Genomic DNA, 945,473 nt, shown 5'->3' with positions numbered 1-945,473 from the left:
CAAGACTCATTCTCACAAGAAGCTTATTTTCTAGTGCTTGTTCCCCTTGATACTCAAAATTAACTACCTATAACATTTGACTTGATAGAAATGTTTGACAGTCATTTGGATTTTTTACAAAACTTGAATTGATTCAATATTTGAATGGGGATTTTCTTTCTGTGTGATAACATGACACTGTGTTAACACAATGTTAAAGATTAAATTAATGTTGGCAAAGTAAAATATTTTGTAATTGAGAAAAAAATTGTGTCAATGGATTCTAAATTAAAAAGTGTACATTTTTTGTTCGTAACAAATACTGGGCTAAGTTCATATTCTGCCTTGACTTATTGTATATTTAATTTTCAGCATTAATGGACAGCTTCTTGTTTATTATTACCTTAAATAATTTATATCTCTCCAGTGATATTTTTAAAATTTTTTGTACAAATTGACAACTGTAAATACAATGTTAACATTAGATTTAATGACTACAATTTAAACCTGGTATTAGCAATTCTTTGCCATTAACAATGTTAGACCAAACATCTGATGGTTAGGGAGGGACATTATTAAAAAGAGGATTAACATTTATAAATAAATAAATGTTATTATAGGGTAATTTATTACACAAGTTATTTTTGCTCCCCATTTTATTACATCTGTGCTAATTGCTGTCAATTTGCTCTCAAATATAAGAGCTAGTGACCAGTTAACAGTGTGCATTCTAACACTTGATGTTTGTGGTGGCCATAGCCCTGCAAATAGGAGCTACACACTGAGAACAAGGTGCTACTTCGTACTGGACACCGACAAAACTTAATGCATTTTAGATCCTATGCTCAAGTCATTATGAAGTCTCAGATTTGAATAGTACAAAGCATTAAAACTTTCATATTATTAAATTAGCACTTTGCCTGAGTTAAATGGGGATATAATAAAACTATTAGCAGCTATTAAATCATTTTAAGATCAGCAATGATAATGTTAGAAGCTTTGGGAGGAGTTGCTGTGAAAGTGATGTGGTTATTCCAAAGGTGACATAATTATATGTAAGATTATTATAGTACAAAGATTTAATGGTGATTGAATAATATTTATTGATTTTAATATCTGTTTATAATTCAGATGCATAGCTTTTTGGTTTGCAGCTCCTCATTTCAATAACTGTTATTACCTGACATTTATTGAAGAGCAGTGCCTTGATTCAGGTTCTGCAGTAAACCCATACCTTAGTCCATAATGCAGCATTATTGCATGGTAAAATTGCAGCCACCATTCCAATGGAGTCGAAGAGGTAAATACTGAAGAAGTATAATACTATTCCAATTACTTATTAGAGTGCAAAGAATGGAAATTATTTTTAAAAACTGAGTAGAGTTTAAATATTTTCCTCATAATCCAAATCTACAGTTCCGAATAAAGTTGAACTCAGAAATAAATAATTATTTAAAAAAAACAAATTGGATGCAATTGGTCCAATACTGAGTGGGCTACCCTTCGCTCTTTCCTGCTGATCCATGATCCAAACCACAATTGCCTCCTCTGAACAACTGGCCTCTTTTTCTGATTGTTAAGTGACCCCCCCCCCCCCCCCACCACTCCTGCCTCCGGCCTCTTGTACCGACCCCTAATCTGACCCCCCGGTCTTCTCTCCTGACCTCCGCTTGACCCCACAATTCCCGGATCTCCAGCCCTGGACCCACTTACCCACGCTAGCATCAGCCCGATATTGCCCAAATTTCTGCCAGTGGGCAAGATGCTATGTCAGCTACATCATAACGAGGCCTGAGGCCTAATATCTTGGAGCCTCAAGCCTCATTAATCAAGTGCTTCAATTAATTATACATCCTCCATGCACCCCAAAATAAACATGATAGAATTTCTGGGCCAACATGTGGAACATAGTTTCGGTGTTCTGTATTTTGTGCAACATAGCAGTCCAGAGTGGCACCCAGCTAGAAAAATGTCAGCTAAACATGCCAATGGAAGGAGTAAAATTATGGCTGGGACACAAAGTGGCCAGATTTCTGCACGGAAATTTAATTTGTGCATCTTTCATTTGAAGTAACATCTGTACCAAAGACCAAATTGAAGTTGTAATAATTTACACTGCAGTGGCTCTGTAGAATATGATTATTAACCATTATTACAACATATCCCTGTACTCAACTTATAATTCAAATCCACTTCCAGAATGCAATGATACAGTATAAAAAGTTGAGTTACAACCAAATATTGAATTGTTACTTTCCCTCAGTATTTACCAAAGAGTCTATCAAGGTAGGCATGACATCAGCAGAAGAGATCAAAAAGGACATAAAATCATTCAAGATAGAAAGGCAGGAGATAATTGATAAACTATTCAAACTTACAGAGGAAAAGAATCCTGGTGTGGATGCACTGCATCCATATTAAAAGAAGTTAGCAAAGAGATAGCAAAGGCACTATTACAAATATATAAAAATTCATTAGAAAAGGAATGGTGCCAGAGGATTTCCGAAGGTAAGGTCGTGTTTGGCCAATTGTAATGAATTTTTTTTAAAGAATTAACAGAGTAGAGAAGGGTAATTCAGTAAATGTTATATGTTTGGATTTTCAAAAGGCCTTCAATAGGTACCGCATAGTAGACTTATGACTATGGTTAGAGCATATGGAGTCTGAGGACATGGATCAGAATGGAAACCACGTTGGCTAGAACTTAGAAAACAGAGACAAGAGGTTCAGGGTAGCTACTCAGAATGGCAAAAGGTGAGAAGTGGTGTTACGCAATGATCTGTACTGGGCCCGCTGTTGTTCACAATTTACATAAACAAATTGGACTCTGAAGTCAGAAGCATAATTTCAAAATTCGCAGACACCACCAAATTAGGAGCTATGTCAATACTGACAAAGACTGCAACATACAAGACGAGATTAATAAACTTGCAGAGTGGGTGTGTAATTGGCAAATGAATTTCAATGTAGATAAGTGTGAAATGGTGCATTTTGGGAGGATGAATAAGAAGGCTTAGATAATAGGAGTCTAACTGGGGTAGAGGACCACAGAGATCTGAGTGTGCAGATACACAAGTCATTAAAAGTAGCGACACAAGTTAGTAAGACCATAAACCATGCACTGGATTCTAGAGGGAAATGCAGAGAAATTACGTCAAACTTGCATCGAACCTTGGTCAGACCACACTTGACTTACTGTGTACAGTTCCGGTCTCCATATTATACAAACGGATATAGAGGCACTAGAGAGAGTGCAAAAAAAAAATCACAATAATTATACCAAAACTGATTGAATATACTTATCAGGAAAGGCTAAACAGGCTAGAGCTCTTTTCTCTAGAATAGAGAAGACTGAGGGGTGATCTGATAGAGGTTTTTAGCATTATGAAAGGTTTTGATATGGTAGAAATGTTTTCATTTGTAGGGGAATTGAAAACTAGGGGTCGTAAATATAAGATAGTCATCAATACATCCAATCAGGAGAAACTTCTTTACCTAAAGAGTGGTTAAAAATGTGAAACTTGCTACCAAAAGGAATAGTTGAGGCAAATAGCATTTCAGAGGAAGCTAGATAAGCACATGAGAAAGGAAAAGGAGGATACGCTGATAGAGGTATGGGAGGAGGCTCATGTGGAGCATAAATGTCAGCAGAGACCAGTTGGGCCAAATGGCCTGTTTCTGTGCTGTAGGCTCGATGTAATTCTATGTAAAAACTGCTTTGAAAATGATGTTAATGTGTGTGGTTCCTTAAATATAATAGTTGTTGTACTCTACATGAAGTATCTAATAAAGTGGAACATGGCACAATCATAGTCTAATTATATTTTCTTTAGAACTACAATGGAGGAGAAATTCAACATACGCTCAACCAATTTTCAGGCATAACATCATTGTTGGACCATGCCTCACTATATTAACCTCAACTGCCATCTGAGTATGTATAAAACCAGGCAAATGAAGCCACCTGGGTCAGGCAACTTTATAGCACTCCAGTGTGACTGACCAAAAGCAGCAGAGACCTTGTGATATATTAAAATTAGGGTCTGTTGAAGGACCCTTTTGCCAAATTGAAAAGTGAAGCAAAAGATCTGTTAATTTTTAAACCTGTCTGCTAATCCTTGATGCAAACCAACTAGGAAGGAGTCTGCACCAGCATTAAAGATGTCCTTGGCTTCAATCAGGTTAAGTCTCTGGATAGTCTTTCTAGACTTCTAAGGAGCTTTGGGCCTTTTATTTGTTCTGTTGGCTGCTATAACTGAGTTGAACATTTTCAGGCAGTAACTTTTTCAAGCTGTGGGACAATCTCTGTGCAGGGGCTTCTGCGAAAACCAACATGCATATAGTAATGTAGCGTAGTGGTAACTTCACCTTTAAGAAACTATACTTTTAAGAGACCAGGCTACTGATGCAACTGATGACATCATCAGACAGATTTAAGGCGACACCATTTTGAGAGACACACTCAGCACATGGCTTGGAAAGAGCACACATTGGGTGGTTTTATTTTAATTTTTTTAAAAAGTCAACAGATGAAACTCTCCGCCAAACAAAGGCAGTGGAGGGGTGCCGCCACCGCCTGGTAAACGGGACCTGGAACATGCAGAGATCAGCAGCCGCCAGCCTCTCAATGCGGTGCCGGGGAGGAGGGGGAAGAGCAAGGATAAGACCTGGACCTGAAATCATGCAATATAGATAAGTAAGACAATAAATAATGTTTGTGTTTAATCTGAATATAAAGCCCACAGCTATCATTTAATGAAGACTCAAGAACACAGCACAACTCTATACATGTTGTCAATATGGGTGCACTGCTCAGTCTGGCGTTATGATTGAGGGATGGGGCGGCGGAGGAGCAGCAAGTCAGAATGCAAAGATCTGCAGAAATAGAACACTCCACCTTCAATTAACAGAGGAATAGTGTATCTGGTGGCTCTGCTTCACCCATCCTTGGACTCTCTGGCCACTTGCGGACCTGCACATACTGTTCCGTCCCAGACCCTATAAAATCAGGGCCATTCTTTCTGGATAAACCCAGACCAGCTGGATTATTGTGTACAATTCTGGGCACCACACTTTAGGAAGAATGTGAAGGCTTTGGATGGGGTTCTATAGTGGTTCCAGGGATAAGGAAGTACTAGACTGCAAAAGCTGATGTTTTTACTAGAATAGAGAAGACGAAGGGAAGATTTAATAGAGGTGTTTAAAATTATGTAAGGTTTAGATAGAAAAAAAGAGAGAAACTGTTACCAATGGCTGAAGGGTCGATAACCAGAGGAAACATATTTAACCTGATTGGCAAAAGAACCAGAGGTGGAAAGCACTGCTTGATAGGGTGGTGGATACGGATTCAATCATAGCTTTCGAAAGCGAATTGTATAATTATTTGAAGGAGAAATGGGGTACGGGGAAAAAGCATGGGAGTGGGACTAACTGGATTGTTCTTTGAAAGAGCCAATGCAGTTTTGATGGGCTGAATGGCTTCCAACTGTGATATACTATTCTATAATTCTAAAAGTATTTTTTCAATTCATGGATTTCACTCACCTAAAGTACATAAATGATAGATCTTGTTGACTGAAAACACATGAGCCTGCACAAACCAGGTTCAACTGTGAGGGGGAGAAGTGATTGTATTGTACTTGTAGATCGTGCAATTGAACACTAGAGGGTGCCCTAATGGAAACAATCACTGCAGCAATTACACACCAGGGTCTCCATTTCTATTAAAATATTATATCCAGACAGATTTTGGGGGAGTTGTAACAGGTAAGAATGGGTGGGTGGAATCAGGTATGTACTTAAATTTGGAGTAAAATGAAACACAACGGCAACACAGCTCTAAAGAAAAGAAAGAAAAGCTTTGCATTTATATAGTGCCTTTCAAGACCACTGGACATCTCAAAGCACTTTACAGTCAATGAGGTACGTTTTTGAGGTGTAGTCACTGTTGTAATGCATCACTTCTAGATTTAACTGAGGCACTTTTGGCTGCATTGCTTGTCAGAGTCCACTGGAATATTAGTGTCACAATTGAAGCTGATAATTGCATTCAAATGAGATGCTTTTCACATTAATCTAACGTTCCTTCGGCTTTAACTCCTCCAGCACAGGTTTCCCGGGGCTCAGAAAACTGACCAATAAAAAGGCGGCGAGTTTCAGCTGCACTTCATGTGGGTCTATCAACTTCAGATTGCCTGAACTCAATAAAGGTTCCCTCCTACAGTTGCTTTGTCAGTTCCCTCTGCCAAACATTTAGCAGTGAGTTCTTGTTGTGACCTTAGAGGTTTTGGAAAAGTTTGGAAGCTATCAGACACCAGCAGGATGGGAGATGCCAGGGCTGTTTTTGACAGTATATCAAAAGAACAACACAGTCACCATTCGTGGCAGTGATGACGTGATGTGCTGGGATCAGCAGGTGCATAGGAGAGAGGAGAACAGAGGGGCTAAGGTTCCAGGAGGCACTAGCCACGTATTGGAGCGTACAGATAAAGGCTCAACTTCCTTAGCCTCTCAGGCTGAGATTATCACATCAGGTGGTAACAGACATCTGCAGCCAACTAGAAGATCGACTGCTTGCTGAATCTGGCAGTCACACATTACGAATGAAAGTCACCACTACCCTCGATTTAGTTGCCTCTGGTTCCTTCCAGGGCATCACCTGAGCCATATTAAATGTTTTTCAGCCTGCTGCACATAAAAGGGAAGAGGAAGAATAGGCCCAACTGGAAAGGAGGCATTTCTGGATCAGTGCTGAAAATGAGGTGGACCAAGTGTCTGTGGGGGAGCAACTGGGGAAGAGTGGGCATCGTATCATAAGGTTTAGACTCATAATGCAGAAAAGCAAGGAATGATGTAAGGTAGAACGGCTAGATTGGAAAAGGGCTAATTTCAGTACGATAAGAGATCTAGCCAGGATAAAATGGAACCAAAAATAAAAACAGAAAGTGCTGGAAATACTCAGCAGGTCCAGCAGCATCTGTGGAGAGAGAAACAGAGTTAATGTTTCAGCTGTGTGACCTTTCATCAGAAAGGGTTCTGAAAGACCTGAAACGTTAACTCTGTTTCTCTCTCCACAGATGCTGCCAGAGCTGAACATTTCCAGCACTCTTTGTTTTTATTTCAGATTTCCAGCATCTGCAGTATTTTGCTTTTATTAAAATGGAACCAAAGACGAACGGGAAAAACCGTAACCGACAATTGGTTATCTTAGAAGAAAAAGTTCTTCAGGTACAAGCTAGGAACATTCCAATAAGGGAGAAAGGTAAGGAAACCTAAAACAGGGCTCCTTGGATAGTGAAGGAGATAGAGATTACGATGAAACAGAAAAATAGGGTGTATGATGCATGCCAGGTGAATGCGTCAAATAAGGACCAGGCCATATACAATAAATTGAGAGGGGAGGTGAAGAGGAAAATAAGACTGGCATTGAGAGAATATGAGAATAGAATGGCAGTCAACATAAAAGGCTGGCTATGTTTACGGTAGTTAAGTCACCTGGTCCGGATGTCTTGCATCCGAGGTTGCTCAAGGAAGTGGGGTGAAAATAGCAGAAGGGCTTCCAACCACAAACCTACCCATTCCACAATCACCCAATGGGTCCCATTATGTATTGTCATTCATCATGAAACAAGTGAAAGGGCAATTTGCTACATGGGATACAACAATGGACAAGACGTGGAAATTATGCTTCTCAGTACATTTTATGTAGCGTTATAAAAAAAAAGGGAAGTTAACAACAGAACATTTTGTCAAATATCCACGTGCATACATTTGGTAAATTACAACTTCTTGAACTAACACTTTCTACCGCTCCTGCATGGTACATCCTGTGTGGCCTCAATAGTGACAGAGACAGGCTGTTCAGATTCCTGCCCTGATCTATGAGATGCTTTGGTCTTACTCTTTCTGGGCTTTGAAACCCCTGAGGGCACTGCCAAAGACTGCTCCATGTGCACATGTGCAGGGGCAGATTCAGCCATGGGGGAAAAAGGTAGCATGTCAGGTACTAGCCAAGGTGGGGGCAGTGGGTGAGAAATGGGCATGTTTTCTGTGGAGTTCACACTTCCATGTCCCCTTTTGCCATCATCTCTTTCCTGGGCCAGCACCACATCACTCCCATCACTCAGTTGCAGACAAGTTGACATCCAAAGTCTGCACAATGTGGTCATGGTCTGCATAGACTTATTTGAGAGTCAAGCTCGAAGCTCCATTGAGCAAACTCTCTCCCCATGGCAAATATTCTCGCTATTCCTTGCACCACCAATCCACTAGTGATCATATTGGACTCCTTTATCCTCGCTGCTATTAAGGAGAGTGTGTGTGGCACATCTGCCGGTACCTCAAGAAGTTGCTAATGCAACTCTAGCATTCGCCTTCTCAACGATGGCCGCCAGGGTTCAGCATCTGTCTCCAGATGAGCAGAGCTTGGAGAATGTTCAGCACCCCTGACATGGACTCTCCACAGCTGTCTCTACCACTAGTGTCTACTCATGCTTACTTGTGAAATGTGAATCACCAAGTGTAAAGCCAATTAGATATCTAACCGGGCCCACTGAAATGAGAACATTTGTGCTGATGCATGGCTGCAGGTCCTGCGATGGTGCACGCTCAGAAGGAATAAGGTCTTCTGAGAAACTGTCCTCATGCATGTTCAGCAACATTTCCAGAACTCACGAAGGCCCTGGAAGACAAAATAAAAGGATATGAATTAGTCATGGCAAAGTAACGACCTTGACAATCATCTTCCCATAGTTCCGTCATTGGTGAAATAAAGTCAGCATTTGTGTGTCAGTGGGTGGTTGATGTAGATGAACCAGCAAATGTAGTTCAACACAACAAAAACAAGAAATGCTGGAATCACTCAGCAGGTCTGGCAGCATCTGTGGAAAGAGAAGCAGAGTTAACGTTTCGGGTCAGTGACCCTTCTTCGGAACAAATGTAGTTAGTTGGGTCATTAAAACAATTCCTGCACTGCATTCAAGACCGGAGAATCCTGCTGCTCACCTCGTCAGCCACCTTCCAACCATGCCTTCTTGCTGAGAGCTGCAAGTTTCTTCTTCCTATTGATGGGGAAAAGTCTGTCCCTCCTGCTCCTGACTACACCAGCAGTAATTCCAGCAAAGCATCATTAATTGAGGTGCTGCCCTGCTCGCTGTGTATCCATCATAAACACCAACTGGTTCCTCAAAATTCCATTCCTACTATGTCCCTTTAAATAGTGGAACTGAGATCGGGTTGTGTAGATGTGTATCACATCTGCTGCACAGCTTGGAAACGTGAAACCCAGGCGTCAAAATCTATTGTCTCAATCAAGCTGAAATTGCAGAATCCAACCTACTGACTTCTGGGTTTCACCCATGTGATTCCACTCTCGTGCTTGGAGCCCACCTTCACATTACTTTCAGGGCCAATGTACCAGAGGGTCCGAAATAAAAGCAGCCATTATAATTATCACATTAACTTGAATGTTTATCAGACAGATCCTCCTCTTTTCAAGACCATGACTCTGTACTGGGTTAGTTAGCTGGGTGCCCTCTGGTACATGGCTATAATATGTGATCCTTGACACTGAACGGCACCATGAGGGGGGAGGTATCACAGCCGCACTGGACACTGCACCCACCCAGAGTCACATGTGAACTTCTAGCATTTATTACTGAATAGGGAACAGATATTAGGAACCCAGGTTGCACCAAGGCCAAATGTAGCACTTTTAATGCTACTCTAGCTGACATCTACTTGTTCAGTACATTCTAAGGTTTGAGCTTAGCACCTTCAGTAGTTTGTCTCAACTACTCACTGGGTAAAGAACTGAAGTGTTGAATTTCACACTGCGAATAGAACTAGCGCAAAAAAAGAGAAATAAAATTCAACAAAAATTATACCAGAAAATTGCACAAAACTGCTGTAAGATCAAAGCCTAGCTGCAGTCAGATCAATATAAGCATGTAACAATTGGGTTCCAATCACAGCATTGGTGGCACAATTACTCTTCCAATCATTGCTACAGAAGATAATCAATTCCTTTGCTGCTTGTTCCTGTATTGAATTCAGATTGTTTTGCTGGTGATCGATATAAATCAATGGAGAACATTTATCTGACATGATTGATGAGTTTATAAATTAGTATTTCCTGGATCAATAAAAGTGATATATTTTGACCTGCCTATTGCAAAATTAATAGCTCAAAATTGTCTTTCCATATCTCAGTGCTCAAATAATGCTCATATAGAGTCAAGGACTGTAATTGTTAGCTGTGGCTCAGTTGATAGCACTCTCACCTCCGAATCAGAAAATTGTGGGTTCAAGTCCAAATCCAATGCTTGAGCACAAAAATCAAAGCTGGCATTGCAGCACAGTACTGAAGCAGTCCGTACTGTGGAGGTGCCACCTTTCAGCTGAGATGTTAAACTGATGCCCTGTCTGCTCTCTAACGTGGACATAAAAGATCCCATGGTACTATTTTCAAAGAAGAGCAGGGGAATTATAACTATATGTCCTAGCCAATATTTAACACTCAATCAACATCACAAAAACAGATGAGTTGGTCATTATCGTATTGCTGTTTGTGGGAGCTTGCTGTGTGCTTAATTGGCTGTAAAATGAGGTGGGCATCCTGTGGTCATAAAAAGCACTATATAAATGCAAGTCTTTCTTTTATTCAATTTACATTATGAAACCAAACATGGGTTATCACCAACTCTGTAACTGTTTGACTGCAACTGGAAATGCTTAAACGATAAAGGATGTAGACCAACATGTGGACAATCTAAGAATATGCTCACATTGTATAGATTTACTACTGATACAATAATTAAGCTTAATAGTGAAAATCTGTCTGTCAGGTAACTTGTTTCAAAATCAATGACAATATGAAAACAATTCCCGTACAAGGGCTTTTGTTCTCTACCTCTTTTTAACCCTGTAATTGCAGCTAAGTCACCAGCAACTTGACTCAGTCAAATAAATGAAATTGTCTACGATGCTTCACATTGATAAATTACTCAGCCTTTGTGAATCAGCTGTAATAATATATGCTGGAAAATATCTGACACTACATAGCCCTACATGATATAGACCAGAACAAGAATGAATAAATGCATCTATTATAATCAGCTGACCAAAGGCTGATAAATCTTTGAGCGTACCAATATTGAATATTTCAATGGCTTGGGAAAAATATTTGCTTCAATACCACAGTAAATAATTCAAAATCTAATTTACAAACAAAAACTTTGTGTAAACATGCCTGCCCACACCTATGTAATCTTTTTGACCACCTTTCTTCTGCTTGAGAACAATTTATACAAAAGTGAGAGCAAACCTTAAATTGCTTCTGATTTTTTTTTATTTGTTCATGGGATGTGGGCGTCACTGACTAGGCCAGCATTTATTACCCATCCCTAATTCCCCTTGGGAAGGTGGTGGTGAGCTGCCTTCTTGAATTGCTGCAGTCCATGAGAGGTAGGTACACCCACAGTGCTGTTAGGGAGTTCCAAGATTTTGTCCCAGCGACGGTGAAGGAACGGCGATATAGTTCCAAGTCAGGATAGTGTGCGGCTTGGAGGAGAAATTGCAGGTGGTGGTGTTCCCATGCATCTTCTGCCCTTGTCCTTCTAGGTGGTAGAGGTTGCAGCTCTGGAAGGTGCTGTCTAAGAAGTCTTGGTGTGTTGCTAAGTGCAGCTTGTAGGTGGTACACACTGCTGCCACTGTGCGTCGGCGGTGGAGGGAGTGAATGTTTGTAGACAGGGTGCCAATCAAGCTGGTTGCTGTGTCCTGGATGGTGTTGAGCTTTTTGAGTGTTGTTGGAGCTGTACTCATCCAGGCAAGTGGAGAGTATTCCATCACACTCCTGACTTGTGCTTTGTAGATGGTGGACAGGCTTTAGGGAATCCAGAGTCTAGTTACTCGCCACAGGTTTCCTAACCTCTTACCTACTCTTGTAGACATGGTATTTATATGGCTAATTTATATGGCTTATGTGGTCTCCTCTACATTGGGGAGACCAAGCGCAGACTGGGTGACCGCTTTGCAGAACTTCTCCACTCAGTTCGCAAGCAGGACCCTGAGCTTCCGGTTGCTTGCCATTTCAAAACTCCCCCCTGCTCTCATGCTCACATCTCTGTCCTGGGATTGCTGCAGTGTTCCAGTGAACATCAACGCAAGCTCGAGGAACAGCATCTCATTTACCGATTAGGCACACTACAGCCTGCCGGACTGAACATTGAGTTCAATAATTTCAGAGCATGACAGCCCCCCATTTTACTTACATTTTTAGTTTTTTTTTCTTTCTTTTTACATTCTTTTTTACATATTTTACAATCTTTTTTTTGCATTTATTTCATTTCATCTTAGTTTGTTCAGTTTGCTTACTCACTGTTTTTTTCAGGTTTGCACTTGCTGCTGTTCAATATTCAGTGTATTAACACCTAATTTGTACTAATGCTTTGTCTTTCAACACACCATTAACATATTGTTTGCCTTTGCTCCGTGATCTTTTTTTCAGCTATGCGGCCTGGTCCAATCTAGACTTCCTTTGTTACCTCTTGCCCCACCCCCACCTCACTTGCTTATAACCTGTGACTTTTCTAATATTTGTCAGTTCCGATGAAGGGTCACTGACCCGAAACGTTAACTCTGCTTCTCTTTCCACAGATGCTGCCAAACCTGCTGAGTGGTTCCAGCATTTCTTGTTTTTATTTCAGATTTCCAGCATCCGCAGTATTTTGCTTTTATTTATATGGCTACTCCAGTTCAGTTTCTGGTCAATGGTAACTCCTAGGATGCTGACAGTGGGGATTTCAGCGATGGTAATGCCATTGAATGTCATGGGGAGATGGTTAGATTCTCTCTTGTTGGCGATGGTCATTGACTGGCACTTGTGTGGCACAACTGTTACTTGCCACTTATCAGCTCAAACCTGGATATTGTCCAGGTTTTGCTCCATTTCTACACGGACTGCTTCAGTATCTGAGGAGTCACGAAGGGTGCTGAGCATTGTGCAATCATCAGCGAACATCCACACTTCTGACCTTATGATTTAAGGAAGATCATTGATGAAGTAGCTGAAGATGATTGGGCCTAGGACATTACTCTGAGGAACTCCTGCAGTAATGTCTTGGAGCTGAGATGATTGACCTCCAACAACCACAACCATCTTCCTTTGTGCTAGGTACGATTCCAACCAGTGGAGCGTTTTCCACTTGATTCCCATTGACTCCAGTTTTGCTCGGGCTCCTTGATGGCATACTGGGTCAAATGCCGCCTTGATGTCAAGAAAATCACTCTCACCTCTTGAGTTCAGCTCTTTTGTCCATGTTTGAACCAAGGCTGTAATGAGGTCAGGAGCTGAGTGGCCCTGGTGGAACCCAAACTGAGCGTCACTGAGCAGGTTATTGCTAAGCAAGTGCCGCTAGATAGCACTGTCAATGACACCTTCCATCACTTTACTGATTATCGAGAGTAGACTGATGGGGCAGTAATTGGCCGGGTTGGATTTGTCCTGCTTTTTTGCAGACAGGACATACCTGGGCAATTTTTCACATTGCCGGGTAAATGCCAGTGTTGTAGCTGTACTGGAACAGCTTGGCAGCTAAATTCCAACACCTGTTATTAGTTTGGCAGATATATGTTTGGTTCAGCTGGTTTCGACCGATATTCTGCAGCTCTTCCCGGCTTAACATTCCAGGATAAACTCTCCACTGCTTTTCAGATTTTATTTTTAGTCTGCCAAACTAAACAAAGATGACATTGTACAGTAATTATATTCACCAGTTGGAATAAAATTGGCATAAAGGATTTCATTGTTTAATATTGTCATTTCACACAGGAAATTGCATTAGGAATTGGGGTTCACTTGGTAGCTAGAGAAACATGGAGATAGATATTGGACTTGTGCCTGCAATGGATCTCAAGTCACCGGATTGATCGCTCTGCATCTGCGCCAAATTCAGCACTAGGCCTCATCACCACAGAACTGGTGAACTGTGGGCACCATTTGAACATCGGGGAGCAACTTGCAGAACAGCAGCCCTCGGGCATGTCTCTGGACTGGGAGAGGTAATCCCAAGGGAGATCTGCCCAGTCCAACAGCAGCCCACAGTTCTTTAGTAGAGGCAGGAGGAGCACTACTGTTCCTTCCGACTCCACCAAAAAGTCTTTATACTTTTTGGGACGTTTTCTAACCACCTCTTTAAGGACTGCTGTTAATGCCACTTTAAGACCTGGCACAAATGGACGGAGGTTGAGAGGTGCAGATGGCACCCATTTCTATTCCAATTTTGTAATCGTGGTCCCAGAACCAGCTTAGGACCCTGATTTGCATAAACAACCAGCACAACGTCTACTTCAGGTGAGAAACATAGTTGACTAAAAGCCGACTGCTCCAACATGGTGGCCACTGAACTTCAGGTGCAGATCCGATGCAGGGAATTCCAGCCTGATCTTCGTATATTTATCCATCATTTTATGCCCAAATGAGGTTGAATTTCTCCCCCGGGAAGCTATACAACTCTGAAATAAAAACAGAAAGTGCTGGAAATACTCAACAGGTCGGGCAGCATCTGTGGAGAGAGAAGCAGAGTTAAAGTTTCAGGTCAGTAACCTTTCATCAGAACTCAGTGTTGAAAGCAGATATTTTTCTGAATTGAAGATCAGTGCAATTCTTCATCTTCAAAGTGATGGCAAATATAAAATCTATAGCCATAATACATTTTTCAGAATAGCACATTTCAATTTCCATCAAATCAATGTAAAGTCTATTTTTCCCCAACACACTTTAGACTGCCACATATAGTTTTCCAAATGAGGATGGTAGACTTGTAAGCTACTCCCAGGCACCTACAAGTGACCCACTTGGAGCTACATAATGGTCATACAGAAACCTTCTGTTGCTTAAAGCCTGGCTACCCGACCCGAACCCAAATAGACCCGACTACGTGTCGGGTGCGGGTCGAAATTCAGAGTCCAGCATTCAGGTTCAGGTCGGGTCGGGCTGGATACTGCTTCCAGGAAGTCACGGGATCAGGCTTACCCATGATTCCCCACAACTCCAGCTGTAGGAATATAAAACACACACTGTGGAACAGATGAAGGAGATTCGGGTATGGCCCAGGTCGGGTTTTAATTTTATACCCGCACCAGGCTTTACTGTTGCTGTCTGAACAAGCATCTAGGCTGCAGTTGGTACCTCCCAGATAAGGTAACCATACAATGAGATTATTACAGATCTAAAACTCCATACTACACATTACATCTCCACATAAATAGTTTTCATAAGAATTAAAATCCTATCATAATATTTATTTCCTTATTCCAGGAAGAACCTGGAACCTCATTAACCTGTTAAGATCCTGTGAACTAATCTACTTATTGAGAACAGGTCAGTGGTCCCAAAGGCGTCGGCGGTACAGATAATTCTGTGTTCCATTTTAGGAAAGCGATATATTGACAGGCCCGCTCACTCACTGAGATTCCTATCAAATAAGGCATAACCCCTTTGTGTTGGGATGGAAGTGGTTTTTCCCCTCTGCCTACTCCTTGTTCCTCACGGAGGTTCCTTGGTGGATGAAAACTTTTTTTTTAAAAACAGGATCTGATCAAATTGTTGGCTTTGAAAGCCCACAATCTATTGCACTCATTGGAGTGATCTAGGTTCCTCTGATTGAATCCTCATTGTACATGCATCATTTGTATGTTTTTTTCCAGCATCACAACTAGATTTAATATCCTATGAAAATGTCAGTTCCAGTAGAATTCTAAGCCATGCATGCTGTATAAAATTATAATTCCATTGCTATTTTTGGCACTACACATTGCAATTATCATGCCATTGATATTCTTGGCACATGTAACAATTATTATTTCTATTAATATTCTTGGCACCACATTTTATCTGAAATTGGTGGAATCTTGCAGCTTTCAACGAGCTGCTTGAATCAAGGCTTGATTGTAGCAGAAATATTATCCTGAGCTTAAAGGTAAGTGCTGACACTTGATAATATCACAACTGAATCTCCTCATTTGCAATAAGTCTACAGAATCTCACTTTTAGACTCCATAAAGTCTTATACTTCCCTGTTTAACTGAGCTCATTTGTGTGAAGCAGCTTTTGCTGTCTTTCATAATACTATTCTTAGTACAAAGACTGTGGTCAGTGCTCTGCATGATCTTGCACGACCCAAGTGTACTGTTCAGGAAAATTATTCCTGGTAATTCCCTAAAGGGAACTAAGTAATTCATTTTAGTGTTTTCAAAACCCTCTTGCCAGTGGCACAATCACTAAAGGTGATTCATTGAGCTCATAAGAAAAGTAAGGTTGCAACCTCAATCTCTTTCCTATATAATCACAATAGTCTTTTTGTCTGATAAGGCTCCAAGAAATAATATCCAAATATTTCAGCATCCTAGCTCACCACTTCGGAAAACATAACATACTTATAATCTGGGGAAATAGAAGAGGGTGAAAGGGGTCAAGTACCAATGCCAGAAACACAAGAATGTTGATGTCTAGAGGTTAAGCCCAATATCAGCTGTCTTACTGGAAATGTTGAGCACGCTTTCAATTACTTGCTATTGTCCCGAGACACTAGAATCTGTCTTTACATCTTATTTAAGAAAAGCAGATTGGTGAAGCCTCTTTGTTAGGCCATTTTCTGAATTCTCCTCCTTTACTGTTTTTGGTGTTAATGCTTTCAACTTGACATCTCCATATGACTGATGTAGAAGCATACCTAAATGGCTGACTTGCCCATAGGATTGATGTTTGATTTTCATTTAATTTCTACAGTAAAATTGTTCTATGATATTTATTTAATCGAAACATGTCCATTTTCAGAAAAACATTCTCATTGGTTTGTGAGAATGGTCTCTCCTTTAATTCCGATAGTTACCCATGGGAGAAGGACAGCCTCAGAACTAGAACTACATGCAGGTTCAGTCAACTCCCAAGTTTTTCTCAATCTTAGTCTTAATGATCAGGTCTAAAATGCACCATGAATGTTTAATCGATTTTGTGGCACAAGCACAAGCATAAGCAAGGATCCAGTGATTGATTGTCCCTATTTGACCTGTAACAGCTATTCAACACAAATGGGGAATAAAGTCCTGTCCTGAGATTAGAAAATGCAGCAAACATCCAAAATTATGAATGGGCAAATTCTTTAAATAGTATAGAAGACTACTAAAATGATTGAAGGCACCTTTAGAGCATTCCTGAGGTACAGACTAACCATAAAATGAAGAACATGCAGCACTAAAGTTTTGTTGCAGAAACTGAATCTCAAACACTCCCCATTCCCTTTCCTTTTTGAGTCTGTTTAACTGCCTAACCTTCAGTGAGTGCTACTGTGATAGAAAGATTTTAAATATAGGGGAATCAGAATTAGGTACAGTCTTGCTAGTCACACATGATTTCAATGAGATGGCCTAAGAACGTTCTGATGATTAACAAATGCATGTCTTATCCTGTTTGCAATACTTAGTCTAAGACCATGTTATGTACAAGAGACCTGAACATTAAGCGTTGTAAACGGTAACAGGTATTTTTTACTGTGGAATTAAATTAAAAAACAGAGTTACATATATAGGAAAATAAACATTGTGATCAGCTGAGATCAAGCCAAGATTTGGGAAAATTGGAAGGAAGGAGTGTATTCTCATGGAATAATATCAGTTACTAACTCATCTTTTATTATTTCCTGATGCCACTTCAAATGAAGAGTTTTCTACTTTGTACTCAACTAATAATTGCATGCATTAAATAGAATGTCAGTTATTTGGCAAGTGGATTACTGTAATCTCAAGCAACTTAAGTGTTAAAAATGTGTTTTTCTATTACCTGACAGCATTCAAAATTTGTCCATGCATGAATGTGTGAATATTGATAAAATATGACACTAAAACCTGCTTACCCTTGCACAAGTCAATTTATTAAGAATATGTTAATATTCAGCTGTAATGCAGAATAGTATGATAACCATAACAGTGCCACACATCAACAGAATCACAAAAAAATGATGCACCAAGAATACCCAGCTAGAGACTTACCAATTGAATACAGCACTGAAAAAGTTAGGCTGACTCAAGATCTGGAGCATTGTGCTGATGGGGAGAAATTAACAAATTGCTCTCAGCTCCATGTAGCAATGTTTCCCAAACCATAATCAGGCCAATCAAGAGAAATACTGATAGGATCAAAACATTCTTGCAGGCAGTAGGGAGGGGAAGACACTGCTTCCCAATGCAAGAACCGTTCAACTTGTTCAGCATGACTTGATCAGAAAGGAGGTGTAATACCTGCCCATTTACCTCCTCTCTCTTCACTATCCAAGGCCCCAAACACGCCTTTCAGGTGAAGCAGTGATTTACCTGTACTTCTTTCAATTTAGTATACCGTATTCGCTGCTCACAATGTGGTCTCCTCTACATTGGGGAGACCAAACGCAGATTGGGTGACCGCTTTGCGGAACACTTCTGCTTAGTCCATAAGCATGACCCTGAGCTTCTGGTTGCTGGCCATTTCAACACACCCCCCTGCTCTCATGCTCACATCTCTGTCCTGGGATTGCTGCAGTGTTCCAACGAACATCAACGCAAGCTCGAGGAACCCTCATTTACCGATTAGGCACACTACAGCCTGCCGGACTGAACATTGAGTTCAATAATTTCAGAGCATGATGGGTTCCCCTTTTTATGCTTAGTTTTTGTTTTTTCTTTTCCCTTTTTTATTTGGTTATTTTATTTTAGGTTTTTCAGTTTGTTTAATTTGTTTCCACTGTGCTTACCCACTGTTTTGGTTTTTTAATATTTTTTTCATGTTTGTGCTTGGAGTGCTCTGTGCTTTACAGTCCTTCACACCCTCTCTGTACAAACGCTTTGTCTTTCAGCACACCATTAACATACTGTTCGCCTTTGTTCCATGACCTTCTGGTGAGTTATTCTCTGTGACCCTGTCCTATCAACACCTTCACCACCTTTGTTATCTCTTGCCCCACCCCCACTTTACTTGCTTAAAACCTTCTACATTTCTAATATTTGTCAGTTCTGAGGAAGGGTCTCTGACCTGAAATGTTAACTCTGCTTCTCTCTGCACAGATGCTGCCAGACCTGCTGAGTATTTCCAGCATTTCTTGTTTTTATTTCAGAAAGGAAATATCCTGATTGTATGTGTCACTCCTGTATTCCAGGAATGGAGCCCCAATCTGCTGGAACTTGTCTGAGTGAGCAAGAACGTGGCAAATGAAAGATAATGTGGGGAAGTCTGAGGTTATCTACTTTGGTTAGAAAAATTTTAAAAATGTTTTAAATGATGAGAAACTGGGAAATGTTGGTATTCAGATGGATGTGGGAGTCCTTGTACACAAATCACAGAAAGTTAACATGCAGGTACAGCAAGCAATTAGGAAGGCAAATGGTATGTTAGCATTTGCTACAAAGGGATTGGAGTACAAGAGTAAAGGCGTCTTACTACAATTTATATAGGGCCTTGGTGAGACTACTCTTGGAGTACTGTGTGCAGTTTTGGTTTCTTTACCTAAAGAAGCACAAACTTGCCTTGGAAGGAGTGCAACGAAGGTTCACTAGACTGATTCCTGGGATAAACAGATGAACTGATAGTGCAAATAGAAATAAATAAGTACGATCTGATAGCCATTACAGAGACATGGCTGCAGGATGATATAGATTGGGACCTGAATATTGAGGGTACATGACATTTAGGAAGGACAGGAAGCTAGGAAAAGGTGAGGGGATGGCTCTGTTAATTAATGATGATATTAGCACAAAAGAGAGGGATGACCTAAGTTCAGGAAACCAGGATATAGAAGTGGTTTCTGTAGAGATGAGAAATGATAAGGCAAGACGTCACTTGTGGGATTGGTGTTGAGACACCCTAACAGTAACCACATGGTAGGAGGGGATATAAAGGAAGAAATAATGGGAGCTTGTCAGAAAGGTACGGCAATAATCATAGGGGATTTTAATCTACATATAGATTGGAAAAATTAGATAGGCAAAGGTAGCCTAGATGAGGAGCTCATAGAATGTTAGCGGGATAGTTTCTGAGAACAGCACATTCTGGAGGCAACCAGAGAGCAGACTATACTAGAGCTGGTATTGTACAATGAAATAGGATTAATTAATGACCTCATTTTTTTTTTTAAAGTTAACCACACCATGCAAGGACAGCAGATTTCCTTCCCTAAAGGCCATTAGTGAACCAGAAGGGTTTTTACAACAACCGACAATGGTTTCATGGCCATCATTAGACTAGACTAGCACCTTCTGCCGTGGTGGGATTCGAACCCATGTCCCCAGAGAAATACCCTGGGTCTCTGGGTTACTAGTCCAGTGATAGTACCACTATGCCACCGCCACATAGTTAAGGTAGCCCGAGGCAGCAACAATCTTAATATGATTGAATTTTACTTTCAGTTTGAGGGAGAGAAGAGTTGGTCTAAGTCGAGTATTTTAAACTTAAACAAGGGCAATTATGAGGGCATGAAAGCAGAGCCAGCTAAAGTGACCTGGCAAATTAGGTGAAGGGATAGGTCAATAGAGATGCAGTGGCAGACATTTAAGGAGATATTTCAGAATACACAGAATAGATACATTCCAACAAGAAAGAAAAATTCCAAGGGGAAGGACCCACCATCTGTGGTTAACTAAAAAAGTTAAAGGTAGTATCAAACTTGACGAAAAAGCATATAAATGCACAAAGATGGGTGGCAAATCAGAAGATTGTCAGAATATAAAAAAAAGAATGACTAAAAGATTAATTAAGGAGGGAAAAATTAGAGTATGAGAGAAAGCTTTCTAGAAATATAAAAACAGATAGTAAGAGTTTCTACAGATATTTAAAAAACAAGTCAACAAAATGAGAGTTGCTCCGATAGATAGTGAGTCTGGAGAATTAATAACATAAAATAAGATGATGGCAGATGAATTGGAGAGGTAGTTTGCAATGGTCTTCACTATAGAGGATACAAGTTACATTCCAGAAATAGCTGTAAATCAGGAAATGGAAGGGAGGAAGGAACACAAGAAAGTTAAAATCACCAGGGAAGTGGTACTTAACAAATTGTTGGAGCTGTGGGCTGACAAGTCCCTGGGTCATGATAGACTTCATCCTAGGGTCCCAAAAGAAGTAGCTAGTGAGATAGTTGATGCATTGGTTTTAATTTTCCAAAATTCCATAGATTCGGGGAAGGTTCCATTAGATTGGAAAATAGCGAATGTAACGCCTTTATTCAAAAAGGGAGACAGAAAGCAGGAAATTACAGGCCAGTTAGCTTAATATCTGTCATATGGAAAATGTTAGACGCTATTATTAAAGACATTATAGCAGGGGACTTAGAAAAATTCAAGGTGATCAGGCAGAGCCAATATGGTTTTGTGAAAGGGAAATCATGTCTAACCAATTAATTGGAGTTCTTTGAAGAAGTAACATGTGCGGTGGATAAAGGGAACTGGTGGATGTCTTGTATTTAGATTTCCAGAAGGCATTTATAAGGTTATTGTGGAAAATAAAAGCTCATGGTGTAGGGGGTAACATATTGGATTGGTAGAAGATTGGCTAGCTAACAGGAAACAGAGAGTAGGCATAAATGGGTCATTTTCTGGTTGGCAAGATGTAACGAATGGTGTGCCACAGGGATCAATGCTGGGGCCTCAACTTTTTACAATTTATATTGTTATGAAAGTGATTCTGTTTTGTTAAAAATATTTTTTTAAAAAAGGAATTTATAGTTAAGCTAAATAAATGTGTTTTTAAACAAGAGGACAATGAGGGAGCCGAATGGCAACAGTGTTGCTGTTTGTCACATGGCTCGGGTTAAAGATGAGCAGAAACCCTGGCAACAGGGGCAGAAAATTGACAAGTGATCCTTTGATTGGACAAGCCCAATAGCAACAGAATACCTGGGATAGGTGGAAAAACTGACAAGTTTTCTAGTTGTTAGTCACTGTGTGTTTTACTTTCTGGAGGAACAGACCAGATTCTTGCTGAATGTTTTTAAAAAAGTCAAGTGGTGCTGAAACGTCAGAAAAGGACAGAAGGAGGGAATTCCAAGAAAGAACAGAACACTACAACCCAGATCATTTTCTCGTAATCCCTAAAAGACTGTAAAGTTCAGTGTGCCAATTTGTCTGGTTTCCTGTATTTCAAGAAGGCCTGTTAAATTACTTTTCAACGCTGTCTGAAGACAACTAATTCTGGAAAATTCTAAAGATCCTGCCCACATGTGCTCGGAGGTTGGACTATTTGCAAGTTTGTTGCGGTGTGTCCTATCTGTTATTTTTGCAGGGTGGACTAGTGATCTGCCAGGTGGTTTTTTTGTCTGTAATAGAGCTCTGATCTAAAAATCCTTTTTTAAAATTCTTTCAGTTAACTGGTGTATATGTGTGTGTGAGAGTGTGAAGGGACTAAGGTAAAGGGGACATTTTAAAATTTAATGTTGGATTTTTAAAAAATGTATCTATTAGATATTGTCTTACTTCATTACTAATTAAGACTTGTTTTATAATAAACTGTCAATTTTGTTGTTCAGTAACAAAACCTGGTTAGTATGTTCTATTTTGGGGAAAATAATATATCCGACTGACTGTGTCAGTAAGTGAGAAAATTTAAAAAATATGTTGTGACCTGTGGAGAAGCAGGACTGAATTAACAGTGCACTCCTCCTGCCTCGGTCGTAACAATACAAATTACTTGGATGAAGGGACTGATGGTATGGTTGCTAAATTTGCTGATGACACAAAAATAGGTAGGAACATAAGTTGTGAAGGCTACATAAGGAAACTACAAAGGGATGTACATAGGTTAAGTGAGCGGGCCAAGATCTGGCAAATGGAGTATAATGTGGGAAAATGTGAAATTGTCCATTTCGGCAGGAAGAATATAAAGCATATTATCTAAATGGTGAGCAACTGCCGAGCTCTGAGATGCAGAGGGATCTGGGTGTCCTAGTCACAAAAGGTTAGTACACAGGTACAGCAAGTAATTAGGAAAGCTAATATCACTTTTTGCGAGGGGAATTGAATACAAAAGTAGGGAGGTTATGCTACAGTTATAGAGGGCGTTGGTGAGACCACATCTAGAGTATTGTGTACAATATTGGTCTCCTTATTTAAGGAAGTTCAGAGAAGGTTTACTAGACTAATACCTGAAATGGGTGAGTTGTCTTATGAGGAAAGGTTGGATAGGCTAGGCTTGTATCTGCTGGAGTTTAGAAGACTAAGAGACGACTTGATTGAAGCATATAAGATCCTGAGGGGTCTTGACAACAAGGATATGGAAAGGATGTTTCCACTTGTGGTAGAATCTAGAACTAAGGGTCACTGTTTAAAAATAAGTGGTTGCCCATTTAAGACAGAGTTGAGGAGAATTTATTTCTCTGAGGGTCATGATCTTTGGAACTCTCTTTCTCAAAAGGCAGTGGAAGCAGAGTTTTTGAATATTCTTAACGCAGAGGTAGACAGATTCTTGATAAAGCAAGGGGGTGAAAGGTTATCGGGGTAGGCAGGAATGTGGAGTCGAGATTACAATCAGATCAGCCATGATCTTGTTGAATGGCGGAGCAGGCCCGAGGGGCCAAGTGGCCAATTCCTGCTCCTAATTCGTATGTTCGTATAAGAGAACTGTCTTATGAGCAGTGATTGAGTAGACTAGGCCTATATTCCTTATAATTTAGAAGAATGAGGTGATCTAATTTTAACATATAAAATCCTTAAGGCCTTGATTGGGTAGATGCTGGGAGGTTTTTTCCGGGCTGGGGAGCCCAGAACTAGGGGTCACAGACTCAGAATATGGGGTTGGCCATTTAGGAGTGAAATGAGGAGAGATTTCTTCATTCAAAAGATTGCGAACCTTTGGAATTCTCTACTCGAGAGAGCTGTGGATGCTCGGTTGTTGAGTATACTCAAGACAGAGATCTACAGATTTTTGTGTACTAAGGGAATTAACAGATACGGGGATAGTGCAGGAAAGTGGAGTTGAGACAGAAGATCAGCCATGATCTTACTGAATGGCAGAGCAGGCTTGAAGGGCTGCATGGCCTACTCCTGCTCCTCTTTCTTATGTTCTTATGTATAGAATACATCGTTTTTCCTAATTTGGGTTATTACCTGTAACCTGTGAATCCAGTCATATTTGGTTGGCACTCGCATCTGGGTTCACAAAGCTTCTAAGTAGCACATTAAAACGCTAACATCTGCCAAGTTTCAAAGGTATATTGATTGGCAGCTCCAAAAGGCAGTAGGGTAAGTTGCATTGAATCACGATCACATTTATGTCCACAACTTGCTCATGAGTAGCTGCGATTAGGGCTTTTCGGGGACAGGCCCAGAAAATATGTACAGGCTCCCAACTGACCAAACATGTGTTAGGGAATTTGCAGCCCAGAGGAGCAACCAAAGGTACAGAATTCTCTTCTGTATTGACACCTTAGTGAATAACCATCCTGCAAAAGATCTTACTGAGTGACAATTGCTTAACATGGCAAGTTAAAAATTAATCTGGGAAAATATTCTTCTGCTAAAGGCAAAAGACCAAAGGCGAGATTCTTATTCAAGTATTTTACACATGAAAAACAGGTACATCACACAGTTTAAAATTCACACGAAATTTATATAGTCATATTTTACATTTGAGTTATAAATAAACCGGACAAAATATAAAAATGCTGACACAGCACCTCATTCGTGTGTTGCGAATTCTCAGCCTGGACCCCTCAAAAAAATCAAATTCAAATAACTGTTCTGAAGAAAAAAGAAAAACTGTGGTGCAATTGGTAGAAAGTGTTGCAGACCACTCGCCTGAATTCCCATCCAGTAAACGAGGAGCAGAAAAGTTAATAACACTGTCACAATAGTAAACCACACCAGCACACCTAGATCAAAAAGTGTGAAGTTTATCTGGTTTGAGTAAGTGTAATAATGGGGAAAATTTGGAACCATCATCAGAGGAGTGAAGGAAGAGAATAGTGCACCAAATGAGAGTATGAGTGTACTAGCCATCATTGGGTATAGAGCAGAAAGAGGAGACAGTGCAAAAATTAAGGAAGTACAGAACTTGCAGTCTATACCACTCCAAGTAACAAATGCACCACAGCAGAATGTATTGAAGAGGCTCAGGTTCATCACGGAGGGATGTTGGGATTGAGGTGTGCCAACTAAATCACAAAGATTTGCTCTCAACTCTTTGCTAGGTACTATTGGTGGGAGAGAAGATCACCACTACTGTCAACTTTTCATGCACATATTTATCCAGCATTGCTATGAAACTGTATTCATGCCTCATTTCTGAACACTTACTTAAACTTCAACTTCTCTATTTCCTGCAAGATCCTCTATGTCTTTGATACTGTAAGTAACCTTTAATGACAAGCTCACACACTTGCTGCCTCTGCCTCTTAGCATTTTTGAGGGACTTCTGACCCTGCCAAAACGCTGCTCACATTTCTCCATTACAGAAGTTACCAATGCATCGAGAACCTGGTCACTAAATGACAATTTAGTGAATTGTTGAGGCATTCTACAGAAATATTGTCCACAGTGCAGCTAGTTTTTGACAGTTATGCCAGTTAATTGGCTAGCTAGTTACTTGAGAAGCATCAAAAGGTAAGCACATTGTGATTGGTTCTTTTTGTCACCGCCAATTGGCCATATTTGTCACGTTTCCTCAATTTTATTAGCAGCTCACAAATGATAAGCAAAATGGGCATTTCTTTTCTTTTCTGTTTAAAAAAAGGAGGAAAATATAGTTGTAAACCTGTCAAACTACTTACTTTCTTCAAGTAGTACAATGATATAGAGGTTAAAGGTTCATAAATGATAATCATAGATGGCAACATAATGCTGACCTTGAAGTAATTAAAGCCCATCCAAGTTAGCTACAGCTGATCTTTTAAAATTTAGGAAATTGCGCTTTTTCTTTGTCTTTGGTTGAAGGTCTGAGGAGCAAGGTACCTCCTTTTTGATACGGAACACAAAGACCTTCTCCCCTGTATCCGGCATGTGTAACATTTCTCCCAGTGCTTCATCAATTGGTTCAGGATGGTCATCTTCAACAGGGGGGAATTCAGAAGGGCCATGTTTGTGAGAAAAGGACACTTGTTTCAAGAATTGGAGCCGTTTTTTCTTCAATATGCTACACAGAAAATGAAAGAAAATCAATTTTAAGACAACTTGCATAAGAATTACAATTGAACGATGTTGTCTTTTACTGAGCTCTGACCTCTCACCTATTAAGACACCACATCTTATAAAACTGTTGCAATGCTGAATAAGTTGGCCTACACTTCAATTTATTCAGCAATTTGCACAATTGAATCATTTCCTCAGATCATTGTGCAGAATATGCAGCAAAGCCCAGGTATTCACTCCATCTTATGACATCCTGATACTCAGCTGTGCAAATCACTGGACAGCACTGACCCAGAAGCGATGAAAAGAACATGGGTCAATCTTGTTTTCAGGACAACAGTGTGGGCCCAGAGAGACTACCTACCCACGTTAATGGGTAAAGAAATATAGAGTGCGAGGGATTCCACAGATGTCCATCATTGTTGGATCAAAATCCTGGAACCCAGTACCCAACAGCACTGTGGGTGTACCTATACCACATGGCCTGCAGCAGTTCAAAAAGGTGGCTTGCCACCACGTTCCCAAGGGCAATTAGGAATGGGCAATAAATGCTGGCCTTGCCAGCAATATCCACATTCCATGAATAACAAATAAGAAGGAAGATAGCAACAAGTGAAGGGTTATACAGATTGTGTACTTGCCTTCTTGGTAGGAGGCCAACAGTGTGTAGAAGAGAAGTTTTTATGGGCTACTCACTGCTCTCCTGACTAGAATATTATTTGTTGTTGAGAAGTTACAATATAAAACAACACTTTCAAGCTATAACAATAATATATTAAAGTAGTGCCTTTACCATAGAAAACCAAATGGAAAATGTGACAAATTGGTGGGGGGAGTTGCCCAGTGTAAAAAAGCAAACAGGAAGATATGACTAGCCAGTATTGGAATGTGGAACATATCCCTCCATCTCCCCTTACTTAAAACAAATGAAAAGAACTCAAAAAGTTGGATTCCTGCACCAGAGAAGTTTAGCACTTTTGTGCTGTACTTGAACCAATGAATATGAAACTCATGATAAACAAGCCTGAGTATTAAAGTAAGGTTTCTTCGTATCTCATTACAGTCTTGACTCAGCGATAGCACGCTTACCTGAGTAAGGAGGTCACGGCTTCAAGCCGCACTCTAGAAACTTCAGCACATAATTTAGGCTGACACATCAGCGCTTTTGAATGAGACATTCAACCAAAGTTCCATCTGTCCTCTCAGGTGGAAGTGAAAGATCCCACAGCATTATTCGAAGAAGTGCATTGTCCTGGCCAATATGTATCTCTCAACCAACATTACTAAAATAAATTATCTGGTCAACTACCTTATTGTTATTTGTGGGAGCTTCCTGTGTGCAAATGAGCTGTCGCTTTTCCCTACATTGCAATAATGACTACACTTCAAAAGTACTTCATTGACTGCAAAGCAGTTGAGAAATTTAAGGTCACAAAAGGCATTATATAAATGCAAATTCTTTCTTTTCCTTTCTTCCTTCACCCATTGATTATAATATCTTTATTAATAGCTATGCAGTCAGTTTCAACACCCAACAGGCTTTTTAGCTTGAATTATTAAAATGGCAATAGTCATCTGACAACTTGAAATTTATACTTGGACTGATTCTGCCAAATAGTTAGGCGAAGCTAACAAAAATCAATCCACTTTATTAACAATTGATGATAGCAGGATGCAAAATAATCTCAAGACGAATGAATACAATGTTCTTTGAATATTCACCACTGGCCAGAAATAGTACATTATTTTGCAAGGTGTGATAAATTGTCCAGCAATGATATTTTAGTTGCTGGGTGTTGCTAGATATAAATAATTAAAAAAACATGTTTTCAGGGAACTAGAAGACTGGTGACTATGCATTTAACTCTTAAGTAGCCCCGTTTGAGATTTCAAACATGCAACTAATCCAACTGATGCTTCCAAGACAAGGGTGAGATCATTATTATGGATGTGAACCCCAACAAGTTTGAAGCAGGTTAAACTGGCTCAATTCATGTTAGCTTTGTAATTCAGCGAATACTCACTCTTGCCCCCTATTGGGATACTTTGTGTTTGGGATGGCCTGTCTCTTTAAGAAAGAGCATGGCAATGATGACAGGTTTGACATCGTTAGAAACAGCGCATGGACAGTGCAGGCAGAGGCCTGCAGCGCTGCCTGCACTAGGCAATCAATATAAGTCTGCATATCGTTGCTCCCTCTCCATGTTTGAAAACCGATCAGTACAGAGTTAGCTAATCTAAACCTGTCAGTAACTGGGCCAGCAACACTGATGTCAGCAATCCTGAGTTAGGAAGAGGAAAATCTGACTTGGTTTCTGTTTGAATGGGATCAAATGACTCCTGTGAATGTGTACTCATGTCGACACTGGGTGATGGCAGCATTGGATTCAGCTGTGATGTCTCTGTAGTCAACTAACTCATTGATACCCACTATCTAGGCTCATCCATGAAGAATGGTCAATTGAGCAAGGTACAGGAGGATGAGGAAAGAGAGCACTCAGTGACAGCAACAATATATAGGGGTCAGTAACATGAGAGGCTGTACCCAAAGCATCAAAGCTGTTGCCACTTGATAACATGCCCATTCTTGTGGTACTTCACAGTGCTCTGCGTTAAGTGCTTGAAGCTTCAAAAAAAAAATTTAATGAGCGTACCTCGCCTATAAGTCAGAAGGCTGTGGGTTCAACTCCCATTCCAGCACTGGAGCACACAAAAGAAAATCAAGGCTGACATTCCAAGGGGCCATCTTTCGGATGAGCTATTATACTGAGACCCAGATCCCTTGGTACTATTTTGAAGAGTAGGGGAGTTATCCCCAGTGTCCTGGCCAATATTTATCCCTCAATCAATATCACAAAAAACAGATTATTTGGTCATTACCACACTGTTGTGCATCGGAGCTTGCTGTGTGCAAATTCACTGCCACGTTTTCTATGTTACAAAACTGACAACGCTTCAAAAGTACTTCACTGCCTGCAAAGCACTTTGGGATGTCCTGTGGTCATGAAAAGCGCAATATAAATGCAAGTCTTTCTTCTCTTTCTTTTATTATCAGTGAGTCAGTTTAGTAGGGCAGACTCACACAACACCTGAGAAAAGAAAGAACTTGTATTTATATATTGTCTTTTACAAACTCAACACAACTCAAAACATTTTACAGCCAATGAAAAATGTGGTCACTGTTGTAGGCAATGCAGAAAGATTTTACAAGCAGTAATGTGGTAATGATCAGATAATCTGACTTTAGATGTTGGTTGAGGTATAAATATTGGTCAGGACACTAGGGAGAACTCCCCAGCTCTTCCTCGATTAGTGACATAGGATCTTTTACATCCACCTGAAAGGGCAGATGGGGGTTGGTTTAATGTCTCATCTGAAGGACAGCACCTCCAACAACGTACTAATCCCTCAGCACAGAAATAAAGTGTCAGCTTTTTTGTGCTCAAGTCTATGTAGTGGTACTCGAACCCACAACTGGCTAAAGAATAGCACAAGTCTCACCCTGTCAGAGTTCACCTTCTTCTCACCTTCCATCTCAGCAGTCTCCACATTCGCCAGGTCATTTCCCACCTGTAACACCATTTCACCAGCAAGCACACTCCTCTCACTTCCCCCCCCAACCCCACACAATACTACCCCAACCTCCAAATGGACCATACTCTTGCTCATTCTTCCTACCAGTTGTTGTCCTTCCCCTGCCATCTTCTTGTGTAACTATAGGATACAACACCTTTTCATTTTCCTCCTCCCATGCTAATGTCTGAGACACAAAACACTTTCATGAGAGAGAGAGTAATTTCTGTCTACTTCATCCAACCTAGTAAATTGTTTTTTCTGTTCATTGGACAGTCTCCTCTACACTGGACAAACCAAACACAGATTAGGTAGCTATTTCACTGAACTATCTGCACATGTGACCCTGACCTTATGTGGCCCATCACTTTAACTGGCTCATCCTATTCCTATTCTGTGCACTGTTCCAATAAAGGTCAACACATGCTTCAGGAACAGTATCTTTCCGCTGGGTACTCTGCAACCCTCTGGTCTGAACAATGGCTTGACTAACTTCAGACCTAAGCCATATCCATCAATTTCTTTGCAGCAGTGAGTGTTTGTGATGTGGGATGGTTCTGTTTGTGTCTGACAGGAGTGAGGTTTGGTTTAGGAATCCTTTGTTGCAGCACACAGTCTGTTGAGGCCATCTGTTCCTTTTCTTATCTTCAGATACACCAATTGTTCACTTGCTTTTTCTGTTTTAATTGACAATTGCATTTTTTTGCTCAAATGTTATTTTTCCTATTTTAGTTGGGCATTTCACAGACCCACAGAGGTTTATAGCACTGAAAGAGGCAATTCAGTCCATCGTGTTTGTGTTAGCCCTTTGCTAGAGCAATTCAAAAACTAATCGCACTGCCTCATCCCCTTCCAACAGCCTTGCGATGGTCACTGCCCCAACCACTCCTGGTGGCAAAGCATTTCTTGCTCTGGCCCTCTGAATAAAGGAATTTATCTCAACCTCTCCTCATTCTCTAAGTGACAGGTTTAAATTAAAGGCCCTTCATCACGGACTCCCAACTACAGGAAAGAGTCTGTTCCTCTTCACTCTAACAAAACACTACATAATTTAAAAGCCTCTATTAAATCTCCTCTTAGCCTTTTCTGCTCCAGTAGAAATTGTCCGAGTGTCTCAAGTCTCTCCTCATAACTATAGTTTTCCATCCCAAGCATCACCTTGATGAATCTTTATAGATTTAATGTCTTTTTCAGGAGTGCCCAAAACTGCATACAGTATTCTGTGGCCTCGACAATGAATTTATACAAAACATTATTTCCTTAAACATGCTCCCATTTATAAAAGCCAAACGTCTGATGGCCTTTTTATGAATCTACCTGTGTTTGCACTTCAGGGGATTACGTATCTGAATCCCTGGGTCATCTGTACCCTTCAGTGACTTTCCATTATGTATTTACTCCCATTGTGGTGAGTGGTGAGAAAGTGGAAGTGGAATGTTTGACACAAATAGCATAGGTGCATTTAAAGGAAAGCTAAATAAGTACATGAGGGAGAAAGGAATAGAGGTATATGTTGACAGGGGAAGATGAAGTAATCAGAGTTGGAGGAGGTATATGGAGAATAAACAGCATAGACTGGTTGCACCAAATGGCCTGTATTTGTGCTATAAATGCTATGCAATTCCAAGCAATTCTTTGGCTTTCCTTCAAAAATGAATTACCTGTAAACTTATTCACATTGAATTGCATTTGTCACCTGTCTACCCATTCCACTAACCCGTTTGTCTTCCTGAAGTCTTTTACCGTCCTCTATACCGTTTGCTAAACCACCTATTTTATTGCCATAAGCAAATTTGCAGATTCATTTTATAAACCTTTCCTGTGTCTTTTCAACATTCTTTTGTCCTGTGTTATATTTATTTCATTATCTCACTTCTTCTTTGGCCTCCTTGTCTCGAGAGACAATGGGTAAGCGCCTGGAGGTGGTCAGTGGTTTGTGGAGCAGCGCCTGGAGTGGCTGTAAAGGCCAATTCTAGAGTGACAGGCTCTTCCACAAGTGCTGCAGACAAAATTGGTTGTCGGGGCTGTTACACAGTTGGCTCTCCCCTTGCGCTTCTGTCTTTTTTCCTGCCAAATGCTAAGTGTCTTCGACTTGCCACACTTTAGCCCCGTCTTTATGGCTGCCCGCCAGCTCTGGCGATCACTGGCAACTGACTCCCACGACTTATGATCAATGTCACAGAACTTCATGTCGCATTTGCAGACATCTTTAAAGCAGAGACATGGACGGCTGGTGGGTCTGATACCAGTGACGAGCTCGCTGTACAATGTGTCCTTGGGGATCCTGCCATTTTCCATGCGGCTGACATGGCCAAGCCATCTCAAGCGCCGCTGGTTCAGTAGGGTGTATATGCTGGGGATGTTGGTCACCTCGAGGACTTCTGTGTTGGAGATACGGTCCTGCCACCTGATGCCAAGGATTCTCCGGAGGCAGCGACGATGGAATGAATTGAGACGTTGCTCTTGGCGGACATACGTTGTCCAGGCCTCGCTGCCGTAGGGCAAGGTACTGAGGACACAGGCTTGATACACTCGGACTTTTGTGTTCCGTGTCGGTGCACCATTTTCCCACACTCTCTTGGCCAGTCTGGACATAGCAGTGGAAGCCTTTCCCATGTGCTTGTTGATTTCTGCATCGAGAGATAGGTTACTGGTGATAGTTGAGCCTAGGTAGGCGAATTCTTGAACCACTTCCAGAGTGTGGTCGCCGATATTGATGGATGGAGCATTTCTGACGTCCTGTCCCATGATGTTCATTTTCTTGAGGCTGATGGTTAGGCCAAATTCGTTGCAGGCAGCCGCAATCCTGTCAATGAGACTCTGCAGACACTCTTCAGTGTGAGATGTTAATGCAGCATCGTCAGCAAAGAGGAGTTCCCTGATGAGGACTTTCTGTACTTTGGTCTTCGCTCTTAGACGGGAAAGGTTGAACAACCTGCCACCTGATCTTGTGTGGAGGAAAATTCCTTCTTCTGAAGACTTGAAAGCATGTGAGAGCAGCAGTGAGAAGATCCCAAACAATGTAGGTGCGAGAACACAGCCCTGTTTCACGCCATTCAGGATAGGAAAGGGGTCTGATGAGGCGTCGCTATGCTGAATTGTGCCTTTCATATTGTCATGGAATGAGGTGATGATACTTAGTAGCTTTGGTGGACATTTGATTTTTTCTAGTAGTCTGAAGAGACCACGTCTGCTGACGAGGTCAAAGGCTCTGGTGAGATCAATGAAAGCAACGTAGCGGGGCATCTGTTGTTCGTGGCATTTCTCCTGTAGCTGGCGAAGGGAGAACAGCATGTCAATGGTGGATCTCTCTGCTCGAAAACCACACTGTGCCTCAGAGTAGACATGCTCAGCCAGCTTCAGGAACCTGTTTAAAGCGACTCGAGCGAAGAGTTTCCCCACTATGCTGAGCAGGGAGATTCCACGGTAGTTGTTGCGGTCACCCTTGTTCTTATACAGGGTGATGATATTGGCATTGCGCATGTCCTGTGGTACTGCTCCCTCATCCCAGCATAGGCAAAGCAGTTCGTAGAGTGCTGAAAGTATAGCAGGCTTGGCACTCTTGATTATTTCAGGGGTAATGCCGTCCTTCCCAGGGGCTTTTCCGCTGGCTAGAGAATCAATGGCATTACTGAGTTCCGATTTTGTTGGCTGTACGTCCAGCTCGTCCATGACTGGCATGACTATTTTATTGCCAAAAGCAAATTTGCAGATTCATTTTATAAACCTTTCTGGTGTCGTTTGAACATTCTTTTGTCCTTTGTTATATTTCATTATCTCACTGATGTTCTTTTATATCCTCAAATGATTTTCAATTAAGCAGTTTGCCATTTATTTAACGTGCCTCCTCTCTGTGACTGCGAATTCTATTAGATTTCACCCTCTCTCCTTTTCCTCTTGCATTTTCCAACCTTATTAAAACATGTTTTGTCTTTCCCTCCAGCCCCGATGAAAGGTGAACACCAGAAACCCCACTCCAGCAGGAATCACTTATTAACGATTACAAGTCACAAACCTTTCTGGTTTTCTTTCTCTCCCTAATTCAGGGCTGGTGGAACCAATTGTAATACTTCTACCACCACTCACAGCAATGACAGCTAACTCACCACATGTTATGAACCAAACTTTGGACATTCTAATGTGCACAGCTTAAAGCTACATTAAGTAGTGCCTTTACTGACTGGTCTATCAGCATAGCTATTGGAATCATTTTTTTAAAAAAGCAGTCAATTTTATAGTAAGTGCCACTAACAAATATATTTACTGAAAGTAGCTAATTTTAAGATGAAAAGAAATAGTAATTACATTTATCTTTTTATTACGTCAATCTAATTTTTAACCCTCTGAATGGAAGTTGGTGAAATGATCATGCACCATAAAAAGCCATTACCTTCCTTTCATCCTGCAGGGAGTATGTATGTTCTCCAGGTATTCGCCAATGAGCTTGTTTTTCAGCTTTAAGTCTAGTGACTTCTTTGATCCCCGAAGTATCCTACAAAAAGTAGATGGAGGCAGTAACATGTTACATAGGTGAAACTCTAGGAGGTCAACGTATTACCCTTAAGAGGCCAATCATTATCATGTGCTGCTACTATTTACTGTAAACTTCAAATTCTAGAACTTGAGAACCTTCAAATAAATGAGCATTTTAGAAACTATACAGTTCAGGATATGTAGAAGCAACTTGGCAAATTACACTTAAATGGTTGAAGTAATTAAAATGAAACAACAGGAGACGCGACAAGAGAAATTAAAGATATTTACAAGTGTACGGGATGAGGACCCTTCTTTGGAACAGTGTACCGATGGGGCAGTCTGGATCCTTGGCATCAACTGGCTTTTTATATTTCCCAGGCTCCCCATCTAGTGGAACCTGCTCCACTTTTGCCATTTTCCTGATTCAATTTCTCCTGCCTTCTTCCACTTCTTCAGCTATTCACATATTCTCTGTGCCTCGTAAAGGTCTTAAATTCTTCCTATTATGCTTCTTATTGTTTCACGTTGATAGCACTTTAATCATTTAAGCATCCTCTACATTGGAGAAACCAAAAGCAGATTGGGTAACTGCTTTGTGGAACATCTCCGTTCAATCCACAAGTGTGACCCCGTGCTTCCAGTTGCTTTTCATTTTAATTCACTGCCCCATTCCTGCTCTGACACCTCTGTCTTTGGCCTCCAACACTGTTCCAATGAAGCTCAACGTAAGCTGAATGAACAGCACCTTATCTTTTGATTAGGCACTTTACAGCCTTCAGGGCTCAATATTGAGTTCAAAAATTTCATATCATAATTACTGCCCATATTTGTTTCAGACGGCAGCTGTGGTAATGATTAACACCTCCGTTTGGCCCATCTTTTATTTCTTTACTTGTCCCATTATCACCTTTTGCCTTCACCGTCACTTTTGACATTTAATCTCTCCTGCCTTCCACCTTATCACAGACCTCCCCCTTTTTTTTTTACTTCCCTCCCCCTACCCTGCCTCTGTACTTGCTTATAACCTCTTGCATCTCTAACCTTTTCCACTTCTGATGAACAGTCAGTCATCGAACTGAAATGTTATAAAAGCAAAATACAGCAGATGCTGGAAATCTGAAATAAAAACAAGAAAGTGCTGGAAATACTCAACAGGTCTGGCAGCATTTGTGGAGAGAGAAGCAGAGTTAACGTTTCAGGTCAGTGACCCTTTCTCCAGAACTGGCAAAGGTTAGAAATGTGATAGGTTTTAAGCAAATAAAGTGGGGGTGGAGCAAGAGATAACAAAAGGCAAGGTGTTGAAAGGATATGGTCACAGAGAATAACTGACCAGGTGGTCATGGAGCAAAGGCAAACGGTATGAAGATAGACCTGAAATATTAACTCTGTTTCTCTCCCCATGTTGCCTAACCTGCTACATTGTTGCAACATTGCTTTTATATAAGCAGTTTACAGATCATTTCACTTTCTCTCTTGCATGCACGTTTGTGCACATTATTTCTTCCCCTCTCCCTTTGGTCTATTTCTTTCTAAATGCTGTTGATTTGTGATTTCTTCCAGTTGATTTCCAGAGCAAGTCAAATAGACAGCTCTCATGCTTTCTCCAACAGGTCGTTATAAAATGTCATCTGATTTCCCGGGAACAGGTTTCAGCCCAACAATCATGTACGGTGGAGAAAAAAGGGGGAAGAAGATAGGAATGTACAGGTCTGGAAAAAGCAATTTAAAACAAATTCCTCTGTAGAAAAATAAATTAATAAAATCCTAATCAGTCTCATGGAGCCCACACTATTAAAAAAATTACTAAGTTAAGGGATCAATTTCAATCAGCCAAACACCAAATATTGGAATTGTGCATTGAAACTTCACTTCAAATGAATCCTCCTATCTACCAGATTCCAAAAAAATGGTTTGAAAGTAACAGAAATATAATATTTATAAATAAATAACTGATCCTTCATAGCAGTTGCTTGGAGATTGGTGTCAGAATTCACTGTAAAAATGCAGATTGAAATCTTGCAAAACCACCCTCTGGACCCACAGTCGGATGAATATCCTACATCTCACTTGGTTGCTTTCAAAAATTCACTGGTATCAGGTTGACAGCTCAAGCTGGTTTGAGCAAAGATGACAAGTTGTCTCGCTCAAACGCAGCAGCATCTGAATTTCCTACTAATGACTCCCTAGGATAACATGATCATGGTCAAGATGAAGGACAACTCATAATACCTGCAATACTGAGCTCAAAACCAGCCACTGAGCAAGAAGGTTTCATACTGACACCTCAGTCAGTTACAAAAAAGGGGAAAAGAGAATGCTTTATAAACCACCGAAGCTCAAATCTGATGTTCTGTTGAAGTCAACTTAACTCTGCTTCTCTTTCTTTGTCAGTTCCGAAGAAGGGTCACTGACCCGAAACGTTAACTCTGCTTCTCTTTCCACAGATGCTGCCAGACCTGCTGAGTGATTCCAGCATTTCTTGTTTTTGTTTCAGATTTCCAGCATCCGCAGTATTTTGCTTTTATTTTAGTGTTTAATTCACTGCCACTTCTCTTCCAGGAATGCCTACCTTGAAGAAGTTCTGCTCTTCTCTCCGACGGGATTTTCGTTTGTCTCTTTTACCTTGTTCACCTTCATTGCTTTCTTTGCCTTTGCTCCGTAACCTTTTGGTCAGCTATGTGGCCTGGTCCAATCTGCACCTTCTCCTTTGTTATCTCTTTCCCCACCCCCACCTCACTTGCTTATAATCTGTGACTTTTCTAATATTTGTCAGTTCCGAAGAAGGGTCACTGACCCGAAACGTTAACTCTGCTTCTCTTTCCACAGATGCTGCCAGACCTGCTGAGTGATTCCAGCATTTCTTGTTTTTGTTTATGTTCACTGCCCTCTGTTTCTACTTGCCTCCTCTACCCATGGCATTGATGTCATTGCACTTTGCTGCATATGAAAAAAACTTTTTCAGCAAATTCGTGTTGCTACAAAGAAGTTTGCTTCAAGCACCAGTAACCACTAGCCTTGTCCCCATCAATAGCCCTTACCTCTTTCTCTGCTCATCCGTTTTATCCTCATTTATCTTACTGCTAATAATTCTCTCAGGATAGATCCCTTTTACAATCAGAGTTAATTCTTTCTCAGTAGCGTTGGGAAGAAACAAATTTAGCAGCGCCTGAAGTACAGTCATCGGTATCTTCAGTCGCTGTATGAGATAAGCTGCCAGCTTCATCTCCTATAATAAAGGGAAAAAGTCTATAAGAAAAATGCTGCTCTTTGCATTATGGAAAGAAATGCATTGCGTGTAAATTAAATATAAAGCGGCCTAAATTTTTCAATCTCTGTGCACAACTGCAAAATGCAGATTTGTGCAAAATGTTACAACACTGTGGAAATATTTTTTTTAAATCTGGATGTTCAACAAAGATGAGCATGTCTCAAATACACAGCAATAATAATCATTTTACGACAGTAGAATGGATGCGTGCTTCTAGATCAAAAATAAAACAAGTTATTTAGTGGAATGCTGCATTGACAGAATCCCACCTACAAACACAATCATCTTATCCCAAATTCAAACCCTTGAAAAATAAATTGTGCAAAATTTTGCTGTCAAAATAACAGTGAGACTAATGGTACTGGTCATCATTTATGTGTAAATGGTACAGCAACATCAGGCGAGGGGCAGATGCACAGTTAAACACAGATATCCAAAAGTTGCTGTCCAAGATGTGCTGTTCTTCCATTAACTTGAAAACCACGGTGTTATTTTGGCCAAAGCGTGAAAACAGATACGAAGGGTGGAATTTTGTGAAGCCAGTAGGAGCGGGAATGGAGGTGTGGGGGGCCAAAGAATAGGACGGACGTGCTCACCCGGAAAACTGACATTGTGACGTCAGTTCTGGATTTTTGTCAAGAGCAAGAAAGCTCCAAGGTGGTGTTGCCGCCCCACATGGCAATTTAAATTGCTAAACAGCTCGTTGTAATATATTTGCATTGAAGTGATCGCCATTCAATAGGGGATTTGGAATTTAGTCAATGGCGGGTGGGGATCACATGCCCTCTAATTCCCGGCCGTTGAAAGGTGGTGGCACTGAGGTGCAACCAGCTGCCTTCTTCAACAGGAAGGGCTTCCATTCCATCAACGTTCAAATAGTCTACGACCACCGACAACATTTCCTGCAGGTATGTGCCCGCTTCCCGGGAAGCAGCCACAAAGCCTACATACTTCAGCAGTCCCGGGTGCCACAGCTTTTCAGCCCTCCCACTCGCCTTCAGGGATGGATTTTTGGAGACAAGGGCTACCCATTGAAGACATGGCTACTCAAGCCTGTGAAGAACCTTCGCACTGCAGCAGAGGAGGGGTACAACAATTGCCACAGCTCCAACAGAGCGATTATTGAGCAGGCCATTGGGCTGCTGCAGATGAGATTCTAGTGCCTCGATCGATCCGGTGGAGCCCTGCAGTACGCCCCAGTAGGGGTCTTGCATATTGCGGTGGTATGCTGTGCTTTGCACAATCCAGCACTGCAGAGAGGGGAGGACTTGCATAAAGAGGACATCGTTGATCGCCAGTCCACATCTGAGGAGGAGGATGTGGAGGTGGATAATGAGCAGACACTACTGCATAATGATTCCCTGATTCCTGTCACCATGATGGCCTTCAAAGTGCACTCAATAAAGACTCACTTCACTGTGCCTGGCACATTTGAGGCACTAACCCAACGTGGCCTGTGCCTACACTGGTAGCCTACTGAGGGAGCAAGGCTAATGGCAGCATCTCACAATTCAGGCATGAAGGTAAACTCTATTTATTACAAAAATGCCGAGTGCACTATAAAGGGCAGATGTAATACAGCCGTGAATCCCCAAGTGCATCTAGGTGCTCTTCTTTATACGTTTACAAGTTCTTCCAAGAGGTGTGATCCCTGTGCCATAAGCTGGGCTGGAGGCAGGCTGCTGATCAGGCTGCCCCTAGGCCTGCCATGACTTCAGCATCCGTCCTCTGGGTGCCTGAGGGCTGTAAGGCCCCAGCTGACTGAGCAGTTGTTGCACAGGTCTCCTCAGTCATCGCGGTTACTGGAGCTGCGCTCACTGGTGAAGAGGCTGAGGAGCCGGTGTCCACACTCAGAATGCCCTAAGGGGAGCTCCCAGCTGTGGAGGTCAGCCTTTCCTCCTCCCTTTCAAAGTTCACTTGAACCTCCCTGCTGTCCAGAGAAGGACGAGGAGCTGGAGAAGACTTCAGGGACCTCGTCCTTCTCTCGCTTTGCCATTGCTGAGTTGAGCTCAGGGCCAAGACGATGGTGTGCAGGTCTGCACACATCTGTGGGATCTGGCTTTCCATGAGGGTCACCAACCCCTCGATGGAGGAAGCCATACGCTCACACACCTGAGACATGGCAGCACTCATGGCATGGATGGACTACTCCATCATCTGCTCATGGCCTCTGGCAGCTCCACCAGATGTTACCTTACCTCTCTCTGCAACTCCAGCATGCCCTGTGCTGTTGACACCAGTGGCTTGTGATCAGCCTGGGGCTCAGCATGGGCCTGGCCACCCATAGTCCTCTGACTGTCACAGCCTCCATCAGCTGTTTGAGTATGTGTGTGGTGCTGTCACCAGCTTGTGGCCATGAATCTAAGCAAAAACACAGACCCACCGAGGTGAAAGTATCTGTGCTGGTGGAAGGTGCAGGAGAACAATGTGATGGTGCATCCTTTGACTGCTCTTCCTCCTCAGAGGTTGATGGCTATGCCCCTGTCACAGTGTCAGCACTAGCCTCTTGTGAAAACACAAACACTTGTGGGTTAGGTTGTTCAGATCTCCTCATGCCAACCCTATTTGAAGTGGTGGAGGATACATGCACACAATCCTCACTCTCTTGTGCTGAGACTCATGTCTCACTATCTGCTATCGACCGGCTGCCCTGGGCCTCCGTAGTTCCAGTACCGCCTCCTCAGCTGTCGACAGAGGATGAAGGTCTGGGATGCCCTCACAAGTCCTCGATGTCTCCCCAGTGTTGTGGGCCCATTTGTCTTGCTAGTGGAAAGTGGAAAGTATGACTTTGTAGGAAGAGCAGTTATTCTCGTGGCAGCTCCTCATCTCTGATGGGATTTCCTACATTGCTCCTCCCCATGTCTGCTCTTAGGGGAGTTAATGGGGCTGAGCTGTGAAAGAAGGCGGCCTGTCGCCAAGATGCAGCTGTGCCTCTGCCATGATGTGGTGATGCCTAACCAATATGTCAGCGCCTTTGTGGTCAGTATCTCCCCATGTAACCACATGCAAGCCCCAGAGAGGAGTGAGGTAAAGAGGACTCACCTTGGCAGAACAAAGGAGGTCATTCACTCTCTTCCGACACTGGACCCACTGCAATCACCGCGTTGCAACTCACCCTCGTTGCGTGACTGAACAGGCCCACGCCTCCTCTGCGATCTCCATCAAAGACCTGAGCCTCCCCTGCGCTCTCCATCACGGTCCTGAGCCTGCCCTGCCATCTCCATCATGGGCCTGAGCCTGCCCTGCCATCTCCATCCATGCTTGCTTGGTCAGGCGATAAGATCTCTTGCCATCCCTTCGAAAGAGGACCTCCCACCTTTCCTCTGCAGCCTGGAGGAAATCTCCAGGGAGGCATCACTAACGCGTGGGCCAACCCAGTGTCTTGCTCCAGCCATGGGGCTAGGCCATCCCCACTCTATCCCAATGACGGTACATCACGAGCCCAGCACATCAGTGTGAAAGATAAGTCAGAAGCATTTGCAATAATCTTCAGTCAGAAGTGCCAAGTTGATGAGCCATCTTGGCCTCCTCCTGAAGTCCCCAGCATTACAGATGCCAGACTTCAGCCAGTTCGATTCACTCCACGTAATATCAAGAAACGACTGCAAAGGCTATGGGTCCTAACAATATTACAGCAATAGTACTGAAGACCTGTGCTCCAGAACTTGCCACACCCCTAGCCAAGCTGTTCCAGTATAGCTACAACACTGGCATTTACCTGGCAATGTGGAAAATTGCCCAGGTACGTCCTGTACACAAAAAACAGGACAAGTCCAACCCGGCCAATTACCGCCCCATCACTCTATTCTCAATCATCAATAAAGTGATGGAAGGTGTCATTGACAGTGCCATCAAGCAGCACTTGCTTAGCAATAACCTGCTCAGTGATGCTCAGTTTGGGTTCCGCCAGGGCGACTCAGCTCCTGACCCCATTACAGCCTTGGTTCAAACATGGACAAAAGGGCTGAACTCGAGAAGTGAGGTGAGAGTGACTGCCCCTGACATCAAGGCAGCATGTGACCTAGTATGGCATCAAGGGGCCCTAGCAAAATTGAGGTCAATGGGAATCAGGGGGGAAACTGTCTGCTGGTTGGAGTCATACCTAGCGCAAAGGAAGATGGTTGTGGTTGTTGGAGGTCAAACATCTGAGCTCCAGGACATCACTGCAGGAGTGCCTCAGGGTAGAGTCCTCGGCCCAACCATCTACAGCTGCTTCATCAATGACCTTCCTTCTATCATTAGGTCAGAAGTGGGGATGTTCACAGATAATTCACAATGTTCAGCACCATTCGCGACTCCTCAAATACTGAAGCAGTCAGTGTAGAAATGCAGCAAGACCTGGACAATATCCAGGCTTGGGCTGATAAATGGCAAGTAACATTTGCGCCACACAAGTGCCAGGCAATGACCATCTCCAACAAGAGAGAATCTAACCATCTCCCCTTGACATTCAATGGCATTACCATCGCTGAATCCCCCACTATCAACATCTTAGGGGCTACCATTGACCAGAAACTGAACTGGTGTAGCCATATAAATACTGTGGCTACGAATCCTGCGGCGAGTAACTCACCTCCTGACTCCCCAAAGCCTGTCCACCATCTACAAGGCACAAGTCAGGAGCGTGATAGAATACTGTCCACTTGCCTGGATGGGTGCAGCTCCAACAACACTCAAGAAGCTCGACACCATCCAGAACAAAGCAACCCGCTTGATTGGCACACCATCTACAAACATTCATTCCTTCCACCACCGACGCACAGTGGCAGCAGTGTGTACCATCTACAAGATGCACTGCAGCAACGCACCAAGGCTCCTCAGACAGCACCTTCCAAACCCACAACCTCTACCACCTAGAAGGACAAGAGCAGCAGATGCATGGGACCACCACCACCTGCAAGTTCCCATCCAAGTCACACACCATCCTGACTTGGAACTATATCGCTGTTCCTTCACTGTCGCTGGGTCAAAATCCTGGAACTCCCTTCCTAACAGCACTGTGGGTGTACCTACCTCACATGGACTGCAGCGGTTCAAGAAGGCAGCTCACCACCACCTTCTCAAGGGCAATTAGGGATGGGCAATAAATGATGGCCTGGCCAGTGACGCCCACATCCCATGAACGAATAAAAAAAAATCCTTGTACAGGTGGGGGGGGGGGGGGGGGGCTAGGTCCACGAGTTCCAAAACCTCCAGCTAATCCACTGTCTCACTGAAAGGCAGCAATACAAGCAGGGCTGGCAGCGCTTTAAATATGGTGCCAGCACGTGCATTAGAGTCATCTGACACTGCAATCAACCACTCGCAGCCCACCGTCGCTGCATGATTGGATTGGCTCCGCGCCTCCATTATGGTAAGTTGCCATACACCATATGATCGCAGTCGGCCAGCCGCACACGTCACAGGCAGCGATGGCACCCACTTCCAGGTCCACTGCCAGGACCTGCGATGGGGGTCACTAAATTCAGCTCTAAATGGTTGCAATGCCAATTAAATATGGCTGTTTGAAAGTCCAGATGTAGCATACAATTTTGGTTCTAATTGCTGATTATCATAATTTGAACTTATCTTAAATCACTAACCAGAAACCTGCAGATTTAGCACTCAAATGTTAATTAGACTTAATTTTCATGGAGCAGTAAATGGGGGCTCCTTGCACCCACTTCCACTGAAAGTGTGCAGTGCTCTGACTAGCACACACCGACATACTGCAGGATGGCTCAGGGACCAAGGGAAAGGGTGCACAAGTTCTTGGATGCAGCATTGCAGGTCTTGATGAGAGAGGTGTAGAGGGGGAGGGACGTCCTATGCCAATGGCGGGATGGGAAGGACAACACTTCACCTCTTCTCCCTCTCAGGTGGTGCTGCTGTGCCTGGCCTAATGTCCTCCTCTCATCCCTCAGCCAGTCCTGCGGGGGACTCCTTGCAAGACACCTATGGTGAAGCACTACCTTTCATATGGTGACCCCCTAAAAGCTGTCCAATAAGGTGGAGTAACACAGCACGTACTCTTTGTAGATGAAGTCCTCAGATAATTTCTGGGATAAACGTTGCTTGAGTGTCAGTGAAGTCTCGGCAAAATGTCCAGAAAGTCTCCAATTTGTTTCAGAGGTTTTCTTCACAGCTCCAGCAGCAATAACCATGAAATGATGAGTATCCTTTTAAGTAGTGCTTAAAAGCAAAAATAAGCAGCTCCCAAATAGCTGGTTGCTGTTCGACGAGGGTGTTAGTTGAAGTGCTACCCGCTAGAATGCAGTGCAGCCTCTTTAATGAGCACTAGCAGGTATTTTAAGTACCAATCAACAGCTTACCATTCCTCCGAGCAGCTGTTACTAGCACTGCCTTCAACTCCTTTACCAAAATGGCTAAACTGACATGTCAGCTCATGACTCCATCTTGCCCACCTCTTGACAGCCTAAAGTATTCATCGAAAACCGCCCCCAGTATCTCACTGTCTGCCTCACCATTGACCTTCACTGAATGTCAAGAAGCTGCTGTACTTGTGTGGTAGATACAAACTAAACACAGTCACAGAAAGTTAAGTCTAAGTATCCTTTTAAAGATGTGATGTGTGTTAAGTATTGCCAATCAACCTTTCAGGCTCTAAAAATTAACTGTTAGAAGCGTGGACTGTCATTCCTTCAGGTTTTAATCATTGTTAGCGATTATAAACTGAAAAATTAAATTTTAAATATGTTTTTACTTGTCCTTTCTGGTTCTTTTTACTCTCCCCTAATTCAATCTTTCTTTCCTTCTCTTTCTGTACCTGATTTGACATTGAATTCACCCACTCTAATTTATGATGGGTTCTCGGTGCTTGAGCTGTTAATTTCTCAATCCTTCGATCTGATTGGTTAAGGAGATGCACAGTTGCTTGCCCTAGATGTCAGTGTTCCTTGCTGCAACATTATCAGCTCGTACTTTCAGTTACTTGCCATGCAAAAACTTTAAGAACCTAAATGTGCTAGGACAAGTCTAACAAATGGCAAATGCTGTTAAGTGCCCAGCTACAGCAAAATCTGGGCTAACATACATACATAAAGTCAGTGGACAAAACACAGACTTGTGGAATTTTGCAGTCAAATGTTGGACTGACATTTTCTCCGGAAGAGAATCAGTTGGAGAGCCAAGTGATTGACATTGGCATGTCTTCCATTTACTCAAACAGTTGCTTGATTCTTTTCTTAGTTTCTAGTTGTGAATAAATCTGTTTAAAAACCAAGCCAAGTCGCAGTCCGGTCATTTGAAGGGCCTCATTTGCATTTTTAACTTGACAGTTTGCTGCCAGGGGAAATTGGACATGATCCTACCCTGCTAGGAACTGGCTGGCCACTTCTGCACAGCACCTGTGCTACAGTCAAAGTTGAGGAAATAAGAAAAATGCGGCCAAAAATTAATTGTGCTTGGGTGAGCGACAAAATACAACTGGCGCATAGCCATGTTTTGAGTTATTTTCCAGAACTCTCCAATGGTGCAAGAAGGTTGAGGTGATTTATTTTGTCAGTTACATATAAACAAAAATGAAGTAATCCACACACTAGCAAGTCAACTTAGTTCTAGTTTGCAGCCCTGAATTCAGTCAGGTCTAATTAGATTCAATGGATCAATCCAGCACAAGCACAAATAGACCAAAATGCCTCTCTTCTGTGCTGTATCATTCTAAGATTCTTTGAACCCATACAATATACCCTTAACTGACAGACAATTTTGTCTATCTTACTACAAAGAGATGTCATACTTTTTCCCCAGTCATACCACAGTGCAAATTCTGACTTTGCGAATCTTTCATGTTAAAGGGAAATCATCTACTGGTGTGACTGGCAGAGAGCTGTCAATACTGGATAAATGCTAGGTGGGAGATTTTCAGCCCAGGGTATTTCCCTGTGCCAAAATAACAATATGGTTATAAGCTGTATTCATCACACAGGTTTAGAAGGATGGCCTAATCTGTATGCTAATCTGATATTGCTATTACTGCTGCTGTGGCACTGAGTCACCAAAAGACTGCCCGAAATGCTTCCCCTAATAATTACAGGAAGAAGCATCTTTCAGCAAATCTCCTGTCAGAAATTTTTTGGAAAGGATGATCTGGATGGACACCGACAGTGGAATAAAAGCAGCTTGTGCAAAGCCCGCTGAAAAATAGTGACTTGCACCACTATTTACATTTTAGTAATGTAGTTAAGTGAGCACTAAGCAGCATTGCCCACAATTCTAGCTCTTGATACTACAGGAGCTTTTATTACAATGATGACTGCCTGAAGAAAAGCAAGTCCAACTATAAAAAGTTTCAAATAAGAAACAGAATTACATTTCACTCAAGGGAATTCGGCAGTTATTTGCCTCAATCCTCACCACTTCTTGCTAAACATTGCAAGATCCAACTGTAGCAATCAGAGGCATTTGGCAACATCAGATGATCAATCACTGCACTGCAATAAAGACAATATTTGATCAAAGAGAAGTTTCTTCTAAAAACCTAGTAAAACATTTATTGATCTTTTCAGAAGCTCATTATTTTAGTGTCTCTGAGTAGATGATGTAGTAGAGTGTCCTTTCACCTCGAGGATTTAGCTTCAAATGATGCCATCCCTTCAGCAATTCCTGTATTTTACAGCATTTTGTCCTCAAATGTGAGATTTATTTTCCAAAACTTAAATTCTGTGACATTCAAGACCAATCTACTTTTACATTCCTCTTCTAACGTCTTCACTGTTCATCTGGTACCCAATCTACACGGTTCTACTCTTTTCCTCAATTTACTGAGAATAGATTAGGTTCCCAAACGGGATAGGCCATCTCCCAGAGTGTTTCTTGACTCTCGGTGCAAGAACAAAGTAATTAAATATTTACAGAGACAAATTGTGTAGACGAAAAGGTAGCAGAAAGACAAATAAGATTGGAGGTATTTCTAGGAAGACAGGATGGGGATAATAAAGCTCAAGAAACATGAAGGGAAGGATGAGGGGCATTTGGCACCAAAGACAACAACAACATCCACTTATATAGCACCTTTAAAGCAAGAATTAAAAAGGGACATAAGAAACCAGGAATGACAGAAAAAGAAATAAAGTTAGCTACAGAAAATATTCTAGTGAAGGCCTCGAAAAGCTGGGACGGAACAAGACAATAAATTAAACCAAAAGCAAAAAACTGATGGGAAGGAGAAGTGAAAGAAGCAAAGAAGGAAACAGGGAAGAGGAAAGAAGAGAAACAACAGAAAGAGCAGAGCCAGAGAAAGTCCTTAAGAAAAGAAGCCCAAGCAACAAAGAAAAGGAAGCTGAACAGAAAAACAGCAAAAAGAAGCAAAAGGCCAAGAAGAAATGAGACCAAGTGGTAAGTTATAAATATTACACTACAGTAGATGAATGTAAATAAATAAGGAAAATACTAACAATCTAATTTTTTTGGAAGGCTTACATTAGAGTGTATAGAAGACAACATAAAAAAAAACACAAAAAAAGAGAGAAAATATGAGCTCTAGGAAAGGTCAGATCATTTTACATGACCAACTGATCTGTGTTATGTTTTGGGAAACTTGCACTAGCTATTTTATTTGCATTCACTGCCACTGATCACTTTCATTAACAGTCCTCACATCTTCCATGAACCAAAGCATTCCTTTATCTTCCCAATAGTCTTGGCAAATGTCGTGGAACCCAAGGCTAACCACAGAACCCTTGCCAATATATACCAGCTTCCTTAATTATATGAAATGCCACCAGGTAATCTCCTTGGCTTTACTAAATAAATGGATATACATTCTAACAGACTGTGGCTCAGAATAAACCCGAACAGCCACATTTATTCAACACTAAACAAGTAATTGAATGGTATTTCATACATTGTATACTGTATTTACAGTAGTTATGTACTACAGCAGAGTTCTCCCACTGTCTTGGTCAATATTTAGCCCGCAACCAGCATCACTAAAATAGATCATCTAACCAGAAAGGTATCAAGAAATGTTTCTTAATATGGATCTGAAATGACTGTTTCCCAGTCTGTAATGTATATTATCTGCGAGCAATAACTGACCTTAACCCCTTAACATACTTGCTGGGAGGTTTGCTAGTGCTGTTGGAGGGGGGGGGGGGGGGGGGCAGGTTTAAACTAATTTGGCAGGGGGATGGGATACAGAGTGGAGGTATAGTAGGGGGTAATGCACAGTCAAATATAGGAGAGAAACAGAGTCAGTCTGGAAGGCAGAGCAAATATCGACCTGTTAAGGCACAAGTGAAAAATGTAAGGCTGGATTGCATCTATTTTAATGCAAGCAGTCTTATTAGTAAGGCAGATGAATTGAGGGCATTGATTAGCACATGGGATTATGATATTATTGCTATCACAGAGACATGGTCGAGAGAGGGGCAGTCCTGCAGCTCGATATTCCAGGGTATAGAATCTTCCAGCATGACAGGAGAGGGGATAAAAGAGGAGGTGGTATTGCACTGTTGATCAAGGAGTCAATTACTACAGTAAGGAGGGATGGTATCTTAGAAGGTTCCTCAAATGAGGCCATATGGGTAGAACTTCAAAACACAAAGGGGGCAATCATTTGGCTGGGAGTGCACTACAGGCCTCCAAACAGTCAGGGAGAGATAGAGGAACAGATATGTAGGCAAATCTCAGAGAGGTGTAAAAATAATAGGGTAATAATAGTAGGGGATTTCAACTTCCCCAATATCAACCGGGATAGTCAGTGCAAAAGGCTTAAAGGGGTGGAATTCTTAAAATGCATACAGGAGAGCTTTTTGAGCCAGTATGTAGAAAGTCCTACAAGAGAAGGGGCAGTACTGGACCTAATCCTAGGGTATGAAGCCAGACAAGTGGTAGAAGTGTCAGTGGGGGAGCATTTCAGGGATAGTGACCATAACTCTAAGATTTAAGGTAGTTATGGAAAAGGACAAAGACGGACCGGAAATAAAAGGTAATGAATTCGGGGAAGACCGATTTCAGTATGATAAAACAGGATCTGGCCAATGTGGACTGGGAGCAGCTACTTGTAGGAAAGTCTACATCAGACCAGTGGGAGTCATTCAAAAAGGAAATAGTGAGAGCTCAGAGCCAACATATACCTGTTAAGGTGAAGGGTAGGACTAACAAGTCCAGGGAACCCTGGATGTCAAGGGATATAGAGGATTGGATCAAGAAAAAAAAGGCATATGGCAGATTCAGAGCGCTGAAAACAGCAGAGGCCTGGAGTACAGAAAGTGTAGGGAGGGGGTACTTAAAAAAGTAATTAGGAGAGCGAAGAGGGGACATGAAAAAACACTGGCAGGCAAGATAAAGGAAAATCCTAAGGCATTTTATAACTATATTAGGGGCAAGAGGATAAGCAGGGAAGAGTAGGGCCCATTAGGGACCAAAGTAGCAATCTGTGTGTGGAACCAGAGGATATAGGTGAGGTTTTAAATGATTACTTTTCATCTGTGTTCACTATGGAGAAGGATGATGTAGGTGTAAAGATCAGAGAGGGGGATTGTGATATACTTGAACATATTAGTATTGAAAGGGAGGAAGTATTAGCTGTTTTAGAGGGCTTAAAAGTGGATAAATCCCCAGGCCCAGATGAGATGTATTCCAGGCTGTTATGTGAGGCAAGGGAGGACATAGCAGGGGTTCTGACACAAATTTTCAAATCCTCTCTGGCCACAGGAGAGGTACCAGAGGACTGGAGGACAGCGAATGTGGTACCATTATTCAAGATGGGTAGCAAGGATAAACCAGGTAATTACAGGCCAGTGAGTCCAACATCAGTGGTTGGGAAACTATTGGAAAAAATTCTGAGGAACAGGATTAATCTCCACTTGGAGATGCAGGGATTAATCAGGGATAGTCAGCATGGCTTTGTCAAGGGGAGATCGTGTCTAACCAACTTGATTGAATTTTGAGGAGGTGACTAGATGTGTACATGAGGGTAAAGCAGTTGATGTAGTCTACATGGTCTTCAGTAAGACTTTTGATAAGGTCCCCTATGGGAGATTGGTTAAGAAGGTAAGAGCCCATGGGATCCAGGGCAATTTGGCAAATTGGATCCAAAATTGTCTTAGTGGCAGGAGGCAGAGGGTGATGGTCGGGGGTTGTTTCTGCGAGTGGAAGCCTGTGACTAGTGGTGTACCACAGGGATCAGTGCCGAGACCCTTGCTGTTCGTAGTGTACACTAATAATTTAGACATGAATATAGGAGGTATGATCAGCAAGTTCGCAGATGACACAAAACTGGTGGTGTCGTAAATAGTGAGGAGGAAAGCCTTAGATTACAGGACGATATAGATGGGCTGGTAAGATGGGCGGAGCTGTGGCAAATGGAATTTAATCCTGAGAAATGTGCGATGATGCATTTTGGGAGGACTGACAAGGCAAGGGAATATACAATGGATGGCCGAGGCATAGAATATAAGAGCAGGGAGGTTATGTTGGAGCTGTATAAAACACTAGTCAGGCCACAGCTGGAGTACTGTGTACAGTTCTGGGCACCACACTATAGGAAGGATGTGATTGCACTGAAGAGGGTGCAGAGGAGATTCACCAGGATGTTGCCTGGGCTGGAGCTTTTCAGCTATGAAGAGAGACTGAAAAGGCTAGGGTTGTTTTCCTTAGAGCAGAGAAGGCTGAGGGGGGACATGATTGAGGTATACAAAATTATGAGGGGCATTGATAGATTAGATAAAAAGAAACTTTTTCCATTAGCGGAGGGGTCAATAACCAGGGGGCATAGATTTAAGGTAAGGGGCAGGAGGTTTAGAGGGGATTTGAGGAAAAAAATTTTCAGCCAGAGGGTGGTTAGAATCTGGAACACACTGCATAAAGAGGTGGTAGAGGCAGGAACCCTCACAACATTTAAGAAGTATTTAGATGAGCACTTGAAACGCTATAGCATACAAGACGACGGGCCAAGTACTGGAAAATGGGATTAGAATAGATAGGTGCTTGATGGCCGGCACAAACACAATGAACCAAAGGGCCTGTTTCTGTGCTGTACAACTCGATGACTCTAACCCCAAACTTGCCCTGACCTGCAACAAAAAAAATACATTAAGTAATCAAACAGACAAAAGTGCTTCACTGTCATCACAGGCTGAATCCACCACAGAATGATGAGATGTAAATCTTCTCTGTCTGCTCGCTCTACGTGTGCAGAGCACAACATTTTCCATAATTTAACACAAATTGCTACCATAATAGCAACTTCAATGGAGAAAAATCATGTTGGTTCAACATGGCTTGCTAAGTTTGTCAAGACACACTTTTGAGGTAAAGTAGAGAGGGCTTAACTCTGCCTTTGGCTCATGTAATAAGTGGCTTGGGAAGGTTTGATGCTAGTTCCAGCTGCCAGAAGTAGAAAAATATTCAATTCCCAACACTGACAGTCATTATGAAACCATATTAAAAAAAAAAATCAAATTGCTAGCCTCTACAGATGCCAAGCACCAACAGGCCCAAAAGTGGGCTGAAAAGCTATTTGATGTTTTTTAGAATGGCTGCTTGGTGGTATAGAAAACCTCGAGCCTCCGTCTGTTCCAGCCGTCCCTCACTCGACCCTGATTGTCTAACGCCCCATTATCCACCCCAAACCTGACGGTTGGCCCTATTCCCGCCTGCTGGCTCCACGGTATTCACATTGGGCTTGGATGGGGATCCAGGTCTGAGATATGTGACTGAGGCCCATGGAGTTAAAATGGACCAAGCCTCATTTCAGTGAGTTAGGGCTTGCCTGGCACATGCCCCACTGGCCCCGACTCACCTTTCACCCCCGATTAAAACCGGGTCTCAAAAATATCCAGGTGTTCATCCATTTTTTAAATTGATATACTGATCATCAGACAAGCTAACATGGTTCAAAAGCACACATGCTACAGGCTCGACTAATCCAGGAAACCACAGGAAAATTATGATGCAGACGTTAGTCAGTTTGATAAACAGCTTATACTTAATTAGAAACACTTGATTACCTCAACAGAAAGAACTCTGAATCTTTCAGTATATGTAAATCTATATCTCCCGCAATGAAAAAAGCCACGGTCAGACAGCTTCATGCCTGCCAATTACATGGGAGCAGCTGACAAAGAATGGAGATTTTTTTATGATCATCAAACTGGAGAAATGAAACTGTTGGAAGTAATTCAGCGATGAAACGGAACAAAATGATTAGAGATGCTTCTGCCTCTTTTCCATATGTCAAACTGCCAACTTAAATAACATGGCATGAAGCAGAGAAAACACTCTCAGTCTGTGACAGGATGAGACTAGCAAAAGCTGATGGAAATTCTGCCATCACTCATTTCAGGGAAAGGAACTCTTGTATATTAAAGCAATACTTTCCCAACAGGCAGATGAACTTTAGATACAGGATTATGTCTAGCTGGGAGCAAACATCTTTCAGGACATATCTCAACTCTGATATTCAATTATAACTGTTTATTTAATATGTCACACTTTTCTTGTTCGGGATATACACTATATTCTGAAGAAAAGACAACGGGGGAAATTTTATGCTCTCTCCCACAGTCGGTTTGGAGGCGGGGAAGAGCATATGGGATGGTGGTGGGGATTGGGAGTGGGGGAGTACTTCCTGCCCTGCTGCCAATTGAGGGCCTAATTTGGGCAATTAATGCCCAATTAAGAGACTCATCCTGCTGCTGCAATTAGCCCAGTGGCGGATGGGTCTGTCACTGCACGGGAAGCATGGTGAGAAAAACTGCGCAGGCTGCTTGCTGGCTGGCTGCGGAAGTTGGGGGGAGGGGGGCCTTGTTAAAAGGCACTTAATGTCTGAACAAGAAACCCGGCATCAGGAAGGGGTGAGCCTGCTGGCAGCCACCCCTGCCCTTGCTGCCAACCCCCCTACACCCCACTCCCCTGTGACTCCCACCGCCCTGACCTACCAATGGCCTGCGTCTCTTAGCAATCCACGGCTACTGGTGGGTCCATTACCGGCAGCAGCCACGGCTCAGTTAAACAGCTGCTAGCCTATGATTGGCTGGCAGCTCTGAGGGCAGGACTTCCGCCGCCCGGTGTCCTTGATTACGTGGAAGTCCCGCCGCTGTCCATTTAAGTGTCTAATTGGCACTTGATTCTGCAGGCCGCCCACAGATGGGGCGACGCGGGATTTGCGGCAGCGTTTTGCCGGAGGTCGAGACCCCAGTCATCCAGATAAAATCCCAGTCAACAATACTGATGGAAGCAGAGCTGAAACTACATTGGAAACTGAGAGTGACTAAGGTAATGTTTTCACTATTGAATACCACATGGTTGACAGGTTACAAAAAGAGGTTTTGCAACTCCAAAGCAGAACTAAAAGGGAACTAAGAACATCGTATATGTCATAAGGAAATTAGCAGTACCAAAGCATGCTTATGAGCCACTGAGAACATAGTCGTCTGGTTCCTCAGTAACAATATTGCATGGTCCACATAACAAAATATTTAGAGCATTATGGAGGTTTACAATTACAAAATGTTGATTTAAAGATTCCACAGTGCTCTTTGAAGGATCACAGGAAGTTCTCCTAGTGTCCCGGGTAGCATTCTTCAAACAACCATGACCACCAAAAACTGATTAACTCACCATCTATTTCATTACCTTTGTAGACATGGCTGGTGCAGAATGGACATCATACATTCCTAAATCTCAACCAACGCACTCCCAAATAATTAATTATGTGAGATGTTTTGAGACAACTAAGAGATGTATCCAAGGATACTGAGGGAAGTGAGAGTGGAAATTGCAGAGGCAATGGCCATAATTTTCCAGTCTTCTTTAGACTCAGGGTTGGTGCCAGAGGACTGGAGAATTGCACATGTAACACCCTTGTTCCAAAAAATGGTGTAAAGATAAGCCCAGCAACTACAGGCCAGTCAGTTTAACCTTGGTGGTTATCCAGAAACGATAATTCGGGGCAAAATTAGTAGTCACTTGGACAAATGTGGTTATTTAAGGAAAGTCAGCTCGGATTTAAGGGCAAGTTGTGATTAATTAAATTGCTCAAGTTTTTTGATGAGGTAACAGAGAAGGTTGATGAGGGTAATGCTGTTGATGTGGTGTACATGGACTTCCAAAAGACATTTGATAAAGTGTCGCATATCAGGCTTGGCAGCAAAGTTAGAGCCCATGGAATAAAAGGGACAATAGCAACATGGATACAAAATTGGCTGAGTGACAGGAAACAGGCAGTAGTGATTAATGGTTGTTTTTCGGATTGGAGGAAGGTTTGTAGTGGAGTTCCCCAAGGGTCAGTATTCGGACCCCTGCTCTTCCTGATATATATTAATGACCTAGACCTTGGTGTACAGGGCACAATTTCAAAATTTGAGGACAATACAAAACTTGGAAGTATTGTGAACAGTGAGGAGGACTGTGTAGAACTTCAAAAGGACATAGACAGGTTGATGGAATGGGCAAACAAGTGGTAGATGAAATTTAATACAGAGAAATGTGAAGTGATTCATTTTGGAAGAACCCGGAGACACAATATAAAATAAAGGGTACAATTCTAAAGTGGGTGCAGGAGCAGAGGGGCCTGGGTGTATATCTGCATAAATCATTGGAGATGCCAGGACAAGTTGAGAGAGAGGTCAATAAAGCATACAATATCTTAGGCTTTATCAATAGTGGCATAGAGTACAAAAGCCAGAAAGTTATGTTAAACTTGAAAAAAAACACTGGTTCAGCATCAAGTAGACTACTGCATCCAGTCCTGGGCACCACACTTTACTGTTTACTTGCTGCTGGAAGTCTGAGGAGGATTTTTGAAACAAATTGGGAGACTTTCTGGGACATTTTGTCAAGATTTCACCAACAATCTATTTATCTTGGAAATTCTCTGAGGACTTCACCTAGAAAGAGTAAGTGTTGTGCCACTGTACCTTATAGGAGTCAGCAGGAGATAGGGAGTGCTTATTTATGGGCATCTTGTGACAAGTCTCCCTTGGTCTGCTGGGGGGATCGGAGGAGATGAGGCCAGACAGCGAAGCACCAGCTGCTGCAGGAGAGAGGGACAGAGGGCGAGGTGGACATTTTCCCCTGTGCAGACTGGACATCCCTCCTCCTATGGACTTCCTCCACTTGGGCCTCCATAGTCACATCCGAGAACCTGTGTACCCTCTCAGTCCTTCAGCCATAATGAAACCTACCCTGTTTGTTAGCTAGCACACTCCTTTAGTGTAAGTGGGTGTGAAGAGCTCACATATACTGCTGTACGAAAATTGGATCTAATCAGCACTCAAGTGCTAAACCTGCAGGTGCCTGATTTAGCAACTTCAGACAAGTTCAAATTATTGTCATACTTATGAGAAGTGCGACGATGAAAAAATACAGACTCAAACTGAAGAGTTACATAAATTGACTTTACTTTTTTAAAAAAATTGACGATGCTGCAAAAGATCTACGTCTCCCAACAGAGGCAACATGCAAGACCGTTTGACCTTAAAGGTAGCTCTCTGGAGACAGAGACACCCGGAAAGAAACATCACCAAGAAGCTTGTCCAGCTAAGAGTTGGGAAGAAAATCCAGTAAGCCAGAAGGCAGGCGCCCTGCCATGAATTCTACATTTCCAAGCTATGCAGCAGAGAACTGAAAGTGATCCTCCGTCTTCAAACTGAACCTTCCACCAAGAGAGAAACCTACAAACACCTCAGACCTGCAACCGAGAACTTGACTTCCAAGAGAATTTAACAGCTTTACCGTGAACCCTGAAACCCTACCTCACTTAAAAACCATTTACCCCTTTTCCGCTCTGTCTCGTGTGTGTGTGTGTGTGTGTGTGTGTGTGTGTGTGTGTGTGTGTGTGTGAATGCGGGAGTTGATGCGGTTGCAACAATTTCGGGATAAGGCCTATTGCTCAATAAACAATGAATCTGTTTTAAACCTACAAGAAAACCTGTCGCTGTCTGTTTATTTGACAAATAAATCACGAAGGGGTTAAAACCTAATAACAAAAAACACTTGCTGTGGTCAGGTGGGAGCTGAACAGTAGGAACATCCCAAACCCCTCACCATTAGGATAATCAATAATTAAATCCAAAATTGCAGGCTAAAACCAGACTTTCAAACAGGCGTGTCTTATTAACATAGCACCCATTTACCACCTGTGTTCACCAGAATAAACCCCTATGAATGGACAGAAAGTCTAATATTTCTATACTGGATTATATAACAAACTTTATTTATAACCTTTAAAAATATATCGGCAAGTTTGAGAAAATGGTGGTCATTTTGACTTTGGGCAACGGTATATAACGAGTGATATTGATTCAACCACCCATCATACATATCTCATGAATTTCATTCCTATTGCCTGTTTCACACTGTTACCCAAAGTTAAAATTCCTCCCAATGATTATTTTTCATCACAGTAAGCCCGCGATAATAAAAACAGTCACTTTCAAACTTGCATATATATTTTAGAAGGAAAACAAATACAAAGCAAAAAGTGCAAACATTAAAATGTGCATTTCACCCAGAGCTTTGATACCGAATATTACCTGATCTTGGAGACCCAGTAGGGTTTTCATCATCAGCTGTCCCTTGGCATCTTCTAGTAACTGACTGTTTCTAACTTCATCTCTTAATCTGGAAAACGGTATAGAAGTTAACATTTGATCTTGAATATTCACTCTGTCACTATGTGACGTGCACAGAATAAGTCTTGTAAGAAGACCACAAAGCTGTGAAAACATGCACCAAATAAAATGAAGAATATTTACTGCACCATGACAACTGGAAAGTGACCACAGTGATACATTTCAGGAGACTGTGGGTAAAGCTCATGGGATAAGCAAAATGTAGGGCAGTAAAATTGTAGTTTCTTTCACAGTCTCAGTCAGTGGTAAACAAGCTGCCTGCTAGTGGCAACTGCACAGTTAGTTAATTATGTGGCAAGTTGGAACTGGTTACCTGGTCAGCAGGGGCTGACACAATTCTTAAAAATTTTTGCTGGAATAAATCCAGGAAACTCTTGTTTATGCATGGAAGTAAGTAGCACAGAGTCCAGCTTGACGTCGTACTGCTTTGGCAGAGAACTTAGCTCAGAGAATTGGTGAGCGAGGTAATTTGGCGCAGTGAGGGAGGAGTTGCTGTTCTGGTCTTTTATTACAAAAGGATTGGTATGAGTGAGGGAGTGGGAGACAGGGAGATCTGGTAAATAGCTGGTAACTGTTTCTAGGTAACAGTCTAGAAAGTAAAGGCATGGCAGGGAACCTCAGCTTGTGGAATGCACATCCTTGCGCTATGTGGGAAATCCTGGATGCTTATTGTGGCCTGGATGACCATATATGCAGAAAGTGTCACCAACTAGAGCAGCTTGAGCTCTGGGTTTCGGAGCTTGTATAGCAGCTGGTGTCATGATGGGCATCCATGGGGCTGAGAGCTTCATGGACAGCACATTTCGGGAGGTGGTCACCCTGCAGCTTAAAAATGTACAGGCAGTGTGGGAATGGGTCACCACAAGAACAAGGAGGACCAGGCAGTCAATAGCTCTACAATCGATATTCAGTTCTGAATACTGGTGAGAGTGATGGTTCCTCTGGGGAGTGCAGGCACAGCCAAGTCCACGGCACCATGGGTGGCTCAGCTACACAGTGAGGGGTGGGGTGTGGGGGCAGGGGGGTGGGGACAGAGAAGAGTGGATGAGCAATAGTGGTAGGGGATTCAATAGTGAGTGGAACAGACAGGTGCTTCTGCAGACATGACTCCAGGCTCGTATTTTGTCGCCCTGGTGCCAGGGTCAAGCACGTCCCTGAGGGCCTACAGGACATACTGGAGGGGCCGACGAGGGGGCAGGGGGTGGTGGGGAGGGTGAACAGCCAGAGGCTGTGGTCCGTATCAGCATATCATCATCACGAATGACACAGGCAGAAAGAGGGATGAAGTCCTAAAGGCAGACTTTGGTGAGTTAGGAAATTGAAAAGCAGGACCTCAAAGGTAGTAATCTTTGGATTACTCACAGTGCCAAGTGCTGGTAAGCACAGAAATAGAAATATAGAGCTGAGGAGATGGTGCAGGAGGGAGGGCTTTAGATTCCTGAGGCATTGGGACCACTTCTTGGGGAGGTGTGCTGTACAAGCCGGACAGTTTGCACCTCAACAGCTCCAGGACCAATATCCTCGCAGGAGGTTTTGCTGTTGCTATTGGGAAGGGTTTAAACATGCTTGGCAGGGGGATGGGAACCCGAGAGTAGATTCAGAACGGAGAGAAAAAAAGTTGGAAATGGAAGGCAGAAAATTAGTAAGCGTGTTCAAAAGACAGAGGAAATAAAGGCTAGAAAATAGACAACAAGGGAGTTTGGCAGTGCTAAATGGTGTACGCTTCAATGCAAGAAGTCTAGGGAATAAAGCAGATGAGCTGAGAGCAGATTAACATGTGGGCTTATGATACTACAGCTATTACTGAGACATGGCTGAAAGGAGGGCAGAAATGGCAGCTCAACATTCCTGGTTACAGAGTTTTCAGACAAGATAGAGCGAGGCATTAAAAAAAGGAGGGGTGCAATATTGATTAAAGAAACAATTACAGCTGTGAACAAGGATATGATATGATAGAAGGATCATCAAATGAAGCCATATGGGTTAAATTGAACAAAAAAGGGGCAATCACACTATTGGGAGTGTACTATAGATCCCTAAGCAGTCAGAGAGAGATAGAACAGCAAATATGTAGATAAATCTGATAAGAGCAAAACTAATAGGGAAGTAATAGTGGAGGATTTCAACTACCTGGTATTAACTGGGATAAAAATTAGTGTGAAAGACACAGAGGGAGGAGGATTCTTAAAATGCATTCAGGAGAACTTTTTAGCCCGTGCATAACAAGCCCAAGATAGGGGGTGTTTCTTGACTTCGTTTTAGGGAATGAAGCTGGGCACATGGAAGGGGCATTAGTTGGGGAGTACTTTGGTAGAAGTGATCATAATTCAGTTACATTTAGGATAGTAATGGAAAAGGACAAAGATAAACCAGGAATAAAAGTTCTCAATTGGGAAAAGCTAATTTTACTAAGCTGAGATGAGTTTTAGTTAAAGTGGACTGGAAGGTAAATCCGTGCCAGATCAGTGACAGGCATTCAAGGAAGAGATAGTGAGGGTTCAGAGCAAGTATGTTCTCTGGGACTAACAAATCCACAGCCCCCTGGATGTCAAGGGGTTTAAACAAGATGAAGAAAAAAAAGGAAGCTTATGACAGATAACAAGGGCTCAATAATGCAGAAACCCTATACGAGTATAAAGAAGTATAAGGATGAAATTCAAGAGGAAATTAGGAGAACAAAGAGAGGGCACAAGAAATGTTGGCAAGTAAAATCAGGGAAAACTCAAAGTTTTTTTTATAAATAAAGAGCAAGAGGATAACTAAAGAAAGAATAGGGACCAAGGGTAACCTGTGTGTGGAGGCAGAGGACCTTGGTATGGTTCTTAGTAAATACTTTGCATCTCTTTTCACTAAACGGAGGGACGATACAGATGCTGCAATCCAAGAAGAGGAGTATAAAGTATTAGATGACATTAACAAAATGAGACAGCAAGTATTAAGGGGTTTAACATCTTTGAAAGTGGATGAATCCCCAGGCCAGGACAAAAAGGCTAATGGAAGCAAGAGAAGAAATAGTTGAGGCTCTGCCCATCATTTTTCAGTCCTCTATTTGGATGTTAGCCAGGCTTTTGATAAGGTTCTAAATGGTCATGAAAGTAAACACCCATGGGATCCAAGGCAACATGGCAAGTTGGATCCAACATTGGCTCAGAGGCAAGAAACAAAGGGTAATGGTCGATGGGTGTTTTTGTGACTGGAAGACTGTTTCCAGTGGGGTTCTGCAGAGCTCAGTACTAGATCTTTTGCTTTTTGTGGTATATATCAATGATTTGGACATGAATATAGGGGGTATGATTATGATGTTTGCAGGCGATATAAAAATTGGCTGTGTGATTGATAAGGCGGGCTTTTAAAAAAAAATTGGAAACCGCTGGGAAAACCCGAACTTGTTGAGCTCGAAGCTGCTGTTTCCACTGTAAAAACCTGTCAGCTGTGAAAATGAAACTGATGGCTGTGAATTTCTGAATTGTCTGGAAAGAAGTAGTCAATGGGAAATTTCTCATTCCTGACATTAGCAGTCACAGACCTCAACATTTTTTTACTACGGACACCTTGCTGACCCCTAGCTGTAGCTGTACTGGAGCAACTTGGCAAGGGGCGCAGCTAGTTCTGGACCACAAGTCTTCAGTACTATTGCCAAAATGTTGTCAGAGCCCGTAGCCTTTGTAGTATCCAGTGCTTTCAGCCGTTTCTTGATATCATGTGGAATGAATCGGATTGGCTGAAGACTGGCTTCTGTGATGCTAGGGAGCTCAGGAGGAAGCTGAGATGGATCATCCACTCAGCACCTCTGGCTGAAGATGGATGCAAATGCTTCAGCCTTGTCTTTTGCACTGATTGTTGAGGATGGGGATATTTGTGGAGCCTCCCCCTCCTGTTAGTTGTTTAATTGTCCACACCATTCACGACTGGATGTGGCCGGACTGTAGAGCTTAGATCTGATCCGTTGGTTGTGGAATCACTTAGCCCTGTCTATCGCATGTTGCTTCCGCTGTTTGGCATGCAAGTAGTCCTGTGTTGTAGCTTCACCAGGCTGACACCTCATTTTTAGGTATGCCTGGTGCTAGGTAATGGGCAGGACAGCCGCCACTCATTATCACACATGGTACCAAGAGTTATAGAGCCAGCAATGACATACAGCAACCTGCCACCAAATTTGGTACTTGTACTGCAATAGTATCTAAACATAACACAGATTGGGTTCCGATGACAAACACCATGGAGGTTCAACTAGGGGAAACATTGTGGTATCATTAGTTTAACTTACACTGTTCATTTTTTGGTGAATAATTTATTTCACTTCATTTTTCCTTAGTCCAGAAGGTTTCTTTAAGAAAGGCTATATTAAGTTAATAGCAAATAGATGGATCGACAATGTAAGAGCAGATGCAAATAGCTGGCATGGTATTTATTTGAGCACCATTTGTTGACAAAATGGATAAGACTGATTATGCAAGGACTGCTTTATATAATTAATTGAAAAGGTTCTCAATTAGTGACTGCTGCACTACACTTCCTGGGTGCAAGACTCCTTCAGCCACTTACTCGTCCTGCTCATTTACTCTCCTCTGGTGTTTGTTGGTCCTTTTATTTTATTTATTTATTTAGAGATACAGCACTGAAACAGGCCCTTCAGCCCACCAAGTCTGTGCAGAATAACAACCACCCATTTATACTAACCCTACAGTAATCCCATATTCCCTACCACCTACTTACACTAGGGACAATTTTACAATGGCCAATTTACCTATCAACCTGCAAGTCTTTAGCTGTGGGAGGAAACCGGAGCACCTGGCGAAAACCCACGTGGTCACAGGGAGAACTTGCAAACTCTGCACAGGCAGTACCCAGAATCGAACCCGGGTCCCTGGAGCTGTGAGGCTGACTGGTAACTTCTCTTTATATTGCAAAGTTGTGCAACAAGAAGAAAATAGTGAAGACTGTTGCTGTGCTATACATTAGAAATCTTGTGGTTGGCCTGTAACAAAGTCTTTATTATACTTGTGATGCTCTCCCCATTAATTGTGGTTCAGGATGTTGTGATGGATGGGCGGAGATGATTATAGTTTCTTTCTGGACTAATGAACTAAGAATGAACACAAGGCCTTTCTTATCTGCATCTATTGAATGAAACTGCAATTGGCAAAAAGGCATATACGATTGAGTGCCATAAATTTGGCTGAGTGTCTATGGGAATCCCACTACATGGCTTGAAGGCTCCAAAAGATTTCCCTAAATTCTTTTTATTCAAAAAGACCAAAGCAATATAGATACAATCAGTTGCTAAGAGATACAGGAGGTGAAAGTGTTCCTAGGTAGTGGTACATAAAGGGCAATAGTGAACTGGCAGCTAGTTCACACTGTCTAATTTTCGTTTCCATGAACATAGCAGAGTGTAAAACAGGCTACCAATTCACTATTGCACACTTTGCACTTCTGTCCAAGACCAAATCTCACCCCCCAACCCCACCAGCCAGCCACCATCCCCCGGTACCTTAAACAGCAAACATGCAAAGGAAGGAAAGAGTTTTTTTTTTGCGATGCTCAGTTTATCGGGCACTGGTCAGCCCGCTAAAGTATACAATGGAGCTCTCCCCTCATTTACGTGTAACTTCTTCCTTTAACGGGTGTTATGCACAGGGTTCTACTGCTCAAAATGCTTGCTAATAGCATACATGTGGCATGGACTAGGCCTCAGGTCTCAGTGCCTGACAATACGGGGTGGTGGGTCTCCAATTGCATTACTGCCTCCAATTTTTTGTTTTAACAGTCACGCTCGCACATTATTCTGAATCTTCTTTTTCACCTGAGAAAACACAAGGCTGTTACCTCTGAGTCTCTGCTTCCATCATGTCTTTGCACTTGGACATGGCCTGTTGCAGACAGATAAACATTTGACTGTTGCTTTGTGCTGTATCGCCTTCAATGGAATGTCTGCTCAGTGTCATAGTCCGGCTGTTCTGTTCTGTTAGCTCACTCTGGAGAGCAAGCTCATCCGAATGTAGATGGACAAGTTGCTCCAGCTCCTACAGAAGGAAAAACAAGATGCAATCAATCCTGGCACAACAGCCGAAGGGCATGGAGGAAGTCAGGAGACCCCTTGCTTTCTATGGACATTTGAGAATGCCAGTTGCCTAAAAGCACTCTCAACCAGTGGATTGTGATCGTGTATGCTAACATTTTTAAGATTAACTTATGAAGCAGGCCTACTGATCATATCAAAGATCAGAAGCACACCATCAGATTAACATTGCAAGTACCTGAGCAATTTAAACAATGTACTCTGTGCATTTGAGATAAAATAGAAAATAGGAAATAAACTGGAGATCAATGGCTTAAACAGTACCAGCCATCAGAACACAGGATTCTGATAAAGGGCCACACCTACAAAAATCTAAGTTAGTGTCCAAAATTTCAAGTATTTGCTCTTTTTTTCTTCCCTTCCATGAAGGGAAATCCTGACATGTCTGTCACTGTCTTCAGATACTGAAACAAAGGCCAGGATTTTTTCTGGGCGACAGGGGTCTTGATGTCCAGCAATAGTGATGCTGAGAAACCCACAATGCCTCTTCTGTGGGAGGCCTGCTGAATCAAGTGCCAATTGGGCACTTCACTGGACAACAGTGGGGGCCTTCCATGGGATCAAGGACCCCAGAGATAGAAGTCCCACCCTCCGAGAGCTGCTGGCCAATCAGAGGCCGGCAACTCTAACTGAGCAATGTCACTATGGAGGCAGTGACTGCTGCTGGTGGAGCACCCACCCAAGGTCCAGGAGTGGCACTGGACCCAAGTCACAGGTAAGTCAGGGCAGGAGGGGTCTTACTAGGTGGGGACTGCAGGAGGTGAGTGTAGGGAGGTCTGTAGCAAGGGCAGGGGTGGCTCTCAGCAGGCCTCCCCTTCCTGATGCCGGGTCCCTTGGTCCGACACGAAGTACCTTTTAATGAGGGGAACGCCCCCACACCCCCAATCCCCAGAGCCAGCAAGCAGCCTGCATGATTTTTCGTGCCGTGTTTCCTGTGCGGTGACAGGGCTGCCCGCTGCACAGCTACTTGTGGCGGCGGCATGATGAGGCCCTTAATTGGGCATTATTTGCCCAGTTAAAGGCCTCAATTGGAGGCGGGGATACACCCCCACACCCATTCCCCCACCCCCCACCATCCGAACCGATTATATGCTCTCCCCATCTCCAAGCGCGCTGCAGGGCAAAGCATAAAATTCCCCCCATCGTGCCATAAATTCATCAATGAGGCAGCTGGGTGAGTAGCTGAGCCATACATACTAAGAAGGTCTACGTTTGCCAATCTGTGCTGAATTAGCTGATGGGAAGGGAACTCAGTCAAGGATAAATAAACTACTGATTCAAGTGTGCAAGTATAGACAGGATTGAGCTCAGTTGTGATGAACTTGGCAGGCCTGATAGCCTGGAGACACATACTGTCCATGCTTACACACGAAGAATGTCAACTTGGGCAACTTATTGGAGGCTGCCTGGCAGGCTTGGAACTGTAACTCAACAAGGAGGAGTCAATGGCTTCAGGAGAAAGAGAGGAGAGAGTAGAAAAGAGCCAGAAAAGTGACAGGACTGAGAAGCAATAGCAAAAACTTAGCAGGAATGTCAGCACTGAGTGTCCCCAACAAACTTAGGTAAAACCTTCTTCTGCACTGAAGAACAATGATTCCAGAGAAGAAATTAATCACATCTTCCAAACTTCAAATATCAAGTCCTGAATAATAACTGAGAGAAATCAAATAGGATGGAGTAAGAAGGAATATGGATTAGAAAACAAAAGAAAGAGATGGAGAGGGAAAGCAGTGAATGAGACAGGATGAAAAGGGGATAAGAGATAGAAAGAAGAGTCAAATGATCAAAAGGGAATAGAGATTGAGAGCAACAGACGGAATGAGAGAGCAGGAGGGGGAGAGGGAGATAGGGTACAAGGAATGGAAAAGGAAGAGGAAGGAACTTTGAGTAGAATCCAGCTTTACAAATTAATAAGCAGAAATAAATTGTGGCTTGATAAGATATGTTTCAAAATGTCTTCTGTTTAGTTGCAGTGGGTATAATAGAACACACAATAGCCCTGATGTAGAATCTTGCTCTATGGAGGTACAAATTGGAGGTTCATGCATAGAGGTGAACGCACCCAAATGTGGCACTTCTGATTTTCCAGTCATTAGCTTTAATGGTGAGAAAATCGGGAATACCATGAATCAGATGGACTGTCCTCTGATCCCTGCTTTCAATTTGCTCCAGATGGTGATGGACTCGATACGAGATTGCCCTGGGAGCGCATTTCCAAAGCTAATATTTTAAATCTGTGATAAAAGCAAAATACTGCAGATGCTGGAAATCTGAAATAAAGAGGCAGCATTGTTCTCGTTTGAGTATTTATTCAGTGTCTGTGGTAACCCTTTTGCGCCCAGCGTGAATTCACCGACACCAGGATCTTCGAATTTATGGAAATGACAGACAGACAATGAGCATCTTCCAAATCCACGGTTCACAAACACAGCCCTCAAATGTAGACAAAGATACCGAAGCACCTGTCAAACGCACAGCTCCTAAAAGTACAATTCTCCAAAAGCACAGCTCTCAAACAAAGCTCTCAAATGCAAACCACACAAATGCACAGCCCTCAAATAAACAGCTGTCAAATGCACAGCTCCTCTCCTCTGTTGTACAGTTGGGTGGAACTATCCTTGTCCTTTTTTTTATTCATTCATGGGATGTGGGCATCTGGCTAGGCCAGCATTTACTGCCCATCCCTAATTGCCCTTGAGAAGGTGGTGGTGAGCTGCCTTCTTGAACTGCTGCAGTCCATGTGGGGTAGGTACACCCACAGTGATGTTAGGAAGGGAGTTCCAGGATTTTGACCCAGCGACAGCAAAGGAACGGCGATATAGTTCCAAGTCAGGATGGTGTGTGGCTTGGAGGGGAACTTGCAGGTGATGTTCCCATGCAACTGCTGCCCTTGTCCTTCTAGGTGGTAGAGGTCACGGGCTTGGAAGGTGCTGTCGAAGAAGCCTTGGTGTGTTTCTGTAGTGCATCTTGTAGATGGTACACACTGCTGCCACTGTGCATCGGTGGTGGAGGGAGTGAATGTTTGTGGATGGGGTGCCAATCAAGTGGGCTGCTTTGTCCTGGATGGTGTCGAGCTTCTTGAGTGTTGTTGGAGCTGCACCCATCCAGGCAAGTGGAGAGTATTTCATCACATTCCTGACTTGTGCCTTGTAGATGGTGGACAGGCTTTGGGGAGTCAGGAGGTGAGTTACTCGCCGCAGGATTCCTATCCTCTGACCTGATTCCGAGCCTCTGACCATTGGGCGGCACAGTGGCGCAGTGGTTAGCACCGCAGCCTCACAGCTCCAGGGACCCGGGTTCGATTCTGGGTACTGCCTGTGTGGAGTTTGCAAGTTCTCCCTGTGTCTGCGTGGGTTTTCTCCAGGTGCTCCGGTTTCCTCCCACAAGCCAAAAGACTTGCAGGTTGATAGGTAAATTGGCCATTATAAATTGTCACTAGTATAGGTAGGTGGTAGGGAAATATAGGGACAGGTGGGGATGTTTGGTAGGAATATGGGATTAGTGTAGGATTAGTATAAATGGGTGGTTGATGTTCGGCACAGACTCGGTGGGCCGAAGGGCCTGTTTCAGTGCTGTATCTCTAATCTAATCTAATCTAATCATTCTGATGAAAGGTCACTGGCCTGAAACGTTAACTCTGCTTCTCTCTCCACAAATGCTGCCTGACCTGTTGAGTATTTCCAGCACTTTGTTTTTATTTAAAACCTGTGCCTCTGGGACGCTTTACCACATTAAAGGTGCTATATAAATGCAAGTTATTGTTGAGATATAATTTAATTTTCTTGCTTTTAAACTTTGGCGATCCACCACCATTGGCCTACAAGATGGTAGTTAAGGAAGCAACCTTGCTAAGGTAGATCAAAAAATTAAATGGTTCAGATAAAACAAATCCAGAATGATACTTCAGAGTGTGGCAAGGAATTAGGAACAGAAGATATTAATAATAACCAGTGAAATGTAAATTAAAAAAAACAAATCACTGAAAAAATTATAAATGAATAATCTCTGGGCAGATTGTAAAGGTAAAAATAGATTACTGGAGTGAAAAGCTTTCATAGGCCTAATGGTTTTTTCTTGTCTAAAACTCTTATGTTACATGCTGACTGGAGATAAGCTGTCTAAATTGAACTCTCCCCAAGAGGGGAACTTTCAATTAGTATTCAGAGCCAGGATGCACATGCATATTGATTGTCAGGTTTCCTACTTGCTATTGCTCGTGCCCCAAAATGGTGGTTCTCCATAATAAGAAAAAAAGCAAAAAAAAAAATATATAGTGTCTTTCACAACATTAGGACATCCCAAAGCGCTTTACAACCAATGAAGTGCTTTTGAAGGGTAGTCACTGTTGTAATGTAGGAAAGGCAGCAGCCAATTTGCAGACAGCAAGGTCCCAAAACAGCAACGTGATAATAAGATAACCTGTTTTGCTTTATTTCACGGAAGGATAAATATTGGCCAGAACAGCACAGGCAAGAGAATCAACACCAGCACTACAAATCTCCCCTTATAAGGCAATTTTTTGCACTTATTACTTAAATTGATCACTGCTTTATAAAGGTGACTCCATGAACTCACACTTCCAGTGATGAAACTATGGTTGGAGGGACAATGTGTTGTAGGTAGAGTAACAGTACTGTTGCTCTGATTCTCCAACCTATACTTTTGTGCACTCAGCTTTCCTGGAATCATGGGATAATTGAATTCCCATTTCATTCAAAATACACTCATTATGTTTGTTCTTAACAATAACCTGTATAGCATCGTTAAAATAGCAAGACATCCCAAAGACGTTCGCAGTTGGGATCAGATCAAAGGAAGGAAAGGCAACTGAAACCACAGTTGAAGAGGTTGGATTGAACAAAGCCTTTGAAGGTGGATTGCGATGTATGATGGAGGAGGGGTTTAGGGAATGCACACCAGGGTGTGAAGTCACAATGATGGATTGCTCTACCATGGCATGTTCATGGATGAGGAACAGGCATTACTGTATAGTTAAGGCAAGTATGTATTTTATCTGCTATCTCTGAATTCCTGAAAGAACTGATCTTTATTTCTGGATAAGAACCTTTTCAAGTCCAAGTAGCTTCTATATGCAAATTGACTGACTTTTTTCTCATATTGCTTTGCTAACAAAAGAAACAATCTGTGAAATAGTAATTATCTATACTAGAGTAAACAGAACATTCGGCAGACTCTACAAACATGTGTGGAGCTATAATGCTACAGGCCTCACCACCCTTCAGTATGGCGCCGAGTAATGGGTCCTGTACCACTGTCATGTACGCCTTCTAGAGTGCTTCCATCAGTGCTACCTCCGCAGCATCCTCAAGCTCCGTTTGCAGGTCCACATCACAAACATTAAAGTCCTGGATACAGCCAACATCACCAGCATCGAGGCCATCCTCCTGCAAAGCCAACTGCGTTGGGTGGGTCACATTGCCCGGATGGACGACAGTTGCCTGCCCAAGATCGTGTTGTATGGAGAGCTGACCATGGGTAAAAGGAACAGAGGAGCCCCATGCAAACATTTCAAGGACTCCCTGAAGTCGACCCTCTCTGTGTGCCACATCGACCAACGCCAATGGGAAGCACAGGCCATAGATCTTGATGCCTGGAGATGCTACATCAGGAGGACTACAGACACCCTCGAGACTGAGCGAAGAACCAGCATGAAAGAGAAAAAGAGAATGATAGATCCAATTGCCCCCAGCAGTGACTACACCTTCACTTGTACCCACTGTGGGAGAATCTGCCAGAATAGGCCTGACTAGCCACCAGTGGGCCTCCAACCGATGACTACAACCTTCCCAAAATCTTCATCCGTGAAGAAATACCAAGAGAGAGATACTAGAGTCAATTTAGTCACCAAAACTTTAAAAAGACATCTTAAACATCAAACAATACAACAGACATCTAAATTATTTCAATGATATTAAAGTGCATGTTTGTTGGAATCTATTGACCAAGTACTTATTATCCCTATAGTGTTGCCATTAGGCTCATTTAGTGTATAGGTACCAACAAACCACAGTACAAATCACACAGATAATTTGCTCTAGTGCTGTGTGATAATCTTACTTCATCAGCTCAAATTGTTCCCATCATTATCAATGGCAGTGACAAAGCTGTGACCACCAGTACCTCACTCTAATGTTACACAGCTCAAAATCCTCTCTTTCAGCACAATCCAATTCCAGAAGGACTAAATACTGATTTTAACTCGGGATGCGACACAGCCTTTGAAAAGCTAAATTTTATAACAATGAAAATTCAAAAAAAACATACTCAAGATAACATTAACTTTTTGGCCTGACAGGGCTCATGACTTAATATGGCAGGCATTCAAAATAGGTTAGAACAGAAGGATTAAGTTAAGCATACATAATTTGAATGAGAAAGAAAATTAGGTTTCATGTTTTATGTATAATTCTCTTCAAGTAACACTCACATGAATGTGCGCCTGAACAATCTGGGTATACTCGGACTCTGGCACTGACTCTGCTGTGCTTAGTTCTTCTAACAGAAGAGCCTGCAGGTTGAGAATAGCAGTGTAAGTCTCCAGGGCGCTCACTGGCTCCTCAGCTTTGCACAGCTGAATTGAAGCCATGCAGACGCCTAGGCTTTCTTCCAGATCCTTCATCTGATTAGCTCTCTGGTGAAGCAGTTCAGTACAAACCTGGAACAACATTTAGCCAGCATTTTAGTATGACATTCAGTAATAAAGAAGTTCAAAATAGAAACTTAAGACATCATCAGCATTAAGTACAGCCACTGTTTGGAGTATTTTAGGAACAGAAATAATTTAAAAGGTGTACTCTGCTGGTAATTAGTATTGACCAAACCACAGGCAGCTGGAAGCTACAGTACATGATAGAAACCCTGCAGATTTAAAATCAATTAAAAATATCTAATGATAAGACTTTCTGGTGGCACATTCTGAAGCTTTAAAAATACATAACATGAATTTCAGTCCATTTTTAAATCAAAATTTACAAGAAAGAGAAACAATGGGAAACAATGACCTTTGTTGTCTAAATTAAGGAAGCACTGGGTAAAGCCTGGCTACCCGACCTGATCCCGACCAAACCCGACTACATGTGTCTGGTTCGGGTCGGGTCTGTGTTCTGCATCCAGTATTCGGGCTTGGGTCGGGTCGGGCTGGACTATACTGTTTTGTCTCATACTGTTTTCATTTTAATCAACATTTAATCTAATATGTTTGTTATTTTCGGGTCGGGCATTTAAAAAAATTAAAGGACTTGGGCCTGAGTCGGGTTCGGGTTGGCTGTTGTCAGGTCGGGCCCAGGCCGGGTTTTAATGTTATACCTGTGCCAGGCTTTAGCACTGGGGACAACACATCTAAATTGGACTAGTCAAAAATAAAAATGATCTATACAGAGTGCAGCAATTATGCTCGACTTTAATGCCAGAAGTTAATCTGACTGCAGAACAGTTCCGTATATATCAGCAATCCCTTTTTCAAATCTGCTGTGTGAATAATTTAGCTGCTTTGAGGTTTTGGTGACTGATATAAATTTTAACAGAAACAAAGGCCTTGATTTTAAACCTACCACCTCAACAAGCATGATGGTGTAGGTGGGGGAGGGACAACCTGACCCAACCCAACCCTATTTCCATCCCGTTCAGTGCATAATTCAGGGCACTGATGAGGCTCCCGTAAAAGGCAGGTGGGGGCCTAATCACCACATCAAAGTTGTGTCCTGATGACATCATCAGCACCATGACATGAATTTAACAGAGAGGACCAGTCCAATTTGTGGGATTTCTGGCAGATGAACCAAGGCAGGAGCTGTTGGCCCCCCAAGATGTGTGGCTCTTTTCACCACTCCCCGTGGGACAGCATGAGAAGCAGTGCTCCCCCCACCCCCCCCCTCAAGAGAGCTTTCAGCCTCCACCAGAGCCGATCTCCATCTTGCCCACAACTCCAGCCCTTCCAATCGCAGGGCTCCCCCCACCCCCCCCACTTCCCAATGGCCGATCAGCGATTCCTCTCTTAGCCCCACTCATCCCTATTGCCAGGGATCGTTCCCCGAGGGTGGCCACCTGCTGTGAGCGTTTCCTCCCACCCGTGGGTCCAGCTGTTCATTTGGTCAGCTGCTGTGCGGGAGGCGGTGCTATCATATGCTAATGAGCTTCTGCTCTCAAGACTGGCAGGGCCTTCGCGTCCCCGGTCTTGCCAGGTTCTTTAGCTGTTTTCAACCTCCCCATTAATATCGGAGCCAAAATGTTTTCCAGGTCTATGTGATAGCCTGGAAATTGTGAAACTACTCCACGCACAAAGTCTCACTTGAAGGGAGGGCAGCTCAGAGAATTCGGCATGGATGTCTATGGGGCAGCTTCTGATTTTGTGCAATAGTGAGTTGACAGGCCTTTTTACATCTCTTCCATTGCAGTCAATAAAAATAAAAATTGAGAAGGTTGTAAAATTGGCTGCCGACTCACAATCACCCATTTTACACGATCTGACAAAGTCAAGATTTATCCCAGTGTGTCTGATTCATGTTGTTCCTGATTCTTCAGCTGTTTTGAAAGAGTGAACAGGGAAAGACTTATTTTCTCTGATTAAAGAATCATCAATTTAAAGTTGTCATGAAGAGAGTGAGGAGAGAGTTTAAGAGAAATTTCCTTGTATAGTTGTTACAGCATGGGTAGTAGTTGCAGGAGAGATCACTGTAGCTTTTAAGAGAAATCTGGAAGCATATTTGAAGAGGAGGAAGATACAGGGCTCTGAGGGAAGAGAACAAATTAGCGGCAGTAATTTTGTACTGTTCTACTGAAGAGCCAGCACTGAAGCAATGTGCGAAATGGCCTTGCTCCATGGTATAAATGTTCTTTTACAGCTGTAACAAGACAGTCCAGGAATACAGAGTAGATCTACCGAATCACACTGCTTCATATGAGTATGAATGTTGTATTTCCAATAATAATTAGAGTAGAATGTTTTAGAGTTATGATAAGGAAAGTGAGCAAAACGTGCAAACTTGTTGTGCTCAGAGGTCAAATAGAGAAATGCTTTCCTAAAGTAATGAGATGGGAAAATTTCACTGGAAAGCAAAGAATTAATGTGTGCAAATTCAGTTGTTGTTTCATGTTGCTCCCCTTTGTGAGAACCAGTCAGCGAGAAACTGGTTTGCTGCGCTAGTGATTTTGATGGGGCTTCTGATGAGGAAATAAGACCAGGAGATTTTGCAGCTTTCATGATAATTCTATTGCCCTTTAGGGACTTTGGATTATTGCAGCTTCAATACATGGGCTGGATAAACCTTCCTAACTCCCAAGTGGCTTAAGTGTTTTTGAACATCACTGTGCACAGTCTGAATATTAATTTTCAAAAAAATGCAGCATTTTAAATGTCAGTTTTAGCTCAATAGTAGCATGCTCACCTTTGAGTCCGAGGCTGTGGGTTCAATCCCAACTCCAGTGCCATGAGCACATAACCTAGGCTGAGTCTCCAGTGCAGTATGGAAAGACTGTACTATTGGAGGCTCCTTTGCCTCTCTCAGGTGGCCATTCCCCCATTTTCCTGGTCAACATTTATCTCTTAACTAACATCCTCAAAGCATCTGTTTTAATCAGATTTATCTCATTGATGTTAGTGGGACCTTGCTGCATTCAAATTAGCTACCGTGTTTCCTACAACAGTGAAGACACTTCAAAGATACTTCATTGGCTGTGAAGTGCTTTGGGACATCCTGAGGTGATTTAAGACACTATATAAACAAAAGTTCTTTCTTATTTTCAGGGATCATTTCCTTTTACTACTGAAGAGAATTTTATTGTGCAGCGCTGCACTTTTTGCATTGCTCTGAAATCGTTTTGGCTTCATAGTGACAGTGTGTGGTATAACTGTAGCCAAAGTGCCATAGGATCCGGAATAAGCCAATTAGCTCCTCCAGCCTGTTCCACCATAGAGATCATGACTGTAACCTAACTCCATAGACCCACCTTTGCCCTACATCCCCTCAATACCTTTGGTTAACAAAAATCTATCAGTCTCAGATTTAGAATCAATTGATCGAGCATTAATTGCCATTTGCGGAAGAGAGCTCCAAAATTCTATACTGTTTGTGCAGAAGTATTTCCTAACTTCACTCCTGAAAGGTCTGGCTCTAATTTTTTAGACTATACTCTGTAGTCCTACACTCCCCGACCAGCGTAAATATGATCTCTTTATCTACCCTATCTGTTCCCATTAATATCTTGAAAATTTTGAGCAAATCACCCCTTAACCTTCTAAATTCCAGTGAATCTAGCCCTAGCTTGTGTAATCTCTCCTTGTAATTTAACCCTTGGAGTCAAGGTATCATTCTGGTAAATCTGTGCTGCACTCCCTCCAAGGCCAATATATCCTTCCTAAGGGGTGGTGCCCAGAACTACTATCAGTACTCCAGGTGTGGTCGAACCAGGGGTTTTGTAACCACAGAATAACTTCTATCCCCTTGTATTCTAGTCTTCCAGATATAAGGGCCTTTTAAATTATTTTTTACATCCGTCCATGATATTTTAATGATCTATGTACATGGACGTCACTTTGGAACTCCACAGTTTCCAGCCCATCAGTTTGGGTTTTCAACTTTAATTAAAGTTTAATTTCAAAGACTAAAACGTTCTCAGGCAGTTCAACCTTTGCATATTTGCTAAGTTTGAAAGATTACATTTTAGGTTTCATTGTGGGCCAGGAGCCTGCAGATCCCACTAAGGCCATCAATTCCCCTTTACCCCCTCCACTGAATGGTTCCCAATGGTCCCCAGCTGCAGTTTCCTGGTGGATCTGGCTGGGGTTGGACGAGATTCTGGAAAAATATATTCAAATCAGTCCTGGCTGTTAAGATGGGTTGGGCCTCCACATCTCTGGACTCCCTGGGTTCATCATCCACTTTGGGGACTCCATGCTACATTCCCCTCCCAGTTTAAAATGGGGGGGCCTAGTGTTTGCCCAGGGGAAAAGAATGCTGTCCTGTGTTGTTAGCAGCAGTTATGCCTCCTATTAGTGTTTGTCTTATAATGATTACGGCACCAAGTTTACACTCCTAACAACAAAATACTGCATGAAAATTCCAGGACAGCACCTGAATCCTAAACTTCTCCAACTTTTTCACTTCTGCAAGACCCACCCAAATCCATAGCAGGCAATAAGATAACATTGTGCAGACTTGATATGGCTATACCTAAAGAACTTTAATGGGGCGTAAAACCAGTGGATCCAATCTCTAAGCCCCAAATTCTGCTCCCTGCTAACCCTCACCATTAGATCCGCTGGTTTATGCCCTTCCAAACTATCAGAATATGGAGATGTTTGTGATCACGCAACTAACTACTGGAAGGCGGCTTTGTAGTGTAAATAAATGGGATTATGATGGTTTGGAGTCAGAACAAAGTTATTGCTAAATTTGTCAAGTGGCAGATAAATAGTATTACAAATATTTATCTGTGAGGCCTGTACCTTTCATTATCAGTAAAATTTTAACCTCGAGGCAGTCATATGATGTATTGCTTCATTAAATTTGTTCCATTACATTGATGGGTGAACTGTTGTAGTAATTCAGCTGAAAATGGCATTAACCAAACCAGGTCCTGGACTAACGTGATCAATGCTATATATCTACTAGTAAAAAGATAATTTGATGAATTTTCAGGGACGTGTTGCAGGACTAATAAGTTGGAGCATACTCCCCTCTTAATTGGATGTGAATTATTTTCCTCACGATCCATTTCAAACGTTTGCAGGATTTGTCAGCTCTGTGAGTGGAACAGTTGACAGATAAAGTGCACAGGGAAATGGCTTTTCACACCCGTTCAGCAACTCACGGCAAAATCTGTCAGATACAAGAGGCAGCTTCTACTCAGCTTTTAGCAGTAGTGCTAAAAATAAACAACAGGAGAAACAAACCCAAGAACAATAGGATTGATTTGAAAGGTAGACAGTGAGAGATATATAGACAGCAGATTTGTGCAACTACGCACAAGCTACAGTGATAAATTGTATGAGTAATGACTGGAAAGCTTAGATATTTTCTAGCTATTTATTACAATCCTGATCTGCAAGCTTGGGAATTATAGGGTAGAAGGCATCAAATTTCTTGAAATTCATGAACTTTTCACTCCTCTAAAATTTCAGCAATATTATAACTCCATTCCCATCAACTGCAGTCTTTCTACATAACAGGAGAGATTTTTTCAATACTGAACCACAGTGAGATACCTCATCCGCCCGCTGGTGTGAAATTATAGGCAACCTGCCTGAACACTGGTGATGGCAAGTACTAGGATAGCATACTCGAATTGTTACCTTTCCAATACTAACACAAAGATGCTACCTGATACCAATACCTTAAACAATGTCAATAGTCATACAGAAAAAAAGAGTGCAAACTGTATTCAATACAAAATTACTAATATAAACACTTTTACATTCCTTTACTTTGACTTCATTCTTTTTTTCACCAATTAGCCCAGTGCTCGACCTCTGATTCCCAGCTTCTTCACCCCACAAACTTATAGGCAAATAATGTTCATGTCTCCTACATTGGTACAACAGGACACCTCTAAGAATTCCATGGGGAAATCACAGTCATGAATACAACTCCTATTGTGTAGTGAAGTGTTGCCAATTTGTTCTACCAAAAAAAAAGTTTTACAATGATGTTAAGTGACTGGAACAGCGGATACCTGGCCAAACTGTACTTTTAAACAGGAGCTGCCATTTTAAAAAAAACTATGGGGTTGATTTTCATACTTCACCTGGGTGGTAATCTAATGTCGAGATTATCTGCTTGTCATAAAACCGGCCTAACTTTCATTCTATGAAATGGCAGGTGACCCATTCTGCCAGATGTCAACCAAAGCAGTGAAAACTAAAATCTATTCCAATTTGTGTTTAATTTAAGTACAAGAAAATCCAGATTGAGAATACTATACAGCACATCAAGCTTGCGCCATCTAGAGTCCACATCTGAGTGAGTGGGCAAAGATCTAGCAAATGGAGTATAATGTGGGAAAATGTGAAATTGTCCATTTTGGCAGGAAGAATAAAAAAAGCATATTATCTAAATGGTGAGAGATTGCAGAGCTCTGAGACGCAGAGGGATCTGGGTGTCCTAGTGCATGAATTGTAAAAGGTTAGTATGCAGGTACAGCAAATAATTAGGAAAGCTAATAGGATGTTATTGCGAGGGGAATTGAATAGAAAAGTAGGGAAGTTATGTTTCAGTTATACCAGGCATTGGAGAGACCACATCTGGAGCATTGTGGAGAGTTTGGTCTCCTTATTTAAGGAAGGATGTAAATGCATTGGAAGCAGTTCAGAGAAGGTTTTCTAGACTAATACCTGGAATGGGTCTTATGAGGAAGGGTTGGACAGGTTAGGCTTGTATCTGCTGGAGTTTAGAAGAGTAAGAGGTGACTTGATTGAAGCATATAAGATCCTGAGGGGTCTTGACAGGGTGGATGTGGAAAGGATGTTTCATCTTGTGGGAGAATCTGAAACTAGTAGTCACTGTTTAAAAATAAGGGGTTGCCAATTTAAGACAGAGATGAGGAGAAATTTGTTCTCTGAGGATCGTGAGTCTTTGGAATTCTCTTGCTCAAAAGGCAGTGGAAGCAGAGTCTTTGAATATTTTTAAGGCAGAGGTAGATAGATTCTTGATAAGGGTGTGAAAGGTTATCGGGGGTAGGTGGGAACGTGGAGTTGAAGTTACAATCAGATCAGCCTGATCTTGTTCAATGGTGGAGCAGGCTCGAGCGGCCGAGTGGCCTACTCCTGCTCCTAATTCATAAGTTCCTATGTTCATCTGACCATTCTATAAATGGGCTTTCCTCTCCCACCACCTGTTTTTTTTAATCTACTTTAAGGAACAACATTTTCCTTCCCTGATTTCCCTTCACCGCCCCCCAACTTAAAATAAAACAAACAAGCGAAAGTAACAGGCAGGAAAAAGGGCACCAAGATAGCTCCGTAGTCATGGCAACTGGTGCACCACAACTAGACACATCTGTTCCCCACCTCTCCCACCACCCCTGAAGCCATGTGATCTCCTGGGCAAGACAAAAAAAAAGGAAAAAACAGGGTCATTAAGGGGAAGAACTCAGGAAAATTTCCCTCCCACCCCCTCTGGCGATCAGTCTAGGAGATCATATGGTCCAAGTGTTCCCTATCTGTTAATCCACTTACATCTATGTGATGCGATCTTTGCTTCACTCAGGAACCAGTCCAATTTCCTCTTGAAGGCATACAAAGAATCAGGATACATCACACCAGCTGGCAACGTATTCCAGAGGCTCACTACTCTCTGAAAAAGAACTGCCTAACATTCCGTCATACCTTTGTGTAGTTTAAATGCATGTCTCCTGGTCCTCTCCAGTCTGTCAAACTGGAATATCTTATCAATAGGCATGCAGTCCAGCCGTTGCATTATTTATAAAGCTCTATCGTGTCACCTGTAAGTCCATGCTGCTTAACAGTCAATAGATCCAGCTGTTTAAATCTATGAGTAACTAAAGTTCTTTAAGCTAGGAATCATTCTCGTAGTTCTTCTTTGAATCTTTTCAGAGGGACAAAGCAACATTGTTAAATATCTCAACAAATTTGATAACATGCTTCTCAATTCGGATAAGTCCATCTCCTTTTTAAAACTGCCAGTTGACCTGACTCACTGGTTACGTACAGGAGTTTGTAATCAGGATATCTTTACACTATAGGGTCCGGTTTGTTAAGATTCCTAAAATCTTTCTATTTGAAATGTCAGTCTACTGATCTCTTTAAGCAACTGAAGGACAACCTAGGTCAAGGAAGAATTGTACTTGGAGCTGAATTTCCACAAGGCTGGAAATAATATTATCCTTATGATAAGGACAGTGCAGAAGGAGGAAAACATAAAACTACACATTGCCCAAACCCTCTCCCTCAACTCCAACTCTTAATATGTGCAAAACTTCATGGTCAGATGGAATAGAGTGTATTTATTTAACAACAGACAAAAAATGAATACCAGGTTCAGAACAAAGTCTTTTCATTAATTTTCTAAACACAAGAAAATAAGAGTGCTACCTGGCTACACTTGATATATATTTAATGAACAACTGAGTTGTTGCATTAACAGCAGCTCTGAATGGTTTTGTTTGCAGCAATTCATTTGCTCTATTCAGAGAGTGGTTAGAATACGGAAGTCGCCAACTGAGGTGAATAGCATAGATCCACTTAAGGGGAATAAAAAAACTGAGGGAGAAAGCAACACAAGGATATGCTGATGGTATTAGATGAAGAAGGGTGGAAGGAAGTCTCAGTTTAATTGATCAGCCTAAATACCTGCATGGACCAAATGGCCTGCTTAGTAACTATGTAATATCTTGGAATGAAAAGATGGAGGACCTCAGCATCAAGAGAATTACTTCACTTTCTCAACTGGATACCCCTCCAACACTGGTTTAAAATCCAGTACCACCGAGTTGCTGATACTGGTGAAGACTGGCCTCCTCAATGTCAACTCTACTGCTCTTCTTGCAAATTACTTGTCAACTGTGCTGATATATCACATTGAAAAATTTAGCCCAGGGACTGCAGTTTACCAACAATGTTGTGGCTTGACTCAGTCTGTAGAACTCTTGCCTCTGAGTCAGAAGGTCAAGCCCACTGAAGGTGTCTGCAAACCAGGCTATGTTGACACTTCAGTACAGCACTAAGAGAGGTGTCTTTCAGATTAGATGTCAAACAAAAGTCTTATATGCTACCTCAGGTGAAACCGCAAAAGGTACGATGACACTAATTGAAGAACAAAGAGGTCACACTCTTCCCCGAACGAACGCCACCCAAAAGAGATTAACTGGACACTCATTAATTTGTTGTTTGTGGGACCTTGCTGAGAAAACTGGTGGCCAATTCTGCCTACAATAGTGGCTGTGCTCCAAACATAAGCCATTGGTTGCCAAGCACTTTGGGACGTCCTGAGGATCTGATCAGTTGCTATATAAATACAAGTTCCCTCTTTCTTTATTATTGCACTTCAAGGGTTAAACTATGAGGAGAGATTAAGCAAACCAAGATCATAGAATCATAGAATGGCTAGAGTACAGAAGGAAGCCATTCAGTCTGTTGTGTCTGTGCTGGCTCTCTGGAAGAACAAATCAGTTCGTCCCACTCTCCATCCCTTTTCCTATAGCCCTTCAAATGTTTTTCTCTTCAGGTTTTTATCAAATTCTCTCTTGAAAGCCACAATTCAATCTGCCTCTACCACACTCAGGCAGTACATTCCAGATCCTAATCATTCACTGCATAAAAAAGATTTTCCTCATGTCGCCTTTGGTTCTTGTGCCAGTCACCTTAGCATTGCCATGCAATCAATTTGGAGACTGCTGAGATAAGCGGGATGTTAGTGATATTTTGTAATTCCGTGACTGTCACTGAAATTTCACAAAGTGCCCATAGTTTGAAATGTTCCTGACCATTCTGCCGATGGGAACAGTTTCTTTCTTTCTAATCTGTCTATATACCTCATGACTTTGAACACTTCCATCAAATCTCCTCTCAACCTTCTCTTCTCTAAGAAGAACAGCCCAAGTTTCTCCAATCTATCCACGTAATTGAAGTCCCTCATTCCTGGAACTATTCACGTAAATCTTTTCTGCACCGTATCCAATGTGGTGCCCAGCTTGGATACAATACTCCAGTTAAGGCCAAACCAGAAAAGTTTCTTCATAACTTCCTTGCTTTTGTACTCTCTGCCTCTATTTATAAAAATCAGGATCCCATATGTCTTTTGTCAGGAAAAACCCTATATGCCAAATGGGACATATTCATTTCAACGGTTGGAAACTTACCTTAGACTTCTAATGGGAAAAAACCCTACAAGTAACTTTTTTAAAAACCAGCAGCCAAGATGGCCACTGCCATTTACATCTAAAATACCAGGAGATTGGACTGGAGACAAAAAGTCTAACAAGAAGCCCAGCCAGGACAACAGCTTGCTCTAAGTGATTGAATTACCTAGAATGGCTTCAATAGTACGGCAGTCAAAGCCATCCCCACCCAATGACTTTGAAAGAGACAACCCCCTCCCAGTGTGAATGGACACCCTGGGGCATGCAGTAACTTGAATTTCATTAGAAGATTCCAGAAAAACCTCATTAGAAACAAATGTGATTAAGAATCATGTGATCGCCTGTTCATCTCTGAAGAAACAAGTTTTGTTACACAGACAAGCAGTAACTGAGTGTACATCAGCAGAAGGCTGCTGCTCCACCCCCACCCTAATCTCTCTCTCTTCTTGCTGTCTCCCCAGAAAACATCAAGTGAAAACCCTCTGCGACTGGGGGATCCTCCAAGCCTACAGACTGCTACAGCCAGCAATCAGGGGAAGAGAACTAACTACAAATTCTTCCTTCAGGAAAACCCTGAGCACAGCAAGCCAGCCAAAATACACTTGACCAATCAAGAACTTAAAGAATACAGCTGAGGACTAGTGGAACATCCACTTTACAGACTGTATTTAAGTTCCATTTATTCTGGACTTTAATCCAACCACCAAATCGGTTTCCCTCTGTAATCTATTTGTGTGTGTGAGATTCTCGTGTGAATGTGTGCGTGAATGTGTAGCATATTTTTAAAATCGGGTTAGAGTGTTACGTATAACAAACTTACCTCTTTCTTGTTTAAACTCGAGAAAACCTGTCCAATTGGTTCTTTCACGATCAGAGTAAAAGAAAAAAGGTAAAACACTCACTGAGGTGGTAAGCACAGCCACTATTTAAAAGGAATAAACCCTATTGCAGTCAAATAAGAGGAAGGGGCACGAGGGGAGCCTGAGATCCCCCCCACCCCCCCTCACCTGGCCGTAACAGAAATTTAGGGGCTATAGTCCGTGGCATAACCCAATGACAAATGAGAAATTGAAAGTGGGAAACCAAATTGATCCCTAGCAAAAATTAAGAAGAATCTTCAATACAGGTTTTCTTGTGGTTTTCACTGCTAGAATACTAACATGTCCACAATCGAGGACAGTACTTTCCCAAGCCAGGGTGAAGTAACTTGGGATAGGTTAAAGGCCTATAGTTGAGGAATTAGGCTGGGCAGTTAGGGATTACTTTCCGTGCAAAACCTAAGACTTGGGGCCAACCATTTTTCACTTGAACCTGAAGATTCAGAAACAGGGTTAAAGTCAGAAACAGACAGGGTGATGTTAGCAAAAATACAATTAGAACAGACGAAACTCAAATTGGAATTCCAGAGAGAGAAAGAGCAGAGTGAGTATGAAGAAAGAGAAAAAAGAGAGAACTTTCCAGAAGGAGACGGAGGAAAGAAAACTAAGGTGGCTTGAATTAACTGGACGGCGACACAGTATCCCCAGTGACAGCATGGCTAGTGAGGAAGCTACCCCTAGCTCAGGGCCATGTGCTGAGCTCTTAAAGTTCTCCCAGTTGATTCCTAAGTTCAATGAGGGAGACGTGGAAGCATTTTTTAAAAAATCACTTTTGAAAAGTTTGTAAGACAGCTGAGATGGCCGGCCGAGAACTGGACCCTATTGCTAGAAAGCAAGCTAACAGGAAAGGCCCATGAGGTTTATTCACTGTTGCCAGATGAACGTTCATCAGATTATGAGATGACTAAAAATGCTACCCTTGGGGCATATGAGCTAGTACCAGAAGCATACTGCCAGAAATTCTGAACTCTCCAGACGCAATCTGATCAAACTTACCTCGAGTTTGAAAGAGTTAAGCAGCTTGCTTTTGACCAGTGGATAAGGGCACTTAAGGTACAGCCCACATATGAAAACCTCAGAGATGTGATTCTTCTCAAGGAGTTTAAAAACTCACTTCCCCTTTCCATTAAAACCCACATAGAGGAACAAAAGATTCAATGACCGAGGCAGGCCACAGTTCTGGCCGATGAATTCACCCTTGTACACAATTCCTTACCCCAACGGAAACTCTTCCCTAGACACCCCTACAAACCCGAAAAGAAAAAGGGGGGTGATATGAGCCCGAACATCCCTGGGCGAGAAAGGAAAGCTGGATACACAGGGGGCCCTCCTCAAGCCAAAACAGATGGTGCTGAGAGCAGGAGTGAGACCCAAAGACATGTGTTTTACCACTGTACAAGGCAGGTCACCTCTGAGTTGACTGCTGGAAATTACGGGGAAAACCTGTCGAATTAAGCCGGGCACACCAGAGCAGTGCAGGAGAAGGGACCCTGATGGAAAGCACAGCAGATCAGGCTGTGGCCTCAATTGCAGCAGTAGGGCCCAGTAAACCTACCGCTGTGCGTAAGGGAAAAATTAACAAAATCCTTCAAAGTTACCAGGATTTTTTGTCTCGAGGAAAAGTGACCCATTGCCCCTCGAGTGGGGCAAGCAATCCCTTCTGCTGGGAGAAGACATGATCTCTCCCCCAGAGAGTGCAGTGAATGTTGAAATGTTAGTGAATGGTATCAGAGGGCAGTATATGTCCATAACGTTATATTGGGTGCACCTGGAGTGTGACCTAGTTTCAGGACCGATAACAGTGGGGATTGTCTGTGGATGGGGTCGACCTGCTCCTGGGTAATGATTTGGTGGGGGTGAAGGTGGTAGCTTTCCCCAGCAGTTTTAGAGAGACCGATAGAGGTCAGGGAGATGGAACAGTTGCAGGAGAAGGTCCCCGGCATTTTTCCTGACGGTACAGTGACTCGGTCCATGGCCAAACAAGCAGATGAGGCTGAACTGGCACTGCAGACAAATGACTCTTATGTCTGGTTGTCTGAAACCTTCTTTGGGAAGTCAGAGGACCCAAAGGATAGCCAGATCACTCTGCTCCTGCACTCCTTTTAGAATTGTATCCTTTATTTTATATTGCCTTTCCGCATTCTTCCTACTGAACTGTATCACTTCAAACTTGTCTGCATTAAATTTCATCTGCCACTTGCCCACCCATTCAAACGGCCTATGACCTCTTGAAGTCTTATCACTATCCACTTCACAGCTCACAATACTTCCAAGTTTTGTGTATCTGAAAATTTTGAAATGGTGCCCTGTACACCCAAGTCCAGGTCATTAATATAGATCTAGAAACGTCGTGGTCCTAGTAACGATGCCTGGGGAACCCCACTTTATATCTTCCACTGTAAACAACTGTTCACCATTTCTCTCTGTTTTCTGCCACTCAGAAACTTTGTTTCCATTCTACCACTGTTCCTTTTATTCCATAGACTACAACTTTGCTGGCAAGCCTATTATGTGGCACTTTATCAAATGCCTTTTGGAAAACCAAGTACACCACCTCAACTGCATTACCCTCATCAACCCTCTTTGCTGCTTCATCAGAAAAACTGTTAAACATAATTTTCCATGAACAAGTCCTCTGTTGGCTTTCCTTAATTAATCCGCATTTGTCTAAGTGACTGTTAATTTTGTCCCGAATTATCATTTCTAAAATGTTTCCTACCACCGAGGTCAAACTGACTGGCTGGTAGTTGTTGGGTTTATCCCTCGAATTTAGCAGGTTAAGGGGTGATTTGATCGCAGTTTTCAAGATACTAAGGAGAAAGGTAGGTTAGATTGGGAGAAATTATTTTTGCTAGTTGCAGTGTCTAGGACTAGGGGGCATTGTCAAAAAATTAGAGCCAGATCTTTCAGGAGTGAAATTAGGAAACACTTCTTCACACAAAGGACGGTGCAAGTTTGGAATTCTCTTCCATAAATGGCAATTGATGCTAAATGAATTGCTAATTTTAAAATTGAGATTGATAGATTTTTGTTAAGCAAAGGTATTAAGGGATATGGGGCAATAGGATATGGAGTTAGGTCGCAGATCAGCCATGATCTCGCCGAATGGCGGAACAGGTTTGAGGATCTGCTCCTGATCCTATGACCTATTTATCAGTTTGGATATGCTCAAAACTACATTTTAAAAGATTTTCTTTCTTCACAAACAACTGGCCTTCAATGATCTAAAAAAGCATCTCAAAGGATGTTTCTCAGTCTGAATGGAGTCTCAGTATAACTAACCAGCAGAAGATGTTCAATATGATCCTAGATTTATTAATATATTTCAGGTGATATTTTCAATCTCATCTTTCAAATACACTGTAGATTATATGACTCAACTTATTGAATCCATCACCTCTGTTCAGGGATGAGTAATTTGTTGGTGATAAGATACAGCTTTTAACAGGTGAGTGATATAGTGCAGAGGATTCACATCTTGGCAATTTTATCCTGCTGCACCTGAGATTTACACAGTCATGCAGAGAGCAAACTATTAATTATCAAGCAGCTGATTAGCATTTTATGTGAAAAGAAAAGCTGTGGCTGCTGGAAATCCAAAAGAAAGGCAGAAAGTGGTGGAAATGGTGAAAGGCTAATCCTTCATCAGATGAAAAACTGATCAACTTATATATTTCCAGTACTTCTGATTATGTTTAATACAAGTAATGGCCCTAACATTATTCTATGTGCTACGAGCATATGAACAAATTCCCCTCTCTATTATTTTAGTGACGGTGTATACCTTTTGAAATAAATGGGCTAATACAGCCACTGAAACAGCGGGTAAGTAATTTCAGATGACGCATTTGGTACATTTGTACAAGATCACCCACAGTGAAATTTCAGGGCCGATGGATTTGAAATTAATAATAACTTTACTATAGAAAGTGTGGGTGTAAGAATTTCTAAATTCTGGTGTGCCATTTTCACTCTTTGCTTTGTGATGTGCTCAGGGTGGTGACAGGATTTAAACTGTGGAAGACATGCTCCCCAGCAGTCATACCAAAAATGATTCCACAGAGTTACAATGGGCCAGGATTTGTTGGAGCAGGGCATCTCATGGGGTACCCAGTTCGTTAGGAATTTTCCAGCACCCTTCAGCTTACATATTTTTTGTCTGGTAAGCTTCTAGGAGAGTGAGCTGATAATTGCACAGTGAGGACAATAGGGCATCTGGGTAATGAGGCCAACAGGGTATTTCCTTAACCAATGAGGTTTAAGGATTGAGAAATAAATAAAGAGAAAGGCCTGAGAAGGAGGGTAAATTGGAGCCAAATTAGGTATCGAAAGAGAAACAAAGAAATTAAAAGATTGGATTACGAGTCAACGAAAGGAAGCGCAAGAAATAAAATGCAAAATTTAAAATATAGCATTTCTAAAATCTCCAACATCATTTCATTATCTGAGGGAATGAGATTTCACAATTTAAATTATTCACTTTCTGGGTCAGCGAAGTTGATTAGCAATCATTAACAATTATCACATTGTTGAAAGGATGCTTAAGCTATTCATTACTAGACTTAACTTTCTGTGGTGAGTTCAATGGGCAATTAATGTGCAAATTCATGAGGTGGATGATTGGTGTGAGGTGTTATTTTTATGAAGGTAACGGTGAAGCAGGTGCAAATCGTCCAGCAGCTTGTGGCAATTTACAACTCACAGGGAATTTCTTCCTTGCCACAAATTGCAGGTCAATTTGCACGTCAAAAGCAGTGTGCATCATTCAAATCCTGTTATTATTTCAGCATATTTTGAGCCAATGTCATTGCTTAATAAAAGTACCCGAGGTGAAGTCAGAGAATCTACATCGCAAGGATGCTCTCCGGATGTAAATTTCTGTATGCTGTGTTAGCAGTCATTAGCCCACGAGTAGATCCTGGGAGAAGGGATGGTTAAGCCGTCAAGAAGGAGAGAGGGTTGTAATCATAAGGGAGGGTGTGATTGAGAGGGGAAAGAAGGGGGCAATCAAGAGGGGATGAGTGGCGGCTGACAATGACCTTCAAGACTGTCGTGGAGCTGGGAGGAACATTGCCAGTCCTTACTGTGCCACATTCAGGTAAAAGAAAACTTACATTTTTGATGGTGGCCTCCATCAGAACTGCTGGCTAGACTGTGTTATGCCCAGTAAAGGCATGCTCTATTCATAACTTTAAACATGGACTGTATCCAGCATAAAATCTTACGGAACGGAATTTTCTTCTTTTTTTTTTAAATCAACCACAATGGACATTAAAAGGGCTGCATAAGATGGCTGCCGAGGGCCAGGTTACTTTTGCAAATTGAATGACTATGGATGGAGTGCCTCCCTTGAATGGACATACCAAGACAAAACCATTTATGGAATTCACATCTTCTATTGTTTGTGGTCCTATCCTAAACTCAATATCTATGGACTCCTAGACTCACTGGGGGGAATTTTATGCTCACAGCGGGGGTCTCAACTTTGGGGGAAACAGACACCGAGATCCCTGCAGTCCCTCATCTACAGAAGCCCGCCAAAATTAGTGCCAAACAGCCACTTAACTGGATCGCGGCGAACCTTCCGTCGGATTTAGGACCCCATTGCCGGAAGACCCTGCCTTGCAGAGGGGCCAGCCAATCAGGAGGCCGGCAGCTGCAGCGCCACCATGGAGGCAGTGCCTGCTGCTGTAGCTGCAATGACCAGACACCGAGAAGCAGCACTGGAACTGGCTTAAGGTAGGCCAGGGTGGGAGGGGTCTTGCAAGGTGGGGGTCACGGGAGTGTGGGGGGAGGGGGTTAGCAGCAAGGGCAGGGGATGGCTCTCAGTGGGCGCCCTCCCGCTTTCCCGACGCCGGGTCCCTTGTTCAGACACTAAGTGCCTTTGAACAGGTGACCACCCCCTCCCCCCCCACCCCGGAGCCGGGAATCAGTCCAAATAGTTTTTCATGCCGTACTGCACGGATAATTGCGGCTGCGATGGAAAGAGGCCCTTATTTGGGGGTCAATTACCTAGTTAATGGCCTCAATCGGCAGCAGGGTGGGAAGGCCGTTAATAGGCCTTCCCGTCCTGGACTAAATTTCGGCAGAGGGGGAGCATAAATTTCCACCCGCTGTCTCCGAGCTCGAAACTTAACAAAGAGAGCTGTAACAAATCAATTAAATTACAATTCGGGTCACTGACCCGAAAAGTTAACTCTGCTTCTCTCTCCACAGATCCTGCCAGACCTGCTGAGTATTTCCAGCATTTCTTGTTTTTATAACAGATCTTATTGCTCCAAGCACCAGGGCGAAACTGGTCAATCAGCAAACAACCGCTGCAGAGCAAGCAGACAAGGCTGTGCCTTAAAAGAACTGGAAGTTGTAACATATCTTAAGGTCTCCAAGGCTGTTCCTTTTCAAGTCCACCTGTATAGAAAACTGACCTCCTGGTAATGAGACTGCAAGCAACTAACTTCGCAACCTCCTGAAAATCCACCTCTATGAGAGAATCCTGCGATGACTTCGATATATGACTCCAGCTATCAAATCCACCTAACTACAGTTCAGGAGTGAAAACACCTTCTTCACCGGGCCCGCAATGCATGCCTTTTCCCCAAAATGAGCCAAATCAAGTGACTTATGAGCTATTCCTTTGTCTGCAATTGGCAAAAGTGCACTATCTTCTATAATGGCTTTCTTACTAGAGAGAGAGTGTTTGTATGTTTGTGTGTGTGGGAGTGAGTGAATGACATAGCGTTAGACTTCCGGGTTGAACTTGTGAATAAAAATAATCCTCTTTATTTAAACACACGAAAAATGTGCTACTGGTTATTCAAATTGGCCATACACTCAGGGGTTAAGAAATACCCATATCTTCCTTGTCAAAAAAAATACTGATTATGGACAGTGAAGGGAAAAGAACTGGGGTTTCAGTTCATAACAGCTGCATGTCGACAAGGCTATCCTGAATACTGTTGGCTCGGTGCCAGTTATGTTCAAGGCAACCCAATATTGGGAAGAGGTCCTGAAACAAATGTTAGGTTCATATTTGTAAAAGGCCTGTTTCAGGCAAGGGCCCTGGACACCTACACTTCAGGCTTTACCAGTATGTTGGGGGAGATGCTAAATGGATGCAGCCGCTACAACTCTCTCGGTCTATATTCCTTGGGAAGAGCAGTTCCGTAGAGAATATACAGTCATAGAGTTATACAGCACAGAAACAGGCCCATCGTGTCTGTGCCGGCCATCAAGCACCTAACTATTCTACTCCCATTTTCCAGCACTTGGCCCGTAGCTTTGTATGCTATGGCGTTTCAAGTGCTCATCTAAATACTTCTTAAATGTTGTGAGGGTTCCTGCCTCTACCACCCCCTTCAGGCAGTGCGTTCTAGATTCCAACCACCCTCTGGGTGAAATTTTTTTTCCCCCAAATCCCCTCTAAACCTCCTGCCCCTTACTTTAAATCTATGCCCCCTGGTTATTGACCCCTCGGCTAAGGGGAAAAGTTCCTTCCTATCTAACCTATCAATGCCCCTCATAATTTTGTATACCTCAATCATGTCCCCCCTCAGCTTCTCTGCTCTAAAGGAAAAAAACCCTAGCCTTTTCAGTCTCTCTTCATAGCTGAAATGCTCCAGTCCAGGCAACATCCTGGTGAATCTCCTCTGCACCCTCTCCAGTGCAATCACATCCTTCCTATAGTGTGGTGCCCAGAACCGTACACAGTACTCCAGCTGTGGCCTAACTAGTGTTTTATACAGCTCCATCGTAACCTCCCTGCTCTTTTATTCTATGCCTCGGCTGATAAAGGCAAGTATCCCATAATCTTCCTGTTGCACATGCAGATACCTAATGAGGTTAACATTGCAGTTCTGCTGAGAACCAGAGTCTGGCTTCATGAAGGAGGTTTGTTCACTAGTGCTACTGGAAAATTGGCCAAAATTCCCAGTAGTATGACAGTTCAGCCAGAAGCAAAGACAGAACTGCTTAAAGGCTGCCCTTACTCTCATTATACATTATTATGTGCAGAGCCTGACCACTTCTGATTCACTGAGCATTTGTGCCCTTCAGTTTTATAAGAAGTGCAGAAAATAACTTCTGCAACAAGTAACCATTTAGGTGAACATCAACAAAAGATACAGGTCTAGAAATTTGGCCACGTTGCATCTGTTTTTCGAAGACGCTAACCAGCCTACTATGTTGCTAATATGGCAGGAAACAACTCTGGAAGTATTTCCGGCAAGAAGTGCGCCAACTGCCACATTGGTGAAGGCCGATGCGCTGGCAGCAGGAGCACACACCGGCAAAACTTTATGTGCAGAATAGCTTTCAGCCTGTTTTTGAACACCCCAGCACTTCATTTACCACGTACTGAACTCACACAGCACATAGTGAAACCTGCACTTGCCTCCACGTCAAAGAATGGACGCACATGACCTTCTAGGCTGCAGAAACTTGCCATTAGAGGGTTTGCCACCATCATCTGCCAAAATGATAATATGATCAGTCTCAACTTTCTCCAATTCAAAAAATAGCTGTGCATATAATCTATGCACAAAATATACCTTGCATTGTACTAATATTTATGTATCCTCATGGCAATTCCCATGAAATAACAGTACCTACAATTAGCTAGCTCAAAATTTGTTTCATGCAGTGCAGTTTGATCAGGATATTCTCATCTGCCACACACTCATATTCCCTTAAGCACTGAAGACTAAGGGTTGATCTAATTAAATTGTTTAAGATGATTTGGTAAGGTAAAAAGAGAGAAACTATTTCCTCTGGTGCGAGAGTCCAGGGCAACTTTAAAATTAGATCATTCAGGAGTGACAACAGAAAACATTTCTGATACAAAGAGCAGTGCAAATCTGGAACTCTGTCCCCCAGAGAAGTGTTGAAGCCAAGTCAATTAAAAATTTCAAAACTGCAACTGATAAGAGTTTTGTTAGGCAAGGGGTGTGGAAGCAAGGTGGGTAAAAGGAGTGGAGGTACAGATCAGCCATGATCTAATTGAATGGTGGAACAGGCTTGAAGGGCTGAATGGCCTCCTCCTGTTCAACTCAGGATATAAGTGTTTAAAACGTTAAGAGATTTACAGTAGCGATGAAGAGAAACCTCTTTAATATAGGGAGTTATGAGGCTGGAGAAATCACTTCCAGGGTTAGTGGTTGAGGCAGGAACTGTAGCCTGGATATTAGCTTGGAGGTGAGGAGGGAGTGGGGGCTGTTTCGCAGTTAAGATACCTGGAAGAGTGGAATTCCCTGAGGTTCTGCCAAATTTAACAACAAGGCCTGATTAACATATTTTGTTTCCGTTTCCCTGTTGCAGCCAGCCAGATTGAGAGTTGGCCTGGCTTTTTGGGCAGAAAGGCCTGCAGCACCAGGCTGCAGCAGGAGCAGAGAGGAGGGAGGGGGAGATCGATCGTAGGCTGTAAATTGATCAGAGTCAGAGACATCGTGGGGTGAGGGTGGGGAGGTCAGAGACATCGGTTGGGGTGTGGGGGAGGGGGGGAAGGGTGCGGGGGGTTGGGAAACCCGGCCCACCAGCGTGAAATTTAAAATGAAGATTTAATCTGACACATGCAACGTCATTATAATATTTAAATGACCAACCTGCCTCCTGGGAGTGGATAGGTTGGCTGCTCCCAAACACTCCTCCGCTAAAACCTGAAGTGGGCAGGTTGGAGGCAGGTTTGAGATTTTAATCGTTTTTACATCGTACCCAACCCAAACCTATACCTTTTGGGGCGGCAGGGGGTTAACATTTCCTACATTACAAAAGTGGCTACACTTCAAAAGTCCTTCATTGGCTGTAAAGCATTTGGGACACCCTGCGGTTGTGAAAGGCTACATAAAGGTAAGTTATTTCTTCTTTCTTTAAAATTTCCCTCCTATGGTACAATTCAAGATTAGAATGGATAGGTGGATGAAGGAAAAGTCGATAATTGGATATTGGAACCAGGGAGGTAAATACCATTAGAACTATTTGCTTGTGTGAGGGTAAACGTCAACATGGACTGTTTGGGCTGAATGGCCTGTTACTGTGTTGTAAATTTTACATATTTTAAAGTAGAAGTGATTCTATCAGCAGTCTGTAGTTTACTCCTATTATATAATAATATATCCATGCTATCAGCAGCTGTCTGGTTTTTCTCCATTCACTGAGAGCTCATTGGAAAGTGATTGGTATTTCTCGGGGAAGGGGCTGGTTAAACCACTTGGCTTCTCTTTTTTCATGGTGATGCTACCAATAGTACAGGTGAGACATGGCAAACTTGTCACGTCCTACCAAATACAATAGATAATCTCAGCAGGTTGAAGACTTGAGTTCTTATTATGGCCTGGTGTTTCGGAAGGAGCCATGATGAAATAAACAATGAAATGGAAGAATTATGAATTTAAAAAGTCAGCTGTTAAACCAAACCACAAGGACATGGACACTTGTACCACAGTCAAAATGGAGTAGTGGCCACGTGAACCCCTCCCCACCCCCTCCGTACTGGGAATCAACAAATCTGTCTGAAAAGATGGAGCTCATTAACCTCATCTGAAATAACTCTGGGGAGAACCGCTTTGAAATTGAAATGAGAACTATTGCATATTAATGACTCTTATCAACGTGAATGAACTAACAAAGGATTCTGGAGACTTACAGTCCAAACCAAAATAAACAGGTGTGAAGTGGCATCATGTTTCCATTCAGACATCAATTGATAGTCATGGTGATCACATCCTGATTCACTGTGTGGTCACATCAGGAGCGAGGGCCATGTGTCTCCTAACAGAAACTTTAATGTGATGGATTTTACCTTAAAATGGTAAAGCTCTCTGGAGAGAGGGGGGAGATAATGCAACACCTTCAGAAAGCAGTCCAGCCAGGGGATGTGAAAGACATCCAGCCAACCAAGAAAAACCCTGCTGAACAACCACCACAGCAGAGACATCACAACGTGACTTTAAGACTCGCCAATTGCGAAGGTAAAAAAATCCACACCACCAGCTTTGTGCTAGGTTATAACCACTAGAACTTTACAACACCTCATCAAGTTCAAGATTACAAACACCCAGGCCTGCACCTTTAAAAGATACGGTCCTCCTGCGAAGATTCAACAGGTTTACTGTAAACCACAAACATTTACCTCACTTTGAACTTTAAACTACTTATCCTTTTTCTCTCTACCTGTCTATTCTTATGTATGTGTGTGTGAGTGAATGTGAACGTGGGTGAGGCTGTGACCGTTTCGGGAATTGTGTAAAAATAGTTATTTTTTTTTTAAAAACCATGAGAAAATCTGCCATTTATCTATTTATTTGACCCAAAATATACTCAGAGGCTAAAGCAACATTTTAATAAAACACGATTGCGGTCAGTTGGGAGGTGAATAGTGGGAACCACCCACACCCCTTTCCACCTGTCCATAACAGCTGGAACATCATTCTAGCCAGAATAAAAACTAAGGCTGTCGTTATATTGGACTATCAGTATGAGAGTGCAGAATATGATTTTCAGTTGCCAACAGTCCAGTTATGCCATAGGCTAAAAACTGAATTATGCCCCTTCATGGCCATGCGTGAGCAAATTAAGTGTGAAAAGCCAAATCCAGATCACTCCAAACAGGTTACCTCCACAGTTTTCAACTCCCTATCATACATTACCAGTACCGAACTTTCCAATCCAGCTTACCACATTGATTTCCTCAGCAGCTCTTTCGTTTTCTTCCTTATACAATTTTATTTTGTCCCTCGTGCGTTCCTGTAGAGCTACCAGTTTGGCCCAGTCGCCATGTCCCAGTTCCTTAGTTTTTAACTTGTCCTACAAAGAGGAATATATACAGAAAATCTCATTAATCTTTTAAAAAAGTAACTGCGTTTTTTTTTTAAGAAGGTACAAACTATAGTTTCCAATGTGTAGAATACACGGACATGGAAAATTTGCCTGGCAGCATATCTTAGTTTAAGTTGCTACTGTTGATCCTGCAACATTCACAAAGTCAATGAAAGGTCCCTTAATTATCATACAAAATGTTGGGAGCTGGCACCATTCGGGGTGCCCAGCATTTGCATAAGACAAGAAAGTTCAGCAGAGGAGTAGTGAACATGGAGGTGAAGGAGGGGGATTGTGGGCTGGTCCAGCAGACTTGTAAAGTGGCTTGGTTCAAAATGTGCTTTTAAAACTTTGCCCAAAGTTTTGTAGGTGCAGGCCTCAATTTAGATCAATCTGAGGCCCAGGAACAACTGATTACTAAAGTTCCTGCCTCCCTGATGGTGATGATATAGCAAGAGGTGAGTGCAGATTCTGCCCCTTAAAGTCATCCTAAAAGGTTCACTAGGCTTAGTTTCACCCTTTATAACTAAAGATATGGCAATACACTAAACTTGCTTTTCAGGGTCTCCACACTAAGGCAATAAGCATATCCTTCTCTAATGAAGAACTCATACAACCCACTTCTAAAACACATTTCCTTTTACAATGTGTAAGAACATATTGACCTAGAAATTCAATCGGCCACTGCATTTTAATGATGGAGCTTGAGGTGCTCCTGATATTGGGCCTCCAAGGATGCCTATCCTTTTCCTCCTACGTCAAAGCCTACACCTTCTCTTGAATTTACTTACAGCTAAAAGTGTAATAAACATTTATTTTCATACTTCCGTTATAGTCCTCAATACCCCCTTTGAGTAAGAAGAGGCCATATACATTTATTTAACCATAAATCTCCAATTTCTGTTTCAGTCACTCCAATTTTTCACTCGACTGCATTTATCCACTAACATTTTTCACATGTATTATAGTAAATTGATTTTGCAATGCTGACTTAACACAGGATGAATTTGCACAAGTATTAAATATTGAAAGCAATGCCCTTAAAGATTTGTAACCATGTTCTTTCCAAAACTGGAGTCATTATTGGAGGGGAACATCATAAGGGTTGGCCTAGGTCTGACAGAATTATCTTTGCCATGATTATCTAATAGCTACATTATCATTGTATCATATGGTAGAAGGATAGTAAAAGGTGAACTCAAAGGATCTTGGTCTATTTTCAGCTAGCAATTCCTATGTACTTCTAAATATCATGAGGCCACCCACTATGTACTTCATGGTTAATGCGGATTAGTATAAAGAAACCGTGAAGTAAAACTGTCACCTCACATTTGAAAAAAAATCAAGATAGAAAGATGAAGGTGAACAGATCAAAGGGCTCACTGCTTGGAGAAGCAAATTAAACTGCTCACCCAAACATAAAATTATAACACTTCGGCATCATGAAAGTGAGTGGAGCCAATGTGAACGCTTTAACACCTAACATTGGAACCTGTAAAAGTGATCTGTATATACTTAGTCCTGGATCATTATTGATTAGAAAAGGATTTCTGCTCATTAGTGTTTCCACACAAAACCACACAAGCACAGAAGTGTTTCAATTCAGGGAGCTTCAATGCTACACATGTTGTGTTTTGCTGTTTTACAAATAACTTGGGCTGAAGTTGTGTCTTTCCTTATGGAAATTAAAACACTGCAAAAAGTTAAAGCCTGCCTGAACCAGGATTTCTAGCCAGCATCAGGAATGGTATTGATTGCTTCAGTTACAGACATCTTGTTCATAGTATCCACCGATACCACTGTAGCCAGGCCATTCATCGAATGTTACAATGATAGATTGCAGTAAGCTGTTCATGACTGCCACTGTTTTAAAATGGAGACGCAATGTAATTCTCACAAAGATTATGCTTCTGCGCAAAGTGGAGGGTTTCATTTTTCTGATCCATCCTAATAAGTAAATGTAATTAAAAATATAGCTGACTCTGATTGAGAGTTATAGGTTTCATAAATACCTAATAATCACTTTGTTCATTTTGTGATGAAAGGATATAAAAACAAGCTCACTAAGCTGCACAGAAAAGGGTACATTTCTTCAACTGCTGCATTATATAATCAGAAAGGGACATCTTTAGTTTTCAGGAATGAGAATGTATAGAGCTGATTTTAACTCCCCTTGTCAGGCAGAATCTGGGCGAGGGGAGGAGGGACAGTTAAAACCAAGCAGAGGATTTACCCACTCCTTTTTTTTTTGCCTTGAACTGGAAATATGCAGATGGCGTCAAGCCCCACAAGGAAACCTCGGCCTCCTTGCTCTGCATCTCACTACCCCTGCCCCTTCCTCAACGTGATTCCTGTTCCAGAACTCTCTGATGGACTTAACTTGTGCTGGGGACCATTTCCCCATGTTCTCGGTGGCAGCCTCTGAGCCACCCGATTTCAATTGGCAGGCAATGGCTTCTTGCTGCCATCCTGGCCCTCTTAGTCGGAAAGTTGGCAACGAAAATTCCCAACAATGGGAATTCCCAACCATGCTTAAATCACATTTTTGAAAAAAAACCCTCATCATTCCGGATACTAAATTGAAGTCACAATATGTACACATCTAGATCATAATGGCTTTGTGCATTGTCCCTTCAAGAAGGAATAACGTTGGCTTGACTGTGGTTTCCTTTAGTTATATTGAACATACCTTCGTTTATCACAACCCTGAATTTTGAACTTCTTGAGAACTGTGGCATACATCAAATATAATGGTTTGTATGATATTCTATTTTATTATTAGAAGTATTAGTAAAAAGTTTAGACTATTAACTATAATTAGCCAAGGGGTGCAAACAAGCAGAGGAGCAACAGAGTTGCTGGAAATTGCCGAGGCTGAAATTGTGACAGATCGCAACCCTCCATAATATCTTTAAGTCAAAAATAAAAACAGAAAGTGCTGGAAATATTCAGCAGGTCTGGCAGCATCTGTGGAGAGAGCAGCGGAGTTAACGTTTCAGGTCTGTGATGTTAATTTTATTTCTCTCTCCACAGATGCTGCAAGACTTGATGAGTATTTCCAGCACTTTCTGTTTTTATTTCAGATTTCCAGCATCTGTAGTATTTTGCTTTTATTTATATGTTTAAGTCAATCTGTTTTGAAGCCCTACATTGTTGGTTGTGCTCTGCTGCCTTTCACTTTAGCCTGTAATGTTTAACAAAATTGACCAGATTATTACCCCAACCTCATCATTTAACAGAAACAGAAATTCTACAAGTGAATCCACAGAATGATAACGGTAGAAAGTTAATCTCTCCATGCTCACTCACCCGTTTCTTCCATTGCTGCTCAAGTTTTTCTATTTTTGCATTCCTCCAGTCAGTAAGACGGGCGTGGAGTCTGGACCTCTCACACAGTTTAGGAAGAGCTAAGCTATTATCCAATTGGCAGAAATTGTCAAGATAACTCAGCGTCATCTTTTGAACTTCCTCGTCAGATAGTACTAGTGGAGTTTTCATTAGGTTTCTTCAAAAAAAAAAAATTGAACAGAGTCACTACATTAATTTGTAGGATAAGCTAAGGACCAAGTCTAAGGGGATGGCTCATCTGTCACAAATAAGTGGGGACACATTACAGGACATTGCTGATTTCACAGATACCCATTGCAAACTTGACTTGCATTGGTGTTGTAAAAACATTTTTCTATTATTATTATAACAGGTAATATTTTAGCTATTTTAACATCCATGTACTTAAGTGAGGTGACTGTAGTCTCTTCAAAGGATTTTGTCTGCCATTTATTGCAAAATTCTCCAATTGGAATCTGGATAAAAGAACCCAATACTATTGCTGTTGGAAATTTGAGGTAATTATTAGTTACTCAGTCACAAATTATAAGAAGTTGTTATTCCAATTGTAATGAGTTCTTTTACGTTGTCTGATACAACATTAATGAGATGCATGGAGTCCAGCTGTTGAAGATCTCAAACAGGTTTATTACAGCTAAACTATATGTACAGTAGAGCTAACTATTTACAGAACCTTACTCTGGGTGATACAGTTAGAGTGACTCAGGCTTGCAGTCACATGACTGCATCCTGATACTTAGCTCATTAGCATACTAAGATCTTAAAGGGACATCACTCTTAAAGGCAAACATACAACATTCCCCTCCTTTCCAAAGGAAAGTCTCGTATGCTAAAAGTAAAAAAACTCATAACATTAGAGATCAAAATTATATACACGTGGATACAGATGGTGAAATTCACAAATATATAGAGGCTCAAAAGTCCATATATTGTCTCGGTGGTTTGACAACGCTTGCTTGCGGAGTTTGCGTCTCATCTGTGGCTGTTCTTGCCGAAGTTTCTCCTCTCTGCATTCAGCTTCTGTTGCTCTGCCTCAGCCTGCTAACATATTCTGTTGCTTTTCTTAAATGGCCATCTATGAGGCCTTGTTATTCTTGGAAAGTTTGGCACCTCATCTCGAACACCAATAGACAATGCTTCAACTCATTCCTCCTCTGCCTCTTCAGGACTTTGCTTGTCCTTCACCTCTCCTCATCCTCCGCATCTAAAGGCTTGGGGCTCAAGCTCGAGAACTTGTCGAGGGAAAAGAGTACTTGGTCTCATGGAGATACCTGTCCGTTCTGGCTCATTGTGGTGCTGGCGGTTCTTTAGCGAGTTGAAGTGAAGGCACAGCATAGTTGTGCTGTTGCTCGGTTTCCAGACTGCACCATTTGATGCTGGTCAGAGTCAGCGAGTTGGTTCCAGTTCTCAGAGATTTCCCCTTGGTAACGCTCTCATGGATAGTTATGATGTTGACGTCCTTACACGCCGGTAGTCCTGCCACTGTTGGTCCGCTCGTGTCTACTAGGTAGAATATTCGTGGGTTCCATGCCGACTTGCCATAGCTGCATTGTATTGTTAGTGTGCCACTGCAAGGAATGGGTGACCCGTTGCATGCAGATAATTTGGTAGTTTTTGTTTCTATCATTGATTTCCAATGACTCCGGTATACATCTTTGAGGATTTGGACTGGTAGGATATTTGCACTCGCTCTGATGTCAATCTTAACCCTGAGTCTATGTTTGCCAGCTTTCTTTGGGCACATCACTGTTAATGACGGCGAAAGCTTCCAGTTGCTTGACTTCAGCATCATGATGTGCTGAGTCAGGTTCACAATGTGAAATGCCCGTTCATCTTTTGAATCAGAATTGCATCTCTCCGAGTCTTGTCTCAGGTCTGTTTCACTATAGACTTCATGTATTGGCTTACGTTTACAGAGGTCCCTGGTGCTCTCCTAGCTGCTTGTTTGTGTCTGACTGCAGCTTCTGGCTGTGCCTTTGGAGCCACGAGCCTAGTGACCTTTTGCACTGCACACCTTGCATAGGTCACAAAATGCAGGACAACATTGCAGTGAGTGGGACCAACCACACTTACCACACAGCTTTCTTGCTCTTTCCGACCTGGATATCATGCTAATACTTGCAGATGCTGTTGTCCAGCTACAATGGACAACTAAACTACATGTACAGTACAGAGCTAACTATTCACGAACCAGGGTATTACAGTTGCAGAGTGACTCAGGCTTGTAGTCACATGACTGCGTCCTGCTACTTAGTTCATTAGCATACTAAGAACTTAAAGGGACATCACTATTTAAGGTAATAATACAACATAAATATTTAAAAATACTATTTAAAAATACATTATATACCTCAATGCTTTAAATATTAACCAGCATCATAGAGTCTATAGTTTCACTGACATTTTTTTATTCATTCAGGGGATGTGGGCCATCCCTGGCTATGCCAGCATTTATTGTCCATCCCGAATTGCCCTCGAGAAGGTGGTGGTGAGCTGCCTTCTTGAATCACTGCAGTTCTTGGAATGTAGGTACACGAACAGTGCTATTGGGAAGGGAGTTCCAGCATTTCGACCCAGCGACAGTGACGGAACGACTATATAGTTCTAACTCAGGATGGTATGTGGCTTGGAGGCAAACTTGCCAGTGGTGGTGCTCCCATGCATCTGCTGCCCTTGTCCTTCTAGATGGTAGAGGTCACGGGTCTGGAAGGTGCTGTCAAAGGAGCCTCGGTGAGTTGCTGCAGTGCATCTTGTAGATGGTACACAGCTGCTGCTGTGCGTCAGTGATGGAGGGAGTGAATATTGAAGGTGATGGATGGGGTGCCAATCAAGTGGGCTGCTTTGTCCTGGATGGTGTTGAGCTTCTTAAGTGTGGTTAGAGCTGTACTCATCCAGGCAAGTGGAGAGTATTCCATCACACTCCTGACTGTGCCTTGTAGATGGTGGACAGGCACTGGGGAGTCAGGAGGCAAGTTACTTGTTGCAGAATTTCTAGACTCTGATCTGCTCTTGTAACCACAGCATTTACTTGGCTGGCCCAGTTCAGTTTCTGGTCAATGGTGGCCCCCAGAATGTTGATCATGGGCGAATTCAGCAATAGTAATGCCATTGAACATCAAAAGGGAGATGGTAAAATACTCTTTTGTTTGAGATGATCATTACCTGGCACTTGTGTGGTGTGAATGTTACTTGCCACTTATCAGTCCAAGCCTGGATGCTGTCCAGTTCTTGCTGCATATGGACACAGGCTGCTTTAGTATCTGAGGAGTCACGAATGGTGCTGAACATTATGCAATCATCAGCGAATATCTCCACTTCTGACCTTATGATAGAAGGAAGGCCATTGATGAAGCAGCTGAAGATGGTTGGGCCTAGGACAGTACCCTGAGGAACTCCTGCAGTAATGTCCTGGGGCTGGGATGACTGACCTCCAACAACCACAACCATCTTCCTTTGTGCTAGGTATGATTCCGACCAGTGGAGAGTTTCCCCTCTGATTCCCACTGACTCCAGTTTTGCTCGGGCTCTTTGATGCCATACTCAGTCAAATGCTGCCTTGATGTCAAGCACAGTCACTCTCACCTCACCTCGAGTTCAGCTCTTCTCTCTATGTGTGGACCAAGGCTGTGATGAGGTCAGGAGCTGAGTGGCCCTGGCGGAACCCAAACTGAGCATCAGTGAGCAGGTTATTGCTTAGTAAGTACCGCTTGATAACACGGTCAACGACCCCTTCCATCACTTTGCTGATGATCGGGAGTAGACTGATAGGGCAGTAATTGGCCTGGTTGGATTTGTCCTGCTTTTTGTGCACAGGACATACCTGGGCAATTTTCCACATTGCCAGGTAGATGCCAATGTTATAGTTGTACTAGAACAGCTTGCCTAGGGGTGTGGCTAGTTCTGGAGTACAAGTCTTCAGTACTATTGCCGGAATGTTGTCAGCACCCATAGCCTTTGCAGTATCAAGTGCCTTCAGTCGTTTCTTGACATCACGTGGAGTGAATCGGATTGGCTGAAGACTGGCATCTGTGATGCTGGGGACCTCAGGAGGAGACAGAGATGGATCATCCACTCGGCACTTCTGACTGAAGATGCATGCAAATGCTTCAGCCTTGGTGTTCGCACTGATGTGCTGGGCTCCCCCATCATTGAGGATGGGGATATTTGTGGAGCTTACTCCTCCTGGAAGTTGTTTAATTTTCCACCATTCATGACTGGATGCGGCAGGACTGCAGAGCTTAGATCTGATCCATTGGTTGTAGGATTGCTTGGCCCTGTCTATTGCATGCTGCTTCCGTTGTTTGGCATGCAAGTAGTCCTGTGTCGTAGCTTCATCAGGCTGACACCTCATTTTTAGGTATGCCTGTGCTGCTCCTGGCATGCCCTCCTGCATTTTTCATTGAACCAGGGTTGGTCCCCCGGTTTGTTAAATCATTCAAAATGAAAAGATTTGGGGATGAAACAGCCTGCATCTTTCACCTATATCAATGCTTAAATGCTTTCCAAAATCTCATCACTGTGGCTTAAGCCAAGTTGGTGGGGAGAAGGCTGAAGGTCAATAGGGGATAAAAGGTGGATTTATCACAATACTATTCTGTGGTGTCCCCTAGAATACATTTTTTTTTAATTGAATAGTGTAAAACATTCTAGGCTAAAAGGCTTTACAAATTACAGTGTACTGGCACTCAAATCTACCCAGCCCCAACAAATGTACATTACAATATTTGCCGAGCTGATGCAGCAGATGGTAGTACAGCTGTCAGCTATTATCATAATTCACACAATTACTACTCCTGTATACCGTGAATTGTAAGCTGAATGAAGAGTAGATTGAGTGCTCTAGCCATGCAGCGATGCAATTTTAGTACCTAATTTTAATTTCAAGTACTCAGAATACATTAAATATCATTGCAAAATAACTTTATATTAAAACAGTAAGGCAGCCAATCAAAATGAGTTTTGACAGCAACATTCATGTTCAGTACTGGTTACTGTTTTTAACTAGGTTTTTTTTCAAAGCAACTCAAATGAAATCAGTTGAGATGGAGATAAAAACAAAAAAGAGCTGCATTTTTCTTTTCCCAGGATCAGGGCAGGAATTTTGTGACCACCCTAACCCCGGCCAGTTCTCTGGCTCAAAGCTACGATGTATACATGGCAAAGTCCTGCCGGAACCTTGCCAGTAAGCAGGAGCCCATCGATGATACTGAGGAAAATCCAGGTGGGCAGTAGGATTGTCATCGTAGTATTAGAATACAGAGGAGGCCACAAAGGGAAAGAAGACCCCCGAGGACTGCAGCGTATCTCCTACTAAAGGCCTCAGCTGAGCCTGAAAGCTTCAGCAGGAATTTCCCAGATTTTTCCCTCCAGATTGGCCTGGGTTTTTTCTAATTTTATTTGCCTCTTCCAGGAGATAACATTAATTTTGGGTGGGGTGAAACATATTTATTGGGATACACAAGGTTTCACACTTGTGTAGGACAGGCTGGATAGGTCTTTTCCTGTCCATCATAGTTCATATGTTCATTAGATATCAGGCAAAAATGGAGCAAGGTGAGGCCACTATTAGACCCTTTCCCTATATTTGTAGACTTCAGCTTATTCCTGCAGTGACCCAGGAGCAACTCCTAGCTTCAGCTGGCAAGAAAGAGTTTGAAATGGACTGGGAACCCAGGACCCACTGGTATTTACAGGCAGCAGGCGGGGAAGGGGTGGCTGTGCTGGAATGGAGTAGGAAATCACCGTGTGCCTCAATGCCCAATTTGCCTCACTGCGATTCTGCCTGCCTTGGGGCAGGTTAACAGAGCAAAATCCAGGCTATTGTCTCTTTTTTGCTCAATGTAAAGTGAAACTCTGATTGTAAATGTTGATGGAAGCAGTATGAAAATTTCCATTTGATTGTTGATAATCTTCAATTACACAAGAAACCTTGGAATTTGAAAAGGTCAATCACCCTGTTAAACATGTTCCATGCACAGTAACAACTTATTTATTCAGTTTCATGAGGGAAAGTTCTATAATAGTACTATCACCACATGAACTTTACTGGTTAAAGAAGGAGGCTCACCACCACCTTCTCAAGGGCAACTAGGGATGGGCAATAAACAATTGCCTTTCCAGCGACATCTATATCATAATACTGCGAAAATGAAAAAAAATCACTATGACCTCCTCCCACCCCTCAAAGGTAGTCCAGTGGAATTCCAGAAAAGGCAAACTAGACTTCTCCACATCAAAGTCTCATTATTACAAACTTGGATGGAAAATTATGGTTGGCCCTCATCAGTTGTTCATCTCATTGGTGTTTAAACTGTTTTATACATAGTAATAGTACTTCAGTGGGCAGTCAAGATCAAATTTGTTGGAACACAGCTCTTCTAATATTAGAGTTTTATATAACAAAGTGTGCCTGGGATTGTTTATTTTGTTTTAGGAGTGTAGTCTAAACAGAGTTGGGGAACTTCAACTACCTTTATGGCCAGCTCTGGTAAGGCTATTAAGGCAATGTGCTCATAATCGTTCACATTTTTATGCATTTATCCTATATACTGCCGTAGAGAAAAAAGTTATTCCTTGGCTGAAGAAATCCAGCTGAATAAGAATATAACCGACGTAATGTTATTACATTAAATATATACCTGGAAGTCCACTAAGCTTTTAAAATCAAAGGTATTAGCAACTGACAAAGTTGTTCATGAATTGCTATTTAATATGGTTTTACACCTCAAGACCAAACAAATTGAATTACTCCTTGATGTGACAATTCTAAACCACTGTATTTAACTTCTGATTGTGAGAGTACCTGCACCATATAAACAACATGCGGCTAAAGTTGAAGGCCCAACACAACATTCTGAAGAGCAACTTGGATAATAAAAACTGCCTTGCCAACAACATCCCAAGAATGAGTTTTAAAAATCTTAACACACTTACTGGAAAACCAATTGATTCCGATGCCGTAAGAAATTCTGTTCTTCAATTTCTGAATGTAGCTGCTTAGATAATTCTTCCCTAACTTTCTCCAGCGATTCATCAGCTTTATGTTTTTCATCTTCCTCTTGTTTTTTTTGTTTTTCATGCTGAATGTTTATTTCCTTCTCCTGATCCTCTGCCATTTGTCTTAAATAGTCCTTCGGGGCCCCAAGACTGACCAACTCCTGAACAAGTTCAGCATGGATTTTTTTAATTTTCAGTGAGGCATCTTTGGTCAGTTGTGTATTCAGGTTTTCGAGTTGGTCTACTGCATCTTCGTCCAATTTCCCCATCAATTCTCCAAGTTCTGCACTTTGATCGTTTAATAGGGTATGCCAGTCCATGAGGCATTTGTCAGGATCACATGGACTTTCTCTTGAGGAGTTGAGAAGAGATGCTATCTGCATTTGTTGGTGTTCTTGCTCACAAATCTAACAACACAAAGAATTATATTAACACAAAATACTCCTCCTTTGAGGCTATACTGTGCTAACTGGGCTCTCTCCAGCTCCAGCGGATAGAAAAACATAAAAAATGTATCCAATTACACACAAAAGACCTTTGTGCAAAGCCAGTCATCTTTATGGAAATGGCTGCAGGGGAAACGGGATATCTTGCTATCAGGTTTGTTACCATATCGTATGTGGTACCCATGATAGATCGAAGATATAGAACCGAGACAGGAGGAAAAATTTGTTTGTGCAGCATTGCTTCTAAGAGTACAAGGCAGACTTGTGTCAATTCCTGGGGGCAGGCAGTGCTACCTGTGCAGCCCCCATGGCATTCTTCAATGATATTAATGAAGAACACCACGCAGCCCCCCCGGAGTAATGGCCAGCAGTGCTGTCTGCCCCCAGGGAATCGATGTACGCCTACGTAGCCCTGCTAGAAGTGATGCTAAGCGAACATATTTCTCTCCTATGATACTAGTGACTCAATACATCTAAAAATGTGGAATATTCTACAAGTAACGGGCCAGCTTTCAATGAATTCTGGAAACAGCTACTGTTATTGCTAACTACAATGCTGCCACCAACTGGTTCTGGTTTACTTCATCTCATTTGTTGAATTTATTTCCATTATACTATGGAATAGTTCATGAGTTTCAAAAATTAGTCTACATTTTATTTTTTTCTCACCTATTTTCTCCCATCCTGACCACGTTGGCTATTTGCTATGTTATGGTGCCAATGATGTAAAATGCCCTCTAGTACCTCATCCTAGTTACTGCTATTCACTTGCACGCTGTGACAATATATGCTGGCTATTCCTCAACAGGTGTATCACATTGAGCCAAATCCCATCTTTACCCGACATGAAATCAACATACAACTTTTTTAAACCTACTTTTCTTTTCATACTGACTGATTTTCTAAAAGAAACAATTTAAAACGAAGCTCGAATTCTGTTCAGAAACAATGGGGGTAATTTTTAGCTCCAAAATGGGTGGGTTGGGATTGAATAAGATGCAAAAAGTTTAAAAATCCCAACCCCACTCCTACCCACCCAGAATAGGGCACGGACAACCAATCCGCTCCCAAGCGGCTGATTGGCCATTTAAATATTATAGTGAGGCTGGGAGTCTCACATTTAACATGTCCTGCAGGATTATCACTGGTCGGCTGAGTTTTCCAGGCCTCAGGAAATCCGTCAATTCAAAGGAGGTTAGGACAGCTTCAGGAAAAAGGCAAGTGACTTTACTGCTTGTGGGTCAGGAGAACCAGTCGTGCTTCTCCCTGGCCCCCAGGCTTACCTGCTTCTCTGCCATTGCAACCCCTCCCCCACCCACCACTAGTAGCCGCAGGCTTCCAACCTGCTTCTGTGGCCTCCTCCAGATCATTCCGTCTGACTGGGAGCCAACCTTCCCACTCAGGCTGACTTCCAAGCAGCATCCTGTGGAAAAACAGAAGTTTCAGGCTGTGTAGTCAATTCCATTGAAATTCACAGCATATGGGGCCCAACTGAAACTCCTCCCCGAGCCTCCCACTCGAAAAAACCCACCCCTGTCAATATCGGGGCCAATGAAACAAGTACAAACTGCAAGAATTTTCATCTTGCAATCAAAACTTCAGATTTCAGTTCTCCTTAGAACAGAAAAGGCTAAAATGAAATATGATAGTGGTGTTTAAAATCATGAAAGGTTTAAACACAGCAAATAAAGACAAACTGTTTCCAGTGGCTGAAGAGTCAATAACCAGAAGGCAAAGATTTAAGGTGATTGGCAAAAGAACTAGAGGTGACATTAGGAAGAACTTTTTTTTTTAAACACAATGAGTGGTTAGGATTTGGAATGCTCTTCCTGATGGGGTGCTGGATATAGATTCAATAGGAGCCTTCAAAAGGGAATCGGATAAATAGTTGAAGGAGCAAAAATGCAGGGATATGGGGGATAGAGTGGGGCAGTGGGACGAACTTGTTCTTCAAAAGAGCCAGCATAGACCTGATGGGCTGAATGACCTCCTTCTGCGCTATATTCTTGTGCTATGCCTTTAATGTAGTGGGTTCTTTCCCCAGTGGATAATGATCAGAATCAAGAATTCTACCAATTTTTTCCTGCTTAACCCAGTGGTTCGGAGGTCAATTCTAGTGCGTTTACCACTTCCTCAGTTAAGATCGCTAAGTGAGCACAGACCAGGAACTGAGTGTGACTTTTCCGATTGTTCAGCCAAATGTACATTTTGAAAAGAAAAAATAAACCAAACCAAGGAATTTTTAAAAAAACACTCAGATATTGTTAGATTCTATAGGAAGTTAATGACAAATGTACAGATTTAGTTCTGTTCTAAAAGTTCTATAAATGTTGACAATTATGTGCAGACAGCAAAGCTCTTATTGCTCCTTAGCCCATTTCTATCTGAATCCAGATAGGTATTTTTCAAGATGACTACTGAAGGGTCAGTTATCCTGTAGAATATTCCGTAACCAGAGAACAGTGCGGAGGGAGCAGTCTAACTTTTGTGCTCCCAGCACTGGACAGGTATGTAAACTATAATAATTTGTATTTATATAGTACCTTTAAAAATAATAAAATATCCCAAGATGCCTCACAGGAGAACTATAAAGCAACATCTGACACACAGCCACACAAAGCATTATTAGGGCAGATGGGCAAAAAGCTTGCTCAAAGATGAAAGTTTTAAAAGAGTAAGCGGTAGACAGGAGGAGAGTTTTAGGGAGAGAATTCCAAAGCTTAGGGCCCAGGCAGCTGAAGGCATGGCCACCAATAGTGGAACAACTAAAATTTGGGATGCTCAAGAGGCCAGAAGTAGATGAGCGCAGATATCTTGGAGGATTGTGGGGCTGGAAGAGATTAGAGGTAGGGAGAGGCATGGCCATGAGAGATTTGAAAACAGGGCTGAAAATTTTAAAATTGAGGCATTGTTTAACTGGGAGCCAATGTAGGTCAGCAAGTACAGGGATGATGGGTGAATGGGGACTTAGAGTCATAGTGTCATTTAGGGCAAAGAAAGAGGCCATTCAACTTATCGCGTCCATGCCAACTCTCTGCTGAGAAAACCAGTCAGTCCCACTCCCCTGCTCTATCCCCGTAGCCCTGCAAGTTTATTTCCTTCAAGTGTCCATCCAATTTTCTTTTGAAATCATTGATTGTCTCCACTTCCAGCCCCCTTGTGGGCAGTGAGTTCCAGGTCCTTACCACCTGCTGTGTAGAAGCATTCTTCCTCACATCCCCCTGCATCTCTTGCCCGAAACCTTAAATCTGTGCCCCCTAGACCTTGTACCATCAGTTAATGGGAACAGTTTTTCCTTGTCTAACTTATCTAAACCTGTTGTAATCTTGTACACTTCTATTAAATCTCCCCTCAATCTCCTTTGCTCCAAGGAGAATAACCCTAGCTTTTCCAACTTAACCTTGTAACTAAAATCACCAATCCCCAGAACCATTCTGGTAAATCTCCTCTGCACCCTCTCAAGGACCCTCACGTGCTTCCTAAAGTGTAGTGACTAGAATTGGACACAATACTCTAGTAGGGGCCTGACCAGAGCTTTATAATGGTTCATCATAACATAGCTTTTGTACTATATGCCTCTACTTATGAAGCCCAAGATCCCATTTGTTTTTTAACCACTCTCTCAATATGTTCTGCCATCTTCAAAGATCAATGCACATGCACCCCCAGGTCCATCTGTTCCTGCACATTCTTTAGAAATGTGCAATTAAGTCTATTTTGCCTCACCCTATCCCTTCTGCCAAAATGCTTGTCTGTATTAAGTTCCATGTTCCACTTGTTTGCTCATTCTGTTAGCTTATCTATATCCTGTTGCAGGCAGTTCGTATCATCCTCACTGTTTGCCATTCCTCCAACTTTAGTACCATCAACAAATTTTGAAATTCTACTCTGTATTCCAAGATTCAAGTCATTTATAAAAAGCAGTGGTCCTAGTTGAAAAACAAACATTTACTACAGTTCACTGTTTTCTGTCCTAAGCCAATTTTTCATCCAACTGGACACGGACCCTCCTATTCCAATTTTGTTAACCAGCCTTTTATGTGGTACTTTATCAAACGCTTTCTTAAAATCCATATAGACAACATCCACTACGTTCCATTCATCAACCTTTTCTGTTACTTCATCAAAAGATTCAATTAGATTAGCCAAGAATGATCTGTCTTTTACAAATCCATGCTGGCTATCCTTAATTAACTGAAACCTCTCCAAATCCCTGTTGATTTTTTCCCTGATTATTGTTTCTTGGTGGGTGTAAGGACACAGGCAACAGAGTTTTGTCAGCCCTCAGGTTTATGGAGGGAAGAATGTTTGAGGTCAGCCAGTAGTAGAATAGAACATTAGAATAGTCAAGTCTAGAGGTAACAAAGCCATGGATTAGGGTTTCAGCAGCAGATGAGTTGAGGCAGGGCCAAAGTTGGGCAATGTTATGGAGGTGGAAATTGGTGGCCTTAGTGATGGCGTAGATATGTGGTCAGATACTAATCTGAGTCAAAAATGACACCAAGGTTACAAATTGTCTGGTTCAGCCTCAGACAGTTGCCAAGGAGAGGAATGGAGTCAGTAGCTATTGGAAGCATTGGACTGATCCTAGGCTAGATCCTATTTAAAATCAATCGGAATAAGGTAGGACACTTACCTTGGTGGCAAGTCAAGTCTTAAATTTTCTATAAATTCTTCATAGCCACACAACAACCTGCTTCTACCAGTTCACCTTTTTAATCTCCAACATTGTCAGATGGTCATTAGGAGGGGTGGTGGTTCTAATAGTAGCCGGGAGGGGAGCAGACAAATTGCAGAGTTGGTGAATTTGATTTTACTGGGTAGTTTGTTGGGCCTGGAGGAAATGCTCTTGGTCCTCCTCCTCCACAAGCAGTGCTGTAAAGGCACTTAACCCCATGGATTCAGACCCTTTTGCCTTCGCTAAGCTGCCAAGTTTCCCAAAGTCTCAGGAAACCAGACCACATGTGGTTATAAACAGAATGACTGTTAAAATGAAGGTAGGCAACCTCATTATAATATTTAAATGACTAACCCACTTCTTGTGAGCTGATTGGTCACATGGCCCTCAACCCGCCTGGGCAGATTCAGTTCCTGTTCCAGATTTTTATTGCATTTTAACCTCAGACATAACTGCAATCCACTTATTTTTGAAGTTAACATTCAGTCCATAATGCTTACAACACAGAAACAAGCCATTTGTCCCAACTGGTTCATGTGCAGCTGAAGGGCCAACATGAGCCTCCTTCCATCCTTCTTCACCTAACCCTCACTGACTTATATTGGCTGTCTTTGCAGCATCAGCTAAAATATTAGGGCGGCGCAGTGGTTAGCACCGCAGCCTCACAGTTCCAGAGACCCGGGTTCAATTCTGGGTACTGCCTGTGTGGAGTTTGCAAGTTCTCCCTGTGACCGTGTGGGTTTTCGCCAGGTGCTCCGGTTTCCTCCCACAGCCAAAGACTTGCAGGTGATAGGTAAATTGGCCATTGTAACTTGCCCCGAGTATAGGTAGATGGTAGGGAATATGGGATTACTGTAGGGTTAGTATAAATGGGTGGTTCTTGGTCAGCACGGACTCAGTGGGCCAAAGGGCCTGTTTCAGTGCTGTATCTCTAAATAAAAATAAAATAATAAAATATTCCTCCGAGGTGTTCCTGAGTACAGGAACAGATTGATTAGTGTAGCTTAATAAATTTAAATTGCTTTTTTTTTTAAAAAAAGTGAATGCAAAATTAAACACACAGTCAATTGATTTGTCAATGAGCTGAATCTAGTGCAGTGCCACATGCCCATCTGGTCTGGTCTTTCTTATCCTCTGAACACTCTTAACACTGTTATGACTGACATACTAAATAATCTGATATTCAGTTAAAGACTAAGTGATATGCATTGCATGGAAGATGTGATCATAATGAGCTTGTATTCCTTGAGATAGTAAGATTTGATTCTGTACAATTTTAACCAAGCTGTTCTGTTTGGAATTCTGCCCTCCCTTCCCCACCACTGATTTACTCACCACCCTCTCCTGATGCCAGTCCACATTGAGTAACATTGCAATGATGTCAAGTATTGATGTCCTACGTAAACATGCCTGGATAGCAAGTTTTATCGGGACCCACCACTTGCTTAATTTACAAAAATGTACTTTTCAGTAGGAATTACTGTAAAGTAACACAGGATATATGTTCAATAAATTGCCTGCAGGCTGCCTTCAAGATTCATTGGGGAAATGCCCTGTAAATTGCCTGAAATGTGGTTCATTTCAAATGGAATTTTAGTTTTTAAGTGTCCATACAATGAGTTAGTTATTGAATGCTGGCAAGTAAAACTAATCAAACCATAAAGCTTCAAACTGCCATAAGGTTCTCAGTTAATCAAGTCCTAAAATGTGCTCAGCTAAAAGCCATAAAGTCTTGTGTAGATGAATAAGACCGTCCTTTGAAAACCATTTATAAGGTTTCAGCCAGGGTGACATAAGCATGTCATGCCTATCGCATCCTGTTTCGGAACCTGTGTGAAAGTGAAGCACGGACCCACAAACGGCACTTTGTGAAGCATAAAGATGGTACATTTCCTCATAATTGTGGAGACAGCTTGATGAGTAGAAAATTGGTAGGTGAGGGATAGTTGTAAAACTGCGGCACAGAGGGGGAAAAGCTGCACGAGGCAATGTGCGATTAACCCGCATGCAACCCAATGCATGCAGCACACGAATACGAGCAGCCTGCTAATTTAAATGGCAGTGGAGTGCAGCCCAGTACTAAGCATGCTGCTGCGTAGCTGCACACCTCAGCAGGGGGCCCCAAGCTCATGCGAGATTAGCACCACTGAAAGAGAGCCTGCCCTACTCGAAAGCCAGCCCGCATCTCTTGAATTCTGGTTGGAGCAGGTTAAAGACGAGTATACGAACAGGAAGAACACTGAAAAATGGTGCAACGGGCCAGGGAGAGTGTCACAGGTTCACTAATGCAACACTGGAGGCCTTGGGGGAGGAGGTGGACAGGAGGACAGAGCTCCTCTTCCATCAGGAGGCCCTTCAGGCACACAATACAAAGGCAGTAGGAGCAGGTAGGGGTTGCAGTCATTGCCAACAGTTTCACTCCAAGGACCTGGATGCAGTGCTGTAAGAGGTTCAATGACTTCCCGAGTAGTCAAGGTCAGTGAATCCATCTTCACATGCATTTGCTTCCGATTGAACCAATAGCCACATACACTGCTTCATTCACTACATCCCCATTACTCAGCTACCAACAATCTCTAGCAAGCACGACTCATACCAAACATTCATAACTTCACCTCACCCTCACAGCTTGTACACACTGCTAACTATTCAACTGTGGCAGGCACAGCACCAAAACACGTTGCATTACATTCACTGACACGCTTCCCTCTCTCTTGCAGGATAAGGTGGCCCATAATTAGAGGCAGCAGCCCCTAACCAGCAGGGGAACAGGCACAGCTGCATGCCCTCACCTCAACTGAAAAGACAGTGCTGGCAATCATTGGTGCGGCCAGCATTGAGGCCGTGGCCAGTGGCGGGGCTGAAACCATTGAGGATGATGGGATGTTCCTACCTAATCTACCTTTTCACATCCTATTTCCACTCATCCCACAATCTCTTCTGATATACAAGCTGCAGGTGGTGTAAGCATGCAACTTTTGCTTCCCCAACTTCCTCACCCCAACCCTACCCTGCTGCCTTTATTCTATTAGAAAACCCAAGAACTGCTGCCCAGTCAGGCAGTGGTGTGGGTGGCTTACTTTCAAAAGAACATAAGAAATAGGAGGAGTAGACCATATGGTCCGCCCTGCCTGCTGCATCATTCAAAATGATCATGACTGATCTTCTGCCTCAACTCCACTTTCCTGCCCATTCCCCATATCCCTTGATTCCCTGAAAGACTAAATATCTGTCTATTTCAGCCTTAAATATATTCAATGATGGAGCATCTGGGGTAGAGAATTCCAAAGATGCACAACCCTCAAAGTGAAGAAATTTCTCTTCATCACAGCCCTAAATGAACGTCCCCTTATCCTGAGACTGTGCCCCATCTTTGGATTCCTGAGCCAGTGGAAACAACCTCACAGTGTCTACCCTGTCAAGCCCCTTCAGAGTCTTGTAAGTTTCAATGAGATCACCTTCCTTTCTTCTAAACTCCAGAGAATATAGGCCCAATTTACTCAGCCTCTCATCAAAGGACAACCCTTTCATCCCAGGGACCAACCTAGTGAACCTTCGCTGCACTGCCTCCAATGCAAGTATATCCTTCCTTAGATATGGAGACAAAAACTGCACACAGTATTCCAGATGTGGTCTCACCAAAGCCCTGTACAATCGTAGCAAGACTTCTTTATCCTTGTCCTCCAATCCTCTTGCAATAAAGGCTAACATGCCATTTGTCTTCCTAATTGCTTGCTCTACCTGCATACTAACTTTCTGTGTTCCTTGTACCAGTACACCCAAGTCTCTCTGATCAACATTTACAAGTTTCACGCCTTTTAAAAATATTCTGTTTTTCTATTTTTACGACCGAAGTGAATAACCTCACACTTCTCCGTATTATACTCAATCTGCCACCTTGTTGACCACTCACTTAACCTGTCTATATCTCTTTGCAGCCTCTTTGTGTCCTCCTCACAGCTTGCAATTCCACCTAACTTTGTATCATCAGCAAACTTAGATACATTACTCTCTATGTCTTCATCTGAGTCACTAATATAGATTGTAAATAGCTGAGGCCCCAGCACTGATCCTTGCGACACTCACTAGTCACACTCTGCAAACATGAAAATGCCCTGTTTATGCCTACTTTTTGCTTCATGTCCATTAACCAATCCTCTATCCATGCTAAGATATTACCCCCAACTCCATGAGCCCTTATCTTGACTATTAATCTTTTGTGTGGCACTTTATAAAATACCTTTTGGAAATCCAGGTATACAACATCTACAGGAACTCCTTTATCTACCCTGCTAGTTAAATGCTCAAAAAACTCTAATAAATTTGTCAAACACGATTTTGCTTTTGTAAAACCATGGTGACTTTGCCTGATCATACCATGATTTTCTAAGTGTATTGTTAAGACTTCCTTCATAATAGGTTCCAGCACTTTCCCAACAACTGACGTCAGGCTAAAAGGCCTGTAGTTCCCTGTTTTCTCTCTCCCTCCTTTCTTGAATAGCGGTGTCACATTTGCTAACTTCCAATATCTCTGCAGTTATCTCTTTTAGAACCCGAGGATGTAGTCCATCAGGTCCTTGAGATTTGTCAGATTTTAGTCCCTCAAGTTTCACCAGTACTTTTATATCCACTGATATTAATTACCTTAAATTTCTCACTCTTTTTAGCCCTGAGGTTACCCTCTATATTTGATATGCAACTTGTGTCTTCTACTGTGAAGATAGGCACAAAATATTTGTTCAATGTCTCTGCCATTTCCTCCTTCCCCGTAATAATTTCTCCTGTCTCTGCTTCTATTTTAGATATTTGTAAAAGCTCTTATAATCGTAGCTGGTTTACTCTTGCATTCTATTTTTTTCCCTTTTTATCAACTTTTTGGTGGCCTTTTGCTGGTTTCTAAAACAATCCCAAACCTCAGACATGCTACTTGAAACAGAAACATAGAAAAATAGGAGTAGGCCATTCGGCCCTTCGAGCCTGCTCGATACAATCAATTAATATTAACTCATGTTATTCTCCTTCAGATTCTTTACACAGCAAATCTGAATTTAATGCCAGATACAATTCAATACAATCATGGCTGATCATCCAAACTCAGTACCCTGTTCCCGCTTTCTCCCTGGATCCCTTTAGCCCTGAGAACTATATCTAACTCTTTCTTGAATATATTTAATGATTTGGCTTCAACTGCTTTCTGTGGTAGAGAATTCCACAGGTTCACCACTCTCTGGGCAAAGAAGTCCCTCCTCATCTCAGTCCTAAACGGCTTACCCCTTATCCTTAAACTGTGACCCCTAGTCCTGGACTCCCCCGTCATCGGGAACATCCTTCCTGCATCTAGTCTGTCCAGTCCTGTTAGAATTTTGTAGGTCCCCTCTCATTCTTCTAAACTCTAGCGAATACAAGCCTAATCGACCCAATCTCTCTTCATACATCAGTCCTGCCATCCCAGAAATCAGTATGGTGAACCTTCGCTGTACTCCCTCCATAGCAAGAACATCTTTCCTCAGATAAGGAGACCAAAACTGCACACAGTACTCCGATGTGGTCTCACCAAGGCCTGGTATAATTGCAGCAAGACATCCTTCCTCCTGTACTCAAATCCTCTCGCTATGAAGGCCAACATACCATTTGCCTTCTTAACTGCCTGTTGCACCTGCATGCTTACTTTCAACAACTGGTGCACAAGGACACCCAGGTCTCGCTGCACCTCCCCCTTTCCCAATCTATCACCGTTCAGATAATAATCTGCTGTTCTGTTTTTGCCACCAAAGTGGATAACCTCACATTTATCGACATTATACTGCATCTGCCATGTATTTGCCCACTCACTCAACCTGTCCAAATCACACTGGAGCTTCTCTGCATCCTCCCACCCAGCTTTGTTGTGAATAGCTGGGGTCCTAGCACTGATCCCTGCACTACCCCACTAGTCACTGCCTGCCACTCGAAAAAAGACCCATTTATTCCTACTCTTTGTTTCCTGTTTGCCAACCAGTTCTCTATCCAGGTCAGTACCTTACCCCCAATTCCACTGCTTTAATTTTGCATGCTAATCGCTTATGTGGGACCTTATCAACTTCTGAAAATCCAAATAGACCACATCCACTGGTTCTCCCTTATCTATTCTACTAGTTACATCCTCAAAAAATTCCAGTAGATTTGTCAAGCATGATTTCACTTTCATAAATCCATGTTGACTTTGTCCGATCCTCTCATTGTTTTCCAAGTGCTCTATTACATCTTTTATAATGGAATCTAGCATTTTCCCCACTACTGATGTCAGGCTAACTGGTCTATAATTCCCTGTTTTCTCTCTACCTCTTTTTTTAAATAGTGGGGTTACATTAGCTACCTTCCAATCATTGGAACTCTTCCAGAGTCTATAGAATTTTGAAAAATGACCAGCAATGCATCTACTATTTCTAGGGCCACTTCCTTAAGTACTCTGGGATATATATTATCAGGCCCTGGGGATTTATCGGCCTTCAATCCCATCAATTTCCCCAACACCATTTTCCTACTAATACTGATTTCATACGGTCCTCCTTCTCACTAGATCCTATGTTCCCCAACATTTCTGTGAGGTAATTCGTGTCCTCCTTTGTGAAGACAGAACCAAAGTATGTATTTAATTGGTCTGCCACTTCTTTGTTCCCCATTATAAATTCCCCCGTTTCTGACTGTAAGGGACCCACATTTGTCTTCACTAATCTATAAAAGCTTTTACAGTCAGTTTTTATGTTCTCTGCAAGCTTACTCTCATACTCTATTTTCCCCTTCTTAATCAATCCCTTTGTCCTCCTTTGCTGAATTCTAAACTGTTCCCAATTCTCAAGTTTGCTGCTCGATCTGGCTATTTGGAATATTATAAGCCTCTAATCTATTATTATGCTTAACTTCCTGAGTAGGCCACAGATGGATCTTCCTTGCTCAGCTTTTATTTTTCGATGGAATGTATTTTTGTTAAACATTTTGAATTGTTTCTTTAAATGTTTCCCACTGTTTATTTACTGCCATACCTTTTAGACTACTTAGCCAATCAACCTCAGCCAGCTCTCTCCTCATACCTATGTAATTGGCTTTAAGATTCTTATTTGTGATTGGAATATGTCGCTTTCAAACTTACCATGGAATTCAATTGTATTATGATCACTATTTCCCAGCATATCTTTTACTATGAGATCACTAATTAACCCTGCCTCATTGCACAATATAGATCTAAAATAGCTTTATCCCTAGATGGTTCCACAATGTATTGCTCCAGGAAACGATCATAAAAATATTCCACAAACTCATCTTCTAGACCACCCTTTCCAATTTCATTGTCCCAGTCTATCTGAAGATTAAAGTCCCCCACAATTATTACGTTGCCTTTGTTACAATGGTTTAATGCTCTGTCCATCAGTATAACTACTGTCAGGGGGCTTATAAACTACTCCCTTCAGTGTTTTCTGACTTTTGCTATTCCTAATCTCCAGCCATACTGATTCTACTTCATAATCGTCCGAGCCAAGGTCCTTTCTCACAAAAAACAAGGAACAAAAGAGTGACGAAGATGAAACACTGTCACTCAATCTCACACTTGCAGCCAACAGCGCAGATGTCGGACTGCGTGAACATTAGAGGGTAGCATAGAGGCGAGATTTGCAAATGATGAGTCATCGGGCACAAGTGCGCTGCTGCCAGGGCAGCGGGAAAAGAGTGGGTGACAGCTCCCTGGCAAGTCAGGTTGCACACAAGTTCTGCTGCAGAAGACTCAGGAAACGACTCCAATGGGACAGCATACAGAAAAAAGCCAATAGATATGCACACGGAAATGCTTGACGCATTGACAGGTCTGCCAGAAAGTCTGCTGTCACTGCTGAGCAGCTTGGAGTAGTCCAGCTCCAATCTGGCACAGCTTGAAGCTCATCCTTTTCAGCATGGAAGTGATGGCCAACTCCACTAGATCTGACCATGATGCTGCGCCTGATGGCCGATTTCTCAGCTTCTACTGCAGCACAAGCAGAAGCCACCCAATGTCTGAGTGCTGCAGACCATGAAATCTCAACTTGTTGCCATGCAAGCCCAGCTTCATGCCATGCAGGGTCAGACTGCTGCCATCATGACTGCAGATAGCAGTGCTCAGAGGGGCTTTCACGGTTTCAGAGCAGTCCAACAATCTGTGCTCCAGCAGATTGCTAGGGTGGCTGAGGCTCTTCCTCGACAAGGTGTCAGTGGCTCCACGGAGCAAGAATCTACTATCCTGTCCGATGAAGACAGCATTCCTGCTCCCACCACTGCCACTCCTGTTGCCTGTCAGCCAGCCCAGATTGCTGCAGTCAATGCCCAGATGGTGCAATCGAAGCTGGGCTTCCTAAGCCCAGAGCTGCTTGAAGGCATCTTGCAAACCCAACTGCAGCCTCCCCCACTGAAAGTCAGTCGCCTTCCACCATCCATGCTGCAGCAACAGGGGTAGCTCTAGGCCAGGTAAATGCACCCGCAAGACAGGAACCAAGGGGCTGTGCAAGGGTGATTAGTTGGCTTTTGTAAGAAATATTGGATGTTTTGTTAGATAGGTTAGTTTGGAATGGTTGTTTTGTGGTGGCTTTTATTTCAGCAGTGCAGCCAAGAGGACACAGTGATGGTCTGCAACAGAGTGATGATTAGATGTGTGACTCTTGTTGAATGGGAAATTGGGGTTGTGTTCAGTGGAACTCTAGTCGAATGAGGCAATGAGAGAGAGCCTGGCCAAAATGTCAGTTGCCTCCTCCCTTCCTTCACCTCCTGAGCAACTTGCCATATCCCTAGTGACAAGGTCTGTGCCCTCATGATGGCAGAGATTACAGCAGACCATTAAAAATTGGGATACATACGAGCACAGGGGAACTCCTCCAGAGCAGCCCAATGTGCGGAACCATTGCTTCAGTACTCCAGTCATTTGCTTCATGATGTTTACATGGCACCATGGCTGTCACTGCATGCATGTTCGCCATGTGTGGTTGGGTTACGAAGCAGAATCACGAGCTAGGTGCAAAGCAGATAGCCTTCGTCACCCAGCAATCGCCCTCTGGTTTGATATGGTGACTGAAATATTGAAGTAACTGTGGAATGGTGCAGAATAAACTGTCAGAGAATGGTCTGGTCAGACAGAACACAATGAGCTCCCTCTCCTGGCACAAAGAGCATCAGTCAACATTCTGATGCAGCAGCGGATAACAAACTGGGAGATGTTACACATGTCGCCTGCTCCTGTCTTGGAGGATCCCAACGTGTAAAAATTCAGGCCCATGGTCACGTTCACAGCCACTGGCAGTGTCATGCTTGCCCTGCTCTGAGGATGCACATCTGGTTGCAGGTGCCAGAGTCTTGCAAGCACTTTCTTGGTAAAACATAGACAATACCTCCATCTAAACCAGGAGCAGCGTGTGTAAGAGAAATGCTCCTAGAAAACCCGAGGTGGATAAGGCATCCTAATAGCCCTTTTCCCCACTGTCTCATCTCTCTGTGAGCAGCATGTCCACTTCTTTGTTGCCTCTACTCCATCTCTCATGCTGCAGGAGGATTGCAACTACTGCACCCATGACTGAGAGAAAGTGCACTGACCAGAACCCTTACAGTCACAACCAAGGCCTTCTTCTACTCCTGGTCAACTGCACCAATTTTATCCAAATCTTCAAACCACCAAGCACTTCCACAAATTCAAACAGATCCAGTAGAGAATAATCAGCAACTAACCTGAGAGTGGTTGATGATCCCTTTAAATAGCATGGGGTGGGGTGGGGGTGAATCCTTGGTGCTTTTGAATGCCTGTTCAGCTGTGCACGTTTAACGGAGGGCGTTAGCTTGAGCAGCACGGTTGAAAATGGCATCAAATCAGTGTAACACATTGACTGATGTCATGATCTGTCTACTCTGCCACTTTCTCATAACACCCATGCTAATGTCCTCACCAAGATGGCGTCCAGCACTGACTGCACTGGAAGTGGGTACATGTGGTAAGGATGCCCTTTTGGTACCAAAATGGCACCTGTTGCACAAAAACCATGGGAGCGATGGAGCCTAATTTTGCAGCCACAGTGTCAAAAAACGTGCTCTTTTGAATGATGATTTTTTTAATCCACTGGCGGGAAACCTGAATATTAAACAGGAGGAGACAAACCACTCAAACCTTGAAAGCTTTGACTTCTGCCTTCTGACCGTGAGCATATTCCCTGTAGCAGATTGTAGTGTTCAGACTGTAGTTTAACTGATCTGTGTTTGATTGTGTTAGTCTGTTCACTGACCGATGCTCACTATGCTTAATGACTTAAGCCTCACAGGGGAGCTATTGAGAGTTGAGAACTTTCCAGAAAGAACAGAGACTCCCTTGAATATCAGCTGCATTGCTGCCTCCCAGAGAACCACCAAATCAGAGTCCACATCTTCAAACCGGAAGCCTCAGGACCACCAAAGGAAAGTCGCATGACCACCGAATTCAGCCGAGTTACCAATCTCCACAGACTGTATACGCCTTCTATTTCTCTAGACTCTAATTCGACCAATCTATCCTTCCCCACTCTGTAATCTAGTTGCGTGTGTGCGCGTGTATCTGCGTGTAAGTTGGAGCGTGTTTTATTATTTTTACTTAGATCGGCTTAAGTACAAAAAAGGTAATCTCTTTCTTTGTTAAACTCGAGAAAATGTGTCCTATCGGTTCTTTTTATGATTATTTGGTGTAAACAGTTAAAAACTCACTGAATTGGCTAGTATATGCACTTCAAAAAGAAATAAACCTGGTGTGGTCAAACAAGGAGAAGAAAAAGAGGGAAGCCCTTCGACCCCTCCTCACCTGATCGTAACAACAGTGTCAAGAAATCCATGCTTCGCTAATGAGAACTCTCAGAAAACCTGCTGCCTGTTAGAAATAATTGACAGCAAAAGGGGTGAAAAGTTCTAACATGTGTCACTTCGACTGGCCAATTGAATATAAGTAGTTGCTCTCTGAAAGTAAATTATAAAAACATGACATTTTTCAGCCCACTAGTCAGTAGGAGAGTAGCTTCTCTACCGTTCTTAGATTCTCTTTGCAAATAGAACAAGATTTCCATTATCATGACTTCTCTTCCATTATCATGTTCTGTAATTAACCATTAGCTGGCAGATACAGAAATGAAGAAAGTGTCTTCAGGACAGTGAGGCAAAATCCATACAAGTCAAATTGCACGACAATACCGACAGCAATACCGATAGGCAGAAATAAGTGTGTTGCTTAACCGTACAAGTGTCTGAGATCAGTGAACGCGACAGCTAAGCCAGTTAGCAGATATCACAGTTTGTGCAAATGCAGGATCCAAGTGGAACAGATAACCTTGCTGCCAAATGAGCCCTTCAACCCAACTCAGAAGCTAACTCCTGAGTCCCATAGATGGAAGGAGATTGACTCAACCATGCTGCCCATAACAGCAAGGTTCTATAAACTATGAAAACATTACTAAACACCTGTACTGAAACTTTAACCTATTTAACAAACCGACTATCAAATGCTAGGTTAATCTCATTCAATATTTAAATTAGTATTGTGCTGTTATAGTCAATAAATAGTTGTTAGTGCATAACTGGTTGTTTGTTTGACTTTGTTAATTCATCAATTAGTTCGCTTGCAGGTATCTCCACTGAGGGCGAGTAAGATACACTCAAATTTAATCCAAAATGGGTAATGTAAGATGGTTCAGTCAGAGACTCAGGTATCATTCACTCCTAGACCTAATAATGGGCGGTAAAGACTCCAGATGGTTCGTCATTGAGGAGTTAAGCGAGAGGGGTTAAGAATATATCTTATTCCTTTGTATATCTGTCGGAATACCAAACTCAGTGTCCTCACAATAATCAGGAGTGGCAAATCTGTCTGATTTTTCTCTTCCTTACCAGAGGGATTTCAGGGCAAATTGTCACATCACTTACTATTGCTTTGGGTTAGAGTGATTAATTTAGCAGAACGTGGGGATGTTGGCTGATATTGATAATACAGTAGCATGTTGCAAGGCATTTACCCACTGACCATCAGGGGAATTGTTTGTGATCATTTAATATATCGAAACTTTCAATTCTGTTAACTAATCAATCAACAAAATGATCCACTAGTGTAGACGCAAAGTGGAGTTAATAAGAAAAAAAAATGCAACTGCAAAGAACCAATTCAGCATTCAACATTCCCAAATGATTTCCAGACTGCACTGATCAATCTGTTACTTTGCTTTTCCATAAAAACTAGCACGGGCGTATCCACTGAGGTCATGGGCTCTGGCATAAAATACTGTGACAAATGCTTCAAATTCCTCTTCCTCTGATGAGTTTCTTAACACCTCAGCAGATGCTATCCTTCAGCAATGGGAGTTTAACACAGTTCCATTTCAGCTTGAAGTAGCAGTTAGCATCTGCCACAGCTACTTCTCATAATGCTCCAGCTTAGTTTTTCCTTCCCCAAGTATTAACTTGTATCTCTCTGCTGGAGTATTTTGAATGTATATTTAAAAAAAAGGAAATGCTGCCGACTTGTAATCTCAATCTGCTTTAACTGCAACTCCTACCTAAATTCCAAAAAGGCAACATTTGCTTACAGCTGGCAGGGTGGGGTGTTCCCTCAATCTCCAGCCATTACTTTGGCTGAACCCCAGAAGAATGGCATAACACACTTTCTCCAAAGCTATGGTCGGAAGATTGGGAGAACCCCATGTGGAAATTATTGGTGAAAATGTTATATCAACAAGAGTCATGTGCCAAAGTACAGATGCACTGACCTCTCTTCTATAGTGTTGTTCAAAACATTCAGAACTATAGTCAAGAGGCTGAGGGAAAATAAATGTTTTCTATGTTTTTCTCAAGACAATCAATGTGCAGTTTGTAAGGATGATAGCTTTATTCATTAAGTGTCCGTACACTACGTTCCTTCACATTCAATTAGCGTCCTCCGAATTCCCTTTCCTATACAAGCTCATTCACATTCTGTTTGACTTAAATATGCATAGAAACTGGAAGAGATAAAATTGCATTTCACTTACTTTTCTGACAATGTGTTCTCTTCTCTCACTGATCAATTTGCAATGCATTAGTTTCTTCTCTTGATCTATGACCTCATCTAACCTCAGCTTCACAACAAGTATTTCTTGCTGTATCTTCTCCAACAGTGACTCCACCTGACCTTCTGTGAGGTAACCAGCACTGAAATAAAAAAAATACATCTCAAGAAATATTTCAGAAGTATTTAAAGTGAGAACACATAAACTTACCATTGCCTGCAGCATTTACAAATACAAAAAACTCTGATAAAATACATATAAAATATGCCTCTATATACATGTACCTACATTTTTATTGTATTCTTCTGTTGGGCTTCTGCGCTGTTTTACTTCTCATAACAGGTTTACATTCAGAACAAACTATGTATAGAACTATTTTCCGAAACACTGCTTCATGAGTTTGTATTGAATTTTGATATATAGTGGACATTTGCAAAACTTTCTTATTCCAAACAATTATCAATCTGTTGAGGACAGGTCCGACTTTTCTCCTTTGGGATTTGGATTTTAAAACAAGACAGTTGATGAAATTAAAGCCAGCTATAAAAGCTTTAAATGAAATGAGCTTGAACTGTTTCAAAAGTTTCTCACATCCCCAAATACACGTAGAAGTGGCACTAATTAAGCACTAATTATACTTATGTGTCAGTCTCACTAGACAGCTCACCAGCTAGGAAACAGAAATGTCAAGTTGGCCCATTAGAGACTGCATTTTTTGGTTTTGTTGATGAATATTACTGGAGCAATGTTATACTGGCCAATCTGTACCTGAAGTGAGGATGTTTAATGTTGACTCTAAATAAAAAAAGTGGAATAGTACCATACTCTGAAGGCAGGTACTTTCATTTTGCCGAGCACAATTTATCCTTCTCTTACAGCACCCCTCCCCCCACCTCCAAAATAAATTTTTAAAATTCACTGAAGTCAGATGTTTCAGAAGAGGGCAGTGATTATATCTTCTAGTAGTTGATCAGTCAACTCTCTCTGATGCCTGCATGTTGCTACTTCTATTACTCCTCTTCTCTTTCTGTCTTAGATTAGTCAAAACTCCTATAATGTATTATGTTATGCAGGCCCCCACCTGCCAAGAATAAGGCATTTTAATTTTGCCACATGGACATTAAGGCTGAATTTTATGCCGCCCCATCTAGTTGGATGGTGGCGTGGGGGCGGCGTAAAATTGAGCAGGAGGCTCCAGGAGGCTTACCCGCCTGCGCCCGCCTCCGGTCAACTTTACAGTGGCCACTTAATGGCCCTCGTCCACCTCCACAGGTATTTTACCCATGGCAAGCGGGCGTGCTAGGGACGTGAAAGGCCGCCCAGCAAAAGCTGCCAGCCTTTCTGTGCCCGGGGGCGGGGGGCGGGGTGGCCATGGCAGTTGGGCACAAGGTGCCCAATTAAGGGCTGCCCCCACCTCCCAACCAAACCCCGGGTCCCAAGACCACCCCCCTTCCCGCAAACGACCACTCCAGCCTCACCGGGAAAGGACCGATCTCCCTGGTGAGGCAAGCCCGACTTACCTTTGTTTCTGTATCCCTGTCGTCGGCTGGGCTGCAGTCCCAGCAGTGGCCACCACTCCCGGTGACGCTGCTGGGACTAAGAGCTGCCGGCCCACTGATTGGCCGGCAGATTACTGAGGCAGGACTTACTCCCTCAAACGGGTTGAAGTCCCGTCTCGGGACAATTGCAGCCTGGGGACCATTAAAATACGGGACGGATCCCCAGGCTAGGCCGGTGGTGAATTCCCATCCGCTTAAGGTAAAATCCAGTCCAAAATTTCAAATTGTTGCTGGGAAGAAGAGAAGGCCTGTTACAGGGACTGCCAGACCTTGGCTGGAAAAAAACATTTACATGCTAACAGACATTGAAGGCAGGGAAGCACATTCCATTCCCTGCTAAGACAATACAATACACAGAGCCAAGACATGGTCAGACCAGTTAGTCACATGACTAACCTGCTTGGCAAGCTGGGGGGTTTCTGAATTGTACAGTTTGAACTGAGAGCCTGCAGAAAGCAGAATGCTCCTGGACTGAAGAAGACCTCCTGTCTGTCTGTCTACTCCCATCTCTTTCTCACGGAACTCCAAAACCCACTGAAGACACATGAACCCCAAGACAGAAAAGTCTCCTACAGTGAACAAGGTTTAAGAATAATACTGGGCCCCAACAAAAAGCAAGGTCTACCTACAATCAAGGGCTCTACAGCAAGCTCAAAGCACATTAACAAAAAACCCTCTTCAGAGAATGCCTTAAACTTTTCGCCTTTATTTTTCTTCTGCTCTTTCTGTCCCTATCTGCATGTGTGTATCGTATATGCATGTCAGCGTGGGCGTGTCGTGTATCTGTAGGCGTTATCCAAAGTAGAGTTTAAGTTTAATAAATTTCAATCTTTCTTCTTTAAATCTAAGAAAGCTTGTGTATGCTGGTTTCTTTACCTTCTAATTGGAAAGCTGTGAACAAGGATTCACCAGGGGTGAGCTAAAAACACGGCGTGTTTAAAATAAAACCCTGTTACAGTAAGACCACGTGAAGGCTGAAGGGAACCCCAGACCTCCTTCTCACCTGGTCGTAACAGTTATAACAGATGAATAGAGAATTCAAGCCATATTTTAATGCAGTGAAAGAATAACTTACTATTTTTGTCAAGTAGCAACAATTACCAAAAATAAAATGCACTAATTTTTTTTAAACAAATTATATATTTGGCATTCTTTATAGTTTCCTTTTCTAACTCTTTCACTAACTTTAGTTTGTTCCCTGTTCTCGTAAAGATATTGACCCGCTTACTGGGCTACAGATTCATGGGTGCTGGCTTTTAGTCATGTGTGCGTCTTGAGAGTGACGATAAATGTCAACAGGCGATTCCTCCATTGGGTATCACCACCAAGTCAGATCTTGTTCTTACCCAATGTCCACACATGTACCTGTCCAGCAGGGTTGCAATTACAAAAGTTACAAAGTATTTACAGCACAATTCAGGCCATTCAGCCCAACAGGTCCATCCTGGTGTTTATGCTCCGTATCAGCTTCGAACCACCTCCTTCATCTAAACCCATCAACATATCCTTCTATTTCTTTCTCCTTCATGTGCTTAATTAGCTTCCCCTTAAATCCATCTATGCTATTTGCCTCAATTACTTCCCGTGGTAGCGAGATTCACAATCTAACCACTCTGGGTAAAGATGCTTCTCTTGAATTCCTTATTGGATTTATTAGTGACCATCTTATTGTTATGGCCAGGTAGGTGATGGCATAGCTGGTTTCCACTATTCACCTCCCAACTGACCACAGCAAGAGCTTTTCATTACTAGTGTTTTAACCCCTTGTGTTTTATTTGCCAAAAAACAGTGACAGGTTTTCTTGAAGGTTCAAAACAGCATATTAAATATTTATTAAACAATACTCATTCCCTGAAAATGGTCGCAACACCACTCACGCGCACATTCACACTCACATGCACTCTCAAGATACGAGAGATAGAAAAGTACAGAGCAAGTGGTGTTCAGGGTCCAGGTTGTGAAAGTCTGTTGTTTCAGGAATAACTTGTAGGATTCCCTCAGGAGGTGAATTTTAAAGCTGCAGGCCTGTTTACTGGTTGTTTGGCAGTAATCGGGCTGTCGCAGTCTCCTGGTGATTCACTTTGGGATGAAGACAGTGCTGATGTCTTAGGTGAATTATCATCGGTGGAAGAGTAATTTTAATAAAGGCACTTTCTTGTCTCTGCTATAGATAGCTTCCAACTTGTCTCAGCAGGGTTCAACCAGGGCTGGAACCAATCTCTCTCTCAGCCTTGCTAGAATTCAAAAAAAGCGTTTTTGTTGTACTGTGTGGCTGAGGACAGACCAGACTGATAATGCTGTCTCTAGTCCTATCCTGAAGAGACTCCTCCTTTGTTCCTCAAAATGATTACCTTTTAAGATGAATTTTACAAGGGTTGGCTTTGCCCATGTGACTTCAGTTTTCAGTCCCAGCTTGGCTGATGATGGCCCCATTCTGAGATGATGAGTGTGGTTCACACTCCATTGTAATGGAGGTTATTCAGAGATGAAAAGTCTGAGAAAGATCTTGTCTCATTGTTTGAGTATAGCTCACATCAAGGTGTGATTATCTGCCACATTTCTATGCAGACAGGGCCTAATGGGTTTTCCGTCTTAATAGACACGGATGTGGGTTTGAGTACAAAAGGTGCTGAAGGTCATGCGTCTTGTCCTCTATTTTGTTGACAGTACATGTCCCAGTCTTTTAAAAATTGTTCCAATTTTTGTAACTCTTCAGTTTGGTGATCCATGATGCTGCTTCGAACTAGCAGCAGTCCCTGCAGTGACTACCGCTCCCAGTGGCACTGCTGAGAGTAAGGAGTGATGGAATGTTACGTGAGGATGGAGGCCCCGACCTTCGGCTGAAAAGTTGGGGGCGAGCCCACCTGTGATGGGCCTCGCAGTTTGCCCCGGGTGGGACATCTGTTCCTCTGAGACAGGAAGTTCCACCTCCAGGAACTGCTGGTAGAGCTCCCCTGCCTCCTGCTCACAAGGAGGCCGCCTGGCTTTACTGGGCGGCCTCCCCAGGTGACGAGGTTCCTTTCCGCTGCTGAAAAAACGAACTGCAGCGGCGGGAGGAGGCCCTTAAGTGGCAATTAATTGGCCACTTAAGGACCTCAATTGGCCTGGGATGGGCAGGCAGGCCATTGTCAACCTCCCCGCTGCTTGTAAAATGGCAGCAGAGGTGAGTAAGCGATGGGAACGACACCCCCCGCCTCCCACTGGATTTTACACACCAGCATCCCCCCACCACCTCCAGTCCGCTCCCAGGGCGGAGGGGGGACATAAAATTCCCACCCAGGGTTCTATACAAGTTTAAAAAAACCTTTCTGCTTTTCAATTCTATCCCTCTAGAAATTAACTCCAGTGCTTTGCTTGCTTTTGTTATGCCCTTACTAAATTGCTTCGCTACTTTTCATGATCGGAGTGTCTGTACCCCAGGTCCCTCTGTTACTCTACCCCATTCAAACAATTATTTTCCAAGGAGTATGTGGCTTCCTTATTCTTCCTACCAAAGTGTATTACCTTTCACTTCATTATATTTAAGTTCATTTGCCAATTACACAAATAATCTGCAAGTTTATTAATATCGTCCTGTATTTTGTCGCAGTACTTCACTGTACTAACTACAGCCTCCAATTTTGTCTCATTCACAAATTTTGGAACTTGCTTCTAATTTCTGAGTCAAAATCGTTTTTGTAAATTAGGATTGGAAAACTGTGCTAATTTTCCCCTCCTTGCCTTAAGGGCATGAAGCTACTGTAATCCTGGCTGAGATCAACTGAATAAGCACAAACCAGGTAATGGAGCTTGTATGGTCTGTATGGATCAGCTACTCCAAACCAAACTTCTTGCCCTTCCCTATCTCTGTAACCTCCTCCAGCCCTACAACCCTGACAGCTCTGCATTCCTCCAATTCTGGCCTCTTGTACATCCATGATTTCCTTTGCCCCCCAACCATTGGCAACCTTGCCTTCAGCTGTCCTGGCTCTAAACTCCAACGCTCACTAAACCTCTCTGCCTCTTTACTTTTCCTCCTTTAAGATGCTTGTTTAAATCTACCTTTCTGAGAAAGCAATTGGTCAACGAATATCTCCTTATGTGGCCCTCTGTCAAATTTTGTCTGATTACAGTCCTGTGAAGTGCCTTGGTATGTTTTTCTATGTTATGGCACTATATGAATGTAAGTAGTTCTATTTCTATTACAGCTTAAAATAAACTTTTTGAATCACTCGGCAAATCAGTTTTGTTCTTTCAAGTTTTTCCCTTACTCTCCTGTTTCATGCTGCATATAGTACCACAGTTTCTTGTGTGAGTACCTGTCAGGCTATATCACTTGGGGTGGGAGAAGAATCACTCCCAACTATAAACTCATCCGAACCTGGTGTCCATTCATACCAACTTCACAGAGGGTGATTGGCCAACGAACAAAAGCTGGACGCCTGGCTGACTTTCTGACTTATCACTTGTGACGCAAACTGGATTGGTGTCCCGACTACTAAAAACTCATTCTGGAACCATGTGGGCCTGTGTGGCTCTCCACCATAGCATGGGGTATATTTACACAATGCACTGTCAGCAGTATTGTTCCTTTATATACTTTGGTAGACTTTAAGCAATTGTTACACAAGTGACTGTGAGTATTCCCTTTGAGGCAAACCAAACACATCAGGAATTAAATGAAGTTCAACTAATACAAAGCAGGATAACACAAGAGTAGCTGAACATTGTACATTTCATATCTGTCACGCACACAAGAAGTGAGATGATAGAACAAACATGGAATAATTTTGAAGAGTTTTGAAAAATGGACTTGGTCTTCAAAAAATGAACCTTTATTTTAAAAAGTGGCCAAAGAAAAAGGGGATTGGCCTTTTGTATATTCAAACGATCTGACAAAGACAAAAGATGAATCTTCGAAGCTAAAATTTGTTAATGGAACCCATCCTACACCTATCCTAAAACATTCAAAAATTCAGAAACAAAGGAGGTGTGAAGTAGCCATGGCCTGGGCCATGGTGCGATCACCATGGGGAAGAAACCAGAGCAACTCCGAACAGGAGGCAAGAGATAACAGCTTTTCCTTAAAAATGGACAGCCATGGAGGGAGGGAGTGAGAGTGGGAGGGAGGGAGTGAGAGGAGAGAGAGAGACACCCAGGATGGAGCAACATCTAACAGCTTGCATATCCAGCAAGGCAGAAAACACATGCCCTGCTGAAAAAATCCAACATCTACATTATACAGCAGTGAGGGCTAGAAATAACCCATCATCTTCAACAGAACTTTCAATCAAGAGAGAAATCTTCCATCGTCTCTGGCCTGCATCCATCCAGAACTTGATTCTCAAGACAATTCAACAGGTTTGTCATAACCTTTCCCCCCCCACTGAAAGCCATCTTACTTTTTCACTTCTCTATCTGTTTCTTCTTTTGTGTGCGTGTGTGCGCGAGCAAATGTGTAAGTGGTTGCAGTTATGACAATTTCAGGATAAGGTATATTTATCAATAAACAACTGATTTAATGTTTTTTAAAACCTGCAAGAAAACCTGTCACTGTGTGTTTATTTGAGAAATAAAACACCAAGGGGTAAAACTCTAATACAAATATACTTGTTGCAGTCAGGTGGGGAGTTGAACAGTGGGAACAACCCACATCACACCATGTGGCCATAACAAATTGGGGGCTCGAAGCCAGGATCTGAAACACCAGATAAATGAGAGATTTGGAAAATGGGAGGAGAATTAACCTCTAAAATTGTGGAAAAATAAACTAACACGTTTTCTTGTATTCTTTTTTCTCTCTACAGTACTAATAATCAATGTAAGGAAAAACAACAACTTATACTGCATGAGAAATGTGTGTTGCTGGAAGAGTTTAAAAATAGCATCCCAAGTAATACAAGAACCCACATCGAAGAACAAATAGGCACAAGAGTGAGAAGCAGCTAAAATGGCCGATGACTATGAATTAACACATAAATCCCTAACTTCGAATAAATTTAGGTCTTGTAACTCATACAAGCTCGGGAGAGATAGCAGGGTTGCACAGGAAGCAGGGATAAGCTTGATAGAAAAGGAGAGCAGGGAAGGAAAACCAACCATCTCCAACTTTTAAAAGAAAGAACCCAGGGGATAAACCAGTAGGGGTCTGCCCGACGTGTTTCCAGTGTGGCAAATCTGGGCATGTCCAGGCCAATTGTTGGTATGCCAAAAATCCAGCAGAAGGTGCTGCAGTCAAGCCTACGTCACTGGCTTTGAAAGTGATTAAACCTGTGTACTGAAAGAACTCAAGAGCAGAGCACATATCAGAACTTTGCACAAAGGAAAAATTATTCCTTTTGTGTCCCAGGCACCAGACAAGGTGATAACCATCCTCAATCGGATACCGGTTGTTTTGAAACCCTACTGGCAGCCAAACAGAAATACCACCGGAAAGCAGAACAAATACAACGGTATTAGTAAAAGGGCTTACAGGCAAATGCTTGGAAGTTCCTTTAGTTAATTTACCTTCAGAGCAAGTTGGTCAATGGGTAGTGATAGTCCAAATCATTCCAAGCTTACCCATGCAGGGGGTAGACTGATTGTTGGGCAATGATTTGGCAGAAAGCACAGTATTGTACCTAGACTGTCCAGAGCAGTCCACAGAGAAGCTATGGGGTGAATACAAAACTCTGTGCAATTGCAGAGGGCTGGGGGCGTCCCAAACATCCGACAGGGGCAACAGAGCCAGAAGAATTTAAAAGGGCCCAGAGAGAACCAAAAAGATTTAAAGAAGCCAAGATAATAACCGCAAAAGCTGAAAGAAAAGCGATATGGTTAGCTGAAAAATTTTATAGAGATTGAAATAAGGACAAGGAAAGTTCCCAAATAAGAAAGCCAAGAGTGAGAGAGATGCCTTACCTTGTCAAAGTGCCACAAGGGAGTGCAATGGAAGCTGAAACATCTGTGAGCAATAGTGTCCCAAAGGACATAGGGCAGATTAGGGAAACACCTCGCTCTGAAGTAAAAGGAAAAGGGAAGGTAACATAACCTAAAGTGAACCACATTTATGAAAATCTCAAGAAAACTGAAAGTGAAGTCAGCATGGACCTACCCAATAAAGAATCACACTATCAGATTTCAAAGCCAAAACTGTAGGAATAGTGTAGGTCAGATGGTTTCACAGGTCGGCGCAACATCGAGGGCCGAAGGGCCTGTACTGCGCTGTAATGTTCTAATTCTAATCAAATCCAACAATTTAGAGTCAGAACTCAGCAAGAACAAGCAGCAGGAAGAAATCCCAGACACATTCCAGGTGCTAAAAAAACAATGCATCACCCACTATCACCCTAGAAATAAGAACGATCAATGTGCCAGAACCTGAATGGTTGATGCCATGAATAGTGGAAGCAGTAGTTAAGGGGTTAAAGCTTGTACAAGCAGAAAACCTCACACCAAGCAGTAACAGAAATGTGAATACTACAAGCTTCATCAACAATCACATGGTCCTGGAGATTAACATTCCCAAAGTAATAGTACGACAGAAACTACAACTCCATTTGACAACAGATAACTAAAAGAAATGCAATTTTTTGATGGACCTCCTCCAAAGGAAGGACACTGAGTAAAAAAAAAAAAGACTGGAAGCTTGAGGAGTAAATGAAATGAATATATAAAGTGGTGTGACCCTAAACTGTCTTATTGTTTCTTTTTTCCCCTCCTTCTAAACCTAAAGAAAAACAAACATAAAAATGAAATCCAAGGACTTTCATTTTTTCCCTATTGTAGGAGGTGTCACACACACTGGAAGTGAGATGATACAACAGTCATGGAATACTCTGAAGAGTTTTGAAAAACGGACTTGGTCTTTTAAAAAAAAAATGAACCTTTATTTTAAAAAGCCAAAAATGGTCCAAAATGGCTGAAGTAAAAGGGGACTGGCCTTTTGCATATTCATAACTTTCTGACAAAGACAAAAGACAAATCTTCAAAGCTAAAAGATGTTAATGAAACCCATTCTACACCTATCCTAAAATATTCCAGAATTGAATGTCTCCTTCTGAAGCAAAGGAGGTGTGAAGTTGTCACATCCTGGGCCATTGTGCAATCACCATGGAAAGAAATTAGAGTGTCTCCTAACAGGAAGTGAGAGAGAACAACAGTTCCTTAAAAAAAGACAGCCAGAGAAAGGAGAGACTCACCCAGGATAGAACAACATCTAATAGGTTGCATGACTAGCAATCCAGAAAACACATGCCCTACAGAAAAAATCCGACATCTACATTATCCAGCTATGCGAGCTAGAAGTAACCCACCGTCTTCAACACAACCTTCAATCAAGAGAGAAATCTACAATCATCTCAGGCCTGCATCCATCTGAAACTTGATACTCAAGAGAATTCAACAGGTTTATCGTAACCTTTCCCCCCCACTGAAAGCCACCTTCCTTTTTCACTTCTCCATCTGTTTCTTCTTGTGTGCGCACGCATGAGCGAATGCATGAGTGGATGAAGTTGTGACAATTTCAGGATAAGGTGCATTGCTCAATAAACAATTGATTTTCTGGTTTTTAAAACCTACAAGAAAACCTTTCGCTGTCTGGTTATTTGAAAAATAATACACCAAGGGACTAAACTCTAATACAAATACACTTGCTGTGGTCAGGTGGGGAGTTGAACAGTGGGAACCACCCATGTCATACCACGTGGTCATAACAAATTCATGAAATGAGTATTATGATAGCGACTTCTGATCTTTGGCTTCATGCCTTAAGAGAAGAAAGGAATAAATAATTTTCTGCTAATCAAAAAGAACTACATATTCAAAAATCCCAGAAACTTAACAAATACACATTCATAAGTGAAGCACCGGTGTGAAACTGATTTGCAGACAAACAAATTTCAAGTTCAGAGAGTAAATAACCAATTAAATATTTAAACAGCATGACTTGATCCTACAAAGATACCTTAGTCGTATTTCAGTCGAGAACACGGCAACATACAGTTTCTTCACTAAGTGTTTTTAAGACCACGATCAGCACACCCATGCTGCAGGATGCTGATGCACTAATTTACTGCACCATGGGAGTTCTCGGTCCTGTGCCCATCATTCTTCACATGGACAGTATAATTGATTGAATCATCAGGGAGAACCAAAAGGCAGATAGCTGCTTTTGAAATGGGGAGGAGGGTTGAGGGGAGGTTAAGAAAAAAATCAGCTACAAGTCCCATCAATCTAGACTGCTGCTGTGCACATTCTGTAGAAATCACTTACTCATGCTTTCAGATGGAGAAGAGTGCAGGCATGGAGGAAAAAAGGATTAAACTACTTAAATTGTTCTAAAATCAAATAGAAATACAAATACCTATATTGCTTAACTATAGCCTTTCTGAATTTTGGAATATGGAACACATGCATTTTTCTAAGTACTACTCCATAAAATGTTCAAGAGTATACAGAGATGCATATTAACTATGAAAACTCATGAAAACTACTAAGCATATTCTGAATGATACACATCGATTATCCAAGTTTCTTTCTCACCTATTTGTCAACTTCGAACTTCTGCTAAAAATCTGTGTCTAAGCTATCAACAACAAAAACTCAAGTTATTAAACTGTTAAACAGCAATCTATAACTAAAAGGAAAAAAAAGGCTTTTATTAGAGTTAGGGCTGAATTTTACGAGCGTGCTGCAAATCGCGGCGGCGCACTTTGAAGTTGGTGCTCCGCTCCGCCGTTGCTGAGCCCCGCGACAGTTTGTGTGGGGGCTCATTTAAATGGAGGGGGCGGAGCAGCCACCCCTGATGAAACAGAGGGTTGCTCCGGCCTGGCAACGGTATCCAGCGCCACCACACAGGTGCGCGTGGTATTCCCTGACAGGTTATTTGCATTTTAAAAGCGACATCACCTTTTACTTCAATAAAATCAGTTCATTACAAATCAAAGCTACTCTTCCACCCCCACAATGATGAAACAATACATTTATTTCCCTCCCACCCCCGAAAAACTATTTTTGCCGGTCGCAACCTTTCAACCCCGAACTTTTCACTCTATGCCCTTCAACCCCTTCCCACCATCCCCTCAGCTAATTGAATCAATTTTCAACGCTCCCCCCTCTTCTGCCCTGAGAATTTCGCTGATTCCCCCTCCCCACCAGTGTCATGCCTCGGATGTCCATGTGGACATCCGAAGGCACCGGAGTTCCAGCTGACAACCAGAATATCGGCGTGGGACAGCCGTCGGGACCAGGTACATTTATTTGCATGGTTTTTCATTCCTTTTAATATTAAAACGAAGGCCCTGCCCGGGGGCTTCACCAAGGCCTCGCTGCCGCCGATAAAATGCGGTGGGGCCTTCTCCCGGAAGAATTTCCCAGGCCACCCTGCCACGATCCAGTGCTGGAGGGCTAATAAAATACAGGCCTTAGACTCAGGGCACAGAAATTCTGTGGTGAGGCAGGGACAGCATAAAGGAATAGAATAAAGGTTGCATAGTGCTTAGTGCACACATCCGAGTACATTGATTTCTGTTCCTATTGATTTTCCTTTCATGCTCTGTTAGATTAAAGCCTAGTAACTGCTGATGTGCACAACAGACAACAAAGACTAAATAAGTAGTCATGCTGTGGTCTGTTTTGTGCGCCTTGCCTGCACAATTAATGCCCTTGTTTTTGCTCAACCCAACATCCTTGATTAAAGTTCCCCTGTGCATTTCTGAAGGACATAAAATGTACACCAGTTAATGGCACCCTGTTGATGGGAGCATCCATTTAATGCAATAATTGTTCAGACACCAAATTATTTCTTTTTGAATTCAATAAGAAATAGTTTATAGCACACTCTAAACAACAGTTGTTTTATTATAGTTAGAAATCTAAGCCAACAGATGAACCATCATCTAAAACCTCCAATGGGATATGACAAATATAGGGTGAAAAGTAATGGACCAAATGTTTTGCACATGAAGAAAAACAACTATCAAATACAACAAGAACAGCATCTCATTTACCGATTAGGCACACTACAGCCTGCCGGACTGAACATTGAGTTCAATCATTTCAGAGCATGACAGCCCCCCATTTTACTTTTATTTTTAGTTATTTTTTCTTCCTTTTTTTTTTACATTCTTTTTTACAATCCTTTTTTTTTTGCATTTATTTCATTTCATCTTAGTTTGTTCAGTTTGCTTACCCACTGTTTCTTTCAGGTTTGCACTTGCTGCTGTTCAATATTCAGTGTATTTACACCTAATCTGTACTCATGCTTTGTCTTTCAACACACCATTAACATATTGTTTGCCTTTGCTCCATGACCTTTTGGTCAGCTATGTGGCCTGGTCCAATCTGCACCTTCTCCTTTGTTATCTCTTGCCCCACCCCCACCTCACTTGCTTATAACCTGTGACTTTTCTAATATTTGTCAGTTCCGATGAAGGGTCACTGACCCGAAACATTAACTCTGCTTCTCTTTCCACAGATGCTGCCAGACCTGCTGAGTGGTTCCAGCATTTCTTGTTTTTATTTCAGATTTCCAGCATCCGCAGTATTTTGCTTTTATCAAATACAACAGGTTGCAAAGCGAGTCATACACTGAATGCTTTCTCAGACAATATGGCTTGACCAATGAAGCTGAGCAGGCCCACAGAGCTTTGTAAATTGCAATCTCCCTGCCTAATGAGAGATTTCTCAAATGTAAGAAAAAGAGTGTCTGCAGCTTGAAAGCTAATTCTGAGGAAAACAGGATTCCATTTCACTGAAATCCAGTTCAATTCCAAAACAGGTTAAGAATATCAAATTCAACCAGTTTGGCAGAAAGGTGGAGAACACAGAGCAACTTTCTTTGGGGCCAATGTGGGCCATTAACAGGAAAACATTCCAATTTTGAATTCCCATTCTTTTGTTTTCAGATAGTAGAAAGCCTATAGACTATTATAGACCATGCTGAAAGCCCCAAATGGTCCACAAGTTAGTCAGATGACCAATTTGCATGGAAGGACCACTGCGGATGTCCATCGTAATTTCCTCTGGCTTCATGCTGCCCGGACATAATTCACCATCTACTTGGTCCCATTACAAACACTCATGTTTCACCCATCTGACAACGTGGGCGAGACAAGCAGGATCCCACCTTGACTGATCGTGTCAGCCTTCACTTTCATTGCTCCCTGGGGCTTCATGCTACCTTTTGACTCACACAAACCTTAGATTCCTTGGTTTGTATAGCTGCACTATAACTAATTTCATCAAATCATATTATACACTGATTGAAGGAGAGATGCAGGTGGGAAATCAAAGAGATCAAAATCCTTTAGCTGAACTGGTAAATGTCTGCAGCTCAAAAATGCTATTTTCATTCATTAAGACCCTACTTCCAAAGTCTGCACCAAATCAACTATGCAATCAACATTAGCACAATTGACAGAGTATAATGTTATCAATAGTATAATTTGGGTCCATGCAGGTAATGAAGAAAATGAAATTTGACAAGCATCTTCTTGGAAACAGCTAGTATAGAGTAAATAAAGCACTTTGAGTTGGACATCATCTTTCACAAATATATTGTAAAAAGCATTCTTGTTCACACATACAGAAAATATTTTGTTGCACAATAATAATTTGCTCCAAGTAAACACTGGTCTTTACCTGTATAGAATGTCATAGCTGCAATCAGTACCCATTGCACAGGAGCCAGGCAGTTCGTGATGCAGCATATGACAGCTCCATTGTACTATGCCACCAAACCACGATTAGCATTTAAACTTTGAGTTTATCCTCGAGTGTTTAGGGTCTTAGTTTCCAATGGTATATAAAACGGAAATATGCCTTTATATTTCTCTTCTCTCTCAATTTCTCCTTCCATCTTTGTTCCTTATTCTTTTTTCCTCAATACCCACTGACTAAAGTTTAGGCTTACAATAATTTTATTCAAGAAAAAAAAATCATTTAAATATTGCTGCAGACTAAACCAAAGTACCAATTTCATAAACTGTCAAAAAAATTAAACTCAGTCTAAAACACATTGGCAAACCAGTTATTCAACAAAACTACAGTACCACCCAAACAACTTTTCTATGTATTAAAAAAGGCAGTGTAAGATTATTCCTCCAATCAAAAAATGCTTCCAAGTAGTTGATTAAATCGTGTATAAATGCATTTTAAGTTGTGGTGTAGAAATTCTATTAAGCAAGTAGGAGAGGGGAAAAACTGCAAAGAATTGACACCCATTCGGACTATATTGATTTCTGAGAATATCGATTCTCCTTTCGTGCTCGGTTAGATTAAAGGAAAGCAATAACTGATGTGCACATGTCACAAAGACTTTGAAAGAAACCACTGCCTCCTTAGTACATTGTGTCACCAGTTTTGAAGTATTGATCTGATCTTGCTCAGATCTATATTTTTCATGCAAGCTAATTTGTGCATTCTTGCAGAAATAGTATTTTGTAAAACTTTTGCAAGCATTTATTTCCTTCATATTTTATTTCAATTATGTCAGCCCCCATAGGAATGAAAAATAGTTACAAGTAGCAAAAGCACAAAAAAGCAATTGAAATGAATGAATGTCAGTGTGTAGTTTAGTACAGCTCCTGGTTCATGAGGTTTTAGATAGGCAGTACGCAGCTTACTCTGGCTGGCTGAAACTTTGGGGATAATTTTAACCTGGATTGCTGGATGGGAAACCCACAGAATCGGGTGGAATGTTGGTTTTTACACCCTGTTCAATATTCGTCTTCATTGACTAGAGTCGAGGGTAAAACTGGGTGGTGTGTAAACAGTTAAATGAAAATCTTTAGGCAGAGCAGGCAGCATCATCCACGTTACGAAAAGAAGGTTTCTCTTTCTAATTATGTAAACATCTAATTACCCAAACATTTCAATTAATTTGGGGTAGATTTAACTAAAGTATCCATAGAAGCTAAAGAGACTCGCTGGACACACTTTACACCAATTTGATACCACAATGCAGTTACACTAGGTAGTGGCAAACCGAAACAATGGGAGGCTATCTCAACAGTCGGTCTCACCTCACTTGCTCCCACAGCCACTTGGGGGGCCCTAACTCTGGATTTACCCTATAGCTTCAGCATTGGTGTAAAGTGGGTCTGACACTAAAGCTCTAGTGGAAACGTATTTTGTTTCTGATCCAAATTGACTTAAGTCTTTCAACTCTGAGTCAGATCAGATATGAACAAATAAAGTTCTATTAAACTGCATGGGGCTGGGGCCGCAGGGATGTATGGCTCATGATTTAGGCAAGTTTAAATTTCTCATGCAATAAACAATTCTGCCATTTTATATTGAATGCATATCTGATAATTAAGTTGGTATTTCGAACTGCAACCATGAAATGCACAATTTAAAATTACAGATTTATAAACCTAATTATTTAGTGGGAGAAAGTGCAATAATAGTTTCATTATTTCCCTACACTGGAGCTGTACTGCAGTTGAACACTCATTGACATAACTGGTTCTAAATCTCCTTACAATTTACTTTTAGCCCTAAACAAGGATATGAACTGGGCAGCAACATGTTATGGTGCAAGGAAGGGCATGAAGTACAGAAGAGGAACAGGATCAAGTTGTTTACACCAACTAGACTAATCCAGAGCTTACTAACTGGTATTTGTTGGTTGGGAAAGATATAAATCATCTAAATAAAGAAATCTGAATTTGGCACCAGTATTACTGGAGCTTCTGAACAGACCCATGGCTAGTGTTTTGGACACTGATCTGTTGAACACCAATTGCTGACTATCATTTTAATTTTGGATAAGCTGCTTCACACTAAAGTAAAACTCAGCAGACAGGAAATCAGTGAACTATTCTTCAATCGTGATGCAAGTGTAAACAGTACGAATACTTCATTCCTAACAAGTTTATTAATGGGTTTTCTACAGATTAAAAATATTTAAAAAGTGACATATTTCGCAATAACTTGACTAAATTTATGTATAAAATTGCCTTCTAAATCTTTGAGTACCTTCACTGATGTTTTTAATTGAAGACCTCAACATCTCTCAAAACCTGGTAATGTGTTTGCTCCAAAATTAGTGTGTGACACTTAACACATTGGTATGAAACTCTCTGGCTGATTACTTTAATGGAGGCACTAACCAGTTTAAAATAAATGGCATTTTATATCTACATTAAATGCTCACACGCATGCCTTTCCACAGTATAATTTCAAGATCATCAGGCTGAATCTTAACACCCGAAAACTGGTGGGTTGGGGTCATGTCAGAGATTGAAATGCAAAAAATCCTAAACAGAAACCAAAGTCATCTTGAACTCACTCACTTCCAGTGTAAACGGTGCGAGATGAGGGGCAATCAACAAATGCAAAATAATCCAGTAGTATGAGAATTCTTGTATCATTTTATATTGTATCATTGTACTTTGTATCATACATGACACTCTTTTATCCTCTGGATACAGCTTTAATGAATAGATTAAATAGTTCAATTGCCCTGTGCAGACTGAAAAAATTCCTTCCAAAACATCTAGCCAATTGTATGTCCATAGCAACACTCATGCTGCATCGCTGAAGTTTAACATTTTTGTAAATATGTTTTTTTTTCCAAAGCTCATTAGGCGGAAATAGAAACTGCTTACAGCACTTGAGGGCCAACATCTTTCTAATATCAGAAGTAGCAATCTATTTAAAGCAAATGTAACTTGCTTTCTAACAATTGGATTAATTTGTGCTTTAGTTCAGTAACTGTAAGCATTTACCATGCTGCTAAACCCATAATGGAAAATGCAAAATGCTGGCAATATCACAAAACACATCTTCATTATCAAATACAATTTTCACTTTTTCCTTCAGCAGCAAAAGGATGGTAGAAGTTCTAATACTCAAAGACCTACTTGATTTTAAACTCAATTAAAATTACAATTGTAATGTGAAGAGTAATGTTCCACTTTGAGTCACATTCTTTATAAATTAGAAAACAAATCTTCTGAAAGACCATGATAATATTGATAATTATACAAGGAGACTCTGATGCTGACTCAGAGAAATCAAAAGGGGCTAATGATAAGTCATTTTCCCAATTATTGATTAGTTACTGAGTTGACACCTGATTGCATGCCAATTAATTAATCAAATCTAAAAGATTACAACAATTTGTTGCATTTACATAGCGCTTTTAAAGTAGTAAAACTTCTTAAGGGTCTTCATAGGAGCATTATCAAACGAAATCTGACACTGAACCACATAAGGAGATAGTCAAAGAGGTAGGTTTAATGAGTGTCTTAAAGGAAGAAGAGAGGTGGCAAGGCCTAACGATTCAGGGAGAGAATTCTAGAATTTAGGGCCTAGGTGGCTTTGTGCAGATCAGGGCCATCGCTTCCACTAACCTAGCCATACAGCCTTCTTCCAGAATACATTTCCAATGTGCAGTAGTAATGGAAAAGGCAACAGGGGAATCCACTGCAAACCTGCTCCCTGCCACCATGCAGCACCTGGGGAAGGGTTGGCCAGCAAGGTTTCGGGCCGGGCGGGAGAGATAAAGATTAAGGTTAGGTCAGGGGTGGCCCTCACTGTCCTACTTTCCAATAGTTGCAACCCGCAAGGGCAGGATAACAAAGGAGACTCCAGTGCCCGATGCTTTCATCCTTGTTATTAATAGCAAACCAGTACTTTAACATTTGCTCGCTTTCCTTTAGACATCAACAGCCCTGATACTGACCCACCTCTGGAAGGAGATGCAGCTTATAGGGTTACAGTGAATGATCAAATGTTGGATTTATGTTAGCACAGTACACAGAGAATTAATTATAGCATAGACTCGGAAGAAAATGAAGCCTGAGGGGAAGACACTCTGAGCTACGCTCATGAATCTCCTCAGCCGTTAAATAAAAACCACTGGATTGTTTGTTAGCAGAAAAACCTGGTTCAGTTTGCATTTTTTTTTTAAAAAGCTATCTTGAAAGATTGATCTTGAAAGTCAGTTTTCCCTCCTCTAGTTTTTATTGCAGTATAGTCCATTTTCAGGTCAAAGGGATAAAGAGTACATTTGCCTGTAAGTCTCTGACGATAATGCTCTGTACCAGCTCATTCATAAGAGTAGCCTGGAAATACACCCTACCCTCTGTTGGAGGAAGCACCACGTCCCCATTCTGTGCCTCTCCCAATAATCGAAAGACAACGAAGAACCCACCACAGGGACAATCACAGTTGCTTGCTGTGGTGATTCTGTGATCCAGTACTCTCACTGGTGAGCAATGATCTCAGAGAGTACATTTCTTGAGAAACCACTTCTGGGGACCCTATTCCTTTCTTCCCATAATTTATTCAGGTTTTATTCAATTCATTTCAAATTATATATTAATACTAACAGAAGGAAAGCGATTAACTGAGAGAACACCACAGCTCCAATTTTAGGTTCTGTTCACGCTACAAATGAACTCAAAAGGGGCCTGAAAGAGCAGGAAATCAACTGTCCTCAATCTGCACTCATCCTGCCATAGATTCATAGAGATATTTACGGCACAGAAGGAGGACATTCAGCCCATCAAGTCCAAGCCGGCTCTCTGTACAGCAATCCAGTCAGCAGTCCAATTTCCCTGCTCTATCCTCGTAGTCCTGCAAGTTTATTTCCTTCAAGTGCCCATACAATTTCCTTTTGAAATCATTGAACATCTCCACTTCCAATACCCTCGTAAGCAGTGAGTTCCAGGCCATTACCACTCACTGTGTAAAAACGTTCTTCCTCACATCCCCTCTGCATCTCTTGCCAAAAACTTTAAATCTGTGTCCCTCAGCCCTTATACTATTAGCAGATGGGAACAGCTTTTCTTTGTCTACCTTATCTAAACCGGTCATAATCTTGTACACCTCTATCAAATCTCCACTCAATCTCCTTAGCTGCAAGGAGAACAACCTCAGCTTCTCCAATCTGACCTTATAGCTAAAATCCCCCATCTCTGGAATCATTCTGGTAAATCTCCTTTGCACCTACTCAGCCCTAAAGTGTGGTGGCCAGATCTGGATGAATACGCTAGCCGAAACAGAACTTCATAAAAAGTTCAGCATAATATCCTTGCTTTTATACTCAATACATCTACTTATGAAGCCCAAGATATGCTTTGCTAACTACTCTCAATATGTCCTACGACCTTCAAACATCTATGCACATGCACCCCCAGGTCCCTCTGTCCCTGTACACTCTTTAGAGCTGTGCCATTAAGTCTATATTTCCACTTCCTATTCCTTCTGCCAAAGTGCATTGTAATGAGTTATTTTTATGTTGTCTTATGCAACATAAATGAGATGCATGAAGTCCAGTTATGTTGAAAGTCTCAGACACGTTTATTACAACTAAACAATTATACACAGAAATGAGCTATTTACAGAAACTTACTCGAGGTATTAGTTAGAGTGAATCTAGCTTGTAGTCACATGACTGCATCCTGGTATGTAGCTCATTAGCATACTAAGATCTTAAAGGGCCATCACTCTTAAAGGCAAACAAACAACATGCATCACCTCACACTTTTCTGTATTAAATTCCATCTGCTACCTGTCTGCCCATTCTGCTAGCCTATCTACATCCTGTTGCAGTCAATTGATATCATCCTCACTGTTTGCCACATCTCCAAGATTGGTATCATTGGCAAATTTTGAAATTTTACTCTGTAAGCAAAGATCCAAGTCATTTATATATAGCAAAAAATGCAATGGTCCTAGCACTGACCTTTGGGGAACACCACTGCCCTGTCTGAAAAAACATTTACCACAACTTGCTGTTTTCTGTCCTTAAGCCAATTTTTTAATCCAACTGGATACTGACCCACTTATTCCATGAGCCTCAATTTTATTAACCAGCCTGTTATGTGGTACTTTGTAAAACACTTTCTTAAAATCCATATAGACAACATCCACTGCATTCCCTTCATCAACCTTCGCTGTTACTTAAAAATTCAACTAGATTAGTCAAGCACGATCTGCCTTTTACAAATCCGTGCTGGCTCTCTTTAATTAACTCAAACCTCTCCAAGAGCCTATTGATTTTTTTCCTTGATTATTGTTTGTAAAACCTTATCCACCACTGATATTCAACTGATCAAGCTGTAGTTACTAGGAATGTCCTTAAACCCTTTCTTGAATAAGGTGTCACATTTGCCACTCTCAAATCCTCTGGCATCTCCCCCATATCTAAGGAAGATTGGAAGTTTATGGCCAGCCCTTCTGCTTATCTCCACCCACTTCGTATAAATTTGCGTGAAGTGAAATTAATGGCACAGGAAGCTCCTGCCACAAAAGAAGCAGGAGCTTCATAACATTAGAATTAAGATTGCACCACGTCCCCACTGACTCTCACCATCTATTTCAGTCTAGACTCAACATTCTATACAGCTGCATAAAATGAGTACCAAGAATTGCTCAGCAGCTGTTCAGTACTGAAATAAATTTTTAAAGAATCAGGAAAATTCATAATAATGGCTTTGTAGGATGCTTTCTTTGTAAGTAGTTTTATGCTTTTCTTCCCATTTTGTTTTAGCCACTTTGTTTTTCAGAATGTTTTCTACCACAGATTCTTACACTGTCATATTTTGTTTCAGTTCTAGAAATGTGAACAATATGTTTCCCTGTGCGAATCTTATTATTTCTACATTTATGGGAGAAAGTAAATGAAGAGCAACTGAAGGATTCGTGGCAGTTCTCCCTTGGCGTCCTGACCAATATTTATCCCTCAACCAACATCATCGAAACAGTTTGTAGGACCTGGCTGTATGCGAATTAGCTGCCACATTTCCTACAATGTAATCGTGATTACACTATGAGAAAGTACTTAAATGGCTGTGAACCATTGGGACATTCTGAGGTTAACTGCAAGTTTGTTCTTTCTTGTAATTCAGCATTTCTCCCGAGAGGAAGTGAGTTGCAATATTATTTTCTGCATATGTCTATCTTCTTCATCTTTGGCCTCCTTTTCTCGAGAGACAATGGGTAAGCGCCTGGAGGTGGTTAGTCGTTTGTGAAGCAGTGCCTGGAGTGGCTATAAAGGCTAATTCTAGAGTGACAGGCTCTTCCACAGGCACTGCAGATAGAATTGGTTGTCGGGGCTGTTTCACAGTTGGCTCTCCCCTTGCGCTTGTCTTTTATCCTGCCAACTGCTAAGTCTCTTCGACTCGCCACACTTTAGCCCTGCCTTTATGACTGCCCGCCAGCTCTGGTGATCACTGGCAACTGACTCCCACGACTTGTGATCCAGGCCTCGCTGCCGTAGAGCAAGGTACTGAGGACACAGGCTTGATACACTCGGACTTTTGTGTTCCGTGTCAGTGTGCCACTTTCCCACACTCTCTTGGCCAGTCTGGACATAGCAGTGGAAGCCTTTCCCATGCGCTTGTTGATTTCTGCATCAAGAGACAGGTTATTGGTGATAGTTGAGCCTAGGCAGTTGAACTCTTGAACCACTTCCAGAGCGTGGTCGCCAAGATTGATGGATTGAGCATTTCTGACGTCCTGTCCCATGATGCTAGTTTTCTTGAGGCTGATGTTTAGGCCAAATTCGTTGCAGGCAGCTGCAATCCTGTCAATGAGTCTCTGCAGACACTCTTCAGTGTGAGATGTTAATGCAGCATCGTCAGCAAAGAGGAGTTCCCTGATGAGGACTTTCCGTACTTTGGTCTTCGCTCTTAGACGGGCAAGGTTGATCTTGTGTGGAGGACTGCAACACAGCACCAAATAGCACGACAAAAAAAGGAAAGAAGGTACCAACCCTTTCTTTCGCAAGCTGGAACGTCAGAACTGTGTGTCCTGGCCTGTCGGAAGACCTTACACAAATGAACGATTCTCGGAAGACCGCCATCATTAACAACGAGCTCAGTAGACTCAATGTGGACATTGCAGCACTTCAGGAGACACGCCTCCCTGCAAGCGGATCTCTAAGAGAGCAAGACTACATCTTCTTCTGGCAGGGTAGGGATGCTGAAGAACCAAGACAGCATGGAATGGGCTTCGCCATCAGAAACTCTTTTCTCAGCATGATAGAGCCTCCATCAATTGGCTCGGAATGCATACTGTCCATCCGACTGCTCACCACCTCTGGTCCAGTACACCTACTCAGCATCTATGCTCCAACACTGCTCCCCACCTGAAGCTAAAGACCAGTTCTACGAGGAACTCCGTAATATCATGAGTAGCATCCCCAATATCGAACAACTGTTCCTGCTGGGGGACTTTAATACCAGGGTTGGGGCCGACCATGACTCATGGCCCTCCGGCCTTGGGCGCTTTGGCATTGGAAGGATGAATGAGAATGGACAGAGACTGCTTGAGTTGTGTACCTATCATAACCTCTGCATCACCAACTCATTCTTTCACACTAAACCCTGTCACCAGGTTTCTTGGAGGCACCCAAGATCACATCGTTGGTACCCGCTGGACCTCATCGTCACAAGGCAAGCCTCTTTAAACAGCGTTCAAATCACATGCAGCTTCCACAGTGCGAAACCGACCACTCCCTGGTGTGCAGCAGGTTAGACTCAAACCAAAGAAGCTGCATCACTCCAAGCAGAAGGGCCGCCCGCACATCAACACTAGCAGAATTTCTTATCCACAGCTGTTACATAAGTTCCTATATTCACTTGAAAAAGCCCTTCAAAACACGCCTACAGGGGATGCAGAAACCAAGTGGACCCACATCAGAGAAGCCATCTATGACTCAGCTATGACCACCTATGGCAAACATGTGAAGCAGAATGCAGACTGGTTTCAATCTCACTTTGAAGAGCTGGAACCTGTCATAGCTGCGAAGCCCATTGCACTGTTGAACTACAAGAAAGCCCCCAGCGAGTTAACATCCGTAGCACTTAAAGCAGCCAGAAGCACTGCACAAAGAACAGCCAGGCGCTGCACAAATGACTACTGGCAACACCTATGCAGTCATATTCAGCTGGCCTCCGACACCAGAAACATCAGAGGAATGTATGATGGCATTTTGGGCCAACCAGCAAGAAGATCGCCCCCCTCAAATTTAAATCAGGAGACACAATCACTGACCAACGCAAACAAATGGACCGCTGGGTGGAGCACTACCTAGAACTGTACTCCAGGGAAAATGTTGTCACTGAGACCGCCCTCAATGCAGCCCAGTCTCTACCAGTCATGGATGAGCTGAACGAACAGCCAACAAAATCGGAACTCAGTGATGCCATTGATTCTCCAGCCAGTGGAAAAGCCCCTGGGAAGGACGGCATTACCCCTGAAATAATCAAGAGTGCCAAGCCTGCTATACTTTCAGCACTCTACGAACTGCTTTGCCTGTGCTGGGACAAGGGAGCAGTACCACAGGACATCCGCAATGCCAATATCATCACCCTCGAAAAGAACAAGGGTGACCAAGGTGACTGCAACAACTACCGTGGAATCTCCCTGCTCAGCATATTGGGGAAAGTCTTTGCTCGAGTCGCTTTAAACAGGCTACAGAAGCTGGCTGAGCGTGTCTACCCTGAGGCACAGTGTGGCTTTCGAGCAGAGAGATCAACCATTGACATGCTGTTCTCCCTTCACCAGCTACAGGAGAAATGCCGTGAACAACACATGCCCCTCTACGTTGCTTTCATAGATCTCACCAAAGCCTTTGACCTTGTCAGCAGACGTGGCCTCTTCAGACTACTAGAAAAGATCAGATGTCCACCAAAGCTACTAAGTATCATCACCTCATTCCATGACAATATGAAAGGCACAATTCAGCATAGCGGCGCCTCATCAGACCCCTTTCCTATCCTGAGTGGCGTGAAACAGGGCTGTGTTCACGCACTTACACTGTTTGGGATCTTCTTCTCCCTGCTGCTCTCATATGTCTATCGTCTCCCACAAAGACTATAATATTCATTGAAAAAAAAAGACCCAATTAAGGCTTCAGTCACAAGTATTATTTTCTGTAACTCTGGGACCCAGTTGCTTAAAGCTTTGTTCCTCAACACAGTCAGTATCTGTGCATTTTCAAAACTATTCCTTTAATTGCTATCTTTTGTTCTTTCCCCAGTCATACCAACATTTTGTAAATGCCTTTTAGTTAGCTATGCACTGTGCCAAAGTGAATAAATTCATCCATGTACACAAATCCTGCCTAACTGAAGTCTTGACATAAGATGGGATTGATTCTCTGGACTCTGTGGTTATACATTTGTTTTGATTGACATCATGCCTTACTTTTTCACCATATTGACAAAGCCTGCAATGTGGAGGGCAACTGTGTTCAGGAGATTGCGCCTATGGTTCACACCCCGGTGGATTCTGTTCATTAGATTTTTCCTCTTTGCAAGGCCCTCATCAAGTATTTTCCTCTGGGAAGCTAGCTGCTGGTCCATCAGCGTCTCCAACTGAAACTAGAAAAGGACATAAGATTCAGACTAAAATGTTATCTATTGTCATTAAAAAACACACACATACCTTGTGAACATTTTGAATTTAATGATGCTCTTCAAGAATAAACTTAATCCATCTAGAATTTACAACATTTGCTTGCAAGACCCTGCAGGGGAGATGGTGACATAGTGGTAATGTCACTATACTAGTAATCCAGAGATGCAGGCTAATGCCCTGGGGACATGGGTTCAAATCCTACCATGGCAGCTGGTGGAATTTAAATGCAATTAATTAATCAAAAAACTGAAGTTGAAAGCTAGCCTCAGTAATGCTGCCATGAAACTATTGACTGTTGCAACATGTCCTTTAGGGAAGGAAATCTGCTGTCCTTATCCGGTCTGGCCTACACGTGGCTCCAGACCCAAAGTAACGTGGTTAACTCTTAATGCCCCTCTGAAATGGCCTAGAAAGCCACTCAGTTGTCAAGGGCAATTAGGGATGGGCAACAAACGCGGCCTTGCCAGTGACAACTACATCTCGTGAAAGATTTTAAAAAGTCTAGTTATGGTTATAATACATAAGCAATAGGCTTATTCCATTTAAAACAATTTTTTTTGACACCTCTGTCACCACAATGCCCAGGACCTTATAGATTGTGATTAATAAAACAAATGCTGATTGTTTGCATTTAACCATTCTCCAGTATAATTGCACCCTCCGGAGCTGGATTAACAAACTTTTCAAAATTTAAAATTAAATAAGGAGCTAGTTAGCTGCTTGAAAATCGACAAAGGGTCATTACAGTAGGTGCACCATGACTGACTTATTTTATTTTATAACCACTAACAAAACTGCTTTGTTAGGGATCACATAGTCATCAACAAATATTCCTCCAATATCATTAGCGATTTCACATTTGACACAAAAAAGCAGGCATTTCTGACTTTATAAAAAGGCAAATTGAAATTTCAGTTCCCATCTCCCACAGCAAAGAATAATTCTGGAGATTCACAATTCCACCTGTATGGTAGGAACGGGTTCCATTTAACATCATAGTATTTCTTCAAGGATGGAAATGGCCCTTTTTGACTGGAGTACAGATTAATACCATCTCTGGTCCCTTTCCTTTGACTTCCTCCTGTGTCCGTTTTGTCAGCATTTCTAATGGACGGCAAGAAATAAAACTCCTTCGCCCTCTTTGACGACACTGAGCCAATGCAGACAGAGTTCCTTGGACACACCAGCAATGTTTAAACTGTTGCTACAAAAATGTGGAGTGCGACGTCTATGACTGTGTGTCCTGTCTTAGTTCAGCATGCTGGAGAATCAGTTGGACAGCAAATCGGTTTGAAGATCTCACTGCAGCCCTGCAATCTGCTCCAAAGCACATCTTAGGACATGCTACGTGTGTGCCCAGCAATGGAAGAAAGGCAGAGAGGGGGTGGGGGGGGGGGGGCGGCTCTCCAGGCGAATCAACATCCACGTCATCGAGCTGCCCAACTTAAGTTGGGAATGTGACCCAGGAGAGCCGGGATAAGCAGCCACCATGGCATCGAATCTAGTGGCAGGACCAGGTTTATGGCTCAGCAAAAGGAAGGAAAGAACCCTCTCTATTCCAGGAAACCCTCAGCAAGATCCATCACTCCCCGCCCTCACTAGAGTAGCACTCAGAAGGAGCAGACTTGATCTGTACTGAGGCAGACATTCATAGCAGTTGAATGAAGTAGTATACGTGATAGATGATGGCGAGTGAGGGATAATGGTGGGCATGGAGTTAGGTGGATCAGCTCACTGGTAACATATATACAGCAATATTTCAGCTACACAAACTTAACATTAAAAACTATATATAAAAACGATATACTTGGGCGGTGGCTCCCACCCACCCTCCTCCTCTAACCAAAAAAAAGGACTCTGGTGTGTTGATAAGGTAAGCTTTTTATTTAAAAAGTTCTGTCCGTCCGATTGCTAAGCTAACAAGTTTTGACTTTTTTTTTTGGTTTTTCAGTCGATTTGTTGGGAATTTAGAATAGTGGGAATGGAGGTTAAGGCAGTTGTATGTTCCTCCTGCAGAATGTGGGAGGTAAGGGTCACCAAGAGTGTCCCTGCTGACTGCATCTGCGGGAGGTGCACCCAACTCCAGCTCCTCGAGAACCGCGTTAGGGAACTGGAGCTGGATGAACTTCGGATCGTTCGGGAGGCGGAGGGGGTTATTGAGAGGAGTTATGGGGAGGTAGTCACACCTCAGGTAAAAGAAGTAGGTAGATGGGTTACCATCAGGGGAAGGAGAGGGAACCAGCAGGCAGTGCAGGGATCCCCTGTGGTCATTTCCCTCAACAACAGGTATACCGTTTTGGATACTGTTGCGGGGGACGACTTACCAGGGGTAAGCAATGGGGTACAGGTCTCTGGCACAGAGTCTGTCCCTGTTGCTCAGAAGGGAAGGGGGAAGAGGAGCAGAGCATTAGTCATTGGGGACTCCATAGTTAGGGGAACAGATAGGAGGTTCTGTGGGAACAAGAGAGACTCACGGTTGGTGTGTTGCCTCCCAGGTGCCAGGGTTCGTGATGTCTCGGATCGTGTTTTTGGGATCCTTAAGGGGGAGGGGGAGCAGCCCCAAGTTGTGGTCCACATAGGCACCAACGACATAGGTAGGAAGAGAGATGGGGATTTAAGGCAGAAATTCAGGGAGCTAGGGTGGAAGCTTAGAGCGAGAACAAACAGAGTTGTTATCTCTGGGTTGTTGCCCGTGCCACGTGATAGCGAAGCGAGGAATAAGGAGAGAGAGGAGTTGAACACGTGGCTGCAGGGATGGTGTAGGAGGGAGGGTTTTGGTTTCCTGGATAATTGGGGCTCTTTCTGGGGTAGGTGGGACCTCTACAAACAGGATGGTCTTCACCTGAACCAGAGGGGTACCAATATCCTGGGGGGAGATTTGCTAGTGCTCTTCGGGGGGGTTTAAACTAATTCAGCAGGGGAATGGGAACCTAAATTGTAGTTCCATTGTACAGGATGTTGAGAGTAGTGAGGTCAGGGATAAGGTTACAAGAACGCAAGAGGGCACTGGCAAGCAAGAACTTGGTTTAAAGTGTGTCTACTTCAACGCCAGAAGCATCCGGAATAAGGCGGGTGAGCTTGCAGCATGGGTTGGTACTTGGGATCTCGATGTAGTGGCCATTTCGGAGACATGGGTAGAGCAGGGGCAGGAATGGATGTTGCAGGTTCCGGGATTTAGATGTTTCAGTAAGAACAGAGAAGATGGTAAAAGAGGGGGGGGAGTGGCATTGTTAATCAAGGAGAGTATTACAGCGACAGAAAGGACGTTTGAGGACTCGTCTACTGAGGTAGTATGGGCCGAGGTTAGAAACAGGAGAGGAGAGGTCACCCTGTTGGGAGTCTTCTATAGACCTCCGAATAGTTCCAGAGATGTAGACGAAAGGATAGCGAAGATGATTCTCGACAGGGGCGAGAGTAACAGGGTAGTTGTTATGGGGGACTTTAACTTTCCAAATACTGACTGGAAATACTATATTTCGAGTACTTTAGATGGGTCAGTTTTTGTCCAGTGTGTGCAGGAGGGTTTTCTGACACAGTATGTAGACAGGCCAACCAGGGGCGATGCCACATTGGATTTGATACTGGGTAATGAACCCGGCCAGGTGTTAGATTTAGATGTAGGTGAGCACTTTGGTGATAGTGATCACAATTCGGTTAGGTTTACCTTAGCGATGGGCAGGGACAGGTATATACCGCAGGGCAAGAATTATAGCTGGGGGAAAGGAAATTATGATGCGATTAGGCAAGATTTAGGATGCGTAGGGTGGGGAAGGAAACTGCAGGGGATGGGCACAATCGAAATGTGGAGCTTATTCAAGGAGCAGCTACTGCGTGTCCTTGATAAGTATGTACCTGTCAGGCAGGGAGGAAGTTGTCGAGCGAGGGAGCCGTGGTTTACTAAAGAAGTTGAAGCACTTGTCAAGAGGAAGAAGGCGGCTTATGTTAGGATGAGACGTGAAGGCTCAGTTAGGGCGCTTGAGAGTTACAAGCTAGCCAGGAAGGATCTAAAGGGAGAGCTTAGAAGAGCGAGGAGAGGACACGAGAAGTCATTGGCGGATAGGATCAAGGAAAACCCTAAGGCTTTCTATAGGTATATCAGGAATAAAAGAATGACTAGAGTTAGATTAGGGCCAATCAAGGATAGTAGTGGGAAGTTGTGTGTGGAATCAGAGGAGATAGGGGAAGCATTAAATGAATATTTTTCATCAGTATTTACAGTCGAGAAAGAAAATGTTGTTGAGGAGAATACTGAGATTCAGACCACTAGGCTAGATGGGATTGAGGTTCACAAGGAGGAGGTGTTAGCAATTTTGGAAAGTGTGAAAATAGATAAGTCCCCTGGGCCAGATGGGATTTATCCTAGGATTCTCTGGGAAGCCAGGGAGGAGATTGCAGAGCCTTTGTCCTTGATCTTTATGTCGTCATTGTCGACAGGAATAGTGCCAGAAGACTGGAGGATAGAAAATGTTGTCCCCTTGTTCAAGAAGGGGAGTAGAGACAGCCCTGGTAATTATAGACCTGTGAGCCTTACTTCGGTTGTGGGTAAAATGTTGGAAAAGGTTATAAGAGACAGGATTTATAATCATCTTGAAAAGAATAAGTTCATTAGCGATAGTCAGAACGGTTTTGTAAAGGGTAGGTCGTGCCTCACAAACCTTATTGAGTTTTTCGAGAAGGTGACCAAACAGGTGCATGAGGGTAAAGTAGTGGATGTGGTGTATATGGATTTCAGTAAGGCGTTTGATAAGGTTCCCCACGGTAGGCTATTGCAGAAAATACGGAAGTATGGGGTTGAAGGTGATTTAGAGCTTTGGATCAGAAATTGGCTAGCTGAAAGAAGACAGAGGGTGGTGGTTGATGGCAAATGTTCATCCTGGAGTTTAGTTACTAGTGGTGTACCGCAAGGATCTGTTTTGGGGCCACTGCTGTTTGTCATTTTTATAAATGACCTGGAAGAGGTGGTAGAAGGGTGGGTTAGTAAATTTGCGGATGACACGAAGGTCGGTGGAGTTGTGGATAGTGCCGAAGGATGTTGTAGGGTACAGAGGGACATAGATAGGCTGCAGAGCTGGGCTGAGAGATGGCAAATGGAGTTTAATGCGGAGAAGTGTGAGGTGATTCACTTTGGAAGGAGTAACAGGAATGCAGAGTACTGGGCTAATGGGAAGATTCTTGGTAGTGTAGATGAACAGAGAGATCTTGGTGTCCAGGTACATAAATCCCTGAAAGTTGCTACCCAGGTTAATAGGGCTGTTAAGAAGGCATATGGTGTGTTAGCTTTTATTAGTAGGGGGATCGAGTTTCGGAGCCACGAGGTCATGCTGCAGCTGTACAAAACTCTGGTGAGGCCGCACCTGGAGTATTGCATGCAGTTCTGGTCACCGCATTATAGGAAGGATGTGGAAGCTTTGGAAAGGGTGCAGAGGAGATTTACTAGGATGTTGCCTGGTATGGAGGGAAGGTCTTACGAGGAAAGGCTGAGGGACTTGAGGTTGTTTTCGTTGGAGAGAAGGAGGAGGAGAGGTGACTTAATAGAGACATATAAGATAATCAGAGGGTTAGATAGGGTGGATAGTGAGAGTCTTTTTCCTCGGATGGTGATGGCAAACATGAGGGGACATAGCTTTAAGTTGAGGGGTGATAGATTTAGGACAGATGTCAGAGGTAGTTTCTTTACTCAGAGAGTAGTAGGGGCGTGGAACGCCCTGCCTGCAACAGTAGTAGACTCGCCAACTTTAAGGGCATTTCAGTGGTCATTGGATAGACATTTGGATGAAAATGGAATAGTGTAGGTCAGATGGTTTCACAGGTCGGCGCAACATCGAGGGCCGAAGGGCCTGTACTGCGCAGTAATGTTCTAAAAAAAAATTGAAGTTGTCGTTTCGGTATTGCTTTAGTTATCTTCCTGGCAGCAGTTCTAGTGACCCCTGCCATGCCAGCCACAAATATTCATATGCACGGTGCACAGCACTACAAAACTAATACGCATTTCATCCGGTTTAAAAAAATTAGATTTGCTGGGTCTCTTTTTAAATAGCTCACTTTGCCACATAATCATCCCAATGGAAAACTGGCATCTCCTCAACCATTTCTCTGCAGAATAATGGTTTAGAGATACCAGCTTTTCTACCTGAATGTGCCAGCTTTGATGCAGAAGTTGGCTGGCTGAAGTTGCATCTAATTCCTCCTGCCTGGTGACCTCTTTCAGGTGGTCAAGGACGATGTCTTGAAATGCCCGTCTCAGACGCACAACTAACTCCCTCCGGGCATTTCCAGAAGCTTCTTCGTGTGTCACCAGCAGTGAGTACTTTAGTCGTTTCTGCTCCAATGTGTGCAATTGTTCCAGATCATTTCTGCATTGTGAGGCAATCTAAACAGACATCAAAGTAAATATTTAAATATACAACAAGACCATCTCTTTAATACTCCCACAGCTTCCTTATTTATATTGCTCTTGCTTATTCTTTACTGGTACTTTCTTTGATCTGAATTGGTATCTTAAAATCAAAGAAAAATTAAGATCAGCAGGCAGCACATACTTCCAGGTGGTACATTTAGAGACCCTATGTCACAGGCAGGGCCTTGTCAAACCAACAGGAATCATAAAATCAATGAACTGAAAATTGCAGCCAGCATGCATCGTTTTGTGAAACCCACCAACTGCATGTAAAGTCGCACAAAATCTACCCTGTAGAATACAGGATAAAATGGTTATGCAGTCACACAGTAAATATTAAATAGCAAAGACAGCAAATTCTTCTCGTTTTGATTTTCTACTGATCAAGCCTTGCATGTAGTTTCGTGAAAATCTTTTTTAACGCTGTGTTCGTACGCTATTTTTATTTTGTTTGGTGTAGTGTCAAAACTGCATTGTGATGCTGCCAACAAAAGTGAGATTACATTTGAGTTTCCACAGTTTTGGCTTCAGGGCAGTGCCAGTATAAATGATTGACGCACATAAGCGTAAAGGGGATATAGGAAGACGCAAGGGGCTAGGTAGATCTTGACTTTTTACAGTGGTGTAAAATGGGTGATATTAAGTCAATAGCCCATTTTACATCCTCAATTTTTAAGTTTCATTAAGTTATCCTCCACTCCCATCACTCCACTGTCACTCACGTCACCATAAAATTATACAAAATAGCAGAGGGCCATTCAGTTCATCGTGCCTGGGCTGGCTCTTTGGAAGAGCTATCCAATGAGTCCTACTCCATTGGGCTTTCTCCATAGTAATGCAAATTTTCCCCCTTCAGGTATTTAGCCAATTCCTTTTTGAATGTCGCTATTAAATCTGCCTTTCAGGCAGTTCATTCCAGATCATCATAATGCGCTGCATAAAAATGGTTTTCCTCATCTTTCCTCTGGTTCATCTGTCAACTACCTTAAATCTGTGCCCTTGTCCCAACTCTTGTGCTGTAGGTTCTCCCCCTAATTACTGTCTCAAAACCCTTCATGATTTTGAACACCGAGACCAAATCTCTCCTCTTAACCTTCTCTGTTCTAAGGAAAGCAACCCCAGTTTCTCCAGCCTCTCCTTGTAACTGAAGTCCCACATCCCTGGTGCCATTCCAGTAAATTTGCACACTCTCGGGCCTTGATCTCCTTCCCAAAGTGTGGTGTCCAACATTGGACACAATATTTCAGCTAGGGCCTATCTAGTGTTTTATAAATGTTTAGCATAACTTCCAGGTTTTTGAAATCCTTGCCTCTGTTTATGAAGCCAAAGACCCCGTATGCTTTTTTTAAACAGCCTGCTCAATTAGTCCTGTCACCTTCAAAGGTTTGTGTACATATACCCCCCCCACCCCGGTCTCTCTCTTCCACCACCCACTTTAGAAGTGTACCATTTTATTTATATTGCCTCGCTTCATTCATACATTACTTCTCTGTATTAAATTTCATCTACATGTCTGTGTGTCCATTTCATTAATAGCCTCCTGAAGTCTGTTACTATCCTCCTCTAAGTTTTGTCTCATCTGCAAATTTTGAAATGATGCCCTGTATATTCAAGTCCAGATTGTTAATATATATTAAAAAGAGCAGTTGTCCTAATACCGATCCCTGGGGAGCACCAGTATATACCTCCTCCAGTCTGAAAAACAACTGTCCACCACTGCTCTGTGCTTTATGTCCCTTAACCAATTTTGTATCCATGCTGTCACTGTCCCTTTAATCCCATGGGAAGGGGAAGTTTGATTCCTGACCCTGGCTGGTAGACCGATAGCTTACGCTGTTGGGGAAGGCGGCGAGGTATTTCTGATCACTGACATCAGTGGATCTTTGTATGGGGGGAGGAAGTGATCTAATGGGGGGGCGGGGAGGGGGGTGGAATTTTGCAGGGCCTAAGTTTTTGGTTCAAATGCAGAAATGATACATCGTACCCAGATGCATTCTTTCACTGCGCATTTCACCATAGGCAAGATTGTCATGACTTGAACCTGAACAGGATGTCAACAAGAGGTTAGTTTTATCTTCAGAGAGGATTCCTCCCAGCAAGTCTGAAAATTCAGAGGAGTCAGTCTTAAAAGATGAAAGCAATGTTTAGTAACATTACATGTTGTGAACTGCACGTGATGGTTTGGGACGATAGGAAGGCAGAGGTCTTGCCATTTTCCTATATACTAATAATGTACGAATAGTTATTGCTAGAAAATGGACAAATCATATGTTAGAAGCTTGAAGTACTGATTTTGCCAAACAGACGGTAGCTAAAACTAATAGAATCATACATTTTATCCCAACTACTTACATAATGTACTTATATAATGTACAGCATTTAAAGGTTTGTTTTATACTATGCAGTACTAAGTAGAAGAATTAGAGAAAAGTGCCACATATGCCAACTTGTACACATTTTCACAATTAATCAAAAGATGGCCACCATTTTTACAAAATGTAGAGTCCAGTTTTACATTTGTTCAGATAACATTCATGCACTACTGAGCTCTCATTTAAACTAGTTTGAGGCTAATCAGAATAGACTTCCCTCTCATTTAGACTGGGAAAAGGCGTGAAACATTTGGGAGGGGGTAGCATTTGTACTGAAAGGGAGACCATGAGGGTGGATAGTACAGGTTAGTCTGTTTGAATGAGACAAAATTTGCTTAAAGAAGTATCTTTGATCATTTTGAACCTGGCAAGATATTTGGACAGAATAGTGGATCAACACAAATTTATGTTAGCTAATGCAAATAATGCTCACAAAATAAGCTTCCTCCTCCAATTCAGTTGCATATCAGCAAATAATTAAACAATTCAGACCTGTTTATCCAACTAAATTGGTGTAGCATTCTGGAAGTCAAGGCTACCTGGCATGACACCAATCACAAAATAGGATCGGAAAAAATGGATTTCAGGTGTATGTTCTGTTTAATAGCAGTGTTGCAGAGTTTATGGATCAATCTTGTACATTAAAGAATCCAGCAACCCCATGATCACTGGTGACAGTAATTGCTAATTCCAGTTACATCAGAAAACAGAACGGTCAATCTCAGTACCTAGTGTTCCATTAAAATAGTACATTTTCACAATTCTAGTTAAGACAACTTCTTCTTTGGCCTCCTTGTCTCGAGAGACAATGGGTAAGCGCCTGGAGGTGGTCAGCGGATTGTGAAGCAGCGCCTGGAGTGGCTATAAAGGCCAATTCTAGAGTGACAGACTCTTCCACAGGTGGTACAGATAAAATTGGTTGTCGGGGCTGTTACACAATTGGCTCTCCCCTTGCGCTTCTGTCTTTTTTCTAAACATGTCTAAGCATAGACTACTTCAAGACTTCAAGTGGAAAAACAAAATATACCATAGATCGCTGTGTATAAGTCGACCTTTGAAGCCTCCAAATATTGTTACAAAAATAGGGTCTACTTATATGCAGAGTATAAGATGTGATCTGCTGGTGTGGGTGGTCGCCATTTTGAAATGTGAGGGAAAAAACATCGGTAATTCATACTAAATTAATGTGACACAGTTTATTGAATAAATAAATTCTACAAAGTACTGGAGTTTTCTTTTACCTTAGTAAGCATTATTCTAAGTTCTTAGTTTCCCAGTGGGGCAGATAATTACACAAATCACTGTCATTTTTAACTTAGAATCAATTCTCTGATAAGACAGAAATAAACATGGTTTTACAGAAGCAGTAAAACTTGTTTTAAGAAACTAAAATTATGTTGAAATATCAAAAGCAACAAATATCACGATAATTTTAAGCGTCAAATTACCATCAGTAACTTGCAGTTCTGGTGGTTCAGACATTTGCTTTAAGCAATTCAAGGCTCTGTGCGGGCATGTCTCAAACTCCGGCACATCTTCGCAACACAGCCCGTATTGCCTGCTTGATCACTTGCGCCCAAATATAAGGCAAGTAAAACATGCATTTGTGGGACGAAAAATTGAGGCTGACTACAAATGCGAGTACAGCATGTTGTGGCTGTAAAGTGGTGGGGGCAGGGGGGAGGGGTCGACTTATACACCGAGTGTATGCAAAAACATGATTTTGAGTCGTCATGTACGCCGCGATCTACGGTTTTCAGTTGACCAAGATAATCACATATCATCCATTTATTTAAGAAGCAAAGCTGGATAGACTGAAGAATAAAAGAGGAAGCATGCTAAAATAGAAAGATGTGATTAAATGATGCTAAACTTTGGTTGTCAATGAATGATTACAGGAAGAAGGAAGATAAGAAATTTCATAGATTTCAAAGAATCACTAAGAGTAGGCGATTGATGATGCTTTATTTCAAAACAGTGATGGTGCAGAGAGTACGAACTGAATTTTGGGATGGTGCATTTGAACTTTAAAAGAAACAAGAAAATTAATTGGAGCATAGACCATAGTGGTCTTGATAAGAGAGAGAGTTTGGAAGCTGGAAGTGAGAAGATTCATCTTTCAATTGAAGAACGCTCCAAAAAATTGGTTATAATGATAGAATATATGAAGCAATGGATAGATTGATATCTGTTTACAGATCTGCTCAACATATCACAGGTTTCTTGCTTTCCACTAAATGGAAGTACCTGCAATATGAATTCTATCTTCCTGTAATATTAATTGAATTTACAACACCTCTTTTCTCTCAACATCACCTCTTTTGATGCATCCATTGCCTTTGTGTTGTCAGTCTGCTTGGCTAATGTTCAAGCCAGGATGAGTCGCAATTTACTCAAACATTGGGAAGACCAAAGCCATTGTCTTTGGCTCCCACCACAAACTCCACACTGTCTCCATAGATTTCAATCTGTTCCCTGACCAACATCTCAGGCTGAACCAACTGCAATCTCGGCATCCTACTTGGCCATAAGCTGAGCCTCCGACCCCATATCCGCTCCTTTACAAAGACCCCTAATTCCACCTCCAATATATCTCCACCCTACCTCTGCCCATCAGATTTCTAAGCTCTCATCCATGCATTCTTCACCTACAGATATATCTGCGGTCTCCTTGCCGGCCTCCCATTCTTCACCCTCCGTTAACTGCAGCTCATCCAAAATTCTTATGCCTGTATCCAAATCTGCACCAAGTTATGCTCATAGACCCCTGTGCTTGGTGACCTTCACTAGTTCTCATCCCCTCAAAGCCTCCAAATTAAAATTCTCTTCCAGTCAATTCTCTTCATAGCCTTTCCCATCCTTATCTATGTAACCTCCTTTAACCCTACAATCCTTGGAGAACTCTGTTCCTTCAACTCTAGCCACTTACCCTTTACTCCATTCTCTTCACCCTGCCTTTGGTAGTAATATATTTAGCTGTCTATGTCCTAAGCTTTGCAATTCCTCCCCAAACCTCTCCACCTCTCCTCCTTTAAGACACTTTGAAAAATCTCTTTTACTAAGCTATTGGTCACTCCTCCTAATGGCTCCTTCTTTGGCTCAGTGGCAATTTTTGTCTGATTATGCTTCTGAGAGATTTTAGGTCTTTTTTTAATGTTATAGGTAGTATTGGATAAATATGCAAGTTGGGCATTTTTTTCCAAATTGTGGTCGTGTTGGAGAGAGAATGCTTTTCTGCAATATGGTTCATAACAGAAGAAAATACCCAATGAGAAAGGAAATAAACAAGACATTAACAAATAATAAAGATAATTGGTATATATTCATAAAAGGCACAATATTCACTACAGACAATTCTTCACTAAAAGATATGAACAGTGATGAAGATTAGTCTGTTTTGTTTGAGGAACCCTTCATAACTATTTTCCTGATTTTGTCATTGTCACATTATTTGGTCATTTTCACTGCTCTTCCTGTTCATCTAATTTCAGTGACGCAGTAAGAAGTACAAGAAGTTTAACAACGTGATTTAAGTTACAGTTCGGAGAGTGCAGCTTGCAGAGCAGGAGTGGGACACTGGCACAGGTTCAAACAGGCTTCACACAAAGGATCGGTCATTAGAGGGAGAGACAGACACAGACAGAGAGAAATAATTGACAATGAACAATTCATCCATGAATTTAATTATTTTTTGGTTTCAAACAAACAATCACATTCTACAGTGCCTTTAATCTCCCCTAAAACATTCAACAGTCAATTATTGTATCTTATAACCTTGGAAAGGGTTTACATTGCCTTTTTGTCCAACTTGTGACTTTGCTATCCCAATAACCTAAATCTGTCCGGTTCAACGATACATACTCATGAAGTTCCTCCCATCGATGGTAGGGAAGTTACTGGAAACCATTATGAGGGGCAAAATAAACTTTTATTTGTAAAGGTTGTATCAAACTGCTACAAAGTCCAAGAAAAGGAATGAAACCGGATGGTTCAGCCGCATTGACCTAGGCACTGGGAGTCCTCAACACTGACTCTGAACTTTATGATGTCTCATGGCACAGGTCAAACATGGGCAAGGAAACCTCCTGCTGATTACCACCTACCATCCCCCCTCAGCTGATGAATCAGTGCTTCTCAATGTTGGACACCAATTGGAGGAAGCATAGAGGGTAATAAGGGCACAGAATATACTCTGGGTGGGAGACTTCAAGGTCCTATCACCAAGAGTGGCTCGGTAGCACCAGTACTGACCGAGCTGGCTGAGTCCTAAAGGACATAGCTGCTAGACTGGGTCTACAGCAGATGGTGAGGGAACCAACAAGAGGAAAAAACCTACTTGACCTCATCCTCACCAATCTATCTGTCGCATCTGTCCATGACAGTATTGGCAGGAGTGACCACTGCACAGTCCTTGTGGAGATGAAGTCCCTTCTTCACATTGAGGATACCCACTGTGTTGTGTGGCACTACCAATCTGTTAAATGGGGTAGATTTTGAACAGATCTACCACCCAAAACTGGGCATCCATGAGGTGGTGTAGGCCATCAGCAGCAGAATTGTATTCAACCACAATCTGTAACCTCATGGTCCAGCATATCCCCCATTCTACCATTACCATTAAGCCAGGGGACTATCCCTGGTTCAATGAAGAGTGCAGGAGGGTATGCCAGGAGCAGCACCAGGCATATCTATAAATGAGGTGCGTCAGCCTGGTGAAGCTACAACACAGGACTACTTGCTTGTCAAACAGCAGATGCAGCATGCAATAGACAGGGTTAAGCGATCCCACAACCAACAGATCAGATCTAAGCTCTGCAGTCCTGCCACATCCAGTCACGAATGGTGGTGGACAATTAAACAACTAACAGGAGGAGGAGGCTCCAGAAATATCCTCATCCTCAACGATGGGGGAGCCCAACAAATCAGTGCAAAAGACAAGGTCGAAGCATTTGCATCCATCTTCAGCCAGAAGTGCCGAGTGGATGATCCATCTCGGCCTCCTCCTGAGCTTCCAGAATCACAGATGCCAGTCTTCAGCCAATTCGATTCACTCCACATGATATCAAGAAATGGCTGAAGGCCCTGGATATTGCAAAGACTATGGGCCCTCAAATATAGAGCGGATCCAAGGGGAAATTTTTTCACCCAGAGGGTGGCGGGGATCTGTAACTCACTGGCTGAAAGGATGGAAGAGGCAGAAATCTTCATAACTTCTGAAAATTACTTGAATATGCACTTGAAGTGCCATAACCGACAAGGCTGCAGATCAAGAGCTGGAAAGTGGGATGAGGCTGGGTGGCTCCTTGTCGGCCAGCAAGGGCACGATGGATCAAAATGGCCTCCTTCCGTGCTGTAAATTTCTATGTTCCAAGAACAACAGTCTGAACATTTCCAACCTCTCCTCATAACTGAAGTCGCTTATCACTGGTAACATTCTGGGAAACCCTGGCTCATTAGCAAACTAAGATCCTAAAGGGACATCATTCTTAAAGGCAATCATACAACATCCCCCTTCCTTCCAAACACAAGTCTCGTATGCTAAAAGTAAAAACACAGTGGCGCAGTGGTTAGCACCACAGCTCCAGAGACCCGGGTTCAATTCTGGGTACTGCCTGTGCGGAGTTTGCAAGTTCTCCCTGTGACCGCGTGGGTTTTTGCCAGGTGCTTCGGTTTCCTCCCACCGCCAAAGACTTGCAGGTGATAGGTAAATTGGCCATTGTAAATTGCCCCTAGTGTAGGTAGGTGGTAGGAAATATGGGATTACTGTAGGGTTAGTATAAATGGGTGATTGTTGGTCGGCACAGACTCGGTGGGCCGAAGGGCCTGTTTCAGTGCTGTATCTCTAAATAATAAAAAATAATATAAAATTAGATATCAAAATTATTTATACAGGTATAGATATTGTGAAATTTACATGTATAGAAGCTCAAAAGTCCTTATATCATCTTGGTGGTTTGACAACTCTTGCTTGGTGAATTTGCGTCACATCAGTTGCGGTTCCTATGGAGGTTTCTCCCTCTCTGCATTCAGTTTCTGTTGCTCTGCCTTCAGCCTGCTAACATATTCTGTTGCTTTTCTCAAGATGACCACTTCTGAGGCCTTGTCATTCTTGGAAGGTTCTCGCACCTCATCTCGAAGAGCCAACGGACAATGTTTCAACTCATTTCTCCTCTGCCTCTCCAGGACATTACATGTCCTTTGCCTCTCCTCATTCTCCGCGTCTGGAGGCTTGGAGCTCAACGTCGAGGACCTGTTGGAGGAAGAGTACTTGGTCTCATGGAGGTATCTGTCCGTTCTGGCTAGTTGTCATGCTGGCCGTCCTCTAGGGAGAAGTAAGGAGCGGCACAATTGCCCTGTTGCTGGGTTTCCAGACTGCACCGTTTAATGCTGGCCAAAGTCTGCGACGGGGTTCTGGTCCTTGGAGATTTCCCCTTAACAATGCTCCCCACAGCCAGCCTTTGCTTCTCAGTGATGACATCAATCTCTTCTTCGGAGTCGCTGCAGCATGAGGAAACACTGCCTATTGACGAAGAACTATCATCTGAATTTGGATCTTCATTCTCTTGGTGTGGCGTCTGAGAAGAGACTGATACTCTCCAAACCAGAACCACTGAGATCCTGGAGGAACTGTGACTTAATGGGGTACCAGTGGTCTCTTCTGCTGTAACTGGTACCTTGGTGACCTCGTGGGTGGTTATGATGTTGCGGTCCTTACACGCTGGTAATCCAGCCACTGCTGGTCCACTCATGTCTACAAGGAGATTGTTTGTGATTGTTAGTGATGGGTCAAATGGCCTCCTTCTGTGCTACAGTTTCTATGGTGTGGACTTTGCTGCGCTAATGATGGCGAAGCTGTCAGCGTTCGTCACCAATGAGGGCGTTAACAACACGCACTATGGTGTGGAAATCCTGAAGTCGTGGTAGGCCACTCTGTGCTGCCCCAGAGCTTCGCATTGTAACTCACCAACATCAAAATTAACAGGGAAAAAATGGTGCTGGCATAATGTGGGCAAATTACCCAATTATAACAAAGTTTTCTTGCCACATTTTAGGGCTGGTGTTTCCTGGAGGAAAGGTGAATCCAAAGTCAGTTTGCAAATATTGTAAAATCCAGGCTGATGAATACACTGGTACAGGAAGGCATTTCAACTTTGAAAATGGCTCCGGGATGGATTCTGAATATTTTTCTGACTTTTTAAAAATCATTTAATTTCAATGACTTTTTAAACATGAAACCGATATTTTAAGTTTATACATATCTTTAAAAATTATCACAAGTGTCAGCTGTGGCTCATTTGTTAGCACTCTTGCCCCTCAGTCACAAGGTTGTGGGTTCAAGTCACACTCCAGGGCTTGAGCACATAGCTCAAGGCTGACGTTCCAGAATAATACTGAGAGAATGCTGCACTGTCAGATGAGACGTTAAACCGAGGCCCTGTCCGCCCCCTCAGCAGGACATAAAAGATCCCATGGCACTATTTTGAAGAGCAGGGGAGTTATGTCCGGTGCCCTCAACCAACACCACAAAAAACAGATCAACTGGTCATTATTACATTGTTGTTTGTGGGAGTTTGCTGTGTGCACATTGGCTGCTGCATTTCCTACATTACAACAGTGATTACATTTCAAAAGTACTTCAGAGGCTGTAAAGCCATTTGAGATGTCAGGTGGTCGTGAAAAGCAGCATATAAATGCATGCCTGTCTTTCTTTTCTAAAATGCTTCTGCGTAAATTTATCTGACTTTTTAAAATATCTTGTTCCAACTTATATATGACTTTTTAAACATTATTCAAAATCCTATTTACATGCATTTAACAGGTACTGCAAAAGGCTTAGCTGCAGATACTGTGGGCATGGCTTCTATTCATTGCATCCTGTGATCTGTCTTTATGCTTGCATAAGAGTTAGAACTATACTGGGGTCCACGTCATGAGGGAATCCTCCTGCCTTCTGTGAAGTTCTCACTCCCACCACATCACATTAAGGAAGTGGGCACTTTAGGTCGAGATCAATGGCGAGCGCCACGACTTCGCTGCTGATTGAAAACTCCTGACCTATTAGAACACAAGAAACAGGAGCAAGAGTCGGTCATTTAGCCCCTTGAGCTTGCTCCACTGTTCAACAAGATCATGGCTGATCTTGTACCTCAATCCCATCTAACTGTACTCTCCCCATATTCCTTCGTACCCAAAAATATATTGGCCTCTGTCCTGAGTATACTCAATGACTGAGCATCCCTTTGGGGTAGGGAAATCCAAAAGACTCTCAACCGTTTCAGTAAAGAAATTTCTCTTCATCTCAGTCCTAAATGGCCGATCCCGTATTCTGAGACTATGTTTTAGAAGATATTGATGGTCTGGTCATATTCACAGAAAAGTGGCAAATGGAATTCAACCTGGAGAAGTGTGAGGTGATGCATTTGGGGAGGTCAAACGAGGCAAAGGAATACACGATTAATGGGAAAATACTGAGAGGTGTAGAGGAAGTGAGGGACTTTGGAGCAAATGTCCACAGATCCCTGAAGGTAGCAGGACAGGTCGATAAGGTAGTTCAGAAGGCATACGGAATCCTTTCCTTTATTAGCCGAGGTATAGAATATAAGAGCAGGGAGGTTATGCTGGAACTGTATAAATAGTCAGTTAGGCCACAACTTGCGTACAGTGTGCAGTTCTGGTCACCTCACTACAGAAAGGATGTAATTGCACTAGAGAGGGTACAGAGGAGATTTACAATGTTGTTGCCAGGACTGGAAAAATGCAGCTGAGGAAAGACTGGATAGGCTGGGGTTGTTCTCCTTGGAACAAAGGCTGAGGGGAGATCTGATTGAAATGTACAAAATTTTGAGGGACCTGGATAGAGTGGAGGTGAAGAGCCTATTTGCTTTAACAGAGAGGTCAGTGACTAGGCGGCATAGATTTAAGGTGATTGGTAGAAAGATTAGAGGGGAGATGAGGAAACGTTTTTTCACCCAGAGGGTAGTGGGGGTCTGGAGTGCACTGCCTGAAAGGGTAGTTGAGGCAGAAACCCTCAACTCATTCAAAAGAAGTCTGGATATGCACCTCAAGTGCCATAATCTGCAGGGCTACGGACCAAATGCTAGAAGGTGGGATTAGAATGGGTGGAACATTTTTCGGCTGGCACAGACACGATGGGCCAAGTGGCCTCTTTCTGTGCCGTAAACTTTCCATGATTCCCCAGCCAGAGGAAACATTCGGCTGAATTTTCTCACAGGCGTCAGGAACCTGATGTTGGGACCCAGTGTGGTTCCCAATCCCACGCTTGACCTCAAGGTGTCCACCAAAGCAACTTTAAATGAGACGGGCTCCTAATTGGCCTCTTCTGCCCAAGTAAGGATGGTAGGCAGGTTCCTGAGTCAGGAGGCCCAATGAGATGGCTCTCAGCACTGGACAGCTGGCAGTACCACTGGGAGTGGTTGCCACTGCTGAGTCAGAAAGGCAAGGGTGAGAGTGCCTCAGCCTGCTGAAAAGATAAAATTAAAGAAGGCCCACACTGATCAGGGCCATCACTGTGGAGAGGAAACCTTTTGGCCTTTTGATGCATTTGGCTCATTCACTGGAGCAGTGAGAGAAAGCACCGATGGCCTTCCAGCCTGCCACAAGGAGGCTGCCTCCAAGTTCCTGCTGGCCTCCGTACACAGCGGGGGGCCGTGGTGGTGTTATTCCATTGCCAGGGAAATGCGGGTGGGTTCTGAAAATGGCCCCTAATTGGGGCCATAATTGTCTGCCTGCCTCCGTGGAGTGGGTTGTCAATTCCAGTGGGAGCCTGCCCCTCAGAAACTCACCCAGAGGCGAGACAACATTAGGGTGCTGTCCCTATCTGAATTTCCCCACACCCTCCCAATCTCCAAACCCGCCTCCATGGCAAAATTCTGCCCATTTTCTCAGCATCCACCCTGTCAAGCCCATTAAGAATTTTCTACATTTTATTAGATCACCTCTCATTCTTCTGAACTCCAGAGAATATGGCCCGAGTCTATTCGAAAGCTCTCATGTTGAGATGTGAACTCACATTCTTGAGATAATTAGTCCAGGACTCTAGATTACTAATATAGTAATATAGCCACTACACTACAAATCTATGCATCAACAATCAACCCTTGGCTAGTTTCACACAGGTAAGGAGCGCTGAAAGAGCGAGCAAGCAGAAACGCTTGCTGACTTCAGTTTGGGACCGATTAACATATGACTGCCTAAAATTAAGTAAAATATGGCTCATCCTTGCTCTGCTTCAAGCCTCCAAATACTGGAAGACTTCACAATTTGCTGAATTTGGCACCCCATGAATTGGGCATTCAAGTCAATTCTCTTGATTCAGCAAGGCATGCTCTGGAATCCAAAGCTTAATTAGCGCTAATTGTGCAACTGTGATTTGAAAACTTGATGAAGTTTACTTTATCAAAAGTTGCCACAAGGTGGAAAAGTGTTTTCAAATGCAGTGACTGGCAACGGGGGATGAAATGCTCTGGTGCTAGCTGTGTGTAGTGGCATTGTAACCAGATTCTTTCTGAATGCAAGTCATCTATTAATGGACATGAAATTTTTATTACAGGACACTTCTGAAAATTGATACATTATGAAACATTTATTATAACACTAACTAATCTCTCCCAAAGACAGTATGGTAATAACGTTAGAAGTATCATTTGTTTTGAAATAAATCCCTAATTGCTGGAAAGAATTACTCTTGTCAAGCACAATAAAAAGCTGTACCATCCGAACAAGCAAGACAACAAAGCAGAGAGACACATACACTCAGTATGGTTATTTATAAAAATCTACAGCTTCAACTTCAATGGGGCTTTTTTTTTTGCTGTCAAACCAATCTGGCTATTTAACTTCAAAGAAAAAACCCTTTCATCAGTCAGCAAGAAAGACACTATTTACTCTGGTCCGCATCCACAAAGAGAATTGTTACTTTCAGAGATGTAGATTTGAAAATCAAAGTCTGCACAATTCATGGTCACAACCTAATATCTGAATTTGTACACACAAGGCCAGCAAGGTGCAGAAGCCTGCTGCGGGGGGTGGGGGTGGTGGGGAGAGGTGAGATAAGTAGCGATTTGGTAGATAAAAGCAAATGGAAGAGGGAGGAAGGCAGTCGGTGGAGGGAGGGAGAACGGTGACTGGAAGCACCCCATTGTTTTAATGTGGAACCAGGAGAAGCACTCCTGCACCTTTTGTCTCCACATTCAGTAAGTCTCTTTGGCCTCCTTATCTCGAGAGACAATGGATAAGCGCCTGGAGGTGGTCAGTGGTTTGTGAAGCAGCGCCTGGAGTGGCTATAAAGGCCAATTCTAGAGTGACAGGCTCTTCCACAGGTGCTGCAGAGAAATTTGTTTGTCGGGGCTGTTACACAGTTGGCTCTCCCCTGGCGCCTCTGTCTTTTTTCCTGCCAACTACTAAGTCTCTTCGACTCGCCACACTTTAGCCCCGCCTTTATGGCTGCCCGCCAGCTCTGGCGGACGCTGGCAACTGACTCTCACGACTTGTGATCAATGTCACAGGATTTCATGTCGCGTTTGCAGACGTCTCTAAAGCGGAGACATGGACGGCCGGTAGGTCTGATACCAGTGGCGAGCTCGCTGTACAATGTGTCTTTGGGGATCCTGCCATCTTCCATGAGGCTCACATGGCCAAGCCATCTCAAGCGCCGCTGACTCAGTAGTGTGTATAAGCTGGGGATGTTGGCCGCCTCGAGGACTTCTGTGTTGGAGATACGGTCCTGCCACCTGATGCCAAGGATTCTCCGGAGGCAGCGAAGATGGAATGAATTGAGACGTCGCTCTTGGCTGACATACGTTGTCCAGGCCTCGCTGCCATAGAGCAAGGTACTGAGGACACAGGCTTGATACACTCGGACTTTTGTGTTCCATGTCAGTGCGCCATTTTCCCACACTCTCTTGGCCAGTCTGGACATAGCAGTGGAAGCCTTTCCCATGCGCTTGTTGATTTCTGCATCTAGAGACAGGTTACTGGTGATAGTTGAGCCTAGGTAGGTGAACCCTTGAACCACTTCCAGAGCGTGCTCGCCAATATTGATGGATGGAGCATTTCTGACGTCCTGCCCCATGATGTTCGTTTTCTTGAGGCTGATGGTTAGGCCAAATTCATTGCAGGCAGCCGCAAACCTGTTGATGAGACTCTGCAGGCACTCTTCAGTGTGAGGTGTTAGAGCAGCATCGTCAGCAAAGAGGAGTTCCCTGATGAGGACTTTCCGCACTTTGGATTTCGCTCTTAGACGGGCAAGGTTGAACAACCTGCCCCCTGATCTTGTGTGGAGGAAAATTCCTTCTTCAGAGAACTTGAACGCATGTGAAAGCAGCAGGGAGAAGAAAATCCCAAAAAGTGTGGGTGCGAGAACACAGCCCTGTTTCACGCCACTCAGGATAGGAAAGGGCTCTGATGAGGAGCCACCATGTTGAATTGTGCCTTTCATATTGTCATGCAATGAGGTGATGATACTTAGTAGCTTTGGTGGGCATCCAATCTTTTCTAGTAGTCTGAAGAGACCACGTCTGCTGACGAGGTCAAAGGCTTTGGTGAGATCAATGAAAGCAATGTAGAGGCGCATCTGTTGTTCACGGCATTTCTCCTGTATCTGACGAAGGGAGAACAGCATGTCAACGGTCGATCTCTCTGCATGAAAGCCACATTGTGCCTCAGGGTAGACGCGCTCGGCCAGCTTCTGGAGCCTGTTTAGAGCGACTTGAGCAAAGACTTTCCCCACTATGCTGAGCAGGGAGATTCCACGGTAGTTGTTGCTATCACCGCGGTCACCTTTGTTTTTATAGAGGGTGATGATATTGGCATCGCGCATGTCCTGGGGTACTGCTCCCTCGTCCCAGCACAGGCATAGCAGTTCATGTAGTGCTGAGAGTATAGCAAGCTTGGCACTCTTGATTATTTCAGGGGTAATGCTGTCCTTCCCAGGGGCTTTTCCGCTGGCTAGAGAATCAATGGCATCACTGAGTTCCGATTTGGTTGGCTGTATGTCCAGCTCACCCATGACTGGTACAGGCTGGGCTGCATTGAGGGCAGTCTTAGTGACAACATTCTCCCTGGAGTACAGTTCTAGGTAGTGTTCAACCCAGCGGTCCATTTGTTTGCGTTGGTCAGTGATTATGTCCCCTGATTTAGATTTGAGGGGATCGATCTTCTTGATGGTTGGCCCAAGAGCATCTTAATGCCATCATACATTCCTCTGATGTTTCCGGTGTCTGAGGCCAGCTGAATATGACTGCATAGGTGTTGCCAGTAGTCGTTTGCGCAGCGCCTGGCTGTTCTTTGTGCAGTGCTTCTGGCTGCTTTAAGTGCTGCGGATATTAAATCGCTGGGGGCTTTCTTGTAGTTCAACAGTGCAATGCGCTTAGCGGCTATGACAGGTTCCAGCTCTTCATTATGAGATTGAAACCAGTCTGCATTTCTCTTCGCACTTTTGCCGTAGGTGGTCAAAGCTGACTCATAGATGGCGTCTCTGATGTGGGCCCACTTGGTTTCTGCATCCCCTGTGGGAGTGATTTGAAGGGCAGTTACAAGTGAATTTAGAAATTTTTTAACAGCTGTGGGTGAGAAATTCTGCTCGTGTTGATGCTCGGGTGGACCTTCTACTTGGAATGATGCAACTTCTTTGGTCTGAGTCTAACCTTGCTGCACATCAGGGAGTGGTCGGTGTCGCAGTCCGCACTGTGGAAGCTGCGTGTGATTTGAACATTGTTTAAGGCGGCTCGCCTTGTGACAATGAGATCTAGCTGGTGCCAACGACGCGATCTTGGGTGCCTCCATGAAACCTGGTGACAGGGTTTAGTGTGAAAGAACGAGTTGGTGATGCAGAGGTTATGATAGGTACACAACTCAAGCAGAATCTGCCCGTTCACATTCATCCTTCCAACGCCATAGCGCCCCAGGCAGGAGGGCATTGAGTCATAGTCGGCCCCAACCCTGGCATTAAAGTCCCCCAGCAGGAACAGGTGTTCGGTATTGGGGATGCTGCTAATGATGCTATGGAGTTCCTCATAGAACTGATCTTTAGCTTCAGGTGGGGAGCAGAGTTTTGGAGCATAGATGCTGAGTAGGTGTACTGGACCAGAGGTGGTGAGCAGTCGGATGGACAGTATGCATTCCGAGCCATTTGTGGGAGGCTCTATCATGCTGAGTAAGGAGTTTCTGATGGCGAAGCCCACTCCATGCTGTCTTGGTTCTTCAGGATCCCTGTCCTGCCAGAAGGTGGTGTAGTCTTGCTCTGCTAGAGATCCGCTCGTGGGGAGGCGAGTCTCCTGAAGTGCTGCAATCACTACATTGAGTCTACTGAGCTCGTTGTTAATGATGGTGGTCTTCCGAGAATCGTTGATTTGTGTAAGGTCTTCCGACAGGCCAGGACACATAGTTCTGACGTTCCAGCTTGCAAAGCGAAGGGCTGGTACCTTCTTTCCTTTTTTCGTGTTGTTTGGTGCAGTGTATCAGTCCACCTTTCGGGCAATGACCCTGAGCTCCAAGCACCCATTGAAGCAGGTAGACTGTGGCTGGACAGAACCTTATTGACCGGGGGCTGCCCAGTTTGAGGCGGGTGGTAGCTGTCCAGTGAGGTGCGATGACCTCTCCCACCGACAAAGGCAACCCATGGCGCCCAGTTTCTACGCCAATTTATCTGGACTTCTAACCCGTAACTGCTGCCTTCCGTGTTGTTTCAGTCGCTGTGAGGCAACTATGGAGTGACCTCCATGGCGCATGCCTGGGCGAATTTATGGAGGTTGAGAGTTGCCCAGTCGTCAAAACCCCCATCTCGGCCTTTCTGGTGGGGTCCAAAGGAGTGCAGAGTGCGACGTTTGGCACCGGCATGGCTGCAGGAACTGCCGGAAACATGCCAAAGGTGACACATGACCGCCTACGGGGTTCCACTCCGGATTATCTGTTAGGGTTTACTCCCTTAGCCTTGGTCTCTCCCGAGACGCCCACAAGGCAGTGGGGTTGTTAGGGCCCCTACACAGGTGTAGGATGATGCCGGTGGGAGGAGGGGATGCAAGGGGGAGGGGTGAAGGGAGGGGGGTGCGAGGGGGAGCTGGGAAGGGGGCTGTAAGGGGGTGGGGGGTGCAGGGGAAATGGGTGCGGGGGGGGGGGGGAAGATGGTGCGAGGGGGGAGCTTGGACGGGGTTGTGAGGGGGTGAGCTGAGAGGGTGGAGCAGGAAAGGGGACCGGGGGGGGGGGGGGGTGGAAGGGGGTAAGGGGGAGGGGAAGGGGGGGGAAAGCGGGTGCAGGTAATAAGCCATTTCCTCAGTGCCCACCATCGACGTCCGGAAAGCGCATCCACGTCCTTCGGGAGGTGAAGCATCTTCTGGCAGACTTACAAAAGGTGATTATATTCGTTAAGGGTTTTTTGATGTGGTTTATATAAAGGCATACCGCATTGCCGACAGTGCGCTGCAGATGCTCTCCGAGCCATCTCCCGCGGGCGCTTTCGTAAGTAAGTATTATTGATAAAACTTAGCTTTTTGGTGGTGGCTACCACTGGTTAGGTTGCATATAGACCTGTTCTCCTGAGCTCCGCTGGCTCTTTTGAGCATGCAAGATGATGAATGGAAAGGGACATGAGCTACTGGGGACCACAGAAGCCTCATGATAAGAAAACAATCAGTGAAATATGTATAATGTAAGGTGTAATTTTGTATTGGTACTCTAGAATTTTACTAGATGTACATGAGAGCAGGTAAGAACTTTGTCTAGCTTTTCTTCAGAAAATTACATTTGAGTAAAGATTTGAAAGAATAGATTTTGTTTACAGATGTAAGGATAAGGTGTAAGGATAAACCCAGGAACTACAAGTCATTCAGTTTAACATCGGTGATGGAAAGCTTTTAGAAACGATAATCTGGGAGAAAATTAACAATTGCAAATCATGTTTAACTAACTTGAATGAGTTTTTTGATGAGCTAACAGAGCTGGTTGATGAGGGCAATGGTTCCAGAGATGAGGGAGTTCAGTTATGTGGATAGATTGGAGAAGCTGGGCTTGTTCTCCTTAAGAGAAATCTGAGGGGAGATTTGATAGAAGTGTTCAAGATCATGAGGGGTCTAAACAGAATAGATGGAGAGAAACTGTTCCCATTGGCAGAAAGGTCAAGAACCAGAAGACACCAATTTACAGCCATTGGCAAAAGAACCATTGGCGATGCGAGGAAAAGCTTTTTTATGTAGCAAGTGGTTAGGATCTCAATGCACTGCCCGAGAGGAGGCAGATGGAAGTGTGGAATTCGAGACCCAAATAGATCAGCCATGATCTTATTGAATGGCGGAGCAGGTTAGAGGGGCCGAATCGCCTACTTCTACTCCTAATTTGTATGTTCATATGAGAGTGTGGTGGAGGCAGATTCAATCATGGCTTTCATGAGGGAATTGCATAATTTCTGAAGAGAAAAAAATTGGGAGAGCTATAGGGAAAGGACAGGGGAATGGGACTAGCTGATTTGCTTTTGCAGACAGCCAGCACAGACACGACGGGCCGAATGGTCTCCTTCTGTGCTGTAACCATTCGACGATAAGAACCTGATGGGCTCCGTGCTATTTTCTAATTTTATGGCTTATTTCTTATCAATATATAAGTGGCAGAGTTTTGCTATAACTGCTAATTTTGAACTATCTGACTTTCCTTTGTACGGACAAAAATCCAATATTGCCTGAGTCTCGGGCCTACCTGTTCTAGAACAAGGGACTGTTTTCTGCACCCAGTTCACAACCGCAGGCCAGTGCAAAGCAACTTCCTGTCCATCATCTCTTCATAATCAACAACCATCAACTTTATTATAGCTTCAGGAGTAACGTGCTCCAAAACATCAGCAATTTCATTACATCAGCCAGTTTGGAAAGGTACAATGAGGACTTTTACAATCCTGGCTTAAAATCATCATAGTTGCCAATCATATAATTGCACCCTCCATTGTTTTAAAAACATATTAATTGTCATGAAAGATATGTTACCATGGTGGTAGCAGATCTTTGGTTTTGCAAGAAGTTCTGGAGATTCAAGACTAATACTCTTTGACCATGGCTTTGGCGCCTCCCCAAAATTCCTCCGTTCCATTGATCATGAAGTGCCACGTGGGTTTGTTGTGTTAAAACTGCTGTATTAGTGCAAGTTGCCGCTAACCCTACAACATCTAGTTTTACAAAAATAAACACTGTGAAAACAAAATAATGTTGGCTAGCAGGCACACTTCAAATGGATTCCTCCAGTTCCATGTCAGTGCTGTTTGCAGAAGTGCATACAGAAGTTCAGCATTTTCTATTTGTTTGCTTGTTCATACGTTAACATCCCTTTTCAAAATGTGCATGCATTTGAATGCATAATGTTGGTATTCAACAAGAACTCAAAATATTTTCTATAACACTGCTCTTCAAGGTCATTCTACATACACGAAACATTACTGAAACGGCTCTTATGAAAGTCACAAATGACAGAAGTAAACTTTGTATTCTCGTCCTTTCCCGACCTGTCTGCAACCTTTGACACAGCTAACCACACCATTCTCCTCCGACACCTCTCCACTGTTGTTCAGCTGGATGTGATTGCCCTCAATTGGTTACACTCTTATCTAATCGCAGCCAGAGAATCACCTTCAATGGCTCTCTTCCCGTTCTCACACTGTTACCTCTGGTTTCCCCCCAGGGATCTATCCTTAGACCGTCCTATTTCTCATCTACATGCTGCCCTTTGACAACATCAGTCTCCATGTGTATGCTGACGATACCTAGATTTACCCCACCACTTGACCCCTCCACTGTATCTAAATTTAGATTGCTTGTCCATCATCTAGTACAGGTTAGGCAAAAATTTCCTCCAACTAAATATTGGAAAGACAAAAGCCACAGTCTTTGGTCTCTGATATAAATTCCGCTCCCTAGTCGCTGATCTATCCCTCTCTCTGCCAACTGTCTGAGACTACACCAGATGGTTCACAACCATGGTGCCATATTTGACCCCAAGATGAGCTTCCAACCACATTGTGCAATCACTAAGACTGCCTAATTCCACCTTTGTAACATCACCTGACTCCGCCTCTGCCTCAGCTCATCTGCTGCTGAATCCCTCACCCATGACTCTGTTGCCTCTAGACTTGACTATTCCAATACACCCATGACTGGCTTCCCACAATCTACCCTCTGTAAACTTAGCAAAAACTCTGCTCCCCATGTCTTAACTTGCACCAAGTCCTGTTCACCCATCACCCATGTTCACTGACTCCCGATCAAGCCATGCCTCAACTTTAAAATTCTCATCCTCATTTTCAAATTCGTCCACAGTCTCACCCCTCTCCCACCTCGACAATCTCCTCCGGCACACATCCTCCAAGATATCCATGCTTCGTTAATGTGTTCCTCTTGAGCATTCCAGATTTCAATTGTTCCACCCTTGGTTGCCATGCCTTCAGCCGCCTAGGCCCTAAACTCTGGAATTCCCTCCCTAAAACTCTACGCCTCTCTACATCTCTTTCCTCCTTTAAAACGCTCCTTAAAACATAACTCTTTGCCCAAGCTTTTGGTCATCTGTCCATATATCCCCCTCGGTCCCCCAAAGCGAATTCTGCTTTATAACTCTCTATGAAATGCCTTGGGATGTTTTAGGTGCTATATAAGTACAGACTGCTGTTAGAAGAACATCTGCAAAATAAAGAAATGCACATCTGTATATAAAAAAATAAAAGCGTTACCTAGAAAAAGTTTGAAAATGAGCTCTGTATGGTTCTGCACAGTCCCTATTCTGAATCACCAGCCAGTTCCATCCATTCTAGATTAAAGCAGAATCTGACAGGCCTGCTCAGATGCAGGGACCATGGAAAAATGAACCATTCTGATGAAAGGTCACAAACCTGAAACATTAACTCTGTTTCTCACTCCACAGATGTGGCCTGTCCTGTCTATTATTTCCAGCATTTTCCTGTTGTAATTTCACATTTATTTTGTGTTCCATCATGTGAATTTTGCAGGAACTAGCCTTTGACTCTGAAAGGCAAGTGACCTCATGCAAAAAATAAATGTAGCTCTTGTGACATTTAGCAGTAAAAGATCATGTGAATGTGAAAGGAACCATTCTGAATGTTTTATCAAACATATTATCACAGGCTGTTTCTAAAAACAACCCGACAGCAATGTACAGAAACACATGTTTCAAGCATTCAGCATGCATTACCTAGCAGCTCTTTGACCGTACAAGCCTGGAGTAAAATCGAACAGAAATAACATGAAATCTGATTTCACTGAGTAATACTAGAATATACATGTACTGGGTATGTTTCTGTTGACCTATCACCTTTTGACTACAATAATTAGTTTGCAACATGGTAATCTAACCTTACTGGGCTGTATATGCCTTACACTTTGTTTGGCAAGCCAATCAGTGTGTGTCAAAATGCTAACTTCTTACATGTAAATCTTCTACTGGAACAGTACACACAGTGCTTTATCTTTCGATAAGTCACATTAGCCTGTGAAAAATGAAATGGATGCAAATTATCCACATGACTATAGACTAGGCAGTATAACATCAGTTGTGAGCAAATGCAGAATCAACAATTCAAGATAAAAATAGTGACTAGAATCCTCTAATTCTGGCTCCTTGGGCATCCTCAATTGGTGGCTATGCCTTTAGCTGCCTAGGCCCTCAGCTCTAGAATTCCCTCCCTAAACCTCACTCTTCTCCTTTATGACACCCTTTAAAACCTACTGCTTTGACCAAGCATTTGGTCAGCTGTCGTGATACCTTTTCATGTGGCACGATGCCAAACCTTGGCTGATAACGCTCCTGTGATCCATCCGAGGGAATTTTATTGCATTAAAAGGTGCTATATAAATGCTAATTGTTTTGATTATTTGTTGTTGTTACAATTTCAGGTCTACGGTAGATATCGGCAGGGGTTTAGATCTGTCAGTGGCTCTGTTAAGTGGATCCCACATCCCTCACATTTACAGAGTTGCCCTTCTTATAAAATCATAGAACTCAGAAACGTCGTAGTAGCAGAAGGCTGCTGGAGGATTGCCAGAGTCAATAGAACTGTATTTCAGCATTAGAAAGGCTGAACATAGGAGCACAATTGAAGGAAGTAGTAAATTACAGTGCAAGTACTCATTCTGGCCAAAGTGGAATTTTCCTCACAGCAGTAATTTAGTGATAAAATTACCAAGATGTCAAATATAAGGTTCTTGATTTTTTTTTGTAAAATATAAGACTTGATGACAATACTCTCTAGAAAATGTTCCACCTCTGAGAAACATGGATTCATAATCCAGTTAATATCACCATTGTAAATGTACTTGTCAGTTTTATCTCTTTCTCCGTATTGTGTCTTACTAAGGAACAGAACACTATGAAATGCCTTGACATACCTCTTCATTCATATTCTGTGTGAGTAGCTCAGCTTCTTCTTCCTCTTGCCTCTGTCTCCTATAAAGAGCTTCCATTTCCTCTCTAGTCTCTTGGTTACTTTGAGCTGCTAATGCAGTCAACATCCCATCGTGCTCTAGTAGCTTGCTCTCCATCTCCTCAAACTGCCCTCTGAAGACAGTGCTTAACCTTTCGTCTAAAATGGGTGAAAGGACTCCATAAGGTTTAAAGTTCCTGAGCAACACCACAGTTGCATCAATGTTCATTCTTTTTCGATGATACTCTAGATCTGTATCCACTTGTATTGTGTTCAATACGTGTAAGCTGTTAAAGAAAAACTGAACGTTATATGGTATCTAACTTATGTAGTCAGGAATAAAACAAGAACATTATTTAAGATAAATAGAGAAACCACTAATGCTGGATATCTAAGATATAAACAGTAGTGGAAATGCACAGCAAACTTCTTAATTCAATTATTTCAAAGTTACTTCTGTAAGAGTGCACAAGCAGTGGCTCATGGCATTAAAGACTGAAGTCATTACAATAGACTCCACCCAGAGTTAACAACATCAGTATGATGGTTTTATTATTCCTAACAAAACTAGAAATGGTCTTGATCAGTGTTTGTCTTTAACTTATTTTCAATATTTATCAACAATGAGCTGAATGATGCATGAACTTATTTTGATGTAGAGCTTTTGCTCAGTGTAAAGTGAATGAGGGGCAAGTCATCCTCTGCTACGTCGGTCACTCTTTCAGTAACAGGAATGAGGCTCTTGAGACACTTTCACTCACTACCACATTTCTGCGTTGCCAACTTGGGGTGGCACAGTGGCGCAGTGGTTAGCACCGCAGCCTCACAGCTCCAGCGACCCGGGTTCAATTCTGGGTACTGCCTGTGTGGAGTTTGCAAGTTCTACCTGTGTCTGCTTGGGTTTTCTCCGGGTGCTCCGGTTTCCTCCCACATGCCAAAGACTTGCAAGTTGATAGGTAAATTGGCCATTATAAATTGCCCCTAGTATAGGTAGGTGGTAGGGAAATATAGGGACAGGTTGGGATGTGGTAGGAATATGGAATTAGTATAAATGTGTGGTTGATGGTCGGCACAGACTCGGTGGGCTGAAGGGCCTGTTTCAGTGCTGTATCTCTAAACTAAAAAACTAAACTAAAATTTCACAACCGAGTCTCAGTTAAACGCCACTTGATTTTTTGAAAGGAGGAGGACTTGGAACCAGAAAGTTTTTCCATAAGTCACTTCACTAATGAGGCAAATCATTCACTAGAAAAAAAATGTGAACCCAGAAATATCTAAACACACTTAATTTTAATTACTATATATAAAATGTAATTTTTTTTTTAGTATATATGCTAAGCTCCAAAACATAACTATAGAATTAGTGAAACATAACTATAGAATTAGTGAAACATAACTATAGAATTAGTGAACGCCATTTAGATCAATGAGCAAATAGTTAACAAATAAATGTCATTATCTATTTTAGACAAAGAGACAACAATAAAGAGGAGGGATAAGGGGCAGACAGACAAGAGAGTAGAGACAAAAGGTAAAAGGTTGATCAGTATCAAATAGTTAAAAATGGAATGTCCTGGTGTTATTCACCACTGCTACTGAAACGCAAGGGAGCACGTTCAATAGCTACGTGCACTCAGCCAGAATGATGTCAAAGTAACCTATGGAAATACTTTGGCATTATGACCTTTTACTGTTGCATAAAAGCTCCAAAATGAAATTTAACACACTTTATGCTCTGGGTTAACTTTTACTGGCAAATGTGCTTTATTTAAAGAACTGCTGGAGGGATTGGATGCTTCAGGTTATCAGACTGCATAAGGAATTCAGTTGCATTAATGAACCATATGTCACCATGTACCAATTCAACAGGATTTCAAGAATCTCATTCCACAGAAGCTAAATAGAAGGATCTTTGCTTCTTTTAGAAAAAAAAAAGTTAGAGCATATGGAAGGAGACAAGTAAAGATAGAAAAGTAAAAATAAAGCATGTAAATAATTACGAGGCCTCACTCTATACAGCAGAGCAGCAACAACTACTGCAGGTACAAATTTATAACAATCAAACATTACCGAGAGATAGTTGGGATCAGGATAGTTTATCATGGTTTTTACACCAGGAGGTATCTCAGTACTGAATTTCAGTGCTTCCATACCTTATGAAAACCCAAAAAGCAGCTGAACATGGATAAACAATAATATGAAGTGGTGGGGTGGGGGGGGGGGGATAAATCGCCAGGGCCAGATGAAATGTATTGCAGGCTGTTGAGCAAGGGAGGAAAAAGCGGATGTTCTGGTCATCATTTTTCAATCTTATTTGGCTACAGGAGTGGTGCTGGAGGACTGCTAACATTGTACCATTGTTTTAAAAAGGAAGGGATAGACCGAGTAATTACAGGCCAGTCAGTCTAACCTCGGTGGTGGGAAAGTTATTGGGAATATTCTGAGAACAGAATAAATTGTCATTTAGGAAGGCACAGATTAATCAAGGACAGTCAGAATGGATTTGTTAAGGCAGGATCATGTCTTACTAACTCGATTGAAGATTTTGAGGAGGTGACAAGGAGGGTCAATAACGGTAGCGCATTTGATGCAGTCTGCATGGATTTTAGCAAGGCTTTTGACAAGGTCCCATAGGGCAGCCTGCCCAGAAAAGTTAAAGCCCATAGGATCCAAGGGAACATAGCAAGTTGGATCCAAAAGTGGCTGAGCAACAGGAAGCAAAGGGTAACTGTTGACAGACATTTTTGTGACTGGAAGGCTGTTCCAGTGGAGTTCCACAGGGCTCAGGACTAGGTTCCTTGCTTTTTGTGGTACACACCAATGATTTAGACTTAAATGTCGACAGCATGATTAAGATGCTTGCAGACGATACAAAAATTGGCCATGTAGTTGATAGTGAGGGAGAAAACTGTAGACTGAAGGAAGTTATCAATGGACTGCTTAGTTGTACAGAAAAGTGGCAAATGAAATTCAAGCTGGAGAAGTGTTAAGTAATGCATTTGGGGAGGGCAAACAAGGCAAGCGAATGCACAATAAATAGAATACAACAACTTTTATTTATATAGTGCCTTTAACGTAGTAAAACATCCCATGCACTTCACAGGGGCATTATAAAACAAAATACAACACTGAGCCACATAAGGAGATATTAGAGCAGATGACCAAAACCTTGGTCAACAGACAGGTTTTAAGAAGTGTCATAAAGGAGGAAAGCGAGATAGAGAGCTGAAAGATTTACAAGGCTGTTGCTAGGACCGGAAAATTTTAACTATCAAAATTGGATAGGCTGGGTTGTTTTCTTTGGAACAGAGGAGGCAGAGGAGAGATTTAACTAAGGTATATAAAAATTATGAAGGGCCTGGAAACAGAATACAGAAAGGGCCCATTTCCCTTAGAAGGGGTCAATAACCAAGGTGCATAGATTTAAAGTAATTGGGAGAAGGATTAGAGGAGAAGTCAGGAGGAATTTCTTTTCACCCAGGGGGTGGTGGGGATCTGGAACTCACTGCCTGAAAGGGCAGTAGGGGCAGAAATCCTCATCACACTTGAAATGCCATGGACTGAGGCCTGGAAAGTGAGATATTAGACTGGATAGCTCTTTCTCAACTGGGACGGGCACGTTAGGCCAAGCAGCAGCCTCCTGTGCCATAAATTTCTATGATTTTATAAAGGACACCTCATGTTCATCCTTAACTCATGCACTGACGGTAGGAAGTATGTATGTGCTTCGTGTCCATCATTTTGGGGACACAGGAGGCCAGTTATCCCTGAAAAGCAGCTACTACGCACCTTATTCCTGGGCCACTGTCCTTCTAAATTCAGTTTAAAATGTTTTCAGCAGTAATACAGGACAAGCCATAGATTTATTTGGATAATTTAACAATCCTTACTCATCAAAAGGCCTGAATCATGTTCTGTGGACCTTGAAGCACTGACATAATTTCAATGTTCGATGTTAATCAAACTTGTCTTAGCTGTGCTCTGTCTGACACACTGCAGCATACATCAAACTGTCAGATAGTGTGGTTTAGCGTGGGGCCAATTTGATTACCATGAAATGACAATACAATTCTATACTGTGGGTTACAGGTGGCAAAGAACCTGAATTCGTTAATTCTTGCACCTACATTTGCTCAATCAATTGCAAAATTGATTCTCTGCCACATGATTACATCTGAAGCCCACTAGCAACATAAAATTAAGAACCTGGTCATCGTTTCCCTACAGACACCAAGGAACCGTGCATTCTTCTTAGTCACACTGCCCTTAACCTTGGCAGGGGGAAATGTGGCTTGTCTCGCCTATAGTGTCTTTCTAAATTTGGTTTGAAATGTTTTTAGCTGTTAACAGTGTACAAAAACAAAGATTTATTTTGATAATTCTAAAAAACAACCCTCACTCATTGAAAGCCTGAATCATGTTCTGTGGATCTTCAAGCACCAAAATGTCAATCACTTTGTCCTCACATTGGAGTTTCTCTTTTAGCCGCTCTGCTGCATCACCAATTAGTCCATACCGAGAAATCAACTGGTTTCTTTCCACCTGTTACAAAAAAAAAATAAGTAGCATATTTTGGTTTAGCCGAGACAAAATAGATTAAACATTATTAGTAATATTCACTCAAGATGCTATAATGTGGCAATTTCATATTTGTTACAAATACAACAGATTCAGCCGGAGTGCTATACAGTAATTAAGAGTTTCAATGACTGGGGGAGTGACTGCAACCTTTAGCGAGTGTGTGACATATGCGATATCAGCTTGGTCACCCACTGAACACCCTCTCCCTTCAATGGAAAATAATAATCGGGAGAAGTCTTTAAAGAGCTGTTGCACTGATGATGTAAAGCACGCACTATCACCAACAGTCAAATATCCCCCCCAATTATGTCAGACCAAAACTGCAAGTTCTCACGTCCTAAACCCTACATGTTGAGCTCCTGGTCATAATGGTGTCATGTTGGGGAGGGACAGAATGAATCCTAGACATTTCCCGAGAGTCAGGAAGTGGAAACTGGCAGGACAGTCACCTTGTCATGCTCATGCATCTTCTAAATTACAGAATTTCCCAAAAGGTTTGAGAGCAGGTTAATTGGCTGTGACTTTGGCTGGGTTAGGGTGCAGCATGCACCATATCAATACTTGAACAATAAGATGCACCTGGTATTGGTAGAAGGAAATGAATGGGTTACCAATAATTAGAATGCATCTGAGATAAGTAGAGTTGCAAAGGTAGTTATTGCTGGGACTGTAATACAAAAGAATTTACTTAAGCAGCTTACATAAGCAGAAAATAAAGTTCATATTTTAACTGTCAACATTCAGAAGATGCAATATCAGAAACATTGTACTGTTGTTAGCAATTTTTTAAGTCTTTGGCTCTGACTTTAAAGGTGGGGGCATGATGCACATGAGCCTTGAGGTGGGCGATGCACACAGGTGTAATGGAGAGGTCGAGACTTTACTTCCAGAAGTATTCTCTAACTCTGCTCTTCTTGGCCCACGAAGTAACCTAAAATAAAAATGTTTAAACTTACTTGCCTGGACTACTTCTCCATCCACCTGCTGGCAGGGCTGAAGCACTGCAGGTGTAAATTCAGTAAATAAAAATCACAGCATAAGCTATCAAAAGGCATAGGGAGTGAACATCGGGGGTTCTGCCCTTGGAATTTCCCGAAGAAACATTAACACTTCTATTTTCAGGATTCCCTTAGCTCTTTCGTCGAAGAAATGGCAGATGAGCAGGAGATGCCAGTGAAAATTCTCCCCTACAATAGCAAACACTAGTTTACTAGATAGGTTTTTTCTTCTCAATTGGCCTCTGACCTTCAGACAACATCGTATTACCCATTGGCAACTGGGGTACTCACAAAGAGATCACTATTTTGCCCGAACCATTCAGATCACCTCTCACTCCTCCCATTTAAAACCCACAATAGATGACAATAGAAATTTGTCTTGGGCAGTGTCGCACTGACCACCTGATATGCAGTTAACGGAACTGGATATCAGACAGGGTGTATAATAGATAGTCGATGCAACACCTCCCATTTTGCACTACCACTGAAGATGAATTTCTATCCCAAGGACAGGGAACAATAATTGATTTTATCATGTAATTGTTTTAGCTCAGATCCCGAGCAAGATGGCATCTGTTGAGCCAGCTCCTGGCATTTATACGGCTAAATAAGACTTGGGCAGAATCAGTCGGGCCAGTTTATTGAGTGTCTACAGTTCTGTAATAGGGAGAAGAAACCGTATTTTAGATGAGCAAACACCAGAAGCTGGCTCATGGATATTGGTTGCACTTGAATCCAAACTGAAACAGCACGAGTGTAAAACAATCTATTAACTCACTGACCTGCTGCACAGGAAGATTTCTGACTCTGCTGACATGGAAGGTGATGAGAATGAAACACACCAAGGAAAAAGAAACAATGAATGCAATAATAAATCCAACAAAGTGGATGCCATGATCTGGAGAAACCTGAAAAGGAAGATTAAAAAGAAAAGTTGGCTTTTTCAAAGCAAACATGCATTGGTAAAGCCAGTAAATAAATAAATGGTTTATAACTTTTTGTTCTGCAGCAGTTCTCTGAATATCAAACATCAAAAGGTGAGAGTAAAGTCTTTCCAGCTTCTGTTTCCCATCAGCAGTTCTGTACAGTAATTGCTTCGGAGAACATCTTCTTCACAAACAAAACTTCAAAATGAAAAAAAACATTCAAACTGTTTTCTTAAAGAAAGATTTCTTTTCCTTTTAGCTAATAGAATTGACAAGCTGACCTCATCCCCATGAGATATTAGAGTTAGCTCTGTGATTCTCCCATTCCCAAACAGGGAAACTGCACACAGGGCGGCGCAGTGGTTAGCACCGCAGCCTCACAGCTCCAGGGACCCGGGTTCAATTCTGCGTACTGCCTGTGTGGGGTTTGCAAGTTCTCCCTGTGACCGCGTGGGTTTTCGCCGGGTGCTCTGGTTTCCTCCCACTGCCAAAGACTTGCAGGTGATAGGTAAATTGGCCATTGTAAATTGCCCCTAGTGTAGGTTGGTGGTAGGGAATATGGGATTACTGTAGGTTTAGTATAAATGGGTGGTTCTTGGTCGGCACAAACTCGGTGGGCCGAAGGGCCTGTTTCAGTGCTGTATCTCTAAATAAATAAATATTGCAAGTTCGTTAGCTCAAGCTCCAGGTGCGCAACTACCCATTGTTGGTGGACGCGGGCCTCTTGTTTTATGGAGCCTATGAGATGGATTTTCCTCTGCTATCCTGTCTGATTTTGAACAAGGTGTGGAGAGTTAACACTGGGTACCAGGTGCTATTTTGCTGCAATAATTCATCGTTCCTGTTCACTCTGACGTGGTACAATGATACTCTGCAGAAACACTAGCTCCTATAGTTACAACATATACATATTTTATGCTAAACTTAGCAGCTTGTAATTGTTGTACCGTATTCACGGAACTGCAGATTGACAAATAGGAAAAAGACATATTTCGCTTATAAAATAACAATCGAGTTGAAATACCCATCTGTGTTATATAAGCAGTGATGGATAGCTGAACTAGATTCTTATATAGTGGAACAAGCAGAAGCTTCCTTTTCTACACTGCTGTACCAGTACGACACAGGTCCAAAATGGATTGTATATACAGCAAAGACCCAAGGTTGTATTGCTATTCTTACAGTTCTGCTTGTATTAACTGCTTCAATCCAAAAGCCTCTTGTTAATATATTACACCTCATCATCACTGCAGGGTTCACATACAATGCCTTGGATTAATTGTGCTAGAAATGCCATTTTTGATGTGAATCATATCACTAGACTACACCTCCTGGCACCAATGTTGTGTCTTGATTTTTGTACTTTTGCTGTTGGTGTGATAAGTGTAGTTTAATGCTGAAGTAAAAGTAAAACTACATATAAATGTGAACAAAAACAGAACCTGGCAACATGCACAGCAAATCACACAGCACTGACAAAAGGTAAATGTTTGAATAGGAACCTTCAACAGAATCTGGCAGCAGAATGCTGCTGGTACCACCCTGATCTGGACAAAATTGGTGGAAGACCATAACTGAGTTTTTGTGACATGAGTTTTACTGCATTTCAGCCAAAGTAACTGCAGCTGGATTCACAGAGTTATAGAGTCATTTACAGCATAGGAGGAGGCTGATTGACCCATCGAGTCCATGCCAGCTCTCCATGGAGCTATGCGGTGAGTCCCACTCCCCGGCTCGATCCCCATAGCCCTGAAAGTCTATATCTCTCACCAACTTCCTCCTGAAGTCATTGATCACCTCTGCTGTAATGCCATGCCAGCTACACTCCCATGGTTTTTCCTACTGACTGAGATAATTACTTTTTACTTATAGCACACTGGCAATACAGGAGGTGGTGATTCGTGCTTCATACCTGTGTATGTGCACAGAGCTCCAATATTCCTGTCCACCCCCTGGCAGTGTGAGCCAGTCGTCTGTGTGTTCTGCACTTATCTCACTACTCAGCTGGTGCCAAACTGGTGGTGGGCAAAAACATTCTTTGTACATTGGAACATTATAGGGGCTATATATATAAAAATTCAACTTCACATTTTTTAAATTAAGCAACCAGCAGGAAGGGCAAGAAGGATTGAGCCATCTCAGAGAAAAAGAGAAGTCAAGAAAAAAATCTGGATATAGTAATTAAATATGGCAAGCTTATGTGTGACAATTCTACAGATTGTAGTTAAGAGGAAACATCTAGGGAGGTGAGCAGTTCAATAGCTTTGAGATCCTGATAACTATTGAAATAGAGTAGGAGATTTTGTGATGAGTCTGGACTAGACTGTAAATCCTGACTTTAACTCAGTCAGAACACAAGGAGGAGGAAGAATGACACATTTACAGCTTTGAAAAAATGACAAAGAGTATTGTTACTTTAGGTCCATGCTAAATATTTCTGACCCTATCCAGCTCATAAAGTTCATAATTAATTAAACTTGCTAGTTCTATTTCATGATTATGTTTTAAAGTAATTTTTCTACAGTTGAGTTTTTGATTTAAACACAACCATCAATTTCAATTTACCTGTGCTGGCCAGAATGATGGACAAATCATAGCTCGCTATTGCCACCAATACTGATGAATCTTTTTCTGGACTAAGATCAAAATGCTGTAGATGCTAAAAATCTGAACCAAAAGCAGAAAATGCTGAAAATATTCAAAGTCTGTCAGCAGATGTGGAGAGAGAAACAGAGCCAACGCTCCAGGTTGATGGCCGCTCAATAAGACCTGAAAGGTCACAGACCCTAAACATTAACTCTGTTTCTCTCTCCCCAAATATCAACGGACCTGCTGAATATTTCCAACATTTTCTGTTTCTCTTTCTGGACCACTGCTTTGCTTCCCAGAGCTTCAAAGTTCATTGCAACTTCATGCAAGTTTATAAACACTGGAATTGGACACTTTTTGTGCTCTGGAAGCCAGCGACATTCTTCTGATGCTCAGGTAACAAGTATCAATGCCTGACTCAGTGTTGTAAAGATGCTAGCTCACAGATCATTACGCTTCAAACACCTGAGTCGTTCCAGTTCCATGGCACATTACATACCTTACAATTGAATCTTGACAGTATTGTGCACTATTCCTAACACTTGTTATTAACGCCCAGTCTAATAGCTTTTTGACTTTAAAATGGCTCACTCCTGTAACACTGAGTCTTTCTTGTGAGAACTGTACTCTCCTTTCGACAATCCTGTTGATTTTGATTTTATATTGAAATCACATGCCTATGGTCTATTGCTCCTCTTGTCAGCAGCTTCCATCACCATTAGTTTGAAGGTAGCTGCTTCTATTCCAGGCCATTTTACCTTAAAGTAAATTTTGCATTGAACTCTTCAAGCTTGTTCCACAATGCTTCACATGTCTTAATGCTCTACTGCAGAGAGAATCTAGATGTATTTCAATAATCTAAAGCATTTATAATGGAAGGAAGCTTACATCATGTCCAAGTGTGTGTAACATAGCCTCACTGATAAGCATTCTGCCTTAGAGTTATTAAAATTATAATAGCTTTCATTCATATATCTTTATTCACACAAAAAAAAAATTACTCTTCAGATATTTACACCTTTGTTGATCATTGCCAAACACATTTAAAAAAGCAGTAAGTATTCAAGCTTTGTAAAGATCACAACTTAACATACTGAATCATAGAAACCTACAGCACATAGTATTGACAGGCAGAGAGATTTGGGCGTACAGGCCCACAGGTCATTGAAAGTGGCAACACAGGTGGATAAGGTAGTCAAGAAGGCATACGGCATGCTTGCCTTCATCGGTCGGGGCACAGAGTATAAAAATTGGCAAGTCATGTTGCAGCTATACAGAACTTTAGTTAGGCCACACTTAGAATATTGCGTGCAATTCTGGTCGCCACACTACCAGAAGGACGTGGAGGCTTTGGAGAGGGTACAGAAGAGGTTTACCAGGATGTTGCCTGGTCTGGAGGGCATTAGCTACGAGGAGAGGTTGGATAAACTCAGATTGTTTCACTGGAACGACGGAGGTGGAGGGGTGACATGATAGAGGTTTACAAAGTAATGAGCAGCATGGACAGAGTGGATAGTCAGAAGCCTTTTCCCAGGGTGGAAGAGTCAGTTAATAGGGGACATAGGTTTAAGGTGAGAGGGGCAAAGTTTAGAGGGGATGTGCGAGGTAAGTTCTTTACACAGATGGTGGTGAGTGCCTGGAACTTGCTGCCGGGGGAGATGGTGGAAACAGGTACGATAATGACGTTTAAGAGGCATCTTGACAAATACATGAATAGGATGGGAATAGAGGGATACGGTCCCTGGAAGTGCAGAAGGTTTTAGTTTAAGCAGGCATCAAGATCGGCGCAGGCCTGGAGGGCCGAATGGCCTGTTCCTGTGCTGTACTGTTCTTTGTTCTTTGACACTCAGCCTAACGTGTTCGCACCGGCTGACAAGAAGCCATCCAGCCTAATCCACTTTCCAACTCTGGGAGTGCATATTCAAGAATTTTATAATTTTATGAGCGTTTCTGCTTCTATCACCCATTCAGGCAGTGAGTTCCAACTTCCCACCATCCTCTGAGTAAAAGAAATCTCCCCTCGAATCCCCTCTAAACCTCATACCCGAAATCTATACTCCTGGTTATGGACTCCTCAACCAAGGGGAATACGACCATCCTATCCACTCTATCTAGACCCCTCAAAATGTTATACACTTCAATTAGACCTCCCCTCAGTCTCCCCTATTCCAAAGAAAACAACCCTAGCCTATTCAATCTTTCCTCATAACTAAAATTCTCTAGTCCAGGCAACATCCTTGTAAAATAAAAGCAAAATACTGCGGATGCTGGAAATCTGAAATAAAAACAAGAAATGCTGGAAATACTCAGCAGGTCTGGCAACATCTGTGGACAGAGAAGCAGAGTTAACGTTTCAGGTCAGTGACCCTTCTTCAGAACTGGCAAATATTAGAAATGTAAAAGGTTATAAGCAAGTAAAGCGGGGGTGGGGCAAGAGATAATAAAGGAGGTGTAAATAGGACATGGTCACAGAAGAGCTGACCAGAAGGTCGTGGAGCAAAGGCAAACAATATGCTAATGGTGTGTTGAAAGACAGAGCATTAGTACAGATAGGGTGTTAACAAACTGAAAATTGAACAGCCGCAAGTACAAACAGGAAAAAAAACAATGGGTACGCAAACTGAACAAACTAAGATGAAATAAAATAAAATAAACACAAAAAAATATATTTAAAAAAAAGGAAAAAGAAAAAAATAACTGAAAATTCAAGTAAAATGGAGCCCGTCATGCCCTAAAATTACTGAACTTAATGTTCAGTCGGGCAGGCTGTAGTGTGCCTAAATCGGTAAATGAGATGCTGTTCCTCGAGCTTGCGTTGATGTTCACTGGAACACTGCAGCAATCCCAGGACAGAGATGTGAGCATGAGAGCAGGGGGGAGTGTTGAAATGGCAAGCAACCGGAAGCTCGGGGTCCTGCTTGCGGACTGAGCAGAGGTGTTCCACAAAGCAGTCACCCAGTCTGCGTTTGGTCTCCCCAATGTAGAGGAGACAACATTCTGAGCAGTGAATACAGTATACTACACTGAAAGAAGTACAAGTAAATCGCTGCTTCACCTGAAAGGAGTGTTTGGGGCCTGGAATAGTGAGGAGAGAGGAGGTAAATGGGCAGGTATTATACCTATGATTGCAGGGGAAGGTGCCATGGGAAGGGGATGAGGTGGTGGGGGTAATGGAGGAGTGGACCAGGGTGTCATGGAGGGAACGATCCCTTCGGAATGCTGACAGGGGAAGGGAGGGGAAGATGCGACTGGTAGTGGCATCACGCTGGAGGTGGCGGAAATGGCAGAGGATGATCCTTTGGATATGGAGGCTGATGGGATGGAAAGTGAGGACAAGGGGAACCCTGTCACGGTTCTGGGAGGGAGGGGAAGGGGTGAGGGTAGAGGTGCGGGAAATGGGCCAGACACGATTGAGGGCCCTGTCAACCACAGTGGGGGGAATCCTCGGTTGAGGAAAAAGGAAGACATATCAGAAGCGCTGTCATGGAAGGTAGCATCATCAGAGCAGATGTGTTGGAAACAGAGAAACTGGGAGAATGGAATGGAGTCCTTACAGGAGGCAGGGTGTGAAGAAGTGTAGTCGAGGTAGCTGTGGGAGACGGTGGACTTATAATGAATATTAGCAGACAGCCTATCCCCAGAGATGGAGACAGGGAAGTCGGGGAAGGGAAGTGTCGGAGATGGACCATGTAAAAGGTGAGAGATGGGTGGAAATTAGAAGCAAAGTTGATAAAGTTTTCCAGTTCGGGGCGGGAGCAGGAAACGGCACCGATACAGTCATCAATGTACCGGAAAAAAAGTTGGGGGAGAGGGCCTGAGTAGGACTGGAACAAGGAACGTTCGACATATCCCACAAAAAGACAGGCATAACTAAGATCCATGCGGGTACCAGTAGCAACACCTTTTACTTGAAGGAAGTGAGTGGAATTGAAGGAGAAGTTGTTCAATGTGAGAACAAGTTCAGCCAGGCGGAGAAGGGTGGTGCGGGATGGGGACCAACCAGTTGGGCCTCTGTTCAAGAAGGAGCGGAGAGCCCTCAAACCATTCTGGTGGGGGATGGAGGTGTAGAGAGATTGGACATCCATAGTGAAGAGGTGGTGGTTGGGGCCAGGAAACTGGAAATTGTCAAAATGACATAGGGTGTCAGAAGAGTCACGGATGTAGGTGGGAAGAGACTGGACCAGAGGAGAAAAGATAGAGTTAAGATAGGAAGAAATAAGTTCAGTGGGGCAGGAGCAGGCTGACACAATGGGTCTGCCAGGACAGTCCTGTTTCTGAATTTTGGGAAGGAGGTAGAAGCAGGCTGTCTGGGGTTGTGGGACGATGAGGTTGAAAGCTGTAGAGGGAAGATCCCCAGAGAAGATGAGGTCAGTGACAGTCCTGTGGACAGCAGCTTGATGTTCGGTGGTGGGGTCATGGTCCAGAGGGAGGTAGGAAGAAGTGTCTGAGAGTTGGCGCTGATCCTCTGCAGGTAGAGGTCGGTACGCCATAGAACAACAGCACCACCCTTGCCTGCAGGTTTGATGACCATGTCGGGGTTAGACCTGAGAGAACGGAGAGCCTCATGTTCAGAGGGGGACAGGTTAGAGTGAGTGAGGGGGGCAGAGAAATTGAGATGACCAATGTTGCGCCGACAGTTTTCAATGATAAGATCAAGATCGGGTAAGAGGCCAGGGGGAGGGGTCCAGGTAGAGGGAGAATGCTGGAAGCGGATGAATGGGTCTACTGATCAGGGGAAGGACTCCTGGTCGAAGAAGTGAGCCCGGAGGCGACGGAAGAAGAGCTCAATGTCATGCCGAGCGCAAAATTCATTGAGGTGGGGGCGTAAGATGATAAAACTGACACCTTTGCTGAGTACAGAAACATCCTTGTAAATTTCATCTGTACCCTATCTAGTGCAATCACATCTTTCCTATAGTGTGGTGACCAGAACTGCACATAGTACTCCAGCTGTGGCCTAACTAGTGTTTTATGCAGTTCCAGAATAACCTCCCAGCTCATATTCTATGCCTCAGTTAATAAAAGCAAGATTCCTGTATGCCTTCTTAATCACCTTATCTACCATACAGCCATCTTCAGGATCTGTGGACAGGCACTCCAAGGTCCCTCTGTTTCTCTATACATCTCAATATCCGACTATATATTGTGTATTCCCTTGTCTTGTTCTCCTTCCCCAAATGCATTACCTCACACTTTTCCAGACTGAACTCCATTTGCCACTGTTTCGCCCACCTGACCAGTCTATTGATATCTTCCTGCAGTCTACAGCTTTCTTCTTCATTATCAATCACATGGCCAATTTTTACATAGTTGGAAAACATCTTAATCATACCTCCTACATTCAAGTCCAAATCATTGATACATACCACAAAATACAAGGACCTAGTACTGAGGTCTGCAGCGCTTCACTGGAAACATGTTCCAGTCACAAAAACACCCATCGACCAATACCATTTGCTTCCTGCTTCTGAGCCAATTTTAGAACCAACTTGTTACTTTGCCTCGAGTGCACCCCTAAATAGGACGAGGATTAGGTTGTTACTTTCATGGCCAGTCTGCCATGTGGGACCTTATCAAAAGCCTTGTTAAAATCCATAGAAACTACATCAAATACACTACTCCCCTCATCAACCCTCCTCAAAAAATTCAATCACATTAGTCAAACACAACCTGCCCTTAGTAAAGCCGCATTGACTGTCTTTGATTAATCCGTGTCTTTCTGCTTGAATAATTTTCCCACAACTGAGGTTAGGCTGACTGACCTGTAATTACTGTCTATCCCTTTCTCCCTTTTTGAACAATGGTACAATGTCAGCAGTCCTCTGGCACCACACCTGTAGCCAGAGAGAATTGGAAAATGAAGGTCAGAGCCTCCACAATCTCTTCTCTTGCTTCCCTTAACAACCTAGGATACATTTCATCCAGGCCTGGAAAGTTATCTGCTTTCAAAGCGGCAAAGGGATTGGAGGAGAAATCCCCAAAATAGGAAAGGGATTAGAGGGAGAGCATCCCTAAATATGAGGGGAATTAGTGCCGAGCACCCCTAAATAGGAGGTGGATTAGAGATTAAGCCACTTTCAAAGATTTTTTAAAACCTCCTCTCTCACTATGCTAATTTTATCTACTATTTCACATTCTTCCTCCCTGATTGCAATGTATGTATCATCGCTCTCTTGTGAAAGCAAATGCAACGTATTCACTAAGAATTATATCAATGTCTTCCGCCTCCACATACAGGTTACCCTTATAATCCCCAATATGTCGTACTCTTTCTTTAGTAATCACTTGCTCTTTACGTATTTATCAAAAAGTCTTTGGGTTTTCCTTGATTTTGCTTGCCAATATTTTTTCATGCCCTCTCTTTGCGTTCCTAATTTCCTTTTTAAATTTCACCACTTTTTCTACTCCTCTAGAATGGGAGAACATTTTTGAACATAACTCCTAAACTGGACTAACAAACTGTTCAGTAACAGGTACGTTGTCATAAAATAATTATACTTCAAAACTACCACTGCATACCTAATGGTCCATTCAGACCCTGAAGTCTAATGTTCAAAATCCAATTTTGAATCCAAAATAAAAAAGTAATGCTGCCTGGTATCTAAAATTTTTTATCATACTTGGTAAGTGTGATATAGCATTAATTAAATATATTTATTATATATGACAGCAATAAAGGACAAAACCTTTTCTTTGGTGGGATAATTCATTATTGTTTAAGGTGAAGAATTTCAAACCTGGATACTTGTGGGTGTCAGCATCAAATACACCCAAAGTCACCTGCAGCATGGGATAGAAACAAAGTAAGCTCCATCTTCTTTGCCTTAACTTCAAAAAAGTACTTCCTCCTGCACCAGGTTCCAAGTCATACTGTCAACTTAATACTAAATGACAGTTAGTTCAATGCAGCCGTTATGATTAGATTGGCTCTATCAAAACTAATTTTATGAGATTCTTACAAATAGAAATGAGGAGACTTTCATTCAACCAGTCAGGGCTGGATGAAATGCATTTTCCTCCAGAGGTGAAGAAAAGTACACTGCCCATTCTGCTGTTTAATCCCCATAACTAAATTAATTTCATTATATTGACAGATTTCCCAACATGCAGGCCTTGAATTTATTCCTGCATATCAATACCATCATTACCAAACACACAGTCAGACCTGTCAAGCATCACTTTAAACGACAGCATGTCAACTCTTGGCAATTAAGACCGCAACAGCAAGTCCTGAACTCAACTTACTTGAATAGCTGCTTCCCTTGTCAGTGTGAAGTCTGCCACCATGGGTTCAATCTGAATATGACTATCCTGAAAGGCATGATTTTAGATCTTAGTTAACTTAGTTAGTTTGGCCAGATGTAACGTCAACAGTTGAGAAAAGGTGATAGAAAATAATTCACTATGATAATTGCTAATTCTGTGTTATTATAAATGAATAAATAAGATAAGTGGATATTACTAGGTTGCCAGTTGATTAAATAAATTAAGTAAATTTCATTGTTAATGTCAGGTGGCATTTCATGGGGAGAAATGTGGGGTTATGTACATGGTGCCAGGCAATTCAAAGAACCTCCATTCCATGCATGAGTGCCCATTGAGTAATAAAGGTTGAGGGAGCTTATTTACCATTCACTAAGTGTGCACAACAAATGTGAGGTCGCCATACGGAAAGTGGTTGGGGTTCTTGGAAGTATAGGTAAGTCCATAAAGTGAAACACCAAGAGGACTAATATATAGGTTAATATTGCAAGAAACTTGTGGTTGAGATTTGTAAGACTATCCAACCCAGGAGCATCTATAGTTTATATATAGACAATTGTACAGAAATTGACTAAATCTACCAGCATGCGTTGCAAAGATCAAAAGGCTTTTCGGTGAAGTCACCTGCTAAAAGCTACAGGCTGATTTTTCACAAATAAACAAGATCACTGGACTCTGATGGCAAATTGAGGAATTAAGTGACCAAGAAGCAATAGCGAATAGACGACTGAAAGAACTAGAGGAGGAATGGGAAGATTGGGAAAGGAATTGAGAAGAGTTCAAAAAGGGAAAGAAGACAGAAAACAGGTAACTATAGGCCAGTTAGCTTGACTTCTGTCGTGGGGAAGGTGTTACAATTAATCACTAAGGAGGCCATAGCTGCGCACTTCGAAAAACTCCAGGTAAGTGGGAATAGTCAGCATGGTTTTGTAAAAGGGAAATTATGTTTAACCAATTTACTGGAGTTCTTTGAAGGAGTAACATGTGCTGTGGATAAAGGGGAGTTCGTTGATGTTCTGTACTTGGATTTCCAGAAGGCATCTGACAAGATGCCACATAAAAGGTTATTGCACAAAGTAGGAAGTCATGGTGTAGGGGGTAACAACATATTAGCATGGATAGAAGATTGGCAGAAAACAGCAAGTATGCATAAATGGGTCATTTTCTGATTGGCAGGATGTGACGGGTGGAGTCCTGGAGGGGTCTGTGCTGCAGTCGACACAAAGAATGTTGGAAAGTATGTTGTGAAGGGGACGTAAGGAGGTTGCAGACTGATATAGATAGGTTGAATGAGTGGGAAAAAAATCTGGCAGATGGAGTATAATGTGGGAAAATGTGAAGTTGTTCACCTTGGCAGGAAGAATAAAAAAAGCAGAGTATTACTTAAACGGAGAATGACTGCAGAATTCAAAGGTGCAAAGGGATCTAGGCATTCTAGTGCATGAGTCACAAAAAGTCGGAATGCAGGTACAGCAAGTCATAAATGCAGCAAATGGAATGCTATCCTTTATTACAACAGGAATTGAAAATAAAAGTAAGGACGTTATGCTTCAGTTATACAGGGCATTGGTGAGACTACATTTCGAATACTGTGCAGTTTTGGTCTCCTTATTTATGGAAGGATGTAAATGCGTTGGAGGCGGTTCAGAGGAGCTTGACTAGATTGATACCTGGCATGAGCAGGTTGTCTAATGAGGAAAGGTTGGACAGACTGGGCTTGTTTTCACTGGAGTTTAGAAGAGTGAGGGGAGACTTGATGGAAGTATATAAGATCCTGAACGGTCTTGACAAGGTGGATATGGAAAGGATGTTACCTCTTGTGAACGAGTTCAGAATTAGGGGGCACTGTTTTAAAATTAGGGGTCACCCTTTTAGGACAGAGATGAGGAGAAATGTTTTCTCTCAGAAGATTGTGCTACTTTGGAACTCTCTGCCTCAGAAGGTGGTGGAGGCGGGGTCATTGAATATTTTTAAGGCGGAGGTAGACAGATTCTTGTTGGGCAAGAGAATCAAAAGTTATCAGGGGTAGATGGGAGTGTGAAATTCGAGACACAAACAGATCAGCCATGATCTTATTGTATGGCAGAGCAGGTGCGAGAGGGGCCGAATGGCCTACTTCTGCTCCTAATTTGTATGTTCGTATGGTTACATTAAAAATCATGGTTTGGAAACCTCTTTTAAAAAAAGTATGGAAACCACTGGAATTTAAATTTAAAGTTTTTATACTGATGGATATGGTTGGACAAATTAACCCATTGGGCTCTTAAGCTGAGCCACAATTTATTCTTTGTTCTTCTTTTAAACAGATGGCCATGTTTTCCAGGTGCACATAAATACTGATACTTGGCCGGAATTTTATACTTCCTGCAGGAGCAGGCTGGAGATGGGGGTGGAGGTTGCGTACAATTGAATGGGAGGCGGGGGTGCCATTCCCATTGCCTTTCCGCCCTCACTGTCACCTCTGCCGCCGCTCGTAAAATTGCAATCAGCCCACCCACCCCAGGCCAATAAAGCAACCCCACCCCCACCACCTCCCTTCTCCCCTCTGCCTTGCCAGGGCTCAGCCAATTGTCCATACAATTATTTGCATTCCAAGACCTCATCCATATTGCCGGACCTGGCTGAATGCAGTCCCAGCAGTGGCCACTGCTCCTGGTGATTGGCTGACAACTCTTGGAGGTGGGACTTCCTGCTTCAGGAGGGGCGGAAATCCCACTGGGCCAATTGAGGGCCTGGGCCACGAAAAATCATGGCGTGACTTCCAGGCCCAGCAGAGGCGGGCTCGCCACCGACTTTTTCGGCTGGTGGGCGGAGCTTCCGGCCTGATGTAAAATTCCAGGCAAGATCTCATCTGCAGACATCCAATGTCACAGCATGGTGATGATTTAAATTGAAGGCTTCGCCTTTCAAAGACTTGACTACAACCTATTTAGGGTGATTCATTATCTTTGGAGACAAAGCACTCGAGAAGGGAAGATATTAATTACAAGAGTTCTGTTTTTAATATAAAACCACCAAGCCAGGTTTCTGAGATTGGAATTGATACAATAAATTGATGTGAGTTGCTATTTCAAGCACTCGAAACAGGTAAAGTTTATTAAAGTTTAATGGGATTATCAAATTTTCATTAAAAAGAATCTAATGAGAAGCAGTCCAGGTGGTTCCTGAGTATTAAGGAATAAAGTTTCTTTTGTGCAGAAATAAAATTGACAAAAGCTGGTAGTGCAGCAATACTGCTGTTTGAATTTGGGGTAATTTTAAAATGATAAAATGTCAGGGACAATATAATAGGTTATTTTTGAGCAATGAAAGGTTGTCCAAAATAAAGAACAAACAAAATGCTTAGCATCAAGTGGAAATGTTTGATTTCTGTTTTAAAGACCATACAAGAATATTGAATTGAACTGTAAAGTTTCTCCAGGGCTCACGAACGAGATAGAATGGTAAATGCTGTGATTCCACTTAGGATAGGCATACAAACAGGAAAATCAAACTATCAAATAGGAATTGGAAATATCACCTGAGTGCGATCCAATGAAAGTGTTCCTAGTAAGCCTCAGGAGGTGGTGATCAGGAGCCAGGTGATGGTACGAAACTATGTGAGGGTGGGTGTGTTTGAACTCCTGTACAAGGGACTGCACAACATAGTAGGTAAGGCCAGCCTATCATCTTTGTGCTTCTGTTACTAAAGAAAGTTAAATGAATTCGGGATAATTCCGATTCTGATGATATCGTGCTTCACAAGGTGGTTTCTGTAATAATAGATCTGTCCAAAGTGGGTCTGCCAAACTGGGGTAAGCCAAAAACAGCATAGTTATATGGGGAAAATGTTGCAAGAATTATTAAAGGAATTCTCGGAAAAGCATAACGTTGGCGGAATATGATACAAATAAATTGAAAAGTTTCTCTCAGAGATGTTTATATCCTTGCCTATGACCTTTCTTAAGGAAGCTGTAGTTGTTAGGCTGCCCACTACCTGAGGCATCGGGACCAAGCAATGGGAGATAGTATAGAGGCAGAAAGATATTCTGTGCAAAAGAAGGATCAGAAGAAGAAACACATTAAACCCAATTTAATAAACAATATTTTTATGCTCTAGGATTGTTATGCTATGGAATAAACTGCTACCTAGTGTAAAACTCATCTGCCAATCACCATGTCAATGTCCTAAAGGGATTCTCTCCCAGATCTTCTCTTTCTCACAGGAAAGCACCTGGACTGCCAACAACATCTACTAACAGAGTCAAGTTCAAGAACCTTACTTACTAAATAGATAGCAGATGAATTAATCTTTAATAGAATACCTGTGATACATTGCCAAAGATGAGGTAGGCAGGCAACGAAATAGTCTTCCCATCCTTGGACTCTCCGGCACTTAATACTGCAGTATAGTTTATTACATAGTATTCACCAGCTGATAAATGAAAAATGAGATGGGTATTTTAACAGGCACTTGGAAAGATTTTTGGAGTAATTCCCTCTGTTTTAATGCTGCATTCTCACGATGGTCTCGATGGTAAAATACTACATTACATAGGAGATTTCAAAATGAAGTACTTCTAGCTAAACAATTCAGTTGATTATTATTAAAGGAAGGACCTTGTCAAAAAAACAATGATGGTTCTATTTTTCACCCCCGTTTTCTTTCTTTCCCACGGATACAGGCCACTAGCCTCTAACACCCCACCCAACTGCTGTTCCATTGTCAACCTGGACAGTACGTCGTCAGACAGATCTTTGGCATAATCACAGTCAAGCTTTTTATGCCTGCCTGCACATGTACCATTATTGATGTTAATGGGTATGGGAGCATAGTCGTTATGCTATTGGACGAGTAATCCAGGGGCCTGGAATAATAACCCGGTAGATGCAATTTCAAATCCCACCATGGAAGCTGGGGAATTTAAATTCAGTTAATTAAGTACATCTGGAATAAAAAGCCAGTATCATGAAACTACTGGATTGTTGTAAAAACTCAACTGGTTCACTAATGTTCTGTAGGGAAGAAAACCTGCTATCCTTACCCAGCCTGGCCTACGTATGACCCCAGATCCATAGAAATGTGGTTGATCTTAAATGCCCTGTGAAATGACCGAGCAAGTCACACAGTTGAATCAGAAAACCACCACAAATAGCTGTGAGGCCCAACGACACTGTGGGCGTACCGACACCACATGGACTGCAGCAGTTCAAGAAGGCAACTCATCGCTGCCCTTCAAGGGCAATTAGGGATGGGCAATTAGTGCTGGCTTTGCCAGCGACGTTCACATCCCATGAATGAAGAAAACAAAACTAATCTCTACCTGTCAGGAGGAGGTGAAGGAGATCCAGACTCTCTCCCTCCCTCCTTCCCATCCACCTCCCTTAGGCAAAGCCTCATTTAGTGAGGAAAGGCAGGTATGAACCTCATGTAGGATGAACACAACCAGCACAGTCCGTCACTGAGCCCAACAAAAGCAAGCAGAATGTATTAAACTGGCCGCAGGGCAAGCTTCTACTATGGATTTTCCAAAGACATTGATTTGCCGAGATACTACAAAATAGCAAATTACAGAAGCACTTTAACAGATTGATAAAACAGATAATAAAACACAAAGTAGAATATCCACTGTGGTTTAATGCAACACTCAATTATACAGTAATAAATGCCAATATATTTTAGTTCAGTTTTTTTTTCAACAAACTTTGTAGCATGAGCTACAACACATAGGAGCATCATACCTTGAAGAAATTCTTTGGTGTATGTCTGGAACCCTATTTCAGTTTCTTTTCCCATGTTACTCCGAATGCTTAGACCACTAATAGCATCTCGAATAGTAAGCTGAGAAATGTTAAATGTAGACTGCACATCCAAGCTTCTTATCATCAGTTTCACAGTCACTATCTGGGATTCACTTTTTCCACTCACCTGAGAAAGAGAGTAATGCGCTGTTACACACGTTTGATTTAAATATTTAAACTGAGCACGTAGCTACACAACAAAAGCTCAGCTGAGTTGGATACAATGCTACTAACCACCTATATAAAGCCTGATGGAGGTAATTTTGACTTTGGGCGACAGTGTTTGGGGCCCTGTTAAATGCCTTTCCTAATTTTCATTTCCATTGACATGGTGGCAGCCTGCAGTGGTATCTTTAAGGGGCTTGGAGCCAGCTGTGTTTAGTGCAACCAGGAATTGTGCCTTACATGCAAAGGCCCTAATGCCTGTTTCAGGCACAGACTCTGGATGCCTATACTGCAGCGTTTCCCAATATGGTGGGTGGCACACTTCTGGTGTGGCAAGTGTGTGCACATGCTGCCCGCCATACTGGACGCTTAGGCTCCTGTATTACGCTTGTAAAGCACGGACAATGTCGATGAATATCTAGCCCAATATCATCTAAAAAGGAATTGAACAAATCCTTATAAAAAGAGGAATATAAAAGAAGGGAACAGGTCCTAAAATTAAATTAGAAAAGATTGCACCAGTTAGAGAGTCAGCACCCACGCAGAAGTGACAAGCTGAATGGCCTCTATCTGTGCTACATTTCATATGATTCTATAAGTAGAATATAATATTGCAGGAATTAATATCAGCCACTAGAATAAAAGCAAGTCAATAAATAGTAACAAAATATGTTCTGCACAGTGTCACCCAGTGGTTGGATTAATGCAGTATGATTTAACATTCTTTTGGGCCTCCTTATCTCGAGAGACAATGGATACGCGCCTGGAGGTGGTCAGTGGTTTGATTTAACATTACTGTACTGCAAATGCAGGTTTAATGCACCATCTATTGATCAGAAGTTTGTACTACAGCAGCAAAACTTAACCATCCCACTGAACCTCTAAATTATTACCACTTTCAACACCACCCCCCCCCCCACCCCCCACACTTTTAAATCATCAGTTCTAGGTATCAGAAAAAAGTTTTTTTTTAAAATTTTGCATCATGTTTAAAAGCCATTTATTTGTAACATAAGGATCACTCCACCTTTCTGATTTATTACACACATTTTATTTGTATATTTAAACTGTGCACAGCAAGGTTCCACAAACCTTGTGATAATGTTTCATTGGTGTTGGTTGAGGAATAAATATTAGCCAGGACACAAGGAGAACTGCAGTTCTTTGAAATAGTGCCATGGAATCCTTCACATCTACCTGAGAGCGCAGACGGGACCTTTGTTTAATATTTTAAATGAAAGACATCACCTGCGACAGTCCAGAACTGTCAGTAACTGCACTAGAGTGTCAGCCTAGATTTTATATTCAAGTCTCTGCAGGGGGGCTTGAACCCACAACCATCTGACTCTGAGGCGAGACTGCTGCCCACTGAGCCATGGCTGACACTTTTTCCATGTTCCTTTCTCTGTCTGAACAATAACACTAGGGTCAAAGGGTAGCAGAGATTGGCAGGACTGTGGGATTCAAACTTAATGTTTATAATCAAGGCAAGTTCGAATTCTAGAATATGGAGTGCAGCCAAGGTTCCCCAAGCTGCTTTTGCGGCTTTCGTAGCAGCCGGTTCAGAACAAGCTAGGAGGTTGTCTGCAAGCAGCACTGCCTATTCTCACTGTCACTTATAAGTACATTATCTGGGGAAGCCAAAGAATTGAAAGAAGGGAAGGCAATAAAAATAAAAGAATCTAAATGCAGAAGAGTAGAATGAAATGTTCAGCATCATCTTCACTTTTTCAATAATTAAACTGATAATGCAATGTTTTCCTCTGCTGCAGTAATGAGTCTTTTAAGAATATCAAGTTAGTCAAATACTTTCTCCAAACGATGACTATTGAGGTACATGATTTACATTTAGTGTAAAGTGTTTTAAAATAAAGAGCTAATAAACAGAATGTACTCTGAGTTACAGCACAGTAACAAGGTTCTCAAAGATAAAAATTAAATCCCAGTTTTTGGGGAGGCGATGGCGTAGTGTTATTGTCACTGGATTAATAACCCAGAGACCCAGGGTATTGCTCTGGGGACATGGGTTCAAATCCCACCACAGCAGAAGGTGGAATTTGAATTTGATTAATAAATCTGGAATTAAAAAAGCTAGTCTAATGATGGCCATGAAACCATTGTCGAATGTTGTAAAAACCCATCTGGTTCACTAATGTCCTTTAGGGAAAGAAATCTGCCATCCTTACCTGGTCTGGCCTACATGTGATTCCAGACCCACAGCAGTGTGGTTGACTCTTACATGCCCTCTGAAATGGCCTAGCAAGCCACTCAGTTGTATCTAACCGCTACAAAGCCAATAAAAAGGAATGAAACCGGACGGACAACCCGGCATCGACCTAGGCATTGGAAACGACAACGGCAAATCCAGCCCTGTCGACCCTGCAAAGTCCTCCTTACTAACATCTGGGGGCTTGTGCCAAAGTTGGGAGAGCTGTCCTACAGACAAATCAAGCAACAGCCTGACATAGTCATACTCTCAGAATCATACCTGACAATGTCCCAGACACTGTATTACCATCCCTGGGTATGTCCTGTCCCACCGGCAGGACAGACCCACCAGAGGTGGCGGCACAGTGGTATACAGTCGGGAGGGAGCTGCCCTGGGAGTCCTCAACATCGACTCTGGACCCCATGAAGTCTCATGGCATCAGGTCAAACATAGGCAAGGAAACCTCCTGCTGATTACCACCTACCGCCCTCCCTCAGCTGATGAGTCAGTACCCCTCCAGGTTGAACAGCACTTGGAGGAAACTTTGAGGGTGGCAAGGGCACAGAATGTACTCTAGATGTGGGACTTCAATGTCCATCACCAAGAGTGGCTCGGTAGCACCACTACTGACCAAGCTGGCCGAGTCCTAAATGACACATCTGCTAGATTGGGTATGCGGCAGGTGGTGAGGGAACCAACAAGAGGGGAAAGCATACTTGACCTCGTCCTCACCAATCTGCCTGCCGCAGATGCATCTATCCACGACAGTACTGGTAGGAGTGACCACAGAACAGTCGTTGTGGAGACGAAGTCCCGCCTTCACATTGCGGATACCCTCCTTCGTGTTGTGTGGCACTACCACCGTGCTAAATGGGCTAGATTTCGAGCAGATCTAGCAAAGCAAAACTGGGCATCCATGAGGTGCTGTGGGCCATCAGCAGCAGCAGAATTGTACTCAACCACAATCTGTAACCTCATGGCCCAGCATATCCCCCACTCTACCATTACCATCAAGCCAGGAGACCAACCCTGGTTCAATGAAGAGTGCAAGAGGGCATGCCAGGAGCAGTACAAGGCATACCTCAAAACATGACTATCTGCGTGCAAAACTGCGTAAGCAGCATGCGATAGACAAAGCTAAGCGATCCCATAACCAATGGATCAGATCTAAGCTCTGCAGTCCTGCCACATCCAGCCATGAATGATAGTGGACAATTAAACAACTAACTGGAGGAGGTGGCTCCACAAATATCCCCATCCTCAATGATGGGGGAGCCCACCACATCAGTGCAAAAGATAAGGTTGAAGCATTTGCAACAATCTTCAGCCAGAAGTGCCGAGTTGATGATCCACCTCGGCCTCCTCCTGAAGTCCCCAGCATCACAGATGCCAGTCTTCAGCCAATTCGATTCACTCCACGTGATATCAAGAAACGACTGAAGGCACTGGATACTGCAAAGGATATGGGCCCTGACAATATTCCGGCAATAGTACTGAAGACCTGTGCTCCAGAACTTGCTGCGCCCCTAGCCAAGCTGTTCTAGTACAGCTACAACACTGACATCTACCCTGCAATGTGGAAAATTGCCCAGGTATGTCCTGAACACAAAAAGCAGGACAAGTCCAACCCAGCCAATTACCACACCATCAGCCTACTCTCAATCATCAGTAAAGTGATGGAAGATGTCATCAACAGTGCCACCAAGTTGCACTTGCTTAGCAATAACCTGCACAGTGACGCTCAGTTTGGGTTCCACCAGGGCCACTCAGCTCCTGACCTCATTACAGCCTTGGTTCAAACATGGACAAAACAGCAGAACTCAAGAGGTGAGGTGAGAGTGACTGCCCTTGACATCAAGGCGGCATTTGACTGAGTATGGCATCAAGGAGCCCAAGCAAAACTGTGGTCAATGGGAATCAGGGGGAAAACCCTCCGCTGGCTGGAGCCATACCTAGCGCAAAGGAAGATGGTTGTGGCTGTTGGAGGCCAATCATCTGAGCTCCAGGATATCACTGTAGTGATGTGGTAGTGTGCTAGGTCCAACCATCTTCAGCTGCTTCATCAATGACCTTCCTTCAATCATAAGGTCAGAAGTGGAGATGTTTGCTGATGATTGCACAATGTTCAGCACCATTCGTGACTCCTCAGATACTGAAGCAGTCTGTGTAGAAATGCAGCAAGACCTGGACAGTATCCAGGCTTGAGCTGATAAGTGGCAAGTAACATTCGCGCCACACAAGTGCCAGGCAATGACCATCTCCAACAAGAGAGAATCTAACCATCTCCCCTTGACATTCAATGGCATTACTATCACTGATCCCCCACTATCAACATCCTAGGGGCTACCATTGACCAGAAACTGAACTGGAGTAGCCATATAAATACCATGGCTACATGAACAGGTCAGAGGTTAGGAATCCTGAGGCGAGTAACTCACCTCCTGACTCCCCAAAGCCTGTCCACCATCTACAAGGCACAAGTCAGGAGTGTGATGGAATACTCTCCACTTGCCTGGATGGGTGCAGCTCCAACAACACTCAAGAAGCTCAACACCATCCAGGACAAAGCAGCCCGCTTGATTGGCACCCCATCTACAAACATTTACTCCCTCCACCACCGACACACAGTGGCAGCAGTGTGTACCATCTACAAGATGCACTGCAGCAATGCACCAAGGCTCCTTAGACAGCACCTTCCAAACCCGCAACCTCTACCAACTGGAAGGACAAGGGCAGCAAATGCATGGGAACACCATCACCTGCACGTTCCCCCCCAAGTCACACACCATCCTGACTTGGAACTAGATCACCGTTCCTTCACTATCGCTGGGTCAAAATCCTGGAACTTCCTAACAGCACTGTAGGTGTACCTACCCCACATGGACTGCAGCAGTTCAAGAAAGCAGCTCACCACCACCTTCTGAAGGGCAGTTGGGGATGGGCAATAAATGCTGACCTAGCCAGTAACGTCCACATCCCATGAATGAATAAAAAAAAATTTAGTGTGCTGTATTAAAAGGACAGAATAACACTTCAATGCCCATAATTTTCTTATCAATTTTGGCTGTTCTAACTGGTCATGCAAAACTTAGCAAAAAGCTTTTGGATTTAAAAATTAAAACAAAACTGGGAATAATGAAGTCCACACTTTTGAGTAAAATGACAATACAGCTGTCTATAGTCAAATGATGAGTCAACACCATTTAGCCACTAGATTCAATTTTATCTATGATGCTATCAGAGTCATTTATAGTCCACATTTTCTACATTGGCGGATGTTGATAGGTAAATTGGCCATTGTAAATTGCCCCTAGTGTAAGTAGGTGGTAGGAGAATGGTGGGGATGTGGTAGGAGAATGGTGGAAATGTGGTAGGGAGTATGGGATTAATGTAGGATTAGTATAAACGGGTGGTTGTTGGTCGGCACAGACTCGGTAGGCCAAAGGGCCTCAGTGCTGTATCACTAAAAAAAAATGTTCATCATGGTGAGCAAAACACTGCTAGGGAAAGTATTCTCCTTGTCCACTGCCTGCATGCTTGGATAACCCCCTCCCTTCCATCCCTGCTCACTTCTGCTGCCTAGACCTCACCTGCCAGTACTGACAGGAGATGATCAATTCTCTGCAACCCCCTCCCGCCGACCCAATCTGCTAGCTTCAATGGAGTGCCTTTGGCTCACTGACAATATTTAAGTGAGGACCGATGCCGAATTTAGCTCAGGCCAGCACAGTGAACCCTCACTTCACTGACCCTATGCCTGTTTTGGGCGCAAGTCGAATTTCTCAGCATTAATTGGTCATTTGTAATACGCCAATGTACACACAAAGAGACAGTGAGCACACTAGAGGGCAGTAGTGGCCAATAATTCTTTACAGCAAATGGAAAATTGTCACATTAACATAACAAATCTAAACGTTTTCCCTGCTGCACCATGTCAGTTGCAATACCAGCAAAATATTGTACTAAAAAATCTTTTTTTGTTTTCTTTTCTTTCTGTCAGTATCCTTAAAGCATCCTTCCTCTGTACTGTGACAACTTTCGAGAGATAACTCATGTTTAGATTAGATTAGATTAGAGATACAGCACTGAAACAGGCCCTTCGGCCCACCGAGTCTGTGCCGACCATCAACCACCCATTTATACTAATCCTACATTCCTACCAAACATCCCCATCTGTCCCTATATTTCCCTACCACCTACCTACACTAGTGACAATTTATAATGGCCAATTTACCTACCAACCTGCAAGTCTTTTGGCTTGTGGGAGGAAACTGGAGCACCCGGAGAAAACCCACGCAGACACAGGGAGAACTTGCAAACTCCACACAGGCAGTGCCCAGAATCGAACCCGGGTCCCTGGAGCTGTGAGGCTGCAGTGCTAACCACTGTGCCACTGTGATGGTATTGATCTATCCTGTTAAAGAAATAGCTCAGGCATACACCTCTGCAAACTATTTCCATCTTCTTTAGAATAGAATCGGACGCCTCCCTCACACAAATTTTACTTACGTCCTTTCCAAAAACACTCTCTCAAAATCTTAGTTACAGACGCACAGAGGTTCCCTGTATTCTTTTCGGTTGCATGCTTTCTGTAATTAATTATAAATCTTGTAAATATAACACTTGCATTTCTAATAAATTACTTGAATGTTACTTTTAAAAAAGCACTTAGTTCTCTCCTGTCCTCAAAGCACTGACTGTTGCTGTGCTTTTTGTTCCACAAATTTTGTAAGTACTGCAAATATAACTGCCGTCAGCCTCAGCTGCCTATAATAATAGTACAGAAGACACCACAGTTGAAGCAAGAAACTTACCTCAGCACATTTCTGAAAAGTCAAGTTGAAAGGTGAAGAACCTGCAGTCTGTTCTATGTTTCCATTCTATTGAAAATATAAGATGCAACATCACTGTGACAGGTAATAACAGCAGTTAGCTAAATAGCAATATCAGGACCAGCCTCTAAATCATCTGTTTGCCTTCAGGTACCCTTGGACTGTCATGTAAAGGCTGATACTGCAATCTGGTGCTCCCAGTAAGTGCAGCACTTGCAGGGAGCACAGGTCAGGAGATCACAGACTAAACCATATTCTCAAATACTGTACCAAAATATGTATCAATCGGTCTTATACCTGAAAACAATTGCAATCAAAGTGGTAAAAAAAAAAAGATATTAAGTAGTGTTCATTCTCCTCATGGTACACAATGATTTTAATATACTCCAATCTATATTGTAATGTTCCTTTATTACTTTTTAAATGCATCAAAATGCTGACAATGTCTTTTCCAATTTCTTGAATTCAATGTTGTTGAATTTCTCCCTCTCCTTGACTTTATTAAATCCAAAATTACTCCAGCACATCACCTGCCAGCACTGAAGTATGATAAAGACTGCTCAGAATTCAATTTTAATGTTATCATCTATATAGGCTATAGGCAAGGGTCACAAACCATTCAAATACTGAACTTCTATTCCACTGCATAACACTCCCTACAGTAAATTAAATACTGAACCCATCACTTGAATCATCTTTCAACAGTATATAGTTTGGAATGCCTCTAGAGCATATGTAACAATAAATTAGTGGATTTTTTTTAAATGCTGGAAATTCTATGGAAAAGGTGTTTTCAGTTTGTAATATTACAGCTGAATCATATGAACAGATGAATTAAGAGCAGCATTAGGCCACTAGGGACTGCTCCACCATTCAATAAGACCATGGCTGATCTGACTGTAACCTCGACTCCACATTCCCGCCTATCTCTGCTAACCTTCCACCCCCTTCCTTATCAAGAATCTATCTACCTCCGCCTTAAAAATATTTAAAGACACTGCTTCCACCGCCTTCTGAGGTAGAGAGTTCCAAAGATTAACGACTCTCAGAGAAAAAAAATTCTCATCTCTGTCTTAAATGGACGACCCCTTATTTTTAAACAGTGAACCCTAGTTTTAGATTCTCTCTTAAGGGGAAACATCCTTTCCACATCCACCCTGTCAAGACCCCTCAGGATCTTGTGTGTTTCAATCAAGTCACTTCTCACTCATCTAAACTCCAGTGGATGCAAGCCTAGCCTGTCCAACCTTTCCTCATAAGACAAACTGCCCATTCCAGGTATTAGTCTGGTAAACCCTCTCTGAACTGCTTCCAACACATTTACATCCTTCCTTAAATAAGACCAGTACTGTACACAGTACTCCAGATGTGGTCTCACCAATGCCCTGTATCACTGAAGCATAACCTCCCTACTTTTCTATTCAATTCCCCTCACAATAAACAATAATATTCTATTAGCTTTCCTAATTACTTGCTGAACCTGCATATTAACCTTTTGCAATTCATGCACCAGGACACCCAGATCCCTCTGCATCCTCTCACCATTTAGATAATATGCTTCTTTTTTATTCTTCCTGCCAAAATAGACAATTTCACATTTGCCCACATTATACTCCATTTGCCAGATCTTTGCCCACTCACTTATCTAGAACCCTTTGTAGCCTCTATGTCCTCTTCACAACTTACTTTCCTACCTATCTTTGTGTCATCAGCAAATTTAGCAGCCATACCTTGGGTCCCTTCATTCAAGTCAATGAGATAAACAGGAAGTGCAACTAGCTTGCATAAAAAGATTAGATCTGAACATGTACACAAAATAAAAGCTCTGCATATTGTATGTTTTATCAGAAATTAAACCATAAAGATAAAAATACTTCACAGAAAACTTATGCAGAAAAGGGAGTAAACTTGTCGTCCTGTCATGCAGTGACATTTGGTACCTGTATTTTGTAACAAAATGGGATGCTTTCATTAGGAATGATATAGAAAAAGAGTGAATTGGAAAAGGTTCAATGCAATGGAGTTGTGTGCATGGATCAGAAACATGTTTGTTTGGGGTTGAGTGTTATCACAGTCTTTTCTATTCTCAGTCATAACAACATGGATAGTGGCTGCACAGTTCTGCTGTCTGACAGTCCTATCCTACAAACTGAAGGAGAAATGCATGCTTCCAGAAGGAGGGATAAAATATAACCAAGAAAAAAAAGCAACAAAGTATTCAGATGAACTACTCCTTGTCAGAAGTGTCACTTCCCATCCAAATGCTATCCTCGCTGCCTGCACAGACCCCTACATGCCACTTCCTGTTATGATTAAGAAGAAACTACTATGAGGATACTTAAGAAATGAAACAACTAAGGGAGTTATCCTGAAACAAATGATGGTAAAATACATGGGCAAATACAGGTCAATTAAGGAAAGCCAGTAGAGATTTCTTAAGGGAAAAATCATGTTTAACTAACTTGAAGTTTTTTGAGGAGGTAACAGAGAGGGTTGATGAGGTGTACGTGGACTTTCAAAAAGCATTTGATACAGTGCCACACAACAGACTTGTGAGCAAACTTATAGCTCATGGAATAAAAGGGACAGTAGCAACATGGATACAAGATTGGCTGAGTGACAGAAAACAAAAAGTTGTGGTTAATGGATGTTTTTTGGGCTGGAGGAAGGTTTGCTGGGACCCTTGCTTTTCCTGATATATATTAATGATCTATACCTTGGTGCATAGGGCACAATTTCAAAGTTTGCAGTTGATATGAATCTTGGAAGCATTGTGAACTGTGAGGAGGATAATGTAGAATTTCAAAAGGACATAGACAAATTGGTGGAATGGGCAGACTGGTGGCAGATGAAGTTCAATGCAGAGAAATGTGAAGTGATTCATTTTGGTAGGAAGAACATGGAGAGACAATATAAAATAAAGGGTACAATTCTAAAGGGGATGCAGGAGCAGAGGGACCTGGGTATAAATATGGATAAGTCATTGAAGCTAGCAGGACAGGTTGAGAGAGCAGTTCATAAAGCATACAGTATCCTGGGCTTTGTTAAAAGGGCCATAGAGAACAAGAGCAAGGAAGTTATGTTGAACTTGTATAAGACACTAGTTTGGCCTCAGCTGGAGTACTGCATCCAGTTCTGGGTGCTGCAATTTCAAGAAAGACGTGAGGGCATTGGACTCTCAAAGACGGAGGACCAATCAGAGGCCTTCTAGCTTGAGGGCAGCAGCAGGCTGCAAGAGTGGGTAAGTAAGGGAGAGGGTGCTTCAAGATGGAGGCACCCTCTACAGTGTGGCCTATGGCTTATGCTGCAACCGGGCAAGTAGATAGAGCATCTAGGTCTGCCTAGAACGTTGAACCCCGACAGCCACCTCCAGACACCTAAACTGGCCCCTACCACTTGTGGGAACCTGGTGGCCAACTGGAAAATCCCAGTTAGCCACCTTTCATTGACCTCAGTAGGGTCATAATGCCCTGCTACCCCCATCTCCACAAAAATTACCCAGAGGCGGGATGGAGCCAGGGAACCAGCACCCCAGCCATCAGGGCTATTTTTAGGTCCTGCCTGCCTCTGTTCTCGGTCTCAAAAATCTTGCCCAACGTTTCAGGTCTCTGTCCTTTCATCAGAACTGGAAAAAGTTAGAAATGTAACAGGTTTTGACCAATGTGATTTTTGCAGAGGTAGGCTGCTAATTGTCTGGAAGGAGGGTTGGCTGGCCAAATAGCATCCCTGGGTGCAGGATGGAGGCGGGACTGCTGAAATGCAGGCCCGATTTAAAGGCATCACGGCAGCCATTACTGAGGCAGCCATTTGAAAGAAGTGAAAGAAGCAGAGAGTCAGGAGGAGAGGCAGAGGCTCTCTGCAGGTGTGGAGGAACAGACAGCTGTTACCTGTTCAGCCTGGCCATAACCAAAATGTGGGACAGCCTACCTATAAGTACGTGTAGAGCAGGGCCACCCCCGCTGGCATGGCTGCCATGTGCATCTCAGCCGCAAGCAGACACATGAGCAGGCTGCCTCCACCTCATTCGAGGCCATCGCGTAGAAGTGGCCGACAGTGGAGGCTGCCCCATCGGGTAGAGCACTGAACACTTCACTGGGGATTGCTTCACTTGTAAATATGCACTGCTACTTTTGAAACCCACTATTGATACATGACTCCAGGTGTGAGTTTCCATTTTTTAATGGCAAGACTGAAAAAAGGGAAGAAATGGTGCAGGGAATCAAAGGTCTTGGAAAGAAGACAGTGAAATCACTGATTCATTGATGGTAAGAAGGGATCCATTCAAGGCTGCGTCTTCAATGGAAGCACTCTCACAGGCAGTTCAAAGTGAGTTCCAGAGCATGCCATCCTCCTGAGGGCTCAGCTGAAGCATGCCTAGATCAGGTGCTCCCTGACTGATGGTATCCTGACGAGACCCTCGACTCCTGCACCGGACCCGGCCACCTCCCTGCACAGCCTGGGCACCTCTCTGCTCCGCATCTCCCTCTTCCACCTCCAGTTCCTCCTCTTCCTCTGATGTGGTGCTCCTGGGCCTCACTCTCCAAGATCCTCACCTCTCTGGAGGGTCATGTTATGGAGAGCCATATTGACCATCACATTGCACATGACCCTTGCAGGAGTTCACTGCAGGGCGCTACCCGACTAGTCCAGGTGGCGCATCTTCAGAAAACGATGGCCTGCTTGATGGTGACCCTTGCGAGAAGATGGCTTTGGTTGTAATGCCTCTATGCTCTGTCTTGGGGTCAAGTAAAGGGGGAGTAGCCATCTCTTGTCCCCTTGAATCCATGAAGTTTGGGTGATGGTATGAAGAGCTGCAACATCCTGAACTGCTGATGGATAAATGAGTCATGGCAGGATAATGAGCACTCTCATGCATGAAGTTCTTGGTGTGGTTGCAGACCACAGAATCATAGAACGTTTATGGCACAGAAAGAGACCACTTGGACCAACTGAACTTTGAGGAAGTGGAAGCCATTCCTGTTGATGAATTTCACTGGCTGCTTACTCGGCAACTTGATGGTGACATGGGTGCAATTGATGATGCCCTGTACCTGAGAGTATCCAGTGATGCAGCTGAATCGCACTGCTCTTTGTGCCTCCAAAGCCCCATCTCTGAAATTGTGTGTCCTGCCCAGCTTTTGCAAATAGAGTATCAATAACCTGTGAAACGCAGAGGTGGCCGGGTCCGGTGCAGGAGTCAAAGGTCTCGTCAGGATGCCATCAGTGTCAGGGAGCACCTGATCTAGGCACGCTTCAGCTGAGCCCTCATGGTGTGCTCCCGCTTGCGAGACAGCACCAAGGTCCGCTGCTGCACCTTAGAAGCAGCCAAAGGCAAACAGGTTTAAGACTTCAGTGACTTTGACGGCCACTGGCAGGGCAGAGCTGTGTGGTGAGAGCTCTTCTGCTAGGAGGACATAAATTTCAGTGATCATCTGCCCGACGAGGTGCAGTCTCCTGCGACATGTCCAGTTAGCTCAGTCTTCGGCATACGCCCTATACTATGGGTATGGCCTTCATTGAGTTCCTGCCACTCGTTCCTTGCCTGTGCCCTCCTCGTGCCTCTACTGCTGAGAATGTTGATTCTCTTCTCCACTCAACCCAATATCTGAGAACCATAATCTTATCGCCTTACTTGTGCTCAATGACATTGACAATAATGTCTGAAGCCTAACCCCCATTGCATATGCCCCCACGATGCCAGGAGTGCCATAACCCCCTCCACTGCCCAAGTGTGCACAGACCACTTTTCCCACAACCTCTACACACCCGTGACACCTGTGTGCCAATGGCTGAGTGCCCCTCTCATCCGTGCACCCTTTTATGGGGCCCGCCGAATCTCATGGTGTTGCCATGAATGGTTACCCACTGTGTTGTCATCTCCACGCACTCGCACCATCCCTGATCCAGCGTGCACTCTGACCAAAATTCTAAACTGGCCCTTAACAAGCAATGAGCTCATTAACAAGATTAATTGACCTTATTTCCAAATCAATTTCTGAGGTCCACTTTCCCCTGTGCTCAGGAAAATCGAAGGAACAGCAATGTAAAACTGACACACTGGCAGGCGGCGCTAATTTTTACGTCCATCTGCCTCCATGCCCACCTCCATCGGGGCCTAAAAATCCTGCCCCAGGTTTACATACATATGACAAAGGGAAGCTAATTATTTTCATGCTTGGCCATTTAGTAATTTATAAAAAATGATTGCAGAGAGACAAATTGCCATCTGGCAGAAAAATGATTAATCCAGTTTGACTACTAAAAACAGAATTGCTGTTACTTAGAACCAAAAATATTGGTTCAGATTTTACAGTCAGCAACAAAGCAGCACTGCTTGCTGCCGACCTTGAAGAAAACTGCCCACATAGATTGAGTGATCGCGTGGTGTGTTTTTCCCCTTTCCCAATGGCAGTTTAAATATGGCACCAAGTCAAGGGGATCTCCTGGCATGCAGCAGCATTGATGCCTGCAAGCAGGGTAAGCAGCCAATCTCATTGAAGTATTCGCACAGACAGCAAACCAGGAAGTTAAAAGCACTTTATCCTTTGCTTTTAAATTAAATTTTCAGATAGCGAAATAAATGATGATTGTATGATATTTTAGCTTCTTAATCAAAACAAACTTTTAAAAAAATAACAGTATAAAGTTATCATAATTGAGAAAATTGACATTCAACAAATATAAAATTACACATTCAGGGCCAGTGAGGCTGTTTCACAGTAATTATAAACGTACCACACCTCATTCAACAAGGTGTAACTTTTTAAAGATTTTTTATTGCGAGAATAAGATGGTAAGAGTGGATGTTCTCATTAGTTCAATTGATTTCCTTGGATTACAGACTGGGGGGACCTCAACAGTACACCCTCTGGAGAAGCATAGAATCACTGACAGCAAGATCTAGATTTTCGCGTTATTCTGCGCATATGCGGATTCCCGAAGTTGATGTCTGGTTCAGTGGAGTAATTACACTGAATGCCAACAGTTCTGTCATCACTACAACGCAAATTCCAGGTCATTGTTTCTTTAAAAAGATGCTGTTTGTCCTCTGATTGCTTTGAAAGTTTTACTGAGTAACTGAACTACCTAGACCAGACTTAGCCCAGGTTTAACCCTGTTCAGTGCTGTGTTAGTTAATGGCAGGGCTCTACATTAGTCTAAGCACCTGTGCTAGAGAAAGGAAAACTCAGGCAACCTGCCAAGCATAGCAAAATAAAGAGAAATGAACAAATGTTAAATGAATGATCTTGCATTTAAATGGCACCTTTCAAGAACTCAGGACATCCCAAAGTGCTTTACAGTTAATTAATTACTTTAGAAATGTAAGCACTGTTGTGATGTAGGGAATCACAAAAGCCAATTTGCACACAGCAAGGTCCTACAAATAGCAGTGAGATAATGACCAAATAATCTGCTTTAGTAATCTGGGTTGAGGGATGAATGTTGGCCGGGACAATGGGAGAATGCAATTTCTCCTTTTCAAAATAATGCCACAGAATCTACTTCATCCACCAGAAAGGGGTATGTGTGACCTTGATTTAAAGTCTTGTCCAAAAGGCAGCATCTCCAACAGTGCTCCCTCAGTACTGCATTGAAGTATCAGTCTAGAATAATCATCAATAGCTGCATAACTGCTTTAGGTTTTATCTGATAAAAAAAGTCTCTAATAAAGTAAAACAAATTGACTTAATACATTTAAGCAGAAATCTGCAAAGAGTGAGTACGGATGCCAGGTGAAGTAAGACCAGAGATGATTCCAATCCCTCCCCACCTTACACAACTGCCAGACTCTCACAAGTAAAAGTGAGAACATTTTTAAGAACAAAAAAAGCTGGGAGTGAAAAATTTGCAGCCCTTCTGATGCACTTCCTATTGTAATTCCAGAGGGAGAGTGCTGGAAAAGCAACAAATGAGGCGAGGACCTCTGTCTGCCAGGGGCAGGTCTAAAGTCAGTTTCCTGAGGTCTTTGTTGGGGGCAGTGTGCCAGGTGTACCCGGGCAGCAAAAGGGGTGGGACCGAGATAGAGCCTCAGATCATGATTGTGCTCTGTATGTTCAAAGAAAAAGGCATTTTTCCCCCCCAACTAGTTATTTCAATGCAGCCCTCTTATATAGATTCTTTTCAGGGGATAGTGACCAAGCATCGCCCCAGAACCAGCAACCTTTGCTGCAATTTGCAAGCTGTTTGATAAGGCAAGCGTCCTAGATGTAGTGCCAGTGTAAAGACCACTCACGAGTGATATAAAAATTAAGAGCCCTCTTCTGAGGGCTGAACATTGGTGGATGTTTGATCCATTGATGTAACATTGCTGTACTGACCTTTGGTGGGGAATGTGACAATTCCCCTTTTATTAATGTCTCAATTGGTTTGGTCCATGACACAAGTGAGAAGAACACTGATTGGCTCCACATGCTGCCCGAGGCTGCTGAAGTCAGAGGATGGTACTGGTGTTGCAGTGGCATGATTTTTAACTCTGTAACTGAACAAATAGATAACTGTAGATGCAACATGCAGCAATAACTCCCTCCAACACTAGACTTAGACGGAGTATTGGTCAATCAATAATTGAATTTGACAATGTGTAAGTACATTCAATTGATTTGCTATTGAGCAAGTTCTTCCAGTTCGATTGTAGCCATGCACATTTGGTTCTGCGCCATTAGAGGACACAGAATGGACATCCATACAGCAGCGTTTTCATTTCAGAGGCAATGAAGATGCTGAACTCAGGAATTGAGTGTCTAGCTCATTAAAAGGAAACGGAACCCATATAATACTCATAGCGATAGGGATTATGTCATTTAATTGTTTATAAAATGGAACTTTTTTAAAAAATGTTTTTTTTTAGATCTAGCATTGTTTCATTCTAATAGCACTACAACTGAAACCGGATTTTCCCTTGCACAGCTCTAGGACTCAGTGTTATCATAACTCAAACAGATCAGTACCGAAGCAGGACAATCGGCAGGCAGCTTGCTCACAAAGGTGATTTAAATTTTTGGTTGTTGCATCGCAGCTTACTTGAAGGGAATCTAGGGAAGACCTGGGTCTATGGACCAGTTAGTCTAACATGCTAGGTATGTGTGTTCATCAACTTTTCTCCTCTGCAAAAACAATATGGTGGACACAGACCACAGGAACTCGTCTCTGGTAGGAAATAGCATTCCTTATTCTTAACTTACCTGCTGATCTCTGCCCCCACCTACCCTCATTTTACTCAGTGCCTCCCAACAACGCCCCCCCCCGCTCCCAACCACTTGTTATGCTCAGTCTTAACATGGGATCTCTTCTTCACATTTCCAAATCTGGTGAAGGGTTTATAACTCAAATCTTAACAGGTTTTTTTGTCTTTACAGGTGCGACTAGACTGGATATCAGTTTCCCACTATTTGTTTTTATAACAGCATTTTCAAGTTTATTTTCCTTTTTATTCATTATTGAGCTGAAAGCAATCTTAATATAGAGATGAACCCAAGGAAACATGTTTGGTACCTCTAGCTGGATCTTTTTTTTCATTCTTTTTATCGAAACCTTAAAGCATATTTTCAGCAATTGAATGTAATGACAACTATTTCCCTTTATGCACAGATAAAGCATTAATGTTACTCTAAAATTAGTTCATGTGCACAGAAATTCTTAGATTGGAATCTTACACCATGATCATGCAAATACCTCTGCCACGGTGTTCCATCTTAGTATAGTACAATCATGGCAACGAGTACTTAAATCAATATGAAGAGAATGATTTGTTCTTCTTTATTTCCAAGCATTTCTGTCATAATTACAGTGCATGTGACAGAGTACTAAGGTTACTTCTTAAATCTAGTTCTATTCTGCTCACTATTACAAACCTATATTTAAGTTTAAACAGCACCTCCTGGACAGGCACAGTCTTAGAACAACAAATTATTGCCTGTTATATAATATTGAGAATAAGAGTGGATGGAGGACCAAGCACAGTAATCAAATCAAGACGCTAGAATGATAATCTCAGTTAATAATCGATGTCTTGCTTCTTTTTGCATAGAGAATGGATTGGTGTTATTTTTATTTGTGGGGGATATAGTATTTTCCAGATGGTTACACAGGGGCAATTCACATCAATTCATCATCTACTTTAAACAATGGTTGTCAGATTTCTGTGAAAGCCATTCTGCTCATTGCACGCTATGTTTTTTTTCTGCTCTCTCACTCTCTCCAACTGTTTAATCAACAACTGCATTTACATCCTCAAAAGAAAAGAATGTCTCAGAGTGTCAATGCATGAAAAGGAAGTGCTAGAATTCAGTTTTAAAATGAACTCCAATTTCCCATTTATGGAGTATATGTGCCTAAAACAGATTCAATTTTAAAGTTAATTATGTGCAAGTAAACAAAAGATACTTCACAGTAAGAGCTTGGAGTCAAATGTGTTTAAATATTAGTACAAGGTACCATTGTTTCTGAAGTTTGTCAGTCTAAAAAAACTGCTCATCTCTATATCTGCATTGGTCTGACTGCATATTTTCTAGCTGTCTGTGCTTGTTTTTGCTTCAGTCTATCTCTAGTCCATGTCTACATCAAGCTCTAAGTCTATTAACAGGTTTGAATTTTACCCTTTTTTAAAAAAACACTGAGGTTCTACCAAAATCCAATTAATAGTTCCTGTGCAGTATATGAGACAAAATAACATAATAAAGAGCAACACAGCACGTTTAAAACATAGGTGTTCTAACTACATTAGTTGAGTGGATTGTTTTAAAAACATATGCTTCTAACTGTATGTCAGACATGTGGGGCAGTATTTTATGCTCTCCTCCGTGGTGAGTTCGGGGGGTGGGGGGGATTAAGTCCGTGGCAGAAAGGCCTGTGGACTGCCTTCCCTCCCCACCTCTAATTAAGGCCATTAAGGGGCAATTAATGCCCAATTAAGGACCTCTTCCCACATGGGGTTGCTTGTGGTCTCCCAGGCAGGGCGGGGGAGGGGATCTCTCATTCGAAGGCACAGTGCCTGATTGAGGAACCTGGCATTGGGAAGGATGGGGGGGGCCCACAAAGAGCCACCACCCCCCACACCCGTCTCCCCTGCGACTGCAACCTGCGAAACCCCTCCCGCCATCACTTACTTCTGGCCTGGGTCACACCACGATCCTGGGCCTCTAGTGAGTGTTGTTCTGGCAGCAGCCATCATCTCCCCGGTGGCCCTGCCAAGCAAAAGAGATGATGGCCTCTGACTGGCCTGCAGCTCTTGGCAGGCTGGACTTCCCGTCCCCAGGGTCCTGATCTTGGGAAAGGAGCCCCCCACCGCACCCCTCCGGTGGCCTCTCCAGTACCTGACTGGCTTGTGATATGGCAGGCCTTCCCCAAAGGAGGCAATGCAGATCTCTCACTGGCTCTCTTGCCAGCAGCCAAGACCCCTATCGCCTCCATAAAATTCCCACCTGTGAATTTGCAAAGGAACCAAAATGAGAAACATAAATTAAAGTGGTCTGCGAATTGAAGCATTGTTGGTTCTGTATACCCCATGATGCAAATAATTATGTGCATTAGAACCAGGTCAGTCATTGTGGCCCAGTAGTGGAAGACTTTAATTTGACAGTAGTCCACGAGACCCTGGGGAGTTTTTGGTCTATGATGCTGTTGAAACAGATTCAACACATTAAAGTGTCATTCACAACTAATATATCATGTTCCTGCTGTCTATTCCAAAATGAAGTTTAGTGTACTGATGGGACCGAGTTCGGACTTGCGCTAAGAGAATACTAATGCTGAATTCATTTTGAGATTCAGCTGAACTTGGTACCTGCTTTTAAATTATGCATAAGCTGGCTACAAAACAGAAAAAAAAGAATAGGGGTTAAAGATTGACAAATGGTGGGAAGTGGTATTACAAACAATGAATGCTGGGATCACTGTTATTCACATTTGGATAACAATTAACAATCTGGACTTGGGAATCAGAAAACACATTTTCAAAATGTGCAGATAACACCAAATTGGGAGGTGTAGTTTATACAGAACATACTGTGAGAAAATACAGGAAGATATTAATAAATTTGCAGAATGCCCCTGTAATTGACAAATCAGCTTCAATATAGATAAGGGTGAGATAATACATTTTGGTTGGAAAAATAAGGAGCCAGATACTCGTTGGGAAAAATGGTCTAAATGGGATACTCTGACAGAAGGATCTGGGGGTACAGATACCAAGCCACTAAAAGTAGTGGTGCTTCTGGTATGACCTCCTTTTTCCTCAACCGAGGATTCCCCCCCACTGTTGTTGACAGGGCCCTCAACCGTGTCCGGCCCATTTCCCGTACCTCTGCCCTCAACCCTTCCCCTCCCCATCAGCCTCCATATCCAAAGGATCATCCTCTGCCATTTCCGCCACCTCCAGCATGATGCCACTACCAAACGCATCTTCCCCTCCCTTCCCGTCAGCATTCCGAAGGGATCGTTCCCTCCACGACACCCTGGTCCACTCCTCCATTATCCCCACCACCTCGTCCCCATCCCATGGCACCTTCCCCTGCAATCGCAGGAGGTGTAATACCTGCCCATTTACCTCCTCTCTCCTCACTATCCCAGGCCCCAAACATTCCTTTCAGGTGAAGCAGCGATTTACTTGTATTTCTTTCAATGTAATATACAGTATTCGCTGCTCACATTGTGGTCTCCTCTACATTGGGGAGACCAAGCGCAGACTGGGTGACCGTTTTGTGGAACACCTCCGCTCGGTCCGCAATAGGACCCTGAGCTTCCGGTTGCTTGCCATTTCAACACTCCCCCCTGCTCTCATGCTCACATCTCTGTCCTGGGATTGCTGCAGTGTTCCAGTGAACATCAACGCAAGCTCGAGGAACAGCATCTCATCTACCGATTAGGCACACTACAGCCTGTCGGACTGAACTTTGAGTTCAATAATTTCAGAGCATGACAGCCCCCCATTTTACTTTCATTTTTAGTTGTTTTTTCATTTTTCTTCTTTTTTTCTTTTTTACATTTTTCACAAACTTTTTTTTGCATTTATTTCATTTCATCTTAGTTTGTTCAGTTTGCTTACCCACTGTTTTTTTTCAGGTTTGCACTTGCTGCTGTTCAATATTCAGTCCGTTAACACCTCTTCTGTACTAATGCTTTGTCTTTCAACACACTATTAACATATTGTTTGCCTTTGCTCCATGACCTTTTGGTCAGCTATGTGGCCTTGTCCAATCTACACCTTCTCCTTTGTTATTTCTTGCCCCACCCCCACCTCACTTGCTTATATTCTGTGACATTTCTAATATTTGTCAGTTCCGAAGAAGGGTCACTGACCCGAAACGTTAACTCTGCTTCTCTTTCCACAGATGCTGCCAGACGTGCTGAGTGGTTCCAGCATTTCTTGTTTTTGTTATACTAAAAGTAGTGATGCAGGTTACCAAAGCTATCAAAAAACAAAGCATTGGGATAAGAGGGATGGAATTAAAAAGCAGATAAGCTATGTTAAACTTATATAGAACCTTGGTTAGACCACACTTGGAGTACTGTGCATAATTCTGGTCTCCATATTATAAAAAGGATATAGGCAGAGGAGAAGGTACAAGAAAGATTTACTAGAATGATACCAGAACTGAGAGGTTATACCCATCAGTAACAATTGAACAGGCTGGAAGTCTTTCCTTTAGAAAAGAGGGGACTGAGGGGTGACCTGATAGAGGTCTTCAAGATGAAAGAGTTTGATAGGGTAAACGTAGAGAAGATGTTTCCACTTATAGATGAGACCAGAACTCGAGGCTATAAATATAAGATGGCTACTGAATTCAAGAGGAACTTCTTTATCCAGAGAGTAGTTAGAATGTAGAACATGCTACCACAGAGAATATGAGATGAATAATATAAATGCATTTGAGGGAAGCTAGGTAGCACCTAAAAGAGAAAGGAATAGAAGGATATGTCGATGGAGTTAGAATAGGGGTGGGAGGAGACTCATGTGGAGCATAAACATCAACATTGACCTGTGCTTGTTTCTATGCTGTAAATATTTGTAATACTCTGACTGAATACCAATGTCATGCTATAATGATGCTTAATCTTGTGTTTACAATTTGTGAGGGTGGATTACATCCTTTACATTAAAGAATTCTTTATTTTATTCCAGAGCCACAGATTGCATCTGCTGATATGTCTGCTGTTCTTGGCAAAAAAAATCACATCACAATTAGAATTAAATTACAATTATGTACAAGGCGAATTAATAAATTAGTAACATGAAGTGCGGAAGCACAAGGATTACAGCTCCACATACCTGAATGTGTGTACGCAGCATAATAAAATGCGAAACCTGATGAATTTGCCATCAATCTGAGCTGTAGTGGTGAGCCCTGATCTTCCAAACACTTCAAAATTAAAAGTAGAAATATATTATTAGAGTGTGCTTTCCAAATGCATAAAGTTATTGGATAAAAATTAAAGCCAATCAAATAGCCCCGACCATAGTGGACTGAAATGTACCAACTGTGGGTCAGAAAGGCAACACAAACATTTTAGCCCGTCTCAAATAACGTCGGTGGATGTAATGATGAAACCAGGAAGTGTTACAGAGTATGAATCTTACTATTCAACTTTGGAATAAAAGTTGTTCAAGTGTTTAAAGAATTAATGTGTGTGTAAAACTATCAAGATTGTAATATAGGACACTTCAATGTTCTAATATCTGCACTCACATATGTAACGGCATCGCCACCTTTCACCAAGAAATTTTGATTCTGCCGCAAAACAGCTGCCGTGTGGTCAATGTCAGCGACTGGCAAATCCAGATGTTTCCTGTACCCATATCCAAGGGCTCCGTTCTGCTGCTGCAGCAAACCGAGTGAACTTGTCGGACCTCGAAATTCCTTTCCAATTCTAGTTCTCAGGTGCGACATCGGTGACAACAACTTGAAATTCATCAGGGGCTGCATCGTACTTGCCATTTCTCGACTATGCACATTGTGAGTGAATGCAGTAAACAGGAGTAGAGAGATGCTGAATTTCATGATACTGAGACCAGTGGGTACATGCACAGAGAGAACCCTGGGCAATGCACATAGCACAAACAGCTAGAGAGTTTCCCCAAACAGGAGGCAACTCGCTGTCTGATTAACAGATCACAATGGTGACTGAAGCATCGCCTGGTATACATTGGGAATGAAGATGTTGGCTCAGAACAGACTTGCACATTAGACAAAGAGTCTGCACTCGGGAGATTCCTGCTCCTGTATGAAGAAGGCCTGTCATTGCCCTCCCCGAGTCCTGGCACTGTTAAGTCACACACAACAAACTCACAACCCACACCAACGCTGCCATTGACCAAGTCCCAGGGCGGGGGAACGTCGCCCCGCCCTTCCCCCACGCGAATAGGCCGGATTGACACAAGGCTGATTCTGATTGGTCAATGCCACCGCTTTCTGTGTGGTTGAATAAACTGTCAATCCCGAACCTGTGGGCGCTGCCGGGACATGTCGTCCAACAGTCCCAAATTCCCGGCGCCTTTCTATTGGATAAAAGCCGAAAGGAACTACAATTCCCATCGTCCACTGCTGCGTGGAGCAGCGATGAAAGTTTGGAGAAACTTTTCGCAGAGTTGGGGAATTTTCCTTTGTGGACATGAATCAAATGCATTTTCCCCATTTTTTTTAGGGAGGAGGTGGCAAGGATTTGGGTTCAAATGAGCTTTCGAATTGGGGAATAATTAAATTCTCCTCATAACATTCCTGTTTGGAATGAGGTTGCCAGGAGCGAGGGAAAAAAAACAAGACCACCCAGGAGGATCTTTTACGTTGGGCGAATTTAAAAGCTAAGTGATGCGATGGGCGGTAGGAACCCGGTGAAGGGGAAAATATCGTCCTTACAAAACATGAAACGTTGCTTTCGAAAATATTTCACTTCATTCTTGTCACAATGGCAGAGTTTCTGAAAGTTTGGAATGAAGAGCTTCCTTTAGCTATTTGAATGGCTGTGAATAGCAGTCATGGACTAACCTCTTGTTCTATACGAGTTGTGTTGAGTGTCGCTTCCATTGAGCTGCAGGTTAACCCCGGCTTACTGGCGGCCGCCGTGGTACTGGGGTTTTTACTGGGAATCGCTGGCGGAGTCCTTCTCTACATATTTGTGCTAGAATCAGCCTTACAGAGGAAGGTAAAAGGGACCTCACTGCTCTGATTGATAATTCCCCCTTTCAAAACGGCGAGGATATATATATATATAATCATGAAATGTATCTCTTTCACGATCAAAAAAAAAGATGTAGGAGGCGAGGTTTGCATTTTGATACAAGTCTTAGTTTACATTTATGTCTCTTTTCAGGAAAATTGTTCAAACGGAGTTGATGATGATTTCGAATCTGAAGAGTCGGACCAGAGTTACAAAAGCCAGGAGGCAGGAGTTGAGGAAAGAGGAGCTGAACGTGGCGCATCCCCTTTTCACCAAGTGGGTCGTTACTTTTTTTTGTTTTGTCCTTTGTGCTCCCTGAGGGGGATTCCGTTGTTTTGCACGAGCAATGTGACCATCTTACTGTAATTCTGTCCAGTGGGGGTGGGGGTGGGGGTCAGCAACCTTAATAACAAGAGCCATTATTAAAATTGTCATATACTTCACTCAGTGTTAATAGTAGTGACACCTAGAGATACAGCTTCAGCTTAGCAGCAGAATAATACACTGCAAATGACATAATATAATGTAAGGGTGAGGGCTTGCACCAGTACCCTAAAGTGCCTCCAGAGTCGGATGCCTCGTTCAAGCGAGCGATCTTTACTTACGAGCATGCAAGTAGAAGTCCTACTCTCAAATTATTGTAAGCATTCTGCTGGTACATTGTTCCAGTAGTCATTTTATACAATTTTACAGGAGGTTTATGTGGTAAACTGTTTTTTAATTAAATTATCTCCCATCTATTGCCTTCCCTGATCTCATCCTGCCTTGGTTTTATTATTCACCTCATCAACCTCTTTGATTACCCTATTCATAGGATTCAGATGTCTCTCTCCTGAGCTCATTACCTTCCAATTAGGTATTCATATAATTCGGGTGTCCAGCAGGCAAGCTTTCTCAAGTTACAGGGACCTAAATTACACCAAGTATCCCATGGTTCCCTATGCCAGTCTCCCCTACAGATGCCCCCCCCCCCCCCCCCCCCCTTTTTGACCCTTGGCCAGCACCTGGCCCAAGGTAGCCATTACCCAAGGATCCTCTGCCCGTCAAATAATCTGGGGATCCTACCGGTTTCGATGAGCTTCAGATCCTTCCCAGCATCCTCTTACGACCTCACCTGTGTCCTAGTGACCAGGCTTAGTCTGGGATTGATACTTTGTATTATGCTACATAAAATTACAGCAATTTTAGTCAAGTCTGCACTACTCCAGGGGTACACCACTTCAGTCCCTACTTTTGTCCCTTGGCCACTAGCAAGATGGCCAACTAACGCTAAGTGCCCCTTGCTCCATCGCTGTTGGCCAGACAGGTGGTTAGTTTTGCATGGTTACATTTTCTAGATTATGTCTGACATATCAATTTAGGTGCCAAGATGCAACATTCAACCATAGGTCCGATAGCAATTGGCAACTGCACCGCTACCAATACATGGGAACCAGGTCTAATCCAGGGGTGAAACGTCCACCCTAATACCCCAGTCCCAAACCACCTCCCACCACGATGCATCCTCCAGTTTGGCTTCCACATCGTCTCCCAGTTGCTTGACCTCCTGTTGGATTCGGTGATACTGCTTCATTGTTGTCCGGGCCGCTTCCCTCACCTTCAGTAGTTCCAGCAGTCTAGGGATTCACTTTCCCTCAGGAAGCAGGTATCTCAATAAATCCTCCGTTAGATCATCGGTTATGTTCATCCACTCCCTACGGGGAGGCCACATGTGAGTTATCACTGAATGTCCGATTGTTGTTGAGGCCCGGGGGTGGAAGCAGAAACTCGAGTTGATCACTAGGCGGTGGATGTTACCGTACTGGTATTGAGATTTGCTGGTGGTCATGCAGTATTCCCCTTCTCCACGATGTGCCACCTGTGTCGGTTCATGGCAGGCACTGGAAATTTCAAGCGTACAGTTTAGGGTGGTTTTAAAACCATACACAGCTCTCGTCCCTATCCCTATAGGATGTGGACAGACAACATTATTCCCTACACCCAGCCAGTGAGATCCCGCAAGGAGGGAATCTTTCTGGGTTGTGTATATGGGTATGAGGTAGTACTTTGGCCAATTGCTATCTCCCATGATCCCTGTATTCTCTACCCTGAGAAGGGGTTGGATGCCCCTGGTTCTTTCATGCTTTGCTAGCATGTTGATTAAATTCAGATCTAACTTAAAATTCCATTTAAACATTGCTTTGCTCAATATGATTTTAGAAGTCAGCAAGCTCATTATAGCTAACAGCTGTAATTCATTAATAAATACTGACTGGCTCTACACAATTATTCTAGCAATTCAATTTTTTTAATTAAAAGTTCAATTGAATCAGTGAATCTGGCTGTGCAGCTCAGTCACGAAGCTAGCCAATGTGCTCATGTACACTTAATGGAGTCTAACAACCTCTCTCGTTCAGGATATAAATAATGAACAGATTACCCAAAATGGGACTCTGCAGTCAACATTCACATTGGTTAGACAACTTAATAACAAATAACTTGAATAGAACTTAATTCAACAAGTAACTGCATACAGATATAACAGGGGTTATAAAGTTAGACCGACAGTGGATTGTACTGATGCTAGATTTATGCATGACCGCTTTAAGTATAAAGGGTACCTTCGTTGCCGAGCTTTGCAACTTCAGGCACTGTTGTGCCCCATTCCCAACTGCCCTGAGCTACTGCTGAGGCAGACCAGTTTATTAACCATGACATTTAACATTCCACACGCAATTGGCATCACCCAAGTTCATATAGAACAGGCCTTGTTGGGTCCCCCAGTCAACCAACTTGGTTCCTTCTGCACTCTTGGTTGCCAGACATATCAGCAGTACTGCAGTTTTCATGTTCCTATACAGAGAGAACATAGCAGCCACCGGTTAGTCCTTATTATTCTTTGCGTTTCCATACTCCTTGATCTGTGTCTAGTGTTTCCACTGGCCTTTCCCTTCAACATCCACACATACAAGTATTGCTGGTCTTCAGGACCTTGTAAGGTCCTTGCCAGTGAGATGCTAAGCCTGGTTTTGCAAGTAGGACCCTAACAATCTATTGATCCCCTACTCTTGGCAACTTTTCCCTGTCCTTTAGAATAACTTCCAAATTCTGATGTTCCCGACTTAACCACATTCGAATTCTGTCTTCTTTTAACTTGCTGCAAAAGTTTGAAAGGTTAAACCTGGGTTTCTGCTGGACTTTTACAATGCTGTGGACTTATCTTTATATTTGGTAACAAACTGGAGCTTCATCCCCAGTTTCCAGTAGTTTGTGCCAGTATGTCTTAGTTTTAAAATCGCAAATTTAAGCACACAAATGTCATGCGCCTGAATAAAATAAAACACACACAGACACACAGAAAAGAGTAGCACGTGCATTTAAAGGAAGGGAAACAGAAATAAATCAGTTACATCAACGATCCCAATTCTCCTTTCTTCAAATGTCTTGCAACAACTATAATTAGAAACTAAAGGAAAAAGAAACTCTCACAAAGCAGACAAGCTCCAAGAGGTTATGCAGGAGCCTTTCACAGTTATTCTTTGAGTATTCTGAACAAGCTGATATGTGTGGCCTTTTCTGAGGCCCATAGCCCTAGTTACCCAAGTCTTCATTTCATTCCAGATGCCTGGAACCATTCTCCCTTCCTCTGGTAGGGCTGAGTAAATCCCTGAGCTTAATGCATGGTCTATCCTGGTCTCGCACTCTGACTGCAAAACCTGGTAGGCAGCCTTAACGTCGTCTCGCTCCTGCTCGGCTTCACTACACCTCTGCTTCAACAGTCTCTCGACTGCCTCCCTCTTTTTCTTTCGCTTGATACATCTGCACAATATACCTTCAGGAACTCCACTTTCCCAGCGCACTGACCTGTCTCTTCTATATGTCTGGGTTGTTCCTCCTCTTGTTTATCCCTTTCTGTAATTGACTCTTTGTCCTGTCAACTATGGCACACCTATCTTTCTTCTCTTTCCTTAATTTATCTCCATTCTAGCTCCGACTGTCTACTCTTTTCCTCTTGCTGCTTACACCAACAGCTAGACTGCTTTCATTTGTCTGGCTTTACATCTGGACCCCTGCATCTACTGCTCTACCTTAATGTCCGAAATCTTTACAATCCAGACCCACCTTATATATTTCACTACCACCAAACAAAGCAAGTTAGAAAGCAATGCTTTCTAATAACTTAAACACTCCTCTTTATCGTAGCTTCTTCTTTTAACTTACGCCAATTTAATACAACTCCGCTCCAAGATGCTTCACACAAATCACATTTACCATTCAACAACTTCCGAAAACACACAGAGACCAAACACCAACATAGACTTGCACGCACACACAAATTGTCCTCCTTTTGTCCTTTCAGCCGTATTCTAGAGTACTGTGGTACTTCCAATGTAATTTCTACCAATTGTTTTCTGAAACTTGTTTCTATCTCTGGACATTTTTCTGGACTGGCTGTTCATTTGTTTCTGCTTTTGGAAATGTTTGTGGACTCGCTGGCAAAGTCCCACATAAGAATTGATTATGATCATAATTGCCTTATCCTTCAGACCTTTCTTTTGGCCCTTCCACCTTTGCTTTGGGGGGGTCAATAAATTTCCATCCACCTTCTTTCATTTTGCTGGTCATATTTTCACATTAATTTATTATAAATCTAGTAAACGAGCCCCCACCCACCCACCCACCCAGTCCCCAATTTAGGCTTTCTGTAGGATTGGTCATTCTGTCAAGAGTGTGGTCTGCCCGAGTCGTATTGACCTGTGGGATACCCTTTAAATCCCCTGGGTGGTATTGACCTGCGGGATGCCTTTTAAATCCTTTAAGTGGTATATGGACCTATGGGATACCCTTTAAATCCCCTGTGGAGCTCGACCTCATCTGAAGCTCTGCCTTGCGGTCTCCTGCGCGGTAACGGCCTTCGGGATACCTCTAAATCCCCTGAGCAGCTTCAACTACTATGTGGCTTTGCATTTCGGCTTTCTCAGCGCGGCTCTCTGCCCGCTTCTCTCAACTCGTGACCCATTACCCTGGCGCGTGCTTTGAGTCTCCAGGCGTTGGTTCTTTGATACCTACTTAATGTACCAGTCTCGCGACTGTGAAGTGGACCTTTCCTAACTATGGGTTAGGAAAATAAAAAGGTAATCACTCCTTTATTGGTCTTCTCACTGTCACGGTCCTGATATGGTGTATCCTGCCGACTACGCCAAATGTAAGGCTGAGGGCTTGCCCCAGTGCCCAAAAACGCCTCGACAGTCAGATGTCTTGTTCAAATGAGCGATCTTTTATTACGAGCATGCAAGGAGAAGTCCTACTCTCTCGAATGATTGTAGGCATTCTGCTACTACGTTGTTCCAGTTGTCATTTTAAACAGTTTTACTGGAGGTTTACTTGGTCAACTGTTTCTTAATTACATCATCTCCCATCTATTGCCTTCCCTGATCTCATCCTGCCTTGGTTTTATTATTCACCTTGTCAACCTCTTGATTACCCTATTCATAGGATTCAGGTGTCTCCCTACTGCGCTCGTTACCTTCTGATTAGGTATTCATATAATTTGTGTGTCTTGCAGGCAAGCTGTCTCAAGTTACAGGGACCTAAGTTACGCCAAGTATCCCATGGTTCCCTATGCCAGTCTCCCCTACAATAATATGCCTGCCCTTATGAAATTGTGCATCATGCAACTCGCCATGAGCAACTCACGAGATCTGCTATCATATAATATATCGAAAACAATGGAACCTATTTTCCTTTCCAGGCCCCTTCTGAGTGCTCAGTGCTGCAACACACTGAAGGTGTCCTGTACATTTAAGAAGATGTGTGTTCCATTTTCCTCGTCTGAGCTAGAGCAATGGCATATGCACACAAAGTGGCAGAACCTTGTACTGGAACAAGATGGAGAAAATGCGAGCAATCCTATAGTCCTGAAGCTACATTTCTTACTGCCAGCATTGAGGTTCTTCAGTGACACCTGAGGCCAGAAGATCACCGGGGGAAGGGGGGAATGCTTTAAATATCTTTGTCTTCTCCAGTCTGCAGAAGGTCACAACGCAAGGCCCAGTGAAAATTTAAAAACTGAGATTTAAATATTTTTGTCAGGCAAAGATATTAAGGATTATTTGTTTTGTGGGTGTCACTGACTAGGCCAGCATTTATTGCCATCCCTAACGGAATGGCTTGCTAGGCCATTCCAGAGTTAAGCGTCAACCACATTGCTGTGGGTCTGGAGTTACATGTAGCCAAACCAGGTAAGGATGGCAGATTTCCTTCCCTAAAGGGCATTAGTGAACTAGATGGGTTTTTTACAAACAATCAACAACAGTTTCATTGTCAGCATTAGACTAGCTTTTAATTCCAGATTTATTATGCATCACCATCTGCCATGGTGGGATTTGAACCCATGCCCCCAGAGCATTAACTGGGCTCTGGATTACTAATCCAGTGACATTACCACTACGCCACCACCTTCCCTATGGAACAAGGCAGGTCGATGAAGTTAAGAACAGAAGTAGACCATATGGCCCCTCAAACCTGCTCTGCCATTGAATGGCAGATCTTCTGCTTCAGCTCCACTTTCCTCCCACTTCCCGTATCCATTGATCCCCTGAGACCGAAAATTTTTCTACCTCAACCTTAAATATACTTAACAATGGAGCATCCACAACCTTCTAGGATAGACAACTTCAAAGATTCATAACCCTCTGATTGAAGAAATTTCTCCTCATCTCTGTCCTACATGATGGATCCCTTATCCTGAGACTGTGCCCAGTCTTCTAGATTCCACAGCCTGCAGAAACAATCTCTCTGTTTACCCTGTCAACCCCTGCAAAATCTTGTATGTTTTAATGAGATTATCTCTCTTCTAAGCTCCAGAGAGTGTATGAGTATAGATATGATCAAATTGAATGACAGAACAGTGTACTCCTGTTTCTATATTCCTAAGGCTTATTACCATGTTTTTGGAGCACTTCTCTGTTTGGATGCATGCTGAGAAGAATGAGGCAAAGAGCTGGGAATGCCCATCCTACAGCATTAGAATCCTGATGCTGGCTTTTACCTACAGCAGACACAGGCCCAGATATTTCACTGTGGGAAAGCCCCAGAATTCCAAAGGTGGTGCTGCAGGGCTAAAGACATGATGCCGTGGATCTCAATTCCATTTCCTCTTTGCCAGGCCTGGGTTCTGAGTGTTCCTCAGATGCAATGAAGAGGAAAATATGCTGTTGTATCTCCAATGCACACAAACATCACATTCCAGGTATCAAACTTTACGGAAGCAAAACCATTTACCAATGGTGGATGCTTCTGCGTTCCAATCACCAGAGTTTCCTTGAGCAATCAATTAAACTCTGATCTGATCCTTTGATTCTGTGACAACATTAAGACTTTGTGGTTGCAAAGAGATTCAACACCCCCATTAACAAGAAAGTGTAATTACTGCATGGCAAATTTACATAAGCAGTTAACATTATAAATGTGGACTTTAGGAATTACCAATGAATATATAACAATAAGGATAGTATCTTTGATTTTAAAATGGGGATTGAACTGCATCTGCACTCCCTGGTTCAACTGACCCCAGTCTCTAACCCCGCTTGAAGACTGGACTTGCTCTTGACTCTCGGGTGATTCGGGGTGGGGTGGGGAAATTTTATGCTTTCACCTGCGGTGGGTTTGGAGGCAGGGAGAGTATAAAATTGGGTTGGGGTTGGGGGGAGATCCTGCCTCCACCAAAATTTAGCCGGGGCAGGAAGGCCTGTAAATGGCCTCCCGCCTTGCTGATAATTGAGACCTTTAACTGGGAAATGAATACCCAATTAAGGGCCTTATCCCACCACTGCAGTGAGGCGGGTGACCCTGTTGCCACATGGGAAGCACCGCACAAAACACCGTGCAGGCTGCTTCTTGGCTCTGGGGCAGTGGGTCCCTCGTTAAAAGGCAATTAATGCCTGAATGAGGGACCCGGCCTCAGGAATGGGGGGGCCCACTGAGAGTCCTTGTTACCGACCTCCCGCTCTGACCTACCTGTGGCCTGGATCCAGCACCACTTCTGGACCTCTGGCTGGCAACTCTCCAAGGGCAGGACGAGCTCCTTGATTGTCGGAAGGCCCCCGGCTGTCCACTTAAGTGCCTGATTGGCACTAGATTTGGCGAGTCTTCCGGAGAAGAGGTGGTGCAGGGTTCTCGGTGTCGCTTTTTTGGACGTTGAGACCCTCGTCGCCAGCATAAAATCCCAGCCTCTATGTGCAAAGCCATAGGAGAGGTGAATTAGTATTTATAAAATATCTGTGCCTAGCTCAGACCCTTTACGCTATTTCAAGTGTTAAAAGTCTGATTTCTTCAAACTTGGAGCTGGAAACTAAGAAATAATTATCAATCTCAAACCTTCCCTCAGCAACTGCTATTAATCTCCAGTTGAAGGAACACTGCAACTACAGGTTAATGCATTACACACGATGGTCCTGATTTTAACTCGACCTGCCTGGTGGAAATCAGGTGTGAGGACTGTTAAAACAAGGGCAGTGAATTCTTACCCCTTTGAACCTGCTCCTATCCCAGCGTATCACAAAATTAACCTGTTCTTTTGAACAAGCAAGGGGGAGACTTGTAGGAAGATGATGGGGTCCTTCTTTAAATATGCAGAACAACCTCTTGTGCCCTGAGTGCTCTGTTATGCCCCTAAACTCACAAAAATGAAAAGCTTAGACATTTCAGCAGTAGGACATTATTATGATTTGCTAATATCTTTTATTTTACAGGAAAATGAAACTTCATTTAACAGTAATATAGCTGCTTTTGCACTGAAAGCAAGAGTCATATATCCCATTAATCAAAAATTCAGAGTAAGTATCACAATTGTTGTTCTAATGGGCAACAATTATTGCAGTACTATATCCAGTTGTCAGTTTCACTGTGTGCATTTGTAGCTAATATCTAGCTGTATTATATTTTTGTATTAAAAAAACCTGCATTTACTACAAAAATAAGTTACAGGATTGGATAGTTAATATTAGGTTAACAATTTAGAAGAATCGGAACAACAGTTCAATTGTCTAATTAAATAGTCCAAACTCAAAATGCAGATTCCCACTTCTAGGATGAACTATTACTTCCTAAAATGTGTTTCTTTTAGACAATAGTGATATATTAACAATCTTTAGTAATGTTGGTGTTTGCTGATTACTTCCTGATTATTAATAACAACATGGATTTTATTTCTAGCCACTAGCAGATGGATCATCTCAGCCCTCTCTATTCGAGGGCTTGAAATGGAGAGATCAGACCAAAAGAGCAAAAGAAGACTTTGTTTTATCTGGATCTGAGTCACCTAGTCAGGATGAGAAAGATTGCTATTGCTTTCCAGGGAATTATTCAGCACCAGACCCAACAGCATGTAATGAAAATAATTTAATTGCGATGGTGACATTTTTTTCTGAAGTACTGGTATATACAAGGTAAAATATTTTCAATAACCATAATAGACACAAATGTCTGCATGCATATCACAGTGTTTCACACCAGGAGTCGAGACCAAATGTAGTCTTCAGGTGAAATGGAGTTAGTGGCTGGGGATTAATGGACAAGGACATGCAAATGTAATTCAGTCCCCATTTTAATCTCATGCGTTCTATCTTCAGGTGAAACAAAGTTAGAGGTTGTGCGTTAATTAGAACAGTATGCACAGACTTCAATCTCTGTTATAAAGTGATATATTTTATCCTTAGTTTATATATTATTGGTATTTTATGATATTTGTAATTAAGTACCAAAGGTTTTGGGAAATGGGAAGCAGAGAAGTAAAGATTGCAGCCGAGGAGGTTATAAATTAAGATTTAGTGCCTCCAGCGGCAGATGGTTGTTACCATAGCATCGAAAAGTAAAATACTGTGGGTGCAACATTAACTCTGTTTCTCTCTCCACAGATGCTGTCAGACCTGCTGAGTATTTACAGGATTTTTATTGTTACTGTAGGATGACCAGTTTACATACAGTTTCCATTATAAATGTATATTTAGGAAATCATAATGGAACATGCACAAATGTAGGAAGTTTAATAGATTAAAATGACATGTGTAAATGACCATCTGCCATTTCAGGATATATTTAATGCTATTCATTGTTGATCAGTTGTAATTTTTGTTTATCTCCATTTAACAGTCCTGTTGCAGAGCTTGGCCTCTACAGACTCAGTCTGCAAACCCTGAGGCATTTAGATACAGAACTACGTCAAGAAAAGTATATGGTATGTGTAGAGAACTTGCAAGGACCATTATGTAATATTAAATATCTTAACCTAGAAATGCTGGTGGCTTCATTGCATTGCATGCTGCACTTCTGTCTCCTCTTAACTAGTCTTGCCATGATCCCATTCCAAATCCCAGGGAAGGGATCATTTGTGGGTGCCCATGCCAGTACCAGTGCTATTGGTGCCACCCCCCACCCCCATCCCTCAATGAACCCAGTAGAATTTCAAGGCAGCCGCACTGTGTGTTGCCCTGTGTGTATATAAAGCACACTATTGCTTTGTATCTAATGTAATGTAGATTGTGTATTACCTTTTATGTAACGCTCTGCAAACTGCGTATAACAAAGAAACACAAGATTCAGTGATATTGCTGCTGTATTTATCAGGCCTTTACCATTCAGGAGCTCTGAATACATATAAATTTTGTTTTAGATGTTTCTTCACTTATTAAGAATACAAATGAATGACTTGTACTTAAAAGAGAAAATAGATGAGCGGTTCTACAGAGATTTTCTTTCCACACAAGAAAAGGTAATGATCAATCATACAATCCTCTCTGTTTGCGTTATCAAAGTGAAAAGAACATTGATCTCTTGGTTTAATTTAATAGTGCAGAGTTACTTTAAGCATCGTGTAAAGGTAGTAGCCTGATAAGTCCAGCAAATTGCTTTACTCCCAAACTTTTCCATTTGAAAGGAAAACAAAAACTGATCAATTGAATGATTCCTCTCTAGGAGAGAATAATAGACTAATAATATCTTGAGAGTTAAAAATATCATGCTGCTGTTGACCGTGATCTCACTTGATTTCTTAGCTGGGGTTCTGGACAAGTCTTCGGTTCTTTGTAAAGTGATTTTAATGTGTACGTTGTAAACATAACTGTTCTCTTCAAAAGGAACTGGAGGAGCTGGAGAAGCCAGATAAGCCAATGTTGCCTGGTAGAGCTGAAAGTAAAGACTCTGAGCATTGTTATACTTTGGAGGAAACTGAAAGAGATGAAAGCAATTATTTACAATATACCATACAACAGGTAAGATTATTTTAAGAGGTTTATCATGCAATACATTGCAGTGGCAGCTAGACTTCTTGGGCTTGGCAGGAGTGGTAACCTGACTTTGAAAGATTAGGTCATTTAAATCATTAGTTACGCACAGTTGTCTGGATTTTGTGCAGCTGGCAAAGCTGCCATGGCCAGGCCAAAAAGGCAGGTGGGGGAACACCCCTACCTCCGCCTCTTCAGCCACCCCTGGCTCTCCTGGCACGATCCTCCTTTTATTCTAGAAGCAAGGTTTCTGGCACCGGCATATCTCTCCCTTTTAAAGACGGGGATCTTATTGCCAGAGCTACTGGCCAATCACAGGGCTGGCAGCTCAGCAACATTAGCAGCACCACCGGTACTACAGAGGTCTTGGACCCTGGCCCAGCACTGGAACCCCAGACCACAGGGAAGTAGGCGGGGTCACCCAAGCCCATCTGGAAGGCCCCAGCAAGGATAGGGCTGGGGAGGTGGGCCTGAAGTCCAGAGGAAGCGGGCGGGGGGGGGGGGGTAGGGGAGTCCATAGAGTTGGAGGTTTTGCTGGTAGGTGTCCTCTGGGCCACAGATTGTCTATGGAGGAGAGACCACACCCCCACCACCCCCAAGACTTCAGAGAGGGTGCCTGGCATGGCAGAAGCAACCCCCACTGCTGGTCAGATCCCAGCAGCGGGGGGCAGAGGCCCTTAAGTAGCCAATAATCCACTTTAGGGCCTCAATTGGCCTGTGGGCGGGATGGCTGTCGTCGGCCTATCCCGCCCCTGGCAAAATTGCTTGGCGGCAGAGCGTCGCAATTCTATGGACTCTTTACCTCCAACCCCATCTTGGAGAGTCCCATATAATCCAGCCCAGTGAGTGTAATTGAAGAGTGACCATGTAAACCGATTAAACTGCTTGCAGTCTTCAATAAGGCTGAAGATACAGTTATTAAATATTTGTTAACCTTATTGAAGGCTATATGGGGAAAAACCAAGGGTAAGGAATATCCTAACTACAGATATAAAAGAAGAACCTATAGGCAAGTAGTAGAGCAGCACAATATCCAATCCTCTCTTTCATGACTGACAAAGTACATCAGCAGCTGTATGTTGTGAATGCAAAGACAGTTTGGCATTCTAATACCGGCACCTTATAGGGCAGAGATCACAATGCCTTCCAGGTAATGGGAGTCGGGCTCAGCACTGTACACTGTCTCCAAGAACAGATGTAGGAGAAGATAATGTATTCTAAAGGAATTTGGCAAAATAAGACTACCCCACGTTACAATCAACTAGATGGATGGGCTGAGATAATGTTAGAAAGCTTTATCAACCTCTTCCATATCCATTGTTTTCCCATACCAAACCATCAGATGACTGGACAGCTCTTTCATTGTAGACCAATATTTTAGCAGAGAACACATTCAAAGTACAACTGGAAAGCTTTGCCATACTAACATCTTCCAGTCATCATGCACCAATAATTGTAACAAACATGGTTGGTTATTGATACCTAGGTTAGATATATGGCCGCTGTTAATTATCCCCTTGAGAAATGCACCAGCGCAGTAATATTTAGCAGTGTCATTGGTCAGTGGGAAAGGAGATGAAAGTGCTGGCCATGCTGACTGATGCATCAGTTACCATGATATGTGAGGAGCATGATAAATGATATTGCAGCACTAACTGGGAATGAGCCATATGCATAACAGTTGAAGATTGTGATGAACTTTTCAACTATTTGGAAGTGCTGCCCTGGTGTTGCAATTTGACTCCAGGTGCCCTTGCTGCAGACAGCAAAGTTTTGGAACGAAATCACTATTGATGCTGAACAAGCTGACACAATTGTCCTATACCATTCACAAGTGGGTGTACCAAGATCTTCAGCTATCTGCTGGTGCTGGCTAATCTTCTTGCTATAACTTTGTTCACCTAGTACAATTTCAGTCACAAAATATGCTACTTGAAGTACTTCAAAAATAAAGATAGGAAGATAGTAACTATTAATATGTTTAAAAAAGGTCATAATATTATACTAAAAAGTACTGTAATCATTGCAAAATAAAAAACTTGTGGAAATTTAAAAGTTCCTTCTTCTATGTTGCTTCCATTCCACATCCGTGCAAATCGACAAAAGAGCAAACCCAGAGCAAAGCTATTCGAATTGTGCAAATATCTGTCAAATTTTGTTCTAAAATGGGCAAAGGCACAAAATTGGGACAAACAACCCAGCACAAGAAATACTGCAGACTGCTGAATTGCAGCTCAGAAGAAAATGGGCCCAGCGTCTGCTATACCAAATCTGTGATCTCCCCGTTCCCATTATGCACCTGTTCTTCCAGTGTACTGCAACACAGAATTTACCCTGAAACGTTCTTTTCTGGCTTTTTTTTACAACAAGTATATTGCATTACCCTCATTATACAAGTCTCTTGGTCATAATAATAGCTTCTTTACAAGTTGCTTCTTGTGGTATGTTATGGGAGATCTTCTATGGCATGCACTTCATTATGTACCAGAAACTCTATTCTCAAGGACTTTATTTTATTGAGGTTGGAATAAGTGTGTACTACCGTTATTCTTCACCTGTCCTGACATTATGCTTTCCAGTGAATCTTTTTATTTTGCAAGGCTTGCACTGCAAGCAGAGGTAACTTAGGAAGTTAGTTAACATTTGTTTATAATATGCAGTTCTGAAGAAGGGTCACTGACCTGAACCGTTAACTCTGCTTCTCTCTCCACAGATGCTGCCAGACCTGCTGAGTATTTCTAGTATTTCTTGTTTTTATTTCAGATTTCCAGCATCCGCAGTATTTTGCTTTTATTATATCATTTGTTTGTCTGTTGCTCAGCTCAGTGGATTCCTCCAGCAAACTGAAAGTGCCCATTCCTTCCTTTTGAGTAATTCCAAGCTCTCTAAAATCACTGTACGGGAGATAATGAGGAACACAAGTAAAATAATGTCTCAGGTGGAGAGTCTGCTAACTAACTTCCTGACTTTTCAAGTCACGGTATGTATAACTGTCTGGGAGTGTTGGAGTTTTGTATGTATCTGGGCTTTCGTTTCTGATTAATCGTGCAAACTGCTTGCTGCTTTTGACAGGAGTATTTAGTCTGCAACTCCAAAAGGTTGGATAAAATTATTTAAATTATGCAATTATATATGTTCAGAATCCTTAAAGGAATATCCAAAACTAACATTTTGCCTGTTCCAATTTATCTGACAACAGCAGCTGCGAGTAGGAATGTATTGATGTAAAAAAAAAACCCTCCAAAATATTCTTAGAGCTAACCACTTGCTCCATTTTTGATTGACTCAAGGGAGACGGTGGCATGGTGGTAATCCAAAGACCCAGGTTAATGCCCTAGGAACATGGGTTCACATCTCACCACAGCAGCTGGAGGAATTTAAACTCACATAATTAATAAAAATCTGGAATTGAAAGCTAGTCTGAGTTTTAATGACATCATTACTACCATTTGATTGTTGTAAAATCCCATCTTGTTCACTAATGTCCTTTTATCGGGAAGGAAATCTGCCATCCTTACCTGGTCTGGCCTATATGTGACTCCAGACCCAGAGCAATGTGGTTGACTCTTAACTGCCCTTTGAAATGGCCTAGCAAGCAACGCCGTTCAAGGGAAATTAGGAATGGGCAACATCGCCTGCCAGCGATGCCCACATCCCGTGAAAGAATTATTATTTTTTAATTACCTGGGGTGTGAATTAAAGGCCCGCTCAGGTCAGGAAAAAGAACCCTACCCGAACCCGACCGATCCACAGCAGACCCGAGCCCGACCCCACTCGGCCCAACCCGAATCATCCCTTCACTTGCCTTCCGACTGGGAAGCTCCATGGTGCTGCAGCGCATGCGTGATGACATCATAGTGACGTCACTCGCACACTGCGCAGACTCCCAGTTCAGGTTTTTTTTAAAGCAGAGCAGAGCACTTACCGTGTGTGGCCGGCCCGACCCGACCTGAGCCCGAAAACCGGGCCCGACCTGAACTGGATGCATGTCGTCAGGTCCTGTTGGATTCGGGTTGGGTAGCAGGCCTTTAGTGTGAATGTCATCTGCCACTTGTCAGTCAAATTTAAATGTTATTCAGGTCCTGTTTTAGCTGGCATGTGTTGCTTCATTATTGAAGAAGTTATGAAAGGAGCTGAGCATAGATGAATCATTAGGGGAACAATCTCCCTCCTGACCTTATGAAGAAGGGAAGGTCATTGATAAAGCAACTGAATATGATTGTGCTAAGGACACTTCCCTAAAGAACTCCTGCATTGATGTCTTGGGCTGGTGATGAATGGCCTCCAACAACAGTCTTCCTTTTGTATCAAGTGTAACTACAGTTTTACTTGAGTTTTACTAAAGGTCCTTGGTGCTATACTCTGTTGAAAGCTGCTTTGATGTCAAGGGTGGCTGTTTTCACTTCTGGTATCTAGCTTTTGCTCCATGTCTGGATCTAGGTTTTGATGAGATCTGGAGGTAAGTAGTTCTGGCAGAACCTGAATTGAGTGTCAGCAAACAGTTTATTGGTGAGTGGGTGTTGCTGGATGGTGACGACTTAATCATTTTGAGTCATTGCCATTCACTACTTAGTCGATGTAGAGATCCAGGACTACTTCAATGGGGGTGCAAAACTGTGTTTATTGCTCGTGTATTTCAAAATTTACTAACTTTAAAAATTATTTAGACAACTCCATAAATTTGCTTTAATATTAAACCTTTAATTTCTTATTACATTTATATTCCAGCCAATGCATAGCCAAAGCAGTGCTAGATCACCTTTATTTATTTAGAGATACAGCACTGAAACAGGCCCTTCGGCCCACCGAGTCTGTGCCGACCATCAACCACCCATTTATACTAATCCTACACTAATCCCATATTCCTACCACATCCCCACCTGTCCCTATATTCTCCTACCACCTACCCATACTAGGGGCAATTTATAATGGCCAATTTACCTATCAACCTGCAAGTCTTTTGGCTGTGGGAGGAAACCGGAGCACCCGGCGAAAACCTATGCGGTCACAGGGAGGACTTGCAAACTCCACACAGGCAGTACCCAGAATTGAACCTGGGTCGCTGGAGCTGTGAGGCTGCGGTGCTCACCACTGCGCCACTGTGCCGCCCCTCCACTGGTTATACTTCTCATATTGCATCTGTGCACCCACATTGTACTGCCATACCTCATTCAAAGTAAATGCCTGATAAGGATTTGCACAGCATGTATTAGAAATTAAACTTGAATTAAATAATTTAGCAGCCCGCCTTCAATTGGCTCTATTATGTTCATGTCATAGGTTATTCTGGATAGGCTGCTGCATTGGGAATTCATGGCAAAAAGCCTTCATTCCTTGAAGTGGCTTGTGCAACAAGAAAACAGAGACAAATTAAAGATGGTGGCTTCAGTCCTGAACACACTCGTCAAGGATGGTGAATTGACTTTTTGGCAAAAAGAAGAGATTTTAGCCAGATTACAAAGTTCTGTTCAGGACAGTGTGGACACATACACCAATGGTAAGGCCTAAATTGTAGCCTACAAGCTGAATTAATATAGACATTTAAAAGTTTTTAGTTTTATTGTACCAGGGCCACTTTTTGACTGACTCAGGGATATCACATCTGAAAGTGTCCAAAACTGATAAATATCAAAAGATATGGATTCTGCAAACTTAAGGATTTCTACTGCTAATCACTTACACTGTCCTGTGTAGAAATGCTAACTACATACAGGGTGAGCTCCTAATAAAGTCCAAAGGACATTAAGAACTTATTAATAGCAAGCAAGAAATTCCTGTTTGTAAATAGATGGGTACTTGTAGTGCCTGAAAGATGGTGATTCCATCTTTAAAAGGTGTTGTTTTTGGGCAGTGTCGTTTTCACGAGTGTGCACGTGGACACCACTCATCTGGAATGTGTAATATGATCCAGTCATTGGTAGTCAGGCTGGAGGCAGTTACTGCAGCCTTCAAGCTCTGCTTGAATATGCAAAGATGCTAATGCCCCGTAGCACTGCAGGCATAACCACTCGAGTTCAGGATATTAAAACCCCCCACAGTTCAGAAAAATACAATTTTTAGAGAGTTTTAGAAGTGGCAGCTTTGGTGTCGCTAGTAACCACTCAAGATGGTCTATGCTGTTATCACCGTGTATTACTGCTGGACCCTGGAGGTCATGTGAATCATTACATTGTCAGCTACTTCGATAAATAAGCTGTGATTTGAAATTTGATAGTTCCAAATTGAAAAGTAATGTTGTTGAAATAAATCTGGAAGTGAAAGGGCTTGAATTTCCATTAAGTTCTCCTGATTTCCTGCTGCAACTGCAGTGTCACCTTTTTTTGGAGGAATGAGCTTTTTTAACTTTTTACTGCATTTTATCTGAGGGTTCCTCTGATCTAGCACCAGAGAATCCCCACGGAAACTGCAGACAAAATGGGCTGGATTCTATGAGCTTGCCCGTGCGGGCCGCGCGCCAAAGAGCCAGTGCAATCGTAAGCGTGGCAGCTCATTTAAATAGCCAGGGCGGCCCGCCCCCCTCAATCATGTGGAGGGGGTGAGCTGTCCATCCCCGGCAATGGCATCAGCCATATTTAAAGAGATATTCCACCCCCCCCCCCCAGAATAACATAAAATTCCAATGCACCTTTCCCACCCTCCCCATAACAATCACCTGAACTGTTTGCCCTTCCCTATCACCCCCCCCCCCCTCCCAAAACACTTACCTATTAACAAGTGACTCTCGCACACCACCCCCCCCCCCCCACCCCCGCCCGTCCAAACTGTGCAAAATTTAAAGTACAACCCTTCCCACCATCCCCTACACCCATGACATTTATTTGACCCCATTTCTTCCCTGCCCCCTCCCCCACCACCCCTCACCCCAACCCCGGCACTGTTAAACTTACCTCCTTACCAGGCTCGCGCCTCATTTCCCCAGATGGGGATTTGAAGGCAAGGGAATGTTGGCTGCCCTCAGGATCACGGGTGAGTATATTTAAAATAATTTTATTGATTTAAATATTCAAATTGTGGTCCTGGAGCCTCGCCGCTGCCAGGAGGATCAGGCCAGGCCTGCCAGCATTCATGTCCATGGCAGGCCTCATCCGGAGCCATTTTCAGGCCCCCCCCCCATGGATCACTACCTCGAGGGCTTCTTAAAACCCAGCCCAATAATTTTGATTGTTTCACACATCCTTTCGAACCTTAAAACATATCCATAATTTATACCGATATATAATATAAATACTTCTTGCAGAATGTAACAAACAAACTAAAGATCTTATTTTGGGAATGAAGAGACGACGCAGAACTTTGGTGAAGAGATTCAAAGAGACACAAAGACATGAGGCAAAGGCTCTGAAAGACCAGGCAAGGCAAATGCTTGCTCCGACTGATTTTATTCAGGTCAGACTGTAAAATACTCCTGAGATAAACTTGTTGGATATAAGTTTAGGAGTTAATGTGTTGGGTTCACACTTCTGTTATCAGCATGAAAGAATAACGCCATTTTAACAAAGCAATCACTGACCTACTCAAGACACCCCTTCAGCAAACTCATCCTTCGCTTGTTTACTGATTTTATACACCATGTAGGACATTGTCCCAATTACAAAATGCACAACATTGACTCATGCACATTCAGATTCTGGTGGTCAGAGCAGAAATTAAGCACTTCCATCTCTGATGTAACGTGGGTTAGCACCAGAGTGGAGCTTCCTCAATCCTGACCTAAATATTTTATCTGAGCCCGTTTCTGAAAGCAGAATGGCTGGCATACTCCCAGGACATGAAAGAAATCTGAGAATCATGGCTAACCAAAATTGAGCCTCGAGCCTCATCTCCAAAGCATCAGTAAGGGTATGGGCACTCCTCACCACCTCTCCACGGCGCCCCCGTCCATTCCCTCTTAAGTCTTAACTCAGAGTTGGAAATAAACTCCCTAATTCTCCATTTTCTTCATGAGCATTCTTGTTGATTGTACTGTTCATACTGGTGTCTGAGTATTACAATGCTTATTGACAGACCACCAGATTGGTTGAGTCTTGGTTGAGGGAGTTTGAAATGTACAAATGAATCCAATTTCAAAATTTAATCCTGAAATTTCTGTATTCAAAAACAAGAACAACAGAGTAGAGAGGTAGTTGTTGTGTTTGTTATTCTTACCTTCGGGCTGGATTAGGTTATTACAAAAGAAAAATTGTGTCTTTGTGAAACAGTCATGAAATATATATATTGTGCATTCGTTCTGCTAAAGCAATAACATCCTACCTGTAAAACTGAAAAATAACACTGCTTTCAGGTGCTTAATTCCTTAATATGAGTCTTGTGCATTCTGTATGGAAATTAATTCTAACATTACAGGAAGATTGAATATAGGTACTCCCAGTGGTTTAATGATTCCATAACATAAAGTAATATAGTTGTGAACTTTATAGAGTTATCATGAGCTTGCAGAGCGGCACAGGCAGATCCGCTGTGACGTGGAGGATGAAGAGGATCATAATGATGCTAAGGCAGTTACTGAGCTGTGGAAGGTGAGAGTCCAGTGAATCCATTTCACAGATTATCCCTATATAGACTATAGAGATTTCAGTTTTTAAACACGTTACTAAAATATTTGGTTCTGTTCATTGAAACTTCAGGAGTGAAAAGTTTGGATAGCGCTGTGAGAGGCTTTTCTTGAATAGAGGGAAGGATGTCCTGATTTAGCATTTTTCCTCATGGAGGTTGGAAGGGTCATGACCTTATGGCCTTCACAAAATATACACTACTGTATACATTGTGATCACTGTTTTCTGCTGGCTAAATGCTTGTAAACTAGTAGTAGCCTTTTTATTAGTATAATTGACCTTGAAATTCCAAAATGGGGTACACCTCTGCATAAGTAGCAAGCTGCACCTTCTGTGATCCGGTGCCACTGATACTGCAGCAGAAAAAGAATATAGTTCAATGCTGTACTTATAAGCAAAAGTGCTTCATGGAATCAAAATTGCATCAAATTTTTCTTAGTCATATTTGTGCTTCTTCAGATTGAGGATTGACTATTCAAGGAAGTGGCATAATGTTTTGCTCCCAGGCAGAATCAAATATTTTCATGAAAGTTGCAACGTAAGTTAACAACAGAGCAGAGCTGTCTTAACTCCAGGGTCATAGAAGTTTATAGAATAGGCTGAATTACCTCCGATCATATCTGGGGCTTCTAAAATTAATCTCAATGCCCTGTTTTCTCCTTTAGCCCCAGAACAGATCAGTATGCCCTAATACTGCAGCGTGGTATTTCCATGTACTTCACCATCCTTGTGCTTTGAGTGAGACTGACAATTTATTGTAACGACTGTTGAATTAAGTGAAGCCTTAGTTTATTATATTAGATTAAGATTGCCTAAACTCATTTCATATTGGCTATCACAGTAAATAATCAGAGGACACTTTTCTATCACTAAAAGCAGTTCTAGTTGAAGGTACTTGCTCTGTCAGCCAATCCTTAAACTAACCCATTTACTTTTAAACACATTTGTAAATGTTTGTTTATATTTTCTAGTAAAAGAATAACTTGAAATCATACAGTTGAAATTTATTGGGATAATTTTCCAATTTCTTGCTGTCGTTGTGGAGTCTCAGTCACTAGAAGCACAGATCAGAAATTCAGACATAGGCTGCACATGATTTCCCCAATCATTTTGGCCAGAAGATTGTGTATGGTACAAGACTGTATTTTTGATGCCTGCTGCTGGCGAGTGAAGCTCGTCACCAGCAGCATGAAGTCAAAAGAAAAACTCCTTTTAGTGACAATCTTCAGATGTAGAGGCAAATGTGAGTTTGGAAAGGATGGATTTTGCTCTGCATACAATTAGGATAAAAATTGTTCTTTGGTGTTTTCCTCATTGGCTTCAACTGCAGAAATATGGAACTGCCATTGTTTTAATAAAGTGGGCATATAGCACAATAAGAAATGCTGTACCACACAGAATCTGCACTCTGCCTCATCACGGACTGTGGACAAACTGATCAAGCAACTTTTCTCAGAGACTCTACCGAACCTTACTGAACTATCTTTATCTGCAATGGAAACTCTGAGAAGCCGTATGCAGCAAGACCTGTCAGCGAGAAAACAAACGGCAGAAGAAGAAAGAAAACAGCATTTGAAACAGTTCCAGGAAAAACTGGCCCAAATGAAGCAGGTATTTGCAATAAATTATTTCCAGTCCCTACTTTTTTTTTTTCTCCTCTATTTTATTTTACTAATTGTCACATGCCAATCCTTGCTAAGAGGCTGGGAAGATGGCTGGTTCTCAGGCTTCCACCTCTGTTGTTTTTGTAACTACCCTTCCACATACTCGAGTGATTTTCAGCAGTTGGGCTTATTCCAGTTACTGATAACAATGATGGAAACCAATGACACTCCTTGGCATAGAACATCTCAGTCTTGCACCACCCGAGCAATATTTCTCATGAGAATTTGGCAAGGCATTCAGTTCTGAAAGCAAACATGTTAACTGACTCGGTGTAGCTGATGAGGTTGGTACTGCTGTTGAAAATAGGGATTTCATATAATTGTATCTCTATCACAATTTAGGTGTGGCGAGATGAGCAGACACTTAACTCAGCCAGACAGAAACATCTGGTTGATAAGCAGGAGAAGATCATTCAAGGTTTCCTACTGAGGCAGAGTGGCCTAGATGAGAAGTAAGTATGAGTTATTCAAGGTTGACCAAGTTGAAAAGTTACCCATGCCCCTATGAAATTCAGTGAAACGACTGGTAGTTCCTCTTTTTTTTTCTTGATTTACTTTTGTCTCCTTGAATATTGGCCCCCTTTACAGGAAAGTGATGACATGCTTAGAATTCTGGGACTGGCATTGACGTTCTGTCTGATGTTGGCTAATTCAGTACAAAACCAGATAGCAAAGCTGTGACCTTCCTGTCTTACGCTGCCTGTGCCATATCACTGAGCCATTCAAACAGTCTAAAAAAAAATTTTCTCCTATTTTCTCCTTCAAATGCACAGTTCCGTGTTCGAATACAGTTTCAAGACGACAGTGCCCCTTCGGTACTTTGTCCAATTGCCTATTCTTCATGTAGTAACCTAGGCAATAAATGTCAGTGACTATAGATAGCACCAAAATTAATCTTGATTCTGTTTTCACCTCACCTCATATCAATGCACATGTACTTTCAAGTAGGAATCACTGGATAATAACCAGGACTACATTCCCTTGATGATTTTTGCTCTCTAGCTTAGAGATGCTGAGACCAGATCATTTGGAACAGACTGAAAATCAAACCTGACACATTATTGTCTGTATTGCCTAGTGCTAAACTGAACAGTGCCTTTTTTTATCCTCTAAACCACTGTTGGAGCTTGTGTTTGTTGATGGGGCAACAGTCTGCGTGAATCTGACCCTTCCCTTTATTGACTACTTAAACTATTATATCCTTACCTGCTGCGTATTTCTAGTATTTTCGGTTTTTCTTACTAATGTTGTTGCTCCTCAGTATATGCCTATCACTACTTCATTGTACACAAATGACATACACTCGATTTCCTTTGGTTCTAATGATTTTTCACAATTGTGTTCTTTAGGTTCACTTTAACTCTGTTTCACAGACACATGAATGAATTCATACCATAATAAAAGCAAAATCCTGCAGATGCTGGAAATCTGAAATAAAAACCAAGTGCTGGAAATACTCAGCAGCGTTTGTGGAGAGAGAAGCAGAGTCAACGGGCTGGATTTTATGTTGGGCGAACGGGAGCTGGCCACCGACTTAAAAGTCGGTGGCGAACCCGCTTCTGCCTCGCTTGGGTATCAGTCCCGCATTTTATGGGTCCCCAGGCTTTAATTGTGCCAAGGCAAGACTTCCACCCGCTTGAGGGAGGAAGTCCTGTCAATCAGCGGGCAGGCAGCTCTTAGTCCCAGCTGCGCTACTGGGAGCGATGGCCACTGCTGGGACTGCAGTACAGCATTTATGTAGTGTTCCAAATTGCTTCACGGTCAGTGAATCACTTTAAAGTGTAGTTGCTGTTGCTTTGTATGCAATGCAGCAGCCAATTTATGTACAGCAAGACTCCACTTTTAACAATAAGGCGAATGACTAGTTAATCTGTTTGCTACGGTTACGAGGTAAATGTTGGCCAGGACCCTGAGAGAACTCCCTTGTTCTCCTTCAAACAGTGTCATGGGATCATTTATATTCACCTAAATAGGCAGACAGGATCTCAATTTAACATCACATCTGAAAGATGGTACATCTGTTAGTTCAGCAATCCCTCAGAAGTGACAGTTTGGAGTCCGTGTGTTTACCTGTGATATTTAAGAGATTGAGAACTCCCCGTTGTCTGCCGTACTCACAAAATAAAGAGTGATTTTTGCTGTTTCCCTGTTGCGCACATTTGCCAATCTTAATCTAACTAAACTGCCACTGTCTGCCCAAGATATCGGAGGAGCTCAAACTAAGAACCAAGCATTTTCCAAATAATCTACATATGTAATTGCTTTTCATGCTTACTTATTCTTTCAGAGTTTCTGAAGACATTGTGCTGGAGCACAAGGTAGCTTTACAATCGATGGTTAGACAGCTAACTCTGAGGCAGCTAAGTCTAATGATACTCAAAGAAATGAAGCTTTTCAAGACAAAATGTCTGCTAGATGAACTTGGGGAACAGCAGATGAAGGAACCACGCATTTGGGATCAGCATGAGGACGAGAACATGAAGTTGCAGGATAATCTGGTACAGAAATATTATGCACTATCTGTTCATCAAGCCTACCAAGGACAAATATTTAATATTCACAGTTGAGCTTTAATTTTCAAGATTTACTTGGCAGTTATGTAATATTAAGGTCAACACATAGATATAGAATATTTTTTGTATGTGTGCTCAGATTGGGCCAAGGTAAACCATTAATTGTTACGAATATACGAATTAGGAGCAGTAGAAGGCCACTCGAGCCTGCTCTGCCATTCAATAAGTTCATGGCTGAACTAATTACTCCACATTCCCACCTACCCCCGGTAACCTTTCACCCCCTTGCTTATCAAGAATCTATCTACCTCTGCCTGAAACATATTCAAAGACTCTGCTCCCACCGCCTTTTGAGGAAGAGAGTTCCAAAGACTCGTGACCCTCTGAGAAAAAATTTCTCCTCATCTCTTTCTTAAATTGGTGACCTCTTATTTTTAAACAGTGACCCATGGTTTTAGATTCTCCCACAAGGGGAAACATCCTTTCCACATCCACCCTGTCAAAGACCCCTCAGGATCTTACATGTTTCAATCAAATCGTCTCTTACTCTTCTAAACTCCAATGGATACAAGCCTAGCCTGTCCAACTTTTCCTCATAAGACAACCCGCCCATTTCAGGTATCAGTCTAGTAAACCTTCTCTGAACTGCTTCAACGCATTTACATCCTTCCTTAAATAAGGAGACCAATACTGTACACAGTACTCCAGATGTGGTCTCACCAATGCCCTGTATAGCTGAAGCATAACCTCCCTAATTTTGTATAAAAGCAAAATACTGCAGATGCTGGAAATCTGAAATAAAAACAAGAAATGCTGGAACCACTCAGCAGGTCTGGCAGCATCTGTGGAAAGAGAAGCAGAGTTAACGTTTCGGGTCAGTGACCCTTCTTCGGAACTGACAAATATTAGAAAAGTCACAGGTTATAAGCAAGTGAGGTGGGGGCGGGGCAAGAGATAACAAAGGAGTAGGTGCAGATTGGACAAGGCCACATAGCTGACCAAAAGGTCATGGAGCAAAGGCAAACAATATGTTAATGGTGTGTTGAAAGACAAAGCATTAGTACAGATTAGGTGTTAACGGACTGAATATTGAACAGCAGCAAGTGCAAACCTGAAAAAAAACAGTGGGTAAGCAAACTGAGTAAACTAAGATGAAATGAAATAAATGCAAAAAAAAAAGATTGTAAAAAATGTAAAAAAGAAAAAATAACTAAAAATGAAAGTAAAATGGGGGACTGTCATGCTCTGAAATTATTGAACTCAATGTTCAGTCCGGCAGGCTGTAGTGTGCCTAATCGGTAGATGAGATGCTGTTCCTCAAGCTTGCGTTGATGTTCACTGGAACACTGCAGCAATCCCAGGACAGAGATGTGAGCATTAGAGCAGGGGGGAGTGTTGAAATGGCAAGCAGCTGGAAGCTCGGGTTCCTGCTTGCGGACTGAGCGGAGATGTTCCGCAAAGCAGTCACCCAGTCTGCACTTGGTCTCCCCAATGTAGAGGAGACCACATTGTGAGCAGCGAATACAGTATACTACATTGAAAGAAGTACAAGTAAATCACTGCTTCACCTGAAAGGAGTGTTTGGGGCCTGGAATAGTGAGGAGAGAGGAGGTAAATGGGCAGGTATTACACCTCCTGCGATTGCAGGGAAGGTGCCATGGGATGGGGATGAGGTGGTGGGGGTAATGGAGGCGTGGACCAGGGTGTCGCGGAGGGAACGATCCCTTCGGAATGCTGACACGGGAAGGGAGGGGAAGATGCGACTGGTAGTGGCATCACGCTGGAGGTGGCGGAAATGGCAGAGGATGATCCTTTGGATATGGAGGCTGATGGGGTGGAAAGTGAGGACAAGGGGAACCCTGTCACGGTTCTGGGAGGGAGGGGAAGGGGTGAGGGTAGAGGTGGCGGAAATGGGCCGGACACGGTTGAGGGCCCTGTCAACAACAGTGGGGGGGGAATCCTTGGTTGAGGAAAAAGGAGGTCATATCAGAAGCACCGTCATGGAAGGTAGCATCATCAGAGCAGATGCGTTCGAGACGGGGAAACTGGGAGAATGGAATGGAGTCCTTACAGGAGGCAGGGTGTGAAGAAGTGTAGTCGAGGTAGCTGTGGGAGTCGGTGGGCTTATAATGGATATTAGTAGACAACCTATCCCCAGAGATGGAGACAGAGAAGTCGAGGAAGGGAAGGGAAGTGTCAGAGATGGACCATGTAAAGTTGAGAGAAGGGTGATTGAAAGCAAAGTTGATAAAGTTTTCCAGTTCGGGGCGGGAGCAGGAAACTGCACCGATACAGTCATCAATGTACTGGAAAAAGAGTTGGGGGAGGGGGCCCGAGTAGGACTGGAACAAAGAATGCTCGACATATCCCACAAAAGGACAGGCATAACTGGGACCCATGCGGGTACCCATAGCGACACCTTTTAATTGAAGGAAGTGCGTGGAGTTGAAGGAGAAGTTGTTCAATGTGAGAACAAGTTCAGCCAGGCGGAGAAGGGTGGTGCTGGATGGGGACCAGTTGGGCCTCTGTTCCAGGAAGAAGCAGAGAGCCCTCAAACCATCCTGGTGGGGGATGGAGGTGTAGAGCGATTGGACGTCCATAGTGAAGAGGAGACGGTTGGGACCAGGAAACTGGAAATTGTCAAAATGATGTAGGGCGTCAGAAGAGTCACGGATGTAGGTGGGAAGAGACTGGACCAGCGGAGAAAAGATAGAGTCAAGATAGAAAGAAATAAGCTCAGTGGGGCAGCAGCAGGCTGACACAATGGGTCTGCTGGGACAGTCCCGTTTGTGGATTTTGGGAAGGATGTAGAAGCGGGCTGTCTGGGGTTTCGGGACAATGAGGTTGGAAGCTGTAGAGGGAAGATCTCCAGAGGAGATGAGGTCAGTGACAGTCCTTTGGACGGTGGCTTGATGTTCGGTGGTGGGGTCACGGTCCAGAAGTGTCCGTGAGTTGGCGTTGAGCTTCTGCAAGGTAGAGGTCGGTACGCCATACAACAACAGCACCACCCTTGTCTGCAGGTTTGATGACCATGTCGGGGTTAGACCCGGGAGAACGGGGTGCCTCAAGTTCAGAGGGGGACAGGTTAGAGTGAGTGAGGGGGGCAGAGAAATTGAGGTGACCAATGTCTCGCCGACAGTTTTCAATGAAGAGATGAAGAGCGGGTAAGTGGCCAGGGGGAGGGGTCCAGGTAGAGGGAGAATGCTGGAGGCAGGTGAATGGATCTGCTGGTCGGGGGGAGGACTCCTGGTCAAAGAAGTGAGCCCGGAGGCGGAGGCGACGGAAGAAGAGCTCAATGTCATGCCGAGCACGAAATTCATTGAGGTGGGGGCATAAGGGGATAAAACTGAGACCTTTGCTGAGTACAGAACGTTCAGCATCAGAGGGGGAGGTCAGAGGGTATAGTGAATACACGGCAAGGGGTCAGATCAGAAGGGGTGGGGTCAGAGGGAAGTGAAGCGGAAGGAGGATCTGGAGGGGCATTGGTCCCCATCAGCTGCTGGAGCTTGCGTTCCTTACCTGAAAGGAAGAAAAAAAGTTTTTTGTTAATGCGTCGGATGAGACGAAAGATGAAATGAAACTGCGGAGTAGAACAGCTTTGAGATAAGGTGAGGCGGTGCTGCTGGAGAGAGGTCCAGTGTGTGCATGTGGCGGCGCATAGCACTGAGTGTGGATCTCAGGATGCGGCGAGAGTAGCAGTCCGAGGCACGTTGTATTCAATTCCTCTTGCAATAAATGACAACATTCTATTAGCTTTCCTAATTAAGTGCTGTACCTGCAAACTAACGTTTTGCGATTCAGGCACTAGGACACCCACATCCCTCTGCATCTCAGAGCTCTGCAAACTCTCACCATTTAGATAATATGCTTTTTTATTCTTCCTGCCAAAATGGACAATTTCACATTTTTCCACATTATACTCCATTTGCCAGGTCTTTGCCCACTCACTTAACCTATCTATATCCTTATGTCCTCTTCACAACTCACTTTCCTACCTTTGTGTCATCAGCAAATTTAGCAACCATTCCTTCGGTCCCTTCATCTAATTCATTTATATAAACTGTAAAAAGTTGAGGCCCAGCACAGATCCCTGTGGCATACCATTCGTTACATCTTGTCAACCAGAAAATGACCCATTTATGCCTACTCTTTCTTTCCTGTTAGCTAGCCAATCTTCTATTCATGCCAATATGTTACCCACTACACTATGAGCTTTTATTTTTTGCAATAACCTTTGATGTGGCACCTTATCAAATGCCTTTTGGAAATCTAAGTACAATACATCCACTGGTTCCCCTTCATCCACAGCACATGTAACTCCCTCAAAAGAACTCCAATAAATTGGTTAAACATGATTTCCCTTTCACAAAACCACATTGACTCTGCCTGATTACCTTGAATTTTTCTAAGTGCCCTGCTATAACATCTTCAATAATAGCTTCTAACCATTTACCCTAAGACAGATGTTAAGCTAATTGGCCTGTAGCTTCCTGCTTTCTGTTTCCCTCCTTTTTTGAATAAAGGAGTTACATTAGCTATCTTCCAGTCTAACGGAACCTTTCCCCGAATTTAAGGAATTTTGGAAAATTAAAACTAACACATCAACTATCTCTCACTAGCCACTTCCTTTAAACCCTAGGATGAAGTCCATCAGGACCCGGGGACTTGTCAGCCTGCAGCTCCAACAATTTGTTCAGTACAGTTTCCCTGATGATTGTAATTTTCTCAAGTTTCTCCCTGCCTTCCATTTCCTGACTCCCAGCTGATACTGGGATGTTCCTTCTATCCGCTATGGTGAAGCCCGATGCAAAATACCTGTTCAATTCATCTGCCATCTCATTATTCATTATTAATTCACTAGACTCACTTTCTATACGACCGATGCTCACTTTTTAAACTTTTTTAAGTATCTATAAAAACTCTTACTATCTGTCTTTATATTTCTAGCTAGCTTTCTCACTTACTCTAATTTTACCTTCTTTATCAATCTTTTAGTCAATCTTTGCTGTTTTTAATATTCTATCCAATCTACTGACCTACCACCCATCTTTGCGCAATTATATGCTTTTTCTTTAAGTTTGATACTATCTTTAACTGTTTTTAGTTAACCACGGATTGTGGGTCCCCCCCTTTGGAATTTTTCCTTCTCGTTGAAATGTATCTATTCCCTGTATTCTGAAATATCCCCTTAATTGTTTCTTCAAACTGTTTTGTTGATTGTACTTAAGTTCTGGATTATGTTTATATTTCCAAAGATGTCCAAATTTGCAGAAGACCAGGAGAAGCTGTGCCAAGAGGCTGAAATACTCATTCACCAACAGCGCGCTGCAGAATCCCAGGCATTCCTGGATCTTTTACAGCATCACATGGAACAGATGATTGGCCGTGCTCTGATACATCAAGCCAAAATGCACTTAGCCAATCAACACCATGAAGACAACACAGACAAACTTAAGGTAACATTCATTAGAAGCTATCATGGGTCTGTCTAGATCAGTGCCGAAATTCACCTCTTCTAACCCAGTTTAATTCAAAGTGCATTCAGTAACTGCTAATACAGCTCAAGAACTGACATTAGCATTTTGCCAGGGAGGCTTGTATTCCTTATTCAGGCCTACAATCTTTATCTAGATTACTTATATTGATTTTGGGTTAGTACCAGCCTGTCAGAGGGTCTTGGCAATGAGTAGAAAGGTGAGTTTACTTTGAATGGAATAAGTGCAAACATGTTCTCATGTTTTTAAAGTTCCAATAAATGTTGCCTGACTTGATACACTAGGTACAGTAGAGGGTGCTCTTCTGCATGAAATGCACTGAGGTTAATTCTAGCTTTTGGTGATCGTGTAAAATGGTGATATGGGAATGGCTTCCCATGATATACATCCAGCCCAATTGGAAAAATCAGGCAAGATGTATAACGGATGGCCAATATAATATCATTAATTTTACAGGATTGGCAGAATTTAAATTTATCCCCGCTGCATTTTGGTGTCTGGTCAATGTGGTATAAAATCCTCAACATGTATCTGGAATACTAAAGACAACATTCAACATGCGCAGTGGGTAAAGCTCTGTTTGTGATCATTTAGAATGTTTTAATCTCTGGTACAAAATCATAGACGCTAGAGAGTAAATTTTACAACTGCCAGAGAATTTGAGTGCAGAGTTCATTGGGATCTGAAGGATTTTCTGTGTGATGGAGTTATGCTGTTCCCTTGGCAGATTTGGAAGCAAGAGAGCATAAAATCGGGTGGGATGGTGGCAGGGTGAGAGGGGAGGTTCCTGCCACCGTCAAAATTTAGTACGGGGTGGGAAGGCCTGTGAACAGCCTTCCCGCCTTGCCACCAATTGAGGCCCTTAATTGGGCAATTAATCCCCAATTAAGGGCCTCATCCCGTCGCTGCTGCAATTAGCCGTGCAGCGAGTGGTCCTGGGAAGTGCAGCCCAAAAAATTGAGTTGTTTCCCAGCTCCCAGGATGCGTTCCTCATTAAAAGGCACTTCGTGCCTGAATGAGGGACCTGGCATCAGCAAAGGGCGGGGGAGTTCCGCTGAGAGCCACCTCACCTCCCTTGCTAGTGATCCCCTTCCCCGTGATCCCAACCTCCCGCCTTGACCTACCTGTGGCCTGGGTCCAGAGCCACTCCTGGGTCTCGGGTAGTTGCTCCACTGGCAGCAGACACCCGCCTCCACGGTGATGCTGTTCAGTGGAAGAGTTGCCAGCCTCCGATTGGCCGGCAGCTCTCTGAGGGCGGGACTTCTGGTGCCAGGATCCTTGCTTCCGTCGAAGGCCTGTCACTGTCCACTTAAGTGCCTGATTGGCACTAGATTCAGCGAGCCTCCCAGCGAAAAGGCAACGTGGGGTTCTTGGCATCGCTTTTTTTGTACATCGGAACCCCCGTCGCCAGCAGAAAATCCCTTCTGTAGGCAAATCACCACGCCAGAATTTTGGAAAATTTACCCTTGCATCAATGAATTCTGCAGATTCTATGAACTAACTGGGACGAAATTACCTTACTGATTTTCTGTTCAAGTATTAGGTTGCCATGGAGATTTACAAAATTTGTTAAATCTCAGTATGAAATCTCAAGGTGTGTTTAAAAAGTCAGCCAATGAAGTAACTGAAGAGCAGAGTTGTCTTCTGTGGAATTAGGTGGGTGGCTTTTCTACAAGATTAGGAAGTAATTAAACCAATGCTGACTTGCGTGTATTTGTTTTTTGGTTTATTTTTTAGAATCTTTTAGTAGAGAGAGCAACTGAGAGTGTCTATGTGACCATGGAAGGTACAGCCAATATTGTCCACAATTATTACCAACAGATAGAAGAAATCATGGAGGTGTATAGAAAGGACAAAAAGAATCAGCTGAATCTCATGAAAGGTCTTGATTAAAAATATACTTTTTTTTTCCTTCTATGTAAACAATGGTTTTGGGTGGGAAAGTTATAGTCAAATAATGATTTGTAAAACATCTTCCTTTAAGTTCTGTTATTTTGACTTGCCAAGGTTGGTCACATTTTGTGACCTGCATTTGCAGTAAAACCTGGTCTCCTATAGGGAGAACATATTGACCATCCACAGTGAATCAGTGGAGGTAAGCGCCATCATCAAGAAAGAAAATGCAATGGTATTTCCAACTGGTTGAAATCTATTTTTTCATTTTTATTCAGTTAACAATCTGTCACAATTGTTACAGCGCAGAAGGAGGCCATTCGGCCCATCACGTCTGCACCGGCTCTCCTAACAAGCATTTCACCTATGCCATTCCCCTGCCTTCTCCCCACAGCCCTGCGCATTCTTCCTTTTCGTATAACTGTCTGATTCCCTTTTTGAATGCCTCGATTGAGCCTGCCTCTATCACACTCTCAGGCAGTGCATTCCAGACCTTAACCACTCGCTGCGTGAAAAACCTTTCCTCATGCCGCTTTTGCTTCTTTTACCAATTCTTTAAATCTGTGCCCTCTTGTTCTTGATCCTTTCACGATTGGGAACAGTTTCTCTCTATCTATTCTGTCCAGACCGTTCATGATTTTGAATACCTCTATCAAATCACCTCTCAGCCTTCTCTTGTCCAAGGAAAACAGTCCCAACTTCTCCAATCTGTCTTCATAAATGAAGTTCCTCATCCCTGGCATCTTTCTCGTGAATCTTTTCTGCACCCTCTTTAACGCCTTCACATCTTTCCTAAAGCACGCTGCCCAGAACTGGATGCAGTACTCCAGTTGAGGCCAAACTAGTGTCTTTTAAAAGTTCAACATAACCTCCTTGCTCTTGTAGTCTATGCCCCTATCAATAATGCTGTATGCTTTATTAACTGCACTCTCAATCTGTCCTGCCACCTTCAATGACATGCATAGATACACCAGGTCCCTCTGCTGCTGCACCCCCTTTAGAATTGTACCTTTTATATTGTCACCATGTTCTTCCTACTAAAATGTATCACTTCACATTTCTACACATTGAACTTTATTTGCCACCTGTCTGCCCATTCCACCAACTTGTCTGCCATTTTGAAGTTTTGCACTATCCTCCTCACAGTTCACAATGTTTCCAAATTTTGTATCATCTGCAAACTTTTTGAAATTATGCCCTGTACAACATGGTCTAGATCATTAATATATATCGAGAAAAGCAAGTGTCCCAACACTTCTCCCTGGCGAACTCCACTACAAACCCTATGTTTTGTAAATTACAGCAATGTATATTCAATCAAATAAATGACTACAGTGTTATTGCAAATGTGACTTGATTCACATAGCCAACGTTGCTTATTATATGAAGTATCAGATGCAAGCCCAGTCCTGAATTAAGAGTTTGGAAACTTGTTGGTGTCCTTTAACTTGCATATTAGCTTAAAAAAAAAATGGGATCTCTTTCTATAGGCAATAGAGTTGGGGACCCTTTATACTACTTCAGTAGTTACTGGACTAAGAGTATGAGCGATTTGAATTTGGCTACTATTGAAGACCTTATGGTTAGGCAATCTTAACAGCAGAGGCTCCAGCAACGGCTTATCCTCCAGCCCTTGTTACCTCTGGAATCCCCCTAGGATCCATCCTTGGCCCCCTTCTCTTCCTCATCTACATCACTTCTTCTGATATTTCCACTACCTCTGTGTTGTCAGATTGATTATCCAATATCCAGCCTTGGATGAGCCACAGTTTCCTCCAGTAAAAAACTGAGATGATGCATGACGGAAGGTATTGATACTAATTCCATATCCATACTACTGACAGCATTCCCTTTCCCTGCCATTCTCTCAGGTTGAACCAGACTGTTCACAACATCAGCATCCTATTCCACCATAACCCATATATTCTCTATTACAATCGCTGCTCAGTTCTATCTCTGTGACATTGTGTGTTCCATTCTTGCCTGCATGCATCTGCTGCTGAAACCTACATCCAAGCCTTTATCACCTCCAGGCCCAACCAGTCCAATGCTGCCCTGGGCAGCCAACAATTCTACATTTTTTTTTTTCATTTCTGCTCACGCAAAATTCTGCATTGATGAGACCACACCTATAGTATTTTGTACAGTTTTGGTCCCCTTATTCAAGGAGGAATATTGGAGACAGTTCAGAGGTTGACTAGTTTGATCCTGAGATGAAAGGTTTTTCTTATGAGGCAAGGTTGAGTCTATACTCATTGGAGTTTAGAAGAGCGAGACGTGATCTTATTGAAATATAACATTCTGAGGGAGCTTGACAGGGTAGATACTGAGAGGATAGTCCCCTCATGGGGGGAATCTCGAACTAGGCAGCATCCCTTCAGAATAAGGGATCGCCTATTTAAGATGGAGATGAGGAACTTCTTGGAGGTCATGAATCTTTGGAATTCTCTACCCCAGAGATTTGTGGAGGCTGAGCCATTGAATATATTCAAGGCCGAGATGGACAAATTTTTGAACTATGGGGGGAAATCGAAGATTATGGGGCACAAGCAGGAAAGTGGAGTTGAGGCCAAGATGAAATCAGCCATGAACTTGTTGAATGGTGGAGCAGGTTCTAGGGGCTGTATGGTCTACTCCTGCACCTATTTCTTATGTTTTTATGTTTTATCCCTTCCACCTCTCCACCTTGACCACGCTTTTGGTTACCCCTCCCAATATTTCCTCCTTTTAGCTCAGCATCCATGTTTTTCTTGATTTATGCCTTTATGAACTGCCTTGGCACATTTTTCCACATTAAAAACAATGTATAAATACAAGTTATTATTGTGTACTGAACTATAAATTTTCAGATCACAAAGGAAATGTTGCTGTTAAAGTAAAAAGATTCAGGATTTTAATTTTTTGTAACTGAGGCTTTTGTTAATCTTTTCAATTAAAGAAACATAGTGAGAACTGAATTTTTAAGTAACACATTATTTAAACAGAAACATTTAAAAGAAAACAACTTATCAAGAAGAAGACATTGGAGGATAACCTTAATACAGACTTGGTTAACAAGAAGACAAATCCTCCTACACCAACAAGGATTCAGCACCAGTGAGTAAAATCTTAGATTGTGATTTATCACTGAGATTATAGTGGGGGCGAGGCAGAATTTGTGCAAAAGAATTCTATTTGAGAATTACATCATCTGTACAACACTATATATAGTTTGGTACATTTAGCTGAATTCATTCTTAAACAGCTACTGTCACTATCATTTTTTTAATAAAAGAAATTTTAAAGTTGAGTTAATGCTGCTGTTAGAATTAGATTCTGGACGTATCATGGCCTAGATGATTAAGCACATGTAAGGTGTACAGAATAGGAAGACTCTAGTATTATTGACCATTCTGTGCTGTTAGGTGATCTCAGCAAAGGCAACAGTAAGAGCACCCTAACTGGACTTCATGCTTTTGGAATAAAGGAGGAGGAAATTGGGCAAAGCTCTCACTTTTGATCACCATCCAGGAATCTGTGCTGAAATTATGGATATGCAGATATCAGGTGGTGCCTAACATGTTAAAATAGCCTCCTGAATAATAGCCTGTTTCAATGCTGTATCGCTCTGTGACTATGACTGAAATTCCCAGACTCTACTGGCACATTTGGAACAGCCCCTTTGGCTAATATCTCAGAGGGTGACCAGTGGTTGTCGAACCATTTTACAGCAAGCAGTTGGGAGAGGAAGAGATAAATGAAAATAGGCAGAAAGATTTTTAATTTATATATAAAGTTTCCAAATTTAACTTGTCTTATTGTTTACAGCATTAGCTGTTTTCAGTAATTAAGTCTTTGAAGAATGTAATACTATTAAAGCCCCAAAATATTTACTCTTAATCAGTGTTTTTTTGTTGATAACTCCTGTACTTGCAGCACAAAAGTAAAAAAAAAGACATCCTAATTTGCAGCAATTGAGCAATAAAGGGACACATTTTTTTTAATGTAAACAGTAAATATATATCATTTAACACAACTTTCCACTGATACCCAAAATATGAAACATAAAAATACCCCCAATTATTGAAACCTGTTTTTCATTCATGCTCGCAAGTCACTTTGATGCAAATTGGTTCTAAACCCTTCATCATCCTTTAAAACATTAGTTGGCAGGGTTGTACTTAAAAAGCTCAAAATCTGGTTGACATCAGAATGTTGCACAGGACAGAGTTCTGCATCAGGAAATATGGCTTACGAAAGGGAGATGGTTTTTTTGGTCAGAATTTAAAATATTTAGCCTTCTGTTCAGGGATCATGAGTTTTGTTAGAATCTGGCCACATAAGGCACTTTCAACAGAAGCATGATCACCTCCCTTTTAAGATAAGTGATTAAATTGAATTAGCTGCTACTTTTAGCTGAATAAAGAATAATCATGTCTATAAACATATAATGTATATATTCAATAATTCTGAATGAACCCAAGATGACAGGATAGTGGATTTCATCAATATATTGACAATTGTGTAATACTGCTCTCTTCTATAACAATACATTTTATACTTTGATCAGGAACACTTGACTCTAGTGCAGCTTATACTTGTGTTTCAACGGCATGTTAAGAAAGATGCAAGTCATTTCAATCTAGACATTAAGGATGGGGGGGGGGGGGAAATCCCTGCTACAAACTGTTACATTTGTGTTCTAATTTCTCTAATCCTCCAGTTGTGGCATCTTGTGCATCCCCGGTTTCCATCACCCAAACATGCCTTCAGCTGCCTAGGCCTTCTGGAATTCCCTACCTCCTTTAATACACTCCTTGAAACCTGCCTCTTCGATCAAGCCATTGGTTACCTGCCATAATATCTCTGTACATGGCAAATTTTGTCTGATAGCACTCCTGTGAAATGCCTTGGAACATTTTACTATGTTAAAGACGCTATATAAATATGTTGTTTTATGTTTGAGATAACTAATATGAGCAGTAGAAGAGCAGTACTATCCTATCACTACATGGCTTGATGGTCATGTCTGTACAATTTACTACTTGGAAGCTGGGATAGAAGAATGGTTGATTTCAACATAAATGTCTCTATTGCTGCTGGCAGGATGGTGCGACAGCAAAGGAGGATTAGATCCATGTTGTTTCTTGAAGAGGAGATGTATATGGAGTTTCTAAAGCAGAGGGCAGCACTGCTTCATCAGCTCAAGGAGCAGGCTGATAAACACTTAAAGGTACAACACTGGTCAGCATAAGTCAAGAAATGATGCATATTAGTTGATTAATGCTATTGTAAGACATTAATTGTCCAATATTTTGCAGAAATGTTAACTGGATTAAAATAAATGGGCTAATGGCTGTTAAAATAGTGGAGAACACATTAAACATTCAGCTGTGAAGTTTTTAGATCATGTGCTGTTGTATGTCAATAAAGACAGATGAAAATGAAAAAAATATTAGCAGAATAATGCAGGATTTTTATTAACTTTCTCCTGTACTAATTAACCAAAAAAATGCTAATAACATGTCACCATACAAATTCTGCTGGATTAAGGTTTGAGGCTTTCCAAATGAAATTTGTCTTGGACATAACTGATGGGATGAAGTTAATAAAACATACCTATCCATAGCTTATTGTGTAGTTTGGTTTAAGTCTTACATGTCAAAAATTTTCCAAATTCAATCTACTGTGCTGAGTTAAGTAATTTTAAACCTGGGCGGTGGCAGAGATATGATAGTTCATGTCAACACACAGAATTATAGAAAGGGAAAATCAACTGAAGCTTCTATTCCTGACCTCTTTAGATTGATTACTGCTGGAAATACACTTGTAAACGTTGGATTAGGTTAGAATGTTGTAGAAATTCGTCTGGGCCCTTTTGGTATTCGAATCAAACAGGAGGTTCAAGACCAGCCCAAAAATGGGCCGCTGGGCTCATTTCAATATTTTGGGTGAGCTATTGGTGCCTGTTGCATCTCCCCAGGCAGGTCGCTCATTTCAGCACATGAATTTGAGGCCACTCCCTTACCTGAAAGGAGAGAGGACAAAGGGAGGGAGGGTGGGGAAGTGAAGGGAATAGTGGATTGGCAGTGGCACTAGTATATACTGTGGAGCACACCTGCACCTCCTTGCTCCACTTCAACATTTAAAAAAATTGTATCCATGCCCCAAAGACATAAGAGCAGGCCCAATCAATGCCTGCTCTGCTCAGGGAAGCCCAATTTCTCAGAGTGGACTCAAAACAGCCTTTAGGCCCCTTTCATATACTAAAGCTTTTTATAGGCAGCTAACCTGTACACTTGAAACATGTCTGAGGGCAATACAGGGTTGCGTGTTTTTTTTTTTTTTAGACATCCACAGGGCAGAGCCTTGCAAATTGGTTATTTTTGTCCCCTCTTCCAGCTGGAAAATAAGCACCATGATAACCAATTTCAAGTACTAGCATTTTAATTTTTAATCCTGTAAAATCAGTTTGTGTGGCAGAATGTCTTTGTTGTGTTTCACTACTTAAATTTGTTAGCTAACATTTTTACTATTTAAAATGTTAACTTTATGACTTTTTCTGCAAATTTCTATATTCATAAAGCTGAGCAGTGTTAGAGTTGGGGAATGGAAGAGTTTATATTTCAGTGCCTAGTACCAGCATCAAGCACTTCCAGATTGGTTAGATGTAAAGCTCTAACAGTAAAATTTTAGAAAATCTCGAAAGAGCTGTCCCACTATAGTTACTAGAGTTACAGGTTTCAATTTGCCATGCCACCTATCTTGGAGTCAGATTGTCAATTTTGTGCCAGTTGATACTAAGTTAGTGATGGTTTTGGATTCTGACTGATTTCACATAGAAAGTGACCAAAATGTAATCCTTTAGTAATATATTTTTCTTTTCTGATTTCACCATTTTAGATGGAAGAACAAACATTCATATCACAACTTGCTACTTTAGCCAGAGTCTCCCAAGCAGATTGGAAGACTCTGGAGAAGAAATTCCTTTCAGGTAGGGAACTAAGGAACTAAACAAATAAAAATTCAAGAGAGTGCTGGGGCTTCTTTGAGTTGAGCTTGACACTTTAACTAGATATAGAGATTCATGAGCAAGTGACAACTGCAGTTGCCTCATCTGTATTTTTTTTTCTATGCCACGACAAATATCTTCTCTTTCTGGGACAACATTCACGAGGTTATTCATTGTGTTAGATGCATGGCAATTAAAAATTTAAATAATGCTAAACTTCAAAATGGAATTTTTATTTGCTGTATTTTAAATGGTTGTAATGGCTACCTTTCTTTTACTTGTTTATACGGAGAGCTCAAGAAACAAAAATTATTCATATAAACTTATGGAAAGAATTATTCAAATTTGGAGTGATGCTGAATTTAAAATGCTGTAATAAAAGGTTATTGTTATCTACAGGAAGCATTGTGCTGAAGAAGGAAAGATGTGAAACAAGAAGATGATTTTTTTTTTTAAGTTTAATTATTGCCATAAAAGGTAACTTTCTAAACCACTGTATAGTGGAGCTATTTCTTCATATAATGGGCAGAGAATTAATTATGTATCCATGCCATTTATCAGCAGTGGTTAAGGAAAACTTTGAGCCAAAGTCCAAGAGCTAGGCAGGCACCCACGCCATTGGGATGTACCTCAGGTGCCTGCCCACCAAAGGAGACCAGAAATGGCAATGGCTTGAGTCCAGGGAAGAATGCCAGTTCTCCACTTGTGTAAAAAGTGCACCTTGGCCTCCCCTTTGCAAAAGGGTCCCTCCCTTCTTTATCCACCTGTTTGTATGTTGGATTCCCAGCCTTCCATCGATACTCATGGTCTTGCTCTGCTGCCCTGCTATTATTGCACTATCATTGAGACACTCAATGGCCTTTCCAACCCTTCGTTATATCCTCCCCAAACTTCTGCCCAGCTTCTGACTGTTCCCTACCTGCCCTTTTTATCACCTGCTCTCTCTTTTGGCTCTGCACTTTCTTCAACTATACTGACCTTTTGTTCATCATCTGCTACCAGCCTGTCCTTCCTGTAGGCTTAGAAATCTTGGGCATAGGCTCAGATACAGACTAGGGTTGTGGAGACAAGTCAGTATGGAGAGAAGGAAAAATGCGTTTAAATAGATACTATTTATTTTTTAAATTTATTTAGAGATACAGCACTGAAACAGGCCCTTCGGCCCACCGAGTCTGTGCTGACCAACCACCACCCATTTATACCAATCCTACATTAACCCCATGTTACAAGGGGAGACATGAGGGCAGAGAGGGATGAGGGCAGAGGCAAACCAGAGAAATAGGGGAAAGATGGTAGGAAAGACAAATAGGAGAAAAAGCTATAGGGAATTGACAGGGAAAGGTAAAGGTAGAGACAGTGGAAATGGAATGAGAGATCAGGTGAAGGAGAGGAAGTGATGTGTGTATATAAAAGATAGGGGAAGACAAATGGATGGAGACCTTCACAGGGGCTGAAAAAACCTATCAGACAGCGATATCAGAAATGGGGGACAGTCAGAGGAAGGAAAATGGCATAAGAGATCACAGCAAAGACAGATAGGTGGAAGAGATCAGAAAGAAAGATTAACAGGTGTGTGGGAGATCAGAGCACTGAAAGAAGCAGCACTCTTGGAGAAGGAAAGATCATTCTGACAAATTAAAGAGAGGAGAGGCAGGACCTGTGTACAGACAGAAGAGAGATGAACAGGTCAGGGGTGGAATGAGACACAAAAGTCACTTGGGCAGGAGATTCAGTGTGAGTAATGCTGTGAGTGCTATTAGTATTGCACATTTTTGATTTTATATTGAAGAATTCCATGGTTACTGGTTCTGAATTATGGTTAATTTGTACAGGGATTGAATCTAGTGATATTTTAGCACTACTTATATGTATGGCTGAACTTTATATTTAGTAGACTTGTGTAAAAGTTAACCACAAATTGGGAGTACTATATTTATGTGCTTGCTTTAGTTTGAAGTTAATTCATATGTTACAGTAGTAGCTAAATTAATTGATGGGAACATTAGGTAAAAAGTAACAAACATCTCTATGAACGAGATTGTGTAGATGGTTTATTCTCAGGATTTTAATTCTACAAACATTTAAATCAGTTAGAACAAACAGAAATAAGAGAGCAGGTTGGGTGACCCTGCCTGATTTTTCTCCTCCTCTGGGGAAGTAACTGTCTTCTTCATATGTGAAATCAGGAGCTTACCTAGTGGGAAAGTTTGGGTATGAACGCAGATCCAGACAGTTTAGAGCATAGTCTGTTGACGTTCCAAAGAACCTCATCTTTGCATCACGCTTGATGATCTTTCGCTGTGCCTAAATACCTTTGCTTGTTTAGAGTTAAACAGCCTTCCCATTTTAATGTCTGACAAGATTATCAACCGGCAATACACCAGAGCCTGAATACATGCGTAAGTCCTGTAGCGGAGCTCAAATCTTCAGTTTTCAATTCCAATGAGTGTTACCAAATGAACCAAGCTGCCACACATCAATGAAAAGTTTTTTTTGTAGGATTTATGTTGCACCTCAAGCACTAATGAAACATTTTAAATACATATACAAGAATCCACCATCAAGGATATTAAAGGAACATAGGGCCAACAAGAATCTTAGCTATAAATAAGAACACTATAATTTTTGGAGTGACACAAATTAATTGTGCATAATAATTACCACCTGGTACGTAATCAGTTTACTGGATTTACATTTAAACCTTCTGTAATGCCTTACAGCTTTCAGGTACTACAATACAACTAATAATTGGTAAAACTGACCTGTTTGTGGTAATATATAGACCCCAGCATGGGAAGCCTTGCATTCTGACCTGCGATTCCCCACAAGGTGAGTTATTGCAGGATACTTGAATGGCAAACACTCCGAAAAAAGCACTTGGTATAAGAGCAGCCATAGCCTTCATCAGTGAGAGTCACTGGCTTCTTGGTGCAAGAGGAAATCTTTCAGAATGAGGGCAAAAGTACAATAACTATTGACATTGTTATGTTTAAAAAAAAACTATAATGAACATTTCCAAGTTCTGATAGATAAAATAGACAGTAGAAGAGCAGAATGGAAATTTGACACCATTTATTTCACAGCCTTAGGGCTCAAGGGTAGAGTCACAACATCAGAGTATTCATTTGAAATCCCACATGAATACAAACGAAGAATCGGTATCAAAAAGATAAAAAATGTGACTGCAGCTTGAGATTTTAAGGTGGCCCAAATCTATGTAGTATTTAATCAGTCACCGCGATTCAATATTGGAACATTTCTTGCACTAACTTGCATCATCTCAAATAAAACAGCACATTTTATTTTTGCTAAAACACCGAAGCTTAAGCCTTCTGTTCTGAAACTTTTCTCAAGCTTACAACAAGCCAAAATCACTGTGAAATGTTTCTCAAGCTGACAGCAAACCAAAAGAAATGTGAAACACATTTCATAGTTACAAGCCAAAATCACTATGTAAACTTCAAAATGATTTCATAACTTCTTTATTTTTTGCCACATTAATATCACTCTGTTAATGCTTGGAGGTAATCATAGCATTTTAACTAACCCTTCCTTAAGTGTTTGAATGTAATGGCTATGCCATGGTGAGATTGACTATAACTGGAGCCACTGTGATTATCATGCCTTGCACATTTACATAAACTTTGCAACCTTCCTACTTTCGATTATATTTTTGTTGAAAATCAAAAAAAACTGTACCATAAATTCACACCAGTTTAGCTAACAATTCTAGCTAATTCACTTCCGTTCTTGGCAATTTGTCCTAAGAGTTTGTTTATTTTTCAATACACAAAACAGAACTTGCATCTCTTAGCATCATGCACTAACTTCTATAACAGCTAAAATGTGCAAAGAACCCTGAAGTTAAAAGGAACGTGTCTAAACCAGTGTCCGAATGGCCAATGCTAGTGGAAGGACCATGATAAGTGACAATGGTGTGGAACACAACTGTGTGGCAGTCAACTCCAAGTAAAAATACATCACATAATTCACTTCATTCTATATGACAAACACACACGCGCGCACACACTTCGTTTCTTTTCTGAAATACCAGAGAAAGCTGGTTTTCGTAATACTGATAAATTGTACGTAAATAAACTGCTTGCATCAGCCACCAGCAGCTCAATCTTCTAGTCCTAGTCAACCTAAGCTGGTGATGTTCGAGCGGCCACCAGGTGGATTGACAATACGATGTCCAGAACGACGTGGGATGTTGTCATCAAACTGGGCACCTAATGCACATATAGCACAGTAATCATTTAAAATAAATGTTACATTTTCTTAAAGCATTTTAAAAACTGAAATCAGCAATTTCTATGGAGCTACTCCTGCTCTGTTGCTGTATGTTCCTTGTGAGTGCAGTATGATGACGGAGCAGAAGCAGTTCAGAGAAAATTCTGGGCCTAAGCCCGTTTGGGGAACCTTCTGAAAAGAAACAGGACCTTACGGCATGCTTTCCTTCATCGGACGGGGTATTGAGTACAAGGGTTGGCAGGTCATGTTACAGTTGTATAAGACTTTGGTTCGGCCACATTTGGAATACTACGTGCAGTTCTGGTCACCACATTACCAAAAGGATGTAGATGCTTTGGAGAGGGTGCAGAGGAGGTTCACCAGGATGTTGCCTGGTATGGAGGGCGCTAGCTATGAAGAGAGGTTGAGTAGATTAGGATTATTTTCATTAGAAAGACGGACGTTGAGGGGGGACCTGATTGAGGTGTACAAAATCATGAGAGGTATAGACAGGGTGGATAGCAAGAAGCTTTTTCCCAGAGTGGGGGATTCAAATACTAGGGGTCACGAGTTCAAAGTGAGAGGGGAAAAGTTATGGGGGGATATGCGTGGAAAGTTCTTTACGCAGAGGGTGGTGGGTGCCTGGAACGCGTTGCCAGCGGAGGTGGTAGACGCGGGCACGATAGCCTCTTTTAAGATGTATCTAGACAGATACGTGAATGGGCAGGAAGCAAAGAGATACAGACCCTTAGAAAATAGGCGACAGGTTTAGACAGAGGATCTGGATCGGCGCTGGCTTGGAGGGCCGAAGGGCCTGTTCCTGTGCTGTAATTTTCTTTTTTTTGTTAGGAAAAAAAAAGTGACAACAAGTAGTAACAGTCACTGGAATCCATTGTGAAGTTGCAAATAATTGGGTATAAAATCGTCTTGGGTGGTAATGCAAGATGCACAACAGCAGGTTGGCAGCTCGATTTGAATTCTGCCCAGTCTTTTCCTTTCCCTGACTACTTTGGAAAAGAAAAACCAGATGGAAAGCAAAACGGGCTGCCAATTCAATATCACCCATTTTATACTGCTGTAAGTTTAGCATGTAGCCAGTCTTTACCTTGATTTTAGATAATGCGTCATGCCATAACAGTAATTTGGTTCTAACCCTGGCACTTGCACATCAGCTAAACTCCTCAATGTGCGTGCATCTTTCAGTAGTTCAACGAAATGTGCATCATTTGAGGTATTAAGATTAAAAGGCTGCAGAAATGTAATCTGCTTTCCTGTGGCAATGACAGGAAATACCGGAAATATACAGCAGGATTGTCATTATTAAAAGGAGGAAATAGCAACAGACACACTTGTAGGTGATTGACAGATCACCATCACGAATAGACCTGCCATATTTTCAATACATGGGTATGTTAATTACAGATTTACGTTTAGAATTTATCGCATTTTTATCTCAACTGGACCACTTATATATACAGACCATAATGGCAATGGTACATGAAAGAAAATTACCATGTCAAATGCATTTTTACATCAATTTTTTAATACCAGAGATGACCACTGAGCCATTTATGGCTCATTTTGCATCATGCTTTTTATTAAAAATAAAACTATTATTTTCCCCCAAGGCGGCTATCCTTCTGTAAGTATTTCTCTTCTACCCACACAACAAATGTGCCACTGATCCTGGCAAGTATCCAGAAATCACTTTGAGGCTCTGGGTAGGACGATGATTCAAGCCTTTATCAGGGAACCTACCCTAGGAGGAGAAGAAGAATTGACTGCAGTCGCCAAGTGGGGCTGGCTGCCTTTGAGGCAGGAAAAAGCAGCCAAAATTTTTTTACGGTCAAAACCTAAAACTTATCCAGCGTAAGGAGCAAAACTGTTGCCCCATGATCTATTCACACTTTCAGGGTGAAAATTTAAACTTTAAAGGAACCTATTGCCAGCTCTCAATAATAACGGGGGAACATTGGGGTGGCAAAGCCTATTGCTATCTCTCTGTCCCTAAGAAGTGTGAGAAGACCTGGACTTCCCTCCCTCTGGTTGTTCCTGCCCTATGCAAATGGAAACAGAGTCAGCCCTATGTTCTGGAGCATTTTCCCCACAGTGCAATTTCACAGAATTGTTACAGCACAGAAGGAGGCCAGTCTGCTCATTGCCTCTCCGAAGCAGCAATTTACCTAGTGCCACTCCCCCTCCTCTCCATAGCCCTGCACATTCTTTTTTAGAAAACAATCCAATTCCCTCTTGAATGTCTCGATTGAACCTGTCTCCACCAAAACTTCAGGCAGGGCAATCCAGATCCGAACCGCTTGCATGAAAAAGTTTTTCCTCCTGTCTACATTGCTTCTTTTGCCAATTACCTTGAATCTGTGCCCTCTTGTTCTCAATCCTTCCACCAATGGGAACTGTTTTTCCCTATCTACTCTCTCCAGATGCCTTATGATTTTGCATACCTCTATCAAATCTCAACCTTTTCTTCAATGAAAACAGTCCCAACTTCTCCGATCTAGCCATATAACTGAAGTTCCTCATCCCTGAAACCATTCTCATGAATCTTTTCTGCACTCCCTCTAATGCCTTCACATCTTTCCTAAAGTGTGGCACCCAGAACTGGACACAATACTCTAATTGAGGCTGAACAATTGCTTTTGTACTCGAGGCTCCTATTAATGCAGCCTAGGGTACTGTATGCTTTATTAATCGCTCTCTCAACCTGTCTTGCCACCTTCAATGACTAATGCACATATACACCCAGGTCCCTCTGCTCCTGCACCCTCTTCAGAATTGTACCCTTCATTTTATATTGTCTCTCCACATTCTTCCTACCAAAATGAATCACTTCACACATCTCTGCATTAAATTTCATCTGCCACTTGTCCACCCATTCCACCAACCTGTCACTGACCTCTGGGGAACTCCACCACAAACCTTCCTCCAGTCCGGAAAACATCCATTAATCACCACTCTCTGTTTCTTGTCACTCAGCCAATTTCATATCGGTGTTGCTACTGTCCCTTTCCTTCTACGAGCTATAACTTTGCTCACAAATCTGTTGTGCGGCACTTTATCAAATGCCTTCTGGAAGTCCATGTACACCACCACATCAACAGCATTATCCTCATCAACTCTCTCTGTTACCTCATCAAAAAAACTCCAGCAAGTTAGTTAAATACGATTTCCCCTTAACAAATCCATGCTGGCTTTTCTTAATTAACCCACATTTGCCCAAGTGACTATTAATTTTGTTCCGAATTATCATTTCAAGAAACTTCCCCACCAGCAAGGTTAAACTGACTGGCCTATAGTTGCTGCGCTTATCTTTACACCAATTTTGAACAAGGGTATGACATCTGCAATTTGCCAGTGCCTCCACAATTTCCACTCTCACTTCCCTCTATCCTTTGATGCATCTCATCTGGTCCTGCTGCCTTATCAACTTTAAGCAGAGACAGCCCATCCCGGGGCTGCCACGTGAAAGGTGGCGATTGGTCCCATGAAGTGGTGGTATTGGCCTAAGGTCCTCCGACGGAGGGCAAGATCTGGGTGTAGCCTCTCCTTCTGCATAGGCCCACATACCTTCCCTAGTGGGCCTTGGTCTCTATCGAGGCCCGCAATGCAGCGGTGTTTTTAGTCTTCAGATCTCTTCTGCTCCTACAACTGCCTGGTTGGCTCTTCTGATTCCACAGTGGTGGTCCCACTGCAACTCCATCCCGAAGAGGACAATCCATTCCATGATATCCATCCAATGTTGCCACCATAGTGGCACTAGACCCAAGTGTAATGGCCTAGCCAACCATTATAATGGATGGTTTTTCAGAAACACTTTAATCACAGCACTCATGCTTTACACGGTACTGCATTAATGAAAGCATACTAGAGAGATCATCTGGCATCCAAGCCCGTTTGGCTGTACCTGCCAAGGTGACACAAACAATATTTGCATTGTCGCACCTATCTGTCACCAGTTGCGGAAAAGTGTTGTTAGAGTGTGAGCAGACAACCAGATGCTGAGTTGGGACATCTGCTGTATGGGTACTTGTTGCTAAGATGCACTACAAGGCTGGCACAGGATACTAAAGGAACTGATCAACTGACTTCAGGCCTACAAATAGGGTCTCCTTTCTCTTTATTTTTGGCCATCACTTCTTCATCCTTTGCACCTGCAGCCTTGGCAAAGATTGTTAACAGGTCGATATGTCACCTGAACCTTTCTAAAGACGTTCACAATTATTGTCTTTCCATTATGACCCTCCCCGTTAATTGTCCCTGTACCTTTAAATTCCACATGCATGCAATTTCCCACTCACACTAGTGTGCTCCCTACATTTGTCCATGTCTGCACCTGGAACAATGCAAATAAGGTGACACAGAAAATCTGAGTATTACTGGCTCATAACTATTCGGGGCACATTAGCATCACTGCTTAATCTTTTAGACATGGCTTACACAAACAGAGGAATCTCAGCTCCATATTTTCTCCCTTTCCCCTCTCCAGCCACCAAACCCCCCGCCCCCCCTACCCCAGCTGAGCAAGCAGGCAGTTAACTCATTATAATGTCTGCCAAACCTGTTTTATAAGTAGCTGCCAACATTTATTTCTCCTCCCCAAAAGCACATCATTACTTCCTTAAACGAATATACAGGTATGTCCTGTTTCTTTGCTCATGTTCAATATCTCACCTGATAGGCTAAACCCAGACTGGTGCAGATTTCGCACTGGTGCGTGTTGTGGTTTTGTTGGGGATGTTTTGGTTGAAGGAGCTGGGGTGACATATTTAGGAGTGACTGGGAGTTCATACACAGGACCATCATACATCCCTCGAGACACTGCATGTAGTTCCGCCGACTTGGAAGAGGTAACCGATGAACAGATTCATTCAACCAGAGAAAGACAGGAGGAGGATTAATAGCGTACCTAGTGTCCAGTCATTGTTAACTGAATAATAATCTCATACTGTTTCTCATTATTAATGCATATGTTAAGAACATTTTCAAAATATGTGCTAAAAAGTTTGAAGGTAAGAAGTGTGAAGTAATGCATTTTGAAAGAATGAGGAGAAGCAATATAAATTAAATAGTGCAATTTTAAAGCAGGTGCAGGAATTTCATCCAGCAATTCCTAGTGCACATAAATCTCAATAAAGTAATCTAGAACAATTAATTATCTCCGAATCTGAAAAGCAGGTTACTGTAAAAACAGTAAGATAAAATTCATTCATGTTTAAGTAGATGTACATTTGATAGAGTTTGTTAACTGGACATTATGGCAAAAGACTGCCAGGAATATTTAAGAGTTACAAGTTGCTACATGCCCTTTAAAGTGTACCATTTTGTTTACATTGATTCTCCTCATTCTTCACCTAAAATGTACCACCTCGTACTACTTAGAACTTATTCTTAGCACATATTTTGAAAATGTTCTTTGTAAGATTAGGAATGACACCACTGACCTTAGACAGCCTTACTCTGTGTGCAATGTTTGAAGACATATGCAGTCCACAAGATTAATGGAGCTTCACCACAATAAAATCTCTGCTCTGTGACTATAAAGCTTGAATGGCTGTTACCACGATTCAAATACCAGAATAATGCAGTCCTTCATTCTGGCTCTGTCTGCTTTAGTACTTACCTAACTTCAACCATGCTATGCTCAATGAGGGTAATTTCAAACTTTGTACTGCCATTGGGGAGCCTCGTCACATTTATTTATTTTTTATTTATTTAGAGATACAGCACTGAAACAGGCCCTTCAGCCCACCAAGTCTGTGCCGACCAACAACCACCCATTTATACTAACCCTGCAGTAATCCCATATTCCCTACCACCTACCTACACTAGGGGCTATTTACAATGGCCAATTGACCTATCAACCTGCAAGTCTTTGGCTGTGGGAGGAAACCAGAGCACCCGGAGAACACCTACGTGGTCACAGGCAGAACTTGCAAACTCCGCACAGGCAGTACCCAGAATCGAACCCGGGTCCCTGGAGCTGTGAGGCTGCGGTGCTAACCACTGCCCCACTGTGCCGCCCCATGGCAGTGCATATCGGAGATCTGAACACACGAGGCAGATGATTTTATGATCATTTCTGGCATTCTTAATGAAGTTGAGCAAACCCAAATTTAGTTTACTGAAAGGAACATAGAAACAGGGCAAGCTATTCAGCCCCTTGAGCCTGTTCTGCCATTCCATTAGATCATAGCTGCTCTGCATCTGACTCACCATCCATTTACTCACCTTGGTTCCAAGTCTCTTGATATACAAACTCAAATTCAATTGACTGAAAGGCTGCTCTATGAGATATATTTTACATCAGCTCACTTTAGGTGGAATTGCAGTTGAAGTCACTGAGATCAATATCAGTCACCCTCATCAAACCACCCTCCCCCCTCCCCCTTTTTATACACACACAAACACAGTTACTCACCTTGTTCCGGATCTTGATACGCTGATATATATATTCAGGATATGGTTTACGAGGAATAAACCGGCCTGTTCCCTGATTAACGTACAGATTCCCATCTTCCAGGACAATATTCCCTTGACTGATGACCACTAATGGAGCACCACGGCACTCCATGCCCTCAAAGATATTATATTCCACAGCCTATATGAAAGTAAACCATCAACATTATCAACTTCATTGTAATAGTGTTCAACTCATAATGGTTGGAAATTTCTTTTTTCAAAAGATACAGAGACGATTGCTGTTTTATGTTGCATGAAGGGATATAGCATTAGATGTGCAAACTGTACCAACAAACATGGAGTTTGAACTTTTTATCTGTGATCTACCAAAAATAATGCAAAGCATAGTCAGATGTAGATAAACATATTCCTGAACAAAGTGAAGATCATGTCAAACCCCTGAATTTTAATTTCTAAGATGTACAATTCCATGGCATCACACATCTTTCCCTTCGACTGAATGTCGATGACAACAATTCCCTAGTCAAGCATCCTAAATATTGAGAAGTTATTCACTCCCATGTAAAATATGCTTGTTAATTTTTTATCCAGCTTTCGTTTCAATTGAGTGGCTGAACCAGCTACCTAATAAATTCTAGTGCAGTGACTTGTCAACTGACATTTTTATTTGCACTTTATAGAAATGGTGATTTAACAAATTATTGTTAAGCATATTTTTCAAAGTATTCATCAGAATCCAGCTGTGCAAAATCCTGCCATCGTACAGTTTTTTAGCGAGAATTTCCATGCAATATTTCTGTTAAATTTTGCCCAACGTTTGAAACCAACCATCTTGAAAGCAACAATGGGAACAGATAGATTAAAGGTCATTCTCGAGTCTTGATGAATTCCCTCCCACCCCTTCTCAAGTTCCATTGAATAAGAGTTTTCCTTACTGAACGATGTGTTTTGGCAGAGATTGTTTTAACTGCGTCGGGGTCCCAGATGACAAGGTCAGCATCAGATCCCACAGCAATCCTTCCTTTCCTTGGATACAGGTTAAAGATTTTGGCAGCATTGGTGCTCGTCACAGCGACAAATTGATTCTCATCCATTTTACCTGTGGCCTTTCAACAATAATAATTCAAGTTTCAATTTACAGAGTGCACCAACAGTCCAGATGCAACCTACTTTTGTCAAAGTTAGAATAAACACACAGGCTTATATTGGAAATAAAATGATTCAGTGAGGCAATAATTATATAAAATAGGATAATTAAAATAAACCTAATCCCTAACAGACCATTTTCCCAATAAAGCACGCATTAGGTCCCTTTCACTGTAACTGGTCAGTCAACCACAATATTGATGATCTTCAACTCTCACTGGGCTATGTTCGAGACATTATTCATGACTTTGGATTTTTTTGGGGACGATTTGTCTCAGTTATGTTCATCAGTCAACTCACGTGGGTATAATGGAGTACAAATATAGGCCGAGATCAATATCGTCCGCTCTCCACTCACTTTCAGATGCTTATTTCTGGCAACCATTTAAATGGGTGCAGGAAGATCCCACAGGTAATATGTAAGCAGAAGTGGATGACATCATTTCGTCAGTCACTGCATCACACAAGCTATTGCGTGGCTGAAAAGTGAGGCAGCGAACCTGCTCTTGGGTCTCCATCAATGCTGACGCTGCAATAGAGTGCAACTTGTTCATTAATTTTCTCTTTTTCCCTGAAGGAAGATGGTAACCTCTCCCTAACTGCACAATAGAGATACGCAACTTGTAACAAAATGAATTAAAGGATCTGTGTAGCTTAGTACAGCATCAGCATTTTAGCGTAAATGCATTAAATATGTGATCTGTTCACATCACTCCCCTCCAATTTCCTCCTTCTGGGGATTCATACCCCCTCTTATTGAGAACTAAGGGTAACTATTCAACATCACTGCCTCAACAGTAATCTGCTGGAGTGAGTCCTTGTACAACCTGCCTAACTTTGAATTTACCATCCAGGCAATGCCCACGTGTAACCTGACTGGTTTCTGATCTTCATACTGAAATCATTAACTTACCACAGCTTTCTCCCAGATAACACTCATTCTCTCTTCAATCCCATTAGTGCCCTCTGGGATTAAGCAGAAGTTATCTTTCCCAATGGCTTTTTGAGCAGTGGTAAATGTACTGTGGGCACTTCCTGTGACCTGCAGATCTCCACTAGAGGGGGTAAAATCACATCAAATTAGTTGTTCCTAAACCAGCATGCAGCAAATACCATCTTTTCGATGCTAAGTACACTGGCTAAGACATGCAGAGCAACGCAGAGTGTTTTGTCAGAAAACTCATAAATGATCATACCCATGGTTTTTACCTACAATTCTCTTTAAAAAATTATCAATATTGTTCTCTCAATGTTAATCACTCTTAGCGATTAAAAGCCAGTACTAGTCTACAAGGCGACAGAGTTCAGGAATACACCGAGACAGTTGCTTAGCAAATCATTCATAAAACACAATGTACTGATACTGCATACAAGAGTGGTGTGGGCTTAATAACAGAAGTAGAAGTTCATTTTAAATGCATTAATCAAACTGGAATTATCACTTAAATTGGTTTATTTGACATTAATCTCATTGTTCATCAGCCTAGCTATTAATTTGTTACAATAATATAACTCTAGCTGCTACGCAACTTTTCCAAAATTATAGAAGAATTTTCTCAATAAGTTCTCTGAATATTTTCACACATTACTTTCTAGCAGGCAGTGGTACAAAGCCTTACAGATCAGGAAGGTCCCAGGGCTAAGGTAGCTGCTCTCAGCCTTAAAAGAGGTAAAGGTGCTTTATTTCGCTTCAGCAGCTCTGGACTCATGGGGAAGGGGGTAGGAGGAAAAGAAACAGCCAGAGTTTCTGCTCTAGACTGCTATCCAGGCACGCCCACTTAAAAGTATTCAAGTGTGGAGTCGAGGAGAATGGGATCAGGCTTAATTACGATGCCCCAATTGCCTGCTGACACTCACTGTTTAGGCGTATACATGAAGAATGCTACTTGAACAAGGTACCAGAAAGTTGTCAGTGCTCATGAAGCCATTCCCCATCATGAGTCAACACCTTCAGCTAAGGTGGAGGGAGAGGGTAAGAAAACTAGGAAATGTTAAATCATTACCCCTGCTAAATTTAAAGCTTCTTTGCAGAATATTTTAGGATCTAAACCAGCATTTGCAGGCAAAACTAGTAGCCCGTAACAAACTAAAAATGCATATAAATTCAGTGTTTTCACTGTGCACGTTAAAAGTTAGAAATCAAAAAGAAATTGTTCTCTAACACTAAGTGCCTTGGGTTTGCCATGTAGATGGGTTAAACTGATGCAACTCTCCTACCAGGCTAATAGTGAGTTCAGGTGATCAGGTGTTGTGGGGTCAGGACTCAGTGGTGGTGACGCCACAAAGGCCGCAGCCTTGGCCCAGTTTTTGCTCCAATAATGTGTTCCGTCTGTCCCAAGGCTTGCAGTGATTGGCTCTCCAAAAACTACAGCTCCTGTTAATAAAGGAATATATAGAATCTGGCATTGGGGTCCTCCAAGACTGTTTATTGTTAAATACCATTTAATGGTTTTATTCTTCCAAAAGTAAAAACCTCAAAATACTTTGCCTTAAAAATGAATTATTACTCGTTTGTTTGAATACTTAATAATATTGGAAATACATGTTTAAAAAGTCAGATTTGTTTTCCATATTATTTTATAAGAAAGAAACCACCAGCCCACTGAGATTCCTTGGGCCCATACACACACACAGGCGATCTGTTCCCAGGACTTTGCACAATGTGCTCTGATTATAAGGCAAGGACGTGAGGAAGAACATAGAAGAAAGCAGGGAATGAGAAAAGGCCATTCTGCTCATCATTCCCACTCCTTTTACACGCTACATACAATCTACTCTTTCATGGGCTCGGCCTTTCTTAAAAGTGTAGCAAGAGAGAACCCAAGGAAGACAAATCAGATTATTTTCCAAATGCAGAAAAAGAGACAGATTTTGGGAGTCCAAGTACACAAATTAATAGCCAGTAGACAGGCAGAAAAAAAAATAATCAAAAAAAGCTAATGGAATGCTGGCCTGTATACCAAGGAGAGAAAGTTACGCTTCAGCTAAATAGAATTTTGGTCAAACCCGGTCTGGAGTACTGTGTTCAGTTTTGTGCACCACACTTCGGGAAGGGGATGTTGGCCTTAGAGAGGGTGCAAAGCAGATTCACCAGAATGATTCCAGGCCTTAAAGGATTACATTATGAGGATAGGTTGTATAAACTTGGCTTTTATTTCCTTGAATATAGAAGATTATGGGGAGATCGGGCTATTTAAAATGTTAAAAAGATTTGATAGGGTAGATAGAAAGAAACTATTTCATCAGGTAGCGCAAATCAAAAACAAGGGGGCATGATCCTAAAATTAGAGATAAGCTATTCAGATGCAAAATCAGCAAGCTCTTTTTCACACAAATGGCAGTAGAAATTTGGAAACACCCCCCCCCCCCCGACCTCCAAAGAGGCTGTGGATGCTGGGACAATTGGAGCTTTCAAGACTTGAGATCGATAGATTTTTGTTAGGTACCTGTTTCAAGGCAGAAGATCTCCCTTCACCACCCCTCCCCCCCACCCCCTCAGTAGATAAGTGCACTGTTTAAAATGGAACAGAGTTATATAGATACTAAATACTAAAACTATAATTGGGTCAATGCCCAGAGCTAAGAAGGGTGATAATCAGCGACAATTCTCATTCTAAATCACCATCTTATGACTCCTACTAGAAAGTGCATATGCAGATTCCAAGACAGTACAAAACCAGGTTCAGGGTTGAAGGCTGACATTTGCTATCTAGAAGCACACAAGAGGAATGGTGATATGGTCCAGCCAAAGAGCAGAGTCATATTCCAGCACCTTTGGAAAGTGGAGGAGAAAAGAAAATCTCTCTGGAATCATCCATCCACCACCCCCCACAAAAAATTGTACTGTACGAGAATGTTGTCTTCGTAGGTATAAGTTGGGGTTTCTTGGTAGCCTATTACAGTTTGTTCTATGGTTCGAGACTGCTGGCCCACTTAGTACAAAATCCAGAGTGGGAGAATTTTTATACACACATGCTGCTGGATAAGGGCAACCCTAAACTTACCCACTCCATCCAATCTACCCCAATTAACATAAGAATGTGAACAGAACTGACAAAACATTGAACAGCTAGTGTAAAATGCCATATTGAACAAATGCTGAGTACTGCCATCTGTTAATAAGGATAGCGTCAACACAAAAATATGCCCTCATGTCTCTGCTATTGTTAAGCATGTTTACCTCCATTTTTGCTGAGTGGATGTGAATATTCTCAGCTTCAGTATTGTAACCCTGATCTCTCAGAAATGTAGGCCCCAATTTTGACCCAGCCTACCCATGGGAACGGAGCAGGCAGGGGTTAAAATGGTGATGGGTTGCTGGTTTCACAAAGGTTTTTTTTTAATTTAGTAGCCCGAGCGTGAGTTTATTCTTCTGCTGGAGCACAACAGCTGAAAATATTATAGCGACAATGATCTGCATTCTCTGAAGACAGGATTTGGACAATGTGCATCTTTTACCTTTTCTTCTGGCTTGAGCAATCACATCCGCTGCATTTTTACTCATCACTTTGGTGATGTACAGGGGACAGTTGATCTGACTGGCGATAGTGATAGCACGGTAAACGGCCTCAGCCTCCAGCTTAAAAAAAAAACAGGATTTATGAAGCAAACAACACAGCATAAATATTACTTAGCCACTCTAAAAAAAATGTTTTAAATAAATTTTTTTATTGCAAGCTAAATTTAAACTCTTGCGCATTAGCTTGTATCAGGAAGCAGCAAATTCTCTTGTCAACTATGTTCTTGCACCTACTGTGATGTAAAGCATTCAGGTGCTGTACTGTAACAAAATTATCAGCCTAATGGACATCAAATGCACTCAAGAACATTAAATATCCTAGAGAAAATATCTTGGTCCTCAGATGGAATGAATTCGTACTATGTACTAGTGTACACATGTACGTATTATGTATTAGCAGACACATTTGCCCTGTGTGATCTCTCAGATACTTCAGATAAAGTAGAAGTGTCCAACCTGGGGCCCTTAAAACCTGAGGCAACTCATTCTGATTTTCGTTCCTAAATTTTCTGGTCTGACCTGTTTTGAATGTTATCTGGTCATTTGGAAAGGGACATTTTTTTAAGCATTCTTCCCTCATAGCTGGATAAATCCTAAATCAGGACACCAAGATTGAGAAGTTAATCAGTAACGTGAGATCTACGCCAATTAATGGAGTTAAAGTTTAAATGTGGTCACTGAGGCATAATAGCATGCACCTACGTACCCAAGAGACAAAAGATTGGACACCCTTGATATGAAACAATACCCAGACATTGTAGTTTCCAATTACAGGGCAGGTACCCGAGCTCTATCTGCTTCAGGATATTAAAATACAACAGAGCATCAGGTTACAACCAACATGCACATAGCAGCCTGGTGTCATGTTCATTTACAACATAAAGCATTTTCGAGTGTAACTATGTACTATCTAGTGTTTACTGATAAGCAGTCTGTTTTCTGCGGTTCTATCACAGCCGTTAATTGTAAGGTCAATTAAAACGAGGATGCCCAGTGGTGTTCCAGATTCAATATCTGGATCTGTGCCAAGTTAGCTGAGCCCAGCTGGGGCAGTGACAAGGTCAGAACAATTAGTGTCCACTATTCCAAGTCTATGGAGGGAAGAAGAAATACAGCCAGAATTCCCATATAGGATTGTTATCCAGTGATTCCTACTAGAAAATGTTAGTGGGTATTAGGCAAATATGGAAATCAGGCTCAGCTGTGATGGAATAGCCTGTCAGAACTCACTTTCCAGGGTCACAGATAACAAATGGCTAACTGGCACCCATGGAACTATAGCCCAAAACATATTACTGTTACTAGTAGAGGAGAACAAAAAAAAAAAATGCAATTAATTACACATAATTTTTCAAAACTCTCTTTTTAGGAACATGGGAACAGGAGTAGGTCATTTAGCCCCTAAAGCCTGTTCCGCTGCCATTCAATGAGATCATGGCTGATCTGTGACCTGACTCCATATCCCTGACTTTGCCCCATATCCGTTAATCCCTTTGGTTAACAAAAAACTATCAATCTCAGATTTAGAATTAACAATTGATCTAGCATCAGTTGCCATTTGTGAGAGTTCCAAATGTCTAACAACCTTTGCATGTATAAGTGTTCCCTAATTTCATTCCCGAAAGGTCTGGTTCTAATTTTTTGACTATGCTCCCTAGTCCTAGAGGCCCAACCAGTAGAAATAGTTTCTCTCTGTCTACCCTACCTGTTTCCCTTAATGTCTTGAAAACTTTGATCTAAATCACCCCTTAGTCTTCTAAATTCCAGGGAATACAACCCTAGTTTGTATAATTTCTCCTTGTAATTTAACCTTCGGAGCCCAGGTATCATTCTGGTAAATCTGCGTTGCGCTCCCACCAAAGCTAATATATCTTTCCTAAAGTGTGGTGCCCGGAACTGCTCACAATGCACAAGGTGTGATCTAGCCAGGGATTTGTATAGCTGAAGCATTTGTCGTCTTTTGCTACTAATTTTCTCCCCTTCTCTTTCCTCAACCCATTGGCTCTTTGCAAGAGACTCATCCTGTGGCAATTTTTCATGTGTCAACTTAGACAGTGAGCGTTTGCAGACAATTAAACTGCAGGGCTTCACACCTGAGCCCAATCTTGTCCTCGCCCCAATTTCCACATATACACTTCCAGCAGGGGTCGTTGAATCCCAGTCAGAAACAGGAAATATGGCTGATTTCCCCATTCCTAATCCAGGGGTGCTAAACCTAATTGTGGCATCCCGACTGACTCCTTGGCTGACATTATCTAAGTCACATACTTCCACACAATCTGATATTTGCATTTGCAGCTTCAGAATCTTCAGTATTGTGGCAATGATTATGCACCGTGGAATACATTTGTCTTTCAAGCTCTAGTCCTAAATAAATTGTTCAAAGTAAAAATGGGTCTCTGTATTTAATTGCAGTTAAAAACAAACAGGAAACTGTAGAACAGAAATTCTTATCAAATATTGCAGTGCGATTTCTGGCTAAATTAACCTCATTGGTGAATGAATTAAATTTGTCCCGAAGTAGTGAGAACTGGAGCTGATTTCTCTCCTCCACAGCCAAAAACAATAATATTAATTATAGCATTCTTAACCAGCTAATGTAACACAGACAATGAACCCTCAGACCTTCCCTGATCTGTGTGGCTCTGTACCACATTGCATAGTACATCTACTGACTGACTTGTGATGTATGACTATCACTTTACACCATGGGCAGTGTTCATTTGTATATGAAACAGAAATGATAACTGGCTGCTCACTGAAAACACAAGTGCACCAAATATGGATTTCCATATCCTGCATAATGATGGACCTGCAATTAATGCTCCTCTTCGAAAATTCCCTTTTCCTGCCCCAACTATTTGTCCATATTGTACATCAGGGTGAATTGTGCCTTTTATTTCAGACCATTACTCCTATCTCACAGATTCAAGCTGCTCTGTAACTGTGTTAATCAACAGCTACTTATATTTCAAAGATGTCAAAGTGGCACCAAAAGCAGTCCATCACATTGGCATTTGCCTCGCTTTGAGCCTCCTGTTAATCATGACTGTTAGCTATGAAGGAGAATGCAATGGAAACCGGCCCATCCTCTCTACTGCAGGAGACTATGTGGTGGCAAACAGCCTATTACAGCATAAAGTGAGGAGAGCTCAACTAGCCTTGATCTTTCGCTGTACATGTGCATACACATTTCGAAGGAAGACTTTACCTCCTCAGGCCTGCTCAATACATGACCTTCTGGTCCTGTTATTCCCATTTTCAAGATCTTCTTTTGTTCCTAAAATTAAAGACAATGATTACATTTTTAGTTAGTTAAAATGTCAATTTTTTGAAGGAACCATTCTGCTGAAACTGAAATATATTATTCCTAATTAAAATGGTCCAAGTGTGTAGCTATGCTGTCGCTTCCCACCTTCAGATCGACATTGCTGTGTGACACAGTATGACTTAAAAAAGAGTTAACACAAATTCATTACTCTTATAGATTATACATTATAGTGAAGTTGCACCAAGGATTTCAAACAGGCATATTCAACTTTAAGGAACTTACTGCTCTTTGAAATAGTTTGAATATGTGCATTGGCAATGTATGAAAGGTGTAACTACTCTGAATTGTCATTGTGGGAGGGGGAAAATGAATAATTATTGTCAGATCCTGATTGTTGAATGCTGAAGAAAGTGAGCACAAAGGGTGCATTACTGTCAACTGTGGCTCAGTCAGTACAGTCGCCTGAGTCACAAGGTTCCAGATTCAAGTACACAGCTTGAGCACAAAAATCTAGGCTGACATTCCAGTACAGTGCTGAGGGAGTGCTGCATTGTTGGAGGTACTGCCTTTCAGATAAGACATTAAACTGAGGCCCCATCTGCCCGCCCAGGTGAATGAAAGATCCCATGGCACTATTTTGAAGAAGAGTAGGGGAGTTATCCCTAGTGTCCTAGCCAATATTTATCCCTCAATCAACATCACAAAAATGATTATCTAGTCGTCATCACTTGCTGTTTATGAGAGTTTGCTGTGTGCATACTGGCTGTAGCGTTTCCTACATTACAACAGTGACTACACTTCAAAAAGTACTTCATTGATTGGAAAGCGCTTTGAGACATCTGGTGGTTGTGAAAGGTGCTATATAAATGCAAGTCTTTCTTTTTAATTGTGCACATTCTGCTGTGCTCTACTTCCAAAGCTCTTTGGACAGAGGGCTTACAGGCTATAAGAGCCACTATTCCCTGCTGACCCAGCCTTACACATACTCAACTTGTTACCAGGAAGGCACAGGTCTTCTACGTCATGCCAGCTGGCATTGTTTTTATTGCTAATATAGAGATGTAATTTGCACAACACAACTCACACCATAATTAAGATGCCAACAAAATACTTGTGGGCCTTGTCAGCCTAGACATAATGGGTGGAATCTCCCTGGTCCCACCATCAAGCCTGCCTCCAAGGGACCAGGAGGAAGTAAGGCGGGGGGGGGGGGGGGGGGGGGGGTGTTAGGTCAGGAGGCCAATGAATTGGAAGCGGCAAGACGTCCTTGCCTGGACAGCAGACGTGGAGGTGGCCAATTAGGAGGCTGCCTCCTTGAAGAATCGCGTCTGTGGGTGCACTGTAGGAGTCGGGACCCAGAAATGGTCCCGACGCGTGATTATTGCTAAAGTGCTTAAGATTCTGCCCAATAAGTCCCAATATTGCAGGTCCAGCAACACTGAGACTGTACTCATCTATGGCAAAGGCAGACCCACGCCAGGGAGGGCTGGCCTCACTGTGAAGCAAGGCCCTTCCCTTCAGTTGAATATGTTCCCCACACAGAGAAAGCACATTTGGCTTAGTTAGCTGCAAATTGCAAACCTGGACAAGCCAACAGCTCTTAAAGGGATACTGGTTGCCCTCAAGGGGAATTTACCTGTAACTGTTTGGCTGGAGGCTAAAAAGAATAACAGAGTTAGCAAGATTAAGAGCGTGGCATCAAATCGCTGTGCTTCAGTAACATGACTATGTAACACATCATTGATGGTGCTGCTGCAGTTAATGCTGCAGAAGAAAAGGGGAGCCCTATTTTGTCCCAAAGAGGACACGCCTGTTAAATCCCAGATGCAAGCTGCAAGGATGGAGATGGCTAACCAATTGAATGTAATCTCTCAAGTCTAGTGTATGTGAAATAAGTGAGGAAGAAGTTCAGCACCAGTAGCAATAGTGCTAAGAAAGTCCCCTTTGTGTTTATTTGTACTGCTCCTACATCGATAATCTCCAAAGCATGTGAAAAGCATTTACTCCTTTATTCAACAATGGCACGATTACAGTGAAGGTCAATTATACAGCACTTCAGAGTGCTGGCAGCAGTCACAAAACAGCTGCACGGCACAGAAAAGGTCTCAGGATCTCAGCTGTCTTGGATATCATGATCTGGAGAAAGGACTGTAAGCCTTATTCCTTTACTTCCTTTAGGTTCTTCCTGAGCTGAGGAGAGGATGTAGCACATGGACCCTAGCAATTCAGTGCAGGTTGAGAATCGCACCCCACCTGCCTCAAGCACTAACACGGATACGAGCAGCCTGGAGAATTAAAGTAGCAAGTTTAAAAAAGGTTCACGTGGAGGTGGCAGGTTGGGAGAAGAAAGAGTCTGATGAGGGTGACATCTCATGCCCTATATCTGTTGCATGCACAAGAGATTGGTATCCTGCGAGTCCTGCCTTCAGATGGGCTTGAATACCGGTTCACAGGGCAATTTACATATGCTTTGCTTCCACCACGAACAACCTGCAGCAGCTGGTGGAGAATGTGGGATCATGAGTCATGGCTACAAAGGGTAGTCCTGATCTCCCAGCAGTTATCCACTCATTTTCTTGGGGCCTTCAAATAACGTGGACATCTGAACTGCTGCATAATAAAGGAATCATGAATGCCTAAGAGCTGCGGGGCAGAATACATGCAAGGACAAGAGGGGCATGACTTATTGCAAAGGAGGGGTCAGAAGGCATGGAAAACGGGGGAATTAAATGACACAGAAGGAGAAATAGAAGGGAGTGGAAGTGGGTAGAAAGAAAGAAAAGCGGGGAACCGAGTGCATCGCTGAAAGAGCTGGGACAGGAATGAAGTGAAGGGGAGAGGGAAAAATCAATAACAATAAAGGGAGATGTAATAGATGGAACCAGGAAAAAAAAAATGTAGAAGCAAAAACTGGAAGTGACAGAGAGCGGAGGAGAAGCTGGAAACAGTGCTCCAGGGTGGTGGAGGAGGGAGACTGCCAGCAGTCACTTAATTAGTTTAAATGAATGGGAAAATTGGGTGTGCTGACTTATAAGCGTGCCCTCCTTCCTGCCCAATCTTCATCTGGTCTCTGCACCCAGGTGACCCAATACACCGATGTACAGGAACAGTAAAATCCTCTGCTTCTGAAAGGGTGGGAGTTGGAAGGTCCAGTGCCCCTGAGATCGGAGGTGGTCAGGGGAGGTGATGTGGGAGAATGACTGTCGTGGTAACTTTGGGGTAATGATGGCTTAGTGAAAAATCCAAACATCACTTTGCTCTTCCTTGTTTTTTTTCCAATCTACTTGAAATATTAACCCTATGATACTCTTTCCATAGATATATCAAGTCAATACTGGGTCATTTGCTTTAGATGTCATTGTAAACTTACCATCAAAGTTCTGGCTCTGTTAAGACAAAAAAAAGGCAAATATTTCATGAACACAATGCTCCTATACTGTGCTGAAAAGTAAATTTATATTTTGTAATATAAAGTGCTAGCAGTAGCTAAACTAAATAGATTACAATACCATGTTTTGTTTTTCTTATTTTTAATTATGCTTATGATACTGCCTTTAGAATGGAAAGTCTTTTTTAAATTTCTTATTCTCCAGGTTGTTATTACTTCACTATATGTTATTAATCATTTAGTAACTAGACATTAGGAGATTCTGAGGGTGATTACACTCAACAGGTTCTGCTGTACTGACAGAAGTGAATATTGTAATGTAGAAAATTCCCTTTCTCAATGAGCCGATAGCGCAAAGTATCTTGACAATAGAATAAAGCCAAAAACTTTGCTCCTAGTATTTATTAGCATCAAATTATAAAGAAAGAAATGAGGTCAACAATAAATCACAGTCCTTCTGGTACACTTCCACTGTAACTCCAGGCCAGATATCAGACTTGGCCCTGAAACAATGAGTCCAGCTTTATACTGGGGATTCTGCAGGCCTTGTAAAAGGCAAAGACTCCAACCTCTTACAACGCCAGGGATGTAGAACAGGGTTGGGGTCTCCCAGCACCAGGAGTTCCCATGTCCCTGAGCTCACAGGAGTCTAAGGTATAATTAGAAGTGGTATGCTTGCTGAATCAGGTGTGCAGGCCCATGACACAGGAGTCTTAGACTCACCTGTGAGTCCCAGCAATATTGTGACAAAACTGTGGAAAGTTTTTTTTTTATATAAATTATTTAAGCTTTATCCCTTTGTAAAAGGGGCTGCTGGGACCACTTCAAGGTTCTTTCAGAGGGCAGAGGCAGCACTCTGTTCCCCTTGGACTGTATTTTATGGCCTAGACATTGCGCCACATGGCAGCACAAACATCCACCACTGGCATTTATGTAAAGGAACATTCCCTGACTCAGAGTTTTGGCAATTACACTGGTGACCACCACTCCCCACCATCACCCCTGCCCTCCCCATCCCTTCCCTGTGGATTTTCGCCCTGGGAATTTTTGCTGCTGATGTTTCAAGTAAAGTCAGTGGATTGATAACGGCTTCGGAGGTCATCCGTCTGTCCCACTGGACCGCTAAGGAACAAAGTCAAGTGGGCCTGGTGCCATCCATAAGCGAGTTAATTCAAAACCAGCCACTCACCTCAGCAATCAAGTCACCATTTTCTGCATGGAGTAAGATTACAGCACCAAGATCCTTTAGGAAAGTAAAAGCTTCATAAAGCTGTAAACAGAACACAAATGAATGAAAGTGCTATAATCAACTACAGCAGTGTCACAGTGCTAATACTATCTACTCAAGCTATTGACCCAGGGACAACATCTCTAGCCTTCTTTCGTTCTAAAGGGAGAGAAAGCAATGGCAAAGTTTGGCACTAGCTGGTAAGCCAAGAGATAAAGCAAAAGCTTGAAGGGTGGATTAGGCAGCCTGGTAATTGGATTTAGCAGTTTGATCGATTCTCGGATAAGTACAGAAATACAGAAACTGGAAGGGGGAATAAAAATATAATTTTGCAAAGTATAGAAGTATTGTTAGATCACAAAGCTTTCAACCTATCAGTCTGGACTGTCTTCAAATCCAATTCTCAGAAACTAAAACACAGCACTATAACTTAATGCACTCAATGAGGCTTCAACCCACAGTCCCATTTGCAAGCTCTGATAAATTCTCTAGAGATAGTGGTTGCTTGATATGATGTCCTCTAACTGCTCATTTCCCTCAGGGTCCTAATGAAACCTAGATGCAACCTCAATGAGATACCCTGGATTAAATACATCTTAAAATAAACACATCTTCTACTTTACCTCACTGTCTGTCATCTGGAACATGTCCTTATACGCCATGTAGACTTGAAAAGAATTGATATCTGTTTTCCAGAAAAAGAAAATATATTTAAATCCATGGTACATCAACCAGCTATTTAATCGAGCTGAGTTCAAGCTTGTGATACTTATATTGTAAAATTAGTTTGATGCATTTAAATAACCTTAACCTAAAGTTAAACAATGTCATTTTAAAATAAAATAGTGATTTTGAGGTAAATATCTGAATTTGCACTTTCAGGTCATGTTTTGTCTGCTGAGAGCACATAATAGGAATTTGGAGAGGTCAGCTCACCCACAGCTGGGTGGAAAATTCTGCAGGGCCTACTGTCATTCTGCAGCCAAATTTCCAATATGCATTTCCCAAGTGGGAAACATTCATGTGGGAGAATGAATTTATAAAAGATTTGTTCTATAATCTGAACCTAAGTAAATGAAGAAATTCCAGTCAAAATCATTTCTTCTCAGATTTTCTCCTCTTTTCCCCCGACCCCCAACTCTGCTCCTGAAGGTGTCATCTCCACTGCCCCATCCAAATGATGATTCTTCATGTGCAAGTTTTGACACTACATGTTGACAACCTGGGTGATCATGGACAGGATCACAATGGCACCCAATCCTTTCCATATCCATGTTCACACAGATGTACTTTTCAGTTGGTGACTAGATGGTGATAACATGTGAGAAACTACATGATCTTTCCTCTCCCTATTCTAGGCCAATAGAAATACTCCACTAGCTGCTGGAGTGGAGATTAGATAACTCAACATGCCATGCCTGAAACTTTGATCTGTATGGCTTAGCGCAGTGCTAAGTATTAATAGCCTTGTGGTCCTTTGACATAAACATAGTAAATATACTGCTTGCAAATCTGCTGGCTGGGTAGTCTGGGGCTAGGGGCATACTCTTAAAAATTAGAGGCAGGTCTTTCAGGAGAGAAATTAGGTAACACTTCTACACACAGGGTGGTAGAAGTTTGGAATGCTCTTCCACAATTGACCATTAATTTTAATCTGTAACTGATAGATTTTAGTTAACCAAAGGTACTGAAGGATATAGGGCAAAGGTGGGTATGTAGAGTTAGGCCACAGATCAACCAGGATCTCACTGAATGAGGGGTTAAATGGCCAATTCTTACTTCTATGTTCCTATGTTGCTGGGCGTGGGTAGTTGGGTGGTAACGACCCTTTCAAGGACTTTAGAGAGAAAGAGCAGGGGCAGGATTTTTTGCCCCCATGACGGTGATACAGAGGTGAACAGGCGTGAAAATTCACACTGCCAGCCGGTGTGCCAGATTGCCGGCACATACGAATTAGGAGCAGGAGTAGGCCACTCAGCCCCTTGAGCCTGCTCTGCTATTCAATAAGATCATGGTTGATCTAAATATTTAAGGCACCATCTCACGCCTGGGCCATTTTCCCAGGGGCAGGATGGGGGGGTGGCAGGGCTACCGCCTGCAATTTTATCGGCCTCCAGGCTCCCCGAGGTATCGAGAACAGGCCAGCTCCCTGGAGGCAGCCTCCCGGCGGCAGGCCAGGGGGTTTCTCCATCTTGAAGCATGCCCTCTCTCTCTGGAAAGGCAAGCTTCTGCTTCTTCAGTGTCGGAGGGCCTCCTACTGTCCCTTCAGCTTTGAGAGCCTGTTTGCTGTACTTAACTGGATGGCAAGCCCTCCCTCTGGCCACTAATTGGCCAATTCATGGAAAATCACTGCCGGGTGACTGTTTCCTAGGCAGTGCAGGATTCTGACCCACATTTGACCCCATCGGGGTCAGGAAGCCTGTGGGGAAATTCCTGACGCAAGTTAGAGATAACGATAGTTTTTTTTGAAGAAAAAGCTAATGATAGTAGTTATCAACTCAAAGTTATAAATGAAGAGTGGGTTGAAGGAACAGTTCATACCATAGAAAGGGAATGTGGAGTTATCTTTGTCCTCCAGAATGATTGCAGTGCCATAGAAAAATTTGGCCAGAGTGAAGAGGTAGCACTGAGATGGTCAACACAGATCTGCAATGTTATGTCTGATAAACACTCCAATAGTTGTGGTAATGTAATGGATGTTTTTATTTTAGACTCTATAATATTCGCTCTGGATATAGTATTAGGTTTGAGATGAGACCCAGGAGTTTAATTGCTGCAGCATGATTGCTTTCGTCATTGCACAATGTTCAGCACCATTCGCGACTCCTTAGATACTGAAGCAGTCCGTGTAGAAATGCAGCAAGACTTGGACAATACCCAAGCTTGGGCTGATAAGTGGCAAGTAACATTCGCGCCACACAAGTGCCAGGCAATGACCATCTCCAACAAGAGAGAATCTAACCATCTCCCCTTGACATTCAACGGCATTACCATCGCTGAATCCCCCACTATCAACATCCTAGTTGACCAGAAACTGAACTGGAGTAGCCATATAAATACCGTGGCTACAAGAGCAGGTCAGAGGCTAGGAATCCTGCGGCGAGTAACTCACCTCCAGACTCCCCAAAGCCTGTCCACCATCTACAAGGCACAAGTCAGGAGTGTGATAGAATACTCTCCACTTGCCTGGATGGGTGCAGCTCCAACAACACTCAAGAAGCTCAATACCATCCAGGACAAAGCAGCCTGCTTGATTGGACCCCATCTACAAACATTCACTCCCTCTACCCCCAATGCACAGCGGCAGCAGTGTGTACCATCTACAAGATGCACTGCAGCAATGCACCAAGGCTCCTTAGACAGCACCTTCTAAACCCGCGACCTCTACCAACTAGAAGGACAAGGGCAGCAAATGCATGGGAACACCACCACTAGCAAGTTCCCCTCCAAGTCACACACCATCCTAACTTGGAACTATATCGCCGTTCCTTCACTGTCGCTGGGTCAAAATCCAAGAACTCCCTTCCTAACAGCACTACCCCAAATGGACTGCAGCGGTTAAGAAGGCAGCTCACCACCACCTTCTCAAGGGCAATTAGGGATGGGCAATAAATTCTGGCCTGGCCAGTGACACCTACATCCCATGAATGAAAAAAAAGGGGGCCCTCTAGTTTTCAACTACCTATATGAAAGTACAATACATATCAGACAGTCAGATTGGTTTTACACCTTGTGAGTTTTAATCTATATTCCATTAGCTTGAGTTCATGGAGGTGTCCACTGTACCAAGAGAATAATAGGAATGGGAGACCATCTGGGGATATGATAAGGATGAGAGCTTTGACAGCTGTGGAGCACATCATGGAGGAATTAATACTGACGTGGACAGTGTGCCAGAGGAAAGGGACTTAGAAATATCACTTGTGAAGGAGCTAGGGTGCATTTTTTTCTCAAGTTGAAGTTGTTAAAAGTGAGCAGGGTGAAGCACAAGGGGAAAAAGGTGAGGGAATAATTAGCAATGACTTTAATGGTGACCGAGATCCTCAAGATGGTTAGGCACTGTGTGATGACAATATCAAAGGGGGGCTTTTTATGCAAATCGTAAAGTTTAAATGGAAACTGAGCCTGAGGGAGGCAGGAAGTGCAAAGAAATCGGCAGAGATGGGGCAAGGTGAGGGACTGGCAAAAGACGGTTGGGATGAGGAATCAGAGTGCAAAATCTAAATGAATATGGTAGGGAGGAGATATTTAGTAACAGCAGTAGGCCATTTAGCCTCTTGGGTCAGTTTCACTATTCAATTAGATCATGGATGCTCTACACTTGCCCACTTTTCTCCAAATTCCTCAATATCCTTACCTAACAAAAATCTATCTTAGTCTTGAAAGCTTCAATTGGCCCAGCATCCACGGCTTTTTGGGAGAGAAAGTTCCAAATCTCTACTACCCTTTGTGTGAAAGTAATTGTATTATTAGGAAAACAATAGACGGACAGTCAGATAGTACTAAAAGAAAAACATTTTCTTTGTTACTGGTTCAATGTTTCTGCTGTGAAGGATAACCAGTGAAATATTACAGAAAAAAATCAGCTTCCTTTCTCCAACATGAGAGTTTACTACTTACCACTTAGCAAACATTAGTAAGCATTAACTTACCTACATAGGGCTGGATTTTCAAAATGGACTTGGGAACCCGACACTGGGACAATTTCCGGGTCCCATCCTGCGCCTCAATTGAGTCGCTCACACGACTCTATTCTGAGATGTAAATGCCCGAATTGGGAAGGTGGTGAGCTCGGTGGCCAATTAGTGGCGCTGAATGTTCCCAGGAGGCGGGAGCTGCCTACAGAGCGTGAGCCATGGTGGGCCCTGCCGCTGCCTTGTTGAAGAGAGCAGGCAGCTCCTTAGGGGGCCAGCAGCATAAAGGAATAAGACGGTGTGCAAACATCCAAAACTGAGGTAATGTGCATGATCTGGGGCAAGATCGCCGAAGGCCCCATAATTTTTAATGTGAAGAAACAAATTCCGTTCTGCAGCAGACTGTTCGGGTTTGCCAGAATCCAAACGGAAAATTCCAATCCCAACCTCCCCCAGCCCCTTAACAAGCACCTCTAGGAGCTTACTGGACCGTTAATTGGAGGTGAGCAGGTTCCCTGTTCCATCCTCCCACCCTCACTTTAAAAATTAAGAGTCTGTCCTGGAGGCGTCGGAATTCAGACAGGCCCTCCGGGACCGTGATTTTTAAATCGCATCTGCACCCGGGCCTGACCCCACTGTTATTTGAAAACCCGGCTGATAATGTCTGCCAGCATACAGCTGTTATCCACCTCACCCGCAACACTCACCTTTCGTATTACTCACTAGATCTGTGCAAACCTCGGCTCTTCTCTGTCGCTCACTCCCTGCCTTGCGCCTGCCCCTATTCTCACCCACTCCCAACTCTCATCTTGCCAGTCATTGTCTGATCTCGTCTCAGTCATTCCCACTCCTTGGCTCACAAACAATATCTTGAAAGTTACATTCATTATTGTTTGAAGGGTAATGACCTTTCTCTTGTACCAAGATCTCCAACTCTTCTTTGATGCCTTCATTCCACTGAGGAATATCCACATGCAGGGAATAGTCGCAGCAGGATCGGTTGTCAGCTGCTTCGTGCCATTTTTCAAAGGCGGTCAGCAAAGTAGCATTCTTCTCTGGTACAACGTGATCAACTACAAACAAAACATTCATATATGAATCCATTGATTAAGAAATTCAGTAACACCGATTCTAAAAGGCTTCGCATATCAGTACTACTGAATATAGGGCAGTGGAAGTCCATTATTGGACATAATTTGCCTACCAAGGCTGACTTCTAACTTTAGGAATGTCAAGACATCATAACTCACAGTGCTTCCAGTTAATTAGAATTGAGCTAATTTAACTTATTTTTAGAGTATTTTCACAACTGAAAGATCAATTCTAAGGAAGTGTTGAAGGAGAACTGGACTTGCATGGAAAGAAATATGTTTTGTAGATATGGGAAATTATCTGAAGAATTCGAAAGGATTATTACATGGAAAAATGAAGATAAGAAATATATTTCCATTTCAAGTTTGAATAGCTCACAAATCAGTATAGAAAGGATAGTCAAAATGGAAATTACCCCGAGAAGCAGATTTCATTGTAATCGAGCAGTTCAGTGATGCATTCTATATTTCTTTTTGAAAAATGTTTTTCAGAACAATTTAGAGTGCCTGTGCAGAGGACAACAAATACTTGCAATTATCCAGCACCTTTGATGTAGCAAAAAGTCCCAAGGTGTTTCACAGGAGCATAACCAGACATAAAAAACTGACATGAAGCCATTAGATCAGGTGATGAAAAGCTTTTTCAAACAGATAGGCTTTAGGGGGCATGTTAAAAAAGCATAGTGGAGAGGATTAGGGAGTGAGTTTCAGTGGGTGGGGCCGAGACAGCTCAAGGCCCAGCTATCAATGGTGGGGTGAAGGAAGTGTGGGGGTGATGGACAAGTGGCCAGAATTAGAGGAATGCTGAATTTTGGGAGAGTTGTAGCACTGGAGAAAGTTACAGAAATAGGCTTAAGTTTATAGAGGGATTGATGATTGTCACATCACCAGAGACATCACCAACATTAGTGACAAAAAAGATGTAAAATTTTAATTCAGAAACACTGATGATCACAGAGCTGGGAAAGATCAAAGAACAGAAACTGCACAGTCTTGCAGAATTGGAGAGTAATTCTGACGGGGGTGGGTGGAGGAAGTGTTTGGGGTAGAACTTTGTAGGATTTACACCTCTCTATGCCCTATCACAAGCAAATTGTGCTTCCTAGGCTGGGTGCTTCTCCTGTCTGGTGTGAAAGAATTCTGGAAATGTTCCCAGCTATGTTCTTGGGCTAACTGGGAATTCCACTCAAAATGCCTGCATAAGCTCAGCAGGACCTAGGTCTACTCAGAGTAGGTGGAGATTCCATTGTGTGCTTAGTGAAGACCCCAAAACTGCACAAAGCAATGGTAATCAATCCCAGAGAAGGCAACTACCATTCTTTAAATGGGACATATGTTTACTTGTTAAAGCAAAAAAAAAATTTTAGTTAAGGCTTCAGTTGTCCTTAAAAAAATGTTAGATTTTGTTACAAAAGTGCTTCTGTTTTTGTTAAAAATATTTTTTGAGGATTCATTGTCAAACTGAAGAAATGTTGGACCAGTTTTTTTTTCAAGAGGGTCATCAAGAGGACACTGAAAGGAGTTATTTGACAACAATGTTTACTGATTGTCACATGGCTCAAGTTAAAAATAGAACAGAAACCCAGGTAACTGGGGGAAGATGTGTGCTGAGAAGTGACAGGTCAGAAGGTCGACTTTCTGTTTCCGGTTTCACTTTTGTTTGGAGTTGGGAATGAACTGTTTGAAAGGATTGGAGTTTTAAAAAATAAAACTGAAGGACAGAACCCCAGCTCAGCCCAGCCTGCTCCATCTCTTTAAAAAGCCTGCAGAAAGAGGGAGAGAACTTCCAAGGAGAGACGACCACAACCCAACTCAGCTTTCCAGCACCTCTCTAAAAGACCCTGGGAAGTCCACTGTGACAACTCATCTCGTCTCCTGTCTTTGAAGAAAAGCCTGCTAAATTAATTCTCAACGCCACCTGAAAAGAACTGTTCTAAAAACTCCCAGTGACCCATCTACATGTACTCGGAGGCCAGACTGTATGCCAGTTTTGGAGCACAACATATCTGCTGTTTCTTCAAGAATGAGCAAGTGTTCAGCCCAAGTGCTGTTTTGTCAATAACAGAACTCTAAACAATAATCCCTTTTATTTTTCCAGTTAACTGGTGTGCATATGTGTGTGTGTGAGGGGCTAAGGTAAAAAAGGACCTGTAATATTTTAATCTGTGTATTTATGCTTTACTTCATTACTGGTTAAGATTTGTTTTATAATAAACCAATCACCTTGTTCTTTATTAAAGAAATCTGGTTGCTGTGTTTTATTCTGGGATAAAAATAGAGTCTATGATTGACTGTATCGGTAGGTGGAGAAATATTTAAATATATTTATTTTATTTAGAGATACAGCACTGAAACAGGCCCTTCTGCCCACCGAGTCTGTGCCGACCAACAACCACCCATTTATACTAATCCTACATTAACCTCTACCACATCCCCACCATTCTCCTACCACCTACCTACACTAGGGGCAATTTACAATGGCCAATTTACCTATCAAACTGCAAGTCTTTGGCTGTGGGGGGAAACCGGAGCACCCGGCGGAAACCCACGCAGACACAGGGAGAACTTACAAACTCCGCACAGGCAGTACCCAGAACTGAACCCGAGTCGCTGGAGCTGTGAAGTTGCGGTGCTAACCACTGCGCCACTGTGCCGCCCCATATGTTGTGACCCATGGAGAAGTGGAATTAGAATAAACAGTGCTCTCCTTCCGTCTTGGTCGGAACACAAGACAGAATTCAGAATAGCAAGTAGTTGGCCACGCAAAATGGCAGGAAGTGAAAGACAGTGCAGGAACCAGGAGGGTGACACTCACAAGCCGATACTCAGCAATGAATACAGGTGAAGGTGATCACACTTCAAAAGGAGTGCAGTCCTGAAGCAAACAACTGCACAGAAGGGTACAGCAAAGTGCAGTAACATAATAATAATTGGGGATTCTGTAATAGAGGGACAGACAGGCAGTTCTGATACCTTCAATGTGATATCTGTACAGCATGTTACCTCCCTGATGCCTGGGTAAGGGACATCACTGAGAGCATGCAGAAAATTCTGCAGGGGAAAGGGGAAGAACCAGAAGTCATGCCCATCTAAGAACCAGCAGTAAAGGGAGAAAGAAGGTTGAGGTCCTGCAGTCAGATTTTAAGGAGCTAGGGAGGAAGTTAAAAAGCAGGACCTCAAAGGTAGTAATCGCTGAATTCCTCCCAGTGCCATACGCTAGTGCAAGTAGAAATAGGAGGAATTGGCAAGTTAATGCATGGCTAGAAAAATGGTGCAGGAGGTCATAGTTTCTTTATTGTTTCGTAACACCAACAAAATTGATTCTGTCTTTGATCACTCAAGGACATTTTCTCTTCCTAGCACTGTAATATTTTCCTGAATCAACTGTCCTTTTTTTCCTTCTCTTTCTTTCCTGAATACCTTGTACACAGGAATGTAAAGATTCCAATCCTCCCCTTTTTTTAAATGAGGTCTCAGTTATCAGCATTACATCATATTCCCACATGGCTCTTTGCACCTACAGCTCACCAACATTTATTAACTACACTGTGCATTTACACATACAGACTCCAAATCTAACTCTTTGTTTCTATGATTTTCTATGATCCCACCTAATTCCGTATTATTTCTAACAGTGTCTCTCCCAGTCAACTGTGCCCCTTGTTTTTGCTTTTTTGGTGCTACATCTTAGTGCTCAACCCCCTGCTGAAAACCCTCCCTCACAGCACTGGGTAACCTGCCTGCAAGCCAGCTGTTCAGTTACAACCCGTCCATCTTGAACAAGTCCTTTCTGCCACAGAACTGGTTGCAATGTCCCAGGAATCTGAAGTCCTCCCTCCTACACTACGTTTCTAGCCATGCATTAACTTGCCATTTCCTCCTATTTCTACTTACAGAAGTGTATGGCACTGGAGGTAATCCAGAGATTACTACCTTTGAGGTCCTGCTTTTTACCATCCTCCCTCGCTCATTAAAACCTGACTGCAGGACCTCAATCTTCTTTCTCCCTATACTGCTGTTTCTTACATGGGCCATGACTTCTGGTTCTTCCCCTTTCCCCTGCAGAATTTTCTGCGTACTGTTCGTGATGTCGCTTACCCAGGCATCAAGGAGGCTACATACCGTACAGATATCACATTGAAGGTATCAGAACTGACTGTCCGTCTCTCTATTACCAAATCCCCAATTATTATTATGTTCCTACACTTTGCTGAACCATCCTGTGCAGTCCTTTGTGGTATGTTATAGGTCACGAAATAGTGGGAAGACTATAGAACAGCAGATTTAGAAAAAGAAATTAATGAGAGGCACAAGAACTATACAGCAATTATAATGGGAGACTTTAACTACCCCAAACATTGAATGGGGTAGTGATTCTGTTAAGGGCAGAGAAGGGTAGGAATTTCTGAACTGTGTTCAGGAAAATTTTCTTGATCAGTATTTATGTTTCTTGCCCAATGAGGAAGAAAGCATTGCTGGATCTAGTTCTGGGAATGAAGGGGGTCAAGTAAAGAATATTACAGTTGTGGAGTATCCCGGTAATAGTAATCATAATATTGTAAGGTTTAGATTAGTTATGGAGAAGGACAAGGAGCAAAATAGAATAAAAATACTTAACTAGAGGAGGGCTAATTTCAGTGAATTGAGAGGGATCTGGCACTGGTAAATTGTAGTCAAAGACTGGCAGGCAGAATTGTAATGAAGAAATAGGTACCCTTTAAAGCAGAGATGGCTCCACAAGGGAAAAAGGGAGGGGGCGGCAACCAGACCAGGGCTCCCTGAATGACGAAGGAGTTAGAGAGTAGGCTGAAGCAGAAAAAGGCGGCATATGACTGTTGTCAGTTTGATCATACAAGGGAAAATCAGGCTGAAAATAAAAAGGTCGGAGGAGGAAATAAGACAGGCAAGGACACATTACGAGAATAGATTGAACGCTAACATAAAAGGGAATCTAAAGATCTTCTATAGGCATATTAACAATAAAAAGGTTGTCAGTAGAACGGTGAGGGCTATCAGGGACCAAAATGGAGATCTATTGGTGGAGGCAGGAGGTGTGACTGAGGTATTGGTGTTTACCAAGGAAGAGGATTTTGTCAAAGCTATGGTAAATGAGGAGCTTACTGAATGAGATTAAAAAAGATAAAGAGGAAGTATTAGAAAGGTTGGTAGTACTTAAAATGAATAAGTCACCCGGGTCCAGATGGGATGCATTCTAGGTAGCTGAGGGAAGTAAGGGTAGAAACTGCAGAGGTGCTGGCCACAATCTTCCAATCCTCCTTAGATACGGGTTGGTGCCAAAGGACAAGAGATTTGCAAATGTTATACCCTTGTTCAAAAGTGGGAGAAGAATAAACACAAATACAATTACAGGCCAGCCAGTGTAACGTTGGTGGTGGAGAAACTTTTAGAAACAACAATCGGGGGAAAATTAATACCCACTTGGCCAATTTGAACTAATAAAGGACAGCCAGCACGGATTTGTTAAGGGCAAATCATGTTTGACTAACTTGATTGACTTTTTTGATGAGGTAAGGGAGAGGAAGAGGGTAGTGAAGTTGATATTGTTTATTTCAAAAGATGTTTGATAAAATATAACATATTAGGCTTGTGAGCAAAAATTGAAGCCTATGGGATAAAATTTGCAGTAGCAGCATGGATACAAAATTGACTAAGGGATAGAAAAAAGACAATGTCTTTCTTGCAGACTGGAGGGGGGTATACAGTGGAGTTACCCAAAGTTTAGTACTATGATCACTGCTGTTTTTGATCTATATTAATGACCTGGACTTGGGAGTACAGGGTATAATTTTGAAATCTGCAGATGACACAAAACCTGGATGTATAGTAAACACTGAGGAAGATAGTAATGGAATTCAGGAGGATATAGACAGGGCTGGTGGGATGGGTGGACACATAGCAGATGAAATTCAAAGCAGAGAAGTGTGACTTGATACATTTTGGTAGGAAAAATTAGGAGAGGCAATACATGCTTAACGGTATACTATGTGTCAGTGTGGCTCAGTTGGTAGCACTTTCACCTGCGAGTCACCAGGTTTTGGGTTCAAGTCCCACTCCAGGGCTTCAGCACAAAAATCAAGGTTGATATTCCAGTGCAGCACTGAGGAAGTACTGCACCGTTGGAGGTGCTGTCTTTCAGATGAGCCCTTAAATTGAAGCCCTTTCTGTCTGCTTGGATGGAAGTAAAAGATTTCCAGGCACTACTTTGAAGAAGGGCAGGGGAGTCCATTGTCCAGGCCAATACTTATCCCTCTATCAACATCACAAAAACAGATTATCTGGTCATTATCGCATTGCTGTTTGTGGGAGTTTGCTGTGTGCAAATTGGCTGCTGCATTTCCTACATCTCAACAGTTACTACACTCCAAAAGTACTTAATTGTCTGTAAGGTGCTTTGAGATGTCTGGTGGTTGTGAAAGACACTATATAAATGCAAGTCTTTCTTTCTTCTTTTAAAGGGAGTCCAAGAAGAGAGGGACCTTGGAATGCATGTGCATAAATCTTTGAAGTGGCAGAACAGGTTAACAAAGCAGTTAATAAATTATATGGGATCCTGGGCTTTATAAATAAAGGCAGAAGAGCACAAACTCCAGGAAGTTATGCTAAACTCATAAAAAACAATAGTTCAGCCCCAGCTGGAGTATTGTGTCCAATTCTGGGTACACTTTAGGAAGAGTGGCTTTGGAGACGATATGGAAGAGATTTACTTGAACGGTTCCAGGGTTGAGGAATTACAATCATGTGGACAGACTGGACAAACTGAGGAGATTTGCGTTTAAAATCATGAAGGGCTTAGGTACAATAAATAAAGAGAAACTATTTTCAGTGGTTGAAGGGTCGCTAACCAAGGGGCACAGATTTAAGATGATTGGCAAAAGAACCAGAAATTACATGAATGATTAGGATTTGGAATGCACTTCTTGATGGGGTGATGGATACAGATTAAGGAGCAGCTTTCAAAAGGGAATTGGATAAATTCTTGAAGGAGTAAAGAAACTGCAGGGATATGGGGAAAGAATGGGCAAGTGGGACTAATTAGATTGCTCTTTGAAAGAGCTGGCGCAGATTCGATGGGCTGAATGGCCTGATGCACTTGATGTGCCAAATAGCCTCCCTCTGTGCTGTATGATTCTATGATTGTGCTTGAATCAACTCGCCTAGGTAAGCACACCTGCATTATTAAGATAGCTGGGAAGGTGGAAATTACTGGCTGAATGACAGACAATGTCATTATTTTGTGATTTGCCTCGCTTGTCATGGTGGGGGTGGACGGGCATTTATTTGACCTGCCCCACACATCAATTGGGCAAGCTCTGGATGTCAGAGACAAATAGGCATTCAGCTTTGAAATGGCGATAATGACAGAAAATACATGATATTCCAGCATTTGTTTAGCAATTCAATATAGCCAACCACATATCGGCATACATACTATAGTTCCCAGCACTTCTGGTGGGAATTCTCAGAACGTGGTGGATGTGTGGGGGTTGATGCAACAACTCAGCATGCTGTTGAGTTATGCAGCTCCCCAGTGAAACTCCTGCAGAACATTTAGGTTTTGATGTGGACAGTCCCCTTGCAGTGTCACAATAGGCACAGTCAGCCTTCAGAATACAGAATTCTGAAATCCATTCATCTTTAATGAAACAAGACTACAAGTTTAAGAGAACTGACAATGAGCAATAGAGCATATTTGTGTTATAATATGCAGAGCTTTGTGACAATTCTGATCAGGTTTTCTCTCTCTCATTATTTCAACCCTGAAGAAAAATCCAGGGAAGTGGAAGTTACAGGAATAAAAAAAAAAGAGTGCCAATGTCCCAAAAAGAGCAAGAGCAGAGAGGAAAAGAATGTAAAGCAAGGCAATGATGCATTATTAGCTTTGAAAGACAGTGTTTCACTTGAATTAACTCCAACAAATATCATAATCGAAAAAAAGGCAGCTTATTCCAACTACAGTTTAATAAAATTACCTTGTAATCAATACATAATTTGCTGGTAAATCTGCTATGGTTATTTCTCACAATCTTGATTGAAAGGAATATCGTCAGGTCTATCAGCAGATATAACATACATTACTGCAAGGACCTTTTCAATCACAACTGATTTATCTGTCACATGATGTTAGTATGCACCAGTAATTTACTGAACACAGGGTTCTCATGCATTAATGCATGCTCTACCAAAGGGGCGAGGGATTTCCGAGTAAAGATACATTTCTTACTTATCATTGTGGTTCCTCCTGCCAAGGCTGCCTTTGTTCCTTGAAAGAAGTCATCTACACTTGTGGTGTTCATGTAGGGTTTCAGCAAGTAGGTGTTTGCATCGATTCCTCCTGGCATAACCATCCTGCCATTTGCTTCAATGGTTTTCACACCAGTGGGAACATTTAGATTGTCCCCTATTTGTCTGCATGTAAAAAGGATCACATATTATACAGCATCCCAGCAGAAAACAGCATCCTTTCAAGGATAAGCTTTAAAAAAAAAATCACTGTTGACAAAGGATATAGGTTTTGATTTAAAGAAAGATGCAATTGTTAATTTAGTTGAAATTGTGATCTTATGAAATTATTTTGCCAGTCATTTTCTCAGCCCAGCTTACAATGTAATATTGCAATGCTGTGCCAAGGGCTGTGTGTATCAAGTGTGCAGACTATAGCAAGTGCACTGAAACAGCAGACAAGAAAGCAAAAAACTCTCCAAATATCAGGCCAAGTCCAGCAAAGGGCGGGGTGTGACATGAGTGGTAGCCCCATTGAGAATCAAGAGAAAAGTTAAGCGGAGCCAGTGGAGTGACAGCAGACACACTGGAATTCACTGTTGTACAAATAACAAAATAATTAAAAGCATTAAAGTACAGCAATGAACTGCAAGAACCTTGTATCTTAACATGAAAAGTATTATTTTTACAAAAGCAGTTTGTCAAGGATGCTGCCCACAAGCTTTGCAGGGGCGGAGGTAAAAACCCAATTTAATGTTTCAAGGAGAAGGGAGCCATGAGGCCGAAAGGGATTAATCAAGGATAAAGATTTAAATTTTAAAATATTGTCAAGTTAAAATTTAAAACAAAAACTTACCTGAAACAAGAAGGTGAATGGAGTGGTGGCTCTTAAACCTCACAGAGGGACAGTAAAGATGTTCATAAACTGGGCACAAAGCCACCCAGTGGTCAGATTGCATAAATGCAGTGTGACTCGTTTACATAGATGAGTAACATTATAAAAATGGGCACTAACATTTATGCAAGGAAAGAGTTGACATCAACAATGTGACAACAATATGTCGAGAAACGCAGACAGAAAGTGCAATCAGAACTAAGGTTTTTAATTTTATGGATATAAATAAAATACTTTCTCTGGACCTGCACCAAAATACAGTGATTCCTAACTAGTTACGTTTTCAAATTTTAAGTGTATTTCATTATCTACCTTCTACTTTGTTTCCTCAAGCCATATCTCATTTCTTTGTCAAATCAGAGAACCTGCCTCAGATCTACAGCTGACCAACTTTTCATGTAACATTGGTATGACGTTAAATGCTGTGCAAGCACTCTGTTATTCTACTTTGCGCTCTGCTCAGATAAAGCAGAGTTCTGTTTATTTATAGCTAAATGCATGTTCTGAACTCTGCTCACTGGCCTCTAAATTGCTGGTAACATTTCTAATGTTAGGAAATAGCAAACATGATGGTTTGACCCTTTCTAAAATCAGAAACTTAAGAATGACCAACTGAACCATGTGGACTTTAAAAAAAAATAAGGCAAAAAGTGGGCAGAAGGAGGTAAGCCAATGCAACCACAAAGGACTCCCTTCTCCAACTGATCTTACACCCCAAGCAATTATACTGAACATTATGCAATACTGCAGAGACCACTTCATGACAACACAAAAGATGTGCACTATAGGGCACAAGCAGCTTCCAGTTTTCTCTCCCTCTGAAGGAGCACATAGTCTTCAGCTGGCATCATCTCTTGATGTCACAGCCAAGATGTAGGGATTATACATTGACCTCAAAAGGAGTCCTATTTGCCTTCACTGCCTGGGTTGTAATCTGATACAGTGGGTCACTTGCTCAATGATATCAATGGGATGAAAACTGGCAGGTTCTATAATGGTCAGGCCACTCACTCATACCTGGTGACCGCCAGGTAGTGAAGGTGAAAACTGCCCACATTCTTGAAACATCCATCATATTAATTCAAAACTTTAACAACTTAGTTGATTTTTTTAAAAAAAGTTCAGATGGGCTGAAGTACTGGATTATTAGTGAATTTTAGAGGTTTACAAGGACTATCGGCACTTGATCCAAATAGCCATAACTTACGCTAACAATGTAACATGGTCCACTTTCCTGTTGAAAGGCTTGAAAAATCAGACCAAAATGATGTCAGGCAAAAAAATACTTACTTGCTAATGTTGTACAACTCCTCTAAGGGTTCTCATTCTACAGCAGCATCTCTTCACTAGAGACACTTAGGTTACATTTGTCAGTCATGCAAAGCAACCTCAAATAAGCTTAGATCTAACTACAAACCCAACACAATTAAACTCAACAGCATGTGAAAGACTAGAAATTACTGTTGGCAAAATTAGCAGCTGAAAGCTTTGGTGTGTTCATGTTCCTCCATTCACTGCCTGAACAGGAGTTAACCTGCTTGGTTTTGCACATGACCATCAGGCTTAGGTTTACAGTGCACGCACGGGCCTGTAATATATTTCCTACCCCATGCTACTATCTACGGCATTGCATACCTTCCAGATTATTATTTAGATATATATTTCTTGGCAACTTACTTTATAAATGCATCTGCACTCGCTGCCATAAGCATCACCATATGTGAGCTTGGCCTAGAGGCTTACCTTATAATTCCATCTTCTAGATAAATATCAGCATAGCAGGACTGGTCCTCATTGATGATCCTCCCACCTTTAATAAGAATGCGATCACTCTATAAAGGGAACAAAATTGACCAAAACCTTCAGTACAAGACAATTTTTTTTCTCCAAATTAGCAGGCTAATGTCAATGCATTAAAAAGCTATGGCTCAGAGTAAGTTAAACAGCAATTATACACAGTATGGAAAGATTCATTAATGGATGATTGGTGGTAATTTGCAGAGAAGTATATTTGGGACTAAATGTCTCTGGAATGGAGCCAGCTGTGGCAATTGTATAATCTATTAACCAGCGCATAATCACTGTTCTGGTTCTTAGAAGAAGAATGGACATTTAGGAGAGATATCCTAACCCTTACAGGAGAAAAGGACAAAAATTGGGTCAAAAGTACCAGGACATACACATATACAAATTTCCGTACAAACTCAAATCCTTCAGCAATGTAACGTGGTCCACTCATGTTAGCTCCATATTTTTATCAGTTCATTTTCATGGCTAGCAGGTTAAACAGAAGGAAACACACTAAGTGGCATTTTCTGGCAATATGCTTTGGAACTGTCCCAACTGTGTATAATGGATTGATGAATTTCCTTGAGAAAACCTTGAAAAATTTTCTGTGTTAGTACTATATTTTGGAAACCATCCCATAATGTGGGGCAATGTCAAGACATGCTGACATTAATAATCTTTGATTGCCCAGAAGACCACATTGTGCAGCTAGAAACAGCAACCTAAATAGCCGACCTAAATAGCTGTCATGTATGAAGGAAATACCTGAAATATAGCATACTGATTTCAATTTAAGAAACAAGCAGAGATTGGACCTCTAAATATGAAAATCTGATTATTACCATGACAAACCTTTAGATAATGGTGTTCCAATATTTTCCCTACAGATTGCTTTCAGGTCCTTAGAAAATGGAAATGACTTCCTAATATTGAAGTACCACTTTAATGTGCTTTACCAATGGGGGTAGGAGAAAGAAAAGAAAGACTTGCATTTATATAGTGCCTTTCACCTGCACTGGATGTCTCAAAAATGATTTACTGCCAATGAAGTACTTTTGAAGTGTAGTCACTCACTGTTGTCATGTAGGGGAAACAGCAGCTGATTTGCGCATAACAAGGGATTTGCGCATAATAAAACCAGGGATAACTCCCCTGCTCGTCTACAAAATATCTAGCCAGGGAATCTTTTACATCCACCTGAAAGGGAAGACGGGGCCTCAGTTTAATGTCTTATCCGAAAGATGGCATCTCCTACAGTGCTGCAGCTAGAATTTTAAATCAATACCAACCATTTCCCATGGTATATCTTATAGGAAGTGGAAGGAAAGAGGTTTAATGAAGTGTATGTTGTGGTATTGCTTTAGTGGTTTGGAGGATAAATGTTTTATGTAATGCAACACATTATTTAAATGAATATAAGTGAAACTGCATTTTGATTATATAATACCACGGCTGTCTCAACAGTATTTTTGGGCTCAGATGTTGTCAGTATAGAAATTGGAAATACTGGGGAAGAGGAGCTCATGGTTTGGAAGCAGAGGAAGGGTTGAGGTATCTGAGGATTTGAGAGAGATCTGGAAGTAATGGAAAATGCATTTGTGGGGTAAGCAAGAATTTGTCAGTGGCCTGTAGGATATGAGAATACCCAGAGGGGGATCTGTTAATAGTGAATGCTGGTAGTGACAGTGCTCCTAAAGTCTTGGAGTACTGGGATTGGTGCTGGAGTCTGGCAACATTATAGTTGATGGTAATCCAGGGATATAGAAAGACTACGTTTTACATTAGAAGGCTTGGATCTGGTAGTGTAAAGGAATGAGAGTATCTGTAAAAACTGAAGGGGAGGGAATGGAAGGGAATTGAGGTTGTGGCCTTTCCTTTATTGTCTCCTTGGCCTCTTCCTAATATGGGCTCTTCATCGTTTAAATTACTTAGTGTGCACTTAAGAGTAATAACCAACTTTGTGCTATTAGCCAGGCACCTCGCCCAGAGCACATTGATAATTCAGGCACAAATTGCTCCAGACTCTCTGGTCATTTAAGATAATGGTCAGAAAATCGCATGCAATGCATAACTAAATTTCCAATATGGTTTCTCAACAAGCAAGGCTCCCCACCTGAAGTGTGAAGTTGCAAAACCTCAGAACCCACAATGAGTGCTTTAATCAACTAAGAGCCTCTTACTTACTTACCCCTCCAAGCCACACACCATTCTGACTTGGAAACATATCACTGTTCCTTCACTATCGCTGGGTCAAAATCCTGGAATTCCCTCCCTAATGTTCTGTGAGAGTACCTTCACCATATGGACTGCAGTGATTCAAGAAGGTGGTTCATCACCACCTTCTCAAGGGAAATTAGGGATGGACAATAAATGCTGGCCTTGCCAGTGTTGACAACAACCAATGAATGAATTTTAAAAAAACACAAACTAGCCCACTCCCTCCTTGAGTAAAAGCCTTTAAGAAGTGCTTGTTTTCACTGAGAATACTTAGCTTGTTGCTTTGAAACACAATGCTGGTACCTACCATGGGCTGTGTAGTAATCTTGCGGACAGGGCACGTCCAACTAATTCATTGCTAATGTTTCTAAAATTATGGAATCAATTTGCATTACCAATTAGGTATGTTAATATGTACCAGTGTTAGATATAGCAAACTTTTTTGGTTGAAGAAACTTGCAGGGCTACAGGGATAAAGCGGGGAAATGAGACTGACTGGATTGCTCCACAGAGAGCCAGCATGGACTCAATAGACCGAATGGCCTCCCTCTGTGTCGTAATGACTCTATGACTCCCTTTTTAAAAGGATTAGTAACCACAGACACCCCCCCATCTAAATTAAATAATTGATGCAAGACATCATTTTAAACTCCCAGCATGCAGTTTAATTTCAGAATAGTCCAAAGACCTTAGATGCTCATTATTTCGAAGCAGTCATTTTTCCTACCGTCTCAGCTGCTGAAGCCAAATCCTCTATTTTCTTTTGCCACCACTCAAGCCCACAGAAAAAGTTCTACAGAAAAAAAACTTACAAGAAATAAATTCCTGACTTTTGATTGGTTCATTGACAAAATGTCATGTGGTGATTGGATGAGGATCATGATAGTCATTAGAGAAGCACGTTGCAAGTGTTTGAAATATTCCCGCATGAGTGCAATGATGGTTGGAAATGAGGCAGCACTGTGGGAGAAATGGGACGTCACTACTTTCCTCACAATGATCAGCAATAACCCAGAAGCTTGTGAACGTGCTGCTAATGATTAACCTGATCTTCATCCATTCAGTGCACAATGACCCCAGCCAATGCTCATTCGCTAATATCATGGACCCGTGAAAGTATTTATGACACCCAGGAATCTGCAGACCCCAGTGTGAGTACCAAGGAGATATAACTGCCTGGGTTCAGGGGCCATATGTGCTAGAAACAAGGGCTTGACTCTTACCCAAGACTCAAATGGAAGGTCACTGTATGATAAATCTGTTCTTTTTAATACATTCTTCAGCTATTTTAATATTGTTCCATTTTGAATTGACTATTTTGTGTAACATACTTTTATGCGAGTTCATTAAATGTTCAGAAGCCATTTTTAAGGAGTGAAGGAGCAAGATAATTCAAGCATTGATGAAGAAAAAAATCTGAAAACAATAAGGAGCTCTAATAATTCCAGGTATATCTAGTTACAGAATCCTGTTGCAGTAATAGCTCTCTATCCTAACCTCCACCATTACTGAATAATAATTATGTAATTCATATATGCCGCAAAATTATAATGATAATCCTAAAACTATCTTAACCCAAGTAGCAATCTTTAGCCACAACTGTGATTCCTATCTGTTTAATCATAACACACATTGTGTCAAGCCTCCAATTGGTCACTCCAGTCAATTGTATTTCAAGAAATGTTAATTGGATCCTAAATTTCACAATTCCAATCTTAGCACTAACCAAAAGTTTTGCTAAAAAAAAGGACCATTTCCAATGTCTCTATATGTTAGAATACAAATTTAATATTTTCATTTGATAAATTACTGCATGTGATATATGATTTGGTTATGAGCTGTATTCTAAACTCCAAAATCAATATTCTGCCTCACAATAAATTCCACATCTAAACATAACTCCACCATTTTCACCCTAACCCTGTTCTACTAGATTAATAGTCATCAGAATGAAGCATTCACCCTGTTATAAATTCAGCCAACCTCATGTATTTCATCAACAACGTTGGAATCTAGAATGTAGTTATTAGACCCTTTACAGGCAAGTTCTTAATTAACTAGGCTTTCCACAAAACATGCAAGTTGTATAAAGAACATTCCAGGAATATATAAAAGGGTCTCTGCATTCATGGAACTTTTCATTGGAAGAAGGGCATAGAAGATCCTTAAAGAATGTGCCTTAGCCTCCACCTTGAAAGAATCTACAATAGAGGTATCCAAACTGCAACTTGTGGACTACACATGGCCCCTGAACTCAAGCAACCCAGTATTATTATGTAGTCCTACCTTGGCCAAATATACTCTCTAACTGTAATGTGCATTGTCTGTACTGCATTTTTTGCATAGTCTGTGAGTTTATAAGTTAATTTAGATGATGGCACTCAAATCATGCTTTGTTATTTTTAAGTTAAGTCAATGGATCATGAAGTGTTTTTCAGCATACGAATAAATGTGGTGGAAATAATCAGTTCTGAATAGGAAGAACAGATATCCTCTGGACTGTCAAAAATTATTAAAGTTTTTTTGTCAATGTATAGAATAGATAAGAAAGAGTAACAAAACAGTAGTTTAAAAGAGACCCAGAAAGCATCGTACAATTGATAAGTTGTCACCATTCATTGTTTCTCGGTGTTGCTATTGGCCAGGAGCAGACTAATGTTGTACAATTACTTTTTTCTTTTTTGATATGAAAAATTAGCAAAGCAAAGTAGATGTTCCAACAATTAATATTCACACATTTCCCAGGAGAGTATAGAGTCATTAAAAAGCTAATTTAAGTAATAAGTAACCGGTGCTTCCAGAATAGTGAGATTTTGTTTGGATTGATTGGCAACTCAATCAGGAGTTATTTGGAGTTTTAATTGGTCATGAAAGTACCATCACATAAACAGGTCTCTAATTACCCATTTTTTATTGGTTACGACTCATGAAGAGTTTTGTGGATTCAAATATTGAGTTCATGATTTCAGTAGTCAATAGAATACCTCATTACCAAAAAGATAAGATGGTACAGCCAGCTGCTGACAACAAATAACAATACTGTTACAGAATAACCAAACGATGGTGACTGAGCTGCACCTATTCTAATAAGACCAGTAATACTGCAATAATCAAATGCAACATCGTCAATTACCATCCTAAAAGTTTGTCTTTGCAGCCACCTCAAGATGTCCATTCAAAACATCAAGGACTGCCACTCAGAAATCTTGTTCATCTTTTAGTAGCCATACCCTAACCTCAATTCTCCTTTTGTTACTTATGGACCATACCTATAGACTACTTCGCTATTTATTTTATATTTTTTGATATTTTAATTTCAGATTTCCTCTTTTGCCTTCCTAAATGTCCTGTTAACCACTATCCTGAGCTCATTATATTCCCTTTTGCAGGATGTCTTGCTGCAAATGTTTTGGCACTGCCATTTTCTTAGCATATCCACAGTATTGGTACAATGCCTTCCCTTTTGGAAATGTCACAAGAGGTGATAAGTACATTTAAATTGAGGCAGCTACTTAAAGGTATATGGGGGTAAATATGTTGGTAGTGCCTCATGGTTTGCTAATATTTATAATATATAATTTGGTTTTTGCAAAAGCTGTTTGCGTAACAGAAATGTTCTGCATTGAGTATGTGTCCAAGCAATGCAACACTACTGATTTTTTGGAGGAAGAGGTGAAACAATGGAGAGATGTCAAGCAGGTTAGGCTGCACCAGAAGCAAGCTGCACCCATTTGCCAGCACTCTCCCACACACCACTTAACAGAAGCAGGCACATCTCTCTGGTAGTGGCAATGCAGAACAGGCTACACAGACTCCAAGTGAGCAGACAGTTTGATGCAGAGCTATGCTTTCCTGCAATGACATCTACAGCTAATGAGTATCAGAGTTGCGATACTCTATGCGGATGCTGAAGTCCCCTTTCTCAACCTCTTTCCAGGCATGCTGTAATGCTATCCGCTAGGCAGCATGTTATGGAATACCAAGAAGCCTTGCTACCATTTTATCGCACCAGCTTCACTTAACAGCTATTAAACAGGGGGTTGGAGTGTTGCATTGCTCCAATGCTTGGACACATTCAAATCCCTGCCTCCACATTTATTGGGTCATTCACTATTTCTGCCAGGCATTTCTGTTATGCAAACAGCTTTTGCAAAGACAAAATGATATATTATAAACATTAGCAAACCTTGAGGACACTACCAACATTTTTACCCCATACACCTCTAAGTAGCTGCCTCAATTTAAATGTACTTATCACCTCTTGTAAGAGATGAGCAGATAAAATTTCCCAGGTTCCCAGCAAGCTTCCAACACTAATATGGAGAACTCACTCATACTACTTAATGGGACTGACCATAAAATTAGGTGTAGTCAGCATATTAATAATGATCAGAAAAGTGTTAGTAACTCAATGTTTGGCTAATGCCTGATAGAAGGGGCAAATGGAAAATTTACTCCTGCAAGTCAACTTTTACTATTTATAGTGGCTTTTGCCAAATAGCAACATTCTCTAGTATAAAATGACCTATGACATACCACATCTAGTCTACAGTTTGTTCACTAGAAGAGAAAGCAAGAGTACTTTTCAACACATCTTTCAACAGCTTGCATTTCTATAATGCCTTTCACATAGACTACATGTCACAAGGTGTTTCACAGAGGCATCAGGATAAAAAAAATGGTGACTGAATCAAAGAAGGAGGCAGGGTGTAACCAAAAACTTGGTCAATGAGATTGATTTTAAGGAAGGTCTTAAATGACAAGAGAGATTTGAAGAACTGAAGAAACACTGGGGAGGGAATTCCCAAGCCTGCAGCCTAGGCAGCTGAAGGCATGGCCACCAATGGTGGGGCAAAGGAAGCAAGGGATGTACAAGTAACTGGAGTATGAGGAATGGAGTTCAAGGAGAGATGTTCTAATGTTGAACAAGGGAATATAAAGACAAGGATAAGAATTTTAATTCTGGGTGTTGAGATATTGGGTGTCGGTCATTGAGGACTAGGGTAATGGTGAGCAGAACTTGGTGCAGGATAGAATGTGGACAGCAGAATAATCGACAAAAGAAAGTGCGCAGTGTGTGGAGGATGGGATATTGTCCAGGTGAGCATTAGAGTATTTGAGTCTTGTATAATAAGGGCATAAATGAAGGTTTCAAAAGCAGATGGGCTGAGGCATGGATGGGGGCGGATGATGTTATAGCAGTTGTAAGTAGGTAGTCTTTGTGATGGAGGGAATTTGGTGTCAAAAGTCCAACTTGGATCAATTAGGATGCTGAGGTTGGGAGTTGTAGGAGAGATGAGCTTAGATCTGAAAGGCAGAAACACATACAAGTCTCCTGTACGTTGAAGAGACCAAATGCAGATTAGGTGACTATTGCAGAACACCCCATTCAGTCTGCATTTATGGCCTTAATATTTCAGTCACCCGGCATTTTTAATTCTCTGCCCCACTCCCACTCTTACCTTCCTGTCCTCCTACATTCTTCCAATGAAGTTTAACGTAAACTTGAGGAACAGTACCTCATCTTTCAACAAGGCTTCCACACTCAAAAATAAGTTCAACAATTTCAGACAATAACCTCTGCCCCCATTTTCTCCTGCATTTTTTTTTGTTTTTTGATCTGTAGCTATTAGTAATGATTCTGCTTTCCCATTTACATCTCCTCTAAACCAATCTTGTTTATTCACTTATTATTACTGTTTATTCACTTGTCCCATTACCATTTTTTTTTGCCTTGCACTACCATCCTGTTTTTCATTTAATCTCTCCTGCCTTCAACCCCCATCATAGACCTTTCCTTTTGTTCTTTCCTCCCCTCCCCACTTCCCCTGTCTTACTTAAAAACTTACATCTCTAAGTACTCCCAGTTCTGGTGAAGGGCAAACAACTTATCAACCTGAAACATTAGTTCTGTTTGTCTCTCCACAGATGCTGCCAGTCCTGCTGGGTATTTCCAGCATTTTCTGTTTTTATTTCAGATTTCCAGCATCTGCAATATTTTGCTCTTGAACACATGCAAGGGCTTTGGAGGGAGGTTGACAATGCCTGAGGTGAGAGAATAATTTACAATATAAACTGGCATGGTGGCCAGGTAACGGAAGCAGTTTAACAGTACTCAAGATCTAAAGGGTTTAGGAGGGGATAGACAAGAACAAAGGATACAAGTTGGAAGTAGATTTTCAAGATTTGAAGATGAGGACGTGGATTTTAAATTGCACATATTTGGGATAGAGAGCAAGGACAAGGATGATGGGCAAGAAGCACTTGAGGGACAGAATATGGGTGGCTGACCTCTAACAAGTTGAAGTTTATGCAGGTTGATGCTGGGAGGCTGTCAAAGAGAACACTGGTGAAATCAAATCTAAAGGTGGCATGGATTAGCAGCTCAGCAGCAGTGGAACTGAAGTAAGGGTGCAGATGAATAAGGTTGCAGAGTGGAAGTGGACTTGTTAAGGATAGAATGTGGGAGTTTCAATTTCAGCTCTAGATTGACGTGGTGCTAAGGCATTGCAGTGTCTCATTCACCTTGAGCTGGGAGAGAGATGGATTCAGAGAGAATGGAGTTTATGGCAGGGGTTGAAAATGATAGCTTTGATCTTCTGATGCTTGTGTAGAATTCTTTTTTACATAAGCATGACCCTGATATTGCTCAGGCAGTCGGACAACACAGATAAAGATGGCTATCATCAGATACATGTAGAAACTGGGTTTGTGCCTTTGAATGATGTCATTGAAGGGTAACACACAAATGGGGAAGAGGAGAGGGTCAAGTATAAATAGTTGGGGGATTCCAGAAGTCAGTGTGAGGAGTTGAGAAGCCATTGTTGAAAATGTGCTTGTTGGTTAAAACATAGAAACAGAAGTAGGCTATTCAGCCCCATGAGCCTAGTCATTATTTAATTAAATCATGGCTGATGATCATGATATCCCTCAATATCCTTACTGAACAAATATCTATCCAGCTCAGTTCTGCAAGTTTCAATTGAACCAGCATCCACATTCTTTTTTGGTGGGGTGGGGGCTGGTGCTATAATTTAACCCTATAAGTCCCAGTATAATTCTGGTGAGTCTGTGCTATAATAGCAAAACTATGGCAAGGCAGTCATCTGGGGCTACATAGTGGAGAAACAAAAACAAGAAATGCTGGATTCACTCAGCAGGTCTGGCAGCATCTGTGGAAAGAGAAGCAGAGTTAACGTTTCGGGTCAGTGACCCTTCTTAGTGGAGAAAAGGCACTGTATGATGATGCTGCAGTTGAAAGCTGTAGAGAGATCTAGAAGGACAAGGAAAGTTAATGCACCATGATCACCATTACAAAGGATATGATTAATGACTTTAGCCAGGGAAATCAGTGCTATGAACAGAACAGAAGACAGACTGAAGGAATGCAAACAGGGAGTTTTGAAAGAGAGGCACAAGCTGGGTGGCAACAACACATGAGGACCTTAAAGAATGTAAATTTAGAAAAGGAATGATAGTTGGAGAAGACAGGTTGGTCAAGGGTGGATTTTTGGAGGAACTATTTATAGGCAAAAAGGATGAAGTCTGAGCAAAAGGAACCATTAACAACATTAGCTAGCATGGGGCCAGGTGAGGTAGTTGAGTGATCAGCAGTTGTGCTACAGTTTTATTTACCAATTTGGACACACAAAAATTATAAATTTGATCACATTCTCCAACTGCTGCATGTTCTCGAAGGTTCTTGAATGTATCACCATCTAACTCCATAGCCACCCTCCCACCATTCCCTATTCAAGATCTTTCATTGTGCTTTCTAGTCCACCTAAGCACCAAGTCAACCACCGTAAAAGCAACCAACCATAACCTGTGTAACTGCAACCATGATGTGTTAGCCCTCCTTGTCTTCCCCAATCTCTCTGTAGCCTCTAAACCTTGATCACACCCTGCTCTTGTACCACCTATCCTCAATGACACTGTTCCTACCTATTCCAATATAGGAATATCTCCTTTAGTGGCTTTTCCTCCCTTGCGTATACAGTTACCTTTTGATGTGCCCCAACATTCCACATTTTTCATTTGCATGCAACTGTTTGACAATAATGTAAGTATGGAGGTCATCATCCAAATGTATGCTGCTGAAATTTAATGTTTGTTTCCCCACCATCAGCCTCGATTTCACAGCTGTTCCTGTGCTGTCCAGCTGTTTTTTGGCTCATCATGACTTGATGCAAAAACACTTTCTGAAGCTCAATAGTGGCAAGTCCAAAGCCACTTTGGCTCTTGCCAGAAACCCTATACCTTAAACTTGAATCCCATCCTTCAACTGACTGCTTACATAAGCTGAGTTCAATGGTGCACAACTTTGTTAGACTGATAACAAAACTGCTGACTTCACCTCAGAATATGACCCATTTCTCCCTCTACCACACTTTCCATATTGCTGAAACCTTCACTCAGTGGTTTGTCATCTACAGATACAACTTTCCAACACTCTCTCCACTGACCTACCAAGTGCCACCTCACAAAATCAAACTCATCTAGTACTCCAAAACCCACAACTGTCCCGCTCAGCTATCACCCTGTGTCTTTGTTTCCAAATCACTGAAGCCTCTCTTCACTCTAAATCCACAGCCACTTCGAGCACTACATCCCTGCTCTTCCAACTCTGGACTTACTCTGTAACCCATGTGTCTCTGCTCCAACATAGTTAGGGGACCATTCAACCATGTTGTTTAAGCATTTTGGAATTTTCTTTCAAATCCCCTCTCCTTACTGTATTTATCTTTAAAAGCTTCCTCAAAAATTAACTTACTATACCTTGACTCTTCCCCTATCACACAAACGAGGGTTATATTCCCTGGAAGTTAGGTTAAGGGGGGAATTTGATTAATAACTTGAAATTTTCAAAGGAACTATTACTTTCTTTCTGTCTACCAAAGGTTAGGGGGCATAGTCAAAAGTTTAGAACCAGACCTTTCAGGAGTGAAATTAGGAAACACTTCTACACACAAAGGCTGATCGAAGTTTGGAACTCTCTTCTGCAAATGGCTATTGATGGCAAATAATTGTTTATTTTAACTCTGAATGATAGATTTTTGCTAACCAAAGGTAGTAAGGGATATGGGGCAAAGACAGGTACACGGAGTTAGGTCACAAAGCAGCCATGATCTCACTGAATGGCAGAACAAGCTGATGAAGCTAAATGCCCTACTCTTGTGTCTATGTTTCCTGAACTCCCCCATCCCCACGTTTTTGTTAGAGCTTTCATGTATTGATACTTAACAGTATATGCTTGAAAGCAGATGTTAGAAATAAATAATAGGGCCTGTTACAAGACAAACACAGTCGCAGAGCTGGGAATGACTTGAAATTTGCTTCTCCAGTTTATAGTACAATAATTAAATTTCTAGTCTTTTGAAATGCCTCAAACTGAATAATACTGTGTCCTAATGATACAGCATAATTGTGATCAGCACAAATTACAGTTGGACTGGAGCAGGGCGTCGCCCCAGTCGTAACACCATCACTTCAGCTAGCCATCGTCCTGTCTTAAAATCGAAACTTCAGTAACCATATTCATGTTGCCCATGAAGTCGATATACTCTGATCATATTTACAATGCTCCCAAAAAAGAGGTGTATTGTACAATCCTTGGTGACACCATTGTTTGGGCGAGTTAATAACCAAATTGTATTATCAGGCGCAAGAGACTTTTGTTCTTGTCTGAGCTGGAATTGATCCGAGTCAGCGAGATAAAAGGCAAGTTTCTGAACACACTGTGCTAAGCAATTTTATAGCAAAGGGATTCTCCACGCACTAGAGAGTCTCCAGCAGCCGAGCAAAGCGAAGATCTCTGCAGCTTATAACTATGAGAATGGTTATCGCCATGGTTACATCTTTTTTCTATAACTATTGAGAGCAACTTTACTTTAAAATATTTTAAACATAAATATAAAATAGCCTAACACAATGTAAATATCCAAGAAACCCAAAAGTTTGTCTAATTACGGTTTGACCCTCAAGGTATACTCCAATGATGGCGCTTGCTGCTTTGAAGATTTTTTTTGTCTCACTCGAACCCATCCGCCCCTCCCATTAAAAAAAAAACCCGTTGATTCCCACAATCTTTTATCTGCATTTACGCTGCATTCACGCGCGCGAACAAATGCCCAGCATTGTACACGGCGCACGATATTTGCACCTTTTGTCCTTATTCTGAGATGTGTTTGTAGCAAATGACCCCCCCTCTGATTAAATCAGGTTCATTTCACAGTACATCAGGCGGCAGGAATACCCTTTGAAGCCCAGATATTTGAATGATCGTTCAGATAAAGCATCGATCCTTATAGTGATCACAGATCTGGGCGGCCAGAACAACCCCATCCCCCATATTGTCTAAAACCTTTCATTTAATTACGATTAAAAAAAAGTCTCTTTAAAATATATAGGTGCACATCAATTCCGACTGGAATCAACAATATGATGACAAGGAGTTAAAATAATAGAAGCCTATGTTGCAGATGGTGGGATTTGTCTGAAACTAAGAGCCATCGCCCCCTCGCCGCCATAATGCCAGCTTCCCCTAGACACACTCTTGTTAGCATAGTTGATGCGGTCAAAGCCCTGGACAAACCCTTCCTTCCCCCCACCCCTACCAAAAGCACCGGCATGGGGTACACACATACATACATTTAATCACACACTGGGACGCTGGCGCGACGTTCTTTCCATAAAGAAAGAGCTTACCGTTATGCGGTGCATATCCTGGCCGTCTTGGTAGGACATGTTTGCCTCTACTTTATTGTGAGAGCAGAGGAGAAACAGCAGAGTTCCAGCTTTAAACTGGATTGCCAATCGCTACGTTAAAACTCGATCCTTTTGGAAAGGAATATTTATTTAGGAATGTGTTTTTGAATGTGCGACAGTAAGAAAGGAGGTGTCAGTCTGCAGCCATCGAGAGGGAGTTAGGTGAAGAGCTCCTTCTAGAGGCTGCCAGTCTAATGCAGACGCTCTTCACCTCAGGAAGCACTTTCCATTAGCAGGCAGGAGATTTTTTAATTCATTCACGTGAATGTGGGCGTGTTCGGTAGGATTTTGACCCAGGACAATAAAAGAACCCATTTCCAAGTCAGAATGGTGTATGACTTGCAGGGAAGCTTACAGGTGTGGTATTCCTATGTGCAGACTACCTGAAGGTGCTGGGGATATGGTTCGGAAGGGCCGGGACGTGCACCAAAACCTGGGAGGAGCGAGTAGCGAGTAGCGAGTAGCCAAGGTACGACAAAAGTTGGGCATGTGGGGGCAGCGATCTCTCTCCATTGTGGGTAAGAACCTGGTCATCAGGTGCGAGGCGCTCACGTTGTTGCTGTACGTGGCGCAGGTCTGGCCCATACCCCACTCCTGCGCTGTGGCGGTCACCTGAGGCATTTTCCGCTTCATCTGGGGATCTAAAATGGACCGGGTCCAGAGGGACACGAAGTTCAAATCTCTGGACAAGGGCGGGAAAAATGTACGCAACGTGGCCCTCATCCTGATGACCACCTTCGTGTGCGGCTGCATCAAGTTGTGTGTAGATCTCCAGTACGCAAACTCCAAGTGTCACTACGTGCTGAGGTTCTATCTGTCCCCGGTGTTGTGAAGGATGGGCCTGGTCACATTGCCGCGGAACGCTCCATGCAGTTGGACCGTGCCGTATCACATATACTTTGTGGAGCAGTTTCTGCGGGAAAACACCTTTGACCGCCGGTCCATCAGGCAGTGGTCTGCACGGAATGTCCTCAAGGCCCTACGGGAAAAGGAGATAGGGGGATCCTGTAGGATGGTTCCCCGAGCAGACCGCCAAAGTCATTTGGCGGAATGCCTCATCACCAGAACTTTCAAACAAGCACCAAGACGTAGCTTGGCTGGTGGTGAGAAGGGCCCTCCCCGTCAGATCCTTCATGCACGCCCGAAGTCTCGCCCCCTCTGCACAGTGCCCCCGCGGTGGCTGTGGTGGGGAAGAGACGGCTGCCCACCTCCTCCTGGAATGTGTCTTTGCAAAGCAGGTGTGGAAAGAGATGCAGTGGTTTTTGTTGAGGTTCATCCCAAGCAGCGCTGTAACACAGGAGTCTGTGCTCCACGGGCTGTTCCCAGGGACGCACACCGAGACAAACATCAACTGCTGCTGGAGGACTATCAATTCGGTGAAAGACGCCCTTTGGTCTGCCTGAAACTTGCTGGTCTTCCAGCGCAAAGAGTTGTCCATGACCGAATGTTGCAGACTGGCACATTCCAAGGTCCAGGACTACGTGCTGAGGGACGCACTAAAGCTTGGGGCAGCCGCAGCAAAGGCTCAATGGGGAAAGACCACAGTGTAAGGTCCCCCCACCAAGCTGAACTGAGGGGCTGGATCCATGCGAAACCCCTCAAACTGTATCGGGAAAATTTTGTGTGCTGTAAATGTAAAAATGTATATGGCATGACAATGAAATGGAAGGGTTGTGAGGCAACTCATAACTGTATAGAAGGAAACTGATCACCTTTGCACTGTTTGCATTTTTTGGACTTGATGCTGTTTTAAACTGTTTGGGAATGTAATTTTTACAGATTTTTATGAATAAAGTATATTTTGGAAATAAAAAAAAAAGTGCATCAATTCGGTGAAAGACGCCCTTTGGTCTGCCCGAAACCTGCTGGTCTTCTAGTGCAAAGAGTTGTCCACGACCGAAAGTTGCAGACTGACACTCCTGAGGGACGCACTAAAGCTTGGGGTAGCCACTGCAAAGGCTCAATGGGGAAAGACCACTGAGTAAGATCCTCCCGCCATGGTGAAATGATGGGCTGGAACCACAGAAACCCCTTGGGCTGTATACACCAAATATGGGTTTGCTGTAAAATGTACATGCATGTAAAATGGAATGGAAGGGTTGTGAGGCAACTCACTCCTGTATTGAAGAAAACTGACTTCCTTTGCACTTCTGGAATGTCAACTTGGTGCTGTTTTGAACTGTCTTGTAATGTATTTTTTTTTAACAGATTTTTATGAATAAAGTACATTTTTGGGGGGAAAATAGTTGGAGCTGTACACATCCAGGCAAGTGGGCATCATACTCCAGACTTGTGCCTTGTAGATGGTGGACAGACTTTGGGGACTCAGATGAGTCACTCATCACAGGCAACCCAGCTTCTGCCCTGCTGTTGTCGCCAGAATATATATGACTGCTCCAGTTAAGCTGCTAGTCAATGGATGTTGGTGGGGGATTTGACAATGGTAAAGCTATTAAATGTCAAAGGGAGGTGGTTAGACTCTCCCTTGATGGAGATGGTCATTGCCTGGCACTTGTGTAGCACAAATGTTACTTGCCACTTATCAACTCAAGATTGGATGGTGTCCATGTCTTGCTGTTTGTGGGCACAGGCTGCTTCATTATCTGAGAAATTGCTGGGCACACTGATGAAATTCAAAAGTTCCAATGCTCCCAGTTTGATTCAATGGGTCACCACAGCAGCATAGTTGCACAATTTAGTTTTCATCATTTTCTATGTAGTGGGAAACCATATTTAAACAACTCTTTCCCCTCCCCCGAACCCAGCTCTCGCCGATTGAATGTAGCCTCCAACTAACCCATCCTGTAAAATGTGACGAGCCCGCTGCCGGTTTAGGTCACGCTGTCTTGTAGTGCCAATTAAGGTCACGCCTTGAATCACCAGTAGTCCCGAAATGAATAAAAGCTATTGGCGTCCCAACCACTGCAAGCCGTGAGTAAATTCATTTCTCTCTCTGTTTGTGGTCAAAGTCGAACACCTTGATCGTCTCTTTTGTTTGATTTTTGCTCGGTGGAGTTGTTGGGGGCCAGGAACTGTCAGGGGTCCAGTAGAATAGAAACCCTCCCCCATCTGATTAAACCCGATGAACCAGAATGCACCGGAGAATTGAAGTACAGTCCTTTGTATAAAGAAACGTGAGAGGAAGAAGAGGCTTGGAGGCTGGGGGCGGGGGGCGGTTGTCACGTTGAAGACAGACAATGGCTCCTGTGGAGGCAGCAAGAAAGGGGGTGGGGAATTGTTAAAAATGGAAGCTCATGTCCAATGATTTTGGCACACTTTGTGTGCCTTTAAGCAGGAGTATTTCACAACGGCCCTGCAGGGCTGCAGCTGCTCCCACTCCCCCAGGTCGGGGTTGGTAACTTTCTGTGAAAGAGTGGCGCCAGGCTGATTCCAATTCAATAAACCCCGAACAAAAGAGGCAGTCCAGATGAAAGAAGGAGGACATTTTCAACCAGAAATAGATTTGTTCCCCTCACCTTTTATGTTCATTTGAAGCCACTCTAAAGCCCAGGTTGTGTCATTAGTTTGAAATGATCCAATTATGAAAGAAGTGTTTAAAATTAAACTTTCCCAGTGATTGTCAAAACTAGATTGGAGAGATCTTATGAATTGCTAAATGGAAAGTTAACTTTTGTGTGTGTGTGAAGGGGGAGGTGGGGAATGATAATGGTAATGATGGAGGTTCGCCTTGTACCTTGCCCTGCTCCCAGCCCTGGAGCAGTTCCTTGCCGGTCGCAGGTTTGATCTCCAGCGGGGCCCTCTCCTCCCTCTCGCTGGGAGAGCTGATGACCGAGCCGGAGATCTCACTGATATCGCTGGCAGTTTCACTCAGCCCGTCCGATTCCGGGGACAACAGATCCTGTCTGCTGGCGCTCCTGGACGCCTTGCAGCTCCGGCGTCCCACGCTGTATGCATCGAAATCTATTGTCTTACTCTCATAGGCACCTTCCACCGTGCAGAACATGCCCCCATATTTCTGCCGGGGGGTTTGAGCCGTGGTACCCGGTCTGGCCAGGTACACCGGCAGATCGTCTTCCTTGTTCCAGTGTCTCTTACCCTCAGTCATGCTGAGCACAGTCTCCGGGAAAAGGAGAGAGAAGTGGGGACGATGATGGCTCTTGTTCTCACTCAACTCTCTTGTCACACTCACTCACACTTTCTCACACACACACACACACAGAAGCAAAAAGGAAACCAGTGGACCCCAGTCAGGCTCTGGCGAGTTACTGAATCCTCTGGTGGCAGGCTATTTCATCCAAAGCCTCTGACACGGAAGTAATAGCTTCTGCATAAATGAAAAGAAAGTGTCGCTGTTGGTTCAGCAATTTTTTTCTTGTCATTCCTTCCTTTATGAGGAGGAGCCTTGGAATGTTCTCTGAGTGGGACTGGGGAGGGTGAGGGGCAGCTAGGCTCTGAAAGCAGTTCAATTGAAACGATCGATCAAAATGTCCCCGGGTGCTCGGCATTCAGTTCACGGTGAGCTGTCCTTTCAGCACCTTCTAAAGATGCTCAGTCCAACACTGGGTCGAGTAATCAGGCAGCGCCCTTAGGCTGAGGGCACTTTTTTTTTAGCTGGAGGATGCCCACGATTTTTGAAATAAGTACTTGACCTGACCTCTTTGGAATACACGTAATGAGAGTGTACGTACACGGAGTGTATTGGGATCACCACGGCTGTACGCTAATGCTCTTTGCTTTTCAGAACATAGAGCAGTTCAACTCGTTACTGTTTTAAAAAAAATCTAATACTGAAACGCCCATTTGTGGTTAAAAATAAAGCTCTAATAACCTATGTATAACTCAGATATACTTACATTTTCCATAATGCAAATTGGTCATGTAGTTTATAAAGCATTAAGAAACGTTTTGAAACGTAGATGCACATTTAGGTCCAAATCATCCCAAAATGGATTTAACCTACTTGCGTTCTGAGATATAACAATTAAGCTCCAACACCACAAACCACGCCCCGCCGCCGCCGCCCCAACCATCAACAAAAATGCAGAACTGTAGTAATATCGAAATAAATTGAATTCTGACTATAGGAGCACAGAAACAGGAGTAAGCCACAAAGTCCTTCAAGTTTGTTCTGTCGTTCATGACTGATCTGTACCTCAACTCCATTTACGCATCCTTGTTCCATACCTTTTCATACCCTTACCGAACAAGTTTTATTCACCTCATGGTAACAAATTTAACTTTTTCTTAACCAAAAGCCCGACTATATATTAACTTGATGCCTGCTCTACACAGGTGAAAAGTCTTGGAGCTGGTGTAATGTGGTTTACATACACTGTTAGCTGCCATCTGTCCTTGACACTAAACATCCTCAAATCGAACAAGTAGGTGCAAGTATCTTCTTGGTTAATCGGGCAGAACCACTCACTGTTTAACTCCTATTTTAGTGTAAGCATTACTTAGAATGGGTTGGTAACATTGTTATAGGATTCTTCCTGTGAAACCCTTGATTCATATTAACTCTTGTTCAAGAAAGTTCAAATGTTGCAATATTTAGACTACAATATTGTATTTGATTTAGTCCATGCAGAACAAAGCTTCTTTGTTCAGTCCAGTCACATAAATGGTAAACAGGGAACAATGCAAGAATTGGAAGTCCTCTTTATACAAATGAGGGAGGGATAATAAATAGAAACAGATTATAACTTGGGGTAATTCCCTGACAGGTGTGGTTAGGCACTTAGAAAGGTATATGGGTATGATGATGTAAAACAAATTGCAATCCCATTAACAAAATTATGTCAAAAATCCATAGCGAGAACGGTTCCTTGAAGTGACACCAAAACAAAAAAATATTGTGAACTTAAATCAGAATATTTTCACAAATTTGGGACACTTTATAAACAAGATCATCTACAGTTCAATGCCAAACATAATCAGGTCTGTGCAGCTTCTGGGATGAAATTACCGTTGCCATGATGTTAGCTCAGCTCAGCAGAGCTAGATATCACCTTATCACATTGCAATAACTACAATAATATTTTAACAGGTAAACATGTAATGCCAGTTTACATCTGACCTACCCTTACTTCTTAGAAAAGTTTTTAAAAATTTTATTACAATAGCTAATCCCAACCCATGACTCATTGACAATTCATTACTTTCTATTTTTGGAAGAAACAGACCACTGAATTTAATTATTTCCTATTAATATTCTGTTCGAAATGGCAGCTATGTTTAACACCATGCATTTTTGATGTAACTGTTAAGAGTAGATATGGCCCTGGTCACTCTTTGTGTGAAAAATAGCAATGGTGCTGAAAATATTGGTGTTGTGTAACCTGTTCTCCATTATAGTTGTTATTGTGGTTTGGTATCTTGAGTCGTGATGATTTTCTAGGACAAGACTTTCTGGTGAAGTAATTGGAAAATTATCAGTTATACAGTTTAATTTTTAACCGTAAGCCAGCTGTATAAAATAAATTGCAGGAAAATAAGGACTCTTGAAAAGTTTTGCTGAGTATCTATTCAAAATAAGTGGTATGGGTTTACTGCAAGAAACTAGGACAATGAGGACAGCCATAGAAGTTATCTCTGCTCATTCATCCAAAATACCTTATTGTTCTCCTATCATGGCATTCAACTGCTTCTTAAATGATTCCAGGACTTTCACCTCCACCACTCAACCAGACGTAAGCATTGTATCTGATTTTAATGATTAATGCTGGGTGAATATTTTTAATGCTGGCATAATAGTGGAAATGATACATTTTCTAATTTGGGAACTCATCATCAGCATTAACTACTGCTATGTTCCATGTAACGCTGCCCAATGAAAACTTTTATTCCATATCAACAATTAGGCGACAATCTCTTAACCCAAATCATAAGAAAGCGAGGCCGGAATTTTATGCCATCCCAAGGAGCGGGATGGTGACGGGGGTTGGCATAAAATGGAGTGGGAGGCTCCGGGAGTCTTTCCCAACCCACTCTCGCCTCCACTGCCCTTTACGTAGGGGGGGGGTGCACAAAACAGCCTACCCACCCCAGGCCAATCAAGGCTCTTAAACGTCCACTTAATGGCCTTCGCCTGCCTCCATGCGTATTTTACGCGTGGCAAGTGGGCATCCTGGAGCCGGGAAAAGCCACCTGGGAAAACCAGGCAGCTGCTGATCATCCCGGGGGAGGGGAGGGGTGCAGGGGCAGATGCCCTGTGCCCGATGAAGGGCTGCCCCCGCTACCCCAACCACCCCCAGCAACACGCCCCCCCCTTCCCCACAACTGACTACCCTTGCCTTGCCAGGGTCCGACCGATTGCCCCTGGCGGGGCAACCAAAACTTACCTTTCCTTCCAGCTCCATGTCTTATATCTTTGGCTGGACTGCAATCCCAGCAGTGGCCACTGCTCCCAGTGGCGCTGCTGGGACTAAGAGCTGCCAGCCCGCTGATTGGCCAGCAGCTCAATGAGGTGGGACTTCCTCCTTCAAGCGGGTGGAAGTCCCACCTCAGCACAATTAAAGCCCGGGGACCCATAAAATATGGAACAGTTCCCCAGGCGAGGCGGAAGCGGGTTCGTGTCCGACTTTTACATCGGAGGCCGGCTCCCGTCCGCCCACCGTAAAATTCTGGCCCAAGTATCGCTGTAACCGTGTAACAGTTTAGTTCCTTAACAAGTTATTATTAGTGAGGTTGTTAAATTTGAGGTGAATTTTGCTGAATTACTTTGGTTTTGTGGGCTCATGTCCACTAAAAATGCAGTTACAACTTCCTAAACTCATTTCACATTGGGAGCTACATAGAATCTACAGCAGAGAACCAAGCAATTCGGTCTAATTGGTCTGTGCTGGTTTTTATACTCTACATGAGTCTTCTCCCATTGTAATTACCTCTTCCCACCCTGCCCTCATGTTCCCCTTTTCCCTTCTTTCTCATGTGTGCATTAAGCTTCCCTTAATTACATCAGTGCTATCTACTATCTGCAGGAAGTTCAATATTCTCACCATTCTGAATTAAAAAATACATCCTAAATTCTTATTTGATTTGTCCGTGGTTATCTTATATTTACGTACATTTGTTATGGATTCACTCACACGTGGAAACTATTTTTCTATCAGATCCTCTATTAGTTTTCTCATTTCCAAAGAAAAGTGCCTCATTCTGCTCAATATTTCCCGATAGTTGCATCTTCTCAATTTTGGCAACATCTTGGTAAATTCTTTCCAGTGCTTCAATATAATTTTTGCAGTATGAAGACAAGATGTGCAAACAGTCTTTGTGGAGCATAAACACTGGCATGGATCTGTTGGGCCAAATGATCTATTTCTCTGCTGTAAGGACTTTGTAACACTCATTGTATGGTCTAACCATGGCTCTATACAGATTTAACATTACCTAGAATCATAGAATCTTACAGCACAGATGGAAGCCATTTGGCCCATTGTGCCTCTTTGAAGAACTATCCAATTAATCCCAATTCCCTGCTCTATGTCCATAGCCCTGCAAGGTTTTCCTTTCTAAGTCTATATCCAATTCATAGGTTAGCATAACTTGCTGCATAAACAAACATGTCCTCATCTCTCCCTGATTCTTTTGCCAATTATTTTAAATCTTTATTCTCTGGCTATCTATCTTCTTGCCATTTTATGGCCTTGCTGCTTTTATATTCTCCTCCTATAGAAATAAACCCCAATACTTTGCACTATATATGGCCTTATCAACTTGTATTGCCACTTTTAGGGGTTCATGTATCTATCTTCTCAGATCTTGCTGCTCTTTTACCCCATTTCGTTTTTTTAACCTTCCAAGGAATAAGTTGCCTCATTATTCCTCCTACCAAAATAAGCCACCTCACAATTCATTGTATTGAATTTTATTTCCCATTTATTTCTTTCTGCATTAGCTATACCCATCAATTTTGTATCATCTGCAAATTTTGACATCAGACTTTCTATTTCCAAGATCAAATCATTTATGTATATGGTTGTCCCAGCACAATACCCTAACAGACACTACTTCCCACTTGTCAGTTTGAGAAACTCCTACCTTGTTTTCTATTTTATAGCCATCTTTCAATCATTCTGCTATGTGGCTCCTATTATAATTTTTAAAGCCACATTTGGTGTTGTTGTTAGCATATAGCACATTCAGATCTACTAAAGAACAGTTCAGGTACAAGTTAGTTTTCTATGTTACAATACACCTGAATGTCCACTATAGGTGACTGTGACATTTATAATGTTCAACACCTGTGCAGCATCTGACTATGATTGACAACATAGTGCCAAACTATGTGCTATGGATTTGCATATAATAATTACTTGATTAAGATTACACAAATTCACTTAACTTGCTTCTAGCAGAGGAGTTGATTCCTTAGTGAGGTTTAAATTTGGCCATATCTATGCACATATACACACTCATATTTATATTAAAAAACATAACTGTGTTAACTTTCATTGCCCTTTGAACACTGGAAACAGTAAGCAAAAAGAAATTCATATCCAAAACTGAATGGGAAAAAAAATTCATTACCAGAAGAACTTTTTAGTTCCATTTTAATACAAAATGCATACATTATACAATATACAAATATTTAGAAATCATTTACATGTTACTAGCTTATAAAAATAACCTTACAATTTTATTAACAAGTAAATCAACAGGATTTTAAGTAATTTTAGTGTGATTTAATAAACATTTTATAAACGTGTGATGTACAACCATTTAAGAAACAATGGTGACTACAATACATGAATTCAGTAATCTGTACATTTGAATCTGACATTTTTCTTATGCTTCTATTTTTAATAAAATGCATATCTAAACTCTACTCCATTTGTTTTGCAAGGCCCTTGTGCACTAAGGAAAATTCTCATGACTGAGTCATATAAAGAAACCATAACATAGCCCTGTAAGAGAGTTTGGCTGGGACAGACAAAACCCAACTTTTTAGGTGTTTGCAGAAACCTAATATTATGATGCTTGATTCCTCTCTGTCTCTGTAAGACACTGAAGGATTTGAAATGTGTAAAAACAAAATGAAAGTCTGTTTGCTGTGTGATGTGTGTATACACATATATTTTTTGCCATACTGGAAAAGAAAGAAGTAAAGACGTGGAGATTGTTTCACGTCGGCTGGTTTTATGTAAATGGATTAAAGTTTAGATTTGCTGTTTGTCACAAAGCCACAGTACAATATCAAACAACTCATGCACTGCAGTTTTCTATTAACAAACATTACAAGGGTTCAGAGAAAAGGGACTGCAAAGGGACACTTCCTTTCATCCATTTCCTCATTTGAGCAGAATCACTATGTCTCATGCAAAAAAAAATTGGATTAACCACATTCTTTGCCAGTCAGAGGAAGTTCAACATTACTGGCAAATTTTATTAAATTGTTGTTTCCATCTATTTCACTAGTGATTAAATAGGACGAATATAAATTTGCAATTGATATCAATCATATTTCAATTACATTGGTTCAATGGGAAACATGTTTGTTTTGGTAAAGTCTGGTATAAACTATTATAATAAAGTCTGTTATTGTTTCGATACAGTTAGCAAGTACTGTCATAGGAGCCTAAGTAAACTAAGGAACTTGGGATGATATATATCAAAAATTTCCAAAGTCTAATAATTCACACATTTTACTGTTGGTATGTCAGAGAATCCTAAAAAAAAAAAGTATTTTTAGGTAAGCAATTCACACCACAGGAAGAGCTTCATTACTGGAGGGTTTTTTCAGCCAAAAACAAGAATTGATACCTACAGCAGCAACCAATGAATTACATTTTTATGACCAATTATCAATGGTTTTAGAAGGGATTTTCTTGCAAGAACAACTTTAGGAAGAGAGATCTCACTTTTGGAAAATACCTCTAAGCTGTTAGTGCAGTTTTATTTCTTTAAAAATAAATTCAAAAGTACTTATTTCTTATTCAGGTGCAATAGACAATGAAAAGTGCAAACAAGTAGTCTTAGACTGTACACATAATATACAAATATAGAACAAACAATGAGTAAGCACTATTGCCTCCTGAATAAAGTCCTGAGATACACTTCAAAAAGAAGTGAAATGTTAAACAAATTTGTTTAGTGATAACTGTGCTTAAAAATGCTTTTTTTTCCAAAAAAGGGCTCTTGACCAAATCACACAAAAGTGCCACCAGGAAGGCTGCGCACTACATTTGATCCTTCACCTCCTGCACACATAGAGGTTTGTTCCACACAACACAAACAGAAGTTGCATTTATACACAATGAAACAGGCTGGATAAATTAATTCAACAGGAGGTCCTTCTGTTCGTTACTTGTCCCAGGCATTGATCATCAACCAGAATGGGTTTAATTATGTAATGTTCACACAGATAAACCAAATTTTAAAACATATTTTATTTCAAAATGAGTAAATGGAAGTTGTATGCCGAGTTTGTTACTTCTAACAAAATAAATGTGTTGTTCATCTGTTTTTAGAAGCAGAACATTGGCACTGCAATACTTTTCTATTAAGGACTATGATGCAGATTTGCTCCATTTTTTGATGATTAGTTATGTTACTAAGTCAAAAATATTTTTGTACTAAAAAGGATGAAAAGTGAACAAGGACATTTGACACAAAAGGCCAGTGCAAAGATCTGGGAATTTGGCCAGGAATACAAAACAGGAACAAGGGGAGGTAGTATGAGAGTTAAATACATATACCTGGCAATAAATTAAAGGCAAAGATTAGTACAAGGCTGCGGCTTTGTTGGAACTTAGCACCGAATGGAAGTGAAGAAGAAACTTCATTCAGCAGAGACTCCCAGCCTGTACTTACAGGCTGCAGCAATTCATAGAAGATTTACCAGAGGAGTGTCTTTGACAAATAGCAGTGCACATTTAGATCTTCCAGATAATAACAGCATTCTTTTAAACTTCGTATCTGCAAAGATTTTCAAAAAAAAGTAAATATGATTGAAAACAAAGGCAGCACATACAATGACTTTACATATAACTATTGCTCTTTGTGCATGTACAGTGCTAAACTCAGCACTTTCTGTGGATTTAGTGTCAGTATGAACAGGGCTATCTAAAGGATAAATAATGCTACCTAGTCTTTCAGAGCAACTACAGTATAAATCTGCATAAAGTATAGTGCTAGCCTCCTAAATGTTTTATCAATTAGATTACATGCTGTTCATGCATACTTAGCGACTGACGATGTTAGCCTTTTATATCTACCAAACTAATTTTGAGTCCGTTTAAACATTACAACACATTGTTCTAAAAACCCCACATGCCAAATGGAAAATATTAATTTCATCAATTGGGACTTTGCCTGAGACTTTTACTGGAAATTGTTACAAATAACTTTTTAAAAAGAACAGCTAACAGCCAAGATGGCCATGAACATTTGCATGTGAAACACCAAAGGATTAGACTGGAAACAAGCATGATTGATTCAGCCTGGCCAGAACAATGGGGTGCTCTCTGATTCAATTACCAGAGATAACTTTGTCAATGAGGTTGTCAAGAGCCATTGACACCCATTGACTTTGAAGGAGACAAACCCACCACCCCCCCCCCCCCCCCCACTCCACAGTATGTCTGAGAAGCCTGAGGGAAGAACCTCATTAAACACAAAGAGGTGGCCATGTCATGTGACTGCTTGTGCAACTCTGGGAGATAGAGAGTTGTGACTCAGAATGCAGACAGTAACTGAGAGTCATCAAGGGAACAGCTCTCCCTCTCTCTCTCTTTCTCTCCAGAAAAGACCCAGAGAAGCCTCGGCTGCAACTACTAATGCCTCAAACTTATAGACCAGCACAGCCAGCAACTAGGGGACAAGGATTTATTTAAGACTCTACTCCAACCTCCCAACTCTGTTTTTTCCTTCTGTAATCTATTTGTGTGTGGCTGCTTTGTGTGTGTGGGCATGAATGCATAGTGTATTTTAGTAATTTTAACCTGTTTAGAGTGATAAGGATAATAAACTTACATCTTTCTTGTTTAAACTCAAGAAAATCTGTCTGATTGGTTCATTTGCAATTATATTAGAGGAACAGGAGCAAGAGCTCATTGAGGTGGTAAATTCAATCTCTGTGTTAAACAAGGATAAACCCTGTTGCGGTCAATCCAGAAGGGGCGAAAGGGGAGCCTGAGACCCCTTCCTCACCTGGTCATAACAACATATACAGAGAACGTAGATGTCAATTTTAATGCCAACATCAACTTAATTTAACCACTTCAGATAATTTTAATAGGAATTACAGTCCATGCTGGTCAGTGAGAAATTCAATTCTTTAGTATTTGTTCCAAGGACTCCATTCTAACACCACACATTATAAAAGTGAGGAAAGCATTTTGTGCAGTAATGTGTTATGACCAGAGCTTTTACAATGTCAGCAATCTTTTGTCCTTGCTACGCTTACCTGGAGGGCCTGAATGAAATGTATTACATAATGGCCCAGGTTTTGCTGTATCAGGTTATCTAATGGCATCTTGCATGTTCAGGTTTTTAAAACATTTTGCATGTCAAGTTGCTGAATGTAACATCGCAGTGAGGGAAATGGGGCATCTATACCCGAGTGATCAAGACAAGCAACTAGGTATCTCAATACCCAAATCAGATTGAAGGATTGTGAGATTAACAGCAAAAGCACTGAGAAGGAAGTGCAAAATAGAGTAGGTGGATTCAATGTCAAATCAGGTACAGAAAGAGAAATAAAAAGGGGGAAAAATTGGATTGAGAGAGAAAGAGAGAGAGAAAAGCGACAGAATGGAAATGTAAAATAAATGTAAGATTTGACATTTTAAACATCCCCAACGATAATTAATACCTAGGACTCAACACTTGTAGTAGTTAATATTTTTCGTGTCAGCGAGGTTGATTGACAGTATTTAACAATTATATTGTTACAAGGGTAGCTTGGAATGACAAGATTTAACTTTCTGTGGCAGGTTAGTTTGTACTTACCACACAAATACAGCAACTTCATGCCATTCAATGCATTTCAATGGTGAGGCAGGGAGCAAAATGCCAGTGTTGCTAAGCTGACAGCAGAACAACACAACTTAGATACAACTTTTGGGTTTTGGCGTTTAACTGCACACCTACCCCTCGCCTGAACAACCTTTATCATTTACTCATAAATAACAGAAAGTGCCATCACCTTCTGTTATGTTGACAGCAAATTCCGCCCCACTGATGTCTCATTCTAGCCAGGCTACACTCAGCAGAGAGCAGCATTCCATAGAACCATAGAAAAATTATGGCACAGAAGGAGGCCATTCAGCCCATCACATTCATGCCGGCTGATAAAAACTAACCGCCCAACCTATTCCCAACTTCCAGCACTCGGTCCATAGCCTTGCAGGTTGCAGCACTTCAGGTGCAGGTCCAGGTACCTTTTAAAAGAATTGAGGGTTTCTCCCTCCACCACCATTCCTGGTAGTGAACTCCAGATACCCTCACTCTCTGGGTGAAATAGTTTTTCCTCATGTCCCCTCTAATCCTTCTAACAATCACCTTAAATCTGTGCCCCCTGGTAATTGACCTCTCTGCTAGGGGAAACAGGTCCTTCCTGTCTACTCTATCTAGGCCCTTCATAACTTTGTATAACTCAATTAAGTCACCCCTCAGCCTCCTCTGTTCGAAGGAAAACAACACTAGCCTGTCCAATCTTTCCTCATAGCTGCAACTTTCAAGCCCTGGCAACATTCTTGTAAATCTCCTCTGCACGGTTCTCCAGAGCAATTATGTCCTTCCTGTAATACAGTGACCAGAACTGTACGCAATACTCCAGCTGTGGCCTAACCAGCATTTTATACAGTTCCAGCATTACATCCCTGCTTTTGTATTCTAAAACTCCACCAATAAAAGAAAGCATTCCATATACCTTCTTCACCACTCTATCTACCTGTCCTGCCACCTTCAGGGACCTGTGGACATGCACTCCAAGGTCTCTCACTTTTTCTACCCCTCTCAATATCCTCCAGTTAATTGTGTATTCCTTCGCTTTGTTTGCCCTCCCCAAATGCATTACCTCACACTTTTCTGGATTGAATTACATTTGCCACTTTTCCGCCCACTCAACCAAACCATTGATATCATTCTGGAGTCTACAGCTATCCTCTTCACTATCAACTACATGGCCAACTTTTGTGTCATCAGCAAATTTCCCGATCATGCCTTGCACATTTAAGTCCAAAATCATTAATATATACCACAAACAGCAAGGGATCCAACACTGAGCCCTGTGGAATGCCACTGTAAACCACTTTCCATTTGCAAAAACATCCGTCGACTACTACTCTTTGTTTCCTGTCACTGAGCCAATTTTGGATCCAACCTGCCACATTCCCCTGTATCCCATGGGTTTTCATTTTACTGACTAGTCTGCCAATACCTCTGAGACTTGCAGCATCACTGCATCTGAGCAGGGATGTACTTGCTGTGAAACATACAGGCCAATTTTCACCTCCTATGCCTGGCAGTAAATCGGCATCAATGACCTCAAAATGGGGTTTGTAGGTTTACCGGTAGTATTATATCCTATTAACACTGACGCTGTAGCCAGTGCCATTTTGAAAGGGACCTTCTACTGAGTGCCTAAAGATCCACCCTGCTTCAGGTGGTAGGCCCTGCTTAATATGTAATTGATATCCTAGGAGCCTGATTGTTATTTTAGGTTGGAATTAGTCAAACGTGCACCGTGCATGCCCTGACCAGTTACAAGTTAGACCTGAAGAGGCCCAGCAAAGCTTTGGCACCTTGTATCTTGTGACTCCAATGTAAATGAGACTTGGTCTAAGGGAGTCAGACGGGGGGGGAGGCAGGGGCGGGTGGTGCCTGAGCCAGGTCACAGTGCAGTTTAGCTGCCATACACCAGAATTTTGTAATGAACTTGCACAACTAGAGGTGTGAATTGCATATGACAAATTGGAACATAAAAAAAAGGTAGTTGGACAAGTGTCTCAATCAAACAATTATAATTTCATAACAGTAAAAGATGGTATGACTGAATACTAACTTACCATATTCATACTCTTCTCATCAACAGTTGCCTGTTTTTAATTTTTGTTTGTGGAGGTGTTCTGAGGAGCTAGAAATCTTGGGTATCCCATGGTGTCCTGGAGGTGAGCTCACTGACCTTGTCTGGACAAGAAAGAAATGATCTGAAACCACATTATTTAATTAACAATCGGATGGAGCAGATCGATGCCTGTGGTGGACTGACTAATTAGCACATCACTGATTTCAGTGGAAAATTCGGCTGGTTCTAAAATGGGTGGGTGATCCACTGGATTATTGCTTGGTCAGTGACACAAAAATATTACTCTGATATAGCTGCCTCCTATTCTCCACGCCTCTGTTTTCTTTCCCATCCAGACCACTCCGTGTGCCTGCCTGGTTAGCTTCACCCATTGTAAGCACTAGGAGTCAGTGCTGCTCCCTCTTCCTGTGGCTCTCCAGAGGCAGGAAACAACAGAGGATTATTAGGAGGCAATGGGTAAAGCACTGAAAGATTTAAATGATTACAGCAGTCAGTGAATTTGATACAGGGATGACCAATCCCATGTCAGTAGATTTATTTTACTTTATTGAAGGCACCAACATGTTTTCATTCTGCTGTCATGCTTCTTACATTGTGACTACACTTTAAAAGTAATTCATTGGCTGTAAAGAACTTTGGGATATCCTATGCTCATGAAAAGTATTATGTTAATGTAAATCATTCTTTCTTTTCACAACAATTAATATCAACATTGGGTACATTCCTATGAGTGTACTTTTTCAGGCATCAATTATTCCTTATATATGTAAATCATTATGCCTTTTTCCAGTATCAATGGACTGATAAATGGTCATCATTTTCCATCCAAGGAGATATTCTAATTGACAGAGTTTAACTAATATAACTCAGGGAAGGACTGTGAATGTCGATAGCAATATCTACATTGCTCTCAATATCCAGCTGCTGCTTCAGACCCAGGCTTCATAGATAATAAAGCTGGTCTATAAAGAACAACAGTTGTGTGATATCACAGAGGCATAAAAGAACAATTATCAATGCCTGAGCTATTGAACATTTTGGCACAAAATGATGAATTTAGGAAATGAACTTTCCCCAGAGACTTTTGACACTAAAGAGCCTGAGGTGGCCAAGATGGGGTCTTCAGCTGCAACTCTGATTTAGCCTGCCTTTAACGCATGCTACTATCTTGATAAAAGAGTTGAAGCTGATGGTGGGAATGGCCATCTGGAGGATTATTAAGGGTCTGGTTATCAACTAAATTACCTGTGAGCACTTATTGAAGAGGCTGCATGGCACTTTGGTGGGTAACGCCTCAATTAATGCCATATCCTAACAGCTACTAACTGAACAAGAGTACAGAGGTCACTGCTGAGGATTTTGACTGCTCCTTAAAGCTGTTCTCAGCTTTCACTGTTCAACTGCTGCTGGAGGTTTGAAGTGAACTTTAGAAAAATATTGGGAGACTTTCTGGGACACCTTGTCGAGACTTTACCACATTCTATCAACATTTATTCTGGAAATTCTCTTGAGGAGTTCACCTAAAGCGAGTGAGTGTTGTGCTTCTCTGTCTGATTGGAGACCTTACAGGAGTCATGAGGAAAAATATAGTGCTTGGTCATGGACAGCTTGCTTTGGTCGGTTTTGGGTGATGAATGGGAGGAGACATGAGGCCAGGGAGAGCAGCACCAGTTGCTGTGGAAGAGATGGACAAGAGGGCACGATGGGCTCCTTTCCCCCAGTGGGTACAGGACATCCCTCCTCCTCTTCTGGATCTCCCACCAGGACCTCCACGACCCTGACTGAGAACTAGTGTGCACTCTCCCTCAGTCCCAATGTATGTCAGCCAACGCACGCCACGGGCTGATTTTAAGAGCTTACCGCCAATCTCGGGGAGGGGGTCGCATGCCAAAGAACCACCGCGATCTCCCGCACAGCGGCTCATTTAAATAGCCGGAGCAGCTCGCACCCCGCCCCCACCCCGCCCAATCACATGGAGGGGGCGGGCTGTCCATTGATATTTTTGAAGGGCAGCCAGCCCTGCCACCCAATTTAAATTTTTAAAGAAGTAACCCCTCCCAAAAATTAAATACATTTATAATGCCCCTTTCCCACCCCCCCCCATAACAATGACATTAAATATTTGCCCTTCCCCCCCCGCCCCCAAAATGCTTAACGTTTACATCTAACCTTGCCCCTGCCCCCCAAACTGCACAAAGTTTAAGGTTCAACCTTTTCCACCATCCCCTACACCCATTACATTTATTTGACTCCGTCCTCCCCACTCCCCTCGCACTGACAATCTTACCTCCTCCCCCCTCCCCACCAGTGTAGTGCTGCATTTTCCCAGACGGGGATCTGAAAGCACGAGTGTGCCAGCTGCCAAGGCATAGATCATGGCGGGCCCTCCAAATCGCAGGTAAATCTATTTAAATGTATTCATTTCATTGATTTGATGATGTTAATTGTGGTACCATCGCCCAGCGGTGGGGGGCCCGCTACGGCGTCTCGCCACTGTCGGGAGGATCGGTCCAGACCCTTCCAGCATCTAGGTCCGTGACGGGCCTCATCCGGAGCCATCTTCAGGCCCCTCCCCACTCCCCCGCCGCCATGGAATCTGACGCCTGGGGAGAACAACATCCAGCCCCACACGCGATGGAAATGGGGATGTGGAGGCTACCTATATAGCTCCACAAAACTAAAAAAACTTCTAAAATGCTTCCAAACAGCCCTTGAGTGCTAAACCTGCAGGTGTCTGTTTTAGCGCATTCAGGCACATATAAATCATGGTAATCATTGATTAGCCTCAAAATTGCAGGCTAAAACCAGACAAACAGGTGAGTCTTATTACTACTGCACCCATTCAGTGCCTGTTTTCACCCTTAATCCAAAAATAACCATCAAAATAGTACATGATAATTTTTTAAAAGTTCTAACAATAGTGAAAGTGCAAAACAAAGCAATAGAACTGCAAAAAAAAGACAGTTAGCTTTCCTGTGCTTCAGTAAAATATATGTCCAACTACATACAGAACATAATGTTACTTACTGCCCTCTGCTTCAATGTTTTTGGCAATCCAATGCTGGCATCTTCAAGTAAACTTGTTGGTACAAGACCTCGCCTTCCGTTAACCTGTGAAAACAATACCTTGAATATTAAGGAAACATTTTACAACCAGCAATAAATTATAATCACTCTCTTCCATACAATGAGAAGTGGTCACAAGATTCATTGCTACATAAATTGAGATTTAAAAGATCATTCTGAGAAAAATCAAACCAACTTATTAGGTTAGGATTTTGTGTGAAGCTCAGGGATTAAAAAACTGAGTAAAATTAAGCAATTTGGTACCCAAAAATTATATTCTGGGGAGTCCAAATTGAAATCAAATCTCAAGATACAGAAAATCCAAGCATGCAGGCTGAATGCTTTTTAAGCTGCCCAAGAACATCAACCCAGATCCATTTCTCCCCCCAAGAAAGAAATATCCACTTTCTGCTTTCCAAATAAGGCTGTGGGGTCTGGGGAGCCTTTGTCTAGCTATTACAACCATTATGGGAATTATGCAGTTAGGAGGAAATTATGAATGAATTTTTTAAAACTCTTTTTTAATGCTCATAGATTGTAATAAACACAAGAATGTTTCTGTTTGCTGCGCTAATCCTGAAAACCAGGTCAAATTAGCAAGAATAAACCATACATGCCAACCATTTGTGTATCATGCTGACAGCCAGCATTTTGGGAACACAGGCCATGTGTCAGAATGCATCTCAAGTGCAGAGAAGCATCTGGGCATGGTGTGCGGCAGCTTGGATGGGCCAACAACCAAAGATCCAGGCCCATGACAGAGGCTAGGCCTCAAGGGAAAATATTTGATAATGCTCACTGCAATCAGTCAATCTCATCGGTAAGCTCAAATATGTTTTACTTCATGAGTTGCATTTATTCCTTGTAGGTAGTCAGTAGGCTGACAAACAGAAATTACAGTTTAAGAAATTTGTCCCACATACTGGTAGTGCGATGATACGACAATCATGGAAAAATTCTGAAAAGGTATGAAAAACAGACTTTGTCTTTAAAAAAATAACCTTTATTTTAAAAGGTGAACAATGGTCCAAAATGGCCACTGAAGGAAAAGGGATTGGCCTTTTGAGTATTCAAACTGTTTGGCAAAGACAATGGATAAATCTTCAATGCTAAAATGTGTCAATGGAACCCATCCTATACCCATCATAAAATATTTCAGAATTGAATACCTTCTTCTGAAACAAAAGAGATGTGAATTAGCCATGTCCTGGGCATACTACGATCACCATAGGGAAGAAACCAGAACGAGTCCTAACAGGAGATGAGAGATATCAACTTTACCTTAAAAAAAAACAGCCAGAGAGAGAGACTCACCCAGGACAGAAGCAATCTCTAACAGCTTGCGCTCCAGACAAGCCAGAAAGCACATGCCCTGCTGCAGAAACCAACATCTACAGTATACAGCAGAGAGAGCTAGAAGTAACCCACCATCTTCAACTGAACCTCCAATTAAGAGAGAAATCTACACTGATCACAGGCCTGCATCCATCTAGAACTTGATTTCCAAAAGAATTCAACATAACCTTCCCCCCCCCCACCCCCCCACCACCACTAAAAGCTACCTTCCTTTTTCTCTTCGCTGTTTCTTCATGTGTTCGCGTGTGTGCATGAATGCAAGTGAATGCATGAGTGGATGCAGTTGCAATAATTTCAGGATAAGGCGTACTGATCAATAAACAATTGATTTTCTGTTTTTAAAATCTACAAGAAAACCGGTTGCTGTCTGTTTATTTGAGAAATAAAACACCAAGGGGCTAAACTCGAATACAAATACACTTGCTGTGGTCAGGTGGGGAGTTGAACAGTGGGAACCACCTATGCCATTCCATGTGGTCGTAACAAATTGGGTGTTCGAAGCCAGGGCCTGAACCACCATACAAACAAGAGATTTGGAAAATGGAGGGAAAATTGACGCTAAAATTGTGGAAAAATAAACAAACAGGTTTTCTTGCATTCCTCTGTTTTTCTCTATGGTGCTAGAAACAAAAGAGTTGGCCACATTTAATGCTAAGGAGTTTGGAGAGCAGGGAGAGATATCTCATGATAAGATAAACCAATTAAGTATTGAAGATTTAAAAAGCGAAGATACAGAGGTGGGAGTCACTTTCAGACAAAAAGCAAAGAAATCTGAACTGGTGAAAAGTTTAGCCAATTATTTTAAACTTACTCCTGAACTAGAAGAAGCCTAAAATCAGAGTCTGAAGAAATAATTCTAACAAGATTTCAGTTACAGATGAAAAAGGAAGAAATAGAGTTTCAGAAGGAAAAAGATGAAAGGGAGATGCAGTTGAAAAGGGAAAAGATGCAATTTCAGAAGAAAATAAAGGAAAGGGAAATTCAAAGAGAGGGAGCAGTGAAGAAGGATTGAGTTACAGAGACTGCAAACCAAAAATGAAAATGTTGCCAGCCATTCAAACTTTATCCCCAATTCAGAGCAATGCTTTGATGTGCTAGGACACTCAAGACTGGTGCCAAAATTTAATGAGGAGGAGGTTGAGTCATATTTTATCTCATTTGAGAAAATAGCTACCAGGCTAAAATGGCTGAAAGAACTTTGGACTCTCCTCTTACAAGTTGAGTTCATGGTTATGAATCTTTTTCCCTGTTATAAGAAAATTCTTTTGATTATGAACAAACTAAAACTGTAATTCTAAATCCATATGAGCTGGTACCGAAAGCATATAGGCAGGGATTCTGACACACCCGGAAAAGACCCACACAGATTTACATTGAATTCAATAGGATGAATCGTATGATTTTAGATCGCTGAATACGGTCCCTCAAGCTAGAAGCCTCATATGAAAATTTGAGAGAAGTGATGTTGCTGGAAGAGTTTAAAAATAGCATCCCAAGTAGTATAAGAACCCACATCGAAGAACATAGAGTCACAAGAATAAGGGAAGCAGCTAAAATGGCTGATGACTATAAATTAACACATAAATCCCTAACTCCAAATAAATTTGAGTCTAGTAACTAGTACAAGCTAGGGAGGGGATAGCAGGGATGCAGAGGAAGCAGAAATGGGCTTGACAGAAAATGAGAGCAGGGAAGGAAAACCTGACCAATCTCCAACTTTTAAAGGAATGAACTCAGTGAATAAACCAATAGGGGTCTGCCCAACATGTTTCCAGGGTGGCAAATCTGGGCATGACAAGGCCAATTGGTAGTGTGCCAAAAAACCATTAGGAGTGCTGCAGTCAAGCTTGTGTCCATGCTTTGGGAAGTGATAAGTCTGCATACTAATATAACTCAAGAGCAGAGCACATATCAGATCTTTTTGTACCAAGGAAAAATGATTTGATTTGTGCCTCAGGCACGAGACAAGGAGATAACTATCCTCAGCGATACCTGTTGTTTTCACCTACTGGCAGCAAAACTGATAGAAATGCCAATTGGAAAGCAGAACAAATACAATGGTATTAGTAAAAGGGCTTACTAGCAAATGCTTGAAGGTTCCTTGAGTTAAAATTTACCTACACAGTAAGTTGATCACTGGGATAGTGATAGTCGGAATCATTCCAAGCTTATCCATGCAAGAGAGTGCAGACTGCAAGCTGCGTGTGGCAATTCGAGTTTGGTGGGTGGGGATTTTAAGTGTTACTATCTTTATAAAAGTCTAGTCTGCAGTTAGCATTTAACTGGGATTTACTCTCTAGATAAAGTAGGGTTCAGGAAGTAAAGTAGGGTTCAGGAAGTAAAGTAGGGTTCAGGAAGTAAAGTAGGGTTCAGGAAGTAAGGTAGGGTTCAGGAAGTAAGGTAGGGTTCAGGAAGTAAGGTAGGGTTCAGGAAGTAAGGTAGGGTTCAGGAAGTAAATAGGGCGGCACAGTGGCGCAGTGGTTAGCACCGCAGCCTCACAGCTCCAGGGACCCGGGTTCGATTCCGGGTACTGCCTGTGTGGAGTTTGCAAGTTCTCCCTGTGTCTGCGTGGGTTTTCTCCGGGTGCTCCGGTTTCCTCCCACAAGCCAAAAGACTTGCAGGTTGATAGGTAAATTGGCCATTATAAATTGTCACTAATATAGGTAGGTGGTAGGGAAATATAGGGACAGGTGGGGATGTTTGGGAATATGGGATTAGTGTAGGATTAGTATAAAATGGGTGGTTGATGTTCGGCACAGACTCGGTGGGCCGAAGGGCCTGTTTCAGTGCTGTATCTCTAATCTAATCTAATCTAAATTAGGGTTCAGGAAGTAAAGTAAGTTTCTTACAGTCTTAGGCAGGGATTAGCAGGCTGTACTGCAGAGTAGCTGATTAGTTAAGTAGCTGACCAGTCAAATCTGGTTGCTGCAGTTTCAGCTTCAAAAGGTATAAATACAGAGGTCTGGGTACAGCCTGCAAACAGATTGCAGAATGCAAGCTGTCTGCGGAGATTCGAGTTTGGTGAAGGGAGGAGGAGAGCTCGATTTTTCTACTTTTTTCATACTTTTTTAACCCTCCAGTATTTGGTTCCTGCTTCGGTTCAGTGGAAGGAGCTGTTTGGTGAGTACCTTGTAAGCTATTCTACATATAATTAATAGGCTGTAACGTTAAGGTATGGCAGGTCAGCTCTGCCAAGTGGAATGTACATCCTGCAGTATGTGGGAAGTCACGGATGCACCATTTGTCCTTGACAAACACATCTGCAGGACGTGTCACTGGCTGCAGAAGCTTGAGCTCCGGGTGTTGGAACTCGAGCGGCGGCTGGAGTCACTGTTGTGCATCCGCAAGGCAGAGGACTACGTGGATAGCATGTTTAGGGAGGTGGTCACACCACAGGTTAGAAGTATGCAGGCAGATAAGGAATGGGTGACCACCAGGCAGTCTTAGGGAACCAGGCAGGTAGTGCAGGAGTCCCCTGAGACTATCTCACTCGCTAATCAGTTTTCCATTTTGGATACTGGTGAGGTTGATGGTTCCTCAGAGGAGTGCAGTCAGAGCCAAGTTTGTGGCACCACAGGTGGCTCAGCTGCACAAGAGGGGAGGAAGAGGAATGGAGCAGCAATAGTGATAGGGGATTTGTTAGTTTGGGGAACAGACAGGTGTTTCTGCAGCAGTAAACTTGACTCCAGGATGGTGTGTTGCCTCCCTGGTGCCAGGGTCAAGGATGTCATGAAGCGGCTGCAGGACATTCTTCTGGGGGATGGTGGACAGCCAGAGGTCAAGGTCCACATCGGTACCAATGACATAGGTAAGAAGGGGGAGTGGTCTTGAAAGCAGATTTTAGGGAGCTAGGAAAGAGATTAAAAAACAGGACCTCAAAAGCAGTAATTTCAGGATTACTCCCAGACCCACGTGCATGAGCATAAGAATAGGAGAATTGAGCAATTGAGCACATGGCTGGAGAACTGGTGTAGGAGGGAGGGCATCAGATTTCTGAGACAATGGGACTGATTCTGGGGCAGGTGGGACCTGTACAAGATGGACAGGTTACATCTTAGCAGGACTGGGACGAATATGTTTGCAGGGAAATTTGCTAGTGCTTATGGGGAGAGTTTAAACTAAATTGTCAGGGGGAGGGAACCTGAGAGGGAGCTCAGATTGGAGGGAAGCAAAACTGGTAACTTGTCTGGGATGTGGGAACCAGGAGCAAGTGTTAGAGAGGAATACGAAGATGCACAGAATATTGGGGGAGATAGATAGCACACTAGTAGGGAATAGTACATTATTAGGTGGGGTCAGAATAAGGGAGAAAGTAATAAAGTCTGAATCAGGGTTAAGGTGCATGTATGTGAATGCACGGAGTGTGGTTAATAAGACTGGTGAGGTACAGGCACAGATTGCAAGTGAAAATATGATGTTGTGGCTACAACAGAGACCTGGCTCAAAGAAGGGCAGGACTGGGTGTTAAATATTCCTGGATACAAGATGTTCAGGAAAGATAGGAAAGGGAAAAAAGGGGGATGGGTGGCAGTATTAATTAAGGAGTGCATTGCAGTACTGGAGAAAAAGGATGTCCCAGAGGGGTCGAGGACAGAATAAATTTGGCTAGAAGCAAGGAACAAAAAAGGTGCAGTTACATTGCTCAGTGTTGTCTATAGGCCACCAGCTAGTGGGAAGAACATGCAGGAACAAATTTGCAAGGAAATTACAGAATGGTGCAAAAATTATAGGGTGGTTATAATAGTGGACTTTAATTATCCAAACATAGACTGGGATAATAGTAGTGTAAAGGGCAGTGAGGGGCAAGAGTTCCTGGAGTGTGTTCAGGAAAATTATCTACAACAGTATGTTGCTAGTCCAACAAGAAAGGAGGCACTGCTGGACCTGGTTCTTGGGAATGAGGTGGGCCAAGTGGATGAAGTATCAGTAGGAGAGCATTTAGGGGATAGTGATCATTGTATCATAAGGTTTAGGCTGACAATGGAAAAGGACAAAGAGCAATCCAGGGTAAGAATAATTAACTGGGGAGAGGCTAACTTCAATGGGACGTAGCTGAGGTATTAAATGAATACTTTGCATCTCTCTTTACCAAGGATGATGATGAAACCCAGGCAATGTTGAAAGAGGAGGTAAGTCAGACACTAGAGGGGTTTAAAATTGATAAAGAATGGAGCTGGGGTGAATAAATTGGAGTCAAAAACTGGCAGATGAACAATAGGCTACCTTCAAAGAAGAGATAGTTTGGGCAGAGTTAAGGTATGTTCCATCGAAGGGGAAAAGTAAAGCAAACAAACCCAGAGCTCCCTGGATGACAAAAGAGGTAGAGATCAAGATAAAGAAGAAAAAGTGTGTTATGACAGATGCAGGTAGAAAATACTATTGAGAACTAGACTGAAGAGAGAAGGTCCAGAGGGGAAATGAAAAAGCAAATAAGAGAAGCAAAGCAAGAGCATGAAAAGAGACTGGCAGCTAGCATTAAAAGGAAATCCCAAAGTTTTCTATAGGCATATAAATAGTAAAAAAGCAGTAAAAGGAGGAGTGGGCTGATTAGGGACCAGAAAGAGGATTTACACATGGAAGCAGAGGACATAGCTGAGGTATTAAATGAATACTTTGCATCTGTCTTTACCAAGGAAGATGAAACCCAGGCAATGTTGAAAGAGGAGGTAAGTCAGACACTAGAGGGGTTTAAATTTGATAAAGAAGTATTAGATCGGTTGTCTGTACTTAAAGTGAATAAAACACCAGGGCCAGATGAGATGCATCCAAGGATACGGAGAGAAGTGAGGGTGGAAATCGTAGAGGCACTGGCCATAATTTTTCAGTCTTCCTTAGACTCAGGGATGGTGCCAGAGGACTGGAGAATTGAAAACGTTACACCTTTGTTCAAAAAAGGGTGTAAAGATAAGCCCAGCAACTGCAGGCCAGTTAGTTTAACTTCGGTGGTGGGAAAACTTCTAGAAACAATAAAATAATTAGGGACAAAATCAATAGTCACATGGACAAATGTGAGTTAATTAAGGAAAGTCAGCATGGATTTCTTAGGGGAAAATCATGTTTAACTAACTTGAAGTTTTTTGCGGAGGTAACAGAGCGTTGATGAGGGCAGTGCTGTTAATATGGTGTACATGGACTTTCAAAAGGCATTTGATACAGTGCCACACAACAGACTTGTGAGCATACTTGTAGCTCATGGAATAAAAGGGACAGTAGCAACATGGATATGAAATTGGCTGAGTGACAGGAAACAAAAGAGTTAATGGACGTTTCTTGGGCTGCAGGAAGGTTTGTAATGGAGTTCCCCAGGGATCAGTGTTGGGACCCTTGCTTTTCCTGATATATATTAATGACCTAGACCTTGGTGTATAGTGCACAATTTCAAAGTTTGCGGATGATACAAAACTTGGAAGCATTGTGAACTGTGAGGAAGATAGTGTAGAACTTCAAAAGGACATAGACAAGTTGGTGGAATGGGCAGACAGGTGGCAGATGAAGTTCAATGCAGAGAAATGTGAAGTGATTCATTTTGGTAGGAAGGACATGGAGAGACAATATAGAATAATGGGTACAATTCTAAAGTGGGTGCAGGAGCAGAGAGACCTAGGTGTATATGTGCATAAGTCATTGAAGGTGGCAGGACAGGTTGAGAGAGCGGTTAATAAAGCATACAGTATCCTGGGCTTTATTAATAGGGGAATAGAGTACAAGAGCAAGGAGGTTATGTTGAACTTGTATAAGACACTAGTTTGGCCTCAGCTAGAGTATTGCATCCAATTCTGGAGGCCACATTTGAAAAAAGATGTGAGGGCATTGGAGAGAGTACAGAAAAGATTCACGTGAATAGTTTCAGGTATGAGGAATTTCAGTTATGATGATAGAATGGAGATGTTAGGACTGTTTTCCTTGCAGAAGAGAAGGCTGAGAGGTGATTTGATTGAGGTATTCAAAATCATGAGGGGTCTGGACAGAGTAGATAGAGAGAAACTGTTGCCACTCGTGAAAGGATCGAGAACGAGAGGGCACAGAATTAAAGTATTTGGTAAGAGAAGCAAAAGTGACATGAGGAAAACTTTTTCACACAGCGAGTGGTTAAGGTCTGGAATGCGCTGCTTGAGAACGTGGTGGAGGCAGGTTCAATTGAAGAATTCAAAAGGGAATTAGACTGTTACATGAAAAGGAAGAATGTGCAGGGTTACGGGGAGAAGGCGGTGGAATGGAACTGAGGGAGTTGCTCTATCAGAGAGCCAGTGCAGACACAATGGGCCAAATGACCTCCTTCTGCACTGTAACAATTCTGTGATTCTGTGATGCAAGAGGTAGACCTATTGCTGGTAATGACTTGGCAGGAAGCATAGTATTTTACCCAGACCGTCCAGAGCAGTCCACAGAGAGTGGAGAAACTGAGGGCTGGTGAAGTCCCAAAAATTCCACATGGTGTGACAGAGTCAGAAGAATTTAAAAGGGCCCAGATAGAGCCAAAAAGATTTAAAGAAGCCAAGATAAAAGCCGAAGGAAAAGCAACTGAGATATGGTTAGCTGAAACCTGTTTTTAAAGATCTAGACAGGGACGAAGAAAGTTCCCAAAAATGAAAGCCTAGAGTGAAGGAGGTGTCTCACCTAGTTGAAGTACCACAGGGGAGTGCAGTGGAAACTGGACAACTACCTGCGAGAAGTAGTGTCCCAGAGGACATAGGGCAGATTAGGGAAACACCTATCTCTAAAGTAAAAGGAAAAGGGAAACAGAAGGTAACATACCCTAAAGTGAAACACACTTGTGAAAATCACAGGAAAACTAAAAGAGAGGTCAGCATGGATCTACCCAATGAAGAATCACATGATCAGATTCCAAATCCAAAACTAATCAAACCCAACAATTTAGAGTCAGAACAAGGGGCAGGAAGAAATCCCAGATGCCTCGGAGGGGCTAAAAAATAATGTATCACCCACTATCACCCTAGAAATAAGAACTATCAATGTGCCAGAATCGGAATGGTTAGCGCCATGTATTGTGGAAGCAGCAGTTAAGGGGTTAAAGCCTATACAAACAGGGAACCTCGCCACAAACAGTAACATAAATTTGCATACTACAAACTTCACCAACAGTCGCATGGTCCTGGAGATTAACATTCATAAAGTAGTACAAACTGGTGCAAGAGAAACTACAACTCCATTTGACAACACCTCACCTAGCACTGGCCTGGGCTGCAGCACTGGGCCTGAGTCCAAGGCCTCTGCAGTACCGGCATTCCTCCCAGTGGCCCTATGATTGGCCGGCAGCTCTTGGAGGCAGGATCCCCATCTTTAAAAGCATGGGGTTCCCAGCGCCCGGCACTTAAGTGCCGGAACTACATATAGGGGAGGTGGGGGGGCTCGAATGGGGGATCCCCCTGCCTTTTCGGCCCGGCGCCAGGAACCCTGCCAGCACCACAAAATCCAGCCCAGAGTCAAAGCAGAGTATAGTCAAAGGAACATAGGAGCAGGAGTAGGCCATTCAGCCCATCGAGCCTGCCCCGCCATTCACTATCATCATGGCTGATCATCCACTTCAATGCCTTTTTCCCACACTATCCTCATATCCCCTTATGTCATTTTATTTAGAAATCTGTCAATCTCTGCTTTAAACATACTCAGTGACTGAGCTTCCACAGCCCTCTGGGGTAGAGAATTCCAAAGATTCACAACCCTCTGAGTAAAGAAATTTCTCCTCATTTCCGTCCTAAGTGGCCTCCACATTATTTTGAAATTGTGTCCCCTGGTTCTAGACTCCACAACCAGGGGAAACATCTTAGCTGCATCTACGCTGTCTATCCCTTTAGGTATTTTGTAGGTTTCAATAAGATCACCTCTCATTCTTCAAAACTTCGGAGAATACAGGCCCAGTTTCCCCAATCTTTCTTCATAGGACAATCACGCCATTCCGGGACTTAATGTAAAGTCTTAAGGAAAAGTTGCGTTAGAGAGTCAGGGTGTATGGACCTAATTCAGTACCCTTCTTAAAATCATATTTTGTCATTTTTCTATAATACTTTGATTTCATGTTATAATATTTATAAATAAATAGTAAAACCTCCAGCAACCTGGGAAGCAGAGAAGTAAAGTTGATTGAGCCATTGGAGTTTCTCTGGAGTAGAAGTTGAGAATTTGAGCTGCCACAGCACCTGCAATGGTACCACTATAGTTTTAGTTTAGTTTAGTTTAGAGATACAGCACTGAAACAGGCCATTCGGCCCAACGAGTCTGTGCTGACCAACAACCACACATTTATACTAATCCTCCATTAATCCCATATTCCTACCACATCCCCACCTTCCCACAATTCCCCTACCATTTACCTATACTAGGGGCAATTTACAATGGCCAATTTACCTATCAACCTGCAAGTATTTGGCTGTGGGAGGAAACCGGAGCACCCGGCGGAAACCCACACAGTCACAGGGAGAACTTGAAAACTCTGCACAGGCAGTACCCAGAACTGAACCCGGGTCGCTGGAGCTGTGAGGCTGCGGTGCTAACCACTGTGCCGCCCCAATAGTGTGACAAGTTTACATGAGCAAACTCCATTATAAATGGGACATTGAGATTTATAATGGTAAAAGATGATAGGAAGTGCACATAGACACAAGATTTATATTATAAATTAGCAGGTCTCCTGTGGCATTGTTGGTGATGGGTCAAAGGCTATGCTGTTCCAATAGAGAATGTTAGGATATAGGAATAGGTGAAGGGTGCACATATCTAGTGAAAAGATTTGGAAAGAAGTCTGCAGGTGTTCTGCAGTGACATAGTAAAGCAACTACTTTTTGATTGGTTTTGGAAAATAAATAGGGTGCTACTAATCCACAGCAAATATGTAAGTAGGAACTAAAGCTGCATAAATAAACCTGATTATATAAATACTCATTTTTTCAATCCTTAGTATATACAATGGTTCCATAATCTAATAATACAGAAAATATAAAGATTCGCATCAGTGGACGGAATTTTACTGACCTCCCCCCCCCCCCCCACACCCCCGGGTGGCAGGCCCTTCATCTGAATATGCAAATGCACATAAATTACATGCCAATAAACTTAACTGCAGGTGGCGGACATCCCACACCGATTTTACCAACTCCGAATGTAGCTGGCATGCCTTCGGAACTCCATACGGAATTCCGGGTGAGAACCCGGTGGGGAGGGGGGAGGAATAAAATTTTCAGGGCGGGACGGGTGGGGAAATCAATTTTTATTGGATGTGGGCATGGTGGGAAGGGGTTGAAGGGCAAAATATTGAAGGTTGGTGGGGGGGGAGGAAGTTCATGTATTTGAAATATCAACTAATGGTCATTTAATTGCCTGACATGACCATTGGTGGGGGTTAGGGAAGGGCCTTCATCACTTGTTTTTCAATGTATTAAACATTGTTCACATGTACCCTTTAAAAATTTAACTTCTTTGTAAGGGCTTAAAGCCATTTCAAAATGGCGCCTGTGCGGTAGTTTTGGACGCCCTCTGCATTATCGGGGGTGGCTGCTCCGCTCCCTCTATTTAAATGAGCCCCTGCATGTAATATCGCAGGGGCTCAGGGACAGCGCATCCGCATGGGATGCACGCCGTTCTTAGAGTGCACCGCTGTGAACTCACTCATAAAATTCAGCCCTGTATGTCCCTCCATCTATCTCTATGGCCAAAATCTTCCTCTATCTACTGAACAATTTTGGGCAGTAGAACAGCAGGTGAAAGCAGGAAAGAAGATTTGGAGCAAATTCTTCTGATCACAACTTCCAGTGCATTTACCCTAGAAATGATGGCAGACATTGAATGTATCCAAATATGGACAGTCAGATTCAAAATAGGCATTAAAGAATTTTTGTTCATAATAGCAATAGAACTCATGGAAAAATGTTACACAATGACCCAGTAGTTGTTGGGAAAACAACATTGAGTTGAATGCTCGGGCTCTTATTAGAGTGTAAATCCTCCAGCAATTTATGGTGTGGAAGAGATATGTTATGAGTTGCGAATCACCAAAACTGCTGGACTACTTACGCTGCTCTACCATTTGCCTCATGAAAAAAGCAGCTCAGCGTCAACCTTTCGGTGAGTTTGAAGAAATTGCTGCATTTGTGCAGCAAATACAAATTAAATTAGTTGCAGCAAGTTAGGGCTGGTACTTAACAGCATAAGGACACTTTTAATTATGACTTATGTTCCTGTGACACCACTGAACTTCTCCAACCCAGAAAGGAAACAGTTGAAACTGTGCAGTCTCATTCCTGCAGGCAACAAATTGTTCTTAAAATTTAAAAAAACTTACTTCTCCTTTCTCTCTCATCCAGTCTTTCTTTCCCTGTATTTTTCTTTCTATAACTAATTGACTCAAATTTACCCTATTTCCTTCTCCAACATTTGCTGTGTTTCTTTTTCTGTTCTTAAATCTCATTAGTTAAGGAGATAAAATTGTTGGTCCCATCATTCATCAAGATGGCCTTGCTATTATCAGCTCACACTTCCTGCATTTGCTGTGTAAAAATTGTTTGAGCTGAGGCGTGAGCAAAAAAAAAAAACTAATGAAGCATAATGCAAGATGACCGACGCCAACAAATTCTGGCCCAAAATATTTCTCATCATTAGCACCATATTAGGATATTAGGCATATCAGGGTATTCCTGGTATCCAATGCCGTTGGGACGAGGTGGGTTAATTTTTTTTAATATGCCCGCAAATCAAATGCAATCAGTGGTAGGGCAATTGATTGTATTGCCCAGAGTGCCAATCTTAACATTTTCTTCACTTCTTTAGCTTCAATATTCCAATTCCATGCCCCAAGTCAACCTGCCACCACCACAGGAACTACTACCAGGAGACTGCCAACAACATACATAAGGTGCTGACTCCAGAAAATTCACTGGGATCACAGTGGGGAGCCACAGGTGGGTGCAAAACCTACCCTGCTACGTTTTAGAATTTAACTCGGATAAAAATAATTTATCAAAACAATGCACAGTTACTGCAGCAGATTAGGAGAACCTTCACAGAAAATCTGACCTGAAAATATATTTTGCATTATGTGCAGGTTAGGAGACTGCTTGAAGCCCTAGAGTTAGCTTTCCAAAGCATTTGCACATACATGAAAAAACTCATTAAGTCCTTCTTAACTGTAACTTTTATCGAACTGTGTGGTAAGTTCAGTTCATAGAACTTATGTCTTTGTTAACAAAAACAGAAGTTGACTAATGGAGCTTTCTTTGCCAGTTACGGTTTACAATCAGCTCTTAGGTTATAAAGGCTTAAGATGAAAATGAGAACCCACAATTGTACAGAGAAAAGAGTATGTGGTAATGTTATCATTCTGTATCCTCAGGGTAAAGGGAGGGGAGTACTAAGAATTCTTTTACAGAATGGACCACAGTATATTTTGCAGCCAACAACCTTCCATACAACACAAAGCCATCTTTGTATGTTCAAGGAATTTTAAAAAAGGTTGAGCTGAATTTTTAATGCTGTGCACCATCTTTTAATTGGATAATCAGCCAAATTCTCAGAAGGAAATAGTCTGGGTCAAATCTGCTGCTTAACGGTCTTTTCAAAGAAGGGTGAATGAGAAAATAAACTTTTCAGTATAGTGACACATTGCACAAAAGAGTTGGAAAATGTCCAGCAACATCAGAAAAGCTGAATGAAATGTAATAAATGCAACAAAAAAATTGTCCACAGGACTAGGCGTAACTTAATACTTAACACAGAAAAAGGTGAATTAACATTACACAGTCTTACTAGAAGGCATTGAGTCAAAGCTTCCATTAAGTTTATCTATGAGCCAAATGTGCAAGGTATTTAAAAATTAAGGTGAATTGTACATTATGCCAACTGTAATTTGCATCCTCAGTGGAATACTTAGCAGAAACAGCATTAGAAATGGTGGACTGAATTTTACCAGCCCTTTGGAAATGGGCTGCGAGGCGGGAGGCCATGTAAAATGGCAGTGGAAGGCAGTAGGAGGGAGCTCAATGTCTTCCTGCTGCCACGGCGTATTCTGAACAGTGGGAACAGCCACAGTTTGGATTCCTGCCAACTGGAGACGGGCGGCCAATTAAACCAATTAATAGGCCAGTTAAGGGTCACTTCCTGTTGCAGACTCCCAGTGGGTTCCTCGGGAGGGGGCATGGGGGCTTCTCCAATGGCTGTTCCATGGCCCACGAAGGGACCCTCTGGTGACAATGGCTGTCCCTGCGGTTCCGACACTGCTATTGGAGAATTCACCTGGGGGCCTACCTGGCCCCGGCACATTACATAAAAAAAAAACTTACCTGGCCTTCGAGGGCGCCTTACCATGGAGATGCCCTCTTCTTCTTCCTGCCACCTCAGCAGCAGACACCTCGATCAGTGGGGCTGCCGAGGCTGTCGGCCCTCTAATTGGGCCAGCAGCTTTGAGGGGTTGGCCACCATCCTTAATATGGATGGCGGTCCCGGGGTAGCCTCTTAATTGACCACCGCCGGTAATATCCCGCCCAGTCCCAGCGGTGGGACAACCTGAGACTTGGAAAAATTGTAGCTTAGACTGCTTTGCTGAGGTGAGAGGACTTTGTGGCTTCTGAGTAACTATATCTTTTTTTTTACCACATCCATTTGGCCTATTTTGAATGTACTGTGCATTGGACAATAAAGCACAGCTTCATCCAAGACTTCTGTTACTGTTTCTGAAAGGGCATCAGAAACTGGATTGTATACACACAAAGTTTTAAAAACTTATTGCAGTCTGATCATAAGTTAGTTTAATTTATGATACTGTAATTGGGCCTGTGAGGGACTGTTTCAGTACATTATTTATTACTGGATATTTGATAAATGTAAATCACTGAAAATACACTGATGGTTTACATTTGAAAAAGAAATGAAATCACTTATGAAAAATTGATATTGTAAAGATAATGGTAGGATGTCCGATTATTCAATTGGCTGTAGTTTGATGTTGGCTTGTACTTTAAAACTCCGGGGGTAAGGATTCCTCTGCTCACTATATGTATGGCCATCATTAAAGTGTTTGTGCCGAGTTCCTCAGTTCACTATTGATAGTGATTTTGAAAGCATTTTCTAAAAGAACACATTTATGACTTCAGTAGAAATATTAAACTGGAAACCTTCACAAACACATTTATGATGTCACTAAAGATAGGAGAGTCGTCACCTATGGATAACCTCATCCCATTATAGAGAATTTATTTGCAGGGAGGTTTCTGTTTTCTCCAGTTATAATGAGAGATATTGAGATGATGCTTTAAATCAAAAGCCAAAAGCTATTTAATACTGTTCCTTACGTGTTTCTTATAAGCACACTTTTATCGCCTTGCCAGGATTTCCATGGCAACAATTTATCATGACAGGTTTTTAAGATGTTGCCATGGAAATTCTGGTCACTGAACAGAAAACATGCTAATAATATACTTGATAATTCTGCGTGAACACTCAGTATTTTTCTGCAACTCACAGGGGTCATAATTAGAAGTATGTTATTAGTTTGCACGTCCTCCAGGACAGTGGTTGTGTAAGTAGATAGTAAATTAATAGTTTCAGAAAAATGCAAGGATTATTCTAGGCCTCAGTCATTTCTATGGGTGTTGACGCGAGTTTTGGTGGAGGTGGGGGTGGGGATGGGGGTGGGGAAGGGAACCAGACTTAACAATTATCTTAAATAACAGTTTTTCCCGATACGTTCTAATGTAAAAGATACGGTAATATCTAGAAGTTCCAAACCATTTTCCAAACGATGCATCCTGGGATGAAAGTCAGTAGGAGGAGGGGCAAGGCACATTAAAAACATGTATTTATAGAGCATCTTCAAGATAGAAAAACTTCCCACTTGATAGAAGCATAATCGTACAAAAATAGATGCCAAGGCAAAGGAGGCATCAGGAGTGATGTTCATAGAGCTGGGTTTTATAGACAGTCTTAAAAGGAGATGGAGAGGCGGAGCGGTTTAAGGGAAGGAATTCTAGAGTCTGGGGCACAGATTGCTCAAGGCACGTCCACAAATGGTACAGTGAAGTGGGATGGAGGGTTGCACAAAAGACCAAAGTCAAAGGAATGGAGATAATGGGGGGTAAGAGGCATGATAGGGCCGGAGGAGGTTACAGAGATAGGGATGGGTGAGGGTATGAAAGGGTTTAAATATGAAGTTATGAAAGACAGGAAAAATCATTTGCATTTATACATTGCCTTTCAAAATCTCAGGATACCCCAAAGTGTTTCACGGATACTGAAGTATTTGTAACATAGAGAATTGAAGCAGCCAATTTGAACACAGCAAGGTCCCACACATAGGAATGAGACAAATAACCAGACAATCTGTTTTTGAAAAATAAATAGAAAGACTTGCACTCATGTCGCGCCATTCATGACCTAAGGACATCCCAGGATTGATCGTTTCTGTATGGAGAAGAACCTCCTGATACAAGTCCTGAAGTTACCTTTTACTAGATTGAATCTGTTCCCAATCCTACTCCCATTGTTTAATTTTAAGTATCCTCCAGGATTAACCTTTTCCATACCATTTACCATCTTGTATATCTCTATAAGATTATTTCTCCAGTCTTTCCTCAGAATTCTAAACCCCAACACTAGGATATCAGCCTTGTGACTCAACTCTGCAGGGCCTCCATCGCTTAAAAGTCTACCTTGTTTCTCTGAAAGCAGAAACAGACAGACTTCTGCAGGGGCAATCTCATGAGAGTACTGTACAGTATGATCATAACTTCCTCTGACATGCATCTTACTATTTGCGGCTGGTAGGTCAATATTCTGTTAGCCCTGTTGATTGCTGCACTACATTGATTACACGTGTTGAGGGTTAAGCCTACACAGAATCTTGGGTCTCTTTCAATCTCATCCTTCCATAATATTTATTTAACTTTACAATTTACTAACTGGTGATTGCTTTTCACAGATTACATTTCCATTGTCCCATCAGCCAGGTTCCAAGGAGTATTGAATCATTCCTGTCTATACTCATTCCGCTTATCACATCAGCTAGTTTTATTAGGAATTTGTTCTATATATCCACTCTGTTGGGGGAATGAATTCCTGTAATCATCAATCTTTCTTCATGTTTATATTGTTAAGGAGAAAGCATAGTCTACAGGGGAGTACTTTTTAAACAAAGTAATGTAACACTTGTGGAATACCTTCTTCTGGACGTTGAGTGAAACCAGTTCTTATTTATGGCTTGACCATTGTTTATTTTATAGCCAATGGGATGGGACTAGATCATGTTGTAAGCATCACAATGGCATCCAGCATCATAATGATATCAATCAATGCCAAATGTTAAGTGCCATTTTGAATCAGCCAAAGACGGTTTCTGTTCCAAAGAATGCATAGTTCAGAAAACATGACAGGTTTTAAACTGGGTAATGAAGACATCAAAGAATATCAACAGATGGAAGCCAACAGTGTGGAGAGAGAAATGGCAATAATCACAGAAAGGCTTTTATCACTTTATTGACAGGGTAAGCACTGAGAGGTTGTTTCCCCTGGCTGGGGAATCTAAACACAGGTGGACAGGCTGGGAGGCTGAAGTGGTGGTAAATGGCGGTAGAAGTCATCGGGACAAAAGCCTCACATTTTCCTGCCACGATGGGATATTCTGAACGGTGGCAACAGCAGCGGTGTGGCCATCCACCGAACGGAGGCACACAGCCAATTGAACAACTTAATAGGCCAATTAATGGCCACTTCCAACCCCCGCCAGTATTTTATCAGTGTCAGTATGAGCCTCCACCATGGAAGGAGACTGCCAGGTAAAACCTGGTGGCCAACCAGTGGGTTCTTGGGGTGGGGGAGGGAGCGGGGGACTTCTTAATGGCAACTCCATGGCCCACAGAGGGCCCCCTCCCCCAGCGGCAATGGCCATTCCTGTGGTTCTGACACGGCCACTGGAGAATTCATCCCTCCAGTCTCCGGTATAATATGTTTTAAAAAAAACTTACCGGGCCTTTGAGGGTGCCTCAACATGGAGGCATCCTCTTCTTCTTCCTGCAGCTTCACCTCTATCAGTGGCGCAACTCAAACTGCTGAGCCACCTGCCCTTTTATTTAGAGATACAGCACTGAAACAGGCCCTTCGGCCCACCGAGTCTTTGCCGACCATCAACCACCCATTTATACTAATCCTGCACTAATTCCATATTCCTACCACATCCCCACCTGTCCCTATATTTCCCTACCATCTACCTATACTAGGAGCAATTTATAAAGGCCAATTCACCTATCAACCTGCAAGTCTTTGGCATGTGGGAGGAAACCGGAGCACCCGGAGGAAACCCACGCAGACACAGGGAGAACTTGCAAACTCCACACAGGCAGGACCCAGAATTGAACCCGGGTCGCTGGAGCTGTGAGGCTGTGGTGCTAACCACTGCGCCACTGTGCCGCCCTCTGACTAGTTCAGTGGCTCTGAAAGGCGGGCCGCCATCCTCAATTAGATGACGATCTCAGCAGAGGCCTCTTAATTGGCCACCACTGGTAAAATGGCGCCCAGTGTCCTGGCTCTTGGCGTGCTCAGTTCTGGCGGCGGGACAACCCTGGACTTGCGAAAATTCTGGTCTTTATCTTTCAACCCCCAATGCCTTTTCACTCAAGCAGAACCTGGAAATGTGCAAACTCAATGTCCTTCAAACTCCTCTTCTACATCATTATCAAGACTACATTATGGGCCTCCCTCTGTATGCCGTCCACACTTTCCTGGACTTCAGGCTCATCCGCCCGGGGGTTCTATTGCTGGTCTCACAAGCTCCAATCTACGCAAACTCCAAATCACCCGTAATTCTGCTGATTACACCGGGGGCTGGATTTTAAAAGCTCACTGTTGCTCCAGGCGGTGAGTTCAGAAAATGGCATCCTGCAGGTGCGGGCCGCATGCCGAAGATCCGCTGCAATCTCTCACGCAGCGGCTCATTTAAATAGGCGAGGCAGCCCGCCCTCCCCCCAATCACACGGGCTGGGCAGGCTGTCCATCAGCAGCAATGGCGTCAGCTGCCTGTGTACAGGTGCTGGTTCCATTTTTAAAGGGCAGCTAGCCCTGCTGGCATATTTAAATTTTTAATGATACAAGCCCCCCCCCCCCCCACAACAAAATTTATCAAATAAAATTCTAATGCCCCTTTCCCACCCCCCAAATAACAAATATATTAACTATTTTCTCTTTCCCCCAAAACACTTACTTTTTGAATCTGACCTCCCCCGTCCCTCCCGAGGCAGCACAAAGTTTTAAGTTCATCACTTCAGACCATCCTCCACACTCATTACATTTATTTGACCCAGTTTCTCGCCCCCTCCCCCACCAAACACTGCACTGGAAATCTTAAATCCTCCCCCCTCCCCATCAGCGTCACGCCAGCTTTCCCTAGACGGGGAATTGAAGCTGCGGGCGTGCCAGCCGCCGCACTGAGGATCGCAGTGGGCCTGGAACATTGCAGGTTGGTTCATTTAAATGTATTCATTTAATTGATTTAAATATGCAGATACACGTCTTGTCACTCAGTGGCAGGGGAGGCCGCCACAGAGCCTTGTTGCCGCTGGAAGGATCGGACTGGGCCCTCCCAGTGTCGAGCTCTGTGGCGGGCCTCTGCCATAACCATCTTCCGTCCCCCACCCCCACCACCCCCCCCCCGCCCCCCGCCAGGTAGCCCAACATCCTGGGCTTGGTAAAATCCATGTTTCACACTATCCCACTCACTATACTCCAGTTCTTACCAACATCTACTGGTTTCCAATCTCCAGCACATTGTTTTCAAAATCCTTGTTCTCACTTATAAATCTCTCCTTGGCCTTGAAACATTTTGATGTAATAAGTAGTAGAAGTGCAAGTAATATTTGTATTTACAGTCTATACCCCAACTTGCATCATCCCTGTTTCATATCTGGTTTACTTTTCACTTCAGCAAACCTTTAAACATTATACTGGGTTTTATCTGTTTTTTTCACCTCTTCCAGGAGATCAGAATAGGATGCGAAGTCTACATAGTGTGATGCACAAGGCCTCACAATGGTGTAGAGCAGGCTGGATGCAACACAGGGTCTTTTCCTGTCTATCATTATTCATATGCTCTTATCATGCCCTGCCCTCTGGAACACTTTCCCTAACCTTGTTGCTTGAAAGCTAAAACCTTCCAGGTGTTATACAAATGCAAATATAAAGCAAAATAAGCTGCTTACCTCTGCCTCACAGAAGCCATCTCTCCTTTGCTTTCCGTACGCCCAAATAATATCCCCCTCTTTAAAAGCCACTTCATGGCTAGGATGAATATTGGGGCTATCTTGCAATGGATTATAATTATAAGCAGCGATGAACTGGAAAAAATAGATGCCGACAAGTTATATATAAAATACTAACTATAATAATGTCATGGGTACATTCAACACTCTAGACTATTCTGATCGTTACTAATTGGACTTGGATACTTTTGTACTTGCCTCATGCTGATCTTCATTGGTGCAGGATTAGCACACCATGTAAAATGCTGACTGACAAGGTTAACAGGGCCTTGAAGAGTTCAGCATAGATGCAACATACAACATTTAAAAACATTCAACATATGCTTGTAACTTTATATAAAAGGGGATCATTTCTGTTTCCCTGTTATTTTTACACCTTATGTTGTGATTCTGAAAACACTTATGGATACCAAATTTTCCTTTAACAACTATAAGAATTTTAACAAATAATTAATAACACTGCAACAATCAATTCAGCAACAAAATTTTTTCTTCGAACAGTTTTCTTTTTAAACAAAGGACAATTTAGTTTCTCTATTAATTTACATGGTAGTTGTGGCCTGACTGCACTTCTGAATATCCAGTGTTGTAATAGGGCTTGTCTGTGTTTCACTGAAATATGATCCAGTGGAGTGCCTATTTAGCATAATTAAAGGTGCAACGACCATAACTCTGAAAAGTAAGTGTGTCCATTATCACTGGCAAATAAGATGTGACATATACTTTTACATAGAATTGTAAAGAAATTACAGCACAGAAACAGGCCATTCGGCCCAACGGGTCCATGCTTTATATGAGCCTCCTCCCATCCCACTTCATCTAATCCTGTCAGCATATTCTTCTATTCCTTTCTCCCTCATGTGTTTATCTAACTTTCCTTTAAATGTCCTTGTGATAGTGAGTTCTGCATTCTAACCACGTGCTAGGTGAAGAGGTTCCTCCTGAACACCCTACTGGTTGGTGACTCTCTTATATTTGGCCCTATCTTATAGGGCCCTAGCTTTGGACTGCCTGACAAATGAAAACTGGGAAGTAATTTATGCGAACTCCTTTTTCTGAAATCACATCCCATAAAGGCAGTACAATAGCAGAAAATCACTATCCAAAGTGAATAATATGTTGCAGCTGAAATAAATAAGAATGCTTCTTTAAATAAGAAAGGAACCTTCAGAACTAAAGTAGTTCATTTGTAAATGACAAATTGTTGGCTATTGGATACAATTGGATCAATATGAGATTAAGATCTAAATTTAAAAAGAAATTATCCTGTAAACATGAGGAATTGTAAGTCCGTCACATTAGAATTGTTAGCTGCTTATTGTCGTTCGATATGTAGTTATTGCCAAGACTCCATTTAAACCTATGTTCAACCATTTCAGTGCAGCAGAGAAGGGAATTCCTTTTCAGCATATCTATGTTTATGGTCTGTTTATAGACCAGCTACAGAGTTCATCCACAGACCAGTTACACAGTTCTGATGCAAGGTCACAGACCTGAAATGTTAACTCTGCTTCTCTCTCCACAGATGCTGCCTGACCTTCTGAGTATTTTCAGCATTTTCTGTTTTTATTACAGAGTTGGGCGAGTTTGGGTTGGATCTCAAACCTGACTCCAACCTGCCCACTTCCAGGTTTAGTGGAGGCGGGACAAGGGATAGGCAGCCAACCTGCTCCCAGGGTCATGTATCGGACCTGTATCGTCCTGCAGCCTGCTCCAGAGTCTTTCCCCACCTTACTGGAAGCCAAGCCTGTCAATCAGGCTGACATCCAGGTGACCAAGGACAAAAGACCAATTTTGCTGAAACCCTTAGCCCAGGCTTTTGCTCATTGCCCTGAAAACATCCCCACCCAGGCCTCCTGCCACCCCCACCTCCAGACCGCTCCTCCCATTGGCTGCCAGGGACCATTCCCACTGCTCCCCAAGCTGTGGCCTCCTGCTGCCAAATTCCTGCTCCCACCCACTGGCCAGGTAGTGAATCTGACCAGCTTTCGGGCTGGGCTCCGGGGATGTTTATGCAAATGAGGCCCTGCCATTAAGACCAGCAGGGCCTCCACATATCCAGACTCTTTGGGCACACCTCCTGCTTTGGGGCTCTTTTTTTTATTTCCAAAATATACTTTATTCATAAAAATCTGCAGAAAATACATTACAAAACAATTCCAAACAGCACCAAATCAAAACATACAAACAGTGCAAATGAGGTCAGTTTCCTTCAATACAGGAGTGAGTTGCCTCACAACCCTTCCATTTCATTTTTCATGCCATATACATTTTACAGCAAACAAAAATTTTCCGGATACAGTGTGAGGGGTTTTCCATGGATCCAGCCCCTCAGTTCAGCTTGGTGGGGGGACCTTACACAGTGGTCTTTCCCCTTTGAGCCTTTGCTGCGGCTGCCCCAAGCTTCAGTGCATCCCTCAGCACGTAGTCCTGGACCTTGGAACGTGCCAGTCTGCAAAATTCGGTCGTGGACAACGCTTTGCGCTGGAAGACCAGCAAGTTTCGGGCAGACCAAAGGGCGTCTTTCACCGAATTGACAGTCCTCCAGCAGCAGTTGATGTTTATCTTGGTGTGCGTCCCTAGGAACAGCCCGTAGAGCACAGACTCCTGTGTTACAGAGCTGCTTGGGATGAACCTCGACAAAAACCACTGCATCTCTTTCCACACCTGCTTTGCAAACACACATTCCAGAAGGAGGTGGGCAACCGTCTCTTCCCCACCACCACCACCTCAGGGGCATTGTGCGGAGGGGGTGAGACTTCCGGCATGCAGGAAGGATCTGACGGAGAGGGCTCTTCCCACCACCAGCCAAGCTACATCTTGGTGCTTGTTTGAAAGTTCTGGAGATGAGGCATTCCACCAAATGACTTTGGCAGTCTGCTCGGGGAACCATCCGATAGGATCCACCATCTCCTTTTCCCGTACGGCCTTGAGGACATTCCGTGCAGACCACTGCCTGATGGATCGGTGGTCAAAGGTGTTTTCCCGCAGAAACTTTTCCATGAAGGATAGGTGGTATGGCACGGTCCAACTGGATAGAGCGTTTCACGGAAATGTGACCAGGCCCATCCTTCGCAACACCGGGGACAGATAGAACCTCAGCACTTAGTGACACTTGGAGTTTGCGTACTGGGGGTCTACACACAGCTTGATGCAGCCGCACACGAAGGTAGTCATCAGGATGAGGGCAACGTTGGGTACATTTTTTCCGCCCTTATCCAGAGGTTTGAACATCGTGTCCCTTCGGACCCAGTCCATTTTGGATCCCCAGATGAAGCGGAAAATGGCTCGGGTGACTGCCACGGCGCAGGAGTGGGGTATGGGCCAGACCTGGGCCACATACAGCAACAACGTGAGCGCCTCACACCTGATGACCAGGCTCTTACTCATAATGGAGAGAGATCGCTGCTCCCACATGCTCAGCTTATGTTGTACCCTGGCTACTCGCTCCTTCCAGGTTTTGGTGCACGCCCTGGCCCTTCCGAACCATATCCCCAGCACCTTCAGGTAGTCTGACCTGACGGTGAAGGGGACAAAGGATCGGTCAGCCCAGTTCCCAAAGAACATGGCCTCGCTCTTGCCGTGGTTAACTTTGGCTCTCGAGGCCAGTTCGAACTGGTCGCAGATGCTCATCAGTCTGCGAATGGACAGTGTGTCCGAGCAGAAAACGGCGACGTCATCCATGGACAGGGAGGTTTTAACCTGAGTGCCTCCGCTGCCTGGGATTGTCACCCCTCTTATGCTCGCATCGTTCCTAATAGACTCAGCAAAGGGTTCAATACAGCAAACAAACAAGACAGGGGAGAGAGGACAGCCCTGTCTGACTCCAGATTGGATCGGGAAACTTTCTGATTCCCACCCATTGATTGAGACTGCGCTACTGATGTTTGTGTAGAGCAGTTTGATCCAATTGCAGATTCCCTCGCCAAACCCCATTTTGGAAAGCACGTCCATCATGTAGGTGTGCGATATCCTGCCAAAAGCCTTCTCCTGGTCCAGGCTGATGAGGCAGGTGTTCACCCTCCTGTCCCGTACATAGGCGTTCGTATCCCTGAGTAGCACGAGACTATCAGAGATCTTCCTGCCGGGTATTGTACAGGTCTGATCAGGGTGAATCACCAACTCCAGAGCAGACTTGACTTGACTGGCTATGACTTTTGACAGAATCTTGTAGTCAACATTAAGCAGTGGGATGGGCCGCCAATTTCTGATTTCTGCCCTCTCCCCCTTCCCCTTGTAGATGAGGGTGATGATGCCTTTCCTCATGGATTCTGACATGCTGCCGGCCAGGAGCATACTCTCGTATAATTCCAGCAGGTCCAGGCCGACCCTGTCCCACAGGGCCGAATACAACTCAACCGGTAAGCCATCGGTTCCGGGAGTTTTACTCATCTCGAAGGACTTGACGGCCTTTGTCAGCTCATCTAGAGTTAGCGGCTTGTCCGGTCTCTCCCTCATGCTGTCATCTCAGACTGTGATAGATGACAGGGGCTTTGGGGCTCACACACACCACACCTGCCCTTACTTTAAAATCAAGGTTTTAATTTCTCATACAAAATAGAGTTACAAATTTACTGAAAATGGTCTAACTTTACAGTTTGATAAATAGTTCAACAATAATAGGAGAGGTTAAAAATAATCTCTGAGAAAGGGTAGATTAATTTTTTTGTTCTGTTACAAATTACAAAGCATTTGGTACTGTATTCCTCTAGCTGACCTGTACTGTGCTGTGCTCTGCGCCTACTATTATGCAGTATTTATCTCAGATCATCACTAGTGAGAATCAATAGGTGTTAAATCTGATGTTCTTCTGCCCTACAGTCTGTGAAGGAAATGACTTGAAGGGTTACAATGATCCGTACAATTCCACCCATTCGATACTTTTCTGATTATAACAAAGTACAGATTAAAATAATTTGATAAATATGTAGCTGCTGTATTAGTCTGGCCAAATGAAATTCAAACCTTTCACCTTAGAGATAAAATATCATTTTTTAAATGCCCTGGTATAGGGTTAATTAATTTTAACTTTTCCAGAAAACACGAGCGATAACAATTAACTCGTGCACACTCCCTAATCATGATTCACGAAAATGTGGATCTGTCAAATGGCTAATTTAAATTTAAAAAGTCTAAGTATTGAGTTACAACATATGAATCACCATGGTAACAATCACTTGAATTTCATCTTAAGAAGTAGTTTAGTCACATGTGCAATGAATAGGCAAATCAGCCAATAAGCAGCATCAGGTTTATCTTGACCTTGGAATGTGACGTAATATATTGCACTGAAGAGCAGGACTATGAAGGCACTGGGGATTTTAATGGCCTAGAAATTTGCGTCTGTTTTTCCAGGTGAAAATAATTGCCATAGCATCCATGATGGTGGGCAGGGCATGTACATTTAATACATGCCAGAACTCTGCCACCCAACATGTTGGTGAAAGCAGAAAAAGTGGATTCTGGGGCCTATACCTGAAACAGATGTTAAACGTTTTGCACACTGTGCAATATACATTTACATTCCATGTCGCACATTCTCTGGTGCATACAGCCCAAGGGGTTTTACACGGTTTCCAGCCCCGCAAATACAGGGCCTAATACCTGTTTCAAGCTCCATTTGTAAAATTTAGCCGTCCTGAACAAGGCCAGCACCATCTCCCCGTCTCCTGGTCGCTTTCACCCACCTCACATCACCGCAACCCCGAATCATTCCCCTCTCTTTCAAGAACTTTCTGAGAGCCGCTACCAGCAGCATAGTAACCCAAAAGTCAAATCCTCTCCTCGTGAGCTGCCTGTGGACACTCAGCAGGTGCTTGCAGCTGGTCAGTCTCTTGTAGATGAGGCATGACGCCTCAGGCCTACACCATTCAGGTTCAGGGATTGGTTCCTGTGCCCTGTTCATGCGGCAGGCCATTATTTCTAGGGTAATGCATTCCAGATCTCACAACCTATCAGCATTAATGCATTAATAAAAATTTTAGACAAGGCAGAATGATTAGATCTAAAACAGTACCAATAAAATGGATATTCTCAAACTTGTTAAGTTGGTTTTGCTGAGTTTTGAACAGAAGGCACCTTGCAGGTTACTGCTGCCCTATTTGTGAGAGCTGGACAGTACATACAATTTCAGATAGATGGTGCCTCGCAGGCACAAAGGGCAGTAGGATTCGCCTCCATTGCTGGATTCCCCCAGGTGCAGGGCATCATCGATTGCACCCATGTGATTATCATAGCACTGAGTGAGCAGCCAGTGATATTCATCAACAGGAAAGGCATCCATTCCCTCAGTGTTCATCTGGTCTGTGGCGCAAGAGCTTCATGCATGTGTGCGCTCATTATTTTGGCAGCTGCCACGATACCTTCATCCTCCAGTAATCCAGGGTGCCGCAGCTCTTCACGCCACCATCCAAACTTTACGGATGGCTGCGAGCGGACAAGGGATATCCCTTAAGATGGTTACTCACCCTTTTACATGATCTCAAGCCAGAGCCACTGTCAAAGAAACCCTAGTGAACCACTCAGTGCTCTGCCTAATGCAGTGGCCTTCGCTCTCGGCTACTTCTACACGGTGCGCCCCAGAGGAGGTGGAGGCAGGCTGCTCACTTGTGTCTGCTTGCAACTGAGATCTACATGGCAGTTGTGCTCATCACGAAGGTGCCAGTGGAGGCACCTCCAGATGCTGCTCCACAGGTATCACTGCTAGGCAGCCTCCATGACAAGTTCCTGCTGCGTAGATGGTCCCTCAGTCAGAGGGGCTAAGGAGGCTGTTGATGAGGAGGCTCCCTCATCCTCTATGGTGACTGCCTCAGCCCTTGGATGGTGGTCTAGATCACTGGAGGGGACCACCAGCTGGGGTGCAACCGACATCCACTCCATGTATCTTTGCACCACCAGAACCACTGATCAGTCAATGCTACAGAGCAGTGCATGCATTCAGTGCATGTCAGTGCACTGCTCCTGAACCCACAGAGTTCTGTCGCAAATGGCTGTCCATGAGGTCGGCCACTCTCTCAAGAGGGGAGCTCATGTCTTCAAATCCTTGAGCCATGGTGGTGCACATGAGTTGAATGGTCTCCTTCATTCTCAGATCATGACCCCACACTGCCTCAGGGAACTCCGACATGTCGGCACACATCTTGCGCTGCTGGTTAAAGTAGAGCCGCCTTGCTTGTGACTCCCAAGGCCCTGCATCTACGCCCAGTTGAGCATAGCTGTGTCTGTCCTCCATCCTCCAGTGGGGGCTGCCCACAGCTGCCTCTGCCTTTCTCATCTCCTCCTGCTCACTAGTACCATGCTCTTCACCCCGTGCCACTCGATCTAACCACCTTTGTGAGTATATCTGCACTGGTGGAGGGTGCGCTTGTGATGCTGCTGTCTCCACTTTCTTGGATGCTTGAGATGGCCTTGGTGAGGCGACAGCACTTTGTCATTCACCTTCCATGACTGACACAAGGTGGCGATCATGAGAACTCGCCTGTGACAGCAGAAGTCTCTGCAGTGCTGATGCTTCCCAATGCAGCTGAGTCTTTGGCATGCTGTTGGACAGGGAGCAGCGCATTCAAACCACTTCATCTACATATCTCAACATCTTTTCACCCTCCCCTCCAGGTATTCCCATCTCTCCGTCCCCCACTTGGTCCTGCAGAGACACCCTGACGATTGCCATCACTGCCTCCTCCATGGCAGTCACAATAATGAGCTGGGGCACTCCTCCTCCAGTGTTAGCCTTCTCCTGTGAATTATGTGCCCTCTTCTCTTGCAAGAGCAAAAGAGAGAGAGATTAGGCACTGTTGGCTTCTCTGACCAATGTCAGCAGCTCATTTACAGTATAAGCTGCATGCATCAGTGCCATCAGATCCTCAACAGCGCTAGGGTTCTGGGCAATGCTAAGGGGTCAGTAAGCACCCTGGCCACGCACATCTCCCAGGAGCACCATGCACCCTCAGGCTGCTCAACTGGTGCATCTGTAGATGGCTGCAGACCTAGAGGCCAGTCATCAGGATCTCGTTTTGCACTCATCTTGCCAGAGCGAAGGTGGTCATTAAAACTCTTGCGGCACTGCACCCAGGTCCTACTCACTAAACATCTGCTTCTCACAGTTTCTGCCACCTCCAGCCAGGCCTGATTTGTTTGGCTTGGTGGCCTTCTTCTGTCACCCTCTAGAATAAACACCTCCTTCCTCTTTCTCACAGCCTTCAGTAGCATCGTGACGCATGGGGCAACCCTGCCCTAGGTGCCTTGCCTCTACATCTCCTGTTGCACCACTGGAGCTTGCAGGATTCTTCAAAATGGCTGCCTCAGTAATGGCTGCTATAATGCTTTTAAATTGGGCTTGCATTTTAGAGGTCCTGTCTCCATCCCACATCCATCTCCACTAATTGGCCGTCAAACCTGCCCTCCAACCAATTATTAGCCTACCTCTGTCAAAGCCGCGGGCTGTGACTACACCCTCCACCCCTACCTACCACCCCCCCCCACCCCCAACCCTGGTGCGGGGTTGGGACCCGGCAAAAGTCCCGACGTCAGGTTCCTAACACTGGAGGCAAAATCCTGCTCAATTTTTCCCCATAATACAGATTGCCAGTGATGTAGCCAAATACTCAGCTTTTAAGAATCATCTCCCACCTGCATGGTGACTAATGTTACAGCAGGAGATATCGTCACTAAAACTCTTTGGTTCATGATCCCAGTGATTATGTCAGAATTGCACCCAATAGTAGCATGGCTGACCCCACCAGAGTCTGCAGGTCAGTGGAAGGGTCACTATCTTGGCTAGACCCTACTGTTGGGGCCCACATTCACCCTTGGGGAGGTTGATAGGCCTCCACTCACTGTATGTACTGCCCACCACGCAGACTCTGGGTTTTGAATGCGGAGCAAGAGCAGCAATTCCTGGCTTAGGGAGTCCCCACCCCTGGCCCCAGCCATGACCCATCATTCTCCTTGTAAGGGGTGGGAGGAGGTTCAGTCCCTTACAAGACATCAAAGAAACTCCTGGAGCCTGCACAACCAATAGAACCTCAGGGCCACTCTCTGTTGGGAAAAAAATATATAGACTTCAAGGTAGCCAAATACATTTCTATACAAATTCTGTTATAAATATAAAAGCAATGTTTCTGAGTTATATTACCTTGTATTTACCTACTCTATATTTCTTCTGACCTATATTGGCCCCCAGTCTGGCAACTCTTATATTTTAAAATTTTCATTCATGGTTTAAAATCCTTCCATGATCTTGCCCTTCCTTATCTCCGAAACCACCTCCATCCCTACAACCCTCCGAGATAACTGAGCTCCTCCAACGCTGGCCTTTGCACATCCCTGATTTTCATTGCTCTCTCAATGGCAGCCATGCCTTCAGCTGCCTGGACCCTAAGCTCTGGAATTGCCTCCCTACACCTCTTCACCTCTCTTTCCTCCTTTAGAATGCTCCTTAAAACCCACCTCCTTGGCCAGGCTTTTTGTCACCTCCACGAATATCTCCCTACGTGGCTCAGTGTCAACTGTTATTTGATAATGCTCTTGTGAAGTGCCTTGGAAGGTTTTGTTACATTAAAGGCACTATATAAATGCAAGTTGCTGTTAAATGTTTTGATCATTTGCATTCACATTTTAAAGCTCAGTCGCATGCAATAATCAACTTATTTGATCTGCATTTACATTTATAATAAAACTGCATTGAGCAATTTTAAATTATTTTTCTTTACACCTCTTCTGAAAACACAACCCATGTTGGAAATTGCTCCACTAGTACTAGGAACTGCTCAGTACTGTGGCCAAGTGCCCATTCTTCATGGGTACATAGTCGTCATCACAGCTGAACCCAATCCTGCCATCAGCTGATGTTCACACACATGCACTTGCACCAAGGCCACTGTAATCAGGAGCAGAGAACCTAGTCTAAGAGCAGTGAGGGCAATTATATTAACCATTGCTGCTCTGGCTGACATCAGCTAAGTCAGACGCAGCACAGGACTGACACACCGCACGAACCTGGGACCTTTGCACTAGTGCCTTCCCACTAAGATGTTTCCTAACCCCAGACATGCTCAGTATTTCCGATTTAAAAACAGGCTTTTGCATAATGAGATGCATACATTTCTAAGATCCCTTTCAGCCTGTGTCATGTATCAATCGTGCCAAAAGAAATTTGAGGAGATTTTTGTCTATTATATGAGAAATCTGCACAAATTCCATGTTTCTATGCCTACTGCACCACGTATAACCACAGTGACTATTCCATTCCATCAACAAAGCACTAACTTAAAAGCTGATGAACATCCATCTTCAGTTGGAATACTGGTTTAATGGATTGCCTTCCCATTAATCAGATATATGTTCGGAAGCGGAGGAGACAAAAATCATTGAAGCCAGTTCTGATTCATCACCTGTCCATTGTTTCTGATATCCTACAGGCGAGGACTACATCATGTTACAAGAGTAATCACCACAGCCTGAACCTCTGTGCAGTACATTCTGTGTGCCATATCAGACATGACTGCTTAATGGGTATTTTTGTAGCTCAAAATGAGAATACAGTCATTTAATAAAGCAGTAATTAAAATACTTTGTTCAGTCTAAAAAGATTTGTTAAAAATAAAATCTACATAATTTACATAAAGCTCAAAACCTTTTTGAGAAGCTGAACAGATCTTAATATATGAAGTCACCTGAAAACATAGTGCAGGCAGTTTATCACAGTGAGCCGTCAGTGATTTTCAACAAGATATTAATATGCTGGCAGGAATTGAAAGTGAAATTGGAAGGGTCATGGGGGAGACTTTCCCAGGGGCAGATGCAGAATGAAATGGGGATGGAAAGAGGTGGGAGGGTATGGATGGTGAGGGATACAGGGAAGTGGTGGGATATAGTCTTTTTCATGATTAAGACCGTGGGAGTAGAGAGGCTACGAGAGCTGGCAAAGTCGATGAGGTGGCCATGAGCATGGGTGGGCAGTTTACATGGAGGGAAAAGTTTAGGGTGGAGAGGAAATCCATGAAATCGTAGTAGAGGGAAAGGTGAGTTGAGATGGAAATTGAAACCAATGAGGAGTAGTCACTCAGTGCAGAGACTTGGAGAACAGAAGAAAGTTTATTTTAATGAGAAACTTAGGACGGGCTTGTGGGAGCAGGGGGAAGTGGGCACAGTGGAGAACCAGCTTAGGCTTCACACTCTGGAATTCCATTGTTCATCCCTTCTACATCTCCACATTCCGCTCCTTCTTAAAACTCAGCTCTTTGACTAAGCTTTTGATTGTTCCTTCTAATATTTTTTAGCTCAGTGTCCATTCCTTTCCTCATACCTCTGTGAAGCATCTTCATTTGTTTACCCAAATTTGTTTTTTTTTAATGTTGCATGAACACGATGGACCGAATGGCCTCCTTCCATGCTGTAAACGTCTATGATTCATAGTTTTACTTAGTGAAAAGGCATTATTATATAAATTTAAGATGGTTTATAATTTGACCTGAGAGGACGTTTATCAGGTCATGTAACACAGTGGCTTTTGAACATTTGTGTGTGGTGAAATTTGGAAACTCTCAAGGACTCCTCTTGTCTAACTTCTAAAAAACAATAACATTTTGCTAAAAAAAAGTGTTTTATTAATGCACAAAATAGAAATAGTCAACAAATAATCTGATGATTTTGGGAACCACAGACTCTCTGTGGTTCAGGGACACCAGTTTGAAAGTCTAGAGTCTGCCCATTGCACTGACAAGTCCCAATGTTATTTGAGTATTACAGAATAAATCAAAGTATTTAATTTAGTCTTACCATTCTCTTTTTAGGCTGTGTTGGCAGGAGCGTTAAACTGGTTTCCTAAGTAGCAAAATAAGAAAAGTTGTTTCATTAGGCACATTGACAGAAATTTTATGATTCTGTTCATGGAGTATTCAACAAATGTAACAGTTTGGTTCAGTTAACATTCTTGCCTCAGAGTCAGAATATTGTCGGTTCCAATCCCGTCGCAGGACTTGTCTACATAACTTAGGTTGGCATTCCAATGCAGCACTGAAGGGCAGCTGGTTTTTGGAGGTTCTATCCATTAGATGAGATTTTTAACCAAGGCCCTGTCTTTATGCTGAAGTGGAAAGTAACCATCTCCTAGCACTAACCAAAGAGAGTGCTCTTGGTTTCCGGAAAAAATTTCCTGTCTCAACTGGTCCTTCATCTCATTGCTGTTTCTGGACCCTCATGTGCACAAAATTACGATCATATTTGCCTGCATAAGAGCATTTCAAAGTATTTAATCTTGTGAATTTTAAAGAAGCACTTTCAGACATTTGAGAGATGTAATAAAGCAGTGTATAAATGCAACTCTTTAATTGATAATTACTTCTACAAGTATACACAACAGATAAGGAAGGAAGTCTGTATACAGTGAAGCCTTGTAAAATACTCAGCGACACATTCTACCTGTGCCTATGGTTAATAATAGATATTTTATTTGGAGCTTATAGTTCTAAGCTGTTCTTAAACAAGATCCACCTATTGGAATACTTAATTGCATTCATAGATCACTGGCACATGACACTACTTTCAATATTTTTTGCATTAGGGATGTAGGAGTTTAAAAGCCTGATTTTAATAAAATTTTAACAGTAGATTGGAAGTTTGCATCCTTTTGGATGTCCAAAGAGCATTAGAGGGTCCATGCACATAGATCATTAAAATTCATGGACAATGACAAAAAGTAATCAAAAAGTAATCTTGGAATGGTAGCCTATATATCTAAAGGGTTAAAATACAAGGGGTTAGACATCATGCTACAGATATACAAAGCCTTACAGGAACTAAAAACAATCACCATCACCAGGGAAAAGGTGTTGGGAAAACTACTACTAGACCTAAAGGCTGACAAGTCCCCAGGACCAGATGGCCGTCTGAAAAGAAGTAGCTGCAGAGATAGTAGAAGCTTTGGTTATAATCTTCCAAAATTCCTTAGATTCTGTAAGTGTCCCAGAAGATTGGAAAATAGCAAATGTAATACCTTTATTTAAGAAAGGAGGGAGACAGAAAGCAGGAAACTATAGGCCAGTCAGCCTAACATCTGTCATAGGGAAATAACTCGAATGCATTATTAAGGAGGTTATAGCAGAACACTTATAAAATTATAATAGGATCAGACAGAGTCAACATGGTTTTGTGAAAGGGAAATTGTGTTTAAGTAATTTATTAGAGTTCATTGAGGAAGTAGCAAGCAAGGTGGATAAAGGGGAACCTGTAGATGTGGTGTACTTGGATTTCCAAAAGGCATTCCATAAGATGCCACATCAAAGGTTACTACACACAAGATGGTGTAGGGGTTAACATATTAGCATGGATAAAGGACTGGTTAGCTAACAGGAAGCAGAGAGTAGGGATAAATGGGTCTTTTTGGGTTGGCAAGTTGTAACTAGTAGAGTGCCACAGGGATCAGTGCTGGGGCCTCAACTATTTACAATTTATATCAATGACTTGGATGAAGGGACTGAATGTATGGTAGCTAAATTTGCTCATGACACCAAGATAGGAAAGAAAGTCAAGAGGAGATAAAGAGCCTACAAAAGGATATAGATAGATGAAGTGAGTGGGCAAAAATTTGGCAGATGGAGTATAATGTGTGAAAGTGTGAACTTGTCCACTTTGGCAGGAATAGAAAAGCTGTATATTATTTAAATGGAGAGAGATTGCAGAACTCGGTGGTACAGAGGGATCTGGGTGTCCTGCCACATGAATCACAAAAGGTTAATATGCAGGTACAGCAAGAGATTAGGAAGGCAAATAGAATAAGATCATAAGAACTAGGAGCAGGAGTAGGCCGTCCGGCCCCTCGAGCCTGCTCCGCCATTCAATAAGATCATGGCTGATCTTTTCGTGGACTCAGATCCACTTACCCGCGCTCTCACCGTATCCCTTAATTCCTTTATTGTTCAGAAAGATATCTACCTTAGCTTTAAAAACGTTTACTGAAGAAGCGTCAACTACTTCACTGGGCAAGGAATTCCATAGATTAACAACCCTCTGGGTGAAGAAGTTCCTTCTTAATTCAGTCCTAAATCTGCTCCCTCTAATCTTGAGGCTATGCCCTCTTGTCCTAGCTTCACCTGCCAGTGGAAACATCCTCTCTACTTGTATCTTATCTAATCCCTTCATAATTTTATATGTTTCTATAAGATCCCCCCTCATTCTTCTGAATTCCAATGAATATAATCCCAATCTACTCAGTCTCTCCTCATAAGCCAACCCCCTCAACTCCAGAATCAACCTAGTGAACCTCCTCTGCACCCGCTCTGTGCCAGTACCTCCTTTCTCAAGTACGGAGACCAAAACTGCACACAGTACTCCAGGTGCGGCCTCACCAGTACCTTATACAGCTGCAACATAACCTCTCTGCTTTTAAACTCAATCCCTTTAGCAATGAAGGACAAAATTCCATTTGCCTTCCTAATTACTTGCTGTACCTGCAGACCAACCTTCTGCGATTCATGCACAAAGACACCCAGGTCCCTCTGCATAGCAGCATGCTGCAACTTTTTACCATTCAAGTAATAATCCTTTTTACTGTTACTCCTACCGAAATGAATGACTTCACATTTATAAACATTGTATTCCATCTGCCAGACCTTTGCCCACTCACTCAATGTATCTATGTTCCTCTGCAAAGTTTCACAGTCATCTGCACACTTTGCTCTGCCACTCATCTTCGTGTCATCTGCAAACTTTGACACCCTACACGTCGTCCCCAACTCCAAATCATCTATATAAATTGTAAATAATTGTGGTCCCAACACCGATCCCTGAGGAACACCACTAGTGACTGATTGCCAACCAGAATAGCACTCATTTATCCCCACTCTCTGCTTCCTGTTAGTCAACCAATCCTCTATCCATGCTAATACTTTACCCCTAACGCCATGAATCCTTATCTTATGCAGCAGCCTCTTGTGCGGCACCTTGTCTAAGGCCTTTTGGAAATCTAGGTACACCACATCCACTGGGTCCCCATTGTCCACCTTGCTCGTAATGTCATCATAGAATTCCAAAAGATTTGTCAAGCATGACCTGCCCTTCATGAACCCATGCTGCGTCTGCCCAACGGGACAATTTCTATCGAGATGCCCTGCTATTTCTTCTTTGATAATAGACTCAAGCATCTTCCCCACTACAGAGGTTAAGCTAACCGGTCTATAATTCCCCATCTTTTGTCTACCTCCCTTTTTAAACAGTGGCGTCACATCTGCTGTTTTCCAATCTGCTGGGACTACCCCAGAGTCCAGCGAATTTTGGAAAATTACCGCCAGTGCACCTGCTATTTCTCCCGCCATCTCTTTTAGTACCCTGGGATGCATTCCATCAGGGCCAGGAGACTTATCAATCCTTAGCTCCATTAGCTTGCCCAACACTACCTCTTCCGTAATAATGATTGTTTCCAGGTCCTCACCTACGTTCGTCTCTTTGTCGATTACTGGCATGTTATTAATGTCCTCCACTGTGAAGACCGATACAAAATACCTGTTCAATGCCTCGGCCATTTCATCATATCCCATAACTAAATTCCCCTTCTCATCCTCTAAAGGACCAACGTTTACTTTAGCCACTCTTTTTCGTTTTATATATTTATAGAAACTTTTGCTATCTGTCTTTATATTCTGTGCTAATTTTTTCTCATGTTCTATCTTACTTTTCTTTATAGCTCTTTTTGTGGCTTTCTGTTGACCTTTAAAGTTTTCCCAATCTTCTAGTTTCATGCTGATTTTGGCCACTTTGTATGCCTTCTCTTTCAATTTGATAGCCTCCCTTATTTCCTTAGACACCCCTTTTCTTCCAGTCCTTCCTTTTCACTGGAATATACTTTTGCTGAGCACTTTGAAAAATTGCTTTGAAAGTCCTCCACTGCTCGTCAACTGTCCCACCATAAAATCTTTGTTTCCAGTCTACTTTAGCCAAGTCCTCCCTCATTCTATTGTAGTCCCCCTTGTTCAAGCGCAGGACCCTGGTATTGGATTTTATCTTCACACTCTCCATCTGTATTCTAAATTCAACCATACTGTCATCACTCCTTCCAAGAGGATCCGTAACTATGAGGCCATTAATTATTCCTGTCTCATTACACAGGACTAGATCTAGGATAGCTTGCTCCCTCGTCGGTTCCATTACATACTGTTCAAGAAAACTATCACGGATACACTCAACGAACTCCTCCTCAAGGCTACCCTGACTGAGCTGGTTCGACCAATCTACATGTAGATTAAAATCCCCCATGATAATTGCCGTACCATTTTTACAGGAATTAGTTATTTCTTTGTTTATTGCCCGCCCCAATGTGATGTGGGCATTTATTGCAAGGGGAATCAAGTATAAAAGTAGAGATGTTTTACTGCAGCTGTACAGGACCTTGGTGCGACTACATCTGGAGTACTGTGTACAGTTTTGGTCTCTTTATTTGAAAAAGGATATAATTGCGTTGAAGCAGTTCAGAGAAGGTTCACTCGACTAATTCCAGGGATGAAGGGCTTATCTGATGAAGAAAGGTTGAACAGGTTGGGACCCATTGGAATTTGGAAGAATGGGAGGTGATCTTATTGAAGCATATAAGATCCTGAGGGGATTTGATAGATTGGATCCTGGGAGGATCTTTTCCCTTGTGGGGGAGACTAGAACTAGGGCTCACAGTTTAAGAATAAGAGGTCTCCCTTTTAAGATGGAGATGAGAAGAATTTTTTTTCTCAAAGAGCTCTTCATCTGTGGAATTCTCTTCCCCAGAAAGCAGTACAGGCTGGGTCATTGAATTTATTTAAGGCTGAGTTAGATAGATTTTTGATAGACAAGGGAGTCAAGGGTTATGGGGGGTAGATAGGAAAGTGGAGTTGAGACCACAACACTATAGGAAGGATGTAATTGCACTGGAGAGGGTGCAGAGGAGATTCACCAGGATGTTGCCTGGGCTGGAGCATTTCAGCTATGAAGAGAGACTGGATAGGCTAGGGTTGTTTTTCTTAGAGCAGAGAAGGCTGAGGAGGAACCTGATTGAGGTATACAAAATTATGAGGGGCATAGATAGGGTAGATAGGAGGAAACTTTTTCCCTTAGCAGAGGTGTCAATAACCAGGGGGCAAAGATTTAAGGTAAGGGGCAGAAGGTTTCGAAGGGATTGGAGGAAAACAATTTTCACCCAGATGGTGGTTAGAATCTGGAACGCACTGCCTGCAGTGGTGCTAGAGGCAGGAACCCTCACAACATTTAAGAAGTATTTAGATGAGCACTTGAAGCACCATGGCATACAAGGCTACGGGCCAAGTGCTGGAAAATGGGATTAGAATTGGTAGGCTTGATGGCCGGCGCAGACAAGGTAGGCCGAATGGCCTGTTTTTGTGCTGTATAACTCTATGACTCTACGACCAGATCAGCAATGATCTTATCAAATGGCGGAGCAGGCTCAAAGGCCCCAGTGGCCTACTCCTGCTTCTAAGTCCTATGTTCCTATGTTCCTTGGTTAGACCACACCTGGAGTACTGTGTTCAGTTCTGGGCACTGTACATTAGGAAGAATTGGCTTTGGAGGAAGTGCAGCATAGCTTTACCAGAATGATACCTGGCCCTCAAGGGTTAAATTACGAGGAGAGATTACACAAAGAAGAGTTGTATTCCCTGGCATTTAGAAGGTTAAGGGGTGATTTGATCAAAGTTTCCAAGATATTAAGGGGAACTGATGAGTAGATAGACAGAGCCTATTTCCACTGGTTGGGGAGTCTAGGACGAGGGAACATAGTCTAACAAATTAGAGCCAGGCCTTTCAGGAGTGACATTAGGAAATACTTAGGCACACAAAAGGTGATAGAAGTTTGAAACTCTCTTCAACAACCAACAGTTGATGCTGGGTCAATTGTTAATTTGAAATCTGTGACTGATTTCTGTTAACCAAAAGCATTGAGGGATATAGGACCAAAGAAGGTATATGGAATTAGGTCACAGGTCATCCATGATCTTACTGAATGGCAGAACAGACTCTAAGAGCTAAATGGCCTACTCCTATTCCTATGTTTTCTGATGCAAAATGACAATCATTGGAGTGAAGCTTAGATTCAGAAACCAGGAACTATGCAGCATAAAAGCTTTGAATTCAAAAGCCCGAGTATTTTATTCAGGAACATTAAGAAGCTCAAGCCTTACAACAGGGAGCTAAGGTTGTAGAAGCAAGGAGTAGATCCAGAGGCTGCGACAAGTATTAGGCTAAGGTGAATCCAGGGGTCAGAGAGAGGTGAATCAGGGCTGTTGGATCAAGACGAGGTGAGTCAATGGTTGAAAATACTAAGGTTTGATTTCAGCACCTCTATGTTACGAAGGGAAAGATAAACTAGGGCTCCCAGTCCTGATCACTAACCCATGCTATAAGTGCAAGTATGTGGACTTCAAGTGAGAATAGCATCAGCTTCAGCTTTGTTGCCTGCTGATGGTCACTGTTAAGGCTCGCCCATTAGGCAATGTACCAGAGGGTAGCTGATGCTCAGAAAGCTGCACCTTGAGGCAAGGAAGGGAGGAAAATGGTGGGAGAAAAAAATGCCTTTAAAAATAAACTCTTATCCCAGAAAAAACATATGGCACGACCCAAATTTGTAATGAGACCACAAGCTCAAAGAGACGACTCAGAGGTGGGGAAGGGACATCAGAGATGGAAAGGTATATGAGTGACATGAGAAACTGGATGGAACAAATGGAGACATCCACATTACGATATCAAACACAACAGTGTGGTGGAGTGAGAGACAGATAGGAAAATGGGGGGGTGGGGGGGGGAGGATCAGAGGAAGATTGGAAAGATCAAAGTATCGAAAAGGACAGAATGGGAAATAAATGCATTGAAAACATTGTCTGTTATTTCTTCTGGTGAACTAAACCCCAGAGGTTAAACATTGCTTCATATTGGTCTGCCAGCTAATAAGGGAACATTCACTGTTATGCCCAGATGGTGGAAGTTAGATTGAAACCTTGGAAAAATCTTGTATTTAAATAGTGTGTTTACTGTTTAAAAAAAAAAAGTATATATTTCAAACCACCTCACAGCTAGGCAGGGCCCTCAATGATTAAATACAAAATTTAAAAAAAAATGTATTTAGCTGTGGCCCCAGAACACACCACTCCACAGGACATTCTAATCTGTAGGGCAAGGCAAGTTCCCAAGATGCACCGTCTTGATGTGGACACCTGCTGAACGCATCTAAATGAGGTAACATTCCACAGACTCGTGCGGGGTCAACGTTGGAGGTCGCCAGTGGCCACAATCCCTGCGTAACTGCTGGGATTATTGACTTGCACAGTTTCCGCTCCGCTGTGTGTCTGCTGCACGGTAAACAATATAAACTTTGAAATTACTGTTAATACCACTATTTATTTTGAAAAAGAAAATGCCACTGCTAAATAGGAGACCGAGGAATATCATTTTAGCGTGCTCAGTGTTCAACTATATTACCAATGGTAACACATAAGCCAAATATTATTTATGTTCCAAAGGTCTTAGCAGAAGAGGAAGTAGTTCCGCCCATAGTGCCTGTGCCAGCACTAGCTCGACATCTGAGCAACATATTCAAATCCCAAATGCTCTTTTATCCCACTCCCTTTAGTATTTTATCTAATTTCTTCTTAGGTCATAATTGAGGTAGATCCAATTGTCACTTGTATCTTACAAATGCCAAATTAAAAATATAAAATAATTAGGCAGCAGTTTCAAAAGCTGATAGAAATATACATATTCATGCAATTCAACTTATCTTGTTTTTTTGGACCTACATACAGGTCCCTCTCAGTTCATTTTGTCCGACTATTGCCATGAAAGGGAATAAACATGGCAGATCCACAGTGGACATCAACGCCTCAATATTACATTATCCTTTGTGCTTCTGTAAACTGTCTTGAGACAATTTACTGTAACATTCCTTTAACAACCATCTGGTATTTTCATGTTGTTACACAACTGACTGGCATTAACAGTTTTAACTTTGTGTTGGAGACATAAACACTTCAGCAGAATACCGTACACAGTGTTTGATTAATGTGCTTTGTACCTGTAGTATCTCTGAACTCTCGTTAGTATGACTGGCTGGTGAAAGATGGGGCTGTACTGATAAAACTTTCTTATGTGGCCGGCAGTTCAGAAATGGGACATTAACCTTCTCAGAAACCAGACCATTGGCTCCAACTGTCTGGATGCTGACTTGAAATGGCACACTCAGGTCAAGATCTTCCAACAGGATCTGTAACATATGAAAGAGGCAATTTTATTTGAAAGACAAGTACAATTTTTTGTCACATATATTAATGACCTGGTATACAGAGCATAATTTTAAAGTTTGCAGATGACACAAAACTCGGAAATATAGTAAACAGTGAGGAGGATAATAGCAGACGTCAAGAGCACAGAGCAAGACTGGTGAAATCGGCAGACACACGGTAGATAAATTTAATGCAGAGAAGTGTGAAATGATGCATTCTGCTGGGGAAGAATGAGGCAAGGCAATATGAACTAAATGGTGCAATTTTAACGAGGGTGCTGAAATAGAGAGACTTAGGGGTGTCGTACATAAATCTTTGAACAGGGCAGGACAAGTTGAGAAGGCTGTTAAAAAAGGATGGGATTCTTAGCTTTATAAAGAGGGACACAGACTACAAGAAAAACATGGTCATGGGACAAGATGTTGCATCTCCACCCCTGCTCACACTAAATAACATCCCACTGGAAGTGGTTAGCAAATTCTACTCCCATGGGTCCATGGTGACAGACAATCTGTCCCTTCATGCAGAGCTCAATACATGCAGAGGGAAAGCAGGTACCACTTTTGTCCAACTTGCAAAATACACATGGGATAACGCCGAGCTGACCCTTAGGACCAATTTGATGGTTTGTTAGGCCTGTGTTCTCAGCACCTTGTTGTATGGCTGTAAAACATGGGTGACTTACAGCTACCAGGAAAAGAAGCTCAATAATTTCCCTCTTCGCTCTATATCCTGGCAGGTCAAAATCACAAATGCGACAGTTGTCTCAAAGGCAGGGCTCCCAAGTGTGTTGGCACTAATCAAACAGAGGCAGCTTCAGTGGATCAGACATGTCCACAGGATGGAAGACAGTTGCATACCCAAGGACCTTCTGTATGGTGAGGTAGCCGGGGTCAGACATCCAGTGGGGTGCCCAAAGCTCAGCTTCAAGGATGCTTGCAAGCATGACATGAGGGCCCTAAATGTTGACTATTGCATCTGGGAGTCACTAGCTGGTAAAAGAGGGAAATAGCAACACATCCTGTGGACTGGTGTGCACTATCACGATGACCAGTTGCTCCAGCACCTTAGCAACAGGCGCCAACGTCAGAAACAACAACTCACAGCATCACTTGGCACCTTCACGTGCAGCACTTGTGGCAGAACCTGCCTCTCAAGGCATCAGCAAAGGTGCACCGAGAGAAGACACCCCACCTAAATGGATTGTTTGCTGCGTACCCATCACCTTTTGTAGATGGAAGGATGCCAACCAGCCAGACCACAAACGCAAGGAAGTTATGCCAAGTCTTTATAAAACACTACTTAGGCCGAACTGGTGTATTCTTTCTAATTCTGGGCATCGCACTTGAAGAAGGATGTTAAAGCCTTTGAGTGAATGCAAAGGGTATTTACGGAATGGTACCAGGGTTCTGGGACTTCAATTACATGTAGAGACTAGAGAAGCTGGGGTTGCATCATTGCATAGGCTTTTAGGCCATTTAAATTTTGTGAAGTCCCAGGATGATATGCACACAATCAACCACCTAGTGACAGCTTGCTTGCAATTTTCATGAGTTTCAGCTTAAAAAGATGGTGATCGCCTTTTAATCAGTTCAAGGCAAGGATAACATTCCAAGTAATATCAGCATCTGTAATCACAAGCTTCAAGCTGTGGACAGTTTCACCTATAGCACCCTGTCTAGTGAAGTCCATATTGCAACAGAAGAATCCTGCAGAATCGCCAATGCCAGCTTATCTTTGGCAATCTCTGAGGGCTTCTGGAACAAGAGAGGTATCAGCCTGCAGACCGAGCTCAAGATATACAGGGCTGGTGTTCGGAAGACCCTGCATTATACCCGTGAAGTTTGAACAACATATTTACACCACATTAAGGAACTGAATCACTTTCACCTAAGCTGTCTGAGACAATTAGAGAAGACCAGATCTAAGACAAGATCCCTGACACCTAAATTCTTAAAAAAGTTGGCATGCCAAACATAGATGCTGTCCTCTGATCATGAAGGCAGGGCCACACTGGTCAGACCATGTGGTACAAACATCTGATGAATAAATCTTTTATGGCGCATTGGCAGATGGGAAGCAACTTTGTGTTGGCCAGCAAATGAGTTAGAAAGACTACTTAAAAGCGATGCTGAAACAGTGCAAATAAACATTCATAAGTGGGAAAAACCTGCTCAAGATGAGAAAGCTCGGCAATAAAACAGCCTCCTATTATGAGACCCTTTACATTGCTGATGCTGAAAGTAAAGGTCAGTTGAGGAAGTCACACTTAAAAAGCAATATTCCCAACCTGGTGAATCTGGGATCCAGTCTTCAATCTGCAGATGTTCATTCTGAGCAAAAATAGGTTTAATCAGTCACCAAAGAACTCGCTGCTAAAAGTGAGATGATAATCTGTCCGTCATCTTTAATATCGAAGGATGAACGATGACAATGTGAATACTATTGAAACACATCATGTCACTTGCAGGCGATATCATCAGTATGAAAACCTGTTAGTGTTGTCTGTGCCTTTTTGGGTGTTTCTTGCTGTGATATTATTTTTAAAGGTGAAATATGATACAGTTATTCACTGCTTATTAATTCCGTTCATGACAATACTAACTGGTCCAGATATTTCACTCTTGTGGAATTAGGGCACCTTCAGCATGACAGTATCTCCACCTGCCACAAGAATGCACCTGTGATAATGATCACTTTTCTGATCTCTTAGTCATGGCAAGGTGACAGTCTCTGCCAGGGATCTGCCTGGAGGGGGTACAAAGCGTCAAGAACCTGCTGCAGCTCTGGGTTGTAAGCAGTGACCACAATGTTCAATTCTTTTTAAGTAAGCATGATTGCTTAGGCATTTGGGCCATTTCAACTTTAAAGAGTCCATAGCGATGCTGGATGTCAGGGACAAAGCGGAATACCCTAGTCTTTAGGAAAGCTATGTGTTACGACCCCAGTGAGACCATTAACATTAAAAATACGAGATATGAAACGCCCCCCTCAGACCAATTTAAAGAATTGCTCAACAAGATTTCACATTTTAATTTTTATTATAACAACTAAACCAAAAGAAATCTCCATTAACCAAATAATACTTTGTAAGAAAAAACAAGAAATGCTGGAAATACTCAGCAGGTCTGGCAGCATCTGTGGAGAGAGAAGCAGGGTTAACATTTCGGGTCAGTGACCCTTCTTCAGAACTGACAAATATTAGAAATGTAAAAGATTTTAAGCAAGTAAAGCAGGGGGTGGGGCAAGAGATGACAAAAGAGGTGTTGACAGGACAAGGTCACAGAGAATAACTGACCAGAAACTCATGGAACAAAGGCAAACGGTATGTTAATGGTGTGCTGAAAGACAAAGTATTAGTACAGCGAGGGTGTGAATAAACTGTAAAGCACAAAGCACACCAAGCACAAACATTTAAAAAAATTTAAAAAACAGAAACAGTGGGTAGGCACAGTAGAAACAAACTAAACACACTAAAAAACCTAAAATAAAATAATCAAAGAAAAAAAGAATAACTAAACATAAAAAGGGGGGGCCGTCATGCTCTGAAATTATTGAATTCAATGTTCAGTCTGGCAGGCTGTAGCGCGCCTAATCGGTAAATGAGATGCTGCTCCTCGAGCTTGCATTGATGTTCGCTGGAACACTGCAGCAAATAGAGAAGCAAAAGTGACATGAGGAAAAACCTTCTCACGCAGTGAGTGTTTAAGGTATGGAATGCGCTGCCTGAGAATGTGGTAGGGGCCGGTTCAATTGAAGCATTCAAAAGTGAATTAGACAGCTATATAAAAGGGAAGAATGTGCAGGGTTATGGGGAGAAGGAAAGGGAATGGAACTGAGGGAGTTGTTCTTTCAGAGAGCTGGTGTGGACACGATGGGTCAAATGGCCTCCTTCTCACTGTAACGATTCTGTGATTAAACAGTTCTTTGAACGGTGAGCACAGCAATACGGTTTCTTGACAATGAAGGCTCTTCTTCTTTACTCAGGGAATTAACTTGGCTTGTAGATCCCTGTAGAATATTCTGCTGAGAGAGAATATACAGCTCCTTCCTCTTCAGTTTACATCACTGGAAAGTTTCTCAGAACTAACTGGTTTCAGCCAGTTTCTGCCAGTTCCACACACAGCCAAGTGAAAACATTACCATGTGACCTCTCTCCTGCAGTTGTCCAGGGCAACAAAAAAGGAGCTGTTTATCCAGAACCTTCTCTCCCTTAAAGGTGCACTGTTTTTAACAGAGTCTTAAAGGCACACACACTGTTTTTAATCTGAGGAGAAAAGAAATTACAGGTCCATGACAACTCTAAAGTCATTGTCCTGTTCCAATATGCAGAGTCCTTAAATTTTGTTTCACAGAGCCACCTGGGCCTTCCATTGGTCCCAGGTTGGTACATTTGCATCTTCAAAATCACTGACCCCTAGTTTTATGACCCACAGGTCTGGGAGGGCGAAACCCATTGTTCTTCAGGTGTTGCTCCTGCAGTCTCGGTTTTTTCAAAACAAAAGTATTTCATTTGTGTTCTCTGTGGTCCTTTAGCAGAGTGAATTGAGGTCACCTGACCTTCCAGACTCCATCTTAAACTTTTAAAAAGCATAAGCAAGTCACAAAGTCCAGTGTCCATAGCACAAAAGCATAAGTGACTGAAAATCTGTCTGATATTTGAATATCATTTAATTACACCCATCCATAGATGGATGGATATACTGAACATCACTCATCGCTTCTGCTAAGTAATAGGAGGCTAAAAAATGGGTAGGGACATGGTGGAGCATACCGCTGGAAACTGGAAAATAAATGAGCCGCTTTATTATGTACATGTAATTACTGTGAATGGTATTCATGAATGCAGCATGTGCCTCGTCATCGATAAAAATGAATCATTTTTAGCAGGAAATATATACGGGTATACACAGATACAAGGGGTCAGCTGGCGCTAAGGTAGTTGCTTCACAAACTTTATCCAAGTCATTGGTGGGAGCATAGGAAAACCTGGAGAAATTTTACTGAGATACCGACAAAGAAGACACATCGTCCATATCTGAATTCATGTTTTGTCGATCTTGAATCAGTGGGCAGTCTGCAGGATTCCAAATGCTGAGAGAGAGCTCGACAGCAACAAGAAGCAGTGTATGAGCTTTGCTGCTACTATTCTCTATGGATTTTTTGGGAATTTCCACAGAATGCAGAAGTAAGTACATTCACAAAAAACTCCTCCTGGTATACATATGAATATCTGGCTTAAGCATCAGGAACTCTTGTGGTTCTAATTCTTATGATAATCTGCCAGTTCCGTCCATCCAGTATTCTACAAGATGAGTTCTGGTAGGACATTTTCACCTAATTGAGAGGTCTGCATGACTTGGGACTGTACAGAGACCAAGTGCAAGCAATGGAGTGAGTATATCACCAGTCTGTTGTCGAAGCAATCTCATTTCCAATCCACTGAAATCACTGGAATGAAAATCATATGGATTCTATAACAGTCAGGCGATCTGCTCTGTCAGATTACCATCCATGCAGTGAAGATGAAAAAATTCTCCAAGTTTTCTCTGAAGCCTTCAGATAGCTGAAATGAGCTACAATAATTCATCACTGACTGGTTACAGATTTTGCAAAATATTGGAATTGTTAATGGTGACAATTCGGACCAATTTTTCTTGAGGTTGTTTATCCTTCATCCAGTATTCATCACAGGGCCTGGTATCCATCAGACATGATTACTAAGCCTGAATGTTTATCAGAGGATAACCTGCAGCTCTTAATGTGAAGGTGAATGAGTAATGTGTTTCACAACAGAATTGAACAAACCTTAATGCTAAAAAGAGTGCAGCATTTGTCTGCCTACAGTCCCATTTTGTCTGTTTTTGCCTGTAGTAATTTAATCTCCACTGTTCCAAGCCCCATGACAATGCTTCTATTAAATAATTATTTGTAACATGGTGAGGCTTGACAAAAGGAACTCTCAGTCCACAAGGACATCATTTACCCTAAATTACAGTAGCGAAGATGCCATTGTAACATACAAGGTTAATATGCTTAATCAGTTTAATCTAGAGTGGTGAAAATCTCATCTTCTGTTTTGATATCCAAATCTAAACTATACAATTGCATACCAGAACTAAAGATAAAACTAGATGTTTTAAATTTCAAGGTCAGAATCTCATTGGACAGGTGAGGTAATTGCAGGGGATAAGAAAGTGAAATAATAAAGAGAAGTAAAGGCAGCCAGCCATTCACAGTAATTAAACAGAACACCAAATAATGTAATGAAACAAATGACCTTATTATGCTAATTTTGCTACAAGTAAACATGCAAGACAGAATTAATTTGTCTTTCAACCATCTTATTTACTTCAATATATCAAACTTAGGGAGCTTTAACTTCAGTTTAAATGTGCATGCTAACGGAGGGGAGATGGTGATGCATGGTAATATCACTGGACTAGTAATCCAGAGGCCCAGGCCAATGCCCCAGGGACATGGGTTCAAATCCCACCATAGCAGCTGATGGAATTTAAATGTAATTCATAAAATTCAATTGATTAAAAATCTGGAATTGAAAGCTAATCTCAGTAATGGTGCCATGGAATTATCAATTTTTGTAAAAACCCATCTGGTTTGTCCTTACCTGGGCTGGCCTACATGTGACTCCAGACCCATAGCAATGTGGTTGACTCTTAACTGCCCTCTAAAATGACCCAGAAAGCCACTCAGTTCAAGGGAAATTAGGGTTGGGCAACAAATGCTGGCGTTGCCAGCGACGCCCATGTCCCATGAAAGAAACTCATTGGACAGGTGAAATAAGGAATCTAGCTATATCAAATATCTGATGTCATTACAACGCTTCACACAATAGCTTCCAAAACCCATGAACTGTAAATGCAGATATTATTCCCAATTGGGTGAGGCTCAGCTAGTTGCATAAAATCAGCTTACTATCTACAGATGGATTAAGTAAATGATAATAGGCAGTTTTTGAAAATGACAACACATTCACTACTTTACCTGAGGCAAGGAAGTTGTCAGGGTTAGCAAGAGTGTAGAGAGAGCATCATAGATGACACCCATGTATGTACACGCCATTGAGCCTGGCCACTACCTCCTGATAGTAAGGTAAAAGGTTATCCTGTGAGGAGCATACTCTGGAATACCAAACAGGGCAAACGTCCTCAAACCTGCCTCAACCAGCAGTACATCATTTTTTGCCAGCCATCAAACAGAAGTCAGATGTTGCGTTACTGCATCATTTTCTCACAAACATTCGGGGAATTTTATGTTCTTCCCCCTTGGTGATTTTGGAGTCAGGGAGAGCAAATAATTGGGTGGAATGGTGGCAGAGGGTGAATCCCCGCCACCTTCCTGCCTCCACCCATTGAGGCCCTCAGTTAAGGGCCTCATCCCACTGCTGCTGCCGGTATTAGCCTAGCGGCGGGCGGGCCTGTTGCCGCATGGGGACCATGCCAAGAAAAACCAATGTGGTTGCTTGCTGACCCCTGGGATGGAGGGGAGGATCCCTTGCTAAAAGGCACTTGGTGCCTGATCGACCCAGCATCGGGAAGGAGGGTCCGCTAAGAGCCTCCCTTCTGCCCTTGCTGCCGACCTTCCTACACCCCACTCCCCAGCAACCTCCATCCCATGAAACCCCTCACACCCTGACTCACCTGTGACCTGGATCCAGCGCCTATGGTGAATCAAGTACTGGCAGCAGCCATCGCCTCCGCAGTGGCGCTGCTCATTTTGAGAGCTGCCGACCTCTAATTGGCCAGCAGCTCTCAGCAGGCTGGTCTTCCATCACCGGGGTCCTTAATCCCAGGGAAGGCCTGCCGCTGTTCACATAAGTGCCTAATTGGCACATAATGTGGCTGGCCTTGCCCAGAGGAGGTGGCGCAGGGCTCTCGCCGGCACTGTGGCCAGTGGCTAAGACCCCCGTCACCCAGATAAAATCCTGGCCTTAATGTCAAGCTTCCACAATGGGTTTCCATTCAATTTGTTTGCCTGGCACTTTTTCTCTGTTTATGCTAATTGTTCAATGATCTGACTCCACAAAACTCCCCATAGTCAGCTCAGTACAGAACTGGCCAACTTTGAAATGGCATCTAGACTTTCCAAGTACAAAGCTTGCGATAATTTATGCGCAAATGCTACAGCAACTTCGGGTAATGGGCAAAAGTTGCTGTCCGAGATGTGCCACCTCATTGTTTGCTTAAAAAAAACGCCCCTAGCATCCCGCCGTCTGGCTCCCCATGGAAATGCACTGAACAGTGTAAAGTTGCTGTATTTGCACAGTAGATATGGACTAAACTCACCACAGAAAGTTAAATCTTGTCTATTTCAGTCTAAGTACCTTTTTAATGATGAGTAGTATCATGAATATCATTGCAAGTAAATGTGCAAGGGCAATCAATTCTGACTATCATCGATGCTGCCTTTATCTGGTTTCAGGAAATTATGACAATATTTTGGATTTCAAAACCTTTCTACAAAATATTGATGCTTTGCAGTTCATAAAGCAACGATTATGACAAATTCTGTAAAATATTTTTAGTTGTCATCTGGAATTTCCGTGGCAGTTTTCAATCATAATTTTGGCGGAACATTATTGGGATTGTTTAGGGGCCTTATTAATCTGAGCAGCATGTGAGAAACTGATCAATTTCTTGGCCAGTTATTTGCAGTAAAAATTGATCCAACTGTTTCAGTGTAGCTTTTTGTGGAAAGGATTCAGAGAGGCGTGTTGGTATTCCTTGATGACAAGGGAGGGGATTTCCTCAGGTTTACAATTTTGTTAGAACCAATGTGCCTCCCCGACAGGTCGCAGGATTTTTCAGGATTCTCACTGAGAAAGGGGGCACAAGAAATATCGCACTGTGGAACCATACGCGGGAACTTACGGGAAATCTCTTGATTTCCTGTATGATCAGTCCGACCCTGCATATGTATAAATAGAGCATTTTTATTTTTGCAACTAATAGCAAACAAAGATAACCTATCCCCCTGTTCTCTCTCCCCCCAACCTCCACACCTCCCCCAAAATCATCGCTACACTACAAAGAACATAAGAAAAAGGAGAAGTAGACCATTCAGCCTTTCAAGCCTGCTCCACCAGGCATTAAGATCATGCGTGACTGATGTTTTATCTCAGTTGCACCTTCCTGCACGATGCCCATATCCTTGATTCTCAGTATCCAAAAAGCTAACAATCTTTGACTTGAATATACTCAACAACTGGGCATGCACAGCTCTCTGGGATACAGAATTCCAAAGATTCACAACCCTTTGAGGAAGAAATTTCTTCTCATTTCAGTTCTAAATGGCTGACCCCTTATTCTGAGATTGTGACCGTCTCAGCCTCAACCCTGTGAAGCCCATAAGAATTTAATATGTTTCAATTAGATCATGTCTCATTCTTCAAAACTCTAGGGAATATAGACCCAGTCTATTCAATCTCTCCTCATGCGACAATCTCCCCATCCCAGGAATAAGTCTGGTGAACATCCATTGCACTCTCTCGAAGGCAAATATATTCTTCCTGAGGTCAGGAGACCAAAACTGAACACAGTACTCCAGGTGTGGTCTCACCAAGGCCTTGTGCAATTGCAGTGAGGCTTCTTTTCTCCAATATTCCAATCCCTTTTTATTAAAGACTAGCATACCATTTGCTTTCCTAATTGCTTGCTGTACCTGCATGTTAGCTTTGTGATTCTTGCACAAGGACACCCAGATCCCTCTGAATACCAACATTTCCCAGTCTCTCACCATCTAAAAAAATTCTGCTTTTCTATTTTTCATACCAAAGTGAATAACTTCACATTTCTCCACATGATATTCCATCTGCCACTTCCTTGCTCACGGACAGAACTTGCCTAAATCGTTCCGTAGCCTCTCTGTGTCCTCACAGCTTACATTCCCAACTAAATTTGTATCATCAGCAAACTTCATCTAAGTCATTGATATAGATTGTAAGTAGCTGAGGGCAAGCGCTGATTTTTGGAGTACCCCACTAGTTCAAGCCTGCCAACCTGAAAAATGACTGTTTATTTCTACTCTGTTTTCTGTCCATTAACCAATCCTGAATCCATGCTATTATGTTACCCAATCCCATAAGCCCTAATTTTGTGACAACTTATCGAATGCTGTTTGAAAATATATTCACTGGTTCCCCCTTATCCATCCTGTTAGTTACCTCAAAAAACATTAAGTGACTTGTCAAACACAATTTCCCTTTCATAAATAATAATAATTATAACCGGGGGCATCGATTTAAGGTAAGGGGAAGGAGGTTCAGAGGGGATTTGAGGAAAAGTTTTTCACCCAGAGAGTGGTTGGAATCTGGAATGCACTGCCTGAAGGGGAGGTAGAGGCAGGAACCCTCACATTTAAGAAGTATTTAGATGAGCACTTGAAACATCATAGCATACAAGGCTACGGGCCAAGTGCTGGAAAATGGAATTTGAATGGTTAGGTGCTTGATGGCCAGCACAGACACGATGTTTCTGTGCTGTATAACTCTATGACTCTATAAATACATGTTTATTCTGCTTAATCATATTATGATTTTCTAAGTGCCCTGTTAGCATGTCCCTCATAATAGATTATTAGATGATTAAGTTTGCAATCATTGGGCCATTGGGTTTTACACTATAATATCAGGCAAGGAATTAATTAGATGAAATTAGATAACCACAAGATGAGAACCTCTCAACATTGCTTCGCTAAATTCTGATGTAAAAATTGCCTCATTATTCACGATAGACTATATGCAGTTTAAAAGCAGTCACTTTAAAAAATTGTTTTCCCACTTTTTTTGTATTCTATTGATCGTGTTAAAATTTGATCTTTTTGTTCTATTTTCCAAAATGTGCATAGTTGTGTTTTAATGTCTGCTATCCAACCAAGTAGAACTATATCTTTGAAGTCATGTACTGAATTATTAAACATTTCAACACTGAGTCTCAGCTTCAAGGTCATGCTGCCAGTACAATTTCAAAAATAATTTTTTGATAAGATGATTACAATTCAAAATCTCACTCATCTTGATGATTGACTAAAGTTTCACAAATCGAATATTTCAAATACATTTTGGCAACATGCTCAGATGTGAAATATTTAATCAATAAAAGAAAGACAATCTCTTCAGAGACATAACAGCAAAGTGGATGCATTTAACAGTTTCTTACCTTTGTGTAGACTGATCCCATTATTGACTTGTAAAATTCACCATCAATGAATATCTGTCAAGTAAAATAAATATCAAGGTTTGAAAATCATTTTAATAACTTTTTTTATTCTTTCACAGGATGTGGGCATCGCTGGCCAGGCCATCATTTATTTCCCATCCCTAATTGCCTTTGAGAAGGTGGTGGTGAGCTGCCTTCTTGAACCGCTGCAGTCCTTGCTGTGTAGGTACACCCATAGTGCTGTCAGGAAGGGAGTTCCAGGATTTTAACCCAGTGACAGTGAAGGAACGGCAATATAGTTCCAAGTCAGGATGGTGTGTGGCTTGGAGGGGATCTTGAGGTGGTGGCGTTCCCATGCATCTACTGCCTTTGTTCTTCTAGCTGGTAGAGGTCGTGGGTTTGGTAGGTGTTGTCAAAGGAGCCTTGGTGAGTTGCTGCAGTGCATCTTGTAGGTGGTACACACTGCTGCCACTGTGTGTCGGTGGTGGAGGGAGTGAATGTTGAATGTGGTGAATGGGGTGCCAATCAAGCAGGCTGCTTTGTCCTGGATGGTGTCGAGCTTCTTGAGTGTTGTTGGAGCTTCCATCACACTCCTGAGTTGTGCCTCATAGCTGATGGACAGGCTTTGGAGAGTTAGAAGGCGAGTTACCCGTCACAGAATTCCCAGCCTCTGACCTGCTGTTTTAGCCACAGTACTGAAATGGTTTATTATAAAATTGAGAAGTGTACATGGATGGTGGAGGTCTATGATGCAGGAAACCTTCAAGGTTGAAAAGAGAATAAATCTAAAGCTGGATTTGAAGATTGTTGGGAGAAAGAGGACTGAGTGAGGTAAGGTGTTCCATAGCTTTGAGTTGCTATAAAATAATAAGTCAGAACAGGAGACCATACAATGAGACTTGATTTCAGCACACCGAGGAACACGGGGAGGAGCAATGGCATGTATGATGGCTAACACAACATAGGACAAACAAGAGAGGAATAGTCAGAGGAGGATGACCATAATAGTATTGATAAAATATGGAGTAGAAAGTTTCTAGTGTTTAGTTTTCAGTGTGTTATCAAGCCACTATAGTAAAACTTACTGCGCATCTAAGCATTCAATAACATGTGAAAACCATATAGTGGGAGGCTCCAGAACCCAACCCCCATTGGAGAGTTTGTCAGCAGAAAAACATGGGAATGGTTAATTTTAACCATTTGGGTCGGGTGGGAGGTCAAAGTGTTAAAAATCTGCATCTTGACTTCACCCTGCCTACTTCCAGTTTCAACGGAGATGGGACGGGGATCGCGCAACCATCCTGCTCCAAGGTGGTGGGTTGGCACTTTAAATATTATAATGAGGATATGAACCTTATTTGTATTTGCCATTTCCTGAGCCTTGGCAGCTAAACCCAAGTGAGGATTGTCGGAATCCAGGAGGTAGGGTGTCTTTCCAACTACCTCTTGGATCCAGCATGTCTGCCTGGACAGCCCCCACCGTGACCTTGCGCTCCCTACTGATCTTGCTCCAACCCTCAAAAAGCCTCTTCCTCCTTGAAGTCTCCAATCTACACCCCCCCACGGGGCTTCCAATACACACTCCAGAAAACTCCAATCCCTCCCCCCACTCCGGACCCTGTGATTGGACCAACTCCTCCCCCAGGAACCCAACCCCCCTCCATGATCAGACCGTCCCTGGGATTGGCCCCCACCTCCACCCTGGGGTGTAAACTTATCTGGTCCTACGGCCTCCTCTGAACTGCTCCCCGTGCGACTGGAAGCCAAGCCTGTCAATCAGGCTGGCTGCCGGGTGGGGAACTGTCGGTGAGTTCACACGCGTGCTGTAGAGTTAAATGTGCAAGCAACCTCCAACTGCTCGCTTCCCTGCCATCTACCAACCCTCAGTGGGACCGCTAAGTTAAAATCCATGGCCTCTGAAAGCCTGCATTGCTGTGTAACTCGTAAGTGCGAGCTATGTCTGCCGCAGGGTGGGGGAGGAAGCAGCAACATGTGATTTGAATTTCAGGAGGCTAAGAGTTCGTACCCTCATCCCGTCTCCCAATAAGCCAGCCAAAAACTCCAGCAAAGAGCCTTCGGATGGTGGGTAGGAGTTTTGGATCCTCCTTCCTCCACAAGGGAAATGCCATATGGCCCAAGTACAAGGAGAGGGCACTGTAATATTTTCTATTCAGAATCCTCACTCGCACTTGAAGCCCACCACCATCATTTGGTTGTCAGACACACTTCTCTCACCAAATAGACAGTGCCAACTGTGTGGCCCAGGTTGCAGGAACTCTACTGTGGCTCAGTTGGTAAAACTCTCACCTCTGAGTCAGAAGGTGGGTTTAAGTCCCACTCCAGAAGCTGACATTAACAATCTAGGTTGACACTCCCAGTGCTGCACCCTTGGAGGTGCCATCTTTCAGATGAGATATTAAACCGAGGCCCTGTCCGTCCTCTCAGGTGCACATAAAAGTTCCCATGGCACTACTTTGAACAAGAGTGGGGAGTTATCCCCAGCATCCTGGCCAATCCTGGCAGCGCAGTGGTTAGCACCGCAGCCTCACAGCTCCAGGGACCCGGGTTCGATTCTGGGTACTGCCTGTGTGGAGTTTGCAAGTTCTCCCTGTGTCTGTGTGGGTTTTCGCCGGGTGCTCCGGTTTCCTCCCACAGCCAAAGACTTGCAGGTGATAGGTAAATTGGCTATTGTAAATTGCCCCTAGTGTAGGTAGGTGGTAGGAAATTTGGGATTACTGTACGGTTAGTATAAATGGGTGGTTGTTGGTTGGCACAGACTCGGTGGGCCGAAGGGCCTATTTCAGTGCTGTATCTCTAAATAAAATAAAATAAATAAATATTTATCCCTTAATCAACATCATGGCAAACAGCTTATTTGGTCATTACTGTCATTGCTGTTTGTGGGACCTTGCTGTGCACAAATTAGCTGCTGTGTTTCCTACATTACAACAGTGTACAACACTGTAAAGTGCTTTGAGACGTCCAGTGGTTATGAAAGGTGTTGTATAAATGCAAGTCTTTTCTTTGTTAATAGATGAACAAAATCTCCAACCCTATAAGGCCATCCAAGAAACTTGGGCCAAGGGTTAACCAGCTTTGGCGGTCTCCTGTTGAATTTAATTTTGATTTTTTTTCTGAAGAAAGTAATAAATGAGCAACTTATAACCATCTGCACCTCACTGTATTTGACTACTGAATCTTGTGTTGCTGGTATCAATTTTTGGTACATTATTTCCTATCTAGTCCAGCACCCTTTTCTTGAATTCTCCTACACGTTGTACGGCTCCGTAGATGACAGGGTATTGGCAGGTTGCTTCAATAAGTTGTAAATCCATAACATTTTTATTGATTACATTCATGAAAAACACAACCAGAGGGGAGGAGAAAATCCTTTTCTCCAATATCCCAGCCTACATACCAGAATGCAGATGTCTGTGACCTCTAGCACGGACCTTGCCAAAGTTCACAGGGTCAGGTAGAAGTCATTGAATTTAAATAAAGTAGTGGCACCCATGCAGCACTAAGGAGTGCCTGCCCACCTGAGGAGCCTGCAAAATGCAGTGGAATGTGTTACTTTCAGTGTGCTCTCAATGTCCCCAGAAGGATGCCCATATTTGCTACACTAAAGCAAAGCATAAGATTTGCTTTGTCAGGAGTCCAGGCCATGGTCCATATCTCGAGCTCAAGATGGACTCCATGTCAGCAAGTAGATATGCCTCTTTCATTTGGAGTATCAGTCCACCAATATCCCATCAGGCTGGAGTCCTGGCAACTCCCATTCTGGGAAAGCCTGCCCTCGGCCATTCTCCCTTCTACAACGCTGGTCTTGTTTAGGTTGGGCAAATCCTTCTGCCACTAACAAGTCCCCATGAAAGCTGCCAGTCCCAATCTAATGTAGACTCCTGCCCAGTTTATGGTGGAAGACTTTCAGCCTCATGATGTCATATCAGTACAATCTTTCATACATCTCAATGATTTATAACGGGGAATAGAAATTACCTTTGCTAACTACAAGAGTGTTAATAAACTGTGAATATCAAGTAACAGCTCCTCCAGGCTCTCACTGGGTAAGTGTGCCACCCAGTGTGCCACTGCATCATGAAGGCAAACTGTCTGCCAGGTTGGAACCCCATCGGTGTTGAGTGAGAACAATTGTGCAGCAGCTGATTAAGGGTTCCTGCTTCTGGTTAGGTAAGGGTGTTAAGGGTTATGGAACCAAGGCGATTAGATGGAGTTAAGATACAGATCAGCCATGAACTAATTGAATGGCAGAACAGGCTCAAGGGGCTGAATGACCTATACCTGTTTCTCTGCTCCTTCCTAGGTTCTGGTTCATTTTCCATTCATCCTTACTGTAAAATCTATAAACATGGACGTCAGGTGATAATAGGATTGGGGTCAACTGGGATGTGTAGGTGCCAGATGCCAAAATGGCATTTTGAGAATGAGACAAACAGAATTTTCTACACCTGCCATTTGTGCAGCTCCAGCAAGCACCTGAAAGCTCCTGGACAAACAGCATGTGTATCTCTTCAAAGCCCTTTGTGAGTTCTTCCATTTCTGATTGGGTACCTGCTGTACTATATTTGGTACTTTTGGTTTTGTAACTGAACAGCCTGCAACTGCTCACTTTACAGCATTCACCTATAACGAACGTCACTTGGATAAGGTACCAAAGGGGTGCAAGCGCCAGTGGAACTGTACATCAACATGAGTCCACATCTTTCGGAGATGAGGGGAAAAATTCAGATGGTGGGGTGGGGCTGGGGAGAAACTTGGAGCAATGATAGTCTTTCAGTTGGAATGTCACATCACATTAATCATGTGGAACCTACTGGCAGTTACTAGTGCACTGCCAACTGCTGTCAAACTCTCTCAGAGCAATAAATAACCCCCATTAAACAAACAGGATGTGTTCAATAAGACCTAACATGCCCCGGAGTGATATCAAGGCACTAATCAAATCTTGAGGACTATGGAACCTTTGATTAGGTTACTGTCTTATAAGCTGCTCTGCAGTTTCTGCACTATGTATCATTTTCTCTGCAGCAGTTTTAGAATGGACAACTAATAGACTTTTGTACAAAACTGGTGCAAGGTGGTATTTTAAATTTAGCTTCATGATACGGCAACAAAGCAGCAGCTCATTTGCTCTGGTCTAGAGACACACAAGCATTGGATGTTAATTGTTATTACTTAAATACATGAAATTCTGACAATGGCAACAAGAGTAAAAGGATCATTGCTATGGCTTGATCTGGAATTTGGTTTTGTTTTAAATTGTTATATTTATAAGATTGATTATGTGGTATCACTAATTTAGTAGCTGTCTGGAATACGACATTCATTGCACCTTTAAAAAGTAGAGCAGGCTGTGAAAAGTGGGTCAATCTACCCTTCTTTATAGAGGCAGAGACCCTAGCAGTAATATTACCAGACAGGCAAAAATACTGTTGCCATGAGCACTAGACTATACCACACCTCAAATCTGAGGCAATTCAGTTATCCTTACAGACTTGAAGGCACCTGTACCTTCATTTTTATTGAAATAAATATTGAATAAATCCACAGGCAGTCTACCTTACTTTTTTTTTAAATGTCAAAACTCAGAATTCTATCTTCTATTCAGCAAATTATGTGCAATATTGAAGATTGCTTAGTCTCTAACATACCCTGTAACCTTGAATGAACGTTCCATTGCTGCATCCCTTTTCATCCATGAATGGCTTCTCCCAATCAATCAGCAGACTGCTCTGGCCAACTGTGTCAATAATCCGGGCTGAACCAATTGGGGCAGGGGGCACTGGAGAGAAGAAGCGCTAGGATGAAACTTATGTATAAAACAAAAAGCCTTTTCAAGCAAGAAAACATTTCTGTATTCATTTGTCAGAAAAATACCTTTGTACTTAGTGACATAGATGATATATGTTTCTAGGTTCGATCTGGTGTGGAACAGTGTAATGCAGAAATTATTTTTTTAAAGCTATCTTGCCCGTGCTCTCATAATGCATTGTTAGCTCAGTTTACTTCTTGCACCCTCTTTTCCTATCTGCCAAAATAACATCCAGTCTGATACAAACTTTCTCACATGCACAGATTGAGCCTGCTGGTGCTCTCCAGCAATCACCCCGATGGGTCAGGGCACCAACTTCCATAGGGCTGCAGGGTGGTTGTTCAACTCGGGACACTTTTACAGCGCCCACTCGTATCATGCAGCTGTCCATTCCTGCATCTGCCCATTATTGGCATGTAGTTGCCCAGCCCACCCCCTCATTCCCTCCACTGTGTAAAGGGGCTGATTCAATTTTAAACAACGTACTTTTATTTCAAGGGTCCAGACTACCTCCCAGGCTTGGACCATCCCTTCCCCCATACTGGACACAATTATATCCATCTGCACTATGTAACCCTCTCAGGGTAGAAGCCTCCAGTAATATCCTGGGTTAACACTGAGCTGGAGAAGTGGAAACTTCAAGCATAGGAACCCTCAGTACAGGCTGAACTTTCGTACCATTACAGCCCTGGTAAAGAGAGGGCAGAAGTTCTACCCTTATCCGGCTAAAGGGAAAATCCAGGAATTGGCTGTAACTGCGTGTCAGCCTTAAAGAGTTATGGTTAAGGAAAATTTGAGTTATATTCCTGAAAAGGTCACTGCACATGACGTACTAAAATGTACTCACTTAATTACATACTAATATATTCATTTAGATAACAATTTGTCCTTATAATATAGCAGAATCTCCTGAATTTTTGTTTGTGATCTGAGTGTTTGATTGATTATTGGTCACAGTGTCACCATACGACAGCGGGTAGAACTCAAACTCCTTTGGACATTGACAACCTCGGGACTGCCAGTCTGAGAATCAAAATGGGAATGCTGGAAATTCCATTAAAGACTTGGTTCTGATTCAACATAAGTCTGGTCATGGAGATGCCAGGTGATATTCTTACTAACCTGACTATTTCAATGCACTCCTGGCTGGTCTCTCACATTCTACTGCCCATAAACTAGAGGTCATACAAAACTCTGCTGCCCGTGTCTTAACTCACACCATCCTGTTCCCCTCTCACTGCTGTGCTCGCTGACCTACCCTGGCTCCTGATCAAGCAATTCTCATTCATGTTTTCAAATCCCTCTATGGCCTCACCCCTCCCTACCTCTGGATTCTCTTCAGTCCCACAAGCCTCCAAGATATCTGCGCTCCTCTAATTCTGGCCTCTTGTGCATCCCTGATTTTAATTGCTCCACCACTGGTGGCCGTGCCCTCAGATGACTAGGCCCTAAGCTCTGGAATTCCCTCCCTACACCTCTCCATCTCACTTTCCTCCTTTAAGACACTCCCTAAAACCTACCTCTTTGAACAAGTTTTTGGTCATCTGACTTAATATCTCCTTATGTGGCTCAGTGTCACACTATGTTTTATAATGCTCCTGTGAAACAACTTGGGATGTCTTATTACGTTAAAGGTGCAACATAAATACAAGTTGTTATAGTTTGAGGAAGCAGAGTGTTAACTTACCAAACTATTTATCAAAAATCACAATTATTCAGGAAGGAGTTTCTTTATTAAAACATTGGAAGTAATAAATATTTTACACAGATTATAATTGATTCATTACCTTGTGCCATCTCTGATGCTTTTCTGCCCTGTATATCCGCCACTGTCCTGTGTTTGATGCTGTGACCTTTAAGATTTGAAGCTAATCTCTCTGATAGATTGCTTCTTGCTGCCATTTCTAGAAATGTGCTGCTTGTACTTTCTCCAGAATTCAATATACTTTTTAGATCATCTGCATCGTTGCATGCCTGGCCACATGGAATCTCACTGCAGTCGCCTGGGCTGCAGGGAAATTGCTCAGTAGATTTAGATAGATATCGTTGTTCCTGCCCCTCTCTTGTTGATTGACCACAAGCCTCAGTGTCTGAGTGTTCCAGTTCATTGTGTAACCCTGATACAAAAGGCTGAGATGCAACTTTGTGGCTTGGATAAGGAGTAGACAGTGAACTGTGAACTGCTTCTGAATTTGTCACAGAAGAGGCTACCTACAGAGACAAAACGATTAAAACATCAATCTTAAATCTTGCATTAAATCATCTACTAAGGAACCTCCTAAAGATTCCAGCAACAGGACGTTAGCATGACCATATTGTGTGTTTTGAGATGCAGTTTAAAGATAATTTAAATTGACATTGATGATAATCAACACAATTTTCCATGTGCCTCAGGAAACTTTGTCAGAAGGAAATGGGAACAGTACTTGCTTTCCTCTTAGCAGCATATTGGCCCAAGCCTAATTTTACTAGTCATGTTAACTTCTCAACCCTTTTACTGTGTATGATTGGTCAGCCTCCAGCACGGGACTTCATTCATCCAGTGCAGGTATTGTCTTATCTTTTCCTTTGACACCTTGAAAAACTCCAAAGTCCTCATCTTCATCATCAATTGTCTCCTCTAACCTCCCATCACCTCACCCTTCATTCTCACCTCAAGCATGAAAAAGCTAATAGCCAGTGGCTTATGTTGTTTCCAAAATCAAGGCCATCTGTTCATCTGTCTCTACCAGCTCTGACTCTTCCTTTGCTCAGCCCCTACAAAACCAGGCACACCTCGTCTTCTAATAACCAAGCCTCTTCTCTTTTCCTCATTCCTCAGTTTGTCCTCCTCAGCCCTGATCAAATTCATCACATCCATAAAACCTACAAACTGGACCAGCTTCTGTCCTTCCAGCTTCCCTTCCTCAACCCCATGTTTACTGATATCAATCAGTCCCAATTCTTCTGTTATCCATTTCAAAGTTATAGTTACAACTACCTCCCAAAAAATGCTTTCTGTATTTGCATTATTCTAAGCTTTTATTTCTCTGCAAAGCTCTGAAATGAGCTGTTGTCTCACATGCACACTCTTACCACTCCCGAAACTCCCAGTCAAGACTTGCCATCCTGACTATAGCACCAAGACTGCTGTGGTCAAAGTTACAAACAACATGTGGTGTGATAGTACGGGTGGCTTACCATCTCTGTTCATCATCCTTGATCTCCCTGCTATTTGTGACACACTTGATCATGCTATACTCCTCCAAAGGTCATGGACTAATTTAAACTTGAAGACAATGGGCTGAATTTTCAATTGGCCTTGGGGCAAGCATGGGTGCCGCTGCGCATCAAAAATCGCATTCCCAGAAGACATCACTGGGTCCCAAATGCCACCAGAACGGTAAGTGATTTTCAAAGGGACGGTGGGAGGGAGGACAGGAAACCCATACACTGAGGCAGGTAGGAGACCTTGAGGGCATTTCAAAGTGGAATGGCAGAGATTTGCATTTTTTTGGCCAGGCCCTGGTGATTGGAGGGGGAAACCCCTTCCAGTGGCGACATTGGGGCCACAGTGGCCCTTTTCCACTGGCAGGCGTCTTCTTGGGCCATGGAGCCTCTGGCCCCCCCCGCCACCCCCCCCCGGGAAGCTGCTGGGAGGCCACTCCATGTAGTTGGCAGCCTACCCATGTGGTAAGGGGTTCTACTCCACCACAGGAAAATGCTGGCGGCCCAGGAAAATGGCCCCTGTATTGGGCCGTTAATTATTCAAATTGATTGCCTGACTCTGGTTGGCGGGCAGTCAAGCCGCTGCCATTCCTGTCATTGGGAAGTTTCCCCAGCAGCATGACTGCATCATGGAGCTGTCCCAATGCGGCTCCTCCCGCCTCCCAGCCCATTCCCACGAGACCAGTAAAACCCCGATCAATGGCTTTGGTCTTACCAAACTTTAATTGCAAACACAAAGTACTTATTGAATAAATCCACCATTTCCTTATTGTCCATTAGAGTCTCACATGCGTCTGTCTTTAATGGGCCCACATTGCCCCATAAAACTCTTTCTCTTAATATATTTAAAATAATTTTTACTGTTAGCTTTGATGGCCTTGCATATTTTTCCTATATTCACCTTTTGCACCTCATTACTTTCTTTGTGTTGCTTGGCTGTGTTTTATAGCTCTCCCCATCTGCAGGATTTCCCTTTTTCCATACATTTGTGTTAGTCTTTTCTTTACGTTCGTTTCTACCTCATTTGTTGACCATGGTTGCTCAACTGTGCAAGTGAAGATTTTGCCTTTTAGGAGCACATACTGGTTTATAACTGTTCAGTCCTATTTACTGTGTTCAATTTATTTCTCATCTCTTTGAGTTGGTCTTACTTAAATGTAACAGCTTGGTTTGCAATTCTCCCTTCCCCCCTCAAACCTAATTACAACTTCTATCATATTATGGTTATTATTTGCAAACTATTTCCTTACTGTCAGGTTGTGAATTAATTCTAGGTCATCTCTCATCACCAAATCTGGCACAAGCTGTTCCCTTGTCGTTTCTAAAAAGGAGTATTTTCTTCCAAAGGTTACTTAAATCCAAAAGTGTGACATACATTTTTGAGCCCAAGCACTGCAGGGAACAAAAGGATGGCTGCAGCTCCTGGGATGATGAATGCCTTTGCGTCTTCACTAAAGCAACATTAAATTGCTGTTGTTCTGTTGTACTTCACGTTAATCTTTTTGACAGTGGTACTATTTCTAACCACTTTTAATTCTCTGTTGTCTCAGGTCATCCCAGGCAGGGAGGGGGGTGGGGGGGATGTGAGTGAAGTATCCATCAATTCTTCCATCTGGCTATGTCAGAGCTCAGTATCCAAAGGGGGTTTGGGGAAGTGTGGTGTGGTAGGGGCGGCACAGTGGCGCAGTGGTTAGCACCGCAGCCTCACAGCTCCAGGGACCCGGGTTCGATTCTGGGTACTGCCTGTGCGGAGTTTGCAAGTTCTCCCTGTGACCACGTGGGTTTTCGCCGGGTGCTCCGGTTTCCTCCCACTGCCAAAGACTTGCAGGTGATAGGTAAATTGGCCATTGTAAATTGCCCCTAGTGTAGGTAGGGAATATGAGATTACTGTAGGGTTAGTATAAATGGGTGGTTCTTGGTCAGCACAGACTCGGTGGGCCGAAGGGCCTGTTTCAGTGCTGCATCTATAAATAAAATAAATGCAGTAACCTTAAATACCAACTGCCCTGGAGCCCAACTGCTGTCCCAGCTGAGTCAGCTAATGCAACACAGACCAGCTAATTTCAGCACAGCTACTGAGAGATTTTTATAAAATTATAATTAGGTAAATGATGTCACAAAATAATCCAAATATCATTGAACGGTTAAAAAGATAGAAATCTAGGCTCTGAGAGTAGTTCAGTATTCATCTCCAATTGATATCCGTGTGCCCAGGTTGGGCAGGCTTGGTAAAGCATTGGTGCTGCAGGTTGGCATTCCTATGCATGATGGCACAGAGTGTATGATGCAGATTTGCACTTTTACTGTATGACACAGGTATATGGTCATCCTGTAAAATAGAGGCACCAAAGACAGCCCAGCGATTTCCCGACACAGAGAGAGGGAAATCAAAGTCTGAGTCATTAAAATTATTCTATTTGAGATTTACTGACCTGGTAATTGTTGCTGTGTGTGTGCTGGAGCTGTTGGTACAATGTTATAATCCTCTCTGGGCTGCTTATCCTGGGACTTGCAGTAGGCTTGTTCTGAGTTGTGTGCCGATAATGGATGTTGTCTGCCTCTTCCACAAACCTGGCCGGAACCAATCCCAGCTCTCCGTTCACTTTAGCAATGTACATTCCATGCCTGTCGGGTTCCCCGGTGACATGCACTACATCTCCAACAGAAAGAGTCAGCTAAAGGGGAGAATGCCAGAGTGTTACGGCGTGTCTCATAATAAAGGTCATTGTTACATTTTTAAAAATTCATTCATAGGATGTGGGCATCACAGGCTAGGCCAGTATTTATTGCCCATCCTTAATTGCCCTTGAATAAGTGGCTTGTTAGGCCATTTCAGAGGGCATTTAAGAGTCAACCACATTGCTGTGGGTCTGGAGTCACATGTAGACCAAGTAAGGACAGCAGATTTCCTTCCCTAAAGGACATAGTGAACCAGATGGGTTTTTACAACAATCAACAATGGTTTAATGGTCACCATTAGAATAGATTTATTAATTGAATTCAAATTTCACCATCTGCCATGGTGGGATTCAAACCAGTGTCCCCATAGCATTAGCTTAGGCCTCTGGATTACTAGTCTTGTGACATTACCACAATGCCACCGCCTCCCCTGAGGAATATATATGTTCAATCCTTCAGCATCTGCTTGTTTGAATTTTATTTAGACATCAACGATGTAGGTATATAGTAGCATCTACTATCTCCCTTTAAAGTAACAGTGCCCTTTAAAATTGTCTGAAGGGTTGCCTTCAAGATTTATAAGAAAAATACCCTCGAAAGTAAACTCAGAGGATGCCCATACAAAATGGAGTTCAGCTGTTGAAGAGTGCTGGGAAGTGAATAGTTCATGCAGGCTCCCAAACATTGAATTCAGGACTTTAAGCAATTAGATTGTAAATTTAATTTCTTAGGCTCAGGTCTAGGGAAAGAGCACTTAGTGGTGGTAATGTTGACTTTGGGAGATAGTGTAAAACATGCACCATTAGATTAGTTTTCTGATATACATCTCTCCCAATTTCTGATCAGGTATTGCCTATTTACACAATTGTCCAGTGTTAAAACCACCTTCAGAGAGTCATAAGTAGGTCACAAACCGTCATATTTATGGGAGTCCCTTTGTTAAAAGCAAGTTGGGGGTGGGATGGGGGTGTTATTAAAGTAGAACTGACCTGTGTGGAGATCCATACTTCAGTAATTACTTGTTGGGGATGATGGATAGAAAAAGGGGTGAGCCTTTCTGACACATGTGGCACTCAGAAGCAGAGTTTTTCTTTGTATTTTTCTTTTACAGAAGTATCAGTGTTTTTTTAGTCTCACTATGTTAATCAGAAGATGACTTCAGTTTCCTCTATTCTTCTGTAAGAACTTTTACCTAGAAGCTGTAATACGTATGCTTACCTCAATGAGGACAGAGTATCAGAGGTTAGAAGCTGAATTCTAGTTATTACTAGCCCATCACAGGCAGAGCTAAGAATGTAATTTACTTGCGAGTTGTGTGAGATGAAGAAAGGCGAGAGAGAAGCCAGCTCAGATATCATCACTCGTGTGTAGGGTAGGTTCATCGGAACCGAAGATCCAGGTGAAACAGGGAACTCTGCCCCAAAGGGGTCATCAACACAACACTGCAGAAACAAACACCTGCATCCCGGGGAAGGGAGGAGATTGATGCAATCATGCCAATCATGGAGGATGAGGTTGTGTAAGTTCTTAACACTGTTAATCATGTGTAGATTTGATAGACTGGCTATCAAAGCTGTGAACTTATCAGCTGATTAAGGAGTTAACTCAAAGAAATCTCACTAATTTATTACTTCAGACTCCAATCACTGCTATAACTAATACTCAATATCCATTAATGCTGTCGTATAATGAACATTGAACTACCTGTGTAACCTTTGCTCATTTTGTTTGGAAACTCTGTCCACTATTCAATTCACTATTCAGCTGCTAGCTTACTCTGGTTATATTTATCTATGTCTAATAAGCGGTTGCTTATCCAACTTTATTTTAAGTTGTGATTTGTAACCAGTAGATAGTGTTTATTGCATGGCTCATCATCTGACTGCTTCCTTGAAGAATTGGACAAGAAAAAGTTAATTTATTCACTCAGCAGCTTAAGGGTATCTTAATCAAGGGCTAGTAAATAAAATTAACTTTGATCCCAACACTGGTTAGTGTAAGATGGTTCAGTTAGCAAAGTCAGCATCATTTACCCCCTAGGTTATGTTGACAGGTAAAACCTAGACAGTTTCTTAGTAAGAAGTTAAAGGAGGGAATTAAGGATTTGTCTGGTTGTGCAGCATATATTTGTCAGCATACCAAAACCAGCTTTCTTACGCAATTTAGCAATTTTCTTTTTAAAAAAAGGTTAATTTCATCCGTTTTTACTGAGAAGGCTTTTCTTACAACTCTCTGTCACTCTTGGAAAGAATACAAGAGAAAAAACATACAATCTGATTGGCAATCTCACTTTCACCTATAGGCTCCAAACTCTTCCACAGTCTTGCACAATCTGTCTAATCACTCATCATTTTATCAATACTAAAATGGTCAATGCTCCCCTGAGCTCTCCTTCTGTCTTTCTTCCAAGCTCCCGATACACTGCTATAGATGCACTTCCTCCTCCCGACATCATCACTGTGTTGAAATCAAGAGTCATCCCACAGCCTGCTACTTTAACTCACTCTTATACAGGACTTCAAACCTGGAATCCTTTAGCTTAGTCTTCTCTGATAGTTAAACCTTAATTTTGGTGTCTTGTCATCACTTCCTGATTTAGTTTTCTACCCACCTATTTCTTTCCATTTTTGGTGATCTCCTGTACTACAGGCATTGGCCCTTCACATAAGTTTCTCAATTTTGCTGGGAAAAAAAGCCAGAAAACTGATAACAACAGTTATGCTTATACCCTCACAGGATTTGGGATAATTTAGATAAGATTGTACATAGATTGAATTACCCTGTGCCATTATATCTCCAACACACAGCACCACTGTGTGGTTGGTCGTAGCTTCACAGCCACAATTCCCATATAGTCAGCTACTGATCTCAAGAGGTGCTGAGGAGGGAATTGAACAAAGGTTGGATGCTTCCCTGAAGGGAGGATAGAAAATTCGGAGAGAGGCTCAACTCAATGAACCTTTTACACACTTCTTTGAAACAGTTACCGAGGTCTGGTGGCAGATGGCATCCACCCACTCACTCAGTCATGACTGACACACGACATACAGTCAGTTCCAGAATAAGGAAGGGAGAAAATTATAAATATTGGACAGCAAAATATAAAGTGGTCCACTGAATGAAATCCTAACTGATTCTCAATTATAACAGTGATAGGGAAATCCAGAATTCTGTTCAAAATTCAGGCTCAGGACGCATAACCTCCATCGTCTCCCTCATCCAGGACTGTGTGGGCACCAGCAATGGGTTTCCTTTTACTACACCATCAATCCTCATGGCTTATTTATTTAGAGATACAGCACTGAAACAGGCCCTTCAGCCCACCGAGTCTGTACCGACCAACAACCACCCATTTATACTAATCCTACATTAATCCCATATTCCCTACCACATCCCCACCATTCTCCTACCACCTACCTACACTAGGGGCAATTTACAATGGCCAATTTACCTATCAACCTGCAAGTCTTTGGCTGTGGGAGGAAACTGGAGCACCCGGCGGAAACCCACGCGATCACAGGGAGAACTTGCAAACTCCACACAGGCAGTACCCAGAACTGAACCCGGCTCGCTGGAGCTGTGAGGCTGCGGTGCTAACCACTGCTCCACTGTGTTAAGTCATGTATATTTTTTACACTGTAGACACACGTCAAAAGGGAATTAGCTCAAAACTCTCCAAATTTCACTTAACCTTTATATTTATCAGAAAGGGGCCTTTCATCCCATTAGTATCTAGGCGGGCTTTAATTCCAATTCCCAGAAGTGAAAGAACAGCTTCTAATGTATTGATGCCAAGTGTAGCATTAGTTTGATACCATAGAACATAGTCATGTGATAAGACAACCATCTGTGGTTTACATATGTTACTGCACGTGATGAATGTTAGGCCTGTTTTCAATCTGATTGACCTCTCTACCCAGGATTCATCAAACAACCACCTCGTTTCATTATTAATGATCTTGAGAAGATTGATAACAATACTGTTTAAGTGTAAATATTGTATACAGAATAATTTGGTTGTAATTGACTTCTTACAATCATATTTATTCATTTATATAACCCATAGGAGAAAGTGTATCATCACAGTAAAATAAAACAAACTGACCAGAAGCTACTGCGGGCTAAGTAACATGTCTAACATGTGTACTGGTTCCAATTGTTATCCTTTATTTTTGGACAGCTAAAACTCAGTCCCAAGTGGTGTTTATTAAAAAGGAGGTTGAGGTTTAAAAAAAACACATCTGTGAGTTATAACAGGAGTTTCTGTACAAAGATCCTGTTCAGATCCCAGTATCTGTCGACATTCGAATCACTCAGGCATATGTGAGGTGGTGTTTATAGTTTTCAACCTATTCATTGGAATACTTTTATTTTGCAAATGACTATTTTCCCTCATTTATTTTCCATCATACTCCATCTCCCAGGGACTAACCAGAATACACCATCATGATGCTAGCAGGAAGAAAATATTGTTGCTTTCCAGCTGAAAGATGGCATGAAGCAAAAAGGCCTCAAGGAGATGGAAAAGCGAGTGAGAGAGAGTGCAGAAATTCAATCCCAAAGTGGGAATTACTCACCACTGGCAGCACTGTGTGAGGCATATTAGGATAAGGGCAATAGTCAGCAACAGCCACACATGGCCTGTAGGTTAAAGATGTATTGGAATCCACAAAAGCTTGCCTTCCACGAGATTGGGAACTCAGAAACCAAGGGTTCAAACCTAAAGTTTGAAGATAATTAACAACACTTAAGGATTTTCTTATTTTGGTTTTATTTTCTATTAAGGAATTTACTCGAGTTAACATGGTCTTAAGTTTCCAAAACAAATAAGGAAATTTTATCCGTATTTTTTTCCTAGTCATTGACCACCCATCCTTTCACTTTTTAAGATAAGAAAATTATTTTATTACATACGAACTAGATGTCTTCCAGTGTGAAATGCAATGGCGAGTCACACGAGGAGGTCTCTGGTGCCTCCTAGTTGCCAGCTACAGAGAGTATTGATGGTGGAGCAGATTGTTAAATTCCAGAAAGCTAATTGTGGAAGGATGATTCTGGAGCCTATCTCTACACAGTTTCACATTTATTATACAAAGTAAAAGGATTACTAACAGGTAGCTCCTCACTCAAAGCCTTCACCAGTCTCAGGAAGTGTATACTTAAGTGTTCAAGTAAGAGCCCAATTAACACCCTCCACCTGCATATAATTTTAACAGGTCATCAGACCATCTGAGTCGGGACAGGTTTGCAAATAGAAAAGGAGATTAAATCAGGAAAATCTTACTGAAATACACAAAAATAAGCACTAAAAAGATTTCTGTTTTGTTGTAAAATCAGTGTAACGACAGATAGAGTTTTTTTTGCAATAATCCCCAGGACCTAGTGGTATTTATTAGGGCAAACAGATCAAACCAAGGCAGTAATCCTAGCTGGAATTGATACAAGGTGTAAAACAAATGTGAGAAATCATTCAGCACCCTTGAATATTGCAACTCATATCTGTGCACAAAGTAGTGAAATTTGTGTAATTTTATATCTGTTTGTCAGTGTTTTTTTACTAAATCTCAATACTTCTGTGCACTTTCATTTTCTCTTACATGTCAATTTTTCTTGCTTCTGCTTATTCAAATGCTGGATTGTAACTTAGAGTCTGATGTATGTATAAGCTCTTATCTTTGTTTATACTTTCAGTGAAAATTAGAGTAAAGTAACATTCAATTAATTTGATTTCCAGAATTGAAGAATGATTTCATGTGCTTTTTCCTCCAACTTTCTCCCTTTGCCCCAGGTCTCCTAACGGTGGTGGCTCGCATTAGGGTTCAACTGACCTCCATCACATCGCCCCATTGGTTGTTCCTCTTGTATGGGCCTAGAAATGGAGTGCTGCTGGGATATTCAACTGCATATGACATGGCAGCTAAGCCCAAATCTGTCACTCAACATCGGCATATGTGTACTTTCTAGCAGAGGTCATTGGATAGTGATTGAAAGCACAAACCATTACTGATTTTTCCTATCACAAAACGGGAAAAGTAAAAAAAATGCTCAGCAGAAAAAGAAATGTAGCTCTCTAAATGTAATTTCACATTTTGTATCTGAGCCTTTCCTGCCCTGTTCTTTTGGGCCTCCTTATCTCGAGGTGGTCAGTGGTTTGTGAAGCAGCGCCTGGAGTGGCTATAAAGGCCAATTCTGGAGTGACAGGCTCTTCCACAGGTGCTGCAGAGAAATTTGTTTGTTGGGGCTGTTGCACAGTTGGCTCTCCCCTTGCGCCTCTGTCTTTTTTCCTGCCAACTACTAAGTCTCTTCGACTCGCCACAATTTAGCCCTGTCTTTATGGCTGCCCGCCAGCTCTGGCGAATGCTGGCAACTGACTCCCACGACTTGTGATCAATGTCACACGATTTCATGTCGCGTTTGCAGACGTCTTTATAACGGAGACATGGACGGCCGGTGGGTCTGATACCAGTGGCGAGCTCGCTGTACAATGTGTCTTTGGGGATCCTGCCATCTTCCATGCGGCTCACATGGCCAAGCCATCTCAAGCGCCGCTGACTCAGTAGTGTGTATAAGCTGGGGGTGTTGGCCGCTTCAAGGACTTCTGTGTTGGAGATATAGTCCTGCCACCTGATGCCAAGTATTCTCCGAAGGCAGCGAAGATGGAATGAATTGAGACGTCGCTCTTGGCTGGCATACGTTGTCCAGGCCTCGCTGCCGTAGAGCAAGGTACTGAGGACACAGGCCTGATACACTCGGACTTTTGTGTTCCGTGTCAGTGCGCCATTTTCCCACACTCTCTTGGCCAGTCTGGACATAGCAGTGGAAGCCTTACCCATGCGCTTGTTGATTTCTGCATCTAGAGACAGGTTACTGGTGATAGTTGAGCCTAGGTAGGTGAACCCTTGAACCACTTCCAGAGCGTGGTCGCCAATATTGATGGATGGAGCATTTCTGACATCCTGCCCCATGATGTTCGTTTTCTTGAGGCTGATGGTTAGGCCAAATTCATTGCAGGCAGACGCAAACCTGTCGATGAGACTCTGCAGGCATTCTTCAGTGTGAGATGTTAAAGCAGCATCGTCAGCAAAGAGGAGTTCTCTGATGAGGACTTTCCGTACTTTGGACTTCGCTCTTAGACGGGCAAGGTTGAACAACCTGCCCCCTGATCTTGTGTGGAGGAAAATTCCTTCTTCAGAGGATTTGAACGCATGTGAAAGCAGCAGGGAGAAGAAAATCCCAAAAAGTGTGGGTGCGAGAACACAGCCCTGTTTCACACCACTCAGGATAGGAAAGGGCTCTGATGAGGAGCCACCATGTTGAATTGTGCCTTTCATATTGTCATGGAATGAGGTGATGATACTTAGTAGCTTTGGTGGACATCCGATCTTTTCTAGTAGTCTGAAGAGACCACGTCTGCTGACGAGGTCAAAGGCTTTGGTGAGATCAATGAAAGCAATGTAGAGGGGCATCTGTTGTTCACGGCATTTCTCCTGTATCTGACGAAGGGAGAACAGCATGTCAATAGTCGATCTCTCTGCACGAAAGCCACACTGTGCCTCAGGGTAGACGCGCTCGGTCAGCTTCTGGAGCCTGTTCAGAGCGACTCGAGCAAAGACTTTCCCCACTATGCTGAGCAGGGAGATTCCACGGTAGTTGTTGCAGTCACCGTGGTCACCTTTGTTTTTATAGAGGGTGATGATGTTGGCATCGCGCATGTCCTGGGGTACTGCTCCCTCGTCCCAGCACAGGCATAGCAGTTCATGTAGTGCTGAGAGTATAGCAGGCTTGGCACTCTTGATTATTTCAGGGGTAATGCTGTCCTTCCCAGGGGCTTTTCCGCTGGCTAGGGAATCAATGGCATCACTGAGTTCTGATTTGGTTGGCTGTATGTCCAGCTCATCCATGACTGGTAGAGGCTGGGCTGCATTGAGGGCAGTCTCAGTGACAGCATTCTCCCTGGAGTACAGTTCTAGGTAGTGCTCAACCCAGCGGTCCATCTGTTTGCGTTGGTCAGTGATTATGTCCCCCGATTTAGATTTGAGGGGGGTGATCTTCTTGATGGTTGGCCCAAGAGCTCTCTTCATGCCATCATACATTCCTCTGATGTTTCCGGTGTCTGAGGCCAGCTGAATATGACTGCATAGGTGTTGCCAGTAGTCGTTTGCGCAACGCCTAGCTGTTCTTTGTGCAGTACTTCTGGCTGCTTTAAGTGCTGCGGATGTTAAATCGCTGGGGGCTTTCTTGTAGTTCAAAAGTGCAATGCGCTTAGCGGCTATGACAGGTTCCAGCTCTTCATTATGAGATTGAAACCAGTCTGCATATCTCTTCGCACTTTTGCCGTAGGTGGTCAAAGCTGACTCATAGATGGCGTCTCTGATGTGGGCCCACTTGGTCTCAGCATCCCCTGTGGGAGTGTTTTGAAGGGCTGTTACAAGTGAATTTAGAAATGTTTGTAACAGTTGTGGGTGAGAAATTCTGCTCGTGTCCTGTGCAGCTCAGTATTACACTAAGTAGCGGCAGCTTAGGAGAGCATTTTTAATTAGACTCATGGGCCGGAATTTTACATTGGGCGGGAGGCCCCACCCACAGGCCAAAAAGTCAGGGGCGAGCCTGCCTCTGCAGGGCCTGGGGAGCTATGTGGGATTAAATGCTTCCCAGTCCCTTAGTTGGCCTTGGGTGGGACTTCCACCTCTCTGAGGCAGGAGCGGTGGCCACTGTTGGGACTGCACCCAAAGACAAGAGGAAGAGGGATATGGCCCCCGAACCAAAGATAAGTTTTGGGGTCCCACCTGGCCTTGATTCTCCATCTTTAAGAGCTTGATTTGAGAAAGGCTATCTATGGTGCTTCACTGATAAAGCGAGAAAATTGGAGTCATTACAAAGCAACCTGCAGTACTCTCACACACCTACTCCAGGGCAATTTAAGTCTGTAGAGGTCAGGGAGCAGGTCACTTGCCTGTCCTTCTGGTTGAGAAATTGTATGTGACATGGTAGAACTAAAGGAGATAGAACATCATTAAATTGGGAGAATATTGATAAGTAACTGTCACACTGAAGGATGATTTAGGCGTGTGCAGATTTCAATGATTTTCTCTGAATTTATAGGTGCACGTCTGAGTCCCTCTTAACAGATGAGATCATCTTTGTCTAAAGTCATTAACGTCCCTTTACTGACCTTGTTCTTGTTTAGGAGTTCCAGCTGGAATTGAATTAGTGTTCATGTTGCCCTAAAACAAATGACCACAATTGAGTTAAGGAATATTCAAATTGAAATTGCCCTTTGTTGCAAATCTTGGGAGCCGCCTTTTAATATAGTATCTGTTTTCATCTCCTAATACAACCAAAATTGAGAGGAGTACTGTGTACAGTACTGGTCTCGTTATTTAAGGAAGGATGTAAATGTGTTGGAGGCCTGTCTTACGAGGAAAGATTGGACAGGCTAGGCTTGTATCCGCTGGAATTTGGAAGAGTAAGAGGCGACTTGATTGAAACATACAAGATCCTGAGGGGTCTTGACAGGGTGGGTGTGCAAAGGATGTTTCTCCTTGTGGGAGAATCTCGAACTAGGGGGTCACTAAAAATAAGGGGTTGCCCATTTAAGACAGATATGAGGAGAAATTCTTTCTCTCAGAGGATTGTGAGTCTTTGGAATTCTCTTCCTCAAAAGGCAGTGGAAGCAGAGTCTTTGAATATTTTTAAGGCAGAGGTAGATAGATTCTTGATAAGCAAGGGGGTGGAAGGTTATCGGGGGTAGGTGGAGATGTGGAGTAATCAGTTCATCAATTAACTTCTTAAACGACGGAGCAGTCTCAAGGGGTCGAGTGGCTTACTCCTGTTCCTAATTCATATGATGCAACTATCAGGAAAGATTGAGCAGGATGGTGTTCCTTCCTCTGGAAATGAGAGGTGACCTAAAGAGGTGGATCTGGAGAAACTGTTTCCACTTTTGGGGGGAATTCCGAAAAAGTGGGCATGAATATAAAATAGACACTGGCAGATCAAATAAAGAATTTTAGAAGAATTTCATAACAGAGAGCACCAAGAATATGGAACTCGCTGCCATGGAGTGGTTGAAGCAGAAAGCATTGATGCATATAAAGGGAAGCTTGTACACATGAGGGGGAAGGGAACAGAGAGACATGTTAGAAGGGTGGGGTTGTATTTAGAGTGGTAGTAGGCTTGCTCGTGTAGAGTATAGACACCAGTTAGCCCGAATGGCCTGTTTATGGGCTGTCGATTCTGTGCTGTAGGTTCTATGAGAGAGTGCACAGTAAGACAGAACTGAGAATAGAGAGAAATAGGGGCCAGAACTGTAGAGCGGTTGGGGCGGAGGGTGGTAAGAAATAGGACAGAGGAAGAGCAGAGTGAAGCTGGATTTGGGCAGGGTTGGGGAGGGTGCAAGGATGTGAATGGAAAGCAGAGTGAGCCAAAACTGGGGAAGGGTGAACTGAGACAGAATCTCTTTCCTCTGAATCAGAAGGTTGTGGGTTCAAGTCCTACATAATCCAGGTTGTCACTTTCGTGCAGTGCTGAGGGAGTGTTGCACTGTCAGAGAAGGAGTCTTTAGGATGAAACAATAAACTAAGGCCCTGTCTGCCCTCTCAGGTGGATATAAAAGATCCCATAGTACTATTTCAAAAAAGAGTGGGGGTGTTTTCCTCTCTATGGGGTGTCCTTGCCAATACTGAAACTTCAACCAACACCAAAAAATAGATGTTCCAGCTATTATCTCATTGCTGTTTGTGAAACCTTTCTGTGCTCAAATTGGCTGTTGCGTTTCTGACATTATAACAGTGGCTATACATCAAAATAGTACTTAGTTGGCTGTCGAGCACTTTGGGATGTCTTGAGGGTGTGAAAAGCACTATATAAATACAAGTTCTTTCTTTATCTTACAAAAGCAAAATACTGCAGATGTTGGAAATCTGAAACAAAAATAGAAAATGCTGGAAACACTCTGTGGATCAGGCAGCATCTCTGGAGAGCAAAACAGAGTTAACGGGGTCCAATGAATGGCCGCTTATGGGCTTCTTCCCACCTCTGCCTCAGTTTTATTGAAGGTAGAGGGATCCGTTGCTGGGGGAAAATGCTGCCAGGTAAAGCCTGGCGGCCTTCTAGTATGGTCAGGAGGGGTCCCTCCTTTACAGGCAAACCGGGGCCACTGGAGAGCCACCCCATCGGTGATGAATGCCTGGCCGCCCAGTCTCCCACCCTGGGAAGACCCCCACACCCTGTCGCCAAGACCTGCTTGACTAGCTGTGGCGACCCTGACCCCACTTACCTGGCCCAGGATCTCCGATGTTCTTGGTACTGCAGGGCTACCTGCAGTATTTGCAGTGGCCACTGTTCCCAGAGGCACCACCGGTATTGCAGACCCTCTGATTGGCCGACAGCTCTAGAGGCAGGAGCTCGTCCCTTAAAGGGGCAGTATCCCTGACAGCGGGCATTGAATTGGCCTGCCATGGAATAGCATCAGGGGTCTGACAGAGGGCAGAGGTGTGGTCTCCCCCCTGCCTTCTGGTCCATCGCTGGAATAAAATCTGGCCTATTAACTGTTTCTCTCTCCACAATAACTGCCAGACCTGCTGAGTATTTTTAGCATTTTCTGTTTTTATTTATGATAGAGCTGAGAGTCAGGTACAATATGCCTTGCTGCACAAGAACAAGGTCTAGCTCAGTTTAATTACTGGTTCCTTTCTTTACCCAATGGCTCTCTTCTCACCTGTACCAAAGATACCTTTCACTGATTGGCAGGATTCATTTCCTCTAATCAAAATCGAATTCACAATTTTTGGCAAGTGACAACTTTAATTTAAGGATATTGAAAAATGTCCTGAGCAGTGAGTGAGTACTAATTGTTTAGGTAATGCTTTCAATGTTGAATATGGGTCTGATTCTGCTACCACCACTAAACATTACATTTCCTGAAGATGTATCAGAAAGTGTACATGTCACTGGTCCCATTTCTGATTTACTGATTGATTAAAAGTATGATTCTGTATAATGGTAAAGAAGTGTTCAATTTATTTGCAGTGACTTTTTGACAGATTGAACATGTTACATGCATGTATAAAATATGCATATGATGAACTGGTACGTCAGTATGTATGGTTCAGAGTGTCTTCATTTGGAAATATCTCTGTTTGATTCCCAGTGCTATGCAATCGATCCCTTTTACATTGCAGTTTGGATCGCATGTCTGCCAGTTACCAACTTTAAAGCAGCTACTCATCCAGTCACTGCTTCCCTCTCTGTCATCAGACGTTCCCATGTCTGGCAAAGCGTCTCACAACTCAGGAATGTGAAAAGTACAATTCCTGGCCAATATGGATTGGCTAAATTTTAAGCCCAACATCCGCCTGAATCAAAAGGGAACTAAGTGGCTCTCATGCTATAAGGTAAGTGCAGCATTCGCCTGTTGTTATTAGCCATGTTACAGGCAAAGGTTCATTTACAACAAATAACTCACAGAATCGAAATAGCAAAGCCAATATCACAAGAAGAAATATGCTGCAAATAATAAATGGACTTCAGCGCACTGGCAAACTGTTGTAATGTGGTAGTAAGCTGTGTAATTAAATCACGCTAATCTATGGAGCTGTAACATTAAAAGACACTCATGCAGACTAACTGCTGCAGAAAGAGTTGGGAATGCACTCCACGCTAATTAGTCTCCTTTTATATTGCTTACAGCCACTCATCTGTTGTTAACAACAACTTGCATTTATAGAGCGCCTTTAACATAGATATCACAAGATGTTTCACAGGAGCATTATCAAACAAAATTTGACATAAATTAAAAATGAATCAGATGTTCTATAAAACCAGACTCCTACCTGGTGGTTGTGTGATGACAGAAAGGTGCGTGTGTACTCCACGATTGCAGTGTCATTCAGCATATCCTCAGCCTCTTCAATCAATCCTGTATTAGTAATGCCATGCTGGTAGAGTTCCCTCATCAATTGTATAATAAGACTGTTCCTGCTGTGGCATTTCTGAATCAGGCAGGACAGCTTTGCCTATGTTTATCATATCCAAAGAGCACAATAAACGAGATGTATTCAGTGAAACATTCCATGAATAAATAAAGAATAATGGATTAACACTGTGTGGAGTGCAAGAGGAGGGAATGAAAAATTGGGAGAAAATACACTTGAGGAAAAGCACAAATAAATAAATATGAAAACGGGTGGCACAGTGGTTAGCACCGCAGCCTCACAGCTCCAAGGACCCGGGTTCAATTCTGGGTACTGCCTGTGCGGAGTTTGCAAGTTCTCCCTGTGACTGTGTGGGTTTTCGCTGGGTGCTCTGGTTTCCTCCCACAGCCAAAGGCTTGCAGGTTGATAGGTAAATTGGCCATTGTAAATTGCCCCTAGTGTAGGTAGGTGGTAGGGAATATGGGATTACTGTAGGGTTAGTATAAATGGGTGGTTGTTGGTCGGCACAGACTCGGTGGGGTGAAAGGGCCTGTTTCAGTGCTGTATCTCTAAACAAATTTTTTTTTTTTTAAATTATCTTCTCTAAATTTGCCCTTAGCAAATCAGTTAATGTGATAAGACTCTTCAGATACGTGAAATGTCCATTGAACCTAAAAGTTACCTTCAGTGGAGCTATCAGCAGTTCGGCTTCTCTTTTTTCCCTTTGCAGTTCCTCAAACTGAAACGGAACAGACACCGTCTTAAAGCGATAAATTTTGACTTAATTTGCAACATCTCCACAGTGTTCCTGATATCCAGGAAAACAACTCAAAAGTATTGTACATGGGGGAGGGAAAAATCATGAACACTGAGCAGAATGAAAAAAGGGAAAAGATGTTGAAGAGTAGGGAGTTTGAGGAGATTTGTAAAGTAGCGGAGGAGGAGGAAGGGCAGCAGGATTAGGCAAAGAAATATATAGAGGGAAGGGCAGTCAGTAGAATTCTAGACAAGTTGGAGTTTACAGAGGGTAGAGGATGGGATATCTGCATTGAAAGTGTTGAACTAATCAAGTCTGAAGGAGAAAAAGGTACATATAAGGGTTTCAGCAGCAGCTGGCCCGAGGTAGTGAAGTAGATGACTAGTGTTCCAGATGTGGAAGCAAGCAATTTTTCTGATGGAGATAAAATGTGGGGGAGTTTTAACTGTCATAGTTGGCCAGTGGCACGTGCAGGCCTTTCGTCGGGGAGTTGCTGTGAGAGGCCTGGTCCATTTTAATGGCCTGGCCTCTAGCACTGATGCAGCAAACTGCCTGCCTGAAACATGTGCAGTTTAGCAACATCAGAAATACCACACAGCATTAATAATACTTCACCCTTTATTAATAACATTCATAATTTATAGGTGTCAGTCTTGACTCAGTGGCAGCACTCTCACCTCTGAGTCAAAAGATTGCAGGTTCAAGTCTCAAACCAGAAACATGAGCACAAAATCTAAGCTGAGACTCCAGTGCAGCACTGAGCGAGTGCTGCCCTGTCTTTCAGATGAGACATTAAACTGAGGCCCCTGAATGACCTCCCAGGTGGATGTAAAAGATCCCATGGCACTGTTTGAAGAGGAGAAGGAGATTGATTCCCAATGTTCTGGCAAATAGTTATTCCTCCATCAACATCAGTAAACCTGATTACGTGGTTATCATCTCATTGTTGTTTATCGCTGAAAAAAGACATGCTGCTGAAGCTCTTCGTCTTGCACTCATCAAGACAGATGCAAGAATGCCAAATTTCAAAAGGAGCAACAATTGATACTGCATGAGAAAAGGGTGCTGATTGGTCGGTGAGTCGACTCTGATCGGTTGTGGTGTTGCCATGGAGAATGCACCAGGAAACCGTTGTCCCCTAAGCTTTGTTTAATTCAAAAAAGGTGCAACGCTTGGACATGTTCCTTTTGCCAGCAGAGGACAAATCCACACATATGAATATATGTAGCTTCTAGCAAATGAAATTGAGCCACATGATGAAGGTTTGACAGCATGTCTCTTTTTCCAGCAATACTCAAGTTCCTTGCTGTTTGTGGGAGGTTGCTGGAAGCAAACTGGTTTTCGGGTTTCCCACATTACAACAGCGACTACAGTGGAAAAGTAATTCTTTTGGCCATAAAGCAATTTTGGACATCCGGAGGTTGTGAAAGGTGCTATATAAATGCAAGTTCTTTCTTTTATTAAGTACATGACATACACTTGCAATTTGTCACTTTGGAGAGAATGAATGTTTCTTAATCACATTTGTTTGCAAAATAACATTATTGAACTTTCAGGAAGCAATGATCAGACCAGATACTAAATCCAATAATAGTGCTTGCAGTTGTAAGTCCAGAACAACATTCTGTCAGGTGCTAAGGAACATAGAAACTGGAAGAGGGGCACCAATCAGAATATTAACTGGAGCTTGCACTGATAAAGCACCTTTTGCAGCAAACTGTTGGGATGTTACAGGCCTCAAATCACTTCGGCATTCACAATGGTCATCAATCAACAAAATATATGGAAATTTCTTCTGTTTGATATCTGTGGCAAAATTATAATTGCCTCTGTCAAGATATGTTTTCAATTTTGCTACAGGTAGAGGACAGCACAAATTTTCCCCCAGTAATCAATTTCTTTCATATCTGTTAGAGTACTAAAGGTGAAATCAAATACAGCAGACAGCACAGGAGTCAAATAGTCATGAAACGTGAAGATAGTGAACAGGATCAAAAAGGGATGTTTAGATTCATTTTGAAGGCCACAATTACACAACAGTAAAGGCGATGTCCTAAAAATCAAAAGTTACATCAACTTTGAAAACATTGGCCGGAACTTTAGGGCCCCCAAATGAGCAGGCTGGTGTTGGGGGGGGGGGGGGGGGGGGGGGGTGGGGTGACCCCCACCTACCCCCGCTGCAATTTTACATGGGGCGGCAGTGGCGAGAAACAGCCAGCCCACCTCAGGCCAATCAAGGCCCTTAAGGGGGTATTTTACCCTTGGCAGCTGGATGGCAAAAGCCACAAGAACCCTGCCTGGTAAAACCAGGCAGCCTTCTTGTAGGTTGGGGTGGGCGGGCTCTCCTGATCGTTCACCCTGTGCCCCAGGGAGGGCCTTCCCCAAAGCCCAACCGCCCCCAATGCACAACACTCCTCCTGTCCCCCTAACCGACCCCCCTTGACTCACTGGGGCCCAGCTGATTGTCCCCAGCAAAGCCCTAAAAACGTACCCGTCTTCCGGGCCGTCCTTCACCTTGCTTGCGATGGCTACGTGTAGTCCCAGCATTGGCCACCGCTCCCACAGGTGCTGCTGGGACTAAGAGCTGCCGGCCCGCTGATTGGCCAGCAGCTCCATTAGGCGGGACTTCCTGCCTGAAGGAGGTGGAAGTCCTGCCCAAGACCAATTAAAGGCCTGGGGAGCGAAAAATCCCAGTCTGGCTCCCAGGCCTGGCAGAGACAGTCTCACCACCGCCTTTTCAGCCAGTGGGCGGGACCTCCTACCCAACGAAAAACTCGAGCCTTAATGCTTTTATTTGTGAAAAACCTGATATCTCCAGATTTTAAAAAATATTTCAAGTACAATATTTTTCCATATAATGCCATTTATTTGTGGTGGCTTGAATATCACATTCAAGCTTCTGGTTCTGTGATTGATAGCATTAATGATTTGACTTACTGCATCTACTTTATTTTTCATCACATCGTATCCTGCTCTGAGACTATCCACATTTTTGCTGTGTTCTTCCAAAGCACCAAGTCGATCTTTCATTCGGAAGTTCTCGGTTCTTAGATCTTCCATTTCAGCCTCAGACTACAAAGTAATATTGCATCAGTACATTCAGCATCGGACTCAATTACTGCTTAAGGTTAAACAAATTCCAAATATGGAATAAAAATGCTCCAAAACATTGTGTTTCTGGTGCTCAGCCATCAATAGTGACAACAGTCCAAATCGATGCAAACATATACAGATGTTCTGTTATCTGACCCCGCCACTTAATCTAGTCAAGTCAATAGTCTTTGTGTGGAGTGACTGCACTTGCAATTATCTGTCAGAATATAATCAAACTGTGATTTCTAATCCAACACAAATGAAGAAATGGCAGTCATCGCTCAAAGTGCTCAGCCTGTTATTACATCGCACATACTGGAAATATTAAGATCAATCCAATTTTTCAAAGAAGTGCTCACCCTGAGTCAAAGATAATCTTAGCAAAAATCCGACTATATAAACAAAACAAAACATCTTACCATTAAGTTTATGTTTAGAGATACAGCACTGAAACAGGCCCTTCAGCCCACCGAGTCTGTGCCGACCATCAACCACCCATTTATACTAATCCTACACTAATCCCATATTCCTACCACATCCCCACCTGTCCCTATATTTCCCTACCACCTACCTATACTAGGGGCAATTTATAATGGCCAATTTACCTATCAACCTGCAAGTCTTTTTGGCTTGTGGGAGGAAACCGGAGCACCCGGAGGAAACCCACGCTGACACGGAGAACTTGCAAACTCCACACAGGCAGTACCCAGAATTGAACCCGGGTTGCTGGAGCTGTGAGGCTGCAGTCCTAACCACTGCGCCACTGTGCTTTTCTCTATAATCATCAGCACTTCCTTTTCTGCACACAAAAATTTAGCAATTCTCAAGATTTAGGAGATAAATTCAGGAAGCTTTCAGCTAGCTCGAGGTTTCCCTCTCGTACTCAGTTGACCTGAGATAGAGCAGCAGGAGGGGTGATGCGACTGACCTGAAAACCCCTTGTATGGGAAGGAGGGAAAACAGTCATGGCTCTGACTATTGAGTATGTTTATGGATGGCAGATGAGAGCAAAATTGGATTCAGCCATCTTGTCTTCAATAGTGAATAGCCTGGTGCTGTGGGCTCACACATGGATTGGTGTTCAGGCAAGGTACAGGAGAATATTTAACATTCATGGATCTGTACCTCGGCATAGGTCAGCATCTTCAGAAATGGAGAGGGCAATGGGAGAAAGTTGAAAAAGAGAAAAAGAAGCAAAAGGCCACATCAACACCGGGTAAAGCTGGTGGCAGAAATTTCCTGGACCAATGGCTAATTGGATGGAAGAGTCTCCTTCCTGGCAACAGCTGCATTTCCTTAAAACTTTGATGGTATTTGGCTCAGTGCTAAAATGAGTAACAACAGCTTCTTTAAGAGCCTTTTAATTCATATCACGAGATGAGACCCTTGGAACAATGTGATGCCAGGGGCTGGATTATCCTCATCGGTGGATTTACCACTAAACATGCAGTAGAACCAATAATGAACCTAATTTACCTCTGTTTTTGATTCAATATTCATGGCGCTCCTTATAGACTGTTCACCATTTGCTGGTGGTGAGGTGGGAAACATCAGTTGTGGGGGGGAAACAATCCAGTCATACTGCTGCAGCAGCGGGAAGGATTAAGGCCGGCCTTTTGGGCTGAATCTTCGGGGCTTTGAAAGCTTTCACACCTTGGGACCATTTTCGGGTCCCAACCCCATTTGCAGCAGCAGCAGGGCTTCAGAGGTAGGAGGCAGGAGGTGGATTCAACGCGGCCCACTGTTAGGATGGCCAGCAGCCTTCACAGTGTCACCAGTGAGAACCCTGCTGAAGAGCAAACAGCAGGGAAACAATGGAGGCACCATCATTATCAGGAAAGTGGCTGGCACTGCATTAGGCCCAGAACTATCGGAGCCATCAGTTTCCAGGAGATCCTCACGCCTTTGACATGGCTAGCAAACATTAAAAAGTCTTGAAATCTCATGCAGCTCCAACCTCCAACTGTGCAACACCCACTCTGAGCTGTTGGGGTGCTGATACAGTGGAGGGCCCATGTGATGTTGGCAAAATTGCCTTGTGCTGGGTAAAAAAAAAAAAAATTGTTGACAATTGATGCCTTATCTACCTTGAATGGCTTCCCGCTGCGGACACACGGGTTGTCGGCATCGAATCCAGCCACCCGTTGGGAATAACGGCTGTAGGCGGGAACTCAATGGCAAACCAGCCCGACACATTTTTTTAAATTAGATTTGCTTGACCACCCATTATACCCATCCCACCCCCCGGCTCCAAGGGCCTGGGAAAGCTCCCCCATTACATCTATAGCCACACAGTTCACTGCAATGTCTGAAGTTGGTGCTTCTTCAGTGGGCTGAGCCTATAATTTTCAAGATTCTTCAGTTGAGGTGCTACTACCTGTAATCTAACAAAAGGAGTCCTAGTTTTTAAACCTTAAAGGAAGGAGGACATGTAGGACATGAATCAGCCCTGTGGTAGGAGGTGACCTTGACAGTATTTGTCACTTCACCCCATTCAGAAAGCTGGTTTACATTCTATATTCTCTCTACATTCATCTTAAAGGCAAAATGACCCACAACCAAAGGCAAAATATCACCTCAATCTAATGAGGCCATATGGGTAGAACTTCAAAACAAAAAGGGGGCAATCACTTGGCTAGAAGTGTACTACAGGCCTCCAAACAGTCAGGGAGAGATAGAGCAGCAGATATGTAGGCAAATTTCAGAGAGGTGCAACAATAATAGGGTAATAATAGTAAGGGATTTCAACTTCCCCTATATTAGAGGGGTTAGTATTAGTGCAAAAAGCTTAATGGGGGCAGAATTCTTCAAGTGCATTCAGGAGTGCTTTTTGAGCCAACACGTAGAGAGTCCTACAAGAGGAGGGGCGTTACTGGACTTAATCCTGGCGAATGAAGCCGGACAAATGGTAGAAGTGGCAGTAGGGAAGCATTTTGGGGATAGTGACCATAACTCTAAGATTTAAGGTAGTTATGGAAAAGGACATAGAGGGACCGGAAATAAAAGTACTGAATTGGAGGAAGGCAGATTTCAATATGATAAAACAGGATCTGACCAAAGTGCATTGGGATAGGAAAGTCTACATCAGACCAATGGGAGTCATTCAGAAAGGAAATATTGAGGGTTCAGGTCCAACATGTTCCCGTAAAGTGAAGGGTAGGACCAACAGGTCAAGGGAACCCTGGATGTCAAGGGATATAGAGGATTGGATAAGGGAAAAAAAAAAAAAAGGAGGCTGATGGCAGATTCAAAGCGCTGAAAACAGCAGAGGCCATAGAGGAGTATAGGAAGTGTAGGGGAGTACTTAAAAAAGTAATTAGGAGAGTGAAGTGGGGACATGAAAAAACACTGGCAGACAAGAAAAAGGAAAATCCTAAGGCATTTTATAAGTATGTTAAGTGAAAGAGGATAACCAGGGAAAAAGTGGGGCCCATTAGGGATCAAAGAGGCAATCTATGTGAGGAGCCGGAGGACATAGGTGAGGTTTTGAATGATTACTTTTCATCTGTGTTCACTATGGAGAGGGACGATGTAGGTGTAGTGATCAGGGAAGGGGACTGTGATATACTTGACCAAATTAGCATTGAAAAGGAGAAAGTATTAGCGGGCTTAAAGATGGATAAAGCTCCAGGTCCAGATGAGATGTATCCCAGGCTGCTATGTCAGGCAAGGGAGGAGATAGCAGGGGCTCTGACACAAATTTTCAAATATTCTCTGGCCACAGGAGAGGTACCAGAGGACTGGAGGACAGCGAATGTGGTACCATTATTCAAGAAGGGTAGCAGGGATAATTACAGGCCGGTGAGTCTAACATCAGTAGTAGGGAAACTATTGGAAAAAATTCTGAGGAACAGGATTAATCTCCACTTGGAGAGGCAGGGATTAATCAGGGATAGTCAGCATGGCTTTGTCAGGGGGAGATCGTGTCTAACAAATTTGATTGAATTTTTCGAGGAGGTAACTAGATGTGTAGATGAGGGTAAAGCAGTTGATGTAGTCTACATGGACTTCAGTAAGGCTTTTGATAGGGTACCGCATGGGAGATTAGTTAAGAAGGTAAAAGCCCATGGGATCTCAGGTAATTTGGCAAATTGGATTCAAAATTGGCTTAGTGGCAGGAGGCAGAGGATGATGGTCAGGGGTTGTTTTAGCGAATGGAAGCCTGTGACCAGTGGGGTACCGCAGGGATCGGTGCTGTGGCTCTTACTGTTTGTAGTGTACATTAATGATTTACATGTGAATATAGGAGGTATGATCAGTATGTTCGCAGACGATACAAAAATTGGTGGTGTCATAAATAGTGAAGAGGAAAGCCTCAGCTTACAGGACGATATAGATGGGCTGGTAAGATGGGCTGAGCAGTGGCAGATGGAGTTTAATCCTGAGAATTGTGAGGTGATGCACTTTGGGAGGACTAACAAGACAATGAAATATACAATGGATGGTAGGACCCTAGGGAGTACAGAGGGTCAGAGGGACTTGGGCTCCTTGTCCATAGATCACTGAAGGCAGCAGCACAGGTAGATAAGGTGGTTAGTAAGGTATAGGGGATACTTGCCTTTATTAGCAGAGTCATAGAATATAAGAGCCGGGAAGTTATGATGGAGCTGTATAAAACGCTGGTTAGGCCACAGCTGGAGTACTGTGTACAGTTCTGGTCACCACACTATAAGAAGGATATGATTGCACTGGAGAGGGTGCAGAGGATATTCACCAGGATGTTGCCTGGGCTGGAACATTTCGGTTATGAAGAGAGACTGGATAGGCTGGGGTTGTTTTCTTGGAGTGGAGAAGGCTGAGGAGGGGACCTGATTGAGGTATACAAAATTATGAGGGGCATTGAAAGGATAGATAGGAAGGAACTTTTTCCCTTCGCGGAGGGGGCAATAACCAGGGGGCCTAGATTGAAGGTAAGGGGCAGGAGGTTTAGAGGGGAGTTGAGGAAAAGTTTTTTCACCCAGAGGGTGTTTGGAATCTGGAACACACTAACTGAAGGGGTGGTAGAGGCAGGAAACCTCACAACATTTAAGAAGTATTTAGATGAGCACTTGAAACGCCATAACATACAAGGCTATGGGCCAAGTGCTGGAACATGGAATTAGATTGTTTGGGTGCTTGATGGTCGGCACGGGCGCGTTGGGCCGAAGGGCCTGTTTCTGTGCTGTAAAACTCTATGACTCCCCAAGGGTCTTGCTGTTACTCATCAGGCCAGCCACCTCAGAGCCACTTACCACTCTGGGAGAACCAGGAGGCTAAGATTAAAGGATGCATGAGTAGACACCAAGGGGGAGTCACCGTGACCTTAAACATTAGGAAAGTTGTCAGATTGTCAGTGAAATGTTTCTGCCATGAATGGGAAATGTACAGAATGATTTAAAAGATGTTGGTGGTTTCAATGTATGAAGAAGGATTTGGGTTTATGTAGCACCTTTCACAACCTCAGTCCCAAAACACTTTACAGACAATGAAGAAGTTCTGAACCGCTGTGATGTAGGAAACACAACAGTAAATTTCTGCACAGCAAGCTCCCACAAACAACAATGTGATACCGGCCAGTTAATTTGCTTTAGTAGTGTTGGTTAAGAGATAAATATTGACCCTGGGAGAATTCCCTTGCTCTTCTTTGAATCGTGCCCTGGGATCTTTTATATTCATCTGAGAGGTCAGTCATGGTCTTGTTTTAATATCTCATTTGAAAGACAGCACTTCCAACAATGCAGCACTCCCTCAGTGCTGCACTGGAGTATCAGCTTGAATTTTATGCTCAAGTGTCTGGATTGGGACAACCTTCTGACTCATATGCAGGTGTTCTACCACTGAGCCACAGTTGGCACCAAGGAGAAACATAATGATTTTCAAAGGAGAGGCTTGGTAGTTGTGAAGGAGATCTACATGTCACTCCACGACTAGGTTTTGGTTTGTTGCCAAAGGGGGTTAAAAATGGCGATGACCTCTGATCTTCGTCCTCAAAAGGTCTTTTTGTGAGCTCTGTCTACAACTGGCACAATTCAAGGTATTATTTCATGATTGGAGGGACAGTACATGTTAACTTGGTTGGTGTCTTTTCAGCCCATGCTCTTCAGTCCTTTTAATCAGAAGCAGAATAGAAATATGTCTTGTTTCTACAGGTGTTCAACTGTAATTAGTTTAACACAGTTCTTCCAAGAAGAAAAAACAAAGTACAGGATGTGCAGTACATTCATGGATCAGAACATGTGTTTCACACTACTTACTCCTTAATGTTACATCTTCCTTTAAGAAAAGACTGCAACTGGCGCTCTCTCTTCCGACACCAGATCACAGGAACGTGTATTGCAAAACCTTTGGGGTTTGAAGGAACACCAATTTAATCTGTAACTCTTGCAGCCTGCTTTCAAGGGCTGTCTGATTTTTTTAAGCTGAAAATTCAATGTGAGAACATGCTGCTGTAGCCCATGGCATTTATCAGACTACAGTCTGCTTTTTTGCTTATAGATTTTGTTAGATCGTTCTGTCAGAAGACAGCACAACAATTAGGTGTTCAATTTTTTTTTTTTTACAGGTAATAAGAATTCTAGGTCAAAAACCTGGAACTCCCTGCCTAACAGCACTGTGGGTGTATCTACACCACCTGCAAGAGTTACAGATTAAATTGGGGTTTCTTCAAACCCAAAAGGTTTGTGATTTGATGTCTGAACAGAGAGCTCCAATTGCAGTGACAAACGATTTCCCTTTGAAAATCTTGACCTGGAAAGTAACTCCAAAGCGGAATACTTTAAAGTTTATATACACATATACACAGAAACAGACATATATTTGACTCACTGAGGAAGGAGCACATTCGGTACATTCTTGGGTACGATTAAAAGATCTTGTAGCACCCTCTGCTGGAAGAGGTCATAACTGGAATGTGGCTCAATTAAAGTCACATTAATATAACCATGATGTAAATGCATTTTCAATTATGTGTGAATTGTTGCTAATTATTTGGCTTGCACTCTACAGTCTCTTATATTAGGGAACACCAGCGCATGCCATTTAGGCTGTATAACTGGATTTTATTACAGAGGGAGCATGTTGAGCAAGAAATGATAGCTGGTAAATTGCTAAACAAAGACATCAAAAAGAACAGTAAATAAAACTACATCATTAATCAAAGTGAACTTTATACTGTATGGATTAAAATCTACCATTCTTGAGCATTTAGTGTCAGACAATATTAATTCACCGGGATCATCAAATATCAAACAAACCACCAGCATTGGTGTCAGCTGTGGCTCTAAGTAAGAAAGCTGCCCATATTCTCAGTAAGAAAACGGTGCTGAGTATGATCAGCACTCAAGGATTCACGGATGGTCTCTCCCATGCCTGTAACAACTTCTCCTTGACTATAAGTGTCAGGAAAACTGTGGTCATGGGACAAGGTGTTGCATCTCTGCTCCTGATCATTAAATAACAAATAAATATTTTGCTTCCTTGGGTCCATGGCAACAGACAACCTGTCCCTTGATGCAGGGCTTGATACACACATAGGGAAAGCAGCTGCCACCTTTGGCCAACTGGCAAAATACGCATGGGATAACACCAAGCTGACCCTTAGGACCAAGCTGATGGTTTATAAGGTCTGCGTTCTCAGTATCTTACTGTATGGCTGTGAAACATGGGCAATTTACAGCTACCAGGAAAAGAAGCTCAATAATTTCCATCTGCGCTGTCTGCAGTGCACTATGGGTATATCCTGACAGGACAAAATCACAAATAAGACAGTCCTGTCAAAGGCACAGCTCCCAGGTGTGTTGGCACTAATCAAACAGAGGCGGCTTTGATGGATCGGACACGTCTGCAGGATGGAAGACGGTCACATACCCAAGGACCTTCTGTTTGGTGAGGGAGCTGGGGCCTGACGACCAGTGGGAGCCCAAAGCTCTGCTGTAAGGATGCTTACAAGCGAGACATGAAGACCGTAAATGTTGACTATCACACCTGAGAGTCACTAACTGGTGAAAGAGGGAAATAACGACACATCCCGTGGACTGGTGAGCACTACCACGATGACCAGTTGCTACAGCACCTTGGCAACAGGCGCCAACGTCAAAAACAACTCACAGCGTCACTAGGCAGCTTCAGGTGCAGCACTTGTGGCAGAACCTGCCTCTCAAGGATTGGCCTTCACAGCCATCAGCAAAGGTACAGCAAAGAAGACACCCCATCTAAATGGATTGTTTGCTGCATGTCCATCATCTTTCGTAGATCGTAGGACACCAACCATGATCAGCACTCAAAGAGTTAACCCAATTTGGTCTTCTGGATTTTCACTGGTGTATGAGATGGATAATTAGTATTCACTCATGACAAACATACTGAAATAAAATTGCACAGAGGCTACTGAACTGATTCACAGCAGAGGGCACTATTGCTACAGTGGTTGGTATATACACAGGGCGAACAGCAGGAAAGATCTGCAGGGAGTTGTGTCACTGTGAGTGAGTATTAACTGCAGTGGAAGATTAAAGACATTTGTAAATGAAGCCTGATCTGCTTGGCAAATGCTTTTTTTTTCTAAGAAGGTGTTTGCCTCTTTTTCATAGTGCAAATGTTAAAAAAAAAGACACAATTTGGTTACAAAGCTCCAATCCACTCAGCAAATAAGCTGCTGAGACGGCAAGTGTGTTGGGCCTCATCGCTCTGCATTTAACCCTTAGTTTATACTGATTCAGCTGATCCCAGCAGGGGTAGAGGTCTACTGTTCACCTCGATGCCTCTGGCTGGGAAAGGGAAAATCAGCTGGCATTTCCATTTCTCATCACTATCCAGCAACTTCTGTTTGAAGTGCACGTGTGCACACTTAGTGACCATAGAACTGGGCTGTAATGACCCTTCACCCAGGCTGACCAGGCTCACCCATGGTAATGGCCACTTGAATGAGGTACGGCAGGGTGGCTATCAGCAGTAGAACTTTGAAAAGTAGGAATGGAAGAATCTTCAAAGAGAAAATAGGTGAGAAAATAATTCATTAAAAAAAGACCTCTATTATACAATTTTGTTTCTCAAACAGCAGTGATGGACCACCAGTGACGGTTTCACTTTCGATCAGTTTGAGTTCTATCACTCCCTCCAACTTGAGCTGCCTCAGACGGGAGACTTTTAGTCAGCAGCAGTGCATGGTAAAGAGATGTTACAAAGAGCAGGTTGGGAAAGCAGCCTAATCTTGAGTCAACCTGCTTGAATCAAAGCTCCTTTCAGCTGAACAGGGAGTAACATTGACTGTAACAAGATGTCGATGGCTCAAAATATCCCACAGTCCCACTCAAAAGGCAGGATTTCATGGACCCCTCTGGAGGCAGGATTGGAGGTGAGGGGGCACGGAGTATCGCAACAGATGGCGGGGGGTGCACAGAAGGCCAGAGGGCCTGTTTCTCAGCGATCTTCCTGCCAAGAGGCCAATTGAGGCCCTTATGTGGTCTGTTAACAGCCAATTAGGGGCCTCTTCCCGCCACTGCTGGGATCTTACTAGCGGCGGGTGGGGGTCCTCCGCCATGTGGGGAGGACGCCTTGTAACATGAGGCGCCCTCCCTGTGGGCTTGTTGGGGATTTGGGGGGGGGTGGGGGGGTCACTCCTCCGTGGGCACTTTGTGACCCACAGAGGACACCCACTGGGAACCAATTCACCTCCCATGGACCTCCCTCCCCTGGACCCCAACTCCCACCTCACCTACCTCTTGTCCGGCGTTTCCAGCGCTGGGCCTGGTTCCGAGACCTCTGCAGTACCGGCAGTGGCCACTGCTCCCGGTGGCACTGCTGATACTGCTGAGCTGCCGTCCCTCTGATTGTCCTTTAAAGGGACGGGGATCCTACTTCCTGAAACTTACATTTAAAAACACCGGAGGATTGCTCCGGGGGGGGGGCCGTGGAAATGCAGAGGCAGGGATCCCCGCCCGCCCCCACTGCCTTTTGGGCCTAGCGTCAGAAGCCCCGCCTCCTGCACAAAATCCAGCCCAAAGTGACTAGTTATTGTCACAAAAAGGTTTGGAACTTGTGCAAATTAAATTGTGACAATATATTTTAAACTGAAGGCCAGGAATTTCCTCTGAGCTGGAGGTTTATTGTAAACACTGTGGGCTAAATGTTATTTGCATGCTGCACTTTCCGGCAGCGCGCTTTGAAGTCAGCGGCCTTCTGACACGCGATATTTCACGCGGGGCCTCATTTAAATGGGGGGGGGGGGGGGCGGAGCGGTCACCCCTGATGACGTAGAGGCAGCAGCCGCTCCATCCCCGACAATGGTGTCCGACACCACCACGCAGGCGTCGGCACCATTTTTAAAGGGCTTCAAGCCCTTAGGAGCAAATTAAAGTCTTAAAGTTATATAACTGTTCATTTGCATTTTAAAAATAATTAAAAGCTGGAGGCCCTTTCCAACCCCCCTCCCGCCCCACAATGTGTTTTGTATTGCCAAAAATTTAGACAATTAACTTAATTAGCAACCCGAACATCCCCCGCCAACCTTCTCATATTTGCCCTTTAACCCCTGCCCACCATCCCCACAACCAATAGGAAAGGTTTCCCTGCTCCCCCCCGCCCTGATAATTTCACTCCTCCCCCCTCCCCACTAGTGTCTCGCCTTGGAACTCCGTATGGAGGTCTGAAGGTGCGCGAGTTGCAGCCGGTGGCCGTAAAATTGGTGTGGGACGGCTGCCGGGACCAGGTATGTTAATTAGCATTTGCTTTTATTTAATTTTAATATTTAAATGAAGGCCGGGGGGCCACACCGAGGCCTTGCCGCCACCAATAAAATGCAGTGGGGCCTTCTCGGCATCGGGGATCGTGGTGGGCTGCTCCCACAAGTATTTTACAGGCCCCCTTGCCACTACCCCTGATGTCGAGGGGCTGCTAAAATTCTCTTTTAGCCTTCCTTGCTCTCTGGCAGTTTTGCTGAGCCTTTCCATCTCAGCAAAAGCCTGCGTTAGGTCCTCTTGGACTGTCTCGTACTTAGATTCTGCAAAGCCCACTGCTCTGTACCACTTCTGAGCCTGGAGTCAAGGAGGCATGGAATGTGAATCATAATTACTTCATTCATACATTTCCATTTTTATATTCTATTTTTCACTATTGTCAATCTATGTACTTGGGCTGAGGAGCTGGAAAGCAAATAACTACAGACTTCTCCCTTCTGATCATTGTCCAGTAAGAACATCTGGAAAGTTCATATTCAGCGGATCAGGTCAGGATGGCATTGGGATGGACTATGATCCTGCCAGCACTTGGCTGTACAGAACCACCCATGGAGAATGGCCACTGAACCACTTCCAACCCTCATCTCAACCAATGTTTCAGCTGATAAATACACTGCCTCGTGTTACTGGGCCAAGAAGTCCCAGGTTTGATCCTTAGTCTGTACTAAATTAAGTGGTACAATTGTTAAACTGGGAAGGGGGGAGAAGCAACTAAGGACCCCAGTTATGTTGATAAGACTGGACTCAGCTGTGATGCCCCCCACAGTTGAAGACCTTGCCAATACTTACTGCATAGGTTCACATATACAAAAGCAAAACCTTGCATTTATATAGCAACTTTACTGTAGTAAAACATCCCAAGGCACTTCACACAAGCGTAAAAATTGACTCTGAGCTAAAGAAGCAGGCATTTGGACAGATGACCAAGAGCTTGCTCAAAGAGTTAGGTTTTAAGGAGCATCTTCAAAAGAGGAGAGAGGTGTGGAGAGTCTCAGAGAGGGAATTCTAGAGATTAGGGCCTAAAAAGCTGAAGGCATGGTTCCCAATGGCAAAGGAACTGAGCAATGCACAAGGCCAGAGTTGGAGGGACATGGAATTCTCAGAGGGTTGTAGAGTTGAAGAAGGTTACAAAGGTAGGGAGGAATGATGGCATGAAGGGATTTGAACACTAAGATGTGAATTTTAAAATCGGGGTATTGTTGGACAGGGTCAATGTAGGTCAGCGACCACAGGGACAATGGGTGAATGGGACTTGGTGTGAGTTAGGATACAGGCAGTAGAAGTTTAAGTTTATGAAGGGTAGTAGATTGGAGGCTGACCAGCAGAATGGACCATGAAGAAGTGACTTGGGTGAAGTATTGGATGGTTGTTGGCAGTCATGGAACTATAATCTAGCGTGATCCAAGAGACAGTGCATTTGCGAATGGAGAAGGCATTTATTTTAAGACAAAATGGCCAGTGCCCATACATGTGTGAGTCAGCAGCTTCAGAAAAGGAGGGGATAAAAGGTAACCCTATAGTTATAAAATCACAACAGTTTCCCCATTTTAAAAAAAAACATGATTTCCGACCTCTTAGCAGACAAAAAAAGAAACCCAAATGAGGTATGGTCACCTTTGCAATAAACACAAGATAGCAAATGCCTTTCTCAAATATAGAAATCAGAATCAAGACAGCCTTGAGGGAACTGATTTGCTTCATGAGCTAGCCTGATTTGTTGATACAAATGGAAAGAATAACTTGTTACTTCATGTTAAGGTAACAGCAAAAAATACTTAAAAGGAGTTTAGCTGAGAGATGGACAGACAATTATTTTTTAAAAATGCTGAAGCTAGAAACAAATGGCAGTAAGTAATTATCTGAGTGCAATAGCAGGAGATGATAAAACCCTCTACACAGAATGTCCAATTGTAGTCGTCTTATCAATAGACTGAGCAAACTGATAAAATGGCACAGATATACCTTAGCTTTTGTCTTGTCCAGTTCTTCTTGTTTAGACTTCAGCTCCATTTCTGTTTTCTCAAGTAATTTCTCAAGTGAAGTATTGCTTTCCAAAGTCAACTGCGGCATCTGATATTTAACAGAATTGTTTTACAAAGTTTAATAGATCAAGGACTGGATTTTAAGAGCTCGCCGCCGAGGTTGGCGGGCCCCACGCCAAAAAGCCACCGCAATCTGAAGCGTGGCAGTTCATTTAAATAGCCGAGGCAGCCCGCCTTCCCCCTCACCCCCAATCATGTGGAGGAGGGGGGTGGGGGAGCTGTCCGTCCCCGGCAATGGCGCCAGCTGCCTGTGCGCAGGTGCTAATGCTATTTTTAAAGGCAGTCAGCCATGCCAGCTTATTTAAATATTTAAAGACATATTCAATAAAATTAAATACATTTATTTTGCCCCTCTCCCACCCACCCCATAACAATTACATTAACTATATGTCCTTCCGCCCCCCCCCCCCCAAAACACTTACCTTTAACATCTGACCTTCCCCCCACCAAACTGCACAAAGTTTAAAGTACAACCCTTCCCAACATCCCCTACCTCCATGATGTGTAATTAAACCCACTCCCCCCATCGATAAAACTACCTCCTCCCCCCTCCTCACCAGTGTTGCGCCTCATTTCCTCGGACGGGGATCTGAAGGCGCAGGGTGCCGACCACCACACCGAAGATCGCGGTGGGCCCTCAAGATCCGAGGTAAGTACATGTAAATACATTCATTTTACTAATTTGAATATGGTGATCGTGGTCCCGTCGCCAAGCGGCAGGGGGGCCGTTAGTGCCTCGCCACCACCAGGAGGATCGGGCCAGATCCTGACAGCGCTGAGGTCTGTGGCAAGCCTCATCCGGAGCCATCTTCTCCCCCCCGCACCCCCACCGCCACGGAACCTGATGTCGAGGGCTGCTTAAAATCCAGCCCCAAGAAAGTGATGGAAGACTGACAACAATATTTAATTACCTCAGTCACAGGTTTCTTAGCAGGGCACTCCTTCAGCTGCTCTTCATGTTTTAATTTTAAGTCTCCAGTTGCAGACTGCTGCTCAGCATCTGACAGTTTTTTTTGTAGAATATCATAATCCAACTTTAGCTTTCTCAAGGAGTCATCCTTCCTCTTTAAGAGAACATGGGTTGAGCAATTAATGACATATGCTAATTTATGATGGCAAGACTGTTTTTTGACCAATCATCAAATCAGCTTTTTATATTTTATACATTCCTATAAAATTATGGAAAATTTTAAATAATGGATGCCTGAAAAACATACTGATATAGTAATGGCAACTGCAAAAGCAGTAAGTGATCTTTCAAAAGAAATGTTGTATTAGATTTTTGTAATTATCTCATTTCCCACCTCCCCACATTCCCCTTCCCTTAACAGTATTTTCCAACAACTTAATTTTGTCAGAGTAATTAATGACATCAAAAGCCACATCGTTTACCATTGCATTTTCTTCTAAGCAGGTTTCCACAAAAGTCCCAGTTTCTTTGAGAAGACATTTCTTGTCTTCTTCATTTGTTTTGGACCCCAAGTTTTGGTAATCACTAGATCCTCCAGTGTGTTTCACTGTAGATAACTCTGCTGATACATCATTAAATTCAACGTTTAGTTCCATCAGATTTGGGTTTTGTTTCACTTCGCACATTTTTTCAGCTTTGATCATCATCTTCCTGTCTTCTTTTCTGAAAGTATCTTCTTCTAATAAATTATCACTTTGCTGCTTTCGAATTTCCTTTAATTCGTCTTGCTTGCTAGGTATTTCAACAGCTCCCTGGGCTTTCAGCTCTTCGATTAGATTTTCTTTGAAATTCATCAAGTTGGTGTTTTCATTTTCTAAATGATTTATTTTATCTTGTGCTGCACTGCTCTCAGTAAGGTACTTCTCCACTTCACGTTCCAATTTCCTGACTTGTTCGAAAAGATGTTCATTCTCTCTTGTTAACTGATGCACAGTTTGGTGAATTATATGCATCTTCTCATTCTCCAGTTCGTTAACTTTGTTTAGCAGACATTCCTTTTCTTTAATCAACTTTGCTATTTTTTCTTTCAATCCTGTCACTGTGTTAGCAAGAGTTTTATCCCTGGATTCCAACTCTGTTAGTCTTTTCTTCAGTTCCTCATTTTGTGTGTTCAACGTTTCAACAGTGTGTTGACACTCCATTAATTTCTGTGCACTTTCTTTCTGCATACAGCTAATTGTGTCTTCCAGCTTACTCTTCTCGTCTTTCAGTTCAGACATTCTCTGTAAATATTCCTCATTTTTCTCTTTAAAGTCTGCCTCCAGCTCTTTTTGGTTGGATTCTAGTTTTGCAATCCCATTTAGCAGCTCTTTATTTCGCTTCTCCAAAACCTCATTTTCTTTCCTCAAGTTATTTTTCATTGATTCTTTTTCCAGTATCTTTTCTTTCGTTATTGCCTCAAGTTTCTGAGATAAATGGCTCACTTCACTATTTGCAACACGCAATTCATCCTCTAATTTAAGTTTCCCTTCAGCTGCCTTAAGTAACTGGTTGTTCCTGCACTGCAAATGTTGACCTACTTCTGCCTTCTCTGTCTGAAGTTGCTGTATTTCAGCCTCGAGGCTTGCAATAGTTTCAGTCAATGTCTTTATGTCTGTGCTAGCAGGTTCTCTTTTCATGCTAAAATGTGTCTTTGGTAGTGTACAAATCTCTGTGTCACTGTCAGTGCAGTCTACATTCTTGTGTACAGACAGGCACCTTGACATTGCATTGGTGACTTTCTGATTCACAGACTCTAATTGGTCAAGTTGTGACTCATTAGTAATGGTATCCACAGGAATGACAGCATCGCTGGATACTTCCTTGGCAATAATTCGGTCATCTCCGCATTTCCTGATCTCTTTGGCAGTCTTATTTATCTCTTGTTTTTCAGCCACGGATGGTGATAGTTCATAACTCGCCAATTGTCCTACTTCAGGGTCCAACAACATGGCCAGTTCCTTTTGTGCTTCAGGGCTCTGAAGAACTGCTCTGACCTGAGGTTAAGATTATGACAAATTATGTACTGCTCTGTGCACATAAATAAATTAAATACAGAGCTGGATTTAAATGCAACAGTAATTGTAATTACACAGCACAATAACGAGATCCAAGTGAATATTCACAAAATTTCTACAAGGCAACTGATGAGCAAGAAATTTCATTTTTTTTTTACTTTAAATGCCTTTGCACTTGTTTAAGCGTATTCTCTTTTTATAATAATTTTGGCATATAAGCATTAAAATAATTAAGAACTGATTTTCAGTTGCAGTACACAACAAGCAGGCAGTGGACAGATGGGGGTCATTTTAGTTGCAGGCGATAGTGTAAAAGAAATGATTTAGGAACAATATACTCCTTCCGGTTCAAAGGGAATGAAAATCAGGAGCAGGCGGCCAATCCAATATCATTTGTTTTACACTACTGTCAAAATTACCCATGATGATTGCACCCCTTGGCCAACGTGGATTAACAAGAGGCCCAGATCATTTTCATAGTTACCCTCATTTAAATTGGCTTGGCTAACTGCCAATGCTCTCAACCAGTGCCAACCGGCAGCTCATCGATTGGGGACTGGAGGCTGGGGGTGGGGGGAGGGGGGAAAAGGGACAATGGGAAATCCAATTGTTCCTCTGTAGAGCCGAGCCAGAAGTTAAATCTTAAAAGGAAAGTCGTGGGTGGGGGGGGGGGGGGGGGGGGGGGAGAAGGATCCAAAAGAGGGAGTGTTATACATTGCTCTTTTCAAAGTTTGCTGACATTATATTATTCAGTAATCAAAACTGGATAGCTGAGCTAAATGGTATATAGATTTAAAAGAGCAGCTTCAGAGCAGGATTGGAGAAACAAAATTAGAATCTCAGCAAGTTGTCTGAATTCCAGCTGAGAATCAGCAGCTGCTTCAAAAGACTAGCTTGGGTATCAGGATTTCAGAAAAAAAAGGTCAAATTATTGTCACATGAATTCAATAACTTTTTCAATCCAAGAAAAATCTCAATCAATTTCCATGCTTTTCAACATATTTTCATGTGCCAACACCAAATGTTTTATTGGATAAATACCACAGCAAATTAGTGTGAAAAAAAATGAGTAGAAAACATCATTCTTCAAATTCACTTGTTTTCAAAACTATATAAACAGTTCATTGAAGACACGGACCTAGAAATTCGGGCGTGCTCGCTTTTGGCAGTGCACGGATGAATCGCAGCCAAATTTCTCTTTTTAATTACGAACCTTAAAACAGTCTCTCAGGGCAGGACAGAAAACATCATTTCACTATCTATTGTCTTTCATTTTCTTAGATATTTAAAGCAAAAAATGGCAGCTGTCAATCTGATAAATAGACAGAAATCTAAATACCAGATTGAAGAATCACATTGACTAATTACAATGGAAAATTACCAAATATGTTAAATTGTATAGATGTCGTCTATTAATAAAGGGAGCCTGTGTAATAATTTTTCCTGCCAATTTCTTTGACACTTATATACTGTTTGGCGTTCTTTATTTTCTATTAATGGGAGAAAATAAGAATTTTGTTGTATTTTATTTAATACATTTAAAATGTTTTAGTAAATGTTGTAGACATTAAGGTGAAATATGTTAGTGCTAGACAACCAATTTTCCACTTTTCTTCACCTAGTTCAGCCTCACGCACCCCCAGGTCAGCTTCAGATAGCATAGTTAGTTACAGAGCAAAGCTCTTTCCAGCTGTATGCATTAGCCTCAACCTCAAAAGATCAAACACCACCCAGGATACCATTGTGAATTATTTCATTTTCCATTGCAGCAACTGTAACTTGATTTGGAATGAAAACTAATGCCATCATGTTGAATACAGTACAGTTTTATATATATAAATAAATTAATTAAAAATGATACAATAAGCGCTAATTATTCAGCTACATTTAGATGCAATTCTTCATGAGGAGCTCCGCACCTTCTCCACATCTCCAGTCCTAAGAACCTGCATTACATCTGCCAATATACAAGTGTTTGCTTCTAGCAGTGGTATAATACGCCCTTCCTTTACAGCCTCAGGCAGTTTCGGATAACCGCAGATACATTCAGAAGCGAGTTCTGTTGAAAAGCACACAGAGATTTATTAAAACTTTTGTTAGCTTTAGCATATTATATTGTGTTTCATTCTTTTTCCCAAACTAGTAAGAGATTGTCACATTTTGGGATGTTTTTGATCAATTGACTTCAGAGGAAGTCTGAATTATATAAAAATATTGTTGTTGAGTTAAATTTAGCTGATGAGAAATGAAATCCATAAAACATATGCATTCTAAGAATGCAAATCCAATCCAGTCGAGTTGTTTTTCTTTCATATCACATCTCCTTCAGACAATGAGGGTTAGTTAAAAAAAAATCTTCATAAACATTCAAACATATTAACCTGTGAGACCAGCAGGAATGCGAGAGGCAGGTCTCAGACGTCCACAGCTAACAAGGCTAAGCAGCAGCAGATTTAATTGGCAACAGAGAGAACTGGGAATGGTTCAGAGGTCAAGTCTTCGCTTTTCTGTCCAGTTAGGACTCATCTCGATCTGTAGAAATCTGAAGTGGACGTTGGACACAGAGGAAGAGAACTCCCTTCCTACATTTGGCGTGACTAGTCTCAAAGATTTGTTATAGTCAGTAAAGTACTAACAGGAACAGTATGGCCTGCTGTGTGTGTTATAAGGAGAGTTATAAAACACTGTGAAATTCACTGTAAGCTATTCAATCATACATTACGTACAACAAAAGAACAGGTTACTGGTTTACAAATAGGCTTGTCTCACTACAACATTCATCTTCTGGGTGGTGGAAACATATGTGAGAGAGTACGTGCGATACTATAGTATCCAGGTCACACACACAAAGATGTTTCATTGTTATGACCCCTGGGTCATGTTTTTGCATGACTATAAATTTGGCAGTAAAGGGAAACTTGACTGTAGGGGATGCAAGGTCCATTCACAAAAGAGATTGATGATCCAACAGACAATCTAGTGCCCACCCAAAACTTGAAACACAGATATACTGAGGAAAATGTTGAACATATTGGAAGATTTGTTTTTTAACATTAAAAAAGAATTGCATTCATAATAAAGAGACTTTGAAAAGGTTTATGTGGTACAGTTTGTAATATTGAAAGATTAAACAAATGCTTCAGCTACCTTAACAAAACAGAAAGCTCTCTCAATAGAATTTTAGCAAGGTCTGAAATGAGTTTACTGGTCTACAACAATTAAAGGACTGACCATTATTTTACAGTAAAACACATTCTTATCATTAACAATATGACAGGCACTGATTATAGGAGTAATGAGGTTGACTGCAGGATGTAATATTGTATTCAATGCCCTACTTGCAATAATCATGGCCTCTTGAACACACTGTCCAATGGAGGGAGTCTGAGTGTTCTTGTTCCGAGCTGAATCCAGCACAGCTGCCCACTTGTCCTGCAATAGCTCTTCCCGAAACAAAATGTCTCCATTCTGATTAGAACCAAAATATTTTAAGTTAGTGTATGCTACTGGACCAAATTCAATTAATTAATAAATTTAATCAATTAGTAAAAATCTGGAGTTGAAAGCTAGTCTCAGTAATGGTGCTGTGAAACTATCATTTATTGTCATAATAACCCATCTGGTTCACTCATGTCATTTAGGGAAGGAAATCTGCCACCCTTACCTGGTCTGACCTACATTTGACTCCAGACCCACAGCAATGTGGTTGACTCTTAACTACCCTCTGAAAAGGCCTAGCAAGACACTTCATTGTCAAGACTGTTTAAGGATGGGCAACAAATGCTGGTCTTTCCAGCAACACCCAATCCTACTACAACATAAAAAAAAGACTTCAAAAAGATGGCTTCCATGTTTGGCTGGTCTTAAAAATGAACACTTACCTATTAAAATTTGGCTTATATCCTTGTCACACATTAAAGGTAGTTTTCACCTTCATCATTGGGCAGTAAACTGGCAGAGTAGATCACTGGCCCATTATAGAAACTGTCCAATTTTTATTTCCATTAGAAATGAAGATCAAGTGGGTGATCAGTTAACTGCCCAACAATGAAGGTGAAAATTACCTTTGTTAAATTTGAGAGCGGCAGATTAAACCTGTCTGCACCAAAATAAAATCAAGTTCATACTTCTCTGATTGAGTCAAATAACCACTATTAACTGATTCACTCAAATACAGAACAGGAAAGCTACTAATCAGGAATGAGGACCCCCACAAAAAAGCAGCACCAGAACCGCCAATCTTCCTATAAAAGATACAAATCTTTTTTGTAGCAGCAATCATATCACTCAGTTTATTTTCTCTAACCAGTTTCAACTGTCCAATAGATTATTTTAAAAATTCATTCTTTAATCATTCTTGGATGTGAACATCTCTAGCAAGGTCAGTATTTATTGTCTAACCTAAGTTGCGCTTGAGCCAATGGTGTTCAGCCTTCTTGAACGGCTGCAGTTTGTGTGGCCCCGTGGTGCTGTTAGCTAGGGAATTCCAGGATTTTGACCCACTGATGATGAAGGAGTGCGATATATGTCCAAGTCAGGATGGTGTGTGACATTGAAGGGGGATTTCTAATCAGGTCCATCATATTCATCAATAATAAATTAATTTTGCTTTATTTTATGGCAAAAAATTCCTAAGTAGAAATTCTTGTTAATCTAAAAAGCAGGGATTTTGCATCCTTCCTTCTCAGTTTTTCAGCTGAACTAGATGAGGAAGGGGAAGTAAATGAGTCAGGAATGTTATTTATGGTATCCTGTTCCATTTTTACATCGTTTTCATTTTTTGCCAGTACACCCAATACGGCATTTTGTAATGATATTCAAATGATGGAAATAAGCCATTCATTGTATTGTCTAGTATTTTCACTATAGCAAAGCTGGATGCCAGGGAGACGTCTTTATCCATGGTGCTCAGCATTATCAGCGTAGTAGTGAGAGGGTGTAGCATTTTAATTTTGATGCACTTCAGGGATTTAGAATACACAAAGAAATGACTGATACTAAATTAGAATTTGTTTTCAATCCAACAGTTCTAGAAATTTTGCTGGTAGAGCTCCAGCTCTCCAGAGAAGAGTCTAACGTCCCGATTGTTATTTGGAACTAAAGAGAAACTCTTTAACACTGGGAAAGTACAGATTAATCTGATCTATAGCAGTGGTGCAGTGTGCTACTGGAAAAGTAACATACAGTTGATAAGACAGACAAAGAATTTATAAAGATGCATGTCACCCATTGTGAATGCTTGTGCAAAAACAACAGTGTGCAAGCTTTCTGAGTTTTACAATGAGAGTTATCGATTGCACAGACTATAGTAACAAACTTGAAAGATTTAAATACTGGGATCTTTAATCTGCTGCACGGAGGTGACTGGCAATGCTATACTTCTCCCCGCCACATGGATGCACGACTGCCTCCAACTATCTTTATAATCTCAGAGCCATTTCAGTTGCTGGGCTCCTATGCTCTGCCTCAGCTCCCTCTGGAAGAAATAAGTGTCTCAGCCAATTTGTCTCCCTTATCCATGACATAGGCTGTGGAGTGTTGGAAAATTATTTAAAAGAACCTGAGGCCATAAAACCAACTGGGGCCAAAGGTACTTTCCGGTGGCAGGAGTTTATCCCAACAGAGAGATGAAAAGCTCAGATTCTACAACTGTGGAATATCAAGACTTCAAGTTTTATTTCGTACTTTCACAAGAAAATAAAAGTCGGTAAAATGCCATTTTTAATTCTCTGAAAGTTCTGGCAAGGGTCTGCATGTATATTTTCAGGTAACTGTATATGGAGAAATTCATTACAGTTAGAGGTGTAATTCTATTCATTTTCCAACACAAGGATTCAGGAGTGCAAGGCAAATTTGCATTCTGACTGGTAAAATGCATAGTTACTGAGATTCAACATTTTTTCACCTGCAGCTGAGACCGCAAGTGGGTCAACGAGTTCTTTAAGTCTCTGTATTTGTTTGGTGAGGTCTCCTCTTCCTACAAAAAGGAAGTAAACACAATATCAAATTAATTGTAATGATGTTAATGCAAAGTTTCACTCTCAATAATTGTTTCAGCAGAACCTGTAAGGATTATATAAGGGTTTGAGTGCTTATTTTTGTTCTGACCCTTTTTAAGCTTCACATTTAGATACATCTGCTAGAGACATTCCCAGCACATTAATCACACTGATAAATACAGATAGCTCAACAAATCCCATTTAATACAATTCTGTTTTTCAGCATACCACATTACACTGGATAGAAAATTTTAGTATATATATATATAAAACCTTTTATGCAGATGCTGAATAGACGAGAGATAGATACCCCAGCCACCCCAGCGGGTCGGATGGTGGCGTGAGGGCAACGTGAAATTGAGTGGGAGGCTCCGGGAGGCCTTCCCGCTCTGCTCCCACCTCCGGCTAACTTTATGGCGGTCGGGCGGTGGGGGGGGGGAAAACAGCCCGCCCGCCCGCCCAAGGCCATTCAATGCCCTTAAGTGGCCACCTAACTGCCCTCGCCTGCCTCCACAGGTATTTTACCCGCGGCAAGCAGGCATGCTGGGGACATGAAAGGCTATCCAGTGATAGCTGCCGGCCTTTCCCCGTGCCTGAGGGCCGCCCCCGCCTCCCAACCCACTCCCGAGACCCAAAACGCAACCCCCCCCCCCCCCAAATGACTACCCTTGCCCCACCGGCACGACCGATTACCCCACTGGCGAGGCAAGCCCAACTTACCCGAACTCCTGGCTCCATGGCATCAGCTGGGCTGCAGTCCCGCCGACTGGCTGGCAGCTCACTGAGGCAGGACCTCCCCCCTCAAGCAGGTGGATGTCCTACCTCAGGACAATTAAAGCCCGGGGACCCATAAAATGGCGAAGTCCCATCTGCCTAAGGTAAAAGCCAGCCCAATATCTCCATTTATCGTGTTACATTGGGTTATAGCTCAGCAAGACAGTAGAAAACTGGCATCCATGGGATACAGAATAAACCTTGATAGGCATCCTCACCTGAAATCAACACTGATAAATAGATCTGATAACCATCATTGGATTGAGCATATAACTCCAAACAAGACACAATTTTTTTTTCTGCTTTTTTCCTACAGGTTCTGAACTGCAGTTAACTAACTTCCCACGAAGTAATTATCAGAATGTGAGCTTACCATGTGGTGAAACATTGCACTGCAGAGGCTGCTCAGGTACTTATACTTTGAAGATACCTAACGAAGACAAGCAATAGTTTTAGCAATATGGCAGTTGGGCTGTGTTTTCCCTCTGAACTCATGGGAGAATATGTTTCACATCTACAAAATTAATTTTACCATGCGTGTAATCACTTTAATATATGTTTGTATTGGTTGCAATTTCCCACATCTTTGTGCATGAACATTGTGTATGGATTTTTTTGTCCCTTGTAAATGAACTAACAACACCTTGCGAAATTCCCTTCCAATTTCCTTTAAAAATAGTGTGAACTAGTCACACCAGATGCAAAGTGAATCTAAACTAATAAGTAATTCTGATCCAGCGCTGGATTCCAGAGGAAAAGATGTGAGGAATTTATTTTCTTCATGTATTGCAGGAAGGGAAGGGAACGACAATAATAACTTGCATTTATATAGCACCTTTAAGGTAGTAAAATGCTACGAAGCACTTCCTTCACAGGAGCAAATTCAAACAAAATTTGACACCAAGACACATAAGGAAATATTAGGGCAGATGACTAAAAAGTGTGCTCAAAGAGGTAGGTTTTATGGAGCGTCTTAACGTAGGGAAGAGAAGCAGAGAGGTCTAGGGAGGGAATTTCAGAACTTAGGACCTTGGCAGCTGAAGGCACAGCGAGCAATAGTAGAGTGATTAAAATTGGGAATAAAAACAAGAAATGCTGGAACCACTCAGCAGGTCTGGCAGCATCTGTGGAAAGAGAAGCAGAGTTAACGTTTCGGGTCAGTGACCCTTCAGCTTAAATTGATTAAAATTGCGGATGCTCAAGAGGCCAGAATTGGAGGAGCACATATATCTTGGAGGGTTGTAGGAGATTACAGAGTTAGGGAGGGGGGTAAGGCCGTGGGGAGATTTGAAATTAAATAAAAAGATAAAGAGGTGTGCTGAAGCCAGAGTACATGCTCACTATATATAGGGCTGAATTTTACCAGCCCCTCGACGCCGGGGGTTGTGGCGGTGGTGGGAGCCCGTAAAATACTAGCGGGAACGGCCTGCCATGACCCCCCAACGCCGAGAAGACCCTGCCGCATTTTACCAGCGGTGGTGAGGCCTCGGTGCAGTCCCCCCACCAGACAGGGGCAGGGCCTTCATTTGCATCTTGTAATGAATGCAAATAAATGGTAAACAACTTACCTAGATTGGGCAGCTGTCCCACAGCAATATTCCGGCCTGTGGCCGGAAGTCCCGTGCCTTCCGATCCCCGTTTGGGGATTCAAGGCGAGACACTGGTGGGAAGGGGGGAGGCGTTTAATTTTCAGGTCGAGAGGGGCAGGGAGCAGGAAAAACAGTTTTTATTGGCTGTGGGGATGGTGGGAAGGGGTTGAAGGGCAAATGTGACGAAGTTCGGGGGAAGGTTCAGGTTGATAATAAAGTAAATTTTCCACATGTATGTCAATAAAAAAATATTGGGGAGGGGGGTTGGGAAAGGGCCTCCAGCTTTTAATTACTTCTTAAATGAAAATGCACGATAATATGACTTTAAAGATTTGAAGCCCTTTAAAAATGGCGCCAGCGTCTGCCCGGTGGCACCGGACGCCATTGCTGGGGGCGGAGTGGCCGCCCCCCTCTGTGTCATTGGGGGCGGCCGCTCCGCACCCTCCATTTAAATGAGACCCCACGCAAAATATCGTGGGGGCTCAGCGGCGGCGCTTCCGCTTCTGAAGGCCGCCGACTTCAAAGTGCACCGCGCCGCTAAAATTCAGCCCATTGTTCTTTTGGTAAATGAGTGAATTTTGTAATTAAATTTTGCTCTCTTTATTTTGACAGTGGAAAGAAATAAAATTGCAGTTCCATTCTCGATGTCTATCTGTTATCAACGTAGCCTAAATATTTCTTGAGATACAAGCAGAGTACCATACAAGTGACCTTCTGAATCGTGCAAAGCTCTCAGCAATTTGTGCTCATGTACTAACTCATATAATCATAGAGTGGTTACAGCACAGAAGGAGGTCATTGTCCCATCATGTCTCTGCTGGCTTGTTTCAAGACCAGCTCAGTTAGTGCCTCTCCACCACCCTTTCCCCATAGCTCTGCAATTTCTTTTCCCTTCAGGTGATTCATGCATAGGTGAAACCTCTGTAACTATGCAGAAGGCTTTCACATAGTTAAAAGCATGGCACAGTAGCACTTTTGCCTCTAAGGCAGAACTTTGTCGATTTGGACTCCATTTCAGTCCAGTACAGAGTGAATGCTGCACTGTCAGAGGTGCTGTTCCATTGAAGAGACATCAAAATGGGGGACTGTCGGCTCCAATGTTTCCACCAAGACAAAGATCAATTGGCCATTCACATCACTGCTATTTTTGGAATCTTGTTATGTGCAAAATGGGCACTATATTTGCTTACATAACAGTCACTGCATTTTAAATGCATTTCATTGTATGTCAAGTGCTTTGAAATGCTGAGAGACGTAATATATTTTTGATGATTTTATGATATTATTGACATTTCTTTTGTTGCACTGACAGCGTGACTTGTGCACTTGGCTGGAATTGCGTGAAAATCTTCGGAACAAAACCACTGAAATGCAATCATCTGAATTTTGTATTAGTGGATTTGGCTACAGATATCCTTTGCAGTCATTTTTAAAGGACGCTTTCACTTTTTCCTCATTTATTTAGAGATACAGCACTGAAACAGGCCCTTCGGCCCACCGAGTCTGTGCCGACCAACAACCACCCATTTATACTAATCCTGCAACAATCCCATATTCCCTACCACCTACCTACACTAGGGGTAATTTATAATGGCCAATTTACCTATTAACCTGCAAGTCTTTGGCTGTGGGAGGAAACCGGAGCACCCGACGGAAACCCACACGGTCACAGGGAGAACTTGCAAACTCCGCACAAGCAGTACCAAAACCTCACCAAAATGGACAACTACCAGGCCATAGGTGACATAAACAGTGGTGACTATCTGCACCGATTAAACACCTTTAACATAGCAAGACATTGCAGAGCACTTCAACCGGGGAATGATCAAAGAAGAGCTAGGAGAAGAATTTGAGGAAGGAACTGAGATGTGATGAAAGGAGGCTCTCCTGGAGGAATTCCAAAGTGCAAGTCCAATGATAGCTGCAGGCCCTACTACCAAAGGAGGAACAGAGAGAATGCGGTACACAGCAGACCAGGAGCAGGAGAGGAGAGAGTCTGGGCCATACTTTGATCTTCAGCGGTAGGGTGGGATAAGGTGAAAATGCATGGATTTGTTGGTGGATGGAAACCCAACTCAAGGTCGAATAGGACACTGAGGATGCCCTCTTTCAGATTCAGGCTGAGGAAACAGCTGAGGCCAGGGTTGGAATTAGAGGTCACTGTATGGAATTTCTGGTGGTTAGGAGTTAAAACAGGGCCCAGAAACATATAACTACATTTGAAAAAGTTTAATAAATCTGACTGAACATCTAACTAAATGTACTGTGAAAGTCTGCCTTATCCTGCATCTGAATTGTTCCATGCCTACTTTTTGCAACATGCAACTATCAGGCTGGTAGGAGATGAACTAGCGAGACCCTAGTCTATTATCATCTAGAAAATTCATTTTCCTACCTATTGATAGCTGGCTGGGTAATTATGCTCAGCTTTTGCAGAGCGCAACAAACAATAGCAAACCCTCTCCTTAACTGAGCTCTGGTACGTTAGGGAAATTGGCTCCACTGTCTGTGCTCAGTGCTCAAGTGGCCTCATGGGTCCATCTTGTTCAACACTCTGTCATGAAAGCAATGCTCCTTTAATTTCTGAAATAGTGTTTCAAATTTCATATTCCCCTCCCCCCCCCAATTAGGTATCAATACTTTTACATCAAAAAATCTTAAACATTTAATTGTTTCAGAACCAACGATTCCACTCCCTAGTTATTAAATTGTCTTCTTAGCCTGTTCTTGCCTTTTCAGCCCTCAATCTTCACTTTCTCCTTTTACTATGTATGCATTATTGATATTAACAGATTAATAATTCATGCCTCAATCCTGATTCGCATGTACAAAATTCTACGAGAGAAACCTACACGAGTGCGTGTATGTGCACAGGAGAGGTTGCATTTTCCACAGCCTAACACATTCTCCATACAGGTTTGTACTTTCAGATAGGAAGGAAAATTTTGAGCACTAATCATCTACCATCAAAATGTTGGAAGGCAAGTCATTATAATGCTATATTTATTTTATTATTTTGATATTTTCCAAAGTTGCTGTGCATCAATTTCAAGTTACCAAAACATACAATCATGGACAGGCCACAACGGAAATGAGACAATTAAACTCTCAGGTCAATTAAACTCTCCTCCACTTACCCTGAAGATCATTGTCCTGACCAATATTTAACTCTCAACCAACATCACTAAAACAGATTGTGTGGCCATCAACAGATTGCTGTTTGTGGGTCCTTGCTGTGCGCAAATAGGCTGCTGTATTTCCTACCTGCATTCTGACCACTTAATAATTAAATTACACGTGTTGGAAAAATCCCGTCACAAGTGACATTTGAACGAAGAGGAGGGTAAAAATTTTGTCTGAGCCCATTTTTTTTTTTATGTCACTGGAAAAGAAAATCGAGTTTGGTATAAAAAAGGTGATGGATTTGCTGGGCTGAATTTTTTAGTTCCAGGGTCCCAATCCCGACACTGGTCTGAATTCCAGGTTGGGAGCACGGAGGTGGCCATGGCAGGACCCTGGAGGTGATTTTCGAGGAGGCGGCCAGTTAAGAGGAGCCCCGTCCAATTAAGGATGGTAGGCAGGCTCCGCAGCTGGAGCCAATTGGATTACCGAGGCTCTGGGCGGCCAGCAGCCCCTGGGGGCAAGTGGGCACTGCCGATGTAGGTGGGAGACCGGGAGGGTGCCTCTATATGGAAGAGCCCCTCTGAAGACTAGACTTGTAAATAATACAAAATATACTGTGGCCACAGCTACCAGACCATCATTGCAGAGGAGGAACCCTTCCACAGCATGTCCTGAGGCTACAGCTGCAGCCCTCGCAGCCCAGAGGATCCATGCTGGACTGCTTTGCAGGATGTGCCTCTGGGTCCCCCATCCCCAGCCTGCCATCAGGAGGCCTCCACCATTCCATCCACGGGCTCCAGACACATTGGGGGGCCCGTCTGCCGCCTGGAAAATCCAGACAGCGTGAGAAGAGTGTCAACAATTGGCTTAATTGGCTTACTTTAACTGGCCCTCAGAAGCTGCCTCCTTGAAAATAAGCTGGAGGGGAGAACACACCGGCAGACTGGCACGTCAGCTGGTGCGAGAAATTGCTGGCAAGCCTGCCTTCAAGCCTGCCTCCACCTCAGGATGAAAATTCTGCCGGCTATGTGCCTGATTCTCACTACTGACAAAGACCAACTTCACCCTGTATCTATTTGCTTGTAGGTCACAGTATCCAGTTTGCTTGAGTGTAATGATTTATAATGCTTACTGAAAAATTTATGACTGATGATCAAACTCAAAATGAAGATGTGCATGCTGATTAAATGTAAAGCGCAAAATCTTAACCCTCCCCGAGAGGCTGCGGTAGGTCACTATTCAGTGAAGATCAGGGGAGTTTGACCTAGTGTCCTGACCAATATTTACCTCCGAATCAACATGACATAGGACATCCAAAATGAGGCAATTAAACTCTAGGGACTCTAGAATCTCAGGCAACCAAACGATGTGTTCTGCCCATTATTTATACTTCAACCAGTATTAGTAAAGCAGATTATCGGGTCATTATCACATTGCTGTTTGTGGCACTGTGCAGTACAAGAATTGGCTGTCATGTTTCCTATATTGCAAAAGTAATTCATTGATGTTGGGATGACCTGAGGTCATGTAAGACACAATATAAATGCGGTTTCTTTCTTCGTCATCTTTCTTTAATTGTGAGTGAGACACAGACATTAAAGGCTGAATTTTTCCAGGGATGAAGTCTCACTGCTGGGGCTGAAAGTGGGACCCAACCCTACACCAGCAGGCGGTGCCACCCTTGGCGGCATTTTACTCGCAGCGGCCAATTAAGAGGCTCCCACCTGGGCCATCATCCAATTGAGGACTGTAGCCTACTGTGCACCACCACCCCCCCCCCCACCCCCCGCCAGAGGGCCGGCAGCTCGGCAGTGCCACTGCCAGCGGTGACCACAGCTGAGGCCACAAGAAGGAGAGGGTGCCTCTATGGCGTGGCACACTCGAAGACCAGGTAAGTTACTTTTAAAGGCAAGTAGGCCCTGATGAACGGGACGTGGAGTTTTGGGGGGACACCTTGAAGCGGATCTTCAGCCATCTCCAAAAGGCTAGAAAAATTCAACCCCAAGACCACTATAATTATGAAAGAAAAACTGAACTACTTCCTGCCTCAGCCTTTATCATATGTTGAATTTTCTTATATTTTCATGATATATGACAAACGTCAACAAAAAAAAAATCAAAAACCTGCTGGTGCAAATCTGGGATGTTTGCACTAAGACGACAAATCCACATAGGCCAGAATCCAGCCCAACCTTTTCTAATGGTATAGACTGAATATTGTTACGGAAGTGATTTTTTTTTTGTTAAAATAAATGTTGGACCAGTTTTCTTTTCAAGAGGGCGCTGAAAGAACTAGTTTGGCAACAATGTTTATTGGTTGTCACGTGACTCAAGTTAAAATAGATTAGAAACCCTGGTAACAGGGGGAGATGTGGGCAGAGAAGTCAGTGATGCACCCCTTGATTGGACAAGCCCAGGAGCAGCAGCTCGCACCTGTGTGAGAGAAAACTCACAAGCTTGTGGTTGTAGTGCCAGTGTGTATGTTTTACCTTCTGGAGTGAGTGGCTAATAAAGTGAGCCTGCTGCAGAAGAAGTGAAGGAAGGAGAGAAGACCACAACCCAGCTCGCTTTCCAGCAACTCTGTAAAAGACCCTGAGAAGTCCACTGTGTCAATTCATCTCATCTCCTGTCTTTAAGGAAAATCCTGCTAGATTCGTTCTCAACACCACCTGAAAAGAACTGTTCTAAAAGATCGCAGTGACCCATCTACCTGTACTTGGAAGTTAGACTGTATGCTAGTTTTGGAACACAATATATCTTTTTCTTCAGGAATGGGCAAGTAATCAGCCCAAGAGTTATTTTTGTCTGTAACAGAGCTCTGAACAAAAATCCCTTTTATTTTTCGCGTATGTGTGTGAGAGTGAGAGTGAGAGAGTGAGAGTGAGAGGAGCGAAGGTAAAAAGGGGACTTCAAAATTTTAATCTGTGTGTATATGCTTTACTTCATTACTAGTTTGTTTTGATGTACATTCAAATATAGAAGAGATGTGAAGTCAGTCTGGAAGGCAGAGTAAATGTAGAGCTGTTAAGGCTCAAGCAAATAATGCAAGGCTGGATTGTATCTATTTTAATGCAAGCTGTCTTACGAGTAAGGCAGATGAATTGAGGGCGTTAATTAACACATGGCTATATGATATTATTGCAATCACAGACATGGTTGAGCGAAGGGCAGGACAGGCAGCTTAATATTCCAGGGTATAGAATCTTCAGACGTGATAGGGAAGGGGGTAAAAGAGATGACATTGCACTGTTGATCAAGGAGTCAATTACTGCAGTAAGGAGGGATGATATCTTAGAAGGTTCCTCTAATGAGGCCATATGGGTAGAACTTAAAAAAAGGGGGCAATCACTTGGCTGGGAGTGTACTACAGGCCTCCAAACAGTCAGGGAGAGATAGAGGAGCAGATATGTGGGCAAGTCTCAGAGAGGTGCAAAAACAATAGGGTAATAATAGTAGGGGATTTCAACTTCCCCTATATTAGAGGGGATAGTATTACTGCAAAAAGCTTAAAGGGGGCAGACTTCTTTAGGTGCATTCAGGCATGCTTTTTGAGCCAGCAAGTAGAGACTCCTACAAGAGGAGGAGTTGTGCTAGACTTTCCTAGGAAATGAAGCTGGACAAATGGTAGAAGTGGCAGTGGGGAGCATTTCGGAGATAGTGACCATAACTCTAAGATTTGAGTTAGGTATGGAAAAGGACATAGAGGGACCGGAAATAAAAGTACTGAAATGGGGGAAGATAGATTTCAATATGATAAAACAGGATCTGGCCAAAGTGGATTGGGAGCAGCTTCTAATAAGAAAATCTACATCAGACCAGTGGGAGTCATTCAGAAAGGAAATAGTGAAGGTTCAGGTCCAACATGTTCCCGTAAAGGTGAAGAGTAGGACCAACAAATCAAGGGAACCCTGGATGTCAAGGGATATAGAGGATTGGATAAAGAAAAAAAAGGAGGCTTATGGCAGATTCAGAGCACTGAAAACAGAGGAGGCCCTAGAGGAGTATAGAAATTGTAGGGAGTACTTAAAAAAGTAATTGGGAGAGCGAAGAGAGGACATGAATAATCACTAGCAGACAACATAAAGGAAAATCCTAAGGCATTTTATAACTATATTAGGGGCAAGAGGATAACCAGGGGAAAAAGTGGGGCCCATTAGGGATCAAACAGGCAATCTGTGTGTGCAGCCAGAGGACATAGGTGAGGTTTTGAACGATTACTTTTCATCTGTGTTCACTATGGAGAGGGGTGATGTAGGTGTAGTGATCAGGGAAGGGGATTGTGATATACTCGATCAAATTAGCATTGAAAAGGAGGAAGTATTAGCTGTATTAGCGGGCTTAAAGGTGGATAAATCCCCAGGCCCAGATGAGATGTATCCCAGGCTGCTATGTGAGGCAAGGAAGGAGATAGCAGGGGCTCTGACACAAATTTTCAAATCGTCTCTGGCCACAGGAGAGGTACCAGAGGACTGGAGGACAGTGAATGTGGTACCATTATTCAAGGAGGGTAGCAGGGGTAAATCAGGTAATTATAGGCCGGTGAGTCTAACATCAGTGGTAGGGAAATTATTGGAAAAAATTCTGAGAGACAGGATTAATCTCCACTTGGAGAGGCAGGGATTAATCAAGGATAGTCAGCATGGCTTTGTCAGGGGGAGATCACGTCTAACAAATTTGATTGAATTTTTCGAAGAGGTGACTAGATGTGTAGATGAGGGTAAAGCAGTTGATGTGATCTACACGGACTTCAGTAAGATTTTTGATAAGGTCCCGCATGGCAGATTGGTTAAGAAGGTAAGAGCCCATGGGATCCAGGGTAATTTGGCAAATTGGATCCAAAATTGTCTTAGTGGCAGGAGGCAGAGGGTGATGGTCAAGGGTTGTTTTTGCGAATGGAGGCCTGTGACCAGCAGGGTACCACAGGGATCGGTGCTGGGACCCTTACTGTTTATAGTGTACATTAATGATTTAGATGTGAATATAGTAGGTATATCAGTAAGTTTGCAGACGACATGAAAGTTGGTGGTGTCATAAATAGTGAGGAGGAAAGCCTCAGCTTACAGGACGATACAGATGGGCTGGTAAGATGGACGGAGCAGTGGTAGATGGAGTTTAATCCTGAGAAGTGTGAGGTGCACTTTGGGAGGAAAAACAAGGCAATGGAATATACAATGGATGGTAGGACCCTAGGGAGTAGAGAGAGTCAGAGGGACCTTGGGATGCTTGTAGCACAGGTTACTAAGGTGGTTAGAAAGGCATATGGGATACTTGCCTTTATTAGCAGAGGCACAGAATATAAGAGCAGGGAGGTTATGTTGGAGCTGTATAAAACACTGGTTAGGCCACAGCTGGAGTACTATGTACAGTTCTGGTCACCACACAATAGGAAGGATGTGATTGCACTGGAGAGGGTGCAGAGGAGATTCACCAGGATGTTGCCTGGGCTGGAGCATTTCAGTTATGAAGAGAGACTGGATAGGCTGGGGTTGTTTTCTTTGGAGCGGAGAAGGCTGAGGGGGGACATGATTGAGGTATACAAAATTATGAGGGGCATTGATAGGATAGATAGGAAGGAACTTTTTCCCTTAGCGGAGGGGTCAGTAACCAGGGGGCCTAGATTTGAGGTAAGGGGCAGGAGGTTTAGAGGGTCGTTGAGGAAAAATTCTTTCACCCAAAGGGTGGTTGGAATCTGGAACACACTGCCTGAAGGGGTGGTAGAGGCAGGAACCCTCACAACATTTAAGAAGTATTTAGATGAGCACTTGAAACGCCATAGCATACAAGGCTACGGGCCAATTGCTGGAAAATGGGATTAGATTGTATGGGTGCTTGATGGTCGGCGCAGGCGCATTGGGCTGAAGGGCCTGTTTCTGTGCTGTAAAACTCTATGACTATTAAAGAAACCTGGTTAGTGTGTTCTATTCTGGGAAAAATAGAGTATATGATTGACTTATCAGTAAGTGGGAACATTTAAAATACATGTTGTGATCTGTGGAGAATTGGGACTAGAATAAACAGTGCACTCCTCCCACCTCGGTCCTAACAATATCTTCACTACAAGGTCAAGAGACAACCCACTCCAATGAAAGCCAAAACAGAATGCACTCAAATAAATTACTTCATGTGAGAACTGCGTCATTCATCACTTTCCCACAGAGCCAGGTTCCATAGAAAAAGCAGAATGCTGCATTGGCGAATGTGCTTCATAGCCTTTCTTGTGGCTCACAGTTCTGTCAGGACACACAAACAACTCCCACCTTATTAAGAGCGCATTCTCAGAATGTCTAACTGCGACCATTAGAGGAGCAGGTTAGCACATGAGAGGATGCTAAGAGGATAAGTGATTAAAGAGAGACTGGTACTATCATATTTAGAAAAACAAAATGTAATTTATTATTCAAATATTTGAACTGAAGCTCAACCGATGAATATGTGCACTACTAAAAATTCAAATCATCCTAAGATTAAAATTAAGCATTTAAAAGATTTTGACTAATCCAATGGAATTGAATACAGAATAATCAGGTCTGAGTGTTGACCACATTAACAGAACATAATGGCTTAACAGAGAATGCCCACAACTAGTCAGAAGCCCCATGGCCGTTTATAATGGCCATGAAAATATACTATGGGCTGGATTTTGTCGGAGGCTAGGCTCCTGATGCGGGTCGAAAAGGCAGGGGAACCCCACCTCTGCATTTTTGCGGCCCCCACCCCGGAGCGATCCTCCAGCATTTTTAAATGCAAGTTTCAGGAGGCGGGATTCCTGTCTCTTTAAAGACAGGGATCCCACCTGCATGAGCAGCCAGCCAATCAGAGGACGAGCAGCTCAGCTGTGCCATCAGGAGCTGTGGCCACTGCTGGTACTGCAGAGGCCTCGGACCCTGGCCCAGCGCTGGAACTCCAGAACAGATGTCGGTGAGGTAGGGTCGCCGGGACCAGTCCAGAAGGGGTCTTGCTGTCCAGGGACAGGGAGTCCCCGGGAGGGGGATGAATTAGTACCCGGCGGGGGTCCTCTGTGAGCCACAAATTGCCCACAAGGAGGTACTGCCCCCCAAGCCCACATGGAGGGTGCCTCGTTTTACAATGCCTCCTCTCCGTATGGCAGAGGCCCCACCCATCACTGCCGCTGGTAAGATCTCAGCAGCAGCGGGAAGAGGCCCCTAATTGGCTGTTAATAGAACACTTAAGGGCCTCAATTGGCCTCTAGGAGGGAAGGCCATCTTCGGCCTATCCCACCCAGAAGATCGTTGGACGATGGGGAGGCAACAGGCCCTCCGCAACCACCCCCCACCCACCCATCGCGATATTCCATGCCTCCCCTGCCTCTGATCCATCCTTGGAGGGGGGGCCTGTAAAATCCAGCCCTATGTAGTGCATTTGTGAATAAACAGCCACAATACAGCATGAGTGAAGCAACGTACTGCAGAAGCACATGTTACATTCTAATATGCCTTCCTTTGCTAAAGATGCTGACTAATGCTGGGGTTCAATTCAACAGCCACTGGGTATTGCCTGGTACCTTAACGTAGTGGCCATTCTCTGTGCCAATGAGACAATGGATTTTACCATCTCTCTAGAGACAGGCTGGGAAGTGGGGGGCACAAAATGGCAAGGGAAGAAATGGGCGGGGGTGAGTGGAGGCCCTCCATGTGGGGAGGATGTCCAGTAAAAGCTTGGGGTGGAGGCTGCCCTCCTGATCAGGCACCCTGTGGCCCACAGACAGGCCCCCCGGCAGCAAGGGCTGTCCCCTTGGGAAGGCTCCCACCCCCCAACAGAGTGTGCCTGACTGGCCCCAGCGAGCCCCATGAACTCTCCTTCATTCCATGGCCTCCTCCATGCTCGCTGGGCCTGCTGCAATCCCAGCAGTGGTCAACACTCCTGGTGGCACTGCTGAGTCTGAAGAGCTGCCAGCCCTCTGATTGATTGACAGCTCTTGGAGGTGGGCTCCCGTCTTTTAAAGGGACTGGAGCCCTGGCACCTGGCAGTTAACTGATTGAGCACTGAAAAATGCAGCAGGGAATCTGACGAATGGTCGAGGGACGGCTGCCCCCGGCTTTCCGGCCCGGCGTCGGGACCCCCATCACGGGCACAACATTCAGCCCAATGGATGTCAGCAGAGTAATCAGCCATGGACAATCAGAGCGGAACTCAAATCTGATGTTTGGAACCGGCACACTTTCAGGCAATTTGTGAGATCGGCTGACTCAGCAGAGACTGGAAATCAAACCTGGGACATTCTGGTGTTACAGGATTAGGGCACACTCTGCCTTTACATTGGAAGGAGGTGGCTGTAGCAGCGAATGGCATCTCAATAATCCAAGGACCCCATTAGAGTTTTGGAAGAAGTCAATAAATCTCAGAAGGACAGCAAAAAATAAGTTGTCAACTCCCTAACAGAAAACTTCCTGAAACACAGAAAAGTAAATGGCTATTCCCTGCCCCAAATTCAAGTAAAACCCTTTGGATAGCACATGGCATCTTGTTCCTACATCCAGAAGCACTGTCACCTGGCATCATTCATTTCAACTGTCTCACATCCTGTCCTGCAAGACAAACCTTAGGTTCGTGATACCTTCCACCTGTTATTATCATCCATTCCGTGAATCCCAACAGATTGTAACTGCAGGATCTGAAGCTGTTGCATCTAGTTAATGCAACTCATTCCTGCTACAGGAGAAAACAAAACACAATGCTGGCAGGCCACTGGAGGGAGAAGTGAAGACATCCTCAAATTAACTTATCATAAAGAGGAGGCACTTTTTCCTGGGAATTGGGGATTGCAAAGAATAGAGAGGAACATTGTCAAGAGACTAGAGGATGTTCAGTTTACTTGCCCTGTCAGGGATTTTTATCTGCTTCCATAAGGTTGGTGAGAGGAGGTGCTTCTTTAATGAACTGAAACCTCAGAAAAAATTTGTCAAGCCATCTGTAAAGGTTGATTGGTACCTCATTCACAAACATTCTCTCCCTCCACCACTGACGCATAGTGGCAGCAGTGTATACCATCTACACACCAAGGCTCCTTAGACAGCACCTTCCAAACCCCTGACCTCTACCAACTAGATGGACAAGGGCAGCAAATGCATGGGACCACCACCACCTGCAAGTTCCCCTCCAAGTCACACACCATTCTGACTTGGAACTATATCGCTGTTCCTTCACAGTCACGGTCAAAATCCTGGAACTCCCTTCCAAACAGCACTGTGGGTGTCCCTACCTCACATGGACTGCAGCGGTTCAAGAAGGCAGCTCACCACCACCTTCTCATGGGCAATTAGGGATGGGCAATAAATGCTGGCCTGGCCAGCGATGCCCACATCCCATGAATGAATTAAAAAAAGTGTTCCAAACAAATCTGGATCTGACCTGTCTTGCAGCACTAGCCACTGAGCCTGCTTCATGCTCTTCATAGGACTGGCTTTGGCATCAGCAGTAGCCACTACCAGGCTCTCTAGTATTCTCTGGGACATCGACCATCTGTCCTGCTCTGACAGTAAAGTTAGGAAGTGCACAACATTCTACCTCAATTTGTAACAGGCTGCTTCAGGCATTCTGCAGGGCATCCCAGATTTACCCTGATAAATCCTTGAAGCTTTCTAATGGTTTGCTCAATTAATGTTCTAGTCTTATCGTGTGCTCCATTATTTACACACCTCGATCACAATAAGGACAGCCGCTCCTTCAGCGGCCCTGGAACCTGCTGGAATTTGTGACATGGCATTTTTGGAGCAAAGACCTGCCCCACAACACAAGGGCAAATGCTGATTTCTGCCCTGTCCCAAGACAGGAAATTCAGGGCCAATGTCTTCAGGTGCTTTACAGTCAATGAAGTATATTTGAAATGTTGTCACTGTTGTAATGCAGGAACCGTGGCAACCAATTTGTAAACAGCAGGATACAACAAACGGCATTGTGGTAATGACCAGATAATCTGTTTTAGCGCTGTCGGTTGGAGCATAAATATTGACTAGGATACTGATCTTTAGGGTAAGCGGAGGCTCTAGACACCCTAGAGTTTCATCGTCTAATTTCGGTTGTCCTACATGATGTTGGTTGAGGGATAATTATGGATCAGGACACTGAGGACAGCTCCTTGCTCTTCATTGAACACAGCCTTTCTGCAGTCTCTCTACTATGAGGGTTAAGGCTCTGTGCTTCACATTTAACCTCTATTTCTGCTTTCTTTTGGATTCATTTTTGAATTATAATTTGATCAGTCATACATGTTCCAATAACCTGAACGTAAAATCATTACACAGAAGCAAACCAGATACTGTAATCTACAAGCAAATAGATATAGGGTGAAGTTGGTCTTCGCCAGTAGTGGAAAATAGGCACATAGCAAATCTGAAGCCAGTTTTACACCACAATCAATTTCCAGTGACTTTGTAAAAACGGGCTCAGACGAATTTCTACCCACGTCATCTTTCAAGTATCACTCCTGCCAGTGTTTTTCCAACAGTTTAAATATTAAGTGGTCAAGACACATGCATAGATAAAACATTACTGTTTTCTTCAGTTCCTCTCATAGGGAGAGTACAATAAAATGATTATGAAATTAAGAAGAAAACACACAACACATATGGGAGTAAAAAGAGATGAATCATAAAACAAGGGCTTGCTCTCACCTCTAGTGGAGCTTCTTGCTCTGGAATTTCATCTGAACTTAACTGGAGCTCACTGTTATTCTAGAAGAAGAAACAAGTGACAATATGATAATCATACAATTTATTTCATTTCAAGACAATAAGAATTTAATCTGTTCCAGATTTCTGTTATTATTTTCTCAATTACAGTAATTACATATTCCAAAGATATGCATAGTCTGTACAAAGTTACTCCATAGAGCAGGTTGCAGGGATGTTCAGAATTGGCTTGGTTTTCTTTCTGTCTGGTCCACATCTGAATTGCAGAGTGCACAAATCTGAATGGCAATTGTCATTATACACTTTAGTGCAGATGAAATCAATCTAGAAGTGGCTTCACTTGGGCTAAGCAGAAGTAAGTAATGTGCTTCAACAAGACCTCAAATATAAAATTCTCATCCTGTGTTCAAATCCCTCCCAATCTCCTTCAGCCCATCAACCCCCAAGAACTCTGCATTCCTTTAATTTTGGCCTCTTTTGCATCCCTGATTGCCTTCACCCCACCATTGGTGGCTGTCCTTTCAGCTAACTAGCCCCAAGCTCTGGAATTGCTTCCCTAAAACTATGTTAAAGCTGCTATATAAATGCCATTGCAGTCTTCTACACCAAACAATCATTGGAGGTAGATAAATCCTACTCTGGTTACAATTTGGAAAACATGCAATGATAAAGCAAGTGCAAGATTTGAGAAAATGGAGCATTCGATCTTTAACAAATCATTGATGGCAGAGAAACAGAGAAACAGCCGCACAATTAAATGGACCCAGTGGCAGGCACCTTAAACTTTGAATAACTCAATCTGCTTTAATAAAGTAAAGTCTGATTCCTCTTCTTAAAATCTCCTTGGACTTTCAATCTCCAAATTATATTCATCCACTGCACAGGAGAAAGTCTGTGTCCCCTTCTGCCACAGAAAATATTTTTGTCCCCTCTTACTGAGACATTCCAATTTTTTCATTGAGAACAAATTGCACTCTACTCCTCAGTGATGACATTCTGGTCTCATGCCCCTGTTGTCACGAAAACTCAAATCTAATCCCTGCTTTTTGTCCCTCCCCAATGTCACATCAAAAGCACCAAACAAGAGGTCGATAAAGCAACCTCTCTTCCCCTCACAAAATATGAAAAGGTTGTTCTCCTGATCAACTGAAAAATGCCCACTTATACTCCCCGCACCCACCCACGCCCCCACCGCCCCCCACCCCAAAACCAATGAATATAAAAATCAGCCCTCCAGGAGAAAAATAAGCCTTTTGCCCCCTCCTCCAGTGAGCGGAAAAATGGTCCCTAATTCTCACTAAACAGAAAAACAGACAGCACCACCACTATAGATCTTGGTCTCCACAGAGCAAAAATAAAATGCAGCCCCTTTGTCTCTAGCCTGAGTGGTAAGCAAGACATTCCCTCTGGACACTCTACAAGCATCGAAATTGGGGGCTGAATTTTAGGAGTGAGCCGCAGTTCGCGGCAGCGCACTCTGGTGGCGGCGTGCATCCTGTGCAGATAGGCTGTCCCCAAGCCCCTGCGATATAATGCATGGCAGCTGATTAAATAGAGGGGGAGGAGCGGCCACCCCCAATGACGTAGAGGGAGCAGCCGCAGGCACTGACGCCATTTTTAAAAGGCTTTAAGCCCTTACAATTCATTTTAATGTTTAAAAGGTCCGTTAATCAGAATTTTTTAATTAACAAATAATAGACGTGGAGGCCCTGTCCCAAACCCCCAAAGGTCATTTCAATGCCCGATATGACCAACACTTGCCTTTTTCCCGACCCAAACCATCCCCCCCCAACCTTTTAACTTTTGCCCTTCAACCCCTTCCCACCATTCCCACATCCAATAAAAATTGATTTCCCTGCTCCCCCATCCCTTCCGCCCTGAAAATTTTATTCCTCCCCCCTCCCCACAAGGTTCTCACCTCAGAACTCCATACGGAGTTCCGAAGGCGCGCGAAGCACGAACGGCTGCCACAAAATCGGCATGGGACGGCCGCCACCTGCAGGTAAATTTATTTAAATATTAATGTTAATTTAAATATGCAGATGAAGATCCCGTTGGCAGGCGGCAGGGGAGCTGTACCAAGGTCCCCCTGCTGCCAGTAATATATGGCAGGCCCTTCTCAACGTTGGGGACGAGGCGGGCCTCTCCACACAGAATTTTACCGGTCCCCCCGCCATGACCCATGGCGTTGAGGGGCTGGTAAAATTCAGCCCTGTGTCGTGCTAGGCTCCCACCTGCCAAGAATGAGGCACATCAATTTTGTCATGAACATTGATTTTTAACTGCTGTTGGAACTAGGAAATGACTTGTTAAACAGATCAGCCGTGGCTGGAAATAAATTTACATACGAACAGACATCGAAGGTGAGTAAGAGCATTCCAGGGCCTGCTAAGGAGGATGCAACCCACAAGGGTCAGGACTGGTTAGACCAGCTGGTCACATGACTAACTGGCTGTTCCAGGGTTTTATTTTGAACTGGCCACAGAGAGTTTGAACTAAGGAGGACTGTTTGCTCCAGGACTGAGAAGATCTTTCCTATCTGCTCCCATCTCTTTCTCTGAAAGCCTCTGAATCCACTGAAGACACATGAACCCCAAGAAAGAAAAGTCTCCTACAGCGAACAAGGTTTAAGAATATTACTGGGCCCCAACGAAAAGCAAGATCTACCTACAATCAAGGACTCTACACTGAGCTCGAAGAACCATAACAACAACTTTTCAGATATTGCCTCAAACCTTTTCCACTTTATTTCTTCTGCTCTTTTCTGTCTCTATTTGCATGTCTGTATGACTAGCGTGAGTGCTTCGTGTATCCGTAGGGGTCAACCGAATTAGAGTTTAAATTCAAGTTTAATAAACTACAACTTTTTTCTTTAAACCGAAGAAAACCAGTATGTGCTGTTCCTTTGCCTTATAATTGGAAAGCGGAAAACAAGGATTCACCAAGGGGGAGCTAAAAACATGGTGTGTTTAAAAATTGAACCTGTTATGGTAAGACCAGGTGAAGGCTGAGAGGGACCCCGAGACACCTTTCTCACCTGGTTGTAACACCTGGAGGTTTGGTGAAATATAGTGGAGCATTCACCCTTACCCCAGCTCACCACTAAAGGATATCCAATCCTGCAGGAGGGAAGCAGAGTTCGCTACACTCTCCCTTCACCTGCTGAGATGACTTTGTGAGTCTAGTTGAGGAAAGGGATCGCCCTCTGCTGAAGTAATTTCACAATCTTTGCTCCCCATCTCCTTCCACCCTCTCATCTTCCCTCTGTCCTCTTCTTCCCTTGTCCCTTCCTCCATGCACTTTACACATGTTCTTCTCCCTCCCTCCTCTCTTCTTCATCTAACCCTTTCCTCCCATCACAGAATAACACAAACCCTGGCTCTACAACCTGCAGATTTAAGATCTCAGAGGTGTTACTCTATAAAGGATACTGGATGAGCATCACATTCACATGGATGCATCAAGACCCAGCTTGGAGGACCTCAGACAAATAGTAGAGGATCACAGCAGAGTCCAAGCCATTTTCTGTGACAGTATCAGAAGGATTTGACTGAATGATGTACTATCTGGAGCAATTAGCAGCACACAAGAATTTTCACTTGCTCACCTCCCAAAACACTGAAGTCTCCAGATCAATCAATACATCCAAAATGGGTGTTTTGACCACTAGCCTTGGAGAATTGTCAGGAGCAAACAATGGCAACCGCCTTATGAGAGCGTTGGAGAGCCATGTCTCGGTGATGGGATACTTCTTAACTTGCGTCATTCTCCTTCAGAGTGGCTGAAAACTGTACAGCTGTCTCTCCCGTTTCCTCTTCCCCTTGCTCTTATCCTGCCTCCATTATGATGGCATAAATGGGAATGTCCATTTTGAACCCTAGGGCAAGGGCTCCACAACTGAAAGATGGGAAGAAAAGATTTTCCTGCCCGAAACCATTAAAAGGCAACTTACAGAATCTTTCTTAGCAGCATACCTGAGAACAGATTTTTTAAAAATCATATTCCTATATTATGAGCGTGCCCAGTGCATGATGACATCATTAAACAAATGATCTGGCTATCTTGTTGTCTGTCTTTCTTTCCAAGTTCTTCCCAATATTAAACATAGAGACATAGCAGCATAGAAGGATGCTATTCGGCCCATCGACTCCATGCCAGCTCTCTGCAAAGCAATCCAATCAGTCCCATTCCCCGGTTCTATGCTCATAGCCCTGTTAATGTATTTCCCTCAAGTGCCCATCCAATTTTCTTGAGAAGTTTTTCATCATCTCCACTTCCACTTTTTGGGGGTGAGGGGGGAAGAGATGGTGGTGTTGTGGTAAAGTCACTGGACTAGTAACCCAGAGGCCTGGGGATAATGCCCTGGGGACATAGGTTCAAATTGGGTGGAATTTAAGATTAATTAATTTGGATCAGCCATGATCATATTGAATGGCTGAGCAGACTTGAAGGGTCGAATGGCTTACTTCTGCTCCTAATTCGTATGTTCGTATGTTCCACCACCCTTGTAGGCAGCAAGTTCCAGGTCATTACCACTCGCTGCATAAAACAATTCTTCCACACATCCCCCTACATTTCTTGCCCAAAATCTTAAATCTGTGTCCCCTCGTCCTTGTACCATCAGCTAATGGGAAAATCAGCTAACGTCTACCTTATTCAACCCTGACAGAATCTTGTACACCTCTATCAAATCTCCCCTCAATCTCCTTTGCTCCAAGGAGAACAGCCCAGCATCGGTCAGATCTGGTATTTCCAATACGTTGGTGGATGATCAAAGCCTGTGACCTCAACCATTTCCTGGTTTAACAAGTCAAGCAGGTAACTTACCTCAATAAAAGCTAAAGTGGTAACTTACCTCCTTTTTCTACAGGCCTCGGTTAAGTCAGATGAAACTCTGGCACAAATGACAGAAATTCTGGCAGATCAGGTTTTGCCCTCAGCTCCCTGTTATTCACAAAGTTTGGGGAAGAACTCATCTTCCACCAGCCCTGACCACTCCTGGATATTAGCGTACATCTAAACATGCTTTTTACTCTGCCGTATCTAACTTACATCTCAAATACCATCCAGCAATGCTGCTGGAAGGTGCAATGATGCCACCCTCTTCCATAATACCCGCCCCCTCCCCCCACATGCATGCCTTAACCACAAATTTTCATGTTCACACATAATAAATAACCACTAGGATGAGGTAGGAGAGGACAGGAGTAATACTGCAGCATAAACACCACCTTCAGGAGGAGAGATGAAGAGAGAAAACTTTGAGGAAAATGATTTCATTTTTTGGGAGTCTAGACTTACTTTTAAGGTAATAATTCTTCGATGTGGAAGACAGCAAAAAAAAAATTGAAATCTCACTTGTAGTCGTTTTACAATGTAACACTTACTAATGTGGTTTTATGCACTTGATTCTTCTCCTCTGCTAAACACTCCAGTCTTTCTTTCTCTTCCAGCACTTCTTTCAGGTAGCTGTCGTGCTCCTGTATTTCTTTTAGTTCTCTTCTAAGCCGCTCGTTCTCCTCTTCCAGTTCCTCGGCTTGCTCTTGCAGGCTGCTCTCCGATAACTTCAGCTCGTGGATTCGTGAGCGGAAGTCTTCCAGCTTATGTGTGAGGAAATCCTCATTGTCTTCAGCTTGCTGAAGTCTTTCTCTGAGCTGTCCTTTTTCCTGGTTGTTTGCCTCTTCTTTTTCCAAAAGCTTCTTTAAGTCATGCTGAAGCCCCAGAATATTGTCTTTGATTTGATCCTCTCTATCTGACAGGCAACTTTCCATGTTGGTGAGTTCAGTGTCACGCTCTGAAAGATCGTTACTTCTTTTCAGATGTGCTTTTTCAAGCTTTGTGAACTTTGCTGTTACTTGTTGCAGCTCAGTTCTCAGGACAACACTGGTAGCATTTAAATTGATTCTCTCTCTGTCCAGCTTGAAAACCTGGCTCTGCAGGGACTGTTCACGCTCCCTCAGCTTCGCCAATTGCTGCTGCTGCTTTTGCTTGTAATGTTCGAAGTACTCGGACTGCTTCTTCATCTCGTCCTCCTTCATCCTCAGCTGGTTCTGCAAACGCCACTGTTTGCCCTTCAGCAACTCTTCAGACTTCTCTTTTTCTGTAAGCTTGAAAGAAAGAAGTGGTTAATGTACATAGACCATAGAACTCTGTAGTAGCGTACAGTGGGCATATCACAATCATGACCTCCTCGGTGTGAATATCAATGTACGCTGACAAGGCTGGTCACTGGCACTTGGACTGACAGTCACTGAATCATCCCAGAGAATTCCAATGACTAAGCTACTCGAGCTAGTTATGTGAGGGATAAGTCAGTCAGTCATGGGGTTACAGATTGTGGTGGAATACAATTCGGCTGCTGCTGATGGCTCACAGCACCTCATGGGCACCTAGCTTTGAGCTGCGAGATTTGTTCTTAATCTATTCCACTTAGTGCCACACGACATGACAGAGGGTGTCCCTTAGTGTGAAGATGGAACTTGGTCTCCACAAAGACTGTGAAGTGGTCACTTCCACCAATACTATCATGGACAGATGCATTTGTCTTCTGATTCTCGAGGTATCACTGAGTCAATTTGATTACTTTCTCTTTAGTACTAAAAAACGTACACTGAAAAGTTCCCAATGGGATCTTTATTTCTAACCAGATCTTTGGTTCAAATAGCAAACCAGTAAAAACAAAACCTCTCTACGTGTAGACCAAATGACATGACTCATCAATGCCTTTTACATTTCTCTATCCTTTTTATTTATTATCTGAGGTTAAAAGAATAACCTAATAACAACAGAGTAGCACTCTGAAGTGGGATTATTATTAGTATCAGAAACTAACGCATTATCATCTTTACTTACTAATTCCTGATTTAATTCAATGCTCCTTTCCATCAGTGTCCTATCACATTTTAAGAATCAAAACAGGGAAAACAATTAGGTAATGACTGAAAACGGACACCATAAAATGATGGAGTAGCACAAATTAGGCAGCACACGGAGGATCTGATTGCTAGCCCCATGTTAGTTCAACTGTCACAGAGAACAGTCACATTACATGCACACAAAGGTAGAAGCTGAACACCGAAACTCAATAGTAAGAGAAAGCTGCTTGACTGCTGGTATCATGGAATTTTTATTATTAGCTAACCATAAATTAAAGATATACATCTTCCTAATTATTGATGGCAGCAAAAATACATCCAGTGGACTATGCCATAGTATTTGGTAGCGCAATTGCAAATGTGGGTAGCCAGGAGATAAGATTTCCACTGGTCATTATTTACAGCAAAATCACATATGCCTTCTTACTAGATACATTTACAATTCTGCTGTAAACAAGTATCTTTCTCTATAGTCATTATGTGAATAAAATCAAAACAGTGGCAGAATTCAAAGCAATGTTATTGCAATTTTCTTCTGACCATGAATGTGATGTTAAACATTAGAGAAATCTAAAATTTATAGACCAGTCACTTCATGTTCTACCAATCAGGATACGAGTGATGAAGAAGTTTTGTTTTATTTGTTTTCCAAGCTAGAAACTTGTTACTACAGAAATTGAAACATGGTTTCCTATTTGGCATGTCAGAGATTTTTTGACCAGCAGCGCTGTTATATTTGAAACTCAGCTCTTTCAATGCTGTGTTACAGTGCTAACTAGATTGTGAAAACCCAGCTTCTGTTTAAAGTCATTAAAAGCACTGAGAATAAAAGAAGCCCATATCTGAAAAAAACATGCTCTCATTTTTCCATTTCAACTGGCTAGATACAAAACCTCCTGCCATCTAGATTGAAACTCAACAGCATATTTTTGATAACAATTTCACAGACAATGGAGTGAATAGCTCTGCTGGCTCAATATGTAATAGCGAGATACTGAATCGTACAGAACTGGTACAAGTCTTGGTTGTGCTGAGTTTGCCAAACCTAGCTAAGGCAATGCATTCACTGCCCTTAAGCTAGGGATGGGGCAGGGGAATAAATTAGTCAAGATACCAGTTCATGATTGCAGTCAAAAGACTCTTACTGGAATGTGTGCCAGCATTAGCTTCAGGTAAGGGCAAGGACCTGTTCAGGTTTGGTGCCTTCTGCAACTAGCCTATCCACAGAGCCAGAAACCAATGGAGCAAGTCGCCTGTTTATACAGTGAGTACAGATTCACAGCTGGGTGAGTTCCTGAGTGTGAGAATATATCTACATGGAGAAGATGCCTGGGTATTGGGGGATGGGTCTCCCTGTCACCATGATCTGCTGGAACTTATTGGATCACCTGTGCGGGTCAGATAGGAATTTTCAAAGAGTTTTTTTTTTCTAAAACAGCCTAAGTTTTTTTTTAATGCTTCTCCTAGCAGATTGTGTGGCTGGTTGTTGTTGGTGTTGGTGGTAGGTGGGAGCTGAATAGGAGTCATGGTGTGCCGAAGTTGAACTATGACTGTATGGGACAGGCTCAATGGATCAGCTGCTCTTTTTCCTGTCCATCACTTTCGTATATTCGAAAACCCTCAGGGTCTACATCACAGAATCATCACTTGGGTGAAGGATGGGATAGTTGACACTTGCTGTAACTCAAACACTTCAAAAGGAGCAAAAATAATGGAATCTGGGATTTGAAATTAACCTTACCATAATTCTAAGACCCTTCTCTGAGGTCTGCAGACTTCGAAGCTTTCCTGTGAGTATCGGATCCTTGGTCATTGATTGCTGTGATTTGAAAGTTAACTCATTGATTTTATCCAGAAGTCTTTGTTCTGACAGCTCCAACTCTTGAATTCTTAACAATAAAAGTAACCAATAGCATTGAGTCAAAAAAAGAAAAGAAATTCTATTTAAGTTTTCTTGCTGTATTGTTGCATTCATTGAGTTGAGGGATGTTACTCCCGGCACCAGCTGTCATTCCCACACCAAGTAGAATTCAGACAATTTCAGGGTAAAGCTCCCACTACTCAGCTCCAGCAAATGCACCCGAATGCCAACCTCAGAAGAGCAACTTTCCTCTCATCTATCAATGTGACATTTACATCCAGACAGCATGCGTGGTGGGTACTGATACTCATCATGCCTTCAAAAGGGAGCTGGACCAGTTCTTGACTGAGGATGAGATTGTGTCATATAGAAGATAAGAGTATTTATAGATAACAAATGATGCATGTGGTCTGCTAGACTGGTTTTGATTGCCTAAGGGGGTTAGAGAAGAATTTTCCTGACTTCCTTTCCCCCTTATTAGCCCAGAGTATTTGTCTGATTTTTGCCTCTACCAGAAGTTGGCTGTGGGGGGGGGGGGGGGGGGGAAAAGGGGGGAGTGGTTTGTCATAAATGGGCGGCACAGTGGCGCGGTTAGCACCGCAGCCTCACAGCTCCAGTGATCTGGGTTCAATTCTGGGTACTGCCTGTGCGGAGTTTTCAAGTTCTCCCTGTAACCGCATGGGTTTTCGTCGGGTGCTCTGGTTTCCTCCCACAGCCAAAGACTTGCAGGTTGATAGGTAAATTGGCCATTATAAATTGCCCCTAGTATAGGTAAATGGTAGGGGAATTGTGGGAAGGTGGGGATGTGGTAGGAATATGGGATTAATGGAGGATTAGTATAAATGGGTGATTGATGGTCAGCACAGACTCGGTGGGCCGAAGGGCCTGTTTCAGTGCTGTATCTCTAAATAAATAAATATTCCAGCTATCTTGAATGTGGGGCAGGCTTGATAGACCAGCTGGTCCTTTCCTGCCCATCAATTTTGTATACTCTTAGACAGTTTTGTGCTTTGGCCCACATCTATTAGGAACTGGATTCAAACTGCCCAATTTCACTTAAGACTCTGGGGAATGTACCTCATTTATCTAAGTCTATGAAATCACAGAAATACTCATCTTTGTAAAATGCAATTTCTCCAGAAAATCATTCATTGTGGAGAAAAACAAGCAACCTCCCTTTTTTAATTAAAATAGTAGGTACATTCCCGAGATTTCAAACCACTTCAGCTAACACTGCAATCATCATCCTTGCAATCACTGTGACTGAATGACATTCTAAATTATAAATGCATTTTAAATTCAACAGGCAGGAAGAGATTGATGTAGTGACTGTGTCCTTGTTACCACTAAGGACATAATCCCAATAATGAAAATTTTCTGCTATTCTTACAACACGTAGACTTTCAAAAGTTCACTGAACTAAAAGTTCAATCTATTCCTGAGGAATGATTTGAACATGTATGATTGTTGAGGCCATTATTTCTAACTTTATTCCCTGTTAGTTGAATTTTCAATTCCCTGCAGATATTTGTTCGTCATTTTGAAAATCATTGCAACAGGAATGAAGAAGAAAATGTTAAGTACAAGTACAGCCACTGGCCCCTTTGACCACAGCTTCAAAGATTCAGATCCCAGAAACCACTGTGACCTGTCCAAATCTGAAAATCAGAAACTAATCAGATACAGAATCATGCCACCAGCGACCAATCAAAACCAATGCTGCAGTGGCATATCTGATTGATTGTTTAAACAACCAATCACATTCAAGAGAAAAAATTTTCTTGGCATATGAATATCTACATCATCTTACAGAGAACAATCAATATAATCACAAAAATCACAAACTTTTCCATCAAACTATTCCAATATTCCAAAGTCAACTTCCCACCAACCCCGCACCCCACCCCCCCCTACCCCCCCAAACCGCCCCTGCAACAAAATCAACAGCCTCGACCCAGGGTACACCTGTCCCAGTTAGCCAACATCACCACACATCTGCCCTTCAGGACTAATCTAATTCAGCCGAGTATTCTCAGCTTCAATGAAATGAATCCATGGGCTGATGACTTCATCCCATCACACCAGTTTGGGCTGTCCTTAATAATTTTGCAATCCCCTGCCCACTCCCTCCCATAGATCTCTGCTCCATACCGTCCCTGATCATCCCCACATCCATTCTTCTGTGTTTTCCACTCACTCCTTGGAAGGGAACGACAGAGGGAACAAAAAGGAGAAAGTAGAAAAGGCACAAATACGGAAAGAAAATCAGAGTAATAGGGAGACAAACAGAGAAAAGAAGTATGAGACACATTGGGAGAAGTTGGGTTGGTGGGGTGTTGGGTGTGTGGGGTGGGGATGGAATCATTAGAACTGTTCCTTCAGCTTTTCCAGAAGTCCCCCAGACTGCTTGATGTGACCCTGCATACTAGATACTTGTAACTTGGACATCCAGCTGCAGTACCAGTGATGCCTCCCTGATCCCAAAAGTTTACCCATCCAGAGAAAGTATAATCAGTCCACAAGATCATCAAGAGAACTTAGTTCAATCATAGCTTTGTATACGACTTATATGGAACACTTCATACTATACCTCAAAACTACCTGAGAGAAACACCAAAGAGACCCACCAACACTTCACTCAATGGAACCCATTTAAGTTCTTACCCATTTCCAATATTTGGTTTTCAGTAGTTTATCACTGTGTTTTTTAATCTTGGGTCTACGGATGTCATTGGGCTGAATTTTCCCACCTTGGTTTTATTTACAGACACCAGGACCATTTTCGGGTCGCTAACCTGATCATCAGAGTAGCGGGTCTCCCGGTTGCTCTTTACCAGAGCAAACCAATTAACAGCCTGCTTCCCAGCTCCCCGACCAATTAGGGAGGACGGGTAGGGGGACGTGGCCATTTTGTCACAGGAAGGATTTCTAATTAAAGGACATTGCAGAGAAGCTCACCAGGGCCTGGATTTTTTTAGCCTGCAGCACCTACAGGAACAGTGGGGAGACTTGGGAAGGCTGGTCTCCAGATCTCCCATTCTTAACTGGAGGCCCAACTGAGGATGCTGAGGGGCTGAAGTGAGGCGAGCTCTCCTAAGGACAGGAGGAAGAGGACAGCTTCTTCACCAAGCAGGTGTGGATGAAGTGACTCAGGAAAAGAGCAGCAGCAGTGCGGTCCCTCTAACCTGGAGACCGTGGATCAGGAGAATTCAGAACCTCAAGAGGGGATGACAGGTAAGTGGCATAACACTGTCAGGTACCAAACCCCATACTCTGACATGCCCAGCATTCTCCTGCACAGCAAACCTCAGGGCTGTATACCTTGTAGCCCCACTCATTCCTCTCTCCGCAGGCACCTCACACCCACATCTGAGCTGCCTACACTCACACTCACCCTCGGCCTAGTGCCCTCTCACACCCATGCCTCACAGTTACCATATACAAATAGTGTCTTTCACACCTCTGAACCCAAGTCATTCCGAGCACACTCACTTCCCTGCTTTCTATCCTTGTAGGAGAAGAGATTACACAACTTGGTGAGAGTCTTGGACGCTGGATGGGAGGGTGGCAGGTTGGGTGGCCCTCTAACGACAGACACCTTGTCGGGCACTGGCAGTGCACCTGGACCATGGGGAAGGGAGTCTTGCACAATGAGGATGCAAATGTCAGCAGAAACCTGACGCGAGAGGCTGAGCCTCCAGAGGCACTGGTGTTCAGACATGTCGGGATAGCCTTTAGACTCTCTCTTGGGGGTCTGGCCTCCTTCCACCTGTATCTCAGTATCCATCCCTTCTGCCCTGTGCAGGGGCATGTGCTTGTGTAGAGGACAATTGATGCTGCTGCTGGTGTTGCTCCTGCTGCAGTCGGAGTCTGTTGCAGTGGTAAGCCCCAGACCCTCATCAGAGGGGAACAGTGTGGCTGCATAAACTTCTCCCCTGCCACTCTGAAGGCTGGCAGCAGGAAAATGCTTCCAAGGGTAGGTGAATTGCTGGCCAAGTGAAGTGCCCTTCCAAACTTTTGGTACTCACCTGTCAAGCAGTGATAGAGTACTCTCTGGAATCACTGCTTTGCAAGGCAGCCTCTCAGCCCATTTCAGTAGCTCTTCAGTGCAACTGATCAAAGCCTTCACAGCTTGTCAGTTTCCCCAAAGCAATCCCTCCCCCTCTGCTTTCGTCTTCTCCAACCTGCCGGGTTGCAGACACAACGTGAGATTGCTCCTCAGTGGGAAAATCCCTCACAATTGGCTTAACAGGTTCAACTGGCATCCCGTCACTATTGGGCAAGTTGCTGCCAGTGCACTCATCCTGCCCCTGGGAAAGCAGCAGGAGGCAGGAGCACGTTGGACCTGTCTGCTAGTATTTTTTCTGATTTTCCCACCCACACCCCCATCCACCTCCATGGGCCTAAGAAAATTCCTCCCATTGTCTCTGCTGCCAAGAGATTAGATGGGTGACCTGCTCCCAAGCTTTACCTAATTCTCAGTACATTAGCCAACTGAAGATACCACTCAGATAGAGCACAACTATCCAATATTGCCTCCCACTCTAGCCCCCTTTCACTTTCTTCCATGTCCAACATGGCTGGAACTGAGCAGAACAAAGATTGAACTTGCAGTCTTACCACTTCATGACACTGCATATTAGTGACAATTGTATATTATTACCTCTGAAATATTTATATAAACTTTTCTAACAGTCAAACGCAAGGGATGGTTATCTGACTGTTCTCTATTCCAGTTTATCAGTTAGTTAAATTTGGTTAGCTCTGCACAGCCAGTTATTCTGACAAATAAGAACTCATTGTAATACCTGGTATTTTGTGTCTCACAATTTAGTGAAGGCCACTCTACACACTGAGACCTTTCATTACACAAAATTCTGGCATAGATTCAACAAGAAAGATTAATATCCTGCAATATTCGACATTTAAATGCTTGTCAAAAATATTTAGGGTTAATAAATATTAGAACCGAAAAAACCATCACAAATAAGTGAGCTGAAGTACTTTTTTTTAGTGGAAGAGGGTGTTGTTAGGATTAATTAGATTAATTCGAAAGCTGCCCCAACTCTTGCAGCTGCTGATGTAATTATTCCTGTGAAATACAAAGATATTGCCCATAAATTGTTTCTAGAATTTCTCTCACTCTGACATGTGTAAACAGTGTTTCTGCCGAACCTCCACTAAAGCTATGGCAGCAGAACAGGAGAATCGCTGAGGAAATTCCCAGTGTATTGTGGTTTTCTCCATGCTGGTCTAGATTTGCCGTTCAGTGAGATTTTAATGCCAACAGTGGCTTGGTGTTAAAATAATGCCAATTGGGAACAGGTAAATGTACCATAATAAATGTAACTTTCATTTAAGTACATTGATTTGTAATTCCTGTCCTGTAATTTCCTCAGAGCTCCTGGCTGCTGTAATTTCACTGGAAGTTTGTTGGAAGCCCCAATTATATGCCCTTGAATGGGAGCACATCCAAGGAAATTATGGGCTAGTACACCAAGTGTTAGTCAGCTGCCCATCCCCCTCTGAAATACACAGGTACTGTTACGTGAGTGCTCCTTTTTTGCTATAAAATGTGTTTTAAGGACTTATAGTTGAATTATGGACATTGATTTATCTGGAATCTTGGAGATGCTGAACTTTGTGGGGTTTTTTTTAAAAAAAGGAGTCACCAGAAGGTTCCTACATTTGGCTTGTAAACGAGTCTTACTGGAAGGTACAAAAGGGGCTTTAACATTTCAATTTGTGTGTGTATGTCCTACTTCATTATTGGTTAAGACTTGTTTTATAATAATCTGTTAATTTTGTTATTTATTGAAGAAACCTGGTTGGTGTGTTTTATTCTGGGAAAAATAGAGTGTCTGATTGTATCGGTAAGTGGGAAAATTTAAATATATGTTGTAACCTGTGGAGAAGTAGGACGCAAATAAACAGTGCACTCCTCCCACCTCGGTCGTAACAGTACATAATGTTGCTGCTTATTATCTACAAAAGTGTAAATCAGTTGCAAGTCCTGTCTGAAAGATTTAAGTGCTAATCACTCTCAAATCACACTTCCAAGCTCATTTGAATAACATGTGCAGCACCAGATGCAGGCTCAGATGGTTCTAGGGAGCACACTGGAGGTGGGAGAGTAGAACCGAGTATAAGTGAAAGTTAAAGAGATGGGGGAGAAAACAAGAAAACATCAAACAGGAAATGATCACACTCAAACTTTACTGCTTCGTTACTAGAGAGATTTGCTAGAATGGTACCAGAAAAGTTGGGAATATGGACAGACTAAAGAAGCTGGGCTTGTTCTCCTTAGAGCAGAAAAGGTTAAGGGGAGATTTGATCGAGAGTTCAAAATCATATACGGTTTTGATAGAGTAAATAAGGAAAAACTGTTTCAAGTGACGGAAGAGTCGTAACCGAAGGACACAGATTTAAACTGATTGGCAAGAGAACCAGAGGCAACATGAGGACTTTATTTTTTTTTTTTAAAAACACAGCGTGTTGTGGTAATCTGGAACACATTGCCAGCACAGACACAATGGGCTGAATGGCCTCCTCTTGTGTTGACACTCTGTTCCCATCATCTGGTTTAAGAGAAACAAAGATTGGCCTACTGTATTCAATCTCAGAGACAAAGACAGTAATCTTAATTGAACCCATTATATAACCTGCAAATTTTCCATTCCATTTACTTTAATTCACCAATTCTCTGCCCAAACAATGGAGAAAATTACACCGCACAAGATCTCTACCACAGTTTATTGAGGGACATATATATATGTAGAACAGGTTTCATTCAAAATTCTTTAGATGATGCAAGAATGATGAGGAAAGCTTTGGCATTTAGATTTATTCATTAAAAGAATGATTAGACAGGGAGCAGAGAGAAGACTTTTCCCTGCGGATAGAGAATGAAAATACTCTATCTGCCTAGAAATTGGAGTCATGGAATTCAATCACACCAAACTGTTTTTCAAGCACTAAACAGCAGCATAGGTCTCCATAAGCAGGAAGCGCACACTTATTTCAAGTTGGAAGTGCGCGACACCCCCTCCACACCACGCACCCCCCTCCAGCCTCCCCAACCGCCTCAACCCCACCCACCCACTCCACGCACCCCCCACACTCCACACCCCCATATTGAATCGGGCTTGTCAGTAGCCATCCAGAACACGAGCCAGGAATATTTAAAGCAATGACTCTTGCTCAATGACTCAATGACTCCTACTCTTGTTTAGGACCCTTTTCCAATTCTAGTTTGCTAGTGCCTAACATGCCACGTGCTAAACTTGCCCAGCAACAACTAGCGTTAATAGGTAGGAAGGACCCTTCCCCCAACACTATTGAACGCAATCATGCAGTATTTACAGGTTAGTTGCAGGTTTGTCATTTTAAGCTGCTGGTTAACTTCTGGGTGCTTTTTGGCCAGCTTTCCACCCCCTCAATAGTTAATATCCCTTCCCTTGTCCACTGCTTCCAAGGCAGCAACTGAGAAACTGAGGGCCTGATCTGCAGGTTGTGCAGCCATTCCTCTCTTTACAATCTTTTCCCATTCTCTGCAGCCAGAGTACGCTACCCCTTGAAGAGGCGCTGGTTGCCTTTAAGTGGCATCAGAGACACCCAATATCTGTGTCACAAGCGTGGAATCAATGAACAGCATGGATAGTGCTGGCTGCAAGTTAATAATGATAATGAGCAGGCTGCCTGGGACAACACCAACAGACCCGGTTAAGAGCACCTCCATGTCTTGTGCATGCACATTTTTGATTGTGATTAAATTCCTACGTCAGTTTTTTTAGCTAAACTTTTCTATTTTAAAAAAATTCTGCCAGTTATTTTTCTTTCACTGTTACTCATGTTGCGTTTTCCTTTTTTTTCCTTACTCTCTTCTCTTTCTCCATCACTAGAACTACCAGGAGTTTCTACTGGCGAAGAAAAGGTTCTAGTGATGTCCTATTGCCCCCCCCCCCCCATTTTGTAGCTATTTATTCCTCAAAAACTCAAAATATATATTTTAAATAGTAGCTGATGCTAGGCTAGATCAGACAATGATGGATTTGATTCACAGCTCTGTCATTTACATCTTAATATACCAAAATCTAGAATCATACAGAAAGAAGCCATTCAGCCCATCGTACCTGTGCAGGCTCATTGAAATAGCTATCCAATTTGTCCATTCCCCTGCTATTTCTCCATAGCCCTGCAAATCTAGCTATTTTTTAAAAAATCATATTGTTATGAACATAAAGCAATATTTATGACAGCAGTCTGTGCAACGCTCCATGCTAAATGTGAATTCTTCTTGTTTAGAACCGTCGGCAAGTGGTGTACAGATTTTAGGAAATCAATCATTTGGATTCCACTCCCGCAAGAAGTGCACTGCATTCACAAATATAGGCATAAAAGAGGTAGATGTAATTTTTATTAACTTATCTGATATTACCAGCCAAAGAACATTCCTTATGTTTGATAAGTCAAAGAAAAGCAGCTGCAGCTCAAGAGACTGGTTTGACAATAAGGGGCTGAATTTTACCAGACCCTCGTCACTGCGCAGGGGCCGGTAAAATTCTGCGGGGTGAGGCCCGCCTCGATCCGCGATGTCGAGAAGGGCCCGCTGCATATTACTGGCGGCGGGGGCACCTCAGTGCGGCCTCCCCTGCCACCTGGCAGTGGGCTGTTCATCAGCATATTTAAATTAACATTAATAATATGTAAATAATCTTACCTGCCGGCGGCGGCCGCCATTCGTGTTTCATACGGAGTTCCGAGGCAGGAACCTGGTGGGGAGCAGGGGAGTAATAAAATTTTCAGGGTGGGAGGGGTGGAGGAGCAGGGAAAACATTTCTTATTGGCTGTGGGGATGGTGGGAAGAGGTTGAAGAGCAAAAGTTAGAAGGTTTGGGGGTAAAGTTCAGTTCGGGAAAAAGGAATGTTTTGGTTATTTTAATGAATTGAAGTGACCATTGCGAGGGTTTGGGGAAGGGCCCCCACATCGTTATTATTTGTCAATAAAAAATTCCAATTAATGTACCTTAAAAATTAAAAATTGTAAGCGCTTAAAGCCCTTTAAAAATGGCGCCGCACATGTGCAGTGGTGCCGAATGCCGCTCCACCCCCTCTATTTAAATCAGCCCCCATGCGTAATATCGTGGGGGCTCAGGGACGGTGGATCCACGCGAGATGCACTCCACCATCAGAGTGCGCCCCCGCAAACTGCGGCGCATTCGTAAAATTCAGCGCAAGGTGTGTGTTGCTTTCCCTTCACCCTCACTTTCACTCCCCAAAGCCCCTAAATCTGCACCAATGTGAAGTTGTCAGATACACAGAAGGAGAATTAGTGCCACAGCCTCTTCCACTTCCTTACCTTCTTTGTGAAGCATCTTCTGTCTTTATGAAGTTGTCAATGGTTTGTTTGAGTATCTTCTCAGACTGAGCAAGTTCCTCCAACCTCCGGTCAAGGACATCAATTTCACGCTTATTAGTCTCCCACTCAGTGTGTCTTATCCCTTCATTCTTAGCCTCCTCTAGGTCCTGCAATTGCCAGGAGGTACCAATGGTTACATTTACATTCAGTACATCTATTCCTTCTTTTCTGGGTGAGATAATATGATAACTTATCTCTTTCACTTTATCGTCTGGGGATTCCATTTGTAGAAAAAGCAATGCTGTCTTTGATGGCACTGGGCTCAAATGAACCTGAGAAATAGGTTGTTGCTGAAAACTCTTCGGTCTCTAAACAGCGTAGATATTTTCATTTTGAAACAGCCTCAGTTGGTTTAACTGTGGTGACCTGCTGCTCAAATGCTATCTCCACAATATGGTGGAGGCATTTACTTATTCATGATGAAAGGGACAAACTGGCATGTATTATTGATGGAGTGCTCTGTTATTACAGCTTCATAGAACTCCAACAATGGCACTGTATCAGGAGGCCTTCACACTACATTAGCACAAATGCTTTCAGTATGTCTCAATTCTACAAGAAAAAATTGAATGTATAACATTTCAAACCAAGTCTTACAAAAATGGTTTATTGAAAATGTTTCTCTGGACCATGTTCTTTGGTACGGAGCATTTCAATGATTTTAAAGCTCAGTTGAGCCCTTTTTGATCTTTAGTGTAATATTTTGTGCGCAAAGAATCCAAGGCCAGAATTTTTGTTGGACGGGAGGCCCCATCCACCGACCGAAAATTCGGTGGCGATTCCGCCTCTGCCAGGCCTGGGGAGCCAGACAGGGAATTTCGCTCCCCAGGCCTTTAATTGGTCTTGAGCGGGACTTCCACCTCCTTGAGGCAGGAAGTCCCGCCTAATGCAGCTGCTGGCCGATCAGCGGGTCAGCAGCTCTTAGTCCCAGCAGCGCCACCGGGAGCGGTGGCCACTGCTGGGACTACACCCAGCCATTGCAAGCAAGATGAAGGACGGCCCCAGAACAAAGTTAAGTTTTTGGGGTCTTGCCAGGTACAATCGTTTGGGCCCCGGCGAAGCAAGGGTGTCGGTTAAAGGGGTGTGGGGGTGACCCCTCTGTGGTGCCTGATCAGGAGGGCCCCCCACCAGCCCACAAGGCGGCAGCCTGGTTTCACCAGGTGGGGTTTTTTGAGGCTTTTGCCGTCCAGCTGCCAAAGGTAAAGAACATGCAGTGGCAGCCGGAGGCCCTTACGTGCCAGTTTATTGACCATTTAAGGGCCTTGATTGGCCTGGGGCGGGTGGGCCGCTTCTCGCCACCGTCCCATGTCAAATGGCAGCTGAGGCAGGAAGGGGTCAAGAAGGTCCCACCCCCACCGAATTTTACACACCCACTTCCCCCAACCCACCTCAACCCCGCCACCAACCCACTCATTTGGGGGCCATAAAATTCCTGCCCAAGTAATAGAGAGAGGAATAAAAATATTGGGTGACCAGATCCTAAGAACTAAAGTACTAGAGAAACAACTAAAAGCATTGGCACCAATAACGAAACTTTAGAGGTGATTTATTTTCATTGCCTATACAAACAAAACATGGATCTTCATTCTCTGGGGAGAGCAGATAGCAACCTAAGGTTCCCCTTGGTTTTCAGGAGGAATGTGCTTAACCTGTTCTTTTCTGTTGTCAGATATCATGAACTTTGAAACTTATTTGTGAAAAAGACAAATATCAGTGAGGTTGATTTTCATGTCGTTGCTGCCCCATTTGTGTTTAAAAACGGGGCAGTAGCGGGCCCAAAACTAGATGAATTGTGGAAGTGCCCATTGACCAACATGTTGCCGCCCATCCCAATTCTCGGATGCATCTCCACGCTGCTGATCAGAGCTACCTTCGGAATCATTGAGCGGGCTCATACATAGAGCCACAGTGGGGTCAAATGGCACAGTTATGGAATTTTCATCTCTGCCCACCTGATTATAGCTACCTCCTGTTCCGAAAAGAAAGACTTGCATTTATATAGCGCCTTTCATGACCACCAGACATCTCAAAGTGCTTTACAGCCAATGAAGTACTTTATGTAGGAAATGCAGCAGCCAATTTGCACACAGCAAACTCCCACAAACAGCAATGTGATAATGGCCAGATAATCTGTTTGTGTGATGTTAAGGAATAAATATTGGCCAGGACACCTGGGATTACACCCCTGCTCTTCTTCAAAATGGTGCCCTGGGATCTTTTACATCCACCTAAGCAAGCAGACGGGGCCTCGGTTTAACATTGCATCTGAAAGACAGCAGCTCTGAAATTGCAGCACCCCTCAGTACTGCACTGGACTGTTAGCCTTGATTTTTGTGCTGCAGCTCTGGACTGGGACTTGAAACTGGATCTTTGTGACTCATGGGTGAGAGTGCGACCAACTGAGCCACAGCTGACATTCCTACCCACCAAACATGGGCAGTTCAAGCAGAGAAGCAGCCATTCCCAGTTTATAAGTAAAAGGGTCCTCATACTCTTAGGTAACACTATTGTAAGTTTTGGAAGACATTTTGCTCACATTACTTTATCACCTTCAATGATTTAAAAATTCTTGTTATTGCTACCAGACTTTCTGAAGTCTTCAGGGAGGTCTAGCATCAAAATTACGTCTTCATTGCGGATGTTCGGAGGATCCCACTCTGGAAAGAGGAGGAGGAGTCTGAGTAAGAAGGAGCAAACTGAGTAGAAGAAAGACAGCATGGAGGAATCCTCACCTTCCCAACAGAGTTTATAGACCCAGTTCTCTGGGGAGCATTATATAAGAAGGCTTTGCTCCTCTAAGGAAGCCATCAAAGAGTTGAGTCGCCTCCAAGACAAGACTTGGAACCAAATGCCAGCGCCAATACAGCATTGCCTATTACAGTCAAGGTCAGCAAAGCCCTGAGGTTTATCCCGCAATACAATCTACAAAGAATGTCCTGTATGAAAGTGATCTGCTCTTTGCTGAATCACTTTGCTCTGTATGGAGACACCATTAGACGAGGGCATTCAGCATGATGCTAGAGAAATGATCTCTCTTTTAAATGCTGGGCCCCAAAGTCTGCATCTCTATCCTCTCCAGCAGAGCCAGAACCAGAACTAGACCTCCGGAAGCACTTTCCAGGGCTTCCTTGCCACCTTTATTGGCTCCGGTTCACATGTTCAGTGGCTCCAACAGCAGAGACTCCTCTATCTCACTACCTAGCACTCGTGGGGTGTTGCTTTTTGTGCTGGTACTTGGAATAATGAGTGAATATGCATCTTCAGGAAGGTTTTCCTCCTCAGTCTTTGTGACTGGAGCATCCGAATGCCTGACTGAGCTGCAAAAAAAGGAAGGGGGCAGAGGTTAGGATGTAGCTATAAAAGGTAAGCACTAGCAGATGAGTGACAGCGCAGTGAACCACCAGGGTATCAGGCTGTGTGTCAGACTGAGATAATAGAAAGGAAAAAGAAGTGAAGAGGCCCAAACACCCTCTTGTGCAAGGCCTCCAGCCTCGCCATCTCCAATGTTGCATACTCTGCCAATAACCATGACGGCCTTTTCCGTCACTGCCAGTGCCTATATAGTGACAGGATGTCATCATGAGCTGGTTGCCTCCGTTCCTTTGTGTGCCAACTTTTCCTGCAAGAAGTGTGGAAGTGTGTTACTATGTGCCCTGGAAAAGGGCTATCCACATTTATCGGAGAGCTTACTATATTGTACATGGTGACAAGCAGCAGCAAGTGAAGCCAAGATGAAAAGTTGCTCTGACAGGAAGCAGATTTCAAGCATCCAAGGGCCAGCAGAAAAGAAGGCCAGTGAAGTGGAGTCATGCTGACCTCAGGAGAGTCACGGCTATCTGCTTAAGGGAAAAGTTCATAGTGCTGAAGCAGAGATAGGGTTCCTGCAGGACCATGCAGAAAGTATGAGCGTTGTGAAGGAGAGTCTTACCTTGCCAATCCTCATCATATCATTAAATTTCTTTCTGCACTGCAACCATAGCCTGGGGACAATGCTGATGGCTTGATGAGTCATAAGGTTGCAGGTTCAAGTCCCACTCCAGGGCTTGAACGCAAATATCAAGGGTGGCTCTCCAATGCAGTACTGAGGGAGTGCTGCACTGTTGGAGGTGCTGTCTCTCAGATGAGATGTTAAACCAAGGCCCAATCTGCCTGCTCGGCTGGATGTAAAAGATCCCATGGCACTATTTTGGGGGGTGAAATGTTATCGGGAGTAGGTGGAAATGTGGAGGTGAGGTTGACACCCGTGTTAAAATCATAAAATAAAAAGAATTTCATATGTATTCAAAAAGCTTAATCTTAGAGGAAATGTTTTAAAATTGTTTTAGCATTCCTGGTCTGAATTTTCTGATATTAAGGCAGTACCTGAATGCTGCTGGTAGCTCATTTACTTTTAATAAGTTAATGCTGGAAATAAATTAATGCTGATCAGCAAATGCAGTCTCCAGCTGCATTTAAAGTAGTAAGCCTCACCATCAGTTTTATTCTTTAAACACTGAGTCAAAAAGGGTATTATAAATTTGAAACTCTGTAGATAGTTTCTTGGACTATATGGTGTCAGTCATTTGCCTAAGTGGTTTGAGTGTCTAGTTATCTTGACTCCCACTGCCTTATATCTAGATGTGCGTCAGTGTGATCCAGGAGGTTAATACTGAAATTTCCTTGTAATTTGGACCAGATTTCCACATCTAACTTATCAAAAGGATACTTTCTCTCTCTGTACCATCCTTCTATTCAGGAAAGCATTTCACTCCCTTCTGTTGCTCAGCTAACTCTTGGGCCGGGATTTTAAGCTGGCAATGTGGGTTTCAACATCCAGAAAAAGCAATGCCAAGAACCCTGCATTACCTCTTCCGTGAAAGGCCTGCCGAATCTAGAGTCAATCAGGCACTTAAGTGGACAGCTGGCCTTCCACGGGATCAAGGACCCCGACAATGGAAGGGCAGTTAAAGGCATTCACAGGCCTTCCCCCTCCCCCCAGACTTAATTTTGGCAGAGGTGAGAAGGTGGCGGGGCTCCCCTCCTGCCACCATCCCATCCGATTTTATGCTCTCCCCCGCCTCCAAATCGGCTGCGGGGGAGAGCATAAAATTCCTCCCTTGGTCCTGGATTCACTGCTGAATTTCAGAATGCTGTGCACCCAGATTGGGTAAGGACAAGCAAGAGGCATCTTTTACTCATGCCTGAAGCACATGCAAATAAGGGGTCTAACTTTTTTTCCTGGAAATATACTTTATTCATAAAAATCTGTAAAAGGTGCATTACAGAACAGTTCAAACCAGCACCAAGTTGATATTCCAAAAATTGCAAAGGAAATCAGTTTTCTTCGATACAGGAGTGAGCTGCCTCACAACCCTTCCATTCCATTTTACATGCCATGTACATTTTACAACAAACGCATATTTGGTGTATACAGCCCAAGGGGTCCAGCCCCTCAGTTCACTTTGGTGGGAGGACCTTACACAGTGGTCTTTCCCCATTGAGCCTTTGCCGCGGCTGCCCCAAGCTTTAGTGGATCCCTCAGCATATAGTCCTGGAACTTGGATTGCGCCAGTCTGCAACACTCAGTCGTGGACAACTCTTTGCGCTGGAAGACCAGCAAGTTTCAGGCAGACCAAAGAGCCTCTTTCACCGAATTGATGGTCCTCCAGCAGCAGTTGATGTTTATTTCGGTGTGCGTCCCTGGGAACAGCCCATAGAGCACAGACTCCTGTGTTACAGAGCTGCTTGGGATGAACCTTGACAAAAACCACTGCATCTCTTTCCATACCTGCTTTGCAAAGACACATTCCAGAAGGAGGTGGGCAACCGTCTCTTCCCCACCACAGCCACTTCGAGGGCAGCATGTGGAGGGGGTGAGTCTCCAGGCGTGCAGGAAGGATCTGACGGGAAGGGCTCTTCTCACCACCAGCCAAGCTACGTCTTGGTGCTTGTTTGAAAGTTCTGGTGATGAGGCATTCTGCCAAATGACTTTGGCAGTCTGCTCGGGGAATCATCCGACAGGGTCCACCATCTTTTCCCGTAGGGCCTTGAGGATATTCCATGCAGACCACTGCCTGATGGATTGGTAGTCAAAGGTTTTTTCCCGCAGAAACTTTCCCATGAAGGATAGGTGGTACGGCACGGTCAAACTGGATGGTGCACTCCGTGGCAATGTGACCAGGCCCATCCTTCACAACACCGGGGACAGATAGAACCTCAGCACTTAGTGACACTTGGTGTTTGCGACTAGGGCTCTACACACAGCTTGATGCAGCCACACACGAAGGTGGTCATCAGGATGAGGGCAACGTTGGGTACATTTTTTCCGCCCTTATCCAGAGGGTTGAACATCATGTCCGTCCGAACACGGTCCATTTTGGATCTCCAGATAAAGCGGAAAACGGCTCGGGTAACCGCCACGGCGTAGGAGTGGGGTATGGGCCAGACCTGCGCCCCATACAGTAACAATGTGAGCGCCTCGCACCTAATGACTAGGTTCTTACCTACAATGGAGAGAGATCGCTGCGCCCACATGCTCAGTTTATGGTGTACCCTGGCTACTCACTCCTTCCAGGTTTTGGCACACGCCCAGGCCCTTCTGAACCATATCCCCAGCACTTTCAGGTAGTCTGACCTGACAGTGAAGGGGACAAAGGATCAGTCGGCCCAGTTCCCAAAGAACATGGCCTTTCTCTTGCTGTGGTTAACTTTGGCTCCCGAGGCCAGTTTGAACTGGTTGCCTGCTCATCAGTCTGCGAATGGACAGGGGATCCGAGCAAAAGACAATCCATGTACAGGGTGGTTTTTTACCAGAGTGCCTCTGCTGCCTGGGATTGTCACCCCTCTTTTATTTATTTATTTAGAGATACAGCACTGAAACAGGCCCTTCGGCTCACCGAGTCTGTGCCGACCATCAACCACCCATTTATACTAATCCTACACTAATCCCATATTCCTACCACATCCCTACCTTCCCCTACCTATACTAGGGGCAATTTATAATAGCCAATTTATCTACCAACTTGCAAGTCTTTGGCTGTGGGAGGAAACTGGAGCACCCGGCGAAAACCCATGCAGACACAGGGAGAACTTGCAAACTCTGCACAGGCAGTACCCAGAATTGAACCCGGGTTGCTGGAGCTGTGAGGCTGCAGTGCTAACCACTGCGCCACTGTGCCGCCCACCATCCTTCCTAATAGACTCAAAGGGTTCAATACAGCAAACAAACAAGACAGTGGAGAGAGGACAGCCCTGTCTGACTCCAGATTGGATCAGGAAACTTTCTGATTCCCACCCATTGATTGAGACTGCGCTACTGATGTTTGTGTAAAGCAGTTGGATACAATTGCGGATTCCCTCCCCAAACCCCATTTTGGACAGCACGTCCATCATGTAGGTGTGCGATGTCCTGTCAAAAGCCTTCTCCTCGTCCAAGCTGATGAGGTAGGTGTCCACCCTCCTGTTCCGTACATAGGCGATCGTATCCCTGAGTAGCGCAAGACTATCAGAGATCTTCCTGCCGGTTACGGTGCAGGTCTGGTCAGGGTGAATCACCAACTCCAGAGCAGGGTCTAACATCTGTTTGAAGTTCCCTCTCCAGGATTGATTTTCCCTGAGGCAGCTAGCCTTTGCCTTCACTGAAACACATTTTAACACAGATCATATCCAGGAAAAATTGGCAAGGATAGTCAACCATATTAAGGGGCTACAATTACCTGAAATATCCTTAGTGTCAGCAGCAATTTTGATTAGTTTTGCTTGAGTAATCAGTATTGCTGATAAAATCATTGGGAAGATTCACCTGGAGGAGTTACTGCAGCTGAACACTCAGTGGCTACTCAGGGCGGCACAGTGGCGCAGTGGTTAGCACTGCAGCCTCACAGCTCCAGGGACCCGGGTTCGATTCTGGGTACTGCCTGTGTGGAGTTTGCAAGTTCTCCCTGTGTCTGCGTGGGTTTTCTCCGGGTGCTCCGGTTTCCTCCCACAAGCCAAAAGACTTGCAGGTTGGTAGGTAAATTGGCTGTTATAAATTGTCACTAGTATAGGTAGGTGGTAGGGAAATATAGGGACAGATGGGGATGTTTGGTAGGAATATGGGATTAGTGTAGGATTAGTATAAATGGGTGGTTGATGGTCGGCACAGACTCGGTGGGCCGAAGGGCCTGTTTCAGTGCTGTATCTCTAATCTAATCTAATCTACTCATTTACCCAGCATGATTCAACAGCTTTGCCTTTCAAGCACATTATGCTCAATTATGCCCTGTGTATTTTTGGACTCCACAACCCAGGAAAGAAAGAACTTGCTTTTGTATGGGACCTATCATGATCTCAGATTGTCCCCAAAAAAGTGTTTTTGAAGTGTAGTTGCAATTATGTAATGTGGGAAACATATTTGTTCACAACAAGAGCCCACAAACGGAAATGAAATAAATCTTTCCTGGGTCTGTATGCTTTGGAGTTTAAAAGAATGAGAGGCAATCTCATAGAAACTTACAAAATTCTTCAGGGGATAGACGGGGTGGATGCAGAAAGGATGTTTCCCTTGATTGTGGGGTCCAGAACCAGGGGACACAATCTCAGATTAAAGGGCAAGTCATTTAGGACTAAGATGAGGAGGAACTTCTTCACTCAGAGTGGTGAATCTTTGGAATTCTCTGCCTCAGAGGGTGGTGGAAGCTCAGTCACTGAGTAAGTTCATGACAGAGATATATTTCTAGTTGCTAATTACATCAAGGGATATGAGGTATCCATGATCTAGAATGGCAGAGCAGACTCGATGGGCTGTATGGCCTATTCCTGCTCCTATGTTCCTATGTTACTAAATGACTAGATAATCTTTTTAAGTAATATTGGTTGAGGGATAAATATTGGTCTGGAGACCAGGGAGAACCCCCCTGCTCTGGTTCAAAGCAGTGCCATGGGATATTTTGCATCCACCCGAGAATGTAGAGAAGGCCTCAGATTAATGACTCATCCATATAATCGTAACTCTGACAATGCAGCACTCCCTCTGTACGACACTGGAGTGCCAGCCTAGATTTTGTGCTCTAGCGTAGTACTTGACAACCCATCTTCTGGCTCAGGCAAAAGTACTACTACTGAGCCATGGCTCATACCAATAATGTATTTTACCAGCTTTCCTACATTGATAGTCACACATTCTTTAAATATTAATATTTAATTGGTTTTGTACAGATATATAAATTTAGTACTGCTGGTGTCAAGTGGTGTAGAATACAATGGCAATAATTGGTAGTGGCTAACATAGATGATATTTGCTTGCAGGGCTTTCATATAATTAAGTCAAATGTTAACTAATTAAATTTAAAAACATTGATGGAAACAATGATATAGAAATGGTTTTGAATTCACCCTTTGAGCACCTGTCATAATACATTTAATCATATAACCTTGTACTTAGTTGGAATAATAGCTTAAATGACAATCGTATGTGAATTGAGTTAAATTCTGGGTAAATATTAGTGATTTCTTTTAACACAATGATACAAGGCTCACAATTTCACAGATCCTTGTAAAAGCGTGAAAACATCTCTGTAAGAATGCCACAGAGGTGTCCTTTTAGGGACAAAAACCTTAATGGCCGAAGATTAAAGCATTTCAGAAAAGAATTGAATCTCCATAGGGGAGATATAAGTATCAGACTTAAAGTAGACACTCTCTAATTTTGGCGTCTTCAGGAGGCCTAAATTGGAACCCATGCCGATTCTCAGCAAGTTTGAGTTCCATTAGACCTGATGTTCGCAAGCTGGGCAAATGCCCTGAAGTAGGTTGCGAATGTACCAAAGTCTGTGCAAAACATAAGAGTGGACTCATGAAGCATCCTCACATCCAACACAATTTCCTGCACAAATTACGTGGATTGAAACCAGTCAGATAAAAGGTCCAACACAAATTACGCCCCCCCCGCCCCCCCCCCCCCAACCCCGGCCACGACAGCTCTGTGTCACTGCACTCTCTGGACCACAGAATTTCTGGACCACAGTATTTTGCACCTACCTGTTCTAAAGCCTGAATTCTTGCCAGCAGCGTTGAGTGCTCCTCTTGCAGCAGTTTTAAAGCTGCGTCTTTAGTGTGCAGCGCTCCTTTTAAAGTGAGTGAGAGTTGGCATTCCTCTTTAAACATGGTCTCCAAAGAGATTACTAATTGAGACTCTTGGGCAAGCTGAGTTTCCAATGTTTTCTTCTCCTGCCGCATGGTAGTTTCTACCTTTCTTATTTCACATTGCTTTTCTTCCACTGCCTCCTCAAGTTTTCTCCTAAGGTTCTTAACATTTACCTCAGAAATTTCAAATTCTTTCATCCTTTTTTTCAACTGCATTTCAAGGTTTTGCTTTGCTGCTTGACAGACAGACTGTTTGAACTCGAGCTCTTCAATCTTTTTGTTAAGCTCTGCTGTTAAATTTGCTTGTTCTTTTTTCTTCAAAAAGCCAAGCTCATCAAACTCATTGATTTTCTTTTGAAGTTGCACTTCCAAGTTAGTTTTAGCAGTTTCCAACTCATTTATCCTATCTCTCTGACATTCTGCTTCAATTTTCACTTCCCTTTCAAATTTTTCAAGGTTACAGCACTTCATTTTCCAGCGATGTAGTTCTTCACTCATCCCACGTTGTTTGATGCCCAGTTCTTCATTACGTTGTGCCAGCCTTCTTTCAGTTTCTTCCATTTCTTTTAGTAAGGACTCCTGTTTGGAGATCCTCACCTGTAACTTCTCCTCAGTTTCTTCTTTCATATTGAGCAGCTTTTCCATGCGAGCTATCTTTTCCTGTAGGATCTTGGCTTCTCCTTTCTGCAAATCTTCCATCAGCTCTTCCAACATCTTATTTCTTTCCTGCAGCTTCTTTTCGGCTTCTTTTTGTTGCCTTTGTTGCTCTTTTAACTCACCAATCTCTTCCTTCAAACTTTCAATTTCATCTTCAAAGTCTTCCAGTTTTTTGCTTTTCTCATTCAACTCCATTTCAAACCTGCTTCTCATCTTCACAATGAACCCTGCCTTATCTATTTCAGCCTCGGCCATTCTGCTCAGCTCTGCTTCGAGTTGTTCCTTTTCCTTAAGGATCTCTGGAGAAATGTGCTGCCTTTCATGAAGTAGGCTCTCTGCATTCTCGTTGCTTTTCTTGAGTTCTTCCACCATCTGCAATGTCTTTTTTAAAGTGTCATCCTTCTCTTCAAGTTGTTTTCTAAGGCTCTTAATTTTGCCATTTTGCTTACTTTCTACTCGTTTAAACTGTTCGTTCAGCTGTTGCTCAAAATGTTCCCAATCTCGGACAGTTTTTTCCAGATCTGAACACTGCTTTTTTAATGTTAATTCACTATTCACCCTCTCTTCCAGGTCCATCCTTAATTTGGCAGTCTTTGATTCAAGACGATCTCTGGATTCTTCCACTTCTCCTATTTTCCGAAACAAATCTTTGTTAATTGCCTCAAGCTGGGAATGGGCTTCGTCTCGCTCCTTGATCTCATCAAGCAACATTTTGATTTGCTCCTGGTACTCTTCCTCTGAACGTTCTTTTTCTTTCTGTAGCTGCTCTACTTGGCTGTACCTCTCCTCTAACTTGCTTTCAACGTCTTCTTTCTGCTTTGTCAACTGATCCAATTTGGCACAGCGCAAGCTAAGCAGCCTCTGATTCTCTTGGTTTTGCAAAAGTTGTCCTTGGAGTTCTTTTGCTGTTTCTGTTAGCTCCTTTTCGCTCATTTCTTTGATCTTTAAAAGTCCTTCTAAATTTTTGACTCTTTGAAGTAGCTCTGTTTTGGCACCCTGTTTACCTTCAGTTTCCTCATCACTGCTGTGAGAATCCAGAGATTCCAGTTCCCTCACAGAAGCCAGTTTGCCTTTCAGGGCATCACATTCAAATCGAAGTTGATCATATGAAAGTTCCATCTTATTGAGCTTCTTCCTCAAAGTTACTGATTCTTCTGCCCTTTCCTCCAGTATAACCTCATATTCTTTTAATTTCTCTTCCAAAATCTGCTGATTGTCAACAGCTTCATTTCCTTCGAATTCTGGCTCTGCTAAACTTTGGAAATTCTGTAATTTTAAAATATAATCTTCAAGTTCTGCTATTCTGTCACCTCTGTGTTTGTTTTCTACTTTTAATGTTATCAATTGCTCTTGTAAAGTTTCATTATTTAAATCAGTTGACAGCTCCCCTGGAAAAGACACGAAATGTTCTCTTTTCTTAGGTTCTGTGGGAGTCAACAGTTCTTTGTGTTGCTCCTCTGAAGTGTGTGGCTCCTTTAATTGCACGCTGTTCTTATCTTCAGTGTCTTGGCTTTTTTCCTCATCACTCTGCACTTTTATGAGTTTGCTCCCCATCATTTCTGAATCATTCAGATAATTTTATTTTTCATCTAATACTAGATCATTTAAAATCAAATTGTTGTCAAAATGATCTTTCTCCTCAGTAAATAGATACATATTAGAAAAATTTGAATGGCATCTTCCAACATGGACTTAACATGTGCGCATATATCTATTTTCTGCTTGTGGTCTAGTTTGTCTTTTGTAGAAGCTCGGAATTTGTTCAATGCCTCCACGTCAATGTATTCTTTTTGCTTTGTACACTTTGAATTTTGCTCTGTCAGCTTAGTTTTATCTTCTGTGAGCTCTCTTGCAGTCTAATGACAAAGATAATGTAAAAATGCAGATGAAAGGATATTAATTAGACAGAAAGAAATTAAGAAATTCAATTTTCTTACAAAGCTATATAGGAATTTCTCTTTTCAGAATCAAGTGTGGAAGTTTACACCCAAAGTTTATTAACTTTTCTTCTCCTCACTTACTAATGACACTAACTCATGCTAGTTTGCGAGCTACCCTTCAGGACTTCATCAAGGTGCTCGTTCTTTAGACGTGGGCGCATAAGATGAGAACTAATCGGCTATTTGACTACGGGAATTCTCACAGCTGAGCCTGTTCCTCACCTCCCCTAAATTGTGTGTAATACGGGGCATCACACTATAAGAGGGTGGTTGGAATCTGGAACGCACTGCCTGAAGAGGTGGTAGAGGCAGGAACCCTCACAACAGTTAAGAAGTATTTAGATGAGCACTTGAAACGCCATAGCATACAAGGCTACGGGCCAAGTGCTGGAAAATGGGATTAGAATAGTTAGGTGCTTGATGGCAGGCACAGACACGATGGGCCGAAGGGCCTGTTTCTGTGCTGTATAACTATGACTCTGCGGAAGTGTGCAGAGGAAACTTACTAGTATGATACTAGCGATGAGGGGCTTCAATTATGTGGAGAGACTAGATAAATTGGGATTATTCTCCTTAGAGCAGAGTTTAAGGGGACCTTAATAGTGACCTTCAAAATTATGAAGGGATTTGATAAATTAGGAGAAACTGTATCCACTGGCAGGAGGGTTGGAAACAGATTGGACACATACTTAAGATAATTGGCAAAAAAAACTAGGGGGAAGATAAGGAGTCATTTTTTATGCTGCAAATTGATACAATCTGGAATGCATTGCCTGAAAGGATGCTGGAAGCAGATTCAATAGTAACTTTCAAAGAGAATTGGATAGATACTTAAAAATGAAACATTTGCAGGGTTATGGGGAAAAAGCAGAGGAGGGGGCCTAACTGGAAAGCTCTTTTAAAGATCCACACACAGGGCTCTACAATAGGCATACTTTCCGTGAAGTGGGTTGCATTAACGTACAGGTACTGTGGCCTATTACCACCTTCCGTAAGGAGAATTTTAGTACTCTCATTGCTATCTCATTGCAGAGCGGGTACTGAACTGCATTATTAGATACCACATTGGAAGCTGCATTTACCTAATGAAGCATCAGGATGACTTGTGTTCCTTCTTCTATATTACAATATGTTTATTAGATCATTAAAAACAAAGGTCTAGTAAGACAGTGCCAAATTCTTCTACTCATAACAGCAGAATTAAAAGTACGTTCACACATTATTTATATATTAGTAAGATATCAAATATGCCTTGTAATGAACACTGATAGAGCCGATTGTTTATTAATTAATAATAAGCTTCATTTAACTGGCCTGAATATGGCTGGTTACTAAAAAATCCTAAAATTTATGTGCTGACGACAATATAAGGGGAAGCGGGGAGGGTGCCAGGAGACCAAAGAAACTGGCATGTCTGGGGACAGGGAGGTCCTGAGAACATAAAAACAGGACCGCAAACATTTTCTAGTTCGATTGCCTGGCAGGCAGCTGGCCAAATCCCTTACTGACAGTCTGCAGCAATAGGGAGGTCGACAAACGGGGCAGGGCGGAAGAGAGAGGTCACAATCAGCAAGGGGGAGGCCAGGGGCTTCATTGAGGGGGAGCACTCCTGCTCCTCGGCCAACAAGGAGTGCTGGAAAAGGCACTTACCTTGTGGAGCCAGCAGGTCCCATCTCCATTTCACTGCTGGGTTTCCAGACCCCTGGGAAACCCATGCAGCAGGTGAATTTTAAATTGGGCTCACAGTTGCAGTATGTTAACTAAAGTGTCCTGATTCTCCATGGTGGGCCTTTGGATGCTCTGCCATCTGCCAACATAGAAAAAGGCAGCAGGTGTGTGTTCCCCGTATTTAAGTTTTTAACCCCCCTACCCCAACCCTCTAATGTGGGGGGAGAATCGCAGGGGTGGGGGGAGGGGGGAAAACGGGAGTGGTGGTGGTGGTGGTCAATATCGAGACGAAAGACTCCATATTGGAAAAATCCTTAATATACATCAGCTCTGCATTTTAATAAGAATTACACACCAATGTTAGTCAGGAAAATAATCTATATATAATCGCTCATTTGATCGAAAAGGTATTTAAAATTTACAACACAAAGCTGAGTCACATATTTTCAAATCGCTCACTTAGTAATCAGACAAGATGAACGTGGGCAATATTACAAGTTTACCCTGGACCGAACAACATAAGCGGTCAGTTCTAGTGATCAGTAGAAATATTGTCACCTTTTGCACAGAGTATCTGATGTGCAGTTGAATATCTTAAAATCAGTAAACTGGTTAAAATCACACTTAGTGCTAAGCACATTGAGGGCAACAACTTGATGTGGGGTCATTTGTTCTATTTTAGATTGACCAGGTATGGCCCAGCAACTCCCTTAGGTATTAGTACTATCAAGGAATAAATAATGCTCACTAACCTGAGTTTCAATAGACTGGCCGTCAGGGCCAGAGGATAAAGGCTAAGGAGAAAAACAGAAATAAAAACAAAAACTGAAAACATAAAAATCAAACAGAAAGTAAAGGAGATAAGGTAACAAGTGGGAGCAGGAAAAAAAGAGAAGCAAGAAGAGGTTTAAAGAGAAAAATATTAGCACGAGATGAAAATCTGCTATTGTACATACATAAACATACTTCTCATCTGCAAAATTATAAATTGACAATATTTTCAGTTATTCATTGTCAGCGATCTATTCATAATTAAATGTAAATGAATAAAAATGCATTTTAAAACAATTAATTTTATAATTCTAAAAACTGTAAATTTGACTTATTACACTCAAATATCACCTTTTCTTCTATTTCTTTGATTTGTCTTTTCTGAATTTCTATCTTGTCTTCCAATTCTTTAATTCTCTGCAAGGAAAGAGACCACAGATTGTTAGAGCCTAAACAAGAACAGATCCTGTAATATGCAAGTGCAAATACAATAATGAGCACATACTTTATCTGTTTCATTATTTCAACAAATTTGCAGGGAGAAATATGTTGCATATTCATAAATTTATACAGAATTAGATTTTAAGTTTTCTGGTTTTATTTTAAAACTAATTAAGTAATTAGTGAACTTCCTGCAAGTTAAGTAATAAATCTATTCAAAAGGATCTGTTTCTTATTCTGGATGTTCAGGGGTGCAGTACTATTCTCAAAGCAACCTACAGTCATTTTCCAGTAAGCATTCGGAAACACAGTATAATCAACTTTCAACATGTTCCTTAACTCTTGAATACTTTGCTTCTTAAAATAAGTATCTTTTATATGGACTGTTTTATTATTAACCACCATTAAAACCCACTCTATTCAAAATACAGCCACAACACGCAACAGAGGGAAAAGCAGGCATGAAAACAACATGGAGTTATCAGAATCGTTGCACAGTGTTCCAACAAATGGAGATTAAGAGCTCAGTTGCTAATCTGTGTGAGAACAAAGGCCAGTATTCTCACCAGCTGCTTAGCTACTGACTACTCAAGTGTTAAAACAAGCACAAATAGATTCCAAATGGAAATATCACTGTATGTACTCGAGAAACATCCTGGTTCCACGAGCTAGTGAAACAAACTCAATACTTTACAAAGATGTGAGCTGGATTTTCTTTAGAAAGAGTCACATCTGTTTTCGAGAGGGAAACACACTGCTGTCTGTCAAAACAGTTAAACCACTGACCTTTACTGGACGGTATGCTTCCTCACCACCTCCACCTCTTTCATTGAATGGTCATTTTGTTTGAACAGGCACGAGCACAAACAAACTCCTAGTGTGGCTCCAGACCAGAAAGCTTATGTGAACAGGGTTACCATAGGAACACAAGCTTAGAGGAATGGTAAACGAATCATTCTTTCAATTGTTGTACTTTAGAGAGTTTATTTGATCATGATTGGGAGCAAGAAAATCAGAGCAAAGAAATTGTTCCAGCTAGTCTCCCAAAACAGAGAACTGCAATTCCTTAACTTGGAATGTGGCAGATCAAGGATGAAAACCATACAACACCCGCAAATCCTAAAATGTAAATACATGGTGCTTACATGTGCCTATAATATTTCAGATCCATATTGTAGCAGTCCTTATCAAATTCTGTGTCACTGAAACTCTATTTATCTACTGGCTTTTCAATACAGTTTCTTTCAACACTGTTCATACGTCTTGTAGCGGGTATATAATGAATTGTTTTGTGTAAACCATTGATCTATTAATTTTTCAAAGATTCCTCTTCACTCTATGTATCTCTTTGCCTATCTGTAGATCCTTGTGTGTTTTCCTCATCTTTCTGTCACCTGCTGTATTTCTACACTTTGAAAAATGGTGTTTTAGTACTTTTTAAGTGGCCACTAAATCAGACTGACTGGTTGCTGACAGAAAAATGCTTCCCTGTAGACTTGAAATAGCCAGAGGCAAATGAAAGCCCATTGATCTGTTGCAGCTCAACTTATCCTGTCTTTGGCGCCATGGGAATCACATTCTAAAGTTAAGTGTCTGCATTATAACAAGACTCCACCTGAGAACACTGCCCTTTCCAGACACTTGGGATGGAATCGTACCACCTGAGACCCTACTGGAATGGCGTGAGCATTTTTGGGTCTGGAACCCAACTCTCTGCTGTCCCCATTAGTCACTCTTTGCCAGAACAAAACAATTCTCATCCCGGCTCCCCAAACAATTAGGGAGAGCAGGTGGGATAAAGCGTCCATTCTGTCAAAGGAAGGATTTCCAATTAAAGGGACCACAGCATGGGATGGAAGGGCTCACCAGCACTTGGATCTTTCACGTTGCAGCAGCCAGAAGAATGGAAAATGGAAAGGCTGCCCCCAGGGCTTCTCACACTTGCCTGAAGGACCTGCTGTGGGATCTGAGGGTCTGCAGTGAGGTGAGCTTTATCAAAGAAGGGAGTAAGAGGACAACCTCTCCAACTAAGCAGGAATGGATGGAAGTGGTCCAAGGAAGTCAGCAGCAACAGCTTGGTCCTTCCAATCTGAAGGCAGTGCACAAAGAGGATCCAGGACCTCAGGAGGGCATGACAGGTGAGTGGCATAACACTTTCAGGTGCCAAACCCCATACTCTGACTTGCTGAACATCCTCAGGACAACACACCTGGCAGCTCTGCTCATTCCTCCCTCTGCAGGCACCTCACATCACCGTCAGAGGAGCCAACGCACACACTCATCCTCATGCTACTGCCCTGTCACATGCATGTCTCTTAGTGACCCACTACAAATGGTGTCCTTGCCTCCTCCCCATATAGGCCATTATGACCACTCATACCTCTCTCCTTTCTCTCCTTGCAAAAGAGAGCACACAATTTGGCAAGAGACAGAGACCCTGGGGGGTGGGGTTGGGGGTTAGGGAGGTGGTGGTGTCAGGGGTGGTGAGGGGTGCCCTCCACTGACAGGCACCTTCTTGGCCATTGGCAGTGCGTTCCCATCAGTTCCACTGGGAAGGAAGTCTTGTTCCAGGAAGCTGTATACGTCAGCAGCAACCTGCCCTCACAGCCTGAGCCTCCTGAGACACTGACGCTCAGACAGGTCGAGAGAGCTGATCTCTGCCTGTAGACCCTGTGTTGGGGTCTCAATTCCTTCCAGCTGAATCTCAGTGTTCATCCCATCTGCCCTGTGGAGGTGCAGGTGGTTGAGTAGAAGGCAGCTGGTGATGCTACTGGTGTTTCTCCTGCTGCTGCTGGAGCAGTTGGTGGTGGTGTTGCTTCTGCTGTTGACCCTCAGCAGAAGGTGGACTGCAGAAGCTGCTCCCATGCCATTGTGAGGGCGAGCACAGGGAAGTGCTGCTGCAGGTGAGTGAAATGCTGGACAGGTAAAGTGCCTTCCAAGAAGCTGGCAATCACCTATCAAGCAGTGAAACCACTCAGAGAAGAAATGCTTTGAACAGCAATCAGAACAGATGCAGCAGTTCAAAACTTGGGATCCATAAGGTGCCATGGGCCATCAGCAGCAGGAAAATTGTATATAATCACACTCTGTAACCTCATGGCCCAGCACATCCCTCATTCTACCATTACAATCAAGGTAGGGAATTAACCCTAGTACAATGATTAGTGTAGCAAAGCATGTCAGGAGCAGAACCAGGCAAACCTAAAAATGAGGTGCCAACCTGGTGAAGCTACAACACAGGACTACAAGAATGCTAAACAGTGGAAGCAGCATGCTATAGACAGGGCTAAGCAATTCCACAACCAACAGATCAAATCAAGGCTCTTCAGTTCTTCTGCATCCAGTCATGAAAGATGATGGACAATTAAACAAATAACAGGAGGAGCCCAGCACCTCAGTGCAAAAGGCAAGGCTGAAGCATTTGCAACTACCTTCAACCAGAAGTGCTGTGGATGATCCATCTCAGCATCCTCCTAAGGTCCCCAGCAACATAGATGCCAGTCTTTAGCCAATTTGATTCACTCCATGTAATATCAAGAAACCGAAGACGCAGGATACAGTAAAAGGATCGGGGTGCTGACAACATCCCAGCAATAGGACTGAAGACTCGGGCTCCAGAACAAGCCACACCCCTAGCCCAGCTGTTCCAGCACAGCTACAACACTGGTATTTACCTGACCATGTGGAAAATTGCCCAGGTATGTCTTGTCCACAGAAAGCAGGACATCCAATCCAGCCAATTGCCGCCCTATCAGTCTTCTCTCAATCAGCGGCAAAATGATGGAAGGTGTTGTCGACAGTGCTATTAAGCGACATGTACTCGCCATAACCTGTTCACCGATCCTCACCAGGGCCACTCATCTCCAGACCTCATTACAGACTTGGTCTAAGTATGGACAAAATACTGAATTCTAATGGTGAGGTGAGAGTGACTGTCCCTGACATCAAGGCAGCACTTGACTGTGTGTGGATCAAGCAGCCTTAACAAAATTGAACTCAGTGGGAATCAGTGGAAAATTCTCCACTGGTTGGAGTCATACCTACCACAAAGGAAGATGGTTGAGATTGTTGGAGGCCAATCATCTGAGCCCCAGGGCATCACTGCTGGAGCTTCTCAGGGTACTGTCCTCGGCCCAGCCACTTTCAGCTGCTTCATCCATGGCCTTCTCTCCAAGGAAGTCAGGACTGGGGATGTTTGTTGATGATTGCAGTGTTCAGTACCATTCGCGACTCCTCAGATACCGAAGCAGTCCATGCCCAGGACCTGGGCAACGTTCAGGCTTGGGCTGATAAGTGGCAAGTAACTTTTGCGCTGCACAAGTGCCAGACAATGACCATCTCCAACAATAGAGAATCTAACCCTCTCCCCTTGACATTCAATAGCATTACCATCACTGAATCCCCCACCATCAACATCCTGGTGGTTTCCAGTGACCAGAAACTTAATTGGACCAGCCATATAGATACTGTGGCTACAAGAGCAGCCTATACAGGCATATTCATTAGCTGCTGCAATTTGAGGCTCCAGCTTGTCTATTATTGGTTTGGCACCACTGGCAGCCACAGCTGAGATGGTATTCACTCCCTGCTGGGCTGCGAATTCTACAGTGGGAATTCACTTCCTGACTCCCCAAAGCCTGTCCACCATCTACAAAGCACAAGTCAGGAGTATGATGAATACTTGCATCACTTGCATTGATGAGTGCGGCTCCAAGAGCCTCGACACCATCCTGGACAAAACAACCCGATTGATCAGCACCCCATCCACCATCGTAAACATTCACTCCCTCCACCACTGGTGCACAGTGGCAGCAGTGTGCACCATCTACAAGATGCACTGCAGCAACTCACCAAGGCTCTTTCGACAGCACCCTTCCAAACCCGTTACCTCTACCACCCAGAAGAACAAGGGCAGCAGATGCATGTTCCCATCCAAGCCACACACCATCCTGACTTGGGACTATATCGCTGTTCCTTCACTGTCACTAGGTCACAATCCTGGAGTTCCCTCCCTAACCGCACTGTGGGTGTACCTACACAACATGGACTGCAGCACTTCAAGATGTCAGCTCACCACCACCTTCTCAAAGGCAATTAGGGATGGGCAATAAATGCTGGTCTTGCCAGTGACGCTCACATCCCATGAATTAAAAAAAGTCTCTCTATGGCCACGGCTGAAGCTCTTCAATGTGAAAATCAGAGTCTTCACAGCTTGTCAGTTTCACTGAAGAAATGCCTCTCACAGTGCACTCACCTCAGTGACCCTGACGAGTTGCTGGCAGATCGCAAAATAGGTTCCGTGACTGGGAAATCTAGGATTCAGGGCAAAAGTGTCTCATAATTGGCTTCTGAACACCCTCAGCAACTACTTAATTACTTACCTGCCAGATCCAACGGGGCTTTCCACTCTCCTCCAATCCTGCCCCAGGGAAAGCTGGGAGAGGCATGATCACATTGGGAGCCAGGACTTTCCCATCCCGCTCATGCTCAAACCCACCTCCCATGACCTGGGAAACTTCTGCCCATGGGTTTCAGTCACAAAGGCTTTTGCCTTAACTCCTGCTATGCTCATCTTGCATGACCCTATCTCTTATAGAGCAAAATCTTAGGTTTGGCTATCTTAGTGGATCGTCCATCCAAACTAAACAATATAAGCTAGGCATTGTACTGGGATAAAAGCAAAATACTGCAGATGCTGGAAATCTGAAATCAAAACAGAAAGTGCTGGAAATACTCAGCAGGTCAGGCAGCATCTGTGGAGAGAGAAACAGAGTTAGCATTTCAGGTCTGTGACCTTTCATCAGAACTGGCAAAGGTTAGAAAAGAATTATGTTTCAAGCAAGTGCTGAGGGTGGGGTGGGGGGGGATGGTGGGGAAGAGAACAAAAGGGAAGATGTGTAATAGGGCAGAGGGCAGGAGAGATTAAATGACAAAGCTGTCCTGGGACAAAGGCAAAAAGTGTGTTGATGTTTGTGGTGAAAGATAAAGCATTAGTCCAGAGAGAGTGCTAATAGCGGAATAATGAGCAGCTCTGTCTACATGAAAAACAGGCACATGGGTGAAAATAAAATAAAAAAGATAAAACTATTTTTAAAAAGGCCAGTCATGCTCTGAAACTATTGACTCAATGTTTAGTCCACAAGGCTGTAGAGTGCCGAATCGAAAGATCAGATGCTGCTCCTTGAGCTTGTGTTAATGTTCACTGGGACACTGGAGCAGGCCAAAGACAGAAATGTTGGCATAAGAGCAGGGGGGAGGGTGGTGGCGGTGTTGAAATTCTACTAGGATCTGCTTTGGTACAGTTCAGAGAAGTTAAATAATATGAGGCGCTGTAACAACAAGAACAGTACTCTGTTATGTCCCTCAAATTCAAAAACTCTAATAGCCAGAAACAAACACAATCTGTAGTCGCTCTGTTTATTTGTTGTTTGGCCAGAGATTTTTCAGCTTGTTAGTTTCAGGTTGCAGCTCGGGAAGACTGACCATTTTAAGATTATTTTGCATCAGAAGTGTAACATTTGTATTTATTTATTTAGAAATACAGCACTGAAACAGGCCCTTCGGCCCACCGAGTCTGTGTCGACCAACAACCACCCATTTATACAAACCCTACAGTAATCCCATATTCCCTACTAGGGATCATCTTGCACTGTAAGCATTTGTTCCACACTCGGCAGTGCATTTACCAACTAAATCACCTAAACAGTTCGTTTTGAGACAAAACTCAAGATGTGGCCAGTTTCCCAAACAGGAAGATGACTGAGTAAACACAGTACTTGACCAAGAAGTCACTGCCTACTTGAAGCACTGTCCTGGTTTACACTGACAGTCCTGCACCTCTTCAATTATCTCAATATCATCATTAGCATGTCATTTGAGAGCCTGCAATGCCTTATTAATATGAACTATTTTTATATTGTGAAAAGATAACACATTGCTCAGTTGAATAAAATTTCTAATCACGTTAATAAAGTGATCACAGTCATTACCTATTTGACTTATACCAAGATTACTGAAATACAAGTATATCCCTGGAACGAACTCCAAGTAATATGAATAAGAATCGTTCTACAGTGAACTGAACTATAATAACTTATTGTTTTTAACAGCACAGCTGGCCAATATTTTTCTAGCAGGAAATCAGTTAAATTAATGACATTCTTATCAACATTTATGAGGCAACTTTCTGGCAATTCTGGACAATATTAGCAATGCTGAACTGGGGATCCTGATGCTTGTGCAACTCAGAGTCGCCATACTATTTGCTCAGCTCTGGAGAGGACATTCCAGCTTTGTGGTTTACGTTGACACAACACAGGAAGCAACAGTACTGGTTATGAGCTCTCGCTCGATTGATGTCGACCATGAGCGTCGGGGGTTACTTCTGCCAGTGGGACAGATCATCGCATCTCATTGGATAGCTACCACCCACCCCAAGCTGAGAAGCCCCCAGTCAGTTAGGTGCTGTCCTGCCACAGCCTGCTTGCTTCCCGGGTGTGGAGGGGCATGGGCTGGGTGGAGGATCTCTTCGTTCATCTGCTCCTGGGCCTGGCCAAGGTGGCAATTCACAGGTCCAGGCTGCGGGCCGTCAGGGGGTCCTTCCTCCCTGATTGCCTGCCCCTCTTCCACAGTTACGTTTGCGCCCGGGTGTCCCTGGAGAAGGAGCATGGGGTGTCCGCCGGTACGCTTGAGGCCTTCCACGACCGGTGGGCACCATAGGGACTGGAGTGCATTGTTGACACCGAGAATGGCATTTTAATTTGAGTTTCTGGTTTATTTATCTGTTTTTAAAAAAATGTATATAAAGGGGGCCTGAGGAATAACGGCCCCCTCGACATAAAACATATAAAAGGGGCCTGGGGTATAAAGGCCACCTTATTAAAAAAAAAGCCTGCTTGCTTCAATGGGTGCTTGGAGTGTCATCTCTCAGCAGGCAGGTCGATAATCTATGCACCAGGCAAGAAAACTCAACAAAGAAGACACCAGTCCTTCGCATCGCAAGCTGCAGCGTAAGGACCTGGCTTTACCGCAACCTTCTTCAAGCTAGTGACGCATGTAAGACAGCTTTGATTGACAAAGAGCTTACAAGGTTCAATGTGGACATTGCCTTGCTGCAAGAAACTAGGCTCGCTCAAAGCGGATCCCTTAAAGAGAAACACTACATGTTCTTCTGGCCGGGAAAAGCCCAAGAGGCAACACATGAGCATTGAGTAGGTTTGGCAGTAAAAAAAAACACACTACTTACGATGATTGAACCCCCCACAGAAGGCTGAGAGAGACTTCTTAATCTTTGCTGGTCAACAAGCACAGGCCCAATTAATCTCTTGTGTATCTATGCCCCGCCACTCACCTCCACCCCAGCTGTCAAGGATCAGTTCTATGAGACACTCGATGCTGCCATCAGTAGAATTCCCAGCACTGAGGGGCTGTATCTTCCAGGGACTTCAACACAAGGATGGGTACTGACAACACAGCTTGGCCAATGGGCATAGGACACCAGGGGATTGGCAATATGAATAGAAATAGACAGAGGCTGCTAGAGCTATGTTGTCACTATGGGCTCTGCATGACAAACAGCTACTTCCAGGTCAAGCCGTGCCACAAGGTCTCCTGGAGACATCCAAGATCACACCACTGGAACCAGCTAGATCTGATCATCACCAGACGTACTACCCTCAACGTGTCATCACTCATAGTTATTACGGTGCCGACTGTGACACTGGTCACTCCCTGGTGTGTAGCAAGGTCAGGTTTCAGCCAAGGAAGCTACATCACTCCAACAAGAAAGGTCATCCTCGGATCAATATTCTCTACAATTTATATCTATGACTTAGATGAGGAGAGCGATGGCATGGTAGCTAAATTTGCAGATGGCACAAAGACAGGTAGGAGAGCATGTTGTGAAGAGGACATAATAAGGAGCCTGCAGACCGATATAGATTGGTTGCGTAAGTGGGCAAAAATCTGGCAGATGGAGTAAAATGCGGGAAAATGTAAAGTTGTTCGCTTTGACAAGTAGAATAAAAAAGCAGAGTATTACTTAAACAGAGAACGACTGCAGAACTCTGAGGTGCAGAGGGATCTAGGTGTTCTGGTGCATGAGTCACAAAAAGTTAGTATACAGGTACAAGTAATAAAGAAGGCTAATGGAATGCTATCCTTTCTTTCAAGAGGAATAGAAAATAAAAGTAAGGATGTTATGCTTCAGTTAACAGGGCATTGGTGAGACCATATCTCGAATACTGTGGTATTAGAGTCATAGAGAGATACAGCACTGAAACAGGCCCTTCAGCCCACCGAGTCTATGCTGACCATCAACCACCCATTTATACTAATCCTACATTAATCCCATATTCCCTACCACATCCCCACCTTCCCTCAATTCTCCTACCGCCTACCTACACAAGGGGCAATTTACAGTAGCGAATTCACCTATCAACCTGCAAGTCTTTGGCTGTGGGAGGAAACCAGAGCACCCGGTGGAAACCCACACGGTCACAGGGAGAACTTGCAAACTCCATACAGGCAGTACCCAGAACTGAACCTGGGTGGCTGGAGCTGTGTGGCTGCGGTGCTAACCACTGCGCCACTGTGCCGCCCTGTAGTATTTAAGGAAGGATGTAAATGCGCTGAAGGCATTTCAGAGGAGGTTTACTAAATTGATGTCTGGAATGAGGATTGTCTTATGAGGAAAGGTTGGACAGACTGGGCTTGTTTGCACTGGAGTTTAGAAGAGTGAGGGGAGACTTGATTGAAGTATATAAGATCCTGAACGGTCTTGATAAGGTAGATGTGAAAAGGAGGTTTCCTCTTGTGGGGGAGTCCAGAACTAGGGGGCACTGCTTTAAAATTAGAGGTCACCCTTTTAGGACAGAGATGAGGAAAAAATTTTTCTCTCAGAGGGTTGTGCGACTTTGGAACTCTCTGCCTCAGATGGTGGTGGAGGCGGGGTCATTGAATAATTTTAAGGCGGAGATAGATAGATTCTTGTTAGGCAAGGGAATCAAGGGCTTTCAGGGGTAGATGGGAGTGTGGAATTCGAGACACACAGATCAGCCATGATCTTATAGAATGGCGGAGTAGGATTGAGGGGCTGAATGGCCTACTTCTGCTCTAATTCATATGTTCATATGTAATACTTACCATACCACTGCCCCAAAAAGGACCAAGGAGTTCAACATCTTGGCTCTTTCGGACGACAATGCCCAAGGCCAGAGTGCGGTGTCAAAGTGGGACCTTGAACTCTACACAACAGAGAACGTTGTCAAAGAAGAAGCTCTCAATGCCATTCCAGACTTTCCTGTAATGGAGGAGCTGGACAGCGAACCCACCAGAGCAGAGCTCAACAACAAAGTCTGACCAGTGGTAAAGCCCCAGGAAATGCTGGCATTCCACCTGAAATGATCAAAAGCGGAAAACCAGCACTGCTGCAGAATCTCCATGAACTCGTGTCTCTATTGGAAGGAAAGATCGGCACCTCAAGACATGCCTGATGCAAACACAGTCACGTTGTACAAAAACAAGGGGGAATCGCAGTGACTGCAGCAATTACCCAGGCATCTCCATGTGAGGTTTTGTGGGGAAGGTCTTTGCTCGCATTGCTCTGACTAGACTGTGACCCTGGCATCACACAGTTATCCTGAGGTTCAGTGTGGCTTCAGGGCTGGCAGTTCGACAGTTGACATGATTTCGTCACTTCGGCTGTTACAGAAGAAGTGACGTGAACAGCGCAGACCACTCTACATTGCCTTCATAGACCTCGCCAAGGCCTTCGATCTCGTCAGCAGAGACAGACTCTTCAAGCTGCTGCAGAAATTAGGCTGGTCTCCTGGGTGTCACTTCTTCTTTCCACAAGAACATGCACAGTTCCGTCAGTTACAAGGCAGCAACATCAGATGCGTTCTAGGTCAGCAGCTGGGTAAAGCAGGGCTGTGTCCTGGTGCCAACTCTCTTTGGCATATTCTTCTCCAAGCTGCTGTTGCATACTATTGGCTAACTGCATGCCAGAGCTGACAGCAACGTGGCACGATTGCGCGCCAAGACCAAAGTGCATAAAGTCCTAATCTGTGAGTTACTGTTTGCCGATGACGCTGTGCTGGCATCCCATACTGATGTTCACTTGCAGCAGCTTGTAGATCGATTCTCCTAGGCCTGCAAGGAGATCGAATTGATGATCAACATTGACGATTAACGATGTCTGCAAGCGAGACCTCAAGTTGACTGGGATTGGAGTCAATGCATGGGAAGTCCCTGCTGCTGACCAGAGTAGCTGGAGAATGGCAGTCAGGAAGGATGTGGAAAAAGCAGAGGACAAAGAAATGACCAGATGGCGGAAAAGAGAGCCCAGTAGAAGGAAAAAAACATCATTCGACTTTGGGCCAATGCTATTCATCTGTGCCAGCTGTGGAAGGGATTGCCACAAGAGCCAGACTCTACAGCCACAACAGATGATATTCAATCCAGAAATGATATACGCCCCGGGCGCGGCCCATCATCTCCCAAGATGGATGGATGCCATCATCATCTTATCATGATTAGGTCTTTAGTTCAAATTACATGCTTAAACTATCTCAATTTTTATTTAACACTGACAGATATAAGAAATAGGTAATTTTAGCTTTTATAGATCTTATTCTTCTTTCCTTGTTAGGGAAAGCTGCTGTTGTATACTATTGTCTACCTGCGCACCAGAGCTGACAGCAACTTGGCAAGATTGCGCGCCAAGTCCAAAGTGCATAAAGTCCTAGTCTGTGAGTTACTGTTTGCCATTGACGCTGTGCTGGCATCCCATACTGATGTTCACTGCAGCAGCTTGTAGATCAATTCTCCTAGGCCTGCAAGGAGATCGAATTGATGAAGTTATGGTCTTATCTTTGTTAAGGAATAAATTTGCCAGGCATTCATGTACCTGATTACCTTCAACATCAATGTCCTTCCCCTTCTTTCTCCTGCCGTTTTATTGGAAAGCATTTGTCCATATGATTGAACACTACCAAGATTGAAAAGAGCAGGAGTGAAGATAAAATTTGATAATGACAAGATCGGGTCTTAATACTGTGTAGATTGTAGAAGGAAGTAAAGATTGAGGGAACTAAGGAAATCAAGCATTTTGTCAAAGTAGGAGATGGAATAATGGGTTTTGATTACAGCACAGTGAGAATGCAAGGAAGAAGTGACATCCACAGTGGACAATGGTAAGCTCTTGAACATATTGTAGGTGGACATCTGGAAAACCTTTAATTAAAGTTTGCAACACAGACTTAATGCAATGGATAACCTAAATAAAACTGGAGCTGGATAGGAAATTGGCTAAGAAAGGAAGCTGGGGTTACTAGTTAGGGAAGTGATTTTGGGCTGGTGAAATGCACTGAGACTCCACGGTTTCTTACAGACATAAAAAAAACTGGGTTCAGAAATGCAATGCAAGCCAGCTTGATTAAGTGATGATATATTACTAAATTAGTGCCAGCTAGTCAAGCCTGATGGACATAACTGGGCAGAACTATAGCAGCATAAGTGCTGCAGATACTGGAAATCTGAAACCGAAACAGAAAATGCTGGAAATACTCAGCAGGTCAGGCAGCATCTGGGGAGAGAGAAACTGAGTTAACGTTTTAGCTCGATGACATTCTGAACTGAACAGTATAAGATTCAGTCCAGACAAGTGTAAGTTGTGCATTAGAAGAAAAATGGGGGATATTCTTAATGAATGGTGTCAGATTAACTTGGAATGAATGTGAGCTCATCATTTACCATATCAATTGCAACAGTCAACAAAGCAAATAGAATAAGTTTCATTGCTAAGTCAGTTGAGTGAAATTGAGAGACTGTCATACTTGAAACTGTACAGTGCTCTGGTTATACCAGATCTGGAGCATTGCATTGACTTCTGGTCATCAAAGCAAAAGGTAACCTTCTAAGACCTGGAAGCACAGAAAAGAACTACCTACAAAACTAATCCCAATGTCTGAGGACTGGATTATGAAGAAATATACCAGCGTTCAGGAGAACTATGAAAAGAAAGAAGGAAAGACATTGCATTTTTACATCATTGTCTCTGGTTGCTCCAAGGTGCTTTACAGCCAATGAATTTACCTTTGAAGTGCAGTCACTGTTGTTTTGTAAGCAAACAAGGCAGCTAACTTGTGACAACAAGGTCCCACAAAAAGCAATGAGATCCTGGAAGAGTCTTGAGGGAGAGCTAAGAATTGTGCAGGTATTGCCACAACGTGGCATTTTGAGTCAAATATTACCACGCCAGATAATTTCAATCAGTACTGACAATGCTGTGAGGTGAATAAAGCAAGATGGCAGCCTTTCTTTGCAGACTAGTAGCTGCTCTGTACATAGCCGATTCCACCAGCCGCTGTGGCTTATATTAATTTGTAGTATCAGAATGCTGACTACTGTGAGCAATGCAATTGTTCATATTTTGAGATCAGAAGCAACACTCTGAATTAAACATTAACTTCAGACTTTGGCTATATCCTTATTTCAAACCTGTTTCAATTTCATACCTGACCCTAGGTTTTTTTAAACTGTTCCATTTTTCACATGTCTCCATGCTTCACATTTCCTTAGCTATTCATACATTCCATGTTTCTTTCATGTACTAATGCTTCTATGGGTTGCAAGAAAAAAGACCAAAAGAATCAATCTTTGCCTACCTCAAGAGTTTTTCAATTTACTGGCCTCCTCCAGGTCTATCTTTGATGTTCCCTCTCCCCGGGCCGTTATCCAGAGCTCACTACAATTCTCTATTGCCTGGCATAGCTTTAATTCTCTTTCCTTCCCTCCAGCCCGATTTCCAATTCCCTCTTGCTGCTCTAGGCCTGTCTCTGATTTCCTTCTTGTAAAAAAATTATTGTGGATTTACATGTATGAGGTATTTATATCAATTATACTTACAACTCAGCCTGATTCAATGCATTACTTGTTGTCTAGGAAACAGTGTTGGCTAATTGGGGACGACCTGAAGTTGCAGCGTATTTAGCTAGGCCCCGTGCAAAATGATGGCCTCAAAATGAGAGTGTGAGTACTATTTGAAATTAACATAAAATCAAACAATGACAACAACTTGATTTTATATAGAACCTTTAACATAGTAAACCATTCCAGGAGCATTATCAAACAAAATTTGCCACCGAGCCGTATGCACGGATATTTAGGGCAGGTGACCAAAAGTTTAGTCAGAGACAGGTTTTACCGAAGGATCATATAGAATATGCAGCAAAGAAACAGACCACTCGTCCAACCAGTCCATGCCAGCGTTTATGCTCAACTCAAACTTCCTCCCATCCTTCCTCATCTAAGTCTATCACCTCTATTCCCTTCCTCCTCACGTGATTATCTAGCTTCCCCTTAAATGCATCTGTACTATTCACCTCAATCACTCCTTGTGGTAGCGAGTTCCACATTCTCACCACTCTCCGGGTAAAGAAGTAGATTCTGAATTCCCTATTTGATTTCTTGGTGCTATGGAGTTGGTGACTAGGGATTAGTTTGTGACAAGGATCGACAAAAATGGTTTCAGTCTTTCCAATCTTTAGTTGGAAGAAATTTCTGCTCATTCAGCACTGGATGTCAGACAACCAATATGACAATTTGGAGTCAGTGGAGGGGTCAAAGTACAGCTGATAAAACAAAATTTAGATTATTTTTAGATTAGAGATACAGCACTGAAACAGGCCCTTCGGCCCACCGAGTCTGTGCCGACCATCAACCACCCATTTTTATACTAATCCTACACTAATCCCATATTCCTACCAAACATCCCCACCTGTCCCTATATTTACCTACCACCTACCTATACTAGTGACAATTTATAATGGCCAATTTACCTACCAACCTGCAAGTCTTTTGGCTTGTGGGAGGAAACCGGAGCACCCGGAGAAAACCCACGCAGACACAGGGAGAACTTGCAAACTCCACACAGGCAGTATCCAGAATCGAACCCGGGTCCCTGGAGCTGTGAGGCTGCGGTGCTAACCACTGCGCCACTGTGCCGCCCAATGGAGTTCCAACATATGGTATCACAGATTGTGAAACTGTACGTTGGGTTTGTGATTCCCTAAACTATGAGGTCTTGATCAGTCATGAGGATGCACTATCTGGATCATACGAGTTGCTTTCCCAAAGGAAGACAGAACTAAATCTGAGGATCAACCCAGCCCCAGTCTCATACAGCTCAAAATGGCCATCTATAAGAGCACAGATAGAGGGCTCTTTAATCCATTCTCATAGGCAACTTCTGCAACAAAAACCTCCACAGATCACAACTTCCACCACCAACAAGGAAAAGGGCAGCAGGTGCAAGGGAACACCAGCACCTCCAAGAACCCGTCCAAGTCACACACCATCCCGACAGGGACTTCATTGCCTTCAATGTCGCTGGGTCAAATTCCTGGAACTCACAACCTAACTACAAGGTGGGAACACCTTCACCATATTGACTGCAGCAGCTCACCACCACTTTCTCAAGGTAACTAGGGATGGTCAATAAATAATGGCCTTGCTAGTGATGCCCATATTCCAAGAATAAATTTAAAAAGGCAAGTATGGAAAATAGCAATGAGGAAACTATAACGAGAAAGAGAAAAAAGACTAAGAAAATATTTCTTATAGTTGGTTAAAGAATTGTCTGTCGGAGTTGCAATGGAAATACTATTGCCAACTGGATGAAGCTGAGGCACCCAGGACCTTTTGTCTACAGATGAAGTAATAATTCACTGTCAATAACATTACTCAATAGCACTGTATAAACAGTTACTGGAAACACTTCACAATTTTACATTGATGGCTAAAGTGCTCATAACTGAGCTGATTTGGCCTCAAAAGCCTATTTTGAGGCCATGTTGAATTTAAATTATTTTCTTGGAACTACTATTGAGCAACATTAGAATGACCATGAATTATTCAATTCTATTTATCACTGAGGAATAATATACCGAATAAAATCCTGTAATCAGTAAAAAATAAAATTCTGGCGACCATTTCTCAATATGTTTTTAATTTTGAATTGTTATATCAACATAAAGTTAGCATTTATTGAGTAAAATAGACTCCAAGTGTCAATTTGGCAGTACATAAAGCAACAGTAATGCCAATTCCAACATTTAATATTGGGCCAGATTCTGCTGGCAAAATATTGGTGAGGCCAATGGTGCTCTCCGTTAATTATGTGAAAATGGTACAGCACCTTCAAGTTTGGGGCAGATGCACAATTAAATAAATATCCAAAAGTTGCTGCCCGAAATGTACCACTCTGCTACTAACTTTATGAAAATGCACCTTGCTTTCTGACTCGCTATTGAAATAGGGGTGGCACAGTGGCGAGCACGGCAACCTCACAGCTCCAGCGACCCGGGTTCAATTCTGGGTACTGCCTGTGTGGTCACTTTGCAAGTTCTCCCTGTGACTGTGTAGGTTTTCGCCAGGTGCTCTGGTTTCCTCCCACAGCCAAAGACTTGCAGGTTGATAGGTAAATTGTCCATTGTAAATTGCCCCGAGTGTAGGTAGGTGGTAGGGAATATGGGATTACTGTAGGGTTAGTATAAATGGGTGGTTGTTGGTCGGCACAGACTCGGTGGGCCGAAGGGCCTGTTTCAGTGCTGTATCTCTAAATTAAATAAATAAATATTGAATGGCATTAAGTTGCTGTATTGGCACGGTAGATGTGAACAGAATGAGACACAGAAAATTAAGCCTAGCCATTTTAAGTCTACATACATTTGAACAGTGTGATAAACGTTAATTATTACCAGTCAACTTCTCCGGCACTGAAAATTAATTATTGCAAATGTGGGGCTGAAGTTTGAGGCCTCCGGCATTGGGGGTTGTTCCAGAGGGGCCCAGAAAATTCTTCCATGAGAGGCCCACCACATCCCCCGACGCCGAGAAGGCCCCGCTGTATTTTACCGGTGACGGCGAGGCCTTGGTGCGGCCTCCCCGCTCAGTGGTGGGGCTTTCATTTTAATATTAAAATTAAGCTAAAAAGATGCAAATCAATTTACCTTGCCCTGGCGGCCATCCTACGCCGATATTACAGCCGTTGGCCGCAAATCCCGCGCCTTCGGAACTCTGTTTGTAGTTCCGAGGCGTGTCACTGGTAGGGAAGGAAGAGGAGTGAGATTATCAGTGCGGCGGGGGGGGGTGGGAGGGGGGGAAGCAGGAAAAACACTATTTCTTGGCTGTGGGTTTGCCAGGGCCGACTTCCTCCTCGTTAGCAATCAATGCTCTGCATCTGGTGGAATGCAGCATTGGCAGTGAAACCCAATGCCCTCTGTCACTGTGAGGCCTCGTCTGTCATGAAATGAATGTACTGTCCGGTTCTGGCAAAGAGGACATCAGTGACCAGCGAAATGCAGTGGTGTGCAGCCATTTGCGAGATGCCACCAAGGCCCACAGCTGATTGCTGGAAGGAGCCAGAAGCGAAGAAGTTCAAGGCCATAGTGACTTTGACAGCTACAGGCAGGGCATGGTGATCAGTGCTGCGAAGTCTGAGGTCTTCAGCGACGAGGGCACAGATGTCTGATACCATTTGCCTGAAGCGTCGCAGCCTCCTGCAGCACTGGGTTTCGGTGATCTCCAGGTAGCTCCAGCTTCACCAGTAAATGCTATGCTGAGGATATGGCCTCCGTGTCCTCCCTGACCCTTGTTCCTCTCCTCTACGCTTCTGATGCCTGGGGCACTGCCCTTCCTGCAGAGGATGCTGCTCCTCATTGCCAGTGGGCCTAAAATCTGACAGCCCTGCCTCTATTACCAGCTGCTGCCTTCCGTGTGCTCATCTCGTCATCCAATTGTCCTTGACCGTGCTCTTCTGCCCCCTCGATGCCAAGACAGTTATGTCCCTCTGCATTACCTGAATGCTTGCTGCCCACTTTCCCCAGCACCTGTGCTGTGCCAAGGGCACTTGTTTGTCAATGGCCAAATCCCCCTCTGCGCCACTGACTCTCTTATGGGTCCAAGGTAATCCTTTGAGGTGTCCAGACTGGCTCCCCACTCTGTGCCCGCCTCCCTTCACCAGCTCTGCCCCAGACAGCACTTGAAGGCCGTGCACCCTGCGAAAATATTAACACCCCCCATTAATGTGCTCCCCAAGCACCTCTTCCCACCTTGGTGAGCACGGCCAACGCTGGGAACAGTGTTGGGAAACCTGCACGTTGACCAGGGCCAGTATTTTCAGGCTCCATACACCTCTGTTCCTGTCCCTGGCAGGGCCCGAAAATCCAGCCGCCTGTTTCGCTCACTGCGATGTTATCAGCTCACACTTTCAGCAACTTGCCCTGCAAAAAAAAAAGAACCTAAACATCTTGGGCAAGTCTAACTAACAGCAAACACTATTAGATGTCCTGCTACAGCAAAATTTGGGCCAATTTATTTAAATTAGTTCGGACAGCATGGATTTTCTGTCCGTGGCCAGATAATTAAAAGACACCATCTTCAAGAAAAAATATTTAACAAGCTTTTTTTCCCCCACTTGTTTTCAAATATGTAACACTGGTCCAAATTGTCTTTGAAATGAATCATTGTGCTTAATACCACGATGATTAAAATGGAAGCCTCTCCCAGCTCTTCTGTCCAAAACAACTAAAAGTTTACAAAATGACTTTTCACAAAGAAAGTTTACCCTCAAATGAGGTGAAATCAAACTCCATTTTCATTCTAATACAAAAGCAAAATACTGCGGATGCTGGAAAGCCGAAACATAAACAGAAAATGCTGAAAACGCTCAACAGGTCAGTCAGCGTCTGTGGAGAGAGAAACAGAGTTAATGGGCTGAGTTTTCCCAGCCATTTGGAAATGGGCCATGAGGCAGGAGGGCTAGTAATGTGGTAGGGGAGGATGTCAGGATGTCACCACTGTGGCATATTATCAGTCTTAGGAACCTCAGCGGCGCAGCCACCTACTAGGCGGCCAATTATTTGCCCAATTGGGGGGCCACCGCGTGCCCCCACCGGCATTTTACCAGCAGCAGGAGGTGCCGCCACCATGTGGGGAAACTGCCAGGTGAACCCTGGCAGCGTCGCACTGGATTCCTGGGGGAGGAGGGGCCTCTTTATTTGCTGCTCCATGGCTGACGGAAGAGGCCCCCCCCCCCCCAATGATAGCTGCTGCCGCTGCAGCTAAGGCACTGCTACTGGAATATGCCCCCACCCACCCCGATCACCAGTGCCTTCCTGTCCGTCCCTGGAACAGTAAGCAAAAAGACTTGCTCGGTCTTGGAGGGCACCTCTTTCACGTCCTGCAACTCAATAGTGGCCACGGCTAGCAGCGGTGCTACCAAGGCCGCCGAGCTGCCGGAAGCTCTGGCGGGCTACCATCCTCAATCGGACTGCCTCTTAATTGGCCGCCCCCAAGTTCCCGCTGCCTGCCAGCGCAGGGTCGGCTCCCGCTTCCAGCAGTTTCTGTTTGCATCCATTTCCATTCTATTCAATGGTGTCATAAGTGAGCCAAACAAGTCATAATTCACATTTGAAGTCTGCTTGTCCTCAGGAAACTGCACCTGGCGTTCACAAGGAGAAATCTGAGAGAGCAGCCTGTCAGAAACAGCGCATCACTTGTTTGTTCATGTGTCACGTTATTAGTGGATCTGGGGCTGTGCAATAAATCCAGGCCCACTGATTTTCTGTCTTATTTTCAGTGGTGCGGGAGATAAAACTGCTTAAGCAGGGTTTTGAAAAGATTTACCTTTTATTGTCAAAGCAGTGAAACTCTTCAGTGTATGAGATCGTCAATGGAAGGAGAAATAACAGCTGCTCCTGAGCTGTTGCATGGAAAAAGTAATCCTTCACCAATCTAACAAATTGGCTAAGTCAGAGATTTTTTCAAATCAGTTGTCATTTGGAGAAAATAAAACACAAAAGGAGATGCAGTGAAGAAGCACTGACAGATGCAATAACGATAAGTGGTTTTGTGTTATCACTATTGTAAAGAAAATAATAGGAACAGGAAGGATGTCTGTGTATTAAATCCTCTGAGCATGTAACAAGGCTCATCGAGCAGTGACACTATCAGCTAACCTTTCAAAGCTGGCACTAGCGCGACACATTCCTTGCGAACAGAGTTAATGTTGCACATTGATGACACTTCGTCAGAACTGCAAAATGTCAGAGATGAGCAACTTTAAAGCAAATACAAAGCTAGGGAAAGCATGGTCGGAGAGTAAAACAAAAGGGAAAGGTCTATTGTTTACATGCACCAACTTCACTGTTGTCACTGAATCACTCCTATCCTCAATGTTAATAGACCGAGGGTCAGCAACTTGCAGCTCCAGATCCGTATGTGACTCTTTTAACATCTCATCTGCATCTCCCAACCTTTTCCTGATGGATTACATCAACAATGAAAAAGCCTACAAAAAAAGTCAAAAGAGCTGCATTTTTATTGTGGGGTGTTGCACTTTACGGTCTCAAATGATTGATGCTTTTCATTTAAAACATTGGGCTCTAAATAAAACTGTTGGAGTGTTTTAGCTACACTATGGCAATCTATGCCTTTGGTTCGAGGAATAGGGTTTATGGTTGCAACCATTATTGTTTCTAATACAGCTGAGAGGATAAGTTATTCTGAACGTGCTATTAGAAGCTTTTTTTTTAAATCACAAGAATCAATAGCCAAAAAAATTACAATCCTCTGCATCTTAAGTTAAAGTTTATTTCAAAGTTGATTTAACTGACAAAATTATAGTTTTAAAAAGTCAAAAAAATGATAATTCAGTTAGGTCTATTTTAATTTCGTTTTTTCCCATTGATATATAAAATCAAGATATATATTTTATTATATATGCAAGCTATGCATTTAATCAGAGACACTTGGCAATTTAACCAATGTTTTATTGACTTAATGGTAAGGTTTTTTCTAAAAAAAAAGAACATTTTCCACACTGTTCACTTGATTTTGGTTTAATTTTTAAAATGAATTATTGGTTGCAAATGTTAATTTGTCAGATCTCAATAAGAATGCTATGACGATGTATTTCTCCACTTGGACTTGAAAATGTCAGTTTTAGAAAGTAGATACATTTAACAAGCTTTTTTAAACTTTGTAAGCATGCAGGACAGTTCATTTTTATATTCATTCTTGGGATGTGGGCGTCGCTGGCAAGGGCGATATTTGGTGCCCATCTCTTTTTGCCCTGAGAAGGGGCTGGTTGGCTTTCAATGACAGAAGTCCTGCTGAAATACAGCATTGTGTCACCCGTGTGATATCATACAATAATGCATAACTTTGCAAGCTCCCCTCCACCCCAAACAAACAAGAGGTCTGACAGTACTGTTTCCTAATGAGTGCTTCTTTATGACAGCACAAGGAAGCGGTTTTTCCAAATTGGCTTGGCCAGGTGTATAACTATGCCATCACACAGCATATCAGACTGTGTGCTGTATTATCATTTCATGCAGCACAGATTTGTAATTACTCACTTGACCAGAAATGCTTATTTCCCAAATTGTTTGAATAAACAGTGCCCCAATCTGATTGTATTTAAGAGTAAACCAGAAAAGATAGCGAACAATATGGAGCTTTACATTTCAAGAACTTTAACATTATGTAATATTCCCACTGACTAATTTCACTAAAGATTCTCCTGTGGATGTGAGAGAGTTAATGCAAAATCTTTGCAGCTTTATAACTGCTCTATAATGCGGAAGATAGGTAAGTGTTTATTTGATTACTTGCTGACCGGTAGACCAAAGTGTCATTTTTTTTTTTAAAAACATTTCCCCTCCTGGCTTGCAGCCTCATGAGGTGGGTGCTGATTCATGCCCCATGTTCAAAATTACTAGCCCAAAATTTTGTCTCTTTAGCACCCAGTTTTACGGCACTATGCGTGCTATTTTTCATTCAAAATGGTGTGCACTTCTGATGCAAGTCATGCCAGATGCCATTTTGGAGAGGGCGTTAACCTGTATGCAAGGAACATCCACCAAAACCAGAAGTATGCAGAGAATTATACCGAGATGTCAATCAGCGTAACGCTGATTTGGCACCGACACTGCCATTCTGGTGTTCAACACTCCAGCCGGCGTTGTCTCTTAAGCATGCACAGCTGAACATGTGTTCAGCAACAGGAAGGACCCCCACCAGTGCTATTTAAAGGGATCACCACCTACTTTCCAGTTAGTTGCTAACTGTTTTCTGCTGCTCTTGCTGCAATTGTAGTAGTGTTTGATGGTTTCTCGAGTTCTTTAAAGTTGCTAAAGTCTATAAAGGAGTGATGCGGCATGTGCTGTAGGATTTTGTTCTGACTTCAAAGTTTCTGCACTTGCTCCCAGGCATGGATGCAGAAGTATGCACCCCCTCGGACCACAGTATGACAGGGAGAATGAGCAGAGGTAACACAGAGCAAGACAAGTACTAAGAGGGATAAGGATGAGGTGGAGAAGGGCACCACAGCAGGAGACTATTTTCACCCAGGGTCTTCAGGGAGCAATCCTCCTACCGAACCTTAGCGAGGAACAGTGTATCAGACATCTTTACTTCACTAAGAATGTCCTCACCGAAATCTGGCACTTGCTTCAGCCACAACTGCAAACTCAGTAGGGCAAGGACGTCATTGCCAATGGCTATGAAGGGGACTATGGCAATGCACTTTCATGAGTCTGGGTCCTTCCAGGCTGGAACTGGAGATATATTTGCATCATCTCTGTTTGCCATCCACTGTTGCCTAGGGGAGGTCACAGAGACTATGCATTTGAAGAGAGCTGAATACATTTCATTCTCTTGCCAGGGAGAAGCAGGCAGAGTGAGCACACAGCTTCATGAGGATTGCAGCCTTCCACATGGTGCAGGGTGCCATTGACTGCACCCACGTCAACTCAGATGTACTGCAACAGAAAGGGAGTCCACTCCCTCGACATCGAACTGGTATGCAATGATAACCTGCATTGTGCAGGTTAATGCCCAGTTTTCTGGCAGCAGTAATGGCGCCTTCATTCTGTGGCAGTCCTCTGTGCCATCTGCATTTGAGGTACCATGATTGGCTCTGTAAATTTGTTAAAGGAGTTGGTCACTACTTTCATGCTGGCAAGTATAGGCTCCAAGTTCTGCACAAAGCCCTGTGCTAAGTTGGTGCTGTACTCCTCGACAATGACTGAAGGCTTTCTGGTAGGCCTGCCAATGCACCAAGCATTTCATTTTGCATACTCATCAGCCTTCTTCTGTAGCCTGCCCCATTGAAGTGCTCATCCGCATCCTTTGCAACAGAACATGTGCAATCTCACCCTCCAGCGAGCTGGCATCTGTGCTACTTGTCTCCTACCCTGGCCGCAAGCCTCCCCCCCCTGTTGTCTTACTACATGCAGATCCCAGTTGTAAGCTAGCCTCTAAAGTACGTGCAGCATCAGTATCTGAGCTGGTGGCTGCGAATGTGAGAGTGAGTGATGTTTCTTCTTCACTGTCTTCCTGCTCTTCCACCACTGTCTGGCTAGGCTGAAGTTTATGGGTACCTGAAAGCAGAAAGGCACAAGGGTAGGGATGTGATGAGGGGAGTGGGAAGGAAGAGGCGTATGCTTACACCATCTGCAACTTGTAAATCAGAAAAGATTACGGGATGAGGGAGAAGTGGGATGTGAAAGGAAGGATTAGGAATGAAGATATTGCAGTTTTGATGGTTTTAGCCCCGCGGCTGGCCACGGCCTCAGCAATGGTTCCAATAGTGATGACCACCAGCTCCTCCATTGGTGTAAGGTCATGCAGCTGTGCCTGTCCCCTACTGATTAAGTCCTTCAGCCTTCAGTTATGTACCACTTTATCCTGACAGAGAGCAGTGCATCAGTGAGTGTGGAGTAATGTGTTTGGATGATGTAACTGTCATGGTTGAATAGCTTGTGGGTGTGAGATGTGCAGAGGTGCCAAGTGTTTGAGGGTGAGGTGAGGTGAAGCTATGAATATGACATGAGACTTGATTTGGTAGGGGTTGTCGGTAGGTGATTGATGGTGTGGTGCATTGAGCAGTGCATGAGGCTAGTGGTCAATGTTCTCTCTAAGCTAAGTGGTCTCATGTCAACCCAAAAGTTCCCACACGGACCACGCACAAGTCGACCTCTAAGTCACCACGCATGCACAGCTGCGCAAAAAAATTAAAGGGCCCACACACTTAAACAAATCAGCCGTGCAACTCCAAAAAAATAAATTACAGTGTACATTGCGAGTGGTGCAATCTGACATTTGAAGATACATCAGCTGATCTTGACCACTCGCATGAGGTCATGGAAGTTTTTTGCAATACTGCATTCAGGCTCACATTGACCGTCATGGCTATCTGGTCTCGCTGCCTTTGAAAAGTTTGTCTGGAGGGCCTACTGGCCCTCTGTGGTGGCCCTCTGTGGATTGATGACATCTTTCCTCCTCTCCATCTCCTGCACCAAGGTTTCCAATGCAGTGTCAGAAATTCTTGCAGCCCATTCTCTGCGATGTTGTCATTATTGAGTATTCCCTTTGTAATAATCACTTTTAGAACAACTTTCACCACTTGCTCCAGTCACAACGTACCTCTTATTTAAGAGGTGCAGAGTGGGTTTAAGTCGAGCAAGCTGGCATTAACTTGTGCCCCTGCTCTGGCATGCAGCCACTCAGTGTGCTTAGTGCTGGCTGCATGCTACAAGCATTTAAATTAACAGGCAGCACAAAGTTCCCCGTGCCCTTTTTTGGGTCCTGTCCAATTTCATGGCTCTTATCTGACATACACTTCCAGCCAGCGAGCCTCTGATCTTCACAAGCTCATGGCCAGTAAACAGTGCATTATGGCTTGTCAACCAGTATCAGCAGCCTGGCTACATTAGAATTCGCTGTAAATCATTATCACAAATTCCATCCTGCCCAGTTCAGTGACGGTAACAAATTCCAGTCTGTTGTAGATGCCTGTCCAGGCTCAGTAGGATCAGTCACTCCTGTAAACAGTTGGAATGTTTTACTTTTATGCAAGTTAACTTACACTACACTCCACTTATTTGTAAGATAGCATAACTTGGGGTTGTAACATAGCGTACTCTTGAGATTTAAACTGGATACTCGTGCCTCTTGCAGTGTGTTGCTACAATTTCTCTGACTGTCGGCTAAGATAACTTTAGAGGTGGCGAAGCTGGCTCTGAATTGTAAGCTGCCTATTTCATCATCATGGAAATGTACAGAGTAATAGATATGACCAAAATCACTTTGTTCAATGGAGAGAATTTGTATTCACCTGCTAATAAAGAATGCACAATGTTAACTAAGCCCTGTCCACCTTCCTTGGTGCCCGTACTCTATTCATAAATACATGACTCCAGTGTTAGCTGTAGATATAGCACACCAGTAACATGACCGCAAAGTTTTCCCATAGAATGTGGTAGAACAAGTTGATACGGCTGTTAAAAATAATCATACAGGATTCTAGGCTGTATAAACAGAGGAAATTATAGTATGTTTTTATAACAACCTGCACTTAGAGCCTTTAATGTAGTAAAACATCCCAAGACACTTCAGAGGAGTGTTACCAAAGAAAACTTGACACCAAGCCACATAAGGAGACACTAGGACAGGTGACCAAAAGCTTAGTCAAAGAGGCAAGTTTTAAGGAGCATCATAAAAGGAGGAAACAGAGGCTGAGGGAGGGAATTCTAGAGCTTAGGGCCTAGGCAGTTGAAGACACGGCCACCAATGGTTGAAGGGTTAAAATGGTGGATGCATAAGAGTCCAGAATTAGAGGAACAGAGATCTCGAAGGACAGTGGTAAAATCATCGGTTATGCCTCAGCTGCAGTAGTGTTCAATTCCATGCACCATACTTTAAAGAGGATGTCAAAGCCTTGAAGAAGGTGCACAGGAGGTTCACTAGAATTGTATCAGGGATGACAAACCTCAGTTACGTGGAGTAACTAAAAAAGCTGAAATTGTTAATATTAGAGCAGAGAAGGTCAAGGGGAGATTTAATACAAGTATTCAAAATTGTGAAGCATTTTGACAGAGTAAATAATGAGGAATTATTTCTGCTGGCTGGAGGGTCGGTAACCAGAGGGCATAGATTTAAGATAATTGGCAAAAGAACTGGAGGGGAGGAGAGGAGAGCAGCAAATTGTGATGGTCTGGAATGCACTGCTTGAAAGAAGGTTTAAAGGGAGCTAGATATATGCTTGAACAGGAAATGTTTGTTCAGCTCAGGGAAAAGAGGAGGGCAGTGAATAGTTCTTTCAAAAAGCCAGCACAGGCACAATGGGATGAATGGCCTCCTTCTGAGCTAAATGATTCTAGAAGCATAGACTGAAATCCCGACTAACATGACTGGCTCAAAAAAGGAGATCCTGGAGCCCATCTGTGGGGAAGCGTTGACTGTCGATGACACTCCCAGTGGTGAGTTCAAGACTGTACTGGCCAACTTCCATTTTCATTTACTTTGCATCATTATAATATTTTCTCTTGGTCACAAAGTTGATGAACATCACATCTGTTTTTCTCTTTGTCACCCAATTAAGTCAGTGGCTGGAATTTTACACACCCAGCGGGAGCAGACTGGAGGCTGGAGGGGGAGTCGTAAAATTGAGTGGGAGGCGAATGGTGCCATTCCTGTTGCCTTCTCGTCCCCACTGCAATTTTACGAGCAATGAGGGGGGTGACAAACAGCACGTCCGCCACAGGCCAATTAAGGTCCTTATGTATCAATTAGTTGCCACTTAGGGACCTCCTCCTGCTACTGCTGATATATTATCAGTGGATGGACACGTCGCCAGCTGAGAAGGCCACCCAGGAAAACCTGGCAGCCTCGTTGCAGGCTGGGGGAGGGGGGTGGGCCGCCTGATTGGGCCTGTGCCTCATGAAGGGTCCCCCCACGGAACAAGCTGCTCCCCCTGGAGCACTTCCTGCACCCCTCCTTCAGCCAACCCCAGTCACCCGCCTCGCTGGGGTTCAAATGATTGTCCCCCGCGAAGCCCCACACACTTACCTCTATTCTGGGGCCTCCTCCATTGCGGTTCCTCTCACTGGGTGCAGTCCCAGTAGTGGCCACCGCTTCCGATGGTGCTGCTGGGACTGAAGAGCCGCCGGCCCGCTAATTGACTGGCAGCTCTTGGAGGCGGAGCCTCCTGCCTCAGAGGGGTGGGATTCCCAGCCGATGCCAATTAAGGGCCTGTGCCACAAAAAAAGCACAGAGTGGCTTCCAAGCTGAGACGGGCTCACCCCTGACTTTTTGGCTGGTAGGCGGGGCCTCCGCACAGGTGTAAAATTCTGGCCCGTGCTTTTCTCCTTTATAATTGATTATTTTCTGCATGTTATATTCACTAATCAAATTACGCAAAACTATAGTCCCCAATTTCAGTCTCCTCTTCAAGTGCAGTTCATCAAATAAAGTTTGATAAAACTGCCTTTATGAAAAGAAAGTCTCCAAAATGCAGGTGCCATCTTACTTGCTCATATCACATTTGATGCAAAATTTATCCTGTAATAAACCAAAAACAAAATGTACTTCCCATAAGCTTTATCTGCTTCACAACGCACCCTGTAGGGCCTCTGAAAATGCTGGACTCTGGTTACTGCTTTTCAGCTACCCCTAATGTACTTCACAATCCCATCCAACCAGCTGACTTTCAGAGGCCGGATATAAATTCTTGAAAGTACACAAGCAATATGCACAAGCGCAAGTCAGGCAATGATGTGCAAATATTCCAATTCCGAAGAGCTGCAGTACCATTTGAGTGCAGCCCCAGCACAAAGTACTGCACTTTTATTTATGTAATAGTCTTTGTGCTCCTAAGGTCCCAGGCCCACTCTCTGTGCTCTATTAGCAGCTCCATTGCTCCACCTCATCACTACATCAATAGCCCACAGTCTTGTGTTCTCAGTGTTACATTAACACACAGTCCCTCCCCTCTCTCACAAGAGCTGCAAGAAATAGAAAAGTTTGTGCTGCAAAGACAAGGGAAAAAGATAAAACACACAGCGACTAAGAACTGGGAGGAGAAAAAGGATAACTTAAAAGAAAAAGCAAGGACAGGTGAAGATGGAAGAGAAACAGAAATAGAGGAGGGAGAGAGGAAAATAAGGGAGAAACAAAAAGAGAAAAAGACAGAGTGAAGAAGTGAAAGCAGCATCTGAAGAAATAACAATGTTGAGAGCATGACAGAAGTGAAGAATGGCAGAAAAGGAGAACAAGATGGAAGTAAAGAAGAAAGAATCAGAAATGAAGCAGGGGAGAGAGAGAAGACTCAAGTTCCCATCAATGCACAATATGTTCAAAGTCCATTAAAAATTAATGGAAACATCAATTATGCATACAGCCACCGTCAGTATTATACCTATTGTCTGGGTGAATTGAATTCCATTCATTCAATGAAAGAAACTTCCAAATCTGGAACTATTGTAAGGATTTATGTAGGTCTAAGTCAGTGCTACCAATTCCTATTTCACATCTGGTACAGATGAAGATCAATAATCCATTTAACACCCTCACTATTTTATCACCTTCTTCTGACCTGGTCATTTCATACACCTTTTCAGGCAATCAGGCTAGGATCTATACCCTTCACTGTACTATGGACCACAAAGTTCCATGCTATTTCACAGCTGCTGTAACAGCATAAAGAGTGTCCCAATGTGCTTTACAGTCAATGAAGTATTTTTGAAGTGCAGTCACTGTTGTAATGCAGGAAATGCGGCAGCCAATTTGCACAAAGCAAGGCCCCATGTTCAGCAATGCGATAATGACCAGATAATCTTTTTTCGTGATGTTGGTTTAGGGATAAATATTGGCCAGGACACTAGGGAGAACTCACCTACTCTTCTTCAAAATAGCATCATGGGATCTTTTACATCCACCTGAGAGAGCAGACAAGGTCTCAGTTTAACTTCTCATTTGAAAGATGGCATCTCCAACAGTGCAGCACTCTCCCAGTACCGAACTGGAGTGTCAGCCTAGATTTTGTGCTCAAGTCCCTGGAGTGAGACTCAGATACGTGTGCTAGCACAGTGGATTTCTTTGAGTGAATAGAAGCCTTTCCTGCTGCTACAGTTAATGGGATTCTAGAAGAGAGCACATTTGACCGCACAAGCAGTCGACAACTCTTGAGACTTTGTACCTGGCAGTTTATAAAATTAGAATGTCTTCTTATCCTGGTACTGGGAATCCATGGAGATGCTGGTGTGCAGGCTAACTCTAGTAAACAGTGCTCTGGTCACTTGCTTTATGTATCTGCACACAGTTGGTTGGCTAATGTTAGATGTCTCCAGATGCAGCCTCAAATGACCCCATTTCATATTTATTCAGAGGGGTGGTGGCGTTCACAGCTATTGGTAGTGTACTATTGGTGGCAGAGATTGTCTACAGGTTGGAGTTTAGCACAACTCATGGATAACTTTCCTTGTGAACACATGCACTGATTCTGGATCAGGCAGAGGCAGGAAAACCTGATCTGTATATTCTGGTGAGTGGGTATCAGTGGATAGGGGATATATCTGCTGCGTGTCCAGCCTGGTCTTCCCATGTTGTGCCTCCTCTGCCTTTCTTCCTCCTCTAAATCGCACAGATAGACAGTCGTTCCCAAAGGGAAAAACAGTTTACTATGTGGGATGTGACATGGGTTGAAAATGGAGGCTTGCCAGCAGAAGGTACAAAGCTCAGGGTTGAAGATGTATTAAATAGGGGGGGGGGAAAAAAAAAAAAAAGGGAAAAAAAAATCAGTAATGCATGTATAAGAGCAGTTTTTACCAATACCTACAATGACCCTTTAACTGTATTTTAGCCTTGATCTAGCTATCTAGTAATGCTGTTTTATACAGCAGTACTCAAGTGTTGGGTGGAAAACAGGCACCCCACTGGCAAAATTGGAAATTTAATATCAGGGCTTCACTTGTGTAATTTTAATGGACGCACCCCATTTTGCACTCCTGCCCGCCATTAAATTGAGCATGAAAATCATGTCTCATGTGCAGCAATGGTCAGATGCAGAGTAAAGTTTCCTCTATTTTGCCCCAGTGTCCCTCAACTTGGGATTCTGAAGTGACCCTGCATTACTACTGTGTACCATTTCCATTTTGTACCCCAGCCATTCTCACGGACGCTGGGTGAGATTTTCAATTCAGAGTCACATAAAAAGCAGCGGAGGCATGCCCACTAGGAATTGAATGAGGCTATCCAAACTCATTCCATTTGAGAAGCAGACAAAGGAAACTACCATCCCATCAGTCCAAGCTGAATTTGACCCTAGATCCCAGAGGATCAATGTTCTGCAGAAAGGGAAGCAGTAATACTTGAATCTGAAATTCCCACCCTGCAATACTGGGAAAATATGACAGTCTTTGTTTGCTCTGTATAAAAGCAGAGATGCATGGATTTAGAGATGTGCCAGATCAGGTTTCTGGAAAATCCCTGTTCAGTATAAGTACACAATTGACAGGTTCACTCCATCATCCCCCCTCCCATCCTGGAATATTGTTTCCCCTTAAAAGCAAGTAGGCCAAGTCATGACTCTCAAACAGATTCAGCACTGAAACGACTATTACTCTTAAAATGACAAGTGTGCTGAACAGACTTTGACAAAGCTATAAGGTTAATCACTGGTTACTCTTCCAAAGCGCAAGTCCTCTGGTTATGCGTGGGTGTTCTGTGTGTTTACCGTATAGTTTTGTCAGGGAAATTTATTTTCTTCAGTAGCCCGTTTGCATTAGTAAAGCCACAGCTTTGAACGAGGAGATGGAAGCAATCAATAGAAATGTTAGAAATGTTTTAGTCCCACTTACTAGTTTTTAAAAACACATCAGAATGAGTTGACTGCTAAAGGGGCATAATCAGTCTGATTAACCTGATTACTTGCAAAATACTTAAAATAAAGACAGAAGTGTAGGATTTCAAGTGGAACTGAGTACCACTCATACCCGATGGGCATGTTTAATACCTGATGCGCATGTTGCAGCAGTTCCAAACGCTCCTGTAAGATTTGACCATCATACTCCCGGCTCTGCCTCAGGACCTGACGTCGCCACTTCTCAACTGCCAGCTTCAACTCTTCCTTTTGTATGTCGGTCAGAGATTCACTCACTCTGTTCCCGGGGCATTGCTGCAAAGTATTGTACAGTGTGGCTTCCAGCTCCTGGATTTGCTGCGGAGGAGAATATATATATTAGGCAAAAAGTATTAACCCCTTAAAACAAAAGGCTATTCAGGAAGGAAAGGGTTAGCTGCATGACATAATTGCACAACATTGTTCCCGAGCCTACAGATATTGGAACAGAATTCAGCCAACAGTCTGACAGACTGAAAAGGCAATAAGCACCCTGTGCAATATTCCATCTGCCCCACCCAAAACAATTAGGATTACTTTCTGAAGGGACATAATACAGAAAAGTTCCTTGCAGTGCCAGCCTATTGTTTGAAAGTTTACAGTGCTCCTTTGTTGCTATTAGCAACTGATGACACATCTAAATGTTTGAGACACTCCAGTTTACAAGCAGCATATCCAATTTCAACATGAGAGGCAGCAGCCCAGAATATAAATTCCACCGATAGTAAAAACCAAATTTGATTTAATAAACATACTCATTCCGAACTAGTTTGAAGCATGCACAGCCTTGAAGGTTCTGAATATTCACTGTTTCCACCAACGTTACTGCAGTAACTCAATAAGGGGAGGGACTGTGGAAAAGCTTTGGCAGCTGTGACCGCCCTGATTGTCTGACAATCAAAAGCAGCCCCATGAACACACTATCAGCACAATGCCACACATTACCAAACAGAATAGATGCTGAACCAGCTAGGCAACGTTTTTATTTGTTTTCTTAGTCAAAAGAGTGCAGGAAGGTTTTATTCCAGAACCACAATCAAACATATTACTCTGCACAGCAGAGCTGCATGTTTATGGCTTGTCTAGATCCACATCTTATTTTATTCCAGCATGTCAGGGCACCTTATTTTATATTCCAGCTGTGCCAACACTTTGGAGTTTGTTTTTCCAAATATGGAGGAAGGATGGCAAAGATCGATTTATTTCATTTCCATTAAAATTTTACTCAAGCATCCTTTGCTGCGACAGGTGCAGCTGTAACACCATATGTTTTACCAGCAGGAGGAGCCATTACTTTCCTGAGCATCTCCAACATCAGAACGACAAAACTGGCATCAGATCTTGTGCATGAAAACAAGTGTTTCCAGGGGACTCCAGCTGATCAATAGGACAGCTACTTCTTATCGGGCCACGGCTTCAAACTCTTCGCTTTCGTAGCGCAATGGCAGTGATGTCATAACTTTTTAAACTTTATTGCATGAAAAAAAAACACAGTAACATTCGGATGATGAAAATAATCAGGAAAGGCTGAACAGGCCAGGGCTCTTTTCTCTAGGAAAGGGAAGGCTGATAGAAGTTTTTAAAATTATGAAATGGGTTGATGTAGAGGTGGGCTGGGAGGCAGGAGGGGTAGGAAAATGGCCTGGAATGGTGTTGGGAGAGCTCATTTTACCAGCGGCGGGAATGGCAATGGCTCGGCCACCTGCTGACTGGAGGCAGGCAGCTAATTTAAATAATTAAAAGGCCAATTGTCAGCCATCTTCCCAGGCCGCCAACATTTTGCTGGCAGCGAATCATCACCCCCCCCCACCCCCACGTGGGCAGACTGCCAGCTGAATGGAGGCAGCTTCCCAGCAGCTTGCTGATGGAGGGAAGGCCATCGCTTTCTGGGGCTCCATGGCACAAAGAGGGAGCCCCCAGTGGCAAAGGCTGCCCCCGAGGCCCTGCTGCTGCCACTGGAGGGGTTTCTCCTCTGATCGCTGGGGCCTGCCTACCTGGCCCCAGCAGAGAACCTTTTTTATCTCCCCTTCAAGGATGCCTCAAAATGGAGGCACCCTCTCCTTCTCCTTGCAGCCGCAGCAGTGGCCTCCTCTCAGTGGTGCTACTGACGCTGCAGAGCTTCTGGCTCTCTGATCGGGCTGGGAACGTGGAGAGGCAGCTCTCTATCCTTAATTAGATGGTGGGCCTGGCAGCGGTGTCTTAATTGCCTCCCACATGGGCTTGGGACCCGCATTTGGTGCCAAAGACAGGACTTAACCTCGTGGCAGGAAATTATGGCCATCATTTCCACTTGTGGATGAAACCAAAACTAGGAGTCACAAATGTGCCTTAGACACCGGTGCCTTTAAGAGTGATGCCCCTTTAAGATCTAGTATGCTAATGAGCTCAGTACCAGGATGTAGTCATGTGACTACAAGGCAGTGTCAGTCTGCAATTGTAACACCCAGAGTAAGGTTTTGTAAATAGCTCTGTACTGTATAAATTTTAGCTGTAATAAACCTGTTTGAGATCTTCAGCATAACTGGACTCCACACATCTCATTTAGATTGCATCAGACAACAAAGAACTCATTATATGGTTGCAGCTGTGGTGAGAATACAAAGTCTGAGGTTGAAGACCACGGTTATATCCAGTAGACAGAAAGTTCAAGAAAGATATTGGCTCAAACAGTGAAAAAAGAACTTACCTAAAGCTGTAAAAGACAGCGCAGAATGACAGGTTGCAAGTAAATCAGTTGAGTTATTGTGTCGACAGGCAAGGGATACTGCTTTAAAAAAAAAGCTTTGAAGTTCTTCAAAAGATCATTTTCTTTTCCAAATGCTCCACGTAGAAAAATAAAGGGAAGACCCGATTCTTTTCCTGAGCTGATCAAGGTTGAGGTCATTACAGGAGGCGTCTGTTAGAAAGACGGTGGAAAAACAGATCACTGCAGATCCATCATCCAACGTTTTTTAAAAAACCACTAAACTACTTGAGCGTGAATATGAGCTTCCATTCATGAAGCCAAAGTTTAAAAAAAAACCATTAAAACCACTGGAGTGTGAATTACATAAAAAAACTTTTAAAAAAAAAACATTGAATTGCCTATTGAACAGCTGTGTAAACAGAACAGGCTTAAGTACTGGAAGCAAGATAAACACACAGCACTAGCAAACACCTGCTCCTGTCAATCAAAGCAGCTAGTATAAGTAAGAGTCCCTTAAAGGGGAAACAGTGTAAAGTCATGAACAAGTCTTAAAGCATGTTTTAAAGCACAGCAGCAGCAGAAATATGGATGCCAAATTTCCCACTATGAACTGGAAGGCCTTGGATATCCTATCCAAGTTCCAACTGTTCAAAGAATGGAGTTATTCTTCACAGAACAAAATAATTTTAGAACCAGAAAAACAGGCTGTAAAAATACTAACAGCAGTTGGAAATGAGAGATTACAGAATCAACACCTCTGGACTATCTGACAAGGACCAGAAAGGTCTTGCATAAATATGGAAAGTGCTAGAAGATCAGCTCTGATTAAGAGTGAATTTTAGAATTCACCATCTGAAATTGATGTCCTATAGGCAACAGCCACAGGAATCCATAGATCAGTTAGTCAGTAGTTGCCATAGTAAAGGCATTGAATGAGACGTCTCAGAAGCTGTCGGACCGAATAATGGAGCTAGTGATTGTATTGACACCCATTGAAGCATTTCAGAAAGGCCTCTTGGGGAAAAAGAAAGGTCACAGCATTGACACACTGCTAGAAGATGGCAGGAAATACAAAGCCATTGTAGCTGGACAACAGCACTTGCAAGCACTTTCCAGCCAACTGTACGAGCACCATAACCAGGCCAAAAAGAGCAAGCACGCTGTGTGCTAAGTGCGGTCTGTCGCAGTCAAGGTGAAATTGCCCTACATTTTGTGACCTGTGTAAGGCGTGCACTGCAAAAGGACACTGGGCCCACCTATGAAAGGTATCTGGCTCCAAAGACATGGCCAGAAGCCGCAGCAGGACACAGACAAAGCAAAAGGCAGGCACAGCAACAGGGCAACAGCAGCAAGGAGGAGAGCGTCAAAGACCTGTGTAAACCCAAGCTGATACACGAAGGTCACAATGAAGCAGACATGAGACAAGATGCAAAGAAGAAATTCTCAGCCAGACGATGAACAGGCGTTTCGCATTGTGAACCTGACACATCATGAAGAAGTCAGACAATTGGAAGCTTTCGCTACTATTATCACGTGCCCAAAGAAAGCTGGCAAACATAGACTCAAGGTTAAGATTGACACCAGCACCAGTGCAAATATCCTACCAGTCCAAATACTCAAAGATATGTACCAGAGTCATTGGAAATCAATGATACAACTGACAACTGCCAAGCTATCTGCATACAACGGGTCACCCATTCCTTGCAGTGGCACATTAATAATGCAATGCAACTATGGCAAGTCAGCATGGAAACCACAAACATTCTACCTGGTAGACACAAGTGGGCCAGCAGTGGCAGGACAACCAGCATGGTAGGACCTCATGATGACCATCCACGAGGTCACCAAGGTACCCATTACAGAAGAGACTAAGGGTACCTGCATTGAGTCAGTCCACGACCTACAACAAATGTACCCAGACAGGTTCAATGCCAAAAGGAGATTTCAAAGGCAATGCAGTGCTGCACCTCAGAGAGGATGCAATTCTGTCAAATCAACCCCCCTAGAAAGTGCAGGGTTCACATACAAGAAAAGCTTAAGCGCGTGTTGGATGACATAGAACACAATGGCATCATTTGTCATGTGCATCATCACACAGACTGGTGAAGCTCAATCACATGCATACTAAAGAAGGATGGAACAATCAGTGTATGTCTAGTTCTGAGGTGTCTAAACTTCTTGCTAAAGAGATGCCCCCATGAGATTCTGACATTAGAGGAATTAAATCCCAAGTTCACAGGAGCCATGTTCTTCTCCAAGTTGGATACTAAACATGGATATTGGCCGGTACACCTAGCTAAGGAATCTCAAGAGTCAACACCTTCAGGACACCATTTGGAAGAACTGCTTCCAGAGATTACCCTTCGGCTTGTCAGTCAAGATTGGTTTCAGCAGCATATGGACAGCATTATAGAAAACATGCCTGGCTGCATATGCATTACCAATTACATTGTGGTAATGGACAAAACCAAAGAAGAACATAATTGAAATCCCCATTCACTGATGGCAATAGCTCATCATGAAGGACTCATTTTTAACAGCAAGAAGTGCCAGGTGAGTGAGTCAGATCAATTTCTTTGGATCGAACTATTTTCAGATGCGGAATCCATCCTGACCCAGGCAAAGTCGAAGATGTAAGGTATATGCCTACCCCACAAGACAAGGAAGAGCTCCAGAGATGCCTTGGATTTTTCAACTTTTTGGCACCATACATTCGAAATTTTTCTGACAAAGTATAATCGCTGAGAGAGCTCTTAAAGAAAGACGTACCATTTGTATGGCAGGAAGACCATATGTTTTAGTCTCTCAAACAAGCATTGTCAGCAGAAACTTGTACCCTGCAGTACTACAACCCCAAGAAGATGACAAGCCTGGAAGTCAACGCCTCACAGAAAGGGCTAGGAGCATGCATCCTACAGGATGGCAAACCAATTGTCCAAATGTTTATCCTCAGCACAGTCCAATTACTCAAACATAAAGCATGAAACACTTGCTCTGGTGTTTGAGATCACAAGGTTCCACACCTAACTATTCGGTAAGCAGTTCACAGTGGAAACTGACCACAAATCACTGGACGAGCGACCAGAATATGATAGAATTCTTCATCAAGATGGAGAGTGACGTAGTTGATTCTGAGACATGGGTCCTGAATCTTAATAAAGGAAACTATGAAGGTATGAGGCGCGAGTTGGCTATGATGGATTGGGAAACATTACTTAAAGGGATGATAGTGGATGGGCAATGGCAAACATTCAAAGAGCACATGAATGAACTGCAACAATTGTTTATTCCTGTCTGGCGCAAAAGTAAAACGGGAAAGGTAGCCAAACCATGGCTTACAAGGGGGGAAAATAGAGTACGAGAGTAAGCTTGCGGGGAACATAAAAACTGACTGTAAAAGTTTCTATAGGTATGTGAAGAGAAAAAGATTGGTGAAGACAAATGTAGGTCCCTTACATTCAGAAACAGGGGAACTTATTATGGGGAACAAAGAAATGGCTGACCAACTAAATGCATACTTTGGTTCTGTCTTCACAAAGGAGGACACAAATATCATACCAGAAATGTTGGGGAACACAGGGTTTAGAGAGAGGGAGGAACTGAAGGAAATCAGTATTAGTAGAGAAATGGTGTTGGGGAAATTGATGGGATTGAAGGCCGATAAATCCCCAGGGTCTGATAATCTACATCCCAGAGTACTTAAGGAAGTGGCCCTAGACCATTGGTGGTCATCTTCCAACATTCTACAGACTCTCGAACAGTTCCTACAGATTGGAGGGTAGCTAATGTAACCCCACTATTTTAAAAGGGAGGCAGAGAGAAAACAGGGAATTATAGACCTGTCAGCCTGACGTCAGTAGTGGGGAAAATTCTACAGTCCATTATCAAAGATTTTATAGCAGAGCACTTGTAAAACAGTGGTAGAATCGGACAGAGTCAGCATGGATTTACGAAAGGGAAATCATGTTTGACAAATCTACTAGAATTCTTCGAGGATGTAACTAGTAGAGTTGATGAGGGAGCCAGTGGATGTGGTTTATTTGGACTTTCAGAAGGCTTTCGACAAAGTCCCACGTAAGAGATTAGCGTGTAAAATTAAAGCGCATGGGATTGGAGGTAGTGTTTTGCGATGGATAGAAAATTGGTTGGCGGACAGGAAACAAAGAGTAGGAATAAACGGGTCTTTTTCCGAATGGCAGGCAGTGACTAGTGGGGTACCGCAGGGATCGGTGCTGGGACCCAGCTAATCACAATATATGTTAATGATTTAGATGAGGGTACTAAATGTAATATCTCCAAATTTGCAGATGACAAAACTGGGTGGGAGGGTGAGCTATGAGGAGGATGCAGAGAGGCTCCAGGGTGATTTGGACAAGTTGAGTGAGTGGGCAAATGTATGGCAGATGCAGTATAATGTGGATAAATGTGAGGTTATCCACTTTGGTAGCAAAAACAGGAAGGCAGATCATCTGAACAGCTATAAACTGAGTGAGGTGAATATGCAACGAGACCTGGGTGTTCTTGTACACCAATCGCTGAAGGTAAGCATGCAGGTGCAACAGGCAGTGAAAAAGGCAAATGGTATTTTGCCCTTCATAGCAAGAGAGAATTTGACTACAGGAGCAGGGATGTCTTGCTGCAATTATACAGGGCCTTGGTGAGGCCATACCTGGAATATTGTGTGCAGTTTTGGTTTTCTTATCCGAGGAAAGATGTTCTTGCTATAGAGGGAGTGCAGTGAACGTTTACCAGACTGATTCCTGGGATGGCGGGACTGACATATGAGGAGAGATTGAGTCGGTTAGGATTATATTCGCTTTAGTTCAGAGAGTGAGGGGGGGATCTCATAGAAACCTATAAAATTCTAACAGGGTAGATGCAGGAAGGATGTTCCCGATGGTGGGGGAGTCCAGAACCAGGGGTCATAGTCTAAAGATACAGGGTAAACCTTTCAGGACTGAGATGAGGAGAAAGTTCTTCACCCAGAGAGTGGTGAGCCTGTGGAATTTGCTACCACAGAAAGCAGTTGAGGCCAAAACATTGTATGTTTTCAAGAAGGAGTTAGATATAGCTCTTGGGTCTAAAGGGATCAAAGGATATGGGCGGGGGGGGGTGGTGGGTGGGTGGGAGGTGAAATGCAGGAACAGGTTACTGAGTTGGATGATCAGCCATGATCATAAGGAATGATGCAGCAGGTTCAAAAGGGCCAAATGGCCTACTCCTGCTCCTATTTTCTATGTTTCTATGAATGAAGAGGGTGCATGAATGACACGCAGGGGCAAAACTACCTCAGGTACATGTAGGACAAAAAGGTCAGGTCATACATCCCACAATGGAGGAACACGGCTACCTGCAGAGATATCCAAAATTTGCAGAGAACTTGGGTCCTACGAGATTACAACACCTAGTGCAGCGGTGTTAAGAAGGAACCGTAGCCAACTAAGAAGTGTGCAATACCCCAATTGCACACAGCGGACTTGAAAGAACACACTCCAACAATGAAGGGTGATGGAACAACAGGACAACCAATACAGTGACAACATGCCTGCAAACCCAAAACAGCCAAGGGTGACATCCCAGAAGATTATACCATAACCAGATCCGGAAGAGTTGTCAAACCACCGAAACAATATGGGGACTATTAAGTCTCTGTACATGTAAAGTTCACAATCTCCATACCTGTCTAAATAATTTTGATGTTATCTAATTTTATGTGTTTTTACTTTTAGCATACGAGACTTATCTTTGAAATGAAAGAGTATGTTGTATGATTGTCTTTAAGAGTGACGTCCCTTTAAGATCTTGGTATGCTAATGAGCTCAGTAACAGGATGCAGTCATGTGACTACAAGGCAGAGTCACTCTGCAACTAACACCCAGAATAAGGTTCTGTAATTAGTTAGCTCTGTACTGTAGAATAGTCTAGCTGTAATAAACCTGTTTGATATCTTCAACCAACTGGACTCCGCACATCTCATTTATTTTGCATCAGACAACATAAAGAATGCATGACAGACACTAGGAAATCCAATAAGGAATTCAGGAGAAATTTTGTTTTCCAAACAGAATGTGGAACTTGCTACCACAGGGAGCAGTTGAGATAAAAAAAAACATTGATGCATTTAAGGAAATCTAGCTAAGTACATGAGGGAGAAAGGAAGAAGATACGTTAATAGGGTTAGATAAAGTAAGGTGACAGGGGGCTCGTGAGGAGGATAAAAAACAGAATAGACCTCTTGGGCCAAATGGCCTGTTTCTGTGCTGTAAGTTCTATGTAATCTGTATCATAAGCCTGCCTTCTCCAAAGTGCATTAGTTCCAAACCTCTTAAGCATTTGTTTTAACTGAGACACTAAGTAGATGCCAAACCTCACAGAATCAGCTGATTTTCCAGTTATGTTTCCATCTCAAGCACAAAACCAAATCTTCAAGATTGCAGCAGGCTGAGTAGTATGTGAATCACATTGATGGCTGGAGCAGTCTGACTCCAACACAGGGGTGACGGGGTGAAAGTCTTTGTTTGGTGACTCTGCTGCAACAATCTCATCCAGCTCCTAGTGAATCTAACCAAAAACCGCTCTCTAACTAGCAGAAATTTAGCAGTCTTGCTCAGAGGCTACAGGATAACTGGTATGAAAAGTGGAAAACAGTCACACCAGTGCAGTAGAAAATGCTTTACTGAAATTGAGGCTATCGTAGATTTCTGGGACAGAGTAAAAGGATCTTTGAGGTTGAGGCAAATTGCTGGGGCCGAGTAAAGGGAGCTTCACCCTATACTGTATGTGATTATGGAAGTGATTGATGCTGGCACTACATAATAAAGTTGGGGGTTCATGAGAATGTTCTACTCCCTAGCATTAATACCTTTATGAACCAAAATCTAGTTTTTTTTTAAGACTATATGGATTTATATAAAACCTACTTGATTCCCATCGAATTTCACATAAAGACTAATTTTCAGATGACGTGTGGTTTTAGGGTGGATAATAATTGAACTGGAGCTGAAGGAGGATTGAGGTAAGCGAGAAGTGGGTAAGAGGAGGAAGGTACAGCAGTAATAGGGGAAGGGGTGAGCAAAATATGATTAGATGGTGAATGTGGTGAGGTTATAGGATGAGGGGCAGCAAGGGATAAGGTTGGACAATGCTAGAGATTGGGGATAAAAGCAGAGATAAAATAGGGTATTGGAGAAAAGCACAAGGGAAGGCGAGAAGGTAGAAAAAGGCTGCTTGCGGGGAGGGCTCCCACTGATCTCCCTCTGACGCTATAACCCCTTGATGCCACAGTCTCTCATCCATTATTTCCATGTTTCTTTACTTCAATTTTCCCTTAACTTGCTTTTGCTGCTCTTTTTTTAAAAAAAATCAATCTCTATCTTTTGCCTGATTTTAATCTCACATCAGTCTTTCAATGTCTCACTTTACTAGCAATCTTTATTTTTCCTTCCATTTCTTTCTTCCCCCATCTGTCCCTCTTTCCCATTTCTTGCGTTCTTTCATGCTTCCTCACTCCCCCACTCCGGTTCTTCTACCTAATTTTTGATGTAGATGTCATCTGTAGGCTTTACTGTTCTGCATGCTTGATTGCACTCCTTCAGGCAGCTGGCTCCATTGACTGCCACAAAAGCAGCTATCGGGGTCTCAGCGCCATCCTGTTCATTGAGATCTTTTGTTGGTTCAAGGGCGTGTTGCCAATTCTGGTTGGACGTATTCCTGGAGGTTTCATCACATGGTCTGCCTCCAACTGCTCAGCTGCCATTGGTTGGTCAACATTTATGTCTTCATAGCGCACATCAGTTGGGAAACGAACAGACTGACACCTGATTGGATGGTCTGAAATGGCTGTCCCCTTAACCTTAGACGATGCCCCCAAGTTTGAGATTCTCCAGATAGGGGAAATTGCCTCTCAGCAGCTACTCTGTCAAGTCTTTCAGAACTTTATATATTTCAATGAGAGCATCTCATTCTTTTAAGCACAAGAGAGAATGGGTCCATTCTACTCAATCTCTCTTCATAGGACAATCCACTCATCCCAGGAATCAATCTATCGAACCTCTATCATGCACATCACGAAGAGAAAAACTAATTGGAAGAAATTGAGGAGAAAATGGACCTGGCCAATTCAGACCAGTGTCTCCAGTGGTGGGAGACCTGCAACTAGCAGTTGGAAGTTCAAAGTATTTCAGTACACATATCCTGCAGGGCAATCACATAAATGGTTGGAGTACCTGACAGGGAAGTTGTTACAGCACACCATCACTTACATGAGTTACAGTGGATTTTGTATAAGAGTTGGCATGCATAAACATCTTCAGTGAAATGTGTGCCCCATGCACTGAAATTAATATATTATATTGGCAGGGTAAAGTTCTCTTTTTGCACTGTGTAGCAACAGCAATAGCTTGGCTCAGCTGGTAACACTGCCCTCTTAGAAAGTTGCTGGTTCAAACCCATGAGGGTTTTGACCTCAATCTTGGCTAGAGAAGGACCTTGGCAATACATGTGACAGTGCCATCAGTGGTGGGAGGACTGCAACTACAGGTTCACTATATTTCAATACAAGGACCACAAAGGACACTCATAAAAGTATTGGTGTTACCAGACAGGGAAGCTGTGACAGCACAGCACAACCCACAGGCATTACAAGTTATTAGAGTGGTTCAGAAAGAGTGCTGTTTTGTCCTTCAGATGAGACATTAAATACAGACCCATCCTGCTGGTTCATTTAGTCTTGAAAGACTCCGTCACACTAGTTGAACTGCTAAGGCTTCTCTCGATGCCTAGGCCAACATTGCTCCCTCAACAACCAGTTAAAAATTAATAACTGGTTATATTTGTTTCATGGCTGCTTGTGAGATCTTTCTGTGCAAAAAAAAGCAGCCAAGGATTTCTGAGATAATAGTGACTGCACCTCTAAGCAATTCATCGATGGATGAGATTTTAACTCACTTGCACAGAGTTAAAATCGGGCCCATTGTGTCCAATGCGTTTTTCATGTCTGAGTGATGTATATAAAATGCAGGCCTTTCCTTCTTTAATTTCATTGAGATAAGACATTCATGCTAATGTTAAAAATATCAAAAACATAAGAAAAAAACATTTTAACTTATGAAAAAGAAATGGCACCCTTATTAGCCAAAAATACACAAATAATGTGATTTATAACCTGCACATTCTTCATATAACTGATATACTGAGGGAAGTCAAATTGCCTTTAGCCAAGAAATGCAAAGCTCCACAAGTCCTTGTCAAACATATTCAATTTGCCAAGAATTAAATTTGTCAGCACTGTGGAGTGTGGTAAAACATAAGCAAGTCGATTATGCAGATTCAGCAGTTACCTGGGATCATCCAGGACTTGAGCTCAATAATCTAGGCTGACACTCCAATGCCGTACTGAGGGAGTGCTGCACTGTCAGAGGTGCCACCTTTTGGATGAGACATTAAACAGAGGTCTTGTCTGCCCTCTCAGGTGGATAGAAAAATCCCATGGCACTATTTCGAAGAAGAACAAGTGAGTTATTGCCAGTGCCCTGGCCAGTATTTATTTCTCAATCAACATTACAAGCAAACAGATTATTTGGTTGTTATCACATTGCTGTTTGTGGGAGCTTGCTGTGCACAAACTGTGTGTCGCGTATCCAATATTACAATAGTGACTACACTTCCAAAGTACTTCATTGGCTGCAAGTCCTGTGGTCATGAAAGGCACTGTATAAATGTAAGTCGTTTTCAATGTGACAAGACGACAACAGTTACTAATTCTCTGAGAAACACTTTTTGGCAAGATTTTGTGTCTTGAAACTTGAGAGGATATGCCCTATTTATTAAAAAAGGAACAAAGTGCTTGCATTTATAAATGCCTTTCATGACCTCAGCATGTTCAAATTCCTCTACAGCCAATGAAGTGCTCTTGAAGTATATTGTAGGAAATATGACAGCTAATTTGCACACAGCAAGGTCCCACAAACAGCAATGAGATAATAACCAGATAATCTGCTTTTTAGTGATGTTGATTTAGGGATAAATCTTTGCCCGGACACGGAGTAGAACCCCCTGCTTTTCTTCGAATCATACCATGGGATCTTTTATATCCACCGGAGACAAATGAGGCTTCAGTTTAATGCCTCATCAGAAAGACAGCACCTCAGACAGTACAGCATTGTTGAAGTGTCAACCTGGATTATATGGTTATATCCACAATCTTCTAGCTGAAATACCACTACACCAATACTGACACATATTACCACAAAAAATAGGCTTAAACAAGTTGTCCAAATTGTCACACGGGTGCAGTAAACAGATGAATTTCTGAGGTAGGACTAAGCACTAATCTATATTTATATAAAAACTGCTATCTAATTTATTGTCTATGTAATTTTATGATGTATACTGCACTTCTTAAGGAGAGGGTTAAGAATGAGGCAGATGTTATTTTCCTTTATCTATGAGCAACACCACAGTAAATTAATTAGCATTATATAAGGTGGTGTTTAAAATCTATTTGATGCTTATCATATTCTCACAAAAAGGCAATTTAAAATGTTTGGTATTAATAGGGTATACATTTATTAAGGCCTGTTTTTGGGGACTTAACTTGACAGTGAGCTTCCAGGCCCAAGGACCATCTTAAATTTGTCGTCAAGCCTCATTGTAATAGTCACACTTTGTCTCTGTGGTTCGAGACAAATTGGGCCACTTGCCTCATGCGCAAGTAACATTCGCGCCACACAAGTGTCAGGCAATGACCATCTCAAAAAAGAGAGAATCTAACCATCTCCTCTTAATGTTCAATGGCATTACCATCACTAAATCCCCACTATCAACATCCTGGGGGTTATCATTGACCAGAAACTGAACTGGATCAGCCACATAAATATTTTTTTTTTTATTTTGTATTTAGAGATACAGCACTGAAACAGGCCCTTCAGCCCACCAAGTCTGTGCCAACCATCAACCACCCATTTATACTAACCCTACAGTAATCCCATATTCCTACCACACATCCCCACCTGTCCCTATATTTCCCTACCACCTACCTATACTAGGGGCAATTTATAATGGCCAATTTACCTACCAACCTACAAGTCTTTTTGGCATGTGGGAGGAAACTGGAGCACCCAGAGGAAACCCACGCAGACACAGGGAGAACTTGCAAACTCCACACAGGCATTACCCAGAATTGAACCCGGGTCGCTGGAGCTGTGAGGCTGCGGTAATAACCACTGCGCCACTGTGCAGAGCAGATCAGAGCTGGGAATTCTGCAGCGGGTAACTCACCCCCTGACTCCCCAATCCCTGTCCACCAGCTACAAGATGCAAGTGTGATGGAATACTCTCCACTTGCCTGGATGGGTGCATCTCCAGTAACACTCAAGAAGCTCAACACCATCCAGGACAAAGTAGCCCACTTGATTGGCACCCCATCTACCACCTTCAACATTCACTCCCTTCACCAATGCACAGTGGCAGCAGCGTGTACCATCGACAAGAGGCACTGCAGCAACTCACCAAGGTTCCTTCGACAGAACCTTCCAAACCTGCAATCTCTACCACCTAAAAGGATAAGGGCAGTAGATGCATGGGAACATCACCGCCTGCAACTTCCTCTCCAAGCCACACACCATCCTGACTTGGAACTATATTGCCATTCTTTTACTGTCACTGGGTCAAAATCCTGGAACTCCTTTCCTAACAGCACTGTTGGTATACCTACACGCCAAGAACTGCAGCGATTCAAGAAGGCAGCTCACCACCACCTTCTCAAGGGAAATTAGGGACGGGCAATAAATGCTGGCCTTGCCAGAGACACCCACATCCCATGAATGAATAAAATAAAAGTCCTAGGAAGAGGGGAGGGAATGGAACAGGAGGAGAGCCAAGTATGGGCCAGCAGCAGCCTGCTGTAGAGCCTGGAGAAGGAGTGTGCCTCGCAGCTTAACATCAAGGTAAGTCTGGAAAGATACTTAGTTTAATTTGCAGCCTCCAGTTCTTTTAAGGACCGCTGGTTAGGTTGCTTGTAGGCAACATTGAGTAAAGCAGGTCTGTGCCTGTACTGCTCCGGGCAAGTGAATTTTATGGGTGGGTCATGAATTGGGTGCAGGACCTTCATTTCCATATGGATATGAGGCTGCATTCATTTCAGGTGACCAGAGCTGCCTAAAATATGGGCCCTGATAAATTTAGCAGTGGCTCAGGCACATCTGCAAATCCCCTGCACAAGTTCTCATTGTACCCATTTTACATCCGTAAAACGGGCACAGCAATGTTGAATTTCTATTCAGTGTAACTCTTAATTTCTGGCAGCCTGATACAGACCCACATGAAATGGGAAGGAATGCATGTCCAAACTGAAGGAATAACTGTGATATAATCGACATATGTTTTACTCTTAAACAGGCTGAATTATTATCACTTAAGTTCTCTTTGCAATTATTTAAACAAGCCTAGGCACCTCTCTCCCTCTCATGTCATTTTTATAACTAGCATTTAGTTGCTACCACACTGCCCATGGCTGCTATCTGAATTATTCAAACTTTATTTTATCCTGACTATGACAAATACACTGAGGAACGCTGATCCTACCATATAAGCATGGTCCAGAGATTGTTTTCTGTAATCCAGCTCCTCCTCTAGGTAGCCCTTCTGCTTGCTAAACAGCTCCTGATAAAAGAGAATAAAACATTCAGCTTTTAACGCACAACCTGTTTTATCTGATCTGATTCTATTTGCTGACAATCTGATACGTCTCTAACCTTTTCCAGTTCTGATGAAAGGTCAACAACCTGAAACCTTGGCTGAATTTTTCTGAAAGGCCCAAAGTCCCGCCGGGACCGGAAGCAGGACTCTACCCCGCGTGAGCCAGCGGCAGGACCCTGGGCAGGATATTACCGGCTGCAGCCAAATAAGAGACCACTGCCAGGACTTCCGCCCAATTGAGGATGGCAACCCACCTCCCAGAGCTGCTGGCCCAACCAGAGAGCCCTGCAACTTGGTAGCAGGTCCTGGTGATCGGGAGTGGGGTGGGGGGGGTGTGGGGAAAGAGGCATCTTCCAGCAGCAGCACCTTAGCCATGGGAGCAGCCATTACCAGTGTCCCCACAGTGGAGCAGCTATTAAAAGAAGGGGCACCACCCTGTGAACCTGCTGGAAGGCCACCCAGGTTACCTGGCGATCTCCCCACGCTGTGGAGATGCCTCCAGACGCCAATAAAATGCCTACGCGAGTGGGAGGTGACCCTTAATTGGCACAATTGGCTGGTGGCCGCACCACTGAGTTTCATTCCACGTTCCCCCCGCCATATTACCAGTCCTCCCGCCTCCCAACCAGTCGCGAAAGGACCGGTAAAATCCAGCCCATTAACTTTCTCTCTTCACCTTCCACTCCACCAGCCTCCATATTCAACAGATCAACCTCTGCCATTTCTGCTACCTCCAGCATGATGCCTCTACCAAACATATCTTCCCCTCCCTTCCCCTTGTAACATTCCGAAGGGACCTCTCGCTCTACAAAACCCTGGTCCACTGCTCAACCACCCCAACTTCCCCTCCCCTTCCCACAGCACCTACCCGTGCAAGTGCAGGGGATGCAACATCTGCCCTTTGACCTCCTCCTTTCCCGCCAACCAGGGCCCAAAACATTCCCTCCATGTGAAACAGTGATTTGCTGGTACTTCGTTCAATTTAGTATACTATATTCGCTGCTCATGATGTGGTCTCCTCTACACTGGGAAGACCAAACATACATTGGGTGATTGTTTTGCAGAAACTTCTATTCAGTCTGCAAGTGTGACCCTGAGCTTCCAGTCACCTGTCATTTTAATTCTGCACCCCACTCCCATTCTGATCTCGGCCTCTTACACTGTTCCAATGAAGCTTAACTGAAGCTCAAGGGTCAGTACCTCATCTTTCGATTGGGCACTTTACAGCCTTCCAGACTCAGCACCAAGTTCAACAATTTCAAGTCATAACTACTGCCCCCATTTAGTTGGACAGTAGCTGCTACTGATGATTCTGCTGTTGCCAGTTATGCCTCCTCTAGACTTGTCACTTGTTTCTTAATGTCCCATTACCACCCCCTTCTGTCTTGCATCATCATCCCTTTTATCCTTTAATCACTTCTGCCTTCCAGCCCATCGGGAGTGGGACTAACTGAGTAGCTCTTACCAACAGTCTATTTCTGTGCTGTAGCCATTCTATGATTCTATTCAATAGATAAGGTAGACAAAGAAAAGCTGTTCCCATTAGCTGATGGTACAAGAACTACAGGACACAGATTTAAGGTTTTGTGTAAGAGATGCAGGGGGTATGTGAGGAAAAACCTTTTTTACACAGCGAGTGGTAATGATCTGGAAATCGCTGCTTACGAGAGTGGTGGAAATGGACACAATCAATTATTTCAAAAGGGAATTGGATGGGCACTTGAAGGGAAAAAACTTGCAGGACTACGGGGATAGAGCAGGTGAAAGGAATTGACTGGATTGCTCCACGAAGAGCCAGCATAGACTCGATGGGCCAAATGGCCTCCTTCTGTACCATTATGACTATGATACAGACCTTTGCTTTTGTTCTTTCCTCCATCCCTGCTTTCCCTGCCTCTGTACTTGCTTAAAACCTATTACACTTCCAACTTTTGCCAGTCTGATGAAAGGTCAACAACCTGAAATGTTAACTCTGTTTCTCTCTCCACAGATGCTGCCTGACCTGCTGAGCATTTCTAGCATTTTCTGTTTATAGATCATTTCTACTTTACTTGTTTGGTAGTGCTGCTTTCTTACACTCACTCGGGCAGATTTTTGTCCTTAGAAATGTTGCAGTGTTGCTTCTGATTCAGAGAGCACGCTGGGAAGCAAAGGGTGACAATGGATGTGGGGATGAGGGTGTGCCACCTTCCCAGCAGAGATCAAGGAGAAGACTGCCCATGTCTTTGCAGCAACATCAGGTAAGCAGTTTCTTTGTCGAAACAATAAAGCATGTGGCAGCTTCATGGTAACTTGCATCGGCCCGCACCAAAGATGTGGCTAGGGAACCAGTTGGGGCCCCACCACCTCAGAAACACAGACCAATGCGTTGCGGACATTAGGGACTGAAGAGACAGTGCCAGCTTCAGAACCTAGCACCTGGGATGCTTGCTTGGTGCTATCAAGATCTGACAGATGTCATTAGACCAATTAATCCACTGAGCCTGGTTTTGGGGGGGGGGGGGGGGGGGTGGGGAGGGGGGGAAATGTTTTTCTCTCAGGTCATTAATCTTTGGAATTCTCTTCCCGAGAGAGCAGTGGAGGCTGGGTCATCGAATATATTCGCTAAGTTAGAAAGATTTTTGCTTTAAAGGGAGTCAAGGGTTATGGGTGGGGGCACGCAGGAAAGTGGAGTTAAGGCCAGAATCAGATCAGCCATGATCTTATTGAGCCGCAGAGTAGGATCGAGGGGCCAAATGGCCTACTCCCGCTCCTATTTCTTATGTTATGTTGGAGGAAACACCAGACTGCTCAGGCACAAGCTCCAGAAATGCAGGCAGCAGCAGCACCTCCCACCCAGGAACAGGTCATGAGAAAAGGGCTACTTCAGCCTCAGCAGCCTTCAGTTGACTAGAAACTTCCAACTGTCTATCATACAGGCCCTCAGATTGGACCGAGAAATGCTAGAACAGAAGAAAGAGAGACACACACATAGGAGACACCATTTGAGGAGAGTGTATCGGTTATTTTCACTTTGAATTTTGTTACACTCAAAGAATATACATTTATTGAGGTTACTGCCATAAAAGAAAAGCTGCACTTATTTCATACTGACTCAGTTGATTACAGTACCAAGAATGAAAAAGCATGATGTGTTGGCCTGTTCTAGGAGAGGTGTGGAACTGAAGGATTAGTCTCTTATTAGAAGGGGGAGGTAAAGGAGTTACAGTAGGTGTGACAAAGGTGTTAAACTGGAGACTTCAGTGGTCACTTGTACACTGATGCCTGTTGCAGTAGCCACTGAAGAGGTTTCTATATTCAGGTCATTGTGATAATCTCTTCCATGTCTTCTGCCTCCTCAGCAAGCTGCATAGTTAAGTTGTGCAGGGAACAGCATGCTCCAACTATGTGGGACACAGGTTGCAACATAATGCAGAGCTCCTCCTACCCTGTCGAGGCAGTGAAAGCATCCTTTTAATACACCGATGGTCCTCTTGATGACTATTCTGGTAGAGGCATGTACTTTTTTTTTATATATAGTGTTCCCCTGCTGCTGTTTAGACCACACTGTGAGCAGTGTCATTATCCATTGGAGAGAGGGGGAAGACCTCGTCCCCACAAGCTACCTGTTGACTTCATTTTCTCTCTTGAAGAGATCATGGAGAGCTGAATTGTGAAGGATGAGTGCAGTGTAGCAACATCCAGTATATCTCACGAGAGACATAGGCCTCAATTTTAACACCAGCTGCCTGGTCAGGCAGTGGGGGGGAGGGGGTTAAATAGAATGGGGGACTCACCTATTCCTTTCCCATCTTGATCTGACTGACTATAATTATAAATTGCAGGCGGCAAAGACACCCGCCCAAGCTGGGTTGGGCTCCGATGACGTAATCGGGGCTCCAATCTGCGAATTTCAGCCCGAGCCCTGAACGGGAGAGCAGGGGTAACTTCCTCCACAAAGCTAAACCTGCCAGGAGCTGGAATTATGTCTTTTTTTCCTGTTTCATTATGGGCCAGGAGATGCTAGAGTGATCCTCTGGGCTCTCCATACAAGCCTTAGCTTCCCAATCAGCCTTCCACCTTTTGCAATTGCAGCTGGATGCTGTCCCCACCCCACCACTTACCTGACTGAAGGGGACTGTTTGTGTGTCTCTGGCTGCAGCACCCTGGTGCCCGAGTTCCCGCCCCCGCCAGATAGGGAGTGATTCCCGCCAGGTTCGGGCAGGAGTCCCAACCCAAATATTTATGAGGCCCATAAGTCAAAATCGCCCCGAGCTTGCAAGTTTGTTGATTGCTCAGGCCCTCGGCTCGCACCAAAACCGGGTCCTGACTTAAAATTGAGGCCATAGGATTCTTTGAATGTTGTCGTGCATAATTTGAACATTCAGGGAGTGAAAGCCTTTGCTGTAGTGCTGGGTTTCTTAGGAGCTCACAAAGCATTGTGTACCCTGGGCCGTGGGAAGGCCAGTAACCTGAAAAAAAAAGTGGACAAGGCCATCTTACTGCTGCAAAAGCAAAATGCTACAAATCTGAAATAAAAAACAGAAAATACTAGAAATCAGCATCTGTTAGCATCCATGGAGAGAGAAATAGTTAATGTTTCAGGTCGATGGCCTTTCATCAGAACTGAGAAAAGTTTAAAACCCATTACATTTCTAACAAGTGAAAGAGTGGGAAAAGAACAAAAGGCAAGTCATGTGATAGGGTGGAGAGATTAAGTGACAAAAAGCATGGTGGTACCTGTCATTTTAATTCTCTACCTTGCTCTCACATTGACCTCTCTATAATCGGCCTCCTGCAGTGTTCCAATGAAGCTTGAGGAACAGCCCCTCAGTTGTCGATTAGGCACTTTACAGCCCTCCAGACTCAACATTGAGCTCAACCACTTCAGACCATAATCCCTGCCCCACATTTTGCTTACTTTTCCTTTGCAGGTTTCAATTTTACTCTAATTTTTCTCTTGCTTTTGGACAGCAGCTGTTCATCATTCTGCCCTTCACACCTCCCCCAGACACATTGTTTCTTTACTTGTCCGATTACCACTTACTTTGACCCAACTCTTTTGTCCTTTAATTTCTCCTGTCTTCCACCTGATCACAGACCTTCCCTTTTATTCTTTTTCCACCACCCCCCCACTTTTACTTGCTTAAAACCCATTCCATTTCTAACTTATCCCAGTTCTGGTGAAAGGTCATTGACCTGAAACGTTAACTCGGTTTTCTCTCTCCACAGATGCTGCCTGACCTGAATATTTCCAGCATTTTGTTTTTATTTCCTATCTTACTGCTGCCTTTCTGTGATGCTGCTCAGTTGAAAAAAAAAACATGCCAGTGCTACATTTCACCAGGCCAGCATTGCCTCAATTTTAAAATTCTCATCCTCGTTTTCAAATCCCTCCATTGCCTCACCCCCTCCCTATCTCTTAACTTCCTCCAGCCTTACAACCCTTCAAGATCTCCTAAAATTCTGGCCTCTTACGCATCCCCAGTTCTTGTCACTCCGCAACTGGTGGCCTTGCTTTTAGTTGGTTGGGCCCAAAGCTCTGGAATTCCTTCCCTAAACCTCTCCATTTCTCAATCCTTCTTCAAGATGCTCCTTAAAACCTAACTCTTTGACCAAGCTTTTGGTCATCTGTCCCAATATCTCTTTATGCAGCTCAGTGTCAAATTTGGTTTGATGATGCTATGAAGTACCTTAGGAGGTTTTATTATGTTAAAGGCGTAATATAAATGCATATGACCTGCATTCCTGCAAAATGTTGGCAGGGGAGGTGGGCTCTGTTCTTTAAATGCTGCCTAACACCCATTCTGCCCCATCCTGTGCTGCTCCTCATGCACTCCATTGTGTGCAGGCCACAATGCTAGAAACAAACTGCTCATGCCCAGCTGCAGCAATCACAACTCCAACTCCTCCACCTCAGAATCTCTTCACTTCTGCCTGTCTCAGCTGATCCTGGCAACTCTTACACCTATATCTCTCATTCTAACTTACTCTTTGTACAGTGTGAGTGTAAAAGCAAGAAATTCAAGGCTGCAGTGCCAGGAATCCTCATTAGCACATATTATAATGATGTGGCTTGTGGATTAATCAGGTGGATCATAAGAAAGGCAAAATTCTGTTTGGAAACTAAAGACAGGAGTGTGATTTTGGGATCAAAAATCAGACAATGGCTTCTACAAGGTAAATGCCCCAATTTTACATGGAAACACAGCCAAAACTGGTGTGTAACTTCAGTACCTAAACATTTGCAATTATTAGTGTTCTTTTAAAAAATCCTAATGTTTATTCCATTTCTTCCCCTTTCTTCTGAAGCCTGTGATTCAGTGATTAGCAAACCCAGCACAGACTGTGGATTTTTTATCATTTGCATGGCTTAGTGTCACAATACATGGTGATTTTATTGGCTGAATCCCTCACCACATGCAACTAAACTTATTACTTATATAATACACATATTGAAAAGTGCTTGTGAATTTTCTAACTTCTGTGTTTTCCATTACAGCTGACTATGCATTGCATAGTTGAAGACCAAGAATACTATTAAAACATGGCAATGAAATGAATTCACCTTTCAAAATGCAATGACATATAACACTATCCAGCTTTTTGTGTACATCAGTTAATAAAGTTGCTTTATTAAACTTATTTAACAAGTTCCAAATCTCTTGCATTCCCCAGCCCCCCCCATCTTCCAATAGATTCCCATTATCATCTCACACTATGGTAACATGTGTAAAGGTACCTTCTCATTCTCCACATCCAACATCTTCTGATGAAGAGCAGCCTCTGTGCCTTCAATTTGTTTCAGCCACTATATTTTTCAAGAAAGCACATCAAAAGAGGTGAGTCAGTACACAGTTGGCATTTATAATGATAATTAGCTAGAAGGTCAAGGAAATTGGAATCAGGTGACAGAGGCAATATCTGCACTTTAACAGGAAGTTAATGTTATTGAACTTCCAAACCTATTAGTGAAGACACTGAGACTAGGAAGCTTAGTTACAGACTGTTTATTATTTGCCACAAAACTTACTTCACCACTCCTAACAACCCACAGCCAGTGTAAGCTGGCTCTTCTTTATATATACACATTTGAGTACAATTAACTAATTAACACCCAACGCCTGTTCACCCTATTGCATTGAACTACCAGGTATTTATCATCCATTAACAGAACTTCAGACCCTAACAGTTAACTCAAAAGTACAAGACCTGTTCTAGGCACGAGCCCTTTATTTTGCTTATAGCTTGTGATTATTTTGATTTCAAAGTATAAAGTCCTCTGCAACAAATTGGAAATACTTAACACAGCCCATCACATAATACTTTTTAAAAAACTTATATATAGAGAAAAATGGTTTGTAGTCCTTCGAATGGCATGATCTTCACAGAAAATGTCCAGTAGAATTTATAATCTATGGGGTTGAGATAACTCAGGAATTTCACACCCCCCACCCAGCCATCACCATGATACTTCATGTGAAGCTGACATAATTTGTAACAATGAGACGACACCGATGTGACACATTACTGCACTAATGCACAATAAAGGCATCACCCCATGTATTTGTTTACAACTGATAAATAGGTTGGTGATAAAAAAAAGTGTTTTCATGAAGTCTATGACCTTTAAATAGGCAGTCAAAAAGTAAACACTGACAGCAAGTCAATTTGATCAAGGAAATTGTAACCCTATCTAGCAGAAAGCAGGTGGACGGGCATTTAAAATCCCCCCAGGAGATTTACCCATCTTTGTCCTGCTCCCTTTCTGCAGTCTTCAGTTTTAACCTACTCTTCTGAGCAAGCAGCAAAGACAATTGTTAGAAACAGGACGGGTCCTTCTTTAAATATACGGATAAGACTCCAATGATGTCATTGGGGCCCAACTGCTATATTAACCAGTGGCCCAAGTGGTGAAATCCTTGTGGAAATTGCACCAGGTGAAGCTAGTAGGAGGATGAGTTAGGGTCAGAAGGGGCCTAAAAAGGTTTTTATATTATTTTCTAATTTCCTTTGTTGGGCCAGAAGCTGGAGTGCTCATCTGGGACCCATAGATAGCATTGCCTTCCCTGCTTCAGGCTGCTCCCCTTCCCAATCATGAAGCCCCCCTGAATCCCCTACCACTGATTTACCCGAGCGTCAGGGAGCATTTCTTGGATCTTTGCTGGCGGCTTCCCGAACAGCCACTTATTGCTTTCCACTGGATTTGGGTGAGCAACAGACTGGGAAGCACGGAAGTGAGGCTTGGGAATTAAAATAGGCTGGGCCTCACGTTGCTGAGGTCAGGTTTTCCACTTGCCTCAGCTCCAATCAGCCCTATTTCTAGCCGGGGCTTATATATTGTGATGTTGACTTGTCAATATGAGAAAACAGCTGAACGCACAGAATAGGTACTTTATCACCTCGGCAACCAGACCAAATTATCTCAATCTAAGCTTTCAGATTGCGCAATTTTTATTTGGTGTCCAGAAGAATTGGATATTATTTTCCATTTGCTTCCATGGATGACAGTAAATGCACTTGCACAGTATAATAGCATTGTCAGGCTACCCTCACATTGCATTGAGAATCTCCCAGATGTCAGCAATTAAAATGTGAACTTTTAACAGGAAGATCCAATTTTAGATTATTTGTAAACTCCATCTTGCCTTAATGTTTCTTCATGTGTGGCAGCAAAATGGCACTAAGTGCATCACAGATTGGAATGGTTCTCCAATTTGAAGGCTAGGCTTAATCATGACCACTTCTTAGAAATCAATTATGAAGCAGTCTGAACCTCTCTTTAGAATTATCTCCTTGACCTAGATTTTCTTCTGCTATACCACTCCAAGTTAGGCACTAAAGCAGCAGAAATAGTAGGGAAACGGACTGCTAAGGCCTAGCACTGCATTGCATCTCAACTTTTATATTCTTGCTCCTACTCTGGCTGGAAAAACTGGTCACAAATTGACGACCTGATTTCTCCGATTTCTTCCACCACTAATCTCAAGGACTACCAGGACTCTGAGGCAACTGCTAAAGGCCACAGATGCCCCTTTTGGAGGGAAAAGTTCCAGTAGCGGATACTTCACCAGCCCCTCAGGAATGATCCACTTACCAAGTGCGAGGCCTAAAAAGAAATCTGGTCTTCAGTGTTCTTCCGCACCCCACCCCTGCAAGCCCGCCACCTTTAAATGGCCTCCTCTTCTTCTGCGTGTTCTGTCCCCCGGCAGTGGTGGGATTACTTTTATGATGGGGTTCTGGCAAGGAGCCTGCCCTGCATTTGTAACGAGACCCAAACCAGGAAGATGCTTTGGGGCCATGACAAGTCGGTGCACCACTCTGGCTCCTTTCCTCTTATTTTTCCCCCTTGTTTCTCATTGATCATGCCGTGGGGGAGATGTGGCTTACCACAGATATTGAAACAGACTGTGGGAAGAAGCGCAATTAAAATATAAAACTTCCATTCCCAATTGTCCTTTTAACAAGAAACAAATGAGTGATTTTCTGTTTTTTTTTCATAATCACCAACAAAATTGCATTCCCTCAAATTGCAAAGCTACACATTCCTGTAATTTCATTAATGAAGGAAGTTGGCATTCTCCTGTTCTCCTCTTTAAAGAAGAATTTTCATCCCTTCTATCAGTGACCTCTGCTGTAGAGTATTAGGAGTGAATAGGACCAGGCTCCCCAAAGCCTACCAATGTTCATTGTTTAGCTCACACATATGACAGTGGCTACTTGGACAAGGCAATGGAGGCCTACGAACTCTCCAAGCCAGTTCTCTCCATTGGGGACATGAGACTCCTTAATAAAGTTCACTGGGAAAATTCACCAAGAGATTTTGTACAAGCTAAATAGATCAGGAAGGTGTACATTTAGTCTCTGGTCTGTGATGAGTGAGGTGGTCTCAGCTATAGTAGCAGTGGACCATTATGCCTAGCCTCAGTGTCCCAGTGGTCACGAGAGGGAGGAAAATATCAGCCCTCACCCCTGATTACTACTGGAAAATTAGAAAGAAGAGATTCCATTTATATAGCGCCTTTCACAACCACAGTTGACAGCCAATGAAGTACTTTTGAAGTGTCATCACTGTTGTAATGTTGGAAACATGGCAGCCTAATTGTGCACAGCACAGTCCCAGAAATAGCACTGGGATCATGACCAGATCGTCTGTTTCAGTGATGTTGGGTGAACAATAAATATTAGCTAGGACACCAGGGAAAACTCCCCTTCTATTCTTTGAATAGTGCTAAGGGATGTTTTGTATCCACCTGAAAGGGCAGATGGGGCCTCTGTTAATGTTTCATCTGACTGACAGCACCACTAGCAGTGCAGCACTCCCTCAGTACTGCACTGAAGTGTTGATCTGGATTACGTGCTTAAACCTCTGGAGTGGGGCTTAAACCCACAACTTCTGACTCAGAGGCAAGAGTGCTACCCATAGCTGGCATGTGTGAATAGGTTCTGGGTGGGCTGTGACACCACCCCTTAGCCCCACAGTCCCAGGAGCATTAAATATGTCGACTCACAAAGATAGCATGTGAGGTTCTGGGGGTCATGCATGGACTTACAATTCAGTCAGTGCCTTCTGGAGATGAGATGGGGAAGAGTAGGTTTTTAAAAAATCAACAGATTCAGAACTAAACAAAAGGATGTTAAAATAATAAGAATTCTTTGTTTTCCTTCTTCTTTTAGAATAAGAACAGTGATGCTAAGAATCCCTCTACAGCAGTGACTGAAGCTGTGTTTTGCTATGGACTCATTCACTGAGTTTTAGGCCGACTGACAATTTTTCAGGATTCAAATGATGTGCCTTTTAATGGCTGTGAGGACAGTGATTTGGCTTTGGAGAGTTACTGGCATCTGCAGGGTGGAAGGAAAGTGGGTAGGGTTGCATTCCCATTACATTGAGAAATAACTGAGACTCCCAGCACTGTAAAATCCATCATGTTCATGTAACCCAGTGACTTTATTTTCTAAAGTGACTTTATTTTCTGGTTCCTTCCCAGTAATGGCAGAAAGACCATCCAAGTCAGCATATCCAAAGCCACAGGGCTGTACAGCAGGATCAAGCATGCAGCCTGCTTGTGACCAGAAATAAATTGTTGACTGGCACAGTGTTTGCATTACTGCAGTAGCAGCTGTATCCCCAAGGGCACTGACAAGAATCACTCAGCACTTCCAGAGGCTTCGCTGTTTCCTCATTTACCTTACAGTACTATAAGATAAATCTACGGTGAGACTTGTTAATATTGTTGTTATACAGATGGGTGGGTAATTAAGCTGCATTACCCACTCTCACTACTGTGAACATAGAGTGCAAGAGTGCTATTCACATTCAAATATCTGCATGGCATTTGATACATTGTCTCCTGTAAAAGTCTACCAACTGAAAGGGGCTGTTTCACTGCTTTCAGTTACTTTTCAACATCATTGGGATACTAACCTTATGACACCACAGATTGTAAGGTACTTACAGCACTAAAACAGACAATTCAGCCCAACGGCCTCTTACCCGTGTGTATGCTCTGCACGAGCTTCCTCCCAACCCCCTTCATCTAACCCCATCAAAATATTATTGTATTCCTTTCTCCCTCGCATACTTAACACACTTCCCTTAAAGTCACCTCTGCTATTCACCTCAACTACTTGTGGTAGCAAGCTCCACTATTCCAACTACTCTCTGGGTAAAGATGTTATGTCATATAGATGTCATTTCTCTTGAATTCCCTTGAAAAATAAACTTGGGGGAAAAAAACACACACATAATTGAAAAGCCTCCATCCAAAAGGATGCACTCAAATTCCATTGACTGACTTCGTGTTTGCCCCAACTGTACCAGAGTCTGTTACTATTAGTGCTTAATCTCCACAAATACTGCATTATGTGTGGTGCAGGATTAAGGCAGAAGTTGCATCAGTTGCATCAGGATTAAGGCAGAAATTATATTGCAATTTGTGGGGGGTGGAGGAGGGGTTGAAATTGCTGGAAGTCACAATCAGTCCTTTAACAAAGCAACATCTGTGGAGAGAGAAGCACAGTTAACATTTCAGATCAATGACCCTTCTTCAGAACTGACCTGAAACATTAACTCTGCTTCTCTCTCCACAGATGCTGCCAGACCTGCTGAGTTTTTCCAGCACTTTCTGTTTTTATTTTAGATTTCCAGCATCCGCAGTATTTTGCTTTTACTTTAACAAAGCAATACTTTGATGTAGCAAAGGACGGCATATACCAAAGCTTTTTCCTATAAATACCAACCCAGTGGAAAAATGTGCTGAGAGGACATGACAAAGCTTTACAGAAAATCAATGAACATGAAACACTGTATTGATATTTCTAAGGCATGTTGTAAAATCAAAGCATATCTGCTTGGTGAAAATTCATTTGGGAAATGACTCCTTCATTCTATTTAAATAATAAGAGAAAATGCTGGAAACACTCATCGGGTTAGGCAGCATAAACGGGCAGAGAAACAGAGTTAACGTTTCAGGTCATTTACCCTTCATCAAAACTGTTTTGTTGCCTGACCTGCTGATTGTTTCCCACATCTTGTTATTATTTCAAATTTCCAGCATCCAGCACGTATTTTGTGTTTGTTCGTCGCTATACTTGAGCTGGCTGTTACCCATGCATACCTGGTTCCTGGCGGATATTTTACACAATGTATCTGATCCAGCTGATTTATAACAACATTGTAAAGTTTTTAATGACTAGAAATCCTGAGAACACGACCAGCACATTTTATGGTGACTGAATTCTACTGAAAATCAAATGTATTTGTTATAATTCCAGGAATTTATTTCCGCAGCAAACATTCTGCAAGGTAATACTAGTGTGGCTTGATAAAATGAAAGCCCACGAAAATGAATATAGTTGATAACTTCCATCATTATCCCAGCAATGTTTACTAGACAGCAGCATCCTAATCAGGTTATTGCTCTGTGAATGTAGCAAGATCCTCTTCTAACGTGTTCCTGATGATCATGGCTCCATCTTATTCATTACGAGAAGCTTCAGTTAGTAGTAAATATGGGACATTTGAAATGTGCCTTTTATACAGAGTCCCATCTCACCGAGCTTCATTATATAACAGGTTAATGCATGAATGATGTACTGATGTCAACTTACTTTCCTCAGAGGTTGAGGATTCACCTTTGGGTAAAGTCAGAGGCTTTTATTTGGGGAAAGATTTAACTGCACAGTAAGAAAAATAAATGGTCAGCTTCATGGCAAAGCTACCGTACTGCACAGGAGAAAAGGAGATTTAATCAACAGGATGTCACAAAGAAATTGAACGGTTAATCCTCAGTTTCCTACCTTGCTTTGCTGGGCATTTTATCTTAGTCTTCTAACATCACTCAGAATGGAAGTTATGCATTTGTTTAAAAGCCAACATAGATGGAAGGGTTAAAGGACTCAACCCCTCTCCCAACCATTGTCTGAGGCTGAACTAGACCGTTTGCAATCTTGGCATCTTATTTGGCCAAGCAGAGCTTTCCATCACCAAGACCACCTATTTTCACCTCCATAACATTACCCATCCCTGATAATATGCAGCTGAAACCCGCATCCCTGCCTTTGTTATCTGTAGATTCGACTATTCCAATGCTCTCATGCCTGGCTTCCCACATTATGCTGCCAGTATCCTAACTTGCACCAAGTCCTGTTCACCAATCGTCCCTGTGCTTGCTTACCTGCCTTGGATCCTGGTCTGGCAATGTCTCAATATTAAAATTCTCTTCCTCATTTTCAAATCTCTCCGTGGACTAGTCTCTCTTATCTCTGTAGCCACCTCTAGCCCTACAGCACTCCAAGATCTCTGATTCTCCAATTCTGGCCTCTTACGCATCCTCAATTTTCATCAGTTCACCATTGGCAACCATGCTTTTAGCTGCCTAGGCCCAAAGCTCCAGACTTCTCTCCCTAAGTTTCTCTGCATCTCTACCTCTCTCTCCTCCTTACAGAGGCTCCTTAAACCTACCTCTGACCAAGAGTTTAGTCATCTACATCTCTAATTGGCTCAGTGTCAAATTTTGTTTGATAAGACTCCTGTGAAGCACCTTTGAGCATTTTACTGAGATAAAGGCACTGTATATATATAAGTTGTAGCTGTTGAAGCAGTATAGATAACAGCAGTCATGCAATGATGTGCTACTGGAGCAGTGAAGGAGTCAAGGGACCTACAAGTGATCATATTGGTATCATGTGAAGTTACTGATGGACTGCTAATGAAGCCTTTCAGATTATTACATTTCCTTAAGGTTGAGGAGCAACACCTAGCCATCCAGCAGCAATTGTTCTCAACTGCAATGGTATCCATGTACAGCTATATGAGCAGACACATAGGGATGACTTTTACTGGTCCCTCGCGCCACAGGTCATGGCGCAGGGGCTGGTAGAATTCTGCGGCGAAAGGCCGCCTTGACCTGTGACGTTGAGGAGGGTCCGCCGCATATTACTGGCAGCGGGGGGACCTCAGTGCGGCTCCCTCCCCCACCCCCACTGTCTGACGGAGGGCCCTTCATCTCCATATGTAAATTAGCATCAAAGATATTCAAATGAACTTACCTGCAGGCGGTGGCTGTCCCACACCGATTTTACGGCCTCCGTTTGGCCTTCACGTGCCTTCGGAACTCCTTAGGGCGGGAGGGGTGGAGCAGCAGGGAAAGCAATTTTGATTGGTTGTGGGGATGGTGGGAAGGGGTTGAAGGGCAAATGTAAAGAGGTTGGGGGGAAAATGTGGGTTGGTAATAAAGTTTCTTTTTCTGCTAATGTCCCGTAAAAAGACATTGGGGGGATGGGAAAGGACCTCAATTATGTATTTAATTTTTATTAAATAACCCTTGACAATATTGCTTTAAAAATTAAAATTTTTCTTAAGGGCTCGCAGCTCTTTATAAATGGTGGCGGCGCCTGCACACTGGTGCCGGACAACATTGCCGGGGATTGGAGGCCACCCCCTCGGCTTTATTGGGGGCGGCTGCTCCACCCCCACCATTTTAAATGAGACCCCGTACATAAATATTGCGGGAGCTCCTCGGCGGCACTTCCATGCTGGAAGGCGGGCGAGTTGAAAGCGTGCCGCTGTGGAGCGCGCGCGCTGATAAAATTCAGGCCATAATGATAAAATAGATGAAGATAGCAAAAACTGACTCAATAAAAATGCAGGTTTTGTGGAATACACAACCTATTTATCATGCATGTTTATTGCAACTTCCCAGAATCAACCCATGACTCTCTTCCTCAGCTGATCCACACCATCACATGTTTTTTGGAGAGATGACAAATTCTACAATTGGCTCCTTGGTAACTAATTTGTTTAACTAAAGATCTTGGCTTCCATCACTGATCCAGAACCTAAGGGATGAATTTTATGCTCTCGTCCATGGCGGGTTTGGAGGCTGGGAGAGCATAAATTCAGGTGGGATGGTGGCGGTGGTGGTGGGGGGAGGCGGTTCCCGCCACCTTCCCACCACCGCCAAAGTTTAATCCAGGGGCAGGAAGGCCCGTGAACAGCTTTCCCACCCTGCCACCATTTGAGGCCATTAACTGGGCAATTAATCCTCAATTAAGGGCCTCATCCACCACCGCAGCAATTAGCCGTGTGGCGGGCGGCCCTGCCGTTGCACAGCAAGCCCGGCAAGAAAAACCATGCAGGCTGCTTCCCGGCTTCGGGGTGGGGGAGGGGAGGCCCTTGTTAATAGGCACTTATTGAATGAGGGAACAGGCGTTGGGAAGGGCTGACAGCCAACCCCCCTGTCCTTGCTAGCGAATCCCCCTACACCACCCTTCCCTGCGACCGCCATCCTGCAGGATCCCTCCCACCCTGACCTACCTGTGGCCTGTGTCCAGCGCTGTTCTTGGGCCTCCGGTATATGCTCCACTGCCAGCATCCGCCATTTGTGTGCTAGCAATGCTCAGTGAAAAAACTGCTAACCTCCAACTGGCTGGCAGCTCTCTGAGGGCGGGACTTCTGGCGACGGGGTCCTTGATCCTGTGGAAGGCCCTCCACTGTCCACTTACATGCCTTATTGGCACTAGATTCAGCAGGCCTTCTGGAAAAGAGGCGACGCAGAGTTCTCGGCGTTCTCGCCGGAAATCAAGACCCCCGTCACCAGCATAAAATCCAGGCCTAACAGTTGATGAGAGTCCATCAATAACATGCAGCAGATAAATCCAAAGGCCCAATCACTGTTAGAACAATGAAACTGAGCAGTTAATGCAGAGACAGAATGTGAATTGCCATGTAGTATACCCCACAAAAGGTGTGCACGGTTTTTGTAGTACATGGTCTTTTGCACCGTTTGGGAATACAGAGAGCCATCAGCATCCATGTGTGAAAACAATGGATAAATGCCATGGGTCACAGAAGGTGGGAAACTTCAGCCGTCTGTTCAGAGGGAGAAATGGGAATTGGCAAGCAAGACTAGTAGTGGTAGAATATATCACTGTCACTCGGGGCAGTTTACATAAAAACCCACCACCAAAATGGCACTCTATTGACATTGGCGATGAGTATGAAGAATGATCAACCTGTTTTGGTCATACTTTATTTCAGTAAGCAGACTAACAGAAATGGTACAGACTTAGGAGATGAATGCGCTTCCTGCTTCACAGAACAATCATGATTTGGGAGTGTACCTTCTCACAGAGTGAAAGCACAGTACGAGCTTGAATTACTGCAACCTGCTCTTCATTTCTTAGGTTCTGAAATACAAAGATGCACAAAATATTGAAACTGAGTTTAACGGTACAGCATAGACCATCCAAAATACATCACTTGTTAGGGGGAGAAAGCAAGATGAACCAATCTGATGCTTCTCACAGCTTCACCTCAGATTAACATAAACTCTACGTAACTTGAGTTAAAATATATATTGCACATGCTTACATATTCAAACCCGGCGAGTTCTAATTCTACTTCAAAGGAAAGGCAGACTTTGTATTTATATAGCACCTTTCCTGACCTCAGGACGTCCCAACGTACTTTACACCCAATTCAATATCTTTGAAGTGTAGTCACTGTTGTAATGTCGGAAACATGCCAGCTAATTTTCACACAGCCAGGTCCCATAAACAGCAATGAGATGATGACCAGTTTTTTGTGACGTTGGTTGAGGGATAAATGAATGGTGGCCAGGACACCAAGGAGAACTGCCCTACTCTTCTGCGTAATAGTGCCACGGGATCTTTTACGTCCAGCTGAGAGGGTTTAGCGTCTCTTCTGAAGGCACTCTGTGCTACCAATAACTGCTTCTTAATTACTGCCGGTAATATTGGCGCAGGCAACATTTATTTCACGGCATGTCTGAGGCTAAGAATGATGTGAAGATGATGGGGAAGGAGAAAAAAGTAAAAGTAGGAGATAGATTGCTACACTAAGTGTACATGTAAAAACATTTCACGATACAAAACTTTGTTTTTAAAAAAGGACACATATGTGGACTTTGTTGTTGACAACTAGAACATCGGAGAAAAAAAAATTCACCATAGCGTTGAAGGCACTATCTCTCTTTCTCACATGTATACCAAATCTCTCACAGCAGAAGAAAGGTTCACACCTCCATGATACAATCACTTGAAAGTTTAGCTTACACAATTAATAGTGCTGCTACCAAACAGCAACATCCTACATGGCATTTAAACTTGATACATTTGCAGTGGATACAGAGCATTTCGTAATTTCCTCCTTCCTCTAATGTTCTTATAAGAAGCTTATTTCACATGGATAGGAAAAGAAATTTGAGCGCAATCTAAACATTTTGGTTTCTCATTACAATGAAATGAAAGTGCTTGTTGTTTTATTATTCATAGCAGTTGGTATAGGCACCACAAAAACAGTTACTTAACAAGGTGCATACTATAATCACTTTTAACAAGCCAAATGTAAAAGTGAAAGTACTCTCTGTAATATAAATAAACAGATGGTGAAGATAGTTACTTCCACCTCTGACAGCTGGATTCAAATCCAGCCCAAGCCAATAATGGAATGGAAGGCTCCATCAGCTCCTATGGGCCCAGTGAAACAATGAGACTGCCTCAATCTGGTTCCCAGTGGGTGCTGATCCTTAACTCAAGACTGCCCAGAAGTGAAGTAGCCCTTTTTGCAGAAACTTTGAGAGTGACTGGTGTGGAATACAGAAAAAAAAAATCATCTGACGAGGAGGAAAATGGAAGCTCAAAGTTGGGGCAAAGTAGAGGGAGTTTTGTTTTGATCTTGTTGTGCGACACTTGGTACTGACATGCGATGTCAAAAGGTTAAAACATGTTCTATTCCAAGTGGAACATCGCACCCCCCCCCCCCACACCCCCCCCCCACTTTGAGAATTACCCCAGAATGTTTCAAAGATGATAGAATTACACACTCACTATCTCAGATTAAACAGCTGAGGGAGCACTACAGAATGAAAGGTGCTAACAATGTGAAACCTTGAATTGAGATGATTTGAATGAGCCATGCTGACTACAATTGTTTGAATTAGCCTTACCCCATTATCTCCCAGGATATCAAGTTTCTTCATTAGGTCAGGAATAACCACATCCTGAAAGAAAGGATTCATGTCATTATCAAAGAACTAAATCAATGCAATGGTCAGAAGATCAAATGAAAGGATCAATGAAAAACCATAAAAAGAAGTTACTAACTCCACTAAATGGTGATGTTGAGTAATTAATGTTAATTGCTTTTCTTGGATAAATATTTTATTCCATCAGGGATTTGGCACGGAGGGTGTTGCACGCAGCCGTCCCATGCAATAGAATGTTAAGTTGATTCATGGACTCCCGGACGGCCTGTAAATTCTACAACCTGGAGAAGTGTGTATCTCACATCTATATAGAGTGAGAGAGATTGCAGCCCCTCTTCCATTATTTGAGGGGCTTCTCCTCAATTTCTAGCTGCACTTCAGTCCCATGCTCCTGATCTTTGGCCACCCGCTGAGGAGGGGAGTGGGCAGATTGGAGGACTTATCATGGGACTGTTCCTGGGCCTGGCCAAGGTGGCCATCAACAGGTCCAGGCAGTGGGCGGTCAAGGGGATCATTCGGCCCTAACTGCCTAGCTCTCTTCCGTGACTACACCTACACCTGGTTGTCCCTGGGGAGGGAGCATACAGTGTCCATCGGTACGCTTCAGGCTTTCCCCAACAGGTGGGCACCAGGAGGGGACTGGAGTGCATCATCACCCCTAGTAATGCCCACTTTAGCCTGATTAGCTAAGCTTTCTTTAAAGTTTTTGGGTTTTTTTGTTACAATATATGAGTGGTGCTTCTTTCAGAAGGGGCACTTAGTTCCTTTTCACTGACAGCCTTCTGGATCAAAAGAGGTATATATTTTATTCCACCATGTTTCCAGCTACAGGTTTCACTGAAAGGACTTCTTTTATTGGTAAGTCATACATACAAGAAGAAATGAACATTGGTCACCTCATACAAAGGCAAAATACCGCAGATGCTGCAAACATGAAATAAAAACAGAAAATGCTGGAAATACTCAGTGGATCAGGCAGATCTGTCACCTCATACCAGCACAGCTAAACCTAGCAAGAATTGAGATGTCTCTCAGACACCTTTAGTCTCCAGAGAGAAGTCTGGTTAAGGTTTGGGCCATTCCAAAGGTTTCAAAAGAACGCATGCCAGTTCTCAGCTGGTGTGACCTCCTTTCTGCAAAATAGCAGCATAGAATCAACAACAACTCGCATTTATACAGCACCTTTAACGTGGTAAAATGTATCAAGGTGCTTCATAAGCACTTCATCTAGTAAGAACCAGGCCATATACAATAAGTTAAGAGAGCAGGTGAAGAGGAAAATAAGACTGACTAAGCGAGAATATGAAAATAGAATGGAGTCAACTTAAAAGGGGACCCAAATATCTTCTACCGGCATGTAAATAGTAAGTGAATAGTAAGAGGAGAAGTGGAGCCTAATAGGGACAGACAGAGTAATATATGCTTAGAGGTGTAGGGCAAGGCAAATATACTTGATGTGTACTTTGTATCAGTGTCCACTGAGGAAATGGAGGCTGATAAAATATCAGTAGAAGTAGAGAGAGTAAAGGCAATGGAGAATAAAAATTTAGAGGGAGGAGATACTAAAAAGGTTGGCGATGCTAAGTCACCTGGTCCGGATGGCTTGCATCCAGGTTGCTAAAAGAAGTAGGGATGGAGATAGCGGAAGGGCTTGCTATAATCTTCGAATCTTCCCTGGATACAGGGAGGTGCCAGAGGATTAGAGAGTGGGAAATGTGACACCCTTATTCAAGAAAGGGTTTAAAGACAGTCTTAGCAACTACAGGCCAGTGAGTTTAACATCAGTGGTGGGTAAGGTTTTAGAAACAATAATCAGGGAAAATATCAATGGACACTTAGAGAGGTTCGAGTTAGTTAAGGATAGCCAGCATGGATTTGTAAAATGCCAATCATGCTTGACTAATCTAATTGAATTTTTTGATGAAGTAACAGAGAAGATTGATCAAGGGAATGTGGTGAAAGTTGTTTAAATGGATTTTAAGAAGGCATTAGATAAAGTATCACATAAAAGGCTGGTTAACAAAATTGAGGCTCATGGAATAGGATGGTCAGTATTCAATTGGATAAAAAATTGGCTTAAGGACAGAAAACAGCAAATCATAGTAAATGGTTTTGTTTCAGACTGGAGGATGGTAGACAGTGGTGTTCCCCATGGGTCAATGCTGTGACCACTGCTTTATTTACTATATCTAAATGACTTGGACCTTCGAACATAGAGTGGAATCTCAAAATTTGCTGATGACTCCAAACTTAGAGGTGCGGCAAACAGTGAGGATGATACGAACTGCTTGCAACAGGACATAGATAGGCTAGCAGAATGGGCAGAGAGGTGGCAGATAGAATGTAATACTGACAAGTGTGAGGTGATGCATTTTGGAAAAATGAACAGGGAGAGGCAATATAGAATCACAGAATTGTTACAGTGCAGGAGGCTGCCATTCGGCCTATCGTGTCCGCACTGGCTCTCTGAAAGAGCAACTCCCTCAGTACCATTCCTCTGCCTTCTCCCCATAACCCTCCACAATCTTCCTTTTCATATAATTGTCTAATTCCCTTTTGAACGCTTCAATTGAACCTGCCTCCACCACACTCTCAGGCAGCGCATTCCAGACCTTTACCACTCGCTGCGTTAAAAAGATTTGCCTCATGTCACTTTTGCTTCTCTTACTAAATACTTTAAATCTGTGCCCTCTCGTTCTCGATCTTTTCATGAATGGAAACAGTTTCTCTCTATCTACTCTGTCCAGACTCCTCATGATTTTGAACACCTCTGTCAAATCACCTCTCAGCCTTCTCTTCTCGAAGGAAAACAGTCCTAACTTATCCAATCTATCTTCATAACTGAAATTCCTCATCCCTGGAACCATTCTGTGAATCTTTTCTGTACTCTCTCCAATGCCCTCACATCTTTCCTAAAGTGCGACGCCCAGAGTTGGACACAATACTCCAGCTGAGGACAAACTAGTGTCTTATACAAGTTCAACATAATTTCCTTGCTCTTGTACTCTATGCCTCGATTAATAAAGCCCAGGATACTGTATGCTTTATTAACCACTCTCTCAACCTGTCCGGCCACTTTCAATAACTGATGCACATATACACCTAGGTCCCTCTGCTCAAGCGCCCTCTTTAAAATTGTACCCTTTATTCTATATTGTCTCTCCATGTTCTTACCAAAATTAAACACTTCACTTTCTCTGCGTTGAACTTCATCTTCCACCTGTCTGCCCATTCCACCAACTTATCTATGTCCTTTTTAAGTTCTACAGTATCCTCCTCACAGTTCACAATGGGCTGAATTTTACGCCGCCCCAACGGGTCGGATGGTGGTGTGGGGGAGGATGGTAGCAGCGTAAAATTGAGCAGGAGGCTCCGAGTGGCCTACCCGCCCCGCTCCTGCCTCCAGTCAACTTTACGGCAGTCGGGTGGGGGAGCGGGGGGGGAACGGCCTGTCCGCCCAAGGCCAATCAAGGCCCTTAAGTGGCCACTAAACGGCCACTTACGGGCCCTCACCCGCCTCCACGGGTATTTTACTTGTGGCAAGTGGGCGTGCTGGGGATGTGAAAGGCCGCCCAGCTATAGCTGCTGGCCTTTCCATTCCCCGGAGGGGGGCAGGGGGGAATCATGGCAGTCAGGCACAGAATGCCTGATTGAGGGCCACCCCCACCTCCCTACCCCACCCCCGGGACCCAGGACGTCACCCCCTCCTCCACCCAAACGACCAGTCTAGCCTCACCAAGGCACGACCGATACCCCTGATGAGACAAGCCCAGCTTACCTTTCCTCCTGGCTCCATGGTGTCAGCTAGGCTGCAGTCCCAGCAGTGGCCACCGCTCCCGGTGGCGCTGCTGGGACTAAGAGCTGCCGGCCCTTTGATTAGCCAGCAGCTCACTGAGGCGGGACTTCTCCCTCAAGTGGGTGGAAGTCCCGCCTCAGGACAATTAAAGCCCGGGACCTGTAAAATGCGGGACGGATCCCCGGGCTAGGCAGAAGTGGGTTCACCTCCGACTTTTACGTCGATGGCGAATTCCCGTCTGCCTGAGGTAAAATCCAGCCCAATATTTCCAAGTTTCGTATCATCTGCAAACTTTGAAATTGTGTCCTGTACACCAAGGTCTAGGTTATAAATAGATATCAGGAGAAGCAAGGGTCTCAACACTGATCCCTGGGGAACTCCACTACAAACCTTCCTGCAGCCCGAAAAACATCCAATAACCACAACTCTTTGTTTCCCGTCACTCAGCCAATTTTGTATCCATGTTGCTACCATCCCTTTTGTTCTATGAACTACAAGTTTGCTCACAAGTCTGTTGTGTGGCACTGTATCAAATGCCTTTTGAAAGCCCACGTACACCACATCAACAGCATTTCCCTAATCAACCCTCTCTGTTACCTCCTCAAGAAACTCCAGCAAGTTAGTTAAACATGATTTTTCTTTAAGAAATCCATGCTGGCTTTCCTTAATTAACTCGCATTTGTCCATAATAATTATATACTTAATTGCACATTTCTAAAGAAAGTGCAGGAACAGTGCGACCTGGGGGTGCAGGTGCATTGCTCTTTGAAGGTGGCAGGACATATTGAGAGAGTGATTAGTAAAGCATATGGCATCTTGGGCTTCATAAATAGAGGCATAGAGTACAAAAGCAAGGCTGTTATGCTGAGCCTTTATAAAGCTCTGATTAGACCCCAACTAGAGTATTGTGTTCTATTCTGGTCACCACATTTTAGGAAGGATGTGAGGGCCCTTGAGAGGGTGCAGAGGAGATTTACCAGAATGGTTCCAGGGATGGGGAGTTTGGTTACAAGGTTAGGTTGGAAAAGCTGGGTTTGTTCTCCTTAGAACAAAGGAGATTGAGGGACAATTTAATAAAAGTGTTTAAGATTATGACAGGCTTAGGTAGGTGAGTCAAGGAAAAACTGTTCCCATTAACAAATGGTACAAGGACTAGCGGACACAGATTGAAAGTTTTGGGCAAAAGATGCAGGGGGAGTTTGAGGAAGCACTTTTTTACACAGCGGGTGGTAATGACCTGGAACTCGCTGCCCACAAGGGTGGTGGAAGCGGAGACGAACAATGACTTCAAGCCGAAGTTGGATGGCCACCTGAGAGAAATAGACTTGCAGGACTACGGGGATCGTGTTGGGGAGTGGGACTGACTGCATAACTCCATGGAGAGCTGACATGGACTCAATGGGCCGTATGGCCTTCTTCGATGCCGTAAATGACTCGATGACAGCAGCGTTACCAAACAAAATTTGACATCAAACCATAGATAGTGGAACTGAAATCTGCTCCAATTTCCAGTGCAACCACTCTCTGCCCGTAATCAGGGCTGGATAAAGAAAAAGGACTTGGACTTATAAAGGACCTTTCACAATCCCGTGATAGCCCAAAGCACTTAGCAGCCAATGAAGTATTAAAGTGTCATCACTGTTGTACTCATTGAATGATTAAAACTGCTTAGTCACACATCCCTCCTATTTCTTTTTAATCCTGTAAGCTCTTTATCCTCAAATACCTGTCCAACTCCCTTTTACAATTATTTGTGGAATCAGCTTCCAGTAGTGTTCCCGATCCTAACACTTTCTGAGTAAAAACATTCTCTTCATCTCCCCTCTAGATCTTTTGCCAATTATTTTGAATCTATGGCCTCTGGTTATTGCCCGACTCACCAGAAGGAATAGTTTTCCTCTATTTGCTCCATCAAAACCTCTCGTCATCTTAAAAACCTCTATTAGGTCACCTCTTAGCCTTCTGTTTTCCCTCATCTCTGTTAACACCCTGTAACCTACAACATTTACATCTTTCCTGAACTGTGGTGCCCAGAATTGTCCACAGTACTCCAGCTGAGGCATAACCAGTGATTTCTAAAGTTCTAGCAACATCTTTTTGCTTTATTATTCTATAAACCCAAGTAACCCATATGCTTTGTTAACCACCTTATCAACTTACCCTGCCACATTCAAGGATTTGTGTATATGGACATCAAGGTCTCTCTGCTCTTCTACATGTTTCAAAATCATGTCATTTATAGTATACTGTCTTTCCATATTAGCCCTCTCAAAGTGCATCACTTCACATTTCTCAGCATTGAACTCTATCTGCCATATTTCTGCCCATTACACCATCCTGTCTCCTGTCTATGTCATCCTGAAGCCCATAACTATCCTCATCATGATCTACGACTTTCCAAGTTTTTGATCATCTGCAAACTTTATAAAGTTGCTCCCAACACCCAAGGTTGTTTATAAAAACTGAAAAAGTAATCGACCCAAAACTAACACTTCGGGAACACCACTAAAAACCAGTCTGAAAAACATAAACTACTACCCTTTGCTTCTTGTGACTTAGTCGACTTTGTACAACACCACTTTCCACTTAATTCCACAGGCATCCATCTTCTTAATAAGCCTCCTGTCTGGCATTTTGTTGAATGCCTTTGAAAAGTCCATAATGTACAGATACTGCACTACATTGATCTAAGTTCTCTGTTACGTCATCAAAGAATTCAATCAAGTTAGTCAGACATGATTTGCCTTTAACAAATCCATACTTGTTCTCCTTGATTAGTACATGCCTTTGTAAATGGAAGTTTGTTTTGTCCCTGATAATGCTTTCCAATAACCCCCACCACCAATGAACATAAGAACATAAGAAATAGGAGCAGGAGTAGGTCATTCAGCCCCTCAAGCCTACCCCACCATTCAATAAGATCATGACTGATCTGCCCCAGCCCTCAACTACTCTTTCGTGCCAGCTTCTCATAGTCCTCAATTCCATGATATTTCAAAAATCTATCTACGTCCTTTTTAAATACTTTCAGTGATCTAGCCTCCACAACTCTCTGGGGTAGAGAATTCCAGACATTCACTACCCTCTGAGAGAAGAAATTCCTTCGCATCACAGTTTTAAATGAGTGTCCCCTTATTCTGTAACGATGTCCCCTAGTTCGAGATTCCCCCACTAGTGGAAACATCTTCTCAACATCTAACCTGTCAATAAAATAAAAGCAAAATACTGCAGATGCTGGAAATCTAAAATAAAAACAAGAAATGCTGGAAATACTCAGCAGGTCTGGCAGCATCTGTGGAGAGAGAAGCAGAGTTAGTTTCAGGTCAGTGACCCTTCTCAAGCCCCCTCAGCTTGTTTGGTTGACTAGCTTGTAGTTTCCTTGTTTATCCCTCTCCTCTTTTTTTTAGAGATACAGCACTGAAACAGGCCCTTCGGCCCACCGAGTCTGTGCCGACCATCAACCACCCATATATACTAATCCTACACTAATCCCATATTCCTACCACATCCCCACCTGTCCCTATATTTCCCTACCACCTACCTACACTAGGGGCAATTTATAATGGCCAATTTACCTACCAACCCGCAAGTCTTTTGGCTTGTGGGAGGAAACCGGAGCACCCGGAGAAAACCCATGCAGACACAGGGAGAACTTGCAAACTCCACACAGGCAGTACCCAGAATTGAACCCGGGTCGCTGGAGCTGTGAGGCTGCAGTGCTAACCACTGCACCACTGTGATATAATATTAATAATCCATTGGTCCTGTGACCTAGTCTGTATCCATTGAGTATTGTAAGATTGTGACCAATGCTTCTGCTATTTCTACCTTTGCTTCTTTCAGCAATCTAGGCTGCATTCCATCTGGACCAGCTGACTTACCAACTTTCAGCAGTGCTAATCCATTTAGTATGTATTCTCTAGCTATTGCTATCCTGTCCATAACTACTCCCTCCTCTTTTAGTGTAACTTTCACATCATCCACTACCTTTGTGAAGACAAATGTAAAGTGCCCTTTTAATACTTTTGTCATGTCCTTTGCCTCTATATGAGGATTTTCCTTTGGGTCTTTAATAGACCCAACTTTTCCCTAGCTAACAATTTACAATTTATAAAATGTTGCCTGCTACTCCTTTCTCATAAAATTTCTTTGTCTCCTGTATTAACTTTTTGAATTTTCTCCTGTACTTTTCATAATTTTCCTGGTTATTGCAGGAAACACAGCAGCCAATTTGGCACAGCAAGGTTCCCCAAATAGCAATATCATCATGACCAGGTAATCTGTTATTAGAGTGTTTATTGAGGGATAAAAACTGGCAAAGATATGGGGAGAACTCGCCTGCTCTTTGAAATAGTGCCATAGGATCTCTTACGCCCATCTGAGAGGGTAGACTGAGTCTCAGTTTAATGTCTTATCGGAACGGCAGCACCTGACTTTAAGGTCAAATGTTTATGTGTGGTTGCAAGACAGAACTTACAGCCAGTTCTAGTTATATTCAATACAATCACTTCCGGGAGCTGCACTTCTAAGTGGAGCAGAATTCGAATCAGCCACTTTGCTCCAGAATGCCTGGAAAGCTTGCACAACTCAAGGGTGAGCTTGACAAGTGGTTCAAATGTAGAACACGTCTATGTACATTCACGTATATGGGACAGACTCTTACAATGCCTTGATGCCATACACAAAACAGACTCTGATGAGTAAAAATCTCACCTTAATACCCTCTTGCTGACAATAGAGCTGAAGGGCACTACCACTCTCAGAAAATGCCGTTATATGCAAGTTATAAGCCGGTGATCTTCGTTCCCGCTCCTACAGGCAGGAAATAAAGCCTCAGTACAAAACTTTGATATCTTAGTATAACATTTAAGCTTTGAAATGTATTAACTGCAGTGGGCTCAATTTCATACCCAACATTTTCTACTCCCTTTTTGTTCTGGTACTCTCTGACTCTTAATAGACTTGATAATTTAATCATTTCGAGGGTAAGGTAGGAATAAATATCAAAAACCTTCCACAGTTTTATTGAAATACAATTTTGACTATTTTATCTCATGATAAATATTCAAAGAAAAAGATCCCAGCTATAAATAAGTTGTCACAGCAGTAACTTGCATGCACTTAGTGCACATTTGACGATTTTACACAATGTCACAACAATCAACAATCTTCATCTCAAGTTTGTCTGGTTAATATATTTTTGTGGATTTAACAATAACCAAAAATCTTAAAATTTCTGTTGTTTACTAGAAGACTTAGTACTAGCTATTATCTTAACTATATTTTCTGTACTTACTTTACAACTTGCATATGGAAGAATGCTGCTGCAGAAGTGAATCAGATGGAAAAGCAGAGATATTGGAACTAAATGGATTTCAGTGGAATCATGCTCAAAACCAGGGCGTCTCCCAAAATGATTGACAAATAATAGATCACATGAGCTTATGCAACAAAAAAATACAAAGCTTTTGGGTTAGTGTTCCTGCACAGCCTTGAAATATAGGGTTTGCACCAAACTTTTTATTTTCAATGTCACAAAGTTAGGCCAAAATAAAAATCAGGCGAGCATTCTGAAAACAGATGATGATATCACATAGTATAACGCACATACTGCAAAGCAACCTTTGGTGCAATGAGCCCCTTGAAAATCTGGCACAGTTGTAAATAATTATATACTTTTGTGACCGAATTGAAGAAAAGCTTGTATTTTAGATTTTGTGGTTTGGTGGGTTAACTGTACACTTGCTAACTTTCATATTTCTTTCTAAAGCAGTTGTACCAAGTTCATTAGCTACATTTCTGTATAATGTTTCCCAACTTCTCTGTAGCTCCTCCACTGGAATGTGTGTAGTATACATTTCAATCAAGTGCAGGACAATATGGCTGAAGCTCCTGGATTTCCACCAGATTCTTCAGAGTAAAACAAAAGTAAATCACAATGCGAGTGTGTTAAAAAAAATCATAACGTATATGAAGTATGATAACGGAGGTGAACTTAGACTCACTTCCTTTGAGTGAATAGATTGATGAACAATGCAAGATTATAAAACACAAATGATGAATGCAATTAGTAGCAAAAACAAAATCTTTTTATTAAGTGCAAAAAATATTTCACTATAAACTATAATCTATTTGTATAAATTATAATCTATTTGTACATTTCAATCATCCTCTAACAATTTGTCAGTATATATTCCCAAGATTTTTTTGACATCAAAAATCTAGGCAGTGAAACAGCTTCTCTTTCTTTCTGAAGTGAAACAGCTACACGTTAATAAAAGACGGTGTTCATTAGTGCTGGAAACCAAGTGGCTACACTAGGCATTACTGCACAAACATTCGCCTTTTTGGTTCATAAACTTCTGCTCCATTTGACACTTTACAAATGGAATGTCTTACTTCAAGCTCTAAGATTCTGAACTCTAGCAGCTCATTCTGGTCCTTTGCGTCTTGTATCTCATTCTGTAGTCTAAGCTCTTCGAGTTCCAATTTATGAATCTGTAAAAGAATTTAGAACCGTATTTAAATATTTTGGAATCTATCGAATGTTATTTCGCAGCTGGTGCCTCAAAATATCATCACTTTAATAGTAGCCAAATTCGAGATTTCTGAGTACATACTCTGCAACCCCTGCAAGTCTCTCTGCTGCAAAATTACTACTAGAGGATTGAGAGGTCTGGAGTTTCCTGTTTTTTTTCATCAGCGCAATTTGCCTCAAATTGGCAAAATCAATGCAACAGATTGTGGAATTTCCAGCACAATTACAAATCGAGTTTCCACAATCTTTTATGCTGGTTTAAAAAGCATTGCGCTAGAGTTTCATACCTGTCCCTCCCAAAAGACTGGCCAAGTTCCCACGTTTGAATTAATCACTACTGCTAATTGCACCCATTTGCAGGCCTTCAAAGATGCTCTTAAAAGTCAGCCTTTTTGTGGGCACAAGGACACAAAGGGGCATATTTTAAAAGCTTTTGGATATAACGGTTTTCTTAATTTACATAATGCACAACAAAATAACTAGCAGTTATTTAAAGTCGGAATACTTTCAGGTGATGGATTCTGGTTAAAATGCTTATTTTTTGCAATAAACCCATTTTCAGCTGTTTTAATCAACTGCATCAAGTTACCACTCATATGTCAAGCATAATGTTTTAAAGCAAAAAAATTATGTTCTAAAATACTCTTTGATTGCGCTGGTTCATGGCAAATTTTGCATTCAGTGATATGCAAATGAGTTTGAGCGAAATGTGAGGCAGAAAAACACTTCTCAAAACTTTGGGATTTTGGAGCGATTCGAGCCTAGATTGCCAACTGCATCCAAAGTCTAGTGTTTAAGATGATTAAAGGATTTGACAGAGTAGATAGAAATAAACTATTTTCTCTGATCAGGGAGTCGAGAATAAGGGGGAATAAACAAACTTAGAACAAAGGCTGATCAGGGACGATGTTAAGAAGCACTTCACACAAAGGATAGCGGAAATCTGGAACTCTCTCCCTCAAAAAGCTGTCGAGGCTGGGTCAAATGAAAATTTCAAAAAACAGAGATTGATAGACTTTTGTTAGGAAAGCTTATTAAGGAATATGGAACCAAGGCAGGTAAATGGAGTTAAGATACATATCAGCCATGATCTAATTGAATGGTGGAAAAGGCTCAAGGGTCTGAATGGCCTATTCTTGTTCCTATCTTCTCGGGGCCCGTTTGAGTGGTTCAGCTTTCTCGTGGCAGTTTTTGAACATTTTGGAGTCTTATAGAAGCTTTTGGTAAACTATTATACCAAATGACTGTATTCCACTGTATCAAAATCTCTTTCGCATTTGAGAACATGGGTTTTGACTCTCAGAAGTTTCATTTCTGTGCTACAATTCCAACTGCAACACTAACTGTGATCAGCAGTGCATTTTGTTTCCAGAACACACAAGTCCCTGTGCTATCATATCCAGTGACAGCCAATTTAAATTGCATTAGTGAATCTCCCTTTGGATTACTCAATCAGTAAAAAGTAAAACCAAGTACGGTAAATAATGTTCCCGTCACCCACCACAAGTCACGAGATGAGGAAACAAAGTAAAGCTGAAAGAGCAGCTGTCATTAAAAGAGAACACCAGCAAGTCTTCACCACAACATGCTTCAAATGATTCCCTCAAACCTACCAGAAGGCAATACAAACTGATCAGGGCATTCAAATAGCCAGAAAAAGACCCACGCTCAACTTTTCTAATGCAGGTTGTAATGAAAGAACTGACAGGGCAGGACAGCCACATCACTATGGAAGATTATGGGGTTGATTGTCACAGAAGTCCAGAATAACTACTACTACAAAAACAAGGAAGTGTCATGAACACTTCATTAAAAAGGTATTTGCTGGATGGGGCAATGCATCGCTTACAAGAGGATGTTAACTGTAGCTCCCACCACATGATCCTACTCCCAGCACATACATACAAGATGCATTATGCATTTTTTAAGCTGCATCTAATGGATCTTGTTGACGGAACACATTTAAACTGACAGCAAGTGTTGAAGTGCTAAGTGTGGTGGGATTTCAATCTGTCTCCACTTTCCCTGAAAGGACTCTGATTGCTGGTCTCTAGGTAAGGAAACAAAGTGCTTTAAAGTACAAGCTAATTAAAATCACAATTATGTTTTAAAAATTGGACTTACAGACTTTAGCAGCTTGAAGAAGCCAGAGATGAAGCAACCTTATCTTCACACCATGCAAAAACAACATATCTGCATCATGCATGCCTCGATTGTAAAGCACTTTGGGAAGTCCTTAAGGCATGAAAGGCGCTATATAAATGCAGGTTCATTCTTTCTTTTCAATGGCAATGAAAAATTAGGAGAGATGTGAAATGAGCTGCCAGTTGGCTATTGCCCATTTTACACTATTGCACAAAGTCAAAATGAACGCCCCCGGATATGAGGGGAACAAATGCAGCATTTTATTATATAATGCTTCATCTGCTCCTCCACTAAAAGGACTAGCTACCTTAGTATAAAGATCTTCACTGGTGAGGGCAACAGGTCAAAAGAGACACCCCGTTGGAGTCATTTACATCTATTATCAGTGGTGATCATTTTAAATGCCTTCAGATGGGAAATTGAAAAGGATTCTGTTTAGAACGAATCAGTGGTAAGATTTAGAAAGTGTAAAAAATAAAGTTAGTCAAAGAAAGTATGTAAAAAAGGCAAAGGGTATATTGAGGAAGGGACAGGAAAAGAGACAAACACTGTCCAGTTTTGTTGTAGAAATATACTGCTTCGTCACCACTAATCACACTGCCTTTCACTCACAGTCAGCAGGAAGTCTCTCTATCATCTGCTGTAGCTTTGCCAGAAGATCGGCAGAAATCCTGAAAAAAAGAGGTGCTTAGTCCGTTTTCCCAGACTTTCTGCCAACATTACAGCAGACGATTGGGAGGCCCCACACACCCATTCCCTCACCCGTCCCCAGAAATTCTAGGCACAGGTGTTCAGCATTGCTAGGAGAGCCGCAATGACTTCAAACACTTAAATCCGCACAGCAGTGAATGGAATTGATGTGGGGTCATTCAGGCACTCATCCACCATGGCAGCATATGATACAAATTGAGACTCAAAGATGCGTCTCTTCAGCAACCATTTCCTGCTCCCTCCTTCCCATGGCAGTGCCAGTCGAAATCTCATCAAATAAATTTAAATATGGCTAACCCCAGAAACTTGTTGAGAGAGAGGAAAACTCTGGCCAGCAGATCTAAAGACAGATTATAGCATGCAAAGGGCTGAATTTTATCAGCCCTGCAGGGAGATGGGGCACTCATAAAATAGCGAGGAAAGGCAGGAATGGCATGCCCATCACCTTCCCTGTGCCATTCAATTTAGTCAGGAGTGGGGAAGGTCAAGGACGGCCTTCCTGCCCAGAGGCCAATTGAGACCCTTAAATGGACAATTAATGGCCACTTAAGGTCCTCTTCCTACTGCCACTGTTTTACCAGCGGTTGGTAGGAGCCCTACCATGTGAGGAGGTCACCCAGTAAAACCAGGCGGCCTACCTGTGGGCTTTTGGGAGGAGGGGCCCTCCTGCTTGGGAAATTGGTGACCTCAGCAGCACACGCCACCCCTGTGCCAACACCCACCCTCAACGCCCCACCCCCACAACTCTTGCCCCATTTACCTCCTCTCCAAGGCTCCAGTGCTGCTCCAGGTCCTGGGCCTCCTTCAGTCCCAGCAGTGGCCACTGTTCCCTGATTGGCTGGCAGCTCTTGGAGGCCAGATCCCTGTCCTTAAAGAGACGGGGACCTGGGGACCAGGTAGTTAATTGCCATAAGATGCAGCCGAAGGTTCCCAAAATGGCTCAGGCCAGGGGTTGGGGTTGTGGGGGGGGGAATCCCCTCGCCTTACTGACCTGGCGTCGAGACCTCCACCAGCTGCATAAAATCCAGCCCATAGAGTGCAAGAGAGGGAGAATGAACAGGTGCAAAAGAAAGAGAGTAAAGAAAAGGAGAAAGAGACAACGTTAATGGATAGAGAGAGGGAGAGAGAATGATAAAATAGAAGAGGAAAATTGCTGTCATTAAGGAGTGCATGCTAGGGATAGTTACTGCTATCTGTTCACTGGGCAACGCTATCAGCACCAACAGCTGAACGTCACTCCCACCTGCTGCATCTCTCTGCATCTCCTCTCAGGCTGAATTGATTTGCAATTAGCAAGGGGCAAGTTAAAATGAGGGAGAAGGGAACGTAATTATTCTCTTAGATAATCAAGATTGATTGCAACAGTACCTGAGAACATACAATTAATAATCACAAAATTTGATGAAAGTGCAATCTCTAACAAAAAACACGCAAATGAAAATCTGTATTTAGTGGAAGGATCTAAGATGGTCACAGATAGAAACCTTACATCCCACAATTGACGAGTTAGGTTAGTTCAGTAAGGTGCCATCTCCCAGCCCTCCATTAATGCTGTCAGAAGCGAAGATGCTAAACATCTCCAAAAGAAATTACCTGGGAGAAACAACAGAGAATGGATGAAATGCCATAAAACACAACCACTGGATCATTTACCTTTTCTAAAAGTTCCTGGTTGCTTCTAAAAAGTAACTGTTTATCTTCCACCCATTTTGAGTCCTAAAATATACAAAATAGCAGGAAACAAAAAGAAAATGTATTACAAAATTCCTATGCAACAAAACAAAATCTTAAAATGAGCTGTATCTTATTGTGGATGCAGAGAAAGAATTTATTTTTTTTTAATGAGTTTTGTGTTTTGAAGGAACATTTCTAGAAATACAAATGGGCTGAAATTGAGCTCATGATGTTCGCATATAAACGCTAAACACGCCAATGTGAAATTTCTTCGTTTGCTACTTGAATTTAGGCCTTTAGCTGTTTATCATTTGAACAGATTAACTCCACCATTAAATTGGCAGAGAAATTTCGTGAAAAGACATCGCATGTTAATATTGCACAGCACAAATTCACCCCAAAAGTTGAATAAAGGTCATAAGGAATTCATAGAAAAATGTAGTTATTAGATATATTGTGATTTTAATCTCTCTATTCATCTACCCAAGCACAGTTATCACAAGAAGTTTTATGTGCCTTTAACTATAAGGGCATTATTTATTCACCAAAATGCAAGCACATTTACATTCGATACTGGAAATAGGCTTTGTGCAAGAGGTTTATAATGCATTACTGTTACACACTGTTTTGAGCTTCTTTAATAATGAATGGATAACTGGGATTAGAAATGACAGGTAGGCACCTTAAAATCAGGTCAGGATTACTGTGCTAGTCCACAGTCATTATGACTAAAAGGATCTTTTTTGACTTGCAATAGAAAAATATAGAAGGGTTCCTTATTTAGTGAAACTATTCTTGTCTATGCATGAAGTACTAGAAAGATTTCAGTTGAAAGCACAACTTACACATTCGGATAAATGGAGTGAGAATGGGGAGAAAAAACAACATTTCACATAAACTGAAATAATTTAACACATATACAAAATAAAATCACAATAAGCCAAAAAAGTATTGCATTATTGCAAAGAGAAACAGATTCAACAAAATATAAATTCAAAAAATTCATACATGCTTTAAAGTACAACTTAATCAAACTCTCTCCCTACAAATGCTGCCATACTCGCTAAGTATTTCCAGTACTTTCTGTTTTAATCAAACTCAGCATGATTTTAAGAGGACTATTTTGAACAGTTTTGATCATTTGTCAGTACAATTGCTTAAGAATGGAGCATAATCACTGCCAGGGCCATATTAAACAGTTGCAGTAATTTAGGGCAGTATTTTCACTATGGGGGCGGCAAACGGAAGTCGGGACCTTTTCCGGATCCCGAAACTGCCTTCGGTGGGGCAACAGTCATCGGCCCAGTGTTTCACAGTGGCTCCCCCTTATTTGGCATTGAGATGGGTTTGGTGGCCACAGGGGCAAGAACAAAGGCAGGACAGCTCAAGTGCGAGCCTGATTAAAATCAATCATGGCAGCCCATACAGTGGCTGCTGTTGAGTATCTAACTTCACCTTGGAAGCATTTATATTGTAGGAAACTTGGGTGTCTCATGACAGCTGGAGGCCGAGCTGCCTTCCTGTGCTCAGGTGGCCCCCCAATTGCGTTTGGCAGCCTTGCCCTTCCTCCTTTGTTCCCACAATGCCAGGAGGGTGACGACCCCCTGCACTGCCCGAACACTTACTGCCCACTCTCCCTGCCACCTGTGCTGAGCCTGATGGCACCCGTTTCCCTATGGCTGAGCCCCCTCTATGCCATTCACCCTTTCATGGGGCCCAGTTAATTCCCTGTGCTAGCCAGGACTGACTCCCCACTATGTGTCCACCTTCATTCTGCTAATCTGCCAGACAGTGCATGCAGCCCATACACCCCCCTGAAAATCAGAACATGCCCCTAAATGAGCTCTCAATGAGCTCTTTAACAATATTAATTGGCCTTTTTAATGGATCGGGTGAGATCTCAGGGGTAACCCTCACCACCCCCTCCACCCCACCCCACCCCACCCCAGACGAAACTCACCAGCGTTCGGAAAGGCATCGGGAAACCAGCACGCTGGCTGGCGTCAGCATTTCCACCCCTGCTCGCCTCCGTTCCTGCCCCCGGGTGGACCCAAAAATGCAGCCCTTAGAGTCCAAAGAGCATGAAGTAGGGTGGGGGCAAAAACACTTTCACATTGCAAATACATAGCCCTACCCAACACTCAGCCGGACTAGAGTTATCAATCATGCAAAAAAAAGTAATTACAGAACGGTTTACAAGTCTAGAGCTGAGCAGCAAAGGCAATGCCGAGCATGGCAGGGGTTAATGAGATTTTACATTGTATCTTCAGATAGAACCTTCACCCACAATGGGAGCTAGCAGAAGCAAATGTTCCATTCAGTTAACTGAGTAAATTTTGCATTTAAAGTTATACAAACACTACAAAGTCTTTTTTCTTCCATTCACAAAAAATGTAAGGGTGCACGGACAGCAGACTTCGCCTCAGTGAGACATAGTCAGAGTATGAAGGTGGGAATTTGGTTCACGTGGAAATTCGGTGCAGAGGGGGAAAGAGGTGCTCTTTTTTCAGCCTCCAGTAGCTGTAGAAGACTCAAGTTGCTTCGCTTAAATAGAGGGCAACCTTGAGACAGTGACATCACAGGAAAGCTGTAAGGCGATTCATTGGTGAGTAACTGCTGTTACAGAGTAACTGTAAATAGCTAGGTTAGCACACTGCTGTTAGGGTATGTGTGTTAATAGCTGGAAATTAGAAAAACGTAAAATTAAAATTAAAATTTAAGTAGCTACCTTCTAATTAATTAAGACACACAAGCAGAAGGGAAGTAAGAAGTTGGTTGGTCTACTGTTTCTACTGCTTTGTTTTTTTTTAAGGGGTAAGGTTTATTTTAGACCAAGGTTTAAATTAGTACAGTAAGTGCTGGTGAGGAGAGGCATAAATTTTTTAAAAAGGAAAATAATTAAGTGGTTATTTAAAACACAATCAGGATGGCAGGGCAGGTGATGTATTGCAGCTGCAGTATGTGGGAGCTCGTGGACACCAATGTGATCCACAGCAACCGGGTCTGCAGAAAATGTCTACAACTCGAAGAGCTTTGGCTCAGAGTCAATGAGCTGGAGGCCAAGCTTAGACACTGCGATGCATCCAGAAGGCAGTCACACCCCATAGGATAGAGTCTTCTGATTTGGTCAGTGGTCAGGGACAGTGGGATGTGACTGCAAGTATGGCAGGTATGGGGATCGAGAAGGCAGAAGTGGAGGAAACTCGGCCCTTGCAATTGCCCAACAGGTCTGAGGTTCTTTCAGCTTGTATGGATGACAGGAAGGTCTGCAGGGTGGATGAGCAAACTGACCATGGTACCATGATACAGGAAGCCATTCAAGCAGGGAGAGTAAACAGGAATGTAGTGGTAGTAGGGGACAGTATAGTCAGGGGGATAGACATAGTTCTCTGCGGCCAAGAGTGAGAGTCCAGACTGTGTTGCCTGCCCGGTGCAGGGTTCAGGACATCTGCTCAGGCTGGAGAGGAACTTGCAGTGGGAGGGGGAGGATCCAGTTGTCCACATGGGTACCAACAACATAGATAGGACTAGGAAAGAGGTTCTGCCTAGACGGTATGAGCAACTAGGGGCAAAATTAAAAAGCAGACCCTCAAAGGTTATAATCTCTGGATTAGTACCTGAGCTATGAGCAAATTGGAGTAGGGGAAATAAGGTTAGAGAGATGAATGCATGGCTGAAAGATTGGAGTGGTAGAAATGGGTTTTGATTCTTGGGGCACTGGCATAATATTCAGGAAAGTGGGAACTGTACCATTGGGATGGTCTTCACCTGAACCATGCTGGGACCAGTGTTCTGGCAAGTCGTATAACTAGGGCAGCAGAGAGGGCTTTAAACTAAATAGTGGGGGGAAGGGATCATATGTGAGGAGAGGTGGTAAATCGAAGGGAAACAATGAGGTAATAAATCAGGTAGTGATTTGGGTAGTGATAACCAGACTGCGGAAGGGAGGGACAGAGAGTACAAACTTAAGAGTGCACCAGAAATGGTAAAAAGACAGAGTTAAAGGCTCTGTATCTGAATGTGCACAGCATTTGTAACAAAATGGATGAATTGTTTGCAGAGATAGAAATAAATATGTATGACCTGATAGCCATTACACAGACATGGCTTCAAGGTGACCAAGGCTGGGACCTGAAACTGAAGGATATTTGACATATCGAAAAGACAGGAAGCAAGTAAAAGGTGGTGGGATAGCATTGTTAATTAAGAATGCTAGTACAGTAGCGAGAGATGACCTTAACTCAGAAGGGCAAGATATAGAATCAGTTTGGATAGAGATAAGAAATAGGAAAGGTAACAGGGCACTTGTGAGAGTAGTTTATAGGCCCCCTAACAGTTGCTACACTGTAGGACAGATTACACAGGAAGAAATAAATGGGGCATGTATGAAAGGTACCACAATAGTTATGTGATTTTAATCTACATGTAGATTGGGCACATCAGATTGGGAAAGGTAGCTTGGAAAATGAGTTCATAAAGTGTATTCGGGACAATTTCTAGTAAGTTCTAGAGCATCATCCATGGATAAATAAGGAAGTTAAGGATAGTACCAAATTAAAAGAAACACTACAAATCTCAAAGATTAGTGGGGGATAGGTCAGAAGATTAGACAGATTTTAAGAATCAGCAAAGAATGACAAAAAAAAATTAAGAGGGAGAGAGTAGAGTATGAGAGAAAATTAGCTAGTAAAATAAAAACAGATAGTAAGAGTTTTTACAAGTATTTAAATAGGAAAAGAGTAAATAAAACTAGTGTTGGTCCTCTACAGAGTGAGTCTGGGGAATTGATAATGGAAAACAAGGAAATGGCAGAGGTGTTGAACATGTATTTTGTGTCTGTTTTCATTGTAGAAGACGTAGAAAACCTGCCAAAGCTACTTGAAAATCAAGAGATGAAAGGAAGGGAGGAGCTTAAAACAATCACCATCACCAGGGAAAAGATGCTGGGAAAACTAGTAGACCGAAAGACTGACAAAGTCCCTAGGACCAGATGGCCTGCATCCTAGGGTCTTAAAGAAGTGGCTGCAGAGATAGTAGAAGCTTTGGTTATAATTTTCCAAAGTTCCTTAGATTCCGGAAGGGTCCCAGCGGATTGGAAAATAACAAATGTAACACCTTTATTCAAGAAAGGAGGGAGACAGAAAGCAGGAAACTATAGGCCAGTCAGCCTAACATTTGTCATGGGAAGTTTCTTGAATCCATTATTAAGAAAGTTATAGCAGAAAATCATAATAGGATCAGACAGAGTCAATGTGGTTTTGTGAAAGGGAAATCGTGTTTAACTAATTTATTAGAGTTCTTTGAGGAAGTAACAAGCAAGGTGGATAAAGGGGAACCTGTAGACATGGGTTACTTAGATTTCCAAAAGGCATTTGATAAGGTGCCACATCAAATGTTACTACACAGAGCATGTGGTGAAGGGAGTAACATTTTGCATGGAGAAAGAATTGGTTAGCTAACAGGAAGCAGAGAGTAGGGATAAATGGGTCTTTTTTGGGTTAGAAAGCTGTAACTAGTGGAGTACCACAGAGATCAGTACTGGGGCCTCAACTATTTACAATTTATATTGGATGAAGAGACCAAATATATGGTAGCTAAATTTGCTGATGACACCAAGACAGGAAGGAAAATAAGTTGTCAAGAGGAGGTAAAGAGTCTACAAAAGGATATAGATAGGTTAATTGAGTGGGAAAAAAATTGGCAGATGGAATATAATGTGGGAAAAAGTGAACATCTCCACTTTGGCAGGGAGAATAGAAAAGCTGCATACTATTTAAATGGAGAGAGATTGTAGAACTCGGTGATACAGACGGACCTGAGTGTCGTGGTACATGAATCACAGAAGTTTAGACTGCAGGTACAGCAAATGATTAGGAAGGCAAATGGAATTTTGGTATTTAGCGCAAGGGGAATAGAGTATAAAAGTAGGTAAGTTTTACGGTAGCTGTACAGGACCTTGGTAAGACCACATCTGGAATACTGTGTACAGTTTTGGTCCCCTTATTTGAAAAATAATATAATTGTCTTCGAAGCAGTTCAGAGAAGGTCCACTCAACTAATTCTGGGGATGAAGGGCTTATCGTATAGAACATAGAACATAGAACAGTACAGGCCCTTCGGCCCACGATGTTGTGCCGAACCTTTAACCTATTCTAAGATCAAACTAACTACCTACCCTTCATTCTACTATCATCCATGTACCTATCCAAGAGTCGCTTAAATGCCCCTAATGTATCTGCTTCTACTACCACCGCTGGCAGTGCATTCCACGCACCCACCACTCTCTGTGTAAAGAACCTACCTCTGACATCTCCCCGAAACCTTCCTCCAATCACCTTAAAATTATGCCCCCTGGTGATAGCCCTTTCCACCCTGGGAAAAAGTCTCTGACTATCCACTCTATGCCTCTCATCATCTTGTACCCCTCTATCAAGTCACCTCTCATCCTTCTTCACTCCAATGAGAAAAGCCCTAGCTCCCTCAATCTTTCTTCGTAAGACATGCCCTCCAGTCCAGGCAGCATCCTGGTAAATGTCCTCTGCACCCTCTCTAAAGCTTCCACATCCTTCCTATAATGAGGCGACCAGAACTGAACACAATATTCCAAGTGTGGTCGAACCAGGGCCTTATAGAGCTGCAGCATAACCTCGCGGCTCTTAAACTCAATCCCCGTTAATGAAAGCCAACACACCATACGCCTTCTTAACAACCCTATCAACTTGGGTGGCAACTTTGAGCGATCTATGGACATGGATCCCACAATCCCTCTGTTCCTCCACGCTACCAAGAATCCTGTCTTTAAGCCTGTATTCCGCATTCAAATTCGACCTTCCAAAATGAATCACTTCACACTTTTCCAGGTTGAACTCCATCTGTCACTTCTCAGCCCAGCTCTGCATCCTGTCAATGTCCCGTTGCAACCTACAACAGCCTTCCACACTATCCACAACTCCAGCAACCTTCGTGTCATCGGCAAACTTGCTAACCCAGCCTTCCACTTCCTCATCCAAGTCATTTATAAAAATCACAAAGAGCAGAGGTCCCAGAACAGATCCTTGTGGAACACCACTGGTCACCGAGCTCCATGCTGAATACTTTCCATCTACTACCACCCTCTGTCTTCTATGGGCCAGCCAATTTTGTATCCAGACAGCCAACTTTCCCTGTATCCCATGCCTCCTTACTTTCTGAATGAGCCTACCATGGAGAACCTTATCAAACGCCTTGCTAAAATCCATATACACCACATCCACTGCTCTTCCTTCATCAATGTGTTTTGTCACCTCTTCAAAGTATTCAATAAGGCTTGTGAGGCATGACCAGCCCCTCACAAAGCCATGCTGACTGTCCCTAATCAAACCATGCTTTTCCAAGTAATCATAAATCCTGTCTCTCAGAATCCTCTCCAATAATTTGCCCACTACCGACGTAAGACTGACTGGTCTATAATTCCCAGGGTTATCCCTATTCCCTTTCTTGAACAAGGGAACAACATTTGCCACCCTCCAATCATCCGGTACCACTCCAGTGGACAGTGAAGATGCAAAGATCATCGCCAAAGGCGCAGTAATCTCTTCCCTCGCTTCCCGTAATATCCTTGGGTATATCCCGTCTGGCCCCGGGGACTTATCTGTCCTCATATCATTCAAAATTTCCAGCATATCCTCCCTCTTAACCTCAACCTGTTCGAGCATATCGGCCTGTTCCACGCTGTCCTCACAAACGACCAGGTTCCTCTCACTAGTTGACACTAGCAAAGTATTCATTTAGGACCTCCCCTACCTCCTCGGACTCCAGGCACAGGTTCCCTCCACTATCCCTGATCGGCCCTACCCTCACTCTGGCCATCCTCTTGTTCCTCACATAAGTGTAGAATGCCTTGGGATTTTCCTTAATCCTACCCGCCAAGACTTTTTCATGTCCCTTTCTAGCTCTCCTAAGTCCATTCTTCAGTTCCTTCCTGGCTACCTTATAACCCTCTGGAGCCCTGTCTGATCCTTGCTTCCTCAACCTTAAGTAAGCTTCCTTCTTCCTCTTGACTAGCTGTTCCACATCTCTTGTCATCCAAGGTTCCTTCACCCTACCATCCCTTCCCTGCCTCATCGGGACAAACCTATGCAGCAGTCGCAGCAACTGCTCCCTAAACAACCTCCACATTTCTGTCGTGCATTTCCCTGAGAACATCTGTTCCCAATTTATGCTCCCCAGTTCCTGCCTAATAGCATTGTAATTCCCCCTCCCCCAAGATTGAACAAGTTGGGCCTATACCCATTGGAGTTTAGGAGAATGAGAGGTGATCTTATTGAAACAAATAAGAACCTGAGGGGACTTGATTGATTGGATATCGGGAGGGTGTTTTCATCTTGTGGGGGAGACTAGAACAAGAGGACAAAGTTTAAGAATAAGAGGTTTCCCTTTCAAGACAGAGATGAGGATTTTTTTTTCTCTCTGAGGGTCATTAGTCTGTGAAATTCTCTTCCCCCAGAGAGCAGTGGAGGCTGGGTCATTGAATTTATTCAAGGCTGAGTTATAATTTTGACAGACCAGGCAGTCAAGGGTTAAGGCGGTCAGACAGGAAAGTGGAATTGAGATCACAACCAGATTAGCCATGATCTTATGGAATGGCGGAGCAGGCTCAAAGGGCCGAATGGCCTACTCCTGCTCCTAAGTCCTATGTGCCTCAGTGCTTCAGTAAAAAATAGGGTTCCTCACTTCACACCCATACCAACAATTCTTTTTTGCTAACATTAGTAGATGGGTCTAAAATGTATCTTTACTTCATTAAAAGAAAAGCTGTTGCTCCAGACACTAGACATTATCAAGCTACTGGTACTTCAAATAGAAATTCATAATGGTGTACAGGATCCCAAGTTGGTCTGGAGCCATTGAGACTATAAGTACCCGTTACACATTTAGAATGAATTCCAAACCAGTCATTTTTTTAGGCAACATATACTAAGTATTTGATCCCTTTACACATTCTTAACATTATAAATGGTATTCTAGATCACTCAGCTGAGTAACCAGGCTGTAATTCCAGCAACTCAGAGAAAAACAAGCCAGCAGGGTTACTTGCCATGGATTATGCAGACAGTCAGATGCAGAGTTGAAATTACAGCCTCTTACACATCACAGAGAGAGCAGTCCCTTCACCTTAAGAATGTAAAATGATATGCCCTGACAAAAAGGCGTGTGCCGTTTATAAATATGGCTGGGGTAATTTAGCCCGATTGCCCCACTGGCAGGGAATGTCGCCTGCTGACAGTGCCAATCAGAAACTTGGGCACAAACTGATTGTTGGAAAGTCAAAAATGGTGCAGTCTGAGTTTCCGATACAGTACTCACAAGCAGGCCTCAGCCACCAGAAGCACACTCTCTCCCATGGGTCTCAACCAAATGGATTAGTTGTGAAGTTAATTTTTACAGGGACCTGCTTTGGCCCTCCTGCAACAGAGGCATTACTGTAGCATCACATAGTTAGACATAGAGCTGTCAAAGCATTGCTCAGTACAATTCCCTCCATAAACTTCTCTGCCTCTCTACCACTCTCTTCTTCTTTAAGATACTCCTTAAAACCACTGACCAAGCTTTTCGTCGCCTATCCTAATATACCCTATTGAACTCGGTGTCAAATTTTGTCTGCTTGAGCTCCTGTGAAACGTCCCGAGATGTCTTAATACATAAAAGGTGCTGTATAAATGTAAGTTGTTGTTAGTTTTCCAACAGCAGTCACTCTTGAGACCCAATGCAATTCGGAGATGTTTTGTGAACTGCATACACTTTTGCCAGAGCTTATCATTTTGAGTCTTCAAAGAGAAACAGCCATTTTTCTCTTTGTAACATGCCAGTTCTGCTATGATCATTGATCTCCAATTTGATGACCTACACTAAAATAAAAAATTATTACTGATGACCTATACAACAGCCTGGAATTTCTAACGGGCACACCTCCAGTGGTTCTGCAAACCTCACCCACATTTCCAGCAATTTACATGTGAAAGGCAGGCTCTCTGGCCTCCAACTGACAGCCATGTCAGACCTGGGTCTGGAAGAAGAGGCAGCTACAGAGCTGTATGCAGAAAGGTTACTTCATCCCTCTACTTCAAATATCCTTTCTGAATGATGCGGCATATGCATGGCTGCACTCTGATAGCCCTAGAACACACCCCTCTTCCAAATAACACTCAAGGCCCTCTACACCAACTGGACACCATGGCCTAACAATGGGCCTGGCAGCGAATACTCAAACAGGATCAATGGCAGAAACACAGCGGAGGCCACGTTTCCCTCAGTGAAATTTAATTTTCACACACCCACCCACCCACATATAGGTACACGTGCCCGCTGGACGTGCTGACTTGTAAACGAGGAGGAGTGGGGTGGGAGGAGACAGAGAAGACAATGGGACATAGCACATCCTCAAACAAGTTTGGACCCACACTACTTGTGCCAAATCTGACCAAAAAGATCATCGTGGAGGAGGGATTATCAGGAAATCTGGCTCACTGTCTTAAATTCAAGAATCATCATACCGCCTTATTCTTTCCTGGAACGGTAAAACTGTGGAGCCCCTGTTCACCCTTATCCTTTCCTTCTTCATACAATTTATGGGTTTTCAAAAACCGGGCTTGGCTTCAAGCTAACCTAATCTCCTCTCCTACTCACAAAGACTCTCTTATGCTTTAGATTTGGCCGAGCCTTTCTTTGCTGCACTGAGACGGGCTGTCTTAAACCAATCTGGAGCAGGTCTATAAATTTCCATCAGACTAGTAAATATTCTGTATCCACAGTGATGTGTGTGTGTATATTGCTATGCATCATAGTGGTTAAAAATAGTCAGTGTCAAATAACTTATAGGCAACCCTTGCAAGTGACCAGAGTGTTTATGATTATGAAAGGATCTGCAATGTAACTAGAGAACTGTAATTAATGTTCTGGCAACATAAATCACAAAATACAAAGTTTTGCAATTATGCAAATATACTGTATTAAGTATCTTTGATCTGAATTTCAATTGGGGGGCTCAACTTTCGTCACTGAGGTGGGAAACAGGAGCCAGGTCTGTTTTTGGGTCAGACACCCGCCTCTGGTGGGAAACTGATTAAAGTTTAGATTTTCACAGGGGTGAGCCCTTACTTGATATGGAGACGCGCTCCCTGGAGCCAGTGGGGTGGGAATGGAGGGGTGTCAGATGAAGTGTGGGACTCTTTTAAACACCCCACATGGGCAGTCATCATTGAGGATGCTGGTTGTCCTGAGGGAGAAATCTGCAGTTTGTGCTAAAGCCTTCCACTGCAGAGAGAAGTGAGATGTCACAGGGGAGCCAGAGGCCTGGCACCCAGGACAGGGCAGACCCTCACTTCCTCCATGCCGACCTGGATATAATTCTGCAGGCAGGGAAAGGAGGAAGGTCCTTTTCCCAGAGGGCGGCAGGAGGAGGCCAACTTGTCGTGCAGCAGGGGCACCTCTGTGTTCAGTGTCATCTCCCTTCGCCTCCAATTCTTCCTCCTCTCTTACCTCCTGCTCCTCCCCCGATTAGCTGTCTCCTTCCAGGGCCTCATTGTCCTCAAGGTCTGCACCTCTCTGGAAAGCCATGTTATGGAGAGCCCAACAGACCACCATAATGACCGAGATCCTTGCAGGAGAGTATTGGAGGGCACCATCCAACCGATCCAGGCACCAGAATCGGATCTTCAGAAACCTGATGGCCTGCTCAATGGGCCTATGAAGCAAGTGGCATTGGTTGTACTGTCTCTGTGCCTCTGTCTGGGGCTCCCATAGAGGGGTCAGTAGCCATCTTTTCAAGGGATTTCTTTTGTCCCCTAGGATCCATCCATGCACTTTGGGAGTTGGAGTGAAGATCTGAGGCAGCCTGGACTGATGGAGGATGAAGGAGTCATGGCAGCTGCCAGGAAAGTGAGCACACACATGGAAGAAGCTCTTGTTGTGGTCGCAGATCAGTTGGACGTTGAGAGAGTGGAAGCCCTTCCTGCTGATGGATCTCACTGGCCGGTCGCTGGGAGCCTTGATGGTCACATGGGCGCAATCTGAATTAGAATTAGAATTAGAATATTACAGCGCAGTACAGGCCCTTCGGCCCTCGATGTTGCGCCGACCTGTGAAACCATCTGACCTACACTATTCCATTTTCATCCATATGTCTATCCAATGACCACTTAAATGCCCTTAAAGTTGGCGAGTCTACTACTGTTGCAGGCAGGGCGTTCCACGCCCCTACTACTCTCTGAGTAAAGAAACTACCTCTAACATCTGTCCTATATCTATCACCCCTCAACTTAAAGCTATGTCCCCTCGTGTTTGCCATCACCATCCGAGGAAAATGACTCTCACTATCCACCCTATCTAACCCTCTGATTATCTTATATGTCTCGATTAAGTCACCTCTCCTCCTCCTTCTCTCCAACGAAAACAACCTCAAGTCCCTCAGCCTTTCCTCGTAAGACCTTCTCTCCATACCAGGCAACATCCTAGTAAATCTCCTCTGCACCCTTTCCAAAGCTTCCACATCCTTCCTATAATGCGGTGACCAGAACTGCACGCAATACTCCAGGTGCGGTCTCACCAGAGTTTTGTACAGCTGCAGCATGACATCGTGGCTCCGAAACTCGATCCCCCTACTAATAAAAGCTAACACACCATATGCCTTCTTAACAGCCCTATTAACCTGGGTAGCAACCTTCAGGGATTTATGTACCTGTTCATCTACACTACCAAGAACCTTCCCATTAGCCCAGTACTCTGCATTCCTGTTACTCCTTCCAAAGTGAATCACCTCACACTTTTCCGCATTAAACTCTATTTGCCATCTCTCAGCCCAGCTCTGCAGCCTATCTATGTCCCTCTGTACCCTACAACATCCTTCGGCACTATCCACAACTCCACCGACCTTCGTGTCATCCGCAAATTTACTAACCCACCCTTCTACACCCTCTTCCAGGTCATTTATCAAAATGACAAACAGCAGTGGCCCCAAAACAGATCCTTGCGGTACACCACTAGTAACTAAACTCCAGGATGAACATTTGCCATCAATCATCACCCTCTGTCTTCTTTCAGCTAGCCAATTTCTGATCCAAAGCTCTAAATCACCTTCAACCCCATACTTCCGTATTTTCTGCAATAGCCTACCGTGGGGAACCTTATCAAACGCCTTACTGAAATCCATATACACCACATCCACTGCTTCACCCTCATCCACCTGTTTGGTCACCTTCTCGAAAAACTCAATAAGGTTTGTGAGGCACGACCTACCCTTCACAAAACCGTGCTGACTATCGCTAATGAACTTATTCTTTTCTAGATGATTATAAATCCTGTCTCTTATAACCCTTTCCAACATTTTACCCACAACCGAAGTAAGGCTCACAGGTCTATAATTACCAGGGCTGTCTCTACTCCCCTTCTTGAACAAGGGGACAACATTTGCTATCCTCCAGTCTTCCGGCACTATTCCTGTCGACAATGACGACATAAAGATCAAGGACAAAGGCTCTGCAATCTCCTCCCTAGCTTCCCAGAGAATCCTAGGATAAATCCCATCTGGCCCGATGATGTCCTGCACCTGGGGGAATCCAGCAATGGAGGCAAAATCCAATGCCCTCTGTCCCTGCAAGTTGTGAATGTGCTGTCCAGCTCTGGCAAAGAAGATAACAGTGACCTGCGAGATGCAGCGGTGTATGCCATTTGCAAGATTCTGCTAAGCTGATCCTTGGAAGGAGTCAGAGCGAAGAGGTTCAAAGCCATAGTCACTTTGACGTCAGTGCTACGAGGTGCGAAGTCCTCAGCAATGGTGTCACAGATGTCGGTAACGCTCTGCCTGAAGAAGTGCAGTCTCCTGCAGCACTGGGTCTCGGTCATCTCCGGGTAGCTCCATCTTCAGCATCTGTGCTGAGGGTGTGGCCTCTGTGTCCTTCCTGCTCCTCTTTCCTCTCCCATCCCCTCCTGATTTTTTTTTATTCTTGCACAGGATGTGGGTATCGCTGGCTAGGCCAGCATTTATTGCCCATCCCTAATTGCCCTTGAGAAGGTGGTGGTGAGCTGTCTTCTTGGACCAGCAGTTCCCACAGTGCTGTTAGGAAGGGAGTTCCAGGATTTTAACCCAGCGACAGTGAAGGAAAGGCGATATAGTTCCAAGGCAGGATGGTGTGTGGCTTGGCGGGGAACTTGCAGGTGGTGGTATTCTCATGTTGCCCTTGTCCTTCTAGGTGGTTGAGGTCGCGGGTCTGGAAGGTGCGGTCAAAGGAGCCTTGGTGAGTTGCCACAGTGCATCTTATAGATGGTACACACTGCTGCCCTTATGCATTGTGGTGGAGGGAGTGAATGTTGAAGGTGGTGGATGGGGTGCCAATCAAGTGGGCTGCTTTGACCTGGACGGTGTCGAGCTTTTGATGTTGTTGGAGCTGCACTCATCCAGGCAAGCAGAGAGTATTCCTTCAGGCTCCTGACTTGTGCCTTGTGGACAGGCTTTGGGGAGTCAGGAGGTGAGTTACTCATCACAGCATTCCCAGCCTCTGACCTGCTCTTATAGCCACAGTATTTATATGGCTGCTTTCTGGTTAATGGTAACCCCCAGGATGTTGATAGTGGGGAAATCTGCGATTGTAATGCCATTGAATGTCAAGGGGAGATGGTTAGATTCTCTCTTGTTGGAGATGGTCATTGCCTGGCACTTGTGTGGCGCAAATGTAACTTGCCACTTATCAGCCCAAGTCTGGATGTTGTCCAGGTCTTGTTGCGTATGGACACGGACTGCTTCAGTTTCTAAGGAGTTGTGAATGGTGCTGAACATTGCGCAATCATCAGCGAACATCCCCGCTTCTGACCTTATGATGGAGAGAAGGTCATTGATGAAGCTGCTGAAATGGTTCGGCCTCGGACACTACCCTGAGGAACTCCTGCAGTGATGTCCTGAGACTGAGATGATTGACTTCCAACAACCACAACCACCTTCCTTTGTGCTAGGTATAACTCCAACCAGTGGAAAGTTTTCCCCTGATTCCCATTTACACCAATTTTTCTAGGGCTCCTTGATGCCACACTCAGTCAAATGCTGCCTTGATGTCAAGGGCAGTCACTCTCACCTAACCTCTTGAGTTCAGCTCTTTTGTCCATGTTTGGACCAAGGCTGTAATGAGGTCAGGAGCTGAGTGGCCCTGGCAGAACCAAAACTGACCATCAGCGAGCAGGTTATTGCTGAGTAAGTGGCACTTGATAATACTGATGATGATACCTTTCATCACTTTGCTGATGATCGAGGGTAGACTGATGGGGCGGTCCCTGGCCAGGTTGGATTTGTCTTGCTTTTTGTGTACAGGACATAGATGGGCAATTATCCACATTGTTGGGTAGATGCCAGTGTTGTAGCTGTACTGGAACAGCTTGGCTCGGGGCGGGGCTAGTTCTGGAACACAAGTCTTCAGTAATCCTTCCAGAATGTTGTCAGGGCCCATAGCCTTTGCAGTATCCAGTGCCTTCAGCCATTTCTTGATATCACGTGGAGTGAATCGAATTGGCTGAAGACTGGCATCTGTGATGTCGGGGACTTCAGCAGCAGGCTGAGATGGATCTTCAACTCGGCACTTCTGGCTGAATATGGTTGTGAATGCTTCAGCCTTGGCTTTTGCACTGATGTGCTGGGCTCCCCCATCATTGAGGATGGGGATATTTGTGGAGCCTCCTCCTCCTGTTCCTTGTTTAATTGTTCACCACCTTCACGACTAGATGTGGCAGGACTGCAGAGCTTTTATCTGATCCATTAGTTATGGGATTGCTTAGCTCTATCGCAATGTGCTTCTACTACTGAGCACACAAGTAGTCATGCGTTGTAGCTTCACGAGGTTAACACCTCATTCTTAGGTATACCTAGTGCTGCTTCTGGCATGCTCTCCTGCGCACTTCATTGAATGAGGGTTGCTCCCCTGGCTTGATGGTAATGGTAGAGTGGAGATATGCTGGGCCATGAGGTTACAGATTGTGGTTGAATACAATTCTGTTGCTGCTGATGGTTGACAGCACCTCATAGAACCACAGAAAAATTACAGCACAGAAGAAGGCCATGCCACGTCGTTTCCGTGCCAGCTGAAAAAACTAGCCCCCCAATCTAAATCCATCTTCCAGCACCTGGTCCATAGCCTTGCAGGTTACAACATTTCAGGTGCATGTCCAGGTACCTCTTCAAAGAATTGATGGTTTTTGCCTCCACCACCATTCCTGGCAGTGAATTCCAGACACCCACCACTCTCTGGGTGAATAAGTTTTTCCTCATGTCCCCTCTAATCCTTCTACCAATCACCTTAAATCTGTGCCCTCTGGTAATTGACCTCTCTGCTAGGGGAAACAGGTCCTTCCTGTCTACTCTATCTAGGCCCCTCATAATTTTGTACACCTCAATTAAGTCACCCCTCAGCCTTCTCTGTTCTAAGGAAAACTACCTTAGCCAATCTTTCTTCGTAGCTGCAACTTTCGAGTCCTGGCAACATTCTTGTAAATCTCACCTGTACTCTCTCGAAAGCAACTATGTCCTTCCTGTAATGTGGTGACCAGAACTGTACGCAATACTTCTGCTGTAGCTTAACCAGCGTTTTATACAGTTCCAGCCTTCCATCATGGATGCCCAGTGTTGAGTTACTGGACCAGTTTGAAATCTATCCCATTTAACACAGTGGTAGTGCCACAGAACATGATGGAGGGTATCCTCAATGTGAAGACAAGGCTTCATCTCCATAAGGTCTATGCGGTAGTCACTCCTACCAATACCGTCATGGATAGTTACATCTGCGACAGGTAGACTGGCAAGGACGATGTCAAGTAGGTTTTTCCCTCTTGTTGCCTCCTTCACCACCTGCCGCAGACCCAGTCTAGCAGTTATGTCCTTTAGGACTTGGCCAGTTCAGTCAGTAGTGGTGCTACTGAGCCACTCTTGGTGATGGACATTGAAGTCCCCCACCCAAAGTACATTCTGCGCCCTTGCCACCCTCAGTGCTTCTTCCAAGTGGTGTTCAACATGGAGGAATACTGATTCATCAGCTGAGGGAGGGAAATAGGTGATAATCAGCAGGAGGTTTCCTTGCCTATGTTTGACCTGATGCCATGAGACTTCATGGGATCCGGAATCAATGTTGAGGACTCCCAGAGCAACTCTCTCCCGACAGCATACCATTGTACCGCCACCTCTGCTGCGCCTGTCCTATCGTTGGGACAAGGCATACCCAGGGATGGTGATGGCAGTGTCTGGGACATTGGCTGTAAGGCATCATTCCATATGACTATGTCAGGCTGCTTAAGGTTCTGCCTTTCCTGTGGAGGGTGTTGGCCCTCATCACCACTGGGCCCAAAATCTGATAGTCATGTCCCCATTGCCAGCTGCATCTTTCCTTTTGGGCTGGGTGCTGCCCAACTCTCCGTGGCAGCCTTGCCCTCTGCTCTTCTGCCCCTGCGATGCTAGTGGGGTGTCAACCCTGTTCAAAGCCCAGGTATTGAGTGCCCACTCTCGCTGCTACCTGCACAGTGCTAAGGGGTGAGTCCCCCTTTGCCCTGCTGATCCTTTTACGGGGCCATGGTGATGCCCTGGGAATGCCATAACTGGTGCGCTACCCTGTACCTGCCTCCCCCAGCTGATCTTTTTAGAAGGCATGTCTTACCCGTGCGCCTCTTTAAAAATCAGAACTTCAACCCCTGACAAGCTTTTAAATATCTTTAATTGACCTCAGCTGGAGGGAGAGCGGAATTACTGTCCTGCCCTCCCCCTGCACCGCTGACTACTGCTGGCACCAGGACTGGCGCTTTGAAATTGATGTGCCATCCAGCGCCAGTATTTTCGGGGGGGGCCCCCGCCTCCATTCCCGTCTTTGGGAGTTCTGCAAATTCAGCCTGGTAGGGGGAATTAATGAAGCAAAACAAAAAGTGCTGCAACTCACAATGTTTGCTTAACTTGGCAGGGGTTGGGGGTCGGGGCGGGGCCGGGCGGGTGGGGGAGAGAAAAATTGGAATTAATTTTCAGAAACAGGAATAATAGAAAGAGTAGCATGGTACATACTTTCATCAAAAAAAGCAATTTAATTTCTACATGTTGTGCCAGTTTTAAGTACAGCAGTGAAACTACCTGAACAAACGTAGCACAGCATGGAGAGCTTCACTCAACTCTCAGCACGGAGCAAAATAGCAATAATGGCTAGTCAATACTTAGCAGCAAGTAGCCTTGCAGACATTCAAGAGCCTAAGTTTGATGTTTGGGGAATAGGGAGGAGAGCAAAATAAGGTAGCAACTTGCAAAGGTTTTTGAGAAGGTGGTCCGAGGTTTATTTTTCATAAATTATCAGGTTGATTCAGTACATCCTGTTGGAATCACTTTCCTGAGCATGTTTAGTTGTGATGTGTGCATTGACCAGCCAAGCCATGTGTAACTGACCATTTAATTGTTTGGGAAAGTTGAAACTGTGCTCAGTAACTGACAGGTTGTGCAAACTAGATTTCACTAGGTTTCCCAAGACATTACTGATTATTGTTGATATAAAGTAAACCAAGGTTGCCAGTCTATATCAGTATTACAGCCATTTCCACACAGTGGCGCAGTGGTTAGCACCGTAGCCTCACAGCTCCAGCGACCCGGGTTCAATTCTGGGTACTGCTTGTGTGGGGTTTGCAAGTTCTCCCTGTGTCTGCGTGGGTTTCCTCCGGGTGCTCCGGTTTCTTCCCACATGCCAAAGACTTGCAGGTTGATAGGTAAATTGGCCATTATAAATTGCCCCTAGTATAGGTAGGTGGTAGGGAAATATAGGGACAGGTGGGGATGTGGTCGGAATATGGAATTAGTGTAGGATTAGTATAAATGGGTGGTTGATGGTCGGCACAGACTCGGTGGGCCGAAGGGCCTGTTTCAGTGCTGTATCTCTAAACTAAACAAGTTCTTGGAGTCTTTTACCTGCCCTTTCTCAACAAGTGATTTTTCCAGGTCTTCAATTTTGGCTTGACATCGGAGGAGATCAGCTTGGAGCTGTTCACGAGTCTGTTACGATAAATTACAGTTCATCATAGATTACACCACAAAAATAGGACATTCAGACCAATTGTATCTGTGCTGCTTCCTTACTGAAGCGATCCCAAACTAATCCCATTGCCCTGCTCTTGCCCCATGTGCTTCAAACGTCTCTTCCCTTAAACCAGGCAATAGTCTCTACTTCAACTATGCCCTCTTAAAAGTATTCCACCCTGCAAAAAAATTTACATATACAGGTTTCTCCTCACCTCTCTCCTCACTCTCTTAGCAGCAATGCGAAATTGATTATCTTTTATTACTGACTCCCCAGTCAATGGAAAGATTTTCCCGATTAACCATAGTGAGCCCTTCATAATGAAAAATAACACTAACACTCATACCTTACTTGTGAGCAATTTGTGTTGCATGATTAGGCACACATCCCATCTTAATACATTGAATAACACATAAAGAATTAATTGAGGAAAGTTGATATTGCTCATCATTACTATTCTTAAGATGATAAGAATCCACTGGCAGTGCTCAACACATGGGCTTCAAAATTCCTCTCGCTTTCTGGGCAAACTGGCATAGAATGTGCTGCAGCAGCTTTTCTCCTTCCACTCACACCTCAGGCAGACACCCTGCTCACGATTTAAATGCTCCTGACCTTAGGATATAGGTTGAGGTTAGCAATACCTTAGAGGGGTGGTAGGGAGGCGTTTGAGGCTGTTTGTGATGCTGTGCAGCCCTAAGCGTACCAAAGTAGAATAGGTTCTTGCAGATTGTATCATTGCACTTTCAAAGGGTTTTTCACTGCTGGAATGAGTGGTGCAGAAATAGATTTATGGGCATCCAGAAATGTTCAGTCTGTATCAGGTAACATTTTTGTTATGGCCTGCTCAAAAGAGCATGTGCCTGCATGCTGGGTGGTATGAATGATACTGTATTAATAATATAGTTTGCTAAACATCTCAGTCTGCCATGAAGGGCACAAGATGGAAACTGAGAGAGGAAGGAGAGCTTTGTCAAAACAATGCCACTTCTAAATTAAGTGACCTGTGCCACATCTTTTACCTACCCTGTTTTCTCGCTCCACATCCAGTGTCCCACCAACTTGTTCTTGAAGCAGTGCATATGCTCTCTGAAGAGCCTGGTATTCTCTGGTAAGCTGACGGAATCTCAATTCAGATTCTTCCCTGGTTATGGCCTTATAAAATGGAGGAAATGTATGGAATTAGTTATCAATTCACAAGAAAAATTTAATGGACAGAACCAAATGCAAGAATTCACCCTTTAAAAAAAATTTCGGTATGGAATCAAACAATGACTGTGCTTTTGTATTTAGTAAGGACATAGGACTTGGAAAAAATCCCTTCCAGTTCCAGGCCTCTTCTAAGTTTGAATTTAATGGTTCTTAATCATGATTTCTACTATTGCAGATATGTATCCTTTTATTCCTTGTTGAATCAGGAAATGATCCAATTCTATACTGAAGTTTCAAAGGAGTCATAATTCATCACACTATATAGCATTCCATTGGCAATTGCTTCTTAAATTTAGCTAGTGGCTAGTTAGTTGTCTGTCCAGGTTTTTCAAACAAAATCTCTCTACTCTTCATTTGTAATCTCTTAATCATTTCCTTACTTTTGCTTTTGATGATCGTTGGTCATCAATAATTTATCTCATTTACATGCAACTACTAAAGAGTTGTTTTCCAGTTCCTTTCTGAATATAATTTCCCCTTTTTTGTACTGCAACTCACCCTGTCTCTGGTAAACAGCAAAAGCACAACTGACTTCATGTTTCTCACACAGCTTTGTCTACATATTTAAGTATTGAATTCCCCATTACTATTTGGGATCTTGAATTAATTCCTATTTATATCTGCTTGGTCAGGACATTTTCCTCAATGGTTTTACTTCTTTGCTTATTTCCTTTCTCCTTTGCGAGTATATCACTCATTTCTTCCTGCTCCAGATTTCTCATGTAGAAACATAAGAACATAGGAGCAGGAGTAGGCCACTTGGCCCTTTGAGCCTGCTTCACCATTCCATGAAATTATGGCTGATCTGGTTGTGGTCTCAACTCCGCTTTCCTTTCTGCCCCCATAACCCTTGACTCCCTTGTCTACCAAAAATCTATCAAATTCAGCCTTGAATAAATTCAATGACCCAGCCTCCACTGCTTTCTGGGGAAGAGAATTTCACAGACTAATGACCCTTTGAGAAAAAAAATTCTCCTCATCCCTGTTTTAAACGGGAGACCTCTTATTCTTAAACTGTGTCCCCCAAGTTCTAGTCTCACCCACAAGATGAAACATCCAGTAGCCACTCTATCAAGTCTCCTCAGGATGTTATATGTTTCAATAAGATCACCTCTCATCGTTCTAAACTCCAATGGGTATAGGCCCAGCCTGTTCAACCTTTCTTCATAAGATAAGCCCTTCATCCCCAGAATTAGTTGAGTGGACCTTTTCTGAACTGCTTCTAATGCAATTATGTCCTTTCTCAAATAAGGAGACCAAACTGTACACAGTTGCAGTCTTACCAAGCTCCGCTACGGTACAGCTACGGTAAAACTTCCCTACTTTTACACTTGATTGCCCTTGCAATAAATGCCAACATTCCATTTGCCTTCCTAACCACTTGCTGTAGCTGCATGCTAACCTTTTGTGATTCATGTACCAGGATACCCAGGTCCCTAAAATCAACATTCTTAAAATGAGCACCAGTAGCTGGTTACTGTTGAGCAGAAATCACATGCTGATGATCCACAATAAAAATGAATGGAAGGGCCCAATGGACAGCAAGCAAAAGAGAAGATAAAGAACAAGCCAGAGATAGAACCAGCAGTAATGATGAATAAACTCACCCCAGGTATACTTCTACAGCAGAATTATTACTTGCATCAATGCTCCCCAGTCATGCTTTCACTAACAGTGGCACCAGTTAAGCATGTGCTCTTACTATCACCATATACTCTCACCACTGCCATTGTTACCACAACCAGCACCACTGGCCAAGCATACTCTCAAACTACTGACAGCATAACCAACTCACCGCAATTTCAATACGCTTTGGTACTGCTTCAATAGTCAGGTTCCCCTGTAAGTTAATCATATGCAATAAATCAAGAAAATACTGGAATTACACAGCAAATTTGCCAATATCTGAAAAGAGAAAGGCAGGTTTATATTTAGGGTAGATTCTCCCACAGAACCTGAAATTTTAACCTATCTTTTCAGATGCTCACAAACCTTGCTGCATATTTCCAGCATTTTCTATCTTTTTTTCACATGGTCAGTTACAGAAGTTTTTTTTCTCTTAAACACACCAATTACTAGAGATGCTTTATTTATTAAACTATCAAACAATTTTTTGGACTTTGCTAATGTGTAAGTAGTTTAATTTTTCGCGAAGCGCTTTAGTCAATTCTGCATGTTGTCACAATGGATTTCGTAGTCCATTCAGAGCCCCTGCTCAATTGCTTAACAAACATAGCAAGGTCATTTACCTCATCAAGGTCTTCTTCTGGAGTTGCTGGTGTCCGGTCAGTTGTATACGAGGCTATTGAAGAGGTTTCTGAATCTACTGATTCCTCATCAAATCCAAAAAATGTCTCTACAACATGCTTCTGAAAAAGAAGAGAATGAAGTACTGATGAAAGTATATCCATTACCGAGATTCTCATAAACCTCACTATTTTTGTCAAACATTCCTTCTACATATTTCCTTTGTGATACCAACTCAGCTACAATGCACCATTAAGTTATCGTCAGGCTGTTGCTTCATGTGTCTTAACAGTCAGCTAAGAAGCCGCATTTCTAGAGCTGCTAGAACACAATCCATTGTTATTAAGTCAGAAGGACCTGTTCACAACAGAAATTGTGGAATGGAGAAATTAGAGGGTTTTCATACCCACAGCTGTAATAAATTGTAGTGTCAGTCACTTTAAACAGTTTCATTCTCAAAGGGGTTTCAAAAGGTAGGGAGTACAGTAGTGTAGTGGCTATGCTACTGGACTAGTTATCCAGAGGGCCGAACTAGCAGTTCAGATCCCACCTGAAATTAAAAACCTGATTTAAGTAAAAGTGATGATTGCCAATCTTGGATTATTGTAAAAATGCAATTAGTTCATTACAGCGAAGAAAAACTTCCATCCTTACCTGGCTTGCCGATATGTGACTTTGGTCTCACACTAACATGGCTGACTCTTAATTGCCCTCTGAATTGGCTTCTTTTCAGCTGATCAGAAAGAGTAGGTCATGCCTTAGCAACCTGATTTAATTTTCTGAAGTGGTGACTAAAGTAGTGGATAGGGAATATCTATGGATATTATTTATCTGGACTTCCAGAAGGCATTTGATAAAAGTCCCTCAAAAGAGACTGTTAGCTAAAGTTGAAGCTCATGGAATTGAAGACAAATTATTGACCTGGTTAGGAAATTGACTAAGTGCCAAGAGACAAACAGGAGGGAAAACGGGCAGGTTCTCTAATTGGCAGGATGCTATGAATGGTGTCCCACAAGGATCTGTGTTGGGGCCTCAAATATTCACCATATTTATTAACCACTTCGGACAAATATACAGCCACAAATCCAAGTTTGCCAATGACACAAAGATAGGTGGCATGGTGAACAGTGTAGGTGGAAACATTAAATTGCAGCTAGATATTAATAGATTAAGTGAATGGGCAAAACTGTGGCAAATAAATTTCAATGTAAGCAAGTGTGAGATCATCCACTTTGAACCAAAAAAAGAGAATAGGGTTCTTTCTAAATGGTGAAAAGCTAGAACAGTGGAGATCCAAAGAGACTTAGGGGTACAGGTACACAAATTAAAATGTCATGGACAGGTACAGAAAATAACCAAAAAGGCTAATAGAATGCCGACATTTTTATCTAGGAGACTAGAATAATAAATCGGTAGGTGTCATGTTACAGCCATACAAAGCAATTGTTAGACCACACTTGGAGCACTGACAGCAGTTCTGGGCACCACACCGTAGGAAGGAAATATTTGCCTTGGAGGGAGTGCAGCATAGATTCACCAGAATGATACCTGGACTCTTCTTTGGCCTCCTTGTCTCGGGAGACAATGGGTAAGCGCCTGGAGGTGGTCAGTGGTTTGTGGAGCAGAGCCTGGAGTAGCTATAAAGGCCAATTCTAGAGTGACAGACTCTTCCACAGGTGCTGCAGGTAAAATTGGTTGTCAGGGCTGTTTCGCAGTTGGCTCTCTCCTTGCGCCTCTGTCTTTTTTCCTGCCAACTGCGAAGTCTCTTCGACACGCCACACTTTAGCCCCGCCTTTATGGCTGTGCCCACCAGCTCTGGCGATCGCTGGCAACTGACTCCCACGACTTGTGATCAATGTCACAGGACTTCATGTCGTGTTTGCAGACGTCTTTAAAGCGGAGACATGGACGGCCGGTGGGTCTGATACCAGTGGCGAGCTCGCTGTACAATGTGTCCTTGGGGATCCTGCCATCTTCCATGAGGCTCACATGGCCAAGCCATCTCAAGCGCCGCTGACTCAGTAGGGTGTATAAGCTGGGGATGTTGGCCGCCTCGAGGACTTCTGTGTTGGAGATACGGTCCTGCCACCTGATGCCAAGGATTCTCCAGAGGCAGCGAAGATGGAATGAATTGAGACGTCGCTCCTGGCTGACATACATTGTCCAGGCCTCGCTGCTGTAGAGCAAGGTACTGAGGACACAGGCTTGATACACTCGGACTTTTGTGTTCCGCGTCAGTGCGCCATTTTCCCACACTCTTTTGGCCAGTCTGGACATAGCAGTGGAAGCCTTTCCCATGCGCTTGTTGATTTCTGCATCGAGAGACAGGTTACTGGTGATAGTTGAGCCTAGGTAGGTGAACGGTCAAATTATGAGGAGATTACATTAATTAGGGTTGTATCCCCGGAATTTAAAAGGTTAAGGGTTGATTTGATCAAAGTTCTCAAGATATTAAGTAGAACGGATCGGGTAGATAGAGAGAAACTATTTCCACTGGTTATGGAGTCCCAGGACTATGGCACACAGTCTAAAAATTTCTTCGAAAAATCTGAGCTTGATAGATTTTTGTTCGCCAAAGGTATTAAAGTAAAGGGAGTTAGGTCACAGATCAGCGCATGATGTCACTGAATGGTGGAACAGGCTTGAGGGGCTATAAATGGCCTACTCCTGTTGTTAGCAAGCTACTCAGTTGTATCAAACTTCTGCATGCAGCAATTCTAGAAGGAGACCCACTACTATCTCCTCAGGGCAACTCGGGCAACGAGAGATAGGCAATAAATGTGGGCTTTGCCAGTGACGTCCATATCCCAAGAACTGAATAAAAAAGAATGGCTTCTTACAAGTCCTTGCAGCTAGTCCCTATCTGCAATTAATGTGGAATTTTATAATTTACTGGGTGAATAGATTCCTTTTGATCCAGTATTTATACTACACTAAGCCATTCTTTTTATTAAAATTACGTTTTAGATACCATTTACAGTTTTATCAGTAAATGATGATTAACAAAATGTTAGAAAAATGCAGAAACACTACTTATGCTTGGTCAGATTTGATGACTGAGGACTTGATGTTTAACAAGCAGTTAGGCAACTAAAAATTATTCACCAGGGTATTTGTCGTAGCAACAAAGATGTGTGATCATCCTAAACCTTGAGTCTTCAGGGAACAACAGTAGTCACTTAGCAATGCAAGCACGCTACAGAACTCTTCACAGTCTGCAGAACCCATTAGTAGAGTTCTGCTTCAGCATTTTAAATTCAAATTGAACAAATCCATGTCAATACTCAGTGCATGTTTATGGGGTTTTCCCCCTCCTTCTCCCTTCCCAAAAGCTTCAACTCTTCAGGGAGGTAAAGTTCCACAGGTGCGAGCAACTCTCTGGTATCTTGCCAAGTCTGCACCTGAAAGTCTACCAAGTGTCGGCAGCTATGGGTGCAGAAGCCATTACAGCGGAGCTTGAAATCATCTTCAACCACCATCCACACATGACTCACTGGTTAGCAATGGGGAGCAGGGTCCCTGACTGATTTTTCCCTTGTGTAGCCCAGGGCCCCTGAAACCAACTCTGGCATTCCAGTTGAAATCAGGTAACTCAGCACAGACTTGCAATTAAGTGTGCAGACGTCATGGGCTCTTTGGCTCAGAATCATACCCAGTGGTACAATTACTCACTAAGTCATTAAGGGAGCTTGTGAGCTTTATGTTGAACACATAGCTCTATTTTAATTGCCGCAATTTTAACATTCTTATCCTCGATTTCAAACCCTTCCAAGGACTCACCTCTCCCCATCTCTGTAGCCTCCTCCAAACCTACCACCTTCTGGGATTTCTGCACGCCTCCAAATATTTTCTTGATTTTCATTGCTCTATCATTGGTGGCCATGCCTTCAGCTGCCTATGCCCTGAGGTCTAGAATTCCCATGCTGAACCTGTCTGCCCTCTCTCCTCTTTTAAGATACTCCTTAAACTTATTTTTAACCAAGCTTTTGCTTGGCACTCCTAGGGCTGGATTTTACAAGCCTGGGTCAGACCACCCACCCCACCTCCACCAATCTTGTGGAGGGGGCAGGCTTTCCGACACCAGCAATGGTGTCAGCTGTCTGTGCGCAGGCGCAGGCACCATTTTTAAAGAGCAGCCAGCCCTGCCGGTGAATTTAAATTCATAAATTTAAAGCCATACCACCGTCACTGTTGCAATAAAAATTCTATCACCCCTTTCTCACCCCCCAATACCAATAACATTAAGTATTTGCCCTGTCCCCCAAAAAACATTTACCTTTGAAATATGACCTCCCACCCCATACGGTACAAGTTTAAAGTTCATCCATTCCCACCATCCCTGACATGCCTGATGATTATTTGACCCCATCCCTTCCCCCCCACAACACTAAAAATCTTAACTCCCTCCACAACCCCCACCAGTGTCACGCCTGCTTTCCCCAGACGGGGAAAGTGAAGACTGAAGATTGCGGTGGGCCCGTAAGATCCCAGGTAAGTTTATTTAAATGTATTCATGGTTCTCATTTCACTATGCAAAGCCGGATCCCATCCCCCAGCGGCAGGGGGGCGGCCACGGATCTCGCTGCTGCCAGGAAGATCAGGCCCAGCCCTCCTGGGCCTCTGCCGGAACAATCTTCCGCTCCCCCCCCTCAACCCACCACGGAGCCCGACGCCGGGAATGTCTGCGGAAATATAATGCGTTAAATAAGATAACCAAATCCCACAAAAGGACTTGAGCACAAAAATCAAGGCTGACACTCACAGTGCAGTACTGAGGGAGTGCTCTATGATCCTTTGCCACTCTTTCCAAGAAGAGCCAAGGGAGTTAGCCCCGGTTTACTGACCAATATTTAATCCCTCAATCAACATCACAAAAATAGATTATCTGGTCTTTATCACACTTCTATATGTGGGAGCTTGCTATCCACAAATTGGCTGCCGCATTTCTTACATTACAGCAGTGACTACACTTCAAAAGTACTTCATTGTCTGTAAAGCGCTTTGAGACGCCCAGTGGTCATGACAGGCACTATATTAATGCAAGTCTTTCTTTTAAGCGTCACCAATGGCTGAACAAGAACTGAGGATGGAACCATAAACTGAGATTAGGAAAGTTCACATGACCGCTATATAAAATTCCTGACAAGCACTGTCTTTTCCCAAGGTGCATGGATAGCCAGAAGTCATTCGATCAGATGATAAGACCATTTGGTAAATGTACACATATTTATAATTACAACCTCCTATTCAGATTCTGGTCAGAATGTAAGCTGTCAGAGTTTATAGTTCTGCTTTGCTAAATTCAGTTAACTCGCTGATACACATGCTGAGTCTGCCCTTCCTACTGAAGAAAGGTCAGTCGTTCCTTCTGGTCCTGATACCGACTACCTGCTTTGTAACAAATCCAATTGCCAAGAGTTAAGAGTTTATACTGCAGAACTTGATTGCAAATTCAAGCTTTCGTAAAAACAGTGCTTTAGTCACTAACTGTTACCTCTTAAAACTAGTTCGAAACAGAGAATCAAATGTGAAGGATTCACGACAAAAACTTGGAGGTCCGATTTGTCATGAAGGATATATCCACCAAAACCATCAATTCACCTCAGTGAATGAAAATTCTTGGCATTTACTTACTTCAACTTTCAGTGACCCAGCATGGAGATTAAAACTTAACTTCTGTTTCTCGATTGTGATGCAACCTGGCCAAATGCAGTTGGCAAATGGAGATTGTTCTCTTTCATCAAACAGAATATAAACATGTAACGTAACCAAATAAGGGAAATTTGACATGAACTGTGTGTGGAGCAAGAAAGCAAAAATACATCACAACCACTGATCAATGCCATATTTAAACTGCTGAGTATACTGACCAAATTTAATACAATTGGATATATATTGGAGAGTGGACAGTGCCACAATGGACAGGCTAGCTGGTTATAGGTTCTCTATTATTTTACATACAGTCTGTATTCATTTTATACTATAGGCAATGGGCAACAGAGATATTAGTTGATATTTTACTCTTTTACTGACAGGTGCTATGAAAACTAATATGTAGCTTGAAGCAAAGGAACAAAATAGTACTTATGTAGGTTGTAAGGTGATATTTGTGACATGATGTATAGTTCTATTCTTGCACTTTTTTTCTTTGAAAGATTGGTCTACCAAAAATATTTACTCCATGTAGCCCTTTCAGGCCAAACACGTGTTATTATTTTAGTTCAAGGCCATGATAAAAGGAAATATATGCATGACAGTATCCATCAAAACTGAAGTCTACTTCCACTTCTCCAACCTTGCCCATCTCCTCTTTTCTATCATAGGATCGGAAACCATAAAAACAAATACAGCTGTCACAATGATGGTGGTAACAGAAAATACAAACTCGACATTACATCATTCAACAAACAAATATGTTCACGGGTGCACTAACCTCTTTGCAGTTCTGATTACAATGTAAACTGCTCAAACTTCACTCTTGGGATTTTGCCATGCCATTTGGATCCCTCAAAGAGTCTTAGAGCCACAGAAGGAAAAATTGTTAACTGCATCAGACTGACTATGCAGTTTGTATCCACCAATCTCCTGTTGCTAATAATTTACATGGCAAGTGGTATATGTTAACCATCCTCTCCTAGGGCTTAATTAGTTTCAAAAGTCATAAATCTCAAATCCATTCCATTGCAAAGTCTTTTTATTTCTCTCGATTGGATACTTCTAGAAATATTTAACAGGACCACGTCAAATTTAAACAAAATGAGGCACCTCCAGCATTGCAAAACAAGATTTAACAAAAATAATGAAGGTTTCAATACTAAGCTTGGAATTGCATTGCCTACTAGTATTAAAGAAAGAGAAAAGGAAGAACAGTTTCTGTTTTTTTCCTCCGCAATAATTCCAAGCTGTTTCTAAGACTTAGGTTAGTCTTTTTCTATGACAGATTTAACTGGCAGGTTCTTGACTTCAATGGAAATAAAAATGTGGAGCGATGTAAAAAGGGCAGTGACTTCACTATCACACATTTTACACTATGGCACAAAGTCAAAAGCTACCCCCATGAGTCCAGAATGTAGTCTCGTCATGAGCCAACATGATATAGTTTTGATAAGATATCTAATACCATTGCATAAGTTCCAACTATCCACTTTTAACGACTAACACTATTAAGAAATATATAAAACACTCAATAGCCTAGAATACGAAAAGTACACTTAATGGGGAAGTATAGATACATAGCTTATAGAAAACCGAGAAAGATCTTAACTCACTCATGGGGGAAATCATGCTACATTTCAAAATATTTTCAATATACCACATGAGAATTTTTTTCCAGGGGAAGTATTGAAGAGTGCATGGCCATCTGTAAAAGCCAAAACCCAGTAGAGACAAAAGCTTCAGGGGAGGAGAGCAGGGAGGAAAAATTGGTGAAGTAAAACAAACAAGTATCATATTGTCATGTAGCTAGCATTTAGCTCAGTGATGAGTTTAGGGAATTAAAATACAGCTCACGATTAGGGATTTGCAGCTGAAACCTCAGCCCAGCTTGCCATACTTCATTGGTCCCATAAAACTTTTCAACGATTTTCCTTCACTACAAGACTATGGAAAGAAAAAGAGTACCTGGAGGGAGCGAATGTTCTATTCATATATGGAACACCCAAATAAAGTTATTTGTATTTATTATGAAGGTGCTCCATTCTTAAAATGCTTTGAAGACTTCTGTTGGCGGTTATGGACATTGGTTCATTTGGAAATCTGAAAAGGTTCCATGGATGAGATTTTTTTTCTGCAAGGGTCACTGGGAAGACACTTGAGCTTTGTGCTTAAAAACAACCTTTACTGGATGTCACATGCCTTACGCTAAATAAACAACAGAAAACTTGGTGGCCAGGGGAGCTGTTTACAGAGAAGTGACATGTCAAGATTTATGGTGGTCAGGAGGTTTTGACTTGCTGTTGGGGTGTGGACTGTTTTTAAGGTAGTTGGGTTTGTAGCCTGCTGAAAGGAACACCCAGCTCATCTTTCTCCGCCTCTCCAAAGAACCCTGTGAATCCAATGTGATAGTTGAAACCCCTGATGCCGCATTTCTCCTGGAAAGCCTACCAGACTAATTCTCGACATCTCCAGAATGAACTGCTTCTGAAAAGATCCCACTGACCCACACCTGTGTACCTGGATGCCAGACTAAAGGACAACTGATATCCTTCCATATCTTCTCTGTTTCCTTCAAGAATGAACAAGCATTTGGCCAATGTAATTTTTCGGCTTTTTGTTCTGCAGAGAACACCTCTTCATTTTTATTTTTAACTGGTGTGTGTTTGAGCATGTGTGTTGGGTATCTAGAAGGGAATATCTATTTGCATTCATATTTCAAACTGTGTGTTTTAGTTTTGCAATTTTACTGGCTAAGTCCTGTTTTCTAATAAACTGATAATTCTGTTGTTTATTAAGAAACCTGGTTGGTGTATTTTATTCTGGGATAAAAATAGAGTATATGATTGGCCTTATCAGTAACTGGGTAAACATTTAAATATATGTTGTGACCTGTGGAGAAGTGGAACTAGAGGAAGACTATGCACTCCTCCCACCTTGGTCGTAACATATTTAACATAACAGTTCATAAAAATGGATCCAACTTTCTTTCCATGTTGTTTTTCTGACCTTAAAAAATCTTTACATAAGTTATAAATTAGTCAGTAATATGACACCATATCTAGGGCTATAAATGTAAGATAATCACTAATAAACTGAAAAAGGAATTCAGGAGAAACCTTTTTACCAAGAATGGGTAGAATGTGGAACTGACTACCACAAGGATTAGTTGAGGTGAATAGCATAGATACCTTCAAGGAGAAGCTAGATAAACACATGTGGGACAAAGGAATAGAAGGATATGTTGATGGGGTTAGATGAAGAAGGGTGAGGGAAGACTTGTGTGGAGTATAAACATCAGTATAGACCTGTTGGGCTGAATGGCCTGTTTCTGTGCTGTAAATATGATATGATGACTACTGGTGATATCAACAGATGAATGCTTAACACATTCTCATGGCATTTCCCTCTCTGCTATGTTAACCGGCTTATTCTCAGTGAGTTAATATCGTCGGTAAAATTATTGGCAGATGAGTGTAATATAAAAAAATCAAGAAGTATCTGTTACTATCACCAGTGAGCCTCATCAATTTTCAATATTCATGTAATTTATCAGTTAATAATATTGTATTTCATAGAATTACACAACCTTCCTTCTGATAGGACTTTTTGTACATGTAAGTGACAATATGCAAACTGGCTTTTTCATTGTTCCAACATTAATTGTTTAGAAAGCAGAATATAAATATTTAATACAAGTGTTTGTTTTTTAAGATGGATTAGGTGATCATCAATTTGAGTTATATTACTACGGAAAATGCAGCACTCAATGTTAGCATCAAGCATTCCCACGTCAGCATATAATGTAGTTAGCAGCATAAAACTCCCTCTGCTTTATACCAATAATGTACCTCAGTGCTAATCTCAGTTAAAGCATTTCCCACATCAGCCATCAGAGTGAGATTGCCAACTGAGAATTAAACTTTGCGGAGATTCCACTCATGAGAACACAGATCGGAAAATCAGATATGAAGGTTAAGCATTCCTAATTCATGGTGCTCCTGAACCAGAAGTGGAATCACTGAAAATGTAACCTTTAATGGCAAATACGTGCTGGGCACCCATACCAACTAGTAACCAGGTTGATACTGTCCAAACTTGTTCCACATAGGACCCTTACAGCCACCACAGGGACTATATCCTACTAATAAACTAGATTCAAATCCACATATCAGAAAGGAAGGGCTTGTCACCCTTGATAACTTCAAAGGCTCTGAGCTCAGCTCACCATGATCAACATTTTCACACAAATACTTCGAGACTAATTTAGGGAATCCTTGCATCATCATTTTTTTTTCTGACACCAAGATGGACTCAGGGCTGAACTTGTTTGACCCATTTGTGATGGGCTAGGAAGAGAGAAGGCTAGCAAAATGGCAGGGGGGGGGGGCGTGGTGGCAAAGGCGTTGGGAGGGGAGCCAGTGTCTTCCCACTGCCATGCCATATTGCCAGCGGCAGGAATGTTTGCGACGGTCACCCGCTGGATGGCCAATTGAGCCACTTAAGTAGCCAATTAAGGGCCACTTTCCACCTCCTGGGGCATGGAAAGACCGCCCAGTGAAACCTAGCAGACTCCCAGCAGTCTCTAGTCGGGGAGGGACAATGGTGCTGCCCCAACCTACCTCAACGCTCTCCGAAGGCGCCCTGCCATTGAGGTGCCGTCTCCCTGGAGCTAGTGATGGCACTGCTAAGGCTGCTGAGTTGCTAGGCCTCTGATTGGGCCACCAGCTCTTGGGGGCAGACCACTGTCCCTAATTGGTTGGCAGCCCCAGCGGCAGCTTGTCAATTAGCCACTGCTGGCAATATGCCACACCGGGTCCCGCCACCCGCTGCAGTGGAGTCACGTCCCGCTTTCAGCTTCGGTGGGATGACTTAACAGTACGCAGAAAAATTCAGTCCTCAGTTTTAACTTTTAGACTCAACTTGCCTGTTCACTGAATGCTTTAACAATTAGATTAAGGCCATGCGCTAAATCACAGAAGAGTTTGGACCCCCACTTCACAGGATGGTGATCTTTTGTTGACTATACTGTTAGGGGATGACTGTTCCCCACACAGAGGAGAGGTGAAACATTTCAGGTCAGTCAGAAGCGGAGCACTACTGAATAATACTGTGCCCCAGCTGTTTTAATGCAGCTTGACACTGAGCAGGCCCTCAAGGCTTACATCAACTTGAGTATTACTTGAAAGCCTATCTGACCCGAGATGTCAGTTCTTCACAAGGGTACAACCAACAATTGAAATGATTGTTTTCCCCCTTCAGTACAAGGTTAAGCACATTTCCATAAAAAGACCCAAGGAGGAGGAATTGGAAGGAATTCACTGAAAGTACTCTCTCCACCAGCAATGAGGTCTTTTGAAAGGTGCTACTGAGCAAGTCGGCTCAGCAGTTCCTTACATTCCCCTCAACTGTACATCAGTCATTCAGCATTGCTATTTTACTAGCCTTCTTCAGACATGATTAGCATTTCTAAGTACACATGGGCATCAGCAAAGCTCAATGAGATTCATTTCTTTTTTCAAAAATCATCTATATCCACTGCAAGGACTTGGTTTTAAATTAAAATGCAGTAGATACCACATTTTTTACTCACCTGGGTTTTCATTCATGTCAAACGGGATTAGAAAGCTAATTTCTACTACTCATTTTAAAAGTGTTTCTGCTATTATAAGCTAAATTGCTTTCTCATTCTTAATTCATTTTTACATTTGGGCAACATAAATGCAAACTGAGCTGCGAGCACAGTACAGAACCCAAGAGAAAACAAATGTACAAAGGGGGAAGGATGTTTTAAAAACGCACTAATTCAGAACAGTATTTACAGTCAAAACATTTCTACTATCCTCTGACAGAAACATGTTTACATTTTAAAAAGAAAGCAGAGGATGATATTGTTTCACAGAACTAGTTCAACAGCCTTATCTCACGCTACTTAGAGGGAAAAAAATCCTCAGTTGTTGGGAGGCCATTCTTACCTTCATGTTTGTAAGTCATTTCTTGGCAGCCAGAGAAATACAGACAAACCAAAGCACATAAGCAGATGAAACAGGAAAAATACAGTACTAGTAGCAAATATTCCATTTTAATTCTTGATATACTTTACGATATCTCTCTTATTCAAGCATTAGTTACCCAGCAATAATATGAGGAAGATGGAAAAGCAATTATTAAATCTTCCATATAATCAAGAGGAACCAATAGCTGGCTGCTAACATCAGTGCAAAAATTTTCAGGTTTGTCTTTTCACATCTTCTTTGGTGCTGTTTGCTTCGGATGAAAATCCAAGGAAATGTGACTTGCGCATGCAATGCCAATACTTCCCAAGGCTCTTATGGAACGCCCACCTGGGTCTTCTGGCCCCTCCTCCCACTGTCAGCATTGTTGGTTCTGTACAACTGCACTCTCATCACTAACCAGAATCTCCCAGGCATCACTCCAGTGAATCTGAGCAGCCAGTTCGATGATGTGCATGGCAATTTGAAGTTTACAGACATTTCTCATTCATTTTACTGCTCATTACATCCTGTTCATAGCACATACTTTAAACAGAATTTTTCAGTGCACGTGTTTTACATTCTCAAAGGGACCAAGAGCATTAAAACCACATTACCAATGTTTAAATTATATAGCTTCTTGTAACAGCATCACAAGATACTGCAGAACAAGGAATCCACACATCTAGGAATATAGGAATTGCTGGACAAAAAAAGGGTGCATCAACTTTGCCATCGACCATCCCAGCAGTCATATAATACAACGACAATGGAGTTGTTGACTTGCACCGAATGGGGAAACAATTAAGATGAACATCATCATCAATATAGGAACAATAAACGACTTTTGATCAGAAATCTAAAGTGTTACTGAGCAGAGCACAGGGGAAAAAACAGATGCCAAATCTAAGCTGATTTATTATAGTTAAACGTTCTCCCTACTGATTAGGAGAGGCACTTGAATTTTTGTTTTGTTAATAACGTTTCACCGATTTCAGATGAAACCACTAATTATAAAACACAGTCAACTCCATGAACAGAAGCTAAATTCAGTCCAACATGTATAATAATAAAAGCAAAATACTGCAGAGGCTGGAAATCTGAAATAAAAACAGAAAGTGCTGGAAATACTCATTAGATCAGGTAGCATATGTGGAGAGAGAAGCAGAGTTAAATTTCAGGTCTGTGACCTTTCATTAGGACTGGCAAAGGTTAGAAAAGAACTAGGTTTTAAGCAAGTGAAGGGGTGGGGTGGGGGGAGTGGTGGGTGGTGTTGGTGGGGAAGAGAACAAAAGGGAAGGTGTGTGATAGGGCAGAGGGCAGGAGAGATTAAATAACAAAGCTGTCCTGGGATGTATAATAATGTTATGAACTGTAATACAATGTCTAATACAATTCCAGAAGTGATGTTTGGATTTATAAAACACACCATTAGATCCCATGAGCTACTTCTCACCCTATTAATGGCATTAGAACGCTGGAGCATTATTGCTAGGACTCGGGCGTCTGTGCTCTTTGAAAGGCAGGCTACTCAAGGGTTCTTAGTAATTTTCCTAACAGAAACAAAGTGACATATTCCCAAGAAGAGCAATCTCTAAAGTAATTCTTGAACAACACAAGTAGTTTGCAGCCCAAAAGAAACAGCCAGTTGTGTTGATTTATGATGTATGGAAGGTGCTTCACAAAGAATAAAGGGGACACTGATTGGAATCTATCTTTACAGTATCCACCACATACAATTAGGATTACAACCAAGTACTCTTTCCCCACCAGTGGGAGACTCGGGGTTTGCCCTCAACCTTCAACAGCAAAGACTCTTTTGTTCACTTGTGGAACAATCAAATCTGACAAAAGATTCAAATAATGCCATTTTGTTCATTCAGAAGAAACTAAGATTGTACCCTTTCTTTTGTTCAGTGGATAGCATTCTTGCCTCTGAGCCAGGAGATTTGTGGGTTCAAGTCGCACTCCAGCAACTTGAGCACCAGTTCCAAACTGACACCCCAACACAGTGCTGAGGGAGTGCTGCACTGTTGGAAGTGTGATCTTTCGGATGGGACATTAAATATAGGCCCTGTGTGCCCTCTCAGTGGGATATGAAAGCTACTAAGGCACCATTTTGTAGAAGAGCAGGACATTCTCCCCAGTGTTCTGGCCAGTATTTGTCTTGCAACCAATATCACTAAAACAAATTATCTGGCCATTATCACATTACTGTTAGTGGGACATGGCTGTGGGCAAACTGGCTGCTGTGTTTCCTACATTACAACAGTGACTCCACTTAGCTGGCTCTGAAGCAATCTGGGACATCCTGCGATTGTGGAAAATGCAAGTGAAATGCAAGTCTTTCTTTCTTCCTTCCTTTACTTGTTGCATATCAACCCTCAAAGGAGCTGCTGTCTTGTGGCTGCCTGTATACTTTGAAGTAAAATTGCGACCAGATATTAGGAGACCCAGGTTTGAAATCTTCTTTTTCTAGCAATAATGTTTATTTTCAAAAAATGGAAAGCTGCCAATCCCAAAACAGGCAAATTCGCAAAGCCAATTCTCTACATTAATAAGCTTTATTGGAGCCAGTGACATGCTGCCAAAAAGCTGAAGCACAGGTTCAACCAAGTTCGAATAGGAGAATATGATTTTGGTTTTTTAAAAAAAAGGAGGGAAAGAAGAGTAATTTCCAAGCTGCTCTTGTGGACCTCACAGCAGCTGGATGAGAGATTCACTGACAGAAACATGGAAGAAGGTTATGTCTTTGATATCCATACATGGATCTAGGAGTTAAAAAAAAATGTTTGAGGGACAACTGTTTACATATGAATTCCATCCATTAAATTGAATTCCCCATACTGGTGGGACATGACAGATTCATTCATGATTAGTATGACCATGTAACTTGAGTAGATGCCAACAAATGCACCTGGGAAAAAATACAGTAGAATAATTGCAACTAATACACCATTTTAATAACATCTTGGTGCAAGTTTGAACAGAAGAGAAATCCCAAATGCAAAACATAGTTTTAAGAATCATCCATAATTTTACACCAAGAATTCTAATTCATTAAACTGCCATTTTTGGCATTTATTTGATTCAAACAACTTATCGGAACGCGACCAAACAAGAGATGAGCCAACTTCAATTAATGTAATGTCAGGAGCTAGTTTTTGGGCAAGATAATTAGAGCTGTTCCTTTTCATTTCAGCAGCTAATATGGTTAATATTAGTAGATGGGCTTATCAACATCGATAATGAATTTGTGTAGAAGCTATTTTAAATGTAAGAAAGGACGAATTTGCATTTATATAGCACCTTTTACGGTCTCAGGACATCCCGAAGGACTTTACAGCCAATTAAATACCTTTGAAGGAAATGTAGGAGATTGGCAGCCAATTTGCGCACTGCAAGCTCCCACAAACAGCAATATGATAATGACCAGTGAGTGGCATTGGTTGAGGAATAAATATGGTCAGGACACCGGGGGAAACTCCCCTGTTCTTCATAGAAATACTGCCTTTCACATCGGCCTGAGGGGGCACACAGGGTCTCGATTTAAGGTGTGATTCAAAAGACAACACAATATTCCCTCAGAGCTGCAAGGAAGTGTAAGACTAGCTTGTGTCTTTCAGGCCTTTGGAGTGGGGCTTGACACCACAACTCACTGACTGAAAGGTGAGCGTGCTACCACTAAGCTACAGTGGACAACTAAATTGTAACACCTGGTAATGGAAATTGTGAATATTTATAAGCTGAGATCTGAGGAAAGGTTAGCAATTACTAAATACATACCTGGTTTAATGAGGGTTCCGTCGCCTCCTTGGCCGCGACACCTGTGGGGAGAGGGGAGGAGGATTGTTTCTCTGTGCGGGAGGGGGGGAGTGGGGTAGCATCACAGTGGATTGGTCGGGGGGTGTAATGGGAGTAAAGGGCAAAGGTGCCAAACTTTGGGGTGGGGATGGTCAAATTCTTTATAAACAAATTCTGGGGGTGGGGTAATGGCAGGAATGTTTTGAAATACCATTGCGGGGGGGGGGGGGTAGGAAAATTAATTTAATGGTAATTTAATTCGTTTTTTTGGTCATTGAACTGACCTGGTCCTTTAAATTTAAAATTCCCATTAAGGGCTGTAGGCCCTTTAAAAATGGCGCCGACACCTGCACATTGGCGCCGGATGCCGTTGCCTGCGGCAGCTTGCCCGGCCCCTCCACATGATCATGGGGGGTGGGTGCCGCGGCCATGCAAATGAACTGCCGTGTTTGAAATTGCGGCAGCTCCGTGACACAGCGCCCATGCGGCGAACTCTTAAAATGCAGCCCAACATGTTCCATAGTCAATGGATCCTGCACAGCATCCTTATCAGTGTCACAGCAAAGAAAATGGAACGAACTAAGAGGTTACTTATATGGAGAAGCTACTGAGAAAAACAGGGTAGCTGACTGCGAAAAGTCATGCATGTGGTTTTCAGTCAATGACCTTTGGAAGAAGCTCAAGTATAATTGAAAATTCAATTCCAAACAGCTTTCCCAAGAGAAGATCCAGGATTTTGCTGCTCTCAAATTCAGTGTCCTGGGATCGGTTCCGGGGAGAAAAATGAGTGAAACGAGCTCTTGTATGTCATCTGTAGCATTTGAGCCATTTGCATAGACTAGCTGTGCATGGAATGAAGTCTGCTGGAACAAGGCTAATTGCATGTGTTGCCAAGGTTGCTTCCAGCATTGTGCATCTAGTCATCTTCCTTCATAGCATGTGGTCACTTTGTACCTACTGATTACCTGTGTACTCCAATATAAAAAAGGTTGCGTGTGTCTAACTGTGAAAGAATCAATTTTGAAGCTTAGCAACAGAAAGACAAGCATGACTTTCCTTGGAAATAGGCAAAAGCCCTCACATCCCTTATTACACAAACATGGATATTCAAAAGTTTCTGATATGCATTATTATTTATTCCCCTCTATACATATTTCCAATTTCCCCCAGTCCATGCTATGTTAGCTGGTCACACTTGCATTGCGCGCCGGACAATTACAATCAGTCTGTGCCAGTTCTACATTCAATCAGCAATTTCACCCTCTGGCCATGGGAAAGCTGCATTTGTTCCAGAAAACCTAACCATCACCCAGATCATCTATGTGTCAGAGCTAGCAGGTTCATGGTCCCGAACAAAATGTTAATAGAGCCCTGTCAAGACACGACAATCAATTTCAGGCAAATTAGAAAAATCAAATTGTAAATTGTGGAGCACAGCACTTAGCTGAAAAGGATGTGCTGCTTCCTATGAACAGATATAGGTATGGCTGCAAAAGGAGCCTAATCAGCACATAGCAGCCATGTACAGAATGTAAGTGGCTTTAGAAATTATGCATAATTGACAAGCAAAGACATGGGTTACGTGGCGTAGATTGGGAAGTCTATGACCTAGATTTGCTGATCGTAACATGCACGGTAATTCATTCATTTTAAGTAGGTTACTGTCGGATAAACTAGGACCACATATTTAGATAAAAACTATTATTTAAAAAAAATTAACAACAGAAGTTATAAAAATGACTTGATTTATATAGTGCCTTATCACGTCTCTGAAATATTTCAAGCATACAATTAATTACTTTGACTTGCAGTGACTGTTGTTTAAACGTCTAAACAGAATAGCATACTCCGAGGCTATGAAGCAGCATCTTCTGTCTTTTTATTCCCCATTCTTTTACTTGTATGCATAGCTCCAGAATAATTAGTTACATGTTGAGCAAATGTCATCAGTCAGAAACAATATCGATTATTTTCCTCCATCTGTTCAAAGTACTGGAAAAATCTACAGTTTTGTTTTCTTCCCACTTGTAGCAGCATGTAATTTATCAGGCACACATATTCAAGACAATACAGCTCTGAGCTTGCAAAGCTAAAGCATAATCACATAGAACGACATTATAAAGCATTGTAAATTCACACCCCAAATGACACCTAACATTTTACAAGAAATTTCTGTCCATCAGACACAGTGAATGAAATTTCAACGCTAACAGTGCAACTGATTAGTCAAATCATAGAAATTTATAGCACAGAATGAGGCCATTCGGCCTGTTGTGCAAGCCGAAAGAGAACTATCCAGCCTAATTCCACTTTTCAGCTCTTGGTCCGTGGCCTTGTAGGTTAACAGCACTTCATGTGCATATCCAACTATTTTTTAAATGTGATGAGGGTTTCTGCCTCTATCACCCTTTCAGGCAGTGATCTTCAGATCCCTGATGCCCTCTGAGAGAAAACATTTCTTAACTCCCCTTTAATCCTTCTACCAATTACTTTAAATCATTGCCCCTGGTTACTGATCTCTCTACTAAGGGAAAGAGGTCATTCCTTTCTACTCTATCAAGGCCCTCATAATTTTATGCACCTTAATTAAATCTCTCCTCAGCCTCCTCTTCCAAAGAAAACAACCTCAACCAATCCAATCTTTCCTCATAGCTAACATTCTCCAGTCCCAGTAACATCCTCATAAATCTCCTCTGTACCCTCTCTAATGCGATCACATCCTTCCTGTAATGTGGTGACCAGAACTGCCTGCAGTAATCCAGCTGTGGTGGAACTAGTGTTTTATAGAGTTCTAGCATAACCTCCCTGCTCTTTTATTTTATGCCTTGGCTAACAAAGGAAAGTATCATGTATGTCTTCTTAACTACCCTATCTACCCGTCCTGCTACACTGAGTGATCTGCGGACATATATTCCAAGGTCCCTCTGCTCCTCTACACTTCTTAGTATCCTACTACTGACTGTATTCCATTTGCCACTTTTTAAAATAAGTGTTCCTACTGATCTCCAGCTGAATAGTTTTTCTTTCCTCCCACCTGCAAAAATGCCAGTATACTGGCAACAGGCGACAGATTGCTTCTCAGTTTATCACTATTCAACCATTTGAGGAAATGTGTGTTCCTGCCATGCCTACATTCGCAGTGCTCATCTTCCAACTTTTAAAGGTTAAAAAGAGAGCCTTTTTGCATCACTCAGTGAAATGATGAATCAATGATGCATCATTGATGGTAGAGGTCGCGGGTTTGGAAGGTGCTGTCTAAGGAGCCTTGGTGCATTGCTGCAGTGCATCTTGTAGATAGTACACACTGCTGCCACTGTGCGTCGGTGGTGGAGGGAGTGAATGTTTGTAGATGGGGTGCCAATCAAGCGGGCTGCTTTGTCCTGGATGGTGTCGAGCTTCTTGAGTGTTGTTGGAGCTGCCCCCATCCAGGCAAGTGGAGAGTATTCCATCACACTCCTGACTTGTGCCTTGTAGATGGTGGACAGGCTTTGGGGAGTAAGGAGGTGAGTTACTCGCCACAGGATTCCTAGCCTCTGACCTGCTCTTGTAACCATGGTATTTATATGGCTACTCCAGTTCAGTTTCTGGTCAATGGTAGCCCCTAGGATGTTGATAGTGGGGGATTCAGCAATGGTAATACCACCGAATGTCAAGGGGAGATGGTTCGATTCTCTCTTGTAGGAGATGGTCATTGCCTGGCACTTGTGTGGCGTGAATGTTACTTGCCACTTATCAGCCCAAGCCTGGATATTGTCCAAGTCTTGCTGCATTTCTACATGGATTGATTCAGTATCTGAGGAGTAATGAATGATGCTGAACATTGTGCAATCATCAGCGAACATCCCCACTTCTGACCTGTGTCAAACAAGGATACTATTAGTCTGTACAACTGGTGTGCATCCAATACAGTCATGCTCTGACAATGATCAGTTTACTCACAATCATTAAAAAAAAATTAGGGGAATGCAGGCATAGATACATTCTAGGACTTGTAATCTGCTATTTTGTTGAAAGTCTTTAGCTGACAATGTTAGCTCTGTGAACCCAGGAACTCAAGGCCTAGACTTTTCAGACAGACAGAGGTACATTAGAGATATTTCAAACACGAGAATTGCTGCTGCATAAATCTAATTTTTTATGCAAGTTTGTAATTTCCTCTATTATAATTTTGTTCTAAATCACGTTGATTGGCAGGTTTTGGACGTTCTGATTGACAGTTTTTGTTTCTGCTTGCTCCGTACTGATTTATTCAAGTTTCATCAGGATTCCTTGCTTTTTTATGAGAACAATACTTGAGCCTATCAAATGTAAGTGTGACAGACACAAATACCCATGAGACACAGGGGCTGGATTTTATCCAGCCCTTGAAGACAGGCTGGGAGGCGAGGGGGGGGGGGGGCACACAAAATGGCGTGGGTTGGCGCCGGGCAGCAGGCCCAACATTGCCCTGTCCCCAAACCATTTCAACCACAGCAGGCAACGTGGTGGACGGCTGCTGGGAGGCCAATTAAGCCACTTAAGTGATCCATTAAGGGGCACTTAAGGGCTGCCCTCACGCCTCCGTTGGCATTTAGTCAATGTTGGGGAGCCCACCACTGTGTGGCGATACCACCAGGTGAGACCTGGCGGCCTCCTATCGAGCTCGGAGGAAGGGGTGGTGCCCTCCTCTGGGGGCATTCCATGGTGGCGATGGCCAGCCCAGTGGCAAGAACCCTCCCCTAAACAACCTCCCACCCCTTTTCTGGGACCTGCCGGACTGGTTACCAGCAAAAGCGCCTCCGTGTTGAGGCGCCTTCATGATCTCCGACCTGCCTCAACAGCGCCCACCTCTCCTGTTGGGGCCGCCGAGGCTCCAGAGCTGCCAGCCCAGAGCATGAAGAACCGCCTCCCGTCCTTAATTGGATGGTGCGCACAGAGACTGCCAATTAAGAGATTGCCTCTGGGAAGATTGCGACCCAGACCCCACTTACCTTGGTCCCAGGGCCTCCTCCATCTTCACTGCTGCAGGCCTCCTGCAGTACTGGCAGTGGCCACTGCTCATGGTGGCGCTGCTGGTACTGCTGGGCTGCCACTCTCTGATTGGTCAGTGGCTCTAGAGGCAGGAATTTGTGCCTTAAATGGGGCGATATCCCCAATGGCAGGCAGTTAATTACCTGAGGGCCCCCATCGACAATATAAAATTCAGCCTAAGTCTTCTGTATATAGGTAGGTAGTATTATAAAAATTTCTGGTTATTGTCACTCTCTGTTTGTCAATCAAGTGACAAGAAGTTGTTTACTTTAGGTGCTTATTACAATTCTACCAGACATTACCAGGACATGTGACACGCATCAGGCTGCTGGCACACATCAAGTTTAAGCATAGACACACACACTTCATTTTCTTGACAAAGTGATATCAAACTTATTATAATGGAGTGAGGGGAAATTTAGATCTTCAAACAACTTGTCAAAAGGGCTTTAAATGATTTTTATTGGCATTTTCCAGCACAAGTAACAGGAAAAACACTATACTATTGCACATGATTTGTATTATTGTTTGGTCTGATATTGTTTATCCATCTGATATTTTTATTGCATGTTGATTCTAACGAGAAGCATGTCAATAATGGAAAGCAGCATTGTTTGAGACACAATGGGCTGGATTTTGCCGTGGGCTCTGGGACCCCAGCGTCGGGACCAAATAGGGGTCCTGAGCACGCATTTGCCAGGAGACAGTCTGGGAAAGCAATCTTCCCGGAGTCGATCTCCTAATGGGCGACCTCTGTGTTCACCATCCAACATCGAGGCGGCTTTGCTGGCTTGCACAGGAGAAATTAAATGAAAAGGATCTAGGCCTGTCAGAACATATGGATGGAGAGGAAACTCCTCTGCTGGGTTGGTGTTGGCTGTGATTGTGACCTTTTATGCCACCAACCCCACCCCCCCCACCCGCCAGTCTGCCACAGGAAGGCTACCTTCATTAAGGTCTTCACACATGGCGGGGGAACTCCAATGCCAGTAAAATGCTGACTAGGCTGCAAAATTGCTCCTAATCGGGGCCTTAACTATGTAAACTGTCTGCCTGCCTCCATGGAGTGGGCAACCGATCCATTTCCCAGACTGCCCCTGAGAACATTCCACAACGCCAAGAATGTGTCGGGGAGCCATCCCAATGCAGCTCCCCACTATTTTCCTGGCCACGCTCCCCCCCCCACCCCCCACCCCCACTTCCAAGCCCACCAGGGCCAGGAAAATTCAGCTCAATATGTCTGCAAATATCCAATTTTTATAATCAACATATTACATTTTCAATCCTGAAAACAAATCAAACACCAATCAAGCATTTGAATGCAGGGAGATGAGATCTCAACTCTCAGCCCAGGAGAAGAGTTCAAGTGCATTGATGTGAAATGATTTTCTGCAGTTAATAACACTGAAGATATTCTTGGAGGGCAGAAATCCAGCAAACTAATCAGTGTTGGTACAATTCAACAAAACAAAATCAGCCCATTCGTGACTGGTTTCACTAAATTCAAAGCTAAGCAAGAGATGCATTTGCTATTTACTGAAGTTATAAAGCAAGCTTCAGGAGATAGTAACATCTTCACAGACAGTTACTCTTTTGTCATGCAGGCCCCCACCTGCCAAGAATGAGACATATTAATTTTGTCAAATAAACACTCATTTTAAATTGTTGCTGGATTGAAGAAAGGACTTGTTAAAAGATCACTAGACACTTGGCTGGAAGGACATTTGCATACTAACAGACAGTGCTTGTTGAGACAAAGGGCTATTCCCTGGTGCACTTAACCCACAATGGATTTTGATCACCAGACATTGAAGGTGTAAGGAAGAGCACTCCAGAGACTGCTAAGGTCATACAATCTACAAAAGCCAGGACTGGTTAAACCAACTGGTCACATGACTAACTGGCTGTTCCAGGGTTTTATTTTGAACAGGCCACAGAGAGTTTGAACTCAGAAAGACTGTTTGCTCCTGGACTGAGAAGACCTCTCATGTCTGCTCCCATCTCTTTCTCACAAGCCTCTAAATCCACTGAAGACACATGAACATCAAGGGAGAAAAGTCTCCTTCATCGAACAAGGTTTAAGAAGAATACTGGGCCCCAATGAAAAGCAAGACCTACCCACAATCTACAGAACTCTACAGCGAGCTCTAAGAACAGTAACCAAAAACATCTTCAGATATTGCCTCAAACTTTTCCACTTTATTTCTTCTGTTCTTTTCTGTCTCCGTCTGCGTGTGCGTATTGCGTATGCATGCTAGCGTGGGCGCGTCGCGTATTCATAGGCGTTAACCGAATTAGAGTTTAAGTTTAATAAAGTTCAACCTGTCTTCTTTAAATCTAAGAAAACCTGTCTGGCCTGTTTCTTTGCCTTATAATTGGAAAGCAGTGAACAAGGATTCACCAAGGGGGGAGCTAAAAGCATGGTGTGTTTAAAATTAAACCCTGTTACGGTACGACCAGGTGAAGGCTGAGAGGGAACCCTAGACCCCTTTCTCGCCGGGTCGTAACACTTTCAATACTCTTAACACCTTTGTCCATATTTTAAACCCTAGATTTATAAAAGATAAATGATTAGGAATAGAAACTCGTCTCAGGCGGTGACACAAAATGGATGATATTGCCCATTATACTCGGCAGCTGACTGCAATGGAGCTGAATCTCAGGGGTTGCGGAGAATAGGTCAATACCACCCGTTTTGCCCAAGACTAACTTCGAACCCATTAAAAAAAAATTGGCTCTAAAATGTATAATAAATTAGTATGCATTATGTATTTTTTTTCCAAATGAAAAAGACCATTACTTGCAAAAGTCAAAATGAAATAGAAATTATGAGCAGTAGCAAACAAATCTATTTGGCACAGAGTACCCTCATGCCAGTTATCCTCAGAGCATCAACTGTTGCTCCTGCTAAGACCAGTTAACAGTACAAATAGGAATTGATCAGCAAATCTCCTGGTCTGGATGGTTCAGTGCTACATCCGCAGGAACTGTTATCCACTATCATCAGTGTAGCTAACGTCTGTAATGTTGATTCACTTGGGGGTGTTACAGTTACGGTCCCCACCACAGAAAATATTCATGTTTACAACAGACAGAGACTTCTATCAGCCAAAAAGCGATAACCTTTATCCACTTGCACTAAGAGTAATTTCAAAGTTGTTAGTCTTGCCGCCTTAAGTACTCAAATTTATTTCAGGCAGAAATGGCTGTACTTATTTGCTAGTTCACACCTCATTGAGGGATATTGAATGCAAGGACAAAAACAAGTACATAAATAGCATTAATACAAAGGCCTAATACTGTGGATGTTGGAAATCTGAAATAAGAACAAAAAATGCTGGCAATACTTAGCTATTCAGAGAGCATCCAAGGAGAGAGAAAAAAAGTTAACGTGCAGAACCTTACCACCTTAGTCCCTGCTACAACAGCGGGACCATCTTTGGGTTTGGAACCCAACTCTCTGCACAGTGTGCCCAGCAGTTGCTCCTTACCACAGCAAGCCAATTGGCATCCCGCCTCCAGGCTCCCGAACCAATTAGGGAGGGAATGCAGATGACTCTTCCATTCTGTCAAAGGAAGGATTTCTAATGAAAGGGACTGTGGCAGGTGTCAGAAAGGCTCAATCTCCAGAGACAAGCAACTTGTCAGCCATTGGCAATGCGTGCCTACTTGGTCCGCTGGGACAGAAGTCTTGTTCCAGGAGGCTGCAGATGTCAGCAGTGACCTGTCATGAGAGCCTGAGCCTCCTGAGGAACTGTGATCAGACATGTCGAGACAGCTAATCCTCTCTGCCTATAGGCTCTGTGTTTGGGCCTCACCTTCCAGCTGGATCTCAGCTGTCCATCCCCTCTGGAGGGGTATGTGGCTGAGGAGAAGACAGCTGGTGCTGCTGCTGGAGCAGTTGGCGGTGGTGCAGCTTATGTTGTTAACCCTCAGCAGAAGTGGAAGGTGTAGCTGCATAAGCTGCTCCCATGCCATGGTGAGGGCTGGCAGCAGAGATGTGCAGCTGAAGGTGAGAGAAGTGCTAGACAGGTGAAGTGCTTTCCAAGCATTAGGCAATCACATGTCAAGCAGTGAAAGCACTCATTGACAGATGAACTGCTTTGAACAGCAGTCTCTCAATGGTCATGGCTGCAGCTCTTCAGTATAACTACTCAAAGCCATCCCAGCTTGTCAGTTTTACTGAAAAAGCTCTTCCCACTGTGGACGTGTCTCGGTGACCCTGAGGAGTTGCTGACAGGTTGGGAAAAGGGATCCATGGCTGGGAAATCCAGGATTCAGTGCTAAAGTGCTTCATAATTGGTATTGGGGGTAATGTGTTGGCATGGATTGAAGATTGGCTAACACACAGAAGGCAGAGAGTGGGGATCAATGGGTCTTTTTCAGGTTGGAAAGCTGTAACTAGTGGGGTGCCACAACGATCAGTCCTAGGGCCTCAACTATTTACTATCTATAGCAATGACTTGGAGGAAGGGACAGAGAGTCGTGTATCCAAATTTGCTGATGATACAAAAATAGGTGGGAAGACATGTTGTGATGAGGACACAAAGAATCTGCAAAGGGATATAGATTGGTTAAGTGAGTGGGCAAAAACTTGGCAGATGGAGTTCAATGTGGGAAAGTGTGAGGTCATCCACTTTGGTAGGAAGAATAAAAAGGCAGATTATTATTTAGATGGAGAAAGACTACAAAATACAGCAATACAGAGGGATTTGGGTGTTCTTTTACATGAAACACAAAAAGTTAGCATGCAGGTGCAGCAAGTAGTTAGGAAGGCAAATGGAATTTTGGCCTTTATTGCTAGGGATTTATTGATAGGAAAGTCTTGTTATAACTGTACAGGGTATTGGTAAGACCACACCTGGAGTACTGCATACAATTTTGGTCCCCATATTTAAGAAAGGATATACTAGCATTGGAGGTAGTTCAGAAAAGGTTCACTAGGCTGATTCCTGGGATAAAGGGGTCTTATCAAGAATGACTTAACAGGTTAGCCCTTTATTTTTATTGGAGTTTAGAAGAATGAGAAGTGATCTTATTGAAACACAAGATTTTAAGGGGGCTTGACAGGGTAGATGTTGAGAATATGTTTCCATTGGTGGGGGAATCTCAAACTAGGGGACATCATTACAGAATAAGGGGGCACACATTTAAAACTGAGATGCGAAGGAATTTCTTCTCTCAGAGGGCGGTGAATCTCTGGAATTCTCCACCCTGGAGAGTTGTGGAGGTTAGGTCACTAAATGTATTTAAGGAGGTAGACAGATTTTTGAAATCGCGGGGGGGGAATCAAAGGGAGCAGGCCCGAAAGAGGAGTTGAGGCCTGGGACAGATCAGCCATGATCTTATTGAAAGATGGGGCAGGTTTGAGAGGCTGAATGGCCTACTCCTGCTCCTATTTCTTATGGTCTTATAATTGGCTTCTGAACAACCTTAAGAGCTTCTTAATTACTGACCTGACAGACCCATGGGGGTTCCTTGGTCACCTTCAATATCATGTCAGGAAAAGCCCAAAGAGGGCGCGATCACATTGGGATCCCGACCCAATGCCAATTTCCGAATTTTTCCCCCATGGGTCATCTCCAAACCCACCTTCAATGGGCTGGGGAAATTCTGCCCAACATTTCAGGTGAATGCCCTTTCATTAGAATGAATTCTGATGAAAGGTCATCGACCTGAAAAATTAACTTTGTTTCTCTCTTCACAGATGCTGCCTGACCTATTTCCAACATTTTCTGTTTTTATTTGAAGTAAATAACACCTTGTTAATGTTCAATTATCTTTTGTGTATCTAAACTCTTCTCATCCCCTCTAAATGGGGAGGGGTTACAATTTGTACTAAGCATGATCTGCCACTTAAATAAAGTTGCAGGTCAGATTGAGACTGGAAACAATTGGTTGAAAGGCCACTACACAGAAGGAACATTCTTGTTGTATAGACGAGTACTGCAATAACACTATCAGGCTATGCTGACTACTTTGCACAGTGAGCAGATTGCATGAAAATGCCCACTATAAATAAAAGCAAAATACTGCGGATGCTGGAAATCTGAAATAAAAACAGAAAGTGCTGGGAATACTCAGCAGGTCTGGCAGCATCTGTGGGGAGAGCAGCAGAGTTAATGTTTCAGGTCTGTGACCTTTCATCAGATCTGGCAAAGATTAGAAATATAAGCAAGTGAGGCAGAAGTGGGGGGAAAAGAGAACAAAAGGGAAAGTGTGTGATAGGACAGAGGGTCGGAGAGATTGGTGGGGACTGTAGTTGATTTAATATTTCATGAATTGGATCCTGGGTTATACATATTTCCTACATTCCAATCATTTGCCTTAGATATTTTCAACCATACAAATTGCAAGAATAGTAGAGTACATTCAAAACAGAAACAAAATCTGAGGAAAGCATGGGCATTTTTTTTAGCATATGTTACCTTTCTCTTTTGCCCATCCTCATTCCCCTCAGCTAGGTGTGTCCAAGCTTTTGTCTTTGTAGATGCATACCATGGAGCAACAGGGTCTGAATCCATGATCCCATTAACTTGCATATATTTCAAGCTGTTAATACTAAATGTTCCCTGGGGTTCAAGCGTCAGATTATCTCATCTCTGTGACACATGTGGCTCCAGGGTCACAACTGGCATTCCTGCCCTAGGCTATGTATCTCAGAATGATTGGAGGACCAAACAAGTTGGGAGTCATTTTAACTTTTATTGATAGGCGCTAATATCAGGTTGCCTGTTCTGATTTACAGCCCACTAGATTTTCCCCTTGTCGTCTTTATTTTCGTCTGAAATAATAATTGCAATACTCCAGAAACATTTAAAGAAATTATTAAAAAATGAAAATGAAATACCCTAAATCGATCTCAGAATATCCACGTTATGCAGAAGTTGCATGTTATATGAATACTCTTGGTGCCTCCGGTGGCAGAAACAGCATACTGCAGCAATGTGATGTCTTTTCTATTTGCCCAGCTTGTATAAAATTATATATTTTCTACAGGTTTAGACATCCTCGAAAAAGCTGAATTACAAATTTGCAACAGATAAATTTGGAAGTTTAATCATTACTCAAAAGGCCTACATTCACGTTATGGGCATTTAAGAGCTAAGTATATGCTTTATCATCCTAAAACAGAATGTATATTATTTTCTCATAACTTAGAAATTATAGCAGCCCTGGTAATATTGATATGTTATTGTAATTTATCCTAATAAATAATTACAAATTTGATTTACTTCATTGTGAGATTTTTTATTTTTTTGTTCTGAAATCTGCACTCTTGACTACTTTGCTAGCTGGCCAGACTATACAGTTCAGGCTAAAACTAGAAGATCAATTTATTATAAGAAACAGATTCACACAGAATTAATATGATTAAAACAGAGCAATGCTCAACATACACACTACCTATTTCTGACTTGAAATTAACATTGAGCTCACTTCAAGTCAAAAAACTAGAGTGTGTAAGTTAAGCCTTATCCTTGGAGTCTTAGGACTGGACCTTCTCTCCAGCACTGTGCTGGAAGAGCTTATCAGGTAGGAAACCTTCAACATAACACCAGACACAAGCTGCTCACAATTTTTCTCTCTATTAAAATGAATGGATGAAAAATTGTGAGCAGCTTGTGCCCAATTTTGCAACTAGGGCCTCACCAATTTTTACAGCCCAGTGCTGGACAAGAAAAACTATCCCTTAAGGTTATTTTTTCCAAAGGTTTTAAGCTGCTTTGATGATCTTTTACATTCATACAAGCCTCTGCCCTACGGAGTGGTGTCACACTGCTTTGAAATGGAAAGATAGTTGGACTGAGTGAATTAAATATTCAATGGCTACTGCTCAGATATACCATGCGCTTCCTTTGAACTGGAAAACAGCTTCGTTGAAGAAGCCCCAAGTTCTTTTTCATCAAGTTGGTAAGTAGGTTGAATTTCCACAGGTTTCTCCTCGTTGTCTGCCATCCCTTTAGTGGAAGGTCCACAGAAACCCAGAAAAGCACTACCTTCTGTGGTGCCCTTAACCTTCTGTCATAAGTTACAGCAGATGATCTGGAAATTCCATGGACCCATGGAAATTCAACCTCACTATCTTTAAGAGTTAGTTTGAGCGGTGTCAATCACTTCCTAATGGTATAAATCCACAGCATAAAATGACTTCTAATTCAGTGCTGATTGGCAATTTAATTCAAGGGTGATCACCAGCAAATTGATGGCTGCAGTGGGAATTGTTAAAGTGTCACAATGGTACAGTAGGGATGTTCTTGCGAGGTGCATTGTTGTGGCACAGTAGCAGGTCCTTTATAATGCACTTAACCATGGTATGTTTGACCTGGATGATTCTAACAGTAGATCTCATATTGAAAAGTGCTCCATTTCTTAGCACTGACATCCTTCACCTTGATAAACATATCAACAATTCACAAGACATCACAGAAAGGAAAGAATAGAAATATTGCTTTGTCAATGTGAGGTTTTATTCCTACTCAATGTGTTTCATTATATGTTCAACAGTTACTGTCAAACTGGCAGCAACACGATATGTAGATATTGCATAATAGCATTTATTTGAATGTGATGTGAAAACAGAGGCAGCAACAGTGTACTGTTGCAGGTTTGTATATTTGAGTTTATCAAGGCATTAATGTAAGTCTTAAGTCACTTATGCAACACCATGTTGAAATCCTATAGAACTGGCAGGCTTATTACAAAATACAGAGCCCCATTAATAAATAGAGAGGAGGGAAAAGAGCAATACCTTCCATGCATTATGCAAAAAATAAAGCCAATGACACACCTAACTGAGCTGGTTTTCAGTCTAGGGTTCAAAGACAGTTCAAGAATGCTGAATCACATTTGCATTACAAGCCTGATTCCTTAATAATTATGGCATAGAGTTTCTGCTTGGTTCTGCTTTGTCCAGAATCAGCCAAACCAAGGTAAAAGTTCAAGGAATTTCAAGCACAAGTTATGTATAATGCAAATTCAGTTTCCACGATCTTTCATGCTAGTTTAAAAAAAGACAGTGATGAAAGCTTGCTATAACCTCAGATTGAATCAATAAGCAGGGTGAGTTTCCACCCAGTGCTCCCGTTTATGGCCCTTTGAGGAGACTCTTAAAATAAAGATTTTTAAAAATAGACAATGAAGCTAGAAGGCTTGTTTAAAACTTTATTTAAAAAATACTTAATTTACTATGAAACTGATGCATATATGAACAAAATGAGTAAATGGTTCAGTATAGTCTTTAAAGTCATTTACAGTGATTTATAATTAGGTTACTCAAAGGTGTTGGACTAGACAATTATTTAAAACCTATTTTAGTTGTATTCATAAACTGCACCACTCAAATCTATCAAGGAATATTTTTAACAAATGCAAGGAGAAAAAAACAATTATGTTCGAGAAAGCTGCTGATTGAGCTGGTTCATGGAAGATTTTATGTGGAATTATGCAAAAGAACTTGAGCAGAAACGTGAACCATAACTTCACTTTGGAAAACAAGTGTAATTTCAAGCACAATTTATGCTTGGATTGCTGAATCCCCTCAAAGTGAAAACTACTCCGAGGAATATAAAAAAAGATAGCTATTGGTCCCTTGGCACTGCATTTGATGCTGGTTTCAATATTTAAAATGGAGTGTGCACTGCTTCATATAAAGTAAGTACTTCAATAAGTACCAGATACCACCAGCAAGAATAATAGGTCCCACCACAAAAGCTGGAATTTTACCATCGGTGGATGGGAGCCGTCCACCAACCGAAAAGTTGGTGGCGACCCTGCCCCCACCTGGCCTGGGGATCCAGACCACATTTTGCATTCCCAGGCCCTTAACTGAGGTGGGACTTCCACCTCATTGAGGTAGGAAGTCCCGCCTAATGGAGCTGCCAGCCAATTAGCGAGCCAGCAGCTCTCTGTCCCAGCAGCGCCACCAGGAGCGGTGGCCACTGCTGGGACTGCAATCCAGCTGAAAATGGACGACGTCAGGGAGCCCCGGAGAACGGGTAAGTTTTTGGGGCCTTGCAGAGGGTAATTGGTTGGGCCCTGGTGAGGCAAAGGTGGTCGACTGGGGGGACGGGGGGCGTGTTCAGCATTGGGTGGTCGGGGCAACGGGGGCAGCCCTCCATTGGGAGGGGGAAAAAACAATAAAACACTGGTTCAGCCTCAATTGGAGCATTGTCTGTAATTCCAGGCACTGCACTTTAGGAAGGATGTGAAGGCTTTAGAGAGGGTGCAGAAATGATTTATGAGTATGGTTCCAGGGATGAGGGACTTCAGTTATATGGATAGATTGGAGAAACTGTGTTGTTCTCCTTGGAGAAGAGAAGGTTGAGAAGAAATTTGATAGATGTGTTCAAAATCATGAGGGGTCTAGACAGAGTAGCTAGAGAGAAACAGTTCACAATGGTGGAAGGGTCGAGAACCAAAGGACACCAATTTAAGGTGAATGGCAAAAGAACTAAAAGCTACATGGGCAAAAGCTTTTTTTTTGCAGTGAGCTGTTATGATCTGGAACGCACTGCCTGAGAACGTGGTGGGGACAGATCCAATTGTGGCTTTTAAAAAGGAATCCAATGAACACCTGAAGGGGAAAAGATTGCAGGGCTACTGGGAATAGTAGGGGAGTCTGACTTGCTAAGTTGCTCTTGCAGACAGCTGGCAAGGACTTGATGGGCCAAATAGCCACCTTCTGTGTTGTAACTATTTATTTGAATGTTATCATCATAGAATGAATGTTGTCAAGAAAACATGCTATACCAAATGAGGATTTTTAATTCATTGGTTGGAAACCTACATTAAACTTTTAAAAAGGAGCTGGGATCCGACAGTTAACTTTTTAAAAGCTGGCAACCAAGATGGCACACCACAATTTGCATTGAAATACCTCATATTTCAGGACATCGAATTGGAGACGCATGTCTAACGAGGTTGCATCCAGGACAATGTCTCATGAATTTGGAAACAGCTAACAGCTTCACTTCTAATGGCAAAACATTCAAACCTATCTTGGAACATGAACAGTGGAGTCATACCTTCAGGAGGTGAACATTGAAACAATGAGAATTGAGAGAGAGATTGAAAATACCTAGACTTTAATATAATTAAACTGCAAATGATGACACTGGAAAATCATGTGACTGCCTCCCCATCTGTGGAAAAACTAGCATTCTTTTGCAAAAGGACAAGCTCCTGAGATCTTGAAGCAGACGAACTTTGAATGCTAACCAGACAAGATCCCAGTGGGGCTGTGTGTCTCTCTGTCTCCAGATAACATTGCAAGTTTGAAACCTGTCTGTGACTGTGGAACATCCAAGTCTACCATTGCTATAGGCAGAGACCCCAGGGAAGAAAGCCACCGACAACTCTGTCTCCAAGAAAAACCTAAACCAGCTGCAAGGTGCATTTCTACCATCCAGAGTCTTCAAGATCACAACTTTAGCCACAAGGCAACGGAGTTACCAGACCCCACAGACTGTATATTATTTTTACTTGTTCAGGACTCTAATCCGAACCAGACTGTTTCTTATCACTCTGTCCTCTATTTGTGTGTGTGATTCTCATGTACATGTGTGGGTGAAAGTGTAGTGTAGTTTTATTATTTTATCTAGATTGGGTTTAGTGTTTTTAAGTTCAATAAACAAACCTCTTTCTTGTTCAAACTCAAGAAAACCTGTCCGATTGGTTCTTTTATGATCACAACAAAGGAAAAAGGTAAAACATTCACTGAAGTGACAAGCACATCCACTATTTTAAAAGGAATAAACCCTGTTGTGGTCAAACAAGGAGAAGGAAAAGAGAGATGCCTTGTGACCCTCCTCACCTGATCGTAACAATGCACACACACATATACATATACACACATATATACATATACATGCATACAAAAGTAATGTCCTAGATACTTTTTGCATATTTCTCTTAAATATAAAATTAGCATTAGTTATCACAGGCTTCTGAAGCATCATGTTTTTCAGCCTGTGGAACTGCCATTATATTTCAAGAGTTGTCTCCTTGGCTCTTAACAATGTGTTCAAAGTGTTTATGCTATGCTGCAAGCCACTGCTGTAAGGTACGATGGGAGCTCTCAAGATCCAGCAGTATGGGCTGGGTCTTCTGCCCATTGATCTGGCATTGCCATGACCCCCCATCCCAAATCCCAGGCGTAGGATCATATAATTATTAGAAATGCTTGCCTATATCAGTGTCAATGCTACTGCAGCATGCAATTTTGCAGACCCAGTGGGATTTGGGAGGGGCTCTTTACCGCTGTATCTCATCGTGTGTGAGGAGCACATCACGGCGCTGACTACAACTGTTTGGGATAAACATGAAATTATAGCCATTCTTTATAGGGGAACATATTTTCCAAGGATATAGATTAAGGCTTTCCATGGAAAAATAGAATCCCAGAAGACAATCCTCTTCTCCCCGACAGTCCTACAATACCAGAAAATTCTATGGAATAAAAGTGGAATTTGATTGGCCTAGAATTTCCTCTGCGGATGTCCTCTGGGGCATGATCTCCACCCATCCATGTGAACCCTTGCTCTAACCCTGGCGGACTATCCAGGATCAGGCTAATTTGAATGCTGGGGGTGGGTTCCCAGCAGTAGCTTCAGTCACCAGCTTAGGAGCATGTCTGGGGAAAAAAATTGCTCCAGCACTTTCCTCAGCTGAAGCAAAATAATAATTACACATTTTTTCTTGCCGAATCTCAAACATTGATCGATAATCAATAGGCACTCGACCATCTTAGTCAAGACAATCTTTTAAATTTAAAATCCCCTCCACCTCTTTCGAAATGATGGCCACTGTTCAATGTAAAATCTATATGCAACATATTTAACACTGCTGTCACTTCCAGTGTAAAATTCCAGACATAGAGATCAGGGAACTTGCAGAATGGCTCCCCGGCACATTTTCTGTTCCCCTATCTACCTAGAAACCCCGAGAAGCACACAGCATTGCAGAGGAAAATCCAGCCCAACTGAGGCACCATAAGCCTACAGGCCCAATTATAAAATGGATGCTGTAGTGGAAATCCATTCCCTAAACCACCAATCCAGAATGCAAAACAAAAACAGAACTTGACTTATTCAGGCACTGCAAAACATTGGCCCTGCATATTTTCAGTCAAACATAAGCTTGCGTTTTCACCATTGTCCATGAACCTCAACATACATTAAGCATTTCCTGCAACACACGGTAATAACACACAATCCCAATTCAAGAAATAGAAACCCATGCCAATATCAAACTCCAGCCCAATCATTCCTAACTCTGAGCATTAGTTTTACCACCCTCACATCTCACCAGCAATAAATTATAATAAAGTTCCAGGGATCTGTAACGAGATACTTCAAATATAGTTGACAGGCATTTCAAACCTTTTCAGTATGTATTCCACTGACACCAATAGGAGTGAACAATGATGTGAAAAGAGTCAGTTTCTTCAATGCAAAGGTAGATTTTTATTTACAACTAGATATGGATCATCTGTTATTTCTTCATCTCCAAATATAATTTTCATTAGATTACAATACGTTAAACATTCCACCATTCTTATTTTACCAATCTCCTTGAGGTCCATAGTCTGAAAGTCTTATCTCTACATTTTGTACGTTATTCGGGACAGAAATTTTGAAACGATTTTAAACCTAAGTGAATAGTTCCTGTCAGATCAATCAGCTATTCCTTTCACTCATCACTCGAGGAATAAATAACAGGCACTGCATTTTCCCAAAAGTTGTAACTCTAGGATTGCCGCACATTTGTCACTTTACCTTGTGAGGTTTTGTGCTTCTTCTTTTCTGTTTTTTTGAGCGTAAAAATCTCTCCCGCTCCTACAGGGAGCAAGAAATGTTGAGATATAAAATACAACTTTTAAATGAATGATCGACTCAATAAACTGAAAATACTATGGCAAACATCCAGGATCAATAGTAATCCATCAGTTAGATTAATTTCAGCCCATTCCAACAATAAGACATTAATAAAAACAGATGCTCGTTTGTAAGGCACTTCTTTTGCTCTATAACATCTTAGAACAGGCTTAAAAAAATATTTTGCTCTTATTTAATTACCTTTAAGTGCTGATGTTTTACTCTATTCCAATCTGGAGGTTCTATTTACACAGGGACCAGAAATATTCCATTTTATATTCCTGACTGAAGGTGATCGACCTGAAATATTGTGCTGCATTTTACGTCGGACGGAGGGGAGCTGGTCAGCGACATAAAAGTCGGTGGCGAACCTGCTTCCACCTAGCCTGGGGATCCTTCTCACATTTTACGGGTCCCCAGGCTTTGATTGTTCCGAGGCTGGACTTCCATCTGCTTGAGGGAGAAACTCCTGCCTCATTGAGCTGCTGGCCAACCATTGGGCCAGCAGCTGTTAGTCCCAGCAGCGCCACTAGGAGCGATGGTCAATGCTGGGACTGCAGCCCAGCCGAGGATATGGAGCCAGGAGTGTAGGTAAGTTTGGGTTGCCTCGCTGGGGGTAATCGGTCAGGCCCCGGCGAGGCAAGGGTGGTCATTTGGGGGGAAGGGGCGGCATCTTGGGTCCTGGGGGTGGTTGAGGAAGCTGGGGCCAACCATGGGGGCACTGAGAGGCCACCAGCGTTTACCAGGCGGCCTTTCCCGGCTCCAAGACGTCTGCTTCCCATGCGTAAAATCTGCATGGAAGCAGGTGAGGGCCCTTAAGTGGCAACTTAAGGGCCTTGATTGGCCTGGGGTGGACAGCCCGTTTCTCGCCCCTCCCAACCTACGTAAAATGGGGCGGACGCGGGAGCGGGTCAGGAAGGCCTCCTGGAGCCTCCCGCTCCATTTTACGCCACCACCCCCGCCACCATCCGGCTCACTGGGGTGGCGTAAAATTCTGGCCATTAACTCTGTTTCTCTCTCCACAAATGCTGCCTGACCTGCTGAGTATTTCCAGCATTTTCTGTTTTATTTCATTTTATAATCTGCTTGGTGTTCTGTTAAATTATCCAGTCACTGGTCCCATGCCAGATCCCCTGCCCCAGAAGACCTCAAATGGTGATATTTATCAACGAAAGATGCCAAACCACCCTATATTCTCCATTTGAATAAAGTCATAGTTGTATTGCAGATTCTTAACAGAACTTAAAATCATTTGCAATTCATTTAATAATTTCCAAATTATAGATCTACATTTTAGTGATTGATCTTCATCTTTCCTGCAATTCATGGACATGATTTATTTCCATGTATTTCAGCTTGTAGCAAAATATAAGCTAATTTTTTACACATCAAAACAGATTTATTGACAAAAGATTTGGAATGAATTTGCTTTTCAGGCTGAAACTATATTGCACTCAGTACAAACATCGAACTGATGAGATTGCTCCCAGAATCGGGTCCGTACCTCACGACTTTAATGCACTTGATAGCCTGCTAATTTATCCTAGTGCTTCCGTATTGATGCTTATCCAAAACCATTTTACATTAATGCAAAAGTGACAGTGTACTGCACCCTTAAATTAAGCAATCACACTCACAGCTTTGGTAGGCACCAAAGTTTGCCATCAATCTTTTTAATAGAATTGGAGGAAGAATTTCTATTGAGAAATGTAGTGATCTATTGATTGATTGACAATACTAATGCAGCTAGTAGACCATCAGCAATTGAAATTCATACTGTACGAACGAGAGCAATAACACAATGTCTCACCATTGTTAAATCATCTATAATGTGCTGTTGCTCAACAACCTGGAGTCTCAAGAACTCTATTTCTTGCTCATCTTGCGTTTGGTTCAGATCATTCAGTGAAGTATGGCGTCTCAACTGTCCTTGTGAAGATAACTTTTCCTTCTGACAAGGAAACAGAGCATGCATTTAACATACCAGTACTTTAAACTATCCAAATGTCTAAAGTCAGAAAATTAAACTGTTTCAGTTTCTCATATTTGTAAAAGTAAGCAAATCATTAATGGTAGCATTAAGTGCAGTCCACTAAATTCCCCGTGATGTTAGCTGTTACAAAGAGAGAGGCCAGCACTTGTCCTAGTGTATTTCACATGCTCCTGGTTACTTTGCTTAATGCTCTAAAACTGGTGGGTAGGATGTTTGGCAATAAAGGGAAATTTAGAATAAACTTCTTCAATAAAATAAGACTTTGCCTACAGATTCTGAGGACCCAAAATGTTGATTCACCGGACTCCATGTGTGATGTTTTTCTAGTCTAAGTGCAGTCTTATCAAGGTAAACATCATCTGTAAACTGACAAATGAGATGCCTTATTCCATCTCCCTTGCACTTACTCAGTGAAGCACCAGAGACTCTGACCCAGACCTCATACCATTCCTTCCATTGCATCACAGGTCTGTACAAAGCCCTCCCCTACTAGACCAATCAGATTAAAGGATCGTGAAATTAACAGCTCAAGGTATGAGAAGTGTAAGTTAGAGTGGTTGAATTCAATTTCAAATCAGGCACAGAAAGAGAGTAAAGAGAGGAAAAAAATAGATTGGATTGAAAGAGAGAGAGGGAGAAAAAAGAAAATTTAGATTTATTTATGTTTTAAATTTTACTTTTATTAAATCTATAACAATTAAAACCTGAAGGAATGAGACTCCACACTTGTAACAGTTAATTTTCAACTGGAGAGTTTGACTGGCAGTAATTATCACATTCTTAAAAGGGTACTGAGACTGAAATGGAGAAGACAAAGACATCTTTGCGGCAAGGTTAGTGCATAGCTACTACACAAAATACAGCAACCTCACCCCGTCGAATACATTTCAATAGTGAGGCAGACAACATGATGCCAGTTTCACAAAGCTGGCGGTGGAATGGTGCAACTCGGACAGCAACCTTTGGATTTCTGCATTTAACTGTGCATCTGTCCCTTGCCTGATGTTGTTGTAGCATTTACGGAAAACTAACAGCAACTGTCAATAGCCTTGCTGTTACTTTGACAGAAAATTATGGGTCAATGTCAATAATATTTGCTGCGCAGGTTAAATTGTGCTCTCAGTGATAATATACATAAAAATTCATATTGCATATTGTACCATTTCTGCATGTTCTCTGGTCAGTTTTTTTAACTTATCTTCCATCCTCTGTATGGACTGCATGACGTCCTCATTCTTTTTAGTCAGGCGTTTGTTCTTTTCTACGAGTGGTTTCAACTGACTCTCTGTCTCACGAACACGTTTCAACTGCGAAAATAATTCAAAGTCACCTCTGGTAAGTTTCAGAAAAAAGCTTTCTACAGTGCAGTAAGTTCACTGGAATTAACGCAGCTAACTTTTTCTGTGCAATCATTAGTTTTGCATAAATTAGTCACATAGGAGATAAATTCTTTAGGGCTATTTGCTTCAGATTTTTCACTTTCTGCCTTGAAGTGGAAGATTTTCTTATTCTTTTTCCCCTGGTAGAAGAAAATAATTGATACACTTGGCACAGCAACAATCACTTGCAGCGCTTATTCATTTACTAAAGTGGATGAGGTGCAAGTTATTGCATTTACCAGTTCATTCCTTTCATCTGCTAGCAGAGTGTTTCGGTCTTCCAGCTTTCGAATTACAGCATTTAGTTCAGCAATCTTCAACTGGAACCGCCGCACATCCCTTTCATCCAGCTGTGGTTCCTAATGGGGAATTTATATTGAGAAAGTAAATTATATTTTTGTTATTAAGAAAAAACACATATCAGCATCTGCTGTATGTAAATACCACAGAAGATATTCAAAGATTTTGGTATAAAAATGTAGCTCAGACGAAATGGAATTACATCAGTGCCTATTCCCACTGACACACACAAACCAAAATAATAAATGGCAAGCCACTCTAATTTTGCATGGATTACGTTTGATGGGAATTTGTCACACAAATAAAGACTCTTGCCACCTAAGCTTTAATATCAATCATACCTCATGTGCAAGTTACTTTGCTTCATTTGGTCATTACCATTCAGCTGAAATGGGCTTACATCTCGTAGCATTTCTGCATGAAACAGCGCGCAGTAGTGAACAGTTGTTTCTCAGACTGGAGGAAGATATAGGGCTGAATTTTACTGGCCCCTCGATGCTGCAGGTCGCAGCGTGGGGGCTGGTAAAATTCTGGGGGGAGAGATCCGCCTCGACCCGCAACGTCGAGAAGAGCCTACCACAAATTACCAGCAGTGGGGGGACCTTGGTGCAGCCCCCCAGCCTCACGGCAGCGCCACCCCAACTAGAATGTGTTAAATGGTACTTAGCTCTGCAGATTGTGCAGCCCGCCGCCTCTCCATGCACACTTCTGGATTTTACTTTGAACAGGCAGCTGTCACGCGCTGTCCCATTCACGATTAGAAAAGCCGGCATGTCATCGGAGGCAGAAGGTTTCATGACAGAAGGTAAGTTCCTTTTACAGGGGTCCTACTCAGCATTCTTAAAGGGTTGGCGGGGGTGGGGGGGGGAGGTTTACAGGGGTCTCACTCTGCATCCTGGAAGGGAGGGGGGGATACTCAGGGGTCTCACTCTGCAAACTGGAAGGAAGATACTGTGTACCCTCCTTCCGTAAATAGTGTACGCTCTGCGTTTGTTTGTGCTTGTGCAGGAGAAACGGCACTCTAGTCACCCAGTGTATGGGGATGGTGCCAGAGAGGGTAGGAGCATTAAGGTTATAAGGGTGGTGGGGGCAGTCGATGCAGCTGGTATGATCTTGATGTGGTCATGCCGTGCCTCTCAGTGTCAGCTAAAATGGGCAATGCCATGGCATGCCACATGGTTGATCCATGTTAGCATCTGATGTACCCGTCAACAACAATCCCTGCCCTGTTAGGAACCTTTGCATTAATGAAGGATACAACTTCATTTATCACATGGAAATGGGTCTGGCTCATCCTACAGCATGTGATCGACTTCTTCTGAGGATCCGTATGCACCGGAGGAAAGATCAACAGGCAGGTGTGGTCCACGTAGAGGCTCCCAGGTGTGAGCTCCAGCCCCCAAGTGGAGCCCGCCATTATGATTCTCGTGCATCTACAGGCCCCACATGACATGCCATCAGATGCCAGAGCACCAGTGTCAGAGGAGATTGCGCAGATAGAGAGAGGGTGGTGACACGTCTCTGTGCCCTGCTCAATAATGACTTGCAGCACATGGGCTTCAGTCGACATCCTATGCCTGTGGTCCTCATAGTGGCAGCAGCTCTTAAGCTTGATGCCTATGCATCATTGCAGAGGCCCACCAGAGATCATTGTGGGGTCACACAGTCAGCAGTGCACCACTGCATGAGGGAGGACACTGTTGCCCTGCACCAGAGGGCCAGTGAGTATATCCGCTTCAGGATGACCCTCACATCCAGGCCCAGAGGGCCATTGGTCTCGGCACCATTGCCGGAGAACATAGTCCTCAGGGTCCATAGACTGCACCCATGTGGCTATCAGGTCTCCCGCCAGGCTACCACCTGCAGACATAGCAATTAAAGGAATCCTCTCAATCTAGGTGCAGCTGGTATTTCATCACCGGAGATGCTTCATGCAAATCTGTCACTGCTTTTCATGCAGTTGCCATGACACCTGAGTCCTGCACCAGTCCCAGCTGCCACCGCTGTTCACTGAACTGGCTCAGATGGAGGGGTGTCTTCTTGAAGACAAAGGCTATCCCTTGCAGACATAGCTCCCGACACCAGTGAGAGACCCCACCACTGCTGCAGAGGAGAGAAAAAATGCCATCCACTGAGCTGAAAGATTTGCCATTGAGCAGGCGATCTGCATGTTCTAAATGCACTCCCGATGCCTGGATAGATAAGATCCTGCACAATGGGCCAAAAATGGCATGACCTTTCTTTCCTGCTCATGGTGGTCTGCACAAATACGCACCCAATAGGGGGCACGCCTGGAATTATGAGGAGAGATGCCAAATGCATTCATACTTAGTCTATGAGGCCAATGAGGACCTATAACAGGAAGGTACATGGGAAGGCAGATGCCACCCAGGCTCTGCATGCAGGGCTAGCAGGGATCTAGGGATGAATGGCAGTACCTGAGCAAGCAAAGGCTCTCTGCTCCATATCAGCCGACATGAGCTATGGAAGCCACACATCTGCCTCGCTCATCTGCTGTGAAACAGTCCACATCTGCTGAGTGTTGGTGTAAACCATTAGAACCAGCAGCTGATTGAGCCAATTACCATGTCACTGCATCCTTTGAGAGGCTCATGAGCTATGGTGGCATGGCAATGAGTCGATTGCATACATTAGCGTTCCTGGAGGGCGAACAGAGCAAGGGATGCGACATTGGCACTACATGCTGGCACACATCATGCACACCGGAAACCAGGACACACATGTTGGTGAATAAGATTTAGTGCAACAATTATTTACATTGCTGTGACACCCATGCATTCCCATTTGTGTTAGTGTGTTCTCTGTAAACGCTTGTGAGTGCCCCTTCTCAGTGCAACCTCTGCGCTAGCATCCTGACTGGAGGAAGGCTGCTGATCTGATTGCCCTTTGGTTGTGGATGACTTTGGTGCTCGTATCCTGTGTGCACAAGGCCTAGAGGGCCCTGGCTGGCTGGGGGTGTGGCGGGGGGGTGCTCGGTCATTCCCTTCCAGCATTGGACCCTATGATGCCAGATGGCCACACGACTACTCACCTCCTCTGCCCTCTCCAGCCAGACTGCCTTGTTCAGGCGGGAGGACCTCTTCTTACTATCACAGGTGAAAAGGACCTCCTGCTTTGTCCGCACAGCCTGGAGGAGAGTGAGCAGGGAGGCTTCACTGCACTGTGTGGCCACCCTAGAGTACCCCTCTGCCATCCTCGGCTTTTGGTGTAGTCCTTTAAATGCAAAGGTGACTGCACCATGTAACTGCTCTAACTTCTGGCTGCAAGGTTTGTCTTGCACATGTTTGAAAGCCAATGCAGGACTAGTGAGGAAATCTGTGCTGTTGTCATGGTTTTTCAACTATTATACATCGACACATGTTCACGAACACTTTGCTTCTGCAGCAGTTGATCATATTTATTGGTGTAATATTTCTAGTTGGCAATGTAGCTAGAATATGAACATATTTTCCTGTTTTTTTTAACAAAGATCATTTAATTGCAGTTACATGTAGTTTCACATAACAGTTGGCAGAGAAATGAATACAGATTCCAAATGCATATTAGTCTGTGGCTTTTCACAGTCAGATGATTCGAAGCCCAGAGTATGTAAATATTCTTCAATTATGGTTTTATTTCTGTTGTATATTTGCATTTTATGGTACATTTAGGTCTCATGTCCTGGAATGTACAAAATTGATGATTAGTCACCCAGGTGCGGCACACCTATAACAAGCAACGCAATACTTGAATGGAAGAAAAGGATCGCACCTTCACAGGACACAGGGACACAGCAGGGTAAGTATGTGGCAGCAAAGCAGAAAGTGCTGGGGAAAGTCAACAGGTCAGGCAGCATCTATGGAGAGAAAAGCAGAGTTAACCTTCAGATCTGTGAACTTGGTGACAGACCTGAAAGTTAACTCTGCTTCTCTCTCCACAGATGCTGCCTCTCTTGCTGAGTGACTCCAGCACTTTCTGCTTTGCTGCCAGATTGACAGCAGCCCCACTCTCCAGCCGTCAGGTAAGTATTTCTTTGACAGCTGTCAGGAAGCAGCTGCTGGAGCGCTTTAAATAGGGTCCCAGCACCTGCTGCATAGCTATCAAAAGGTCTTTCACTGTGCCGAATGTCCCGCCTCTCCCTATATAATATTGGGGGGGCAGCTCGGCGCAGTGATGCTAATGAGCCCTTGTGCAAAATATCGCGGGGGCTCTGCAGTGGCCGCTGAATGTGGGCACCCCGTCGAGTTTAAAGGGTGCCGCGCCCAAATAAAATTCAGCCCATAAAGTGGGATTCCCTCGGGGTCAGTGCTTTTCTACATTCATGTCCTCGACCTTGGTGTCCAGAGTACAATTTCAAAATTCACAGATGACACACAACTTGTAAGTATTGTGAACTGTGAGGAGGCTAGTGATAGATGTCAAGAGGACTTACAAAGGCTGGTGGAATGGGCAGACAAGTGACAGATGAAATTTAATGCAGAGAAGTGTGAAGCGATTCATTTTGGTAGGAAGAATGAGGAGTGGTAAAATAAAATAAAGAGTGCAATTCTAAAGGGAGTGCAGGAACAGAGAGACCTGGGAGTATATCTGCACAAATCATTGAAGGTGGCAGGGGAGGTTGAGAAAGCAATTGAGAAAGCAATTAATAAAACATACGGGATCCAAGGCTTTATAAATAGGGACATCGAGTACAAAAGCAAAATGATGAAACAATAGCCTCAAGTGGAGTATTGTGTTCAGTTCTGGGCACCACACTTCAGGAAGGATCTGAAGGCATTAGAGAGGGTGCAGAAAATATTCACAAGAATGGTTCCAGGGATGAGGGACTTCAGTTACATGGATAGATTGGAGAAGCTGAGGCTGTTCTTCTTGGAGAAGAGGAGATTTGATAGAGGTGTTCAAAATCATGAAGGGTCTGGACAGAGTAGATAGGGAGAAACTGTTCCCATTGGCAGAAGGATCGAGAACCAGAGGACACCGATTTAAGGTGACTGGCAAAAGGAGCAATGGCGACATGAGGAATGCTCTGCCTGAGAGTGTGGTGGAGGCAGATTCAATCGAGGCCTTCAAAAGAGAATTGAATAATTATCTGAAATGAAAAAATTTACAGGGCTATGGGGAAAAGGAGGGGGAGTGGGCCCAGGTGAGTTGCTCTTCCAGAGAGCTAGCATGATGGGCCAAATAGCCTCCTTCTGTGCTGTAAATATTCTATTATTCTATGCTCTCCTGCCAGGTTTTATCTTCCACCTAAATGTTATCATGGTTACAGCAAAAGGGCTGTAACTTAACTTTTTTAATAAGTGAGGGAGGGTGCAGTGGTTTACACTGCACTGACCTTTCAGCTTAGGAACCTGGGTTTAAATACTGCCTAAATTGATGGGATAAAAGCTTCCTCTACCTGCAGTCTCTGAGGAGTGGAGAAGGGGAAGAATTTAGTCCTTGTTGTGCCAGTTTTCCACACGAACTCAGGGAACAAAAATGGACCAACTTTGTGGTGCAATGTCTGTATCCCAAGAACAGCTGAAAGACATCCATTCCATACTGAGCTGGGTGATTTTTCAGGCATCTCTAGCAGCCAATTTAAATAGGCAATAGGTCCCTTGCCAATGCTATTGAGATGTTAAATGCCTGCTTAAGGACCCCTTCCTGAAATTGGGCTGCCCTGTGCAGATCATTCACCAGGCCTGCTCCACTCAGCTTTACCAAGAACAGATGAGGCCTATCAAGTTACCGCCACCAAATACATAACATTCTTTTAGAAAAATAATCTTCATGTGGTGCGAGGAGGAGGCGTGCTCCCCCTGGTCGTGTAGCAATCCTGAGAACTGCTGCCAGACTACAATCATCACCCCTTCTGTTCCCCTTCTCCTCCACTAGATTTACCCAAAGGCCATTGCTGACGAAGCAGCTAGTCCAAACCGGCACTGTCGATGTGGGTAAGCCGTCTCTGGATGGCCGACTGGTGCTGGCTGCCCATGCCAATTATTTAGATGAGGCCCAAGGCCTAATTTCAATCAAACCTTCGAGCTAACCTCTTTGGGCACAGTGATTGTTTCTTGCATCCATTTAGTGTTGGAAACGGGCCAAAAACAAGTTTTGCCCCCCACTCCCCAACCTTGGTAGTCCAGTTCCTTGTTGGACTCAGCATAAAACTTCCCCTTATACATAATCTTACTCAGAGAAGCTAACACAATGGCTAATGTGAGAAATGGATTAGTGCTTCAGTAAGAAGGGTCTTTCAGAAGATATGCTAAGGAAATCTGTTAAGGCAATGGGATTCATGAATCCAATATAATTTACCTTACCTGGGAATCCTCAATTCTGATACAATGCCGATATGTAAAGTGTTCCATTGCCCAGTAAGGTCTACACAGATTGGGGCTCAATGGGACCTACTGCTACATATGGTTTATTGCTACACTGGGTAGTCCTTTTACCCACTCAATCATTGGGGCAGCTGAGATTTTAAAATTTAAGAAAGTAATTGAGATGAGTTAAGGTGCTAGAAATGTAAGCTACCATCATGACAACATATTACAATGCTGCCTCTTGAGGATAAGTTTCATGGAAATCTGAAATTCTCTCCCTCAAACGATGTTAAGGCTAGGTCAATTGAAAAGTTTAAAACCTAGATCGATAGATCTTTGTAGCTAAGGACATTAAGGAATACGGTATCACAACAGGTAAATGGAGTTAAGATAGCCATTAAAATATATACAGGGGGAAAAAAACATGTTCTTGGATGGCAACCACCATTGGTGCTAAGGCTCCAAGGAGAGTAGCCAAAGACCATAGTACTAATCCCTGTTGGAAGGTAAACAGAAACAGGATCGAGTTTTTCATGCCTCCAATGGCTGCACTCAAGTCCTATAAAAAGACAGGTCTTGGGCATTGCCAGAGAGTCAATAATTTGCCTCTTTTTATATCATTGTGAGCCATTTGTACAAGGAGGCAATATTATTGGGGCCTGTGGACACCAGAATACAGAAGCACCTTAAGTTCATTTTGTGCAAACTATTACGTCTATATAGCAGATTATGGCATTAAAAACCCAAAAGAGTTAATTGCATATTCTTTATTGAACAAGCATTTGATTTCTTTTATATTTTGGGTAACAATTTTAATATCTGCTATTATTCGAAACCACTTCAAATGACAGATGTATAGTAACTTTATTACACTGATTATAAACCATATGCAGGCTGGGTAGGAGGAATGCTACAGTGCTTGACACGATGCACATATTTTTCAATGGCTCTTGTATTTTTTTCCCTCTCTGAGTTTCCACTGAAAGGACAGCAGACAACCTTTTCCACATCTTTTGCCATACATATATGTTAGTGAAGGTTCAGGAGACCCAGGCAAAAGACTCTCTATGGAGAGAGCTCAGCCTAACTTTAACACACTCACAATGAGACAACTAAGGTCAGTAAATGGTCATGTGGGGAAACTGTGAGAACAAACACAGTTCTTTGTAACAATGTCACAACGCAGCCATTCTACTAAAGTAGTTATACTTAGGGCTCTGCAGCGCAGTGCTGCAATTGTGAATGTACTGGAAAACAAAATGCATTGGTATACACACTGTTGGTGTAATTGCAGATCATTGCACTTATCCCAATTGTAAGCAATCCAAGGTAAGCACACATCTTGCACTTAACCCTACATTAAATGATCGATGTAGGAATAAGTACGTCATTCAGGCTCTTAACCCCAGTTAGTAAAGGACTAATGTAAAGGTAAGTACACATCATTTCTTGTACTTACCCTGACACTAAAGTTCCCCTTTAAGGAATACTGCTCCTTTAATGGTTTAATCTGTAAATAATACAACACATTTGAAACGAATGCAAAACCTTGTTATTTGTTGAAAACAAAAATTATAAATACATTATCATTTTGAGAATTATATTAGCACCACATGTGGCACCTTTGGTAATTATAAAAACACATAAAGAAATAATTAAAAGTTAATATTCACCACTGGATATTACTATTATATTCACTACGTACAACTTTCAAAGTATGTTAGGTATCTGGAGCCAGATACTTGCTGCAGCAGCAATTTCACCCCCTCCCCCCGCCACATCCCCCCCATTTTGACTCCTTATAACTTAAACACAAGAGCCTGAACAGATGGCAAACATTTAGGATGCTAACACCAAAGTAAAATACTGTGGATGATGGAAATCTGAAATAAAAACAGAAAATGCTGGAAACACTCAGCAGGTCTGGCAGCATCTGTGGAGAGAGAAACAGAGTTAACGTTTCAGGTCTGTGTTCTGATCAAAAGTCACAGACCTGAAATGTTTAATTTCTCTCTCGCCAAACCTACTGAGTGTTTCCAGCATGTTCTGTTTTTATTTCATTTAGAATGTTATATGGATTGTCACAATATTGGTTTTGAAAGAGCTCAAGTTTTCAAAATAGCTTTGCTTCCTCACTACCTCACAGTGAGCCATCTCGACCTTTCATTAACTGATCATTAATCATGGTGAATATTTGCAAACAGTGTGACAGCCAGATCTATTGGTCACCTGGTTGGGGAGGTGGGGGGATGAGGAACAAAAACCTTGGAATGAGAGATGCTGAAGCAAAGATTAATTAGACTGAAACGGAAATAAATCTGGACATCAACTCAAACAAAATCCACATCCCATTATTCCTCTTTACCCAACACAAAAGGATTGAATGACCGAGGAAAGCTCTGAGATTATAGACAGAGATTAATCACAATACTAATAGCACACTATCATTAATTGACAAAGTGGCTGAAAGAAACATACCAGGGAACTAACCATCCTCTAAAAGGACCTGTACAATGATTATTATTCCTCGATCACATAGTGTAATTAACAACAGGCAAATTCATCTGTAAATCGGCAGCTGAAAGACTATTCCATTGAAATATCCTTACATGGTTCCCTATTGGGTCTGAAGTGTCCCCACCACCACTCGGAAATTCCCGTTTGGGGCTGCTGTGGTAGCGCTCAGCTTCTTTCACCTGCACCAGTTGCTCATCGAGGGCTTCCTTCTGAAGAATTAGCTTCTGAGTATGGCCTGCTTGAACACCAAGGTCCTTCTCCAAGGCAAGAATGACTCTGTCTTTGCTCTTTATCTCATCCATCTAAAAAAAACACAATAAATCACTGTAAGGTTTTCAAGGCATCATCACCGACATTCCAAGACAAAAAAAAATGGGAATCTCACCATCCTCCGCAATTGAAAAATAAAAAATAATTATAATTTGACTTTATTAGGTTGTTCCATTGATTTTCCACAGAAATTTGTAAAAATTCTTTGTCAGCAATTTATTTTTCCACGTCCATTTCTCTCTGCTGTATTGTTGCATCACATTTGTTCCTTGATCTAGATGGCAAGCTGTAGCTGTTACGCTCACGGAGGGAACAGTGATGAAATATGAAATGAATTGGATGAATTATGAAATGAAAATCAACTGTTGAACTGAACTACAAAAAATGCACACATTTATGCCACAGACAAAATGGAGTAGAGGTCAGGTGACCCCCCCCTGTACTGTCAATAAACATGTTTGTCCGTTGAAGTCGAAACCTATTATCCACATCTGAATTAGCTTTGGGGAAAACACATTGAAATGGAAAAACAGCCTATTCCATGCTAACAACACCTATCTGTAGCAATGGAGCTATAAAAGACTTTTACAGACAGTCTGACTCTGAAGCCAAGGCCAAAATAACAGGTGTGAAATAGGACCCATTTATCAAAATGGACCACATTCAGACGTTATCATGTAACAATGGTTCCCATATCCTGGAATAATATATGAATTATCCTAGGGGAGAGAGCCCTTAATCACCTGACCAACACCCCAACCTGATAAGTTTCTACCTTAAAATGGAGAGAGAGGGGGAGAACAGCCAGTGAACAGGCACAGAAGGTCTTTTCTAGTCAGAACAGCTGTGAGACAGTCCCAACTAAGCAGGGGCCCTGCTGACAACACCTTTTAACGACTGCAGCAGAGAAATTGCAAGGTGACTTTGGAACTCTCCACCTACAAAAATAAACCAGGATTTCCCATTGACTTCAGATTGAAGCTTAACCACAAAGAGCCTGTGACACTTCATCCTTTTCAAGACAATGAACATTCAGGGCTGCACTGCCGAAAGATTTCCTCCCGAAAAGCTTTTAAAACAACAAACTCTTTGACAACAATTTGACTGTAAGTGTATGATACGCTCTACTCCCTATCTTTTCTTGTGTGTGTATGGGTATGAATGTGTGAGTGGGTGAAGTCATGAATATTTTTCAGTTATTGTGTCAAAATAAATATTTTTTTTTAACCTATGAGGAAACCTGTCATTTGTCTATTTATTTGACCTTTAAAACACTCAGGGACTAAAACACTTCTTAAAACATTATCTGTGATCATTTGAGAGGTGAAAAGTGGAAGTTGCCCACACCACTTCCGATCTGTCCGTAACAATGTGCTCCCTGACCCCACTATCAACATCCTAAGGTGGCCACAATAAACCATGTAAGAGAAGCCTGTGGTAACTGGGCCTCTGATTTTCCCTGCCTCCCTCTGAAGAAGAATTGTGTCCCTGCTCAGCAACTACCCATAGTGGCAAAGTTGGGATTGGGAACTCACCATCATGTTCTACTCCATGACTTAAGGCAGATTTTCTAATTCACTGCACTTAGGAAAGTAGCAATCCCCAGGACTGGAAAAAAATGGCAGCCTTGGAATTCTAGTTTATTTTTCAGGCGCTAAATGGATATTTATGTCTCCAATATGCTGAGCAACCCGCCATATTGATTTTGGCACAACAGAACGCTTCCAGGGTCTTCACCTGAAACATTTGCTAGGCTCTTTGTTTATACGGATAAGGATTCCAATGTGTGTTTAAGGAACCCCCTCTATGAGATGCATTCAGGAAAACCAGATCGACATGTGGCCAAAACAGGAGGTCCTTAAAGGGACTTGATATTCAAACCACACGGGCTATTCCTGGCCACCACACGCTCTCCTTCCCATCGCAACCTCAGCACCCCCTGCCTCATGACCTCAACCACCGCACCCAATCACAAATCCAAACATCCAAATTGTCATCCTTCCCGATCTCGGTCACTGCTACCCTCCCTTCCGTTTGCACCCCTCTCACTTTTAAAGGGCTAGATTTACGGGCCATGTTGGGGGCAGGAATGGAGGTGGACAGAGCCCAAAAATACCAGCACCAGCCATCTTAGCAGAGGCATGATTGGAATTGGCAGGGCTCCCCGCCCCCTGCAGTGGGTAGCCATCACAGCTCATCAAGAGCCTTGTCCAATTAAAGGAATTTTCCCATCAGCCTCCAGTTTCCCAGACCTGTGGGATCCAGTTCAGGTGCCTGGAAGTGGGCATCTTGTGGCAGGCCAGTGGGGGGGAGGGGTGGTCAGCACTCCAGGCAGACTAGAGGCCCTCCTTGCCTGCCTGGGTGCGAGAGCAGCCCCATAAAGGGGATCCCCTTCCCCCACAGTAGTGGCCTGGCTGCAAGATCCATTTTAAAATTAAAGCTTTAAAAAAGTTGGAGTGGGCACCACCATGTTGAAGTGTCCTCTCTGGGCTGAATTTTCAGGCCCTGCCTTGGGAGCACCATTTTGGCGGGTTTGGGGCTGACAGGGCTATCCACACACCCCCGCCCCCAACCCATCAGAGGCAGCTAGTCAATTAGGCTCATTAAGAGTCTTGTTAACCACACTTAAGGGAGGCCTACTGGGATTTTCCAACCCAACCCGAAAAGGAGCCAGTTTAACTGCATGGAGGTGGGCACCTGCCTGGGTGCTGGTGCAGCCAAAGGCCACCCTGTGCAGCGATTCCCCCCACCCCACCCCACCACAGCAGTGGCCTGGCTACTGTATCTGTTATTTTATTTAAAGTTTAAAAAAGTTGGTGAGAGGGTGCCTCCATGTTGAAGTACCCTCTCAGTTACTTACCCTCTCCTGCAGCCTGCTGCTCCTCTTAAGCTGGAAGCCCTCTGATTGGGCCACCAGCTTCTAGAGCCCGCCTGCTGCCCTTAATTGCACAGGGAACCTGTCTCCATGATAAATAAGGGGGTACCTCCATGAAATTCCCAGTGAGTGACTGTTTCCCTTGGGGGTAGGTTTGGGAATGGCTTCTGTTTCCCTCCCTCATAGAGAAAATCCAGCCTAAAGGCATTACTGAGGGCTGCTGCCAGCAATGCAGGAGCCTGAGCTTCAATGCCTCTTTTCCAGCGAGTTTCTTGGAGATGCCCATTAGGTGTCTGTTGAGCTGATACTGATGTCCGAAATCCAATACTAAGTATGCCTTGGGCCTATTCATTCGTGTGCAGGAAGTGTTCCTGGCACCTGTTGTGCACGTATTTTTTGGGTGGGAATACATTTTCCCCCCATTAAATCAGATATAGCTCCCTTTATTTCCTCTGGCTCCCCCAAAGTAGATCACTGAGCCAAATTTACCATGTAAAAGAATGGGACATTTCCCGCCTCCCACATCAGTTTGCTGTTCATCCATCTGTTCAGTGCTACAGCATATAGGCACATTAAGAAACCCAGCACACAGGCCTGCCCCAGGACCCTATGGTTAGTCAGGTCAAAGACCAAGAAAGACCAACATCAAGTTGCATTTGTAAAGCACCTTTAACGTAGTAAAACATCCCTCTGTGCTTCAGAGGAACATTATAAAACAAAAGTTGACACCAAGCCACAAGGAGATATTAGTACAAGTCAAAGAGGCAGATTTTAAAGGGGCGACTTAAAGGAGGGGCAGTTTTACACAGGGAATCCCAGACCTTAAGCCCAGGCAGCTGAAGGCAGAGTTATTTTCTCTGCAGCTGCAGGTCTTTCAAGCTCTTATTTCCTCCCTGATTTTCAGGCCTAGGCAATGCAAGGTCTTGGTAGGGGATGTGGGGGGGGGGGGGGGGAGGGTGGGGGGGTGGGTGGTGAGCCTGCATCAGTAGTGCAGCCAGGCCACGCAAATGATCCAGGTCGGGAAAGACATGCTCCTCTGCTGTGATACGCACATTCTACCTCAAGTATGCTGCATGTGCCGAGTACACAATAGGCACCCATGAAGGAAAATTGTCTCCAGTTTTTTTTATTGCAGCTGATGGTAATGTCCTGGAATTCGCTGCCCACAGGGTAGTGGAAGCAGAGACAATCAATGGGGGGAATTTTTTATGCTCTCCTCCGTTGCGGGTTTGGAGGTGGGAAAAGCATCTCCAGGATAAAATTCTCCCCAATGACTTCAAAAGGAAATTGGATGGCCACTTGAAGGAAATAAACTTGCAGAGATAGGGGTACCAAGCGGAGGAGTGGGACTGACTGGATACCTCTGTGGAGAGCCGGCATGGACTCAATGGGCCGAATGGCCTCCTTCTGTGCCGTAAATGACTCTATAACTGTCTTGCAATTCTTTCATTTCAAACAACATGCCTTAGGCTGGTATGACTGCAGTGAGGATTTCCAAACTAGCAAGACAATCAGGTGCCATGTTTATTATTTGATTTAAAACAAACAAACAGATAATTGCTGTTGCTGGAACTCTTTTTCTATGGTTGGTAAATTGACTTGATATGGCGTTTACTAAAATACAAGTGACTCCTCGGGGTTGGATCTTCAGCCCGTGCCGGGCGGGGATCAGAGGTGGACGGGCACTGAAAACAGGCCCGCCAGCCTGCATGCTGGTTCCCAGCTCCATCTGGCCCACGAGCTATTTTTACAGAGGTGGGATGGGGGCGGGGGGGGGAGGGCGGCAGGACTACCCGCCTGCATGTGACAGGTAGCCGATGGGGCTTGTTAAGAACGTATCGGCGCCAACTGAAGGAAACCGACTGAGAATCTCCAGTCAGCCTCCAGGTCCCCACAGGTGGCAGGGGCCAGTTTAACTGCCTGGAGGCAGCCTTCCAGCAGCAGACCAGGTGGAGGCAGGCGGTGCACAGGGGGCTGGAGGGGAAGAGCCAGCACTCCAGACAGGCCTAGAGGCCCTCCTTGCTTGCCTGGGTACTGCGGCAGCCACAGGCCGCCCAGTAGAGGGGCTCCTCCCCCACAGTGGTGGCCAGGCTGCAAGATCCATTTTTTAGTTAAAGTTTAAAAAAGTTGGATAGAGGGCACCCTCTCCCTTACCTACCCTCTATTGCAGCCTGTGTTGCGTGATTGCCTTTAAGAGTGATGGCCCTTTAAGATCCTAGCATTCTAATGAGCTATGTGCAGGATGTAGTCATGTGACTACAAGCCAGAGTCACTCTGTAACTGAAACACCTAGAGGCAAGTCCTGTAAATAGATAGCGCTGCACTGTATATACTTGTTAGCTGTTAATAAACCTGTTTGAGATCTTCAACAACCTGGACTCTTCGCATCTGATTTATGTTGCATCAGACAACATAAAAAGCTTCTCATTACAGCCTGCTGCTGCTTTCAAGCTGGAAAGCCTCTGATTGGCCCTCTAGCTTCGACAGCCTGCCTGCCGCCCTTAATTGGACGCCGAACCCGTCCTCTGGCCACTAACTGGCCACTTTGGGGAAAATCACAATGAGTGACTGTTTCAGGACCCTTAAACAGACCCAACCTTTGTTTCCAGTCCCTGGAAGGAAAATTCTACCCCTAATTGTCAACCACTAATACACACACTTTTAAATCAATACAATTCAAACAGGTTATTAAAGCCCTAACCTACTAACAGCGACATTTCACTTTGCCCCAGCATAAAGGCTGACTTTATACAGTAGCATCAGCAAATAATCCAAACACTCAACACTTGGGATAGTATATAGGATTTAAACTCACTCGATGTGTTTGACTACTTGATGATTGGGAACAGCTTTGTCAATGACGGTACTGGAAAATAACAGCTCTCCCAAACTTCTTTTTGATTCTTCCCTTCAATCAGTAAGTGCAACATCTGTTGAGATGGGAACTAGGTCTGAACTCAATATTTTACTGTACAGGGCTTTCCATGTTAACCTCAGTCAAATGGGCAATTCAGCAAATCAGACTTGGCTTTCCCTTTAGGGAGAAGGGAAAATACGTTTATGGTGTTTATTCATGTCTTTCGGTGTGCCTATCCTTATCTTGCTATGACATCCTTGACAGCCTCCTACACTGCTCAATCAGTAATTGCCCACACTCCCCGTCACCTGCGCATCGCCAAGTGCATCTGTTTGTCAACGGCCGTCCCCCTCTGTGCCGTTCATCTTTTTACGGGGCCAGAGTGTGCTAGAGTTTTATCCTGACTTAGAGTAGCCTGATTCTGTAACACAGGCCGGGATTTTATGCTGGCGACGAGGGTCTCGACATCCAGAAAAAGTGCCGCTGAGATCCCCGTGTTGTCTCTTCTCCGGAAGGCCCGCCGAATCTAGTGCCAATCAGGCACTTAAGTGGACATCGGCAGGCCTTCCAGACGATCAAGGACCCCGTCGCCAGAAGTCCCACCCTTGGAGAGCTGCCGACCAAGCACAGGCAGTGGCAACTGCCAGAGGAGCACCTATTGGTGGCCCAGGAGCAGCCCTGGACCCAGGCCACAGGTAGGTCAGGGCAGGAGGGGTTTCGCGGGGGTGTAGGGGAGCTATCAAGGGCAGGTGGGTGGCTTTCAGTGGGCCCCCCCACCTTCCTGCTTCCGGGTCCCTCACTCAGACACAAAGTCCTTTTCATGAGGGACCCCCCACAAACACCCCCCAAGCCAAGAAGCAGCCCACACAGCTTTTCATGTTGTATTTCCCAAGTATGGCTAACTGCGGTGGCAGTGGAATTGGGCCCTTAATTGGGGATTAACTGCCCAGTAAGGGCTTCAATTGGCAGTAGACTAAATGTTAGCAGAGGCAGGGTGGTAGCGGAAGCAACCCCCACCACCATCCCACCCAATTTTATGTTCTACCCCCATATCCAAACCCACCGCAGGGGAGAGGATAAAATTCCCCCCACAGTCTCTCAGTTTGCAATCTGTGCAGGACAATCAGCCCAGGTCTGTGGGAGCTGCTAGGAGCTCTGGTTTACTCCAGCATGATCCAGTTTCCAGATCCAAAGGAATCCAATGATTTAGGTGTTTATTGAAAATCTAAATTGCCCATGTTGGAAAATTTGATTAGATTGCTCGCTACATTCATCCCTCGAGTGAATTAGTACTCCAGGCAACTGGAAGAGGCAGATACATTCAATGAAGGCTGTGTATAAAGTTTAGAAAGTTTAAATGGTCAGAGAGGAAACAGCCATCAGTAAAGTACATCAGCTTTGTAACTGCATTTATTGAATTGGCTTTGTATTCCGGTCTTACAGAGTGTTGTCTAAATAGTGGGATTTTTGGGCATCATTTTATCAGTAGTTAGGATGGTCTCTTTTACCTGTTTCTATTAATTGCTCATAGCTTTGTATTTTATATTCATAAATTTAACAACTCATCCTCAAACAGTGGGAATCAGAATCATTGAGTGAGAAGACCAAGAGTGAGAAACAGACAAGAAACTAGAAAGAGGCTGGAAGTGCAATTCCTTACCAGACTGCAGCCATTAACAACAGAAGTGCAATCACATACCCAGAATATTCAGAGCCTGAACCCAGAGTGAAGTGTGTGCACATTATTGTGAAAATGTCTCGGGCAGTGAGAGATTTCTGTTATAGCTTCGGGACATGAAGACTGCACCATATCCTGCTAACGGTAAAAACCTGCAAGGGCTACAGTTGGATAGCAAATGCTAAAATGAGTGATCCTGCATGGGGATAACACTAAACAACATTTTTGTCATCAGTAAATGAAGAAAATAAAACACCTCACGAGTTACTAGGCCCTCATCGAAGCCACCATCTTGGTACTTCCAAGGCTGGATGCTTGAACTTGATATTTCATTATTTAGCTTTGAAACATGCAAAGAATACCTTATGATAATTGATTTTATTCATGCTTAAAATGTGCACATGCTTTTTAAATTTGAGTGGAGCATATTATTCAATGGAATGATAAAGCCACGATACAATTTTATTCTGAAACATTCCTTTATTTGCATTCATTCAGGCCTGCAGAGATCAATAGACTAAACCTTTTTTCTGCAAAATTGATCATGATCTTAGTGACTGCCCAATACAAGATAAATAAAAAATGTGTTTCTCAAAGAGAAAGGCAGAACGACCCTCCATGATATTTTGTTAGTGTATGGAAAGATATTGATGGCTTTTTCCTTAGAGACAAATCACGAATTAAAAAGTAATCAAAAATGCTAAGAAAACATTAACCTTTATCTTGAGAGGTTTGTAATTCAAAAGTGAGGATGTGATGTTTCGTTTGTACGTGGCCTTGGTGAGACCCCATCTGCAGTACTGTTCTAGTTCAGGCACCTATCCTCAGGAAAGATATATTGGCTTTGGAAGGGGTGCAGTGCAGATCCATGCCGAACAGGTGGGTGGGTTTCAAATGACCTCACTAACCACACATCCAAAACCTACCTAGAGTTAACAAAGACAAGAAATGCTGGATTCACTCAGCAGGTCTGGCAGCATCTGTGGAAAGAGAAGCAGAGTTAACGTTTCGGGTCAGTGACCCTTCTTCGGAACGGCAGTTCCGAAGAAGGGTCACTGACCCGAAACGTTAACTCTGCTTCTCTTTCCACAGATGCTGCCAGACCTGCTGAGTGAATCCAGCATTTCTTGTTTTTGTTTCAGATTTCCAGCATCCGCAGTATTTTGCTTCTACCTAGAGTTAAAACTGGGGGCCTGAGTGCAATTTGCTTAACTTCTCAAGAATAAGTCACTCTAACCTTTTACTTTGTTTCCTTACTTTGTTCTCACCATCCACTCATCCAGTACATATTCCAAATCTGTCAGGAAAGATACCATTCTTCACCACTTAGACACAGTACATCGAACTAATAATGAATGCTGCTAGAATGGAACCATCCGAAAGCTGGGAAGGTCTGATTCATGCTAAAGTGATTCTTGGCAGTGTTGCTCATTAGGGACTAAGCAGACTTGGATCACCTGGCTGTGTAACCACTGACAAACTACAATTGATTCCAGAGGATGGTTTAATTCTGTTAACTGAGTAACGATTCTGGTAAGCTAACTAGAAAAGCACCCAATGTACAGGTTAACATAATGTTAAGATTTAAGCTGGGGATGATTCGATTCACCAGTCAGTCTCTTAAAATGAGCTGCCGATATCTCCTAGCTTTCACCCTCCAGTCTGAGCATTTACAACATCAGCTTGTATTTACATAGCGCCTTTAACATAAGGCCCAAATGCACTTTACAGGAGCATTATAAATAAAAAATTTGACACTAAGCCGCAGAAGGGAAGATGACCAAAGAGGCAGGTTTTAAGGTGCATCTCAAAGGAGGAAAGGGACGTAGAGAGGCAGAAAGTTTTAGGGAGGGAATTCCAAAGCTTAGGCTTAGGCAAGTGAAGGCAGGACCACCAAGTGTGGAGTGATTCAAATTTATTTAGGTGTCAGCTGGATCTCAGTTGGCAGCACTCTTGCCTCGGAATCAGAAGGTTCTGGGTTCAAGTCCCACTCCAAGACATGAGCACAGAAATCAAGGCTGACACTCCAATGTAGTACTGAGGGAGTGCTGTTTCTTGTATAAGACGTTAAACCAAGGCCCCATCTGCCCTCTCGGGTGAATGTAAAAATCCCATGGCATTACTTCAAAGAAGAGTGGGGAGTTATCCCCGGTGTCCTGGCCAATATTTATCCCTCAATCAACATCGTAGAAACAGATTAACTGGTCATCATCACCTTGCTATTTGTGGGAGTTTGCTGCGTGCAAATTGGCTGCCATGTTTCCTACATTACAACAGTGATTACACTTCAATAAAAAAGTACTGCATTTGCAGTAGTGTTTTGAAACATCCGATGGTTGTAAAAGGTGCTATATGAATGCAAGTCTTTTTTTAGCCATCTCAACTACATTATGAGGGACAAGAAGCCTCATGAGAGTTAAGTATCCTGATTTCCTCATTAACGCTATTATATATACACACACATACTTGTTGCTGAAGTCTTTCTGCCCCCAGGAGACGTCCACTGTAATTTCACAGAACAGCACGCAGAGGGCGGCGCAGTGATGCAGTGGTTAGCACTGCAGCCTCACAGCTCCAGAGACCCGGGTTCAATTCTGGGTACTGCCTGTGCGGAGTTTGCAAGTTCTCCCTGTGACCGCATGGTTTTTCGCCGGGTGCTCCAGTTTCCTCCCACAGCCAAAGACTTGCAGGTAGATAGGTAAATTGGCCATTGTAAATTGCCCCTAGTATAGGTAGATGGTAGGGGGATTGAGGAAAGGTGGGGATGGTGTAGGAATATGGGATTAATGTAGGATTAGTATAAATGGGTGGTTGATGGTCGGTACAGACTCAGTGGGCAGAAGGGCCTGTTTCAGTCCTGTATCTCTAAATAAATGGTTGGATATTTTCTTCAAACTGCCCAAGTATTTCCCATGTACATCTGGCAGGGTTAGCACAAGCCACCAACTGGGGCTGCCCATATGAGCCTGCAACCCAAACTATACCAAACATTTACCGCCAGACAATGTGCGCCATTTGATCAGAGCTGTGGTGGCTTATCCTTTGTTCTGATGTGTTAATTTAATACGAGCCCCTGTGGCACAATTCCTAGTTTCCTACTGTCACATAATAATAAGGGAGCTTTTTTAACAGGAAAATAGTTTACATTATACCACCTCTTCTTGTACATATTTGGATAAAGCTTTGACTGCATAACAAAAACCACATTTCCATGGTTACCAGTAGGAGATCAATTCATATCGGTATTCTCATCAAGCATCACAAGAACAAATAGAACCTCGTGTGTTCCAGATAAGAGAAGTCTGAAAGAATTCTGAAAGAGACACAATGCCAAAGCAATGCACTGCATTACAAATGATGCAGCAGCATCTTTCTACCACAGGTCTCCTTTCATATATGTGTACACTTGTGACAACTAGTGTTGGCACACCATCACTTCAGTCTTAAAAACAATGGGCTGGATTTTATGGGGCCCTCTGAGGCAGGGTCAGAGGCAGGGAGGACACGGAGAATCATGGCAGGTAGAGGGGGGCAGAGGGCCCATTGCCAAGTGACCTTACAGGGGGTGGGATAGGCCAACCACGGCCTTCCAACCCAGTAGCCAATTGAGGCCCTTAAGTGGCCTATTAATGGCAACTTAACGGCAGAGGTGGGCTTTCCCCCACCTTTTCAGTCCAGTACTGGGAGCCCTGGCTCCAGCACAAAATCCAGCTCATTTGGTGACACTATTGTCACCAATGCTGCATGCACTTCATGAAATGTCCTCTCCAGGTAAACCTACCAGCATTTCAGGTGGCTGAATCACTGATTATACCATGGCGGCATTGTTGGGTAATCTCTTGGCACGAGGAGAGGGGTACAGCACAACACAGCAAGGATGTCTGATTTTCTTTCAAACTGCAATTGTGGCCTCTCTTTCATTGCCCATTTCAAATGGGTGTTGTGCAGCTTCCTCATTTTTATTGAAGTCGGGACCTTATGAGCTAAGTGCCAGCTTGTGCCCAGGCTTCCCAACCCCCAAGCTATCCCCATTGACCTGCACTAGGGGGCTCTGAGTGCTCCAAGGCTGCTGTAAGACTCAAGCTTCTCTACCCAATTTTGCAGAATGTAGGTGCCTTGATAGATCTGGGGGAACCACTCCAGTACAGTACAGCATAGATAGAACAGGTTCTCTGTCATCATATGGTTTTCTGTACGTTGCACAATCTTGTCATTCATGAACAGCTGATGATTGATGCCACCAGAGGAAGAGGAAGGAGAAAATGCCAGCAGCAAGCAGCCAAAATCCTGATCAAGGACGGTGACACATCTGCCAGACATTTGTGGGCAATTCTCATGAGGGGAGCTACATAATTGCTGTATTCCCCCTGTTAAACCAGCCTTGCCTTCATTTTTTTTGATTTCCTTTTGGACATATGTCCAACTATTCATCGACCGACATTCCCCTCTACTGCACAATTACCAATACTACCATTTCAGATATATTCTGCTACTCTTTCTCCCAGTCATTCCCTCATAAAATTTCCTACAAATCAGTGTTTGTCGTACAACAGGTTTTTACCCAGAGAAATACATGTCCTGTCGTATTGTTTTACTGTCACTGTCTCTCCTTGGTGCCTGAAACCGTGAACCTTTAAAACCTAGATTCCATACTTCTCCTCAACAAGTGTTTCTGAAGCAGCTGGCTGCTGCTTGGAGACAGGAGACACTGGGGACTGAGGTGGCCCTTGCCTCAAAAAAGAGGCCGCAAAGGCTACGTCTCCACTGCTGCTGCAAGGATAGTTTGGCCCTGGCTATTTTCTGCAGGCTTCTGATGGGGGAATGGCAGGACGGTATACATAATGTACTGTCCTGAAAGAAAGAGTCATCATGCATGTTCATACCCTTCAGTTCTAGAGCACTAAACAGATGGAATGCAAGCCAAATGGTACAATTATCATCAATGTTGCCCTAACAGATAGCCTGATACATGTCCAGTGTCTGACCCATTATGGAGGTAAACGCAGCCCTCATTTGTTGAAGATGTAAAGCATCAAACTTAAGATATCATCTACACATTTGTATTTGGCATTTTATATCCTAAATAGAGAAATGATTGCGACAGGTTATAACGCCTACTATCTTGTTTAATTTTTTGCATTTAGCCGATTCTGTCTTTCTCCCCCTCAAAAACAAAATAATATAAAAGTACTTCTATTTTACTGCAGTAATCTTTTGAATCGCAATCCCTCTTTTAAAATCAGTTTAAATGCACAGAGATCATCGCTTAACTGAATGTTTAGACTGAAGGGAAGCTTTTCGAGATAGCGCTCTCGACAAAATGCTCGCTCAACTACGGAGAGGTCGGACAGTAGGGCACGGAGGCCCTCCCGAGTATGAAGTCGCTAAAATGAACAACTGGAAAGTTGGGAGGGTCCTGAATATGGCACGTGACCTCTACAACTCATTATCCCATTTGCCTTCCATCAAGTCAGGTTCAGCATTAGGAGTGCTAGCTCATAAAATTTACCCTGGGTCAAAGATAAAACCATTCATTTAGGGAAATTAATAATTATTTTGTATCAACTTTTTTCATCATTTTGAGGGCAGATACAGCTTTCATTCTAAAAATTCTGACAAGAGCTGTGTTTCTGTGACAACCTCTGCACATGTTGTCAGTTTCTTTTATATTCAGAAAACCACCAGCATGAAACGAACAAAGCTTGGGTCATAAAGTGACAGTCTGATAACTTGAAATGTTTCCTGTACCAGGTTCCCTTTGTATTAGGTAGCTGGCTTCTCAGGATAGTTTCTTACTCTTAGAGTGGATCTGGAGTGATAAATTGCTTCTGCAATCAGTGGCGATCTCATGCTCGTGCTTGTAAGCTGTTGGCATTCTTCTTTATTTGATTTCTAGTTTCTAGTTTGCCACTGTGTCTTCAAACAATTCATTGTTCCTGTCTCACTGTCTTACTTCCCAAGCTAGCGATCAGAGTTCACCATTAATCCAACACAACAGCATAAAATCTTTAGCTGCAAAGGTGATTCACAAGTCTCAACTTTTTTCCATTGAAAGGGAACATTTTCAGAGTTTTTTGAAAAAATGCTATGGGGAATAATAATATAGATATAACTGAGTTACTCAGCTTCAAACGTTTGTGCAGAACTAGGTGATAACATGAACAAATCTCAGATTTTTGAGATAGAAAAAGCTTGCTTCCCAGAGAAGTGAGTACATGAAATTGTTGAAAACAGTTAATGTGTTGATTCAAGCCACTAAAAAAAGCTGGATGATACTTGGAGAAGAACAGATTTAAAGGGTCTAAGTGCAGATAGAATTGATTAAATGTTGTGTGCAACATGATAGCTCCTGAGCTTTCTTGGACCATATAAATGTCAAGGTAAGGATGTATAATATTTCAGATGAGATTAGATACATCATCTGGTGTTGCTACTATTTACCTTTGCGATTAGTGATTGTAGAACATCTCTGAAGAAATTAATTTGTTTGGCTAGAGCCCTATGATACAGGGGATTACGTGTGATCTATACAATGAATGAACGTGATGAATTAGATGACCTTTTCCCACCCATGCTTTGGTGTTCTGATCCTGTCCTTCTACTGAAGGTACCTGATTTCCATTTTTATCTGACACTCATCTACTGTTGATCACAATGAGAAATTATATTTGTGCAGCACCATTAAAGTAGAATAAAACCTTCCAAGGCATTTCACAGAGACAGTAAGAAAAAATTTATTCCGATTCAAAGGAGGAGATATTGAAAGGGTGACCAAAAAGCTGATTAAAGAGATGGTTTTTAAGAGGGCTTTAAGAATCACAGAATGATTCATAGAATGGTTACAGCACAAAAGGAGGCCATTCGGCCCGTTGAATCCGTGCCAGCTCTCTGCAAGAGCCATTCAGCTAGTCCCACACCCCCGCCCTTTCCCTGTAACCCTGCACATTATTAAATTTCCAGTTACCCAGTTCCCTTTAGAATCTGCCACCACCACCACCCTCTCAGGCAGTGCATTCCAGACCTAAGCACTTGCTGCATAAAAAAAGTTTTCTCATGTCACCTTTGGTTCTTTTGCCAATCACCTTAAATCACCTCCTCTGGTTCTTGACCCCTCTGAACAGTTTCTCCCTATCTACTCTGTCCTGACCCCTCATGAATTTGAACACCACTATCAAATCTCCTCTGAACCTTCTCGGTTCTAAGCAGAACAACCCCAACTTCTCCTGTCCAAGAAGGAGAGGTGGAGGGATTTAGGCCGGGAATTCTACAGCACAGGATGAGGTGGCTGAAGGCATAGCCACACATTGTGCGGTGAAGGTTATGGGATGCACAATAGATCAGAAACAGAGAATTCTAGGAGGGCGGGGGGGAACAGGGTTTATAAGCCAAGAGGTGGTTATAGAGATATGGATGGCTGAAATGATGATGACAGGATATAAACAATTATGGGAATTTTAAATTGGACACATTGGGGGACTGGCAGTCAATAGAGGTGAGTGAGCATAAGATTGATGGGAGAGTGGGACTTGGTGTGGGATAGGATCCAGGCAGCAGAGTTTTAGATAAATTGAACTTTTCCTTGCCCTTTAAGAGCAAAATCACTAAAGAAGCGGGGGTGAGAGAGGTATAGCCAGTCTCAGTGAAATCCATGGCGACTAATCTTCCAGGGGAATGGATGCCTCAAACCCATACTTTGGATAAGGATGATAATGTCGGAGAATAAAAAGACAGTGGGCTGGATTTTAAGAGCTTGGTGGCGAGTTCAACAACTGGTGGCCCACACATGCGGGCCAAACACCTAAGAGCCACCACAATCACCCGCCTGGCGTCTCATTTAAATAACCGGGGTGGCCCGCACCCCAAATCTCATGGAGGGAGGGGGCTGTCCGTCACCGGCAACGGCGTCAGCTGCCTGCACGCAGGCGCTGGTGCCATCTTTAAAGGGCAGCTTTGGTCAATTTGAACTTTTAAAGATCCACCACCCCCAAATTTTATCAAATAAATTTCTAACACCCCTTTCCCACCCCCACCCAATACCAATTACATTAACTATTTTCCCTATCCCCCCCCCAAAACAATTACCTTTTAAATCTGACCTTTCCCACCAGACTGCACAAAGTTTAAAGTTCACCCCTTCCCACCATCCCCTACACCCATTACATTTATTTGACCCCGCTTCCCCCCCCCCCCCCCCATCCCCCCATCCCCCCGATCGTACTGAAAATTTTAACTCCCTCGCCCTCCCCACCAGTGTCATGCTGGCTTTCCCCAGACGGGGAATTGAAGATGCGGGAGTGCTGGCCGCTGCACTGAGGATCGTGGTGGGCCTGGAAGATTAAAGGTAAGTTTATTTAAATTTCATTTAATCAGGCCGGGCCCTCCCGGCATTGGCCCCCATGGTGGGCCTCTGCCAGAACAATATTCCACCCCACCCACCTCCTGCCACAGAGCCCAATGTCGTCGGCTTGGTAAAATCCAGACCAGTATATGGATTTCTTGGAAGTGCATCAAATGAACCACTGTAGAAATTAAATAAATTAGACCCTCATAGCAAAAACATTAAAACAATCAAACTGTTCGTTAAAAATAATCTATTTCCCATTTACTTCTTTCCACTGTCAGTATCAAAGCTAAGTTGGAGAGATGTGAAAACATCTTTTTGTGCATTAGTGCTAATAAATGTGACATTTCCCTGTATCCCACTATATAAATATGGCAACATTCTTAAAACATCCAAATCTAAATTGGGATAAAATTGATACTGCTCGCTGCTTTTCCCTGGATTCAATTTTTAATGCTCTTTGGGGCAAAGTAAGTATTGCACGGGGAGAAGATTTAAGGTTTTTCCACCTCTTTTGAACAGACTGAGGTGAATGCATACAGTAAAACGATAATATGTTGGAGAACTATTATCTATGGAAAGTAAATCATTCCTATCACTGCTGGAATAACTGAATAGCTCGACCAACTGTAAACCATCAGACCCTGACCTATATCCTCTGGACAATTCCCTTTGGTTAAACGTTGGACCTGATAGGCTGAATATTTTTCACTACTGTAAACTAATCTCCTTCAACAGGCTTCAATCTTCTGTTCATGAAGTCAGTGAGTAACAGAACAAGGATTACTGATGTTACAAAATAAAAGTCATTACAAGCTTGTCCTCTCAGCAAAGTGAATTAAAGCTTTGCTCCTTTTGTACTGAATTTGTCCCCTAGGGTATCGTAAAATAAATATTAATTGCAGTGTTTTAAGCTATAAACAGTAAAATATTTCACCCTCTGGCTGAAGAAGTGTCCTTGAGTATAAAAAAATACTTCTGTTTTCTAGTAGAATGTGGAATTTGCAGATTTAGGATCCCTGCTTTCCCTATTTACCTGTTTTATTATACTCTATTTTATTAAGTAATATTGAGTTTTAAAAGGAATAGCATTTACGTCTTTGAGTCACTTTTCAGTGAGAGCTTGTGTTGTAGTGACAGTGATCTACAGTCAGACTTTCCAAGCAGTCAGAACACAGGAGTCCATATTCGATATAATGTATTATTATTTATACCTAAATATAAATACTGCATTTTTGACAAATTATTTTTATTATTTCATTTTCCTCCTCTTTCCACAATTTTCTGCTCTCCTCTTTTCCTTCTGAAGAGCACCCCTTGCTGGGAGACCCTTTCAAGGGCATCCAGGGACCCTCCAGAATCTTGCCCAAGTGACTATTTCTCAAAAATAAAGAACAGAAAATGCTGGAAACACTCAGCAGATCAGACAGCATCTGTTGGGCTTCTTTTTTAATGTTTAAGTCTATACCATGAACATCAGGCTTATTGACTGTCAGCTGTGGCTCAGTGTCACCTTCGAGTCAGAAGGGCGTGGGTTCAAGTCCCGCTGCAGATACTTCAACACATAATCTAGGCTGACACTCCAGTGCCGTACTAAACAAATGCTGCATTGCTGAGGTGCCATCTTTCAGTTGAGACATTAAATAGAGGCTCTGTCTGTTTTTTCAGGTGAACGTAAAATATTCCTCAATCAACATCATTAAATAAAATCATATTATTGTTTGTGGGACCTTGCTGTGCATATGTTGGCTGCATTTCCTACAACAGTCACTACACTTTATAAGTACTTCATTGGCTGTAAAGTTCTTTGAGATGTCTCGAAGATGTGAAAGTTGCTGTATAAATGCAAGTCTTTCTTTTTAAGTGTAGTGAGCATCACAGCCCAGTCAAATCCTGTGCTCACCTAACGTCCATATATGAAGACTTACCGCAGAGGTTAAATGCACCCCACCCCCCCACCCATCCACTAGATTTCTAGATCAGATGTACACAGGAGTAGTGACATCCCTGACTTGTTGACTAACTCAGCACAGATCGGAGATGAATCAAGGAACCCTTCTAATCTGTGCAGCTCGGCTATTCACTCCCATGACCATCTGAAGCATTGGGGAGCGCCATTGAATGGTATTCTTATGCCTACAAAGCACAGGAAGGAGCAGAGTTTCAACACTTCACCAGAGGGACAGAGGAAAAATCAATGGGTAAAAATACCCATTGAAAGAGACCTGCAAGAATGTTAAAGAATCTAGCTTCAGTAGTGAAGAATTAAGGAGGAGAAAAAATCATCTAACGTTCATTCCACCAATACCTCCTTCTATGTGTTTTTTTCCCTCTGTCTGGTTTTTCTGCATTTTATTCATTCTGGAGATATGGACATTTATTGCACATCCCAAGCTACCCTTGAGAAATTGGTAGTGGGCCTTCTTCATGAGCCCCTGCAGTCCATGTGATTAAGGTGCTGATCAAGTGGGCTGCTCTGCCTTGGATTCTGTTGACCTTCTTGAGTGTTGTTGGAGCTGCACCCATCCAGGCAAGTGGAGAGTAGTCCATCACACTCCTGACTTGTGCCTTGTAGATGCTGGACAGGCTTTGGGAAGTCAGGAGGTGAGCCACTCACAGCAGAATTCCCAGCCTCTGATCTGCTCTAGTAGCTACAGTATTAATGTGGTTTCTGGTCAATGGTGACCCCCAGCATGTTGCTGGTGGTGGATTCAGTGATGGTAATGCCATTAATGTCAAGAGGAGGTGTTTATACTGTTTCTTGTTGGACATGGTCATTGCCTAACACTTGTGTGGTGTGGATGTTACTTTCTGGTTTCAGTCCTAACCAGATATTCCCCAGTTTAAATCTTGATTAAAACTAAAGTAATTTTTTTTGTGACTCAATATACTACTTACTTGTCATTACAATATAGCCACATTGGTTTGCTGGATCTGGCTGTTACTCCACCTACTGATCAAGGAATAGCACTGGTGCTGTTGCCTTTGCTTGTGCTTCTGATGAAGCATGAGAATAGTACCATTTCTTATCATGTATTCTGAAATTGTTTAAACAAGGATCGTGTATTTAAAATAGTTATCAAAGGAGCAATCCAGTTTGCTATAGAGTGCGCAGCATTTCTAATATCTATTAAATTAATGTTCTTAAAAATAATATCTGACTTTGGAAGAGAAAATCATTCACAATATTAAAAAGTGCAACAACTTCAAAAACGCTGCTTCAATATCAGTCTGTAGATGATCAGTAATTACATTTTGAAAGAAAAACTGGATTCTAATGATTTGCAGGCATTCTAAATCATGACTATTTAAAAGGTAACCATAACAGCGAGATGCTGTTTCCCAATGCATTTGCAGAAACAGATCAATATCAGTTTAATTATTTTGCCGTAGGTTCATTCAGGCTATCTATCATGAAAGCTACAACACAAATATTTCATGTTCCATAGGCCAAACATTTGAATCATTTTGGTCAGATTTATCCCTTCCTATCTCTGTAAACTTCTCCACCCTCTTCACCAAACTGTCAACTCTTCTGACTCTAGCCACTTATGCATTGCCCCTCCCTTCACCCCACCATTGGTGCTAGTGCCTTCAGACACTTAGCCCACAGGCTCTGGAAATCCCTCCCTAACTCCATCTAATTTCAACTCCCTCTCCTTTAAAACTGTTCTTAAAATTTATCACTTTAACCGAGCTTTTGGTAATCATCCTGCCACACCCCTCCCCATCCAACCCTCCATAACTCTTTCTTTTGCTTGGCATCACTTTTTTCTTTACACCTCTGCAAAGCACCTTTGGAATTTTTCACAGTTGAAGGCAATATATAAGTGCAAGTTGTAGTTGTAGAATTTTCTTAGAAACTTTTATCAAAGGTGAAACCAAGCACAGAGATATGATGACTACGAGAGCAGCTCAGCGAGTACTCACCTCCTGACTTTCCAAAGCCTTTCCACCATCTACAAGGCACAAATCAGTTGTGTGAAGGAATACTCTTGATTTGCCTCAATGACTGCAACTCCAACAACACTCAAGAAGCTCAGCACAATCCAGGACAAAGATTGATTGGCACCCCAACCACCAACTCCCTCTTCACTGGTGCACTGTGCCTGCATTGTGTACCATCTACAAGATGCACTACAGCAACTCATCAAGACTTCTTCGACAGCACCTTCCCAAACCCATGACTTCTACCACACAGAAGGACAAGGGAAGATGGTGCATGGGAATACCATCACCTCCAAGTTCCCCTCCAAGTCACACACCACCCTGACTTAGAAATATATAACTGTTTCTTCATCCTGGAACTCACCACCTAAGAGCACTGTGGGAGTACCTTAACCACATGGACTGCAGAGGTTCAAGAAGGCATCTCACCACCACCTTCTGAAGGCTAGCTAGGGATGGATAATAAATACTGACCTTGCCAATAACGCCTAAATCCCAATAAAAAAAACAAACGCTTGAAGAAATGCCTCACAATTGTGGCGAGACAATATTCATCTCTAAGCAAGAAATAATAATGTTACTGCATCCATCATTAACTATACTGACAGATTGGCCAAGCTACACAAAATAAAATTCAAGGTTTATTCTTTCTCAGTGTATACGATAAGACTTTTTGTTGCACGTATCATGTTTGAATTTATAGATATTGATGCCAAAAACTGTCAGCATTCCAGGGCACTCCCGCCACTAGTCTGTTTGGAATGTACCACAAGAGCCAGACCTTGGGCCAGCCCTTGAACACATCAGGTATCAGCCGAATGTTGAGGTTTCTGTGGGGCCCTATCTATAAGGAGTAGAGTCTCCCAGGTGTAGGGGAGGGTGCTAGGTCTTGAGATTTTCAAAGCTTGGGAATTTGCACATCCCCAGCAATAAGGGGGAACCCAGTATAGCACCAGCAGGTCACCAACTGGGTTGTGGGCCCCACCTGGGAATCCAAGCCAGAGTCATGCCCTAGAACCCCCACAAAAAAAATGTAAATGGCATTTTGTCTTATTACTGAACTGTGAATCTCTTACAAGGTGGGCTGCTGGGCACAACTTTTCACTGGGCACTGACACTGCTCCTTAGACTTGGCACAGTATGGCACATTTGTGGTCTCAGAGGGAAGTCCAGAGCTTGAGATGCAACCCTAATGGTGCTGGTGCTCACCACCAGGAATCAGGGAGCACCACCCCCATCCGCCTCCAATCACGGACAATCGTGGGGGGGTTAGAGATGGGGGATCCAAGCGGGTGCTTACTCTGGGATGCAGCCCCCTTCGTGGATATCCAGCATGATCTTCTGAAACTCTGTTGGTGATTTTTAATTATTGTTTTAATTTTAAGAAATAAGCATCACAATCCGTCCAACACCTTTGCCTCAAGCACACCATGGCTACTTTTTGTTTTATTATGCCTCTCTGAAGCTCTTTGGTATATTTTTCTACATTAAGCTCCTATATAAATGCAAGTTGTTGTTTTGCTCCATATCACACAGAGTGACACTGACAGTTGTTTTCAAGTCTGTGACTCCAACCAGCATGGCCTCCGAGCTAGAGAAAAATGTAAAATGTTCCATAACTCTAAAGAGAGGAAACATTCTCTTCAAAATCGTCTGATTAGATCAACATCATACAAATGGTGGAAATGTATAACATATAAAATGCAGAAGCCAACAAATCATCCTAAGTGTTTCAGAATAGATAAGTGCCCTCTTCAATGAAATAGTAAAGAGGCTTAATACATATTCTGATGGATCTGGATACAAACACTGCATGGTGCATTAACAAGATTAGATTTTACAGACCAGCTGGACACCTGAAACACGAGTGAAGCTCAAGTGCAAAGATTATTCATTTGAATATTGACCAATATGTTTCTCTATGTGTTTTACGACTCTTATGGTCCCTTGGGTGTCTGAAAACCTCCGTTTGCATGAATGTGAGGCAGGGTTCAGTGCCTACATTTTGATTTAATCACTTACTGTAATGTAACTTAAGTGCTTTCAGAATTCTCTCTGCATGAAGTGCCACCTATTACCTCTGTTCGCACCGAATTAGTCACTGTCCAATCTGATTATTCTATGATTTCCTACACTAACTCAATCCCCTCCTGGACTTCAAACTGTGAAACTCCTTCCCTCTCTGAGTCTCCGCTCTCTCCTACTCTGTGCGGAGACTTTTAAAATCTAGGGTTTTCAACACTTAATCAAACCAGGACCAGCATGTGTGCAGGAAGTGTGTCCAGCTGCAGCTCCTGGAAGCCCGGGTTTCGGAGATGGAGCGGCAGCTGGGGACACTGTGGAGCAGCCACGAGGCGGAGAGTATCGTGGATAGCACATACAGAGAGGTGGTCACACCGCAAGCTCAGATCCCACGGGCAGGAGGGGAATGGGTAACCACCAGGCAGAACAAGAGGACGAGGCAGGCAGCTCAGGAATCGCCTGTGGCTATTGCCCTGCAAAACAGGTATACTGCTTTGGATACTGTTTGGGGGAATGGCCTCTCAGGGGCAAGCAGCAACAGCCCAATTCATTGCACCATGGTTGGCTCTGCTGCACAGGGGAGGAGTAAAAAGTGTGGGAATGCAATAGTTATAGGGAATTCAATTGTAAGGGGAATAGATAGGCGTTTCTGTGGCTGCAAAAGAGACTCCAGGATGGTATGTTGCCTCCCTGGTGCTAGGGTCAAGGATGTCTCTGAACGGTTACAGGACATTCTGAAGGGGAAGGGTGAACAGCCAGTGGTCGTGGTACACATTAGTACAAATGGCATAGGTAAAAAAAAAAACGATGAGGTCCTAAAAGCAGAATATAGGGAGCTAGGAAGTAAGTTGAAAAGTAGGATCTCAAAGGTAGTGATCTCAGGATTACTACCAATGTCACATGCTAGTCAGAGTAGAAAAAGCAGGATATATCGGATGAATACGTGGCTGAAGAGATGGTGTGAGGGGGAGGGTTTTAGATTCCTAGGGCATTGGGACCGGTTCTGGGAGAGGTGGAACAAGTACAAACTGGACGGGTTACACCTGGGCAGGACCGAGACTGATGCCCAAGGGGGAGTATTTGCTAGAGTGGTTGGGGAGGGTTTAAAATAAATTGGCAGGAGGATGGGAACCTTTGCAAGGAGTCAGAGGAGGGGGGGATCAAAGACAAGAACAAAAGACAGTAAGGGATTAAGAAAAGTGATAGGCAGAGAAATCAAGGGCCAGAATCAAACAGGGCCACAGTGAAAAATAGTGGGAAGAGGACAAGTAATGTTAAAAAGACAAGCCTTAAGGCCTTGTGCCTTAACTTGCGGAGCATTCGCAATAAAGTGGATGAATTAATCACGCAAATAGAGGTAAACGGGTATGATATAGTCGGGATTACGGAGACATGGCTGCAAGGTGACCAGGAATGGGAAATGAACATCCAGGGATATTCAGTATTTAGGAAGGACCGACAAAAAGCAAAAGGCGGTGGAGTTGCATTGCTGGTTAAAGAGGAAATTAACACAATAGTGAGGAAAGATATTAGCTCTGACGATGTGGAATCTGTATGGGTAGAGCTGAAAAACACTAAAGGGCAAAAAACGTTAGTGGGGGTTGTATATAGAGCCCCAAACTGTAGTGGTGATGTTGGGAATGGCATTAAACAGGAAATTAAAGCCGCATGCAATAAAGGAACATTTTGATTATGGGTGAATTGAATCTGCATATAGATTGGGCAAATCAAATTAGTCACAATACCGCAGAAGAGGAATTCTTGGATTGTATACGGGATGGTTTTCTGGACCAATACGTTGAGGAACCAACTAGAGAACAGGCCATCCTAGACTGGGTATTGTGTAATGAGAGAGGAATAATAGACAATCTAGTGGTGCGAGACCCCTTGGGGACGAGAGACCACAATATGATAGAATTCTTCATCAAGGTGGAGAGTGATGTAGTTGATTCTGAGACAAGGGTCCTGAATCTTAGCAAAGCAAACTGCGAAGGTATGAGGCGCGAGTTGGCTATGACGGATTGTGAAACGTTACTTAAAGGGATGACAGTGGATAGGCAATGGCAAACATTTAAAGAGCGCATGGATGAACTGCAACAATTGTTTATCCCTACAGTGTTCCAGTGATGTAGTATACTGTATTCGCTGCTCACAGTGTGGTCTCCTCTACATTGGGGAGACCAAGCGCAGACTGGGTGACCGCTTTGCGGAACATCTCCGCTCAGTCCGCAAGCAGGACCCTGAGCTTCCGGTTGCTTGCCATTTCAACACTCCCCCCTGCTCTCATGCTCACATCTCTGTCCTGGGATTGCTGCAGTGTTCCAGTGAACATCAACGCAAGCTCGAGGAACAGCATCTCATCGACCGATTAGGCACACTACAGCCTGCCGGACTGAACATTGAGTTCAATAATTTCAGAGCATGACAGCCCCCCATTTTACTTTCATTTTTAGTTATTTTTTCTTCCTTTTTTTTTACATTCCTTTTTACATTTTTTACAATCTTTTTTTGCATTTATTTCATTTCATCTTAGTTTGTTCAGTTTGCTTACCCACTGTTTTTGTCAGGTTGTTTTTGTTCAGGTTTGCACTTGCTGCTGTTCAATATTCAGTGTATTCACACCTAATCTGTACTAATGCTTTGTCTTTCAACACACCATTAACATATTGTTTGCCTTTTCTCCGTGACCTTTTGGTCAGCTATGTGGCCTGGTCCAATCTGCACCTTCTCCTTTGTTATCTCTTGCCCCACCCCCACCTCACTTGTTTATAATCTGTGACTTTTCTAATATTTGTCAGTTCCGAAGAAGGGTCACTGACCCGAAACGTTAACTCTGCTTCTCTTTCCACAGATGCTGCCAGACCTGCCGAGTGATTCCAGCATTTCTTGTTTTTGTTTCAGAGTTCCAGCATCCGCAGTATTTTGCTTTTAATTTAATATAATTGTTTATCCCTGTCTGGCGCAAAAGTAGAACGGGAAAGGTAGCCAAACCATGGCTTACAGGGGAAATTAGAGATAGCATTAGATCCAAGGAAGAGGCATATAAATTTGCCAGGAAAAACAGCAGACCTGAGGATTGGGAGCAGTTTAGAATTCAGCAAAGGAGGACCAACGGATTGATTAAGAAGGGGAAAATAGAGTACGAGAGCAAGCTTGCGGGGAACATAAAAACTGACTGTAAAAGTTTCTATAGGTATGTGAAGAGAAAAAGATTGGTGGACAAATGTAGGTCCCTTACAGTCAGAAACAGGGGAATTTATTATGGGGAATAAAGAAATGGCTGACCAACTAAATGCATACTTTGGTTCTGTCTCCACAAAGGAGGACACAAATATCCTACCAGAAATGTTGGGAAACACAGGGCTTAGTGAGAGAGAGGAACTGAAAGAAATCAGTATTAGTAGAGAAGTGATGTTGGGGAAATTGATGGGATTGAAGGCCAATAAATCCCCAGGGCCTGATGGTATGCATCCCAGAGTATTTAAGGAAGTGGCCCTAGAAATAGCGGATGCATTGGTGGTCATCTTTCAAGATTCTACAGACTGTGGAACAGTTCCTACAGATTGGAGGGTAGCTAATGTAATCCCACTATTTAAAAAGGGAGGTAGAGAGAAAACAGGGAATTATAGACCAGTCAGCCTGATGTCAGTAGTGGGGAAAATTCTAAAGTCCATTATCCAAGATTTTATAGCAGAGCACTTAAGAGAACAGTGGTAGAATCGGGCAGAGTCAGCATGGATTTACGAAAGGGAAATCATGTTTGACAAATCTACTAGAATTCTTCGAGGATGTGGCTTGCAGAGTTGATGAGAGGGAGCCAGTGGATGTGGTTTATTTGGACTTTCAGAAGGCTTTTGACAAAGTCCCACGTAAGAGATTAGCATGTAAAATTAAAGCGCTCGGGATTGGGGGTAGTATATTGCGATGGATAGAAAATTGGTTGGCAGACAGGAAACAAAGAGTGGGGATAAATGGGTCTTTTTCCGAATGGCAGGAAGTGACTAGTGGGGTACTGCAGGGATCGGTGCTAGGACCCCAGCTATTCACAATATACATTAATGATTTAGATGAGGGAACTAAATGTAATATCTCCAAATTTACAGATGACACAAAACTGGGTGGGAGGGTGAGTTGTGAGGAGGATGCAGAGAGGCTTCAGGGTGATTTGGACAAGTTGAGTGAGTGGGCTAATGCATGGCAGATGCAGTATAAATGTGAGGTTATCCACTTTGGTAGCAAAAACAGGGAGGCAGATTATTATCTGAACGTCTATTAACTGAGAGAGGGGAATATGCAGCGAGACCTGAGTGTTCCTGTACACCAATCGCTGAAGGTAAGCATGCAGGTCCAACAGGTGGTAAAAAAGGCAAATGGTATGTTGGCTTTCATAGCGAGAGAATTCGAGTACAGGAGCAGGGATGTCTTGCTGCAATTATTCAGGGCCTTGGTGAGGCCACACCTGGAATATTGTGTGCAGTTTTGGTCTCCTTATCTGAGGAAGGATGTTCTTGCTATAGAGGGAGTGCAGCGAAGGTTTACCAGACTGATTCCTGGGATGGCGGGACTGACATATGAGGAGAGATTGAGTCGGTTAGGATTATATTCGCTGGAGTTCAGAAGAGTGAGGGGGGAGCTCATAGAAACCTATAAAATTCTATAGGACTTGACAGGGTAGATGCAGGAAGGATGTTCCCGATGGTGGGGGAGTCCAGAACCAGGGGTCATAGTCTAAGGATATGGGGTAAACCTTTCAGGACTGAGATGAGGAGAAATTTCTTCACCCAGAGAGTGGTGAGCCTGTGGAATTCGCTACCACAGAAAGCAGTTGAGGCCAAAACTTTGTATGTTTTCAAGAAGGAGTTAGATATACCTCTTGGGTCTAAAGGGATCAAAGGGTATGGGGCGAAAGCTGGAACAGGCTGCTGAGTTGCATGATCAGCCATGATCATAATGAATGGCGGAACAGGCTCGAAGGGCCGAATGGCCTACTCCTGCTCCTATTTTCTATGTTTCTATGTTACTTTCTTACTTGCCTCATCATTTTTACACTTTTTAACCTTGTTGATATCCAGTACTATGGTTAGTCAGGTCAATTAAAAAAAATAGTAGCTGTAGATATCCGAAATGGTGGCAGCCCGAGCATGAAAATGCTGTGAAAAAGAAGAAATTGAAGACCGGGATGTATACCAAATTCCACTGTGCTCTATTTGAGGGAAATATTGTGACTAACTGAGAAAGGAACTGACATCTCAGAATTTACTTACAATTTATAAATCTATTAACACTGAAATGATAGTTTGCCCTAAGGACCTGCTTTAGTCTATGAATTATCAAGGCGTTGTAAGGATGAGAAATTGGCTCATAAAGGCTTCAGAATGCATGCATTTTTAAATGAAAACCTGCCACACTTTTCCAGCACTTGCACTGGGATTGCACTTTTTCCCGGCACAATTTTTATTTTCTCAATAAATTTACTTCAAACCTCTCAAAAACATAACATATATTATCCACAAAGTTGTCGGAAAGCAGACTAAGTGAATCATCTACAAGGTTTGAGCAGAACTGAAATAGGTTAAAAATAAGAGGGTGCTGGAACAGAATTATTTTTGATATCAACTTTAGGTTTTAAGAGAAAGTTAGAATTGATGGAATTAAACTTTATAGAAAAAAATGAGTGACTATATACGTAAGGGGAGAGAATTAAGCTAAATGAGATCATGGAAAGCAGAAAAAGAGAGAGTTTAAGCATTTTCTAAATTTGTACCTTTTTAGTTAACAAATTGCTGCTGCTAGACTTTTTATTTTACAGTCGGCCACTTGGGTGATGTACTGCAGAACCTAGTGGGGAGATTTCTGCTTCACACCCCTGCTACTGAAAGTGCGTATTGGGAAATTATGCATCCCAGCCCGTGGTTTTTTTCCCATTCACTTTAATGGACAGATAATCACAGGCTTTTCCTGCTACACGCTTTTGGTGTGTGCTGGGAACACTGAGACAGAACAATGGCCTGCACAATCTCTTGCCGTAGAATATGATTGGGCTTGCTACTGAATTTGACCTTGAAATGCCATAGGATTCTGATTTTGGATACCAGGATAAAAAGTGCCACTCTGCTGTGTAACCAACATTGCAAAAACCCTCAGACGGCTAGCAGGTCGAGAGAAATTACAGTTTCTGTGTGCTGGATAGGTTTTTGCTTTCAGTTCACACGAAAACAGTAAGCAGTGAAACATGAATACTTGTAACCAAATAAGAAAACATTCTATGCCTTGTGGCTTTGAATCACCTGAGCTGCTAACTGGCTGAAGTACACTCCACACTGCTGCAGGAGAACATTAGGACATCAGTGCATTCATATAGTGCTTTCTGACCTAAAGTGCTGCACAAACAATAAATGACTTGTGAAGTGCAGCCATTGTCGTACAGACAAATGGGTGTGTTCTTCAATTTATCTGTAAAGTGTCTTGGCATATATTTTATGCTAAATGCACTAAATAAGTTCAAGCTATTGTTGAGGGTATACTTCTGACAAGAAGGCAGTGGCGTAGTGGTATTGTCACTGGACTAGTAATCCAGAGACCCAGGGTATTGCTCTGGGGACATGGGTTCAAATCCCACCACAGCAGAAGGTGGAATTTGAATTCAATTAATAAATCTGGAATTAAAAGCTAGTATAATGATGGCCATGAAACCATTGTCGATTGTTGTAAAAACCCATGTGGTTCACTAATGTCCTTTAGGGAAGGAAATCTGCTGTCCTTACCTGGTCTGGCCGACATGTGACTCCACACCCACAGCAATGTGGTTGACTCTTACATGCCCTCTGAAATGGCCTAGCAAGCCACTCAGTTGTATCTAACCGCTACGAAGTCAATAAAAAGGAATGAAACCGGATGGACCACCCGGCATCGACCTAGGCACCGGAAACGACAACGGCAAACCCAGCCCTGTCGACCCTGCAAAGTCCTCCTTACTAACATCTGGGGACTTGTGCCAAAGTTGGGAGAGCTGTCCCACAGACTAGTCAAGCAACAGCATGACATAGTCATACTCACGGAATCATACCTTACAGGCAATGTCCCAGACACCACCATCACCATCCCTGGGTATGTCCTGTCCCACCAAGGTGGCAGCACAGTGGTATACTGTCGGGAAGGAGCTGCCCTGGAATTCCTCAACATTGACTCCGGAACCCATGAAGTCTCACGGCATCAGGTCAAACATGGGCACAGAAATCTCCTGCTGATTACCACCAACTGCCCCCCACCCTCAGCTGATGAATCAGTACTCCTCCATGTTGAACACCACTAGCCAGTAATATAAGAACAGATTGTAAGAGCTTTTATAGGTATATCAAAAGGAAGAGAGTAGCTAAATGCACTAAATAAATTCAAGCTATTGTTGAGGGTATACTTCTGACAAGGAGGCGGTGGCGATGCGGTGAAACCACATCAGCACTAAATGGATCTGTCTGGACCAGGCAGGTAACAGAGGAAAGAGATTAAAAGGTGCTAAGTTCTGACCATTCAGCAGGATGGCTTCAGGAGATGTGTTCATGTTATTTCAATAAGGATCATCATAAAAAGGATAAGATCGAAGGGTTTGGAGCTGAAGTTATGTGAAGAAGGACAGGGACTGGTCTTCTCAGGTCCAGGCCCACATCAACATTGGTAACGACCTGCCGTGTGGGTGATTGTAAGTTTTTCAGTCAAATCTTGAAGGGGTTTGTTCTGTGGGTGCTGCAGTCGAGAAGGAGGGTCAGGAACGGTCAACCTGGCTCGTGGACCTACAATTCGCACCGGAAGGACCAACTGCGTGGAGGGATTGTAAGTGATCAGCCAAATCCATGGCGTATTTGGGGCTATGAATTTTAAAACAATTTTAAGTGTAGCAACCAAATCCTCGGAGGGTTTGGGTTTTGAATTGAGTGAATTTGGTGTTTTGCCTGTAGTTTTTCAAAAGGTTTATTTTATAAGTTGTGGTGACTTGTGCCTGAGTGAGCACCGAGGTTAAATCATGGAGGGATTTAAATCGGACTAACCAATCAAGGTGCCGTGTGGTGTCCTTTAGATTAGTTAGAGGTCTTTGTAACAGGGTTTTAGGAGGGGTGTTGTTTTTTTTAAATAGAGAAATGTATGGTTCAGCCCAACCCTGTGTCCGTGCAATTTGTCCTTTATAAAATCCTAAAGTCAAGAATGATCAGTAAGGGGGGAAACGGACCTCTGACACCATGAATCACAAGGCCAGTAAAAGAAGGTAAATGGGGGACTTAAGAGCAAGAGTTTCCATTTGGCCCACTTTCTCCTGTAAAAGTGGATAACCCTTTGTAATGCATTCTCTACAGAGGTCCTATAATCATCCTGCTTTTCTTGCTGGGGTCAGCGGCAGACGGGAAGGACAGATGCCTGGACCCACCTGCACCTAAATGATTTACACAAGGCAGGACAGTGAAGGGGCAGCCTGCGATCTTTCCTGTTTGGATGGGGGGTGGAAAATCTATGTCAGTATGATGAAGGCCTCCCAATTTTCCTTCATGTGGCCTAGCAGTGGAACTCTATGCCAGGCAACACAATGATTTGAAGGAACAACATCTGAGCCTTGCTCAAATTTTTAAAAATCGGTTTACGCCCTACCATTTACTCTAGCAGTAATCAAATGCAGAGGAATTTGGAACAGAAAGGTCCATGGGAAGTAATTTCAATGTACATTTTGTCACTCCCTGGTGAGGTGTGATGGATCGAGCCTGTTCCCTGCTCCCTGGTGAACTATCCTATAGCTTAATAATTAGTCCAGTTGGGCAGTGAGACTGAAACTGTTGTGTTAACTAAAATGCAAATGCGTAGCCTTGGAGTAATGTATTTTACGTTCACACAATGCACTCTATGTCTTCCATTTCTATATTTGAAAGCAAACTTTTGCTGGAAATTGGCAGATTGCCTCAAGCCCTAAGGAGACAGGACATTTGAGGCTAAGTAAAGGTTCGAGTGCGCTTGGCTGATGTTAGCTACTGGCTGTTAGTTCAGTCTGCACTGCGAGAACAGAGCTAAGTATTGTTCCTGTTACTGCATACTGATTTGGGAGCTGCTTGTCTCCTTGCAGTCAGTACTGGCTGAGTACCGCTGTGTATAAAAGAGCATCATATGTAAGAATATGCTTATCTATTGCAACAGCTTGCATGTATGCAACACCTTTAACACAGTAAATATTTCTAGGTGCTTCACATAGAAATCGATCTCAAACAGCAGAAGAGGAGAGATGAGGAAATGATCAAAATGGTTGGAGGTAGCACCTGTGGATGTTTTCAAAGATGGGGAGGGAAGTACCATGGGAAAGAGGTTAGGGAGGGAATTCGACAGAGTAAGCCAAGATGTCTGAAGGGTCTGCCACCAATGGTGCAAGCAGAGGGAGAGCAGATTGTATAGGAGGCCAAAGTCAGAGAGCCAAAAGGCATGGGCTAGATAGAGGAGGTTGCAGAATGGGTCTTTGGAGAGATTTGTAAGCAAGGACAAAGATTTTGAAATCAATGCATTGGGGGATGAGGACAGGCAAGTGCTGGACAGGATGTGTGAGGTGGAATTCTGGATGAGTTCAAAGTTTGTGTGCAATGAAACTTCATGAGATTGATGAACAGCGTATTGGAGAAGTCTGGAGTTAACAAGCGTGTCGATAAAAGTTGCAGCAACAGTGAGAGCGGGGTAAGGTTGAAATCAGATCATGTTGTGGAGGTTGAATGTTGGACTGAATTTAAGTTTAGCATTGTTCAGAAAATCAAAATGACAAATATGGTTGATACTGAGCAAACAGACAGGGAGAGGCATGAATTTGGGGCCAAGGGAGTGAAGTTATTAGAAGGAGCCCTTATAGATTGTTTTGATCTTGCCAATATTCAGCTGAAGATAATCTTGGCTCATCCTCAATCGAACATGATAGTGGTCGTGAAGAGTAGGTGGTGATAGAGAAGTAGAGTTGGATGTTGCCAGGAAACATGTGGAAGTTGATTCCATCCTCACTGGTAACGTCACACATGACAACATGCGTAAATGAGGAATTAAGGGACCAAGGCTCAAACCTTGAGGCACATTGTGTAATGAGCAGAGAAGCTACTGTTAGAAATGTGCTGGATACACTGATATGGGCAAAAGTAGAACCAATAGGACAGACCCAGCAGAGGTGGCAGCACAGTGGTATACAGTCAGGAGGGAGTTGCCCTGGGAGTCCTCAACATTGACTCTGGATCCCATGAAGTCTCATGGCATCAGGTCAAACATGGACAAGGAAACCTCCTGCTGATTACTACCTACCGCCCTACCTCAGCTGATGAGTCAGTACTCCTCCATGTTGAACAGCACTTGGAGAAAGCACTGACTGTGGCAAGGGCATAGAATGTACTCTGGGTGGGGGACTTCAACGTCCATCACCAAGAATGGCTCGGTAGCATCACTACTGACTGAGCTGGCCGAGTCCTAAAGGACATAGCTGCTAGACTGGGTGGTGAGGGAACCAACAAGAGGGAAAAACATACTTGACCTTGTCCTCATCAATCTGCCTGCCGCAGCTGCATCTGTCCATGACAGTATTGGTAGGAGTGATCACTGCACAGTTCTTGTGGAGATGAAGTCCTGCCTTCACATTAAGGATACCCTCCATCGTGTTGTGTGGCACTACCACCGTGCTAAATGGTTTAGATTTTGAACAGATCTAGCAATGCAAAACTGGGCATCCACGAGGTGCTGTGGGCCATCAGCAGTAGCAGAATTGTATTAAACTACATTCTGTAACCTCATGGACCGGCATGTCCCCCAATTTACCATTACCATCAAGCCAGGAGACCAACCCTGGTTCAATGAAGAGTGCAGGAGGACATGCCAGGAGCATCACCAGGCATACCTCAATATGAGGTGTCAGTCCTGTGTTGTAGCTTCACCAGGTTATCTGCGTGCCAAACCAAACTGCATAAGCAGCATGTGATAGACAGAGCTAAGCGATCCCATAACCAATGGATCAAATCTAAGCTCTGCAGTCCTGCCTCATACAGCCGTTAATGGTGGTGGACAATTAAACAACTAACTGGAGGAGGTGGCTCCACAAATATTCCCATCCTCAATGATGGGGGAGCCCAGCAAATCAGTGCGAAAGATAAGGCTGAAGCATTTGCAACAATCTTCAGCCAGAAGTGCCGGGTTGATGATCCATCTCAGCCTCCTCCTGAAGTCCCCAGCATCACGGATGCCAGTCTTCAGCCAATTCGATTCACTCTGCGTGATATCAAGAAACAACTGAAGGCACTGGATACTGCAAAGGCTCTGGGCCCTGGCAATAGTACTGAAGACCTGTGCTCCAGAACTTTCCACGCCCCTTGCCAAGCTGTTCCAGTACAGCTACAACACTGGCATCTACCCTGCAATGTGGAAAATTGCCCAGGTATGTCCTGTACACAAAAAGCAGGTCAGTCCAAACCGGCCAATTACCGCCCCATCAGTCTACTCTCAATCATCAGTAAAGTGATGGAAGGTGTCATCAACAGTGCTATCAAGCGGTACTTGCTTAGCAATAACCTGCTCAGGGCCGCTCAGCTCCTGACCTCATTACAGTCTTGGTTCAAACATGGACAAAAGAGCTGAACTCAAGAGGTGAGGTAAGAGTGACTGCCCTTGACATCAAGGCAGCATTTGACTGAGTATGGCATCATCTAGCAAAACTGGAGTCAATGGGAATCAGAGGGAAAACTCTCCGCTGGTTGGAGTCATACCTAGCACAAATGAAGATGGTTGTGGTTGTTGGAGGTCAATCATCTGAGCTCCAGGACATCACTGCAGAAGTTCCTCAGGGTAGTATCCTAGGCCCAACCATCTTCAGCTGCTTCATCAATGACCTTCTTTCAATCATAATATCAGAAGTGAGGATGTTCGCTGATGATTGCACAATGTTTAGCACCATTCACAACTCCTCAGATACTGAAGCAGTCCGTGTAGAAATTCAGCAAGACTTGGACAATATCCAGGCTTGGGCTGATAAGTGGCAAGTAACATTCGCGCCACACAAGTGCCAGGCAATGACCATCTCCAACAAGAGAGAATCTAACCATCTCCCCTTGACATTCAACGGCATTACCATCCCTCACTATCAACATCCGAGGGACTACCATTGACCAGAAACTGAACTGGAGTAGCCATGTAAATACCATGGCTACAAGAGCAGGTCAGAGGCTAGGAATCCTGAGGCAAATAACTCACCTCCTGACTCCCCAAATTCTGTCCACCATCTATAAGGCACAAGTCAGGAGTGTGATGGAATACTTTCCACTTGCCTGGATGGGTGCAGCTCCAACAACACTCAAGAAGCTCGACACCACCCAGGACAAAGCAGCCCGCTTGATTGGCACCCCATTCACAAACATTCACTCCCACCACCACCGATGCACAGTGGCAGCAGTGTGTACCATCTACAAGATGCACTGCAGCAACGCACCAAGGCTCCTTAGACAGCACCTTCCAAACCCACGACCTCTACCAAGTAGAAGGACAAAGGCAACAAATGCAAGGGAACACCACCACCTGCAAGTTCCCCTCCAAGTCACACACCGTCCTGACTTGGAACTATATCGCCGTTCCTTCACTGTCGCTGGGTCAAAATCCTGGAACTGCTTTCCTAACAGCACCGTGGGTGTACCTACCCCACATGGACTGCAGCAGTTCAAGAAGGCAGCTCACCACTACATTCTCGAGGGCAATTAGGGATGGGCAATAAATGCTGCTGGCCTGGCCAGTGATGCCCACATCCCATGAATGAATAAAACGTGAGGGCTGTCCTGTGGGAGTTGTTACCTAGGAATGGTAATGAAGGAGAATTTTGTGGAGATGTCAGGGATGACAGGAATGGGTAATGGGCCGAGATCACAAAGAAAGCCACTGCTAATTTTGAGAAGGTAGTGAGTGCTGTGGGCAAAATAAGGCACAATGGTAAAGCAGACATAGACAGAAGAAGTTTCTGAGGACCAGTGCCATTTGTGTGGCCTCACACAGAGCAGCTGCCTTAGAGATGTTCATGGGTGAATTGTTTGTGCATTAGTATCAATAGATGATCAATAAAGCAGCAGTGATTTTCCAACAAGGCTCCAGACGATATCGTTCTGGGAAGATCCACCCACAGCTACCAGGAATTGCTTGATCAAAGATCTTTTCCAAGACTACAAAGAACTACTTACATCTTCAATTCCTAATTTAGCAAGAATGATACAAACATCTGCTGGAAATACTGAGTGGAATGGGCCAGAACAGCTTTAAAAGGAAAAAAAAATTCATTTTTACATATTCTGAATTTCTATCACTAATTTTCTCTTCTCCTCTCCTCAAGCCACTGAATTTCCCACAAGAGTATAACTCCACAGGCTGCACTCACCGTCCAGATTGTACATTACGCTCTATCCGTTCAATTTAATTTAATGGATGAAAACAGATGGGATCCATTATCAGTGTGTAATCTTCCCTGCCCAATTTTCCTCTATATGCTGCACCCAGGTGATCTAATATATCCAGGTTCCATAACAGGAAGATCTACCTGTACATAGTTACCTGTGCAATGATTATTTATATAAAGTTTTTTGGGTTTTTTTGAAGACCAACTTTAGGAAAGGTACTTTGCATACAATACCCTTCTTTAATTCTGTGGTTGATGTTGGTAATCTTATCACCATAAGGAAAATCTTAGTCTACAATCAATCCACTCGGTGGCACTAAGTATGGAGGAAGGACAGTGTCTGAGATGGGATTTTGGGCTGAATTTTCAGGCCCCCCCGCGGTTGGGAATAGTGATGGATGGGTCCCCAAAATAGCGGCACAAGCCAGTGGCTAATTTTCCCGACACCATTGCCAGGTGCCGGCCATTTGTTCGGAGGCAGGTTTGGGGTCCAGCAGGGCTGCCTGCTCCCACGATGTGGGTTGTCAATTAAGCTCATTAAGAGCCATGTTAACAATACTTAAAAGGAGGCTGAATGGGATTTTCCAGTAGGGCTCCAGTTTCCTGAAATGATAGGGACAGTTTAACTACCTAGAGGTGGGCAGCCAGCAGCAGGCCAGAGTGCGCTAACACTCCAGGCATCCCTACAGCCCTGCCTGCCTGGGTGTGGGTGCAGTTATAGACTGCCCTCTAGAGGGCACCCTGGCTGCCTTCATGTTGAAGCACCCTCTCAGTTACTAATCCTTTACTGCAGGCTGCTGCTCCTCTCAAGCTGGAAGGCCTCTGATTGCCCCTCCAGCTTCAAGAGCCTGCCTGCCACCCTTAATTGCAGGGGGAACCTATCTCCATGCCAATTAAGGGGGCATTCAGGTGAAAATACCAATGAGTTACTGTTTCCCCTGCGGGGGCGGATTTGGAACCCGGAGACAGTCCCGGCTCCTGCTTACCGCCCCCAAAGCGAAAATTCAGCCCTTGGTTCTACTAATTGCATTTTAAACATTTCGGCATTATTTTATCATTTCTTTTACAGCCCAGCGTCTGATTCCTAAATGAGATTCTTCCTGCAGAGCAACGAAGAGTTTTACTTAACCTCATGACTTTCCTCCAAAAGAATTATTGTAAAACATTGAAAGGGTTTGGTTAGTGGCGCTTCTAAATGTGAACCCTCGCGGTTCTGGCAACATCCTTGTCAATCTTTTTTGCATTTTCTCCAGTGCTTCTATATCCAGTCATCTAACAAGCTGAACAGCTCCGCCATTGGCAGATATGCCTTCAGTTGCCTAGAACCTATGCTTTGGAATTCCCTCCCTAAACCTCTTCACCTCTCTATCTATTCTGAAGATGCTCTTTAAAACCTACCTCAATGGCCAAGCTTTTGGTGATTTGTCCTAATGTCCCCTTATGTGGCTCAGTGTCAAATTTTGTTTAATAATCAGTTCTGCGTAGCGCCTTGGGACATTTTATTACATTAAAGGCACGATATAAATAAATAAAAGTTGTTGTTGAAATGATGGCAGCAGCCAGGGCTGAGGGGGGGGGTTTCAGCGAATGGAACTTCTTAAATAAGCTCTGATCTATGACTATTTTAGGTTGTTCGGGAAGGCAGCATACACCTCGAGGGACTTTGTCGAGAATATGCAGTGGTAAAGTCGAGGTGTCGGAGGAAATGCACAATCCTCCAAATGACTCATCTACCTGACCTTTAAAGCACCAAGTGCTTGTCATGTGGCAGAGTCTGCAGATCACACATTGGACTTATCAGCCATCGCAGAACCCATCGAACCGGAGTGGAAGTAAGTCATTCTCAATCCCCAGGGACTGCCTAAGAGGAAGGATGATTAGCTTAAGGTGTCCTGTCCTTTTTCGAGGTTGGAGATTTTTGTCACTTTTTTTTGTTCATTCATAGGATGTGAGCATTGCTGGCAGGGCCAGCATTTATTGCCTATCCCTAATTGCCCTTCAGAGGTGGTGTAGGTACAACCACAGTGTTGTTAGGGAGGGAGATGCAGGATTTTGACCGAGCGATAATGAAGGACCGACGATATAGTTCTAAGTTAGGATGGTGCGTGGCTTAGAGGGGAACTTGGGGTGGTGTTCACATGCATCTGCTGCTCTTGTCCTTCTTGGCGGTAGAGCCTGGGGTTTGGAAGGTGCTTGTGAAGGAGACTTGCCAAGTTGCTACACTGCATCTTGTTGATGGTATACACTTTCACTGCTATATGTAATCTATAAATTCAGGCTACTCCAAGTTGTTACATTATAAATTAGGAAGAATTTAGGAAAAAGATTATTTCTGGATTTTATTTTTGTGGAATTAGTGGCCATAAAACAAGCTAAGCAAGGCAACCTTGAGTCTTTAAACTTTTGAAAGGTTCTGGGTTTTGAATGATACTGAAGATCGCAAATCTTTGTGGACAGTAAGCTTTTACATCATGTTATGCTGACTTTCCTCTGAGTATATGGGCTTGAAATGTTTTTGAGCTATGTGTGCATCCACTGATTGATATAATTTTAATCAATAAGCATATTAGAGTTAATAGAAAATACAGGCTGAATCTTAACTCCATGTCAGAGGTTAAAATGCATAAAAATCTGGAACAGGAAACAAACCTGCCTCGAACCTGCCCACTACCCACTTTAACAGAACCGAGGCAAGAGATGGGTAAGTAACCCTCTCGCAGAACGTGGGTTGGCTGTTTAAATATTATAATGAGGCAGTGTGCTTTCATTTTCACAGGAACCATCCCCCCCCCCAACCTCCCACGACAATATCCAAGCTTGGGCTGATAAATGGCAAGTAACAGTTGAGTTGAGTTGTGGATAGTGTCGAAGGGTGTTGTAGGGTACAGAGGGACATAGATAGGCTGCAGAGCTGGGCTGAGAGATGGCAAATGGAGTTTAATGCGGAGAAGTGTGAGGTGATTCACTTTGGAAGGAGTAACAGCAATGCAGAGTACTGGGCTAATGGGAAGATTCTTGGTAGTGTAGATGAGCAGAGAGATCTTGGTGTCCAGGTACATAAATCCCTGAATGTTGCTACCCAGGTTAATAGGGCTGTTAAGAAGGCATATGGTGTGTTAGCTTTTATTAGTAGGGGGATCGAGTTTCGGAGCCACGAGGTCATGATGCAGCTGTACAAAACTCTGGTGAGGCCGCACCTTGAGTATTGCGTGCAGTTCTGGTCACCGCATTATAGGAAGGATGTGGAAGCTTTGGAAAGGGTGCAGAGGAGATTTACTAGGATGTTGCCTGGTATGGAAGGAAGGTCTTACGAGGAAAGGCTGAGGGACTTGGGGTTGTTTTCGTTAGAGAGAAGGAGGAGGAGAGGTGACTTAATAGAGACATACAAGATAATCAGAGGGTTAGATAGGGTGGATAGTGAGAGTCTTTTTCCTCGGATGATGATGGCAAACACGAGGGGACATAGCTTTAAGTTGAGGGGTGAAAGATATAGGACAGATGTCAGAGGTAGTTTCTTTACGCAGAGAGTAGTAGGGGCGTGGAACGCCCTGCCTGCAACAGTAGTAGACTTGCCAACTTTAAGGGCATTTAAGTGGTCATTGGATAGACATATGGATGAAAATGGAATAGTGTAGGTCAGATGGTCGGCGCAACATCGAGGGCCGAAGGGCCTGTACTGCGCTGTAATGTTCTAATCCTAATTCTAATTCTAACATTCGTGCCACACAAGTGCCAGGCAATGACCATCTCCAACAAGAGAGAATCTAACCATCTCCTCTTGACATTCAATGGCATTACCATTGCTGAATCCCCCACTATCAACATCCGAGGGACTACCATTGACCAGAAACTGAACTGGAGTAGCCATATAAATACCATGTCTACAAGAGCAGGTCAGAGGCTAGGAATAAAAACAAGAAATGCTGGAACCACTCAGCAGGTCTGGCAGCATCTGTGAAAAGAGAAGCAGAGTTAACGTTTCGGGTCAGTGACCCTTCTTCGGAACTGACAAATATTAGAAAAGTCACAGGTTATAAGCAAGTGAGGTGGGGGTGGGGCAAGAGATAACAAAGGAGGTCTAGATTGGACCAGGCCACATAGCTGACCAAAAGGTCACGGAGAAAAGGCAAACAATATGTTAATGGTGTGTTGAAAGACAAAGCATTAGTACAGATTAGGTGTAAATACACTGAATATTGAACAGCAGCAAGTGCAAACCTGAAAAAAAACAGTGGGTAAGCAAACTGAACAAACTAAGATGAAATGAAATAAATGCAAAAAAAGGATTGTAAAAAATGTAAAAAAGAATGTAAAAAAAAAAGAAAAAGAAAAAAGGAAGAAAAAATAACTAAAAATGAAAGTAAAATGGGGGGCTGTCATGCTCTGAAATTATTGAACTCAATGTTCAGTCCGGCAGGCTGTAGTGTGCCTAATCGGTAAATGAGATGCTGTTCCTCGAGCTTGCGTTGATGTTCACTGGAACACTGCAGCAATCCCAGGACAGAGATGTGAGCATGAGAGCAGGGGGGAGTGTTGAAATGGCAAGCAACCGGAAGATCAGGGTCCTGCTTGCGGACTGAGCGGAGATGTTCTGCAAAGCGGTCACCCAGTCTGCGCTTGGTCTCCCCAATGTAAAGGAGACCACACTGTGAGCAGTGAATACAGTATACTACATTGAAAGAAGTACAAGTAAATCGCTGCTTCACCTGAAAGGAGTGTTTGGGGCCTGGGATAGTGAGGAGAGAGGAGGTAAATGGGCAGGTATTACACCTCCTGCGATTGCAGGGGAAGGTGCCATGGGACAGGGACGAAGTGGTGGGGGTAATGGAGGAGTGGACCAGGGTGTCGCGGAGGGAACGATCCCTTCGGAATGCTGACAGGGGAAGGGAGGGGAAGATGCGACTGGTAGTGGCAGAGGCTAGGAATCCTGAGGCAAGTAACTCACCTCCTGACTCCCCAAAGTCTGTCCACCATCTACAAGGCACAAGTCAGGAGTGTGATGGAACACTCTCCACTTGCCTGGATGGGTGCAGCTCCAACAACACTCAAGAAGCTCGACACCATCCAGGACAAAGCAGCCTGCTTGATTGGCACCCCATCCACGCCCTCCACCACCAATGCAGAGAGGCAGCAGTGTATACCATCTACAAGATGTATTGCACCAATGCACCAAGGCTCCTTTTACAGCACCTTCCAAACCCACGACCTCTACCACCTAGAAGGAGAAGGGCAGCAGAAGCATTGGAACACCACCACCTGCAGGTTCCCCTCCGAGCCACGCACCATCCTGACTTGGAACTATATCTCCGTTCCTTCACTGTCGCCGGATCAAAATCCTGGAACTCTCTTCATAACAGTACTGTAGGTGAACCTACCCCACATGGACTGCAGCTCATCACTACCTTCTCAAGGGCAATTAGGGATGGGCAATAAATGCTGACCTAACCAGGGATGCCCACATCCCATGAACAAATGAAAAAAGGTCTCTCTCATTCCCCCAGTACCCCTACCTACTCTGGTAGGCTTTGGTTCTGTGAAGCAGGCTTCCCCATCTGAAAGGCCTCTAAACCTGAGGCTGCTGGAGTGGGGGAACTATACTTAAAGGAGCCCGGCAGTTAAATTCTGCAGGACACCAGGAAATCTATTCTTCTGGGTTTCCCCAACCTTACAACAGCACCCACCGCACCCCCGCACAGAACTCTCCTCCAGGCTAAAATTCTGACCTATATGTGAGGTTGAGTGCTGTGGGATAACACAGAAAGGGTCATTTAAATTCTGAACGCAGTCTCAAATTGATTGGCTTCTGGACATATGGTAAGGCAATATTAATACTGAAACTGTGCAGCAAGTGCTAGGTCACTTAGACAATCACTTTTTAGACTAAGTTGCTGCGGCATCAAAACAGGTTTTAATGCAGGAAAACTGTGATAGTGTCGGGTTATGAGAAACACCTTCTTCACTGTTTTTGTCAAGGTCAACAGGAAAATATGCCGTGGCGCAAATTACTTACTCCATAATTTCTTCTTTCTTTTTGCATCATTACAACAGCGTAAGTCCCCAGGATAATCTGGGCAAACATTTGTTGAAAAGGTCTCTCAGGAAGATAATTGAGGTTTTGTTTACTGTTTATCTCATTATTCACAGGGTGATCTGCTCATTTAAAAGTAGCACTCAATTATTTTATACACATATATATACAGAATATATTTGTTTGAAAGGTTAACAAAAACTCTGGTAATGTAACCTAGCTTTAAAAAATACAACTTGGACTTAAATCAACAGATCTCTTCACCCAAGCCTTATCATTTTCCTCATCTAATAGTAGTCAGTCACGTGGTGATGACTAAATGTTTTTCTGGAGCAACATGAAATGCAAACTATGACTAACTATTCCGAATGTGTAATATGATGGCAACTATTTTCAATCTGGGGCATGAAATCAAAGTTGTAGCTTTAAAATCACTTAGCTTTTAGCTTACAAATTTCAGCTTCTGTAATCAGTAAAGGAGGTATAATTCTAATCTTGGTACCTGCAGCAGAAAGTTCACACAGTTACTGAGCTAAGATTTTTCTACTTACCAGCCTGCGAATATCTCTCTCACACTCTTTCTTTATTCTGGTTATCTCATCCTGATGTGACTGGTGAGCACTTCTCAGGTCAGAAGCTTTCTTCTTATCAGCTTGTACGATATAGTTCAGAGATTCCTCCACCTGCTTCTTTGTGGACTTCAGCTCTACTATCTCCTGCTGCAGCTTGGTGCGCTCGACGTCAAACCCTTTCCGAGCTTCTTCTCTGGCTTCGTTCAGCAAGGCGGTTTTCACTTTGTCAGCTGCCCCATCCCGTAGTATGTTCACGGTGGATTGGAGTCGCTGGATTTCGCTGTCCTTAATTTTGATTGCGCGGGCTAGTTCCTGTTCATGCTGCTTCACCAGGATCTCACGGACGGTTTGTAGCTCCTTCATTTTCTCTTCGTGGAGTTTGGCCTTGAGGTCTGTGGTAAGCACTATGTGCTTATGCTGCTCCAGCTCCCGCACTTGCTTCACTTCTTGCACTTTTTCCCGTTCTAGCTTATTCACCTGGACAGGACAAGAGACAATCCAAAAAAACAAAATCAGTGTAAGATACTGCCTTCTCATTAGTAATGCCTTTTCCCAAATGATAATGAGGTATTCTAGTTAATGACAACTGCACATTTCAAGAATGGAAATAGGTAGAATACCATTCACGGTCCTGCCTTCAGAGTTACATGGAACAGGAAACCAAAGAAGTCTAAGTAAGCTGTGAATAGACAATGTCAAGAGTGACTTGCCACAGAAACGGATACTGATAATTGTAGCGGCCAGGCTAGTTCAGAACGAATTTACTCGGCCCCATCATCGCTACTAAGCTGAGGAGCGAGAATTTAGTAGCAGTAATATTATAGCTAGTAGTCTGAAGGTTTACACTTTCTAAGAAAGCAGTAGCCCTTTAGCAGTAAAATCAAAATGAAAATTTACCCCTGGAATACTGTGAAGGTAAACAGGGCAGCACATTGCGCGGTAGATTCAATGTTATTTCCCGTTGTATGTACAAGTGAAATGTTCTGCTGGAATTCTACAAGGATGAAAGCAGCATTGATTTCATCATAGGTTCTCGAATTGTGTCAGGGATTGGTTTCACAGCAAGTCCTCAAGTTGAGCTTTAGGTGCCAGTCTGGAGAAGCTCCAGTTGGACTAAAAGGAGTACTCAGTGTATGTGAGTATATCAGCTTTCAAGCCAGTGCAAAGCACAGATTAGAAATGAATGGAGACATATGCACACCACTTCATAACACTGGATCAGCTCAGAAGACAAGTGGGGATGTGGCAGATCTCTCTGGGAAAGAAAACGGATGAATCAATTGGAGGGATATTCAAACAAGTACAAGATGTTCACACATCCAGCAGGGAGCCATGCTTGAAGGGAGAGCAGGTTAGGCAATCAGCACTGCAATTCTGTAGGCCTAACTTCAACCTGTGCTCCATTTGAGTGCTGAATGCCACTGATTTAAATTTTTCAAAACACATTAAGATGGGGAATTACATGACACTGTAAATAACCTCTAGACTTTCTTTCTTTAGAAAACTTTTTATAGTTTCTTGGACTTCCAAAATTCTCCTTCAGAACTACCATTAAATATTCTCCCATTCATAAGCAATATGGGGAAAGCTTTCGTACTTCAGGACTCAAAATGTTGAATTTCATCACACAACTCACTACAAAGTGGTCTTCACATTAGAGTCAAGCAAACCTCATGAAATCCTGGTGACAACCTTTCTTAGGCAGTAAAGAGTTTTTCAATAACCTAAAGTTTAACAACATGTACATGTACTGCAGTTTAAATGCCCTTTCCAAAAGTTCCTGTAAGAAAATGCTATGAGGTGGTGCCCATTCAGCAGGTGATATTTTTAAGTGGCAGCTTTAGGGCTCTACATTTGAATGGCCTACTCATGTTCCAATGTTTCTAAGTTCCTATAGCATAGCCGTTCTCAATCTTTTTGCTTCCAAGATCCCCTTCCACAGTTATAAACATTTCATGGGCTTCCTTTAATGCAGCACAACTAATTGTTAAGAGTGGCTCCTGACATATCGTTAAAAAAGCAGAAAATTTGCACACAGCAAGATCCCACAAGAGTAAATCACCATATATGGTGTGCACCTAAGCTCCAGGCTCATTTCCCAATATAAAAAGGGTCAACTTTCATAGCCACCCGCACTTCAGGTGAGTGATGCCCCTGGGACTTGGACCCATGACTGTGAGCTTCTGGCGACAGCTGCCCATGCCCGGCTCTGTAATCAGCTGCCATGGACAAGCAGAGGTCAGCTGAATAAAGAGGGAAAGGTGAAGTCACCCGAAAATGTGCCAACACTCTTGAATTAATTCTCGGCTCATTTACCCCACAAAACCTACATCAAACCCCACCGACCTCTTGCTCCTCTTACTAGATTAAAACATGGCGGCTGGAGAGTGCACAGCGCATGGCCTGCTGGGAAAAGAGCCCACTGTCAATAGTCATACAGGGATCTGGGAGAGGAGAGGGGGCGGAGTCTCCTCTCCTCCAACATCAGCAGCAGCGATATATCGGTTCAACTTCGCATCGGTGCATTGAATTAACTGCCCCTCTTTTTTGCAGGTGGGTAAAAAGATATACAGCCGATTTTGAGATCTCATTCAAGATACAGGACACCATTGACATCGGTAGTGATCAGTCTCACTCATAGAATGGAATTTTAAAAAATATTTTATTCTTGAAAGATGCTGATTTGGCAGATTCCTTGAAAACCTCTCGCTGACTGCTAGGGTGTCACAGACCGCCAGCTGAGAACTCCTGCTACGATACAATCTGATGTGAGATAGCTTTCTGGAGGCTGCCTCACAACTTTAGTGTGCTTGATGTCTCATAGTGCCACTTTGGCACTGATGTGCATCAAAACCAATTTGCATCAATGCAGAAATGGCTGTAGTTTGTGGCTGTATAGCTATATCCTTAAAGTGACCCTAAATTTGGCTGCAGAATTCAAATCAAGTTTTAGGATGAACGATCACTTTGAATTTTGATGCCTAAAACATGCATGGTGGCATGCGAGGAATTGTGCACTGTTCCACAGTGCCCGGTGCGTCAGTGCAGTAAAACTATTCCTCCATTCAGTTTGGCAGCCTGAACCATAAGCATGTCAAATCACCACTGAATGATCGGAGAACTGAGTAGAGTCTGTTTCATGCTTGTGTTTCCTAGTTTCTTCTTTTTATTTGATTTAAAGTATGTTTTTGAGGCTCAGAACGACAGCTTTTATTTTGAATTACTCAGGTGACCAGTCTTGACCAGTTTAGGGGTACAAAAATTGTGATAATTATAAAAACAAACATGTGTCATCAAAAAAATGAACTGGAAATAAGCATTGGTGTTTGTTTGAACAGCAGCTTTGCTGGTTAGGGTTCACAGAGAGGAAATCCTAAGCACATTCTCCTATGTAACTGGAAGCAGTATGTCCCTCGCAAACCCCCCAAAACACACACACACACAAAACCTTGATCTTTCCCCAAATTAACTGACCATTGTCAAAGAAGAAAAAATGAATTCCCATTACATATAGGTTATTGTGGCACAAATGTTAATCTTATAGTATACTGAAGATCATATTTTAGAGTATTAACAGTATTATTATTTGGACTAATGTAGTGGGTACATCAAGAAACTAGGTTATCTTGGGTCTTGTTGCATAGGGACTGGCTGCTAGTTGCTAAAGGCAACTGTTTTGGCCAACTCTAATCATAAAAAAGCTTGTACATCTGCCAATTCTAATCCTAACCCTCAAGTTTCAGTTTACCCTGTTTCTAAAATTAGGAAGGTTCTTATACTAACCCAAATCCTAAAACATAGCTGTTCTTTCTACTAACTCTATAAATCTATATAAATCTATAGACTATAAACCAGGGCTAGTGTCATTGCTAAACCAAAGCGAGACTTGGTTTATCATTATTGTACAAATATTATTACAGCAAAAAAACACTCACACAACATTTTTCTAATGACTGTCCTTCATAAACCTGGCATCACCCTTCTGTGGCTCAGTGGATAAATACACTGTATGGTTCAGGACTGAGCCACGCCTATCAGGAATGTCTCAACCTGGACAGAGTTAGAAGCAGGACAGCCAATGTTTATGGAACCATACCTGAACACGAGTCAGTGCCTTCAGCCGACCATTTAAAAGGGGGAAAAAATGATTAAATCAGTACCTCAAACAAAAACCATAACCACAACATTACTTCTAATTATGAATGACCCACTCAAATCCATACTTTTTTTAGATGGCTCTATTTTCTTAAAAATTGTTAGGGAATCACAGAGTCAGAAACTTACAGCACAGAAGGAGGCCATTCAGCCCATCATTCCTGTGCTGGCTCTTTGAAAGAAAGTCGAGCTTGGTCCCACACCCCCAGCTTTTGTCCATAACCATGTAAGTTCCTCATCTTCAAGTACCTGTCCAACTGGCTTTTAAAATTATTTATGGAATCAGCTTCCAGCACCTTTTCAGGTAAAGCATTCCAATTCCCAATAATAGGCTGTGGAAAACATTCAAGGAAGCTTTTTAATCACATCAATAATCATTATGTTGCTTGAGAGTAATCTAATTGTAAGTAGAATGGCATATAGCTCTTCCCTCTTCCAAACTATTAAACGGCTTTACCAAACACTTTTTCTTCATGGAGAGGGTGCTCTTTTTAAAAAAGACTTCTATTCGTCTTATTTACTAGTAAAACCCCTGTGACATGGTCACATAACAGAGGTGACAGGCCCAACCGCCAGCATTACTTGGAATTCAAAAGCTCAGAACTAGTTAAATTGACTCCAAAGTTGAATAATAATAATAATGCCAAACAGTTTATCTTGATTCGTGTGATCTCGACCCAGGGGAAGATACCTAAATTCTGATTCTAATTAGGACACAGCTGCCTTAAGCCTGGTTACACCATTAATACCAAATGCAGGATGCCAAAATGAGCCTGTTACAAGCTGCTTAGAACTGGGCCGGAGAGAATTATACTTCTGTCAGGTATTTTCCACTAAGTTGCCACAGTCAAAAATACTTCTTCCATATCTAACCATACACTGTGAATTGAAATTTGAACATTTCTGTGGAGTACAGCAAACTGATACTCCAGGCCAGCAGCAAGGCTTCCAGGGTACAAACATGTCATACGAGCAAGCTGGGAAATTTCATCTTCCGAAGTCATCCTCGGAACTGATGTAACTTCACCAGAAGTACAGTGGAAACCCCGTTTAAGCAGGGAAGCAGACAGTCTGGGCACAGTAGCAGGTCCTGTTTGCTTCAGATCATGTTACCATTGGAATGAGGACACCAGCAGATAGCAATCTTGATCAGGCAAAACTGAGGATTAGCTTGGCGCTTATAATTTCTTCTTTTTCAGGTGACCATGTACAACTTTGTTGCAGGCAGTTCCATCCAAAAATACTTATTTAGAATCGTGTAGCATAGCTGTTATGTTACTGGACTAGTAATCCAGAGACCTGAACTAATATTCCATTCATGGCAGTTGGGTAATTTAAATTTAATTAATTAAATAAATCTGGAATTTTTAAAAAAAGCTATTGGTGACCATGTAACTACTGGAGTGTTGTTAAAAGCCATCTAGTTCACTAATGTCCTTTAGAGAAGGAAATCTTCTATCCTTAGTCTTCCCTATATGTGACTATAGACACAGACATTGACTCTTAATTGCCCTCTTGACTGTCTAGTAACCCACTCAGTTGTATCAAACTACTAAAAAAAAGTTTACTAAGAATAAAATCAGACAGACTACCAGGCATCAACCTAGGCATCAAATTAGGAGACGGCAAAGGCACACACAACACGATCAAACCTGCAAAGTCCTCCTCACTAACTTTGGGGCCCTTGTGCCAAAATTGAGAGAGCTATCCCACAGACTAGTCAAGCAACAGCCTGACATAGTCATACTCATAGAATCACTCCTTTCAGCCAAGGTCCCAGACTCCCCCATCATCAGTCCTAGGTATGTCCTGTCCCACCAGCAAGGCAGACCCAAGAGAAGTGGAGGCACAGTGGTATACAGTCAGGAACAAGTGACCTTGGGGGTTCCCAACATTGACTCCGGTCCCCATCAAATCTCATCAGGTCAAACCTGCCTTCTCTCAGCTGATGAATCAGTGCTCCTCCATGTTGAAAATCACTTGGAACAAGCACTGAGGGTGGCAAGGGCACAGAATGTTGGGGGTCTTCAATATCCATCACCAAGAGAGGCTTGGTAGCATCACTACTGATCGCGTGCTGAAAGGACACAGCTGTCAGACTGGGCTTGTGGCAGGTGGTGAGAAAACCAACACAAGGGAAAAGCCTACTTGAGCTCGTCCTTACCAATTTACCTGTCACAGATGCAAATGTCCAGGACAATATTGGTAGCAGTGACCACTGAACAGGCCTTGATGAGATGAGATCCCGCCTTCACACTGAGGACACTTTCCATCATGTTGTGTGGCACTACCACCCTGTTAAATGGGATAGATTCAGATCAGATCTAGCAGCTCAAAACTGGGCATCCATGCAGCCCTGTGGGTCATAAGCAGCAGCAGAATTGTATTCAATCATAATCAGTAACCTCCTGGCCTGGTATTTTCCTCACCCTACCATTACCATCAAACAGGAAGTAAACCCTGATTCAATGTAGAGTGCAGAAAAGCATGTCAGGAGCACCTAAAACTGAGATACCAACTTGGTGAAGCTACAATACAGAACTACATGCATGCTAAACATTGGAAGCAGCATGCAGTAAAAAGAGATAAGCGGTCCCACAACTAATAGATCAGATATGCAGGCCTACCACATCCAGTTGTGAATGGTGATGGACAATTAAACAACTAATGGGAACAGGAGGCTCCATGAACACTCCCATCCTCAATTATGGAAGAGCTGTGAACTTGTGTGCAAAAAGCCGAAGCATTCCCAACCTCCTTCAGCTGGAAGTGCCAAGTGGATGACCCATCTTGGCTGCCTCCTGAGGTTCCCACAATCACAGATGCCAGTCTTCAGCCAATTTCATTCACTCCACGTGATATCAAGAAACAGTGGAACACAATGGATACGACGAAGGCTACGGGCCCTGACAACACCTCAACTATAATGCTGAAGCCTGTGCTCCAGAACTAGCTGCAGCTCTAGCCAAGCTGTTCCAGTACAGCGACAACACTGGCATCTACCTGACAAAGTGAAAAATTGCCCAGCTATGTCCTGTTCACAAAAAGGATGACAAATCCAATCCAGCTCATTACTGCCCCATCAGCTTACTCTCAATCATCAGCAAAGTGATGGAAGGGGTCATTGACAGTGCTATCAAATGGCACCTACTCACCAATAAACTGCTCATCAATGCTCAGTTTGGGTGGCAGCAGGATCACTCGGTTCTAGAACTCATTGTAGTCTTGGTACAAACATGGACAAAAGAACTGAATTCCAGAGGTGAAGTGAGAGTGATTGCCTTGATGTCAAGGCAAAATTTGACAGATGTCGATGCCCTAGAAAAACTGAAGTCAATGGGGATCAGGGGAAAAACTATTCACTAGTTGGAGTCACACCTATCACAAAGCAAGATGGTTGTGGTTGTTGCAAGCCAATTATCTCAACCCTCAGAAATTGCTGCAGGAGTTTCTCAGGGCAGTCTCCTAGGCCCAATCACCTTCAGCTGTTTTATCAATGACCTTCCCTCCATCATAAGGTCAAAAGTGGGAATGTTTGCAGATGATAGCACAGTGTTCAGTTCCATTTGCAACTCCTTAGAGAATGAAGTAATCCCCGCCCACATGCAGAAAGACTTGGAAAACATCCATGATTGGGCTGACAAGTGGCAAGTAACATTTGTGCCATACAAGTGCCAGGCAATGACTATCTCCGACAACAGAGAGTATAACCACCTTCCCTTGACATTCAATGGCATTCCCCAGCATCGACATCCTGGGGAGAAGGTTGGTCACCAATGATTGACCAGAAACTTAACTGGGCCAGGTACATAAATACTGTGGCTACAAGAGCAGGTCAGAGGCTGGGTATTCTGTGGCGAGTGACTCATCTCCTATTTCCCCAAAGCCTGTCCACTATCTACAAAGCACAATTCAGGAGTGTGATGGAACACTCTCCACTTGCCTGGATGAAGATAGCTCTAACAACACTCAATAAGCATCCAGAGAAAAGCAACCGTTTGATCGGCATTACATCCACCACCTTCAACATTCACTCCCTCCACCACCATGTAGTGTGGTAGCAGTGTATACCATATACAAGATGCACTGCAGCAACTCACCAAGCCTCCATCGACAACACCTTCTAAACCCATGACGTCTGCCACCTAGAAGAACAAGGATAGCAAATGCATGGGAACACCACCACCTGCAAGTCCTGCTCCAAGCCACACACCATCCTGACTTGGAACTATATCGCCGTTCCTTCACTGTCAATGGGTCAAAATCCTGGAACTCCAACCCTCACAGCCCTGTGGATGTACCTTCACCACAGCAGTTCAAGAAAGCAGCTCATCACTACCTTCTCAAGGATACTTAGGTATGGGCAATAAATGCTGGCCTTACCAGTGAACCCACATCTCGCGAATTATTAAAAATAAATTATGATACAGCACTGCAGTAATGCACTATTTACAATTCACTGTGGTTTATTATATTCCAAGTAAAATTTTGTATCATACATTGAGTAATTTATAAAAGTTCCTGCATTATATATTTTACTTCCAGTTGACCTCTGATGAGAACACAATTCAGGGCATTCACATTCTTTAAAACTACATCCAAAACCAAAAATAAAATCACCAACCAACCAAAATCAAGCACACATTCTAGCAAAACATCAACTTTTAAATGGTCCATATATTGGGCACAGTTATAGAACACTTAGTCCTTCTAAATCATTGCTGCTCATACAGAAAATTAGATGATAAATAGCTTCAAACTCAGTCATTTAATTGCCAAAGTCATTTAATTTAAATCACCTTCCGACAGCAGCAGCAGAGACAGTAATTGTCCTTGCCATTAATAAATTCATATCAGATGGACGCTTCATGAAATACAGTGCAGTCAGTTCAGTTCATAACCTACCCTAATTATATGTGTTTTGAGTGCAATCTCTTCAATTCCCCATCACCCAACCTCACATCCATGCTGTCACTCTTGACTAAAAAAGATGGGATGGTCAAGAAGGCAGGCACTTGGTCAGCCAGCTAAGGTGCTGTGCTTTGAACAGTTTGTGAAAGTCTGCTATTCCCTACAGAAAAAGATTTATTTCGTTGATACTGTGACCAATTCAAAATCTAACTGAGACAGAATGGGACTGAATGAAAGTTCCACGCCCATTAAAGTCAATCTGCATCTTTCAAACTGGAGCTGAAATAGTGATCTCAATAAAATCTACAATCCACTCAGGTTGAAAGCAAATAGATATTTTAAAGCAACAATGCAATCACAAGATTCAAATAACATTATAAGAACAAGTAATATTCATTTGAATCCCAAAGATGGATTACTGGCTCAAATTCAATTGTACCTATCATGCATACCACCATATTTGCTTTTAATAGTGTCTTATTACTCTTGCAGTGGTCTGTTTCTTTGCTGCCTTTCCAATTTCTGAATTTGTGGTGTAAAAAGAGCACAACAAATGTTATATCTTATAAACTGAAGATATATTTTACTGGGTGACCAGTTTCCTGAGTGTGACCTCCGTTAAAATTGGAAGTGGGTGGGTTTGAGGCAGGTTGGGTTTGGGTTTGAAATATTTTTGCATTTTATCTTGCAACCAACCAAAACCCACCCATTTTGGGGGGTTAAAATTACCCCCAAACAGCCTTATATGAATTGTGTTGATCTCAGAAATTTTACTTGGTGAACACCCATCAATTAACCCTTGCAGTGGCCGCCTAGGTCCTAATGAGTGAAGGTTGAAGTTAAAGAAGTTGACTTTTCAAAGGGTTAACCTCTGATAAGCCACAGTATGAACTTCAATATGGTCAAAGCTATCAACTCTTCTGCAATTAATTATGTTTTTTTAAACAAAAAGCTTTACTGCTTATTCAACAGTTGGATTGATTGCTAAGAATGAGAAGGTTGAAGTGGAATTCTGAAATTTGGTCTTTCAATCCTGTAGGTAGAAAATATATACCTGGTACTTAAGGGTTTCTAATGACAACCAGTAAAACTGATCTATTGCCATGAGACAACATAAAATTAGAGACAGTTCATTCCTGTTCATTCATAGTTGATTTCTGCATGAAAACACTTGAATTACCCAGTGATTCAAATGAAGCAATTTAAACGAACAAACACAGGATGCATCTCATACCGAAAAAGCGAATCAATAATTAATTCAAATTAAGTAATTCTGAATTGTGTAGACTGTATGTGTACAGTACAATTACAAATATAGTTTAAAATGATCTCACGACTTCTTTTCCTCACCCTCACCGTCCCATTGACTCAGTGAGTTAAAACAGTTTTGGTTTAGCAGAGACCAGACAAGACCACAACTGCCCCAGGTCTGATTGGTTGTTTTGAGTTAGCTGACCTCACCTGAGATGAGAACAGCTCTCAGCATCCGAGGGCTAGCGAGGGAAACAGTTGAGCAGGATTTTGAGACCCTGACTGTTATCCAACTCCCTCTGCTGAAGTGCATGTAGGGTGTCATGGCCAAATTGCCCAGTGACACACATTGCCCAAGCTTAAATGTTAAGAATAGCCATGGACCACATTTATAACTACTCAGACCAGGTTTAATAGCCACACAATCTCTCCCCAAAACATAGCCTTAAACTTATCTTCACTGCAAATTTACAAAATCTGATGGCTGGACGGGTTTGGTGCAGGTGGCGGGATGGGGAGTTGGGTGGGGTAGGGCAGTTGGATGTCTGCACTTAAGGGGAAGCTAGTTAAGCATATGGGGAGAAAGGAATAGAGGGTTATACAGATAGAGTTAGATGAGGAGGGATGGGAGGAGGCTCCATTTGTGCATAAACACTGGCATCGACTGATTAGACAAATGGTCTGCGGCAGGCTTGGAGGCAGAGAGAGCATTTAATCGGGCAGGATGGAGGCAGGGAGGGTCCCCAGCACCTTCCTGCCTCCACCTCAATCATGTCCATGGCGGGTAGGTATGTGGCCAGCCTTCGCGCCCCACCGCCAGTTAAGGCCCTTAAGTGGGAAATTAATGCCCAATTAAAGGCCTCATCCTGCCTTCCTCAGTATTAGCCCAGCGGCAGACGGACCTTTCGCCACACAGGGAGAACAGCAAGCAAAACTGTGTGGGTTGCTTGCCAACTCCAGGTGGGGTCCTCGTTAAAAGGCACCTAATACCTGATCGAGGGACCCAGCATCAGGAAGGTGGGGCCTGTTGAGAGCCAAACGCCCTGCCCTTGCTGTCGACCCCCAACAATCCCCTCCCCTGCAACCCCCATACCGTGAAAACCTTCCGCTAAGAATCACCTATGGCCTGGGTCCTTCAGTGGTCCATGGCTACCAGTGGGTACAATACCGGCAGGAGTCACCGCCTCTGCAGTGGCGTTGCTCAGCAAAAGACCTGCCAGCCTCTGATTGGCCGAAGCCCCCGTCGCCTACATAAAATCCCCCCCCATGAGATCTTTCTCCCACTCAAAGCTAGCCAGAATTTGGACTGGAACTGGATGCTGCTGGCAACCCAAGCATAAGGCAGGTGGTGGAAGAGGATAGGTTGTAGAGCTAATGCCAGCTGGGGGAGGGAGAGGTAAGATGGTTGCAGAGGAAACCTATGGATTCCTTGCAGGGTCTCCTGCTCCTCCTGGCCCTCAATGAATCCTTCCAATAAAAAAAAATGACAATTAATTTAACTTTGCCTCTCCTGACCATGCTGGCCGCCCACTATTTGAAATTCAAACTGCGCTGTGGTGCCGATGAATTCATCGGGATGTGACTTTCAAATTTTAATTAAGCCTCCGCCTAGCTTTGGCAGGTAGCCTCTATGTTGCCAGAATTCTAGCCATTAAAACGGCTGAAGGTGTGAATGCATCAGAAATGCAGCGCAAGTCCCCAAACATGATTTTAACCACCCTTCTACACTCTGTTCATCCAGGCCAGGCTGGGTTAAAATCAGGTCTAAATCTTATATACACTACTGATGGCTAAATTTTATAACATTAATATTGCCATTATTATTGCATTGTGGAAAGAGTAGCTTTGGAGAGGTGAAAATTTGTGGTTGTGACAAATAATTAAATATAATAGTGGAATAATAAAATCTAAACTGAATGCTACATTAATATGCAAATGAAAACAAGATCCATGAGATAAGAGGCTACATGGTACAGATCATTACTGAAACTACCCTCACAGGAGTGGTGTTCCCATTCAAGTTTTGTATGAAATATGCAGTGAAAATTACAAAAGGAAAACATGATCAATAAAAACATTTCATTCCAAGCAATATAGAAAATCATTATGCTAAGCACAAAAAATATTTAAATTACCAATCACATTCACTACATGACTTTTAACCATATGGTTGACTATATGACCACTTTACAATTAAATATTAAGCACCAAAATCTTGATAATTAATGAATACTTTTTTAAAAAATTCATTCATGGAATGTGAGCAGTGCTGGCAAGTCCTGATATTACTGCCCATCTCTAATTGTCCTTGAGAAGGTGGTGGTGAGTTGCCTTCTTGAACTGCTGCAGTCCATGTGGTGTAGGTACACCCACAGTTGCAGTTAGGGAGGGAGTTCCAGGATTTTGACCCAGCGACACTGAAGAAATAGCAGTATAGTTCCAAGTCAGAATGGTGAGTGGCTTGGAGGAGAACTTGCAGGTGTTGGTCTTCCAATGCATCTGCTGTCCTTGTTCTTCTAGGTGGTAGAGGTCACGGGTTTGGAAGATGCTGTGGAAGGAGATTTGAGGAGATCCTGCAGTACATCTTGTAGATGGTACACACTGCTGCCACTGTGCGCTGGTGGTAGAGGGAGTGAATGCTTAAGGTGGTGGATGGAGTGTCGATCAAGCGAGCTGCTTTGTCCTGGATGGTGTCAAGCTTCTTGAGTGTTGGAGCTGCACTTGCCCAGGCAAGTGGAGAATATTCCATCACACTCCTAACTTGTGCCTTGTAGATGCTGGACAGGTTTTGGGGAGTCAGGAGATGAGTTACTCGCCACAGAATTCCCAGCCTCTGACCTGCTGTTGCAGCCATCGTATTTTTATGGCTGGTCCAGTTAAGTTTCTAGCCAATGATAACCCCCAGGATGTTGATGGTGGGCTTTCAGTGATGGTAATGCCATTGAATGTCAAGGGGAGATAGTTGGAGATGGAGATGGTCATTGCTTGGCACTTGTGTGGCACGAATGATACTTGCCACTTATCAGCCCAAGCCTGAATGTTGTCCAAGTCTTACTGCATGTGGGCACAGACTGCTTCAGTATTAGGAGTTGTGAATGGTACTGAACACAGTGCAATCATCAGTGAACATCCCCATTTCTGACCTTATGTTGGAGGTCAAGAAGCTCTGGGAAAATTGTTTGATATATGTAACAATCCACAGGTTCAGCCTCAGATTGAGGTGGCACATCAGCCACATTGCCACCTGATGTAGTTCTAACAATCATGAAATCATGCCTCTTAAAATGGCCAGCAGCTGAGTCCACTGAGGCCTGAATGGTGATGTCCTGAATCAAATAGGATGACTGTCATTTGGCTCTCAGTGTTTTCACAACTGTGCATCATATTGTTTGAGATGATGATGCAGAGAAGCAGGTCCTATGATACTGAGAACACACAGTGCCTGCAAGTGCCTTTAGCATCTGACAGATCAGATTATGTTCAGCCTTTCCTGGTGATTTGGTTTATAGTGGAATATGATCTGTTTCTCTTAGTTGGACTGGGCTTGTGGAGGATATCTCCACATTAAATGTTGCCAAACTATAGATTTTAAAATCTATCATTCCTCCCCACGGCCTTTGTTACAACTCTATGTTCCAAGCCTTCCTCAGTCTGGAATTTGTCCTTCCTCCTCCTCTTCCAAGACTGTGATTACTTTTATGACCACTTACTACTGTTCCAAGCTTAAGGACTAGGACATGGAAGGACAACCTGTGGAAATATAAGGACAACATCTTGCTTCAGTTATGTTGAAGCCTCACATAAAATGTACAAACATATAAACAAGAATCAGCAAACATTCAAAGCTGACAGTGTAAAAACAAGCTATTATGGATCAAATAAATTTACATGTGCCATGAATGGCTTGCAGAAATATTACTGTAATGCACTTTCTGTAGTTTTAGTTAAAAAAGAATGTATGAGTGGAATATGGACTCATAAAATAATACAATACTCACCAGAATGATTGAAGTCCAGGAAGGTGTTGCGTCTCTGATCCACAAGGCTGAATATCTTGGCCACCCTTTGTTCTCCCCCATACACAGTTTCTCCTTTGGTACTTTGTATGTGGTCCACTAGGTCTTCTTTTAATAAAAGCATTCTCCGCTCTCCTCGCTGTCTAGTAATAGATGTGCGTTGGACAGTTTTCAGGTATCCAAGTGACTTGATATATTTATTGAATGTAATTTTTGCAATAAATACATCAATAAGCATTTTTCCGTTTGCACCTAGAAATAACACTTCCTTTTCAATTTGCAAATCATTCTACAACTAATTGTCAAGCCAACATGGAGAATTCTGTGGAATTAAGTTTTCTCAATTCTGATTGGATGTCTTATTTTCCTACCAATAGGAGACTGTGTTGCCATGGTAGGTGATTCAACTGAGAGTCGATTGTTTTTTTCCACAAAATTGGTCAAAGATCCACTAAGAATGCCCTTCCACCCATAGAGGCGGGATGTGGGAGCACTGGGCTACCCACCTGCACGTGGCAGGTAGCCAATTAAGTCAGTTAATGGTCACTTAAGGCCAATTGAAGGAGGCAGACTGGATTCCCGGAGGCAGCAGGGGATCGTTTAGCTGCTGGGAGGCGGCCTCATGGCGGCAGAGCAAGGAGCCAGCACTCCGAGCAGGCTTAGAGGGCCTCCCTGCCTACCTCAGTGCAGCAGCAGCCGCAGTCCGCCCTGTAGAGAGGGTCCCCCACCATAATGGGGGCCCAGCTGCAAAGACCATTTTTTTTATTTCAGATTTTAACAAGTCGGAGAGAGGGCACCTCCAGTTTGAAGTGGCCTCTCCCTCTCTTATCTGCCATGGCATCCTACTGCTGCTTTCAAGCTGGGAGGCCTCTGATTGGCCCTCCAATTTTGAGAGCCCCCCAACCATCCTTAATTAGATGGCGAGAGTACCCTGTGGCCATTAATTGGCTGCTCCAGGGAAGTCACATTGAGTGACTGTTTCCCACACTGTGCAGGCTTCTGACCCTCGTTTGAGCCTGATGGCAGCATTCAAAAGCCCACAGGGAAAATCCAGACCGATGTCTTTTGTTTATCGGAATTTTGACTCAAAATACATTTTAAATAGTAAATGAAGGTGCATTAGGACAGTGAAGAAAAATATTTGCGATCCATCACATGCAAAGTCAATTCATTTCATACGAAAGTAAACAAATAGGAGGGAAACTGAAATATCAAAGTTTAAATTGCTGTCCTGTAATTGACCTTTGGATAACACACTTCAGCCTTCTTTGACCATCTGTGCCACATTCAGCACTGTGAATATTTCACACCGTTTTAATTTTTATTTGGAAATGTCTATATAAACATGTTATCAGCAGACATCACAGTGGGTCTTCTAGGGCACAAACCAATTATTCAGACAGCTTGACAAGAGTCATACATTGAATTCATCGCAGTGCTGCTGTCACTGCATTAATGCTGAACTTCAAGACTATGCCAGAGGTCACAGTCACCTTAACTGGGTGTAACAGACTGTGAACTGTTACCATCCAGCTACCATCTGTCATTGTTCCACAACACAGCCTTATAATGAGGGACATTCAATGCACACAGTGTAGAGCAGTTGGATCCAATTGCAGATTCCCTCCCCAAACCCCATTTTGGAAAGCACATCCATCATGTAGGTGTGCGATATCCTGTCAAAAGCCTTCTCCTGGTCCAGGCTGATGAGGCAGGTGTCCACCCTCCTGTCCCGTACGTAGGCAATCGTATCCCTGAGTAGCGCGAGACTATCAGAGATCTTCCTGCCGGGTACAGTACAGGTCTGATCCGGGTGGATCACCAACTCCAGAGCAGACTTGACTCGACTGACTATGACTTTGGACAGAATCTTGTAGTCAACATTAAGCAGTGAGATGGGCCGCCAATTTCTGATTTCTGCCCTCTCCCCCTTCCGCTTGTAAATGAGGGTGATGATGCCTTTCCTCATGGATTCTGACATGCTGCCGGCCAGGAGCATACTCTCGTATACTTCCAGCAGGACCGGGCTGACCCAGTCCCACAGGGCCGAGTACAACTCGACCGGTAAGCCGTCGCTTCCGGGAGTTTTACTCGTCTCGAAGGACTCAACGGCCTTTGTCAGCTCGTCCAGAGTTAGCGGCTGGTCCAGTCTCCCCCTCCTGCTGTCATCTAAGGCCTCTGTGATAGATGACAGGAAGGACTGTGAGGCTCTGCTGTCTGTGGGCTTCGCGTCATACAGCCCAGCATAAAAGGATTTGCTGATCCTTAGTATGTCGGACTGCGAAGACGTTACCGAGCCATCTTCTTCCTTCAGGCTGCTGATAACAGAGCTCTCTGTGTGTACCTTTTGGAAGAAGTAACGCGAGCACGTCTCATCCTGCTCGATGGAGCGGACTCTGGACCGGAAGATGATCTTGGAGGCCTCCTTGGCAAAGAGCGTGGCCTGCTGGCTCTTCACCTCTTGGAGGTCCTCCTTGACCTCGACCCCCATTCACTGCAACCGGAGCAGATTTTGCATACTTTTCTGGAGTCGGGACATTTCCCTCTGTCTCTCTCTCGCCCTCTGAACACCTTTGTGGATGAAGAACCTCTTGATGTTCTCCTTAATCGCTTCCCACCAGTGAACTGGAGACTCAAAGAGGGGTTTCACGGTCCTCCAACCTTTGTAATCCCTTTTGAGTTCCTCAACGTTCTCTGGGGTCAGCAGTGTAGCATTGAGCTTCCACGTCCCTCTGCCAACCCGCTGGTCGTCCTGTAAGTGTCAGTCGGCCAGTAAGAGGCAGTGGTCGGAGAAGAATACCGGCTTGACGTCGGTGGATCCGACCGTGACAGCACGGGACACAAACAGGAAGTCAATCCTGGAACGGGCAGACCCGTCCGATCTTGACCATGTGTATCTGCGCTGCGCTCCGTCCACAGGTTTGCTGAAGACGTCGTGCAGTTTGGCATCTTTAACTGTTTCTATTAGGAATTTGGACGTAGCGTCCAGTTTGCTGTCATCACTGCCAGATCGTCCAGCCGCATCGATGATGCAGTTGAAGTCACCGCCTAGGATGACCGGCCTGGACGTCGCCAGCAGCAGTGGGAGCTGCTGGAAGACGGTCAGCCGCTCACTGCGTTGTACCGGGGCGTATATGTTGATCAACCGGAGCAGAGCATTGTTGTACATTACGTCTGCTACGAGGAGGCGACCGCCCACCACCTCCTTAACTTCGGAGATGGTGAAGTTACCTCCCCGCAGCAGAATACCCAGGCCGGAGGAACGGCAGTCATTTCCCCCCGACCAGACCGATGGCCCGTGGGACCACCATCGCGACCACTGCCTGTAGGTGCTGAGGTGTGGTATTCCACACTCCTGCAGAAACAGTAGGTCAGCTTTGACCTTGGCGAGGTAATCCAAGGTTGAAACACATCGCGTAGTAGATTTAATGCTACGCACATTAATGGAAGCAATCTTTCCACCCATTTTTTTAAAGTTAGTTGTTGCTTCCCATACCATTTGTCCTTGCTAGTCCCAGTCCTTCGGGATGTTCCTGCATACCCATCGTGTGAGCAAGCTGTTTCACAATAGTTGGGCTCAGAAACGCCTCCTGGTTTTTCATGCAGGGGTTTTTCCGCTGGGGTGACATCGGGGGGGTCTTGTAGGCAGCAAAGATTGGGTTATCCTCTGCTGCTTCCATCTGTTCCTCCTCGAAAACATCACTGCTCCCGGCTTCCCGGAGCTGAGACGCGTTGGCCACGTCGTTACGTGTGGCGCTTTGGGGTTGGGGCACACCGGGCCCATCACAGCTTCCAGTGCCCGGGGGCTGGGATGCTTTATCTTCCATCTCCTTGGAGTTCTGCCGCCTCTTTTGAAGGGGCTGTCGTTCCAGCATTCCCCCGTCCAGTGAAGAGGAGTTGTTGCAGTCTGTTTCAGAAGGTAGCCTCCTCTTGCCACTGGTTTGGGTGGTGGCCTGTTCCGCTTTTGGATGTTTTTTCTTTGTGGTTTTCCTCTGGACCACTTGCCACTGACCTGTTTGTCCATCTGCTGCCTCCTCCTCCATTGATTCTGTCTGTGGAGGAGGGGTTTCCGGATGCAGGGTAGGTGCTGGGTTGCTGGTTTCAGCTGCCTCCCCTTCCTTCTCCTTCTCAGGTTGAAGTTCCTCACTGCGGAGAAGGTTGCTGGTCTTTCGAACACCGGACGCCTTCGTCGAACTTTCTCCCGGCCTTTCCTTGGACCTTGCCGCCTGAGCATAACTGAGGCAGCGTTTGGGGCAGGTTTTGTAGAGATGGCCTGCCGCACCGCACAAGTTGCAACACTTAGTCTGCTTACAGTCCTTGGTCTGATGGCCTTCCTCCTTGCAGTTCTTGCAAACAACCGTGCTGCAGTTGGCCGCCATGTGACCAGACTTGCCACAGGTGCGGCAAACTCTGGGCTGCCCAGCGTAGATCAAGAAGCCTCGACTTCCCCCGATAGCGAAGCTGGAGGGAGGGTGGATGATGGCTCCACTGGGATCGACCTTCAAGGTCTGGGGATTTGTGTCAAAATTGAGACATCTGTCCCACAGACTAGTCAAGCAACAGCCTGACATAGTCAAACTCACAGAATCATACCTTACAGGCAATGTCCCAGACACCACCATCACCATCCCTGGGTATGTCCTGTCCCACCAAGGTGGCAGCACAGTGGTATACTGTTGGGAAGGAGCTGCCCTGGAATTCCTCAACATTGACTCCGGAACCCATGAAGTCTCACGGCATCAGGTCAAACATGGGCACAGAAATCTCCTGCTGATTACCACCAACTGCCCCCCCACCCTCAGCTGATGAATCAGTACTCCTCCATGTTGAACACCACTAGCCAGTAATATAAAAACAGATTGTAAGAGCTTTTATAGGTATACCAAAAGGAAGAGAGTAGCTAAAGTAAACGGTGGTCCCTTAGAAGCAGAGACGGAGAAATTATCATAGGGAATGAGGAAATGGCAGAGGCACTGAACAAGTATTTGTGTCTGTCTTCACAGTACAAGACACAAGTTCCATATCAGAAATCGGCAGTAAATTAGGGGCTAAAAAGAGCGAGGAAGTTAAGGAAATTCATATCAGCAGAGAAAAAGTATTGGAGAAACTTAAGGGAGTAAAATCTGACAAATCTCCAGGACCTGATGGCATACAAAAGAGATAGCTGCAGAGATAGTGGATGCACTAGCTATGATTTTCCAAAATTCCTTAGATTTGGGAACAGTCCCAGCAGATTGGAAGCTGGCAAATGTTACACTGTTTTTCAAGAAAGGAGGAAGAGAGAAAACAGGGAACTAAGGCCAAGAAGCTAACATCAGTCATTGGGAAAATGCTGGAATCTATTATTAAGTCTTAACAATGCACTTAGAAAAGCACAGTGTGATTAGCACAAGTCAACATAGTTTTACTAAAGGGAAATCCTGTTTGACAAACTTATTAGAGTTTTTTAAGGATGTAACTAGTAGGGTAGATAAAAGGGAACCAGTTGATGTAGCATACCTGAATTTCCAAAAGATATTCGATAAGGTGCCACAAAAAAGGTTAATAGGCAGGATAAGGGCTCATGGGGTTGGGGCAATATATTCGCACGGATAGATGGTTAACGGACAGGACACAATGAGTGGGCATAAATGGGGCATTTTCAAGTTGGCAGGCAGTGAATAGTGGAGTGCCGCAAGGATCAGTGCCGGGGCCTCAGCTATTTAGAATCTATATTAATGAGTTAGATGAAGAGACAGCGAGTAATGTATCTAAGTCTGCTGATGATACAAAGGTAGTTGGAAAGGTAAGCTGGGAAGGACACAGAGAGGCTGCAAAAAGATATAGATAGGTTAAGTGAGTGGGAAACATGATGGCAGATGGAGTATAATGTAGGGAAGTGTGAAGTTATTCACTTTGGTCGTTAGAATAGAAAAGCAGAATATTTTTCAAAAGATGCGAAACTTGTAAGTGTCGATGTTCAAACAGATTTGGGTGTGCTTGAATAAGGAACACAGAAAGTTAATAAAATAAAAGCAAAATACTGCGGATGCTGTATTCCCTGAGGTTTAAAAGAATGAGGGATGATCTCATTGCATCAGATAAGATTCTAAAGAGGTTGGATAGGGTAGACACAGAGATTATTTCCGCTGGTCGGGGAATCTAAAACACGGAAATGCAGTCTCAGGATAAGGGGCCGATCATTTAGGACTGCGATGAGGAGAAATTACTTCACTCAAAGGTTATGATTCTTTGGAATTCTCTACCGCAGAGGGTTGTAGATGCTCCAACGTTGATACAGCTAAGGCTGGGATAGACAGATTTTTGGTCTCAGATTTTTGACGAGCGGGCAGGAAAGTGGAGTTGAATCCTAAGATCAGCCATGATCGCTTTGAATGGTGGAGCAGACTTGATGGACCATGTGATCTACTCCTTCTCCTGGTTCTTGTGTTCTTTTGGAAGAAGCACTGAGGGTAGCAAGGGAATAGAATGTACTCTGGGTGGGAAACTTCAATATCCATCTGCAGTCCTGCCACATCCAGTCGTCAATGGTGGTGGACAATTAAACAACTAACAGGAGGAGGACGCTCCATAAAAATCCCCATCCTCAATGATGGGGGAGCCCAGCACATCAGTGCAAAAGACGAGGCTGAAGCATTTGTAATTACCTTCAGCCAGAAGTGCCGAGTGGATGATCCATCTTGGCCTCCTCCTGAGGTCCCCAGCACAACAGATGCCAGTCTTCAGCCAATTCAATTCACTCCACATAATATCAAGAAACGGCAGGAAGGTGTGTGACTTGGAGAGGAATTTGCATGCGCCTCCTGCCCTTTTTCTTCCAGGTGGCAGAGGTCGTGGGTTGGGAGGCGCTGTTGAAGAAGCCTTGGTGAATTGCTGCAGTGCATCTTTTAGATGGTACAGACTGCAGCCACAGTGCACCAGTGGTGGAGTGGGTGCCGATCAAGCGGGCTGCTTTGTCCTGGACAGGTGTTGAGCTCTTGAGTGTTGTTGAAGCTGCACTCACCCAGGCATGTGGAGAGTATTCCATCACATTGCTAACTTGTGCCTTGTAGATGGTGAACAGGCTTTGGGGAGACAAGCAATGAATCACTCGCTGCAGAATTCCAAGCCTCTGACCTGCTCTTGTAGCCAGAGTATTCATGTGGCTGGTCCAATTAAGTTTCTAGTCAATGGTGACCCCCAGGACATGGATAGTGGGGTATTCAGTGATGGCAATTCCATTGAATGTCAAGGAGAGGTGATTAAATGCTCTCTTGTTGGAGAAGGTCATTGCCTGGCACGAATGTTACTTGCCACTTATCAGCCCAGGCCTGAATGTTGTCCAGGTCTTCCTGCATGCAGCATGGGCCATTTTATTATCTGAGGAATTGTGAATGGTGAATGGCACTGAATGCTGTACAATCATCAGCGAACATTCACACATGTGACCTTATGATTGAGAAGGTCACTGATGAAGCAGCTGAAGATGGTTGGGCCTAGGACACTACCCTACAGCAATATTCTGGAGCTGAGATGATTGGCCTCCAATAACCCCAACTATCTTCATTTGTGATAGCTATGGAAATTGGATGGGCAATAAACTTGCAGGGCTACAGGGATCGAGCGGGGGAGTGGGACTGACTGGATTGCTCCGCAGAGAGCTGGCCTGGACTCGATGGGCCGAATGGCTTTCTTCTATGCCATAAGTGACTCGGTGACACCAGCCAGTGGAAAAATTTCCTCCTGAATCCATTGACTTCAGTTTTGCTAGGGTTCCTTGATGCCACACTTGGTCAAATGCTGCCTTGATGCCAAGAGCAGTCACTCTCACCTCTTTTCTGGGAATTCAGCTGTTCTGTTCATGTGTGGACCAAGGCTATAATGAGATCTGGAGCTGAGTGGCCCAGGCAGAACATACATGATTTGCTGCAGAGAACACAGAATGCAAAAGGGAGCCCAAAGTGATCAACATTGTACCAGGTGACATTTATTTACACAATTTGGACTGCTGTAGATTCAGTAACCATCCTGCTTTGTATTTTAACTACAAGAAACCAGCCTTGGTGTTGTCTAGATATGTCTCCATTGGTTCCTTTTTTCCAGTATCTTTCTACAATCACTGCATTCTTTCAAGGTGAAAGTATAGATCGAAGTGCTCAGTAAAATAAAAAACATCAACCCTGAGGAAAAGAACACCTCTATTTCTGTAACCACAAGCATCAGGTACTCCCAGATAAGATACAAGACAAACAAGGTTCAGAGAAAAGCTCTCTTTATTCAGATCCCACAACGTGTCTTAAATATGCCTTTTTAAGCAATTAAACCAATTGAAATTATTATGACCTGGTATAATGTAGCTTTCTATCAGCTTTCTGCACAATCCTTTTCCAGTTCTCCTCACTGTGAACCTGGATACAATGTCCTATGTGAGAGATCCAATATAAAGTGGGAGAGTGCAATGTCCTGGTCAATTCTAATGTACCATGTAACAGGCAATTTTAACCAGTGTTGGCAGAAGCCAAGGAGAAGGTTTTCTGTGCATTCATGTAGCCAGGAAAATGCAAAGATCAAAGGAACAAAAAATTGAAATAATCACTTTCATGACTATTTTCTCCCTTTGCTGCTGTTGCATTATGTGTATTCTTCAGGAAAAACTCTCAGACTACCTTTCTGCAATCACCAACCAAGAGATGTGTTAGAGGGAGATTCTGCTTGATAATCAGAATCATGGAATCACAGAATTATTATAGCACAGAAGGAGGCCATTTGGCCCACCATGTCTGCACTGCTCCGAATGAGCAATTCATCTAGTGCCATTCCCTGCCTTCTCCCCGTAATCCTGCACATTCTTCCTTTTCAGTAAACAGTCTAATTCCCTTTTGGAATGCCTTGATTGAACCTGCCTGCACCATACTAATTATGGAAGGAAGTTAAGAAATGAAACAAGCAAACTGTTTGGCACCCCTTGTGCCATAAACAAAAAGATCACAACAGTTAAAATTATTGAATCATAGAATGATACAACACAAAAGGAGGCCATTCTGCCCATCTTGCTAGTGTGGCTATTTGGTAGAGCTACCCAATTGAACCCATTCCCCCACACTTACACCTTAGTGCTGTAATTTTTTTCCTTCAAGTATTTACCCAATTCACTTTTGGATGTTACTATCGAAACTGCTTCCACCGCGCTTTCAGGCAATGCACTCCAGATCACAACAACTCGCTGCATAAAAATGGTTTTTTTAATTCATTCTCGGTCATCTCAAGGTAGCTGTTTCTTCGCCGGTAGATCCTGTGTTGAGGGTATGGCCTCCATGTCCTTCCTGCCCCTCGTCCCTCTCCTCTACCTTCCTGATGCAAGGCTGTTGCTCCTCATCACCAAACTCTGAGAGTCATGCCCTCATTGCCAGCTACTGTATTCCTTGTGTTCAGCTGGCCCCTCAATTGTTTTTGACAGCCTTGCCCCCCTCCTTTTATGCCCCCGCGATTCCAGGAGGGTGATGACCCCTGCAATGCCCGAGGACTTACTGATCACTCTCCCTACAACCTGCGCTGACTTGATGGCATAAAATAAAAGCAAAATACTGCAGATGCTGGAAATCTGAAATAAAAACAAGAAATGCTGGAAATACACAACAGGTCTGGCAGCATCTGTGGAGAGAGAAGAGTTAACGTTTCAGGTCAGTGACCCTTCACCAGAACTGGTCTGAAGAAGGGTCACTGACCTGAAACGTTAACTCTGCTTCTCTCTCCACAGATGCTGCCAGATCTGCTGAGTATTTCTGACTTGATGGCACCTGTGTGCCAATGGCGGAGTCCCCCCTGCAATGTTAATTGTTGCGTGAGGCCCAACTAATTCCCTGGGGTGGCCAAGACTGGTTCTCCTCTGTGTATCTGCTTCCATTCAGCTGGTCTGCCCCAGACTGTGCGTGCAACCCATGCACCCCATCAAAATCAGAACGTGCTCCTTAATGAGCTCTCAATCAGCTCTTCAACAATGTTAATTGGCTTTTTTAATGGATCAAGTCCGTCCTCTCCCCACCCTGGTGAAATTCGCTGGTGCATCAGGAAACCAAATTGTCAGCCGGTACTTTTCCCTCCATCTTCATTCCCATCCCCAGCAGGACCTGAAAATTGAGGCCTATGCCTCTATTAATAAAGCCAATGATTCCACATGCTCTTTTCTAACATGGCCTTCTCAATTTTTCCTGCCACCTTCGGAGAATTGTGTACTTACACCCCCAAGTCTCTATTCCTATACTCCTTTAAAATTGCACCATTTAGTTTATATTGCCTTTCCTCATACTTCTTACCAAAATGTATCGCTCTACACTTCTTGGCATTAATTTACATCTGTCATGTGTTTTCTCATTTCATCTGTCCATGTTCTCTTGAAATCTATTATTAGCCTCCCCGTTGTTTACTAAATTTCTGAGTTTTGTGTCATCTGCAAACTTCTGGCTGATATCCTTTTCTATCTCTGTTGTTCAAACCTCTGGATAAATGCGGGAAAAATGTACCCAACGTGGCCCTCATCCTGATGACCACCTTCCTGTGCGGCTGCATCAAGCTGTGTGTAGACCTCCATTACGCAAACTCCAAGTGTCACTACGTGCTGAGGTTCTATCGGTCCCCGGTGTTGCGAAGGATGGGCCTGGTCACATTGCCGCAGAACACTCCATGCAGTTGGACCATGCCGTACCACCTATCCTTAGTGGAGCAGTTTCTGCGGGAAAACACCTTTGACCACCGATCTATCAGGCAGTGGTCTGCACGGAATGTCCTCAAGGCCCTACGGGAAAAGGAGACGGTGGATCCTGTCGGATGGTTCCCCGAGCAGACCGCCAAAGTCATTTGGCGGAATGCCTCATCACCAGAACTTTCAAACAAGCACCAAGATGTAGCTTGGCTGGTGGTGAGAAGGGCCCTCCCCGTCAGATCCTTCATGCACGCCCGAAGTCTGGCCCCCTCCGCGCAATGCCCCCGCAGTGGCTGTGGTGGGGAAGAGACGGTTGCCCACCTCCTCCTGGAATGTGTCTTTGCAAAGCAGGTGTGGAAAGAGATGCAGTGGTTTTTGTCGAGGTTCATCCCAAGCAGCTCTGTAACACAGGAGTCTGTGCTCTACAGGCTGTTCCCAGGGACGCACACCGAGACAAACATCAACTGCTGCTGGAGGACTATCAATTTGGTGAAAGACGCCCTTTGGTCTGCCCGAGACTTGCTGGTCTTCCAGCGCAAAGAGTTGTCCACGACCGAATGTTGCAGACTGGCACATTCCAAGGTCCAGGACTACGTGCTGAGGGACGCACGAAAGCTTGGGGCAGCCGCAGCAAAGGCTCAATGGGGAAAGACCACAGTGTAAGGTCCCCCCACCAAGCTGAACTGAGGGGCTGGATCCATGGGAAACCCCTCGAACTGTATCGGGAAAAAAAAAATTTAATTTGCTGTAAAATGTAAAAATGTTAATGGCATGACAAATGAAATGCAAGGGTTGTGAGGCAACTCATGACTGTATTGAAGGAAACTGATCACCTATGCACTTTTTGTAATTTTTGACTTGGTGCTGTTTGAAACTGGTAATGTATTTTTTACAGAATTTTATGAATAAAGTATATTTTGGAAATAAAAAATCACAGGTGAGGTCAAAAGAAAGTGAACATGCTTTACCCCTATCCATCACTGTGTCAGTATTCTGACACAATAGCTGCAGACTATTATGAAGATTCACTATCCTAGTCAGTTTTACTCCAGTACATGTTATTTCCAGGTGCACCACCCTACCAAACCTTCAGTCTAACTGGAGTAGAATGATGACAACAGAGTTGTGTGATGCACATAAAAAGCAGACCTAGTATGTGTGCTGAACAAATCAGATTTACTTTGCATCTCTGAGATTTGGCACAATTAAAATCTATCTTCTTGATATTGAAATTTCTCTTGAAGATTTGTGATATTCGTTACCAGCTCCATCTGCACTGTTCAAGTTAAAAATTGTCCCCCTCTTGCAGCTACTGGCTCACATTCAATAATGCTCCTACAAGCAGCAGCAGCTCTTTTTTGTCTAAGCAGCCATTTTCTAGATTCAATGAAAAAAACTTTCAGTGGGGCATGTAAAGCAGGCTCTAGCGGCTCAGCTGCCTGTTATACAGCCCAGCCCATTGGAAGTCAATGGAACAGAAAGTTTGCATGAGTTGTGTTATGTGCCGCTGATATGCTGCTGCCTATTTTATGTCTCTGTCCAAGTTGAAAATTTTGCTTCATCTTTCAACATAGAATAGAATCCCAGAATTTTTCAACATGCCTGTGCTGGCTCTTAGAAATAGCTATCCAATTAGTCGCATTCACCCCGCTCTGTTCCTTGTTAGCACCAAGTAGCTTTTCCGTACACATCTTATATTGTTCTTTTTTACATATTGCATATGTTTATAACTGTTTTATATTTTATATATTGTTCTTTTGGTGATTATTTTAAATTTAAGCCCTGTAACTACTGACTCACCAACTAGCGGAAATAGTGTTTCCTAATTGACTTAATCAAAGCCTCTCATAAAGTCATAATAGCACAGAAGGAGGCCATTCTGCCCATCATAATTTTGAAAATTCCTAACCAAACCTTAAAACCTCACTGATCTAATGAAAAGAACAAGCAGAAGATTTGTCATCATCTCCCAACCCCCACCCCATCCTCACACACCAGAAAATAGTTAACTTGAAAATATGGGGTGGCATCTTGGTGGAACTGGTGTCTACCCTATTTCCTATGTTACGATCAGGAGAGGAGGGGTTGAAGGGCTCCCCTCTTTTCCCTCTCCTTGTTTGACCTCAACAGGTTTATTTCTTTTTGAAGTGGATATACTTGCCAATTCAGTGAACATTTTACTGTTTACATCCCATGATTATAAAAAGAACCAATCGGACATGTTTTCTCGAGTTTAACAAAGAAAGAGATTAACTTTATTGTACTTAAACCGATCTAAGTAAAAATAATAAAATATGCTCCAACTTTCACACACACGTACACACACACACGCACACAGAGACACACACATACAAATAGGTTACAGAGTGGGGAAGGATAGACTGGTTGAATTAGAGTCCAGAGAAATAAAAGGGGTATACAATCAATGGACTTGGCTGGCTTCAGGCTGAATTCTGTGGTCGCGTAACTTCCTTTGGTGGTCCAGCGGCTTCCGGTTTGAAGATGTAGATGCTGATTTGGTGGTTCCCCAGGATACAGCAATGCAGCAGATTTCCATTGGGTGGGGAGGGGGGTGGCGGGTCTCAGTCTGTTCTTTCCAGGAAGTTCTCTACTCTCAGTAACTCCCTGTCCGGCTTAAGCCATTAAGCACAGTGAGCATCGATCAGTAAAAAAAACTAACACAATCCAAACATGGATCAATTAAACCACTGAACACTACAGTCTGCAGCAGGGAATATGCCTCGGTGCTCAAAGTCAGCAGTCAGAGATTGAAGCTTGCAAGGTTTGGGTGATTCGTTGCCACCAGTTTAATATTCAGGTTTCCACAGTCTGTTAAATATCCAGGTGGATTAAAAAAATCATCATTCGACCTCGCACATTTTCGTGAAACCTGGCCTTTGCACAGCAGTTCTGGTGGGTTTCCAGCAGGTCTGAATTAAAACTTCAGGCCCCGTGTTTTGATATAACACAAATAACCTCTCTTTAGTTTAAGTCCCTGTACCATAGGAATACATAGGAACACAGGAGCATAGGAGAAGGAGTAGGTCATTCAGCCCATCGAGTCTGCTCCGCCATTCAAAATGATCATGGCTGATCATCCACTTCAATGCCTTTTTCCCACACTATCCCCATATCCCTTTATGTCATTGGTACCTGCAAACAAAATCTTACACTAATGGTGCATTGATGCAATATGATCTAAACTCCCAACAAAGTTTGACAATTCATTTTCAATTGTTCGCAAACCTTTCACAATGTAATACAAAAAAAAATTGTATTTGAATCATTAAACTTACTTCGCTGCTTCTCAAGTCAAATTTCATTTAGACAAATGGAGGCCATTTCAGTCCCTTAGGTCTAGTAAATTTTGAAGACAATAGGGTGATTTTATTACAACTCCCAGCATTCTGGAATTCTCATTATTACCCAGTTGAACAGCTTTAGTCTACTCACACACATCCCCTGGTGACAGATCATGCAATAAAAATTCTGCTGACTGAAGTTTTAACTCAATCTTATAAGCCATTACAAGTTTTAAAAAATATTTCCCATCTGAAATCTCCATTTTTTGCAGAATAAGAGATAATTTAGAACAGACCAAATGACTAAATTGAATAACGTATCAGCAGAACAATGATATAAAATGCCTAGTATAGCAAGGGTTTACGAAACAAAAGAAAATCACCTAAAAGCTCACAGCCCTGATAATCTGCACTCTCTAAATTAGATGCGATGTACCCATGGTGCACTATGCCTGATTTGATTTGTAAATGTAGATTATTTGCATTGTCTTGATATGCCCCCAGCGTAGGCCCGTTTCCTGACAACATTTGCTCCCAGGGTCCGATGCAGAGAGCCCCAAGAGACTTGCAGAAACTGTGGTGGTCGCTGACTGCAGGATTGTCCAACTGTTGCCCAAAAACACCAGTTAGAAACCCTTCAGCCCTGAGGATCCAATGAGCATCTGCAAAAATAAAATTAAGCCATACATTTTTTGGATCATCTGTACGTTATTGCCTGCCCTTCACAATGATCGCTCCAAGAGAGACAGGTGTAAAGGTATACAACCAGCTTCTCCTGGTCTTCCTGTGTCTGGGAGCTCATCCAGAGAACCTGAAGGAGAACTAGGTAGATTGGCAGGGAACATTCCTCCCAACTCGTTTACATCACAAAGATTTATCTGTACCTGTTGTAGTTGCAGGCACACACCTCCCCTCCCCCATGAAATCCCACAACAACGTAAAAGGGCTGAAGATTCTGCACCTTTGCTTTATTTCTTACAAATTCGATATTAACATTGCTGAAGATGCCACATTATCCCCACACCTCTATCTCCTGGATCTCTGCAAGCTGCACCAGTGAACTACTCTAAACCATTGGGCAAGATGCAACTTTTATTCATATTTAGCTGTTACTTGGCAATAACAAGACAGCAAATGGACACTGATATGAAATGGATATTGAAGTTGTAGATAGCCATCCAATTCCAGCTGAAAGTGAGTGAATTGAAAGGTCACTTTGCATTTATAAAACAGTTCTTTCATTTTATGTTCTAGGTAACAATGGTATCGGAAATTGCAAGGTCGTCACTTTAGGTTTCAGTGATTGAGTTTGCTTGAATATTTTTACATGTATCTGCCCTTGGTTCTGTGTCTGAAATCACTTTAGAGTTGATTTCCACACACACACCTGTAAGTAGATGGCATAATTGTGTGCCCATTACATCATTCCAACCAGTACTATTAGAATGTCTGTGATAGAGTCCTACTGCTTCCTGTCCCCTAGTCCACTTCAAAACTAGGACCACCTGCAGCTGGATCTCCATTATTGTTACTTTGAGCTGACTGTTGGGTAACAGGTATCTAGGAAATGGCCCTGAGATGGAGAGAGGGGACTGAACCTGCCTAGGCCAACGTGGTAGCTCATTACTAGAAGGAATTGTCAAGCTACCATGCATAGTGCTCATCCTCCAGCTTCAAGCAGGAGAGTTTTTTTTTGTTCTCCCTCATGATATGAATGAGGTCACTAAGGGTGAGTTGGATTTGAACAATTATACTTTCGAAATTACAAATATTTATAACTTAACCTCAATAAAAATACCAAGGATTCCTTAAATCTCTACATATTATAAAGAGTAATATAACTTGTCTGGCAGAATTAAGGTGATATTAATAAACTGCTCTCAAAGCTCACAGCATCATCTCAACCTCTCAACCTCTTCAACTATGCAGTTGGTCTATGCATGCTGTTGTGTGCAATATAATGTGCCCTCTCATATTATTCAGTATTGTTCATTGTACCTACCTTGCCTTTTTCCTGCTGAAGTTCTATTTGAATATCAGTCAGTTTTGCCCGGAGTTCCTCATTGGCAGCTTGCAATGAGTCTATTAATGCCTCGGGCTTTTCACCCTTTCCACGTCCTTTCTTTGACATGTTTGTTCAGCAATTTTTCTGTACACAGTGAAGGTGGAATCAATAATTCCTAACTGTCAAAGTTTCACAGCCTATGGAATATCCTCCCATCATCAGCTCCATCCTTTGGACCCTGGAGTGAAAATGTGCAAAACAAAGTAGAAAGAAAAGTCAACCATGTAATTCATAACAGGACATCATGACATAAAGTACATCACATCAACTCAGCCCAAATGCATCGGCGCAGCCGTTCCTCAAGGCAGCTTCACAGACTCAACTATCTTCAGCCACTACACCAATGACCTTTCCTCCATCATTAGGTCAGAAATGGAAATATTTGCTGTTGTTGCCACATGTTGAGCTCCATTCACAAGTCCTCGGAAAATAAAGGAATCCATGGCTACATGCAGCAAGACCTGGACAACATCCAGAATAAGTGGAAAGTAAAATTTGTGACCACTAATTACCATCACCAATGAAAGTCTGAACACTTCCCTCTGACACTCAACAGTATTACCATTGCCAAGTCCCCCAGCATCAATATCCTGGGGGCATCACCGTTGACCAGTAACTCAACTGGACCAGCACATAATTGTGGCCTGCTATTACAGCAGGTTAAAGGTTGGGTATTCTGTTGCAAGTGGCTCACCTCCTAATGGCCCAAAGCCTCTCCATTACCTAGAACACACAAGTTCCCCTGTGCTGGCAACTTTAAGTACACTGACTGTCAAATGAGTCACCTCCTCTCATTCAAATAACCGCACTGAGCTTGCACCTATTATGCTTGATAGGGACATAGTGCATCAATATGGGAACAAACACCTGATCTAATAGGTCTCCACCTCTTTCTCTCTGCCCTGAACCTGTGCAACAACATGAAATATTTCCTCCTATATCCTGACAACTGAAATATAAATGTGTGATTCTCAATGCTGCACTGTCACTTCACTTTCTTGTGTGGGCTTTTTGTTCTTTTCATTTTCCCATTCAGCTGATGTCGAGTGAGGTGCAAATGTCAATGATTTCTTTTTACACACAGTCTGTACAGTTACACAAAAATTGGACATTGATAGATGGGATTAAAAAGTGCCACCATTAAAGTATTCCACTAATATTATATTGGATGGCTCTACAGTAAAGCAAACAGCCGTACAATTAGTAGCTCTCTTGACACAGATGAAAAATGGCTAAAGAATGCAGAGACTGGCAAATTTCTGAAGCAAAGCCATGAAAAGAACCTTTAAAATATTCAGCATGAGTCGCCTTCTGATCAAATGCCAAGCCACACAGTGCAGGCTTCATTTTGCTTTATGAAAGCAGCCATATGTTTTTTGAATTCACATTTAACCCCATATATACTTTCTCGAGTTTGTTTCTACAATGTGCCACTTATTGTTTTGTGTAATTCAACTGATTTGAAAGAATGGTTATTATGGGCTTTTTAAGTGTAAAGTTAAATAAGTCAACCCATGTGCAGCTAGATTCTGTTCAACAATGATATATTCCATTGAGAAACAAAGTCTCTATGAAAAGGATGAACCATCCATGGATAACTGAGGAAGTTAAGAATGGTATCAACTTGAAAGTAAAGGCATGCAATGTTGTGAAGATTAGTGATCCAGAAGCTTGGGAAATATTTAGAAACCAGCAAAGGATGACTAAAAAGGGGAGAAAATAGATTATGTGAATAAATTAGCAAAAAATATTTTTAAAAAGAGTGTAATAGCTTCTACAAATATATAAAAAGGAAAAAAACAGCGAAAGTAATTGTTGGTCCCTTAAAGGATTAGATTGGGGAATTAATCATGGGAAACAAGGAAATGGCAGAGACTTTGAACAAATATTTTGTGTCTGTTTTCTCAGTAGAAGATACTAAAAGCATCCCAATAATAATAGAAAATCGGGGGGGGGGGGGGAGGGAGAGAGGAATTTAAAACACTCACCATCGCTAGGGAAAAAGTATTAGGTAAACTTATGGGACTAAAGGCTAACAGGTTCCTGGACCTAATGGTCTGCATCCTAGGGTCTTAAAAGAAATGGCTGCAGAGATAGTGGATGAATTAGTTGTAATCTTTCGAAATTCCCTAGATTCTAGAAAGATCCCAATGGGTTGGAAAACTGTAAATGTAACACCCCTATTCAAGAAAGGAGGAAGGCAGAAAGCAGGAAACTACAGGCCAGTTAGCTTAACATCTGTCATTGGAAAATGTTTGAATCTATTATTAAGGAAGTAGTAGCAGGACATTTAGAAAATCATAACGCAATCAGGCAGAGTCAACATGGTTTTTTGAAAGGGAAATCATGTTTGACTAATTTATTGGAGTTCTTTGAGGATGTAACAAGCTGGGAGGATAAAGGGGAACCAATAGATGTACTGCACAAGGTAAGAGCTCATGGTTTTGGAGATAAAATATTAGCATGGACGGAGGATTGGCTAACTAACAGAAAACAAAGAGTTGGGATAAATGGGTCATTTTCAAGTTGGCAAACTGTATCTAGTGGGGTGCCACAGGGATCATTGCTGTGGCCTCAATTATTTACAATCTATATTAATGACTTGGATGAAGGGACCAAGTATATTGTAGCCAAATTTGCTGATGAAACAAAGATATGTGGGAAAGCAAGTTGTGAGGAGGACACAAAGCATCTGCAAAGGGATATAAATAAGTGAGTGGGCAAATATTTAGCAGATGGAGTACAATGTGGAAAAATGTGAGGTTATCCACATTGATAGGAAGAATAGAAAAGCAAAATATTATTTAAATAGAGAGAGACTGCAGAATGCTGCAGTACAGAGGGAAATGGGTGTTCTCGTACATGAAACACAAAAAGTTAGCATGCAGGTACAGCAAGTAATTCACCATTATGGCAATTAAACACCGACATGCTTGCTCGTGCTCTGGATGGTGGAGAGTCTCCTGACACCTTTCCAGTCACAAATGGAGTCAAGCAGGCCTGTTTGTTGGTTCCTACTCTGCTCAGCATGATGTGTTCTGCCATGCTATCTGAAGCATTCGGTGTTAGCGAAAGCAGCATCCACGTTAGATATCGCACAGACAGCAAAGTTTTCAATTTGAAGAGATTGCAAGCCAAAACCAAAGCACATGAAGTTGTGGTTCGTGACTTTCTTTTCACTGATGTTACAACCAGGTGAGAAGGGGTCTAGGGGTGCCCTCTCAGCCTTTGCCTGGTTTAACCATAACAGGGTTTAATTTTTAAAAACAGCGTGTTTTAGCTCCCCTTCAGTGAATCCTTGTTCACCGCTTTCCAATTTTAAGGCAAAGAAATCAATTCAGACAGGTTTTCTTAGATTTAAACAAGAAAGGTGGAAGTTTACTAATCTTAAACTTTAACCCGGTTAATGACTACGAATATGTGACGCGACCACACTAGCATGCATATGTGATAAACACACATGCAGATAGAGACAGAAAAAGTAGAAAGAATAAAAGGGAAAAGTGTGAGGCAATATCTGTTACTTATATACTGTCCTTTGAGTTCGATGTAGAGTCTTTGGTTGCCGATAAGTTCTGCTATTCAGTGGGGTCCAGTTCATGCTTCAACATGTTTCGATGTCGGAGTCTTTTCTCTCTTGAGGTGTACGTGTCTTCCATTGGTTTGGTGGCTTGGGAGAAGGCGAGAGAGACACAGCCAGGAGAAAGGTTTGCTTGTTCCAGCTTCAGTTGCAAGACTGCCTTCTGTCCCTTTCTGTGTGGCACAATTCAAAAAAACCCAGGTTGCCCAGTAGGTTAGTCATGTGACTAGCTCCTTATTTGGAACAGTCTCTCCTGCAAAGTTTGTGGATTGTATTATCTTAGCAGTCCCTGGAATGCGCTTCCTAACATTTTCAATGTCTGGTGATCAAAATCCATTTGGGTAATTGGAGCAGGGAATAGTCCTTTGTCTCCACAAGCAGCATCTCTTAGTATGCAAATATCCTTCCAGACCAGTGTCTGGTGATCTTCAAAGAAGTCATTTCTTCACTCCAATGATAGTTTAAAATCAATGTTAGTATGGTAAAATTAATATGCCTCATTCTTGGCAGGTGGGGGTCTGCATGACACTGATGACTGTGCCCTAAATGCCTGTTCAGAACAAGAAATGCAACACAGCATGGCTGGCTTCTCATCTGCATGTGATAACTTCAGTCTCACCATGAGCACCAAAAAGACTGAAGTCTTGTACCAATCTGCCCCACAAAACCAATATGTGAAGCCAACTATTGCAATCAATGGTTAAATGCTTGAAGCAGGTTTACCTACCTCAGCAGCACCCTCTACAGAGTAGCTCACATTGACAACCAAGTCAATGCGAAATAGCTAAGGCCAGTACTCCCTTTGGAAAGCTACGCAAAAATGTCTGGGAATGAAGAGGAATAAGTCTGTCAACAAAAGTGAAGGTATACAGAGTGGTTGCCCTTCCCACCCTCTTGTATGCTTGAGAGACATAGCCAGTTTACTCCAGGTAGATAAAACAAGCTACACCACTTTCACATGACCTGTTTGCGGAGACTACTCAAGATCAGATTGGCAAGACAAGGTTCCTAATACTGAAATTCTCTCCCTGACTGGCATGCCTAGCACCCACATTCTGCGAAAGAGAGCTCAGATAAGATGGGCAGGACATGTTGCCAGAATGCTTGCTGAGCGTTTGCCAAAAAAGCTCTTTTACAGTGAGCTAATCGAAGAGAAATGTTCACATGGAGGCCAGAACGAGTACTTCAAGGACTCCCTGAAGGTCTCACCGAAGAGTTTCAACATTGCCCCTGAGACATGGGAGAACCTTACACAGGATCGCTCTGTGTGGCGCAGTCTCATTGGCAAAGGCGCCACCTCCTATGAACAGAACAGTCACACTGGCCAATAGGAAATGTTAGCTATGCAAATTCAAAGCCACAAGCACCTGTTCCACACCAACAATACATGTGTGTCCAGCATGCAACAGATCGTTTTGTGCTCAAATTGGACTGATTAGTCATCTTTGAGCACTTTGCATCTCAAACTTAACTCAGTAAGTTCTAGTTAATGTCATGGCCATCTTCAATTACAAAGGATGAACACTGTTGGGAACTATAATCCACCTGAAGATGAAATAAAATTCGGCCAAGTGTCGATCAAAACAACAAGCAAAGATTTTTTTTTTCCGTCCTGGAAATGAGCGCAGAATAATAACTTCGTTTAAGAAAGATTGAGATGTGAAAATGGTAGGGTATTTCTGGATGGGTGAATTAAGAAGGGCTGAATGGTCGCTTTCATCTGTATGTATCTTGTGACTTTACAAATAAATAACTGATTGGCTATTAAATCTACGTCTGCTCCTGGCTAGAAAGTAATTCCTTTTTTTATTGTTTCAGCTTCACAGGATATGTCAATAGTGCAGTATTACTGTTAACTTTGCAGCATTTTTTGTATTACAGTCTGCTGCATGGAACTGAATTGATAAGGGTTTAACTTGGTACCTTGGGTGACCAAATGCGAAAAGGTATTTTATATGCTGTCGGTGTCATGAACCAAATAAAAAAGGGCAAGATCTATCTAGTTCATCCTCTACCATCCAGGCAATCGATTTCTATCTATATTATATATTTCTATCTATATTAGTCTACAACAGATCCAGGCATGAGGCAAGAAAATCCCTTGCAGTGGAAAACTTTGGGAACCATGGGCTCGACTCAGAAAATGGCAGATTGCGCGTGCAGGCCGCATGCCAAAGGTCCGCCACAATCTCAAGCACGGCGGCTCATTTAAATAGCCGGGCCGGCCCGACCCTCCCCCGCTCCCCCCAATCTTGTGGAGGGGGTGGGCTGTCCGTCCCCGGTAATTGCGCCAGTTGCCTGTGCGCAGGCGCTGGCGCTGGTGCCATTTTTAAGGGCAGCTAGCCCTGCTGCCCAATTTAAATTTTTAAAGTCCTACCTCACAAACTGAAATAAATATATTTCTTATGCACCTTTCCCACCCCCTCAATAACAATTACAATAACCATTTGCCCTCCTCCCCACAAAACAATCACCTTTTACATCTGACCTTCCCCCCCCAAACGGCACAAAGTTTAAGGTACAACCCTTCCCACCGTCCCCTATACCCATTACATATATTTGGCCCCATTCCACCCCCATTAACCCCTCACTGACAAACTTAACTCTTTCCCCCTCCCCACCAGTGTGGCACCGCCTTTCCCCGGACAGGGCGGGTGGTTATGGGGGTGGGGGGAGGGGCGCCATGGAGCCTTGCCACTGCCAGGAAGATCAGACCAGGCCCTCTGGAGTCGAGGTCCGTGGCAGGCCTCAACCAAAGCCAGCTTCAGGCCCCGCCCTGCCACGGAATCCAACTTCTGGGGGAAAACAAAATCCAGCCCCATATCTCCAAAGTCCCCTGTTCCTCCAAAGCATCTAGCCTTAATGGACATGCACTCATAACCTATTTTATATGGTATCGTTTTCATGTCCTTACAAAACAGCACATCCTCCATGAATAGCAGCAAGAGAGGTTTACTAACTCTTGATAAAAATACTGACATTAAAATTATACATGCTTCCCATTGGAGCAGGGTTTTTCAATAGTTTTGAAGTCAAAAGTGGTTCAGTAGTAGCAATCAGATATCCTATATCTTTGTCAGAGGGTTGTGGTTCAAGTCTCACTCCAGAGATTTGAACACATAATTTAGGCTGACATTTCAGTGTAGTACTGAGGGAGTGCTGCATTGTTGGAGGTGCTTCAAAGAGCTGCAAAATAGTTCTCCCCGGTGTCCTGGCAAACATTTGACCTTCAACCAATGTCAGTGAAACAGATGATCTAGTCATAATTTCATTGCTGTTTGTGGGACCTTGCTGTGAGCAAACTGGCTGTCATGTTTTCTACAATAGTGACATCGAAACTTAGGAACAGGAGAAGACCATTTAGCCCCTGACCCTGTTCTGCCATTCAGCGAGATCTTGGCTGATCTTCAGCCTTACTCTATATACCCTCCTTTGTTCCATATCCCTTAATACCTTCAGTTAACTAGAACACAAGAACACAAGAAATAGGAGCAGAAGTAGACCATATGGCCCATCAAGCCTGCTCTGCCATTCAATATGATCATGGCTGATCTTGGGCTTCATTCCACTTTCCTGCCATCTCCCCATATCCCTTGATTCCCTGCAAAACCAAAAATTTATCTAACCCAGCCTTAAATGTATTCAACGATGGCAACAAAAATCTATCAGATTTAAAGTGAACCATTGACCGAGCATCAATTGCCATTTGCGAAAGGAAGTTCCAAACTTCTACCACATTAGGCTCGATTTTATGGGACTCCCCGAGGTGGGGTGGGGGTGGGGGAGCCCATGGAATCGAGATGGGTGGCGGGGGGATGGTGGGCCTGTCAACGCCCCACCGCCAAGAGATTTTGCTGGGGGTGGGAAAGGCTGACAACTGCGCTCCCACTGAGATGGCCAACTGAGGCACTCAAGTGGCCTATTAACGACCACTTAAGGGCCTCTTCCCACTGCCGCTGGAATCTAACCAGAGGCAGGGTGTGCCTCTGCCACACCGGGAGGTCGCATTGTAAAATGAGGTGCACTCCCTGCAGGCTTGGAAGGAGGGGTCCCTCCTCTGTGGGCAATCTGTGGACTACGAGGACACCCACCAGCAAAACCTAGAACTCCTTAGACCTCCGCCCCCCCTCACCGCACCAGGACTTCACACCTACTCTCCCAACCCACCTTGTCAGAGCCTTCCGGACTGGCTCCAGCAACCCCGCCTCACTTACCTGAGGTCCGGGGATCCAGCACTGGGCCAAAGTCCAAGGCTTTAGCAGTATTAGCAGTGGCCACTGTTCCCATTGGTGCTGCCAATATTGCTGAACTACTGGCCCTGTAATAGGCCAGCTAGGCGGGATCTTTAAAGGGACGGAAATCCCAAAACAATGGAGGATCGCTTCAGTGGGGGTGAGGGGGCAAGGGAGCAGCACAAAAAGTCCAACACGGGGCTCCCCCCACCTTTCTGGCCCAGCGCTGGGAGCCTCACCTCCTCCACAAAATCCAGCCCTTTATATGCAGAAGTGTTTTCTAATTTAATTCCTGAAAGGTCTGGCTCCAATTTTTATTCTATGCCTCCTTGTCCTAGACTCCCCAACCAATGGAAGTAGTTTCTCTCTATCTACTCTATCTGTTGCATTTACTATCTTGAAAACTTCCATCAAATCACTCCATAACCTTCGAAATTCCAAGGAATACTATACTATACTGGTTAGTGTGCTGTTGCTATTAAATGAGGAGAGTAGACTTTGGGTCAAAGTAACAGGAGTTTATTCACAGGGGTCTTATCTCTAAGGCATCTAATTAACACTGAGAAACACAAGGTTCAGACTCGTGACATCACATCCTAAGATGATGCTTAAGGTCTATACACATAATCTACCCAGCAACAGCTTATGTACATTATAATGACAAATACAACCCTAGTTTGTGCAATCTCTCCTCATACTTGGACCGTTGGAGTCCAGGTACCATTCTGATAAATCTACACTGCACTCCGTTCAAGGCCAATATATCCTTCCAAAGTGTGGTGCACAGAATTGCTCATATTACTTCATGTGTGGTCTAACCAGGGCTTTGTATAGCTGAAGCATGACATCTACTGCCTTGTATTCTAGTCCTCTAGATGGAAAGGCCAGCATTTCAATCACCTTTTTGATTATTTGCCATACCTGTTCTTGACATTTTACTGATATATCTACCAGAACCCAAGGTCTCTTTGAACCTCCACTGTTTTTAACGTTTCACCACTTAGTTCCATCCTTTCTACGTCCAACGTGGATGAGCTCGTACTAGCCTACATTGAAATCCTTTTAACACAGGTTGGTTCATTCACTTAATCTATCAATATCTCGTAATTTTATGCTTCCAACTACACTTTCAATATCATCTTTGTGTCATCAGCAAATTTGGATATGTGGATTTCTATCCCATCAGCTTAGTCATTAACAAATACGGTGAATACTTGAGGCCCCAACAAAGATGCTTGCGGGAAACCACTGGTCACATCCTGCCAATTCGAGTACCTGCCCATTATTCCAAGTCTGTCTCCTTCCGCTCAGCCAATTTCCTAACCAGGTCAATATTTTGCCTTCATTCCATGAGCTTTCACTTTAGCTAACAATCTCTTATGAGGGACTTTGTGAAATGCCTTCTGGAAGTCCACATAAATAACATCCATAGATGTCCACTACTTTAGTCGCCTCTTTAAAAAATTCAATCAGGTTAATAAAGCATGGCCTACTCTTTTACAAATACATGCTGGTTCTGTCTGATCAGATGAAAATTTTCACGGTGTTCAGTCACCCTATCCTTAATAATAGACTCTAATAATTTCCAACTGACATATATTAGGCTAAATGGTCTATAATTCCTTGTTTCCCTCCCTCACCTCTTTTAAATAGCGAGTGGCAAATCAGGAGTGCTTTGGAAGATCATAGTTAGGGAATCTGCAATGTTCTCACCTATTTCCTTTAAAACCTTGGGATGGAAACCAACTGATCCAAGGGAGTTGTCACTCTTTAGTGCCATTAATTTTTCTATTAATATTATTTTGCTTACATTAATTTTTGGTGAATCCCTGTTCCTGATTCAATATTAGTTTTAGGATATTCAGCATGTTGACCTCTTCCTCTTCTGTAAATACTGACGTAAAGCAGTTATTCAACGTTTTCCCCATTTCCTTATTTTCATTGACAATATCACTGTTGTCAGCTTTCAAGGCACCTACATTGCTCCTGACCACCCTCTTTTTCTTAATATAATCAGGATTAAACTTCATTGGTTGTCAAGCACTTGGGATGTCCTGAGATTTGGAAGGCGCCATTTAAATGCAAGTTCTTTCTTTGATGCTGTTGTCTTTGCGTAAGCTTATACTAATTTTTCACTCATATTTTTCTTAAAACATTCACTGCACCCTGCGGAAACCTCTTGACAATGACAATTTAACAAAAATCTTTAGTGAAAAACTGCAATTTCGGATGTTAGTTCAGCGTGGTGCAGAGTGTTAGGATGTGGGATTATGCCTGTGATTGCCATGTATATCAGGCATGCTGTCCAGGAGGGCAAGCTTTTTCCCCCGCAGGATTTGATGTTACATACCTCTGAGCTAATAGCGAATATAGCAGGGCTAGGGGGGAAAAGCTAACAAAACCAGCAATATAGATATAAAATAATTTACAACATGCAGAGTTTTTGTAGTACGGGTGAATATAGTCCTGGGACTTGTTAATGTGATAAGTATTAATGTGATCTCCACATTTTGCCTTCTTGGTGTCAACACTAAATCTAAATAGTAGCATTGCAATTTCAACCCGTTTCTCTGAAATATTCTGTATTAAAATATAACCGTGGTAAAATATCGGTCATAATGTAATGCAGTTGAGTTGCTACAGGTCATTTTTTTTAGCAGACAGCAATAGATCATTTTCTGGTCTAATGGTTCTATTTTGTTCAGGATGAGTGCCATTTCCATTATGTTGTTCCATTTTGCTGTCATATTTGCATTATATTGCTCATCTCAACAGGTTGCCTGAATGTTAATGCCTGTTATCAGAAAATTAGCACTTCAAAATGTTAATCAGCTTAAGGACAGAAATAAACAAGTGGCATTTTAAATTATGGCCCTCCAAGTTTAAAACACAAATTATTTGCTGCCTCTTCTCTAGTACATTCATCACTTCCTCACACTCACACACATCTCCCACTGCATGAAACTGCAATTTTATCAAGTTAAGGGTTACATTTCTCCATCTTGAAGTCTCAATTGTTTTTCAAAATATAGCCTTGTGTTCCCAAATCTACAACGGTTGAGCTTTTGGTCCAAACTGTTGGGAAGCCTGTTATAAGGTGGAGTCAAGGAGGTTAAGGGCTGCAGAGGTCCGAGTGGTGGGCTAGAAGGCGGGGGAGACCCTGCCTCGGCCCTCCGTTAGACCCCATGAAGCCATTTGGTGGCGGGCAGGCAATTTACTGCCCACCGTCAGGAACGCTGTCTCTTTAAGGGACAATCTCCTGCCTCCAGAGCTGCCGGCCAATCAGCAAGCCGGCATATCTGCAGTACCGGCAGCGCAACTGGGAGGGTCGGGGGGGAAGTGGGGGGGGGGGGGGGTAACAGCAATCAATGCTGGGAGGGGCCCTCCGGGTCCCTGGATCGCCCTCTAAAGAGGGACCCTTTCCCCCCCCCACCCCTTGCCAATCCTGCTAGGTGGCTGCCAGGCTTTACCTGGTGGCATCTCCCCGTGGTGGTGGGTCCCTCCACCTTCTACAAAATTGAGTTGGAGGCGGGAAGAGGCCCTTATGGCCTCCTCAGCCTTCCCTGCCCCAGGCCTAATGGCAGAGGGCCTGGGCAATGTTGGGAATAGAACCTCTGCCATTTTGTTTGCTGCCCGCACCCTTCCCCCCAACCCCACCTCCAAGGGGAGAATAAAACCCTGCCCTATATACATACATCGAGTTGTCAAAAGAAGAAACTCTGAAAGAATATCAATTAAAACCATAACCCTGGTATTTACTGAGAAATGGGGAGGGTTTGGAGATACAGGGTAGCATGTCACAAACCTGGAAAGCCCGGGGACCCAGAGTTCCTGCTGACATTAACGGCAGGACCTCATTAACATTTCCTTCTTCTGTTTCCTGCCTGGCAGCCAGCCAGATTGACAGGCTGGGCGAAGATAAACAATGGTAGGAGACTATTAGAGCTGATCCCCAGTAATGGGGAGGAATCGGAGCTCAAGGTTGGTACATGGTGGGGGTCGGAGCTCGGCAGGGGACTCCAGATTGGAGCTGGGTGGAGGAGAGGGACGTGGGGATCGCCTATCGTGGCAGTGAGAAGAGGCGATGATCAGCAGAAGGGAGGCTGAAGGCTTCCTTCAGGGGATGCTTGTAACACTCACCCGTTGATCATGTGGGGGGTTTAATATCGAGGCCCACGTCACCCAAGACTCCATTTTAATTCTAATTTCAACAGGGATAGCGAACAGGTCTTACAGGGGTCATATGAATGCTCCCTCTGAGACTATAGGGGATGCAATGGGAACGTTGAAGGTCCATTCAGACTCCTTTCCATCGAATGCTGTCAGTCTAGTAATACTTGGCGCATCTGATAATGAAACCAAAAATCACAATATATTTGATGCACTTGTATTGTTATTGAAGGTACTTTATTTTAATTAAAGCTACTGAGTTGGAAAACTGTCCAATTTAATTCAATCACAAGACCCTTATTTCCTCCAACATTCAGCTGCTCCAGATAATAAAACTAGCAGGGGCCAGCTTTTGAGTTAATCAAACCTTATACATAAGGATGTTATGATAGAAGATCAAACACAAATGATTTGGAAAAAACACACCATTCATTCAATACTGCTTAAACAGAAACAAGAGAGTGATGTTTGCTGGTTATTGAGGTCTCATGAATATAAATGGATAGAATCCAATAGTTTAGGGAAATATTCAGCCAAAGAAACCCAAGGGGACAGAGGTCTAAACAGAGATTAAAATGGTCCCATTTTTCTGATGAATGATCCTACCCAAAAGATTAAACCATCAGGGAAGATGGCAAATGAGGAAGCGAGCTATCGAAAAAATATGGGAGAAAATAACAAAAAGAGGAATGTGGAACAACAACAAGATAAAAACAATATCGAAGGCACGCCAACGTATGGTATGTGCATTTCCTTATTTAATGGCATAGAATAAAGCAATATTCTGTACCTACAGCAATATGAACTACTGTTAAAAATGCCATCCAAGGGCGCACCTAAAAAAAAGTTCACACTAAAACTTTGTCACCAAATGCTACAGCTTAAAGACAGACGGGTGAATTTTACAGATCCCCCCAACGTCGGGAGTCGTGGCAGGGGGGACCAGAAAATGCTACCAGCAGAGGCTCGCAAAGGGCCTCAGCGCCAGGAAGGCCCAACCCGATATTGCCGGCGGTGGCAAGGCCTCGTGTCGGCCCTCCACGCAGCCTCTCCCCGCCGCCACTCAGCGACAGGAGCAAAATTTACATATCTAAATTAAAGGAATTAATTTAACATACACTCCCACCGTCCGTCTCGGAGCAATATTGGTGCCGGTGGCCGGCACTCCCGCCCCTTTGGATCCCAGTCTGGGAATCCGAGGTGGAACACTGGTGGGGAGGAGGAGCAGCGTCAGGCTCATTTCATTGGTGTAGGGGACAGTGGGAAGGAATAAAGTTTAAAGTTTATGAACATTGGGGGGAAGGTTAGGTGCACAAGGTATGTGTTTTTTTGTGGGGGGGGGAGAGGGCAGGTAATTAATTCTATGGTTATTGGGGTGGGGGTTGGGAGAGGGTCAGGATCAATTTACTTTATTTTTCCTTTCTCCTTAAATATTTCAATTGCAATGTAGGGCCCGAAGCCCTTTAAAAATGGTGTCAGCACCTGCGCAAAGGCAGCTGGCGCCATTGCCGGGGACGGACCACCCGCCCCCTCCACGTCAGCGGGGTGGGCGGTACGTCCTGGCCATTTAAATGAGCCGCCGTGCTGAATATTGCGGCGGCTCCGCCATTGTTTACATCGTCCACCGGCACCATAAATTTCAACCCAGAGAATTACAGCACCATTCACATAGGATGAAAGTTGAAAAAAATGGTTAGTGACTTGATATTCTGCAGGTGTTCTACTGGTATCCCACTGTAGTTATGCTGGGAGGCCAGCGGAAACCCCACAGAATTTTAGGGCCTTGGCTTCTAAATTTGACTTAATTGCCAATATTCCTACAAGTGAAACTGGTCATAGTCCCTACCCCTCCCCCATCCCGCATACCTACATGTCAATAGTACACAAATGTATCCACACACCTTCCTAAATAAACAGTGGTAAGATTATAATACAAGCTAGCAAGCATATTCTCATTCCAGCCACATGACTGAATAATCATCTGTAAAGCTTGCATTTTCTCATGTTAATCATTAGCCTCCAGAGAAACCTATAGGCAGTGTTACCAGTTGTCCTTTCACATTGCTGAAGTTAATCCAAGTAAATTAAAATATCCTTCTACAAAATGCTGCTACTAGCTCACAACGGCCTGAAATAACTTGTCCCGACTAATGGATCCAATAAGCTGTGTCTGAAAGCAGCCAGCCGGATGCACAGTATTCTCCAAGCCAGCAGCCTAAAAGGCTGAGATGACCTATATTTCCTGCTTGATTTCCCTTCACATTTGTCCAGTGTGGTCTGAATGGACATTGAAGGCTACAATAACCCAACTGCCCCAGAAATTAAGACTGAAATAACATAATGAGCTTTTACATTCACCAAGGCTTAATAAACATGACTATGAACAATGCAGAAAAAAGATGCTTAACTATTCCCTCAGAGTACATTTACAGATTAGTTTTCAACATTTCGGCTTATAAAGGTACAATTAATATATAAGGCAAAGTGATGAATATGCCAGGTCCCTACCAACTCTGGAATTCCCGGTTGGCCTTATAAAGGGAGAAACCTCTACCCAGTCTACATGAGATCTATGATGTCAGTGCGGCTGAGCTGGGCTACGCTGGGAGTTCCCACTTCCCTGACTCGCACATTACACTGCAGGCTGGTACACCAGGAGATGTGAAGCTGACAGAGGGAGGCGGGAGTTTCCTTTAGGCTGCGTTTGCTGACAATGCAACCACTAGGCGGCGCAGTTCTAGCACATGCGCAAATGCAGCGTCTTCCACTGAAAAGTCACTGTCTGCGACGTTCAGGCAGCTGCCTGAAGATGGCACTGCTCAATTTGCCACAGAAAAACAAATTCAACCCAAAAATCCCCTCAATGGCTGCCATTGCTGCCTTCATCCCACCCCCAACAGTCCCCCATTCCCTCCTGCCATTGCACTTCTCTCCATCGGTCCATCCTGTGCCCATATTCTCGTTGCTGGCTCCCTGTTGCCCTCCCTTAAGCACTCACTCCAACCTCACTGAGCACCCCCCCCCCAACCCCCCAGCCGCTCACTCCAGACCTCGCCACTGCTACCCCCCCCCCCCCACCCTATTCCCCTCCCCTCGGCCATTATTCCCCGCTCCTCGCTTCCCCCTTGTCCACCTGCCACCCCACTCTCAGGCCGCTCGCTCCCTGCTTCCCCACTCCCCTCCAGCCGCTAGTTCCAGGCCACGCCACTTCCCTCCTCTCGGCCCCTCGCTCCCACGTTCGATTGTTCCCCGCCGCGCCGCCCGAAGAAGCAAGGCGGGCCGCGAGGGGTGATGGCCTAGAGCTAGCGGCTGGGTGGAGGTGGTGGTGGGGGAGAAGCGAGCGGCTAGAGAGTGGAGTGGTCGGGCGGGGGAGTGGCGGGAAGTGAGGAGCAGGGAACAATCGGCCGAGGGGAGTGGGGGGGAGCAGTGGCGCGGTCTGGAGCGAGCGGCTGATGGGAGGAAGCAGCTGGTGGAGGATGCGGTGGGGTGGAAGAAAGCGTCGAGGGTGGCCAGTGGCGGGGCTGGGGGGGGGGGGGGTGGTGCGGAGCGAGTGGCTGAGGGAAGGCAGCAATGTGGTGGGGAGCAAGCAGGGTGAAGTGGCGACTGAAGCAGGGGTGGTGGGACAGAGTGGGGTTCTGTTCAGGTGAATGCAGATGCTATTGAGGGGTGCCGAGAGGGAGGCACGGATATGTGATGACGTTTTCCCATGCATGCGTCAATTAGTCCTGGCAAGACATAAGCTGCGCATGAACTGCATCTCACTGAGTGCAGGAGGCCATTTGTGCAGCTTGGAGCACTCTGATGACATCGGCGGGCCGTTGCGCTGTCAGGAGTCACTTTGTTTTTTTAAATTTGTTCTTGGGATGTGGGCGTCGCTGGCAAGGCCAGCATTTATTGCCCATCCCTAATTGGCCTTGAGAAGGTGGTAGTGAACCCACAATGCTATTAGAGAGGACGTTCCAGGATTTTGACCCAGCGACAGTGAAGGAACGGTGATATAGTTCCAAGTCAGGATGGTGTGTGGCTTGGAGAGGAACTTGCAGGTGGTGGTGTTGTACCCGCTGCCATGTTCTTCAGGATGGTAGAGGTCGTGGGTTTGGAAGGTGCTGTCGAAGGAGCATTGGCAAGTTGCTGCAGTGGATCTTGTAGATGGTACACACTGCTGCCACTGTGTGCCGGTGCAGGAGTGGATATTTAAGGTGGTGGATGAGGTGTCAATCAAGCAGACTGCTTTGTATTGGATGGTGTTGAGCTTCTTGAGTGTTGTTGGACCCATACTCATCCAGGTGGGTGGAGAGTATTCCATCACACTCCTAACTTGTACCTTGTAGATGGTGAACAGGCTTTGGGGAAGTCAGGAGGTGAGTTATTTGCTGCAGAACTCCAAGCCTCTGACCGGTTCTTGTAGCCACTGTATTTATGTGGATAGTCCAGTTAAGTTTCTGGTCAATAGTATCCCCAGGATGTTGATAGTGGGGGATTTAGTGATGTTAATGCAGTTGAATATGGTCATAAGAACTAGGAGTAGGAGTAGGCAATTCAGCCCCTCGAGCCTGCTCCGCCATTCAATATGATCATGGCTGATCTCATCTCGGCCTCAATTCCACTTTCCTGCCCGTTCTCCATAACCTTTCAACCCATTACTAATTAAAAATCTGTCTATCTCCTCCTTAAAATGTACTCAATGTCTCAGCATCCACCACACTCTGGGCTAGTGAATTCCACAGACTCACGACCCTTTGAGGGAAGTAATTTCTCCTCATCTCTGTTTTAAATCTGCTACCCCTTATCCTAAAACTATGACCTCTCGTTCTAGTTTGCCCCACAAGAGGAAACATCCTCTCTACGTCTACTTTGTCAATCCCCTTAATCATCTTATATACCTCAATTAGATCTCCTCTCATTCTTCTAAACAGTAAACGCCTAAACTGCTCAATATCTCTTCATAAGACAAACCCCTCATCCCTGGAATCAAGCTAGTGAACCTCCTCTGAACTGCCTCCAATGCAACTACATCCCTCCTCAAGTAAGGGGACCAAAATTGTATGCAATACTCCAGGTGCGGTCTCACTAATACCTTGTACAGTTGCAGCAACACTTCCCTACTTTTACACTCTATTCCTTTAGCAATAAATGCCAAATTTCCATTTGCCTTCCTTATTACCTGCTGTACCTGCATACTAGCTTTCTGTGATTCATGTACGAGGACACCCAGATCCCTCTGCACCGAAGCACTCAAATTTCTCTCCATTTAGATAATAATTTGCCTTTCTATTCTTCCGACCAAAGTGGATAACCCCACACTTATCCACATTAAGCTCCATCTGCCAAATTTTGGCCCATTCACCTAACCTATCCATATCCATCTGTAAATTTCTTATTTCTTTATTGCAACTTACTATCCCACCTATTTTAGTGTCATCTGCAAATTTGGCTGTTGTACCTTCTATCCCTGCATCCACATCATTAATATAGATTGTAAATAGTTGGGGCCCAAGGACTGAACCCTGTGGCACCCCACTAGTTACATTTTGCCAACCATAAAAAGACCCATTTACCCCAACTCTCTGTTTTCTGTTGGTTAGCCAATCTTCTATCCAAGCTAATAAACTGCCCCTAACCCCATGTTATCTTACCTTGTGTATTAACCTTTTGTGCGGCACCTTATCAAATGCCTTCTGGAAGTCCAGATATACTACATCTACAGGATCCCCATTATCCACTTTACTTGTTACAGCTTCAAAGAACCCTAGCAAATTAGTCAAACACGATTTACTCTTCATAAAACCATGCTGACTCTGATGGATTGTGTTTTGACTTTCTAAATGTCCTGTTATTACTTCCTTAATAATGGATTCTAACAATTTCCCAATGACAGATGTTAAACTTACTGGTCTGTAGTTTTCTAATTTCTGCCTCCCTCCCTTTTTGAATAAGGGCATTATATTAGCTTTTTTCTAATCCACTGGAACCTTTCCCGCATCCAGGGAATTTTGGAATATTATAACCAATGGATCCACTATCTCCGCTGCCCTTCCTTTAAGACCCTAGGATGTTGGGCATCAGGCCCTGGGGACTTGTCGGCCTTCAATCCCAATAGTTGTCAAGGGGAGATGGTTAGATTCTCTCGTTGGAAATTTTTTTATTCTTTCATGGGACGTGGGCGTCACTGGCAAAGCCAGCATTTGTTGCCCATGCCTAATTGCCCTTGGGCATTTCAGAGGGCAGTTAAAAGTCAACCACACTTTCGTGGGTCTGGAGTCACATGTACACCAGAACAGGTAAGGACAGCAGATTCCTTCACTAAGGGACATTGGTGAACGATATGGGCTTTTAAGACAATCGATGATAGTTTCACGGCACCATTACTGAGACTAGCTTTTAATTCCAGATTTTTATTAATTAATTGAATTTAAATTCCACCAGCTACCGTGGTGAGATTTGAACCCATGTCCCCAGGGCATTAGCCCAGGCCTCTAGATTACTAGTCTAGTGACATTACCACTACACCACTGTCTCCCCATGGTCACTGCCTGGCACTTGTGTGGCACAAATGTTACTTGCCACTTAACAGCCCAAGGCCAAATGTTTTTCCAAGCTAAGGAAGGAGCCTTGACCTCCAAAGAAAGGAAATCATTTTTTTCCCAAAAAATAATCTATTTGTCAGCCCTTATACAGGAGGCTAAGTGGTTGGTGGTTGATGTCTCATGGGAAAGGGGGCTGCCAGATCCTCCATTCTCTAAGCACTGAATTTTCCAGAAAATTAGGTTGGCACCCCTGTCTCTAGGAGCATCTCTTGGCTGCCTTCCGTGGTGGAGATCCTGCAAAATGCAGATTCTGGTGGCCATTTCCGGGGAGTTCAAAAATGTTCCCCTGTTGAGAAAACTTTAAAATTACTGAATCTTCAGAGGTTCAGGTCTTCTATGAAGCAGGTGCAGGGTCCAGCTGGAAGTTGTTAGGGAAGACAAGGAACCAGCATATCCAGGTTGTACCTTATTAATGGTCCTTCTGCTGGGTTCCTGTTGGAGTTACAACAGGACTGTGCCGGAAGGGCCATATATTTTTAAAAGTTTAACCCTATTTATATGCTTCGTTATGTATGTGGGAGGGAGACAGAAAAATGGTACTCAAAAAGGTTTTAGAAAAGACCATTTGAGTGATTTGCCTGTTTTGTTTCTTGGTGGTTCTTGGTTGGTAACTTTGAACAAAAATGAGCAATTTGATTTCTTTTCTTACCTAAGTCTATACTTGAACATATTATCATGGTGAATTCAATAGATAGTGGTACTTTGAGCCAGTCAATTAAGTGTATCCAGTGCAGTACTGAGGGAGTGCTAGGTTGTCAGTGGTGCCTTATTTCAGATGAAACATTAAACCAAGGCCCTGCCTGCTTTGTCAGTTGGACATAAAAGATGCTGTAGCACTATTATTGAAGAGAAGAGCAAAGGAGTTATCCCTTGCTTCCTGGACAATATTTAACCTCAATGAATACCATACAAGCAGATGATCTGATCATTATCACATTGCTGTCTGTGGGACCTTGCTGTGCACAAATTGACTGCCGCATTTCCTACATTACAACAGTGGCTACACTTCAAAAGTGCTTAATTGGTTGTAAAGTGCTTTGGGATGTCCTGAAGTCGCAAAACATGCCATATGAATGCAAATATTTATTTTTTTCTTTTACAGAGCTGCAATGTGTGACCCTTTACATAATATAGCACCGCAACAGGTCGTTTGCCCATTTTGCAAGTTCATTAATGTCTTCCTGTATTTTGTCACAGTCCTCATCTAGATTAACTGCATCCTTGCTGGTGTTTATACTCCACAGAAGCCTCCCCCCACCCCTCTTCCTCTAACTCTATCAACATCCTTCAATTCCTTTCTCCCATTTGTCTTTATCTAGCTTCCCCTTAAATGCATCTATGCTAGCCATCTTAATGATTCCTTCTGGTAGCGAGTTCCACATTCTGAACACTCTGGATAAAGAATGATCTCCTGAATACTACTGGATTTATTCATAACTATCTTATATCTATGGCCCCTAGTTATGTACGAACATACAAACATATGAACTAGGAGCAGGAAGTAGACTATTCGGCCCCTCGAGCCTGCCCCTCCATTCTATAAGATCATGGCTGATCTGTTTCTGGTCTCAATCCACTTTCCTGCCTACCCACGATACCCTATGACTTCCTTTTTTCTCAAGAATCTGTCTACCTCGGCCTTAAAAACATTCAATGACCCTGCCTCCACCACTCTCCAGGGGAGGGAGGTCCACAGACTCACGACCCTCTGAAAGAAAACATTTCTCCTCACCTCTGTCTTAAATGGAAGACTCCTTATTTTTAAACTGTGGCCCCTAGTTTTAGTCTCTCACACAAGGGGAAACATCCTTTCAACATTCACCCTGTCAAGTACCCTCAGGATCTTATATGTTTCAATAAGATAATCTCTCATCCTTCTAAACTCTAATGAATACAGACTTAACCTGTCCAACCTTTCTTCATAAGATAATCCTCTCATCCTAGGAATCAGTCGAATGAACCTTCTCTGAACTGCTTCCAATGCAATTATATTCTGAAAGTAAGGAGACCAAAACTATACACAATACTCTCTATGTTGTCTCACCAATGCCCTGTACAACTGTTGCAAAACATCTCTACTTTTATATTCCATTCCCCTTGAAATAAACAACAACATTGCATTTGCCTTCTTTATCACTTGCTATCTACATACTAACTTTCTGTGTTTCATGTACTCGGACACCCAGCTCCTTCTACATCTCAGAATTCTGCAATCTCTTGCCGGTTAAATAATATGTTGCTTTGCCATTCTTCTGGCCAAAGTGGACAAGTTCACACTTTCCCGCATTATACTCCATCTGCCAAATCTTGGTCCACTCACTTAACTTATCTATATCCCTTTGCAGACTCCTTATGTCCTCTTCACAACTTACTCTCCTACCTATCTTTGTGTCATCAGCAAATTTAGCAATCATACATTCTGTACCTTCATCCAAGTCATTGTTGTAGATTACAAATAATTGAGACCCCAGCACTGATCCCTGTGGCACTCCACTAGTTACAGCTTGCCAACCTGAAAACAATCCATTTATGCCTACTCTCTGTTTCCTGTTAGCTAACCGATCCTCTATCCATGCTAATATGTTACCCCCAAACCATGGGCTCTTATTTTGTTTAGTAACCTTTGGTGTGGCACCTTATCAAATGTCTCCTGGAAATCCAAATACAACACATGCTCAGGCTCCCCTTTATCCACCTTGTTACTTCCTCAAAGAAATTAGTCAAACCCGATTTCCCTTCCACAAAACCATATTGACTCTGCCTGATTGCATTGAGATTTTCTAAATGACCTGCTATAACCTCCTTAATGATAGATTCCACTATTTGCCCTATGATAGATGTTAAGCTAACTAGCCTGCAGTTTCCTGCTTTGTCTTCCTCATTTCTTGACTAGTGGAGTTACATTCACTATTTTTCAATCTGATGGGACCTTTCCAGAATCTAGGGAATTTTGGAAAATTAAAATCAATGCATTCACTATCTCAGCAGCCACTTCTTTTAAGACCCTAAGACAAAGTCCATCAGGACCTAGGGACATGTCAGTTTTTTGTTCTAATAATTTTCTCAGTACCCTTTCCCTGGTGATGTTAATTGTTTTAAGTTCCTCCCTCTCTTTCATCTCTTGATTCATAATTATTTCTGGGATGCAAAAAATCTGTTCAATTCCTCCACCATTTCCTTATTTTCCATTATTAACTCTCCAGACTCACTCTTTAGAGGACCAACACTCACTTTACTTACTCTTCCTTTTTTAATACCTGTAGAAACTTTTACTATCTGTTTTTTATATTTCTAGCTAGCTTTCTCCCATATTCTAATTTTTCTCTCATTATTCTTTTAGTCATTCTTTGCTGTTTTTTTATATTCTGTCCAATCTTCTGGCTTGCCCCTACTCTTCGCTGAATTGTACATTTTTTCTTTCAATTTGATACTATCTTTAACTTCCTGAGTTAGCCACGGATGGTGTGTCCTTCCTCCAAAGTCTTTATCTCTCACTGGAATGTTTGCTGAGTGTTATGAAACATTTCCTTAAATGTCTGCCACGGCATCTCTACTGACCTATCCTTTAACCTAATTTCCCAGTTTACTTTAGCCAGCTCTGTTCAAACCCTCATAATTACCCTTATTGAAGTTTAAAACACTAGTCTTAGATCCACTCTTCTCACCCTCAAACTGAATGTGAAATTCAAACATGTTGTGATCACTGCTACCTAGGGGTGCCTTGACTAAGAGGTCATTAATTAATCTTGTCTCATAGAGTCATCGAGTCATAGAGTTTTACAGCACAAAAACAGGCCCTTCGGCCCAACGAGCCTAAGCCGACCATCAAGCACCTGACCTAACTAATCCCATTTCCCTGCACTTGGCCCGTAGCCTTGTATGTTATGGCAGTTCAAGTGCTCATCTAAATATTTCTTGAATGTCTTAAGTGTTCCTGCCTCTACCACTCCTTCAGGCAGTGTGTTCCTGATTCCAACCACCCTCTGGGTAAAAATATTCCTCCTCAACTCTCCTCTAAACCTCCTGCCCCTTACCTTAAATCTATGCCCCCTAGGTATTGACCTCTCCGATAAGGGAAAAAGTTTCTTCATAACTATCCTATCAATGCCCCTCATAATTTTGTACACCTCAATCAGGTCCCCTCTCAGCCTTCTCCGCTCTCAGGAAATCAACCCCAGTCTATCTAGTCAGTCTTCATAACTGAAATGCTCCAGCCCAGGCAACATCCTGGTGAATCTCCTCTGCACCCTCTCCATTGCAATCACCTCCTTCCTGTAGTGTGGTGACCAGAACTATAGAACATCGAACATATTCCAACTGTAGCCTAACCAGCGTTTTATACAGCTCCATCATAACCCCCCTACTCTTGTATTCTATGCCTCGGCTAATAAAGGCAAGTATCCCGTAAGCCTTCCTAACCACCTTATCTACCTGTGCTGCTGCCTTCAGTGATCTATGGACAAGCACCCCAAGGTCCTTCTGACCCTCTGTACTCCCTAGAGTCCTACCATCCATTGTATAATCCATTGTTTTGTTAGACCTCCCAAAGTGCATCACCTCACACTTCTCAGGATTAAACTCCATCTGCCACTGCTCCGCCCATCTTACCAGCCCATCTATATCGTCCTGTAGACTAAGGCTATCCTCCTCACTATTTACTACACCACTAATTCTCGTTACACATTACTAGATCTAGAGTAGCTTGCTCTCTGACTGGCTCTAGAATGTGCTGCTCTAAGAAACTACCCCATGAACACTCCACCAACTCATCTTCCAGGCTACCTTTACCAATCTGATTCGTCCAATCTATCTGTAGATTAAAATCACCCATGATTATTGCCATACCTTTCTCATAAGCCCCCATTATTTCTTCCTGTATCGTCCTACTGTGTGGTTACTGGTAGGGGGCCTATAAACTACTCCCACAAGTGACTTCCTACCTTAACTATCTCTTAATTCTACCCAAACTGATTCTACGTCTTGATTTTTAGATCTAAGGTCTGCTCTCTCTATTGTACTAATGCCATCCTTAATTAACAGAGCTACCCCTCCACCTTTTTCTAGTTTCTTGTTCTTCTGAAATATCATGTACCCTTGAATATTCAGGACCGAGCCTTTGTCATCTTGCAGCCATGGCTCTGCAATGGCTATCAGATCATACATATTTATTTCTATTTAAGCTAGCAATTCATTTGTTTTGTTACAAAAAAGCTCCTGGCAAGTGGCAAGATTTTGTTTATGCCTACCCGTTCAAAATCATAACTCTATCAAATCACCCCTCAATCTTCTCTATTCCGGAGAGCAGAGCCCAATCCTGTTCAATCTTTCCTGATTGATAACCAGAACTGAGTGGTTATACCTTTCTAATAAATCTTTTTTGCACTTTCACCAGTGCCTCGATATCCATTTTACAATATAGCGACGAGAACTGTTCACAGTGGCCAAAGTTCTTAGCAAATTTACCATAACATCTCTGCTTTTCAATTCTATCCCTTTAGAAATGAACCCCAAAGCATTGTTTACTTTCCATATGGTCTTATTAACCTGTGCCACTACTCTTAATAATTTGTGTATCTGTACCCTCATAACCCTCTATTCCTCTAACCACATTTATATACTTACATTCCAAGACGTATGTGACATCCTTATCCTTCCTATGAAAATGTACCAACTCACACCTATCTGTATTGAAGTTCATTTGCAAATTCAAGCCCATTTATTAATGTCGCCCTGTACTTTGTTGCAGTCTCCTTCTATATTAACTGCATCTCCCCATTTGGTGTCAGCCACAAATTTTGAAATTGAACTTCAGGTTCTCGAGTCCAAATCCCCCAATCCTTGTGGAACACCACTTCCTCCCTTTTGCCAGTCCGTGTACCTTTAACCCATACTCTTTGTTTTGTTTTGTAGCCAACTTACCATCTGCTCCTTATCCTCTGATTCCACACGTTCTGACCGTAGTCGTGAGTTTATTATGCAATACTTTATTGAAAGCCTTTTGAAAGTCCATATATATTGGGCTGGATTTTGTGCTGGAGGCAGGGCTCCCAGCGCTGGCAGCTGCTGCATTGTCGTGCCCCCCGTCCCCCCTCTGGAGTGATTCTCCGGTCTATTTAATTCAAAGTTTCAGGAGGCGGGATCCCGGCTCTTTAAAGTCTCTAAAGGGATGGGGTTCCTGCCTCCAAGAGCTGCCGGTACTGCAGAGGCCTCAGACCTAGGCCCAAAGCTGGAACCCCAAAACAGAGGTAGGTGAGACGGGGTCGCCGGGCCCGTCCAGACGGCACCGGTGAAGGGGGGTGGTCATGCAGTCCAGGGCGAGGGGAGTCCCAGGGGTAAAGTGTTGCCGGTGGGGGTCCCCTGTGGGCCACAAAATGCCCATGAAGGAGAGACCCTACTGCCAAGCCCACAGGGAGGGCAGCTCATTTTACAATTCATCCTCTCGGTGCAGAGGAGTCCATCCCCATCACTGATAAGATCCCAGCAGCGGTGTGAACAGGCCCTTAATTGACCGTTACTAGGCAACTTAAGAGCCTCAATTGGTCACTGCGCTAGAAGGTCATTGTCGGCCCATCCTGCCCCCTGGAAGATTGCTGGCCGATGGGCCCTCCACCCGCCACTCCCTCACCACCCATCGCAATACTCCCCACCTCAGGAGGCCTCACAAAATACCGGCCATTATGTCTACTGCACTACCCTCATCTACACTTTCTGTTACTTCTTCAAAGAATTCAATAAGGTTGGTTAAGCATGACCTTCCCTTTTGAATTCCATTCTGATGATTCTTGATTATATTTTCAGTTTCTAGGTGTTTTTCTATTACATCTTGGAGTGAGGCTTACACTATCTATCCTACCATTCACCTTAAGCTAATTTTGTTTTTAAATTCATTCATGGGAAGTGGGTGTCACTGGCTAGGCCAGCATTTATTACCCATCCCTAATTGCCCATGAGAAGGTGGTGGTGAGCTGCCGTCTTGAACCACTGCAATCCATGTGGGATAGGTACACACACAGTGATGTATGGAAGGGAGTTCCAGGATTTTGACCCAGCGACAGTGAAGGAACGGCAATATAGTTCCAAGTCAGGATGGTGTGTGGCTTGGAGGGGAACTTGCAGGTGGTGATGTTTCCATGCATCTGCTGCCCTTGTCCTTCTAGGTGGTAGAGGTCGCAGGTCTGGAAGGTGCTGTCTAAGGAGCCTTGGTGCATTGCTGCAGTGCAGCTTGTAGATGGTACACACTGCTGCCACTGTGTGTTGGTGGTGGAGGGAGTGAATGTTTGTGAATGGGGTGCCAATCAAGTGGGCTGCTTTGTACTGGATGGTGTCGAGCTTTTGAGTGTTCTTGGAGCTGCACTCATCCAGGCAAGTGGAGAATATTCCATCACACTCCTGACTTGTGCCTTGTAGATGGTGGACAGGCTTTGGGGAGTCAGGAGGTGAGTTACTCACCGCAGGATTCCTAGCCTCTGACCTGCTTTTGTAGCCACAGTATTTATATGGCTGCTCCAGCTCAGTTTCTGGTCAATGGTAACCCACAGGATGTTGACAGTGGGGATTCAGCGATCGTAATCCCATTGAATGTCAAGGGGGGATGGTTAGATTCTCTCTTGTTGGAGATGGTCATTCCTGGCATTTTTATGGCATGAATGTTACTTGCTACCTATCAGCCCAAGCTTGGATATTGTCCAGGTCTTGCTGCATTTGGACAAGGTCTACTTTAGTATCTGAGGAGTCGCGAATGGTGCTGAAAATTGTGCAATCAGCAGTGCACATCCCCACTTCTGACCTTATGATTGAAGGAAGGTCATTGATGAAGCAGCTGAAGATGGTTGGGCCTAGGACACTACCCTAAGGAACTCCTGCAGTAATGTCCTGGAGCTCAGATGATTGACCTCCAACAACCACAACCATCTTCCTCTGCGTTATGTCTGATTCCAACCAGCGGAGAGTTTTCCCCCTAATTCCCATTGATTCCAGTTTTGCTAGATGATGCTATACTCAGTCAAATGCTGTCTTGATGTCAAGGGCAGTCACTCCCACCTCACTTCTTGAGTTCAGCTCTTTTATCCATTTTTGAACCAAGGCTGTAATGAGGTCAGGAGCTAAGTGGCCCTGGCGGAACCCAAACTGATTGTCACTGAACAGGTTATTGCTAAGCAAGTGCTGCTTGATAGCACTGTCGACAACCCCTTCCATCACTTTACTGATGATTGAGAATAGACTGATGGGGCAATAACTGGCCGGGTTGGACGTGTCCTGATTTTTGTGTGCAGCACATATCCGGGCAATTTTCCAATTGCAGAGTAGATGCCAGTGTTGTAGTTGTACTGGAACAGCTTGTCTAGGGGCGCGACAAGTTCTGGAGCACGGGTCTTCATTACTATTGCCAGAATATTGTCAGGGCACATAGTCTTTGCAGTATCCAGTGTCTTCAGTCATTTCTTGATATCACGTGGAATGAATAGGATTAGCTGAAGACTGGCATCTGTGATGCTGGGGACTTCAGGAGGAGGCCAAGATGGATCTTCCACTCGGCACTTCTGGCTGAAGATTGTTGCAAATGCTTCAGCCTTATCTTTTGCACTGATGTGCTGGGCTCCCCCATCATTGAGGATGGGGATATTTGTGGAGCCACTTCCTGCTGTTAGTTGTTTAATTGTCCACCACCATTCACGACTGGATGTGGCAGGACTGCAGAGCTTAGATCTGATCCATTGGTTGTGGGATCGCTTAGCTCTGTCTGACGCATGCTGCTTATGCAGTTTGGCACACAAGCAGTCCCGGGTGGTAGATTCACCAGGTTGACACCTCATTTTGAGGTATGCCTAGTGCTGCTCCTGGCATGCCCTCCTACACTCTTCTTTGAACCAGAGTTGATCCCCCAGCTTGATGGTAATGTTAGAGTGGGGGGTATGCTGGGCCATGAGGTTAAGTACAATTCTGCCATTGCTGATGGCCCACAATGCCTCATGGATGCCCAGTTTTGCTTGCTAGATCTGTTTGAAATCTATCCCATTTAGCATGGTGGTAGTGCCAGATAACACAATGGAGGGTATCCTCAATGTGAGGGTGGGGCTTCATCTCCACAAGGAATGTGCGGTGGTCATTCCTACCAATACTGTCATGGACAGATGCATCTGCAGCAGGCAGATTGGTGAGGACGAGGTCAAGTATGTTTTCCCCTCTTCTTGGTTCTCTTACCAACCCAGTCTAGCAGCTGTGTCCTTTAGGACTCAGACAGCAGTGGTGCTACCAAACCACTCCCAGTGATAGACATTGAAGATGCACCCAGAGTACATTCTGCACCCTTGCCACCATCAGTACTTCCTCCTTCAACATGGAGGAATACTGATTCATCAGCTGAGGGAGGGCAGTAGGTGGTAATCAGCAGGAGGTTTCCTTGCCAATGTTTGACCTGATTCCATGATACTTCATGGGGTCCGGAGTCAATGTTGAGGAATACCAGGGCAACACCCTCCCAACTGTATATCACTGTGCTGCCACCTCTGCTGGGTCTGTCCTGCCAGTGGGACAGGACATACCTGTTGATGGTGATGGCAGTGTCTGGGACATTGCCTATCAGGTATGATACCATGAGTATGACTATATCAGGCTGTTGCTTGACTAGTCTGTGGAACAGCTCTCACAATTTTGGCACAAGCCCCCAGATGTTAGTCAGGAAGACTTTGCAGGGTCGACAGGGCTAGGTTTGCTGTTGTTGTTTCCAGTGCCTCGGTTGATGCCAGGTGGTCTGACTGTTTTCATTCCTTATTGACTTCGTAGTGGTTAGAAACAACTGAGTGACTTGCTAAACCATTTCAGAGGGCAATTAAGAGTCAGCCTGTGGGTCTGGAATCACATGTCGGCCAGACCAGATAAGGACAGCAGTTCCCATCCCTAAAGGGCATTAATGAACCAGATGGGTTTTTACAACAATCGACAATGGTTTCATAGCCATCATCAGACTAGCTTCTTTAATTCCAGATTTATTAATTGAATTCAAACTCCACCTTCTGCCACAGTGGGATTCGAACCCATGGCCCCAGAGCAATACCCTGGGTCTCTGGGTTACTAGACCAGTGACAATACCATTACGCCACCGCCTCCCACAATTGGTTCACAGTCCTCTGGACTTGTTCCACCTCCCTTTTTAAATCTAGGAATCACATTAGCAAGTGTAATATAAAATTCCCGACACAGTTTGGACACATGCTAGATGGCAAAATGCATGTCGTTTCACCCCTATATTATCTTACGACAGCTGTTCTTTCCACTAGATGAGGTATAAAGAAAAGGTACAGTTTAATTCTTGTGAAGTAAACTATTTAAGATCACAGTAGTTCTTGAATAATACCGACAAATAATTCTGTTGGTACTTATCAAACCCCAGCTCCTCCCATAAATAATAATAGCAGAAAATAAAAGAGAGAGAAATAAGCTATGTTTTTCACCAGTAAGCCATATAATTCTGACAAAAAAACAATTTGCTGCCTGAAAATTCAGTTAACTTGTTCTTGCTTTCATTTAAATTTGTTCCACAATTTGACTAACAGAAGCTTTCTGAAGGAATCACCTATGCATTGACAAAAAGATAAATAAGTAGAACATGTACTGAGTCAATTGGCAACAAATTAAAACCTAGACACAGGTCCATTTACACTTCAAGCAGTTTCTTTTTTTTACTCTTAACATGCACTGTCACAAATTACTGTAGGAACGAAAAACTGAAAGCATCTTTAACCGAGCTGGTTTGGGGGAGCTGCTGCACCAGCTAAGTTAACCAATGTTTTTGAAAGTTTACTCTTTCTTTACTGTCTCTACTAATGCTAATTCAACAGCTGGGTATGTGCTCAATGAATGAAAGCTATTCACATATCCATTTTTAACTTGAGAACACCCTTAACACTGATTTATAGTACTGCATTTTGTAAGACCTGAACGATTTTTAGCAACTAGCAAATACTGGACTGTATGTTACCACTCTGCTTCAGCATAATAAACTAGTGTTGACGGCATAAGCTTTCAATGCCTTGGTGCTTCACTCAACACTGCAGAATTTATTTGTGTTCCTTAATGCAGGTACATCTATTATGTAAAACTACAGAACAAATTTCCAAAACTGCTAAAACATCTGGGTACAGACTGTAATTTTGATTTGTAGATCAAAGAGTGTTTTCACCTATACTTAGAAGCCTAGAGAAGGATCTATCAGATTATTAAATGTGTCAGCCTCTTACAGCTACATGTTTTATGCCTGTGTGCATGGATGTTGCAAAGGGACAGGCACGTCTGGATATGAAGAGTCCAATTTAGACCTAATTTAGGCAATTAATTAATATAAACTTTTTTTTAATTGATTCATGGGATGTGGGCATCGCTGGCTAGGCCAGCATTTCTTGCCCATCCCTAATTGCCCTTGAGAAGGTGTTGGTGAGCTGCCTTCTTGAACCACTGCAGTCCATGTTGGGTAGGTATACTCATGCATCTGCTGCCCTTATCTTTCTAGGTGGTAGAGGTCGTGGGTTTGGAAGGTGCTGTCGAAGAAGCCTTGGTGAGTTGCTGTACTGCATCTTGTATATGGTACACACTGCTGCCACTGTGCGTCGGTGGTGGAGGGAGTGAATGTTGACGGTGGTGGACGGGGTGCCAATCAAGCGGGCTGCTTTATCCTGGATGGTGTCGAGCTTCTTGAGTGTTGTTTGAGCTATGCCCATCCAGGCAAGTGGCGCGTATTCCATCATACTTCTGACTTGTGCCTTGTAGATGGTGGACAGATATTGGGGAGTCAGGAAGTGAGTTATTCATTGTAGAATTCCCAGCCTCTGACCTGCTCTTGGTGTAGTCATAGTATTTATATGGCTGGTCCAGTTCAGTTTCTGGTCAATGGTAACCCTAGGATGTTGAATGTGGGGGATTCAGTGATGGTAATGTCATTGAACATCAAGGGAGATGGTTAGATTCTCTCTTGTTTGAGATGGTCATTGCCTGTGTTACGAGAGTACCTCTATTTTTTTTTGTAAAATATGTTGTAAGGATGTATAGCTGAATTATGGACATTGATTCATCTGGAATCTTGAAGAGATGCTGAACTTTGTGTTTTTTAAAAAGTCACCAGAAGGTTCCAATATTTGGCTAGTAAACAAGTCTTACTGGAAGGCACCAGTTTGTGGATTATCACCCAGCAGGGGTTGTTTTTGACTTGGGGAGATATTTATAAAGAAGTGACAGGTCAAGATTTATAGAGGTCAGGAGGCTTGACTTCTGGAATGTTTTTAGTTTCAGTTTGAACTGTTTCAATGGATAATTGATTTTTGCCTGCCAGAAGAAGACCGAGCTCAGCTCTCATGAAAAGAAACCCTATATTTGCAGTGTGTCAGTTTCCTATTTCCAACTGTATTTGAAGAAAACCTGCATATCAGATGCGTGGAACTGAAAACCTTGTTGCCGCATTTCTACTGTAAAACCTATCTGAAGCCTCAGTAGCTGTATTTCTCGGCAAGCTAATCCAAACTGATCTTCAACATCGCCTGGAAAGAACTGTTCTATGAAGATTCCAGTGACAGCCATCTGTACGCATTTGGGACGCCAAACCAAAACCAAGGACAGGTATTCAGCCGAAGTGGGTTTTTTTGTTTTCTTTGTAATAGCACTAAAAACAAAAATCCCTTTTATTTTTCCAGTTAACTGATGTATGTGTGTGTGTGTGTGTGTGTGTGGGTGGATGTGTGTGGGTGGATGTGTGTGGGTGTGTGTGTGAGCGGCTAAGATAAATAAGGGGCTTTAATATTTCGATCTGTGTGTGTATGCTTTGCTTCATTATTGGTTAAGACCTGTTTTATAAAAACTGATAATTTTGTTGTTTATTAAAGAAACCTCATTAGTGTGTTTTATTCTGGGGAAAATAGAATATATGATTGTCCGTTTCAGTAAATGGGAAAATTTATCAATATGTTGTGACCTGTGGAGAAGTGGGACTAGAATAAACAGACCTGGCATTTATGTAGCACGAATGTCACTTGCCATTTATCAGCCCAAGCCTGGATGTTGTCCAGGTCTTGCTGCATCTGGACACGGGCTGCATCAGTATCTGACGAGTCGCGAATGGTACTGAACATTGTGCTGGGGACCTCAGGAGGAGGCCGAGATTTATCATCCACTCGGCAGTTCTGGCTGAAGCTGGATGCAAATGCTTCTGCCTTGTCTTTTACACTGATGTGCTGGGCTCCCCCATTGTTGAGGATGGGGATATTTGTGGAGCCTCCTCCTCCTGTTAGTTGTTTGACTGTCCACGGCCATTCACGACTGGATGTGGAAGGACTGCAAAGATTAGATCTGATCCAATGGTTGTGGAATCACTTAGCCCTGTCTATCGCATGTTGCTTCCAATGTTTGACATGCAAGTAGTCCTGTGTTGTAGCTTCACCAGGCTGACACCTCATTTTTAGGTATGCCTGGTACTGCTCCTGGCATGTTCTCCTGCACTCTTCATATTTACTGTTGTTCTGCTGACAGGTGGATCAGGGTGAGCCGTAACAGACATCAAGCACCTGCCTTTTTTTAACAAACTTTAAGCAGATAGATGGGGCTTTCCTAAATAAATAAATGAGTAATTGAAACTGGATAATTGTTTTCCCTTTGTCCTGTTTCAGCTAACTGCTGGTGCTCCATTTCTTGCCAATCCAGAATATTTTTGGGTTTTTTTGCATCTGCTATTCACTTGTTACAAATTCTTTCTTAAATAATTTTTTAAAAAATCACCTTTGAAAGGTTAGAAGGGAAAAACACAGCAAGGCATTGCTTCGTGCAGTTAGTATACTAGAGAACACCCTAGTCTGCTTTATATTACAAAGCAACATCACATCTCATCCAAGATGATACTTTCACGAACATAGTGACTTCATAAGGCACACTTCCGCACACATTTGAGCTTGTTTCCTCATTTTCTCCTGAATAGGGCGGGTACGACAGGTACTCGAACCGGGAGAAGATTGGAATCAAGAGTTTTCCCCGAATGCCATCTCCCTCCCTCCCATGAACGGTTCCACAGCATTGTACTATCAGCACCTACCCTCACAATTTTTCCACGAGAATGTGCACTTTTGGGGGAGTCTGTGTCCTCGGCTGGCATCTCCAGTAGCTCATGCAACTGCCTGTTCTTGATGAATGATCTTGGATAGCACTGACAAGCTACTTGACCTTGGGAATGACACAAAGCCAATCCATGCTCAAATGCACTTTTGATAAAGGTCACTGGATAGAGATCAGAAGCAGGACCCCTGACTGATTCTTTCCCTATCTAGCCCAGGAATGCTGAAACCAAATGTAGCCGCAGACCAGAGACTGAACAGAGGACCTTGCTGGGATGTACGTTGCAGCGCTGTACTGCTGGCTATGCTTTCCCAATGAGAAATCAGTGAGCTCTTTTTTTTATATCAATGACTGGGCCTAATTCACAAATATTTTATATGAATGTTCAAATACAATGAGCTGACTTTAACCAGAGTAACAGTGATAAAATAAACACCATATGGGATAGTGACATTCTTTATTCTCACCAATGCAAAAAATAAACACAAAACTAAAGGAACGTTGTTATCCCAGCAATAAATAATCCTCCTCCAAAACTAACAACCCTGTAATAGCCCTCTGACAATCACAGGGCTGGGTAATCCTTCAGTAATCACATCAAAGGATTACAATATCCATCTCCACGTCATGTGATCCCACTAATAGCACTCAGTATTCACTGCAGAACAGTCTCAAACCCACTGGAGCTCAGAGTATTAAAGATAAAATACAATGAAGAAAAACTACATGTGCTGAGCAAAACAATAAATATTCTGAGTATGACAGAGCACAACCCAATTTCAGAGCGCAGATATTCTTTCCAACGCACTCAAACTTTACTCTGTTGTTCTCTATCCGACATCCAGTACTGGATGAGCAGATATTTCCTCCAATTAAATATTGGGAAGACTGAAGCCATCGTTTTCAGTCCCCGCTCCAAACTTCGTTCCCTAGCTACTGTCTCCATCCCGCTCTCGGGCAACAGTCTGAGATTAAGCAACCTTGGTGTCACATTTGATCCTGAGATGAGCTTCTGACCTCATATTTGCAGCATCACTCAGATCGCCGAGTTCCACCTCCATAACATCGTCCGACTTCGCCCCCGTCTCAGTTCATCTGCTGCTGAAGCCCCCATTCATGACTTCATTACCTCTAAACTTGACCATTCCAATGCACTCCTGCCTGGTCTCCCACATTCTCCTTTCCGTAAACTTGAATTCATACAAAACTCTGCTGCCCGTGCCTTAACTCGCACCAAGTCCTGTTCCCCTATTACCTAATTGGCTCCTGGTCAAGCAACATCTTGATTTTAAAATTCTCATCCCTGTTTTCAAATTCCTCCTTGGCCTCGCCCCTCCCTATCTCTGTAATCTCCTCCAGTCCCATAACCCACTGAGATATTGGTGCTCATCTAATTCTGGCCTCTTCAGTATCTCCGATTTTAATCGCTCCACCGATGGTGGCCGTGCCTTCAGTTGCCTAGGCCCTAAGCTCTGGAATAGCCTCCTTACACCTCTCCACCTCACTTTTCTCCTTTAAGACACTCCTTAAAAACTACCCCTTCGACCAAGCTTTTGGTCAACTGACCTAATGTTTCCTATGTGGTTCGCTGTCATTTTTTGTTTTATAGTGTGCCTGTGAAGTGTCTTGGGATGTTTTATTATGTTATATGTTAAAGTCCCTGTATAAATGTAAGTTGCTGCTGTGGTTGCCTGCGTCACCCCTTCTCCAGAAGGCCTGCTGAATCTAGTGCCAATCAGGCACTTAAGTGGACAGTAGCAGACTTTCCACGGGATCAAGGACCCCAGTGCTGGAAATCCCACTTCAGGAGAGCTGCCGGCCAATCAGAGGCCGGAGGCTCTTCCACTGAGCCATGCCACTGTGCAGGCAGTGGCTGCTACTGGAGCAGCACCTACCAAAGGCCCAGGGGTGGTGCTGGACCCAGGCCGCAGGTCGGAGCAGGATGGGTCTCGCGGGGTGGGGGCTGCGGAGGAGGAAGGTGTAGGGGGTCGCTAGCAAGGGCAGGGAATTGGCTCTTAGCCAATTTTATGCTCTCCCACCTCCAATCCCACTGTGGGGGCGAGCGTAAAATTCTCCCAATAGCGTCATTTACGTCATAGAGGGAGGCCATTCGGCCCATCGAGTCCATGCCGGCTATCTGTGAAGCAATCCAGTCAGTCCCACACCCCCTCTTGATCCCCATTGGCCTACAAGTTTATTTCTTTCAAGCAGCCATCCAATTTCCTTTTGAAATCATTGATTGTCTCCGTTTCCACCACCTTCATAAGCCGCGAGTTCCAAGACATTACCACCCGCTGCGTAGAAAAGTTTATCCTCACATTCCCCTTGCATCTTTTGCCCAAACCTTAAATCTCTTTATTCTAGTCCTTGTGCCATCAGTTAATGGGAACAGTTTTTCCTTGTCTACCTTATCGAAGCTTGTTATAATCTCATACACCTCTATCAAAGTTCCCCTCAATCTCTTTGCTGCAAGGGGAACCACCACAGCTTTTCCAACCTAACCTTGCAACTAAAATCCCCCATCCCTACAAACATCTCGTTTACACCCTCTCAAGGACCCTCACATGCTTCCTAAAGTGTGGTGACTAGAATTGGACACAGTGCTCTAGACATACAGTTTAATTCATGCCCCTCTCGTATAATGGATACTGCAAAGGCCATGGACCCTGACAACATTCCGACAATAGTACTGAAGACTTGTGTTCCAGAACTGGCCACGCCCCTAGCCAAGCTGTTCCAATAGAGCTACAACATAGGCATCAACCTGACAATGTGGAATATTTCCCAGGTATTACACACAAAGCAGGACAAATCATACCGGGAATTACCGCACTATCAGTCCACTCTCGATCATCAGCAAAGTGATGGAAGGGGTCGTCGACAGTGCTATTAAACGGCACTTACTCAGCAATAACCTGCTCACTGATGCTCAGTTTGGGTTCCGCCAGGGCCACTCAGCTCCTGACCTCATTACAGCCTTGGTCCAAACATGAAAAAAAGAGCTGAACTCAAGAAGTGAGGTGAGTGTGACTGCCCTTGACATCAAGGCAGCATTTGACTGAGTATAGCATCAAGGAGCCCCAGCAAAACTGGAATCAATGGGAATCAGTGGGAAAACTCTCCACTCGTTGTAGTCATACCTAGCGCAAAGGAAGATGGTTGTGGTTGTTGGAGATCAATCATCTCAGTCCCAGGACATCAGTGCAGGAGTTTCTCAGGGCCTAGGCCCAACCTTCTTCAGTTACATTATCAATGACTTTCCCGAACATCATAAGGTCAGAAGTGGGGATGTTCCCTGATGATTGCACAATTTTCAGCACTATTTGCAATTCCTCAGATCCTGAATAAGTCTGTGTCCATATGCAGCAAGACCTGACAACACTCAGGCTTGGGCTGATAAGTGGCTAGTTACATTCGTGCCACACAACTGCCAGGCAATGACCATCTCAAACAAGAGAGAATCCAACCATCTCCCCTTGACATTCAACGGCATTACCATCGCTGAAACCCCCACTATCAACGTGTTACCATTGACCAGAAACTGAACTGGACCAGTCATATAAGTACTGTGGCTACAACAGCAGGTCAGAGGCTGGGAATTCTGCAGCGAGTAACTGACCTCCTAACTCCCCAATGCCTGTCCACCGTCTACAAGGCACAAGTCAGGAGTGTGATGGAATACTCTCCACTTGCCTGGATGGGTGCAGCTCCAATAACACTCAAGAAGCTCAATGCCATCCAGGACTAAGCAGCCTGGTTGTCACCATCTTCAACATTCACAAACATTCACTCCCTCCACCAACGACACACAGTGGTAGCAGTATGTACCATCTACAAAATGCACTGCAGCAACTCACCAAGGCTCCTTCGACAGCACCTTTCAAACCCACGACCTCTACCACCTAGAAGGATAAGGGCAGCAGATGCATGGGAACACCACCACCTGCAACTTCCTCTCCAAGCCACACACCATCCTGACTTAGAACTATATCGCCGTTTCTTCACTGTTGCTGGGTCAAAAACCTGGAACTCCCTTCCTAACAGCACTGTGAGTGTATCTACATCATATGGACTGCAGCAGTTCAAGAAGGTGGCTCACCTCCACATTCTCAAGGGCAATTAGTGATGGGCAATAAATGTTGGCCTAGCCAGGACGCCCACATCCCGTGAAAGAATAAAAAAAAAAGTATCACTGAGGCTTCATGAACCAGTGGCACCTTCCGAATGCACAGTTATCTGGGTCCGCCCACACCCGAACTCACTCCTGCAGGCAACTGAAAATTCAGCCCGTGGTGACAAGAATGGAAGAATGCAATTTGATAATGGCTTTATTTGTTCTTCCTTACCTGATCAATTTTCTTCACTAATGTGTGCCCTCTTGGAGTTATAGAGTTATTTACGGCACAGAAGGAGGCCATTCAGCCCATCTTGTCCATGCCGGCTCTCCATGGAGCTATTTAGTCAGCCCCACTCCCCTGCTCAATCCTCATACCCCTGCAAGTTTATTGCCTTCAAGTGGCCATCTAATTTCTTTTTGAAGTCATTCATTGTCTCCACTTCCACCACGCTTCAGGGCAGCGAGTTCCAGGTCAATACCACCCGCTGCGTAAAAAAGTTCTTCCTCATATTCCCCCTGCACCTCTTGCCCAAAACCTTCAAACTGTGCCCCCTAGCCCTTGTGCCATTAGCTAATGGGAACAGTTTTTCCTTTTCCTCTGCTGAGCACATAGATCTTTATCTGGGACTGGACACTAATTAACTTCTCATATTTCAACCAAGTAACCATCATTCATGCGTGGGGCCTCTTCAGTGAGTTATAGCATAGTATTCAACTGCTGGAGGCACTGCAGCCTCCATTATTGTGCCTCAGGGAGCACCTTGGTGTGGGGGAAAGGCTTGTGTGCTCTTATGATCCCTGCAGCTCTGCTGGTCGGCCACCCAAGGTCGGAAAGTAGGACTGCAACTAAAGGCAGTAAACTGGGACTCCTGGTAAGGGGCTGTGAGCCAGGCTAATGACCTGTCCACATAAAAATGACTTTTCTTATGGAAACAACTCAGAGACAAGACGAGTCTGTTACAGACTTGCAAATGAAGACATCAACTGTGCAGAATCACAATAACAATGTAAAACAAGATGGTACTCCAATCGGAATCAAATATTTTGCTCTGGGTAGACAGCAGTACAAGAAATGGGTTGCCTCAAATGTCACTAAGTACAGGAGACTCCAACTAACTAGAACAAACAAAGAACAAAGAACAGTACAGCACAGGAACAGGCCATTCGGCCCTCCAAGCCTGCGCCGATCTTGATGCCTGCTGAAACTAACACCTTCTGCACTTCCGGGGCCCATATATTCATATATTTGTCAAGATGTCTCTTAAACGTCGCTATCGTATCTGCTTCCACCACCTCCCCCGGCAACAAGTTCCAGGCACTCACCACCCTCTGTGTAAAAAACTTGCCTCGCACATCCCCTCTAAACATTGCCCCTCGCACATTAAACCTATGTCCCCTAGTAACTGACTCTTCCACCCTGGGAAAAAGGTTCTGACTATCCACTCTGTCCATGCCGCTCATAACTTTGTAAACCTCTATCATGTCGCCCCTCCACCTCCGTCGTTCCAGTGAAAACAGTCCGAGTTTTTCCAACCTCTCCTCATAGCTAATGCCCTCCAGACCAGGCAACATCCTGGTAAACCTCCTCTGTACCCTCTCCAAAGCCTCCACGTCCTTCTGGTAGTGTGGCGACCAGAATTGCACGCAATATTCTAAGTGTGGCCTAACTAAGGTTCTGTACAGCTGCAACATGACTTGCCAATTTTTATACTCTATGCCCCGACCGATGAAGGCAAGGATGCCGTATGCCTTCTTGACTACCTTATCCACCTGCGTTGCCACTTTCAGTGACCTGTGGACCTGTACGCCCAGATCTCTCTGCCTGTCAATACTCCTAAGGGTTCTGCCATTTACTGTATACTTCCCACCTGCATTAGACCTTCCAAAATGCATTACCTCACATTTGTCCGGATTAAACTCCATCTGCCATTTCTCCGCCCAAGTCTCCAACCGATCTATATCCTGCTGTATCCTCTGACAATGCTCATCATTATCCACATCTCCACCAACCTTTGTGTCGTCCGCAAACTTACTAATCAGACCAGCTACATTTTCCTCCAAATCATTTATATATACCACAAACAGCAAAGGTCCCAGCACTGATCCCTGCGGAACACCACTAGTCACATCCCTCCATTCAGAAAAACACCCATCCACTGTTACCCTCTGTCTTCTGTGACTGAGCCAGTTCTGTATCCATCTTGCCAGCTCACCTCTGATCCCGTGTGACGTCACCTTTTGCACCAGTCTGCCATGCGGGACCTTGTCAAAGGCTTTACTAAAGTCCATATAGACAACATCCACCTCCCTTCCCTCATCAATCATCTTCGTCACTTCCTCAAAAAACTCAATCAAATTAGTAATACACGACCTCCCCTTCACAAAACCATGCTGTCTCTCGCTAATAAGTTCGTTTGTTTCCAAATGGGAGTAAATCCTGTCCCGAAGAATCCACTCTAATAGTTTCCCTACCACTGACGTAAGGCTCACCGGCTTATAATTTCCTGGATTATCCTTACCACCCTTCTTAAACAAAGGAACAACATTGGCTATTCTCCAGTCCTCTGGGACCTCACCTGTAGCCAATGAGGATGCAAAGATTTCTGTCAAGGCCCCAGCAATTTCTTCCCTTGCCTCCCTCAGTATTCTAGGATAGATCCCATCAGGCCCTGGGGACTTATCTACCTTAATGCTTTGCAAGACACCCAACACCTCCTCCTTTTTGATAATGAGATAACTGAGACTATCTGCACTCCTTTCCCTAGGCTCATCATCCACCAAGTCCTTCTTCTTGGTGAATACTGATGCAAAGTACTCATTTAGCACCTCGCCCATTTCCTCTGGCTCCACGCATAGATTTCCATCTCTGTCCTTGAGTGGGCCAACCCTTTCCCTGGTTACCCTCTTGCTCTTTATATATGTATAAAAAGCCTTGGGATTTTCCTTAATCCTGTTTGCCAATGACTTTTCATGACCCCTTTTAGCCCTCCTAACTCCTTGCTTAAGTTCCTTCCTACCGTCTTTATATTCCTCAAGTGCTTCATCTGTTCCTAGCCTTCCAGCCCTTACAAATGCTTCCTTTTTCTTTTTGACTAGGCTCACAATATCCCGTGTTATCCAAGCTTCCCGAAACTTGCCAAACTTGTCTTTCTTCCTCACAGGAACATGCTGGTCCTGGATTCTAATCAGCTGACATTTGAAAGACTCCCACATGTCAGATGTTGATTTACCCTTTTTTTTAAAACTAAATTACAATTTATAACAACAGCTTGTATTTATATAGCACCTTTAACATAATAAAACATCCCAAGGCAGTTCACAGGAGCGTTATAAAGCAAAATTTGACACTGAGCCACATAAGGCGATATTAGGGCAGATGGCCAAAAGCTTGGTCAAAGGTTTTGAGGAGCATCTTAAAGGAGAAAAGACAGGTAGAGAGGTCTCGGGAAGGAATTCCAGAGCTTAGGGTCAAAGCAGCTGAAGGCATGGCCACCAATGGTGGAGCAATTAAGATCGGGGATGCTCAAGAGGCCAGAATTAGATGAGTGCAGACATCTCTGAGGGTTGCGGGGCTGGAGGAGATTACAGAGATAGGGAGGGACGAGGCCTTAGAGGGACTTGAAAACAAGAATGCGAATTTTAAAATCAAGGCATCACTTGACCAGGAACCAATGTAGGTCAGCGAGTAAAGGGTTGATGGGTGAACGGGACTTGGCACAAATAATCACACAGGCAGCAGAATTTTAGATGACCTCAAAGTTATGCAGGGTAGACGGTGGGAGTGTAGCATGTAAAAGTGAATTAAAGGTTGATTGTTGCTTATGTATTCAGAGCACATCCACGAGGGTGCATCTTGACGGACAATACTTCAACCTATTTACTGTGTGATTAGTCCTAGGGTTTACATTCATTTTCCAGCCTGGAAAATGTGACAGTCAATTCTACTGAAAATAAAACCAATAAATAACAGTTACTGTGACTTAATGTGTGAGGTGTACACGAAGGTTCCTGCAAAGCTAGCACATAGAATAAATAGAACATTGCAGTATTAATGATGCTTTACAGACAGTGATTTATTTGTGTAAAAGGCAGTCATAAGTTATCAGCTCCTATTCATGGATATTTCAGAGAAAAGAGAGAGCTTGCATTTATGTAGTAACCTTTTCCACCTCAGGACATCCCACTTCAGTACTTTACAGCCAATGAAGTACTTTTGAAGCATAATTGCTGTTGGAGCCGAGAAATATCCAATTCCCCTGTCTGAAAGCTGAGTGTTACGGTGACCTTGACAACCAGATCGTGCGGTCCATGCACTGGTGCCAAGTTGCTGCAAGTTGCAGCTTCAGCTGGTGATGTAGCTCAGTGACAGTCTCCTTGGTGAAGTGAAAGCACCTGAGACATTGAGCTGAATTCTGCCACGGAGACGAAGGTGGGTGTGCAGGCAATTTCACGCAAAAGTAGACATGCCGGTTGCCCGACATGTTGCTGCCTCTGTGCAATTTTTCCAGAGGTGGCTACTCGGGGATGACGGCCACCTGCCTGGAAGCAACGAGCAGTTAATTAAGCTGGCAAGCGAGGTATTTTACCACAATTGTGAAATTTTGTCCGAGGCACACGGGCCCCATGCTGTGCCAGCACCTTGTCCAAGCAGATGATATGGCTGCATAGCGAGAAGCCATTGACTAAAGTAACAAAAATTAAATCTTTAGTATAAAAGAGGGAATCAGCACAGAGGATACATTGCCACAGACTTGCCATTGTGGAAGCAGAGCTTTTGGATTGTGAGCGCTGAAAGTGAGGGGAGGTGAGGGGGCGGGGTTTGGAGTAGGAGTCAGTCTGGGTCACTGTAAGATGGCAGGGAAATTTTGCAGCAGAGGTGGTTGTAATTGAGGCTGTCTATGGAAATGGAGCCTGCCACACCTAGCTCCCACCTCCTGAACACATCCGCCGTCCCTAATTGGACAGCGGTTGCAGAGATGCCCCACTAATTGGTAGCCTCCCGCAAAATTCAGCCAGGTGTCACGCAACAACCGCAAGCGGGTTCCAGGACCCAGAAATGGGCCAGAATTTTTCACTGGCGGGAGGCCCCATCCACTGGCCGAAAAGTCGGTGGCGAGCCCGCCTCCACCAGGCCTGGGGAGCCAGACCAGGATTTATTTTCTCCCCAGGCCCTTAATTGGTCTTGGAAGTCCCGCCTAATGGAGCTGCCAGCCAATCAGCGGGCAGGCAGCTCTTCGTCCTACCAGCACCACCTGGAGCAATGCTCACTACTGGGGCTGCAGCCAGCCATCGCAAGCAAGATGAAGGACGCCCCCGGAAATAAGGTAAGTTTTTAGGGCCGTGCTGGCGACAATCGGTCAGGCTCCGGTGAGGCAAGTGGGTCGGTTTGGGCAGCAGGGGGAGTGTTGTGCATTGGGGGTGGTTTGGGCTTCGGGGCGGCCCCCTGTGGGGCACAGGGTGCCCGATCAGGAGGGCCCCCCATCAGCCCGCTAGATGGCTGCCTGGTTTTACCAGGCGGGATTTTTGAGGCTTCTGCCGTCCGGTCGCCAAGGGTAAAATACCTGCGGCGGCAGGCGAAGGCCCTTAAGTGCCAGTTTGTTTCTCGCCGTTACCCCGCATAAAATTGCATTGGGGTCGGGGGAGGGTGTTGGTGATCAGGAACGGCACCCCCCACCCCCCGCCTCCCTCGCAATTTTACGCTCCCTTCCCCACCCTGCCACCAGCCCGCTCATTTGGGGGGGGGGGGATAAAATACCAGCCATGGTCCCGTTGCGGGTTCCCATCGCTCTTGGTAAAATTCAACCCATTACTCCTGAATAAAGTTAATGTAATAGGAGTGCTCCCTGAGTACTCTGTTATTTTTTAATGTTCTTCTTTAGCTGAGAGGTCTTAGTGAACCCAACATTGGATCTTAAAAAGTTGCTTGTCTTTATATTACATCCGCAAGGAACAGGGAAATCTAATTCCTTCTGCTCAACTGTTCTGCTTCTGCTGTGTGTCCCATGTTAAGGACCGACAATCTTTGGCAAGTTAATAGTATTTACTTGGGTTGAAAGACACACGGTATTATATGAATGATGATTTAAAATTACAGTACTGGACTTAGATTTAATAATTTAAAACAAACCAATTTTTGTCCCAAAGGAAATATTCTGTCGTGGGTAAAATAATTCTCGCTGCAGAAAAATGGCATGAATAAATATGAAGGAGAAAATGTACTTATGGTTCGAAATACAATAAGACATAACAGTTATACATATTACATGATGCTCTGCTTACTTGCTCAAGTTAATGTTCAGTATCAGATTGAATCACAGAAAGTTGCTAACTTCTTTATTCCGATTGCCAGTTTGATCAAAAGCAATATGCAAAAGGATGATGTAGAGACAGTTACTATGACAGGTCGTGGTTTTTAAGACTATTTCAGGGAAGGAATTTTGTGCTGCTACTTCTTGATCAGTGTTGATCTTCCTGTGTCAGCTGCGGTTCAGTTGACAGCACTCTCACCTTTGAGTTATAGGGTTCAGGGTTCAAGTCCTGGTCCAGGGTTTGAGCACAAAAATCAAGGCTGACACTCCAGTCCAGCACTGAGGGAGAGCTGCACTTTCACAGGTGCCATCTTTTGGATGAGACATTAAATTGAGGCCCTATCTGCCCTCTCAGATCCCTTGGCACAATTTCAAAGAGCAGGGGAGTTATCCCTGGTGTCCTGGCCAATGCTTATCCCTCAATCAGCATCACAAAAAACAGATTTATCCGGTCATTATCACATTGGTATTCGTAGGAACTTGCTTTGTGGAACCTGAGTGCTATCTTTCCTACATTACAACAGTGTCTACACTTCAAAAGTACTTAATTGGCTGTAAAGCACTTTGTGACATCCAGTGGTCATGAAAAGCACTATATAAATACAAGTCTTACTTTCTTTCTTTGTCCTTGGAAAGTTGCATTAATGAATGCTGAAGTGGACAGAAAAATCACAAGCAAATGGGTTCAGAACTGTTTTCTTGCTACGATAGGCATCACAGTTCATGCTAATTATATTTGCAATGTGATTTATTGTTCAATTTTAAAGGGAGTGCTGGGGGTTCACATACACAGATCTTTGAAAGGTGGCAGGGACAAATCAATAAGGCTGTTAGAAAAGCATATGGGATCCTTAGCTTATGAATAGAGAGGCATAAAGTACAAAAGCCAGGACTGTATGCTAAATCTTTATAAATCTCTGTTTAGGCTGCAGCTGGCGTACTGTGTCCAGTTCTCAGTACCACACTTTAGGAAGGATGTCAAAGCCTTGGAAAGGGTGCAGAGGAGATTTACTAGAACGGTATCAGGGATGAGGAATTTCAGTTAGATGGAGAGACAAGAGAAGCTGGGATTGTTCTCCTCGGAGCAGAGAAGGTTAAGGAGAGATTTAAGGAGAGAGGAGAAAATTATGAGAGGCTTTGATAGAGTAAATATGAGAAACGATTTCCACTGGCAAGAGGATCGATAACGTAGATTGAAGGTAATTGGCACAAGATACAGAAGGGAGATGTGGAGTTTTTTTATGCAATGAGTTATGGCCTGGAATGCATTGGCTGAAAGGGTGGTTGGAGCAAAGTCAATACTAACTTTCAAAAAGGAATTGGATCGGTACTTGAAAGGGAAAACAAATTGCAGGATGATAGGGAAAGAGCAGGGGAGTGGAACTAATTGAATAACCCTTTCAAAAAGCTGACACATGCACGACAGGCAGAATGGCCTCCTTCTGTGTTCTATGATTCTACGATTCTTATCATTTGTTCACGTCTGTAACTCTTCAAAAGATCACTGATCTGGTACATGAATCACTGGGATATCACAGGGAGAGGCAAAGTCTTCGTGAGCTATGATCTTGGACCAAGAATGGATTCTCAACAAACGTGACTGTAAACACCGGGCTGGATTTTATTTGGCCATCGCCCCGGCCCGCTCATGCGGCAGTCACTCCGCGGAGCTGCCCTGATCTTAAACGCAGCGAATCATTAACATGGCCGGGGCGGACCGTCCCCCAGCAACAGCGTCTGGCCCCACTGCGCAGGCACTACGCCATCTTTAAAGGGTTTGGAGCCCTTACTGGTACATTTAAATTTTAAAAGGACATGGAGGGCAAATTGAAACTTAAAACTTTATTGACCGATCAAAGCCCCTCTCCCACCTCCCCAATAAATATAAATATCATCCCTCATCCTCTCTCCCCCCAAAATGCTCACCTTCTGTACCTGACCTCCGCCCCCCCACCAAAGGTCAGAAGCTTTAAATTTACCCCTTCCCATCACCCCCTCTACCAATCATGTAAGTTTGACCCCGCTCCCCACCCTCCTGCACTGATAAACTGACCTCCTCCCCCCTCCCAACAGGAGTTGCACCTCATTGCCCGGACGGGGATCCGAAGGCGCGTCAATGCCAACCCCCAATATGAAGATCCCAACCTGCTGTCTGAATCACAGCAGCCTGCATATTAATGCATGGTTAGTTCCCATCTGCATATTGCAATGTGGGTCCCATCGCCAAGTGGCGGGGGACCAACATGAGGCCTCGCCACCACCGCCAACATCGGGACAGGCCCCTGCCAGCATCGAGGTCAGTGGCGGGCCTCATCTGCAGCAATTTTCATGTCCCCCCCGCCACCATTCCCGACGTCAGGGCCCCAAAAAATCCAGCCCACCATGTTGCCAATGGACAATGCCAAGTGATTTGTGGTATATACTTCTTCACTGTTCCCATATCATAAGACCCAAGGCAAAACACAGCTATTGATATAGTAAGACCACTGGAATTAGCTGATGGTAAATGGCCTGGAGTTGTTTCAAAAGACATAAGTAATTTCATCACGTTTCTCTCTTCTTTCACTAGACAGGGAAATCCTCATGAATTCGATTCAGATAATGGGTCTCTGTTAATTTTCCTAGAGTTTGCAGAATTCATGTAACAGATAGGGATCAAGCATTTGCGTTCTTAATTATTACCCCTGTGTAAGTAGAAAAGTGTAATTTTTCAACTGTGTCTTGGAAGTCTGCTGACAAACTGCTTTGTGATGAGAATTGATTTGAAAATCGCTTGTTCTTAAATTTTTCAAACATGAGAATGACGCTTCAAACAATAAGAGGAGAGTTCCAACACAACGGCTCCATAGATCATAGAAATTTCGGTATTGAAGGAGACTATTTGGCCTACCAAGTCTGTTCAAGCTAGCTACTCATTCCAATTTACTGTTTTTTCTCTTTATCCTGTAATTTTCATAGCTTTCATCTATTTGCCCCTTAAATTTTGCACTTGACTCAGCTTTGTATTCACTTGTAAAGAATTAGTTTGTGTCCAGAAATTTTAAAGAACCAACAATGGTCAGTCTAAATATTTAGACCCCTGGGACTCTGCTGTGCATTAGTTGGCCTGATGTTTGTTTACTTCTTCTCCTTAGGCAGTTCCTCTGGATCGAGGGTACTTGCTTCCACTCTGGTTTGATGGGTTCTGAGATGGCTGATTATCTAATGCGTGATCTGCAGACTCTGCCACGAAGGGCAGGGTGGTGCTTGAAGGGCCACAGTTCACGGTTCAATGACACTATTCAAAGTGTTGGGAGTTCTCCTGGTAAATTGGCCAATATTTCAACCACAATCACCAGTACAAAAAAAATGGACCAGCCAGTTATTCATGTACCAGCTGGTCTGACCACATCTGTTAGTGGATTCTCTTGTCTCAGCTGACCCTGGAATGTCTCTTCTTACACACAATACCTGGTGCTCAAAGTCCATTGTGGTTTAAATTGGAGCAGGGAATAGCCCCTTTGTCCCTCCAAGCACTGTCCGTTAGTATGCAAATGTTTTTCCGGCCACAGCTGATCTGTTTAACAAGTCAATTCCTCGCTCCAGCAACAGTTTAAAATCAATGTTCATATGACAAAATTAATATGCCTCATTCTTGGCAGGTGGGAGGTCTGCATGACACCGGTTTGATCGGTTCTGAGATGGCTGCCGAATGTGTTACCTGCAGACTCTGCCGCATGAGATGGTGCTTGAAGGGTCAGGTAGATAAGTAGTTTGGAGTTTTGTGCGTTCCCTCTGATGCCTCGACTATGTTGCCGATGAAGTCCCTCGAGGTATACGCTGTTTGTCTACACACCAATAGCGACTGCACGTCAAAGTAACTCTTTGCTATGAAGTACTTTGGGATGTGAAAGGTGCAACATAAATGCAAGATCTGCTTTAGCTAAAGCGCTGGAAACTTTGTGCAGGTTTTACGGTCCGCCCATGCTCATTACACACTTATTAAAACAAAATTAGCGACGATTAAATCCATACTGTTTGGTTGTCACTGGATACACCAGCTATGAGAAAGGCACGAGCCACTAACACTGAATAAAAATCAGCACAATTTGTGAACAAAATAACTATAGTTCAAAACGCATGCAGCCAGAATTCCTACTGGATCACTCTGCCAGCAGAAGAATGGATGATTGGGCTCAAGTCCAAGTTGGGATCTGCAGAACCTGGCCCAAATTACTGGCTCAAACTAATCTGAATACTTGGGCAGGTAGCCTGCACCAGTAAGGATGCAGCAGACGTGCTTCTCCTGACACAGGAAAGGAGATCCAGCGATGGCCCATTGAAAGATGAAGTTTTTGAAATTTACAGCTGCTCAAAAAGTTATCAGGGCATTTTTTTACGGGTAATTGAATCCCTCCGAAACACATCTAACTTCATATGCTCTAAAAGCTTTCCTGAGGCTCTCAGCTGGTGTGTGTTCCCTAGGCCAGCCAAGGGAAGACAGGTGGAATTCTTGTGGTAGTCTGGATTGCCCAAGAAAGGGATTGTAGATGGGAGAATCGCAAATGTCCCCCAATAGAATATCACTTTGGAGTGCAAATAGGGCAGAATCCCCTGTCCCCCACCCCAATCAGTGGTCCACTGCGCCTGTACCCAGGACTCAATTAGAATTTATACCATAATTCTCCGACACTTCCCTTCCTCGACTTCTCTGTCTCCATCTCTGGGGATAGGCTGTATACTAATATTCATTATCAGCCCACTGACTCCCACAGCTACCTCGACTACACTTCTTCACACCTTGCCTCCTGTAAGGACTCCATTCCATTCTCCCAGTTTCTCCGTCTCTGACGCTTCTGCTCTGATGATGCTACCTTCCATGACAGCGCTTCTGATATGTCTTCCTTTTTCCTCAACCGAGGATTCCCCCCACTGTGGTTGACAGGGCCCTCAACCGTGTCCGGCCCATTTCCCACACCTCTACCCTCACCCCTTCCCCTCCCTCCCGGAACCGCGACAGGGTTCCCCTTGTCCTCACTTTCCACCCCATCAGCCTCCATATCCAAAGGATCATCCTCTGCCATTTCCGCCACCTCCAGCGTGATGCCACTACCAAAGGCATCTTCACCTCCCTTCCCCTGTCAGCATTCCGAAGGGATCATTCCCTCCGCGACACCCTGGTCCACTCCTCCATTACCCCCAACACCTCGGCCCCTTCCCATGGCACCTTCCTCTGCAAGCGCAGGAGGTGTAATACCTGCCCTTTTACCTCCTCTCTCCTCACTATCCAAGGCCCCAAACACTCCTTTCAGGTGAAGCAGCGATTTACTTGTACTTCTTTCAATGTAGTATGGTCTCCTCTACATTGGGGAGACCAAACAGAGACTGGGTGACTGCTTTGCAAAACACTTCCGCTCAGTCCGAAAGCATGACCCTGAGCTTCCGGTTGCTGGCCATTTCAACACACCTCCCTGCTCTCATGCTCACATCTCTGTCCTGGGATTGCTACAATGTTCCAATGAACATCAACGCAAGCTCGAGGAACAGCATCTCATTTACCGATTAGGCAAGCTACAGCCTGCCGGACTGAACATTGAGTTCAATAATTTCAGAGCATGATGGGCCCCCCATTTTACTTTCATTTTTAGTTTTTTCTTTCTTTTTACATTCTTTTTTACATATTTTACAATCTTTTTTTTGCATTTATTTCATTTCATCTTAGTTTGTTCAGTTTGCTTACTCACTGTTTTTTTCAGGTTTGCACTTGCTGCTGTTCAATATTCAGTGTATTTACACCTAATTTGTACTAATGCTTTGTCTTTCAACATACCATTAACATATTGTTTGCCTTTGCTCCGTGATCTTTTTTTCAGCTATGCGGCCTTAGTTTTTTTTCACTTTTTTTGTGCTTATTTTATTTTAGTTTGTTCAGTTTGTTTCTACTGTGCCTACCCACTGTTTGTTTCATGTTTGTGCTTGTGGCTGTTCAGTTTTCAGTCCATTAACACTCTATCTGTACTAATGCTTTGTCTTTCAGCACACCATTAACATATTGTTTGCCTTTGCTCCATGACCTTCTGGCCAGTTATTCTGTGACCTTGTCCTATCAATACCTTCTCTTTTGTTATCTCTTGCTCCACCCCCACTTTACTTGCTTAAAATCTTTTACATTTCTTATATCTGCCAGTTCTGAAGAAGGGTTGCTGACCTGAAACGTTAACGCTGCTTCTCTCTCCACAGATGCTGCCAGACCTGCTGAGTTTTTCCAGCACCTTCTGTTTTTATTTCAGATTTCCAGCATCTGCAGTATTTTGCTTTTATTATAGAATTTATACGACTTATCTCTCAGACATTGCGCAGTAAGAATACTGAGCGATGGCATTTTCTTCACAATTCTGAGATTACTAATCAAGATGGACAGTATCTGTACCGATTTTATTTGCATGGTTTAACTGCAAGCAACATTTAATTCAGTAAGGAACTGGTACAATCTCCAGATACTTCCTTTGTTCCGAGAGGAAAACCAAAATATTAATTGTGCGCTCTTGTGTTTTATTAGCTTTTGCATCATTTTGTTCAAAAAGCTCTGATCAGCAGGAAAGACAGATCAATATTGTTTATAAAATGTTAACAACCTCAGTAAATTATTTATTGCATCAAGATTGAATAGCTTTGAACCTTGGAAATTTCCATCTTTTAAAATGCATGAATCAGTTGGTGGTATGGACAAGGGAATTGATAATGCCAGTCTCATTTCAAAGGAGGTTTTATGATTCAATTGTATTGAATCACAGTCTAACCACTAAACTGTTAGCTCTATGATCTTCTACTGGCAGCAGTGGCACACTAATTATTTTGCACATCTCTTAATACTTTGTTAGCAGTGGAACTGGATGAGAATTTAGGAAGTCAGCAAAATATTCAACATCTTTTTACAGTATATAATTTCATCCATATATTTCCAAACAGCAGATTACATCAAACCAGCAATAAATTAAGCAAGGTGTGGATATCTCCCATGACAAACCAACATTTTGTTTTTTTGGAAATGGACAAGGACTAACAGGTGCTGGAGTAACGGAAGGATAAAAGATTGAAACAAGGGGTAGATCATTTCCTTTTCCTAAATTGCTTCAATTAAAGCAACAAGCAGCCTTAATGTACATCACATGACTGGCTCATTAACTTCTGTTAGCGCCCTTATAAGACACCATCAACATTAGCCAACTAAAGCTGCATAGGAAAATCCATAAACCCATAGGCACAGAATGTTGTCTGTCCAGGCAGCCTACTGTCCCCAAAATCTTGTTCCAATTTATTCTGCGGTGGTGTCAGATACAAATGCTGTACCATTTCCTCCACAATTTGTATTGTTGTAAGATTATGTTGCTTTAATCAAACTGGAGTTACCAGAGCACACAGGAAGTGTCTCTGATTATGAAGAGTCTGCAGCTTGCCCAGTGTACACGCATACACATTCCCCATGTCTTTGCGTGCCTTCAGCAACCAGCAGTCATGTTCACGACAGAGATCTATAATAAAAACAGAAAGTGCTGGAAATACTCAGCAGGTCTGGCAGCATCTGTGGAGAGAGAAGCAGAGTTAATGTGCTTTTATATTTTTATTTTAATAATATTGGTAATACTTTTTAAGGTAGTGGTGAGGGTAATTTTCAGACATTTTATTGGGTATGGGAGTAGCAAGGAAAGGAGGGCAATCTCATTTGTGTCTAAGTTTATGCTTTGTCACTCTTTCATTATCAAAATGCATATTATCTCTGTTTTTAGTTGGCTTCTTCAGAGTACTTTGAGAAAAGATTGCATTAATTTTGTGATCCAAAGAGAAACAAAGGGAGTCTGGAAAACATGTAACTGCAAGGATAAGGGAGCAATACATTTTGGAGCATGCACAGATTACACTTGCATATGTAATGTTACAATCAGGTGAGGAGGGGTCAAAAGGCTCCCCTCTTGTCCCTCTCTCTGCTTGACTGCAACAAGGCTTATTTATTTTAAAAAGTGAACGAGATTACCAATTCAGTGAGTGTTTAACCCTTTATGTGCTGTGATCATAAAAGAATCAATCGGACAGGTTTTCTTGAGTTTAAACAAGAAAGAGGTTAGTTTTATTGTTTAAAAAAATTTTTTTTTATTCATTCATGGGATGTGGGCGTCACTGGCCAGGCCAGCATTTATTGCCCATCCCTAATTGCCCTTGAGAAGGTAGTGATGAGCTGCCTTCTTGAACCACTGCAGTCCATGTGGGGTAGGTACACCCACAGTGCTGTTAGGAAGGGAGTTCCAGGATTTTGACCCAGCGACAGTGAAGGAACGGTGATATTGTTCCAAGTAAGGATGCTGTGTGACTTGGAGGGGAACTTGCAGGTGGTACTGTTCCCATGTATTTGCTGCCCTTGTCCTTCTCGTTGGTAGAGGTTGCGGGTTTGGAAGGTGCTGTCTAAGGAGCTTTGGTGCATTGCTGCAGTGCATCTTGTAGATGGTACACACTGCTGCCACTGTGCGTCGGTGGTGGAGGGAGTGAATGTTTGTAGATGGGGTGCCAATCAAGCGGGCTGCTTTGTCCTGGATGGTGTCGAGCTTCTTGAGTTGTTGGAGCTGCACCCATCCAGGCAAGTGGAGAGTATTCCATCACACTCCTGACTTGTGCCTTGTAGATGGCGGACAGACTTTGGGGAGTCAGGACGTGAGTTCCTCGCCTCAGGATTCCTAGCCTCTGACCTGCTCTTGTAGCCACGGTATTTATCTGGCTATTCCAGTTCAGTTTCTGGTCAATCGTAGCCCCTAGGATGTTGATAGTGGGGGATTCAGTGATGGTAATGCCGTTGAATGTCAAGGGGAGATGGTTAGATTCTCTCTTTTTAGAATTAGAATTAGAACATTACAGCGCAGTACAGGCCCTTCGGCCCTCGATGTTGCGCCGACCTGTGAAACCATCTGACCTACACTATTCCATTTTCATCCATATGTCTATCCAATGACCACTTAAATGCCCTTAAAGTTGGCAAGTCTACTACTGCTGCAGGCAGGGCGTTCCACGCACCTACTACTCTCTGAGTAAAGAAAGTACATCTGACATCTGTCCGATATCTATCACCCCTCAACTTAAAGCTATGTCCCCTCGTGTTTGCCATCAACATCCGAGGAAAAAGACTCTCACTATCCACCCTATCTAACCCTCTGATTATCTTATATGTCTCTATTAAGTCACCTCTCCTCCTCCTTCTCTCCAACGAAAACAACCTCAAGTCCCTCAGCCTTTCCTCGTAAGACCTTCCCTCCATACCAGGCAACATCCTAGTAAATCTCCTCTGCACCCTTTCCATAGCTTCCACATCCTTCCTATAATGCGGTGACCAGAACTGCACGCAATACTCCAGGTGCGGTCTCTCCAGAGTTTTGTACAGCTGCAGCATGACCTCGATCCCCCTACTAATAAAAGGTAACACACCATATGCCTTCTTAACAGCCCTATTAACCTGGGTAGCAACCTTCAGGGATTTATGCACCTGGACACCAAGATCTCTCTGTTCATCTACACTACCAAGAATCTTCCCATTAGCCCAGTACTCTGCATTCCTGTTACTCCTTCCAAAGTGAATCACCTCGCACTTTTCCGCATTAAACTCCATTTGCCATCTCTCAACACAGCTCTGCAGCCTATCTATGTCCCTCTGTACCCTACAACATCCTTCAGCATTATCCACAACTCCACCGACCTTAGCGTCATCCGCAAATTTACTAACCCACCCTTCTACACCCTCTTCCAGGTCATTTATAAAAATGACAAACAGCAGTGGCCCCAAAACAGATCCTTGCGGTACACCACTAGTAACTGAACTCCAGGATGAACATTTGCCATCAACCACCACGCTCTGTCTTCTTTCAGCTAGCCAATTTCTGATCCAAAGCACTAAATCACCTTCAACCCCATACTTCTGTATTTTCTGCAATAGCCTACCGTGGGGAACCTTATCAAAAGCCTTACTGAAATCCATATACACCACATCCACTGCTTTACCCTCATCCACCTGTTTGGTCACCTTCTCGAAAAACTCAATAAGGTTTGTGAGGCACAACCTACCCGTCACAAAACCGTGCTGACGATCTCTAATGAACTTATTCTTTTCAAGATGATTATAAATCCTGTCTCTTATAACCTTTTCCAACATTTTACCCACAACCGAAGTAAGGCTCACAGGTCTATAATTACCAGGGCTGTCTCTACTCCCCTTCTTGAACAATGGTACAACATTTGCTATCCTCCAGTCTTCCGGCACTATTCCTGTCGACAATGACAACATAAAGATCAAGGACAAAGGCTCTGCAATCTCCTCCCTTGCTTCCCAGAGAATCCTAGGATAAATCCCATCTGGCCCAGGGGACTTATCTATTTTCACACTTTCCAAAATTGATAACACCTCCTCCTTGCGAACCTCAATCCCATCTAGCCTAGTAGCCTGAATCTCAGTATTCTCCTCGACAACATTTTCTTTCTCTACTGTAAAAGTCGGTGGCAAGCCTGCTTCCGCCTCGCTTGGGGATCCGTCCCGCATTTTACAGGTACCCAGGCTTCAAATGTTCCAAGGTGGGATTTCCACCCGCTTGACGGAGGGAGTCCCACCTCATTGAGCTGCTGGCCAATCAGCAGGCTGGCAGCTGTTAGTCCCAGCAGTGTCACCGGGAGCAGTGGCCACTGCTGGGACTGCAGCCCAGCCGATCACAGAGGAAGACATGGAGCTGGGATTTAAGGTGAGTTTTGGTTGCCTCGTCGGGGGTTAATCAGTCAGGCCCTGGTGGGGCAAAGGTGGTCTTTTGGGAGGAAGAGCATGTTGGGTCCTGGGGATGGTTGGGGAAGCAGGGGTGGCCCTCCATCAGGCACCCTGTGCCTGATTATTAGGGCCCACCCCTGGGGCGTTGAGAAGCCGCCTGCTTTTCCTGGCTCCAGGACGCCCGCTTGCAATGTGTAAAGTCCGTGTCGGGGTGGGTGAAGGCCCTTAAGTGGCCGTTAAGTGGCAAATTAAGGGCCTTGATTGGCCTGGGGCAGGCAGCACCTTTTACCGCGCCCCCCCCCCCCAACCCCCGTAAAGGGGCGCGGAGGTGGGAGCAGGTTGGAAAAGCCTCCCGCTCCATTTTACACCACCCCCATCACAATCCGGCCTATGACTCTATGCATTCTCATGGAGAAAATGAAAATGGATAGTTCCTAACTGGAGCTCAAATTAAGGAAATGTTTACATAAAAATAAAAGAAAAATATTGTGAATGCTGGAAATCTGAAATAAAAACAAAAAATGCTGGAAATACTCAGCAGATCTGGCAGTATCTGTGGAGAAAGAAGCAGAGTTAACCTTTCAGGTCTGTGACCTTCCATCAGAAAATTCATCAGAATGTTTAAATCGCCCAGTTTTCAGAATAATTTTAGGAGTTAAAGTCACAAAATGAAAGAGCAATACCCTTGTGAATCATCCTGTTGCTTATAGTCCAGAACCAATGATATTTGTGACCCTTTATTTCCTTTTGTTGCACTGTATAGTATAGTTGATATAACTTTTCAGTAGGATTTATTCTGCCTACAACAGAAGCAAAGTCAGAGTGGAATGGGAGCCATTTTAACCTTTGTTGAAGGTGGGAAATGTAGTGTTCAATGATCTGGATCTGACTGCATTAGTCTGTCCACTGATCAGTGTTCACTGTGCTTGATTACTTAAGCCTAGTTTGAAACTGAAACTAAAAGAGAGGCTGGGAAGTTCTCGTAAACAATGTCTGAAATCTTGTAAGTGCTGTGATATTTTAAAGTACTATAAATAAACCTATTGTTGATTTACTACTAGTGTTATATCTGCACTGCTCTGAGATAAATCAGATATATAAAATATCCAGCTAAGCAGCAAAAACATAACAGGAAACAGGTGGCTGCAGATTGGCCAGCTCTAAAAACCTGACTTCCTTTCTGCGCAAAAACGGTTTTCCTCATGTCGCCTCTGGTTCTTTTGCCAATCACCATAAATTGGTGCCGTCTGTTGGCGACCTTTCAGCTACTGGAAACAGCTCCTCTTTATTTATTCTATCTCAGCCAATCATAATTTTAAACACCTCCATCAAATCCCTTCTCAGCCTTCTCTGCTCTAAGGAGAACAACTGCAGCCTCTCCAGTTTAATCCACTTAACCGTAAATTTCGACACGAGAAAGAGGTGACAGACTGCCTTAAAGTTGAAGTTTACCCAACTAGGTTTGGTCGTCCAACCATTTCGTACTTACATTTGAAAAACGTAGCACTGAGCAGCACCATCACATTCCACCTCTTGCCCAATTTATTATATTCTCACAGTTAATGCCACATTTAGAAACACGCCAAAACCATATAATTCAGCACTGGCTTTCTTCTCAACCAATACTGAGTGCACAAAGCACTCAGAGTAGAATGAGCTTCACCACAAATAACTTCACCAACATTAACTTCAGAAAGAAAAGTAACTTTCTTCTACCAAAAAAAAAGATCTTACACTAAACATTTCATTGGCTCAGAAATTGAAAGCTCACTAATTATCAAACGGCAACACATGCTGCTTTGTTGTTTTTTTAAACATGCTAAGTCGCCACCAAAGCAATATGTTGCTATAACAACAAACTAAGTAGGATTATTCTGCCATTTTTTCAGCTATGGGGGGAATTTTATGCTTGCAGTGGGGGTCTTGATGTCAGGGGAAACCGACATTGAGATCCCTGTGCCCCCCTCTTCTCCGGAAGGCCCGCCGAAGTTAGTGCCAATTAAGCACTTAACTGGACAGTGACGGGCCATCCATAGGCTTTAGGATCCCGTCGCAGGAAGTGCCGGCCTCGCAGAGCTACTGGCCAATCAGAGGCCGGCAGCTGTAGCACCACCGCAGAGGCAGTGGCTGCAGTGACCAGACCGAGGAGCGGTGCTGGAACCAGGCCTAAGGTAGGTCAGAGCGGGAGGGGTCTCGCGGGGTGAGGACCATGGGGGAGGGGGTCGGTGGCAAGGGTCGGGGGGTGGCCCCCAGCAGGCCCCCCCCCGCCCTTCCCAATGCTGTGTCCCTCGTTCAGGCACTAAGTACCTTTAAATGAGGGACCCCCTCCCCACAGCCGGGAAGCAGCCAGCATGGTTTCTCGTGCTGTGCTGCCCATGTTGCCCGCCACATGGGTAATTGCGGCTGCAGTGAGAAGAGGCTCTTAATTGGGGGTTAAGTACTGACTTAAGGGCCTCAATTGGTGGCGGGGAGGCAAGGTCATTCACAGGCCTTCCCGTCCCTGACAAAATTCTGGCGGAGGCATGGTTCCCCCACTGCCACCATCCCAACCAATGTTATGCTCTCCCCGCCTCCGAACCTGCTGCAGGAGAGAGCATAAAATTCCACCTCATAACTCTGGTCGTATAACAGCGCTTTAAGATTATTTAAAAAACATTATATAAAAGGTAACTTGAGCATTTGTCACTTTGCTGTTACAATAAAATACACTTAAAAGCAGAACATATTACAACAAGGTACATATACAGAGATGGTGGTGTGGTGGTAATGTCACTGGACTAAGTTAATGCCCTGGGTACACTGGTTCAAATCCTACCATGGCAGCTGCTGGAACAACTAATTAATAAAAATCTGGAATTGAAAGCTAGTCTCAGTAATGGTCATAAGTTGTCATAAAAACCCATCTGGTTCACTCATGTCCTGTAGGGAAGGAAATTTGCCATCCTTACCTGGTCTGGCCTACATGTGACTCCAGATCCACAGCAATGTGGCTGACTCTTAACTGCCCTCTGAAATGGCATAGAAAGTCACTTGGTTCAGGGCAATTAGGGAGGGGCAACAAATGCTGGCCTTGCCAGTGACGCCCACTTCCCATGAAAGAATTTTTTAAAAATGTGCGAGGCTTATCAGTTCACCACACATTAGGAGGTATCACCTTTTCCATCTGTTCATGCTTGACAATGGGTCCATACTGCTATCTTTCTGAAAACAACTTACCCTCGTCTGACCATTTTGTACTACTACCGCTTTCTATTGCTCCTGGTTGGCTGAGAGCTTCTCACAGATGTTCACTGTCCATTGCCTGTACATGTTCCAGTGAACAGTAAACAATTTCAGCAAGCTGTTGCCCACCAGGCTAGTAGCAGTAATTGTACATATTGCTCTGGGCTCTAGCTACTGTACACACAGCACTCATTTTTATGAGGAAAGAGGAGTGTGATAGGGACACAGCAGTCAAGTCAAGGCAAGCAAAACAAAGCAAATGCCTCACAGCATGTCCATCTGAATGAGTGTTGGGATTATTAAGGCATTCAATCTGCTGGTCTCTATTTTACAATGGCAAGATCGACAAAACCTGACCAGCATTTTCTTTAGAGTCATAAAAATAAACCATCTCTCCAAAGAAGTGTCTTTAAAAATGTTTTTAGGTCCCCTCTTTCATGGAGAAAGACAAGGAAGAAATATTTGCAAAGCCTTTTTAAGCTTTGAAACATTTACCGGACAAGTACCTTTGAAAAGCAATGCGCCATTTTGTAAACTGAAAGATGATCATCTGGCCGGAATCAAAGATGCATTTACTATTTTTAGTCACAATGTTTTTTAAAAGAAGTTACCCTTGCTGATGGGAGACACTGCAGCTCCTACTTAGTATTTGCCCACTCTAAAAGTGGCTCGGATTGAGGATTGCATGGCGTGGCACTGGGTATCAGCATCTTAGTGCCCAGTGCTAAAACAAAGACTTGCATTTATACAGCACCTTTCATCACCACAGGGGGGCTGGATTTTAAAGCCTCTCCGCCGCCGGGAATGGTGGCGGGGGAGCAATGAAGATCGGTATGGAGGAGGCCCGCCACCGACCCCAACGGCGACAGGCCCCATACCAATCTCGGCGGCGGGGCCTTGTGGCAGCCGCCCCGCCGCTCGGCGACAGGACCCATACTAAAATATGTTAATGATTGCTAACCATGCCGGTGGCAGCTACTCAGGCAGCATGTTTCGATCTTTATCCTGGTGGCCGGCAATGCTGCACCTTCGAATCCCCGTTCTGGGAAATGTAGCGTGACACCCGTGGGGAGCGGGGAGGAGGTGTTTTTCTCTGTGCAGGAGGGGGTGAGCGGTGTTAGAACGCCTCGGATTGGTCGGTGGGGGGGGGGGGGTGCTGATGGGAAGGGGTAAAGGACAAAGGTTCAGAACTTTGTGGCGGGGGAGGGGGGGTGGTCAAAATCTCACGTTATGAATTCCGGGGGAGTTAAGGGCAGGAATGTTGTGATATGCCATTGGGGGGGAGGGGGGGGCGGTGTGGCATTGAAAACTTATTGTATTCATCTTTATAAAAATAAAGTCCAATGTACCGTTACATTTTAAATGCACATTGATGGCTGTAAGGCCTTTAAAAATGGTGCCAGCGCATTGGCACCAGACAACATTGCCGGCGACGGCGCCCCCACCCCCTTCGCGTCATTGCGGGGGGGGGGGGGGTGCGGCATGTGCCGTGGCTATGCTAATGAGCCGCCACGTCCCGACGTGGTCCCGTGTGCACATGCGAGCCGCATTTTTTTTACGCCCTCCGCTTATTTTGGCAGCAGAGTGTTAAAATGCAGCCCAGGATGTCCCAAAGAGCTTTACAGCCAATGAAATACTTTTGAAGTGTAGTCACTGTTGTAATGCAGGAAACACAGCAGCCAAATTTGTACACAGCAAACTCCCACAAATAGCAATGTGATAATGGCTCGATAATCTGTTTTTGTGATGTCGATTGAGGGACAAATATTGGCCAGGACACCAGGGATAACACCCCTGTTGTTTTTCAAAATAGTGCCACGGGATCTTTTACATCCCCCTGAGAGGACAGACGTGGCCTCGGTTTAACATTTCGTCTGAAAGACTGCACCTCCAAGAGTGCAGCACTCCCTCAGTACTGCTCAGTGTTAGCCTTGATTTTTGTGCTCAAGTCCTGGGGTGGGACTTGATTTCACAACCTTCTGCCTCAGAGGCAGCACCCTACTACCACGCAAACTATTTTGCACTTTGCTTTCCTCCACCCTTTATAAACACCCCCCGTCATTAAATGTGAAGGAAAATCAGGCAACCTGCTAACAACGCATTGTTTATACTGTTCTGATGAAAGGTCACAGACCTGAAACGTTGACTCTGTTTCTCTCTCCACAGATGCTGCCTGACCTGTTGAGTATTTCCAGCACTTTTTTTATTTCACATGGTTAATACTTCTCTGACTTTAGATAATTAGAGGTATGGGAGAGTGGATCACAAAGATTTTTTCCTTCATGTTTATTTTTCCTTAAACTAAGCAACTGCCCAGGTTACCTGGCAGTGTGTGAAGTCATTTTGTGGGGAACTGCAGAGAGGTGCAATTTAATTTTTAATTTTAAGAAACACTACATTTAAAACTTTTAAAATTCTTTTTTAGAAAATGTGGCCCTGAATTTACTCATTTTTTACAGCAGATCTAGGTGATAAATACAGCACACTGGATTTTCAGGGGTGAATTTAGGGGCGGCATTGTGTTTCTGTTCAGGTCCAGGGCCTTCCATGTCTACAAACACTGCTGCTGCCTTAGATAATAGCATGGTATCCCTAAGAAGCATCCCCCACTGTACAATGTATTACTGACAGGCTAAATGGATAAGACTGAGGACAGATCTAGCAGCCATCCATGAAGCACTGTGGGCCACCATCAGCATTGGAACTGAATACCACCACAATCCATAACCTCATGGCCCAGCATAACCCTTACTCATTCATCATCCCAATCCTGCTTCAATGGGGACTGTAGGAGAGGGTACCAGAAACAACACTTCTGAATGGGGTAAAAACCAAACAAAGCCAGGAAACACCAAGAACCAGCATGCTATAGACAGAGCTAAGAGGTGCCAGAACTAATGGATGAGGTCAAAGCTCTTTAGCCTACAATATCCAGTAAAGAATAGTGATGGCCAATCAGAAAACAGGAGGGAGCTCCATGAACATCCCATCCTCAACCACAGTAGAGCCCAACATGTGACATAGCTGAGGTGTATGCAAACATAAACAAGAAATGCTGGATTCACTCAGCAGGTCTGGCAGCATCTGTGGAAAGAGAAGCAGAGTTAACGTTTCGGGTCAGTGACCCTTCTTCGGAAGATGCAAACATCTTCAGCCAAATGTGCTGAATGAACCATCATTCTTGGCCTCCCTCCAGTCAATTAGTTTCCAGTTTTCTCCCATGGACATCCAGTAGTCTTTGTCTCCTTTGGTATATTTCAACCAGGAGAGTCTGAAGGTGGGCCACATTACATTTGGGGCTCCTCTACTCTGCCTTCTTCAAGTGCCCTACTCACTTCTTTGGGTGACTGCCTGCTCTTTACTTGAGAACATTCATTAAAAGTGCCACAAAATCTTACACGAATGCCTCCGTTACCTATCAAGCAACTAAGGTTTGCAAAAGGTTCTTCATCTACCTCGCACTCCCCAACGCAAGGGTGAAATCTTCTGTAATTCCCTGGCTATAAAACAATTGCACCTGAAATTTCCATCTCTGTTCCAACCCGCGCCAGCAAAGCATTCCCATGTTACACAGCAGTTGCACTCAGCTAATGTCAGAAAGTATGCAAATAAGATGACCCTGCATTCTATGGCTGAGGTAGATCAACAGGCAAAGTTATATCCTTGGAGTGCATCACTAGAACAAGTAGCCCTGTGACCTTTTTTTATATTTGTTCTCAGAATGCATGTGTGCAACATCGGCAAGACCACATTCATCATCTATCCTAAGTTGCCCTGAGGTTGGTGGGACTTCTTAAACTCCTGCAGTCCTGTAATGATGGTGCTCCTTCCTGGCATTAGGTAGGGAATTCCATGATTTTGAGACCTGCTACCAGGATTCTGAATTTGATTTCCTTGAGTGTGGCTTACCATGATTTGAAGAATTGAAATATTAAAAATAATGAAATATTCATTTTTTTATGTAGTTTTGAATTCATGTTGCTTCCCGGCCTGCAAATGTAAAAGGGGAGGGGGGATTTTATATCCATCAGGATGTCCTAATTAACAGGGTTAAATGGCATTAAATGAAAATGTTTTCTATTGGGGCATGCACCTCACACATAGAGGGTTGGATTTTGTTTCCAGCTCAATGTCGGGTTCCGTGGCAGTGGGGGACTGGAGAATTGGAGTGGCAACAGCCGCCACGGAACCCGACGCTGGGATTGCCTGGCCCGATCTTTCCGGCGGTGGCAAAGCTCTGTGGCGGCCCCTCCGCTGTTCTGCGACGGGGCCCTGCTTTCCATATGCTAATTAGATACTTGCATTAATTTAAATGTAACCCGCAGCAATCTTACCTTCAGTTCCCGATTTTCAGCGCGACGTGCGGCAGTCACGCGCCTTCACTTTCCTGTCCAGGGAAAACTGGTGCCACTGAGGTGGGGAAGGGGTCAACTCCGCACTATCTGTATCGGGAAGGGGAGGAAGGGGTCAACTCGACATTTTGTTGAACTGTCTGCAGGGCTGGCAGCCATTTAAAAATAGCTCCAGCACCTGCTCCCGCATCGGTGACGCCGTGAGCAGCGTCGCCAATACCACCCCCCGCCACGTGATTAGGGGGTGGCTTCCATGAATATGCTAAGTGGCCGTGCAGCAGCACGGGACCCGCGCAGGGTGGCCGCCATTTTCTGCACCCACCGCTGTTCCCGGTGGCGGGACATCAAAATCCAGCCCTGAGTGACAGACGACGATAATTAAATAGACTCTGCTGCATGCAATAAGTACAATATCTGGAAGATGTATTGGTGATGCATTACAGAGGTCATAATAAAGGGGCCTGTCTAGCCTGAACCTTTATCCTTCCTATTTGTAAAGGTAGCCAACTATGCGTAATGTTGGTTGCATTGTTTCAGCAGGACAGCTACCAGATGTTACAGGTATTGTGCACTGAACATTCTATTTAACAGTCGTCATCAATTAGAGGTGAAGTGTACTCGGAAAAGATCTTATATAATAATCGTGTTGAAGTCTGATAATTAGGGCATCCATGTGGAAATGAAACTATCCCATTTATCTGCTCATCTTCCATTAAACAAATCTCATTAGTGCTCTTTACATATATTGGGAATCAATTAGTACCTCAGCAAAACACCAAGCATTAAGAACTAGCCCCATTAACTAGTATTAACTGAATGTAAGTTTACCTATTTATCAACAATTAATGAACTGAGAATGGTTATGAAGAGGTCCTGAGAGCTCTTAAGAAAGCAATAATATGTTAGTTAATTAATGTGTAATGCATAGTGCTGACATGGAGTCATGTTACTTCAAGGCTAAGGAAATTAAAATAATTTTATTTCAGCAATAAATCAAACAGCATTTATACAATCAGAGAATAATCCAATAACCCAAACAATCTTTCCAAAAAAAACTAGTAATATTCTTTCCCCAGAATGGATAAACAGCCATGTAAGAGATCCAACTTTAAATATTTTTTTTTAATTTCCAAAATATACTTTATTCATAAAAATCTGTAAAAATTACATTACCAGTTTCAAACAGCACCAAGTCAAAAAATACGAACAGTGCAAAGGAGGTCCGTTTGCTTCATTACAATCATGAGTTGCCTCACAACCCTTCCATTTCACATTTGTCACGCCAATTACATTTTTACATTTTACAGCAAATGAAAATTTTCCCGATACAGTTCGAGGGGTTTCCCATGGATCCAGCCCCTCAGTTCAGCTTGGTGGGGGTCTTTGTGCATGCTGACATGGTCTTAGCATTAACGTTGAACAGAATTAGCAGAGGCTAAAATAGTATTGTATTTTTTTTCCTCTTTTGGAGCAAGTGTCCATTACATATTTACCCCCAGTTTGTTAATGATAGAATAATGGATTCAATCACAAGCCAAAGTTTTCATTATGCATACTGCACCAGAATGGAATGACAGAAACATTTTTGCTTCTCCCCAACACATACTTTACACTTTAAGTGTTATAATGAATACCGAATATTCTTCATGTCCATACAATATCCCCAAGATTGATTTACAAAAAAAAAGATTGTTCCTTACTGGAATGTATTTAGCCTTTTTGTGACAAGGTGAGTTACAAAATGAACAAAATTAAACGTTTTATTCTGTAATTTATTAATTAACTATACGAACATACAAATTAGGAGCAGGAGTAGGCTATTCTGCCCCTTGAGCCTGCTCCGCCGTTCTATAAGATCATGGCTGATCTGTTTGTGGACTTAAGTCCACTTTCCTGTCTATTCAGTCAGCAATTTAACTTTTCAAGATCCGGTGTACTTCAAACTTGGAAACTCTAACACATGCTCCTTGCACAGTTTTTGACATCTTGCAATGGTGCAGAATTACACCAACTGTTGGCAACCAGGGACACATACGGTGATGCAGAAAATCCCTTTTTTTCAGTAAAAATGCCATTCAGATGACAGGACTAGCTCCGATACTTAAGATTCATATTAGATTATCAAAAATTTCCAAATTATAAAACAAGATTTAAAACATTCACTTCCTCTTTACCTTCTACATTTTCTTTATTAACTTTAACTTTACTTTATTTCTAACTGGCATTCTCTACTTCAAACAAGACAGAAACATTTCAAGTTGTTAGAATGAAATTAAGTATCCAATTTATGACTGATTTCTGTGGCTTTAGCTCACTGGAGTTTGGGATTGATCACTCCCCTCCTCCCTTTGAACATTGGGACTCTGCCTCTCAAGTCTGGCTTTACTGCTTATTGAGTGCCAGAACATTAACCTTTGAATTATCTGTGTCATAGGAGCTATCAGTCTGATGGTTTCTGCTGGCTGATTTTGGGTGCAGCCCTGACAAATCATCATGTCAGCTGCTTGAGGCATTACATGCCGCTGATTTGTATTATTTCACTGGAAATGCTTGAAAGGGTTATCTCGTTGCACAGCCATCTCCCATTCAATTACGTATTTCAAGTTGCTGCCCTACTGAAAGTTCCGTGAGAGCCTCCAATCGTGCACATTAGTAACCTTGACTTCAACTGCAGTGGTCTAAGTGGAATCAGTACAATGTGCACATAGGCCTGGAATTTCCATGAAGTTGCTTCCATGCAGTGCGGTGGAAATCCCGTTTTATGAGTAAACAGGGTTCCGCCGCATTTCCTACAAACTCTCCTTTAAAAAAATCACAGTACCTGCTTGGTTTTTGGAAAGCACGTACACAAAGCTTTAATTATGGTGGAAGTTGTCTATACAACTTGGCAGCCACCAGTGCCTCTAATTTCACCACTTTATTTTAAATGTTTCTGCTTTGCATGCATATGCTTTTAATTTTACTGTTTACCCCTTAAGTTCCCTATCCCAATCTGGTCTTGATGGCTGGATAAAGTGATACATCTTTTAATGCTGCATTTTGTTTGCACTGTTAAATAAACAGAGTGGATAACGAACCAGCACAATGAGTATTAAAGATATTTAAAATCAGATGATTCAGCTCTTGTTTGTCAATCTACAAACTACATCAATAATAAAACCCACTGGTTTCTAAGAATGGGGCTTTTGTCAGTAGATACTGTTGAACTCTGTACTTCGAACATAAGAACATAAGAACTAGGATCAGGAGTAAGCAATTCAGCCCCTCGAGCCTGCTCCACCATTCAATGCGATCATGGCTGATCTCATCTCGGCCTCAACTCCATTTTCCTTCCCATTCTCCATAACCCTTCAACCCATTACTAATTAAAAATATGTCTATCTCCTCCTTAAAATTTACTCAATGTCTCGGCATCCACCGCACTCTGGGGTAGTGAATTCCACAGACTCACGGCCCTTTGAGAGAAGTAATTTCTCCTCATCTGTGTTTTAAATCTGCTACCCCTTATCCTAAAACTATGACCTCTCGTTCTATATTGCCCCACAAGAGGAAGCATCTTCTCTACGTCTACTTTGTCAATCCCCTTAATCATCTTATATACCTCAATTATATCTCCTCTCATTCTTCTAAACTCCAGACAGTAAAGGCCTAAACTGCTCAATCTCTCTCCATAAGACAAACCCCTCATCTCTGGAATCAATCTAGTGAACCTCCTCTGACCTGCCTCCAATGCAACTACATCCCTCCTCAAGTAAGGGGACCAAAACTGTACGCAATACTCCAGGTGCGGACTTACTAATGCCTTGTACAGTTGCAGCAACACTTCCCTACTTTTATAATCTATTCCTTTAGAGTACTTGCATATTTGATGATGAACTAACATGGTTGGAACCAACTTCCTGTCTTCTCATTTGTCCTTTTCCAGACATGATTCCTCTTCACTTCATATAAAAGAATGGATTAAAACGTTCTGGGGGAAAAAAAACGCATTAACCAGCATCAATATATTTTGGCGTGGTTCTCCTCCAGCCAAAATCTACTCCACTCCTTTCAGAACTATGCTAAGAACTGTAACACATGGACTAAGATTCATTACAACCACACGAAGAGCAGCTAGAACCAAAGCAATAGAAAGGCAGGCTGGCAGTATCATGTTTTCCTACTGATGTCACCACATACTTAATCCCCGCCCCCCACTTTGTGAAACTGCCCCACAATGGCCCATAATTTGCCATCAAAATAATAGGGAGTTAAAGGCACTCACTGTTATTTACGTGCAATTGTTACAGCAACTGCAGGCAAGGGCAGATGTGAGGTTAAACATGAAAATTCAAAAGTTGCATTCTGAGATGCACAGCTCCACCATTGGCTACAGGAAAATTTAGCTGTCTGATTCACTATTGAAATGTATTGAACAGCATGAAGTTGTTTCCTTTGTGTAATAGACACAAACTAAACTCACTGCACAAAGTTAAACCTTATCCTTCCGTCTAAGTACCATTTTAACTATGTGATAAACATTGGGTACTGCCAGTTAACCACACTAACACTGAAAGTTAACTATTATAAATGTGGAGTCTTATTCCTTCAGGTTTTAATTGCTGTTAAAAATGTAAAGTTTAAAATTTGTATTTTTTTTACTTCCTGTCAGTCTTTTCTCTCTCGCTTAATCCAATCTTTCTTTCCTTCTCTTTATTTCTGTTCCTGTACCTGAATTGACATTGAGGTTAGCCACTCTAATTTTAATTTCCTTCCCATTCCTTGCACTGTCAACAAATCAGATTGAAAGATTGTGAAATTAGGAGATACACAGTTATTTGCCCTTTTCATTCAGCTCCCAGATGCCTGGTTTCCCTCTCTGCAATATCATCAGCTCGCACTTTCAGCAAATTGGCATGCAAAAATTTTAAAACCTAAACGTGCAGTTGCCATTAGATACCATGCCGTAGCAAATTGTGGTCCAATATAAACAGAGTTCCTACAGCAATAGGACAAAGAGAGGCTACATATACTGAGAGCTATTTCTGATTGTGATTGTGGTTCCAAACATCAACTAGGTTATTAAAATCGCTCTTCCTAGGATCTCTGAAGCACAATTTAAAACAGGCCGGAAACATTTTCATTAATTAAAATACTAATGTCATGTTTTGCAATTCAAACCTGCATTTTGCACCACTTATCAAATCTACGAGCAGCCTTGCCTTTCAGTGATTCTTCTAATTGGGGTTACTGTATACTGGGCAGACATGGATTTTAATGAATCCTGCTTTTCTGTTCAAAGCCTGGGATGTTTTTCAATACCTAGGCTTCAAGGCTTTGGACAACCCCCAAAACAGGGTTACAGAATCCAAGAATGAGCCTGGTAAGAGGAAACATTAGAGGAGCCAAAAACAGAATTTGAGCTGGCAACAGAACTTCAAACAGAATTTATTAAAAAAGCTGATTCAGTGGCTGGAATATCAGAAAACCAAGCTCTCAAACTGAATCCAAGCTTCGCCTGACATTTTTACTCAGGGGTCCCTTAGAGGACAAGATGAACAACTTCCATTTCCACATTGTACACTAATGCAGCTTCTAGTGTCTTGTCATGATGTTGAATGAAATGATCCTAATCAATGCTTAACAGACAACACAAACAATGCTCAGTCAAACAACTACTGGAACAATGTCTTTGCTAATCACATTTTCCACATGTTTTAGGGAAGCAGGATGAAATGTGTTCTTTCTGTTGTGTGTTGCAACATAAATGAGATGCATGGAGTCCAGTTTGCCAAAGATCTCTAGCAGATTTATTAACAGCTAAAGTGGCATGTACCGTACAGAGCAAACTATTTACAGAACCTTTGTCTGGGTGTTACAGTTGCAGAGTGACTCTGGCAATGTAGTCACATGACTACATCCTGGTACCTAGCTCATTAGTATACTGAGATCTTAAAGGGACATCACTCTTAAGGTGATCATACAACATCCCCTTTCTTTCCAAAGATAGGTCTTGTATGCTACAAGTAAAAAACACATAAAATTAAATATAAAAATTAGTTATATGGGATAGAAATTATAACATTTACACATATAAGGATAGCGATGGTGAAATTTACAAGTGCAGAGGCTTAAAAGTCCATTATTGTTTCAGTAGTTTGACAACTCTTGCTTGGGGAATCTGCATCTCCTCTGTTGCTGTTTTTTCTGAAGTTTCTCCCTCTCTGCATGCAGTTTCTGTTGCTCTGCCTTCAGCCTGCTAATATACTCTGTTGCTTTTCTCAAGATGACCACTTTTGAGGCCTTGTCATTATTGGAAAGTTCCAGCACCTCATCTCAAAAAGCCAACAGATAATGCTTCAACTCATTCCTCCTCTGCTTCTTCAGGGTATTGCGTGTTCTTTGCCTCTCCTCACCCTCCATGTCTGAAGGCCTGGGGCTCAAGGTAGAGGACTTGTTGGGGGAAGAGTACTTGGTCTCATTGAGGTACCTGTCCATTCTGGCTCATCTTGGTGCTGGCGGTTCTTTAGAGAGCAGAAATGAAGGTGCGGCATAGCAGTACTGCTGCTGGATTTCCAGTCTGCAAAGTTTGATGCTGACTAGAGTCTGCAAGCAGGTTCCGGTCCTTGGAGACTTTTCCTTGGCAATGCTCCCCATTGCCAGCATTTGCTTCTCAGTGATTACAACGTCAATCTCTTCTTCTGAGTCGCTGTAGCGTGAAAAAACACTGCCTGTTGACAGAGAACCTTCAACATCTAAACTTGGATCTTCATTCTCTTGGTGTGGCGTCTCTGAGAATGGGCTGATATTGTCCAAACCAGAACCACTGAGATCCTGGAGGAACTGTGACTCAATACAGGTACCCTTGGTCTCTTCTGCTGTAATGGGGACCTTGGTGGTCTCATGGATAGTTATGATGTTGAGGACCTTACATGCTGGTAGTCCTGCCACTGCTGGTCCACTCTTGTCTACCAAGTAAAATATTTGTGGTTTCCATGCTGCCTTGCCATAGCTGCATTGCATTGTTAGTGTGCCACTGCACGGGATGGGTGACCCATTGTATGCAGATAACTTTGCAATCCTTCAGGATTCGGACTGGTAGGATATTTGCACTAACTCCAGTGTCAATTTAACCCTGAGTGTGTGTTGCTAACTTTCTTTGGGCAAGTGATGTTAACAGTAGCAAAAGCTTCCAATTGTTTGACTTCATCAACACAGTGTGTCAGGTTCACAATGTGAAATGCCTGCTCATCTTCTGGCTGAGAATTGCTCTGCTCTGAGTCTTGTCTCAGGTCTGTTTCGCTGTGGACATCGTGTATCGGCTTGCATTTACGCAGGTCTCTGGAGCTCTCCTTGCTGCGGTTGCCCTGTTTTCTGTTTGTTTGTTTCCTACTGTGACTTCTGGCTGCGTCTTTGGAGCCAGATTTCTTGCATAGGTGGGCCCAGTGTCCTTTTGCACCACACGCCTTGCACAGGTCTTGAAATGCAGGACAACTTCACTATGAGACAAACCACACTTACCACACAGCTTCCTTGCTCTTTTCAACCGATTGCCATGCCGATACTGTTGGCTGCACCTAGTGCTTGCAGATGCTGTTGTCCAGCTACAATGGCTTCATATTTCCTGCCATCTTCTAGTAATGCATCAATGCTGTGACCTTTCTTTTTCCCAAGAGGCCTTTTTGAAACGCTTCAATTGGTGTTAAGACAATCACCAGCTCCATTAGTCACTCCAACAGCTCAGTTTCTGAAAAATTGCATTCGTTGCCTTTATTACGACATCTACAGATGAAATGATCTATTGATTTCTGTGGCTGTTGTATGTAAGACATCAATTCCAGGCGTGTGAATTCTAAAATTCACTCTTAATCGAAGCTGATCGCACTTTCCATATCTTTGCGGGGTCTTTCTGGTTCTCTTCAGATAATCCAGAGGTATCGATTCTGTGTAATCCTTATTTCCAACTGCTATCAGTATTTTTGCAGCCTGCTTCTCTGGTTCTACAATCATTTGGTCTGTGAAGCAAAACTGCATTCTTTGTTTTAAAAAATTTGAACTCAGATAGGGTATCAATGGCCTTCCAGTTCATGATGGGAAATTTCGTATCCATTTTTCTTCTATTCTTTTGCTTTCTGGTCTTTATTTAACTTTGTTCTAATCACTCTGCGCAGTTTCCTCTTTAAGAAATTCTCCGTTGTTTAGACTGGCTGCTTGGATGGAGAGGAGCAGGTGTTTGAGAGTGTGCCCTGTTTATCTTGCTTGCAGCACTTAAGCTGGTCTATTTACACAGCTGTTCAATAGGCAGTTCAATTGCCTTTTTTTGCTGGAGTTGTTTATGTTCTTCATGCCCTGATTGGTTTAATGATGTTTTCTTAGCTGTGGCTGCGTGAATGGAAACTCGTTTTGCCCAGAGCTTGGAGCCCCTTCCTGACAACACCAGTATGTCCCTTAAGACAGAGTGCATAAAAGATAGATATGGATTCAACAGGTTCAGAACTTTCTGGAAATGTTTTGCATCTGAACTGCAGCCTGTGCGTTCAGTGGATGCTTGAGTACAAAGGATTCCAGCATTTATTTACATGAAATGAACCTGGCTCCTTCCTCTTCAGGTGCAGTCAAGTGCAGACATTAGAAAAGAGTAAGTCCATTTGCTATCTGGGAGCAAAATGGGAACAAAGAACTAGCATCCATTTATTTGGGAGTAGGTCAGAGGGAATTCATGTCTAGAGAATCTTGCCCAGAGAACAGCACGAGGTGTCAGAAGACCAAACAGGGAAATTGGAACAAAAACATTATGGAATCCATTATAACAAAAAATATCTCAACATTTCTGTTGAAGTATCTGAAATATAATATGGCGTGTGCAAATTTTATAATCATGGATGGATAATTCACTAAGTCACTGGCATTTCAAGAACCACATCGATGGGAGGCTAACTTCAAATAGATTTACATTGGAGGAGAGTTTCCCAGCCATTTCCTGATCTCCCACCATCATTTCAGTGCTAGGTTGACAGAAAATCTCAAGAAATAGCATAAACAGGAGTTTCTGCTAATCCTTCGCCAAAATCACTGAACTAAATTCATGGAAACTTGCGGAATCTTTAGGCAATTACGTTTATGTTGAAAAGGAGCTGCAGTTCATTTAATTGATAATGATGGAGAATACTTCCGCAATCACCATCAGATGCTGGTACAGACCCCTTCGCTATAACGGGCACACTGTTGTTAACGTGATTTCCTGCTACAGGTGATGATGATAAAACAAGTAGCAGGAAGGCAGGAGGCAGCTGTGTGACTTTGTAAAACTGACCTTTTATCCAACCAAAACGGAAAGTACTGAAGTGGTAAAGTGAGAAAGGAAAGCAAAAGAGGAAGAAACCTGAACTCTGAAACAGCTGCTGGAGGATGAGAAATGGCCGAGGGTCAAAAAACTACAGCTACTGAAGTAGAAAAGTCTGTCAAAAGGATTCCATGACAAAGTATTCCCAAAATAGCTGCCAAGCTTAATGTGTTGCAAGTAGTGCCTTTGTAATTGACTCCTATGGTAATGGCAAATGGTGAGTGCCATTTTCCCAATATGGGTGGCTGACAGTGCTCACCATCTATGGTATGAGTGATTGGGATTGTATCTTCTGGTGACTGAAGGCTAGGAAATAGCCTGTATATAACAAATGTAAATCTTTGTCCAAACTGCATTCTTTACTTCAAACAGAGATCAAGTGTATTAGCTCTTTGCATGTTGCATGTATTTTGGAATTGTTGAAAGGACTGGATCCATCCAAGGCTTATGCTGCTGCATTTTGCTATGAGTGGGCTGTTACTAGCCATTTCCTCTGCTTCACATTAAGTGACATCTCTGATAGAAAGCCACATTTTCTTCCGAGCTAATCATTCGCTTTCTCCACAGGTAGCCTCATCTGCACAGATGTCTTTAACAATTTAACAGTTCATTAATGACAGGCGCCTGACCAAAGCACCCAATTTTACATTTAAAATTAATCTGCTTTCTTAAATCCAAGGCAGAATACTCAGCATGCCACTGATGATTAGCTCCATTAAATAATTCACCACTATCTAGAATTGCCATTGTAAAATATGAGATATACTAATTCATGCATCCAGCAGTAATTAGAGGTTAAAATCCAGCACAGCAATGTTCCCTGAATGTGATGTTTTCATTCAACTACTTATAGTGACCAAATGGTAAACTGTGAATTTAAAAGGAATTACACATTTCATAACTCACCCTACCCCTGTATTAAAAGGAAAATAATTCCCTCTTAAAATGTCTATCATCTCCTGTTTGAAAGCTTTGGAACATAATTTATTAGGACAGAAGGAAAAATGAGTCCAATTGAGATTTTTACAGATGGAACTGAACCAGTAATGTTCATCTTAAATTTAGAAAACAGCAGTTTCACTTTGTATCATGAACTATCTCATTACTTTGACATTGTACCAATTACGCTCAGTGCTTTTCCCATCAGCTTCAGCTGTACAGCCAATTTTTCATCAAATACCGTCGAATACCAGTAGGTCTTCCTCAGTATTTTTCATGATAGATTAGCCCGGTGTCTTCCACACATGCCTCCCACATTGCCCCAGGACTTGTCTCTGCTTCCCAGTTAAATAGTCTTTACAACTTTGCTATGCCACTCCTTTAAGTGGTCATAATGAGATATTTTCTTCTCAATCACAGCAGGCATTTTGAGAAGCAGGCTGTTCTCATCTGATGTAAAAATGTTTGCCTTCCAAAATTGAAGGGAAGTACTATCATACACAGGATGGTGCAATGATCTTGCTCAGGTTTGTCTTTGAGCTTGTGATGCTAATCAGGTGTTAGGAGTTCAGTGTAGCTTTGTGTTTTTGGCACTGGTCAGCATTTTCCAGAGTTTAGCTCAACAGCACAGTGTCTATGGTTACATATTTAGGGCATGTCACAGGACACACTAGGCAGAGTGTCACAATGCCCAGGTTTACTGAGCCACAATCTTCCCTAGGTGGCTGCCCCAGCATGAGATGGTGTCATAAATACTCCAAAAATAAAAATCACATGACGGGCTTCTGCATAAGCAAGGTGACCGATGTTGCTTGACGTAAACGAATCTGGGAAAGTAGCTTGCTAAGAAGTTAAGTTGAAGGGACCCCCTGGATAGGGCATTAAACTGCTAACAGCACCATCAGTCCCAGGACCTTGAGATAGGTTTTGGCAGACCTCTGCTGCTCAACGTGAACATCAAAGTAATCCCATATATCCCAGTACCTTGCTACCATCAGAACAACCCTGCCCAAAATGTGTCAAAGAAAGCTCCTACAAAGACAACATCTTAAGAATTCTGTACCTGCAACTTTGAAAGATCATATGGAGTGTGCCTGAACAAACCAATCAAGGCAGGAACTTATGACTAGGAACAGACCATTTGACCCAAAAGTCTGCTCTGCCATTTCATCAGCCACAGTAGCTTTTTTATTTTGTGCATGATCCCAGTGTGATTTTTTTTTATCCACTCATGGGATGTGGGCATCGCTGGCCAGGCCAACATTTACTACCCATCCCTAATTGCCCTTGAGAAGGTGGTGGTGAGCTGCCTTCTTGAACCGCTGCAGTCCATGTGGGGTAGGTACACCCACAGTGCTGTTAGGAAGAGAGTTCCAGGATTTTGACCCAGCGACAGTGAAGGAACGGCGATATAGTTCCAAGTCAGGATGGTGTGTGACTTGGAGGGGAACTTGCAGGTGGTGATGTTCCCATGTATTTGCTGCCCTTGTCCTTCTAGTTGGTAGAGGTTGCGGGTTTGGAAGGTGCTGTCTAAGGAGCCTTGGTGCATTGCTGCAGTGCATCTTGTAGATGGTACACACTGCTGCCACTGTGCATCGGTGGTGGAGAGAGTGAATGTTTGTAAATGGGGTGCCAATCAAGCGGGCTGCTTTGTCCAGGATGGTGTCGAGCTTCTTGAGTGTTGTTGGAGCTGCACCCATCCAGGCAAGTGGAGAGTATTCCATCACACTCCTGACTTGTGCCTTGTAGATGGTGGGCAGGCTTTGGGGAGTCAGGAGGTGTTACTCGCCTCAGGATTCCTAGCCTCTGACCTGCTCTTGTAGCCACGGTATTTATATGGCTACTCCAGTTCAGGTTCTGGTCAATGGTAGCCCCTAGGATGTTGATAGTGGGGATTCAGCGGTGGTAATGCCATTGAATGTCAAGGGGAGATGGTTAGATTCTCTCTTGTTGGAGATGGTCATTGCCTGGCACTTGTGTGGCGCGAATGTTACTTGCCACTTATCAGCCCAAGCCTGGATATTGTCCAAGTCTTGCTGCATTTCTACATGGACTGCTTCAGTATCTGAGGAGTCACGAATGGTGCTGAACATTGTGCAATCATCAACGAACATCCCCACTTCTGACCTTATGATTGAAGGAAGGTCATTGATGAAGTAGCTGTAGATGGTTGATCACTGGGTTCACGGTTCTGTGGATGAATCGAGCCAATACGCTACAACAAGATCTCAATGATCTGCTTAAGTGCACTAGTACTTCCTTGTTTTTATATTCTTTAGCTCCAGTGATGAAATCTAGTACCTCATTCATATTCTTGATCAGATTTTGCACCTATCTGCTAGTTTTTTGTTAATGACTATATACCTGGACCCATAAGTCCCTTTATTCATCAACCCATTCGACCACTTTACACTCAGTACTTCTCAGTTGAGACTGTATTTCTATCTGCCATTTAGCACCAAAATGTACTAGCTCACAAAAGGATAAAACATGTAATCCTTCCTGACACCCGTCCAAAAAAAAGTTTATCAGCAACAGGCAGTTGGTTAAGACTATTATCAGAGAAGTGAGTTGAAGGACAATACCATATGTTGGTAGTAATTGCTTGACATTTAAAAGCATGCACACCTTGTGTAGTAATTGATGGCTGATATTATGGATAAGTGCCAACAAATTCCTTAGGGAAAAGTGCTTGATAGAAGTGTTTGCAGTGCTAAATGCTGCTTTTGTATCAGGTTTCCATTTCAAGTGAGATTGTTACAGTTTCGTGGATTTTTAAAAAATACAACTCCACTTAGTAAGCCTGGAATTTCTCCCAGAGCTGCTTCCATGTAAATGAGGTTTCCGTCACATTTCCCACAAAGTTACGCAGTAGAGTGAGAGCAGCTCTGAGGAAATCTCAAGGCAGCTACCCACTTCTGTGAGGGCAAAAAATTGCAATCCTACAATAATTTTCTAACTTGGGTTTACTCTTGCAATGTTACCAGATTTTCTTTGAAATGATCCATATTACCACACAGCCCAAAGCATCCAGTATTTTTGTTAATGAATAGGTAGGTACATGAGGATAAATAATCATCAAATACTAACACAACAATATATGAACATAACTCAAATAAGCAAGTCTACATTGGGTTGATTTCCCAAAATAATGATGATGGTTCATATCATTTTGCCAATTCAATAGACAAAGTTTAGGTTATGGCACTGCAAAGTCAGCGTATCTCATCCTCTGGTAAATGTCTTGATACTTGCTGATTGGAACTATATTCAATAGGCCACCGTGCAGAGTGCCCTTGAGTTAGGGATTGGAGACACTGAGCCTGCGCTCTCCAACATCGCTCCTCCCTCCTGACACTGATCACAGTCCAGTGACCTCCACTCTGCTGACAAAAGTAGAGGTCTCTATTAGCTGTGGGTATCCCACATGAAATGCTTTTGTATGAGTTTGTTCCTCAAGTATTAATTGATACGAAGATATTCATCCTCATCAAACACTAGCTTTCAAAGGAATTCTTTGTTGTTGCAAATCACTTAATCCTTTTTTTTATTCATTCATGGGATGTGGGCGTCGCTGGCCTGGCCAGCATTTATTGCCCATCCCTAATTGCCCTTGAGAAGGTGGTGGTGAGCTGCCTTCTTGAACCGCTGCAGTCCATGTGAGGTACGTACACCCACATTGCCAGAATTGATGGTTTTATCATCTTGTGGGTCACAACTTACACTTTTGGTAACTGTTAGAAAGGTTATCAGACAAAGTTAACAATGCTTCATAAATTTAACAGTAGGGAATAGTCACAAATACTATGGTGAATGTTCAGGCTATCTTGTGGAAGATTTAAACACTTTATTTATCCTTCATTGAACATACAAATCTTCCTAATGGTATGAATCAGTTCTTTCAGCTCAAAGGAACAATGCTGCTCATTATTTTGGAAGTATATCAATATTTTTAACAAAGTTTCAACTGCACATGGAAATGTGGTGCTGCAGAGGTGGCCTAAAGAGGAAACTGGGGTGGGTGGGTCTTTTGCTGAAATCTAGCTCCAACAAATGGCTATCAGAATTTTCCTCTGATTACCCAGACTGTAACTGCAACCGTATGTAAATGAAAAAGAAAAATAGAGCTTGCATTTTTATAGCGTCTTTCACAACCTCAAGACATCCCAAAGCACTTTACAGCCAATGAAGTACTTTCAAAGTGTAATCGCTGTTCTAATGCAGGAAACCCAGCAGCTAATTTGCGTACAGCAAGCTCCAACAATGAGATAATGAATCTGTTTTGGCGATTCTGATAGAGGTATAAATATTGGCCAAGACACCAGGGAGAGCTTCCTGTTCTTCTTCAAAATAATGCTATGACATCTTTTGCATCTACCTGAGAGGGTAGACGGGGCTCAGATTAACATCTGAAAGATGGTATGTCTGACAGTGCAGCACTCCCTCAATACTGCACTGGAGTGACAGCCTAGATTCTGTAATCAAGGACCAGATTTTCAAAGGGCTGTGGGGTTGGGAACCAAAGCGGATACGATTTCAAAATCACGGTCCCGTAGGCCGTCTTCAGAACCCGATGCCTCCGTGACAGCCCGCGATTTTCAATGTGAGGGCAAGGGGAAGGAACGGGAAGCCGCACAACTCCAATTAAGGGCTCATTAAGCTCTTTTAGGAGCTTGTTAAGAAGCCAGAACATTCAGGAAGATAATTTTCAATTATGATTTTGGTGATCTTGACCAGTCTTGTGCACATTAGTGTACAGCTGTCGGGGTCGCCATGACAGTGTGATGGAAATAAATTTGAGGGGCTACCTAGCGCTGGGTCGAATGCTGTACCTTCACTTGGCTTGAAAGGCCACTTTCCATCCTTATCACCGTCCTGGCCCTTTCATGAGCTGCCTGTACTCTACAGCAAGGTAGCAGGAGCCCCCAACATGGCTGAGACCTGCCTTTGCCACTGGCCCCAGGAGGTACTCGGTGCCTCTAATTGGACGTCGAGCTCTCCTCCTGCCCAATTAGGACATTTGCATTCCAAGATCACGTCGCAAGAGCAGGGTCAGGACCCTGAAATGCCCGAGCATAAGGTTCCCGACCCTGGATCGAAAATCTCGTCCCAGAATTTCAGCACTGAGCCACTGCACAAGGTGTGGGCATGGCTTTTCCCCTGGATTTCCTTTACTTTCCATCCAAAAGAAACACCATTATTGTAAAGGGGGCAGTTTTGGGAACAGTACAGTGTCCCGGAGGCAGGGAAGCATTGTGGAGCCGATTGCTGACAACTATCAGCAATCAGTTAAGCTTTTAGCCTTGAAGTGGCAGACAATATCCAGGCTTAGGAAAACTAAGGCATTAATGGTACCTTTGCTGCGACCAAAAGGATGTCCAAGTTAACAGTGGTTAACTTTAGGGAAGTACTGGATTTCCCTTTTGGAAATCTGTTGTTCCTGTGCTTTGAGGAAGAGGATGATGAGGGCATGGAGGAGAGGAAGATGGAAGAGGGCAGCATAATGTATGCAGCAGCACCTGACCTTTAAATACCCATGCAATTGGGTCAACAGATCAAACATATTATATGGGTTCTCTCCATAGGCAGTGTGTACAAAGGCTACTTTTTCCTCCAGAGACAGTGCATTATGCCAGCTGTTAGCACCAGACCTGCAGTCCCTTTCAGGAAGGGGCACAGCCTCGATAGTGCAAAAGCAATAGTCGTTTTGAATTTTAAGCCACGTGATCTTTCTTTGCAGCTTCAGGTGACTTAAGGCACATAAATCAATCAGGAGTGCACCACTGCATTAAACAGGTGATGGATGCTATGTTCAGGTGGGACAGAGTTCATATCCTTCCCACCAAAGCAGAAACCACAAGTGCTTTATTGTGTCAGAATCCCAAATCTAAAGTGTCATTATGCATTAAATAGGAAGGCTTTTCATTCTATGAACATGCAGCTTGTGGGTGATGCTTCTTGCAAATACATGCTATCTTGAAAGCTGACATGATTCTTTTGTTCTGTAACAAAGACGCTACATTGTTCAGTCAAAGCAACGCATCAGGATGGTTGCTTGGAGACGAGGGACACCCACTTCAACCATGGCTGTCCACACCACTCCATCATCTGAGGACAGATACCAATACCAGGCTCAATGAAGCCTTGTGTGCTACATACATCATTACTGAACAGACCATTGGGATTCTGAGGTCCCACTTCCATTACCTGGATAGGTCAAGAGGAGCCCCATAGTATAGGGTATCAAGAACGATGGTAGCATGCTGCACGTGTATAATTTAGCAGTTGGCAAGAGATCTGCAGAAGAGGAAGAAAATGGAAGCCATCAATTTACTGATCATGACGAGTGAAAGAGATGAGGTGGAACATGACAAACCACTGCCAGCTGCACACAAGATTCAGCAACAAATCATCAACAACTGTTTCTAGTAAAAAGGAAGTACTGCATCTCCAGAATCTGTAATTATTTACATTATTCACAGTTAACCATTGTTCAAATGTACAAAATATTTCACATTACTTCAAGGAAAGGACACTTTATTACCAAATAAAGAGAAAGCCTGAGCTCCGTTAAAATAATCCACAAATGCGTCAATCTGCTAAAGATTTCCACACTTACTGACTGTATATTCATTATGACCTATAACTATTTCTTATCATCGTGCCTACAACTTGTGCCTAAAGCTCTCCTCACATGTGAATCTAACCCTCATCCTTCTGTGCTACTGCCTCAGTGTTAGGAGGTAGTGAGGCTGGTGGCTGGGACCATACTGATAGAGCATTTCAAAGACTGAGGTGGGACCCATCTGAGTGATGCTCGTGTCCCTGAAGTACTTTCTTTCCATATCACGTCTCTTATGTCTCCAAAGCCTATCTGACTGAGGCTATTCAGCTGGGCGGCGCAGTGGTTAGCACCGCAGCCTCACAGCTCCAGCGACCCGGGTTCAATTCTGGGTACTGCCTGTGTGGAGTTTGCAAGTTCTCCCTGTGTCTGTGTGGGTTTTCGCCGGGTGTTCCGGTTTCCTCCCACCACAAAAGACTTGCAGGTTGATAGGTAAATTGGCCATTATAAATTGTCCCTAGTATAGGTAGGTGGTAGGGGAATATAGGGACAGGTGGGGATATGGTAGGAATATGGGATTAGTGTAGGATTAGTATAAATGGGTGGTTGATGGTCAGCACAGACTCGGTGGGCCGAAGGGCCTGTTTCAGTGCTGTATCTCTAAATAAATAAATGAATTGTCACTAACATGAATAACTGTGACATCTGCAACTACTTGCAGCCCACTGGTACTGGGCAAAGGCTGAGTTATGTTAATAGTTTTCCTGAAAATGGATTGATCTAACTAAGTCTTGAAAGCCCTGAGCTATGATTTCCCTCAGGGTGTCACGCAGGGTGATCTAAGCAGCAGTTGGAGCTGCCACTCCGGAAACAATGATCGCCCTCAGAATCTCCCCTGATACCATGTTGTCACAGAAATCTCCTGGGCTGCTGCCTTCTTCAGGGTGCTCTGACACACATAGGATCCTATAGCACAGGAGGCCATTCAGTCCATTGTGTAGGTGGTGGCTCTTTGATACACCTCCAACATGGTGTTAGAGGAGCGGGATGTGAACTTCTCCAACACATCCACTATCTCCAACACATGAGAGAAGATGGCCCTTGTCCACTCAAACAGACGTAACTGGAGGCCAGCTGCACTGGCTGATATTATTGTCTTCAAAATGCCGTAGCCAGTCTGATCCTGCACTGTACACGCCAAATTATCTAATGTTTTAATAAATGGCACATGAAAAGGATATGGCCACTTTAAGATACAAATATATACAGCAGTGCTGAAATTCCAACACCCACCCCCTAAAATGATAATCTAGTCTTTTTAATTTCATGCCTAAGGATCAATTTAGCAAACAGGAGCTGTAAATTCATACATATTCTAGATTTTAATCAGTGGCAGTTTGCCAACAGCAGTAAACAGAAATTGTTTCAGTCTGCTAATGCAATTTAAGCAATGGTAAACTAAACCAACATATACTTACTGAATGATATCATGCAATGGAAAGTTAAAGCAAACTGGTTTTAATAAGGTAACGTCAGGATTTTGCAGAATAATAATTATTACTGGATAAAACTTTTGAAATGATTTCACTTGAAGAAAATGGTGGCCTGCTCTAATCGAACTTGCAATAGTCGAGGGAATCACTCACTCTTGAAAGAAGTGAACTGTCAATTTTGAGTTGGATCATTACCAAGACCAATGCTGAGCTGACCCAAAATGGCTACAACATGAGCATAAAAGAACAGTAAATCAGTTATAATCACCCTAATTTTAAATAGGTGCACTGGAGAGCTGTATTACTGGATAATATTTATTTTCTGCCAGGTCAACAAATACATTGTAAAATGCTACTTCTCTATCATTAGAAATTTCATTCCGCATGTTACATCAGGTTGAGACCATATGGAGGAGAGAAGTCTCATTCCACTCTGACAGCCAGATGAAAAACTAATTTTTAAGCTTTAAACGTGTAAAAAAATGTTTTCAAAAGGCCGACAACTTGCCCTTGGGAGCATGGGGAGGCAGTGGCATAGTTGTAATGTCACTGGACTAGTAATCCAGAGGTCTAGCCTAATGGTCTGAGGACATGGGTTTGAATCCCACCACGGCAGATCGTGAAATTTGAATTCAATTAATAAATCTGGAATTAAAAACCAGTCTAACGGTGACCACGAAACCATTGTCGATTGGTGTAAAAACCCATCTGGTTCAATAATGCCCTTTAGGGAAGGAAATCTGCTGTCCTACATGGCCTACATCTGACTCCAGACCAACAGCAATGTATTTGGTTCTTAAGTGCCCTCGGAAATGTCATAGCAAGCCACTCAGTTATATCAAACCGCTAAGAAGTCTAAGAAAGGAATGAAACCGGACGGACCACCCGGCACCAATCTAGGCATCGGAAATGACAACGGCAAACCCAGCCCTGTCGATCCTGCAAAGTCCTCCTTATTAATATTTGGGGGCTTGTGCCAAATTGGGAGAGTTGTCCCACAGACTAGTCAAGAAACAGCTTGACATTGTCATACTCATGGAATCATACCTTACAGACAATGTCCCAGACAACACCATCACCATCCCTGGGTATGTCCTGTCCCATTGGCAGGACAGACCCAGCAGAGGTGGCAGCACAGTGATATCCAGTTCGGAGGGAACTGCCCTGAGAGTCCTCAACATTGACTCCGGACCCCATGAAGTCTCATGGCATCAGGTCAAACATGGGCAAGGAAACATCCTGCTGATTACCACCTACTGCTTTTCCCACCTACCCACCTCATCCTGCCCAACAATGGGTTGATGAGTCAGTGTTTTTGCATGTTGAACAACAAGTGGAAGAAGCACTAAGGGTAGCAAGGGCACAGAATATACTCTGGGTGGGGGACCTCAATGTCCATCACCAAGGTTAGCTCAGTAGCACCACTACTGGCAAGTCCTAAAGGACATAGCTGCCAGACTGGGTCTGCAGCAGGTGGTGAGGGAACCAACAGGAAGGAAAAACCCACTTGACCTCAACCTCACCAATGTGCCTGCCGTAGATGCATCTGTCCATGACGGTATTGGCAGGAGTGACCACTGCACAGTCCTTGTGGAGACCAAGTCCTGTCTTCACATTGAGGATACCTTCCATTGTGTTGTGTGGCACTACCACCATGCTAAATGGAATATATTTTGAACAGATATAGCAACTCAAAACTGGGCAGCCATGAGGCACTGTGGGCCATCAGCAGCAGCAGAATTGTACTCAACCACAATCTGTAACCTCATGGCCCGGCATATCCCCCACTCTACCATCACCATCAAGCCGGGAGACCAACCCTAGCTCAATGAAGAGTGCGGGACGGCATGCCAGGAGCAGCACTATGCATACCTCAAAGTGAGGCGTCAGCCTGCTGAAGCTACAACCCGGGACTACTTGCGTGCCAAACAGCGTAGGCAGCATGCGATGGACAGGGCTAAGCGATCCCACAACCAACAGATCAGATCTAAGCTCTACAGTCCTGCCACATCCAGTCGTGAATGGTGATGGACAATTAAACAACTAACAGCAGGAGAAGGCTCCACAAATATCCCCATCCTCAATGCTAGGGGAGCCCAGCACATCAGTGCAAACGACAAGGCTGAAGCATTTGCATCCATCTTCAGCCAGAAGTGCCGAGCGGATGATCCATCTCAACCTCCTCCTGAGGTCCCCAGCATCACAGATGCCAGTCTTCAGCCAATCCTATTCACTCCATGTGATACCAAGAAATGACTGAAGGCACTGGATACAGCAAAGGCTATGGACCCTGACAATATTCCGGCAATAGTACTGAAAACATGTTCTAGAAGTAGCCACGCCCCTAGCCAAGCTGTTCCAGTACAGCTACAGCATTGGCTCAAGTATGTCCTGTACACAAAAAACCGGACAAATCTAACCCGGCCAATTACTGCCCCATCAGTCTATTTTCGATCATCAGTAAAGTGATAGAAGGGGTCGTCAACAGTGCTATCGAGTGGCACTTGTTTAGCGATAACCTGCTCACTGATGCTTAGTTTGGGATCCGCCAGGGCCACTCAGCTCCTGAGCTCATTAAAGCCTTGGTCCAAACGTGGACAAAAGAGCTGAACTCCAGTGGTGAGGTGAGTGTAACAGCCCTTGACATCAAGGCAGCATTTGACCAAGGAGCCCTAGCAAAACTGGAGTCAATGGGAATCAGGGAATCTCTGCTGGTTGGAGTCATACCTAGCACAAAGGAAGATGGTTGTGCTTATTGGAGGTCAATCATCTCAGTCTCAGGACATCACTGCAGGAGTTCCTCAGGGTAGTGTCCTAGATCCAACCATCTTCAACTGCTTCATCAATGACCTTCCCTCCATCATAAGGTCAGAAGTGGGGAAGTTCACTGATGATTGCACAATATTCAGCACCATTCAACACTCGTCAGATACCGATGCAGCCCATGTCCAAATGCAGCAAGTTCTGGACAACATCCAGGCTTGGGTGGTCAGTGACAAGTAGCATTCACATCACACAACTGCCAGACAATGACCATCTCAAACAAGAGACAATCTAGCGATCTCCCTTTGATGTTAAAAGGCGTTATCATTGCTGAATCCCCCACTATCAACATCCTGGGCTTTACCATTGAAACCGAACTGGACGAGCCACATAAATACAGTGGCTACAAGAGCAGGTCAGAGCCTGGGAATTCTGCGGCGAGAAACTCACTTCCTGACTCCCCAATGACTGTTCACCATCGTCAAGGCACAAGTCAGGAATGTGAAGGAATAATCTCCACATACCTGGATGGGTGCAGCTTCAACAACACTTATGGAGCTTGACACCATCCAGGACAAAGCAGCCCGCTTGATTGGCACCCCACCACCAGTTTCAACATGCACTCCCTTCACCACAAATGCACAGTGGCAGCAGGATGTACCATCTACAAGATGCACTGCAGCAACTCACCAATGCTCCTTCAATGGCACTTTCCAAACCACCTAGAAGGACAAGGGCAGAAGACGCATGGGAACACCACTACCTGCAGGTTCTCCTCCAAGCTACACACCATCCTGACTTGGAACTGTATCGCCGTTCCTTCACTGTTGCTGGGTCAAAAACTTGGAACTCCCTTCCTAACAGAACTGTGGGTGTACCTACACCCCAAGGACTGCAATGGTTCAAGAGGCAGCTCACCACCACCTTCTCAAAGGCAGTTTGGGACAGGCAATATATGTTGGCCTAGCCAGCGACGAACAAAACAGATTTTCAAATTTTCTAATTTGTAGAAAACAGCTGACCGTCCTGTGGACATTTTTCTAACATTCCATTAGCAAAGGCCAGCAAGCGAAGTTCTGCATCTGTGATCAATACATAAAGCAGAGTTTCACATTTCTCAAACTAGACATTGGTGCAAACCGACAGTATTAGTTGATACTGTCCACTTGCACTGCTCTGAAACGAGCCTGGTATCAATCATTACCTTCGGTATAACTGCATCATTAGCGGAACTACAGTGAAGCATAAAGTGAGTGTCTACGATTTCTTAGAGGATGGTCTTTCAGAAGTTTTTAGAACCTGCAGTTGCAGTATGAGCATGATGGCATCTAACCGATTAGGAAAATGATATTTATGTTTGCAGATGTTCTACAAGAACAGCTGATCAATCAAATGCCCTCCCATATGCACATCATCGGAGCCAGAAGGTCAAAATCCAGACACATCATATCAATTGCAGCACTCAGCAGTAGAGATTTCATTTCCGCTGTGCATGACTTCTAACCCAGTGGCTAATGCATTTGCGTCAAATTCCTGTCTGAACTATTTTAACTCAGTTGTTAACTCAGGTTAATGACAGTGTTAAAATAGCACAGACAGGAACTTAACACGGAAATATTCAATGTGCTAAAAATAGTACACAGGGAAAAATTTAACCCTGAGATATCTCAAGTCAGGATCACTCACATCATTTCCAAATAACTTACTCCAACTATCTTTCAAGAATAATTAAAATGAGGTTGCAATTCTTTTTCCTGCTTAACAATTCCAACATCAGATATTGAGGGAAGGGTGTGCTTACAATATGTCATGGATCAGAAGGTAAATATTTCTGAACTAATCGAGGAAGACCAGATAGTTTAGCTGAGTTAAGTGTGGACAGTGTCACTTAAAAAAAAAATCAACCTGTATTAAGTAATATAGTCAATAAAAGCCCCAGTGAAGTGTAACCAAGATACTTCTTAAGTAAAATCCATTACACTGCTGATATTCTAGTTCAACAGCTCTTCTCTTCAACAGTAGATTTGGAGAAGGAGTCAAAACTCATGCTTCTAAATTCTCGCCTGAAGTAGGCAATTAACTTCATCAATCTAAAAAGAATCTAAAAGTCCCCCCTTGGCAGCATATAATCGATTCTGAAATTATTCCAAGGTTTTAGCACCATTACACTGTTCAGGTATACATGTATTGATCACTCTTGCTATGACGAAAATTTCTGGCATCAGCCCTAAATTTGTCTTTTACTAACTACTTTGTCCTCTTTGTCCTATGTTCACAATTTTGTTTTAATTAATTTTCTGGATTAATTTGTTCCACACCAGTTACTATCGTCACCTCAAATACCTCAAGGCCAAAAATTTATTCTCATGTTAGACCTCTGAACCTACAGATCAGTCTTATATTCTTCTCTACACTACTTCCACTGCTCAACTCCTTTACTGTACCTCAGCAGACAGACTGGACACTGTAGACAACATGTGGTCAGCACTATATTGTTTGAGCAGAACCTCCTCATACTTCTACTCCACTGATTGGTTATAGCACTCCATTGCTTTTGTTGCTAAATGTACATAACTAATTTTCATGTCAGTAGACTACATATTGTGAAACCCCGAAAAGGTAGTTTATTGCTCGATACTAGTATTATGACCAGGTGAGAATGGTGTCTAGGGGTCCCTCTCAGCCTTCACCTGGTCTTACCATAACAGGGTTTAATTTTAAACACACTGTTTTTAGCTCCCCCTTGGTGAATCCTCGTTCACTACTTTCCAATTATAAGGCAAAGAAACCAGCACAAACAGGTTTTCTTAGGTTTAAAGAAAGGGTTGAAATTTATTAAACTTAAACTCTAATTCGGTTAATGCCTACGGATCCATGACGTGCCCATGCTAGCATGCATACGCGATACACACATGCAGATAGGGATAGAAAAGAGCAGAAGAAAAAAATAACTGGAAAGGTTTGAGGTAATATCTGAAGAGCTGTTATGGTTCTTCAAGCTCACTGTAGAGTCCTTGCTTGTAGGTAATTCTTGCTTTTCATTGGGGCTCAGTACTCTTCTTAAACCTTGTTCACTGCAGGAGACTTTTCTCTCTCGGGGTTCATGTGTCTTCAATGGACTCCAAAGCTGGTGAGAAAGAGATGGGAGCAGACAGGAGAGAGATGTTCTCAATCCAGGAGCCAGGAACTTTCTGACTTCAAACACTGTTTCTCCAATTTAAAACACTCAGTTCAAAACTCTGCAACAGCCAGTTAGTCATGTGACTAAACTGGTTTGACCACATCTGTTCTGTGTATTGGGAACAGGGACTGGTTCTTTGTTCCAAGCAGTGTCTGCTACTATGCAAAAAATGTTCTTCTGGCCAGGCCCAGCAATTCCTTGTATCAGGCCTTCTCTCCTTCCCAGCAGCAATTTGAAGTTTAATGTCCATATGGCAAAATTAATGTGCCTCATTCTTGGCAGGTGGGCACGTGCATGACACTAGTATAACTGTTTTAACCAAATTCTATTGAGTGCATTGTTGTCCATATCTTTCTCTTTCCCATTCCCACGTTTTTGTGATTATTTTTTCTTTTCTCTTCCTGTCATCAATTCTTCTTTCTTACATTACAACAGTGACCACACTTCAAAAGTACTTCATTGGTTGAAAAGCACTTTGAGACATCCGATGGCTGTAAAAAGCACTATATGCAAGTTATTCTTTCTTTTTTCAGTTATTTCCTATTCATTATTTGATCTCCAACACAACACCTAAAAATACTTATTTGAAATGCACAGATAATATTTTCCCAAAGTTAGCTCTCTGTCTGTGCATCCCTGGTTCCTGACCCGGGGCAAGCAGACTTTTGCACTGGTTTGGGATAAAAATTATGAAGTGATCCAGAACTGATCAGAGCAAAACCAAGGAATGGAAGTGAATCAACTCAATAAATTATATCTTCTATGTGACCTTCTTTCCCCTTTTTCTCATGTTGTCCTATAATAACTCCACAGAGAACTTGAACATACAAACAACATTTAATAGTCGCCCATGCACCCAATAAAGGTGTTTTTACATTCCTACCCTGCTTCCTGTAAGTTTCTTGTAAGTAGTCCTCAAATATGCCCAATACTCATCACTTCCTAACAAAAAGAAGGTTTTTGTTATAAGAAGGTACCACTGCCTATTCATCAAACACACATAAGTACCAATTACATGGTGACATCTGTCATTTATACAGGAGGTATACACCGTTCACGCAGCAAACCTGTACCAACTGGATGACTATCAAATTCACCTCTGTTGTGAGACAAAGCAATTAAACTGTTCCTCCGTTGCCATAATGATTTGTCACCTTTCCTAAATCAGCAGCACAGTTTTCTTAGCATTTGCTGGTGAAATAATCAACAATGGTTACCAAAAATCCAATAATAAAAGTTACTTCAACAGTTGCAACAAATGGTGAGTCAAGGAAGTGAATATTCAGTACAAAATTCCAATTTCATGCATCAGCCTAATCCTAGTTTCATAAAGCACTTCAAATTTCCAGGTTCTTTTGCAGTACGCTTTTTTGTTATTCACTGTCTCCTTTTACCCAAGCTTTCTACAAAATAAAATATCAATTCCATGCATCTTTAAGTACATAACCATCAAAGGATTAAGACTTGAGGGAAGTACATTTATACCTCATGCTTGAACATACCTTCAGAACAGTTAATACCATCATTTGTTTTCCTTATTTTGTCCTTAGGTCATTATATGACTAGCAATAAGAAATTATATGCCATAGCTTGACAAATGTGACTTTTTATTATGCCATATTAGTAACTTCAGGCCTATCATTCCTGTCTTGAACTTACATCACCTTGAGATTGAGCTGCTGATTCTGGTGAGCTCAACTTATACTTCATCACTCTTCACTCCAGAGATCCAGCCTAAATTTCTACTTGTACTATGTAGGGGTTGTCAAATCAGTTTTTCCACCAGTTCTTTTTAAACTGAACCCTTAAAAATATAATTAGCTTCTGATGAAACCTGTAAAGCTAAAGGCACTGATTTTTAACTCTGGCTGGGTTTTGGGCAGGTGAGTTCGAGAATCACCCACTGCGGCAGAAGTGAGGCCCAGACTATTTTAATTCCCGGGCTTCACTTAAATTGCATCAGAATGGTCAGGAAGCTCATGAAAAGGGGCAGAAAAGTGTCAACACCGGAAGTGGTTCACCAACACAAAGTAGGTAGCAGGATCGCATTTCAGAGTTGTCTCATGCCTTGGGGATCTGGGGGGTGGGTGGGGACAGTGTTGGGATAGAGGCTCCGGGGCAGGGTAGGCCTAAGCTTTTGCTATTCCGGACCCCCAGCCTCACAAAGGAGAGAAAATAGTTTTGCCTTTTCCATCCTCTTCTAGAGGTGATTCTCTGCCAATCTAGTTTAGCTTGTTTGGAAAGCTGCAGCAGCTTCTCTGCTTAGGCCTGAGTTAAAATTGCAGTGGGATCCTGATGACCCATATATAAAAATCAACCTGCTCAGCAGAACCGGTAGCAGGGCAAAATCAGTAACAGCAGGATTCTGGTAGCTTTCCAGCAGGTAAATAGTGAGAAATTTAACGGCCCACCTATCCAGTTTCCGGCGGGCGGGTCGGATTAAAATTGGCTGCAAAGTTCTATACATTAGATTCAGATTTTATCACAAGCAAGGAAAATCTGAATATCTATGCACAAATTTCCTGGTGGCATGCAAAAATCTAAGCATTGACTATCACCCATTTACCCCAGTTCCCCCTATACTGTAACCTCAATTACACATTTTCATCAGTTCCTGTTTCCCCTCTGCAGAGTTGCAGTGTAAAGTTCGGTAATGGACAAACCTGAATCAGACAGAGGGTGCAAGAATAATGGGGCACGTGCTGGAGCATTTCAGCTATGAGGAGAGACTGAAAAGGCTAGGGTTGTTTTCCTTAGAGCAGAGAAGGCTGAGGGGGGACATGATTGAGGTATACAAAATTATGAGCAGCATTGATAGGTTAGATAGGAAGAAACTTTCTCCCTTAGCAGAGGGGTCAATAACCAGGGGGCATAGATTTAAGGTAAGGGGCAGAAGGTTTAGAGGGGATTTGAGGAAACACTTTTTCATTCATAGGGTGGTTGGAATCTGGAACACACTGCCTGAACAGGTGGTACATTTAAGAAGTATTTAGATGAGCACTTGAAACGCCATAGCGTACAAGGCTATGGGCCAAGTGTTGGAAAATGGGATTAGAATAGTTAGGTGCTCGATGGCCAGCACAGACACGATGGACCGAAGGGCCTGTTTCTATGCTGTATAACTCTATAACTAATAAGAAGCAGCGATTTGGTCCATCTAGCCCAATCATTCCCCAGACCATGTACTGTACAATTTATCATAGACGCTACTCAAACATTGAACCTCAAGAGGAATACTTCTGTATGTCTCTCCCTGTCTTCTTCCTTCAGTGTGGTTCATCTCTGCAGCTTGTTGGGTTAGATGCAACAAAGTGAATCCCTTCACAACTAACATTAATAAAGTACCTGTAAGATATCTGCTAAGCAGAGCATGTGATATAGTGACCATATCAGGAAGTAAGGGCTCTTCCTGTATTACCTGTCTAACACTACCACCACCAAAGGGTACATTCGGCCAAACCTTCATAGCCCTCACCTATTACAGGTGCACACCGAATTGTCTTAATTCAGTAATCACATTAAGATACACTCTCTTCCCTGTACTGCAACCTGCCTGTCTTAACAAGGAAAAACCCTTACACTTCCAACCATAGTTCCAACTATTCATTTACAAAGGAATGTATTGCTGTATTGTACCTTCATACTGCATAGATGTAACCTGTTTATTGCCAATTACTGAATTGTTCGGTATCTAAACATGATCTGAGAAAGTGTGGAAATTCTGTGCAGTTGTTTCCACTGGCTTGGTAACCAGAAGATACTGATTTACAGTAATTGGCAAAAGTGCCAGAAGGGAGATGAGGAAGAACTTTCTTAAATACAGCAAAATGTATTGCCTGAAAGGATGGCGGAAGCGGATTCGAGAATTACTTTCGGAAGGGAATTGGATAAATACTTGAAGGCAAAAAAATTGCAGGGCTGTGGGGAAAGGACCGGGTTAATTGGATAGCTCTTTCAAAGACCCAGATAGACTGAATGGCCTCCTTCCGTGCTGTTTGATGCTATGAATTCTGCAATAACAAAGTAAGGGTTTGGATGAAGAGTCAAGAACTAAAATGCTAACCTCTCCTTTCTGTTTTCCAATGCTGACTGAACTGCTGTGTATTTCCACCATTTGCTGGTATTCTTTCAAAGCTTCAGAATTTACCGTTTTACTTCTGCTCAACATTAGTTGCAGAAAAGAAAACTGGATGGCGGTGAGACATCACAACTGACGGGACAACCAAGGACTTAAAGAATGCACTAGATAAAATCTACGTGAACAGACGATGGCAGATGGAATTCAATACCAATATGCCTGTTATTAAAGAAAAAAAGACTTGGATTCATAGACATCTTTCATGTCCTCAGGACATCAAAAGAATAAATAGGCAACATATTCTATGTACAGTGCCAAACCAGAAAGAGGTGAATATGGAACAGACCTAGAGGTATTAGTAGGCTCACTGTTTAACATCTCAAGTCATTTTGGAGCAGCAACCAGCAAAGCACATAGAATACTTCACTATATAGCTAGCCAAATCAGTACAGTACAAGTCATAGGATATCTTGCTAAACTGTAGACCACAGTATTGAGCACTGTTCAGTCTCAAACATGAGAAAATGCCATAGATGCAGCTTAAGCATTGATCTCTGAGCCAGGAGGGGAAAATCTTGGGTTCTTCATATTTGAAAGGAAGTCAATGGTGAGGAGGCCTCACACGGTTACAGAGCAAACTGACATAGAGAAGGCAAATTTAGAACATTGCTTCAAGATAAACCTGACAGTGGGACGAAGGGGGGAAGGCAGAGCACTAATTCAAAAGGCGTAAGGCAAATATAGGATTGATGTCCAGAAGGTCTCCTTCTTGCAAAGAGTGGCCAAGACATGGAATGGACTTTTGGATAGGGTATGGGGCAAATAAGATGAATGTAAGTAATTTTATGTATGCTAAGATGGGGGGAACTGTAGGTTTTTCCCAGATGGATGAGTTCGGAGAAGTCAAATGGCTCTTGTCAACAGTATTTAATTTGCATCTTGTAATTTATGTAACGGATATATGTCTCCCTGCTGCCACTCCTGTTTCTTTTGCCAAATCCCTTCTTACCTTAAAACTTAATGAAACCCCAGGTCTTAATTTATGAAAGGATAATAATGAGCGAATTAAAATCATAGATTGGCTTCAGCTTTTGACTAGGAAAGATTCTTCTTTAAACTCTGCAGAACTGGGATTTTTTTTTTAAAATGAGTTACAAAATTAGAAAAGGCAAATATCTCAATAACATTTCTGAATTTGCCACGCTCCTACAATGAAAACAGAAGTAAAAGCAAGCTTGTTAGTCTTCATTTTGGCAAACAAATCACAGGAGCAGCAGTGTTGAGATGCATAATTTCTGAGAATGAAACTTTGCGAGCAGATTGTTAATTAGAAAACAAAACAGGCACTCTGTAAGTTTTCACCAAAAAATGGATCACACTTTAAGAGTCTAATTAAAAACAAAGGTTGAGTTTTCCCAATTGAGCAATGGAAACTGCAAGTAGCTCACTTTTTTCTGACAGGACTCATGGATAGCTGTACAGATTTTTTGATCATTGCTGTTATTAGTACTGCTTGTATTAGGAATAGGCACGCAACGAGGAAACTAGTTATGATGGAAAACTAAATTTTTAACCACCTAATTTTCTCCCTCCTGCCTTAAATTGGGCCATGGTTGCATGAGTCAAAGGCACCTTTTGGTACCTCATTCAAAGGACAAAGCAGTCCACTTGATTGGCACCCCAGCCACCATCTTAAACATCATTCACTCCCTCCACCACCACCGCACAATGTGGCTACAGTGTATATCATCTACAAAATGCACTGCAGCAACTGGCCAAGGCTCCTTCCAAACCCATGATCTCTACTGCCTAAAAGAACAAGGGCAGAAGGTGCATGGGTAGACCACCACCTGCAATTTCCCTTCCGAGTCATACACCTTCCTGACTTGGAAATATATCACCATTCCTTCATCGTTGCTGAGTCAAAATCCTGGAACTCTCACCCTAACAGCACTGTGGGAGTACCTACACAACATAGAGTGCAGCAGTTCAAGAAGGCGAATCACCACCACCTTCTCAAGAGCAATAAGGGATGGTCTTGCTGGCGACACCCACATCAAATGAACAGATAAAGAAATTGCCCATTTTTCACGTATGAAGCTAGATTTTGACTGTCCGCAAGCTATTGGACTGGGAAGGTATTCCGAGCCAAGCTCTTGCCCAACAAGCATTTTCTATCAAAGGTCACTAGATAGCACTAATTATCCATTCCTTAACCAAATAGCTAAATTCTCATTGGTTTATTTACCCACCCAAAAAAGGCATGTATCCACTGTTTCTCTCAGCATTTGATAATGAATTCCAGAAAATACACAGAAGCTATATTTCACAAACAGCAAGAACAAAATGGATTTATCATTGCCCATCTCACTTCATTGGCCACTCTCTGCATTAATATCAGCTCTAAATATATATTTAAACTTTGATGCCCTCTGCTTGATCATGAGGTTGCACTTGCATCACTTCCATGATGGAAAAAGTCTCAAATTTGACTGGTCCCCAAACTTACAAAAATATTGATGGAGCTTGATAAGGAAATGACATTGTTAGGTTAAAGTTTGAGAACATATTTTTCGTAAGGTGACAGGAAAGGGCACTTTTCTGATTGGATACTTCCAGTTTCCAGTACTTTCACAGAAATTCATAGCTAAGTAAAAAGGCTTTGGGTTAGAAATTGGTATGCATTGCACCAGTTCTTCTGAGTTAAAACGCTTGCAACGCAAACCGATTTAGTAATGTGATGGCTTGTGCCCAATCTGTGTAAATGTTCAGCCGAATGCTAACCTTGTCTTGGCCCAACTGTTAGGTGTAAAGCTCCTTGTATATGTAAATAGTTGGGGGGGGGGGGAGGGGTGCCTAATGCCATCTGAAGTTCCCTTTGCTGAAATTCATTTCGGATGAGTGAAACAGGCGTTGTGCCTGCCCTGCTCAGTATTCAGCCGTCCCCATGACCTCCCAGATCTTTCTGGTTTAAAGAAAACTTCCTGTGAAACCCCCAACACCACAGTCATCACAATCAACTACTGCCCCACTGTAGCCTGCTCCATATCCCTTGCCAGGACATACCTGAGGGCTGATGCCAGTGAGGCAGGAAGTCTAAAATTGAAATTTCCTCTCAGCAGGATGAGGCACAAGGACAAGTGACTGACAGTTCATGTGCCTGTCGGTTCGAGCACGTGTTGTCCACCAGCAACATTTCCTCTAAACTGCATGGGTGTGCAGCCACACAGCAGTCCAGAACTTACCACACAGGGGGCAAACACGCCGTACACAAGTGTTCAACTGCTCATTTGTGAAAAAGTGGTGCATTATATTCAAATTGTACACAAAAGGTTGGATTTTATTTGGAAGCCGCAGGTTCCGACGGCGGGACCGGAAGCAGATGGGGCTTTCATTAGGGCCATGAGCAGCCGACCAGCGAGGCTCACACCATCAAGCAGCAGCAGCAGCCGATTAATTATGAATGAGGAGCAGGGGCCGTCCAATAAAGTGGATGGTGGTGGGAGCCGGACACGCCAGCATCAGCTGACTCTGCAGCAGGTGCCGGCGCCATATTTAAAGTATGATCTGCAACTGCAAGGATTTCTTCAGGTAAGAGAGGCTGCACAATGATGGCTGAAGCAAGACCTTGGGTGGCCCCACGCTTTAGTGATGCCTCCCTCCAGGTTCTCTTATAGGTTGCCAGGGAAAGGCGGGGTCTGCTTTCCCAGGGATGGGAGGAGTTCAAAAGCCATGGGGTCACACCAAAGACCTAGATCCAGTGCCGCAAGTGGCTTAATGACCTCTCCTGAGTACATCATAAACCCTTAGCCTCTTGGGCCTTGCATTTGTCAGAGCAGGAGGCTGCCTTGATGAAGCGGGAGTCCCCACCCAGGCATGGGCAAACGGTCACTGATGAAAGGTCACTGACCTGAAATGTTAACTCGGTTTCTCTCTCCACAGTTGCAGCCAGACCTGCTGAGCATTTCCAGCACTTTTTGTTTTTATTTCATAAAGACAAGCTGCCTGAGACAACAACAGCTCATATTTATATAGTGCCCATAACATAATAAAACATCCCAAGGTGTTTTACAGGAGCATTATAAAACAAAGTATGGCACCGAGCCACAAAAGGAGATATTAGGTCACATGTCTAAAAGCTTAGTCAAAGAGGTAGGTTTTAAGGAGCATCTTAAAGGAGGAAAGCAAGGTGGAGAGGCACAGAGGTGTAGGGAGGCTATTCCAGAGCTTCGGGCCTAGGCAACTGAAGGCACAACCACCAATGGTGGAGTGATTAAAATGAGGAACGCACAAGAGGCCAGAATTAGATGAGTGCAGATATCTGGGAGGATTGTGGACTGGACAAAATTACAGAGATAGGGAAGCGCAAGGCTATGGAGGGATTTGAAAACAAGGATGAGAATTTTAAAGCCAAGCGTTGCTTGACCGGGAGTCAATGTACGTCAGCGAGCACAAGAATGGAGAAGTGATGTTGAAAGGCGGCCATTTGTCATTGGAGACCCTCACAATATTCCTGGAAAGAGGCTGCATGCAGGAGAAATCTGTGTGCCCCCAAAAGTAACCGCTGGTCTATCACCAGCATCTGAGTTGGGCTTGTTCCCACTGGGAGACCAACAACATTCATCTTTGTGTCTGCAGGAGAAGATAGAAAACAATCACAGAGAGTGGGCCAAGACCAGCGGTGGACTGCCAAATCTCCATGTCCTGAGCCCGACAGAGGAGGAGACTATGGAGCTGGCATGGCCACAGGACAGAAAGAGTGTTACGGATGGAGAGACAGAGAGACCTTCCCAAGACAGTGAGTTAGGTCGCCATGGGGCACAAGGGAGTATCAGCCGCAATGGAGCCATGCTGCTCATCAGGCATCCAGTGCCTACAGGGTTCTCCAACGTAGGGGTGATTAGAATGTCGAGAGGGGAGGCCCTTGACCCTTCAATGTCTCTGTTCCCTCATGCAGAACATCAAGAAAGAGCTTCCGAGACTGTGGGGGAACCGCATCGGAGGGGAAGGTTGGGTCCAGCATCACCCCATACCCCTGCACCCTCCACCAGCGCAAATACTTGCACGTCAGTGGGTTTGCACTCGTGGTTAGATCTGGGCACACAAGCTGGTAAACACAGCATTGACACGCCCCAGCAGCTGACAGGGGCTGTGACAGCCCAGGCCTCTGATGGTCAGAGGACGGAGCAAAGGAAATGCAAATGGATAAGACATTGCAAGCCTCCTTGCACGTATCTCATGGCTACTCTCCTGTTGTCCCTGGATTCATTCAAGTGGTGATGCTTGGCCAGCTTCCACCTCCATAGCCTTATCGTCGGAGGAGGTATCACACGCCTCAATATCTTCATTGTTCAACGCCTCCCCCCTTTGCAGAGACAGGCTGTGTACTGCACAGCAGACCAACACGATACACCTCACCGGGGCATACTGAAGGGCTCCACCGAAGTGATCTAGTTATCTGAATCTCATCTTGAGCAGACGAATGGCCTACTCAATGGCCACTCGCGTTGTCCCGTGGTAGGTGTTGTATCTTTCTTTCGCATCCGTGCATGGGTTCCTCAGAGACCTCAGAAGCCACATCCTCAGTGAATAGCCCTTGTCTCCAAGGATGCATCCTGAAGGTGAGTGGGCCGCCGGAAAAGCTCTGGCACCTGGAACTGTCTTAAAATGTTGGCATCGTGGCAACGTCCCAGGAAGCATACACAGACCTCCAGGATCTGTTTATGGTGGTCGCGGGCAAGTTGTATATTGAGCAAGTGCAAGTCCTTCCTATTGATGAAAGCCAGTAGCTGATGTGCAGGAGCCTTGATGGCCCCATGCTTGCAGTCAATGACACCATGAACCTGGGGGAATCCAGCAATGGCCCCGAGCCTGATGGACCTCTCAGCTTGTGACTTGGGATCCGTGCGGAAAAGCACATAGTCTCCAGCCCTCCTGAACAGGGCATTGGTGACCTCCTTGATGCACCGATGGGCTGCTGACTGTGTGATCCCACACATGTCCCCATGGATCCCTGGAATGATCCAGAGGTGTAGTAGTTCAGTGCCAATGTTGACCTCCAGTGCCACTGGCATTGGATTTTCACCAAGTCCTCTACAGCTCAGCTCATTCTACATCGTAGTACATAGGTCAGTGATGGCCTCCCTGGAGAGATGGAGTCTTTGTTGACACTGCCTCTCGGACATATGTAGGTAGTTGAGCCTTGACCGGAACACCCTCTCTGGAGGGTATGTTCTTCTGCCCAGAGGAGGCTGCTGGCTTTCCCTCTCTGCGCCCTTCTCCACTGTCTGGAGGCTGATGCTGACTCTCCTGTGGGCTCACAAGATATTTTGGTGCTGTGCCAGTGCCTGGACCTCTCTCCCACTCTGCTGCACCACCTCTTCAATGGGGTCCCTGAAGCCTGGATGAATGAGGCCCATGATAGGTGGTTTCCCCCTAAGTTCAAAGCCTTCACTGCCAACAGCCCCTCCCTCCTCATTCCCCCCACTTGTCACCTCTGATGACGTGGCACTTGCCCGTTGTCCCCAGGTATGGCACCCTCCCAGTGCTGGCACCTTTTCCCCCACTCCTCAGATGATTCCCGATGCCCTGCCTTCTCCACTCTGTCTGGCAGTTGATGCTGCCTCTCCCGATGGCCTCCCTTTGCAGACAGTAATGAGCTCCCACCTCCAGGTTGCCTTCCCCCAATCAGGCGAAGCTCTGAATCCACGTCATTCCCGAGCGACTCTAATAAAATTTAAAGCGGAGAATAGAATCTCGGTCAACAGGCCTCTTAACTACCTTAACTGCCTGCCAGCCACGCCTCTGTCTGCTCTCCGCCCTCCGTGTTTGCCGCCATCCATAAAATCTGGATGGGACGTCACAAAGTCGGTCCCATCCTGATTTTATGCCACCCCCAGCCTCCATTCCTGTCCCCAAGGGCCACATAAAATTCAGCCTGAAGTGTATATGTACAGATTTATTATTAATGTCGAACATCATCAATTATCAGTGCACTTAAAAAATGAAAGTTTATGCCTTTAAAAGCACTGGCCAGTTTGAAGAAAATGGAGTTGTTAACAATAATCACCCATTTTCATCCTGTCACACTATGTGCATGTGAAGGTTAAACATCTGGATTTGGTGATTCAAATATGATCTAATTCAGTCACTGAAATCAGCATGGAGCCGTTACTTATTTTCTTTAAATGGAAATAAGAGCTTGCAAACATCTAGCTGAAACGTCAGAATATCTGTAGAACAAGTCATAGTTTAAAAATGAGGAGAACTGTAACTTTTGCTTCCCATTATGTTATACAGTATAACTTATAGTAGTTTCTTGTGACCTACATGCTCATTTTTGCTACTTTTATAATATAGTATCTGCACCCTTTAATTTACCCAAATACTGGAGAATATTGAAACGCAGAACAGCATATTATTGTCAGAATGTTTTTGAGAATTGCACAGAACAGTATAATTTATAGTGCTTACAAAGTAACCTAAATAATGTTATTCTTATTAATTTTTCTGCGCAGAAATGCTTCTGTGATCCTGAGACGCTTAATCTATTGGCACTTCTCAGTCACCTTGCTTCACCAGATTGCATAGAATTTGAAATTTATAATTCAATTTGTTGCAAATGAAATTTAGTTCACAAAAGGTCAAGTAATTTATACTAAGCCTAAGCCATTACTATTCTATCAATAGAGAAGTCAGGAATAAGTACAATGTACACAATCACAGGGAGCTGTAATTATCATTAATTTATAACATGTCTGGACCTTTTTACACAAATATATACTGAGGGGGATCTATAAAATGAATGATGTAAAAACTTGCTCCGCTGTGACACTGTAATATTCCAATAGCATTCTGCAAAGAAGACATTGAGACGACATATTACTAACAAAAGCCTTTTTGGAATGTATGTTTCCGTAATCCAAATATTCACAAACACATCAAAGGACTAATAACATAAGAAAAAGATATATTTGAGGGCAGTAGCTGACTCACCAATTCAGCAATTCAGTCTTCTCCAAGGAGAAGCGAGGACTTTACACAGGCCGATCACTGCTGAACCAGCATCAGCCAAAGGTGACAGCAAAGCAACACAGTGTAACAATCCTATTGAATGCAGCCACTTCACTCTGAGCAATCCTACCTATTGATTTCTTTTTGGGCCTCCTTATCTCGAGAGACAATGGATACGCGCCTGGAGGTGGTCAGTGGTTTGTGAAGCAGCGCCTGGAGTGGCTATAAAGGCCAATTCTGGAGTGACAGGCTCTTCCACAGGTGCTGCAGAGAAATTTGTTTGTTGGGGCTGTTGCACAGTTGGCTCTCCCCTTGCGCCTCTGTCTTTTTTCCTGCCAACTACTAAGTCTCTTCGACTCGCCACAATTTAGCCCTGTCTTTATGGCTGCCCGCCAGCTCTGGCGAATGCTGGCAACTGACTCCCACGACTTGTGATCAATGTCACACGATTTCATGTCGCGTTTGCAGACGTCTTTATAACGGAGACATGGACGGCCGGTGGGTCTGATACCAGTGGCGAGCTCGCTGTACAATGTGTCTTTGGGGATCCTGCCATCTTCCATGCGGCTCACATGGCCAAGCCATCTCAAGCGCCGCTGACTCAGTAGTGTGTATAAGCTGGGGATGTTGGCCGCTTCAAGGACTTCTGTGTTGGAGATATAGTCCTGCCACCTGATGCCAAGTATTCTCCGAAGGCAGCGAAGATGGAATGAATTGAGACGTCGCTCTTGGCTGGCATACGTTGTCCAGGCCTCGCTGCCGTAGAGCAAGGTACTGAGGACACAGGCCTGATACACTCGGACTTTTGTGTTCCGTGTCAGTGCGCCATTTTCCCACACTCTCTTGGCCAGTCTGAACATAGCAGTGGAAGCCTTACCCATGCGCTTGTTGATTTCTGCATCTAGAGACAGGTTACTGGTGATAGTTGAGCCTAGGTAGGTGAACTCTTGAACCACTTCCAGAGCGTGGTCGCCAATATTGATGGATGGAGCATTTCTGACATCCTGCCCCATGATGTTCGTTTTCTTGAGGCTGATGGTTAGGCCAAATTCATTGCAGGCAGACGCAAACCTGTCGATGAGACTCTGCAGGCATTCTTCAGTGTGAGATGTTAAAGCAGCATCGTCAGCAAAGAGGAGTTCTCTGATGAGGACTTTCCGTACTTTGGACTTCGCTCTTAGACGGGCAAGGTTGAACAACCTGCCCCCTGATCTTGTGTGGAGGAAAATTCCTTCTTCAGAGGATTTGAACGCATGTGAAAGCAGCAGGGAGAAGAAAATCCCAAAAAGTGTGGGTGCGAGAACACAGCCCTGTTTCACACCACTCAGGATAGGAAAGGGCTCTGATGAGGAGCCACCATGTTGAATTGTGCCTTTCATATTGTCATGGAATGAGGTGATGATACTTAGTAGCTTTGGTGGACATCCGATCTTTTCTAGTAGTCTGAAGAGACCACGTCTGCTGACGAGGTCAAAGGCTTTGGTGAGATCAATGAAAGCAATGTAGAGGGGCATCTGTTGTTCACGGCATTTCTCCTGTATCTGACGAAGGGAGAACAGCATGTCAATAGTCGATCTCTCTGCACGAAAGCCACACTGTGCCTCAGGGTAGACGCGCTCGGCCAGCTTCTGGAGCCTGTTCAGAGCGACTCGAGCAAAGACTTTCCCCACTATGCTGAGCAGGGAGATTCCACGGTAGTTGTTGCCTATTGATTTAGCTGTACCTAATCATGACATTTAACACATTGGTCAATCAGCTCTAATTTCTGAGGAGGTAGATACTATTTAGAGATATGGAGCAGCTCAGCATTTAAGCAGATTCAAAGTGCTGTACTATACATAGTCAGAAAAAACATGATCTCTGAGAGCGGTACTAGCATTGCTAGAATTGAATTATTGCAAGCAGCACAAAGTCAGCACTCAACATTAGCAAACGCTATAGAAGGTGTATTTATCAGCAAGTTTACTACCATCATAACACAACAAGTGTAATGGGAAGGGCATAGGTATTAGTTGGCTAAATACTGGTATCCTTGGGAAAAGACGGTGTGGGAGGCCAAAACTCAGGTGATGGGTCTGTTTGGAAGAGTGGCAGAGTGCCAACAGACAAACAGCTACAGGAACTGGCTGAGGATTAGCAAGATAGCAAAGATGACAAGTTATTGCAAGGCAGGTGGTGGTAGAATTGGGAATGATCAAATTTTCCATCATCTTTCATGTTATTAGTATACAATATGATGGGATATTGTAGAGATGTATTAAATTCTCATTTGTCAAAGAAAAAAATCAATAGTAAAACCTATTCTATTCAAATTTATTTAAGTATCAATTCCAAACAAACACACTCATCTACACTATTCTCTTCAGTCAGCACATCACGTTAGCCAGCTCAATGCCACTCTTGCGATTATGTATTGAGTGGTGTGAAACAAGCCCTATGTCAGCATTGTTTTTCGACCACAGATCACCTGACAGAGATTAGTGCAAATGAGAAACTGACCTTAGATGGTCGAACTAGGAGCTCAATAGTCTGGTCCAGCAGATACTGGGAGAAAATTCATCTTAAATGGCAGTTAATTTCATCATTGTGAAGAAAGTTGCTGAAGAAACTACTTTCACCAATAGATAGCAGCAATTAGTTTAAAACTATTCTATAAAGCACTTTAAAAGATTAACTGCACAAAAGGTACGATAAGCTTGCAACTAATTATCCTGACAGTAGTTATCGAATCAGATAGTCTAGATTTGCATATCTAATCAGAACAGCTACAACCAAAAGTCTGCCTCATTCATTCACTATCTTTACATTGTCAGGTGATAGTGTTACAGGGAATAAGAATAGTTAATTAGAAAACCATTAACCTTCAATATCATTATAAAAACATCTTGGGCTGGAATTTGCTGAAAAAGTAACGGTGTAAATGTGCAAAGTGAAGTAAAAGTGACATGAGGAAAAACTTTTTCACGCAGCGAGTGGTTAAGGTCTGGAATGCGCTGCCTGAGAACGTGGTGGAGGCAGGTTCAACTGAAGCATTCGAAAGGGAATTAGACAGTTATATGAAAAGGAAGAATGTGCAGGGTTACAGGAAGAAGGCGAGGGAATGGAACTGAGGGAACTGCTCTTTCAGAGAGCCGGAGCAGACACGATGGGCCGAATGGCCTCCTTCTGCACTGTAACGATTCTGTGAAATCAACTAGTAACTTGTGCCGATGAAGAGATACCCCAAGAATTGTGAATTGTCACAAGATTGCTGGACAATTAGTACCACTCCATTGTCAGCTTCACAATAATGGCATCTCACCTTTAACCACCACAAGTTTCATGAAGTTGCTGCATTTGCATATTAATTACCCATTAAAATGGCCACATAAGTAATAGCGTCAGAATCTTGAAATAACATGATAATTGCTAATAACTCCCTGGCCCAGAAAGTGACCAGTGAAAAGTGTGGAGTCTCATTCCTTCAGATACTGAATTGTTGGAGATTTAAAATTTAAAACTTTCTCTCTCTTAAACCAATATTTCTTTCCCTCTCTTTATTTGTCTTTCTGTACCTGATTCACCTTCCTTCTCATTCCTACCTCTGTTTATTTCTCAATCTTTCAATCTCATAGGTTAAGGAGGTACACTGTTGGTGCTGTCATTCACTAAAGTCCCAAAATGCCCTGTTGTCTTCACCACACCACAATCAGCTCACACTTCCAGCAACTTATAGGGCAAACAATCTTTGAGGTAAAGGATGCAGGGGAAAAATCTCACTAACTGGACACACTGCAAGATGTTCCACTCCAGTAAATCCACCCCTTTACTAATGCTGATTAAAAATGTTAACAAGCTTCATCTATATTCATGAGCCTCCAATCACTGCAGACTTAGGAAATTATTGGCCTACTTGAAACAAACAGAAGTCTGAAGTTATATAATTGATCTCAATCATAAGATTTTACATTGGAGCAAAATGGAAATACTTCTGTACTTTAATTTTCAAATAGGGTTTAATCTGGTCAAAATTGATCTTTAACTAAACCCCCTCTGCAGCTTTCCTCCCTTCAAATCTGAGTTAGCTACCAAAGTTCAGTAAGAACTCCAATAAGTACATTAAGGCTGATCTTTTGGCACCACAATAAAGCCTTTCCTTTAAACAGACATAATTTCAAATATTATTCACTGAAATCTTCTGACAAGACATTTCTACGAGTGGGCTACCTGTCACTAAAATATCAGTTACTCAGTCATGATGACTAAAGAACAGAAAACAGGCAATTTATAGCCTTGTAGCACTTACTGTAAGTGAACGCTTCCCTGTTGAATAAACTACAACTGCTGAATCTTGTTTAAGTTGAATGTCCTCTGATTATACTGCCCAATTCTTATTCATAACCACCTCCTTGACCTTGCCATCTCATGTGGTCTTGACATTCCCATCATATCAATTACAGGTAAGGCAACCTCTGATCACTTACTTGCATCAGTCTCCATCCACATCCCCCTTCCAGGTCCAACCCTACCTACTTCTGTATTCATCCCTGGAAAAAACTATCCCCCAATTCACTAACAACTGCACTTTCAAAATCCCAACTATCTAGCCTTTAGCCTTCCATTTGTCACAACAATTTTGCAGTTACTGATTTGCTCAACCGCACCCTCACTTCCATCTTTGATGCCCTAGCCCCCCTAAAAAATTACTCTCTCTCACCCTGCCGTTCCTCTGGGATGACCCTCATCTCCATTCCTTTAAGACCAAGGATGCAGACTTGAAATGATATACAGAAAACTGATTTAGACATCCACCACCCGATCTGGCTGCACCACTTAAAACACTATTGGGCCTTGCTCTCGTCTGCTAAAACTGCTCACTATTCCAGGATCATCCTGGAACGCAAAGATAACCCCCGGCTTCTTTTCTCTACTACAATGATCTTCATAAATCCCTCTCCCCTGTCCCCTCCACCCTCACCTCCAACATTACGTTCGAGGAGCTCGTGGACTTCTTTGTCACTGAGATCGAGAACATTTGATCAGCTGCCTCTGCCGCGTCCTACCTTCCAGCAGTCCACCCAGCCAAACTTTCTCAAATGCCCCATGACCTAGCATCCTTCTCTACTTTATCTCCCAGCTCGCCTCATACCCTCTCTGAGCTGATCTTGTCCATGAGACCCACCTCCTGCTTCCTCCACCCTATTCCCACTAAACTGATCACGTAACTTCCCCTCCTGATCCCCACGTTAGCCAATATTGTAAATGGTTCTCTCTGTTCAGGTGTTGTCCCTTTCGCCTTTAAATCTGCCATCATCACACCTCTCTTCAAAAAACCAACCCTTGACCGCACTAAACTACCACCCCATCTCCAAACTCCCTTCCCTCTCCAAAGACCTTGGGATTGCTGCAGTGTTCCAGTGAAAATCAACGCAAGCTCGAGGAACAGCACCTCATTTACCAATTAGGCACGCTACAGCCTGCCGGACTGAACAGTGAGTTCAATCATTTCAGAGCATGACGGGCCCCCCCCCTTTTTATTTATATTTTTATTTGCTTTTTCTTTTTTATTTTTCATGTGTTTATTTTATTTTAGTTTGTTTAGTTTGTTTCTACTGTGTCTACCCACTGTTTTTTTCATGTTTGTGCTTGGGGCCAGGCTGCTCAGTTTTCTGTCCATTAACACCCTCTCTGTACTAATGCTTTGTCTTTCAGCACACCATTAACATACCGTTTGCCTTTGCTCCATGACCTTATGGTCAGTTATTCTCTGTGACCTTGTCCTATCAAGACCTTCTTTTTTGTTATCTCTTGTCCCACCCCTGCTTTACTTGCTTAAAATCTTTTACATTTCTAATATCTGCCAGTTCTGATGAAGGGTCACTGACCTGAATCGTTAACCCTGCTTCTCTCTCCACAGATGCTGCCAGACCTGCTGAGTATTTCCAGCATCTCTTGTTTGTGTGTCCTTGAATGTGTTGTTGCCTTCCAAATCCATTCCCATCTTTCCCGTAACTCAGTGTTTGAATCCCTCCAATCAGGTTTCCACCCCGCCACAGTACCAAAACAGCCCTCATCAAAGTCACAAATGACATCCAATGTGACTGTGACAAAGGGAAACTCTCCCTCTTCATCCTGCTCGACAAGTCTACAGCCTTTGACACAGTTAACCACACCATCCTCCTCCAACGCCTCTCCACTGTCATCCAGTTGCATGGGACTGCTCTCACCTGGCTCCATTCTTATCTCTCTAATCGTAACCAGAATATCACTTGCAATGGCTTCTCTTCCTGTTCCCCACACCTTTAATTCTGATGACTCCCAAGGATCTATCCTTGGCCCCCTCCTATTTCGCGTTGACATACTGCCCCTTGGCGACATCATCCAAAAGCATAGCATTAAGTTTTCACAGGTACACTGACGACACCCAGCTCTACTTCACCATCACCTCTCTCAATTCCTCTATTCTCTCTAAATTGTCAGACTGTTTGCCTGATGTCCAATACTCGATGAGCAGAAATTTTCTCCAGTTAAATATTAAGAAGACTGAAGCCATTGTTTTGGGTCCCCACTCAAACTCAGTTCCTTAGCTACTGGCTCCAGCCCTCTTCCTGGCAACTGTCTGAGATTAAACCATTCTGTTTGCAACATTGGTGTCACATCTGACACCAAGAAGAGCTTCCAACCTCATATTCATACAATCACCTATACCGCTTATTTCCAGCTCCATAATATTGGCTGACTTTGCCCCTATCTCAGTTCTTCTGCTGCTGAAACCCTCATTCATGCCTTCATTATCTCTCGACTTGACTATTCCAATGCACTCCTGGCTGGTCTCCCACATTCTACTCTCCGTAAACTTGCCATCCAAAACTCTGCTGCCTCTGTCTTAACTTGCACCAAGTCCTGTTCCCCTATTCTTATGCTCGCTGACCGACATTGGCTCCGGGTCAAGCAACATCTTGATTTTAAATCCTCATCCTTGTTTTCAAATCCCTCATCGGCTTCACTCCTACCTATCTCTGTAATCCCCTCCAGCCCCACAACCCTCCAAGATATCTGCACTCCTCTAATTCTGGCCTCTTGTGCATCCCCAATTTTAATTGCTCCACCATTCGTGGACACACCTTCAGTTGCCTAGGCCCCAACTTCTGGAATTTCCTCCCTACACCTCTCTCCCTCTCTTTCCTACTTTAAGACACTCCTTAAATCCTACCTCTTTGACCAAGCTTTTCGTTATGTGACCTAATATCTCCTTATGTGGCTCGGTGTCATATTTTGTTTTATAATGCTCCTGTGAAGTGCCTTGGGGATGTTTTATTACATTAAAGGTGCTATATTAAATATAAGTTGTTGTTATACAATCTTTCTAATGTGTGTAAAACCATATTGAACTGTAAAAAATTTCATCTTTTCTATAGTCTCGCATTGTTACTTAAAAATTGGTGTTCTAGAAGTGCCGGTATGGTCCAATGGCTGCCCTCTTACCTCTATGTCAAAAGGTTATGGGTTCAGGCCCAACAGTGGGACTGGAACACATTATCTAGACTGACATGTCTAGAGAACTGCACTGTTGTTTGGGACAAATACTAAACTGAGGACCTGTGAAGGTAGATGTAAAATATGACCACAGCACTCTTTAAAGAAGAGCAGGTAGTTCTCCCAAAACAGATTACTGGGTCATTCATCTCACTGCTAATTATGGCACCTTGTTATGTAAGGCCAATTCTGCATTTTACCTGCAAAACAACAGTAGCTACACATCAAACTAATTAATGGGATGTGAAGTGCTGGAAGATGCCTGGAGTGCGTGAAACATACTGGATAAATGCATTTGTTTTTATTCTTTCTTTAGATTCTTGAGAAAGCCAGCTGAGGTAGGAACAGCTGATTCTAACTTAGATTAATGCCACATATCAAGCTTAATATGTCCAATTTAATGATCTGGAGTGCACTTCCAGCAAATTGATCAAGATACCTTTGTCTGAAGAAATTAAATTTGTCCTTGTACTCTTTGATAACTGAGAAAGACGGAAAGACTTTCTATCGATCACAAAAGGAAGGTGACTACTATTCTCTCTTTGCAGAAGTCCGCACTGACAAAAGCCTTCTCAAAGTCAAATTGGCAAAAAGATATTGGAACAGATGGTAGCTATCTCTTGCCATTAAAAGAAGGTATCTGGCTTAAACACATTATCAATACATTTGTAGATGAGATTTCTTACATGCATTAGCTATGTGAATTTATTTTTAAAAGCTGTTTTGTAGACCTTGTTTAAACAGTTATCACTGCCTTGAGCACTGCCAGAGCATTTAATAGGGGCTTGCTCGATGCACTGCTACCCACACTATCATCATTTGGGAGTAGAAATTAGTCAAGGCCTGTATTTGAGCTCAGACTTGGTACTGCTGAGGTAGCGCATGCCCACCCCAAGAGACCATGAATCTCTAGTCATTGGTCATCGGAGCTCCATATGAATAATTGTTTAAACAGTGTGAATAGTCAGATACTATGGGCAGAATCTTCCGCTGATAGATTATTTTCAAGCTTCAGAAATATTTCCACATCCCGATCCCAACGGGTTTGCAATGCGCCCTCTGGCACGAACTCCCAGGAGACGGCCTCCTAATTGGTTGCCTCCGTGTCTGCCGTCCAATTAACGACAGCAGGCAGGTTCCTGAGGCTGCAGGCCCAATCAGAGGGCCCCCAAATGTGGATGGCCGGCAGCCCCACTAGGAGGTTGGTGGACTGTGAGGGGGCCTCAAAATGGAGGCAGCCTTGTAAGTGTGAATAAAATATTGAAAATAAAGATGCCCAAAGCCAGTAGTGCCATTGGAGTGGAGGGGAAACCCCTCCGGAAGATTCATTTCGGCCGCAAGTGCGGCCTATCATCCCTGCGGCCCTGCCATTGGGACATGGAGCCTCTGGCTCTGATGGCCCTGCACCCCATAGGCTGCCACCAAGGGGCTGCCTCCATGGAGCTACCGGGTTCCACACTCAGCAGGGGTCTGCTCTGACGCTGGCAAGATCCCAGCAGAATCCCCACCATCCACCTCATTAGGCACTTAATTGGCCTAAGTGGCTACCCGCTGTTGCAGCCAGATGGGTAGCTGCTGCCGTTACTCACCCGCCTCTGGCACGATCACCCGGAGGCAGGAACATATCGGGGCACCGAGCCAACGTCCAAATCTCTGATTTTGCTCCCAGTCCCTCCTGCCTTCAAACCCGCCTCCATGGGACGGGAAGATTCCACACTATAAGAACATTGTGTGCATTAAATTCATTTACATGGAAACAAAATAGAAAAAATGATTTCTCCAGAGCTTTGAGGCGTTTCCTGGTAGTACACCCTCATTCACTAAACCATTACCATTGGTCCCCTGCTGGTAGAAATCTGGTGTGATGGGACAAGTGCAGCTTGACTGAAGCGGCATAATCCTTCCTCCTAACAGCCAGCTTAATGGCACGTCTGTTCTTGCTGCTGTTTGCAAACTGTTATTAAAGCATCAAAAATACCCTCCCCCATAAATGATCTGTTTTGAGTTTTGTCAGACCTAACCCAGGCCACTGGTCAGCAATGGTGCACAGAAGTGGATTATTTGACTCAGGAAAGTTTAACAGGCCTTGTCTACTGTACAGTGTGTTATCTATCTAGTGGAAATAGAAAGTACTTGGCCTAACATCCTTGAAATCATCCTCTTGTTGGTCAACAGTATGACCTTGATAACATTTGTTGAAAAGTTTATAGACCAGACTAAACATGCTCCTATCTTGTAATAGTGAATAATCAACACAAAGGAACATCGGATTAAATCTATTTTGAAAAAATGCCGAGAGCCGAGGCTCGGAGCTAACAGCTCCGCAGTGGCTGTCAGAGTGTAAAGAAAAGCTGCCCCATGAAAATCAGTTTAGCTAACATCACTAAACTGATAAAGAAAATAAGAAAAGACTAGTTAGATTAGCTCGAGCATCCTGCCTATTTGGCAATGTCAGAGTCTCCTCTGGTCCAGCCAACACCCACCCTCCCTTCAAAAAATTAAAATCCATCAACAATCACTCCACATTGCCTGATTATCTAAATACGCATGTCCAAAATTGCAACCATCCACATGCTGACACTGCTAATTCACTTTCTCTGCTATCACGGTACCTCGACTCCCAGACATCTGCCAAGGTCTCACACAGTAGCTTGTGTAAGTACAAGATCTTGTACGTAAAACCTACCACCTGCTACCTCTGGTGGGCAGGAAGTTAATTTATTGTTACAGCGTTCTGCCGGAAACCCGCTCCAAGTTAAAATCCATGCCTATATTTTAGCTCAAAAGGTCACCACATTACAATCTCCATATCACCTTTATTCTTCATTTTTCTATGAATAACCTGAGTTCCCAGACTTTATTTTATTCTCAGTCTGAGACCTGGCCCCTCAAGGAAGCCTTCGGCCTGCCAAACATGGCCTCTCCTCACTACAGCCAATGGTGAGCCACCCACCCCATCCCCCAAGTCAAGCTGTGATCCCGAACCTCAATTTTCCCTTCTCCCTCCTGATTGCCAGGAATTGTCTCCAATGGTCCCCAACTGCAGCCTCCTGTTTTCCCACGTATAAGTAAATCTGCAGGGCAGGAAACAAAGGATAAAAATGATAATGAGGTCCTGCCATTAAAGTTGACTGGATCTCCACCTCCCCAGAATTTCCAGCTTCCCCTGACTCCACACCCTCTCCGTGAATACTGCAGTCAATGTGTTGTAGCGTTAACTGCTAGAACAGTTGTTAGTTTTAAATCTGAGATATAGATTTTTGTTAAGCAAAGATATTAAGGGATATGGGCCAAAGGCAGGTATATGGAGTTAGGCTGCAGATCAGCCATCTCATTGAATGGCAGGACAGGCTTGAGGGGCTAAATGGCCTACTCCTGTTCCTATCTTATTATGTTCCTATCTTCCTATGTTCATATGACTTTATTCACTAATAAACATGCAAATTGACCTAGATAAAATAAACAAGTTAACATCTCTGTAAATACCTGACAGAGGATTATCATATGAACATGCTAAGGACATGTCGACTAATATCACCATCAATCGTTTCTGGACTCAGGTGCAGTCTTGGTGAGTTTAGATGTAATATTACTCCTAAACTATACATCTGGCCATATAAAATGTCACTTACCACACTGATGCCTGTGCTATTTTCCACCAAATTCTAATGCATATTTCTAGCTTTTGCTACACACTTTGCCAATTAAATAATGGTGATGCTAGACATGACCACTCCTCCAGACAGATCATTGATAATGACTGCAAATTGCAGAGTGTCATGTAAAACTTACCCCCGACTCACACTAGCCACTGTTTCCAGCGAGGACTGCACGTATTCATTCACATCCTCCAATAATAAATCCTGATAATTAGTTCCTTATCCATTTACGGCACAAGTCTTTAAGATCAATAAAAAGACTTATGCAGTAACTTACCAAATACTTTTTGAATTTCAAAGTATTGATTATTAACCATTCAGTATCTTACTCATTTAAATTAATGCAATACATTTCATTCCTTAAAGCCATTCTGGTCATCACTGAAAACCTGCCATCTCAAAATAACTTTGGTTGCATCCAGTATATCGCTCATGATTTTGTGCATCTGAATTTTACCTGCCTAAAATTCTCCTCCCCAGATTTTTCTTCAACCACTTTTAAGCCTATTCCCCAGATTGCTTCTGACATCTTTTCCCCTGCCCCGAACAGCACATGCACCACACACAATAGCCATAGTAAGAAAGTAGGCAGGCTCCCTACTTCCAAGATTCCGCTGGGAGGTGAACAGGAGGCCTGGGTGATGCAGCCATCAATGTTTCCGCATTATAAAAAGCACCAACAACTTCTCAATGAGGCTCTCCAAAGGCAAAACTGAAAACAGGTCTCACAAAGCCAAAAATCTTTGACCTATAAATCCGTGGCATAGCAGCCCAACATCTGTGTTCTCTTTACGTGTAACTTCCATCAGAAGTTCACCTATTTCCTTCCTTGCTTATTTTCTGAAGAATTTTCTCGTGCATCCCTTAAGTTCATGTCACAGTGAATTGCTGAACTTCATCGAACTTCATCCAGACAGCATCCTTTAGTTCCTTGACTATCATATTCTTCGTCTGGAGACATTACACTGTTCTCTCATTATGATTTGAAGAATTTGTTTAATGAGTGTGACATTTTCTAATCCTCAGTAGCTAATCTGTCTTATTGTCCTTTAGAGAACCATATTATTCTTAAATCCAGCATATAACAAATACAGCCGGACATTTTAGTTTAATTTCCCTTGATACCTTTTACAATATTTTAACGCACAATTGCCTTTTATGAACGAGTCACAATCCTTTTTAAGGCCCTCTTATTTTTCCTTTATTTCTCACTTGACCTCAACCATTTGCATTAAGGCTGGTGATTTTGTTTTATTGGTTTTATTATTCCTGAAGGCTGGTGATATTTAGTATTTTCTTTAACTGCTTCTGTCCTGAAGTGGTGCTCTTGTCATTTTCTTTCCTCTTGTAATCCTGATTACTTTGGCAATCTACCTCTACAGCATATTATTCCTGCCTGAAAGAATAGGCTGGAGACTTGTAGCAGGTTCCTGTTAATGATGGCCTGTTGCCATCTGCTTGGGGACAGTACATCAAAGTGCACAAAGTTGCAACACAGAAACAAGCCATTTACCCTCAGCAATCTGTGTTGGCGTTCACCCTCTGTGCAAACAAAGAGTCCTGATCAATTTTACCCACTTGTTTGCATAGCCCTTCATTCCCTTTCCTACGGTCCACCTATCCAATCTGATTTTGATTGATGACAGTTTATGGCTCATTCACTAATCATGGAAATTAATGCCACAAACTCGTAACTCTCTGTAATTTCTTGTGCTCTCTGTTGTAAAGCTTTTACAGTTAAACTTGCATCTATGGCCCTTCATTCTTCACCCTTCAACTACTAAAAGCAATCTGCTTCTAGCTACCATGTCACGCCCTTTCATGATCTATCTTACCGCCCCATAATCTGTGTTGTTCTAATGAAACAAGCACCAATCTTTCAGTCTTTCTTCATAATTGTATTGCCTCATACCAGGTAGCATCCTAGATACTGCTTTAATCCCTCTCTTAAGTCTCAATATCCTTGCTGTAGTGTGGAACCCAATGCCACGCACAATACTCTACTCTGTGAAAGGTTTTATAGAGGTTCATCTTTACCTCTTGGTCTTTATATTCTGTTCCCATTGTGATAAAACATAGAATCATATTAAATTTATATACTGCCTTATCAATCTGAGATGCTGCTTGTAATGTCCTGTGAACCTATACCCCCAAGTCCCGCTGCACTTCCTCGGCACTGTGCCAACTTCCAATCAGAGTGTAATTATTGCTGGTATATTTTAACCAAAAAGTATCACTTATACTTAATGATATTGAACTCGAGTTACCAATTTTTAGCCCATTCCCCCATCTTATCAATATCCCTTTGCGACTTCCTGTGGTCTTCCAAAAAATTAACTATCTCCTATTTTGGCATTGTTATGATCAGCTGAGGAGAGGTCGAAAGACTCCCCTCTTGTTCCTCTCCTTGTTTGACTGCATCAGGGTTTATTTCTTTTCAACAGTGTTTGTGCTTACCAATTCAGTGAGTTTTTAACCCTTTGTGTGCTATGATCATACAAGAACCAATCGGACAGGTTTTCTTGAGTTTAAACAAAAAAGAGGTTAGTTTATTGTACTTAATACCAAAACCTGATCTAAGTAAAAATAATAAACTACGCTCCAACTTTCACACTCGCACACACACAAGAATCACACACACGCAAATAGATTACAGAGCAAACAATAGTTTGGTTGGATTAGAGTCCAGAACAACTAAAACAATATTCAGTCTGTGGAGTCTGGTAATTCAGTTGTCTTCCAGCTGAAATCGTGGTCCTGAAGTTTCTGATTAGTAGAGGTGGCCACCTGGTTCAGGGTTTTCTTGGAGACAGTGATGTTATTGGTTTTCTCCCCAGAGTCTCTGTCTGCTGTAATGATAGACTTGGATGTTTTGCAGCCTGCAGCCAGAATTCAAAATTTACAGTGTTGCCTGGAGGGGGAGAGAGAGAGAGAGACCGACTGCTGGGCTCCTGCACTGGTTAGAACTCAAAGCTTGTTCCATGCATTCAAAAGAAAACTCCATGTTTTCACACAGACTGGGGAGACTGTCACATGATTAACCCAGTGTATTCTCTTTTATACTTTAATGCGATCCAAGTCTAAGAATCCCAATCTCTCTCAGGTCTTATTACGTCAATGATTTACTTGAGGGTTGTCTCCACTAGTGTTAATGTTCCAAGGTGGCTCTGAATGTCTTGCTAATGAAAATGATACCAACTAGCTCTTAAAACTGCTCATCATTGTTCTGGATGAGCGCTATTCAGACATGCATCTCCACCTTGATACCATGGAAGGTGAGGTATTTCAATGAAAATTGTGGTGGCCATCTTAGCTGCTGTCTTTGTAAATGCTGAATTTAGAATTCCAGCTTTCCTTTTAAAAGTTTAATTTAGGTTCCCAACCGATGAATTAAAAATCATCATTCAGCATAGCACGTTTTCATGACAGCATCATCAGCAAATCTTGGCACCATGCCCTCTAAGGTATATTGTAGTCAGGCTGTTGGTCTTCATATGTTAGTGATGTAACAGGAACAAACATAAAGTTGTACATTTTGAAGACATTGATATGGTGGGTGTCAGGACCGAGTCAGATGGAAGGAGTACTGGTGCTCTGGGCAGGGACAGGATTGTTCAGGAGAACCTCTCCTCGATAAGTTAATAAAGCATATGGAATCCTAGGCTTTATAAATAGTGTCATAGAGTACAAAAGCAAGGAAAACACTGGTTCAACCTCAACTGAAGCACTGTGTCCAGTTTTGGGCACCACACTTCAGGAAGTATGGGAAAGCATTAGAGAGGGAGGAGAAAAGATTTACAAGAATGCTCCTAGGAATGAGGAACTTCAGTTATGTGGATAGACTGGAGATGCCGGTCTGTTCTCCTTGGAGAAGATTAAAAGGAGATTTGCTAGAGGTATTCAAAATCATGAGAGGTCTGGACAGAGTAGATAAGGAGAAACTGTTCCCATTGAAAGAAGGATAGAGAACCAGGGGATATTTATTGAAGGTGATTGGCAAAAGAAGCAATGGCGACATGAGGAAAAACTTTTTTACGCAGCGAGTGGTTAGGATCTGGAAAGCACTGCCTGAGGGTGTGATGGAGGTAGGTTCAATCGTGGCTTTAAAAAGGGAATCGGATCATTATTTGAAGAGAAAAGATTTGCATGGCTATGGAGAAAAAGCAGGAAATGGAACTAGCTGAGTTGCTCTTGGAGGGAGCCAGCACGGAAATGACGGGCCGAATGGCCTCCTGCTGTGCTGTAATAATTCTATGATTCTATTCTGTAAGTTGCTTACAGCTCTGGCAGCTGGGTTTAATGCTGATCTGTGCTCTTCTTCATCTTCCTGCTCCACTTCAACCTCCTGAGACAGCTCCAAGGGATGACAAGGTTGTGGAGCATGCAGAAAACAATAACAACTCGCTCCGGGCTGTATTCAAACACCCGGCCAAACTGTCTACAGAGCAGAATCGTTGTTTTAGGACATTCATGGTATGCTGAGTCAGAAGCCTTGCTGCTGAATATACACTGGCACCCTGTGTCAGTGCCCAGGTTCCTGACAGGAGTCATGAGCCAGCTGGTGAGGAGATGGGGTTTCTCCCCTAGCAACCAGCCTGCCACTGGATAGTCTAGGTGGAACAGAGAGATTAGCACAGTAAAAAAAGCCTCACTAATGCGAAGAAACCGGGCTTTAGCCTGTGTGAGTTAGACACCCTACTTGATAGTCAATTCCATTGGAGATATTTGGACGGAATATCGGGCAGATGTTATAACAGGTCTTCTTGTGTGCTGTAAATTGCTATGATTCTATGACCAAATCCTACAGGCTCGAATCGATTCCACCACCAGAATTTTGCTGGAAAAAACCCCCCAGCTACCCGATGCCCAAAGACAAGGGGCACCATCCTGAAAATTGCAGGGGTGGGACTGTTTCGATGGTTGGGGAAGGCCGCACATGCCTGCAAGGGCACTTGAATGCACTCACTGCAATCCAACCTTATAAAATGGAGAAGCCCACAGCTGCTCTGCCTGAGGAACCCCGAGACCCTTCCAGGGAAAACAAATTGGGTTTTTTTTGCTTCAAAGAAAGACATTCTGCCTCTTGAAAAAGTAATCAACCCCACCAAGATCATTAACCTTAGTCTAGGCATGGCCTGGAGCCTTTCAAAAGGTGACAGCATGCCTGCTCTCAGCTGACAATACGACTGTTGAGGCCTTATCAGGGTGCCCTGAGTGGAGTTGATAGCCTCACAGCTTCAGCAACCTGGGTTCAGTTCTGGGTACTGCCTGTGCAGAGTTTTCAAGTTCTCCCTGTGACCATGTGGGTTTCTGCCGGGTGCTCTGGTTTCCTCCCACAGCCAAAGACTTGCAGGTTGATACGTAAATTGGCCATTGTAAATTGCTCATGGTGTAGGTAGGAGAATTGTGGGGATGTGGTAGGGAATGTAGGATTAGTATAAATGGGTGGTTGATGGTTGGCACAGACTCGGTGGGCCAAAGGGCCTGTTTCAGTGCTGCATGACTCTATACAGAGGTGAAGGAATTACTCTCTCCCCCTCACAAAATGCCAATCTGACAGAACCAGATCTCCCCAAATTTCAACCACTGACAGGAAATCTTGTCACTCTCCAGCTTTTCTTAGCAGGTTGTTACAGAAAACAGGCAGTTTCGCATTCTTCTTTAAAAATAGAATTTCACTACTTTACGTGTGTCGCTGCTTCAGTAATTTCCATCTCAGATTCTTTACTTCCCAGAATGACTTCAGTGCTCATCTAAACTGTTTCTTATTTCATCATCGGATTTATCTCGCTATATTCTGCTACTAAATCTTCAACTAACAAAGTAATCACAACTTTCTACCTTTCATCCTTGCATTTTATAACATTTCCTTTTTACTATTCTAGAGTATCACCCCACGAGCATAGAGACACCGAGATTCAGAAGATTTGAGTTGAGGTAAATGGGCTTCAAACGCGATTCCCCAAGGAGAAGTCTCAGTCCAGCATTATTACTCTATTAATGATAGAGCTTCATCCCTGCAATCATTCTAGTAAACTTCTTCTGCACCCTCTTCAAAGCCTTCACGTCCTTCCTAAAGTGCGGTGCCCTGAACGGGGACACGATACTCCAGCTGGGGCTGGACTAGTGTTTGACATAGGTTTAACAATAACTTTGTGGCTTTTATACTCTATACCTCTATTTATTAAGCCCAAAATCCCTCATGCTTTATTAATCTGCCCTGCCACTTTCGAAGATTTGTGCAAGAGCACGCCCAGTTATCTCGTGTTTGACACACTGTGACCCTTGGTTTCCCCCTTATGGCTAGATTTGGTTCCAGCATCGCAGTCAGCTAGATCGGAGCAGGAATGGGGAGGCGGTAGCATAGTGGTAATGTCACTGAACTAGTAATCAAGAGGCCCAGGATAATACCCGGGAGACAAGGGTTCAAATCCCACCACGGCAGCTGGTGGAATTTAAATTCAATGAATGAATAAAAATCTGGATTTGAAAGCTAAGTCTCAGTAATGGTGCCATGAAACTATCATCGACTGTCATAAAAACCCATCTGGTTCACGAATGCACTTTAGGGAAGGAAATCTGCTGTCCTTACCTGGTCTGGCCTACATGTGACTCCAGGCCCTCAGCAATGTGGTTGACTCTAACCTGCCCTCTGAAATGGCCTCGCAAGTCACTCAGTTGCCAAGGGTAATTAGGGATGAGCAGCAAATGCTGGCCTTGCCAGCAACACCCACATCTCATGAAGGAATAACATTTTTAATAGAGTAACTCCCTTGCTGCAGATTAACTGGAGTAAGAGAAAAAAAATGTTGTTACTGCAAAGGCTACACATTAACGATTTTGAAAAATTAGTTGCTAAGATCTAAACTTGTTGGGTAGAAATTCATTTGCGTAGCACTGCTGCAGACTTAACCTCAACTCCTGTGTATGCCGATATCATTGAAAAATGCAACGCAGGCTGCACAGTTAGCGGCCTGTAGTGCTGTCAGCCCTTCCCCAGGGAATTGAAGTGGTGCCACTTACTGCCATTCCCCCGCCTTCTCCCCATAACCCTGCACATTCCTCCTTTTCAGATAGCAGTCTAATTCCCTTTTGAAGGCCTCGATTGAACCTGCCTCCAGTACAGTCTCAGGCAGCGCATTCCAGACCTTAACCACTCACTGCATGAAAGAGTTTTTCCTCATGTCGCTTTTGCTTCTCTTACCAAATACTTTAAATCTATGCCCTCTCATTCTCGATCCTTTCACGAGTGGGAACAGTTTCTCTCTATCTACTCTGTCCAGACCCCTCGTGATATTGAACAGCTCTATCAAATCACCTCTCAGCCTTTTCTCCCCCAAGGAAAACAGCCCGAACTGCTCCAATCTATCTTCATAACTGAAGTTCCCCACCCCGGAACCATTCTTGTGAATCTTTTCTGTATTCTCTCACATGCTTTCACATCTTTCCTAAAGTGCGGCACCCAGAACTGGACCCAATACTCCAGCTGAGGCTGAACTAGTGTCTTATACAAGTTCAACATAACCTCCTTGCTCTTGTACTCTATACACCTGTCAATAAAGTCTAGGATACTGTATGCTTTATTAACTGCACTCTCAACCTGTCCTGCCACCTTCAATGACTCATACACATATATACCCAGGTCCGTCTACTCCTTCAGAGTTTAACCCTTTATTTTATATTGTCTCTCCATGTTCTTCCTACCAATTTCTTCGCATTGAACTTCATCTGCCACTTGTCCACCCATTCCACCAACTTGTCTATGTCGTTCTGAAGTTCTACATTATCCTCTTCACAATGCTTCCAAAATTTGATTTAATTGATTTAACAAGTTAGAAATCAGGATAGTTTATATAACCTGAATGAATACAGAACTATCGACATGCTACTGAGAAGTTGATGACACCTTCCTTTCTATAGACAATTTTTTAAAAAGAGCCACTAGTATCTCACCAGGGGTCTATCACAAAGAGGAAGCACTGAGTGCAACAAGCAGGCAATATTCAAAGTGTTGAATCTCAAGTGACTTGCAACGAAAAGTACAAGCAGGATTGCTGAGAAAGAAAATCATTTTGGGATCAAACTGGCTACTCTCCAGTGACACTACGATGGTGCTGTTCTGCTTGATGAACAAGCCAGCTGCTTTACAGTAGCGTCAGGAGGAGGTGATGCCACAAAGTACACTACGTGGACCATATCGGTTTAATGGGCCAAGTGGCCCTTTCCTGTTCTATCACTTCGTACACTTAAAATATTCCTCACACCTAGAGAAAATCCAAGAGGTTGTCTACGGACCAGCACTCCTTGTATTTAGCTACAGTTAATCATACAGTCCCCGGTCAACTATTATTCACGCAAGGATACAGACCACTGAATGTATTGACATTAGTCCTAGTTACTGATGTTTAGGAGTAAAGCAAGATTTTAAGAGTGTTATTTGCTTTTGCCATATTTACAATCATATGCTGAGCGAGCTCCATGACCAGATGTTTATAGTACTAAGAGGAAATTATATTTTTCCCTAATTTCAAATGACTCTTGACAGAATGTTATAAATGGCAGCTAACTACGCTCTGGAGAAAGGTAGTAACAGAACACTGAACTATCCCTACATTTATTAAAGCCTGAACATAAATCAAATTTAAAAAACTAAAGCAAGTCAATTTATTTTAATTATTAAAGCCATGCTTGGGATATGAACATTAAATTTGATAATGAACACAGACCATATCAGACTCTAAGCTTGCCATTATAGTCATTGCATTTAAAGTATGCCTACTTATCAACAAAGGCAAAACAGACACAGTCCCCTCTATTCACATCTGCCTTGATCGTACTACACTTTTTTCTCTTTCCTATCCCCTTGGATCCCACCATTCCACTTAGCCAGCTGATTTGAAAGATGGAAGTTAGTCCATTTGCCTTGGGTTGATCAGATACGTGTACTAAATAAAGATTGAAACAGATCAATAAACCTTGGCCATGCTCAAGGACATTTCACAGCAATTAAGAGAGGGTAAAATGCTAAAATGTACACTAACCAAAAGTCATCGAACTGATTAACTGGAAATCAAGGCCTGAATTTCACACTTGTTACCAGTGCACATACGAGGTTACACCACTGTTTAATCTGGCCAGTGAAACAAGACCAAACGACATAGCAGCACTGGTAAAGGAAAAGCTTTCATTTTAAACCAATACCAGCAAAACAGTATCAATGCCAATTTTTAAAAAGGTACCACAGAAATTCCTCTATTATTTCACAATTATTCCAGAATTCCTTTCCTCTCCTGTAAAACTTTTGAACAGTACACTACTAAAAACATTATAACTTGCCACAACAACTTAAATTTATATAGCACCTCTAATGTAATAAAATCCTCCCAAGGGGCTTTACAGGAGCATTATAAAACAAAGTATGACACCGAGCCACAAAAGGAGAAAATACATCAGATGACCAAAAGCTTGATAGGTTTTAAGGCGTGTCTTGAAGGAGGAAAGTGAGGTGGAGAGGCGGAGATGTGTAGGGAGGCTATTGCAGAGCTTGGGCCTAGGCAACTGAAGGCGCAGCCACTAATGGTGTAGCAATTAAAATCAGGGATGCACAAGAGGGCAGAATTAGAGGGGCACAGATATCTTGGAGGGTTGTGGGGTTGGAGGAAATTACAGAGATAGAGAGGAGCGAGGCCACAGAGGGATTTAAAAACAAGGATGAGAATTTTAAAATCAAGCCGTTGCTTGACTGGGAGCCAATGTCAGCGAGCACAGGGCGATAGGGGAAAGGGACTTGGTGCGAGTTAAGACAGAGGCTGCAGAGTTTTGGATGACCTCAAATTTACAGATCTAATGAAAGGTCACAGACCTGAAACGTTAATTCTGTTTCTCTCTCCACAGATGCTGCTGAGTATTTCCAGCATTTTCTGTTTTTATTACCTATGATCCTATGGCTGGCCTCAACCTAATGGTGGGTTACAAAGGCTATGATGTGGGTAATTGTTACAATGTTAAAATAATTACTAGTAACTCTCCCACGACTTTTCTTATTGTGGGTCTGAGGATACAATATTTTATAACAATAGTAACGTTTATGGCATGTAGAGGATTACATCAAGATTTACAGTGACTGAATAAGCCAAATTCTATTTTGATTAATGGTATTTTAGGATTTTTATTGGTAATTTGGAAATCAACTCTGAATATTATTCTGTGCAAACTGTAAATGTGTGGCCTTTATGTATAACATTCCTTTAATTTTGATCCCATAATTTTTAAATCCAAGGATTCACTGTGATATGGCTTGAAAGATGTACTAGTTGAAGGTAGGCTTCGGATATCGTGCAGCACTATATTATTTACTTATTTTATATTTAGAGATACAGCACTGAAACAGGTCCTTCGGCCCACCGAGTCTGTGCCAACCAACAACCACCCATTTATACTAACCCTACATTAATCCCATATTCCCTACCACATCCCCACCATTCTCCTACCACCTACCTACACTAGGGGCAATTTACAATGGCCAATTTACCCAACAACCTGCAAGTCTTTGGCTGTGGGAGGAAACCAGAGCACCCCAAGGAAACCCACATGGTCACAGGGAGAACTTGCAAACTCCACACAGGCAGTACCTAGAACCGAACACGGGTCGCTGGAGCTGTGAGGCTGCGGTGCTAACCACTGCGCTGCCCCATGAGCTGACATAATAGTATTTGACTGCTCTGGGGTGATCCTAGGCTTTGGAAGCTCTTGGATTGATGGTCCTGGGATTAATAGCATAGGGGAGATAGTCCAGGGGTTTGGTAGGGATGAGAATTATGCAGTTTATCGGCATTAGTCTGGTATCACCATAGAAGGAGAATCTCAAGTTTGGAAGCACCATGGTGGGTGAATTGGAGGTTTGGCAAAATGATGGGAGGTGGGTGTGTGGAACGTGAGGTTTGACTCGTTGGTGGATATCTGGACTCCGGCAGATTTTCAGGCCTGGCTCATTGATGTTCTGGGAACTTTTTATGCCACTCTACCACGCTCTTGTCCTTTCTCCGCCTACCTCCGCCAGCTGCGCCGTGACTGACATTTTTGAAACCTCATACAAAAACCCACGAGATATCCAGTCAAGCCACGTGACACTGAACACACTGAGCAATGTGCTTTGTCACTTACCTGCTGTTATAATCTTCAACAGAACTGACCTTTAAAATTGCACTTTAACTTCCTAGCATGTATTAATTTTGTTTTACAGAGGATTTACATGAATAACTCCTTCAATGGATATGCAAATAAGTGAACCCACAACAGTTCTGCAGACCATTAGTGAGCACAGCTTATCTTGCACTGGCATAACCATGTGGCAATTTAGTTCCCAAGTTTTACAGAGATTTCTACAGACCCTGAAGTCAGTGTGACCATTATCTATTGCTCGCTGACCTACATTGGCTCCTGGTCTTGAAACATTTTTAATGTAAAATTCTCATTCCCCTGTACAAATCCTTCCATTGTCTCACCCTTCCTTATCGCCATAACCTCCTCAGCCCTACAACCCCCTGGAGATCTCTCTGTTCCTCCAATTCTGGCCTTTTGTGCATCTCAGATTTCTTTTACCCCTATCGCTAGCAGTTGTACCTTCAGCTGCCTCGGCTCTAAACTCTGGTATACCCTCCCTAAACCTATATACTTCTCTTCCTTTTCACATTCTTTTAATCCTACCTCTTTGACCAAGCTTTTAGTCATCTGTCTTATGTGGCTCCTATTGTCTTATGTGGCTTGATATCAATTTTTATCTGAAAAGCTCCTGTGTAACACCATGGGACATTTTCCTATGTTAAAGGTGCCATATAAATGAAAGGTGCTTTTGTTGCTGTAATTTACTCCTCGATGTGTGTATTACAGCTGTCACTAATTAGAATGTCTACATTTTGTAACCATTAACAAATAAGATGATGGTAAACATAGTTTGTTTGAGCAACTTTCAAATTCAATTCATTTGTTAAAGGGAAGAAAAATCAAATTAGGATGAGGAAAGATATTCACTATCCATCTACTGCCCCTTTCTCTCTCTGTCTTTCAACTGGATATATTTTCTTAACTTCACATAAGTTTATTTGAAAACCTACTCAAAATTCATTGTCTAGTTAGTATTAAAATCTTCAAAGACACACAAATTGAAATACCATTATACAAACTAAAATATTGAAATACAATTTGCTGCTTTCTGCTGAGAAAAAAGATTCCAATTGGAATATAAATAAAAGCTACAATGCGTGTGTAGTCAACATAGTATCATACTTTCCTATTTGAAATAGATCTTTTTTTCTCTCTCTCTCAATCGTGCACATACAGAGTTCTCATTGTTTAGAAAAACATGATCAATATTTGTTTTACCTAAATAAAGCTTTGGGAATTTGTCCTCCAGCTTTTCATACACAAAAAGCAACCAGACGGATATTGTTAGAGATTGAAGAGAATAGTTCTTTCAGCTGAGCTAAATAAATGATACTGATGCATCTTCAGAAACTGTGCACACTGCACCGGTGAGACTGCAGGACTGACTTTCAGCTAACAAGAGTCATCCATCTGGGCAAGTCCAGCCTGGGATTTTTTCAAATAACAACTTTGGTGAAGTTCTAAAAGACACAACTAAACAATTAAATGGATAAGGTTTGTAGGAAATATGTCATTTTGTAAACAGTACAGCAAATGATATTTTTTTAAAATGGCATTTTGAGTCATTCGATTGGTCCACCTTTTTTATTGGTAGGTTTTCCTAATCGGTCATTCAAGATTGGTTGTTCTCATAAGTCTTTAGCGGTTTCACAATAACAACTGATTAATTATTTTCCTTTCTTTTGATCCAAAGGCTCCTGAAACTCTTCAGTTCTGATTTGCTGTTGTCACTGTCACTGTTATTGCAGAAATATGACAACAGGAAATATAAAACAGCAAGTGTGCCGGATGCAAGACTGTTAACTACAGAAGTCATATCTAGGTCATGCATGCAGTAACAATTATACTGTACAGCAATTTCGCTCTCATTGAGACGGGATATTATTTTTGCAGTGTGTTCAGACTATACAGCAACAACCAAAGGGTATGGCTGAGAGGACAAAGCAAAGACATAGCTAAGGAAGATCAACACTATATACAGGGTGTTTGAGCTGCTTTGAAAGGAAGCATGTCCCTAATCCTTTATTCACTACAATTTTTAACTATTTTCACACAAGGATAAATTCAGCCACAAAGACAGTTGCAATAATACCAGATATTCATTCTTACTGTAATGTAGTGCTGCTTTTATGGCTCCACAAAGGAAGAGCCATTTACCTTGGAGAATGTTTTCTGCAGCCATCCACTTTAGCACAGAGAAAATCATGGCTGATCAAAGTATATAAAAAGAAAGTAATGCACAGCAGCAAAAGCCATGCTGACATCTCATTACAGATGCAGCTTGTGGCCGTGCTCTGCCCTGGCTGTAGAGATTTATCCCAGCCTTAATTAGAACATTCAAGCCCGAAGAAACAAGACTATTCATCTTGTTGGTAGCAAAGGATGGATGTATTTACATAATGTGTTGCTGCATCAAATGAGAATATCGTGCAATGAGCGTGTCAAAGCAGAAATATGAATATTGTTGCCTTCAAATACAATCACTGACGTCTGCATCAAGATTAGAAGCTAGACGTTGGCAGTAATTTTGGGTTGGGCTCAACCTGCCTTGAACCCGGCCACTTGGGGATTTAACGGAGATGGGATGGGGTGCAGGCAACCAATGTGCTTATTTAAATATTTTGATATATGTCGAAGAATTTTTCTTTGTTCCAGCTTTAACTCTGGTCAGCCTGGTTTCCCAGGCCTCAGAAAACCAGGCAGGTGAAATGGAGGCAGGGACTGCTGGATGGAACAGCTACCCTCCAAGCATCTTTGTTAACCCCGCCAATGACCAAATGCCCCAACTCCTCCCAGGATCCAATCTCCTCTCTGGCCCCCTCTGAGACTGACTCCCCCCAACTGGAAACCCCTCCCAAGTACACCAACCACCCCCCCCACCCCCCACATGATCTCCACCCCAGCAACCCCCTCCCCATGATCATCCCTCCTCCCCAATCTCTCCGCCACCCCCCATTAACATCCCCTCCTCTTCGATCTCTCCATGGCCCCCCCCATCAATGATCCCTGCTCCCTGATCGCCGCCCAATCTCCCCTCTCCAATGTTCCCTCCACTCTCGATCTCTCCAGGTCTCACATTGATGTTCCTAAGACCGCCCAATTCTCTGAGCCCCCCCCCCACAATCAATGTCACCCATCCCTACCCCCAATCTCCCCCACCACCTCCCTCACTCCAATTCTCTGAAACAGATTTCCGTCAGGTCCTGCTGCACAATAGCAAGACCTGATGACCATTTTTTTGTCTCTGTCTCCCAGACTACCCGCCCGCCAGCCAGATGACCTCTCAATCTGGCTGCTTGCAGCTTGGAAACAAAGACAAAAAAATGGTCATTAGGTCTAGCTATTAAGTGGAACAGGACCTGACAGAAACCTGCTCTTCCAGGCCCCCCAACCACTAAACTGCCCCAACTCCCTCATGGCTCCCTGCAAATACGGGGCCCTTTACTTAACAGCTGACAAGTGGTGGGAGGAGAGTGGTAACTGACAGCAAATATGAATTAGATTTTACAACCATTGAATATGAATCGGTAAAGCTCTAGCCACACTTCCAAGCCTCATTTGATCCCTTTTTTGGGTTCCCTGTCAAGTTAACAACTATTGATTCAGAAGATAATTCATTCATGCATTCAGGAGATAATATTTAGGACACAATGGGGATCACCTTACACCCACAAAAGTCGTCATTCCCATAGCTAGGATGCATTAGCTTATGGAGACAGAATATGATCCAACATGCATAAATCTCGGCTCCACGGCATTCTGCTAACTCACAATTTATGATTCAATTATAAACTGATTCAGTGTTGGTCTCCAAAATGACTTCACAAAGCAAACTGGAAACAGAATATTTTACGTGCATCACATGCATACTGATACATGGTGGACCACACACCAGTGAGGGAAAAGGTTACTTTGGGCAGTCATGTACAAAAGACTTAGATTGCTGGCAGCACAAATCTTTCCCTCAGCAGACTGCCTTTGTCAAAATGCCCCAGACAGAGCTGCTTTTTCAATCCATCAATAAAACCCAAGAGGGTTTCATAACAGTGAGTTGGCAACTGTTTTTAGCTATGTTTACAAACCTTGCAATATATTCTACTTTTTTCAAGGAATGCAAGAGTAATGAAGAACATGTACCAGTAGATAATAACACCAGAAGAATGAGAGATCCTATCTACTTGGAAATCCTTGTTTCTGTAATTCTAGATTATGACCAGAGTAAAAACTGATGGCTTTCTAAAAAACCTTGACACACTCTAGTTATGAATAGGCCATGTGTTGAACACGTGGAAAACAATTAGCTTATTAGACAGTATGTCCCAAAGCAACTGTAATAATTACTTCAATACAAGCAATGGATCAATATAGTGCAGGACCATTCATCTTCCAAGTGGCCTTTTCCTTTCTGGGATCCACTCCATTACTGGGCCAACTACAACTTATATTTATATAGTGCCTATGTCCCAAAATGTCTCAAGGTGCTTTGCAGGAGCATTATTAGCAAAACTTCACACCATAAGGCAATATTAGGACAGGTAACCAAAAACTTAGTCAAAGAGGTAGGTTTTGAGGAGTGTCTTAAAGCAAAGAGGTAGAGCGACTCCAGTGTTTAGGGCCCAGGTAGCTGAATGGCCAACAGTATCTTACCAGCATGCCTATATTCCGCCAAATAGCATATATATCCTGCGCAATACAATGTTCATATCATCACACTGTAGATATTTGCTTCTCCTCACTTTGTTATCAACAACTCCCTCATTGCACCTAATACTAAACATTCTCAATGCACAGCATGTTCCAGATGCATCCAGCCTCTGCTTCCTTGCCTTCATTGCAGTCCAGGTTTCAGCAACTGATACAAGTGCGGGGAAAATTACCAAAAGAAAACAGATTTAAATGAGATTCGTGACCAATTACTGAAAGCATCCAGTCACAGAAAGTCTGTTGTCAACAAGGTGGGGCAATTACCCAGTCAACAAAGTTTATTTTAACCATAATTAACTCATTGGTATAATATTTTCTGCAATGTATGTATGACAGCTTGCAAAGGACCTTGACACATTGGAGAAAACTCACGCAAGACGATTCAGTGCAAGTGTTGCAATTCCAGAACTTGAAATTAAGTTAAAAGAAGAAGCCGATAAAGTTGATCTATTTTAACAAGACGAAGATGAGAGGTGTGTTCATTGAAGCAAATAATTTAACTTGAACTATTTTCTCAGAATGAGAGACTACAATTGCAAGTCTCAAGCAGAGCTAGTGATTAGAACAGACAATAAGAAAAAAAGCTTTACACATCATTGGTGATATCGACAAACAGACTCCCATCAAGTACAATTACTGCCGTGTTCATTAGTTCCTTTACAAAGGAGTTGGATAAACATCTGGTTAGGAATCAAAGATTGGAAGATGGTTGCAGATACAAATGATCAAATAATTTAGTTTTTTGGAAGAGACTTCAAACTGAGACTTATCTTCCCTCCCAGGTGGACATAAAAGATTCCATAATTCTATTTCAAATGAGAGCACGGGCATTCTCCCTGGTTTGCTGGCCAATATTTATTTCCTCAACCAACTCCTCTATAGCAGACATCCAAAGTTTTGGATGCCCAAGAAACTTAATCACAAATAAAAAGAGAAAGTGCTGGAAATACTGGAAAGGGCATGAACCAGTTCTGATGAAGGGTCACAGACCTGAAACATTAAGTTTTCTCTCTCCACAGATGCTGCCAGACCTGCTGAGTATTTCCAGCACTTTCTCTTTTTATTTCAGATTTCTGGCATCCGCAGTATTTTGCTTTTATTGAACATCATCACAATCCTACAATTGCTCCATGATGACATGAGTGCAACTGTCTTGAGTGGGAGATCTGAAACAGATGCCTTCAAAATCCAGACTGGGGTCAAGCAAGACTGTGTGACAGGCTACCTGACAGTGGCTATGCACCTCATCAAAGATCAACTGCCTTCTGGTGTGAGTATTAAACACTGCCTAGATGGAAAACTCTTTTACCTCAGTCAACTCTGTGCCAAAACTAAACTGACCACCATAGACATACATGATCTACAGTTTGCGGATGACTGCAGTGTTGTTGCCCACTCTGCATCAGATTTGCAAGCCACTCTCGATCTCTTCAATTCTGCATACAAGAGACTTGGCCTGTCCTTGAATGTTGCCAAAACAAATTTCATATGTCAATCCACACCAGGTCAGCCAAATATTCCACCTCCCATATATGTTAAAGGAGAGACTCTGGAATAGGTTGTCCACTTTTCATAACTTGGAAGCCACCTCTCTCAAAAGGCCACCATTGACGAGGAGACCCAACACCAGATCAGCTGTGCCAGCTCAGCCTTCTACAAACTATGGCAGCGAGTGTTTGACAAAGACCTCAGTAAGTCAACAAAAGTCCTAGTGTACAGAGCAGCTGTCGTCACCACACCCCTGTACTGCAGTGAGATCTTGACTGAGTATCAGCCACACATAAGAGTGCTGGAGAAATTCCAACAGTAATGTCTCCATCGCATCCTCCGGATTTAACAGGAGGACCGTTGAACAAATGCTAGTGTCCTTCTTAAATAAAAACAAGAAATGCTGGAGCCACTCAGCGGGTCTGGCAGCATCTGTGGAAAGAGAAGCAGAGTTAACGTTTCGGGTCAATGACCCTTCTTCGGAACTAGCAAATATTAGAAATGTCAAAGGTTATAAGCAAGTGAGGCGGAGGTGGGGCAAGAGATAACAAAGGAGGTGTAGATTGGACAAGGCCACATAGCTGACCAAAAGGTCATGGAGCAAAGGCAAACAATATGTTAATGGTGTATTGAAAGATAAAGCATTAGTAGTTCTGAAGAAGGGTCACTGACCCGAAACGTTAACTCTGCTTCTCTTTCCACAGATGCTGCCAGACCTGCTGAGTGGTTCCAGCATTTCTTGTTTTTATTTCAGATTTCCAGCATCCGCAGTATTTTGCTTTTATTTTAGTCCTTCTTAAAGCCAGATCCACAAGCATTCAAACTCCTGCAAAATCAACTTCGATGGACTGGACACTGTGTCCAGATGGACGAAAACAGTCTTCCCCACCAGGTCCTGTTTTCTCAACTCTCAAATGGCCAGCGTTCCAAGGGAGGACAGAGAAAACACTTCAAAGACACTCTGAAGATCTCTTTGAAGCAGCAGCATTGACAATGATGACTGGGAGGAGCTTGCTACCAATCATTCAAAATGGCGACAACTTGTCCATCAAGCTACATCATTCTTTCAGTCCAAATGCCTTAATGACGACGCAGAGCGGTGGCAGAGAAGAAAAGAAAAGGATGCAAATCCTGCACTCCGGATCCCATTCCCTGTGGGACATCCTGCCCCATGTGCCCAAAAATCTGTGGGTTGAGAATCAGCCTGTTCAGTCATATGAAGACACATGGCAGAAACTAGCGACCTTGAATAAATAGATGTCATCCTTGAATTGAGGGGCAGCCGACGAACAGTCTGACCTGAATTTTGCATTGAGGTCAATGGTGAGATTAACTGCCCTCACCTTTATTATGAAATAAATTAGACAGCAACTTCCAGAGAACGCACATGCGTAATTAAACATGGAAATGTGGAACTTGCAGTCCAAGTTAGCCTGCTCCTCCACAGGCTGCACTATAACAGTACCTCATCAATAGACTGAGCCTTGAAATCAATGTAAGGGTGAGAAGCTGTGATACTCACACACTAGTTACACACGAAACACAGCAGATAAAGTTAGGGCTGGTGCATTCAGGCATAAGTGAAGTTTTAACTGCGTGATAGGTCATAATTGCAGCCAACCAACCTCTATTGCACTGTAAATTTAACTTTACAAGTTTGGAGTCTCATTCCTTCTGAATTTCATTAATGTTGAAATTCTTTTTCAAATTAACAATTTTTTAAAACTTTGTCTGTTTCTCTCTTCTCTTTCTTCATCCCATCTTTAATTCCTCCCTTTATTTCACTTTCTGTACATGATTTAAAACTAATTTATACTCTCTGGTTTACATCCTGCATGTCTGTGAGGATTCTTCAATCTGATTGGTTGTGGAGCCATTCTGTTACTTGACTTGCTCACACATGCCACCAATCCCTTGTAGAGTCCACTGTGCTGGAACAGATGCCTAAAGACAGCAATTCACCACTCAAAAGCTGGTGAAAACTGTGTGGGCAGCTATCAGCATAGTGAATGGTGAGTAGCGTTCCTTTACCACTGGCCGCAAAATTCGAGCCTGGTCAGTGTCACATTATTATTCGTCAGAGCTTGCTTTATGCAAATTGGGTGCTAGAATTCCTACATTACAACAGTGACTACATTTCAAAAAGTACTTGAATGTCTGTAAAGCTTTTTGGGGCATCCTGAGGTTGTGAAAGGTGCTATATAAATGTAAGTATTTCTTCTTATTACACAGTTTGATCAGGCAGGAGTTTGGAAAGTGACCTGATATCTGAGTTTTATTGAATTTGTAGCAGAACAAACTGGCCAGCCTACGTCAATGTCAAAATCCATCAATTTAATTGATCATTAGGGGAGAGAATCAGCACTTGTCACCACAACTAAAATCTTCAACCAAATTCAGAACCATTTCGAACAAGTTTGAAGACAGCATCATCCACAAGAAATCATTACTCCAAAAAATGTCAAGTTCACGTAATCTTATTCCAGTACAACTCAGCGTAATTATAAACTACATTTGTCCAAGCTTTAACAGTTTATAAAGGAACTCATCATTACTTATTGCACTACTACCCTTGTAAAATGTGTTTGTGGAAATTTATGGTTAACAAACAAATAATTAATCTGTTTTTGCAAAATAGTTCAATCAAAACCACATGCTGGACTACTATAGAAATAAAGGCAGGTCTGAAACATGAAAGAGCACGACATAATTACAGAAGCTCCTCGGGTTGTAACACAGTTTGAGGCTCATCTCCAACCTTTAATGTAAAGTGAAAGTTGTCTCAGCCAAGAAAAGGAAGCAGCGGGCAGAGAAGTGATCAATAAATCTTTTATTCAAAATACAAAAAACTTTCATAGTTACCAATATATTATCGGGATCATTTAAATATTAGCCACATCAATTAAGAAAAAATATGAATTTGAAAGAATGTGTCCATTCTAGAATATAAACCTGTGAAAATGTAGCTCCTTAATGACTCAACGCTTGTTCAGTGACCAGTTGAGCTATGCAGAGCAGTAAGTCCGAGGTTTGGCCCGAAGAACCATAAGAAATAGGAGAAGGAGTAGGCCATTTGGCCCCTCGAGCCTGCCCCGCCATTTGATGAGATCATGGCTGATCTGCCTCAGACCTCAACTCCTCTTTTGTGCCAGCTCCTCATGGCCCTCAGCTCCCCGATATTTCAAAAATCTATCTACCTCCTCTTTAAATACTTTCAGTGATCTAGCCTCCACAACTCTCTGGGGTAGAGAATTCCAGACATTCACTACCCTCTGAGAAGAAATTCCTTCGCATCTCAGTTTTAAATGAGTGTCCCCTTATTCTGTAAGTCTGTCCCCTAGTTCGAGATTCCCCCACCAGTGGAAACATCTTCTCAACATCTACCCTGCCAAGCCCCCTCAGAATCTTGTACGTTTCAATAAGATCACCCCTCATTCTTCTAAACTCTAATGAATAAAGGCCTAACCTGTTTAGCCATTCTTTATAAGTCAATCCCTTCATCCCAGGAATCAGCCTAGTGAATCTCTTTTGAACTGCCTCCAATGCCAGTATATCCTTTCCTAAATACAGGGACCAAAACTGTACACAGTACTCCAGGTGCAGCCCCAACACCCTGTACAGGTGTAACAAGACTTTCCTATTTTTAAACTCCAACCTCCTAGCAATAAATACCAAAATTCCATTTGCCTTCTTAATTACTTGCTGCACCTGAATGCAAAATTTTTTGTGTTCCATGCACAAGAACACCCAGGATCCCTCTGTACTGCACTTTTTTGAAGTCTCTCTCCATTTAAATAATAGTCTGCCTTTTGATTCTTCCTACCAAAGTGACCTCACATTTTCCTACATTAAACTCCATCTGCCAGGTTTTTGCCCACTCACTCAACCTATCTATATCCCTTTACAGAGTCCTTCTGTCTCATCACAACATGCCCTCTCACCTATTTTTGTATCGTCAACAAATTTGGATATATTACACTCTGCCCCCTGCTCCAAGTCATTAATCTAGATAGTAAATAATTGAGGCCCTAGGTCTTATCCTTGTGGAACTCCACTAGTTTCGTCTTTCCAACCTGAAAAAGACCCATTAATCCTAACTCTCTGTCTTCTGTGAGTTAACCAATCCTCAATCCATGCTAATACATTACCCCCAATACCGTGAGCTCCTATCTTGTGCAATAATCTTTTATGTGGCATCTTATCGAATGCCTTCTGGAAATCTAAATACACTACATCTACCAGTTCCCCTTTATCAACTCTGCTTGTTATATCCTCAAAGAACTCTAGCAAATTTGTCAAACATGATTTCCCTTCCACACAACCATATTGACTCTGTTTGATTGCGATAAGCTTTTCTAAATGTCCTGCTATATCTTCCTTAATAATGGACTCTAGCATTTTCCCAATGACCGATGTTAGGCTGACGAGCCTATAGTTTCCTGCTTTTTGTCTCCCTCCCTTCTTGAACAGAGGCATCACATTAGCAGTTTTCCAATCCACTGGGACCCTCCCGGAATCCAGTGAGTTCTGGAATATTTCGGCCAATGCCTCCACTATCTCTGCAGCCACTTCCTTTAAAACCCTCGGATGTAGGCTATCAGGCTCTGGCGATTTTTGCCTTTAGTCCCAATAGTTTGTCAAATACTTTGTCCCTCGTGATAGAGATTGTTACAAGATCTTTCCTCCCATTAGCTCCTTGCTTATCTGATATCTGTGGGATGTTTATAGTGTCCTCCATTGTGAAGACCGATGCAAAATATTGGTTTAAATTATCTGCCATTTCCCCAATCCCCGTTATCAATTCTCCAGTCGCATCCTCCAAGGGTCCCACGCTCACTTTAGCTACTCTCTTTTTATATACCCATAGAAGCTCTTGCTGTTTGTTTTTATATTTCTTACAAATTTACTTTCATAATCAATTTTCTCCCTCTTTATTAGTTTTTTAATCATCCGCTGCTGGTTCCTAATAAATTCCCAATCCTCTGGCCCACCACTAGTTTTTGCCTATACTTAGTTGACTGATCTCAGCCAATGCTATAATGAGCTTCAGTGACCCTGGGTTAAAAAGGTTCCCACTCCTGGGCAAGATTTTTACACATTCAAAACCCATTCACTCACCCAGAGTTAAAATTGGGCACTTTGTTACTGTCCAGTGACCTCTGCTGAAATAAAAATATGTGAACATGGAGTGAGGGACAAGTTTACATTCAGCTGTGCTTCCTCATTAGAATAGATCGCCAATGAAAAAATGAGTTCTCAAAGTGGCCATTCCTGTAGACCCAGATCCCATCAAGGATCAGTGGGTCTGGCAACATCTGTAGAGAGAGAAACAGAGTTAATGTTTCAAGTTCATGACCTTTCGTCAGAACTCATGAGAGCACACGGACCACCCTATAAGTAATATATATAAAGCACCCTATAAGTAATTGCCAACTGCCATCCAGACCAGTTCTAGAATATGGTCCCCATAAGGACTCTGTTGCAACCTTAATGCCTTTCTCAGACTCTCTGCCCTCAGCAGACACCTTCCTTTCCTGTAAGATCACAATGGCTTGCTGTTGTTTTGCCCACGGTCATCAAATATGGAAGAATCATCATTGGAGACCAAGAACAAGATCTGACACTGAATAAACTGAACAATTTAGTCACAGAAAGAGTTTGCAGGAATTTTGAATGGCAACAAGCTGACTATGTTGAACTTATGTCGAAGCTACAAGATTGTGTACAAGGAGCATTTGCACATGCTTCAAAGGACTTGCATATATATTACAGTGATGGTTCGTATGATGTAGAAATATAATATAAAATAGCTGAGATTATAAGCTTTAAAGCAACAGGCATAGCTTGATAAAGCGATCTAACACTCACGAGAATGACGACAGTCAGAGGAGGGCAGAGGTCTGTGCTCTGCAACACCGAAGATTACAGCCATCTTTTGCTGGACCTATGTGAGAACTTGTTTTACTTTGACGCGCTGACATGTCAGATTGTAGCGACTTTTGTAAAAGGAATGTTTTTTGCTGCGTATTATGTAGGAGGTTATTAATGCACTTCTGAAAGTTCTAAGGTGCATTAGCCACAATGAAAACTTATTTGACTTTTGAAACAATGGCCCAGATTTTGCTCGAGCAAGAAATCACCAACAATTCATAACCTGATGGAATAAGACTCCGAATTTTAATTGTTCACTTTCTGCAAAAGAGATGATTGGCAGTTAACAATTACCACATTGGGTGCTTACGCTGATAATTACTGGACTTAAAATTCTGCAGTGTGTTTAATGGGCAATTAACGTGCAAATGCAATGATTTCATGAAACTCACAGGGAGGTTAAGGGTGAGATCCTTTTTCATGAAGCAAATGGCTGAGTGGTGCAGAATGTCCAGCAACTTGTGGCAATTTGCAACTCATGGGGTGTCTCTTCCTCGCCACAAGTTGCTGCCCAATTTGCACATTAATAACAGCATGTATTGTTCACACACTGTTACTTTATTCAGTAAAATCTGGGCCATTAATATTGCAACTACACATCATGGTTCAATGGTAACAGGGCCTAGCTACAATTGTAATTTTGCAAATTGTTTTACAAATGCAAGTAAAGTCACTGTGTCAGATTTTGGATTGTGCCACACACCTGGGGCTGGATTTTAAGAGCCTGCCACTGATCTTGGCGGTGAGCTCAAAAAATGGCGGTCTGCAGGCGCGAGCCGCAGGTCAAAGAGCCACCACATTCTCCTGCGCGGTGGCTCATTTAAATAGCCGTGGCAGCCCGCCCACCCCCCCCTCCAATCACGTGGAAGGGGTGGGCTGTCTGTCGCCGGCAATGGCATCAGCTACCTGTGTACAGGCGCTGGCGCCATTTTTAAAGGGCAGTCAACCCTGTCGACGTATTTAAATTTTTAAAGAGACACCCCCAAAAATTTATCAAATACATTTCTAACACCCCTTTCCCACTCCCAATAATAATTACATTAACTATTTGCCCTTCCCCTCCCCCTCCACCCCACAGACTGCACGAAGTTTAAAGTTCACCCCTTCCCACCATCCCCTTCACTCTTTACATTTATTTGACCCTGTTTCCCACCCACCCCCCGCACTGAAAATCTTAACTCCTCCACCCTCCAAACCGGTGTCACGCCGGCTTTCCCCGGATGGGAAATTGAAGGCGCGGGAATGCCGGCTGCCGCACTGACGATCGCATCGGGCCCAGAAGATTAAAGGTAAATTTATTTAAATTTATTCATCCCGTTCATTTAAGTATTGTAATTCAGTTCCTGCCGTCAATCGGTGTGGCCGGGGGTGGGGGGGGTGGATGGGCCGCCACGAAGCCTCACCGCCGCTGGGAGTATTAGGTCTGGCCCTCCCGGCGTCAGCCTCCGTGGTTGGCCTCTGCCAGAACAATCTACCGGCCCCGTCCACCCCCGCCACGGAGCCCGATGTCGTGGGCTTGGTAAAATCCAGCTCCTGCTGTGAATGGATAAAAAGAAACTTTCATTCATCAAATTAAATTTTAATTGATGTCTTGCTTCCCTATCATTGAGAAAAAAATCCACAGGCAGAAATTTTCATGGCATTTTGTTGGATGATTTAACATTTAACATTGGATGACTAAATGGGTTTCTTTTTCCTCAATACTGGGTGAAAATGCTCTGAAATTGTCCTGTCCAAAACCAGAAGCTCACTCTCTGACATAAAGAAGTTTACTCTCTTTCTTTAGAGTAACTACCTTTGCAAAGTTATAATTTCAAATCTCAAAGGATGTTTGTACACAAAAGGTTAAGTCACTTGCACTAAATAGCAGCCCATTACTATTCAATGAATCGAAGCAAGCAGGGACAAATGCAATCCACACAAAGCTTCATTATTTTTCAATGAAAGTGGGTACAATTATTGTTCTTTTCCCAACGCAGTTCATACTTTTACTATTCGATGACATACGCAGAACAGGACCTGTGAGGAGAATGAAGTAAAAGCTTGCTCCTTTGTGATATTTAAATGCTGTTCAAACAGCATTCTGCAAGGAAGCCATTACTTATGTCACAGAGGGAAGTGTTACTAACAGTGCATTTAATTAATAGCACGTCTTCTAAAATACACACTGCCGTATTTAAATGCTCATACACATATGCCAAAGAGCTAATAACCGGCAATAAAAATGCATTTGAATACTACAGCTGGTTGACTGGTGATTCTGTTGAAGTCAGTGCTCTCCGAAGAGAAAAGAGGACCCATTAAACACTTTGATTCATCCTTGTGTCAGCAGTGGCAAAACATAGCAACCAAGATTAGGGGAGGAAAGGGAAACATATGGAGCAAATAAATCCCACGTGTGACTTCTTCACACATGGTGAAATCTCTTTAATATTACAGTAAGTCAGCATTGGTATTTGCACAGAGTAAGGTCGCTCTGATATACAAGACAGCATTAATACATGAATTTTTTTTATCCCTTATACAGAAAACACAAAAGCAAATTGATTTTCTTTCGAATCGTCTCCTGTTGGCACAGAGTAACCCAGTTCCATGGGCATCTGCTGTCTTCCACTACCTCCTACATGTTGCCTTTTCCAAGCAGAGGTTTGGACAGTGAGATGCCAGCGTGTTCAGAGCGATGCCTAATCCAGATGTCATACATGCTCACTTTTCAGCAAGAGCTTTCTCATTTTCTGTGACAATCAAAGAAGTTTTCCTTTTCCAACCCCAGCTCATTGTGATCAGTCAACCAAGCACAGCTCGTGAATCCAACCAGTGACCTTCCTAGTATTCTTGGTTCAATGCCAATACAAGCTGTACATCTGTTCACTGAACCCTCAGGTGACTTCATTATTTTCTAGCATCAACTCTTAATGTGTCTTGGCCATGTTTTTAAAAAAATAATCAGGAAAACATAAAACATATACTGAGCAAGATGGAAAATAACTAATCAACGTGCATCGCTTTATCATTTGAAAGGACTAGATTTTCCACCCATTGACTAAAAATTCTGCATTTGTAAGTGTTCCTGTGGCAATTTTAAAATTTGGAGTGAATAACAGGTGGGTGAATTTCTGGGGAGGTCTTCCGTGACTTTGGTGGAAGATTGACGCAAGAAGCAGCTTATTACCCATTTCTTCAGGGGTTTCTGGCAACGTTACAGTGGGAAGTCGAAGGAATTTTCATGGGAATTCCAGGCGCAGATGTTTAGGGTAAAGGTTTAAGAGTAGGGATTACAACAAGGAACAAAGGAGGTGCAATTGGAATAAAGCCAGCATGAACTCGGTGCACAGAACAGGTGGGCCCCAAGGTACTTGGTACTCATTTAAGTCAGATTGGTGAGCCGCAAATAGAGACATACAGTCATTTACGGCATTGAAGAAGGCCCACTGTGCATCCCCAAGCAGCTCACTAGTGAACCAGATTTAAATTTTGGGCCATCGCAGCACTCAGGTGGATCCTGGGAGGGTAAGGGGTGGGGGTGGGGGGGAGGGAGGTGTAGCAGGTAAGCAATCTGGAGGAGGCCTGCAATGATCTTTGACACTGACATGGAACTGCGAAGAGTGGGAGTGCTCCTCTTGGCTCCATATTCCGTTAAGTACTTTTATGGTATATAAGGACCACTGGTAAGTCCTGTGACATTGATCACAAGTCGTGGGAGTCAGTTGCCAGTGATCGCCAGAGCTGGCGGGCAACCATAAAGACGGGGCTAAAGCGTGTCGAGTCGAAGAGACTTAGCAGTTGGCAGGAAAAAAGACAGAAGCGCAAGGAGAGAGCCAACTGTGTAACAGCCCCGACAACCAATTTTATCTGCAGCACCTGTGAAAGAGTCTGTCACTCTAGAATTGGCCTTTATAGCCACTCCAGGCGCTGCTTCACAAGCCACTGACCACCTCCAGGCGCTTACCCATTGTCTCAAGATAAGGAGGCCAAAGAAGAAGGTAAGACTACATGTAGACTTGGTTATCCTGATTCTTGGTTACCTGGTGCCGACAGCATTCTGGGCAGCCCAATTTTGGGAAGGGGTCCTGAAGCAAGCGTCAGGTCTCCTATTTACCTATGCAAGGGGCCTAACATCAGTTTCAAACATGGGCCATAGTAGCCTATACTTCAGCATTTGTCAATATGGTGGATGGCGTACTTCCAGTACAGAACATGCACACGCATACCGCCCATCTTATTGGAAATGTAGCTGTCCATTTTATGCCTGTAAAATGAACTCGGCACAAATGAATTTCTATGGCAAGACCTTTAACCAAAACTCAACAATTTGTGGCTGTAGCAGGGTTAATCGATAATAAGCATTTCAATCTTGCACAATTTTTTTTGTAAATTATCAGACAATGTTAACATTGTGCCTGAGTGGTGATGCCTAAGGCGCCCCGATAATGGGCACTGGGACTTAGTTCCTTAAAATAAGCAAGTTTCCGTGAGGAAGAGGCAGCTCATCTGGCAAAGAGTTGTTGCAGCAGCTTTTGAGTGACTGAAACAATGGCCAGGGGAGCAATTTAACGGGGGCAACTTGGTGGCCAGATTGGGGAAAGGGAATTGGTAGCAGCACACATTCTTTTAATGTGGGGTCTGGGGAACACTCCTGCTCCCTCCAGATCCTCAATCAGACAAATATATTTTAAAACTTATCTTGTTGATTGCACCCTAATAGGAGGTCCCTTTAAGGCCAAAAAGAGGACCGGCGCAACATGAGGTCACTCCTTTCTGTCAGTATTTCTGGCCATAGGCTGAAAGGGGCAGCAACCCCTCAGAACCAGCTCCCATCCTAAACTCCCCAGGAATTTCAGAGCCAGGTTCTACAATTATGAATGAATGAGCAGCAAAGTTGTAGAAAACCGCAACAGGGAACAGCTGAACACTACCTACCTATCTGGGAACACAATGTAATGATGAAACTGGGAAGAAGTTACTCTATTAATTCCTGTACACCTTGTGCAGAATCACAAGTGGCAAAATGGAACGATAGGTGAAACTGCAGAACACGTCGCCAAAGCATGAAACATGCGACTAAATATACATAGTATAATCTGAGAGACATAATATAACATTATAGTGATCTTATCATCATTCTGCTTGTCACAAGCCAAGGTGACAAAGAGTGTGAGAGTACAGTCAGGTGGTAAAGCTGACCAGTGCTGGAAGAAACCTCTGCAATCTAAAAGAGTTGAAATTTTTGGGCCTAAATACTCACTGGTGTTGGTCCCCCAGAGGTGAAGGATTGTCGAAAACAAGCAGGCATGAGATTGTACTGCAGTAATGTCTGAACAGACAACAGTAGAGCTTCTCAAACTTCCTACTTCATGCTGTTATTGCATGTATATTACTGCATCTATGCCATATCTCATTTGTTATTTGACCTCTCCCAGCAGATGAACGTAGGATTTTGCGGTACAGGGGGCTTAAGCAGATACAGCCGCACAACTATGATCATCATTTTTCAACAGGCCCCTTAATTATAACAGCACAAACAGCTCACTTGATCACAAATTTCACACACCATCCAGTGATGACAGCACAGCACAGGGGTTAGGGATAAGGCTTGGGCAGTCTTCAGAGAGGGTAATGGGTTCTTTGTGGATGTCCATGTTGGCAAGGATGGGAAACTCAGTGCAAATGCTTTGGGACAAAGGATGCTCGAATTTGTGGGTGTGGTATGATTATGCAGCTATATGGATGTCACACTATCTGGTGTTATCAAATAAGGTGGCCATAATTAATACCATGAACTGAGTAATATCCCTTGTATTTTTTTTTAGGTAATCAATGATATTCTGCACTTTGGGAAACTCAGTAACAAAGAACCATTGATGGCTAGGTGTCTTTTTACTGCAAGCTAGTACCAAAGTGAACCTAATAGGACCTCAGTAACATTGAAAACAGCTCAGTCCCATCAAATATAACTGGAAGCTTGGCCAGACCCGAAAGTGTAATAATTCCACAGTGCAGAAACTTTCACAGCCATTGGCTCAAACGCCACAAGATGCACAACTCGGTAACCATATTCCTCAGTAACCAGAGACTTTGCATGCACTGTTGGTTTCTGATGCTACGACTGCCAATGTTCTATGCACTCTGTGCTTCTTGCCTGCCCCTGACATTTGCACCTCTGCACTAAATGTAAACAAACATTCTTCAAACTATGCACACTCCTGATATATTAACTGCAGTGCAAAATAAAGCAGGTGGTAACGTAAGTAGAGATCAGTGCAGTACCTTTGGAGTCACTTATGCTATAACCAGGACCTAACTAGCCCTACCAAGCTTAATGGCAGCAAACAAACACTGCTACATCAATCCTCCGTGTTTTCCATTGGGTATGGCGCCAACAGTATTATGTACAAGTCCAAAATTAAGCAGAGAACTTAGCTCACTATGGTCTTACCAGGCTATTGCTTGAGCTGGTTTACCACTTGTACTACCTTGTGTAGTAGAAACCTATCCATAGCTGCAAGATGCTTCATGGGAAAATGGGTATTCCACGTTAATCATTGTCTTTTCTTAACTAGTCCCATAAAACAGCACAAATTGACACTAATGGTTCCAACTGTCAGCAATATTTTAAACACAAGTACGTCAATAACAATGAAACAAATGCAGATGTACATTCTCCAAATTGTAACAACTGCTACTAACACATAATGCCGATCAAATTAAATCAGGTTTAAATAAAAATCTTAACACAGTGTTAACTGCAGCAATAGCTATCGACTATGCTATCAACCTACTTAGTTCACAAATTGTCTGAAACAGCAAGAAGCCAAGATAGTTTTCATTTTTTATTACTGAATTGCAAAAACAATTCATAAACTAACATTTATTGATTGCATTAAAGTAAGCGACAGACACTAATCTGTGCTTAAGTTATTTTGGTGTGATGGCTAGACAGTAATAACTTATGGGGAAATCATCATTAGTTCCCCCCTCACCCCCCACCACCCAATGTCATATCCAACATAAACTGAAATTGTATCGAACCATTTGTGGAACTGAAAGGAAAAGACAAATCATAAACATTTCATTACAGCACTGCTGACATGACTGCTTAACAGCACAAAACTGTACATTCTACTCTCTGTCAGCAGGAAGCACGCAGTTCAAATAAGCTTAATAAATGAGCTTTTCTTTTTATGTTAGCATTAAGGGAAAGGGCGTGACATTTATTCATAATATCTTGCAAGCATCACTAAGTACTTAGTGACAACCATTATCATCAAGTGCAATAAACAAACAGCTGGGAAGCAGTAATTCTTCCAAATGGGAGTAAATGTGCATTGCTTCAATATCAATATTGTTGCTAGATTGGTACCTTGGTAGCCTGAGTTAAAACTTATCATATCGACTAACAACTCCAATTATGTTTCTAAGAAGGATCTAAATTATATATAGGACAATTATCAATCTTTCAACCTTTGTATGACATAAATTACTTCCACAGTTGTTGCTTCTACATAAATAATAATATTGCAGAATGTTACATTTAATTTTTTCTAGCAACCTTTTCATCAATATTAGTCATTTCCACTGATATTTATTGATAGGTTAGGGTGGACAGGACAATGGGGAAAAATGTGGAACAAAGGGAGCTATTGACCACACCTGCTGCCCATTCAGGTTCCATGAAGCTAAGATGATACCAAATAAATGCTCGGGCGGGATTCACTCAAGAAGGAAATAATATATGTACATACTAGCAGAAACAATCAAAACATTATCTTTATTGCAACAGTACTTCTTCTAATACAGAATTTCTATTTATTCTTTCACCAAAGACTTTAACAAAACTTCTCACTTTGGAAAAAGATACATAAAGCTGCAAAAACAGACCTAGGAATATAAATACAAATTTTATCAAGAGTCTGGCTTTGTGACTTGTTTCTAATCATAGAATATGAAAGTTGAATTGGGTACTGTTTTCTCTTGAGTTGCAAAGGCAGGTTTACATCTGATGGGCTGAATATTATTTGAGGAATAAACACTCTACTGCCTTGAAATCTGCCTTTTATAATTTCAGCTTCTTTCATCGAAGCAAACAGCTTCATAACTACCAATCTTGTTCGATTACAAAATCCTTGTTTAGGATTCAAGCTACGTAGCAACATTTTAATTGTTCCTTCCTTGAGTCGAAGTTTGTGTGGTGGTATGCCCATTGGAATTAGACTGTGTAGAGGGTATAGTCTGTTATCAATTTCTTGATAGAATTAACATTGGTGTATTCTCTTAATTCACCTTGCAGTTTTTCGAAAACTTTTTCATTCAAATCTAGTGAATCTTCATTATTAGCACAATGAATAGCTATTGAATAATAAGTTGTATCAAATAATTATCCCCACCATTTTGCTACACTTAACCAGTTCCATCCTTCCCATGCCACCCCTCCCATGCCAGCCTGTCCCACTCATACCATCCCCATCCCATGTCATTCCATCCTTCCCATGCCATCCCTCTCATCTCATCCCAATTCCGTTCCTTCCATCTCTCTCATGCCATCCCCATCATTCTCTTGCCATCCTCATTCCTGCCATCAATCCCATCCCAACCCTCACAGAAACAATTTCTCCATTCAGAGTAACTTTGTTGTTGGCCTCCCTTACCGTCTCCTATTTCTGTTCTCCACCAACTCCAGCCCCCACATACACCGCCGCCACCACCAACCGGTGGCAGCCGTACGTGGGTCGCATGTTCCAGTCCTCTGCATGTCCATGCGCCTCCGCATGCACCAAGCACTGCCCACCAAATAAACCCACCAACAGACGCACCCCTTAAAGTGACCAATCAAAACAGTCTGGACAGACAAAAAAATGCGTATTATTATAGATTATAATACTGCAGAAAGGCTACAAGAGTTCAAAAGAGTACAGGCAAAATTTAAAGGGAAATTAGGAAAGCAAAGAGAGGGCATGAGAAAACATTGGCAAGTAAAAATCAAGGAGAATCCAAAGATATTTTATAAGTACATTAAGAGCAAAAGGATAACTAAGGAAGGTGTATGGCCTATTAGAGACCAAAAAGGTAACCTATGGGCTGGATTTTATAGGCCCCCTGAGGCAGGATCAGAGGCAGTGGGGGGGGGGGGTGGATGAAGGGCTCATCGTCATCCCATCACCAAGTGATTTTGCCTGGGGCAACAACGGCCAATAACGGTCTTCCCGCCCCTATTAACGGATACTTAAGGGTGGTCAAAAACATAAAAGCCCGTGGTATCCAAGGGAAAGTGGCAAATTGGATCCAATATTGGCTTTGTGGCAGGAAGCAAAGCTACTGGAAGGCTATTACCAGTGGGGTTCTACAGGGCTCAGTACTCTGTCCCTTGCTTTTTGCAGTTTATATTAATGGTTCAAACTCAGGTATAGGAGGCATGATAAAGAAATTTGCAGCTGATACAAAAATTGGTCATCTGGTTGACAGTGAGGAGGAAAGCTTTAGACTGCAGGAAGATATAGATAGTCTAGTCAGTTGGGAAGAAAAGTGGAAAATGTAATTCAGTCCAGAGAAGCATTTTGGGAGGTGCAACAAGGCAAGGGAATATACAATAATTGGAAGGATACTGAGTAGTGTGGAGGAACAGAGGGGCCTTGGAGTGTATGTCCCCCAGATCCTTAAAGGTAACAGGACAAGTTAATAAGGTGGTTAAGAAGGCCTCTGGTATGCTTTCCTTTACTAGCTGAGGCATAGAATATAAGAGCAGGGAGGTTACGCTGAACTGTATACAACACTAGTTAGACCACAGCTTGAGTACTGTGTATAGCTCTTGCCATCACATTACAGTAAAGGTGTGACTGCACTGGAGAGGGTGCAGAGACGATTTACAAGGATATTGCCAGGACTAGAAACTTCTAGTTATGAGGAAAAATTCAATAGGCTGAGGTTGTTTTCCTTGTAACAGAGGAGGTTGAGGGAGGACTTAATTGAGGTGCGTAAAATTATGAGGGGCCTAGAAAGCGTAAATAGGGGTGACCTATTTACCTTAGTGGAGGAGTCAAAAACCAGGGAGGCCTAGTTTTAAAGTAATTAGTAGAAGAATTAGAGGGAAGATGAGGAAAGATTTTTTCACCCAGACGGTGGTAGGGACCTGGAACAGGCAGAAATGCTCACCACATTTAAAAAGTACTTGGATGTCGACTTGAAGAGCTGTAATCCCTAGGAAGGCCAAAGGTTCTCGAAAGCTCTTCTCTGTCAAAGAAGACAAGCCATCTGTGCTAGCAGTCAATCAATATTTTCCCAGAAACAGACTGTAACTGCACACTCATATTTTCTTTTTATGATTATTGTTCTCCAGCCAAATGAATACTCATACATTTATTCACCATTGTTGTAGCATAAAAAAAAGTATGGTTCAATGTACAATGACACATACTGATAAGGAGTGAGCCTTACATTAAGGTTTACAAATATCCCAGATAGCAGATTCCAGTAAACAGTATTGGACTTTAAGTGTTGATGACCTCTGGATCTTTTTAGCTGCATCTGTATCATTTTGTGAACTTCTGTGGGAAGGTGGGCTGGTTCATGTCCCTTTCCTATGATAGCTGGGCTATATGGGGAGTGTTGTAAATGTGCCAGCCGGTATTGGTGGTCAGCTAATAACGGTTCAGCCTTATTGAGTGTTTCAGATTGGGCTCTTTTCCATAACACATCAACCCACACTGACTGTCAGGTGATCCATCTGCTGCCACTTCAGTGGGGTGCACTGTTGGGCTGCATGAGGTCCAGGCTGAGGAAAACCTATGTTATTGCTCTCTGTGCTCTGCAACAGTTTTTACTGTGGAGTACTTAATGGGACCATCACGTCCATTTTATATTGACTCAATTTACAATTACACTACATTGAAAGACCATCAGAAGTTCAAACGTTGGTCACGTCTACAGCACTGGGAAACAATAGTTGGAAAGGGATGAAAATAGGATAATTTTTGATCCAAGGTTCAATTTACTTCATCATCCTCTCGATATACATCTAACATTTCCTGGCGGTCTCTACAGAAGTATTCCAGACTGATGCACCTTTCCAATTTGATCTGATACCAGCCTGATTGGCTGCTTTGGTTTTCTCCAAAACATCAATGCATATGTATGGATGTATCTACGCACTGCACGATACAGTGAATAAGCACAGGCAATGATATGCCAGGTTCCAGAGAAATCTAGAGTATCCCGACAAGTGTAGCTAATATAAAAACAAAATACAGCAGGTGATGGAAATCTGAAATAAAAAACAGAAAATGCTGGAAATACTTTGTTTCTCTCTCCACAGATGCTGCCTGACCTGCAGAGTTGACGTTTCAGGTTGAGGACTTTTCATCAGAACTAGGAAAAGTTAGTAATGTTCAGTCCATAAGGAACAGCGCCTCATCTTTCCACTGGGCACCTTACAACCTTCTGGACTCAACAGTGAGTTCAACAAATTTAGATCATAACCTCTGCCCCTATTTTGTTTCGTGTTTCTTTACTGCTTTGGTTTTGCATATCGTTTCTCTCTTATTTCCTCTACTTTGCGTTCAGACAGCAGCCATCCTGCCATTCACACCTCCTCTAGGCACATCTTTTGTTTTGTTACTCGTCCCATTACTACTCCTTTCAGCCTTGCACCGTGAAACCTTTTGTCATTAATCTCTCCTGCCTTCCACCCTATCACAGACCTTTCCTTTTGTTCTTCTTTGCACCCTTCCTCTTCCACTTGCTCAAAACCTATTACATTTCTAACTTTTACTAGCTCTGATGAAAGGTCACAGACCTGAAACATTAACTGTGTTTCTCTCTCCACAGACGCTGCCTGACCTGCTGAGTATTTCCAGCATTTTCTGCTTTTATTATTGCAGCTAAAATAACCCAGCTGGCAAAACTGTGGTAACACCATTTTATCTGTCACTTGCACTGGTTGGTCAGGCAGAAATCAGATTCCCATTTTAGTGGCAATAAGGCTAAACTGTGGGCAGTTCTGTGATGTGGTTTGTGGAGTTGGATTTAAATGGCACCAATTCCTATTATGTAGGAGTGATGCAACCAGCAGAGAGAGGAAATAATTATTCCAATCAAGATGGACTGAATCGGGACCTAAACTCGAAGAGCAAAAGGCTAAATACTGAACAAAATTTGAAGCATGGGGCATAAATCCAACCAAACTACCCAGAACCTAGCTGGTAAGTGCCATCCCTCTACTAATGCACTGCAGCAATGACTTAACACCAGTGCTGATATGAATAGGAAGCCACCAGTATAACAGTTGTTGCCAAAGATTGCATTGGCACTAGCACTCTATGAAAAATATAGTCCTACGCTACCATTGTCTCTCAGCAGATAATGCATTGAATAAAAATGTAAATAGAAGAAATGTCTCCTTTATTGGTGAACCATAAATGGAAACTTGAATTTGATGTTCAGTACGATCAAGGTTTCTTTGGTACTGTACTGATAACTCCAAAACAAAATGATTCATAAGTAAGTTACCATAACTACATGCTTGGTTCAAAGATGCTCGAGTGATTTTTTTTTAAGTATTCATTTTTAAATGTAAATTACTACATCATAAAAACTTATTTGTGGCCCCAAGCTTTAACACATTTGATTAAAAAATGCCACTGGCTATTCATCGAGAAATTTCATGCGAATGTGGAAATTGACTGGAGAGGACATAAATTTAATAGTGTAACTAGGTGAGAAAAGTAGGAATATGAACTGAGAGACCAACAAGAACCAACTAAAAATAAAACAATATTTCAGATTATGAGAAATGAAGAAAACTTTCCAAACTAAATTATGCTCTGGTGGACCAAAAGGTTGTTTTAAGCAATTTGATTTTAAATCTTTCACACACAACTGCAAACTACAATTCATTTATTGAGCTGAAATTTATAGTGCCGCCACCGTAAACAATGGTGGTCCGCCTGTGCAGACCGCACATCGGAGAGCAGTGCAGCGGCTCATTCAAATGGCTGGGGCGGACCGCCCACCCCGATGACGTGTAGGGTGCGGGCTGTCGGTCCCCGGCAATAGCGTCCAGCACCATTGCACAGGCGCTGACACCATTTTTAAAGGGCTTCGACACCAAAATTGCAATCTAAATATTTAAGGATACGTGGATCTTAAAAATATTAAATTGATCTTGACCCTCTCCCACACTACCTCCCCCCCGTCCGCCAATAACCATCAAATTAATTACCTAGCCTCTCCCCCCTAAAAGCACTTACCTTGTGCACCTGACCTTCCCCACCAAAGTTCATAAATTTTAAACTTTATCCCTTACCACCATCCCCTACACCAATGAAAGGACTCTGACACCGCTACCCCCACTCTTGCACTGAAAAACTTACCTGCTCCCCACTCCCCATAAGTGTCCCGCCTTGGATCCCTGGATGGGGATCCAAAGGCACGGGAGTGCCGGGCACCGGCACCAATATCGCTCTGGGAGCGAGAAGGTAATATATTCGTTAATTTACATTTATTTCAATATGTAAATTTGGCTCTCTTCGCCGAACAGCAAAAGGGGGGGGAGGGGGGCGCCACAAGGCCATGCTGCCACCAGCAATATCGGGCCAGGCCTACCCATCATTGAGGCCCATGGTGGGCCTCTGCCAGAGACATTTTCCAGAATCCCCCCCACCGCCCCTGTCGTGACCCCAACATCGGTGGGCTGTAAAATTCAGCCCATCATTTCTGATATCAATCTCATTCAGTTGATAAAGTTGTTAAACAAGCATATGAAATAAACTCCATGCCTGTATAACATAAAAGCAAGTAAGTTATGCTGTAATAAAAACAAGAAATGCTGGAACCACTCAGCAGGTCTGGCAGCATCTGTGGAGAGAGAAGCAGAGTTAACGTTTCGGGTCAGTGACCCTTCATCGGAACATAGCGTAAGTTATGCTGTACCTTTATAAATCACCAGTTTGACCACAGCTTGTTTAGTTTAGAGATACAGCACTGAAACAGGCCCTTCGACCCACCGAGTCTGTGTCGACCATCAACCACCCATTTATACTAATCCAATATTCCTATCACATCCCCACCTGTCCCTATATTTCCCTACCACCTACCTATACTGGGGGCAATTTATAATGGCCAATTTACCTACCAACCTGCAAGTCTTTTGGCTTGTGGGAGGAAACCAGAGCACCCGGAGAAAACCCACGCAGACACAGGGAGAACTTGCAAACTCCACACAGGCAGTACCCAGAATTGAACCCGGGTCGCTGGAGCTGTGAGGCTGCGGTGCTAACCACTGCGCCACTGTGCCGCCCTAGCTAGAATATTGTGTCTAATTCTGAGCATCACACTTTAGGAAGGATGTCAAGAGGGTGCAGAGAAGATTTATTAAAATGGTACCAGGGAGGAGGGACTTCAGTTTATCGGGAAGCTGGAATTGCTCTCCAAGAGAGCAGAGTAGGTTAAATATAGATTTAATAAAGGTGTTCAAAATCATGACATGTAAATAAGGAGAAACCATTTCTCCTGGAAGCAGGGTGAGTAAACAAAGGACAAGATTTAAAATAATTGGCAGAAGAATGAGAGGGATGATGAGAAGATTTTGTTTATGCAGTGAGCTATGATCCAGAATGCAATGCCTGAAAGGGTGGCGGAAGCAGATTCAATAGTAACTTTCAAAAATGAATTGAATGTATACTTGCAAAGGAAAAATGTTCATGGCTTATCAGAGACAGCAGGGGTGTGGGACTGGTTGGATAGCTCTTTCAAAGGCACATGGACCAAATGTGTCCTTCTGTTCTGTAAGATTCCATGATTTCAAAATCTTCTATTCATTCTTCTCTTAGTCATCTCTGGTCACATGATGTTCACATGTTAGGCTTCCAATGCGGTGCACTTTTCCCTTAAGTGCCAACTACACCAGCAATAAGAAGCTAAAAAGCATAACATGTCTTCAGTGCTGTACTGCACAGCAATTTGGAAGTGTATGACCAACAGGGAAATGTGCATTATTCCACATTCCTAATATCACTGCTTTGTGATTGCCAAACAATATATGAATTACAGCTAACATCAATAGTAATTCCCAGAGTCAAATCAATTTTGTTCTTGCAAAGACGGCATGATTTTTCCCCTTAGTCTCATCAATGAGTACAGGTTTCATCTAATATTGCCTACAACAGATGTACCTAAATATTTGTTTCATCCTAAAGCTTTGCAACTATATTACATATTTTGCAGTAATACAGACATTGGGTTATATTATAGTTATAACTGTAGTATGCTATCCAGCACTATAAAATGCACTAATTCTTCATTTCTTTTAAGAGTATTTTACAATGCTTTAAACTGAAGTATAAAATGTCAAGTTGCAATTCTTGTATATTCAAAATTATTTTTTTTAAAACCCTTTTAAACAATTATTTGATGAATAGCTATTATATTGTGACGGAAAACTGTTTGACAACTGGAAACTTCAAACTTCTGATAATAATGCTTTTATTAGAAAGTACATCATCACAACCACAGTTTCAAATTTAGTAATCCTACCACACATCATAGTAAAAATGGTGATAACCAAGGCACTTGCATGGACATTTAGCAACTGCTGAATCAGTGTTGAATATATCAAACAGACTTTTAACACACAAATACTAGACATCAACGTCAGCACTGTTAAATTCCAGGATTATCATTTTCCTTCCTTGTGATCCACTTTGCAAACTTCAAAATCATCCAAATATTGAGAGATCTCTGTAGATGGGTGCATTTGCCTCAGGTAAGCATTCACAGCTGCAACGCTTTGTTGGACGAGTTCAGAACCTACAGCCCAAGGCCTGGGCTACTGCTCTTTCCCAGGAAAATTCTGTCCACTTTTTCCCAATTTTCACCAATCCCCAAGGAAATACCAGGAAGTTAAGTGGGACAAAGTAAATATGACCACACACAGCATATATACCATGTCAACCCTGCTTTTTTACACTATTCAAGAGATGTATCGTTCTTGTTACGACCGAGGATGGAGCAGTGCACTATCTTTCTCTAGTTTCACTTCTCCACGGGTCACAACATATATTTAAATGTTCTACCCAGTTACCAGTTTGGCCCAATTATATACTTTATCTATTTTAGTTTCAGAATAAATATCTGCCAACCAGGTTTCTTTAATAAACAAAATTAATATATTATAAATTTAGACTCATTCAATAAATATGCAAAGTTTATTAACACACAGGTTGAAATAGGAAAGTATAAATATATTCCCTTCTAAATAACCCAACACAAACACAGGTTAAGGGAAAAAGAGAAGTTTTCTCTGCAGAGATCGACTTTACAAAAAAACCTTTCGCCAAATATTTGTTAATTCTTGAAGAAAAAGGATAAAATATGGAATGTTGCAGTTGGTCTGGCGTCCGGATATATGGGGACGGGTGTCACTAGACAGATGCGGTTGTCACTGGGATCTTTTCAGAAGCAGTTCGTTCAGGAGATGTCAAAAGAAAGTCTTGCAGAAGCTTCTCAGGAGAAATGCTGCATCAGTTTCTCCAGTTCTCACACTTGATTCTCAGGGTTTCTCAAAGAGTTAGAACACGATGAGCTGGTAGCCTCTCTCTCTTAGCAGGCTTACACCCCAAACTGCCCATTGAAACAGTTCAAAAACAAAAACAAACGCTGACCACCATAAATCTAGACATATGACTTCTCTGTAAACAACTCCAACAGCCAGCAAGGCTCCTGTTATTTACTTAGCTTAAGACATATGATGTCCAGTAAGTGTTTGCTTTTAAACAAAGTCCCAAGTGTCCTTCCAGTAACCCTTTAAAAAAAAAACAAGTCCACCATCTCCTCAGGTATTTTCACAGTCTTTTGAACACAAGTTCTCAAAAAATATTAAAAATGGAAGCACATTCATAACACTCTCCATTCGAGGCAAAGCAAGTTTCCTTTGGTAGCTATCTCCTAACATTTTGCAGTTGGTAGTCTGGTAACTATTGTAATCTCCCTTGAGTTCTACAAAATTATATCCTTATAAGTGGACAGGTTTGCCTTCCAACACTGAACAATATCTGACCACCTGTTTTGTAAAGTGACATAGGTCCTGAGCTATCTTGAGGATATGTTTAACAATGAAATTCTGCTCTGTTAAGTTTATATGTCTTCACTGTCTACTTTTATACTCCCCCGAAGCAGGAATTCTTAGTAATGTCATCTGGTCATCATCAAATGAGGTTGATTTATCAATGGGCACCAATAATCCTTAATGAAATCTATGGATGAGATTTAACCTTCTGCTTCACAATTTCATGTAGCTCGCCTTGAGCCTATAGGTACCACAGGCCGACTTTTGTCATGAAAGACATTTATGCCATTGGTTCTGATTGCTCATGATAGATCCATGCTTTAGATGCTAAATCATGTAACTTCATCAGGCACCAACACAGGTTAATCTCTCATTCTGAACCTAAATTGACATCACCTTGCTCAGATTATAATACCTTTTTCTATCCAGCGCCTCATTCCTCGAGTTCTGCTCCACAGATATTAAAAGCAGTGTTTTGTATTCTGTCTATTGGACCAAGAGCATTCCTAAAGATCTGTCAAATTATTTAAGTCCAATCAGATTAGAGCTTTAGGCTTTCTTATCCCCAGTCAGTACCTAATACATTAGTTAGTTGTGCATTGCCCTTTGCTACCAATTAATAGAGTAGGATATTGTGGAAAATTTCAAGAGACACTACCAAGGAAATGAGTATGGGTCAGTTTTGCTGTGACAATGCAAGACTGGAGTAGCTGCAACGGTTTCAAAAACTACCACTGTCTCAATCATTCTGCTAAAAGTTTGGAAGACTAGCACTTCACCTCTCTTTTTATGCAACTCAGCTTATACTTCGGTAGAGATATTCTATGAGATGTACATTATTCGTGACTTTTTGAACAGTGTGCTTCACATATCGTATTTCTTCCTTCCTTCTCCTCTCCAATTATAATAGAAGCAATGGAGACTGAGTTGTCGGATCACTCCACCTTATATTAGATGCCAAATACAGTCCACAGAACTGAGAGCCTAGGGATGCACGAATCTTGAATGGAAAGATGTAGGAAGGATTACGTGGTTGTGAACTAAAAATTGAATTAACTGATTCTGTGGATCTTTTTCTTCCTATTGATTTTAATATTTTATTGATGGCACGTAGAGTATTCAATTATTTCAAGAATGACACAGAGTAATAACTGTCATCATATGAACACTTAATCATCTTGCGTCAAACGTCTCTATTTTAACGGGGGCATTTCTCTATTTAAATGGGTTAATGCTACTAGAGGGGGATTTGGTACAAAAACACTAAGTGTTCATAAAAAAATCACTGGCAGGAATTTCTTGCCTAATTAGTGTAATGCCCAGACATTGTACCTTTTCTTGCTGTTAATACCAAACTTTTCATAGAAATGTGTCATGGTTTTGAGATTCTCTGCTATATGGATTTAGATAAGCTTTACGTCCAGCACTTGTGGCAGAACCTGCCTCTGAAGAACTGGCCCTTCACAGCCATCAGCAAAGGTGCACCAAGAAAAGACACCCCATCTAAATGGATTGTTTGCTGGGTGTTCATCATCTTTCATAGATGGAAGGATATCAACCAACCAACCATACTATTAGTAACAGAAATAAAGAAAGGTGTTTTATATTTTTTACACCATCTTGTAATCAAGTTGGTGACAGCATCCAATTTGTAGCAGTCTACTGTCAGTGTATGCCTCTACTTTCCCTGGTCGTGTTGGGGAGCTGCTCAGTCTCATGAAGTTGTGAGTTGAGCACCATGATTAGATCTTCATATTCACAAATATGAGAGCTAGACTTCTCCTGATGCCTGGAGGAAATGTAAATTTCAATCCGAAAAAGATTACTGCTTACAATACAGTATTATAATCTGAAGGCGAGTATATTACAAAATATTGCTTTCCTGCAGTCAGTGTTTAATGAAATAGTCTCAACTGATCTGAAGTTGCTTTTCTTAATTAAAATCATGACAGGTTAGGAAATGCTCCATCAGCAGGTGACAATGCTTTCCCCCTCAAAATCTTAGAACATCTTTCAATATTCCAGTTTCCATAAATGCTACCAGGCCTACTGATTGTTTTTAACACTTTTTGTTTTAAATGCAGATTTCATGTATCTGCAGTATTTTGCTTTTGATTCAATATTCATTGGGTGTTTGACATTGGCTCTGGCTCAAAATTACAAAGATAATAGATCTGATCTGATCAGTTTATCATTTAATTTGAAAATGCACTGCCAAAATATCAGTATATCGTTTGCTTTAAAAATGCACTGCACAAATAATATCACCATCACACATTTCTGTGCAATTCCTTTGCCCTCTATTATAATTCATTTACTCGAACTGGATTAGGAACTCCATGAAAGTAGCTGAAGGAAATTGCAAATGATCCAGCATTTGGATGCTAATATTCACTCTGAGTAATTTCAAAGCTCTATTGGGATTGTTTTTATCCAAAATAGTTGTTTTTATAAGAAAGCAGATTCAGTCATTGCAGTGTATTTAGCAGTTTCTTTGAAAAGTTGCATGAACAAAAATGGATGGAACTTTAGGGAAAATTATATATTAAACATGGCAACTCACTTCTATATTATCTTAATGTTTTGCAGATTTGGAAAAAGAACTGTATTTTAACTATGCCATTCCAAAGTTAAGAGAGATTGAAATAAAAACAAAGTGCTGGAAATACACAGCAGGTCAGGCAGCATCTGTGGAGAGAGAAGCAGAGTTAACGTTTCATCGTTCTGATGAAAGGTCACAGACCTGAAACGTTAACTCTGTTTCTTTCTCCATTCAAAAAGACAGGAGGATCGTTCCGGTGGGGGTGGGGGGGGGAGCATGATAAAGCAGAGATGGGATTCCTGCCGCCTTTTTAGCCCAGTGCTGAGAGCCCTACCTCCAGCACAAAATCCAGCCCCATGCTTCTGCAGATCAGTCAAATTTAACAAAGGAATATGTCCTCCAGTATGCTGTATACATGAAAAAGTAAAACTGATTGTTATAAAAGCTGATGACTGGATATATTAAACAATCGACTAAAATAAGGAGACAAAACTTGTGACTGATCATTATAATCTGGTGGCTGCAGCAGCTGAACCATCTAGACCCTATTTTCCCTAGTGCTTCTGCAGCTGCCACCATCATGTCAACAGAAACCCTGTACGCAAACATGGTTTCTGCTGAAGTTACAGTGACGAAGAGGAAGAGGCCCAAAGAAAACTCGACCCGCTCAGGAAACTTCTGTGCAACATTTGGAAAGACAATTCAGCTGATGCTCCAGCAACAGTCTAGGAGACAAAGTAAAGAGCTTGGCTCTTTCATTTCACTGATAACTTCACTGCATGTCTTACCAGTGCTTTTAATATACTTGTATCGAATTATGACCACTCAACCACCATCTGTACCCAAAGAACGACAGGACAAGGCACCGAGTCAGAGAAGAATGCACAAATTCAGTTATTGAGTCTTTCAAGTTCTTCTGGAGGGCATTGAAGGCATGGTGAATAATTTCCTGGGTATGTGTTACATCAAGGCATCCAGAATGATCAAACATATCACCTGGAAGGAGGTGGCACGGGCACTCACCCTCACATCAACTCCCTCAATCCGAGGACCACAGAAAAATGCCGCAAAAAGTTCCACATCCTCAGCTGAGCTGGCAGACGTCACACCTCTCCCTTTTCTGCCTTAATCACCTTGGCCCAACACTAACTTCACCCTCTTAAAGCAACAACTGTACAACAAATGCTTCACAGTTTTCACTGGTTAAGTAAGGACTCCAGCTCAGCATGTTGCACCATAGCTACCCACTTTGAGGAGAAAGCCATGGAACTTTTGGGAAGGCATTCAGCTTGCTCTGGAAGACAACAAAGTCAATGACATCTTGCTGGCACCAGGTTACTGAATGAGCATCTACATTGTTGTCCTGGCATCCATACAAATCACCAGGCAGCCACAACCCTCCATCCCATCTCCTCAATCCTAACCTTCCGCCCTCTCTGAGCTTCTACCCTCCTTTCCTACAGCATAGGAGGATGATTATGATGGTGGCGATGAAGAGGATGATGACTCAGGAATGGCTGGAGCCTCCAGCCTCAAGCCTCCAGTTGTCTGCCTCATCAGACTATACCAGTGAAATGTAGCAGCCAACATTAAGCTGCCAAGAGACCAGAATCACCTCAGTCCCATGAACCTTTTGTAGACAATGAGCAGCCAATCACCTCCTGTTATCCTGGCCCTCAGGTGGCATCTGGAAAAAGCATGAAAACATGTACGCATAGAGAGTATCATGCCTGCTCCTGAGACACCCTGACTGTGGTTAGGGAGTGGGGGCGACGGGATGCGAGATGATCAAATCCTGTGAGAAATTCACATCAGTCAATCCCCATTCTCAATGTTTCAAACCCTGGATTATTCTCCCAACATTACCAACCCAGATCCCCTCCCTCCACTCCCAAGTATTGCTGCACACAGACCCGACAACTATCGCCTACTAACCTGCAACATGTTCCTCTATATCCTCAGCTTAAAAATACAGCTGACCTTGCACTGTGATGCAACAACATCTTGCTGCAGGAGATGCTGATCAGAAGGGTGGTGAGGGGCATCTCACTGTGAATAGCAGCATGGATAAAGTTTGCAGAAAATATAGAATCATAGATTGGTTAAGGCACAGAAGGAGGTCATTCATGTTAGTGCCTGCTATCTGCAAGAGCAACTCAGCTTGTCCCATTCCCCTACCCTCTCCCCATAGACCGCAATTTTTTTTTCTCTTCTGATAATTGGGAAGGTCAAACAAGGCAAAGGAATACACGATTAATGGGAAAATACTGAGAAGTGTAGAGGGAGTAAGGGGCCTTGGAGTGAATGTCCACAAAACCCTGAAGGTAGCAGGACAGGCCGATAAGGTGGTTAAGAAGGCATATGGAATCCTTTCCTTTATTAGCCGAGGTACAGAATACAAGAGCTGGAACTGTATAATTCATTGGTCAAGCCACAACTTGAGTACTGTGTGCAGTTCTGGTCACCTCATTACAGAAAGGATGTAATTGCACTCGAGAGGGTACAGAAGAGATTTACAAGGATGTTGCCAGGACTGGAAAAATGCAGCTATGAGGAAAGACTGGATAGGCTGGGGTTGTTCTCCTTAGAACAGAGAAGGCTGATGGGAGATCTGATGAAATGTACAAAATTTTGAGGGGCCTGGATAGAGTGGAGCTGAAGAGTCAGTGATGAGGGGGCATAGATTTAGAGTGATTGGTAGAAAATTTAGAGGGGAAATGAGGAAAAACCTTTTCACCCAGAGGGTGGTGATGGTCAGGAACTCACTTCCTGAAAGGGTAGTTGAGGCAGAGCCCTCAACTCAAACAGAAGGAGACTGGATATGCACCTCAAGTGCTGTAAACTGTAGGGCTACAGACCAAATGCTGGAAGGTGGGATTAGAATAGGTGAATCGTTTTTCGGCCGGCAGAGACACAATGGGCCAAGTGGCCTCTTTCTGTGCCTTAAACTTTCTATGATTCTATGATAATCATCTTCCCTTTTGAAAGCCATGATTGAATCTGCCTCCACCACACTCTCAGGCAGTGCAATCCAGATCCTAAAGACTCACTGCATAAAAAAAATTTCCTCATGTCGCCTTTGGTTCTTTTGCCGTTCATCTTAAATCGGTGTCCTCTGGCTCTTGGCCCTTCTTCCAAGAGAACCGTTTCTCCCTATCCGTCCAGACCTTTCATGAATTTGAAAAACAATATCAATATAGCTTCACCAGTCCACAGATTGGCAAAGCATGATGAACTTCACCTTGGCAATCTTCCAGAAACCTATAGGTTTCTTGCACATTCATCATACTTTGCCAAATTTTACCAGGGTGCCTTACAATGCATGTTTAGAGAGAGAATGGCCAGCACTGTGACAGTTGTTCAACTAATTCCCAAGTGCATAGATATCCATATTTTGCTGCACACTATTATTATTGCCAGCCAATCGGTTTGCCCTTCTTGAAAAGTGACAAAGTGCAAACAGCAAGCATGCTGCCTATACCAGCTACCTGTATATTACACAGTCAGAGATTTGCATAAAGTAGGATCTAGGCTGCAGGCTTGGCTACCACACATCTCTCAGCTTCCTTATTTCCAATGCATGTCCATTTTTATCCATATAACAGGCAGCAGCACCTGCGAATGGGAGGGGACCCATCAAGCAGAAGGCCCTTTAGTTCTTAGAACAGAGCCCTGCAGTTTTTGGGCTGAACATAATTGGAGGAATGGGGAAAAGGAGGTCACTTCAGGGCTAGTACTGTACTTTTTTTTATTCATTTGCGCCTTAATGTTTCCAACATTACAACAGTGACTATACTTCAAAAGTACTTCATTGGCTGTTAAGCGCTTTGAGACGTCCGGTGGTCAAATGAAGCACTATATAAATGCAAGTCTTTCTTTGTTCTTCTATTCACTCACTAAAACACAAGTACACAGTGGCCCACAGCAGCATAACACACAATCTCTTACTATGCAAGTAGTGTTCAAGGTGATATCTTCTTAGCAGATGCCTATCACATGTTCTTCTGATCATAGTCCCAAACAGAGAGACTCCAGAAGGTGATATGTGCCCTGGCTTCAGATTGGTGTGGTTCTGGAGTAACATGCAGGCTAGACTTGATAAGGACAGCAGATTTCCTTCTCGAAAGGGTATCAGTGAACCAAATGGGATTTTATGACAATCCGGTTGTTTCATGGTTACCATTACTAATACCATCTTCTTATTCCAGATTTATTTAATTAATTGAATCTAAATTCCCAGCTGCCATGGTAGGATTTGATCTCATGTCTCCAAGCATTAGTCTAGGCCTCTGGGTTACTAGTCCAGTAACAACAGCCATGATTTCTGAGTTTGAGCAACCGTCAGCTGGCTCTTACAAAGGGAGCAGTCTAGAAACACACGTTTGGTAAGTCAACATCACCAGTTCATGCTTGTATTTTATATGAATTCAGCCTGCCCAATTTAGTGGCATGAAGGAGTCCACAACTCACATCTATGCAGTGCTGCATGACCACATGTCCAAGATACAGATCACCATGGAGAACAAGACCACTCTAGGACCCTCTGTAGTGGAACACCCTTTGACTGATATCTTAGGCTTAGTCATAACTTCCTCACAAATGCTCTTACTGTGACTCTAGAGATGTAGGCCAGGGTTTTCCACTTATTTACTCACTAAGTATAGGTGTACCAGGTAGAATATGAAAGACTGATTCTGCAGTGGTTGTAACAGGTATACAAAGTCAGATGCAAATGCTATAGAGAACGAATGAACCATCCATGTGTGAAATGTAAGTGTAAACAGCCCAAGACATCAAAGACATGCAGAACAAAGGGTAGCAGCTAAACTTACCACTAGATGAACTTGTGTGTCAACAACGTACATGTGGCGACATATGTTACCCACATTTGACCGACATGATTAAACGTATAAAAGATGCAAAAGATGCTCCTTGAAGAACTTCAACCCTGAAGGAATCCTTGTGATGTGAATATTGGTACCTATATCTTATATGCACTGCATGTAAGGGGTTGTGTTTTATTATATCATTGACTTGATTAAATACAGAAGTGTTAAACAAATGTTTCACTGTTTCATATTCCTCCAACCTGCATTTGGGTAAGCAATGCATAACAATATTACATAATCCCTCCACATAAGAACAATAGCAATATATGAAAATATTCTATATTAAATCAACACTCACCAGCTCACAATTTCCGTATCACAAGCTGGTAGGTGCAGAAATGGAGACCCCTGGCCTTGGGCTCCAATTCATAGCATTCTGTCGTGTCTGGATTCATCATATTGGACAATTAGATCGAGACATCCAGAATGCAGGTCTCCACTCTGTTTGGTCTCAAATAGATCTTTGACTATACTATAGGAGTGGCCAGTAACAGAGGAATAGCAGGAACTGGCATAGATGATGGAGGCTTGACACCACAGCGATTACACCATACCACCACATTCAAAGACTACAATTATGCCAGATAGTGTACAGGCCCTGGAAAGTCACTGCATCCAATTCCATGATGCATGCAGTTGCAGGGCAGTTTACTGACCCGAGCACAAGGAGTTACTTGACTCCCCTCTCCCTTCCCTATTCATTTTAATGGATATTCATTCCCAGCAGCCATCTACTGTATTCCCTCCCTGCAACAGGAGAAACACTTAGGAGGACACAGTTAGGAAGTAGAAGGTACATGTGCTATGCTGTAACAAACATGAAACACCAGGGAAAACAACCTGAACCACATCAGGTACTTCAAATTGTAATAAAACTCTGATGTGTCATAATAGCTAATTTGGGAATGAAGAAGGTTACCGTACTTGAAGAAATGTTATGCTAGTCATGATGTAAAGCTGAAGCCAATGACAGTGGTCCCATTTTATTTACGAGAGTGCTGGGCACAAGCGCAGATGATTATTGTGCATCAGATGACACAGGTAAATGTGGAGTTCTGATGAAGAGTCACTGACCTGAAATGTTAACTCGACTTCTCTCTCCACAGATGCTGCCAGACCTGCTGGGTATTTCCAGCATTTGTTGTTTTTATTTCAGATTTCCAGCATCTGTAGTATTTTGCTTTTATGTATATATTATGGCTCAGGTTCTCCTCTTTCCACCTGCACCATGACCATGGATTTTTGTAGGCGGAGGGATGTCTAAAGCACATCCAATTACAATTACTTGGGATATCTAAGTTGGCCAGCAATGTATGCCTCTTCTGTTACTCTCCTTCTAAAATCAGCAGATAGAAGGCAGTGGCCTGTGAGACACCACTCGGTCCTGTTTAGGCAGAGCTCAATTATAACCGACTTTACAGTGTCAATAAACTTTCATACAGTTCTTATTGAATAGATCACTGCATCATGACAACGCTTCCAGCAGCTTTGACATTACTAGTAAATTGATGCTTCTACAGATGACAGCAGTACTTAACAATGCTAGAATTGTCAACTTGAAATTTAAGTATGCTACATTACAAACGATCTCAGAATTTACATGAACAGACATTTCTGACAACAAAAGCTATATTTTGCTCTGTTTTTCCCCAAAGTTTCTTTTAGAAAAATTGAGAACTTTCTCATTTGATACTCCATTTACTGGTTAATTGCCAACTAGCCAAAACGTTCCGCATTCTCAGTGCTATTCTGGTTTCAACTGGTGGGAGGTACAAAACAAGCACTGAAAGGCAGGCAGCAGCAGCGTTTGTCCTGAGGAGGCCTCATGCAAAGTCTCAGTTTGGGGCTCCTGCATTTAACTAAATAAGCAAGCTAAATACCACCTACTTAATCTGACGCCAGATCCGCATCTGTATGATCATGAAAAGGCATGTTTGCGATAAATATAAGGGTAGATGACAAAATGATCAGAGGTCAGGTATTACCATTGCACAGGGGTGTCCTTACACGGAGCTCCATGGTCCTAATGCCGCCCCAAAGGCCAGTAATAATTTATTTGTCTAATTTTTCCTTGTGATTTAGTGATTTAGCCAAGAATAGCAAGGGTCTTACCTATTTCAAACTAAAAATTATTCAATAACATGAGAAGCCAGGAAGTGCTCCCAGGCCCAAAAGGTGCGACAACACACTCTTGGCATCTCTTCATGGATGAAGATTTTGGAAAGGGTGTACTCATCGGATGCAGGCCCGCTGGTGGCTAGTCGGGCCTATCCGTGACCGGCAGATTTTCCCACAGCGGGTACGAGTGAAGGTGTAGTCGCTGCTGGGGGCAGTTGGATCTATCCTTCTCCTTTTCTCTTTCATGCTGGTTCGTCACTCAATCTCAAAGGTGTCTGTAGCCCTCCTGATGTAACATCTTCAGGCATCACCCGCTATGGACTGCACTTCCCATTGGTGATGGTCGATGTTGCACACAGAGAGGGACTTCTTCAGGGAGTCCTTGAAACGTTTGCGTGGGGCCCCTCTGTTACTTTTACCAGTGGTCAGCTCTCCATACAACACGATCTTGGGCAGGCGACTGTCGTCCATCCGGGCAACGTGACCCACCCAATGTAGTTGGCTTTGCAGAAGGATGGCCTTGATGTTGGCTGTTTCCAGGACTTCAATATTTGTGATGCGGTCCTGCCAGAGGATCTTGAGGATGCTGCAGAGGCAGCACTGATGGAAGCACTCTAGAAGGCGTACATGATGGAGGTATAGGACCCAAGACTCAGTGCCATACAGAAGGGTGGTGAGGATTACAGCTTTGTACATTTTGAGTTTGATCTGTGCTCTGAGGCTGTGGTTGCTCAATACTCGTTTTTACAGTCTGCCAAATGTGCTGTTTGCTTTTGAAAGCCTATTGTTCACTTCCTCGTCAATAGCGGCATCAAACAAGAGGACGCTCCCCAAATAGGTAAATTGCTGGACAGCATTCATAAGAACTAGGAGCAGGAGTGGGCAATTCAGCCCCTCGAGCCTGCTCCGCCATTCAACATAATCATGGCTGATTTCATCTCAGCCTCAACTCCACTTTCCTGCCCATTCTCCATAACCCTTCAACCCATTACTAATCAAAAATCTGTTTATCTCCTCCTTAAATTTACTCAATGTCCTGGCATCCACCGTACTCTGGGGTAGTGAATTCCACAGACTCACGACCCATTGCGAGAAGTAATTTCTCCTCATCTCTGTTTTAAATCTGCTACCCCTTATCTTAAAACTATGACTTCTTGTTCTAGATTGCCTCACAAGAAGAAACATCCTCTCTACGTCTACTTTGTCAATCCTCTTAATCATCTTATATACCTCAATTAGATCTCCTCTCATTCTTCTAAACTCTAGAGAGTAAAGGCCTAACCTGCTCAATCTCTCTTCATAAGACAAACCCCTCATCTCTGGAATCAATCTGGTGAACCTCCTCTGAACTGCCTCCAATGCAACTACATCCCTCCTTAAGTAAGGGAACAAAAACTGTACGCAATACTCCAGGTGTGGTCTCACTAATGCCTTGTACAGTTGCAGCAACACTTCCCTACTTTTATACTCTATTCCTTTAGCAATAAATGCCAAAATTTCATTTGCCTTCCTTATTACCTGCTGTACCTGCATACTAGTTTTCTGCGATACATGCATGAGGACACCCAGACCCCTCTGCACCGAAGCACTCTGAAGTTTCTCTCCATTTAGATAATAATTTGCCTTTCTATTCCACTGACCACAATGGATAACCTCACACTTATCCACGTTAAACTCCATCTGCCAAATTTTGGCCCATTCACCTAACCTATCCATATCCATTTGTAAATTTCTTATTTCTTTATTGCAACTTACTATCCCACCTATTTTAGTATCATCTGCAAATCTGGCTATAGTACCTTCTATCCCTGCATCTAAGTCATTAATATAGATTGTAAATAGTTGGAGCCCTGTGGCACCCCACTAGTTACAGCTTGCCAACCAGAAAAAAAACGATTTATCCCAACTCTCTGTTTTCTGTTGGTTAGCCAATCCTTTATCCAAGCTATTAAATTGCCCCTAACCCCATGTGATCTTACCTTGTGTATTATCCTTTTGTGCGGCACCTTATCAATGTCTTCTGGAAGTCCAGATATACTACATCTACAGGATCCCCATTATCCACTTTGCTTGTTACAGCTTCGAAGAACTCTAGCAAATTAGTCAAACACGATTTACCCTTCATAAAACCACGCTGACTCTGATGGATTGCATTTTGACTTTCTAAATGTCCTGTTATTACTTCCTTAATAATGGATTCTAACAATTTCCCAACGACAGATGTTAAACTTACTGGTCTGTAGTTTCCTACTTTCTGCCTCCCTCCCTTTTTGAATAAGGGTGTTATATTAGCTTTTTTCCAATCCACTGGAACCTTTCCCGCATCCAGGGAATTTTGGAATATTATAACCAATGGATCCACTATCTCCACTGCCACTTCCTTTAAGGCCCTGGGGACTTGTCTGCCTTCAATCCCAATAGTTAGCTCAGTACTTTTTCCCTAGTGATGATGATTGTTATAAGTTCCTCCCTTTCTATAACCTCTGCATTACCTGGTACTATTGGGATGGTACTAGTGTCCTCCACTGTGAAAACTGAAGCAAAATACTGATTTAGTGTCTCTGCCATTTCTGTGTTCCCCTCCATTAACTCCCCAGTCTCATCCTCCAAGGAACCAACATTCACTTTAGCTACTCTCTTCCCTTTTATATACTTAAAGAAGCTTTTGCTATTTGTTTTTATATTTTACGCTAGTTTTCTTTCATAATTTACCTTTGCTCTTTCTATTAATTTTTTAGTAACCCTTTGTTGATCTTTAAAAGTTTCCCAATCTTGCAGCCTGCCACTGGCCTTTATAATATGGTATGCCTTAGTTTTTGTCTTTATGTCATCCTTAACTTCCTTGCTTAGTCATGGATGTTTTTCCCCCTCTTAGAATCTTTCTTCCTCTCTGGAATATATTTTAGTTGGGAGGAATTGAATATCTCCTTAAACATCTGCCACTGCTCATCAACTGTCCTGCCTTTCAGTCTTCCTGCCCAGTCAGCTCGGTTCCCTTGATGGCAATGCTTGGTGGTCTATATTCTTCTTGGGGTGCAGGCTGATGCAGAACTTCAGTTTTCTTTAAACTTGCTTTTAGTCCGACAAGTTGCGCTGCCTCGGAAAAACATGTTGCTATGTGTTTCAGGTTTGACTGACTGGCTACATCCACAACATTACTGATTATACAATATAAATTTTGTACATTTACTAGAACTCTAATTTGATAGGCAATTTGTTTTCATCAGTTCTGTTCCCTTAAAACAAAAGTGTGCATGCAAAAGTCATCCCTTCCAAGGCACAGCATATTTTTTATTGCACTCTTGTGCTCCCACTGTTAGTCAATAGGAGTGTGTGCAGTGATGCAATTATAAAACAGTCAAGCTTGTGTGCTCAGGCTAGATTCCCCCCAGAGAAGTGGCATATAGAGAGCAGAGCCTGCATGCTTATCAACTCTGCCTTTTCCCTCCTTCCCTTGACAAATCACCTTCACCTTACCTTAAAATTTGCATAGCTCTTCCACTGAAAGTTAGAGAAATATAATGAGGGATCTATGTTTAGCTCTCATGTCCCTATACGGTGCAATCCTATTAATGAGATTAACTACACAGAGATTTACTGGCGCGTGTATAGGTCTGAGAGTACTCAGACACCGTGTCACAGATTTTGGTTATTGCAGCATTAATAAACCAAAATTGAAACATACTATTCCTAATAAAGATTTATTTAAATGTTGTCAGGCAAGCCCCCCACCTGCCAAGAATGAGGAACATTAATTTCGCCACATGAACATTGATTTTAAACTGTTGTTGGTGAAAAGACAACTTGCTTTAAAAAACAATTGGAGACTTTGGCTGGAGAGAGACATTAGCATACAGTACATACAGTACTTCAAAGGACAAAGGGGCAATTCCCTGCTCCAATTTAATCACAGTTGACTTTTGATTACCAGACGTTGAAGGTGGTTGTGTGTGATTGAAAACTAGCATGTCTGCAACTGAAACTAGTAGTTCTCCAAGCCAGGGTGAAGTAACTTGGGATATGTTAAAAGCACTGTCTATGGAGGAGTTGAGGAAAATGGCTGAGCAGTGTGGAATCACTGTACGTGGCAAGGTTAGGAAGTCTGAACTCCTAACGCTAGTGGCCAACCATTTTTCCATTGAATCTGAAGAGGCAGAAACAGGGTTAGCAGAAGACTTCGACAGGGTATTGTTAGCAAAGATACAACTGGAATAGAGGAAACTTGAATTAGAGGAAAGAGAGAAGGAGAAAGAGAAAGCCTTCCAGAAGGAACATGAAGAAAATGAAAGGCAGGAAAAAGAGAGAGAGAAAGACAGGAGAAGGAACGAGAGAAAGAGCACAGAGAGAAAGACAGGAGAAGGAAAGCGAGGAGAGAAAGAATATTCCAGAAAGAATCCGAAGAGAGACAGCTGAAGCGGCTTGAGTTAACTCGGGGGAAACAAAGTAACCCCAGTGAAAGCATGGCCAATATGGAGAAGCAGAATTCAGGGCTGGGTGCGAGATTGCTAAAACTCGCCCAATTAATTCCAAAATTCAATGAGGAAGATGTGGAAGCTTTTTTCGTGTATTTTGAGAAACAGGCAAGGCAGCTAAAATAGCCAGCTGAGACCTGGTATTTTTTAATACAAAGCAAGCTAATTGGAAAAGCCAGGAGGTTTATTCCTTGTTGCCAGATGAGAGTTCATCAAATTATGAACTGACCAAAAATGCTATCCTCGGAGCATGTGTATTAGTACCCAAAGTCTGTTGCCAAAAGTTTAGAACCCTCAAAAAGCAAGCCAATCAAACTTATCTGGAGTTTGAAAGAAGCAAGCAGCTGGCTTTTGATCAGTGGCTGAGGGCTTTAAAAATACAGCTCAGCAATCAGACTCGCAGAGAAGTAATCATGTTAGAGGAATTTAAAAACTCTCTCCCATTCTCAATAAAGACCCATGTAGAGGAGCAGCGGGTTCAGGGAGCACAGCACACGGCCATTCTGGCCGTTAAGTTTGCTTTAATTTATAAGTCGGTATCCCAGGCGAGAACCTTCCTAATCACCCCCACAAATCTGAAAAGGACACAGGGTGGGAATGTGATATCCACCCAGGCAGTCCTGGAAGAGAAAGTAAAGCAGGAGAGACAGGGGACCCTCCTCCAGCCAAAAGGAAAGGTGCTGTGGGCAAGAGTAAGACCCAGAGACCTGTGTTTTTCCCTTGTAATAAGGCAGGGCATTTAAAAGCTGACTGCTGGAAACTAAAGGGGAAACCAGTAGGATTAATCAGGGCACACCCGCTCAGTGAAGATGGGACCCTGATGGAAAACACAGAACAAGCTGTGGCTTTAACTGCAGTAAGAGTGCAACCCAGGAAGCTTACTACGTCCAGTGCAGGAAAAGTTAATAGGATTCCTGAAGGTTATCATGGTTTGGTGTTTGCAGGGAAAGTAACCCCACACCCCTCGAGTGGGACAAGCAAGCCCAGAGTAATTCTCAGGGACAGAAGGGAGTGTTAGCACAGACTGCCCAGTCTGAAAGTAAAGCAGAGGGTGTCCCTGACTGCTACTATTTAAAGAATGAGGTACTGATGAGGAAATGGAGTCCTCCTCACAGACCTGAGAGCAAGGAGTGGACAGTTGTTCACCAGTTAGTGGTGCCACAGAGGTACCGGGGAGAAATATTAAGAAGGGCCCACGAGACTACAGTGGCTGTACATGCCGGTATACGAAAGACCAAAGCCAGCATACATAAGCAGTTTGACTGGCCAAAACTCCACAATGATGTGGCGGAGAACCGCAGGAGTTTCCACATGTGCCAGGTTGAAGGGAAACCTGCGCCCCTAAGTCCTGTACTGGGGATAGGAGGATCCTCCAGCAGAGGGCTGGTGAACTGTAAGGGACCCACGCCAAGAACAAAAGGGGACAGGCAAGCACACGGCTGGCAAAAGTTTAGAAAGAGAAGGGGAAAAAGTGACCAAGAGGGCAGGTTAAAGGAATTCCGGGAGGAATCCCAGATGAAAACCCCTACTGTCTGGTCAACCAACCCTGAAAAATGTGAAATGTTCGACCCAACATCCTTCTATGTAAATGCAGACTCTAGAAGCACCCCACCAGAGTTGCTAACAGCATTTATAGGAACCCGCAGAAACAAAGAGAGACCTCAAGGGGGCACAGAAACTGTGGGGGTGATGCCTCACCTAGTCGAAGTTTCACAGGAGAGTGCAGACAAGTCTGCACAAATATCTGCAGGTAGAAGTGTCCCAGAGAACAAAGGGGGGATTAATAAAGAATCTTCCCCCACAGTCAAAGGAATAGGGAACCACCCATGCCCTGAAGTCAAAAGTCTTTGCAAGACTCAGGGTTCAGGATAAACCTGCCCAATACTAACTCTCCTGAGAAAAAAATGGAAATTTAAAGCAGCCCTGGCACTCAGAAAAGACCATTTTTAATAAGCTTTAAGATTTGTTAATGAATGGAAATGAATGAAAGAAATGCATGGTTTTTCTTTCTGTATCTTATATTTCTCTCAAACCCTGTAATGAAATGCGCCGGGTTTTTTTTCAAATCACATTTCATTCCCCTAGGTATGAAGGTGTCATGCAAGCCCCCCACCTGCCAAGAATGAGAAAAAATAATTTCACCACATGAACATTGATTTTGGACTGTTGCTGGTGAAGAAAGAACTTGCTTTAAAAAACAATTGGAGACTTTGGCTGGAGAGAGACATTAGCATATCAACAGACAGTACTTCAAAGGACAAAGGGGTTATTCCCTGCTCCACTTTAATCCACAATGGACTTTTGATTACCAGACATTGAAGGTGGAAAGGCTAACATTCCAGGTTTGATTGCTAAGATGACCGAATACACAAACAGACATGGTCGGACCAGTTTGGTGACATGACTAACTGATTGTTGGAGTTTTTTTGAATTTGAACTTCCAACAGGGAATTTAAAATCCGAAGGCTGTTTTCCCCTTGACTGTGAACACCTCTCTCCTGTCTGCTCTCACCAGCTTCGGAAACCATTGAAGACACATGAACCCCAGGAGAGAAAAGTCTCCTACAGTAAACAAGGTTTAAGAAGAATACGTGGCCCCAATGAAAAGCAAGACTACTTACAAAAGGTCTACAGTGAGCTTTAAGCACAGTAAATAAGAAAATCTTCCGATATTGCCTCTCCATTTTATTTTGCTTCTGTTCTTTTCTGTCCCTATTTGCATGCGTGTATCGCGTGTGCATGTTAGTGTGGGCGCGTCATATATCGTAGGCATTAACCGTATTAAGAGTTTAAGGTTTAATAAATTTCACTTTTCTTCTTTAAACCTAAGAAAGTCTGTTTTTGCTTATTTATTTGCCTTATAATTGGAAAGTGGTGAACAAGGATTCACCAAAGGGGGAGCTCAAAACACAGTGTTTTTAAAAGTAAACCCTGTTACAATAAGACCAGGTGAAGACAGTAAAAGACCTTTAGACACCTTTCTCACCTGGTCGTAACAATGTCTACAGATTAAGCATGCACACTTCAACAGAGGGGAATTAGGCATAAGTCTCTTCAATCCCCAATAAAATGGTAACAGACCCAAATATCACATGCAAATATAAAAAAAAGTGATAAGATGATAGAGAGACTTATGAAAAACAATCAGGCAATCTCACCAAATCTCACCAGAAAGTGTTGCAGACATGACTACTGACCAGGAGCTAGGGGATAAAGTCTGGAGATCAATCACATTGGCAGAGATAGAAGCCAGAAACAAACAAATTCAGTTGAATGTGCTCCAAAGAACATACTGAATCCCCTCACATCTACAGAAGACGTTGGCACTGCAGGCCTGAACTTCTATATATTCTATGGGATTGCAATGCTTGCAATCAAAGCCTTTCTGGATGAAAATCCAAGAGACTGACAGAGGGAACCATTCTTCCCTACGCTGATTACTGCTAAGAATATACAACTCTCCAAATCCAGCAATATCAGGAATCCATAGACAGTGCTGTACATTAATAACTATCACCTTAAGACACCTGGGATTGACAGACCTTCTTCGCACTGAAAAATGAAAAGCCCCTATTAAGGGGACCTTAATGTTTAGGTTACAGTAAAGGACCCTGAGGGGAATTTGTAAATAAAACTGGGTCCTCATATAATAGACGTAGCGAAAAGAAGAATAATGGATGTGAGATTTATCTCAAGGGATTGTCCTCTTTCAAGTTGCTGGTTTCCCTCTTCCCTTCAGCAACTATCTCATAAATTGGATGTATTGAGCTTCCTGTGTAATTGGTATTCAATTTCTAAGCCTCTTGTGTATTGATTATATCCATGTGTCTACAATATCCCCATCTACCCATATTTATACTTTTGTTTGCTGTGTCTAATAATGTAACTGAAAGCTTAACTTAAAAAGCAAAATGCTTCATATATCATAGGAGACTTAGCAGAATACCTGCTGCTATGTAACAAGTCCACTTTATTCACATTAATTTATTAAAACTGCTCTTTTTAGCTGCCAAGGAGAAATAGAAAACTATAGTTATGAGGAGAGACTTGAGATAATAGGACTATTTCCACTGAAGCAGAAAAGTCTAAGATGAAGTTTAATAGAGACTTTTAAAATTATGAAAGGTTTTGATCAGGTGAATAGGGAAAAGATTATTTCCGCTGGTTGAGGAGTCAATGACGAGAGGTCATCAATTAAAAATTCTTCTGAAAGAGAGAAGATAGGAGAGGTTTCTTTATGTAGAGAGGGCTGTTGGAATATGGAATGTATTACTAATGGAAGCAGAAACCACTGCATTTTTTATGACAAAATGGATGAATATTTAAAATAAAGATACTAAGTTATGGGGAGAGATTAGGGCAATGGAATTTGTTTTGGGTTGTTCTAGCAACGAACTGGTCCAGGCATGGTGGACCAAATGATGACCTTCTGTGCTATAAACTTTAATCAGAAAAATAAGTCCTGCACAAAACAGATCTGATGCACACCCTGGAAGAAAATAGATCTTCATCTTGTGTTGCACACGTCTGTGGGAAAAAAGACTCTTGTATAAAGTGCATTTAATGCTCACTCTGGAAAAATGGAGAAAAACGTATCGCCACGAGTGACCTTTATTTAAAAATAGCTGTTTTTTTACTATGCAAAAGTCACGACAGGATCATGATTATTCAATGACTGCGCTTACTGTTTGCCCACAGCCAATGCTTATCTTATAGAAGCAAAGCTAACACAGCCCCTTCTACATGTATTTTTAACATTCCTGTGCAAACTTCTGATGCACAATGCAGAATATAAGCAACTAAAGCAAAACCATGCGAACACAAACATTCAATGGCAGTTCCACAGAGACTCTTCAAAAATTCATAATTTTAAAAATAAATCTCAATCTCTTTTGTCACATCTATGTACTCATCCCTTATCAAATAATTATTCAACTGATTGCCCTGTTAGCCCGTAGCCATGTTTTTTGTATGATCTTTTTGGCCCATGAAAGTTTTTGGGGGAACATTCAATATTGAAATAAAAACTGATGGTGTGAGCTCTGAGTTTTTGAATATTGTGTTTTAATCAGCAATATATTCATGTCTGTCTTCCTATTTCAAGAGTTAGTTTAGTTTAGTTTAGAGATACAGCACTGAAACAGGCCCTTCAGCCCACCGAGTCTATGCCGACCATCAAAGACCCATTTATACTAATCTTACACTAATTCCATATTTCTACCACATCCCCACCCTGTCCCTATATTTCCCTACCACCTACCTATACTAGGGGCAATTGCTGATGGCCAATTTACCTATCAACCTGCAAGTCTTTGGCTTGTGGGAGGAAACCGGAGCACCCGGAGGAAACCCACGCAGACACAGGGAGAACTTGCAAACTCCACACAGGCAGTACCCAGAATTGAACCCAGATCTTTGGAGCTGTGAGGCTGCGGTGCTAACCACTGCGCCACTGTGCTGTCAGATTGAGAATTTAAGTTAAGTGATGGGTAAGGTCTTAGAAACAATAATCAAGGGGAAAAAAATCAACAGAGAGAATATGAGAATAGAATAGAATAGCAGTCAACATAAAAGGGAATCCAAAAATCTTCTACCAGCATGTAAATAGTAAGCGGGTAGTAAGAGGTGGAGTGGGGCCTATTGGGGACAAAGAGGATAATGTATGCTCAGAGGCACTGGGCAAAGCTAGAAAACGTAATGAGTACTTTGTGTCGGTGTTTACTCAGGAAGAGGAATCTGGCAAATTATGTGTAGAAGCAGAGAGTGTAGATGCAATGGATAGGGTAAAAATTGAGAGTGAGGAGGTACTGGAAATGTTTGGCTATGCTTAGGGTAGATAGGTTACCTGGTCCAGTTGGCTTTCATCCCAGGTTGCTATAGGAAGTGGGGGCTAGAAATAGCAGAACAGCCTGCCATAATCTTCCAATCTTCCCTATATACGAGGGAGGTGGCAAAGGATCAGAGAGTGGCAAATGTGATACCCATATTCAAGAAAGGCTATAAGGACATTTGTAGCAATGACAGACCAGTTGGTTTCACATCAGTGGTGGGAAAGGTTTTAGAAACAATAATCAGGAAAAAAATCAACAGGCACTTTAAGGATAACCAGTACATATTTGTAAAAGGCAGATCATACTTGACTAATCAGATTGAATATTTTGATGAAATAACAGAGAAGATTGGTGAAGGGAATGCAGTGGATGTTGTTATATGGATTTTAAGAAAGAGTTTGACAAAGTACCATATAAAAGGCTGTAACAAAATTGAGGCTCATGAAATAGATGGGTCAGTGTCCAACTGGATAACAAAATTGGCTCAAGGATAAAAAAACAGTAAGTTATGGTAAACGGTTGTTTTTCAGACTGGTGGATGGTGGACAGTAGTGTTCCCCAAGGGTCAGTGCTAGGACCACTGCATTTTTTTCTATTATATGAATGACTTGGATCTTGGAACAGAGGGACCTGGGGGTGCATGTGCCTTGATCTTTGAAGGTGGCAGGACATATTGAGAGAGTGGTTAGTAAAGCATAAGGGATCTTGGGTTTCATAGAGTACACAAGCAGGGAAGTTATGCTGAATGCTTATAAAGCTTTGGTTAGGCCCCACTAGAGTATTATGTCCAGTTTTGGTCATCACACTATAGGTAGGATGTGAGGGTCCTTCAGAGTGTGCAGAGATTTACTAGAATGGTTCCAGGGATGGGGGGTAGTTTAGTTACAAGGTTAGGCTGGAAAAGCTGGAGCTGTTCTCCCTGGAGCAAAGGAGATTGAGGGGAGATTTGATAGAGGTGGAAAAGATTATGACAGGCTTAGATAAGTTAGACAAGGAAAAAGTGTTTCAATTAACTAGTGGTACAAGGACTAGGGGACACAGATTTAAGGTTTTGGGCAAGAGATGCAGGGGAAATGTGAGGAAGAACTTGTTTTTACGCAGCGAGTAGTAATGACCTGAAACTCACTGCCCACGAGGGTGATGGAAGTGGAGACAATCAAAAATTTCAAGAGGAAACTGGAAGGGCACTTGAAGGAATTAAACTTGGAAGACTACAGGGATCAAGTGAGGGAGTGGTACAGACTGGATTGTTCTCGGGTGAGCCGGTCTGGACTTGATGGGCCAAATGGCCTCCTTCTATGCCATAAATGACTCTATGTCTCTAATGGTACAAGGTTCAGGTATGAGTAGTTATAAATTTGCAATACCTTGTACCATAAACATTGTTATTTACTGTTCATCCTCAGTATTTTTTTTATTCATTCATGGGATGTGGGCGACACTGGCCAGGCCAGCATTTATTGCCGATCCCTAATTGCCCTTGAGAAGGTGGTGGTGAGCTGCCTTCTTGAACCGCTGCAGTCATTTGGGGTAGGTATACCCACCGTGCTGTTAGGAAGGGAGTTCCAGGATTTTGACCCAGCGACAGTGAAGGAACAGCAATATAGTTCCAAGTCAGGATGGTGTGCGACTTGGACGGGAACTTGCAGGTGGTGGTGTTCCCATGTATTTGCTGTCCTTGTCCTTCTAGTTGGTAGAGGTCACGGGTTTGGAAGGTGCTGTCTAAGGAGCCTTGGTGCATTGCTGCAGTGCATCTTGTAGATGGTACACACTCCTGCAACTGTGCGTCGGTGGTGGAGGGAGTGAATGTTTGTAGATGGGGTGCCAATCAAGTGGGCTGCTTTGTCCTGGATGGTGTCGAGCTTCTTGAGTGTTGTTGGAGCTGCACCCAACCAGGCAAGTGGAAAGTATTCCATCACACTCCTGACTTGTGCCTTGTAGATGGTGGACAGGCTTTGGGGAGTCAGGAGGTGTTACTCGCCTCAGGATTCCTAGCCTCTGACCTGATCTTGTAGCCATGGTATTTATATGGCTACTCCAGTTCAGTTTCTGGTCAATGGTAGCCCCTAGAATGTTGATAGTGGGGGATTCAGCGATGGTAATGCCGTTGAATGTCAAGAGGAGATGGTTAGATTCTCTCTTGTTGGAGATGGTCATTGCCTGGCACTTGTGTGGCGCGAATGTTACTTGCCACTTATCAGCCCAAGCCTGAATATTGTCCAGGTCTTGCTGCATTTCTACACGGACTGCTTCAGTATCTGAGGAGTCACGGCTGGTGCTGAACATTGTGCAATCATCCGCGAACATCCCCACTTCTGACCTTATGATTGAAGGAAGGTCATTGATGAAGCAGCTGAAGATGGTTGGGCCTAGGACACTACATATAGGTACACATTGAGGGCATGCAATGGCTAGCAATGAGACTTGTTAAGTATTTGTACAAGCAAAGCTAATTGTGTAACTCATAAGTGAGCAAGTTACAGTCAACTTCACCACTGGATTTACTGACTCACTGTTGGCAATAACATTCTACTTATCTCAATTTTTTAAAAAGATTTTATTCTACAGCAATAGATACAAAAAATGTTAAGAAAGTCCATACATCTTACCTGCCTATAAGGAACTGTAATACTGTTACATTTGAAAATGCAACAATTATCACTAAATTAAGTCAATCATGTAATTTACCTAATTTCATAAGTGTGACTTTTTCCCTTATTACTTCCTAGCTAAACATAATTTTCTTAATTGTTTCTTGCACATGCATTATTTGAATACATTTTCATCATCAAAATTATTCCTATTTCTAATTTCCATATGTTAGTAGTTTGTACTCTTGATCTAAACACCAATTGCAATTAGCCACTCGCAGGGAAGAGAAGGCAAGCAAAGTGCACACCATCCTTTTGGTTAAAATACTGTTAAAAAAAATTAACTGAACTGAAACACTTATGATTCTCTATTTTCTGCCGTGCTGTTACTTTTTACAGATACCCAAATCAATTGCAAAAACACAAATATTTATACAGAGATTATACAAGATTGATCCTCCATTAATTTCACTGGTGGCTTTAATTGCACTAAACTTCCACTCCCAAAATGTTTAAAGGGGCAATGCTATAACTGCAACTTTTCTTCATATTAAATGTTGAGTCTGATCTCACTACTTATACCATATCCTTAATATACTTGGATCATGGAAAATATTTTGTTCCAAATCATATATGTACGACCTCTACAGGCTTAGTGAAGAAGATTAAATTGACCCTAAATCAGTAGATGGCCATTATTTGGACCCAAATTCCACTGCATTCTGGATCAATACTGAACAATAGGGTTGTGTCAGTCTCTATAACACCTCTAACCCAACTATCCAGAAAAAAACAAACAGCAACATGAGTATTATTACCAATTGTGTGAACAGGTATTCTATCAGATTCTTAGCACATTAGTTCATGCTGCTGAAAGAGTATTTCTACCACTGAAAAATACTTTGTGATTTCAGTGCAACATTGTTGCATAGCTAGTTTTGAAACCAATATTTCTAATCTCCTAACCTGATGATGGGTGGTTCTAATTCCCATCCAAAAAGCTTTAATGTTCCCTAAGTAGGCTAGAATCCAATTACCTCTTACTCCAATATTTTATCAGTAGTTAGACTGCGAGGCCCTCCTAACAAAAGGCAAAGTTTTTTTTTACATAAAGCCAGAATAAAACATATAGTATTTGAGAATAAGCAACTCAACAGCACAGTAGAAAATAATATAAATGGATCCTTGAACTGGCCAGAATACTTCTGGTGTGCTTATTGCCTTTAATTAATAAAATGAGCAAACTCTTTTTTAAAAACTGCTTGTCGTTGAAATATAATTTGTGTCAATGTATGGCCCCAGATGCTTGCTAGCCTGTTTTCTGCATTTACCAAACAGTGCAATGCAATTTGTTCCAACAACATATTGTGTGACCTGTGACCAAAATAATGCACAAACATTCCAGTTGTTTTCTCTCTTTAAACAGAAAGACATTACCTCTTCACTCAGATACAAGTATGCAGATATAAACATGGTACGAATAAAATGTAAATTTGGTGATAACCAATATCTGAAAATGTGATGACATCACAGTAGGAGTGAACAGCCTTACATTTTAAAGTTTCATGAACAACATTTCAATGTCAATGAACAACATTGATAGTATAGTAACTGAGGGCTATTTTTCAGCCACAAATCTAAACCAATTATTCGAATCTTGGGATCATCAAAACCATTAATTAATACAAAAACTTTGTGTGAAAAGATGTGTCAAATTAGCACTGGGTCAAGAAGATGGCATACTACCCACTGAGGACTGAAATAATAGACTGTGTGAGAGACCACAAAAATAGGCATTGCAGTTCCGAGGAGGTCAGATGTAACATCAATTACAGGATGTCAAAGCATTTTCAGCTATATAAAAAAAAATATGAATGGCAGGAGGATGTTGGCCCCACCCTGCCTTCATCCCAATCCGCAAAAGGCAGATCCTCTGCAGTACTAACTACACCATCGCGGGGCTGGGGAGCAGCATAGGGTTTAAGATAAAATTTACCAGGAGATTTTTTTTTAAATGACCTCTTTAGAATAGGTGAAACCAACAAGCACGACAGAGGAAATCGAAAGCTAACCAACCTTTCCTGATGAAATGTTTCTAACATTACTTAATGGCAGTTAACAGAACACCATGCTGACAAATCTCTACAGTATTTTTAATCTACTGTGCATGTTACATCCAGATAAGTGTTTTATTCAGGAATATATACAAATATAATAATTAATAAAGCAGTGAAACCCACCCACGCGATTTAATGAAATACGTGTTGCTGATCTGTAAGCACAGTGCACAAGCTGAGGAATTTCTGCCTCATTTTTTCTTCTCTGCATTGAAAGGGATGATAACGCTCAGGTATTTCAGTACTCACTTGCCATGCTGTCTTCACGTCTTGTGGGTTTAAACTGCACGCTGGAAGATACTTAAATATTTTCTTGCACTAAAAAAAATAACCTCATGTCTCGACCAGCTTCCGGACTAAGAGAAAATCCAACTGCAGATTCATGATGAAACTACTGTATATATATATATATATATTCATGCAGCTGTCGTCTTTTGTTGCAATGTTCTGTTACATTAAGCAATTTTCTTGTCTGTTTTCCTTTACCACTCTCTCTTTCTCAGTGTGTTTTGTGGAAGCAGGTCCCGCCGTGTGGACAGCTCCTAGTACAGCTCTGAGACAGCGGCGCAGCCCCACAGCCATCTGACTCGCTCCATCCGCACAGCGTCAGGCTGCACTCCTTAAAGAGGCAACAGATTACCTTACAGCATCACCACACAGCACCTTCCTAAACATTTCTAGTTAACGGTATTGGGGGATGGGGGAACAAATTGCATGGCACTTTATTTAAAAAGAAACAACAAAAACAAACGTGAAATCTATCAACAACAAGAACTTACATTCATATAGTGCCTTTAACGTGATAAAACGACCCAAGGCGTTTCACAGGAGCATTATAAAACAAAATATGACACCGAGCCACAAAAGGAGGTATTGGGACAAAGGGGTGGATTTTAAGGAGTGTCTCACCGGGACAGCAGCGATGTGGAAAGGCAGAGAGGTGTGGGAAGGGTATTCCAGAGCTCGGGGCCGAGGCAACTTAAGGCGCGGCCGCCAACGATGAGTCGACTAAAATCAGGGATGCTCAAGAGGAGAAAAAGTTTTAAAATAATTATGCTTTAAAATGTGGGGTCCAACAGATTGTGTCAAGGTGGCAGTAAAAAAAACTGCACAATACATGTAATACTCTCACAATATACATTCAAACAGAGTTTTAAAAATAATTATGCTTTAAAATATTGGTCCCACCAAATCAGATGCCTGTAATCGGGGCTTACACAAATGGGACTGAACGACAAAACACTGATGCTAATCAGGCCATCTGCAATACCTTGCTCCATTACAGTAAGGTTTTGCTGTTATTCTCCTGAGGTCACTGCTACTTTCTTAAAATTCTCCCTCAGGATGTAGGTAACACTGTCAAAGCCAGCACTTATTGCCCATCATTAGCTGCCCCGAGGAGGTGATGATGGGCCTTTTTCCCTGAACTGCTGCAGTCTGAGGTACCACATTCTGTTAGGTAGGGGGTTCTCTGGGTTCCTAATGGCAGCTGAACACATCGGCATCTACAGCAGCCGAGGTGTGGACTATGCAACCTTCCCCCAATTTACAGAGTTGTCAGGTCATGTGGATGAAAAACAGCATAAAATGCACACAAAAAGGTAGAAACATCCAAAATACAAATACCTGTTCACTGCATACATTATTTTCGAATAACCTACTGAAAAACACAATATTGCTAGCTCAGTATGATGAGTCAAACAATTGTTATTCTTTAACTTATATGCTCAATGTAAATGATGTCCACAATGGTTTTATTCTCTCAATGTTACATCAAGTGCAGCAACTACACTGAAATTTATACTTATTTTAGAGTAGAAACATGGAAGTTAGCTACACCTCTAGCTCAACTAGCCCAATAAGACAACTGATTTATTTAAAGCAAAAACAAGAAATGCTGGATTCACTCAGCAGGTCTGGCAGCATCTGTGGAAAGAGAAGCAGAGTTAACGTTTCGGGTCAGTGACCCTTCTTCGGAACTGACAAATATTAGAAAAGTCACAGATTATAAACAAGTGAGGTGGGGGTTGGGCAAGAGATAACAAAGGAGAAGGTGCAGATTGGACCAGGCCACATAGCTGACCAAAAGGTCACGGAGCAAAGGCAAACAATATGTTAATGGTGTGTTGAAAGACAAAGCATTAGTACAGATTAGGTGTGAATATACTGAATATTGAACAGCAGCAAGTGCAAACCTGAAGAAAAACAACCTGAAAAAAACAGTGGGTAAGCAAACTGAACAAACTAAGATGAAATGAAATAAATGCAAAAAAAGATTGTAAAAAATGTAAAAAGGAATGTAAAAAAAAAGGAAGACAAAATAACTAAAAATGACTAAAAATGAAAGTAAAGTGGGGGGCTGTCATGCTCTGAAATTATTGAACTCAATGTTCAGTCCGGCAGGCTGTAGTGTGCCTAATCGGTAGATGAGATGCTGTTCCTCGAGCTTGCGTTGATGTTCACTGGAACACTGCAGCAATCCCAGGACAGAGATGTGAGCATGAGAGCAGGGGGGAGTGTTGAAATGGCAAGCAACCGGAAGCTCAGGGTCCTGCTTGCGGACTGAGCGGAGATGTTCCGCAAAGCGGTCACCCAGTCTGCGCTTGGTCTCCCCAATGTAGAGGAGACCACACTGTGAGCAGCGAATACAGTATACTACATTGAAAGAAGTACAAGTAAATCGCTGCTTCACCTGAAAGGAGTGTTTGGGGCCTGGGATAGTGAGGAGAGAGGAGGTAAATAGGCAGGTATTACACCTCCTGCGATTGCAAGGGAAGGTGCCCTGGGACGGGGACGAGGTGGTGGGGGTAATGGAGGAGTGGACCAGGGTGTCGCGGAGGGAACGATCCCTTCGGAATGCTGACAGGGGAAGGGAGGGGAAGATGCGACTGGTAGTGGCATCACGCTGGAGGTGGCGAAAATGGCGGAGGATGATCCTTTGGATAGGGAGGCTGGTGGGATGAAAAGTGAGGACAAGGGGAACCCTGTCACGGTTCTGGGAGGGAGGGGAAGGGGTGAGGGTAGAGGTGCGGGGAATGGGTCGGACACGGTTGAGGGCCCTGTCAACCACAGTGGGGGTTTATTTGATTTATTTAAAGTATCATTTTCAAAAAAAAAAAAATCCCACTGCATAAATCTCACTATTTCAGAAAAATACAAATCTCATATGCACTTGCGAGCCAGAGCCAACTATAGGGTCAGCTGTTGTGCATCAGGAGGATCAGTCCACTGGTGTGTACTTGCTAATTCAATCACCTTACTAAGTTGCCCACTTTTGATCAGTCCCGTAAGTAATTGATGTTAAAAAGGTTATTTGAAGAATATAGGAACGATAGGACTGGAGGTTATGTCTAAGCAAATTCAAAAGCAGAAAGATTGGTTAAATGCCAGGCATTTATCTTCAGAGTCATTGCACTCTGGCATAAACCACTGAGGATTGTGATGAGTAAGGACAATAATTTGAATTGAAAATTAACAGCCTTCCGGAGAGAAGAGGATATTTCCAGCTAAACAACACATATTTATACCACACCTTTACCATAATAAAACATGCCAAGGTGCTTTACAGGAGCATTATAAAACCAAATTGGACACCAAGCCACAGAAGGAGATATTAGATCAGATGACCAAAAGCTTGGTCAAAGTCTAGTGGCTTAAAGGAGGAAAGTGAGGTGGAGAGGTGTAGCGAGGAAATTGTAGAGCTTGGGGCCTTGGCAGTTGAAGGCACGACTGCCAAAGGTGGAGCTATTAAAATCAGGGGTGTTATATTACTTGCCCCTTTGTTATGTGAACTATTGTAACACTCACAGGACTACAAGTAATATCCAAAGAAAACGTGGGCTTTATTATAACTTAATTGGAACATAAATTTATTTTTTTTATTTATTTAGAGATACAGCACTGAAACAGGCCCTTCGGCCCACCGAGTCTGTGCCGACCATCAACCACCCATTTATACTAACTCTACACTAATCCCACGTTCCTACCACATCCCCACCTACCTATACTAGGGGCAATTTATAATGGCCAATTTACCTATCAACCTGCAAGTCTTTTGGCTGTGGGAGGAAACCGGAGTACCCAGCGAAAACCCACGCAGACACAGGGAGAACTTGCAAACTCCACACAGGCAGTGCCCAGAATTGAACCCGGGTCGCTGGAGCTGTGAGGCTGCGGTGCTAACCACTGCGCCGCCCATGAATACAAACAGTTACAGCCACATTCAAACACATCTCACTCTATCGGGCTACATCCACAACTCCCTAGTCATGTGTGGCATGATATCACTTCCTCTGGTAATCTTCACTTACAGCTCTTAAGGTGGTCCATTTTTAAGGTGTTCCCACACCCCATAACATCCCCCTTTTTTCCCAAAGATAAAAACATATGTACAATATACAATGATGTTGGGGTTCAGACTAACTATACACGATTAAAACAAAATATTATTGCCAAGTAAGTTAGTTTAACACTCACTAAATCTTGTTATCATAAACCTCTTCCCAGAGCTCAGCTAGTCTTGATGATTCCTCTGAGACTTTGGTGACTTGGAACTCTGGTTAGCATGTTCCTCTGTATGCATTGCCTTGATACATTCATCTTCAGACTTTGCCTTTGAATGTGTCCGTGATGCCACAGGGTTGTCAAATGCAGTGTTATCGTACAGTTCTCTGAATTAACTGGTTCCATCTGAGAATCGTCCCATTGTGTGTCTGGACCTCATACAATCTATGCTGGTCGCATATGCTTGCATCCTGTGCAGGATACCAAGTTCCCGACGCATGATTGAGGGCTCTGACCTTCTGTCCTACTCACACTCAAGCTAATTCTGGTCCTGCTTGCCTGTTGTATGATGCTTTCATCTTCCCTTGTTTAGAAAGATTAGAAAAATGATGACTGGCAACATCACCAACCACCGGCAATCACTCAGGCCTCCGGGTACTTGCTGCAATGAACTGAAACCAGAGGACAGACTCCCAGTCATATCACCTCTTCATGGCAAGACTCCCAGCCTTTGTGTCATCCTTTACATGGACCAACCTAATATGCTCTACCATTTTCGGTGAATTACTGACATCATGTATTGTGACAATTCGTAAACCTTGACAAACTAGGAGCTGGATTTTACTGGCCCGCAACATCAGGGGTCGTGTGGGCGGCTCGGAAAATATCTCTGGGAGAGGCCTGCCGTGGGCTTTGACGCTGGAAGACCCCACCCCATTTTACAGGCAGCAGCGAGGCCTCGTGGCGGCCCCCCGCCACTCGGTGACAGGAACTTCATTAAAATATGTAAAGCTATTTAAATTAATAAATACCTCGTCGTGAGGGCCGTCCCAGTGCATTATTCCGGCCAGTTGCCAGAACTCCCGCGCCTTCGGATCTCCATTCGGAGAACCGATGCAGAACACTGGTTGGGAGGGGGGAGCAGGTAAGTTTTCAGTGCGGGTGGGGGGTGGGGGTGGAGCAAGAAAACCACTGCGATTGGTGGAAGGGATAGTGGGAAGGTTAAGAGTTCTAAATTTTGGTGGAGTGTTTGGGGGGGGGTGGGGGGGGGGGGGAAGGTCGGGATCGTGAGATTGTTGTTTTTGGAGGGACAGGGCAATTAATAAATTGACTAGTCATTGGGGGTGGGAGAGGGGGTTGAAACTTTGAATAAATTATTCCTTTTAATCTTTCAGGTCCTGTTACTTTAAACATTTAGATTTAAATGTAGGGCTGGAATCCCTGTAAAAACGGTGCCGGTGCCCGCGCACTGGCGCCAGACGCCGTTGCCGGGGACGGAGCGTCCATCCCCTCTACGTCATTGGGGGCGGGTGGTCCACCTTGAACATGTAAAAGAGCTGCCATGCAAAATATTGCGGCAGCTCCACGGGGCAAATCCTGCACCCCGCCATCTTTGAAGCTCGCAGCCGAGTTCGGCAGCAAGCTGGAAAAATTCCAGCCTGGAAGTCCTGCAACAGCTGTTCTGACTGTGCCTACAATGTAAAACAATCGTGGAAGCCATTCAGAGCTCCCATAGCTGCTCTGTAAGGTTATCATTCCAATGCACATGATTGGAGAACCAACTGTAGGCAGTCTGCCTGGCCATGGTGGGTTGTACCATAGATTCCCATTGTTTAAAGTTCATGTTCTTTCAGTTTATGGATGGGCAGAATGTTTGCACTTGCTCTGGTGTAAATTTTCACTCTGAACTTATGCTTGCCACTCTTCTATAATCCCGATCATGGCGAATGTCTCAGGTTGCAGGGTGGGGAGGAGATGGTGACATAGTGGTATTGTCGACTAGTAATCCAGAGGCCCAGGCTAATGTCTTAGGGACATGGGTTTAAATCCCAACATGGTAGTTGGTGGAATTTAAATTAAATTGATTAATAAAAAAAGAATCTGCAATTGAAAGTTTGTCTCAGTAATTTTGCTGTGAAACTATCATCCATTGTCATAAGAACCCATTTGGTTCACTAATGTCCTTTAGGGAAGGAAATCTGCTGTCCTTACCTGGTCTGGCCTACGTGTGACTCCAAACCCACAGCAATGTGGTTGACTCTTAACTGCCTAAGCAAGTCACTCAGTTGTCAAGGACAATTAGGGATGGGCAACAAATGCTGGCCATGCCAGTGTCACCCACATCCCATGAATGAACTTAAAAAAGCATTGACATGTTGATCCAAATTAACTATGTGAAATGCTTGCTCACTGTTCGCACAAGTGCATTCTTTACCAGTATCCCACTGACAATCTGTCACTCTGCTGACCTGTTACACTTGGTTGGGCTTTTGTTGTGTGTTGGCATACCTCTTGTTACCATTGGCCTCCTTTCTTGCAGATGTTCTCTCTGCATGTGATCAGCCACCATTCCTGCGTGCAGTATCTGAGCTCAGCCTTCTGCACTGCCTTGTCTAATGTCCTCGCATACCACAAGCTTTGCACTGATCCTGGTACACTGGACAACTGTGAATTGGGTGAGTCAGGCCACATTTGCCACAAGGCGTGGCAGGCTTCTGAGCCTTGGTTACCATGCCAATTGTTGTAGCCACCCCCAATGCTTGTAACTGTTGGCGCACCAGCCATGATGGCTTCAAATTTCCTTCCATCATTAAGTAGTGCATCTATGGTGTACCCTTTGTCCTTTACTAGCAGATTTTTTTGAAAGGCCTCTATTGGGGTAGATGTGATCACTAGCTCTATAACTCATTCCGGCAATTCAATATCTCTGAAGTCACATTTCTGAGCTTTGCCTTGGCACTTTGTAACAAACTAGTGAATGGACTCATCTTGCCTTTGGCGGTAGGTCATAAGCTCAAGCTTATGTACTCGGACATTGACTTTTACTTTCAGTTGTTGCTCCAGGAAAGTGCCTAGTTTGCTAGGATCCTCAGCTGACAATCCTGATGTGTTGATCTATTGCAGGCTAAAGGCCTGCTACCTGACTCAAACCTGAGGGGACCCGACGACATGTGTCGGATTCGGGTCAGGTCAAGCCCCGCTTCCGGGTCCAGCTTTCGGGCTTGGGTCGGGTCGAGCCAAGTCCAGGTTGGGCCGAGTCCGGGTCGGGTCGGACACACAGGGTAAGTGCTCTGCTGGTAAGTATTGAAATTAAGAAACTTACCTGAGCTGGGAGTCCGGGACGAAACGGAGTCTGCGCAGTGAGTGAGTGACGTCACTATGACGTCATCATGCATGCGCTGCAGCTTCCTGCAGGTTCGGTGTCAGGAAGGTAAGTAAAGGGATAGTCGGGTCGGTGTTCGGTTGGGTTGAGTCGGGGTCAGGCTCGGGTAGGGTCAGGCTCGGGGCAAAACTGGAGGAAGTCGGACCGGGTCGGGCTCTGGTCCACTGTGGTTCGGTTGGGTTCAGGTCAGGTTCTTTTTCCCTCACTTCTTAATCCAGGAAACACAGTTCCATTCATTGTCAAAACAATTTAAATTCAGACACTATTTGCGACACATTCCAAACTATAACTGGATATCTGAAAGCCATTGGCTTAATGATCCTGCTTTTTAAAAATATAAATATAGGACTTTGTACAGGTTTTCTTTTTCACAGGCATACTTTTTTTTCTTGTTTATACAGATTCATTTTTTGCAGGGCTACTTTTTAAGAGTGAGAATATCTTGCTTTTTTAAACAGATTTTTCCCCCTCTGGAGCCAGCTTCAGATTGCAGTACTGGTAGCTGCCACAACCAGTCTTTCTCAATGTGCTGTTGACCTCCAATGGTGCTGTTGAGTTCTTACTTCTCTTTTGAGCTTTAACCCCACCCACAAAGCAAAAAAAAAACTGCAACAGTTATGGCAGTACTACTAATGCTCATGTTTTTCTACCCACTGCCAGATTAGGTGAAAGCTCTGATCTCCTGGTAAATTACCTACTGTACTCAGAGTTTCAACACTTTCCGGGGTCCTGTCTGTGGTCTAGCTTGCTGCTGTGTTGTGGTCTCCTGCTAACTGCTTTTCTGTCAGATCTTCAGCTACTCCAGTCAGGCAATTAACTGTTCTTTGTTCTCACTTGGTTTGTTCTTCAGAAAAAAAAAATCAAACGTTGCCACAATGTAATATTTGGTGGTCTTCAGAAACAATATATCGCAAATGTTGTCACCATGTAATATTACTTGTCCCTTTGGTATGTGAACTATTGTATGATCCACAGGACAACAAGTAATATCCACAGAAATGTGGTTTTTGTTATAACTTATCTGGAACATATATATCGATGTATACATACACAGATACAAACAAACAGTTACTGCACAAGCCACATTTATCACACTCTGTCAGACTACACCCATAACTCCCTGGTCATGTGTGACACGAGATCATTTCCTCTGGTGATCTTCACTTACAGCTCTTAAGGTGATCCCACAACAGTGGGGTGCTCAAGAGGCCCTCAACCAAGGGAGGGGTGAGTCCATGGAGGGATTTGGAAACAAGGATGAGAATTTTAAAAATCAAGGCATTGCTTGACCAGGAACCAATGTAGGTCGGTGAGCACAGGAGTGATAGGGGAAATGGGACTTGGTAAGAGATCGGCAGCCGAGTTTTGGATGACAAGTTTATGAAGGATAGAATGTGGGAGACCAGCCAGGCTGTCATTGGAATATTCAAGTCTGGAGGTGTCATGCCCAGTAAAGAAGTATCATATTCCTACTTTTAAGATACAAACTTATTCAATATGGACTCTTTGAAATTGACTTCTCCTGTAAAAAAAAGTGGACAATGTGTTGTAAAATGGCCACCAAAGGTCAGATAACCTGGCCTGTGCATTCAAACACTGCTTCACTGTCTCAAAAGGACAAAAGGATACATTCCAGACAGAGATGTGCCAACTACACCCATCCTGGAACCATCAAAAGACATTCCTGAATTGAATGGGTTTCTTCTGAGACAAAGAAGGTGTGAAGTAGACACATCATAACAGAATAGTACCCATTCAAACATTAATAGATAGCCATGGATTCCACATCCTGGTCCATTGTGTGGGCACGCCAGGGGAGAAGGCCAGGTGTCAACTAACAGAGACTCTAATTTGATGGGTTTTTGACTTCAAAAGGTAACACTCTGGAGAGAGAGTAAGAGATCACAGCAACATCACAGAAAAGGCAGTCCCACCAGGGGCTGTGGCAAGATCCAGCCTAAAGAGGAAGCAGCAGTCCTGCTGATAATTCTACATTTCAACTTCGTGCAGCAGAGAGCTGAAAGTGACCACCACCTCCAGTCCAAAATCTTAACCACTGCACCTCAACAAGTTCAAGACTACAAACACCCAGGCATGCATCTTTAAAAGAGACTGTCCTAGTTAGAAGATTCAACAGGTTTACTGTAAACCACAAACACATATCACACCTTGAAATCTTACCCTTGACTTTCTATCTATCTTCTCGAGAGTGCATGAGAGAGTGAATATGTGCTTGAGTGGTGTTGCGGACATTTTGAAGAATGCATATTATTCAATAAATAGTTAATCTTATGCTTTTAAACCTACAAGAAAATGTGCCACTGTCTGTTTATTTGATAAATAAAACACAAGGGATTAAAACCCTGTTAACAAAAACAATTACTATGGTCAATTGGGAGGTGAACAGTGGGAACCACACACAACCCTTACCACCTGTCCGTAACACTGGGGTGAAGTTGAGCGATGGAAATTTGGGGCCAAATATGACACCAAAATTGTGCACAGACTGATTTAGTCTTAGACTGTTGCCAGGGAGAGTGATGGAGTTGATAGCTAGGGACCGAAAACCATGACTTCAATCTTCCCAATATGTAATTGGGAGGAAATTTCTGCTCATCCAGTACTGGATGTCAGATAATCAGTCTGATAATTTAACAATGGCAGAGGAGTCAAGAGAGAGGGTGGGGAGATAGATCTGGGTATTGTCAGCGTACACGTGAAAACTAATGCTGTGCTTTTGGATGATGTTGCCAAGGGGTGGCATGCTGAGGAAAATATGGGAGTCATGGATAGATCCTAGGAGGACACCAGAAGTAATTGAGAGAGATAAGAATGGAACCAGGTGAGAGCAGCCCCAACCAGCTGGACAACAATAGAGAGGCATTTGAGGAGAATGGTGTGAGCAACTGTGTCAAAGGCTGCAGACAGGTTGAGAAGGACAAGGAAAGAAAGCTTACCTTTGTCACAGTCACATCAGATGTCATTTGTGACTTTGATAAGAGCCGTTTAAGTACTGTGGCAGGGGCGGAAACCTGGTTGGAGGGATTCAAACATGGAGTTCAGGGAAAGGTGGGAATGAATTTGGGAGGTGACAGCACATTCAAGGACTTTGGAGAGGAAAGGGAGATTGGAGAAGGGGTGGTAGTTTGCAAGGACAGTGGGGTCATTGTTGGTTTTTTGAGGAGAGGGTGATGACAGCAGATTTAAGGAAGAGAACACCTGAAGAGAGAGAACCATTAACAATTTCGGCTAAGATGGGGACGAGGAGCTGAAGATCGTGGTCAGCAGCTTAGTGGAAATAGAGAGCAGGAGGTGGGTCGCATGGACAAGATTTCAGAGAGGGCATGGGGAGAGATGAGAGAAAAACTAGAGAAAGATGTGAGTTCAGGGCTAGGGTGGGGGAGGAGTATTATAGGAAGTTTGGCCTGGTGGACTAGTGGAAGGGAGAGATGTGGCAGAGGCAGCTGATTGGATAGTCACTATCTTAATGACAAAAATGTCTATGAGACACCCCCTCCTCACCTCTCCTAGGGTCTGTGCGCATTGTATATCCATTTGGAGGTGAGGGTGGAGGGGACAGGGGAGAGGGGTTTAAGATGACAGCTTGCAGTAGTGAAAAGAAGCTGGGGATTACCTTTGCATTCTAGAATGATCTGGAATAGTATGCATTTTTAGGAGGAAGTGGATGGCTAAACCAGTTGTCCACCATATCCTTTTAGGTTTACAAGGGAGCCAAGTCACTAGTTACTTGTGTTTATAAAAGGCATGGGCTAGTGCAATCAGATTTGCCTTGAGGAGCATGGAAGAATTTCCTGGAGATTTTCCTGAATTAGGTGCAGGTTTTTTTTTTTGCCAGTCCCAAAGGATACCATGATGATTGAATGATGTAGATGGCTGACTGGATTGGAGGGCATGATGGTCTTTTCACAGCTTTATCTTTTTATGTTTATATGGGATTCTATTGTATTTTCAGGAAAATATTAAACATGTCGCTAGTCATGAAGGAGAAAAGACGGGTGCTGCTTCTGGATAGCCCACTTGTCTTCCACACCTGGGCACCTTTGAATTTAGTCAGCAATGTAGTAAAGACATTTCCTTCTCTGCTTCTGCCTGGGATGGTCCCATGTGAAATTGGTTTAAACAGTTTTAATCCAGTTCTGAATATATGTAGATTCACAGCTTAAAACTACCTCGATTTCAGCACAAATATATTCTTCACTTGGAGCCATAAAATCAGTCGATGTGGGAAGTGGAAAAATGTTACTGGTGCAGTACTCTGCTGCTATTGGGATTAAAGCGTTATTAGGCTGAGTATATCTTCCCAATCTGTCGTGGCAACAGCAAGTGCTGAATTTTACCAATGGGGGTCGTGGCAGGGGGGCCCACAATATGCTGCCAGGAGAGGCCCGCCTCAACCCCCGACGCCGAGAAGGCCCCGCCGCATATTACCGGCGGTGGCCAGACCTCGGTGCGGCCACCACACCGCTTGACGGCGGGGCCTTCATTTAAATATTTAAATTAATTAAAACAATATGCTAATTAACTTGCCTGGTCCTGGCGGCCATCCCACTTCGATTTTATGGCTGCCAGCCGCTACCCGTGTGCCTTTGGAACTCCATTGAGTTCCGAGGTGAGACAGTGGTGCAGAGGGGGGGGGATTGAAATTATCAGGGTTGGGGGGGGGGGGGGTGGGGAGTGGGAAAAACAATTCTTATTGGCTGTGGGGATGGTGGGCAGGGGTTGGGGGAGAAAGTTCAAGTTGGGAGTGAAACTGATTTTTTTTTTTATATCAGCTAACAAAACAACCATTGTGGGGGCTGTGAAAGGGCCTCCAGCCTTTCATATTTTATTTTCAATAAAATGTCCAGTGTTAAACCTTTAAAATTTCAAATTTATGCTAAGGGCTTGAAGCCCTTTAAAAGTGGCGCCGGCGCCATTGCTGGGGATGGACCGACCGCCCCCTCTACATCATCAGGGGCGGCTGCTCCGCCCCCTCCATTTAAATGAGCCCCCCACGTGAGATACCACGGGTGTTCAGCGGCAGCGCTTCAGTGTCGGAAGGCCGCCAAGTTCGAAGCGTGCCGTTGTGATGTGCGGCGCGCTAATAAAATTCAGCCCCAAATGTCACAATGTCTACCAAAAATTACAGAATTCCTTTCCCTAGCATTGACATCCCTCACCTTGATGAGGCCCATAAAATGTGTAGAATCGCAATCCTTAACTTACCAAACACCAGTTTGCCATAATAAATATTTTCTTATAATTTTATATGTCGGTGCTAGTGCAGTATAGGGTTGACTGTGTTTGTATTTTATATGTCTGCCAGTAACATGAAGACACAAGCCCCTTCAGGTATCAGAGGAATTAATATGCATTTACAATTACAATCTCCTTTTTGGTCACGATAGAGTGACTCAAAAAGCCATTGGAAAATGAATGACTCAATTTACTGATTCAATTTAAGGACATTTTCTTTAGGGGTCAAAGTTGCAGCTTATACATGAATGGTCTCAGAACCTATATTCCTGAATTGCCAAGAATCACACTTAAAATTTCTTACACCCAATTGCCTTGATGTAAATTGATGTGTTAATATGAAAAGACAGGAGGCAGAGATCTAGCCCAAAAGGGCAGATAAATAAGACAGAAGGCCTCTAAATGGGAAACAGGATCAATGTAGATATCCAGAATTGCATGGCAGTGCTGCTTACATATAACATTATAAGCAGGTTCTATTTTATGATAACTGTTAATGCCATAAAGTTGAAATGGATTTAAATCAAAACTTTTCAAACTGTTCATTATAGGCAGGATTTCACAAATCATACAAGCGATAAGCGCGGACAATGGTGCTTATATAGAAATTTGTTAAACATTTCAGTAGAAACCCCACATACAACATCCAGATAACTAAAACATGTGTCTGGTGCATCAATGGTGCCAGATCTGAAAGATCAAAAAATTGTGATTGGCTGTAATGAGAATGGATCCATTGAATCACAAAAACAATTAACTACCAATCCTGAACTGGCAAGTAATGGGTAGCAGACAATCAAATCCTTTGAGTTCCACTGCCACCCCATCCCAACCCATACTGGTAAAAGTAACATTTTTAACATAAAGCAATGTGGTTCTTAATAAAATGCTTATTCTTCCCGGCACAGTTGACTGTAAGATATTGTAAGTCTTTTGAAAATGTTTTGTTGGAGAGGCCTACTCCTGCCTTGGCTTCATTTGGCAACAGCATCTATAATTGGGTTGGCATCTTTTTTTCTTCAAATGATTTAGTTCCTCCCGATTGCAATCATCTGAATCATGGCAAGCCCTAAACTTTCAGCTTAGATCTACCCATGTCTATGCTGAAATCTAAGAGGTTTGTCTTCCCTGTGCTTCCTGCAGTGGTCCAACTTACCCATGCAGTCATTCCTGGCTTGCTGGAGTCATTTACTATTTAGTGTTCCCAGCCACTCGCTGGTATGCACTTCTAGCCCCTCAAGTACAACAATAACCCCACCATCACTTCCCAGACTTCAATGATCCACAACCCTTCTGATTTCGCCCAGTGTTCATATTTCTCCTGGAGTGTTCCCCCTTCCAAGTTAGTCTTTGCTTCACCTCCTCCCTGTTATGACTATTGCCAGAGGCCAGCCAATTCAAAGTCCTCCACAAGCCCACCGAGTATTCCCAGCACACCGACTGGCCACCAACCCTACCCAACACTACCCCACTAATCTCTCACTAGCACCCCCTGAACCCTACTCAGGTTAGGGCCCCTTCCACCTGCTCACCCCTGGTTCCAACCCCAACTTGTTGCTTCTTCCCCAGCATAGCTACGCCAGTCTCTATTTGCCTTGCACTCAGCCCCACTTTCTTTCTCCATAAACAGTGCCGCAGAAGATTCACTAGTTGTATTTTAAAATCTGATCAGATTGGCATCGTAGTACATCACATCTATGCTATACTGCCATGTATTATAACCTAGAGGTGTAATTGTGTGCACAGGGTCAGGGTGGGATGGAGGCAACATCAACAGCAGTTACAGGGTTTGAAGCTGAGGGCATAATCCATGCCGAAATGCTTAGAGAGCAAATGCCAACGCCCCCCGCACCCCTCAATCTCTCCTTAGGCTCTGTGCTCATATGTCCATGATTCTTCACCTCATGAGATCCAGGTTTCCTGTCTATCATCAGATGAAAGTGCCAAATGGAGACCAAGCATTTCCTAAAGGTAACAATGTAAAATGGGAGGTCGGGTCAACCTGGACTACTTTCATACCTCCCAATGGCCATCTAAACAGCAGCACTGGTTGGATACCTGAGAACATGTCACTTTTCCCACCCAAATGGTACATGGCATGAAGAAACTAAAAGGGGATTGCAAGAAAATAATACCTGACTGAAGAAACAAGCAAAGATTTCCCCAAATCAGCATGAGACCATTTCCTTCAATATTCTATTATCTGGGCAGATACTTTGTTGTGGTATATCATTCTCTCAAATGGCATGAATTTCTATGCTTACCACAGTTTGCTACTCAAGAACTTCAATTTTGCATAAAAAGTCCTGAAACCAGTGAAAATGCCTTCCGAATGTTAACAAATCTCTTGACATAATAACTATTGTAATTTCAGCATGACACCGCAAAAGAATTTGAAAATATTCTTAAAACATTGTCGTGTGAAAGTGTGAAATCTGTTTCAAACCATAGCACAAAAATCTGCATGTTGCATCACCATTCACTAAGATTGAAACACTGCTGCATAGGCAATAATTCCTTGGAAACATTTAACACATTTTCTCTCAGGATTTATATCGTCGGCAAACCTCCCTTTTCCCAAATTACATAAAAATGCATTTTGTATGTATAATAATGTTTGTGTTCCTACCCAGTGTGTAAAAAAAAAATACCATCTGCCAGGTTTACTTCATGTGTTGCCAGGAGAATATTGGGATTGCAGCAGGTGGTATTTCCACCCATGCGGCAACAGTCCTGTTCGCTGGCCTATTTAGTTTATTAGTACCAATATACAGTAGGAAAATTTGCAGTGGTATTGGCAAGATTATTTTTCAGGGGTTGTTTGGATTCGAGCTTCCAAGACCAAACAAAACTCCTACAAAAGGTCCATAGTTTAAGTAGGAGATTAAGAATGAGATCCGATTAGAAACATCCTTACCTCTCGTAATCCAACTATAGCAAATGCAAAAGGAAAAATGCGGTTTGTCAGACAAAAGCTCTCAAGCAAGAAGTCCAACTAATGGTTATGTGTTGCTAGCCTATTGATTAAGTTTGCTGCTATTCACTGCAATATCCCTGTGAACATTTATAAGGGCAAGCCAAAACTAATTGGTTTTCACTGCTCAAATAACAGAAGTGACTAGCTCTGGAAGACCATCTGTCGTTTCTGTGTTCCATCAAAGTGATCCAAAGGAATAGTGGGTCAATTTTTTTTAATTTTTTTTTAAGTACAGAAATTTCGGGTGGTGTTTGAACATTTTCCTCTCCACCTCACACTAATCACAACACTGCTTCAGATTGTATGCTTTAATGTTGTGCAAATACACTTGTGATATTCCTAGTTCATCACCTCAAATTGCCCCTACCACCAGTGACCATTATATAGTGCAATATGCTATCCCCAGTCACAATCCAATTTTGGAAGGGCAAAATCTAAACACTACGAGATACCTTTCCACAATTCAACAAGAGATAGTATGAAAATATATTCATGCACCATTACAATTGCTGAACAAGCATAGCCATTAAAAATTCCTCCAGTGGATCAGCTGGCTAATATAGTGGTGTCATATTAATTAGCTTTCAATTCAATCTCCAGTCTGGCTTGTCAGGTGGTGGTGGAGCTGTTACAATTTACCTAATTTTTATTGCATTAGGGAAAGGAAAAAATAGTCAGGGCTCATGTTCCTGTCTGCTGACCAGTAATCGCTGTTGGAAGTGATTACGTTGGGAGGTGAGGTGAGGTCAGGCTCACCTATAATGCCCTGTGTAAACATGTAGTTTGCTGCCACTTAATGTCGAGGCTCATACATTAAGGATGGTCATTTGGACGTGCTACTGAAGGCTGTCAGCTCCCGTGGAACCTTCCAGCAGCCTTCAGGAGCAGATGTTCACACACACACATTCACATCTATACGTGTGTTGCAGCACTCTGCAAACAAGTTTTAGAATAGCTCCTATTGGGTTTGTCTGGTCCCATTCCAAATTCTCTCTTTTGATATTCAGTGAATCTGGTTTTTATGTGAGTAACTAGGCATGTTTTTTTTAAAATGAGGATCTGTCAAAAAAATAACCTTTTATTTTCTGATTGATAGCTGCAATGAGAGGCTCCATTTCAAACAGTATTATACCTAAAAAGCCAAAGCAGGTGGTCAGTCAGGTCTCACCCGTGTCTGTATAACAGTTTTTCTATAGTTTTACTTTTACTTGCCAGTTTAAGGTATTCTATGCTTTAACTGACTTTGGCAGTAAAATCACTAACATTGTGATTTTACCAACAATTCACCTTTGCAAATATCTGATATATTACATAGGAAAAGTCATGGTCAAGAAAAGCCATTTGGTCCACTGAAGCTCATCTCCTAGTACATAACCTCTCCCAACACAATACTAAGGCGCAGTTTGAATCCGAGTGCTTTTGTTCCTAGTATCTAGTCCGGCAGAATATTCCACTATTTGAATAAAGAGGTTTCATCAATTTTAATTTTTTAAAGACTAATTTCATTTATTAGTTCATCCCACGTTCCTGGTTTATTTTCAGGTCATAATGTCAACTTTTTTTCTTCAGAAGCTGTTGACATAAAAGAAACTATGCATTTTTTTTAAAAAAAGGACCTTGGAGAGGTAAGCATATAATTCACTTAAAAACTTAGTCAAATATATGGTCCTTTAAATTGTTCTGGTGCTGTAAGGACCAGGAGTGACTGGATTAAATAAAATCAAAAAGGCAAGGTTGCAAAATTTTGCACTACTTAAAAAATTATTAATTTTCTCATATCAACTTGAAAATGTCTACATGATCTGAAGATTTTACTTATCCGATACTACTTTAGACAGAAGAAACTGAAGTAAACTTACCCACGATCTGTGAGTACAGTAGTTAGTTTATTAGTGTAGAAAAGACCCAAAACTGACAACGGTTGCAAGCTTGAGTGAATTCTGCACATCTTTCACTCAACTCCAATAACCGCTATATTTGCTGATCCTTGCTGATATTGCATACAGACTTCCCCAGTAAACATCTGCAGATTATTTTCCTCAGTAAAACTACGACAATTATACCATAATTATTGATTCTCCTGTATAAATGTCATCACAAGTAAACTGGCAATTGACATCTGGGTGAACAGTTGCTGCAGCAGCAAACTGATGGGAGGAAAAAAAAATGCACAACATTTAAATACTGTGGATATCATAAATAATAGACCCAAGGGTATAATCTAAATCTCAGGACTCCAAGGGATGGTAATAAACCATTCAGCTTCATTTCCATGACTTATGACATCACCAGAGTCCTTCATTTGGTTTATTGTCTGCTATTAACTCCCAAGTATGTGAATCATTTCCATGCAATTTCTGCCAATATGTAATCATTCTATTCATACTTGTCCATGCGGTTATTCCCAAGTATCTGTTTATTCTCCACACAATCCCACTGTGAATGATTCTTCATGTGATCAGTCTTGGGTATTTATTAATATTTAAGCTATCAATCTATGGATAACTCCCTGGCAGTCATTCTCATAATTCTCCATTTTAAGGATACATGTCAAAATACCGATCAAAAAACGATTGAGAATACCTTCAAGCAACCAATATAAAAAGACCTTCATACACACTCTGGCATATCCAATCTTATTTTGCAAGATCAAAATTGCCACTCGTAAAGCATTTTCTATTGCCTGAGGAATCTAAATATGTAATCATCCAAAAAAAATTGATCTCCAATTCAAAATAAACCATTCTCTGCCAGAAGACTGAACCCTGGTTTTCCACTTAAATGTTTATTGTAATTTAGGAATGGGCTGTAAAAATATTTGTTGACATAAACTAAAATTATAGCTGTGAGTGTGCTGAAAGGCATTATGGATATTCCTTGTGTGCCACTGAGTTACATTTATGCTGCGTGAAGCTAAATGAAGGCATCTAATCTTTCTCTATACATTTTTAAAAGTTTTAATATTACAGATGATTGGAATTTGTAGAAATCAGAGCACTCTACTCAAAAGGTATATATATTCAGTGCCTGTCTATTGGAAGGAAAACACTGAAAATGTTTAGTTTTACAGATACAAATAACAATCACATTTCTGACAAAAACTAATTCATGTCCATTAAAAATGATTCTCTCTAAATAAAACATTAGCCTTAATTGGCTGAAGAGCTGTCAGATGTGAGAGAAAAAAATCGGTAACCATTGGCTACTAATTGGCAACAGCAGACAATAGCATTCATGAAGTGACGTCAGCAGGAAACAAATAGAGGCTGTTAGCTTGACAGATGTCATAAAGTACAAGCTATTTCATGCCTAAATTTCATTCAAATATTTCGAATTATTTTCAGATACATATTTATCAAGCAGGCAGAATTTAAAATGATTCACTGAGTTGCAAGTATATTGTTGTATATTATTTTTAAAAGTTGACTGCCATGAGTGTTCCTACGAAGTCGCCCACAAATATTTGCATAATGGTTGAGAAATATTCCCCATTTTATGAAACACTTGCATTTAAATATGCATTTCGCATTAGTACAAATTTAATTCCCACTTTAAAGATAACCCTCAGATCATGTGCATAGCATTTTAAAAACACTAATCCTTCATGTTAACAATAAGGTATTTAATCTTACTCTGATAATTGTTGATCGTCATCTGACCATTTTATGAAAGTAGATCCCAGATCCAATACTTCTTTGAAGCTCAACCATTGATTGGCATATCACCCTGTCTGCTGACTGGTCCTAACCCCTCTGCCCCCATGACCACTCCAGGGCTGAAATGCTCCCACAATCTCCCTCAATCAAACCCAACCCCCCCTAAACTCCACAAAAACCAAACAACATTAGCAACAGTTCCATGGTGGCCACAGCTTCCGTGGGCATCCAAATGTCTCTACTCTTCATCTCCATGGCTACATTCCACTTCTTCACTGAGCCCTCGAACACCTTTCATCTGGGCTTCCTGGCTTGTGGCATCTGCAACTTCAAGGAGGTTCCTGGAACAGACAGAATCCACCTGAATGTACTGCTCGGATTGTTGGTAGAAGCTGCCATTTGGGAGAAGGGAAAAGGGAGAAGATGAAGTGAATCATGAAAAATTTCAATTGGAGAAGCAAAGGCAAAACTAAGGAAGGAGTCGATGAGTTGCTCACTACAAGAGGCTTAGTATCACATCAGAAGATGCATCATTTCATTCTTAATCATTCAGCTGAGTTCACAAACACAACAGTATCCTTGAAAGGCAATACAGCAGAAACAATGAGCCTTGATAAGCAAACGATGAGAACAGGAGTGTCAATGAATGAGAGAGATGAAGAGAGACAGAAAGACAGGAAAAAAATCTGATACATATAGAATGTGTGCCATACAAAGACAAAAGAGGAAGACAAGAAAAATGGAAGACAGACAGAAAGGGTGATGATAAGATTTAGTTAGAGACAGGGAAAACTACAAAAACAGATATTTTAAAAATTTATGTCTGTAAGCAAGATCACAGGAGATTAACTATTTATAAAACAGCACACCCACAAATCAGGAATTCAGGCGAGCATTTTCCACAATTTTGTGTGTTAATTTTCCTCCCGAGGAACAGGAATAGGTCATTAAGCCCCTCGAGCCTGCTCAATGTACCCACATTGCCTTTTAGATAAATATCTAATTGTTCCAGTTTAACAGTCATGAAAAGGTGATTCTGTGAATTCCAAATATTTCGTTGCAACTTTCCACTTCTTTCTGAAATTCGCAGACCTTTTTATTCATAAGAAAGACCAAAGCCACCTTTTGTTTATTATTCAAGCCTACTTATCACACAATTTTCATGCATAACTATGCTTTTGCTACAATTTTCTTGTCAGAAGCAAGGCGTAACATCTTCCTCTGAGCAGGAAATGTAATCAAGATGACCACAAGATTGCTGTAGCAGCTACTGCGAAAAGTGACTGATGGCTTTTATTATGAGTATACTCCAAAATGCTCTGGCTGAATACTTTTATGAGATAAACGACATCATAGCACCATATGAATGCAACTCTTTCTTTTCTAACAAAATGTTCTTCATGTTCAGCCTGAAAATTGGAAGAAATAACACTAGAAAATTGCCAAACTAAGGGTGCAGTAACAGGTACACTCGGAAAAGTCTGAGGACTTCATGAAATGGAAATGTATAAAAGGATTCAGAACTTTGTGTCCTTGCAGACAGGGATTTTTTTTAATAATCAAAGGTCATGAGCAGGAACATATGGTGCTGCAGAAAATGTATGCAGGAGGAAAACTAAATTCATTCACTTGGATAGGTGGAAAGTATGCCCCTGTTAAAATTTTCAGTAAAGTATATTAAATTATAAATGATGTTAAAAGTCCAATACTTAAAATTTTGAAAATGAAAATATCTAATAACACTTGATTGATTTCATCATTTTCTACAACAGATATAAAAATCACCCTTTTGCGTTTAGGTATTGAAATCACCTGAACTCAAGAGGTGAGGTTAGAGTGACTGCCCTTGACAGCAAGGCAGCATTTGACCGAGTATGGCATCAAGGAGTCCTAGCAAAACTGAGGTCAATGGGAATCAGGGGGAAAAGCCTCCGCTGGCTGGAGTCATACCTAGCGCAAAGGAAGATGGTTGTGGTTGTTGGAGGTCAATCATCTGAGCTCCAGGACATCACTGCAGGAGTTCCTCAGGGTAGTGTCCCAGGCCCAACCATCTTCAGCTGCTTCATCAATCACCTTCCTTCAATCATAAGGTCAGAAGTGGGGATGTTCGCGGATGATTGCACAATGTTTAGCACCATTCGTGACTCCTCAGATACTGAAGCGGTTCGTGTAGAAATGCAGCAAGACCTGGACAATATCCAGGCTTGGGCTGATAAGTGGCAAGTAACATTCACGCCACACAAGTGCCAGGCAATGACCATCTCCAACAAGAGGGAATCTAACCTTCTCCCCTTGACATTCGGTGGCATTACCATCGCTGAATCCCCCACTATCAACATCCTAGGGGTTACCATTGACCAAAAACTGAACTGGAGTAGCCATTAAAATACTGTGGCTACAAGAGCAGGTCACAGGCTAGGAATCCTGAGGCGAGTAACTCACCTCCTGACTCCCCAAAGCCTGTCCACCATCTACAAGACACAAGTCAGGAGTGTGATGGAATACTCTCCACTTGCCTGGATGGGTGCAGCTCCAACAACTCAAGAAGCTCGACACCATCCAGGAGAAAGCAGCCCGCTTGATTGGCACCCCATCTACAAACATTCACTCCCTCCACCACCGACGCACAGTGGCAGCAGTGTGTACCATCTACAAGATGCACTGCAGCAATGCACCAAGGCTCCTTAGACAGCACCTTCCAAATCCACAACCTCTACCAACTAGAAGGACAAGGGCAGCTAATGCATGGGAACACCACCACCTACAAGTTCCCGTCCAAGTCACACACCATCCTGACTTGGAACTATATCGCCGTTCCTTCACTGTTGCTGGGTCAAAATCCTGGAACTCCCTTCCTAACAGATGTATACCTACCCCAAATGGACTGCAGCGGTTCAAGGCAGCAGCTCACCACCACCTTCTCAAGAGCAATTAGGGATGGGCAATAAATGCTGGCCTGGCCAGCGTCGCCCACATCCCATGAATGAATAAAAATAAAACAAAGTACCTTCCCTCCACTGCATGAAGAGGAAAAACACCTACTTGTTTTTCTTTTTGTCCCCCTTTTCTCCATGCAAACATAACATTTCAGTTGACAATGGGACCTGGATCTTATTATCTATATCAGCAGCAAATCACAAGGGAAACCAGTCAGATGTATTCAGATGCAACAGGAGCCACAGAAACCAAATTAAACTGAGCAGGTTCCAACAAGCAGAAATATAGGAGGCAAGAACCTAGATCTCGCCAGTCCTGCTATCCTAAGAGTTGTCGTAAGTGTTGTCATCAATAATATGAAGTAAAACAGCAAATCACTGTTATATAATTTATTAAGAGCCTTGATTGTCAGATCTGATAATCCTATGAAAATGTGAAGAAAAAGATTGTTCTGGAATATGCAAAATAGAGATTTAAAGGAAACAAAGCTGGAAGGCGAGCAGGATATTGGAGGTCAAGGTAAAGACAACAGGGAGCAGGGACAAGTGAGTGAGAGGCTACATTTGAGTAGGCCTCAAGCGAGTGGCAGTACAGCACAAAGCCATTGCTAGGAGGAATCAGTGGGAGGTAAATCTGATATGCAAAGTATAACAGGAATCATCTGAGAATGGCAGACAGATATGACAAGCAGACAGGACAAAAATAGAGTGATAGGAAAAAAAACTTTGTACAGAGCTATTCATCATTCTGCCATTAGCACTCTCTCTGGACTCGTGCTTTATCTTTTGCTACAACTATTTAGCACTCCATTTGCATTCTGTTCCATGACATCTCTGTCATTTAATCTCTCCCCCCACCCCTCCATCCTATCACAGACTTTTTCCTTCTTGTGCCCCGCTCCCCCCTTTCACTTGCTTAAAGGCTGCCACATTTCTAACTTTTGACAGTTCTGATGAAGGGTCACAGACCTGAAATGTTGGGCTGAATTTTAGTAGCCCCTCGATGTCGGGGGTTGTGGTGGGGGGGGGCGGTCCTGTAAAATACTTGCGGGAGCGGCCCGCCATGACCTCAGACGCCTGGAAGTCCCCGCCACATTTTACCGCTGGCGGTGAGGCCTCGGTATGGTCCCCCCCCCAACCCCTCGGCATGGCGGCAGGGCCTTAATTTACATATTAAAATTAATTAAAACGAAATGCAAATAAACTTACCTGGTCCCGGCAGCCGTCCCATGCCGATTTTATGGCCGCCAGCCGCACCTCATAGGTGCTTGGAGTTCCGAGGAGAGGACAGTGGGAATAACCATCTTATTTGCTGTGGGGATGGTGGGAAGGGGTGCAAGTGCAGGTCTGGAATAAAGCTCAAGATGATAATGCCCCTTAAACAAACATTGGGTGGGGGGGGGGGGGGGTGGGGGAGGAGGTGGGAAAGGGCCTCCAGTATTTATTTTTTAAACATAACGCTGCACAATTTAACTTTAAATATTAAAATTTCTTCGAAGGGCTTGCAGCCCTTTAAAAATGGCGCTGGTGCTTGCGTGGTGGCGCTGGATGCTGCTGCCGGGGGCGCAGTGGCCGTCCCCTCTATGTCATCGGGGGTGGTCGCTCTGCCCCGTCTATTTAAATGAGCCCCAGCGCAAAATATTGCGGGGGTTCAGCGGCAGCGCTTCCGTGTTGGAAGGCCACCAAGTTCAAAGTGCGCCGCCAATAAAATTCAGCCAGTCAACTCTGTTTCTTTCTACACAGATGCTGCCAGACTTGCTGAGTATTTCTGGCAGTTTCTGTTCTCAAATAAAAAAAACGTAATGATTTCTCACAAACTTATAGTGAATCTTATCCCAGAAGTGCTCAGATTGTTTTGTAGTCACGCTGCAACAAACTAATATGAAACTTAAGGCATTCTTGGTGGCATGGAGCAGCACAGAATCAACTTTCCTCTGTGATTCTCCAGTCTATATCTAGAAATATATTAAGTAAGAAAAATGTCTTGCATCACTTTAACGCACTTCCTACAAAGCAGGTTAATGATAGAATAGGCAAAATTCCGGGGACATTTTTATATTTCCAAAATTTTCAAAAAGGCTTTTTTTTCACTCACCTGTTGCCTGTCTTGGGCCTCCCCTGGCTGTATATCATTATGAGAGAGGACGGCAATTTGTTTCCAGACTTCAGCAAACGGTGTTCTCAAACTAGCTACTCAGAGATGTGTCAGCACAGTCACATCCTCTGGAGAAGTGTCTTATCCCAACTTGGTGTCTTCACAAAGCAACATGGGACAAATAAGGAATGAGCACAAAGCACAGTAGCCGCAAAACCATTTCCTTATACTTCACAGTGTATTAAATGGGAGTTCGAATGCACCGTGGTTTGGCTCTACCAAGCATTTTAATGCCCAGACAGCATAGGGCTGAACTTTTACTGGCCTGTCGGGTCATCAGAAAGTCACAGGGAACTGCAAATCAGGATTCAGCAGAGTGAAGGCCTGGTGGTAGTGGAGGCAGATTGGAGGCTTGGCTGTGGTGGTTTGTTGGGGGGTGGGGGGTGGCAGAGGGGAATCGGCGGCCTCCTGTGGAGGAATCGGAGGTCTGGCGGGGGAATGTCGAAGGCAGGGGATTTGGGAGGAGGTGGGGTGGGGGGGGGGGGGTGCCCAATCACTGAGGTTACACAGGCAGGTACCTGGATCTAGGAGGTAGGTGTGAAGGCACTCACCCCCTGAATCCACCAAGTTCTCACCTCACTGAAGCTGCTGGGTTCCCTAACACTCGTGAACCAGGTCGACAGCTGTTAAAGTTTAAAATAAAAGCAACGTACTGCGGATGCTGGAAATCTGAAATAAAAACAGAATGTTCTGGAAAAAAACTCAGCAGGTCAGGCAGCATCTGTGGAAAGGGAAACAGAGTTAACGTTTCAGATCTGTGACCTTTGATCAGAACTGGCAAAAGTTAGAAATGTAAAAGGTTTTGAGTAAGCGAAAGGTGGGGAGGGTGGGGTGGAAGCAGAACAAAAGGTAAGGTGTGTGATAGGGAAGAGGGCAGGATTACCATATTCAAAACGGTACTTACCTCTGCAGATTATGCAGCCCGCTGCCTCTCCATGAACAATTCCGCATTTTACGTTGCACGGGCGACCGGCACATGCCGTCCACAATCAGAAATTATCGGAGGCAGAAGTTTTCCCTAATGAAGGTAAGGTCCGTTTTCAGGGGTCTCACTCTGCATAATGGAAGGGAGCCACTGCGATTCTGCCCTCCATAATGGTTGGCAGCTCTGTGCCATTGACTGCCTCTGTCATTGAAGGAGCAATGGCACTCGAGTCACCCTGTATGTGGGGAGAGTCCCAGAGTCGGTAGGCGTGTGAAGCTTATGTATCTTGTGGGCCATTTGATACAACTTGTACAATCTTTATGTGGTCATGCGGTGCCACTTAGTGGGATCTAAGACGGGTAATGACTTGCTATGCCACATAGCTGCTGCATGAAAGCACCTGATGTACCACTCAACATTAATCGCTGCCTTGTCAGGAACCTTCAAAGAACTGAAGGAACCGAGTTGAATTGCAACTCGGAGATGGGGATGGTTCACCCTGTATTCATTGATGTGCTTCTTGAGAGGATCCAAATGCACCACAGGCAAAACTAACAGGCAGTTGCAGCACACATAGAGGCCCCCGGTCGTGAGCAGCAGCACCCAAAGAGAGCACGCCACTACAGATCGGCGCGTATCTACAGGTCCGGCAGGACGTACCTGGAGATGTCAGAGCAACAGTGTCAGAGGTGACTGTAGATGTCGAGAAGCGCAGTGACACATCTCTGTGTCCTGCTGAATGATAACCTGCAGTCCAGGGGCTTTGAGGGGCATCCTATGCCTGTGGCACTCAAAGTGACAGCGGCTCTCAATTTTTACACCTCTGCATAATTTCAGGGGCCCACCGGAGACCTTTGTGGGGTCACACAGTCAGTAGTGCACCACTGCATCAGGGAGGTCACTGATGCCCTGTTCTGGAGGGCTGGTGACTGTATCCACTTCAGACGGACCCTGGAAGCCAAGCCGAGGGGGCCACCGGTTTTGGCTCCATCGCAGGATTCCCACATGCACCCATGTGGCAATCAAGGCTCCCGCCAGGCGACTAGCTGAATACGTAAACTGTACGGGCTTCCACTAAATGTGCAGCTCGTATGTGATCACCAGAAACGATACATGCAATCTGTGCCCACTTTCCAGGCAGCTGCCATGATGCCTTCATCCTGCGCCAGTCGCAGTTGCCGTTGCTGTTCACTGAGCCACAGAGCTACAAGAGCCACCATTGAGCAGGCAGTCAGCATGCTGAAAATGCGATTCCATTGCCTGGATAGATTGGGTGGTGGCCTGCAGTATGAGCGGGAAAGGATAGCTCGCATCGTTACTGTCTGCTGTGCTCTGCACAACAACACACTCAATGGGAGGGAGGCCTTGCAGGATGAGGAGAGACATAAGCAGGACTCATCCACAGATGAAGAAGACACTGAGGTCTTACAGCAGGGAAGACAGAGAGCATCCAGGCACCACATGCAGTGCGAGCAGCAAACTAGGGATGCATGGCAGCTCCTCATTGATCAAAGGTTCTCCATGCCATAGGAACCACCGTGGGCTCTGCACGCCACACAGCACCCTCGTTCACCTGTTGTGCATTAGTCCGCATCTGCAACATCTTTGCGTCAACCATTGGTAGGAATATGGGATTAGTGTAGGATTAGTACAAATGGGTGGTTGATGGTCGGCACAGACTCGGTGGGCCGAAGGGCCTGTTTCAGTGCTGTATCTCTAATCTAATCATTACTGGCAGCAGCACACTGAGCCATTGTCCATATTACTGCATCCGTGGAGATGCAAATGAGTGATACTGGCATGGCAATGATGTTATTCCATACATTGGCAGTTCTGAAAGGCCAATGATGTAATGCGAGGAGCCATGATTAGTACATGCTGGCACACTTCATTCACACAGTAAATGCAACGCACGTTAGTGAAGACGATTTTGTTTCGGCCTTTCTTCATTGTGTCACCCATGCAGACCCAATTGTGTCACGATGCTTTTTGGAAATGTGTACGGATTTTCCTACGTGATGCCACTTCTGCACAAGCATCCTGACTGTAGGAAGGCTGCTGATATGATGGCCCTTTGGGCTGTGGATGACTTTGACGGTCATACCCTGTGTGTATGAGGTCTAGAAGGCCCCGGCTGGCTGGGAGAGTGGTCGTTCATCTCCTTCCAGCATTGGACCCTTTGGTGCTGGATGGCCCCATGGCCACTCACCTCCTCTGCCATCTCTAGCTAGGCTGCCTTGTTTAGGCAGGAGAGCCTCTTCTGACTATCGCTGGTGAAAAGGCCCTCCTGCCTTGCCTGCACAGCCTGGAGAAGAGTGAGCAAGGAGGCTTCACTGAACTGTGGGGTCACCCTCTGCCATCCTCAACTTTTGGTGTCGTCCTTTAAATGCAAAGGTGAGTGCACCGTGTAACTGCTCTAACTTTTGGCTGCAAGGTTTGTCTTGCACATGTTTGAACACCAATGCAGGACTAGTGAGGAAATCTGTGCTGTTGTCACCGTTTTTCAACTGTTACACATCGACACATGTTCACGAATACTTTGCTTCCGCAGCAGCAGATCAGTTATAGGTGTAATATTTCTAGTTGGTAATCATCTTCTTCTTTGGCCTCCTTGTCTCGAGAGACAATGGGCAAGTGCCTGGAGGTGGTCAGAGGTTTGTGGAGCAGCGCCTGGAGTGGCTATAAAGGCCAATACTAGATTGACAGACTCTTCACAGGTGCTGCAGAAAAATTTGTTTGTCGGGGCTGTTACACAGTTGGCTCTCACCTTGCACTTTTGATTTTTTTCCTGCCAACTGCTAAGTCTCTTCGACTCGCCACACTTTAGCCCCGCCTTTATGGCTGCCCGCCAGCTCTGCCGATCGCTGGCAACTGACTCCCACGACTTGTGATCAATGTCACAGGACTTCATGTCGCGTTTGCAGACATCTTTAAAGTGGAGACATGGATGGCCGGTGGGTCTGATACCAGTGGCGAGCTCGCTGTACAATGTGTCCTTGGGGATCCTGCCATCTTCCATGCAGCTCACATGGCCAAGGCATCTCAAGCGCCGCTGACTCAGTAGTGTGTACAAGCTGGGGATGTTGGCCGCCTCGAGGACTTCTGTGTTGGAGGTACGGTCCTGCCACCTGATGCCAAGGATTCTCTGGAGGCAGTGAAGATGGAATGAATTGAGACATCGCTCTTGGCTGACATACGTTGTCCAGGCCTCGCTGCCGTAGAGCAAGATACTGAGGACACAAGAAGGGTCACTGACCCGAAACGTTAACTCTGCTTCTCTTTCCACAGATGCTGCCAGACCTGCTGAGTGAATCCAGCATTTCTTGTTTTTGTTACTGAGGACACAGGCTTGATACACACGGACTTTTGTGTTCCGTGTCAGTGCGCCATTTTCCCACACTCTCTTGGCCAGTCTGGACATAGGAGTGGGAGCCTTTTCCATGCACTTGTTGATTTCTGCATCGAGAGACAGGTTACTGGTGATAGTTGAGCCTAGGTAGGTGAACTCTTGAACCACTTCCAGAGCGTGGTCGCCGATATTGATGGATGGAGCATTTCTGACGTCCTGTCCCATGATGTTTGTTTTCTCGAGGATGATGGTTAGGCCAAATTCTCACATGCGTTCAAGTCTTCAGAAGAAGGAATTTTCCTCCACGCAAGATCAGGTGGCAGGTTGTTCAACCTTGCCCGTCTAAGAGCGAAGACCAAAGTACGGAAAGTCCTCATCAGGGAACTTCTCTTTGCTGACGATGCTGCATTCTCATCTCACACTGAAGAGTGTCTGCACAATCTCATCAACAGGTTTGCGGCTGCCTGCAACGAATTTGGCCTCACCATCAGCCTCAAGAAAACGGACATCATGGGACATCATGGTCAGAAATGCTCCATCCATCAATATCGGCGACCACACTCTGGAAGTGGTTCAAGAGTTCACCTACCTAGGCTCAACTAGTTGGTAATGCATGTAGAATACGAACATATTTTCCTGTTTTCTTACAAAGATCATTTAATTGCAGTTACATGTCTTTTCATATAACAGTTAGCAGAGAAATTAATACAGATTCCAAATGCGTATTAGTCTGTGGCTTTTCACAGACAGATGATTAGAAGCCCATAGTATGTAAATATTCTTCAATTATGGTTTTATTTCTGTTGTATATTTGCCTTTTATGGTACATTTAAGTCCCGCATCCTGGAATGTGCAAAATTAAGATTATTCATCCAGGTGCAGCACGCCTACAAGAAGTGATGTAACACTCGAGTGGGAGAAGAGGATCGCAACTTCACAGGACACTGGGACACAGCAGGGTAAGTATGTGGCAGTAAAGCAGAAAGTGCTGGAGAAAGTCAGCAGGTCAGGGAACATCTGAAGAAAGAGAAGCAGTTAACTTTCAGGTCTGTGAACTTAGTCAAGTTAACTCTGCTTCTCTCTCCACAGATGCTGCCTGACCTGCTGAGTTTCTCCAGCACTTTTTGCTTTGCTGCCAGATTGACAGCAGCCCCACTCTTCAGTAGTCAGGTAAGTATTTCTTTGACAGCTGTCAGGAAGCGGGTGCTGGGGCACTTTAAATTGGGCCTCAGCACCTGCTGCACAGCTGTCAGATGGTTCCTCACTGAGCCGAGTGTCCCTCCTCTCCCCAAGTAATATGGTGGGGCGGGGGCGGCTTGTCACAGTGATGCTAATGAGCCCCTGCGTGTAATATTACGGGGGCTCGGTGGCGGCCACTGAAAGCGGGCACGCCGCGGAGCCAGAGTAAAATTCAGGCCATTATCTCTGTTTCTCTCTCCACAGTTGCTGCCAGACCTGCTGAGTATTTCCAGCATTTTCTGTTTTTATTTTGTTAAAGTTTAAAACCTGCATGAGAATGAGACTCGCAGTCTCATTATCATTGTTAAAGAAGCAACCGGCCTCCTTGGATTGGTTTGGTCGTCTACCCACCTTCTGGCCTCAGTTGAAGCTGGAAATGGTCGGGTTGGAAGCAGGTTTGGGTTGGAAAACTGATTTTTGAGATTTTAACCCCCCTCCCTGCATGTTTTTTTTAGGTTAAAATTCAGTCCATCGTATCATGAGGTTTGCAATTAAAACACTACCTAAACAAGAAAATATCACAAACATTACTGGTGAAAATGTCCTGAGCATTCAAAATATGAATATTTTTATGAATTTGAGGTATGGGATAGCCCAGACTTTGAGGCTAATGGTGCTTGATATTACTTAAGCACAAATGGTATAGCTACTTCAGGCAGGGGCAGATATGTGTCTAATTACCAATATCCAAAATTTACTGACTGAGCTGTGCTGCTCCGTCATTACCTTCCCGAAAATGGCATTTCGCTGTCTGCCTCACCACTGACGTGCATTAAATATCTAAGTTGCTGTAACTGCCTGGTAGATATGGACTCAAGTCACTGCAGAAAGTTAAGCCTTGTCATTTCAAGCCTAAGTGTTAATTACTGTCAATCAACCTCTCTGGCACTGAAAATCAACTAATAAAACTGTGGTGTCTCATTTCTTCAGGAATTAAATGTAGTTGTATATTTTAAAAATGTCAAACTTCAAATGTTTTAAAACAGTTTTCCTTTTCCTTTCTATCTATTTTTGTCTCTCTTAATCCAATCTTTCTTTCCAATTCTATTTTTCTTTGTCCCCGAGTTCACTTTGATTTCACCCACTCCAATTCACATTTCCTTCCCAGTCCTTGCACTATTAATTTCATGATCCTTCAATCTGATTGGTTATGTAGATACACTGTTGCTTGCCCTGTCTACTCAAGTGCCAGATGCCTGGTTTCCCTCACTGTGATTCTACCAGCTCACATGTTCAGCAATTTGCCAAACACACAAAAAAAAATGTAAAAAACCTAAACATGCTAGGGAAAGTCTAACTAATGGCAGATGCTATTAGCTGCCCCACTGCAGAAAAATATGGGCCAGTAAACAAGAACTATTTTCATGTCAGGTACAGATATATGTAGTGTGTAAAGCAATACAATCCCATTAAAGCTATCCACATTATATTACAGAAATACTATTGGCCTTAATAAAAATGAAAAATGATTTTAGAAAACACCTGGAACCTAAATGCTAATTTTGCTTTTACACTTTTTCCAGAGTCAAACAAGTCATAAAATGACTTTAAAATGCCATTGTTTTATATCTGATTATTCAGGTTGAATTTTAAAACAATTATTACAAATGCCTTTTTAAATACATGAGCTTATGGTTTCCAACCGCGATAATATAATTTAAGTTATGCACTTAGGTATGTTAAAGAAACAATTTCTAACGGCTTGTCTACTGTGGCATTTCTCTCACCTCAAACCCATGTGCGATATCTGATATCATCCTCTTAATTTCTTTTATTAGATTTATCTCTCCCATCAGGTTAAATAATTTTGCCCACTTTCGATTAATAGCTACTAACTACTTTTTATCCTCTCCAATTATTCTCACAAAGATTCCATCTGCCATGGTGTTAGGACCGAGGCGGGAGGAGTGCATTGTTTATTCTAGTTCCACTTCTCCACAGGTCACAACATATATTTAAATTTTCCCACTTATCGATACAGTCAATCATATACTCTTTTTTCCCAGAATAGATCACACCAACCAGGTTTCTTTAATAAACAACAAAATTATCAGATTATAAAACAAGTCTTAACCAGTAATGAAGCAAAGCATAAACACAAATGTTTGAAGTATAACAATTCCCTTTTTACCTTAGCCCCTCACAAAAACACACATATATACATACATCGGTTAACCGGAAAAATTTTTTAGAGCTTGGTTACAGAAAAAAAAAGGACAAAAAAAAAATACTTCAGCTGAATACTTGCTCAGTCTTGAAAAAAAAGAGATGGAAAGCTGTCCTTTGTTTTGGTTTGGCGCCCCATTGGGTATAGATGGTGGTCACTGGAATCTTCCTAGAACAGTTCTTTCCAGGCAATATTGAAGATCAGTTTGGTTAGGCTTCCCAAGAAATGCAGCCACAGAAGCTTCCAATAGGCCTTACAGCAGAAATGCGGCAACAGGGGTTTCAGTTCCCACACGTGATACGCAGGGTTTCTTCAAAGACAGGAGGAAAGAGGAGACTGACACACTGGACATGCAGGGTTTCTTTCAAAGGGAGAGAAAGCGATGAGCTGGGTTTCCTTGGCAGGCAAAAACCAACTGTCTTCCAAGCAGGTTACACTCCGACGGTCTTTTTAACTCAATTTTCCATATACCAACTCACTGTCCAAAGCGAAACCATAAACAATGTCACGAGATAAGCCTCCTGACTTCTATAAATCTTGACTTGTCACTTCTCTGCAAGCATCTTTCCCTAGTCAAAAACAACACCTGCTGGGTAATTATCTGCAGACAGGTGCCTTTCAGTAATTTTCAACCTGTGTTCAAAAACCTTCTGGTGACCTCCCTTAAAAAAAAAGTTCAGCATCTCTTCAAGCTTCCAGATCAATGTCCATAATTCAACTATAATTCTTAACATATTTTACAAAATGTAGAAGTATTCTCGTAACACTTGTTTTCAAGGGTTTTTCATAGTACAGTTGAAAAAAAACAGCTGTTTGAAATGTCTACTCTCCCACCAACTGTATATCTTTTAATTCCTTGGGTACATCCAGCCCTTTCATAGTTTAAATGCTTTATGCATCCCTCCGACAACAAAGAATGCAACACATGTCATGTGGGCCTTAACATTGTGAGCAATTTTTAATTTGTTCTCAGGATGTGGATATCACTGGCAAGGACAGTGCTTATTGTCAATTCCTATTTACCCTGAACCAAGTGGTTTGCTGGACCATTTTTAAAAATTCATTCATGGGATGTGGGCATCACTGGCTAGGCCAGAATTTATTGCCCATCCCTAATTGCCCTTGAGAAGGTGGTGGTGAGCTGCCTTCTTGAACTGCTGCAGTCCATGTGAGGTAGGTACACCCACAACGCTGTTAGGAAGGGAGTTCCAGGATTTTGACCCAGCGACAGTGAAGGAACGGCGATATAGTTCCAAGTCAGGATGGTGTGTGACTTTAACGGGAACTTGCAGGTGGTGGTGTTCCCATGTATTTGCTGCCCTTGTCCTTCCAGTTGGTCGAGGTCACTGGTTTGGAAGGTGCTGTCTAAGCAGCCTTGGTGCGTTGCTGCAGTGCATCTTGTAGATGGTACACACTGCTGCCATTGTGCATCGGTGGTGGAGCGAGTGAATGTTTGCGAATGGGGTGCCAATCAAGCGGACTGCTTTGTCCTGGATGGTGTCGTGCTTCTTGAGTGTTTTTGGAGCTGCACCCATCCAGGCAAGTGGAGAGTATTCCATCACACTCCTGACTTGTGCCTTGTAGATGGTGGATAGGCTTTGGGGAGTCAGGAGATGAGTTACTTGCTGCAGGATTCCTAGCCTCTGACCTGCTCTTGCAGCCATGGTATTTATATGGCTACACCAGTTCAGTTTCTGGTCAATGGCAGCCCCTAGGATGTTGATAGTGGGGGATTCAGCGATGGTAATGCCATTGAATGTCAAGGGGAGATGGTTAGATTCTCTCTTGTTGGAGATGGTCATTGCAATGAAGCAGTGAAGAATCAACCACATTGTTGTGGTACTGGAGTCACAAATAGTTTGGACTAGCTAAGAAGGGCAGATTTTCTTCCGTAAACAACATTACTACATCAGTTGTTGTTTGGTGACAAGCCAACAGCTTCATCTTCACTTTTCCCTAATTCAGCTTTTTGTTTCCAGATTAAAAACTGCATTCAAATTCTCAAACTACCATGATGGGATCTGGACTCTCAATCTCTGCATTACTAATCTGTGGCTTGTGATTATTAGTCCAGAATCATAACCACTACAGTACAGAACTTAATTCTCTAATTGCTTCTTTGTATCCTAAGACCTTTTTTTAGTTTCCTTTAATCATTTTCTGTGCACAAATAAATCCTCTTCCTATCCTGTAACGATGTTTTTAATAGCGGAGCAAAAAAGACAAACTCCATTAAAAATGTCAGTTAAAGGAATCTGGCAGTACTGGTTATTGAAATCACTTCTCAAAAATCAGACTATGGCATCTCCATTCATGAATGCTTCTGCTCTATGTGTACACAGTGCAGATGCTGGATTTATTTCCAAAGACAAACCTACTCCAAAGCAGCTCTCCGCTTTTGAAAGGTTATTATTTACTTACTCATGAGACGGATTCACATCATTATAGGATTCACATTGGTTGGGTGTTGGTCAGTTCGGGGCAAGGGCAAAATGAGGAAACAAAGAGCAACCACAATAGTGTTGTAACTGAGATCATAATTGATAGTGCCTTAGGTTCAAAAGCTTTTCTTTCTCAAGGTTCTTTTCTGCCACTCCCCCCCCCCCCCCCCCCCCCCATTATAAACAACTGACACCATCAACGAGAAACACACTGACATTTTGGAAACAGTGAATAATTTGTAAGATATTCCCTGCAGTCATCACACTGACTACCATAATTGCACAGAGAGAGACTTGGCCATTGTATTTCAATCTATGTACTATTGCTGCCAACATTTTCTATTAGTACAGTGCTATATTTCTATATTTATTCTCTATTAATGACCCCTAGCAACACTTTGAAAAGCTTCTAAGCCCAAATGCCCTTCTTCAAGCTGGCAGTCCTGGTAACCGGGTCATTGACTCCTCTATTAATCTCCAGTTTCAATGCTGCTCTCTAAGCTATCAAGAGATGTAGTTTCAGAAAAGGGAGACAAGATATTAATTTTAAACCATGGTAAACTTCTCATCCATATGCATGTGTAGAGATTTTTGCATTATCGTGTCATCTACTGCTGATAGGGCAGACTAATTTAAGCATTTCAACTACAATATCATTCAGCCACTACTGGATCTACATGTCACGCACACACTATGTCGGATATTCTTTTTGCATGGTGCAACTAAGAATTTAAAAATGCTTTCTCACCGTCAGAACTCACTTTAATCAACTTATATTTATATAGCGCCTTTATCGTAATTAAAATCTCCCAAGGTGCTTTACAGGAGCATTATAAAACAAAGTATGACACCCTGCCACAAAAGGAGATATTAGGTCAGATGACCAAAAGCTTGGTCAAAGAGTTAGGCTTTAAGGAGCATCTTAAAAAAGGAAAGAAAGGTAGAGAGGCAGAGAAGTACAGGGAGGGTATTCCAAAGCTTGGGGTCTAGGCAACTGATGGTGCAGCAATTAAAATCAGGGATGCACAAAAGGCCAAAGTCAGAGGAGCACAGATATCTTAGGGGGTTGTGGGGCTGGAGGAGATTACAGAGATAGGGAGGAGCGAGGTCATGGAGGGATTTGAAAACAAGGATAAGAATTTTAAAGTCAAGATATTGCTTGACCGGGAGCCAATGTAGGTCAGTGCAAGTTATCACATGGGCAGCAACATTTTGTATGACCTCCACTTTATAGAGAGTAGAATGTGGCAGACCAGCCAGGACTGCATTGGAATTGTCAAGTCTAGAGGTAACGAAGGTGTGAATGAGGACTTCAGCAGCAGATGAACTGAGGCAGGGGCGAAGTTGGGTGATGTGAGGAAGTTTGGCCTGGTGGGCTAGTGGAAGGGAGGGATGCAGCAGAGGCAGTTGATTGGATGGTCTCGATCTTATTGACAAAGTCGGTCATGTGCTCCTTGCACTTATTGTTATAGGTGAGGGTGAAGCGGACAGGGAAAAAGGGTTTAAGAAGATGGTTTGCAGTAGAGAAAAGAAGCCGGAGTTATTTTTGCATTCCAAGGTGATCGTGGAATATGAGCAGTTTCAGCAGACAAGAAATCAAAATGTTGCAGATAATGAACTCGAACATCTTTTTATTCTGTCCAATCTATATCACTCAAACAGGACAATTAATGATACCATAGAATATGGCATGGAAAAATTACTAAGCGTGCCAGCGCGAGAGTGACAGTCAATGTTGAAGTGCCCTTAGATTATTTTCTGTGCTTCTCCTGCTGATTCATGGCAAAGTAAATAGCCATGATGCCATTACCAATACACATTGATTAAGCAAAAAGATATGAAGGACACCATTAAATTTGCAACTTTAGAGGATGTCTTGACAGTGAAACTCCTATTTTTAATCTGATGTAGCCTAGAAATTAATTGAAAGCAGCTGATTCTAGAACAGTGTTTAATGAATTTAAAACAAAAAACGAGAGGAGTGTAATTCTTACTATTATCTTCCTGATCATGTTTACTTACAACATAGTAAAACGATGGATAGGAAAACACCAGTTGGTTCATCGAGGCTGCCCCACACAGTTAATATAGAGTCAGAGTCGGACAGCATAGAAACAGGCCCTTCGGCTCACCGCGTCCATGCCGACCATAATGCCTATCTATACTAATCCCACCTGCCTGCATTAATTCCATATCCCTCTATGCCTTGCTCATTCAAGTACCTGTCCAGATGCCTCTTAAATGTCGCTACTGTTCCTGCCTCCACCACCTCCTCAGGCAGCTCAATGCAGCTACCCACTATTCTTTGTGTGAAAAATGTATCCCTTTGATACCCTTTAAACCTCTTCCCTCTCACGTTAAATCTATGCCCTCTAGTTTTAGTCACCCCTACCATGGGAAACAGACTCTGGCTATCTACCCTATCTATGCCTCTCATAATTTTATATACCTCTATCATGTCCCCTCTCAGCCTCCTTCGCTCCAGGGAAAACAGACCCAGCCTATCCAATCTCTCTTTATAACTCAAGCCCTCCAAACCAGGCAACATCCTTGTGAATCTTTTCTGCACCCTCTCTAGCTTAATCACATCTTTCCTGTAGTGCGGCGACCAGAACTGCACACAGTAGACCAAATGCGGCCTAACCAACGTCACGTACAACTGTATCATGACGTCCCAACTCTTGTACTCAATGCCTCGGCCAATGAAGGCAAGCATGCCATACGTCTTCTTCACCAACCTATCTACTTGTGTTGCCACTTTCAGGGAACTATGTACTTGCACCCCAAGGTCTCTCTGCTCAACAACACTCCCCAGGGCCCTGCCATTCACTGTATACGTCCTGCCCTGGTTTAACTTCCCAAAATGCATCACTTCACACTTGTCTGCAAATTCCATTTGCCAATCCCTTGCCCACTTCCCAGTTGATCTATATCCTGTTGTAACCTTAGACAACCTTCTTCACTGTCCACTATGCCACCAATTTTGGTGTCATTTGCAAACTTACTAATCATGCCCCTTACATTCACATCCAAGTCATGAATATATATGACAAACAACAGAGGGCCCAGCACCGATCCCTGCGGCACACCACTAGTCACCGGCCTCCAATCTGAAAAATAACCCTCCACTACCACCCTCTGCCTCCTATCACCAAGCCAATTTTGTATCCAATTTGCTAGCTCACACTGGATCCCATGTTTTCGAACCTTCTGGACCAGCCTACCGTGCGGGACCTTGTCAAAGGCCTTGCTAAAGTCCACGTAGACAACGTCCATCGGCCTGCCCTCATCAATCCTCTTGGTCACCTCCTCGAAAAACTCAATCAAATTCGTGAGACATAATTTCCCACGCACAAAGCCATGCTGACTATCCCTAATCAGACCATGCCTTTCCAAATGCATATAAATCCTGTCTCTCAGAATCACTTCCAATAACTTTTCCACCACTGATGTCAGGCTCACCGGCCTATAGTTCCCTGGCTTATCCCTGCTGCCCTTCTTAAATAAAGGCACAACATTAGCTATCCTCCAGTCTTCCGGTACCTCACCCGTGGCTAACAATGATACAAAAAACACTGCCAGGGCCTCAGCAATCTCCTCCCTTGCTTCCCATAGCATCCTAGGATACACCTGGTCAGGTCCTGGGGATTTATCCACCTTAATGCGCTTCAAAATCTCCAACACCTCCTCCTTTGTAATGTTGATATGCTCCAGGATATCGGTGTTCCCTCCCTTGAACTCACTAGCTTCCATGACCTTCTCCATGGTAAATACGGATGAGAAATATTCATTTAACACCTCGCCCATTTCCTGTGGCTCCACACATAGATTGCCACACTGATCCTTAAGGGGACCTACTCTCTCCCTAGCTACCCTTTTACTCTTAATATACTTACAGAATCTTTTAGGATTCTCCTTTATCTTATCTGCCAGGGAAATCTCATGGCCCCTTTTTGCCCTCCTAATTTCCTTCTTAAGTGTAGTCCGACATCCCCTATACTCCTCGAGGGACTCGCTCGATCCCAGCTGCCTATACCTGACATATGCCTCCTTCTTTGTCCTGACCAGACCCTCAATATCCCTCGTCAACCAAGGTTCCCTAAATTTGCCAGCCTTGCCCGTCTATCTAACAGGAACATTCCGGCCTTTAACTCTTCCTATCTCACTTTTAAAAGCCTCCCACTTGCCAGACGTCCCTTTACCTGTAAACAGCCTCTCCTAATCAACTTTTGAGAGTTCCTGTCTGATGCCATCGAAATTAGCCTTCCCCCAATTTAGGACTTCAACCTGAGGACCTTTTCCATAACTATCTTGAAGCTAATAGAGTTATGGTCACTGGTCCCAAAGTGCTTCCTCACTGACACATCAACCACCTGCCCATCCTCATTTCCTAAGAGGAGGTCGAGTATAGCCCCTTCTCTAGTAGGGCTATCCAGTTACTACTTCAGAAAACTATCCTGGACACACTTAAATTCTTCCCCATCTGATCCCTTAGCACTAAGGCAGTCCCAGTCAATATTAGTGAAGTTAAAATCACCTCCTATTACAACCCTATAATTACTAGACCTATCTCTGATTTCCCTACATATATGCTCCTCCACTTCCCTCTGACTATTGGGGGGCCTATAGTATAATCCCATCAAAGTGATCACCCCTTTCTTATTTCTAAGTTCTACCCATATGGCCTCGCTGGATGTTCCCCCAGGGATATCCTCTCCAAGTACTGCCGTGATATCCTCCATAATCAATAGTGCACCTCCCCCTCCTCTCTTACCTCCACCTCTGTCACGCTGGAAGCATCGGTAACCCGGAACATTGAGCTGCCAGTCCTGCCCATCCCTCAACCACGTTTCCGTAATAGCAATATCACAATCCCATGTACCGATCCATGCTCCGAGTTCATCTACCTTACCTGTAAGGCTTCTTGCATTAAAGTAAATGCAGTTTAGCCTACCAGACCTTCCACGCTCCCTGTCCTGCCCCTGCCCGGCCTGCCTACTGGACTTGATTGCTTTAACCTCTACATTTGCCTCAACTATCTCATCTGAGAGACTACTACGTTGGGTCCCAGCCCCCTGCAAGGCTAGTTTAAACCCTCCCGAGTAGTGCTCGCAAACCTCCCCGCAAGGATATTGGTCCCCCTCCAGTTTAGATGCAACCCGTCCTTCTTGTACAGGTCACCTCTGCACCAGAGGAGATCCCAATGATCCAAGTAGCTGAAGCCCTCCCGCCTACACCAGCTCTTCAGCCACGCATTCATTTGCCTAATCCTCCTATTCCTACTGTCACTAGCATGCGGCACAGGGAGTAATCCTGAGATTACAACCCTAGAGGTCCTGCTTTTTAACCTTCTGCCTAACTCCCTATATTCACTTTGCAGGACCTCGTCTCTTTTCCTGCCTATGTTCAATATGCTCAACAAGCATCAGCCGTCAGCAATATAAATCTCCCGGGAGAGGGAAATGATGATGAAAACTGCAAGACCAATTTAGGGAAAAGAAAACACATCTGTAAAATTCCTTTCCTATTCCCAAAAACAATCAAGACCAGTCCAGGTGACCACACTGACTATGATTTGTATGAGAGTATTTCACTTATCTTTTGTACATCATGGCTTCTGCCCCAGCTAGGGACTGCTCCAGCTCTTTTTGAAAGTTTGGTGGTCTGCAGCGAATCCACTCAACGTACCAGCTGCTAACTTGTTCCATAGATCTACTGTCCTGAGAAAAGCAGCTCCTGAAATGTAATCTTGTTCCACCCTTGCGTAACAATCACATGATCCCTTTTTCTCTCTAACCAATCTAAATGAAATAATCTATCTCTATACCAGCACACTCAAATCCCTTCGTTATTCTAAACACCTCAAACAAATCCCCCAACCCCAGATTTTACATTGCTCTAAACTAAAAAGACCTCACTTTTTAAGCTTATCAGGATAACTGAGATGTTTTAACTATTATTCCAGTGATCATCCATTTCTAAAATCTCAACTTTACCTGTGTGAGGCAACCAAACTGGACATTGCATTCTAAACTGAGCTGAACTAAGGTCTTATAGAAGGGCACAATGGGCTGGATTTTACCAGCCCTGCGAGGTCGGGGGGGTTGTGGCGGGGGCCTGCTGACAAGCGGCGGGGCCTTCATTTGTCTACTCAAACTTATTCAAAAAAATGTTATTTAATTTACCTGGTGGCCGTCCCACGCAAATTCTGTGGCCGGTGGCCGGAATTCCTGTGCCTTCCAAACCCCATTTGGGGAGTCAAGGTGAGACACTGGTGGGGGAGGAGTTAAATTATCAGGGCAGACTGGGGTGGAAGTGGGAAAAACACTTTTTATAGGCTGTGGGAATGGTGGGAAGGGATTGAAGGGCAAATGTGAGGAAGTGGGTTGGGGGGGGGGGGGGTGTGGGGTGAAGTTCGGGTTGGGGTGAAGTTCGGGTTGGAATTAAATACATTATTGACATTTAGGCCAATACAAAAACCATTGGGGAGTTTGGCAAAGGGCCTCCAGCTTTTAATTACTTTTTTAAAGATTATTCACAGAAACGTAACTTTAAAAATTCACTTTGTTCCTAAGGGTTTGAAGCTCTTTAAAAATCACGCCGCTGCCTGCGCGGTGGTGCTGGATGCCGCTACTGGGGACGGAGTGGCCACCCCTCTATGTCATCTTGGGCGGCCATTCTGCCCCTCCATTTTAATGAGGCCCTGCACGAAATATCGCGGGGTCTCAGCCAACTTCAAAGTACACCGCCGCAATTGGCAGCACACTTATAAAACTCAGCCCTGTGGTACTTTCTGGTGTATACTGAATCTCCCTAGCAACGCACCTTAATATTCTATTTGCTATCGTTTCATGGCAATGGTTGTGAACCTTAAGAGAATTAAGTACTATAACACAGGGATCATTTTCTTTCTCAACTGACTTTAGTTCTGTACCCTGTAAGTTACTGAAGTCAGTATTGGCCCAGCCCACATGCACAATATTACACTAATCCTTGTTAAATGCCATTTGCCAACAGATCTTTGTTTCCTCTGCAAACTTGCGACCATTCCAACACCTGCATCCAGGTCATTAATGAAGATTGTAAAAACCAATGCCCAAACATTGACCCCTGTAGGGCCACCACTTATAATTAGTCTCTAATCAGATCCAAAACCATTAATAATCATCTACTATATTAGGGAATGCAGCCAAATCTTAATCCAATCTTACATCTTCCCATCAACTTCACAAAATTCTATCTTGTAACTATTGTCCAGCACCTTATCAAAACCATTTTGAAAATCCAATTAATGAGATCAACTATGCTATCTTTATCCACCAACCTAGTAACTTATTAAAAAAGTTCAAATTGGTAAGAAACAACTTCTCCCAGCTGTGTTTAGTCTCTTATAACTTCTTATCTATCCAGGTGATCACACACAATGGGTTGGATTTTGTTCTCCCCCAGGCGTTGGGTCCCATGGTGGGTGGGTGGGTGGGTGGGGGGCCTGAAGATGGTTCTACATAGGCCCACCATGGACCGCGAGGCCATGAGGGCCCGGCCCGATCTTCCCGGCAGCAGCGAGGCTCCAAGGCAGCCCCCTGCCACTGGGCGATGGGACCACAATTTAAATATTTAAATTAATAATATTAACAAATTTAAATATACTTTTCTGAGATCTTCAGGGGTAGGAGCACTCCCGTACCTTCAGATCCCCATCTGGGGAAACAATGTGCCAAATCAGTGGGGAGGAGGAAGGTGGTACGTTTGTCAGTGCAGTTGGGTGGGGGGGGCAGTGGTGATGGGGAAATGGGGTCAAATACATGTAATGGGTGTAGGGGATGGTAGGAAGGGTTGAACCTTAAACTTTGTGCACTTTGTGGGGGTGGGGTGGAGGTCAGATGTTAAAGGTTTTTTTTGGGGGGGGTGGGAGAAGGAGGGCAAATAGTTATCTAATTGTTTTTTGGGGGTGTGGGAAAGAGGCATAAGAAATTTATTTATTTAATTTTGGGGATCTTTCTTTAAAAATTTAAATACGCCGACAGGGCTCAAAGCCCTTTTAAAATAGCACCAGTGCCTGCACACAGGCAGCTGACGCCATTGCCAAGGACGGACAGCCCCGCCCCCTCCACGTGATTGTGGGGGGCGGGCCGCCATTGTTTGAGCTCGCCGCTAAAATCCAGCCCAATACCTCTAATGATCCCTCTAGAATCTTACCCGATTGAAGTTAAACTAGTTGGCCAATGTAAAATAAACATACTGGGTTGGATTTTATTTGCACGCCGTGCTCTGCGGCAGCACGCTTTCAACTTGGCGGCCTTCTGACATGGAAGGGCAGCCACACAGCCCCTGCGATAGAACGCACAAGGAGCTGATTTAAATAGAGGGGGCAGAGCGACTGTCCCCAATGTTGGGGGGAGGGTTTTCAGCACTTAGATGAAATTTTACATTTTAAATGTAAAGTTATCTGAATTTTTATTTAACAGTTAATAAATATATGGAGGCCCTTTTCCAACACCCCCCAATGGTCATTTCAATGCCTGATATGACCAACATTTGCCTTTTTCTTTACCCAAACTGCCTCCCACAACCTTCTAATTTTTGCCCTTCAACCCCTTTCCACCATCCCCACATCCAATAAAAAGTGATTTCCCTGCTCCCCACCCATCCCGCCCTGAAAATTTTATTTCTCCCCCTCCCCACCAGGTTCTCGCGAAAGACAAACGACGGCTGTAAAATTGGCATGGGACGGCCGCCGCCTGCAGGTAAATTAATTCACGTCTTTATTGTTAATATGAATATTCAGATGAAGGGCCCGCCGCCAGATGGCGAGGGGGCCACACCAAGGTACCCCTGCCGCTGGTAATGTGCAGCGGGACCTTTTCGACATCGCTGGTCGAGGCGGGCCTCTCCACGGCAGAGGGGCTCGTAAAATTCAGCCCACCATTTCAGAAGCATATAACGTTGACTTCGAAGTCTTCATGAAATCACATTATACTGAAGGTAACATATCAGTTCATTATTGTGGCAAATGTAATGTGACTGCAGGTGTCTATTACACACTATGTCCAACTATATCTGTAAAATTCAGAGCCATAAAATGCAACGATCCCACAGTGTAATTAGTGTCTGTTAAACGTACTCTCATTGTGACTGACTAGCTACCACTCTAATTGTAATGTCAACACTGCAATTTTTAAAAATATGAAGCGTGGTGCCCCAATGACTCAGCTAGTTAAGTATGCGAAACATACAGACCACGGATCCCAAGTTCAATTCCCTCTCTTAGGTGTATTAGCTGACCTCAACCAGGTCAGCAACAGGAATGCTAGTTACCCCAAGCACCCCTGTTCCAGGATATGGTGTAAGCACTGAGTGAAGGGCTGGATGAAGGTTGTCTCCTCCCCTCTCCAGTTTGAATAACCTGACAAAACTTATCGTCTAGCATGATGCAAGAATTATCACCTATGGACCCATACACCATCATAAGAACATAAGAAATAGGCCCGTCGAGCCTGCTCCACCTTCAATATGATCATGGGCTTCAACTCCACTTTCCCACCCACTCCCCATATCTCGGTTCCCTGAGACACCAAAAATCTGTTTATCTCAAACTTAAATATATTTCAACGATGAGCAGCCACTAGCCTCTGGGGTACAGAATTCCAAAGATTCACAACCCTTTGAGTGAAGAAATTTCTCATGTCAGTCCTTATTCTGAGACTGTGCCCCCATGTTTTACATTCCCCTGTCATTGGAAACAACCTCTCAGTGTCTACCCTGTCAAGCCCCTTCAGAATCTTGTAAGTTTCAATGAGATCACCTCTCATCCTTCTAAACTCCAAAGAATACAGACCCAATTTGCTCAGCCTATCATAGGACAACCCTCTCATCCCAGGGACCAATCTAGTGAACCTTCACTCTACTGCCCCCAATGCAAGTATATTGTTCCTTAAACATGGAGACCAAAACTGCACACAGTATTCCAAATGTGGTCTCACCAAAGGCCTGTACAACCGTAGCAAGACTTCTTTATTCTTGTACTTCAATCCCCTTGCAATAAAGGCCAACATGCCATTTGCCTTCCTCATTGCTTGATGTACCTGCATAACTTTCTAGAGACATGGAGTGTAGAAATTTGGTGGAAAAAGGAGGAAAGGGTATTTTATATGAATTAAAAACATTGCATACAGGCAAATTAAAATAAAAATATTAACTAGTACCAAGAAATAGATCCATCGTTTTTCTTGTTTGATGTCTGTCATTTTTTAACAAAAAACTGATGGATATTTTCAGACTGTTAATGCAGTTGCTTATTAAATTAACAAGGCAACATGTGACATGAGGTATTTACAAACTGAAAAACAGGACTAAAGCAGGTTTCACTTAACTTGGTATATTGCCGTCAGCATTACTATACAGTAGGTCATTTTCATGCAATATTTAAAAGGTACACAAATGCACATCAAGACAAAGGCTGATTAAATTCAATGCTCTTCTGACCTCAACCAAGACTTCCATGCTTAAACATTTTATACAAAAGAAATAATTGCATTTTCTCACATATGACTGTGATAGATAAGAATATTACAAGGTGCAGAATAATGTTCTCACAGATTGTCATGTTCAATAGTATAAGTATGTTAAATTGTTTTTGCTTGCTGCTTAAAGTGCATGTTCTATACGAAACATAGACATTCATTGCCCTGTAATGTGTGAACATATTTCAATATTCCTACAGTTCAAATCAAGTCATACACTTCCTATTGTGTGATATTAAAAAGGAAAAGTGCAACCATTTCAAATATCTGCAGCAAGAAAAACCATGAGAGCCATGAAAACATCCCATTATAGCCCCTATCACAGTTCTCAGAAACATTATGACAGAGGATTACTGTAGCATAATAATTCTGTAAGAGCTTAACTATCCCCTGAAGATTTAAATTAGGAATCCCAAACAATGAAACTGTTCTTATGGAAAGATAGTGCTACTGGTCACAGCTTTAAAGAAACACTTTCTTTTGTGATTTTGAAGCACAAAACACCACCATCTACTGTTTGATTTGATGATCACTTACACAGTAAAGATTAAACTTTAAATAAAAACAGAAAAGTGCTGAAACTCAAGGGCTGAATGACTCCTACTGTGTTGTATGATTCTATAATAGGTTCATGATGATGATTCAGATCTGTACTTTTTATCAGACTATTCTGATGAAGGATACAAACCTGAAGTATTATTGGTTGCTTCTCCCTGGTAGTATATTAGCTGCTGCTGATTCTCTCCCAGGAGCTATGTTTGATCACACAACAGTCCAAGGCTCCCCCTCTCAGCCTTATTTAGCACCTCACAACTTCCCTACAAAGTAAATTGCTTTACGGCTAAAATGATCAGAACTATTTTGTTGAAGTTATCAATTCAACCATGTGCTTTTCTACAGAGCAATAGCGACTGACTGGCTAAGGAACCAGCTTGCACTGGCTCAATGAACAACCCATGGAAGCTGCAACAGTTACTGTTATTACTTCAAGTGGTTAACACTAAGGGGTTTACTGTTAGCTCATGGTTTAAATCAACATTTGCAAACAAGACCGAGGTTGAAATTGGCAGTTAAATCATTGGGAGAGAGAATCTGGTCACAGGTTTGGTTTATTGGTAATAGGTACAACTTACATCAAATGTTTGATATTCAACACTTCCCCTATACTATTCCTGGACACTTCCCATCCCCAGGTGACATCAAATTATCAGTCCAACCACTATGCTCCATTTTTGCTTAAGGCTGCAAGCTATTGGGTACAGAACTAGAATGGAATAAAAATAGGAGGAAGTGGATTAGTTGGAGAAACAGGAAGGTGATTAAACAGATAGAAAACTAATTCTCGAAATTTTGCACACTATTTGAAATAAACTGTGGAAATATAAATTTAAAACTAAACAAAACTAGGGAGCTGGATGAAGCTGGTTTGAATTTAAAGTTGAATCTTTAACACTCAGGTTCAAATCCATCTCCTGTTCTTTTCAATGGTGACTGGAAGCAACCTACATGAAGCGTGTTTAGGCAGTGTCACCTGAGATCCTACCGCCTGCAGGCCCAAAGGACATAATTGTCAAGACGTCAGTATGAATCATTACTGCATTGCAGTCCTACTCAAGGCACCACAACAGTGACATTGGTGCTGGGGTTAATACCCATTGTTAGACTACAACAAAAACTTTCTGACAAATCTGAACATTATAACTGGCTGCTACTACTGGGTACACAAAGGGAAAAATGTTTTGTTCTCCATCACCAGTATCCCGCTGTTGGATCATTTCTTAAGTTCACTAAAAAGCATTTTTTTTTTAAAAAATTGGCCAGACAGCATAAATTCAATGAGGTAGAGAAAATGTATGTGTCACAATGGCTGATGACTCTTGCCTCTACAAAGGAATATTAATTGTATTCCAATTATACCGCAGATCTGGCATTGATACAGTGGAATCTTTTGTCTTGCACAAACAGCAAAAGCAGAGACTAAAGTTAACGTATTTATGAATCATCAGTTTGGCATTAGTACCAAAAAAAAGGCAACCTTGCACAGATACCTTTGGAGCACAAATTAATAAATTAAATTTAAACTTGAGAGAAAGAACAGCATTTAGCAGCTACTTTACACTATTGTCCATCAATTTAAGAGTATAACTGTTCTCCAATTGAGCAAATGGCCACAAAGTTCCACATCTTTAAGTTAACACTTTGATATACTACACACTGTATTGGGTTTGGTTAACTTGGTGTTCAAAGAGTAAATCTACAAAATGGTACAACAAAACCAGATATTCCTTTGTAACTTTCTATCCATGCCAACATTTGCTCTTATACCTGTTGGCCAGGGGCTGCAAGTAGTACAGAATCTGTTACAAACTGCTGGATAGTTCATGAACTAAAGTAACCTGGGCTCAGACACTGGCCTGTGCCAGTTTGAACTAATTAATTTATGTGACAAGACAAGGGAGAGATCACAGGAATAGAGCCTTATTTGGACACGGTGTGATACCAGGGTCTTTGGGCCTGGGCCAATAAGGAGAAGAAACGAATGAGGCGAACAGGCTTAAACCAACAGGAAAGAGACAGCACAGTTTTGAAGAGATAAGAAAGAGAATAAGTATGGAGAATCTCAGGCATAGAGCCAGCGGGAAACTCCGGAGACCAACCATCGCGGAAGTGTTAAGGCCCTGCGTGAGTAAAGCGGCGATGACATAAAAGAGAGAGAGAACGGAACGCCTGGCCAGCGTCAGCTCTCCCCTTTTTTGGGTATTATCCTTTGTTTTCTGTGACTAGGTCAGGGAAAGGTCAGAGGAACCTAGTGGGTATGCATATCGATTCTAGTTAGCTTTGTTATTAACTGTATAACCCAGTTTGAGTTGCATGCTTTTGTCTAACCAAGTGTATAAGCCTTATTCTTACATTGTACAACAACGTGAATAAAGTAAGTTGATAGTTAAAGAAAGGACTGAGTTTCCTCCTCTTTGTACTAAGCCATTAACCGTAGCCGGTGGATTAGGTGGAGGGTGGCTCTCCTGTAACCCCGATATCCCAAACACCCAGCCTGAGCCTGAATTAAGAGGACTTAGTCCCACGTGACGGCCAGGATCAAGTGGGTGAAGGGAATAAAGGGGCCAAGGGGGAGTTGACTCCGCACCACGGTTTACATACCATACACACAAAATATTCTAATAAGTTGAGACACTGCATCAAAAACCTTCTGCAAATCCATATACACTATATTTATTACATATCCTTTATACGTCTGTTCTTCAAAAAAAAAATCTATTAAATTTATCGAGCAGAACTTGCCTTTAATAAATCTATTCTGATTGCCCTTGGTTAACATATACACTTGCAAATGTTTAAATTTTAAATCAAATTATGGATTCTAAGAGTTTTCCCACAAATGATAGACTATAGTTAACCAGCATATCTTTCTCGCTCTTTCTGAACAGTGAACCATGCTTCAGAACTCAGCCTGTTGATGAGCAACATTACAGGACCTCAGCTGGTGTGCACACATGCATATAATTATACAGTACACCTTTTGACTACTTGATGATACAAATTCATTATCTGCTTTTATGTGTTTTCTGATTAATTAGTTGTTAAATTGTCTGTGATTTAGCACAAATTGGCACTATACTGGCAATGTTACTTACAAACCTATTTTAAATAGGCCAGTGCGATTTGGTTAGCAGAACGAAGTCACAAAAACCACAAAGTTAGTTGGTGTAGGAAGTGGACAAAGTTTTATTGGTTCACTTTTTATGGATTAGACACAATGTTGGGGTAATACAGCAGGAGATTTACTCTGCACCTAGCTGTGCTGTACTAGTGTCTATTATGGAAAAGTGCTCCTTTCTCCAGCAATGAGATTGTTCAAGTTTGATGAGCAAAAATTTGACTAAAAAGGGTTTTTAAAAAATTGAATGGAATAGAGAAGGTTGAAGTATCACAATGGCCGATGGTTTAGCCTTCTACAGCAGGTCATTCCACTATCTAACTAGAAATATGTTTGCCTGGGCATTGGTCAGTGGCATAGATTTTTATTTTCTACTTTTGCACCAATAATCGTACTACACATTATCACCAGCTGTTCTGGCACCGCAATACTATTAGAATTTGGCGCATCACTAACATATGAAGGCAGCATCACAAAGAAAAATCTGAGTGAAACTGCAACTTTTCAGTTTTCCTTAGCAGTAAAGCAGAAAATATTAGTAAATGTTTTAAAAAATGTTTTTATTGTATTCGACAGTACTTTCACAATAAAAATAAATATACAGTACTTTTTGTCCAAATGTAGCAATACTATATAGAAAACACTTTGTGTTCTCAATGATTAGTGATCAAAAACGTCAAAACATACTGATTTTTTAATATCTATAAAACAGGTTCATAGTTTTCTTAAGCGTCATTTAAAAATACACATTCTACAATATGATTCATGTATGAAAGTGCAATTAAAAAGTCTCACTACCATAGCACCAACTGATGGATGTATAAGACAAGAACCATTTGCTGGAAAGCTTGCCTTCTGGATTGGCACCAAGAATAGTAATGCTCAATATAGTGTTCATCACCAATTGGAAATAATGTTGCAGTTCAGCACAATATATGCTTTAAAAATCACTAGCCAATTTACACTTAAAAAACTAGTATGATACACCTGTACATTTTGTACAAAACATTTGATGATGTGTTGAATAGCTGGCAGCAAATAACACAAATACAACTGTGAAAATCACATTGGCTGCTACTTCAAAAAAACTGGGCAAAGTAGTTTTCCATTAAAATACATAATTATTTTTAAATGAAAGGCAAACTACAGTTCACAATTTGTAGAAAAACCACAAATGTAGAGCACTTTCCCTTACATGTGTTGTAAAAGGTATTTCTTTATATCACTGCATGTAAAAAGAAAATGCTGTGCCACTTGGTACATGCAAAATATAGGAGAACTTGTTTTAACCACAAAACTGTAGAGTTCTGTCCAACAGGAAAGCGGCTGGGGGAAAAGAGGAGAAAAACATTCATTTACACTACGCTTAGTTACTACATCACCGCGACAAACATCTTTCACTTCTGGACTTAAACTGCCCAGCAAATTGCCCCATATCAAGACTAAACCCATGACACTTTAGCCAGCAATATGGTGTGATGATGGCCTGTTTAGGCAATTCTAACATCCATAATATGCATTTGTAAAGTATAATCTTCACCATATGGTCAACATTGTATGTAGTAAAGACCATATATACTCATGTAAAAGTTGAATTTTTGAGACCAATTTTTTTAGGCTAAAATTTGGGGGCGGGGGGGGGGGGGGGGGGTTCGAGTTTTACGCAAGTAATATTTTCCAGGGGTTTAAATCCATGCTCATTTTGACTTCACAAAACATGAAACAAAAGCCCAATTGATGTCAAAAAGCGAGGGGCGACAGTCCTCTGATACTTTTGTGTTCTCTTGCTGCCACACAATTATTTGTCTTCTCTGCAAAGTCAACAACTTTCAGTTTAAACCGTGCCTTGTATTTGCTGTTTTTCCATGACCCCATATTGCCAAAATGTGGGGGTCCTAGCTGAATGGTTGGGTATTTATACGAGTGCGTGATTAGAATGTTCTGTCTGTCCCCTGAAAGTGTAGGCCTACTATCCCTGAAATACTAGGGTCGACATTTTCGTGAGATATATGAAAAATTTAAGATTTTTTAGCCAAAAGCTATGGGTTGACTTTTACATGAGCAACTTGTACTTGCGTATATATGGTAATTTAAATAAAATGCATTCGCTACATGCTTTTAACAGAATATGGAGCACAGTTAGAACATACTGAACCGCAAAAATCATTGCATTTTAAAAAAAGAACACTGATGAATCCAATCCATAAAAGTCAACTTCAACAAACAAAATCTCTGTAAACAGATAGAAACCGAGTGAAATTCAACGTTCACATCTGACCTGAGCTGCTTCTTCAGAACCTTTTCTATTCTTCATTCCTCAAATACAGTAGTAACAAAAGGTTTTTGCAAATGGTAGTGTTGCTGTAAAATCATAAATAAATAGTTTGTTACAATTTAAATTATTTTTACCTTGTAACTTATACACTGTTAAATGAAATTGGGCTGTTTAACTTGTTTGGCTTTGATTCAAGCAGCACGGCACATTACAGCTATTCAAAAGGAGAACAGATGGACTTTCAGTAAACTGTGAAACATTATAGGTAGAAGGATGCATTGCTACACTTGGAGGAGCACACAGGAAATTTGAGTCATGTATTGTCACATATTGAAAACTGCAGGTTCAGCATCATGAGCAAGGCTACATGCAAAAGACCAATCCAGTCAGATTTTAGCATGGTGTATACGAACTCACACCTATAACATGGATGGATTGTATACAGTGCATCTCAGATTCTGACAAGAGCCCAACTCCTACCTGCAGTTGAAATCGAGCCCACCTTCAAACATACACAAATAAAAGCTAAAGACTTCTGGTCAACTTTCCCTTTTCTCTTCCTCTAAAAGGAGCTGCTACCTTCTTAACAGGGTATGATTCCCAGATGCCCTTTGGTACCTCAGCCAACTGATTATTTTTCATATGCCTGCATCAACAATGAAACTTGGCAGGCTACTCAATCACAGGGCAATTCATAGCTGAACCCAATCCGCTCCTCACTCGATGTCCATGCATGTGTTTCCAGCAGGGATCACTAGGAAGCAGGAACCCAGGTTGATTTTTCCCTTCCTTAACGGAGGACACTGTAGCCATTTGCAGTGGTGCTGTCACCCTAATTGGGATCAACTAACTCAGCATAGACCAGGAATTGAATCTGGAACCTTCTTCATCGATGTGGATCAATTGTTCGCCAATAGATCAATCAGGAGAGGTGACACAAGCTCAAGTTTAAAGGCTAAGAAACCGCTGATTCAGAAATAATGACTTTTAAAATCATTAACATTTTCAAAAAATCGTTAGAGAAGAAACACTAAAGATTGACGATTCCAACACTGTTACCTCAGTAATAGGTCTCACTTGCTCACAGTGGCATTACAGAATATAACCAGCATTTTAAGACAACTCCACATTATAGGTTTGCCAAACATCTGCAATATGCTTCACTCAGCTCTTAAAGTTTAGGGTTTACCTACAAACCAAAGATTTAAGCTTTTCAGTTAGCTGAATGTCTTGAGGGCTATTATTCTTTTTTCTAGAAAGGCAAGTGCCCACTCAAACCTGACCTCCTTTAGGTAAGCATCCTTCAGAATTTGTTGAAATATATCATGAACACATTGCAACAGGAACATACATAAACCATGTCATCTAAAATGATTGCAGGAGTTAAACCTATGTTCATTATCAACATTCATCTTCATTGGGCTTAACGGATTTAATATCAGCAGCTGCAAAAAATATTATCCCATTTACATTACTCAATTTTAGAGGCAGAGTTATACAGCATAGAAACAGGCCCTTTGGCCCACTGTGCCGGCCATCAAGCACCTATCTATTCTAATCCATTTTCCAGCACTTACCCGGTAGCCTTGTATGCTATGGTGTTTCAAATGCTCATCTAAATACTTCTTAAATGTTGTGAGGGTTCCTGCCTCTACCACCCCTTCAGGTAGTGCGTTCCAGATTCCTACCACCCTCTGGGTGAAAAACTTTTTCCTCAAATCCCCTCTAAACCTCCTGCCCCTTACCTTAAATCTATGCCCCCTGGTTATTGACCCCTCCGCTAAGGGAAAAAGTCTCTTCCTATCTATCCTATCAATGCCCCTCATAATTTTGTATACCTCAATCAGGTCCCCCCTCAGCCTTCTCTGCTCTAAGGAAAACATCTCTAGCCTATCCAGTCTCTCTTCATAGGGGAAATGCTCCAGCCCAGACAATCTCCTCTGCACCCACTCCAGTGCAATCACATCCTTCCTATAGTGCGGTGACCAGACTTGTACACAGTACTCTAGCTGCAGCCTAACTAGCATATTATACAGCTCCACCATAACCTCCCTGCTCTTTTATTTTTATTTATTTTTAATTTTTATTTAGAGATACAGCACTGAAACAGGCCCTTCGGCCCACCGAGTCTGTGCCGCCCAAGAACCACCCATTTATACTAACCCTACAGTAATCCCATATTCCCTACCACCTACCTACACTAGGGGCAATTCACAACGGCCAATTTACCTATCACCTGCAAGTCTTTGGCGGTGGGAGGAAACCGGAGCACCCAGCGAAAACCCAGACGGTCACAGGGAGAACTTGCAAACTCCGCACAAGCAGTACCCCAGGTCCCTGGAGCTGTGAGGCTGCGGTGCTAACCACTGCGCCGCCCTACTGCGCCATGTATTCCATGCCTAGGTTAATAAAGGCAAGTATCCCATATGCCTTCCTAACCACCTTATCTACCTGTGCTGCTGCCTTCAGTGATCTATGAAAAAGTACACCAAGGTCCCTCTGTATTCCCTCGGGTCCTACCATCCATTGTATATTCCCTTGCCTTGTTAGTCCTCCCAAAATGCATCACCTCACACTTCTCAGGATTAAATTCCAATTGCCACTGCTCCACCCATCTTACCAGCCCATCTATATCGTTCTGTAATCTAAGGCTTTCCTCCTCACTATTTACGACACCACCAATTTTCATGTCATCTGCGAACTTACTGATCATACCTCCTAAATTCACGTCTAAATCATTAATGTACACTACAAACAGCAAGGGTCCCACCACCAATCCCTACAGTACAGCAATAGTCACCAGCTTCCACTCGCAAAAACAACCCTCGACCATCACCCTCTGCCAATAAGCAAATTTTGGATCCAATTTGCCAAATTGCCCTGGATCTCATGGGCTCTTACCTTCTTAACCAATCACCCATGTGGGACCTGATCAAAAGCCTTACTGAAGTCCATGTAGACTACATCAACTGCCTTACCCTCATCTACACATCTAGTCACCTCCTTGAAAAATTTAATCAAGTTTGTTGGACACGATCTCCCCCTGACAAAGCCATGCTGACTATCCCTGATTAATCCCTGCCTCACCAAGTGGAGATTAATCCTGTCCCTCAGAATTTATTCCAATAGTTTTCCTACTACTGATGTTAGACTCACTGGCCTGTAATTACCTGGTTTTATCCCCGCTACCCTTCTTGAATAATGGTACCACATTCGCTGTCCTCTGGTACCTTTCCTGTGGTCAGAGTGGATTTGAAAATTTGTGTCAGAGCACCTGCTATCTCCTCCCTTGCCTCACATAGCAGCCTGGGATACATCTTATCTGGGCCTGGGGATTTATCGACCTTTAAGTCCGCTAAAACTTCCTTCCTTTCAATACTAATATGTTCAAGTATATCACAATCCCCCTCCCTGATCTCTACACCTACATCGTAGTTCTCCATAGTGACTACAGATGAAAAGTAATCATTTAAAACCTCACCTATGCGTCCTCCGGCTCCACACAGATTGCCACTTTGGTCCCTAATGGGCCCTACTTTTTCCCTGGTTATCCTCTTGCTCTTAACATACCTATAAAACGCCTTGGAATTTTCCTTTATCTTGCCTGCAAGTGTTTTTTCATGTTCCCTCTTTGCTTTCCGAAATACTTTACATACCCCCCTATACTCCTCTAGGACCTCCGCTGTTTTCAGTTCTTTGAATCTGCCATAAGCCTCCTTTTTTTTCCTTAACCAATCCTCTATATCCCTTGACATCCGGGTTCCCTGGGCTTGTTGGTCCTACTCTTCACCTTTACGGGAACATGTTGGCCCTGAACTCTCACTATTTCCTTTTTGAATGAATCCCACTGGTCTGATGTAGACTTTCCTACAAGTAGTTGCTCCCAGCTCACTTTGGCCAGATTCTGTTTTATCATATTGAAATCGGCCATCCCCCAATTTAGTACTTTTGTTTCCGGCCCAACTTTGTCCTTTTCCATAACTACGTTAAATCTTAGATTTATGGTCACTATCCCCAAAATGCTCCCCCACTGACACTTATACCACTTGTCCGGCTTCATTCCCTAGGATTAGGTTCAGTACCGCCCCTTCTCTTGTAGGACTTTCTACATGCTGGCTCAAAAAGCTCTCCTGGATGCACTTTAAGAATTCCTCCCCCTTTAAGCCTTTTGCACTAAGACTATCCCAGTTGATATTGGGGAAGTTGAAATCCCCTATTATTACCCTATTATTTTTACACCTCTTAGAGATTTGCCTACATATCTGCTCCTCTATCTCTCCCTGACTGTTTGGAGGCCTGTAGTACACTCCCAGCCAAGTGCTGCCCCCTTTTTGTTTTTAAGTTCTACCCATATGGCCTCATTTGAGGAACCTTCTAAGATATCATCCCTCCTTACTGCAGTAATTGACTCCTTGATCAACAGTGCAATGCCACCTCCTCTTTTACACCCTCCCCTGTCATGCTGGAAGATTCTATACCCTGGAGCTGCCAGTCCTGCCCTTCCCTCAACCATGTCTCTGTGATAGCAATAATATCATATTCCCGTGTGTTAACCAATGCCCTTAATTCATCTCGCTTACTAGTAAGACTCCTTACATTAAAATAGATGCAATCCAGCCTTGCATTATTCGCTTGTGCCTTAACAGGTTTATATTTGCTCTGCCTTCCAGACTGACTCAGTTTCTCTTCTATATTTGTGCATCCTTACTGTACCTCCACTGTATCCCATCCCCCTGCCAAATTGGTTTAAACCCACCCCCCCACAACAGCACTAGCAAACCTCCCAGCAAGGAAGTTGGTCTAGTTCCGGTTCAGGTGCAACCTAACTTGTACAGGTCCCACCTTCGCCAGAAACAAATCCAGCCCCTACCTCCTTCACCATCTCTTTAGCCACGCATTCATCTGCTCTATTCTCCTATTCCTGTACTCACTAGCACGGGACACAGGGGGTAATCCAGAGATTACAACCTTTGAGGTCCTGCTTTTTAATCTGCTACCTAGCTCCCTAAATTCTTGTTGCAGGACCTCATCCCTCTTTCTACTTATGTCGTTGGTACCAATGTGTACCACGACCTATGACTGTTCACCCTCCCCCTTCAGAATGTCCTGCAGCCGCTCCGTGACATCCTTGACCCTAGCACCAGGGAGGCAACATACCATCCTGGAGTCACATTTGCGGCCACAGAAACGCCTATCTGTATCTCTTATGATAGGGGATACTATCAGCATAACTCTCCCACTCTTCTTCCTCCCCTCCTGTGCAGCAGAGCCACCCATGGTGCCATGAACTCGGCACTTGCTGCTTTCTCCTGAGCCATCTCCCCCAATATCCAAAGCGGTATATCTGTTAGAGAGGGTATGTTGCCTCCCTGGTGCTAGGGTCAAGGATGTCACGGAGAGGCTGCAAGATATTCTGAAGGGGGAGGGTGAACAGTCATAGGGGACTCCTGCATTACCTGCCTTCCTCTACTCTGCCTGGTGGTCACCCATTTCCTTCCTGCCTTTGCAGCATTTGCCTGTGGTGTGACCACCTTGTTAAAAGTGCTATCCACGGCAATTTCAGCACCGCAGATGCTCCACAGTGAATCCACCCGCAGCTCCAGCTCTGTAATGCAGGTAGCCAGTAGCTGCAGATGGATACACTTCCTGCACACATGGTCGTCAGGGACACTGGTAGCGTCCCCGATTTCCCACATAGCACAAGAGGAGCAGAACACAGGTGCGAGCTCTCCTGCCATGACTTACCTTAGGGGCGGCACAGTGGTTAGCACCGCAGCCTCACAGCTCGAGCGACCTGGGTTCGGTTCTGGGTACTGCCTGTGTGGAGTTTGCAAGTTCTCCCTGTGACTGCGTGGGTTTCCTCCCACATGCCAAAGACTTGCGGGATAATAGATAAATTGGCCATTGTAAATTGTCCCTAGTGGAGGTCGGTGGTAGGAGAATTGAGGGAAGGTGGGGATGGGAGAGGGACATGGGATTAATGTAGGATTAGTATAAATGGGTGGTTGATGGTCGGCATGGACTCGGTGGGCTGAAGGGCCTGTTTCGGTGCTGTATCTCTCTATGATTACTTAGTTGCTCCTTTTAATTAAAAAATATTAATTACACTAGGGGCCTTGTTCTACTCCAAACACTATCCACTACAATCTAAAGTCCTTAATAAATATATTTTGTGGTAAATATCTCAAAATATCAAAGCTACACTGGGTATGTTGCTTAATAATCTACATTACATGAGAAGAATCAGAGAACAGATTAATAACCATAAATGCAATTAGCAAAAAAACCAAAAAAAAACTGAAAGCCCCATTTTTGGGATTCTATCTAGAAATGAGCCAAAACGTCCTTACCATTTCATATAAGTCACAGACAACAACAGAAACTGCCTTCTCTACCATTAGTTGTAGGCATGCAGCGAGGTAGTTTGAAGCCTAGCACTTAATTTGGGAAACAAGCTGTCTTTTGCAGAATTAGTCTTGTCTTGCTCCATGTATTTCTTTCCTCTCTCTTCACTTCTGCAGGAGGCGGCTCCACAAATATCCCCATCCTCAATGACGGAGGAGCCCAGCACATTAATGCAAAAGATAAGGCTGAAGCATTTGCAATAATCTTCAGCCAGAAGTGCCGAGTTGATGATCGATCTTGGCCTCCTCCTGAAGTCCCCAGCATCGCAGATGACAGATTTCAGCCAATTTAATACACTCCGCGTGATATCAAGAAACGACTGAAGGCACTGGATACTGAAAAGGCTATGGGCCCTGACAATATTCCGGCAATAGTACTGAAGACCTGTGCTCCAGACTTGCCGTTCCCCTAGCCAAGCTGCTCCAGTACAGCTGCAACACTGACATCTACCCTGCAATGTGGAAAATTGCCCAGGTATGTCCTGTACACAAAAAGCAGGACAAGTCCAACCCGGCCAATTACCGCCGCATCAGCCTACTCTCAATCATCAGCAAAGTGATGGAAGGTATCATCAACAGTGCCATCAAGCGGCACTTGCTTAGCAATAACCTGCTCAGTGACGCTCAGTTTGGTGTTCCGCCAGGACCACTCAGCTCCTGACCCCATTACAGCCTTGGTTCAAACATGGACAAAAGAGCTGAACTCAAGAGGTGAGGTGGGAGTGACTGCCCTTGACATCAAGGCAGCATTTGACCGAGTATGGCTTCAAGGAGCCCGAGCAAAACTGAGGTCAATGGGAATCGGGGGAAAACCCTCCGCTGGCTGGAGTCATATCTAGTGCAAAGGAAGATGGCTGTGGTTGTTGGAGGTCAATCATCTGAGCTCCAGGCCATCACTGCAGGAGTTCCTCAGGGTAGTGTCCTAGGTCCAACCATCTTCAGCTGCTTCATTAATGACCTTCCTTCAATCAAAAGGTCAGAAGTGGGGATGTTCGCTGATGATTGCAAAATGTTCAGCACCATTCTTGACTCCTCAGATACTGAAGCAGTCCATGTAGAAATACAGCAAGGCTTGGACAGTATCCAGGCTTGGGCTGATAGGTGGCAATTAACATTCGCACCACACAAGTGCCAGGCAATGACCATCTTCAACAAGAGAGAATATAACCATCTCCCCTTGACATTCAATGGCATCACCATCGCTGAATCCCCTACTATCAACATCCTAGGGGCTACCATTGACCAGAATCTGAACCGGAATATCCATATAAATACCGTGGCTACAAGAGCAGGTCAGAGGCTAGGAATCCTGAGGCGAGTAACTCTGGTCCTGACTCCCCAAAGCCTGTCCACCATCTACAAGGCACAAGTCAGGAATGTGATGGAATACTCTCCACTTGCCTAGATGGGTGCAGCTCCAACACGCAAGAAGCTCGACACCAAGGCTCCTTAGACAGCACCTTCCAAACCCGCGACCTCTACCAACTAGAAGGACAAGGGCAGCAAATACATGGGAACAGCACCACCTGCAAGTTCCCCTCCAAGTCGCACACCATCCTGACTTGGAACTATATCGCTGTTCCTTCACTGTCGCTGGATCAAAATCCTGGAACTCCCTTCCTAATAACTGTGGGTGTACCTATCCCACATGGATTGCAGCGGTTCAAGAAGGCAGGTCACCACCACCTTCTCAAGGGCAATTAGGGCCAGCGACGCCCACATCCCATGAATGAAAAAAAACTATAACGCTGACTGAAACATGGCAAAGAGGAAAAACAGAAGCCTACTCAGTATAACAGAGGCCAGTCAGCATATATGTGTGACCAGACCTACTCACTCCCCATTCTCCCTTCCCTCGAAGCAGAAAGTGTTAAGCTTATGTTTGTCATTTCCTCCCGGACCAATATCAAGAGCCCACAATATAGGAAATTGGGGCCCAAACATGCGACCATGATCAGGTTTTATTTTTTAGTGAAAATTGCGTGTTTTATTGGCCAGTTATGTTACTCATTTTATGTTGAGAAATGAGATTTTCGCTTGGTATCAAGGCAAATTGTAGCTTTAACTAAATGACAAGCTGACTAAATTTGAATTTAAACAGGAGTGCAAGACTATTGCAAGGAGGGAGTCTCATTTTATTTTGACGACTCACAGGCTGCCGTCTGTGCCGAATGACCTTCTGTTGTGAAAGTTTTATGTTTCTATATATGCCTACAAACATAAATCGGCGATAATCAATGTGACATTATGAGTGATCAATTTATTAAATTCATTTGGATATTCACCTTTACTTCATGAGCGTATCCAGAGACAGGAACTGTTTCGGCCGAATGCAATTTCCTAAGTTATAAAACAAAGATTTTATGTTAGATTTGTCCTGATTGTCAGAACATATTTAACTTGGAAAAAGAAATTCTGAAAAGATACATGCCTGCCTCAAGAACTTATACAGCGCCTTTAATGAAATAAAACGTCCCAAGGTACTTCACAGAGGCATTATGAAACATCAGACTCCGAGGCATACAAGGAGACATTAGGGCAGATCATCAAAAGCTTGTTGAAAGAGGTAATTTTTAAGGAGTGTCTTAAAAGGAGGAAAGTGAGGTAGAGAGGTGGAGGAGTGTAAGGAGGGCATTCCAAAGCTTAGGATCCAGACAGCTGAAAGCACAGCCAACAATGGGGGAGCAACTAAAATTGGGAATGCTCAAGAGGCCTGGAATTGGAGGACAGCAGATATCTCAGAGGGCTCTAGTGCTGGAAGAGATTATAGAGATAGGGAGGGATAAGGCCATGGAGGGATTTGAAAACAAAGGCCAAGATTTTACACTGGACAGACGGGAGCTAGCCACCGACTGAAAAGTCGGTGGTGAACCCGCTTCAGCCTCACCTGGGGATACGTTCCGAATTTTACGGGTCCCCAGGCTTTAATTGTTCTGAGACAGGATTTCCACCCGCTTGAGGGAGGAAGTCCCACCTCATTAAGCTGCTGGTCAATCAGCGGGCCGGCAGCTCTTAGTCCCAGCTGTGCCACTGGGAACAGTGGCCATTGCTGGGACTGCAGCCCAGCTGACCATAGAAGACGACATGGAACCGGGAGTTAAGGTAAGTTTTGGTTGCCTCGCCGGGCGTAATCGGTCAGGCCCCAGCGAGGCAAGGGTGGACGGATGGGGGGCGTGTTGGACGTTGGGGTAGCTGGGGCGGCTTTCCAGCAGGCACCCCACCACCCCCCCAAACCCCAAGACGATTGGCAGCCACTGGTATTTCCAAGCGGGTTCTCGGCCGCCCACTTGCCACTCGTAAATTGATTGGCCTGGGGCAGGCAGGCCGTTTATCGCCCCCGCCGCCCTACCTAAAGTGGCGGCAGAGGCGGGATCGGATCAGGAAGGCCTCCCACTCCATTTTACACCATCCCCCCACCACCGTCCCGCTTGCTGGGGTGGCGAGAAATTTCGGCCAAAACTGAAAATTTTAAGATCGAGGCGTTACTTAACTGGGAGCCAGTGTAGGTCAGCAAACAAAGGGCTGATAGGTCAATGACATTTGGTACAAGTTAAGACATCGGCAGCAGAGCTTTGGATGACCTCAAGTTTAGAGGGTAGAATGTGGGAAGCTGACCAGGAGTGCGTTAGAATAGCCAAGTCTGGTAATAAAGGCATGGATAAGAGGTTCAGCAGAAGAGTTGAGACAGCAGCAGTGTCAGGCAATGTTAAGGAGGTGGAAACAGGCAATCTTAGTGATGGCACGGATATGCATTTGAAAGCTCAAAGCTCATTGTGGGGCCAAATATGATCCCGAGGTTGTGAACAGTCTGTTATCAGGGAGAGGGATGGAATCAGTGCTGAGGGAGAAGAGTTTGTAGCCATCCCAATATTTAATTGGAGGAATTTTTGCTCATCTAGGGGCGGCACAGTGGTGCAGTGGTTAGCACCGCAGCCTCATATCTCCAGTGACCCAGGTTCAGTTCTGGGTACTGCCTGTGCGGAGTTTGCAAGTTCTCCCTGTGACCCCGTGGGTTTCCTCCCACAGCCAAAGACTTGCAGGTTGATAGGTAAATTGGCCATTGTAAATTGCCCCCTAGTATAGTTAGGTGGTAGGAGAATTGAGGGAAGGTGGGTATGTGATACAGAATATGGGATTAATGTAGGATTAGTATAAATGGGTGGTTGATGGTCAGCACAGACTCGGTGGGCCGAAGGGCCTGTTCCAGTGCTGTATCTCTCTATGACTCTATGAATGTCAGACAAGCAGTCTGACAATTTAGAGACAGTGGATGGGTTGCGAGAAGTGGTGGTGAGGTAGTGCTGGGTGACATTAGTGTACATCCGGAAACTAGCTGTGTTTTTGGATGATGATGCTGAGGAGCAGCATGTAGATAAGAAATATCAGGGGACCAAGAATAGAGGTTCACCAGTGGTAACAGTGCAGGAATGGGAACAGAAGCCATTGATGGTGATTCTATGGTAACAATTAGATAAGAATGGAACCAGGCAAGTGCAGTCCCAACCAGCTGGATGATGGTGGAGAAGCATTGGAGGAAGGTGTTGTGATCAGCTGTGTTAAAGGCTGTAGATAGGTTGAGAAGAACGAGAAGGGATAGTTTGCCTTTGTTACAGTCACATAGATGTAATTTCTGACCTTGATAAGAGCCGTTTCGGTGCTGTGGCAGGGGTGGAAACCTGATTGGAGAGATTCAAACACAGAGTTCAGAGAAAGTTGGGCATGAATTTGGGAGGTGACAACACATTCAAGGACTTTGGAAAGGGAGGTAGTTTGCAAGGACGGAGGGGGTCAAGGGTTGCTTTTTTGAGAGGGATGATGACAGATTTGAAGGCGAGGGGGACAGAACCTGAGCAGAGAGAACTGCTAACGATGTCAGCTAACATGGGAGCCAGGAAGGGAAGTTGGGCGGTTAGTAGTTTAACTGGAATAGGGTCGAGAGAGCAGGATATGGGTCGCATGGACAAGATGAGCTCAGGAGAGGGCACGAAGGGAAATAGGAGAAGTAGAGAAAGATACAAGTTCAGGGCTGGGGCAGCAGGGAGCCTTAGAGGAAGTTCAGCCTCCTGGGCTAGGGTCAGGGAGGGACATGGCAGAGACAGCTGATCAGAGGGTCTCAATATTGATGACAAAGTCGTCCATAAGCTTCTCAGACTTATTGCAAGTGAGGCTGGAGCAGACGGGGAGAGAGGATTAAGAGGACAACTTGCAGTAGAGAAAAGCAGCTGAGAATGGTGGAGGGGTTACCTTTGCATTCCAGGGTGATCCTGGAATAGTAAGTAGCTTTCATAGATGAGAGCAGGACCTGATAGTGCTTTATGCCTCATGTAAACTAAAATAAAATGATTATGATTTATGGATTAAACTCTCCTTGGCATCAAACCTAGTTAGAAAAGCTGCAGACTACACTGCTGATGACATATTTCTCACTAAACTGTTGCACAGCTTCTGTCCCAAGAGGCTTCATAGGAGTGTTGTCAAAACAAAATCTGACATCAAGCCACATGACATACAGGACAGGCCACCAAAACCTTGGTCATAGAGATAAGTTTAAAGGAATCTCCTAAAAGACAAGAGGGTAGAGAGGCTAGGAGGTTTAGGGATTCCAGAGCTTAGGGCCTTAGGCCTTAAAGACATAGCCAGCAATGCTGGAACCATGAAAATCAGGGATGCGCAAGATGCTAGAACTGGAGAAGTGCAGCGATCTGAGGGTTGATGGGCTGGGGGAGGTTTTAAAAACCCAGAACCAATGCAGTTTACAGATATAAAAACAGAAAGTGCTGGAAATACTCAGCAGGTCTTGCAGCATCTGTGGAGAGAGAAGTAGAGTTACTGTTTCAGGTCTGTGACCGTTTATGAGACCTGAAATGTTAACTCTGCTTCTCTCTCCACAGATGCTGCCAGACCTGCTGAGTATTTCCAGCACTTAGTTTTAATTTCTGATTTCCAGCATCCACAGTATTTTGCTTTTCGTTTACAGATATACTTTATCATGTAGATGTTTTGGGCACTACTACATTACACGGAACTATAGTTGAACAAATGCTTTCAAGAAAGGAGGGAAGAAAATAATGGAGAAAATTGGTTAGAGAAAAAAAGTGACAACTTGCATAAAAGACATGTGGCTTTGCATTAACAATTTAAGGTCCAGGTCTGGTTTCCCAATATTCAATGAAAAAGAAATGGAGTAATGCTCATGCAGGATTAATAAATTGCAGTGTAACCAATTCAATGTACCAGACCACAGTTATGAAATGCTGCCCAGCTCCAGTGCCCCAGAATCTCGCCACCCAACCTCACGTAGTGTAGCAAACAAAATATGAAGTTGCGATATCTTTTTCAAAAGGAGAGATATTATTTATATTGCGCACATTGAAAGTGCGCATACCTCTCCATCTTAGAGGTAGTGAACACCTTTTCTACTAATTCAGTGGGTGATGATTTCTGATGATGTTGCTGTTGCCACCTGGACACATCTGACCAGCAGGGTACTGAAAGATACACCTCTTGTCGTAGTCAACTTATAACCTCCAACCAGTAGGGCATTGGAAGATCCCCTCCTTGCTGTGGTCAACTTATCACCTGAGGGCAGTTCAGTGGAAGGCACACCCTTTGGCCACTTTCATGACAGGCGATGCAGAATAATACACCCATTAATTAGGCAAGAGATTTCCCAGCCAATTTTTTGGGTTAATAGGGTACATTCATGATTCTCAGACATGGATACCCTAGGATGGTTATCTATTAAGGCCAATGGGACCATCTAGCCCATGCTTGTAATCAGTTTCTCCACTCCTAGATACACAACACTTTATTCCATATGACAAAGTGTAACTACTCTGGGTTTCTACAACAAGTAGTACGGGGTAGGTACCTCTATGTCTTGGGTTTGTTAAAAAAAAATGCAAGTCCAGTCACTCAACAACTTCCCCTAATGTTCACCTAATCTAGAAATTGAAAGCAAACTTATGGGACATGTGCAGCAGTTAACATTTTTGGGATCAATGATCCATAAATCACATCAAAGCACCCCAGAAACACAACACAGAATTGTGATGAGGAGCCCGAACAAGAACATAAGACATTGCATTGATAGCTCCCAAGAAAACCTTGCCTGTATAGTACCAATTCCCCTGGATGTATTGGAGACTTGGAATGTTTGCAAGCAGACAGGGCAAAAATTGACATAGAACACCAGCAGTGTATTCGCTGCATCCATCACATTCAGTAGTGTGAAGGTTTATTGATAGCAAGTTCAAAAACATGACCACCCAACCCCCCAGTCACAATTGCCAAAAGGCGTTTATCATTGTTTGGGCACATAAGCCAAGCTTAACCAGTCAAATGATACATCCAAGAGACTCAAGAGTCCATCCTCCAAAGCCCTCTGAAGATCAAGGCGGCATTAACACTTAACAGTTGAACCTTATCTCAGAGTATAGGAATCTTCTCTGCCATGAGGCGAAATGAGGACCATGAACAGAGGCAGATGTACGCATCCACTAAGCAACGCTCTAAAAAGAGTGCACTATTATGTTGACAGTAGGAGAAAAGGAGGCCACCAAGGTGGCTCCTGGGCTGTAAGCTCCCTGGCTGTTCAACTCTATCCATGGCCATCTGCCCCCATTCTTAGTGTTTTCTCCCCCAATCTACCCTCTTAAACTGTTTAAACTCCCCTGGCTCTTTAATCAGTTCATTTTAGCCCTAACTACAAGCTAACAGCTAGTTTATGTTACCTGGGCCCACTGCCCTCCCCCAGCCATACTGCTCTCTGTTTTCTCAATGAAATTGATCGCAGTCCGGATGAAATTGCACAGTATAGCTGGTGATACTTTGATCTCCGATCCTGCTGTCTTCACTGTCCAGAGTGTCCGTGGCCACAGCGTGCGGTAAGTCCATTGAAGAGAAGAAGGAGCAGCGGGACCCTAGGGAAGCCTTGCGAAAAGGTGCCCCGAACACCCAAAAAACCACGAACGGCTCCTCGGCCACAACTTCAAAGCGCCCGCAGGAGATGGCTCGGAGAGCATCTGCAGCGCACTGTCGGCAATGCTGGTACCGGCGCCAGAGGATGTCGCTCACCTCCCAAAGGACGCGGACGAGATTTCCAGGCGTCGATGGTGGGAACTGAGGAAATGGCTTAGTACTTGCACCCCCTTTCACCCCCCTTCCTCCCTCCCCTTCCCCGTCCCAGCTCCACTCTCTCAGCTCACCCCCCACCGCACCCCCCTCACAACCCCTTCCCAGCACCCCCCTCGTACCATCTTCCCCCTGCACCCCCCCCCTGCCCCCTTACAGCCCCCTTCCCAGCTCCCCCTCACACCCCCTTCCTTCCACCCCTCCCCCTCCTCCCACCAGCATCCTCCTACACCTGTGTAGGGGCCCTAACAACCCCACTGCCTTGTGGGCGTCTCGGGAGAGACCAAGGCTATGGGAGTAAACCCTAACAGAAAATCCGGAGCGGAACCCTGTAGGCGGTCATGTGTCACCTTTGGCATGATTCCGGCAGTCTCTGCAGCCATACCGGTGCCAAACGTCGTGCTCTGCACTCCTTTGGACCCCACCAGAAAGGCCGAGAGGGGGGTTTTGACGATTGGGCAACTCTCAACCTCCATGCATGCGCCATGGAGAGGTCACTCCAAAGTTGCATCACAGCGACTGAAACACCACGAAAGGCAGCAGTTACGGGATATAAGTCCAGCTCAATTGGCGTAGAGATTGGGCGCCACGGGTTGCCTTTGTCGGTGGGAGAGGTCATCACACCTCATTGGACAGCTACCTTCCGCCTCAAACAGGGCAGCCCCCGCTCAATAAGATTCTGTCCCGCCACAGTCCACCTGCTTCAATGGGTGCTTGGAGCTCAGGGTCATTGCCCAAAAAGTGGACTGCAACCGCACCAAACAACATGAAAAAAGGAAAGAAGGTACCAGCCCTTCGCTTTGCAAGCTGGAACGTCAGAACTGTGTGTCCTGGCCTGTCGGAAGACCTTACCTGTGGGCGACGCAGTGGTTAGCACTGCAGCCTCACAGCTCCAGCGACCCGGGTTCAATTCTGGGTGCTGCCCGTGTGGAGTTTGCAAGTTCTCCCTGTGTCTGCGTGGGTTTCCTCCCAGTGCTCCGGTTTCTTGCCACATGCCAAAGACTTGCAGTTTGGCAGGTTAATTGGCCATTATAAATTGCCCCTAGTATAGGTAGGTGGTAGGGATATGGGATTAGTGTAGGATTAGTATAAATGGGTGGTTGATGGTCGGCATAGACTCGGTGGGCCGAAGGGCCTGTTTCAGTGCTGTATCTCTAAACTAAACTAAACTACACAAATCAACAATTCTCGGAAGACCGCCATCATTAACAACGAGCTCAGTAGACTCAATGGAGACATTGCAGCACTTCAGGAGACACGCCTCCCCGCGAGTGGATCTCTAGCAGAGCAAGAACTACACCTTCTTCTGGCAGGGCAGGGATCCTGAAGAACCAAGAAAGCATGGAGTGGGCTTCGCCATCAGAAACTCCTTGCTCAGCATGATAGAGCCTCCCACAAATGGCTCGGAACGCATACTGTCCATCCGACTGCTCACCACCTCTGGTCCAGTACACCTACTCAGCATCTATGCTCCAACACTCTGCTCCCCACCTGAAGCTAAAGACCAGTTCTACGAGGAACTCCATAATATCATTAGAATC

The 945,473-nt window shown here is 43.1% G+C and overlaps 6 protein-coding genes across 20 annotated transcripts in view; 1 reads left to right on the top strand and 5 right to left on the bottom strand.

Moving 5' to 3' along the window:
- Positions 1–7,166: 7,166 nt before the first annotated feature.
- On the bottom strand, positions 7,167–218,871 carry LOC137376222 (limbin-like). Of its 4 annotated transcripts, none has more exons than XM_068044349.1 (23): positions 218,247–218,871; positions 217,829–217,919; positions 211,881–212,041; positions 203,545–203,610; positions 196,297–196,483; positions 194,880–194,989; positions 190,558–190,623; positions 180,580–180,705; positions 178,618–178,760; positions 174,184–174,505; positions 151,155–151,394; positions 144,812–144,987; positions 120,108–120,267; positions 101,899–102,368; positions 94,927–95,122; positions 91,477–91,605; positions 68,547–68,774; positions 61,846–62,042; positions 55,918–56,005; positions 37,206–37,393; positions 34,082–34,183; positions 25,836–26,122; positions 7,167–8,659 (listed from the first exon to the last, which is right to left on the bottom strand). In XM_068044349.1, exons 1-22 carry the CDS (start codon positions 218,556–218,558, stop codon positions 25,846–25,848), a joined length of 4,035 nt encoding a protein of 1,344 aa, XP_067900450.1. In that variant the 5' UTR covers positions 218,559–218,871; the 3' UTR covers positions 7,167–8,659; positions 25,836–25,845. The 4 variants fall into 4 exon arrangements, with proteins under 4 accessions (XP_067900450.1, XP_067900460.1, XP_067900468.1 ...); XM_068044359.1 differs by having other exon boundaries at positions 211,881–212,035; XM_068044367.1 differs by lacking the exon at positions 180,580–180,705.
- Positions 218,872–219,121: 250 nt separating this feature from the next.
- LOC137376201 (evC complex member EVC-like) lies at positions 219,122–261,736 on the top strand. Of its 3 annotated transcripts, XM_068044303.1 has the most exons (20): positions 219,122–219,699; positions 219,868–219,990; positions 228,447–228,530; positions 228,910–229,142; positions 229,846–229,930; positions 230,366–230,464; positions 230,829–230,963; positions 233,797–233,955; positions 236,256–236,472; positions 238,213–238,361; positions 239,393–239,491; positions 240,926–241,138; positions 241,534–241,643; positions 243,479–243,689; positions 248,960–249,160; positions 250,937–251,081; positions 254,077–254,188; positions 256,178–256,304; positions 257,975–258,065; positions 258,483–261,736. In XM_068044303.1, the coding sequence occupies exons 1-20, from the start codon at positions 219,514–219,516 to the stop codon at positions 258,524–258,526; spliced, it is 2,823 nt and encodes a 940-aa protein (XP_067900404.1). In that variant the 5' UTR covers positions 219,122–219,513; the 3' UTR covers positions 258,527–261,736. The 3 variants fall into 3 exon arrangements, 2 of the variants coding, with proteins under 2 accessions (XP_067900404.1, XP_067900414.1); XM_068044313.1 differs by lacking the exon at positions 239,393–239,491; XR_010976149.1 differs by lacking the exons at positions 250,937–251,081; positions 258,483–261,736 and having other exon boundaries at positions 257,975–258,061.
- On the bottom strand, positions 261,141–316,800 carry LOC137376212 (dihydropyrimidinase-related protein 1-like). 2 transcript variants are annotated; one of them, XM_068044336.1, is made up of 14 exons: positions 316,751–316,800; positions 298,908–298,996; positions 296,271–296,455; positions 287,846–288,010; positions 282,927–282,988; positions 282,265–282,345; positions 277,628–277,696; positions 274,356–274,476; positions 272,115–272,271; positions 270,811–270,952; positions 269,687–269,857; positions 268,750–268,929; positions 267,003–267,168; positions 261,141–262,315 (listed from the first exon to the last, which is right to left on the bottom strand). In XM_068044336.1, the coding sequence occupies exons 1-14, from the start codon at positions 316,757–316,759 to the stop codon at positions 262,224–262,226; spliced, it is 1,689 nt and encodes a 562-aa protein (XP_067900437.1). In that variant the 5' UTR covers positions 316,760–316,800; the 3' UTR covers positions 261,141–262,223. The 2 variants fall into 2 exon arrangements, with proteins under 2 accessions (XP_067900437.1, XP_067900429.1); XM_068044328.1 differs by lacking the exon at positions 316,751–316,800 and adding an exon at positions 311,877–312,059.
- Positions 316,801–322,932: 6,132 nt separating this feature from the next.
- Positions 322,933–479,834, bottom strand: LOC137376173 (putative leucine-rich repeat-containing protein DDB_G0290503). Of its 6 annotated transcripts, XM_068044234.1 has the most exons (27): positions 477,516–479,834; positions 467,460–467,626; positions 457,983–458,130; positions 454,754–455,473; positions 449,349–449,408; positions 434,379–434,435; positions 433,138–433,209; positions 430,571–430,700; positions 429,152–429,291; positions 425,658–427,211; positions 425,177–425,329; positions 424,186–424,293; positions 411,356–411,490; positions 408,344–408,400; positions 407,581–407,763; positions 403,920–403,971; positions 399,325–399,467; positions 394,501–394,743; positions 390,649–391,072; positions 388,701–388,831; positions 383,029–383,082; positions 371,644–371,832; positions 363,378–363,422; positions 351,540–351,674; positions 330,955–331,038; positions 327,908–328,028; positions 322,933–323,813 (listed from the first exon to the last, which is right to left on the bottom strand). In XM_068044234.1, exons 1-26 carry the CDS (start codon positions 479,832–479,834, stop codon positions 327,927–327,929), a joined length of 7,605 nt encoding a protein of 2,534 aa, XP_067900335.1. In that variant the 3' UTR covers positions 322,933–323,813; positions 327,908–327,926. The 6 variants fall into 6 exon arrangements, with proteins under 6 accessions (XP_067900335.1, XP_067900362.1, XP_067900345.1 ...); XM_068044261.1 differs by lacking the exon at positions 411,356–411,490; XM_068044244.1 differs by lacking the exon at positions 434,379–434,435.
- LOC137376194 (janus kinase and microtubule-interacting protein 1-like) lies at positions 479,791–878,740 on the bottom strand. The gene is made up of 22 exons (XM_068044290.1): positions 878,404–878,740; positions 704,244–704,484; positions 673,908–674,405; positions 632,013–632,222; positions 623,035–623,154; positions 622,577–622,723; positions 621,234–621,374; positions 619,325–619,384; positions 585,090–585,209; positions 582,655–582,783; positions 581,520–581,603; positions 562,559–562,621; positions 557,911–558,009; positions 556,225–556,323; positions 547,677–547,730; positions 545,830–545,895; positions 535,946–536,014; positions 529,111–529,188; positions 513,957–514,160; positions 483,008–483,073; positions 482,638–482,679; positions 479,791–480,133 (listed from the first exon to the last, which is right to left on the bottom strand). Exons 2-22 carry the CDS (start codon positions 704,370–704,372, stop codon positions 479,888–479,890), a joined length of 2,724 nt encoding a protein of 907 aa, XP_067900391.1. The 5' UTR covers positions 704,373–704,484; positions 878,404–878,740; the 3' UTR covers positions 479,791–479,887.
- Positions 878,741–927,724: 48,984 nt separating this feature from the next.
- Positions 927,725–945,473, bottom strand: part of LOC137376161 (high mobility group protein 20A-like) — an 85,054-nt gene continuing 67,305 nt past the window's right edge. For 3 of the 4 annotated variants that reach the window (XM_068044192.1, XM_068044211.1, XM_068044219.1), the window contains 3 exons: positions 938,085–938,139; positions 929,399–929,481; positions 927,725–928,446 (listed from right to left, as the gene is read on the bottom strand). In XM_068044192.1, the coding sequence (XP_067900293.1) occupies positions 938,087–938,139 (53 nt within the window). In that variant the 3' untranslated portion in view covers positions 927,725–928,446; positions 929,399–929,481; positions 938,085–938,086. Of the gene's footprint in view, positions 929,482–938,084; positions 938,140–945,473 lie in introns of all 4 variants that reach the window. The other variant, XM_068044201.1, reaches the window with a different exon arrangement.

This window comes from Heterodontus francisci, chromosome 1 (assembly GCF_036365525.1).
Source record: "Heterodontus francisci isolate sHetFra1 chromosome 1, sHetFra1.hap1, whole genome shotgun sequence".
In the NCBI taxonomy this organism is placed as follows: Eukaryota; Metazoa; Chordata; class Chondrichthyes; order Heterodontiformes; family Heterodontidae; genus Heterodontus; species Heterodontus francisci.
This window is presented reverse-complemented; position numbering and strand designations above follow the sequence as displayed.

Bases quoted from the DNA above. Each gene is read 5' to 3' on its own strand.
- LOC137376222 (XM_068044349.1), bottom strand. From the start codon at position 218,558: ATGAAATTCAGCATCTCTCTACTCCTGTTTACTGCATTCACTCACAAT. The intron at 151,395-174,183 runs GTATGTCAAGGC...ATGTCTGTTTAG, and splicing joins CACAGAATATGAATGAAGAG to ATTGCCTCACAATGCAGAAA. The intron at 26,123-34,081 runs GTAATGGCTTTT...TTTTCTGTGTAG, and splicing joins CCCTGCAGGATGAAAGGAAG to CATATTGAAGAAAAAACGGC.
- LOC137376201 (XM_068044303.1), top strand. From the start codon at position 219,514: ATGGCTGTGAATAGCAGTCATGGACTAACCTCTTGTTCTATACGAGTT. The intron at 238,362-239,392 runs GTCAGACTGTAA...TGAACTTTATAG, and splicing joins CTCCGACTGATTTTATTCAG to AGTTATCATGAGCTTGCAGA. The intron at 254,189-256,177 runs GTGAGTAAAATC...TGCTGCTGGCAG, and splicing joins CCAACAAGGATTCAGCACCA to GATGGTGCGACAGCAAAGGA.
- LOC137376212 (XM_068044328.1), bottom strand. From the start codon at position 311,915: ATGTCCTACCAAGACGGCCAGGATATGCACCGCATAACG. The intron at 282,346-282,926 runs GTAAAGTAGAAG...TTCTGTTTACAG, and splicing joins TCCAGATGACAGACAGTGAG to CTTTATGAAGCTTTTACTTT. The intron at 262,316-267,002 runs GTGAGATATTGA...TATGTGCATTAG, and splicing joins GTCTGGGTTTAGCCTATCAG to GTGCCCAGTTTGATGACAAC.
- LOC137376173 (XM_068044234.1), bottom strand. From the start codon at position 479,834: ATGATGGGGAGCAAACTCATAAAAGTGCAGAGTGATGAGGAAAAAAGC. The intron at 455,474-457,982 runs GTAAGGTTAATT...CTTTCTTTCAAG, and splicing joins AGAAGGGTCTTAGAATTATG to CTTACAGAAAAAGAGAAGTC. The intron at 433,210-434,378 runs GTAAGCTCACAT...TCCTTTTTGTAG, and splicing joins GTGCAATGTTTCACCACATG to GAAGAGGAGACCTCACCAAA.
- LOC137376194 (XM_068044290.1), bottom strand. From the start codon at position 704,372: ATGTCAAAGAAAGGACGTGGAAAGGGTGAAAAGCCCGAGGCATTAATA. The intron at 623,155-632,012 runs GTAAGGATATTT...ATTCCCCATTAG, and splicing joins CAGACCCAATAGGGAACCAT to GAACCACAGCTGGATGAAAG. The intron at 558,010-562,558 runs GTAAATGATCCA...ATTCTTTTACAG, and splicing joins ACCAGGAACTTTTAGAAAAG to ATTCATAAATTGGAACTCGA.